Source organism: Malaya genurostris, chromosome 3, assembly GCF_030247185.1.
Source record: "Malaya genurostris strain Urasoe2022 chromosome 3, Malgen_1.1, whole genome shotgun sequence".
Lineage (NCBI taxonomy): Eukaryota > Metazoa > Arthropoda > Insecta > Diptera > Culicidae > Malaya > Malaya genurostris.
The window spans coordinates 261,528,433-262,659,449 of NC_080572.1; the positions used below are offsets into that span (position 1 = coordinate 261,528,433).

The 1,131,017-nt window shown below is 36.7% G+C and overlaps 17 protein-coding genes across 47 annotated transcripts; 11 read left to right on the top strand and 6 right to left on the bottom strand.

The window, feature by feature from the left end:
• Window positions 1-3,928: 3,928 nt before the first annotated feature.
• On the bottom strand, window positions 3,929-58,664 carry LOC131437176 (zwei Ig domain protein zig-8-like). 3 transcript variants are annotated; one of them, XM_058606347.1, is made up of 7 exons: window positions 58,366-58,664; window positions 57,693-58,267; window positions 21,369-21,752; window positions 4,644-4,808; window positions 4,425-4,570; window positions 4,205-4,364; window positions 3,929-4,145 (listed from the first exon to the last, which is right to left on the bottom strand). In XM_058606347.1, exons 2-7 carry the CDS (start codon window positions 57,784-57,786, stop codon window positions 4,009-4,011), a joined length of 1,086 nt encoding a protein of 361 aa, XP_058462330.1. In that variant the 5' UTR covers window positions 57,787-58,267; window positions 58,366-58,664; the 3' UTR covers window positions 3,929-4,008. The 3 variants fall into 3 exon arrangements, with proteins under 3 accessions (XP_058462330.1, XP_058462331.1, XP_058462329.1); XM_058606348.1 differs by having other exon boundaries at window positions 58,356-58,664; XM_058606346.1 differs by having other exon boundaries at window positions 57,693-58,664.
• An 8,661-nt stretch (window positions 58,665-67,325) lies between these two features.
• LOC131438950 (potassium voltage-gated channel subfamily KQT member 1) lies at window positions 67,326-959,760 on the top strand. Of its 26 annotated transcripts, none has more exons than XR_009231015.1 (24): window positions 67,326-68,216; window positions 133,995-134,697; window positions 257,536-257,791; window positions 333,481-334,363; window positions 647,951-648,139; window positions 679,899-680,033; window positions 686,241-686,323; window positions 686,385-686,560; window positions 695,142-695,270; window positions 695,565-695,675; window positions 696,747-696,934; window positions 764,252-764,299; window positions 784,848-785,044; window positions 794,683-794,769; window positions 801,864-802,301; window positions 854,911-854,981; window positions 855,537-855,664; window positions 911,155-911,251; window positions 911,324-911,518; window positions 911,610-911,758; window positions 916,809-916,999; window positions 944,989-945,212; window positions 945,386-945,918; window positions 945,996-959,760. XR_009231015.1 is itself a non-coding variant. In XM_058609372.1 (24 exons), exons 4-24 carry the CDS (start codon window positions 333,906-333,908, stop codon window positions 945,623-945,625), a joined length of 3,375 nt encoding a protein of 1,124 aa, XP_058465355.1. In that variant the 5' UTR covers window positions 67,326-68,216; window positions 133,995-134,697; window positions 257,536-257,791; window positions 333,481-333,905; the 3' UTR covers window positions 945,626-959,760. The 26 variants fall into 26 exon arrangements, 25 of the variants coding, with proteins under 25 accessions (XP_058465355.1, XP_058465356.1, XP_058465362.1 ...); XM_058609372.1 differs by lacking the exon at window positions 855,537-855,664 and adding exons at window positions 720,030-720,086; window positions 889,322-889,449 and having other exon boundaries at window positions 801,864-802,085; window positions 945,386-959,760; XM_058609373.1 differs by lacking the exon at window positions 855,537-855,664 and adding exons at window positions 720,030-720,086; window positions 889,322-889,449 and having other exon boundaries at window positions 794,686-794,769; window positions 801,864-802,085; window positions 945,386-959,760.
• On the bottom strand, window positions 228,663-316,791 carry LOC131438955 (thiamine transporter 2-like). Its single transcript, XM_058609395.1, has 7 exons — window positions 316,132-316,791; window positions 271,277-271,364; window positions 249,504-249,717; window positions 243,198-243,413; window positions 242,369-242,891; window positions 229,178-229,848; window positions 228,663-229,095 (listed from the first exon to the last, which is right to left on the bottom strand). Exons 1-6 carry the CDS (start codon window positions 316,338-316,340, stop codon window positions 229,518-229,520), a joined length of 1,581 nt encoding a protein of 526 aa, XP_058465378.1. The 5' UTR covers window positions 316,341-316,791; the 3' UTR covers window positions 228,663-229,095; window positions 229,178-229,517.
• On the top strand, window positions 326,217-326,897 carry LOC131434307 (uncharacterized). Its single transcript, XM_058600972.1, has one exon. The coding sequence runs from the start codon at window positions 326,217-326,219 to the stop codon at window positions 326,895-326,897; it is 681 nt and encodes a 226-aa protein (XP_058456955.1).
• LOC131438953 (uncharacterized) lies at window positions 391,901-393,759 on the top strand. Its single transcript, XM_058609394.1, has 2 exons — window positions 391,901-392,090; window positions 392,153-393,759. Exons 1-2 carry the CDS (start codon window positions 391,924-391,926, stop codon window positions 393,630-393,632), a joined length of 1,647 nt encoding a protein of 548 aa, XP_058465377.1. The 5' UTR covers window positions 391,901-391,923; the 3' UTR covers window positions 393,633-393,759.
• On the top strand, window positions 584,791-586,609 carry LOC131438956 (uncharacterized). Its single transcript, XM_058609396.1, has one exon. It carries the CDS (start codon window positions 585,275-585,277, stop codon window positions 586,082-586,084), a length of 810 nt encoding a protein of 269 aa, XP_058465379.1. The 5' UTR covers window positions 584,791-585,274; the 3' UTR covers window positions 586,085-586,609.
• Window positions 959,761-968,942: 9,182 nt separating the features above from the next.
• Window positions 968,943-970,072, bottom strand: LOC131435827 (peflin). The gene is made up of 4 exons (XM_058604049.1): window positions 969,927-970,072; window positions 969,615-969,861; window positions 969,406-969,549; window positions 968,943-969,348 (listed from the first exon to the last, which is right to left on the bottom strand). The coding sequence occupies exons 1-4, from the start codon at window positions 969,936-969,938 to the stop codon at window positions 969,122-969,124; spliced, it is 630 nt and encodes a 209-aa protein (XP_058460032.1). The 5' UTR covers window positions 969,939-970,072; the 3' UTR covers window positions 968,943-969,121.
• A 3,021-nt stretch (window positions 970,073-973,093) lies between these two features.
• Window positions 973,094-974,326, top strand: LOC131435711 (survival of motor neuron-related-splicing factor 30). The gene is made up of 4 exons (XM_058603865.1): window positions 973,094-973,244; window positions 973,328-973,584; window positions 973,641-973,787; window positions 973,931-974,326. The coding sequence occupies exons 1-4, from the start codon at window positions 973,203-973,205 to the stop codon at window positions 974,199-974,201; spliced, it is 717 nt and encodes a 238-aa protein (XP_058459848.1). The 5' UTR covers window positions 973,094-973,202; the 3' UTR covers window positions 974,202-974,326.
• A 2,787-nt stretch (window positions 974,327-977,113) lies between these two features.
• LOC131436930 (solute carrier family 12 member 8) lies at window positions 977,114-984,232 on the bottom strand. Its single transcript, XM_058605925.1, has 5 exons — window positions 983,781-984,232; window positions 982,246-983,713; window positions 978,282-978,569; window positions 978,040-978,218; window positions 977,114-977,979 (listed from the first exon to the last, which is right to left on the bottom strand). The coding sequence occupies exons 1-5, from the start codon at window positions 983,819-983,821 to the stop codon at window positions 977,820-977,822; spliced, it is 2,136 nt and encodes a 711-aa protein (XP_058461908.1). The 5' UTR covers window positions 983,822-984,232; the 3' UTR covers window positions 977,114-977,819.
• A 2,177-nt stretch (window positions 984,233-986,409) lies between these two features.
• Window positions 986,410-987,357, top strand: LOC131439053 (uncharacterized). Of its 2 annotated transcripts, none has more exons than XR_009231049.1 (4): window positions 986,410-986,544; window positions 986,612-986,830; window positions 986,897-987,119; window positions 987,178-987,357. XR_009231049.1 is itself a non-coding variant. In XM_058609584.1 (4 exons), the coding sequence occupies exons 1-4, from the start codon at window positions 986,522-986,524 to the stop codon at window positions 987,147-987,149; spliced, it is 342 nt and encodes a 113-aa protein (XP_058465567.1). In that variant the 5' UTR covers window positions 986,410-986,521; the 3' UTR covers window positions 987,150-987,357. The 2 variants fall into 2 exon arrangements, 1 of the variants encoding a protein (XP_058465567.1); XM_058609584.1 differs by having other exon boundaries at window positions 986,897-986,966; window positions 987,120-987,357.
• Window positions 987,358-989,474: 2,117 nt separating this feature from the next.
• On the top strand, window positions 989,475-991,353 carry LOC131437837 (eukaryotic translation initiation factor 3 subunit J). Its single transcript, XM_058607453.1, has 6 exons — window positions 989,475-989,695; window positions 989,852-989,943; window positions 990,070-990,180; window positions 990,235-990,538; window positions 990,607-990,746; window positions 990,809-991,353. Exons 1-6 carry the CDS (start codon window positions 989,680-989,682, stop codon window positions 990,869-990,871), a joined length of 726 nt encoding a protein of 241 aa, XP_058463436.1. The 5' UTR covers window positions 989,475-989,679; the 3' UTR covers window positions 990,872-991,353.
• Window positions 991,354-995,744: 4,391 nt separating this feature from the next.
• On the top strand, window positions 995,745-997,100 carry LOC131434308 (eukaryotic translation initiation factor 3 subunit J-like). The gene is made up of 4 exons (XM_058600974.1): window positions 995,745-995,885; window positions 995,982-996,285; window positions 996,354-996,493; window positions 996,556-997,100. Exons 1-4 carry the CDS (start codon window positions 995,745-995,747, stop codon window positions 996,616-996,618), a joined length of 648 nt encoding a protein of 215 aa, XP_058456957.1. The 3' UTR covers window positions 996,619-997,100.
• Window positions 997,101-1,008,875: 11,775 nt separating this feature from the next.
• Window positions 1,008,876-1,012,308, bottom strand: LOC131439517 (presequence protease, mitochondrial). The gene is made up of 3 exons (XM_058610644.1): window positions 1,012,113-1,012,308; window positions 1,011,160-1,012,053; window positions 1,008,876-1,011,109 (listed from the first exon to the last, which is right to left on the bottom strand). Exons 2-3 carry the CDS (start codon window positions 1,012,035-1,012,037, stop codon window positions 1,008,955-1,008,957), a joined length of 3,033 nt encoding a protein of 1,010 aa, XP_058466627.1. The 5' UTR covers window positions 1,012,038-1,012,053; window positions 1,012,113-1,012,308; the 3' UTR covers window positions 1,008,876-1,008,954.
• A 2,921-nt stretch (window positions 1,012,309-1,015,229) lies between these two features.
• On the top strand, window positions 1,015,230-1,017,117 carry LOC131439518 (armadillo repeat-containing protein 6 homolog). Its single transcript, XM_058610645.1, has 4 exons — window positions 1,015,230-1,015,677; window positions 1,015,738-1,015,916; window positions 1,015,977-1,016,269; window positions 1,016,338-1,017,117. Exons 1-4 carry the CDS (start codon window positions 1,015,393-1,015,395, stop codon window positions 1,016,970-1,016,972), a joined length of 1,392 nt encoding a protein of 463 aa, XP_058466628.1. The 5' UTR covers window positions 1,015,230-1,015,392; the 3' UTR covers window positions 1,016,973-1,017,117.
• A 6,550-nt stretch (window positions 1,017,118-1,023,667) lies between these two features.
• Window positions 1,023,668-1,026,290, bottom strand: LOC131439520 (peptidyl-prolyl cis-trans isomerase FKBP8). Of its 2 annotated transcripts, none has more exons than XM_058610648.1 (6): window positions 1,026,128-1,026,290; window positions 1,025,301-1,025,965; window positions 1,025,073-1,025,240; window positions 1,024,912-1,025,001; window positions 1,024,574-1,024,714; window positions 1,023,668-1,024,432 (listed from the first exon to the last, which is right to left on the bottom strand). In XM_058610648.1, the coding sequence occupies exons 2-6, from the start codon at window positions 1,025,958-1,025,960 to the stop codon at window positions 1,024,328-1,024,330; spliced, it is 1,164 nt and encodes a 387-aa protein (XP_058466631.1). In that variant the 5' UTR covers window positions 1,025,961-1,025,965; window positions 1,026,128-1,026,290; the 3' UTR covers window positions 1,023,668-1,024,327. The 2 variants fall into 2 exon arrangements, with proteins under 2 accessions (XP_058466631.1, XP_058466632.1); XM_058610649.1 differs by having other exon boundaries at window positions 1,023,669-1,024,414; window positions 1,026,128-1,026,287.
• Window positions 1,026,291-1,053,015: 26,725 nt separating this feature from the next.
• Window positions 1,053,016-1,057,043, top strand: LOC131439514 (uncharacterized). Its single transcript, XM_058610640.1, has 2 exons — window positions 1,053,016-1,053,187; window positions 1,053,306-1,057,043. The coding sequence occupies exon 2, from the start codon at window positions 1,053,324-1,053,326 to the stop codon at window positions 1,056,642-1,056,644; it is 3,321 nt and encodes a 1,106-aa protein (XP_058466623.1). The 5' UTR covers window positions 1,053,016-1,053,187; window positions 1,053,306-1,053,323; the 3' UTR covers window positions 1,056,645-1,057,043.
• A 51,949-nt stretch (window positions 1,057,044-1,108,992) lies between these two features.
• On the top strand, window positions 1,108,993-1,129,466 carry LOC131439527 (scale keratin-like). 2 transcript variants are annotated; one of them, XM_058610656.1, is made up of 3 exons: window positions 1,108,993-1,109,149; window positions 1,128,765-1,129,020; window positions 1,129,095-1,129,466. In XM_058610656.1, the coding sequence occupies exons 1-3, from the start codon at window positions 1,109,132-1,109,134 to the stop codon at window positions 1,129,142-1,129,144; spliced, it is 324 nt and encodes a 107-aa protein (XP_058466639.1). In that variant the 5' UTR covers window positions 1,108,993-1,109,131; the 3' UTR covers window positions 1,129,145-1,129,466. The 2 variants fall into 2 exon arrangements, with proteins under 2 accessions (XP_058466639.1, XP_058466640.1); XM_058610657.1 differs by having other exon boundaries at window positions 1,128,765-1,129,014.
• Window positions 1,129,467-1,131,017: the final 1,551 nt, after the last annotated feature.

The window sequence follows — 1,131,017 nt, forward strand, 5'->3', positions numbered from 1 at the left end:
ATGTTAAATGAACCATGTCGGTTTTTTGTTGCTGTGATGATATCCGTCTCTCTTTGATGGCACTGATTGAATTGTGTGAAGAGTTGCTAGTGAGCGTACTTTGATACAATAAAAGCCATCCTTGTTTGAAATAGTTAGTAGTCGAAACTTTAATAAATAACGAACAATGTGTAATTTTCCATGTTTACCAAGCCGTACTTCTAGCTTCCCCTAACAGAGACGACAATTTCGTTTACATTAAATCTCTGCATTTCGCACTATTTAAACTGGGCCTCTTCACACAATCGAAATTAGTATTGAATCGGCTTGCATTCTGTGCGGTTCGTTTGTGCCGTGGAAAAGGTATCTCGCTTTCTGTGGAATCGAGATGCTTAGCGTTCAGTGTTTCGTTTTTAATAGAATTTTGTTGGCACAACACTTCTTATCACCAAAAATTTGAAAATTTTCGCTCTTGAAAAATTATCATAATGGGCGGGATATCTTATTTTGATGTCAAATATATTAAAATTTCCTTAAACGTTGAGATAACACCAGATCTCGAAATTTTATGCAATTCTAAAACATTTGGCATAAAAACTTCGATTTCGGAGCTCCAGAGTCAATTTTTTTTCCAAAAAAAAACATGACTTTCAGACAATTCTTAAGATATTTAGCATCAAAAAAGAGAATTTTTGGTTACGGAAATTTCAAAATATTTTCAAGTTGATATTAAAAATATTTTTTTTATATTACGCTAGATCTCGATGTTTCATGCAATTCTTTTACATTTCGTATAAAAATATTTTTTATTGATTTCGGAAATCTCCAAATTTTTCTGAATTCTAGAGTTGCGTTTTGTCATAAAATAAATTTTAAAATTTTAGTTCTCGATTGAGGAAACATTTTTTTTTTTGAAATTCTAGATCCCGAAGCTTAAATTGTAAGACATTTGGTATATAAAATATGTTCGTTTCGGGAATCTTCTAATTTTTCTAAGTACTAGAGTCCATTAAATTTTTTTAAATTTTAGATCTGAACGTTTTAAACAATTCCAGCGAGCGAGAATTAAACATTAATTAACAGGGTCTAAGTGCTAAGTATAATTCTTATGATAGAATAAAATTTGTATCTCACATTTAGTATGTATCTCACAACACTTTTAAAACATCTATAATAGACGTCATATCACAGATACGTACTTCGAATATTACTTATATTCGTCAACAGTGTATCAGGTTTCTAAGTAAGTTCACTTATCAGTATCACTGTTTGATTCGGAATCAATATTTCAATAATGTTAGGTTCGTTCTAATGCTACTTTGGGTTCGTTAAACAGTTTTGAAGTTCAAATGCTTGTCTCTGACGGTTCCGGTAATATTATTGTATAAGTGATGTAAACGTCAAAACTGATTACCGCTCAATTTTCTCGGATATGGATTATCCGATATCAATAATTTCAGGCTCGTTAGGTGAGTTTATTCCGTCGGCCGCGTCGAAATTCCATGTTTCGCGTCGTATTTGAAATTTATTCAGCAATACCGTTATGCTACGCAGCTGATTGATATTACCCTTTTTAGCTTGAATATCATAAACAGAAGTAACAGGAGTGCAGGTTTTGCTACGGCAATTCAAACGCACCATCCAAACGCGTAAAGTTTAAGAATTGAACTGCAGGATTTTTTACAAATGAATATCGCATTTTTTAAATATATTCCTTATTCTGTTTATATATTCGACACAGAAGGAAATTTGAAATGTGTGAGATCAGTTTTGAAGATTTATAACCTTTTTGTGTTCATTTATATGCCAGGTGAATAACCATGAGCTTGAAAGCCTCATAATTCTGGAATTGCAGAATCGGAAGTTCAAAAAAAAATTCAGCGAACTAATACACATATTCAAGTTAACATGAACGAAACATTAATCTCCAAAGCTTTTTATCAAAAAATCTTTGTGTGTGGTACTGTTTGAAACATAGCAGATTTCAAAAAGTAAACGGCTGATAAGTGCAACTTATCGTTGAAACACCCTTTAAGTAGTTTCGAATATGAAAACCGAATTAATACTTTGTATGCCAAAATCAGACTTGAACTTTTCAGAACAGAAAACGTTTAAAGCCAGTTTTAGTGCAAGAGTTCTGAATAACCGGATAAAATCTTAGCCGGTACTTTCAGAGTAAATGCGTTGGTTTTTACATGGACATTTTTTAATTCACGATGTTTCAGTTTTGAGCTTATTTCCACCTCTGGTTTAAAGTATATCTATGATATGTGTGTTGTGGGCTATAGGGTTTGTTACTTTTTAGGTTAAGTGAAATTTGCGTTAAGCAAAGTTTCATGTCCGTCTTTGGGGTGTTCTATCGTTGCATTCATTGATATCAAATAAATTTCAGAATACAAAAATAGAGGAAATACGATTGACTTTTATGTTTCACTTTCAGAACGCTTGCACTAGTTTTGACGCGAAGTAGCTGGTATATATAAAAATGGCGATGAATCACAAAAAATATAGTTTCAATGCGAGATTTATGATGTAACATTCCAGAGAACTACAAGTATTTATTAAAACTGCACGGAGAACCCTTCGATCATAAAATTGCGATATCGCAGTTTTTGATTTTTGCGACAGTTGATTTAACTAATTTCTTTTTGATTCAACCAATATGGTTTTTGATTTGCATATATTCAAGTAGTTAAAAAATATGTTGTTTTGAATGCTGTCAAATGCCGGAGACAGTTGAAAGCAAAACAATAATCGCAATGCAAAATCAACAACTTTTTTAGTTGAAATCTGTTCGCGTCGCTTCAAAATGTCAATGAAAACAACATCGATGGTTAAAGCGTTTGGTGAAATTGTGTTCATTCGATTTGAGAAATTTATGATAACAAGTGTTTATCTAACAGCGGTGTTGTGATAAAATTAACCTTGTTTAAGATAAAAAAGATTTGGTGACAAATTAGAAAATGATCATCTCGTAATGTTTCAGGTATGCGCAAAAATTTTATGCTTCAAATTCGATCATTGATTTACTTCCAGCAGACTGTTTTACTTCCAGCTGTTTGATACCGACGATTATGTTCATGCATTAGCAATAAAACGCTTTTTGACATGAATTTAATTTATAAAAGTAACAGAAGCGAAGGGTTTCAAACGCACAGAACGCGCTGCGATTGAATGGCGCGTTTGAATTGCCGTCGCAAAATTCCAATTCCCAGCGGTTGATGCACCAAAGCTCATATAAATTGACTAAAATTATCAGTGCATAACTTTAGTTCAACCGTTTGAAAGCATCATTTTAGGTAAATTTAATAATTTCGCTAATTTACTCGCCCCTCCGGGCACTTTTGCTGATTGAAAACGTTTTTCTACATCAATCATTTCCGATCGAATCAGAAGTATTTTTTTTAGAATTTAGATCTTTACTGATCTCAAAACAAACAAACAAATAAAACCGATTTATTTTTCAACTAACAGAATTTTGTTTCAATAACAACACCAGTTATTTCAACTAAAATATTTGTTGAAATTGAAAGGTATGTGTCCTCACTAATTGACAGCATTTTTTTTCAAACAGTTGAATTAGTTGTTTCAACCATCGTTTCTGCTAATCGAAAAACAAAAATGACAGTTTAGTTGAAACAACAATCGATTAGTTGTACCAAATTTTAACCAATCGAATTCAGAAAAACAACTAACATTTTGGTTGTTTCACGATCGCGAGGGGTTCCGTGTAGTTAGTAATCTTACAGAAAAAATAATGTGTGTTCTTTTACATGGTGTTTGTTAAAAAAAATGACGGGGGCGACTATTTTTGAGCTCGCCTCGGACGTCAGAAATGCTCACTACGGCTCTGGGATTTATTTTCCCAGTAACTGTTTATTCTCTCGTTCTAAAAAATTTTCATTTTTGCATGCCTTGGGTTGGGTAACTCTAATTGAAATCCAACTGGTTTAGGTAAGTATTATATTTGTCTGAAATATTTACAATCACGTCATACAAATTTTATATATACATTCTAATCTATCTGTGTCATCTCGCGTTGTCTGGATGATGATAAAGTATGCACAGGCTTAAAACAACAGACAATGTTACTGCCCGCACACGGATCCAAAAGTTCCGGTGCACGGTGCTGGCCGGACTAAATGCTCCTTCTTGTGTTTCATCACCTGCCAAGGTAATAGAAAGTTGAATTGAATGGAATACTTATTCAGACTGTCTGTCTAACCATCTAAAATGTAAACGATTGTGCTGGCACTACCGTACAATTCCGGTGCGCACGTGTAATTTCCAGCGTCATCATAATCCACATTTCGTATCAGATGCTGCGAAGTGATGCTATTCGGAGGGGATTTGTCTCGTTTCCGCAAGGATTCATACGAAACGATCTAAAAACACAAATGAAAACTATGAATTCTCAGCGATAAAAATAGATAGCGTGTAGTTACATCGTTTTGATGGTACCAAATCACGTGGCTTGGTCGACGATCGTAGTTGTGATTAACTATGCATGTGAGATTCAGATTATCTCCTTTGTACGCGTATACCATGGTCCCCTCCAGGATTTGGGTGGTTGCTGCGAGGAACAGATAATCTGAAAACATTTGTTATACGTTGTTATATATGGGAAATATTTGGCACATCATCGGTAGTGCAGAGTCTCCTACCTCTATCAGAGTACATTCGATTATAAATGTCCCCATTGCTGTTGCTGTTGCTGCTAACGCCATATTCGTCTTCATTGAATAAGCTTCGTTTCGGTTCTGGCATACCAACAGGTACTGGTAAATCGTAGAGAATGTCGTCTTGTCGTCTTACGAGATCGGAATCATCTGGAAGGAAGCAAATATCCGTCACTATGAATCAATTTCTATGTAGATGACTTCAATTAGTATACCAAGGATAAATATTTAGACTAGAGAATATGTTTCACATGAATGTTTCATTTGAATATATCCTTTCAATGAAAACCGCTAAGACCTCCCGAAATCAGAAACAGAAACAAAAAAATGTTTGGTACGAAGCCAACAGTGTAAAAACTAAATAAAATGAAGGTTAACTCCGGGGCAAACGAACGACAATAATAAAAAGACGTTAAATTGTACTGGATGACTGGAAAGAGAAAGTGCGCGAGCTTAACATAGTTGGACAAGATTCTGCAGATGAGAAAGATATTCTGCCGCTGGATCCCGCACATACTTATTTAGGACTAAAAAGACGAACGCAAGTGCACTTCGAGTACATGTTTGGCTGGATCCATTATTATACGCTAGAGAACAAAATGATTACCCGACAATGGACTAAAGTAGTATTTCGAAGCGGCACGAGTGTCTGAAAGGGAGGCCCAATGGTTCAGAGACCAATAACGCTATGAAATGGCCTTACATGGAGAACATGAGCATCGCTACCATGGTTAAAATCAACGATTTAGGGTCTCAGTTACTTGCCCATTTACCTTGTTCACATGATTTGGCCTGTTCGAGCTATTATCTGTTCCCGAACCTCAAGTCATCTATGAGAAATCGATGTGAGTTTCGTTTAGGCATTTTAGACCGCTACTTCTGGAACCTGATACCGAAATCTGTATAGCCAAAGTAAGTTTGTATGGCCAACTAATATGAACTACAAATTTAGAAGATGATTTCCGTTCTCCACGATTCGAAGTTAGGGAGCTATCTCGGACCATTTCTCAAAATCTATCACAAATCTTGTGTATTTTTGTACTCTAGAAATGGCCATTTAGAAGGTCTTAGACATGTGCGTTAAAAATGGCATGACAGTAAACGGCAAGAAATGTAACACAATAACAATAACGATAGCTAGAGTGTTTGTCGAAAATTCTGGTAAAAGGCACACCTGAAATTATGTATATAAGCAATCTTCAGTAACATTTTTTTTTTATTTGAGGGCCCCTCCCGAATCGAAATCCTGAGTATGGGCCTGCTTCTACTGAAATTTACTTCCCCACCCTCAGCGATGGTATAAAATTTTCATTACTCTTCACCCTGTAATTCCGAAACCGGATCCAGATGGAATTCAGCAGTTTTATATGAGACCATAAGACCGTTCATTTGAACTTTAGTTTGTAAAAATCGCTCACTTCATCTCTGAGGAAAGGAACTAAGTAGTTTAAAATTGAAATTTCCACACTAATCGTCCTGTACTTCAGGAAGTTGGACACACACACACATAAGGTATATGAATCTCAGCCCACTAGATTTAGGCTCAAAAATTGAATTTGATCCGGTACGAGAGTAACGGGGTAAAATGTGCAAAACAAATGAAAAAATTACACTCGATTTTCTCAGAGACCGCATAACCAATTTCCTTCAACTAATGTCGTCTTCTCTTGATGTCAAATCAAATCCAGTTTCCGCCCTAACTGCTGTCAACCCGTTTGCTTGAAAAATTTCGAGCCTAGTTTTAACGTCGTTGAACTGAAAATCGAATCAGTTTCGAACCTGATTCTTATATCGGGTTTGCTCACACCCCCGTTGCTAAGTGAGCACCCAACACAACTTCGTGAAAAGTGTTTATTTTATGTGACTACCCTGGGTCAGTTTAGACGAAAACGATATAAGATTCCATTCCTATGTTTCATAGCCTACTATTGAATTCCATGCTAATTCGACTTTCGTCAAAAAAAGTCATAAACAGAACTCTCTTCATTTTCTCAAAGACGGCTGAGCAAATTTTCACAACTTTAGACTCAAATGAAAGGTTTTATGGTCTCATAGACTACTATTGACATTTGTTCGGATGCGACTTCTGGTTCCGAAACAGCTAGGAGAAGCATGTTTAAAATTTATACCATCATGTAGAGCGAAATTGCAAAAAAAAGAAGAATTCCTATGAATTTAGCTCAAAACTTTTTATAAATTGGAAAGGTTATGTTAGTGTATGCTTAAACAAACTTTTTTTTTGTTCTTTTTCAAGATCTAGAAAAAAGTTTTTTTTTAAGAATCCCTCAGTGATATTTATAGGAACATGAGTTATTAGAGAAAAGCATCGTTATGTATTTAGCCTAAAAATGTAAACAGTATTATATTTGATCGGAAATGCTTTTATTGTTTTTCAAAATATTCCCCTAGATGATCAATGCACATGTTTTCCACGCTTCTTGAGGTACCCCCAAAAATGGTTTTTGAACGCTTCAACAGCTTCTTCAGGAGTATTGAGTCACTCTCTACGCAATTTATTTTACACGGAAGGGTACAAAGAGAAATCGTTAGGTGCCAAGTCAGGACTATAAGGTGGGTGGCACATGAATTCGACGTTTTGGGTGTTCGGTTGTTTGAGTCGTTGTGCTAGAACTTGCATTATCGTGATGAAGAATGATTTTGCGTCTTGCGTTTGGTTTCCTTATTTCACAAAAAAAACTTCTGGCAAACAAATGATGGTATACCAATCATAATTCACGGTCTTACGATCCTCTAAAGAAACGGTAACGATATGTCCGTTTATACCGAAAAACTAAGCATTCATTTTCTTTGACGTGCTTCGAGAGCGAAAACTTTTGTTGGATTTGGTCGACTGCTGTTTAGTTTCGGGCTCATATGAGTAAATGCATGTTTCGTCACCTGTGTAGATGTTATACAAAAAAATTGAAGCACCACGAGTCGTTTTTGAGCGATTGTCAAATTATGTAGAATCCAAAGTGAACAATTTTTTTCACGACTCAATGTTAATGGAAAATAACATATAAACTTTTCACACTAATCCCTACCTTTCACGGTACGTCTCATGACGATCTTCCATTATCAGATTTTTTACAGCATCGATGTTTATTTGGCAAAACAACTGATTTTGGACGACCTTCTTTGAATTCATCGGCAAGCGAAGTACGACCACGATTGAATTCGTTATACCAGTTTTGCCTTTCTCATGTAAAGGTTGCTTCAGATAGAATCGGAACAAAAACAATAGCCTGTATTTCAGTTATTTATTATTGGATTCAAGATCTTTTTTTATACAAATGTAGCGTTTTCTTCATACTTTCAAGAAAAAATACGGATAAAATTATTCGTCACGGTTTCGAAGGAATTCTCGAATTTTTCCTGTAACACGGCTTATTAGGCGGCGCACACCTTCTTCGTCCATCGTTTTAGCTATATTATTCCACCAGGTCGTCATCTGATTGATGTCTTTGACAACCTTTCCCTTTGCCACCTCTTCATGATTGCCCAGTATTTCTCAATAGGGCGGAACTGGGGGCAGTTTGGTGGGTTGAGGTTTTTCGGAAAAAACTGGACTCATTTCTTTGCATACCATTCTTAAACGACTTTGCTGTAATGACAGCTTGCCAAATCTGGCCAAAACATGTCATTGTCTTATTTGTAACGAAAACTTTCATTTTTTTTGCCACAGCTGCAAATGCCCTGCCAAATCATAAATTTTCTTGCAAGTTTGTCGGCAAAAACAAATTTAAATTTGGCTGGAACATCCCCCCGAGCCGTTTCCAAGCAAAATTTTTGACCTGGGATTTGCCCGAAGTCAGCCTTGACATAGGTTTCATCGTCCATCAGAAGACACCCGTCGAACTTGGTCAGCCCCTGGTCATATAGTTTCCGAGCACGAATTTGACCACACTATTCTGTTTTATGGTCCGATTTGGCTGTTTGCTAGTTCGATACGACTTGATTCCTTCCCGGAGTCGAGTTCTCCTCACGGCACTATAGCCAGCACCGAATTTTCTGGCCAAATCACGGTCCGACAGCTTAGGATTCCTTTTAATCGTCTTTAAAATCTTACCACGCAGTTTCCGGTCGAGGCTTCCGAATCGTCGTTAATGTTTCCTTATACCGTTTGATAACGCGCCATACGGTATTTCTGTGCAATGTCAGGTGTTTAGCTAGCCTAGATGCAGACCACAATGGATTTTCCAAATAATTCTGCACAATTTTTTCCCTTCTTTTGGCTTCCACGTTGATTGTTTACAAAGTACAGTCGATTTGTGGAATGTGAAAAATCATACGTGAAGCTGAAAAAATTCCCGACACGTGGGCGCCAAGAATTTCCAAATCCGTCCACCAGGAGCGCTACAATATGAGCAAAAGTTTGTTCCAATTCTAAATGAAGCAAGCTTTAGAAAGGATATGCGATCACTGTGAAAACCGACTTTTGAACCGAAGCCCGGAGGGTCAAGTGTCATATACCATTCGACTCAGCTCGTCGAGTACGCAAAATGTCTGTATGTGTGTGTATGTAACATTTTTTGCAATCTTTTTCCTCGGAGATGGCTTAACCGATTTTCATGAACTTAAATTCAAATGAAAGGTGTTATAACCTCATAAAAGTTTCCTGAATTTTATTTGGATTCGACTTCTGGTTCCGGAATTACAGGGTAATTAGTGAACTCACTTTTCTCAGAGATGGCGTGACCGATTTTTCAATCTTAGGTTCAAATGAAAGATCTGAAGTCCCAAACAAAATATCTAAATTTCATCAGGATGTTTCGGAGTTATAGGGTAAAATGTGCTAAAAATTTAATACCGACACTTAAAGCGGCGAAACAAAAAACGTAAATCTATTTCTAATCTGGCCTCGAACCTTCTCCAATTGGTAACCACTATCGTATCGGTAGACAATTGAACAAATTGACTTCGAGCATCCTGGTTCCCGTTCCTATTCAGGAAACACAGGAAATAGTGATTATATATTCCAAAATGAATCTCACTCATTTTACTCAGCGATGGCTTGGCCGATTTGCACAAACTCAGGTTGAAATGAAAAGTCTTATAGTCCCATATGGAATTCCTGGATTCCTGGACTTCAGGTTTCGGATTTGCAGGGCGGAGATTGTAAAAAAATATGTATACCTTGTTCTTGGGCAGAAAAAATTCCTGATCCTTTGTGCGGGATTGGGTTTCGAATCCAGGTGGGCCGCGTAGAAGGCATTGACTTACCCGTCACATTATACCCGTTCCCGGAACAATAAAGTGTCCTGAACAACTCAGCTAGTTACGAACAATGACTAAATCATAACCCTTTCCAACATCATCGTATCGCGATGGAGGATGCGGGAATTGCGAATTGCATACATCATTCTCAACACCGCACCCCTAGTCCGCTCAGAAATAGCAAACAGACGAGAAATGTCAACACGGGTGTAAATTAACCAGTTAATAATTTAAATACCTCATTTATAAAGCTATGAGTGTCAAAATAAACGTCGCCCCGCGAACAAACAAACTATATTTACTCACACGTCATAATCGCACGGAGTGTAGAATGTCCAACTTGGCTGGATTATAGCGGCAGCGCGTGGAAAACCGGCTTGCACTGACTGATGCTGACTGAAAATGCGGAACTTTATTGGCATCAGGCGATCGCACGATGAAATATCTTCTTCGGTCATTCTAACGAGACCCGGTGATGTTAGTCTGTTTTGAGATTTTCCGAACGCCCACATTCGGAATGGCGCCCTTGTCGACACGCGATGACTTTATGATTTGTACGGTCCGATGAAAAATGAGAAGCGTGGTAACAAAAAATACTGCCCAAAGCAATTATTCGTTGGGGAAAATTCAATTGATCTGGAGCAGTATGAGCCTTACATCAGGTTCTCAGTTTTATGTAATTTGCACTATGTCATATCTCTAGTGTTCTGCTTGCAAAATTTTTCTGTTCATTTATTTTAGTAGCGAGAAAAAAATTAAACCTCAACATGTTGTACAATTGCGATTTTAAATTAATATCAGCTTACGCTCATTTACATGAATTAATTCAATGACAAGGCCCATCGGTGCAAAGACTCAAGATTATTTAAGATAAATATTTACATGAAATTAACTAGGAAACAAACACTGAAATTGCACTTAGCAATTAGAAATGAAAGCTATACAATCTGTTGCTATCATACGACTGATTTTTGACAGACTATAACAGGAAAAACTTCCACTACAATGTACTTGAAAAATTCATAAAATGCACATCCATTACAATTCGCCAATGCAAGCAACTAATTAAAACTGTATAACACTAGAATTACTGTCAAAAAGCATCATCTGCATGTGCTGAAGCAAAACTCACTAGAAAATGTCTATCAAAATTATCTCGCTCTGGGCACTGGTACAACCAATGCAATTTTTCAACTCATGACAGAAACGATCGTTGATGTGCACCACTCTTTAAGTACATTATGATGATGTGTTACGAAAAAAATCATCGTGCATAGGAAAGCCATATATAATGCTTGCGAGATTTATTTAAAGCAAAAACGTCATTTTACTGCAAAATTACTCTGTATGATATTAATGTTTACTCATATTCAGCAACAGGTTTCGTTGACATGAAAATGGTTCAGTTGAATGATGAGTGGGGTTGTTATTTGTTTGCTCGGAATGATTTATAGGTATATTGTTGCATCACATCGTTCAGTTTGTGTCTGTATCGAATGAAGCTCACCAAACATAAATATTTCTTTAGAAACCATGATTAACAAGTCTTAGCTATATAAATTTGAATTCAGTAAATATTATGCACTACGTGAAAGAGATAGTAAAAATAATGGTACGTATATGCTAACTTTTCCTCAAGAGTAAAGTAGTTAGCAACATTCAAACTTTGACGGCTCTAAAATGGTTTAATTTTCTTCAGTATGTTTTGCCGTGACTCGTTATTTTTAAAAGTCAATATTAGCTGCGTAATCAATTAGTTTCGATACAATGGGTCGTTTTATAGATGAGTGAAATTGATCTGAACACACGAACGAAAATTCTGCACATTTGTACAGCCAAATGGTAAATCAACACCACGGTGGCTATGGAAAAGCTCGGATTGAAGGAGTGGGTCTGGCAAGCAATTTGTACCTGTGTTTTCCGAGGACGACTATGTGAAGAAAAGAATGATGACACTGTACAAAAGGCATAAAGCTCCTCCAAATATATTATATATCAATATTGATCACTCCAATGAATCCAATACAAATCGAAAAAGACATGACAGTTACACCATCTCGTGACGGAAAAGGTTTCTAATTCAATATAGTTTAACCTATTATGTTCAAGCGTATGATATATCATACGCAAAACTTCCTTTATTTTAATGCATTGCCACTTTAGAATTTCAATATTATTAAGGAGTGTATCGAAAATAAGCTATCCACATACATTTGTATCGTACGCATGTATTTGTGGTGGTTTTTTATGCTCAGATCACAGCATGCAGTGCGTTTGGCTGTCAGCTTTCGTTTGTTTACTTGTTTGTGCGGTTGATATTCTGTGTTTTCAAAATGTCGCGTATTGAAAAGGAAGTGAAAATTAAGGTTCTGTACACATGGCTAAGTTACTATGCTAAAATTGGCGAAGCGGTTTGGAATTTATCATGCCAGTGTTAAAACCATCATTAATAAGTTTGGAGAATACTATTCTTTGGATGAGCTACCAGCACAGACTAACAGACAAGACACTCAAATTAGATTCTTCAATCATTTTAACGGTCATTTCGAATATCCCTTTATTTGAGACAGTATTCACATGTGTCATGATGGCGCCACGTTACCCTATCAAAAACATCCTGTCTGTCATCTAGATTGTGTTTATTTTTTCATTTACCAACAGAGTTGCCTGTAATGTATTGATTTGTATACGACCATGGGAATTTCATGCAGGATACAGATTTAATACATATTGCCAAAACTATATACATAATTGTGCCTACTTCTCATCCTCCAACGCAATACAAAATCGAACCCGTTTTGTTACAATATTTACTTGCTTCTGGTCTGCCGCCACTTAATTTCGGGGGGAAAACTACCAACACAATAAAAAATAGTCTAGATGAACAACGTTGAGTCAAATAAATGGTTACCTTCCAACATCGCGAAAAAGTTAAATATATTATCAACATAATCCAATAATTTATTGTGACGATTCATTTTCAATTATTTTGATTACCAACCCGAAACTGGACCAGAAAGTGGTATCTCTAATCATGAAGAACAAATCAATGTCAATACGTGATTTGGCCAAAAAAGCAGGAACGAGTGTCGGAATTATCCAGCGTATCAAGAGGCGAAATCACCTGAAGACCCACAAGAAGCAGAAAATCATGAAACAAAGTGTAGAACGGAAGAAGTGAGAAGCAACAAGGGCCCGGAAATTGTATTCGCGTCTTTTGCAGTGTCTGGATGCATGAGTACTTATGGACGATGAGAGCCAAAACCACTCTCAATTGGCTTGCGGAAAAGAGTATAAATTTCGTTGAGAAAAATTTCAATCCACCGAATTGCCCTCAGCTTCGACCCATCGAACGTTACTGGGCAATCGTAAAGAGAGTCTTCAAGAAGACTGGTAAGGCAGCTGGGAACATGCAGGAGTTCAAAAAAATTTGGGTTCAAGCGTCCAAAAAATGCGATGCAATACTTGTCCGGAACTTGATGGAAAGCGTTCGATCAAAAGTTCGAAAATTCGTGAAGGATTAACTTAATTTTCATCCGGTTTTCATTACGCTCAAGTTTAACCTCGTACAATAAACGATCATTCTTTAGCTAAATAAAATATCGTTTTTTATCATAATTTGAAAGAAAAATTTGTGGATAGCTTATTTTCGATACACTCCTTAGCTTTACTAGAGCAATAGTTGATAGTTTACACTTTTAATTTCTTTGTATATTTAAATTGTTCTCAAGTGTCAACGTTTTATTTGTATTATAATCTTGCAAAGATCACACAAATGACCAAAGAAAAGTAAGCAACATATTCATGTGAATCTTATGTTCGAAACCATAGGTAATACTTCCATCTTTTGACAAACCATTGCAAAAGATTCGAATTAGTTCTTTCTGTAGAGGAATTGCAAACATATATGTTAAACAATAAAATATTGTTGTTATCATTTAACCGTATATCATACGATGGGATAATACAGCAGTATTGTTTACAAAGCACATCGTTAACCAATAAACTAGAGCATCCGAATTTTCCGATTAGTTGAACTCTTTCTAAAATCTCTTGCCATCAGCAAATTAAATCCATTTTATTATATCTTCGAAATATGGAATATTAAAAAACATGACTGCAAAAAAAGTACTAAGGATATGGGCCCTTTAGGATTTGACAAACACGTGAGTATGGAGTAGAACGCTAACTTAGAAAAGGAAGTATAAATACCTCCATAACTGATTAAACATTGGAAAAACTGTTAAATGAGCTTACGATATTCATAATAAATTTTCCAAAAAATGATGAAATGGAAACAAATGAAGTTATTTCTTAAAGTTCGACTACACAGGTTTTAAGCTTAAGGTCATTCATAATTTTGGGTCAGAAAAACCTTCTGACCGTGTGTGCGGGGTGCGAGTCGAACCCAGGTAGGCTGAATGAAAGGCATCGACAAATGATGTTGTTTATTGCAGCTTACAATACAATATATACAAATGATTATATTATCAATAACAATCCACTAATAACCGATACGAAGGTATATTTTGGACGAAATGCACCAAATATTTCTTTTTATATTGTGCCTTCATCTCCGATAGTACTTCTACGAATAATATTTAAAAGACATTGAATCGTATATATGAATACCACTCTCAAAATATAGACATATGTCTTATAATTTTGTTGCCACTGTGTTCACCCAGCGTAGGATATATCATACATAGGATAATTTCGTTTGGAAAAGATTTGAATAGTCTTGGCATTACATTCCTTTTGTGGAATTTGGCCTTTCTGTTTCAACAGACTTCGCACCGATTCTTAGCGTACAGAATCATTGCATGGCTAGCACTACGATCCTACTGACACTATGAATCCATCCAGGTTGGGGCTCGAACATACGACAACTGGCTTGTAAGAGTGCTTGTTTTTAATTTTATTTGATTTTAAGCAGCCGTTCCTCCGTAAAACTCGTAAAAATAAGGGATTTTTATGCACTATCGGGAAGGTTGCAGTTTTTTTCTTCAAATTTTTGGTGATATGTTTGTTGCATTAAAATAATTGAACAAAAATACAACTACGTAAATAAAAAATGGGGAAAAAGCTACTGCTGAATCGAGACTCAAATCCGTAGCTAGCTCCTATCCAGGGGAAATTGTTTTTCCAATTAAACTACCCTGCATGTGCAAACACATGAAGAAACAGCTTATTTGACTAGAAGAACCGAGCATGTCTCGCTTTACTCGGGCCCCACAGCATTCAATTATAGTCCTATCTCCTTAGAACCCATCTGACAGAAAACACTCACCCGTTGCATTGCAAGTCTTTCTGCGGCATCTCATGACAAAATTTACGGACTGTGCACTGATTATGTGGTATGATATCAGATACTGTTCATTGTAACTAAAAACTAAAGATTGAGGAATGGATATTTGCTTGTGTTTTTCAATGCAATGAAATAACGCTATACTTTTGGAAGAGCATTTTTTATTGAAATTATTTCGTATCATCGGTAAAATAGAAGAATTCAGTGCTCTGCACTTAGAGCAAATTTGTCAATAACTTCATCAATTAAACCGCTTTGTCGTTGCAATTTGTTTTCAACTGTCAAAAGCATAAAAGCGTGACAGAGAGAACAACAAATCTCAGAACTGAACTGAGATATTCCTTCGAATCTGTGCAGTAACTCATATGCACGGAAATGACACTTGATTTTTTTTTGTGTATATTAGAAGTGTGTAAATATACGCCATTTCGGTGCACAAGACAAAGAGCTTGAGTTCAGAGCGCCTCGCATTGGTCACGGTGATGCGATATGGAACGATAGTTTGGATGTAATTGACCAGCAAGTGCAAGTAGCTTAGGGTGAGTTTGTTCATATTGTGCTGTGGGCAAAGTCGCTCATTATTTTATATTGGTACCATCCAACCTGCTTTCATCGAATAGATGCAGAATTTAGTTGCATGCGGCAATTCCTTCAATTTGACCGGTTGTGCAATGCACAAGGAGCACATTCTGCTTCGCCGTCAGATGCTGATTTGAAAATTGTTTTTGTGTATTTCAAGTCTTCGGAACAAAAATTTTCAATACTTTCAATTTAGTTACCGCTCCGTTTTTACCTTTTTTATATATATAAAAAATAGGTATAGAAATCGCTCAAACTTTAGCGATGCTTGGGAGCAACGTGAAACATGATTTTTTATACTGTTACATGCAACTGTTTCTAAGTAATAAAAAGACTGTGTACTGCATCTTTTTTCATGACATTTTACCTCGGATCGATTTTAGCACGGTTCGTTTTTGGCAACATAATCGTTCGAATATGACATATGTAAACCAGATGATGGCGACATTTTCGAGTTGAAAGCAATTCCATAATTATATTGATTTAAACTACTTACAGAAATAAATGCTGGAAGAACATTACACCCATATACCATTCGAATCAGTTCGTCGAAATCAGCAAATGCGGGAGTGAAAAATAATTTCATTAAATTTTCTCGGAGATTACTCAACCGTTTTTTTACAAACTCAGGTTCATATGAAAAGTCGTATGCTCCCAAACAATGTGCCTGAATTACGTTTGGATCCGACTTCTGGTTACGGAACTACAGGATGATATGTGAAACGAAATTAAAATTGTGTAACTCATTTTTATCGTAGATGGCTGAACCGATCTAAGATTCAAATGAAAAGTTTTAAGATCCTATAAAACATTTTGCTTTTCAGTCAGATCCAACTTCCGGTTTCGGAGATACAGGGTGATTAATATAAAAATGTCCATTTCACATAAATTAATGAGGTTTATCGGGTCTGCTGATTTGAATAGTCGACAACCAAATAAACTCATTTCAGTTTAAGCGGTATTAAATTTTCGATCCGGAAGGCACCCAAAAATTTAACTCGCACTACAATTTCTCAAAAATACCTGCACCGATTTTCAAACATTTTGAATCGAATGTGAACTATACAGCTCCTCAGGTGAATCTAACTGATTTCGGTTAAACCGACTTTCGAATTCCGGTTCCAGTATCGAATCGTTCCCCAAAGCTCAATCATTTTCTTAAAAGAAGGTCAAATCGAATTTCAAAAACAAAAATTCAAATTAAGGAATTTATGATCCCATACATAATTAATGAATTTTATCCGATTCTGGAATTACAGAGTGATGAGTTTTTAAAATTCAAATCGATATAGAAGATGATAATTCCAAAAAGCTTCAAAATTGGACTCGAAACTTTTACAATTTATTCGTCATATTTTTTTTTCACACGAATCGGTTTGGGTTATGCTGGTTCCTGAATACTGGCTCTGGAAGTGCCTTAAAAGCCGTAAACTTTAAAGTGGAACCTACTTCGACATATCATGGAATGTTCAATCGATTGTCACACTTTAAGATTCAAATTCGATCCGATTTGCAGTTTCGACATTACAGAGTAATGAGTGATTATAATCTCAAATTGCCGCTTAAAAATATATTCATGAAAAAAACACATGCGGATTGATAAAAAAAGGTTTGATCTCACTTCTAGGAGGATTGAGCACGTTTTTACCTTTTTACCTTTTTTTATATATATAAAAAATAGGTATAGAATTCGCTCAAACTTTCGAAAAAATTTCCGAGGCCCGGAGGGCCGATTGTCATATACCAATCGATTCAGCTCGACGAACTGAGCAAATGTCTGTGTGTGTGTATGTGTGTGTGTCTGTATGTGTGTTGTCAACTAAGAGGTCGAGATCTCAGAGATGGCTGGACCGATTTTGATCAAACTAGTCGCAAATGAAAGGTCTCCCCGTCACCCAGAACGCTATTGAATGGTTTTAAGATCGGATGTTTACTTTTTGAGTTATACGAAGTTTTATGTCAAAATTTTCAGTTTTTTGACAGTATCTGTCACAATTGACCTTGAAAACAGAATATGTTTTCAGACTTAGATTCCGTACGGTAATAGCTATCCAACAAGCTATAGATTGTTAAAATCCGTCCATTTTTAACGGAGATATCGAATTTTTTGTGTAAGCGACTTTTCCCCCATATTCCAGCAGTAGAAGTTCTGAGCGCTGTATGGCAATGAAAGGCTTGGGAGCAACGTAAAACACGATTTTTTATACTGTTACATACAATAGTTTCTAAGTACCAAAAAGACTGTGAACAGCATTAATTTTCATGACATTTTGCCTCGGACCAATTTTAGCACGGTTCGTTTTTGGCAACATAATCGTTCGAATATGACATATTGGAAAGATGGTAGTACTTCCGAATTCTGAACAATTTCATAATTATATTGATTTAAACTGCTTACAGCAATATGTGCTGGAAGAACAAAACACCCATATACCATTTGAATCAGTTTCGAAGATGACTCAACCGTTTTCTACAAACTCAGATTCATATGAAAATTCGTATGCTCCTAAACAAGGTTCCTGAATTATGTTTGGATCCGACTTCTGGTTCCGGAACTACAGGATGATATGTGAAATGAAATTAAAATTGTGTAACTTATTTTCCTCGTAGATGGCTGAACCGATCTAAGATTCAAATGATATCTAAGAATCATCTAAGATTTGCTGATTTGAATAGTCGACAACCAAATAAACTTATTTCAGTTTTAGTGGTATTCAGTTTTCGATTCGGAAGGCACCCAACAATTTAACTCGTACTACGATTTCTCTAAGATGTCTATACTGATTTTTAAACATATTGAAACAAATGTAAACTAATCAGGTGAATTTGTCTGACTTCGGCTACACCGATTTTCGAATTCCGGCTCCAGTATCGAATCGTTTCGCAAAGCTCAATCGTTTTCTCAAATAAAGCCAAATCGAATTTCAGAAAAAAATTCAAATTAAAATAAACTTATAGTCCCACACAAAATTAATTAATTTTTTTCAATGCTGACTTCCGATTCTGGAATTACAGGAGGATGAATTTTTAAAATTCAAACCGATATAGAAGATGGTAATCCCGAAAAGCTTGAAAGTTGGACTCAAAACTATTGCAATTTATTCGTCATATGGCCATACAAATCTGTTTGGTTTATGCTGGTTCCTGAATACCGGCTCTGGAAGTACCTTAAATTACCGTAAATTCTAAAGTGGAACTCACTTCGACATATCATGAAAAGTTTAATCGATTGTAATCTTTTTAGATAGAGTAATGAGTGATTAAAATGTCAAATTGCAGCTTAAAACGACGGTCATTTAAATAATGTCATGAAAACCGAAGAATATTCATGAAAAATACACATGCGGATTGATAAAAAAAGGTATCATCTCACTGATAGGTGGATTAAGCACGTTTTTAGTAAAAAATCAATAATTTTTGAGAACGTTAAAGTGCTTTGGTTTCCTATTTATTTCAATGTGGACGACACCAATATTTGTTTTTTATTTAATAATAATAAACTATGCGTTTCCATTGAAGCTCTATTAGAAGGAAGTATTTATACGCCTTTCTTTCCAGAATCTTGAATGGTTGAATGTTAAATATTTTTAGAAAAACTCGAAAATTGTGATTTTTTATATTTTCAAAATTAAAGAAACGGAAGAGTGTCCAAAAATTATTTATTTATTACGAAAAAAATTAGCGTGGTACCAAAATCGGAAGTTAGAAAAAACAAGGACATACATCTTTAAATTATTTGAAAAAACCTGTAATGTTTAAAACATCCCTGATTTTTTTCAAATTTTTCGGAGGACGGAAGTTTCAAAAATCAAATAAAATGAAAATCAATAGAACCGCCCTAGCCCCGTCAGTTTTGAAAGAATTATCTCTTTCATTCCATATTTGAACGATAAGAATCCCATTTGGGGGCAGAATTCACATGTTTACTCGACTGGGCTTTGCCTTTCTCTATAGAAAGCTGGTAGAATTGCTAGCAAAATGAACTTTGATCGGAGCACCGCAGACCCCCAATTTTATATATCGTGTGTGAATATGTGTGTGCACATTTCAAAGACTTTTCTCGGAGGTGGATGAAGAGATTTGAACAATCTTAGGCTCGTTCGAAAGCTATTCCTGGGATATGAAACAAGTATGAAGATCAATTGGCCGTCACTTTCGGAGATATGAAGGCATAAATGTTTTAGTCAACAAAACGCATTTTTTTTCTCTCCGAACAATTTTCTCGGAGATGGCTCAACCGATTTTAACAATCTTATACCGTTTTCGTTTATTGATCAGAGCAGCCCGAAAGCTGACCCAGAGTCGCCCAAACAACGTTTGATTTGTTTGTTTTAGCAACCTGAGGTCGCTCTAGATTGGACTCCAATCGCGTAGTTTCGCTCTGAAAATTTTCTCGGGTCGCACCACGCATCCAGCCAAGTTTGTTTATTTTTTATCTTTTTTTCATGAGTTGTTTAGGGCGCGTACCACGTGTTCGTTTTACTCGGAGTCAGAGTAGCCCGCGTCTAGGTTCAAAAACGAAAACGGTATTAGGCTCGTTCAAAAGCTTCTTTTGGTATGTGAATCAAGTTCGACAATCAGGTGGCCTGCTTTAACCTAATTTTGATCGTTCACCGGGGTGAATTCGACGTCTCTATAATGTACACGGATACATTGTGTACCATATATTTGTACACGAAATAAAAATGCATGCGAACCGCTGCCAATATTGTTGGGGGTCTTCTAATCTTGACCTCATTTTTTTAAAATTCCGTATATTCCACAGCTCACGGGTTATAATGGATCACAAAACATCTGATAGAAGATCCACATCAGCTGATGCCCAGAAATTACTCCAATCAGGGCCGCCGAGAGAAAATTCGGACCCGGGGGGACTGCAATATTACGGGCCCCTAAACATGAAAATTAAGAAACATTTTGAGTAAGAGAATGTCATCATACTAAGAGATTTTTAAATGCATTATTTTAACAAAATAATTCGTAAGCTAAAATTGTTTCGATTTTTGATATTTTGTTTCGTTATGAAGAATGAAAAAAAAAACAATTTTAAATTTCCAGTCCCCCTGAAAAAGTCCGGGCACGGGGGGATTTTTCCCTTTCCCCCTCCACTCTTCACGGCCCTGACTCCAATACATTCACATTTGCATTAGACCATTTGCCGCCCGGGGTACAATATAATTTGCTGCCCCTGTCGTTGGTTTAGTGAGCAAAAAAAAGTCTTAACTCCATCTCCGGAGAGATCGCTTGGACGAACAAAACAAGAAGGTCCAAGGATTGGTTTGCCGCCCCCTAAAAACGTTGCGTCCGGGGCGAGTGCCTTCAGTCACTAAAACCGATTTATTTCAATTTTAAAAATAAATAGCTAACCGACCAAAATAAAGCAGTTTCATCCATGTCCCCATGCAATGTTTACGTTTTGTGTAGAGAGAATATGGACATTGGAATAATGAGACGATCAAAGGGACTAACTGAAAATGACAGTTTCGTCTTGTTTGGTTCCCTTCTATAAATAATTATATTACTTTTAGGTTAACGAAAAAAAAACTTGTACAATGCATCCTTACTAAACAAACGTCACCAACAACTAGAACGCTAGATTTACTCACCCAGTACAATTAAATACAGCGGCAGACTTTTCACCGGTAGCGTCGAAATCTGGCATTCGTAGATGCCGGTGTCTTTCCGCTCGGTCCACTTGATATTGAGGATCCACTCATCGGTGTCGTTCGTGTGTAATGACTGGAACCGTTGATCGGCCGTGTAAGTATACCGATTCACGGTTAAAATGTGCAGGTCACTGTGCCGAATCCAGGATACTGTGTAGGCCCCTAGGTTCTCTACTTTACAGCTCAGAAATGCTGGGTCGCCTTGCCGGACAGTTGCATTTTTCGATACCGACGTCACGAAGTACGGTTCGGCTGAGGGTTGCGTTGGTTTCGGTTTCGGTTCCGTCGGCCACCGGTTTGGACTGTACAGACCGTCGGTGGAATCTGTCGAACGGAGAGAAGAAAAACGGAAAATTTATTCATTAGCTGAGTGGCGTCAGCACATCGGTTCAATCGGTACTCAGCACGTGACAGTGACATGTTTTCACGAATGCGACATATTTTGCGGCAACCATAGTGAGCACATTTGACGAGCAGGTGTCCCGGTGTTTAAATAGTGATGTTCTGATTGCTGTTGAATGTGAAATACAAGCGGTCATCTGTAGACGTCTCTATTTAGTGCTACTTCACAATCCATTAATGTCACTATAAATGTTAGTGATTAATTTTTCGAACACTTTTCAAAATATAAAATCGTCAAGTCGTTTTGACACATTTAGAAGGCATATGAAAATTAATATTTCTATTAAAAGGACTGTTACTTAATGTTTTCCGCATCAGAATAATATTGTTCAGAATTAATTGTTACCGTCAATCTAGAGACCGTTCATCCCGTGATTGATTTCTATGCTACACTTCGCAATTCATTAACTAAAATATGATAAAAATGTGCTAACCCAAGCCGAAAAAGATTAAAGTAAACATTGCCGAATGTGTTTATTACCCGGTTCGGATCAAAAGTCTGACATTATGGCGTGTTAAGTGCTGTACTGCGAATCAAGCCAAAGATCCCATCCGGAATGTAACGTTCCTTTTAGAGCGCATGAAAATTTAAATTTCCTAATCCCCGTGGGTGGTAAAACACCAGGGCAATTAAAAAAAGCAACGGAATGACGGATTAGCTAGAAGCTAAAATATACAAACAAATTCATCAGAGTGTGGTGTTTTGTTTGAATCTGCTTTTATAATTCGTTTCCTCTTGTCAACACCGACTCGGCTGAGCTCGATCAGGAAACGGTTGGCTCGGATGTGTGCAAATATGCGTGCACCACCCAGTTCCTGACCGTCGCTCGTATGCGTGTGGCTCGGTTGGAGTGTCGAGTGAAATTTGTCTGTCTATACTGTTAGTCTGCACTCGAACTACTCGACAACCGTGAGAACTAATTCAAAGCATAGCAGTTCATTTAATGCCACTGAAGCATAGCTAAGTAGAGCAGTTGTCAATTATGCGGTCATCAAATATGCTGAGAACCTTATGACAGAGCCATAGAAATGTCGTTCTGAGTAACGAATCATTTAATTAGACTGGTGAGTTTGGTTCTGATGAGTGGTGATTCCGGTGAACCTGAGAGTTGGCCAGATCTATATCAATAAGCAAATTTTGGTGCTGAAAGTTATATAGGTGTAGTACAAATAAGACAAATTTATTTTTATATTGCATTGAAAGGACGTGGTATAAAAATATTTGATATACGAAGCGACATATTACTCTACATGCAAGTCTTTTTTAGTCTGGGGGATACGTACCGCATAAAAATATTGCAAAAAATACTGCATAACTTCGAACATTTGCAGAAAAACGGATTAACTTTACAAATTTGCCTTAAAAAACGCAAAACCAAGCATTTTGTTTTGCCGGATAATTTAAAAAATAAATGAAATATCGAGATCTGGTGTTATCTCGAAATCTTTTTCATTTGAAAAATATCGCCTTTGTTGCGAAAAAAAATTAAATTTCCGAAATCAGAAATTTTTTTTGTCGATATTTTTTTGTCGATTTTTTTTATAAATGCATGAAACGTCGAGATATGGTGTTACCTCGAAAAAAAATTTTCAGTATGAAATTCAGGAATTACGTAGGGGACCACGAGATCTTTCATTTGAACCTTAGAAAAGGCCTTTGGTGAATCGTGTCTAGGAAAAACACAGGCTTGGATCATGATGAGATCCCTGGCCGCCCAACAACATCTGTTACTGAAGAAAACATTGAATGTGTGTGTGTCTGTATGTGTGTTGTCAACTAAGAGGTCGAGATCTCAGAGATGGCTGGACCGATTTTGATCAAACTAGTCGCAAATGAAAGGTCTCCCCGTCACCCAATACGCTATTGAATGGTTTTGAGATCGGATGTTTACTTTTTGAGTTATACGAAGTTTTATGTCAAAATTTTCAGTTTTTTGACAGTGTCTATCACAATTGACCTTGAAAACAGAATATGTTTTCAGACTTAGATTCCGCACGGTAATAGCTATCCAACAAGCCATAAATTGTTAAAATCCGTCCATTTTTAACGGAGATATCGAAATTTTTGTGTAAACGACTTTTCCCCCTATTCCAGCAGTAGGAGTTTTGAGCGCTGTATGACAAAGAAATGCTTGGGAGCAACGGAAAACACGATTTTTTATACTGTTCCATACAATTGTTTCTAAGTACCAAAAAGACTGTGTACAGCATCCTTTTTCATGACATTTAGCCTCGGACCGATTTTAGCACGGCTCGTTTTTGGCAACATAATCGTTCGAATATGACATATATAAACCAGATGATGGTAGATTTTTTTTTAAATTATATTGTTTTAAACTACTTACAGCAATAAATGCTGGAAGAACATAACATCCATATACCATTCGAATCAGTTCGTTGAGATGTGCAAATGCAAATGCGTGTGTGACAAATAATTTCACTCAATTTTCACGAAAAATTTCTTTTCTACAAATTCAGATTCATACGAAAAGTCGTATGCTCCCAAACAAAGTTCCTCAATTATGTTTGGTTCCGATCTCTGGTTCCGGAACTACAGGATGATATGTGAAATGAAATCAAAATTGTGCCTTCTCGTAGATGGCTGAACCGATCTAAGATTCAAATGAAAAGTTTCAAGATTCTATAAAACATCTTGCTCTTCAGTCAGATCCAACGTCCGGTTTCGGGGATACAGGGTGATTGGTATAAAAATGTCTATTCCACATAAATTAATCAGGTTTATCGTGTTAGCAGATTTGTATAGTCGATAAAAAAACTTTTTTCAGTTTTAGTGGTATTCAGTTTTCGATTCAGAAGGCACCTAAAAATTTAATTCGTGCTATGATTTCTCAAAGATGTCTTCACTGATTTTCAAATACAAATGTAAACTATACAGCTACTCAGGTGAATTTATCTGACTTCGGCCATACCGATTTTTGAATTCCGGTTCCAGTATAAAATCGTTTCTCAAAGCTCAATCGTTTTCTCATAAAAAGCCTAATCAAATTTCAGAAACAAAAATTCAAATTAAAATAAACTTATATATAAAATAATTAATTTTATACATACATACAAAAATTAATTAATTTTATCCAATTATGACTTCCGATTCTCGAATTACATGATGATGAATTTTCTAAATTCAAACCGATATAGAAGATGACAATCCCGAAAAGCTTCAAAGTTGGACTCAAAACTGTTGTAATTTATTCGTCATATGGCCATTCGAATCGGTTTGGGTTATGCTGGTTCCTGAATACCGGCTCTGGAAGTACCTTAAATTACCGTAAACTCTAAAGTGGAACTTACATATCATGGCATGTTTAATCGATTATCACACTTTTAGATTCAAATTCGATCCGATTTGCAGTTTCGACATTACAGAGTAATGAGTGATTAAAATCTCAAATTGTCGCTTAAAACGACGGTCATTAAAATAATGTCATGAAAATTTAAACACCGAAGAATATTCATGCAAAAAACACATGCGGATTGATAAAAAAGGTATCATCTCGATGCTAGGTGGATTAAACACGTTTTTTAATAAAATTCCGGTTTTTTTTATCATAAGGTATGTCTGGAACCGGAAACTGGGAATCAGGATAGGCGGAATCGGTTTGTTTGGCTGTTTACTGATAATAGTTACCGATTGGTGTAGTTTTTAGGCCAGTTTAGAAAATTTTTGACACTTTTTGTGACGGTATACAATTTTCAACCCTCTTTACCTTATAATTCCGGAATCGGAAGTCGGATCCGTATGAAATTCAGGAATTCCGTATGGGACCACATTACTTTTCATTTGAATGTAAGTTTGTCAAAATCGATTCAGCGAACTCCGAGAAAACAAAGTGAGATTATTTGACACTTACACACACATCCACACAGACACTTCGATGAACTAAGTTGAATGGTATATGACACTAGTCGGGTTTTCAAGTGATTGCGTAACCTTTATGTATGAGAAAGGCAAAAGCACAAAATTATGAAATTTTTCATATGAAAGAGCATAGCTTCAATAAATCGCATAAAATTAAACTTGAGTGTATTTCCCTTCCACCGCTTCAAGTATTTCAACTCAGTTCGTGCTCGCATCGCAAACGACACAGTCGAAAATTTCATACGGTCGCGACGACAGAAACAAAGACAATACAGTGCAGTGAACAATAGAGTGTACGAAATGGGCAAATACGATTTAACAAAGCCTGAAAGTTGGCCTACAAGGCCAAATTCAATTTGTATTGATTTCAAGCGCTGCAAAGTTAGACCTGCAGCAACCGAAATTGAAATCTTGCTTAAGGAACGAATGCATCTAAACGTTAATGATGTAAGTGAGATTCAATTCAACAAGGTGCCGAACTGTGTGTACATTATGTTTAAACGTGAAAAAGATGCAATTGCATTTGCTTCGGTTAATAACGGGGTGCACAGTATTGATCATGACAATGTTAAATATAAAATCCCTGTGTACATGGTGGACAATGCCATAGAAGTACGCGTGCATGACCTTCCCCCGCAGACCAGCGAGAGGTATGTTCGGGAATGTATGTCGCAGTATGGTGAAGTTCTTTCCATCGAAAAGGAAGTATGGCGGAATTTTTTCCTAGGTATCCGGAATGGCGTGCGAGTGGTACGTATGCAACTACGTAAAGCAATTCCATCTTACATCATTTATGGTTAAGACGGGACACATCCGTGTAAAACGTTGATTACGTATGAAAATCAATTGGTTACATGTCAGTTTTGTGAACAACCTGCACACTACGGCAAACCTTGCACTGAAACTGCGAAAACAAACAAAACAAACAAAAACAAGGACAACCACCCAACAACGGAGACTAGTGAATGCAGTGCTCCTGTTTCAAAAGCACCTTCACCATCTAACCAACCAATTCCCTTAGCGGTCGAATCATTCTGAAATTCTGCCCTTAGTCAATGTATCGTTCTGAAATTTTCACAGAATAATCTGAACTAATTTTCTAAGAGATTGTCAGTTGGGTTTTTTGATATTCGTTACCGTTTCTGAGAAAATCAGATTTGAAGCGTGAAAATAGCCCTTTAAAACACCCCAAAACACACTGGTCTCAGACCTTAAGCACCTTAATGAGGTTTCAAATTACTCTCAATTTTCATCCCATTCTCAAATAATTCGACGTATAAAGCAGACTACGTTATATGAGTAAGAGTAACTGTTTGGGCATAATAACTTTTTCTATTCGCATTATGAGTGTTTTATGTAGGAGCGTCTGTACATAAAACACTCAGGAAAATATGTGATCAGATATGTGCGATATCATACTATGTTCCAAAAGTGCAATTAGTTGGCTCCAAAGTCTACATAATTGGATACGATTGGTAAGAAACAGTATTTTGGATGCAAATTGGAGTATCGGTAAGATCGCAAAATGTTAATTGTATATTCAAAATTGGATAAAAATACATAAACAAGATACGCGTCGATTGCTTGCCGTTTTCAAGGGATTGAATATCTTTATGTAACGTTTGAATCCATTGAACGCAAACATTGCATTAAGGCGTGGCTGATCGTTGAAACATTCGACCAGAGCTTGACTGGAGATCTGAAAGTTGAAAGTGGAACAAATCGAAAAGTATGCTCCCAAAAAATTGACAAGACGAACAAAAACAGACTATGAAAGCTGTCGAAATTTATTCTCCAGTGTTTAATGAAGTATACTTCAACGTACCAAAAAAATGGTTTTACATAATTCCGATAAAAAATAGCCTCTTCATGACCAAGTTGCTGCGGCTAGTTTTCCGGAGGATCCAAAACGGGCGAACCGGTTGTTTCTTCAAATTTAAAATGGAACAAGAACCAACGTTTTTTTTAAATATGTATCATAAACTAGTATACAACTAAAATACTAATTTTTCGGAAAGTTATGAGCACAGAAATGAAAAGTGAAATTTTTTACATGAAAATTTCATTTTGTATTGTTTATAAGAAAAAGTTTACAACATATCAAGAAACCTCAACGTGGACCATTATGCTCAGATATGGATAAACCTTGAATCGAAGAATACAAATTTTCTCCACGCCTCTCAAATTCGCCCGATAGCAATTTTTTTAACAAAATTTAAACGGATTTTGTTGCTAGAAATTGCAAACAGCTAACTGTCAACATTTATATGTCAAATAGATGAAACTTCTGAACATTTGTATGTCAAATAGAAGAAGTTTCTTTTATTTGACATATAAATGTTGACAATCAGCTGTTTGCTATTTCTAGCAACAAAATCCGTTTGAATTGGCGACAATGACTACCGATTGGAATAGTTTTGAGGCAAGTTTAGAAATTATTTACCATTTTTTACTTTGCCGCTTTCAGTGACGGTTTGAATATTTGAACAATCTCTTTGTAATTCCGAAACCGGATGTCAAATCTGGATCAAATTCAGAAATTCCGTATGGGACCTTTCATTTAAACCTAAGTTTATGAAAATCGGTCTAGCCTTCGCTGAGAAAAGTGAGTGAGATCTAAAGACTGTCCCAGAAAGCATGGACGCAACCAAAAATCGCTGCCATTTCGCAATGGTTCAGAATCTATCAATTTTTATGGCTGCGTCCCGTTGTTTACACTGCTCTTTAACCACTTGTGCAGTTGTTTATTCGTTTTCATTAGTTTGATTCGAAATGCGTGGACTTTCAGCAGAACAATGTCGAAAAATTGTGTACAAATGGTGCACCGAACGCGGACTGTCACTGAGAGAGATAGCAAAAATGGAAGGAGTAAGTGAAAAAGCCGTGTGAAATGCAATCAGGAAGTTCGGTGAAGATAACACCTTCGAGGATAAACCGAAAACGGGTCGAAAAAAAATGTCCTGCTAACCCTCAGTTGAATAAACGTATACTGAAGGCGTTCGAGCAAAAGAAGGAGGTTTCAGTTCGGGATGTGGCCAAAAAAGTGGGCACTTCGAAGTCAAATGTTCTTCGTGCTAAAGAACGTTTGAATCTTCGAACCTATAAGAAGCAGGAACAACCAAAACGTAGTCCGAAACAAGAAGCATCGATCAGGCCGAGGGTTCGAAAGCTGTACAATACGATTCTTGCTGGAAATTTGAACTGCATAATCATGCACGACGAAACCTACGTGAAACTCGTTTACAAATCCTTGCAGAGACCACAATATTATACGGTGCGAGAAGGGCAAGTGTTAAACCAGTCCGAGACATCAGTTGAAGTCGCAAAATTTGGTAAGAAAGCTATGGTCTGGCAAGCAATTTATAGCTGCGGTAAGATTTCGAAACCCTTCATCACCACTGCTTCGATGAACAGCGAAATATACATCAAGGAATGTTTACAAAAACGACTTCTACCCATGATTCGAAGCCACAAGGATCCTGTTGTCTTCTAGCTAGATCTTGCTTCTTGCCACTACTCGAAATCAACGGTAGAATGGTATACTACCAAAAATGTCACTTTCGTCTCAAAAGACATGAATTCACCAAATTGCCCACAACTTCGACCAATTGAGGAATTTTGGGCATTAACTAAGGCACATCTTAGGAAACATGTCTCGCAGCCGAAACCATTCAACAGTTCGAAAAAGATTGGAAAAAAGTGTCAAAACTTGTCGTCAAGAAGTCTGTACGCGATTTAATGAGGAACGTTCGCAAGAAGGTGTGCCAGCTAGTCTACAATGGCTAAGTAGCAAATGTTGAGAATAATATTCTGTTGTTGTAGTCTAATATTATCAGTATATCGAATATAATTTGAATATCTAACACTTGTGAATTATTTACAGCGAAATCAAAGTGCGTCCATACTTTCTGGGACAGTCTTTATTTTGAAATATATGCCCACTATTTTCGGTGCTTCCGGAATCGGAAACCAGAAACCAGGATAGCCGGAATCGGTTTATTTGGTTGTCTACTGATAATGGCTACCACTTGTTTCGAGGCCAGATTAGAAATTCTTTTAAATTCTTTTTTTTCTTTTCTTCTCTGAGAAAAGTAGGGATTAATTTGAAATATGTTTTTCCTGTAATTCCGGAACCGAAATCGAAAACTTTATATAAGACACCTGTACCTTTCATTTGAGTCTAAATTTGTGAGATAAACGGTTTCTTCTGATGTGTCTCACATATTTTATCTAACTCGGCTAAACTACCCCGCATTTTATTGTTAATAACCTTTTTCCTGATTTTTCTTCAAAATAAAAAAATCACATATGAATCCAAAGTATCATGAGAGCGTAAACCGTTTATCAAAATTCTTAACCAGAACGAGTACTGATATTCCGAACGCGTAATTCGGCCAACCAGCTCCGGTCTTCCCTAAGTTTTATTCAAAGTTATAGTTAGTGCATTCGTTTCCGTATGTTTGAGTTCAAACCTGGAAGGATTCTTAGTGTCAGTAGAATCGTAGCACTTGTCACGTAATTGCCACCTACTCTGATGAATTGACGTCGAAGTCTGCTGAAACAAAAGGTCAAGTTCGGCATCTGAGTATAGTACCCTGACGTTGCTGTTTAGCTTTGCATTTTCGGTGATCAAAAATAGAAACAGATTTTGTGTTGGATACAAAAAAAACTGGCAGAAAGATGGGAAAAGGTTGTAGTTTTTCGTAAAGCATTAGTTTGAATTTAAAATATTTAACCATCGATTTTGTCACAATAATCGAGACCTTCATTTGGGCTATATTCAACGAATAACTTTTTTTTAGCAGATTCGAGCCACGGAACGAAAAGATAAACATTTGTTTTTTTTAACTACGAGCAAATGCAAACTCTGGGATAATCACTTTTCGAACATATTACAAGTGACAATAACCTGAGTGGAAAGTATAAAAATATATTTCCTCGTTGTCGTTTCTTTTACTTGCTCTTCCACGCCAAGTTTCTGTCTGTGCTCATATTTCTAAAACGTAATTGATGGGTAAAACTTTTGCTAGACATCACTACGTAAACCGAATTTTCCTTGCTGAAGTTACTACGTAAGCCGTTGACAAACGACGCTAGCACTTTTTTTCTGTGGCTATCCTTTACGGCGGCGATGTTCCACACCTCACTATTAGACCGCAATGTTAAGCTAGGTTATTTTGAGAATTTTTGACATTGTTTAAGATTTCGGTTAATGTGTTTTCATTGTTAATTTCATTTGCGGATGTTTTATTTTAGTATTACGCCCCGTAATAAATCAATCAATCCAGTGTGAAGATAACACCACCATAATACCGAAGCAAAATCGTTGAATCTCGTATAAACAAAAAATAAAAATCAGAACTAAGTCTTTATTATTGTAGTGTACTTCAGCACCAGCGAAAGCGCGCTTAGAAATATATCTATGTTTATGAATCTGTCTTCCGTTTCAAACCAATTTTCAAAAGCACTCTGCATTTCCGCTTGCCGCTAATTTTTCAAGACTGACAAAATCGCTGATGATTTTCCACGACGGAGCCTCTACCGGTATATTAGAACAGAGAGCAAAAACTTGTTTTCTGTATTTCCCATCGTTTGCAGAAGAACAAAAAATAAACATTCTTCTTGTGGCTTAAAAATTTATCACACTTTTTATTTTCAACATTTGTGGATCGGGTCTCAGTTCTCTGTTCGGTTGAGAAAGCAAATACATCTCGAGGGAGAAACTTGCGGTACTTCAAGGCGATTAAGTCACGTTTTTTTTATTATAATGCATTCACGGCAATCAAAAATAGAAGCAGCACGGTGAATTTAGCATACACAGAAACAATCATATAGTGAGAAACTGGTCCGAAGACGTCGAGAGAGTCAACCGCTAATTAGTCAAAGAGTGATGTATTGCAAAAGCCGTGCGTAAATCGCGGCGGCGACGGCGGCGAATGAGTCGGCCTTGGCAGCGTGCCGCTCTGAGCCGATGTAGGAATAATCAAAAGTCAAAATGAAATGAACGGTTATGACACGAGAATTTAGAAGAAGGATAGGCACGGTTTGTGTTTTTCGAAATGGCACGTTTGGCTGCGAAATTGTTAAATCTGAAAACATTTTTTTGTCGAAGTTTTTATATATCGAATAACACGATTAAATGTAATTTTTGCTCCATAAAGTTACACCGTTCCACGGTATGTAATATGAGTGGCGCCTTGACGATGTGTGGATGGATTTAACATGCCATGACGTAGAGTTCAAATGTATACAAAGTAACACATGGCCTAATGAGGAGCGTATGCAACTGACGACAGACCAAATTTCATGCCTCTTTGTGTGTATCTCACTAGTTGGTGCACGAGAAAAGAACATTCAAGAATTAACTTTATTCATAGCCAAACAATCAAAAAGGAACATTCTTTTATCCGAAATTTAGCAAGGCCTATCAAAGTGGGTAGACTTTCGACAGTACTGGCATGTGTCCAGTTGATTCTCGTATACTATCAGTGAATTGAGTTGGAATATTTCGCTTTCGATGACGAAGTAAGAAGGAATTGACATTTCCATACGTACACACTGCTTGATAAAAGTGTTTTTATTTGTTGCTTCGCGTATTGTTAATATGCGTTCTTGCAAGAAAAACGTTTAATGAATGAACATTTAGGGGTTTTTGGTTTGTACGTAAAGTACATATTTTGGTTTCGATTTCTTCGCGTTTCGCCTTCGGCTCATCAGTGCTTAAAGCAGTTTAAAATTGAACTGCCATCTCCGCCTAACAGTTCAATTTGAATCGCTAAGCAGTTTAATGAATAAGGTTTGAGCGAATTATTTAAATTCTCATTCATTCAATTATTCCGATTGAAAGTCAACAAGTTTTGAAGTGTTTCAAAACGCTTTGTGTTGGCGAACGAGGGACTCCGAGTTATTTTGCTACGCCATGAAGTAGACGGATTTTCCACATTTAGGTGCAGATTTTTTTCACGCACTTATTGTCTTACTCATATCATTGATGTTGTCATAAATTTTGCTAAGGAACTCTTCCTAAAACTGAATAAAAACCACCCAGCTGACCAAAACTACCGATAAAAGGGACTAATTTGGCTTAAGCAGCTTACGAAGTTCATGAGTAGCATTTTAAGTAGCCCATTTTTTAAGTAATTATCAACATTTGAAACGACTTATTAATTTTTAGCTGGTTTGACGTAAAGTCGCCATAACTGAGTTCAGTTTTACAAAGGCTGAGTGGAAACATATATTGAAAAAGCCAAATGAATGAGAAACTCACAGAAAAGATGATTTTTTGGAAAATAGTTACGCTCAGAGCCAGGACTCGAACCTGCGTTCTTATGCAGTTTGTGCGTACGCGTTTACCATTTCCGCCACCCTGAACTGTGGTAAACACAGTTCTACAAGTGAACCAACAGCAGGAATTGTAATGAAATTGAAAGTCCAAGAACGAAATCTTGAAAAAAAAAACAAAAACAAATATGTCGTTATTATATGTCATTTTTGGTGTTCGATTCACAGTAGTTTTGAATTATAAAGATGATCTTTTACGCCAATACTTCGCTTTTCACAATTCCGCTCGACTACAGATGATGCATTTGCAATTGAATTGAATAATCGTCAAAGTTTATGGGAGCAAAATGCTTAGGAATTAGCTCACAACAATTATGCATGAGTTATCAATTTAATGAACAATAGTGAACAATCTTCCTTCTAGAAAGTATTTAGTTCACAAAAGGACTAAAACGTTTTTTTTTAAATACACTGAAGTCTTTTTTTATGCGAATTTACGTACCGCATAAAAAAAAACCGCATAAAAAAAAACCGCATAACTCTGAAAATTCGCATAAAAAAAAACCGCATAACTCTGAAAATTCGCATAAAAAAAACCGCATAACTCTGAAACTTCGCATAAAAAAAGACCGCAGAAGGGCAAACCGCATAACTCTGAAAATTCGCATAAAAAAAACCGCATAACTCTGAAACTTCGCATAAAAAAAAACCGCATAACTCTGAAAATTCGCATAAAAAAAGTCGCGTAAAAAAAAACCGCATAAAAAAAGGCCGCATAAAAAAAGACCTCAGTGTATAAATAAAAAGCTTTTTTATTGTGCATTTTGCCCTGTTATTCTCGTGCGTATTGCTCTACTGTTTTGATGAATGTTGACCCGTTGTAGAAGATCATCCTGCATGGTCAGATATCCATGACTTCGCGCAATTTAACATGTATATTATTCATGCTTTTTACGATCGGGCGTTTGGTCCTACATGTATTTCAATGGAAAATTTTCAAAGGTTTTGAAAAATGAGATATTTTATGTTTTTTTTCCAATGAATACAGCGAGTATTTTTCCGTAATTATGAGAAATAATAATGACTGAAGCTGACACTGCCACGTTTTATTAATTTTAGTTAAGATATACAAACATTTCCTTAGGGGGTGCATTTGACCTCCTCTTCCTCTACATTGTTCAGCCTCTATGCAGCGAGAAGACTCACATGGAACTCGTTTTGTACTTTCAAGTTACCAAAAGTATCACGCGAACTCTTAAGCAGCAAGAAAATGGATGTTCTGAGTAATTGTAGAGCTTAAAAAGAAAACTTGTTTGGTAATTTGTAACAAGTTTTGAACCAAATATATACGAATTTTTTCTAATTTTGCATCGTCGCTCTAACCCCGTAGCTCTGGAACCAGAAGTCGGTTTCGAATAGAAAAATTTTTCACTCTAAACGAAGGTTTATCTAATAATTCCAGAACCAGAAGTCGGCTCTATTTGAATTTCACTTGCAATGTAAGAGATCGTAAGACTTCTCATTTGAGCCTAAGTTCTTGTAAATCGGTTCAGACGTCGAGAAGTTTTTCTAGACCCCAAAGTTTCTGTCTGATTTTTTTTAATATGTTAAATATTTGGTGGTTGTTCAAAGTGAAAACTACGATTTGTCACGAAAAAATCCGCCATTTTGTAACTGTAAAACCTCCCCAAAGTAACAAACAACAAAAAGGAAAACATTGGGGTCTGGTTTTTCATATGTAGAAAATGTGTGCAAAATTTGAAAAACAAAATTGGTACAGTAGTTTTTGAATGACGATGGACACGGACTTTCAAAACCTGCTTTCGAGAAAAACGCGTTTAAAGTTTTTTGTCTATAATATTAATGGAAACAATTTATTACTCCAGGGAGACCCGTAGGGTCTAACATTTCCAAAAAATCATACTTTTTCTTTTATAATTTATTAAATTGAAACATTTTAAGAATGTTTTGTCAAGTTTCGAAGTCAGTCGAAGTAGAAATCTTTGGCCTGACGCCGAGCTCTTGCTTCTTCGCATAATGAGATAGCCATAGATAAAGGTCCATAACTTTCAGAGTTTCCTTCCAATAGGCTTGAAAATTTCACAGAATATTCTTGAAATCTTTTACTATAAGAAAATATAACGAAAATAATAAATGATTTTTCAAAAGTGTTAGACCCTATCCGCCTCTTAATCTAATTATTTTGTTAAAATCTATTTAGTGGTCTTTGAAAAAAATTAGTAGATATTTTGCTCATATCACACTGTAATTCCGGAACCGGGAAAATCACGTGCATAAGTTTTCCCATACACACACGTACACAAAACCCCTAAGCCTGTTGTAACTCGAAAACTATTTATTGTATTATCTTTACGTTTCGTCTTAGACTCGTTAGTGCATGACAGTTTATGTTGAACTGTTATGCCACCAGCAGTTCAACATAAACCGCTTGGCAGACGTAAAGTTATTGCTATTTGCAATACACTTATAATTAGCACCGAAGTGCTAAGTCCATCCTCAAGTGCCGAACGACATTGTAATTTATTGTACAAAAATAGTGTTTAGGAAGAAGTTGTGGGAAATCAAGCAGACTCTGTAAAAATTAATTACTCTGAAACAACTTCTTCAGAATATTAGAAAATTTTTTTTTCCTGGAAGTAATCGAGATAAAATATCTTTAAAGACATCGAGTTCGAAGAATTTTAAATTTCAACAAGTTTACATTTGCGGGGACGGGTGTAGCGTGATGGGATAGTCGATGCCTTTCACGCAGCCCGCCTGGGTTCGATTCCCAACCCCGCACATAGGGTCAGAAAGATTTTCTGGTCCGAAGAGGCGAATGACCTAAGATGTTAAAGCCTCTTTATAAAAAAAAAAGTAAAAAAAAAAGAAAAGAAGTTTACATTTATTAGAGCAGTTAGAGATTATATTTAACTTGGTAAATCTGCCCAATTCAACAAAAATTTGAGTGCAATACAAAAGTCGGAGCATGTAGTGACACTGAAAAAACCTGTTTTAATCCACCTAGTGGTGTAATGATGCCTTTCTCATGTATATAATACTGTGGTATTCTTTTCAAAATTTTTCTATTCGATTTTTGAAAGAAACCAAGAGATTGTTTATGCATTACATACAGAATAAAACAGTGCTTTGATTGCGTAAGTCATCCTTAAGAAAACGAAAGGGGTTCACTATTATATGCACTTCCGGCACCGGAACCCGAGAACCGGTATAATCAAAGTCGGTTCGTACGGCCACCAACTAAAATGACGTACAAACTCTTCTAGTACGCACTCTAGATTACGATTTAAATGTTTGTTGCATCCGAAAATATTTTGAGTGGCGGTGTACAAAATTGAACACACTTTACCCTATAATTCTGGAACCGAAAGTCGGATCTGGATGAAATTCAGGAATTTCTTATGGGACCACAAGAAATTTCATTTGAATCTAAGTTTGTGGAAATCGGTCAATCCATCACCGAGAAAAGTGAGTGAGATCCATTTTGGTATATATGATCACTATTTCCGGTACTTCCGGAGCCGGATACCGGGAACCAGGATAGTCGGAATCGGTTTGTTCAGTTGCCTACTGATAATAACTATCGATTTGTGTAGTTTTGAGACCAGTTTAAAATTATTTTACGTTATTTGTTTCGCCGGTTTAAGTGACGGTGTACAATATGTAACACACTTTACCCTATAACTCCGGAACCGGAAGTCGGATCCGGATGAAATTCAGGAATTCCGTATGGGACCACGAGGGACCTTTCATTTGAATCTTAGTTAGTCAAAATCGGTTCGACCATCTCCGAGAAAACCTAGTGAGATTATTTGACACATACACACACATACACATACACACACAAACACACGCACACACACACACTCACAAACACACACACACACACACACAGACATTGCTCAGCTCGATGAACTGAGTCGAATGGTGTCGGTTTTTCAAGTGATTGCATAACCTTTCTATATGAGAAAGGCAAAACTGGAATGATTAATTAAAAAATCTCTTCTCGATTCACCAAGTGGCGTGGGAATGCCTTTCTTTTACCATTCAAATAGTCTCATTTTAATATTTTGTTGAATGAGAAAATTTTTCATATAAAATTTAGGCGGGTTCGTTCGGGTTCATTCAGATTGACACGTGGTTAAATCGGATAGCTCAAATATCTTATAAACCTGTTTTTTCGATTTATTGAATGACTTTGTATACGCGCTTGGAGAGATGATCGAGAATAAATCAGCTGACTATTGTTTACAATTCGATATCAGTATTTTACCAAAATAAGTATTGCGTTGCAGTTTTTTTGTGCTCGCATCCGAAAGGTCATAGAAAGACCGAAGTTTCCGCCGCAAAATACATGCAAAAGTCGAAACAGTTTGCGAGTAAGTGGATAAATCGTTTTAAAGAGGGGAAAATGTCGACGACGGCAGCTTGGGCCATTTTAGGACCTTTCGGGTGCAACTTGCACCGTGCAAGCATAAAAAAAAACTATTTCAAAGTGCGACGCATACCCATTTTGGAAAAATGCTAAGATCGAATTGTAAATAATAGTCAGCTGATTTATTCTCGCATTGCATGAAGGACACTACTGCCCTCTGTGTTAAAACAATAATCACACCATTCCACTTTACCGATCGCAAGTAATCGTGACCACACTCTGGTATAACAGACTGTAACTGGAAATGTAAGACAATTGATGTACGAACTTGAACAATAAACCATTAGTAGTTTTCAAAGAAACCTAAACACTATGGGCATTTTGAGAACTTGTATAGCTTATTTTTTTGGTTATTTTTACCTTTTTTTATAAATATAAAAAATAGGTATAGAATTCGCTCAAACTTTCGAAAAATTTTCCGAGGCCCGGAGGGCCGAATGTCATATACCAATCGATTCAGCTCGACGAACTGAGCAAATGTCTGTCTGTGTGTGTGTCTGTATGTGTGTTGTCAACTAAGAGGTCGAGATCTCAAAGATGGCTGGACCGATTTTGATCAAACTAGTCGCAAATGAAAGGTCTCCCCGTCACCCAAAACGTTATTGAATGGTTTTGAGATCGGATGTTTACTTTTTGAGTTATTCGAAGTTTTATGTCAAAATTTTCAGTTTTTTGACAGTATCTGTCACAATTGACCTTGAAAACAGAATATGTTTTCAGACTTAGATTCCGCACGATAATACCTATTCAACAAGCCATAGATTGTTAAAATCCGTCCATTTTTAACGGAGATATCGAAATTTTTGTCTAAACGACTTTTCCCCCTATTCTAGCAGTAGGAGTTTTGAGCGCTGTATGACAAAGCAATGCTTGGGAGCAACGGAAAACACGATTTTTTATTCTGTTACATATAATTGTTTCTAAGTACCAAAAAGACTGTGTACAGCATCCTTTTTCATGACAATTTGCCTCGGACCGATTTTAGCACGGTTCGTTTTTGGCAACATAATCGTTCGAATATGGCATTTATAAACCAGATGATATCAGCATTTTCGAGTTGAAAGTAATTCCATAATTATATTGATTTAAACTACTTACAGCAATAAAAGCTGGAAGAACATAGCTTCCATATACCATACGACTCAGTTCGTCGAGATCAGCAAATGCGTGTACTAGTATACTTCCAAATTTGGATCCGACTTCTGATTTCGGAACCACAGGATGACATGTAAAACGAAATTAAAATAATGCAATTCATTTTTCTCGTAGATGACTGAACCGATCTAAGATTCAAATGAAATCTAAGAATCATCTATGATTCAAATGAGAGGTCTCAAATCCTATAAAAATTAGTCAGATCCGATTTCTGGTTTAGGAGATACAGGGTGATTAGTATAAAAATGTCCATTTCTCATAAATTAATCAGGTTTATCGGGTTTGCAAATTTGGATAGTCGATTACCAATTAAATTTATTTCAGTTTAAGCGGTATTCTTTTTTGGATTCGAAATGTACCCCCAAATTTTAATTCGCACTACAATTTCTCAAAGATGTCTACACACTCCTCAGGTGAATTTATCTGATTTCGGCTACACCGATCTTAGAACTCCGGATCCAGTTTCGAATCGTTTCTCAAAATTAAATCATTTTTTCAAAAAGGCCAAATCGAACTTCAAAAACAAAAATTCAAATTAAAGGACTTAAGGTCCCATACAAAATTGGTGAATTTTATCCGATTCTGGAATTACAGATGATGAATTTTTAAAATTCATACCGATATAGAAGATGTAAATTGTTTGGCGTATTAATTTATGGCCATTCGAATCATTTTGGGTTATGCTAGTTCCTGAATACCAGCTCTGGAAGTACCATAAATAATGACGAAAAACTCTAAAGTGGAACTTACTTCGACATCTCATGGAATGTTCAATCGAATGTCACACGTTAAGATTGAAATTCGATACGATTTGCAGATTGGAAATTACAGGGTAATGAGTGATTAAATCTCAATTTGCCGTTTGAAACGACGATAATCAAAATAATGTCATGAGAACTAAAACACCTAAGAATATCCATGCAAAACAACACATGCGGATTGATAAAAAAAGGTATCATCTCACTGCTAGGTGGATTAATCACGTTTTTAATTCTTAAACTGTATTCAACTTTTTTTCAGTGTAATTCTTTAGAGTGCCCGTTTACTTCGATGCATTTTAGTTTTGACGCCAATTAGTACAATTAACAGTTTCCAAGTTCCAACGATTGGACGAGAGGGCATGCACAAATACAAAATTTTTACGATCAGCCGAGAGTCGGATTGGTCTCTCCATCCGTGTAAAATGAATTGTGTGCCATACTGGAGACGTGTGCAAAGTTTCATCCAAATCGAAGTGTATGAGGTATTCATTTCAGAAATTGCTTAGCAAGCATCGAGAGACTCTCATTTGCAGTTGGCAGTATTATGTTTTACGAGTATATTGAAATTGAACAAATTTCCCCAAGATCACCAATGAAAAAATTGTTCGAGAAAAGAAAATTGATATATTTATCTTGTAATTATAAACCGAATAGTTCTGAACGAATTTTCTGGTATCGTGTCGAGTACGGTGGAAGGAGTACTTGGCACACCTGTTCGAGTGGGTTCTGGGGCCTACGTACATTAAAAATATACCGCATAACAGGGATGGCACATATGGACAAACAAACATAAACTCGCTTCCAACTACAGTTGATTATGGCAATTTGTATCATGTGGAGCAAACACAGTAGCCACATAAGATAACCTGTAGTGTGGTCGTAGTAGAAAAGTTGTATCTTACTAGGAAAAAACATTATGCAAATTGGGTTTATCTTGTATGTAGACAAACGAATCTTGGAATGCCACTGCGACATTCGGGGGGTAATTTCATTTTGCTTTTCTTGGAGTGAAAACTTCATTCCAACCGTGAAGGCTATGTAATCCTATCCAGAAATGGTTCTGTGATAGGTATGAGTCCTGTTTTATTGTGGTTTCGTGAGGAAGGAAGCAGATGTGTGTTTAAATATTTTTTAAACTTTTTGAATCTGATTCATGGTGAGCCTTCATAATCAAATTGAATACTAACTGAATCAATGAAACTTCGACACCGGCCAATATTCTGGTGTTGAGTTCGTTGACATCGATTTTACTGATGCCCGTAAAATCAAAGTCAACTCTACCATTCAATTGAAATGCTGTTTATTAGTAAAATGAAACTACTTGATTTTTTTCCATTTTCATGAGTAACGATGAGCGTACATGGAACAGTTAATAATGGAGAAAGAGCCGGAGAAAAACGTTTGATTATTTTAAAATTATTTTTAGATTTTCAGTCTCTTATATTATGATTTTACGAATGTTTTTGTGTATGACTGCTTCATTTGGACCCGGTACCGATAGTTAGGTTGCAACAGTTCATAATATACATAGTCGGGGTGCTCCCTAAAATTTTTTCGCTGGATATTATAGTTATTCATCCATTTTCCACTCTCAGTCACAATTGTATGCAATAAGCTTAGCCGTATGTACCGAACGAGCAGCTGATGACACACAAGGGAACGATTTATGACATCTTTCGGCTTTGTTTCACACGGCAGCCACGTTCCTTGCTATTCGATTATTATTAGCATATTTTGGAAGCCAAGCGGAACGGTTAGTTAATTCACATCTAACGAATTCTCAAACTGTTATTGTTTTTGGCACAAAGTTTAACTCAAAACAATCTTCAATTCCTCGGTCTTGGTTTTGGCAGATTCTGATGTTAGATGTCTTTTCTGCTGTCTTTTGATCGAGCCTCGTAGTCCCCTAGTGTATTTGCATTTAAAAAAAAATCGATCCGCTCAGTTTTCTCGGAGATGGCTAAACCGATTTCAATGTACTTAGGCTCGTCGTTTAAAAGTTAAGATTAGTTCACTGATTATGTTCAAAGATGAAATTGCTGTCACTTCCGGTTCCGGAGATATCATTGTATAAGTGATGTAATCGACAAACCGAACTTTTACCTTGCGCTCAATTTTCTGGAAGATGGCAGAACCGATTTCAACAAAACTAGGCTCACTTGAAAGATGCTATTGAATTACTGATCAGTTTTAACGATCAAATTGCTGTCAATGTAGGTTCCGAAAATATAAAGGTATAAGCTCATTTGAACTATTGCATTATTGATCAAGTTCGATAATCAAATGACTACATATCATTTTCGGTTTTGGATATATAATGGTATGACTGACGTAACCGACAGAACCCACTTATTTTCCTCAGCGCTGAATTTTCTCGGAGATGACTGAAGCGTTTTCAAAATTCTCAGATGTATTTACTCATGCTGTACACTTTTTGTTTCGAAGATATAGTCATACAAATGTTTAATGAGACTATTTGAATGGCAAGAGTATGTCATTATCATATCACATGATGAATTAAGAAGAGATATTTATCCGTTTTGATACCTGTCAATGAGAAGCGGATCGAGGGCAAAAATAGATAAAAAAAATGCAAAAAATGAAAATTGTTGGAAAAGTATCGCCAGAGGCAGAACTTGAACCAACAACCCCTCCCGTACCGTGGAGATTCTCTATCAAGTAGGCCACTGAGGTATGTGTGAGTACACTATTCGTGAGGAGTGATTGTCTGGTTTTTTGCAACGATAACTTGATGAACACATAGACACATTGACGCAACTTCGTATTCGGGTTTTTGTTTCTCCTTTCATAATTGAATATGTATATGAGGAGCTGAAATTGAAGGAGATTTTTCAGTTTCTCACCCGATGTGGTAAGGCGCTAAAGTCAGAGGGGTTCGTCGTCCTTCATGTAGTGCAGGGGTACCCAAACTATTTTGGGTCATGGACCCCTTTACTAAAATTAACTTAGGCTTCAGACCCCCATCAACAAATTCCTTTAAAAATTCAATTTCTTGCTTTTTTAATATTAATGTAAAATTCAAACCAATTTCATCGGATGGTCAAATAAACACAACTTTTTTAGTGTAAATATTTCAAATAACAGCTTATATCAAACAAAATTGGATCGATTTCTAGACCTCGTCGACCCCCATGATAAGTTTTCGTTTCCGTCGACCCCCGCCAAAAGGATATCGACGCCAAGGGGTCTATTTCGACCACTTTGAGAACCCCTGATGTAGTGAATGAATTCTTGATATTCCAAAAGCCCACTGGAGCTGAGATTCTGTCAACCTTCTCATCTTTTGTATCAACAGATTATATACATCCAAATGATACATAACAATCATCTTATCTTATCTTATCCTATCACTAACATAATCTAAATCTTCAACGCTAAAGTTAGTCATTCATGTTTAAACGGTATTCGAATAGTAAAACGGCTAACAGGAAAAGAACACAATAAATAGATTTTTGACAGTATTTCGAGGTAAATGAAGATCGAACTCGTTAGAACAACTATTGAATAAGCGGCACATACTGGAGACTGGTTCATTGAATTATAGTTAGTTCTAGCGCGACTAACTCGAAGAGAAGGATTGAATCGCAAATTACGACGATGGATGTCAAAATTCAGCAGTTGTAGAAGATCAATCCGGGATTGGATTAAATCCGCAACGAAAACAGCTTTGATGGTATTCCGGCGAACAGATAGCAAATCGAGATTTATGAGTCTACATCGATTTTCGTAGCTTGGAAGATTTGATGCATCTCTCCATGGCAGACGGCGCAAAGCGAAACGAACAAATTTCCGCTGAACAGCTTTTCGAGTTCGAAGCTTATCAGTTTGACAATACGGTGCCCAAACAACGATTGTGGGGTGCAATATTTACTTCTGCTCATGATTATGACGAATTTTTCCGGGAATGCAAACGGTGCCACTTGAGCCAATTTCGGCAGGTCACATGTCAATGTTTTCTGAGATCTGCTTACTAAGGTAAACCTTGAACGTTAGACAAAAACACATCTATGATCAACGACTCGCATATCAGTCCACGATTGATTTGCACCATTTTTAAGCAAACTTGTTGGATTTAGTCTATCCTTAATATATTTTCATATATAATTGCGATACAAATTGTGGGTTTGTTTAGTAAAATGTGAAAAAAGGCGGGTGGGTAATGTCAGAGATATAACTGGATGTCGTGAATGCGAAAACAACTTACATGTTCCTTAACACTTCCGTATATCAATTAGTATATTTATATATAGTATTGTTTTAATTATGCAAGCATTCCCCTTTTATACATTTTTCGCAAAAAAAGAAGGCTTTGCTTGATCTCGATTACTGTGAATTTCACACAGCGAAAAGTGCACAAATCTATCTAAACTGTTCTAGATTTGCACTAAACTGAGGATAATTACCTTCGATTTGCGAACAGCAAATCCTAATAGTTCTTTAGAAAACTTTTAGAGCCATTAGAACGGCTGATTTTCTGTAATGCTCTCCGCCGTTTTTTTCACCAATGCTAATGACTGGTAGCTGTGACGTATTCGCTCTTGTCGAAAGCGAAATAAGCTGTGCAGACGACACAAAACACATCTGCTCGCAGTGGCGATAGAATCCAAACTGATTCAATTTTTGTTAAGATGTTTCTTTTTATGTGATTTCGTTTGTAGCTTTTTCGCTAATGGGCGATCCTAACGGCTATAAAAATATTCATTCCTGTCTTTCAGAAGGACCAAATTGTGGAACTCACTACGATATTAAACACTGTTTGGAACATTTTCCTCGAACGATTTGTTGTACAGCAGCAGATATTTTGTTCTCTTCCTCAGAACGCGTTCTGATTGGCTGGTGTTGACATAGGTCAAATGAGACAGGTTTTTCAATAGTGTACTATTGAAATACTTCAATGCTTTTGCTATACACGTTTAAGTTGAAAAATTTCGATTCTATTGGTAGTTAGATTATATAAATCCTTTCACAGATCACTGAGCTATGAGCTTTAAAAATACGAGAAAGGCAAACGCGCCTTATGAATTATCCTCTTTGATACTCGTTTATACAAAACATTTCAGAAAAGTTTAATTTTGAATTATTTGAGATTATGTCACAAAACTGAAAATTTTATCATAAAATTGTGATCATATTTCCGATGGCATGTAGCAAAAATTATGTTGATTCGTTAGATACAACAGGAGATATTCACGATCAAAAACTTATCACTCTCTCAGAGGGTAAATCTTGAAAAGGCACCCCATAGTAAAGTAAGTCGTATTCACGACAAAATATCAAACATTGTCGGCTTCGTATACAAGGTACCCGCATATCAGTTTCATGTGGTGCAAATGTCATTAATTTACTATATAAAAATATTAGCGGTGTATTATCAATTTTTCGATCAATTATAACAAAAATTAGCGTTTTATAGCACATAAAATCAAAACCGATCGTCCATTTGGGACTGATACACAATTTACGTATTCTGAGACCAATATATTTAACCGCAAAAAGTACCACATTTTTACTGTAGGTTTATCTCAAGATCCATGCATTTTGATATCGTTATGGCTCTTTTTAAAAGGACTAGATCAATTTTGGAAAAAAGTATGCATAGTTAATGGTGGTGACTTTTTGTGATAAAGTTAACATGTCCAGAAAGTTTTAATAAAATCTGAGAGGATGCTGCTAACCCCGAATTAGGGATGTCCGATACCGAGTCGATACTTTGACGTATCGCTACTTTCTTTCAAGAATCGGGTATTTTTGGTATCGATATCGCATCAGAGCGATACTGTTAGTATCGATACTTCTAGTCTCGATACTTACAATATCGCAACAGATTATACTCAATTCCCATTACGTTGAAGCATTATTTTTTGTTTCAATTATGAATTCTTTAACCTTAAGGTCATCCGCCTCTGCGGGCCAGAAAAACTTTTTAACCATATGTTCGGGGTTGGGAATCTAACCCAGGTGGGCTGCGTGAGAGGCATCGCGCTATACCCGTCTTCAATGCAACATTTTTTTTCTTCGGCTATGACGTGAACTAGCCGTCGTTGAAATTCGTTCTCGACGATCTCGCGTCGTCCCACAGGTGCGTTGAAAGCGAGTGCAATGAGAGAAAACCATAAAAAAACACGTACATATAGGTCGTACTCTCAAAGAATTCGTTCACTTCAATTTTTCACACTTATTGCACTCTCTTTCAGTGCACCTAATAGCGATGGAATGAGAGCAATAGGAATTGGCTTTTAGTGCAGTATTCGTGTATCTACATAAAGGTTATGACATGAAAATAGTTGAGAAATTAAGTAAAATATGAAATCAAAACAAGGTGGCGTGCGGACGACGTGGACCAAAAGTCGAGAAAGACGAAGTTCAATTTATGTGGCAAGGAATATGCGTATACTGGTGGCACAATAAATTTATGCCCAACAAAAAGGAATTGTAACAATCTCGATGTTATTATCAATTGATGTGAACAAAATTAGACGTAATGAACATCAAATGCAAAAATTTTCTGTTTTCAAGAAATATTGCAGATAAATCACACACATTATTACATCGAAATAACGTCTTGAGTACATTACATCACCTTAACTGAACACTGTATATGATTCTGATATAAAATTTGCATCTTTTCGTGTAATATTATAACCTTTAGAACGACACAAAGATTGTTGTGATATTACATCGTAATCGCTGCACATCATTAGTGAGTAGTGATGTGCAGCAATTTTGATGTAATATTTATGTAAGGTTGTAGTTTTACACGAAAAGATGTATAATTTCCTATCAGAATCGTCCAAGCAATCAGTCAAGCTGATGTAATCTGCTCTATACGTTGTATCGATGCAATAACGTGTATTTATCTGCAATATTGTTTGAAAACAGAAAATTATTGCATTTGATGTTTAGTACGTCTAATTTTTTTCACATCGATTGAATCGAAATGAATTGTAACAATCTCAGTGTGATTGAGATTGTTACAATTCATTTTTTGCTGGGTGGAAACACCTTTCTGTACATCATAAAATAACGCCACATTCGACAATTTTATTTTATATTGAAATGATTGCTGCGCAAGTGTCAACTGATACTTACAGCGTATCGATACTTTATTGCCTTTTAATACCTTGTATCGATACCCAAAATCTCGGTATCCCGATAGCCTAGGTATCGATACTTTGCCTTTCGAGTACCATCCCTACTCCGAATACGATTTGGCGTAAAGTTCGTCTATAGAAAAATCAAGTAAACTTGTAACTTTTGTCGTGAATACAACTTACTTTACCATGGGACGCTTTTTGAAAATTTACCTTCTGAGAGAATGATAAGATTTTCAACATAATTTTTGCTACATACCATCGAAAATATGATCATAATTTTATGATAAAACTTTCAGTTGTGAGACATAATTTCAAATAATTCAAAGTTAAACTTTTCTTAAATGTTTGGTATGTTTACCTTACTCGTATTTTGAAAGCTCATAGCTCAATGATCTGCAAAAGGATTAATTTTAACTATGAAAAGATCCGAAATTTTTCAACTTGAACGTGTATTAACGTTCAATAGTACACTATAGAAAAACTTGTCTGATTTGACCCATTTCAGCATCAGCCAATCAGAACTCGTTCTGCACTGCATACAACTGCATCGATATAAAAGATGAACATGAACACTTTCTGAGTGGCATTTGTCACTGTCGTCATGGGAGTTATGTTGTACGGAATATGAGTCGGAATTCATTGTGAGTTCCAAATGCACCAATTGACTCCGCCCGAAATGGATTGTTGCATTAATCTTCTTTCGAATCCAATCGGACGAATTGACCGAGTGTACACACCAAGAGCCATCTTAATTCAGTCTACATGCAGATCCTGTTGGTGAAGACAATTTAAGGCACTTGTCAGTCACACATATCGTCATTTAGAATTAATTGAATTTTCTCCATTTCCTACCAAAAACATCACATTCAATTACGACGGCAAGACACAGAACACATCTTTATCTTTATGCCGTGCGAAACAGGGTTGCACACATATGCAGATTAATCTGTATTTTATTTCTCCTGAAAAATACAGATTTCAATGTTGCAAAAGGAAAGTATTTCTTAACTTCGCTAAAAATCCACAATTTGCTTAAAAAGTCCTTTTCAAAATATATTCCATGTTTCTGTGCGGATTAAGAAATCAAGAGAGAGCAATAAATACATAGTGCTGAAGTAGTGATTCCTCATTCTGGATAGAGCTTTTATTGAAAGTGTTTGTTATGGCGCGATAACCGTATCACAGATAACATATATACAGGCTCAAATATGAAGTGTGTGTAACATTTGCTCAATCATCTTGGCGAATACCTGCAGATGTCACCACGATCGACACGACGTGCCACCACGATTTGGGTGCCACTTTCACATGAGCCACAATTTTTTGGTGCAACATTCACTTCACGTTAGATTTTTGTTTTGATGTTGGTTAAAATGACAAGTTTATTTTTGTTTTATTCCGATCGAATTCTCGTGTGATTTAATATGCGACATGGAAATAAAGTTAATTTCAACACTTAGGGAAATCGTGTGATTAAAATTGTCTTAGTTGGAATTTGTTATCGTTCCGAAACGTAGTGGAACGTTTTGAAAAATTGCGGCGAACAGTCGAGTTGGTGGCAGTAGTGTTTTCAACGTATAGCAAATTTAAAATTTACACAGGATTTTGAAAAATTTTGTTCGAGCCTGTATATATGTTATCTGTGACCGTATCATCAAGCGAAATATCTTGCTAACCATCACAAGAGGAAGAAACAGGCACCTCCAACGGAAGCTACAGAAGAAGAACTTAGTCGTCTTTTGAGACAAGTACGTCAGGCAGGAGCATTGTCCAACGATGGCCTGAAAGCACCAAGCGAGTCGTTGAATGTTGTAGTGAGCGGGATTCAAAATCCGAGTTTGATTGGAAGCCGACAACGTATGTTTATGCTAATTAAGGATTCGCACGAACTGGACGATTCGGCTTGGTTGACTAATACCGCAGAAGGCCGGCTATGTCTGATATGCATTTTTCATGGGTTTATCCAATCCTAAAATATAGTATAAAGTATCCGGATCCTCCCGAAATCCACATGTTCAAAAAAACTTGCCATGTTCTTCATTTATCAATTTCGGGTTTGAACTTTTTTCCGGCACATTTTTTTTATTGTTGTGTTGTTTTGTTTTAAGTTTACGTTATAAAATTTATACAAAACCTAAATTAAATATGTAAATTGCAGAATAATAAAACGAAATCAGAGATGGTTTCCGAATCTCAAGGAGTCTCATATCGTTGTTCAAAAATTGTTTTAGGAACTCGATTTTATTTTTGTCAGACACTAGAATGTAGGTTAGTTCCCAATGTACGTTCAACATGTTTAAAAAATTATTGGTTATTTTGATCCTTCAGGCCAAAACAAATAGATGCTCTCACGGTTCACTGAAAAACAAACGATGTCTCGCCACAATTTTCAATTTCCTTTGCCGCATAAGTCAGACCGAAAGACGGCTGCGATAAATTCTTCGCCTTTCAGTTCATTGCTTGAATTCAAACAGCATGGCACCGACAGCTTCACGATGCCTGTGACACATACACAATATATGTGGCTACCGAACGAAATCGCCGTGTTTCTACGGCAGAAGCAAACCGTCAGGCAATGTGTTGATGACAAACAGACACTTTTCCACTTTATTAGCTGTGGTTTCAAATTGCTGAAGGTTTGCACACCTATAAAGTGACAACCACAGAAAGTCCGTTGCCGTTCTGCACGGGCGAGTTTCTATAGGAATGAAACGAGTTCTAGCCCATTCCCGTTGTCGAAAGAGAGGATAACTTCCGCCACATTAGCCCCAAACGGAATGATCAGGCTGTCTGTAATTATGACATTCCCGATTGCAATTTGTTCTTTTTTTTTTTGCAAATAAACAGGGAGCTGTCCCAACCGTAACGAGAATTGTTGTGCTCCAAAAAGTTCAAATGTATATTGCCCGAATACGTTGACGAACCTACAACGTATCAAATAAATGTTGATGAGGGAAAAGAAAAAAACACGAGTTATAGCTTCAAGATGTGTCACATTGAGTTCTCTGCGCTGAGGAACCATTGCGCGATCGTTGAATTTCAGAAGCAACATTTGTTTGCGATAATACGGATTTAGTATGAGGCTGTCTGCCACCACCGAATGGTGAAAGATTAATCGTGACGAAAAACAAAACTTTGCAACAGATTGCTTTTGGTATAAAATTTTTCATGTTAATTTAATTAACGAGGTGTATTACGTTTAAGTGTCAGTTGTTGGCAAAGTGTTTCTAATATGCTATTTAAATTGTTTAACTGAATACTGTATCTAAATCGGGTTTTCTAAACTAAGTTGCACGTATCCGTTTTTTGCACTCAGCCATTTTAAAGACATTCGAGAACAACGATCGCAGTAGGCTTGTGTGTCGAATAAGAAAAAATTTCACTCCCTTCAAAATTGTTCAAACATCAACTTTTTTTCGTTTTTATAGAAATGTAATAAGCGAAGTCTTTATGATATTAACTATGCGTTGATTTTACGCTAAGTAGAAGTGGATTTTTTAATGGAGACGCATGATTTTAAATAAAATTTACAAAACCTATGTTGTATTCAATTAGAGTGGTCTAAAAACTTATCATGACATATTCTAAAATTTCGTCTTCGAATTAGCTAACACCAGCTAATTGTTCAACATAAACTGCTAAACAGACGCATAGTTAAAGCTACTTACAAAACACTTTTGAACTGCACGAATGAATGGTTAAAGTCGCTAATAATGCAAACAAACACTTTTTGCACCAAAGTGCCTTATATTTACTGCAGTACCGAAAGAAGCATACTTAGTGACGACTTTCTGATCGTCAATATATAGTAGTCATTCAGGAACTTTGATAATCAAATATGTTATTCATAATACCACTGGGTGGATAGCAACAGGTTTTTGATGTTTGCAGTTGTACATTTTGCGGAACACATGAGGGGTTATCTTGTACGTTGCCTAGGCAACACTAAATATTGCCCGGTGGATTTGATGTTTCCATCATAAAGTTTGACATTTTTAACTAATAAGGAGTGTATCGAAAATAAGCTATCCACATACATTTGTGTTGTACGCATGTATTTGTGATGGTTTTTTATGTTCAGATCACAGCATGCTGTGCGTTTGGCTGTCAGCTTTCGTTTGTTTACTTGTTCGTGCGGTTGAAATTCTGCGTTTTCAAAATATCGCGTATTGAAAAGGAAGTGAAAATTAAGGTTCTGGACACTTGGCTAAGTGAGAAGGGTATTACTATGCTAAAATTGGCGAAGCGGTTTGGAATTCATCATGCCAGTGTTAAAACCATCATTAATAAGTTTGGAGAATACTATTCTTTGGATAAGCTACCAGGAAGAGGCAGAAAACCCGGTACTTCCAACCCGAAACTGAACCAGAAAATGGTATCTCTAATCATGAAGAACAAATCAATGTCAACACGTGATTTGGCCAAAAAAGCAGTAACGAGTGTCAGAATGATCCAGCGTATCAAGAGGCGAAATCACCTGAAGACCTTCAAGAAGCAGAAAATCTCGGAACAAAGTGTAGAACAGAAGAAGCGAGCAGCAACCAGGGCCCGGAAATTGTATTCGCGTCTTTTGCAGTGTCCGGATGCATGCGTTTTGATGGACGATGAGACTTATGTAAAGGAGGACTCAAAAACCTTTCGTGAAGGATTAACTTAAATTTCATTCGGTTTTCATTACGCTCAAGTTTAACCTCGTACAATAAAGGATCAAATTTTAGTTTGAATAAAATGTCGTTTTTTATTATGATTTGAAAGAAAAATTTGTGGATGGCTTATTTTCGATACACTCCTTACCATCTACAGAAAATTCTGTCACTTGAGCGCTATTTGTTTTGTTTACAGGGAGTTGAAAATTTTACCTCAGCATAAAAATGGAACATTTTCGTACAACGATTTATTACGATTTTCGTCGTGGATTAAAAATTCAAGAGTGGTTAAATCAACTTAGTTTGACTTTTGGCAGAGTAGCACCACCCTATGCGACTGTAAAAAACTGGTAGAACGAATTCAATCGTGGTCGTAGTTTGCTTGTCGATGAATTCAAAGAAGATCGTCCAAAATCAGTTGTTTTGCCAGAAACCATCGATGCTGTGAAAATTCTGATAATGGAAAATCGCCATGTGACGTACCGTGAAATGCAGGCAGCCTTGGGTATTAGTGTGCAAAGCTTATATGTTATTTTGCATGAACATTTAGTCGGGAAAAAAATTTGTTCACTATAGATTCCACATAATTTGAAAATCGCTCAAAAAAGACTCGTGTCGATTGATGCATAGAAGTGCTGAAAAAATTATTCGTGGTGCTCCAAATTTAGTGTATAACATCTACACAAGTGACGAAACATGGATTATCTCATATGAGCCCGAAACTAAACATTTATCGACTGTATGGGTGTTCCAAGAAGAACCAAATCAAACAAAAGTTGTTCGCGCTCGAAGCACTTTAAAGAAAATGGTGTCTTGTTTTCTCGGTATAAACGGCCATACCGCTACCGTTGCTGTAGAGGATTGTAAGACCGTCAATTCTGATTGATATACCACCATTTGCTTGCCAGAGGTTTTACGTGAAATATAGAAAACAAACGCAAAACACAGAATCATTCTTCATCACGACAATCTTACACATCGGCTCAAACAACCGAATATTTGAGCACTCAAAACGTCGAATTAATGGGCCACCCACCGTATATTCCTGACTTGGCACCTAACGACTTCTATTTGTTCCCTTTCGTGAAGAATAAGGCATGATAGTGCGGCTCATACTTGAATTAGAAAACCAGGCGGTGACAGTCTATTTGGTGACTAATTTTTTCATTAGACTAGTGTTAAAAACATCTGCAGTATTGTTAAAATCTTGAGCACATCAACATCTTAAATAAAATCACAATAAAAGTGGATTGATAAATCTTCAGTGAAATTCTCTATTACTTTCGAACATTAAAAATAACAGAAAGCAACCACCAAAAAAAAAAACTACCAGGGTTAGGGAATCTCCCGGAAAACTAAAATCATTAGTGACAGACTGGTGATAGGTAAAATGTAGTCCCATAAAATGCGCGCAAATTTTAACCGCTTGAGTTGAATGAATCGTCGCACAAAGTCTAACAGGCATAACCGACTTATATAAATTAGGAACATTTTCAGCGATTTAGCGCAGGGGACCTACCACACGTTTTGTTGGCTTGTAAAAAAAAGAAATTCTTATTGATTCAGAACGGATTTGTAAATCTCAAATTTATCCCAATTCGAATTTTTATTGTTATTGATTGAGTTGATATTTTTTTCAACGAAATTTATACCCTTTTCCGCAAGCCAATTGAGAGTGGTTTTGGCATAGTGAGCCGACGCTAAATCCGGCGAAAATAGTGGAGTTGTACTATGCTTCTTATATAGAGGCAGTAATCTCTTCTTGAGATATTCAGATCGATAGATTTCTGCATTTATAGTTCCGGTAGTTCAAAAAATGGTTGACTTCATTCCGACACTCGTTCCTGCTTTTTAGACCAAATCACGTATCGACATTGATTTGTTCTTCATGATTAGAGATACCACTTCCTGGTCCAGTTTCGGGTTTGAAGTAGCGGGTTCCCCAAACTTATTAATGATGGTTTTAACACTGGCATGATAAATTCCAAACCGCTTCGCCAATTTTAGCATAGTAATACCCTTCTCACTTAGCCATGTGTTCAGAACCTTAATTTTCACTTCCTTTTCAATACGCGACATTTTGAAAACGCAGAATTTCAACCGCACAAAAAAGTAAACAAACGAAAGCTGACAGCCAAACGCACAGCATGCATCTGAGCATAAAAAACCATCACAAATACATGCCTACAATACAAATGTATGTGGATAGCTTATTTTCGATACACTCCTTCCTTTTACTATTACACTAAAACTATGAATCATTAGTATTTGTAATTGACTTACTTGAGGTTATATTTACATGTGTTGACTAACATGCTAACATAGCAAATATAGTTTCTTCTTCTGAAGGACGATTAAGAACAAGAAAATATTCAAGTATTTTAGGTACCTTCACCAGTACCAAATAGTTTTTTTTTTCGGTTTTAAACGATATCAAACTAACTAGAGTTTATAAGAAGAGAAAGAATATGAAATTATAGAGCCATAGTACTCAAGGAAGAGCAAGGATGTGAAGAATAAAGTGCGGAAAAGTGAGACGTGACAAGGGTCATTTAAGTAAGCAGAAGGCTTCTCGTATCTAAACTTTCACCTTCTACCAGAGGAGTCGAACTTAGGCATCTTAGCGATACGAGTCATCCGAGTCTCTGATATGTCAGAAAGTAAAGGCAAAGGTCGTTTGCTGTTTACTATCCGAACCAAATAGTAATTCACTGCAAAAGAGAGCGTGGTTAATTTCATTAGCGATTAAAAGATCGTTGAAATAAGAAATTACTGAACATTCACTAGACAACGAAAATGTACCAAATAAATACATTTTTAATAAATGTACATATTTTCAAATTGTGATTCTGGACCCAGGATATATGAATGATATATGTTTCAATTTTCTAAATTAAAGATAATACTTGGCTTATATTCATTTCATTCAGTTGTCTGTATAAGTTTAATTTTTAGGTTTGCAACAATCTGAAGTAATATCTACTGTATAACACACGCAGAGAAATGGAGCTTGTTTAAAATGACAAAACAGTCAGTAGATTTGATATTTGATGCAGGATCTCTACTTTGACCGGAATGATATAGCGCCGAATAATTTGATACAAGAAAAATTAATATACCAGAAGCTTGATAATGGCATGCGAAAAATTCGTTCATCCCACGAAAAAGGACCCAACTACCGTAGAAAGTATATAACTATTTGAACATGAATTAAAGTCGAAATAAAGTAAGTTTTAAAAATTACCTTGAAAGAAATCTGTATTTAAGAAAAATGACGAACAAAAGCGTATGTTGAATTACTAATCATTTTATGTTTACATCTTATCATTTATTCCAACTGCCAAGTTAATAAATTCAAAGCACAATAACCTTTATCAAAAGTAGTTCATTTTAAACAGATTCGGAAAGTACTAGAAGTTACTATGAAATGGTTTGTCAAGAAATTGACAGGAGCGCATAATATCAAAATATTTATTGAAACAAACTAATCCATTGAGAAAAATCAAATATATAGTTTTGTAGTTTCAAGCAACAATATTTCTATATTAAACTAAATTTTCTTTTGTCACTATTTCAATGAAATAAATCGTGGCGTGAAACTATAATTTAGTTTCTTTTACAATATTTTTCTCTGTGTGCACTAGACAACGAAGCATTATTGTTTCAGCAACATCAATGCATTGAGTTAATCAGAGTTGGGCATTACTAGAGTTATAAACGTTAGTTACTTTAGAAAATATCCATTTGCAAAAATTCGTGTCATTTTTGTATATGTAATTTTTGCTCAAGATATAACGCCACCGAACCCACTGTGAATTCTTCACACCACCACCATATGAAACAGCAACGCGCAAGCAATATAGAAAATGATAAAAAGTTTATGAAATTCACTTGGAACTTTTTTAAATATCGGTTATTTCGGCTAAAGTTTTATAATTTTGAGTTGCTTTTTAAGATGTTTTTGAAATTTTGCTTCAAACACTATTTTTAGTTCTAAAATCATCTCCGTGGAACGGAACCGTAACCGTTTATACATTTGGAAAACCAATTACGGCTTTGCTCAGCAAAATTTCAAAGCTCTAAGAATACTTAGTTGTGATCAGTGCGATAAAATTTCATTTTCAATCGAATAATATAAGATGAAAATGAAATTTATGGGCACTGAGAGTCAGCATATTCCAACTAATTAATTTAACTTTTGCTGTCATTTTTAGAGTGAAGCTCCTAGAATTCATCGTCAGTTGAATAATCGTACCTAGTCATTTGAAGTTTTGCTTGCTCAGTTTCAAGTGCAAGTAGTCTAGCTGCATCATTGTCTTCGCTCTTGGTAGTGAGCAAGTTCAAATGAATAGAATTATGAATGAAGTAAAGTATTAAAAATGAAAACTGAAGGAGGAAACTATTAATTTATGTATATTCTGTAAATGATATTTCAGTTATCTAATTTGTTTTTCATCTATTATCTAGAGCAAATTCGAATGTTTACATGAACCACATTTGAAGGCCGCTCTTACACCATTGAAGTAGATGTTTTGCTACTTCAAGAGATCAACTGACGGTGGTAAAACTGAGCTTCGATTGGAAGAGAGACGAGTGAAGAACTGAACGCTCCCCGTTAGGTACCTCAGGGAACGTTGTGTGTGTCAAAGTGTGAAGTTTACTACAGTGGGGTGATCGTCAATGTGTTCCACATTCAGTTTCAAATGAATTGAATAAAGTTTTACTGCACTGGTTGTGATAAATGTAATTGTGAAACCTTTAGTGTTTCTGGTTTTTCGAAATTCTGTCTAGTTTTTGATCAAAAAACGCGACGCGCGCACTACGCTATATTTCACCTCAAGTGCATTGATCTGAATAATGTTTCATTTACGATTATAATCATCAAAATAGATAAAAATCAATCGGATTTGTTTAGATTAGTATACTGTTATTGAATTGATTTTTAGAAAAGTGTGCAAAATTGTACAATCTATAATATGTTTGTACACGGCAAAATTGCTTCAGAGCGCTTTCTAGAATTGGCTTTGGTAACTCTCTGGTAGAGTGAGTTATTATCTCTGGGGGATACTATTCGCAAATTTTTATTTTCCGCTGTTTGATGCATCTATCGGTTCCTCTTGAAGGTTGTTGAAGTAAAATTTTAGTTGATTTCAATGTCTTAACGCAAATTTAAAATAATGTTCGAATATTAGTTGTGAATTGATAGGTTTGAACATCAGTTATTCGATTAGGGGATCGTAAATAAGTCAAAATATTCAACTGTGTTGCTTCCGGAAAACTGATGATGGAATATACTACATGGAATTTGAAGACCCAGGCCTAACAAAGAAAAAGTAGATGTTTTACCGTGAAAACTTTTTCATTCTTCAGTATAATATCCATACACTTGACCCATCGGTTTTTCAAGATTTTGATGCCCTCTAGAAAAAAATGATTTGTCAAGACCTTCGAAGTAGGCTTCCATTTCTGCAATGACCTAAGCATTCGACTGTTTCGGTTTGGAAATAGATAATAGTCGTTGGGGGCCAGGTCTAGAGAATACGGGAGATGGTGGACCAATCCGTACCGCAAATCATTCAATTTCACTGTTGAATGAAATGAATGCGAAACTCGTCTTTTTCATAGCTTGATGAAAACTAGAACTCGTCTGACACGATCAATTGTTATTCAAGCACTAGTGGATAGATTGTCATGAAATTTGGTATTGGGCCATCTAGAGGCTTGTTCTCAACAAAAATTTTCACGTCTTTTCTGTGATAGGACCGAGACTTTTAATTCCATGTAGTAAGTTCGATACTGGTTAATACTAGTGAAGCGGAGTTTCTGTATCCAAATTAGTGCGATAGCAAATTACGGTAGTGTAATGTTAGTCGAATGACGAAAACATTAAAATTCATAAAGATTTTAAGACTATCGCTCTCTGGTTTTCTTTTTCTTTCGCTCTTTCTCTCTTTTTTTCGGTCATACACACATAATACTTTGAATAAAATTCACCGTCAAACTGAAACAATTAAAAAAATACTTCGTCGCATAATGTTTATAGAAATCGACTCCATCGTTTCGTTACAAAACTTGTCATTCACTAAGAAGTCGTTCTCATGCTCTAGCATATAGTGCTCAATTTCGAAAATAAAGATCAGTTACTTCCGATATCGATACTAAACGCAAACAAAAAAATGTGAAAATCACTGAAAAAATTTCTATTTATTTTTCTTTACCGTTTCTTGAACCGTTGTAAAATTTAGTTGATTTAATTTGACAATATTATCTAGCTCAATTTCTAATGGGATTAATGCGAACTGACCTCTATCAGTACACATTGCTACTCAATCACAAGAGATCACAAATCAAGATTAATGTTGAATGTCGTATCGACGCAGTGATGATATTGATTTCAAACTATCGGAAATTGATGAATGTTATGTAAATTTATTCCAGGAAACTCCAAATCCTATCATTCAGATGAAACTATTATTATATGATATCAGATTAATCGACCAGATCATGTTAATTTCTGTGGCATAATGAACAGTGTAAATATAAATCACGTCTATTGAACTTGGATACTCACCTAATGTGATCAATACTAACAACAAGAGTATCCTACCAGTAGAACAGCAGCGATATATTTGATGACAAAAGTGAGTATAGTTGTATCGGAACATAATTTACATTTTAGATTAATTTCTGAACACCAGACACACGATGACAATCAAGATACTTGCACCAATCTAGCATCGAACAATAATTTTCAGTATCAAGCAGGTACTATCCGTTTTTTTCACAGATAAGCAATGCAGAAAGGATTATAGTTGCATCTGACCGTACCTCCCTGGACGTGAACTACTATCTCGTGTCTACGGATCAACCCGTCGCACTCAGGAGCAGACCGGTATGAAATTGTTTGCCCGAATAGCAACATGTAACATAAGCACTCATCCTTCTCTTGGTGTACCCATGTATCCATGTATCACCAGGCGAAACTACATACTTCAGGGACATATGCTGTTCGCGTTTGCCAGTAACCGCATCTTGCATTTGGCTCCGCAGCGAATTGTTCGCTTCGTTAAACTCACTTGTTCGGTCGGTCGGTTGAATTTCGTGAACTGACACTTCTCACTAATGCGGGATTTGCTATTCTGCTGGCTGCTATCAAAATGAAGCGTAATTAATTAATTAAAATATAATTAGAACTTTTGCACAACAACAGAAAATTTAGCACGACAAATTTCACCATGGAGGACCTTCGAACACATTTGTCATCATTTCGTCAAATTATTTCCACGAAACTTTTCGTTGCTTATTCGTCTCAATTGGCTTGAAATCTTCACGCATCACTATTATTCAGTGCTGATAACGGCGCTTTTCCGTTTAGTGGCTGTCATCGGGAGAAGTAACAATCATTCAATTATTCCGATGTGACAAACTAATCGAACGGCACCCGCTAACAGTCGGCACACTTTATGGTTAATGATTGAAATTGAGTAGCATAAACTATCTGAAGGGGCACAACTGCGAACGCGAACATGCTTTCGGCGCGAGGGCTGAGCTGCGAGTGACTAAAATTAGCCAGGCGCAAGTAGCTTGACAAGAAAAAATGAAAATTTTTCTCCGGATCCTTCACTCTCTCGAAATTATGGCATGTGGTCGGTGAGTTTAGTAGAATAATTTCACTTCAAAACATGGTTGAAATAAAAAAAACGGTGCATCAAATCTTGAGTGAGATAATTTGATGCTTTCCTGCATTTGTACCTTGAATTATGAATATAATGATGTTGGGTTAGAATCTCTATAATCTATACAAATATCACGAACTGAGATGAATTAGTCACATCAATTGTAAATGATCTAGTTCAATATATTTTAGTCTTGATATTGAAAAAAGATATTGCATCAAAATTATTGTTTCGAACTTGCTCTGAAACATGACAATCTAAGTTTACGCATTATAATTATTAATAGCACAACATGAAGAGTGTAATTCACTTATAGAACATAATTCACAAAAAGATATATACACATCATAGCTATATTGTTCTTAAATTTGCTTCCGTCGGTTTTTAAAAAGATGTAGTATTTACTCACCGTGTATCGAAATCAATCGATACAAATTGTCACTCAATTAACTTTGACATCTGCCTACATTCTCCCATCAAAACATTCTCGGATAACAGAATTTTCTTATTGGAACTGGACAAAGATCACTAGAGTTAAAAAAATCATCATTTCTAGACTCAATAAAATCAGGTTTTGTCGATCAAATGGTACGCGGTCTGATAAAGAAGACAACAGTTTTTTGTCGTTCAAATATTGGTTTAATTTATCAATTTGCTCTTCAAGTATAACAATACAATTATTCCAATGACGGTCCAACATTCCAACACCTCTTTCATACCGCCATTTCTTTTTAATCTAAAACAATGCTTCAGTCTCAACGATGGCCTCATAATTCGATGCAAAACTCTATTCAGCAAGCAAATTTTCTGAGTTTGAGAACATAAAAGAGTCGCTGTGGGCTTAATCTGGTGAATAAGGTGGGTGCTGCAGCGATTTGAATTTCAGTTCATTAATATTTGCCACCGTAACGGTAAGTTGTTGAGAGCTATATTCAAAAGCTCATGCGAAATTCAGAATACACTACTTTTTAATAACAAGACAATGTCAGCTATCTCCTGCAACTTTGTTTACCGCAACAGTAGCTTCATTAGGACGACCAGAGCTTAGTATATCATCGGTGTTTGCACGACCACATTTAAATTCTGCATACCTGTCAATAATGGTAGCACCCGGATAATAATTATCAAGCTATTTAACATATTAGCTTGCACAATATTTTTTCATGAAAAGGATTTTTATATCAACATAACATAACATAACATAACATAACATAACATAACATAACATAACATAACATAACATAACATAACATAACATAACATAACATAACATAACATAACATAACATAACATAACATAACATAACATAACATAACATAACATAACATAACATAACATAACATAACATAACATAACATAGCATAACATAACATAACATAACATAACATAACATAACATAACATAACATAACATAACAAAACATAACATAACATAACATAACAAAACATAACATAACATAACATAACATAACATAACATAACATAACATAACATAACATAACATAACATAACATAACATAACATAACATAACATAACATAACATAACATAACATAACATAACATAACATAACATAACATAACATAACATAACATAACATAACATAACATAACATAACATAACATAACATAACATGAACAGCTTTTTGACAATACTGACATGTGGCCATCTGATTGTCATAGGTAATAAGTGATTTGCTCGGAATTCTTGTATCTTGACCGAAAATCACATACGAAGGTATAGGCCTCTTCAAGTGTACGCGTAACAAACGTACGCCATTTAGAATACCGGGGAAAAAATTCTTCCACTTTTCTTTCTCGATAGAGAGAATCTCTCCGTATTGGGACATAGTTTTGCGAATATATGCATCGGTGACGCTTGAGGGAAGATCATGCACACGCACTTCTATAGCACTACCTTCCATATGTACTGGAATGTTGTACTCAATGTTCTCGTGCTCCACATATTGCACATTGTTATTGTCTTTTGCGAATTGAATTGCATCCAACTCTTTTTAAAACTGGATGTAAACAACATTGTTCGTCTTATTGCATTGAAGTAAATGCACACGTTTAATGTCAAGATGCATCTGTTCCTTAAGTCAACCTTCAAGTTCTCGTATCGAAGGTCGAATTTTACACTGCCTGAAGTCAACAACAATTGTATTCTTTCCTGTCGGCGGTAGCTTTTGTTCGTTTGGTTCACTCATTTCGAGGTCGTTCTTTTGTTCACTGCACAATACTGTACTTGGTTTCTCTTGTCCCGAACGTAAGCGGTTTTGTTATATCGACTGACTTGGATGAGATGTGTAAGCGAGCTCTTTGCCATGAGTCGTTTGTACTAGCTTTTAAGTTGTTGTATACTTATAATGTCATTGTTTGTGATTGTCTTTAAAAGATAGCGGTTTTATGCCTACCTGAGAATGACATAAATTTGTTTCAACTCAGATGGGCTTTTTCCTACTCTGTTAGTCCATTTAGACATTAGTCCGATGGATTTTGTTTAATAAATGAATAAATGAATAAAATAACATAACATAGCATTACAAAAGCAGTATTCGAAAACTATCTAGCACAATTTACCGACTTGTTTATCAATCTACCATATACCGAAGAATAACAAAATGTACAAATAATATTTATAAACATAACAACATATTCATAACATAATATTTATAAAGATAATTCTTTGTATTAAAAAAAAACTACCCCAAGTAAACTACAACTTCTAGATCTACTAGTAAACAATGTATTATGATAAACGAATGAAACTTATATCCATTTTTAGCGTTTCGATTCTAGTAGAATATGTTATGAATATTTATTTATTTGTGTTCACTTATCTTTTTTACTCAAAATCACCCGAAAACATGAGCTCGTTGTGTTATTCTCAGCTTTGCACAAAACAATTCGAATTCAACTTCTAGATTTTCACATGATATTTTAAAGTTTACAGACCACGTAAAATAAAACAAATGTTCCGTAGTATTTTCTCAGATCTACCGAGAACGTGTAGTTCTCTGACAGGTGACAGTGAACTGGATAAATTTTACAGTTCGTTCAGTGAACATTTTTTTTACAGCTCGCTACCGGAAAATATATTACCGGTGGGTGACCAATTAAGAAAATTCAATTTGAACTGCTCTGCACTGACGAGTCTAAGACGAAACGTAAAGAAAAGTGAATTTTCAAGTTTTAAAAAATAATTAATTGAAAATATCATATTCTGGATGTTTTGCAAAGAACCATTGTTGGCAGTTTTTCAGATACGATAGAATAACGAAAAAAGAAGTGGAAACACTTTGAATTTCTTAAATCTGTCTTCAGAATCATATGCAAGTTTTTCTGTAATAGTACTGAGCGAATTTGTGACAACAGATGTACTGGCTTCATAAAAATATTAGGGGAGAGTGTTCGGTTACCGGCACCCTTTTTCTTTTAAGCTTATAACTTCTGACTAAGTGTGCATTATGTGGATATATATGCATCAATCGAAAGGTGAAGTCCCTAGCTAACCACTGAATAAGAAACTAAGTTGATTCAATCGATTTAAAAAGAATTATCAATTTAGTAAAGTGATAAATTTTGGATATTTCAAAAAATGGTGTGTAACCCCAAGAAATTTCACTAAAAATGGAAAAATATAAGTAAAGACTGCAATTATTCAAAGAAAAAACGGAATTTATTCCTTTCGGAGGCGTTTTGGACAAAAGTCTTCATTGTCTGATGGAGACTTCGCCTTGGCTCTCATAGCCAATGATTTAGATGGTGGCTCCTTTAGTGTTGATTTGGCCGGTCTTCTACCGTCTTCACGGGATTGAATACGTTTCTGCAGTCGAATTTATTGGCTTCTTATGCACTAAGCACTGTTAAATGGTATTGAACAGTGTGCAATAAAGTTCATTTTTCTTGACTTTATTTAAACTCGCCTAACTGGCTAACAGACCCAGAGAACCAAAGTTTTCACTTACATGACAGATGTGTTGAAGCTGGCAAGTTGCCCATGTGTGGCATATCACCAGAGATGCAAGTAATATAATAAGTTGTAATTTTTTACGAATGTCTGCAAACAATCGAAGATTCAAAAGTCTGTAAAAAGTCTTTAAATGAAAAAGGTGTTATGTTAACTAAGAAATTTGATAATTTACCGACAAATTTGCAGACTTGGCATCTCTGCAAATAACTGACAATTTTTCGGGATTTGTCGAAAAAAATGGGATGCCGGTAACCGAAATCGGTAGACATTTTTAAAATTTTTAAAATGACGAAAATAAACTTTGGTTTGGAAGACTTTGATAGCATCTGGTATAAAATCATGAAATAGATCGATTTCACCTCATAAATATTAAATCCACTAACCTTTTCGATTGATGCGTTTCAATTAAAATTTGTTTTGATCGCAGCAAAAAGTACAAGCGACGACACGACCTGCCACTCGTCCATTAAAACTGTATCGTAAATTTAACTATCCCTCAGTAACTGGTAATGTCAAAACGTAATCCCTTAAAAAATGTTGAAACTGGCAACACATGTTGATAAATTCTTGATTTTAATCAACAGTTACCGTAACCTTGGTTACTGCATTTTGAAGACATGAGGAATGTAAACAAAACAAACTGCAAATCGGATATTTTAAAGCGAATAATTAAAATTGATTTTCCAAGTGGGAAAATCTTTTCCCGTGGAAACTGCTTCAGCATCAGAGCAGTGGATCGACTAGTCATTCGGATTTGCTAAAAGAATTCTTCTGTTGTGAAAATCGAAAAGGATCCACTTGCAATTGAACAACGAAGTTTTCTACGAATTTAAAATCCTACATTCAAGTCTGAGTTATGGATTTTTTTCATTAATTGTATTGATATACTAACATTTACAGTCAGCCCATCGATAAAATAATTGGGTTAAAAATAATATGAGCTGTGAGTGTACTTTCTATTTGCAAGCGATAATCAGTGATCGTAAGACGACGCAAAAAACTTTAGGAAGCTTGAATGTCGAACAATTGCTGATGGAGAAGCGAAAAGAATTTCTTAATTATACTTACAAGAATCATTCATTATTATTTTAAAATCCATGTATTGCACTTATTGTCAAAAGAAACCAAGTGAGGGAGAAACATTTTCTTCAAGCAATAATATGCATAAAACAAAAAAAATATCTGGTAACTTAAAAGAACTATCTTTTTCTTTTGTGCATCCGGATCAATATAATACTTTTCGAATTTTATTAATTATACTATTTTCTTGCGTAACTCTCATCTTGTGATTGAATGTGCTATCAAAAGTATTGGCTTTGTTATTTTAGCCATGCATTGATTGTGGCACAACGAATTAGATGATGATTAGTACAGTTGCTTTGAATACGAAAGATTTTTATAGAAAAAAACGTAACCTGGGATTTAATGACTTAATGTCCCACTTCAGGAGAATTGCAATGAATGGAAATGAATCTGAATAAAAAAATATGCAATAAACAGGTTGTTCAAGATAATGTTTATGTTTACATACAACAGAATTAATGCTCTCAAATCACAGAAACAAAATTGAGACACTCACTTTAATCGTACTGATGCATTTCATTGGTCTACATCCTCGAGTTGTTCTAAGGAATTCACTGAACTGGCGCAGAGGAAACCAAATTAAAAACTTATGGAACGATTCCACAACTTTCTCAAAATGTTTGTTTATTTATTCTGGGGATCCTTGGTAACTAGTTCATAGCAACTTAAGCAGTGTTGCTCGAGTAGATTATTTTTATCTTTATCAGGGGGTCGTTGTATTTTTGGTAACTGGCGGTAAATCGTTAACGAACAATTTTAATGCAAATTTTTATTCGGAGTGCCTGGTCGTGTCGTCGGTACAAGCGTCTGTTTGCTTTGGAATTCGGCACACAAAGAACGTGCTGCTATTACACACACACACACACACACACACACACACACACACACACACACACACACACACACACACATGACATTTGTCGGAATGACGCTAACTGCTTTCTGTCAAAAGTTACGGTGGGGTGCCGGCAACCGAGCACTGCCGGCAACCGAACATCTTCCCCTACTTAAGAAATTGAAAAAAAAAGTAATTTATCGCTCAAAATTCTTCTTCAAAATAATTGATTTTTCTTCGAAGCAAATCATTTCTTATGTCAAAACATAGGCTGAAGTTTCTGTCCTTAAAATTTTATTGCGTTTTCGCGATACGTCAACAAGCAAAACAAGACGGTGTCACATCCCACACGGCACGCGAAACAATGACCGACAAATTTTATTTCACGGTTTGGGTCCTTTAATTGGCCTTTGAACTATTTCTTGTGAAGTCCTGTTAAGTCTCATGTCTGCAAGGATAAACGAGTGACGGTTGACGCAATGGAACCCAATATTGAAGCATTTATTCGTGAAATATCGGCCGATAAGTTGGAGAGTATCCCAAAACTGGGCCTTGCACCTTGGGCCATCTAAAGTGGAGCCGCGGCCAACGTCATTAAATTATATTGATCGTTCTATAGATTCCAAAAAAGATTTCATCAATTTTCTCATCACCCTTCACGATGTTTGATTCAACTCATTAAACTTAGCGAGGTATACTTTGATTTAATTTCCACCATTGCTTCGCCAATATGGCAGTCCAAGCTCTTTCAAATATGATATAACGATATGAATTCTTTTTGGGGCAGATCTCTCATGCTTACTCGGCTTTAACATTTGAAAAGCGTGAAATATTGTGAGATTCAGTTGAAAAGTGTTTTATTTTGGAAGCATATTCCAGGTATGTGTCTGTATTACAATTACAATTTTCATCATTTCACATATTTTTTGTTTGAATTGTTTTGCACTGAAAGAGAGAATATGAGAAAATGAATCAACAAAATCAAATGTTCGATCAAATAAATAATCAAAATGAACATTGAATTCATCATAGCATTCATTTGAGTTTACAGCGCTTACAGAACTGCTAGGTAGATTTTGACAGATCGACGAAAATTTGGTTGCCAAACGCTTCTCAATAAATTCAATTTTTGAACGGGAAGCTTTCGGAAATTCGGTAAACATGTTATCCGAACGCAGCTTCTAGAATATATTGTTTAGCTTCTATGCAGCGAGAAAGTTTACGCGGAATCTATTCTTTAGTTTCAAGTTACCAAAAGTTTTTGAAAGTCTATGAGAAAGTTGTTCTATACTTGCCAGCTGTCAAAAATAATCACGTATTTTCTTTAGCAGCGAGGAAGTTGTTCTGTATTTTTTTAAGTATTCAAAAGTTTCGCGTGTATTTTTAAGCATCGAGAAAGTGAATGTTTTCAGTAATTATGGAACGTTTGATTGCTTGGGTACGTTTTGGTCATCGTCTACTACTCATCAGTGTATTAGCAGTTTATGTTGCAGTGCAAGTGGCATTTTATCGAACTTTTCTAACAGTAGTGAAAATCTATTTGAATACAACTGTGTTCTGCAAAGGAAACTTTTTAAAATCTGTTAGAAATACCGATTTTGAATCATATCATGAGCAGTTTCTCAAATAATAATAATTTTAGAATCATTCATATGTTGATTAAAGTGAGAGTTTGATGATTATTTGATTTTTTTTATGAAATAAAATTTATTTGCCCTGCTGGTAAGAATAACGTAGTTGCCTTTATTTCTACTGTTTCGGACGTAAGTGGTTTTGTTCTATCGGCTATTATTGTGCGCCGTGGCCATTCCATAGAATTGAAGAATCACTAAAAATACACGTGAAAAATCATCATTTAACAAGAGTAATTGATTTACCATTTGAGTTTATGAGGGGGTTCGACAACTTCTAAATTTTCCCCCGATAGCGTATCTTGATAATTTTGATTATTCCTATCCGTGGAGATGAAAAATAAGAAAATAAAACTTAAATGTATCTGTTTCTCGCAACATTCAATGCAGTGCTACTTTATAAATCAAAACCACATTAAATAAAAACCTTAGCGGAAGTGTTTAATGAGACTCCAATCTCCAGCGTTCCCTAGTTGAGCTTCAAGTGCCCCAGTGGTTTAGTTTGTTTTCTGTTTTTGGCTTTACCTGCCTCTTAATATGGTTTTCGATTTATTCACCCGTGTACGAGGACAAGCGTAAAGCACTCATTGAAGACAACCGCCCACATCGCGAACGAGAGCTGCACGTGTTTTTCCAACTTTCTACAGGTGGCCGCGCGCCAAGGAGCTGGGAAAGTTTCTCTAGTGTAAGCGCCGTAGCTCAACAGGTTCAAATGGCTGGTTGGCGGTGTTCATTGGCTTCGATGAACGATCGAAAATTCACCCCGAACCGGGTGTGGATGAACTATCGAAAATCCGAACAATAATGCCGGTTTGTGTACATTTGAATGAACAGCTCTGGCGTGGACCAATATTTTGATGCGAGCAGAACAGAGTGGGTGGATACGACGAGTAAGGAGCCTGTGTAGGGTGGATGGAAGAATCTCTTTCGGTGCTGTGGTAACTGGCTGAGTGCTTCATACGAGGCTCAGCTGTTCGTATGGTTTCAGTCATCATCGGCACGTCAGCAGCAAAGGATAATAGAAGTGCGCGCGGAATATTGCTACGTTCAAGTGCGGGAAATTTATCTAGTATTGAATTTGAATGTGACTTCGAAGTGGCGTTTGCTGAGGGTGAGAAAAGTTCGCTTTAAAACAACAACAAATTGCAGTTCGGTACATCGAATACATTTAACGTTTCGATCTGTGTTGTGTTGAAGAGAAATATTAAGCCTCTAAGAATTAGTTTCTGTCACCGGTGAGAAGCAAATTGGTAGTAGTGTAGTGGAAAAGCAGTGGCAAAAATTTGAAAACAGAAGCTTCTTAATGGTCGTTACGATATCGCAGCCGGATTAATGAGTCCCTCGGATACTGAATGTGCGATCGAGAATATATTAATGAGTGAAACTGAATGCATAAGTAAGTGAGGAAGAAAAGGAATAAAAATCTGTGTAGAGCAGTAATGGGAAATATGGTAGTGAGATGGTAATTTCCATAAATATCGACTCCCGGAAAACATAATATTAGCAGTGACCTTACCGAGAAGCAATTTCAGAACCGCTGTATGTCTGAGCTTAATGGTATGTGGGAAAGTCTGCCAGCCAACAACTGGATGCTAGAAGGGTTGACTCTGATAAGTTTGGGGAATAACGATTCTTGTGCGATTGAATAAATAATACCAATATTTCGGGTCAGAATAGGAAAACATGTTCTTAAGGGGAAACCGACCAAGTGAGACTACTCATGCCAGGAAAGGAGTATATCTAATATTTTAAAAAGTTATGGGAATTGGAAAGGGTTCATAGTAACAGTGGAAGTGAAACAATATTTCTCTTCGACCTTAAGTGTAGTGAAATGATGAAAACCTACTGAAATAAGTAATGTGTTAGTTCCTGAAAAACAGTATCAAAAAATTATTGGGTGAGTGATGCTATAGTTTTCATGGCAAAATATGGATACAAGCGATTGGACACGTTGTAATTTATCCTAGCCATCATCACATTTATTATACATACTCATTCATGTCTTTTGTGGTGGTGATTTTAAGATTTTTATCGATAAACACGCTATTTAGTGAAAGTGATAGTGTGCATACTGCGAGAATCAATTTCGTGTAAACACATGCGAGCCGGAGACAAAAAACGTTAAACTAATAATATCTAAAAATACTGGCTTTCTGGCTAATTCAAACTTATAAATTCAATGAAATTATTGTACAGAAGAAAGGACAAATCAGGATGTGAATGTCATTTATATGTTCTAGGATTAGCGCACCATTGAAAATGTTACCGGAACAGTGGTAATAAATTGCCGCCGTTGAAAATAGGGATTAGTGTGAGTTCCTTAACAAAGGATTCAAAAACTGGTTTCAATCGTAAATATGATTGTAAGCAATTAATGAACCTGACTGAAATATATTTCGAAGTTAGCATTTATTACATCTATTAAAATTGATTCTTGTAGCGGAAGAAGCCATTTCTGATCAATTAATAAATTGATGGGGAAGGGTATGGCGTTATGGGTAAGTCGATAACGAAAATTTTGCTGACCCGAGAGGCGAATAACCATTAGATCAGAACCACTGTAATCGAGACATAACAATTCAAATTGATCAAGTAATTTTTACAACAACGAAGAAGAGAAAGGTTCTTCGATTGACAAATCAAAAATTGATCAGCCTTGTCGTAACTTGCATTTATTCTACCAGTGCATTTATATTTTTACTGGGGTAGTTTTCTCAGTTTTTAATGAAAAACCTGATTTATTCCACCAGGCGATGTGATGATGCCTTTCTCAGATTTTCAAAAACTTATTAAAAAACTTGAATGTAAAAAGTTTCGTTTTAATCACAAACCGGGAATCTAGTAAGATATCTAGTAAATGTTTCTTAAGAGAGAGGTTAAATGTAAAATTGATCGAATTTTCTAAAAGTATTACTTTTTGCTGAGTACAGATATTATTTGCACTTCAGTTGTTATCATATGCATATTTAAGAGAGGGTGCTACTTCTTCCACAATCCCAACAATGGAGAGTTAAACTGATTCTAAGCAAAGCAAAGCAAAGCAAAGCAAAGCAAAGCAAAGCAAAGCAAAGCAAAGCAAAGCAAAGCAAAGCAAAGCAAAGCAAAGCAAAGCAAAGCAAAGCAAAGCAAAGCAAAGCAAAGCAAAGCAAAGCAAAGCAAAGCAAAGCAAAGCAAAGCAAAGCAAAGCAAAGCAAAGCAAAGCAAAGCAAAGCAAAGCAAAGCAAAGCAAAGCAAAGCAAAGCAAAGCAAAGCAAAGCAAAGCAAAGCAAAGCAAAGCAAAGCAAAGCAAAGCAAAGCAAAGCAAAGCAAAGCAAAGTAAAGCAAAGCAAAGCAAAGCAAAGCAAAGCAAAGCAAAGCAAAGCAAAGCAAAGCAAAGCAAAGCAAAGCAAAGCAAAGCAAAGCAAAGCAAAGCAAAGCAAAGCAAAGCAAAGCAAAGCAAAGCAAAGCAAAGCAAAGCAAAGCAAAGCAAAGCAAAGCAAAGCAAAGCAAAGCAAAGCAAAGCAAAGCAAAGCAAAGCAAAGCAAAGCAAAGCAAAGCAAAGCAAAGCAAAGCAAAGCAAAGCAAAGCAAAGCAAAGCAAAGCAAAGCAAAGCAAAGCAAAGCAAAGCAAAGCAAAGCAAAGCAAAGCAAAGCAAAGCAAAGCAAAGCAAAGCAAAGCAAAGCAAAGCAAAGCAAAGCAAAGCAAAGCAAAGCAAAGCAAAGCAAAGCAAAGCAAAGCAAAGCAAAGCAAAGCAAAGCAAAGCAAAGCAAAGCAAAGCAAAGCAAAGCAAAGCAAAGCAAAGCAAAGCAAAGCAAAGCAAAGCAAAGCAAAGCAAAGCAAAGCAAAGCAAAGCAAAGCAAAGCAAAGCAAAGCAAAGCAAAGCAAAGCAAAGCAAAGCAAAGCAAAGCAAAGCAAAGCAAAGCAAAGCAAAGCAAAGCAAAGCAAAGCAAAGCAAAGCAAAGCAAAGCAAAGCAAAGCAAAGCAAAGCAAAGCAAAGCAAAGCAAAGCAAAGCAAAGCAAAGCAAAGCAAAGCAAAGCAAAGCAAAGCAAAGCAAAGCAAAGCAAAGCAAAGCAAAGCAAAGCAAAGCAAAGCAAAGCAAAGCAAAGCAAAGCAAAGCAAAGCAAAGCAAAGCAAAGCAAAGCAAAGCAAAGCAAAGCAAAGCAAAGCAAAGCAAAGCAAAGCAAAGCAAAGCAAAGCAAAGCAAAGCAAAGCAAAGCAAAGCAAAGCAAAGCAAAGCAAAGCAAAGCAAAGCAAAGCAAAGCAAAGCAAAGCAAAGCAAAGCAAAGCAAAGCAAAGCAAAGCAAAGCAAAGCAAAGCAAAGCAAAGCAAAGCAAAGCAAAGCAAAGCAAAGCAAAGCAAAGCAAAGCAAAGCAAAGCAAAGCAAAGCAAAGCAAAGCAAAGCAAAGCAAAGCAAAGCAAAGCAAAGCAAAGCAAAGCAAAGCAAAGCAAAGCAAAGCAAAGCAAAGCAAAGCAAAGCAAAGCAAAGCAAAGCAAAGCAAAGCAAAGCAAAGCAAAGCAAAGCAAAGCAAAGCAAAGCAAAGCAAAGCAAAGCAAAGCAAAGCAAAGCAAAGCAAAGCAAAGCAAAGCAAAGCAAAGCAAAGCAAAGCAAAGCAAAGCAAAGCAAAGCAAAGCAAAGCAAAGCAAAGCAAAGCAAAGCAAAGCAAAGCAAAGCAAAGCAAAGCAAAGCAAAGCAAAGCAAAGCAAAGCAAAGCAAAGCAAAGCAAAGCAAAGCAAAGCAAAGCAAAGCAAAGCAAAGCAAAGCAAAGCAAAGCAAAGCAAAGCAAAGCAAAGCAAAGCAAAGCAAAGCAAAGCAAAGCAAAGCAAAGCAAAGCAAAGCAAAGCAAAGCAAAGCAAAGCAAAGCAAAGCAAAGCAAAGCAAAGCAAAGCAAAGCAAAGCAAAGCAAAGCAAAGCAAAGCAAAGCAAAGCAAAGCAAAGCAAAGCAAAGCAAAGCAAAGCAAAGCAAAGCAAAGCAAAGCAAAGCAAAGCAAAGCAAAGCAAAGCAAAGCAAAGCAAAGCAAAGCAAAGCAAAGCAAAGCAAAGCAAAGCAAAGCAAAGCAAAGCAAAGCAAAGCAAAGCAAAGCAAAGCAAAGCAAAGCAAAGCAAAGCAAAGCAAAGCAAAGCAAAGCAAAGCAAAGCAAAGCAAAGCAAAGCAAAGCAAAGCAAAGCAAAGCAAAGCAAAGCAAAGCAAAGCAAAGCAAAGCAAAGCAAAGCAAAGCAAAGCAAAGCAAAGCAAAGCAAAGCAAAGCAAAGCAAAGCAAAGCAAAGCAAAGCAAAGCAAAGCAAAGCAAAGCAAAGCAAAGCAAAGCAAAGCAAAGCAAAGCAAAGCAAAGCAAAGCAAAGCAAAGCAAAGCAAAGCAAAGCAAAGCAAAGCAAAGCAAAGCAAAGCAAAGCAAAGCAAAGCAAAGCAAAGCAAAGCAAAGCAAAGCAAAGCAAAGCAAAGCAAAGCAAAGCAAAGCAAAGCAAAGCAAAGCAAAGCAAAGCAAAGCAAAGCAAAGCAAAGCAAAGCAAAGCAAAGCAAAGCAAAGCAAAGCAAAGCAAAGCAAAGCAAAGCAAAGCAAAGCAAAGCAAAGCAAAGCAAAGCAAAGCAAAGCAAAGCAAAGCAAAGCAAAGCAAAGCAAAGCAAAGCAAAGCAAAGCAAAGCAAAGCAAAGCAAAGCAAAGCAAAGCAAAGCAAAGCAAAGCAAAGCAAAGCAAAGCAAAGCAAAGCAAAGCAAAGCAAAGCAAAGCAAAGCAAAGCAAAGCAAAGCAAAGCAAAGCAAAGCAAAGCAAAGCAAAGCAAAGCAAAGCAAAGCAAAGCAAAGCAAAGCAAAGCAAAGCAAAGCAAAGCAAAGCAAAGCAAAGCAAAGCAAAGCAAAGCAAATTGACGAGAACATTATGTTTTGCCTTTCTCATATAATATAATATATATATATATATATATATATATATATATATATATATATATATATATATATATATATATATATATATATATATATATATATATATATATATATATATATATATATATATATATATATATATATATATATATATAATATACCGATTTTTGAACCGAGGCCTAAGTCTCATGAACTTAAAATCAAATGAAAGGTCTTTTAGCCCCATATAAAGTTCCTGAATTTTATTTGTATCCTACTTCCAGTGCCGAAATTACAAGGTGCGCAAAAATGAAATTTAGTGCACTAACTTTTCTCAGACCTGGTGGAACCGATTCTTGATAACTTAGGTTCAAATGAAAGGTATAATTCTCCCATACAAAGTTCCTAAATTTTATGTGATTTCCGGTTCCGGAATTACAGGGTGATTCGTGTAAAAATTTCTACCTCAAATTATTTTCGCAGTTTTCTTAGACATGACGCAACTGATTTTTTTAAACTTAGTTTCAAATTAAAGATCTTGTGGTCTCATACGGAGTTTCTGAATTTCATCCGACTTCCGGTTCAGAAATTATAGGGTAAAGTGCGTTAAAAATGGTATACCGTCATTCAAACCGGCGTAACAAAAGATGTAAAAAATGATTTAGACTGACTTCAAGACTATTTCAACCGGTAGCCATTATCAGTAGACGGCCAAAGAAACAAATTCGGTTCCCAGTTTCCGGTTCCGCAAGCGCGTGGTCATATTTTCTCAAAAGAATCACAATCATTTTTCACAGCGATTGTTTGATCGATTTTCCCAAACTTAGGTTCAAATGAAAGGTCTCGTTTTCTTATGTGAAATTCTGAATAACATTGAGAAAGACTTCCGGTTTCGGAGTTATAGGGTTAAAAATGGTATAACGTAACTTAAACCAGTGAAACAAAAATCGTAAAAAAATTTCTATATTGGATTACCGTTTCCGGCTATCCTGGTTCTCGATTTTCGATTAACGAAGGGAGATAGTAGTTAAATACTCGAAAATATATCTCGCTCACTTTTCTCAGGGATGGCAGAAACAATAATTCTAATATCATGTTCAAATGAAAGGTATTATAGTCCAATGAATAATACTGATTTTTTTTCGGATTCTTCAAAAATTTATACTGTCGTTTAAAATACGATGTAAAAATCGTAGAAAGTTTTTCAAATTAGATTCAAAACTAGTAGAGTTCGATTATACCGATTTCCGGATTCCGGTTTCGGAAGTGGAACTGACATCGTTTTCTCATGGATGGTCCCATGGTGGATTTGAGAACTGTTTCTTTCTGCAGGTTATATTAGATTATGCACAGACAATCTTTTTGGTTTCTTTCAAGAATTGAAGAAAATTATTTTGAAGAATTGAAGTATTATTTATGAGGGTATGATTGATATGAGAAAGGCTTTATCAGATGTGTTGAGGAACGTGAATGATTTACTAGCATATATATTTTTGCACCTCAGAGGTTACTAGGAAGATCTTTTAGAGAAAAAGGTGTTTTAAATGTTCCTATCTGAAGTCACCAAAGATAAAAAAGGCCCGATTTTACGAGAAATTGTGAACTGTGAAAATTTTTATTATTATGAGATCTTAGATGGCATACTGGTCACGGGATCAGGGTCATTCCACCGAAAGCCGTTTTACCGAAAACCTTCAGTCCTTCAATTGTCTTAATATGGTAATTGGAATTGATTCAAAATAAAGTAAAAAAAAATGATAATGTTTACATCCCTTTTGTTGACCTACTTCTGAAAAATCTCATATTTAAAATAACGGATTTACTCACGCTCAAGTCAGTATGGCTACCCTCTTGAATATTTTTGTTTTAGATTGAATCATGACCCTCAGAATGGAATTCCCAAGGAAATTTGTTGACTTTATTAGCTACTAAGCATCAATTCATTCATTCGGCGAAACGACTTTCGGTGAGATGACCCGCTTTTCTGGTCGTGCACATTCTGAACATGAAGGGAGTTTTGTTAAATCTTTTCGTCGTCAGTGTCACTTCACTGAAAGGGTCATGTCACCGAAGGTCATTTCACTGAAAGGATCATTTCGTCAATTTACACAATTGTCTTAATATCGTATTAAAATTGATTTAAAATGAAGCAAAATAAAAAATGATAGTGATCACGTCCGTTTAGTTGGCATAAAATTGTACATCTAAAACCTGAGCGCAATTGATAAATAAAGATAATGTGGTTTCGCCGCATATTTTTGTGGGAACTATTTTTATTCAGAAAATACATTGAACAAAACTGAACGACTGGGGCCCAAACATAATAAAACAAACATAAAAAGCATAAAAATGATGCTAAATCACCGACACTAGCAGCTGCTGTAGGCTTATAGTTTTCAAATTGTCTGTTTGCAGCAGTTCTTGTCTGTTTGAACGAGTGCTTGGAAAAGTGAAGTGTTTTTGGTCAACTCAAAAACAATACAAAAAATGGGGTATAAAAAATATGACTTAATTAACGAAGAATATATTTGGCAAACAGAACGTTCAGCTTTGGTCAGGGTACACAGACACCACAAACAAACGTCAATGGATAGTTTTTTGGCAAAACACTGACATATAAAGGGAGCAGAAATTGATTTTTGAAACCCTATCATTAGTGGATGAGGGATTTTTTTTATTAAAGTATTTTCCTTGAAATGAATATTATTCAAATAAAGTAGAAAATTGAAACATAGAAAATGAAGTAAATAAATTTATGCTCAGCAATGAACAAAGCAGGCGACCTACATGCGATCTATGCATAACTCTTTATTACTACTTCATATGTTGTTAAATCGACGAACGTCCTATCACAGTTAAAGGGTCTTTTGAAGTAGTTGTTCAGTATGGATAACTACACTTTAGGGATGGTTGGGTATGGAAATTCTTAAACCCGAATCCAACCTGAATCCGACTGAAAAAATACTCCCCGAACCCGACTCGAACCCAAACAATTTTTTCTAAACGCGAATTCGACCCATATTTGATGAAAAACATTTATTTTTATTCTTCCCCCAATTATATTTTTTTTCTCAACACTGACTTGAATCAAACCCATCCATCTATTTATGCAAAGTCTCAATGTCCATTACTAGCCGAGTGCTGCATACCATACGACTCAGTTCGTCTAAATCCGAAAATGCCTGTGTGTGTATACAACAATAATATGCACCACTTGATTATCCGGGGGTCTTACTGTCTCATAGAATGCTATTGATTTTCTTAGGTGCAAAAAAAAAAACGAAATTATGCTTTTAATATTCTCCGATTTTCACAAGTTTCGAATTAAATACGATCTCATAGAAAGCTGTTGATTTTTATCCAGGCGTAACTTCCGGTTCCGGATTTACAGGCTGGTAAGTGTGGATTTTTCTGACGTGAATGCGTCTTACTTAACTATGGGACACCTTTCCAAATCAGCTTCGTGGAAAAGATTTTGATCACGAATATCTCTCGTTGTACGCAACATAACCGCAGCATTTTTGCTTTATGCCATTGGAAATACGATCAGCAATTCATGAGATAAACTTAAATAACTCAAAATTAAAGTTTTCTATATTTTTAGGAATCAATAAGCATCGAATAGAGAAACGCATCGCGAGCTAGGGTTTCTCAAGTTCGGACGACGATTTTTAACATTCCCTTGTTCCACAATCCGGAATACGGTCCCAGAAACCAATTCCAGTATTAGGTTACAGAATTACATCGACCGAATTCAGCTCCAAATTTCTGTTGGAAAACTCAGGTTCAGAATCCAGTTCCAGAATTCAACTCCAAAATTTATTTGTCTTTATCCTATCCGTCAACAGTTTTGATCATTCTTGCGTTCCAGAATCCATGATTTAGGTTCAAAATTCAGTTTCAGGATCCATGTGCAGTATTAAGTTTCGGAATTACGGTTACAGTTACCAAATTCAGTTCCGAAATTCTCATCGAAAAATTCGGGTCCAGAATTCAGTTTCAAAATTCTGTTTCTGAATTCAGTTCCAACATTGAGCTCCAAAATTGATTTGTCTTTTTCTTGCTCTGAAACCGATTTTTTTTATCGTTCCCGCGTTTGAAAATCCTGGATTCAGGAACAGTACACACTTACAAAGTTACAGTTACAAAACTACATTTACAAAACTCTTATCTAAAACTAAGATCCTGATTTCAATTTCAAATGTCAGTTCCAATATCCTGTTACTGAATTCAGATTCAGAATCCAGGATTAGAATTCAAGTTCAGAATTCAGTTCCAGAATTCATTTCCAAAATTCAACTCTAAAATTTAGGTTCGAAATTTAGTTCCAGAATCCTGATCCGGAAATTAATGTAGTTGAAAAAACAGTTCTAAGAATCAGTTTCAAATTTCAGTACCCTAATTCAGTTCCAAAACTCAGTCACCTACTAAACCCAGGTCCTGAATTCATGTCCATGAGCCAGTTCCATAAGTCAGGGTCGAAATTCAGTTCAAAAATTCAGTTCCACAATTCAGTACTAGAATTCAGTTCCAGAATCCATTTCAATACCAGAATTCAGTTGAAGAAACTCTGAGTTTCAGAATTCATTGTCAATTCTAAACTCAGAGTCTGGTGCAAAGAGATTTCCAAATTCGAAATTTTTTTCTCGATGCCATTTTAAAAATGCATGAAACGTTGAGATCTGGTGTAATTTCCAAATATATTTTTTTGGAAAAATCGACAATTTTCTAAGTGTCAGAGAGTTAACACAATAACAAATCTCGGGATAACACCAGATCTTGATGTTTCATTAATTTCTATGAAAAAAACAAGAAAACCGGAGAACTTCGGAAATTTGCATCTAAAATAAACGCGTATATTTGGAAATCTGTGTAAAAAAACCGCGTAATTTCGGTAATCCGCGTAACTTCGGTAATCCGCGTAAAAAACTGCATGAAAAAAATCCTCGTAAAAAAGACCTCAGTGTACTTGAAATTGGTCTAGACAGTCTTTTGAAAAGGGCCAAACAATTTTTTTTAAATAGTTATAGGGAATAACGATAAATCCTACAGAAAAGTCATTTGGGGGCTTGGTAGCTCGTGGGTAGCCAGTTTGTGCAAAGTACACATGACTTATTTCATGTTTTTGCGTGTCGTCTTCGACTCATCAGTGTATCAGCAGATTATGTTGAAAGGCTGATGCAAAACCCTCAGATCAACATTATCCGCTGAGCAGACGTAAAGTTAATGCATTTTGCAAAACACTTGTTTGCGCTGAAGCGCTATGTCTAACCTGACATGCCGAAAGAACAGTGTTGTAACGGGTGGCAACTAAAATTTTGGAATTTTTTCGAGGCCTGTATACTCAACAACAAACGAGCTCAGAAAGAACTAAGAGTGTGTTTGTGTTAGCTCTCTTTCTCCTCTTTCTGCTAGTATTTTCTGTTTTGTTTATGCTTGCTCAGTTTTGCTCAAAATGCCGTCGAAACAAGAATTATTTCACGAGCGCATTGTACAGTTCTACGAACTGCACAGAAATCTCGGCAAATAGTATACGGTACAACATTTTAAAAGCGAAAATGTTGCGGCTTCGACAGTTTACAATATCCTAAGATGCCCAACAACTGCTCGGAAGGAAGATAGTGGAAAACCAGCCAAAATTATGGACGCAAAAGGACATCTGCAAAACATTGAAAAGACTCGGAATAAAGTACCGAAAGAAGACACGAGCCCCGGGATATACTGACGCACATATTTCAACGCTGAATTCCCAATGCCGCTGGTTGATTAAAAATTTTTCCGGAAAAAGTTTTGTTTTGTATGACGAAAGTTGCTTCCCTCTTTCGAAGACGCAGATTCCCGCAAACGATCGATACTATTCAACGGATAGTTCTACTGTACATCCGAACATAAAATATTAGTTTAAACATATTATTATTATTATTAATATCATTTATTTTACCCCGGCTTTAACCTTTTGGTCGTTCACCGGGGGGAAACGAGAATTGTAATTACATGTCATTTAAAAAAAAATTGTGTGTGTTTTTTTTTTCAGTTTAAACTAGGAAGCGAAAATTCGATGAAAAGAGTAACGGTACGGGCCGCGGATAGCGTCCTCGCGGGTCCAACCAGCCGGTGTTTTCGGTCCTTGGTTCTGGTGAGGTGTTAGACCGGATATTCCAGTGGATGACCCCTGGTTTTGATGTTCATTCTGTTGTTATTGTTTGAGCTCTGCGTATGGTGCGCAGCGATGGTGTTTCTAGTTGAGTTTAAACATAAGTTTGAACAGAAAGTGATGCTGTACATTGTCATTTCCGAGAAAGGCATTTCTAAGCCATGGTTCAAGCCATCTGGGTTGGCAATCAATCAAGATGTGTACCAGAACGAATGTTTGTAAAAAGTTTTGATCCCGTTTTTTCAAAAACATCATGCTGATGGACAATACGTGTTTTGGCCGAATAAAGCGTCATCGCATTGCGCCAAAAAACACAATCGTTCCTGAATAGCCATTCGATCCCATTTGTACCCAAAAACCACAACCCGATAAATTTACCTCAGTGTCGCCTAATCGAAGATTTTTTCGGGGTTTTGAGCTCCTTGGTGTACAAAAATAACTGGAGAGCCACGAATTGCTAACAGTTGATTCGTAGAATCAAGAGATGCATTCGCAAAGTTGACATGAAGGCCGTACAACGCTCCTATTTCGACATCAAACGGAAGCTTCGCCGAACATCCGATTACGGACCGTTTTCAAACGTTCACTAATTTTTTTTCAACAATGAACAATGTATCTTTAATTTCAATAAATCAAATCTTCTCCAAGTATGTTTGTCTTTTTTTGACAGCTTGAGAAAGAAATTCCAAAATTTTAGTTGCCACCCGATTTTGACTAATGATTTTCACAAAATCAGTAAAAATCTTTATTCAGTCCTACACTGAAAAAAATGACTGCGCAACATTTCTTTACGCTCCGACTTAGACTCGTCAGTGCAGAGCAGTTCAAATTGAACTGTTTAATGCAAAAACTTAATGTCTAATCTGACATCCCGGACGCAAAACGCACAGGCGACTTTACTTGCCGACTACAGGTTTTGGTAATTTAGGGGTTTTGGCTAAATGAGCCAGTTTTGTGCTGTTGGCGCACATTACCGATTTTAACATTTCTTCACGTTTCGTCTTAGTATTGTCAGAGCACTTTACGTTCGGTTCAAATGGAACTGCCGAGTTTTTCCATTAAGCAGTTCAATTTGAACTGCTCTGCACTAACGAGTCTAAGACAAAGCGTAAAGAAATGTTAAAACAGTACAAAACTTGCTCATTTAGCCAAAACCCCTGAATTACCATTAACTTTAAGAATTTTTATACGATTCACGAAAAAATGCCATTTTCGATTTTGATTTACTGTTGATCAGTCCTTTCGAGCAGTCAATCTACAGACGACCCCGAATTTCTCAAATTCTACTTCAGCGAATCCGGCGATAGAGTGATACGAAGCTTACGATATTGTTTTAGTGCCGAAGGATGTAAGCTCGCCAGACTCGTCAGAACTACGCCAATAGAAAAAATCTGGGTGATTGCTTCCTCCGAAAAACAGGGAAGGTCATTAAAAATGATAAAAATTTGCAGAAAGAGTGTATGAGAAAGCGTTTGAGACAGATGGCGCTAGTATTGCACAGTATTCGAAGGGCAGTGTCCAATCTAACTAGCTAACTTTGCAAAACCATAGCTAATAGGTGCTACAGTCTTTAGTCGTCGTTGGATAGTATTAGTACCAGAGATGTCTATCTCCTCTGTGTGACGAAGAGCAAGCAAAATTTCTCCCCTCGCACTGACAACTTCAACGAGAGCTCTTCTCTTTCACATTTATACACCACTGTTGTGTAAGTGTGCACGCATCATGAGTGCGTTTGTTTATTTCCTTTTACCTCTTCCACTGAATCGCACCAAAGTGCTAGAGCATTAGCTAATAAATTCTCTGAGGTGGATGCAGATACTTTCACAGAGGTGTACACGCCGGTGAGCACTCTGCTGTATGGTTTTCGTAGATGAAGCGTGGACACGCAAAATCAGCAAAATAAAACAATTTATCGTAAAATTTTCGGTTTTCCTTGCAAATTTTTCATAGCAAGGCCAGATCTACTCTCTATTAATTGAAGTTCACAGAAGTGTTCGCTCTCCATCACGCGCCTGTGGTCACTTGGGTGTATTTAGACGAGAGCGCGTGTGAGCGATTCATGCGAAGAGAATGTGTTTCACTCGCGCCAGCTGCTTTAACCACAAGCACACACTCAAATGCTGTCTATTCGACACTGAGAAGAAGTGCGCTTTCCTCTTTGTGCGGTGCTTCGTTTTTTTCATCCTCGGTGTGGCAAAAATCTGACTCTAGCGTGTATCTCTCTGGTGAAATGCCATCTCTGATAGTACTCACAGATATGCCTCTTTTATCCAAACGTGCTTAGTTTCGATGTAGTATGAGCAGTGCTGTAAAACTTCATTCAATTCAATTGAAACTGAATGTGGAACACATTGACGATCTCTCTAATGCAGTAAACTTCACTCTCTGACACACACAATGTTTGCTGACGGCCCGAACGGGCAGCATTCAGTCATCACTCGTTTCTCTTCAATCGAGGCTTAGTTTAACCACCGTCAGTTGATCTCTTGAAGTAACAAAATATCTCTTTCAATAGTGTGAGAGCGGCCTTCAAATGAGGTTCATGTAAACATTCGAATTGGTTCAAGATAATAGATGAAAGACTAATCAGATAGCTGAAATATCAATCACAGAATACACATAAATTAATTGTTTCCTCCTTAAGTTTTCATTTTTAACACTTTACTTCATTTATAATTCTATTCGATCGAAATTGCTTACTACCAAGAGCGAAGACTATGAAGCAGCTAGATTACTTGGCACTTGAAACAGAGCAAGCAAAACTTCGAATGACTAGGTACGATTATTCAACTGACGATGAATGCTGGGAGCTTCACTTGGAATTGGCAGCATAAGTCAAATGAATTAGAAGGGATATGGTGACGGTCAGTGGCCATAAATTTCATTTTCATCTTATATTATTCGATTGAAAATGAAATTTTACCGCACTGAGTATGAGAATGGGATTTTACTTGAACATATTGGCTATTTTTTGGTTCCGATAGTTTGTGGTTGCTCGCGTCGAGCTCCGTTCATTGTAGTCATCGATATTCTGAACACTTCGAACCGCTGAATCTATAGTGCAATGAAAGTCTTAGACTATGTTGTTGCTATTAGCTATCGATTGTAATTATAATTTTGGTCGTTTTTCCTATTTGCAGATTAATACGGAATGATATCGCATGACATGGAACTCAGTTTTGACTAGTGATGATACTCAGATCTCTCGAAATATACTAAGATAAATTAGACCTCCGTAGATCTCCGTCGGAACGATAATGACACCGCACATTCTTCTTCTGACACAGACTATGAATTCGAATCTTTATTTGTCATACTTCATTCACACGATATTTGCTAAACCACATTCAATTGCAAGCCCAAAATTATGTTGGACATTGCACGGGCACTAATAATCAATTCCCCAGTTTTATAATCTAAGCAGATAAACATTCAACGTGACGGTACAGGAGTTATCAACAAAGACTTTCCGACTGAAAGGATTTTCTTTGCATTGGCTTTCTCAAAAAACTCGGCTACGACGCTGGTGGCAATGGAAAATGTTCTCCGCAGATAAAAAAAACTTTGGATCTCTTTCGTTTCGTTTCGTATTGCCCTCACGAAGCTAGCCGGTTTTATTTCGTTCTTATTTGGATTAAGGGTTTTTGTTTTGTAATTTGATCTGACACTTTTACTCATAACATATATTCGTCCCTATTAAGCAGAAACAATCGCCTTTCGGGGATCTAATCTTTTTCGAATTTACAATTCCATCTAGATCTAAATAAATCATCACGATAAGCTCGTGTGCCAGAGTAGGCAATTTTAGAGAAACTTTTTGGTACGACGCCGCTTCCTACCCGAAATCATACAATCCCCGCCACAGTCTAGTTAATTTAATTTAAAATTTCATTTATTTCAAAAATGCCTGCGTCCAACCGGAAAGGCAACAAGCCTAAGGCTAAAAATAATTCAATACGGAATAAATCACAATCCGTTATTCAACATTTTTCTAATAACATTCACGATCTTATAGAATCTGAATGTAAAAATAAAAGACAACGGACGGATTTCCCTTCCGTTGATTCTATGCCGTCTAACAATATTTACGAGATTTTTCCTGAATCCGATTGTAGCGAAATAGAAGAAAATTCTTCAAAAATTCCCAAAATTGACGCTTGTCGTTCTGGGAAGTAACACCAATCTATGCCACCAGTGACGGTGATGATTTCCGACTTCAAAGCATTCCGTACTGAGCTTTCTACTTTTCTCCCGGAAGTAAAAGTCTCATTTCAAATCGGACGAAGAGGAGAATGTCGAGTCTTGGTGGATGGATTGGAAGATTACGAACGTCTTATTCGATATTTGACCGAGAAACTTCATAAATTTTATTCATATGATATAAAATCAGACAGACCCTTCAAGGCTGTCTTGAAAGGATTATCAAATGATCAAAGTATTGATGAAATTAAAAATGAACTAAAAGAATTGCTTGGTTTTGTCCCTTCCCAAGTAATACTTATGAAAAAAAGAGCGAATGGTACTTCTAAACCACGCTCTGGAATTTCGCATGAACTTTACCTAATACACTTCAATCGAAGTGATGTAAACAATTTGAAAACTTTAGAAAAAGTACGTTTCATTTCCCACATTAAAATTAATTGGGAACATTATAAACGGCATAATCGTATTGCAAACTTAACGCAATGTCGTCGTTGCCAAGGCTTCGGTCATGGAACCAAAAATTGTCATATGGATATACGGTGTTTGAATTGTGGTAAATCGCATTCGAAAGACGTTTGTCCAGTGAATGAAACCACTGATAAATTTTCATGTTCAAATTGCAATGGAAATCATAAATCCAATTATTTGAAATGTCCTGTCAGGGAAAAAATTTTAAACGCTCGTTCGCTTAGACAACAAGTCAAATCAACGACCTTAAATTTACAGAACATACCTGAAAATCAAAAGGCCGTTACAAATGCCACGCCTAATTTTTCTAAGGCACCTATTTCTTCGAATTTAAAACAAAAAACAGGTACGCCTGCCAATTCGTCTTCTAACGAAAACAATTTATTGACAGGTAGATCGACCTCGTCATCATCTTCTTCTAATGTCAGTTATGCTGGTATATTAGGTAGAAAACTACCACCTATTTCTTCTAATGTAAATAATTCTAACGAAAACAATTTATTAATAGGTAGACCGGCCAAATCACCTTCTTCTAATGGCAGTCTACCTACCAATATTCCTTCAATGCCATTCGCTTCTTTAAATGAAGTCGATTTAGGCGATATAACTGAAAATAAAATGATCTACCTACAAGATCAACTTTTTCAAATGATCATCCAAATGAATTCGACTTCATCTCTTTTTGAAGCATTTCAAATCGGATGGCAATTTGCAAATAATATTATAATGAATTTAAAATTTAACAGTGATGTTAAATAAATATTTGAATATTTTAAATTGGAATGCTCGATCTTTGAAATCGAGTGAAGATGAATTTTATAATTTTCTCGAAGTTCACAAAATCCATATTGCCATTGTGACAGAAACTTTTCTTAAACCAAATGTCAAATTGAAAAGAAATCCACATTATGTGGTTCATCGATTTGACAGGTTTACTGGAATGGGTGGTGGAGTTGCCATTTTTGTCCAACGGCAAATTAAACATCGAATTTTACCTTCTTTCAATACTAAAGTTATTGAAAGCTTGGGAATCGAAGTTGAAACCATTCATGGAATTTATTTCATCGCTGGAGCATATTTGCCATTCCAATGCACCGGCGAACAATTAAATTTCTTTAAAGGCGATTTGCAAAAACTTACAAGATATCGATCGAAATTTTTCGTAATAGGGGACTTAAATGCTAAGCATGTCCAGTGGAATTGTAGGCAAAATAACAGTAATGGTAAAATACTTCATAATCAACTCTCAGCTGGTTACTACACAGTTCTTCATCCCAGTAATCCGACTTGTTTCTCTTCAGTGAAAAACCCGTCTACAATTGATCTGGTTCTAACAGATCAAAGTAACATTTGTAGTGAACCGATTACACATGCTGACTTTGACTCAGATCATCTTCCAGTAACATTCAGACTTTCCAACGAAGCTATAATTAATCCAATTAGTTCTATTTTCAACTATCATAGAGCTAATTGGTTGGATTACAGATCTCACATTGAAAATCATGTGGATCATGAAACTGTTTTAGAAAATTCTGCGGACATCGACACAGCAATAGATAATTTGAATCATTATATTATCGAAGCTAGAAATCTTTCAGTTCCCAAAGCTCAAACTAAATTAAATTCTCCTATCATCGATGACAATCTTCAACTGCTCATTCGGTTGAAGAATGTTCGTCGCCGACAATATCAACGTTCTCGTGATCCTGCTATGAAAAACATAGTTAAGGATTTACAAAAAGAAATTAAACATAGATTTACTCTTTTGCGAAATGAAAATTTCGCTAAAGAAGTTGAACAAATTAAACCATATTCTAAACCTTTCTGGAAACTTTCTAAGGTTCTTAAGAAACCTCAGAAACCAATTCCTGCTCTCAAGGAAGGAAATCAAATACTTCTTACAACTGGCGAAAAAGCTCAAAAACTTGCTCAGCAGTTCGAGAGTGTCCACAATTTTAATTTGAACGTTATGAGTCCTATTGAAAATGAAGTCTCACTGAAATATGATCATATTTCAACCCAAGTGTTATCACACGATGACATTATTGAGACGAATTTTGATGAAATTAAATCAATTATTAGGAAACTCAAAAACATGAAGGCTCCTGGTAATGATGGAATTTTTAATATTCTTATTAAAAATCTTTCCGATGTTGCCTTGAGACTCCTGGTTAAAATTTTCAACAAGTGTTTTTCATTAGCTTACTTCCCAAAAAGATGGAAAAACGCTAAAGTAATTCCTATCCTGAAACCTGATAAAAACCCAGCAGAAACATCATGTTATCGACCAATTAGCTTACTTTCTTCTATCAGTAAACTTTTTGAAAAAATTATCTTGTTGAGAATGATGACTCATATAAATGAGAATTCAATTTTTTTACCAGAGCAGTTTGGATTTCGTCATGAACATTCAACTACTCATCAACTTGTCAGAGTAACGAACATGATAAAATCAAATAAATCTTCTGGGTTATCCACTGGAGTTGCTCTTCTAGACATAGAAAAAGCATTCGACAGTGTTTGGCACAAAGGTTTAATAGCAAAAATGTCTGATTTCCAGTTTCCTATTTATTTGATCAAAATGATTCAAAATTATTTAACTGATCGTACTCTTCAGGTTAGCTATCAGAATTGTAAATCTGAATTGCTACCCGTACGAGCCGGTGTTCCGCAGGGTTCGAGTGTAGCTCCAATCTTGTATAATATTTTCACTTCTGATCTTCCAAATCTACCCGTTGGTTGTCAGAAATCGCTATTCTGTGACGACACAAGTCTGTTAGCCACAGGTAGAAATCTAAGAGTGATCTGCAGTCGCCTACAAAGAAGTTTAAATATTTTCAGTGATTATCTGTCAAAATGGAAAATTAAACCAAATGCAGCAAAAACGCAATTAATTATCTTTCCTCATAAGCCAAGAGCTTTATTTCTCAAACCAAACAATAATCACATTCTAAAATTGAATGGCTTGGAATTGACATGGTCCGATCAAGCTAAATACTTAGGTTTAACGTATGACAAAAAACTCACTTTCAAGGATCACATTGAAGGAATCCAGGCAAAGTGTAATAAATATATTAAATGTTTATATCCTCTTATAAACAGAAATTCTAAGCTCTGTCTAAAAAACAAATTGTTAATTTATAAACAAATTTTCAGACCAGCCATGCTTTATGCAGTACCAATTTGGTCAAGTTGTTGTTCCACCAGGAAGAAAACGCTTCGAAGGATTCAGAGTAAAATTATGAAAATGATTTTGAAGCGTCCTCCCTGGTTTAGTACAAATGAGCTACATAGACTCACAAATATAGAACCATTAGATGTAATGTCACATAATATTATAAGCAAATTCCGACAAAAATCGATGCAATCTTCAATTGAATCGATTCGCACTCTGTATTAGTTAGTAAGTTAGTATATAAGTTCCTTTTCCCCATTACACAATACAAGTAGGTTTAGAATTTTCCCTACACAAAAATCTCAGAATTGCGGAAGCAAATAATGTCCTCATGGTAATAACCAAATCATATATATAATAGGGCTGAAAAGTCACCACTTGTGGCTGAACACCCAATTTGAATCTTAATAATTTAATTTTAACTCATATTCCAATAAATAATTATTAAAAAAAAAAAAAAAATACAATCCCCGCCGGGTGTTCTTGGAGCTCACTCGAATATGGAAAATAGTTCCATTCAGTGTTGGGAAAATCTGCCGAGCAAGGGGATTAGGTGAGTGACTGTCAGTGTGGAAGTAATCGTCAATTTTCAAGTGAATGGGGACACAGACAAATAGACAATTAGAGTAAATTCATAATGACATAATATTAAACCGAAACGATTATTTTATGTATTTTGAAAAAGTTGTTTAACCTAAGAACAGTTGCGTTGACATTTACTGGAATCATTTGTCGTTATCATCAACGGCAAGAAAGCTAATTTATGTCCAGGAGTCCTTTCCTGGCTTTGACAACCAATCAAAAGTTATACCTATCATTTTGGTTGCAAATGCGGCTAATAATTTGGAACGGTTTGAGTATCTGTGGTTGACAAACGCCTGTGAAAAGCTTGCTTTGTGCTTTTTTTTCCTCCTTTTGTGAATCTTATGGTCAATAGTTTGGTTATGGTCTTGTGCATCATGTGACTTCGGTGGAAAAAGTGACCGTGATGAAGGACAATGGAAACTTTTCCGACTCCACAATGGACTGCTAAGTGCAGAAGATTGATTTTATTGTACTTGACTATTGAAGCTTTTCAGAATGAAATTGACTTTCTTTTCGCCTCTAGTGATTCATATGTGCAGAACAGAAGGGAAAGGTTCCATTTTCTATCACAATTCTTTAGGTAAGCTTCAATGCAAAGTTGCGGAAACTTTTCGCTTATGTCATTCGTCCGATAAGTATATATCGGTAAAAATTTGAATGCTCACTGAAATTGCAAGTAAATGTGAAAGTGAAGTATTAGTGGAAGTATTGGCGAATGCTTTGTATTTTTTCCATTAGTTTCGAGTCTTAAATATTGATTAAAACAAATTATTGTAGGCTTGCAATTTGAATTTTACAAGTGACCAAATCCCTCATACGATGTAATTTATTATGACCTGATTTGTAAAATGACGGAAAGTTTCATTTGTAATGACTTTATGTTGGTTTAGCTTGAATTTTAATGGTTTTGACTAGAATTTGCATTCGGCTAGCAAGTGCGACTGTATGAATTTATATGCACCATTTACCAGCCAAGCAGACCTGTGCTTCTGTGGCTAAGCCGAATCATGGATGTAGTTTGTGATTACGTGATTCTCGGTTCGAATCGCGGTGGTCGCTATCAGTAATTCTTTTTATTTCAATAAATTTGCGTGAGCTTCGACGCTCTATTTATGTATGCGCATCTGATAAGATGTAAAATCACAGGGTGTTTTAGAAGTGTGCGTATAAAAGTCTCTTCGATGCTTCTACATTAATCAAAATTCCTCATGGTTGGTCGGTCTGCTAGACGACATGACAGTCAAATTGCCGCAAGTTTCGAAATCTTATTCATGGTTTTGTTTACGTTTAAACGTTTGATTTTTCCTTGTTGAATGCACCCAATCGAAATTGAAATCGCTTGAAATAATAAATTCAAAAGAACAATTCGTTGAACTCCAATTCATTTCCCCCCATCAGCTTGCTTTTCGGCACAGCGCCACGAACAGAGAAATTTATTTTCCGAATTAAAATTACCTGTTTTAATCCACCTAGTGGTCCAATAATCCCTTCCGCTTGTCATTCAACCAGTCTCATTAAAACATATTTCCTTCGTTAGGATAATTTCTGATACGAATTTTGGATTGATTTTTAACACAAATTTCATCGGATTGTTTCAGTTAGTTCAGAAAGGCGTGATTACACGTTCACGTCACATATTCGACAACATTCTCGAGTAATAATATATTTGAACTTGATCATTTGTTACTTCCTAACAAAAATGCGGGAAGAAAAAAACACGTTTTGTCGGTTACGTCACTTATATTATTACATTTTCTAAACCGAACCCAATAACTTTCAAACGAGCTTGAGCTTGTTGAAATCGGTTCAGCCATCTCCGAGAAAATTGTGCTAAAAAAAGCGCTTTGTCGGTTGCGTCACTTATACCAATATATCACCGGAACCAGAAGTGACAATTACTTGATCTTCAAACTTGATTCACAACTCGGTAGTAGGTTTCAAACGAACCTAAGTTTGTTCAAATCGATTCAGCCAGCTACGAGAAAATTGTGCAGAAGAAAAAAAATGCGTTTTGACGGTTGCGTCACTTTTACCAATATATCTCCAGAAACTGTCACTTCTGGTTTGATCTTCGAACTTGATTCACAAACCAGTAGTAGCTGTCAAACGAGTTTGAGTTTTTTTGAATCGGTTCAGCCATCTCCGAGAAAATTGTTTCTACGGAGCTCCGTTCAAAAGTCGGTTTCTCCAGCAATTCTATTACCTTTCTATAGAGAAAAGCAAAACGTTGTCATCAATGGACACCCATTTGGAAAGCAATTGACCATTGATGAAAGTTGTGCTGCAGGGAAGAGAGGCACTGTCCAATATCATCAAAAAGGTGGAAACGAACCTTGCTTGGAGGCACACTGGTCGGGTTAGGTGCCACAATGCTTCCGGTAAAGTTATTTGATAAATACATTTGGGGTTACGTTTTTCGAACTTCTACCTGTTATCGAAATCCATTTGGATGCTGATCCTGAGGATGTGCTGTAATGCTGTGAATTGAGGATTGTGCAAAATAAAATCGGAGTTTTTCGGGTGTATGTCAATTTTGAACAATTTTTAAAGTGTCCCACTTTTTTACATATTCGAATGAGGAATGATTTTAATCCATTTCAAAATTTATGAATCCTAAGAAAAATTCATAAACATGCTCGATGTCAAAATGATGAAACGTTAACGGTTTTGTTGTTTTGTGCCATTTCCAGCCTGAAATGAAATTTACATTTCATCTACATTAGAATTCATTTGCAAAACTTTTTAAGCATCACAGGTTTGTTTGAAATAATATGAATTCGTTTATTCGTCTGCTTCGGTTCCGAAAAACCACCCCCCCCCCCCTCTCCACAACCTTTTCGTTGGTTTTCAAGCGCTGTGAAAGCAGGCGAAATTTTATTTATTAATCTTTGCTGATGGCCTCGTGGCTTGGCCGCGGTTCACTTTGCCTGTACTGTAATTTATGAGTTTACAAAAAAATACCGGAAAGTAAGGGAAGGAAAAATTCAAAACTCATTCGCAGTGGAATAAATGTACGAGTATTTACCTGGACTAGCCGTAGGGATTAATTTTGCTTCCCAAACTAAACGGAAAACAAGCTTTCAGTGAAGCATTTTTTGTGCAATCTGTGAGATAAGCTAGCAATCGTGAGTTCATGAAAAGAGAAGAGTAATGGTTTTCGCTTCGAAGTAACGTGAAAGTTGATATCAGCAGGAAGTGATGATGTTTACGATTATCATACTACGAGCAAGTTGGTCATCGAATGTTGTATTTTCAATTGAAAATATATACTAAAATATGCAACAAATAACAAATGGTTGGAATTGTTTTTGATTACCGTTTTTGTAATGGCTGATTGGTTTTTTTTAAAAAAAGGGATGTTCATATTTTTGAAAAGTATACTAATGCCACGGTATCAAGTGTTGCATTCATTTCACATTTAGTTTTGTATTGTTTGATGTTCAGTCAGCATGTCAGGAACGTTACTTTTCGTAGCATATTGAGCATATCTCCATTTACCACGGTAAAGTTTGTTGAGTTTTGTCGATTTGACGGATAGATGCCACTAACAGTAAGTATATAATTCCACGATTTGACACACGTGTCAGAGAACCTTGAGAAGATGATGGAAACATACATCGGACTTAAACGCCGAAGCTAGGCGTATCGGACTGGCTATAAATGCGTCGAAAACAAAATACATGACTGGGGGACGGGTACAGCGTGATGGGTAAATCGATGCCTTTCACGCCACCCGCCTGGGTTCGATTCTCAACCCCGCACATAGGGTCAGAAAGTTTTTCTGGCCCGAAGAGGCGAATGACATTAATGTTAAAGCCTCTATAATTGAAAAAAAAATACATGACAGGAAGAGGATCTAAAGAAGAAACACTAAAGCTATGTCCGTTTAGAATCCGGAATAATAAAATCATCTGTTCCTCGGCAATGAATGGACTTACAAATAAGGTTAATATATCAAAACTATACTTTAATCATAAAATATCAAAACAAATAATTGTTTTTCGTTTTTAATGAAAATTTGCCCTTTCTTCTTGATGTATCCCATCAAACGCTGCACACATCCGGGGTCAACTTCCTTGGTACATTTGTTCCACGTTTTGGTCATCTGAGTCGCGTCTCGAACCGTATTCCACTTTTCTTAGGCTTCCACTTCATTATTGCCTAAAATCTCTCGATGGGCCAAAACTGTGGGCAGTTGGATGGATTTATGTTTTTATCGATGAAATCTACGTTATTATCGCGGTACCACTGAATGACTTCCCGGCTGTAGTGGCAACTCGCCGAATCTGGCCAAAACTTCACGGGACCTTTCTGGGTTTCAATGAAAGATAGTATACGGTTTTTGAGACATCCTTACTTGTACAGCTTCGAGTCTATCGACTTATTCGTCACCAACACTTTGGTTTTACTCCGCTGCTGCATATCCCTTGCCAAATCATTAGATTTTGGGCAAATTTGTGCATAAAAACAAACTCAAACTTCGCAGGAACATCTCCTCGTACCGTCGCCATCTAGAATTTTTGACCAGGAAGCTGTCGGAAATCCATTTCGACGTAGGTTCCATCGTTGATGAGCAGTCATCGTTGGTGCTTCGTAAAAACCTGCTGGTACAATTTTCGAACTCGAGTTTTGGTGACGAAACTTTGCTTCAACGTTCTGTTTTTGATTGCTTGCTGGCTCTATAAGAACGATATTCTGCTAGCAGACGAATTTTTCGAACGAAACTGCGAGCAGCAGCGTATGTTTGTGCGATTTCATTATCGGTTAGTTCAGGATTTGCTCTGACGGTTCTCAACACTTTCTGGTTCAGCTTGCGGTCATATTTCTCACTACGACAGTTACCATGAGGCACTCGATCCACGCTCTTTCGTTCCCTGAAACGTTTGAGTACATCATACACGATTGATTTGACGTTTTTCAACCATTTTGCGATTTTTATTGCGGACCCCGTTGGGTTATCAAAGTGGGTGTGCAGAATTTTTTCTCTCCTCTCGGCTTCTATATGGAATAACTTTTGACTCAATGCACGAAATACCGTGAAATTTATACCACAGAAAGTGGACGCCTAGGTAAACAAACCGCTGTAAAAGAATTCGTGCTGCGATCACTTTCGGCGCCGCTGCAACACGATAAGTGATTCCGGATTCTAACTGGACAGAACTTTACGAATAGATTTCGAGGTGGTTGACGAGTTCGTGTATTTTGACAGGACATCGTGCATACTTTGGGCTCAGAAAAACTTTTTTTTCTGAGATGGCTAGATTGATTATCATCCGACCGATCCCGATCAGCAAACAGTAAGAAGTTTATAATAGGAAGCAGTTTCTATAGCAAACCTCAATATAGGTGTTTGGTCTCGTTAGTAGTTATAATATCAAAATTTTCTAGTAAGTATCAAAACACAAACAGCATAGATATAATTTTGTCTCGATTTGTTGGTCGGTATATGTTTAGAAAGGTCTTGTGATCCTTTGCTGTTATTTATCCGGATCCAATTACAGAGCGATAAGAGTGAATTCACATTCATTCATTCAGAAAACAGGCATAACTTCGGAAATCTGCAATAAAATAGCAGCGTAATTTCAGTAAGCCACATAAAAAGAAGCCGTGTAAAAAAGACATCAGTGTACATAAATAGAAAGTAGTATGATCCAAGTGATTGTTATTGATTTTTATTCGGACTCAACTTCCGACTTTGGAATTATAGAGTTATGTGCTATCATCGGTGTTGGTGATTTGACAGAAGCTGCTCGATATTTTTCTATATTGTATACAACATTTCCAATCCGTTAGAAAATGCTACAAGAACTCGAGTGTTGCGCAATGCATGAATCGCGAGAGAATTTTTCTACATTTCTTCACTCCCCTTCATACTCTGAATATTTCACGGCCCTTAGAAAAAGTACAGTCTAATAAAGATCGGTGCTGTGTGGAATTTCCCAAGAGAGAATCGCAAGTTGACAATTATCACAAAATATTGAATCGATGATTTGACTTGTAGATTCTCATATTAGGTTGCAATATTTCAAAAACTCTCGTGTGGAGCATTCACATACATTTTCATAGACACAACTTATACAAAGGTTATATGCACATAGTTAGAATAAGCGGCAATAGTAAAATAATTCTATCGCATTTATCAACTGCCGGTATAGAATCGGATCGCGAAACGAGAATAAGCGACCGTTTGTTGCTTCAGAGAGAATCCCCACAGCAGCGTGCTAACTCGTGATGCTCAGACGTGTCATCGAGAAAAACTCGCTCTCGCACTGGTATCCATTCCATGTTAAATGAACCATGCCGGTTTTTTGTGTAGCTGCGATGATATTCGTCTCTCTTTGATGGCACTGATTGAATCGTGTGAAGAGTTGCTAGAGAGCGTTCTTTGATAAGATAAATGTCATCCTTGGTTATCATAATTTCAAACCGTAATCTGGAAATTCACATACCAGAGTATCTTAGTTGACAGAGGATTTTCACAGATAAATAAATTCTGTAGGATAGAGCCCTCCTACTAAAAAATAGTTTCTCATAAATTTTCATGTTTTCGTTACTTCATTCATTCGCTTTTTAGTCTTGGATTGTTTCTCTTTGGCTGAAGTAAATAATAAATAAACTTTTTAATAGAAATCCAAGTAAATGTACTTAGAGATTTTGCGAATGAGTATAGCTAAAATAATGCATTTCATTATATTATCCATGAGCTTATTCTGAGAAAAAGAAAAAAACTATAAATTAATGACATAGACTCAATACACATCCTAAGAAGTTCAAATGGAGGATTGTACAGTTATTGTACTATTTACCACGCACACTCATTGGTATGCTGTAAGGGCCGTTTTTATGCATAATCTACTCACAGCGAATCTAGCTGTACGTAAAGATAGATTCTCTTAGTATTTATTCACAGAAAAACAAATCTGAAGCTGGATTAATTTTATTTCATTCGTCTTGGTCTCTTTAATACATAACGGGTAATGTTGAACCGTTATGCCAACTAGCAATGCTATTTTTAAAGCACTTGTTAGACTGTTAGGTGGCACAACAGGTCAACCTAAACTGTTATGCATTAACGAGTCTAAGAAGAAGCGTAAGGAAAAGTAAATGCGGTTATGTGCTCTAAGCACAAACTTAGGATAATCTCTAAATAAATCAGGATTCTTCGATGATACATATTTGTTGACTAACCAAAATTTGATTTTTTATTGAACTTTCGGAGTATAGAATTAATAGCCATACATCATTTTGGTTTCGGAAAAATACGAGTTTTTCTTGCAATACGTCGCAGCTTATTTTGGTTTTTCTTCTCGGAAACTTCAGACGCTAATTATTATATATTAATCTCGGGGGCATTCGGAATCACCTTCAGAATTTTACAATTTTCATCTAAATTTTTATATTTTTAATTTTACCCAATATATTTTGATCTGACAAAACTTAGGTTAAATGATACACACTTAATTTCGTTCGGTAATTCTTGCCTCTTTTGACGAGTTTTGAACAGCCGAACTACCGAATATTTCCATTCTACTGATATATCAGCACAAATGAACATTTGTTGACAGCAGTACCTCAAGGTACCGTAGTGATAAAACGTGAATGTTACCGATAAAATCACCTACCGAGATTTGAACAGCTGAGGTCGGCAATCCAATTTAAGTGTGTAGAGCTGTTATTCTTCTCGATGATATTTCCTTGTAGAGTTTTGAGTTTACCGGCTTATTTGTAACGAAAACTAAAACGTTTGGTCGCTGCTGTTATTTCAATGCCAAATTTACAGTTGTATGGTCAACTTATTTGCCAAATCGAATTTATATTTGTTGAGAACACTTTTTCAGGTGTCATAAGTCAAAATTTGAAGACATTCGGCTTATTAGATTGTCAGTTATTGTGCTTTCAGCGACGCTTTTTTCAGAAATTTAGAAGCAATAAAAAAATCTAGTGTTAACAAAACACTGTTAAGAAAAAAATACTGTGTAAGTAAAGAAATCATCCGGGCTCTGTTGCAAGCAAATCAACCATTATTGACTGGTATGCTGAATTTAAACATGGTTGTTCGAGATGGTCGGGCTTCAGGTATTTGCACTCGAAACCCCATAGCAACCCGAACCCCGAACCCGACGGGAATTAGTCGCGTTCGAGTACAGAAAAGGATATGTTTGTTGGGTTCGGGTCGGGTACGGGTGCCGATACCATTTTTAACGGATACGGGTCGGGTTTGGGGTATTTTTACGGTCGGACTTCGGGTATTTTTACGGGTTTGGGTCGGGTAAGGGTATAGATTTTTATTTTTTATCGGATCGGGTTGAGTTTGAAAAAATGCTTTAATGGTCGTGCAAACACCGATGATGCACAACGCTATGTTCGATTTCAAACGTTCACTCTCTCGTTAGGGAAAAAAAGTTGAAGTGCCGTAGATAGCTGACATACTAAAGACATTTGAGAAGTCTATTTACATTTCAGCAGCGCTTTCTCTCAGCTGATCCTTTTGGGTTATGTATAGGCTTGTCAGCAGAGATGGCATTTCACTAGAGTGATACACCAGTGTGTAAGTTTCATTTCTACACTGCGGATACATTCGGTGGGCTCCACACAAAAAGGAAAGCGCACTTCTCAGTGTCCATTAGGCAGATTTTGAGTGTGTGCTTGTATTGAAAGAAGCTAGTGCGAGAGAACTACATTCTCTTTGCATGAATCGTTCTTACGTGCTCTCGCCTAAATACACCCAAGTGATCACTGGCGCGTTTTGGTGAGCGAACACTTATGTGAACTTCAAATTAATAAAGAGTAGATCTGGTCTTGCTATGATAAATTTTCAAAGAAAAACTAAAATTTAACGATAAATTTTTTTGCTGATTTTGCGTGCCCAACGCTTCTTCTACGCAAACCACACACCTGATTGCTCACCGGCGTGTACACTTCTGTGAAAGTATCTGCATCCACCTCAGAGAATTTATTAGCTCTGTTCTAGCACTTTGGTGCGATTCAGTGGAGGAGGTAAAAGGAAATAAACAAACACACTCAAGATGCGTGCACACTTTATACAACAGAAAGAGAAGAGCTCTCGTTGAAGTTGGCAGTGCGAGGGAAGAAATTTTTCTTGCTCTTCGTCCCACAGAGGAGATGAACATTATCGCTTGTCAGTCTTATGTAATGAAGAACTCCTATATTTTCTCTTCTTCCAACGTTTCGTTCCTCAATGGACCTATTCCAAGAAATCTGCTAATTTTTATTGTGTCAAATTATTCAAAAATTCTACAACGTTTATAAACCTTTCAAACAAATTACCGACAATTCTTGTGTTCTTTAGTCTGCTAGTTCTCGCTGAACATATAGTCATATTTAAACTATAACTAGATAAACAGAAATTTTCGATACAGTCAATTTATCATATACATTTTTATCATGCACCTACTGTAATTTGCGAACGTTCAAACTATTAGTCCCAATTCTATCGTTTATTTAACAAAATGCTAACGAAAACATACACTATGGTCGTTTTGTTAAATAAAGCAATGAAGCATCGGGTATCGACTTTCTGACTGTAGTAAAAAATCTATAAACGATTGAAAGCCCATGAAAAATCCTATACCAAAGGTAGAAGAAAGGTGAGTGGGTAATGTCAGAGACATAACTGGATGACGTCACTTCTGAATATCTAAGATCTCATAAATTGATCTATTGTGTGAATTGTGCAAGGTTTTTTCTCTTTATTTTCCGAATAGTAACGGTGCACCTATGGTAAAGTACGACGAATTCACGAAACACTTATTTTAACACATAAATTAATGAGGTAGGGCAATATAGAGAACGAATTTTTCGCCTGCAGAAGTACACACGGTACCAAAGTACAATAATTTCAATGGAAGAAAAGATCGAAAAGATCTTTCATAATTAATTTACTGGTATTAAAAGTCATCTGTGCAGGCTAGAATAAGTGAAACGTGCAATTTTTTACATTTTATTCCTACCCAGTTGGTATCGCGAGAATGCAAAATAGCTCTCGCAGGCGCGTACCCAGAAAAAAAATTCGGGGGGTGTTTCAGAACATGTTGATCAATTTCCATACAAATGGAACTTTTTATATAATTATTTGAAATTTTTTTATTGTGGAGTCGTTTGTTGAAAATTATTCATTTTATTTTTTACTTATTTGAAAAAAAGAGTTTACATAATATCATACTTTTTTGAGTTTCGGAGGGGGTTTGAACCCCTAAAACACCCCCCTGTATACGCGCCTGAGCTCTCGGCATCAAAACCGTCGTCCCAGCACGAAATTGTAGTGGAGAATTTTTTTAAAGTTATTATATGAATGGCAGAATGCCAAAATCATAGAAGTAAAGCTTGCTTCATTTAGAATTGGAACAAACTTTTGCTCATATTGTGGCGCTCCTGGTGGACGGATTTGGAAGTTTTTGGCACCCACGTGTCGGGAATTTTGTCAGCTTCACGTATGATCTGGAAAAAATTGTGCACAGTTATTTGGAAAATCCATTGAGGTCTGCATCTAGGCTAGCTAAATAGCTGAAATTCCCAGAAATACCGTATGGCGCGTTATCAAACGATGTGAGGAAACATTGACGACGATTCGGAAGCCTCAAGCCAATCGTCGGAGTGGAACTGTCGACCGGAAACAGCGTGGTAAGATTTTGAAGACGATTAAGAGGAATCCTAATCTGTCGGACCGTGATTTGGCCAGAAAATTCGGTGCTGCCCATAGTACCGCGAGGAGAACTCGACTCCGGGAAGGAATCAAGTCGTATCGAGCTAGCAAACAGCCAAATCGGACCATAAAACAGAATAGTGTGGTCAAAATTCGGATGCTCGGAAACTATATGACTAAGTGCTGACCAAGTTCGACGGGTGTCTTCTGATGGACGATGAAAAAGGCTGACTTCGGGCAAATCCCAGGTCAAAAATTTTTCTTGGCAACGGCTCGGGGGGATGTTCCAGCCAAATTTAAATTTGTTTTTGCCAGAAAATTTGAAAAACGAAAGTTTTCGTAACAAATAAGACAATGACATCGGAACTGTACCAAAAAGAGAATATCCAAAAACTAACTTTGCCGTTCATTCGATCCCACGACCATCCCGTAATGTTTTGGCCAGATTTGGCAATCTGTCATCACAGCAAAGTCGTTCAAGAATGGTATGCAGAGAAAGGGGTCCAGTTTGTTCCTAAAACACTTAACCCACCCAACTGCCCCCAGTTTCGCCCTATTGAGAAATACTATTGAGAATTTCTTCGAAACCCTGACGAATAATTTTATCCGTATTTTTTCTTAAAAGTATGAAGAAAACGCTATATTTGTATAAAAAAAGATCTTGAATTCAATAATAAACAACTGAAATACAGACAATTGTCTTTGTTCCAATTCTATCTGAAGCAATCTTTTTGCAATTAGTAATCCGTTCAAGTATTTTTTAATGCAAAACACGGTTAAAGATATTGAATGCAAAACCAGATTTGAAAAGACGTTTCAAAACGTTTATAGTGCAAGAATCGAACAAAAAAACTGAATTCCGAAATCAGACAAAAACTTGGTCGGTTCTTTTGCTACGAATGTTTTCATCCGACATTTTCATTATCTTCGAGTTCAAGAAGAAGCTTAGAACTCAACCAGCATTGAATCAACCACGAAAAGGTTGTAGAATATTGACGCTTCGTTATCCGTTATCCGTTATCCGTGATCCGTGACGCGCATCAGGAGAGATGATGACAATCTAACACAGACCCAATATTCTGTTCGGCTCTACAAATGATTTGATTTTGAAATCATTGAATACCACCTAGACGACTTCGACGACGTGTCATCAGGATCCCATTCGTGTTGATAATAACATACAACAGCTTATAATGTAAGTTTAATAGAAAATGACATCCACTGGTCAAACAAACTCAATTACCGTACGTTTTCATAGCTCAGGTGAAAACAAACTCACCATTCATGCTTGAAGAGATCGTACGGTCACCATGTTTGGGGGCCAAGTGCTGGAAAACAACTCTCCAACTCAATTTGTTTTCCCACCGGTACACGAGACTCGCAGTCAAAACTCGTGATTGAAACTTAGTCCCAGTGTTGTATTGGGAAATTTGTTACGTCTATTTGTATCTAACCATAGAAAGAATCTGAACTGCACTCGGATACAAGTAATTTAATTTTACAACTTTTATAAGCTCAATAACCTAAACTTATCGAGTAATGGAAAACGAAGAAATATATATTCTATAAGTTGGCTTCCAGCCCGGCTCTGGAAAGGGTTCGCCATTCATGATTCTATGGCTTGCGTAGACCATGAAATGATTGAGGTAAAATGGACATTGCGAGGAGGATGATTCGAGGAAAGCTATCAAAGCCATATACGTTAGAAATGGATAGCAATGCCTTTCCATCTGAATGTTACCGTTTTTCATCAACAAATTTTCCACTATAGAAGCGTTTAGCTGGACTTCGCAGGGGCAATCCATGTGCAGTTAAACTACAGCAGGAAGCGTGCATCGTATTCACTCGTTTTGAATAGTACGCAATATTTTCAGATCAATAATCTATTTACCAAAACTACTGTCAACAAAGCTTTTCGTGATTCGCTAGGATCTGTCGTTTCAATGCACAGTGGTCCGAAACGGGAAAGTGAGGAGACAAAAATATTTTCGCTATTAAATATTATGTGTTTTGTAGTTGGTGTCTTCACAAAAGCTATTTGTTAACAACTGGCGCATCTTTTGATATAAAAAGTCTTGTTCAAATTGAAATATTCAGTCTAACTTTCTTAATTGTATTTAAAAATTATTGTACTCTACAGCAAAACAACTTTACTGAAGAAGCCAGCTTCATTTGATTGAGTTACATCAATTTTCAATTTTTCGGAGTAGAAGTAGGGTGTCTCTTAAAAATCACTCTTTCAGTTCTATTTTTTTGCCTTTCTTATATAGAAAGATTATGCAATTATGCCGAGTGTCATATACCATTCGATTCAGTTCGTAATTTTTCAATAAAAAGCAGCCATACAAAAGTAATGATTGTGTTTTCTTAAAAGACTAGTCAACCTTGTAATACCATTATTCAACAGATGCCAGATCAATAAAAAAATTTTTTTTTATGGTTTCTTGAAGGGGAAGGAACGTTTGAAAAGAAATCTGAGAGGATGTTATTTTTTAACTCATTTAAATTAGTATTCAAATTACCTTGCAAAGAATCGATAATATCATGTAACTCTTAAACGACAAAAACGTAGCAATAAACTAGCTTTAGCAAAATGATTCCAAATGAACCCTATAAGTGCTCCATACATCACTTTTTCGATAAAACATAATATACAAGATTGATTCGATTGATTTTGAACCCGTTATTTAAATTTTTGCATCGTAAATACTTAAAATGAAACATGAGATAATTGATGGCAATTTTGAATAGATTCTGTCTAAATTATCTCAATTATTATCAAAAACTAAATATTTTAGCATTTAGGAGATTTTGGTTTGTAGAAAAAGCATATATTAAGCTTCGATTTCTTCACGTTTCGCCTTCGGCTCATCAGTGCCGTACAAACCTAAAACCCAAATTCTGCGGCGACCAGTAGTCGGTCGTCACTCGTTCTCACACGAGACGTCAGATAGGATATGGCAACTAGAGTAATATCCTTGAAGTGGCACATAAATTGTGTGAGCTTTGCGTCTGCTTAGCGGTTCAATTTGAACTGCTTGAGCACTGATGAGCGAAGTAACAAAAAATTAAATTTGGTAACGGGAAAAACAGTTTGGAAAATTGACATGTGAATGTATCTAGCTCCTAACCGAAGAAATTGTTTAGCCAATTGAACTACACTTCATATGAAAACACATGAAGGAAAATCCAATTGACTAGAAGAAACAAGCATGCTTCGCTTTACTTGGCCACCACAGCATTCACTTATAGCCTTGTAAGTTGAAGACCAAACGTACTCGTTCCGGCTAACACCTGAATTTCAACCGTCGAATTTCATACAAGGAATCCAACCAAATCATACTAAACGTAACTGAACCTATCGAGCTACGAATCAAATGACTGTCTTATCCTATTGAATAAAGTTGAATTTTGCCCGAATCCGACTTCCAGGATAATAAAAAATTGTAATGTCTAACCTTCATATGATTGACGACATAAAAAGTGCGAAATTTTCGAAGCAGATTGTAATACTATTCGAACTTGTAGGCCACGCTGTTTAAAGGACCTTAAAACCTACTGCAACTGTGATAATCTCCCGATTCCGGTTCCGGGAACAGTTATCCAAAGTGTCCAATATGAAACCTGCATCGTTTTCTCGTGGAATATTAATGAGAAAAACATCATTACATCACTAGGTGGATTAAAACAGTTTTTTTTAAGTTTCCAGCTGGTTGTTTGAATGGTTGTCAAGCTCATGAAAATACCTGTTGATAGCAATGCCATGGCATACTAGTTCGGAACAACGGTTTTACACTGTATCTTATACTCCCAATTACGCAACTTCGGTCAAATCAGTCTTTTTGGGAATAAATTATTCAAATGGTTAAACGTAAAATCATTTTTCGACTGTTGAATTCTCGTTTATCATTTTCAAGGTTATTTCGACATTGGTAACCTGATTTGACAGAAACTTAGTTTTATCCTTCCGCTGAACGAAAATGATAGTATCAAATTAGTTCTACAAGTGTTCCTTACATTGTCTATTCGAGAAATGAGACACACAAAAACTACAGCCGAAAATAGATTTGTTGTAAGTCCAAGCACTTCCTGAAACCCAAAAAAATCATTAGTTTGTTAAAATGAGTAGAATGTATTTATTCAAACCAAAACTCATTGTGCGTCATTTTCCAGTTTTTACAGGCTATTCGGTACACAAGTGGATGAAAAAGAAGGGCCAGTGTCATAGGCGTCTCGGCACGATGTGGATAAAAATATTTGCATTTTACTAACTTGCACCAACTTGTTGAAATGGTTGTCGAGATCATGAAAATTTCTGTTCATAGATATATCATGGCCAACTAGCTCGAAATAACCATATTACACAGTATCTCTAACCATCAGTTGCTCAAACTCAATTGAAGTGGTTATTTTGGTAATAAATAATTAAAATTGTTCTTGCAATCTATTTTCGGCTGTAAGTTTTGTGTGTCTCATTTTTCGAATGGACAATGTATGGAACACTTGTAGAACTAATTCGATACTATCATTTTGCCGAAGTAAGAATGCTAATACGTTAAGGCGTTTAAGAGCTATGCAATGTTTTTAGAGTTCTTTGAAGGTATTTTTAAAACTAATTTAAATAAGTTTAAAAAAATAACACCTGTAATATGAGCATTTAACACTAAATCTCCTCACACATTTCAGACCATGTAAAATATTCAAGACTAAATCTTTCTCACACCCCAGACCACACGCACTTGACAAATTTCCACTCGACACCATTCCACGAAAACCCCTACATAAAACAAATACATTACCTACATGAAGGCAACCTACATGAAGGCACTTTACGCTGACCCAAAGAAAGGAGCTACGTAGACATAAATTTCGACGACCGAAATGAGGAAGCATTAAGTTTCACACCGTTGCATTGAAAATAAACAGACCTGACCTACTGTGACATTTCCTCTTTCCTTGACACCCCTCATGCCCACAATTGAATACCAACCGGCAAGAACTAGAACGATAAGTAACTCAAGAACACACACTAACTCAAACCGACACTCACGAGAATAACCCAACATGCTATCGCCCGCTCCTCTCCGTATCACACCCGCTCACTCTCATCAAGAAGCTTATTTCCTCTCTTACTCACAAAACATACAATGGCCGACGTTATACAACTGATCCCAATGGTTAAACCTGACTTACACTGCGCGTTCTAACTCCTCCCACCTAGATTCTCACTAATTGTAAAGTAAATCAAATAACTAGCTAGCTCAGGAGAGGATAGACTATAAATTAAGACATTGATGAAATAAAGAAGGATTCTTGATTCTTAATCACACAAGAACAGTGCGTATTTATGATTAAACACCCTTCCAATTTTCTCTTAAATTTTTACTTATATTATGACCTTTCAGGAACCTCATAGGATACATTTTTATCGATCTGGCATCTAATGAATATTGATATTTGAAGCTTGACTAGTTTTTGATGAAAAAAAAATCATAACTTTTTACTGGTAGCTCATATGAAAAAGCTTAGTTAAGCAGAATTATGCGCAATGATTAGTACAACAACTCTTCCGAAGACAACTTTTCCGTAGAACGTTTCATAAAAAAATAGAACAAAAAAAGTCAATTTTCAGGAGCCACCCTACTTTTATTCGGGAAAATTCATGTAACTCGATCAAATGAAAAGCTAGAGAGGTGCTTTTTTGAGCAAAGTTGCTCAAAATAAAATTTTCTATAACTTTATTGTAAAACAAAATCATTTTTGAGTTCAATTAAGAAAGTAAGATTTCAAATTTCAATCTAAATGAGGACCACCCTGTAACATTTTTCATCAAAAGGAGCGCCATTTGATTACAACTAACTTTTGTGAAGATACCAACCACAAAAAACTAATATTTAATAGTGAAAATATTTTTGTCACGCTAATTTCCCGTTTCGGACCACTGTGGATTGGTTCTTTCCGTTACTTGAAGAGGAAGACTTGGACACCATTTGGTTCCAACAAGACGGCGCTCCGTGCGACACAGCCAACGCTACGATCGATCTTCTGCGCACAGTCATCGAAGATCGAATGATCAATCGAAATTCGGATGTCGTTTGGCCGCCTCGGAGCTGTGATTTGACGCCGTTAGACTATTATCTTTGGGGGGCTGTCAAAGAAAAGTGTTATGTGGACAAGCCAGAGACAATTCAAGCCTTCAATTCGTCCAGCCATAGCTGAAATAAAGTTGCATACAATCGAAAATGTACTAAAAAACTGGACCGACCGTACGGCGTACTGCAAGGCCAGCTGAGGCACCCATTTGAATGAAATTTTATTCCACAATTAATCGGAAGGATTGTACTTGTTAATATGAAAAAATAAATTTCGAAATCGGATGAACCCTTTTGTGTTTTATTGCATGTTTAAAAAAAAGTTTCATGGCGGACCCTGTATGAGAAACTTGTAGGGCTCATTTGAAACCATCATTTTGCTGCAGGTAGTATGCAGGTTAACCGAAGGCCGAATATGATATACCATTCGATTCAGCATTGTGTATGTGTGTGTGTGTACATCCGTCCATGTGTGTATGTGTGTATGTTTGTAACAAAAATTTACACTTACTTTTCTCGGAGATGGGTGAACCGATTTTTACAGAATAAGATTCAAAAGAAAGGTCTAATGGTCCCATAGCCTGCTATTGAATTTCATGCCGATCCGACATCCGGTTCCGGATATACAGGGTGATATGCACCAAAAATGGAAAAAAAACATGCACTCACTTTTATCAAAGATGGCTGAACCGATTTTTACTAACTTAGATTCAAATGAAAGGTGTTATAGTCCCATAGTCTGCCATTGCATTTTATTTGGATCCGACTTCCGGTTCCGGAGTTACAGGGTAATATATGAAAATTAGAAAAATTATGTGCAATCAATTTTCAAAAGTAACAGAAACGCAGGTAGGTTCAACAAAGTTCAAAACTGTTCTAATTTGTAACTGACAAACGAACCAACTTCGGATATTCCGGTCATCTGTATCCGATTTCGAACGTATTGGAAATAATGATCATAAACTGCAAAAAGGATCTCACTTCAAGATTCAAATCGATTTTCAAAAATTTATTGGATCAAAGGAAAAGTCTTACCAGTTTCATACGAAATTGCTAAATTGTTGTGGATACTACTTCTGGTTCCGGAACTACAGGATGAACAGGATTTGGAGATTTTGTTAGATTAAGTCCGAACAAACGTTCCAATTTCTATTCAATGAACAGTGAACTAGCTCAAAACAAATTTTCTTATAACTTTGCTGTGAAGTGCAATAATTTTTGTATTAAATTAAGAAAGTTGAATTCAAGATTTCACCAATGACTTTTTAGATCAAAAGATGCGCCTGTTGATTACAAACAAATTTTATGAAAACACCAACTACAAGAAAATAATATTTAATAGTAAAAATATTTTTGTCTAACTAATTTCTTATTTCGGACCACTGTGCAATGGCGCTAGTGATCTAGTCTAGTTCCCAGTTGTGAGTTTATTTCCAAATCGTGCGGGTTGTTTGTAAATATATTTATCTCACAATTCGAGAGCATAGCATAATTTTATTGGATATCACCGGCTTTCGTGAAAACTGGTGTCATTTTTGCTCATTCATGGACAGAGATGAATATTTTACATGACAGATAGTGACGAAATTTGGCACATGTAAACATTACATAGAATAAATAAATAAAACGGGATCATCATCACTTGACAACAGATTGGATGACTCTGGGATTCTCTGCAGTGTATAATTTCTAATCACATTTCTTTTGGAAAGCGGAGGTCTTCTGTTGAAATCCAAGCAACATTGATTTTGCTTAATCGCGAGACTTGGCCGCGGAGTTATGTTTTATCAAGTCGAATTGAAATTACAGTTTGATTAAAACATGAATTCACTCAGGAGAACTTATCAAACTACGAATGAAAAGTTTTGAATCAATTTCATTAAAATTTTAAGTGTATGTAATTTTAAGGCAGAAGAAGTTTTTACGACAGTCTATGATGGAAGAATATGATTGGTTTGCTTAATTGGTTTCGTCTGGCGAGGCGCTTACATCTTTCACGGTTGGTTCATCGAGTAGTTGTTTTGTTTGTGTTTAACCTACAGCGCCCCGTGTCTTTTCTATCAAGTACATTTTCAACTACAGTTAAGTGTAAAAACCACTTCAAGACACATTCGATTCATTGTTCATCGGACTCTACTGGGATAGAAGTGTTTCATTCTACACAGAGGCTGTTAACTTCCGAATTTGTAGCGAATATTTTAGTTCAAAATATGTTGAATTTTACCTGCCAAGTAAAGAGAACTAACGAAACTACCTTTAATACAAAAAACCGCAAGAATGGTGCAAAAGTGTACAATTGTAATGGTACCATGTTATCAATTAGCACATTTTCAATTTAGCTCTTCAGTTCGTAGTGCCCGCAGTTTCTTAATGAGTTTTAACAGACTTGGACTGGATGCACCGAGAGCATCGACAAATTGAATCAAACTTATTTGAAAGTTTACAATTCAATTAAACTTCTGCTCATATTACAATGGGGTGATTGTACAATTGTCGAATCGATGACTAAAGTTGGGAACAGCTCATTCATGACTTGTTCGTTGCATATACTTCATAACTGAGATTTGATTGAGACAAGTTTGGTCAATTGAAATGAAAGTAAATGTTGATATTAATTATCAATCTTTTCATCGAGATACTACTCGCTTGAAACGAAAGTCAAGCATTGAAGGATTGTGTTGTAATTTGTTTCATTACCCTTACTTCAGTTTGTGTTTCATTCGAACCCACCGGTTCTCATTTCGCCTTTATAAAATTGTCATCGAGCAAAGATAATAGCTCAAGTTCATGCCAACGTTTCAAAAGGTGATAGGGTAAAGTGTTATAATATGCCCCCCTTAAGAAAACCTTGAGATATTTCCAAGTGTATTGATATATTTTCCTCAAGAATGTAAGTATTTCATTGCAATACGGATGAGGAACATAATTTTCAATGACTCCTATAGAAAAGATGAGAATTGATTGATATAAACACATTTTCCAAAACGGCCACATCCTTAGTTTTTTTCGCTCGCCTCAGACATAATGCCCCAGCAGCCGTAAAATATGTCTCACAACAAATCAGTGGTATGACACACAACAAAAGACATTTTATCCCACAACAATGATGCATTATGCTTCTTGAAATGTCCATAAAGTTACTGTTTTAAGATAATCAGTATGTCAAAGAAATGGCGGATAAAACATCTATTTAGTCGTAGCAAAATCTTACATCGAAAAGCTGCCAAATGAAATTTTTAGTTTTTTCATACTTTCCTGCAAAACGACAACCACCAAACTTGCATAGCAGAAAGATCCTACGAAAAGATAGTGTTAGTGATAAAACTTTGGTTCAGAAAAGTTTTTAATGCTTAAGAAAGGAAAAGGGGCATTTTGGTTAGCAGGGGCGCTTTATAAGACTTTCCCCTATATGGATTTGCAGAGTTGAATACGGGCGAAGTTACTCTACGTAGAAAGTTTTCCGCGTAATTTTCAGAGGTTAAGGTATGCTGGTATCGTGATTACACTTAGTATTACCTTGCTCAATTCCAGCTGGGAGAGCTGCTCTTTCAGCAAATTGATTTAAAATTTTAATTGCCGAAAGTACCGAAATACAATACAATACAATAAATATATTTTTGTTTGGTTTATGGGGCTTAAATCATACTTTCGACCATGAAAAATTGTACAGTTTTGTCTGAGTGTTGAATCAATAAAAATAAATGCTTATTTCCGTTCGCCATTGGATCGAATAATTCACATCGCCTCTTAAAGTTCGATCCTGTTAGAGTTCAACCGGAGAAATCATAAACCATTCAAAGGAAGCTCTTGAAAGTTTTGCTTTTGAATTCGATAGCATAAAATTCAGATTAAAACTTTCCAATCTTAAATACTCGTCTAGAGTGACCCCCTTACATCAGTCCAAAACTAGGTCAAGCAAGTATGTCGTCAGTGCAGGATTTCGCCGTTCCATCTCCGTCAAGTTGGTACGTCGTCGTACGCCAAACCATACCATCCGGGAAGTAATAAAAGAAATTGGAAGTTTTGGAATGAATTGCAAATCGAGGGAGAAACTCAAATTACTATCATTTGTATAAACCTCAGTTATTTGGCTTTAGTTCAGTAGGCCTACTGGAGGGTGCCGAACAGATACAATAAATACAACTGGTTTTAGCAGTCCGCATAGCAGAGCTGTTTTTTTTTGGAAGAAAACAAGCGCGTCAGAGCGAAACTGAGATCCCAGTAGCAAATTCGTTCACATGCATGGAACAGCAGTCATTTTTATCCGAAAAAATTTTATTTCCTCATGGAATGGAACTCATTCCAACGATATCGTTGTTAATTAATCTATACAGTCATTTGGAATCTGAGAACAATGGTGAGAGCTGAATATATATAAGATCGTTAGATACATACAAATATTTGAGTAGAACTAAACCAGTTTTATAAAACAATGTGCGAATGTGCTTTTTCAGTTTCACACAATGAAACATTATGATGCGACCGATTTTTTTCTTCAAATTTCGAAAATGTTCACAATTGCTAGGTTTTTAAAGACTGACAATTTTGCAAAGGTTTATTAGAGTATTGAATTTGCGCTTCTTAGGTACTGAAGGTTTCCTTTTTCCGCAAACATAATGGCAAATATCTTGCATATCTGAATCATCGGCTTCATTTAGGAATTTCCTGGATATAAAGAATTGATAAAACTAGAAGTTCAGAAGAGTAAAATATGATTTTAGTGTGGACCAATGTCTCATTTCGGATTCATTGACAGACTCTGTTATTGTTATTGTGTGTGTGAAGATTGAAATGAAAGGTCTCATGGTTCCATAGGCTGCTATTGAATTTCATCCCGACCCGATTCCGGTTCCGGAGATATAGGATGTTATGCAACAAAGAAATGGAAAAAATATGCACTCATTTTTTCAGAACTGGCTCAACCGATTTTCACAAACTAAGTTTCAAAAGAAAGGTCTTATAGTTTCCTAAAAATTTTGAGAACATTTTATCCAGGTCCGACTTCCGGTTCCGGAACTAAAGCGTGATAAGTGTAAAATTATGAATTTCAAGTATTTTTTCGCAAACGATGGTCAAAACCAGGTACAAATCCCATAAAACTGTCTGATAAATTCTACTAGTTTGCAGAGCTTGTTATTTTGTGGACACAGAAGCTTAGTTCGGTCCTACTGGTCCCTCTTTTTCCTGTTCCGGAAGCACCGAAAGTGGTGCAGAAAAACTTAAAAAATAGAAGTTACTTCGATTTCTCTACGATGTTTGAACCGATTTTCAAAAATTTTGATTTGAATTAAAGCTCATAATATCTTTAAAGCTACTGTGAAATTTCATCGGGATCCGACTTGTGGTTCTGCAGTTACAGGGCGATGAGTATCGATGCTTTCAAACTGGCATATAGAATGACAATACAACACCGTGTAACGTGGAAGAAGAAAACACAAAACGAACGATGCGTGCTTTGTACTATTTTGTACACGCTATGAAGAAATCGAAACGGTTACTGATGTCTGCTACTAGGGTGTAATATTGGTAAAAGACTATGGTATAATATTGGTAAAAGTGCTGCGGTTGATAAAAATTATAGCTATTTTATGATCAGTACATCCGAAGCAATAAACCAATGTCAATGAATTCAATTTTATTTGAAAAAATATGAAATTTTCACAGCCGGTAGTGCAGTAATACCGTGCCGGTGGTGCAATGATGTCAATAATAATATTAATAATCCTACTACATGTTTTATGCTGCTGATTCATGCTGTTTTGATTGACTTAGATATGCAGAAGTAACTGAAACGCAGGTTCGCTGCGCTTGTTAGATTTCATTTAATTGATTTAATCGAAATAGAGCATGAGATAGTAAGTCTAGGTTTAACTAGGTTTAAAACTGTTCCAATTTGTAGATCATATTTTTTGCTGGCAAACAAACCAACTTCGGCTATACCGGTCATCTGAATCCGGTTTTGGAAGAATTGGAAAAGATGATTAAAACTGAAAAACGGTCTCACTCACTTTCCTTCAAGATGGCCAAATCGATTTTCACAAACTTATAGGTTCAAAGAAAAAGTCTTACTGTTTCATACGGAATTCGTAAATTTGTTGTGAATACAATTCAATGAATAGTTGTTTTTGCTAATTCCACAGTAATATTTTTGATATTATGAGTAATATGAGAAAGGCATCATTACACCACTAAGTGGATTAAAACAGGATTTGCAATAGGGATTACTCTATTATCTGAAAGTTGTTTTGACATTGAAAAGTGACGTCTTTACTCAGTACTGCTTGGCATATCATCATGAATAGATTAACCCCAGAACAACGCTTTCCAATCGTGGAAATTTGTTTTCAAAATCCATGTTCAATTAAAACTCTTTTTAGCTCAAAATTCTCCTCAGTGATGAGGCGCATTCTTGGTTGAATGTATACGACAGCAAACAAAATTGCCGTATGTGGAGAAAAGATAAGCCACACACCGTTCAAGAATTACTGATGCATCCTGATAAATGTATTGTTAAAAATTACTTAACATTAAAAATGAGGAATAACGACGTGTTACCGTGAATGGGAATCGATACAGAACCATGATTAAGGAACTTGTGTTGTCAAATCTTCAAAATATGGATGTGGACGAAATGTGGTTTCAACCACATTTCGTCCACAAAGTTTTGAGCCTTATAAAAAAATCTCTGATTTACTACGTCGCTTTAAGTGACGGTAAAAATCTATTAAAGATGCTCTACCCGATGCTTCCAGAGTAATTTTAACGATTATATCTTTAAAATAGAAATTTTTGTCATATGATATTAGAAATCGATCCTTAGCTCAAATCGAGTCACGAGCCTAAAATTAATCCATATAACAGTTTGGCTGAAAAGTTCGTATCGTTTAATAGAAACACACATTTTTTTGCCAAAATTCGTTTTTATTATTCAACATAATTGCCATCAGAGGCGATAAAGCGATTATAGCGATTTTCCAACTTTTCGATACCATTTTTGTAGTACGATTTTTCCTTTGCCTCAAAATAGGCCTCAGTTTCAGCGATTACCTCTTCATTGTTTCTAAATTTTTCACCAGCGAGCATTCTCTTGAGGTCTGAGAACAGGAAAAATCACTGGGGGCCACATCTGGAGAATACGGTGGATGAGGGAGCAATTCGAAGCCCATTTCGTTCAATTTCAGCATTGTTTTTCGTTGTTGGTTTTGATCGATTGTTAGCTCACGCGGCACCCATTTTGCACAAAGCTTTCTGATATCCAAATATTCGTGAATAATATGTCCAACACGTTCCTTTGATATCTTTAGGGTGTCAGCTATCTCGATCAACTTCACTTTACGGTCATTGAAAATCATTTTGTGGATTTTTTTCACGTTTTCATCGGTAACAGCCTCTTTTGGACGTCCACTGCGTTCATCGTCTTCGGTGCTCTTATGACCAGTACGAAATTTTGCAAACCACTTACGAATTGTTGCTTCGCCCGGTGCAGAGTCTGGATAACACTCATCAAGCCATTTTTTGATATCGGCGGCACTTTTTTTCATCAACAAACGAAATTCCTTTTATGCCATTTTTTCACAATAACAAAAGTAGCTTCACTCAAAATGCAATATCTAACAAACTAATAATCAGACAGCTGTCAAATTTATACACGTATCTTTTGAAGGTTGGTACTAACTGCAAATGGTATGGATTTAATTCTAGTGGCGCCAGCTCATAGAAACGATACGAACTTTTCAGCCGATCTGTTACAAGAAATGAGTTTTGACGTTTACGTCACTTATTCCATTATACCACCGCCATTCGAGCTTCAAACCTGTTTAAAGAATCAATAGTAGCTTTCAAACTAGCCTACGTTTGTAGAAATCGGTTCAGTCCTTTTCGAGAAAATTGAGAGGAGTAAAAAACGCATTCAGTCACATTTACCATTATGTCTCCGGAATCAAAAATCACAACGATTTGATGTTCAAGCTTTGTCACTGGATAAATATTTGTTTTTTAAAGAGCCTAAGTTTGTTGAAATCGGCTCGACCATCAATTTAGCGTGCAGAAAACAACGCGCTTTGTTGGTTATGTCACTTATTCCATAATATCTTCGGAACTAGAAGTCATACCGTCTTGATCTTCAATCTTGATCAATGGCCCAATAGTAGCTTTCAAATGAGCGTAAGTTTGTAGAAATTGAAAAATCGTGAAAACCGGGCGCGAAAAAAAAAATGTTGAAAAGAGCACACAAAGACATTTTCCGTTCTCGTCGAGCTGAGTCGAATCCTGTGGGTCTCCGAAGTTCCGTTCGAAAGTCGGGTTTTCCAGCAATTCTAATACCATTCTATAGAGAAAGGCAAAAAGTTCACTGGGTTTCTTTAGAGACCGCGTAATCGATTTTATTCAACTCTGGTTCAAATGAAAGGCCTTATAGTCCCATAGCATGCTGTTGAATTTCGACTTCCGGTTCCGGAGTTACGTGGTAAAATGTGCAAATCAAGTCGGATCGAACTTCTGGTTCCGGAGTAACGTGGTAAAATACACAGAAAAATTTAAAAAATGAGCGTTCGAATTTTTCAAAGATCCCTAAACTAATTTTCACAAACTTTAGTTCAAATGTGAGGTCTTACAAACCCATAGAATTCTATCAAATTTCAACCGGGTGCGACTTTTTCTTCCGATCCAAGAGAAAATGCGCACTCAATTTGCTCGGAAATTTCTTGTCTTAAAAAATACTGCGCAATGTCATCCAGATCCGGGGTTGCCACATTTTAAACTATATTAACTTGACATAACTGTTTACAAATTGAAAAGATTATGGTAGTTTTTACACAAAGAAAGTTTCTGATATTACTTAAGTTTGGAAGAAATAATTTTGACAGAATCTTCTAGTGATGTTTTTGAAAATATAAGTAATATGAGAAATGCATTATTACACCATTCGGTGGATTGGAAAAAGGTATTTCAACGGTTGCCGCTGGATATATTAAAAATTATAAATTTGAAACCTATTTTGGGAGTCCATTTACACGGTAAAAAAATAAATAATTGACACAATTTTATGCTCATTTTGTCAAATAGTGAGCGCAGAAGTCACTCCAAAATGCAATACGGATTGTTTTATACAACACAAAAATCATTTCTTCACATCTTCATATATCTTTCTATATGATGCATAATTTTGAAAAGTGTTTAGATGTTCACGCACTTGAGACGAGTATTAGAACACTCAAACATAATATTGGTATATATCAGAATTCCACTTCAGACTACATCATGTGAACGAAGGGACATGTCCGTACCCAAGATTTCGTTTCGGGAGGGGCCCTCAGATAAAAATAAAATATCTACTATCCCTGGAACTATCATTAATAAGTGTTTAAATAAAGTTTGTGACTGTGACCGAGAGAAGGTTATTGCATTACATTTCTTAACATTTACTGTCATGCCATTTTAGTCGCACATGTCTAAGACCTTCTAAATGTCCATTTTTAGAGCACAAAAATCCACAAGAGTTGTGATAGATTTTGAGAAGTGTTCCGAGATCCCTTACCTTATCTAAGCTTTTTTTCTGTTATTGCACAGCAAATCAAAGAAAATTGACAATTTTTATAGCATTTCATAGAGTGCCTCTCTTAACCTCTGCCACAAATGATTCAAATGATCACTGCAGAGTTGTTTGAGTTTGACTATGACTATTAGGAATTGTTTGGGTTAGCTGTTTGTAGTTTTTCTAAATGTGCTGGTTACACCCCGACTAAAACGCGATCAATGAACCAATTGCGCCTCAAGCTTTGCTAGACAATAGTGAAGTGTTGCAAAACTGGGTTGAATTTACTTCAGTTTTAATAATGTTCAAATTGTAAACACATATGACCGATATGTGAATATTTTAAAACGCATTAGCGTACTCGAAACGCCCGTACAAGAATTAGCTCGAGAGCTTAACATGGATAAACTGTCGAACTTAAACGACAATACTGACGATCGATCAAGCACAATCAATAAACGACCAGGCCAAGTACATTTCTACGTTACCATGGTACAAGTGGGCTATTTAGCCTAGCACGATTTATGTTTACCTCCTTTCGACTATAGTGTCCAAAGGAATATGAAATGGTATGCTTTTTTTGTTTCAATTATAGAGGTTTTAACCTTACGGTCATTCACCTCTTCGGGCCAGAAAAACTTTCTGACTCTATGTGCGGGGCTGGGAATCGAACCCAGGTGGGCTGCATGAAAGGCATCGACTAACCCATCACGCTATACCCGTGCATACAACTAAATAAGAGTGCCCTTGGCATCTAAGAGCTTAAGCAGTGTGCCTTCAAATATGTTACTATTGAATAAAAAAAAACTAAATAAGAGCCAAACAGTGTTGCCGCATCCTAACAGCGATTGACTAATTCTCACGTAAAATTTATCGCAACAATTTCATCAACCGAGATGGGATGACGACAAATGCATTTGCATATAAACAGCACCGCCTGATGTCTGATGTCGCTGTCACGGTTGTTTTATGTATGCGCAAGGTACGGTAGAGTAATTTAGCATCCCTGATCAGAAGCAAATTGCAGCGAGTACTGCCACCGCACGCTCGCGCGAAAAGCTATCCCACTACCCTAGGTTATTCGCTTTATCACCAGTAGTGAAGCGGCATACGAGCAAAATTGAAGCCGCTTTCCGGCAAGGCATCCGGTGAAGTAGCATTATTTATGCATAGAAACATTGTTGATTCAACATAGATTCTGAAATCCGGTACATGGGCATATGGAAGCAAACGCACGGTACGGCGACGGATGTTGATGGGCTGTTTATAAACATGTCTGAATGCAGTTTGGTGTTCGTCTTCTTGCCATTTTAGCATAATGCATAATATGTTGACACGTAGTAAGGGTTGACTAAAGCATGCGTTGGGTAACGATGGAACATGTGTTGACTTGCAATTATACATAATTGTATCATTATGAGATGTGGTGAAACAATCTGCATGCTACATGGGACTGATATCCGTGGTCATTGGTTTGCCGGATTGCAGGAGTGAATGTACATTCAATAGGATTCCGGTACTTGTTTTGATTAAAACAATTCTGTGCTGAATAACATTGTTTACAAATGTGGTCGGTGGTCGGTCAGGAAAATTTGTGGAATGCGATCATGAAGTACCAACAGGGATTATAACATTATTACATTGGGTTTTGATTGAAAATCATACTGCGGTTAGTTTTTACTCGAAACCGAATTTTTTTTACTTCAAATGGCCGATTATTATTTATACTCCTAAAACATTTAATTTAGTCATAAATTGAAGGTCTCATTAAAAAGTCGATTTTATTTTTTTTTTCAATTGAAAGCATTATCTATCGGAAGGGAAAACTTTGAGCCAATTTTGGACTACTTCGACTGAACTGAGCCATGGATAAAAAGTAATAACCAGTTGGTTCCAAGTCCGAACTATAAGGCGGATGAGGTAGCTGCAACATGTGGCCGAGCGTTGTCGCGATGACACATTACGAAGTCTTCAATTATAGCTGCTTTTGCTTCAATGGCCAATTACAGTTGAAAAATGTAATTTTTATGGAGCATGATCAATCTAAATGGACTTTAGGAAGAAAAGAATGTTAGTTTGATGCTAGTAACTACTAAAAACTAAGGAGGCCTTCGTACACAAAATAGGCTCACTGTAAGATTATTATTATTATTATTACTATTATTATTATTATTATTATTATCATCATCATCATCATCATCATCATCATTCTAAACACTATCAAACTTTCCTGCCACTTTTGGAATATTTTTCGGAATCTTTAAGACATCTATCAATAAAACGCCGATTTAAATCAACGGCACGAGTTACCGTCTGTTGTAAATCGTGTTCCAATTAGAGAACGAGGTGATCGTCAGAGAGAAAATTGTTCGATTACACACTTCATTAAGAAGGCAAATTATTTATACGCACAGGCAGACAGTGAGAAAGGCAATCAATTTGCTGCAAATTGGAAGTGATGTTTCACCCAAGAGTGAACAACAGCACAGTAGGCTTTGCCCGGTCAAGTAGTCATCTATCACGGCGGAGACCGAGCGGCTCGGAACGTCGTACATTAATGATTTGCAGAAGGTTAATAGGTGTGGAATTGCTCAGGTAAATCAAGAAAAGGTAAATCAATCGTCTCCTTCGAAATGACTGATAACGTTTGCATTATCAATCACTTCATACTGCCGGGAAACATCAAATATTTGCTCCAGTGAACGTGAGATCGTGATATTGCTGATATTGTTCTACTTTGTTCACGTTTGGTGTAAACATTTGCCAACTAACATCAACAATAGGTTCACTAGAGACTAGAGGTGACTGTGTGGTTGTGCACCAAATATTCGAACCGCCAAATTATTAAAATTAAACTGGGTGCGATCGGCCCACTTTTCTTGACGAGCTGTTGTGCGTGGGAGGCAATTGCAAAGATTTGTTTAATAAACAACCGGTCTAGCGAATGTCAGGAAAGTCATGTGTTTACGTTCAAATGTGTCGACTCTTGCGCACCGCAATGTGGAATGGATTGATCGTTACTTGTGGCAAGAGGAAAATTAATCTAAATAATTCCTTCACCGGTCATTAATATCAGAAATACAATTAGAAGGAGGGCTGCACTCAGGTTGATTATTTCGTGATTCAGCATGATTATACTGAACAGCATTTGTACGGACGTTTGTGTTGCTTTTTCATAGAACAATTAGAACGAGAATAATACTTTGATTGATAAAACGTTTATGCGAGCATACTCTGCCATCCGAGGTTTGTAAACAGAACGAAAATTGAAGCTATCAACATTGATTGAACCCATCCTATTCCGGGTGTAAATTTGTTATCAGATTTATTTCAATGAAAATGGAACTAAAACATATGTTAACTTTTTACCAAATGATTTCTTTATTACAGACTGATATTATTTGATAATCGATCAAAGTGCGCAATAATTTAATAATAATAAACCATGCAACGGCACAAAAATCAACCTTATGCTGTAAATACCTCTTTGTAGAGTAATCCTAATTGTATTCTAATAAAGCTATACCTGTTAGCTTGATAGAAATCCCAAAAGCTGAATATCAGAAAGAAAATGGAAACTTTGGTAACTCAAAGTATTGACCAGGCACGTTTTCCATTGTTGATTCGACCCATTATTTGAGATCTTGGAAGAAAGTAATTTTTGCACTGCTCAGCGAATGTGTGTCCAATCGATGCAAACAGGTGATAATCTGAAGGGGTTAGATCTGATGACTAAGGCGCATGCGATAGCACTTTCCATCTGAACTCTTTGATTAGCTTCCGGACCGTGTTCGAAGTGTGAGACGAATCTTTGTCATAAAAGAGTATCACTTTCTTCTGGTACCATGTCTTGATAGTTAAAACGTTAACGTTAACGTTTAGTTTTGTAATTAATTTTTATGCCTCATCTGGGCTAACCCATGATGTTTTCTGTAGCTTTCACTTATAGTTGGACGGTTTTTGCCTTTCTCACACGGAACGACCGAATTTAGCTCTGCGCCTAATTCGTATTACTGTTTTTGAATTAGTTTATTTTAACAACAAAATCTCCAAAATAACAATGAAATTAGTTAAACTTGAGAATTTAATTTGCTGAAAAAACTCTTATTTTTAGAGAATGTGTTTAGTTGGAAAATATCCTGGACACAAACCAGCAATATTTCAATCTAACACGAAATTCGCATTGACAATTAATTTTGTTATTAAAATCAGAGAATTTGTTTCTATTTATCTATCACCATTATTACTGAAGGACAGCACAAAGAAAACAAAAATGAAATTGGTTTTATTAACAAGTTTATTAACCAAAAATTCATGAGAAGTGTCAAAGCAAAACGATCCATTAAAACGCTTAAAAGGACAGCCTTGTTGAAACTGCTTGCAAATTGTTTTGATGGTTTTCGCATGTGTTACAATATATACATATATAAATTTCTAAACCGATATGTAAAAATGACGTAAACTCTTAGTGAAAATACAGATCCTGTAACTGAATTTCGAAGCTAAATTCGGTTTCAGGATTCAGTTCTAGAACAAAATTGCAACTGAATTTTGAGTCTATTTAGTTCTTGAACTAAACCGTCATTGTTCAAGAGAGATAAGAAAGACTATTTAAGATATCAAACTTTGCTTGTCCAGTTTCTGAATTCTAAAAATCGGTTCTTTTTAGAACTATTAATATATTCCCAAAGAACTATACGAAGTTTTCCTACTATGTAAATATATCATTCCGGTTGGTTCCAGTTCCAGTATGAAGAATTCAGTTCAGTATTAAATAAGTTGTAGGAAGTTTGCAATGCCAGTTTCTCTTCAAAGAAGATCGATTGCATCATCCTGCTGCTGGTCGTTTGCATTGAAGTAAAATACAACGAAAAGTGTACAACGATGGGGAATATTATGAAAAGTCAGTCCTTATAATGCCTTAAAATGTTATCTAAAGAACTATAAAGATTCCTTCTTTGCAGATCGGAGGTGAAACCATCAGTTTAGTGCAAATCTAGCATAATTTGATTAGCTTTGTGCAATTTTCGCAGAGCAAAATTCGCACCAAACGAGTGCGAATTAAGCCACCAACATTTGACTGCTTCGCATTCAAGAAAAAAGCTCCAAACAGTATTTAATATCGTAGAGAATTACACAAGTTGGCCCTTCTGAATGCCAGGAATTTGTCCTTTTCTCGGAAGAAACATTGCCAAACACATAACATTTTTTGCCGAATTCTTCATACTGCAATGGCAATTAAATATCACCAGGTCGTAGCTAGGAGGTAAGAAATTCTGCATAAGAGATGAATGTGAATATACAGAATCAAGTACCTAGCTCAGAATTTAAAAAACTCGAGGGTAAAATGAACTATCGATAACAAACAGATTTCATTGGTCGCATCGTTTGTTTGAATCGAATCGCAGACCTTATACTCGTAAGTATCGGATCGGTTTGACCAAGTAAATTTGTTTGAGAAGACAGCGTTATGAAAAGCCACTTGTCTGAAGCCATCATAAAATCCAAACCTTCTTATGAAATTTTTAAATAAATTGCCAAAAGGGTATAAAACTAGTCGAGACTTTCGTATAATCAGAATGAAACAAATGACTTGGAAAGCAAAACACAATTCGGGTTTTAACGAAATCCACCGTTTTTATTACTGTATGAATAACTTTTTCGATGGCAATTTTGTTTTCTAAATCTGACACAGAACAAAAAGCATCGATCTAAATCAAATTGTTTTTATTACATAGTTCAACCCCCTGCTTCTCATTCGCACTATCCAGCGTTAAATAAAAATCAATCGACCGATACGTAAGGTAACCATACCCATAATCATCTCGGCACCACTTTTTCGCTCATCAAACTTGGAAAGTTTGTTTACAAATCATTGCATAACAGTGTGTTAATATATGTTCCTATGATTACAAAAAAGTGGTTCTGTAACATTCAATTATATTGTTTTTCTACAATATTGGGGGCTAATTTTCACACTAATGTTGCTCTGAAAGTGGTTTCCAATAGATTCACAATCCGTTGATCACGGGCCGAAGCTTATCATAAAAATTAGATGCAGAACTAATGAGATGAAATTAAGTACAATTACCACAGTATTCTGTACTGTAATGCTTGAAGAAGCCAACTAAGCAGCGATGAAACGAAATCGAAGAAAAGCTTTAATGCTACAATCACTTTGCGGACTACCGTCCTACTGTTTCAACTTATACCGAAGCCGACTCAACGAGCCAATGAAGCATCTTACAGAGAGTAACAGTATCTCGATTACGACGCAGCGCAATTCGTAGCATCCGGGCAATATTTTTTGTTCCAGAAACCAATATTAATCCTCATAATTTCACGGTCAAGCTCAGTTGGCAGGTAGCTGACCCGACATTAAATTGATTGCGAAACCACACATTGGCGGTTACGATCTCCTGTTTGATGACCCGGATATCCGTCCCCACAAGACTAGCTTAGCAGGCTTGATTTGCTGGCGGTGACACAGTGGAGTACACTGGTGGTGACAGGCCTATCTACCATGGTGAAGCATGAATCGCAACGAATATATGTAGGTATGTAGAGGTTTCGTATTATTTACAATCGATGGGAGAATCAGAATGCGTATGTGTTGTGTCATCCATTCAACCCGCAGAGTAATGGAATGGTAGGAAACAGGCAGTAGGACATGAATGGAACTGATTTCTTTCCTTTTACATTTCTTCTACATATGAGAACAACGTAGAATTGGCATTTGGCATAGTTCTACCCAGACAGAAAATCATGCTCCGATGAAGTTAGCTTAACGGATCAAGTACTAGAAATTCTATTTGGATTGGTATGCACTAACAAGTCGCAGAACTTGAAGAAAACTAAAATTGATTCTGTGCTCTATGTAAAAAATGAAAATGTGATGGCATTTTCAATATACTATACAGACACGTAATTCTATCTTTATAACGAAACGATTCCCATGTCGGAATGTAACCTTATAGATAGTAGTCTTTATTCTAATATTTATTCCTTCAATCAATGGAAGGGACACCTCGCCAAATAATTTGAGTCACTATTACTTGATTTCATGATTAAAATTAAATGAATTTACAAATCACATTGAAGTGGATTGGTGAGTTTAGTGTCAGTAAATTTCAACCAGTTATTTTTTGTTTCAATTATAGAGGTTTTAACCTGAAGGTCATTCGTCTCTTCGGGCCAGAAAAGTTTTCTGTTCCCTATATGCGGGATTGGGAATCGAACCCAGGTGGGCTGCGTGAAAGGCATCGACTATCCCATTAGGCTATACCCGTCCCAAATTTCAGCCAGTTAGAATTGAATGAAATACAACGTACATTAAAGTTTAGCCAAGAGTGGGGTCAGCATATGAAGTAACAAATCGAAGAGAGCTATTTCTTTATATAAAATTCAGCTCCCCACGATTTGTGTCGTACTTCGAGTAATTTTTCGGAATAAGTGCTATTTACAAGTGCTTCATTTTTGTTTTGTTCTCATGAAAATCGACTCAAATTCACATAAGTAGCTTCTGTAAAAAGTATGTGGGAATGTCGAAATAGTTTATAAGCAAGTTAATGAGTCGTTATAAAAAATCGATAAAAATTCTATTCGGATCGTAAAAAGCTAAGCAAAGTCAGAGTACTACAACTCTGTTTTAACAGACCTCGCCATCATTTCGTAAATGTACTAGACTGAAAGCTACGCCCTGTTGCCACTAAGAATACTTTCAATTCGGGACTCGAACATAGCTTTATTTCATATATATTACACAAGAATTCATCAAAACACCGGTATAATGAAATTCGGTTCATTTAACTATCAACATATAAAAATTACAAATTGAAACAGTTTTGAGCACAATTTAGAAGAAATTTCAAAATTATTTGCACCGTCATTTTGAATGACGTTTTGAAATTTCAATTATCCTGTATTTCTGGAATCGAAAGTCATACGAAAAAGAAAAATTCAGAAAAAATAACTGATAGATACAAAATCTGCTTTTAAAAATTTATTCCTATATTTGCCGTAAACTATATGACGGTGAGACATTTTAACCAACATGCAATAAGTGTAACGGAAAAAATATTCCATTCAAATGTTGATCTTAGGAACAAAAACTTTGTTTGAATTCAAGCTAGCAGATTCATCTCTCATGCACTATTTCAATATAGTCAGTTAAATGGAAAGGAAACCAAAGGAAATCCTGTGCTCCTGTTATTGTGCTCCAAGCAGCATAATAGAACATGCTTTGTGTTTGAATTTGTATTTTTGTTATTAGAATCAATATAATATAATATTTGTAATCACAGCATATATGTAAATATTATTTACTGTTTTTATTGTCAATATTACAACACTACAAGCTTTATTGTTTTTTTTTTATTCTTTTGGCGAGTTTAGAACAGCCGAATTACCAAACATTCTCATTCTACTGATATTATCAGCACAAATAAATATTTGATGACAGCAGTATCTTAATGTACCGCTGTGATGAATTCTTTTGAATTTAAACTTAACGCGGCCGTTTTACAATAAAAAAATATTTATTTTAATTTTTTTTTGCTGGATTTTGTTGATTTTTTTTCCTTGGAGGAGAGACGCTTTCGCTGTTATCTAGCGAATGAAGGGAAAGCAATGGTTCGCTATTCACGCTCCCGTCCATTGGTTCGGCATCACTGTTATTGGCGGAACGATCGTTGCTTATTTCACAGGCTTTGGGTAATTTGGTAACTGAAGCTGGGGTACTTTATTCTATAAGGGATACTGATGATTTCGTTGAAGGGGTAGTTTCATTGTTGTTGGTGGCTATCACAGGTGTACTGGGGTTACCTGGGGTTAGTGTGAAAGAACCACCGTTGTCCTTTGGTGTAGTTGTCTCCTTGTCCAGTTTGTCACATGGCTTACAGCTTTTTGGTAATATTGACATGTGGCCATCTGATTGTCATAGGTAACAAGTGATTTGCACGGGATTCTTGTATTCTGACTGTAAGCCTGTAAGACGGTATAGTCCTCTTCAAGCGCATGCGTAATAAACGTACGCCATTGAAAATACCGGAAAAAAAGTTCTTCCACTTTTCTTTTTCGATAGAGAGAATCACTCCGTATTGGGACATAGTTTTGCGAATATAAGGATCGATGACGCTTGAGGGAAGATCATGCACACGCACTTCTATAGCATTATCTTCCATATATACTGGAATCTAATCTTGTCAATAAATCTTGTACTTAATGTTCTCGTGCTCCACATAATGCACATTATTATTGCCTTTTCCGAATTGAATTGCATCCAACTCTTTATAAAACTGAATGTAAACAACATTATTCGACTTATTGCATTGAAGTAAATGCACACGTTTAATGTCAATATGCATTTGCTCCTTAAGCAAACCTTCAAGTTATCGTATCGTAGGTCGAATTTCGCACTGCCTGAAGTCAACAATAATTGTATTCTTTCGTATCGGCGGTAGCTTTTGTTCGTTTGGTTTACTCATTTTCGAGGTCGTTCTGTTGTTCACTACACAATACTGTACTTGGTTTCCTCCGTCCCGAACGTAAGCGGTTTACATATCCACTAACTAACAATATCTGCCAATTATATGGATTTACCAGTAAGTTTTATAGCATTTCTCATCTCGTTTCACCATCACTTGTGAAAAAATACTCATGAAATTGAAAATTGTTCACGTATCCCACAATAATACCAGAGCCGGAAGTCGGATTTAGATCTGGTATATCACCTTGTAATTTCGGCACCGGAAGTCGGATTGGGATAAAGCCTTTGAAATTCTTTATTTCTGCCACACTTCCGTTAAGTGGCTGTGATTTTACTCAACCACAGCACCGTGTTAAACCATACCAAACATCGATAACAGGCATTCCTGCCTGCACCGGCGTTCTGGTTACTTCAATACGATTAAAAACATGTGCTCATGTGTGCTCGGTGTCAATGCACTTTGTTTCTAAAAACGATGTAGAATTTCGGTTTTCTTAATAGCGAATACGAAATCGATCAAAGCACGCTGTGTGCATCTTTCGTAAAGGCGGTGTTGTGTTTTCATCTTCCGTACCGATGCGTCTAGGTTTTGCATCGTCACGGTATATGACTGTTTGATAATTTTGACACTCATCGACCTGTAATTAAGGAACCGTCGGATCCGGATGTAATTGTACAATAGCTTTTGAAACAATGACAAAATCAAGATTTGAGAAAATCCGTTAAACCATTGCTGCGAAATCGAAGTGAGTTCCGTTTTTGAAGTTTTTCTTAACTGCTATCGGTGCTTTTGGAACTGGAAACCGGGGACTAGTAGTGAAAAGGATGTAGGTTTATATATCCACCAACTAACAATGTATGTCAACTTGAAGAATTTATCGGATCTCTTATCGGATCGAATTCGAGAGCTTTTGGAAGAATTATAATTATCTATTATTAGAAAATTAGTTTAGTCGGTTCAAATTTTTTCGAGAAAACTAAGTGCGCGATTTCTCACAAATTTGCACACTGTTTTCCGGAACCGGAAATAAAATCAAGATGAGAATCAATAGCAGACTGGTCTTTTGTTTGAATCTAAATTTGTAAAAAATCTCTGTGAAAAGTTAGTGTCTATTTTGTTAATACTTTTTTGTGATCCTCTTTTTCCGGATCCGAAAGTATGATCGAGATAAAATTCAATGGCAGCCTATGGGACCATAAGACCTTCCATTTGATTTTGTGAAAATCGGTTCTAATCTTTAAGAAAATTGAGTGACATTATTTGTCACATACATTATCTCAGTTTTCACAGTGATTGCATAGCCTCTCTATATGAGAAAGGTAAAAATAATTACATTTTTACACTAATCACGTTGTATCTTCGGAACCGGAAGTTGGATCTGAATCAAAATCAGAAATTTTTATGGGATCTTAAGATCATTATTTCGATATTTTTTTAACTTATTTCACCCTATAATTTCGAAACAAGGAGTTTGTACCGAAACAAAATACCTTCCATTTGAAAATCGGTTAAACCATCTCCAAGAAAAATGGATGACAAATATCGTCACACACACTGACATTTTGTGATCTCGACTAACGGATTCAAATAGTTTATGACACACGGCTCTACGGGCCTCAATTCAAAAGTCGGTTTTTACCGTTATGGCAAAGCCTTTCTTTTTTTCTTGGGTGTCACACATAAACTTACTCACACAATACATACATGCATACTCAGACATATTCACACATGAAATCTGTCACACAGACACGCTCAAATAAAATAACAAAAGTGATTTTAATAAAATACTCCTTGAAATACATTTTATGTTTCGTCTTCGACTCATCAGTGCAAAACAGTTTATGTTGAAACGTTAAGCAAACATAAAATTTATTACCATTCATTTATGATACCAGTTATGATCATTCTTTGGGATACCTTAAACCTTATTTTTTGTATATCGTTTATTTATACCCGACTTTAATCTAGTTGCGATCGTTCGCCTCCGTTTTATCATTTGTTGTTACATTGATTGCTGTTATTAAAATTTTAAGTATCAATTTCAAATGAGGATCGACTTTGCTTCAACCAGATGGTAGAATGATGGAGGCGCTGTGTCGCCTATCACATACTTCAGGAGGCTTTCGGTCCCCATACCCTATCGAAAGCAACATGCGAGAGATGGTTTCAAAAGTGGTGCATTTTATGTGACAAATAAAAAAAAATAAAAAAGTCCTTGACACAAAATTACAGGTATTAATGGATGAAGATAACACGTAAACTAAAAAAGGGCTGAGGCATCAAATGTAACACAACCAGTAATTTTCCACCGTTTGAGAGTTATGGAAAACGTAAATAAGATGGGAAAATTGGCGCCCCATTAAATGAACGAAAGACACAAAAAAACCTTTTTTATTGCACCTGGTGGTGCAATGGTCTGATCCAGATGAAACTCAGAAGACCTTTCGTTTGATCCTGCGTTTGGGAAAAACAGGTGAAACCATCGCTCTGAAAAGTGAGTTAAATTTTAGAGTTTGTGACCACTATTTTCGGTACTTCCGAAATCGGGAGCCGGAAACTGGTATGGGCGTCAACTGACAAGGTCTATCGAAGAGAATTGATTTGAGCCCAATTTGGAAAAATGTTTTCGTCTATTAAGTCACCGCTCTCTATGACTGTTCGAAATTTTTGACGCAACCGAAAGTCGGATCAATTTACCTTTTTTGAAAAAATCGATCCAACCATCTCTGACGAAAGAGATTAAATAAATTGAAATAGTTTTTTTTTTCAACCGAAAGTTGCTTCCAAACAAATTCAGAAATTTAGTATGGCGTCTCAAGACCTTTCATTTAAATCTAATACCGTTTTCGTTTATTGATCAGAGCAGCCCGAAAGCTGACCCAGAGTCGCCCAAACAACGTTTGATATGTTTGTTTAAGCAACCTGAGGTCGCTCTAGATCGGACTCCAATCGCGTAGTTTCGCTCTGAAAATTTTCTCGGGCCGCACCACGCATCCAGCCGAGTTTGTTTGTTTTTTCTTTTTTTCATGAGTTGTTGTTTAGGACGCGTACCACGTGTTCGTTTTACTCGGAGTCAGAGTAGCCCGTGTCTAGGTTCAAAAACGAAAACGGTATAAGTTAGTGAAAACCGGTTCAAGCATCTCTGAGGAAAGTTAATGCAAATGTTTTAATTTTTTTACTCACCTCAACCTATTATTCCGGAAGCGGAAATATTCAAATAAGACTCAGCGGATCAAAAGTCAGTTTCTGTAGTGGTTGTATAACCTTTTTAATGCACGGAAAGACCGAAATCAGCGTTTTGGCGAAAAAATTAGTTGGTTTTCTGATTTTACTTAGTTATTTTTTGAGACAACTAAAAAAATCTTACTTTTGCTAATTTAGATTTTTTAATTCTCATTCCCTTAATAATAATAAAATATTTGTTAAAATGGCTATTTTTCAGTTGAATTCACCAATTAAACGTGCTGTCATTTCTTAGCTAAGGCACACTTCATTTCCATTCAATTAAATTTTTAGTTGAGTAAAAGAAATAAAACGTTGTTTTCAACCAACATAAATGGTTGAATTGGCTTCTGCAATTTGCAGCTGTATGGCGCACTGTCACCGAAAAAATGTTTACACCGTAATGACTACTAGCCACTAGATGGCACACTACTGTAAAAAAAAATTCAGTCGCGGTTGTCTTTTCTATAATGGCAGGTATAAATACGATGTTGTATTGGAGAAAAAGACATAAAAGAAACGTAAACTTCTTCTTGAAAATTTTTCTTCTAAATCGCTGTTTTCTTCATTCGACTTTGCGAAATCGACTCTTTGACTGAAAACTTTGAGCACTGGGAAAGCAAAAACCGGATACAAGTAGCACACCGGACGGCGTAGTCTGTAAGGTTGAAAGATACAAAAAACATCATTTGATATGTACAATTAGAGTGCAACATTCGAAACTCACTTCACTGTTACATTATTACGCACAATCGCTTCAAATGCGCACAAATTCTGAATAATTTTCAATTAAATTCTGAAACCGAATTTTGAAACTAAATTCCAAACCTGAAATTAGAATTAGAAAATTATGCTCCCGAATCCAGAACCAGTATTCAGCAGTTGAGAGAGATTTGCGTCCAAATGGGAGCACGACCTGAGCTTTAGAGGTTTCGAACGTACCACGCAAAAGGTCGTCCGAAAGTTCAAATGAGAGCACGGCCTGAGTGTTGCTACTTAAAACAAGAGAATGTATAGGCTAGTCAGATTCAGATAAAAATTATACAAAAATTTTTAACTCTAAGACCTTCCGATTGGGCGTAAATTAAAGAAATTCGATCTAGTCATCGCGAGGAAAATTGAGTGCACATATCACCCTGTATTTCTGAAACCGGAAGTGGTATCTAAAAAAAATGAGAAAATGAGTTAATTCACTCAATTACCAAATGAATAAATATATGAATAAATGAATAGAAGGAAAAGTTACTGAAACCATTAAATTAATCAGCGATCAAATTTACAAAAAAAAAATTAATTCATAAACAATTTGAAAATCAATAGATGAATTAATTTAATAATCATAAATAGAATGAGGGACTAGAAATTAGTTCGTTTGCTAGAAAATCGCAGATATTGCAAGCGATGTGTAATTATGGATATCGTAAAGTGAAAAAATAATGTTGATAAATAAATAAACCGAAAATGTAAAAGATAAATCAATAATTAAATAGAAATGAATCCATTTTACCTTTTTATTAAAACAGAAAAGAAGTTTTGGAGAAAAAGAATTTTTACTGCTTCTTGTTTTATCCACCTAACGGCGAGTTGGTTATCGATTAATATGTTTCCTGCATCAACTATATTTTGGCATCATCTTGAATATATTTTGGCGGTTGTAGTAGTCTCTCAAACATTGTGACTAGAAAGAATGTTAATCGATTGCTTTATTGAAATAAACAGGGCAAAATATTTATGAAAATAAACAGGACAATTTCAATGAATATAAATTATTTCTTGAATATATTTTGGTGGTTGTAGTTGAAGACAGTTACAATCGATTTAGCAATAAAAATTAATTCGAAGAAAATACCAAATTTCAAATATAAGGATAATACCAGATTTCTAGTAACACGACACAGTATAACAAATATGTTGCCAAAAAGGAACCGTGCTAAAAACGAATTGAGCCAATATACAATGCTGAAGAGTACTTTGTTCAATCTTTCAATCACTCAGAAGCGATTGTATTAAAAATTGTGTCTAACATTGATTCCAAGCGTCATTTCACCGTACTTCGTTCAAAACCTCTTTTATTGGGATATGGCAGAATAACAGAATACACAAAAATACATATATCTCCGTGAGTTTTTGACGAATTTCTACATTCTATGGTTTGTTTTATTGGTATTGCCAAAAAACAAATTATTGTCAGAAAGCATAAATATTTTTAAAGGTCGGAGAGTAATCATTCAGTTCGTCGAGCTGAATCAATTGGTATATAACACTCGGCCTCTGAAAAGTTTTTCAAAGTTTAAGCGAATGCTATACCTATTTTATACGTTTATAAAAAAGGTAAAACGATATTTGATCGTAACCACGGTGACCTCTAATGTTTTATGCAATTTGGATTTGCACGACGAGAACAAAAAATGTCTGTGATTGTGTATGTGAGAACCTTCATACGCCTTTTATCTCATAGTTTTTCTGGGAGATGACTGAACCGATCTCGACAACCTTAGGCTCGTTTGAATGATACTTTTAATCAAGATCGAAGCGCAAATTGCGAACAATTCCGGTTCCGGATTTTGTTTGCCGTGGCTTCTCATTATCTTTCTGATGGAAAAGAAAAGAATAAAAAGAACATGGAAGGGAAATGTGAAGAAATAAATCGTTCTGCATCCACGAAAGGATACTGAACGATCTGCAGCTGCCAAAACGCACATTTAATAAAACCTCCAACCCCCGAGAGGATTTAGAGATTTTACAAAAGCGACACTATTCTGCTTTCCTGGAAGCATGCAGAATGATTCGCAATATGTATGAACGGAAGTACATTCGGAACCCCGTAAGGGATGCGAAACAATGTGCTAAAATCTTTTAGGGTAGAAACAAAAGAGATTAATTCACTCCAGGAAGAACGATGAACTCCTCTAGCTATCCTTCAATTTTAGTTCACCATACACAGATTCAACCATATATGGGGAACCAAAAACCCGAATACGTAGTAGAGTCAATGCGGGACATTTATATATCAGATACTATGAAGTACGCAACCGCACTAACACAAATCACAAAAATAATACTCAGCACGCTGAATAGTAGCCATGTTGTTGGCTTTGCAATGTCCAGTCAGAATTCTGACAAGAATCCTGCAATGATGTTTGGAAGAATGCAATAGACATTTTAACATTTTCAAAATAGAATCTAGTAAAAATGCTGTTGTTTGAGCGCAATTTTTCAAACTGCGTCAGTAGCTGGCATGTTTGGAAATGAAGCCCAAGAGAGAATCCTGTTCTTCATCCAACTAGTTGACAGTGATAAATCTGGATCTTTCATTCGTGATACCAGCTGTAGCCAACTCATTCGAGATAGTTGATGACTGACAATTTCCAGTATCCGAATTATCAACGGCGGGTGAAATCCCAACTGCATCATCCATCTTAAGAGGTAGGATGAAGATGCAATAGTAACATCATCCTGCATTTGAAACTCAGATACTACTCAGAACCAACAAACGACTCATAACCGTTAGTGTTACTTTACTTGGCAGCTTGATGAACCAACACTATAAACAACTAAGTATTGAATGAGAGGAAATAAATAGAGAGGAATTTAATTTCGATTGTTATAGTTCCACTGAAATTCATATAATGCAAAGAATATGAATTGATTCCATCATTTTGTAGCTGTAAAACTCCCCGAAGTAACAAACAAGGAAAAGGAAAACTTTGGGTTTTGTTATTTTACATGTGTGTTTAAAAATTTAAACAAAATGGAAATAGTAGTTTTTGAATGACGATGGACACGGACGTTCAAAACCTGCCTTCGAGAAAGTTTTTTAAAGTTTTTGTTGTGAATACGACTTACTTTACTATAGGGTGCCTTTTCAAAATTTACCCTCTGAGAGAGTGATAAGTTTTTGATCGTGAATATCTCTTGTTGTATCTAACGAATCAACATAATTTTTGCTACATGCCATCGGAAATATGATCACAATTTTATTATAAAATTTTCAGTTGTGTGACATAATCTCAAATAATTCAAAATTAAACTTTTCTGAAATGTTTTGTATAAACGAGTATCAAAAAGGATAATTCGCAAGGCGCGTTTGCCTTTCTCGTATTTTCATAGCTCAGTGATCTGTAAAAGGATTTATATAATCTAACTACCAATAGAATTAAAATTTTTCAACTTAAACGTGTAGAGCAAAAACATTGAAGTATTTCAATAGTACACTATTGAAAAACCTGTCTCATTTGACGCGTTATGAGGAAGAGAACAAAATATCTGCTGCTGCACAAAAAATCGTTCGAGAAAAGTGTTCTGAACAGTGTTTAATGTCGTAGAGAATTACGCAATTTGACACTTCTGAATGCTAGAAACGAATCCCTACAACATATTGACCGTTTCTTTCAATAAATAACCCAAATCCGAGATGAAATAATTGACATTAAAATTCTGTATGCGGCTATTTTTATAGCCGTTAGGACCGCCCATTAGTGAAAAAGCTACAAACGAAATCACGTAAAAAGAAACCTCCTAACAAAAACTGAATCAGTTTGGATTCTATCGCCACTGCTAGCAGATGTATTGTGTGTCACAGCTAACAGTTGTTTGCATTGGTGAAAAAACAACGAAAAGAGAACAACGGTGGAGAGCATCACACAAAATCAGCCGTTCTAATGGCTCTGAAGGTTTCTGAAGAATTATTAGGTTTTTTTGCTTGCAAATCAAAGGTAAATATCCTCAGTTTAGTGCAAATCTAGAACAGTTTGGTAAGTTTTGTGCACTTTTCGCTGTGTGAAATTCACAGTAATCGAGATCAAGTGAAGCCTTCTTTGTTTTTGCGAAAAATGTTAAAAATTAGAATGCTTGCATAATTCATACAATTGATCAACTAATTGATATTCGGAAGTGTTAAGGAACATGTCAGTTGTTCCCGTATTCATTCCCGTGTCTCTTACATTACCCACCCGCCTTTTTTGTCTTTAAAATCGAAGGAAACAATTCGTTACTGGGGTCTAACATTTTCAAAAAATCATTTTTTTTTTGTATTTTGTTATAATAAAACATTTCAAGTGTGATTTGTCAAGTTTTTTTTTAAATTAATCGAAGCTCCACCAAAATTTTTATAATATGAACAATGTGAAGTTATCGCTCGGCGAAGACCGGCAAATAAAGCTTGCTTCAGATAGAATTTGAACAAAGTTAATTGTTCGTATTTCAGTTATTTATTATTGAATTCAAGATCTTTTTTTATACAAATGTAGCGTTTTCTTCATACTTTTAAGAATAAATATGGATAAAATTATTCGTCACGGTTTCGAAGGAATTCTCGAATTTTTCCTGTAACACGGCTCATTAGGCGGCGCACACCTTCTTCGTCCATCGATTTAGCTATCTTATTCCACCTGATTGATGTCTTTGACAACCTTTCTATTTGCCTTGAGTCTCCTCTTCATAATTGCGCAGTATTTCTCAATAGGGCGGAACTGGGAGCAGTTGGGTGGGCTAAGGTTTTTCGGAACAAACTGGACCCCTTTCTCTGCATACCATTCTTGAACGACTTTGCTGTAATGACAGCTTGTCAAATCTGGCCAAAATATTACGAGATGGTCGTGGGATCGAATGAACGACAAAATTCGTTTTTGGAGACACACTTTTTGGTATAGTTCCGAATAGTTTGTAACGAAAACTTTCGTTTTTTTGCCACAGCTGTAAATGCCCTGCCAAATCATAAATTTTCTTACAAATTGGTCGGCAAAAACAAAGTTAAATTTGACTGAAACATCCCCCCGAGCCGTTACCAAATAAAATTTTTGACCTGGGATTTGTCCGAAGTCAGCCTTGAGATAGGTTTCATCGTCCATCAGAAGACACCCGTCGAACTTGGTCAGCACCTGGTCATATAGTTTCCGAGCACGAATTTTGACCACACTATTCTGTTTTATGGTCCGATTTGGCTGTTTGCTAGCTCGATACGACTTGATTCCTTCCCGGAGTCGAGTTCTCCTCGCGGTACTATGGGCAACACCGAATTTTCTGGCCAAATCACGGTCCAACAGATTAGGATTCCTCTTAATCGTCTTCAAAATCTTACCACGCAGTTTCCGGTCGACAGTTCCACTCCGACGATTGGCTGGAGGCTTCCGAATCGTCGTCAATGTTTCCTTATACCGTTTGATAACGCGCCATACGGTATTTCTGGGTAATTTCAGCTGTTTAGCTAGCCTAGATGCAGACCACAATGGATTTTCCTGTAAAGAGTTGACCATATTTGGCAAGCAAGTACTGACGCTAGAATCAATTTTGTTTAATTTTACTAGAACAGAAATATTTGTTGAAAGTGATCGGAAAAGTTACCCGAAATGCTTCAAAACTGAAGAGCAAAAAAATGACCGTAGAATTTTCCTTAATAGAATGTTAATGCTCACCATCTGGAAATCATAGGATTTAAAACGACTTGAACCGTTATGCTTACCTACAGCTTCAAAACTGTAAAACAATTGTTTTTTCACTCCGGGAAAATTGGTCAATTTGACAGGTATGGGTTTTAATGACATAGTCGGCAATGGTTACTGAGATCCTTCATCATTATCAAGCGATTCACTGTAATTTGTTGACAGATTGCTGTGAATTGGATAAATTGTACAGATCATTCATTGAAAACAATGTTTTACAATTCAAAAACGTAAAAATAATTACTGGACATCTAAAAGCAAATTTGTTGTGTAATATCCTTGAATCATCAGACAATCCCGAAATAGAGTTGATCTGTTGAGTGCAAATATATGGTAAATAGTACTTTATTTTCAAGTAATTGTTTAAGTAATCATAAATTTCTCCTTCACTCTAGTAATAATAATTTCTTCGCAAAAAGTTGTCAATACTCATGAAAAGCTTCGAACGTTCGACTCAGTTGAGTTTATCAGGCTGCTGCTTCCCCGAATAAAAAATATTGACGAGAAACAATAAGATCAATTGTTACAAAATCACCCGAATAAAGAATATTGTAGAAAAACAATACGATTTTCTGTTACAAAACCTTCCACAGTTTTTCTTTTACCATTGAGAAATATTTTAATGTATTGCTATACACTATTCAATTAATTGTGAGAATGCTTTTTACAATAGAATGTATAGGTTGTTAAGTATCGTAACGATTCAAATCATAAAATTTTCTCATACATGTTTTCTTGGAAAACAATCAAATGTACAGTCAAATGTTCTTGTCAAGATACAATAAAATATACTGTCTCCCATAGATTGTGAATCAATTGTTTATGCTGTAAAATCAATGGTTTTTTTTACGGGCATCCAAAACATTGCAGTGACTATAGGAATACATACCAATGCACATAATGTTCTATACTATTCAATGAATTGTGACCAACCTTTTTACAATAAAATGTATCGGAATATTAAAAATACCTCAATTTTCCCTAGATTTTATTTTGGAAAACAACAAAGTGTACAATATGCGTAATGTTCAAATTGTCACATTTACAATACATTCAATTGTAATTCCTAAAAACAATATACAGTGTCATAGAAAATAAAAATGTTGTTATACAGCAATCTGTATTGAATCCAGCAGTTTTTATCCGGCCAGTAGGAATGGATAATTGTGTGTATTATCGAATGTCATTTGCGGTAATCCCCAAATGACCACTACCTGAATCGGCCATTAAAAACCAAAAGCAACTTTTCCGTTCGGCACATCAGTAAAGACGTTTCACTTCGGTGCAGAACAAAAAGTGATTCGGAAATGTTATTGATTCTACGTCTGCTTAGCGGTTGATGTTGATCTGTTAGGTGGCATAACAGTTTAACATAAACTGTTATACAGTCGCGAGATGAAGACGAAACCTACAGAAAAGTAAATACCGTTATATTCCCAAAGCACAAATACACTGAAGTCTTTTTTATGCGAATTTACGTACCGCATAAAAAAATCGTATAGCTCTGGAAATTCGCATAAAAAACCGCATAACTCTGAAACTTCGCACAAAAAAAATCGCATAACTCTGAAAGCTGGCATAAAAAAGGTCGCGTGAAAAAACCGCATAAAAAAGACCGCATAAAAAAAGACCTCAGTGTATAGGATAACCCCTAAATGATTGTTAACCTTGCTGGACTGCAAAATGATGGAACAATGAGTTAAAATATTCAATTTCAATGGATAATTTCCTGTGATTTTTCGATTTACTAGATTACACTAGTGATTGAAATTTACTGATATTCTTTATGTTTTCCGTTTTTTTACTCTACAGGACCTGTACGTCAGCATAATACCAACAACCATGGATCTTAGATTTTCCTCCCTCAGATCATCAGCGGGGATGCTCGTGAACCAGGGGGCGAATATTCCAAAGTGAGCTCAGCCCTTCTTTCGTTTTTTCGGGTGATGATGGCTTAAAGCTTTTGCTGTCGTAGCAACATAGACATCTTTTCCTGCCGGTCCGGGAAGGAACAGAATAAATGCAAAAAGACGTTACGGCATAAGATATGCAAAAGCATTACGTTCGAGTTGGTTATTGAGAAAAGAAGCGTGTAAACAGTGCTGCATATACACGTTTTTGTTCCGAAGTAGCTTTTTCGTCAGAGCAGCTTCTAGGGTGGAACAGGTTTTCGGTGGATGCGAAAGGCAAATAAATAGATGATAATCGACAGCTACGATGCTTGATGATCTGCGTGAACCACCCGCGGGGTTGCGAGAGCGAGTCGTGAAAATGCCGGTTCATTGTTTGCTTTCCACAACCGAAAAATGTTCTCACGGTTTTGATTAAAGATAAGAAAAGTCAATAGCATAAAACAAGCTGCAAAGTGAAAATACGAATCCAGTGAAGTGTACTTCTGTAGAAATACACAATAAGAAGCTGAGCCGTCAGCTTTTGTGATGTGCTTGGCAAACAAGGAGGCTGCTGTTTATCAAGTGAACGGAATATTAGATTACTGGGAAAGTTCAAAAGTACGGTAAATAAGTTCATCTAGGATCCGATACCAGCATAATGTTTCCTAGTGCACTATTGTACTAAAATCCAGCTGATGTTAGCTGGAGCCGCTTGGTGGTCTATCGTAGAATGTTTGTATTCGTTGGACCATTACGCTTTGCTCGGCCATAGCGTGACGAGTCAACCAAACAAACCGGAACTGTGTCATCATAACATCCCGAAGGAAGGATACCGCATCAAGCCAGCATAACCCATGCGAAAATTTTCCATCCGGTCGGTGTTATATGTTTGAGGACACTAAACGTGCAAAGTCATGCGATTAAGTTGGCGTCAGCTGGCCCTATGTTGGTCATGCAATACACGTAAAGTTTCCATATTTGTGTTTGGGACTGTGGGAAATTCATTGTTGCGCTGAATCAAATTTCTGTTTGAAACTGCACTATGGTGTCCGGTAGTTGTGTGGTTGATTTCATGAAAAGTGATAAAAGATATTCTTCAAAACCGACAATGACTCGATAAAAAAAGTCGAATTCGCTGGAAAAATAAACCTACGCCAGAAGACCATGGAAAATATGACAATTGGACGTTCGCCAGAGCTGAAGTAGTTCGAGTCAACGATAAGGATTTATTCTTCACATAAAACTAGTTGCTCGAATGCAGCTGATGGGTGGAGCACTCAGCAGGACCATTTTCCATATGATGGAGTTCAATTTGCTTGACTGATTATTGAAGAATATGTTTCGGGAAAGTGCTTTTCCATAGTTGTTAACAAATTATATGAAGATTTTTTTTCAATTTCAAATTAATTGTATTTCGTTGAAATGTTGAAAAATATTTGAAAATGAGGCTTAAAATTTGGACAGGCAAAGTGACTGAAACTGAGTCATAGATTATTATTCGAGTCTTAAGCCCATCATTCAAAAAGTTCTTTCTATTTCTCTGACCAGTAGATTTCATAGAACTTTATTTCACTTTTCGCCATCTAGTCGTCTATACAATTTTTAATATAAGATGTTGTAGCGCTGCGTTTCGTTGAGAAGATGCTCTTGGCGGATTGCACACTGACACCATCATGTTTTCTGTTGACTGACCAAAAAAAGTTACTTAGCAAATTGTATTGGGAACAACATGTTGCTGGTCGCCTCCATCTCTATGGTTGACATGGAATGACACATCATAAGGCTCGCGGAGTTCTAGATATATGGATAGATAAGGGGTCTAGGATTCGCTCTAAGCTAGCGATGGAACTATATGAAAATATTTACCATCTAAAGGGTGATTTTTTTGCTGGTATTCTTTTGGCAACACTGTTTTCGACAGGTCACGCGTGAATCGTGTCTTGTGTCTATAATTAAATCATGAATCGTCGTTTGGTCTATAATTTAATCATTACGGGCTGAGGCCAGTAGGTCGCGTATAGCCACGTGGCTCGCTCTGCGTATAACATTTCCCTCCATGCTATCTCGCAAATGTGCAAAATGACTCTCAATGTGGCCAAGAAAGTTTCGATATTTTCGGATACAAATTAGACTACATCACATAAAATCCAATATGTCTCATGTTTCGTTACAATACCAGGAAACAAGAGCAGAAAAAATGGCGCGTCTATAGAAATCGACTTACCTTCACAAAAATAACATTCACTTAATTTTTATCGCGACAACATATATGTTTTTATGCACTAATCACATCTAGATTAAATTAGGATAGATTTTTAATCCATGCTTTTGAAGGCGAGATATTCAATGAACAAGTTGAAAGACGGCGTTTTCTTCCTTCAGAAAAAAGACTTTCCCGACCGCTAATGTCAATGAATATTTCTGAAATTTTCACAGAATAATCTAAACTAATTTTCTAAGAGATTGTCAGCTGGGTTTTTTGATATTCGTCACCGTTTTTGACAAAATCAGATTTGAAGCCATCTAAAACGCCCTGAAACACACTGGCCGCAGACCTTAATGGGCACTGGCATAGTTAGAGGAAGATCCACCGTTTTTATCGAAAAGTTGTGTTCAGTGACGAAGCTCATTTCTGGTTGGATGGATAGCTCAAAAATGTCACTGTTTGGTGTGGATTCTATACTAGTGGCATTATTCGTGAAATACTGGCCGATATGTTGAAGAGAATGTGCCAAAATTGGACCTTTCGCATGGACCAACTAAAGTGGAGCCGCGGTCAACATTTGCACGAAATTATCTTTAAACATTTTATTTACATCATTTTTTTGTATTTTTTTGAAAATCAAATCCTATATTTGTTAAAAATCACTCTTTATAATATATTCAAACTTTGAGTTTAAATATATAATAACATTCAACGATTTAGCCGGTATCCAACATGCTGTGTGGCATGCTGTATCAGAGCTGAAAATTGTCACACATTTTCGATGAAGTAATCCAATCCAACAGTCTCATATTCGTATTTTTATTGTCTCATTCGTAAATGATCGCATCCGAAACAAACGAAGAGAGACAAAACATTTTCATCTCTTATTTCAAAAAAAGAGATACTCAATGCCAAAGTCACTCGTACTCCTACGACAAAAAGAAAGTGAAATAACGTTTGCAGGGAGAATCAAACGAATTTCAATTCAATTAATTATACCCCAGAACCTCTTTGCAAACCAAAACTATAGATACGAGCACCAACAGATTCAGTGTAAATCATTTTCTGCCATTATCGATCCTCGAAGCTTCGGTTGAATATCGACACGGAATGACTGAAAGGGTAAATGAAAGAAAGAACATAATTTTGGCTGATGTCGTTAGTTGAATACGGATCTCGTTCCTATAATTTGCAAGCGGAGCTAAGCTGCCCATATTCGCATGTCAGTCCCATATCGACAATTTTAAGTTAGCTTGAGGAATGAAATCTATCCTTAATATACTCTCAGAAATTCCAATAAAAGTTGAGGGTTTATTTAGTAAGATGTGAAAAAAATATCAACTCATATCTGTCCCATATGCAAAGTACCCGCATATAGGTAAGTCCCATTCAGTGCAAATTTCAGTAATTTCATTTGTTGCAATATTGGAATAGCAAAGGTGTATTACCGATATTTCATGTAATGATTTAGCATTAGGTAGTACAAAAAATCTTTTTCTCGACATGCCGATTTTCCAAATGGGACTGATATGCGAGTATGGGTAGTAAGAGTGACATCCATTTCTCATTATTTTAATCTAATTACATAGGTGACAATATCAGAATCTGCTTCTACCACTTTTGTTGAACCTTTTATTTTTTCAACATATTTTTGTCTTTCTCTATAGAATGGTACACTGGAACCTCAATTTACGCGCAGAGCCGAGGGTGAGTAAATTAAATAAAACATCGCGTTATTTCATAATTTTCACGTAAAAAAAGGTTTTTCAAATTTAATTTGATTTTAGCGTAGATAACATGAACAATCCTACTACACCCGATGCTTCAGCACCTGAGGAACTTCTGAGTATATTCAGAGAGTATGGAAATGATTAGGAAATGTTTCAAGATCCAAGAACTACTTGGAGTCCTTAGGGACTACACTATGTCACAGCAAGAATTACTACGGGTAATGCCTGTTTTGATTGTGGTTCATATTTTTAGAGCTACACATTGCTTACTTGTCTTTTTGTAGCTGTTCCAGGTAGGTTTCCAGTCGACCAAGAACATCAGTGAAAACAGTTCTTAAGATCTATACGAGCATTCAGCAGACCGAGAGGGATAAGTTCGTTAATGCACGTTGTTACATTGGTAGATCTTAAGGCCCGAACTCCAGGTAGTTTTTGGATGGCCTAGAGTAATCACAATTGTCCTATTGATCGCATGTGGCATCACGAATATGGACCGAGAACGATAAGTTTGTTAATGCACTTTGCTACCCTGGTAGATTATGAGGCCTGAACTCTAGGTAGTTTTTGGGTGGATCATCGGTTACGTTGGTAAACCTTGAAGCCTTTTCCGAGGAGGTTGTGGATGAGCAAGTACTTCTACAGATCTTATCACAGTATGTCAATTTTCTGTAAATAGTACTACGAGTGCATACCGCACTCAATAATCATATAAAAGTGATTATATAAAATATTTGCTTTCCATATAATTCTTGGATACCCACGATCTTATTTAGATTCTTTGAGACTAAACAATTCATTAATGTACATTTCACAATATTCAATTGCCTGAAGCATGTTAGATTGTTTTGTATATGTATATAAATTGAAATTTCAAATAAAATGCGTAAAAATGTAGCGTAAATTAAATTCGCGTAAATTAAGTTCGAGTAAATTGAGATTTTAGTGCTTTAGAGTTGCTGGAAAAACCGACCTTCGAACGGGGCCTCACAGACCCATGGTATTATATACCATTCGACTCAGTTCAACGAGATCGGAAAATGTCTGTGTGTGTATGTATGTGTGTGTAATATGAGCCTTTAACACTAAATCTCCTCACACATTCCAGACCATGTAATATGAATATTTAAGACTAAATCTTTCACACACCCCAGACCACACGCACTTAACAAAAAACCCGTAAAAGCACCCTTCCACGAAAACCTAGAAACCTACATAAAATAAAAACATTACCTACATGAAGGCAACTAAAATATCAACACGAAAAAACGCAGTGGTCATAAAATTCGACTACAGAAACAAGGAGCATCAAGTTTCAAATCGTTATGTCATCGAAGTAACAGAAAACAAAAACACAACACTTCTCTCTTCTTCACGTCCCTCCTCCTCCCGGATTCTCAGTGATCCCAATTGTAAAAACTTATTAGCTAGGCTAGGAGAGAATAGATTATATAAGTTGAAGAACTGATAAAAATAAAGTAATCTTAATCTCAACTTTAATCAATTCTCATGTGTGCATTTTTCGAAGATAATTTTACCGCTCAATTTTTAATTGAATTACATGAAAGGTCGAGATTTAGTGTCATTGTTTACGAAAAACTCGTATTTCTGGGACTTTGAGATTTCCAAAATTGAAAAAAATTGTTGATGCCAAAATTCTTAGAATTCCATTAAACTTCGAGATTTAGTGTCAACTCAACAATGTTTTTTTTTTGGGAAAATCGACTTTCTGGGACCTAAAAACCATGTCATATATTATTTATGAGACTATTTAAATAGCAAGAGACTATTTAGATTTTGGTCAAACTATTCGCAAATGAAAGGTCTCCCAGGAGAATGTTTTTGAGATCGGATGTTCCCTTTTTGAGTTATACGAAGTTTCATGTTAAAATTTTCAGTTATTTGACAAAATATGTTTCAAGGCATAGATTTCACACGGTGATAGCTTTGCAAGGCTTAGTTTATTGAAATCCATTCATTTTTAACGGAGACATGGATATTTTTGTGTAAGCGACTTTTTCCCCAATTCCAGCAGTAGAAGAGTTGATCGCTGTAAGATAAAACGATGCTTGGAAGCAACGTCAAACACGATTTTTTTTACTGTTCATAAATTTTACTTTTGATAAATATCAATGCATATTTATTATAAAAATATAGATTACTTGTGTGAATACAATTGTCTTTGAATATTATTGAAAATAATATTTTAATATTGACAAACTGAGATAAATTTGGGTATGCTCATTATGTACTCGTGGAAGAAGTACTGTCAAGTATTGCATCAAATTTCACGCCGAAAATAAATGCCAGAAAATTGAATTGATTGAATAAGGTAGTTTGAATGAACTCAAGCTTAGTTCTACAGTAGACCAGAAATACAAATATGTCTATTTTTCATTAATTTAACAATACATTTAATTATTTCACCGAAAATGAAGGCTTGCAATATCGCAGGGTTTAGCTAAATAGTTGTTTCGAAGAGTTTCGAATAAAAAATGTTTTGTGTAAAATCTAATTATTTCACTTAAAAATTATACATACCTATTTTTCAATTTACTTCATTCGACGATCTAGAGTTAACTGAATAGAGAGAAAACATTGAAAACTTAGGGAAAGAAAGTTTTTAAAACCCGAACCCGACCCGTACAGAATCCAAATTTTTTTGAACTCCTGCATGTTTCCCACTGCCTTACCAGTCTTATTGAAGACTCTCTTCACGATTGCCCAGTAACGTTCGATGGGTCGAAGCTGAGGGCAATTTGGTGCATTGATATTTTCCTCAACGAAATTTATACCCTTTTCCGCAAGCCAATTGATAGTGGTTTTGGCATAGTGAGCCGACGCTAAATCCGGCCAAAACAGTAGAGGTGTACTATGCTTCTTAGATAATGGCAGCAATATCTTCTGGAGACACTCAGATCGATAAATTTCTACATTTATAGTTCCGGTGGTGTACAAAATGGTTGACTTCGAACCACAGGAACATATTGCTTGCCATACCAGTACCTTTCGACCAAATTTATCCACTTAAATCGACCTGTACGGATCGCTCACATCCTCCCCAACGACGACAGTAAAGTATTGTGGAACTGGAAGGGTTTTTGAGTCCTCTTTACATAAGTCTCATCGTCTATCAAAACGCATGCATCCGGACACTGCAGAAGACACGAAAACAATTTCCAAGCCCTTCCTGCTTTTTTGGCCAAATCACGTATTGACATTGATTTGTTCTTCATGATTAGAGATACCACTTTCTGGTCCAGTTTCGGGTTGAAAAAAACCTGGTACCTCATCCAAAGAATAGTGTTCCCCAAACTTATTAATTACGGTTTTAACACTGGCATGATGAATTCCAAACCTTTTCGCCAATTTTCGCATAGTAATACCTTTCTCACTTAGTCATGAGTCCAGAACCTTAATTTTCACTTCCTTTTCAATACGCTGTATATTAAAATCGCAGAACTTCAACCGCACAAGCAAGTAAACAAACGAAAGCTGACAGAAAAACGCACACCATGCTGTGATCTGAGCATAAAAAACCATCACAAATACATGCGTACAACACAAACGTATGTGGATAGCTTATTTTCGATATACTCCTTAGCCGAGCAATGGGCATTATATTTTGTAACATTCGCAAGGGCCTATCATACGATATGCCATAATCATAAGTTGGTACCGATTTCTCGAAATAAAATGCCTAGAACGATTCTGTCTCTGGTGACTCGAGAAACATTTGAACAACTTTAAGATTCTACTTACAATATTAGGAAAACAGTCATTGTTGAAAAGGGCAAAAGTCGCTACTGCTTGACAAATTTTGACACAAAACAATATCAGTTTATTTTAGAAAAATGTGCCAAACAAACTGATGTTTCTCTTTTGAATTTCCGTTCAACGACAGTAAAGAAAACTGGTTTCGTGTTTTGCAACAATGGCCGCTTTCCTAAGATTGTAAGTTGTCCCTTAAATGCGTTTTACTCGGAATCTTGTTTTTTATCTGAACTTCAAGTATAATATTTATCTATTGATCCGATCCATTCCATTTAAAAAATTTCCCTGAAGGATATACTTTTCTGTTCGATTTCTAAATCTGAATCGAACAAAAAAATATAAAGTTTAAGTTTTTAAACTAGGTCAAAGTAAAAAGGAAGTAAATCAAATAGTATTTTTAACTTTGGTTGATTGAAGAAGGGAAGTTTTTGTCCAAAAATCAAAGCTGAAAGTTCTGTTACCATTACATTATCCCACAAATTATCTCAAATTTCGAAGGTTTTGAACCAAATCAGAAAGAACCTTCCCAACGCTAGATGTGACAAGGGTCTGATCAATAACCGAAACTCGTTTCATAAATAAACATTTGTTTTCTACTGATGGCGTCTAACGTTGTCGTTTCATGTGCATCGTTCGAGTCTTCGGAAGCATGCTTCGAAACGACCGGAAATAAGATGTATCCGTTCGATGGAAGCAAAAGTTACGAAAAAAGTCTCATAACTTTCTAATTTTTTTTCTCCGATCCGGCTGCATCAATTAGCACAAACTTTGCTTCAGAAGGAAAGTGACACCGATGCTGCAAGTTCTTTTTGGTATTCAAACAATCTTCTGGATCTATTATCTGTTTCATGCAGATTCTGTACCAGCGTAGTGAAACAGGATAACGGTACACCATGAGCTGTAATCGTTTCACTGAACTTAGGTGTACTTTTCGCGAGGTTGACCGGATCATCGTCAGAATGTTATAAAAGTGATACCATAAGTTACGTTTCGTTGTTTGTCTCACTAGTGTTGGTGGAGATGTTGAGAAGAATATGCATTTTTTTTATCCCACGCAAGACTAAACGTGTTCGTGTTGGGTGATGCAAGACATTAATATTTTAGACACAAAATACCTCGTTTGCTGTTTGCAAATGTACATTGTTGATTGTGCTATGAAGCAAAACCCGAATTCATTCTATCTATAAAAACTTGTAGTAAACATTTGCTTTATCTATCCTCAAAAAAGAATTGTTAGAAATGGATCGAACGATACACCCGAGGTGATATTTAGCTTTCACATAGAAGCAAATGATTTATTTTATGCTATGGTTTTGTTGGTATCTTTGAAGCGAACCAAAGAAATTTACACTGTTTTAGACATTGATTGATTGTACGGAGATCAGTTATGCAATCTACTGATGGGGCTAAAAGGCAAATCATGATATATATTGATCAAATTTTCTTAACATGGAAAAGCATAGTTATAGCCATCCTTCCTTTCCAACCGACTTTGGGTTTTTTTAGTCATACAAGAATTCAGACTGTTTGTCTTTCATCTTGATGATTCAAAGCGCAAAACATTGTTTTGAAAGCAGTAGTGTTATGTTATGAACCATGCTCTGGGATGGAAAAATCTCTGCAGCGGGATAACTGATAATATAAATAAGGCATTCGAAGAGAAATCGGTTCTATAGCCAGTGATTGAATTTCGTTTTAATCCGACTTCTGGCTCCGGAATTACATGATGATGAATGTTAAGGATTTCAAGACGTTGTGTAAGTGACGAAGCAAAGAAGAGACAAAACCAACAAAATTAGATATGAAATTCTTTAAATTTACAGAACTGGTTATTTAGATTTTTGAAGAAGTGATCTAGATAAAAAGGGAAATTCAAATTTTTCATTATTTGTTTTGCTGTTTTGCGAGTTCGGGTTATAATAGTTTAATTTTCAGAGCTCCTAGATTATCTGGAACTGTTTTATTTATGTTTCTATTCCATACAGTCAACGGTAAGTTCTTCTAAGATCTCTGCAGTAATTTAATCAGGAGTCTTGTATTATTCGGATATCCTTTGGCTTCGGAATTGGCTTGCATAACAACACAGTTTCGTGTCTTGCCTCTTGAACGTATCTTTTTCTAAAACTCATGTTTTCTGTGAGTTTTTCATTCATTGAGCAAGAGATCTGATTTTTTGCCATGTGAAATCAGTTTCAGTGAGAATCGCGTTTGCAAGTACTAATCTTTTCTGCAGTGAGTTTTCTGATCGATCACGATTCACGGTTGAAAATCTCTTCTGAAAAATTTCAATTTCGCGATTTTCAAAATTTTTATTTTTTCCCAACACTGGTGAAAAATGATGAACGTGGAGGCCACAAAAAATTGAAGATGTCGAATTGCTAGCAATTTTGATCTAGTCAAATGCGAATGGCAGCAAGGCTAAATTTGGCACAATAAACATTTTTGGACCGCTAGAAGGCTATTCAAAAAGTCCAAAAGTGTGGAAAATAGGTGCCACATGAGTTGAATGAAAGACAGATGATAAACCGAAAACACAGTTTTGTATTGAAATGGAAAAAAATCATGAATTAATCAAGGACAACCATCAACATCGATTGCAAAACCAGATCGATTCGGCAAGAAGGCAATGCTCTGTGTTTGGTGGGATAATAAAAGTAGTGTGTTATGAGCTTCTCAAAATGGAGGAAACTGTTATTTGATTATCGCTAGAGATAGCAAATGATCAATTTAAACAATGTATTGATCGAAAAATGACCAGAATGTGCGCTCTCCATTGACGTGATATCCATTAATTGCCAAAAAGGTAATATTTTTTTTTTAAACTAGTGTTTCATTTTAACAAAACAAAAAAAAAACGATCACTTCATACCGGGTACCGGAAAAACCAGGAACACTTAAGTTATCGCAATTATATTTATCCTAAATTTTAAGTATTCTTAGAATTCTGAAATTTTGCTTTGCCAGGGCGTAATTGGTTTTAAACATGTATACACGGTTCCGGTCCCCAGGAATGATTTTGTTTGTTCATTTGTTTTTTTGTTTATTTGTTTATTTGTTATTTGTTAATTTGTTTATTTGTTTATTTGTTTATTTGTTTATTTGTTAATTTGTTTATTTGTTTATTTGTTTATTTGTTTATTTGTTTATTTGTTTATTTGTTAATTTGTTTATTTGTTTATTTGTTTATTTGTTTATTTGTTTATTTGTTTATTTGTTTATTTGTTAATTTGTTTATTTGTTTATTTGTTAATTTGTTTATTTGTTTATTTGTTTATTTGTTTATTTGTTTATTTGTTTATTTGTTTATTTGTTTATTTGTTTATTTGTTTATTTGTTAATTTGTTTATTTGTTTATTTGTTTATTTGTTTATTTGTTTATTTGTTTATTTGTTTATTTGTTTATTTGTTTATTTGTTTATTTGTTTATTTGTTTATTTGTTTATTTGTTTATTTGTTTATTTGTTTATTTGTTTATTTGTTTATTTGTTTATTTGTTTATTTGTTTATTTGTTTATTTGTTTATTTGTTTATTTGTTTATTTGTTTATTTGTTTATTTGTTTATTTGTTTATTTGTTTATTTGTTTATTTGTTAATTTGTTTATTTGTTTATTTGTTTATTTGTTTATTTGTTTATTTGTTTATTTGTTTATTTGTTTATTTGTTTATTTGTTTATTTGTTTATTTGTTTATTTGTTTATTTGTTTATTTGTTAATTTGTTTATTTGTTTATTTGTTTATTTGTTTATTTGTTTATTTGTTTATTTGTTTATTTGTTTATTTGTTTATTTGTTTATTTGTTTATTTGTTTATTTGTTTATTTGTTTATTTGTTTATTTGTTTATTTGTTTATTTGTTTATTTGTTTATTTGTTTATTTGTTTATTTGTTTATTTGTTTATTTGTTTATTTGTTTATTTGTTTATTTGTTTATTTGTTTATTTGTTTATTTGTTTATTTGTTTATTTGTTTATTTGTTTATTTGTTTATTTGTTTATTTGTTTATTTGTTTATTTGTTTATTTGTTTATTTGTTTATTTGTTTATTTGTTTATTTGTTTATTTGTTTATTTGTTTATTTGTTTATTTGTTTATTTGTTTATTTGTTTATTTGTTTATTTGTTTATTTGTTTATTTGTTTATTTGTTTATTTGTTTATTTGTTTATTTGTTTATTTGTTTATTTGTTTATTTGTTTATTTGTTTATTTGTTTATTTGTTTATTTGTTTATTTGTTTATTTGTTTATTTGTTTATTTGTTTATTTGTTTATTTGTTTATTTGTTTATTTGTTTATTTGTTTATTTGTTTATTTGTTTATTTGTTTATTTGTTTATTTGTTTATTTGTTTATTTGTTTATTTGTTTATTTGTTTATTTGTTTATTTGTTTATTTGTTTATTTGTTTATTTGTTTATTTGTTTATTTGTTTATTTGTTTATTTGTTTATTTGTTTATTTGTTTATTTGTTTATTTGTTTATTTGTTTATTTGTTTATTTGTTTATTTGTTTATTTGAAGTTAGTTTCGGTCAAACTTGCACTCCAACAGACGTAAAACCTCATCTTTTGTTTCAAAAGATTACATTCATCCAAATGATACATTTCACTTAAACATAGTATTTCTAAACTAACTAAAACTAAAATTAATTAGATAGTAACCCAAGGAACAATTTCTTGACAACGTTTCATGATAGATTAAAATCGAATGAATTGGAACAGTGTTTGAATATTCGGCACATGCTGGCAAAAGGCTCGTTATACCCATAATTAGTTCTAGCATGGGGTATCACATTTCACAAAGAATATGAAAACGCAACTCAAAATTATAAAACTTTAGCCGTAATAACCGAAGTTTGAAACAGTTTCAAGTGAATTTCAAAAACTTTTCATCATTTTCTATATTGCTTGCGCGCGCCTATTTCGTATGGTGGTGGTGTGAGAAATGCACAGTGGGTTCGGTGGCGTATATCGTGATCATATAAAAAACTTCATTGCATTCTGTTTTGTGTTGAAATAACAACGAGTTGGATATAGTCAAATGGTTATTATAAGAAATCGTTCATTTTCTAATTTAGCTGACGTTTATAATGCTAGCAATGCTCTGTCCAGCTCAATGTGTTGATGTTACTTTGTTGTGTAATATAGTATAATAGATTTAGAGATAGGTTATTTCAGGTTGTAGCAAAACTAAAAATTTAACCCAGACATGCAACCGAATGAAATGAAAACGAGCCAAGTAGTATCGTTCATGTGAAACATCGAAACATATAACACTCATATAATCACAATTCAAAAGTACATACGTTTCTGAAAAATGTAACTGCGCTCAATCACTGAAAAATATTCCTGGTTTCAATGTGTCGGTTTTGCCACTTATGCTTTGTGCGAAGATTCGTTCAACTAAAGTGCTAAAAATCTCGCGCGCATATTTTGGCACTACATTTCACATTCATTATTCGTTTAACCAGCAACAGATCGCGTTACAACTATTGGCACGGATTTTCGGTCAAGATACTAGAATTCCGTGCAAATCACTTGTTACCTATGACAATCAGATGGCCACATGTCAATATTGCCAAAAAGCTGTTTACTACGGTAAGCCATGTAATAAACTGGACAAGGAGACAACAACACCAAAGGACAGCGGTGCTTCCTTCACACCAACCCCAAGCATCCCCAGTACACCTGTGACAGTCACCAACAACAATGACAGTCACCAACAACATCCCCTTCAACGAAGCCATTAGTATCCCCTATAGAACAAAGTACACCAGCTGCAGTTAACAACCTACCCTTCAACCAGCCAGCAACTGCAACCAATGTACAACAAGGCGCATCTACAGCAATTCTCAACGAGCTCAAGACTACGATCAACAAGGAAAACGAAAATAAAACGGAAATCACACCCAACACCGACGATGAAGCAATGGATGATGAGATAAGCCGCGGACGAAGTGACCCCCGATCCTCGTTGGATGGAAATGGAAACTCATCTCCTCCTAGAAAAAGGGTGACAACGAGATCCAATAGCAAAAAAAAATTAAGTAACAAAAATGTAAGCCAATCGGCCACGTAAAGCTTTTACGCAAAAAGGCCAGAATAAAAATTTTATTATAAAAAAAATGAATTAATAACGATACCAATTTTGGGGGAGAACTGTATAATACTGTTTTTCTGCGAAGTAATAATGAGAATTTCGCGCACCAATTTTCCTTCTTCAACGTGCTACTTTTTTGTTCTAGTTTTAAGAAAAGTGCTCTATCAGAAGCAGCATGCAAAAGATAATTTAAATGGTTTCAGAGATAATAAGTTTGAAGACACCGAATTGCAAGCAATATTGGATGACAATGAGCAATGCTAAATGTTGCACAACGAACAACTTCTGACCGTTTAAAAGCTTTGGAAATATTCCAAAAATGAGGAAAATGGGTGCCACATGAATTGAATGAAATACAAATGGAAAACCGAAAAACACTTGTTTTTGCTTCAAAGAAACTAAAGTAAATAATTTTCAACATCAACTGCAAAACCAGATCGATTCGGCATGAAGGCAATGCTCTGTTTGGTGGTGGTGTATCATGTTTCGCTATAGGCAAAAAAAGGTTCAATTCGAATCATTAAGGGTTGAAGCCAGTAGGTTGCGTATAATCACGTAGCTCGCTCTGCATATTACATTTTTCTCCATGCTCTCTCGCAAATGTACAAAATGACTCTCGATGTGGCCAGGTGGCCAAGAAAGTTTTGATATTTTCGGTTACAAGTTTGACTACATGTTAAAAAAGTGTTGTATGAGTGGCTTTTGCAAAATTAGTCAAGTTTTTAAATAAAAATATTACTACCTGCAGTTGAAAATTCAAGTTGGGCACTTTTGAGGAAAAATTTTTTTTGAAAAAACCTTATCCTTGTCCAAACTGATTTTTTTTTCAATGTCATGATCAGTTTTGGAAAAACAAAGTATGAAAAGTGGTTTTTTGTGACAAAGTCTTCATGTACAGAAAGTTTCATTGAATTCTGGAAGGGTGCTGCAAACATTTCTTTGAGTTAGCGCGAAATTCGTCCAGTGCATCGGCGCAACTATTAACCCGATAAACCTGATTAATTTATGTGAAATAGACATTTTTATACTAATCACCCTGTATCTCCGAAACCGGAAGTTGGATCTGACTGAAAAACAAGATGTTTTATAGAATCTTAAAACTTTTCATTTGAATCTTAGATGATTCTTAGATTTCATTTGAATCTTAGATCGGTTCAGCCATCTACGAGAAAAATGAGTTACACAGTTTTAATTTCGTTTCACATATCATTCTGTAGTTCCGGAACCAGAGGTTGGAACCAAACATAATTCAGGAACCTTGTTTGGGAGTATACGACTTTTCATATGAATCTGAGTTTGTAGAAAACGGTTGAGTCATCTCCGAAAAAAATTGAGTGAAATTATTTGTCACCCACGCATTTGCTGATCTCGACGAACTGATTCGAATGGTATATGGCTGTTATGTTCCTCCAGAATTTATTGCTGTAAGTAGTTTAAATCAATATAATTATGGAATTGCTTTCAACTCGAAAATTCAGCCATCATCTGGTTTACATATGGCATATTCGAACGATTGTGTTGCCAAAAACGAACCGTGCTAAAATCGGTCCGAGGCAAAAAAATCATGCTGTGCACAGTCTTTTGGATATTTAGAAACAAATGTATGTAACAGTATAAAAAATCGTGTTTTATGTTGCTCCCAAGCATTTTTTTGCAGACAGCTCTCAAAACTTCTACTTCTGGAATAGGGGAAAAAGTCGCTTACACAAAAAATTCGAATCTCCGTTAAAAATGGACGGATTTTAACAATCTATGGATCAGGGTCATTTCGCCGCAAGCCTTTTCGCCGAAAGCCGTTTCGCCGTAAGTCATTTCGATGAAAGGGTTATTTCGCCGAATGACATTTCGCCGAAAGGGTCATTTCGTCGAATCCTGAAATCGTAATTAGAATTGATTGTTGTACTGTTGAATAAAGATTGATTCATGAGCCTCAGAAAGTGGTTCCCAAAAAAACTTGTTGACTATTAGCTAGTATCTACCAGTTTGTATTTACCAGGCAAATGTAGGTGGTATTTTCCGTTAATAAGTGAAAATGAAAAAAAATACTAATGCGGCTACGCCACATCGTTTTGGTTCATGCTGCGCCACATCAGGAGATATGAACCTTACGGCGAAATTACCCTTTCGGCAAAATGACCCTTTCGGCGAGATGACCCTTTCGGCGAAATGACCTATTCGGCGAAATGGCATTCGGCGAAACGACTTTCGACGAAATGGTCCTCGGCGATATGACCCGCTCCCCAATCTATGGCTTGTTGGATAGGTTTTACCGTTCGGAATCTAAGTTTGAAAATATATTTTGTTTTCAAGGTCAATTGTGACAGATACTGTAAAAAAACTGAAAATTTTGACATAAAACTACGTATAACTCAAAAAGTAAACATCCGATCGCAAAACTCAATAAATTGAGGAGCTCAAATGAATACAATTAGCCTACTCGGGCGAAGAGATCGTTAGAAAGTTGCTGAATTTAAACAGTGCAATATTTTAGCAGATACAGATTGTGCTCGACGGTTGGAAAGGACCAAAGCTAAGACGAATGGTACGTCGGGTCGGGATTCGAGCAAACACAAATTAACGAGTTGTTTGAGAAGGGCTAAGAACTATTTCATGTACCAGCTTATCTACAGTTAATTAGTGCAATTAACTGAAATTCCGCACTTGCCACTATGGAAAAGTTTAAAACTTCATAATGCTTGCTAGTTGCTTCCATTCTAGAATAGGGGATGTTTCATGGTAGCTTAAGTATAAAAGTAAAAACATTTATAAATAGTGTGTCATGTCAAAACATTACGTGTTGTCAGCACCACAATAGTTCAGGAGGAACGCAAAGCACACGTCCGTACTGTACGTTTATGGATGATGCTGGGTGTGTTGGGGAGAATCAGAATCATATGAGAAACAGGAAACGTACCGCCTATATTCAATAGTAGTTCAGATACTTAAACACTCTCAGTCAGCTCTCAACCGAAAGGTAGGGACATACGTGCAACACACGTCCTTTCAGCTACGCAGCATCAGATTGCTGGTCTTTGCTTTACCGACCGTAGTTCTCACGTACCAAGCAAGGAAATTTCATAGCATAGCATCGTGCGACGTGCTGTTTCTAAGGAAACTCTTTTTTTATGGGGATACTTGGGGTATTGCGTATATGTACATTCGAAGCTACAGTGGTTCTCCATTCCAGCACACTGAGAGTGGAACTGAAAGCACTTTCCATACATCAGCCATCAGCAGTCATCGTTCTGGGGCAAAAATGTTTAGTGATCCGTCGGAAATTGTGTGTTCCTACAATAAATATCTAAGCTGCTGGGAGAATCCATGAATGCAAAACATACACACAGTCAAATGGAATTGATGAGATCGTACCGCAAAACAATAGCAAAATGTCATAAACTCGACTATCTTGTATGGAGCATACAGCATAGATATATGCAAAACTAAACATTTAGCCGCGTCGAAGATGCAAAACAGGACAAACGAACTCCGTCACTCCGAGCTGCGTCTGGAACTTGTTCAATTTTCTTTACGACCGTTCGTTTCAAATTACCGCAGATCTGGGGTTCACCACCAATAATAATTCCGCTTTGGCAAATTTCCGAGAAATTTCCTGTGTTGGGTGCCGTTATAAATACGGGGGAGCGTTTTCTTGTTGGCATTCCGCAAACGGTGACAAAAAAAAATTCACAGTTTTGTAGCTGCTTTCGCTCCAAAGTTTTATTAAATGTGACATGAAAGCATTAGGCTCGAGAAAGGAACGTTTATTAAATTTAGATATTTTGTGTTGAGATTTTTGGATTAACTATTTACCCTGAGCATGTTCTTAAATTCAAGCTTGTAAATAATTTTCGATCCTAAATTTACCATAATGATTTTTACGAAAAATGGAACCAAATACATGGTGAATGTTATTTTATCGCCACTTAAACTGTGATGAAATTGAATATTATGACTTGTTTGTGTGAATTTTGATGAAACAGTCAACTCAGCAATGGATGAAGGCTGTTCGGATAGCAAGATGTTGATTTTATCATCATCAATTTTATCACGCTTTCATCATTTGTAGGAGTTCCGTCAGTGGATAACGGTTGGAAATGAGCGGATATAAAATAATAATGCCTTGATAGCATAATCCATTTGTTTTGGTCTTCTGTTTAAACTGAGAATGCTATTCGTATATGGAGGAATCGCAAAAGTTGAAGTCTCACATTTAAATGGCAGTGAATCGAAAAAATGGTTTGAACGTAAAAGTGTAGTTTTTAGGATTGCTGAAAAATAAAACAAACTTTATGTCTATTTAGGCTGCATCTTGGTGTTTTACAGGGTCCGGCACTCGAAGTGTAACCAATTAAAAAGGCCATAAATTCAGTTTGGAAAATTACTTTTACTTAATTCAAAGTACAAAATGTGTAAAAATAATACAAAATTCAGAATCAATTCACTTTTGCTCGATATGACCACCTTTTGCTTTGACTATGGCCTTGAGACGGTCAAAAAACGAATCGCAAGTTGCCGAATGTGACTTGCAGGTATTTAGGCCCACTCGCGGACAATAACTTTTTTCAGCGCCTCGAGACTGGTGTATCTTTTAGTTCGGACTTTGCTCTCCAAAATGGCCCAAAGAGAATAATCCATTGGATTCGCATCTGGTGAATTCGAGAGCCATTGTGTGGACGTGATGAAGTTCGGAACGTTGTTTTTCAGCCATTCTTGGTTCACTCGAGCTTTGTGAGACGGTGCCGAGTCCTGCTGAAACGTCCATGGTCTGCCACCGAAATGTTTGTCTGCCCACGGCTTCAAAGCAACCTCCAGAATACTTTCCCGATAATATGTCGCATTTACCTTGACGCCAGGCTCGATGAAAACGATTGGAGAGCGCCCATCTGCGGTTACAGCGGCCCAAACCATTATCTGTTGCGGGTGCTGCCTCCTGGTGGCCAATCGATGACTCAAATTCTCGTATGAACGGTCGTTTTGAGAGTTTACGAATTGCTCAATTGGAAAAATTTTCTCGTCAGAAAATACAATGTTCGGAAATTGACCGCTTTCGGCCAAACGAAGCAACTCCTTCGCTCTCTCAAGTCAAGATTTTTTTTTCGCGTTCACTTTTGGCAAAATGCTTTCTTGCGCTTGTAAACAATACAACTCCGAACTGTCATTTAGCAAATTTCTAGAGAGCTGATGCCCGTGCGTCAGCTGCGCGAGCGGTCTGAAGTTGGTTACACTTCGAGTGCCGGACCCTGTAGCTGTTGAAAGCTGTTACAGGTTTGAAGGACAAAACAATTTTTTTTTCAATAGAATAAAAATTGTTTACGCGTCTGCTTATCGGTTTTTGTTGAACCGTTTGGAGGCGTTAGCAGTTCAACATGAACTGCTAATGCACTGATGAGTCTACGATTAAACGTTGAAATGAAATATTAGCTTTGTGCCTCAAACATAAACCGACTTTCATGCAATACCAATTCCATCAAATAACTACTATCTGTTGACAGTCACAAACTTTCTTTCTGTCGGCACTTCAGTAAAGACATGATACTTCGGTGTAATAAGTACTTTGAATAAAACATGTTTTATTCACAAGCAGTGCGATAATAAATAAAATAAATAGGGTACAAAAATTTCAGATGTGAATTTAGATGAATTAAAATTTCATTTAATGTACGTATTTTCTTGAACATTTTTGAGTAATATGATATAAACTATGAAAAAGACATTTCGAATACACCATATTATTAAAAAGAATACTACTAATTCGGACTATTCATCCAAAATATTCCATCATCATTTGTTTCGTCGTTCCTGGGTAATTGATGTGGCACAGCAACCACACAACCGAAACCAGGATGGCTCGGTGGCAGAGAGCCGCCGAGGCGACGCCAGCTGAGTTGGTCGCCGATCTGCCGTCGGAAGTGGCGACCTGCCGTATACAAAACTGTTACCGCTTCGTTTGCCCGGTCTACTCAAAGCTTTAGTTAGGTCCGAACGAGCGCTAGCAGACCAGCAAAAACAATTATATATTTTTTCATTTGCACTCAATTAACGGAAAATATCACATTCATTTAACTGGAAGATGCACCAAAGCAAATATTTTGATGCCTAGTATCTAATTAAATCTAACACAGGGAAATGTAAACACTGTCATCTTTCAGTTGACTTTATCTTGAATCAATTCTAAATATAATATCAAATAGCTTACGGCGAACTGGCATTCGGCGAAATGTTATTTGGCGAAATCCTATGCTAATCCTGTTAACCAAATGATGCACTTTTACAACGAAAATTGCCAAAAAATCGATCTAGCTATGTTCAGAAAACAAATGAAAGAATAATTGAAACCAAATCGTAGAAATTATGAATAGTAGATAAGGAGCCATTTCCTACATTTGTTTAATTTTTTTCGATATATACGTTCATTTCTTAGGGCAGTTTACATAAGTTTTTCTTCGCCGTAGCATCATTTTTTCAATTCTTATCCTAATATAATACTAATATAGTCACAACGATTTGAATTTAATTAAACATATTCCTTTTATTTTTTAAATATCGCATCAGATATTTCGTCATTTATTATTAAATCTACTCAAGAATATTATTTGAACCAATGCTAAATCGATTCCCTACAACTTCTTCCTGAACGCCATTTTTGTACAATTAATGGTTTCCGAGTTACAACGATTTGAAAATGGCAATTTTTGTGAAATGCAAAAATACATACGCCCTTTTCAGTCGTGAGTCGGATTGACCTCTCCATCGGTTCAAAACTTATGGTTTGCCATACTGAAGCCATGTGCAAAATTTCATCCAAATCGGAGAAGGTCGAGTCTGATGATCTGCTAAGCATTTCTAGAATTGCTCATGTACCTTTAAACGTATATTATAAAACAAAAAAAATTGCTGGATCCCTACTATTAGTATGAATGTTTCGGTGGATTAAGAAGGATTTATTTTGGGATCTAGTGCGACAATTTTAACACTCATTACTCTGTAATTTGGATCCGGATAAAATTTATCAATTATCTATTGAAATATAAAACTTGTAACTTGAAGATAAGTTCCGAAAAATAGACTTTGTCATCTCTATGGTGTTGGCGAGTAACATTTTAGAACTTTCGAACACGATTTCCTGTACTTCCAGCACCGTAAATTGTGGACTGGAATAATTCAAGTGATAAGATCCATGAATTAATATTTTTTTTTATCAATTTTATTATATTGGTTTCTTTTTACATGATCACGTATGGAAAAAAGAATAGTTGGGATTTTTGCGCTAATCACCGTGTAGTTCCGGAATCGGAAGTCGGACCTGAATGAAATTTATGGGATTCTAGGATTTTTCAATTACATCAACATTTGTGAATATTGGTTTATCCGTTTCTGAGAAATTCATTTATTTTTTTAAATTTCTTAACCTTCATAAAATGGCCTTCGGGACAATGGCTTTGGTCTTCGGGCGAACAGGCCTCGACGAAACGGTCAGAAGCAAAATGGCTTCCGAAAATTGGCCCTGGACAAAACGGAATAATAACCTGACTTGTTGTGGAATAATCTTCAGAAAAATGACTTTCGGTGCAATGGAAATATGATTTTTTGGTTAAATAACCACATATGATAAATGTTCGCAGAATGCCTTTTAATGATTACGTATTGATTAATGTTTGAAATGGACATTTTTGGTTGCAGTCCTGTATGAAATAAAAAAAAAAAAGAAATTGTCTGATAGAATAAAATTAACTAAAGTACTTGTGAAAATTGGTTGGATATATTGTAGATTATATGTAAATGCAATGCTATACCAAAATCCACCCATGTTGTAATTTGGTTGGTGTCCATACCAATGCAATGTCATAATACCTCCAAGTAAGCAAATCTACTAATTGGTCATCCATTAGTTTCAGGTTGTATATTCGGAATCTGCGGACCGAACATGGCATGCCAGTCCTTTCTGGTTGGGTTGCTAGCCTTTTGACGTACGAACGATTCCTCATCAGTCAGACATGAATGATAATTATGCCGAATTTATTAGTTCATCCACAAATTTTATGACGGAAGGGATGAATTCATTTCGACGTACACAACATAAACTTGCTCACTCTCCTTGTAATGATGGTGATTATTCATATCGTTCATTCGGAGATATGACTGTATATATACAAATATTAATGAGTAACAAAGGTCACATTGGGTTTGTGCCGACTCCCCAACCCAAAACGACACACTTCGATGAAGATTTGAATGCCTGATAGGAATCGAGTAGTTTTTGCTGCGCATCGAACGGATGGCGATTCGCAGATAGAGAAAACAGTAACGCCACTCTGTCAGTTTATTGACAGTACAGTTAAGCACTCCATCACTTTTACACCCAATCTCTAAAATTGCCATACTCTACATACAGCGATACGGCGCCAACCATTCAATCGATCCCCTTGTACCGAACAACTCTCAGCACATCACTCTTCGCTGTTTTTCATTCATTCTAAAGCATTTGGAGAACAGAACGGAAACGGAATTGCGTAAAATTGCGAAACTCATCCACCAACCTACAGCTTCAGTTTAATCGATTAGCTATTTATGAGTGGGAAGCTATCAGAGTGCTCAGTAAGGGGGATCAATTTGAAATTTATCGGCTCTCGTTGTTCTAACACAGCGTAGAGAACCGATGAGTGCTCGAAAAATGTAAATCAGTTTTACTTTAACTATCGAAAGATTTTATTTCAAATCGAATAAATGATAAAAAAGCTATCTTAGTACGTTTGCTTCCACCGTAGTATGTTAGTTTTTTAAACGAAATAAACCAGTAATACTTCGAAACTTTGAGTTTAGATTGGACATCTACAATATTTAAATTCTGAGATTATGAAAGTAATCCCCTCTAGTGGATTCTAAAAACTATAAATATCTGATCACTGAACTGAGATACTTCTCACAAATTAAAAATCATGAAATTTTATATCATTAAAATCATACTTTTGGATGCTTCGAATATTTTTTGTATCCTTGAGACAGCAACCCTAGTGCACTATGTTTTTGCGATAATGCCTTTTGGAAGCTTATTATGTTTGGAAGCATTGACAGTCGTTGATGGAGTCTGAGCTAGTTAGCACTTTGCAGATCGTCAGCTTTACCACATTTTATCTGTGGTAAAATCCGATTTTTATATAACGATTCTTTTCAAAGGCTCGCGTGTCAGTTTAACGGTGTAAATGATTTCGCAGATATCCACAGGGATAAATCATGTTTATCGTAGCAAGCTGAGAAATGAGTTCGACACGGATGGGTAAATATAGGGTCAGAGTTATAAAATGGCATGGAATATTCCAAAGCAAATTTGTGCTTCGCAACCCCCGTTTTGTATGAAAACACCATGCCGGGAGTCATACTATTCGTCATAAGTTTTGAAATAATAACAGACCCACAAATTTTTCAACGGATTTAGATTCTACGATGAGATTGTTGACGAGAATTTGGCGTGCTTTATATGATGGTAGAGGAAATGCTGTTCAGTTTAATTTACGAAGAAATTGTTTTAGGATGCGTTCTTCGTGAATAATATTTTTTGGATTCTACAGTAGGCTGCAATATTCCAAAATGGGTCTGATATATATGCACTATTTAATTTATATATTCAATGAATTTAATTTTTTTTGAAAAAATATGAAATTTTCACATCCGGTAGTCTAGTAATACCGTGTCGGTGGTGTTGTGATGTCAATAATGATTATGAAAATAATAATCCTACTGCATGTTTTATGCTGCTGATTTATGCTGTTTAGCTTGACTTACATATGCAGAAGAAACAGAAGCGCAGGTTTGCTTTGTTTGTTAGATTTCGTTTAATTGGTTTAATCGAAATAGAGCATGATATAGTAAATCTAGGTTTAACTAGGTTCAAAACTATTCCAATTTTAGGTCATATTTGTTGCTGACAAATAACTTCAGCTATACCGGTCATTTGATTCTGGTTTTGGATGAATTGGAAATGGTGATTAAAAACTTCAAAACGGTTCCATTCACTTTACTTCAAGATGGCCAAATCGATTTTCACAAACTTATAGATTCAAAGGAAAAGTCTTAAAGTTTCATACGTAATTCTTAAATTTGTCCGAACAAACTTTCCTATTTCTATTCAATGAACAGTTTTTGCGAATTCCACAGTAATATTTTTGATGTTATGAGTAATATGAGAAAGGCATCATTACACCACTAGGTGGATTAAAACAGGTTTTTTACATTGAGTTGGAGTAGACTTTTGCAGTACCAAATGTGGAATAGGTTAAGATTTTTGAGTGTGAAGGAAATATCGATTATATGTAAAATAAAAAAGTAAGGCCCTAGGTGACAGCCCTGAGATAAGCCAGATGTTACATAAATTGGTTCAGAGTTACGCTTTGGAAGTGAACTATTTTACACGATTCGTTAAGTATGATTTGAGCCGTTCCAGAAGTCTATGTTATATGCCATATTTTTGTAGTTTCTATCGAAGTAATGGTGTGTCAATACGGTCGAAAGCTTTGCTAAAGTTGGTGTAAAGAGTTTCTACGTAGTTACCAGCGTTCATTGCTTTCATAGTGATTGTCACAAATTCTACGAGATTTGTAGTAGATAAGCGACCTTTAAAAAAAGCCATGCTGATTGTTTGCTATTACATTTTTCAGTTGGCTTACAATTTTTACAAACATATTTGGAATGCATGAGATAATGGCTATTTCACGGTAGTTCCGAATGTTAGATATTTGATATTGGTACAAGAAAAGAAGATTTCAATATACTAGAAAAAGTACATTTATTAAGAGATAAGTTAGAAAGTACAGTTTTTGCAATGACTGAGTGGATACATACTTTGGAGAAGCCAAATGAATGAGAAACTCACAGAAAAGATGATTTTTGCCTTTCTCATACAGAAAGGCTATACAATCACTGCAAAAACAGCCTTTTGAACCGAGGCCCGGAGACTTAGCACGACGTCTGCGTCTGAGCAAATGTCTGTGTATGTGTGTGTGTGTGACAAATATTGTCACTCACTTTTCTCGGAGATGGCTTAATCGATTTTCACAAACTTAGATTCAAATGAAAGGTCTCATGGCCCCATACAAAGTTCCTGCATTACATTTGGATCCGACTTCCGGTTCCGGAATTATAAGGTGATATGCACCAAAAATGAGGAAATTACGCATCAAAATGTAAAAAGATTCGTTACTCACTTTGTTCGGAGATGGCTAAACCGATTTTCACAAGCTTAGATTCAAATAAATTTTCACAAACTTGGATAGCATTCTTTCGTTCCGATTTCAGACTGTATTCGAAAAATGGTGTCTTAATTAAATATCCAAGCATCTCAAGAACAGCTACTTTTAGAAGAAAGGATATCATGAACAAATTTATTGCCTTTAACCTGTAGAATAATATTATACTGTTTAAATGGTTATCTTTCAACGAGAAATTGAAATTTCGAATATATCTGTAAATTGTTTTAGCTGTAACTTCTTCTTTTTTCAAAAGGCACGGATGGGATAGCCATCAATCTGTAGGTTTTAATGACAGCTTTAAAATAAAAATTGTCAAAAAAAAAATCGAAACCCTGATTTTTTTCAATTTAATTTTTTTTAAATCAAATTTTGATTCCCTACAACTTCTTCCTGAACGCCATTTTTGTACAATTAACGGTTTCCAAGTTACAACGATTTGAAAAAGGCAATTTTGGAGAAATGCAAAAATACATACGCCCTTTTAAAAATCAGTCGTGAGTCGGTTTGACCTCTCAATCGATTCAAAAACTTATGGTTTGCCATACTGAAACCATGTGCAAAGTTTCATCCAAATCGTAAAAGGTCGATTCTGATTTTGTCACTTTTTCATCTACTCATTCCTGGAATTGCTCAACAGTAAAAATAAGGATTGTATTAACAAAAATATCTGGTAGACTGTAAAGGTCCTAGCGCAGCGGAAATTGAACTACCAAGTTTTCCGATAAAACCCATAAATTTTATAATGTTTAGATTTCCTTTGCGACAGTTGTAGGAGGAACAAGTTGCACACCTTTGTCTCAGTAGCTACCAACAAATGATATCGGGATCCGATAGTCTATAAAGGTCACCCAGTGACCTGATATTGGAAAACAACTTTTCCTCTCAGCATCCTTGATAGAAGTGAAAGCGGCATCTACTGAACCATATTCTGTGATAAAGAAGGCGACGGTTATTTACAGACCATAAATATGCATGACATTTCGGGCATAGTCAGCCCTTCAGTCGTATGTGAAGCAGTAGAAACTGTTGGGTTGATAAAGTTTGCTCCGCCTCGGAGGAGTTGTAAATAAATAGATGGTTGATTTATCTCTTATTAGCCACTGTACGGAATGTGTGGCACTTTTAGTATTTCCTCTGGGGTACTGATGGAGTGGATACGTTTATGAAAATTTTATGTCGGCAAGCAAATTAAGAGTATATTTTATTAAGCTTCCAGGTTGGATGCTGTTCACATCAGTAATCTAGGAAATAATTTCGAACTACCTGAAATATGATCAACTGAGTGCTATCCATTTTTATTTTGTAATATTCCTAATATACTTAATTAGGTTGCAAATTCAGTTTTACTTTTTTTTACAAACATTGAATAGGTCGGTGAAGATACATCCGCAGCAGTGTATAAAGTTGAACGCAGGATGTTGGTTGTTAGCAAAAGGAAAAATCCTTCAACCATTCTCATACCATACCAAATGCTCGCTCTCCTTTTCTGTCGACAGTGTTTGTCGGCGGGGAAAATGAATACACTGACCCCGAAGCATCTTTGATAATTCCACAGTCGGCAGCGGCTTTGCAAAATTGGAAAAATGATACCTACTTTGGACCTGCCGGAGATGAAGGAGATGATAGCAGGCGAAGGCAGTAGAACCTAATAAATCAAAATAGAGCCAGCGTCTTTTTCAGCGCCCGTGTTTTGCGTCTGCAGTAGGCTGAAAAGCAATCAGCGTGAAAGCCAACCGTCGGAACCAACTCATCACGTTTAATGTTGAAATGGATGTTCTTTTCCGGGGCAGCTACACCGTCCGACTGGGACTGTGCTGCTGGCATCCCGTAGTTTCTGGATAACGAACCAAACCGAGCAGCAGCTTGTAAAGTGGCAAACGAGTTGCAGGTTCTTGACGACCACACCAAACTGAATAAATGACAGGGGATTATCTTAGTTACTTCTTGTAAGTAGATTATGTGTGGTGTAAATACCTTTTTAAGGAGTCGAGATTGCGGTTTCCGATGAGTAATGGAGGGCTTGAAGTCTTAAGTGTTAAGCTGAGCCATTAGGGATGTGCTTTTTAATCGTTTTGATGATTTAAATTTGATGTTGCGGTAGCAACGAGGAAGCAATGCATTGTTAAATTGAAGAAATTTACATTTTAATTTTGCAATCAGCTTTCTGATTAAAGTACGGTATGGAATATAAATGATTTTGTAGCGCAAGGTAAAACTAGAAGGTTCTATACTACGCTTGTTCTAGAGTTGAAGAGATTGTCATCGTAGAGACCACTGAAACTGAGCAATGAATTTATGCATGGTCTAGAATTGTTCGTTGAAAGTATGAAAATACGGGCAGCTTTCTTCATGCTAATTCTTAAGCATAGCTATTTAATTTAAATGGGAAGGCTTGGACCACGGTTTACTGGTTTTGTTGTACATTCCATTCTTTGTGTTTAATCATAGACCACGAATGAATTTAGTCACAGGCTTTTCGTTTGCTTGTTTACTATTCCATGAAAAATCATTCCAATAGGATTTCTTCTGTCCTAATATTACACATTGGATAAGCCATCTGAAGAAGCACAGTAATTTCGTTTTAAATGACGATTTCACAATTCCCAGTTGTGCGGATCAACTGATGGTAAATAACTTTAAATAGCAAACATAAGAAAGTGGAAGAATAGCTCTATACAATACCCAATAGGGAACAGCTAAATCGTGTTCCTTTTTATCGGAAATTTGTGCTTCGATAGAAGTAGCGACTATTGCCTAAGATATTTATCTCTTAGCCTTATTAAGCCTTTTTGTTTAATTTATCATTGGTAGTATCAAATGGAATAGAACACTACGATTGTTACGGAGAACTTTGTCATGACACACGCTATGGGATTAAAATCGCAATCAGTTCAGGAACCAATTTAGACTGTGTAATTCTTATGGGATTATTACAGTCCATAAGAGTTCTAGGAAAGTCAATAAAACCATGCGACTTTCTAAGAACTCCCCAATCACAAGCTGAATGAGAATTGGAATCGTAATTTTTGAAAATTGAGAACAAATAAGAAGTAGCTAATAAATGGCGATACCACCTCAGGTGCAACCCTTGCCCTGAAGCAGTTTAATTTGGGAAAAAAGATACTCAATTTTCAAAGAGTTATTTATTTAACTTTTCGGCTTATCAAATCACACAATACTTGCGTTGTAATACCTGATGCTGGAGACATAACCGAGTACTAATTATACCTTATTGTTCTCACTTTTTTTTATTGTATGCAACTAATTATGGGTCTAAAGCTATGCAATATTCAATAGTAGTAATCATGCAATCAATACTATTTTAAAGTCCTCCAGCATGAATCGACATAAAATTTTTACTGAATGCTTGAAAATTTTTACAAAATCTCAGTAAATTAGTGTCTTTTTCTTAAAAAGAAGTAATTAAACGTAACTTTTGTTTTGGATTGTGCTACTCCTTGAGGGATGAACGCCATTTTTTACGTCGATATGTGATAATGGATAAAACATGGATCTATCACTTGCCCACAGCCGGTGAACCACGTCCGAAGTGTCAAGAGCAGCGATGCAAGATCGTGCGCACTGAATTTCCGTATTCCATCTTGTGTTGAAGTGGTGGCAGAGGAGAAAAAATCTGTATAAATCCGTATAACTTATTTTACATCTATTATCGTTCGTTTGTAAGTTTATGAGTATATAACGCGCCTTATATGATGCAAGACGAAATGTAGTCAAGTTTAGTTTACGAAACGCATACAGTAGAAATTGTTGTTGGATAGATTCGATGGGTTTTTCGTGTACGGAAGTGCATGGGTTCCATACTAACAGATCGGCTGAAAAGTTCGTATCGTTTCTATGAGAGCGCGCCACTAGAATTAAATCCATACCATTTTCAGTTAGTACCAACCTTCAAAAGATACGTGTATAAATTTATCAGCTGTCTGATTATTAGTTTGTGAGATATTGCATTTTGAGTGAAGCTACTTTTGTTATTGTAAAAAAAATGAAAAAAAAGGAATTTCGTGTGTTGATGAAACACTACTTTTTAATGAAAAAAAGTGCCACCGATACCAAAAAATGGCTTGATGAGTGTTATCCAGACTCTGCACCGGGCAAAGTAACAATTCGTAAGTGGTTTGCAAAATTTCGTACTGGTCATATGAGCACTGAAGACGATGAACGCTGTGGACGTCCAAAAGAGGCTGTTACCGATGAAATTTTTTTCATCGATATATAACAATTTTTTTTCATCGATATATAACAATGGACGAAACATGGCTCCATCACTTCACTCCGGAGTCCAATTGACAGTCAGCTGAGTGGACTGCACGCGATGAACCGAACCCAAAGCGTGGAAAGACTCAACAATCGGCCGGTAAGGTTATGGCGTCTGTATTGTGGGATTCGCATGGTATAATTTTCATCGACTACCTTGCAAAGGGAAAAACCATCAACAGTGACTATTATATAGCGTTATTAGAGCGTTTGAAGGACGAAATTTAAAAAAAAAACGGCCTCATTTGAAGAAGAAAAAAGTTTTGTTTCATCAAGACAATGCACCGTGTCACAAGTCGATGAAAACCATGCTGAAATCGAACGAATTGGGCTTCGAATTGCTCCCTCATCCTCCGTATTCTCAAGATTTGGCCCCAGTGACTTTTTCCTGTTCTCAGACCTCAAGAGAATGCTCGCTGGTAAAAAATTTAGAAGCAATGAAGAGGTAATCGCTGAAACTGAGGCCTATTTTGAGGCAAAGAACAAATAGTACTACAAAAATGGTATCGAAAAGTTGGAAGATCGCTATAATCGCTGTATCGCCTCTGATGGCAATTATGTTGAATAATAAAAACGAATTTTGGCAAAAAAATGTGTGTTTCTATTAAACGATACGAACTTGACTTACGTAACCGAAATTGGTAGACATTTTGGAAATGACAAAAAAAAATCTTTGGTTGTGAAAATTTAGATAGCACCCGGTATTAAATCACGAAATAGATCTATTTCACCTCATAAATATTCAATCCATTCACTGTCAAAAGTTGCGGTGCGGTGTCGGCAACCGAACATCTTCCCCTATAAAGACTGTCCCAGAAAGTATGGACGCAACCAAAAACCGCTGCCATTTCGCAATGGTTCAGAACCTGTCAATTTTTATGGCTGCGTCCTGTTGTTTACACTCTTCTCTAACCACTTGTGCAGTTGAAAAAAAATTTAACGCGTTTTCCTGCAAAATCTACTGTACCAATTCTTTTCAAACTTGAAACATACTTTCTTGGTATGGCCCTCCAACGTTTTTGAAATTTTTCCATATTCATATTATTATATCACCTCAAAATTGTCAGAAAAGTTAGCTTAAGATCACGTTTGTTGCTTAAATATGTCACGAGCTGTTAGAAAAAATCAAAAAAAAACTTGAGAACGACGGACGGGGGAGAAATAACTCATAATTCAAGTAAATTCAGGAACATTTCTGATTTCAGATAATTCTATGCCGAGTTATCGTGTTCACCTGCGCACTCGGCATATAATTATCTGAAATCAGAAATGTTCCTAAATTTACTTAAATTATGAGTAAAGTTACGCACGTGATTCTATAAAGAGGTTTTGGGGAGTGCTCTGTTACCGTCTTATTTTTCCATATTAATATACGGAAATTAAACTAAATATTCTTTAAACGATGCTTTATAATGTCAAAAAAGGTTGAATAAATTTGTTTAAGCTGTTTCTCCGTAAAAAATGTTTTTTGATTCAAATTATCCCTTGCTCCTCCTTAAAAAAATTTTTTCTGCGATATTGCTTCTTAAACCCGAAGCAAAGGTATTGTATCCAGTTCGTGCTCGCATCTCAGCCAACAAAGTCGAAAATCGTTTGCGGTCGAAGCAAAAGAAACAAAGACAATACAGTGCAGTGAACAATAGAGTGTACGGAATGGTCAAATACGATTTAACAAAGCCTGAAACTTGGCCAACAAGGCCAAATTCAATTTGTATAGATTTCAAGCGTTGCAAAGTTAGACCAGCAGCAAATGAAATTGAAATCTTACTTAAAAAACGAATGCATCTAGATGCTAATAATGTAACTGAGATTCAATTCAACAAGGCGTCTAACTGTGTGTACATTATGTTTAAACGTGAAAGCGATGCAATTGCATTCGCTTCGGTTAACAACGAGGTGCACAGCGTTGAGTGTGACAACATTAAATACAAAATTCCTGTGCACATGGTGGACAACGCCATACAAGTACGCGTGCATGACCTTCCCCCGCAGTCCAGCGATCAGTGCGTTCGGGAAATTATGTCGCAATACGGTGAAGTTCTTTCCATCGAAAGAGAAGTATGGCGGAATTTTTTCCCCGGCATCCGGAATGGCGTGCGAGTGGTACGTATGCAACTACGTAAGGCAATTCCATCATACATCATTTGTGGTCAAGGTGGGACACATCCGTGTAAAACGCTGATTACCTATGAAAATCAGCTGGTTACATGTCAGTTTTGTGAACAACCTGCACACTACGGTAAACCTTGCACTGAAACTGCGAAAAGAACATCTTCAACCAAAGACAAGGTCAACCGTTCAACAACGAAAACTAGTGAGCGTAGTACTCCTGTTTCTCCATCAAACCAACCAACAACTGCAACCAATGTACAACAAGGCGCTCCTACAGCAACTAGCAACGAGCTCAAGACTGCGAACAACAAGGAAAACGAAAAGAAGACGGAAATCAACAACAAAACCACCGATGCGGCAATGGAGGACGAGACGAGCCACGAACAAAGTGCCCCTCAACCCTCGCAGGAGGGAAATGGAAGCTCTTCTCCTCCTAGAAAAAGAGTGACAACGAGATCCACTTCAAAACATTGTTTATTTAAAAAATCGGCTAATTCGGCCACGTAAAGCTTGTACGCAAATAGGCCTGAATAAAAAACATCTTTTAAATAAAAAGGTATTGTATCCGAATTTATCACAATTCGTTGATTGAAAGTCGAGTAATCGGTAAAATGACATGGCGGCTCTACTAATGTGATTACTATTGGTACAATGGACATACAACAGTCTCACAGTTAACACGTCAAGAGAAGATTGCGACCAGACAGTAAGCGTCACTCGGAAACGGTAAAAAAAACTTTGCGTTGCTCTGAAGGGTTTACTTTGATAAAACTCAATCAGATCACAGCCGATTGTTGACGTTTCTCGTGACACTTGTACTCCGTAGCAACCGATGAGTCATGGCGTGTTTGGATGGAATGCAAAGTTTAATTAGAGTCGGCATGGGAAGGATTAGAAAGGAGTTATTGATTACTGAAGATTAATTTCCAATTATTATTACAGGACCTTAAAGTTTTATAATGAGCAAAACTTTGTCGCATTCAACTCTTTTGTAGACTGATAAAATCATAACGCAATCACAAATTGCTTCGTTATACATTCGCCACATATAATTTGCGCTATACTAATGATAGCACACAGAACCGTAAAACTATCTAATTTTGAGTACTTTTCACACAATTCTCTGGGTTCCTAAATACTTTCTATAAGTAATATTAACTCAACGGTTTAGTTATGTTGACCCATGTTTTGGTTGAGTATAGTTTGCATAATTTAAGCTTAGTAAACGAAACTCATGCTATTTATTGTATTTAAAAAACAATGAAGAGATCGAATAAAGAAAAGATTCAAATGAACTCAAAATTAAGTAAAAAGAAGTCAAATTCTGTGCATGCAAGTAAAACTTGAACACAATTTTGACGTCAAATAGATACCGACATTCTGAACACTAATAATCCTTGCAATTTTGTTGAGTATAGTCTTTATGCGGAAAAAAATCACAATGTTACAAATCGGTTACTTATTTTACGTTTCAATTTATTTTTCTGCTCAGTAGCTAAGCTTTGACTGTTATATTATACACATATTTTGGCTACATTCAACTACCACCATTGAAATATCGATTACTTTCCGTACTCCAACTACCAAATGTTGAAAATACGATAAACGTAGTCCACATGCGATTGTCTGGCATATTAGCCAGAGCAGGGTATTTAATTAATTTCGCTGTCCGCACATGTTCAACTAAAAGCTTCTCGATGGAGTAAACATGTTTGAAACGATATAAGTATGTTTCATACTTCGCGAGACATCTCTGTGCCCTGTGAAACGATGTAAGGCAAATGAAAGGACTGGTCGAAAATTAGAAGATTTTATCAGGCATATGAAGCTATGAGACGTTCATTATTGTCTAAGCATTTCAGAAGCTTCAAAGGCATTAATAAAACACTGAAGTATGTGGTGTTTCAAGCAGCACCCGAAGAACGTTTTTTGGTTAGCATCCAGCCAGCCGGTTGCCTGTTTCTGAGTGCCTGAGACCGTGTTCCGGCGATGGTACGTGCTTTCATATTGAGCTATTACGGCATGAAGGTCAACGACGGGTGAGAGCAAAAGGTGATGGAGAAGAAGTAGGATTATTTTGTCATTTGGACGTTTCTGGCCGCCGTGCAAATAGAGATCCATCGGAAACAAAATAATACGAAAGCTCACATTCAGATCCCAATTTTATTTAACTGTTAGCGACAATCAATTTTGCTTTCCACTGAAGAACAATATTTGGCTGCAAGGTGACTGAATTTGCTCGAAGAAACTCACGAGCGAGTTTTTTCCACCATCCAAAGATGAGAAGATCCAGACTGTTCAAGCAATCCATAGTCATTATATTTTTAATGAGGTTCATTAAGTAGATAAGCTTGAATAAGTCGGGAGAGTCGGCAGCATTGGGTCATTTTACAATCGATATTTTTTTCTAACTTTAGTGTACTTTCTAACCTTCATTTTTTGTGATCAAATTCTTTTGTAATTTAATTTGACTTGGTTCACAGCTATCATTAGCTATCAAATTGAATTTATATTTTTTTCAATTGATAAAATTTTGAATAATACTGTTTCTCGTAAAGAAAAAAAAAGATTTAGGTGGTATTTGCTCAAAGAATTCATTTTTTTACTAGAAGTAATATCGTGAATCGTGATATCAAGCAAGTAGTAGAAAAAAAATTTATTTGAGGAAAAATAGGTTTCGACACTCCGTTTTGCCTTGTTCTATAGAAAAGTTAAAGGATAGTTTAAAAACACCAACGAACTGAATCGGTTTCAACAAGCTTAGGGTCGTTTCAAAGCTATTATTGGACCATGGGTTAATTTTTAAAATCAAAAGGCTGTCACCTCCGGTTTCGGGGATATAATGGTATAAGTGACTTAACCGAAAAAACGCGTTATTTTGGATCGTTTCAAAGCTTCCAATGAATTGTTGATTGAGTTCGAAGATCAAATTACTATCACTTCCAGTTCAGTAGATTTAATACTATAAGTTACATAAACAAACTTAGACATTAGTTTGAAAGCAACCAATTAACTGTGGATCTACTGTGGAGATCAAATATCTGTCATCTCTAGTTCTATAGATATGGCGGTGTCGTAGCCGACAAAACACTTTATATTTTTACCGCTCAATTTTCTCAGAGATGGCTGAGCGGAAAAAAATGAACCAAGAATAGATCCACTGGGTTCCTGCTTCCATGTCGTAAAAGGCGACAATTGCAGGAGTTTCTTTTTCCTTTCAGTTATCAGATATTTTCAATGTTTCACTTCCGATTACTCTATTTTACTAAATTATCTTTTTATTCAACCTATCAATTTCCGTCTAGCTTCGGAGAATAGTTTTATTTGGAATGCTATCTTCTTCCATGTTATTAATTGTCTTTCAGGATTATAACTTGAATGATAAAATTAACTATTGCGCAAATCCGTTGATATTACAAAGTTAATAACAGAGATAACATATATCGGTATATTGAATACATAGTAAAAAAACACTTGATATTAATATTTCAAAAAATACATTAGTATTTTTCTCGGTAGCCGGCTGCCCAGATCAACCAATAAAACCAATTAATAATTTTAATAAATAATTAAAATAATAAAGCAGAAATAATACAGAATCAAGACGCACGTGAAATCTGTTGACCTTTATTTGATTATTTAAAATGATTTTATAACAACTGTTTAGACTGTCAAGACAACTGTCAATGCAATTAATCAACTATTTTGTCTAAATCCTATTCACTCGTTCATTTTGTATCCCGTAATTTCATTTATAAAAAATAGTTAATTTATAAAATATAGTTTTTATTTTTTACGCGATAGTATTGCAAATTTTTCTTCAGTTTCCTCGAACAAGAGCTGTGAATCAAGACTTCCCGGGACTTCAAAATATGATATTGTTGAAACGTTCACTCAAGAAGTCAGTGAGTTTAGTGGTTCATCCGAGCATCTTGAAACCGGAACATACTGAGTCGCGCGCGAATAATACCAATACTGAAATTTTTACTAACAAATGTCCTTCTCCCGTGACACTTGTGGAGTGCGCAGTAGTATATACGGCCTCTAGTAACAACAAGCGTTGGACTAACATCCCTTCCCATTCCTTACACGATCTACGTTCGGGCCTGGCCGACGCCGGTACTGATCAATGAATTCTGGGATTATCAGAAGATGTACATTGAAGGATGTCCCGTCCCAGGTCGGATCATCTAGAAACCCCCTGTACAATTTCAGCTAATCCCGATCAGTAAAGGAGTAGCAACCAGGGGTGGTCGCTCAAGCTCAAGCTCAAGATCTCTTGGCCGATTTTCACAAACTTAGATTCACATAAATTTTCTTAAAGCCCTCCACAAAACGTCTGAATTTCATCTGTATCCGACTTCCGTTTCTGGAATTATAAGGTGATTATTGTAAAAATTCCACTTTAAAATTACTTACTTGTTTTTCTCAGAAATGGCGTGACCGATTTCAACAAACTTTCATTCAAATGAATGGTCTCGTGGTCTCATACAAAACTTCTGAATTTCATTTGGATGCGACGCCCGGTTCATGGATTATAGGGTAAAGTGTGTAATAATTTTTCTATCATCACTTAGAGGAGTGAAACAAAACACGAAACCAAAATTCTAAACTGACACCAAAATTACTCCATTCGATAGTAATTATCAGTAGACGGCCAAACAAACTGATTTCGGCTATCCTGGTTCCCAGTTTCCGATTCCGGAGGCAGAGGAAATAGTGGCCATATTTTCTCAAATGGATCTCACTCACTTCTCTCAGTGATGGTTTGACCAATTTTCACAAACTTTAGTTTAGGTTTTGATGGAAGGTCCTGTGGTCTTGTACGGAATTCCTAAATTTCATCTGGATGCGAGATCTGGTTCCGGATATATAGGGTAAACTGTGTAAAAAATTTCATACCATCACTTAAAGGGGCGAAACAGAAAACGTGAAAAAATCTAAATCGTCAAAAAAAAAACTACTCCAATTGGTAGCCATTATCAGCAGACGGTCAGCTATACCGATACCGGTTAATCTATCAAGAATCGAAGAAAACTATTTTGCAGAATACCACAGTATTATATATGTACAGTATGTTTGATATGAGAAAGGCATCATTACACCACTAGGTGGATTAAAACAGGTTTTTCCTTTGAACACTATGCAGTAGCCCAAGACACCCGATTGTGCATTCTAAGATCTTTATTTAAGTAATTTTTTCCACATTCGAATTGTAATGTAAATCATATTCTCTTCTACTAAATTCCATTATTATCTGTTAAACTGAAGGCAAAGCTTACAGTCTGTCAATTTGGTGATAAAAAATCTTGAAACCAAAAATTTACAGCGACATCGCAAAAATGAAATTAATTTATTTTTCCTTTGAAATAATCAAGTGAACTGAAAACAAAAAATCGGATAGGTGAAACTTAGTTTGAAAAAATGCAAAAACCGGATTATTATATATATCGTACGAACTGTGCAAGATTTCATTTCTTTACTTAGTTTCAATGGAAAAACCTGTTTTAATCCACCTAGCCTTTCTCATATCTTACATATTTAAATGTGTGGTATTCTTCAAAATGATTTTCATCGATTCTTGAAAAACAAAAAGGTTTGTACACAAACTAGTGTAACCTATAGCAATAAAACCTGTTTTAATCCACCTAGTGGTGTAATGATGCCTTTCTCATGTACATATAATATTGTGGTATTCTGATCAAATTTTTCTTTTCGATTTTTGAAAGAAACTAACAGATTGTTTATGTGTAACATACAGAATAAAACAGTGCTTTGATTGCGTAATGGGTTCACTATTATGTGCACTTCCGGACCGGAACCCGAGAACCGGTATAATCAAAGTCGGTTCGTACAGCCACCAACTAATATGACACACAAACTCTTCTAGTACGCACTCTAAATTACGATTTAAATGTTTGTTGCATCCGAAAATATTTTAAGTGACGGTATACAATATTGAACACACTTTACCCTATAACTCCGGAACCGGAAGTCGGATTCAGATGAAATTCTGGAATTCCGTATGGGACTACGAGACCTTTCATTTGAATCTAAGTTTGAGAATCGGTTCAGCCATCTCCGAGAAAACCTAGTGAGATTATTTGACACATACACGCACACAGACATTGCTCAGCTCGATGAATTGAGTCGAATGGTATATGACACTTGGCCCTCCGGGCCAATTTGCACTAGTCGGTTTGGGAGCGGGTCATATCGCCGAAAGCCATTTCGCCGAAAGTCGTTTCGCCGAATGCCATTTCGCCGAAAGTCGTTTCGCCGAATAGGTCATTTCGTCGAAAGGGTCATTTCGCCGAAAGGGTCATTTCGCCGAAAGGGTCATTTTGCCGAAAGGGTAATTTAGCCGTAAGGGTCATATCTCCTGCATGTTATGTCTCCTGTATAACTGATGTGGCGCAGCCATATAACCAAAGCCAAGATGGCTCCGACCCGCCGTCGCATACAAACCTGTAACCGCCTCGTTTGCCCGGTTTACTCAAAGCTAGGTTTCTTTGCTTTAGTTAAGCACATGAACAAAAACGATGTGGCGTAGCCGCATTAGATATTTTTTCATTTTCACTTAATAAACGGAAAATACCACCTACATTTGCCTGGTAGATACACCTATGCAATTGCTTTGATGCTTACTAGCTAATAACAAGTTTCTGAGGTTCATGAATCAATCTTTATTCAAGAGTACAACAATCAATATTATTCAAGAAGTAGTAGTGGCAGGTCAACAAAAAGGGCGTTAACGCTATCATCTTTCGTTTGTCTTTAATTTAAATCAATTCTAATTACGATTTCAAGACGATTTCAGGATTCGGCGAAATGACCCTTTCGGCGAAATGGCATTCGGCGAAATGACCCATTCGGCGAAATGTCATTCGGCGAAATGACCCTGATCCGTCGGTTTTTCAAGTGATTGCATAACCTTTCTATATGAGAAAGACAAAAAGTACTCAGGTCGGATAGGCCATCTCTGAGGAAACGAAAAGAGGTACTTCCGAAACCGGAATCTGGAAACCGGTATAATCGATGTTGGTTCGAGAAAAGTGACTGGGATCCATTTTGGAGTCTATGACTACAATCTTCGGTCGTTCATCAAATAGCCAGGAAAGCCAAAATAATGTTTGACCATCTACTGACAATGACGACCGATTGGAATAGTTTTTAGACAAGTTTCGAAATTATTTTACTTTTTATTTCCGGTGCTTCCGAGAATCAGCATAGCCGGAATCGGGTTGTTTGGTTGTCTATTGACAATGACTACAGATTGGAATAGTTTCGAGGCAAGTTAAGAAAATGTTTCAAGTGTTTTGTATCGCCGCTTCAAGTAACGGTATGCAATTTTAACACACTTCATCATATAATTCCGGAACCGGAAGTCAGATCTCCGAAAAAAGTGAGGAAGTAATTTGAAATCAGTGTTTTTACCTTTTTTTATAAATATAAAAAAATAGGTATAGAATTCGCTCAAACTTTATGAAAATTTTCCGTCATATACCGATCGATTCAGCTCGACGAACTGAGCAAATGTCCGTGTGTGTATGTGTGTGTGTCTGTATGTGTGTTGTCAACTAAGAGGTCGAGATCTCAGAGATGGCTGGACCGATTTTGATCAAACTAGTCGCAAATGAAAGGTCTCCCCGTCACTCAGAACGCTATTGAATGGTTTTGAGATCGGATGTTTACTCTTTGAGTTATACGAAGTTTTATGTAAAAATTTTCAGTTTTTTGACAGTATCTGTCACAATTGACCTTGAAAACGGAATATATTTTCAGACTTAGATTCTTCACGGTAATCTAAGAATCATCTATGATTCAAATGAAAAGTTTTAAGATTCTATAAAACATCTTGTTTTTCAGTCAGATCCAACTTCCGGTTTCGGAGATACAGGGTGATTAGTACAAAAATGTCTATTCCACATAAATTAATCAGATTTATCGGGTTAGCAGATTTGGATAGTCGATAACCAAATAAACTTATTTCATTTTTGGATGTATTCTGTTTTCGTTTAGGAAGGCACCCAAAAATTTAATTCGCACTACGATTTCTCAAAGATGTCTACATTGATTTTCAAACATTTTTAAACAAATGTAAGCTAGTCAGGTGAATTTGTCTGACTTAGGCTACACCGAATTTTGAATTCCGGTTCCAGTATCGAATCGTTTCTCAAAGCTTAATCGTTTTCTCAAAAAAAGCCAAATCGAATTTCAGAAACAAAAGTTCAAATTAAAATAAATCCCAATTCTGACTTCCGATTCTGGAATTGTAGGATGATGAATTTTTAAAAGAAGATGACAATCCCGAAAAGCTTTAAAGTTGGATTAAAAAATATAGCAAATTAATTCGTCCTATGGCCATACGAATCGGTTTGGGTTGTGCTGGTTCCTGAATACCGGCTCTGGAAGTACCTTAAATTACCGTAAACTCTGAAGTGGATATTACTTCGACATATCATAGAATGTTTAATCGATTGTTACACTTTTAGATTCAAATTCGATCCGATTTGCAGTTTCGACATTACAGAGTAATGAGTGATTAAAATCTCAAATTGCAACTTAAAACGACGGACACTAGAATTATGTCATGAAAACTGAAACACCGAAGAATATTCATGCAAAAAACACATGCGGATTGATAAAAAAAAGGTATCATCTCACTGCTAGGTGGATTAAGCACGTTTTTCATTAATCATTCTGTAACTCCGGAATCGGGAGTTGAATCATAATAAAATTAAGGAACTTTGTATAGGACAATAGTACCTTCCATTTGAATCCAAGTTGAGAGAATCGTTTCAGCCGTCTCTGAGAAAAATAAGTGCACTTATTTTCATTTTTTTTTGCACAATTGTAATTCCGGAACCGGAAGTCGGATTTGAATAAAATTCAAGAAGTTTGTGTGGGGTTACAAGACCTTTGATTTACATCTAAGTTCATGAAAATCGGTTCAGCCATCTCCGAGAAAAGTGAGTGCAAAAAATGTTACATACACACACACAGAGACATTTTGCGTACTCGACGAACTGAGTCGAATGGTATATGACACTCGGTTCTCGGGTTTCACAGTGATTGCGTATCCTTTCTATATGAGGAAAGCAAAAATATCAATAAAATCCTTTATTATTATTTTCCTGATATTAATAGTCAACTCCGCAGGCTAGAATCAAAGAAACGTGGTGTGGTGAGAGAAAGTTGGTAACGCGAGAATGCAATGTCGCTCTCTGCATCAATCCCGTCGGGCGAGCACGAGAAAGGCAAGCAACTCTTTATTACTCGTTGATATCACACATTTTAGAAAACTATGATTTTTGTGGTTTTTTCATACTACTGAAAATGCTATAATTTCCGATAGCATGGAGAAAAAAATTATGTTGTTGGGTTAAGTTCAACAAGAGATTTTAACAATTGAGTTCTATCCTTTCTTGTACACGGTAAAATTGGGAAAAGCGGGCGTAAAGTAAATCGTATTCACGACAAAACATTGAGAGCAAAAACCGGATTTTTCAAAATATCTTTTTTGCAATAAACGGACAAAAACACTTTGAATGCAAAAACCAAACAAAAACTTTACCGGTTGTTCTACAACAAATGTTTTTATCAGGTTTTGCATGCAAAATTTTTACCGACTGTCTCTGTGGAAACACAACATAGATCAGATTGCCTGTAACAAACAATCAAATCAGGCCCCGAGCACAGCATCCAATTATATATATACCGGCCCAAGGCTACCGACTCTTTTCTATTACAAAAATGTGGTAGAAGAAAAATGAATCATTACATTTTAAATTTGCGTTTAGAAAACTAGCCAACCTATCCGAAACACCTCGATGCTTAACCTGTTAGTAATGAAATATGAATGTGGGTTTTCTTAAGCCATTTTTATTGCAAAGAAAAACCGTGTCTGCTGCGTCAACTTATTAAAGTAACAAATTCGAAAATACTTTCTATCGTTTTTTTTTGTTCCCAGTACACTTACCTCAAATGCAACATCCCCCCGAACGACAAGGGTGATCAGACTTTTTGAGCATTTGCCCCATCGCAAAACTGTATATTTCAGCAGTATGCCCACTTCAGTCGATAGAACGGAAGGAGACAAAAAATATATATGCTTGCGCTAGGGCTTTCTTTTACCTTTTGATCATACACATGCCACATGCCCTTACCGGTTCCACAACTGGTATGCAGAAGATTGTCCTTGGCCATTATAATATTTTTATCTTCCCTCGACCTACACAAAATGGATGAGAATCTCTTTAATTGGCACTTTGGAAATTCACACCAGAAGCATCCCATTGTAACCTTGAGCGCGCTTTTTCTTGCTCGGCTGAACATGGTTAGCTGGCGTGAGTAGCTATTGTCTATTGTTCTACCTGTGTACCGGTCTGTGTGGTGTAGCACAAAGACATTTTCCTTTAAGTTCTCGACCAGCGAAACACAGAACAGGAAATGAGGAAAATATTGCTGGTGCTACTTCGGCTAAAGGACTCTCAAGAGTGAGAGAGAGAAAGAGCGAGTTCGTGTTGTGTTTCGTTTAACGTGTTGTTAAAGGTATGTTTTGTTGATTCAGCTAGTGTCAAGTGATTTCTTTGTTTTCACAGAATAAGTAGGGAAGGGTTTCAGATTCAAACATTTCATACCTCACAAATCAGTTTATAGGGTTGCTTTGAAGTGTCATGCAGGAGCAATTCAAGTCTGGGTGTCTACTTTGGAAACTGGTAACGTAAGAGCTGAATTGCACAACGTGTTTCACGTTTACAACGTAAAAAGTTATGATGTTAAAGGCTATTTATTTAGTGTTTTTGTCATTTGTGAGACATTTTGGATCGATCAGTTATACGTAGAAGGGTCGAATCGGACCCATCTAAAAGGTTCGCTAAAAGCCTCCGGTTTTGATTAGTTTGAGTTACATTGATCGGAATTGAAACCCATAGAATTTATTATATTCCTTCGAGAAAAAATGAACAATTTTATAAAAGTATGAAGTACTTGAATTTTATTCGGATTTGGGAACCGTTTTAGGAAGTTAGATTTGGTGAGTGAATTTTTATCATTCACCATGAACAAGTGTGGAAATTCGGTTCAATTAGATTTCTAAATTGTGTTTACATTCATGAAAACTACATTAGCGAAACGGCTGGATAAACATGTGGGTGCTTGTTTTGTCTCCGAAGATCTCAGGCTCTTAGGAGGGTGAGTGAAAACTGAAAGCTAACATTTTGATATACTATTCGGCAGAATTTTGTGCAATTTCATGTGCAACCGCAAGTGTTCTATAGATATTTTTATATTTGCGAGAACCATTCCAAATGGATTCCAAAACCCTTACCAATAGATAATCGACCACCAACAAATTCTGCTCCAGATGCAAAAGCAGATTCGGAGATTTGATTGAGAAATTCCATGGTATTGGAACTCCATTTGTGTAGAGAATTACTGTACTGTCTTATACCTATAGTGAAGACGGAAATCTGTATCAGACATAATTTCACAATCGATTTCCCAATCAGAATTAACTCAAAAAATTTTGAAAAGTTTTTTTTTTCCTGTATACCAACTGTATTTTACGTCGTTTTGTATGCTACTTGTACTCATTTGTCGCCTTCATACGGCTAACAGGGGATTACTAAGAAATTCTTCAAAAAAACTGTTAGTTGAATATTAAATAGGAACAAAAAACAGTCGATTTGAACATACACTAGCATAATCTTTTCAATTATTAACAATGTTTGGCCCAAGTTTATAAAAATTCTTCGGTTGCTCTAAATGACAGTTTAAAATTTCAAACACATCCCACACACTTAAAAAAAACCTTGTGATTTAACATCTTATTAGATGCACATAAATGGAGCGTCGCAGTTCACGCAACATTTACGTCGAAGAACATTTAATATTGTGTCTAAGACTCCATGACATGAAATTCATTGAAATAAAAAAAACGTGATTAATCCACCTAGCAGTGAGATGATACCTTTTTTTTTTATTAATACGCATGTGTTTTTGCATGGATATTCTTAGGTGTTTTAGTTCTCATGACATTATTTTACTTATCGTCGTTTTAAACGGCAAATTGAGATTTTAATCACTCATTACCCTGTAATGCCGAAACTGCAAAACATATCGAATTTCAATCTTAGCGTGTGACAATCGATTGAACATTCCATGAGATGTCGAAGTAAGTTCCACTTTAGAGTTTTTCGTCATTATTTATGGTACTTCCAGAGCCGGTATTCAGGAATTAGCATAGCCCAAAATGATTCGAATGGCCATAAATTATTACGCCAAACAATTCACATGAAATTTATAAACTCATCATCTGTAATTCCAGAATCGGATAAAATTCACCAATTTTGTATGGGACCTTAAGTCCTGTAATATTTGTTTTTGAAGTTCGATTTGGTCTTTTTTGAGAAAATGATTGAGCTTTGAGAATCGATTCGATATTGGAACCGGAATTCTAAAAATCGGTGTAGCCGAAATCAGTTAAATTCACCTGAGTAGACATCTTTGAGAAATTGTAGTGCGAATTAAAAATTGGGGGTACATTCCGAATTCAAAAACGAATACCGCTCAAACTGAAATAAATTTATTTGGTAATCGACTATCCAAATTTGCAAACCAGATAAACCTGATTAATTTATGTGAAATTGACATTTTTATTCTAATCACCCTGCATTTTCTAAACCAGAAGTCGGATCTGACTAAAAAGTAAGAGGTTTTATAGAATTTTAAGACCTCTCATTTGAATCATAGATGATTCTTAGATTTCATTTGAATCTTAGATCGATTCAGCCATCTACGAGAAAAATTAATTGCATTATTTTAATTTCGTTTCACATATTATCCTGTGGTTCCGCAATCAGAAGTCGGATCCAAACGTAATTCAGGAACCTTGTTTGGAAGTATACGACTTTTCATATGAATCTGAGTTTGTAGAAAACGGTTTAACCATCTCCGAGAAAATTGAGTGAAATTATTTGTCACACACGCATTTGCTGATCTCGACGAACTGAGTCGTATGGTATATGGAAGTCATGTTCTTCCAGCATTTATTGCTGTAAATAGTTTAAATCAATATAATTATGGAATTACTTCCAACTCGATAATGCTGGTATCATCTGGTTTACATATGCCATATTCGAAAGATTATGTTGCCAAAAATGAACCGTGCTAAAATTGGTCCGAGGCAAATTGTCATAAAAAAGGATGCTGTACACAGTCTTTTTGGTACTTAGAAACAATTATATGTAACAGTATAAAAAATCGTGTTTCATGTTGCTTCCAAGCATTGCTTTTTCATACAGCGCTCAAAATTCCTTCTACTGGAATAAGGCTTACACAAAAATATCGATATCTCCGTTAAAAATGTACGGATTTTAACAATCTATGGCTTGTTGGATAGGTATTACCGAGCGAAATCTAAGTCTGGAAACATATTCTGTTTTCAAGGTCAATTGTGACAGATACTGCCAAAAAACTGAAAATTTTGACATAAAACTTCGTATAACTCAAAAAGTAAACATCCGATCTCAAAACCATTCAATAGCGTTCAGGGTGACGGGGAGACCTTTCATTTGCGACTATTTTGATCAAAATCGGTCCAGCCATCTCTGAGATCTCGACCTCTTAGTTGACAACACACATACAGACACACACACATACACACACACACATACACACACACAGACATTTGCTCAGTTCGTCGAGCTGAATCGATTGGTATATGACATTCGGCCCTCCGGGCCTCGGAAAATTTTTCGAAAGTTTGAGCGAATTCTATATCTATTTTTTATATATATAAAAAAAGGTAAAAAAGAATACTGACAGCAACCGCCGCGACTTGAACCGAGAATCATTGGATCGCAAGTACGTCAGTTAATCGACGACGGCCACAGAAGCATGCATCTGCTTGGCTGGCAAAAGTGCATTTAAATGTATACAGTCGAACCTGCTAGCAGAACGCAAGTTACAGTCGAAACCAGTAAGATTCAAGCTCATCTAACATTAAGTCATTACAAATAAAATCTTCCGTTATTTGATAAATTAGGTCTTTATAAATTACATCGTATGAGGGATTAAGTCACCTGTAAAATTCAATTTTTTTGGAGTATTGGGCACTTAACCAATTTCACTATCTTTACGTTTCGTCTTAGACTCGTCAGTGCAGAGTAGTTCTGCAACTGCTTACTGCGAATTTAAACAGTTCAATTTGAACCGCTAAGCAGGCGAACGAATTTGAACCGCTAAACAGACTTAAGAAAAAAACTCGATTTGTCGATATTCGTGCAAATAACCTGTAAATTTGCAATGTTAATGATTCGTATGAACTTTGTGTGAAGTGCTTTATTACAGTTAAAGTTAACTTTTCCTAAATCAGGGTTGACATAAATAGCAAATATATTCAACGATTTAATACAATTTAAATCACAGCCAAATTAGTTCAGGTGTAAACAGGTATTTTGGGAATTAATTTGGAGCTTATACTTCAACTGCTAGGAATGCATCTTGGACACCAGCATTTGTTCAAAAACGGAAAATAGAAGTAAAAATCAATCTATGGTAGGCCCCACAGACCCAGGGAAACTGGATAGTTTTTCAAGTGAGCAAAGTTCATACACTTCCAGATAAAGAGTGATTTACTAAGAGGTATAGGATTTGATTTGCAAACAAAAAACACTCTAAAAATTGAGTATTTCACGAATAATGTCACCGACTTATATTCCACAACAGTTAAATCTTACAATTCTCTGGCAGGTCTTCACTCCAGATACGGCAGTTTTGCTTGTTGACGTATCTCTTCAACCAGAAAGGAGTTTCGTCGCTGAAAACAATTTTTCGATAAAAATCCTTCAACTTTGCCAGTGCCCATTCATGATTAAATTATAGACCAAACGACGATTCATGAATAAATAATAGACCAAACTGAACAAGTCTGACAATGACACAAGACATGATTCAAGCGTGTTCTGTCAAAAACATTATTGCCGAATAGATACAAGCAAAAAAACTCGCTTCACATAAACTAAGCTTACTATTCGTGCCTTTCGAATGCTATAAAGCCCCTGTGATATTTCAATGTCTAACAATTTGTTTATTTGTTTATTTGTTAAAATAAATGTATTATGTACCTCCTGCTTTCTCAGGAGTGAGGAGTGGGATGATTTGCTACAGTTTGTTAAAATATTACTTTCGACATATTTCAGGGATTGGCCAAATTTCGATATTCAATGAGAAAAAAATTCCTAATTTCATTAGACATATCTTGAAATTAAATTTAAGCATGAAGGCTTTGGTTGTCTTCATTTAATATTCAAGCAGAGTAAGCTGAATCTTTTTCAAAATCTAAAAATGAAATCTCCAACTTGAAAGGAATCTACAAAATAGGTCACGTAGTCACCGTAAATTAAGCAGCACACCAAAGATCACCTGAAAACGAAATGGCTAATTTTAGGATGACAAAAGATAGAGGGCCTTAAGCTACAACGCCAAGAGTGACAACCGGAGAAGCATTTATCAACAGGAATAATTACCAAACATCGATTGCTCTTTATTATACAGATACGGAAGGCGCAGGATTTATGTTCCATGCCTTTTTCTTGTAATTATGTACCTCCTGCTTTCTCAGGAGTGAGGAGTGGGATGATTTGCTACAGTTTGTTAAAATATTACTTTCGACATATTTCAGGGATTGGCCAAATCGGTCGTTAGAGGTTTATATCATTGAAACAATACACGAGAAAAACGGGACTATACTACTAATTTGAATTATATATAACTTTTCCACAATTCACTAGCTATCTAGTTTCAAAAAAAATTTTTTTCTTATTCTGCAAACTGTGTACGTCTGTTGACTAGGGAGCTTCCAGCAACAAAATGTCAACAACACGAATCATAAAAAATCTATTACCCACGAAAGTCCCAAGCTTCCGGCTATTTGCAGTTTGAATGTGAACCGAAGTCGGCTACGAAATTGCGATTTCCACCCCTCTGACAGCCACCGAACAGCCAGTACCGAAGTTTCACTCAACGGTCCCAGAGCAACGTCGGACGCAAGAAAAACAATTGGCCTGCAGGGACTAGTTTCCTCTCGTTCAACATGTGGGTTTGCACAATTTTCGTGAAACCAACCGGTTTCTGTTTGCATACGATAGGGTGGATTATTCTCGAACTTGAAGATCACAGTGCAACATGATGCAATGCATTTTCTACAAACAAATGGAACGGGTTAAGTCGCAGAGATACCCTAAAGTCAACCTAAATTCAGCGGAACTTCTATTTACGTTCAAACTGCATACTGTTGCTGCTGTCTTGTTCTGAGAACTTTGTTAATTTGCAGTTGGCCTCCGGTTTGTTTCGCGTTTCCAAATTACAGTGCGTTGGTTTTACAGTTCGACAATTAAATTACTTCGAGGAAACCGTACTCCTGCCATGTTATTGAAAGTACCGTAGAATTTATTTAGGTAGGGCGAAATAATTTTAGTCAATACCTCGCAGATCCTTTTATTATGAAAACAAAAAATCAACTTCTTGGCGAATAAAGACTACGAAGAGAAACAATCAGATTTTCCTTGTAATTACATTCGTTCGGTCGAGGGGTTGCTATTTACCTTTCAAATGAACCCGCTCCAGACATTCCTATGGTTTGGAAACATTGTCTGGCGTGAAGGGGACAAATGAAAAGATTGTATTTTATTCGTTGTATTGCTAGCTAGCATTCACCCAGCTTTGTTTGATTAGAAATAAAGGCTTACAGAAACATTTTCGGCAAAGGCACAAAACAATTTTTGCGAGAAGGGAGTTTTCCCGGGACGAACATCAGGTTGGGTTCCATTGGAACGAGTTCTCTGAGGTAAAACTGGTTGGTTTTGCCGACGACCGTGCTGTCCTAAATCTCTCTGTTAGGTTTGATACTTGGGGCATTTTAGAAATGGAAAAACATACGTGATTCAAACACGGTAAATGAATAGTGATTTTTAGAATTCTACAACATTTATTTAGGTCCGTCATCCGGGTACATTTTCTTCCAAACCAAACAGTTTTATCGCATCCGAAGCAAACAGGAGATTGTTTGTTTCGCTGTCATATTCAACGGAAAAAAACACTGTAGTTTTCCTTCTTCAAACGCTTAAATTTGCGTTATGAATTATGAATATGTATATTCCGGTTCTAAACAAGAAACACATATTCTTTGATTATTATAGGAAATGTGAATATGATTTTATTCCAATGATTTAAAACGCATCAAACAGTATATATTTTGTTTAGTAATAGTCATTCGTAGTGACGATGATATCTCAGAAAGCAAATATTTTTTTCTTAAAAAAATCAACTTCAGAGCATGATGTTTTCGGAGGAAAGTATTTGCCAAAAACAAAAAATTCTTTTGCGCAAATCCCGCTCAATGTACAATATTCCACGTATTACGATAAATAACTGCTCGCAAACATCACAAACTTATACTATTCGAAGCATTTTATTTCATTGAAAAAAACCAATTTTGCATTTACTAGAATAATCAATAGATATCAGCTTTGTTTCTCGAGCCGGAAGATATATCAACCCCCTAAGTTTGTTTAAAATTTTGCATACTTTTATTTCTGAAAACCATACATATGGATTTTTTTAATGTTATGTCGTAAATTACAATCATAATGAAAACAATTATAAAGACATGGATATTGATGTCTTTGCTGTTTGGTCTTCAGAAGTGTCTGGCTACTATACTTGAAGACCTATATCAATTAGTTCCTTTTTCATAAAAAAGGCTAAACAATCAATGAGTCTCATATAACTCATTGTGTAATAAGTTGTATGATTGACACACAGATGACGCTATCGTTGTCAAATCCATATAAAGTATATAAAATGGGGAGCGGGTCATTTCACCGGAAGCCATTTTGCCGAAAGTCGTTTCGCCGAATGCCATTTCGCCGAAAGTCGTTTCGCCGAATAGGTCATTTCACCGAAAGTCGTTTCTCCGAATAGGTCATTTCACCGAATGGGTCATTTCGCCGAAAGGGTCATGTCGCCTGTATGTTATGTCTTCTGTATAACGGATGTGGCGTGTCTCTTGTATAACTAATACATTTCTTGGGAGCTCCGTTCTGTGATTCATGAATCAATCTTTATTCAAGAGTACAAGAATAAATCTTTATTCAAGAAGTACAATTGTAGGTCAACAAAACGGACGTTAACGCTATCATCTTTAATTTGTCTTCATTTTAAATCAATTCCAATTACGATTTTAAGACGATTTCAGGATTCATGTCATTCAGCGAAATAATCCTTTCGGCGAAATGGCTTACGGTGAAGTGACCCTGATCTATAAGATGATATCAATTGATCGAAACACAAACACGATATTTCACATGAGATCAAAATATTGCGAGTCCAATAATTATTATCACAAATGATATTATGCCAAATGACCATTATGCCAAATGATTTTATGCCAAACAGCGTTATGCCAAACGGCATTAAGCCAAAAGATCTTATGCCAAACGGGCCGCCTCCGTGAAATTTCATGTCAGTTTGATTTGTCAGGAGAATAGTAACATTTAAGTGAAGCTACTTTTTCCATCTTCAAAACAATGGATTCAAAACAGTTTCAGTTACTTTTCTTTACGTTTCGTCTTAGACTCGTCAGTGCAGAGCAGTTCAAATTGAACTGCTTATTGCAAACTTAAACAGTTCAACTTGAACCGCTAAGCAGACGTAAAGTTAATGCTATTTGCAAAACACTTATATATTTGGTACCGAAGTACCACGTCTTTCCTGACGTGCCGAACGAAGATTCAGTTAATTTATCATTGCTTCTTGATGAAAAAATTACCGTGCAAGCCGCAAAAGTGTTGTCCGAACACTGTTCTATCGAAAAGAACCAATAGTTATTGGTTTACTGAATTTAAAGGAGGTCGTACAGACACGGATGGTGAACGTTCTGATCGTCCAATTGAGATGAAAACACCAAAAAAAGTTAACAAATTGATTATATCTAATCGTAAATTGAGGGAGGTAACTGAGGCGGTAAAAACATCCGAGGGCAGTGTGTTTACAGTTATGAATTATCACTTCATCATGAGACAGCCCTTTTCAAAGTTAGGAATTACTCCCAGTCGATCCAAAACAACAGCCTGATGATGATTCAAACCAGTGTTTGACCATTATTTACAAGTAATAAATCAGATGTTTTGCATCGATATGTGACAATGGATAAAACATGGATCCATCATTTTACTCCGGATAGGAACCACAGTCAGCTGGGAAGATTATGGCTTCAGTATTTTGAGATGCACATAGTATAGTCTTTGTCGGTTATCTTAAAAAAAAATCAATAGTGAATAATACACAGCATTGTTGAATAATTTGAATGCAAAAACCAAAGAAAAACGACCTCATATGTCAAAGAATAAATCATTGTTTCACCAAAACAATGAACCGATTCACAAGTCAATGACAACGATGATTAAATTGAACGAGTTACACTTGGAATTGCTTTCTCATTCATCGTATAGTTCATATTTAGCCCCCAGTGACTACATCGGCCGCCCATGCAAACTCTGGTAGAAGAGGCGAGACAAGCGAGACAGTGTCTGTAAGAATCTGATGCAATGTGTTGCAAATCGTCATTTAAACCTAAGATGCAGAAAATTGGTTTCAATTCGTAATTTAGTTGATGGTTAAACGAATCAAATTACATTGCACCGACTCCTAGTTTCTGATTTCGGAACTACCGAAACCTATAAAATGTAGCTCTCTCCATTTTCTTATAGTTGACTGAATTTCTCTAATTCCGATTTATATGGAAGGTCTTATGGTCTATGTGGAATTTTTTTCGGGTCTTACATACATGGCTACTGTGATTCATTTTTTCAGTTTCGAGAAAGTAGTATAGCTTCTTCAGTCTGAGTTAGCTCCAGGACTCTCAGGCAAAACCGACATAAGTGAGTCAAGATTTAATAAAAAGGGCCAATTTCAAATAAGGTTAAGTGTTATAATATGCCCCCCTTAAGGACATATTTAGGTATTTCTAAATGTACAAACATATTTTTTTTAAATAATGTGGGTATTTCATTGCAATACGATTGAGAAACATAATTTTTAATGATTCTTGTAGAAGTGATGTCAGTTGGTTAATATTAAAGACATTTTTCTAAACAACAACATTCTTAGTAATATGGGTCCCCTTCTGTTCGTACTGTTTTTCAACGATGCCGCTTTGCTGTTTGGTTATGGATGCAAGCTGATCTACGCCGATAATTTGAAACGGTACTTAGTAATTCGTAATTATGAAGACCTCGTCCTCCAACAAGAACTGCTAGATGAATTTGTCGCATGGTGTCGACGAAACCAACTTGTGATCAGCATTGCCAAATGTCAAGTGATAACATTTCACCAAATACTTCATCCATTAATCTTCGACTACAAAATTGATGGACAAATACTCACTAGAGTTAACCATGTTAACGGCCTTGGTGTTGTATTGGATACAAAACTTACTTTTAATCAGCATCGTTCTGTTTTAATATCTAAGGCAATGAAACAACTCGGATTCATAGCTAAAATAGGCAGATATTTCAAGGATCTGCATAGTTTGAAGGCGTTCCTTAGTGCGACCATGGCTGGAAAATGGCAGTTTGGTATGGAGTCCATATCAACTCGTTTGGAACTCGCGAATTGAGTGTGTTCAAAAAAGTTATATTCGGCTTGCGCTAAGAAATCTCCCCTGGCGAAATCCCTTCGATCTACCACCGTACCCTGGATACAATGCGTTTTGTCGGTTACGTCACTTATACAATCATATCTCCGGAACAGAAAGTCACATGCATTCGATCATTGAACTTTGAAGCCCAACAGTAGCTTTTAAACGAGCATAAGTTTGTTAAAATCGGTTCAGCCATCTCTGAGAAAATTGAGCGCTTAAAAATATCTTCGAAAAGTGCACACACACACAGACACACAGACATTTTCCAATCTCATCGAACTGAGTCGAATGGTATATAACACTATGGGTCTACGAGGCTCCGTTCGAAAGTCGGTTTTTCCATCAATTCTAATACCTTTCTGTAGAGAAAGGCAATAAATGATTTTTCAAAAGTCCGCCCCTTAAGAATCATTATAAATCTCTGAAATAATATTTTAAAACGGAGAGCACTGCTGAATCAAGAGTGGAGCATTATGTCCATAGAGACACTGTTACGAAAACACTGATATATTAAAGATAAGGCTAATTTTTTTGCATGTTTTTACCATGAATAGACCATTAGCTCCCAAGGTAGATTCATCAAACAAACAATTTTTACGAGACTGTATAGGGTTCGCACTTAGCAACGGGAGTTTGAGCAAACCTGATACAAAAACCAGGTTCAAACCAACTCGATTTTCATTTAAACAACGTTAAAACTAGGTTCAAGACTAGGTCTTAAACTAGTTTGAAACATACGATTTGACAGCAGTTTAATGGGTTAGGTTTGGCATCAAGCGAAAACGATATTACTTTACTCTGGGGCACCTTTTCAAACGCCTGCTGTGTGTTCGAGACATGCAAAATGTTACGCTCCTGTTACTACTATAAATCAAATTCGTGCTAAATAGTGTTTTATTTGGTTTAATCTAAATAGTGCAGTTTAATCAACCAGTTGGACTTAAAACAGCTTTTCATCGCAATAATTACTATTTGGATTGTGAAAAAAAACATTGTTGTTCATATCGACTATTTTGTCAGTAACTGAAAATCTTTCAAACTGATTTTTTCACGAGTGATAATGAAAAGATCTTTTTCTGATGATGATTTTACCAACACTGCTTACCGTTAACTCAAAACGATTCAAGGTACAAAAATGCATGACCACGTTTTAAAGTCGAAGCTATGTAGAATCGAAAGAAACCTCTCTTTCGTCATGACAAGACCTACGCGATTTTTCTCAAACTAAAACCTATTTTAAAAACCCCTAGTGGTGTAATGATGCCTTTCTCATATTACTCATTACATCATAAATATAATCGTGAAATTCGCAAAAACAACTGTTTATTGAATAGAAATAGGAAAATTTGTACGGACCTAATCTCAGAAATTCTACAAATCCTACCTGCAGTTCCGGAACCGAAAGTAGTATCCAAAACAAATTATGGAATTCCGTATGAAACTGTAAGACTTTTCTTTTGAACCTATAAGTTCGTGAAAATCGATTTGTCCATCTCCAAGAAAAGTAAGTGTGATCCTTTTTGAAGTTTTTGATCACTATTTCCAATTCTTCCGAAACCGGATTCAGATAACGGAATAGCCGAAGTTGGTTCGTTTACTACTAACAAATATGACCTACAAATTGGAATAGTTTTGAACGTAGTTAAACCTATACTTACTATCTCATGATCTATTTCGATTAAACCAATTAAACGAAATCTAACAAACGAAACGAACCTGCGTTTCTGTTACTTCTGCATTATTATTATTATTATTATTATTATTATTATTATTATTATTATTATTATTATTATTATTATTATTATTATTATTATTATTATTATTATTAATATTATTATTATTATTATTGACATCACTACACAACGTGTACGAAATAAAACAAAGCACGCCTTGTTCGTTTTGTGTTTTCTTCTTCTTTCGGTGTTGTACATATTGTCACTCTATATGGCGATTCGAAAACGTTGACATTCATCGCCCTGCAACTGCGGAACCGGAAGTCGGATCCGGATGAAATTTTACAGTAGGTTTAAAGACAGTATGAACTTTAATTCAAATCAAGATCTGTGAAAATCGGTTCAAGCATCGCAGAGAAATCGAAGTGAATTTAGTTTTAGGAGTTTTTCTTCTCCACTTTCGGTGCTCTCGGAACAGGAAAAGATGGGACCAGTAGTGCCGAATTAAGTTTTCGTGCCCACAAACTAACAAGCTCTGCAAACTAGAAGAATTTATCGGACAGTTTTATGGGATTTGTATTTGTTTTTAACCATCGTTCGTGGAAAAATACTAATAAAATTGGTAATTTTCCACTTATCACGCTTTAGTTCCGAAACCGGAAATCGGATCCTGATAAAGTTTGCGTTGATAGTTTGCGAAAATCGATTTAGTCATCTCTGAGAAAAGTGAGTGCATATTTTTGTTACATACACACACACATACACACACACACACACACGGACACATACACACACAGACATTTGCTCAGTTCGTCGAGCTGAGTCGAATGGTATATGACATTCGGCCCTCCGGGCCTTGGTTAAAAAGTCGATTTTCACAGTGATTACACAGCCTTTCTATATGAGAAAGGCAAAAATGCCCAAAATAGTTATAATACAGGAGTAAAATAGTGGCATACTACCAAATTGTTGGTAATAAAAAAGTTTTGAAAGCTACCACTGATTGATTTTGTGGTAGGTCAAGAGCTGAGAAACACTGAGGGTTCGGGAGAAGACCACCCTACCGTACTCTATCTTCTTCGAAGGAAATCCTAGCTACCAAATACGCTACAACTCCAGGCACTCAAGCAAAATTTTCGGACAAATCTTCCATTCCGGTGTTATAACAAACTGTATAGAGATGAGAAAATATCAACACAATGAAACACATTGTGTGAGAAACCGTCGTAACATTACTTTTGCCGGTTCGGACAGTAAATGGCAAACGACCTTTGCCTTTACTTTCTGACATATCAGAGACTCGGATGACTCGTATCATTAAGATGTCTAAGTTCGACTCCTCTGGTAGAAGGTAAAAGTTTGGATACGAAAAGCCTTCTGCTTATTTAAATGACCCTTATCACGTCTCACTTTTCCGCACTTTATTCCTTGCTCTTCCTTGAGTACTATGGCTCTATGATTTCATATTCTTTCTCCTCTTATAATCTCTAGTTAGTTGGATATCGTTAAAATACTGAAAAAAATAAAAATTACTGACTGACCAGAAGTCATAAATAAAAAAGTATATATATATATATATATATATATATATATATATATATATATATATATATATATATATATATATATATATATATATATATATATATATATATATATATATATATATATATATATATATATATATATATATATATATATATATATATATATATATATATATATATATATATATATATATATATATCTCTATATATTAAAATGCAGAGATCATTCTTTGTAATCGCATCACGTAAGAACGGATGGACGGATCGAGATGATTTTTTTTGTTTGATCAATTTTTACCCCCACCGGGTTCGTACATCAAAAAAATTAGGAAAACTTACCGGAAAAGTGGGAAAAACCAATAAAGTTATTTTGTATGGACAATGGAATTTTCCACTGAAAAAGTCGCCAATGCTTGCTAGATCTACGGTTGATGTTTGGCGCGCTATGAGTTGCATAAGTGTTTGGCCGTCGAAGAAAAGAATAATAGATCGTTGAAAAAATCGTTTGGCGCGCAAAGATTAGTAGTGGAGATTTCCCGTGCATCATTTAGAGCCACGTGCTTAATTGGGTATTAAAACTTGACAAATGACTCAATGACGGAATGCATATGACTGTTTTCTAGAAAACCGCTGTAGGCAGCAGAAAAAGTACTTATATAATTTACCTGTTGATGAATTCTGATTAATGTTAAATATTGGCCATCCCGGCCTAACAAATCAGTAAATTTTTGGATAAATCAATGCAAAGTTTGTGCTGTAGAAGCGTTCAGGTCAAGCTAAGAGATTTTCCGTGCAGTTTGTTTTCTAATGATTTAGAGTGTACTAAGCCTCTCTAAGCAACCAAAGGTCCACAGTACCTGAAAAATATTCACTTTATTAGAGCTCTAAAGTTTGCGTGGCACTTTTTGGAAACTTAAACATACAGAACAAGTTCTGAGAAAACCTTCCCGCTGCCTTAAAGCTGTGCAAGGAACTGCTCTCTGTTCAGTGAATTGACTCAAAGAATGAGATGACAATCTATGGATTTGCTAAATTTTTGCTTAACAGAAGTGTTTCACATTTTCACATTAATTGGTGATATTTCTATTTTGGGCTAAAGCGAATGTGTATCGAATTCTATTGATTGTAGGTTTAGTAATAAGAAAAATAAGGAAAAAGAGTCGGAGGAAAGAATACTAGATCGTTGAAAAAATTGTGTGGTCAATCTAAGAGATTTTCCTTGCATTTCTCTTTCTAATGATTTAGATTAGGCTATGCGCACACAGTAAGTGGCTATCAGATATCAATGTTCAAGATGATTACCATAATGAATTGAGACTGTCATTTCATGTTGCATATTCTGTGAAGAATGTTCAAACTGGTAAGATCAATATCAAATTAAAATTTAAGCGTCGTCTCTAAGCAATCAAAAGTTCCACAGTACCTGAAAATATCCACTTTATTTGAGCTCTAAAGTACGCATGGTACTTTTTGATAACTTGAACGTACAGAACAGATTTTGAGAAAAATTTCTCGCTGCTTATAAGCTGTACACACCAAATTATTTTTATGGATGTCGGTACAGTTTTACTGACTTTCAAACAGCTGGACATTCGGTAATCCGTTCAGTAAAAGTTTTATTTGCTGAATGATCGGTACAGTTCCACTGAACTTTGATCTGTCATAATTCTAATGACTTCTCCATTATTCAATACCGACGTTCGGCGAAATTCACAAAACAATCCTAAAAATATGTAAACGTCTTGATTCGTAAAGTATTACAATTTTTTGGTAAAAGGAAGGAGCACTTTTGTTTTCAAAACATATTTTCATCCGATTAATTTATTTATTTGCGTGAATGAATTGAATTACATTTGCTCTTCAGAAATAATTTTTTCAAATAAAATGATCAAATATCTTTCGGATGCAATTCAGTAGAATATGGGATCACCCTTCATATTTTTAGAGTGCAGTAATAATAAGTTGTGAAAGACTTTTTGAATATATTCACTAAATGAAAAATTACCGCTAGGAATCAGTATTAGCTATTTTTCACAAGTAATCAATTCGCACCACTATTTTTTCTTTACAAATCTAGAAATTTTCACACCTTTACGTCCGAAAATTATGTTATTTGACAGATCTTTATTTCTGCTGAACGTATAGTGATGATTACTGAAATTCTTCATTATTTTTTATTAATTTTCCGGATATTGGTAAAACTTTCACTGAGTTCGTCAAGAGAAATGACATTTCAAAGTTCACAGACCGTGTCAGTAAATAATAAATAATCGTAACTTTTACATAGGATTTTCCGATATTCAGTAGTTCCGTAGATAGATGACCGTAAGTTGGATAAATTTTACGTATCTTTCAGTAAAAATAATATTTTACAGATCGTTGCCGGAAAAATTATTACCGAACACAAATATAGAAATTTTTTTTGTATAAGAAACTGCTTTGAAGTTTGTTCTGTCGGGTGAACATTCACGTATGAGTAATTCCTTGAAACGGACTGTTCAGAATAGAAATCAGTGCATTTGTTCAATTTTTCGCTTAACAGAGGTATAACATATTTTCACATTAATCTTTGGTGATATTTCTTCTTTTTGTGCTAAAGCGAGTGTGTGTCGAATTCCGTTGATTGTAAGTTAAGTAATCAGAAAAATAATGGAGCGAAACGTTGACCACTTAGTCTTTTGACAATTCCGCTGGCGAGACGAAGTTCGACGGGTCAGCTAGTATATATATATATATATATATATATATATATATATATATATATATATATATATATATATATATATATATATATATATATATATATATATATATATATATATATATATATATATATATATATATATATATATATATATATATATATATATATATATATATATATATATATATATATATATATATATATATATATATATATATATATATATATATATATATATATATATATATATATATATATATATATATATATATATATATATATATATATATATATATATATATATATATATATATATATATATATATATATATATATATATATCAATAATATAACACTCAAGTTGCAATTATAATATTTGGTTCAAAGTACTATATATGGTGGATGCTACGGCGAAGAAAAACTAATGTCTATTGCCTTAAGAAATAAACGTGTTCATGAAAAAAATCATGCTTCAATCATGAAAGGTCGTCGAGACGGAGGGCATCCTCACGAGCCCGTAAATTGAAAAATTTAAAATTGTATTTTATTTATTTGAAAACACATTTGGCACGCTGCTTACAAATCTCTAAATTCGATAGTATTTCCTTGTCCACAAATTTTTTAAAAACTTCGAAGTTACATTTGAGAAAATTGGCATTTTGCTAGCTTTTGCTAGAGGTTGGCGGCCATATTCAGAGAGAAACTGTCAGAGTTTAGGGAAGATAACGCAACATAATTTTAGCTTTCAATATACTGGGAACATTTATTCATAAGATCAGTAATACATTCAATTTTTGGTATTAATATGCAAACATAACTACAGTTCACCTTTCATACTTACAACAGTAATTTGAAAATATGGAAAATACTTCTGAATTACAAAGAAAAAATCTAAAGTAAAAATAAAATGTCTGTCGATAGTAACTATGGCGTCATAAAAATTGTACTCTTTCTGCTGTTTCAACTGCTTCCCGTTTACCACTTGATTACACTCCTTCACAACATTCATCGATGTGTTTGCCAATATCACACCACCCGGCCAAAGACGACGACGAATGAGAATGAAACACCTTCAAACTCGTTCCATAATGAATGGATCCTATCGGAAAATCAAAAGGCATATGCCTTTCGAGCAGCCCTCGAAGTTACATCGGTTGAATATTCAATAGATTCTGCTTCGCTGTTTCCGGTCGACGTTCTGAAAACTGGGGAAGCCCGGAAGGATAGGGTTTGAGGTAGAACAAACAGAAAGCACTTTCAAGGGTGATTCAATATGTATGGGGACTTCAGTGGAGAATCCAGCAAAATACGAGAAAAAGCACTTGATTAGCTCGATAACAGACGAAGCGGAATTAGAGTGTGTTTGCCACTAATGAACAGTTCCGGTATTAAGAAATGAGACTTTATTTTGAGTGATGCTACTGCAAACGCAGTAAAATATGAGCTTTATATCCTAAATAGCAGTTTACACAGATTTTATTCAAAATAAATATATTTTCTGCACAAAATAAAAATAATCATCAACGTAAGAAAAGTCCAAGTTTTAATAACAAATTATGTTGCAAGCACCCTTCAGAAAATGACAAATCTATTAACTCAACTATCTTCAGAAGAATTTAGTACTTCCCAAAAAATCAATCTTCTTTTAGATAAAAGCCTAAATGCCGAAATCGGTAAGTGTGCTCTTATTCTGCATCAAATTTGAAAGTCTACTCCTTGCCCCTAAAGCTCGACAATAGTCTCAAGAGTAGTTCAAGTCCTTCTGTCAAATATTTGCCACCATCAAGCACCGAACGGAATGGCACAAGGCGTGCATTCGTTTACAACATAAATCCCAACGATGTTCACATCGGAAAGTGCGCCCTGAGAGCGGTAGCGGAACGGATTTCCATCGACATCGCAAATGACTGTAAAAGACAAGCTTCCAGACAAACACGCACCCACATAATCAAGTACCACTGAGAATAAAATCAATATTGTAGTTCGTCATTATTCCATTTCCATATCGTTTACTTCAGTGACTCGTTCCATTTGTTCAACACGATGATGCTTTCTGTTACAGCCGGGGGGGGGGCTGCTTGGGCTGGCAGTCCGAGTCGGCTTCGATTCACATTCGAATGTTGTTGGGCACAGAGTGTACAGTCATAAAACAGCAAATTGCATCAGTTCCATCACCCAATCTATGCTGTTTGGTATCATAGAAATTGAAAATAGGTCGAAGCATGACGTGTCTGCAGTGAAGAGACTAGCAGACTTCAACTGTTGTGGTCGTTTCAGTAGCCAGCTAGCAGTGGTACAAGTTTTCATAAAACAGTTCAAAACTTCAAGACTTTCAAACGAGATACTTCACACTTAATATAAAAATAACAATTAAACCAGTTCTAAGATAATTTTTCTTGTAGTTAGATTAAATACTCCCTAATTGATTCTGTTTCCAATTTTTAAAACTCTTGATCATTTCCGTAACAACATATCTTATCTGATTGTGAATGACAATGTCGCTCCGGTATATTCGAGATGCATTGTGACGATGATCTGGGTGAATTGCATGCAAATTTCATCGTGTTTCCAGTTGATTGAACAAAGAGATTTTCTCAGGAAATGGTATTTTGAAATTGATACCATCTCAACTCAAATTGGATATTTCAACAGCATGAACTTGTCATCGTTACCGGCTATCTCCGTCGTCAACGAGCAACAATCGGTACTAACCTGTGAATTGAGCATAAAGTACAAGACTTTTTCACAAATTGAAATTCGACTTATGATTTTGTTAGGATTTTATTTTCATCTACTGAAATCGAAAGAAGCAGTAGTGCTCAATTATTTTAGAAATTTCCTATGCTAAATGGAATATTTTTTTTGTATGTTTAATATCTTTAAAATTAATGAATCGTTTGGATCTGGTGTTTTCTCGATTTTGATTTTTGAAGGACGATTATTTTCGAATCGAGATTCAACTGGAACTTGAAATGACACCTTTTTATTGAAATGTATGGGTAGTAGTTCCCAGTTGTATTAAAATGTCTTTTAGATTTTCTTGAACCATGTGTTGCATTTGGTATGTGATGTTTTAATTTAAACTACAGTCTCATCTCTATTCAAAAATTATTAAAGTCTGAGAGAGTAATGAGTATTATAATTATCAGAATTTTGACGCTAGTAGATTTTCATTTCCAGCAAAATGTAAACAAGTTGCTAAATCGATTCACCTACAAGTTAATTAATCGATTCACCAACATTTTTGTCATATGCTACCAACAGTTGCGGAATTTCTTAACTTTCAAAAAAAAATTCATACTAACAAATACTATTTTTTCAATTTCGTCCGTAAACTTTTCTTCCGATAAAAAGATGTTCTCAACTAGAAAAGAGAAAAGTGGTTTTTCCAGTATGCTTGGAAACATAATCTCTTCAATTAATGGATCATACAGAACTAATCGAACCGATTTTTTCTTCAGATTTTTTCATTTTCTTAGAAGAGTGTGGCATTTTTGAAAATATAGCAAAATAGATTTTTAAAAACATTGCGGAGAACATCTTGACACATTAGCTCAGTTTCACGCAGCCACTTTGAAATTGTAGATATCGCGTCTGGCACTCTTATTTACTTGTAAAATGGAACATTTATTGACATTGCAACTTTGTATCACTATGAAAAATCGTGCACTTGTTTCGTGTTTTGTAGAATCGTGTGATGTGAAGTTAAGCCACCATTCGTTCAAGGTCTTGCCAGTGCACTGCAGTGGATGCGGGTAGAGTCATGGTAGCCTTGATAAGGTTTACCCATTCACCTTCTTACTATAGCTGTTATCGAAAAGCGAACAAAAAGGGTTGGGCGGATATGTCAGCAGAGTCACTTACACGTATTCCGCGGGAATAAAAGATGCTCTTCCAAACATAATATTCAATGCATGGGTGAAGCATATCGCTTTACATGCTTGAACCCGCCTGATGGTTTGTTTGAGAAGGGCGCGTCAGACTCATGTCAAACCTTCGGAAGGAAATAAGATTCCTTCAAGTGACTTGGGCTGGCTATCCACAATCCCTCGTCCAGTCATCAATTCGTCCGATGCCCTGATGCTCCCTCCCATTACGTTTCCATGATAAATGCTTTATATCAATATAATATAATACAATGTAATACAATATGATGAAATATAATTAAATATGTACTAAAATATATGATAAAGTAGTGCAATTCAATATGCTATAATAAATAATATTATATAATAATATAATATAATATACTATAATATAACCTAGACGAACCTGCATCCAGTCGAAAGTCTCTCAAGTCAAGAAAACTGAACTAAACTATATTATAATAGAATACAATACAATAGAATGTAATACAATATAATATAATATAATATAATATAATATACACCCAAACCTCCATTCACAAACCTTACACATGTATGTATGTATGTATGCCTACACACTCACCCGTTTGTTTTTATTGTTAAATCGATTTATAAACAAAATGATTCATATTATTAATCGATAAATATCCAATACATCAATACACTATTTGGGTAATCATCCTGTTTATTGATGACCTATCGAAATTCCATTTATCACATTGGTCCCCTATATTCACTTCTTGAAACTCTTGAACGCCGTTGGATAGAATAAAAACTTGTTTTAAATTGTTTCGAAATAATCTTATTTTGGATATGAATAGAGAACAGCGAATCATGTTTTTCAGTGTGGGTTAATTGGAGCAGAATACATACCAAGTAACATATTCAATTTAATAAATACTTGTAGTAGTTTTCAATGTTACTTCATAAATATAGCATAATAACTTTGAGCTCCTCAAAATCCTTATAAAACCGTTATGAGATTACATTTCAGCCTAGTAGACAATTTTTCATAAGATTTATGAAGCAAAATAAACCTATGTCAAATCTATTTCGGAATGATTTAAAATTCAAGGTTTTAAAATCAGCTTTATGAATGTTACGTTGACAGCATTGTTCTGGAATATGAGTGTACCATGTAATTTTTTATGGTTACATACTAAGAACATCTTAGATCTATTAGCTATTTTGAGGCTCAATGTTAAAAGTTTATGCGCTCTTATTTTTATCGTGAATATTCGGACAAAAAAAGAATTATGACTGAACACGGATTCAGCAAAAGCCGGCATGATTATAAACAAAATTTCATAAACTTTTTTGGTAGAAATCAGCTTTGCTGCATAACAAATAGTGCTCGTGTTCCGAAAATTAGTTCTCCATTTTCTATTTTTATTTAATAGAATTTTCTCTAAATCTAAATCCCAGAACAAGTTTTTTTTAGTTTAGGAATATCTCTTCAGCCATATCTGAAAAATTGGAGTGAGCTTAGGAGAATATTGCACCACTTTTCCGGTACTTAAGGGACCGGAAAGTGGGGATTGGTAAAAGTGAAGTGAGATTATTTGGATATTTTCTGACAACATTTTCTAACTAGAGAAATTTATTTATTATGGATTCAAATGAAATTCTGCAGCTTTGTATTGCACCTCAAGAAAACGACATAAATAACTCAAAATAGCGATTTTGATGCAAAGTTTCGACTTTCCATTCTATAAAACAAAAACAAAGCTAATCTAGACATAACTATGCGTGTCACCGATTTGAAAGATATGGTTTTATCAAAAATACAATTGAAAGTAAAAAAAAAATTTAATATAATGAGCGACGGCAAAATTCTCACCACACGTTGAGAACGAACATGAATAAAAAAATCTAAATAATCGATTTTTCGGAGTATGTACTCCCCTTAAGGGATAGCTATTGAAGATACGTTGCTATCTAACCGAGGCCAGAAAAAAACACGGCTTACGTACAAAGTCGAAGACCTCCTTCACTGTCAGACCGAACCATGTGATCCCATTTGCGTCCTTCCGGTTGCTATTCAAAAACCCTTATTACACTAGACTGAAGCAAAACGCAAAACATTCTAATCGCTTTTCAATTCCGTTCATTCATGCATTTGACATCGAAGGTGGAGAGCTGTGAGAGAATGTGATTTGTGGCCGAAACGTTCTCAAGTCCGAAGAGGGGGGATGATTTTTCGGAAGGGCGCAAAGAAACATTTACTATTCCATTCCATTTTCATAATCCTTTCTAATCCCTCACAGAAGCTGCTGCTTTAAATAAGTGTTAGGATCCAATGAATAATCAATGGCGTTGGTATTCTTATTATGAATGCGCCTTAAGCTGTGATTATTCCGGAGCAGTGAGATCCTTTTGGGTGTTCATTGGACTTCACACTGGCAGCGTAAGCAGAGGAATTCTTTTCTTTTCCAATTATTCAAGTTTTGCAGACTGGATCTTATTTGACGTCTGTTTTAATCCTCGCTAGTTAGAACATTATTTCATTTTGAAGATAAATCAATATTTTAGTTCGGAAGAAGGAGTCACACGGTATTTTGTTGCAGCAAAAATTCATAAAACTCTCACTTTAAATGCTAGGCTAGAAAGAGTCAAGAGAAAAAAAAACAAAAAAAAAGTGTAGCATTTCTGCTTGACTGCCAACTGTTCACACAAATGTTTTGCATTTCCGAACAAAAGCAATCTTGAATTCTCCGGCGATGGAACTTTAAATATTCAACAACTTTTACATCAGTGCCCGCAGCCCAAGCTTCTGGTAGAAGTAGCCGGCACGTGAGCAGTGTTTATTTACAACCAGCATTCATATTTGTGAATGGACGGCGAAACAAACAAAAACGTTGATGGGCGGCATGTCGTTGGGCAAAATTTCCGACCAACGTGGAGATGAAAAACAAAAACATAAATTGTACGGCTTTTAGTCGTATGTTTTAGCTCAGCAGGCATAATACGTTGTAACATGCTTGAGGTGTTGTTCCCATGATGCTGCTGATGCTGATGGTCGGTGGCTTCGCAGTGGGTGTGTCTGAGCGATCACCCCCTATCTGCGGGGCTGGTTGGACGTCGTAATGTGACTTCGTGCTTTGTTTGAGCTTTCCGTGTTTCTTGTAAGGAATTATGTGGGATCAGAGGCATATTTTTATTGACTTTGTCGGGCCACCAACTAAATCGCTTAGAGAAGCAAATGTCGACCCATTAATGGAATCAGTTCTTATGTTTGCTTCTCATATTTTGATAAAGTTTCCTTCCAGAAATGAAACTGATAAAAATCTGAAATTGAATCATTTTCGAAGCGTTCAATAAACAAACTCTTTCGATTGTCCGAATCGAGAAAAACCTCCACGAAATAATTCACTGATGCGAGCTATTGCAACATATTGTCGATGTTGCTATGGATGGGGTGTCATACCGGATTTTAAACAACACCGGTAACAAAAGTTACCGGAGCAGGATGTACGCAAATATACAAATAGATTTAACACTTGCATTATAAGGCTTCGTTTATCAGTGAACCTGAAACAAACAGCGCCAGGATGTTTGTCTACAGCCAATATAGTCCATGCTGTAGGTTATATGAGATTTCGCTCGTGATTTTCTCTTTTATACGAGTATCAAGTATCTCTCTTTTATTATATGAAACGGTACTTCCGGTCTCGTTACAAGTTGTAACGAAGAAAAGGAAACCATTATTTGGGTATGTCAGTTTCTGGCTGTTGTCCTTGCCTCGTCTGCAACATCATTGTTCCTGTGCAGTATTGATACGATGTATGTTTCGAGTAGAAGTAGTAAAAGTTTCTATTCCGAAACTTTAAAGCAGATCGCTCACTGCATCGATTGGTTTTCGGAAAATGGACGGTTGTAGATGGAGTTTTCGATCGATGCTGTGTGTTTTGCTCAATATTTATTGATTTAAAACGGTATACTACTTTAGTTCTAGTATACGAATTTAAAGGTTGACAAAAAAAATGGTACGCCCAAAAGTTCCGTAGTTCTTCCATTTTACTCTTATCTGAAGGTTTTTGGCTGTCCCGCTACTTCGTCGAAGTGGTTGCTTGAAATTGCCCAGTGCATTCCGATTGGTCGAGATTCCGACCAATGCGATGGATTCATTAGTTTGTGAACAAAATCAATCATCTTGGCTGAACACCACTCATGAACCACCATAGACTAGTGGCAGCTAGCCAAACCGTACCAATAGATTCCTTTGCTCTTATACTTGCGAATTAACGCTACACGCTTTCTTTTATTTGTTTATTTGTTTTGAGTATGAGAAAGAGTTTCTGTCAAACTGGCTCTCCAACAGCCATGAAACCTCCTCTTCTTTTGCATCAACAGATCACAACCATCAAATGATACATTTGACTTAAATCTAGTATTTCTAAAATAATTAAAACTAATTAGATAGAAACAATTTCGTTGAATATGCGGCACATGCTGGCAAAAGGCTCGTTGTACCCGTAATTAGTTCTAGCATAGAGGATCCGAAGAAAAGTATAGTTTTGAAGACTACGGAGACGGATATCTTACTGTAAAAGCTGTAAGAGCTCGGAACAATCTTTTCGTGATTGGAGGGGTTTTGCCACAAAAGTAGCCTTACTAACATCCTGACGGACAGATAACAAATCGAGATCAATCAGTTTCTATCTGTCATAAAGACTGTCCCAGAAAGTATGGACGCAACCAAAAACCGCTGCCATTTCGCAAAGGTTGTTTACACTCTTGTCTAACCACATGTGCAGTTGTTTATTTGTTTTCATCAGTTTGTTTCAAAATGCGTGGACTTTCAGCAGAACAACGTTGAAAAATTGTGTACAAATGGTGCACAGAACGCGGACTGTCACTGAGAAAGATAGCAAAAATGGAAGGAGTAAGTGGAAAAGCCGTGCGAAATGCAATCAGGAAGTTCGGTGAGGATAACACCTTTGAGGATAAACCGAAAACGGGTCGAAAAAAGGTCCTGTTAACCCTCAGTTGGATAAACGTATACTGAAGGCGTTCGAGCGAAAGAAGGAGGTTTCAGTTCGGGATGTGGCCAAAAAAGTGGGCACTTCGAAGTCAAATGTTCTTCGTGCTAAAGAACGTTTGAATCTTCGAACCTATGAGAAGCAGGAACAACCAAAACGTAGTCCGAAACAAGAAGCATCGATCAGGTGATACGATTCTTGCTGGAAATTAGAACTGCATAATCATGGACGACGAAACCTACGAGAAACTCGATTACAAATCCCTGCCGGGACCACAGTATTATACGGTGCGAGAAGGGAAAGTGTTAAACCAGTCCGAGACATCGATTAAAGTCGAAAAATATGGTAAGAAAGCTATGGTCTGGCAAGCAATTTGTAGCTGCGCGTAAGATTTCGAAACCCTTCTTCACCACTGCTTCAATGAACAGCAAGGAATGTTTACAAAAACGACTTCTACCCATGATTCGAAGCCACAAGGATCCTGTTGTATTCTGGCCAGATCTTGCTTCTTGCCACTACTCGAAATCAACGGTAGAATGGTATACTAAAAAAATGTCATTTTCGTCCCAAAAGATATGAATCCACCAAATTTCCCACAACTTCGACCAATTGAGGAATTTTGGGCATTAACGAAGGAACATCTTAGGAAACATGTCTCGGCAGCCGAAACCATTCAACAGTTCGAAAAAGATTGGAAAAAAGTGTCAAAACTTGTCGCCAAGAAGTTTGTACGGAATTTAATGAGGAACGTTCGCAAGAAGGTGCGCCAGCTAGTCTACGATGACTAAATAGCAAATGTTGAGAATAATATTCTGTTGTTGTAGTCTAATATTATCAGTATATCGAATAAAATTTGAATATCTAACACTAGTGAATTATTTACAGCGAAATCAAAGTGCGTCCATACTTTCTGGGACAGTCTTTAGTTGCTTTGAAGGATTCAAGAGAATCTCCAAGGACTGTCTTGAATTCTTTGATGGAAACTTCAGATCTTATAGTCTAAGATGTGATAAATGTTTCCGTATTCAGGCCACAACTGCAGTTAGCTTGCCAAATCATGGCCTTCTTCGTGAACCTACCCACTAATATGAATTGGAATCTTTTCAGTACAACCCCAGGTCAAGTCAAGATGAGAAACTTTTGATGCAGTTCAAATTCAAGTTCGACATATGTTTTGTCATCGATCCAAGTGTAACCCTTCTGTTTCGTAAAAACACGGTCGTACAAGATCATTGCATGCATTTCGGAAAGGATGTTCTGCACTGCGTGAAGGCTAGCATTTTATCTTCTGACCACAGCTTGGATCGAAAGACCGGAGTTGGCTTTAACGTCCGTCCACACCTTGCTGCAAAGCTGACGATCTCTTGTAAAATTTTGTTTCGATGATTTGCTGATCACAGGGTTTCCTTGTAGGATTTGAGCCCTCGACAAATGGTTGTTTTTGGCATTTTCAGAACTATAGCCATTTGACGTTATTACAGAATGAGATCGTCCACTCTGATCAAACTTTCACCAGTGTAAACAAACTACGGTCAATAATACGGCATTTAATAAGGAACACTGCCTTAGCTCTAAGATGCCGAGGACATTTCTTTACAGTACTTAAGACAAGGATAATTTCTCGAATTATAACAATGTTATATTTGGTTCAAGTTGGCGTGTGCTGTTCACCGCAATCTGGAAGATAGCTGTTTTAGAAGACCATGAAGAGAGCTTTTGTAAAATTTGAGTCATATAGAAAAATACAAAAAAACGACCTTCGAATCCAAATGAAATCGTCCGATAGATGAATAGAATTGCGAACAAACAAAGTGAAATCATAGCTCCCAGAGATAAATATTTATCTTTTCTGTATTTTTCGATACCTCATAGAAAGAAATTATCTGTTTTGGTCGTAAATATCAATAAATACAAATACCAATGAACGATGTCGAAGGTTGAAATCATAAATTTCACGTTCAAGTCACTGTTCTAAGATAAATCGTTTTCCACTATTCGCTGAATCTTTCTGAAGGTACGTAAATGCGAACGATTTATATATGTATAATGTTTGCGATTTCCGTTTATGGAGGCTGAAAAGCATTCAACAACCTCTTGGAAACATGTCAACCACAGACCATTTGTGCAGATGAAATTGTACTCTTCCGTAACGAAAGCTATAGGAAGTGTGCCAATAGTAACAATTTCATCTTCACGAAGCTTGGTTGTTCCAGTTTTGGCAACGACGAAAATTAATTCTCGCGACAAGAACTTCGATGCATCGACGTAAGAGAGAGCACAGTGTATGATTGATGACATGAATAGTTTTATGGTTTTTGGTTCTGTTTGGTTTAATTATTTTTTTACGAAACTATTCAGATAAGGTGCTGAATGTTTTCTCTTTAGCGGTTTCCGAGAGATTTGAGCCGAGAAGAAAAAAGGACGCTCGATTACGTCACTAATACCATTACATTTACGGAACTGGAGGTGACATCCATTTGATCTCCAGAATTGATCAATCAATCAATAGTAGCTTTCAAATAAGCCAAAGCTTGTTGGAATCGATTTAGTCATCACAGAGAAAATGTGAAGTGGTGTGGAAAACTTTTGAAAAGTACAGAGTACACATCAAAAAGATAAAAACCAGTGTAAAATAAATGATATATAAAAAATACAGAGTACACAAAGACTTTTCAAGAACTCGTCGAGTTGAGTCGAACAGTGTATATATTAAGGAGTGTATCGAAAATAAGCTATCCACAAATTTTTCTTTCCAATTATGATAAAAAACGATATTTTATTCAAACTATAAATTGATCCTTTATTGTACGAGGTTAAACTTGAGCATAATGAAAACCGAATGACATTTAAGTTCACGAATTTTCGAACTTTCAATCGAACGGTCTTTATCATGTTTTGGAAATGTATTGTATCGCATTTTTTGGACGCTTGAGCCCAAATTTTGTTGAACTCTTTCATGTTCCCAGCTGCCTTACCAGTCTTCTTGAAGACCCTTTTTACGATTGCCCAGTAACGTTCGATGGGTCGAAGCTGAAGGAAATTTGGGGGATTGATACTCTTTTCCGCAAGCCAATTGAGAGTGGTTTTGGCATGGTGAGCCGACGCTAAATCCGGCCAAAACAGTGAAGGTGTACTATGCTTCTTATATAAAGGCATCAATCTCTTCTGGAGACACTCAGATCGACAAATTTCTGCATTTATAGTTCCGGTAGTGTAAAAAATGGTTGACTTCAAACCACAGGAACATATTGCTTGCCATACCAGTACCTTTCGACCGAATTTCTCCACTTGAATCGACCTGTCCGCAGCGCTCACATCCTCCCCAACGACGACAGTAAAGAATTGTGGATCTGGAAGGGTTTTTGAGTCCTCTTTTACATAGGTTTCATCGTCCATCACAACGCATGCATCCGGACACTGCAAAAAACGAGAATACAATTTCCGGGCCCTTGTTGCTGCTCGCTTTTTCTGTTCTACACTTTGTTTCAAGTTTTTCTGCTTCTTGTAGGCCTTCAGGTGATTTCCCCTCATGAGACGCTGGATCATTCTGACACTTGTTCCTGCTTTTTCGGCCAAATCACGTATTGACATTGATTTGTTCTTCATGATTAGAGATACCACTTTCTGGTCCAGTTTCGGGTTGGAAGAACCGGGTTTTCTGCCTCTTCCTGGTAGCTCATCCAAAGAATAGTGTTCCCCAAACTTATTAATGATGCTTTTAACACTGATAAATGATGGTTTTAGCATGATAAATTCCAGAACCTTAATTTTCACTTCCTTTTCAATACGCGACATTTTGAAAACGCAGAATTTCAACCGCACAAACAAGCAAACAAACGAAAGGTGACAGCCAAACGCACAGCAAGCTGATCATAAAAAACCATCACAAATACATGCGTACAACACAAATTTGTTTGGATAGCTTATTTTTGATACACTCCTTATACTGGGGGTTTCCAGGGCTTCGATTTGTTTAAATGTGTTATTTATTGCAATATGAGTTATATTTGAACTAATAAAATTAAAATATAAAAATATTATTCATCTTAATCAACTTCATCCTATTCAATGTAATTCCCTTCCGATAAAATGCACTTATGTTAACATTTTTTCCACTCCTCGAAGCATTCCAAATTGTTCTTATTTGGTATGGTTTTCATCACCTTCTTCAATTCGGCTCTTATTTCTTCAATTGACTAGAAATGCGTTCCTTGAAGAAGCCTTTTGATTTTGGTGAATAGCCAGAAGTCACACGGAGCCAAATCAAGTAAATACGGTGGTTGGGGAACGACATTTGATTTTGATAATAAAATCATGAATGTTAGTCGTGATTTCACAAGATTGATATTTTTATACGAGAATGTTTATTTGAGAAATGCCTAATTGCATCAACGAAAGAGGAGGCAATTATAGCGATAGAAATTGTTACATAACCAGTTTGTGTGATAGACTGTGGTAATATTTTCAAAAATTACGAATAATTGTAACATGAAGAGTGACGGGTGATTAAGTTTATAGACATTTAACATGATATAGTTTGTGCTTGATGATACATAGTAGGTTTTTATTTGAGTTTATTTATTATCAGAGATTCATTGGGAATTTCTAATTCACATTTAACTTAGAAATAAATGCATAAGACAAAATTATGACATCTTCTCATCACATCATTAGATATATAGTGCGAAAAATTATAGAGTGCTAACATAACAGATCACAGGAGTTTTAACGACAATCTTTGACACTTTATGGAATTGATTTTCACCTGGTTCATAACTCTTAAACTTATGAAACCCGGAAATGTTTTTTCTTATAGTAGGTTGGTTCCATATGATTAAATAGGCCGTTAAAAAATATACTCAAACCCCCGTTTACGTAAACTTTTCTTACGTTACCTCCATTTACGGAATATTTTACGAAGTAAAGCTCAAATAACGCCAACGTAAACTTTTTTACTAACCTACTTCGTAAAAAGAGGTGTTCGCATAGTATGAAAACATATGCTCTGACAACATACGTGTTGCATATTCTGGGAACTGATTTGTAGCAAAAATGCCGGAAAATGCTGTTTGAAATTGTTTCAAAATTCCATATGGCGACTTTCGGTATATCGATATTCCTTACAAATCATTACAATATGGGTACTCGATGAGTAGCGCCGAGTCAAATATCCGGGTGCTTGTTTATCAAAGTGAAGTAAAAGAATAAGAATACCATGTGACCAATTTGTATTTTTTGCCTATGTTGTATGTATGTGTGTATGTGATAAATAATGATGCCGATTTTTACAAACTCATATTCAAAAAAAAGATCTTTAGGTCCCATAGGTTGCTAGTAAGTTTTATCCCGATTCGACTTCCGGTTCCTGAATTACAGGGTGACATGCACCATATGAATGAAAAATAATAGTCACTCACTTTTCTCAGAGATGGCTGAATTGATTTCCACAAACTTAGATTCAAATTGAAGGTCTTATGGTCCCATAGACTGCTATTAAATTGTATCTTTATCCGGCTACCGGTTCCGCAATTACAAGATAATATGTACAAATTTATGAAAAAATACGCACTCAGTTTTGTCGGAAATTTTTCAGTCAATTCTCGCCAACTAGTATGCAAATAAAAGGTTTTAAAGTTCTTCAAAAAGTCTCTGAAAAAACAGTCCGGATTCGACTTTCGGTCGCGGTATTACAGTTCAATTTTCATTAGTATTTTTTTACAAGTTATGGCGAAACGAGTAACGTATTTTTATAAACTTATTCGTCCAGTCATCAGGTGTACAACTTTGTTTCCGCCGTTTTCCGATAGGTGGCTGTACTGGCTGAGGCTGGTTAAAATACATAGATGATAATGCCTTTAAAGTGAGTGTGTACAGTGCCTAACGAATTGCCATCGCCGTTTCAGTGACAGTTGTTCTTGTTTTGGTATTATTCACGCTGGAAAATGTCTGTTTATGTGCCCAATTCTCGCTATTTGCGGGGAGTTTTACTTTTCTGTTACAATTCGAAAAAAAATACAGCTGAAGCACATCGAATGCTCTCAGAAACTTACGGTGATGCTGCTCTGAGTAAAAGATCGTGTCGGGAGTGGTTTCAACGTTTTAAAAATGGTTATTTCGATGTCGAAGACAAACATAATGGTGCAAGAGAAAAAACCTTCATAGATGAACAACTGATTTACTACGAGCTCTTAAAACCGGGTGAAACCATCACAGGATATCGCTACCGAAAGAAACTAATGCGCCTTAGTCGTGCACTAAAAAGAAAAGCGGCCACAATATCAAGAGCGACATGACAAAGTCATACTCCAACACGACAATGCTCGGCCTCACGTCGCAAAAGTGGTCAAAAAGTACCTGGAAACGCAGAAATGGGAAGTCTTGCCCCACCCGCCGTATTCCACAGATGTCGCCCCTTCCGACTTTCACCTATTCCGTTCGATGGCACACGGCCTGGCAGATCAACATTTTCAATCCTTCGAAGAGTTGGAATAATGGATTGCTTCATGGATAGCGTCAAAAGAGGACTCCTTTATTCGAACCGGGATCCGAAAATTGCCGGAAAGATGGGAGAAAGTTGTCGCTAGCGACTGACAATACTTTGAATAATACATCTATAAGCACATTTTCGCAATAAAGCTTTTAATTTTGGAAAAAAAAAACGGCGGAAGCAAAGTTGTACACCTGATACCTACTAGTCACCGGTTCCGAAAGCACCGATAATAGTGGAGAAAACCTCCAAAAACCAACCAATTTTCAAAAATCGTGATTCAAATTAAAGCTCTCATTGTCTTAAAAGATATTGTGAAATTTGATCAAGATCCTAATTTTTTTATTCACGGTGTTTTGATTCACAATCGGAAAACTTGATTCACATTTTCATGCGAATAATGGGCTTATTTTCACCTCTGATTTGACAAACAATCCATCAATATTCTAAGATATTTTACTATTGAACTATTCATTGAATCCGTTCCGAAAATATCCATTTTTTTACTGGTTTCGAGAATTTTCGATGAATTGGAAGTTGACATCTTGGATTTTTAAACAACTGCAAACATCGTTTTGTGATATCCATATTGTAATGGTTTCTAACGAATATTGATCAGCTGGAAGTCACCATATTGTTTTAAAACGTTTTTGGGTAACATCAGAAATCGTCATCTTTAGTTTTGAAACTTTTTTGATCAAGGTTTTCCCACATCCTCCATTAAGCCCGTTCCAAAAATACCTATTTTGTAACGATTTTTGGGGAAATATTGATGAACCGGAGGTCGTTATCTTAGACATTAGTGCGACTAAGAACATGCTTTTCGAAATATACATTTTCGTTTTAAAAAAATTAATTACATTATATCCAACCATATACAGAGGTCAGGGAAACTGTTTTGACTGTTTGTTCAAGACTTTTCTAAACAAAAGTTTTATCACTAATATTATTTTTTCGTAAGATCTTTCTGCCATGCAAGTTTTGCAGTTGTCGTTTGCTGGAAAATATGAAAAAAACTGAAAATATCATTAGGCAGCTTTTTGATGTATGGCTTCGACTAAACAAGCATTTTAACTGTATAAAACATCTAATGGTTGCTTGTTACTTAGTAATTACCTTTTAGCAGTGCTGTTGTCTCTATTTACAGTACAAAAACCCAGAGAAACAAAGCCATTTATTTGATATACGAATTTTCTCATAACAGTCATTCAACGGACATTATGCCCACCCTTCGAATCAACTATATGCTTCGAGTTAAAATATTGTTTTAAAGATTTATAACGGTTATTAAAACAAAATGTAGCGTTGCACAGTGGTTCAAATGCGCTATTTCACGCTCTTAATTGATAACTCATAGGATCGTGGTTTTTGAGGTACAGTATCTTCAGCAAAGTTGCTCAGAATGATAGACGTCATCTTTAGGTAAATTTTATTTATGTGATTAATCCCCCTAAAAGTGAGATAAAAATTTAATTTCAGCTCAGGGCCATCATAGGGGCTAAGTTACTTCGACAAAGTTGTGCAAAAAGTTATTTCAAACAAGTTTGCTGAAAGTGCTATTCCCGTAACTTGAGTGTATTTCATTATATAATGTATTTTCTGAAAAGGTTGTCCAAAAACAAGTTTTTGTAAGAAAACATATATATTTTCAATTTATATGTGTTTTTCATGTTATACAAAGTTTTTTATCTTTAAAAATTACACAACTTTCTCAAACATGCTATGCTGCTATCATTTCAGTTTAATGAAATGGAGCAATTTTTCATGTTTTTTTTTAATAAAATTCTTACTTGACTATTATCAAAAGGTGCAGAAAGGTGCAGATGAGACTACTTACATATTAAACTACTTCAAAAGAGCTTTCATACCGTGGTTGAGTTACTCATCTGCGGTCGTCTGCAGACGAGATATGTTCTTTTCAAATATCCTTGTCCTTGACATTTGCAATGATTAGGTTCATTGTATTTCAAATCAGATTTCAGTATATATTCATTACTATGGTACTTGCCACAAAATATGATTTTTTTTGTACCCATTGAAGTCTAGTTTAGTTATAGTTTAATAGTTTAGTTTAGTAACTGTTTTGTCACGACTTTTAAAAAAGCCATCATCAAATCGAATTAAGTTATGTCATCTTCTGGTAGAAAAAAGTATTATCAAAACTCATTTTTCAATTATTTGTATTTATTTTTTACTTTTTTATTTATGACTTCTGGTCAGTCAGTAATTTTTAACTTTTTTCGGTTTTTTAACGATATCAAACTAACTGGAGATTATAAGAGGAGAAAGAATATGAAATCATAGAGCCATAGTACTCAAGGAAGAGAGAGGATGTGAAGAATAAAGTCGGAAAAGTGAGACGTGACAAGGGTCATTTAAGTAAGCATTTATTTATTTTATGATAGCTGATATAGTTCTTAACCAGCTAAAAGACTCTTACCATCGTCCGACAGATTCTTCTTGGACTGTTTTGGCCATTCACGAATATTTGTAACCAAAAGATCCAATGAAACTAATTAACATACCAATTCATGGGATCCCGATTCGTAAGAGATCTGGATTGCTCGCGTGTATAATACTCCCGACATCTGTATAAAAGAAACTTGTTAACCATTATGAACAGTATAATATAGCAAGCGTTTATCGATCTCCACTTTAATTGATGAGTAGAGGATATTTATCCGCAGAGCTATTTTATCGAAAGCTTACCAAAAATGACATAACATAATTCGACATGATGATTGCTTTTTTTCAAAGTCGTGGCTTTTTATCTCATTTTCTGAAAACTTCGAACAGTTACTTTCAAAAAACGTCTGTAATTATTACTAAACTTTTCTATTTGTAGACTTCGATGTCCAACCTTTTATTGTGAGAGTTTCCATGGTAACGAATATATACTGAAATCTGATCTGATATACAATGAACCTCATTGTTGCAAATGTCAAGGACAAGGATATTTGAAAAGAACATATCTCGCCTGCAGACGATCGCAGACGAGTAATTCTACCACGGTATGAAAGCTCTTTGGAAGTAGTTTAATATGTAAGTAGTCTCATCTGCACCTTCCTGCGCCTTTTGATAATAGACAAGTTAGAATGTTATTTAAAAAAACATGAAAACCTGCTCTATTTCATTAAACTGAAATGATAGCAGCATAGTATGTTTGAGAAAGTTGTGTAGTTTTTAAAGATGAAAAACTTTGTATAACATGAAAAACACATATAAATTGAAAACATATATGTTTTCTTACAAAAACTGGTTTCTGGACACCCTTTTCAGAAAATACATTATATAATGAAATACACTCAAGTTACGGGAATAGTACCTTCAGTAAACTTGTTTGAAATAACTTTTTGCACAACTTTGTCGAAGTAACTTAGCCCCTAGGTTGGCCCTGAGCTAAAATTAAATTTTTATCTCACTTTTAGGGGGATCAACCACATAAATAAAATTTACCAAAAGATGGCGTCTATCATTCTGAGCAACTTTGCTGAAGATACTGTACCTCAAAAACCACGATTCTATGAGTTATTAATTAAGAGCGTGAAATTGCGCTTTTGAACCACTGTGCGTTGGGAGGATCAAAAATGAAGGTTTTCAATTGTAACTAATTGATTATGTAATTGCTTTCTGATGCAAAAAATATCTTCTTTATCTGCCTTTCTTCTATATCGACATTTCAAGGGGCATATTGCATCATTTTTGTGGGGCATACAACTGATTTGTTGATATTATACGGTTGCTGGGGAATTATGCCTACGGCAAGCGAAAAAACTTAGAATGTGGTCGTTTTGGAAAATGTGTTTTTATCAATCAATTCTCATCACTTCTACCGGAATCATTGGAAATTTCGTTCCTCAGGCGTATTGCAAAGAAATACCTACATTCTCGAAGAACATTTAAAATATTTCAATGTTTTTTAAGGGGGCATATTGTAACACTTTACCCTAAGCTTTTTTCATGTCATGACTCGATTTACGAGGCCCCGATTATTACGACAAAGAAGGTTCGGGTGTATTTCTGCAAGGGAAAACAGAGCAGATGATAAACGGAACCATCCATGATTCATTGTGATATAAAAAGGTGGTGCAGACCACATGGCTTGCTTGCGTTGGTAACCAAAACTTTGTGAATAGTTCGGTATGACGCGACATACATGGGCAATAAACATGCTTTGATTCAATGCCAACTAGTTGGAATGGTGTGATAAAAGTAAGCACGTGGATTTTAATTTAGCTTGGCTTGCTGAAGCAAAGTTTATTTCACTAACACAAAAGTGTTATGTTTGTCCCACCTGTTTCTACCTCATTGCCATGATTGTGATACAATTACAATAATATATGTATTGCTTATCTCATAACAAAAAACCATTATGCGATCACTGTGTAAACCGAATTTTGAACTGTGGTCCAATGGGGCCAAGTATTTTATACCAATCGAATCAGTTCGTCGAGATGGCAGTATGCCTGTGAGTGTGACAAGTAATGTCGAATCCAATTATCGTTTTACTGCCTTCATTCTGAGACAATCGAGCGAACTTCAGCTTCAGCTATCTGATTAATCATCGGAAATGTTAGTTGAAGCAACTACTTTAAATTAAATCTATCAAGGTAATTTTGTGGTTGACTTCTCCGTGCAGACGTTTGCAAATAAATTTACGTTCGAGCGCCAGAAAAATCGATAGCTTTCCATCAATGTTTGATTCGATCATTTGCAAATTTTGTTTTCAATGGTGTGTAACACCTGCTTAGTTGAAATTATTCTAAGCTTAATGGCAATTAGAGGAACAACGTTACGTATTCGTTTTTTTGCAGTTATTGAATCCATGGCTAGTTCATTAAAACCAACTTTATAATGACCAGCTTTGGATTGTTTATTGGCATTATGCTGAATTATCTAGTTTTGTCCAAATACACCGGCAGCAATAAAGTTTATTCTATCATCAAAAGACTGATTGCCACTATAATCCTTAAAGCCGATTTGCCGATTCAGTATCCAACTATTCCTAACGGGTGACGTGGGTGGAAATGTGAATGCCCAAGAAAAAAGCGTCGTCATCTATTTGAATTATAGGATAAAATTTCTACTATTTATATCACAGCATCGATGTGTTTTTCATCGACAGTGAGCTAGTTATGGTATTTGATAGGCGCCTTTCTGTCTTATGTATTCTTTATGGACAGAGATTCTGTTGGACAGATCAGTACAGATAGTAAAGATAACGAGCTGTAGCTTCGTTAGCTTTTAAAATTAACCGTAATAAAAGGTATTTCCAATATATTCTGTTAGCTTTAATAGCACAGGTTAAGTAAGCTCCGCGATCATCCCGTGTGGTATGAATCATCATGTGGTAATCGATTTTTCGGAGCAATTCTGAACAAGTCACTTCTCCTGGGACTAACGAGCAATCAATGACCCTGATTCCATCAGAAAATTCCCCAACCTTATCCAACCAATTTTCGCCGCTTTGAACTGGCAACCCGTAAGCTGTCGGCTCGGAAAACGAAAGAATTTACGGCATGGGATTTTATGTCTGTCGAACAGGCTTGTATAGAAGGAGTTTATTTCCCGTATCTCAGGGAAGGTTCCGTTGCAGAGCGGGCTGCACGTATCATTCGGAATTTATTCCTGCATGCTTTCAAAAAATTTATGGCTGACTTCTGACGGCGGTGGTTGAGAATCCATTTGAAGCTAGAACTTATATGGTACAAACACCCTTCCCTATGAAATATTTTCACATCAGCGTCATAAAGCTAGTAGGGATGACTTTCTATCAAGGCTTTCTACGAACGAAGACGCCGTACTCGTTCCGAACAAAAAGGGACCGGTGAAAGATACAGCAAAAGCGTCAAGAAAGGTAAGTATACCGTAGATAAGTGCGCCTGTAATGATGATTTTTCATGAGAATTCACTATTGTAGCCTTAGCACTCGAGTAGCAGCAGAAATCTTATCTTCGCTGCTAACAAGACCGGTGTATGCAAAGTTTTGAGAAGCTCTGACGAATTACCCCCTTTGGTGTGAAGATTGTGGAAGCAAAATGATGTTCTGTTGAATTTCATTTGCTCGTAAGTCTGCTACAATGAAGGATTGCACCCCAGAGAGAAAGAGAGAATGGGGATGTTTTAGTTGTACATAGTTTGTGAAGAAATATTATAGTGCAGCACTTGAAGACCGTGTCTACTTGCAAGCAGCTCAGAGAGTGTTTGATAATCTGGAAGATAGAGCTTCTTTCATTTTTCAGAATCGTGTGTGTGTGTGTGAATCTTTTGAGCTTTTATCAATAGATTTTTGATAGAGTATGATGGAACCAGATAACAAACACACATATTTGAGTCATTTCTTCAAAAATTTTCGCTTGCTGCATCGTAGGATTAATGCGGAAGAAATATGAGGAGGCATTTGCCTTGTGATTTTTATGACTAAGTCATTTGTATTGAGGTGAAAGTAAGATATATGTGAAAGATAGATAGATAGACTGATTGTTTTTCGTCAAGTAATCGAAGAGCCGATAAGCTTGACTAAAATTCAAGTGATAAAATCATGACTTTTGCACAGCCAGTGCATTTCATTACAAGTCATTGCAAACGATGGAAAAAGGTTCAGCTTCCATAGTAATTCCATTTCATCGGGAGTGGTAAATGATCCATATAGCCATTTCACCGAAAGTCGTTTTACCGAAAGTCATTTTACCGAATACCGTTTCATCGAAAGTCAACCGACTTCACGGCACACGTCTCCAGTATAAAACATTTGTTTATTACGGTCAGAGAGACCAGTTCGACTAAATGCAAACTTTTCAGCACGGCGGATGTTATTTTGCATGCACTTTCTTTAAATCTTTATAATTAAAAATTTCTCACCTTTAAAAAATGGTGTACCAGAAAACATCGGCAATAATAGTTAAAAAAAAATTTTCTGCAAGAATTAGAGGAAGAAATGACAAAAGAAAATTAAATATACTAAATATATTTAAATAAAATAAAATAAAGCCGCATTTTTAATTTGTTTCCGCAACATTTCCCCCAATGTAACATGACTACTCTACGTCGCGCAATCCAATATAACGTTCCCACGCATCAAAGACCACACTTATCGAAATACTTAAAAACAAACACCCAGCTTACCACTTGTAAACAACCTTCTTGATCACAAATCACAGAATAAATACGGACATAAAACAGACTTCAAGGTTCAGGTTGCAAACAAAAACGCATAACAGATAACGTAGCATACGACAGCAACTCACCGAGCTAGGTCAAATACGCCCATACACTCACGACAGGCACTCACTCGCTCTTTAGAACAAATTAAACGCACGTAAAAATACTCGTTTCTAATTCTCACACTCTTCTTTCGCGCTCTCCCTCCCTCATCAAACATGGCCTCGCGAAGCAACGCGATTGGCTAAGGCTTATGTACTGTTACTTCCCCTAACGCCGTAAGAATATGTAAACTAGAGAGTAAGCTAGAATAGGAGAATAGAGGTTAAGTATGAAAAGGAGAAGTACCTGAAAATAAACAGGATTATGAAAAGTATAGTACACCGTGTATCAATTATTTCAAACCAAATTTGGATAGGCTTTTTTAATACAGCTACAACTGTACCAATTAACAAACATTTACAAAACATCATGCTTTAGATTTTGTTTATGTTTCGTCTTAGACTCATCAGTTCATAGCAGTTCAAATTGAACTGCTTAATGCAAAACTCGGCAGTTCAATTTGAACCGCTAAGCAGACTGCCGAGTTTTGCATTAAGCAGCCCTGCTATGAACTGCTATGCACTGATGAGTCTAAGACGAAACGTAAATAAAATTCAAAACGGTTAAACGGATAGTTTTGATTCTTGAAGGATATTTTCGCGTTTTTTGGCTAGTGAGCAGTTTTTTTTATTTCCATTCCGAACTTTGACGTTTAGTTTCTGGATCGTACTGAAAGCACCACAACCACGTTTCGTCGCCAGCAACGATTGATTTCAAGAAATTTGGATAATTTCGGGCAGTTGCAACGACTTCTCTGTATTGACACGAAGTGAATTCTGCTCCTCCGTCAGTGTTTGCGGGACATAATTGGCACAGACCTTTGTTTTGCCAAATCTTCGTGAAGAATGAGACGAATCGTTTCTCTGTCGATTTCAAAGCCTCTTCTATCATTTTTAGATGAGCATTACAATTATTCGCAACATCATCACGAACTTTTTCACGTTTGTCATGTGTAATATGAGCCTTTAACACTAAATCTCCTCACATATTCCAGACCATGTAATATGAATATTTGAGACTAAATCTTTCCCACACCCCAGACCACACGCACTTAACAAAAACCCGTAAAAGCACCCTTCCACGAAAACCTAGAAACCTACAAATAATAAAAACATTAACTACATGAAGGTAACTAAAATATCAACACTTGCACGTTCCGGTGACCCAGCGAAAAAACGCAGTGGTCATAAAATTCGACTACAGAAACAAGGAAGCATCAAGTTTCAAACCGTTATGTCATCGAAGTAACAGAAAACAAAAACACAACAGCCTGTGTCATTTCCCTCTTCTTCAAGTCCCACAATCGATACAAGTCAACACGACCCAGAATAACAGTAACTTAAGAACACACACTAACTCAAATCGACACTCACGAGAATAATCCAACATACTATCGCCCTCTCCTCTCCGTATCACATCCGCTCACGCTCATCAAGAAGCTTTACTCACTCTCTTACCCAAGAAATATACAATGGCCGACACGATACAACGAGTCCCATTGGTTAAGCCAGATTTACATTGCGTGTTCTAACTCCTTCTCCCGGATTCTCAGTGATCCCAATTGTAAAAACTAATTAGCTAGGCTAGGAGAGAATAGATTATATAAGTTGAAGAACTGATAAAAATAAAGCAATCTTAATCACTAGCGAAACTCGGCCCTCCAAAAAAAGTTTGTGCCACAATAAAGCATTTGTTCAAGACAAACACTGATCGCCGTACACTTGTTGCATCAATCGGAATGTTTCTGATGCGCTTTTTCCATTTTAAATTCAATGACCGCTCTTTGTTCCCTATAGGAATTTCAACGTCAAATGCAAAAATGATTAGGGAGAACTGACACATCCTTGTTATTTGGCAATCAAATGTAATGAAATGTTACTCGTAAATAGAGAAAGGTTCAGACTTTAAATTGCGCGATCGAACACCTAGATGGCGCTATTATCTACTGAGATATGATTCGTATTCCGAAACTTGATGGATGCATTGTGTTTCCAGTGATCATTCTTCTGAAAGTGATCATTCTGGAACCGTTTTTAAATTTAGTTTTTTTTCAGGCAATTTTAGAATTTTTGAGATCAAGGTTCAACTTTTTTTCTGTGCCACTTTTTAGACTCCACTTTCGTACAAGTAAGTTTGTTATAGAAGGCTATTTTCACGTTTCAAATCTGATTTTCTCAGAAACGGTGACGAGTATCAAAAAACCCAACTGGTAATCTCTTAGAAAATTAGTTTAGATTATTCTGTGAAAATTTCAGAACGATGGCCGACTTGACTTTAGCGGTCGGGAAAGTCTTTTTTTCTGAAGGAAGAGTTGCATAGCTGAAAACATATATGTTTTTATGCACTAATCGCATCTAAATTAAATTATCTAGATATTGTCAGGATAGATTTATGCTTTTAAAGACGTAATATTCAATGAACAAGTTGAAAGACGGCGTTTTCAGCTATGCAATTCTTCCTTCAGCAAAAAGACTTTCCCGACTTTAGCAATTAATTATTCTTAAATTTTCACAGAATAATCTAAACTAATTTTCTAAGAGATTACCAGTTGGGTTTTTTGATATTCGTCACCGTTTCTGAGAAAATCAACTTTGAAGCGTGGAAGTAGCCCTCTAAAACGCCCTAAAACACATTGACCTCAGCCCTTAATTGGTATGCTCTGATCTTGTGTCATGCAAGCTCGGATGAAATTCCATGTTATGTCGTTTCGCCTGAGAAATCGACAACTATCCCAAAGTAAATTTTGAATGCTTAAGATTAATTTCTAATCTATATAAGATGAACTCGATTGTTAATGAGAAAAAGTCTGTCGCTTCAACCGAAATCGCAGAATGATAGAGAAACTTGACGCTATAAAAATAACTGCTTGCATACAAAACTTGAACACAAGCTTGGCGAAGAGAAGCTTAAATATCGAAATCCGTATCGCAAGTATGCACAAAGATATAATTGCATACATTTGGGATATTGGTGTAATTTCGTCGGCTATAAAACAAATACAAATCAAGAGAAACAATGTTCGGTGTTGGTTCCTAATCAAGATCAATCTAAGCTGATTCTTGTGCTATTGTGGATTCAAAAGTGTGACGATTGATTGAACTGTTTGATTGTAGAACATTAGAAATTTTGGTTGCCTTGTTACACATCAATGACTCGAACAACCCCATGGGGCTGATTCTTGTAGATTTTTTTTCCATATCTTTCAAAAGTAATGTTAGGCTTTCTCAATTTTGTGCGAGCTTTGCAGAAATTTTCTTATTTCTTCATTCTCATAAAATTTGATTCTCTTTTGGCATCGAAAATGCCTTACTCTTCACTATACGGGGCCGGGTGTCAATTAAAAGTTTCAAAAATAGCCGTGTAATTTTGAACAATAATAACTCGGTCATTTGTTGATGGATTGATATAATTTAACAACCAATCGATTCGGAAACTTTTAACTTAAACATGCAATGCAACGTCGTTTCAGTATTTCAATATTATACTATTGAAAAATTGATTAGAATCGACCTATGTTTTCATTCACCAATCCCAGCTGACCAAAATGGTGTCATTGATTTTTTGTGCACGGTGCACGGTTTCAATCGTTCCCTTCTGCATCGCATGAACGTTCGCACAAATTGGAATATATAATTTGATGCGCTTGTATCTCCGTATTTGTTGATGGATTTGTTACATTTGACATGAGTGCAGTGTGGTGCTGTACGCCAAATATGTGTTCGTTTATGTGAGTTTTCACTGCATTAGATTCACCGGTGAGCGATTGGGTTGCTAGGGTTACCATAAACTTCTCTCGCCCGGCAAGCAAAACACCATTTACTTGTGAGCGGGGGAAATGTTTGATGAGTTAAGTAAAACTGAAACTGAACACCAATGAAACTGTTGACGATTTGAAACGCCTTAATTCTCAACACGGAAATTCGAATTTTACTTGAATTACATAATTTTTTTTTATTGTCACTAGTAAAACTAATGTTTTCAGTATATACAAGGCCTGTGCAGGTGGTAACCCTATGGGTTGCAGAAAACGCTTTACTTATAGAGTAAGCTCAGAATTACCGTGTTTTCAAACGCTTCTCACTAGGTGATTTGAAGATGGAACTATATGATTTCTCGATGAAAATTAAATTAGGTTGCGATTGCGCTGGTCGTAAACAGAAATTTCTAGGAACGGAATAAATACTTCTTGAACGCGATTGACGATGGCATATTGGTAACGTTAGTGTTTCACAATTATGTGCCTTTTTTTTAAATTCAAACAAATTTCAAAATTACATTTTGAATGTCATTATCGGTCGTGTCTCGTAAACAACCCTGTAATTTTTTTATAAATCTTGTACAACATTTTTTTAATTGCTAGTTTCATTCCATGGAAATTATTCTGAAAATGAGAGAAACCGATCATGCTGTCCGTCCTTTGTTCTTGGAACTCGAAATATTTTGTTTTTCAAAATCAATATATTCTCTTGTAAGAATCTTTCGTTACAAAAATAATCAAACCTCCCAACAAAAACATTCATAACGCCAGCATTTATGATTGACTGACTGTGAAGTAATAAAATCGCGGACCAGCTCCAAAGCTTTAGGAGAAATCTAGCTTTAGGAGAAAACCAAGAGCCATCGCTCAAACTTGATTGCCTCTCCCCGCTGCGCTGGTATATAATTTCAGTTGTCAAAGTTTTTTTGAAGAAATTCAACCTTTTTCAGCGTAGAGCACATTCTTCAAACTGTGCCTGTTGGTACCTGCCAGGAGAAGCAAATAGCAAACGACTTCAGACAGCTGCTGGCAGATTTTATTGTTTCACTTGGCTGGGGCATGAAACTTTATTTCATCTTAGTGCACTCAGATTCGGTGCGGGGATTGCAATTCAAAACGTGTTCGGATGCTGCCAAGCTCACAGGATGATGACATGTTGGAACCATTTGAGTAAATGTGAGCTAAGAAATATGCATGAGCGGAAAAAAATGGTATAAATTAATTAGCTGCAAAAGTTGACTAACTACTGACTAGTTTTGTTTTTTGTTAACCAACCCTCATTTTGAAATAATAGAGTTCACTACTCTCGTTATCAGTTACGAGATACCTGTGCTGGAAAAACTTTTTTAATTTATTTATTTCAACAATTGAAAAGAATGCTTGTTCTTGGTTTCACTGGCGGAAAGTTTGTTCTACACTTTAAACACGTTCGGACCAACTTTCTGTACCTTATTAGTACGAGTAGTGAGCTAGCGAGAAAAGGAGGTCTGTGTCATTCTCAAATGGTCGAGGAAAAAGGTGTTCGTTTGAACTGAACAAAGTGAATAGTTATTATTGGTAGTACTGGATATGTTATGTTCAGTGATGGGCTAACTTCGATTTTTCAAACTGTTTCACGGGAAGTGGAGATGAAATATTCTTCAGAAATATAGTCATATCTCACCTTGCGGAACAATTAGTATATGAATTTCTTTGACATCATTTTGAGCCAATATTTTTTTTACTTACTTAAGAGGTCGTCAAAAAGTGAAATAACTAGGTGCTCACATGTTCCTATCTCATGCCTTCCCGTGTGTCTCTGATGATATTTGGTCAATAAAACGGCGTCGACTGGTCGCTATCGCCTTCTGTGTTAGTAGTGGAATGAGAGGGTGCGTGAAGCAAGTATACACCCAGAGAGTCTGCGATTGTTATCGACTACCAAATGCAAATTTCCGCAAAGCAATTAATGTCGTTTAAAATAGTTGAGCTTCTTACCGTTGGCAATCAAATCGACCTGAACGAATTTACTAAAATGAGTTCAAAATATGTTTGTCTTTCTTGTATTTATGTTACTTTTTGTACCTACTTTTTAACAACAATAAAAACACAACTTTACAGTTTACCTTGAAAAAGATCGTCAAATACGGTCGAAAGCGTCGGATTAAAAAATTAAGGAAAGGAAAATTAAAGGATTAAATCATTCGCTTGTGATTTGTGACTGAAAAAGCCGTCAATACTTGGTTGCGATTTTGTGTGTATGTAATAATTTATTTGAAACGCAAAAAATACTGAAAACCCTCCAAGTATTTCGTATATCGTCTTGACGTTTTATGGCTAAAATGTGTTAAACCCCTTAATGTAGCTTTCAATTATCAACTTGTTTCCATAAAAAATTATCTGCAGCATTCCTTGTAATTCATAAATTAGCATATTTCATATCATCCTTACATATATTGACGTATACATCAAAATACGTCCTATGAGCAAGAGTAATTGGTATAAATAAAAATTCTATTCTTATTATAAGTGTTTTATGCAGGAGCGTCTAAAGAAAAAGTATTTAGAACTGTGCAATATCGTACTGTTTACCAGGGGTGTGGTTGGCTGGTTCAGAAGACTGGAAGGAATTGAAAGATTTCGATACGGTGAGAAATGGAATATCTAATGCACGCTCGAGAATTGGTAGGGTTATAAAATGTAAATTATTTATACTAAGCTGAAGAACATGAACTGAATACGCGTCGATTGCTTTCCAATCAATTGCAAGGGATCAAAAGTCTTTCTGTAATATTTGTATCCATTTCGTGCAAACATTTTACTTTGGAGGGCCTAGTCGATGGAACAGTCACCTCAGAACACGATTTGCTCTGTATACGAAACGGGTCATTGGAATTCGATTGACTTAACATCTCCCTGAATTTGGAATAAAGTTATTTGCATGAATAAACAAAACACATGGAAACATCATTTTTCTGTAAACCTCTGTCAGACAGTAAAGTTTGGAATATGTTTACTTAAAAGTAAACATCTCATTACAAAAAAATCCTTGAAATATCACTGAAGTATACGTAGATAAAAAACACTCGCTTTCCAGCATAATTATCGTTTTTTTATTTTCCAGTGTCAAAAGCCTTCCAGTGCATAAGCAAAATGTACCTAAACAACTAGTCAAAATCAATACTACAGTACGGTAGGCATGCCTGATAGTAGTAGAATAGTCTTTTGTTTATTTCGATAAATTTAAACTATTTCAACTCCGATCAAAATTATATTTATTTTACATTAGATTCTCTATGATAATCCTTAAATATGATAATCTATACATAGAATTTGCAAAAGCAAATGTCGATGAGTTTCATGTCGTAAAACTCTAGTCTTGATTTTTAAATCATCGTAAGACGATCACATTGGAGAGTAATCAATTTATATGCAAATACAGAATAAATTACGAACTGATTAGATAACATAAACACTTATCAGCCTCCAGAAACGCTCCGGTCTCAGCGATGATTTCATCGTTCGATAAAAATCTTTTTCCAGTAATCATTTTTGGAACCTATGAAAATAGTCGTTGGGTGCTCAATCTGGTGAATATGGTGGATGCGATAGTAATTGAAATTTTCAATTTCGTCATTGCAGCAATCGACTTGGGAGACGGTGCATTTAATCAGCTGTGAGAAAACGTTGTATCGACCATGTAAACAATCTTTTCATATTCATGAGCTCATGCACATTTGTGAATAGACTTCTTTTTGATATCTTTACGTTGTCAGCTATATCCTGTAACTTCACTTTGAAATTTTTCATAACGATAGAATTAACTTTTGAGACGATTTCCGGAACAACAGCCTCATTTGGACGAACAGAGCGTGATGCTTCATCAACGTTTACACGGCAACATTTTAATTCAGTATATCAGTAACTATTCTAAGTTCTTATTAAGTCCTTTCTTTGGTTGCACAGTATTTCATTCTGTAAAAAACAGTATTTCATCCATTAACGACAAATTTTTTTCATCACTGTTTCTAATGTTCCAAAAGTAGCGTCACTGAAATATTTTAAATTGGTGACACCATCTGTTTGTCAGACCGGGAACTTATTGATCTACGTTATAGATATTGAGGGTTGAAGGGTTAGCCGTAAGAATCCATTCGCAATGACCAGCAGTCTTGTTAAATATTTAGTTGTTTCTGCCTGAATCAACTGAGATTCAGGCAGCCGTGGTTCCGATGAGCTGGTTATTTCATGGTCATTTCATAACTACCCATCCATCTCATTTCATGCTTTGAGATGTTGTTGCTTTATCCTCGGCAGAAATAGAATAGTGAAAAACTATTTTGAATTTTGAAAATAGCAGAATTGTGACAAATGAGATGATGTTCGACCATGATTATCTCTTTTTCTGTGAAAATACTGACTTTTGATGATCCAAATAATAATAAGTTTTTATAATTTGGTAGGTCAAATCCAGAGCTCATTTAAAAATAAATTCATTAGGAATGCATAATGCTTTTCTCGCCGAAGCATCTACTTTACCTGATATAACGATAAAAGTTTCTTATTGTTCAATCAATATTTATCTTGTTCCTGCTCTACTCCAACGTTAAACTACTAAAGCAAAGTCTTGGCATTACATTCCTTTTGTGGAATTTGGCCTTTTTGTTTCAAAAAACTTCGCAAGGCAATTCTTCGTGTACAGAATCATTGCATGACTAGTACTATGGATTCTTACTTACTACTTACTCTTTCAGTCGTAGACCACGCGGGTCTCTGCTGTATACAGGAGGCGTCTCCATTCAACTCGGTTCATTGTTGTTCGCCGCCAGCCTCGGTAGCTGCGAAGGGTCCGCAGGTCGTCCTCAATTTGATCGATCCATCTTGCCCGCTGTGCGCCTCTTCTTCTTATACCGGTCGGATCATTGTCGAGGATCATTTTAACCGGGTTGTTCTCCGACATTTTAACAACATGCCCGGCCCACCGTAACCGCCCGACCTTGGCCGTTTGGACGAGGGTTGGTCCTCCCAGCAACTGGTGCAGTTCATGGTTCATTCGCCTTCTCCACGTACCGTCTTCCATCCGCACTCCGCCGAAGATGGTTCGCAACACCTTCCGTTCAAAAACACCTAGTGCGCGTTGATCCTCCGCAAGCATTGTCCAGGACTCGTGCCCGTAGAGGATAACCGGTCTAATCAGCGTTTTGTAGATAGTTAACTTCGTACGAATTTTGCTCGATCGAAGCGTCCTGCGCAGTCCAAAGTAAGCACGATTTCCTGACAATATGCGTCTCTGAATTTCTCTGCTGGTGTCATTATCGGCAGTCACCAGTGAGCCCAAGTACACGAACTCGTCGATCATTTCGATTTCATCACCACCAATCAGAACTCGTAATGGGTGGCTGACGTTATCTTCTCTCGAGCCCCTGCCTTTCATGTACTTTGTCTTTGACACATTGATGTCTAGTCCGATCCGCTTGGCCTCAGCTTTTAGTCCGATGTACGTATCTTCCATCTTCTCAAAGTTGCGTGCTATAATATCAATATCATCAGCGAAACCAAGTAGCTGGACGGACTTTCTGAAAATCGTGCCACTCGTGTCTATCCTCGCTCTTCTTATCACACCCTCCAAAGCAATGTTGAATAGCAGACACGAAAGGCCATCACCTTGCCGTAGACCTCTGCGAGTTTCGAAGGGACTCGAGTTTATCCCCGATACTCGAACAACGCACATCACTCGATCCATCGTAGCCTTGACCAATCGTATCAGTTTGTCCGGGAATCCGTAGTCGTGCATGATTTTCCATAGCTGTTCTCGATCGATTGTGTCGTAGGTTGATTTGAAATCGATGAATAAGTGATGTGTGGGCATATTGTATTCGCGGCACTTTTGCAACCCCTGGCGGATGGCGAACACTTGGTCCGTGGTAGCGCGTTCGCCCATAAATCCTGCCTGATATTGTCCTACGAATTCGTTTGCAATCGGTGAAAAAGTCGACGGCATAAGATTTGGGAGAGTACCTTGTAGGCGGCGTTCAGCAGAGTTATCGCGCGGTAATTGCAGCAATCCAGCTTATCGCCCTTTTTGTAGATGGGACACACGATTCCTTCCATCCATTCCTCCGGTAAAATCTCGTCCTCCCAGATCTTGGTAACGACCCAGTGCAGTGCTTTCACTAGTGCATTACCACCGTGTTTCAGTAGCTCGCTTGGTAGTTGGTCAACGCCAGCGGCCTTATTATTTTTCAACCGGCTTACCACCTCCTCCACTTCTTGGAGGTCTGGGGCCGGCAGTCTATCGTCCTCCGCACGCGTTCCCAAGTTCGTTACCGCGCCGCTACTTTCGTATTCCGCCACATCGCCATTGAGGTGCTCGTCGAAATACTGCCGCCACCTCTCGATCACCTCACAGTCGTTCGTGAGAAGATCCCCGTTGGTGTCCTTGCACATATCGGCCTGTGGCACATGGCCTCTGCGCGAAACTATGGATTCTACTAACACTAATAATCCTTCCAGGTCGGGGCTCGAACATACGACAACTGGCTTGTAAGACCAGCGTCCTATGCATTGAACCGCCAACCCGGGACAACGTTAAACTACTGCAAACTACATAAAACCCATTTTAATTATATGCATTCCACAGTTCGAAAAATTCTTGTGTTTTTACATCTTATCAGATGCACATAAATGGAGCGTCGTAATTCACACAAATTTCAATTCAAGAACATGTGGAATTGTTTGATTTGAAAATTACATGGCTTGAATTCGAATGAATAAAAAACAAAAGATCGTCAGCAGCAGCGCGACTTGAACCGAACGCGAACCATCACCATCACTGGATTGGAATGTCTTGATTTTTTGCTATTCTCATGAAGAGAGGTTCTGCAATCACTGTGAAAACCGACTCTAAAACCGAGACACGGGAGGCCATAGGCAATATACCATTCGAATCAGTTCTTCGAGTACGTAAAATGTCTACATGTGTGTATGTAATATTTTTGTGCGCTCTCTTTTCTCAGAGATGGCTGAAACGATTTTCACAACCTTAGATTCAAGTGAAAAAAAAAAATTTCTGATCATTATTTGAATATGACTTCCAGCTCCCGAATGACAAGATGATATGTGATGTGATAGTGATATTTCATATTAATCTGGCTTCCGGTTCCGGAATTACAAAATGATTAGTGGAAAAATTTAAATTTCAAATTATTTACACTTTAATTACCTTCCTCAGAGATGGCATGACCGATTTTGACCAACTTAGGTTCAAATGAAAAGTCTTATAATTCAATACAAAGCTCTTCCAAAAAACAAAAAAAAAACAGGTTTTCATACTAGCACTGTTATTTCGAATGCATACATTAAGAATAATTTATAATAATTTAAAGAACCAATTGAATTTTACAATTGGAAAATTTAGTTAGTTTTGCCCATACATGGACAGCAAATTATTAAAGGTTAGTAATAATCATCGCAACATTGAGCTATTGTTAGTAAAAAAAACCTTCTTAATCCACCTAGTGGTGTGATAATGCCTTTCTTTTTCTTCAAAATAGTCTCATGATTTTTTATATCTTTTTATACAATAATTTCTGACATTAATTTGGGCTCATTTTTGATTTTGATTTTTGATTTTGAGAAGAGTGATGCTAATCTAAAAAACCTGTTTTAATCCACCTAGTGGTGTAATGATGCCTTTCTCATATCAATCATACTATCATATATAATACTGTGGTATTCTTCAAAATAGTTTTCTTCGATTTTTAAAAGAATAACCGAAATCGGTTTGTTTGACCGTCTACTGATAAAAACTATCAATTGGAAAAGATTGGAGGTCGATTTTGAAATTCTTTTAAGGTTTTTCCCCATTTTCAGTAATGGTATACAATTTTTAACTCACTTTACCCTATATTTCCGGAGATCCAAATAATATTCAGGAATTTTATATGGGACCTCAAAACTTTTCATTTTAATCTAAGTTTGTGAAAATCGGTTCAGCAATCTCTGAGAAAAGTGAGTGACATTACTTTCACATTTTTAATGCATTATTTTCCCATTATTGGTGCATATCACCCTGCAATTCCGGAAGCGAAAGTTGGATCCAAATCATGTTCAGGAATTTTGTATGCGACAATGAGACCTTTCATTTACATCTAAGATTGTGAAAATCGGTTTAGTAATCTCCGAGAAAAGTGAGTGACATTATTTTCACATATTTGGTGCATATCACCCTGTAATTCCGGAACCGGAAGTCGGATTCAAATGAAGTTTAGGAACTATGCATGGGACCATGAGACCTTTCATTCGAATCTAAGTTTGCGAAAATCGGTTCAGCCATTTCCGAATAAAAAAGATGACAATATTTTCACATTTTTGGTGCATATCACCCTGTAATTCCGGTACCGGAAGTCGGATCCAAATGAATTCAGGAACTTTGTATGGAACCGTGACCATGAATCCTTTCATTAGAGTCTAAGTTTGAGAAAAACGATTTAGCCACCTACGAGAAAAGTGAGTGACATTATTTTCACATTTTTATTGCATATCACCCTGTAATTCCGTCACCGGAAGTTGGATTCAAATAGAATTCTGGAACTTTGTATGGGACCGTAGGGCCTTTCATTTGAATCTTAGTTTGTGAAAATCGGTTCAGCCATCTTGGAGAAAAGTGAGTGACATTTTTTTCACAATTTTTGTACCTATCGCCCTGTTGCTCCGGAACTGGAAGTCGAATCCAAATGAAATTCAGGAACTTTGTATGGGACCATGACACTTTTCATTTGAATCTAAGTTTGTGAAAAACGGTTATGCTATCTTCGAGAAAAGTGAGTGACAATATTTGTCACACACACATACACACACATACACAGACATTTGCTTAGTTCGTCGAGCTGAGTCGAATTGTATATGACATTTAGCCCTCCGGGTCTCGGTTCAAAAGCCGGTTTTAGCAGTGATTGTATAGCTTTTCTATATGAGAAAGGCAAAACCCCTTCTTAGTCCACTTAGTGGCATTTTGTGACGTTTCATGCAATTCTAAGACGTTTGACATCAAAATAAAATTTCGATTCGGAAATTTAATGTACCCATGATAATTTTTCAAGTTCGATTCTTGAAAATTCAGAAAATCCTTACGCTGGCGATCGACAGTAGCATGAGAATCTTCTAGAAAAGGTTGGAAAATATAAATGTTGGCCGCATCTTTTGGTCCGTGTGCTTTCACGAGAAACACCCACAGGCTCCGAAGACCCGGTGGATGGCTCGCATATTGGTCGTCGACTGGAGCGGATTTCTGTAGGCGATGATGATGATGTTGCCGAAGAGATTTCTAACATAGACAAGTAAATGTTGGCCCTTATTACCGTAATAACAACAAGCTCATCTAAGTAATTACTTTTTTCTCTGAAGTGACTTTCGTGATAAAGACCTACATTCACTTCACTTGGTTTTCAACGTGTAGTGATACCCGTAATAAGGGCCGTTGTCTAAAACGGAGTGGAAGAAGAGTTGCTAATGATAACATTTTCAGTTGTATGACATAATCACAACTAATTCAAAATTTAAGTTTTCGGAAATGTTTGGTATCAACGAGTATCAAAGACGAAAACTCCCGACGCCATTTTCGTGCATGGATAGGTATAAAAGGGTAACACTTGATATATTTTCAGTTGCACCTTGCAATTGACTGAGCAGGAAGTATAGCAAGTGCATCATTCCGGTTGGTTCAGGTCCAGATCTCCGTTCAAGTTCAAGTATCAAAAATTCGGATAGTTTCTTTCACTGAAATATGCAAATTCGAAATGAAATAATCGACATCCAAATTCTGTATATTGTTATTTTTTTACTCTCATTTATTCCGCGTTATTTAATTGTGCGGTAGAAAATATTTATCGTCAATGAGTTAATCTTTAGTATAAATGCACCGTTACAAATCGGAAAGCGAAGCAATAGAAGTAGCATTCCAGTATTCCAGTTATGGCTGTGAAAATACTCTTCCGTATTTTTTAAATAATCAGCTCTTACTTTTATGTCATTTCCTGGTTTCATTACACAACATACTGAAGATTTGTTCAACAAACTAAGGACTGTATAATCTAAGATTCCGTCGGATATCGGATCGATTGGTGAGGCGCTTACGTGTGATAGAAAAAAGGAAACAAATGAACATTATTTGTAATGAACTCTTAGCACTGTCAGTTTTATTAATTTTACGTAGTTTACTAAAGGAAATAACGACTAGTTTAGTATGTTCGATTATTTTCGCATTTAACTTTTTACAAACCTTTAATCGGAAAACATCAACTGAAAATTCACCATTCCTGAATAAGCAGTCTCCTTACGATTCTCAGTTCTGCTCGGGAGTGCAAAACCCGAGCAATTCACGACCACAGCGATTTGCCGTGAAAATTAACATAAAATCCGTTATAGTTTTCTCGCTCGCCAGCCTTTCCACGATGAAAGTAGCAGTAGATGCCTCATACTATCTCCGTAATTGGAAAGAAAGAGGTACCATTTGTAGTGTTTTCTTTTGAGATACTTGAGATTAAAAGCTATGACATTTTTGGCTTCTTCGGGAAATCCTTGTGCTTCCGGTTTCAACTGATGCTTTAAAGTATGCTACTCGTTCATTTCTGAATGATGGTATGAAATTGGATAAAATAAATGCCAACATTATTAATGATTTTCCGTCACACTCAAAAGCATTTTACTTACGAAACCCGCTCTGTTTCTGTTCGGTGCTGTGTGCTGTGCATTTCAAATCTTGCATCAGAAGCGGGAAAGTAGGTGCTTTCGTTGCTGGATGGAGTTATGTTAAACGTATCTTGGAGAAAAATGGTCTGTGGAGTATTCATTTTTGTGATGCTAGAGGGAGATTAGTTTATTTCAACAACACTATTTTACATGTTTATTGTGATCGTTATAATCATTGTTTTCCATTTCAAGAATTTCCATAACATAATTCACTTAAAGCAAAAAAAATTAAATCTAAACAAGCATTTTTTCAAAGCTACCCTAGGATTATCACCAACATAGTGATTGAAAAATATCACATTTAAATGTAAGTTACTTCACCGTCTTGTACTAGGTCAGTCGATTTTGTTGGCTCTACTTCGTCCTTTATATCACCATTCCTCGAAGTCTTGGAACTCATTCGTCTTCTGCACAGCAGAATGCTGCTAATGGTGGCCGGGATCAGATACACAACCGCCAGCACCAGAAAGTATCCACCGTACACCTTGAATTGACCACGGGGCGACAGCATCAGTCCGGACTCGGATATGACTACCACCGTCAGGATGGTTTGGAAGACCAGTGCGATGAATGTGTTTATACCGAAAACTAATCCGAAACTGTCCTCCACCAGATATTTGGCCACGGTAGCGCTGATTGATTGCGTTGGAGGGGAAGGTTCAGTGAAATTATGGAATAAAGACACATTTAGAATGATAAATTTTCATGTAAATTAAATGCTGACTATAATGGAGGTGAAATTTTGTGGAAGCTGGTTTATAAAGATTCATGCCTTGAGATTGAGATAAATTGCAGGAAACATTGTAAGACAAAATTGTACCCAAAATTATATAAACAATAAGGGATTGGTATAGGTATTCAAGGTGTGTTATGCAACATGAAACCTATGAGTATGCTTGAATTTTCGTAAGAATAGAAAAGCGCCGAAAGTCCCCGTTAAAAAGTTTGTTTGGTGCAGCCGAAATTATTACGTATGATAGGTACGGTTTCATTGCACCTAAGCTTTTACTTATAAAATGAAATTGGGACGATTTCCGAGTATAAATATTGTACTGAAGATATACACAGTTCGCTTCGGTTTCTCGTTCGATACAGTCATAAAACACTTTCAGTTGGGTCGACAAATCGAAGAACGGTTTTCTGAAATTTCCGGTGAAAAGTTTGAAAAATTTACCAAAACCAAAAATATACAGACCTTTGAAAAACTTTTATCTCTCTGCAGGTCAAAAATGGCTGAGAAAATCGGAGGATTTTTCAAGTGTTATCAAAATTAGCTCTGAAAAATTAGTGTTTTTGTGATGTTTCACAATTATTCGCGATAATATGATTTTTTTGGAATAAACATTATTCCGACTGCAAGAGTTACATTGAGACACATTTTTGGAAAAGCTTTCTACGCTTATCATGAAAAATCAACGAATTTCATATAACCGATTTTGTTGTATTTTGACGATTTGGAAGTACTAAATGATATACAAATTATTTCGCAACGATGCTAATTCAATTTTTAAACGGAGCAATGATAGGTTTGTGAAGTTTTCTAAATTTTCCACAGAATAAGATCAATTTTGCAATGAACTGAAGAAAAGAAGCTTTAGTTTTAATGTGTGTAATAATTGTGAAAGATCACAAAAACACTCATTTTCAGAGCTATTTTTTAGAACACTCGGAAAATCCTACGAATTTACGAAGCCATTTTCACCCTACAGATAGATACACGTTTTTCAAAGGTCTGTATGTTTTTGATTTGGGAAAATTTTCAAATTTTCCATCAAAAGTTTCCTAAAACCACCCGCGCGTAAGGTACTTGGACGATGGCCTTAAGGCTATCGCGGAACGGTCAAGGACCAACAAATTTTCTTTTTGATAATTACTTCTAAGGCAGCAACGAGTGGCTATGACTCATATAAACTGGGTTGTTTTTAAATCACTGGACACATGTTTATAGAATGTCCAATCGATTTCCTATGACATTTTTGGAGAAATTCTATGCCAATATCCAGAAATGGCAAAATTCTAACACGACCCCCTTCGATTTGCATGATACTTTGCATATGTGACCGGTATGACAAATTAAGTAATTTTCACTGGTCTAGAGATTATTTTTACAAAAGACTAATTTTAAGAAAAGGCGTATGTGTTTTAAACCACATTATTTTTAAACAATTTTAATCCGGAGTCTACTAAAATTGTGTCACAGAGGAAGTTGTAGATAATCAATTGAAATGAAAATATGCACTGAAAAAATATTACGATTTTACAAAAGCTGAATTTATTTTTCAAAATTCGCAGTTATTCCTCGGTACGATGTTTTTATTTTATACCACAAAAAAAACGTTAAGTTTCAAAGAAACTAATGAATGTTCAATAAAGTTGGAGAAATGATCGATTAAAAAAGTTTACCGAAGAAAAACTCTAAACGATTTTCGGAAAACGATGTTTTGAAAGAAATAAATGTGCCTGAGCAATGAAATATTATTTTCCAATGTACGTTCAATGCAAAAAAACAATAGAATGCTACATTTTAAATGCAGTCATTTTCGAGATATATGAGAAATAAAGTCGAGAAAATCGGTATTTCATTTCATCTTCGAGATCTGTTATTATTCCGAAATTTGTTTTAAGTGGATTCTTGAAAAAAAAAAAAATTTTGGATTCTTTAAAAAAAGATTAACATTTCAAATTACAACAGATCGAGTTCAAAGTCGATTTTCACAAAAAATTTTTTTTTCCAGATTAGACCAGATCTGGACGTTTAATGCATTTCTAAGACATGCGGCATTAAAACAAATTTCTTCCATTTTCTAGGTTTTTACTGCGAGGATTTCCAAAATTACGCGGTCTCAAATTCTCTAAGTCTCAAAGTCGATTCTTACGAACAATTTTTTTTTGAGAATACACCAGAAAATTTCTTCCATTTTGCGGTTATTTTCTACGCGGAGTTCTAAAGTTCCGTGGTCTCAATTTATCTCAAAGTCCCAAAGTCGATTTTCACAGAAAAATTTTTTTTCAGGCAATTCCAGAAATGCTTAGCAGATCATCAGACTCGACTTTGTCCGATTTGGATGAAACTTTGCACATGGCTTCAGTATGGCAAACCATAAGTTTTTGAACCGATTGAGAGGTCAATCCGGCTCACGATTGATTTTTAAAAAGGGCGTATGTATTTTTGCATTTCTCCAAAATTGCCTTTTTCAAATCGTTGTAACTCGGAAACCGTTAATTGTACAAAAATGGCGTTCAGGAAGAAGTTGTAAGGGATCGATTGGGCACTCTAGATAATACACACTTAAAAAATATTTTTGATATTTTTTCCCAATAATTACAAAATAATCCGAAAAAATTAAAGACAAAAAGAGTATGGTTTTAATTTTTTCGATAATTTTTTATTTTACAACTGTTATTAAAACCTACAGATTGATGGCTATCCCATTCGTGCCTTTTGAAAAATGAAGAAGTTACAGCTAAAATAATTTACAGATATATTCGAAATTTCAGTTTCTCTTTGGAAGATAATCATTTAAACAGTAGAATATCATTCTACAGGTTAAAGGCAATAAATTTGTTCATGATATCCTTTCTTCTAAAAGTAGCTGTTCTTGAGATACTTGGAAATTTATTTATAACACCACTTTTTATATTTCCATGAATTGTTTATTTACGCGGATCTCCGAAGTTATCACCCGCGTAAAAAGAGACCTCATTGTACGTCTTTTTTAAATTACTCAAGATTCTCCATCAAATTTTTTATTTTTGTAATTTTCATATAACTTTGAACAGATTATTCTTTGACATCAAGACGATGCGAGCAGTTGTTTCAAGATATTTTAAAACCAACATCGAAGAAAAACACTGGTTTATAAAAATTACAGGTTCAACAAGGAAGTAACTGCCATATTAAAATAAAAAAGGTACAGGGTTGTGTGCGAGACACAACCGATCGTGATTACATTAAAAATGCAGTTTTAAACTCGCCTATCAACAGATTTAAATTTGAAAAATATCCAAAAAATGCGAAATACTATCTAGGATTTCAATACTAATTTTAGGAAGTTAGAACCTTCAGTTACTAATATATTATAGTCAAGTGCGTTCAAGAAGTATGTACAATATTATTACTAGTAAAAGTTTCAGTTCGCTTTCACATCTCATCCAAGTCAGTCGATAAAACAAAACCGCTTACATTCGGGATGGAAGAAACCAAGTACAGTATTGTGTAGTGAACAATAGAACGACCTCGAAATGAGTGAACCAAACGAACAAAAGCTACCGCCGATACGAAAGAATACAATTATTGTTGACTTCAGGCAGTGCAAAATTCGACCCTCGATACGAGAACTTGAAGGTTTACTTAAGGAGTAAATGCATCTAGACATTAAACGTGTACATTTACTTCAATGCAATAAGACAAATAATGTTGTTTACACAAGGGGAGAGTCGCTCAACACAAACTATATTGTGCCTCTAAAAAAACACGTGAGATACTGTGAGTCTAAGTGTGCCACGCTGTGCCCCTTGAAACAGCTACTTGTCAAAACTGAGCCCTCTGTGTGCCGTAACTGTACAACTGTATGAAAACGAGAGTGCCAATATTGATAAAGGCACCAACGCATTGTGTTAATGTGTGATTGGCACATTGTTCTAAGCGTCCTCCCCTTGTGTTTACATCTAGTTTTATTAAGAGTTGTATGCAATTCAATTCACAGAAGATAATAACAATGTGCGCTATGTGGAGCACGAGAACATTAAGTACAACATTTCAGTAGATATGGAAGATAGTACTATAGTGAGTGTGCATGATCTTCCCTCAAGCGCCATCGATCCTTATATTCGTGGAAGAACTCTTTCCTCAGGATTCCAAATGGCGTACGTTTGTTACGCATGCGCTTGAGGGCTATATCTTCTTATGTCGGTCAGGAAACAAGAATTCCGTGCAAATCACTTGTTACCTATGACAATCAGATGGCCACATTTCAATATTGCCAAAAAAAAGCTGTTCACATGTGATAAACTGGATAAGGAGACAACTACACCAAAGGACAACGGTGCTTTCTGCACACCAACCCCAAGCAACCATAATACACCTGTGACAGCCATCAACAACAATGAAGCATGCTCCTCAACGAAACCTATGGACGCAACACATTCAGAACAAGGTACACCAGCAGCAGCAGCTAACAATGCACCCAACATCTGGATAAACAAAAGTAACACCACTAATGATTCCACCAACAACAGTGACACCGTACCAATTGATGGGAGCGAGAATAGCGATCCACTGCTCCCCCTTAAATTGCTGGATGGCAATGAAAACGCCTCTCCTCTTAGGCAAAAAAAAAGATAACTAGATCCAGCCATAAGAAAAAATATTTTTTTTTATTAATGTTAAACGGCCAAGTCAAGCTTAAGTGCATATGAGCTGAAATAAAAATCTTAATGAAAAAAGAAAAATAGCAAAAGTTATTTTTGAAAAATTCCGCTTCCGTTAGTACATAGAGATTGCTGTTCACAACAAGCGCCACCGGTGATTTGTTTGCTATCTTTGATGCTTGTTAATGTGTATCGTTGAATAATATCTTTTTGCGCATGATATCTATAGGAATACTTTTTTCTGCAAAAGAACTATTATTTAATTGTCCTTTAGCATTTTTACTAAATATAGTTATTATTTGATTTGAATACAATAAATGTAAAATGACTTATCAGTTCATGAATAAAAACCTTAAACCGTATATTAAAACCTAAATATTTGTCAACTCATTAGGGTAACAGAGGCATTTTGGCCCACTTTAGGATTGATTTTATTTTGGCCCACTTAGTAAAAATATCCATCGAATGTTGTAATATCTTCTGAAACTCCTTTCGCAACAGGTAATTTAAATAAAATCTATAAAGTTTGTTAGGTGGACCAAAATATATGAAGTGGCCAAAATACCTCTATTACCCTAGTTCTGATTCATGTTTCTCTCACCGATCCTTCCTTATGAAAATTCTTTCTTAAGCCCTGAGCTCAAGTTGTAGATGGAAACGTATGGTATTTAGTTCTGAGGGCATGCGATATATGATTTTAGAACTAAATACCATGCGTCTCCATCGGATGATGACAATTTGATGGGGACGCATGGTTTTTTAAAGTCTGTTTTGAAAAACATTTTGAAAAATTCTGAAAAAATCAGAAAGGTTTCCCATAATTCCTAAAATATTCTTGATTTTTTTTAAATATTTTTGCTAAACAGGTTTTTGAAAAATTTAAATAAAATGAAAACCCTAACTCCTTAAATATGGCAGTTAAAGGGTTAAAATTTTGGGAAAATAATCTCCAATATAAACCCTTTCAAACATCGTATATCAATTTTTTCTGTTTGGGGGCAGTTTTTATATGAAAACCCGGCTACACCCTTTCTATACGGATCTACTTCTTAGAACTTATGTATTTTGGTCAGTGTTGGTGATTCCCGAAAATTTGACAGAAACGGCTATATTGCTATCTGTATTTTTTTTTTCCGGTTCGGACAGTACATGGCAAACGACCTTTGCCTTTACTTTCTGACATATCAGAGACTCGGATGACTCGTATCGCTAAGATGCCTAAGTTCGACTCCTCTGGTAGAAGGTAAAAGTTTAGATACGAGAAGCCTTCTGCTTACTTAAAATGACCCTTGTCACGTCTCACTTTTCCGCACTTTATTCTTCACATCCTTGCTCTTCCTTGAGTACTATGGCTCTATGATTTTCATATTCTTTCTCCTCTTATAATCTCCAGTTAGTTTGATATCGTTAAAAAACCGAAAAAAGCTATCTGTATTGTATACAACATTTTCAATCCGGTAGAAGATGCTACAAGAAATCGTGTCTCTCAATGCATGAACCGTGAGAGAACTTTTCTACATTTCTTCGCTCCACTTCATACTCTGAGTATTTCACGGCCCTTAAAAAAAATTACAGTCTAATAATGATCGTTGCTGTGTGGCATTTCCAAAGAGAGAATCGCTGGTTGACAATTATCGCAGAAAATCGAATCGATGATTCGACTTGATGATTCTCATACTAGGTTGTAATATTTTAAAATCTTTTTGTGAAACATCACTTTTTTATAGACACAACTTATACAAAGGTTATACGCACATAGTTAGAACAAGCGGTAATAGTAAAATGATTCTATCGCAATTATTCACTGCCCATACAGAATCGGATCGCGAAACGAGAATAAGCGACCGTTTGTTGCTTCAGAGAGAATCCCCACAGCAGCGAGCTAACCTTTGATTCTCAGAAATGTCATCGAGAGAAATTCGCTCTCGCACTGGTGTCTATTCTATGTTATTCTAGCCATGCCGGGTTTTTGTTGCTGCGATGATATCCGTCTCTCTTTGATGGCACTGATTGAATCGTGTGAAGAGTTGCTAGCGAGCGTTCTTTGATACGGTAAAAGCCATCCTTGATTTTGTTTTTTTTTCAGAAAACTACAAAGAATTGAAATTGAGAACTATTCAATTATCATCATACAATCTTTGAATACCAAACTAAATACAAATTTCTCCCCGGTTTTCCTTATCATAAATCTACAATCTGATTGACACCAATATCTACTTTTTGATAAACTGCATTGATTCCTCAGGAAAAAGTAGTACACGACGAACCATTTTCTCATATTGTATTTTCCGGGTATATTTCGATTCAATACAGATTGACGTCAGATAAAAAACTGGAATCACTGAAGCTGTACGATATTCGAAGCAATATTCAAGTTACTCTGATTTGTTTTAAGAGGTGGCGGTGGGTGGGGTGTTGAGTAGGGTCCAAATGATAAAAAAATCATTATTTTTGCAAATTTTTTTATCAGAATTATCATTTAACAAAATAAATTCAAATGTTTTGCATAACAAAAAGCATCATTCGAACAATATTTTGTAATTTTTTTTGTAGAAAAATATTGAAAAATAAGTCGGTAAAGAAGTATTTTTGAGGACGCTTCTAAAAAAATTCAAGATTTGCGGTGTCCACTGTATCTCAGCGCAGACTAATCAGAAGTGGACAAATCAATGCAGCATAGGTAGAGTAGACGTTTTTCTAGACCCCAACGTTTCTGTTTGAGTTTTTTTTTACTTTTTAATTTTTGGTGGTTGTTCAAAGAGGAAACTACGACTTTTCACGAAAAAGTTCGCCATTTTATAGTCATAAAACCTTCCCAAAGTAGCAAACAACGGGAAGAAAAACGTTGGGGTTTGGTTTTTTTATATGTAGAAAGTGTGTGCAAGGTTTGAAAAAAATTGACGCAGTAGTTTTTTGTCTATAAAATCAATGGAAACAATTTACTACTTAAGGGAGCCCGTAGGGTCTAATATTTTCGAAAAAAAAACATATTTGTGCTTTTATAATTTGTTATAATGAAACATTTAAAAAATGCTTTGACAAGTTTTTAAGTCAATCGAAGCAGAAATCTTTGGTCTGTATGCCGAGCTCTTACTTCGTCGCAGTATGAGATAAGCAAAGGTAAAGGCCCATATCTTGTTAAGTTTTGTTCCGATAGGCTTGAAAAATTCACAGAATTTTCTTGAAATATTTTACTATGAGAAAATACAAAAAATGATTTTCAGAAGTGTTAGACCCTACCCGCCGCTTAAAAGATCACATTGAAAATATTTCATTAGCAGTAACACGGGTTTAACAAAAGTAACCCAAAAGATTTTATCTGAATTTCGTGTCTGTTGTCTAAAGCCGTTTTCGTTTAAAGCTAAAACTAACCATATTTCGACCACAACTGCTGTCAAATCCATACATTTGATAGCAGCGGTATTCAGTACTAGGTTGGATAATTAATATTTCACCCGGTTTTTTATTTGTTGTGCTGCCCTGAATGTCTGGATGAGTTTGCTAAAAAGCAATCCATAAATACATAAATAAATGAATTAATAAGAACGAGAGCAAAGTACATAAAGCAGTCCTTGTAACCAGCTTCATTTCGATTAGAACACTTTTTTGATGGCTTCCACTTTCGTTGTGGTTTGTCTTCGTTTACATTTTCGCACTCCTACAATGGCAATGGCCAACCACCCGATCATAAGGGAAGAGCAAACCAATATTATAACTATAGTTTATTCAGTTATCATTGCTTATTTAGCTATCATAATGGATTGTGAAATGTTGCAAGCATTGCTGGGAATAGTAAAGTAATGAATAAATTTACAATGATAGCTCGTTTTGTTATTATTTTCTTATTCTGACAGTGAGTAATGTATGAATGTATTAAAGTGCCGCTGTCAGCATTTTCTGTCATTTTTAGTAAATTTTAGTGAGAAGGTCATAATATATACAAAAAACTCGAATTTTGGCAGAATAATGGATTGAATTTTGTTAACCCTGTTTAAATGAGGGCTGATTAATGTATTCGAAGTATAATCTATATCTATAAAAGAGGATGTTTGTAGCGTCATAACTCCGGAACTACTTAACGGATTGCCACCAAACTTGGCACAGGTAATTCTTGCGTTTCAGAGATGGTTTTAGGGGTATTTTTATATGGGAGGGATGGTAGCAAGTGTCATTAACCGGAGGAGGGGTGGTGGGGGGGGGGGAAGGTCATATAATTTGACGAAAATTGATATGGTGGTGTAATATGCCGGGAAATTCAAAGAACTAAGAGACAATAATATTGATCTGCTTATGAACGCGAGTGTATGCAAGTTTCAGCATAACTACGAAACAACTAAAGAAATTCAGAGGTGGTCATGAAGCTTATCATGGAGGAGAGCTGTTGTAAGTTCACTAAAAATGGAGAGTTCAATATAAAATTTATGTGACGAGAAACGATGCTTCTTGACAAAAAAAGATATATTTTATATTATATCAATCGAAATTATAAGGTCATTTCTGTAGCAAGCGCCCCAAAACATGAGAAGTGTAAGTTAAAATTGATCGAATTCTATGGAAAACATAACAACACAAAACTGACCCAATTTGACGAGAATACCATGAAAATTATGATTATTGTGAGATCTGAGATGGGATACTGACCGTGAACAATCTGAACATTTACGGAGTAGTGTTCATTCGGGTTGCCGTCTTAGTTATGTTTCACTACAATCAGAGTATTTCACTAAGCAGGAAAACTTTGAGAAAATTTTTCCGCCTTATCTCCCCGAAACATTTCCGAGCAACACCGGGTCATTCAGCTAGTATTAAAATATTTATTACCTTTATGCAATCTCCTTAATTTCACAAAATAACTACACAAAATTTTTCGAATCATCCAATAATGTTTAATATATCTAGATACATGAAAGTCAATGTATGTTTGCATTTATGAATGTTCCATTATATCTAGGCTTAAATCGATCGGAATTTACGAAAAACCTTATTTTAAAGCACCTAGAGGTGCGATAAATCCTTTCTCTTGTTACTCCTATTTTATAAGTGTTATTAATGCATTTAAAAAGAGAATAATTGAGTCTTGAAAGAAAACATAAAAGTTTGTTTGGATATAAACTAGCATCACCTTTTCAATTTGTGAACAGTATTGAACAGATCCGATTTTGTCCATTTCCCACATTGTCGCTCTTTAATAACTGTTTGGTAGTTTGAGCCTATATCACCTTGTAATTCCGAAACCGAAAGTCGGATATGCATAATGTTCACGAGTATCGTGTAAAATTATAATACCTTTCATTTACACCTAAGATGATGAAGATTCACCCATTCATTTCTGAGAAATCTTCACTGAGAAAGTTTTCTTTTTTCCGGTACTTACGGAACCAGAAACGGGACCGGTATAACAGTAGGTGATCTGTCTGCAAGATCTAGTAACTAGAGAAATTTATGATCAATTTTCAAGCGAATCGCAGCTCTCTACACGGTCTTTTATGAAAAGCATCTAATCAAAATGTTTGCACTTATCTTCCTGTAACTCCGTAACCGGAATTTGGATTCAACTAAAATTCTTGAGCATTGTATTGAATCACAAGACATTTCAAACGATCTAATCTTATGAAAATCGGATCAGCCAACTCTGAGAGAAAGTGCACTCAATTGAGCACACACATACAGACTTTGCCGATCTCGACGATCGGATTCGAGTGGTATATGACACTTCGTAAATCAATGCAACAATCGGAAACGTACTATTTAGTATGAAAAACATTCTTGAATATTTTTAAATACAAACACCGGATAAAAATATTGGATGTAAAAAACAGACTCAGATCGCATTTATAATGCAAAAATTGTTGTAAAACATCTTCATTTCTAGAACCGAACAAAAATATTGTATGCAAAACGCGGTGTATAACTTCAGGTTTGCTGATTCTTCCGAAACTAATGCCTATATCCGAATACTTTTGGGCCGACTGTCGTTCAGGAACGCATCGTGGATCAGACCCCATAAAAAATAAACAAATTGTTCTTCGCTCATAGCGAAATTCGGTCAAAACTACACTCGTTCTTTCGATACAAATGTTTGTTTGGTTCTCGCAAAATAATGTTTCCTAAACGATTTTAGTAACGTTAAGTCAGTGTTTGGATTGTACATTCAAATATACATACTAAAACCGCTTTTCTAAATTTATTTGTATTCATCCGATATTGACATATTAAAAGTTGTCAATTAATTTAGTGACATGATAAATTTGTACATGCTTTTCGTTGTAAATTTAGGTAAGCTGAGACGTAACATATATTCTGTTTAGTCTTTACAAAATGTGTTTTTGGGGGACGTTTCTTACTCCATGCTAGTTCCATGAACATTTGAGATATTTTCTCCCTTTGTATTGTCGAATCACGGTCTGTAATATCCACTTGTCATTAAATTATATGCGTTTTTCTGCTGAAAATGCTAACCCAATTCCTTTTCAAAAGCCGTTATAATTAAGAAACCCGCACAAAATAACTTCGTTTATCTGTCGATTCCAGAGCTCTGACAAAACATTCGAAACTACTGCAGTGTACCGAAAATGGGCGACATAGAATAGCATTGTAATTTCGTTGAGGTGCGATGAACAAGACCTCATTGTGTGGTTATATACTAAATGCACTTGACAAATTTAATATAGTAAATATGTTTTTACTACATATTTGAGAATCTCATAAATCTACTTGGAATGCATGCACAAAAGTTCATTAATCTTATTTATTATTTGCATATTTTTGCATCACATTTATTGATGAAAGAAAATGAGAGCCTTTGAAGTCGATAAACGTTTTTTCAATACCCAAGAATAACTCGAAGAAATAATAAGTGATAGTAACCAAACGTTGAATTTTCATAGAAAAACCAAAATCATCCCGTTCAAATTCCACGAAGGATTAGAGAGTTGTTTGTCGAAGTAAATTTAATATCTGTATCACCTCTCTCACATTTAACATTTGCAAAGTATTTTTTTATGCTCGAGAAATGATTGACTTTGATTTTAAATTATTAATAGTAAACGCAGACCAGATTTTGCAATTCGATTATTCATTAACACGAAAAGCGAAACGTCGAACAAAGAGAAATAAAAACATCTAGAAAGAAGGTAAGAGACAAAAAATTAAACAGTTCGAAGCAGCTACGAAAGCGTTCTCATATCTGAGTGACGAAGTCATTTAGTAGGGCTTATAATATAATGGTTGTATTTCCACTCACTAACAATCGGATGCCATGGCCTTGCGTTGAAGCTACCGCCTTCCACTTCAAAAGCGCAGGTTCGAAACTGTTTCATCGTTAACAAACATGTTAAATATAATTCATAACTAATTTTAGCCTTCAAGTATGCAATTAAGCTCTCCTCCTCAATTATTTTTATGGCAAATTTCATACGCCTAAATGTTGGCTATAAATACATTAAGCTTGTGATTCTATTTTTAGATCAGCACGATTAAATCGTAGTAATAAAAATTGGGTACAAATAGACATCAAGAAAGAAATTGGGTATAAACTAATATTTTTGTGGTCTTGTTTTGGTATCTTAAATAGCTCAACTTGTTATGAATCTGGTATAAATGGTGTAAGTTTTTGTTATTCAGTTTTGATATTTTAGCTCTTAATTCAACCTAACCAATACCAAATAAAACTATTTAGCTATTCCGAAAAGAATGACATAATATGGTCTTCGTTTGACATTCTCTTCTGATCGGGCAGCGTCAACTTTCCGTTTTTGTGTCATTTCCGTTCGGTTAACTCACCTGGCCATCGTTATCATGAACATGTACAGCACACCGAACACAATGTAAACAACGTACGCCAGCCAGATATTCGTGGAGAAGCCAGAGTATAGTATTAATCCCCCCTGCAGGGCGGAGCAGACCGTCAAAATCCATAAGGCCCACTGTTCAAAGATTCGGCTAGCCACGTAACCCGCCGCAATGGCACTGAGTGCACCGAATAGGGTAAGCAAAGCTTCTGCTCCACCGTTGTACAGATATTCCTGGTCGTGGTCGATTTCATGCCACAGTAGCTGAACGTAAATCTGAACCTGAATGAAACCCGCCATCGCCAGTGACCACCACAGACTCCACTGGACCACGGTTACGTTCCGGTATGCCGCAATAAAGTGTGCCCATAGTAAACGACCGGCACGCTGACACGAAAAACGAACCTTCGGAGAGACTTCGGTTGATTTCTTGCGGCTGGCATCGACCGCTGACGAGGCCAGATTGACGTCCGATCCGGTTGTGTATTCTTCGTTGTTAATGGAGCTTGACCGTACTGAGAATAAACGAAACAGACTCGGTTTGAATTCTATGGTTTGAGGGGGCAACATTAAAATGAATTTCACTGCAAGGATGAATCCTTGTGTGACTTTGAAATATTGATACTAAAATATTATGTGAACTATTGGATTCAAGTAGAGTATCAAATCTCAGAGACATATTTCAATACTATTTTTACATTGAACTTTCACAAGACTTTACCGTGTCAGAAAGAAAAAGTATTACCATCAATTAGCGGCAACCCTTTCAAGGCATGGTTCGTTTGAGTTTTGACCGCTCTGCATTATGCTATGAAACATACCTGAAATTGTGCTTACTGCACCGTAGCTGTGGGCGATGGTTTTGCTTTCAATTTCAGCTTCAACATCGGTCGTCGGTAACCGAGCGGAATGGTTCCGGTTGGTGGTGGTATTGACATCCTCATCCTCGTCGGTCCCGGGACTATCTTTGGCGTAAAAGTAGACGCTACTCGTGACTGATGGTAACACGAATGACCATAGTAGGGAAAAAGCCTGAGCTGTAATCGACAGAAGTACGTATGAATGGAATGAACAGAGAACAAGCAGGAAGAAATAAATCACTGCGGGTTGGTGGAGGAAGCGACTGAAACCGAGGGTGAAATCAAATTACATTACTAGGTCAAGAATTAATCATCCTTTGGGCGATGTTGAACAAAAAAAAATGGGAAATTTCATGACAATATTTGAATATTAGTAGGAACAACATCTGGAAGCTTTTCGCGTTCCTTTCTTTTGATCAAATTTGCCCCGATTATGCTGCTATTCAAAGTGTAGGCAAACTCGACGAGGGCGTAACCTTAATGGAAATTTCCATCAGTGTAGCATCCAATTAGTAGTTCACAGTAAGAGGAATAGGATTCCAGATTTCCACAACTGAAATTTAAGACTTGAAATATTTGCTGTTTACAGCTACATTAGACTTTTTTTGACCGTTCATTATTCAACTCTGCTTGTCTGCATTTTACCGCTCGAGGAAATTTCCAAAAAACGGGATAGCACCCAGATACCCCGGATTAGTAATGGATACAAGAAGTAGCGGAACGAATTGCACTGTGTCAACTGGGGATGAGAACTAGGTCAGTTAATTTGCTAACATTTCCGAAAGCGAAAAATGGTTCAGAATGTTCCTACAAACAACGACCGTAGTTTTTTTTTGCATGCTTCACTCTACTGCCTTAATAGTAGTTGAGATTTTATTACATGGCGCGAAATGAAATCCGTATTGTTTTTAGTGGGTTTCACTGGAGATGGAAAAACTTTTTTGCTCCCTTTTAGGTCTCAATCGTTGAAGCCACAATTCCGCGTCCGCTACATAAAGTTTTGAGAACATATGAACTTTGCTGGAACTTCTTACTTTATATGTAACAGAACATGAGAATATGACAGAATATCGAAGTATTGCACCGTGATATGTCAGGGTGAAAGTTCGAGGAAAAAGATAGAAACAAAGTCACCCGAGCTGAATAAAATTAATATGGTATATGAACCATAAATGATACTTTTGTAAAGGCGCGCAACAAAAAAAAATTTCGAGGGTTGTTTTCATAATGTAGTGAAGACCGGGGCTAAATGGGACACTTTATAGAAATTGAAAAAAACTATCTTTTAAATCTGGGTTTCACCCAAGCGTATTAACAAAGTCAATCCATGAATCGAATTGAATCCAGGTTTATAAGATATTTAAGCTGTCCGGCTTTCTTGAGTTTCGGGGAGAGGAGGTTTCGAATCCCTAAATCACCCCCTATCCCTATATATGCTTTCTTATGTATCTTGCATGATTATACCTTAGAAATACCAATTTGCAGATACAATCTTAAAAGCATTTGTGCAAACATAAATCAGTCATAGTAATTGTTTCAAATCGGAAATTAACTCTATTATTTAAGAAATGCGTAACAAGTCGTTATTCTGGAGGGCGCAGAACAAGCCCAAACCAAACGAACTCTTGGTACATCGTCTAACAGAAGGTCCCCAAAATCTTGGTGGGACAAACAGTGCTCAGATGCTAAACACGCGAAACAAAATACTTTCAAGACGTTTTTAAAATGAGATGGAAGAACTCCTCAGAATTTTGAAAAATTCTTGATATTAGAAACCAAGTACAAGAGCATACTTCGGGCCAAGAAATGTAGTTTTTGTAGACTTTTTGTCGAAGGTTTGTCAAGAGAAACCTCAATGAGCACTCTTTGGAATACGGCCAGACTTTGCGAAAAAAGTTTGTCCAGATTCTGTTCCTACGCATAGCATTATTAGGGAATCTTTTCCAAATAATGGTTTCATTGATAGCCCCTTTTCAATGATGGAATTTTCCATAGCACTCAAGTCTTGTAACAATAATGCTCCTGGGTTGGAAAGAATTAAATTCAACTTGGTGAAGAATCTGCCCGACCTTGCAAAAAGACGTTTGTTGGAATTGTTCAACAAGTTTCTTGAGCAAAATATTGTACCACCTGACTGGAGGCAAGTGAAAGTTATCGCCATTCAAAAGCCGAGGAAAGCTTCAAATCCCAACTGATATAGACCCATTGCAACGCTGTCCTGCATCAGAAAATTATTCGAAAAAAATATTTTTCGACGTCTCGACACTTGGGTCGAGACGAACGGTTTTTTGTCAGATCCTCAGTTTGGTTTCCATAGAAATAAAGAGACGAATAATTGCCTTGCATTACTTTAGTCTGACATCCAAATTGCCTTCGCTCAAAAAAAAAAAAACAAATGGCATCTGTATTTTTAGACATTAAGGGAGCATTTGATTCTGTTTCCATTGATTTCTGACAGGCTCCATCAACAGCGATTATAAATAATTACATGCATAACCTTTTGTCAGAGAAATGCATGTATTTTTCACATGGCGATTTGGCAACATTCAGAATTAGCTACATGGGTCTCCGGCAAGGTTCATGCCTCAGTCCGCTCCTGTAGAATTTCTATGTAAATGACATTGACAGCTGTCTCGTAACCCCATGTACACTAAGACAATTGGCAGTTGATGACGTGGTTTCAGTTACTGGACCCAAAGCTATTGATCTGCAAAAACCATTGCAAGATACAATAGATAACTTGTCCGTTTGGGCTGTTCATCTTGGTATCGAATGCTCTGCGGAGAAAACAGAGTTAGTCGTCTTTTCAAGAAAGCATGATCCCGCGCAGCTTCAGCTCCATATGATGGGAAGAATGATCCAACAAGTTTTGACTTTCAAATACCTTGGGGTGTGGCTTGATTCCAAATGCACGTGGGAAGGACACATTAGGTTTCTGATAACAAAATGCCAACAAAGAGTAAATTTTCTTCGAACAATAACAGGATCTTGGAGGGGTGCTAATCCGGAAGATCTAAAAAAATTGTATCAGACAACGATACTTTCAGTGACGGAATATGGATGCGTTTGCTTTCGTTCCGCTGCAAACTCTCATATTATCAAACTGGAGCGAATCAAGTATCGTTGTTTGCGAATTGCTTTAGGCTGCATGCATTCGACACATACAATGAGTCTTGAAGTTCTGGCGGGAGTTCTTCCATTGAAAGATCGTTTTTGGGAGCTTTCATCGCGACTGCTAATAAGATGTGAGGTACTGAATCCCCTGGTTATTAATAACTTCGAAAGGCTAGTTGAGCTTCAATCTCAAACAAGATTCATGACAGTATATTTTAACCATATGTCACAGGAAATCAACTCTTCAAGATATATTCCTATCCGTGACAGCCTCCTAAATGTCCCTGACTCAACTTTATTTTTCGACACATCCATGCGTGGAATCCCGGAACTCCTACGCTCGATGGAAATCCCAAAAATATTTTCAAGTAAGTTCAGGCATATTGACTCTGAGAAAATGTTTCTCATGGACGGATTACGAATTGAAAAGGCTACTGGGTTTGGTATATTCAACAATGCAATTGAAGCCATTCGCTCAAACGCTGCTGACAAAAATGAACCGTTTTTTTTAGCAAAATAAAACAGTGCCTGAAGAACATATTGAGCAATAATTATCAAATCACAATAGTTTGGGTTCCGGCTCATTGCTCCATTCCAGGGAATGAAATAGCCGATATTTATCCAAACGTGGTGCTATTGAGGGTGAAATTTATGAGCGACCGATTGCTTTCAACGAATTCTATAGCGCGTCTCGCCAAAGAACACTTGCCAGCTGGCAAGCTTCTTGGGATAAAGATGATCTGGGTCGGTGGATGTACTCAATTATTCCTAAAACATCGACAAAGGCATGGTTCAGGGGACTTAGCATTTTTTTAAGATCAGCAAAGAGGCAGTAGTCACTGGGGGCTAAATCTGGCGAGTATGGGGGGAGCGGAAGCAGATCAAAGCCCAATTCGTTCAATTTCGCCATTGTTTTCATCGACTTGTGGCAGGGTGCACTTTGTTCCATCGAAAGCAATCGCGGCACCCACTTGGAAAAAACCTTTTTCATGCTCAATTTTTCATGAAGGATAGTAAATACACTTCCATATGGTATCTGTGCCATATCAGCAATCACACGGAGCTTCACTTTACGATCTTTCGTTATAATTTTTGTCACTTCACTCACATTTTCCGGTGTAACGGCTTCCACAGGTCTACCCGAGCGTTCCGCGTCATTTGTGTCGGTACGACCACGTTTAAACTCGGCGAACCACCGACAAATCGTTGCTTTTGATGGACAAGAGTCCGGATAACATTTTTCAATCCATTGTTTCGCTTGCACGGTGTTTTTACCCATTAAAAAACAATGTTTTATCAAAACACGAAACTCGGTTTTTTCCATTTTTTAAACAAACTACAAAACGACTTTACTCCAACCTCGATAACTCAGCTGTTTCTGGTCGGATCGACTTAAAATTTTGACCCGTTTCAAGCAAAGGTTAGTACTCTAGAAAGACGTGGTTACTGGTTTACTACGAGCGCCATCTCTGCTTTAGTCTCGGGACTTATTGATCCATGTGTTAGTTAATGTTAAAAAAGAATGCGTCTCCATGAAACGTATTCATATTTTTAGGGCGTTGAATGATAAAAAAAACTTGTAGTAGGCAATGTTAGAAACATAACCGCGAGATTGACGTACGACTGCTGTCGACAAAGGGCAGATCACTTTAAAAAGGCACAGGTACATAGTTCTACTAAAAAATTATCCATTTCAAGTAAAATCTCATTAGATCTTTGTAAAATGTTTGAATTCTGCAAAGAACCCAAGGCTACCATTTCTCCAGCTTCCAATAAAGTTGACAATTATTTCCTCGAGCGAAATTCTCAACAAATCGTTTGCCTCTGCGCACAAAGTAAACCTGTCACTTACTTGTGTGCCCTTCCCTACAGTGCTATCGTTCCGCACCGAGTCGTGGCTCCCAAGTTGGACGTCGTATGGATTAGTGACGACACTTGTTCGATTGAAAATGGATTTTTTAAAATAAAATTTATATATATGACGAAATCCAATGGACTCTTTGCTTGATTCCATGTAGAGGCTGATTTTTTATAATGTTTCCTATCGTAGTCCACTTTTCGTTTTCTTTTCCTCCAAAACAAACGACCAGAAGCCCACAGTGATGCAATCACTTTTGTTTGAAATGAAACTCACACTGGTGTAGTTCCACTGTTTTGGCGTAGATGGAGGCCTTTGCACTCGATGTGTCTTCGTTCATGGATTATCATTGATTGAAGCTAGCAAACCTGCAACAGAGTCTATTTATAGATTCAATTGATTTTAATGTTTTATGTTTGTACCTATTGTTTCACTATTTAAACAATGTTTTCATAATAAACGTGGTATTAACAACAATCTTACATATTTTTCCATTCGTTTCCGGGTAGAATTATAGGAAATACCTAAACAGGGAAAATAATTTCGTTACACTTACGCGTTGTGAGATTTGGAAAATGCACCCAGGTGAGCATTGTAAAGAGAGACGTAGTCCTACGTCAAAAGTCTTTGAACGAATTTTTAGCAGCTGGACTACAAAATCATTCTGAAACCTGAAGCGATTGTGGAAAACGAGTGTTCAACAAAACTTTATGTGAGATTGAGATCGAAGTCGACCCTGGTTCCTGTTAAAATGATATTTATTTCGGTAAAACCTTTTCAGAGCTGGTTCCTGTTAAAATGATATTTATTTCGGTAAAACCTTTTCAGAGCTGAGCGGTAAAATCAGGAACAGGTCCCTTTCGAAGTACGTCAACCATAGAAAATTGCATGATTTTTTTTCTTGTTAGGATGACAATGTTTTAATAATATTCGATTAAAAAGTTTTTGCATTGACAGTTGTTAGAGGAAAAATGCATCTTTTTTTAAGGCAAAACATCTCCCGAATCAATTTGTAATGCTATTTTTTTAATAATTTCTGCGAATGACACCTGACTCTAACCCCAATAAATTGATTTTTTTTATCGACTAATGCAAACACCGCAGTAAACAATCCGGCGTAGCACTGCAGCACGTCCACACGAATTATATGTTTCATTAGCAATTTCCCACGCCAAACGTGCACCGAAGATACCCATAAGATAATTCAAAAGGGATCCGTTTTGCTGATCAAACATACTGAGATTCCAGCACGGAGATGGTGCTATCCTTACGTATCCTCCATAAATCTCACTTACCGCCTAGTGTAATGTAGTTGAGCTCCCGCAGATCCATGGCCTCTGTGGATACCAGCGTCTGACCGATGACACTGGCAAGGAATCGACCGCTGAGCACGGCGGCTCTGGTGTTGCCCGTAACCTGTTGATATTTATCTCTGCTGATTTTCGCATAAATATACGTGTAGTAGGCTACCTCGGCGGCCATGTAGGTTCCGTACAGCACCTGAACCACCTGTTGAAGATACAGACAACGGTAGAATGTTCAATGATCCGGTGGCCAATGGTTTGATAGGGGTCATGATTGAAAGAATAAATAGGTTTTTATTTGATTTCAGCTTTGGGTTGGAGATTGGTTGGTAGGAATGCGAAAATGATCGAATCTTACCACGAGTAGCACTGATATGATAATCCTGCCGGACCCAAGTTGACTTTAACATAGAGGCAGTGGGGGCTTGTGCTCTAGAGTTCCATTGGCGGGATCAATCGAGCAAAACAAAAAAAAGGTCTTTTATTTAGTTAGGGGTACATAAATAAGTTTGGACCCCGGGCCCATTATTACGTAAAAGCGGTGCTGCTATTAAGAGAAACTTTTTGAAGGATATCTTCTTTGAGATTTATACTGATCCATCATTGTAAAATTCAGTCATTTGATAAATTACAGACCTTATTACCTTTGCCATTTACACATTTACTTTCATTTCATTGATAATTTTTTTTCCATAAATACGTTTATTTCTTAAGGCAGTCTTGTGAAAGTTTTTCTTCGCCGTTACGGCACTTTTGCATAGTATTCTTATCCTAGAAGAAGTCACAACGATTTGAATTTAATGAAAACATATTTTCCTCTTATTTTTTTAAATATCATATAAGGTATTTCGTCATTTATTATTAAATATTCTCAAGAATATTATTTGAACCAAACGATTAACTGTTATAAATTATAGTATATGCTGTCATTTTTATACATTTTGTGGTAATTTCATAAACTATTTCTATATAACAATTGAATCAATAAGTCCCGAGACTAAAGCAGAGATGGCGCTCGTAGTAAACCAGTAACCAAGTCTTTCTAGAGTACTAACCTTTGCTTGAAACGGGTCAAAATTTTAAGTCGATTCGACCAGAAACAGCTGAGTTATCGAGGTTGGAGTAAAGTGGTATTGTAGTTTTTTTAAAAAATGGAAAAAAACCGAGTTTCGTGTTTTGATAAAACATTTTTTTAATGGGTAAAAACACCGTGCAAGCGAAACAATGGATTGAAAAATGTTATCCGGACTTTTGTCCATCAAAAGCAACGATTTGTCTGTGGTTCGCTGAGTTTAAACGTGGTCGTACCGACACAAATGACGCGGAACGCTCGGGTAGACCTGTGGAAGCCGTTACACCGGAAACTGGGAGTGAAATGTCAAAAATTATAATGAAAGTTCGTAAAGTGAAGCTCAGGAGATTGCTGAGATGACACAGATATCATATGGAAGTGTATTTACTATCCTTCATGAAAAATTGAGCATGAAAAAGGTTTTTTCCAAGTGGGTGCCGCGATTGCTTTCGATGGAACAAAGTGCACCCTGCCACAAGTCGATGAAAACAATGGCGAAATTGAACGAATTGGGCTTTGATCTGCTTCCCCACCCCCCATACTGGCCAGATTTAGCCCCCAGTGACTACTGGCTTTTTGCTGATCTTAAAAAAATGCTCCAGGTAAAAAGATTTGGCTCAAATGAGGTCATCGCTGAAACTGAAGTTTATTTTGAAGCGAAAGATAAATTTTTTTATAAACATGGTATTGAAAAATTGGAAAAACGTTGGAACCATTGTATCACCCTAAAAGGAAAAATACGTTAAATTTCGTCGATTTCCACTATATTTTGAAAGCAAAACTAAACGTATCTTGAAATACACAGTCTTGTACAGTGACAAATCAATGCATTCTAATTTAATTTTACATCTACCATGGGTTCAAATCAGATTTTCGATTCAACTGATGTTTATTTCATTGTACTATTTATTTACATTTACGTTTACATTCAAACTATTGATCTACGTGTATGTTTCATTATTTTGTCCTGTGTATATTGAAAAGTGAAGAACTGTAAAGTAATGAAATAAAAATTGATGTAAATTTTCAATTTTTTTTTCTGATAACGCGCGGAGAGGAAGCCAAACGGAACCAAACGAACCGTCAAACATTGAAACAAACGAGCAAAGCAAATAAACATTGGGCCGTATGAATAAAATGTAGTAAAGTCTGTTGTTTGTAGTATCTTCTCAAAAACAAAGTCCACAGAGTATAACACGGTTTGGTATGAATAAAAAACAAGTTCGAACATGTTAATGCTACTTCCGAATTTAAGCATTTACTGCATACCGTATCGACACAGAGTCGGAAAAGCTGGCATAAGCATGCACAAAGCAAGAAACGTACTTACATCTGTAATATTGCCATTTTTTAAATTTCTGTACTTCACTTTATCAGCAAACACACGAGTAGCAACCTCTAGACCTACCTCCCGAGTACTTGTAGTAAATACTACAATTTGTAGCATGTTTTGACAGGAACGTGATCCACACGTAGCATTTACTACAGAAATTCAAGCATGCTACGTTTTATTCATACGGCCCATTGTTTGTTGCTGATTACTTCAAGAGGAGTATTGTTATCAAAACTTTAGAAAAATATCCAAGGAATTTAATTATGAAATTTTAAAGAAATGATTTTGTTTAAGAAAGGTCAAATCCAGTTGAATTTATTGTTTTAATAATCAAGTATCTTGGATCAAGGGGTTTGGATGTATACTGAAAAAAAAATCTTAATTTTCACATTGTCGTTATGACGCAAAAGCTTTCAACAGCAACAGAATCACATTGTCGGTACGAAAGTCTGTTATCAGTGTTTGATTTTTATTGCACTCGATACAGCGATTGAGAAAAATCATAGCCACTTTACCAGAACAGTGGCAGGAAGAATAAAAAAATTCAATGAGTTTTTTTGGTCGGTCGCATCGGTATTTCATGCTTCTTAATGTAATTGAAATTCATTCAGCAATACCAATGCTGGCGGAGTAATATCAATAAAACCAGCAAATAACATTAACATATATGCTGTGATCAATAATAATTATAACGATAAAAAAACATGTTCCACAAAGCATGGCGTGCAGCTGATTAATTCACCCTATTTAGTTTGAATATCACATAGAATTAACAGCGCCTGCTGTGTGTTCAAACCCTGCGCTCCTGTTACTTCTATAAATTCAATTCATGTCAAAAAGTGCCCCACCCCCTCCCTCCTGGTTTAAATATTAGAAAATTCTGTAGAGATATTTAATGATATCAAACTTTTTTTTTCTATAATCTCCATAATCCATATTTTATATTTTTCGACTAAATTATTATGATTTTGAAGTATTAATATTTCGAAATGACCCACCGGCCCTTCATACATATAAACAGGTAAGTATAAGTTGGGATGGGAAATAAGGTTGAAAGAGGTTGTCACGAATGTGAAAAGTGTTGCATGGTATTTTTTACATTAAAAATCCTGTTCACATACCATCAACATATGGTTCCGTGTTTTGGCATACTCTAGCCTCTCCGTTCTCTTTACCAAAATTGTTTTGCCCTTCCAACATTTTTATAACTTACCACCCCTGTGTTTAACAGATCATGGAAATCCATGAAAGCATGGAATTCTGAGACGACCTTGCTTTGCCAATGTTAATTTATTTATTTATTTATTATTAAATTTATTCATCTGAAAATTAAAATTAAAAAAAAAATTAAATTGTCTTAATGAATATGTTTAGTCAAGTCATAAAATTGTAGATCGCTGTACTTTCTGCACGAATTTGTGTGATGGTTCATCAAATTCAAAAAGGTGTTCAACAGTGCCAAATGTCCTCAAGCATGATGTTATCGGTTCGTAATACCCGACCGTCGTTCGATGAAATCTCGGCTGAAATAAACTGGTAGAGCGCAGTGATCGTTGTGAAGCACGAAAATCGAGTTGAGACAAAATCTTCGGTGAGTCGATATCCCCGTTGATCAGTTTTGCCACGAAAGTAGTTTGCTGAATTTTCCTGCGTCGTTCCAATGAGTCGAGTCCGATCAGTCGACAGCGATCGTGGTATGGTGGAAGATCAAGCGGATTCTGCCAGGGAAGGTTTCTTAGAGCAAGACGAACAAATCGTTTCTGAACGCGCTCAATCCGTAAGTTCCATGTAAGTTGATAAGGACTCCAAATTACGCTAGCATTCTCCAGTATTGGACGAACCAAAGAGCAATATAAAGCCTTCAAACAATACGGATCTTTGAAGTCCCGCCCGATCTTTGCAATAAAACCTAGTTGCCGTGTCGCTTTTGATATTATAGATGAACGATGCAGATTGAAGGTAAGTTTGGCATCTAACAAAACACCAAGGTCATTAACATGGTCAACTCTCTGGAGCATTTGTCCATCAATTGCATAGTCGAATCGAATTGGGTTCAGTATTCGGTGAAACGTTATGACCTGGCATTTTGAAATGCTGACAATCAACCAGTTTCTACGACACCAGGCGACAAATGTATCTAGAAGTTTTTGAAGCCGGATGCAGTCGTCAATAGAGCGAACTTCAAGATATAATTTCAAATCATCGGCATATACTAATCTGCAGCCAACTCCGAGCACCGAAACAGCATCGTTGAAGAACAGCAAAAACAAAAGTGGACCCATATTGCTACCTTGAGGAACTCCTGATAAATTTGAGAACGAAGATGATGCACAAGAGCCGAGCTTAATTTGCAGGACTCTACCACATAAGTAAGAGCGTAGCCAGTCAGTAAACTTTTGTGTGGCGCCCAGCCGCAACATCTTGCACAAGAGTATACGGTGGTCAATTCGGTCGAAAGCTGCTTTCAGATCAGTGTATACTGCATCAATTTGTACTTTATTCTCCAAACTCGAAAAACAACTGGAAGTGAAATCTAAGAGATTCGTGCTGACTGAACGACCAGGCATAAATCCATGCTGATCAATAGAGATGTAATTTTTAGTACGAAAAAGTACCTCAGTGCTCACAATTATTTCGAACAGTTTAGATGCAGCTGATAAATTGATTATGCCTCGATAATTTCTAACATTTGTACGATCACCGCTCTTGTATACAGGAAACATGAAAGACTGCTTCCAAGTCATCGGAAAAATACCTTGATCAAATGATTTGTTAAATATAGTGCACAAAGGATCAGCTAAAGCAGAAGCGCAATGACTGTACACCGCTGCAGGTATGCCATCTGGTCCGGCCGAGAACGATCGTTTCAACTTCTTCGCTGCGGCAACAATCATATCGGGAGTAACCAAAAATGTGTCAATGTGCACTAAATTCTCAGGAACATCCACCGCGGCGGTCTCCGCATCGATACCGGAGGCTGTTTTTTCTGCAAACACTTAAGCAAAAAACTTTGCAAACAGATCACATGACTCCAAGGTGACCTGGATTCAACACCATCGAGACAAACTTTTGAAGGAATTGATGAGCATTTACGTTTCGAGTTTACAAAAGTCCAGAAATGTTTGGGATTACGACGAAGATCAGTTTGAACCCGCATAACGTAGGATTTGTACAACCCCGCGTTTAAATTGCGATAGTTTTCACTGGAACTTTTGAACATTCGTTTTATTTCAGCGCTCTTCCAGCGACGATGTTTGCGCTGCCAAGCATTTCGAATTCGTTTCAAAGCTGTGCTCCAAGGAGGACTTATTGGCCGTTTTACAAAAGGCAAATTTGAACTTAACCACTGAGTTATTTTGTTACAGAAAAAAGATGCCATTTCATTTGCGTTGTCGATATCTTGCAAAACACTCCAGTTAACGTTTTGCAAGATTTCAAGTAAAACACCAAAATCAATTTTTCTATAATTTAGTGGCCTTGATTCATTCGTGGAGTCCATGTTGCGGGAATTGTTTTCGCAGTCAGCAGCCAACGAGATAACTAAAGGCGGATGATGCGGGTCGACAGGTAGCAGTGGAGTAACACTACAATCAACTATTAATTGATGCTCCGAAGAACAAAAGACCAAATCGAGCAATCGCCCAAGATGATTTCTGCACTGGTTTGCTTGATGTAGATTCAAAAAATCCATACCATCGATCAGCGCTGCACCAGCAGCGGATGGCAACAAAGAACAAGCGGGTTGTGTTTCTTCATGCCGTTGATTCCACACAATGCGGGGCTGGTTGAAATCACCACACACCAGAACAATATCATTCACAGAACCTTTACTGCACAGTTCCGAAACAGTTGAAATGTGCGCATCGATCACATCAACGTTTTGGCTTTTATCAGGGGGAATGTACACACCGCATAGCAGTAACTTTCTACCCCGCACTGTAGCACTTGCACACACTTGTTCAAGACACTGACCATTCACCGTTTCAATGATAGAGCTGACGTGTTTGCGTGAAATGGCAATCAAAACTCCACCAAATGATGCTTTGTCACTATTAGCTGAGCTGCGGTCACAGCGAAAAACATTAAAGGAATTTCCAAACAACTGCTGAGAGTTTATTCGGCTATCCAGTCCGGTCTCGGTCAAAAAGATGACATCAAAGTTGCAGTCACTCGTCGTTAAAAAGATCTCGTCGATTTTTGTCCACAATCCCCGAACATTCTGGTAGTACACCCAGATACCAACGTCATCTTGTTCGTCGTTCTGCGACACGGGATAAAACAAATCAGCGCTTGATAATCTGGAAGCTAACGAATACTTGCCAAGAAATTCATATCAAATCGTTGGAAAGTAGTTTTCGGACCGCACATTCACTAAATCCTTCTTGTTTCACTGTGGAAAATGAAATTATTATTACGCATGACGAAAATTAGTTGTCTAAACTAGACAAAAAAGTTGAGTAAATCCGGACACATAATTTTCGACTTGAAATTCGTAACAAATTCTTGAAAAATATCTGAATATTCAAAAATTACTGTTCTGAGCGGTTAGTGAAAAAAATGGTTTAAAATAAAATTAATTCCTTTCACTTCCACTATAAAATCTTTACTATGTTGCCACTAACGTCACGATACTAGTATTTCGGTGTGCTATTGGCAACCTTAATCAGTGTATCAGTTGTAAGGCCTGTACACATCGTCTAGAGTTTATTGGCCCAATGAATACCTTTTATTTATTTATTTATTTTATTATAGAGGTTTTAAACTTTATGTCATTTGCCTCTCTTTTTTCATTGTAAAAACTGTGTTTACGATACGTTTCATGAATTTCGTCCATTAGTATCGAGAATCATGCTTGCTAGAAGCAAACAGTCATGTACCTCTATTATAATAACACGCAAACGCATTCTTTTTCTCAACAAACGGTGCAAATTTTAAAATACAGGGTGCTCCATCTTTTATGTCGGTATATAAATATTGAACAACTTGAAAAAAAAAACATCCGATTTATAAAAGTAATGTATTTTTATTCAGTTCTGTTTCTTACAAATTTTTGGACTAGTTTTTGAAAACAATATCAATTAAGTGGTCACTTTTATTAGCAATTACAAAATGACTCAATTTTTCTGCGTTTCCTTTTCGAGCATCTCGGGTGTTATAGCGTCGATTCCAGCACGAATGTTTGCCGTGAGCTCGTCAATAGTTTGAGGCTCGTTGGCGTAAACCTTGCTTTTCAGATCGCCCCGGGTTGACGGTTCAATGCATAGGACACTGGTATTAGAAACCAGTTGTCGAATGTTCGAGCCCCAACCTGGAAGGATTCGTAGTGTCAGTAGGATTTCAGTTCCAGTCTCAGTGCGTTGTTTCGGTACGAAGCGATCCATGGCAAAAATTGTGCTGAAGTGACGTTTCCAAAATATATCTGTTTACATACCGACATAAAAGATGGAGCACCCTGTACTAATATAAGCAGCATACAGCTAACACGAAACAAACTTAAATTGAAAATGGAAGGATATCTTAAAAAACGGTTGAAATAGTTGAATTCACAGAATTTTATTTCTACACTCACGTATGTTCATTTTATGACCCATGCTTTTTTGTTTGTTTGTTTGTTACAGATTTCTTGGAACAGGAGCTGTTGCTTGGTAAGACCGAAAACGTAAGCTGTATTTTCTACATGCGTTATCTGTAACCTGCGTTCAGTAGTGCTGAAGGATATAAAAAATTAGTATTTCCAACAAACCATGCGTGAACCAAATATTCATAGAAATGATGTGCATGCAGTTGTAAGGAGTCCGGTAGTGCTTAGTGTTCGTATGGAGAAAAAAAACTTCAAACTATGTACTCGAATCACATATGGGCGGAACGTATCACGTAAGTAAAATATTTTAAGAAAACGAACCCACCAGTCAACAGATTTTTCGAAGCAATACCATAAAAAGTCATGTTCCAGTTGGTAGAAGGTGACGACCAACTTGCAGAAATATAAAAACAGCATTTTTTTTAGTCAACTTCCTTAGCTCTCGTAGAGCGCCGAAAGTGGATTACGTTCCGCTCTAGCATCATCCTCTTCGTGTTTGCAGTGCATGAACTTTACTGATTTTTGTAAACCAAGAAAAAAAATAAAATCATCCCTGGAACTTTCACATCCTGCATTCTTGCATCCATCGCTGGCTGCTGTAGGATCATTTGCCAGGAGATGCGTACAGCATTGCCATGTGTTATTTTTGCCGGCTCTTTCGGAAGTTCGGAAAGAAGCGCACCGGCAGCGTTGTTTCAAGTGGCAAAAAATAAAAACAAGCATCCTGTAAGGACATGCCAAATAGTACCTAGATACAAGCTTGGTGTTAATTATAAGCACTGGGTGGCAATGTGACGTCATTTTAGCTCACACGGACCCGTTGCTTTTCCTTTCAACGTGGTTGTAATTGAACTAAATGCAGTTTTATCAAGCACCCGAGGAATGTAAGGCATTTTAGCTTGTTTTAATTAAACGGCTGATATGAGTATGTACTCATTTATGATTACGAAAGTTGAATAGCTTTATAATTTTGTAAGCAAAGGATACATTCGAAGATAGAACTCTCGGTAAAATTGAAATAAAATAATCTCGCATAACGGTACATAAGATAAGATGAGTAAAAAAAATCAATTAGTTGGTAATATTCGTTTTTAAGTCCGGGTTACCGATTCCTTTTGTTTATTTGAGTTGTTTTCGATTATTATCTTATGTCTAACAAACTTAGATGTTGTGTAAATTTGTATCTTCGAAGACATATGTTAGCGTAAAAAAATGACACCTTTCTACAGATGGTTTATCACATGTTTCATGAATTGTGAAATATTTTCAAATGCCAAAACATATCATTTTACGCAACTGCGTGAAAAGCTGGGTATGTTTGACAAAGATATAAGTTATCCTTGAAGAATCCAGTCGTTTGACGAATTACGTTCTTCTGAATTGTGTTATATGTAGATTTGCGTCGCCTGTAAATTTATTAATACTTTGTTGCTTGATAAAATGAATTCCTCTGATATTGATCAAGATAATATTGATATATCTAGTCTCATCTCTAACGATTGCTCACTAACCTATTCGTGAATAAACTACACACTAAAGAAATTTGAATTTTACAGGTGACTTAATTCCTCATACGATGTAGTTCATAAAGACCTAATTTGTCAAATGACGGAAAATCTCATTTGTAATGACTAAATGTTAGATGAGCTTGAATTTTACTGGTTTCGACTGTAACTTGCGTTCTGATAACAGGTGCGACTGTGTGAATGCAAATGCACCTTTTACCAGCCAAGCAGATGCATGCTTCTGTGGTTCAGTCGATTAACAGACGTACTTGCGATCCAATGATTCTCGGTTCAAGTCGCGACGGTTGCTCTCAGTATTCGTTTTTTTTTATTTCAATGATTTTCATGTATGGAGTTTTAGACACAATATTAAATGTTCTTCCACGTAAATTTGCGTGAACTGCGACGCTCCATTTATGTGCATCTAATAATATGTAAAAATTTTTAAGTGTGTACACACTTCCAACAAATCCTGTGATTTTACATATTATTAGATGTACATAATTGGAGCGTCGCAGTTCACGTAAATTTACGTGGAAGAACATTTATTATTGTGTCCGAAATCCCATGACACACAGATAAAAATATTCTGTGAATTTACATCTATTTTCATGCACATATTTGGAGCAGGTAATTAAACATAAAATTACTTTACAATTCTGTACGTTTCAATACAATTTAATCGCAAAATAATTCAATGCAATTCAATTTAGTTTTGCATCGATGAAGGTTTTCAGTCAAAATTTCGATTCAACTCATGTCTATTCCATGTTACTATTGATTTACATCTCGTGTAAATTTAATTATTTCTATCTGTGCATGAAATTCATTGTAATAAAAAAAAGAATACTTATAGCGACCACCGCGACTTGAACCGAGAATGTTTGGATCACAAAGTATGTCTGTTAATCGACTGAGCCACAGAAGCATACATCTGCTTGGCTGGTAAAAGGTGCATTTAAATTCATACAGTCGTATGCAAGTTACAGTCGAAACCAGTAAAATTCAAGCTATTCTAACATTAAGTCATTACAAATAAAATTATCCGTCATTTGACAAATTAGGTCTTTATGAATTACATCGTATGAGAAATTAAGTCACCTGTAAAATTCAAATTTTCTTAGAGTGCTGGATATAGAATGAAAGTGCGAATATTTGCATGCCTTTTAAAGATAAACCAACTGTTTATAGACTAATCAAAAATTGATCTGAGAGTATACGATAATTTCTAAATGGGATGTGAAACCAAAGTCAAAACTTTCATCGACGTTTTTCTCCATTTGCTGTCAATGTTAGATTCGCCGTTCTTTGAGAAACAGCTGAATTGTATGGGTGCGCAGTGCTGCTATTTTGGCGTGCACGAATTTGACATTTCTCTACCCTACTTATATGTAAGAGATTTGATGCGGACTCGCCTAAGGGCGCCATGCTCGTAAAAAAGGATGTTGCCAATGATTTGTTCGGAAAATGTGAGAGCTGGATATCTTGTTAATATGATGTCTTTGATATTATGGTTGAGAGAGCATCTTTCACCCGCAGACTGGGTGTAAGTGTCTCTGCTTGCAGGTCTGCCCAATTCCTTTTGTTTGCTCTTCGGTAGCAACCTTAATAAGTCTACTCGTATCATCCGTTCTTGAACTGATGACGGCTTAACTTCACATCACCTTCTGACTTTTGGAAAAGTCTGCAAATTTTTCAAAGAGCATACAAGTAGTAGACAGGCCATGGGAGAATTTTTATCAATGCTTCAATTTTATATCTGTTTTAAGAACCAACATTGAACCTTATTGAATTAGTTTGTTATTTAAATTAAGAAGCTACACAAAAAATGATAGGCATTAGACAAAGCTCAATGCTTGTGCTGAGAAACAGAAATTTAAATATGGAAAAGTGTGAAATTTCGAACCTCACTTAAACTCTACACGATAATTCGAAAATTATAATTTTTCAAAATTGGAAAAAAATTGCCACGTTTTAGAACTGAAAAATTCATTTTGTAAGGATTAAATTATTTAGGAAAATTGTAAATTGTGGATTTTGTCATTTAGAAAAATCGTGGGTAATTTGAACCACTTTGCAAATTAAGACAATTCAAATCAATATTGATGTAAAACGTTCGTTTAAGATTTCGAATCGGAAAGACGTAGTGTTTTAATATAAAATATAGATAAAAACTCGAAGACTGATTTTTATTTCGCAACAAAAATAGTTCTGCTGCATGTATAATGCATTAGGATGCATGAAAATATATAGTGGTTGAACGTTTTTCCCAAACTATGAGCTTCAAAATGAGACATAGAACCAAATATCACGCAACAACTATTTTTGAGTGTAAATTATATTGACAATGATTTTTCAACTGTTTGTTCACACGCAAAAATTTAGAAACATCAAAGCAGATTTAGAAAAATCTCTAAAACTGTTTTGATATTTCAAAATTTATTTGATTATTGAAGAGAGCACAAAATACTGAAGTATTTCGATGTCCAAAGTTTCGTACTACCGTACTATAATTAGTATTTTTTCTAAAATTAACCGTTCTCTATATATTTAAGACCTCATTTTGTTTCCAATTTCGAGATTGATTTCAACAAAGTTCCTGCAAAATAATACAGTCGCTTTTTCAAAAATCGGTCTGGAGTCGAAACGATCCCTAATCCGTGTAAAATTGATGGGGAGACCGGGGCAATTCGTGACAAAGGAAACATTTGAAATACGAGCCACTTGAAGCTATATGCTTGGAAAAATTTTAACAAATTACACCAAGTGGTATTAGTGGTCACCTAGGTTTGTACTAAGTTTGACACGCGTATGTATGTATTCACTTGTAAACTTGTTTTCTTGTTCGAAAATGTAAAATTTTGGGATAATCGTATTTATTTTTCAACAACAAATTCATCAGTTGGTATTACTGTACGATAAGAAAAACTTAATCTCCAGAATATTATTCAAACCGAAAAATGGCACATTATGCTGGGGTACTCCGTGACATGAGCACCAAGGTATTTCGTGACACATTGCGTTTCGTTAATTTTCTATTATTAAACTATGCCGACCCTGTTTACTATGCCATCTGTATGGAAAACACCAACAAAAAGGGACACGTCCTCAGCGTTGCCTTTAACCGTAACGCATTCAAATATTACATCCGGATTTCGAGCTCTTCTAACTCAAGATATTTTCAACGAGATTGATATTTCGCCAAGTTATTTTTTTTTTTTATTTATAACAATTTTTATTCAGGCCAATTTGCGTATAGCTTTACGTGGCCGATTTACCCATGTTTTTGTTACACAATATAATTTTTTTATTGTTGGATCTCGTTGTCACCCTTCTTCTAGGGGGAGAGGAGCTTCCATTTCCTTCTAGCGAAGATTGGAGGTCATTTTGTCCGTTGCTCATATCATCCATTGCTACATCGTTGGAATTGTGAGTGGTTTCCGTTTCCTTGTTTTCATTGTTGATCGCAGTCTTGGGTTCATTTGCAGTTGCTGTAGATGCGCTTTGTACATTGATTGCAGTTGATAGTTGGTTAGATGGTGAAGGTGCTTTTGAAACAGGAGCACGGCATTCACTAGCCTCCGTTGTTGGTTGGTTGTCCTTGTTTTTGTTTGTTTTGTTTGTTTTCGCAGTTTCAGTGCAAGGTTTGCCGTAGTGTGCAGGTTGTTCACAAAACTGACATGTAACCAATTGATTTTCATACGTAATCAACGTTTTACACGGATGTATCCCGTCTTGACCACAAATGATGTAAGATGGAATTGCTTTACGTAGTTGCATACGTACCACTCGCACGCCATTCTGGATACCCGGGAAAAAATTCCGCCATACTTCCTTTTCGATGGAAAGAACTTCACCGTACTGCGACATACATTCCCGAACATACCCCTCGCTGGTCTGCGGGGGAAGGTCATGCACGCGTACTTCTATGGCATTGTCCACCATGTACACAGGGATTTTATATTTAACATTGTCATGATCAATACTGTGCACCCCGTTATTAACCGAAGCAAATGCAATTGCATCTTTTTCACGTTTAAACATAATGTACACACAGTTCGACGCCTTGTTGAATTGAATCTCACTTACATCATTAACGTTTAGATGCATTCGTTCCTTAAGCAAGATTTCAATTTCGGTTGCTGCAGGTCTAACTTTGCAGCGCTTGAAATCAATACAAATTGAATTTGGCCTTGTAGGCCAAGTTTCAGGCTTTGTTAAATCGTATTTGCCCATTTCGTACACTCTATTGTTCACTGCACTGTATTGTCTTTGTTTCTGTCGTCGCGACCGTAAGAAATTTTCGACTGTGTCTTTTGCGATGCGAGCACGAACTGTAAAAAAGAGTTGTTCTCGTTCAATCCCGCACAACTTGAAAATCGCTCAAAAAGAGACGATTTCGCCAAGTTATGTCACGGATAGAGTATGGATTGGAGGGGACCATTCGCGACCAGGTTCGTTTACCAGAAATAATATGTCCACTGCCTCATGGTTGAACCTTATCAAAGAATAACTGCCCCTCACCTCAGTCGGTGTTGAACAGTCGTTCGCACCGCACGCGTATAGCTCTTGGCTCCTGGAATTTTTTTCTGGCTACCTAGAGTTTCATTGATTCAAGGCTTCAGTCTTTTTCAAGGCTACCTGAATCACTAACTAAGTGACTAAGTGATACAAAGAGTGATATTAGAGTGACTAAGTGATACAAAGAGTGATATTAGAGTGACTAAGAAATTAATCAGCCTTTTTTAAGGCTAGCTAGGAGTCTAATCGAAGACTAATTTAGCCTAGTTAATTTAATTTAAAATTTCATTAATTTCAAAAATGCCTGCGTCCAACCGGAAAGGCAACAAGCCTAAGGCTAAAAATAATTCAATACGGAATAAATCACAATCCATTATTCAACATTTTTCTAATAACATTCACGATCTTATAGAATCTGAATGTAAAAATAAAAGACAACGGACGGATTTTCCTTCCGTTGATCCTATGCCGTCTAACAATATTTACGAGATTCTTCCTGAATCCGATTGTAGCGACATAGAAGAAAATTCTTCAAAAATTCCCAAAATGGACGCTTGTCGTTCTGGGAAGAAACACCAATCTATGCCACCAGTGACGGTGATGATTTCCGACTTCAAAGCATTCCGTACTGAGCTTTCTACTTTTCTCCCGGAAGTAAAAGTCTCATTTAAAATCGGACGAAGAGGAGAATGTCGAGTCTTGGTGGATGGATTGGAAGATTACGAACGTCTTATTCGATATTTGTCCGAAAAACTTCATAAATTTTATTCATATGATATAAAATCAGACAGACCCTTCAAGGCTGTCTTGAAAGGATTATCAAATGATCAAAGTATTGATGAAATTAAAAATGAAATAAAAGAATTGCTTGGTTTTGCCCCTTCCCAAGTAATACTTATGAAAAAAAGAGCGAATGGTACTTCTAAACCACGCTCTGGAATTTCCCATGAACTTTACCTAATACACTTCAATCGAAGTGATGTAAACAATTTGAAAACTTTAGAAAAAGTACGTTTCATTTCCCACATTAAAATTCATTGGGAACATTATAAACGGCATAATCGTATTGCAAACTTAACGCAATGTCGTCGTTGCCAAGGCTTCGGCCATGGAACCAAAAATTGTCATATGGATATACGGTGTTTGAATTGTGGTAAATCGCATTCGAAAGACGTTTGTCCAATGAATGAAACCACTGATAAATTTTCATGTTCAAATTGCAATGGAAATCATAAATCCAATTATTTGAAATGTCCTGTCAGGGAAAAAATTTTAAACGCTCGTTCGCTTAGACAACAAGTCAAATCAACGACCTTAAATTTACAGAACATACCTGAAAATTCTTCTAAGGCACCTGCCAATTCGTCTTCTAACGAAAACAATTTATTGACAGGTAGATCGACCTCGTCATCATCTTCTTCTAATGTCAGTTATGCTGGTATATTAGGTAGAAATCTATCTCCTATTTCTTCTAATGTAAATAATCAAAACATAGGACCGCCTTGCAGTTCTTCTTCTAACGAAAACAATTTATTAATAGGTAGACCGGCCAAATCATCTTCTTCTAATGGCAGTCTACCTACAAATATTCCTTCAATGCCATTCGCTTCTTTAAATGAAGTCGATTTAGGCGATATAACTGAAAATAAAATGATCTACCTACAAGATCAACTTTTTCAAATGATCATCCAAATGAATTCGACTTCATCACTTTTTGAAGCATTTCAAATCGGATGGAAATTTGCAAATAATATTATAATGAATTTAAAATTTAACAGTGATGTTAAATAATTATTTGAATATTTTAAATTGGAATGCTCGATCTTTGAAATCGAGTGAAGATGAATTTTATAATTTTCTCAAAGTTCACAAAATTCATATTGCCATTGTGACAGAAACTTTTCTTAAACCAAATGTAAAATTGAAAAGTAATCCACATTATGTGGTTCATCGATTTGACAGGTTTACTGGAATTGGTGGTGGAGTTGCCATTTTTGTCCAACGGCAAATTAAACATCGAATTTTACCTTCTTTCAATACTAAAGTTATTGAAAGCTTGGGAATCGAAGTTGAAACCATTCATGGAATTTATTTCATCGCTGGAGCATATTTGCCATTCCAATGCACCGGCGAACAATTAAATTTCTTTAAAGGCGATTTGCAAAAACTTACAAGATATCGATCGAAATTTTTCGTAATAGGGGACTTAAATGCTAAGCATGTCCAGTGGAATTGTAGGCAAAATAACAGTAATGGTAAAATACTTCATAATCAACTCTCAGCTGGTTACTTTACAGTTCTTCATCCCAGTAATCCTACTTGTTTCTCTTCCGTGAAAAACCCGTCTACAATTGATCTGGTTCTAACAGATCAAAGTCACATTTGTAGTGAACCGATTACTCATGCTGATTTTGACTCAGATCATCTTCCTGTAACATTCAGACTTTCCAACGAAGCTATAATTAATCCAATTAGTTCTATTTTCAACTATCATAGAGCTAATTGGTTGGATTACAGATCTCACATTGAAAATCATGTGGATCATGAAACTATTTTAGAAAATTCTGCGGACATCGACACAGCAATTGATAATTTGAATCATTATATTATCGAAGCTAGAAATCTTTCAGTTCCCAAAGCTCAAACTAAATTAAATTCTCCTATCATCGATGACAATCTTCAACTGCTCATTCGGTTGAAGAATGTTCGTCGACGACAATATCAACGTTCTCGTGATCCTGCTATGAAAAACATAGTTAAGGATTTACAAAAAGAAATTAAACATAGATTTACTCTTTTGCGAAATGAAAATTTCGCTGAAGAAGTTGAACAAATTAAACCATATTCTAAACCTTTCTGGAAACTTTCTAAGGTTCTTAAGAAACCTCAGAAACCAATTCCTGCTCTCAAGGAAGGAAATCAAATACTTCTTACAACTGGCGAAAAAGCTCAAAAACTTGCTCAGCAGTTCGAGAGTGTCCACAATTTTAATTTGAACGTTATGAGTCCTATTGAAAATGAAGTCTCACTGAAGTATGATCATATTTCAACCCAAGTGTTATCACACGATGACATTATTGAGACGAATTTTGATGAAATTAAATCAATTATTAGGAAACTCAAAAACATGAAGGCTCCTGGTAATGATGGAATTTTTAATATTCTTATTAAAAATCTTCCCGATGTTGCCTTGAGACTCCTGGTTAAAATTTTCAACAAGTGTTTTTCATTAGCTTACTTCCCAAAAAGATGGAAAAACGCTAAAGTAATTCCTATCCTAAAACCTGATAAAAACCCAGCAGAAACATCAAGTTATCGCCCAATTAGCTTACTTTCTTCTATCAGTAAACTTTTTGAAAAAATTATCTTGTTAAGAATGATGACTCATATAAATGAGAATTCAATTTTTTTACCAGAGCAGTTTGGATTTCGTCATGAACATTCAACTACTCATCAACTTGTCAGAGTAACGAACATGATAAAATCAAATAAATCTTCTGGGTTATCCACTGGAGTTGCTCTTCTAGACATAGAAAAAGCATTCGACAGTGTTTGGCACAAAGGTTTAATAGCAAAAATGTCTGATTTCCAGTTTCCTATTTATTTGATCAAAATGATTCAAAATTATTTAACTGATCGTACTCTTCAGGTTAGCTATCAGAATTGTAAATCTGAATTGCTACCCGTACGAGCCGGTGTTCCGCAGGGTTCGAGTGTAGCTCCAATCTTGTATAATATTTTCACTTCTGATCTTCCAAATCTACCCGTTGGTTGTCAGAAATCGCTATTCTGTGACGACACAAGTCTGTTAGCCACAGGTAGAAATCTAAGAGTGATCTGCAGTCGCCTACAAAGAAGTTTAAATATTTTCAGTGATTATCTGTCAAAATGGAAAATTAAACCAAATGCAGCAAAAACGCAATTAATTATCTTTCCTCACAAGCCAAGAGCTTCTTTTCTTAAACCAAACAATAATCACATTCTCAAATTGAATGGCTTGGAATTGACATGGTCTGATCAAGCTAAATACTTAGGTTTAACGTATGACAAAAAACTCACTTTCAAGGATCACATTGAAGGAATCCAGGCAAAGTGTAATAAATATATTAAATGTTTATATCCTCTTATAAACAGAAATTCTAAGCTCTGTCTAAAAAACAAATTGTTAATTTATAAACAAATTTTCAGACCAGCCATGCTTTATGCGGTACCAATTTGGTCAAGCTGTTGTTCCACCAGGAAGAAAACGCTTCAAAGGATTCAGAATAAAATTCTGAAAATGATTCTGAAGCGTCCTCCCTGGTTTAGTACAAATGAGTTACACAGACTCACAAATATAGAACCATTAGATGTAATGTCACATAATATTATAAGCAAATTCCGACAAAAATCGATGCAATCTTCAATTGAATCGATTCGCTCTCTGTATTAGTTAGTAAGTTAGTATATAAGTTCCTTTTCCCCATTACACAATACAAGTAGGTTTAGAATTTTCCCTACACAAAAATCTCAGAATTGCGGAAGCAAATGATGTCTTCATGGTAATAACCAAATCATATATATATATAACAGGGCTGAAAAGTCACCACTTGTGGCTGAACACCCAATTTAAATCTTAATAATTTAATTTTAACTCATATTCCAATAAATAGTTATTTAAAAAAAAAAATAAAAAAAAAAAAAAAAAACTGCCCCTCACCTAGATTGAAAATATATATGTTTTCTTACAAAAACTGGTTTTTGTCCACCCTTTTCAAAAAATATATTATATCATGAATTGCAATCAAGTTACGGAAAGAGTTTCTTCTGCAAACTTGTTTAAAATAACTTTCTGCACAACTTTGTCGAAGCAACTTAGCCCCTTTGCTGGCCCTGAGCTAAAATAAAAATTTTATCTCACTTCTAGGGGGATTAATCACATAAACAAAATTTGCCAAAATATAGAGTCTATCATTTTGAGCAACTTTTCTGAAGATACTGTACCTCAAAACCCACGATCCTATGAGTTATCAATTAAGAGCGTGAAATTGCGCTTTTGAACCACTGTGCAATGGCGCCATAAGATCAAGTGTCTACATTCCGAATGGTTTGGGTTATTGACTGCCAGAGTTTTTTTTATTCATAAACTAGACATACTAGAGTCACAGCCGTTTGATCTTTGAACATGATCAATGGCCCGACAGTAGCTTTCAAGCGAGCATAAGTTTGTTAAAATCGGTTCAGCCATCTCAGAGAAAATTGAGCGCGTATAAATATCTTCGAAAAGTGCACACACACATATACACACAGACATTTTCCGATCTCGTCGAACTGAGTCGAATGGTATATAACACTATGGATCTCCGAGGCTCCGTTCGAAAGTCGGTTTTTCCAGCAATTCTAATACCTTTCTATAGATAAAGGCAAAAACGATTTCTGCACGCAATGAAGAACACTGGTTTTACAAGCCAGTTGTCGTATGTTCAAGCTCCGACCTGGAAGGATTCTTAGTGTCAGTAGGATCCATAGTACTAGCCATGCAATGATTCTGTACACTAAGAATTGGCTGCGAAGTCTGTTGAAATAGAAAGACCAAATTCTACAAAAGAAATGTAATGGCAAGACTTTACGTTTCGTTTACGTTAATTCTAATAAATACAAATCATAAACGGAGTAAGCCTAAATCCGTCCTTGAAAGATGCCGAATGACAACAAACTGGCTGAACATAAAACCTTTACCAAGAATATATAGAAAGAGTCCCGTTGCGAATGATTATACGACAGAACAGTGGCGGATCTGAAGGCGGAGGTGAAGGGGGCACTTGCTCCGGGCACAACGTTTTTAGGGGGGCGGCAAATCAATCCATGGGACCTTTTTCTTTTGCTCGTCCAAGTCATCTTTCCGGAGATGAAGCTGAGCTTATTTTCCGCACTAAACCAACGATGGGGCGGCAAATCTTATTATATGACGACAAAAACACATTTTCACAAAATAATCGACTCATTAGAATCTGCGCAAACAAAGCTAGTCAACAGGTGTATGTATGGAGTCGCAGTAACCAGAGCAGTGCGGTAAAATTTCATTTTCAATCGAATAATATAAGATGAAAACGAAATTTATGGCCGCTGACCGTCAGCATATCCCTACTAATTTATTTGACTTTTGCTGCCATTTTCAAGTGAAGCTCCCGGAATTCATCGTCAGTTGAATAATTGTATTTAGTCATTTGAAGTTTTGCTTGCTCAGTTTCGAGTGCCAAGTAGTCTACCTGCTTCAATGCCTTCGCTCTTGGTAGTAAGCAAATTCGAACGAATAGAATTATAAATGGAGTAAAGTATTAAAAATGAAAACTCAAGGAGGAAACAATTAATTTATGTATATTCGGTGATTGATATTTCAGCAATCTGGTTTGTCTTTCATCTATTATCTTGAACCAATTGGAATGTTTACATGAACCTCATTTGAAGGCCGCTCTCACACTATTGAAAGAGATATTTTGTTACTTCAAGAGATCAACTGACGGTGGTTAAACTGAGCCTTGATTGAAGAGAAACGATTGATGACTGAATGCTGCCCGTTCGGGCCGTCAGCAAACATTGTGTGTGTCAGAGAGTGAAGCTTACTGCATTCGAGAGATCGTCAATGTGTTCCACATTCAGTTTCAATTGAATTGAATGAAGTTTTACAGCACTGAACCAGAGTATTATCTAAAGAAGAAAAATTGAAACATCACAGGAGGCATTATGAAGACTGTGAAAGAACTACTCGTACCGAACTCAAATTTTAATTGCTGACGATGTGACTACAGAGCTTCTTTAAACTTTTCTAATTGTTTAAGTTGTAAAGTTTTAAACTTTTCTAATTGTTTTTCAATTTTCAAAATATTTTTATTTTAAAGCTAAGCCTTTTTACATAGAAATTTGGCTGTCGTAAAAATTTTGCTTTCCATTTCATGGTCGAAAAATGGGATTAGAAGTATTTTTTTTTTCTTTCAATCGAAATTATAATCGCGTGCCAAAAATCAGTGAAATGTCTGCGCCCATTCAATAGTACAGTAAATATTTTATTTCAAGTGCAAATTATCATATTTTGAAGTTTCATCGAAATCGAAAATCGAATTTGTTTTAAAGAAAATTCTTACTGCAATTATTAACCCTCTACTACGCGTTTATTTTATCAAAAACTCTTAGAAAATTGAAAATATTGTGACAAGATCTGTGGGATATGGATATGAAATGTTTCATATTTGACAGAACGAAAATCCACCAACATTCGACGCAGCAATCCTCGACCACGAACGAGAGCAAGCAGTAACTGACATCGACCTATTTCAATCACAAGCTGCTGAGGAGGTAAGATGTGACCACAAAAGACCTGACATGCGGAGTGATTCCTTGCAATTCTATCGGCAATTTCCACAAGATATTCCGTAGAAGAAATTTACAGAGTCGACGATTTCCGTATAATGAAAAACCTTTGAACACATCCATTGGTATGTTTGACAAAGTAATTAAGGGATCCCTGAGAGATTTCACACAATTTTGTATAGTCAAACTATCTCCGCAGACAATTTTCACTTTACGGTAGAAGAGTGGAAAATGTTCCCAAACTACTCAACAGGAACATGCAATCGTTTCTGCAAGTCTGCCTGCTGGAAATGTGTCACCGTCGCTGGAATGCTTGCTCCGACTGCATTCAATTTTGTATTTCCTGTATGGCCACCGGCTCTCAGTCATTGGCAAACACGTTCCGCATCAAGATTGCATACTAACCTGCAAGGCTGCCAGGGTGGTAGTCCACAGTAGCATCGACCAAATTGCGATACCGACGCAAGCAGAGAATATAATTATCGATTTGTATCTGTCGATGGAAAAGAGAACGGAGAACTATGTAGTTAACTATAGTCAGTCACTTGGGCATGCGAAAAGTTTTCTAATGTGATGGGAATGATGAATAAAAACGACCACAAATTGGGGTCCTTTGGGAAAGTTAATCAATATGTAGGATATTTTCGTTGTCGTCGTCGTCGTCGTAAGCATAGCTGTCATCGTTTCCTCATAATTGGCCTTGAAATGGATGAAGTATCATAAAAGCGTAACGATAATATGGATCTTGAAATTATTACTTTGAACAAAGAAAGGCTATAAAATATGTGCTATCTTTCTTTTTGTTTTTATCCTCATAAGAAATGGGGTTTTCTCATCGATGATTTCTTTGAAGTTATGTTTAATGTTACAATTACTAAATAAAGATAAAGGTAAATAAGAGTTTTAAGTTTTAACTGCTGGAACTCATGCCAATTAATTATTGAATCTCATAAGTATACATTGTTATAAAAAGAATATCGACATAACGAATTATAATATTAGTTTAGACAAATTATAAATTTTAATATAAAAAACCCTTCTTAATCCACCTAGTGGTGTGATAATGCCTTTCTCTTCTTTTATAACAGTCTCATGAAAATATATTTCATACTTTTATTAAATATTTTCGGATACTAATTTTGACACCAATTGATTCAGATTGATTCGAGTAGTTCACAAAAGCATGCTTCAGTGTTTATGTCACACAGTCAGCATCATTTCTCCAAACTAGTGCTTGACATTTGCGTTGCTTATTTGTATGAGAACAGTGATGCTAATTTAAAAAAAAACCCTTCTCAGTCCACTTAGTGGAATTTTCATATATCTTGAAAAATCACCATAGGGGGGAGTACATAAAATTTCGAAATCGAAAAAAAAATTTTGATGCCAAAAGGCTTAGAATTGCATGAAACGTCAAGATTTAGTGTCATCTCGAAAAATTTTTTTTTTAAATCGACTTTTTGGGACTTAGAAAAAATATCAAAGTCCCAGAAAGTAGATTTTTTCAAAAAATTTTTTTTTGAGATGACACTAAATTTCGATGTTTCATGCAGTTTTAAGAGTTTCGGCATCAAAAAAAATTTTCGATTTTGGAAATTTCATGTACTCCCCCCTATGGTGCTTTTTGAAGATCTAAAATTGTCAAACCTTTACCACCGGGTAGCACCCCTTACGCATGTCCGATTTAGCTCAAATTTAGCATGAAGGCTTTTTTCGAGGTGCTTAAACTTTTGTTTGATCCCAAAATTTTGGCACCCTTATATATATATATATATATATATATATATATATATATATATATATATATATATATATATATATATATATATATATATATATATATATATATATATATTTATATATATATATATATATAAATATATATATATATATATATATATATATATATATATATATATATATATATATATATATATATATAAGAGCGGTAAAAATCAACGTGTTTTGTCGGTTACGTCACATATACCATCATATATCTGGAACCAAAAGTCACAACCATTTGATCTACGAACTTGATCAATGACCCGACAGTAGTTTTCAAACGAGCCCAAATTTGTTAAAATCGGTTCAGCCATCTCTGAGAAAATGGAGCGCGTTAAAATACAACGCTTTTTGTCGGTTACGTCATTTATACAATTATATCTCCGGAATCAAATGTCTCAGCCATTCAGATCTTTGAGAAAATTGAGCGCGTTCAAATATCTTCTAAAAGTGCACACACACACATACATTTTCCTATCTCGTCGAACTGAGTCGAATGGTATATAACACTATGGGTCTCCGAGGCTCCGTTCGAAAGTCGGTTTTTCCAGCAATTCTAATACCTAGTTCTCTAAGCAGCCTTCGATCGTTTCCTGGCCAAGATTTAGGTTGCTTTCAAGGTAGCAACCTAAGGCCAAGACTATTCTTTGTGTTCTATAATGACATCTGTTTTATCAAGTCACCAGGATGTGAGCCCACTTGAGCAGGCATCATTCGATCCGAAAAGAATTGCATTGTCTCGCACCAGCTGATGTTTCCAGTGAGTGATGTACTCACAACCGACTGGCTTAGGACTTTCTGGATTCCTGGAGAATGCCTTGAATGAGCTTCAGTTTTTATTGTACCCTTATGTACTACTAGGTTCTCAGCTTTCCTTCAAAGACCACTATATTATTGCACAATCTAATTGAAATCTTGGATTTATAATTAAACCAACAAAGGAATTTTTCACTGTTGCGGACGTACTGATTATGGACAAAAAGAATCCATTAGGAAACTTTGCCGTATATTTAACGGTGTCTGTGGATATTTTGATGTTTACATTTTATGTATAGTTTTTAAGTGAACTATGGTCAAGTGTTCAAGTGTTGATGATTAGGTAATTTGTTTGATCATCAAAATGGCTTTCCAAAAGAAACATGGGAAAAAATTTCCAAAAGTTATTGTCAAATATTATTTTAACAAAATCATGCTATTCTTTAACGAATTAACATATTTGGAAGAAACTTTCTCAGATCGCAGAAAATAAAATAAACTTAAATTTATTTTTAAAAAATAACGAAAACAATATTTTTTAATAATTGTTTTATACAATTTTTGAAAACAATTGATATTTTTCAATGTTCTGGATCTTTGACAAATTCGGAAAATAAGTCATAAAATCATGATTGAATTAGATTCTACGATGTTATTATATTATGATTCATAATCAGTGTTGATGATTGGAAATAATTTGGCAGAGAGCGTCTCAATATTTCTCTATATTGTTTACAACATCATCAATCTAAGATGATCTGGGTCGGTGGATGCACTCAATTATTCCGAAAATATCGACAAAGGCATGGTTCAGGGGACTGGATGTGAGTAGAGATTTCATTCGTGTGATGTCTAGACTCATGTCCAATCACTACACGTTAGATGCACATCTCCTTCGAATTGGGCTCTCCGAGACTAATCATTGTGCTTGTGGCGAAGGTTATCGAGATATTGATCATGTCGTTTGGACATGCGTGGAGTATCGTGATGTCAGATCTCAACTAATAAATTCTTTGCGTACCCAAGGTAGACTATCCAATATCCCAGTTCGAGACATTCTTGCTTGTCGTGACCTTTCATACATGAAACTTATTTATCATTTCATAAAGAAAACTGGAGTTTCAATTTAATAAAGGCCCCTTTCAAGACTTAGTTCTGATCCCAGCTGCGTCCATGAGTTCAACCAATAGCTAAATTAGAATAAAAATAATGTAATGATACAAACAAACTCGAAACAGTTTATGAAATTATTAACAAAATGTCTGAAAATAACAGCTTATTTTATAACTTATAGAAGTTAATCGTTTGGTTCAAATAATATTTCCGAGTAGATTTCATAATTAATGACGAGTTACCTAAGATGATATTTAAGTAATAAGAGAATATGTTTTAATAAATGCAAAACGTTGTGACTATGTTAGAATTAAATTAGGATAAGAATATTATGTAAAAGTGATGCTACGGCGAAGAAAAACTTATGTAAACTGCCTTAAGAAATAAACGTATTTAAGAAAAAAAAAAAAATCATCAATCTGGCAAATTATGCTACAAAAACTCGCTACCTCTTAATGCATGAATCGTGAGAGAATTTTTCTACATTCCTGCGCTCCACCTTACTGAAATAGATACAGTTTTGCAATGATCGGCGCTGTGTTGAATTCACCAAGAGAGAATCGTAAGTCGACAATTATCGCAGAAAATCGAATCGATGATTCGACTTGATGATTCTCATACTAGGTGACAATATTTCACAACCCTTGTGATGAGCATTCACAGACATTTTCAAAGACACAACATATGCACGTAGTTAGAATAAGCGGCAATTCGAAAAAAATGACCAACAAAATTTCCACTGGATTTAGTTCCTACGATGTTTATAATATGAAATTTCTCCGGTTTTTCGAAAGTCCAGAATTGTACGCACTATAAGTTTGAGTTTTTTGTATTATCTTTTTATTTTGTATTGATCTGTGGAAGGTTCATATGGCATTGATTTTGTTGAAAGCATTGGGGAACAATGTAAACAAATAAGAACGAATGAAAGATCTTGAGGTTTTCATATAAAATTTTTGACTTTCGTCGAGATCCAACTTTCTATTCCGGAGATACAGGGTAATGAAAGGAAAAATGAAAATTGCAAGATGGTGTGAAGATGAGCTTATTTCTTAAAACTAAGGAGTGTATCGATAAGTAGTTAGCAACATTCAAACAGTTATTACTCTGAAATGGCTTTATTTTTTGCAGCGTGTTTTGCGGTGACATGTTTGTTTACATGTCAATAACAGCTACGCAATCGATTGGTTTCCGTACGGTTTATCGTTTCAATGATGAGTCGAATTGACCCGGAAACGCGAAAGAAAATTCACACAGAAGGTGCCGAAAAAGTCCCTGGTACAGCAAGTTCAGGCCAAAACAAGAGCGCGAAAACTGTATAACCGGATTCTATAGAATAAAGACGGATGCATCCTGATCGACGACGAAACCTACGCCAAGGAAGACTCTCGAGCGCTGCCCGAATCGCAATATTATACGAAATCGGTGTACCAGGACCTGGATGACGCTGACACCACGGTGGCGATGGAAAAGTTTGGGCAGAAGGTGTTTGTCTGGCAAGCAATTTGTACCTGTAGTTTGCGGTCGTAGATTTCTTACACGAAGGGCACAATTAACGCCAAGGTGTACAAGGAAGAATGTTTGAAGAAGAAAGAAGAGAATGCTGCCACTGTACAGAAAGCATAAGGCTCCTCATCTCTTTTGGCCGGATTTGGCTTCAGCCCACTACGCCAACTCCGTTCTACAGTGATTGTTGAAAAAAAAGTACAATTCGTGGAAAAGGACATCAACCCACCGAACTGCCAGGATCTTCGGCCAATTGAAAGGTATTGGGCAATTGTCAAGCGGCACTTTCGGAAGGAAGGTACAGTGTCACAAAACACAGGCCAGCTGCCACCAGGAAAGTCACAAAAGTAACTGTGCAGAATTTAATGAGAAATGTCAAGTCCAAAGTGCGAGCGTTTCACAGAAACTAGGATTTTCTTCAATATAATCAGTGAAATGCATAAAAACGTAATTTTTCTACAATATATCGAAAACTGATGTGAAAATATGTTTTTTTCGCTAACTACTTTTCGATACACTTCTTAGTCAGAAAATTCTTCCCATTCCCCGTTTTTTCCTTGTTCATGTCCTCCTAAACTCAATTCGGCAGCTTCGAAACACCAGAAATAATCTCTTGAATTCGAATGGCTGTTTTTTGTCCGAGATTTAGACTACTGGATTTCAATCTTTTGGAAAGAGAGTAATTACTTGTTTGAATCGCATTTCCGCAAAACTTATCGCCATTGAAATTATTGCTAGATAGTTCATAAATGAAATGTCAAATATGACATATGTATAATACATATAAAACACCACTGGAGCCGAATATATCACATAATTAATTTGTTAACAAAATGATTTTTCGTCGAAGTTGTTTAATTGCTTTAAGGGACCGTTCATAATTCTCGTAGACTTTCGAAGACATTTTCAAGCGAACGGAACCAAAGACCATTAGTGTTGGTAATTCTGGCTAAACGGCAATTTCAATAGATTTTTTTTCTTTCTGTTCAATTGTGAATCGAGAGAAGGTTATTTAATTCATTTACTCAATTCAGATAGTGTCACAATTATTATTCCTTAGTCTTATGGTCAGTCTTATGGTCAGAAAGTTACATGGACCGAAACCGTAGAACCTTATTTTTACTATCGCTTAAGAATTTAAAAATCGTTAAAATTTATGCAATGAAAACCTCTTTATCTTGAAATATTGCCAAGGAATCTTATTTATTCAAGATAAACAAGCCTCTTTTTTTGCTGGTACAAACATTCTCAAACGTCTTCACCGGATGAACAATAGGAAACAAATTATGTTTTTTCTTTGAAGAATGGTCCAAATCAACAAGCATAAAGTTTCATGTAGTGGAGACAGGAGCTAAACCCGTTGTTTAGCTTCAAACTTCAGCTACAATTCCCAATTTGCGCAATGGACAAATATGCATTAGTTTTCGCACAAAGTAGCGATGAAGTGACCAACCTAGAATTAAAAATTTCAGAAGCTGTGGGGTTAACCCGGACACCAACTACACTTAGGTTTTTACCCATTTATCTATACAGCTGTGTAGCTTCAACTTTTACCTACAATTCCTAATTTATGATTTGGAAAAACAAGCTTAAGTTTTTTACTAAGTCACCATAAAATGACCAACCCAATTTGAGATAAACCGGATTTTGAACTTTCACACAAAAATGAAGAATGAATACGGTACACAGAGAACCCTTCGATCATAATATTGCGATATCGCAGTTTTTGATTTTTGCGATAGTTGATTTAGCTAATTTATTTTTGATTCAACCAATATGGTTTTTGATTTGCATATATTCAAGTAGTTGAAAAATATGTTGTTTTGAATGCTGTCAAATGCAGGAGACAGTTGAAAGCAAAACAATAATTGCAATGCAAAATCAACAACTTTTTTAGTTGAAATCTGTTCGCGTCGCTTCAAAATGTCAATGAAAACAGCATCGATGGTTAAGGCGTTTGGTGAAATTGTGTTCATTCGATTTGAGAAATTCATGATAACAAGTGTTATTCTAACAGCGGTGTTGTGATAAAGTTAACCTTGTTTAAGATGAAAAAGATTTGATGACAAATTAGAAAATGTTAATGAATGATCATCTCGTTATCTTTCAGGTATGCGCAAAAATTTTATGCTTCAAATTCGATCATTGATTTATTTCCAGCAGACTGTTTTACTTCCAGCTGTTTGATACCGATGATGATGTTCATGCATTAGCAATAAAACGCTTTTCGACATGAATTTAATTTATGAAAGTAACAGGAGCGAAGGGTTCCAAACACACAGAACGCGCTGCGATTGAATGGCGCGTTTAAATTGCCGTCGCAAAATTCTAATTCCCAGCGGTTGATGCACCCAAGCTCATACAAATTGACTAAAATTTTCGCAAATCAATAACATTGTTCGAATTGATTCAACTATTTGCAATGTCTAAAACAAATAAAACCGATTTATTTTTCAACTAACAGAATTTTGTTTCAATAACAACACCAGTTATTTCAACTAAAATATTTGTTGAAATTGAAAGGTATGTGTCCTCACTAATTGACAGCATTTTTTTTTCAAACAGTTAAATTAGTTGTTTCAACCATCGTTTCTGCTAATCGAAAAACAAAAATAACAGTTTAGTTAAAACAACAATCGATTAGTTGTACCAAATTTTAACCAATCGAATTCAGAAAATCAACTAATATTCTGGTTGAAATGGGATCACGGGTGGTTCCGTGTAGGGCACCAAAATTTAAGATGATTGCTTCGCTACATATAAAGAACGTTTCGATTTGATTTATGGTTAATCTAGTTTTAATAAGTGATGAGAAGTAAAATTAAAATATAGATATCAATGTTTAGGCTTCAACAATCCGTAAAGAATTTCAAGTAAAAAATTATGTGTACGACTGAGCCACACTATTTTGTCCGATTTAGCGCCGCACAGACAATTCTTTTTCGAGATGGAATAGTAAATTTTATTTTTCACGTTATCGAAAACATTTAATAATCACTGGATCCAGTACTAAATGAACATATCAAAGAAATAATTTAAAAATTAAAAAAAAATCAGTGAAGAAACGTACACCTTTTGACACGAACACGATTGACGCCAAACTGAATTGACCCGGCGTCATCCAGCTAACTGATGTATGTTTGTCACATAAAAGCGCGTTTACAAAGTCATTCCATGGATCGAAATAATTGTTGGTTTAGAATATATATAAGCTGTCCGGTTAGGCCCCGTGTCCGGACTAACCCCGGTCTCCCCTACGAGTCATGGAGTATTTTTCGCATATATTTATTCTCTATATTTCAGCCATTTACTTTTCTCGAATCCGTATTTGGCTCAGTAAAACTAAGCTGCTGAACGCTTCACGTCATAACAAAAATAACTTAGGCCTGGGTTGGCTGAATTTAGAAGTTGATTTTTTTTTAAATAAAACAATGAGACTACGTGGACTTTGAACAAACCAGACTTCTCTCTCCCCTCGTAGACAAACGTAAACTTTTATGAACCACTTCCACCACCTCTCCTCCTCCTTCAGAGAGTCTACGAGTTTCATGAATGGTCCATTATGTCTTATAGAAAATTTATTAACCGAAACCAAGAAGGCACCGACTAAATGGTAGCGGCGGCCTCTTGCAAACAAACCTGAAACCGATTCATTTTCCCGGTCTACTCCAGTCTAGGATTCTTTGCCTCAGATTGGTCCGAAATAGTGTCATCGAAGGTTGGGCAGTGCAGAAACCAAAACGATGCGGTGAAGCCACATTTATCAAGAGTCAAGGAAAACTATTTTGAAGAATACCACAGAGTGACATTATTTCATCACTTGGTTTAGTAACATAAGGTTTTAATTCGAGATCCCTTCATAACATAAGCAGACTCACTAACTCATATCTTACTTGCACCGGAACTTGCATTCGAATACCATAAAATTTAGCAGCAGTCGATTTGAAAGCTTTACCTTTATTTGAATCATACTTTACGAAAATACATTCAGTCTGGACCTTGGTTGAATCGTACGTTTTCGGAGTGACTTTATAGCCTTTCTACTCGAGAGTGGCAAAAATTATAACAGTTTCCAGAGGGAGTGGACTTTTGTTAGCATTTTGCTATCGTTCTACAGATCAAGTGGCCACCATCGTTGCAAGCTTTCGTTTACATATGCAATCCAAGTTCAAACTGGTTACCGATGTTCTGCAGTGACAATTGGTTTTATGCCACATTTAGAAAATCATGAATATGTTTTACCCAGATGCTGATAGCTAGCAGGAATTATTTAGCATACCGGTCGGGACGGGTGCACTTTCAACCAGCCAGATCTGCATATTACACAGTTATTTCACTGCCGGAGATGAAATTGATGGAGCGCGAGATACCCCTGAAACTATGTGAATATGAGACCGTCACAGTTGCATTGGTAGCATTTCAAAATACACCAGATGTTCAAGCTTGGTGGAAATACATGATACTAAACTGGATGCCGAAAGCGTATCAAATCTGGTTCGGTCTTTTATGGGTTGGGATATTTTCAACGAACACGATATTTGTATGGAGGAATAATGCAAACGATGAATAAAGAATAAACAAGCCATACTAAGTCTCATGAACACTAATGTTGTTTTATTACACAAGCCTCCAGTTGAGTTGATGACGGGATATTAGAAACTACATTCCGAAGAAAATGATATGCTAATGTGTGTGGTAAAATTATAAAATTATATCACAATCCCTACGTTATCAATTTGTCATTGTGTTAATTTTCACGACCCGAAACGTGACACAAATCAACACATACCAGAACAGAAGCAGACACTAGTATTTCGGAGAGCAATTTGTAACCTTCATCAGTGCAACAGACATAGAACTGATAAAGCGATGAGTTGGATTAGGTTCTTACAAAATTGTTGGTTTACGGCGATGGAAGAACATATGCACAACCAATCCTAAACGCAACATTAAATTTACAGGTAGAGATGCATAATCACAAAGGTCAGCTACAGCTGCAAACAAATAATAAATCTTTGCTATCCATTTTTTTTGTCAGGTTCTACGTCTGATGCACGTTTGCAGGACCGACTGGATATCATCCGAGAGCTGTGTGCACAATCAGAAACGGGAAACTAACAGAATTTCTGACTTATATCTTGGAGTTTGGAACGATGAAATTGTTGGGTTTTGTGAGTATTCACAGTTCTTCGGTGGTGTATGGGTAACGCTTCCTGATCAGCAGATCATAACAGAATTTCCTCAAAACTGTATCTCTTTTTGATACTTGTTAGAAAATCCAGTTATTTAAACTACTAACAAAATCACTAACTCCAGTCCAGTTATTTAAACTACTAACTAATCACTAACTTGTATTAGAATTTGTAACAAAAATTATTTCACCTTTTTTATAAATATACAAAATAGGTATAGAACTCGTTCAAACTTTGAAAAACTTTTCCGAGGTCCGGAGAACCGTGTGTCATATACCAATGGATTCAGCTCGACAAACTGAGCAAATGTATGAGTGCCAGTAGGATGGATGCAATATGTACTTTGTTTTGTTTTTGGGTCTGATGATTACTTTCTGAGTTATATAAATTTTCATGTCAAATATTTTTTGACAATATCTATCCCAATTGACCTTGAAACTAAACATGCAACATAATTGTTTGACTGAGACATGTTGAACCTTATCGAAAATTCTACATTATCTTCGAATTCAAAGTGATAACCCATATATTTTTTCAACTAAATCGATTATAACTGTCTTGAACTACAACCACCGAAAAAAATTTTTTTTGCATCACTCAAATATATTTAAAAAGTACACATTTAGAAAAATTTACATCTTTATAGATGCACATAAAAGGAGCATCGCGATTCACTTACATTCACAATTCAAAGCACATCAAATATCAAGATAAGTCACATCAAAAACTTCATAATTAATTTTGCAACAAAATTTTTTTTGCAATGACTGAGTGGAAACATACATTGGAGAAGCCAAATGAATGAATAACTTACAGAAAAGATGATTTTTTGGAATAAGATACGCTCAGAGACAGGACTTGAACCTGCGTTCTTATACATTTCGTGCATTTGCGCTACTATTTAGCCACCTTAAGCCTTGTGATGGACACAGCTCTAAAACACGACTAGGCATGAAACATCCAAACATCTTCTCTGGTCATCAAACACTAGTCTTCTTGCTCTATACATATTTTCCACTCAAACACTGAGTAGGAGAGTGTATTTATAACCGCTTGTCACCTTCTCTGTTGGTCCCTATGAAAGTTGTATGATAGTCTGCCCTTTCCTACCAGCAGCAGATTGTTACAGAAAAACAAACCGTAATTGTGTTCAACGATTTATTAATTTTAGTTGGTTTGACGTAAAGTCGCCATAACTAAGTTCAGTTTTTGCAATGACCGAGTGGAAACATATATTGGAGGAGCCCAATGAATGAAGTACTTACAGAAAACACATCAATGGAAAGCTAAAGTCCCTGGCTAACAACTGATTAAGAAACTAAGTAAATTCAATTGATTGAAAAAAAATTGTTATCAATTTAGTGAAGCGATAAAATTTGGCCATTTTAAAAAAGGTGTTCGGCACCCCAAGAAATTTAGCTAAAAATGGAAAAATATTTATTCTTTTTGAGTTTTTGACAAAAGTCTTCATTCGCTGATTGTGACTTCGCCTTGGCTCTCTTGGTCGAATATTTGGATGGTGGCGCCTTTGGTATTAATTTGGCCGGTCTTCAAGGTTTTTTCTTAGCCGGAGCATCTGCTGTACACAGAAAGAAATACTGAAATTTACACGAGATGTAAATCAATAGTAACATGGAATAGACATGTGTTGAATCGAAATTTTGATTGAAAACCTTCATCGATGCAAAACTGAATTGGATTGCATTGAATTTTCAATTAATATAACTGTATCTTTCAATTAACGCTTATTTTGCGATTAAATTGTATTGAAACGTACAGAATTGTAAAGTAATTTTATGTTTAATTACCTGCTCCAAATATGTGCATGAAAATAGATGTAAATTCACAAAATATTTTTATCTGTGTATGAGCAGCTAGATGTTTGTCTCGACAGCAGCCTGCATATCACTGACAATTTTTCACGATTTGTCGAAAATAATGGGGTGGCGGTAACCGAAATTGATAGATATTTTGAAAAATACAAAAAAAAATCTTTGCTTGCGAAAATTTTGATAGCATTCGGTATTAAATCACGAAATAGATCTAATTCACCCAGGCCCGTGCGCAGGAATCATCCATGGGGGGGGGTTTCAAGGGGAGAGGGGGGTGTCCACAAGGCGAAAAGGCGCCTCATCCACTATATTGACAATATAAAACGAATTATGACAGGCTCGTGCGCAGAAATCATTGTGGGGGGGGGGGGGGGGGGGGGTGGTTCAAATTATGTCAGTTTATAAATTGATAAAAAATTGATAAAAATTGATTGACAATCTCATACTAATAAACTCATGTCATTCCAAAATAATTTTCTCTAATCTCATTTAATCCCAACTAGTCTAGATAAGTTTGGGTAATTTAAAACTAATCCAACCTAGTTTTGCCTAATCTTGTTCGAAGTGTATCTGTCATTCGAGCTCCCACGCAGAGATGCCATTTATACAGATTTATCTGTATTATACAGATTTTTACATGCGCATACAGATATAATACAGAGGACAGATTTCATACAGATTTCTCAAATTAAATACAGATTTATATAGATATCACAAAAATACAGATTTTTTATACAAAGCAATACAGATTTTCTATGAAAATATCTGGCATCTCTGCTCCCACGTTTACAGCTTCTTATGTCAGAATAATGCTTTTCCAGATCTCGGCTAAACTTCTCTAATCCCATTCTAATCCAGTGAGATTCCTGCTAAACTTTTTTACTCCCGGTAAAACTTGTTTGAGTTCAGACAAAGTTTAGAGTGATTTGCCCCTTGTGAATTGTCAAGTTATTTGCACTTTAATATAATAAGTACTCCATTGTTCATGAAACTTAATTTAAAAAAAATTCTTCATGGGGGGGGGGGGTTAAAACCCCCAAAACCCCCCCCTGCGCACGGGCCTGAATTCACCTCATAAATAATCAATTCACTCACCTTTCCGATTGATGCTATTCAATTCATGATACTCTAAAAAAAGTCAGAAAAAACTTTTGTGTTGATATTCACGTAATTACAAGTTATTTTGAACTCAGCAAAAAGTACAAGTGACTGTTTGCTTCGCCATTCGGCACAAAAAAAAACGTGCTGCTATTACACACACACATGACATTTGTTGGATTGACGCTATCTGCTTTCTGTCAAAAGTTACGGTGGGGTGCCGGCAACCGAACACCTTCCCCTAATATTGTGTCATAACCGAAGAAATTACGGCATGTTCGAACTTATGTCAATAGTAAATTTCATTTTTTCTTAGAGTGTATGTAAGTTCATTTAAGGCCATCGTCCAAGTACCATGCGCGCGGGTGGTTTTAAAAAATTTTCGATGTCTAAAATGAGCCCAAATTAGTGTTAGGAATTACTCTAATAAAAAGGCAAACAACATTTTAATGATACTGTTTCGATGAAAGAGAAAAGCATTATCACACTACTAGGTGGATTGAGAATCGATTTTTTGTTATAAACTTGTTATTGCTTGCTGATCGGTATCCTACCGGCGCTTGAAGGAAAACTCATCTTTGAGTCTCGCTTGAGGAGATCTTTTTTACTATATATAATTTTCGAGGAGTTCTCAGTATTCATTCAAATCGTCATCGAAAAATTGATCCAAATCCAACATCCGGTTCCGGTATTACAGTGAGGTTAGTAAAAATTTTCAGTTTCATGAGGATTTTTTCACAAGCGATGGCGAAATTTTTATAAAATGTACTGGTAAATTGGCAGACCTTGTTAGTTGGTGGATATATAAATCTACTTTGGGACTACCAACGCCTGGTTTCCGCTTCCGAACGCACCGGTACTAGTGAAGAAAACTCCAAAAACGGACCTCACTTCGTTTTATCAGCAACGGTTAAACCGATTTTCACAAATCATGATGCAAATTAAAACTCTCAGTGTCTTAAAAGATACAGTGCAATTTTATCAAGATCCGACTTCCGGTTCCGAAATTATAAGGCAATGAGTATCAAAACTTTCAAACTGTCATACAAAATTATGCAAAATCGGTACCCATCGGTACGTGCTGGTACGGAAGAAAAAGAAAAAACATCCGCCTAGCACACAGCATGCTTTGTTCAATTTTGTGTAGCGTGCAGGGTTGCCACATTTGAATCTATATCAACTTGCCATTACTGTTTATAAATTGAAAAGGTGATGGGAGTTTATACCGAAAAAAGTTGTTGATTTTATTGAAGCTTCAAAAAATAAACTTGACAAAATCTTCTAGTGATGTTTTGCCTTCCTCATATAGAAAGGTTATGCAATCACTGTGAAAACCGACTTTTGAACCGAGGCCCGGAGGGCCGAGTGTCATATACCATTCGACTCAGTTCGTCGAATACGCAAAATGTCAGTGTGTGTATGTGTGTGTGTGTATGTGCCTATGTGTGTATGTAACGTTTTTTTGCACTATCTTTTCTCGGAGATGGCTGAACCGATTTTCACAAACTTAGATTCAAATGAAAGATATTGAGATCCCATAAAAAATTCGTGAATATTATTGCGATCCGACTTCCGGTTCGGGAGTTATGGGGTAAAATGTGCAAAAATAAGAAAATATATGTTCTATCTTTTCTCATAGATGGCGCGACCGATTTTCACAAACTTAGGTTCAAATGAAAGCTTCTGTGGTCCCATACGTAATTCCTGAATTTCATGCGGATCTGACTTCCGGATCCGGAAATATAGGGTAAAGTGGGTTAAAAATTGTATACCATCACTGAAAATGGGGAAAAAAACTTAAAAAATTTTCTAAACCGACCTCAAATGTTTTCCAATTGATAGTTTTTATCAGTAGACGGTCAAACAAACCGATTTCGGTTATTCTTTTAAGAACCGAAGAAAATTATTTTGAAGAATACCACAGTGTTATATATGATAGTATGATTGATATGAGAAAGGCATCATTACACCACTAGGTGGATAAAAAAATGTTTTTTTTTATAATAAACAGCTATATAATTTACTCAAACTAAAGAAAAAAATTCCGAAGTGTGGAAAAGAATGTCAACCGCTAAGAAAACTTAAAGGATGTATGTGAGTTTTCATATAAGAAATGTCCCCAAACATAAAAAATTGATATACCTACGCTGTTTGAAAGGGTTTATATTGGAGATGATTTTCTCAAAATTTTAACCCTAGAACTTAAATACATTTTGAAAAATTCTGAAAAAAATCAGAAAGGTTTCCTATGATTCCTAAAATACTCCTGATTTTTTCAACTTTTTTGCTTAAGAGGTTTTTGAAAAATTTAAATAAAATGAAAATCAGAAGAACCACCTTAACTCCACCAATATGACAGTTAAAGGGTAGTTTTCATATGCAAACCCGGCTACACCCTTTGTGCAATTTACAGAACACTTGCACTTCGGCGCAAAACAAAACTCCTGTACTCCTCTTTATCAAAATTAGCAGTTTCTATGATCCAAAAAGAAATTTTCTTGCAAAAATTCTCATCCATCATCTAAATCTGCCTTGAGTCGAATTGGTCTCGCGTTCGTGTAGAATAAATGGTTTTCCATGTTGAAAACGTGAGCAAAGTTTCACACAAATCGGAGTTGGCAAGGTCTCGTAACAGATTGCCTTTTTTGGAATTTAAAGTCGTCATTGTTTTGGGCTATTTAAAGTCGTTATTCTTATCTTTACATAGGAGTTCTTTTCGGAAATTTATTTATTATTCATGATTAGAAGTAGACTACGAGGAAAACAAAGTAACGTAATTGGCTAATAACTTATTCAGCATTCATACAGAGTTCGGTTGGTTTAATAGTTACAAAACATCCTTATCTACAATTCTGTGACAATGTTTGCCTTTCTCTTCTAGAAAGGATATAAAATTACTGTGAGACCCGACTTTTCAACCGCGATCTGGAGGGCCGAATGTCATATACCATTCGATTCAGCTCGACGAACTGAGCAAATGTCTGTGTGTGTGTGTGTGTTTCATATACTCACTTTTATCTGAAATGGCTGAACCGATTTTCACGAATTTAGATTGAAATGAAAGCTCTTATGGTCCCATATAAAGTTACTGTGTTTCATTTAGATCCAACTTCCGGCTCCTGAATGTCAGGATGATATGCACAAAAGAGGTTAAATTAGTGTTAGTAACTTCTTTCAAAGATGGCGGAACCAATGTTTACCATCTTAGATTAAATTTAGAGATCTTCAGATACCATAAGAATATCCCGATTGTTATTGATGTAATATATAAGAGATAATGAGAAATATGAGAAGAGGAATCATTACTCTACAAGGTAAATTAAAACATGTTTTCTGATTATGTTTAGATTTGTATGTGCCTCGAAAGCAAGCATGACTTACCCGATTGACACCCTCATGAAATTTAGGAAAATATTAAAGCTTCTATCAGCTAGTTTTCGAATGTGCTTCAGAGCAACATATTTCCTCTGTTGCAAACATCCCATGCCAATAACGATAAAATACATCATCTATCCTACCATCATCGCCATACTGTGGAACAGTGACATAAAACATTATTTCGTGAATGAAGATGTACCAGCAACAATAGTCGTAAGGATGCGTTGGGGTGTACGAGCAACGATAAAGAACGGCAGATGTATGACATTTCACCGAACAGTGAATGACCAATCCTTTCATTTATACTGTTGTGTGCATGTCGGGAGTTTTACACCCACAAATGGAGTATTTATTTGCTCATTTAATTATTCATTCGTTCACTTTATGTTTCAGCATACGTGTTTTTCGGAGCCCGATAACGAAATTGTGCTCTTAACACAAACAAGTTTTTGCAATGTTCACATCAGTCATCATATTTTATGAAAATATAAGCTTTACGATACTGTCGATGAGGGAAAATATTGCTTGTTTTTTTTTTGGGAATGCTTCCCCCAAAGCTAGTAGGGGAAATCCGAGTCCGCTTCAGTCGGGATACTATCGGCCATTTCATCTGGACATATTTTTATAAGACTGAGCAGTAGAATAGTTGTGAAAAACTTCTGATCTGGGGTCATTCAATGATGAAGGTTTCATGATATCTGCTTCCATATTCAAGATTAGCTTCCATGTTTCCAGCTTAGAAAAAAAAGTTGCGTCCATAAATCAGTTTTATTGTACAGCAAAACTGGCAAGCCTTATCAACTGATTCTGCCGAGTCTAACAATGCTGTTTTGGTATATTTTTGTCCATTGTATTTGTGGAAATATTCGGCACAAAAATAGGTCAATCCAGAGGGATTGAGTTGTTACGAAACATCGATACTTGTCCCCAAATCTTGAAAAGTAATTGATAACCCTTCCATCCCATCAGCAAAGGAAAAATGATTGCCACTTTCCGAAACTTATCTCTGTCCCATTCAATTCGGAAACAATTCCAATTCAAATGAGCACAATCTTCCGAAAACTACTTCGGCCCACATCCGAACATCCGTCCATTTGCGGTCATCATTGGGAATGCTGTTTACAATCGTCTTCCCGACGGTCCACAGGCACAGCTCGGTTGAAGAGTCCAGTAAAATATCGAAATATGTAGGACAACAGTTTTTATTTGTGGCAGGAAAGCACGTTTTGCCATTCCAGAAGCAGTCCATTACCACTGGACTGATCCAGGAAGTGGTTTTCACTGTGGACAGGAAGCAATTTGCAAGAATTTCCCCCAATCCGCCATCGAGGTTTATGTACTTGGTGCCTGGTGCAGTTGATCGTCAGGACAGGGTTGGGGTGGGGATTTTTGTGTGGAGTAGCAAGTGGAAGCAGATGACACGGGTCGGGAAGAACATCGCAACGGGTAACAAATTTATTCAAGTCCACCAGTAAAAGACGCTGTATGTCGGTCGGAAACGGTTCCTTATTTATTTATAACGAAACCTCGACCTAATTCATGCGGTGGACAATAGAAAGTTTTTTTTCCCACAGGATAAAAGGATAAAAGTTTATTTCAAAGCTATTAACTTATGGACAGCAATATCAACCACAAGGATTAAATAGCGTTCATAAAAATTGAATGATCAATAAAATTGTTGGAGAATGTTTAGGCAATATGTTTCCGGCTCTGAAAATTTCATGTTGATGAAATTTTAATTTCAGCCAGTTCAAGAAGCGCATAAGTTAGGATTTTTATAATTTTTTCCAACCACAAACAACTATGAAATGTCGCAAAAAGGATAAAGATGCGACGATTATTTTTGGAGGAGGAAATATTTACTTGAGCCAAAAAGAATGGCGTTTAGTGCGGTGCTTCTACTTACATGGAATAAATTTTCAGACTTTTTACATTAAAATACAGTACTTGATTAACTCAAGTACTGTATTTTAATGTAAAAAGTCTGAAAATTTATTCCATGTAAGTAGAAGCACCGCACTAAACGCCATTCTTTTTGGCTCAAGTAAATATTTCGTATAGATTACATAACATTTGGCCACGATAATTGCTGAAGACTAAATGAAGTTTTTCTCTTGTTGAAAAATCTTACAAATCGATTGTTCATAGAGCATATCTATGAAATTTTTCAAAAACGCCTAATCCCAATCCCTATTCCAATTCCAGTCCCAGTCCCAGTCCCAGTCCCAGTCCCAGTCCCAGTCCCAGTCCCAGTCCCAGTCCCAGTCCCAGTCCCAGTCCCAGTCCCAGTCCCAGTCCCAGTCCCAGTCCCAGTCCCAGTCCCAGTCCCAGTCCCAGTCCCAGTCCCAGTCCCAGTCCCAGTCCCAGTCCCAGTCCCAGTCCCAGTCCCAGTCCCAGTCCCAGTCCCAGTCCCAGTCCCAGTCCCAGTCCCAGTCCCAGTCCCAGTCCCAGTCCCAGTCCCAGTCCCAGTCCCAGTCCCAGTCCCAGTCCCAGTCCCAGTCCCAGTCCCAGTCCCAGTCCCAGTCCCAGTCCCAGTCCCAGTCCCAGTCCCAGTCCCAGTCCCAGTCCCAGTCCCAGTCCCAGTCCCAGTCCCAGTCCCAGTCCCAGTCCCAGTCCCAGTCCCAGTCCCAGTCCCAGTCCCAGTCCCAGTCCCAGTCCCAGTCCCAGTCCCAGTCCCAGTCCCAGTCCCAGTCCCAGTCCCAGTCCCAGTCCCAGTCCCAGTCCCAGTCCCAGTCCCAGTCCCAGTCCCAGTCCCAGTCCCAGTCCCAGTCCCAGTCCCAGTCCCAGTCCCAGTCCCAGTCCCAGTCCCAGTCCCAGTCCCAGTCCCAGTCCCAGTCCCAGTCCCAGTCCCAGTCCCAGTCCCAGTCCCAGTCCCAGTCCCAGTCCCAGTCCCAGTCCCAGTCCCAGTCCCAGTCCCAGTCCCAGTCCCAGTCCCAGTCCCAGTCCCAGTCCCAGTCCCAGTCCCAGTCCCAGTCCCAGTCCCAGTCCCAGTCCCAGTCCCAGTCCCAGTCCCAGTCCCAGTCCCAGTCCCAGTCCCAGTCCCAGTCCCAGTCCCAGTCCCAGTCCCAGTCCCAGTCCCAGTCCCAGTCCCAGTCCCAGTCCCAGTCCCAGTCCCAGTCCCAGTCCCAGTCCCAGTCCCAGTCCCAGTCCCAGTCCCAGTCCCAGTCCCAGTCCCAGTCCCAGTCCCAGTCCCAGTCCCAGTCCCAGTCCCAGTCCCAGTCCCAGTCCCAGTCCCAGTCCCAGTCCCAGTCCCAGTCCCAGTCCCAGTCCCAGTCCCAGTCCCAGTCCCAGTCCCAGTCCCAGTCCCAGTCCCAGTCCCAGTCCCAGTCCCAGTCCCAGTCCCAGTCCCAGTCCCAGTCCCAGTCCCAGTCCCAGTCCCAGTCCCAGTCCCAGTCCCAGTCCCAGTCCCAGTCCCAGTCCCAGTCCCAGTCCCAGTCCCAGTCCCAGTCCCAGTCCCAGTCCCAGTCCCAGTCCCAGTCCCAGTCCCAGTCCCAGTCCCAGTCCCAGTCCCAGTCCCAGTCCCAGTCCCAGTCCCAGTCCCAGTCCCAGTCCCAGTCCCAGTCCCAGTCCCAGTCCCAGTCCCAGTCCCAGAGTATTGGGAATTGATACCATTCAAACTTGGTTGAAATGAATGAATAATGAAAGAAAATAATGCACCATTCTTGCTAAATCGAGAACCCAATCTCTATGATCGGTAACGATAAGGGGCTGGCCATAAAAGACGTCACGCTTTTTTTTGTCGATTTTTGACTCCCCATCCCCCCTTTGTCACAAATTGTCACAGAAGCAAGCACCCTCCCACCCCACCCCCCCTATGTCATATGTCAGGAATTCAAAATAAATAAAATTCATCTCAATACATTCTCAATATGTATGACAAACCATACAAATATGAGGGAAAAATCGATTTATTACATGCTGTCATTAGATTAAAAAATATCCCTAAAACTAGAAAATCATCGGAATTATTTTAATAATATCAATTATATAAATTAATAAAAGTATTTGGTTGGAATTGATGAAACATTTAAATCATCTGTTTTATTCCTCCTAGGGGTACACAGATATATTATTGTTTTAGGTAAAGAATAATATTTCCTTAAGGTAGCATACAGGGCTAAGAAAATAAAGACCAAAACCTCATCAAAACGAGATCACTGCCGGAGAATCTTTTCATGATCAGTTGATCAGTGAATTTTAAATCACATCGATCAATATCGATACTGATCTTCCATCACACAATGGGTAGTGATTTTGAGCTAAAATGATTCTTGATTTATGTAAGCTCAATCATTGGATGATTCGATAAGCTTTGATGTTGGTGGAGGAAAATCACATATGATCAAGATAAGACATGACATGATCTACGTCTGAAATCGTTGATCTCCCGCCCTTTTTCAAATGGAGTACAATTGAATAAACCGCATCAGAATCAGATAAGAGAAATTCTTATGATATACTATTATCAATGCTAGAAAATCAAATTACTGAAAAAATTGTCAGTGCATAACTTAAGTTAAACCGTTTGAAGGCATCTTTTTCTTTTTTACTCATATTAGGCAAAATTTATTAATTTCGCTAATTGACTCACTCCTCCGTGCACTTTTGCTGATCACAACAGAAATGATTTCCTGCATCATTCATTTCCGAATTTACAACAAGAAGCTTTTACATCAACAAATACACGTTTTCCTATAGAATGTAAACGTTTATTGTGGAGATTTTTTCAGGAAATAGGGTAAAGCAGTAATATAATTAGGTATTTCAAAAATGCGCTCATTGAAAATATTGGACGTCACATTCCAAAAACCTCCCCCCCTCCCTTTCCTCCTGTCGCAAAAGGTCTTGCGGCGTGACGTCTTTTATGAACGGCCCCTAAGGGCACTTCAGAAGTCAGTCTAATTAAATACAATTTTTATTTTTTTTATTCAAAAGATATTTTTATTCAGGCCTATTTGCGCAAAAGCTTTACGTGGCCGATTTTTGAAATAAATTTGTTTTTCTTTGTGTTGGATCTCGTTTTCGCCCTTTTTCTAGGGGATGAGGAGCTTCCATTTCCCTCCTACGAGGATTGAGGGTCACTTTGTCCGTGGCTCGTCTCGTCATCCATTGCCGCATCGATGGTATTGTTGTCGATTTCCGTCTCCTTTTCGTTGCTAGTTGCTGTAGATGCGCCTTGTTGTACATTGGTTGCAGTTGCTGGTTGGTTGGAGGGTAAGTTGTTAACTGCAGCTGGTGTACTTTGTTCTATAGGGGATGATGATGAATTCGTTGAAGGGGATGCTTCATTGTTGTTGGTGGCTGTCACAGGTGTAATGGGGTTGCTTGGGGTTGGTGTGCAGAAAGCACCGTTGTCCTTTGGTGTAGTTGTCTCCTTGTCCAGTTTATCACATGGTTTACCGTAGTGAACAGCTTTTTGGCAATATTGACATGTGGCACTCTGATTATCATAGGTAACAAGTGATTTGCACGGGATTCTTGTATCCTGACCGAACGTCACATATGAGTGAATAGGCCTTTTCTAGCGCATGCGTAACAAACGTACGCCATTTAGAATATCGGGAAAAACCATTAGAATACCGGGTTCACTCATTTTCGAGGTCGTTCTATTGTTCACTACACAATACTGTACTTGGTTTCTTCGTCCCGCACGTAAGCGGATTTGTTTTAACGACTGACTTGGATGAGATGTGAAAGCGAACTGGATTGAATACAATTGTTTTCTTCAAATCTAGTGTCTCCGTGCGAAAAATTAATAAACTTCTCTTCTGTTTAGCATAGAACCACCAAACAATTACAATCATAAGCACTTTATTCATTACATCTATCTATATATATAAAAATGGATGTAAGTTTGTATGTTTGTAACGCGATAACTTCGGAACTACTGAACGGATTGCCACCAAACTTGGCACAGGTACTTCTTGTATTTCAGAGATGGTTTAGGCAGTATATTTATATGGGAGGGAGCGTAGCAAGTGTCATAAACAAAGGGGGGTCATGGAAAAATTCATTTAACTTGACAAGAATCGATACGTTTTGAAGACCGTAGAACCATTTTGCATACCTTAGATATGACTATATGGGGGTGGATGTAGCAAGTGCCTTTAAATAGGGAGGTGTAATGTTCAAAACGGCAGAATTCCGAAACTACTGAACGGATTGCCACCAAACTTAGCACAGATACTTCTTGCTCTTCTGAGATGGTCATAAGGATATTTTAATGAGAGAGGGAGCGTAGTAAGTGTTCTTAACAGGGGGAGGTCATGAAAAAATTTGTCTAATTTGACGAGAATCGATACTTTTTTAAGACCATAGAAACATTCTGCATATATTAGATATGATTATATGAGGGTTGAGAGCGTAGCAAGTGTCATAACCAAGGAGGGGTCATAAAAAATTTATGTAACTTGATGAAAACCGATATTTGTTGAAGATCTTAGAAATATTTTGCATACCGTAGATATAATTTAATGGGGGATGGATGCAGCAGATGCCTTTAAAAAAGGGGAGTGTAATGTTTGTAATGGCATAACTTCAAAACTACTTAACGGATTGCTATAAATCCTGGTACATGTACTTCTTGCTCTTCAGAGATGGTTATAAGAATATTTCCATGGGGGAGGGAGCGTGGGAAGTGTCATTAAAAATATTATCTAATTTGATGAGAATCGGTACTTTTTGAAGACACTTTCTGCACAACTTAGATAAGATTGTAAGGATATTTTGTGGGGAGAGGGTGTAGTAAGTGCCTCTAAAAAGGAGTGTAATGTTTGTAACGGCATAACTCCGGAACTATTGCACGAATTGCTATAAAATTTGGTACAGTTATTTCTTGCTCTTCAGAAATAGTCATAAAGGTGTTTTCATAGGGGAGGAAGCGTAGCAAGTATCATTAACAGGAGGGGCCATGAAAAAAAAATCATAAAATTTGACAAGAATCGATTATTTTTGAAGATCATGCAAACATTTTCCATACCTTAAATATGATAGATATAGGGAGTGGATGTAGCAAGTGCATTTAAAAAGGGGGATGTAACGGCATAGCTCCGACACTACTGAACGGATTGCTATCACACTTGGCATAGCTGCTTTTTGCTCTTCAGAGATAGTTGTAAGGGTATTTTTGTGGGGGAGAGAGCGTAGCAACTGTCCTTAACAAGGGTCATGAAAAAAATTATTTAATTTGACGAGAATCGATACTTTTTGAAGACCATAGATACTTTTTGTGCAACTTAGGGTTTTCGTGTTGGGTGGATGTAGCACATCCCTCTAAAAAGGAGATGTAAAGTTTGTAACGGCGCAACTCTGGAACTACTGAACGGATTGCTATCAAATTTGGCACAAAGAAGCTCTTCATTAGGACATTTTCAGGGGAGAAAGTGTGTAGGAAGTGTCCTTAACATGGGGGGAGAGGGTCAATGGCGAAATTTGAAGAGAATCGACATTTAGACTAGAAGGAGGGGTTTTTGAAAATAAATTTTAATCTCCCATTTTTTATGAAACAAGAGAGTGGCAAGAATTTTAAGGTCGTATTTTTCTTTGAATAATTACAAAAGATCTGGTTCCATTTTGCCGGGGAATTCAAAGAACTAAGGAAAAATAATCTTTGTCTGCCTATGAAAGTGAGTGTATTCAAGTCTCAGCATAACTACAAAACAACTAAACGAATCGCCACCAAGTTTGGCACATGTACCAAAGGTGGGAATCGATATTTTTTGAAAAGCAAAGATACTTTCTACACTACTCAGGGTAATCATGAAGGAGATCTGTAGTAAGTTCACTGATAAAAAGTAAGTCAAATAAAAATAGATTATAAGGTTATTTAGAGGGTGAGAGAGTGGAGTAAGTGCCCCGAACATGGAAAGTGAAAGGGAAAATTGATCGGGTTTTACGCAAAATTGGTACAATATATTTCTAGCAACTAAGTGAGGTTCACAAAAAGATTCACAAGAGTGAGGGGGAATAAGTATTCTCAACATTGATCTGAATTGACGAAATCATACAACCAATGTGCATTTTATTATGTAAATTGAAAAAACTGTCGACTCAAGGTAATGGAAATAAGTTTACAATAACATTTGTATTAACTGAACAGTTATTCCATAAGTTTTCCTCCCCGATGAACGGCCAAAATGGTTAAAGCCTTGATAAAATAAATTATATAAAAATGTTATTCTATAGCACGAATGTATTTATGATGTTAAACAACCTTTCGTTATAAAATAATCATTATCAGATGGAAAATTTTGAATAATTCATGATGTTATAAAATTTTTATAAAGAGGAGGGAGTAGCAAGTGATTATATCCATGGAAGCCAAAGGCATTGTAGATCGATTGTGACGAGGAAGTACGGAAGTACGTTACAAGCACATATACATATGAAACTCGGAGGTTACTAAGAAGGTATTAATAGAGAGAAAGGTGTTTTAAATGTTTCTAACAAAAGGGTTCAAATATAAAACTGACCCAGGTTGTCGAGAAACCATGAAAATTATGATTATTGTGGGATCTGAGATGGGACACTGATCATTCGCAATCTGAACATGAACGGAGTATTGTTCAATCGAGTTGCCGTGTTTCACTACAAGAGTATTTCACTAAGCAGGACAACTTCGAGAATTTTTTTCGGCCTTCCCTTCACGAAACATTTCCGAGCAACGCCGGGTAATTCAGCTAGTTATCTATAAAAACGAGCAATGATTTTCGAAAAACTTTGAAGGAAGCAAAAATGTTTCACATTTCATCCTTCATTTGCAAACGTACGAAAACTAATGACGTTTTCGTTTTTAATATGCACTACACCGGTGCAGTGCTACACTGAGGTATGAATAAACGAACAAAAATGACGAAAACATAAACAGTAACCATTGACTACAATAAACGATTCCATTGCACAGAGCTACACCAAACTTTTGATGAGTGCTACACCAGTGGCATCGGTGAAGAAAAAGTGTAGCACTGGTGTAGTGCAATTTAAAAACGAAAACGACATAAGCTAAAGTTTACAATTTTTTTTTTTTTATTCAAGAATATAATGTTTAAGGCACACTGCTTAAGCTCTAAGATGCCAAGGGCTTTTACTAATTTAAAATTTACGACTAACTTAAAACTAGGGTTGTATCATTAAGTAATGTCATATTTGGGTCGCAGTGGTTGACTTTGGCAGATCCAGCCTTCATGTGGTGATCGGCCGGTGATCTGAATATTTCATGAGAGTCTTCCATATGGCGTTGGTGAATATTCATGTTGGCCGCATTCTTCGGTCCGTGTGGGTCCGCGGGAAACACCCCCAGGTTACGAATACCCGGCGGGTGGCCCGCATGCTGTTGATAAGTTTCCGTGGGCGATGATGGTGTTGTTACAGAAGAAAATGAAAAAAAAAGATAGCGAAGTAAATATTGCGGAAAACGAAGTAAAATGGGGATATGGGAATGAAATGACTAAAACGACAGAGATCTAATTAGTTGACATCGAGATGGTGAAAAGACGGGGAGGGGGGAAGCGAAGGTTAGTGACAGCAAAAAGATCTTGTTAGTTCCGATGAAGATGGTGGACAGATGAGGAATCGGGATAATCGGCGGAAGTTAGTGTCGAACCTGCAGTTGAGAAATAATTCTTAGCCACAGTTGAAACAACGTCGATAAATAGGAGGAACTTTCTAAGCCAGATGTAACAGATTACACTTGTATATTAATGTGTTTGAGAAACTGGTATATGAGAAGCATATATGAACTATCCCGACTCGCCAACACATCCCGAACCGGAACCTCAGGCGGTCTACCTCGGGCCCTGAGGGATTCCAGTAGCTTCGACCTGGCGTCGCGATACTCTACGCACGACCACACGACATGCTCGATGTCCTGATAACCGTCGCCACAGGTGCAGAGCCCGTTCTCCACGATCCCGATACGCCGGAGATGTGCGTTGAATGTATAGTGATTTGACATGAGTCGTGACATAACGCGAATGAAATCACGACTCACGTTCATCCCCTTGAACCAAGGTTTCGTCGATACCTTAGGGATAATGGAGTGTAGCCATCGTCCCAGTTCGTCATTGCTCCATGAAGTTTGCCAACTTTCGAGAGTTTTCTGACGAGAGATACTGAAAAATTCATTGAAGCAGATTGGTCTTTCATAAATATCACCTTCTAATGCGCCCACTTTAGCCAATGAGTCTGCCTTTTCATTGCCCGGAATGGAACAATGCGAAGGGACCCAGACAAACGATATTAAATAAGACCGTTCAGATAAAGTACTCAAATGTTCCCGTATTTTCCCCAGGAAATATGGGGGACACTTTCCTGGCTTCATTGCCCGGAGAGCTTCTATTGAGCTTAGACTGTCCGTGACAATGAAGTAATGGTCTTTGGGCAAGGTTTCAATGATCTCGAGGGTGTACTGAATAGCAGCTAATTCTGCGACGTAAACTGAAGCCGGATCACTGAGTTTGTAAGAAGCGGTGATGTTTTGATTGAAGATGCCGAAGCCTGTGGACTTGTTAATGTTTGATCCGTCAGTGTAAAACACCTTTTCACAGTTGACTGTTCTAAATTTATTATAAAAAATATTTGGGGCCACTTGAGGGCGCACGTGAGCCGGAATTCCACGAATTTCTTCTCTCATGGATGTGTCGAAAAACACAGTAGAATCAGAAGTATCCAAGAAATGAGCACGGTTGGAAACAAACGAAGAAGGATTAATATTCTGAGCCATGTAATCAAAATACAAGGACATAAAACGGGTTTGAGAATTAAGCTCAACTAACCTTTCGAAATTTTCAATCACCAGAGGATTCAAAATGTCGCATCGAATGAGCAAACGATATGAGAGATCCCAGAACCGGTTTTTCAATGGGAGAACACCCGCCAGCACTTCGAGGCTCATCGTATGAGTCGATTGCATGCAACCCAAGGCAATACGCAAACAACGATACTGAATTCTTTCCAGCATGATGAAATGAGTGTTCGCCGCGGATCGGAAGCAAAAGCATCCGTATTCCATCACGGCCAATATCGTTGTTTGGTACAGCCTGATCAGGTCTCCTGGATGGGCACCCCACCACGACCCGGTTATTGTACGAAGAAAGTTGATTCTTTGTTGGCATTTTCTTTTCAGATACCTAATGTGACATCCCCAGGTGCCTTTGGAGTCGAACCAGACCCCGAGATATTTAAATGTGAAGACCTGAGCTATGGTTTCACCCCCTAGTTGAAGCTGTAATTGTGCTGGTTCTCGCTTTCTCGAAAATACAACCAGCTCAGTTTTCTCCGTAGAGAACTCGATACCCATTTGAAGAGCCCATGTGGATAAGTTGGCAAGAGTATCTTGTAACGGCCCTTGCAGATCGCCAGCTTTGGGTCCTATAATAGACACAACGCTGTCATCGGCAAGTTGTCTTAGCGTGCAAGATGTGTTGATACATTTATCGATGTCGTTTACGTAAAAATTGTATAGAAGGGGGCTTAAGCATGAGCCCTGAGGAAGACCCATGTAACTGAATCGTATTGTCGACAAATCACCATGCGCGAAATACATGTGTTTCTCAGACAATAGATTATGTAAAAAGTTGTTCAAAACTGGCGAAAGACCATGCTGATGCAGCTTCTCAGATAAGATATTTATAGAAACTGAGTCAAAAGCCCCCTTAATGTCTAGGAAAACTGACGCCATTTGTTCTTTACGAGCAAATGCCATTTGAATTTCTGTTGAGAGCAACGCAAGACAATCGTTCGTTCCTTTACCCCTGCGGAAACCAAATTGTGTATCTGAAAGTAAGCCATTAGTTTCGACCCAATTGTCTAGACGGAAGAGAATCATTTTTTCGAACAGTTTCCGGATACAGGAAAGCATAGCAATCGGCCGATACGAATTGTGATCGGAGGCTGATTTTCCTGGTTTTTGAATGGCGATCACTTTCACTTGTCTCCAGTCATGTGGAACAATGTTGTCCTCAAGGAACTTATTGAATAAACTCAACAAGCGCTTTTTGGCGGGGTCTGGCAGATTTTTCAACAAGTTGAATTTTATTCTGTCTAATCCCGGGGCTTTATTGTTACATGACAAGAGTGCAAGTGAGAGCTCTACCATCGAAAACGGTGTTTCGTTTGTATTTGGTGTCGCGGCGCGGGTGATCTTCTGTTCCGGAACAGAGTCTGGGCATACTTTTTTAGCGAAATCGAATATCCAGCGGTTGGAATATTCCTCGCTTTCATTCGTGGTGTTATGATTGCGCATTCGTCGGGCTGTGTTCCAAAGAGTACTCATAGATGTTTCTTTCGTTAAGCCGTCTATAAACCGACGCCAGTAACCGCGTTTCTTGGCTCTAATCAAGTTCTTAGTTTTAACGTCTAACGCCGCGTAATTCCGGTAATTATCAGGTGTTCCATTTTTTCTGAATATTTTATACGCGGAGGCTCTCTCCGCGTTTAAATTTGTGCACTCTTTGTCCCACCACGGGTTGGGAGGACGGATGTTAGTTTTCGCGCCGGGTACACGTTTCGTCTGAGCTTGAGTCGCGGTGTCGAGAATCAAGCCAGCCAAAAACGTGTACTCTTCCTCCGGAGGAAGTTGTTGAGTTCTTTCAAGTTTCTCAGATATCGAGGTCGCATAGCTATTCCAATCAATATTTCGTGTGAGATCATACGAAACATTGATTGTCTTCGATGGTTTTGAGCCGCTGGTGATTGATATTACGATCGGTAGATGATCGCTACCGTGGGGATCAGAAATTACCTCCCACGTGCAATCCAACCGTAGCGATGTCGAGCAAAGGGATAAATCCAGCGCACTTGGTCTTGCTGGTGGTGCAGGAATCCGTGTCATTTCTCCCGTATTCAAGATTGCCATATTGAAGTTGTCGCAGATATCATGGATCATAGTTGATCTGTTATCATCGTGAAGACAGCCCCATCCCGTACCGTGTGAGTTAAAGTCTCCTAAAACCAACGTCGGTGCAGGAAGGAGCTCTACGATATCACTGAGCCACCGATGCCCAACCGAGGCTCTTGGGGGAATGTAGATGGAAGCAATGCAAAGGTCCTTACCTTTGATTGTAACATGACATGCGACAACTTCAATACCTGGTATCGAGGGGAGGTTAATGCGATAGAAAGAATAGCACTTTTTGATCCCCAAAAGTACTCCTCCATAGGGATTATCTCGATCCAGACGAATAATGTTAAAATCGTGAAAGTTTAAGAATATTTCAGAAGTTAGCCAAGTTTCGCACAATGCAAATGCGTCACATTTCAGATTGTTTACTAGAAATTTAAATGAATCTATTTTTGGGATAATACTTCTGCAATTCCACTGTAAAACAGTGATTAGATCCGTGACCTCGGTGGATGATTTAGCCATCGAAAGATACAATCGCTGAAAGAAGGGGCCAATTTGCAGTCAACTGCTTCAAATATGTTTTTACTGTTGGCATGAAAGCAATTAAAATGCTTCTAAGAGGGTCTGAAATATTGAAAGTTGTAAAAATCCAGTCCACAACATCAGAGAACTTTATAAGTCCAGCACCTAGTTGGTTCTCTGGTGGATTTTCAGGGACGCTTGGGGATTTTTTAGTCCCTGGAAGCGGTGGGAATTCCATCTCGGAATTGAGTTTTCCGAGACCAGGAGCTTTTTGCTTCGGTGATTTTTCCCGATTCCCGTTAGCTGTAACTTTTCGAAGCCCTTCGGAAGACACCTTCGAACCCTTACTAGGTAGCTTATGAGAAGATTTATTCATTCTTTTCCTACAGCTACGAGGGACCGCTGAAGATGGACCTTCCAAAGGGTCGTCAGAATCGCTCTCGTCAGTTGACAAGCAGGCATATGGATTCGTTGCCTGTTTAGGAGGGGTGGCACTCTTAACCATCTCGGCAAAGGAACGCTTGGAGTGTTCCTTCAGGGAACGCTTCATCCGATCTCCTCGCAGTTTGTAAGCGGGACAGTCAGAGAGGTCATGCGGACCCTCCTTACAGTAGAGACACTTTTCAGCATCCTTACCGCAAGAGCCGTCCGCATGAGCTTCCCCACAGTTAGCACAACGTGGCTTATTGCTGCAATGGGTAGCTGTATGCCCCAGTTGTTTGCAATTGGTACAATTCATTATCCGGGGTACAAATAAACGAACAGGCAAACGAACCCGGTCCAAGAGGATGTAGTTGGGCAATGCCGAGCCGGCGAAGGTCACACGATAAGAGTCTGATTGGGGATAAGACTTTGTTCCATCCCCGGCGATCGATACTGAATGCAATCGCTTGCAATCCAGTATCTTGACATTCTTAAGTGAGGGGTCTTTAAAACAACCCGCCCCGTACTTAAGAATATCCTCGCAAGTCAAACTCGAATCGGTGACCACACCGTCGATTTCGACTTCACGAGCTGGCACGTAGACGCGGTACTCCAGCGTAAAAGGATCATTTTGAACAAGCTCATTAGCCTGTTTTGAGCTGGTAAACAGGACCCTGAGCTTGTCTGGCCGTATTCTATCTATACTTTTTATGGTATTATATCGCGAATTCAGGTCCCGCGATATTTTTAAAATATTCAGTTTTTTTTCCTTTGATTTGGTCCGGAAATAGACCGCGTAAGGCCCGGCCGGTAGTGCGAGCCCATCAGGATAGCTCTTTATGCGGGACTTTTTACTGACAAGGGAAGTCTCCATTTGAACATCGGGAGCGGGGGGGGCAGGTTTTAAATTAGACATAGCGGAACTACTTCCGCGCAAAAACAAATGATTCGGGGGGAAATATAATGGTCAAATAAAGAAATAAAAATAAACGAAGTAAAGGTACTTAACAAAGATCCAACGGGGGACACCAAGCTGGACTTCGTCGATCGGCGTATCGCCGCTTTGATGATGTGCAAAAAACCTCCGAGAGGAAAAGGCACACTTATTTATAATCCTCACACAATGGCCGCTTGTTTATAATCCTCACACTTGGCCTTGATCGGCGAAACAATAATCGGCTAACGGTACCGTTTCGATCGACCGCTCGCAATAAGGCACTGTTCTATTATATAATACGAAAAAAAAAAAACCTATCAGAGGAAAAAGCACTATTGTCTATCACACAATATCGTCCGACCACTTTATCACACACACACAACTGGTTTTCAATGCTTTCGCAGTAAATCCAAATCACGTCCGTTCGCTCGGAAGGTTGAAACGGCAATGTAAAGTTTACAATTCACATAACGTTCTTCTGTAGATCTGTTTCATAACTTAAATTCCCCCACAAACGACCGATGGACAAAAGGGCAGCTTCAGGAGGGTAGCACAGAACAAAAGGGCACAAGTCGGTTAATGAAAAAACGAATGCCAATGACACATACCAAAGAATGTGTGCATGTCTACCATTCCTTTATGTCCCTTACCAGGTCAAGAGGGGTGAATTATGTTTGTTGAAACGAGCAATATAGTGTAGAATAAAAGTTTGAATACTTCGCCTGGAAATGAACCGATTAGGGATGGAGAAATAAATTTATAAAGTTAAAAAAGTACTCTAATTTGATCAAATAAGTATGCTTGTTCGTAATGATTTAAACGTCACATGTCGTCGTTTTCATACGTTTTCCACCAGCATAGTCAGTCGCTTCTTATGGTCGTGCAGAGTCTCTTCCACTCAGAATTGACACTTTTGTACAACATTTTGTCCAGATACTTCTTCATCGTTTAAGCAGGTCCACCTGAGTGAGAGTGGTGTTTCGAATCAATTGATTTTGCTTTGGAATAGTTTTAAGGATACATCTCTTTTGGGTACGAGGCTGAATCCGTTTACAGTGTACCATGCAACTGTGTGTGTTACGTTATGCATTGATGTCATGTCTGGCCAAAACAATACTGGATTGTGATGTTTCCGAAGTAGCCACCGCTTCAAGTATTCCCGACCGTAAACACCAGCTGTCATCGTATCGCGGTTATTACAAATGGCTATTGATAGCATTCCACACTAACAAATCGCTTTCCAAACCATTACCTTTTATCAAATTTTTCTATGGAAATTTACCCATCGGTATCATCAATGCTTTGACTAACAGAGAGATCATCCGGAAGTGTCGTGTAATAAAATTTCTAGTTACTCTCATCGTTCATTGTTATGTAAGTCGGATTTTCTCACAGTGTTCTAGAGCTTATGAGCTGGAAATTGGCAATCCGTTCGACAACGCTTCAAAAGAACTCGTACTCCTGAAAGAATGAGTGAACTAGAGTTCTTTATCGAAGTACGATGGTTCTCTTATATTTTCAAAAAAATATAAGTGATTGCATTCTATAGGAAAGTGTACTAATAACTGCATATATCGAAACACTCAAAAGAATACAGTAGAAATTACAGACATTCACGACCTTTGAAAAAGTGCACAAATGAAACACATTAAAGTTTTCCGTAGAAACATATAATTTTCTAAAGAACTAATGAACTGTTCAACAGAACTAATTCTTTCGATAAAACTATCAAATTCTGAGCGGCTCTTCGAAATGAGCTGTTTCGCCCATATCTAATAAGAACACTATGTTTCATAGATGCAGCTGAATTTTTACTTTGTTAAAAGTTTTTAGTCTAATTTAAGTGTGTTCGTGATTCCTGTTTTTTTATGCCAAGCAAAGGTATCTCCTTTACGGACGAAAGCTTAAAATAATTTTCCAGTCCATGTTTTGTTTTTCAAAGTTCGGTTCTCATAAAAAAATTTACTTGTCTTGAAAAGAATATCAATCTTTTGCAGTGTCTAGGGTTGGTTGAACAAACTAAAATACTAGTTTTGCGTTCCAGATGTCGTATGTTCGAGTCACCATCTGGTATAATTCTTAGTGCCTGTAGAATCGTTAAAATGTACAAATTGACTAATCGTTCTCCGTAGAATGTACATAAACTTTTAACTTGCACTGTATAGATTGGTAATCATTTCCTACCAGTTGCGGAACCGACCGGAATTAAAGCAATTTATCACTCAATGAAATCGATACGAAGAGCAATGCGACAAGTTCAATTAAATTACGAGATCCCAATGCATTCTAGTAGACTTTTCGTCGTTTTTGAAATAAGATAAATTGAAAACAAGCTGATAGGAAGAACCAGTTCTGAATGAACCAAATTTACGAGTAATTAAAAATATTTACTAGGAATAAAACTAGTTGTTTGAATGAATACCGCAGAGCCACACTGTAAATAACGGAAATCTGCACTTTGGGTAGGGTTGCCATATGCATGGGCAACTACCAGTTTTAGAAATGCACGAACTGGTGTTTTATCGATAGAAATTTATAGCGGAATTTGCAGCGACTGTAATTTTTGGACAGAACATCAGAAGAAAAAAAATTAAAACTATTTCGTCAGATATTCGAGGTATTTTTCAAGTAATTCTGAAATATGTTTGATACATGTCTCAGTTTGAATAATAAAATTGACATCTTTTGACATTTTTAGACTTTTTCAGGCAATTTCGAGACATCTATTAAACACAAGTATGTTAAGATGTTTAGATGATATTTCCGAAACATTTTAGAAATACTGTGGAAATGTTTTTGAAACATTTTTTAGCAACTTTGAACCCTGATAAAATCAAAATTTCATGACATTTTAAAAACGTTTCTAAGACAATTATAAAACATATTCGAAATATTTGTTATATACATTTTAGAGTTTTAACAAGGTGTATGAATATTGTTGAGATATTTTGAACACTTTGGGACATGAAGACGTTTTATAAACATATTTAAAACATTTCGAAGTCATGAGGGAAATGTTTTCGAGATACTTTCAAAAATACATTATGGAGATTTTTAAAAGATATTTTAAAGACATTTTGGATCTATTTTTGAAATATGTTTGTAGATAGAAGATATTTATCAAGCTAGTATGAGACCGCGTAACTTTCGAAATCTGCGGAAAAAAATTAGAGGGTTGTATTCAAGACACGACCGAGCACAATAACATTAAAAATGAAACGTTTCTAGGGTCTTCATGATAAATACAAAAATAAAGATGATAATGATGATGATACACTAAACTTCACTACACTGCAAAGTTACTTGAAAGCTCAATTTTAGATACAAACAACCTAAAGATTTAAACCTGAACAAATGAAACTATTTTATTTTATGATGATAATTTTCGAGAAACGTACAAACTTATTAATTTGATTTGATTTATATTGTTTATTTACCCCCAGTTTTAACATAATAATGGTCGTTCACAGTCCGCATAAAATATTTAGTTACTTACATTGATTTTCGCTTTGGCATATTAGGAATATACGAAATGGATACGCAACAAAATTCCGAAATTTTGTTCATATTGTAACTTGATGTTATTAACACATGAATGAACATTGTCATAGTTTCAACGCGTGTAACCATCAGACGCTTATTGTTTTGAAGCAAATAATAATTGAACTGAAACTGGCGGTTAACCAAATTCTACGAGGGTTCCTATTCAAACGATACATGTAAAATCGCAAATAAACTTACCTTGAGCTTATCTTTGATACTATATTTGCATCTAATTGTTCTGTATATGTGAGCCTGTGGAACTCATTTATACTACTAAACCGAGGATTCCGCTTTTAGATAAGTTTCAGAATTTAATTTTGAATCTTTTGAAGCGTTTAATTCCTGGTGGGACAAAACTTGTTCAGTCACATTCAATGAAAAAGATGAATACAACTTTATTAAGTATGCAAACCGATCCGCTGCCAAATTAAAACATTTTAAAGCTTACAATATTGAATCTTTGGAATCATTTAAATTAGGAAAATCCATTAACAAATCATCGAGGAACAAGCGCTGCACCTAGATCCAAAAATCTATCGCCGATAATTCTAAATTGGCCTGACAGTTACCAGAAAACCAAAATAAAATACTCAATTCAAACCAGTTTTTCAATGGTATGCAATTGAAATATTCAAATGACGTTATCTCATAAGTTTAAGTTAAATGTTTCCAAATCGATTGGTTGTTGAATTATATAAATCCATCAACAAATGACTGAGTTATAAGCGTTAGAAATTATGACAGAAAAATGTTACGCGATTAGTTTTGCATGTTTTAAATTGACACCCAGCCTCGGGAAGCGAAGTGTAAGGCATTTTAAATGGCAAAATCGACCAAAAATTTGCTAAATACGTGGGATATTTCAAAAGAATCGGAAACCACGCTGATTCGGTTTTTCAATAGCTAGATGATACATAAGATACTCAAGCGAACACGGTGTTGCACAGACAACAGGAAATTTCACCAACACATAATGCAAAAGCGACAATCCAGCAAGTGAACAATTCAGTCATCAGCTCACTGGACAAGCTACTTGTTTCATTCACAGTCAAACATCAACTAGGCAAAGAAATATTGTGCAGCCTATATTTATAGATTTCTCTTCATACTACGCATAACGATACGGTGTTTTTTATGTATGACGCAAAGCCTTCTATGCCGAACAAGAAGTTGACGTCATTTCGCACAACAGGGATTGGTGGATAAAAACATAGGTCGGTTCCAACCATTTTTTCAATAGTATGCTATTGAAATACTGAAAAGACGTCGTCATACATGTTTAAGTTAAAAGTTTCCGAATCGATTGGTTGTTAAATTATAACAATCCATCAACAAATGACCGAGTTATTAACGTTCAAAATTATGACACAAAAAGGTTACGCGACTATTTTTGAAACTTTTAATTGACACCCGGCCCCATATAGTGAAGAGTAAGGCATTTTTAATGCCAAAAACGAAAAACCATAACTTTTTTTATGCCAAATGTTTTAGAAATGCATGAAACGTCCAGATCTGGTGTAATCTCAAAAATATTTTTTAAACGATCTTGGGACTGGGACCGCGTAACTACGGAGATCTACGTAGAATAATATTGCAAAACTGGAGATTATTTGATAGTAAATGTCTTAGAAATGCATGAAACTTCCAGATCAGGTTTTTTTAAATCTGTTTTTTTTTAAATCGACTAGGGAAAAATTTTGAGATTTCCGAAATTAAATTTTTGTTTTAATGTCGATCTCGATCATGCATATCGAAGACAAAACAAGAAAACCGGATAACTTTGAGAACTTTTTTGAAACAGTTTAGAAAAATTTTAGTTCGCTTTTTTTGAGACACTATGAGGGTTTCAAGCGTTTTCAAATATTTTGAGACATTCTTAGTATTTCAATAAATTGCAACTTTTTTCCAGACTTTTATGAATCATTTTTGGTTACGTTTTGAAAGCATTGATAAAAATTTTCAGAAACTGTCAGAACAATTTTTTTAGTTTTGCAATTATTGTTCGAATTTTTAAAGTTATGCGGCTTTTTATGCGATTTTTTTGTTTGTTTTTGCCTTTCTCATATAGAAAGGTTATGCAATCACTGTGAAAACCGACTTTTGAATCGAGGCCCGTGGGGCCGATTGTCATATACCATTCGACTCAGTTCGTCGAGTACGCAAAATGTCTGTGTGTGTGTGTGTGTGTGTGTGTGTGTGTGTGTGTGTGTACGTGCGTATGTGTGTATGTAACGTTTTTTTTTGCAATAAGTTTTCTCGTAGATGGCTGAACCGATTTTCACAAACTTAGATTCAAATGAAAGTTATTGAGGTCCCATAAAAAATTCCTGAATATTATTTTGCTACGACTTCCGGTTCGGGAGTTATGGGGTAAAATGCGCAAAAAATAGAAAATATGTTTTCTAACTTTTCTCATAGATGACGCGACCGATTTTCACAAACTTAGGTTCAAATGAAAGGTCCTGTGGTCCCATGCGTAATTCCTGAATTTCATGCGGGTCTGACTTCCGGATCCGGAAATATAGTGTAAAGTGTGTTAAAATTGTATACCATCACCTAACATGGGGAAAACCTTAAAAAAATTCTAAATCGACCTCAAATCTTTTCCAATCGAAAGTTTTTATCAGTAGACGGTAAAAAAAACGATTTCTGTTATTCTTTTAATAATCGAAGAAAATTATTTTGAAGAATACCACAGTATTATATATGATAGTATGATTGATATGAGAAAGGCATCATTACACCACTAGGTGGATTAAAACAGGTTTTTGGTTAGGCGATACGAATCCCCGCATGACAAAAGATTTGAGTGTGCTGGGATCGTACTTAGGCCAATGTCTTAATAGCAATTTAGGTAAAGCCTCAGATCCAACGATAAATCAGGTTTTTAAATTTGAGAACCTAATCACTCTCGGGTTGAAAAATTGCTGCCAAGCACAGAAATAGTCTATTTAGACAAAACTATGCGCATCTCATACGCATCATAGATTTTCCGGTAGTAAATTAGTAGTGATTTTCATAGAAATACGAAATATATGGTATAGGGCTATTGTACCAATAGTCATCTCATTAGTAGAGTCACCATGTTATTTTGTCGATTAGTCGACTTTCAAAATTCGTTGACTGAATATGTGATAAAATCGAATACAATATCTTTGCTGCGACTATAAGAAGTAATACCATAGAAAAAAATTGCAGAGCTGTGTACGAGAAACGACATAAAAAATGTACTTAAATTTATGTTTCGCCTTAGACTCATCAGTGCGTAGCAGTTTATGTTGAGCTGCTACCTACGACCTAACGGTTCAACATAAATTTAAGAAATATAATTTTAAAAAAGGATTTTTTTAAAGGATTCTAAAGCTATTTTTAGGAAGTTAGAACCTCCAGTTACTAACACATTATCGTCAAGTGCATTCAAGAAGTATTTAAAATGATTTCTGCGTAGTTCCGCTTCCGTTCGTAAATAGAGAAATTTGTTCACGACAAGCGCCACCGGTGACTACACATCTAATATCTACTTTTTGATAAACTGCATTCACCCCTTAGAAATAAGTAGTACATAACGAACTGTGAAAACCGACTTTATACCCGAGGCCCAGAGGGCCGAATGTCATATACCATTCGACTCAGCTCGACGAACTGAGCAAATGTATGTATGTATGTGTGTATGTGACAAATAATGTTACTCGATTTTCTTAGAGATGGCTGAACCGATTTTCACAAACTCAGATTTAAATGAAAGGTCTTACGGTCCCATAGATTGCTATTGAATTTCATCTTTATCCGACGATTCCGGAATTACAAGGTAATATGTGCAAATCTATGAGAAAATGCGCATTCAATTTTCTCGGAAATTTCTCAACCGATTTTTACAAACTAAGATGCAAATGAAAGGTCTTAAGATTCTTCAAATTGTTCTTGAAAAGTTGATTCAGATTCGACTTTCGGTTCCGGTATTATAGTGAGATTAGTAAAAAAAATTTAATTTCATGAGAATTTTTTCACAAGCGATGGCGAAACGAGGTGCACATTTTTATAAAATTTACTGGTAAATCATCAAGTTGGTAGATATTGTTAGTTGGTGGATATATAAATCTGTTTTGGGACTACTAGTGCCCGGTTTTCGCTTCTAAACGCACTGGTAATAGCGAAGAAAAGCTCCAAATAACGGAACTCATTTCGATTTCTCAGCAATGTTTGAACCGATTTTCACAAATCATTGTTCAAATTAAAGCTTTAGGTGTCTTAAAAGATACTGTGCAATGTCATTCAGGTGCGACTGCCGGTTCCGAAATAATTGGGCAATTAATATCAAAACTTTCAAACTGTCGTACAAAATTATGCAAAATCGGTACGCATACAAGCATACAAGAAGAAAGAAACGCCACCGCCTAGCACACAGCGTACTTTGTTCAATTTTGTATAGCGGTCAGGGTTGCCACATTCAAATCTTTATTAACTTGACATAACTGTTTACAAATTGAAAAGGTGATGATAGTTTTTACCAAAGAAAGTTTTTCATTTTATACAAGTTTCAAAAAATTAATCTTGACAGAATCTTCTAGTGATGTTTTTTGAAAAATATAAGCAATATGAGAAAGGCATCATTACACCACTAGGAGGATTAAAAAAGGGTTTTCTACAAATAAAATTACTACCGGGATAGGGATGGATGAATCCGAGTTGGAATCCCTAACTTTAAGTAATGCTACAGTAATGATATTTTTATATTGGGAGAAAAAATTAGTTCGGTCATTTTTCAAAAAAACAGCTCTGGCTGTTATGAATATCAATCCCGGTAGTTTCAAGAGGTTTGACATCTGTCATTAATATCCAATTCATATTGCTTCGAGTCTTGAAAATTTGCGGGAAGTTTTATTTTTATGTTTTAATTGGAAGAAAAGAAGAGCTTGGAAACTCATTGGAAATGACTCAACAAGCAGTTTCTGTTCGATTAAAATCCAACGGAATGATTTAAAAGCATGGCGGTTGGGTGCCATATGAACTGAAACCGAGAGACATTGAAAGGTGATTTTTCACTTGCGAGCAGCTGACTCAAAGGTAACAAAGAAAGGGTTTTTTACATCGAATTGTTACTGGGGATAAAAAATGGATATTCTATGATAACCCCAAGAAGAAAAAATACTACGCTATTCCCGGTTAATTGTTGTTATCGACCTCAACGAATATTCATGCTTCAAAGGTCATGTTGTGTTTCTGGAGGGACCAAAAGGGTGTTGTGTACTATGAGCTGCTACAACCAGGCGATTATATAACGGGCGATCGGTATAGGGTGTAATTGATGAGTTTGAGCCGAGGAGAATGGTCGGAATATAAACAAAGATATGACATCGCAACGCTCGGTCTCAAGTCGTAATAGTCGTGATAAAAATTTTGGAATCGTTCAAGTGGGACATTGCTCCTTCTAATTAATGCACGGAACCAACTGCGATCCCATTTAAACCAGAATATTAGCTGATTTTCTGATTTTCTGGTACAACTAATCGATTGTTGTTTTTACTAAACTGTCATTTTTGTTTTTCTATTAGCAGAAACGATGGTGTAAACAACTAATTTAATTGATTGAAAAAAATTAGTGAGGAACATACCTTTCAATTTCAACAAATGTTTTAGTTGAAATAACTGGTGTTGTTATTGAACCAAAATTCTGTTAGTGGAAAAATAAATCGGTTGTAGTGTTTTTAGACGTTGCAAATAGTTGAATCAACTCGAACAATGTTATTGATTTGCGATATTAATCAAAATATACTTACTGATATACGTCATGATCTATTTGAAAAAAGTTCAGTATGTTGAGATACATAATATAAACATCGATGTTCCAATATATACAGTCTTTTATATTGACATGTAATATCATTAGTTATTAAAACAGGGTTGGGAAAACCACCGATCACTGCTGATCTTAAGATCAGTGATCTCGTACATAAAAAATCACTACTGATTTCATCACAAGTGATCTTAACCAAGGAATAAAACATCGTTACGAAATCAGAACTGATCTGATATCTAAGAGATTTTGATTTTTGTAAGATCATGATCATGTCAAGTCGAGTCGGAAATGATTGATGTAGAAAAACGTTTTTAATCAGCAAAAGTGCCCGGAGGGGCGAGTAAATTAGCGAATATATTAAATTTACCTAAAATGAGTATTGAAAGATGATGCCTTCAAACGGTTGAACTAAAGTTATGCACTGATAATTTTAGTCAATTTATATGAGCTTGGGTGCATCAAACGCTGTGAATTGGAATTTTCTAATCTTTAGGAATCTAATGATAATTGGTAAGCAGAGGTGGATTATTTTTCGTCCACGCGGTAATGAAAACGATAACCGATGCCGAAGCTTGTTTTTGAAAATACGAGTTTTCAACCGTATTGAAAAAAAAACAGAATCGTTCCGGCACCGGATTAAGAAAAATCGTAGCCTTACTGGAAGGATGGCCGAAAGAATTGACATCTATGCTGTGATTAATAATAATTAATGTTATGCAGCTGATTAATTTAATTTATTATTTGAATATCATACACGGAAGTAACAGGAGTGCAGGTTTTGCTACGGCAATTCAAACGCAGCACGTGCTGTGTGTTTGAAACCCTTAGCTCCTGTTACTTCTATCAAGTAATTCATGTCAAAAAGTGTTTTATTGCTAGTGCGTGAACATCATCATCAGCATCAAACAGCTGGAAGTTAAACAGTAATCACTATACGTGGTGTGAAATACTTTTTTATAATTTTGCATTGGGTATTGGTATTGGGAACTGAATGCTGCCGAATTAACAATATCAATCAATGTGATTACGATCCAATGTTATTATTTTCATTAAACCTTCATCTTGCATTCATCTTATGTAATCTAGTATTCTTTTAATTGTGAATCAAACAATCGGTTGTGTATTCGAACACGAGGTGCATCAAACGAGTACATATGGTAAAACTACATAAGCCGTAACGAAACCGGTATTTTCACCAGCTCTGGTTATAAAGAGTGTTAGAGGAGCGCTTTTCAACGATACAAAATTGACAATTTTTCATGATTTTGAAAATCTCATTGCCACGCGTTACCCTTAGTTATTAATTTCTGTAGGATTACTATTATCACTAATTTTCACAGCGGGAGATCAACGATTTCAGGCGTAGATCAATCGGCACTCATGTCTGAACGTGATCATATGTGATTCTCTTCCACAAAGATCAAAGCTGATCGAATCATCCAATGATTGATCTTTCATGAATCAATAATCATTTTAGCTCAACATCACTACCGATTTTGTGTGACGAAAGATCAGTACCGATTCTGATCGATCTGATTTGAAGATCACTGATCAACTGATCTTAAATAGATCAGATAAGTAGTGACCTTTATTGGGAAAATTCACAAGCGATCTTCGTTGGCAATGATCTCGATTGGACGATTTTTAATCTTGCTTTTCCAGCCCAGTGTAATATGAGCCTTTAGCACTAAATCTCCTCACACATCCCAGACCATGTAATATGAATATTTAAGACTTAATCTTTCACACACCCAGACCACACGTACTTAACAAAACCCGTAAAAGCACCCTTCCACGAAAACCTAGAAACCTACATAAAATAAAAACATTACCTACACGAAGGTAACTAAAATATCAACATTTGCACGTTCCGGTGACCCAGCTAAAAACGCCGTGGTCATAAAATTCGACTACAGAAACAAGGAAGCATCAAGTTTCAAATCGTTATGTCATCGAAGTAACAGAAAACAAAAACACAACAGTCTGTGTCACTTCCCTCTTCTTCACGTCCCTCATGTCCCACAATCGATACAAGTCAACACGACCTAGAATAACAGTAACTCAGAAACACACACTAATTCAAACCGACACTCACGAGAATAACCCAACATGCTCCTCTCCGTATCACACCCGCTCACGCTCATCAAGAAACTTTACTAACGCCCCTACCCGCAAAATATACAATGGCTGACACGATACAAAGAGTCCCATTAATTAAACCCGATTTACACTGCGCGTTCTAACTCCTCTTCCCGGATTCTCAGAGATCCTAACTGTATGAATCAATTAGCTAAACTAGGAGAGAATAGGATATTTAAGTAAACGAACCTACGACAATAAAGGCAATATTTTTTTAAGTAACAACTAACAAGTACTTGCATCATTTGTACACCATATTAATAATAAATGTCCTAATCCTTATTAACAACTATATATTAAAGTGCGCTTATGTCTAATTCTGCGCGTAGGGTTTCTACGCATTAGAATATTTGTTTTCTTTTTTTTTTGGGCTAAAGCAACTGTTTATTTTATAAATCATAAAAGAAGATGGATATTTTTCTTTTAACATTGAACCAATCGCTTGAAGCATAAAAGTTTTGCGCATACCTGAAAGATTACGAGATGATCATTCATTCACATGGATTCAACGAAAACGATTAAATATAGACGAACGGAAACCCGTTTCGCCGAATGCCATTTTGTCGAAAGAATCAATTCGCCGAAAGCCATTTCGCCGAAAGGTAATTTTGCCGAATTCGTGATTAGTCTTAATATCGTAATTGGAATTGATAAAAGTAGACAAATAAAAAATGGTAATTTGAAGGGGAAAAAGTTCGCTTTTAGCCCCAAATTTATGCTAGGTGCACATAACCATTTTTACTTAAATTTACGTTTCGTCTTCGACTCATCAGTGCGTCAGCAGATTATGTTGAACTGCTTGTTTCGTTCGATACGTCAGTTTAGACGTTACATTTCTTGTGTACAAAAAGTGTCTTGCAAATAGCATTAACTTTACGTCTGCTCAGCGGATTATGTTGATCCGGGGGTTCAACATAATCTGCTGACGCACTAATGAGTCGAAGACGGAACGTAAACTTAAGTAAATAAAAAATGATTATGTTAATCCCGTTTTGTTGACCTACAATCGTACTTCTGATATGATGCAGGGACTTGAATAATTTTTGTAGGTTTATTTATGGTCCTCAGAACGGAATTCCCAAAATAACTTGTTGACTTTATTAGTGTAGCTATCAGGCAATTGTTTGCGGAATTTTCCGGTAACTGAGTAGAGATGGAAAAATATCTAATGCGGCTTCGCCACATCGTTTTGTTCGTATGCTATCCGACCTCGCTACCGCTCGTTCGGACCTAACTGAAGTAAAAAAAACAGCTTTGAGTAGACCGGGCAAACGAGGCGGTTACATGTTTGTATGCAAGAGACCGCCGCTTCCGACGGCCTACTCAGCTGATTAACACATGCGGAGATTTAAAGCAAAACAATATTTTTGACCCTAAAAAAATGACTCTTTCGGCAAAATGACCCGCTCCCTAGATGAACGCATATACATTTGGTTGAGGACATTTCGTTATTAGAAATTTTTTTTAATTTCAATATCCCTGTACGAATGTGTGGTTAACTTTATCACAACACCGCTGTTCGATAAACACTTGTTATGGAATAATAAATTTCTTCAAATCGAATGAACACAATTTTCTCAAACGCTCTAACCATCGATGTTGTTTTCATTGACATTTTGAACCGACGCGAACAGATTTCAACTAATAAAATTGTTGATTTTCCATTGCGATTATTGTTTTACTTTCAGCTGTCAAAACAACACATTTTTAAACTACTTGTATATATGCAAATCAAAAACTATATCGGTTGAATCAGAAAGAAAGTAGTTGAATCAACTATCGCAAAAATCAAAAATTGCGATATCGCATTTTTATGATCGGAGGGTTCTCCGTGTATTATTCCAACCAATGGCAGGTTATCGGGTTAATTCTTTCGCAGAAATCGAAAATTGACTTAAAACCTGGATCACCTCAAAATCCTCAGACATTTTTTCAAGATGGAATTCGAAACTTGCGTGAGAGGTGGGAAAAAATAATAACTAGTGATGGACGATACTATGAATAATCTTTAAATTCTTTTTATTTTGTAATAAAGGCGTTTTTGACCCCAAACAAAAACGAACTAACTCTACGCTTAATAACTCGGAGAATTAATTCCTGAATTCAGAAAGAATCAAAAGCAACACGTTATTCTACTATATGATGGATTAAACTGTTTTTCAATAAATTGTGAGCTGATACGATGAAAACAGCCTAACACTAGCACGATACTGAATGCTGCTTTTTCTGCTTCTCCGTAATCCACTTATAATGGTGATGAAATTTTCAGTTGCAAAAGTCAAGGTAAACTCTAAGGGCCCCATGGCAGCGCAACCGATCAAGTACCACCATATAGGAGTCAAGTGGTGCTGAATGGTACGAGGGGTATTGAATTACAAAGATTCGATGGCACCAACCTCACCTTAGCATATCAGTCACGAGGAAGACGACAATTAACACCGCCAGATAGGTGTACGTACCGACCGGATAGACATCCCGGTTCAGCTGCTCCGGTTCGATGTCACGCCACTCTCCGGACAGAAACTCGGTGACGAACGGTTCCGACGGGCGTAGCTCCCGGAAGAATCCGAACGTACACAGCATCAGAGATATTTTCAGCCATTCCTGCATGGTTGTGTGTATATTCGCAAAAGTTATTGATTTTCACTTTTGCTGTGCTCTTTTGAACTCAATCAATTTCACGACAGTTTGACAGTCATTTATCACGATTTCTTATGATACTATCTCAAAGCGGTGAAGTGTCTCATCTTATCACATAGTTTACACACTTTCCTCTCGGCACAAACGCGCTAGCAAACACCGAGACACGCGCCCGTTTGTTTCCACCTCATCGATGGCACTGATAAACCGACTATCTTCAATCCCATCTACCTTCAATATGCTCGTTCCAATGCAGTCAAATTCGTAGCAACAGCGTCCCAAGGTGCGGAGTTCCATCGCATATCAGTTACTTTTCCAAATCATCTACAAGCAAAGTTTCATTAAATGCTATCTTTATCTTGTCATTAAGTAAACGATTTGTTATCTCTGAAGCTCGCGGACAAGAATCGACGTTGAATGTCATCGTCCTCGTAAACAATAAGGATTAGTCATTTCGGGATTGGTGCAATCTACTGTGAGCTTCCTATTAAATTTTAAACGTGGCGTAAGATATTTAATTTGAATCTTTTAGGTGGATACATTACCGTACTCGCTCACAATTTAAACTACTATCGCTTTATCGCCATCGCTTTGTAATCTATCGAGCTTAACTTTTAGCTCATTCACTTGCATTGTTTCATTGGACAAGTAAATTAATTCGTTTCGCTTTGCAGTGTTGTAACAACGCTTATCACCTCACCTGTGTGCAGTGCAGGTACTGAGCGATACCTGCAATCAATTGGTGTTGAGATGAATGGTGAAATGCTGATCGCGTTTCTCGTTTGATGTTTGCCAACCAAGTTACTAACAAGGAAGGTGGGTAGGTGATTGATGTTTAGCCGTATCGTATGTGATGTAGAAACAGGAAAAGTTCAGCGACGGGGTTTGACAAAGTTAGATCATAAGTATTATTGAACATTGTTGGTACTGGCATTCGTTTGGGGCCTAATTTGTTCATTTAACTGTGCTCAGTCAAGCGTGACATAAAAGGAACGAAGATGAAAAACGGTAGAAATAACTCAGATTGAATCTTCAAACAAATTATACTTATACTTAGTATCAATTGATTGAATCGAACCACATTTGAATGTAATTCACACCGATTTCACAGATACTGTTTGGCCTATTTCACGAACTTATATTCAAACGAAAGTTGTTCTTGTCCCGGATGACATTCAATTTAATCGAGATCCAACTTCTAGGCCCGGAAATACGGTTTTCAGTTCAAAATCAAAAACAGAACGCACATAGATCCTGAGATGACTAGGTCGATTTTCTCAAATTTTCTCAAATTCTCCGAATCGTGTTTCTGGATCCAGAAATACAAAATTTTAAGTGCTCAATATCTCAAAAAGATATACACTTTTATGTTTCGTCATTGACTTCTGTTAGAGTTGAAGAAGTGCTCGCCTTTTTTTGTAGAGTCGGTAAGTTGATGAGTGCACAGCGATTCAGGGTAGGTTGATAATTGGAGACGATTCTGTCAAGACCGATGTGAGCGTGAGATCAAATTGTAACTACGTATTCACGAATACTGCGTACTAGTGCAATGTAATGTTTCTTGTAGCCATAAACATCGTACAAACTAGAGTATATTAACTTTAGCTGTATTGGTTTCGGTTTCAGGTTCCGGAAGTAGTGGTCTAAAATTTCAATACAAAACTCACATAGATTTATCATAAATGATTTAAGGCTTGGGAGCAGATAATAGTCCGAGGGAGCCAAATCAGTGAATTTGATTGATGGATGAGTAATTGGAACCCTAAACCGTCGATTTTAACCATGATATCGATGGTCATATGCTTTAGATAAAACGATTTCGTCTGCAATCGCTCCATTATTTTATGCTAATACTTGCATTTCTGTTTTGAAATAGTCCTCCAAAAGTATATCATGACAATCCCAGAAAACCGACATTATGATCTTTCCGACCCACTGAGCAGTGTAGCTTGGAAGCACTCGTTCTCAGTTCGTGCTCTCATCTCATCAGACACAGTCGCAAATCGTTTACGGTCGAGACAACAGAAACTAAGACAATACAGTGTAGTGAACAATAGAGTGTACGAAATGGGCAAATACGATTTAACAAAGCCCGAAACTAGACCCGAAAGCCTACAAGACCAAGTTCAATTTGTATTGATTTCAAGCGCTGCAAAGTTCGACCAGCAGCAAATGAAATTGAAATCTTGCTTAAAAAACGAATGCATCTAGACGCTAATAATGTAAGTGAAATTCAATTCAACAAGGCGTCTAACTGTGTGTACATTATGTTTAAACGTGAAGGACATGCAATTGCATTCGCTTCGGTTAACAACGAGGTGCATAGTGTTGATCATGACAATTTTAAATATGAAATCCCTGTGTACATGGCGGACAATGCAATAGAAGTACGCGTGCATGACGATGGGTATGTTCGGAAAAGCATGTCGCAGTACGGTGAAGTTCTTTCCATCGAAAGGGAAGTATGGCGGAATTTTTCCCCGGTATCCGGAATGGCGTGCGAGTGGTACGTATGCAACTACGTAAAGCAATTCCATCTTACATCGTTTGTAGTCAAGGTGGAATATATACGTGTAAAACGCTGATTACGTATGAAAATCAACTGGTTACATGTCAGTTTTGTAAACAACCTGCACACTACGGCAAACCTTGCACTGAAACTGCGAAAACAAACAAAACAAACAAAAACAAGGACAACCGCTCAACAACGGAAACTAGTGAATGCAGTGCTCCTGTTTCAAAAACACCTTCACCATCTAACCAAACAGCAACTGCAACCAATGTACAACAAGACGCTTCTACAGTAACTAGCAACGAGATCAAGACTGCGGATAACAAGGAAAACTAAAAGAAGACGGAAATCAACAATGCCACCGATGCGTCAATGGACGACGAGATGAGCCACGAACAAAGTGCCCCTCAATCCTCGCAGGAGGGAAATGGAACCTCTTCTCCCCCTAGAAAAAGGGTGAAAACGAGATCGAATACATAAATTTTTTTATTTAAAAAATCGGCTCAATCGGCCACGTAAAGCTTGTACGCAAATAGGCCTGAATAAAAATGTCTTTTAAATAAAAAAAAGCACTCGTTCTGACTTCAATCCATTGTCGGGTAAACATTCTGTTCTCTGACGTATAATAATGGATCCAGCCGAACAAGTGTTTGAAGTGCGCTTGCGTTCCTCTTTTAAGTATGTGCGGGATCCAGCAAGAGGATATCTTTCTCATCTGCAGAAACTTACCCAACTATGGCACGCACTTTCTCTTTCCGGTCATCTAGCTAAAATTTGTCGATTATTTTGTCCCAGTTTTAAGGGGGGAGTAAGCGATAATTTGAATCAAAAAACACTTTTTTAATTTTTTTATGGAGAAACAGCTTAAGCAAATTTTTGCAAACTTTCTTTTTACGTTATAAAGCATCACTTAAATAATATTTAGTTAAAATTCCGTATATTAATATTGAAAAATAAGACGGTAACAGAGCATTCTCCAAAACCTCTTTTGAGAATCTCGTTGCGCGGTGAACACGATAACTCGGCGTAGAATTATCCGAAATCGTAAATCTTCTAAAATTTACTTAAAGAACGAGTTATTTTTCCCTCCTTTCGTCGCTTTCAAGTTATATATATATATATATATATATAAGTTCGTGGCATATTAGGGCAAAAAAACGCGATCTTACGGTAAATTTTCCTCCAATTTTGACGTGAAAAACTACCGTAATATGAAAATGGAAAAATTTCAAAAACGTATGGGGGAGATATTTTATACTACGAAAGTATGTTTGAAAAGAATCGGTTCAGTAGATTTTACAGGATCGTGTTCACGAACTTCGAAAAATTGGTTTTCAGAAAAACGCGTTTAAATATTTTTTTTCGCTAAAAGTGAGCACAAAAATATTTTTTTTTATATCGATATTTTTGAAATGTTAAACTACAAGAAAATGTATAAGAAAAAAACAATGTCCCGAAACTGTTTATCCCTTACCCTCCTCCCTTAACATCCACTTTATGTACTTTGGACACTGTCAGTGGCAGTTGACTTTCGACCATCACGAAACTCTTTAAGGGCTTAGGACAGTACCGTAAAGTGGTAGGTTTTTTGCTATTTTCCCGTTTCAGATAAAACTTGGAAACTCTTCGAAATTTAGTTGAGAATATTCTGTGAAATTTTCAGAATGATCCATTGAGTTTAGTGGTCGTGTTGTATTTTTTTCTGACTGAAGAACTGCTGAAAATTAGAACGCTCGGAAATGCATACCTCTACTTGTTCATCGAATATCTCGGCTTTGAAGGCTTGTATCATAAATTTACCGTGACAAGGTCTAGATAATTTAGTTTAGATGCGATTAGTACATAAAAACATATATGTTATCGCGATAAAAATAAAGTCTTGTATTTTTCTGTGAAACAAAGTCAGTTTCAATGCATCAGCCATTTTTTTTGCATTGGTTTCCTGATAGCATTCTGAAAAAGGAGAGAGAAATGAAATTGGCTCGACAAGGCTGCCAAACACACAGACATTCAATCTTTGTGAAAGTTGAATATTTTTTCATTGTTCATTGGAATCCATGTAATGTCCAACCCATACGATAGATTAATGTGATAAAACATCTCATCAAAATAATAAAATGTATGCTGGCAACCCGGTACAGTTTGCTTATATACGAGAGAGTACAAGAGAAATACGATGCGCAAAGGAGATTGAGCGAGCTACGTGGTCGATTTAAAACTCAACACGCGACCCTCTGTCCTCAGACCTTCAACCGCTATTTCACGTTACAATCTGCAGGATCAACAGTCCCATTTTATTAAACTTTTTTTGATTTCGGTTTCTAATTTCAGGAGTATTGGTATAGATTACGGGAAAATCATGAAATTTTAATGAATCTTGAAAAGCTTCGAATATTCAGAGAATTTTCCTTCGAATCAGAAAAAAATTTCCCTTGATGTCTTTCTGTCCAAGATTATGTTATTTCATTAACAAACTTTACAGTTTGCGAGATTTGCTCGATAGGTTTAAAGATAAACAATTGAAAGCAAAGGGTTGTTTCCGCCGAAATGATATATGATACTAGCGAATTAGTACTAGTAGATTCGAATGGCAAAGTGTTCTGGGCACGCGTACCGCTCAAAAAACTGTAATACCCAGCTAAGCGATGCTGATTTCAGATTTGACGTAATTTAACAAGTGCTACCAGCTATCCTGCAACCCTTATATAATAGATGTTTAATTAAAATGTTGTTTTAATCCACCTAGTGGTGTAACGATGCCTTTCTCATATTACTCATGTTTTCATTAATAATACTAAGGGAAATGACTTCTCATTTAAACACACCTCACCCTGCTGTTCTGGAACCCGATGTGAGATCCGAACATATGTCAAAAGCAGTCTATATTATGGAAATTGGCCCTTTTTTTTAGTATAAGTTTGTAAAAATTGGTTTGGAGAATATAGACGAATAGACGACGTAAGCGCCGTGAGTGGAAAAATATGTTCCAACAAGACTGTTTGAAAGACAAGAGAAATGCTTTATCACTCCAGTAGGTGGATTGAGATGTTTTTTGCCTTTTCTATATTGAAGGACAATAGAATTTCTGAAAACCCTACTTTTGATTGGAGCTCTGGAGACCCGTGGTGTTATATACCATACGACTCAGATAGTGTGCTCCTTTCAAAGATATTTCTCTCAGTGCCATTTTCTCGGAAATGTCTAAACCGATTTTAGCAAAAAATTGGCTCGTTTGAAAGCTACTTCTAGAAGGTGAATCAATTTCGAAGATTAACTTCCGGTTCCGGAGCTATAAAGGCATAAGTGAAGTAACCGACAGAATGCATTTATTTTTTCTCCGCTTAATTTTCTCGGAGATAATTGAACCTATTTCAACAAACATAGGCTCGTTTGAAAGCTACTTTTAAGTTGTGAATCAAGTTCAGAGATCAAGTGGATGTCATATGTAATTAGGAAGGAATGATCATTGAATGAAGCTTTGAAAAAATGGAAGCTTGTGAAATGAATTCCCGGAGGCAGCACTCGAACTTACAACCTTTTCTGTACCGTGGAGATGCTCGACCCTTATGCATCAGAAGGCAACCTATTTAAATAGCGCGAATCACGTGCTCTGTTTCAAGGAGCATTATATGGAACATCAGAACAAATGATAAACGTCATATGTTTTATTGTACAAAAAGGCATGGAAAATAACGTTTCAATATCAGTAGATGCAAGTTTGAAGTTTTGGCGCAAGAATATTTAGTTGGTGTGGACAAATTGAGCATCTCCCAACGTTGGTTGTAAAAAAGTTGACATCCCGTTCACACGATGACAAGTCTAAACCATACAAATAATATACCAAGTATTTTAACGTCAATCAATGTAGGCGTGGCGTGACAAAAAAAATACAATCGCAAATCAAACTGTCTAAATTTATGTTAAGGGCTGAGGCCAGCAGTTCGCATATAAGTTTTGAATCGATCACGTGTGCGCTCTGCGCATTTTTTTTCTCTCCATACTCTCTTGCATACACTGGGATCTCTTTTTACGCGGTTTTTTTAATTCGGTTTCTTTTTACGCGGATTTCCAAAGTTACGCGGATTTCCGAAGTTACGCGGATTTCCAAAGTTACGCGGATTTCCAAAGTTACGTGGTTATTTTTCGACATAAAAAAAAATTTCGACTTCCAAAGTCTCAAAATTTCTCTATGTCCCAAAGTCGAGTTTCACAAAAAAATTTTTTTTTGAGATTACACCAATGGATTATGGATGTTTCATGCATTTCTAACATATTCGGCATCAAAAAATTTTTTTTTCTTTAGTTTGGAGGTTTTTTTTATGCGGATTTCCGAGGTTACGCGGTTTTTTCACGCGGATTTCCGAAGTTACGCGGTAAAAGGAGACCTCAGTGTATGTGCAAAATGACTCTCGATGGGACGGGTGGCCTAGAAAGTTTTTGATATTTTCGGTTACAAGCTTGACTACATTAATCGGTCAAATCGGATTGACATATATAAGCATAAAATGTGTCTCCATCCAATAAAGCTACCGCTTGTTTGGCAGCCTTGTTGAGCCGATTTTATTTCTCTCTCATTTTTCGTTACCTTACCAGGAAACTGGAGCAGAAAAAATGGTGCGTGCATAGAAATCGTCTTACCTTCACAAAAATAACATTCACTTCATTTTTATCGCGACAACACCTATGTTTTGTCAGGATAAATTTTTGATGCATGCCTTTGAAGGCGAGATAACATATTCATTGAACAAGTTGAAAGTTACCGTTTTCAGCTATGAAATTCTTCCTTCAGAAAAAAGACTTTGCCGACCGCTAAAGTCAATAAATCATTCTGAAATTTTCACAAAAATAATCTAAACTAATTTTCTAAGAGATTGTCAGTTGGTTTTTTTTTATATTCGTTACCGTTTCTGAGAAAATCAGACTCGAAGCGTGAAAATAGCCCTCGGAAACACACTCGCCCCAAACCTTAACTATCGAAACTCTAAGTTAACTATATGGGGTTGAGTTGATGGTTCTTAAAAGAAACGGATCATGAAACTTCATCACTGTTCAACAGTATTGAAGGAAATTCGACGAATGTAAAAATCTGTGGCAGATTGATGAAAAATGTACCTCCATGTGAGGCGAGTAGCTCATAAAGAAATTTCATACACAGTTCTCCCAGGGAGCGGAACTTGCCTTATCATTCAACAACAGTTTTTTTTTCATTTCCATGGAAGAAAATATCGCAATACTTTGGGAGTTAACTGGAGGTTCTTAAAAGAACCGAATTAATAAACGTATTTTGTGCGCACGGCGCTCGAAGCGACACACTTCGCAGTTTATGTGTAATGAAAGTAATAGTAAAAAAAGACGTTATCCTTTGTCATAAATCCTTTGAATGAAAGAAAAAATAATGATTGTTTGATTTAAAATTGAAATCAGAATAACATTCAAAAACTTTCTTTGTAAATTTTGTAGAATTTTGTTATTACCGAGACTGTCGAAAACCGACGTAAATAGCCGTAGTTTACCAACCATTACAAAACGAAAATCTTGCACGGATAAGAATCTATTCCCGGAACCATGATTAAACATCATGAAATCATGAGTCACGACTATCATGAATAATAAATTATGAATAAAACGGTTGATTTTGCTTAAGAAATTGCATGAGAAACCATGGTTCATGATTTCATGATTAAAAAATCATGGTACCGGCAATAGATTTTTACCCGTGTGTAAAATGCAGATTGGAAATACTGTCTTAGCACTATTAAATTTTGCCAAGTTCTGTTCTGAGTGATGGAAAATAATCTGAGGGTGTGTTATTTTCGTATTATTTGGCGTAATTGTCATTTTCACACAACCCCAAAGGCAGCGACTGAATTTTAGTTAGTATTGTAATGTTTGTATGAACAGAAGATTTCAAAGATACGTATCCAGAGTTTCTGATACGAGAAAGGTTTCAAATCGTTAATAGGAGACATGATCATTTTTTTAGAAATTTGCTTAAACTTAATTACTCACAATACTTATATTATCCAAACTATGTATATCATGCAAATAAATAAATTTTACCAGCTCTTTAATTCGAAACATAAAGCATCAAATATAACAATGAGTAAAGATTAATTGTTCATCATAACAGCTCTTACACGATAAACCTAGTGCCCAGTAGTAAGAGTTGCTGGTATGCCCTTATCGCTCAAGGGTACCGTACATTCAACTCAACACGCCGCTAATTCATTCAGCACAAACCTTTGATTCCATTATCATAATCAAATTTCTAGTACATTTCTATTCCAACCGAGAATTCTATGCCTCCGGCCTTAAAGTAGACACTGATTATTACGGTATCTGCCATAAAAACCCACATTGAGCAAGAAAAAAGCAGATACATCGCGGCCTCAGGCTATTCAAATTTTCCATAATGAAATAAAACTTCAAAGCAAACTCCGCCGCACCACGGATCGATACGAGTCGCGCTAAGTAATCTCGTTCAGTTTAGCTTTATTAGCATCACATCGCGCCCGAACTGGCTGCTGCTGCGGTTGCTTTAAGAACGACAGAATTCCTTAGGGTGAACTTTTTTTCCGGGAAAACCACGACCGCAAGTCGACAACGTGTTAAATAACGCCCAGCATCGGATGTGATGTGATAACATGAATACCACGCTGCGATTTTTCCAACAGCACGCGGCGGTTCATTGTGTGGGCCTACGTGAATTCATAGGTTCATGCTTGAAGCTCGAAATGAATACGGATGAACTTTCGATGTTTCTTTCCTCTTTATTGTTGGATGGAACGAAAAGTTGCACACAGATGGCAGAAAGTCGTCAACATGAGCTTTGTCGGCAATCGACGTTGTTCGATGTTTGGATAAAAGCTCCGTACGGTTGAAACGTTTCTGTTTTAGAATATGGATAGAATTTATTGGTCGTTTAGGTAAACTGTTTTCGATATACCGGATATACGGTTTCACGGACGGACTAAGATTAAATAAAGAAAAGCTGATTCATAATGGACTAACACATATTCAATTTTAAGCCCTGTTTCAATGATTAGGTCCCGGATATTTTTATGAGAAATTATAATGAATTACAGTCAAAAGTTATTGATTATTAAGATGAACAGTCTGTATCAGAAGAAAGTATGAGCGACATTTTTGGAATCTGATATTTTCGTCTCTTCCACGTGACATAATCGTACCAAAGTAGGCTTACAGCGCATAAATAAGATCATTTTCGCCCGGGTTGACGGTTGCATAGGGCGCTGGTCTTACAAGCTAGTTGTCGTACGTTCGAGCCCCGAACCGGAAGGATTCTTAGTGTCAGTAGGGTCATAGTACTAGCCATGCAACGAATCTGTACGCTAAAAAAACGGCTGCGAAGTGTGTTGAAGAAGAAAGAAGCACAAGAAGCACAAGAAAGAAGCACAAGAAGCACAAGAAACACAAGCAGCACAAGAAAGAAGCACAAGAAGCACAAGAGAGAAGCACAAGAAGCACAAGAAAGAAGCACACAAGAAGCACAAGAAAGAAGCATAAGAGAGAAGCACAAGAAGCACAAGAAGCACAAGAAAGAAGCACAAGAAGCACAAGAAAGAAGCATAAGAGAGAAGCACAAGAAGCACAAGAAAGAAGCACAAGAAGCACAAAAAAGAAGCACAAGAAGCACAAGAGAGAAGCACAAGAAGCACAAGAAGCACAAGAAGCACAATAAGCACAAGAAAGGAGCACAAGAAGCACAAAAGAGAAGCACAAAAAGAAGCACAAGAAGCACAAGAAACGCAAGAAAGAAGCACAAGAAGCACAAGAGAGAAGCACAAGAAGCGCACAAGAAGCACAAAAGAGAAGCACAAGAAAGAAGTACAAGAAGCATAAGAAGCACAAGAAGCACAAGAAGCACAAGAAGCACAAGAAGCACAAGAAAGAAGCACAAGAAGCACAAGAAAGAAGCACAAGAGAGAAGCACAAGAAAGAAGCACAAGAAGCACAAGAAGCACAAGAGAGAAGTACAAGGCTTCCAGCTGTGATGAGCTGTTTAAAAATTAAAAATAAATCCACAACCAGTACATCTGTAATAGGCCAGTCAAAACAATTATCGCATCGGCTGCATTATCGTCGGTTGCAAATGCAAATTCCACCCAACTGCCTGCGATGCAGGTCGAGCATCTAACCGTACTGCACGCAACTGCGACTGGCGACGACCGATTAACGTTGTTCCAGTAAATCAGTGTCTAATTTATTGCCTCTCATTTCACGATCAACAGGTATTGGTTTCAGACCTGCCCCGTCCTGCGCTAAAATTGTCGAACAAATTAGCGCCTGAACAAACACGTCAATTATAAAATCGATAATGAAATTCATCGTTGTCCTGCAAAAACCGAACCGCGGAACCTGTCACATATTGAGATGCGAACAAATTGGCGGTTGTCACTCTCAGTGCTACCGGCGACAAGCGACGGGGTAGTGGCGTATCATTCGACGATAAATTATGTTACTACAACGAAAGGGAACCTGTTCTCGGACACGGTCCCTGTCTGGGATCAGGTGCCCACTAGCGACCGGTCACAGATTTTATTTTGTACATTTTCCGAACGATGAGTTTTAGAGTCGGCCTTCGATTTTATAGTTCAACAGTTTGCCTGCCGCCTCTCCGGTCCCTGCGGTTCTCGCACTTGACGGTCGTTCGGAATTCGCGAATGTTGCAGTCTTAGGGCACACGCGACTCCGGTGGCCTAGTCAAACCCGAACGGGGCTAAGGTAAACAAAAGTGAATCGGTTTGTAATGGGATAATTAATATGCATTAAGTAATTGCACGAAATTAAGACCATTTAGGCTGTGCAAGGGAATCGCTGTTTGAATAATAATTGGTGAACAAGTTTGTCTTGCATTTTGGTCACACTTGTGCCAGTTGCGGTAGCCTTGTTTTTTAATTTATGTTATAAAACATTATAATTTATATAATAATACTAAGCATGCTCTTCGTAAATTTTTATGTATTGTATTAGGTTAAGCTCATCCGATATTTGTCCAATTTCTACTTCTGTGATTTAATCGAATAGTTTTCGTATAAGATTAAGAAAAATCGACCAATTTAAAACCAACGATCTACTAGGAAGTACCCTTAAATCTTTATTGTGTACTTAGTTTTTGTAAGCAGATACTCAAGAGTACTTAAAGATTACCTTTATTAGACGTTTACTTGTATTGATTCGCATTCGGCGTGTAACGACAAACTTTACGTAAAATTGCACAATCTAACGATAGTGAGTTCTGCGTTGAACTGACAACTTCCACACTAAACAATCTAGCTTTTCTTAGAAATTCGAGCAACAATTGTAACCAATTTTAGTACGTTTTTTGCATACCCAGAACAATACGTTAATGCTCGTAACATATGAATTATACGGCTGTTTTTCACATAGATAAACGATCTGCTCACTAAAGTACCCTCGTTAATTTTCAAATTAATTTTCAAAGGGCAAGCAGCCTTCATCAGAGTAAATCAAAAATTCTAATAAAAAGGACATCACAAAGGTTTTTTTGAAGAATTCGGAGCACGCCTAAGATTTGCTGAGAACTTGTCAAAGCAAAGCAATGCATTAGGATGCTTCAAAAGGAACGGGTGGGTAATGTCAGAGACATAACTGGATGACGTGAATACGAATTAAATCGGTATGCTTTTTCCACACTTCCGAATTATGATTGATTGTGCGAATTTTGCAATTTTTCAATGCAAAATTGTAACGGTACAAATATAAGGCTAGACACGAGACGAGAGTAATAAATTACATGACTATGCAGGGGATATGACTGATTACGGTGACATGTGCAATGTGCAATGTGATTATTAAGTTTAAATTAACATTAATTTCAATAACTTACCTGTCATATACATCTCGAAAATACAAACCACATAACGTTTTGGTTACAAATTGAATGACTAAATTGGCCGTCTCAAACAATATGCACAAATACGTTTTCCTCAAATTATTTAATTGAAACCATCATATTTAGTACCTGTTTTATGAACAAACAAAACGTGTCGTTAGCCCACTGAATATATTTCGTATTGCTATGTGTCAGTTTTGTACAATACGGTTTGCGCGATGATTCATTTAATGCTTGCGGTTAAAAGGTTAAAAAGTCGATTTTCACAGTGATTGCATAGCCTTTTTATATGAGAAAGGCAAAAATCATACATGGAAAGGAAATTGAACCAAACATTTTGCCTGTTTCCCTAATTTGTGATTCCCGTAAAGTTCAAGATGAATTTTTTTGACATTTGAAAAAGAAAACAAATTCGAAAGAAATTCGGAAAGTGATAAAATTCAGCAAAACTCAAATTGTTCTTTATTCTCGACGAATTTCGAATAATTGACGAGAAAATTTTCCGCTGGATGACTTTGACATTTTCCTTTAGGTTAACAAAATAAAACATCCTATGATCCACAACAAAAGCTAAATAAATACAGTTTGAGTAGTTTCCTGTTAGCCGGGCGCAAGAAAAATATGTCTGGGGCGGATTTCCTGAACTCCGCTGCCGCTCATTCTAAACTGAGGTCTTTTTTCACGCGGAATTCCGAAGTTACGCGTTTTTTGCCTTTCTCATATAGAAAGGCAATGCAATCACTGTGAAATCCGACTTTAGAACCTAGGCCCGGAGGGCCGAATGTCATATACCAATCGACTCAGCTCGACGAACTGAGAAAATGTTTGTGTGTATGTATGTATGTATGTATGTGTGTATGTATGTATGTGACAAATAATGCCACTCGATATTCTCAGATATGGCTGAACCGATTTTCGGAAATGCCCCAAGCCGCCATTTTGTTTTTCAATTTTTGAAACTGATCATTTTCTTGTACTTAAATTAGAGATGGTCCGGTGTCGGGTATTTTACCCGAAACCCGACCCGTACCCGTACCCGACGGGTTTTTGGTCGGGTACGGGTAAAAATTTTTCTTTTCAACCGGGTACGTGTCGGGTACCGGTAAAAAGTTTTACTGCTCACTCGGGTACGGATCGGGTTCGGGTGAATTTTTTTTCTGATCGATTACCCGACCATTTGTACTTCACATAAATATGTTTACACGTTGACGAGAATTTTTTATTGCAAAACAGTTCTTCCGAAAAATAAACAATTTGATTCAAGGGGTTTTGACATTCGCGCCTAGGACCAGACCTGACAACTGGCAACTTTTTCCAGAAAAAAAACATTTCTTCTCCTCATTTAAAAAAAACGATCAATCATAGTTACGTGAAAAGTTATGTAAATATTTCCCGCCCTACTTTGTTTATAACATATTTAATAAGATACACTGCCTTAGCTCTAAGATGTTGCGGTCGGAATCTACTTTTCACGTAGGTTTTAATGGACTGCCATTTTTAAGCTGTTTAATGCACAATCCAGTAAAAATTATTTGATTCATATATAAAATGTAGTGTAGTGGTGTCTCATATCACATTCAGATACCAGAAAACTTGTATATTTTCATATAAATCATTAAGATTCTTACCATAAAAACATGAACATTTATTTCAGAAAATCTGCATAGAAGTTCTTCCTATTCTTCATTTCTGGGTGGTGTCACCTCACTTGAAATGACACCGATTGATGGCACAGCAAATTGGGCTATATTGCCAATTAATTTTCGTTACTTTTCACTGGACTACAAGTGAAAATCTCGACGCGTGACAACGTGGAATCGCAAAAGTACGGGTGAAAATCTTTTCTCACGAAATACTCAAATTTTCACCGTGTTCACTCGTTGAGGGTTCCACCGAAGGTGGCACAGAAGTTCAATGGCTGTAAAAACCACCAGCTACCGTTAACTTCGTGGGTGTAGGTTTGTGAGGCTTACAAAAACGAGCATAGTTGATAGATTAATTTAAATCAAAATCATAATTCATTTTGCTTTGTAGTAAAAAATTGCAACCAAAAAAAATTTCCTACGAATGTTCAAACTACTTACACTTGAAGGACTCACTGTTCACCATGTTCAAAATTGAATTTTTAACACCGGGAATACACGTACATTATTTGAAGTTTGGTCAATTCACGTAAACGAACTGATAACACACTATTCATTTTTGGGGATGTTCTCATAACATTCATTTTCGTCACGTATAGTGTTCAATTTGACATTTGGAACAATTTTACGTGATTTATCAAGTGATTCGAATTTGAATTTTTATTTGTGAGTCAAGATAATGAGCACGCTTACTTGTAGTTCTAAAGAATTGGATCAAAAGTCGCAGTGTTTCGTAAAAACCATACCTACCCAAAATTGAATACAACGGGTATTACGACATATTGGGTAACTATGCTTCTCGAAAAATTTGAGTAGATATTACTCCCTTTTGTTGACATTTGTAAATGAGTATAAAGTACCAAAGACATTGGAAATCTATAGGCTCGGCCATCTAAAATTTATTTTTGAGCTTGCGGTTATTTTGGCATTGGTAACCTAAATGTCACTTCTGATTTGACAGAAACTTAGTTGTAACCTTCCGCTGAACGAAATTGGTTGTGTATACGCTTGAGGAACGCGCGAAAATAGTGCAGTTTTACTTTGAAAATCATGGTAATGTTGCGGAATGTGTGCAAAAAAATCATCTTCTCAGATGAGGTACATTTTCATCTCGGCAGGTATGTTAATAAGCAAAATTGTCGCATCTGTGGACGGAAAACCCGCACTTTATCATAGAGAAGCCGATGCATCCTCAGAGAGTGACGGTTTGGTGCGGATTTTGGTCTGGCGGCATCATTGGTCCATTTTTCTTCGAAGATGAGGCAGGAGCCGCCGCCATGGTCGATGGCGAGCACTACCGCGCCATGATTAGCGATTGGTTCTTCCCGTTACTTGAAGAGGAAGACTTGAACACCATTTAGTTCCAACAAGACGGCGCTCCGTGCCACACAGCCAACGCTACGATCGATCTTCTGCGCACAGTCTTCGAAGATCGAATTATCAGTCGAAATTCGGATGTTGTTTGGCCGCCTCGGAGCTGTGATTTGACGCCGTTAGACTATTATCTTTAGGGGGCTGTCAAAGATAAGTGTTATGTGGACAAGCCAGAGACAATTCAAGCCTTGAGGGACAACATTCGAGCAGCCACAGCTGAAGTAAAGCTGCATACAATCGAAAATGTATTAAAAAACTGGACCGACCGTATGGCGTACTGCAAGGCCAGCCGAGGCAGCCATTTAAATAAAATTATATTCCACAATTAACCGGACGGATTGTACTTTAATATGAAAAAATAAATTTTGAATTCGGATGAACCGTTTGTGTTTTATTGCATGTTTGAAAAAAAGTTACATGGCGGACCCTGTATTCTTGCTTCACAGTGTATTTTTATTTTTAAATGTAAACAAGCATTTTAATGTATTTTACCTACCAACTAGAGCCTGATACAGCTCGATATCTAAAACACTTTATTTTTTCCATACTGAATTTTGGTAAAAATTTTACTACTCATTCGGGTCGGGTACGGGTACAGGTAATTTTTAATCGGGTACGGGAAAAATTTTTTATTTTTTTTTTTCGGGAAAGGGTCGGGTACGGGTAATTTTTTTCATTTTTAATCGGGTACGGGTAGGGTACGGGTAATTTTTTTTTGCTGATCACTCGGGTATGGGTCGGGTTCGGGTATAAGAATTTCTATACCCGACCATCTCTAACTTAAATATACATATTAAAAAGTGCTTTAGACAAAATTCGGATAACTCCATTTTTTGGTCCCAAAATAATTTCCCAAAAAAGTCCTCTTTTTTTCTACAGTGGTGTAATAGTTTCTCAAAGTTACCATCCGGTATTCCGAACGAATTGCTAATATCTTTCACAAATCGACGGTTCAATTTTTTCTTTCCGGTGGTATCACTTTTTTGCAGATAGTACTGTCCAAAGAATACCTCCATGGTATCCTCCCAAATTTTTTTGTAGTAGTTTTGCTGAAATTTATCACTGAAAGAATTGTCTTCTCGAATTTCTTTTGCAAAAAAATACAGAAGAATAATTTTGCATCTTTCAATCTACTTTTTTTTCAATACATTAAGTGACTGGAATTTGGCTACTGGCAGGAGCTTCGCGTCATCAACATTTTATTTAAAAAATGATCTTTTTTCAGTACAATTATCATTGCACTGTGCAGTGGTATGTGAGCAAAAGGAAGGTAAAAGTGGAAGTAAGAACGTCAATGTAAAAATACTGAAATAAATGTAAAATACTGAAATGTAAAAATACTGTAAATGTAAAAATACGAAAATTACACTATAAAGTAGAGTACATCTTTTGGGCTTCGTTTTATTCGAGCTCAAGCCCAATTTTTGATAGTGCAACTTGATTTACCTGTTGATCAAAATTCGTCAAAGAAAGTACTCAAATTCTTATCGAAATAACATTTCTATATAATAAAAGAGTCGGGTTTTAAGTTGTACAACCAAAAGCTACTGTGCTAGCGTACAAGTTTGTTCTATTATTGTTCTTTTACCTGCCAAACTTCAAAGTGCCATCGTGATTTTGATATCGTTTCTTAAATTATTCCCATAAAATTCACTTTCTAATAAGTTCTTCTACTCTCGCATCTCTGTCCGTTTTTTTTCGCAGGCATCAATTGGTGTGCATATAATTCCCGAGTTTAACGCTACATGGCAAAACCCTCGAGAGCAATCATCCCGTCTTAATTAAAATTCTATTCAAAGGCGGAGGCAGCAAGAAGCGAACATTTCTCTCCGCATACCTGCACGGAACCTGGGCCGGAATAGGAATAAATCTGGTCCTTGCCCCGAGCGACAAGTGCTACGGAACGACGACAACGGTTGTGGGATATTTGAAGTTCAAGTAAAAAGTACTGCGCCAACCACTGAGCAAGCAAGCGTTTTTCCTACCCCGGGTTATTGATGGTGGGCGGACAACGGGTGCAAAGCGTCAGCTGATTACACTGACAGGCGAACCCGAGGTACGGGGTTTGGATATCAACCGACTTGCAACAGTGTAACGCTAGTTTAGAACGCTCAACCAGTAAGAGTATCATGGAAAATGTGCACGAGAGTGAGACGGAAGAGCACGACCACCAGCTGGCACACAGCGAAAGCACAGCAACCGCCAGGGTCCAGACTAGCGTTCAAGTTGGGAAGGCTAAGTCTAACAGCAATCACGGCGTTCGAGTGCTGTCGCCTTCACCGGCAAGCTCACCCACATTTTCACGGGTTCAACCCTCACCATCGCCCTCGTCGCCGGGTAGATTCTCACTTTCCACACCGGCGGTAGCAGGACGTGATTCCACCGACAGTATCCCAGAAGAGCACGACCAACAGCAGCAGAACAACCAACAGGAGCTGGTTCCAATCCGAAAGCATGCCAACAACAGCAGTGCCAACAGCAACAACACCCGCAAACCGAAGGTGGACTTTGTACGCTTCGACTCCACCGAGATTCACTTCAACGACAACGAGGAGATGCGGACCAAAATTTCGGATGAAATCAAAAGGTAAGTGGCTGAAGTGGCCCGACAATTGTTAGTTTGTTAGTGTTTGGCATAATTAATTCGCTCGAAAGTTTCTAGGATAAAATTTACAGTTTACAACAAAAGGATCCGATCTTTATTGCATTGCCTGTTAATGGCAATGGGTTGAAAATCCTACTATCATTTCGACGGTTTCATATTTTGGCATTAAGAATACACCCAAACCTCCCAAACTACTTTTAACGTAACTCTTTTTGCGACCCAAATCCCTAATAACGTAAACTTTTCTTACAAATCTACTTCGAAAGAGGTTTTTGAATGCAATGAAAATGATTTCCGGTTTATTTATATTTCATGGAAACTACTACAATATTGGTATTTTTGGAACGGGTTTGATGTTTGAGGTGGTTCCACGATGGCATAGGCATCTGATCCAGGTCTTTATATACAGAATTTAGCTTTATTTAGATCACCGTTTATTGATTCAAATTTGAAATTTATGACGAATTTTGACAATTTGCCCTCACCCTTTGTCTAGCCTAAAATGTCTTGATAATTTGAAACAGATTTGATTGGTATTTTAGGCACCGAGTACGGCTATAATACTTCTGTTTCAAAAACGTAAGCGACTACTCATGAAACCGGTTCCGAAAATATGCACATTGAGAATGTATTTGAGCAGTTCGAGTAATATCGACACCAATTGTAAGTGTTTTCAAGGAATAGCAACTAACCAGAACCCGCCATTTTGGATTTCGGAACCACCTCAAACATCGTTTTCCGATATCTACTCATCAAATCCGTTCCGAAAACACCCATATTCTGATGGTTTGTAACGAATATCGATGAACCGGAAGTCGCCATCTTGGATATTGAACCGACTGAGAACATCCTTTTCCCGCAAATACTGATGATTTTCGTTCCAAAATTATCCATAATATTATACATATCCAATAATACATACCAATAAGAAAAACTTGTTTTTACATTGCAATTTCCAAATAACGTAAACTTTTTTCACGTTGAAAATTCCAAATAATGTAAACTTTTCTCACGTCATGATTCGATTTACGATTGTTTCGTAAATGGAGGTTTTGGTGTACCTTACTCTTCACTATACGGGGCCAGGAGTCAATTCAAAATTACAAAATTTGCCGTGTAACCTTTTTCTATCATAACTTTGAACGCTTCTAGCTCAATCATTTGTTGCTGTAGTTAGATCATTCGACTACTAATCGATACGGAAACATTTACCCTAAACGTATGATGCAATTTCGTTTGAGTATTTCAAGAGTATTGAAAAATCGGATTGAATTGACCTTCATTTTCACGAGCCAATCACTGCTTGGCAGAATGATGTCATCCTCTTGACCGTTTTAAACAGTACGAACTATAGCACAAAACAGAATCGATAAATATATTCTCCCTCACATTTTTTTACTCAGTTAACGCCTGACTGTGATCGAGCAAGATAGTTTTACTAGCGAGTAGATGACTAAATTGAAAGTTACATTCTTTCGCTCACTAGATAGTCGCTTATGCACTGTGTGCGATGTGTTGCTGCAATTTTCCGTTTGCTGCACACCGTGTTTATTTGAGTATATTAAATACGAATTAGCTGTTGATTTTTATTCTCCGATAACTAGCAGGCCAATTTAGAATTATCGGCGATTAGCACAATGACGGTAAAATGAATTGTAGAGGCGCTGCTTGTTTAGAGATGATACTTTCGTCTATTTAGAATGGAGCATAATTGTTTCAATACCATTTTTCAATTGCTCGAAAATAACAAATAAAGTATCCAAAATATTTGGGGTTTGAGCGGTTAGTAGAATGAAACTAAACCGCTCTTGAAAAAAACAGACTTATAAACTGATACACTGAGGATGATTGTCAATAGCATTCGAAATGCCAGTATCTGTCTGTCACTATTACGTTAGTAATAGTAATAGTAATAGTAATAGTTAAATTCTTAATAGTGGAATTTAAGGCAACTATATTTTTTTTTCAAAAACGGTTTATCCAAAATAAACCGTCCTCGATCGCTAAACATTCTAGTACTCGTCAAATCAACTTTACACTTATTTCTGTTTGAAAAAAAGTTGGTCTGATAAAACCTAACCTTACCCAATTTCACACATTTCTGAAGATATTACATGTTTGATTGTAGTTTACACAAAAAAAAAGTACCAGTAATCACTTTGAAATCGATTTCCTTCTACTACGCGTTTACTTTTATTACTTTTATTGCTGCTGTTTATTTATACTATCGAATAAACAAAACATATTATCAAATTACTACTGCCGACATGAAAATTTTCGGAAGAACCCCCCTTTTTTGCTCCATTTTTCATTGGTAGATGTCGCTACCGGTAATTCAGTTTCACGGCTATGTGCCAATAGATCTTTCGGACCTAATTTGAAGCGCTTGTGTCTCGATGATTTGTTGATGGGTTTGCTACATTTAACTTGAAGAATTAAAGAATTACGAGCGAAACGGTGACTTGCAAATCGATTCAGTACAAAATTGTGTTATGATGATAATCATAACATAATCATAGATACTTGTGACGTGAGTTACTTTACATGAGGAACCTTTTTATAATTTACCCTCCAAGAGAGTGGTAAGTCTTTGATCGTGAATATTTCTTGTTGTAACGGGAGTTTTTAGGAGGTTTGTTTTTTCAATAGGGATTACTCTATTGTCTGAAAGTTGTTTCGACATTGTAAAGTGACGTCTCATCATCATCATCATGAATAGGTTAACTCCAGAACAACGTTTTGCACATAATCGTCCGTCTGAGACCGCCATAAAGAACGTAAGTACCAAATTTCGGACTACATTTTTTTGGATGCCAAGCGATAGACAAGAATGAGAAGAGTTCGTTTGGTGCGGTCTTATAAAATTTCCAATAGTATTAGATGATCACAAATAGCTAGATAGATCAAGTTTGCTAAAATGCTTTGTATAAACGAGTATCAAAGAGAAAAATTCATGACGCATGTGTTTGCCTTTTTCTGTCATAATTTTGAGCACGTACAACTCAGTTATTTGTTGATACAAGGATGGTTTTTATCATATCAAATAAAGCTCTCTACCAACTCTTCGCACGATTCAATCAGTGCCATCGAAGAGAGACGAATATCATCTCAGCAACAAAACACCGGCATAGTTCATTCAACATAGAATGAACACCAGTGCGAGAGCGAATTTCTCTCGATAACCCGTCTAAACATCACGGGTTAGCACGCTGCTGTAGGGATTCTCTCTGAAACAATAAACGGTCGCTTATTCTCGTTTCGCGATCCGATTATATACGGGAAGTTTATAATTGCGATAGAATCATTTTACTATTTCCGCTTATTCTAACTATGTGCATATAACCTTTGTATAAGTTGTGTCTATAAAAATGTCTGTGAATGCTTCACACAAGGGTTTCGAAATATTGCAATCTAGTATGATAATCATCAAGTCGAATCATCGACTCGATTTTATGCGATAATTGTCAACTTGCGATTCTCTCTTGGTAAATTCCACACAGCACCGATCATTACCGGACTGTACATTTTTTAAGGGCTGTGAAATACTCCGAGTATGATGTGGAGCGAATAAATGTAGAAAAATTCTCTCACGATTCATGCACTGGATGGATATATTTAATTGAATTACCATTCATTTCGAAAACATTCAACTTGAACACATACTGCAAGATCGTTTCAGTATTTCAATAGTACACCATTAAAAATTCTGTTCAAATTGACCCATGTTTACATGAGCCAATCGCTGCATGCTGTAATGAAGTCATCCTCTTGATTCCTTGAACTCGGTCGACGGTTTTGATCGTTTCTTCACACCTCGAATGTCATTCAGTATCAGTTCTGATTCGGTCGGTACAGGAAGGTTATGCGTCATGTATGACAATGAACCGCACTCATCTGCACAGTGCGAAGCCTCGCACAAAACGGAATCTATAAATATGGGCTCGGTTGATTTTCTTAGTTTGGTTAGTGCTTGCTCGTGAACAAGGCAGATTGTCTAGCTGATGAGTGCAGCAATCAAATACAAATGAATTTTCTGGCTCAGATGATGCTAGGTCACAGATAATTCTGTTTCGGGACGCAATAGTAATTTTATTTTCCACGTTCACTGAGATCTTTTTTTACATGGAAATTTGCGTAGAATAAAATCGTAAAACTGAATATCTTTTTTATGCCGGATGTCTCAGAAATGCATGAAACGTCCAGATCTTGTGTGGTCTAATTTTTTTAGGGGGTACTTGGGACTGAGATTTCCGAAATCGAAAAAGATTGTTTATGCCAATGGACTTAAAAATTCATGAAACGTCGAGATCAGCTGGAATCTCCAAAAAATATATATTTGAAGTGTCAGAGAAAAAAATCGGTACAATACTAGATCTTGAAGTTTTATGCATTTCCAAGACAAAACAAGAAAATCGGATAACTTTGAAAATTCGCGTAGAAAACCACGTAGCTTCGTAGCACACGTAAAAAAGCCGCGAATAAACACTCAAGAATCATTGGATTCAGCATGAATAAATGTTTGAAGACATTTTACAATACACAAAAATCAAATATACAATCAAACATATATACATATATATATATATATATATATATATATATATATATATATATATATATATATATATATATATATATATATATATATATATATATATATATATATATATATATATATATATATATATATATATATATAGATATATATATATATATATATATATATATATATATATATATATATATATATATATATATATATATATATATATATATATATATATATATATATATATATATATATATAAAGAAAAAATTGAAAATTTCAAAAAAAAAAAAATCAGTAAAAAGTATACACCTTTTGACAATTGAACCCAAACTGAATTGACTCTGCGTCATCCAGCTAACAGACGTCTGTCTGTCATATGAAAGCTCGTTCACAAAGGTAATCCATGGATCGAAATAATGGGGCTGGTTTAAAGGGATATTTCAAATTCAAGTTCGGATTAACCCCGAGTCCGGACTAGCTCCGAACTCTTATATCACTGAGTGAGTTGAATAAATGGGCAATCATAGATATATAGATAGATAGATAGAGAAAACATCGCCTACGCATCGTTGTGCCAAGCAATCACCATATGAGCGCACGTCAAATATCAGAACCCACTAAGAGACGAAACGGAAAGTGACCGCTGCAAGATGTACAGCGGTGTGTTTACCTTTGCGACCAGTTTCTGTGGTATGAATTTCACGGTTTTTCATGCAGTGAGTCAAAACTCACTCCAGATGGAAGCCGTGAGGAGAGCAAAAGTTCTGCACATAATCCAACGTGGTCCTTAGATAATCCAACGTGGTCCGCAATAAAAATCGCAACTAAAAAGGTGAACCAGAGGATGTTGAGAACCGTCAGAGCAATCTCTGGACTATTAGAAAATGAAATCACACAAAAATACGCTGCTGCTCGTAGTATCGTTCGAAGAATACGATCAGGTATCATTCTTATAGGGCCAGCAAACAATCAAACAGTTTCTTCGTCAAAATTCGAGTTCGAAAATTGTACCAGCAGATTTTGACGAAGTCAAATTGGATTTCGGACAACCTCTCGGCCAAAAATTCTACATGACAACGGCTCGAGGAGATTTTCCTGCGAAGTTTAAGTTTGCTTTTATGGGCAAATTTGCCAATGATTTGGCAAGAGATATGCCGCTGCGGAGCAAAGACCAAAGTGCTCGTGACGAATAAGACGATGGACTCGAAACGGTACAAGGGATACTGCCTCGAAAACCGCTTATTACCCTTCATTTAAGACCATAAAGGTCCCGTGCAGTTTTGGCAAGATTTGGCGAGTTGCCGCTACATCCAGGAAGTCATCCAGTGCTACCACAATAATAACGTAGGTTTCATCGATAAAAACATAAATTCACCCAACTGTACGCAGTTCCGTCCGGCCCATCGAGAGATTTTGGGCAATAATGACGCGAAAGATTAGGAAAAGTGGAAAAACGGCTCGGGACGTGACCCGGATGACCAAATTGTGGAATAAATGTGCCAAGAAAATTGACTCCGGAGGTGCGCAGCGTTTGATGTTTGATTTATAAGTCAATTTGTTACCAAGATACAAATGATTTTATTATTCCGGATTCTAGATGGACACAGATTTACTATCGTAACTGAGAACCATAAATACCATCACTATCAAAATTTGTCGGATTGAATCTTAAATCATGAGGTGAGTTTTTGTCACCCTTGATCGCACACTGTTTTTGTTTGTGTTTAATTCTCAGGTAGATGGCAGTTCATTGTAGTGATGATTTGAGGGGAAATTTATAAGATTCAACTCATAATCGATTCGGTGTAGCTTAAAAGTTTATACATATAACTTAATTGATCAATATTTACTATTGAAATGAAAACGAAATTACTCCTGTTCGACCAACAAAACTGGACATGTATGAATTTACATACGTTGTGATTATTATTGCTAATTTAAGGGTTTGGCTAAAAGCCGTTTCTGTGCTTTGGAATTGATTGATTCGAATTATTTTGTTTAAACATCTGCAGTGAACTTTTACAATACTACGTATTTTAGTTTATCGCTCCACAAACATATAAGGATTATTTTTCCAGATTTTAATGATGGTTGAAGGCTTTTCAAATTTCAAGACGGGTTCTCAGAGTGTGTTGCTTTTCTTCCGAATCATTGAACTAATGGCATTTCAGGGATGGATTCGACAAGCAAGTTTCAAGATGTTAGGAATTAATATGATTTTGACCTCCCAATTTTAAGCTTATTTTCGAATTTAAATACATTGATGAGTGAGTTTGAAAATTCCAATCGGTCGTGTCCCGACCCTCTAATTTTTTGTTCGGTAAATGGCAGCCTGATTGGTTTCATGCTTGGTAAACCAGTTGGTTTTCGCAGAGCCACCATGAACCATGACCAATCACACTTTCCGTCGTGCAGATCTTTCCAGCTTGGACCATTATCCCACTTACCACCATTATGTCCCAAAGTGGCGCTAATAAATGCAAATGAAGCGCACCATGGCGAGTAACGACCATTATTGCCAACACAAACATTGTAATCATCACCTGGTAGTCTGGCCGGGGAAGGGGGGGACGGGAAATTCGCATCAAGTGATGACATCTGTGCAGTGTGCGAACTGCTAATGGTCCGTCGAGTATTCGTCACAATACCTCTCGAAAATATGCTAATGAAGTGCTGGCGCAACATCGAGATTTGGTACCATGAATTGCTGACTAAGTGACGAGAAATGCTAATATTTGCTGGTGGGAGAGGACGACATTACGACATTAGTATTATGGCAAATTCAGTTAAAAGGCACAAAAACGAATTTCGTTGCATCTGGTGGAATCGTATTTGCTTTTTTTCCCTCCACCGCAAGGCATCTGCCACGCCTCGACTGAAACAATTTGAATATTTGGCCAGTGACAACAGCAGTATTGATCCCGGAAAGCTATTACGGATTGTTTATATTTGTACTGTAAGGGGAATTTCAAGTAGAATTGGATTTTCATTTGCATCATTACCAAAATATTTGAGTTTACATAACTAAAAAAATAATCATCAGACAATAGAGAACAAACATAAGAATAAAATTTCTCAACAAATTGTGTTTGTTCTGGTTTAATGCTGTGATTGATGTAAGGATCTTTGCTAGCAATATAGTTTTTTCGGATGTCCTGAAAGAATTGATCAAGATTTTGAAATCATGAAAAGAATCATTTGGTTTCGATTGCGTTTGTATTCTAGGAAGTATGGCGGCATATTTAAGATATTTTCAATAGTACATTTGGGAAACATTTATAGTCCTTAGAATGGTCGATTCATTGATTTTTCTCAGTCGTTCACTTTTCGGTGTTTTTTTTTGCGTGCAAACGACCTGCAGCCGGATGGCGATGCAATCGCTATTGTTTGAGGAGAAACTCGCACTGCGAATGTCCTACAGCAGAGCTGCTTACAGTGCGAGTTGTTTCAATATCGAAGTAATTTTTGGAAGGGCTTTTTTAACGTGATCTCGTTTGCAGTTCTTGCCAAATGGGCGGTCGTAGCGGCCACAAAAATAGCAACATGTAGACTTTTGGACTACTCTTATACTGATATATGGAGCTCATATCAGGTTTTCAGAATTGGAATGTGGAATTTTCTTCAAAATTGAACACTGAATTACTCAACTTTATCCGGATCCGACTATCGGTTCTGGAATTACTGGGCGATGAGTCGTCATAATCTCACACTGTCACGTGTCATCACCATTCAAGAAACGTGAAAATATTTGTCTACATGGGGTGCAAAGCACACTTCAAACAAAAAGCAGTATCGAATCAATTTGCACTTTAAACAGTTCGTTAGTGCCGCAGAGAAGGTTGCTGTGCACTTCAGTTAGTGTACCATTTGTTGTTATTTTTTGTTCACCGTTCGCTTTGGTTGAGAGACATTTTCTTCAACATTCCACTGTTTCTTCGTATTTGAGTAAAACGCAGGGTGGTCTCGATCATGGAGTGCTGGATAGACCTAATCAGCGCCTTTTATCGTTATCACCAACAAACTAAAAAGACCTTTTTCAGGAAATCCAAAATGGTCAATGATTATTTTTTCGAAAATAAGATTTGCATGGAATAAAATAAGTTTCAATGAAACACAAAAAAAACTGCTACCAAAATATTTAAAACAAATGCTAGCAGCGATTTCGACAATAAATGTTCAGTCCTACGTTACCAGTTCACATAATCACAAAAGGTGGTCTTTTGTACTACTTTAGAGGTCATCCGTCGAAAATTTAATCATCATTTCCGAAATATTATTATAAAGCTGGAAGGAGCCTTAGTAATTAGGATATCAACCGATAAAACGTTAAAGATTTTGATGTGAATTCGTCTTACTTTTATATGAAGAGTCTTTTTAAAATTCGCCCGTGAAAGAAAGGGTAGAATTTAAATATGAATATCTCAATATGATGTTCAATTTAGGATTAAAATTTCAACCGTGTTCGATAATCATCAATAACTAAAACATTTAGTTTCCTTAATCTTTTGGAAGCCACTTATCGCGCGTGCTTGTCTCTTGCGCATTCAGATTATTTTTGAGATAGTCTCATTCCCGATGTTCAACTGGACGAGTATAAGACGTAAAGCTCATTTTAATTGGATTCTGAAACTGATTTCTTAACCTGAATTTTAGAACTGAATTCAGAACCTGAATGATGAATTTTGTTTAAGGCTTAGAATTCTGTTTCAGAATACGTTTTCCAATGTTAAAACTATGCCTCTGAAACCGAATCCAAATTCTAGATTATGGAACTAGATTTTTGGATACTTTAGTTGGTTTTGTAACCGGGTTTGGTGCTTAAATTTATATTCGGAAGTCGTATCCAGAACTCCGAATTAGAAATTCGACTTCCAAATTCTGGAACAACACTCAAGATATAAATTCTAGATCTGAATTGTGGAACTCCCTGAATTCAGTTTCATAGTTCTATTTCTAAATCCAGTTTCAGAAATAATTTCCAGTATTCGGGTTCTGATTTCAGAACCTGCATGCTAAAATTGAATTCGGAACTTGAGTTCTAGGACCTGAATTCAGGTTCGGAATTGAAGTTCAGAAGTCAGTTCTAGAATTAAGTTCGGAACTTGAGTTCAGTTCCAAAATTCTAGAACTAAATTAATGAACTGAATTCGAAGCTAGTCCCCAGTTACGAATTTAGTTCTTTATTTCAGTTTCAGTTCCAGAACTCAGATTATGGTGTAATTAGCGGTGGAAAAGAGTACAGTTGTACCATCGGATAAATTTTACAAATCGGTTCTTTTCGGAACCATTAGAAAATTCCTAAAGTGCGAAATTTTCCTCCATTGGATATGTATATCAACAAAAAACATATATAATATAGTTTGTTGTATTGTTTTACCTTATTTCTTCAGTGTTATTTGTGTTGAAAATATTTATCATCAAATCAAGTCAAGTCGTCGGTTTCATTCGTATTCACGTCCTTCCAGAAATTACTCATCCGCCTTTTTTTATCTGATACTTTATGCAGTCTATATTGTAAGCCTGTGAATAGAGAATTGTATATCTATTTGGAATGATGTACAAATCGAAGCTGGTGGTGGATTTGACCAATGAGCGGGTCTTAGAATGTGATTTATCGAATAAGGAGTGTATCGAAAATAATTTATCCACAGATTTTTCTTTCAAATTATGATAAAAACGATATTTTATTTAAACTAAAAATTGATCCTTTATTGTACGAGGTTAAACTCGTGCATAATGAAAAGCGGATGAAATTTAAGTTATTCCTTCACGAATTTTCGAACTTTTGGTCGAACGCTCTTCATCATGTTCCGGCAAATGTGTTGCATCGCATTTTTTGGACGCTTGAGCCCAAATTTTTTTTGGACTTCTGCATGTTCCTAGCTGCCAGTCTTCTTGAAGGCCCTCTTCACGATTGCCCAGTAACGTTCGATGGGTCGAAGCTAAGGGCAATTTGGTGGATTCATATTTTTCTCAACGAAATTTATACCCTTTTTCGCAAGCCAATTGAGAGTGGTTTTGGCATGGTGAACCGACGCTAAATCCGGCCAAAACAGTGGAGGTGTACTATGCTTCTTATATAAAGGCAACAATCTCTTCTGGAGACACTCAGATCGATAGATTTCTGCATTTATAGTTCCGGTAGTAAAAATGGTTGACTTCAAACCACAGGAACATATTGTTTGCCATATAAGTACCTTTCGACCGGAATTCTCCACTTGAATCGACCTGTCCACATCGCTCACACACTCCCCAACGACGACAGTAAAGTATTGTGGACCTGGAAGGGTTTTTGAGTCCTCCTTTACATAAGGCTCATCGTCCATCAAAACACATGCAGCCGGACACTGCAAAAGACGCGAATGCATTTCCCGGGCTTTTGTTGCTGCCCGCTTCTTCCGTTTTACACTTTGTTTCAAGATTTTCTACTTCTTGTAGGTCTTCCGGTGATTGCGCCTCTTGAGAAGCTGGATCATTCCGACACTCGTTCTTGTTTTTTTGGCCAAATCACGTATTGACATTGATTTGTTCTTCATTATTAGAGATGCCACTTTGTGGTCCAGTTTCGGGTTGGAAGAACCTGGCAGAAGCCCTCTTCCTAGTAGCTCATCCAAAGAATAGTGTTCCCCAAACTTATTAATGATGGTTCAAACACTGGCATGATGAATTCCAAACCGCTTCGCCAATTTTCGCATAGTATTACCCTTCTCATGTGGCATGTGTCCAGAACCTTAATTTTCACTTCCTTTTCAATACGCGACATTTTGAAAACGCAAAGTTTCAACCGCACAAACAAGTAAACAAACGAAAGCTGACAGCTAAACGCACAGCATGCTGTGATCTGAGCATAAAAACCATCATAAATACATGCGTACAACACAAATTTAAGGAGTGTATCGATAAGTATTTAGCAACATTCAATCAGTTATTACTCAGAAATGGCTTAATTTTTTGTAGCGTGTTTTGCGGTGACATGTTTGTTTACGTGTCAATAACAGCTACGCAATCGATTGGTTTCGGTACGGTTTATCGTTTCAATGATGAGTCGAATTGATCCGGAAACGCAAAAGAAAATTCAGCACACTTGGTGCTCAGAAAGTGGTGTCACGTACAACGAAATTGCAAAACGGGTGAAAGTGCACCACACCAGTGTCAAAAATATAATCGAGAAGTTCGGTAAGACCCTTTCCATGGAGGATTTTCCCCGATCCGGTAGAAAACGGGTCCCAGCCTGCCCGGCCGGGACTTAAAAGTGTTTGAGTACATCAGGAAAAACTCATCGCCGTCGACGCAGGATTTGGTCAAGCAGTTCAACACCAGCATCGGGATGATTCAACGGATCAAAGTTCGGAACTCTCTGAAAACGTACAGCAAGATCCGGCCAAAACAAGAGCGCGAATACTGTATAATCGGATTCTACAGAATAAGGACGGATGCATCCTCATCGACGACGAAACCTACGCCGCTGCTCGGACCGCAATATTATACGAAATCGGTGTACCAGGATCTGGGCGACACTGACACCACGGTGGCGATGGAAAAGTTTGGGCAATTGTTGGACTGGCAAGCAATTTGTACCTGTGGTTTGCGGTCGTCGATTTTCTTCACGAAGGGCACAATTAACGCCAAGGTGTACGAGGAAGAATATTTGAAGAAGAGATTCTGCCACTGTACAGAAAGCATAAGGCTCCTCCTCTCTTCTGGCCGAATTTGGCTTCAGCCCACTACGCCAACTCCGTTCTACAGTGGTTGTCAAAAAATAATGTACAATTCGTGGAAAAGGACATCAACCCACCGAATTGCCCGGATCTTCTGCCAATTGAAAGGTATTGGGCAATTGTCAAGCGACACTTTCGGAAGAAAGGTACACTGTCCCAAAACATGCAGGAGTTAAAATAACTGGACAGCTGCCACCAGGAAAGTCACAAAAGAAACTGTGCAGAATTTAATGAAGAATATCAAGTCCAATGTGCGAGCGTTTATGATAGATTAACGTCGTCCAAAGGATACTTGATCCTTTACCATGGCATCCTTGATGGTATTACCAAACAAATGCTTATAATGGATTTAAAATAATATTAACCATGTAATTAAACTCCCAGAAACAATCCATTCAAAGCCGAGCGTCCAAAAATGGAAATTTCCGAATCTCATTTTTGGATCCCCGTTCCACCTCAATTCATTTTACCTAGAAATGCGAAAGATAAAAAAAGAACACGTTCGTGGCTCATGTAATTCTGCGTACACTTAAAATCAACTGTGTCATCAATCGGCGGCAGAACAACACCAACCAACCAACCGCCCAGGTCATTCGCCATGTGCAGCCAAAAAAAAAACTGCATTCACCGGTTCAATTTTATATGACGTTCGCATTAAAAATAGCAACAATGCGTGCGACCATTGCTATTATTACAATCCGTTTCGTTTTCATCGTTAGCCGCGTCAAGCAAAAAAAAAGCCGGTCGACAATGACGACGTCATGTTTCGTTTTCTCGAGCAACATCGCACATCGCACTATGCTACCAGTGAAACCGGTTACCGGCATGTGAATGCTCTGGCCGGACCATGCGACTGGTGATGATTGGCTCTGCCTTCAGCCCCGTGCTGCTCTCCGCTTGTCCAGCAGTGAAAGAGAACTAATTTACAGCACTTTTTTTCCTTCTTTCAAAGGAAAGTGTAAATCAAACATTATTCAGTCAGCTTTAACATTTACTTGTTCGTATCCCTTTTATTAGAATGGAAACACAGCGCCAAACTATGACGTCATTCAGCAAAACATTCAGAGTTGGATGGAAAAGGAGCACATGTACATTTTGTGGTGAATAGAGCGAATGTTGCTGAGCGCGAGAGTATTTCAAATGTTGGGTATGCAGGAAGTGATAACGACATGCGATAACAACAAGTCGCCGAGAGCGAAAACGTGAGAGGCCTGGTTGCCAGAGCTAATGTTTCTATGCTACTGAATAACTGGTTTATCATTAGTTAGTATGATGCTTTTAATTTATGCGACAAATAAAATTATGAAAAGAATATTCATTATTTACGGTCAGTATTTTAAGGAATATTCGTAGATGATGTAATATTTGTAAAATTCCCATCATCAGGTCATAATATCGACTACAGTCTTATATTTGAGAAGGGCCTAACCATCGATATTTTGTAGCTAATATTTGAAGAAATGCATTCCATTCTATGCCAAAATGAAGAAATAATTAACGAAAAATTTACATTCTTTTGAAAAAGGGGCATTTTTAAAATGGTTTAAACTTAAAGTTATAATAATTTACGACGAAATTTTATGAAAGTAAGTTAGCATTTCAATTAAATTCCTTCTCTCAATTCACCTTGCGGCGTGATGATGTCTTTCTCTTATCATTCAAACAGTCTCATTAAACCTAATTTGGGCTGATTTTTACCACAAATTCATTAACAATGTTTCGGTATGTTCTGAATGTAATAATTTTTTCCTCTGCATTTCAGCGAATAATGAAACTGAATATCAGATAACATGATTTCATAGATTTCATAACAATTTGAATGTTGCAAAAGATGTTTCATAAGTAAAGACCTTAGAATGCACCATCGGGTGTCTTGGGTCACAGAGCAGTAGGCAGTCTTGGCCCATGAATAGAGATAATAAGGTGAGTGGTTGAAGCCATTACTGGATGCCGTGAATATGAATAAAACTGATTTGCTTTATTCATACTACCGAATATTAATAATCGCACGTACTAGTTGATTGAAAGTGTGAATTTTGCAAACTTTCAATGCTTCGCTCACATAATTGTAACGGTGCAAATATAAGGCGGAACACTCGAGAGCAAAAAATTACCAATACCTACATAAAAAATTCAATGTTCAAATTCATTCATAAATTTTTTTTTGTTTCAATTATAGAGGCTTTAACATCTTAGGTCATTCGCCTCTTCGGACCAGAAAATCTTTCTGACCCAACCCCGCAGGGAATCGAACCCAGGCGGGCTGCGTGAAACGCATCGACTATCCCATCACGCTACACCCGTCCCCCATTTCATAAATTGAAAAATCTACAACAAATTGCTTGTGGTCAACTAGGATTTCTAAATTTAAGTTTAAAATTAATACGACATTAATTTCCATAACGTATTTGTCAAACCCGTCTCGAAAGTACAAATTATACAGAGATAGAATATCCATGAGCCGAAAGCCGCCATCTTCGTTTTTGGGAATTCTTAAACTATTGCGAGCCTCGTCCATACCCAACGTTTTAGAAATCTTCAATTTTGAGTTATTAGTAGTTATCTCATATTACTGGAGTTTTTATCATAAGTTGCTGACCATTTCTCCGATGATATGGGGAAAAAAATTATGTTACTATGTTGGATATAACAAGAGATATTCACGATTAAGTTCGACACATTCTTGTCCATAGTGAATTTTGAAAAGGCGCTCCATGGTAAAGTAAGACGTATTTACCGTATATAAAATTATTAAAGTTTTTAAAACAACTCTTTCTACAAAAAAAAATCACAGTATCGCGAAAACAAATGATTTCTTAATAGCAATAGCCTAATAATGCACATGATGAACTTGTGAATGAATACTCTAATGCGACTGCTTAAAATTTGTGTAAAATTGATCTTGTATGTAGCTTGAAAATCACATATGATTCCCAGTTAAAAGATTTTTTGCAAAAAACATTACAATATAAAAATTTTAGGTTTACCACTTCACAAAGATAATAGATAATAGAATTAATTATTATGAAAGGATTGAAATGTCAATTTCATCTATTTTATGCCACCGCTTAAACTAGATTAAGTTCGCTTCAAAAGAAAATGAATTTCATTTAATTCCACCATATTAAAAAAAAAGCTCTGGAACAGACTTAGAATCGATAGCACACCGAAATACTGATTTGTGATTGTTACTATCTCGTGACATGAATGATGAAATAGGAAGGATTTTTTAAATATAATTGAATGGAATTCATTTCCACTAACCGCTCAAAAAAAGTAATTTTAGATTAACGTCCTAATTTGTTACTTGAATAAAACAAGCTTTTAATGCAGTGCCTTCATCATCATCTTTATTTTTGTATTTATGATGGAATTCTTCGGATTGTTTCAATTGTAATTGTTCTCGGTGGTGTCTTGCATACCACCTTATATTTTGTTTTTCGAGCTTTAGCGTTTGTACAAACAATTTTCATTTTGGACGAAAAGTCGTTAACACATTGCACCATATTGCAAAACATAGCTCATGGGTAGATTTGGGAGGAGGAGATTCTACCACAGGAATGGATGGATGGAGTGGGATGTCCCGTCTACAAAAAGGGCGATGAGCTAGATTGTTGCAATTACCGCGCAATCACATTGCTGAACGCCGCCTACAAGGTACTCTCCCAACTCCTTTGCCGTCGTCTATCACCAATAGCTAAGGAATTCGTAGGGTCGTACAAAGCGGGATTTACTGGAGCCACATATTCGCGATAAGACAAGTTCTGACATTTCACTTCGGGGTGCACGCTAAACGCAAACTATTAAACATGACTGAACTAATAGCCTTTTCCGTCACGAGATGGTGTTACTGTGATGTCTTTTTCGATTTGTATTGACTTCGTTAAAGTGATCCATATTGATGTATAATATATTTGATTCAATACAATTGAGAAAGGGGCCGCTACAGCCAAGCCTGTCGAGCTTTGCAATTGCAATTTGATGATTTGATGATTAAGCAATAAAATCTGTATAGATGGCATTAACTTGATGTTGCGCTTGCATAGACATTTATGAGCATCCATAAAGATGTAAATTTTTCTTAGTGTGTGAAGCTTACATTGATAAATACGCAAAATTAAAGTTGACATGTTCGTAGATGTAATATTGTGTCATCGCCGAAGAAATTACGGCATACTGGAATTTACGTCAAGCGTAAATTTCATTTTTTTCTAAGAGTGTATTTTTTTTTCGTCGTTGACTCTTTAGTACAGAGTGATTCAAGCTTTGTCATCTGTTGAGCTGATCAAGATGAGATTTTATGTTTCAATAATTTGAACAACTATGCTAAGCTATGAACAACTAAACTTAAGAACGGAAAATAAAACAAGCAAAGAATTAAATCACGATTCCTACAACAGGTACGGTGAGAATTTAACACATTGAAAAGCAAACATAAACGAACAGCTTTCGATTTTGTTTTTCGAGTCAGTAAGAACATTTATCCAAAGAGCGCGACATCCACACACATTCTGGCAGCCCGATGATATCCGCTCGCGAGAATGGACCGAGTGACGAACTCACTCTTTTCGAGAGGGCATTGTGTGCTACACCATCGCGCTCGTTGTTCCGGTTTTTATCTACCTCGCTCCCGACGTCTGCCCACTTGCGCACAGCACGGTACGGCTAACCGCGACCCAGTCGATATCCGAAACTCACCACGGCACTATGTCTCGTCGTATCATCGGTTCGGCGCGTACCGTCAGTTACGGGCAGGATTTCGCATCAACCGGACGGCGGTTGGCTGTGGAAGTGCAATGTAGATTACAGAACTTACAGTAACCAAACTTCAAACAACTGTTACTATTGTTATTCTACCAAAAAAACTGCTACTACTTCTGCTGTTACTACCGATTGTGTTACTGTATGAGAAAATTGGTCTCAATGTGTCACTTAGTCACTACTTTCTCGACAATTGTAGCGCGAAATAAGGAAGTACTGGTTTTCTCGGTACTGTCGTTGTTATGACTAACTTTCGTGAGTTTCGTTAAGTACCGTCTAACTTTATCGTTGTTGCTGCTGGACATTGTCATTGTTATTAGATTTGTTGGGTCGTGCTGGGTGTGAGATTTGAGGTCCCCGGGCCAGGATCGACAGAGACCTAAGTGGATTTTAGTTTTTTCAAGTCTCGTTTCCTGTGCAGTGAGTTGAGGATGCCAGAGTAATTCGCGTAACGAATCAAGGTAGCGAACCGTGACCTGGAGCACAGACACACCAGTTGAGAAAGTGTCCTGTTCGGCCAGTTCGATAAAGTTCCAGTTCTAGCTGCCCGCTCGGAAGGAAAACTACGCTACGAAGAATTAGCCATCGTTCGTCGTCGAGAGTTATAGAAGCGTGGAAAAATCAGCGCGTAGTGGGGCTCTCGCAAAGTGAATAATGCAATTGTCTGGTGCGATAGTTGGTGCATCGAGTTCAGTCTTGTGTCGACCCACGGCACTAGGGGAGAGTCTATAATTAACACCGGCGCATGGAAGGCCAGCAAAGTGCAGCGAATGCTAGACACCGTCGAAGTTGCGTGATGAAGTGATTGCCAAGAAAAAAAAACAGTATCGATCGCACCCAGTCTTATTGAATGCAATTGATTGTTTGCTCGTCACTGGCGCTTCGAAGCGACGGAGAAAATTCGTTTCGAGTGGCTTTTCTGGGACTTGTGATCGAATCGAAATCGACAACAATCAACACCAGATCAACCAAAGATTGAAGTGTTTGGCGGCCCAGATTGCAACCGGTTTTTCTTTTGTTCTTTATTTTTTCTTCCTTAGAGTGACCTCCGCGATTGAATGAGTAATTTGGCTGTTTTCTAAAAGTAAATGTAGTGAATTTTGCGATCGTGTCTCGGACCCGGGATGTGCTTGCTGCTCTGGCGATGATAATGATTTTGAGCCGCAGTCGTTTGAAAGTGGGACCAGAATGATTTTTTTTCTGAATGTCTGTCACAGCGAAAACGAGATCTCATCAGTCGTCACGATCAACAAGTCGTTCGTCAACGGGGCGGTTGTCTACGTGGGCCAATGCCATGACGGCCCCCGAGATCATCCTCGTCTAGCTACTGATGCTGTCTGCCTGATGGACTATCCGTGCGAAACGACGGGATGCAAAATGTAAATAAATATCGTTAAACGATTTCGCGAGATTCACCAGTGTCTTGAGTAACAACGGGGCAGAGTGAATAAAATTTAAAAAAAGCAAAAAAGAAAAAAAAATATAAATAACAAAACATAAAATTCAACAACCCCGACAAAGTGAAGTGTTTAGAAGTGCGCAAAGATTTACTACCACCTCTCAATCTCTCTCTCTCTCACTTCGGCAGGTGCTCCCGTTTAATAGTAGTATAAATATCGATCAGCTGTAATCGGCTGACTTAGTGGGTGCTTAGTTTTGCTATTTCGGCCTTTATTTCCTAGAAGTAGTCCGTAGCTGCTAGTGGCGTACGCGCAATTGTAGTGTGCATTACATATTCCAAGAAGTTCGACGTTTCAGTAGAATTCGTGCGTGTAGAATCAATTAACACGAAATTGATGGCTTCCATCTCTCGATGTTGTGGTGGTTGCTGCTCGCGGATTAATCGTTGACCTAGAGGATTCAACGACGACTAAGACGACGACGACGACGGCGACAGAAAGCCTGCAGCAAAAAAATAAACAGTAAAGGTGAAAGGCAAAGCTGCTGGAGGTGTTTTCAGTGGCAGAGGTGCCATTAGCATATCAAAAGGTAATGGCTAGAGATAGAGAGATGCCGAAGTTTGTCGATACCCGTCTCAGCTGGAGCGGGTTTGGCTCGCGTTCGTACCCCGATTGCGTGACTTATTTCGGAACTAATTTATTAATAGAATCCATCGAGGCAGCGAGGTGGTTCCAGACTATGCTGCTAGAGACTCGGAAAAACACAGTTTTCCACGGGTTGTGGTAAAAGTTAGAAGAATATTTGGCATTCAAGAGCAAACGATACTCGGAAGTTTGCTTGGGGTAGTGTTTTAATTTGGGAAAACTGTTTTTATTATTGGGATTTCTGCTAGTTTGATATTCGGATTTGAATAAAGTAAAAATGCGATAATTTATTTTATGTTTTTTTTTGTTGAAAATAAGCTATTCAATTGCAAAACATGCTTCTATATGGGCAGAATTTCAATTTTATAAATGAGCAAAATGATTCATGATTATGAAAAAAGGAAGACTTCAGAGCAACGTTATCCGATACGAATATTTTAGGAGAACGTAGAAACAAAATTTTTATTTCACTGAACTTTTCCGCATACTTTTAGATGATGCATTACTCGTAATGCATTCTGCAAAAGGCATGAGCCATTTAGATTAATTTGCCGCAAAGGTAACGCGCCTTCTAAGGTTGATGTCAGAGTGAGCGCGGAACGCGGACCGAAGCGAAACGATTCAATGCGATGTACTGTTTTCGCATCGCATTTACTCTGACAGGTTTGCTTTGATCAAATGTAATCAGCTCGCACGCGCGTCCAGACGCTTTGTATGACGCTTTCACTCTGACAGCAACCTAAGAGCAAATTCAGCAGCTAGAAGTTCTATATGGAAGATCTAAAATAGAACAGAAACTGGAACAAACGTATCCCCAGCAAGCCGTTCTATAGTTTTATTTATTCGACCAGTTCTTCTGTCAAATTATAAACTGGTCTACGATGCCGTTCTATTTTTTGTATATTTGAAACACGAGTAAAACACTGCTGGCACTGCCAGTTTTTCTTGTTATAAAATCCAGATTTAAATTTTGTAACTGGCGTAAATTATGCATCTAGAACTAAAACACTACTGAATATGCCCTAAGTGTTCTAATTTTAACTTGTCATCCAATGTGTTTTATCAAGAATGACTAGACCCTTTTCGTAACTTCAGGCTGGTTTTGCCTTTCTCTATAGAAAGGTATTAGAATTGCTGGAAAACGGACTTTCGACTCAGTTCGACGAGATCGGAAAATGTCTGTGTGTGTGTATGTATGTGTGTGTATGTGTGTGCACTTTTCGAAGATATTTGAACGCGCTCAGTTTTCTCAGAGATGGCTGAACCGATTTTAACAAACGTTTGAAAGCTACTGTCGGGCCATTGATCAAGTTCAAAGATCAAATGGCTGTGACTTTTGGTTCCAGAGATATGATGGTATAAGTGACGTAACCGACAAAACACGTTGATTTCTACCGCTCTTATATATAAGGGTGCCAATATTTTGGGATCACCTCTAACTTCGTAAAGCGCTAGTGCTCAAAAGCTTAAGCACCTCGAAAAATGTCCTCATGCAAAATTTGAGCTAAATCGGACATGCGTAAGGGGTGCTGCCCGGCGGTTAAGCACCATAGGGGGGAGTACATGAAATTTCCAAAATCGAAAATTTTTAATGCCGAAACTCTTAAAACTGCATGAAACGTCGAGATTTAGTGTCATCTCAAAAAAATTTTTTTTTTGAGAAAATCGACTATCTGGGAACAATTTAGCATCACTATTCATATACAAATAGGCAACGCAAATGTAAGCACGAGTTTTGAAAAATGATGCTGACTGTGTGACGTAAAACACTGAAGAATGCTTTTGTGAACTACTCGAATCAATCTGAATCAATTGATGTCAAAATTAGTATCCGAAATTATTTATTGAGAGTATGAAATATATTTTCATGAGACTGTTATGAAAGAAGATAAAGGCATTATCACACCACTAGGTGGATTAGGAAGGGTTGTTAGATTTCAGTTTGTATTATGAAGTAACAGTTACATTTAATCGGAAACAAAACAAACAAATAATCAAATCTATGGTTTTTGGAATTGTTACGTACAATTTTCCACGTAGTTGTTTTTGCACGGTTTCCGAAATTAACACGGTTTTGTTTTACAAGGTACGCAACCCCCGTGTAAAAAAAAAACCGTAGTGTACTTACGACATACCCTCAAATTTGAATGGATTTTCGGATTTCAAAGAACAAATTCTCAACTCACGATTAGGTTTATCACAACACAAATTTTCAATTTACATTTATTTTTTTGCGAATTTGAATATTTTCCACAAAAACGTAATGAAATAAAATTTAGAATTTGGCTAAACAACAACAGGTAAAAATCGGGAAAAAAGAATGCAACATAATGTTCCGGTTGACTGGAAATAAGTGCGCCTTCCAGAATGCAGCACAATCCGTCGAATCCACCAGAAATTCCACACCCTCGAACGATATATTTTGGCGGCAAGTGAACAAAGTGATATGAAGTTACTTTCTGCTTATTAGTAAAAATAGCATTAAATAGTTCTAATGTTTTGAAAACATGTGCACCGGTACCTCAATCCATTCGACGAGTCTCCCAAGATTTTTTTTCGTTTGGTTAATATAATGTTTGACAGTTAGTTCTCACGACAATTAGTATTTACAGGAGATCAGTAATTGGAAGATAATATTACCATACGGACACGGTTTACAGAATTCGGCAATAAAAACTTCACAGAAAAAAATTATGAATTTTACAGGTTACGTAATTCTACAACCGACACAATTCATAACAATTTCACTTGTCAAAAGACTAAATATTCCATTCCCACAGAACTTTACAGGCTTCGAGTGTAATTTGCATTCGGCTACCATTAGTTGCTATGTGGATTTATATGCATCAATAATCAATCGAGCCGATATGTGCTTCTATGGCACAGTCGATTACTGCTGTGCTTTGCGAGCTAATGTTTCTCGGTTCAAGTCGCGCGCTGTTTCTATCGATCTTTTGTTTTTTATTTCATTCGATTTCAAGCCACGTGATTTTCAAATCACATAATTTTACATGTTCTTGAATATAAATTTGAGTTAAATACGACGATCCATTTATGTGCATGTTATAAGATGTAAAATTACTAGATTTTTTCGAACTGTGTTGATAATTCAATCGTCCAGTAAAAATGTGCCTAATTTTTGTAAAATAAGATTCATGAGTCGAAATATCGGGTATTTCTAATGATTACCGGAAATTTTCGTCCAAAAACAACCGAACAACAGAATCAAATATGACGAGTGACGTTGTCATTGATACTCTCTTTTGTTTCAATGAGAGACGATAATGTTTCGTATTTCTTCGTTTGTTTTGGATGCGATTATGCACGAATGAAACAGTAAAAAGCGATGGATTCGTCAATTGTGAATAAGCAACAAATTTAAGCTTTGAATCATGTACACGCAGAGCAAGGCTCGATAATCTTTTGAGTAGAAAGAGTGAAAAATCAAACTTTACAAAATTTCAGAGTTTTAAAAGGGTGCCAAAATATTCTCTTACTACGAATAACTAGTAGGGAAGACCGGCAGTGTTCGTGATTGCCGAAAATTTGAAAGAAGCTACTATATTGCTATCTATATTGTATACTAAAATTTACAGTCTGATAATGATCGTTGCTGTGTGGAATTGACCAAGAGAGAATCGCAAGTTGACAAGTATCGCAAAAAATCGAATCGATGATTCGGCTTGATGATTCTCATACTAGATTGCAATATTTCAAAACCCTTGTGTGAAGCATTCACAGACATTTTCATACACACAACTTATACAAAGGTTATATGCACATAGCTAGAATAAGCGGCAATAGTAAAATGATTCTATCGCAATTATCAACCGCCCATACAGAATCGGATCGCGAAACGAGAATAAGCGACCGTTTGTTGATTCAGAGAGGATCCTCACAGCAGCGTGCCTACCTTTGAATCTCAGAAATGTTATCGAGAGAAATTCGCTCTCGCACTGGTGTCGATTCTATGTTAAATGAGCCATGCCGGGTTTTTGTTGTTGCGATGATGTCCGTCCCTCTTTGATGGACTTTGAAGACCGGAGCAAAATCGGACACTTCTTGAAAAGCGAGAAAAAGAACATCTATTACACCTAGGTTTTTTACTTAAGTTGGCTATACAGTTGTGTAACTTCAACCTTCAGCTACAGTTCTCAGTTTGTGAGTTGGAAAAATATGCATTAGTTTTCGTACCAAGTCGTGATGAAGTGGGCGAAGTGGCCAATCTAAAATCTAATGTTTCAGAAACCGAGTGGCTAAACCGGACACGCTATGGGGCTAAAACAATTCACACAAAACACTAAGAACGAATACAGTAGGGCGCGAAATCTCAAGGTATCTTAATAAGCGCAAATACAATGAACGTTTTACTATGTTCGAATGAATTGTATCTTGATTTTAACCTTTCGTGAGATATAATCCTGCTCGCCGGAAATATAGGTGCTGTCCCGAAACTTGGAGCCCTGTTGTCCCAAATAATTGATGTTGACTGTAGAGTTTTTTTTATTGAAGACTATTTGATTGTTTCGCTACATACAATGAACGTTTTACTTAAATTTATAGTAAATCTAGTTTTAATAAGTGATAGGAAGTAGAACAGAAATATAATTTAGTTAATTTATATCGTTTATTTATACACGATTTTAACCTAGTTTCGGCCGTTCGCTGGGTTAATAGAAAATTTAGATTTCAAATTTTAGATATGTTCCTATAATCCACTAAGAGTTTCAAATCGAAAATTATGTGTTCGGTTGAGCCCCTTATTTTTTGTCCGGCTTAGCCCTGCAAAGACAATTCATTTTCGAGACGCAATAATAATTTTATTTTAGACGTAATCGAAAGCACTCAATATTCCCTGGATTCAGCTCGAAATGATCATTTGAAAGAACTAACCAGGCCATCATTACAATGCACAGAAATCAAGTACATCCAAACCTCCGTTTTTACGTAACTCTTTTTACGAACAAAGTCCCAAATAATGTAATCTTTTTTTACAAACAAAATCCCAAATAAAGCAAATTTTTTTTCGAACCTACTTCGTAAAAAGAGGTTTTTGCATGCAATGGAAATCATTTTCGGCTCAATTATATTCCATGGAAATTACTACAATATGGATATTTTCGGAACGGGTTTGATGAGTAGTTGTCGGAAAACGATGTTTGAAGTGGTTTTGAATTCTAAGATGGCGACTTCTTGATATTCGTCACAATTGGTGTTGACATGTTTAAAATGCTTACTAAAAATAAATTGACAGACACAAAAAGACCTGTAAGTCGTGAATTGAAAAAAAAATCAAATGTCTATCAACCGTTTCTGTACAGTATTTTCTATTATAATCTTATTAAACTAGGTTACTGCATCAGATGCTTACATTTCTTCTGTTCAAACGAAATCAAAAACCATTCTCTTGATTTTGCCCACATTTTCAGAATGTCGATGACTGCTTTATCATAGTGGTTGCTTTGAAATTTATCCAGTATTTTTCAATTGGTAGAAATTCCGGGTAATGTGAAGAGTTCATTAGCTTAAACAGAAAATTAATCATCTTGACTGCAAATTACTCCGCAATCACCCTGTAGTAGTGACAGCGGGCCAAATCATACCAAAGAATGACTTTGCTCTTGTGCTGGCGGTTTTTCAGATATTCTTCTTAGGATGTTATCATCGAGGATGTGACAAATGATTCCGTTTTTAGGACCCAACTTCAAATTGACTGCCAAAGCATGGTCTTCTTCGCATGAACTTCGCGGCAAATACAAACTTGAATTCCGGCACAAGTTTCCGGCACATCCTCACATTTTGTCGCGATTTAGAACTCATAACCGGGAAGCTGCCTAAAACCGAGTTTGACGCATTTTTCGTCATTGATCAGCCTTGTGTTTTGCCAAAACACAGTCGTATAAGGGCCTTACACGTTTTTTGACCTCCAAGTTCAGCTTCATGTTCTGGTTCGAATGTTTATTGGCTTTGTACGAATTTTATTGTTCCCGGCAAGAATGTTCACACCGTTTGAAAGTTAGTGTTGTTAACTTCTGGACAGATCTTGGATCGATAGATCGGGCCTGGATTTGACGCACCTCAGCACCTTACTGCGTAGCTGACTATCCCTATTTCCAGTCTTTTTTTTGTCCACTGATTCCTTTCCACACTCAAAGTATGATTGTAGGTTTCGAGTTTTTCAAGTTTTTGTTAAAACAATCAAATTCTTGTATAGAAACATTGGGTCGAGTGAACAAAATGTAGTACAGGCGACACAGTAAAATGTAATATTGGTAAGAATAAAAACAAATTTGAACATGTCTACTTTCGAATTTTGCGAATTTATTGCATTCTAATCTATACAAAGCGAGAAAAGCTGACATAAACATACACAAAGCAAGAAACCTATGAACGGCTGCAAAAATGTTCCATTCCAATTTGTATACTCTACCATATCAGCAGACTTACGAGTAGGAATCTCTAGAGCTACTTTTCGAAAAAAAAATCGTTGCAAACACTACCGCACTCCGCTGATATAGTGAAGTATAATAATTGAAAAGGAACATTTTTTTTGCATCAGTAACTAGGTTTCTTACTTTTTGAGTGCTGATGACTGCTCAATTGAATGTTTTTACTGATTTGCTTTTAATTCTGAAACCGGTTGTGGTACCCGGATATAATTCAATAGGGGATTGTAAGACCATTAATTTGAATTCATGCCTCTGAGTCTCTGAGATAATCGAGAACACTTTATTCCTCTTTTATCGCCTATCACTTAGTTAGATCGGAACTGAACAGCTGGTTCGAATAACAGACATTTTGTTATCTCGACGAAATCAGTCGAATGGTATATGACAATGACACTTGGCCCTCCGGGTCTCGGTTTAAAAGTCTGTTTTCATAGTGATTGCATAACTTATTTATTGACCTTCGAATTTGATTAATTGATAAATAGTTCATAATTTCATATACGAATCTGAAGTTGAAATCGATTTGACTACTTCCGAGAAAATTTGGTGGCGAAATTATTGGCATTAACGTGCATCTGGCAAAACATAAAGTTGCATAATTTGTTCGTGCTGTGTACACTTGTCAAAACGGTCGCGCCATTTACTCGATCAGACTTTGACGTTATGGGACATATTCTATTATGTAAAGTTTCTTTCAAATGTAAATGTGCAAAGTCTGAGAAATTAGAATATGTTCGCATGTGTTTCACATGTGTATGAATGAACATTCGAGGCTGATTCACTCGCTGGATTTGAATTTGAGTCAATCCAGACAATGTTAACCGACCGACCGACCGACCGGCAGACCGATAGAATAGGAAAACAGCCGAAGGGAGTAGTTAAGTACCACAGAAGAAAGAAACAAAAACAGGTTTGAAATTTAAATTTTAAATAAGTCAAAGCATCAGCTGCACAGCGGTATAGCGACGCGTTCTCGTTATGAACTGGATCAATAATTCTCGTTTAGCCAAAGTGAAGAAGTGTTAGATTAGTACGAACTTTTGGCAATTTGAAAACTAACGCGGTTGGAGTCGATTGGAATTTTCGAAAGTTTTGTTATTGTTATCCGTGAAGGAATGTTATACAATTATAAAACCGCATGTATTTACTACGTTAAATTCGTAAAATTTTAATCAACATCAAATTATAGAATTTGACATAAGTTTTAAAATTGATATTATTGAAGTGACAAAACTGTCCCATACATTATTTCTAAACAGTTATTTATTACTGGAAAACTTCTAAACCACTTATTCTTGATATGTTGATCGATTAAAAAATTAAAATATGTTATTAGTTTTTTCTGTAATCAGTAACCTAGTAACATTGGATTTCTTTTGAATATTAAGTCATTAGTGTGATCATATGTATTTGTCTGAGAGCGTTTGGGCATAATAGGAAAATAAACGTATCTTGCTGAAATTTTTGTTCCTCGAAAATTGTGGCACGGAAGCATTGCAGCCGATTACATTATATAAATTGACTAAAACGTGTGAATATTTCAGACATAGTTTGAACAGTGTGAATTCATGTAGGTATCAGTAATTACAGATTATCACAATGTCCTTTCGGCAATTTTAAATGGACAAGTATATCAGTAATATTAACAAATGAGTTCTCAAGTGAGAACAATAAAAATGTGATTTTTTAATCAACTTGCAACCGTTTGAAAGTATGTAATAATCACTAAAAGCAGTTCCGGTTCGAATAGTAAATGGTAAACGACCCTTACCTAGAATGTCGAGTCTTGGTTGATGGATTGGAAGATTACGAACGTCTTATTCGATATTTGTCCGAGAAACTTCCTAAATTTTATTCGTATGATATAAAATCAGACAGACCCTTCAAGGCTGTCTTGAAAGGCTTATCAAATGTTCAAAGAACTGATGAAATTTTACTCCTTCCCAAGTAACATATGAAAAAAGAGCGAATGGTACTTCTAAACCACGCTATGGAATTTCCAATGTACTTAACCTAATACACTTCAATCGAAGTGATGTAAACAATTTGAAAACTTTAAAAAAAGCACCTTTCATTTTCCACATCAAAATTCATTGGGAACATTATAAACGGAAATTATCATATGGATATACGGTGTTTGAATTGGAGCTACCACGTTTGGCATAACGCCGTTTGGCATAACGCCGTTTGGCATAACGCCGTTTGGCATAACGCCGTTTGGCATAACGCCGTTTGGCATAATAATTATTTGGCAAAATGGCTATTTGGCATAATGGTCATTTGGCATAATGGTCATTTGGCATAACAGTCATTTGGCATAACAGATGAACATGCTGCTTAATGGAAATTGTTTTTATTTACTGAAATTTTGTAAGGTCTAATGCGGCTACGCCTCATCGTTTTTAATGACCTGCTGTCCGACCTCGCTGCCGTTCGTTCGGACCTAACTGAGGGATAGATCCTAGCTTTGGGTAATCCGGGCAAACGCCCACGACTAGACAGAGGTGATTTCTGCGGGGGCGCTGCCGATGGCCAGTTCACACATTTCGTTCGAGTTTTCCTTGCAAAACATCATTCTGTCGAACAATAAACGAAAATTTACATTAGATTAAAATATTACGAATCCAATTATTATTATGACAAATGGCATTATGTCAAATGACCATTATGCCAAATGGCCATTAGGCCAAACGGCGTTATGCCAAACGGTATTATGCCAAATGACCTTATGCCAAACGGGCCGCCCCCGTTTGAATTGTGGTAAATCGCATTCGAACGACGTTTGTCCAATGAATGAAACCACTGATAAATTTCCATGTTCTTATTGTGATGGAAATCATGAATCTAATTATTTGAAATGTCCTGTCAGGGAAAAAATTCTACCTACCAGTGTTCTTTCAATGCCATTCGCTTTAAACGAAGTCGATTTAGGCGATATAACGGAAAATAAAATGATCCACGTACTAGATCAGCTGTTTTTGAATTCGACTTCATCATTTTAAATTGGAATGTTCGATCTTTAAAATCGAGTGAAGATGAATTTTATAATTTTCGCAAAGTTCACAAAATTAATATTGCCATTGTGACAAAAACGTTTCTTAAACCAAATGTCAAATTGAAAAGTAATCCACATAATGTTGGTCATCGATTTGACAGGTTTACTGGAATTGGTGATGGAGTTGCCATTTTTGTCCAACGGGAAATTAAACATCGAATTTTACCTTCTTTCAATAATAAAGTTATTGAAAGCTTGGGAATCGAAATTTAATTCATCGCTGGAGCATATTTGCCAATTCAAGTGTTGAACAATTGAATTTCTTTAAAGACAATTTGCAAAAACTCATTAAATTCCGTACAGACTTCTTGGCGACCAGTTTTGACACTTTTTTCCAATCTTTTTCGAACTGTTGAATGGTTTCGGCTGCCGAGACATGTTTCCTAAAATGTGCCTTCGTTAATGCCCAAAATTCCTCAATTGGTCGAAGTTGAGGGCAATTTGGTGGATTCATGTCTTTTGGGATGAAAGTGATATTTTTGGTAGTATACCATTCTACCGTTGATTTCGAGTAGTGGCAAGAAGCAAGACCTGGCCAGAAGACAACAGGATCCTTGTGGCTTCGAATCATGGGTAAAAGTCGTTTTTGTAAACATTCCTTGATGTATATTTCGGTGATGAAGGGTTTCGAAATCTTACTGCAGCTACAAATTGCTTGCAGACCATAGCTTTCTTACCAAATTCGTCGACTTTAATCGATGTCTCGGACTGGTTTAACACTTTCCCTTCTCGCACCGTATAATATTGTGGTCCCGGCAAGGATTTGTAATCGAGTTTCACGTAGGTTTCGTCGTCCATGATTATGCAGTTCAAATTTCCAGCAAGAACCGTATTGTACAGCTTTCGAACCCTCGGCCTGATCGATGCTTCTTGTTTCGGACTACGTTTTGGTTGTTTCTGCTTTCTTATAGGTTCGAAGATTCAAACATACTTTAGCACGAAGAACTTTCGACTTTGAAGTGTTCACTTTTTTTGGCCTCATCCCGAACTGAAACCTCCTTCTTTTGCTCGTACGTCTTCGGTATACGTTTTTCCAACTGAGGGTTAGCAGGACCTTTTTTAGACCCGTTTTTGGTACCCGTTTTGGTACACAATTTTTCGACTTTGTTCTGCTGAAAGTCCATACATTTCGAAACAAACTAATGAAAACGAATAAACAACTGCACAAGTGGTTAGAGAAGAGTGTAAACAACAGGACGCAGTTATAAAAATTGACAAATTCTGAAGCATTGCAAAATGGTAGCGGTTTTTGGTTGCGTCCATACTTTCTGGGACAGTCTTTGGGTGGATTAAAAAAGGTTTTGTTTGTGTTATGAACTGGCAAAATCGAAACAAAATAGGATGAAAATGGTCACTAGACTCGGTCTGAGTAGTAAATTTCTTAAGTTTATGTATCTCAACACAACTTTCGAATACTTACCAGCAAAATAGTACAAAAATCTCCAAATCTATCAAGAATCGATTATCCCAATGTACCGTAATTTCTAAATATGTCTACAACTCATTCGGCATCGACAGCACGACAGCAAGATGAGCGAAGATTCCCAACCATCGAATGATTTGGACAGATGATGAGCTTACTAGCACAAATTACGCAACAAAATGTTCAAACAAAGCTCACCCTGATTTAGTGCTCAATTGGCAACATTTTTACATGCGTGAATTGCTTCCCTGAGCCAGGCAATGAAATGGATTATGTGTGAAACGTTTTTTATTCACTTGAATTTTGGTCTTTACTCAAAGGCAATTTCATTTTATTTCACATTTTTTCCGATTATTTTTCATATTTCTATGATAAAATCAGTCATTTTCAGATGCAAAATGTCAATAAGGATACAAAATTTCATTTTTACACAATATTCAGTCATATGTGATTGTTTTCTGATCAAGGATGGCTTTTATCGTATCAAAGAACGTTCACTGGCAACTCTTCAACGATTGAATCAGTGCCATCAAAGAGAAACGGAAATCATCGCAACAACAAAAACCCGGCATGGCTCATTTAACATAGAATCGACACCAGTGCGAGAGCGAATTTCTCTCGATGACATTTCTGAGAATCAAAGGTTAGCACGCTGCTGTGGGGATCCTCTCTGAAGCAACAAACGATCGCTTATTCTCGTTTCGCGATCCGATTCTATACAGGCAGTTGATAATTGCGATAGAATCATTTTAATATTGCCGCTTATTCTAACTATGTGCATATAATCTTTGTATAAGCTGTATCTATGAAAATAGCTGTAAATGCTCCACACAAGGGTTTTGAAATATTGCAACCTAGTATGAGAATCATCAAGTTGAATCATCGATTCGATTTTCTGCGATAATTGTCAACTTGCGATTCTCTCTTGGGAAATTTCACACAGCAACGATCATTATCAGACTGTAAATATTTTTTAAGGGCGTGAAATACTCAGAGTATGAAGTGAAGCGAAGAAATGTAGCAAAATTCTCTCAAGATTCATGCATTGAGAGACTCGAGTTCTTGTAGCATCTTCTACCGGATTGAAAATGTTGTATAATATAGATAGCAATATAGCAGCTTCTGTCAAATTTTCGGCAATCACCAACACTGTTCCTGATAGGCACAAAGAGAAAGGCACCCTCACACCAGTAGGTGGATTAGAACAGGTTTTTTTGAATTTTTTTCTGCTCCGGGCTCAAGTTCGGTCGATACGGCCGATAAGTCCGGTTTCTTTTCGGTCGATACGGCATGGTTTACTTGTCGTTAAGCGCGACTAACTACGTCATGTTTTCAATGTGTTCAGAATGTTTTGTTCTTACTGTAATCACACGTGATAACATGATATATCTCCATCTATTATCATTTCTTCGTAAGATTAGACGCGATATGAATATTTGAGGCTATGATGAAGGCTGTCACCTCGTCTGCTAGGAGCTTCAATCTCGAAGCTTTGTTTTCCATTCGCCGGTCAGTCGCCGCAAATGTGGAATGCGATTTTTGATTGTCCCAGCCAAAATAGTGACACTTCGCACAACAGCGGGACGCAGTCAGACGGTTGCGAAATTAAGCAAAACAACTACTCAGAAAAAAAAACAAAAGAAATGTAAACCGAAAAGTTTATTTATAACCAACAGCTTCGTCGTCACGGGTTTTGTTTCGTTCATATTAATAGCCACATGTTGCTTGAAAGCACCCAACGCTACACACACACACGCGCGCAGTACCAGTACTAGTACTAGGACACAGCACTGCCATCCGGCTGCTGCATTCGATGCAACTGTTGGCAGTTTTTACCGTGCAGCTTACATCCTGACGTGTGCACTTTTTAGCACGTCGTTAAAAATTAAGTTCAACTGTTCACGCCACTGAGGGCCGCACACATGCGGGATCCCACTACTGGGAAAAATGGGAGCGTGTCCCGCGTGCGACTGTCGGTGCTGGGACACGGAAAATGAAATGAATTACCGTAATTCCATTTATATAGGTGCATTATAACGCCACTAACAACTCGTTTGAAAATGAAATTAGGAATTTTACTTTAAATGGCATCCTCATCTCCGGTCAGAGGTGGGGGCGGGTATTTGCTTTCATAATTGTTCTTGATTATACTAATCTAGGCGTAGATGAATGGGTTACTAGGCGATTAACTCTTCCGTGACAGTTGGAAGTTACATTAAAAAAGTGTGCCATCAAAGCATTGAGGAAAGGGATTTATGAGGAGTTAAACGGATTTTAATTTTTTATTGTTATAATTAATTATTATGCACTTAAACCCAAAGTTGTGTGTGATTTTTTTTTATTATATTCACCCAGAAAAGTACAACAGCATTTACTAGAATAAGGTGCATTTATTTCTAGAATAATAACTCCGAGTCTCGGAGGGACAAGTTTTTTACGACCGTATTTTCGAGAACGAGTTAATTTTCTCGTTTCTTCTTTAATTAATCATCGAATATTAATTTTGTGATATTCAGTTGCAAAAAAAAAAACACGAAAATGACGATATGCGAGAATAAAAATAAGATCGAACTTTTTCAATTCCAACGCACACAACATTGAAGATTAGTTCTGTCGTCGGGAAACAAGTTTTACTCGTTTTTTTTGTGAAGCGACCTTTATCTTTGTTGTTATACTTTTGATCGCGTTTAGTGGAAGGCAGAAAAAATCAATTATGAGAATACGAACCGTTCCTTGAAAAGATGTGACTGTTTCGGGTTGGCATGTTATCGAAACCCGCGGTGGTAGAATAATGAGAAAGAGAGGGTACGCACGAACAAGGGGTTCTGTAACTCTACCAGAGCTAATAAAAGTCATTTTCATTGATTTAAAATAGACAAAAATGACGAAAAATAAATATCATACTCAGCTCCGCTTGCAAATTATGAGAATCCTTGTCCAGTCAGCAACAAAAGCGGAACAATAGTTTCTAATAGTTTCTTCGTTTCAGTCATTTTCTGTTTTCGGTGAAAATCCTATACAGTATTATATTCAACCGAAGCTTCCAGAATCAATAACGACAAAAAAACCTGTTTTAACCCACCTATTGGTGTAATGATGCCTTTCTCTGCCTGGACTTAATCTAACAAACTCTACAAATCCTGTTTACGCTGTAGTTCCGGAACCCGAAATAGTATCCGCAACAAATTTAGGAATTCCGTATGAAACTTTAAGACTTTTCCTTTGAACCTATAAGTTGTGAAAAACGATTGTGCCATCTTTAAGAAAGTTAGGTGATTTGCAGCTTTTAATCACTATTTCAAATTCTTTCGAAACCGGATTCAGATGACCGGAATAGCCGAAGTTGGTTCGTTTGCCAGCAACAAATATGATCTACAAAATGGAACAGTTTTGAATCCATTCAAAAGTAGACTTACTATATCATGCTCTATTTCGATTAAACCAATTAAATGAAATTTAGTAAACGAAATGAATTTGCGTTTATTTTACTTTTGCATATGTAAGTCAAACTAAACAGCATGAATCAGCAGCATAAAACATGTAGAAGGATTATTATTATTATTATTGTTATTATTGATATCACTACACCACCGGCACGGTATTACTCCACTACCGACTGTGAAAATTTAATATTTTTTCTAAAAAAATCACTTCATTGACATTCTTATATTCATTCGGTCGCACTTATCATAAAATAGCTAATCAATCAATTTATCAATCGCAGCACCGTCTTTTACCAATATCACACACTAGTAGCAGACATCCGTAACCGTTTCGTTTTCTTTATAGTGTGTACGAAATAGAACAAAGCACGCATCGTTCGTGTTGTGTTTTCCTCTTCCACGTTGCACGTACCGGTGTGGTATTGTGATTCTACATACATGGCGGTTTGGAAACATTGACACTCATCACCATATAACTGCGGAACTGAAAGTCGGATCTGGATGAAATTTCACAGTGGCTTTTGAGACAATGTGAGTTTTAATTTAAACCAAGATTTGTGAAAATCAATTCAAGCATCGCTGAGAAATTGAAGTGAGTGCTATTTTTGGAGTTTTTTTTCACTACTTTCGGTGCTTCCAGAACAGGAAAAAGGGAGACCAGTAGTGCCGAATTAAGTTTTTATGCCAACAAACTAACAAGCTCTGCAAAGTATAAGAATTTATCAGACAATTTAATGGGATTTGTACCTGTTTTTGATCATCGTTAGTAGAAAAATACTCATGAAATTGATAATTTTTCACTTATCGCGCTTTAATTCCGGAACCGGATGTCGGGTCCGGATATAACTTTCTAGAGATTTTTAGAAAACTATAAGACATTTCATTTGAATGTTAGATTGTGAAAATCGGTTAAGCCGTGTCAGAGAAAATTGAATGCATATTTTTTCTCCAGAAGTCAGATCGAAATGAAATTCAATGGCTATGGGACCATGAGAACATTCATTTGAATCCAAGTTTTTGAAAATCGATTCATCCATCTCCGATAAAAATGAGTGCATATTTTTGTTACGTACATACACACATACACACAAAAGGACGAATACACGCACACAGACATTTACTCAGTTCGTCGAACTGAGTTGAATGGTATATAACATTCGGCCCTCCGGGCCTCGGTTGAAAAGTCGGTTTTCACAGTGATTGCGTAGCCTTTCTATATGAAAAAGGCAAAACGATTCACATTTGTTTTACCATTTGACGTTTGCAGGGGTAAATGGGGTAAAACGTCCCCGCCGATGTTTCTATATAAAAAAATGGATTTCGGACAGCTTCCTGGCCAAAACTTCTACATGACGATGTCATGAGGAGATGTTCCTGCGAAGTTTAGGTTTGCTTTTATGGACAAATTTACCAAAAAAACTGATGATTTGGCAAGGTATATGCAACTGCGGAGAAAAGACCAAAGTGTTCATGATGAATGAGACGATGGACTCGAAGCTGTACAATGAAGAATGCCTCGAAAACCGCGTACCACCTTTCATTATTCCCCATAAAGGTTCCGTGAAGTTTTGGCCAGTTTTGGCGAGTTACCACTACAGCCGGGAAGTCATCCAGTGTAACCGCGATAATAACATAGATTTAACCGATAAAAACTTTAATCTTCCCAACTTTCCGGAGTTCCGGCCCATGGAGAGATTCTGGGCAGTAATGAAGCGGAAGCTTAAGAAAAGTGGGAAAACGGCTCGGGACGCGACCAAAATGTGGAACAAATGTGCGAAGGTAGTTGACTTCGCAGGTTCGGATACAGATGATTTTATTATTACGGATTCTAAATGAACATAAGCTAAGCAGCGAAAAAACAATTGTGGAACTTTTGGTTGCTTGGGAAGATGTCATACAATCTCAAGAATTCTATTCCGATTAATCTCCCGGGGCTAGAATTACAGAAGAACTGCAATTTCTTTAAAATTTGTTCATAAATTACTCTAATTTGTAGATGTGGTGAACACTTCAAAATGGAACACAATTAAGTTTATTCGAGACGAATTTCACAGACATACACGGAACGACCGAAGTTAGCTCTGCGCTTAATTCGTATTACTGTTTTTGAATTAGTTGATTTTAACAACAAAATTTTCAAAATAAATAACTATAATTAGTTAAAATTGAGAATTTACTTTGCTGAAAAATACTCTTATTTTTAGAGAATGTGTTTAGTTGGTGAATATACTGGACACAAACCAGCATTATTTCAATCCAACATGAAATTCTCATTGACAACTAATTTTGTTATTCAAATCAGAAAATTTGTTCCTATTTTTCTATAACCATCATTGCTGAAGGACAGCACAAAGAAAACAAAAATGAAATTGGTCTTATTAACAAGTTTATTAGCCAAAAACTCATGAGAAGTGTCAAAGCAAGACAATCCATTAAAAAGCTAAAAAGGACTGTCTTGTTGAAACTGCTTGCAAATTGTTCAGATGTTTTTCGCATGTGCTACGATATATCCATATATAAATTTCTTAACCGATATGTAAAAATGACGTGAACTCTTAGTGGAAAGTGTATTTATTCAGAATTTTTGCGTATTTGAAGCGATTGTGCGTAATAATGTTTTTACGTGGAACAGTGAAGTGAGTTTCGAATGTTGCACTCTAATTTTATATGTCAAATGGTGTTTTTTTTGTATCTTCCAACCTTCCGAGTCACGCCGTCCGGTGTACTACTTGTATTCGGTTTTTATTTTTCGAGTGCTCAAAGATTTCAGTGAAAGAGTCGATTTCGCGAAGTCGAATGAAAAAAAAAGCGATTTAGAGGAAAAATTTTCAAAAAGAAGTATATATTTCGCTTATGTCTTTTTCTCCAATACAACATCGTGTTTATACCTGCCAGTATAGAAAAGACTACCGCGACTGAAATTTTTTTCGGTAGTGGTTTGCCATCTAGTGGCTAGTAGTCATTACGGTGTTAACGTTTTTTTCGGTAACAGAGCGCCATATAGCTGCAAATTGCAGAAACCAATTCAACCATTTATGTTGGTTGAAAATAACGTTTTATTTCTCTAATTCAACTAAAAAAGTAGTTGAATGGAAATGAAAAGTGCCTCAGCTAAGAAATGACAGCACGTTTAATTGTTAAATCCAACTAAAAAAATAGCCATTTCAACAAATATTTTATTATTATTAAGGAAATTAGAATTAAAAAATCTAAATTAGCAAAAGTAAGATTTTTAGAGTTGTCTCAAAAAATAACTAACTAAAATCAGAAAATCAACTAATTTTTTCGCCATAATACTGATTTCGGTCTTTCCGTGTAGATTGAAATGAAAGGTATTATGGTCTCATATGGCACTCCTAATTTTTATCTGTACTAAAAATATATCTTTGGAATGCAAAAAACGTAAGAAAAATTATCTAAATAAGACAAATCCAATTCATGAACCGTTCTAGTTGTGGGCATAAGGAACTGGCTTCAGCTATCCCTAGATTCCGGTTCCGGAAGTACCAGAAATAATAATCATACTCCAGAACGTAGCAAATTCGTTTTTCTCAGAGATGTCTAAACCGATTTCCTTAAACTCAAATTGAAATGAAAGTTTTAATGGTGTCGTATGAAAGTGATTTTCATCCGAGTACGACTTCCGGTTCCGGAATTTAAGGTTGATAAGTGCTTCAAATTTCAAAGCGCAAAAAAATAAAAACGTGAAAAATGGGCTCACTTTCAAGTGTATAAGTTGAGGGCCAAACTAACTTTTTCCACTAAAAAAACAAGAACACTGCGATGTTATACACTGATGTCTGTTTGAACATGTTTTTTACACGAATTTCCGAAGATGTGCGGTTTTTTTACGCGAATTTTCCAAGTAATCCGGTTTCCTTGTTTTGTCTTAGAAATGCATGAAACATAGAGATCTGGTGTTATCCCGAAATTTCTTTTAAGTCAACTCTCTGACACTTAAAATTTTTTCTATTTTTGTCAAATAAATATTTATTTGAGATTTACGGTTTTTTTACGCGGTACGTGACTTCAGTGCATATGAGAATATAAAAGGGGAACCGTCTCAAACTAAGTGGATTAAATTAATTTAATTTAACTAAAAATGTAATTTTTTTTTGCACTGAAAATCTGAACTCAAAATATGCGTTGCATTGGAAGAGCGTGTAGACGAAAATCAAGTAAACCTTCTCGCTGTACAAGAAACCTACAGCGCTATGGTGAGAAATGAGAGTACTTTATGCCTACTGTGTACTAGTTTTGTTGAATGCGCAATCAACTTTATATTTACAATTTAGGAGTATCTCCGCACACTTGTGACACTCTCACTAATGTCGTAATTTTTTCTGCTGATTGACCAATAAGAATTTCTTCGAAAATGGTATTTTTGAATTGATATCATTCCAACTCAGATTGAATATCTCAACAACTAGGTCAGTCACCATTACCAGCTGCCTCAGTCACCATCGTTCCCTGGAAACGATGAAAGAAAATAAAAAGCGGAAATGTTGGTGGTTCACCTACTTCACGGAAAGACGCTGACTCATCAAACTCTTTCCGTAAGTGTGGCGGAGTTGATGTTTTTAACAAAATTATGTTCTACTCGATTTTGAGTAAGCGATACGATCGTAAAATTTGATTTGTTATCTAATTGAGCACTTTGCAATGATATGAAAAAAAAGCCGAAAGGGCTTCAATATCTTCCCACTGAACTGCTACAAACAACCCGGAAAAAAGCTCGGAGTGATACATTTTCGTTCGAAGAATTTGCTTTTAAAATTAGGCCCCATCATTTCGGCAGGTGTTAGAATATAAAAGATACAATCTTCAAGCGGAAAAAACATCCGCGTTCAAAAAACATGATATAAATGAAAGAAATAAATTTAAAAAAAAAATAAAATAATTAAAAAAACTAAGCTTTTATGCTTACTATGACATCGGTGTTAGCAGCTGATAGAACTGCTTCAATTCAAGGTACTCGAACATTATTGTGCGGAAAAATCCTCCAGAATCGAACTGAGCACTACATCAGTCAACTTGGAAAATATAATTTCAAATCATTTTCAAAGGTCACAAAGAATATTGAATGAAAATCTCATACCATTTTGACATCTACCGTCTTTTGAAATACTGGAGTAATTCATTTCACATCATTTGGCACAAAAGGTAGGTTGCCCTTTGCACACCTAGGGGAACATCCATTCATTCGACAGCCAGTGAATATTACATGGATGCTTTTTCAACGGTAAACATTTGCGACGGAGACGTTTGATAGTTTGTGCGCTACGCTGTCGAGGGTTGTTTATGTTTATCCGTCAGCTCTTAAAAGACGGAACTCTGCGGGACGGACGAAAATACTGGGTAGTTCCTATATCGCACATGTTGCTTCGGCAAAAGATTTTCCAAGGCGTCATCACACTTCGCTGCTATTCGCTCCCCAAGGGGTTTCTGTAGTGAGTGCTACTTCAGCATGGGTGGGTCTGGCATTAAGGAAGCTTGTAAGCGGAAATATCTTTGCCACATAACGCTTGTGATGACGAAAGGAATGTTAGGGTGTTTTGCCAAGTTCTCCGCATACCACTTTGATCGTTACATTCGGAAAAAAGAAAATGCTTTATCTATAATTTCCTTGCAACATATCATAATAAAAGAGAAACTGCATTACTCGCATCACAATTCCTAGTTCCAATCAAAAGATTTTTTTCGACATTTGTCCAACTTTGCACTATCCTAATACTCCGAGTTTCTCCGGCAATCGAAGCACATATTGGGAGCATAAGCATGAATCACTTGGGGTTTCATAGATAGATGATGCAAAAGTGCCGCCGAAGGCAGAGTGTCAGTTTGCTGGCACGTTATTGATGTGTCGGCGTTAAGTATCTTTGTACGACGATTTTACGGCACAGAGGAAGCTAAGGACGATGCTCTGTAAAAATATGATACCAGTAATCGATATGGGACAAATCATTATATATCAACAGGATACTATCTTGTGTTATTGGAGAAAAATTTGCTCCATAACATGGAACAACTTGTTACTCAGGCAAATCCGAATAAAAGACAATAGTATAGGATTGCTATTCTTTCTTGCATTCAGAAGCTCTTTGAAGCTATCGTTAATGACAAACTGTTTAGTCAAATAAAAAATAGAATTACTCACATGCAACATGGATTTTTCAAAGGACGTTCCATTACTACTAATTTGCTTGAATTCGTCCACTATACCCTGACCGCTATGGACAAGGGAAATTACATTGAAGCTCTTTATACAGATTTCAGCAAAGCATTCGATCGTGTTGACATACCCATGCTTATGTTCAAATTACAGAAATTGGGAATCTTACCAGGTCTTCTTAAATGGTTGGAATCTTATCTAACAAATCGTCAACAAATTGTAAAATTTAAGGGTAAAAAGTCGAGCCCATTCACGTCAGTTCCGGGGTCCCCCAGAGATCTCATTTAGGTCCTCTTTTATTTATCTTGTTTGTAAACGACATTTCCTTTCTTTTAAAAAAAATAAAAATTCTAATATACGCAGACGATATAAAACTATTTTTAGAAATAGAGAAAAGTGAGGATGCCAAGGTTTATCAAGAAGAAATTCTTTCTTTTTATACATGGTGTAACAAAAGTCTTCTTCAACTAAATGTGAAAAAATGCAGTAGAATAACATTCAGTAAAAAACGAAATACACCTGATTTGATACTTACTCTTGGAAGTCAAACAGTTCAAAAATGCGAAAGAATTAGGGACTTAGGAATAATACTAGATTCTAAAATGACTTTTGTTGACCATTATAATACAATCATAAACAGAGCCAATAACATGCTAGGATTCATAAAACGATTTTGTTACTGTTTTCACGATCCGTATACAATTAAAACATTATACATTGCCTATGTTCGGTCAGTACTAGAATACTGTAGCTTAGTTTGGTCACCTTGCTTAATCACATGGGAAGATCGAATTGAATCAGTTCAAAAACAATTTTTGTTATTTGCACTTCGTAAATTAGGTTGGACAAGACTTCCTCTTCCATCCTATAAATCTCGCTGTATGCTGATCAGTATTCAAACATTAAAAGAACGCAGAGAATTTTCAATGGTCTCATTTGTAAATGACATTGTCTCGAATCGCGTAGATTCCAGTCAACTCCTGTCCAAACTAAATTTTTACATACCATCTCGGCCTTTAAGAAATCGAAATATTTTTATTACAAACCACCAGCGAACAAACTATGCAAAAAATGGACCAATAAATCAATTGATGGCTGTATACAACAAGCATTCAGAAGCTGTCGATTTCACTATGTCAAAAAACAAACTAAAGCAATATTTCAGTTCTATTCGGTAAGCCAATTATAATTATTTAACTCATAATAAATTATACATTATTTACTGATCTATTTAGAATAGTTTACTAATTTAAGACGATTATTGTAATTATCCTTATGGTCTACTTTTGATTGACGACAAATAAATAAATAAACTAAAGTAACAGTTTATTTTACTAACATTGTTTATTTTTATATTATTCGATTATTTAAATGACAAAATAATGATTCAATTTTGTACAATAAATTGTTTTGCTATAGTTTTACAATTTAGAGAATATACAATATTATATATATTATTATGCTCTGCACTGCCTAGTCGAAGACGAAACGTAAAGAATAACAATTTATGTATGTTAAAGAACCAAGTATCATTTTTAATAATAATGAATACTTGTAGCTATCGTCAATGCTACATCATAGATCTGGCATAAAAACAGTAAACTCCATGAAAGCCACTGAAAATCACTATAGGAGCATTCTTTTTTTTGGCGTAGGACTACGTCTTTCTTTCTATGCTCAACTGGGTGAATTTTCAAAATTTCACAACACAAAAGTGTAACGAAATTACTTCAGATTTGATTTATTAATAACTTTTCCCTGTTTGAGCATTTGCTCTAATTCTTTCACGAAACAAATTGAACAATATGTAGGATTGTTGTTGATATCACGATTATTAGGAAACCATTGTTTAAAAAGTGAAAAAATAGGTCCAAACACGAAACATCAACCGAATCTATAAATAGACTCTGTAGGAAGTTTGCTAGCTTCAGTCTATTATAATCCATGAACGGAGACAAATTGACTGCGCAGGCTGCCATCTACGCAAAGACAATGGAACTACACCCGTCGTTATTCAACAAAAAAAAAATACATTCAATCAGCCTGAAAAACGAAAAATCCGAAATGAAGTAATCTACCTCAAAATTCTATATGTTGTTAGTGTTTTAGCCGTTAGAACCGCTATTTTGATTTGATACTATGCTCATCGTTCGCTCCGTTCAAAGTGATACTTTCGCTTCAAACAAGTGCGGAAATTTCATCAAAGTATGAACACAATGGAGAGGATACATATACAAATCGACAGTTCTAAGGGCCATAAATGATACTGTTATAATCCGCAGTTACGGTCAATTAATTTGGTTCATAACCATTTTCAGTGTCTCCACATACAATCAAGGATGGCTTTTCTCGTATCAAAGAACTCTCACTAGCAACTCTTCACACGATTAAATTAGTGCCATCAAAGAGAGACGGATATCATAGCAGCAACAAAAAACCGGCATAGTTCATTTAACATAGAATAGACACCAGTGCAAGAGCGAATTTCTCTCGATGACACGTCTGAGCATCACGAGTTAGCACGCTGCTGTGGGGATTCTCTCTGAAGCAACAAACGGTCGCTTATTCTCGTTTCGCGATCCGATTCTGTATGGGCAGTGGATAATTGCGATAGAATCATTTTACTATTGCCGCTTATTCTTACTATGTGCATATAACCTTTGTATAAGTTGTGTCTATAAAAATGTCTGTGAATGCTCCACACAAGGGTTTTAAAATATTGAAACCTAGTATGAGAATCATCAAGTCGAATCATTGATTCGATTTTCTGCGATAATTATCAACTTGCGATTCTCTCTTAGTAAATTCCGCAATCATCATCAGACTGTAATTTTTTTTTTCTAAGTGCCGTGAAATACTCAGAGTATGAAGTGGAGCGAAGAAATGTAGAAAAATTCACTCGAGGTTCATGCATTGAGAGACTCGAGTTCTTGTAGCATCTGCTACCGGATTGAAAATGTTGTATACAATATTGATAAATGTCGAGCAGCTTCTGTCAAATTTTCGGCAACCACCAACACTGCATACAATCATACAAAAACATAATTGTATTTCCTTGTATACATTAATTTGATTTTATAAAATCATATAAATTGTAATTTAAATTGTATAAGAGCACACAAGCAAGTGGCTGATTTACTTTGTGCGCTGTTCGCCAAACGGGAGGCAACCGATTTGAACGGAATTTTGCTCGTGGAAATAATTGTCAACTGTATTGAAAGTTTTTAGAAATTGTAGCCTTCGGTGCTTTTCAGAATCCTTCAACCTTAAGGTCATTTGCCTCTTCGTTTCTGAAAAACTTTCTGGTCTTATATGCGGGGTAGGGAATCCAACCCAGATAGGCTGCGTGAAAGGCATCGACTTATCACGCTGTACCCATCCCTAGGAGCATATTCCTGCCAAGTGAACAATTCTTCATAAGCGTTATAAAGCAAAGTGAAGAATCAGCATAAGCCTGCGTAAAATATTTTTCGAAATGATTCAAAATTCAGGGAAATTGCGATAGTATCCATGATTTATAGAAAATATTTATTGTGATTCATCTTCATTTTTGTTTAAATCTGTTTCGTTGCGTTAAAACTTGTGTGTATGTTCTGAAAATGAATGATAGAAGTCAATCATATTTCCTCGCTTTTGTATTTTGAATTTTTTTTATATCAATAAATGTTACGTTATAGAACATCAAAATGGCGGCCATCAAATTTTCCTTAATGCAAATTACACTTCACCTAAGAAGTAGTAAATCAAATAGCCCACAACAAATGTGTCATAAATGTAATTTTTCCCATCAAATTTGCTCTTAGTGAAACTATCATCCAATAAACACACACAAAACTAAATTTATGAAAGAATTGAACAGACAAAAATGTTTTAAAGACAATGTTTGAAAGCAATATTAAGAGATTTTGCATTGTTTTACTACAAGTTGTTTTATTTTTAGTTCAGTTGTAAGTTGTCATAAAATTTCTAGTGATTGCAGAATCAATCGAAAAATTCTTGAACATTTTTGATCAAAACAAAAATCCGAGTAACAATTCAAATGAATTGTTATTCGGATACCAACATATTTACTAATTTCTTGACCAATTTTGAAAGCTCTCGAATAAGTTTAAGTAATTTTGGTGAATCGTTTGAGAACATGTATGTAAAATACGAGTTTTGTATAATATTTCAAAACATCTATTGTAAAATGGGCAGACATATTAAGAACAGTTATTAACCGTATTATTTTACTCACTTAAGGGCTGAGGACAGTACCGTAAAGTGGTAGGTCTTTTGCAATTTTCCCGTTTCAAATTAAATTTTCTTGGAAACAGTGCAGAATATAGAAAAACCCACCTGACAATGTCTTCGAAATTTAGTTGAGAAAATTCTGTGATATTTTTAGAATGATTCATTGAGTTTAGCGGTCGTGTTGTATTTTTTCTGACTGAAGAACTGCTGAAAATTGGAACGCTCGGAAATGCATACCTCTACTTGTTCATCGAATATCTCGGCTTTGAAGGCTTGTACCATAAATCTACCGTGACAAAGTCTAGATAATTTAGTTTAGATGCGATTAGTACATAAAAACATATATGTTATCGCGATAAAAATAAAGTCTAAAAGTAAAAGTCTAAAAGTAGCGATAAAAATAAAGTTTAAATTTTTCTGTGAAACAAAGTCAGTTTCAATGCATCCGCCATGTTTTTCGCTTTGGTTTCCTGATAGCATTCTGAAAAAGGAGAGAGAAATAAAATTGGCTCGACAAGGCTGCCAAACCCACAGACATTCAATTTTTGTGAAAGTTGAATATTTTTTCATTGTTCATTGAAATCCATGTAATGTCCAACCCATACGATAGATTAATGTGATAAAACTTCTCATCAAAATAATAAAATGTATGCTGGCAACCCGGTACAGTTTGCTCATATACGAGAGAATACAAGAGAAATACGATGCGCAAAGTGAATTGAGCGAGCCACGTGGTCGATTTAAAACTCAACACGCGACCCTCTGTCCTCAGACCTTAATGTAGAATAAGACTGAATTTTATTGGTTCCAAATGTAATTTCCATTTGGCTAGCAAGTGCGACTGCATGAATGCACCACTTACCAGCCAAGCAGATGTGTGCTTCGTGTAACGGACGAGTTTTGTGATGATTCTTATGATTCCTGGTTCAAGTCGCGGCGGTGGCTCTCAGTATTTGTTTTTTTTTATCTCAATAAATGTCATGGAATTTTCAAATTACACAATTTTGCATGTTCTTGCACGTATCTTATAAGTTGTAAAATCACAATGTATCTCATAAGTTGTAAAATCACCTGATTTTATCGAAGTGTGTATGGTTTTATTCATTCGGTAGGTCTCAATAGACAAAAACACAGAGAGACATTACTCAGCTCGACGAATTGTGTCGAATGGTGAATTTTTCAAGTGCATAAACTTTTTATATGAAAAATGGCAAAAATATTACATTCTGAACATTGGTTATCATCTCATGCACCATTTCGATTAAACAAATTAAACGAGCGAAATCCTGCGCTCGTGTTAATTTTGTATATGAAATTGATGATAAATAGGGTAATACTTTTGAACCTGAAACATATAATATGCTTTGCGATTGAATTTATATTATTACTATTATCATTATAGTTATTTTGAAATTTCCTATACATCACGAAGCATGGAAGTCCGACGCATGTCTTCTCTAGCAAACTTCAATCTACTGCGCGTCAACCGGTGTCGGTTTTCATTTTCATTACAGCGAGTATGAAATCGAACGCAGCACGTTGTGTTTTGTTTGTTTTATTCTTCCGTGCCAGCACATGCACGCTTTATATAAATGTTTGAAATTTTTGGCACTCATAACTCTGTAATTTCGGAGCCGAAAATCAGATCAGAATGAAATTCAGGAGTTCCGTATGAAATCATGAGACCTTTAATTTGAGACTAATGATGCGAAAGTAGGTCAAGCCATCGCTGGGAAAAGTGAGTTCGATTTTGGAGTTTGTGAACAATTATGCAATCGGAAACAGGGGAAGTAATTCGAAATACGAAATTGAAATTTTTACACTAATCACTCTGTAATTCGGGAGCCGTAAGGATCCAAATAAAATTCAGGAACTTTGTATGTAACAATTATACCTTTTATTTGAATCTTACTTTGTAGAAACCGGTTCAGCCATCTTTGAAAAAAGTTAGTGCACTTAGTTCCATTTTCTTTTCCACATATCACTCTATAATTCCGAAACCGCAACTTCATGCAAATAAAATGCAGGTCCTTTATGTGGGACTACAAGACCTTTCATTTCGTTTCATTGGCCTTGGTTCAAAACTCGGGTGTCACAAAACTCGGTGATTGCATAACCTTTCTATATGAGAAAGAAAAAAAGGAATTGTCAGTTTGCTTCTATGATCTTTTGGAATTTTTATGTATTGCTTAGGCTAATGTTAACAGAATAAAATGACTCGTATGCCAAATCATTGAAATGTACTCTAATTGCTTAATTTTTTATGAAATATTCATGAAAATCTGTAGAAATCTGTGAATTTTTATAAAATCTGTGTTCTGTGACACAGAATCTGTGTGGCAAAATAGGCAAAAATATCTGTGGCTTTACAGAAAAACTCTGTGAAAATGGTAACTCCAGCCATCTGACACCGGTATGTTAGCATCACCCATTTGAAAGTACACCGATTACATTGAGCCCCTTGTGTTTCGTGCCCCTAACACTGTGATGTTTTGATACTCATCGCGACTCTCAAATTGTGAAAATTACCTAAACTTGATGTCCCGAAACACTATCAGTTGAATTTTAGGTAAACCGGCAAGTTATTGTGAGAGAATTGTTTCGAAAATTTCTAATTTGCGTGCAATACAGAAGGTAAACTAGAAAACAATTGCATTACTGATTGTATATTTACGTTGTGATCAGCTGATTTTGAAGCTCCGATTTAGATTTCATCAAGATGGCGTCGTGACAGGAGGCCGGGTAATTCTGATAGCGTCTAGCATAGTTGTAACTTCAACGACAGTCATGGCTTGCTTTTCACCGAATGTAAGGAATTGAAAATTCCAAAACTGTTAAACTCCTAAACATAAAAAATTGAGAAATTATTGTTTCAAACAACACATAATTAATCACAAAACAGATCGTGCCCTATCTCTTCAATGCATTGTCGAAAGTGCCAATGTTAATCTCCTGTACGCTTTGATCTCAACAACCATAAATCTTGCCAAAAATTTTAAAGAACCATCCGTCGAACCGTCAGAAAAAGATGAACCGTGCCGAAAAGGCTATGCAAATCGTCTTTGATCCCTCATGAAAATTCCCTGTCTTTTTTGCCGGTAGGTATCCGGAGTGACACCAACCGGCTTTCGTTTGTTCTCGTTGTGATGTTTTGATGACGATGCTGATGATGATGATGATGCTGCTGATGCTGTTGTTGTTTATGACGTTTCGAGCAAAGGTACGTGCCCCATCAAGCGGGTACTCTGATCCCGGCATCAACTGGTTACGCATCTGGGCCCGCCAGGCCAAGACGGTAAGGACGTGCCAGCTTTGACCTATTCAATTTATATATGGATTCGACACTACTTGGATTGTAGGTACTTTTTTACGACATCGTCTCCTGATGATGATCCTTATGGTGAATGGAATGAGTTCAAGCGCTGTCACTCATGTCGTGCATGTTATTTCTACGAGTCGTAGAAATAATTCCGACATTGATATTCGTGGGGATTCCATGCTGTTGCACGCCTTTTTACCAATGCGTGGGAATTTCGTCCGTACGCCCGTTCATCGACAGAGGCAGCAGATGCACATAAAGGGAGGTTTTAGTTAACAATATTAGTTTTATGCTGTGCGAGAGTGTTGAAGGGTTTGCGATGATGTTATGCTATGAGTTAGATCACGCACGGACGGGTTCAATTAGAATGCCAAAAGCGTAAAAATATACTCCACCGATAGCTGATAATGACCGAGTTTTCGTTAAACGTTGAAATGTATGGTAATCTAAGCAGTTTGTCCCGCACTTTGTTGCCTACTAATTGTACTTTATTCATTTGTCACAACAATCAGAAGGCTAGACATTAATATTCAATCAGCGACCCTGGTAGAACGACAAATGACATTGAACGACCTTCTTGAAGCAGCGGCGGCATAATTTTTTGCAAATTATTTCATTACCCGAAAGAAATCATGATGGAAATGATTCTGGCACGTGTATGAACATGAAGATAAAGTCGTCATAATTCAGAGGAAAATATATTCCGAGTGGGGCAGCGTGAAGGGTATGCCAGTGTTCGATTGCAAGCCCCCCACAAGAAAATAAAACCAAGAAAAAATAAATTTTGACCTTTGAATCGAAAACGGTTTAAATTTTCTGAGGAAACGCCACTGTAACGGTATGGAAATGACATCAGTCATTTTTTATAGAAAAACTGAAAACGAACATTTTGTTTTTCTTTATCTATTAATAATAAATAAAAAAGTAATTTTTCAGAAGAGTATTTTTTTCCAAAATTGACAATGCAGTAGCATTTTTCTATTTCATGTTTTTTTTTGGAGAGATCTTGTTCCGGAAAAAATTGTTAATCAGAAAATGTGTAACATGAAGCTTAAGTAATTTTTTTCGTTACTAAATGCCAAAAGAATGCCTTAGGATTTATGCAGTATCACTATTTTATTAACATGACACATCTTCAAAAAAATGTTAGTATTTTCGAAATTAAATTGACTGTAATTTTGGCTTAAACAAAATAATTTTCCTTTTATCCAAAGAAATATGGCTACAGTGTTCACTAGAAGTAAATAACTATTATGAATATCGGGCGATAACTTTATTTGCAATCTTTCCAGTAAGATAGTGAAAATTGGTTTCGAGAAAAACGCTTGTCCAATTCCGACCAGATATTTAATTTGTAACATTTCAATCATAAATGTACGGGACGAGGTGGCGATTAGTGCGCACCTAAACTTTTGCCTTTCTCATATAGAAAGGCTATGCAATCACTGTGAAAAGCAACGTTTTAACCGGGCCGAATGTCATATACCGTTCGACTCAGCTCGACGAACTGAGCAAATGGCTGTGTGTGTGTGTAAAAAAAAATATGTACTCAATTTTCTCGGTGGACCGATTTACACAAACTTAGGTTCAAATGAAAGGTCTCACGGTCCCAAAGCCTACTATAGAATTTTATCTCGATCCGACTTGCGGTTCCGGAGATACAGGGTGGTATGCACCAAAAACATGGAAAAAAATAAGCACTCATTTTTTTCAGAGACGGATGAACTGATTTTCACAAACTTATACCGTTTTCATTTTTGACCTAAACGAAGGCGACTCTGACTCCGAGTAAAACGAACACGTGGTACGCGCCCTAAACCACAACTCATAAAAAAAAATAAATAAACTCGCATGGATGTCGAGGTGCGACCCGAGAAAACTTTCAGAGCGAAACTAGTGTCGTTTTCGCTTGATGTCAAACCTAACCCCGTTTCCACCGTAACTGCTGTCAAACCGTTTGTTTGAAGCCCTGGGTTAGTTTCAGTTTTCTAAAGCAAAAACGACATATGTGATTGAAGTCCGATCTAGAGCGACCCCAGGTTGCTAAAACAAACATCTCAAAAGTTGTTTGGGCGACTCTGGGTCAGGGGGAGGGGGTCAGTTTTGAGATTTTTTTCAAAATTATCGTGCAACAAAATATATTCAAATATTTTTCATGATGAAAAGCATCATTCGAACAGAATTTTGATTTTTTTTTTTCGTGGAACAATATTGAGAAATAAGTCGGCGAATAGGTATTTTCGAGGACGCTTCTTATAAATGATGATTTGGGGTGTCCACTGTATCTCAGCGCAGACTAATCAGAAGTGAACAAATGAACGCAGTATAAAGACTGTTCCAGAATATATGGACGCAACCAAAAACCGCTGCCATTTTGCAATGATTCAGAATCTGTTAATTTTTATGGCTGCGTCCTGTTGTTTACACTCTTCTCTAACCACTTGTGCAGTTGTTTATTCGTTTTCATTAGTTTGTTTCGAAATGCGTGGACTTTCAGCAGAGCAACGTAGAAAAATTGTGTACAAATGGTGCACAGAACACGGACTGTCACTGAGAAAGATAGCAAAAATGGAAGGAGTAAGTGAAAAAGCCGTGCGAAATGCAATCAGGAAGTTCGGTGAAAACAACGACAAAAACGACTTCTACCCATGATTCGAAGCCACAAGGATCCTGTTGTCTAGTGGCCAGATCTTGCTTCTTGTCACTACTCGAAATCAACGGTAGAATGGTATAATACCAAAAATGTCACTTTCGTCCCAAAAGACATGAATCCACCAAATTGCCCACAACTTCGACCAATTGAGGAATTTTGAGCATTAACGAAGGCACATCTTAGGAAACATGTCTCGGCAGCCGAAACCATTCAACAGTTCGAAAAAGGTTGGAAAAAAATGTCAAAACTTGTCGCCAAGAAGTCTGTACGGAATTTAATGAGGAACGTTCGCAAGAGGTGCGCCAGCTAGTCTACAATGGCTTAGTAGCAAATGTTGAGAATAATATTCTGTTGTTGTAGTCTAATATTATCAGTATATCGTATAAAATTTGAATATCTAACACTTGTGAATTATTTACAGCGAAATCAAAGTGCGGCCATACTTTCTGAGACAGTCTTTAGTCAGAGTAGAAGTTTTTCTAGACCCCAACGTTTCTGTTTGATTTTTTTTTAATTTTTGGTGGTTGTTCAAAGTGAAAACTACGATTTTTCATGAAAAAATCCGCCATTTTGTTGCTGTAAAATCTCCCCAAATTAACAAAAAACGAGAAGGAAAATGTTGGGGTCTGGTTTTTTTATATGCAGAAAGTGTGTGTAAAATTTGAAAAAAATTGGTGCAGTAGTTTTTGAATGACGATGGACACGGACTTTCAAAACCTGCTTTCGAGAAAAACGCGTTCAATGTTTTTTGTCTATAAAATCAATGGAAATAATTTATTGCTCAAGGGTAGTCCGTAGGCTCCAACATTTTCAAAAAATCATATTTTTTCTTTCATAATTTGTTATAATGAAACATTTCAAGAATGTTTTGTCAAGTTTTTAAGTCAATCGAAGCAGAAATCTTGCGCCTGTGCGTCGAGCTCTTACTTCTTCGCAGTATGAGATAAGCTAAGATAAAGGCCCATAACTTACTGAGTTTTGTTCCGATAGGCTTGAAAATTTCACAGAATATTCTTGAAATGTTTTACTATGTGAAAATACAAAAGGATTTTTCAAAAGTGTTACACCCTACCCGCCCCTTAACCGATTTTCACAAACTAAGATTCATGTAGTCTTATTGTTTCCTAAATATTCCTAGAACTTTTTATCCGGATACTACTTTTGGTTCCGGAACTAAAGCGTGATAAGAGGAAAATTACCAATTTCATTAGCGTTTTTTCACGAACAATGTTCAAACCAGGTACAGGTCCCATAAAACTGTCTGATAAATTTTTCTAGTTTGCAGAACTTGTTAGTTTTTAGGCAGATAAATTTAATTCGTCACTACTGGTCTCCCCTTTTCCTGTTCCAGAAGCATCGGAAGTAGTGAAGAAAAACTCCAAAAATAGAACTCACTTCAATTTCTTAGCGATGCTTGAATCGTTTTTCACAAATCTTGGTTTAAATTAAAGCTCACATTGTCTCAAAAGCTACTGTGAAATTTAATCCGGACCCGGAGTTCCGGTTCCGCAGTTACAGGGCCAAAGTTTTCAAACCGCCATGTAGAATGACAATACAACACCGGTACGTGCAACGTGGAAGAAGAAAACACAACTATTTGTCCTATTTCGCACACGCCATAAAGAAAACGGAACGCTTACGGATGGCTGCTTCTAGTGTGTGATATTGGCAAAAAAAATTTAGCTATTTTATGATAAGTAGGACCGGAAGAATAAAAGAATGTCAATGAATTGAAATTTGTTGAATTTAATTGGTTTAATAGAAATAGAGCATGAGGTAGTAAGTGTAGGTTTAACTAGGTTCAAAACTGTTCCAATTTGTAAATCATATTTGTTGCTGGCAAACAAACCAACTTCGGCTATTCTGTTCATCTGAATCCGGGTTCAGAAGAATTGGAAATGGTGATTAAAAACTGCAAAAGGGTCTCACTCACTTTTCTTCAAGATGGTTAAGTCGATTTTCACAAACTTATAGGTTCAAAGGAAAAAACCTACAGTTTCATACGGAATATCTAAATTTGTTGTGGATTTTACTTCCGGTTCTGGAACTACAGGATAAACATGATTTTCTGATATTGTTAGATTAAGTCCGAACAAACTTTCCTATTTCTATTCAATGAACAGTTGTTTTTGCGAGTTCCACAATAACTTTTATCATGTTATGAGTAATATGAGAAAGGCATCATTACACCACTAGGTGGATTAAAACAGGCTTTTAAAGTATTACAAATGAATTATTACTTATTTCAAAATCGTAAACACTTCAAACCTTGACAATAAAGCGAAGCGGTGAGGGCAATATTACGTGTGATGCGACGTGTTGTCAATTGCTGGTGGAGGCGGTTGCCATAGAGATATGACTATAATTGAACTGCGTGGCGCCCGAGCACAGCTGAACATGTTCGGTTCATCGGTTTTATAGGGTGTTACTTCATGCACTTCACATGCAAGGTAGTTTAATTGGCTACGGGTTCGAATTCCGTTTTTGCGGTAGCTTTTTCGCAGTTTTCATTGCATAGTTGTATTCGCATGTCATTTTTCCAATATGTTTTCATCGTTAGATACTGATCAAATTTATTTGCTCAAAGCTACCGCACTTTTATCGGACATCATATCGATCAATTCAATTGAGAAGTATCCAAATTTGAGCAAAATTTCATTTTGCGGAAGTGGATAGTGAAGGGTAAGAGTGTATAGTCAAAAAGGTAGGAAAAATCATATCATATTGCCAGCATTGGTAAAACATACAGTCAAAAATGTTCAAACTATGAACATTATTACATTACTTTACAGTTCTCTAGTTTTCAATATACTTTGAAAGCAAATACAAAGGTAATTTAAAAATGCAGTCTTGTTCCAATAGTCATATCATTAGTCGAGTCGCCATGTTATTTTGCCGACTACTCGACTTTCAATCAACGAATTGTGATAACTTCGGTTACAATATATTTGCTTCGTCTCTGAGAACTAATATTGCAGAAAAGGTAGTTCGACAATTGTGGAATACTGCTGTTATAACCACACGAAAACTTGAAGCGTATGCATTTTCATCTTACCCTTAAAGTCAATAGAGCTGAAAGAATAACGTTTAGCTTAGAAGGATATAAGTTTTAGGCACTTTTTATTTTTATCTTCCCCTTCAGTTATAATCTACGAAATTGGCATAGTGGCAATCTGGCATTGCTGGTTCGATTTGGTGCGAGCTACCGAATATGAACCCAATTTAAAAGGGAAGCTCTGAAACATTCTCGACGAGGACTCCGGATTCATTTTATTATCATCGGAAGGACATGTGTTCAACCATATTTAAGATACAGTTGAGTTATAACTCAGACTTTGATCAATTCTATTCTACAGTTAATTGATTTTATTATCAATGAAAAACAAAGGATGCAACTCACCCTTTTCAATTGATTTCATATGTTCACACTAATCTATTTTAGTTTTTGATTAGTAATGTTGACACAGCCGTAACTACTTCAGTGTCTTCGTCTAGCGTAGGCGGATAAAGAGCCTTATAGAGGCGCTATCAGTTGATATTAATCCGGTTTTCGAAAAGCGCACCCCCTATCTGATAAGACACTTTAACGATAAAAAAAAAACAAAGATATCGACTCGGTATCTCACGTGCGGAACCGTTTTTCGATAAGTGCTTTCTGCGGTGGTTTATTCCGGGACTGCGGTGAACCCGATATCGGAGAACCGGCGAGCGTGAACACAATTGACGATAATCTTCATGGTGCAGCGTTAATTCCGCACGGCCGTAATGCAGCTGCTTTGCTTTATTCAACCGTGAAACTAACGTTTCGAAGGAATTAATTGGTAATTTCTTCAATATTTACCAGAATGGGATTATATATCGTAGAATTATATGCCGTAGAAACAAATCTTTGATTAAAAAATATTGATCGGATCTGATACAGATTAATTAATTAATAAGCAAATTTAATATATTATTTATTTTTTTGGAAAAACATTACCCTAATACTTTTTTTTTTAATTAAATCTAGCTACAGCAATTAAGAGCAGAACCTTGATTTTGGTATTAAACTATTCACTGGTGTCGTGGTCAACGCAAATTTCCAAAAAGATGCGTTTTCGGGTTTTGCTGAAACGTCATCCATTTTTACCCATGCAATGGAAAATTATATTTTTCCAGTACAGTCATCAAGGCCTAAATTACCATTGCGAAAAGATCAAAATATTTCATTATGTCAAGATTTTCACCTGCTTATTTTATATTTCCATAGCATGAACATAGCCTATCTTTTATTGAAACTTAAAAGGTACATTCCTCCACTTCGCACGAAATTTTGATCCTTCCTATTGATGGACTTTTGATACTCCAGAACTACCTTATAGCAGTGGAAGCTGGCCAAATCATGCCGAACGATGACTTTGTACCAATGCTTGCGAACGAAAGGCAGTGTACGCCTTCCAGGCATTTAGGCGACGTAAGCTTGGGATATTATCGTCGAAGATGCTACGATGCACACCACAACTGCAAATCGCTTGCCACACAGAAAAAAATTATGAATTTTACAGGTGACTTAATTCTACAAACGACAAAATTCATGGTTACGTTTTACAGGCTTCAATTATCCATCAAACTGATATGGCCGCTTTTAGTGACGGTATATATAATTTAACAATCTTCACCAAATAATTCCAAATGGAATTCAGGATTTCAATATGGAACCACAAGACCTTTCATTTGAACCGCCGTTTGTTAAAATCGATCAAGTCAAGTGAGTGAGATCCATTTTGGAATATATGACTACTATTTTCGGTGCTTCCAGAATCAAAAGTCGGGAGCCTGGATAGCCGAAATCGGTTTGTTTGATTGTCTACTGGTAATGGCTACCGATAGGAGTAGTTTAGAGGCCAACTAAAGCTACGATCAGACTAGCCAGTTTATCTGTCACAGTTTGTCTGCCACAGACAAGTATTTTTTCGGCAGTTTATATTTGGTCTGGCAATGTGATCACACTATTCACAGTTAAATGACTGCAACAGTCAAGTTTGACTGCCGTCAGTCAATATTTTGACAGTTGTTATGTTTGACTGCGGCAGACTTTTTGAGTATGTCTGTATTGTGATTACATTGATCAGACAAATAAAACTGGTTACATACTTAAATATAGGAAGTGGGCTGTTTATTGCAGTTTTTCTGCACACAGTGATCACATTGGAAGAAAGTTTGTGGGGCTGAGAACTTTTCACGGAATATCGCATTATGATAAAATATCGATCTGGTCTCACAAAAGGAAGTTCGTTGCGTTGTTACTTGGTGTGTTGTGTTTGGAAGTAATTTAAGAAGGAATATAAATGTGTTTCGTTTTTTTTCCTTTTTTATTAATATAAAAAATAGATATAGAAATCGCTTAAACTTTAGAAAAACTTTCCGAGACCCGGAGGCGCATTGTGGATTGATTATTATTTCAGAAAATCTCAAATACTGAACTTTTCCCCATTTTAAAAAAATATAAAACCGAAGCTCATCGATGTAGCTAAAAATTATTTATGATCCAGGAATGCAGTGAGCTTGTTTTTGTTAAAATGAAACGTTTATTTTGAATGAGAAAATTAAAAAAAATATTCGAAATAGTGACCATTTTTTTTGGCAATTTGTGGATACCTTGCCAATCAGACATTCAATTTTCGACTTCTTCGTAGGAATTGAAATGGTGCAAAGTCAACGCGTGGCTATTCGATAAAAACAAATGGTAGTCATTTCTTTTAAGTTCACATTTGTTTTCCTTCCTTTTTTCATTTCTGTATGATTTACATTTCAAGTGGTTCTATAATAAAATATTTCATCTTTGTTACAGTTCTTTGGTTCTGTTTCTTATTTCCTATCAGTATCTTGGTTTTCACTGATTTAGTGACGTTTGATACAAATAGTAGTCGGAAATAAATGAATACGACGGTGAGGGGGAAGCTCCCAGTCAAGTGCTTTGATTGTATCCTTCCTGAACTTTGAACTGATTTTGATCATTATCATTTATCAGTATAAATTCCCTTTGGGGCCGAGTTCAGACTTTAACAGATCCACAATTTTATTACCAAACGCTTTGCAATCAATTCAATAATCGAACTAATGAACGAACGATAAGCTATTGGAAACTCGGTAAATATTTACAAAACCTAGAAAAAAATGCAAATAAGTAAATTTCAGCAGTTTTTAATTTGGCTACCTAATACTTTTTTCATTATTTCATTATTTAATTTTTCATAATTATTTCATCCAAGTACAAAGCAAAACGTTCCAGTACTATGCTTCTGGAGATCCATTGCACTCAATCGTGAAGGGAAATTCGGAAAATTCAGTAGTAATTTCTATTTAGAATTCTACGAAATATGCGATAAGCTTCATTATTTTGACCGAAAATGACGACATTAACAACGCGGGTCGGTGAGAAGTTAGTACACGTGGTTGAGAGATAGAAGTGGGGTCTAATACTCGTTAATCGATTTCGATCGATTTTAAGTACTTTATTGTAAAACAAACAATATTTGTGTATAGAACTAAAGAGCCGCAGCATCATATCCAAAGAGCCTTGGGCTATCCTGATTCCTGGCCTCCTGTTACTGAAATAGTATACTCAAAAATGGAACTCACTCACTTTTCGTAGAGGTCGCTTGACCGATATTCACAAATTTAGGTTCAAATAAAAGGCCAAAACTCCTGAGTTTCTGGAGCTTTGCGCGGATGCAAGTATTTAAAATTTCATTTCTGCCTTTTCTAAAATTATAAGTATTAAAAAATTAAATCTTCGTTTAAAGTACGATGGCCGAATCACATAAAATCCTATAAAGTTTACTAAAATCAATGCAGTTTGTAAGTCATGTTAACAGATAGTCATTTGAACCGACTTCATTTACACGGTTGCAGAAGTACCTGCAATAGCAAAACTGTTACATTTTGTTGCTTGTTGGTTGTGCTAATTGATTTTTTTTGTTTTCTTTCAAAAAGCAATAAAATTTATTTCGAAGAATACCACAGAATGTGAGAATATGCGTAATACGAGAAAGCCATCAATACACTAGGTGGATTAAAACAGGTTTTTTATTACTATCTGGTTTCTACACATTAGAAAATAATTGATCGCGAAACCAACCCTCTTGGGGAAAACCACGTGTACTCACTTCTCACACTAGTGCTGGAACGTTTTACTTTGTGTTTGGATGTAATAAACAAGTTTTTGGTTGTCATAGAATCTGTGGCAGACAACTTCTGCACAACAGTTTCAGAAACAGTCAAATTTGTCTGTACCGTCATCAACTGCTTGTCTGTCGACTATGATCACACTGTGATTACATTGTTACAGATAATCTGCCCACTTTGACTGCGTACAAATGGACAGTCAAGCCGATTTTGACTGCTTGCAGACAACTGCGAACCGATTACACTACACTCCAGTGCAGATAAACTGGATAATGTAATCGTAGCTTTATTCAGTTTCGATATGACTCGCAGCCTTCATTTTCTATTCTTGAAGCTCTCATTCGGCTCCTTCTATGATTGCGTGTATGAAAATTAAGGGTGTTGGATGTAAAAAACAAAGCAAGATGCAAATATTGGAGTGCAGAATGCTTCATGAAACTTTGTGAAGCGCCAAAATAATCAATATTCTGGCAGAACTGTGTTCAGTCATTGAAGCCAACGGGCATCGGACAGTTTTACCCCGTCGCACTCGATGTTTTGCTTTGCTCACCGACGATGACCCCAGTGCCATGTTATCGGCAGGGGAATTCCCAAACGGCTTGCACACAGCGAATTCCCCGACCGGCTACGATCACTTCCAGTTGCAGCCTCAGTGTGAAAGGACGGTCTCGTGTGGGGAGCAGTCGCAAAATGGAAAAAGTGTTTGTGTTAATAAGCTTGTGGTAACGGTCGTAGAAATTTTCGTTTAAGTCTACTTTTGATAAACAGATCTGCACTTTTTTAGGATACTGTTCGAGGTGGTTACAGTTTCGGCCGGAGTGACAATCGATTGCGAGGGTCAAATCAATTGCAGAGTGCTGGGTCAAAACCAACAAGATATACAAGCAGCATTGAGCAAATATCCCTCTGCCAAGCAAGTTGATCTTCACGGTAATTTGCTGGAATCATTTGATGCGCTTACGCTGCAGAGCCTGACCGGACTGCAGGTTTTAAACCTGTCGTATAACTTGCTACAAGAGGATGTGCTTAGAAGTATTAGAAATTTGCAGTTGAAAACCGTCGATCTGACGTACAATCAACTGACAGTTGTTAGTGTACCATCTTCGGTGACGACATTCATCGCAAAACGTAACAAGCTTCATCACATAGTTATACCGTCGAACAATGCTCTCTTGGAACTGCATCTACCGATGAATCAGTTGGAAAGTTTGAATGAGCTGAAAAACATTAGAAATTTAGTTTCCCTGGATCTCTCTTGCAACCGCATCAGAGCACTTGATCTTGGAATCCTGTCGCAAGTTCCTTCTTTGGCAACCCTGAACTTGGCCAACAATTTCATCAACGTTCTATCGTTAAACGTTAAGCTGCCCAATCTGAGACACCTGGATCTGTCCAACAACATACTAACTGTGATGGATGGTGCGTTCAGTAATATACCAAAACTAACGGAATTACATCTGCAAAATAACAAGATCGTTATGGCGATTGATATTAGACAGCAACATCAGAATTTGAAATTTGCCGATTTGACCGGTAACGACTGGTACTGCAAAAGTCTAGAAGCGTTTTTAACGTTGAACCCGCAGGCGACATTCAGTCGAGACTCAGCATCGTGTCCGAGCGGTAATTTCAAAAATGTGTGTTGCTCGTATGCATTATCGCCATTCGCAGATCGTCTGATTCAGTATCGCTGGCAGAAATTCAAGGCCCTTGAAACCGGAACTGGCCACCGGCAGTCCGGAGTTAGCTGTGCGGAGCTGAAACCATCACCGTGCGACGGAGACGATGGTCTAGTGTACAAAGTTGCAACTTCCGAAGCGAACGATGCTCAGTCCATTTCTCGTTCGAAGCAACAACAGCTGGAGGATGATATTCGAAGACATCAAAATCAACTGAGAATAGCAGAGAATCGTTACTCCTCGCTTCACAGAGACGTCATGGGACTTAGTAGTTCAGTGAAAGATTTGGAAGGTTTTATCAGCACTGAATACGAAATTGCTGGCCTTCAGGGAGAGGGTGAAACGAGTAATCAACTTCGGAATATTTTTCAACGGTACGATGAGCAATATAATCAGTTTAAGGCAGATATAAACGCAGAGGAGCGAACTACCGGTAGTAAACAGATTGAGATAACTGCGGTAGAGAGCCAGCTACAAGAACTCGAGGAGCGGAAACAAAGGCTACTCAATGACATCGGTGAACGGAACAGAACTGTGACCGGTTACTTGCAACAGATCGATGGTCTCAATAAACGGATAGGTTAGATTGAGTTCATGATTGGTGCAAGTGACACGTTCCTGTGAAATTTTATAACTATTTGTAAGTGAATAAAAGGAATAGAAAAATAAAATCAAAGGCGAGTACTATTTATGCTCAATTTAACAAAAAATTATCGGGAGCGGGTCATTTCGTCGAAAGTCGTTTCACCGAAAAGGTTATTTCGCCGGAAGGGTAATTTCGTTCACATCGGAAGCGACGACCTGTAACCGCCTCGTTTACCCGGTCTATTCAAAGCTAGGTTTCTTCACTTCAGTTAGGTCCGAACGAGCGATAGCGAAGTCGGATAGGACACGAGCAAAACGATGTGGCGATACCGCATTCGACTTTTTTTTTCATTTGCACTCAGTTATCGGGAAATACCGCAAACATGTGCCTGGTGGATACTCTGATAAAGTCATCAAGTTTTCTGGGCAATTCCGCTCTGAACATTACGAAATAACAATAAAATAAAACTACAAGGATCAGCCCCATTCGAGCCATTGATGTGGAACAAGGCAACCAAAATTTCTAATGATCTACAATCAAACAGTTCAATCAATCGTCACATTTTTGAATACGCAATTGCTCGAGAGTCTGCTTAGATTGATCTTGAGAAGTTACCAACACCGAAGATTGTTTGTTTTGATTTGTATTTGTTTTATAGCCGACGAAATTACCCCAATATCCCAAATGTATGCAATTATATCTTTGTACATACTTGCGGTACGGATTTCAATATTTAAACTTCTCTTCGCCAAGCTTGTGTTCAAGTTTTGTATGCAAGCAATAATTTTTATAGTGTAAAGTTTCTCTTTCATTCTGCGATTTCAGTTGAACTTTTTCCCATTATCAACCGAGCTCATCTTATATAGATTAGAAATTATTCTTAAGCACTCAAAACTTATCCTGGGGTAGTAGTGAATTTCTCAGGCAAAACGACATAACATGGAATTTCATCCAAGTTTGCATGACACAAGATCAGAGCATACCAATACTTGAAGCTTTAGTCCCATAAAACCACTATTTGTCTTGCTGTCTAGCAACAACCTACCTCTGGCATGTTACGCGTAGGACTGAAACGTTAGCTATAATTTCGCTTCTATTTAAAGATTCGCGTGCTTCCAACAGCTTCGCTTTTTTTTCGATTGACCAATCAGAGAGAGTCTTTCCTTTTGATATATCGCTCACTCCTTCAAAACCGTGGCAGGGAAATCTGGTATGCCGAAGATATTTAGACACTGCTCGCTACTAATCAAAATTTCAATCATTTATAATTGAATGTACGTGGCTTGATACATTCAAATCGAAACTTAGAAATATTTCCAATCAAATGATGAAATAATATTAATAATTGATACAAAAAAGACTGAGTTGTAAGTGTTTAAAACCTGACCACATTTCTGCGTGTATTATTCCTTCAGTTTCTGATTTGCTTCCCTATATAGAAAATAAAGATATGTTCCACATCAAAAAAAAGAATGTACAAAAATCATTCACGTCTTTCAGAATTATTACAGAAGTACGCTTGTAGTTCAACAAAACGGGAGTAAATATTATCATTTTTTATTTGTCTTTATTTCAAATCAATCACGATATGACGACTATTGAAGAATTCGACGAAATTACCCTTTCGGCGAAACGGCTTTCGGCGAAATGACATTCGGCGATATGGTTTTCGGTGAAATGACCCTGATTCGAATCATCTCAATGCGAAACATAAACTGTTAGCGACTATGTAAATCAATTTCGAATTATGGTGAGTGAGTGATTACTTGGAGACAGTATAAATTTATTGTTTCATCGCCAAATACATGGAAATTGGTTAACTTGTTTTTCTCAGAGTACATGCATGCGGTTTTTCCATGGCAAAAGAAGTGTATGGAACTGGTCATAGTTGAGGTGCGATTCAAAACTGTTGAAAAATTTATTAGTGTTCAGGAGGGGTGTAGTTCGAGGGGTCCTGGTCCTTCTCGAATTCTGAAACAGAAACAAAAAAAAGCGGGTGGGTAATGTCAGAGACATAACCGGACGATGTGAATACGAATAAAATGGATGGTTCAGTTGCTTTGATGTTAAAAAATCTGAATTCTGGACCTGGAACTGAATATTGGACTTGAATTCTAAAGCTCAATTTTGATGCTAGATTCTGGAACTGAATTCTGGATCTGGATTGTAGAGCTAATCACATGGACATGGATTCCGATCTGCAGTAGAAAACTCAGTAGAGTTTAGCTAAAAATCTTTAGAACCAATGCACAGTGGTCCAAAAGCGCAATTTCACGCTCTTAATTGATAACTCATTAAAAACGTGGGTTTCGAGGTACAGTATCTTCAGAAAAGTTGTTCAGAATAATAGATGTTATCTTTTGGCGAATTTTATTTATGTAATTATTCCCCCTCAAAGTGAGATAAGAATTTTATTTCAGCTCAACGCCAACATAGGGGCTAAGTTACTTCGCTAAAGTTGTACAGAAAGTTATTTCAAACAAGTTTGCTGAAGGTACTATTCTCGTAACTTGGGTGTAATTCATGATATAATGTATTTTCTGAAAAGAGTGTCCAAAAACCAGTTTTTGTAAGAAAACATATATATTTTCAATTTATATGAGTTTTTCATGTTATACAAAGTTTTCATCTTTAAAAACTACACAATTTTCTCAAACATACTGTGCTGCTATCATTTCAGTTTAATGAAATAGAACCATTTTTCATGTTTTTACCTTTTTTTATGAATATAAAAAACTGGTATAGAATTCGCTCAAACTTTAGAAAAATTTTCCGAGGCCCGGAGGGCCGAATGTCATATACCAATCGATTCAGCTCAACAAACTGAACAAATGTCCGTGTGTGTGTGTATGTGTGTGTGTGTGTCTGTATGTGTGTTGTCAACTAAGAGGTCGAGATCTCAGAGATGGCTGGACCGATTTTGATCAAACTAGTCGCAAATGAAAGGTCTCCCCGTCACCCAGAACGCTATTGAATAGTTTTGAGATCGGATGTTTACTTTTTGAGTTATACGAAGTTTTTTGCCAATATCTGTCACATTTGACCTTGAAAACAGAATATATTTTCAGACTTAGATTCGGCACGGTAATACCTATCCAACAAGCCATAGATTGTTAAAATCCGTCTGTTTTTAACGGAGATATCGAAATTTTTGTGTAAGCGACTTTTTCCCCAATTCCAGCAGTAGAAGTTTTGAGCGCTCTCTGGCAAAGAAATGCTTGGGAGCAACATAAAACACGATTTTTTATACTGTTACATACATTTGTTTCTAAGTACCCAAAAGACTGTGCACAGCATGATATTTTGCCTCAGACCGATTTTAGCACGGATCGTTTTTGGCAACATAATCGTTCGAATATGACATATGTAAAATAGATGATGGCAGCATTTTCGAGTTGATAGCATTTCCATAATTATATTGATTTAAACTACTCACAGCAATAAATGCTGCAAGAACATAACACCCATATACCATTCGAATCAGTTCGTCTAAATCAACAAATGCATGTGTGACAAATAATTTCACTCAATTTTCTAGGAGAGGACTCAACTATTTTCTACAAACTCAGATTCATATGAAAAGTCGTATGCTCCCAAACAAGGTTCCTGAATTATGCTTGGATCCGACTTCTGGTTCCGGAACTACAGGATGATATGGAAATCTGAGAATCATCTAAGATTCAAAGGAAAAGTTTTATGATCCTATCACACATCTTGCTTTTTATGCAAATTTTCCGGTTTAGGGTACTCGAGGTGATTAATATAAAAATGATTTTTCACATAAATTAATCAGGTTTATCGGGTTTGCAGATTTGGATAGTTCAGTTTTAGTGGTATTCAGTTTTCGAGTTGGATTTACTTCGCACTACGATTTTTCAAAAATGTCTACACTGATTTTCAAACATTTTGAAACAAATGTAAACTATACAGCTACTCAGGAGAATTTATCTGACTTCGACTACACCGATTTTCGAATTCTGGTTCCAGTATCGAATCGTTTCTCAAAGCTCAATCGTTTCCTCAAAAAAGCCAAATCGACAAAGACAAAATTATTAACTGTAGCTTAATACGCTCAACTCTAGAGTATGCATCATTTTTACCTTCGAGACATTCAATGCCTTGAATCAATCCAACGCAAATTCGTCCGTTTTGAACTTCGTCGTCTTTCGTGGACCTTCCGAGCTACGAAGATCGTTGCAAGCTGATTGACCTAGATTTGCTCTCTGTTCGATGTGACGTCTGTAAGGTCATTTTTGTCACCGATTTCGTATAGACTGTTCAGATCTTCTACAATTGTTAGTCATCGCCGTACTACTCGTTTCCAACCATTTCTTAGAATAATCTCATCTAGAACTAACTACGGTTATTACGAACCTTTAATAATTGCTCCAATGTATTTTACCTTCATCATTCTCGTAATGCTCTAAAAAGCTGTTTCTCAGTTATCTGTCTCGATAGGTTCTAGTAACTAGAATACTATATTTAGTATTAGTTTCCTCTCATCATTTTATAATTTCTAAGTTTTAGTTTTAAGTTGTTATGTATTATGTATTATTTGGATCATTCTAATCTGTTGATGCAAAAGATGAGGAGGTTTTATGCCTGTTGGAGAGAAAGTTTTAACTAAACTAGCTCCACTGGGCTTTTCCCTGCTCCACAATTACAGAATGATTAATTTTTAAAATTCAAACGGATATAGAAGATGACAACCCCGAAAATCTTTAAAGTTGGACTCAAAACTATTGCAATTTATTCGTCATATGGCCATACGAATCGGTTTGGGTTATACTGGTTTCTGAATACCGGTTCTGGAAGTACCAAAAATAATCGTAAACTAATTGTACCGTAAACCGATTGTCACACTCTTAGATTCAAATTCGATCCGATTTGCAGTTTCGCTATTGCAGAGCAATGAGTGATTAAAATCTCAAATTGCCGCTTAGAACGACGGTCATTAAAATAATGAAATGAGAACTAAAACACCGAAGAATATTCATGCAAAAACACATGCGGTTTGATAAAAAAAAAAGGTATCATCTCACTGCTAGGTGGATTAGGCACGTTTTTTTTATAAAATTCTAACTTGTCAAAAAGGTGCAGATGAGGCTACTTACATATTAAAATACTTCAAAAGAGCTTTCATACCGTGGTTGAATTACTCGTCTGCAGGCGAGATATGTTCTTTTCTAATATCCTTGTCCTTGACATTTGCAATGATAAGCTTCATTGTATATCAGATCTGATTTCAGTATATATTCGTTACCATGGAAACTCTCACAATAAAAGGTTTTTATGGACATCGAAGTCTACAAATAGAAAAGTTTAGTAATAATTACAGACGTTTTTTGAAAGTGAGATAAGAAGCCACGACTTTGAAAAAAGGCAATCATCATGTCGAATTACGTTATGTCATTTTGTGGTAAATTTTTCTATAGGAAAGCTTTGCGGATATATATCCACTATTTATCAATTGAAGTGGATATCGATAAACGCTTGCTATATTGTACTGTTCACAATGATTGAGAAGTTTTTTTCGTACAGATTTCAAGAGTACTATACACGCAAGCAATCCAGATCACTTACGAATCGGGAAAACATGAATTGGTAATTAGTTTCTTTGGATCTTTTGGTTACAAATATTCGTCCAAGAAGAATCTGTCAAACGATGCTAAGAGTCTTTTAGCTGGTTAAGAACATTACAAAAACTGGTTTTTGGACACCCTTTTCAGAAAATACATTATATCATGAATTACACTCAAGTTGCGGGAATAGTACTATCAGCAAACATGTTTGAAATAACTTTCTGCACAACTTTTTCGAAGTAACTTAGCCCCTATGTTGGCCCTGAGCTAAAATAAATTTTTTATCTCACTTTTAGGGGGATTAATCACATAAATAAAACTTACCAAAAGATGGCGTCTATTTTTCTGAACAACTTTTCTGAAGATACTGTACCTCGAAAACCACGTTTTTAATGAGTTTTCAATTAAGAGCGTGAAATTGCGCTTTTGACCCACTGTGCAATGTTCTAACTATTTCCGGAATTCAGTTCTGAAATGCATTCCTGAATCCAGATTCAGAATTCAGTTCAAAATCCAGGTCTAGAATTCGGTTCTAAAATTCAGTTCCACAAATGTAATTGAATTCACTTGTGGAACTGAATTTTGGAACCAAATTCTAGACCTGCATTTCCGAACTGAATTATGAATCTAGATTCAGGACTGCACTTTAAAACTGAATTCTGGAAATACAACAGAATTTTAGACCTAAGTTCTGGTCCTGGATTTCGGTTCCAGAACTTCAAGTTCAGGTTAGTTAGGTTTCCAGAGTTCAAGTCTAGAATCAAGACCTCTGTTCTCAATATCGGTTCAAAAATTCAAGCTCAGAATCAAGTTCTGAAATATGTTTTCAGTTCTAGAATTCTGGAACTTGATTCTGGCCTTGGATTCTGAACGAGGATGTGAATTTCCGATCAGGGCTGTGGAAATGAAAACCGAAAATCTGGTCAAGGATTCTGAAACTGAGTTTTGGAACAAAAATCTAGGATTGAATTCTGGTCTGAACTGAGCGAGTCAACCACGCAGGGTAGAACGAATGAAGCTTCTAAACTTATTAAACATTTTAGAAAACTTTAATTTCGAATTATTTTTGGTTATTTCATACCATTGAAAATTATATCACAAATTGCTGATCACATTACCGATGACGTTGAACGAAAAATAAGTTGATATGTCAAATAAAACAAGAGATTATTACTTATCACTCGCCCGCATGTTAAATTTGGAAATGATGTTCCATAGTAAAGTAAGACGCATTCAAAGACGTCAAAAAATGTTTGATACGAAACGTTCCTAGTATTTCGTGTTGAAAATTATTTTTGTACAAGATACAGTTTCCTAGTTATAGCGATTTAAAGAAACTGGATACAAAAAAACTCATTCGCCTTGTTAAAATCAGTGTTGATTGCCTGTCGGTCTTTCTATCCGCATAAAACAAATTGTTTTCCACACTGAAGACGTGTGCACAGCTTCATCCAAATCGGAGAAAATCAATTCTGATTTTGTCGCCTTTTCGGACAGATCGTACTCACAATACAAATTGCTCTTCTACAATACCGTTATAAATTATGCAAATTTCTCGTTAACATTCAAAACAAATCTTAGGAAAAACATCACACTCCTACTCGAACTCATCAAACCATTTGATAATTTGGTCCTCCTTCTTGCTGTACAAAAAAGAACCCGTACCTTCGATACCTAATGGCCGACGGCTGCCAGTTCAACAAACAGCACTCACTGTTATTAGGTTAGATCAAACAACCGTGCGCGCAAAAAGAAAATAGAAAATGAAAACAAACGTCGGTGGAGGGGGCCAGCGCGGGCAAGATTTCCAAGTGGCCTTCCATTCATTCCGGTGCGGCAGTCCCACAATGCAGCCGATGCCTTTGCCACGTTTCCCGGCAGGTGTTAATGGGAAAATCAATAAAAATGAAATTAGACCTCGCGGGAACTTACCATCCGGGACAGGACTCCGGTCTACGGTACAACGTTTACTGCCGTCTTCCAGGATATCTGCTGCCACTGGATAAAGACGTTGGACGTTGGTTCGATGTGCTGCGGGTGGAATCCTTGCACCGGTGAACGAAACAATAAAAGCAAAAATGGAAATTTGTAGTACACACAGCCATCATTGTGTTTGCTTGCAGTAACAGACAGAAGTACGACGGCATAAAGAAATGTGCGCCAAGTTCCAGCGAACAAAAGAAACCCAGAGATCACTTTGCCACGGTTTCCGCGAAACAGAGTTTCTTTGGATGGAATTTCTAGTATATTTACCGTGCACGATTGTTTGTTTTGCTAAGTGCTGAATTGGACAAAGGCAAACATTTAAGAACTTTTTGATTTTATGCGAGATTGATGCCACTTGATTCAAATATAGTTTTGATTGTAGTCAAATAAGCTAACATTTCCCGGCTGCTATGATGTGGTGTGGTAGTAGAACGTCTAGTACAATTTCTAGTAGATTGGCTTTTCAGAATTTGCATATAATTTATTTTAAAGGGACTTCAATCTATAGGGCGCTGGTCTTACAAGCCAGTTGTCGTATGTTCGAGCTCCGATTTGGAAGGATTCGTAGTGTCAGTAGGATCGTAGTACTTGCCATGCAATGATTTTGATTGCTAAGAATCGAAGTCTTAACGACACAACAACACCTATTTTCGGGGATTTGTGCCTTGTACTAATCGATCAACCTTGTATAAAAGCGCAAGAGTCTCGCAACAATGACCCATCCTTCATTCATCCAGAATTCGCTGGAGAGCTTGTCGTATTGAGTTAAATTGAGCTCTCTATTCGTGGAAATCGAAAGTTTTGCAATCAGTTCGTGCTCGCATCTCACCCGACACAGTCGAAAATTGCTTACGGTCGAGACGATAGAAACAAAGACAATACAGTGTAGTGAACAATAGACTGTACGAAATGGGCAAATACGATTTAACAAAGCCTGAAACTTGTATTGATTTCAAGCGCTGCAAAGTTAGATCAGTAGCAACCGAAATTGAAATTTTACTTAAGGAACGAATGCATCTAAACGTTAATGATGTAAGTGAAATTCAATTCAACAAGGCATCTAACTGTGTGTACATTATGTTCAAACGTGAAAGAGATGCAATTGCTTTCGCTTCGGATAACAACAAGGTGCACAGTGTTGATCATGATAATGTTAAATATAAAATCCCTGTGTACTTGGTGGACAATGCCATAGAAGTACGCGTGCATGACCTTCCCCCGCAGACCAGCGAGGAGTATGTTCGTGAATGTATGTCGCAGTACGGTGAAGTTCTTTCCATCGAAAGGGAAGTATGGCGGAATTTTTTTCCGGGTATCCGGAATGGCGTGCGAGTAGTACGTATGCAACTACGTAAAGCAATTCCATCTTACATCATTTGTGATCAAGACGGGATACATCCGTGTAAAACGCTGATTACGTATGAAAATCATCTGGTTACATGTCAGTTTTGTGGACAACCTGCCCACTACGGCAAACCTTGCACTGAAACTGCGAAAACGACATCTTCAACCAAGGACAAGGTCAACCATTCAACAACGGAAACTAGTGAGCGCAGTACTCCTGTTGCACCATCCAACCAACCAGCAACTGCAATAAATGCACAACAAGGCGCGTCTACAGCAACTAACAACGAACCCAAGACTGCGAAAAACGAAGAAAAAACGGAAACCAACAGCGATACCACCAATGCGGCAATGGATGACGAGACGAGCCATGAGCAAAGTTTCCCTCAATCACCGCAAGCTCCTCTTCCCCTAGAAAAAGGGTGATAACGAGATGCAATGATAAAAAAATTATTTTATCTAATAAAAACATGGCTCAATCGGCCACGTAAAGCTTGCACGCAAATTGGTATGAATGAAAAATTTAAAAAAAGTGTTTCGATACTGAAGACTTGTAATTTATATTTATTTGCTACAAGTTATCGTGAAAGCGTGGACCTCAATCTAGTTGCGTTGTTAATTCAGTAAAAACCGAAGATTAAACTCCGCATCGTAATAAATTAATAGATTATTTTAATGTCATTATTTTTCATTTATTTCATATCGATTGTATTCCAAGCAAGAATAATAATGCTTTTAGATTTTAATTCGGGGAGAGTTTTCGGTTACCGGCACCCTTTTCTTTTAAGCTTATAACTTATGACTAAGTGCACATTATGCGGATATATATACCTCATCGGAAAGCTAAGGTACCTAGCTAACAACTGAATAAGAAACAAAGTTGATTCAATCGATTGAAAAAACTTTATTATCAATTTAGTGAAGTGATGAACTTTGGCCATTTCGAAAAAGGTGTTCGGTTACCGGCACCCGAAGAAATTTCGCTTAAAATGGAAAAATATAAGTAAAAACTGCAGTTATTTGAAGAAAAAACGGAATTTATTCTTTTCGAAATCGTTTTGAACAAAAGTCTTCATTATCTGATTGTGACTTCGCATTGGCTCTCTTGGCTGACGATTCGGATGGTGGCACCTTTGGTGTTGATTAGGCCGATCTTCGACGTTTTCTCTTAGTCGGAGCATCTGCTATATGAACAGCTAGATGTTTGTCCAAAACTTTGGCTTGCTTTATCTCGGCAGCAGCCTGCATATCACTGAAATTTTTTCACGATTTATCGAAAAAAATGGGGTGCCGGTAACCGAACAACTTGGGGTGCCGGTAACCAAATTCGATAGACATTTTAAAAATGACAAAACAAATCTTTGATTGCGAAAATTTTGATAGCATCCGGTATTGAATCACGAAATAGATCGATTTCGCATCATAAATATTCAATCCACTCACCTTTCCGATTGATGCTCTTCAATTTATGATACTATAGAAAAAGTCAGAAAAAACTTTGTGTTGATATTCACGCAATTAGAATTTGTTTGCAAACGCAATTAGAATTTGTTTTGAACGCAGCAAAAAGTACAAGCTGTTTGCTGTTTGCTGGTTGCTTCGGTATTCAGCACAAAAACAACCTGCTACTATTACACACACACACACACACACACACACACACACACACACACACACACACACACACACACACACACACACACACACACACACACACACACACACACACACACACACACACACACACACACACACACACACACACACACACACACACACACACACACACACACACACACACACACACACACACACAGAAACACACACATACACACACAAGCACACACAAAACACATACACACACAAACACACACACACATGACATTTGTCGGAATGTCGGTATCTGCTTTGTGTCAAAAGTTACGGTGGGGTGCCGGCAACCGAACACCTTCCCCTATAATTTACTGGGGGACTCCAGCCCACTTCGTATCGCAATAATGTTAGATTAGATGTAAAAACTCAAAACTTCTTCCAACCAAATTTACGGATTATTGAAACAAAAGTTATTATAATGCTCAACAAGAGTGGTTCCCAACCTTTTTAATTCGTGGACAACAGGTTTTTTTTCTCATTTTTTTTTGTAAAAATATATAAAACCGATGGTTTGCCGATACGCGTTCAGGCAACATACAATTGTCCATGTGAAAAAACTCCAAATTCACGCCATCTAACGATTGCCCTTGAGCTTTATTCATGGACGAGAAATTTATATTTAAATTCGAATGGCATGTCAGTAAGTATCATTGGAATGCGAGGAATAAAAACTTTTTTTGTTGAATTTGCAATCGAAACGGTTGTCTCAACATTTTTCAACTTTGAACCTTTCAACTTGAAACTTCTTTTTCTGTACTTGATTCTGTACTTTTTGCAATTGCTCCTATACTTTCTGTATTTTCTGTACAGGTTTCTGAAACTTTTGTATTTTGTTTTGTATGGCTCCTGTATTATCTGTACCTGTTCTTGCACTCTCTGCACTTGTTCCAGTACTTTTTGTTATTGTTTCTCACATTTCTGTACTTGTTCTTGTACTTTCTGAATTTTTTTCTGTTTTTCTGTATTTGACCAGTATTTTTTTGCACTTAATGTACCTGTCCCTGCACCTTCTACACTAGTGCCTGTGTATTCTGCACTTGTTCCTTTTATTTCCGCACCTGTAGCTGTCCCAGTGAACTTTGCACTGCTCAAAAATTAATTTAATGTAAAATGGATGGAAATAATTTTGAGAACTCACAAAACCAGAATAATCCAACAACCTATGAAAAGGTGTGAGTCAGAAGACCGTGACCATGATTACTCGCAACAGGCGAAGTAGAATGGTATATGTATCTTCGCACTTCGAAGCACATTTTTCAAGCTCGCATTTTCAAGGTCTTAAAATGACCCAAACGAAATACATGCGAAAGTCAAAACAGTTTGTGAGCAAGTAGATGAATCGTTTCAGAGAGACGAAAAATTGTACGGAACTGTTCATTTCCATTTCAACGCAAATAATTTGAAATTTCGAAGTACTCTTCAAAAACCGATGTTGAGAAAAAAAATATGCCCAAAAACCGTATCAAATGGGATGGTATAATTTGGATCGTATTTATAATCGTGAAAGACAAGTAATAACATGGAAGAAGAAAAAATACCAAATAAAACTTTTCTCAGAGCTAGTCGGAAATTGATAAGTTGAATGAAATTAAATTAAAATAGAGTAATCAGATGTTAAACGTTGGAAAAATATGTTAACTGAAGGAAAAAAGAAACTCCTGCAATTGTCGCCATTTACGACATGGAAGCAGAAACCTAGTGGATCTATTCTTGGTTCATTTTTTTCCGCCGGATTCCACACGGCATTTAGGCTGGTACTGTCCGGAGAGAGCTAATAGGTACTATCAATCTCCTGGTGGACCTCAGCCCCTACATAAATGGAGGTTTTGGTGTAGTTGATAAAGTATTGTTTGATTTCATTTGAATCTTTTGATGGCTGCTCCCGGGAACGCGTATCAAATCTTGAATCAAAAACCAAAATGGTCGATAGTCAATGGCATTTGTTATGTTTTTTTTTATACTCCGCCTTTGCATAAAGAATTTTACAACCTTGACCTGTAACTTTGAAACCTGAAATTGGATACAGGTAAATTAAGGTGACATTTTGTGGGACACGATTTCCTGTCATTGAATCGTCCAGTACACCAAGGATTTTGAAGTACTGAAATGCTAAAATTTCACTTGAACTGCTACCTTCTGATGAGTCGAAAACGAAACATAAAAAGGCGTGACGCTCCCTGCTAGTTCTAATTACTCGCTCAGTACTTTCACAACCTTAATCTCCGTTGCCCTTTTAAATATGAATATGCTTGCTATCTAAGTAATAACTAGCTAATTGACTAGCCGTAAACAAACCAAAAGACACATTATTGCACCAACGCAACTCGCTAATGACTCCTTTTCACCTAATTGTAAGCAAATGGCCTCTGTCACTGAACAATTATTGATTGATGTTTTCATTTTCTTTGCAGGTACGTATTCTTATCGTTAGGCAAACAGGTAAATTAATTCTATACATAAAATAATTAGGTATTATTAGGATATTAAGTTTTGGTTGGTAGGAAAAATACATGGTGTTAACATATTAACAGGGAAAACATAGTGAATACGTTACTTTTGAATCTTTTTTTGTTCAATCAAAACATATCATTCTGTCAAGCTTAGATCGATTGTTAACATTCACTACTGGATATTTATTACTGACCTCACAATAATCTACTAAGTGGAAACACTCGATCAATTGTGTCAGAATTTATGAACAGAGCATTACCATCACCATGAGCGGGACAAATTTGCATCGAGCAGCTGAAAGCTCATTACGCCATCATTATCATTTATTCTACTCGATGCCGGCCCACTAAGCAACTTGACAAAATGGTATAAATGTTACTTTCGTTGGCCTTTTCCAATCCAGTTGGAGCCCCTAAGTGTATGCCAGAAACCTTGAATTTTTATGGGTGTTTATTGTTTTCATTTTCTGCCGTTGATCCCTCCGGGTTGAGTTACAATTCGCTGGTTCCTATGGAAATTCCGCACGAAGAGTCGCCTCATGCCGACGTACTGGAAAAAATACTGAAAAATATAATTCTGATACGAACTAAAAAAAGGCGAGTGAATAATGTTAGCGACAAACCATACTTATGCGAAATGATGGCATTTTAATTTCAAATATATTCGTTTTATTGCACGTAAATCTTGAAATTAAAGAGAAATAATGTTCATATACTCCGAACGAAACTCACACACTTTTTTCTGAGATAATTTTGCCTATTTTCACAAACTTAGATTCAAATCAAAGTTTTCATGGTCCCCAATCAAATTCCAAAATTTCATTCGGATACGACTTCCAATTCCGGAGTGACAGGGTGGAATGTGTTAAAAATGTTGTACCGTCACTTAAAGTGCAAAATGAAACACGTGAATAAAATTCAAAACTGAGCTCGAAGCAGTTCCGATTCGTAGGACAGATTCGTTTCTGGCTATACGAATCGATTTTGGCAATAGCCGTCTCCGTATTCCGGTTCCGGAAGTTCCAAAAATAATGGTGAAAAGTGTAGGAAGAATCTCGTTCGTTTCTAAATTTTGTCCTGAACCGACTTCTGGCTCTTACAGTTAGTTACAGGGTGATGAGTGTTTTGAAATTTCAAGCTGTCGTTTCGAGCGACGATGCCAAAAAAATCATAATAATCATAAACTCTTACATGGTTAAGTGATATCGTCAAAGTTTGAAAATTTGCCATTTATGAGAACGAGATTCATGTCCAGTGTATTACATATGCGGAACAGTAGTTTCAAAATTGTGTTTTTCTTTCATTTGCCATTCGCGGTTTTCAGTGCAAATCGCATACTGTGCAGTGTCGATATTCAACCGAAGCTTTGAGAGTCGACTATGACAGAAAAAGGTTTCACAATGACATTTACCTGTTGGTGCTCGGTTCTGTAGTAGTTTTGGTTATTAAAGAGGTTTTGGGGTGTAGTTTCTTCGATTTATCATATTTTAGTCACTTTTTATCGTCGTCTCTCTTCGTTTGCTTTGGATGCGGGTATTTATGAATGAGACAGTAAAAAATGAATGTGAGGCTGTTGAATTGGACCCTTTCATTGATAATGCGTGATAATTTTAAGCTCTGTTAAGTAGACAAAATTAGTTACGTATTCTTGCGTAATTTTTCCCTTAAGTACTTAAGTAAGTAGTTTTGTCGTGAATACGACTTACTTTACTATGGGGCGCCTTTTCAAAATTTACCCTCTGAGAGAGTGATAAGTTTTTGATCGTGAATATCTCCTGTTATATCTAACGAATCAACATAATTCTTGCTACATGCCATCGGAAATATGATCACAATTTTATGATAAAACTTTCAGTTGTGTGACATATTCTTAAATAGTTCACAATGAAACTTTTCTGAAATGTTTGGTATAAACGAGTATCAAAGAGGATAATTCATATGGCGCGTTTGCCTTTCTCGTATTTTGAAAGCTCATAGCTCAGTGATCTGTAGAAGGATTTATATAATCTAACTACCATTAGAATCGAAAATCTTCAACTTGAACGTGTATCACAACAATATTGAAGTTTTTCAATAGTACACTATTGAAAAACCTGTTTGATTTAACCCATGACAGCACCAGCCAATCAGAACGCGAGATGTCTGTATCTATACAAGAGCATCCATATAAAAGTTGAATGGTTCACTTTTCCTATCATTTGCTGAGCAATTCTTCCCGAAACAAGACACACGACAGCAACATCGAGGACCTGTCGTCTCATTGTTTCCCGATATGAATGCACGAGACACCGTCAGCACAATGACACCGAAAAAGGCAGCCAAAAAGTCCAGCAAGGCCCATTGCCGAAACAAGACACACACGAGAACCATCTCAGATCTCAATATTTCCTACCAAAAGATTCATCAAGATGGGAGTTAAAATAATTTGCACCGTCACTAACACATTGAATTACGAACGGCAATGCGAAAGCGAAAGTGATGATTTTGAACACATCTTTATACTAGTTTACAAATATGTCGTGCGAAACAGATTTGCCACAGATCAATATGTATTTTTGTCGCGATTACTTTAGTATGCGGCCGAAAACAAAAATTGTTAGAACAAATGTTTCCACTTGATTTGCGCATTCTACTTTCCAGGCGTATCAGAACTGGCTAAACTTAAAGCAATTCTAAATATTTCTTTATCACAGTGATGTGGTCATCCTGAAAAGGACGGGGTTTTCAACGGATGGCCAGCTGCAGATGGCGAGGGATGATTTTCGTTTTCGTTGTCATGGGCAGCGTTACCGGTCAACTCCAACACTTCGGCAACCAAGTACTCCATCACTGCCGCCAGATAGACCGATGCACCAGCACTGACACGCTCGGCGTAGTTCCCCTTCCGAGGCAAACGATGGATTCTGCCGCCAACTGGGCACTTCAGACCAGCACGGTTTGAGCGGGACTTTACCTTGCCCTTAATTGTTCCTCCACAACATGCTGTTAGCAGCTCGACGACCCATTCAGTATTACTGGCTGCCGCTCTGCTAACTCTCTCTTTTATATCGTTTCACTGTTTCCCGTTCTGCGTATAGGAAAGAAATTCTAACAAAGGGGACGTCCTACCGTGCTACCACTAGCACGTATAAAAGGAAATGTGATGTGAGAAATAGCGTCATTTAAGTTAAAGCAGCTACTCTGTACGTACGAGACACCGTCAGAACGATGGCTCCGAAAACAGGTAGAAAAACAGATTTGTACCGTCACTAACACATTCAATTACGAACGGCAATGCGAAAGCGAAAGTGATGATGTTGAACACATCTTTATACTAGTATGGGGTCGTGTGAAAATATGCCATGCGAAACAGGGTTGCCATATATACAGGTTAATCTGTATTATTATTATTACTATCATTATTATTATTAGAATCACTCTTGCATACCGAAGATCGTAGATACATTTCAGACTAGGCCATTGCAATTGTCTCGTACTGAAATTTCGAGAAGAATCATTATTATTATTATTACTATCATTATTATTATTAGAATCACTCTTGCATACCGAAGATCGTAGATACATTTCAGACCAGGCCATTGCAATTGTCTCGTACTGAAATTTCGAGAAGAATCAGATATCTTCGAACTTCATAGCTTCAATAAAAATAAACTACAAATTTGTCGTACCTAGCTTCCTATATTAGCAAATTAAAAAGGAATTGTTTCAAGTTTGGAATATATAGTTGTAGAATAGTAGCTGTTTAATGTAACTAATCTGTACTTTAATGTAGGTGTATCGCTTCAAATTCTATTAGTGAAAAAGAGTAAAGCTTGCACAATTCATACAATCAATCAACTAACTGATATTCGGAAAAGTGATGGGAGCGTGTCAGTTTTTTCGTATTAACGACATCCAGTTATGTCTCTGACATTACTCACCCGCCTTTTTTTTATTAAAACGAGCTTTGTAGTCGATAATGCGAACACGAGAGAACACGTGAACTTAACAGATTAATGAATTAGTTAACAAAAAATTATACGAATTGTTCTCATGGCAAATGTTTAGCCCCTAAAAGATCTTTTTATTATTACAACGTCGATTTTGCGGGAGACAAAGAATATTCTTCACGAATGCGACAAACTAATTGAACACTTTTGAGCATTCACGATTGATAACGATCAAATTATTTAAGTTTCTCGGATTTTTTTTTAATCATGCATTAAGACTAACATGTAGTGTTAATTTAATCAGTGCTTTTCTAAAATAGAAGAAGTTACAGCTAACGCAAATAAGAATAACAGATTATTTCGAACTGTTAGTGCCACCTCGCGGATTAACATAATCCACTAACCAGACGTAAAGTCAGTGCTATTTACAATGCACCTTTTTTGCACCGGAGTGCAATGTCTATTCTAACGTCTCAGGCGAAAATGAATTTGAGACTTTCTGGCCGCAACTATATGGGTTCTTTGGAAAATTTAGGTTTTGGTACCGGTTTGTGCAATTCGGTGCAAAAAAGTGCGTTGTAAATAGCAATGACTTTACGTCTGCTTAGCGAATTATGATGATCCGCGATGTGGCATTATCAATTCAACATATTCTGATAATGCACTGATGAGCTGAATGCGAAACGTACATTTCTTTTTGATATTTTAAAAGGCACACAGACAAAAATAGTATTGTAAATTTACATCTATTTCCATGCATTTCTTCTAAGGTCTTTATTTTTCATATAATTCAAAAGTAAAAGGCCCGGGTTAGCAGTTCAATCTATAGGGCGCTGGTCTTACAAGCAGGACTTTGTCATTTGTTCGAGCTCCGACCTGGAAGGATTCTTAGTGTCAGTAGAATCGTAGTACTAGCCATACAATGATTCTGTACGCTATGAATCGGCTGCGAAGTCTGTTGAAACAGAAAGGTAAAATTCCACCAAAGAAATATAATATCAAGATTTTACTTTTTTTAAAGTAAAACTAATCATTAATTCAAATATGCTGTATTATTCATTGAAAATCTATTCATTTCATTTTTTCCGATAATTTCATAGTGGCATTGATTTCCATTAGATGTAAATTTCCTTTTTCTTTCTGTGCATTAAAAAAATAGTAACTTCTATCGACATTTTCAAAAAGCAACTAAATATAACAGAACTGTTACTATCCACCTGGTGTAACGATGCGTTTCTCATATTAACGGGTGGGAACTAAAATTTTGGAATTTCTTTCTCAAGCTGTCAAAAAAAAGACAAACATACTTGGAGAAGATCCGATTTATTGAAATTAAAGATACATTGTTCATTGTTGAAAAAAAATTAGTGAACGTTTGAAAACGGTCCGTAATCGGATGTTCGGCGAAGCTTCCGCTCGATGTCGGAACAGGAGCGTTGTACGGCCTTCATGTCAACTTTGCGAATGCATCTTTTGATTCTACCAATCAACTGTTAGCAATTCGTGGCTCTCCAGTTATTTGTGTACACCAAGGAGCTCAAAACCCCGAATAAATCTTCGATTTGGCGACACTGAGGTAGATTTATCGGGTTGTGGTTTTTGGGTACAAATGGGATCGAATGGGTATTCAGGAACGATTGTGTTTTTTGGCGCAATGCGATGACGCTTTATCCGGCCAAAACACGTATTGTCCATCAGCATGATGTTTTTGAAAAAAACGGGATCAAAACTTTCTACAAACATTCGTTCTAGTACACATCTTGATTGATTGCCAACCCAGATGGCTTGAACTATGGCTTAGAAATGCCTTTCTCGGAAATGACTATGTTCAGCATCATTTTCTGTTCAAACTTATGTTTAAACTAATATTTTATGTTCGGACGTAGTAGAACTTTCCGTTGAATCGTTTGCGGGATTCTGCGTCTTCGAAAGAGGGAAGTAACTTTCGTCGTCCAAAACAAAACTTTTTCCGGAAAAATTTTTGATCAACCAGCGGCATTGGGAATTCAGTGTTGAAATCTGTGCGTCAGTATATCCAAGGCTCGGGGCTTCTTTCGGTACTTTATTCCGAGTCTTTTCAATGTTTTGCAGATGTACTGATGAGAACAGTTGAACTTTTTTGCGGCATCCCTTTGACTCAGTGAATCCTTGTTGTTGAAGGCACGAGAAAGAGAACGAAGTCCTTTTGCGTCCATAATTTTGGCTGGTCTTCCACTAACTTCCTTACGACCAGTTGTTGGGCATCTTAGGAACTAAACTGTCGTAGACGCAACATTTTTGCTTTTAAAATGATGTACCGTATACTATTTGCCGAGATTTCTGTGCAGTTCGTAGAACTGTACAATGCGCTCACGAAATACTTCTTGTTTCGACGGCATTTTGAACAAAACTGAGCAAGCATGAACAAAACAGAAAATACTAGCAGAAAGAGGAGAAAGAGAGCTAACACATACACACTCTTAGTTCTTTCTGAGCTCATTTGTTGTTGAGCATACAGGCCTCGAAAAAATTCGAAAATTTTAGTTGCCACCATAACAATGACCTAAAATCATCACGCATTCTCAATGAGAGAATCCAATCCAACAGCTTCATACTCGTTTTCAACTGTCTCATTCGTAAATAATCACCTTCAGAACAAACGAAGAGAGACGAAACATTTTCGTTTCTTATTGAAACAAAAGAGAGAATCAATGCCAACGTTACTTGTTCCCCTATGACAAGACGAAACCAAAATATCGTCTGCAGGGTGAATCAGTCGAATTTCAATTGTCATTCTTTCATCGATGTATTAAAAATCTGTTACAAGGAGTGTGTAAAATATGATAAATCGAACCCAGAACCTCTTCGGAAACCAAAACTACTACGATACGATATGTGCACTAAGAGGTAGAAATGGTTCTGTACCGTGTTTTGTTATTATCTATTCTCGAAGCTTCGGTTGAATATCGACAGTCGACACTTCACATTAGTATAAGATTTTCACTGAAAACCGAAAATGACTGGAGGGTAAATGAAAGATAGAACACAGCTTTGAAACTACTTTTCCATAGTTGACTGGACATAGAACTCATTCTCATAATTTTCAAACGGAGCAGTGACATTTATTTCTCTTCCTAAACGAAATTTGAGTCAATGAAAATGCTATTATTAGCTATTATAATACAATTAGGGCTTTTTTATGTGATTTTTTATACGTTTTCACGCGACTTTTTTCAGTAAATTTTTAAAGTTATACGTGATTTTGCATGCGAATTTTTCAAGTTATGTGGTTCTATTGTTTTGTCTAAAAAATTCACGAGACATCGAGATCTAGCGTAGTTTCTAGAATGAAATGTCGACTCTGAAAGTTAGAAAGAAAAAAATGTTCCGCAATATTTTTTTTCGACGTAACACCAGATCTAGATATTTTATGCGTTTCTAAAACATTTGGTATAAAAAAAATTTATTTCGGAAATCTCAAAATTTTTCGACGACTTGATTGAAAGTTAAGTCAATATTTTCAAAACAATTTTTTTCATGATAACATCAGATTCCATGGGTTTTCAAGGCATATGGCACACATTTTTTGGCCTTAGTTTTGCGGTTTCTAATGCGATTTTTTTCAAAGTTGTGCAGTTTTTTAAGCGAATTTTCAGTGTTATGTAGATTTCATGATTCGAATTTTTAAAGTTAAACGGTTTTCTTGATTTGTAGAGATCTAGTGTTATTTAAAAAAAATAAAAATAAATAAATAAGTCGGGATAAGACCAGAATTCTATGTTTCATGCATTTCATGAATATTTGATATAAAAAAAGTTCGATATCGGAGATCTCAAAATTGTCTTGATGTGAAGTCGATATTTGAAAATTTTTGTTTTTCAGTATAACACCAGATTTCGAAGCTTCACGAATTTTTAAGGCATCTGGTAACTGATTTTTTCTCCTTAGCTCAGCGGTTTTTTATGCGAATTTTCAAAGTTCTGTGGTTTCTAATGCGACTTTTTATACGGTACATATCCCTGCAAGGACTTGTGTGTTTTACAGTGGGATTCTTAAAAAAAAACGATAATTGAATAGAAACAGTGATCAGACGTAAACTATCATAACCTACAAAATGGAACAGTTTTGAGCGAAATTTAAGAAAGACTCTTTTGCATACTCGCTTCAAACGACGGCTTGAAATTTCAAACATCCTTTAATTCGAATCTATTGTTGAACGACTGGTGAATATTATGTAAATCATCTTACTATCAGTTTTCAAATCATACGTTAAGTAGAAAGTGACCAGTAGTGCAACCATGAAAAACTACATAAAGTACAATTGAACGGAATTTCTAATGCTAATAATCGTATTTTAGACCTTTGCTTTTCAAGCAATGAGATCACAAATGGTATTTCAGTTCTGAAAGCTCCTGTTCCTCTAGTTAAACAATGTGTTCATCATCCACCGCTTCTCATCAGTCTTCACTCTTGCCAACCTATCGCATTTCGTGAAACAACTATCGAAAATCTGATTTCGGATCTATGAATCAATTTTTTGATAGCGGAAATTGGAAAGACGTACTCTTTAATTACGACGCCAATCAAGCTGCTAAGCACGTCATTCTCTATGCCATCGATTAATTAGTGCCGAAAGTTATATAGTCTCCCACTCTTCAGCCTAAATGGTCATGCGAGAGACTCAAACAATTGGAAACGACTGATAGTATTTGTAGTCTTTTTCGTGATCACTCCAGCAGCGTTTTCTGCGACGAGGAACTCGACATCGATTCCATTGCTGAAGCCGCTGATGATGTACCTTGCTTTCCATCTGTCGGCTCTCCAAACACTGTATCGATTGGTGATGTGATCGAAGCGTACAAGCGTCTTAAATGCTCGTCGAATCCTGGACCTGATGGATTCGTCCCGTCAATTGTGCTAAAAAAAGTGCTCCCAGTATCGCAACTCCATTGGCCAACGTTTTCAATAGCTCACTGTCATCAGGCATATTTCCAGACATCTGGAAAACCTCGCTATTATTCCCCGTTCACCAAAAACGTGATAAACATAAAAATCTCCAAACATCGTGGTGTTGCGTCATTAAGTGCACTTTCTAAATTATTTGAGCTGATTGTCATGAATTTCATGCACCGTTGTAGCTCACAGTACATATCTACCGACCAACATGGATTCGTTCCCAAGCGTTCAACAAACACAACAAACACTCGTTTGTTACACATCGCACATCATTTCTGAGATGGAGAAGAGTCATCAAACTGACTCTATCTATACCGATTTATCAGCTGCTTTCGATAAGATCAATCATGATATCGCTCTAGCGAAACTCAACCGTCTTGGATTCCATGGTAGATTTTCTAGACTGGTTAAAGTCCTATCTCGTTGACCCCCTAATGTCGGTAAAAATTGGTGACACTATTTTTAATTCGTTTACCATTACCTCTGGTGTGCCACAAGGTAGTCACCTTGGACCTCTCCTGTTCCTGCTTTACATCAACGACGTTAATCACTCCCTGAAGTGCTTGAAGCTCTCATACGCAGACGACTTCAAACTGTTTTTAAAAATCAATAGCCAAAGCGATGCTAAATTTCTTCAACAACAACTTGATATTTTCGGAAATTGGTATGAGGTCAACAGGATGGTACTAAATGCTTCAAAGTGTTCTATCATAACGTCCAGTCGCAAAAGAAAGAGTAAAATAGAGTAAGCTGCATTAAAGATCTAGGAGTCCTACTTGATAGCAAATTAACTTCTTGCGATCATATATCATATATCGTTTCTAAGGCATCCAAACAACTCGGACTCATCTTCCGAATGACGAAATCATTGAGTAACATACACTGCTTGAAACCATTATGTATATATTGCCCTGGTTCGCTCTGTTCTTTAGTTTTCTGCAGTTGTGTGGTCACCTTATTACCATAACGGGGTACAACGCATTGAAGCTGTGCAGCATAATTTCGTCCGTTTTGCCTTACGTCAGCTGCCTTGGAGAGACCCCCATAACCTTCCCAGATACGAACTTATTATAAATAATTAATGTATCATTTGGATGTGATTATCTGCTGGTACAAACGGTGAGGAGGTTTTATGCCTACTGGAGAGAAATTCTCAATAAGTTTCAACTCCAGTGGGCATTTTCCTGCTCCAAATAATTAAATAAATAAATAATTAAATGAATAAATAAATAAATAAATAAATAAATAAATAAATAAATAAATAAATAAATAAATAAATAAATAAATAAATAAATAAATAAATAAATAAATAAATAAATAAATAAATAAATAAATAAATAAATAAATAAATAAATAAATAAATAAATAAATAAATAAATAAATAAATAAATAAATAAATAAATAAATAAATAAATAAATAAATCAATAAATCAATAAATAAATAAATAAATAAATAAATAAATAAATAAATAAATAAATAAATAAATAAATTAATAAATAAATAAATAAATAAATAAATAAATAAATAAATAAATAAATAAATACATAAATAAATAAATAAATAATTCCGGAACCCGGATGAAATGCGACAGTCACCTTCGGAATTATAAGACTTTTGTTTACTTTCTAACTTAAGTTTGTTGAAATTGGTTCAGTCGTCTCTGAGAAACCAAAGAGAAAAAGAAACTTTTTATACTCATGGTACTTTCGGTTCCGGAAATTGGGACTAAATTGACTTCATTTGGTCGACTAATAAGATCCACAAACTAAAAAAAGTGCTAGCCGATTTCATGGGATTCGCTTATTTTAACATACGAAAAAAACGAAATTGATAAACACCCTGTAATTCCAGAAGTCGGATCCAAAATAAATTCAGCATTTTTCTATAGGATCTCAAGTCCTTTCATTTGAATCTAAGTTGGTGCAAATTGATGTGGCCATCTCGGAAAAAAATGATTGCATATTTTCTCATACTTTTCAGTTGTCATCCTGGAATTCCGAATTTTCTGTGAGAACCCAACTTTGTAAGAATTGTCTCAGCCAGTCGAAAATTGAGTGCACATTTACTTTACATATAAATATATGCACTAAAAAAATTGAGATATTTCACAATCTCGATGACATGAGTCGAATAGTATATGACTCTAGGTCCCTCAGACCTCGGTAGAAAAGTTGGTTTTCACAGTGATGGCATATCCTTTCTATATAGGGAAGGTAAAAATAAAGATGCGTGTTTTTAGTTTGATTTGTTCGTTTAATTAAATTAATCGATTGAATTCGGTTAATTTGATGAAAAAACGCATGCTAAAAATGCATTCGACAATTATATAGACATGATGTATTCTGGCTATTGATATTCACAGTGATGTCTTTTCAAATACACATTAAACTCGCTTGAATCCGATAGTTGTCTAATGAGAACATCATTATTTGATTAACTTTCATCGAAGCCACTATCAAGCGGCTATCAATCACAGCCATGTAAGCTGATCATTCGAGAGAAATCAAATTTCCTGTGCAGTGGTTTTCGTTGAAAATTAAATTTTGCTTTCGATACCATCAACCAATCTCTGCCCTGGGGCAATCGCGTTCATGCGGAATGACGAACATGTATCACAGTTTACGATGTGCAGATAGTGTTGTCTTCCTTTATATATATTAAATAGATAATATCTCCCAGGACATGAGAATCGCTGAAACCGTACCGTAAGAAATGGGAAAATCAGACGATAAAATGATGGACTAGCTCGTCAATTCATCGTATGCGTTGGATGCAGGAAAATACGACGTTTGTCTATTCATAATTCGGATTGAAGTTTATCAGTTTCGAGCTACGATATCGCTTGCCCAAGGCAATGTTCTAATTAGATTTTATATTTGTTTGATTTAAGATAGGAATGATTAAGATGCTTTCTTATGGAATGCCTAGCATCTTTGATTATATCATATATCTACACTATAAAAGCTATATACCGTCTTTGAGACTTTTTTCTACATATCATTGTCATTGTAAATTGTCAACAATTTATGATAGAATACGTAACTCAAAATGGAAGTTTTCTATGTCGTTTTCGCTTGATGTGAAAGCTAACCCAGTTTTCACCCTAACTGCTGTCAAAACCGTTCGTTTGAAGCTAGTTTCGAACCTAGTTTCAACGTTGTTGAACTTCAAATCGAGTCTGTTTCGAATCTGGTTTTTACATCAGGTTTGCTCAAACCCCCGTTGCTAAGTGCACACAGTTTCGTGGAAAATGTTTGTTTGATGAAACTAGCCTGAGTCAGTTTCAGTTTTCTCACGCGAAAACGACACTAGAAAGTTTTGTTTCAACGAGCATTAAAATGTAACTCAGTGCCAAAATAGAGTGTGCAAAATTTCAACCGCATAAATTGAACGAATCATCGCACAAAGCGTATCGTGCAAAACCGACACATAGAAATATAGAATTTTTTCAGTGGTTGAGTACAGTGGGCTTACGACACGTTTTGTTCGGTAATAAAACATATACTAACTTTGTATGGTTACAAACCATGAGTATTTGTAATTGACCAATATGAGCGAGACACATTTATGCATGTTGTTTAGGACGATCAATTCAGAATTTGGAAGCTTAAAAATTTAAGCGAAGGAGTCTCGACGCTTTAATAATAATGTATTCTATGTGTTCCTTACAGGCTCATTTTCAATCTAATACTACGTCTTTCATTGAAGATTTTCACCCTAGTATAATTTTGGTAAGAATTTATTATCGAACGTTTGCGATCAGAGAAGATTACCGAGTATTTGGGGAAATTTTGTACCATCCCATTAAGGCCATCGTCCAAGTACCATGCGCGCGTGTGGTTTCAGGAAATTTTGAAAAATTTGCCAAACCCAAAAACATACAGACCTTCGAAAAACTTTTATCTACCTACAGGAAAAAAATGGCCGAAACAATATCTCTGAAAAATGAGTGTTTTTGTGATCTTTCACAATTCTTTGGAAAAATAATGCGAGGATATGATAATTTTTTTTAGAATAAACCTTTTTCTGGCTTCAAAGATTACATTCAGACACATTTTTGGAAAAGTTTCCATGCTTTTCATGGAAAATCAACGAATTTCATATAAACGATTTCGTTGTATTTTGACGATTTGGAAGTACTAAATGAAATACAAATTGTGTGTGATAATTGTGAAATATCACAAAAACACTCATTTTTCATAGCTATTTTTGATAACACTCGAAATATACTCCAAATTTTTCAGCCATTTTTGCCCTGCAGGTGAATAAAATTTTTCTAAGGTCTGTATGGTTTTGGTTTTGGCAAATTTTTCAAAAATCCATCGAAAATTTCCTGAAACCACCCGCGCGCATGGTACTTGGACGATGGCCTTAACATTGTGCAAATTTTAAAGAATATCCAATTGCGACTGTGAGAATTTGGATTTGGACGACTTGAAATCATCTGCAAACGAAAGCATTTTATGGAGCGATTCAAGCTGTTAAAATAAATTAAAAATAGGAACGACCCGAGATGACTGCCTTGAGTGACACCAGTACAGACACACAAGCGATCGAATTTTATCTATCAGAATTTACTCCCGGAGAAATCTATCGGGAATCTGTGGAATCATAGTTGCACTTCCAACAGCATTCCAAGATTATATTAAGCAGTATCAAATAAAATGTAGTACAATATTCAAACAATAATGATAAGCAGGAAACACCTTTGTCAGAAGCGTAACTTTTTTTTAAAACGATATACAATCATATCGTAATGATCATCAAAGAATACCGATACAACTGAACATCAAAGAATACCGATACTTCAAACATCGTTTTCCGTCATCTAATCATTAATCTCGTTCCGAAAATACCCACATTGCAGTAATTTCCATGGAGCCGGAAATTGTTTTCATTGGATGCAAAAACCTCTTTTTACGAAGCTGGTTCGTAAAAAAAGTTTACGTTATTTGGGATTTGGTTCGTAAAAAGAGTTACGTAAAAAGAGTAACGTAAAAAAAGTGTTCGCCAACGGAGGTTTGGGTGTACCACCACCAGCAACAGTGATGCTAGATATATTAAGGAATGAGCTATTGTTTGGACTTTGTGTCGTTTTTTCTTTGATAACTTTTTCTACAAATGTCGGATTGTTTTGCGGTCTTCGAAGGCTTTCCTCCTCGATAAATCTCCTACGAAAATCACAAATGCACTGGTTTTTAGAGCTTAAAGTGAAATGTGGCGTCATAAAATGCGCGGAAAATTTTATCCGCTTCAGTTGAACGAACCGTCGCACAAAGCGTACCAAGAAAAACGGACACATAGAAACAAGAACTTTTTTCAATGATTGAGCGCAGTGGGCTTACCTCTCGTTATATTGGCTTGTGAAAAAGACTGGACGTGATGGATTTTTGAATTCTTCACACTTTGAATATATGCTAATTCAATCCTTATTGTTAGTGATTACTCTTACACTAGAGCTATAAATCTTGAGTAATTATGAATGATTAACATGAGGTTATATGTATATGTATTGACTAACTTGCTAACCATGTAGGGTAACAGTAAAAAAAATAATAAAAATATCCACCAAATGTTTTAATATCTAAGAAAAATCCTTTCGCAATAGGTAATTTAATGTGATTAGCTTCAAACTGATGCAACATGGGTTACCTAAGATCGATTGAATCCATATAGTTTGTTAGGTGGGCCAAAATATAGGAAGTGGCCAAAATACCTCTGTTACCCTATATGCCTGAGTTAAGTAGCAAGCATGGATTCTTCTTCAAAGGACGATTGAAGACAAGAGAACATTCAATTGTTTTCGATATCTTTGCCAGTCGTTCACCAGGCCCGTCCCGCCGATGAGATAGAATTTACGTAAAAGTATACACCATTACCTTTTTTTCGGAAGCGACTTTCGGAATTATATAGAGTCTAGAAATGTCTGTTTCAAGTTATTTCGTAGTTCCTTATTGTTCAATTTTGAAAGCAAAATCAAGCGTTGATTCATTGTATTCATAATAATTGAAAAACCAATGAATTCCAATAAGTTTTCCATGCTGACTGGCTCGAAGCTGACCCTCAATGTTTATCACTTTGTTTGTATATCAGGTTAATGAACGATAATACTTGGCTTGTGTTCATTTCATTCAGTAGCTTGTCAATGTTGAAGTTTTAGTTTTGCTATAAAGTTTGCTACAATCTAAAATAATATCTGTTTTTCGATATTACACAGCCAAGCATTTTTGCTTTAGCAACATCAATGCATTGAACTTAACAGATTTGGACATTATTTGCATTATAAATGACAGCTACTTAGAAAATAAACGATTTCTTACAATACCCATTACACAAAACCCAATACTGCATTATTTGATATGTAATTTTTGCTCACGATATAATGCCACCATGCCCACCGTGCATTTCTCACACCACCTCAATACGAAACAGCAGCGCGCAAGCAATAAAAAAATGCAGAAAAGTTTATGTAAACTTTTTCAATTTTCGGTTGTTTTAGCTAAAATTTTATAATTTTGAGTTGCATTTTCAAATTCTTTGTGAAATTCTGCTACAAACACTACTTTTCAGTTCTAAAATCATCCCCGTGGGACGGAACAGTGCCCGTTTATACATTTCAAAAACCAACTACGGCTCGGCAAAGCAAAATTTAAAAATTCTAAGAATAGTTAGTTATGATAAATTTGATTGCGAAAACTTTGTTTTTGGTTTTTCGAAAATCGGTCTAGTTTTTGAATAATTGATCAAAACCGCAATTTTCGCATTCCGCTACATTTCACCTTAAAGGTTGATCTCCAGCCGATTTTTTTTTGTAAAAAGTGAATTTCTCCATACTAAATCCCATACAAACTTTACACCTCGGGCGCGAAAATATAGTTTCGCAGATCAAGCTAAAATTTTGCATGGTGCTTATGGGACCCAAAAGGAACACGAAAAGTTTGGTGGAGCCGAAATCAATATTTTGTCCCACCCCACATGTACAGCGAAGCATGCTTAGTTTTCGTCCAATCAATTGGACTTTCTCTTCATGTGTTTTCATATGCAGGGTAGTTTAATTGGTAAAACATTTTCCTCGGTTAGGAGTTAGCTACGGGTTCGAGTCCCGTTCTCGGTTTTCATTACATCATTGTGTTCACATGTCAGTTTTCCAATCTGTTTCCCCGTTAGATACTGATCATATTAAAACTAGCTCAAGACGGCTCTACGTCTTAACAAAGACTAAAACAAATCGTAAAGATTTTGTTATTTGCGAAACACTTTTTGTTTTGCACCGAAGTGCAAACTGACGTGCCGAACGAAAACGGATTTTTGACTTTCAGGTTTGGTCATTTGTATACGCGCCTAGAGTTCATACAATCATAGAATAGATTGATCTTTGAATATAGCATCCACCCTGGGAACTGGAAAGCGAAAGCCTAAATTGAATTGATTCTACCATAACGCCTAAGCCGAATCCCAATTCTTTGATCGTCTCTGAATTTGCTAGACTGTAGAGAATTGACGAAATGTCTGTCAATCCGCTTTACTATTCACCAATATTTTTTTGTGTCCTTTTGTTGTCAGTCAATATCATAAATGCGAAAACACATCTCCTATTTCCTACCATGTCTTGGGTAAAGTTTGTTCAGTTCCAGCTCAATCAATTTTATGGATCTCTCCGGTGAACAGAGCAATCATTGCATTTCCATTTCCATTTTTATTTCAGTTCAACACTCGACCGACCGACCGACGAATGTCGTAGGACGACAGTAGCTTGACTGGCACAGGACATGTATCCCATATCTATTTCAATGCGTTCATGGTTCTCCTGCGTTGTCCTTGTGATGGATGCATTATTGATAACATTGAGTAAATAGCATAAGAAATGAAATCAATTTAAAATTGATTTTTCGCAGTACCCGAGTTAGTTCCAGTCACGACCTGGGTTTGTAATAATCTCGACCGGTGACTGAGGGCAAGGGTCAGGCTGACGACGTACAAGTACAACCCCATTTTACCACTTCGAATGGCAGCAAAGCACTTGTACCGTACCGCCTGTGGAATATAGGAAGTCATTTCCCAATTGCCAGCAGTATGTATTACATTCGCAGGTGGCCCTTTTACATAAACGTTTACGGGGAAGTACTTCCTACGAAGGAATTTGGTGATGTAAGAAATTTGTGCAGTTCATAGAAATATGGGCCGTAACGAAAATGGATATTTAATGTTGTTGGCAAAGTGCCCAACGTAATTTCTATCAAACTCGTTTTGAGAACATTATTAGCTAGACACAATTTTCACTAGCCGCTGAAACTGTTACTCAAAGCAGGAGCAAGTCATGTTCCAATTGGCACTCGTCACCCCGATAACCGTAACGAATCATCTATTCTTGCTTCGTTGCCAATCGGAGGGCGGGAATACAATCGATTCACATGGTTAATATTTTAGTATGTTAAGACTGCTAGTTCTCGGCCTTGTGTACATAACATTTATCCTCCTCGCTTGCCTTCAACTCACCAACCAAGAAGCTAACCAAAGCTTTACTACATGAATGCGAGCAACAAGTTCTGTGTGGGTGACTTCAGTGTAAACGTTTTATAATATAAAAAAAAATATTCATTTTGATCATTTTTCGCAAAACAGAAGTAGCAGCAAGTTTACAGCCTAGGAAAAGAAACATTCTTGTTTGACTTTTGCGTGAAAGAATTGCGAAAAAAAACTAGATATACTCTGTGATGAACTTATAGCTTATCTGCGGAACTCCAAAAACGTAATTGTGTGTGTTTAACCTATCTCAAGTCCCACTGTATGGTAGCGGTTCACAGAAAAAAGATGATTCCATGTGTTTCCATGCTCCAATGACCAGCCCCGCCTTAATGCAGTGTTTGCATCAATTGGATTCAAACGTTACAGAAAGACTTTCGATCCCTTGCAAATAGCAAGCAATCGACGCGTATTTAGATTATGTTTTTTTTAGTTTTGTAGAAATAATAAACATATTTGGATCTTACCAATGCTACACTTATTTCGAATCGTATTCGAACCCTTTTTTAGTCTTCGAAACCAACCAATTACACTCTTAAGGAATAGTATGATATTGCACATCTGAATATTTTTCCTATAGAAGCTTCTACGTAAAACACTAATAATAAGAATAGAAAAATTGACAGTAACTTTTACTCATGAGGCGTATTTTTCTTTATACTTTCTGATCAAAATTGACCCGGACTGGTCCATTTAAACCGCGCGCGTAAACCCAATTGGGCAATTTTTTCCGGCCAAAATAGTAGAGGTGTACTATGCTTTTTATATAAAGGCAGCAATATCTTCTGGAAACACTCAGATCGAAAGATTTCTGCATTAATAGTTTCGGTAGTGTAAAAAATGGTTGACTTCAAACCACAGAAACATATTGCTTGCCATACCAGTACCTTTCGACCGAATTTCTCCACATGAATCGACCTGTCCGCATCGCTCACATCCTCCCAAACGACGTCAGTAAAGTATTGTGGACCTGGAAGGGTTTTTGAATCCTCCTTTACATTAGTCTCATCGTCCATCAAAACGCATGCATCCGGACACATCAAAAGACGCGAATACAATTTCCGGGCCCTTGTTGCTGCTCGCTTCTTCTGTTCTACACTCTGTTACGAGACTTTCTGCTTCTTGTAGGTGGTTCAGGTGATTTCGCCTCTTGATACGCTGGATCATTCCGACACTCGTTCCTGCTTTTTTTATCGAATTACGTATTGACATTGATTTGTTCTTCATGACTAGAGATACCACTTTCTGGTTCAGTTTCGGGTTGGAAGTACCGGGTTTTCTGCCTCTTCCTGGTAGCTCATCCAAAGAATAGTATTCTCCAAACTTATTAATGATGGTTTTAACACTGGTATGATAAATTTCAAACCGCTTCGCAAATTTTCTCATAGTAATACCATTCTCATGTGGGATGTGTCCAGAACCTTAATTTTCACTTCCTTTTTAATACGCGACATTTTGGAAACGCAGAATTCAACTGGACAAACGAGTAAACAAACGAAAGCTGACAGCCAAACGCACAGCATGCTGTGATCTGAGCATGAAAAACCATTACAAATACATGAGTACAACACAAATGTATGTGGATAGCTTATTTTCGATACACTCCATATTTGAACTGCTTGAATGGTTCAATGCATCGGGCACTGGTCTTACAAGCCAGTTGTCGTATGTACGAGCCCCGACCTGGAAAGATTCTTAGTGTCAGTCGAAACGTATACAGGGTCCGCCATATAACTTTTTTTTAAACATGCAATAAAACACAAACGGTTCATCCGATTTCAAATTTTTTTTTTGTCATATTAAAGTACAATCCTTCCGGTTAATTGTGGAATATAATTTCACTCAAATGGCTGCCTCGGCTGGCCTTGCAGTACGCCATACGGTCGGTCCAGTTTTGTAGTACATTTTCGATTGTATGCAGCTTTATTTCAGCTATGGCTGCACGAATGTTGTCCTTCAAGGCTGGAATTGTCTCTGGCTTGTCCACATAACACTTATCTTTGACTGCCCCCCAAAGATAATAGTCTAACGGCGTCAAATCACAGCTCCGAGGCGGCCAAACAACATCCGGATTTCGACTGATAATTCGATCTTCGAAGACTGTGCGCATAAGATCGATCGTAGCGTTGGCTGTGTGGCACGGAGTGCCGTCTTGTTGGAACCAAATGATGTCCAAGTCTTCCTCTTCAAGTAACGGGAAGAACCAATCGCTAATCATGGCGCGGTAGCGCTCGCCATTGACCGTGGCGACGACTCCTGCCTCATTTTCGAAGAAAAATGGCAAAATCATGCCGCCAAACCAAAATCCGCACCAAACCGTCACTCTCTGAGGATGCATCGGCTTCTTCATGCTTTCCGTCCCCCAGTTGCGACATTTTTGCTTATTAACATTATTAACATACATGAAAATGTGCCTCATCCGAGAAGATGATTTTTTGGCAAAAATCGGCGTCTTCTTCAAGCTGATTTTCAAAGTAACTATTTTCACGCGTTCATCAAGCGTATACACAACCATTTTCGTTCAGCGAAATGATAAAATTAAGTTTCTGTCAAATCAGAAGTGACATTAAGGTTACCAATGTCGAAATAACCGCTAGTTAAAAAAAATGTTAGATAGCGTACCCTGTAGTACTATTTTTTTTAAATAATTATTTATTGCAATGCGAGTTCAAATTAAATTATTAAGATTTAAACTGGGTGTTCAGCCACAAGAGGTGATTTTTCAGCCCTATTATATACATGATTTGGTTATTACCATTAGGGTAAAATGTAGCGGATTGCGCGCTTCGCCTTTCTGATCAATTATTCAAAAATAAGACCGATTTTCGAAAAACTGAAAACAATTTTCGCAATTAAATTTATCGCTACTAAGTATTCTTAGAATTTTGAAATTTTGCTTTGCCGAGTAGTAACTGGTTTTTGAAATGTATACACGGTTACTGTACCGTTCTGAAAATGCAACTCAAAAATATAAAACTTTAACCAAAACAACCGAAATTTGAAAAAGTTTACATAAACTTTTCCGCATTTGTTATTTCTTGCGCGCTGCTGTATCGAATTGAGATGGTATGAGAAATGCACGGTGGGCATGGTGGCATTATGTCGTGAACAAAAATTACATATCAAATAATGTTACTGAAGCAATAATGCATGGCTGTGTGATATCATATAATAGGTATTACTTTAGATTGTACTGTCAAAGATACCGAAAATACTTGAATGTTTTCTTGTCTTCAATCGTTCTTTTGGAGGAGAGTCCATGCTTGCCACTAAACTGAGACATATACATGGTAAGCAAGTTAGGCAATACATATACATATACGCCCTTATTCTGAATAACGACGTATTGGTTTTTCGATCGAATGTGGTTCGGTCGAATCCTAGCTACCTTTGATTTTGCTAGCGTGATTAGGAATACAAATGAAATACAGTCTTTTTCACAAGCCAACAAAACGAGTGGTAAGCCTACTGCGCTCAATCACTTAAAATATTCCTGGCTTCTATGTGTTGGTTTTTCTTGTTATGCTTTGTGCGATTATTCGGTCAATTCAAGCGGTTAAAATTTTGCGCGCCTTTTTTGAGACTACATTTTACCTTAAGGTGAAATGTAGCGTCATAAAATGCGCGTAAAATTATATCCGCTTCAGTTGAACGAGCCGTCGCACAAAGCGTACCAAGAAAAACGGACACATAGAAACAAGAGCTTTTTTCAATGATTGAGCGTAGTGGGTTTACCTCTCGTTATATTGGCTTGTAAAAAAGACTGGACGTAATGGATTTTTGTGTTCTTCACACTTTGAATATATGCTAATTCAATCATTATTGTTAGTGATTACACTTACACTAGAGCTATAAATCATGAGTAATTATACAGTTCGTGCTCGCATCTCAGCCAACACAGTCGAAAATCGTTTGCGGTCGAAGCAAAAGAAACAAAGACAATACAGTGCAGTGAACAATAGAGTGTACGGAATGGGCAAATACGATTTAACAAAGCCTGAAACTTGGCCAACAAGGCCAAATTCAATTTGTATAGATTTCAAGCGTTGCAAAGTTAGACCAGCAGCAAATGAAATTGAAATCTTACTTAAAGAACGAATGCCTCTAGACGCTAATAATGTAACTGAGATTCAATTCAACAAGGCGTCTAACTGTGTGTACATTATGTTTAAACGTGAAGGACATGCAATTGCATTCGCTTCGGTTAACAACGAGGTGCACAGCGTTGAGTGTGACAACATTAAATACAAAATTCCTGTGCACATGGTGGACAATGCCATACAAGTACGCGTGCATGACCTTCCCCCGCAGTCCAGCGATCAGTGCGTTCGGGAAATCATGTCGCAATACGGTGAAGTTCTTTCCATCGAAAGAGAAGTATGGCGGAATTTTTTCCCCGGCCTCCGAAATGGCGTGCGAGTGGTACGTATGCAACTACGTAAGGCAATTCCATCATACATCATTTGTGGTCAAGGTGGGACACATCCGTGTAAAACGCTGATTACCTATGAAAATCAGCTGGTTACATGTCAGTTTTGTGAACAACCTGCACACTACGGTAAACCTTGCACTGAAACTGCGAAAAGAACATCTTCAACAAAAGACAAGGTCAACCGTTCAACAACTAAAACTAGTGAGCGTAGTACTCCTGTTTCACCATCAAACCAACCAACAACTGCAACCAATGTACAACAAGGCGCTCCTACAGTAACTAGCAACGAGCTCAAGACTGCGAACAACAAGGAAAACGAAAAGAAGACGGAAATCAACAACAAAACCACCGATGCGGCAATGAAGGACGAGACGAGACACGAACAAAGTGCCCCTCAACCCTCGCAGGAGGGAAATGGAAGCTCTTCTCCTCCTAGAAAAAGAGTGACAACGAGATCCACTTCGAAAAATTGTTTATTTAAAAAATCGGCTAATTCGGCCACGTAAAGCTTGTACGCAAATAGGCCTGAATAAAAACATATTTTAAATTAAAAAAAAAGAGTAATTATGAATGATTAACATAAGGTTATATCAACTTTCTTTGCGTTTCGCCTTCGGCTCGTCAGTGCTTAAAGCAGTTCAAATTGAACTGCCATCTCGTGCCTAGCAGTTCAACTTAAACCGCTAAGCAGACGCAAAGTCCACACTACTTATGTGACCCTTTAAGGATATGACACTAGGTGCCATATCCTATCTGACGTCTCGGACGAAAACGAGTGACGACTGACTACTGGCCGCCGCAGAGTTTGAACATTTAGGGGTTTTTTGTTTTGTGCAAAAAAGCACATATTTTGTTTCAACTTTCTTTGCGTTTCGCCTTCGGCTCGTCAGTGCTTAAAGCAGTTCAAATTGAACTGCCATCTCGTGCCTAGCAGTTCAACTTAAACCGCTAAGCAGACGCAAAGTCCACACTACTTATGTGACCCTTTAAGGATATGACACTAGGTGCCATATCCTATCTGACGTCTCGGACGAAAACGAGTGACGACTGACTACTGGCCGCCGCAGAGTTTGAACATTTAGGGGTTTTTTGTTTTGTGCAAAAAAGCACATATTTTGTTTCAACTTTCTTTGCGTTTCGCCTTCGGCTCGTCAGTGCTTAAAGCAGTTCAAATTGAACTGCCATCTCGTGCCTAGCAGTTCAACTTAAACCGCTAAGCAGACGCAAAGTCCACACTACTTATGTGACCCTTTCAGGATATGACACTAGGTGCCATATCCTATCTGACGTCTCGGACGAAAACGAGTGACGACTGACTACTGGCCGCCGCAGAGTTTGAACATTTAGGGGTTTTTTGTTTTGTGCAAAAAAGCACATATTTTGTTTCAACTTTCACATAAGTAGTGTGGACTTTGCGTCTGCTTAGCGGTTTAAGTTGAACTGCTAGGCACGAGATGGCAGTTCAATTTGAACTGCTTTAAGCACTGACGAGCCGAAGGCGAAACGCAAAGAAAGTTGAAACAAAATATGTGCTTTTTTGCACAAAACAAAAGACCCCTAAATGTTCATAAGGTTATATGTATATGTATTGACTAACTTGCTAACCATGTATATGCTTGAGTTTACTAGCAAGCATGGATTCTCCTTCAAAAAAACGATTGAAGTCAAGAGAACATTCAAGTATTTTCGATACCAGGCCCATCCCGCCGAGGAGATAAAATTTACGTAAAAGTATTCACCATTAACTTATTTTCGGAAGCGACTTTCGGAATTATATAGCATGATGAGTCTAGAAATGTCTGTTTCAACGATAACGAACCAAAGACCAAACAGCCTCGGGCCTCCGGTGCCAGAAATCATCAATAGTTTAATAATTTCTTAGATTACATTATTGGAATACATTCCAATTATAACTAATAGTTCATCATACCATGCAGTTAAAATTATTTAGTGAATTTTTTCTCAAGCACATATTTGGGGCACGAAATTCAATATAAAGTTATTTCGTAGTTCCTTATTATTCAATCGATTTTGAAAGCAAAATCAAGCGTTGATTCATTGTATTCATAATAATTGAAAAACCAATGAATTCCAATAAGTTTTTCATGCTGACTGGCTCGAAGCTGACCCTCAGTGTTTATCACTTTGTTTGTATATCAGGTTAATGAACGATAATACTTGGCTTATATTCATTTCATTCAGTAGCTTGTCAATGATGAAGTTATAGTTTTCTATAAAAATTTCTACAATCTAAAATAATACCTGTTATACGATATTACACAGCCAAGCTTTATTGCTTCAGCAACATCAATGCATTGAACTCAACAGAGTTGGACATTATTAGCATTATAAATGACAGCTACTTAGAAAATAAACGATTTCTTACAATACTCATTTTATTGTATTCAACTCGTTTTTATTTCAACACAAAACCCAATACTGCATAGATTCGCGTCATTATTTGATATGTAATTTTTGCTCACGATATAATGCCACCGAGCCCACCGTGCATTTCTTACACCACCTCAATGCGAAACAGCAGCGCGCAAGCAATAAAAAAAATGCGGAAAAGTTTATGTAAACTTTTTCAAATTTCGGTTGTTTTAGCTAATATTTTATAATTTTGAGTTGCATTTTCAGATTCTTTGTGAAATTCTGCTACTAACACTACTTTTCAGTTCTAAAATCATCCGCGTGGAACGGAACAGTAATTGTTTATACATTTCAAAAACCAATTACGGCTCGGCAAAGCAAAATTTCAAAATTTTAAGAATACTTAGTTATGATTAATTTGAATTCGAAAACTTAAGTGTATTTGGTTTTTCGAAAATCGGTCTAGTTTTTGAATAATTGATCAAAAACGCAATTTTCGCATTCCGCTACATTTCATCAATGCATCATTTGCTTCCGCAATTTGGTGATTTTTGTGTAGGGAAAATTGTAAGCCTACTTGTAGTATGTAATGGAGAAAAGGAACTTATACTAACTTACTAGCTAATACAGAGAACGAATCGATTCAATTGAAGATTGCATCGTTTTCGTTGGAATTGACTTATAATATTATGTGACATATTTGTGAGTTTGTGTAATTCATTTGTACTAAACCAGGGAGGACGCTTCAAAATCATTTTCATCATCATTTTATTTTGAATCCTTTGAAGCGTTTTCTTCCTGGTGGAACAACAACTTGACCAAATTGGTACTGCATAAAGCATGGCTGGTCTGAAAATTTGTTCATAAATTAATAATTTGTTCTTTAGACAGAGCTTGGAATTTCTGTTTATAAGAGGATATAAACATTTAATATATTTATTACACTTTGCCTGGATTCCTTTAATGTGATCCTTAAAAGTGAGTTTTTTGTCATACGTTAAACCTAAGTATTTCACTTGATCAGACCATGTCAATTCCAAGCCATTCAATTTGAGAATGTGATTATTGTTTGGTTTAAGAAAAGAAGCTCTTGGCTTTTGAGGAAAGATAAGTAATTGCGTTTTTGCTGCATTTGGTTTAACGTTTTCAAAAATGTTACTGATAGAAAAAAGTAAACTAATTGGTCGATAACTTGACGATTCTGCTGGATTTTTATCAGGTTTGAAAAACACTAGGTCTGGTGAAATATTATTGCCGTTATGTACGGAATGGTGTCATTAATAAATGTTCCAAACCTGTCCATATTCTATTCAGTTTAGTTTAGGTTTAAAATGTACCCAATATATAAAATAAAAATATGACCCCAATCATAAATTGTGGCCGATCCTGTGTCTTGCTCTCTCTATAGATGTAGGTGCACTGTTTATTAATTTATTTCCTTTGTTAGACATTTATCACCCGTCAGATTTTGCAAATGAATTCATCTTGGCTCGAAGAGACGATAGAAAAAAAAAGATTCAGTGGTTTTCTGAACAGGATTTTTTAATTACACTTTTTCATATTTCTCTATTCACTGACACTTCTGACTGTACACACGGAAATTGGAAGAGAAAAGTTTTAATAACTTCTGTCTCGATTGAGTGTCTGGCATGATTAAAACCGCCGGTTGAACCTCCAACCGTTGCGCTTTACCCATCGTATATCACTTTTTTTTTATTCTGACCATCGGTAAAGTTTTTTTTTGGCAAGGCACTGAGGCGGAGATATAGCCCCCAGAATGTTGAGCTCTTGTCATGGCGCTCGTTTCATAATAATGATGGTATATTGAGCAACAGTGGCCGCTGTCCGGAATTCTAGCCTGCCTCTAGTTCGATAGAAATCTTTACCAATATCATCGGAATGAACAATGTTCTGTCACTCAACTCGGACGGCATTTATGAGACATATGATGAGCTCAATGCAGAAAATTCGCACAGAATGGAAAATAGAGAATAGAATTCTGCCGGGACAATCCGGAAGGAAACATAATTGACAGGTAGCTGCAACTGACTGACGAGTGAATGCTGATCCAATCAGCATATTCCTATTTGATTGATGTGAACTTGGATTTTGATTTGATTCAGGAATCAAACGTTATTATACTGCATAACTGTAGCAATTGGATGAATATGAAATATAACCAAACTGGACTTGAATTAGAGTTGATAATAAATGGTGTATCAAATTGCAGAGCCCACAGTCTTTATACTCACTATAACTGCAAACGCCAACATTATTTGCACGTCCGAACCAATCTGCAGGAAGCACGTTCATTCCTTTCTTGTGCGTCCAGTAGCCCACTATTCGCCTTTTCTTCAAACTATTAGGATCAGCTTATCAGCAAACAACATGTAAAAGTTTCTCCTTTAGCTTTGATCAAACGCAAACACTGCCCCAAACAGACACTTCCTCAACCGATATCATGTCGTTGTTGTTGTTGTTGTTGTTCTTGTTGTTGTTGCCGTGATTAGTCTAATGGGGCCTAAGTTGACTCCCCCAATCTAGGGCGAAGTATAGGCCAAATTGATTTACTAACGATGAGCACACTCGACACTCTGTTCGGTTTTGGTTTTAGTCTGTTGAATCTGTTCGTTTCGTTCGAAACCACCCCATACCTTCCCATTAGTCGGATCTATATTTTTACTAGCTGCTCGGATGCCAACTTGGTAGGAGCAAATGTAGTGCCGAACGAAGGCTTCGGTTTTGTTAAACAAAGCTGTAAATTGCTTATGCAAACTACATGTTACTTTGAGTGGTAACATTTTTGCGTGCTTGCTCTGGGATCGAGTGACGGTGAACGACGGAAGCCGGAAAGATCCAGCTACTACAGAAAGGTTTCTACATGTCCTCGTGTGTGTAAATTTGTGTCTTTGTTTTGCTAATATGCAATATCCTTGAGTCAGCTTTGTGTAATAGACAGGACTTAAAGCTATTTACGGATGTGCATAGGCTTGGCAGGAAGCTCACTAACTCATAGGCATAGGCTGGATGAAAGTGATATTTTCAGAATTATTCATCGACTTGTTGCACTGTGCAATGGATACATCTGATCCATTCAGAATTCAGATAGTTTATATATTTCTTAACCGTAGTACCATCATCTGCAAGTTAGTTACCTTTAAGTTCGTGTCTCTAAACAACTAAACAATATATAAGCTAAACAATCGAATTAGATTTCTGATAAGTTTCTAGCTAATATAAATTTTTCTATTGATAAATTCAGCCCAAAGCGGACGATTTGGCCAGGAATTTGCGGGTACAGACTCCAAGCTTAGGCTCCAATAGTACTGTATTCATTTATTTATTCATTTATTTATTATTTCCATTATTTTTATGCGATAGAATACTACACGGAAAATCCAGCAATCGCAAAACAACAAAAATGGTAGTTATTTTTTTGAGAATTTATTTGGTTTAAATTTGGTACTACTAATCGATTGTTGTTTTAATTAAACTGTCATTTTTTCATTTATCGTGCTTGCAGTTCAGCAATGACACCCAGTAAAGACACGCACCACAAACGAGTAATGAAACTCGACAGTTCCCAAGTAACAATTCGAATGCTTAATGGTTTTGATTGTAATTTATAGGAGTTTTGTAATTGATTTTTCAATCACTACCTGTTTTATGACAACTATAATAAGTGTCTCTTTTGAAAAGTAATATCATAGTTTTTAAAGCTTCTTTAAAACCCTTTACCTAGACTAACAACTTGGCTGAAAATAAAACAATTTGCACTAGAATAAAACCATGCAAACACTCTTAATATTGCTTTCAAACATTTTCTTTAAAACATTATTGTCAGTTAAATTCTTTCATAAATCTAGTTTTGTGTGTGTGCGTGTTCGTTGGATGACAGTTTCACACAGAGCAAATTTGAGAGTTCTAAAGTACATTTATGACACATTTGTTGTGAGCTGTGTGATTTATTGCTTCTTGGGATAAGCGTAATTTGCATTAAAGAAAATTTCATGGCTGCCATTATGATGCCCTATACCGTAGCATTTATTGACATCAAATATACTTCGAAATGCAAAAAACGAATAAAAATGATGGGCTCTAATGATTCATTTTCAGAACGTATACACAAGTTATAATGCCACGAAATAGTTTTATACAAAAATGACGAAGAATCACAAAAAATAATTTTCACAAATCATGGAGATTTTTGCAAAAACTGCATTTATTTTAAGGCGATTAGTTATAATTCTTATTTTTATCCAAACATTCACGATAAAAATAAAAGCGCATGAAGTTTTTACGTTCGGAAAAAATCTCAAACTTGTAAATAAAATCTAATATATTCTTACTGGTTGCATTCAAAGCAGACATGACACACACATAGCCATGAACAATATTATCAAAACGACAATTTAGTCATAGCGGAATTCATTCCTTCCGAATAAATCAAATGTTGATCGTAAAGCTGGTTTCAAAATTTTCTTGAATTTGGAGTTTTAACGCAGGTTTATGCTAATTCTTCACTTTGCTTTATAAACCTTATGAAGAATGGTCCACTTGGCAGGAACATGCTCTTATAGAGGTTTTCAGTAGGCTTTCGTGGAGTTTAAAGTTTTAATGCAAGATTTATTATGTAGCATTGAAGACAGCTACAAGTATTTATTAATATTAAAATTGTTACTTGGGTTGAGCAATGGCATACACCCTAAGGGGAAAATGAAACGTTTCAATGAGGTGTCTCTCGTGCAACTGAGCAATGACACAATCCCAGCAAAGTTACCTGTATGCATGAAAGCAAAAAATGTCTCAGTTGTTTTAACAAATTGTTCATTTATTTGAACTAAAGACGTCTATTGCAATTAATATTTTTACTGGTAGTCTTTTCGGGGGAGGTAGCTAATCGTTCACGGCTTGAACAACGAAATTTTGCCTAAGTAGCTAGTTGCTTATTACACGAGAAATGGAGCTTGTTTGAAAGAATAAAACAGTTAGTAGATTTTGAATTTTGATTTATGGTAATTTCTATCTAGAATATGATTGTTTCAAACCAATTTCCCCCTTCAACATCAACAATGATCTCTGTTTGATGTGAATCAAAATTTTGGTCTAGCCTAACGAAAAAATTGCTGTTCCAGCTGATTTTATTGTTGAAACAAACTACCAATTTTTCGCTTATCAACAAAAGTTGAGTTGATTTTATTGTCAAAAATTTGATTCCTTTTATCTATTATCTAATTTGTATAATGATACAACACATTGTTGAAATGAACCGTGTAACTAATATTTCTTATAAATCAGAGAAACTTCTTCAACTGTGAATAAACAAAATAGTTTGTACGTATTTCAAAAAGTTAAATTTCATCTGCTCCTTTCTTTTTCGTGGTGATTTCAGTAATCCAAGCGTAAGTATTGATAATCAATAATATTAGAAGCTTCATAATATTACAAAACACGTTTTCTTTACAAACAAAAATTGTTACAGGATATCTCTATTTTGACCGATCTGCAAGGGCATCGATCCATGATTGTGGTTTGGAAATAATAGTAATTTCATAAATGCAGGTAATTAGAATTGCTAAAATAAAATAAATCGACAAAAAATGTATTAAAAATATCCCTCCAAATTATTTTGAAAAAAACCATTTTACTCTTAACAACAAAAAAAAGGATTCTAAGAAACAAAAAACGTAAGTAGAAATAATAATCATTTTTACTTTTCTTTACGTTTCGTCTTAGACTCGTCAGTGCAGAGCAGTTCAAATTGAACTACTTAGTGCAAACTTAAACTCGTTCGGCACGTCAGAAAAGACATGGCACTTCGGTGCCAATTGAAAAAGTGTTTTGCAAATAGCATTAACTTTATGTCTGCTTAGCGGTTCAAATTGAACTGTTTAAGTTTGCACTAAGCAGTTCAATTTGAACTGCTCTGCACTGACGAGTCTAAGACGAAACGTAAAGAAAAGTAAAAACGATTATGTGACCAAAGTACAAACTTAGGATAACCCCTAAATAATCATTTTAGGTTTATATCTCATCATTTAATTCAACTGCCAAGTTTTTCAAAGCACTATAAAGATTACCTTCATCCACACTTTGATCTTAGCCGAGAAGAGAAATTAGTTCATCGCAAACTGATTTTGCAAGTAAAATTTACTATGGAATTGTTTGTTAAGAAACTGACAGGAACGCACAAGTCAAATATTTAATATTTTTAACAAAATATTTATTGAAATAAACTAATTCACTGAGACAAATCAAATATCTAGTTTTGTAGTTTCAAGCAATAGTATTTGCTATATAAAACCAAATATTCTTTTGTCACTATTTCAATAAAATAAATCGTTGCGAGATACCAAAATTTTGTTACTTTTACATTATTTTACAATTTACACAGCTTAGCTATTGTACTTCTTCTCCGTTCACTAATAAATATAGTATTCCTCAGAGCAGTTACCTCGGTCTACTATTATTTGTACTGTTCATCAACGATGCTGCTTTACTACTTGGCTTTGGTCACCTGTGATGAAAATTGTGTTGATCTTCAAGAACTTCTAGATATTTTCGTTGACTGGTGTCGAAGATCCTTTCCAATAATCAGTGCCGTGAAAAGTGAACTTATAGCTGTTCAACATATCCCTTAGTATTCGACTATCAAAAATTGATTGACAAATTGCTCGATAGAGTCGAACTTGTCAATGATCTCGGTATTTTCTTGGATGCTAAACTCCCCTTTTAACAACATTGATCAACTTTAATTTCTAAAATAACACGACAACTTGGTTTTATGGCGAAAAATAGTCGGGACGACTTCATTCTTTCTGACCCTATGTGCGGGGTTGGGAATCGAACCTAGGTCGGCTAGCGTGAAAGGCATCACGCTATACCCGTCTCCTACAATAAGCGTATTTTCGGAACGGATTTGATGAGTAGATGCCGTAAATTGAGATTGAGGTTTAAACGTTTGGGGTGTTAACGGTTAGTGGAGTGAAACTAAACCGTTTAAAAAAATGAAAGTGTCCCCTCAATTCCACTATGAAGAATTTTAACTATTTCGTTATTATACTAACGTAATAGTGACAGACAGATACTAGTATTTCGAATGCTATTTGCATTCATCCTCAGAGTATCAGATTAGAAGTCTGTTTGAAGAAAAGTTAATATGCCGTTTCTTTTATAGTATTTTTTGTATGATCATCGATAAATACATGTTCTGATACTTTCGAGTTCAAATGGTATGGTAAATACTGGTATCAAATTCTGTAGAGGCTTTCGCTATTTCTGCGATGTGCTCTTTGAACCGAATTTCCAAAGTCCTCTTTGTCTGTCCAATATATTTTTCCTGGATAGTTCTTACTACTGAAAACCAAATCCAAATCAAACTTTTCCAGTTTGGTCATGTGCAACATCTGAGTTGAAATCTATTAAAATTCTCTTTAAAGTTTCTGTTGATTTGGTTATTGTCGTACACAGAAAGAAATAATGAAATTTACACGAGATGTAAATCAATAGTAACATGGAATAGACATGGGTTGAATCGAAATTTTGATTGAAAACCTTCATCGATGCAAAACTAAATTGGATTGCATTGAATTTTCAATAAATATAACTGTATCTTTCAATTAACGCTTATTTTGCGATTAAATTGTATTGAAACGTACAGAATTGTAAAGTAATTTTATGTTTAATTACCTGCTCCTAATATATGCATGAAAATAGATGTAAATTCACAAAATATTTTTATCTGTGTAGTTTTTTTATCGAAGAATGTTTGAATTTATCGCTCAGGATAACCATTGAGCTTTCCAATTTCGAAAATGATTATTTACTCTTAAAAAGCAGCATCTTTCCTGAGGGGCAAGATGATCATTCAGTGAATCATTCGATGAAAAGCCGCCATTTTGAGGTTGTTTCTAAATCCACGATGGCGACTTCCAGTTGGACAATTTTCGTCAAAAATGGCTTAAAATATAAGAATTCATCGAACGAATTTGACGAGAAGATACCGAAAAACTATTGTAAGGATCGTTTCAAACTGTTGACTTCTGGTTCATCGATGTACCTTAAATCCCCATATAAAATGCATGTTTCCAAATCGGAATCGACAAATACGCAACGGAAAATGGTGCTTTTAGTTCTAGTAAAACCACCGTTCCAAAAACATTCGTGTTTCAATAGTTTTCTAAATATTTCGTTCAATCCGAGGTATCCATTTTAGATTCTGAAATGACCTCGAATGCCAAAATTTTCGGTACGTATACTTCAAATTCGATCCGGAATTCTTCATATGATAAGGCTTTCCCAAGAATACTAATGATAATACTAATTGCCATCTGGGACATCAGAACGACTTTTTTCGGTTTCCAAATACGATGATAAACGTTCAAAACTGTGGCATTGTTGAAAAAGGTAAAAGCAGTTTCCTTCACTATTACCTGATGAATCTTCAAGAAAAAAACAGATCGAATAGAATAGAAATAGGAAAATTTGTTCGGAATTAATCTAACAATCTTTACAAATCCTGTTTAGTACGTTTGTGAATATCGATTTGACCATCTTGAAAATGATTGGTGATTTGCAGTTTTTAATCACCTTTTAAAATTCTTTCGAAGCCGGATTTAGATGAACAGTTGGAACAGTTTTGAATCTAGTTAAACCTAGACTTAACCGATCGGCTGAAAAGTTCGTATCGTTTCTATGAGAGGACGCCACTAAAATTAAATCCATACCATTTTCAGTTAGTACCAACCTTCAAAAGATACGTGTATAAATTTCACAGCTGTCTGATTATTAGTTTGTGAGATATTGCATTTTGAGTGAAGCTACTTTTGTTATTGTGAAAAAAAATGGAAAAAAGGAATTTCGTGTGTTGATGAAACACTACTTTTTGATGAAAAAAAGTGCCGCTGATACCAAAAAATGGCTTAATGAGTGTTATCCAGACTCTACACCGGGCGATCCAAAAATTCGTAAGTGGTTTGCAAAATTTCGTACTGGTCATATGAGCACCGAAGACGATGAACGCAGTGGACGTCCAAAAGAGGCTGTTACCGATGAAAACGTGAAAAAAATCCACAAAATGATTTTCAATGACCGTAAAGTGAAGTTGATCGAGATAGCTGACACCCTAAAGATATCAAAGGAACGGGTTGGACATATTATTCACGAATATTTGGATATGAGAAAGCTTTGTGCAAAATGGGTGCCGCGTGAGCTCACAATCGATCAAAAACAACAACGAATTGATGATTCTGAGCAGTGTTTGGAGCTGTTATATCGAAATAAAACCGATTTTTTTCGTCGATATATAACAATGGACGAAACATGGCTCCATCACTTCACTCCGGAGTCCAATCGATAGTCAGCTGACTGCACGCGATGAACCGAACCCAAAGCGTGGAAGGACTCAACAATCGGCCGGTAAAGTTATGGCGTCTGTATTTTGGGATTCGCATGGTATAATTTTCATCGACTACCTTGAAAAGGGAAGAACCATCAACAGCGACTATTATATAGCGTTATTAGAGCGTTTGAAGGACAAAATTTCATAAAAACTGCCTCATTTGAAGAAGAAAAAAGTTTTGTTTTTGGGGACGGGTATAGCGTGATGGGATAGTCGATGCCTTTAACGCAGCCCGCCTGGGTTCGATTCCCAACCCCGCACATAGGGTCAGAAAGTTTTTCTGGTCCGAAGAGGCGAATGACCTAAGATGTTAAAATCTCTATAATCAAAACAAAAAAAAAAAAAGTTTTGTTTCATCAAGACAATGCACCGTGTCACAAGTCGAAGAAAACCATGCTGAAATTGAACGAATTGGGCTTCGAGTTGCTCCCTCATCCACCGTATTCTCCAGATTTGGCTCCCAGTGGCTTTTTCCTGTTCTCAGACCTCAAGAGAATGCTCACTGATAAAAAATTTAGAAGCAATGAAGAGGTAATCGCTGAAACTGAGGCCTATTTTGAGGCAAAGGACAAATCGTACTACAAAAATGGTATCGAAAAGTTGGAAGATCGCTATAATCGCTGTATCGCCTCTGATGGCAATTATGTTGAATAATAAAAACAAATTTTTGCAAAAAAATGTGTGTTTCTATTAAACGATACGAACTTTTCAGTCGAACTGTTACTACCTCATGTTCTATTTCGATTAAACCAATTAAACGAAATTTGACAAATGAAGTCAAGCTAAACAGCATGAATCGGCAGCATAAAACATGTAGTATTATTATTATTATTATTATTATTATTATCATTATTATTATTGTTATTATTTTTATTATTATTATTATTATTATTATTGACATCACTACACCACCGGCAAAGTATTACTGCACTACCTGCTGCGAAAATTGCATATTTTTTCAAATAAACTTTAATTCATTGACATTCTTTTATATATTTATATCATTTATTTCACCCCAGCATTACATTTTAGTCTTTCGATCGCACTTGTCATAAAATAAATAAAATATTTATCAACCGCAGCACCGTCTTTTACCAATATCACACACTAGTAGCAGGTCTCCGTAACCGTTTGGTTTTCTTTATAGTGTGTACGAAATAGAATAAAGCACGCATCGTTCGTTTTGTGTTTTTTTTTTTCTTTTCAGAGTAGTGAAGTGATCGGGTAGTGGACACAACACCACAAACACCCTCCGAAATAAAAGTCGGTTTAAACAGTGAAAACTGCGCGAGTGGAAGCTATAGAAGTGGTTTCAGTGTTTTTAAAGGGTTGTCGCACCCTATAATGATGCAATGAGTGCATTTTAGTGGCTGGAAACAGCATATTTTAAAGTGCCGATCAGCCAAATTGATGGCTGCTGATCTTTTTTTCGCCATGCTCGCTTCGATCATCGCGTCTTCGCAAGCCAGTGTTTGTGTTTTTATTATATTGCCGGTCAAACATCGGTATATAGGATTCCATTAGCCCTTTGGCTAGTATACAGGTTTGATATGAACTCATACCATTCAGGTAAGTTTATTCTTCCTATGTGTGTCACTGAGGAAAAATAAATGTTTTTGCACTCTATCTTCACATTACATTCGGTGCCTTTGGGCACTCAGGTATGTGACAGATGCAAAATACACACCAATCGGTTGCCTTTCAATCGCAACTGGTGGTGTAAAACTATTTGTACTGGTCAATACCGGTAAGATAGTAAAGTTTCAAACTTTTTTGTTTGGGCACTCGCTATATGTGTAAATAGCATTCTGGCTCATCTCCACACGATCTGTCGCTGTGTGATCGTTGGATTTAAATTATATCCCTTTACTACTTGGCGCCATGCAGGGAATCTGCGCGGTAAGCCAGCGCTAGCTGTTCTATATAGATACAGGAGTGTTAAATTGTACACCGCGGTGTGGACGGTTTGGGAACTGCTCGCGAACAGTGCTGCTCAAATTGATGTCCTGGTCGCTTCCTTTTTCCCTTGGCTGTGGAGACAGTGCACTGGATGCAAATCAGATGTCATTTTTGCACTTTGACCTCTGTGGTATTTATTGTTCTGTTGGTTTATAACAGCTTTTGGGGGGGCTGCTCTGGGGTTTTCAGTTGGGCTGCGGGTTTGCCGAGCATGTCTCGAACGTTTGCACCACTGTGTGTACAATTTATTACTCCGATTTAACACTTCAAGTGTATCTTCGGTCGGTGTGTGTAGATTTGGACAGTTTGTCACACTCGTCCATACGAAGCATTTATATTTACTTGTGAATATAATTGCGTACAAATTCTCTGCCATAGAATTTGGGATTACCTAATTAGGATTAAAGTATTAGTGAGTATCCAACTCTGTTCTTTTGGAACGCACTTTCGGCTTTCTTTTACTTTGGATCGCACTAGCGAAAGGTTGAGTATTTCCTCGCGCGCTTTCACGCTTTAAATTCGTATCGCTTTTTTCTCTTTTATTTTTCGGAAAATGGATACAAAATACATCCAATCATCTGACTGCTCTCATTCCGAACCGTCTGATGGCCAGAAACCTGGGAGTTCCGTCACAAAGTGTCGGAACGACCAGAATATGGAAGTCAGAGGGAATGGATTCGAGAGTAGTCAGACTGCGATGGATGTTCAACCCGGTCCTTCGCCTTCCACCGTTGAAACAGAAGGCGAAGACAAAGGTAAAAACTTTGAGCGAAATCTAAAAAAGAAGATTCGCAAAAGACAAGCTCTCGGAAAGGCGGCTTCTGCTTCTAGAGGCCACTTGTCCGAACAAACTGAGCGCTTTCAGGTCCGGATGTTGAACGGTATGTTCACTGAGGACCTGAAAGCCCATTTATTAAGAGACTTGAACAAATGTCTCTTCACAACGCCGTCTACGGAGTTTATACCAAGCTTCAAAGGCTGTGGACTTAGGTACGGCATCGTCTGGTTCTCTCCGGAGAATGAGATGAGCAGTGCCTGGCTCAAGCAGAAGCTTGGTTTGATAAACCAGCAGGCTGGCGATAGTAAGTTCATTATTGAACCCTACAGTCTACATCAAAATCGGGTTTGCCTTCCTATTCCTTGGGATACTGAGGAAGGGTTGGCTGTATCCGATGTTCTGATGAGATTAGATCTGCAAAATCCGGGGATTTTGTTGAATCGGTGGATGTTACTCAAGGCGGGTCCGGTTACTGTGGGAAAACGCATGTTTTTCTGCAGTATCGACGATGACTCAATGAGCCTTCTAGAGAAAACAAAATTCCGTCTGAACTATGGTTTTCAGAAAATCTATGTACGTATCGTTCATCAGAAAAACGTACATAGTAACAAACCTGAATAGGCTTTAAGAGCAGACTGTTCGGGACCTCGCAAAGGTTCAGAATTTACTTCTGCTTTCACTAAATGTGATCCCCAGCAGATTGTTCAGCATCCCTCAGGGGTGCAGAATTTACTTCTGCTTTCTATGTTTTTTGTGTCGTCAATTTCCCCCATTCTCCTAGTCCAAACCTTACCATTTCCCTTCGATCCCTCCCTCTAACACATCGAGAAAATGATGAAAACAAATAATATGGATGGCAAGGCACAAATCTCCAAATATCAAGGGGAACGTGCCATTCGAGCCAATTTGTTCTGATTCCTGATTCCTGAAATAGAATAAAGCACGCATCGTTCGTTTTGTGTTTTTTTTTCTTTCACCGTATCACTACGTACCGGTGTTGTACATATTGTCATTCTACATGGCGATTTGAAAACTTTGACACTCATCGCTCTATAACTTCGGAACCGAAAGTCGGATCCGGATGAAATTTCACAGTAGATTTGTGAAAATCGGCTCAAGCATCGCAGAGAAATCGAAGTGAATGCAATTTCTGGAGTTTTTCTTCACCACTTTCGGTGCTGCCGGAACAGGAAAAGGAGGGACCCGTAGTGTCGAGTTAAGTTTTTATACCCATAAACTAACAAGCTCGGCAAACTAGAAGAATTAATCAGACAATTTTACGGTATTTGTTCGTGAAAAAATACTAATGAAATTGGTAATTTTTCACTTATCACGCTTTAGTTCCGGAACCGGAAGTCAGATCCAGATAAAATGTTTTACAAATTTTTAGGAAATTATACGATCTTTCATTTGAATCTTAGTTAGTAAAAATCGGTTTAGCCGTTTCAGAGAAAATTGAGTGCAGCCTTTTTTCTAATTTTTACATATTACCATGTCACTCCGGACTATGGAATCATAATACCTTTTATTTGAATCTTAGTTTGTGCAAATCAGTTCAGCCATCTTTGAAAATAGTGAGTGCTTATTTTTGTTATACACACACACACACACACATTTGCTCAGTTAGTCGAACTGTGTCGAATGGTATATGACCGGGCCTCGGTTAAAAAGTTGCTTTTCACAGTGATTGCATAGCCTTTCTATATGAGAAAGGCAAAATCAATTTTTCTAAAAAACCCAGAATTGTTTGTTGCTCCCATAATATTTCTCATACTCACGGAAAGACCAAAATCTACATTTTGGCAAAAAAATTGGTTGATTTTCTGATTTTAGTTAGTTATTTTTTTAAACAGCTAAAAAATGCTTACTTTTGCTAATTACGATTTTTTAATTCTAATCTCCTTAATGTTGATAAACTCAATTCTGAAGGTTGTCGTTTTCAACCAACGTTAATGGTTAAATTGGCTTTGGCAATCTGCAGCTATATGGCGCACTGTCACCGAAAAAACGTCAACACTGTAATGACTACTAGCCACTAGATGACATACTACTACCAAAATGAATCATGCCGTCGCGGTTGTCTTTTCTTTATTGGCAGGTATAAATACGATAACGACTTCCCATGTTGTATTTACGGAAAATACATAAACGAAACCTGCTTTTTCAAAAAATTTTCTTCTAAATCACTAATTTCTTCATTCGATTCAACGAAATCGACTCTCAATCAATCGACGCAAACTTTGAGCACTCGAAAAGCAAAAACCGAATACAAGTAGCAATCCGGCCGGTGTAGCTCGAGCGAAACATACCATGAAATAACAAGAAGCCATAGAGAAGAGCAACCGCCTACTACGATTATTGTACACAAAATGTGAAGGATCTTATTTTCTTGATCCAAAACTATGTTTTGAACTAATATAAACCTACTTTTCTTCTTGGTACGGTATAGCCTTCAACTGAAAAAAACTACAATCAGTTGGAATATAGATTGGAAGAAACAACGAACTTGGTTTGACATACACAATTATGTTGTTTTCGCTTGAGAAAACTGAAACTGACCCAGGGTAGTTTCCTCAAACAAACACTTTTCACGAAACTGTTTTGGTTACGCACTTAGCAACGGAAGAAACAACGAACTTGGTTTGACATACACAATTATGTTGTTTTCGCTTGAGAAAACTGAAACTGACCCAGGGTAGTTTCCTCAAACAAACACTTTTCACGAAACTGTTTTGGTTACGCACTTAGCAACGGCGATTTGAGCAAACCTGATATAAAAACCAGGTTCGAAGCTGATTCGATTTACAGTTCAACAACGTTGAAACTAGGTTCGAAACTAGCTTCAAACAAACGGTTTGACAGCAGTTAGAGTGGAAACTGGGTTAGGTTTGGCATCAAGCGAAAACGACATTAGAGTGCAACAAGTTTAGAAATTTAAATGTGGATGTATCGAAACACATGCGAAAAACATGTTTTGCTTTGACACTTCTCATGAGTATTTGGCGAATAAACTTGTTAATTAAAAAAAAACATTTTTGTTTTCTTTGTGCTGTCTTTCAACAGTGATGGTGACAAATAGATACAGTCAAATTTTCTGGGATTTAATCACAAAGTTAGTTGCCAATGAGAATTTCGTGTTGAATTGAAATTTTGCTGGTTTGCAGCAAAGTAAATTCTAAATTTCGACTAATTTAATAGTTATTTTGGTAATGTTGTTGTTAAAATCATCTAATTCAAAAACAGAAATACGAGTAAGGCGCAGAGCCAATTTCGATCGTTCTGTGCTATAATATAAAAATCGGCAATACTTTTAAACACTCTTCCATCACCGGTTGAAGACTGTATAATTGATCGAATATAATGCTGTTTCGAAGAATAAGAAAAAAACTCTGCCTTACATTTACAAAAATGTTTGTTTGTGCATTTCCTGTTTTGGAAGCATGAAATACCAGAAGGAGAACAGTGAACAGAAAAAGTCTGGAGGCGAAATTAATTTCGTTAAAAGAACTTGAGTGAGTTCATCAAAGAATGCTTCACAAAAAAGGCGGCCCATCAAATGAAATCCATTGTAAGCCAGATGTAAATTTAATTTCGATTCATAAAACTCAATACACCATTTACTAGCTCCTGCGGCTAAGGATGCTGCAGCATCTTCTTCGGATCATTGCAAACGCGCCCCAGTATTTATAGGTTTCCATTGCAAGATCAACACAATCGTCCTACTTACTGTACATGGAGCCATAGGACAATCAAAGTACATATTGACGATAAAATATCAATAGATTATGTGGCTTAGTATTACAGAGCAAGCAATTTGTGTACGGATGTGTACATTAAGCGACTATTGATTATTATTCAAATGAGAAGGGAATGATGATGTGGTATGAGAAATTTTCATAATTTGTGACATGACGAGTGACGGTTGTACAAACAAGGGACGCTTTATTTTCCTGTTATGCTTAGCAATAAACCTCGCTGGATAATGCAGAGCAGAAAGCGATATTTGATCCGCAAATACGAATGAGTAAGCTTTCTGGTAGCTTAGGAACAGATTCAATTATAGAGTCAATCGATTCTGGATCTGTTCAGTGACGGTTCAATTACAGATTGGCTACATTTTTTTCCCGAAACACGATGGAACAGCCCTTGATGTTTCGTGTGAGTTGGGAAATTTTTTTCACACGTCTACACGTGACTCACTTTGCCGTAACTAACTATACTACGACGTAAATCACGGGATGTAAGTAATACACTTCAACGATAAATTGTGCCAAATTTGATAATTTCTGTGGCGTGGGAAATAAGCAACAGCCCTTTGTAAGGGTTACAAAAAGATTCGAGCTTACATGGTTAATATTTAGAGCTGGCACTGGAATCGCAAACCAGTTGTCCCACGTTTGCACTCCGACCTGAAAGGATTCCAAATAATAATGGAATATGGTAATTGTTTTTGTAGGAATCAGTACCGAAATCTGTTGAAACCAAAAGCCTAACTCCGGAATGCAATCGAAAATTTTGATTTCCTTTCAGGATTTAATACCATTTTGCTGAAACTAGAAAATTTTTGTTGTTTTTAGTAAATTTATCTTCCAGAAGCACTTTTCTGCCTGAATGAATAATTGATTTAACAAAATTATCGCTTTTGGAGTGAATAGTCAGAGGCAATTCTAAAATGGGCAAAAGATGATTTTGGAAACATACAATCTTGTAGATTTTACCACTGACGGTGCCTGCTGTGATGAACATTTCAATTCGTTTTTCTAAAGCGAGCAGAAAAATTGTTATGCTAATTCCGACTTTCTTTTTCTTCCTTTTGACGCAATCGTCCACGTCGAATTGATCTTATTTCAGTTTAGAAATTATTCCTAAGCATTTGTTGGAAATCAGCTCTGACGTATGATTTGTCATCCATCATACACTACTTCACCCTTTTGTTTCAACTGAAATTACAGCCGACTTTTCACACACACAACCAATTTTTGACTACAAATGTCTTATAAATTCATGAAACGTCGAGATCTGGTGTTATTTCAAAAATGAATTTTTGGAAAATAACGACTTTGCGGAGTTCCAGAGATTGACTTTTGAGATTTCCGAAATCGAAAAACTCGAGATCTAGTAGTAATTTTGAAAGAAAAAAAATTTTTGATTGCCCCCAAATTTATGCTAGGTGCAAATACACTTTTTGATTCGATTTTACGTTTTGTCTTTGACTCATCGGTGCGTAGTAATTTATGTTTAACTGCTAGCGCGACCTGACGTAAAGTTAATGCTATTTGCAAAACACTTTTCTATTCCAAATATCTGAAAATTCTTCTATTCCAAATATCTGAACCCTTCTATTCCAAATATCTGAAAATTAGAGAAGTTAAATGTTTCGTTTTCGAGTAACAATTTATTACAAATTTCATGCCGTGCATATTTATTGGCCACGTCCATTTAAAAATAATCTTAGTCTTTTAACCACTGAACCGATTTTATTTAATTTTTAGATATGTCGCGTAGAAAGTCTATACTTTCCAGAAAAAACGTTCCTAATCCATCCAACAGTAAGGTGATATCTTTTTTATAAATCCACATGTGATTTTTTGCATGAATATTCCTCGGTGTTTTTAGTTTTCAAGAAATTATTTTAATGATTGTCGTTTTAAATGACAGCTTGAAATCTAAATCACTCATTACCGTGTTATATCAGAATCGAAAAGAACAATTTTATGAAACCATAAAATTATTCCTATGAATCTAAACGTGTGACAATCGATTAAATATTTCATGAGAGGTCGAAGTGATCACCACTTTAGCGGTTTCGGTCAAAATTAACGGTACTTCCGGAACCGGTATTCAGGAACCAGCATAGCCTAAAGCGGTTCATAGAGCCATGAATTAGTATGACGAATGAATTGGAATAGTTTTGAACTCAACTTTGAAGATTGGTATCGTCATCTTCTATGACAATTTGAATTTTTAAAACTCATCGCCGTGTAATTCCCGAATCGGAAGTCGGAATAGGAATAACTCTTTTAATTTGAATTTTTGCTTATCAAATTCGTTTTGGCCTTCTTTGGGGAAACGATTTAGCTCCTCTATTTTCTATGCTTACTGAATCAGAACTCGAAAGCCGGTGTAGCCGAAGTCTGTTACATTCCCATAGGGAATTGCAAACCATTCCATTTGATTCTAAATTTTCGAAAATCAGAAAATCGTAGTGCATCCAAATAAAAATTTTGGGTATCTTTCAGGATCGATAGCCGAAAATAAGGAATAAGTATATTTGGTCATCGACTATCAAAATCTGCAAACTCGATTAATATAAGTGAAATTGACCTTTTTACACTAATCACTTTGTATTTCCTGCACTGAAAGTTGGATCTGACTAAAAAACATCTTAAGACCTTTCATTTGCATCTTAGATGAAGGAAATCTCTTTAACCATCTATGAGAAAAATTAGTGTCATTATTTCCCGTAGCTTCGGAACCAGAAGTCGGATCCAAATAAAATTTGGGAACCTTGTATGGTAGCATAGGACTTTTCATATAGATCTGACTTTGTAGAAATTGGCTATGTCACCTCCGAAAAATGTTGATTTTTTTTTGGTAACACTGTTTTCGACAGATCACGTGTGAATCGTGTCTTGTATCATTGTTAGACTTGTTCAGTTTGGTCTATAATTCAATCATGAATCGACGTCTAACCTTTGGTGAGCGGGCGCTGGCAAAGTTCCACTTTTTTATCGAAATATTGTGTTCAGCGGCGAAGCTCATTTCTGGATGAATGGATACGTCAACAAGCACAATTGCCGCATATAGAGTGAATACCAGCCAGAAGCATTGTAATGAACTGCATTACTGTGAATGGAGCGCTACCGTGTAGTGATTTTTTTTGCCGAAAAGGGACAACTTTTTTCCCAAAATGGACAATATTTTTCGCCCAAAGTGGAAGAATTGGACATGCCTGACATATGGTTTCAACAAGACGGTGCCACAGCCAACACGGTAAGCGAAACAATGACCAATTGCATACAACAGTATTAAAAATCGTGTCTCACTTTACTCCCAAGCAACGCTTTATCATGCAACGCTCAAAACTCTTACTACTGGAACAGGGGAAACTTTGCATAACTCTAAAAGTAAACATCCGACCTCAAAACTTAAACCCGGTCCAGTAATCTCTGAGATGTCGACCTCTTTGTTAACAAACTCAAATGCATACACAAATATTTGCTCAGTTCGTCGAGCTGAGTCAATTATTATATGAAACTCGACCCTCTGGACTTAGGATTTTTTTTAAGTTGTAGCGAGTTCTATGCCTTATTTTTATATTTATATAAAAGAATTAGACTTATGTAAATTTTTAGACACAAATCTTCAAATAACTAGAGGAACGTGCCCCTTGAGCCAATTAGTTCTGGCCCTTTACATGGAAATGGTAACCCTTATAGCAAAATAAAAAAATACTGATCTAATAATATTTCTGAGAGGTCGTATATCCTTTTTGTCTTTCTCATATAGAAAGGTTATGCAATAACTGTGAAAACCGACTTTTGAACCGAGGCCCGGAAGGCCGAGTGTCATATACCATTCAACTCAGTTCTTCGAGTACGCAAAATGTCTGTGTGTGTATGTGTGTATGTAACGTTTCATGCACTTTTCTTGAAGATGGCTAAACCGACTTTCACAAACTTAGCTTCAAATGAAATGTCTTGTGATCCCATACAAAATACCTGAATATTATTTTGATCCGACTTCCGGTTCCGGAATTATGGGGTAATGAAAAAAAATGAAAATATATGTTTTAACTTTTCTCATAGATGGCGCAACCGATTTTCACAAACTTAGGTTCAAATGAAAGGTACTGTGGTGCCATACGTAATTCATGAATTGCATGCGGATCCGACTTCTGGATCCGGAAATATAGGGTAAAGTGTGTTAAAAAATTTCTACCATCACTGAATGGGCGGAAAACAGTAAAAAAATTCTAAATCGACCTCAAATCTTCTCCAATTGATAGTTTTTATCAGTAGATGGTCAAACAAACCGATTTCGGTTATTCCTTTAAGAATCGAAGAAAATTATTTTGAAGAATACCACAGTATTATATATGATAGTATGATTGATATGAGAAAGGCACCATTACACCATTAGGTGAATTAAAACAGATTTTTCAATACACTTACTTACCTAATTTTATTTAAATGACTTTAAATTGTATTGTTTCGTCATGGTATATATACATGTGTCGATTACTTGCCATCTGCAATCAGACCGAAAATTTCTCGATAATGATTGAATCCATTTAATGCAAACATTGCAATGAGGCGGGGCAGGTCGATGGAACGATGACCTCGAAACACAATTTTGTCTGAATTCGACATGCATCGTTGGAACTCTATTGGCCTACTTCACTACAGAACACTGGTAAACAAAACGTAAGTAAACTTGTTATTTCTATAAACCGCTACCGAACATGTGTCATTTTTTAATAATAGCAGGATTTTACCAATCGATTAAGAATTTTTGAATCGGAGGCAATATTTTACAGTCTGGTTTTTAGGCAAAAAATGACATTAAAAGCAGAAAATGACAGTCAAATTCGAGAAAACACTAGAATCGCGATAAGTGCCATTTACGCAATGCGTTTCGAGACCGTGTTCCTTTGTACACTCTAAAAAAAACGGAAATGAAGTATGCTGACATACATTAAAATAAATACATTAAAAAGTCGGTATCGTTTGTCAAGAAGTGGGTTCAATGATTTAAAGAGTCAAAAACCACCAATTTCAATCCTGTATTGTTCTCACGTGTCCCAAGATGGTTGAAATCTACAAAAATATCTCTAATACCGACTGCCGAGAAACATTTCGATCCCAAAAACCGCAGCAGGCTCTGTACTGAATGGAAACGGGAAAAAATGCATTAGGACAAATTGTGATTGGGCTTCGCAATCGTCTTATGCAAATCCTATCGAAAATGTCTGGGCCTAAGTCAAACAGAAGCTTTGTGGTAGAGTTGTTTACACTTTTGAAATCGCTTTCCCGACAAATTCACCGAAAATTTTGTGGAAAGTAATTGATGCTGGTGTTGATTGAACTGACTATTGAAATTGAAAGCGCATTACCTCAAAATGTATTTAATGTATAAGTAAAAAACTATTATTAAATAAACTATTCTAAAATTATTAATAGACTGCAAGTGCATTCTATAGACGTAAACTTATTTTCGTAATATATACTAAGTATTTACACCAATTTTTTTCTTTAATTTTTCAGGTACGAAGAGTGTTCAATGTATATCAACAGGTAAAACTCACCCATATTTGGTTAAATTTTAAAACACCCTGGAAATCGATTTATACCTCGGGTTTAGTATCCGACTTGTTGTTCTATACCCTAGTAAAAAGCTAAATCCGAAATTCCACCTTCCGGATTGACGACTTTATGGTTATTTAATGTGTTCCATTCATCTTTCTATCAGCTGACGTGAAAAGAGAGCGCATTGAAAATAATAAAACTCCTACGTACCCTTCCAGGAAAATCATTTACTCTGTTCAGTTCAAGCTAATGATCGTACCGGGAAATTTATGCTGCGGAAAGTTTTGATACAAAAATTTTATTCGAATAACGTTGTTCAGAGAAAATGTGTTTAACTGGATATAACCTACGCTGACTGGCACCGTCGGACAGTCGTAAAATCTGATCGATTTTTTGTGTGCGTTGTTGTATTTCAGGTCAGCTGACCAAATTTCCCGTAGCATTCGCCATTGATGCCGATAAAGTAGCTGTTGTGATTCAATGGAATGTGCAATAATTTTGTTTTTGTTACTCCCACACGTAAAAAAGCAAAGATAATTACAGGGGAATGTAAATGAATGTTTTTCGAATCGACTATTTTAATGAAAAGCCCCATCGATGTTGAGCTGAATTAAGATGCTGTGATTTTTCAACTAAGGAAACTTTTGAAAACTGGACTTGATACGTTTTCAGAAATTATTATTAAAAAATGTGTATGAAAGTGAACATAAAATTACAAAATATATACATTTGTTATACAAAATATATAGATTGTGAAGATTGGCCTAGAAAAGATTAACATGTCTTTGTCTTAAGCTTTTATTACCAAGGACTATCATTTTTTCAGCAAAGTGGGAATTCCTTTCAGCTCGTTATTTTCACATTTGGCAAACAATTGCAACTTCTGACTTTACGATCTCCGTACAAAATGAAAATTAAAGATTCCAAAACGAATCCTTACGAGTACGGCTTCAATGGCCCCAACCGAAAATACGTTCATTGAATTTCGGTGCTTTGGTTTTTCATGCGTTCCGAAGCACTCCATATAAAATTCATAGCACAACGCGTACGATCATTTGGTTCGTTTATTCTAGTTATGACGGATAATTCAACCTCCTATTTTCCCCATATGACATTAGAAGCGACGCGTGACCGGCATAACCCGTACGGGCGACCTTCGACTCGTTCTGGCTGTCAAGTTCACTCGACTGGATATACGGCGTCGTTTTTGTTGTTGTTGTTGTTGTTCGCATCAAAGTAGGTGGTCCCCTTTATGCTCATTTTAGAGCCGGGTTGACCATCTTATTTCGTCATATTTCTACCCTAGTAAGGGTTTTGCCATGACCGAAACGGTAACGGCTGAAAAAGGCCCGTTTCAGCAAAGTCCTAAATGAACCTTATTGGGCACATTCGATGAACAGAAGATTGATTTTCTCTTCCGCTGTCGAGAAGTGTAAGGACTTGATCCAACAGCTGCGGGGGGTTGTTTTGCGGTGAGAAAAAAAAACGCAAAAATCATATCGTGTATCAACAAGGCAAGAAAGGGAAGAAGAAGAAGCTTTCCCGTGATAATCGGCTTGTAAAAAACTTGTCCTAAGCAAAAGAGAAAGGGCAAAAGCGTACGTACAGATGAAGTTGCTAGGGAACATTTTTCCGGCACCGTGCTACCTATTAATGACGTTCGAAACTCAATTTATCAGCTGGAAAATAAAATGTCCGGCCCATTTGGGTGACATTTATCAGCTCGGTAACAAGCATAATGCGACGGAAAGAAGAAACCAATCTGAACTGCGAAGAAACAGCATGTCTTTTGTTCGAAGAGAGACACGGAAAAACATCGAATCTGACAAGTTTTCGGGTCGAGCAATTATGGCGTCGTGATGGCATACTTTCTACAGTATTTTATTGCAGGTACTTAGAAATAACAGCAATGAAAAATGATTTGGTATATAACTCTTAGACAAAAAATTCGAGTACTTAAACCCCTTGAAAGCGGCCTAATAATCACACAAACATTTAAATTCGATTCAACACATATCTTCTGCTGAGTTTAAGGCCATTTTCCAATGAAAAACGTACGAGAAGTGAAAAAATGGGATAACAAGTCACCAGATTTCACATACTCCAATTTGAATGAAATTTTGCCCACATAGTAAAACATTTGTTTTCAGCGATAAATAGATAGATTTTGATGTGGAACACATCTTTATTTTCTATATAGGGGTGCAAATCAGAAACTCAAGGAAAAATACAAGTAGAAATGTGGTCAGGCTTTAAACACTTACAGCTCAGTCTATTTTGTATCAATTATTAATATTATTTCATTATTTTATTGGAAATATTTCTAAGATTCGTTTTGAATGTAATTTCCATTAAACATGATTGAAATTTTGATTAGTAGCGAGCAGTGTCCTATTTTGTCTACTAAAAATCTCCAGCATATCGGATTTCCCTGCCATAGACGACGGTTTTGAAGGAGTAAGCGATATATCAAAGGGAAAGTATCGCTCTGATTGGTCAATATATGAAAAAGCGAAGCTGTTGGAAGCACGCGAATCTATAAATAGAAGCGAAATTATAGCTAACTTTTAAGTCCTACGCGTAGCATGCTAGAGGTAGGTTGTTGCTAAACAGCAAGACAAAAAGTGCCATAAAACGATTTGAAGCTTTAATTGGTATGCTCTGATCTTGTGGCATGCAAGTTCGGATGAAATTTCATGTTATGTCGTTTCGTCTGAGAAATTTAAAACTACCCCAGAGTAAATTTGCTTAAGAATAATTTCGAATTTACATAAGATGAACTCGATTGATAATGAGAAAAAGTTTATCGTTTCAACAGAAGTCGAAGAATGGTAGAGAAACTTAACGCTATAAAAATAATTGCTTGCATACAAAACTTGACCACAAGCTTGGCGAAAAAAAGCTCAAGTTCGAAATCCGTATAGCAAGTATGTACAAACATATAATTGCATACATTTGGGATATTGGTGTAATTTTGTCGGCTATAAAACATACACAAATCATGATAAACAATGTTCGGTGTTGGTTCCTAATCAAGATCAATCTGAGTAGGCTCTTGTGCAATTGCGGATTCAAAAGTTTGACGATTTATTGAACTGTTTGATTGTAGATCATTAGAAATTTTGGTTGCCTTGTTCCACATCAATGGCTCGAACAACCCCATGGAGCTGATCCTTGTATTTTTTTATCGAAAAATTCTGTTCAGCGACGATGCTCATTTCTGGTTGAATTGATACGTCAACAAGCAAAATTGCCGCATCTGGAGTTAAGATCAGCCAGAAGCGTTTCAAGATGCACCAATGCATCCCAAAAAAGTTACTGTTTGGTGTGGATTATGGGCCGGTGGCAACATCGGACCGTACTTGTTCAGGGGCGACGATGGGCGGAACGTTACTGTGAATGGCAAGTGCTACCGTATTGGATATGCCTGACATGTGGTTTAAACAAGAACCACATCTCATACGGCACGCGAAACATTGACCAAAATTGAGAGCAGCCTCCGGTTATCTCACGTTTTGAGCCCGTCAATTGGCCGCCTAGATCATGTGATTTAACTTCTTTGCACTATTTATTGTGAAGCCATTTTAAGGTTGATGTCTACAAGGAGAAACCAGCAACGGTTGATGCACTGGAAGGTAATACTGAAGCGTTTATTCGTTCAATACTGGTCGATGTGTTGGAGAGAGTGTGCCAAAATTGGACCTTGAGCGGAACCGCGGCCAGCATTTGTTCTATCGATTCCAAAATCATTCTATCAATTTTCTCAATTTTTTTGTGAAATTAAAATTCTATACCTCTTAAAAAATCAACTTTCATAAGTATGATTGAATGAAAAAAATACATTCTACTATTACCTTCTACTTGACGAGATGTATCGTTAAATTCGAGTCCCCTAGTACGATCGTGTAGCTACACTGTGCTACTGACACCGGCAAAGCTTTTCCGTTTTAAAATTATAACCGTTTCAATCAAGAATACACTCTTAGAAAAAATGAAATTTACGCTTTACGTAAATTGATAACACAAGATTACATCTACCAACATGTGAAAAAAAAATTTGCGTCTTTATCGATGTAAGCTTCAGCTAAATTACCTGTGAAGTTATTTATTTGACTTATCTTTACATGCATTAAATTGTGTATGTCTTTTCATTTCATATTTTTCGCTTCTCCCACACATTTGGAAAAATCATGTAAATTTACGTCGTCATAGATGCACATGAAGAAAGTGTCGTAAGTCACAAAATTTACATTTCAAAGCATGTAAAGATAAGTCATATCTTTAACTTCACAGTTAATCAAGCCACTGAAACTCAAAAACTATTAAGCTCATCGAAATGGTTAGAAGTAGATATAGGAAATCAAGCGGGCACTAAAAAAACTATGCACAAAAAAAAGTTCCATGTTTTCGCGGGAATTAATTCTAACTGAAAATTGTGCCGTTTTAACAAACCTTCACATACAAGAACAGTGATTCTAAATTATATACACTATATCGGTTTTAATGGGTTCTTTGCAGCACGCATTAATTACATGAATTCGATATAGTAGAAATTATGCCACTAAAGACTGTCCCAGAAAGCATGGACGCGCTTTGATTTCGCTGTAAATAATTCACAAGTGTCAGATATTCAAATTTTATTCGATATACTGATAATATTAGACTACAACAACAGAATATTATTCTCAACATTTGCTACTTAGCCATTGTAGACTAGCTGGCGCAGCTTCTTGCGAACGTTCCTCATTAAATTCCGTACAGACTTCTTGGCGACAAGTTTTGACACTTTTTACAATCTTTTTCGAACTGTTGAATGGTTTCGCCTGCCGAGACATGTTTCCTAAGATGTGCCTTCGTTAATGCCCAAAATTCCTCAGTTGATCGAAGTTGTGGGCAATTTGGTGGATTCATGTCTTTTGGGACGAAAGTGACATTTTTGGTAGTATACCATTCTACCGTTGATTTCGCAGTAGTGGTGATGAAAGGTTTCTAAATCTTACCGCAGCTACAAATTGCTTGCCAGACCGTAGCTTTCTTACCAAATTTTTCGACTTCAATCGATGTCTCGGACTGGTTTAGCACTTGCCCATCTCGCACCGTATAATATTGTGGTCCCGGCAAGGATTTGTAATCGAGTTTCACGTAGGTTTCGTCGTCCATGATTATGCAGTTCAAATTTCCAGCAAGAATCGTATTGTACAGCTTTCGAACCCTCGGCCTGATCGATGCTTCTTGTTTCGGACTACGTTTTGGTTGTTTCTGATTCTTATAGGTTCGAAGATTCAAACGTACTTAAGCACGAAGAACATTTGACTTCGAAGTGCCCACTTTTTTGGCCACATCCCGAACTGAAACCTCCTTCTTTTGCTCGAACGCCTTCAGTATGCGTTTATCCAACTGAGGGTTAGCAGGACCTTTTTTTCGAGCCGTTTTCGGTTTATCCTCAAAGGTGTTATCCTCACCGAACTTCCTGATTGCATTTCGCGCGGCTTTTTCACTTACTTATTCCATTTTTGCTATCTTTCTCAGTGACAGTCCGCGTTCTGTGTACCATTTGTACACAATTTTTCGACGTTGTTCTGCTGAAAGTCCACGCATTTCCAAACAAACTAATGAAAACGAATAAACAACAGCACAAGTGGTTAGAGAAGAGTGTAAATAACAGCACGCAGCCATAAAAATTGACAGATTCGGAACCATTACGAAATGGCAGCGGTTTTTGGTTGCGTCCATACTTTTTGGTACAGTCTTTATTAAAACCAAATGACACGAATTAAATGTACAATTACCTAAAACTTTCTAAGACTATGCGATTAAACAATAGTTTTAGTACTTCGAATGTATTCTCTAACCAACTCGGAAACTCCTACCTCTACGAGAAGGTAAATTATGAGTAAATTTATTGTCCTTTAACTTTACAATAATATTTTACTCGGCCGTCTTGAACTAGTTTTAAATTTGATCAGTATTAGCGACGAAAACAGATTGGAAAAATGACATGCGAGTACAGCTATGTAATGAAAACCGCGAAAAAGTTACCGCAGAGACGGGACTTGAACCCGCAGGTATCCTCTATGCGGGGAAATCGTTTTTGCCAACTAAACTACCCTGCATGTGGAAATACATGAAGAAAGAGTCTTATTGAACAAAAGAACCGAACATGCTTCACTTTGCTCGGGCGCTACGCCGTTCAGTTATAGTCATATCTCTATGGCAACCCCTCCACCAGCAATATTTTATTGTTCGAATAATTATAACATAAAACATTCGAAGATTTGCACATGCATATAAATCGTTTTAGCTGTAACATGTTAAATTTAATTAGTATCTAACGGAGAAAACAGATTGGAGAAATGAGATTCGAATGCAACTATGAAATGAAAACCGTGAAAATGTTACCGCAGAGATGGTACTCGAACTCGTAGCTCCTAGCCAGGAGAATTGTATTGTCAATTAAACTACCATACATATGAAAACACATGAAGAGACGGCCCAATTGACTAGACGAACCAAGCATGCTTCGCTTTACTTCGCCACCAAAGCATTCAATTAAAGTCCTATCTCTAAGGAAACACATCCAACAGAAAATCAACACACACCACATCACATGTCTGTCTTCAGTTCTACTTTGCCTTCAGATAAAAAAGGAGGATTTAATTCACCCTTTCTTTCGTATATGAACATGTATTCAATGACAAGATAAAGCAACTTTAACTTTGGATCAAACCCAGGTGGGCTGCGTGGAAGGCATCGATTAACCCATCACGCTATACCCGCCCCCAAAAACTTATATTTAATTAACGCATTATAATGAGCTAAAAATTTTTTTCAATTTTTTTCAGACCACTTTTTTTAAATACTAGCACGTAGAAAGCATACATAGAATAACACCCGAAAAACTGTGCGCAGTTTTAAATGTAAACCGTGGCAAAACACCTGAACTCCACCCATATATTTGAACGAAAAGTTGAGAGCTTATTAGCACCGTTTGAAACATTTTACTAAATGACATTTGACAACTTCTTCATCTTGCGAAACATTCCGAAACTCACTCATATAACATTTCAGGAGAACTTCGAGAGTCATTAATAATCACTATAATTTTTATTGGTTTTTTATTACAAGAAAAATCTACAGAAACATTATAATTTCCCTTTGCATTCATTGATCATTGAACCTTCCTATCACATAAGACACAGTTGTATCACAGAGAACAGACATCCGAGTAGAGATTCCAATGTGTGTAAGAAATTTATTGGTTATTTGACAAGGTGATAACCAAGAAACAATTCGCCTATAGAGGCGCTTCGAGCAACCCTGCAATTGTTTATGGGATCTTGCGTTGGAGCTTTCATACAATGGTAATTCATGCGTGCAATGTTGTACACAATGGTGATTTTCAATGAATTTTCATTTGTAAAAGCCTACAAAACTTCTTTTAAAAAGTTTGTACTAGCTTGGATGTCTGTTTTCTGTGGTTGTATTAACAATTCCAAACTTTTTAGCGATCTTCTGTTAAGGATTCTTTGGATATACTGCTGCCCAAATTTTTCCAAGGCAATTTCTTCTTTCGACTAGCAATTACTGCATGCAACTTGACAAAAAAATAATAATCTTGTCACTATGGATAAGATTTACTTTTATTTGCATTATTTTTATTCATGCGGTTCAAAAGTTAGTTTTAATTGAATATACGTGTCACGAATACTGCAAAAATTAGAAAAGTTAGTTTCATTAATTTTACAATTTTAGTGCATATCACCCAATAATTCCTGATCCAGAAGTTGGATGCAAATGAAATTCCGAAATTTTGCATGAGACAATAAGACCTTTCATTCGAATTTAAGTTTGTGAAAATCGGTTTAGCCATCTCCGAGAAAAGTGAGTGACATTATTTTCACATTTTTGGTGCATATCACCCACTAATTCCGGAATCGGAAGCCAGATCCAAAAGAAATTCAGTCGAATGGTATATGACAATCGGCCTTCCGGGCCTCGGTTTCAAAACAGGTTTTCTTATATTACTTAGATATTCATGAATCTCACAAGAGGATTCTTTCTCAAAATCCTATTTCAACTTCGAATAAAAATCAGAAAGTTAATTTGAGTATGAACTAACATAACCTTTTCAATTTGTAAATAATTATGTCAAATAAAAAAATTTTCTCTTTGGATCGTCGCTTTAAACACACTCTACCATATAGTTCCGGAACCAGAAGTCGGATTCGAATGATATTCAATAGAAGGGTTTACAAGATCTGTCATTTGAATCTAAGTTTGCAAAAATCAGTGAAGCCATCTCTGAGAAGAATGAGTGAGTTCCGTTCGGGAGTTTTTGATCAATATTTAACACTCCTAATACCAAGCCTAAAAAAGTTACGCGAAGCACCAAGCCTCAAAAAAGTTGGAACGGTAACTTTGAGCTATCATAGCTCAGTTGTTACTTGACCAATTTCGATAAATTGTTCACCCTCGAATTTTGTCAAGTTTGTAGATTATTTTAGGTATATCATTATTGACGATCTTTTAGGAAAAACTAATGAAAATCAGATTTTTCCCGCTCCAAGTTTTTTTTCAAGCTCAAAACGTGCCCTATCTGCATTCATGCGGCACCTGCATCGCGAATTGGATATTGAAAACTTTAACTTTACCGAGTCATAACTTTGTTGTTAGTCAACCGATCTTCAAAATATGTTCACCGTTGGAAAGGTAATACTTCCAGAAATAAAATGCACTGAAAAAAAAAACTAAAAATAGGGTTGTCTACCCAAAGTAATGATGAAAATTGTAAATAGATGACCTAAGAAAAGATGAGACTTTTTACAATGATCGTAAATATCTCGAAATTCAAAGCGATGACCTATATATTTTTATACATCATTCGATTGCTAGTGATACCAGCTACAATTTTTGCTCAACTACCATTCCTGCACAATCAAAAGAAAACATTAAACAATCGATGAATTTATAAATATATATGAATTTTTCATTTTTTTTTCACATGTTTGTATATAACTCAAAAATTAAAGCGATGACATGTACATTTTTTTTATTCAGAATATTGGAATCATTACCAGAATCAATGTATTGATGACCAAAATTATATAACCGTTCAAAGAATTTCAAGAAATTTGGTACAAATACAGAGAATTTCTATTATTGGGAAAATTTTGACAAACAACATGAAATCGAAACTTTTCAATTTTATGACATATATTTTTTCATGATTTTAGTTGGAAATTTATTATAAACAAAATTTACAAAAAAAAACTGAAACTTGGATTTCACTGAAAAATTTAAAAATTTTTGTAAATAACCTAAAACTCTAAAAATATTTATATTTTTGTATTGGACAAACGATCTAAACAATTTTTATGCACAACCCAAATGCAATTGATAACTACTAAAATTCTGATTTTGTTGTAGGTTTGCCGTAGAATCTCAAAAAATAGGTAAAAGATAGGAAGTTTTAAAATTTCCGAGTTAAATTGCATTGCACAGTGGTCCGGATCCACAATTTAGGGAGACAAAAACATTTGTGGCTTAACCTTATACTTTAGAGCTGTCTTCAAAACAAATGATCAGTGAAGATAAGATGTCGATGTACATGGTATTAGGGTGGCTCTTATTATTAAGGTGATCCAAAACTTATTTTCCGGATGTATTGAGATAGAGGACTGCATTCTTCGGCAAAATTGTAGATAAACTTATATCGAGCAGCTTTGCTGAGGACACCATAGTAGTATCTGCAACGGTTTTAGTGTTACAGCTATTTTTAAAGAGCAACTTAGAATGTTCCTAAAAAAATCAGATTTTTTGCTCTAGCTTTTATATTTTTCTCTTTTCGAATAGGTATCTTTGAACATAAAGATGAGTTTGTTAAAACCAATTTTTTAATGACTGGCGTATTCAGGTAGCGTTTTCAGAACCGAAGTTATGAGCAAAACTAGTTCAAAAACAGGTTATTTTGAAACTGCTATATCTAACATTGAGCAAACGTAAATTCGTTTCTTGTATTTGACAGAAAATATTTTCGAGCATGTTTGTAAAATAAGGCGGAGGAGATATTTTTTAAATTATTTTTATACATTGGGTTTTTTCATTGAAAAATATTCGCATTCTTCGGGGAATGCAGAATGGTGTCGCTTTTGTAAAATCTCTAAGGCCTCTCGGTGGTTGGAGGTTTTATCAACTGCATTTTGGCACCTGCAGATCGTTCAGCGTCCTTTCGGGGATGAAGAACGATTTATTTCTTTATGTTGAGTGCTGTTTTCTCACCTCACCTAATTCCCAATTCCCTTCCATGTTCCTTTTATCCTTCCCTTCCCATCAGGAAGTTGATTAGAAGCTACGGCAAAGCACAAATCTCCAAATAACTAGGGGAATATGCCACTTGAGCCAATTAGTTCTGATAACATAGGTGTAGGGTTTCATTCAGTAAAAAGCATTCAAACGAAGAGGTTGTTTTTCGAGACGAAGACAACTTTAAGCTGCAAAAAGATTGGTTGGTTGTTGCTAATCGCAAAGGCTGCTCAAAGCCAATATTCGGGGCGATTCCAGATTCATAAGTGGAACCTGAAATAGTGGAACTAACTTCACTGAGAAAGATGGCCTAACCGATTTGAGAACTGTTTCATTTTGTAGGTTACACTAGTTCATGCACTAGCTTTCATGTTTTTCAAAGATCAAACAAAACTTTTTGAAGAATACATTTTTTATATGAGAATAAAAGAGATATAAGAAAGGCATCATTTCACAACTAGGTGGATAAAATCAAGTTTTACTTAATTTTGTGTGATTTTTTGTGCTAAATTCAGAATTCTACTTTTTCTGAATTGTATACTAATAGAAAATTCAAAAAAATTTCGAACTATACATTCCGAAATAATTCTAAGTTTGTGATATTTAAATTTTAATATTCTATCGATTATAATTGATATTGTTTAGGATAGCGGAAAATTTAAGATACATGTTTTTGTTCTTAATTGTTTGTAAAACAAAAATCAAGCAATAATTTTTTTTTAATTGTAGTTGGTTTCTTTTGCCATGGGTTAGTATATGAAATTCATATAATTTTACGTTCTATTTCTTATTGTATAGCCATTGAAATAATTTAAAATTTTCGTGATGTCACAAAATTTATTTTATTAATAGAAACAAATTCTACGTCTCTTTGAAACAGATGAAATCAAAACGGATTCCAATATTTTCACTTTGATTTGCAGAAACGTTGGATCGCAATATATATCAGAAATTTTGAAATTTCCGATCTTCTACCGATTTTTTGAGATTTTACGGAAAACCTAAAACAAAAAAACCTAATTTGAGTAGTTATCAATTCCATTTGGGTTGTGCATAAAAATTGTCCAATACAAAAACATAATTATTTTTAGAGTTTAGGTATATTTACCAAAATTTTTAAGATTTTCTGTGAAATCCAAGTTTCAGTTTTTTTGTAAAATTTGTTCATAATAAATTTCCAACTAAAATAATAAAAAAATATATGTTATAAAATTTCAAAATTTTTGATTTGTTTTTTTTTGGCAAAATTTTCCCAATAATAGAAATTCTCTGTATTTGTACCAAATTTCTTGAGATTCTTTGAACGGATATATAATTTTGATCATCAGTACATTGTTTCTGGTAATGATTCCAATATTTTGAATCAAAAAAATGTACATGTCATCGCTTTAATTTTTGAGTTATATACAAACATGTGAAAAAAAATGAAAAATTCATATATATTTATAAATTTATCGATTGTTTGATGTTTTCTTTTGATTGTACAGGAATGGTAGTTGAGCAAAAATTGTAGCTGGTATCACTAGCAATCGAATGATGTATAAAAATATATAGGTCATCGCTTTGAATTTCGAGATATTTACGATCATTGTAAAAAGTCTCATCTTTTCTTAGGTCATCTATCTACACTTTTCATTATAACTTTGGGTAGACAACCCTATTTTACGTTTTTTTCAGTGCATTTTATTTATGGAAGTAGTAACTTTCCAATGGTGATCAAACTTTGAAGATCGGTTGACTAACAACAAAGTTATGACTCGGTAAAGTTGAAGTATTCAATATTTTCTATGCGACGTTTAAGCCAAAGGAACGAAAATTGGGAAGCAGATAGGGCATATTGGGCGCGTGAAAAAAACTTGGAACGGAAAAAATCAAATTTTCATTGGTTTTCTTTTACCAATCGTCTGCTACAAAGTTTTTGAATCGATCTACGAACTTCACAAAATTCGAGGGTGTAAAATTTATTGAGATTCGTTGAAAAACAGCTGAGCTATAACAGCTCAAAGTTACCGTTCCAACTTTTTTGAGGCTTGGTATTTGGAGTGTTAAGGTACTTTCGGAGCCGGGAGCTAGGGACCGGTATAGCCGAAGTTCGTTTCGTTTAGCTTGTAACTGACATGGCCTACAAATTGAAATAGTTTTGAGCCAAATTTAGAAGAATTTGTCCCTGTTTTGATACATGACGGTGTGAACCGGAAGTCGGATCCGGATGAACTTCGGAGGCAATACATGAGACTATAAGACTTTTCATTTGAGCCTAAGTATGTGAAAATCGTTTAAACCATCTCTGAGCAAAATGAGTGACATTTGTGACACATACACACACACAGATTTTTTTTTTATTCAAGAATATAATGTTTAAGGCACACTGCTTAAGCTCTAAGATGCCAAGGGCCACACACACAGATATTGACGATGAAAAGAGCTGAATGATATGCGACACTTTTGACAACCTTTACTAGTATCAAATCGATAACATAACCTTTATATAAGAGAAACTTATACCATAATATCTCCAGAGCCATGAGTGTCATTTATTTAAACTTCAAACCTTATCAATGAACCAATAGTAGCTTTCAAACAAGTCTAAGGATGTTGAAATCGGTTCAGTCATATCCGAGAAAATTAAGCGATAAGACAAGTGATCACACATAACAACAAACAGACATTTTCCGATCACGTTCGAGCTGAGTCGAATGATATATAACACTAGGGGTCTTCGGATCTCCGTTCGAAAATCGGGTTTTCAAGTAATTCTATTACTTTTCTTTAGAGAAAGGCAAAACCGTAAAAAGCAATAAAAAATATTAAACAAAATGTTTTGATATTAAATCCCTGAAGCTCGTATCGTAGATGGTAGCTAAATAAATCATATATGAAAAGCTGAAAGTTTCCCCGCACGGAAAATTCTTTGCACTGATTACATGATATAATATTACAATCACTTTTGATACCTGGAGTATATACTAGTACTAGATACTCAACTTTCGGTACTACGTGAAAAAATCTGTACACTTGAAGCGACAATCAATCAGTTTTCAAGAAGCGGACCATCCAACTTAGTCGCAATCCATGGTGTTTGATTTGATTCCTTAGCAGTATTTACTGCTTTCAACGTGATTTGACACGCGAGAGCACGCACAACTATAAATATTTTCAATCCAGGCGCCAGCCGGCTTTATGTTAGAACCGTACATCAAGCCGGCAGGGTGGTTCCAAATTCAATCCCACCCCATCGCACACTTCGAGGCCAATTGTGCACGATGTACGCCCTACCAGCTGGCAGCAACTCTAAATGTGTTTTGATGTTGTAATAATCGCCTTTCGATACGTGTTTAAGCCACAACGTGCCGATATTTGATGACGACTTAAAAATTTTAATTTTTCTCCCCATCGGACCCGACTTCGAAAATATTATTCCATTACGCCACGCCAAACAAAACACGTCTGGCTGAATGACAAACGACACACACCATCTATTCCGAAGTCAGACAGACAGAAACATGGACATGCAACATGCGACTTCTGGGCCAAGAATCAACAAGTTATCCTAATTTATTACTGTTTCACTTTGCCCTCCATCCAACCGTTCATCCGGATCGCGGCTGATGCACGGCACTTCTACTCCACACGAAAATCCACACATTGGATGGCACCACGGGAGAACATTGACACCTTGCATGCGTGAGGGATCAAATCTGGGCACGGAGCCAGAGAAAAAGCAAGCAATTAAACACTGGATGCATTTGGCAGCCGGATCGATTTCATCGGGTAATGAACTTTCAGTGGTGACATAGGAAGCGTAACCGTTTTTTCGACATTTTTCTGGCCAAGATTCAGAGTATGACGTTGAGTGAGGTTCGCCGAGAGCAGTGTTGAACACAACTGCTGATTTGTCTATGATTGATGATCATTGCTTGGGAATACTGTGTTTGAAGGGTGCTCCGATCGATACCTAGGGTATTGGGATACCCAAATTTTGGGTATCGATACCATGGCTTGAAGATGATGATGATGCTCATTCATTAACATGCATTTCACGATGGGGAATCAAGTTTATTTTAAGACCAAAATTCAAACGCATACATAACATACATACATACATTCACTAGGTTCTAGTTTTAATTAAACACGTTTTGTTAATTGCAATATCTCTAACGGCTATCAGTTCGGGGCATAGCACTACTTCAATCAATCGTTTCTTCTTGTAACACCAGAGCAGTAAAGATGTAGATAATTTATCATCACATTAATATTCTGACAACTAGTGCTATGATAAACATTAATTTACTATCATTCAAAAGTTACTCTTCACGAGTTTTACAAATGTATTATAAGCGAATTTCGTTTGCATGAAAATGTTTAAGAAACGCGTTTGAATTTCAACTAAAGTAATGGCTGATTTTTTATTGCGATTTTTGTTTTGCTTTGTGCTTTTTCTGACATTAGACAGCATTAAAAACACCATATTTTTCAACTACTTCAATGTGTGTTAATCAAATAGCAAATTGGTTGAATCAACTATCTATTAGTTAAAATAACAACTGCAAAAAGACGGGTGAGTAATGTCAGAGACATAACTGGATGTCGTGAATACGTAAACAACTGACATGTTCCTTAACACTTCAATTCGTTGATCAATTGTATGAATTATGCAAGCATTCCCCTTTTTCACATTTTTCGCAAAAACAAAGAAGGCTTCACTTGATCTCGATTACTGTGAATTTCACACAGCGAAAAGTGCACAAATCTAATCAAACAGTTCTAAATTTGCACTAAACTGAGGTTTTTTACCTTCGATTTGCGAAGAAGAAATCCAAACAGTTCTTTAGAAAACTTTTAGAGCCATTAGAACGGCTGATTTTGTGTGATGCTCCCCACTGTTGTCCTCTTTTCGTTGTTCTTTCACCAATGCAAACAACTAGCAGCTGTCACTTTAGCAGCAAATTTTTAAACGTTAAGCGGTTTTAATAACATTGACATCAGAGATGTCTATCTCCTCTGTGTGACGAAGAGCAAGCAAAATTTCTCCCCTCGCACTGACAACTTCAATGAGAGCTCTTCTCTTTCACATTTATACACCACTGTTGTGTAAAGTGTACACGCATCATGAGTGCGTTTGTTTATTTTCTTTTACCTCTTCCACTGAATCGCACCAAAGTGCTAGAGCATTAGCTAATAAATTCTCTGAGGTGGATGCAGATACTTTCACAGAGGTGTACACGCCGGTGAGCACTCTGCTGTATGGTTTTCGTAGATGAAGCGCGGACACGCAAAATCAGCAAAATTAAACAATTTATCGTAAAATTTTCGGTTTTCCTTGCAAATTTTTCATAGCAAGGCCAGAAGTGTTCGCTCACCATCACGCGCCAGTGGTCACTTGGGTGTATTTAGACGAGAGCGCGTGTGAGCGATTCATGCGAAGAGAATATGTTTCACTCGCGCCAGCTGCTTTAACCACAAGCACACACTCAAATGCTGTCTATTCGACACTGAGAAGAAGTGCGCTTTCCTCTTTGTGCGGTGCTTCGTTTTTTGCATCCTCGGTGTGGCAAAAATCTGACTCTAGCGTGTATCTCTCTGGTGAAATGCCATCTCTGATTGACATAAACTGTCCTAGAAAACATTACTCTCAGATGAAATTAAAACATTTATACTGTAAGAATATCTACTTAACACATGGAAATCTTGTTTTACAATTAACTGTTATATTCATCTGCATACTTTCACTTACATAAAACGACCACTACGTAACTAACATAAATGACGTTCATTTACCATTGAAAATTTTCAATATGAAACGTTTCTGGTGAAATGAAAAGGTTTTTTGTTCTGCGTTTTGTTATCTTCGCTCTCCGCTCAGCTTTTGAATACAACAATTTCGGTTACCTGAATGGTTATGACAAAATCAACAGATATTTTAGTTAAATCAACCACATTTTAGTTCAAACAACCAGGGCGTGAAACAACAATTGCAATATTGTAATTTTGTGATTTGCGGATTCTCTGTGCGGAAGCGAAACTAGCTTTGCAAACGACATACGATAGATCTGCTCGCAGTGGCGATAGAATCCAAACTGATCCAATTTTTATTAGGAGGTTTCTTTTTACGTGATTTTGTTTGTAGCTTTTAAACTAATGGGCGGTCCTAATGGCTATAAAAATAGCCGCATGCAGAATTTTAATGTCGATTATTTCATTTTGGATTTGCATTTTATTGAAAAAAAAACTATCAGGATGCTGTACGGGATTCATTCCTGCCTTTCAGTTGGACCAAATTGTGGAACTCACTACGATATTAAGCACTGTTCGGAACATTTTTCTCGAACGATTTGCTGTACAGCAGCAGATATTTTGTTCTCTTCCTCAGAACGCGTTCTGATTGGCTGATGTTGAGATGGGTCAAATGAGACAGGTTTTTCAGTAGTGTACTATTGGAATATTTCAATGCTGTTGCTTTACCCGTTTAAGTTGAAAAATTTCGATTCTATTGGTAGTTAGGTTATGTAAATCCTTTCACAGATCACTGAGCTATGAGCTTTCAAAATACGAGAAAGGCAAACGCGCCTTATGAATTTCTATGATAGTCGTTTATACCAAACATTTCAGAAAAGTTAAATTTTGAATTATTTGAGATTATGTCACACAACTGAAAATTTTATCATAAAATTGTGATCATATTTCCGATGGCATGTAGCAAAAATTATGTTGATTCGTTAGATACAACAAGAGATATTCACGATCAAAAACTTATCACTCTTTCAGAGGGTAAATTTTGAAAAGGCGACCCATAGTAAAGTTAGTCGTATTCACGACAAAATAAAAAATTGCGAGATCGTAATTTTTTGATTGGAGGGTTTTCCGTGTGAATGAGTGAAAACCAGGGCTTGCAAATTGAAGCAACGAATATGAACAAAAGGGTTTCACCATCTGTGCTATTCACACACATTCGTATGACAGGTAGAATTCACAGCGCAACCCAAGCAAGGAGAGCTGCTTCGTTCGTGCATTAGTTCATGAATATGCCCGCTTGCTGAGACCTATGCTTCATGAGGTTAGCATTTGATGAATGGTTCTCATATTGTAGATGCCTATGAGGAAACTAGATTCATAACTTTTAGTTCCGATGAATATTAATTTAAAGAGCATTGCTTTTAGTGTTTCAAGGATATATACACAGTGTAAACTGCCAAGAAACAAATCGATCGTTTTGAAAATGGGCTCAAATACAAAATTTCTGCTATAAAATGTTTAAAGTATATTCGAAATGTGATCAAATTTGGTCTTGGAATGCGAACATTATATTAAAAATGATTTCTGTAAACCTACACTTTAAAAATAAACCGTAAACATTGCCTATATGACTTTGCTTCGCGTCTTGTAGCTCGCCGTGAGGCAAGGTCTTCTTTCTCGTACAATACTAACGAGAGCGAACTTTTCATTTCATTACATTGTCATGGATTGCTTAGTTCATGTGTTAACTGAGACTGAGAGCACAGACAATTTACTTGGCAAGGGGAATTGGTCTGCTCAGTAGCATATACTCTCATACATCCAGTTTCTCTCTAATATAGGTCTCTCATTCAGCTATGTCAAGCAAAGTGTTCACAGTAGACGTTTTTTGTTGCTTCGTTCGTTTGAGGATTCTCAATACAAGTCCTGGTGAAAACTCATTGTAAAAATTGCCGATTGCACTTTTAATACTTCAGAAAGACAGACGTATACTAAACACTAATGTTTATTTGGCGTGACACTTGGCACTGATGTCACTGACAGTCATACCTACCTAGGAGAAAAATATACCGACGAATAAGGTTACCGCGTGCAATATAATTTAAAAGTCTTACTACTTTTCTGACCACAGTAGTACATTAGATAATGCAAAAGGTATCTGAAAGCACTTTTCCCTCAACCATTGGGATACATTATTCTAGCTTTGATTTAACTATACATAAAACAAAATATTCTCATCACTTATTCATTGAACGGTGTATCAAGAACTGTTACGTCTCGACTCTGTGCCACACGAGGAAAGGAATATGAATTTAATAGCTCGATAAGCGCTAAACGAATGAGTTGACAAAATTTATCCAGCCTGATGCTGCTGCAAAGTTGCCCCGAAAAGTCTCGCTTTATTAAAAACTAGTCGAGTCGGTGTGTGATCCTGGACTGCCAGCCAGCCAACCGACTACCAAACCCTTCCATATGGCCACGTATCTAAACGAAAACTTTCCGGAGAGAAGCGCCACAAAAACTGGGTATGCAAAAGTACAGTAACAAAGCCACCATCTACTGTAAGCAACAGTAACGGATGTACAGAACCATGGCAAGCGTAATTATAGTACTTGAAAAAAAAAAAAAAGTTGGCATAGTGAAATGCCTACTAATAGCGGCAACCTGATGGTCGGCCAGTGTTCTGAGAGCAGACAAAATATTCAGCTTCCGTTAGACCCGAACACCGATTTTCTCATCGAACGGATGAGTCTGCAGAATTGTTCAAGCCTAAATTTATGCATATTCATTTTTTTTAACTTTTTTAACCAAAAGTGTTTTAAAATCATACAAAACATATGATGCTGCTGCTGCTGACGGCGCACTGCCCTAATATCGAATGCCGTCCGATTCGACGGAAATGGTTGAGCTTCCGAAAAAGTGGTTTATATCACTTTTTCCACTGAAATACAGCTGCATCCGGGTTCTGATTTTCCTCCGTTAGATTCCGTTTATTCGCTAAGCGCGGTGGAGTAAAAACGCATTTTTCATACTCAAGAATTTTTTCCGGTTTGTTACCGCGGTTGGCTTAAACTGTGGAATAGTATTAAAAGCCCATAACCCGCGGAAGTCCCCGGGGTCGAGTTCAACCCGGGCAAGCTATTTAAGTTAATATCTCACATGCTGCGGTTCGGAAGCAACCCGGGTGAACCCGGATAGCACGCTGCACTACGGACTCCTCTGCTCTGCACTAAATTCGTTTCCGTTTCTTTTGCTACAGTCTCGACCGTAATGTACAATGCAACAGGAAAGGATTTTGCGAGGTAATCCCATCCTGTGCGGTATTACACGCTCAGTTGAAGTGTGCTGTGAAGAAAAGTTTCCGGGGTAGTTAATTTGTGTCGTTTGAAGTATGAATTGACCGCGTTACTCTGGCACACTTTCTTTGTGATAGTTTCTTCACGGAGCTCGGAGATAATTTACTGCCAACTTGTTCGAGTTTCTAGAGTGCGAACAGAGTTGCTTGTTTTTGTTTGAATCGCTTTCGATAATACGACTTTAATTATGCCTATGATATTGCGTATATCAAGTGAAAATAGCTCCATACGATTGGAAAGCTAGTAGCAAAGTAAAATAATTCTATGAATCGTTGAGCAAGGTTTTTGACGAAATACGGTTTCTTTTTTATCGTTGTCAGTTTTCATTAAATAAATAATTAAGATGGTAGTATAAAGAACTCATAAATAAAGGCTAGGCTTCTAAGTTGTATTTATAAAGACTCAATCATGAAGCTTGTAGTCTTGTAGTTAATTGTCTCCAGAGTGAGCTTTGGGAAATTCAAATGTCACATCCCTCACAGTCGATTTTAATTATTGCGCCCAATTTTTTGGGAGAACAAATTATTTTGATTTTCGAAAGCTGTTATGAATATTAAACAATAACAGCTGATGTCGATAGTTTCAAGAGGTTAGACAGCTGTCATTAATACTCAGTTTTTCACTGTGTTAATTATGAGCAATTCTGTGTTAATCAAGAAGCATTGCAGTTTTTTTTGTTTATGGAGATACTGCTACTGATAAAGATTTTAGTGTCGTGAACAAATATTTGGAGATGTTCTAGTGGGAAATTTTTCCGCACCCGCTGCATTCTCTCGACATTGCTCCTTCTGATTACTGGTCATCGGTTTACTTCTTTCACAGAAATCGAAAATTCGGCTTCAAACTTCACCTCAAAGACGAGACATTGGTTCGAGATGGAATTCGTAGATTGCCTGAGAGGTGGGAAAAAGTAGTAGTATGGACGATACTTTGAACAATCTTTTTATTTTGAAATAAATTGTTGACCCAAAAAAACGGACCGAGTTAACTAGTACTCCTAATATGACAACAGGCTCGTATTTGATATTGCCTTCTTTAGGGTCACTTCCTGTCATTCATAAGCAAGCCGATGTGACTTAATCCGAAATTCAGTCCGATGTATGTTTCCATCATCAACATCGTTAAGTTGCGCGTCCCATTATCAACGTTGTCAAAAAGGCTGGTGGGTAATGTCAGAGACATAACTGGAGAACGTGAATACGAATAAAGGTGCGGTTAATAAGTTGAATGATTGTGTGAATTTTGCAACCATTACTGCTTCGCTTCCCGAATCGTAACGGTGCTTCTTTATTAAAGTATGAGTTATTGGCGACAAATACATTCTACCATTCAAATAACACTGAACAAATGAGAGTGAAACAATACAACAAACAATGTTATAGTTGTTTTTTTTTTGTAAATGTGCATACCTAGGGGAGGGAAACATAGTATAGTTCTTTAAGAAAATATAATTGATTCTTCAATAAACCGATTTGTGAATTTTAAAGACTGGCCCAAAAAGCATGGACGTACTTTGATTTCGCTGTAAATAATTCTCAAGTGTTAGATATTCAAATTTTATTCGATATACTGATAATATAAGACTACAACAACAGAATATAATTCTCAACATTTGCTACTTAGCCATTTTAGACTAGCTGGCGCACCTTCTTGCGAACGTTTCTCGTTAAATTCCGTACACTTTTTTCCAATCTTTTTCGAACTGTTGAATGGTTTCGACTGCCGAGACATGTTTCCTAAGATATGCCTTCGTTAATGCTCAAAATTCCTTAATTGGTCGAAATTGTGGGCAATTTGGTGGATTCATGTCTTTTGGGATGAAAGTGATATTTTTGGTAGTATACCATTCTACCGTTGGTTTCGAGTAGTGGCAAGAGGCAAGAGCTGGCCAGTAGACAACAGGATCCTTGTGGCTTCGAATCATGGGTAGAAGTCGTTTTTGGTAAACACTCCTTAATGTATATTTCGCTGTTCATTGAAGCAGTGGTGATGAAGGTTTTCGAAATCTTACCGCAGCTACAAATTGCTTGCCAGACCATAGCTTTCTTACCAAATTTTTCGACTTCAATCGATGTCTCGGACTGGTTGAACACTTGCCCTTCTCGCACCGTATAATATTGTGGTCCCGGCAAGGATTTGTAATCGAGTTTCGCGCGTGTTTCATCGTCCATGATTATGCAGTTCAAATTTCCAGCAAGAATCGTATTGTACAGCTTTCGAACCCTCGGCCTGATCGATGTTTCTTGTTTAGGACTATGTTTTGGTTGTTTCTGCTTCTTATTGGTTCGAAGATTCAAACGTTCTTTAGCACGAAGAGCATTTGACTTCGAAGTGTCCACTTTTTTGGCCACATCCCGAACTGAAACCTCCTTCTTTTTTTTTAATTATTTTTACGTTTCGTCTTTGACTCTTCAGTGCAAAGCAGTTCAAATTGAACTGCTTAGTGCTAAACTCGGCAGTTCAATTTGAACCGCTAAGCAGACGTAAAGTTTCTGCTAATGTAAAAATAATGAAAACGGTTATGTGCCCTAGCACAAAATTTGACTAACCCCTAAATGACCATACCTGCATCGGCCAGAAATAGTCGAAAACACGTTTTCGTTCGGCACGTCAGAAAAGACATTGCACTTCGTTGCAAAACAAAAAGTGTTCTGTAGCAAGTAAAGTAGCAGAAACTTTACGTCTGCTTAGCAGTTCAAATTGAACTGCCGAGTTTAGCACTAAGCAGTTCAATTTGAACTGCTCTGCACTGATGAGTCAAAGACGAAACGTAAAAATAATGAAAACGGTTATGTGCCCTAGCACAAAATTTGGTTAACCCCTAAATGACTCCTTGTTTTGCTCGAACGCCTTCAGTATACGTTTATCGAACTGAGGGTTAGCAGGACCTTTTTTTCGACCCGTTTTCGGTTTATCCTCACCGAACTTCCTGATTGCATTTCGCACGGCTTTTTCACTTACTCCTTCCATTTTTGCTATCTTTCTCAGTGACAGTCCGCGTTCTGTGCACCATTTGTACACAATTTTTCGACGTTGTTCTGCTGAAAGTCCACGAATTTCGAAACAAACTAATGAAAACGAATAAACAACTGCACAAGTGGTTAGAGAAAAGTGTAAACAACAGGACGCAGCCATAAAAATTGACAGATTCTGAACCATTGCGAAATGGCAGCGGTTTTTAGTTGCGTCTATACTTTCTGGAACAGTCTTTATTCGATGCTAACAATTGTTGAGTACTTTTTGTAACCATTTCTTTATCTATAACAGAACCAGAATTTTTAGGAACTGGATTAAAGTACTAAATTCTGAATCTGGGACAGGCTCCGAATTCAGTTGCAAAATTCTGGTTCGGAAATTAATTCTCAAGAACTCATCTTATGGATTCAGTTCTATAATTTTGGATCTGAAGCCATTTTAAGATTCCAGCTTCCGAATTTAATATTAGAACTGAATTCTGAACTCGAATTAACACATGGATCAATAAGTCCCGAGACTAACAATGGAAACAACATTTTTTTTTGCAAATTTTTTTTATTCATTAACATAATCACCTTTTAGGGTGATACAATGGTTCCAACGTTTTTTTTTTCAATACCATGTTTATAAAAAAATTTATCGTTCGCTTCAAAATAACCTTCAGCTTCAGCGATAACCTGCTCATTTGAGCCAAATCTTTTTCCCTGGAGCATTTTTTTTAAGATCAGCAAAGAGCCAGTAGTCACTGGGGGCTAAATCTGGCGAGTATGGGAAGTGGAGAAGCTGATCAAAGCCCAATTCTTTCAATTTCGCCATTGTTTTCATCGACTTGTGGCAGGGTGCATTGTCTTGATGAAAAAGGATTTTTTTTCTCTGCATGTGCGGTCGTTTTTTTGCGATTTCCTCCTTCAAACGCACCAGTAAGTCAATATAATAATCACTGTTGATCGATTTACCTTTTTCGAGGTAGTCAATGAAAATCACGCCAAGCGTATCCCAAAAAACTGATATGACATGACTTTGCCAGCTGACCGCTGAGTTTTCGGACGCTTCGGACGGCTTTCGCCAGCTGTGCACCACTCAGATGACTGCCGCTTCGACTCTGGAGTGTAGTGATGTATCCATGTTTCGTCCATGGTCACGTAACGACGCAAGAAATCTTTTTTGTTGCGAGTAAATAGCGATAAACTGCTTTCTGAATCATCGACTCGTTGCTGTTTTTGTTCCATCGAAAGCAATCGCGGCACCCACTTGGAAAAAACCTTTTTCATGCTCAATTTTTCATGAAGGATAGTAAATACACTTCCATATGATTACGGAGCTTCACTTTACGATCTTTCATTATATTTTTTGTCACTTCACTCACATTTTCCTGTGTAACGGCTTCCACAGGTCTACCCGAGCGTTCCGCGTCATTTGTGTCGGTACGACCACGTTTAAACTCGGCGAACCACCGACAAATCGTTGCTTTTGATGGACAAGAGTCCGGATAACATTTTTCAATCCATTGTTTCGCTTGCACGGTGTTTTTACCCATTAAAAAACAATGTTTTATCAAAACAGGAAACTCGGTTTTGTTTTCATTTTTTAAACAAACTACAAAACGACTTTACTCCAACCTCGATAACTCAGCTGTTTCTGGTCGGATCTACTTAAAATTTTGACCCGTTTCAAGCAAAGGTTAGTACTCTAGAAATACGTGGTTACTGGTTTACTACGAGCGCCATCTCTGCTTTAGTCTCGGGACTTATTGATCCATGTGTTAAGAGGGGAGTAAGGGATAATTTTAATCAAAAAACTCTTTTTTTTGTGATTTTTACAGAGAAACAGCTTAAGCAATTTCACTCAAACTATTTTTGCATTATAAAGCATCATTATTAGAATATTTAGCTAAATTTCCGTATATGATTATTGAGAAATAAAGAGGAAACAGAGCATTCTCCAAAACCTTTTTTGAGAATCATGTTGCGCGGTTAATACGATAATTCGGAGTAGAATTATCTGAAACCAAAAATGTTCTTAAATTTACTTAAAGTACGAGTTATTTCTCTTCCGTCCGTCATTCTCAAGTTATTATTTTTATTTTCTCACAGTTTTTGGCATATTTTAGCAAAAAAAACGCGATCTTGGGCTAAATTTTTCGCCAATTTTAAGGTGAAAAACTACCATAATATGACAATGAAAATTTTTTACCAAGAAAGTATGATCCAAGTTTGAAAGGAATCGGTTCAGTAAATTTTACAGGACCGTGTTCAAGAACTTTAAAAAATTGTTTTTTTTTTTTCAGAAAAACGCGTTTAATTTTTTTTTCTCAAAGAGTGAGCAAAAAATATTTTTGGTAACTTACAACCTTGCACACGATTGATTTGAAATTTTGACAGTATTTTTGAATTGTTAAACTACAAAATGTAAAAAGAAACATTTTCCGAAACGAACCCTCCTCTTAAATTCCAAAATCCAGTCAAGAAACCTGTTCCAAAAATTTAGTTCCAGAATCTAGAACTGGGATCGTGTACAAACTTCTGAAATTAAATTCTAAATCTTAAATTAAGTTCAGAATTCAGATGGACCAGAATCGAGGTTCTGGATTCAGTTTGAGAATTCAGTTCCAGAAATCAATCCAAATGAGGCTTGACACCTCGTAGAAGGTCTGTTTTTGCTGCTGCTCGTTGAAGGTTCTCACCACGACTTCCAGTCCCGTCATGGGGTCTGTCGCTGACGATAGCCAGGCAATCTCTCTAATCGGTACAGAACGATTTTGCAACACGATTTGCTTCGCCGATTCAATGTTTTCTTCAGTAACAGATGTTGTTGGGCGGCCAGGGATGTCATCATGATCCAAGCTTGTACGACCACCTTTGAAGCGTTTATACCACTCGTATGCCTGTGTTTTTCCTAGACACGATTCACCAAAGGCCTTTTCTAACATTTTCAACGTTTCGGAACATTTAAATCCATTTGCAACACAAAATTTGATGCACGCACGTTGTTCTAAATTTTCATCAATTATAAAAATCGCCACACGAAAATTTTTTAACTTCTTTGTACAGACGCCAAACAAAAACTAGTCATACGATATGCGTCAAAATTTGACAGAATGTGTATAAAAGTGTTGCCAACGTTGAGAGAATAAAAGTTTACCGATTGGACAAGCGCGGGAGTTTTAAAATGAAAATTCCGGATCTATTTTGATCATAAGGTATGTTTCCACTCAGTCAAAAAAAAACAGTTTTTATTCGAGTTCTTCTGACATTTTGGTGCACTGTTCAGGCGATATGTAGCAGAAATTTGACTTTGTGATATTTTTATCAGTTTGTTCAACTGCCCAGTTATATAACTCTCGGGGGGTTGTTATGGTATTTTCATAGTCTCGAACAACACTGGCTCTGTTTGCATTCGCTTGAAAGTGCCACCAGGGTTCACAAAAAAGTTTGTCAATTGTTTCATAAATGGCAAAAAAAAGTTTGTCAATTGTTTCATAAAATTTATCCCTTTTGAGATGAACAACTAAACTACAACTATTTACCTATATTGGAACAAAATTTCATCCAAACCAAAAATTTTGTGGGTTATTTTGTAAATCGACTCTAAATTTATTTTGTTAATTGTTATTTGGTAAATAGACTCTTAATTTTTAAAAACGCATTTTTTGCGTAGGAGTCTACCTATAAATATTTATTTCAATATTTTTATGCATTAAATTGACTAATTTTGTGAAAATCACTCTCACAACATTTTTTTTGTAGGATTTGTCATTATTAGACTATAGACGTTTGAAAAAATAAAATGGTAATAAAAGTTTGATCCTTTTCAAAAGACAGTCCAGATCATTTTTTGAAATGCAAAGTGTCTTCTTGTGTTAAAGTCTTCATGTACAGATTTGTTTTTATAAATTTGAGAGAATGCTGCCAACTCTGAACACGATTTAGCGCGAAATTTGTCAAATATGATCTCAGTAAAAAATGGTATCACTGCTGATAAGTACAGCAACATTTTTAAACGATTTATTAATTTTTAGTTTGACGTAAAGCCGCCATGACTAAGTTCAGTTTTTGCAATGACTGAGCGGAAATATATATTGGAGAAGCCAAGTGAAAGAAAAACTAACAGAGAAGATGAATTTTTGGAAAAAGATACGCTCAGAGACAGGACTCGAACTTGCGTTCTTATGCATTCCGTGCATACGCGCTACCATTTCGTTTGGCTTCTCCAATATATGTTTCCGCTCAGTCATTGCAAAAACTGAACATTTTTAAAGATCAGGGTCGTTACGCCGAATGCCATTTCGCCGAAAGCCATTTCGCCGAAAGGGTCATTTCGCCGAAGCCTGAAATCGTTCTAAAATCGTAATTGAAATTTATATAAAATAAAGATAAATGAAAGATGATAGCGTTAACGCCCGTATTGTTGATCTTCAATTGTACTTCTTGAATAAGGATTGATTCTTGTACTCTTGAATAAAGATTGATTCATGAACCTCAGAATGGAGTTCCCAAAGCAACTTGTTGACTATTAGCTATAAGCATCAAATCAACTGCATAGATGTATCTATCCGATCAGATGCACATAACAAAATCATAACACAAGTATATCAACAGTTGATATCTATAACAATTTGTGTTATTTTGAGATATTTCACAAACAGTTGAAAGTTAACACTTATGATAAAAATATAATAACAAAATCAGTTATGATGTTTTATTTTCATTTGCAAGACTAAAGTTCATTAATTGAAAAAACGAGTTCTTCCGTTGCTTTGTATCGAAATATAATGATCAGAATTCCATAACACTAAAACAAGAAACCAGATCACTAAATAAATTATTCATTTAATAAAAAAATCATTCAACAATTTTGTATTGAAACGATGCTGAAAGTTGACTGTGATATAGTTTTTCTGTTTAAAATTTGGTATCTAATTTATTGCAACTATTGATATAAATTTCTGCTTTAGGACTTCTGTAGTTACATCAAATTCAATAATAATTTTGATACGAACGTCTCAAAATCCCGCTAGAGTCTTTTTTGTTATGATTTTTGTTATTTAAATATCTTACCAGCCAAAAATATTTCAAAATTTGTTACAAAATATTTCTGAAATAAATTACTCCAACTGTTATAATTCTGAAATGCATTACACTACGTTTATAATAGATACTAATAAGCTACAATCAAAAGAAAAATTGTATGAAGATCTGTTTTCTCAGAACCAGTTGCGATATACAATCAAATTAACTCAACGGAACTTGCGTTGCCAAATCTCTACGCCGTTGGGTGCTGGTATTTCACACCTCTCCGGTATTATGTGAATCTGGAAGCCCCGGAATGACACGAGACATATGTCAACTAAAAAAAAAAGGTGAAGAAAAAACCACAAACGCAAATTGGCTTACATGGTCATGTTTTGAGTTTCGTTTTACACGCCGCGCTCGTCCCGGCTTAAGCGCGTGTATTTTTAATTGACGGTTGACTAGGCCCAATCGTAAACAACTCTCGTCTAGGCTCGTTGCTTGCTTGACAAACAGAACACCTGTTATCGGTCTACCTGTTGAAACCCTCTCACATAAAAAGTTATTAATGACGCATTTCGCACCAAATAGTATTCGGAGATCGCAACACCCCCTTTCCAGATTCAATGAAACTGTACTCACGTAGTCAGTAAGCACATGCTAATGCCGCATTATGACAGAAAATAATTGCTAATTGGTATTTTAATCGCTCTTGAGACTGAATTAAGGCCGACTTTGGAAAAATATACGGCTATTTATAGATCATGCTTATTTATGACTAGGCTACTTTTTTAATAGGCTAAAGTCATATTTGATTCCTAGTTCAAACCATCTGGAATATTCACCTACTCTAACCTAACCTTTTCTAAACTAGGATTGCAGGGCAAGTCCGCCACTCTCTATTTGATGGCCCTGATTATGACTGCAGCTTGTCAACAGAACTAGAAGAGAATAACTAGCCGTGTAAGTTAGAGCCAACAACAGATAAATCTTGCCAAGGTTGCACTAGTTCGTTTCACTTTTATTTGTGAGCCAACAACACTCGAAATATACGAGCTTCAGGAAACAGAAATGAATACTATAATTAACTTAGCCCTAAATTTGAGTTCTACAGAAATCGTTTGGGTTGAATGTAGGTCTAACGTTAAGGGTTGTCGGTCTTATCCTCTGTGGTTACCGGTTTCGCCCACACTGGTTCAAGTATCTCAAAGTTATTTTGAAGCACGTTGGTTAATAGAATAACAAACAGTTTTCCCGGTCCCTATGTACCTATGTTGTTGAATTATACCTATATTAAGATATGACATTGATAGAATTGTAATTCTTGATCTCTGATGAGAAAAAATGCTCATGGTGGCGGGCTTACCCCCACTTCCCCTAGACATTGCCACAAACAGCCATTTGACATACTTCGTTTTCCCAAAATTGTCTTTTCAAACGGGCCAATCTTTTTTTACCGGATTGCTCACAAATCATGCAATCATTTCTTAAAACTAGTCAAATTTCTAAATGGGAGTATTGAAATAAAAAAATTCCATTCCACTTGAAAAGAATTTATATCTTTAAATGAATATCAATATCACCCCATTTTATTATTTTCTCGTCCCAGAAGGCCTACACAACTTTGATGCAACCTCTTTGTTTTCAGATGCCGTTTCAACAGCTGATGATTAAGGTCTTTGTTTACGCGGGGCGTACGTACTGCGTAAGAAAAAGGCGTAACTTTGGAAATCCACGTGAAAAAAACCCGCAAATTTAAATAAAATTGTTTTTCTTATGCCAAATATTTTAGAAATGCATTAAACGTCAAGATCTGGTGCATTCTATTTATTTTTTATTTTTTGGAAAAAAATCGAAAGTCAGAGTTGACAAAAAAAATTTCGCGGTAACATCAGATCTTGACGTTCCATGAATTTCTAGGACAAAACAAGAAAACCGGATGGAGGACGGGTTTAAGAGCTGAGGCCAGTGTGTTTTAGGGTGTTTTAGAGGGCTATTTTCACGCTTCAAATCTGATTTTCTCAGAAATGGTGACGAATGTATATAAAAAAACCCATTGACAATCTTTTAGTAAATTATTTAAGATTATTCTGTGAAAATTTCAGAATGATCTATTGACTTTAGCCGACGACACGACCTGCCAACTCGTCTATCGAAACTGCATCGCAAATTTAACTACCCCTCAGTAACTGGTAATGTCAAAATGAAATCTCTTGAAAAACTATTGAAACTGGCAACACAGGTTCATGAATTATTGATTTTGAATAACAATTAGCAAAACCTTGGTTACTGCATATTGGAGACTTGAAGAATGTAAACAAAATAAATTACCTCGAGTGGAAGATCTCATTTCGCGGCAAATTACAAGTTCTGCAGCATCACCACGCTTAAGAGCAGCGGATCGAATAGTTCATCTGGGGCTCGAACATACGAAAAATTTCTTGTAGGACCGACGCAATCAGGTTGTCGTATGTGCCCAAACTCTTTTGTATTGGATAATTTTTTTTTGCGTTGTCGGTATCACATAGCGTTTCAATATCCGTCGATGTTTGTTAAATAATTTAACATAATCAGACTTCAGATCAGATCTATGACGGCTGTCTGCTATGTAAATGAGTTTTAAGATGGTAGTAATCTGCAAAAGTCATTGAACCGTTAGTGCGAATCCTTTTATCAATCTGATCATCAAAATTTAGTATCGAATAATGAATGATAAAACTGAGCCGATCCGATATATCAGCACTATTCTACGAGATGCAAGTGAATCGTTTACAACAAATCAAAGATACTTAAATATTTGAGGTTTATTTTTAATCCATTCCAGAATCTCACTTCATATGCAGATACGAATAGACTTATAAACAGAATTCAAATTTGTTCTTTTATAATGACTTTCTAAAGTATTCGTCAAATATATGTATATTTATTACTTCTGATTTTCTTCCAAATCATTCAACCCTAATAGCTAATCAACGTACATGTAAAACATTACGCCGTCATATTCTGGACATTCGAGGAACTTCTTTACTTCGCAAAACGGGTGTAAAATTTGATGAACCTGAGACACTTGAGAAGCAAGTTTCTGATCAGAATATTGACCTGCAAAAAATAAATTTCCTTGAAATAATTTGATACTCACCATGAATGAGTTTCATGACTACGATACAGGTTGAGCTCCTGGATAGCTGTTGAAGATGATATAGCATGACGCCTGTCTATCGCAGCACTACATCTAATGTCAGACTTGCATATTGTGCACCCAGTTCCGGTTGGCGCAAATACAAAAGGAACGTTGTAACATTAACTTACAAATTTCTAATTCTTTCTGGTACATGATCAACTATTGAACCTGGTTCTGGTGCGAGATAATTCTGTAATTCGGGATAAATAAAAATGTTCAGTTAGCCCAATTTTATTTTTCGTAGTAAACGTATTGTGAAAGCGTCTAACTTCGCCGTATTGATAATATCATTTTTCAGGGGTACCAGTTCCCGGCCTTGCGCTGCCTCGATCTTGATTTCTCCAGAATTATTCAGAGTTTTTAATTTTGGCACTTATGGCAAAAAAATTCAATTCAACTGTTTCAAAACTTTTTCAAGTGGTTTGTTTATTTATTATGGGGTTCCTTGGTTACTAGTTCGTAGCAACTTAAGCAGTGTTGCTCAAAAACATTGTTATCATCACCATCAAGGGGTCGCTATATTTGTGGTAACTGGTGGTAAATCGCTCACGAACACTTTTTATTCTGATTTTCCTTCGAAGTTCCTGGTCGTGTCGTCTCTTTAGAGATCGGGAAAGTCTTTTTTCTGAAGTAAGAATTGCATAGCTGAAAACGCCGTCTTTCAACTTGTTCATTGAATATCTCGCCAGCGTGGAAAAGCATGGACAAAAATCTACCCTGACAATAATTTAAGATAATTTAATTTCGAAGCGATTGGTGCATAAAAACATAGGTGTTGTTGCGATAAAAATGAAGTGAATGTTATTTTTGTGAAGGTAAGTCGATTTCTATGGCGGCGCCATTTTTCTGCTCCAGAAGTAATGAGAGAGTAATAAAATCGGCTCAGAAAAGCTGCCAAACAAGCGGTAGCTTTGCTGGATTTTAGGTGACGTAGTCAAACTTGTAACCGAAAATATCAAAACTTTCTTGGCCACCCGGCCCATCGAGTGTCATTTTGCACATATACAAGAGAGAATGGAGAGAAATGTTATACGCAGAGCGAGCCACGTGGTTATACGCGATCTACATCTCAGCCTCAGCCCTTAAGTCGTTGCTTTTCACGCAGCCTGCCTGGGTTCGATTTCCAAGCCCGTCAGGAATCAGAACAAATTGGCTCAAATGGCACGATCTCCTTGATATAGGTAATATTTTTCCCTGCCAACCTTCCATATGTTGCAAGAGAGGTATTTTTGAAGGAAAAAAGTTTTCTAACAAAAACTTTTTCTTATCCAGCATTGATACTTCTTGCTACTATCGACAACTAGCAATAGAGTATTCGGTGTAATTTTCCCACAAATTGAGTTTCATTGGAATATTGGATAATAATGACTTTCAGTTCAGTTAAGTTTTTGATAAACAGACACTAGATAAAAAATTCAATTTGGACATGAAATAGTTTATGTAAGTAAAACTTTTTTTTCCTCAAAAGTTGATAGTGAACATAATCACCTATGTATCAAAACAAAAAAAAATCAAAATCAAAAATGGGTTTTGTTTTATGAATCGATTGTAAATTTTCAAAATCAATTTTTTGCAGTGTAGAGCTGGATATGAATTTGTCTGAATTTTTTTTTCATTCAAGTCTGAGGGAGTGTTGTCAACTGCGAATACGATTTGGTACGAAATTCGTCTATACCGGTATTCAGTTTTCGGTGGGGAAATTCTTTAACATGGAACTCATTTCATTTTTTTTCTAATTTGATTAAACCGATTTTCTCTATCTTTAAATGTAATAGTGTTATGCAAAAGAAATCTTCATAACTGATTTCCAATTTTTTTTTTCAATTGGTAGTATTTTGATGAGTCCCGCTGTTATTATTAGTAGATAATGAATAATAAGAGAACGACAACATAACACAGAAGGGGGAGTAAAACTTTCTGAACATATAGACTTTGTGTCAAAATGTAACTTTGTAAACTTTTTTCCAAAATTTATCCAGAGTGTCTTTTGAAAAGAGCCAAACATTTTTAATCTTTTTTTTTCAAAGAGTGACTATCGTAAATAATAAATCATACAAAAAGTGTTACACTGGTTCAAAAATTCAATCAAACTTTTAAATAAAAATACTGAAAAATCCTTATTCTTATCAAGTCTTACACTAAAAAAAAATTTTAATTTTAAAACTGATTTACAAAAAAGAAGCATTATCAGTTTTGATAAACTGTTAGATACGTGATTAAGTTCTCTACCAACCGATCATTCATTGCAAGATGGAAGCATTCAAGGAAAAAAAATTTCAAACAAAAACTATGTCTTTTAAAAACTGAGATTTTTATCCAGTGTCTTTTTATTGAAAACGAAAGTCATGATCATCCAGAATTCCAATGAATCTCAAGTTGTGAGAAAATTTTGTCGTTAGTTTCCCGATGTTTGCAGAAAATTTCATTGCCGGATAAGAAAATGTTTGTTTTAGAAAAACTTTCTTAAAAAAACCTTTTTTCCAAACGCCTATCTTGCCGTATATGAAAGCTTGGCAGGAAACATAATTATCTATGTTGGGACAAAATTTCATTCAAATAAAGAATGGCGTTTTTTTTTTTTTTGTAATTTGACTTCAAATTTTTAAGATTGATTTTTTTCAGTGTAAAACTCGATTAGTAGTTTTTTCAGTAAAAAATAACTAGAACATCGGTTTATACTCTCAATGTTTTTATTCGATTTTGGCGTTCAAAAATACTTAAACTGGTTTTCCAAACTAAGTTGCACTTATCCGACTTTTGCATTCAGTCGCTCAATTGATCCAGTAGTTCTATCTTGAAATTAAAATCATTTAAATTAACTGCATTCAGATTAGAAAAATGCTTATGATATTATTCTATTCTGAATGTTGGAATATCAGCTTGTCTTCTATAAATAGTTTGTTCTTTCTTTGACATTGCAATAACAGAATTTTATATTTTATTGCTATTTTCTCATGCAGTCTTTGTCATTTGATTTTAATAATAAAATATGCTAAAGAACCATTCATTGTCTACTGACCATAAGAATCTTTCCAGGTCGATGCTCGAACATGTGAATTATATAAAAACAAACAGAGGTTAGTTTATGGAAAATTTAGACGGATGGAAAATTTGACGCGTTTGACGCACACGCCTATTTTGATCGTTTTTTTTTTGGCAATATAGTCAATTTGAACGAGAAGCTCAAAAATATCTGACGTTGGTCTACGAATACAACTCGAATGCCAACGATCTATAAAAGACTATTTTTGTGTTATTTACAAATCCAATCAATACTATAATAATAATGCATAATTGTGCAAATTTCACGCCACGAATCACTTAATTGCCAATTGTTGCACGGATAATTTATTATAAAAAACCGGTTTGATGAAGCAAGAATCAACCGACGTGAAATAATCGGACCGACTGCTGTTTAATTATGACTTCAAGTAAGCAATCAATCAACTTGTGTTCAATAATTAATGACAGTTTTGAAGTCATGCACGTCTAATGCGTAACACGGGCACAGCAAACCCGACGTTCCAAACTTCATTAATATTGATGACTTTGACAGCCTACTACGTTGTCATTGCTGTCTTAGCTTCGCCAATAAACAAAAAAGTAACAGCCTTTCACCATCAAACTGACACTTAGGTACACGCAAGATCCTAAAGAGATCAATTTATAGCTAACAATTATTGCTAGGGCGGGAACGTTTTCCATATTGGTGTTGTACACTGAACGACAGCGGTAATGGGATCGAACAGGTCGACTTCATCTAGCTGTCAATGGTAATATAAACCCACTAGAACTTTAGTTTAGCAACCGCTTTATTATGAGTGCTGAATATTGGGTTATTGAGAAAAGTAATTAGTTCTTGAAGGACGTGACCATAAGTCACACAGTTATCACTAATTGGCGTCATTACCTCACATAAGCGAACGCTAAATTGGTACCCGAATGATAAATCTGACACGTTGAAGGACTACACGCCGCGGTGATGAGGTTTGTGAGACTGATAAACTCTACTGAAAACGATATATCCCTTCGAATATGTGTCGTCAATCTCAAAAGTCCCGAATGCATAATATTTTAAAAAGACGCTTTTTTACACGGGAGCTATTTGAAAGGATCAAAAGGTCACCAGACTAGCAACTCGAACTGGTGCTATGGTTTTGAAAACAACTAATATAAAACTAAAAGTTTCTCTAACAAACGAGATGATGATACGGTTCGTTATTATTGCTCACAACACAATTACTAATCACCATTCGTACGTATTGTGAGACTGTCTGTGTCTGCTCATGTCGAATATATTGTCGACACTTCCGGCTAACCACTTATTTTTCTCTTTTGTTTTTTGCAGGTATGACATCGTAAGGCATGCGAACTGGTGCTGACGGTGAATAGTGTACATACCGCGATGGCACCGAAAGCCGTGCATGTAAAATCATAACAGGACAAATCCACACTCGGTTGCACCCACCATTCAAACCCAGACAGATATCACTTTCCGGGCCAGTTCGTCTGGATGTGACCGTTAGATACGTAGATATGTATACCGATGGCTCACACGTTGCCGTGCGAGCCATGAAGCATTAGAAGAAGAGTTCTTGCAATAGTTATTTATTTTGTTTTTTGCACCTTTTCCACCACCCTTCAGCTATCACGTCAACGTGTTCTGATTGGTAGTACCTACGGTAGGGAGCGGTAGTTGTTTAGCAAATCCTGAGGCTAGACAACATTTTTTTCGACTGAACTGTTTCATTGTTCTTGAAGCTGTTTTCTGTTTATTTCCATTTTCATGGATCCGAGTCGGGTGAAGAGTTTTGTTTCTGTGTATTATTTGTTAGGATTTCACTGGCAGATGAGCCCAGTCGAACAATTACGTTTTTCATGATACGTCAACATCAGATGCTGTACCTAGCCAGGTTGACGAACATTTGCATTTCTGTCATCGAAACTCTTATCTACCATGCTATACTGGCGATTGATAGAAGCTCCCTGCATTGTGTCTGACTACGGAATGAGCATTCCATTCTACGGAGTCAGTCAAACAGGAACTGAATTCGAATTCGAAGCTTGAAATAGTTTCATACATGAATATGTTTGAGATCATATGCACTTTTGAAATTGATATTTTCCGAAGCGATTTTTCCACTTTGTCATCACGCTACATTTTCATCATTGACACGAAAGCTATCATATCTATCATCCAACAATCAACAGCACTTCGCTTAGCTATGGTATGTCATCTTTCACCGGCAGCCCGATTACGTGAATGCACATGGTACATTGCTGTGAAGTGAAGTAAAGAATGATAAAAGTATTTGCCGGGGCCAACGGAAAGTGCGAATAGCACTATCCGGTCCGGAAATATGGGACTGGGCAAATGTCAAGTCAACAGTATGGAGAAAATTCTTTCCAAAACATGTGTGATGTGTGATTTTGTGAAATCTACTGTTTTTTTTTTTCATTTTCATGAGTTAGTGCCGTTTATTTTTCGAGATTTAGAACAAATTCTACATTTAAAGTATTGTCCATCGCTAGCCAGTACATTTTCCCATCTTTCTTGCAAGATAATTGGGAGCATCATGTGCAGAAAAAGTTCGTTTCATTATCTCTCGCGAAAAAATCATTGACTGAAAAAATCACTTCCGTGATTTTCATTCATGAACCTCGAAGTTCACAAGTGGTTTTTTGTGAGAGCAAAACTTGATGACGAATTTTCAGCCAAATATCCAGAAATATCGCTAACGAAAATAAAGTCTCCGATGATATTGCGATGCTAAATTTTTACTACGCTTCAGTTAGATACCGAAGTGACTCGCACTTACCTTACCTAACAGCTATAGGCCTAAGGTGTCCTTTGCTGTATCAAGAATACGTCTAACATAACTAGCTTCAGCTTTCAGTCCGATGTAGGTTTCCGTCATCTTCTCAAGGTTACGTGTCACAATATCAATACCGTCAGCCAAGCCAAAAAGTTGTACGGACTTTCGGAAGATCGTGCCGCTATATTGAACAAGATACAAGAGAGTCCATCACCTTGCCGTAGCCCGCTCCGAGATTCGAAGGTACTCGAAAGCGTCCCAGATACTCGGACGTGGCACATCACTCTATCCATCGTTGCTTTGACCAATCGCGTCAGTTTATCCGGGAAACTGTATTCGTGCGTTATCTGCCATAGATGTTTTCGATCGATTGTGTCGTATGCCGCTTTGAAGTCAATGAATAGATGATGCGTGGGTACGTTGTATTCACGAAAATTCTGGAGTACTAGGCTTATCGCGAATAAGTGATCCGTAGTGGCGTGGGCTCCAGTAAATCCTGCTTGGTACGGCCCTACGAATTCCTTAGCTATTGGTGATAGACGACGGCAAAGGATTTGGGAGAGTACCTTGTAGGCGAAGTTCAGCAATGTGATTGCGCGGTAATTGCAACAATCTAGCTTTTTTTAGACGGAACATACCACTCCATCCATCCATTCCTGCGGTGGAATCTCCTTTTCCCAAATCTTAAAAGTCATCCAGTGCAGCGCTCTAACCAGTGCCTCTCTTCCATGTTTGAGCAGCTCGCCTGGTAACTGATCATTGCCCGCGGCTTTGCTGTTCCTCAGCTTGCCGATCTCCTCACTTATCTCCATCAGATAAGGTGCTGGGAATCTGTCGTCGGCTGAGCGTGCACCCAGATTGATTTCTGTGCCGTTCTCTGTATCTTGTGCTTCGCCATTCAGATACTCGTCATAGTACTGCTTCCACCTGTCGATCACCTCACGTTCGTTCGTGAGAAGGTTACCACTGGTATCTCTGCACATTTCGGCCTGTGGCGTGTAGCCTCTACGTGATCGGTTCACCTTCTCATACAACTTCCGTGTGTCATTTTCGCGATACAGCTGTTCCATCGCTTCGCGATCTTGGTCTTCCTGGTGGCGCTTTTTCCTCTGGGAACCCGTGTTCTGTCTGTTCCGTGCCTGTCTGTATCGTTCCTCGTTCGCTCTAGTGCGGTGTTGCAGCATCCTCGCCCTTGCTGCATTCTTCTCTTCGACCAACTGCTGACATTCGCCGTCAAACCAGTCATTTCCTCGAATCGATAACCTCGTATCTAGTACGTCGCCGCGCCAAGCTGCTCTTCCGTTGGTAGCACTAGCTCCAGTTGTTGCGCGTATTCCTCTACAGTACGAATGCTACGTAGCTGCTCGAGATTGAGTCCCGGCGTTCCTGTGCGTGTATTGTGCACAGTCGATAGTTTTGAGCGCATACAAACCGCGACAAGGTAGTGGTCAGAATCAATATTGGCAATGCGGTAGGTGCGGACATTGATGACGTCGGAGAAGAATCGCCCGTCGATGAGAACGTGGTCGATTTGATTTTCCGTATATTGATCAGGTGATCTCCTGGTGGCTTTGTGGATATCTCTGCGGAGGAAGAAGGTCTGTACATTGCCTCCCGGCCTACCTGAGCATTCACGTCGCCGATGACGAGTTTTACATCCCGCCGTGGACAGCTGTCGTAGGCTCGTCATCGGGTCTCGTCTCATGTGGGCAGTGCACATTAATGATGCTATAATTGAAGAAACGGCCCTTGATTTTCAATACGCACATCCTATCACAGATTGGCTGCCACTCAATCACGCGCTGGCGCATCTTGCCCAACACTACAAATCCCGTTCCTAGAACACTGGTTGTCCCACAGCTCTGGTAGAAGGTAGCCGCTCGATGCTCACTTTTCCACACCTTCTGTCCCGTCCAACAAAGTTCCTGCAATGCTGCGACATCGAAGCCGCGGATTTGAAACTCATCATGCAGCATTCGGTCGTATCCTCGGAAGCCAAGCGATTTGCAGGTCCATGTACCAAGCTTCCAATCGTAGTCCTTTGTTCGTTGCGTAGGTCTTTGCCGATTATTCCGAGTCGTATTTCTTTCTCGATCGTACGTAACATGTGTTTTCCGAGCGGCTTGTTAGACCTGCACCAACCTCCTGTCTCGCCGGAGGGCCATCGTGCCACACTGACACAAGGACGGTAATCAGCCGCTTCTAACATGGAGAACAGACGCTCGGGTAGGCTCGCTCTCTGTAAAGAGAAAGTAAGCCCCCCCCCCCCCCCTTCCCTGTCAGCATACGACCAAGATCCCACCGGGGTTGGTTACCCGATCTTTCCTATGGTGACTCGTACCCCAGCGTACACCGCGGGGAGGTAGGGATAGGAGTTACTGAACAAGAGGCTATGAACCACATTGGGGCCTGAATTGCGCATTGTCCAGTCGTTTACCAACCAAGTGACTCGTACCCCGATCAACAAGGAAGAACAAAATTGTACCTGGGGTTGTTTTTTTTTGTTTTTTCTATCACCTAGGTTAAATTGAGATATAATTTTTGTTATTTTAACTATTAACGAGGCCAAGATTATGACTTATTTAAAGTCATAATCTTGGCCTCGTTAATAGTTAAAATAACAAAAATTATATCTCAATTTAACCTAGGTGATAACAAAATTGTTACAAACCTTGATATGTAAATATCAATATTATATCTAAATTTGTTACAAATTTAGTACGAATTATCAGCTGTTATTACCCATTTTCTGGGGGGAAAGGCTTTACCGTGCAATTCTAAAAATAGATTTCGCGAAGTGAGATGAAATTGCATATCTTTAGGCGATTTGATTTGCCATAAAAAAGTCATGCACAGTTAGGAGCTGTCCATAAAAGACGTCACGCTTTTTTGACGATTTTCGACTCCCCATCCCCCCTTTGTCACAAATTGTCACAGAAGCAAAGACCCCCCACCCCCCTCATGTCACATGTCACGAATTCAAAATAAATAAAATTCATCTCAATACATTCTCAATATGTATGAAAAACCATACAAATATGAGGGAAAAATCGATTTATTACATGCTGTCATTAGATTAAAAAATATCCTTAAAACTACAAAATCATCGGAATTATTTTATTAATATCAATTATATAAATTACCAAACGTATTTGGTTGGAATTGATGAAACATTTAAATCATCTGTTTTATTCCTTCTAGGGGTACACAGATATATCATTGTTTTAGGTAAAGAATAATATTTCCTTAGTGTAGCATACAGGGCTAAGAAAATAAAGACCAAAACCTCATCAAAACGAGATCACTGCCGGAGAATCTTTTCATGATCAGTTGATCAGTGAATTTTAAATCACATCGATCAAAATCGGTACAGATCTTCCGTCACACAAAATTGGTAGTGATTTTGAGCTAAAATGATTCTTGATTTATGTAAGTCCAATCATTGGATGATTCGATAAGCTTTGATGTTGGTGGAGGAAAATCACATATGATCAAGATAAGACATGACATGATCTACGTCTGAAATCGTTGATCTCCCGCCCTTTTTCAAATGGAGTACAATTGAATAAACTGCATCAGAATCAGATAAGAGAAATTCTTATGATATACTATTATCAATGCTAGAAAATCAAATTACTGAAAAAATTGTCAGTGCATAACTTAAGTTAAACCGTTTGAAGGCATCTTTTTCTTTTTTACTCATATTAGGCAAAATTTAATAATTTCGCTAATTTACTCGCTCCTCCGTGCACTTTTGCTGATCAAAACAAAAATGATTTCCTGCATCATTCATTTCCGAATTTACAAGAAGAAGCTTTTACATCAACAAATACACGTTTTCCTATAGAATGTAATCGTTTATTGTGGAGATTTTTTCAGGAAATAGTGCAAAGCAGTAATATAATTAGGTACTTCAAAAATGCGCTCATTGAAAATATTGGACGTCGCATTCCAAAAACCTCCCCCCTTCCCCCTGTCACAAAAGGTCACGTTTTATGAAACACTCCCCTCCCTCTTGCGGCGTGACGTCTTTTATGGACAGCCCCTTAAGCGACTGGTTCCGAACCGGGAAGTTTTTTCTCCTTTGTACCAAGAGGGCCGACTTTCCAATTACATTCGAATCAGTTCGCTCGTTCACTTGAAGTAGTGAATTTTCTGTCAGTGTGTGTGTCGTGTGTGTATGTGTGTATTGGCGGGCATACTTGATTGGAATGTGATCCTCATTTTCTCGGAGATGGCTGAATCGATTTCCGTAAATTTATATTAGAATAAAAATTCGTTTGAAAGATAGTGAAAAATTATAAGAAGTGTATATAAAATTAATAGCAAGTTTCTATGATTGATCCTCAACCTAGGCAATTGGTCACATTAGTTTGCGATATCTGCTGCAAGAAGCCCAGCAAGTAATGTTCAAAAACCATCAAAATTGAACTTTCATTCCGGTTTGATTGTTAGATATCTTCCTAGATTGACTCACCGAAGAATGATTCAAATGGAAAATCTCATAATGTGGGTCGGTTTCTTTAAGCTCTATATTGCAAATTTCGAATCCCAGCTCATGGTTCCAAATTGGAAGTAATCAAAGTGCTACGAAATGAGGCTATCATAAATTTATCAGATATGGATAGATTGAACTTTTCAAATCGAAGGTATTATGGTGCGATAGATCGTTTTTGTCTGATTCATGATTAAGGCCCGTACCCAGGATTTCTTTTCGGGAGGATCCCAAAGATTAAAAAATAATTTTACTGGGGATTGCTCATGTACCTAATTCTGGGTGTGCCTATTACGGGTGTTAAACTTTAAACTTTTCCATTGGAACTGATATTGCATTACATTTCATTACGTTTACTGTCTTGTAATTTGTGTAACACATGTCTGAGACCTTCTAAATAATTATATATCTGTTTTTGATTTAGGGAGGGACCAGTGACTGAGTTTAGATCTTGGTTTTGAATCCAGTTTAGAATTTGTTTTTCGTTTATTGCAGCGTCTCTTTTGAAGACGTTTTGAAATTTTTGACATTTTTCACTCTGTGATTTCGGAAACAAAAATCGGTCACTTTTTCCAATATTTATTATTCGAGTTTTAAAGCTTTTTCCTTACCTTTCTTTGTACGTAAGAGAAAAAACGAAAAATCATCTTGAAGAATATTTATTTTCAATTTAAAACTAATATTTCAATAAAAACTTTACACAATTTAAGTAGGAATTACTTAGGAACGTTACCAAAATTTAAAATTTAGGCCGTCATTTTGAAATCAAATATCAAATTATTGTTTTCAAAAGCATCTTCAGGAATGTGAAATTGGAAAATATGTTTATTACTGCTCTTTATTGAAGTATATCATTTTTCGGATTGAAAGTCAAAAACATGATCGACAAAAGTGTTTGAGCTCTTTTTTTGTCAAAACTCTAGTATAGTTTTATCTGAAATATAACGGCCCTTAATATAATATCTGGACTTGCTATAATCTTAATAAAATCTGAATGTTTGCTTCTTATTAGGTATCATATTTATAACATAGTGAGATGTAAATATGTAGATCATATATAATTTTGATAGAATCCTGTTATGCTCTGTCGATCGGGACAAGGTTTAATTATTATATTTTCATCAATAAAACAATAATGACTGCAATATTTCCGATGCACGTAGGGTGATAGATATGAGCAACAAAGGCTGTTTAATTCCAGCTCGTTAATGATTTAGATTAAACCTAAGAAAACACTACTCAGCATGAATTCGTTTTATAGAAGTAATTGGAGCGCAGCATTGTCAGCATGTTTCAAACTCACAGCAGGTGCATCGTTTGAATTGCGCGTTTGAATTGACGTTGCAATAACCTGCGCTCCTGTTACTTATGCGTGTGATATTCAATTATCATTATAATTATTATTAATTACTTGCTACCTAATAAAGCACTTACTGCTCTCATTCATGATATTACTCCACCACCACGGTTGCTGAATAAATTTCGAATACATCACCACTATTGATTCACTTATCAACCACCCTGCGCGCACTGAACATTTTCATAAAGGTTCAGTTTTTGTTCATTGGCGGGGTATTGTCGTTGATTTTCTTGCAGTGCTCGGCTAAAACGCATCAATTGTCGTCGGTAGACCTAGGGGTTGCCTGAGGTACGCGAATCGGATATTTTACGTGGGATTAGTGTTGCTTCACGATCGTTCGTTGTTTTTCTACAATGATAACATTGTTGTTAGACGAACTACGAGTGCAAAATAAAGGATCAGTGCATAACAGTTTATGTTCAATTATTATGCCACCTAGCAGTCCAACACAAACCGTTAAGCAGACGAAAAGTTTATTCTATTTGCAAAACACTTTTAATTTGGACCGAAATACAACGTCTTTACTAACGTACCGAACGGAAATGTTGTTTTCGGCTTATACTTGCCGATACAGCTACTTCTACTTAGCGGTTTATGTTGGACTGCTAGGTGACATAACAGTTCAAGATACACTATTATTCACTTACTGATTGAGTCTAAGAAGAAACGTGAAGAAATCGTTAATACGATTGTGTGTCCTAATCACAAACATAAACACCAGTGAAAATATCCCTATGCTATCGAAACGCCAGATAGCCATCGCTTCTCTATGTGTTACATCACCAGGAGCTCCAAAGTTTATCGAGTTCTAGTCTACTTGAGTAACTGAATTATGTGGCTGCCAGGAAATAATTTTTCACCGAAACAACAGGTCATCAATTATGCCGTCTTGCGTGTTACGCTTCTAATTTGGCGTTACGCTTTGTTTCCCGGACAAGTATGGTGGTGTTTGGGTATCTCGCTAGACCACTCCACCAGTCTTGTCTGCGTTGGAAAAACCGTTGTTCAGATTGCTTTGATGTTTGTCATTGGTGGAAATAAGACTGGGGAAAATATCTCCAACAAAGTGGTGCACCGAAAATCAAATATGTTTCATCATTTCAACTCAGTCATCAAAGTTGCCACAATGTAATTAGTGAAAACATCTTCAACCGTTCAGGATCGTTGTGTATGGAAACGGTGAGCAACCGAGTATATCAGCACACTACGATTACTGAGCTCCACGATATTTTGTAGGGGATTTTTGATGAAGGTGGTACCTTGAAGTTATCAAATTGTGTCTTTAGCGTATAACAAACATAATTTTAAATCGATTTTTTTACGAAATTATATGAAAAATTATATATACTGAGCTATGGTCTTCACAAAATTAAGTTTAACTAGAATTCGATAGAATTTGAATACCTCGATTTTGCTGTTGGCACTGTTACATTTTGGTAACATGAAATTTTGGTAACATAAAATTTAAAATTTGGGCAAAATGATTAAATTTTTGTTGGAATCGATAGAATGATCAATATAATTCAATGCTTGAAGATGATTTCATGCAAATGTTGGCCGCGCTACCGCTTTAGATAGCCCATGCGCAAGGTCCAATTTTGACACAATTTTTCAATGGTATGCAATTGAAATATTCAAATGACGTATTATCTCATAAGGTTAAGATAAATGTTTCCGAATCGATTTTTTGTTGAGTTATATGAATCAATCAACAAATGACTGAGTTTTAGGCGTTCAAAATTATGACAGAAAAATGTTACGCGATTAGTTTTGCATGTTTTAAATTGACACCCAGCCTCGGGAAGCGAAGTGTAAGGCATTTTTAGTGGCAAAATCGACCAAAAATTTGCTAAATACATAGGATATTTCAAAAGAATCGGTAACCACGCTGATTCGGTTCTTCAATAGCTAGATGATATATAAGATACTCAAGCGAACACGGTGTTGCGCAGACAACAAGAAATTTCACCAACACATAATGCAAAAGCGACAATCCAGCAAGTGGACGCATATATAATCCAGTCATCAGCTCACTGGACGAGCTACTTGTTTTATTCACAGTCAAACATCAACTAGGCAAAAAAATATTGTGCAGCATATATTTATAGATTTCTCTTCATACTACGCATAACGATGCGGTGTTTTTTATGCATGACGCAAAGCCTCCTATGCCGAACAAAAAGTTGACGTAATTTTGTACAACTGGGATTGGTGGATGAAAACATAGGTCGATTCTAACCATTTTTTCAATAGTATGCTATTGAAATACTGAAACGACGTTACCATATATGTTAAAGTTAAAAGTTTCCGAATCGATTGGTTGTTAAATTATATCAATCCATAAATCCATTAACAAATGGCTTATTAACGTTCAAAATTATGACGAAAAAAGGTTACGCGGCTATTTTTGGAACTTTTAATTGACACCCGGCCCCGTATAGCGAAGAGTAAGGCATTTTTAATGCCAAAAATCAAAAACTTTTTTCAGTGTATATTTTTTTAGAATGCCCAATCGATTCTCTACAACATCTTCCTGAACGCCATTTTTGTACAATTAACGGTTTCCGAGTTACAACGATTTGAAAAAGGCAATTTTTGTGAAATGCAAAAATACATACGCCCTTTTAAAAAATCAGTCGTGAGTCGGATTGACCTCTTCATCGGTTCAGAACTTATGGTTTGCCATACTGAAGCCATGTACAAAGTTTCATACAAATCGGAGAAGGTCGATTCTGATTTTGTCACTTTTTCGTCTGCTCATTCCTGGAATTCTTCTAATGAGACCACACGTATTGAAACATTTCTTACCAAAATTGCTAGAAACTTGTTACTCAGTTACCTTTACGTTTCGTCTTGGGCTCATTAGGGCATTAGCAGTTTTCTGTTGAAGCATAGCCAATGCGCTTTCGGATGAATGGTAGTAGCCGTTTTTTTGCAGACACTCGTTGAAGTAAAATTGTTTGATAGTCATACTTGTAGTTATGAATCTTTATATCTAACTACAAATAGCTTGCCTAACCTTATACTTATTAGATAATCTCGATAACTGTTTAGCCTTGTAATGACCGCCGACCTAACCACGTTATAATGGAGTACCAGGAGTTCTTAAAAGACTGTTATGGTATTTATTCCATAAGTCAAATTTTGTTAGCAATAGGTTTCTGCTTCTCGTTCTTGTTTTGGGTTTTTATTACTTACTAGCTGACTCATCGAACTTCGTTTCGTCCGAAAATTATTATTTTAGTTTATGTTTTCGTACAGCAGAATTGTTAAACTGATTACTAAACCTACAATCCACGGAATTCGACACATATTCGCTTTAGCCCAAGTAAGAATTATCACCAAAAATTAATGTGAAAATATGAAATACTTCTGTTAAGCAAAAATTAAGCAAATGCACAGATTGTTATCTCATCTTTTGAATCAATGCTCTGAACAGAGACCCCACTTAATGGCTTCGACATAAATGATATAAGGTGTCACGTTTTCTCTTCCAGATGTGATTTTTGCTTTCGATAATCGATAAAAATGCTCACTAACCAGAATTTTGTATTGATAAACTTAAAACAATGTTGAAGAGTTTCTCTTCTAGAGTTGTTCATTCGATAGAGTAGGATATATTTACAATTTGTATTTAGCCTAAGTAACCAAAAGTTCGTAAAAAAAGATTTAGCTCAAGTTGAATACAAAGCATTCTGAATAGTCCATTTTTAAGGAATTACTCATACGTGAATGTTCACCCGACAGAACAAACTTTGAACCAGTTCCTTATACAACTTTTAAACGGTGAGAAAGTTTTCTCAGAACTTGTTCTGTACGTTCAAGTTGCCAAAAAGTACCACGCGTACTAAGCAATTATGTTCATACCCAATTAAGTACGTGGCTCGGAATGACGAATCTCATGAATCAAATATGCATGTAAAAACTTTACACAAAACAACTCGTTGGGCCAAAATATTCTTTCAACGATCTAGTATTCCTTTCTTCGGTGGCCAAACACTTATGCAACTCGTTATGCGCCAAACACCTATCGATGATCTTTCAACCATTGGCGACTTTTTCTGTGGAAAATTCCATTGTCCATACAAAACAACTTTATGGATTTTTCCCACTTTTCCTGCAAGTTTTCCTAATGTACGAACCCGGTAGGGGTAAAAACTTATCAAACAAAAAAAGAATTATGTAAATCCATCCATTCGTTCTTACGTGATGCGATTACAAAGAATGATCTCTGCATTTTTATATATAACAGTTCGGCTGAAAAGTTCGTATCGTTTAATAGAAACACACATTTTTTTGCCAAAATTCGTTTTTATTATTCAACATAATTGCCATCAGAGGCGATACAGCGATTATAGCGATCTTCCAACTTTTCGATACCATTTTTGTAGTACGATTTGTCCTTCAAACGCTCTAATAACGCTATATAATAGTCACTGTTGATGGTTTTTCCCTTTCCAAGGTATTCGATGGAAATTATACCATGCGAATCCCAAAATACAGACGCCATAACCTTACCGGCCGATTGTTGAGTCTTTCCACGCTTTGGGTTCGGTTCATCGCGTGCAGCCCACTCAGCTGACTGTCGATTGGACTCCGGAGTGAAGTGATGGAGCCATGTTTCGTCCATTGATATATATCGACGAAAAAAATCGGTTTTATTTCGATATAACAGCTTCAAACACTGCTCAGAATCATCAATTCGTTGTTGTTTTTGATCGATTGTGAGCTCACGCGGCACCCATTTTGCACAAAGCTTTCTCATATCCAAATATTCGTGAATAATATGTCCAACACGTTTCTTCGATATCTTTAGGGTGTCAGCTATCTCGATCAACTTCACTTTGCGGTCATTGAAAATCATTTTGTGGATTTTTTTCACGTTTTCATCGGTAACAGCCTCTTTTGGACGTCCACTGCGTTCATCGTCTTCGGTGCTCTTATGACCAGTACGAAATTTTGCAAACCACTTACGAATTGTTGCTTCGCCCGGTGCAGAGTCTGGATAACACTCATCAAGCCATTTTTTGGTATCGGCGGCACTTTTTTTCATCAACAAACGAAATTCCTTTTATGCCATTTTTTCACAATAACAAAAGTAGCTTCACTCAAAATGCAATATCTAACAAACTAATAATCAGACAGCTGTCAAATTTATACACGTATCTTTTAAAGGTTGGTACTAACTGCAAATGGTATGGATTTAATTCTAGTGGCGCCAGCTCATAGAAACGATACGAACTTTTCAGCCGATCGGTTATAGATTTGTGGAACGCCACACTCTAGGCAGGTAGAGTTGGAATTCTCTCGAAAATCTACGGAATATGGACGGCAGATTCAAGCATCAATATTCTGTAACAAATTCTGGAAGCTTTTCTTATCTAGATGGGCCTCGAATAGGACTCAGTAGGATAACGACCCAAAGCATATTGTCAAGAAAATCAAGTTTTTTCCGGTTCAAACCCGTGGAATGGCTTCGACATAGTTCAGACTTCCTTACTTTCTCGGTGATTTTCGATGCCAGGGTTAACATATCTGATCTTATCAACAAAAATAACTTTGTTGAAGCCCAGGGATAAAAACGAATGATGATAATTGATCCTCCGCTACCGAAAAACCTGATGAAAAGCATGTCGAGACATCTACTACTAATCCTACAACCTAAAGGACCCATTATCTATATAGTGTCGTTGCTAGAAATCAACTACCAATCAGCCCCCAACTTTAGATGAGTCAGTTGGAAAAGAATAAAAAGTTTCCTTCAGAGATAGGACTCAAATTTAATGGTCTTCTCCAAGAATTCCAGTAACCGTTCTTCCAATTTAACTTCCAATTATACTTGAATTAAAATACGGCATTCAGAAACGGGATCTTGAATTCTATCTTCTATATTGCATCCAAGCTTACACTTATCTTCTTCTGGTATTAGTATTGCACAAGGGCCGAGTTCCTTTGATTCTTTTTCAACGCGTTTTTGAATTCACTTCTATTAATTGCCTTCGAACTGATATTTTTTTTCTAGAAATTAGCTCACATTGTGATAATTATGCTATCCCATTTGAGTTATGATTTCACACTTGGATATTACACTAGTGATAACTCAAAAAACTTTCACTTACATTCGGATTTAAAATAACACAATCCATAATTTTGACTTAAAACTTTTGCACAGATTCAACTTTCCAACTGTTATAATTCGGCAATAAATTATGCCGAGGGCTTTTTTTTGGTTTCTATCTTGCGTTTAATTTAACAAGCTGGTCGAATTTTAGGGCATAATTCTCGTTAGCTGACGAAGAGCTACGAGCTGAAGAAAAGAAACGCTCCGAGTTGCATAAAATCAACTGCATTTTTTATTGCTGTTGAAGTAAAGTCTGAACTAGTTCGGAAGCATGACAGCGAGAACGAACATTGAAATTATATCAGACAGAACAAAAGCGATACAATGGTGAACATACTTTGAAAGTAGCTCATTCAAAAATAAAATTTATGTTCTACTAGTTCCCTTTAAGATAAAGACGATGATTTACTGAGATTTCGCTAGAACATTCAGTCGAGAATTTATGACGCTTTATGCTAAAGACTTTGAAAACAAGACTTATTCTGAATATTGCATTGTCAAAACAAAATTTTATCACAGTGAACAGACATCCAAGCTAGTACAAGTTTGTTTAAAAGAGCTGTATGCTGTAAGAGAAAATTCACTAAAAAGACGGGGGGTGGTAATGTCAGAGACATAACTGGATGTCGTGAATAAGAAAACAACTGACATGTTCCTTAACAGTTCCGAATATCAATTAGTTGATCAATTGTATGAATTATGCAAGCATTCCCCTTTTTCACATTTTTCGCAAAATGACCGGCAGCTGTGACGTAATCGCTCTTGTCGAAAGCGAAACTAGATGTGCAGACGACACAAAACACATCTGCTCGCAGTGACGATAGAATTCAAACTGATTAAATTTTTGTTAAGAGGTTTCTTTTTATGTGATTTCATTTGTAGCTTTTTCACTAATGGGCGGTCCTAACGGCTATAAAAATATCCGCATACAGAATTTTAATGTCGATTATTTCATTTCGGATTTGCATTTCATTGAAAGAAACTATCAGGGTGCTGTACGGGATCCATTATTGCCTTTCAGAAGGACCAAATTGTGGTACTCACTACGATATTAAACACTGTTCAGAACATTTTCCTCGAACGATTTGTTGTACAGCAGCAGATATTTTGTTCTCTTCCTCAGAATGCGTTCTGATTGGCTGGTATTGATATGGGTCAAATGAGACAGGTTTCTCAATAGTGTACTATTGAAATACTGCAATGCTTTTTCTTTACACGCTTAAGTTGAAAAATTTCGATTCTATTGGTAGTTAGATTATATAAATCCTTTCACAGATCACTGAGCTATGAGCTTTCCAAATACGAGAAAGGCAAACGCGCCTTATGAAATATCCTCTTTGATACTCGTTTATACAAAACATTTCAGAAAAGTTTTATTTTGAATTATTTGAGATTATGTCACACAACTGATAATTTTATCATAAAATTGTGATCATATTTCCGATGGCGTGTAGCAAAAATTATGTTGATTCGTTAGATACAACAAGAGATATTCACGATCAAAAACTTATCACTCTCTCAGAGCGTAAATTTTGAAAAGGCACCCCATAGTAAAGTAAGTCGTATTCACGACAAAATTATCTTTGCGTACGACTTTGCACGCAAGAATTACCATTGTATGCCAGTTTGAATGCAAGAGCCCATAAGTGATTGCTGGGCTGCTCAAAGCACCTCCGTTGGTTAATTGCTACTTGGTGATCACTTCGCCAAACAACCGTTGAATTTATTACCCACATCGAAATCATTACTTGGATATCTGTTCTTTGTGGTTTAATTTTGATCAAGTCATAATTTTCAAATGCAAGTTGAAATAATAGTTGTTGTTTGTTTTGTGAATTGAAGTATACGGTTAATCTTTGAATAAGATCACACACATAGAAAATCACATAAAGCTTCCGTTCAAATAGACTGTCAGATCCCACAATTCCGGAAACATTACTTTTCAATAATGTAAAAATTACTCGTCGGTTGAAACATTGTTGATAACCAAAGAATCAGCTCACTTAGATAAAACAATGCGCAGCTCCAACGAATCATTGAGGTTCTAGTAATAAGATCCATAGTTCATTGCATACACTCGAAACAAAAGGGCCAATAATAAGTTATAACTATTACTCAGTTAAGTCTCCAGTATCAGGCATTACAACACAAGTATTGCGTGATTTGATAAGCTTGATAAGATAGTTCTATGGGTAACTCTCTCTAAATTCAGGGTCTCTTTTCCCCAAATAAAATTGCTGCCGAGTGTGAAATCCATCCCTCATTTTTTGTAACTAAATTGAAGTGGTCATATTTTTTGGTAATTCTGCCTTTTTCATACACATACACAGAACTTGAAGCCGATATTCACTAGTTCAGTTTTAAATGAATGCTCATTAATTCTGTTGAATTTCATTCTGATCCCACTTTCGAAATTACCGGGTAATATGTTGCAAAAAAAGAACAGAAAAACTGTGCTTCAACTTTTTACCGAAATCGCGGAAACAATTATACCCATCTTAAAATCCCATAAAAGGTCAAGTGCGGATCCACACACTGCATAAAATTTTATTCGGATTCGCAATCCGGTTCCGAAATTATATCCCGGGGTGGTGGCTCAATGCATATGGTGTTCGTTCAACAAGGCAGTTGTCATATGTTTGCGCAAAAATTATCAAATGTTTCTTTATTTTGAATTAACCAACCTGGAATAATTCTTTGCTTCAACAGGATCGTAGTACGCTTAAAATTGACTGGGAAGTCTGTTGAAACAGAAATAATCATATTTTACAACGAGAAAATACTACCGTGGTTTTATCTTCGCTGTCCGAAATTATAGGGTGATGTTTTAAAAACATAAATTTTAAGAATCTGTTTTTATAAATGCCAATGTAAAAAGAAGCGAATTTCTCAGTCATGATCAGTAAGTTTTTCTGATTTGCCGAACTTGTTAGTTAAAGTCCCCGATTCCCGGACTCGGGAAGCGGTGGTTTTCACGACACCGGAACCGGAACTCATATCGATTTTTCAGAAATAACGTTGAATCTAATTTTTTCGGTTTTTAACGATATCAAACTAACTGGAGATTATAAGAAGAGAAAGAATATGAAATTATAGAGCCATAGTACTCGAGGAAGGGCAAGGATGTGAAGAATAAAGTGCGGAAAAGTGAGACGTGACAAGGGTCATTCATGTAAGCAGAAGGTTTCTCGTATCTAAACTTTTACCTTCTACCAGAGGAGTCGAACTTAGGCATCTTAGCGATACGAGTCATCCGAGTCTCTTATATGTCAGAAAGTAAAGGCAAAGGTCGTTTGCCATTTACTATCCGAACCGGCCGGTCGACATAGAAGCTATCTTTTGCGGATGGTATTAAGCTGTTCAACATCATTGAAAACTCTGACGACTGAAAATTTTTGCAAATGCAATTGGACAATCTTTCAAACTGGTGTGAAGTCAACGAGATGATACTAAATCCTTCAAAATGCTTCGTTATCTCTTTCAGTCACAAACGCTCGATCGTGAACTTGATTATAATATCTTGAATACAGTTTTAGATCGATAATCGTCAGTCATGGATCTAGAAGTTTCATTAGATTCTAAATTGACTTTCAAGAAGCATAGAGAATTCATTATTTCTAAAGCTATTTTTCTTTTTTCTAAGAACTTTGACGATATTTACTGTCTGAAAGCACTCTACTGTAGCTTGATACATTCGACTCTAGAGAATGCATCTGTCGTTTGGTCACTATCTTACCTATTAGACATTCAATGCCTTGAAGCAATCCAACGCAAATTCGTCCGTTTTGCACTTCGTCGTCTTCCGTGGAGATAAACGCGAGTGCACTTTGAAGCATATTTGACGTATCTTGGATCCATTATTACATACATCAAAACCAGGGCCGCCGAGAGAGAAAAAAACGGGCCCGGGGGATTTGAATACGGCCCCCTTCGTTTAATAAGCAAATGAGCAAAAACAAAGACTGAACTCTATTTTGGAAATTGAACGAGCAAAAAAAATAAAATGGTCCCGAGATATGATTTCATTATGAGAAATAAGAAATATTAGAGAAAATATTTTGAAATCTTCGAGTTTCCGGGTCCCCGGGTTCAAAGATCAAATGGCTGTGACTTTTGGTTCCGGAGATATGATGGTATAAGTGATGTAACTAACAAAACGCGTTGTGTTTTTACCGCGCAAGATTCACGGAGATGGCTCAACCGATTTTAACAAACTTAAGCTCGTTTGAAAGCTACTATCGGAGTATTGATCAAGTTCGAAGACCAACTAGCTGTGACTTTTGGTTCCGGAGATATGATTGTATAAATGACGTAACCGACAAAACACGTTGATTTTTACCGCTCTTATATATAAGGGTGCCCATATTTTGGAATCACCTCTAATTTCGTAAAGCTCTAGTGGTCAAAAGTTAAAGCACCTCGAAAAAAGTCCTCATGTGAAATTTGAGCTAAATCGGACATGCAAGGGGTGCTGCCCGGTGGTAAAGGTTTGAAAATTTTCGATCTAGAAAAAGCACCATAGGGGGGAGTACATGAAATTTCCAAAATCGAAAATTTTTTTTGAAGCCGAAACTGTTAAAACTGCATGAAACATCGAAATTTAGTGTCATCTCAAAAAAATTTTTTTTAAAGAAATCAACTTTTTGAGTCCCAAACAGTCAATTTTCTCAAAAAATTTTTTTTTGCGAGATGACACTAAATTTCGACGTTGTTCATATTATTTTATGTACTCCCCCCTATGGTGATTTTTCAAGATATATGAAAATTCCACTAAGTGCACTAAGAAGGGTTTTTTTAAATTAGCATAACTCTTCTCATACAAATAGGCAACGCAAATGTAAGCACTAGTTTGGAAAAATGATGCTGACTGTGCGACAAAAACACTGAAGCATGCTTTTGTGAACTACTCGAATCGATCTGATTCAATTGGTGTCAAAATTAGTATCCGAAAATATTTAATAAAAGTATGAAATATATTTCATGAGACTGTTATGAAAAAAGAGAAAGGTATTATCACACCACTAGGTGGATTAGGAAGGGTTTTTTTTTGTATTGTTATGGTATATTTTTGGTGGACTGCTTTGAAAAATGATCGAAACCATCGACACTAAGTATCGGTGTGCATTATTGGAGCGATTGTGCTGATAAAATTGTTTTTAGAGACAGTTCGACGGTACAAAAGAGCATCGCTACCGTGGTTAAAATCAACGAATCCCCATTCACCTTTCTTACCCGATCTGTCTTTCTCGAACTATCACGATCTCCTTTCGCTTACCTGTTTCAAAACCTAATACCTATCTAATCGAAGGCAATAAAAAAACCCTTTTAAATCAACCTAGTGTTGCGATAATGCCTTTCACTTTCATTGAACAGTCTCATGAAAATACTTAGAAAGGATTTATTTTATTTCCCAGAGAGTCGATTTTTCAAAACAAAAAAAAAATTTTTTTTCGAAACGACACTAAATGTCGTCTAATTCTAAGACACTATGCATCAAAAAAAAATTCGATTTTGGAAATTTTATGTACTTCTCAAAATATTAGAATCCTTATATATATTAGAGCGGTAAAAAACAGCGTGTTTTGTCGGTTATATCACTTATACCATCCTATCTCCGCAACCGGAAGTCGCAGTTATTTGATCTTTGAACTTGATCAATGACCCGACTGTAGCTTTCAAACGAGCCTAAGTTTGTTAAAATCGACACACACAGACATTTTCCGATCTCGTCGAGCTGAGTCAATTGGTATATAATAATTCCTTTCTATATAGAAATGCAAAAAATATATGACGGCTTGAAACTTTAAGCACTTCATCAAGACTTTTTATTGTCGGATGATTTAATTAAAATAAATAAATGAATAAATATTTCATCTTCGACTAGTCAGTGCATAACAGTTTATGTTGATATGTTATGCCACGTAGTAGTTCATCACGAAACGCTCAGTAGGCATAAAGATTCTGCTACTTGCTTAACACTTGAAGTATACTACTGTGAGAAAATAGTAAGACTTTTTTCATAATTTCAAAATTTTTAATCTATTCTTCCAAATCTATTTTGTCTCCCTTCGTATACGTATACGTGACAACGTTTTTTTCCAATCCTCGGAACAGTTGTTAAAACAAATTTCCGGAATAACCTTCAACCTTCAATTTGATGTCTTCAATTGACTCAAAACGATTTTCCCGGAGCGGTCGTTTGAGAATACTCAGAAGCCACACGGAGCTGAATCATGCGAATACGGTGGTTGCGAAACGCTATTGGCTGAATTTTTGGCGAAAAAATCCTTTGCAAGATTCTGAACGTTTCGGTAGCAGAAAATTGATTTCGCACACCAAATTTAATGGAATTTCTGTGTTGAATTATTTCACTCATTGTGAAAATCGCCGATTGCACTTTTAATAGTTCAGAAAGACAGACGTATACTAAACACCAGAGATGCCAGGTAAAATTTTCAGACAGGATTGCAAAAGTCTGTATATCCCGAAAAAAAATCTGCAGTTAGTAAGTATGTCTCGCTGGCAACAATAAAATTCGACGAATAAGGTTTCCGCGCGAAATTTAATTTAAAAGTCTTACTACTTTTTTCCCATAGTTCATAAATTGATTAACCCGTTAGATGACCTCAGATTATCATGTTCTCTTGAATTCGGATGAAACTGAATAGCTATGAAACCGATAGAACCCATTTTGGTTAAATTGACCGACCCATCCCTGAGAAATCATGTGAGCTCCGTTTTGAAGTTTTTGACCGCTACAAATATTTTTCTGTAGTTGCATCGTCACTTCTAATGACGATTTGAAATTTTCAATACTGTCACCTAGTATTTCTGGACCCGTAAGTTGGATATCGATGAAGTTAAATAGGATCCAGTGTCTTATAATCGCCTTTGATTTGAATATAAGTTTATTAACATCGGGTCAGCGATCTCTGAGAAATCGAGTGCAATTTCGAAATTTTGGACCACTTTTGCGATGCTTTAGGAATCGCTACATTCGAATTGAATTTATTCGTCAAATTACTAATAAAGTTCTGTCCAGTTAGAATCCGGAATCACTTATTGTGTTTCAGCGGCATGAAAATTGACCGAATTCTTTTACAGCGGTTTGTTTACCTAGGAGTCCACATTCTGTGGTATAAATATGCCTGTTAATCGACGATGAAACCTACATAAAAATGAGTTTCGGGCAGCTCCCTGGTCAAAAACTCTACATGACGACAGCACGAGGAGATGTTTCTGCGGAGTTTAAGTTTGTTTTTATAAAAAAAATTACCCCAAAAATAACTGATGATTTGGCAAGGGATATGCAGTTGCGGAGAAAAGACCAAAGTGTTCATGACGAATGAGACGATGGAAATTGTACAAGAAAGAATGCCTCAAAACCTTTCATTAAATCCCATAAAGGTCCCGGGAAGTTTTGGTCTGATTTGGTGAGTTGTCACTATAGCCCAACTGCCCGCAGTACCGGCCCATCGAAAAAATTTAGGGCAATAATGAAGCGGAAGGTATAGCAAAGTGGAAAAACGGCTCGGGAAGCATCTCAGATGACCGAAATGGAGATCAAATTTTCCAATATCCAAACTAGAATAGAATTTTGAATAACATCAAAGTATTCACTTTTGAATCTGTACTCACGTTTTCAGGAAACAAGGCGGTATTAAAGGCGCATCGATGGTTAGATAAAGACGGTCCCAGAAAGTAGGGATGCACTAAGATGTGCCTTCGTTAATGCCCAAAATTCCTCAATTGGTCGAAGTTGTGGGCAATTTCGTGGTTTCATATCTTTTGGGACGAAAGTGACATTTTTGGAAGTATACCATTCTATCGTTGATTTCGAGTAGTGGCAAGAAGCGAGATCTAGCCAGAAGACAACAGGATCCTTGTGGCTTCGAATCATGGGTAGAAGTCGTTTTTGTAAACATTCCTTGATGTACATCTCGCTGTTCATTGAAGCAGTGGTAATGAAGGGTTTCGAAATCTTACCGCAGCTACAAATTGCTTGCCACACCATAGCTTTCTTACCATATTTTTCGACTTCAATCGATGTCTCGGACTGGTTTAACACTTGCCCTTCTCGCACCGTATAATATTGTGGTCCCGGCAAGGATTTGTAATCGAGTTTCACGTAGGTTTCGTCGTCCGTGATTATACAGTTCAAATTACCATCAAGAATCGTATTGTACAGCTTTCGAACCCTCGGCCTGATCGATGCTTCTTGTTTCGGACTACGGTTTGGTTGTTTCTGCTTCTTATGGGTTCGTAAATTCAAACATTCTTTTGCGCGAAGAACATTTGACTTCGAAGTGCCCACTTTTTTGCCACATCCCGAACTGAAACCTGCTTCTTTTGCTCGAACGCCTTCAGTATACGTTTATCCAACTGAGGCTTAGCAGGACCTTTTTTTCGACCCGTTTTTGGTTTATCCTCAAAGGTGTTATCCTCACCGAACTTCCTGATTGCATTTCGCACGGTTTTTTCACTTACTCCTTCTATTTTTGCTATCTTTCTCAGTGACCATTTGTACACAATTTGTCGACGTTGTTCTGCTGAAAGTCCACGACAACGTTTCGAAGGTTATACCTTTATCTTCAGGGCAGAACAACTACGAATATTATCCGTCAATTATGGTGTAACATTTGAAATAGTTTGTTGAAAAATGGCTACTCTACAACAAGCACTTCCCACGGACATCGACTTCGATTGATCAATCGATCATTGACTAAAAAGCCGTCTTTTAATTTAAAACAACATTAATTGGTCGCACCCGCATCAAATTAGGTAGATGTTTAATTTTGTACCTTGACCCTCCCGAACCGTAATCATGAGTACATGCCTGATTGGTAGAACGTCTTCTCCGGAAATAAAAAGATACGGGTTCGAATCATGTTTTAGCGTTTTTTTTTCCGCTAATTTTTATTTCCGCTATTGTTTTCGTCAGTCTTTTTCTGTTAAAAAACTTTTCATTGGTATAATTGAAAATGAGTAACTGAATTTCCAGAAAGATAAATCTTACCCTTATAGATTGTAAAGAGTTCGTCTTAGGCACAGTTTCCCTTACAAAACTCTATATATTATATAAATTAAACCGTGTTCATTGCTAAAGCTAGTAACATGTTCTCTCCCACCGCCATTAGAACGTGATACTGACTGGGCTTTACGATGTATGTAGCTAATCACATCACGGATATTTGTATTGAGGGGGTGATGTCTCATGTTTCCACATCGTTCGACATACTTCTGCTCTACGGGGGAATGTCACCCTTACTGTCTTGGTTAGGCCTCATGAAATAACATCTACATATGTAGTTCACATATGTTCGTTGTATTATTCGTCGGCTTCCATCGAACCAAGCTCCCCATCAGGTAAAGAAGACGTTACGAACGTCGCGAGTTCATATTTTTTCCAACTAATACAGCACATGTACATCAAACAAAGTAATATTTGATTATCTCGCTCATTTTCACGACAAACAGTGCATCACACGTCTTATTCTTCCTTGGTGGGCGGAATGCCAATCTGAATTTACTCGCAGAACATCCGAGAATGTGCGACGTAGCGTAATATTATCATAGCTAAAATGTCAAGGAAAGCTTTATTTGATTTCCTTACAGTAATTATCTATTTCATGTTTCATTCTGAAAATTGTACAAACAATGTTGCATTCTGATAAGCAAACAGATGTCATTTCTCATCAGGATCGCTTCGTTGGATGTCGCGTTTATGAAAATTATTATATCAAAAAACAGTTTTATCTTGTTTTGATGGTGTTTCGTTTCCAACGTAAATCGCTGCCGCAGTGTTTCTCAATTAAAAAGTAAGGCGGCAGAAACTATTCAAAAACAGGATTTCCATCTTGCAGGCATCTTGGTTCAAGCAATGCAATTCACTGCATTGTGCAAAGTCAGTTACTGGAAAAATATCATACACATCAATCTCTGGCTGTCACGATGGAAGGTAACGATATTTTTCGAGCAAGGTTTCCGGCTACCTTGTGAGTAGTAACGAACGAACTATTTCTTGCCTAGTGATGGCAAAAAGATAAACTAGGGAACGTAAACGTTAAAAGTACTCTTTCTCCGGTTCAAGCATATGGGAACTTTTTGTCTGGCCTACACACGTGCAGTATGTAAGGTTTAGTTCAAATATTCCCATTGGCGTTTTCGTCCTGATTTCAGTTGTTTTCGAAAGCGAGACTGAAGTCGAAAATCCGAAAAATGACTATTTGGCAAGGTTGATTCACCGAGAAAAAAAAACGAAAAACGTCTATTGGACGTACGGCGGACAGCGTCCATAAATTATACTTAGAACCCGCTAGCGGAGAGACGATTCCATCGATGCAGTATCCGATGTAGACTCGATATTCCTAGTGGAGCTGCACAGTGGCACAGAAGCTTCCTCGTTACATTTATCGTCGAACATATCAAATTAGACTCCAGGGAGTGGTGGAAGCAAAACGTGGAAAAATAGTCGTCCCACTAGAGTCAGCAAATCAAGTGAATCCGTGGTGCACAGCTGTTAGTCCAATCGACCTCTAGTTCTTTTGGAGAGGACAGAGGAAGTGATAAAAAGTGTAGTCACGCGAGCAAATTAATTTTACAGGCACCCTGAATTATAGCTAATACTTCGACAGTCCTAGCTTGGATTCATTAGTGGCAGTGTAATAATTTATTTCGTGTAATGAGCTGGGCTAGTTACGCATTCTAATCAAACTCACTGGTGCTTGTTTGTTTGGACGCTACGATTTGGTATGTCATTACGTTGAATTATTTAGGATCTTCAAACAATGTTAAAATATAACAATGACAGTTCGGTCAACGACACCAACATCAATTTTTTTCGTTGTTGATTTACTGCTAGTTATATTCTACTGAAACTGATTTTGTTGATGTAGATAATTTTTGAAGTATATTCGCTATAAAACGAAATCAACAATGTTTGTTTTGTGAAGTTTCCCGTGCAATTATTTTATCATCAAATGCAAATAATAATACCCCTAGGTTCCATACAAACGGATCGCCAATGTTTAGTTCTACTTCTTCTGTTTTTTTCTTGATAACTGTTGATTTGTTGCAAATTTTCGAACTGGCAACGTAACCTGCTCGTTGCTTGGTTTCTAATCGTTTGTTTGAGGTGTCATAACAGAGAAGCAAACAGTGTCAAGAATGTGTTAATATCTCGGTTTACTGGCGATCGGTAAACTGGAATGTACAGTGGTTTGAATCGACAAAAACCTGTTTTAATCCACCTAGTGATGTAATGATGCCTTTCTCATGTACATATAATATTGTGGTACTCTATTCGAAATTTTTCTCTTCGATTTTTGAAAGAAACCAAGAGATTGTTTGTGCATAACATACAGAATAAAACAGTGCTTTGATTGCGTAAGTCATCCTTAAGAAAACGAAGTGGGTGCACTGTTATATGCACTTCCGGCACCGGTACGGCCACCAACTAACATGGCATACAAACTCTATAAGTACGCACTCTAAATTACGATTTAAATGTTTGTTGCATCCGAAATTATTTTATGTGACGGTGTACAATATTGAAAACACTTTACCCTATAATTCCGGAACAGGAAGTCGGATCCGGATGAAATTCAGGAATTCCGTATGGGACCGGAAGACTTTTCATTTGAATCTAAGTTTGTGGAAATCGGTCAAACCATCGCTGAGAAAAGTGAGTGAGATCTATTTTGGTATATATGACCACTATTTCCGGTACTTCCGGAACCGGATACCGGCAACCAGGATAGCCAGAATCGGTTTGTTTAGTTGCCTACTGATAATGACTATCGATTTGTGTAGTTTTGAGACCAGTATAGAAAAATTTTTACGTTTTTTGTTTCGCCGGTTTAAGTGACGGTGTACAATATTGAACACACTTTACCCTATAATTCCGGAATGAAATTCAGGAATTCCGTATGGGACCTCGAGACCTTTCATTTAATTCTAAGTTTGTTAAAATCGGTTTAGCCATCTCCGAGAAAACCTAGTGAGATTATTTGACACACACACACACACACACACACACAGTCGGTTTTTCAAGTGATTGCATAACCTTTCTATATGAGAAAGGCAAAACGTGAACTTAATTCTCTATCTGTTAAACCGTTGATCCGATATACATAGTTCCTTTGAAGAACTCATTCACAAAAATATACTTCGTGATTTGATCACAATAAAAAATGGTCAAAGTCTACTACGATAAAAGTTCATTCCAACAACTTTTTTCCCCTAAGAGAAAGAAAAACGAAGTTTTAGAACTTCTAACGAAAAAAATACTTTGCCGAAGAAGCTATAGGTCTAACGCAAATAGTTTCGGATATATGAAGCATTTTCGTTTGAAACCACTTAAAATCAATTTTTTGTGCATAACTTTTTTCGCAAATATTTTGCAGTGTCTACTATGTTTGAGACAATTACTAAAAACACATGATTGTCGATGACTGTGCACGGTTTGGCCTTTTCCCTGAAAAGTTATTTAACATTTAAATTTTTTTATACACTAACTTTAACTACTAATAGGAAACAGGATCGTAGACCAAAAGGCACATACACATACTTTTTGGTAAGCTAAAATCAAGTAATATAAAGTTACGAAGTGTGTAGCGTGGCCCTTTTGAATTGTGTGAATAAGAATATAGAGTGCTTTTTTGACCATTTTCTTAGGAAAAACTTTCATTAATGTAATTGTTTATCTTCATATCACGCGTTTTTTTGTGATATCGACCGATAAGTTACCTTTAGGCAACAACTTGTGCAAGAAATTGCAGTCGAAGGATAAAAAATAGACATTAGTTTTAACACCAGACGAAAGAGAAAACTTTTCACTATAGCTTACTATTATGACTTATTCTTAGCGAGTACCGAGTCTTTCGGAATTTCTCTTCAAAATGAATGTTGATAGGTGTCTTATTGACCGTTAGCACAAAAAAATCGCGAGATATTACCGACTTCAGTAGAAAATGTAATAGAATTGCAGTAAGGCAACCGATTAGTTACAAATTCCCTAAATCCGAATAAGCTTGTTTTTGTTGGTTATTATTCTTTATTCTAAGTCTGTGCACGTTTTTTTACTCAAGTTCAGGCATTTCTCTTTTAAAAAATGTCTAGACTCATAATTTACATAATTTGATTTGATACTTTACCGTGTACGCCTGTATGTAACGTTGAACCAAATACAAATAATAATACCCCTAAGTCCCATACAAACGAACCGCCAATGTTTGGTTCACAGACTAAACAAGTAAGCCTAGCAAATTACTCCCTTTCATTGCGATAGTTTGAAAATGTAAAAGGAGATCGTTTCTGGCAACGCTTTATGCTAGTTGCTACGGTGCAAAACAAACTTGTTTGTTTATGTTTATCGTTCCTGTATTAAACTGCAACAATCAGTCTAAATATCACCGGCACTAGCACAAAAGATGAAAAATGAACACAAACACCCACGAATCTACAAATATCAATACAGCTAGTAGTATATTCATGGTGGCTTAACCATTCTAGATTATTTTTAACTTACATTTCGCTTGTGATCTTGATTATCAGATAAAAACTGTTTGTTTATTTATTTTTCACTATAATAAACAGTGACTATGGTGAAATTGTTCTTACCCTTCAGTGTTGCTAGTTTTATAGAAAACTCGTTAAAGTACATTGTCACTCTGACAGTGTATCATGACAGTGTACCGCACGATGCAAAATGTGTCCTTGAAAATTTGTCGAAGTATTCCGTATTATAATTTGTATTTGGTTGAACCACTCACGCATTTTATTGTAATATTATCATCGACCAAATGCTCCAGCATTTGTATTATCAACCAACTCTTTTGTGTTCTTGAAAATAATATGTAGCGCTGCTCTCACCAACAAGAATAGATCCACTGGGTTCCTGTTTCCGTGTCGTAAAAGGCGACAACTGCAGGAGTTTCTTTTTCCTTTCAGTTATTAGATGTTTTCAATGTTTCACTTCTGATTACTCTATTTTACTAAATTATCTCTTTATTCAACCTATCAATTTCCGTCTAGCTTCGGAGAAAAGTTTTATTTGGAATATTTTCTTCTTCCATGTTATTGATTGTCTTTCAGGATTGTGAATTGAATGATAAAAATCAACTAATGCGCAAATCCGTTGATATTACAAAGTTAATAACAGAGATAACATTTTTCGGTATATTGAATACATAGTAAAAATACACTTGATATTAATATTTCAAACAATAAATTAATATTTTTCTCGGTAGCCGACTGCCCAGATCAACCGGTATAACCAATTAATAATTTTAATAAATAATTAAAATAATTAGGCGAAAATAATACAGAATCGAGACGCGCGTGAAATCTGTTGACCTTTATTTGGTGATTTGAACTGATTTTATACCAACTGTTTAGAATATGTCAATGCAACGAATCAACTGGTTTGTCTAAATCCTATTCGCTCGTTTATTTTAAAAATTTCATTTATAGAAAATAGGGAAGTTTTTATTCTTTACGTGATAGTATTGCAAGTTTTTCTTCAGTTTCCTCGAATAAGAGCTGTGAATCAAGGCTTCCCGGGACTTCAAAATAGGATATTGTTGAAACGTTCACTCGGGAAGTCAGTGAGTTTAGTGGTGCACCCGAGCATCTTGAAACCGGAACATACTGAGTCGCGTGCGAATAATACCAATACTGAAATTTTTACTAACAAATATCCTTCTCCCGTGACACTTGTGGAGTGCGCAGTAGTATATATGGCCTCTAGTTACAACAAGTGTTAGACTAACATTCCTTCCCATTCCTTAGACGATCTACGTTCGGGCCTGGCCGGCGCCGGTACTGATCAATGAATTCTGGGATTACCAGAAGATGCACATTTAAGGATGATTTACCAGTCCCAGGTCGGATCATCTAGAAACTCTCTGTACAATTTCAGCTAATCCCGCTTGCGCTTTCCATTTAATAGAAAGAAAAATTACTTTTTGTATGAACACAACACACTAAAATTTTAAAAAATATATATTTTTTCTTTTTTGAGTAGCACTCAAATTTTGACAACTTCGTCCTTCAACTCAAAAATGAGTAGATAAATGGTAACTCAAATTTAGAGTACGTGCACTTTTTATGGATTTGGGTGGTGTGTCACTAAATTTTGAGTTATGTTCAATGTGGGTGTGAGGCTACTAAACCAGTTAGAAAACCTGATTTGGCGAATTTTCAGAGTGGACATACCGTTGAGAGGCCATAAAGAGGTTTCGGATGGCATTTCCAGTGTAATGATATCTATAATCTACGAATAATAGAGTTTAGGAGAAACCTTTTGTGAACACATTGGTTTAAAATCGGAGAAAAATGAAACTTTGGCATGTCACCCTCGCATCTATTGGCGGGAATAGTTAACGATGGAATAGCTGCTGACAATGGAAAAGTAAGGACAAAATTTGAACACCCATAAATTTCTTTCGTTCATTCCACATAATTTTTATTTCCTCCAAATTATACATTTTACAGTAATTACATAAAAACAAGCTATCGTGCTTTCGATGAGAAGAGGCGCGTCCTCGGATGGCGGATGGGAGTGGATATAAATCTAGTTCCAGACCAATTGCAAATTTGGTTTTGACTGGAGACTCTTGAAATAGACAATTGGTCGTGGGATGATTTCAAGCCTTACGCTTGGAATTGGCTACCAGTTCGAACTGACTGGGTACGTTTGGAATGAATCTCAAATTAATGCATTCGTTCTGGACTGATGAAGTAAGTTCTAAAAGTATGTAAGCTTATAATTATCAGGAATAATGTTAAATTGATATCCTTTGAGTCGTAAAGGATTTTTTAAACTTTTCCGATCCCGTTCGGTTCTGAAGCGGGTGCCAATATTCTTCCATGTATTGCGATTAGTGTTGGGATAATCATGATAAGAGAAGCTCATTTCATTATCACTCGTGTAACAATCGGTTCAAGAGACTTTATAAAAAAACTCAGTGACTAAAAAATCACTTCCGAGATTTTCCTTCATGAAACAAGCATCCACAAAACTCTGAACCTTGAATTTCACAAATGATTTTTTATGACAGCGAAACTTAATCACCAATTTTCACCCACAGAAATATCGCTAAAGAAATGGAAAGAATCGGAGAAGACTCTCCGATGATTTTCCTTAACGCTTCAGTTCGACCCCGAAGTGATTCGTGCAAGATTAAATTATTTTGTTTTTAGCTATAACAAAATCTCTGCTGAATAAATTCGCAAAGAAATTGTTACTGAGAAATAATGGCTGCAATATTTTCGATGCGCGTAGAGTGGTCAATATAAACTACAATATTTTTTTCCACATTCCAAACAGTGATTATAGCGACGAAAAGCAATTTTAATACCAGCTAGTTCCAGTTTAAACTGCATTTAGATTAAACAAAATAAAACACTATTTATCAAGAATTTGATTTATAGAAGCAACAAGAGCGCAGCATTTTTCATGTCTCGAACACACACAGCAGGCACAGCGTTTGAATGGCTTATTATATTTCTGCGTATGATATTCAAGCTGAATTGGGCATTTCTGTTATCGGTTGCATAACATGCTTTGTGATTGGGTTTTGCCTTTCTCATATATAAAGGCTATGCAATCACTGTGAAAACCACCTTTTGAATGAAGACCCGGGAAGCGAGTGTCATATGCCATTGGACTGAGCTCATCGAGATCACAAAATGTCTGTGTATGTGACATATAATGTCACTCAATTTTCTCAGAGTTGGTTTAACCGATTTTCACAAACTTAGATTCAAACAAATGGAATTATGGTCCCATAGCTTTATATTGAATTTTATCTTTATACGAATTCCGGTTTCGGAATTAAAAGGTAATATGTGCAAATCTGTGAGAAAATGCGCTCTCAATTTTATCGGAAATTTCTAAACCGATTTTCACAAACTAAGATGCATATAATCGGTCTAGAAATTCTTTTAAAAATTTGTTCCGGATTACAGAGCGATAAGCGAAAAAAATTCAATTTTTTCACAAGCGATGGCAAAGGTGAACATTTTTATAAAACTTACTGGTAAATTCATCTTGTTGCCAGATATTGTCAGTTAGTGGGTATATAAACCTGCTTTGGGACTATTAGTCTCCGGTTTCCGCTTCCGGAAACCCGATAATAGTGATGAAAAGCTTCAGAAACGGAACTCACTTCGATTTAACAGCAACGGTTAAATCAATTTTTACAATTCTTGATTCAAATTAAAGCTCTCATTGTCTTAAAAGATACTGAGCAATTTCATCCAAATTTGACTTCCGTTTCTAAAATTTTACTAAAATGAGTGTCAAAACTTTCAAACCGTCATACAAAATGACGATGCAAAACCGGTACACACCGGTACATATTGGTACGGAAAGGAAAACACAACACCACCTTTATGAACGAAGCACACAATGTGTTTTGTTTAATTTCGTGAAATCAAAATTCTGAATAGAAATTCTGTATATGAAAATGATAAGAAATTACAGTGATACGAAAGGAAAAAAATTATTAAATCAAATGACAGCTTTTACTATCTTACATTATGACCAAGGCCACCATCGTTCCATCTTATCAGAAGGAATTTTAGAAAACAAAGAATTACGCTAAAATAATAGCAAGAAAAGTTAATATAAATAAACTGTCGTTTGCAGATTGAATTATTTGTAGTGTTAACCATTCTTGATATTCTCTTTTATTTAATGTGTAACCAACTGTTAGTATTATCACAAAATCATGATAACGTTTCTGTTCTATAAAAGTATGCTCATTGCCGTTCTCATATAAGCAATCCTTTAAAAATTGACTAGTGAAAATTGGCCGAATTCGGCTATACCGGTTTCCAGTTCTCGGTTCCGGCAATTCCGGAAATAGTGGTCAAAAACTCTAAAAAGGAACTCACTCAATTTTCTCAGTGATGATTTGATCGATTTTCACAAACTTGTGCGATGATGCAAAATAGAGAAAAAATTATATTACCTTTATATAACTGTTCACAAATTGAAAAGGTTAGTTTATAATTTTATTTAAGTTTGAAAAACAAAACATCTCTTGACAGAATCTTCTAGTAATATTTTTGATTACCCCACTAGGTGGATTAAATAAGATATTTTTCGGTGTTTATAACCAATTACTGTCGATAAACACTAATACATAAAAGTTTTAATAAAGAAAAAAGAACAATTTTCGGTCATATTCAACAACAAAATTCACACACTTTGGCATTCAGTTCTCAATTCGAATGGTTTTAACAAATTGAGAATAATATACAAAGATCGGAAGCATTATTTTTTTACTTCACTCAGCTCAGCCACCAAAATGTTAATGGCACGTGTGGAAATTCACACCCACACCTTTTCGCTTATCAACGGATAAATTCGTCATCCAAATGCGAATAATCGTAAGCTTTGCTATATGAAGTACTTTTCACGATAGGTAGCATATAAAGAAAACATCTAAAATGCTTCGTCATCGTCAACATCATCATTGCTGCTATCAGGATCTACAAAATATACCGGACCACTAATATCTCATCTCTATACGAGGCTATTTTTATGAAATGAACACAAAAAATGATGATCTCCAATCGTGATCCTACGCATTTTATTTTGATACACAACGCAAGCCTTTATTACAATTAAATTGTAATTTCACCTTCGTTGGGTATCGGCTTAGCATGAACCACACACGAATAAATGAAGACCAATCTGGTTAAAACTATATGCTATTAGTGTCGCCAATTAATATGAACAAATCATTATATACTGTCCTGTTTGAGCAACTAACAAAGGTACGATGCCGTGATTTTATGTTAGTCTCATCAGTAGTTTATTGCTAAACTTAAATTTTTTGTTAGGGTTTTTGGCCATGGATTCCTCCTAGCTGCTCCGCTGTGTGACACGTGAAATAATCCACAATACCGAGTGATGAATGTTCATCCCGAAAAATATCGAGTAATGAGTGTTCACATGGTATTAGCGAGCGAAAAGATTTTATCCTTCCATTCCGCTGTCAATATAACTTTCCCACCAATCAGCGCTCGTTGATGATGGAGGGTTTACCCATTTTTTTTTCGTTTTCCACTGCCATCCCGATGGTCGTCGCCACCTATGACGAATATCAAACCATTTCTTTGTTAGAACATATTTTGGTTTGTTTTTGACATGCGTATGGCAGCAGCAATTTAACCTTTATTGAATCCATAAGTGGGGAATCGATTTCCACTTCCCGAACACTCACTCAGTGGAAATTCTCCATCAAGGATCAATGGAATGTTGTATTTCACATGGCATACCTCGCTCGAAACCATTTCCGGCTCGTCGTAAGTTTTCTTTTCCGCTCAAAAAGTTCCCTACGCTCCATAACCATATGTGTGTGTGTGTTTGTGCATATGTTTGTTTTGCTCTCGAAATACGAAAGTACAACACTCAAAGCGGAACAATTTTTCTGTTCGATTCCGTTTTCAGCAGAAATTGACGGGCAATTTCGCCTAATCTTCCGGACATGTATGGCCCCTTTCGTTACCAATGCGGCTGTGAAAATTGTTTCGAAGTAGTTTAAAAAAAAAACAGCACACGCATTTCCGGTGCTTCGGTGGATTGGGTACGAGAAAAATGTTTTTGCTTCTTGCAAAAATCACCAATCCTAAACAAAGCTTCAGTATGACACCGTGATACAGAAAATCATTATACTAATCATCTTGAAATTCATATGGAGTTTCACTCATTATTTTTCAGTTTTAGTTTTCATTCGAGAAATTCAGAAATTTCATCAGTTTTTCAATTTTTCTAAAGAAACCTTTTACGAAAATATTACATCGATGATGAAGTTGATTTGTTTGGTGTGCACAGATAAAAATATTTTGATAATTTACATCAACTGTCATGCACATATTTGGAGCCGGCAATTGAATGAAAATTTACGTAATAGTACCTATTTTTTCAATTTACTTTGAAAGCAAAACTAACCGTTTTTTTTTAAATATACATTGATCATGGTTTGAAATAGGATTATCGATTTAACTTATGTATATTTCATAGTACTTTTGAGTTGCATGTCATGTAAACTTAATTATCATTTTTTTCTGTGTAAAGCATAACTAGTATCACTTTCTGCATAGTGGAAAAAACATGGACAAATAGTGAAAACTGAACATTACCAATTATGAAGTCATCCAACATTGAATAGTGGTGTAATTATGTGAAATAGTGATCATGTTTTAAAATTAATCAATTAGTAAATATTGAGAAACATGAAGAACTGTAAAACTAGAGACGTTCCCGAAATTGAATTTATTTATAAATGGGAAAAAACTGCCACTGAAGGATCAAACCGGTTCCAAAAATACTCGTATCGTAGTGGTTTCCATGGAACATCACTTACCCGTTTTCGTGTTATGCAAAATCCTCTTTGTACGGAGTAGGTTCGTAAAAAAAGACTACGTTCTTTGGAATTTGGTTCGTTAAAAGAGTTACGTGAACGGAAGTTTGGATGTAATATTTTTGATCATATTTTTTGCTTTTGACCCACTATGCAAATAGTAATACTAGCAGCACCATACGAATCAACTCCATGATCGATGGAATATTTTCGAAGAAGATTATTCGAAAAATTGAATAATGATGAAATTTATTTCAATCTATATTATTGAACACTACATACCTGATACCACATAAAATTACCATACTACATGATTACCACTAGCAGAGCCAATAAAAGTCATGTTCATTGACTCAAAATAGACGAAAACGACGAGAAATTAGTCACTCTCGCCTGCAAACTATGAGAACGAAATCCATGTCCAGGCAATGAAATAAGCGGGACAGTAGTTTCAAAATTGTGTTTTTTCTTTCATTTGCCCTTTCAGTCATTTGCAGTTTTCAGTGATCCGATAGTATGCAGTGTCGATATTCAACCGAAGCTTTGAGAATCGAAAATGACAGAAAAAGGTTTCACAATAACTTTTACCTGTTGGTGCTCGAATTTGTAGTAGTTTTGGTTCGCAAAGAGGTTGTAGTTTCTTCGATTTATTATATTTTAGTCACTTTTTATAGCCAAACGTCACAGATTTTCAATACATCGATGAAAAAATGAGAATTGAAATTCTGCTGATGCTCCCTGAAGACGTTAGTTTGGTTTCGTCTTGTCATAGAGGAAAGAGTCATTTGCAATTGACTTTGGCAATTATTCTCTCTCATTTTTTCAATAAAAAACGTAAATGCTTCGTCTCTCTTTTCGTTTATTCTGGTGTCGGTCATTTATTGGAAAATGAGGCTTTTGGATTGGATTCTTTCATTGAGACATGCGTGACAATTTTAAGCTGTGACCACAAGCATAAAAGTAGAACATTATCAACTCTTTCAGAGAAAAATTACTCCCAAGCTAACAAGACTCGAGAAACATCGAAAACAATCGAAAGTTATAGATTCTCCATAATCGTTAAATTGAATTCGTTGTACATTGAGAACGGTTTCTTACACCAAAATCATGTTTAACACCATTTAGATTGAAAATTTTGCGTTCTTTCGTAAGAACTGTGTCGGAAAATATTGAAAAAAAAATCAATTTTTTCACGTTTCGCCTTCGGCTCATCAGTGATTGAAGCAGTACAAATGGAACTGCCATGTCACCTATTAGCTCAATTTAAACCGCTAAGCAGACGCAGAGTTTACACTATTATATGTCAACATCATTTCTAACGTCTCGGGCGAAAACGAGTGACGACTTATTACTGGCCATGTGAACATTGAGGGGTTTGTTGGTGAAACGTGAAGAAATTGAAATAAAATATGTGCTTTTGGCACAAACCAAAAAAACTTCGAATGTACGTTTAAAAAAATATATTAGCAAATTTCAAAAATTCTGTGATGCTTCAAAGACTATAACTTTTTGGTCCATTATATCTCCATCTTTAGCTATAGTGCACTAAATATGTACTGTATTTAAAAAAATAAAAATTACCATTTTGAAAAAAAGTTTTTTGCAGTGTATATTTCCTCCATATAGTCACAATAGTTTCCTAAAACATTGCCGAAAACACCAGATCAATCTAATTATAGAGTAAAGCTTTTTGAAAATTTTCAATAAATTTTCGCTTGGGCCCTTCTCAAAAGTAAGGCTAGGGTTAAAATAGCAAGCTGATGATGCAAATTATCCTTTCTGGTCATGAAGAATATTTATGCAAAACTTGAGCCTAACAGAAAAATACGAAAATGATATTGAAGCAAAAATTCGCTCATCATTATTTTTTAGGCTTAAGGTTTTAACCTTAAAGTCATTCAAAATTATCTGACCATATGTGCGGGGTTGGGAATCGAACCCATGTGGGCTGCGTGAAAAGCATCGACTCTCCCATCACGCTATTTCCGTCCCCTTGATCATTATTAATTTTTCACTACTGAAACTTTATTCTCCTCTTTTCGTTTTTATTATTCTCATAATTCATTTCAGGACGTAAATACGTCTTATTTTACTATATACTAGACGCAACAACATAATTCTTTCTTCAAGTCATCAGAAATATAATCAGCAATTTATGATTAAGAGTGAGATTACTATAAATAACTAAAAAAATTAACTTTCTCAATTTTTGGAAACAAGGAGGAAAACTCGCCACGGTTGCTTGGAAGGCAATCAACTTAATTAAAGTTTTAGAAGTTCATTTTCAGAGTATCGTTCCAGAATATAGGTTCAGCAGTCTTAGTTTTGACTCTGAAACTGAATCCTAATTTTAGATTTTGAAACTAGATTTTTAGAACTGGTTTCCTGACTAAATTTTAAAACTGAAATAAGTGACTTAATTTAAGTTCGTAATCTGTGTCCAGAAATCTGATTCAGAAATTCAACTTCAGAATTCAGGAAATTAATTCAAAATATGAATTCTAGATCCGGGTGCTGGAGTAAAATTTTAGGTTTGAACTCCGAATTATGGCACTGACTTCAGAATTCACTTCCTGAATTCAGTTTCGGAATTTAGTTCAGCTTGAGAATTCATTTCCAGAATTCAGGTTCAAACTTTAAAATCTGCATGTTGGTATTGAATTCGGAACTTGGGTTCTGTAACTAGATTTAGGAACAGAATTCAGTTCAGAATTTAGCTCTTGAATTAAATTCGGAATCTGGATTCATAAAATATGTTCAGTTTTAGAATTCTAGCATGTTAGTTTTTTTCGTATTCACGTCCTCCAGTTATGTTTCTGACATTAGTGGCGCTTTCTGTATTCCCAGCTGCTCGTTCCCAAATGGAAAATGACAATTGAAAACAAATCAAAATTGGTTCTCTGTCGTCGAAATAACACCAGTAGAGAAAAAATTTCTCAAAGTCAGTAGTTTTGAAGTTCTTTCCTTAAAACTTTTCAATGCAAAAGGAGGCAAACGTGCTTCGTAATTAAGTCATCAGCTGAAGTTTGTTGTTCCGAGAGACGTTTCAACTATTAAAATTTTGCAAAGAAGTTCCTGAAACGTTTCAGAGTGGTACCGAGTCAAAGGAGTCAACTTTGTGCCAAAAGAACTCACCAAATTCAACGGATTTTCGCTCAATTGGAAAATTGTATAAATTATGAGAACGCAACTTCGCAACCATCTCACAACTAATAACTAAAGTGAAAAACAGCTTAAATAAAAGCATTAAAATCGGCTGTTCATAATTTAGTGGAGAGAGTGAGAAGGATGATTTCTGAGAAACGATATTGAATTATACAAATTTTATGAATCATAACTCATAAGTAAATTTCGTTTTCTGAAAATTTCAACAAAAATGGATTATCCAAAACTGTAATAGTTGGTTCACATTGTCTTATATTCATGCGAATAAGGCAGTTGAGGAATTGTGCTGCAAAATTTCAATTACATACTCCTACAGATGTCAAACAAGCATTCAAAACAGCTGCATTTAATATCTCCACTTCCATACTCTAGATTGCGATAATTGTCTTCCCGAGTAAAAGGATCAGTGTAACATTCATTCGAACGAAATAAATGAAATTGTTCGGCGAACACAGTTAAAGTATTCGGTTTTCAGAAATTTCAACCGTAATGTCGACAAGATGGTTAAGCTTTGCGTACAACTTCCGTGTACATTTCGAGTAATTTACATCAAAATGTATGGTTATGTTCTGCAAAGGAATTCGTTGCCACAGCTTTGCCCTTTTATTATTTTAGCCTGGCGGGAAATTTCCCTCACCCACTAAAGGTTGTACAATGGAACGAGGACATGGCTTTGCTTGGATTTGCAATTTAGGAACTTTTCACTGCGCATACGTCACGAATTTTTCAGACTCTCTTTTCCACTCATTACTTGTTCCCCAGTGATATAAATTTAGAACTTTCGACTGGCTTTCGTCGTGGGGAATCGAATTACACGCACTGAGCCGAAATAATTGAGTTATTTCTTGGGTATTTAAAACGCGTATCGGGAGTGTTATGACCGAAACCGTTTTCTTCACGTGTATAAATTAAAATTTGTTTTTGCAGCTGCCTCGAGCAGCAAGTGGTAATCAGTGGTTGCAAACGTGATTAGCGACCGAAGTAAATTAAACCTCTGGAATGTTTCAATTCGATTTGCTAATGATTCAACTATACAGTAATTCAATTCGTATTTTTTGACGCAATTTAAGAGTCGTCAAATACCCACAAACTCACACAATTTGTCATTACACTTTTACTCTGTAGGAGTTCTCAGACCTGGATCGGTGATTTCAGCGCGAATCTCATAAACTATTCGATTAAGGTTTTAAATCAAAATGTATAAGATTAGCTTCTGCTAAGCAGGGACAAACTCAAACCATTCTTTAAAGAAAACAAAACAAAACAAGACAAATCACTTAATCGTTCTTTATGGTTTTTCGTTTTGTACCTTAATCATAACAATCATTTTAATTTATTTAAGGGAATAATAAAGCCGCGGGCACGCTCTCGACGAGAGGGATACAATTAATTTGGAGAAATGCAGTGTTAACATTGTTGTGTCTTACGAATTACAACTCGGTTAACGGAACAACATTTATTAAATTTTAATAAACTACATTTAATTCAGAGCGTTAAAATAACGTGTTTTATTCTTCTCAGAGTCTACGAAATCACTCCGCGTGAAGGCACTTACTGTCGTGGTCAGTCCGCCAGTGCTGCCATACCATCTCCCCCTTTAAGTCATCACGTAGTGCTCGAACCTCGGCGGAAGACGCACTGATCGTCCCCTAGTTGTACAGGATGAAAGAGGTGTTGGAATACGACTCGGTTTTTTAACTATTGAACCACTCATATTTGGAGTCGTCGGATATTCAGATTTATCATAGCTTTCTGTCGGTATAGGTGAAACAGATTCCTCTGAAACGATTACTCCTGGTTGAGTGATGCCAAACTCGTCTAGCAGAATGCTCAATGGAAAATGATGATCACTCTCTGTACGCTCACGGTGCAAATCATCTTTCATTTCAAAACGGGTACGAAGTTGGTTGATGTGCGAACGAATTAACTTTTGCCTTTGCCCAACTATCCACACATTATAGTTCACTACTCCCACCTTCTCAACGACTTTCCTGGGTTCCCAGGACCAGGTATTTCGTTTGTACACCTTTGCGTATACCAAGTCACCAGGTATGAACCGACGCATCGGACATCTCTCTCCAGACTGCCTAATATCTGGTGCTTGTATAGGACGCAGTAGCTCAAGTGTAGTCCTCATTCGTCGACCAAACATGAGTTCACTTGGAGATTTTTGTCAAGTGGTTTCACTTGGCGTTGAACGATAAGTTGCTAGAAATACCTCGAGTGTCTCCTGGAGGGGTTCTCCCTTGTTTATTTTCTTCACAGCTCTTTTCATTGAATCTACAAAACGTTCCGCCTGTCCATTAGATTGCGGATGGTGAAGAGCAGTCAACATATGTTTGATACCATTGTTTTTGCAAAATGATTCAAACTCATCACAGACAAATTGAGCTGCATTGTCCGACACTATTACCATCGGCAATCCAAGCCGTGAAAAAGAGATTTCGTAGATTTCGCCGTCATTGTAGACAATGAATATATCTCCGGCCATTGAGAAAATGCAACAACGATGACAAAGAAATATAAACCATCAATTGGCTTCGCATAATCGATGTGAACGCGTTGCTTAGGTCCCGGTAGAACAGGCCATGCCACAGGTGCAACATCTGGTGGTGATTTTGCTGCAGCGGTACATTCCGTGCATTGCTTTACTGCTTCTTCGATGTGCCGGTCGATACAAGGCCAATAGACAAAACTCCGAGCGAGGCTCTTCATTCTGGCTATGCCGGGATGCCCCTAATGTAAACGCTGCAAGATTCGTTTTTGGTAGATCTTTGGAACTACTACTCGCTCTTCGAACAGAATACAGCCTTGAGCTAGTCCCAGCCCGTCTTTACGATTGAAGAATGTCTTTACATCAGGATCACTAACGATTCCGGCCATTCTGTTTCCATAAACTTTTTCACTTGTTTAAGCACTTTATCCCGTAGTAGGGCTGTGGCGATCAGCTATTGAATCCTTCAGGACAGCCGCCATGTCTTCCTCCAGACGAACACTAGCGATGATATATTCTTCTTCCGTATTTACTGCTGAACTCAGAGGCCTGGAAAGTACATCTACATACATCTACACTGAAATCGTAGCATAGTAACGTCAGACCCAGTCGCTGCAATCGATTTGATGTGTGAACCGGTATTCCTTTGTGCGATCCGAAAATACGTAGAAGAGGTTTCTGATAAGTCTCCAGAACAAAACGTCGTCCCAAAAGCATACGATGAAACTTTGTAATGGCGTAAACAAGTGCCAATGCTTCTTTATCGATTTGTCCATAATCTCGTTCTGTCGGTTTCAACGATCTTGAAGCGTGCTGGATCACCTTCTCAGAGCCGTCCGGAAATCTATGCCTGATGCTGGCCCCAATGCCAGTGCTGGAGGCATCAGCGGCCACGACTATCTCGAGCGATGGATTATAGTGTGTTAACATCAAATCTGAATTCAACAATTCCTTGAACCGATCGAAAGAATTTTGACATTCTTCACTCCAACTCCACTTCATATCCTTCTTTAACAGCTGATCAAGAGGTCTACGAAGCTGGTGCATTTCTTTTATGAATTTCGCATAATAATTCACTGCACCGAAGCATGAACGTAACTGTGAAACATCTCTCGGTGGAGACATTTGTGCGATAGCTTTAACCTTCTCCGGATCTGCATGAATACCGTTGCGCTCAACGATAACTCCCAGATACTTCACCTGCGTCATTTTGAAACTGCACTTGTCGATCTTGAGCCGAAAACCATGTTCCAGAATTCGCTGCAGTGTTCGTTTAAGGTTTCTATCATGCTCCGCTTGCGATTGACCAAAAACGAGTACGTCGTCAAGAAACGCTTCAGCTCCCTCCAGATCACCAAGCATGTTGTCGACGACTTTTTGGAACGCCCCAGGTGCTGCTTTGACCCCTGGCGGAAGACGCTTGTACTTAAATAATCCTTTGTGAGTATTCAACAATTTTTGTGAATCCTTCTCCACTTCCATCTGCAAATAGGCATCCGACAAATCGATAACACTAAATTACTGACTACCTGACAACTTTGCGAAGATGTCATCAGGAGTGGGAAGTGGATACTTGTTCGCTTCTAATACTGCATTCAGTCCCGTTGAAAAATCAGCACAAATCCGAACAATCGGATCTTCATCGGCGTCTCGTTGAGCCTTTCGAACTACCACAATAGGTGCCGCCCAGGCTGAAAAATCTACTGGTTCAAGTATTCCCATGTTCTGCAACCGGATAAGTTCTTTTTCGACGAGCCGCTGTGAATGAAACGGTACCGGTCGTTTTGGCTTGAAAACTGGTTTTGCTCCTGCTATCAGAAACAGTTGGATCTTTGCTTTCGTACAAAGTCCAAGTCCATCTTGAAAAACCCTTCTTAATCCACCTAGTGGTGTGATAATGCCTTTCTTTTCTTTTATAACAGTCTCAAGAAAATATGTTTCATACTTCTATTAAATAAATTTGGATACTAATTTTGACACCAATTGATTCAGATTGATTCGAGTAGTTCACAAAACCATGCTTCAGTGTTTATATCACACAGTCAGCATCATTTTTCCAAACTAGTGCTTGACATTTGCGTTGCCTATTTGTATGAGAACAGTGATGCTAATCTAATTTTGGAAATTTCACGTACTCCCCCCTATGGTGCTTTTTCAAGATCGAAAATTGTCAAACCTTTACCACCGGGCAGCACCCCTTACGCATGTCCGATTTAGCTCAAATTTTGCATGAAGGCTTTTTTCGAGGTGCTTAAACTTTTGAGCACTATAGCTTAACAAAAATAGAGGTGATCCAAAAATTTTGGCACCATTATATATAAGAGCGGTAAAAATCAACGTGTTTTGTCGGGTACGTCACATATACCATCATATCTCCGGAGCCAAAAGTCACAGCCATTTGATCTTCGAACTTGATCAATGGTCCAACAGTAGCTTTTAAACAAGCCCAAGTTTGTTAAAATCGGTTCAGCCATCTCTGAGAAAATTGAGCGCGTTCAAATATTTTCGAAAGTACACACACACACACACACACACACATACACACACATACACACACACACACACACACACACACACACACACACACACACACACACACACACACACACACACACACACACACACACACACACACACACACACACACACACACACACACACACACACACACACACACACACACACACACGTACGCAGACATTTTGCGATCTCGTCGAACTGAGTCGAATGGTATATAACACTATGGATCTCCGAGGCTCCGTTCGAAAGTCGGTTTTTCCAGCAATTCTAATACCTTTCTATAGAGAAAGGCAAAACAGCTGGAAATTCCGCCTTCAATACTTGCTTGTACTCTTTCGGATCCATATCTGCCATTGCCACTTTTCAAGCCATTGCCGTATTTTTTCCCATCAAGAAGCAATATAAAATTAAAACACGAAAATGTTTTTTATTCATTGTTCTGAAAATAACAAAAGTAGCGTCACTCTTAACACAATAATTCTCAAGCTAATGACAATTTGAACAGCTGTCTTTTAAACTGAAATTGAAAAACAATGACTTCAATAAAACTAGCGCCATCTATGTGTTAGGCCCGGGACTTTTCAGCTCATGTGTTACGTGCTAATTTGAAACCGCCATTCAGTGCGACGAAGCAAAAAAAGTAGGAAACCTCTAAATTTTTCAAGAAGTATCGCTTCGAATTCGATCGATTTCACTTTAGACCTCCTCATGTGAAGGACGTCCTGAAAATACCCCTAAATTTCAAACGTCAAATTTTCATTTATTCTCTGTTTACATACTCAACTCACCCAATCGCATTTCTATCTAAATAATGATAAATGTTTTTTTCTTCTCACTTCCAGGTACAAATAACACAACACTCTCAGCGGTACCCAGCGCCACCCAAGTGCAGCAGCATGCAGCGCTGAAAACGAATGAAATTGCTAATAAACACTAAACCAATCATAACCCCATCATCGTTTTCCATCCGCACTTGACGCAGTGACTGACCGCGGGTTGCTTTGTTGTGTACACGAACCGCGTCAAGCTGCTTCACTCCAAACAGGAAAGAATGATCGTTTCCTTCTTCGCTGGTTGCTTGCCAACGAGAAGATCTTACTTTACTCTCCCTATGCAGTGCCTCGTAGGTGAATGTGCGTCTTGTTTTCCCGTCCAAATTGTAAACCCCATTAAGATGTAAGTCAGTTAGTAAATTCATCAGTCAGAGTAGGAGGAAACCCTCCCTCTCTCACTCTCCGGCAGGCATCTCGTTGCCTGTTCAAAAAGGCAGACTGCCGGAGTGCAGCAAAAGATGGTAGAAAAGTAATAAAATTCAAATGATTTGTGTACGACAGCGAGTTTCAAGCCGCTGGAATGTGCGAGTGTATGTGTGTGTCTGTATGTGTTCGCAGCACATGCCCAGAGAATTTTAAAATCCACACCACCACCACCACCAAGTTAAACAACGCGCAGCACGCCGACCGCGAAATAATGCCGTCGATTTTAAATTGAGGCATCAGCTTTTGAGAGAAGTAATTTACATATGTTTACGAAAGCCAATGGGGGCTGGAAAAAAAAATCTGTGCGGCGAGCAAAATTGTGAATTACAGGTATATGTTTCATTATCGTCATTACTGCTGGCAGTGAAGCTGAGAAAACACGGATCGGGATTGTAATCAGTTAGGGAAACCAACATTCAAAGGCAATTGATTTAAATTCGCGTTAATTGAATTAAAAAAAATTTCAATGAACAGTGAAATTATCCATGAAATTATTTAATCAATCACTTGCTCATTAACATCAACCAACTACAGCATTTACTCGGATATAAATCTTAGCTTGACTCGATGATTCATGGGATATTTCAAGTAACTGTAACATGGCCCCGATAAACAAAACCGATGCGAATTAATATCCTGCGTTTAATTTGTTTTCCTGAAAACTATTGACCAACCGTGATTGGTAGCTACTCCGAGATTATATCATCGAGAAATGATTATTTACGCTTAGAAACGAACGAACTTGTTGAAAGGATGGGAAAAATACATTTACATAAGGAAAAACATCTTCAACGTGGGCCTACCACGACCACTGCTCCTCAGCACAGTCAGAAACACATGGTTTACTTACACGAACAATGGGATAATGCACTCGGACAATATTACCGTAATGTTAAAATAATACCAAATACCATGGCACATCCGAATCGGTATATGACTTATCGTTATTGTGTTCAAACATATCGATGCTTGTGTCTGGAACTCTTTTTGCTGGGAGAGTTACTTCATTACATTAACATGAAAGAAAATGCCGCCGCGGAAAGTCATCGCTGAAATCAACAGGTCGAAAACATAACTGGTAACGCTTACATATGACAATGGATGCGTTTGAGCAGAGCATTCCTGGGAAACCAACTGAAATATAAAGATCACCACGAGGAAGTTAGTTTGCCTTATGGCAATGTAAAACCCTACGTTTTGAAAGTAGCAAAAATTCATTCGGAAATACTAAAGTTGAAATGACTGCCCCACCCGCCATATTTACCGTACATTGCCCTTTCCATCTACCATCTGTTCTGTTTCATGGCGTATAGCTTGACAAAACAACACTTCGACAACTACAAAATTACCAAAAATTGAATTTTAAGTAAAATGAATGTTTTCAACGCGGTATCAGAGCTTTAACAGAAGAATGTCAAAAAATATTGGATAAATATGGAAAATACTGTAATGGTACTCTAATAATAAATCACGCAGTTTAAAAAAAAAACATTACGAACTAATTGTAACACCTGACATGATATTCCTAAACGTAAAGCAAATTACCACCAAATCAGGGAGATCGGCCAAATCGACAGGCAAAGTTTTGGCACTACATTAATCAGCTTCCAAGATAAACCGATGTGGTTCAAATGAAAGGCTTTATCTTTTGCTTCAAATAGGACGCGGTTTCAGTGATAACCTCTTCATTCATGCGAAATTTCTTACCGGCGAGCATTTTCTTCAGGTCTGCGAACAGCCAATAGTCGCTAGGAGCCAAATCTGGCGAATACAGTGGATTCGAAGTTCAATACATGTAGTTTTGCCATTGTTTTTATTGACTTGTGACACGGTGCGTTGTCTTGATGAAACAATTTTTTTTATTTTGCCATTTGCGGTCGTTTCTTTGCAAGTTTATCCTACAAACCCTCCAACAACGCTATATAATATTCACTGTCTCCAGATAATCGATAATTATTATATCACGCACATCCCAAAATACCGAGTCCATCACTTTTATAACCGACTGTTGTGCTTTATGACGCCTTGGGCGAAATTCACCAGTTGCTGTCCACTCAGATGACGATCGTTTTGATTCCGGAGTGAAGTGATGAATCCATGTTTCATCCATTGTCACATATCAACGCAAAATTCCGGTATGTTACGGTTAAACAAGGGCCAAATATAGCTCAGAATTATCAACACGTTCTCGGTTTTGGTCAACAGCGAGCAAACAAAGGCATACAAAGGCAACATGCTCTTTTGATATCTTTACGATGTCAGCTAACTCACGCAACTTAACTTTTCGATCATTCAAACCGATTTTGTTGATTTGTTATGTATTCTGGTGTTACCGCCTCATTTGAACTTCCTCTGCCTTCTGCATCATTGGTGTCTCAACGACCACGTTTGAAGTCAGCAAACCAACTTTTCAAGCCATTGCTTCCGGTTTCAATATTACAGGGTGATGAGTTTTGACATCAAAACTGCCCTACTCTTCACTGTACGGAGCCGAGAGTCAATTACTACATGGAGTGAGAGGTCCCGGGCCTGACAAAGAAAATGTCGATTTTTTTACCGTGAATTTTTTTTTCATTTTTAGTATAATTTCCATCTACACATTTTGATGCCCTTTGAGAAAAAAAAAAGATTTGTTAATGCCTTCAAAATCGGCTCCCGTTTCTACAATGACCTCAACATTCGACGAAATTTCTTTCCCTGGAGAAACCTTATCAGGTTTGGAAATAGATAATAGTCGCTGGGGGCCAGGTCTGGAGAACACAGGGGACCAATCCGTACCACAAATCATTCAATTTCACTGTTGCATTTATGCATGAATGCACTGGTGCGTTTTTTTCCATAGCTTGACGAAAACTACAACTCATCTAACACGATCAGCTATTATTGAAACACTAATGGATAGATTGTCATGAAATTTGATATTGGACCATCTAGAGCAGGGGTTCCCAAACTATTTTGGGTCATGGACTCCTTTACTAAAATTGACTTAGGCCTCAGACCCCCATCAACAAATTACTTTTGAAAATTCAATTTATTGTTTTTAAATAGTTAGTTTCCGTTTTCGTCGACTCCCGCAAAAAGGATATCTACCCCAAGGGGTCTATAACGACCAGTTTGGGAACCCCTGATCTAGAGGCTTGCTCTCAACAAAAAAATACACGGTACGAAACTATTCCCGTCTTTTCTGTGAGAGGCCCGGGACTTTTCATTCCATGTAGTAAAAAATGCATAACTAGCCGCGTAACCTTTTACCATTAAAAATGCCTTACTCTTCACTATACCGGCCGAGCCGCGTAACCTTTTTCTATCATTATTTTGAACGACAATAACTCAGTCATTTGTTGATCAATTGATATAATTTAACAACCAATCGATTCGGAAACATTTAACATACTATTGTAAAATTTAGCATACTATTGTAAAATTGGTTTGAATTGACCTATTTTTTCACGAACCAATCACAGCAGGTCATAATGATGTCATCTTCTTGATTCCTCGAGCACGGCCGACGGTTTCAATCCTCGGTATACACCTTGAATTGCATTTAGTAGCAGATCTGCTTCGTACGGCATAGATAGGTTTCGCGTCACGCATAAAAAATACCGCATCATTCTGCGTAGTATGAAATTTGGCACAAAGAGGAATCTGTAAATACATGGAATTTTACAATTTCTCTTCAGTCGCTGCTGCTGGTTGCCTGTAAAGGAAACACGTAGCTTGTGTAGTGAGTGGATGACAAAATTGTGTCCATTTGCTCGCAGGATACTCGTTTTTGTGCTTTGTGTAGATAACGGAAGTCTGCTGCACACCGTGTTCGTTTGAGTATATTGAATACCGATCAGCTGTTCATTCTAGCAGGTCCATTCAGAATTATCGGCCTGTATGTGCGTATGCTAAATCTGTGTTCGTTTGTGTGGGTGTTCACTGCACTGCAATTCGCTATTGATTTTGGTTCACCGGTGAAGTTGCAGAAAACGCTGTACTTACCATATAGGCTCAGAATTACCATAATTTTAAACGATTCTTACTAGGTGATTTGAAAATGGATTTATATTATTTTGTGATGAGCGTTAGATTAGGTTCTTTTCTTTTCGTTTACTTTCTCCTTCGATAATTGCGGAACTCTTAGCAATCAATCTCTAACTATTTGCAGAGAGAAATAACCAATACTATCATCTTTTAATCTACGTTAAAAAAACTATCGAAAAATACAGAAATATTTCTTAATAATTGAAATTTGATTGTATTTTTATGTCTAGGAAAACATTCAAAAATTATCTGATTATAATTTCAATAAAAAATAAACCAAAATTCATTAAGTTTTGAGAAGTAGATCCGTAAAGAAAGCACAAATCCGTAGATATGCATCAGCGTTGGAAATTTTCATTTAAGCATGTCAGAAACACCAATCTGTTGTGGACTTCACGTACGACTATTATTAAGCGTTATCCAACAACATGCATCAACCATTGCAAACACAGCACCGGTGGCACTAGTCGTGAACAGAAACCTCTATTTGCGTACGTAAGCGGAAATTCGAATAAGAAATTATGAATATAATTATAAATACTTCTTGAACACACTTTGCGGTGATATATTAATAACTAAAGGTTCTAACTTTCTATAAATAACTTCAGAATCATAAATTTTTTCCTATTTTTCAAATTTAAATCTGTTGATGAGAGAGTTTTAAAAATACATTTTGTGTGTCATTATGATCGGTCGTGTTTCTACATAAATACTGCTTACAATCAAGTGAACAATTCAAGTAGCTGATCCCGATCAGTAACGGAGGGGCAAACAGGTTCGAAACTAACATTCAACCATGCGTCTCCATTGAAGTTCTATTAGATGGAAACGCATGATACATAACTACTAGAACGAAGCACCATGCGTTTCCTTCTAATACAGCATCAATGGAAAAGTATGGTCGATGGCTTTTTTGTTAAGAAAAACCAAATATTATGATCGTCTATATTTGAAAAAAAAAAACGAAACCGAAGCATTTCAAGGCGTTCGAAGATTATTTATTTACTAGCTTATACTTCCGGCATTGCTCGGAAATATTTCGTGAAGACATAGCCGCAAAAAGATTCTAGGAATTTTTATGCCCTTTGAAATACTCTGAATGTAACAATTTAGGCGGCAACCGGATTGAACAATACTCCGTACATGTTGAGATTGTGCACGGCCAGTGTCCCATTTCAGCTCTCCTCACTTAGCTGCTGGAAATATGCTGTACTCGTCAAGAAGTACCATTTTTCATAAAATCCGATAAATTTTACCTTACATTCCTTTTGTTCGTGAACTTACTACAGCTCTCCTCCATGATTACCCTTATGATCCCCTCTGAGTAGTGTAGAAAGTATCTCATCCTAAACTTGGTGGCGATTCGTTTAGTTGTTTCGTAGTTATGCTGAAACTTACGTACACTCGCGTTAATAGGAAGATGAAGATTAATTTTCTCTTTGTTTCATTCAAACTGAAAATAGCAATACTATCTAGCACGACCGTAAAACTCTTTCCCCTTTCTTGTTTTACGAAAAATGGGAGTTGAAAATTGATTTTCAAGAACCCTACATCATACAAGGTCTAAATCCCCTCTTGTTGGTTGACAAATAAGATACAGACTCCAGTCTTTCGTTTATTGTACTCTGCAATGAACATTTAAGCTCGCCAAGAAAAATTCAAAAACTCTCTTATGACAATCGCTGAAGTGCAAAAAGTGCCTGTGTCTAGTTAGGTGATAATTTATTGAGTTCTTATGAAATTATGCCGATATATACAAACAAATTGGCTGAGAGCTTCTTTATAAGAGACACTTTCTAACCTTTCACTCGTTATCATATCATTAAGACCATATCTTGATTGAGACCCTTACTTCATCCAACCCTCTAGAATATGACCTTATGATCTTATGAAGTGCTATCGTTTTTTTTGAAAAATTCAATCAAATTCACATTAAACCTCCGTTTGAGAGGCACTCAGAGACAAACTTTAGTGAAATGTGATTTTTGTTTCTGAGTTCTCTTAAAATATGCATATCGGATAGTTCTGCTGAAAAAAATAGTGAAACATGTCCTCAAAGATATTCATCAGCTTCAACGCGAGCTTGCTCAATGGGTGGCTTAGAATAATAAAGGGTGATTTTTTAAGAGCTTGAGAACTTTTTTAAGCAATAAAACGCATAAAATTTGCAAAATCTCATCGGTTCTTTATTTTAAACGTTAGATTGGTACATGACATTTACTTTTTGAAGATAATTTCATTCAAATGTTGACCGCGGCTGCGTCTTAGGTGGTCCATTCGGAAAGTCCAATTTTGGGCAACTTTTTCGAGCATTTCGGCCGGAATAGCCCGAATTTCTTCGGAAATGTTGTCTTCCAAAGCTGGAATAGTTACTGGCTTATTTCTGTAGACTTTAGACTTGACGTAGCCCCACAAAAAATAGTCTAAAGGCGTCAAATCGCATGATCTTGGTGGCCAACTTACCGGTCCATTTCTTGAGATGAATTGTTCTCCGAAGTTTTCCCTCAAAATGGCCATAGAATCGCGAGCTGTGTGGCATGTAGCGCCATCTTGTTGAAACCACATGTCTACCAAGTTCAGTTCTTCCATTTTTGGCAACAAAAAGTTTGTTAGCATCGAACGATAGCGATCGCCATTCACTGTAACGTTGCGTCCAACAGCATCTTTGAAAAAATACGGTCCAATGATTCCACCAGCGTACAAACCACACCAAACAGTGCATTTTTCGGGATGCATGGGCAGTTCTTGAATGGCTTCTGGTTGCTCTTCACTCCAAATGCGGCAATTTTGCTTATTTACGTAGCCATTCAACCAGAAATGAGCCTCATCGCTGAACAAAATTTGTCGATAAAAAAGCGGATTTTCCGAATGGACCACCTAAGACGCAGCCGCGGTCAACATTTAAATGAAATTATCTTCAAAAAGTAAATGTCATGTACCAATCTAACGTTTAAAATAAAGAACCGATGAGATTTTGCAAATTTTATGCGTTTTATTGTTTAAAAAAGTTCTCAAGCTCTTAAAAAATCACCCTTTATTTATTTACTTTGAAAGCAGCTTAAGACAAATGATTCCCTCGTTCCGAACTTTAGATTATTTGACCAATTACTAAACGCAAACGTAAATGTCAAATCTGGAAGAGATAACTTTTTTTTTATAAAATCAACGATATAATATATTATATTGTTATATAGTTATAAAAGTTAATCACATGGAATGCACATTTGCATATTATGAATTCTGCTGATACAAAAGATGAGGAGGTTTTATGCCTACTGGAGACAGTGATAGTTTGATAACAACACGGATTCAAATTCATTGCCGGTACCATGATTGACAAATTATGAAATATTACTTTTCATGAGACTATGCCTATTACTGATGATTTTGTGAGCAAACCCCATAAAAATTTTCATTTTGCTCATCATATCATTAATCTCATGATCTCATGAGAAGACAAGTTTCATGAGTTTCATAATTTCTTAATCATGGTACCGGCAATGGATTTTCATCCGTGAACTTATCACCAGAGATTTTTTCTCTGCTCCAGAAATAAAAAGGCGGGTGGGTAATATCAGAGACATAACTGGATGTCGTGAATACGAAAACAACTGACATGTTCCTTAACACTTCCGAATATCAATTAGTTGATCAATTGTATGATTTATGCAAGCATTTCCCTTTTTCACATTTTTCGCAAAAAAAAGAAGGCTTCACTTGATCTCGAATACTGTGAATTTCACACAGCGAAAAGTGCACAAATCTAATCAAACTGTTCTAAATTTGCACTAAACTGAGGATATTTACCTTCGATTTGCGAACAACAAATCCTAATAGTTGCACTATTTATGTACCATTTAATTCCACTATTTCACTGTCACGTTATTACACTTTCATAAAGTCACTATACTTTAATGAAGCATAACAAACGTTACAATACAGATACGCATATTTCGGAATGTTACTTACATCCTTCTTCAGTGGATAGTGTACACTGTGTACACTGAAGAAGGATTTAAATAAGATCCCGAAATACGCGTGTATGTATTGTAACGTTTGTTATGGTTCATTAAAGTATAGTGACTTTGTGAAAATGTAATAACGTGACAGCGAAATAGTGGAATTAAATGGTACATAAATAATGCAACTATTGAATATATTCCGCTAACACCTCCAGGTAAAAATAAAAATCCTAATAATTCCTTAGAAAACTTTTGAGCCATTAGAACGGCTGATTTTGTGTAATGCTCTCCACCGTTGTTTTTTCACCAATGCTAATGACTGGCAGCTGTGACGTAATCGCTCTTGTCGAAAGCGAAACTAGTTGTGCAGACGACACAAAACACATCTGCTCGCAGTGGCGATAGAATCCAAACTGATTCAATTTATGTTGAGAGGCTTGTTTTTCCCTGATTTCGTTTGTAGCTTTTTCACTAATGGGCTTAGGACCACCTTACAGAATTTTAATGTCGCATACAGAATTTTAATGTTGATTATTTCATTTCGGATTTGCATAATTTATTGAAATCAACTATCAATATGCTGTAGGGATTCGTTTCTAGCATCCAGAAGGACCAAATTGAGGAACTCACTACGATATTCACCACTTTTCGGAACATTTTTCTCGAACGATTTGTTGTACAGCAGCAGATATTTTGTTCTCTTCCTCAGAACGCGTTCTGATTGGCTGGTGTTGACATGGGTCAAATGAGACAGGTTTTTCAATAGTGTACTATTGAAATACTTTAATGCTTTTGCTATACACGTTTAAGTTGAAAAATTTCGATTCTATTGGTAGTTAGATTATATAAATCCCTTCACAGATCACTGAGCTATGAGCTTTAAAAATACGAGAAAAGCAAACGCGCCTTATGAATTATCCTCGTTTATACCAAACATTTAAGAAAAGTTTAATTTTGAATTATTTGAGATTATGTCACACAACTGAAAATTTTATCATAAAATTGTGATCATATTTCCGATGGCATGTAGCAAAAATTATGTTGATTCATTAGGTACCACAAGAGATATTCACGTTCAAAAACTTATCACTCTCTCAGAGGGTAAATTTTGAAAAGGCACCCCATAGTAAAGTAAGTCGTATTCACGACAAAAAAAACATAAAGAGAAAACATCGTATCTTCGAATTGTTAGTTGTGAAAGCTACTGTTCTGTTTAATGCATTGGCTCAAAAGAAAAGAGCATTCACTTCACATTTTCGCTTCGCTATAACAGAAGTATTGCAAATGTTTCCTATAATTCAATCTGATATTGATTCTCAGAAGCTAACTTATTCTCTAATTGTAGACGAAGTACTCAGTAAAAGGATGTGGTAATGTTGTGGTTTTTATTTAAAGATTGATTCTATGATTGCAATGCTATGAACATTCATCAAACATTACTATGTAGAATCACCAGATTAGCGAAGAAGCATGTTTTGGACAACCGATCTAAAAAAAAAATGTCCTTCCGATAATCTCCAAGGATTTGCCAATGAATTTTAAACGAGTTCAGTCTAGCCTGCACATGTAATAATGAACAAGTCACGAGGCTTTTGAAAATTTACGTAATGAATTCAAAGGAGGATAATCGTACCCTTTATCATTTCAGGACCACCCTTAATGTCATATGTCGAAACCATTACTTGGAAAGAGATCTTCTATAAATGTTTAATGCATTCGAAGATGACTATATGTTTGGAAACTATTATGTTGTCTTTGAATTTGTTTCAACCGGCCAAGGTCAAGTTGTTAGCCACATAATGGAGAGAAACGGTAACGAATTTAGACGTTTGACCATTCTCCGAAAATATAAATTAAAATAATAATTTTAGGCGAGACGAAGTTCGACGGATCAGCTAGTACTCAATTAAATAGAAGGGTTCGAAGTAGCGGAGAACATGGATCAAGTAGGCGTAGCAAAATTTCCACACAAAATAGCCCGTTGCTTGCCAAACGATTTTATTAATGTAATTTTCGCTTCATGCCAAACATAACCCAGTTTTCACCCTAACTGCTATCAAACCGTTTGTTTGAAGCTAGTTTCGAACCTCGTTTCAACGTTGTTGAACTGAAAATCAAATCAGTTTCGAACCTGGTTTTTACATCAGGTTTGCTCAAACCCCCGTTGCCCAACACAGTTTCGTGAAAAGTGTTTGTTTGATGAAACTACCCTGAGTTAGTTTCAGTTGTCTCAAGCGAAAACGACATAATAATCTAGTATTCAAATTTGGCTGTTGCACAACTCGATACGCGCGAAACAATTGCTCAAGATCTAGCAAGTATTGAGTGGAAAATTTTCAATTCCATACAAAATAACTTTCTAGATTTTCTCCATTTTCCCGTTGAATTTTCCTTATTATTTATATGTATCGCTCGTATCTGAGCTGTAATTTACAGTATTGTACAGTATTTCTGACCCAAATTATGCGTACTGTTCATCCCCTTTGAAAATACTGTATTCTAATTCGGGCTGTATTTTCCCATTAAAATATACTGTATTTCTCAAATCGAAAAATAAAATGACAGTGCGTCTGCATCGAACTCCGATTTGCCAAAAATACAAAAAATGGAATGTGAAGTTTTGTGCCAAATATGCTTTTTAATATTTTCAAGTGTGATGTGCCAAGTGCCGATTGATGATTAAAGCGCTTTTCACACTAGGCCGTGACGTATCCGGAACGGGACTGGACCGGATCCCGACCGGGTTACGCTTCAAAATTGTTTAATGCAGCTCCATGTGAATATTCTCACTAGACCGTGTCGTACCCGTGTCTGTATCGACACACGTCCGAAGCACGGTCAAAGCATGCGTTGACTCAAAGACACTATGGGCAGGTACTTGAATTGTCACATGCTTTCCATCCAAGGCTCCAAGACACAGCGGGAAATTCCACAAAAATGCTTAACAATCTTCTTCCACATATCTTCTGTTGGTTTCGGCAATTTTTCGGTAATTACATGACACTCGTGAACAATCTGGTAGACCGCCCCATGTCTGTAACTAAATGCTAAGGTTTTCTGCGTGTCTCCTATTGCTAAATATCTGAAATCATGAGACGAACACAAACTATAAGCCATCTCAATGATCGTTATACATTTTTTGGTTGGAGTTTTCTTGACATTTACAAAGAAATCTTGTAAACAAATCAATGCAAATATCTTAAACAAACTGCCAGCCTCTCGGGAGTCACTGCTAATTGGAATGTAGTGTCATGCTTTTTAAGACAATGATGAATTTTACTCAACAGCGAGTTGAAACAGGCTTCTGGCATTCGAAAATATTCCTTGATATCGTCATTCACAAGCTGCTTATATAAGGTGGTAAATTCACCCTCAACTGCTCTTTTTCGCCAAAGTTCGTGCATCCAAATCTTCTTCCTTTTTTCTTGTTTTTAAACTGCTGATTATCTTCGGCATTCAGAGCAATTGCAATTCTGGCCAATTCTTCGTTGGAAAAATGTGCCATTTTCGTGAGGAACAGAAGCACATCAAATGCAACGATAGTGTATGTTACTAATAGCAACGGTAGCGATACGGAAGGTGCACGGTATGATGAGAATATTTTACAAATAAATCCCGGCACGTTGCGGTCCCGTTCCGGATACGTCACGGCCTAGTGTGGATAGCGCTTAATTCGTTGTTATAAATTTGATGGAACTAAAAATATTCATTTCCAAAGGGAAATAGAAAAGCAATTGAGATGGTAAATTAATTCATCTGAGAATTATTTTGATCTATTTTTATTCATTATTTTCAAATGAAACTGCGTACTGCAGAATGGACTGTGTTTTCTATGTAGGGGAGAGTGTTCGGTTACCGGTACCCTTTCTTTTTAAGCTCATAACTTCTGACTTAGTGCACATTATGCGGACACCTATACATCAATGGAATGCTAAAGTCCCTAACTAAAAACTGATAAAGAAACTAAGTTAATTCATTTGATTGAAAAAAAAATTATCGATTTAGTAAAGCGATAAATGATAAAATTCAAAAAAGGTGTTCGGTTACCGGCACCCCAAGAAATTTCAATAAAATTTAAAAAATATAAGTAAAGACTGCAGTTATTCAAAGAAAAAACAAATTTTTTTCTTTTTGGAAGCGTTTTGGACAGAAGTTTTCATTGTCTGATAGTGACTTCACCTTGGCTCTCTTGGTCGATGATTTATATGGTGGCGCTTTTGGTGTTGATTTGACCGGTTTTCCACGTTTTTTTCTTAGTCGGAGCATCTGCTATATGAGTAGCTAGATGTTTGGCCAAAAATTTGGCTTGCTTTGCGTTGTCCAGCCAGCGACTGGCACCATTAAGAAGGTGACAAGCGATTATAAATACACTCTCCTACTCAATGCTTGATCGGAGAAATAGGTATAAAGCGAGAGAACTAGTGTTTGATGGAGAGAGAAGATGTTTGGATGAAGGGTATCGGTCGGGTGACGGCCAGGATGTAGACCATGTTCGATGTACGTTGCTACTATGTCTGTTTCGAGTTTTGCAGTGGCTAAAACAAGATCAGAGTGGCGAAATGGTAGCGCGTATGCACGGAATGCATAAGAACGCAGGTTCGAGTCCTGTCTCTGAGCGTATCTTTTTCCAAAAATTCATCTTTTCTGTTAGTTTTTCTTTCACTTGGCTTCTCCAAATATTTATGCCCACCTGCAGAAAGTAGTGGCACTCACACTGTCTTTTGAAGAATACAAGGTATTTTTAAACTTCCCGTCTATGCCCATGCCTAACGCAATTTGACGCACTATTCACCGAAATAATGACCGGATTCGGTGCGAGTCGTGAACGAGCAGACGCCATCGACTGCGGCGCGATCGCCCGTCAGACGGTTCTACGGTCGGACGGTGGGGAATGATATCAAACATTAAACCGAACCTTCTGCTAGCTGCTAGCGCACTCCGAACTCGACTGATTCAGTTGATCCCGGTTTCGTCGACGTGTGAAAGCGTGTTTTCTGGTCCACGCACGCGTTGTCTATCAAACGTTGTCTCCGGTGGACTTCTAGACATTTCGGAATCCGAAAGCCGGTGTGAAAGTAGGAGAGCGAAGTGTCACTGCAAGTCACCTGAAGATTGCTGATGCGGACCACCGGGCACTTAGTGGATATTTTTGTGTTCGCACCGGTTGAGTGGTTTTGTTTCGTGCTGGGTTAATGCCTTAGCCACACATAGAATAATTTTGCCGGCCATTGCCGGTATTTACAAGTGAAACTTCTGTATCCTAGCATAACGAAATATGTGGTCAGTAATATTTGGAATTTTGTACCACTCGGAAAGTGAAAAATTATATCTGAATAGTCAAAGATCGTGACAAGTAATATGCTCATAACTCACAAGTGATATATTGCGATCGTTATTAGCTTTGAAAAGTGTAGGAGGACTGCATACTTTGTTCCGGATCTATGTACTGCTATAGACAGACACTTCGACCGGGGGATAAACGTAGATGACGTAGAACTCTTCTCTCTCTCTCGCGCGCGCGAATTAACGCTTCAGACATGGTTTAACCTTCAAGAGTGAGTGCAGAATCGAGAATATTTTACTAGCGGTTTACAATTTATTGCTGTGCTTCCCCGGGAGATTGTGATAGATCGAGGGCATTTGTTTTTCTTCACGGTGAAAATATTGGCACTCACAGCGGTGTTCGTCTGCCCAGTCTACACAGTGAAGTGAAGATCGGCTGGAACAACAGAATCAGCAACCAATAACAGAAATAGTGACCGAGAAAGCTTTGCTGGTGAATCGAACAAGTGAGATTTAGAACGAATGATAGTGTGACACATTTTTTCAAGCAAACTACCACGCGTCTCCGAATATTGTAATTACATGGAGAAGTAAGGTTAATAATGAGAAGTAACTTTTTCGCCACCGCGGAATGAATCGGGTCCAATGTTTTGATTGTTTATCGCCTCTAATGTTATTTATTTATTTATTCAAAACAACAAATTCATACCAGTAGATGTAAACAATTAGAGCTAGGAATCGTTGAACAATTTGCGTCGTAAATTGGGGCTTCAATCTTGAGGATGATACGATGACGAAGGATTGTTATCCTTTGAACTACTGATTCAAATATAATTTCTCACCATACAACAACTCGGGGAAGAATAGTTTCCTTTTCATTTCAATTAATTCCATACTGTACACGATCATTACCCTAGGGAAAAACAATACCACAAAACGCACACAAATTGGTTTTACAATGTTTATGCTTACACTCTTCCGCGTAAATCTCAATCCTCCGGGAGAAGAAAAAACGAAATTACCATTGAAGAGTGATTCCGCCGCAAACAAGCAAAACATGCCAAGAATAATGTATTTTATGAGTCTATTTAAAAACTCTTTTCGCTGTTCTTAAATTTCCCACACTCGATACTCAGCGAACTCGGGCTCTTTTCAGCTGTTTCCAACAGAGTAGTACAGTGGCAAACCTGGGTTCTTGAATTATAAATAAACTTTTTGGAACATTGTGTGCGGCCGCCGGGGAGTGAGGATCCGATTCCAGCTCCAGGAGAAGGGGAAAACATCAATACAAAACTGACCTGAATCGTTCGTTTGTGGGTCGAGGGAAACTGCTATCTGCTGCTGCTGCTGCTGCTCGAACGAGCAAATGATACCAATCGGCGAAGGCAAGCAGAAAACAATTTTGATCCGAAACTTTCTACACCGTTTTGACCGTACAGAATTGTTGACGAGTGTAAACCGTAATCAAAACAGAAAATCAATCAGCTGGCACTTCAGTGTTGGTGGGCGAAAATTACATTTATAATGCAAGATTGGTGAGCAGCATAATGTTGTTCTTTTGTTTGTTTGCTCATTCTCCGCTTGTTTCCACTGTGCAACAAATTGACTGAAATAACCAAGGAGATGCATTCCAACTGTCTCGGAAAAAGTAATTTGTTTGGAGAAGCAGAGAAGAGTATTGTTATGTTACTATAATACTAAAATTTAAAGAAAATTAAGTTGTCATTTCCCATATTGAATCGAAATTCTACCGAATCAATCCTGTTTCAAAATATTATTTAGGAAATTTTCTTCAAAAAATTATGGAAAAAAATTGAAATTTGAAACTCTGATAACTCTTAGTTAAAGTTCTTAAATGGTTCTTGTCGGGGATTAATTATAGCTTTATTGATGCCACTCACTTTTCTGACGTTAATTTCATCTGGCTTTAACCTTAAGTCCGTTCGCCGGGGGAGAATGTAACGTTATATTAACATTGCATTGTTTGATGGTTTCGCTACATGTTGTTGTTGTGTCGTGTAGTGCTATTGGTTCACAAGTCGCACCTTCATCCATGGATTTGTTTCAGTTTTCAGTTTTCAACCAGTGCACGATGTACAAGACAGTTTTCGCATTCGCTTGAACACTGCTGTCCACACATTTAAATTGGATTATCGATCTCAGTTTGAACTTCGGTAGCTGATTTCATCAGTAAAAATAACATTTCATCATAGTGGTACCTTAAGTTACTGCTATTTACAAATGTTATTTGTGCTGATATGTCAGTAGAATGAGAATATTCGGTAGTATGGTTGTTCTAAACTCGTCAAAAGATGAAAAAATAACGAATGAACTTTAGAGTGCATGTTTAGGCTTATACACGTTGAATGGTGCCAAGTTTGTAAACTAGCACAGTGTACTATGGTTTGGACATTGCGTTTTAAACTGGTGCGCATCATATATAATACTGTGGCATTTTTCAATAATCTACTAATAAAAACTATCAATTGGAGAAGATTTAAGGGCGATTTAGATTTTTTTTACGTTTTTTCGCCCTTTTCAGTAATGGTATAAAATTTTTAACACACTTCACCCTATATTTCCGGATCCGGCAGTCAGATTCGGATGAAATTTAGGAATTCCGTATGGGACCATAGGACCTTTTGTTAGAATCTAAGTTTGTGAAAATCGGTTGTGTCATCTATGAGAAAAATCAAAACTAATATATATATTTTTGGCACATTTTACCAAATAATTCCGGAACCGGAAGTCGGATCCAAATAATATTCATGAATTGGGACCACAGGACCTTTCATTTGAATCTAAGTTTGTGAAAATCGGTTCAGCCATCTCTGAGAAAAGTTAGTATTTTGGTAGACATGAGCTTTAACATGAAATAGTTCAAAGGCGTTAAATCACACGATCTAGGCGGCCAATTTACGGGCCCAAAACGTGAGATAAACTATTCACCGAAGACGGTTCACAATTTGGTCATTGTTTCGCGTGCCGTGTGGGATGTGGCACGGTCTTGTTGAAACCATATATCAGGCATGTCCAGTTCTTTCATTTTGGGCAAAAAACAAATCGTCAATCATCACATGGTAGCGCTCGTTACAGTAACGTTCCGCCCATTGTCGCCTTTGAAAAAGTACGGCCCGATGATGCCACCGGCCCATAATCCACACCAAACAATGACTTTTTTTAGATGCATTAGTAGCTCTTGCGATGCTCCTGGCTCGTCTTCACTCCAGATGCGGCAATTTCGCTTGTTGATGTATCCATTCGCACAAGAAATGAGTTTCGTCACTGAACACAAATTTTCGATAAAAAAGTTTATCTTCCTCCATTCACCAAATGTTAGACGTTGTAAGTCGATCCATGATTAAATTATAGACTAATTTGAACAAGTTTGACAATGACACAAAAAACATTGAACAACACAAACCGAAAATAAATCAACTCGATTTCGTAGTTACGGAGTAACGCGGTATTTTTAATACGCGGATTTCCCAAGTAACGCGGTTTTCTTGTTTTGTTTTAGAAATGCATGAAACGTCGAGATCTGGTGTTGTCTCGAATTTTTTTTTCTAAGTAAACACTGACTTTTTTAAATTACACCAGATCATGACGTTTCATGCATTTCTAATGGCGTTTTCGTTTTTAATTTGCACTACACCGGTGCAGTGCTACACTGAGGCATGAATAAACGAACAAAAATGACGAAAACATAAACAGTAACCATTGACTACAATAAACGATTCCATTGCACAGAGCTACACCAAACTTTTCATGAGTGCTACACCAGTGGTATCGGTGCAGAAAAAGTGTAGCACTGGTGTAGTGCAATTGGTAAAAACGAACGGTTTAGGTGCAGCTTTCGCTACACCGGTGTAGTGCAATTTAAAAACGAAAACGACATAAGACAATCGGCATAAAAAAATTTCTTCGATTTAGCGGTTTCTTTCTAGGCGGTCCCAAAGTCCCAAAGTCTATTTTTCAAAGCCGAATTAATTTTTTTTTTTTTCATTTTTACTCCAGGTGTCAACGTTTCATGCATTTCTAAGGTTTTTGTCATGAAAAAAAATTCTTTAGTTTTGCGGTTTTTTTACGCGGATTTCCGAAGCTACGCGATTTTTTGGCGTGATTATTTTACGCGAATTCCCGAAGTTACGCGGTTTTTGGCGTGTTTTTTACGCGGATTCCTGAAATTACGCGTTTTTTTGGCATGATTATTTTACGTGGATTTCCGAAATTAGCAATTTTTTGGAATGGTTTTTTACGCGGATTCCCAAAGTTGAGCGGTTTTTTTATCGTGGTGTTTTTACGCGGATTTCCGAAGCTAAGCAATTTTTTTGGCGTGGTTTTTTACGCAGATTCCCGAAGTTACGCGGTTCTTTTGGCGTGGTTTTTTTACGCGGATTTCCGAAGTTACACGGTTTTTTGGCGTGGTTTTTTTACGCGGAATCTCGAACTTACGCGGTTCTTTTGGCGTGTTTTTTTTACGCGGATTCCCGAAGTTACGCAATTTTTTTAGTGTGGTTTTTTACGCGAATTTCTGAAGTTGCGCGGGTTTTTTGGTGTAATTTTTCTTATGCGGATTCCGGAAGTTACGCAATTTTTTCGTGTTTTTTTAGGCGGATTTCCGAAGTTACGCGGTTTTTTTGGCGTGATTTTTTATACGCGGGTTTCTGAAGTTACGCAATTTTTTGGCGTGTTTTTTCTACGCGGATTCCAGAAGTTACGCTGTTTTTTGGGGGTGGGTTTTTTACGCGGAATTCCGAAGTTACGCGGTTTCTTTGGGATGTTTTTTACGCGAATTTCCGAAGTTACACTTTCTTTTTGGCGTGTTTTAATTGATTTAATTAATTTTAAGTAATTGATTCTTCATTTGAGTTGAATTTCTTACCGGCGAACATTTTTTGAAATCAGCGTAAAGCTAGTAGTCACTGAGGGCCAAATCTTGATTGTACGGTGGGTGAGAAAGCAATTCGAAGCAGTGCGGTAAAATTTCATTTTCAATCGAATAATATAAGATGAAAATGAAATTTATGGCCACTGACCGTCAGCACATCCCTGCTAATTCATTTGACTTTTGCTGCTATTTTCAAGTGAAGCTCCTAGAATTCATCGTCAGTTGAATAATCGTACCTAGTCATTTGAAGTTTTGCTTGCTCAGTTTCAAGTGCCAAGTAGGCTAGCTGCTTCATTGTCTTCGCTCTTGGTAGTAAGCAATTTCGAACGAATAAAATTATAAATGGAGTTAAGTGTTAAAAAAGACAAACTTAAGGAGGAAACAATTAATTTATGTGTATTCTGTGATTGATATTTCAGCTCTGATTAGTCTTTCATCTATTATCTTGAACCAATTCGAATGTTTACATGAACCTCATTTGCGGGCCGCTCTCACACTATTGAAAGAGATATTTTGTTACTTCAAGAGATCAACTGACGGTGGTTAAACTGAGCCTCGATTGGAGAGAAACGAGTGATGAACTGAATGCTGCTCGTTCGGGCCGTCAGCAAACATTGTGTGTGTCAGAGAGTGAGGTTTACTGCAGTGGAGAGATCGTCCATGTGTTCCACATTCAGTTTCAATTGAATTGAATGAAGTTTTACTGCACTGATTCGAAGTGTAATTTGTTCAATTTAACCATTGACTTTATAAACCAATGGTATTCGACATATGAGATTGTTTTTCCATGAGCTTTGCATTTAGACGATCCAACAACGCTTTGTAGTATTAGCTATTGATATTTTTTCCTTTATCTAGAGTCTAGATAGTCTATGCAATTTATACCATAAACATTCCGAAATACTGAAGCTATAACCTTCTCAGCTGACTGTTTAATGCTCTGGACGTGGTTCACCGGCTGTACTCCATTCAGATGTTGATCGTTTTGGTTCCGGAGTGAGCCGAAGCATCCATGTTTCATCCATTGTCACATACCGATGGAAAAAATCTCATTTATTACAGTCAGTAAAAGCGACATTCACTTTGAAAAGAGCTTTCTCATAGTCAAAGATTCACAAACAATTGTAAACACACTGCCTTCTTATATCTATACGGCCTCAGCTATCTCACGAAATTTCAATTTCGATCAAAACGTTCCCCATCATCCGTGTCTGTATGACCACGTTTAAATTCAACGAATCAATAACAAATGGTTTTTTAGATGGATCAGAGTCTTTTTTGAAGCCATTGCTGAACTTTTACAGTAATTTTTTCATCAAGAAGCAATGATAAATAAACACACGAAATTGTTTTATATACATTGTCTTGAAAATGACAAAAGTAGCTTCACTTCAACGGCTGTCATTTTTTTTTTGAATCATTGAAATTTCATGAAATTTCATATATATGGATTTGACACTGATAGCACCATCTATGTGTCAGTTGCACGACTTATTAAGTGATGTGTTATCATGTGGTCAGTTTCTGTTAGTAAAACCCGTCTAACATTATTACGTTCATCAGAATTTAATCTCGCCACATAACAAACTCTAGCATGAACACTAAAAATCTTGACACAATCGATTTTTCTTTACCCAAAAAGAATGCATCTGTTTACTTCCTAGCAATTTTAGCTAGCGATGTTCGTAGGCAATCTTGTTGTTACCCATTTTAATCATCGCAAATGGAATCGAATTCTCACTATAATTCCTGGAAAATGTCGGTCTTCTTGAGACTTTAGAAGATGCTGTTTCTGTGAATTTGATTAATTATAATACTTCAAATCCATAGAAACAGCAGCTTCTAAAGTTTGACACAAATGTGCCAGCAGATCGGCAAAATTATCATTAGCAAATTCTTCTTCTAATGTAGCTACTCAATTTCGTCAGGCGATCGATTAAAACATGGCACACAGGTTTTACGCTTCAATGAAACTCTTCTAAGCGTACCGAATTCACATAAGGCTTATTATACAAGCCAAATATTCCGCACTGTGGCCTGTGCAGAGCCGTGAATGTCGTGCCGAAGGGAAATAAACCAACGGATAAAATTTTCCCACGAAAAACCCAGACCGCACTCTAGCTAATTGCCCCTTATCTTTGCATTATCGGGAACCACTGAGGAAAACATTAGAAGGATCAGTTTCATCACAATCCGCCAACACCAGCAACTTAATCGCGTTAATTCTCTCGCCCGGCCGCGCTCTTCAGTTGATCAGCTTGGCAAAGCCGAACAAACGTTGGGAAGTAAGAGAAGGAGGAGCAGGAGGGGTCACTGGTTTTGGTAGGCAAACACAACTGATGATGAAATTGAAACGAGCAAACTTTCCCACGCCGTGAAAAACCAACAGCTGACTACGGCAACGGCACGAATTCTCCGAAAGAAAGTTGGCAGTTAAATTAGTCATTCGGAGGTAAACGTGAAAATGTTTTCTTTTTTGTTTTGTCTGCTCAGATCACTATCGATGACGACCGCAGCATGTGATGGAACGAATGAATGATTTGACCTAACGAAAAAAAATTTTCTGCGGCTCGGGATGTAAAGGCCCGCGAATTGAATAAAATTAGAACTTATTCATTCAATAATGATTACTTATTCAGTCAAATGCATTCAATGAACATTTACTTTCCTGTCAACACCCAACGAGAAACGAATTAGTAGCGATCGGTGAATTTATTGAGACTTATGGAAAAATATTTCTTAGATAAAAGACCTAGAAACCATCTCTAACGGAACTGCCCTGCCAATTAAGCCACCCTGGAAATGAAGAAATAATAAATTTCTTTTAACAACGCACGCTTCGTTTACTTGACATGGACTTGTCTTTATTCTTGCTCCTAGTGATTTTATAAAGCAAGCTGTTTTTTTTTAAACAATATCGCTCATTAGGTAGAAACATTCGAGATTTACAACAGAAAATTTGAAAAGTTTTATGAATATCAATCACTTTTCTCGTACATAACTCGATGGAAGTAACGGAAACAGTGGTCAATGTTAATTGAAGACCATTAGAACGGGCTTCAGATTCTGGTGCCGGATGTACCGGACAATTTTTCTCGGTAATGGCTGAACCGATTTTTACAAACTTAAGTTTAAATGAAAGGTCTATTTATCTGCACAATTTTATCCTGATCCAACTTCCGGCTCCGGGAATTTCAAGTGCACTAAATTTCCAATCGTCGTTTAGAGTCACGATGCAGAAAGATGCAAAAAATCTTCTAAATGGAACACAAAACTAGTTAGGTTAGTTGATGTCCAAACGAATAGACCAGTGCTCTATTTTCAGTTTCAAATGTTAAAATGTTTCAAATGCTTGAAACTGCTTTTGGTATCTCGGAAACGGTAGAATCAATTTTTCTCAAATTTGGATTCAAATTAAAGAATTTATTCAATACAAAACTTATGAACTTGGTTCAGATTTGATTTCGTTTTCTCAGAGATGGCTGATCTGAGAACTGTTTTAATATCTCAGTTTACCTATTCATAAACTTCTTTTTTACCAAGTCAGATAAAAATCTGATCCTTTGTGCGGGGTAGGAATCATTAGAAAAACGTCTTTTAAATCATGTTTTAAGAAGTTAATTTATTCGATTCATTATCAACAAACATTTTCGAAACTGAACCCTTCCTAAGAATTTCGGAACACTGGTTCTATTTTGGCTCAACCATGCAGAAAGCAAAGCTTCTCTCATTTTTATTTAATGATTAATTAATGCGCATGTAACTTTTTCAGTAATCAGAAAAATTGAATGCTCCTTCCCAGTTTCATTCCATTAATCAGATGACTCATAATTGGAAAATTGAAGTTGAAAGGAAGGTTTAACTGAACTTTCACTGAAATACTTTTAGCCGCGTTGGTTGGCTAAGCATAACTTAATATACTGTCTAGAAGCAAAGTTAGCGTTTGATCCGCGATTTCATCCACTGCAAATGCGGCTGGAATTTAGATATTAAATCATGATGTAAGAATCTAACATACAAGGATTTTTGGCACGCATGTGAGCAAAAGCAGACACAACCCATTTATTTTTGAGTGGACGGCTCTGCGGAATGTTGCTTCAATTAAGTGCGGTGCGCGATTTAAATTTTGAACAAAATAAAAACAAATCATTTTATTCGATTTTTGTGGATCAATGCGTGCGAAATTTTAACAATATAGGTACCTATTTTTATGTATAAAAAAGTCTCAGATTTTTGATGAAAATTTTTCTGAAATACAAACACGGGTGGGTAATGTCACAGACATAACTGGAGGACATAAATACGAATAACACTTTCGAATATAGATAATTGTTCGTTTCATTTCATTTTATTAGCGACTTTAACCGTTTATGGTCATTCGCCGAAATAATTGTTCGTATTAAATAGTAGATTGTGTGAATTTTGCAAATTTTATTGCTTCTCTTCCAAACTTTCAACTGTGCACCTATACTAAAGTACGACTTATTAACGACAAACAGATTCTACCACACAATTAAATAACACGGAACAGATACAGTTTTTTTAGATGTAGATGTATAGATATAGACATTTAGACTTAGATACTGAGTAGAGGGAAACTTCGCATAATCCTTTGCGAATATTTTGATGGTTCTAAAAGAAACCGATGTTTATTACTATTGAATCTCTTTCGCCATCATTTATTTATTTAGACAAGAACTAAAATTCTAGATCAGAACTTAATTCTGAAATTGGATTCAACAATTAAATTCGAAATATGGGACAGACTCAGAATTCAGTTGCAAAACTCAGGTTCGGAATTCATATCAAGAAATCAGGTCATAAATTTTGTTCCAAGAACAACAGATTTCCCGTTACCCACCTGGGTTCGATTTCCAGCTCCGCACATAGAGTCAGAAAATTTTTTGTCCAAGGGGGAAAAGGACCTTCGAAAAAACGAATATTTAGTTTCAGAATCAAATCTAAAATTCATATTCTGAATCCTGAAGTTGAAATCCTAAATCAGAATTCTGAACTCTAATCCCGAGCATAATTCAAGGAACTAAATTCAGTTCCAAATTCCAGTTCATTCAAGAAATCAATTCCAGAATCCAGAATTTGGGTTCAATTCCAGAGTCATAGTTTTTAATTCTAAACTTGTAATCTGGAATTAAAATCTAGAACTGAAGTTTGAAACTAATTTTTAAACCCTTTAATTAGGTTCAAAATTCAGTCCAAAATTCAGCTCCCTGCTACTGCTAGATGAAGGCGACTGCTCGCCACGCCGCGGACATCCGAAGTGCAAATGAGAGAACGATCTGAGCGTTTAAGGTCTGAGGACAGAGGGTCGCGTGTTGAGTTTCAAATCGATCACGTGGCTCGCTCAATTCCCTTTGCGCATCGTATTTATCTTGTACTCTCTCGTATATGAGCAAACTGAACCGGGTTGCCAGCATACATGTTATTATTTTGATGAGAAGTTTTATCACATTAATCTATCGTATGGGTTGGACATTAAATGGATTCCAATGAACAATGAAAAAATATTCAACTTTCACAAAGATATAATGTCTGTGTGTTTGGCAGCCTTGTCGAACCAATTTTATTTCTCTCTCCTTTTTCAGAATGCTATCAGGAAACCAAAGCGAGAAAATGGCGGAAGCATTGAAACTGACTTTGTTTCACAGAAAAATACAAGACTTTATTTTTATCGCGACAACATATATTTTTTTATGTACTAATCGCATCTAAACTAAATTATCTAGACTTTGTCTCGGTAGATTTATGATACAAGCCTTCAAAGCCGAGATATTCGATGAACAAGTAGAGGTATGCATTTCCGAGCGTTCCAATTTTCAGCAGTTCTTCAGTCAGAAAAAAATACAACACAACCGCTAAACTCAATGAATCATTCTGAAAATTTCACAGAATATTTCAACTAAATTTCGAAGACATTGTCGGGTAGGTTTTTCTTTTCTGCACCTTTTCCAAGAAAATTTAATTTGAAATGGGAAAATAGCAAAAAACCTACCACTTTACGGTACTGTCCTCAGCCCTTTAAGGGCTGAGGCCAGTAGGTCGCGTAAAACCACGTGGCTCGCTGTGCGTATTACATTTCTCTCCATGCTCTCTCGCAAATGTGCAAAATGACTCTCGATGTGGCCAAGAAAGTTTTGATATTTTCGGTTACAAGTTTGACTACATCATATAAAATCCAAGAAAGCTGCCGCTTGTTTTGCAGCCTTTTTGAGCCGATTTTATTTCTCTCTCATGTTTCGTAACGTTACCAGGGAACTAAAATGGCGCCGACATAGAAATCGACTTACCTCCATAAAAATAACTTTCACTTCATTTTCATCGCGACAACATATATGTTTTTATGCACCAATCGCATCTAAATTAAATTATCTAGACATTGTCAGGATAGATTTTTGATCCTGAAATTTTCACAGAATAATCTAAACTAATTTTCTAAGAGATTGTCATTTGGGTTTTTTTATATATTCGTCACCGTTTCTGAGAAAATCAGATTTGAAGCGTGAATATAGCCTTCTAAAACGCCCTAAAACAAACTGGTCTCAGCCCTTAAGGCATTATACCATGCAGATTTAGGTCTATCTTCGCTGCTGTTTATGGAAGACGTCTAGCTCCGTCAAAAGCACAAGAAGAAATAATCGATTTAAGACCACGGTTTACCTTTTATATTCTTAACGTTGAACATCTGGCCTGATATGTGCCTGACTACCATAAATCTGTTGTCGCGGATTGTTCTCATTGATTCCAAAAGTTCGAAAAAAAATAGCTTTTTGAGTATATGTATATCAGTTTTATCATTAAATTGCTGATCACATTTCTGATAGCATGAAAAAAGCATTATGTTGTTGCGTTCAGTAAAACTCGAGTAAAGTAAGACGTATTCACGGCAAAATGCACAAAATTTTTTTTTTAAGTTAACTGTTTTGATTTTTTTCAGCTTAATTTAAAATTAGTATTTTCTTTCGATTCCTCGATTTTGCATTTCTTTATAGAAAAAAAATGATTAGAGCCTTGGAGACCTCTAGTGGTTTGACTCAGCGCGACGAAGTCAGAAAATGTCTATATGTGCCAGTTTGAAAGTTCCTATTGGGTCATTGATCAAAGTCGATTATCAAATGACTAATCTTTCCGGTTCTGGAGATATGATTGTAGAAGTGACGTAACCGACAAGACGCACTTTTTTCCTTTCTCTTATAGAAAAGATATACACTGAGGTATTTTTTTATGCGGTCTTTTTTATGCGGTTTTTATGCGACTTTTTTATGCGAATTTTCAGAGTTATGCGGTTTTTTTATGCGAATTTTCAGAGTTATGCCCTTTATTTTTATGCGTTTTTTTTATGCGGTGCGTAAACTCGCATAAAAGTAGACTTCAGTGTACATTCACAGGAAAGACTGAATTTTGAAGAAAAGGCCCGAAGAGCTGAGTATTATATACGATTCGACTTAGTTTTTGTTTATGTGTGCAAAAATGTTGATGCGTTCAACGCAAATGTGCACTCATTTATCTCCACGATGACCGGGCCAGTTTTTACAGACACATATTCAAAGGAAAGCTCTCAGTTTTGCATAAAAAATTTCTGATTTTTATCTAGCTTCCATTCAATTTTCGTTCAGATGAAAAGATCGATTGTCACAATCTTAGTATCAAAGAAAATCTCATAGAAAATTTGCAATTTTCATGTGGAGAAACTTGAATTAACGGAATTAAATGGTCATTTTTGCTAGTACCGTTTTAGCAACACTGTTTTTGACAGATCACGCGTGAACCGTATCTTGTGTCATTGTCAAACTTATTCAGTTTGGTCTATAACATCTAATTATGAATCGTCGTTTGGTCTTTAAATAAATCATGAATGAGCACTGGCAAAGTTGAAGGGAGATCCACATTTTTATCGGAAAATTGTGTGCAGCCACGAAGCTCATTTCTAGTTGAATGGACGTCAACAAGCGAAATTGCCGCATCTGGAATGAACACCAGTCAGATGCATTGCAAGAGCTACCAATGCATCCCAAAAGAAGTCACTTTAAGGAGTGGATTATGGGTCGTTTGCATTATTCGTGAAATACCGGCCGATGTGTTGGAGAGAATGTGTCGAAATTAGACAAAAACCTATCTAAAGCGGAGCCGTGGCCAACATTTGGATGAAATCATCTTCAAATACCAAATTATTTTGATCGTTCTATCGATTGTTCTGTGTTCTTGGATATGAAGCAAGCCTTTGAAACAATTTCTAGACCTTTATTGCTGCAGACATTACGGCGTTTTGGCATCAGGAGAATGGCACATGAATGGTTTGAAAACTGTTTTGAAGGACTGTTCTTTACGATGTAGTGTCTAGTTCCCTCGGTAATTCACTTGGTGTGCCTCAAGGAGGTTTTACTTATTTGTCGTCAATCAAAAGTAGACCATATGGATAATTAGAATAATCGTCTTAAATTAGTAAACTATTGTAAATAGATCACTAAATAATGTATAATTTAGTATGAGTTAAATAATAATAATTAGCTTACCGAATAGAACTGAAATATTGTTTTAGTTTGTTTTTTGACATAGTGAAATCGACAGCTTCTGAATGCTTGTTGTATACAGCCATCAATTGATTTATTGGCATATTTTTGCATAGTTTGTTCGCTGGTGGTTTGTAATAAAAATATTTCGATTTCTTTAACGCCGAGATGGTATGTAAAAATTTAGTTTGGACAGGAGTTGACTGGAATCTATGCGATTTGAGACAATGTCATTTGCAAATGAGACCATTGAAAATTCTCTGCGTTCTTTTAATCAGCATACAGCGGGCTTTATAGGACGGAAGAGGAAGTCTTGTCCAACCTAATTAACGAAGTGCAAATAACAAAAATTGTTTTTGAACTGATTCAATTCGATCTTCCCGTGTGATTAGGTAAGGTGATCAAACTAAGCTACAGTACACATTATATACAGGCAATGTGTTTTAATTGTATACGGATAGTGAAAACAGTAACAAAATCGTTTTATGAATCCTAGCATGTTATTGGCTCTGTTTATGATTGTATTATAATGGTGAACAAAAATCATTTTAGAATCTAGTATTATTTCTAAGTCTCTAATTCTTTCGCATTTTTGAACTGTTTGACTTCCAAGAGTAAGTATCAAGTCAGGTGTATTTTGTTGTTTACTGAATGTTATTCTACTGTATTTTTTCACATTTATTTGAAGAATGTATAAAAAGAAAGAGTTTATTTTTATTAAACCTTGAAATCCTGACTTTTCTCTATTTCTAAAAATAGTTTTATATCGTCTGCGCATATAAGAGTATTTTTTTTTTCAAACAAAGGAAATGTCGTTAACAAACAAGATAAATAAAAGAGGACCTAAATGAGATTCCTGGGGGACCCCGGAACTGACGTGAATAGGGCTCGACTTTTCACCCTTAAATTTTACAATTTGTTGACTATTTGTTAGATAAGATTCCAACCATTTAAGAATACCTGGTAAGATTCCCAATTTCTGTAATTTGAACATAAGCATGGGTATGTCAACACGATCGAAAGCTTTGCTGAAATCTGTATAAAGAGCTTCAATGTAATTTCCCTTGTCCATAGCGGTCAGGGTATAGTGGACGAATTCAAGTAAATTAGTAGTAGTGAAACGTCCTTTGAAAAATCCATGTTGCATGTGAGTAATTCTATTTTTTATTTGACTAAACAGTTTGTCATCAACGATCGCTTCGAAGAGCTTCGGAAGGCAAAAAAGAATAGTAATCCCCCGATAGTTGCATATGTCTGTTTTTTTTCCCATTTTTGAAAATTGGTATAAGGAAAGAGTTTTTCCACGTATCTGGAAAAACTCCAGACTGAAACGAATTATTAAAAAGCCAGCACAAAGGGGTTGCAAGATCTAATGCTAATTTTTTCATAAATATGGGTGGAATCCCATCAGGTCCGGCACTTTTAGAGACTTCCGATTTGCTTAGGGCATCTATTATGCCTAGCACTTCGATTTGATTTACATTAATATCTTCAGTAAATTAAAATATTCACGATCGCGGTCATCTTCAGAAAACTTCGTGTAGATTTGTTGAAAAAAATTAGAGAAAAGAATACAAATTTCTCGTGAGTTATTACCAATGTTTTCCTGTAGATACATTCTTGACGGAAAGTTTTCTGATTTCAATTTGTTTCTAACACAACTAAAGAATTTTTTTGGGCAAGACTTTATTTCCTGTTCAGTTCTTGAGTTATACTCTTCGAATGCAGTATCAATTGCTAAACTTAGTTGGTCACAGATGTGTATGTAATTCGATAAATTGTCACTATTATTTTCTCTTTTGTACTTTTTATGAGCTTTTTGTTTTCGATTTCTTAGGTTTCGAATGTGCTCGTTATACCAAACAGGATACTTTGAATTATTTTGTCGCCTAATTTTCTTCAATGGGACATGTTCATTTATTATGTCGTACCGACAGAAATATCGACATTTCCTTCGTTTTAGAACACCAAGCGTTTTGTTAGCCAGATCACAAAACTCATTATTGTACAAGGGGATAAGTTTTTTCAATTCGATGCCAAGACAGATCGAACGCGCAACGACATTGGTGGAGTTCAAAAAGTTATGTATTTCACAAATTAAATCCGTTTTGTAAGCAAACATCTAGTTAGTTAGTTAACATTTTTTAGATTTTTTAGAGGTTTGATTAGTAATTTAAGGAATAGATTCGAGAAACTAATGGGGATTGACAGTTGTTGATGGAACTGGGCTTGGCTCTGCTCATCCGCAGTCTCTTTACTCCATCGTAGCTGATGTTTGTAGCGATGAACTGGTTCGGCGGGAAGGGCCAGGTGAATTACTATCTGATACTGGTAAAGATATCGGGTTCGATTCCTGATGTGATCAAGATTCTTCCCGGGTTGGAAATTTTTCTTGATTAACCCTGGATAGTAGATCCGAAATATTTGAATGTTATTTTGTGGTCAGTAGTTTTTGAAGAGATGAATCTATACCTGCTAGATTAATCAGATCATTTTCTTTTGTTTACTGTTTACGATATGTGCTAAAATATTAACTATCATTTAGATAACTCGTTCTGCTCACACCTTTGTAGGGGTATGAGGTGGGACCATCATCAAAAATCACCCTTTACAAGGTGACATGTATGAAATAAAAGAAATATATGCACTTAACTTCGCTCGGGACGTCAGAAAAGTGTTTCGCAAATAGCGTTAACTTCACGTCTGCCAAGCGGTTCAAATTGAACTGTTTAAGTTTTTGCAGTGATTAATTCAATTCGAACTGCTCTGCACTGACGAGTCGAAGACGAAACTTAAAGAATAGTGATATGCACCTAATACCGTTTTCGTTTATTGATCAGAGCAGCCCGAAAGCTGACCCAGAGTCGCCCAAACAACGTTTGATATGTTTGTTTTAGCAACCTGCGGTCGCTCTAGATCGGACTCCAATCGCGTAGTTTCGCTCTGAAATTTTTCTCGGGTCGCACCACGTACCCATGCAAGTTTATTTATTTTTTCTTTTTTTTCATGAGTTGTTGTTTAGGGCGCGTACCACGTGTTCGTTTTATTCGGAGTCAGAGTCGCCCGCGTCTAGGTTCAAAAACGAAAACGGTATAAGATTTTGAGAGATGACCTTACCGATTCTCGCCAACTTAGATTGAAATAAAAAGAAAAATAGTTCCCATAGAAAATTACTGAAATTTATTTTGATCCAATTCGGTTCCGGAATACAAGGTGATAAGTTTGAAAATTTTAATTTTAAAAGTCGATCAGGACCATCAACAGCCAAATATATGAATAAGAATGTCTCCAGAAGTCCCTGTTCTTCTTCCTTTGGTTTAACGAAGGTGCAAATATGTTTTGACGAGATCTGACATCGTGCCATTACTCTGTTTGAGGGGTAATGTTAAGTCCAAGGAACGGGTATTCACCCAAGGATGCGACGTTTATACACCAACTTGGCACTGGGCACATAGCTAATATGTGTGTTTTCGATCTCTGAGAGTTTCAAAAATATCTGACTTGCAATAATTCGTTGGTGATCATTTTTGTTTGTTGCAATTTAATCTTACTCATGTAGAACAGTACCGGTTCCGGGATTAAAGGGTGACATATGCAAAACAAAAATAAAGTAAGTGCACCAAATTTTCTCAGAGACGGCTGAACCGATACTCACAAAACAAAGATTAAAATAAAAGGTAAAATTGCCTCATACCAAGTTCCGACTTCCGGTTTCGGAATTACAAGGTATTATGTGCCAATTTATGAGCAAATGCGCACTAAATTTTCTCTAAAATTTCTTAACCGTTTTTTACAAACTAAGATTTAAAAAAACGGTCTTAGGATTCTTAGGAAAGTCCCCGGAAACTTGATCCATAGTCAACTTCCCGTTCCGGTATTACAGTACGATAAGTGAAAAAAATTTCAATTTCATAAGTATTTTTTAGCAAGCGAAACGAAGTGCAAATTTTCACACAACTTACTAGTAATTTCTTCTAGTTGGTAGATTATTTTAGCTGGTGGATATATAAACCTACTTTGGGACCACTGGACCCCAGTTTCTGTTTACGAAAACACCGATAATAACGAAAAAACACTCCAAAAACGTAATTAACTTCGATTTCTCGGCAACCGATTTTCATAAATCTTGATTCAAATTCTCACTGTTTTAAAAGATACTGTGTAATTTCGACCAGGTCCGACTTCCACTTCCAAAATATAGGGCGATGAGTATCAAAACTTTCAACCCGTCATACAAAATGACGATGCAAAACCTGTACGCATCGGAAGAAGAAAACACCATCGCTTTTACTATCGAAATTGAAAGAAATACGACAAACGCGACTTGAACCAAGTCGATTTTTCATTGGATCACAACGTACGCCCGTTAATCGACTGAGCCACAGAAGCATTCATATACTTGGCTGGTTAAGTGGTGCATTTGAATTCATACAGTCGCATTTGATAATCGAATGCAAATTACAGTCGAAACCGGTAAATAACGCCATTAGGTGGATTTCAACAGGTTATTTAATTTACTGAATTACAATAGATAGCTTCGGACAGATACACAAAAGAACGTCCACAGCTGCCGAAACAAAGCCATTAAACGTCAAATTTTTCGAAAGCAGACCAATTAGTTGGAAATAAAACATAAAAAGTATGTATTTTGAAAAAAAAATCAGCGTAGCCAGCAAGTAACAGCTGCCATTTTGTTGATTTTCCCTAACAAAATCGAAAAAAAAATAGCTTGTTGAATTTTGCTTGCTAGAAATAGATAATCCGAAATCAAAATTATTACCATCATCGTTAAAATAATTTCCGTCTTTCGTTAATTGACTGACTCAGCTCGCAAAGCGATGCCAAATTAATGGCGTTCATTAGTAGTGCTAATTTGCTTGGAAGTTTCTTAGTATTCTGTTTCAACGGCACCGAAGAGTGCTCGGGCCGATGGAAAACTTGCTTCCCAAATACGTTCAGGCTGCTAAGCGCTTTGATAATGAGAACGCAGCGCCAAACGTTTCGCATCATCCACGGCTCACGGCTGGTTTCTTCAAACAATGAAACGGCTGCTCTTCAACTCTCCGAAGGTTGGCGAATGAGCACAACCCAGAAGAAAAAAATCCATCATTCATTCTGGTGAAATATACCGAACTCGCCTTCAAGAAAGTGATTTTTTTTTAAATTCTGCTCCAAATCCACTTTCGTCTATGGCGCGCGGTTTCTTTTGTTGCTTCATTATCGCAGTCTGTTGCTCGACCAGACAACTGAATGGGAAATGTTAATCCATAAAGTTGAGCACTGCAAAATTTTTATTGCTGATGAGAAAAGTGCCTTGCCTTGTGCTTAATACAATGATTAAATTTTTCGGGGAAGCGTTGAGTGTGTACTAGAGTTAAGACTTCATTTAAGATTGCAAAGGTAGTTAATAGCTTCGGAAGTATTCTTGCTTTGAAAATATATTTTTTGGTTTATCTTTTGTACTACTATTTGACTAAACATTACCAAAAATTTAAATTAGAGGGTTTAGTCTGTCCTGTTGTGATTTGCGTGAATCCGATTACGGTACTTCATTTCATCTGATATGTAACTGTCCAGCATTGACGGAACTACGTATCCGGGTTTTTGAAGAATATTATATCGTTTCCCACCATATGTGTTAAGGAGCTATAGTCAAGGGGGTTCATCGTTCTTCCTGAGGTGGATGAATCGTTGCAATTTTTAACTTAAAATTAAGTTCAGAACTCAGGTGAACAGAATATGGTTTCGAAATTCAGTTTTAGGAACTTGTTCCAGAATCCAATCCAAAAATGAGCTTCCGAATCCAGAAATTGAAATACTGATAATCCTGCTGCTGGTTGAAGACGACTGCTCGTCACCTCGTCCAAAAATCAAAGCGAGAACGTGAACGGAGTGTTTGAGGTTTGATACCACGCAGAAGGTCTGTTTTTGCTGCTGTTGATGAAAAGTCTCAACAACGACGTCCAATTTCGTGTAAAGCACAGGAGGAAACGGCCGATTTTAGTCTAAGTCTTAAAAGGGTCATTTATTAAATTGAAACTCCAATTGTCTTTATGAAATAATAAAGAAGTTTCATGTATGGAAGGTCACGACAAGCAAGAATGTCTCGAACTGGAACATTGGATAGTCTACCTTGGGTACGCAAAGAATTTATTAGTTGAAATCTGACATCACGATACTCCACGCAAGTCCAAACGACATGATCAATGCCCCGATAACCTTTACCACAAGCACAATGATTAGTCTCGGAGAGTCCAATTCGAAGAAGATGTGCGTCTAACGTGTAGTGATTGGACATGAGTCTGGACATCATACGAATGAAATCCCTACTCACATCCAGTCCTCTGAACCATGCCTTTGTCGAAAATTTCGGAATAATTGAGTGCATCCACCGACCCAGATTATCTCTATCCCAAGAAGTTCGCCAGCTGGCAAGTGTTCTTTGGCGAGATGCGCTATGGAATTTGTTGAAAACAATCGGTCGCTCATAAATATCACCCTCAATACCACCACACTTGGCTAAAATATCTGCTCTTTCATTGCCAGGAATGGAGCAATGAGCCGGGACCCAGACTATAGTGATTAGATAATTATTGTTCAATATTTCGTTCAGGCACTGTTTTATTTTGCCCAGGAAAAACGGTTCAGTCTTGCCAGTCATGTTTGAGCGAATGGCTTCAATTGCACTCAGACTATCTGTGAAGAGAAAATAATGGTTTGGAGATGATGTGACGATTACACTCAAACTATAATGAACTGCTGCTAACTCTACTATATAAACAGATGCAGGTTCTTGAAGCCTAAATGAAGCCGAAACATTATTGTTGAATATACCACTCTTCAATTCGTGATCCGTCCGTGTAAAATATTTTCTCAGAGTCAATTTGCCTGAACTTACTTGTAAATATTTTTGGGATTTCCATAGAGCGTAGGTGATCCGGGATTCCACGCACTTCGCGTTGCATGGATATGTCGAAAAATAAAGTTGAGTCAGGGACGTTGAGGAGGCTGCCACGGATAGGAATATATCTTGAAGGGTTTATTTACTGGGACATATGGTTAAAATATGTCATGAATCTTGTTTGAGATTGAAGCTCGACTAGCCTTTCGAAGTTATTAATAACCAAGGGATTCAGTATATCACATCTTATTAGCAGTCGCGTTGAAAGCTCTCAAAAACGATCGTTCAATGGAAGAACTCCCGCCAGAACTTCAAGACACATTGTATGTGTCGAGTGCATGCAGCCTAAAACAATTCGCAAACAACGATACTGAATTCGCTCTAATTTGATAATATGAGAGTTTGCAGCGGAACGAAAGCAAACGCATCCATATTCCATCACTGAAAGTATCGTTGTCTGATACAATTTTATTAGCTCTTGCGGATGAGCACCCCACCAAGATCCTGTTATTATTCGAAGAAAATTTACTCTTTGTTGGCATTTTGTTATCAGAAACCTAATATGTCCTCCCCACGTGCATTTGGAATCAAACCACACCCCGAGGTATTTGAAAGTCAAACCTGTTGGATCATTCTTCCCATCATATGAAGCTGAAGCTGTGCGGGATCATGCGTTCTTGAAAAGACGACCAGCTCTGTTTTCTCCGCAGAGAATTCCCAAATGAACCCAAATGAACAGCCCAAACGGACAATTTATCTAAGGTATCTTGCAATGGTTTTTGCAGTTCAACAGCTTTGGGTCCAGTAACTGAAACCACGCCATCATCTGCCAATTGTCTTAGTGTACATGGGGTTACGGGACAGCTGTCAATGTCGTTCACGTAAAAATTATAGAGAAGCGGACTGAGGCATGAGCCCATGTAGCTAATTCTGAATGTTTCCAAGTCGCCATTTGAAAAGTGCATACGTTTCTTTGACAAAAGGTTGTGCAAATAATTATTTATAAACGCTGGAAGTCCATGTTGGTGGAGCTTATCTGAAAGAACATCAATGGAAACTGAATCAAATGCTCCTTTTATGTCCAAAAATACAGATGCCATTTGTTGTTTTTGAGCGAAGGCAATTTGGATGTCAGACGAAAGTAATGCAAGGCAATCATTCGTCCCTTTATTTCCACGGAAACCAAACTGAGGATCTGACAATAAACCGTTCGTCTCGACCCAAGTGTCGATACGTCGTAGAATAATTTTTTCGAGCAATTTTCTGATACAGGACAACATTGCAATGGGTCTATATGAGTTGTGATTGGAAGCTGGCTTCCCCGGCTTTTGAATGGCGATAACTATTACTTGCCTCCAGTCAGGTGGAACAATATTTTGCTCAAGAAACTTGTTGAACAATTCCAACAAACGTCATTTTGTGAGGTCGGGCAGATTCTTCACCAAGTTGAATTTAATTTTGTCCAACCCAGGAGCGTTATTGTTACAAGACATGAGTGCTATGGAAAATTCAATCATTGAAAAGGTGCTCTCAATGGTACCATTGTTTGGAGAAGACTCCCTGATAATGCTATGCGTAGGAACAGAATCTGGACAAACATTCTTCGCAAAATCAAATATCCATCGGTTCGAGTATTCGTCACTCTCATTTCCTACGTTACGATTCCTCATTCGTCTGGCCGTATTCCAAAGAGTGCTCATTGAGGTTTCTCTTGACAAACCTTCGACAAAATGTCTCCAATAGCTACATTTTTTGGCCTAAGGTATGTTCTTGTACTTAGTTTCTAAAGCCATGAATTTTTTCAAAAGTCTGAGGAGTTCCTCCTCCCCGTTTCAGAAACGTCTTGCAAGCATTCTTTGTCCCACCAGGGGTTGGGAGGCCTTCTGTTAGTCGTTGGCCCAGGAAAGCGTTTAGTTTGGGATTGTACTGCGGCCTCCAGAATCGAACAAACGAGGAAGTCATATTCTTCAAGTGGGGGAGCTCGTCCATTGAATTTAAAATACTAGAGATACTACTTTGGTATTTAATCCAGTCAATATTTTTTTGTTAAATCATATGGAATATTAACTGAAGTAGCAATGCAATTGCTACTGCTAATTGAGATGATGATTGGTAAATGATCGCTACCGTGTAAATCAGGCAATATTTTCCAGGTGCAATGTAGTCGAATTGAAGTCGAGCAAAGAGATAAATCTAATGCACTTGGACGTTCAGGACGTCTTGGAATCCGTGTCATGCTACCCATATTTAATACCGTTAAAATTGTCGCAAATATTATATATTAAAGATGATCTGCTATCATTGTAAACGGAACCCCACATCATTTCGTGCGAATTGAAATCTCCCAGAATCAATCGTGGAGCAGGGAGGGCTTCGACCATTTCATTAAGCTGTCGTTGTCCAACTTGAGCTCTTGGAGGAATATAAACCGAAGCTATACAAATGTCTTTTCCTTTAATGTTTATTTGGCAAACAACAACTTCTATACTAGAAGTTGAAGGAATGTTTAATCTATAAAAGGAATAGCATTTCTTAATTCCCAAAAGCACTCCACCAAACGGAGAGTCTCTATCGAGACGTATAATGTTAAAGTCATTAAAATTTAAAGCTATGTTTGAAGTAAGCCATGTTTCGTATGAAGCAAATACATCACATTTTTGACTGTGCAATAAAACTTTAAGAGAATCAAGTTTTAACATGATGTTTCGACAATCCCACTGCAGGACAGTGATTGTATCATTTGCAGCGGATTATAAACTATCCATCAAAAGATACAAACCCTGAGACAATTGGCCATTGAGCTGATAACTGCTGCAAAAAAGTTTTAGCTATTGGAAGGAATGCCGTTATGAGGGTTTTTAAGGGTTCAGTTATATTGAATACTGAGAAAATCCATTCTACAATTTCTGAAAACTGAAGTAATCCTGTTGGTGGCTGTTAAATGGAGCCCACTGGATTATTATCTTTTTCTGTACTAGATCCTGGATTGGTTTGTGAATTTGACAAACCAGGAGGCACAGGCTTTGGGTTTGACTTCTTCTGGTTAACACGGGGATCTTTTTTTGAAGGTGAAATTTTAGGTATCTTCTTTGGTAATTTGGAGGAGGACTTCTTTCTCTTAACTGAGCCTTGGGTAGTGATAAACGAAGTACCTTTACTATTTTCGTCAGAATCAGATTTCTCTGGGTCCTCTAGAATGGAAAAACCGTTTTCGGTTTCCAAAGGGGGGACGTCTCAAGCATTTCTGCATATGTGCGCTTAGACCTTGCTTTTAAAGAAAGCTTGATTTTGTCTTTGTGCACTTTAAATGAAAGCGCATACTGAAACATCCTGATGACTCTCTCCACAATAAATACATTTTTCAATTATTGCAATCATTATCCTTATTGGGCCCTTCACACTTAATATATTTTAGCTTATTACTTCAGTAAGTAGCTGTGTGGCCGCATTTTTTGCAGTGCGTACAATTCAATCATATATTGCTGATAATATTTCTGATGACATAGAGAAAGAATTATGTTGTTTTGTTTAGTACAACTCGATATATTCACGATTAAATTCTACTCATTCTTCCGCAGGGCGAATTTGGAAAAGGTGCCCCATTGTAAAGTAAGACGTATTCACGTCGAAATCGGTGTTGCCATGTCTGAGGAATCGGAGTGAATACTGTTATGGAACCACTGTTTCTGTTATTTCCGTTAAGTCATCTACGAGAAAAGTGATTGACATTAATAAATTTTTTCTACACACATCACTCTGTAATTCCTGGAAATCGGATTTGGATACAAATCAAGAACTTTGTAAGGGACTATAAATTTAGGTTTGTAGTAATCACCCTGTAATAAACCAATAGAAAAGAGATCCCATCTTCATTCAGTTTAATCAGAACCAATGGTGCAATTTAATCTACTATTTTTACTGTCACATTTTTGCAGCATAAGAAAACGTGCAGGGAAAAAATCTTAAAATTGCAATTCTCCATCTACAAGATCTTAGTCCGATTTTCTAGGTATTACCCCATTTAAACCGCTTCTAAAGATTTCTGCTTCGAATACCAGTGAATCTTGTTTTCCCTTGCTGGCATTATCTTGAGATTCGTGCGGGTGTCCTTTTAATTAGTTCACTAGCATTAAATCACCTCAGTTATCCCTCTGGCAGAAACATCCCGGAAAGAAATATCTTTCCCACACAACTACGACGAAACCGAACCATCTCTAATGAAGCTAATTTAATGGCTCTGGTTTAAACCGGGGCAACTAACATGGTACGGGGCGTGAACGTGAAATGAAAATAGGCACAAGACCCGTCTCCTTCGTCGTGGTTTCGTAGGAAAAAGTGGCATCTAGGACAGCAGCAGACCTGGTCTGAACTTGTGCCCACACACCACAAGGTATGCAGTAGCTCAGGTCAGGTAAAAATAATATACTGTATCCTTAATGGAACGAAAACCGGAAATGTGCACTCAGAAAAAGCTTGTTCCTTCTTGGCTCTTGGTAAATTTCTTATCGGTGTCCTGTGCGACTATGTGTCACCACCCACCGTTGGGTTTTGTGCGGTTGGATTACAGTTACAGTTTATTGTCAGGATATTGTGTGTCATTGAGCTATAAATACGTGAATTGTAGTCGGTAATTTGACAAGTGTCGTATGGGGCTGTCACCGAGGGAAGCCACGATAATGCAAATAAAATTGAAATATTGATCAGCAAGGGTAGTTATCTTTAACGAACACCAATAAATATCGCATTATTACGTAACGAGGAACGAAATTTGTTCCCTACTTGGCGAGTGCCTCGTGGGATGGCTCCGGATTGAACTGTTGAACTTTTTAAGATTGATTTATTGCTTGAAGTTGTTCGAGGCCAAACAGTAATTCTTTAAATATCGAAGTGGAAAATGAATAAAACAGTTACCAGATAACGATACCCAATTATTGATTCAAGGGTTGAAAATAAGTTCGTTGCAAAATGTTTATTATTAGTTGAATCCTTTTTAGCCGGCGTTCTTATGACATGCTCAACGCTGTACCGAACAACAAGCTCGATAAGTGTTTTGTAGTTAATAAATAAAACTAAAAAGCAAAACCCGAATTAGCGCCATCCAAAATAGTTTGGCATCTCTGAAGGTGGAAATCGAAATGAGATTGAACATTGTTGTATTGAACGAAGGAATGATTGGTTGATTAGTTGTGCATGTATATGATTTGGATATGTTCCGTCATATAACGAAAATTTAAACAAAGTGCGCTTGAAAACCATGGTTGACATCGTGAAAGTAAGATGTGACCGATTTTAGAACTCTGTCAGAGTAATGGCGTTTTTCATTGAAAAACACTGGTGGCGTGGATTGTTCTGAATTTGCACTTTCGATCAAAATATTGCATTTCTGCTCGAAAGTGCAAAATCAGAGCAATCCGCGCCATCAGTGTTTTTCAATGAAAAACGGCATAACATTGAAAAGACCAACCGCGTCCATTTTCATCACTCAATAGAGGAAACGCATGGTTGCTCATAGATGGAAGTTTGGCAAAATACTTTACATTTCAGATTGAAAGTGGCTTAAAGGACATCAAACTTTGAATATGCATTGTTGAAATGTGAAACAAATATATAAACCAGAAGTGGAAATAAGCCTATTTTGCGCACGAAAATGTGAATCAAGATTTCCGATTGTGAATTAAAAAAACCGAACACCGTGAATTAAAAAATTGGGCAACAAAACTACAACGTTTCGTACGGTCTCAGCGCATTTAGCCAAGAACGAGGTTCGACTGACTTAACTCTCCGATAAGTCCCCGATAACAATATAACATTTATAACTTTGTAAGAATATCAAACCCTACATTTTATACCAGTTGTGTTTTTTTAAACTTGTTTAATTACTTTTCTTGGCGTACGACGCAATTGTTAATAATTAGGTTTTCAAAAGTGGAGAAAAGTATCTGTAACTATTCAATCATTCTAAATTATTTATCTACTTCTTGAGATCTTGATGCTCAACACCACCTTAAAATTTATTTAAAATTGTTTGCGTGGTCATACATAAAAACCTTTCCAATACGGTCTAGCATTAAATATAGTAATCCTGTTAGTAATTTTCATTATAATAAAATACTTTTCAAACCTGATGATATCGATAATTAAAGTAATTTTTGACATTTTAATGAATTTTGATTCCGAAAAATATTTTAATATATTATCGAACTTGATTCGTCAAGATAAAAATATCAGATTTCTACACAATTAGATTAAAATGAAAGGTTCGTCATCAATATCCTGTTTTCAAAAATTCTTAGATCTCAGAAAAGTTGTAGGTTAAATAGTGGGATGATAGCGCATACGTTTAATTAATACATCAAACGACTTTGAATCTGTTAGATAAAATTCATAACGTTCAATATGTGTAGTGAATACTGCAGCCGAGGGAAACACGTAGAAAGTTTCCATACAAAAATCAACACATTTGCTTTGACAGTACCGGCTAAGATTTTATCCGGTCATCCTATTCAAAGTTTTTTGTCCGGTTCTTGCACTAAAAATAATTTTAAATATTTTCTGCTCTGGAAAGTTCAAGTTCCGGTTTTGGCACACCAAATATTATTTCGGTTTGCGTATTTAAAACTACTAGAAGGGGGTTTCAACGATAAGTTGCACTTTTCAGCCGTTCATATAACGCACAAACACTTTTTGAAATCTGCTATGCTACAAACAGTGTCACACACAGAGATTGTTTGATAAAAAGCTTTGTAAATTAATGTTTCATTCACGTTAATAGAACTTTTTTGTTGTTGTCGCTCATTTAAATCACGATGTTAAAGTCTAAAACTAAATAAATCCAAAATGGAACTGGTATCGATCAATTTTCAAGAACTTGCAACTTACTTACGGTTCAAAACGAAGTTATTATGAATTGAATTTCATTTAGCTTCCCATTCTGCAATTCCAGAATTATGCCTCCGGATCAGAGTAACTTCACCAAATAAAATTAAAACTGGCATATAAATGAACACAAAGAGGTTATAAATCTTCAAAACTGGTCTCACACATACATTTCAAATTACCTTTTATGTCGAATGTATAAACAGAATAACGAATATATTCAAAAAATATGTCGAATTAAATTTTTCTGCTCGTTTGATGGAACGTTTTGCTGAGAAGCTGCGAATAGTTTAGGCATCATTTTTCAAATTTCTGCTTCTAATTAGAAAACGATACCCATATGTAAAAGACCCTGCCGTAGGATTCTTGAATCGTAATCAAATCAAACGTAATCACTAGCGAAGATGATCGCTTGTGACCTTTCCCAATAAAGTTCACTCCAGATCTAATCTTTTTAGGATCAGTTGATAAGTGATCTTTGAATCACATTGTTTAAAATCAATACTGATCTTCCGTCACACAAAATCGGTAGTGATTTTGAGCAACTATTATCAGTGATTCCTGTAAGACGAAATTACTGGACGATTCGATCAGCTTTGAGCATTGTGGAAGAAAATATGAGCAAGATCAGACAATAGAATTCATACAGGAACTTGTAACTAAGGATAACGCGTGTCAATGAGACTTTTAAAATCGTGGAAAATTGCCAATTTTGTATCTTTGGGAAGCTCAGTGATAAGGAATTGTGTAGGAGCATGTAAATCAATGATTTTTGTCAATTTATATAAGCATGGAGGTGCTCAAATTGGGGGAAATTACCAATTTGTAACTTTCAGGAGTGCTCCTTTAACAGTCTTTATCACTAGAGTTGGGGAAAAATCGGTTTCGTTACGGCACGGTTAACGAAGTTTCAACACATGTTCTCGTTACTTCCAAACCGTGTTTGATTTCGCAACCAGTTGTTGAGTTCGCAATAAAATGAACACTAGATGAAGGGAAATGAATGCTAGACGATGAATGTTGAAATTAATCAGTTTGGATCGTAATCACATTGATAATGTTAATTTAACAGTTTTTACTGGGCAAAAGCAATACACAATGCAACATTAGTAAAAAACATACGATAAAAGATCTTGTTTTATTTCCAGCTGGTTGATGCTGATGATAATGTTCATGCACTATTTAGATTAAACCCAATAAACCCCCATTTTTACATGAATTTGATTTATAGAAGTAACAGGAGCGCAGCGTTCGAATGGTGCGTATCAATTGGCGTAGCAAAATCCTGCATTCCTGTTAGGGTAATATTATTCAACTGCATAGCATGCTTTGTGATTGGACATGTTTTTCTTATCATTATAATTATTATTCATCGCAGCATGTAGGTTAATATTATTAGCTGTTTTCATTGATGATATTACTCCACCACGACGGTATTGCTGAATCAATTTCAAATACATCACGAAGCATGGAGTTCCGATGCGACCGACGAAATGAACTCACCTAACGAGCCTAAAATTATTGATATCGGATAATCCATATCCGAGAAAATTGAGCGTTAATCAGTTTTGACGTTTACGTCACTCATACCATTATATTACCGGAACCGTAAGTGACTGCCTTTTTGAACTTCAAACCTGTTTAATGAACACAAAGAAGCATTGAAATGAGCCTAACTTTGTTGAAATGTTATTTCCGAATCAGACAGTGATACTGATAACGATGAAGACATTTTTTAAACCAAAATTTATCTTATCAAAAATCATTCGTTTGATAATTCATTATAATATCTACAATGAATATGTGATATGAAAAAAATATACCGACTATTTTTATTTACTGTGAACCAAAAAATTTGCTTATATCCACCCCTGATATAAACAGCAAGGTTTAATCTATAAATTAGGAAAGTATCAGTAAGTAAACAACATACAGAACTCTAGGTTCAGTGCCGGCACAGTTCCTTACACGAGCATAAATATTTTTCCACACGATACAATGCGTGTATTCACACTTGTCTGGAACCGTTTTATGTCGGTACCGAATCGTACAAGTGTAAACAAGGCTTGTTCGTGACAAAATCAAGACAGATTAAAATTGAGATAAAACATATTTGCGGTTTTTATTTTCATTTTTTGCCATTCTCATATATAAGGGTTGCGCAATCACTGTTGAAACCGACTTTACAATCAAGATCTGAAAGGCCAAATATCATATATCATTCGATTCAGCTCGACGAAATTAGTATATGTATGTGTATGTATGTTTGTATGTCTATGTTCATGTGACAAATATTGTCGTTCAACTTTCTCAGAGATAGCTAAGCCGATTTTCACAAACTCAAATTCAAATGAAAGGCCTTCTGGTCCCATTGATTGTCATTGAATTTCATCCCGATTCGACTTCCGGCTCCGGAATTACATGGTGCAATGCACCAAAAAAATTAAAAAATTGTCACTCACTTTTCTTTGAGATGGATGGACCGATTTTCACAAATTTAGATTCAAACGAAAGGTCTTAAGGTCCCACAATCTACTATTGAATTTCATCTGTATTCGGCAAATCTTTTTAGCTGGTGGATATAGAAACCTACTTTAGGACTAATAGTCCCCCGTTTCCGGTCCCGAAAGCATCGATGATAGTGAAGAAACATTCTAAGACCGGAACTCACTTCGATTTCTCATCAACGGTTTAACCGATATTCACAAATGCTGTTCAATTTCTTCCAGATTCAACTTCCAAAATTATAGGGCGATGAGTATCAAAACTTTCAAACCATCATATAGAATGACGATGGAAAACCTGTACGCATCGGAACGTGCTGGTACGGAAAAAGAAAACACAACCGCCTTCGCCAACGAAGCACACAGCGTGCTATGTTCAATTTCGTATAGTGTGTAAAAAAGAACGAATAGAGAACTAAAGCTAACAACGTTTTCGAAACACACAATCGAATTCATCGGCAGTGATTACAAATGGTTATAGTGATATTAACAACAAAAATAAAATTCCAATCACAAAACTGCTTGAAATTATTAACTAAAATATTAGTTAAAATATTTAACTTGAATTCTTTAAACAGTGGCAACAGAAGCAGAGGTTTACGTTTGGTTTCATTTTCGTTCAATTGACTCAAATGAATGAAAGTGAGAGGTAAATTAACCAGCTTTAATTCAAACAAAGTCTATGTCTCTATACTCAATATTTGAATGGATAAGTTTTTTCTCTAAACTGTCTAGTCGTCGTAAAATTTATGACACAGATAAATACGAAATTTTCAAAGTGGATTTTATAACTATTTGAACTATTTAATAGACGCAAAAACTTTTCAAAAATGTAGCGGTCTCAGAGTTCCAGCTATGGAGATAGATTGTCAAAAAATCCATCAGAACTTGCATCGATTTCTAATGAAATGTTAATGAGAAAGGCATCGTAACACAACAAAGTGGATAAAAACGACCTTATATTTCATACTAAATTTGCGAGCACGTTTCTCAACTCAACAAACGGATTCAGAAGAATTTTTTGTCGGAAAAGGATTTCCTTACTAAAAGGAGACTACGATTGATTCACGTGAAACATCTCGTGTACCACAAGACTAAATCCTTATTCATCTAAACAAAAATCATTCTGATGTAGATACTCCAGTTTTTTCTTCTCAAGTAGTATTTAATTTTTGTTGCTATCCGAACTTTCTGGTGTTACTAGAAATGAATAGGTTGATCCGTTGGCTAGAACTGATGAAACAAAAAGTTAGGTTAGTTAGATTGCATACATTGTTTGTTCAACATTGATCTAGACTGCCTCTTGAGGAGAGCCAATTTTACCATTTTTTTCAAATAGTTGTTATCGTAAAATGCTAAATCCTACACGCACTTGTTGTTTTTTCGACTTCATATTTATTCACATTATTTTTAAGTCAGCAAACTTTATGTTAAATCGTTAAATGACATTGCGTTTGCGGTGTTGGTTAGGTCTTTATTATTACATGCTTGTAGATCACTTGTATAGCGTTTATTAATCTCAAAGGATCTGAAAAATTCGAAAAGTAATCATAATATTTTATCGATAGAGTTAATCTGCAAACTTCTTTATTTATTATTCAAACGAATCGAAAATAAAATAGTCCGAGGTGATACAGTTATGAAAGACCTCATAATTTCCGATTCTTTGCTCAATTCAGTAAATAACACTTTATTCTCAACGGCGATGTTTACTGTTGGTTTTTCAGGTTTTATGTCAAGTGCGCTTAACGACAACAGAGCACAAAATTCGAACATATGTCACTGCACCGCTCCCATTTAAAGGTCCCGAGCTTCGTTCACTCGATTGACAGTACAAACGAACTGTAGTAATACTACAGCTGCGGTCGGTGGAAAATTAATCCCAACACATTTATTCAAATAAAAAGTGAACTACTCGCTCGTAACCAAAGCTATGTGAACAGGCATCCGTGCAAGCCGCAACAAACGAGCGTTATTTTCAATTAAACACGCAGATTTTCGCGGTTGACGTATTTGATTTTTAAATTGCTTTTGTAAGATAACCGGTGGTAGGATTCGAATCTCCTGCGAAAACATTGAACGGGGCAGATCGTGCATATGCTTTGCAATCGAATGGGAGCGAATCTTAAACTAGGTCATTTAAAAGTAGTTACTGTTAACGAAAACGTGATTGATCCACCTAGCAGCGAACACAACTTTGAACTGAATCTGAATTTTTGAGCCACTGTTTGGTCGTAAGTAAATGGAGATTCCACTATACACACGACCCCGTCGACAATTCAATCCATTTTTTATCGAATTATGTTATATAAGGTAAATCCATCATCAATTCTTTTAAATTGGACTGCTAGTGTTCCGGGGAATCAAAATCCATAGCTAATTGGTATTCAATATACTCAACTGAAGTCGGGGTGCAGCAGATGAAAAATGGCATCAACACACACCGTCAAAAGCGACTAACCAGCTCACAGTCAGGGGTTGACTAAGTAAAAATATGATAAAGTATATATTTATCGATTTCGGTTTTGTGCGATAGTTCAAACTGGGCAAATCGGACGGGAGGATGACATCACTATGGCAAGCTGTGATTGGCTCGTGAAAACATACTATTTAACTCAGTTCGTCGAGTACGCAAAATGTGTGTGAGTGTATATGTGCGCATGTGTGTTTGTAAGGTTTTTGCACTAACTTTTCATCGGAGATGGCTGAACCGATTTTCATAAACTTAGATTGAAATGAAAGGTCTTTTGGTCCCATACAAAATTCAGGAGTATTATTTGGATCCGACTTTCGCTTTCGAGATTATGGGGTAAATTGTGTATAAAAATTTGAAAATAAGTGCACCAACTTTTCTCGGCAAAAGCTGAACCAATTTCTACAAAATTAGATTCAAATGTAAGGTCCTATAATCCCCCTGCATTTCATCTTGAACCGACTTCCGGTTCCGGAATTACAGGATAAAGAGTGCTGAACATTTCAAGCAGCTATACAGAGCAGTGATGCAAAAGACGAAAAAAATTCGTTGATGCGAGCTCAAATCAATTAAAATCGATAGACCTTGTTAGTTTACAGCCAAACGTATCCATTCCGGTTATACCAGTTCCCGGCTGGCAGGGCTTGTATCGTGAATCCTCAAACGAACGAAGCAACAAAAACCATCTGCTGTGAACACTTTGCTTGACATAGCTGAATGAGAAACCTATATTAGAGAAAAACTGGATGCGTGAGAGTATATGCTACTGAGCAGACCAATTCCCCTTGCCAAGTAAATTGTCTATGCTCTCAGTCTCAGTTAACACATGAACTAAGCAATCCATGACAATGCAATGAAATGAAGGGTTCGCTCTCGTTAGTATTGTACGAGAAAGAAGACCTTGCTTCACGGCGTGCTACAAGGCGCGAAGCAAAGTCATATAGGCAATGTTTACGGTTTATTTTTAATGTGTAGGTTTACAGAAATCATTTTTAACATAATGTTCGCATTCTAAGACCAAATTTGATCACATTTAAAACATACTTTAAACATTTTATAGCAGAAATTTTGCATTTGAGCCCATTTTCAAAACGATCAATTTGTTTCTTGGCAGTTTACACTGTGTATATATCCTAGAAACACTAAAAGCAGTTTTTTAAATTAATATTCATCGGAACTAAAAGTTATGAATCTAGTTTCCTCATAGGCATCTACAATATGAGAACCATTCATCAAATGCTAACCTCATGAAGCATAGGTCTCAGCAAGCGGGCATATTCATGAACTAATGAACGAACGAAGCAGCTCTCCTTGCTTGGGTTGCGCTGTGAATTCTACCTGACATACGAATGTGTGTGAATAGCACAGATGGTGAAACCCTTTTGTTCATATTCGTTGCTTCAATTTGCAAGCCCTGCCGACTGGTAGGCACAGTAAATAATGCTCACAAACTCTAAAATGGAAAGAATTCACTTTTCTCAGAAATGGCTTATGGTCGTATGATTCCATACATATTTCCTAAATTTCGGGAAAAAAATTTAAACGCTCGTTCGCTTAGACAACAAGTCAAATCAACGACCTTAAAGTTACAGAACATAACTGAAAATCTAAAAAACTGTTACAAATGCCACGCCTAATTCACCTAAGGCATTTATTTCTTCGAATTTAAAAAACGCCTTCCAATTCGTCTACTAATGAAAACTATTTATTGACAGGTAGATCGACCTCGTCATCATCTTCTTCTAATGACAGTTACGCTTTGATAACAGGTAGAAAACTACCACTTAATTCTTCTAATATAAATAATCAAAACACAGGAACGCCTTCCAGTTCATCTTCTAACGAACACAATTTATTAATAGGTAGATCGGCCAAATCATCTTCTAATGGCAGTTACACTAGTGTACCAGGTAGACATCTACCTACCAATATTCCTTCAATGCCATTCGCTTCTTTAAATGAATTTGATTTAGGCGATATAACTGAAAATATAATGATCTACCTACAAGATCAACTTTTTCAAATGATCATCCGAATGAATTCGACTTCATCACTTTTTGAAGCATTTCAAATCGGATGGCAATTTGCAAATAATATTATAATGAATTTAAAATTTAACAGTGATGTTAAATCATTATTTGAATATTTTAAATTGGAATGCTCGATCTTTAAAATCGAGTGAAGATGAATTTTATAATTTTCTCAAAGTTCATAAAATTCATATTGCCATTGTGACAGAAACTTTTCTTAAACCAAATGTCAAATTGAAAAGTAATCCGCATTATGTGGTTCATCGATTTGACAGGTTTACTGGAATGGGTGGTGGAGTTGCCATTTTTGTCCAACGGCAAATTAAACATCGAATTTTACCTTGTTTCAATACTAAAATTATTGAAAGCTTGGGAATCGAATTTGAAACCATTCATGGAATTAATTTCATCGCTGGAGCATATTTGCCATTCCAATGCACCGGCGAACAATTAAATTTCTTCAAAGGCGATTTGCAAAAACTCACAAGATATCGGCCGAATCTTTTCGTAATAGAGGACTTAAATGCTAAGCATGCCCAGTGGAATTGTAGGCAAAATAACAGTAATAGTAAAATACTTCATAATCAACTCTCAGCTGGTTACTTCACAGTTCTTCATCCCAGTAATCCGACTTGTTTCTCTTCCGTGGAAAACCCGTCTACAATTGATCTGGTTCTAACAGATCAAAGTCACATTTGTAGTGAACCACTTACACATGCTGACTTTGACTCAGATCATCTTCCTGTAACATTCAGACTTTCCAACGAAGCTATAATTAATCCAATTAGTTCTATATTCAACTGTCATATAGCTAATTGGTTGGATTACAGATCTCACATTGAAAATCATGTGGATCATGAAACTATTTTAGAAAATTCTGCGGACATCGACACAGCAACTGATAATTTGAATCATTACATTATCGAAGCTAGAAATCTTTCAGTTCCCAAAGCTCAAACTAAATTAAATTCTCCTATCATCGATGACAATCTTCAACTGCTCATTCGATTGAAGAATGTTCGTCGACGACAGTATCAACGTTCTCGTGATCCTGCTATGAAAATCATAGTTAAGGATTTACAAAAAGAAATCAACATAAATTTACTCTTTTACGAAATGAAAATTTCGCTAAAGAAGTTGAACAAATTAAACCATATTCTAAACGTTTCTGGAAACTTTCTAAGGTTGTTAAGAAACTTCAGAAACCAATTTCTGCTCTCAAGGAAGGAAATCAAATACTTCTTACAAATGGCGAAAAAGCTCACAAACTTGCTCAGTAGTTCGAGAGTGTCCACAATTTTAATTTGATCATAGGACGATCATATTTCAGCTCAATTGTTATTACAAGATGACATTATTGAGACGAATTTTGATGAAATTAAGTCAATTATTAGGAAATGTAGAATCATGAAGGCTCCTGGTAATTATGGAATCTTTAATATTCTTATTAAAAATCTTCCCGATGTTGCCTTGAGACTCCTGGTTAAAATTTTCAACAAGTGTTTTTCATTAGCTCACTTCCCAAAAAGATGGAAAAACGTAAAGTAATTCCTCAAACCTGATAAAAACCCAGCAGAAACATCAAGTTATCGACCAATTAGCTTACTTTCTTCTATCAGTAAACTTTTTTGAAAAAAATATCTTGTTGAGAATGATGTCTCATATAATCTTTTTTTTTCAGAGCAGTTTGGATTTCGTCATGAACATTCAACTACTCATCTACTTGTAAGAGTTACGAACATGATAAAAGCAAATACATCTTCTGGGTTATCCACTGGAGCTGCTCTTCTAGACATAGAAAAAAGCATTCGACAGTGTTTAGAACAAAGGTTTAATAGCATTTCCAGTTTCCTATTTATTTGATCAAAATAATTCGAAATTATTTAACTGATCGTACTCTTCAGGTTAGCTATCAGAATTGTAAATCTGAATTGCTACCCGTACGAGCCGGTGTTCCGCAAGGGTTCGAGCGTAGCTCCAATCTTGTATAATATTTTCACTTCTGATCTTCCAAATCTACCGGTTGGTTGTCAGAAATCGCTATTCTGTGACGACACAAGTCTGTTAGCCGCAGGTAGAAATCTAAGAGTGAACTGCAGTCGCCTACAAAGAAGCTTATATATGTTTATCAGGGATGGTACTCGGAAGGCAAAGTATCGATACCTATTGTATCGGGTTACCGACATTTTGGGTATCGATACAATGGATCAAAAATAAATAAAGTATCGATACTTGTAAGTATCAATTGATACTTGCGCAGCAATCATTTCTTAATACAATAATATTGTCGACTGTGGCGTTATTTCATGATGTACAGAAAGGTTTTTGTTATGCCAACACAGATAAAAATATTTTGTGAATTTACATTTATTTTCATGCACATATTTGGAGCAGGCAATTGAATGGAAAGTTACATTACAAAACTAAGCGGTTTGTAAATATACAGTCTAGTTCAATGAAAAACTAAATGAATTTTAATGTAATTTTACATCAATCATGGTTTTAAATCAGATTTTCATTTCAACTGATGTCTATTTCATAGTACTATCGGTTTACATGTCGTGTAAGTTTCATCTTTTTTTTCTGTGAACAGAATACGCATATTTTTTGCCACATAGGTTGCGCTTCGCCTTTCGCGACTCTTGGTTCACGTTAAAGAATTTCCACAATTTTTGCCACGTCTAATAATTTCCGCAAACCACTTTGTGTTGGACCCATGACGATTTCACATTTCGATACACGAATACTACACTAAAAGCCAATTCCTATTGAACATTTAGGGGTTCTGTTGGTTTGTGCAAAAATCACATTTTATTTCTATTTCTTTGCATTTTGCCTTCGACTGATTAGTGCTAAGCTGGTGCTTTAAATTGAACTGCTAGGCGCGAGATGGCAGTTCAATTTGAACTGTTTTAAGCACTGGCGAAACGCAAAGAAATAGAAACAATTCCTGTTGCTATTATTATGGGACCAGGGACGGACGGAACGGAAACACCAGACTCGCGCATGTATTGGTATGACGTGGACTAGTTATCGTTGAAATTCGTTCTTAACAATCATGCGTCGTCCCATAGGCGCATTGAGAGAGTGTGTAATGAGTGTGAAAAATTTAAATGGTTGAATCCTCTAATAGTATGGCCTTTATGTGCGTGTTTTGTTGATGGTTTTCTCTCATTTCACTTTCTTTCAGTGCACTTGTGGGACGAAGCGAGATTGTCGAGAAAGAATTTCAACAACGGCTAGTCCACGTCATACCAATCCGTGCACGAACCTGGGAGTTCGTCGAAGCCAAAAAAATGTTTTACTGGGGACTGATATAGCGTGATGGGTTAGTCGGTGCCTTTCACGCAACCCACCTGGGTTCTATTCGTAGTACTCTTATGTGAGTGACGATGAAACACCGAGCACTCCTATCGTGCATATTCCACCGCTCACTCTTTCGTCGGCCAACTCATTGGTGTGCACACTCTTACTGAAGCTATTCCCCATAGATAGTCGCACTTCTGCTACCACTCGTACTCTCATACCGTATTTGGTTTTGATCCAATGCTTAATATGCAGTCTGATCAAGCTTGAAGCATGTTTCATACAGCAGTTTCAAGAATATTTACACGATTTACTTGAATTTCATACACAAAAGTAACAGGAGTGCAGTACTTAGCTAGAGCGAACACAAACAAGATTTCAAACCCGCCCGGTGGCAAGAATAGAGCGTTCTTTAAAGTGCTATTGTAGCCAACATCTCGGACGTTCGACGAGAGGTTAGAGTGCTAAAAATGGTAAACAAGATATCGAGCCTTTATTTCTAGATCGTAGTAAGGTACTGAACGAATACTAAGTTAGTAATGACAATTTTTGTTAGTTATTCTTCTTAGTTGCTTTGATTTTGAAAGAAAGATGCTTGCCACAGTTACATGTTACTTCTATAAATCAAATTCATGTTTAATCGGTTTTAATCTAATTAGACTATGAGAGTAAATCATACCTGGAATTTAAACAAACCCTATTGTCTCCATAATCAATATTAATAAAGTATAACTTTTTCGCTGAATTTGCATGGCATATTGCTGTTGCGTATTGGACTTCCGACATTTAAATATAATCATGAATGCCAATGAACATCGCTGTATGACTGATAATCCTGAAAATGATCATTCAAAATGATGTGCACAACTACACAGCAATTGCCATTCCAAACTCAATGCTCAATTTAGGTTAAATAGCTCAAGAGAGGATATTTTTCTCAAAAAAGGTGTCAAGATTGCATTAGATTAATGCACCAACGCACTACTAGAACATCTAGAACAGGGGTTCCCAAAGTGGTCGATATAGACCCCTTGGGGTCGATATCCTTTTTGCGAAAACTGACTATGGGGGTCGACGAGGTCTAGAAATCGACCCCCTATCGTTTGATATAAGTTGTTATTTGAAATATTTACGCTAAAAAAGTTGTGTTTATTTTACCATCCGCTGAAATTGGTAACTATTTTACATCAATATAAAAAAAGCAAACGATTGAATTTTCAAAGGAATTTGTTGATGGGGGTCTGAGGCCTAAGTTTGTTTTAGTAAAGGGGTCCATGACCTAAAATAGTTTGGGAACCCCTGATCTAGAATAAAATTTATTCCTTTCTTTCGTCATTGGAAATTTTTCAAGATGAAAGTTTTTAACGGTGCCTCGTGCCCATGTCAGATTCAGCACAAGTTATGCATTAGGACTTTGTTTAGCAGCTAAATGTTGGTACAATCGCCAATCCTATTCACATTATATTCCAAATATTGCGTGATACACTCTATGCGATTACAATCATACAGAAGAAAACATTACTCGATGAACACTAGGAAAGGTCTCAAGAGCAAATGACAGTTATTCTCTTTGTTTACTTTCTCTGTCAATTATTACGCAGATTCCAGTAATTCCCAATCAATTCTACAATGCATATCGAAAGTTGATGGTTTTTGTCATTATCCTATGTGATGTGTTAAATGGGAATTGCTCTATGCATCCTCACTCGGTAGCGGTTTTTTATATATTTTCGAAGGATCAGCCATACTCGTGCGGCTATCATGATGCTACTATACACTTCGATTTACTGAAATGAAACTAACCTGTGCACACTGATAACGTACTGAAGGAGTGCTTCCATTTCATGTATATTGATGGGGCTCTCTCTTGGAGTGAGTACGGACATGATCTGAAATAGAGCGAGCTGACTCGCAGCAGTAACCAACTAGCAGTAAGTGTTTACACCTACTGACTCTCACTCGTCGTACCCAAGAAAAAACATCACTCATGTTTAAAATGCACCTTTTTGTGAGTGACTCATAAGCGTGCGCAGAGGAGTGCGAGTGGGATAGAGTGCTCGAGAATGTGCTTCATGCACTGGGTTCTCGCTCTATTAGCAGCACTGGGAATTGACTTTAATTCGTTGCGATACTGTAAGTATCGAAACAAAAAGTATCGATACTAATAGTATCGCTCTGATGTGATAACGATACCAAAAATACCCGATTACTGCAAGAAAGTATCGATACCTCAAAGTTTCGACTTGGTATCGCACATCCCTAATGTTTAGTGATTATCTGTCAAAATGGAAAATTAAACCAAATACAGCAAAAACGAAATTAATTATCTTTTCTCATAAGCTTCTTTTCTTAAACCAAACAATAATCACATTCTCAAATTGTATGGCTTGGAATTGACATGGTCTGATCAAGCAAAATACTTAGGTTTAACGTATGACAAAAAAACTCACTTTCAAGGATCGCATAGAAGGAATCCAGGCAAAGTGTATATTAAATGTTTATATCCTCTTATAAACAGAAAATCTAAGGTCTGTCTAAAAAACAAATTATTAATTTATGAACAGCCCTGCTTTATGCAGTACCAATTTGGTCAAGTTGTTGTTCCACCAGAAAGAAAACGCTTCAATAGATTCAGAATAAAATTCTGAAAATGATTTTGAAGCATCCTCCCTGGTTTAGTACAAATGAGTTACACAGACTCACAAATATAGAACCATTAGATGTAATGTCACATAATATTATAAGCAAATTCCGACAAAAATCGATGCAATCTTCAATTGAATCGATTCGCTCTCTGTATTAGTTAGTAAGTTAGTATATAAGTTCCTTTTCCCCATTACACAATACAAGTAGGTTTAGAATTTTCCCTACACAAAAATCTCAGAATTGCGGAAGCAAATAATGTCTTCATGTTAATAACCAAATCATGTACATAATAGGGCTGAAAAATCATCACTTGTGGCTGAACACAAAATTTAAATCTTAATAATTTAATTTTAACTCATATTGAAATTCCAACTACGATATTAGAACAATTGCAGGATTCGGCGAAATGACTCTTTCGGCGAAATGGCATTCGGCGAAATGACCCTGATCCATTTTTTTATACCTTGCATCATTTTCGTTTGTTGATAAATATCTTTCCATATAATGAAACGATAAATTATCTTGATTTCTTTTAGAAATCCAATCGTATAAAACTTGCACATTTGATATTGGATGTTCATGTTCTCTTGTCAAGCCACGCTCTTGTTGCCATTCGTTGCAATGTTCCACCGATTGCATGCCTTACCCTGCGAGGTAGCGAAGAAATGCCACCCCGATTCAATGTTGTGTTTTGTTTTAGATTTACAGAGGCTCGTGAATTTCTATTTTTATATGGAGAAGCTTACCATTTTTTTATATTCATTCGTTGTTTTCAAAACGTTATTTATTTGTAAATTAAAACTTGCACAGCAATTGTGTCATGCTTGAAAACTTTTGATACTATAACGAAACTTAATTTTCTAATCGTGCCTGATTATCTATATAATATATTGCAAATGGATGAATTGTTGTTTGATCACTGTTCCAATGATAACTTCGAACAGCATCTTGAGCGGCATCTCGGAAAAGTTACAACTTATAACTTCTTCTCCTTCAGCTAATGAAGATTTTGTGTTATTCAAAAATTGGGACTGTTGTTTTTGCCTTTCTCATATAAAAAGGCTAAGCAATAACTGTAAAAATCGACTCAGCTCATCGAGCTGAATTGGTATATGACACTCGACGCTCCGGTGCGATTTCTATAGCTCATTTTTATGCTTATAAAAAAATAGAAATTGAAATGTTCGAGATTACAATTTTAGATATTTTAGCCACCCTCTAGTTTTTTCCGATCCGATAAGCGAATGACGGACAATTTCAATTCTGCCACGCAAACAACCGAAATCTCACTCGTTCGAAATCTCACTGCCAATCAATAATTGTTTTAGAACTAGATTTGATCCGAACTACAAAACCTTTCATATTCCTATCGGAACCTGTGCAAAACTAGAACACGAATGACGTCTGATAAAACCCACCCTCACCGGAGGGATGACGGAAGCGTGAGTGCAAAATCCTCGGACAGCTGCAGAAACGCTATCATCATCAGCTCGGCTCAAAATGACAACAATAAAAACAAACTTCCGCCGAAGCCGGACCAGCTCTGTGGCAGAGCCAACAACAATTGCAATAATAAACCTAATCGAAACAATAATTGCCTTAGCGGTGGCGAGCCCGGCGTCAGACTAGGTGGTCGCAAAATGTTGCATCGACGCCGGGTGGCTGCGGTTCCGCAAATTAAAATCGTTATTGATGATGATACCGAACAGTCGAACCGTTGTCGAACGAATGCGAAATGTGGTCACCGGAGTGCGGTTAAGTGTGAACGCCGGATCGCTGAGGTTTCTTCGTCCAGCCTACTGACTCCCAGCAGTCCGCCGGCGACGTTTTGGGGCTTCGGGTATGGTAATGGAAACAGTGGTAGTACCCCTCGGGCGACTGTGGTAGCAGAAAGCAGATCAGCACACGAAAGTTATGTAGTGGATTATGAACTCGATGAAATGTTGTCCAATCTAAATGGTGGCAATGAGGATGACAACAGTGAGCCGTATGAGGATCATCATCATCATCATCAGGGTCATCGTCATTGTCACCGGCACCATCGACGACGAATGTTGCACTACGAATTGGTGGACGACGACGACGACGACGACGACAATGAGGACGATGACGATAATGATGCTGATAATAATGATGGTGGTGATGACGACTTTGGCCACCGCAGGTTTGTAATATTATTTTACTTCAGGGCCAATCGATGTTTCTAACTAAAGCGGTACGTTGATGCTAAACTTTCTAGTGAAATCGATAAAATCGAATGAAGCATAGAATTAACTCTAATCTAACTCAAAAATTCAGGTTTGCAGTTTAATGACTCAAAAGAGACAATTAAAATTTGTTTCTGAAATAAATAAGCAACAAAACTCGGCAAGCGAACACCGTCACTAAAACCGTCGGACCATACAGGGTCAGGCCCGTTGTTCACCACACGACACACATCGTAATAGGTACACGGGGAAAGTAATAATGTTCCACCGGAACCGTTGCATGGTACGAAATGTATGAGGATAGACCAATTTGAAATCCTCGTAAAATTATGAGCAAGCTAGGCTCAACCTAGAAACCCTTCTGGTTTACCACATAATAAACGTAGCACAGGACCTATTCCCGTGCGTTTGAAGCGTTCGTCCGGTCGTTCTACTGGGAAAATATACTCGATCCGTTGATTTAGCGATACAACTACTAATTGATTGGCCGTAAAATTGTGTTTACTTCCTTAGCTTCCTAGCGGTTCGGCTCTCTCTCTGTGGTAACTCTAAAATAAACTATAAAATAAATGGTCAAGGTAACTAAAAATTGGCGTTATAATTAACATAGACATACGACCTTCGAAGACATAAAATTTGACAATTGATAAAATATTTGTATACGAAGTTCGCATAAAATCGACTTAGCTCACTAAGTCCATTCATTCCACAAAAACTCATAACCACAAACATGAACGCTAATACTAACACTCCGAAATAGTCAATAAACTTAAGAACAATTTATTTCGTGATTATGAAATGGAAAAAGAATCCTGCCGGACGACTTGAACCAACGAAAAAATTTAGGCTCGCTTTTATCGTACGATTCATTAAATGAGTTTAATGGGCTTGATTAAAATGAGATTTTTTATAGCCGTTTCCAGCGTCAAGAAAGAAGTGGCCGTATGTAGGGCAATTTTATTTCAACCTACCACCTACCAAACGTATCTCAAATGTGCCTTCACAAAATGCCAATCCCACCGTATCATGCTCTAAATTTAACCGCAGACTCTAATTGTTTGAATTTATAGCGACTACAAAGTTTATGCAGTCGTAGATGAATTTCTAGATGTCAAAAACTATTATACACTGGTAGTCAAAATAAACTGGCCTACTCGTCATATTTTAAATATGACCTATTAGCCTTTCCAACTGTGTCCTATACAAGAATGGGTAGAACCTTAAATAAAATAAACCTAGATTCCCCAGTGTAATAGTACTGTAGTTGAGAAACCCGTGACACCAAAAGCGCCGTCTGGTGCAGAATGGGTGCGTAAATGCTCCTAAAATGCATGCATAAAGTTGCCTGCGCATTTAACACAACCGCAGTAGCTAATGGAAAAAAGTGCACCCGTTTCTCACTAGAGGTGCTGTTAGTGTCACCGTACAGTGAGAAATCTATGTTTACTTAATTTATGGTAGAACTCAATCGCAAATATCTCTTGCTGTATTTAACACAGTAACAAAATTTTTTCTCCATATCATCGGAAATATGGTCAACAATTTATGATGAAATTTCTAGTGGTATGAGATAACCAAAAATAACTGCCAATTGAAGTTTTCTTAAATGTTTGGTATGTACAAGCATTAAGGTGAAATTCAGTGCCAAAGTACGACACGTAAAGGCCACCCGCATAAATTGAATGAATCATCGCACGAAGCGTATTGTGCAAAACCGACACATGGAGATATGGAATATTTTCAGTGCAGTACAGTGCACAGTGGTCCAATCCAGAATAAATTAGGAATGACAGATAAGCCATATTTTAATGTGTATGCACACTAAGATTTAATTCCTTTGTTCGGTAATATTTTTGATGAGAAATTTCGGTAATCTATAGAAATGACCGATATTTCGGTACATGAGTTTTCTTTTACAATGATTATGCAAATTTTTACCGGACGATCAGTTTTACGTAAATTTTCATTACACAATTTTGTAAATAGATATACAGTTCATACGGTAAATCTGAATAGTCACCGAGTACGGTAAAAAACAATACTGTCCGTATGGTAAAATTATCTTGAAATAACCGAACTTCTGTGAAAACTGATTGTCATGAAACTAACTGTGAAACAGTTTTTAGTAAGTGTCTTTTATTAACCAAACGAAAGAACTCTTGAAGAGTTCATCGAATCGATTGAGGTACAGGTACAAAAGTTTTTAAAACAATAGAATCACTAAAAGCTTTTTGTTTACTTATAGGCAGAAAATAATTTTGTATCACTTGTCCACTTGCTGCCTACACAAATCGTTCGAGGGTAATTTCTGGCGGAGTCGACGGATTGCGCAGTGTTTTGAAAGGCGTTCATAATTCCGGTCAGCCGGAACATTTGATTTGATTTTATTTTGGGGAATAAAACCATAGCCACAACAGGTTGGAATTTCCTTCATTCGTTTTTGTGAATTTTTGTTGTTTTTGGAAATCCGAAAATCCAGAAAAAAAAGGTTAAAAGGGAAAACAAACAAATAAAAAATTACCGAATAATCAGTTAGATCCAATTGGATTACAGTTTACGGTAGTTGTTTGACAGTTCAGCAATTACCGAACGATCGGTAATCAATTTGATTACCGAACTGATTACCGAAGGTTCAGCTGTTGAAAATTCGGTAAAAAATTACCTAATTCTGCGAAATTTCCTAAGTGTGTGGTATTAGACTGGCTCTTATTATTGGGAAAATCCAAACATTATTTTCCGAATGTGTTGGGATAGAGGACTGCATCCTTCCTGCTTATTTCAAACAGGTTTGTCGAATACGCCGTTGTGGTATCTCTAACGGTTTTAGTGCTACAGCTATTTTAATAGAGTAAACTTAGGGTATTCCTAAAAAATCAGAGTTTTTGTGCTACCTTTTTTATTTTTCACTTTAGAGTCTTTGTATATCTTTTAGAGTTTCTAAAAAACCGAAAAGTTGGCATCACTGGGAGTGCGATGCGGTGTCCTGGTGCTGCCCTCAAAAAAGTATAATTTCAATGTGTTGGTTGATACGTATAGTTAAAAATTTTGTTGAAATAGTTATTTTGAGTGACAGTGCAGGTGTGGCAAGTGTGTGCTTAGTAGTGAGAGTGCTATTTATTGAATAATATTGATCCGCGAAACTAAAGATGCTAAAGCTGCGAACACTGAGAATTTACCGTCCCAAAATTCAACGATGTTAACCTGTTAACCGATCGAAGTGCCGTCTGCATGTCAGTGTCGGTGTTGTTGGATGTCTATGGAATGTGTGAGAGTTTACAAGTCGATCGTGTCATTCAGACTGAAGGTCTAGAAGCGGACCCATTTGCGAGTGTCTACTGATAATGACTATCGAATGGAGTAGTTTTGAGGCCAGTTTAGACTTTTTTTGAGTGTTTGTTTTGCCTATTCAAGTGATAGTATACAACTTTTAACACACTTTACCTATAATCTATAATTCCGAAACTGGAAGTCGGATCCAGATGAAATTCAGAAATTTTGTATATAATCAAAATGCCTTTAATTTAAGTCTGTAAAAATTGGTTACTTCATCTTCGAAATATATTAGTAAACATATTTTCATTTTTTTTGCACATTTTACCCAAAACTCCGGAACCAGAAATCCTATCAAAACAAAATTTTGTATGGGATCACAAAACCTTTCATTTTAATGCAAGCTTGTGAAAATCGGTTCAGCCATCTCTGAGAAAAGTTGGTGCACTTATTTTAACAATTTTTGCACATTTTATCCCATGTTTTCGGAACCGGATGTGAAATCCAAATTATATTCGGAAATTTGGCGTGGGACTACAAGACCTTTCATTTGAATCTGAGTTTGTAAAAATCGGTTCATTCGCTTCTAAGTAAATGGAGTGATTTCCGGTTGGGATTGACATTTTTTCGATGCTCCCGGAATCTGAAACGAAGATCCGGTATACCCAAAATCAATGTATTTGCTGGTCATCAACTAACCAAATCTGTCCAGCTCAAAAATTATACGATTAGGAATATTTTTCTTCACCTGCAGAATGGCTCGCTGGCAAACCTAATGCTACAGATACACTTTCAAGAAAATACAAATAGCAGCAAATTTTTAAGCGTTAAGCGGTTTTAATGACATTGACATGAACTGTCCTAGAATACCTTACTATCAGATGAAATTAAAACATTTATACTGCAGGAATATCTATTTAACACATGGAAAACTTGTTTTACAATTAACTTTTATATTCTTCTGAATACTTTCACTTACATAAAACGACCACTACGTAACTAACATAAATGACGTTCATTTACCATTGAAAATTTTCAATATGAAACGTTTCTGGTGAAATGAAAAGGTTTTTTGTTCTGCGTTTTGTTATCTTCGCTCTCCGCTCAGCTTTTGAATACAACAATTTCGGTTACCTGAATGGTTATGACAAAATCAACACATATGTTAGTAAAATCAACAACATTTCAGTTGAAACAACCAGGGCGTGAAACAACAATTGCAATATTGTAATTTTGTGATCTGCGGGTTCTCCGTGTGCATATTAAAACATAAAAACAGAAAGTCTAATTGACTAGAAAATCCAAGCATGTTTTGCTTTATATGGCCACCACAGCATTCACTTATAGTCCTATATCCATGGAAACACAGTCAACAGAAAACAAACAAACACCGCGTCACAAGTCTATTCTCGCTATTCTGCTTTCCAGTTAGCCACTGATTTGAATTTTTTTTTCTCTCGGGCTGCCTATGGCCTTTATGGCATAGTTGTATCCACATGTCATTTTTCCAATCTGTTTTCCCCGTTGAAAACTGATCAAATGAAAATCAAAAATCAACTGCATGAATTGAACGAATTATCGCACACAGCGTAACGTGCAAAATCGACACATATAAATACGGAATATTTTCTGTGATTGAGCACAACACTGACGACTGTAAATGTGGTCATTCAATTTATAACCGAAACGATCTTATAATTACTAAATTTCTGTTTGAGCTGTTAGTAGAATATTCTCACTAATAGTACTGTTGTTGTACCGTTGAATTCCACTATATCACGTCATTACACTCTCACAAAGTCTCTATTTTCACAATCACTATTTTTCCGAAAGTGTATCAAACGTTATAATACAGATACGTAGAGTGTGATGACGTGATATAGTGGAATTCAACGGTACAACAACAGTACTATTGGGGCTCTTATAATTGATTTTCTCGCTTAGAGCATCGTCAAATCGAGATCACTCGTCAAAAATCGTCAAATCGATATCACTGTCGAAGAAGATCGGTTGAGATATTTCCTAGTGCAGATAGTGATCTGATGTGATCTTTTTAAGATCAATTGATCAGTGATATTTAAATCACATCGAAAAAAATCGGTACTGATCTTCCGTCACACAAAATCGGTAGTAATTTTGAGCTGAAATGATTCTTGATTCATGTAGGATCAATCAATGCATGATTCGATCAGTTTTGATCTTGGTGAATGAAAATCACATTATGATCAAGATCAGACATGAGTGCTGATTGATCTACGTTTGAAATCGTTGATCCCCCGCTGAAGGGTATGAAAATTAGTGACAACAGCAATCATACAGGAATTTATAACTCAGGATAACGCGTGTCAATAGGACTTCTAAAATCATGGAAAATTGTCTATTTTGTATCTTTCGGGAATGCTTTTTTAACATTCCTTATCACCAGAGATGGAAAAAAATACCGGTTTTATTACGGCGCGGATTACGTAGTTTCAACATATATTCTCGTTTGATGCTTTTCGTGTTCGATTTTGGAACCGGTTGTTTGATTCGCAATAAAATGAATACTAGATTAAGGGAAATAAATGTCAAATGAAGATACCATGAAAATAATAAGTCTGGATCGTAATCACATTGATATTGTTAATTTGACAGCATTCACTACGCAATAGCAATACGCAATGCAAAATTCGCAAACAAAAAAAAAGGAATAATTCACACCACAGAGTGATTATGGCGACAAAAGACTGTTTTACTTCCAGCTGGTTGATGCTGATGATGATGTTTATGATGATGCGCTCCTGTTACTTCTGTGTATGATAATCCCAGTTAAGGGTCTTAATGATGAAAAAAATATCATTTATGAGAATTTTTCTAGAATTATCGTTCAACAAAATAAATTCAAATGTTTGGCATGATAAAAAGCATCATTCGAACAACATTTTGTATTTTTTCGTGGAATAATACTGAGATATATGTCGGTGAATCAATATTTGCGGTGTCCACTATATCTTAGCACAGACTAATCAGAAGTGAACAAATCGAAGCAGCATAGATAGAGTAGAAGTTTTTCCAGACCCCAACGTTTCTGTTTGATTCTTTTTTAATTTTGTGAGTTTTTGGTGGTTGTCCAAAGTGAAAACTACGGTTTTTCACGGAAAAATCCGCCATTTTGTAGCTGTAAATCCACCCCAAAGTAACAAACAACAAAAAGAAAAACGTTGTGTAGTGCAAATTTGCCAATGAAGATTTTCTTCTGAACATCTGCGACTGCAAAATTCTTTTCCGTAGTAGTGTGCCATCTAGTGGCTAGTAGTCATTTCGGTGTTAACGTTTTTTCGGTGGCAGTGCGCCATATAGCTGCAAATTGCAGAAGCTAATTCAACAATTTATGTTTGTTGAAAAAAACGTTTTATTTCTCTAATTCAACTGAAAAATTAGTTGAATGGAAATTAAGTGTGCCTTAGCTAAGAAATGACAGCACGTTTAATTGGTGAATTCAACTAAAAAAATAGTCATTTCAACAAATACTTTATTATTATTAAGGGAATTAGAATTAAAAAATCTAAATTAGCAAAAGTAAGATTTTTTCAGTTGTCTAGTTTTTTCGCCAAAATGCTGATTTCGGTCTTTCCGTGTATGACTGAATTTAAACATTGTATTTTTAATGTCATCGTAATCAGTCTTGTCTTCTACACAACCCTGTAATTTTTTGCTCTCTGTGCTCCGTCCTAAAATGTTAAAATTCTGCTAGTGAAGCATTGAAAGTTTGCATAATTCACACAATCAATCAAATTTTTTTGTACTCCGCCATTTTACATTGTCAAAACACCAAAGACAGAGGTTCCCTTTAACACTCCAAATACCAAGCCTCAAAAAAAGTTGGAACGGTAACTTTGAGCTGTTATAGCTCAGCTGTTTTTCAACGAATCTCAATAAATTTTACACCCTCGAATTTTGTGAAGTTCGTAGATTGATTCCAAAACTTTGTAGCAGGCGATTAGTAAAGAAAAACCAATGAAAATTTGATTTTCCCGTTCCAAGTTTTTTTCACGCGCCCAATATGCCCTATCTGCTTTCCAATTTTCTTTCCTTTGGCATAAACGTCGCATAGAAAATATTTAATACTTGAACTTTACCGAGTCATAACTTTGTTGTTAGTCAACCGATCTTCAAAGTTTGTTCACCATTGGAAAGGTACTACTTCCACAAATAAAATACACTGAACAAAACTAAAAATAGGGTTGTCTACCCAAAGTTATAATGAAAAGTGTAGATGGATGACCTAAGAAAAGATAAGACTTTTTACAATGATCGTAAATATCTCGAAATTCAAAGCGATGACCTATATATTTTTACACATCATTCGATTGCTAGTGATACCAGCTACAATTTTTGCTTAACTACCATTCCTGCACAATCAAAAGAAAACATTCAAAAATCAATGAATTTATAAATATATATGAATTTTTCATGCTTTTTCACATGTTTGTATATAACTCAAAAATTAAAGCGATGACATGTACATTTTTTTGATTCAAAATATTGGTATCATTACCAGAAACAATGTATTGATGATCAAAATTGTATATCCGTTCAAAGAATCTCAAGAAATTTTGTACAAATACAGACAATTTCTATTATTGGGAAAATTTTGCCAAAAAAAACACATATATTTTTTTTTATTATTTTAGTTGGAAGTTTATTATGAACAAAATTTACAAAAAAAACTGAAACTTGGATTTCACCGAAATTTTAAAAATTTTTATACACCTAAATACTTAAAAAAAAGTTATATACCTAAACTCTAAAAATAATTATGTTTTTGTATTGGACAAAAGATCTAAACAATTGTTATGCACAACCCAAACGGAATTTATAACTACTAAAATTAGGTTTTTTGTTCTAGGTTTTCCGTAAAATCTCAAAAAATCGGTAGAAGATCGGAAATTCCAAAATTTCTGTTATATATTACGTTCTAACGTTTCTGCAAATCAAAGTGAAAATATTGGAATCCGTTTTGATTTCATCTGTTTCAAAGAAACGTAGAATTTGTTTCTATTAATAAAATAAATTTTGTGACAACACGAAAATTTTAAATTATTTCAATGGCTTTGTACAATAAGAAATAGAACGTAAAATTATATGAATTTCATATACTAACCCATGCAAAAGAAACCAACCACAATTAAAACAAAATTATTGCTTGATTTTTGTTTTACAAGCAATTAAGAACAAAAACATATATCTTAAATTTTCCGCTATCTTAAACAACATCAATTATAATCGTATTCTATCGATCTACAATTTAAATATCACAAACTTAGAATTATTTCGGAATGTATAGAATTCGAAAACTATTTTAATTTTCTATTAGTAAACAATTCAGAAAAAGTAGAATTCTGAATTTAGCACAAAAAATCAAACGAAATTAAGTAAAACTTGTTTTTATCCACCTAGTTGTGTAATTTTGCTCTTCCCATATCTCTCTTATTCTCATATAAAAAATGTATTCTTAAAACAGTTTTGTTTGATTTTTGAAAGACATGAAACCTAGTGCATAAACTAGTGTAACCTACAGAATAAAACAGTTCTCAAATCGGTTAGGCCATCTTTCTCAGTGAAGTGGGTTCCACTATTTCAGGTACTTATGAAACTGGAATCGCCCCGAATATTGGCTTTGCAGCAGCCTTTGTGATTAGCAACAACCAACCAATCTATTTGCAGCTTAAAGTTGTCTTTGTCTCGAAAAACAGCCTCTTCGTTTGAATGCTTTTTACTGAATGAGTCCCTGCACCTATGTTATCAGAACTAATTGGCTCAAGTGGCATGTTCCCCGAAAGGATGCTGAACGATCTGCAGGTGCCAAAATGCACGGTTGATAAAACCTTCAACCACCGAGAGGCCTTAGAGATTTTACAAAAGCGACACCATTCTGCATTCTCAGAAGAATGCAGAACGATTTCTTCCCGAATATGCACTTGAATTAATTTAACACTTTAGAAGACAAAAGTACCTTATTTTCATAATTAGCTAATAAATGACTAACATGATACGAATATTTTCCAATGAAAAAACCCAATGTATAAACATAATTGAAAAAAAATTAAAAAATATCTTCTCCGCCTTTTTTATAAACTTACTCGAAAATAGTTTCTGTCAAATACAAAAAAACGGATTTTTTTTTCGTTTGCCTCAATGTTAGATATAGCAGTTTAAAAATAACCTGTTTTTGAACTAGTTTTGCTCATAACTTCGGTTCAGAAAACGCTACCTGAATACGCCAGTCATTAAAAAATTGGTTTTAACAAACTCTAAAAGATGTTCAAAGATACCTATACGAAAAGAGAAAAATATAAAAGCTAGAGCAAAATATCTGATTTTTTGAGGAACACCCTAAGTTGCTCTTTAAAAATAGCTGTAACACTAAAACCATTGCAGATACTACTATGGTGTCCTCAGCAAAGCTGCTCGATATAAGTTTATCTACAATTTTACCAAAGAATGCAGTCCTCTATCTCATCCGGAAAATAAGTTTTGGATCACCTTAATAATAAGAACCACCCTAATACCATGTACATCGACATATGGATTATGTTCATCATAGCTCTAAAGTATAAGGTTAAGCCACAAATGTTTTTGTCCCCCTAAATTATGAATCCCACTGTGCAATGCAATTTAACTCGGAAATTTTAAAATTTCCGATCTTCTACCTATTTGTTGAGATTCTACGGCAAACCTACAACAAAATCAGAATTTTAGTAGTTATCAATTGCGTTTGGGTTGTGCATAAAAATTATTTTGATTGTTTGTCCAACACAAAAATATAACTATTTTAGAGTTTTAGGTTATTCACTAAAATTTTTAAAATTTTCAGTGAAATCCAAGTCTCAGTTTTTCTTTGTAAATTTTGTTTATAATAAATTTCCAACTAAAATAATAAAAAAAATATGTCATAAAATTTAAAAGTTTCGATTTCATGTTGTTTGGCAAAATTTTCCCAATAATAGAAATGCTCTGTATTTGTACCAAATTTCTTGAGATTCTATGGCCTTTATGGCATAGTTGTATCCACATGTCATTTTTCCAATCTGTTTTCCCCGTGACGTGATATAGTGGAATTCAACGGTACAACAACAGTACTATTAGGGCTCTCATAATGGATTTTCTCACTTAGAGCGTCGTCAAATCGAGATCACTCGTCAAAAATCGTCAAATCGATATCACTGTCGAAGAAGATCGGTTGAGATATTTCCTAGTGCAGATAGTGATCTGATGTGATCTTTTTAAGATCAATTGATCAGTGATATTTAAATCACATCGAAAAAAATCGGTACTGATCTTCCGTCACACAAAATCGGTAGTGATTTTGAGCTGAAATGATTCTTGATTCATGTAGGATCAATCAATGCATGATTCGATCAGTTTTGATCTTGGTGAATGAAAATCACATTATGATCAAGATCAGACATGAGTGCTGATTGATCTACGTTTGAAATCGTTGATCCCCCGCTGAAGGGTATGAAAATTAGTGACAACAGCAATAATACAGGAATTTATAACTCAGTATAACGCGTGTCAATAGGACTTCTAAAATCATGGAAAATTGTCTATTTTGTATCTTTCGGGAATGCTTTTTTAACATTCCTTATCACCAGAGATGGAAAAAATACCGGTTTTATTACGGCGCGGATTACGTAGTTTCAACATATATTCTCGTTTGATGCTTCCCGTGTTCGATTTTGGAACCGGTTGTTTGATTCGCAATAAAATGAATACTAGATGCATGATATAGTGGAGATTCTTTGAACGGATATCTAATTGAGATTCTTTGAACGGATATCTAATTTTGGTCACCAATACATTATTTCTGGTAATGATTCCAATATTCTGAATCAAAAAAATGTACATGTTATCGCTTTTATTTATGAGTTATATACAAACATGTAAAAAAAAATGAAAAAATCATATATATTTATAAATTTATCGATTTTTAATGTTTTCTTTTGCTTGAACAGGAATGGTAGTTGAGCGAAAATTATTGCTGGTATCACTAGCAATCGAATGATGTATAAAAATATATAGGTCATCGCTTTGAATTTCGAGATATTTACGATCATTGTAAAAAGTCTCATCTTTTCTTAGGTCATCTATCTACACTTTTCATTATAACTTTGGGTAGACAACCCTATTTTACGTTTTTTTCAGTGCATTTTATTTATGGAAGTAGTAACTTTCCAATGGTGATCAAACTTTGAAGATCGGTTGACTAACAACAAAGTTATGACTCGGTAAATTTGAAGTTCTCAATATCCAATTCGCGATGCAGGTGCTGCATAAAGGGCAGATAGGGCACATTTTTAGCTTGAAAAAAAAACTTGGAACGGGAAAAATCAGATTTTCATTAGTTTTTCCTAAAAGATCGTCAATAATGATATACTTAAAGTAATCTACAAACTTCACAAAATTCGAGGGTGAAAAAGTTATCGAAATTGGTCAAGTAACAACTGAGCTATGATAGCTCAAAGTTATCGTTCCAACTTTTTTTGAGGCTTGGTGCTTCGTGTAACTTTTTTAGGCTTGGTATTAGGAGTGTTAATGAACAACTATACATTTTTTACCTCGCAAACTCACTTAACGATCGCAAAGTTTCATCCAAGGTGAAGTAGAAAAAATCAGTTGAATTTTTCCATATGTCCGGAATGGCTTTAATGATCTGGGTAGCACATTTTAAGAATAAATGAATCCGTCACACTGATCTTTACATTCTTGGATCTATTTCTTCAAATCTATAATACAATTTTAGATTAAACATTTTACAGTCTATTGTTAAGCATTGATGAAGTCTTGCTTCTCAGTGTCCTTTCTAGCTCTCGTATCCTAAACATATTTTCCAGTTTAACCTATTTAAAACAAACACAAATATTATATTTTAATCCGATACATGTTATAAATTGACAAAGTAGTTCCTTCCGTCAGTGTTGCCAAATTTCCAGATGGTACAACAGTAAATGAATTAAAGAAATTTAGGACATTGATTTCGTGACGATACCCGCAATATGCGGGTGATAATATAGACGAAAAAAAGTAAGCAGGGGTGTATCTAGAAAAATTTGCGCCCGGGTCAACATAAGTTTTTCCGTCTCCATCCTTGGTTTAAGCTCAAAGCTCCATCTCTTGAGGGATCGTTTTAGCAAGTAAAATAAAAATTGGTTTGTCACTTGCCAACTTTGCTCACCTCTATACGCCGCTATAAGACACAAAACAGTTTACACGGTCGAGAGAACATTAACCAGTAAAGTTTAATTAGTACAGGCTTACATAATTTACTAGCTACACTTTTTAGCACTGCTACACTACTGAGTAAACCAATTCAAACACGCATCCCCACTGGGAAAATGATCCAATTAATTTCGAGTGACCACTAAAAATGTGCACTTCTTTGCTACAACCAGTTGAATATCACCGTTTAATTGATCCTGGTCGTAATCATATAATTATTACTGCGATGATTGTTGTCATTCTTTGAAAAAATAATTACCATCAAGCAATTAACGATAACATCATTACCACCCTGTGCGTTTCAATATCACTATGCTTAAATCACTTCTATCCAACAGAATGAAGTCCACTTACTCTACTTCAATTAAAAGTAATCCTTATATAAATCATACTTTATTGCCACTCATCCGGGAAATCAGTTTTTCATTCTGCTAGTTCGTATCCCTATATGCCGCCCTTATACCAACTCGTAGGATATCGCATCACGTAAAATCGTACAAATAATTGACAGAAAGTTTTTGCTCCATTTACCGCCAGTCAACAGTGCTAGTAGCTCGCCCAGTCAGTCGGAATGCATCATTACAGGACCAACATCGTGATGATCTTTGTTCAAGAACCTTGATGGTGACCGCTGGTCGTTGCGCTCCCATATTCTCCTGTTACACACGGTGAAATGCCCAACCCGTGCACAACAAAAGGGAGAAAGCAGAGTCCCACACGATGAACATCGAGAAAAGTGACCTCATTTTTCACCGCATTTTATATATCCTCCGCCAGCATTCTAGCGCCGTTGAAAAGTGAAAGAGCTGAAAGATCAGATGTGGGTTTTTCAGTTTAGTAATTTTATTCAATCTGACCACTTGCTAAGGAAAGTAAATGGAACGGTCCGGGCCAGCAGTAAAAGAGCCATCCGGCAACCATGCCGGACCCGAAGCAGGCCGGTCTACAATGGTAATGAAAAGTGACAGTTAATAGTTCAGAGCTGCCATTACATTGCCATTGGGTGCTCTTTTAAGTAGTTCCCAGAATGCTCCACACGAATGCCCGAAAAAACAGCTACTTAACATTAACATAAAGAGACAAATTTTTGATGACAACATCTCTGGTTATGTCCTAGTATAATATTACAATTATTTCCCAGCCATTGGTCGTTCTGGAAGAGACAGAAACAGTTTTTAAAGTCATTTCTATGTTTTACAACCATAGAAAGATTGGCAATGAGTTATGTGATAGGTTGTTTAGTCAAGTTTTATTACCACAGTTAACTAAACTACGTTCCATTGCTTTCTGTTAGTTAGAATTACTTCAGTCTCTTTATTGAAGTTGAAGCTGATTTCAGAATCTACAGTCTGTGACATTAAAAAGGAGCAGAGTTTGAGTTTGACAAGAATTGGTTCAGTAGATTTTTCAGGACTTCGTGTTCACGGACTTTGGTTTGGAAACAACCAGGAGCGATGCGCGCTTTCAAACATCCGGTATAAAAAAATGTTTGAGCGAGTGAGAATTCAAGGTGAAATGTAGCCGAATGCTCGCATCGCGTTTTTGATCAATTATTCAAAAACTATACCGATTTTCGAAAAACTAAAAACACTTAAGTATAGTTTAAAATCTAATAAAAATACTAAAATTTGCCCAAGACATGAAATGTGCGTCTTTTCCTTAACTTTCAAATAAGCAATTCCATAAAACAACCTTTAAAGTCACTTTTCTCGATAATGAAAAAATGGTAAAAATGAATAAACATCATTTCGCAACTTCTCCAAAACTGTATGTCATCACCAGTACAGTAAAACTTCATTCAATTCAATTGAAACTGAATGTGGAACCCATTGACGATCTCTCCACTGAAGTAAACTTCACTCTCTGACACACACAATGTTTGCTGACGGCCCGAACGAGCAGCATTCAGTTCATCACTCGTTTCTCTTCAATCGACGCTCAGTTTAATTACCGTCAGTTGATCTCTTGAAGTAACAAAACATCTCTTTCAAAAGTCTGAGAGCGGCCTTCAAATGAGGTTCATGTAAACATTCGAATTGGTTCAAGATAATAGACCAAAGACTAATCAGATAGCTGAAATGTCAATCACAGAATACACATAAATTAATTGTTTCCTCCTTCAGATTTCATTTTTAATACTTTACTTCATTTATAATTCTATTCGTTCGAATCTGCTTACTACCAAGAGCGAAGACAATGAAGCAGCTCTACTACTTGGCACTTGAAACCGAGCAAGCAAACCTTCAAATGACTAGGTTCGATTATCCAACTGACGATTAATTCTGGGAGCTTCACTTGAAAATAGCAGCAAAAGTCAAATGAATTAGTAGGGATACGCTGACGGTCAGCGGCCATAAATTTTATTTTCATCTTATATTATTCGATTGAAAATGAAATTTTACCGTACTGGTCATCACTATTTTAAGACTCACGCAAATCCTTTCCTCGCTTTCGCAAATGCAATGCAATGTTACTCGCTTTCTGCCTACACGGTGCACACAAAACATCATTTGCTTGTGAAAAATCGGATTTCTCGAGAAGGGATGAAAAAAACCCACGCAACGAATGTTTTTGATTTTTGCTAACATGAGGCTTAAAGTTAAATGGATTGCAGCAACGGTTTAGATTTTTGAATTCAGTTTTACACCGCAATCTTAACTGAAACGTTGTTAACAATAAACTGTCAAAGTTAGGATTCGATCAGTGGCGCGACATGTGTCGACATGTTAAGCCGGTATTCGACGGAGTTGCGCTGCGGTACGCTCCGTGCGTGCTGGTCATGATTAAAAAAATCACTGCTCCGAAAGTATTGAAGTTGTTTCCACTCTGAAACTTTGCCAAGATTGAGTAAAACCTCTAAGGCTTCATTTTCCAGTTAAAAAAAGAAAAAAAATAGGCCCAAGTTTGAATTTTTTTTATTTGTTTATTAATTTTTAACTTTTTTCATGACACTAGCTTTAAACGTTGTTTTATGGAATTTTATGGAATTATTGGAAAGTTAAGAAAAAGACGCACATTTCATGTCTTGAGCAAATTTTTATATCTTCATTAGATTTTACAGTATAGGCTGTTGAAAAACCTGTTTTAATCCACCTAGTGGTGTAATGATGCCTTTCTCATATCAATCATACTATCATATATACAGGGTGATTTTTTAAGAGCTTGAGAACTTTTTTAAACAATAAAACGCATAAAATTTGCAAAATCTCATCGGTTCTTTATTTTAAACGTTAGATTGGTACATGACATTTACTTTTTGAAGATAATTTCATTTAAATGTTGACCGCGGCTGCGTCTTAGGTGGTCCATTCGGAAAATCCGCTTTTTTATCGACAAATTTTGTTCAGCGATGAGGCTCATTTCTGGTTGAATGGCTACGTAAATAAGCAAAATTGCCGCATTTGGAGTGAAGAGCAACCAGAAGCCGTTCAAGAACTGCCCATGCATCCCGAAAAATGCACTGTTTGGTGTGATTTGTACGCTGGTGGAATCATTGGACCGTATTTTTTCAAAGATGCTGTTGGACGCAACGTTACAGTGAATGGCGATCGCTATCGTTCGATGCTAACAAACTTTTTGTTGCCAAAAATGGAAGAACTGAACTTGGTTGACATGTGGTTTCAACAAGATGGCGCTACATGCCACACAGCTCGCGATTCTATGGCCATTTTGAGGGAAAACTTCGGAGAACAATTCATCTCAAGAAATGGACCGGTAAGTTGGCCACCAAGATCATGCGATTTGACGCCTTTAGACTATTTTTTGTGGGGCTACGTCAAGTCTAATGTCTACAGAAATAAGCCAGTAACTATTCCAGCTTTGGAAGACAACATTTCCGAAGAAATTCGGGCTATTCCGGCCGAAATGCTCGAAAAAGTTGCCCAAAATTGGACTTTCCGAATGGACCACCTAAGACGCAGCCGCGGTCAACATTTAAATGAAATTATCTTCAAAAAGTAAATGTCATGTACCAATCTAACGTTTAAAATAAAGAACCGATGAGATTTTGCAAATTTTATGCGTTTTATTGTTTAAAAAAGTTCTCAAGCTCTTAAAAAATCACCCTATAATACTGTGGTATTCTTCACAATAACTGTCTTCGATTCTTAAAAGAATAACCGAAATCGGTTTGTTTGACCGTCTACTGATAAAAACTATCAATTGGAAAATATTTGAGGTCGATTTAGAAATTTTCATAAGGTTTTTCCCCATTTTCTGTAATGGCATACAATTTTAACCCACTTTACCCTATATTTCCGGGACCATAGGACCTTTCATTTGAACCTAAGTTTGTGAAAATCAGTCGTGCCATCTATGATAAAAGTTAGAACACATATTTTCCAGTTTTTGCACATTTTACCCCATAACTTCCGAACCGGAAGTCGGATCCAAATAATATTCAGGAATATTTTATGGGACCTCAAGACCTTTCATTTGAATCTAAGTTTGTGAAAATCGGTTCAGCCATCTCCGAGAAAAGTTAGTGCAAAAAAACGTTACATACACACATACGCACATATACACACACAAACAGACATTTTGCGTACTCGACGAACTGAGTCGAATGGTATATGACATTTGGGCCTCCGGGCCTCGGTTTGAAAGTCGGTTTTCATAGTGATTGCATAACCTTTCTATATGAGAAAGGCAAAAAGGTTGTTTTTGTTAACCCAAAATTTCAAAAAAATCATATCTCGAAAATTCCATGTACCATATTGAAATAAAAAAAAATACGTAACGAATATTTTCGAGTTCTTTACCGAAAAAAAATAGTTAAAAGAAAAAAAAATTATGGGTGGTTGATTTTGCATGGAATGCCCCATATATTGTATTTGTTGGCAAATTCAATAGTCCTTATAAAATTAAATGTAAACTACATTACTGGTTTTGTTCAATTGAAGTGAATGTACTTACTTACTCTTACTCTTTCAGTCGTAGAAAACCCGGATCTCTGCTGTATACAGAAGGCGTCTCCATTCAACTCGGTTCATGGCTGTTCGCCGCCAGCCTCGGTAGCTGCGAAGGGTCCGTAGGTCGTACTCAATTTGATCGATCCATCTTGCCCGCTGCGCGCCTCTTCTTCTTATACCGGTCGGATCATTATCGAGAATTCCAACAACATGCCCGGCCCACCGTAACCACCCGACCTTGGCCGTTTGGACGAGGGTTAGTCCTCCCAGCAACTGGTGCAGTTCATGGTTCATTCGCTTTCTCCACGTACCGTCTTCCATCCGCACTCCGCCGAAGATGCTTCGCAACACCTTCCGTTCAAAAACACCTAGTGCGCGTTGATCCTCCACAAGCATTGTCCAAGACTCGTGCCCGTAGAGGACAACTGGTCTAATTAGCGTTTTGTAGATAGTTAACTGCGTACGACGGCGAATTCAGTCACCAATGAGCCCAAGTACACGAACTCGTCGACCATTTCGATTTCATCACCACCAATCAGAACTCGTAATGGGTGGCTGACGTTATCTTCTCTCGAGCCCCTGCCTTTCATGTACTTTGTCTTTGACACATTGATGTCTAGTCCGATCCGCTTGGCCTCAGCTTTTAGTCCGATGTACGTATCTTCCATCTTCTCAAAGTTGCGTGCTATAATATCAATATCATCAGCGAAACCAAGTAGCTGGACGCACTTTCTGAAAATCGTGCCACTCGTGTCTATCCTCGTTCTTCTTATCACACCCTCCAAAGCAAACGTTGCCGTAGCCCTCTACGAGTTTCGAAGGGACTCGAGTTTATCCCCGATACTCGAACAACGCACATCACTCGATCCATCGTAGCCTTGACCAATCGTATCAGTTTGTCCGGGAATCCGTAGTCGTGCATGATTTTCCATGAAGTGAATGTACTTGTTTTAAATCGAGATCAGCGCCGCTTTAACATATTAGTGAACACGGGGGCACTAAGATCGTGGGCCTAGGGTACGTGCCCCAACTACCACTCTGTTTTTGTTTCTGTCGGACGAAGGTAGAAAGTGAATTCTACTTTTAGTTGTTTTAATTCCATAAAATCACAACAAACCTCACTGCAGTAATAATCTTCTCGAAAAAAAAAATAAATTAATCCAAATGAGACAAAAATGGTCTCGCCGTAGCAGAAAAAAAATCTCATAACCCATACAGGTTGACTATTTTCACTTTAATCATCGTACAAAATTTAAAGAGCTCCACACATTTTTGTTAACACAAAACGCCTTCAGGATGACGCAAAAACATTTTCAACAAACCTGCCATGTTTGCAGTAACAAACAGTAGCTCTGTTTTGTTGTTGTTTAGTCCTGCACAGCCCAGAGGCAGTTGACGAAAAAATAACACAAACCAGCTACAGTACAGTACTGCTGACTGGCGGTTCCATCATTTACTACATACTGCACTTCTCCCCTTTGTGGGTGACTTTTTTTCGGGTACGCTTACCGGTGTCTTGATATTTTGCCAAAAAACAATGAGCGTCCGCTCTATCTCTCTCTCTCTCGCTGGATATGGGTGAAAACACAAGCACGGATCAACAAGTGGCCTGATTATATCTCTACTGCTGAACAGTGCGGTAAAATTTCATTTTCAATCGAATAATATAAGATGAAAACGAAATTTATGGCCGCTGACCGTCAGCATATCCCTACTAATTCATTTGACTTATGCTGCCATTTTCAAGTGAAGCTCCCGGAATTCATCGTCAGTTGAATAATCGTTGATAGTCATTTGAAGTTTTGCTTGCTCAGTTTCAAGTGCGGAGTAGTGTAGCTCCTTCATTGCCTTCGCTCTTGGTAGTAAGCAAATTCGAACGAATAGAGCTATAAATGGAGTAAAGTATTAAAAATGAAAACTGAAGGAGGAAACAATTAATTTATGTGTATTCTGTGATTGATATTTCAGCAATCTGGTTTGTCTTTCATCTATTATCTTGAACCAATTGGAATGTTTACATGAACCTCATTTGAAGGCCGCTCTCACACTATTGAAAGAGATATTTTGTTACTTCAAGAGATCAACTGACGGTGGTTAAACTGAGCCTCGATTGAAGAGAAACGATTGATGACTGAATGCTGCCCGTTCGGGCCGTCAGCAAACATTGTGTGTGTCAGAGAGTGAAGTTTACTGCATTCGAGAGATCGTCAATGTGTTCCACATTCAGTTTCAATTGAATTGAATGAAGTTTTACAGCACTGCTGCTGAACTTATCGCGATGAAACCCAACGAGAATGGTTGGCAAATAGAAAAACTTTGTTTCCAATAATAAGCACACGTGTAAAATGATCCCGTAACCGAATCCTTTGAAAGCGTATTTCCTGAAGAAAAAAAAACAAAGAGCGAAAACGAAATAAAAGTTTGTTTTGGCAAAACTCCACACGCTCACACATAAGTGGAGAAAAAAGGTTCAACTTGAACTGGGAATTGTGTTCCTTGGGGGAAACAGGATTGGCATCTAATGATTGCAGCAACCAATGTTGATGTTTTCTCATTTCCCGTGGATGAGTGCCCGGTCGGTCGAGATTCGGATCCACAGGTGGTGCAAGCTTAGGAAGGTCTTCGATTTTCTCTCCACCTTCTTCGGTATCCATTCAGCAGGATCAACGGGATCAACAGATTACTGGATTACTCGGTCCGGAGCAGCATAGGTGAGCACGAAGTGAGAATGTAAATGCTTACAGTAAAAATTGATTAGAAGAACGATGGAGGATAATGTTTTCAAGGTTTAGTTCTGATGGAAAGGAAATATCCAGGAAATTGAACGAACCAACCGGATATGATAATGTATTGTGCTGTGAATCCGGTTCGATAGACGATTAGTGCTCCGATGGAATCACTGACAGTTCAACCGATTTGAATGAAACGTTTTCTTGGATTGCCAAACGTTTGAAATGATATAGCTACTTCATTGTTAATAATATTGTCATTCAATCAAGTTTTACACAGGAGAATACTAAGAACTAGTTATAACTGTACAAGATAAATTTATAATTTTTTTGTTCAAAAAATGCAAAAAAAACTATACAATAGAAATGTTTGTGAGGTTATAAACAAACATTGTACAGTGGATGAAATTAATTTCATTTTAATTTTCTGTATGAATTTATCAATTTCATATAGAACTTTCAAATCTTTGGTTTATTTACACGTTACGTATTTAAACAAGGTATGACAGATACATGGAATCGACTGAAATCAATGCGGATATGACATTCAATTCTAATGATAATCCAATGAACAGGTTTTTACATCATTTTTCTCGGTTATCGGAAGTCGCAATAGTTCCTAGTATTGTAATACCACTCGGGATATAGCTGACATGACGCACAGTATCTTATTTTCGCTTTCGGCATCCCACTTCGAGTCAGTCGTTCTTTTGAGCCGGCTCAACATGAGAAACTAAACCTTGAAAAAAAATTTTTCTAGAGATGATACTAAATCTCGACGTTTCACACTGTTCTAAGATTCTTTGCATGAAAAATTTGTTTTTGGATTTCCGAAATCGAAAATTTTTTTTAAGCCAAGAATCCAAAAAATATATATAACTAAAATAACGTGCTTAATCCACCCAGCACGGACGAATTTTCGATTCAAGGCGTTGAATGTCTCGAAGGTAAAAAGGTGACCAAATGACAGATGCATGCTCTAGAGTCAAGCGTATCTTTGTCTTTGTCGATTTGGATTTTCTTGAGAAAACGATTGAGTTTGAAAAAAATTATTCGATACTGGAACCGGTATTCGAGAATCGGTGTAGCCGAAGTCAGATAAATTCAACTGAGTAGCTGTATAGTTTATATTTGTTTCAAAATGTTTGAAAATCAGTGCAGACATATTTGAGAAATTCTAATCGAAAACTGAATACCACTAAAACTGAATTAAAGTCTATTTGGTTATCGACTATCCAAATCTGAAAACCCGATTAACCTGATTGATTTATGTGAAATAGACATTTTTATACTAATCACCCTGTATCCCCGAAACCGGAAGTTGGATCGGACTAAAAAGCAAGATGTTTTATAGAATCTTAAAACTTTTCATTTGAATCTTAGATGATTCTTAGATTTCATTTGAATCCTAGATCGATTCAGCCATCTTCGAGAAAAATGAGTTACACAATTTTAATTTCGTTTCACATACCATCATGTAGTTCCGGAACCAGAGGTCGGAACCAAACATAATTCAGGAGCCTTGTTTGGGAGCATACGACTTTTCATGTGAGTCTGAGTTTGTAGAAAACGGTTGAGTCATCTCGGAAAAAAATTGAGTCAATTATTGGTCACACACGCATTTGCTGATCTCGACGAACTGAGTCGAATGGTATATGGGAGTTATGTTCTTCCAACAAGTAGTTTAGAACAATATAATTATGGAATTGCTTTCAACTCGAAAATTCTGCCATCATCTGGGTTATATATGTCATATTCGAACGATTATGTTGCCAAAAACGAACCGTGCTAAAATCGGTCCGAGGCAAAATGTCATGAAAAAGGATGCTGTACACAGTCTTTTTGGTACTTAGAAACAATTGTATGAAAAAGTATTTAAAAAATCGTGTTTCACGTTGCTCCCAAGCATTGCTTTGTCATACAGCGCTCAAAACTCCTACTGCTGGAATAGGGGGAAAAGTCGCTTACACAAAAATGTCGATATCTGCGTTGAAAATGAACGGATTTTAACAACCTATGGCTTGTTGGATAGCTACTACCGTGCGGAATCTATGCCTGGAAACATATTCTATTTTCAAGGCCAAATGTGACAGACACTGTCAAAAAGATTTTGACATAAAACTTTGTTTAACTCAAAAAGTAAACATCCGATCTCAAAACCATTCAATAGCGTTCAGGGTGAGGGGGAGACCATTCATTCGCGACTAATTCGATCAAAATCTGTCCGGCCATCTCTGAGATCTCGACCTTTTAGTTGACAACACACATACACACACACGCGGACATATGTTCAGTTCGTCGAATCGAATGATATATGACATTCGGCCCTCCGGGCCTCGGAAAATTTTCCTAAAGTTTGAGCGAATTCTATACCTATTTTTTACATATATAAAAAAGGTTAAAAGGTAAAAATGTATAGGTCGAGGTTTAATATCATCTCGGAAAAAAATTGACTGACTTTCTGGGAAAATTTTTCGATTTCGGAAAACTCGAGTCCCAAGAGTCGATATTTCTCAACGTTTCATATAATAGTTTTAAGATTTTTGGCATCAAAATAAAATTCCCGATTTCGGATACACCGAAACCTTTATTTACGGACTAAACGGTGGTTCGTAAAAAGAGGTAGTTCGTAAAAGAAGTTTATGTTATTTGGGATTTACTTTGTAAAAAAAGTTTTGTGTAATGAATGTGGAAACCGCGCATATGGTTTTTGAAACGGATGTGAAGAGTGGAAGACAATTATATTTGGGCTCGTTTCAAAATGAAAGATGGCGTCTTCCGGTTTCTTGATATTCCTTGAAATCCTTTACAATATGGGCATTTTTGGAACTGGATTGATGAGTAGATGTCGGAAAATGATGTTTGTACCCCCTCCGACTTCCTCACTGAAGGTGACATTCTTTCAATTTTGTTTCTCAACAGGCATATAATTTCCTCATCGTTTTCTAAAGGCATTCTCAAGATGCATACGGTTGCCAGCCAACGAAGCCTGATTTTTTTTAAATTTTCAGACATTAACTGAATGAAAAAGGAAGTCATTAGTAATCGAAAATTACTAGATTCAATCTTTGTCAGGAATTAGAAGATTCAATCATTGTCGGGCTGCATAGGGTTGTCAACCAAAGAAAATTGACAAATTTTGTAAAACTTTCAAACATGCGTAAGATATCCAATCGAAATTCAGATTTATTTAAAATATATCAAACATGAATTGAATAAAAAAGGAAATCAATAGTGATACTGAATTTAGCCATTTACAAAATGATACTGAATTTAGCTATTTACAAAATGAATATGGGTGTCAACCAACGGAAGTTACCCTTTTTGAGAAAGATAGAAATGAGAGTCAATAGTGATCGAAAATTACTATGTTAGATTAAAACATTTTTAAGTTGCATAGCTAATTTTTTTCTTCATATCATCGGAAATATGGTCAGCAAACTATGATGGAATATTGAGTAGTATGAGATAGCCACAAATAACTCAAAATTTAAGTTTTCTTAAATGTATGGCTCGATCGAGCATTGAAGAGAAATTCAGTGCCAAAAAAGGCGCGTAAAATTTTAACCGCATGAACTGAACCCATAACGCACAAAGCGTATCGCGCAAAACCGACACATTGAAATACGGAATATTTTCAATGTTGAATTTGGAGAGGTCCATCTCCTCTGTGTGACAAAGAGCAAGCGAAATTTCTCCCCTCGCACTGAGAACTGCAACGAGAACTTTTCTCTTCTACATATATACACCACTGTTGTATAAAGTGTACACGCATCATGAGTGCGCGTGTTTATTTTATTCTACCTCTAGCCCTGAATCGCACCAAAGTGCTAGAGTTGAGCTTCCAAATTCTCTGAGATGAACGAAGATATTTTCACAGAGGTGTACACACCGGTGAGCACTCTGGTGTATGATTTACGTAGAAGAAGCGAGGGGCACGCGAAATCAATAAAGGAAACAATTCATCGTTGAATTTTCGTTTTTACTTGCACGATTTTTATAGCAAGGCCAGATCTACTCTCTATTAATTGAAGTTCACAGAAGTGCTCGCTTACCATCACGCGCCAGTGATTACTTGAGTGTATTTAGGCGAGAGCACGTGAGAGCGATTCATGCGAAGAGAATGTGGTTCTCTCGCACCAGCTTCTTTGAACACAAGCACACTCAAAGTCTGTCTAATTGACACTGCGAAAGAGTGCGCTTTTCTTTTTGTGTGGTGTCCACCGAATGCATCCGCAGTCTAGGAATGAAACTTACACACTGGTGTATTACTCTAGTGAAATGACATAACTGGTTGAATGCAATGGGCTTAGGACATGTTTTGTACGTTAGTCAAACAGACACTAAATTTGTATGGTTATAAACCATGAGTATTTTTAATTGACTTACATGAGGAACACGCATTTGTGCATGCTGTTTAAGACGATCCATATAGTCATTCTATTTGTAATTAAAATGGTTTTAATGTTGATTTTTCCGTCTATTGTGAAACTGTTCATTCTTTGTTACACATCGAAATCTTTGGCATGATGACATTACTTCACTTAGCTAATTATTGTATTATTGTATCATTCTACAAAAAAAACTGAATAATATTCAAACAAAATCTGTTTTTCTATAGAATTAGAACTGGCTTGTAAGATGTTTACTAAAAACATCTAGTTTGCATATGATATCAGTATATAAGTGAAAATTTTTTTACCATTTTTCATCAATTTTTTAAAGAACTACAGACACTATTTGTTGACGCTTGAGCAATGTATATCAACAATTTATATTTTAGAATTCTTAAATTAGATTTGAAGATATTCAATCAATTCGTTATACAATTGTATTTTCGGGACAATTTTTACTAGTAAGTTATTGAAATTTATGTCATATTAATTCTCAGCTTAAATTCAGAAATCCTAAATGGCTAAAAAGGATTAGTTGTGAATTTTTCAATTTATGAATGAATTTGAACATTGCATATTTAATTTAATCGGTCTTGTCCCCTGCACAACTTTGTAATTTTTTGATTTCGTGTGTTCCGCATTAAATAGTACTGTTACAATTATGCAAGTGACGTACTGACAGTTTGCAAAACTCACACAATCAATCAATTAGTACGTGCGATTATCGATATTCGAAAGTCAGAAGCATATCAATTATTTTCGTATTCGCGTCAGCCAGTTATGTCTCTGACATTACCCTCCCGCCTTTTTAACTTTCTCATATAGAAATATTACGCAATCACCTTGAAAACCGATCTTTGAACAGAGGTTCGGAAACTGAGTGTCATCTACCATTCGACTCAGATCGTCGAGTACACAAAATGTCTGTATGTGTATGTATGTGTGCATGTATGTGTATATATGTGCGAATGTATGTATGTAACATTTTTAGTACCCACTTCTAGCAAACTTCAATCATATGAGAGGTATAATATAAAGTTCCTGGATTTTATTTGGATCCGACTTCCAATTCCGGAATCCTAGGTTCAAATTTCGGAATCATAGGTTCAAATCAAAGGCCTCATGGACCTATATAAAAGCCCCTAATTTCATTCGAATCTGACTTCCGATTCCGGAATCATAGGGCAAATTGTACTAAAATTTTGATACCGTCACTTAAAGCGGCGAAACAAAAACCGTAAAATAATTTCTAATTTGGTCCGGAAAATATTACAATCGGTATCTATTACCGGTAGACAACCAAACAAATCGATTTCGGCTATCCTGGTTTCCGGTTTCCGATTTCGGAAGCACCAGAAATAGTGGTTATATATATTCCAAAATGGGTCTCACTCACTTTTCTCAGCAATTTTCTCAAATTCAGATGAAAATGAAAGGTCTTACGGTTATTGAATTCTTGAATTTCATCCGGATCCAATCTCCGGTTCCGGAATTACAGGGTTAAAATATTTTTACCGTCACTAAGAGCAGCGAAGTAAAACACGTAAAAAAAATTTAAGCTTGTCCCAAAACAATTCTAATCGGTAGTCATTGTCAGTAGACGGTCAAGTAAATTTATGTCGGCTTTCCTAGTTTCCGGTTTTTAATTAGCGGTCGATAATTGTAGCAATAGACTCAAAAGTGGATCCCAGTCCCTTTTAGAGAACCGACTTCGATTCTCGGATTCCGGTTTCGGACGTACCTGCAATAGTGGGACTCATATCGTTGCCTCTTCGGGAAAGAAAAACTTCTTCACCCTTTGTATGGGCTAGGGAATCGATACGTTTTATTGTCGGTTATAATATCCAAATGTGATATTATTCGAAAGGCAACACGTTAAACTTACCATAAAGTAATAATGGATATTGTTCATGTTCATGCTCAGCAAATTCATCGAACATTGCAAAATTAATATTTGCTGTACAATCCAAACTAGCATGAGCATGGAGAAGAATGAAAGAAATAATTCAATATTGAAACTACTGCCCTTCAGCATTTCAGTTTTACCATTCACCAGTTTCGATTTCTGACGATGTATTTCAACTTAGCACATCGAAAGGAAAAAAAAACACAAAAACCACCAGATCATATTTCATCATGCTAGTTCCAGTCTTCCTTCTTGAATTATTATTTGCCGTTTTGATTTCTCGGTCCGTAAAGGCAAAAAAAGGCGCTCATTGCTTCTATGATTTCTATAACAATTTCTTAGAACAGAAACCTAATGTGATATGATAAAAGTGCGTATGTCTACTATTTTTAGGAATCAGCTACCCAAGAAGATTCCGAAAGGTCGATGAACCAGAAAAACATAAATCAAACTCGAACAAATTTGCTCACAACATTATTCAGTGATTCTTTATATATTTTACTTCTAAGAGTTTGAATCAATGTAGAATGACAATGACAACTGAGAGAACCGGATATGAATTATGGAACAGTAAACAGACACGAACCAACAATGCGACGATTGTTTTTTTTTGCTATCTCTGGAACCAAGCGAAGCCAGTTAGAAAGTGAGAAGGATGTAATCAACAATCCGAAAAGGGTCGTTAGCACACCGAATTCCAAACTTTAATCGCCCTACCACTTGCTGCAAGTTCCCAAGAACAAAACAGTCAGCACAACTGCAATCAACGATCGAAAGTTTCGCAAGTCAATTAATTATCACTTTTAGACACTAAGTTAGTCACTTTAAGACTTTATCGCCGGGAAGATTTCTTAGTGTCAGTAGGATCGCAGAGCTTGCCCTGCAATTATTTCGCGCTCCGAACAAATCCTCCAAGGAACCCCCGGTCCAAAGAGAAGGACCGAAATATCCTGCTGCCGGATTGGAGCCCCGATGTTTTGCTGCTTTGGCTTTATCTCGTTCACAGATGATTGTTTTTTGCCAATGACTCCGACGATCTGGTGGACTGCTAACTGCTGCACTCACCCCCATTGGCGTTATCAGAGAAAGTTTTCGTGCACTCTGGTGGAGCAATTTGTGCCGAAGCTTCGAAAGGCAGACCGACCGAAAGTGGTAGAAAACTGAAGATAAACTTTTCACGTTGAACTTTTTAACCGACTGCATTGCTTGAACCTTGCAGTGAAACGACCGAAGGAAAGGAAGTCGTTATGAGGCTAAAATTCCATCAAATCAACAGTTCAGATTTCGATACCGGGGCAATCGTTAAATCAAATAGTAGCAAAATTGTTCTTTTCCAGGTTTACTGTTGGTTTTAAATGCTGAAAGCTAGAGGATAAATGCAATGCCAAAAGCAATTTGTTATATTGAATTCGTTTCAAAGGCATTTGGACAGCATTTAGCAAGTTCGTATTCTAGTCCGCTCTAGTATTTTTTGATACTGCATTCCAAAACGGAGTGGAGCCTTCTGCTTCGACAAACCATAAACAGAACAATTGCATGGTTAATTATACCATCCAACTAACAAGAATCCTTCCAGGTTGGGGGCTCGAATATACTGCACGTTTGGACTCTGAACTACCGACCCAGAATATTCTACAGGCATTAATCATTACAAATCGGAATTTCCGATACTCTATCAATCTGGTTTAATGGTGTAATTTGGAAAGTTAACAGAATTTTTCAATGATCGAATTGTATCTCCATGCGAGATTTAACCGAAAACTGTCATAAGAAGTGTGAACTTTAAGTCATAAAAGAGCCCGAAGGGAACTTAGGGATGTAAAGAGAAGGGAGAATTGATCCGCGTTCGTTAAATGAGATATTATAAGCTCTATTCGATTAGAAATGAGATGAACAATAAATGCAATCAGCTTCATTGATGACCACTCACTGGAAAGAATCAGATGAAAAAACGTTGTTGTTTCGCCAGCCTAACGGAAGGACGATGACCCATCAGACTTAGATGTCGTTGATGATGTTCGAGTATACGATTACTTGGGATGGAAATTGGGAGCGCTGTGTACTTTTTGCACTTATGTTTGGTTCCATTGTACTCCTCCCCCAATGCTACTTTTATTGGAAAATAGTTCGTAATTTGGATCAATCGGCGTTTGCAACCTTGACCCCGATCAGAAGAAAATAGTAAAAATGTCTTATTATGGCCTTGTCAAAAAGAGCATAAAGTGATATTCGTGAGGTTGAATTTAAAAGGTAACCTAGCTAAACACAATCCTTAAAATTGTCTCCCGCATGACAAGAGTAGGGGAAATCGGGGCTAGATCGGGCACTGGGTTAAACTGGACAGCTTAAATATCCTATAAGCCAGCAGAATTATTTCGATCCAAGCATAGACCTTGAAAGAGCATTTTCCTGTCTCAAATAGGTGTCATTTAGCTGGACGACGCTAAGTCCAGTTTACACCTCTTGGCTGTCATCAAATTAAGATTGACTTAACTCAGAACTCCGAATTGAATCACGAATCATGAATCATAAAAATCTGCTCTTTTTTTAGTTAACCCTACCTTTTATATCTAGCCTCTCTTCTACTGTTCTAACTTATTCTCTAGTTTACATATTTGGCAGGGGAAGTAATAGTACATAAGGATTAGCCAATCGCGTTGCTTCGCGAGGCCATGTTTGATGACGGAGGGAGAGCGCGAGAGAAGAGTGTGAGAATCAGAAGCGAGTAATATTAAGTTTGTTTAATCTGTTCTAAAGAGCGAGTAAGTGTTTTGTCGTGAGTGTACGGTCGTACTAGACCTGAATCGGTGAGTTACTGTCTTACGGTACATGTTTGGTTGTGCTTAGGGCAGCATTTCTTGGTTGAAACCCGAAACCGTTATATCTGTTTTGTATCCGTATTTATTTTGTGTGTCAAGAAAGTTGTTTCCAAGTGGTAAGTGATACATGCTCACAAGGGTGTTTGAGAAAGTGTTGCTTTTTAGGTTGCCTGTTTAGTTTCGATGAGCGGGTATAGTTCTGCATGGTTTTTAAGTGTTTCGATAAGGGTGGTCTTATATAATAGATCTATGATGAATGAAAATCTACGTCCATATATTCATTAAAATAAGAACCAACATCTAAGTTCTATAAACTACCCGATGCTGCATACTTCTAATCGTTGTTCTTCAGTTCGACGCTGTGAATCTTCTTCATGCTCCCACTTCCATCGTAGATGTATTGAAATGCCTTACATCAGAAAACATTAAGGACATGTAACAAATAACCATTTCTTGCTAAAGTACACATCTGCTGTGCAATATTGTCGGAGGTCATCTGTGATGATAAACGCACTCCGACCATTCCGATATCGTCGCTGTCTGTCTGTCCCTATATGGGTTGGTGGGAGGAGCAATAATTCAACTTTGAAGCCTTTACCTTTCATGTAATTTGCTCTCGATGCTCTTATGACCGGGTCACACATGTAAATGTTAATTCATGCCTGACTGCTTAGTACATCGAAAGGTTGAATTATTATTGGAAAAAATTAAGCAAACATGAGGCCAGTACATGTTATTGCAAGCAAGTTTTACAGCACAGAATGTATCACCATTACAGGCAAGAATTTACGTAATCGATTTGTAGATCTTTATAAACGCCACCAAATTGTTTTACACTTGGTTTCAACAAAATAGTATGTTGAGTAGGTTTAGCTGGTTTGAAAAACAATATGTCTAATGATAATTTCACTGAAATTACTTATACTCTATTTATACTACCGTAAAAACAAGAAACGAAAAAACAAAGAAACAAAGAAACAAAGAAACAAAGAAACAAAGAAACAAAGAAACAAAGAAACAAAGAAACAAAGAAACAAAGAAACAAAGAAACAAAGAAACAAAGAAACAAAGAAACAAAGAAACAAAGAAACAAAGAAACAAAGAAACAAAGAAACAAAGAAACAAAGAAACAAAGAAACAAAGAAACAAAGAAACAAAGAAACAAAGAAACAAAGAAACAAAGAAACAAAGAAACAAAGAAACAAAGAAACAAAGAAACAAAGAAACAAAGAAACAAAGAAACAAAGAAACAAAGAAACAAAGAAACAAAGAAACAAAGAAACAAAGAAACAAAGAAACAAAGAAACAAAGAAACAAAGAAACAAAGAAACAAAGAAACAAAGAAACAAAGAAACAAAGAAACAAAGAAACAAAGAAACAAAGAAACAAAGAAACAAAGAAACAAAGAAACAAAGAAACAAAGAAACAAAGAAACAAAGAAACAAAGAAACAAAGAAACAAAGAAACAAAGAAACAAAGAAACAAAGAAACAAAGAAACAAAGAAACAAAGAAACAAAGAAACAAAGAAACAAAGAAACAAAGAAACAAAGAAACAAAGAAACAAAGAAACAAAGAAACAAAGAAACAAAGAAACAAAGAAACAAAGAAACAAAGAAACAAAGAAACAAAGAAACAAAGAAACAAAGAAACAAAGAAACAAAGAAACAAAGAAACAAAGAAACAAAGAAACAAAGAAACAAAGAAACAAAGAAACAAAGAAACAAAGAAACAAAGAAACAAAGAAACAAAGAAACAAAGAAACAACTTACTAACCTTCTAGAAACTCATCTAGTATTATGAAATATCCGAAATATTTACACACTTGTAGCTGCTTCAGCAAACTCGAAAAAAAATAAATCTCTAATGTACAAGTAATGTCAACTGCACTGACGCCAGTGCGGATAATCATTTGAAGTTTTGCTTGCTCAGTTTCAAGTGCCAAGTAGTCTACCTGCTTAATTGTCTTCACTGTTGATAGTGAGAAAGTTAGAATGAATGGGTATGTACATCAACTCGAGCACCAAAACTTTCTTCGACCAGAATTATAAATAGAAGGTGATGGTTCTCATTTGAGTTTTCGATTATCACCAGCAAGTTTGAATCGATAATTTCCGACTGATTGAAATGTATTGAGATGTGTTCCAAAGTATTCAAAATGAAAGCTGATAGAGTGAACAATTAATTTGTGTTTAGTTTGTAATTGATATTTCAGTTATCATGACTGGTTTACCTTTCACCCATTATCTTGAACCAATTCGAATGTTTAGATGAACCTCATTTGAAGGCCGCTTTCTCATTCAATTGTAAGAGATATTTTATTTCAAGAGATCAACTGACGGTGGAGGTTAAGGGTTGAGGACAATATCGTAAAGTGGTAGGTTTTTTGCTATTTTCCCGTTTCAAATTAAATTTTTTTGGAAACTGTGCAGAATATAGAAAAACCCACCTGACAATGTCTTCGCAATTTAGTTGAGAATATTCTGTGGAATTTTCAGAATGGTTCATTGAGTTTAGCGATCGTGTTGTATTTTTTTCTGACTGAAGAACTGCTGAAAATTGGAACTCTCGGAAATGCATACCTCTACTTGTTCATCGAATATCTTGGCTTTGATGGCTTGTATCATAAATCTACCCTGACAAAGTCTAGATAATTTAGTTTAGGTGCGATTAGTACATAAAAACATATGCGTTATCGCGATAAAAATAAAGTCTTGTATTTTTCTGTGAAACAAAGTCAGTTTCAATGCATCCGCCATTTTTTTTCGCTTTGCTTTCCTGATAGCATTTTGAAAAGGAAAGAGAAAAATAATTGGTTCGACAACGCTGCCAAACACACAGACATTCAATCTTTGTGAAAGTTGAATATTTTTTCATTGTTCATTGGAATCCATGTAATGTCCAACCCATACGATAGATTAATGTGATAAAATTTCTCATCAAAACAATAAAATGTATGCTGGCAACTCGGTACAGTTTGCTCATATACGAGAGAGTACAAGAGAAATACGATGCGCAAAGGGAATTGAGCGAGCCACGTGGTCGATTTGAAACTCAACACGCGACCCTCTGTCCTCAGACCTTAAACTGATTTTCGATTGGAAGAGAAACGAATGAAGAACTGAATGCTACCCATTCTGTACGTCAGCGAAGGTCGTGTGTTAGAGTGTGAAGTTTACTGCATTAGAGTGATCGTCGATGTGCGCCTCATTCGGTTTCAATTGAATTGAATTAAATTTCACAGCACCGACTGACCCTATCAAACGAAAATCCTTGTAATAAATGTTAGGTTAGGTAACGTTCATGGCTGCCTCCTACAAAATTAAAAAATCCAACAGCCACGCCATGCTGATAAACGCAGGAGTGGCGACTTAGCTCACAGTGGCAAGCTAGGACCACTCTTCAATTTTCTTGTAGGACCACTCCTATACAATTTTCTTGTATATGTTTTGGTATGTTGCAAAATTTTGAAAATTCATATTGCTTTTGACGCTTATGCGCTTGAGATAAGTTTCCAATTAGTTTGATACATCATCTGTATGTATCAGTCTTCAACCGTGAACGACGAGACTACCAGTGAAAATAAGTGGTAAAATATACACGTTTCATTCATTACAGCCTGCGCTTTCAATATCAGTAAATTAATTTGTAAAGAACTTTTTGATATTTCCCTCCATTTAAATTATTGTAGTTCGTACCGTGTACCGTAAACAATTTCTTACTCTCTTTTACCCTGTCTTATTAATTTATGCGTTAAAATAAGTGTTTTGTGAATTCATCGCATTTTAATATAGGCACCGTTACAATGATGTAAGTAAAGAAAATAAACCAAGTTCACACAATATACCAATTTATGAGAACGGTTCTAGATATTCGGCAGTTTGAAAATTTATTCGTATTCGCGTCATCCAGTTAGGACTCTGACATTACCCACCCACTTTTTTAATTTATTAGTATTTTTGTATTTGGTAAAATAACGAAAATTTACTTTTTTCTAGCGGTTTATAGAGTACTAATACTTTTTTGTTTTTCTCTATTGAAAGGTAATGAAATTGGTGGAACAACCCACTTTCGATCGGATCTCTGGAGACCCCTAGTGTTATTTACCATAGCTCAATAACATCGGGAAATGTCTGCACATTTTTTTAGGACAGCCATCTCCGATTCCAACAAACTTAGACTCGTTTGAAAGCTACTAATAGGCTGCGAACCAAATTTGTAGATTAAACGGCACACATTTCTGGTATACAGTGACGTAACCCATCTTTTTATCTCCGTTCAATATTCTTGGAGGTGGCTGAACCCTTTTTAACAAGCTTAGGCTCGTTTGAAAACTACTCTTGAGTCGTGAATCAAGTTCTGGTTCAGGAGATATAATGGTATAAATGACGCAACCAACAAAACCAACAATTTTTTTCCTCACTCAAACAGCCAAAGCGGACTCTGAAAATAGAACAATATGATCAGCACATCGGATGCTCTACAAAGAGATTTTGACGAGCCTCTCAGTACTCAATACCCAACCATGGCTCGAGGAAATGTCCCCAACGGAAACACGTATTTTTTTTCGTTTGAACAAATCACAGCAAAATATTCGCTATTTAATATACATTCATAGAACAATAGTTTAATTGAGCTTTAAGCATACGAAACTTTCCAATTCTAAAATTTATCGTGCCTAAGTTTTCACCGCTGCTTTTATAATTCGTGTCAATTGACAACCTCGAGAAACGAAACCAAAAAAAAAAGTGATTCAACTAACAGGAATAAAATCCTCATTTAAACATAAACCACTTCTCTCTGGAAGTTGCTACTAAGCTTTGAAAGAGCGAATGAAATAATCTGTTTGATCTGTTATTTAGTTGGCCAAATATTGCATTCAAAGAACGTTCCTACTGCAGTGGTGAAAAGAAAATGGTGAGCAGGAATTGTGGGTTGACCACTGCTACGAAAATTTACTCGAATTTACCAAATTGTAAACAGAGCTAATTTTTTACTACTCAGTGTTGGTTTTCTTTTGGGTAAATACTTTTCTTAGCCTCCTAGATTTATTTTTTTCTTATGTTTTTCGCTGGATTATCAGTGTACTCACGGAGCTCATAAAAGTCTAGTCAAAAAATAACATTCAGTCTAGTCCCGACTTTACCGGGCTGACCCAAATTTGCTATCTACTACCACAATCGAAGCAGTGAAAAGCACCCGCAAAGCGAACACCAAAAAATGAAACGAGAATAAAGAGAAGTCGTATTTATTTAACTAATTCCTTTCCGGCAAAGGCATCAGAACCCTATTGAAGGCAACAAGCAAGAAAAATCGCTTTAAGCGACCGATCCCTGACCTAATGGCGAACGGTTGGCACGTTCGTAATTAACGAAGATTTCTCGTTGCTCGGTTTACTTTTGGTTTTTGCTGCCGATACGAAATTCGACGGTTGAAGCCGATGGCACATGTAGCCACGCCGTGCTTGAGCTGAAAATGCCCCATTTTCTCTAACGAGTGGAAAATATTATAATGCATTAGGGAAACCTGGGTTCGCTTTGATCTTGTTGACCCCACTTAATAATAAACGGCTGGAGTATTCGGCAAATTTTGCGAACGAAACCGACGGATATTGTTTTCGAAGGTTAAAATCGGTCAGTGAATTAAAATTGGGGCACTGGTCGGGAAAAGGGAAAAGGGAAAAGTTAGTTTCACTCGGAGGGTCGTGCTGTTCTAATTGGATTTAATTTTTAAAGAAATCGGACTGTTTTACGGTTTATTGGCTGTTTGTCTGAGATATCAAGTAAATAGATACTCTGCGTTTGATTAAGTGTATCCAGATTTTTTCTATTTCTATACTCAATAGCAGAAAAGGATAAATTAATTTTGGTTCACAAAGTTTCGGGAAAGTAGGCCTTTTGTTCCTTTCCGAAAAATGTCTATTTCTTTTTCAGGACGGTTTTCAATCGATGTTTTTTCAAAGCCTACTTTGTAATCATATTTGTTGAATTACTGAATCGATTTGTATTGGTTAGGAAACAGGCACAATTTTTGATGGTTTTTTTTGTATTTAAAGATCAAGAGTAACACAAGTTAACTTGTGTTGGTAATTTGTGTATTACGTACATTTTTTTGGTACGTATGGCAAAGATTTATGTTTACTTATAAGCAGTGCAACCAGTTTATCAAAGTGGCTTGCACGATTGAGTTTCAAACAATCTTTTTTAGCAATAATTTATTCTAAAATGAATGTTAAGCCCGACTTTTTGGATGAAATATCAGTTTTGATCAATTTTTCACCAACGTTTTATAGAAAATTGCTTACATTTTATGAATGTAGATTTTAATTCCCTAATAAAAAAGTAAGCAATGCATTTCTATTAGATTGCGCTACACAAAATAAACAAAACTAAATATTTTCTGTTACAAAGGCAGTTTTTCGGAGAAATAAATAGTTTTACGACAACATTCCATATCCATTGCCTTTCGCGTGTTAAATTAAAGGTTCCTTTTTTGCGGGTTTACTTATAGAAAGTACATAAATCATTATATCGCAATAATTTCTGCAAGAGGAAATCCATGTAGGAATGTATTAGTGGAAGAAGGCTGAAACTGAAATAATTTTCCTCGAGTAGTTTCCAGAAAAACGGACGAGTTTTAGACTAAGAATTTCGTTTTTCTTGAATTGCAATTTTAAGCAGAATGAACTGATTGGTTTATTTTTCAACCATATGGAAGATTTATTGATTAAAATCAGGAAAAGAAGCACAGGAATTTGTTTTTACGCACACATGTTGACATTACTCATACGCTTGCAAAGTGTCTTGTTCCTTAAATTTTTTTATTCAAAGTTCTGAATATTTCATACAATAAAGGCTTGTTTTGGGATTTTGTCTACTGTTTCAATGCTACTACTCTTCAAGCTCTTCAAACATAGCGTTTTGAAATTAGTTTGTAATAAATTAGCGAATATATCAATTTATCAAAAACCACCGCTGACAAAAATCGAGCCCGGTTTTGGGCATTGATTATCACTATCCGCAAAATCAACGATGATTAACAAAATCTCATCCCGTTCAGTATCACTGCAGTCATGTTTCATAAACTCACACAGTTTAATGAAATTATAAACATTCAAAATCATGTTCACGATTATCAGTCCTGCAATGATTTTCACTGAAAATGGGGATATTCAATTTGGCGGGAGATGTATTGAAAATCAATTTCAAACTAATTTTAATATGTCATGCAGTGATTAAAAACAATTATAGTAACATCACAAAGAATATTTAATGCAGCAATTTCAAAAGTTTCAGCACTATTTACTTCAATTTCATGTAGAAAAGTAACAGGAGGGCAGGAGCGAACACAAACAAGCGTTCAGTCAAGTGCTATTGTAGCCAACATAGTTTCTCACCAGAGACCTGGCTCAAACGCTGCGCAAAACCCTGCACTCCTGTTACTTCTATAAATTAAATTCATGCTAAATAGCGTTTAATTGGGTTTAATCTAATTTGATCAGAGAGTAAATCAATTCTAGAACTTAAACAAAGTCTTGTTAAATTCCGTTGTTTGGCTTTAAATTCAATTCAATTTATAGGAGTTTTTAAAAAACAATAAGTTGACCCCATGTTTTGGTTATCTTTACCCAAGAAGTAAAACATTTTGAAATGGAAACAATACTTGACGTAAATCCAGGCATGTCGTAATTTCTTAGGCAGTGATAAATAATTACGTCTGTTAACCTATAAAATTAAATTTTGCAACAGTTTCAATGTCTTTTTCAAATACATCAGCAGTAAGGTAAATACCCAAGTAGCAAATGAAACTTATTGAAATTTCAAGAGGTTCTACATATGTTTTAGTATTGTTTTATATGTTAGATAAGTTCAGAAAGATTTTCAAATATATTAAAATCGGTTGTGCAACTTATCACTGTTAAATTTTACAATACTACCCAAAAAATCACTATAGAACAATTTAAGGTACATCTGAAACAATTGTGCAGCAAATCACAAACTTGTCCACGTTGCACTAGCAGTTATAGAAGCTCAGCAAATATTTTCTCATCGTCATGTAAAAACAAAGTAACTAAAACAATTGTTCAACTTATCAAAAATATTCCAAATGACTGTCATAATTGTATCGGACTCAATATATGCCGAAATGGATGTTTATCTCTTGTGAAGAAAAAAATAGTGAAATTATGCTCTCCGCAAGGCAAAAAATTGTAAGCCGAATTGAAAACCTCGCAGTAAAAACAATTTTGCAGCCGAGTCTGCATAGTCTTGGTTGCCTCATGAAATATTAGGTCAGTGTGTGCAGATTTCTTCATTTTTAGAAACACAATTCGAAACTTGCACATAAGTTCTACCAGATTTATCTGCTTCAAATGAACACAAAACTTGCCGACATGAGAATATTATCATAAAAGTTCCAGAAATACAGCATTACATATGCAATTAAAACAATGAGATAATTTGTACCCGATTTTTATCTCGCTACAAAAATGAACAGACCTGACATCACTTTTTAAAAATATTGGAAGAAAAGTTAAGTTCATCATAGTTACTCTCCTAGTTATATATTACCGCTTGAGCAACTTGTTTTTGCAACTAAAGCACACCTACAGTGCGTATCACAAAAGTCGGGTTCACTAAGATGAATGACTAAATTATATTGTTGTTTAAGTCAACTAGTTTGATATATATAAAAACAACTGTTTTGATAAAAAATTCTTTTCTATTTTCTTTTATTTAGGTGAAATAAATCATTACGTTGGGTGAACCATTTTCTTTTCAACACACTGTTATCCTCGATGCCATATTGAAAAATATTGAAGAAAAATTTATTTCAAGATTTTTCAGATTAATTGAAACATCAATATGATTAAAATCGTCTGAAAAGGTGTATGAATGTTTGATAGCTTTCTTATACATATTTTGAACACTATTCCGATCATATTAATTGAAATGAATATATTGTTATTTTCATAGAAATTGATATGCAATCATCAAAACACGTACATTCAAAGGCAATTGAAAATTTCAGTCGTACGAAGACATGTTTCACCATAAAAATGCAGTTCGTTGTCGATTTTCTATTTACTAAAACATGAAAGATCAATTCTACAATATGAAGTATTACCATTTATTTATGTGCAGAATATTTTTAAAGTTCCATGTTTGTGGTACGAGCAGTTGTTTTGAAAATCAAATCTTATTCATTATTCATTAGAGATTATGTATGCTATTTTTTTGTAAACATCAATTCAATTCTTGTTTCCACGAGTTTCACAATCGTTTTTTCGCTGATTTAATTGCAGCATTTGTAATGGGATCGATGCATGAGTTTTCGTATCTGTTGCACAATAATTGTGAATAAATGTTCCCAACAACGGAAGAACTTAAAGATATGTTGCACAACAAAGAAAAATTACGCTTTTTCCATAACACAACAGTTACTAGAATAGTAATATAAATTAATTTTATAAATTGCACAATCAGTAGAAAAATACAGGAAAGCAACTTAACGTGCTACTTGGGTAACATGTGAGTCTGCCAGTGGTTTACAGAAAACAAATTCTGATGACCCAGTTCATAAACGAAGCATATCGTGTTCCGAGGTCACATTACCAAATGGATGCAAACAATACAAAAAGACCGATTCTTTGCAAATGGCAAGTAATCGACGCATATACCCAAACCTCCATTTACGTAATAATCGGAGGCTCGTAAATAGAATTATAACATAAAAACCCACTTCTAATCCACGTTGTGATGTGATACTTCTTGCCTTTTTATTGAGATAATTAATGCTACTAATTTGGGCTCATTTTTGACACCAGACTAATTCGAGTAGTTCACAAGAGCATGCTTCAGCGTTTGTGTCACATATTCGGCACCATTTATCAAACCAAGCGCTTGCTAATTTAAAATATTACCTAATTTGAGTATCTTTTATCATATCTTGAGATTCCGTTTAGTGACCCAATTTTTGATATAATAGCTCTAAGTAGTTTTCATTAGTCCCATATAAAAATATACATAAAGGTCATATTAGTCCCATATAAAAATATACATAAAGGTCATATAACAGATCGGCTGAAAAGTTCGTATCGTTTCTATGAGAGGGCGCCACTAGAATTAAATCCATACCATTTTCAGTTAGTACCAACCTTCAAAAGATACGTGTATAAATTTGACAGCTGTCTGATTATTAGCTTGTGAGATATTGCATATTGAGTGAAGCTACTTTTGTTATTGTGAAAAAAATGGAAAAAAAGGAATTTCGTGTGTTGATAAAACACTACTTTTTGATGAAAAAAGTGCCGCCGATACCAAAAAATGGCTTGATGAGTGTCATCCAGACTCTGCACTGGGCGAAGCAACAATTCGTAAGTGGTTTGCAAAATTTCGTACTGGTCATATGAGCACCGAAGACGATGAACGCAGTGGACGTCCAAAAGAGGCTGTTACCGATGAAAACGTGAAAAATCATCCACAAAATGATTTTCAATGACCGTAAAGTGAAGTTGATCGAGATAGCTGACACCCTGAAGATATCAAAGGAAAGTGTTGGACATATTATTCACGAATATTTGGATATGAGAAAGCTTGGTGCAAAATGGGTGCCGCGTGAGCTCACAATCGATCAAAAACAACAACGAATTGATGATTAAAAACCATGCTGAAATTGAACGAATTGGGCTTCGAATTGCTCCCTCATCCACCGTATTCTCCAGATTTGGCCCCCAGTGACTTTTTCCTGTTCTCAGACCTCAAGAGAATGCTCGCTGGTAAAAAATTTAGAAGCAATGAAGAGGTAATCGCTGAAACTAAGGCCTATTTTGAGGCAAAGGACAAATCGTACTACAAAAATGGTATCGAAAAGTTGGAAGATCGCTATAATCACTGTATCGCCTCTGATGGCAATTATGTCGAATAATAAAAACGAATTTTGACAAAAAAATGTGTGTTTCTATTAAACGATACGAACTTTTCAGCCGAACTGTTATATATATACTCAAAAGTAAATTATATTTACTTCTCGGTTGAGTTATATTAATACAATTTTAGGTTGAACACAGTTTACCTAGTTTCAGCTTACTGAACAAACCGGAAGTGGCAGCCGTTTGATCTTTGAACTTGATCAATAGCCCAATAGCAGCTTTCAAACGAGTCTAAGCTTGTTAAAATCGGTTCAGTCATCTCTGAGAAAATCTGTATTCTGGTCAGAGCTCTGACTGAACATTGCAAACTCAATTATCACATGGTTACTATTCAGCGTGCTGGGTATTATTCGTGTGATTTGTGTAAATGCTAAAATTAAAGCATATTCCTTCGTTTCTCACTCATTGTGGTAAGGAGCTATAGTCAAATGGATTCATCGTTCTTCCTGGAATGAATCAAATTCCCTTCCATGTTCCTTTTATCTATCCCTTCCCATCAGGAAAATGAAGAGAGGCCACGGCAAGGTAAAACAAATCTTTAAATAACTTGGAGAACGTGCCATTTGAGCCAATTAGTTCTGATTCCTGAGACTTGTACTCATTAAACGTATTTTGCTTTATACGTTGAATTATTTAAGATGAGATGAAAAATGCTAATCTATTAATATAATGCAAGCAATGTTACAGTCGGTTTTTACCATAACAAGTAGACTACAAGTCTGGATAAATTAAAAGTGATTTCAAGCCTAATTAAGAATTAAAATAAATGTCAAGCAGAAAAGCTTGACCTATTTAATGGATTTTCAATAGTTTTTGCGTTTCAAATGAATTATTGCATACAAACCAATTCGCTGCCTCTCATTCTGCTACTAACGCAGAGGGCGATTGCACCCAGTCGACGCCGTTCTTTTAATAAAACGTCATCATAGACACATGTACAAGCATGAGATAGGAACTTGTGAGTTACCTTACCTTCTAACGACTTATAGCGATTCCTAGGCCTCATACCCAAACTGCCAATTACGCGATACTTATTGAAGAGTCTGATAAGTAGTCATCCTTTCGCCAAGTAGATGCACCATCATCACTTTCGCTCCCCGTTTAGCGTTCATCTTTTCCTGTGAACGATCCAGATGGGGCGGATGGTAATGCACTTGAGGCATTCAATATGAGTTGGAATGGTATAAAATTTAAGAAACAACATTCGTTAATCAGTAGAATGCATTAAATCTGCAAGACTATCGTCACAACGCAATACATTGTTGGTCTAGTATTATTACACAAGAAAATGCATCTCAGCTAAGTGAATGAATGATTTTTTCGAAAAGGTTCGAATGTATATATTTAAAAACTGTTCAACGTCAAGTAGTCAACTCAATGGTAATTCTCACGATCCCCGTCCCTGTCCACCATCTTCATTGGAACTAACAAGATCTTTTTTTTTGTCACTAACCTTTTCGTTCCCCCTTACCTGTCTCTTCACCATCATGATGGCAACTAATTAGATCTTTGTCGTTTCAGACGTTTTGTTCCCACACGGACCCTTTTTACCACGTTTTCCACAATATTTACTTCTCTTTCATTCTCTTCGGCCCCGCCCACGGAAGACCGCTCCAGTCGATGACCACCATGAGGGCAACCCGCCGGGCCTTCGTAGCCGGGGGGGCCACTGCCGATGATACTATTCTAGTTTTAAGTTAGTCGTGATTAAGATTAGTAAATACCCTTGGCATCTTAGAGCTTAAGCAGTGTGCCTTAAAATTATATTATAATATTGAATAAAAAAAACTCAATGGTAGTAATGTTAGGAATTTTGATTATATCGTTTTATTAAATTTAGTCTGTGTAAAACCACTCTGCTGAGTAATGATAAACCGTTGTGTTACAAGTTGTGGGAATGTTAAAGCTATTGAAGTGACGTTTTGTTCTGAGTAGCATCTATGTTGTCTGTCATCTACTACACACATAAGTAGGCCAGTCTGTCTATTTGATCTGAGTTCTGAGGCAATAACGTGAACAGTTGTGCAACTATATCTAACGTAAGAAAGGCATCTTCTCCGGGAGAACGTAATAAAAAATGGAACTTTTGGAATTGCTTGTTTTGCATTTACTTAATCAATCAACTAAATGTGTCTTCTATATTCGGATGACATTTTATTACCCTACAACATACGATGAGAGATATGTATAGTCAATTACGTGACTTACTTCAATATGTTTTAGGTTGTAAATTTAAGTGAAATGTGGAGTCCATTTTTGTACATCTAATCAGACGTAAATTTACACAGTTTTATACATCTAGAAAAATGGAGAAATGAAGAAAGTGTCCCCCCGAGGCAGAACGCGAACCATCAACCTAACCCAAACCAGAAAGCAACGTGTTCAGTACTTTTTGAACTCAAATCTTTTGTTTCAAACAGTAAGCCTTACGAAAAAATTATTTCATTGAAAATTTTAATAAGGTTCAAATGCTTTATCCAACATAATCCTTGCTAGATCGGACTCAGTCACATTGTTCAACCCTTCTGGTGGTTTCCGTTCCGTAGAACCGGCAGGCTGTCAAGAAGCCAGGATCTGGTCCCATTTTTCAGATTCTTTTCCCCCCACTGTCAAAACAGTGTTCGCAAATATTTCCGGCACACGGCGTCGCTCCGATGCTGCTCTGTCCAAACTTAGAACAACTTCTCGCTGTGTACACATACACACATACACACATACGTACATGAAGCGAGACTAAACAATTTATTACGTGTTGGTTGACTGAGCGTGCAGACGCTATTATTTGCTGCCGTGCCTCGAGCAAAAGTGGACGAGAATGAATTTCATAGACATTCTAGGGGCGAGAACAAAAAAAACTTTTTGCACCACGCGACCTATAATTAGCTCAAGTTTTCTGAGTGAAAGTTTCGCCGAGGGTGGAATAATGCTTTGAAGCTGTTCGGATACTCAAGCGGTAAATGGATATGTTTTTTTTTTATGTAGAGCCGTAAATTTCAACGATAAACAATGTATCTTGTGAAAAGTTCCAAAAATACAGACAACAAAACACCAGATATTGGCACAATTAATCTCTCAGTATCTCATGGCAGTTTAACGTCTTTCTTCAGCAGCTTAGTTTGTGCAGACCGCTGCGATGCTTGAACAGCGGAATGATCAAACGCAGAGCATTTTTAGTACAATCGTTGCCAAGCATGCAAATTTTTACATACATATTTAAGCCGCCATATCCACCTCTCTTAAATACGTCAGTATGATTAAGTGAGTGGCATTAAAATTGCTATAAGTTTACCAACGTAAGTAAAATGAAATCACTTATATGAAAACACGAGGTTCATGTCTCTTGAAAACTAAACCAATCCGAACCTAACCAAAACGAAAGAGAAGGTGGATGATAGCGTAAAGTTGTAAACATTACTTGCGATATGAGGCCTCACTGGAATGCATCTTACGCAAGTGAAAATATTTTGTGAAATTGAAATGAAATGAAATTCAGGAATTCCATGTGGGACCATAAAACCTTTCATTTAATTTTAACTATTTTATTCAATAGTCTTGATCATTATGACAGTGCCAACTGCCATAAGAATCAGGATTCAAATAAATAGCGAAATTGGTATTTTAAGTATCTTTCACAAAATTGGTTATCGGTTTTCGAAACCGGATTCCTCCGTTAATCGGTCCAGCTATTAATATTCCTCTTTCAGTAAAGTGAATAAAAGACTGTGTATTTAACAAGTGTAAATGAATTCAATGAAAAGAATTAAATAATTCTTTCAGTTGAAATTGTCGAATTGAATTGGCTCTACCACCTGCAGTGAAAAAATTGGCATTCAACAAACACACGCACACACTCATCGCATCGCTGACGCACTGAACAAACAGTACACTGTTTATAATTCGTTCCACATTTCATTGAAATGCAGTTCATCCGTCGACCAGTCGTTTATTACCGAGAATTTTAAAATATGCATTTCAATTGAACGAAAGCGCCACGGTTAATATTTGAATTGGTTCAAGCTAACAAATGAACGGTAAACACTGAACTGATCATCATAGTACCTCAATGTATTACTTTTGGTTTCAATCTTTATTTTAAGCATTTTGAATGACTTCTGCATGTATTCTAAAAAGTAAAAAAAAAACCCTACTTAATCCACCTAGCAGTATGAAAACTCGATCATCAAGCCGTAAGAAATTTGAATGCCTCTCTATTGACATTTAAGGTTCTACTTACAATCTCAGCCATTGTTAAAGAACGCGGAAGCAATTTTCTCCGCTGTTGTTTGATGAATCGTCAAGAAAAAAAATATCACTTTGTTTAGAAAAATGTACCAAACAAACTGATGTTTTTTTTTGACGATTCATCAAGCAATAGCGAAGGAAACTGCTTTTAAATGGATAATAAGTCGCTTCTATATCCAAAATGGTGACTACAAACCATCAGAATATGGGTATTTTTGGAATGGGTTTGATGAATAGATAAACGGAAAACAATGTTTGAGGTGGTTCTGAATTCCAAGATGTCGGCTTCAAGTTTACTAATAATTATTGAATGCCATCACAATATGGGGATTTTCGGAACGGGCCCTTACAATTATAGATCTAAATTATAGTCGAAGTTGGTGAAAATACTAAAACATAAATCAAATCAGTTTTAAATTACCTAGACATTTTAAGCTAAACAAAGTATGAGAAAAAATAATACTAACTAACTTGTAACTAACTATAACTATAACTTATAACAATAGACAATTTCCTCAGGGGTTTCCAATGAATTTAAAAAAAACGAAGTCGCCATCTAGGAATTAAGAACCACTCCCAACATCATTTTCCACCATATGCTCATCAAATCCGTTCCGAAAATACCCATATTTCGAGGGTTCTCTAGGAATATCAATAAACCGGAAGTCGCTCTTTCATTTCATTTCGGATTTGCATATATTTCAGTTAAAAAAACTATCAAAACGCAATACGAGATTCATTTCTGACATTGAGAAGGGTCACATTGTGGAACTCTCCACGATGCTAAACACTGTTCGGAGCATTTTCCTCGAACGCAAAGCCGTCAAATGCTGGCCTTATTCGCACTCGTTTGGTACGAATTTTGCCCTGTGAAAAGTGAACAAAGGTAATCAAATCATTCTAGATTTGCACTAAATTGTTGATTTTGATCTCCGATTTACAAAGAAGTAATCTTTATAGTTCTTTAGATAACATTTGGAGCCATTAGAAGGGATGATTTTGAATAATGTTCCTCGTCCACTTTTCGTTGTATTTTGCTCCAAAGCAAACGACCAGCAGCAGGATGACGCAATCTATCTTCTTTGAAGGGAAACTGGCTCTGCGAATGTCCCGCAATTGATTCAATAATGACCTGAATCAACCGGAATGATGCACTTGCTTTACTTCCTGCTCAGTCAACTGCGCAGGCTAGAATGAACGAAATATTTTTTTTTTTTTTTTTTTGCATAAATATCTGTTTATTAATCTTATTTTTGTGTATTACATCAACATTTTACAGTACAAGTGTTTTGACCCTTTGGCCTTTCATCTTTGTTGTTCATACGATTCGTTATTAATATTAGGTGTTTTAGTTACTCTTGTTTTACATACTAATGTTTAATCATAATATTTATTTTAATTATTTATAAAATGTCTACCTACTTATAACTATCCCTAACCTAATACGTACAAATTTTGAATTATTTGTATTTCAGAGATTGAGCACCTCTCTTCAAATTTCGTGCAGTATTGTTCGAATTTTTGTTCTAGTATATCCAGTGAGGCAATCTCATGTACTTCAATAGTCCTTGTCCAAGGGGGTAGATTTAGAATCATCTTTAAGATCTTACTTTGAATGCGTTGAAGCCTAAGTTTGTGTGTTCGTGCACAACCCCGCCAAACAGGGACTGCGTATTCAATTGCGGGGTAGATGATTTGTTTATAGACAGCCATCTGATTCTTCAGGCACAGTTTAGATGTTCTACAAATCAGCGGATACAGAGACCTAATGAGTATGCTGCATTTTTGAACGATTTTGTCAACATGTGACCTGAATATCAGATGTCTGTCAAAGGTGAGTCCTAGATAGATAACTTCATCGGACCATTGAATGACCTCATCACCGAATCGTATTCTGCATTCGTCTGATGGAACAAGTTTTGGAGATCTTGAATGTGGAAACAAGATGACCTGAGTTTTTGCTGCATTGATCACAATTTTCCAGCTTGTAAAATATTCCGTTAAAGCGTCCAGACCTGTCTGTAGTTTATTTTTCAGAGCATTAATGACACGACCTTTGTAAAGAATGGCAGTATCATCAGCAAATTGTGACAGAACACCACCACCTGGAAGAGGTGGGATGTCTGATGTGAAAATGTTGTATAGAATGGGACCTAGGATACTTCCCTGGGGTACACCAGCAGGAATAGTAAATCTTTCTGAAAGTGCATTATTCAGAGAAACCTGGAATGCTCTATCTGCAAGATAATTTTTGATAATTTTAATAAGATACATGGGAAAATTATACCGATGCAGTTTGAACACCAGTCCATCGTGCCACACATTATCGAATGCCTTTTCAATATCCAATATTGCCATGGCAGTCGTTTTGGACACTGATTTGTTTTGCTGGATGACGTTGTTAACCCTTGTGAGTTGGTGGATGGTGGATCTTCCTTTCCGGAACCCAAACTGTTCTTCCAGAAATATGTCCTGTTCATCTGCGAAAGCAAGAATTCGCCTTTGTATTGACTTTTCAAACAGCTTGGATAGGGCAGAGAGTAAGCTGATGGGCCGATAGCTCTTGGAAAAGGAAGGATCTTTCCCCGGTTTCAAAACTGGGATAACTTTAGCTAACTTCCACATTGAAGGGAAGTAACCAAGCTCCCAGCACCTGTTAAAAATTTTAGCTAAGAAGACAAATGAGCGAATACTCAAATGTTTCAGCTCAATGTTGAATGTGTTGTCGAAACCGGGGGCCTTCATATTTTTGGATTTTTTCACAAAAGCCATCAGCTCATTCGCAGTGACTCTACTTTCCTCAGGAACCAAGCTGTCTGATTGGTCAACCTCAGCTACGCTATCAGCAACGGCTCTTTCATATGGACTAACAATGTTAAGTCCTAAATTGTGAGAACACACAAACTGCTGGCCTAGCGCATTTGCCTTCTCTACTGGTGTGATTAAAGGTATTCCTCCAGCTGCGTCCTGGGGTGACATCAGAGGAGGAATAGGCTTCGGTTTTTTCTTAAGCACCTTCGTTAAGGACCAGAAGGGCTTTGAATGTGGGAGAATTTCTCGAAGCTTTTGCTGGAAGTTCCTGTTGCGAAGCTCAGATATCCGTTCCTGGATTATCCTAGTTAAGTTGTTATAAGTAGTCTTCCTATCTAGGATGCCAGTTCGTTGATACTGCCTCCGGTAGATATTCCGAAGTCGGATGAGTTTCTTGGTGACACTGTCGATTTGAAGAGAGGAACTCGGCATATGTTGTACTGGAACTGTCCTATCACGAGCGACTGTGATTGAATGCTGGAAGGAAGATAGGGCTGCATCGATTTCCATCGAGGAATCAAGTGGCAAATCGATATTAATAAGTTGGTCGGCGATATGTTGAAATTGGACCCAATCGGTGCGATAATAGTTCCTCCGAGGTTGAATAGGCACTGTTTCTGGTGAAGATCCCAACGTCAATATTACTGGAAAGTGGTCAGAAGAGAGCTCGTAGAAGACAACCGGAGAGCTGTCTATGGCGATGTTGCTGATGAATATATCCAAAATGGAATGAGCTCCCGATCTGGAAAGTCGCGTTGGTTGATCCGGAGCGAAGATGTTGTATTGTCCAGCTTCGTAATCTTCGGCAAGTACGAATCCGTTTCGATTCTGTCTTCTGTTTCCCCACAGCTCATGCCGTGCGTTCAGGTCCCCAGCAATGATGAATTTGTTCTGTCGTCGAGTGAGCATAGCCAGATCTCGCTTCAATGATGCACACGTACCATCTCGAAGATTTGTTTGTTTGGGGCAGTACGCTGCAAAGATGATGATGGGTCCCATCGTCGTTGTAATCTCAATTCCGATGGCTTCTATGAGTTGCAATTTAAAGGCTGACAGAAGCCTGTGCTGAATGGATCGTTTAACGGCAATGGCAACTCCCCCTCCTCTGGTAGTTGTCCTGTCGAGCCTGTGAATCCTGTAATTGGAAATAAAAATAGAAATTTCAGGTTTAAGATGAGTTTCAGTTAAAATAGCAATATCGGCATTCTTCTCTTGAAGAAAGTCGGACAATTCAGCAGTTTTGCTCCTGAGTGAGCAAGCATTCCAATTTACTATAACCAACTCATTATATTGCATATTCGATGATGAATTTGCCTAAGGCGTTGATTTGATCTAACCGCGTTCTGCAGTTTCGTAGTTTTGTTGTCATTGTTTCAAAAATGACGATCAGTTGTTCAGCAGAGAATAAATCACCAGAGTCATCCTTTGCTTGTGGTTGATTATTGCCCCATCCAGGAGGGATTCTTGAGGAAGATTCTTTTTGAGATCCAGCGGCTGAAGTCTTTGGATTGCTGCGAGGAAGTGGCGGCAAATTCGGAATATCCCTCTTCGGTGGGAGCCGTGGAAAATTAATTTCATCCTTCTGTGGAACATTTTTGCGCGTTGATTGTTTACGGGATGCCTGTTGTCGAATTTTTGTGAACTCAGCACGTTTGGGACACGATTTGCTAGTAGATGGATGGTCGCCATCACAGTTCACACATTTTACAGCGATGTCATCTAGTAAGCAATCGTTGGTATTGTGTGGTTCGGCACATTTCCCGCACCGACTTTTCATGTGGCAATTCCTCGCTCCATGGCCGTAGTTCAAACAGTTCGTGCACTGTGTGACATCCCGATGTACCGGTTTATACTTCTGCCATTCGATGATTATGTGAAATAACGATTTAATCGTTTTCAGATGACTCATGGTGATGGAGCCCTTCTCCAGATGAATCAGGTACAGTTGATCTCTAAACTTTTTATCCGTATTATGTCGCTTCATTTTGAACACCATCAAAGGCTTTAGTCCAGCCTCCGACAATGCCTGCTTTAGTTCGGCTTCCATCATGTCGGGTAGTCCTCGAAGTACAACCTTCATAGGTTTGTTGGCGGCAATATCGTGTGTGAAGTATTCCGCTTTTGTCTGCTTCAGATAACATTCCACTCCTTTGTAGTGGTTCAAAGCCGGAACAGTTATTTTGTAGCCTTCAGTACATAAACGGATTGTTGCCTGTAGTCCTTTGCTGATCAGTGTGTTGAAATCCGAGCGTAGAGTTGGTGGGAAGCCCTTCAGGTAGAAAGGCGGCATTTTTTCCTTCTTCTGCAGTTCCTCTTCGACATCTACTGGCAGATCAGCATATTGGTTTTTACTCAGCAAACGGTCGTTTACCTGTACATCACTTGGCTTCAGACGCTTAGCATCCTTTGGATCCTTCTCGGATCTATGGCGGTTTTTACCCATAGCTTGGGTAGGTAGACAACTGCGAATAAAAAATAAAACAAAATCGAAATTAGTCGTAGTAGGTTATTCGTCTATCCACATCGAGTGTTAGATGACGAATGAACGAAATATATCTAGTGTTAACCTTTTATACCTACCCACACACTTCGAAAAAACAACCCTGTGATTTTACATCTTATTAGATGCACATAAATGGAGTGTCGCAGTTCACGCAAATTTACGTGGAAGAACAGTCAATGTTGTGTCTTAAATTCCATGACATGAAATGCATTGAAATAAAAAAAAAAATGATTACTGATTGCGACCGCCGCGCGACTATAACCGAGAATCATTGGATCGCAAAGTACGTCTGTTAATCGACTGAACCACAGAAGCACACATCTTTTTGGCTGGTAAAAGGTGCATTTAAATGCATACAGTCACACCTGCTAGCAGAATGCAAGTGACAGTCGAAACCAGTAAAATTCATGCTAATCTAACATTAAGTCATTAAAAATGAAATTTTCTGTCATTTGACAAACTATGTCTTGATGAAGTACATCGTACGAGAGGTTAAATCATATGTAAAATTCAAATTTTTTTGGTGTGTAGGTACGAGAAAGCCGTAATGAGTTTTTTTTTATACTCGTTGTTATGTAACATTTTAGAAACCTTTAATTTTGTCCAACAACTGAAAATGTTATCTTGAATTTATGATCACATTTCCGACGGCATGTAGCAAAAATTATTTTGATACGATAGATACGACAAAAGATATTCACGATCAAAAACTTATCACTCTCTCAGATGGTAAAATTTGAAGAGGCGCCCCATAGTAAAGTAAGTCGTATTCACGACAAAAAAGATAAATTGCTGTATAATTTTGGTAGGAAAACGGAACACCCATGCACTATCTTCAATGAAAATATGAGGTTTTATACTTTTTACAATATGTTATATTTCAAAAACTGATTTTAAGGGGGTTGTCTTAGAAAGCGCACAATACATCCGAAACGGTGCATCCTAGGCTTATGATGCTTTTGAAAAAGTTAATTTTTTTCCAGTAGCTCTAGAAGTTTGTAACAGAAACCATTCTTCCATCTCTTCGGGAAAGCAAATCATAATTATATTTTTTGTCATAGCAGGCTATGAACAATTTTTGATACAATCAAACTATGCGGAGTATATTTGTGAGTAATTCCTTACAAGCAACTAGGGTAACGGCATCCTATTGCATCTGAGCGCATATGTCCATCTCATGCCTTCGTCTTATAACTTTGAACATGACTCCTATCTTTAAACGTACCTAAACCAAACAGTGAAATGTTTTAAAATGTTTATTCAAGGGGGGGGGGGGGAACTATTCGAACTATTGCTGAACGAAATAAATTCAAACGTTTTGCATAATACAAAGCATCATTTGAATAACATTTAGTAATTTTTTCGTGGAAAAATATTAAGAAATAAGTCGTTGAAGAGGTACTTTTGAGAACGCTTCTTAAAAGTCATGATTTCCGATGTCCACTGTATCTCAGTGCTGACTAATCAGAAGTCAACAAATGAAAGCAGCATAGTTAGAGTAGAAGTATTTCTAAACCCCAACGTTTCAGTTTGATTTTTTTGAATTTTTGATGGTTGTTTAAAGTTAAAACTACGGTTTTGCACGAAAAAATCCGCCATTTTGTAGCTGTAAAATCTTCCCAAAATAACAAATAACAAAAAGGAAAACGTTGGGGTCTGGTATTTTACTAGTATAAAATGTGTGCGAAATTTGAAAAATATTGGTGCAGTAATATGATCAGTATCTAACGGGGAAACAGATTGGAAAACTGACATGTGAACACAATGATGTAATGAAAACCGCGAAAATGTTACCGCAGAGACGGGACTCGAGCCCGTAGCTAACTCCTAACCGGGGAAATTGTTCTACCAATTAAACTACCCTGCATATGAAAACACATGAAGAGAAAGTCCAATTGATGGGACGGAAACTAAGCATGCTTCGCTGTACTTAGCCACCACGGTATTCACTTACAGTACCGTATCGACAAAAACAAAAGTCTCGAATCAGTATCGTGCGGCAAAAATAGATGGGTATAAATAGACTCGTGATCATTGTATGTGTTTCTGTTGAATTTGTTTCCGTCGATACGGGACTGTAAGTGAATACCGTGGTGGCTAAGTACAGCGAAGCATGCTTAGTTTTCGTCCCATCAATTGGACTTTCTCTTCATATGTTTTCATATGCAGGGTAGTTTAATTTGTAAAACAATTTCCCCGGTTAGGAGTTAGCTACGGGTTCGAGTCCCGTCTCTGCGGTAACATTTTCGCGGTTTTTATTACATCATTGTGTTCACATGTCAGTTTTTTAATCTGTTTCCCCGTTAGATACTGATCATATTAAAACTAGCTCAAGACGGCTCTACGTCTTAACAAAGACTAAAACAATTCGTTGATTGGTGCAGTAGTTTTTGAATGGCGATGGAGACGCTTTCGAGAAAAACGCGTTTAACATTTTTTGTCTGTAAAATCGAAGAAAACAATTCATTACTCAAGGGAGCCCGTAGGCTCTAACATTTTCAAAATAGCATATTTTTTCTTTTGTATTTAGTTATAATGAAACATTTCAAGAATGTTTTTTCAAGGTCTCAAGTCAATTGAAGCAGAAATCTTGGACCTGGGCGTCGAGCTCCCATAAAGGCCCATAACTTGCTGAGTTTTGTTCCCATTGGTTTGAAAATTTCACAGAATATTCTTGAAATATTTTACTATAGGAAAATACAAAGAAAAAAATAAATGATTTTTTAAAAGTGTTAAACCCTACCCGTCCTTTAAGTTTTTCACACTTCCCCAATGAAAAAATCACTTTCCAAATTAGGAAACATTTTTCAGTTCATGTTTCTGAGTATTTACTAATTGATTCGTCTCAAAACATGGTCACTATTTCACATAATTACAAAACTATTCAATGCTGAATGAATGAAAGTAATGTTCACTTTTCACTTGTTTAATCAACGATTAAAAATTGTCTTACATTACCCACTAAGCAATAAAAATCTTCAAGAACATGAGATGAGTATTTGCACCTAATTCACTTGATCGCGCTTTGTTTTCATCTCATTATGTATCGCAAAACTGCCAAATTTTTATAATAATGTCATGAAGAAAAACTTTTTTTCATCTTTAGACTACCGTCAACAAGTGTTTTACCTTTTTTACCTTTTTTTATAAATATAAAAAATAGGTATAGAATTCGCTCAAACTTTAGAAAAATTTTCCGAGGCCCGGAGGGCCGAGTGTCATACACCAATCGATTCAGCTCGACGAACTGAGCAAATGTGTGTGTGTGTGTCTGTATGTGTGTTGTCAACTAAGAGGTCGAGATCTCAGAGATGGCTGGACCGATTTTGATCAAACTTGTCGCAAATGAAAGGTCTCCCCGTCACCCAGAACGCTATTGAATGGTTTTGAGATCGGATGTTTATTTTTTAGTTATACGAAGTTTCATGTCAAAATTTTTAGTTTTTTGACAGTATCTGTCACAGTTGACCTTGAAAACAGAGTATGTTTCTATACTTAAATTTCACACGGTTATAGCTATCCAACAAGCCATAGATTGTCAAAATCCGTCCATTTTCAACGGAGATATCGACCTTTTTGTATAAGTGACTTTTCCCCCTATTCCGGCGTTTTGAGCGCTGTAGGACAAAGCAATGCTTGGGAGAAACGTGAAACACGATATTTTTACTGTTACATACAATTGTTTCTAAGTACCAAATAGACAGTGTACAGCATCCTTTTTCAGGACAATTTGCCTCGGACTGATTTTAGCACGGTTCGTTTTTGGCAACATAATCGTTCGAACATGGCATATGTAAACCAGATGATATCAGCATTTTCGAGTTGAAAGCAATTCCATAATTATTTTGATTTAAACTACTTACAGCAATAAATGCTGGAAGAACATAACTTCCATATACCATACGACTCAGTTCGTCGAGATCAGCAAATGCGTGTGTGACAAATAATTTCACTCAATTTTCTCGGAGATGGCTAAAACGTTTTCTACAAACTCAGATTCATATGAAAAGTAGTATACTCCCAAACAGGGTTCCTGAATTACGTTTGGATCCGACTTCTGATTGCGGAACCACAGAATGATATGTGAAACGAGATTAAAGTTATGGAATTCATTTTTCTCGTAGATGGCTGAACCGATCTAAGATTCAAATGAAATGTAAGAATCATCTCTGATTCAAATGAGAAGTCTTAAAATCTTATAAAACATCTACCATAAATAATGACGAAAAACTCTAAAGTGGAACTTACTTCGACATCTCATGGAATGTTCAATTGATTGTCACACGTTAAGATTGAAATTCGATACGATTTGCAGTTTTGGCCGTACACGGTAATGAGTGATAAAAATCTCAATTTGCCGTTTAAAACGACGATAATTGAAATAATGTCATGAGAACTAAAACACCTAAGAATATCCATGCAAAAAACACATACGGATTGATAAAATCATCAGGTATCATCTCACTGTTGGGTGGATTAATCACGTTTTTTTTTTTGTATCCGTGACATTAGTTTAATATTATCGACATTTATATTGCAATAAAAATATTTCGGCTTCGAATATTACTAGAAAGGTCGTGTTAAATACTAATGAAATAACCATTATGGCAAATTTAGTAGCACTGGTTTCATTCCGATGTATGTTTCATCGGCTGAGCATCTGATATTTTCAAATTTTCAAAAGGACCAATAAAGGGCAATCTTACAGTTAAATTTGAAATGTAAAACGAAAGAAAACGGCCCAAATGTTGACATGTTTATACACCATACACTAATATGACCTACAAATTTATTTACGATTCTTTACGAAGATTTGAATTTTGGAAAAAAATGTACCGGTGGTCGGACTTGAGTAAAGTTCAGCCGATTTTTAATGGGATTATCAATGGGCTATTTGGTTACAGACTCTCATCGACGACACGACCAGGCACTTCGAAGAAAAATCTGAACAAAAAGTGTTCGTGAGTGATTTACCGCCAGTTACCATAAATATAGCGACCCCTCGATAATCATGAAAATAATCTTCTTGAGCAACACTTTTTAAGTTGCTATGAACTAGTTACCAAGGAGCGCTATAATAAATAAACAAATCATTTGAGAAAGTTGTGAAACTTTTATATAAATTTAAATTTTGTTTCAATGTTCGTTTTAGATTTGCGCCGACCACAATAGTATAATAACCAAATCTGGTACTAGAAGTAGTGTTGCGACAGAAAGGCATCATCCTACATCATCCACAGCTACCCATTAGCTCTATCTGCAGTGTAGTCATCTAACTAATCCATGATGATGGTCTTTCTTTTTAGAAATATCCAGTAGAGTTTCCGAAACACATCACTTTTGCTTAACATTCTGTCAACCAACCCGGAAGTTAGTACCAGTCTTCACGAAATGAAAATGAGACTTCATTGTTAATTTGTATCCGATACTCATCACATTTGACTACTTCAACAAGTTCCAACAGCCTTACGGTAGACAGTAGTTACAGTCTGTTTTTTGTTTGAGACACAAATAATTAAATTATTTGAAGGAGACCTGTTTTCACTGGAGGCTTTCGATGTGCACTTCAAAACCTATAATTTCGATCAGATCTAATATACTGAGAAATTTGATTCCCGTGCTGTTCAAGTGCCTTTCATATTCATCAAAGTATACACGCACTTTGCGAAGACCTCAAATCACTGAGAGTAGAAGTAGAGGAGTTTCCAAAATATGACAGCGCATTGTTTCACAACATGTATGCTGATTAGCAACGAGGATTGAACGATTTGGAACAAATGGCGAATTGAAATAATTTTACTTTAGAAAGTCATTAGAAAATAACAAATATGCTTTCAATACTAAATTGTGATGATCGAACTGATAAAAAGTTCCGCAATGACGGATTGAATGACTGCAGAACTTAACACCATTTAAAAACTCATTTACATAGCAGATAGTCATTATAGATCTAAGTATGCACTCTAAAAAATTTTGAATTTTACAGGTGACTTAATCCCTCATACGATGTAATTCATAAAGACCTAATTTGTCAAATGACGGAAAATTTTATTTGGAATGATTTAATGTTAGATGAGCTTGAATTTTACTGGTTTCGACTGTAACTTGCGTTCTGCTAGCAGGTTCGACTGTATAAATATAAATGCACCTTTTACCAGCCAAGCAGATGCATGCTTCTGTGGCTCAGTCGATTAACAGACGTTCTTGCGATCCAATGATTCTCGGTTCAAGTCGCGATGGGTTTGCTACAAAATTCTTTTTTTTTATTTCAATGAATTTCATGTCATGGAGTTTTAGATACAATATTAAATGTTCTTCCACGTAAATTTGCGTGAATTGCGACGCTCCATTTATGTGCATCTAATAAGATGTTAAAATTTTTAAGTGTGTGGTAAAACAAAAAATCCCTGTGATTTTACATCTTATTAGATGCACATAAATGGAGCGTCGCAGTTCACGCAAATTCACGTGGAAGAACATTTAATATTGTGTCTAAAACTCCATGACATGAAATTCGTTGAAATAAAAAAAAGCTGATAGCAACCGCCGCGACTTAAACCGAGAATCATTGGATCGCTAGTACGTCTGTTAATCGACTGAGCCACAGAAGCATACATCCGCATGGCTGGTAAAAGGAGCTTTTAAATCATACAGTCTCACCTGCTAGCAGAATGCAAGTTACAGTCGAAACCAGTAAAATTCAAGCAAATCTAACATTAAGTCATTACAAATGAAATTTTCCGTCGTTTGACAGATTAGGTCTTTATGAATTACATCGTATGAGGAATTAAGTCACCTGTATTATTCAATTTTTTTGGTGTGTACGTTAAACTATTTAACAAACATCGAAGAATATTGAATTGTCTGGAAGACATTTTCTATATGTTCGAGCACCAACAAGCCTTAACGAAGACCTCTATCCGAATAAACTATTCGATAATTCCATTCGAGGTAGTTTGTTTTGTTTACATTTCCCAAGTCTTCAATATGCTGTAACCAAAGTTATGGTAACTGTTATTTAAAATAAATAATCTATCAACTTGTGTTGCCAGTTTCAATAGTTTTTCAGGCAATTCCGAGAGAAATTAACTAGCAAATATAAAGAGGTTACTTATGAAAAAAAAATCTTGAAACTGACATTTTTACACTAAGCACCCAACTTCCGGAAGCAGGGGTTTAAGCCGAAAGAAAATTGGAATATTCTTATGGTGCCATCTTTGAGAAAAGTGAGTGACATTATTTCACATTTTTAGTGCATATCTATATATATATATATATATATATATATATATATATATATATATATATATATATATATATATATATATATATATATATATATATATATATATATATATATATATATATATATATATATATATATATATATATATATATATATATATATATATATATATATATATATATATATATATATATATATATATATCTATATATATAAAAAAAATGCAGAGATCATTCTTTGTAATCGCATCACGTAAGAACGGATGGACGGATTGAGATGCTTTTTTTTTTGTTTGATCAGTTTTTACCCCCACCGGGTTCGTACATCTAAAAAATTAGGGAAACTTACCGGAAAAGTGGGAAAAACCAATAAAGTTATTTTGTATGGACAATGGAATTTTCCACTGAAAAAGTCGCCAATGATTGCTAGATGATCGATAGGTGTTTGGCGCGTAACGAGCTGCATAAGTGTTTGGCCGTCGAAGAAGGGAATACTAGATCGCTGAAAGAATCTTTTGGCGCGCAACGTGAATTGTGTGAATTCATGTGGATTGAAAACCATTAGTTGTGAGATTTTATGCATTGACTCGAACGATAAGCTGCATACTGGTACAATCACTCCTCATCTTCACTCCTCTATAACAGAAGAACTGCACATTATTTTCATATAAAACTTTCTGATATAGATTCTCAGTGCCGAACTCCACCATTCACTAATTGTAGGTGGGGTACTAAACAAAATTATGTGGTGTTGACTAATGAGATGACTATTGATAAAACTATTAAACAAATGCAGTGTTCATGTAAAAGTTAATGGATACAATATTTAAAAGAATGGTAACTTGAACTTTCGATTGTCCAAGAATTACTCATTTTATCATTCGATTTTTTAACAATATCAAACTAACCATAGTACTCAAGGAGGAGTAAAGATTTGAAGATAAAGTGCGACGTAACAAGGTCCATTTAAGTAATAAGAAGATTTCTCGCAACTAAACTTTTACCGTCTACCAGAGGAGTCGAACTTAGCGATGCGAAACATCCGAGTCTCTGATATGTTAAAAATTTACTAAATAGTTACTGACTGACCAGAAGTCATACATTAAAAGTAAAAATAAAGTTTTATCGCTAAATTGTTAATGGAAATTTTTTCCTGTGATTGTCACACTACGAACATTCATCAAACACGATTAAATAATATCACCAGACTAGCGAGAAGTGACGAAAAACAAGTCGCGAGGGCAGCTTTTGTAAATTTGTTCTAATCAATTTAAAGTAGTCATCTCAGTTATTTTTGCTTCACTTTTTATTCCATATGTCGAAACCATAGTCTGAGAGAGATCAACAATCGCTATTCGATGCACTGACTCAAAAGATGATCCGCGGTGCATTCGCTTTATTTTGCGTAACAAAAGCTTTTAACATATTCACAATTTTTGTATGAATTCATCGCAGCCAAGTAATCAGTAAAATAATGGAAAGATACATTAACAGCATAACGTTTGACAATTCTACTGTCCGAAAACATAAATTAAAAAAAAACGGGCGAGACAAAGTTCGATGGGTCAGCTAGTATATATATATAAAAATGCAGAGATCATTCTTTGTAATCGCATCACGTAAGAACGGATGGATGGATTTACATGATTCTTTTTTTGCTGGATCAGTTTTTACCCCCACCGGGTTCGTACATCAAAAAAAATTAGGAAAACTTGCCGGAAAAGAGGGAAAAATTCATAAAGTTGTTTTGTATGGACAATGGAATTTTCCACTGAAAAAGTCGCCAATGATTGCTAGATCTACGATTGATGTTTGGCGCGCAAGAAGATGCTCAGTATTTAGCCGTTGAAGGAAAGAATACTAGATCGTTGGAAAATTATTTGGCGCGCTACGAGTAGTTTTGGGTGGAGATTTTACATGCATGTGATTCGTTATTTTGAAACACGTGCTGAATAGGGTATCACAATCATTGCTTGCCAAATGACTGGTGGAACGCATTTGACTGTTCTTGATATATCGTAAGCAGGATCAAAAGTTCTGACATCGTTTACCAGTGGATGCATTGTGTACAATGTGATCAGTTGGATAAATAATGTTGACTATTGTGAGTTGAACATATCAACATATAGAACGATTTTTTAACGAATTAATGACAGGATTCTGCTACTGAAATAATGAGGTCAAATAAAGAGATTTTTCTTTCATTTAGCATGCTGAAGTTCTTTCAGCTGCTTCGAGTAAATTTTTAAGGGTGGATTACAGGATGCTTAGGCTGCTTATGACATCATGACATTTGTAAGCTGCTTAAGCCAAATCATTCCACGTTTCGAACTTTGTATTACTTGACCAATTACCAAATGCAAAACGTGAATACTATATCTGGATGATAAATCGTGGCATACAAAAACCATTACTACTACTGTTTTATGCAATGGCTTGAACGATAAGAAGAATACTGGTATAATCACTCCTCATATTCACTCCGCTGGAACAGAAAAATTGCACATTTTTTTATATAATTCTTTCTGATATTGACTCTCAAGACCGAACTCAACGCCATTCGTTAATTGTAGATCGAGTACTAATCAAAATGATGAGGTAACTCAACTAATGAGACGACTATTGATACAATTATTTAACGAATGCAGTGTTCATGTCGGAGGTTATGGGTGCAATATTTAATAAAATGATAATTTGAGCTTTCGAATGTTCAATAATTTCTTATTTCATCGCTAAATTGTTAATCGGAAATTGATACTGTGATTGTCATGCTACGAACATTCATCAAACAAGATTAAGTAATATCATCAGACTAGCGGTGAAGCAGCTAATGGACAACCGCTCAAAACAGGTTTATTCCTTCCGATAATCCATTATTATTTACCATACATTTTAATTTTTCTAACGTCTTCAGTCTACAATTAAGCCTTACAATGATAAACAACAAGTCGCTTTTGGAAATTTGCGGAATCAATTTCAAGTATTCATCTTGGTCATCTCTGCTCCACCGTTCATCTCATATGTCGAAACAATTAGTTTAAGGTTCTACAAAAAATCTCTGGGAAACAGTCATTGTTGAAAAACGTAATGGCAGTGTTCTCTACTATTTCTTGATGAATCGAAGAAAACATCAGTTTATTCAGAAAAAATGTGCCAAACAACTACTTTTGCGTTTTGCAACAATGGCTGTTTTCCTGAAATGATAAATTGCCCCATAAGAGAGATCTACAATCTCTGTTCAGTGCACTAAATCAAAGGATAAGATGGCGATCGGTGCATTTACTTAATTTTTCCGCAACAAAATCTTTCAACAAGTTCACAATAATTTTGTATGATATTTCTTTTCTGGGCCGAAGTTAATGTGTTGGATACGAATTCGTCGTAATTCGTTTATTTTAGGCTAAATAATCAGTGAAATAATGGAAAGAAGAATTACCGTTTGAAAATAATGCTGCCAGGAAAGATAAATTTAAAAAATTATTTCAAGCGAGACGAAGTTCGACGGGTCAGCTAGTCACCTTATAATTCCGGAACCGGAGGTCGGATTCAATTGAAATTCAAGAACTTTGTATGGGACCGTAAAGCCTTTCAATTGAATTTGAGTTTGTGAAAATCGATTTCGCCATCTCCTGGGAAAGTGAGTGACATTATTTTCACAATTTTGTTGCCATATGACCCTGAAATTCCGGAAGCGAAAGTCGGATTCAAATGATATTCAGGAACTTTGTATGAGACCATAAGCTTTTTAATCTGAATCTGCGTTTGTGAAAATCGGTTCTACCTTCTCCGAGAAAATTGAGTGACAATTTTTGTCACACACACACACACACATACGCACAAAGACATTTGCTCAACTCGTCGAGCTGAGTCGAATGGTATATGATATTCGGGCCTCCGGGCATCGGTTCAAAAGTCAGTTTTTACAGTGATTGTATAACCTTCCTATATGCGAATGGGAAAACATTAAAATTGTTCACACTTGTAATCATTCACATACCACCATACCACAAAAAAAAACGTTTTCAAAATAGCTCAAGAGTAAAAATAAATCATAAGGAATCAAGTTACCTCGTGGATAAATTTAATTTTGTCTGATTTTCGATTAAATAACAAAACAGAATAAACTCTGGGGACATGCAAAATCTATTCACGATTCAATCTCACTTTCGACTTTTGTTTTTATGCAAAAAAAAATTCTCTCGCACAAGAAGTATTAAGGATAACATCAAACAAACAAAAAAGCATCACGTTTCCTCACTTTCTCCGGGGCGACGGGCGAGCCACAGTACGTAGGTAAATAAACTTCAAACCAACTTCGTTCGGAAGATGACGAAGCAACAGTTGCTACTCCAGTCATTTTTCCCAAGCAAGTTCATTTTACTCGGAATGCCGAGATCACATCACCAGTGAAAAGGTGGCTGAAGCGATGTTCGTAGCACCCGCGCAGGGAAGCAAGCAACTTTTAAGTAAAACAATGTCAGTCAGCTCATAAAACCGTAGCCGGAGTGTCGGTGTCTTTTTCAGGAAATCTTAACGAGAAAAGTTTCCATTTTCTAAAAAGCACGGGTCCAGCAGAGCATATACTCGGCAGTCGGGTTTAACGTTTATTCGACTGAAATTGGCTACAGGAATTTTGCTTATATAAATCTTGCCTTTGTGTACAGCCCCAGTGATTTGAAACAACTAGACGTTTGGATACCGTTTCGATTGCATCAAATACCCCCGAAAAAACCATAATATCTTGCTGAACACGAATAACCCAATCATCATAATCAGTTATCATAAAAAAAAGAAAATAAATTTATCACCCAACCTAATTGAATGCATCTTCTTTCTGTTTCATTTCAGTGCGTGCAAACTATCGGACAAAAATAGGGCCGACCGGCTTGCCCGTCCACGAATGTCACTGCTCGGGAAGCCGCTCAACTATAACCGTGGCTCACGACGTGATGCCCGTTATAGGCGGCTGCAGAGCAGGGTCTACAACTTTTTGGAACGGCCGCGGGGCATCAAAGCGATTCTCTACCATGTCCTTGTGTAAGTATGCTGCCACATATCGCTGTCGTCTACGTTCAACTGGTTAGCCGCCTGTATATTCTGTACATATTCAATTTGGCCCAATCTCCTTCGGGGTTAATGTGAGAAAACTTTCTCATTGCCCGTTGGGATGTGCTCGGATGATGAAATGTCGGAATCTGGGGAGATTTTAGTCGGAGCGGTGGGATTTGGTTTATTTGTTTCGTATAACGCGGCTTCCCTTCTACCTTTTCAATCATAAATCACACAAACTGTCTGCCAACAGGAATAATGGATTGATGGTGGCAGCAGTTGTCAGCATACTTCACATTGCTTCTCACCGGCAAAGTTCAGTTTATCGCCTTACCAGCGAGTAACAATTCATGAACGTTAAACAAATTGCTCCCATCAAAGTTGTTCAGCCAGTTCAGTTTATTGTAGCGTGAACCGAGTGTGGTGCTTTCTTGGGTGCACAAAAAAAAAGAATGATAAAACTTGCTCGTCCTCATTAGTGCCGACTGACATAGTTTCCATACCATCAACACCTTGCTGACCGTAAAAGTAAGTACCGAGTCTGTTCCGTTGCCTGTCACCATAACAAAGTCATCTGATACCAGCAACTGCCAACTGCCGACATGAATCAATTAAACTCGTAACGGGTGCTAAACTTCTAATTAAATTTTCATCACAACACAATGACTCTCCCGCACTCGCCTACCGTATTTGCCTGTGCGTCAGTTCAATTTGCGGACGACGACGACTAAAACGACGATGCCGTGGTCACTCGGCCGCTTTGAGAACCTTTTTCCGCGCTATTAGTTGTCCGGTCATGCCAAACAAGCATGGTTTTCGCGGCATTTTCTTCGCCAGCTCGGCTACTCCCCCCACACCCATCCGCAGTTAGCTGCTAGTCGCAGTTCGGTTTGTCATCATTAGCCCTCATTGAAGCGCGAATTTGTCGGCCGAAACACTTTGCTGTTGTCATCTAATTTGACCGGAAATTTATTTTTTGCGTGACTTACCAACAGCAACACTGCCGAAACGGAAGCCTGCGGTAATAATCGGAAAAACTTTTACCAATTTGTTTGGTTTGTTAGAAAGAGAAAATTACTGTGAACACAGCCAGTTTGATAATATAATCAAAATTTTGAATCTGTACTTGGATTCCATTTATTCTTGTTTATTCTTGATAACAATCTAAAAATTGTTCGTAATCAGTTAGCTTTGTTTCTGAATTAGAGAAACCAAACAATCAGACTAAGGTTGCTGTCAGAGTGTTACGCTTTCACTCTGACAGCAACCTAAGGGTGAAGCCATAGAGAAAGCGACAAGTGACGCGAAGCGAAGCGATGCAAAACTTGACAGATCGCACGGAGTCACACGGCAGCTCCGTCCACTCAAGTTCAGCAGAAAAATGACAAGTATGTCAGAGTGAGTGCGATGCGATCGCTCAGTAGTCGCTTCGCAACGAACCGAGTTCACTCTGACATACTTGTCATTTTACGCCTGGACCTGAGTGGACGGAGCTTTGCCGCGCGACTCCGTGCGATCTGTCAAGTTTCGCATCGCTTCGCTTCGCGTACCGTGTCGCTTTCTCTCTGACTTCACCCTTAGGAAAGTTAACGATCGAAAGTAAAGCAACTTTAAAAAATATTGTACTTGAATTCTATCACTTGTTGAACCTTCAATAACCGAGGAAGGACATAATTCGAAACATGCCGCCTGGATTCTACTTGATCAGTATAAGGTCGTTTAACCTTTGCTAAATGCTGATGTACAACTGTAGAGAAATGTTTAATGACAATAAAACGAGACTGATTTATTCTGATCAGTTGTAGCACGCTTGACACTCTAAGTCGCGATTCGCATTTAGTTTCTAGTTTAGTTTATTTGGCTGCTCGGCCATCCATGGAAGTTGACCATCAATGTCAACTACTCTCTCTGAGCAGCCTAGATAGCCGTGTAGTGTCGGTAGCGGTTTCCCAACTGGCTAAGAATAATGCTACGGTCCACCTGTACCGTTGGTATAAGTCCACCAAACAGGTAAGCCGTGTGGCATCCGGTGAAATTATTTACTACCAAGAATTGATCCACTGTTGTAGAAGGCCACAAAAATAGGAACTCCTAAGTCAAAGTGTATTTCCGTGCCGATGACTGAATGGCTGCAGGAGGTTAAACAATGCAGTCGTGAACGGAATATCTTGGGGTTTTCCCTTACTGTGTTAAGCGAAGCTCTGGCACAGTGGACGACTCCTTTCTTCGCAACTCGTGGGATTCAAATGATTAAAACATTTAAAGAAATCCTTACATGGTTCGCTATAGGCGATTATAAGCCAATATATTTGGATTCTTCTAGTTCTAGGTATAAGTCCACCAAACAGGTAAGCCGTGTGGCATCCGGTGAAATTATTTACTACCAAGAATTGATCCACTGTTGTAGAAGGCCACAAAAATAGGAACTCCTAAGTCAAAGTGTATTTCCGTGCCGATGACTGAATGGCTGCAGGAGGTTAAACAATGCAGTCGTGAACGGAATATCTTGGGGTTTTCCCTTACTGTGTTAAGCGAAGCTCTGGCACAGTGGACGACTCCTTTCTTCGCAACTCGTGGGATTCAAATGATTAAAACATTTAAAGAAATCCTTACATGGTTCGCTATAGGCGATTATAAGCCAATATATTTGGATTCTTCTAGTTCTAGGTATAAGTCCACCAAACAGGTAAGCCGTGTGGCATCCGGTGAAATTATTTACTACCAAGAATTGATCCACTGTTGTAGAAGGCCACAAAAATAGGAACTCCTAAGTCAAAGTGTATTTCCGTGCCGATGACTGAATGGCTGCAGGAGGTTAAACAATGCAGTCGTGAACGGAATATCTTGGGGTTTTCCCTTACTGTGTTAAGCGAAGCTCTGGCACAGTGGACGACTCCTTTCTTCGCAACTCGTGGGATTCAAATGATTAAAACATTTAAAGAAATCCTTACATGGTTCGCTATAGGCGATTATAAGCCAATATATTTGGATTCTTCTAGTTGTTGTACGATAAGTGCTGGAGATGGAGTGTTTGATAATGATTAGAGTAGCACAAATCAATCTCCAGCATAAACGTACAGCAACTATCAGGTGTACAACTTTGCTTCCGCCGTTTTCCGATAGGTAGCTGTACCGGCTGAGGCTGGTCAAAATACATACATGATAATGCCTTTAAAGTGAGTGTGTACAGTGCCTAACAAATTGTCATCGCCGTTTCAGTGACAGTTGTTCTTGTTTTCGTATTATTCACGCTCGAAAATGTCTGTTTATGAGCCCAATTCTCGCCATTTGCGAAAAGTTTTACTTTTCTATTACAATTCGAAAAAAATGCAGCTGAAGCGCATCGAATGCTCTCAGAAACTTACGGTGATGCTACTCTGAGTAAAAGAATGTATCGGGAGGGGTTTCGATGTTTTAAAAATGGTGATTTCAATGTCGAAGACAAACATGGTGGTGAAAGAGAAAAAAACCTTCAAAGATGAACAACTAGAAGCATTGCTTGATGAAGATTCGTGCCAAACCCAAGCAGAGCTTGCCGAATCGTTGAGAGTGAGTCAGGAAGCCATTTCAAAACGTCTCAAGGCCCTGGGCATGATTCAGAAAGAAGGAAACTGGGTGCCGTACGAGTTGAAACCGAGGGACATCGAGCGCCGTCTGTTTGTATGTGAGCAACTGCTTCAAAGACAAAATCGTAAGGGGTTTTTACATCGAATCGTAACCGGTGATGAAAAGTGGGTCGATACGATAATCCTGAACGCAGAAAATCATGGGGAAAGTCCGGGCATGCTACTTCGTCGAAGGCAAAACCGGATATTCATGGCGCCAAGGTTATGATTTGTATTTGGTGGGATCAGCTCGGTGTGATTTACTACGAGCTCTTAAAACCGGGTGAAACCATCAGAGGAGATCGCTACCGAACGCAACTGATGCGCCTTAGTCGCGCGTTAAAAGAAAAGCGGTCACAATATCAAGAGCGACATGACAAAGTCATCCTCCAACACGACAATGCTCGGCCTCACGTTGCGAAAGTGGTCAAAAAGTACCTGGAAACGCTGAAATGGGAAGTTTTGCCCCACCCGCCGTATTTCCCAGATGTCGCCTCTTCTGACTTCCACCTATTCCGTTCGATGGCACACGGCCTGGTAGATCAACATTTTCAATCCTTCGAAGAGTTAGAAAAATGAATTGCTTCATGGATGGTGTTAAAAGAGGACTCCTTTTTTCGAGCCGGTATCCGAAAATTGCAGGAAAGATGGGAGAAAGTTGTCGCTAGCGACGCACAATACTTTGAATAATGCATCTATAAGCACTTTTTCGCAATAAAGCTTTAAATTTTGGATAAAACGGCAGAAGCAAAGTTGTACACCTGATATGAATCTATCCAGACTTCTGCAAGAAGGTAAAGCTTCTATAGCTTCGGTTCAAGAACCATATTTCCAAACTTCTACGTTGGAAAATTGTTAAGCCCAGTCTTTGTTGCCTTCAACAAGAACGGTATGACTAATCCACGTAAAATGCCACGAGCATGCATACTTGCTAATAGTGCATTCGATGTTCCACTCATATCGGAGCTCACAACTCGGAATATTTGTGCTGTCACAGTTGGTATGACTATTGATGGCATAGACAGGAAATATATCTATTGTTCGGCATATTTGCCGCATAACCACCCTTCGCCAAGCGACGACTTCAAAAAGGTTGTATCATACTGCTGCAAAAGTGATTTACCGCTTATAATCGGTAGTCAACGAGGCTAGCAGATTAAATAAGTTACTTTCGAAGACTAAAGACTTTAATGTCAGTTTCTTAAGAACTTCAGATGGTGAACACTTGTCTGATTAAGGTGATGTACTTCACTATCTTTTTAACACTCACATTCCAGGATATATGGATCCATCATCGACAGCTCTTCCCGAGACTTTTTCAGGTAGTTACGATTCTTGGGCCCTTGCTCGAATCGTTGTGACGATTGAATCGGTCAAATGGGCAGTTGAGAGTTTTGCTCCGTACAAGTCTCCTGGAAAGGTTGGAGTTTTCCCAGTGTTACTGCAGAAAAGGTATGAACGTTTCAACATGTTTTGAAGAAAATACTTACTTTTAGTCTTGCGACAGGATATATTCCATGAGCTTGGCAGGAAATAATTGTCAAATTTATTCCCAAAAGCAGTCGCGACACTAATGAGGAAGCGAAGAGTTTCAGGCCTATCAGTCTTAGCTCATTTCTTCTTGAAACAGTGGAACGCATAGTCGATCACTATATCAGGAATGTTAGTCTGGCCGTGCTTCCGCTACATGGAATGCAACATGCTTACCAGCATGGAAAGTCCACTACAACCCTGTTACATGATGTTGTGTACAACATTGAAAAAGCTTTCTCACTAAAGCAATCTTGCTTGGGAGTTTTCCTAGATATTGAAGGTGCCTTTGACAACGTGTCTTTCAAATTAATTCTGGGAGCAGCCCGTGGTCATGGCATACCTTCAAGTATCACAAATTGAATACACGCAATGCTTAGCAATCGACTTCCTTGTTCATCGCTTCGGCAAGCAGGGATTAGAAAGCTGAGTGTCTGTGGGTGTCCTCAAGGTGGTGTACTATCCCCACTTTTATGGAACCTAGTCGCTGATGGTTTGTTAAGGAAACTTAATAACATTAGATTTTCGATTTATGGTTTTGCCGACGATTATCATATATTGATGACCGGTATAAGCATTAACACTCTCTTTGATTTAATGCAGCAAGCCCTGTGATCTGTTGAACAATGGTGTTGTCAGGTTGGATTATCTGTAAATCCGGGCAAAACATCAATGGTGCTTTCCACTCGTCGTAGGATAATCACAGGAGCTCGTCCGTTACAGTTCCTCGGTTCAGAGGTCACTGTGGTTGATCAAGTTAAATACGTCGGAGTTATTCTTGATTCAAAACTGAATTGGTCTGCTCACATTGACTTCAGGATTAAAAGAGCTTGCATGGCTTTCGGCCAATGCAGACGAGCTTTTGGAAAATCATGGGGACTCAAACCCAGATACATTCATTGGATCTACAAAACTATTGTTAGACCAATTTTAGCATATGGATGTCTTGTATGAAGGCAGAAAAGAGAAGTCGCGACAGTTCAGTCAAAGCTAAATCATCTCCAAAGGATGGTCCTAATGGCGATGACAGGAGCATTCACGATAATTCCTACTGCTGCTCTAGAGGCGCTACTGTGCATTAAACCACTACATGTGTTCCTAAAACAAGAAGCATTATCTTGTGCATACCGTCTTTAGGTTACAGGGCTTTGGGACAGTAATCCTTTAGATTATGCTACTAGCCACACTCGCTCGTGGTCTCAAATGGTTACCTGGGATGAGTATTTACTCGCTCCTAGTGACCTAACTCTCACAAGCAGTTTTCCTTTCAAAACATTCAATGTGAGCTATCCTCTTCGTGAGGAATGGTTGTCTGGTTGTCTGGAACGACAACTTGATGAACACATAGTTTGTTATACGGACGGTTCTCTGTTGAATGGTCGTGCTGATGCTGGTGTCTACTGTCGTGAAATGAGGCTGGAGCAGTCTCTTTCACTTGGTGGATACTGTACTATGTTCCAAGCAGAAATCTACGCATTTCTGTGTGGAGTACAATCGGCACTTCAGCAGAGGATCTGTGGTAAACGAATTTATTTTTGTTCCGACAGTCAGGCAGCCTTTAAAGCACTCAGTTCGAATGACTCACGGTCGAATCTAGTGATCGCATGTCGAACTCAAATTGAAGACATCTTAGCATCTCAAATGCTGTTTACTTCTTATGGGTACCCGGTCATTCTGGTATTACTGGAAATGAATGGGCTGATGAGTTGGCTAGAGCTGGTGCAACGAATGATTTCGTTGGTCCGGAACCAGCTGGTAACACTTTCAACTAGTTGGATAAAGCACAAGATTCGTTCTTGGACTGCATCCAAACCTGCCAGCTGCTGGCGCAGCTTGCAAAATTGAGCTCAAACAAAAGCATTTTTACCAGATTTAAATCTGAAAACGTCAAAATGTCTACTGCATTTTTCCAAGCATCATTGCAGCTCTGACTGGACATTGCAAACTCAATTATCACATGGCTACTATTCAACGTGCTGAGTATTATTCGTGTGATTTGTGTGAATGCGATTATAGTACTTCATATCATCTGATATGTAACTGTCCCGCATTGACGCAACTACGTATCCGGGTTTTTGGTTCTCCATACATGGTTGAGTCTGTGTATGCGGAGCTAAAATTAGAACATATTCTCTCGTTTCTCACCCAATGTGGTAATCTTGAACATTGATATCTAATAGTCACTTACTGTGTGCACTTAATCTAAGTCGCTTAGTCTAAATCATTAGAAAGAAAAAAATGCAAGGAAAATCTCTTAGTTTGACCTTAGAGCTTCTACAGTACAATCTTTTTATTTATTCATTGAAAAAATTTCTGCTTTGTTAATCTTGCCCCCATGATGACCAATACTATTTATCTGACTCCATTGAACACAATTCATCAACTGGTAAATGATATCAGAACTTTTCCTTAAACAACAATTTTGATACCCAATTAAGCACGTGGTTTGACGTAATGACGAATCACATCATATCAAGTATGCATGTGAAATCTTCACACAAAACAACTCGTAGCGCGCCAAACGATTTATTTCAATGATCCAGGATTCTTTTCTTCGACGGCCAAACACTCGTTGGAACTCGTTGCGCGCCAAACATCAATCGTAGATCTAGCAATCATTGGTGACTTTTTCAGTGGAAAATTCCATTGTCCATACAGAATAACTTTATTGGTTTTTCCCACTTTTCCGGTAAGTTTTCCTACTTTTTTTGATGTACGAACCCGGTGGGGGTAAAAACTGATCAAACAAAAAAAATCATCTCAATCCGTCTATCCGTTCTTACGGTATGCGATTACAAAGAATGATCTCTGCATTTTTATATATATATAGACTAGCTGACCCGTCGAACTTCGTCCCGCCAAAAAAAATTTTTGTTCGAATTTATGTTTTTGGAGAGCAGAGTTGTTAAACGACTAAGTGGTTTACGTCTCTCTCCATTATTTCTCTGATTAATTAATCTACAATCAACGGAACTCGACACACATTCGCTTTAGTTCAAAAACGAAATATCATTAAAAACTAATGTCAATGCAATGGAATCTCTCTCTCTCTAATGGCTTCGACGTAAAGGATAATTTTGTATTGATAAACAACACAATGTTGAAGAGTTTCTCTTCTAGAGTTGTTCATTCGGTGGAGTAGGATATACATATTTAAAATTTGTATTTAGTCCAAGTAACCAATAGTTCGTAAAAAAGATTCGGCTAAATCTGCATACAAAGCATTCTAAACAGTCTGTTTTTTAGGAATTACTCATACTTGAATGTTCACCCGACTAAATAGAACAAACTTTGAAGCAGTTTCTTGTACCGCTTTTAAGCAGCGAGAAAGTTTTCTCGGAATGTGTTCTGTACGTTCAAGTTGCCAAAAAGTGCCACGCGTACTTTAGAGCTCTAGTAAAGTGAATATTTTTCAGGTACTGTGGAATTTTTAATTGCTTGAAGAAACGACGTTTAATTTAAGTTTTAATTTGATACTGAACTTACCAACTTGAACATTCTTCAAAGAATATGAAATTTAAAATGGCAATCTCAATCTATTATGGTAATCATCTTGAACATTTATATCTAACTGCGACTTATTGTGTGCGCTTAGTCTAATCTAAGTCATTAGAAAGCAAAATGCAAGGAAAATCTCTTAGTTTGACCTTAGCGACCTCATTCAAACATTTTATTATTTGTTAAACTCGCGCCCGCGATGACCAATACTATTCATCTGACTCCATTGAACACAATTCATCAACTGGTAAATATCAGAGCTTTTTCTCCTGCCTACAGCGGCTTTTTAAGAACAGTCATATGCATTCCGTCGTTGAATTATTTGGCAATTAATAATTTTGATACAAAATTAAGCACGTGGCTCGGAATGACGAATAACGTGAATCAAGTATGCATGTGAAAATTTCACACAAAACAACTCGTTGCGCGCCAAACATTTTTTTCAACGATCTAGTATTCTTTTCTTCGACGGCCAAGCACTTATGCAACTCGTTGTGCGCCAAACATCAATCGTACATCTAGCAAGCATAGACGACTTTTTCAACGGAAAATTCCATTGTCCATACAAAATAATTTTATTGATTTTTCACACTTTTCCGGGCAGGGGGGAGGTGTTCCGTTGTGTGTTTGATGTACGACGAATATATATATATATATATATATATATAATTATATATATATATATATATATATATTATTTATATATATAGTATATAGTAGTAGTGTATAGTGATATAGTGATAGTATATAGGATATATATATAGTATATATATATATAGACTCTAGTAGTAGATAGTGTAGCTGAGTGAATAGACACGCCTCACGAGCTACACGTCGGACAGTCACGACACACGACACTCTACTACCCGTCTACCACGACACACACACACACACACACACACACAGCACGACACAACTACACACACTACTCACACACCGACACACACACACACGACACAACACACACACACACACACACACACACACACACATCACTACTACACTACACACTCACTATACTACTCACTATATATATATATATATATATATATATATATATATATATATATATATATATATATATATATATATATATATATATATATATATATATATATATATATATATATATATATATATATTTATATATATATATAGATGCATGATTTTACCAATGTAATAAATATGTAGACTATTGAAAACATGACAATATTGCAAGAAAATATTTTTCGCAGATACTATTGATCGGGCTGCTATTTTCAACGATTTTTTTAATTCGCACGAAGTTCAATTTTGAACATTTTTACTGGCAAATAAAATTGAACTTGTCGTACTCAAATTCAATTTTATTCGCCAGTAAATTTTTTTTTGTAATTCATTTATTATGTAGCATTTGTCACATCGTCGACCCTTCTTTTGCACAGAGAACGCGTTCGTACACATTCGAGTGAAAACAAGAATGGCTTGCTCGCATTCGTTAGAAAGTATGTTTTCGTCGAATAGTCGATACGGACGTAAATAAGCATGATGATACAAAATCGACGAAAAAACAAGTCAAATAACAAAAGGTATCAAATATTTTTCATTACAACATAAGTCAGTACCAGAACTGATGATTTAAAGTCGGATTGGCTTTGTTCTTATGCATGTGCAATGTTTGAAAGTGTGATTGATTCGAACGTAAACGGTAGTATGAATTTGGCATACTTTCGAACTTATCGCATACGGCCGTAAACAAGAATGAGGGTGCTTATTAGGGTGGGACAAGGTTGTATGGGAAAAATTATTTTCTCGCTCCACCAAACTTTTCGTGTTCCTTTTGGGTCCCATAAGCACCATGCAATATTTTAGCTCGATGGGAGAAACTATATTTTCGCGCCCGCGGTTCAAAGTTTGTATGGGATTTAGTATGGGAAAACTAACTTTTAACAAAATAATCATCTGGAGGTCACCCTATATACTCAAAAAATCAGCGGGCATGTAATTTTTGTAGGAAATTTAATGAGGAAGAAAACCTTCGAAGACTGTAACATAATCCGACATCTGTAAAAAATGTTATTAAAGAAAAACCGACACAAGGTCCGAACGATGGCTCATTCCTTAATGTATCTAGCACCACTGCTGCTAGTGGTGGTAATATGAGTTTGCTTTCTTTTATTATGCTACAACGGTTGATCTGAGTTGTTTGATGTCTTCACAATAGTTGCTCGGTGTAGTTTGAAGATTTTTTTAAACTTAAAAACCATGTTACAAAACTCACTGTAAAGACATACAAAAAACTAACTTTTTTATTTAAAGAAATACAATTTTGAAGTCTTCCACAATATTGTAGATAAACTCGAATACTATAACTTTGTTGAAGATATAAACCATCTGTATCATATGGTTTAGAAGATATGGATGATTTCATTTAATACTATGAAAAAAACATTGATTCCAAGTTTTTCTTTTTCTTATTTTTGTATCGTTCATATCTTCTAAACCTTATGAGACAGATGGTTTATATCTTCAACAAAGTTATAGTATTCGAGTTTATCTACAATATTGTGGAAGACTTCAAAATTGTATTTCTTTAAATAAAAAAGTTAGTTTTTTGTATGTCTTTACAGTGAGTTTTGTAACATGGTTTTTAAGTTTAAAAAAATCTTCAAACTACACCGAGCAACTATTGTGAAGACATCAAACAACTCAGATCAACCGTTGTAGCATAATAAAAGAAAGCAAACTCATATTACCACCACTAGCAGCAGTGGTGCTAGATACATTAAGGAATGAGCCATCGTTCGGACCTTGTGTCGGTTTTTCTTTAATAACATTTTTTACAGATGTCGGATTATGTTACAGTCTTCGAAGGTTTTCTTCCTCATTAAATTTCCTACAAAAATTACATGCCCGCTGATTTTTTGGGTATATAGGGTGACCTCCAGATGATTATTTTGTTAAAAGTTAGTTTTCCCATACTAAATCCCATACAAACTTTGAACCGCGGGCGCGAAAATATAGTTTCTCCCATCGAGCTAAAATATTGCATGGTGCTTATGGGACCCAAAAGGAACACGAAAAGTTTAGTGGAGCTGAAATCAATATTTTGTCCCACCCTAGTGCTTATCCTTTTATAAAAACTAACCCTACTAACCTTTCAATGTCACAATGGAACCAGATATTATTCGTTATTTGACGGCACTTCCAAGAAGAAACAGCAGCATTCAATGAATGTACAGAGAATGAACAATAATAATTGATTCGAACATGTTGCTCTTACACACTTCTAACTTTTGCCAAGTTGCCATTATTTGAACGACAAAGCTGTCCAACATGTACGTTTTTTCCCATGAAATAAATGTGTATATGGGAACACATAAACAGCAATCCCGTCGGAAGAAAGTGCCGGCGCTATTGTGTGAGCTTGTCATGAAATAGTATCTTTATTATCATACGAATGCTTTGTCGGGCGGAGGATCTTCGTACGATGCAACCGAATGGTGCCGGGGAAAACAAAATGCTTCCAGCGTATGGACGAACTTTTTTTTGTTTGTAAGTGTTATATGTTTCATTGGGCGGATCATTCCTACTTTCTCCGTTCATCCCCGTGTACGGGGGGGAGAAGAAGAGGCTAAAATGTTCATCACAATAAACTTGTCTAAGGTTTGCCAGGGCGTAACATTGAAGTTGAATCTTTTCGGTGTAGTCACTTAGCGTGTAAATTGAACAGATGCCCATCGAAATGGCGTGTTACATATATGTCTACTTCGGAAGTTTGCACTCGAGTGGCTGCCAATAGAAGCTCCTGCTTACGTCTGCCGAGTTCTTAATAAAGTTGCAAAATGAAACTTCGGTAGGTGAAAAAGTTCAATATCTATCCAATGAAAAATGCAATGCAGTACTAAACATGCATAAAATATGCAGGCAGAATTATTATTTATTGATAAATACTATAATATACACGGAAAGACCGAAATTAGCATTTTGGCGAAAAAATTAGTTGATTTTCTGATTTTAGTTAGTTATTTTTTGAGACAACTAAAAAAGTCTTACTTTTGCTAATTTAGATTTTTTAATTCTAATTTTCTTAATAATAATAAAATATTTGTTGAAATGGCTATTTTTTTATTTGAATTCACCAATTAAACGTGCTGTCATTTCTTAGCTAAGGCACGCTTCATATCAATTCAACTAATTTTTTAGTTGAATTAGAGAAATAAAACGTTGTTTTCAACCAACATAAATGGTTGAATTGGTTTCTGCAATTAGCAGCTATATGGCGCTCGTTAACACCGTAATGACTACTAGCCACTAGATGGCACACTACTACCGAAAAAATTTCAGTCGCGGTTATCTTTTCTATATTTGCAGGTATAAATACGATGTTGTATTGAAAAAAAAACATAAGCGAAACATAAACTTCTTTTTGAAAATTTTACTTCTAAATCGCTGTTTTCTTCATTCGACTTCGCGAAATCGACTCTCTCACTGAAAACTTTGAGCACTCGGAAAACAAAAACCGAATACAAATAGTACACCGGACGGCGTAGCCCGGAATGAGAAGATACAAAAAACATCATTTGACGTGTACAATTAGAGTGCAACATTCGAAACTCACTTCACTGTTTCGCGTAAAAACATTGTTACCCACAATCGCTTTAACTGCGCACAAATTCTGAATAAATACACTTTCCACTAACAGTTTACGTCATTTTTACATATCGGTTTAGAAAATTATATAGGGATATATCGTAACACATGCGAAAAACATCTAAACAATTTGCGAGCAGTTTCAACAAGACTGTCCCTTTTAGCTTTTTAATGGATTGTTTTGCTTTGACACTGCTGTCCTTCAGTAATGACGGTGATAGATAAATAGAATCAAAGTTTCTGATTTTAATAACGAAATTAGTTGTCAATGAGAATTTCGTGTTGGATTGAAATATTGCTGGTTTGTGTCCAGAATATTCGCCAACTAAACACTTTCTCTAAAAATAAGAGTTTTTTTCAGCACAGTTAATTCTAAATTTTAACTAATTTTATAGTCATTTTGGAAATTTTGTTGTTAAAATCAACTAATTCGAAAACAGTAATACGAATTAGGCGCAGAGCTAATTTCGGTCGTTCCGTGTAGCACTATGGTATCGCCTTTAAATTGAAATCAATTCTAAACAACAGAGCTATTGAAAATCATAATAATTCCGGCAAAGTTTCACTCAGCAAACACATCTCCGTTGGTGTCTAAATCAGTGGCAAAGAAGCCCTCTTCTGGCAGTGACAGATTGCATCGAATTTGCATCTATTTATCATGTTGTTTATAGAGGCTCGGACGTCCGCACGTACTACCAAAGTCCTGAATCCACCTTCCAGCACTTTTGCTGAAGTTTACATCGTCCTTCTGATGGAAGGATGGAGGCAATAAATAACTGTAAGCATATTGCAAAGAGCAGACGGCGTATTGAGGGCGTAAACCGTAAAGAGTTCAATTTCCGATCGATGGAATAGCGAAAGAACCTGGTGTGTAATCTGTTGACATAACTGCTTGAACCATCATCCGTCATGATTCCCTACTGATGGCTATCCGTCTTGTTAATTGATATGCATTGCACGGCTTTCGGATGTAAACAGCTGACGTAATAGAACCGCAGTCACGTCATTTCGGTTAACCTGCTTAACTTTGATTAGATTGACGCCTTCATTCGAGCGCTTCCTACAGAGACACGAAACGAAACATCTGTCGAAGTACATTCACTCAAGTGAAATACCACCGGAAATTGCCCCTGGATGGATAATTTGGTTAAAGCAAACTACCGGCTAGTGTGGACACACCGGAATCATTCCTTTAATTCGATTTCCGCTGCTACTGGCTGACTGATGGAGAAAGGAAGTACTCTCGAACATGCTAAGCTGTGCAAGCAGAATCGATTGTGATTTGTCATATCCTCGACCACTTGTGGACACTGATCCGGACCTACTGCTTCGCTTCCCTATCCAGCAATCAGTCAATCAACACAGGAAGTTGTTCTCACTAAATGACCACAAGGGAAATGACCGAAAATTGCCCTGGTCTGCAGACCCACTCAAGAGACACACCACAACACTTGCGAAGATGTCTTCTGGTCTTTTGCTACGTAGAAAAAAAGATATGGTGTCCCTCTTTTCATCTTCACAACCGAACCAAGTGGGTATCCGTACGGACGACGGTAATCTCCTCCCTCAGCAACCAGTCGGCGAGTGAATGCTTTTCTCTAGTGCTGAGTTGGCAAGAAGCGACTAGCTCGTTTATTTTGTGTTAAAGCATAAATCATACAACCATTTTGAGCACCTGCTACAGCTACAAAGTCTATGCCGGTCAGTAGTAGGGTGCGATCTTTCCCCTAGTAGAAAAGTGTTAGGCTGACACAGGCTGAAGAAGAAGAAGGATAAATGTGATTATGACTTCATATGCTGGGCCGCAGATGATCTATCGATGCTAGATTTATGGACTGCTTTATGTGCTGTCATCCGGTTATAATTGCCTTAAACGAATACGAAAATTGAACAATCATGACAACTGACATTTCTTTATGAATTGAACTACTTACATTATCAAAAAAGGCATAGATCTAGTCAGCCATCTCAACGCACAGTGGGCAAAAATCATCAGAACCTTTTTCACTAACATTTTTAGAGAATCTATTTAATATGCGGATATACGTTGAAATACACAGTAAAAGTAGTTTCTCCCAGTGTTCTTAAAACTCATCATAAAGTTCAAAAAACTAGTCGATAGAAAATCAAAGTCGACAATCCAAAATATACCGCACTCAAATGAATCGATTACTTCAAATTCGAGTGAAAAAACTTTTCAAATCTTGAATTTGAATTTTCTCATGTTGCAGCCTCAGAAGAATCGATAACAACTTAATAGAACAATAACCATTGGTTCGGTAATCCGTTCTACTCTAATTTTTTACCTATTGTATATAACACATGGAACAATAAGTCCCGAGACTAAAGCAGAGATGGCGCTCGTAGTAAACCAGTAACCACGTCTTTCTAGAGTACTAACTTTTGCTTGAAACGGGTCAAAATTTTAAGTCGATCCGACCAGAAACAGCTGAGTTATCGAGGTTGGAGTAAAGTCGTTTTGTAGTTTGTTTAAAAAATGAAAAAAAACGAGTTTCGTGTTTTGATAAAACATTGTTTTTTAATGGGTAAAAACACCGTGCAAGCGAAACAATGGATTGAAAAATGTTATCCGGACTCTTGTCCATCAAAAGCAACGATTTGTCGGTGGTTCGCCGAGTTCAAACGTGGTCGTACCGACACAAATGACGCGGAACGCTCGGGTAGACCTGTGGAAGCCGTTACACCGGAAAATGTGAGTGAAGTGACAAAAACTATTATGAAAGATCGTAAAGTGAAGCTCCGTGAGATTGCTGAGATGACACAGATATCATATGGAAGTGTATTTACTATCCTTCATGAAAAATTGAGCATGAAAAAGGTATTTTCCAAGTGGGTGCCGCGATTGCTTTCGATGGAACAAAAACAAGTCGATGAAAACAATGGCGAAATTGAACGAATTGGGCTTTGATCTGCTTCCCCACTCCCCATACTCGCCAGATTTAGCCCCCAGTGACTACTGGCTCTTTGCTGATCTTAAAAAAATGCTCCAGGGAAAAAGATTTGGCTCAAATGAGGAGGTCATCGCTGAATCTGAAGCTTATTTTGAAGCGAAAGATAAATTTTTTTATAAACATGGTATTGAAAAATTGGAAAAACGTTGGAACCATTTTATCACCCTAAAATGTGATTATGTTGATGAATAAAAAAAAATTTGCAAAAAAAATGTTGTTTCCATTGTTAGTCTCGGGACTTATTGATCCATGTGTTAGAAAGGCTACGAAATCACAGCGAAAATCTTAAATTAACTGTGCAGCAGTTCCAGATTCCTGATCAACTCCTGATTCCTGGTCCTAAATTTAATTTCAGAATAAAGTTCCAGAATTCAATTCTTTTTCTAGAATTCAGTTCCAGAAATTCGGGCCTATAGTTCGATTTCAGAATTCAGGTTAAACTACCTTGTTAACAATTCATGTCCGGTTCTAGAATGCATGTCTATCACGGAACGACTGAAATTAGCTCTGCGCCTAATTCGTATTACTGTTTTTGAATTAGTTGATTTTAACAACAAAATTTCCAAAATAACTATAAAATTAGTTAAAATTGAGAATTTACTTTGCTGAAAAAACTCTTATTTTTAGAGAATGTGTTTAGTTGGTGAATATCCTGGACACAAACCAGCAATATTTCAATCCAACACAAAATTCTCATTGACAACAAATTTCGTTATTGAAATCAGAAAATTTGTTTCTATTTATCTATCACCATCATTGCTGATGGACAGTACAAAGAAAACAAAAATGAAATGGATATTATTAACAAGTTTATTAGCCAAAAACTCATGAGAAGTGTCAAAGCAAAACAATCCATTAAAAAGCTAAAAAGGACAGTCTTATTGAAACTGCTTGAAAATTGTTTTGATGTTTTTCGCATGTGTTCGATATATCTTTATTTAAATTTCTAAACCGATATGTAAAAATGTCGTAAACTGTTAGTGGAAATCGTATTTATTCAGAATTTGTGCGCACTTGAAGCGATTGTGCGTAATAATGTTTTTACGCGGAACAGTGAAGTGAATTTCGAATGTTTCACTCTAATTGTGATGAAGTTTTTTTGAATCTTCAAACCTTCCGAGCTGCGCCGTCCGGTGTACTACTTGTATTCGGTTTTTGTTTTGCGAGTGCTCAAAGTTTCCAGTGAGAATGAAGAAAACAGTGATTTAGAAGAAAAAAATTCAAAAAGATGTTTATGTTTTGTTTATGTCTTTTTCTCCAATACAACATCGTATTTATACCTGCCAATATATAAAAGACAACCGCGTCTGAAATTTTTTCGGCAGTAGTGTGTCATCTAGTGGCGAGTAGTAGTGTTACCGTTTCGGTGACAGGGCGCCATATAGCTGCAGATTGCAGAAGCCAATTCAACCATTCATATTGGTTAAAAACAACATTTTATTTCTTTAATTCAACTAAAAAATTAGTTGAATGGAAATGAAATGTGCCTTAGCTAAGAAATGACAGCACGTTTAATTTGTGAATTCAACTAAACAAAATAGTCATTTCAACAAATATTTTATTATTATTAAGGGAATGAGAATAAAAAATCTAAATCAGCAAAAGTAAGACTTTTTTAGTTGTCTCAAAAAATAACTAACTAAAATCAGCAAATCAACTAAATTTTTCGCGAAAATGCTGATTTCGGTCGTTCCGATAGAAACCAGGTCCACAATTCAGTTCTGGAATTGAAAAAAACTATTTTCCGGAATTAAGTTCCAGTTTTCAGTTTCAGAAAGATCCAAAACTCAGTTCCAGAATCTAAGCTCCGAATTCAGTTCTAGAGTCCAGACCCAGATCTCAGTTCCAACTCCAGAGGTCAGTTGCAGAAGTCTTCATTTTCTTTATTCAGTTCTAGAATTCTAGTCCCGAATCCAGGTCCAGAATCATGATCAAGAAATCAATACAATGATTGAATTCAAGAACACAATTCTGGAGCTCAGCTCTTGAATTCAGTTCCAGTATTCAGTTTAAAAATTTAGTTCCATAATCCTGGTCCAAAATTCAGTTCCTGAAACCACGCTCTGAATTCGTTCCAAAATCTTGACCCAGAATACAGTTTTCAGAATTCAGGTCCAGTTCTGGAGTTCGGGTCGAAAATTCAGTTCCAGTACTCAAGTTGAAGATTCATTTATAGATATCAGGTCAAGAATACAAGTCTGAAATTCTGTTCCAGAACCCAGGTTCAGAGTTTAGTTTCAGAAAGATCGAAAACTCAGTTCGAGAATCCAGTTGCAGGATTCAATTACAGAATTCAGGTTCAAAACACAAGTCACGATTTAAGTTGTGGTTGCCATATCAATGCTAGAAATCAGTTGCAGCATCTAATACCAGGGTTCAGGTCCAGTTCCAAATTTTCAATTGCACATCCAGGTCCAAAATTCAGTTCTAGGAAGGTTTAAGTTTTCGGTTTTAACTGGAAGGAAAGTTCCACCGAAGCGAATCAAATGCTTGTGGATGTTTATGGTGATAATGCTCCAACTAATAAACCATGTGAGGAATGGTTTCGGCGTTTCAAAAATGGAGATTTCAGCGTTGAAAACGACCCTCGTTGTGGACAACCAAAAAAATTCCAAAAAAAAAAACAAACAAAATTGGAGGCATTCCTCGATGAAGATCCGAGTCAAACGTAAGAAGTGCTTGCAGAGTCATTGGAAGCGACTTAATAAGCAGTTTCTGTAAAATCCATGGGAATAATTCAAAACCAAGGCCGTTGGGTGCCTTATGGAATGAAACCGAGAGACATTGAAAGGTGATTTTTCGCTTTCGAGCAAATGAATCAAAGTCAAAGAGTTTTTTACATCGAATTGTTATTGGGGATAAAAAAAGGATTTTAATTTTTTTATTGTATTTATTCATTTATTTATTAATTCCAACGTTTTTCCAATATTTCAATACCATGTTTATAAAAAAAATTATCTTTCGCTTCAAAATAAGCTTTAGTTTCAGCGATGATCTTCTCATTTGAGCCAAATCTTTTTCCCTGGAGCATTTTTATGATTAGCAAAGAGCCAGTAGTCACTGGGGGCTACATCTGGCGAGTATGGGGGGGAGCAGATTAAAACCCAATTTCGTCATTGTTTTCATTGTTTTGTTCATTGCTGTTTTTGTTCCATCGAAAGCAATCGCGGCACCCACTTGGAAAAAACCTTTTTCATGCTCAATTTTTCATGAAGGATAGTAAATACACTTCCATATGACATCTGTGTCATCTCAGCAATCTCACGGAGCTTCACTTTACGATCTTTCATTATAATTTTTGTCACTTCTCTCACATTTTCCGGTGTAACGGCTTCCACAGGTCAACCCGAGCGTTCCGCGTCATTTGTGTCGGTACGACCACGTTTAAACTCGGCGAACCACCGACAAATTGTTGCTTTTGATGGTCAAGAGTCCGGATAGCATTTTTCAATCCATTGTTTCGCTTGCACGGTGTTTTTACCCATTAAAAAACAATGTTTTATCAAAACACGAAACTCGGTTGTTTCCATTTTTTAAACAAACTACAAAACGACTTTACTCCAACCTCGATAACTCAGCTGTTTCTGGTCGGATCGACTTAAAATTTTGACCCGTTTCAAGCAAAGGTTAGTACTCTAGAAAGACGTGGTTACTGGTTTACTACGAGCGCCATCTCTGCTTTAGTCTCGGGACTTATTGATCCATGTGTTACTAGATACAGTTTTAAATCATCTGCGTAAACTAATTTACATCCAACTTCCAAAAACAATGCCACATCGTTAAAGAATAATACGAATAACAAGGATCCTAAGTTACTACCTAGTGGGACACCTGATTTATTCGAAAACTCGGATGATATGCTGTGGTCTATTTTCACACGTAATTTCATATCGGAAAGATATGAGTCCAATCAAGATACGAGTTGCGATGATAATCCAAGGCGAGATAATTTACGAAGAAGTATTTTATGATCTACTTTGTCAAAAGCAGCTTTGAGATCGGTAAAGATGACATCCACTTGTGTTTTAGCTTCCATACTAGTTATGCACTGGGATGTGAAGGCCAACAAATTCGATATTCCAGGCTATGCCTGGTCAATGCTTGCCATCGAATTCAACATAAAAACTTTAGCCGAATATTCATGGTTAGAAGGTCGTGTTATGCATCTGCTGGGTCCAAAAGGGTGTTGTGTGCTATGAGCTGCTACAACCAGACGATACTATAACGAGCGATCGGTATAGGCTGCAACTGATGCGTTTGAGCCGTGCATTACGAGAATAACGGCCGGAATACAAGCAAATATATGATAAAGTTATTCTCCTGCATGACAACGCTCAGACTCATGTCGTAAGTCGCGAAAAAATATTTGAAATTGCTCAAGTCAAACATTTTGATGCGCCCACCGTAAGCTCTTGACCTTGCTCCTACTGATTACTGGTTTTTCCGACGGATGCAGCACTATCTGGCACGGACTTCTTTCGCAGACATCGAAAATTGGCTTCAAACTTGGCTCACTTCAAAAGACAAGTCATTTTTTCGAGATGGAATTTGAAAATTTGAAAGATGAAAATAGATACTTCCGCTTCGAATTTTTCGAAATATTTTTTCTGTGGTACTGCTTCTTAGAGACAAAGCACTGCTATTGTATGGGATTTTATCGTTGATTGAAAGTCAAATAATCGGCAAAACAATATGGCGATTCTGCTAATGAGACGACTATTGGTACAATCATTTTGCTACTTAAAAAAATAATTACCAAGTTCCAGAATCAAGATCATAGGTTCAATTTCAGAATCTAAGTCTTAAATCGCGTTCCAAAATTCAGCTTCATATCCAGAATCCATAATTTAGCCGGAATGCTTGAATTGAAATTCATGTTCAGACCAGAAGCCGGGATCTGAATTCGATTTCCGAATTCAGCTCCATAATCCAGATCCAATACTTAACTCCAGTTTCATAGTTGAGTTCCGAAATTTAGCTTCGAAGTTCTGGTTTAGAATTCCTACTCAGAAACCTGGGGCCGTAATATGAAACTCGAAACGAATAGCTTGTTTTAGGAGTCTCTCAAATTCAGTTTCAGAATCCGATCTCTGAATTCAGTTTGAAAAATCACTTTCAGATTCTAGGTCCAAAGCTCCAATTCCCTCTTCCAAGTCCAGAATTCTGGTTCAGAATCCTGGTCCTAAATTCAGTTCCGGATCTCAGATTTAAAATTCACTTTTATTCAATTCTAGTCCAGAATTTAGTTCTAGGGTTAATTTTTAAAGTAAAATTCTAGAGCTAAGTTTTGGAATTCTGTTCCATTTTTCAGGTTCAGGACTCAGTATTAGCATTTCGATTTAAATTTCAGCTCAAGAATCTAGGCTCAAAATTCCGTCTCAAAATTGATGTTCAGAACACAATTGCAGTTGCCGAATTCAGTTCTAGAATTCGAGTAAAGATTTCAGTATCAGAGTTCAGGTTCAGAATACCATTCCAGAATCCAATTCATAATCTAGCTCCAGAATTCATAATCTAGGTTTAGAATTCAGTTCTATAATTCACTCAAAGCTCCAGTTACAAAATCTAGTTCCAATTCTAGAACCCAAGTCTAGATTTCGGTTCTAATATACACTTCCGGAATCTAGGTCCAAAATTAAGTTCCAGAATTCAGTTCCAAAAGTCAGTTCTAGAACTCAGGCCTAGAATTCAACTTCAGTTATCGATTTCAGTTCCAGAATTCAGGTTCAACTCCAGAATCCAGATCGGAAATTTCAATATAGAAATCAGTTCTAGAATTCATTTCTACAATTAACTTCCAGAGCTCAGTTCCTCAATTTAGTTCCAGTACCTAGTTTCGGGATTCAGTTCCTGATTTCTGGTCCCAAACTCAATTGTATAGTAAAATTTCAGAATTCAATTTCAAAATTCAGGTCGAACTACCAAGCTCAGAATTCAGGTCAAGTTCTAGTATTCACATCTAGAGCCCTTGTCCACAATTCAGTTCTGGAATTCCAAAAACTCGTTTCCAGAATTGAGTTCCAGTATTCAGTTTCAGAATCTAGGTTCTTGATTCAGTTGTAAAGTCCATACCCAGAATCCTGGTCCATAATTCAGTGCTAGCGTTCATTTCTATAATTTAATTCTGAGGCTAAACTTCAGACTTCTGTTCCATTATTCAGGCTCGGGATATAGTTCCAGTACTCAGATCGAAAATTCTACTTCAGAATTCAGTCGTAGTTGCCGAATTCAGTACTAGAATTCAGGTCCACATTTCAGTAGCAGAGCTTTGGTTCAGAATGCCATCCCAGATCCCATTTCCTTAATCTAGTTCCAAAATTTATAATCTAGGTTTAGAATACAGTTCTATAAATCACATCAAGAAATCAGTTCCAGAACCCTAAGCTCCTAAGTTCAACTCAAATATCCAGTTCCTGGATTTAGTTTCAGAAATACAGGTCCAGAATTCATTTCCGGTTACAAAATCTAGTTCCAATTCTAGAATTCAGATTCCAGTTCAAATATACACTTCCAATGTACACTTCCAGATTCTAGGTCCAAATTGAAGTTTCAATTCTGGTACAAAATTCAGTTTAAGATCTCAGTTCTAGGATTCAGTTCAGTAATTTATCCCCAGAATAATGTTTCAGAATGCAGTACCATCTCCAGCATTCGGTACCAGAAGGTTAAAGCATATAAAAAGCAACCAAGTAAGCAAGTTTAGTTTCTCTTCTGAATGCCACGATCACACACATTTTCCGTACTATTCTAGCAATAACCAATATTCGAAAGTGGTAAAGTATAGCACATTGTAAAGGGTGATTTTTTAAGAGCTTGAGAACTTTTTTAAACAATAAAACGCATAAAATTTGCAAAATCTCATCGGTTCTTTATTTTAAACGTTAGATTGGTACATGACATTTACTTTTTGAAGATAATTTCATTTAAATGTTGACCGCGGCTGCGTCTTAGGTGGTCCATTCGGAAAATCCGCTTTTTTATCGACAAATTTTGTTCAGCGATGAGGCTCATTTCTGGTTGAATGGCTACGTAAATAAGCAAAATTGCCGCATTTGGAGTGAAGAGCAACCAGAAGCCGTTCAAGAACTGCCCATGCATCCCGAAAAATGCACTGTTTGGTGTGGTTTGTACGCTGGTGGAATCATTGGACCGTATTTTTTCAAAGATGCTGTTGGACGCAACGTTACAGTGAATGGCGATCGCTATCGTTCGATGCTAACAAACTTTTTGTTGCCAAAAATGGAAGAACTGAACTTGGTTGACATGTGGTTTCAACAAGATGGCGCTACATGCCACACAGCTCGCGATTCTATGGCCATTTTGAGGGAAAACTTCGGAGAACAATTCATCTCAAGAAATGGACCAGTAAGTTGGCCACCAAGATCATGCGATTTGACGCCTTTAGACTATTTTTGTGGGGCTACGTCAAGTCTAAAATCTACAGAAATATGCCAGTAACTATTCCAGCTTTGGAAGACAACATTTCCGAAGAAATTCGGGCTATTCCGGCCGAAATGCTCGAAAAAGTTGCCCAAAATTGGACTTTCCGAATGGACCACCTAAGACGCAGCCGCGGTCAACATTTAAATGAAATTATCTTCAAAAAGTAAATGTCATGTACCAATCTAACGTTTAAAATAAAGAACCGATGAGATTTTGCAAATTTTATGCGTTTTATTGTTTAAAAAAGTTCTCAAGCTCTTAAAAAATCACCCTTTACATTGTAGTGAATTTATTTAAAATTTTTAGTAATTTAGTTAAGCAGTATGAATTTCTAGCAAATTATCAAATATTTATTCCAGTTGCCAAAATATTGGGAGGGCATTGCCACTCAAATAAATCTTTTGGAGAGGGAAAAAGTGCTTTGAACACCCCCCCCCCCCTCCACAGTTTCCACCACCGACCTTAACCCAGGTACAGAATTCAGCTTCAAATGTCAATTTCAGATCTAGAATTCAGGTCCAACTCCAGAAACCAGATAAGAAATTCCTATTCAGAAATGCAGTTCTAAAATTCACTAGTCAGTTTAAGTATTCAGTTCCAGAATTAAAGTCCGATTCTAAATTTAGTTCCAAAATAAACTTTCCTAATTCAGTTTCATTTTAAGAATTCAGTTCAAAACTTCGAATATAGAGTTCAGCTCCAGAACTCAGGTTCAACTACCAAGCTCAGGATTAAGTTCTGGAGTTTCAAAAATTCGTTTCCAAAATTAAATTCCAGTATTCAGTTCCGGAATCTATTTTCATATTACAGTTCTAAATCCAGACCCAGAATTCAGTTCCAGCTCCAGAGTCCAGTTATCGAAGCATCCATTTCTTTTTTTCAATTCTAGAATTCAAGTCCTAAATTAAGTTCCAGAATTCATGCTCAGAATTCAGTTCCATATTCTAGGTAGAGAATCGAGTTCCAGAATCTGAGTCCAGAATTAATATCCCAAATTCACTTCCAGAATACAAATCCTGAATTGAGTTGCAGAATTCTGGTCCAGCATCCAGGTCCAGGTCCAAAATACTGGCCCAGAATTCAATTCTCTTATTCAAGTCTAGAATTCAATTCAATAATTCAGCTCTAGAACATAGTTCTAGAGTTCAGTTTAACTAAAGCTCCTGCATTTAGTTTAAGAATTCAGCTCCAGAACTCTGATCCAAAATTTAGTTCCTGAATTCAGGCTCCGAATTTCATTCGAAAATCTTGGTCCAGAATACAGTATCAGAAATCAGTTACAGTTCTTGAATTATTGTCCAAAAATCAATTCCAGTACTCAAGTTGAAAATTCATTTATAGAATTCAATTCAAGAATACAAGTCCTGAATTTTGTTCCAGAACCCAGGTTCAGAGTTTAGTTTCAGAATGATCCAAAACTCAGTTCGAGAATCCAGTTTCAAGATTCAATTATAGAATTCAGGTCATGAATTAAGTTCCAGCTGCCGAGAGCAATTTCAGAAAGAAGTTACAGCATCCAATCCCAGAGTTCTGGTCCAGTTCTAAATGTTTAATCCCAAATCACAAAGGACCAGCGTTAAGTTCTAGAATTCAGTTCCAATATTCTGTTTCCAAATTAGTTTCCAGAATGCGAGTTCAAAATAAGTTCCAGAATCCAGTTCAAAAGAAGTTGCGAGTTCAAAAGAATTTCCAGAATCCAGATTTCTGAATTTCAGAATTCAATACCGACTGCCGAACCTTATTCCAGAAATCAGTCACAGAACCCAAATTCAGGATTCCATAATCCAGTTTTAGCACATATTTACCAAATTTGAGTTCAGAATTCAGTTGTACAACCTAGGTCCATAATAAAATTCCATAATTCAGTTTCATTTATAGAATTCAGTTCCAGAGCTCAGGTCAAGAATTAGGTTCCAGCTGCCGAAATCAATTGCAAAAGTAAGTTGCAGCATCCAGGGCTAGAGTTCAGGTCCAGCTCTATATTTATGGATAAGAATTCAGTACCAGAATTCAGTTCCGGCTGCCAAATTTGATTCCTGAAATCAGCTACAGAACCCAAGTCCAGAGTCGAGATCCTGAATTCAGTTCTATAATACACTTCTAAAGCTCAGTTCCAGAATTAAGTTTCCGATTTTTATTATTTAACTAGCTGAAATATCCGGCGTTGCTCGTAAATGTTTCGGGAAGGTAAGGCCGCAGAAAAATTCTCGAAATGGATCTGCCTAGTGAAAAGTATTATCTGTATTTGTGAAGAAGCATCGTTTCTCGTCGAATAAATCTCACATTGAACTTCCCGTTTTTAGTGAACTTACTACAGCTCTCCTCCATGATTACTCTTATGATCAACTCTTAGTAGTGTAGAAAGTATCGGTGCTCTTCAAAAAGTATCGATTTCCACCTTTGGTACATGTACCAAATTTGGTGGCGATTCGTTTGGTTGTTTCGTAGTCATGTTATGAAACTTACATACACTTGCGTTCAAAGCCAGATAAAGAATTATATTCCCTTAGTTCTTCGAATTCCCCGGTGGAATATAACCGGATTTTTTGAAATTATTCAAAAAAATTTGCGTTGCATTCGAATTAACAATAGCAATACTATCTTGAACGACTTCGAAATTCTTGCCCTTCTCTTGTTTTGCAAAAAATGAAACGAAAATTGATTTTCAAAACTTTCTCTTTCTTGGCTAAATTTCTCACCTTGTTTGATGACAAATAAGATAAATTTTTCAATAAACACCCTTTTTTAGAAGCACTTACTACAAACTTCACATTTTTCATCACATCTGTAATGAACATTTAAGCTCGCTTCGCTTCAAATTTCCCTGTTAGCAAACACTATATTCCCCCACACCCCCTCTAAACTCCCCTCCCCCATTGAAATACCTTTATGAAATACCTTAGAAGAGCAAGAAGTATCTGTGACATGTTTGGTGGCAATCCGTTCAGTAGTTTCGGAGTTACACCGTTTTGAACCTTACACCCCCCTTTTCAAAGGCACTTGCTACATCCATATATATATATATATATATATATATATATATATATATATATATATATATATATATATATATATATATATATATATATATATATATATATATATATATATATATATATATATATATATATATATATATATATATATATATATATATATATATATATATATATACATATATATATATATATATATATATATATATATATATATATATATATATATATATATATATATATATATATATATATATATATATATATATATATATATATATATATATATATATATATATATACACTTAAAAAATGTTGCATCTTCTTAGATGCACATAAAAGGAGCGTTGCGATTCACTTACATTCACAATACAAAAAGAAGATAAGTCATATCATTAACTTCACAGTTATTTTAACTGAAGTTTAGATCGATACAGACGCAAAATTTATATTTACAGAATTTAGTTTCAGAATCTCAGACCCAAATTTAGTTCCAGAATTTGAATTTGAATAATTCAAGATCTGGTACAGAATTTATCCACGAATCTGAACCTAAACTCAGACTAGGAATATTACAGTTCTAGGTCAACTATTGTTATATGCGAGAATGAGCAAACTTGAGTCTAAAAGCAGAAATTCCTGTTTTCTATTCCTTCAAAGCGTTTATTCTTAATCATGAACCAAATACAAGTCAAGATTTGAAAAGTAAGACCGGTCGCTTGTTTTTAAAAACTGCACTACAATTTCAGATATTGTGTTGAATTATCGATCATTTGCCTATCTGTGCGTACAGAAAACAATGCTTGCGGTAATTGCTTTTACCACACGGAACCACCCGCGATCCCATTTCAACCAGAATATTAGTTGATTTTCTGAATTCGATTGGTTAAAATTTGGTACAACTAATCGATTGTTGTTTTAACTAAACTGTCATTTTTTGCCTTTCTCATATAGAAAGGTTATGCAATCACTGTGAAAACCGACTTTTGAACCGAGGCCCGGAAGGCCGAGTGTCATATACCATTCGACTCAGTTCGTCGAGTACGCAAAATGTCTGTGTGTGTGTATGTGTGTGTGTATGTGTGTGTGTGTATGTGTGTGTGTGTATGTGCGTATGTGTGTATGTAACGTTTTTTTGCACTAACTTTTCTCGGAGATGGCTGAACCGATTTTCACAAACTTAGATTCAAATGAAAGGTCTTGTGGTCCCATACAAAATTCCTGAATATTATTTGGATCCGACTTCCGGTTCCGGAATTATGGGGTAAAATGTGCAAAAAATTGTGAAAATAAGTGCACTAACTTTTCTCAGAGATGGCTGAACCGATTTTCACAAACCTAGATTCAAATGAAAGGTCTTGGGGTCCCATACAAAATTCCTGAATATTATTTCGATCCGACTTCCGGTTCGAGAGTTATGGGGTAAAATGTGCAAAAAAAAAGAAAATATGTGTTTTAACTTTTCTCATAGATGGCGCGACCGATTTTCACAAACTTAAGTTCAAATGAAAGGTCCTGTGGTCCCATGCGTTATTCCTGAATTTCATGCGGATCCGACTTCCGGATCCGGAAATATAGGGTAAAGTGTGTTAAAAATTGTACACCATCACTGAAAATCTTAATCATCACTGAAAACCTTAAAAAATTTTCTAAATCGACCTCAAATCTTCTCCAATTTGATGGTTTTTATCAGTAGACGGTCAAACAAACCGATTTCGGTTATTCTTTTAAGAATCGAAGAAATTTTTGTTTGTCTTTCTCATATAGAAAGGTTATGCAATCACTGTGAAAACCGACGTTTGAACCGAGTGTCATATACTATTCGACTCAGTTCGTCGAGTACGCAAAATGTCTGTGTGTGTGTTTGTGTGTATGTGTATGTGCGTATGTGTGTATGTAACGTTTTTGCCCTAACTTTATGGGGTAAAATGTGCAAAAAAATGAAAATGAAACTTTTCTCATAGATGGCGCGACCGATTTTCACAAACTTAGATTTAAATGAAAGGTCCTGTGGTCCCATGCGTGATTCCTGAATTTCATCAGGATCCGACTTCCGGATCCGGAAATATAGGGTAAAGTGTGTTAAAAATTTTATACCATCACTGAAAAGAGCGAAAAACCGTAAAAAGTTTTCTAAATGGACCTCAAATCTTTTCCAATTGATAGTTTTTATCAGTAGACGGTCAAACAAATCTATTTCGATTATTCTTTTAAGAATCGAAGCAAAATAATTTTGAAGAATACCACAGTATTATATATGATATTTTGATTGATATGAGAAAGGCATCATTACACCACTAGGTGGATTAAAACAGGTTTTGTTTTTCGATTAGCAGAAACGATGGTTGAAACAACTAATTCAACTGTTTGAAAAAAAATGCTGTCAATTAGTGAGGACACATACCTTTCAATTTCAACAAATATTTTAGTTGAAAGGACTGGTGTTGTTATTGAAACAAAATTCTGTTAGTTAAAAAATAAATCGGTTTTATTTGTTTGTTTGTTTTGAGATCAGTAAAGATCTAAATTCTAAAAAAATACTTCTGATTCGATCGGAAATGATTGATGTAGAAAAACGTTTTTAATCAGCAAAAGTGCCCGGAGGGGCGAGTAAATTAGCCAAATTATTAAATTTACCTAAAATGATGCCTTCAAACGGTTGAACTGAAGTTATGCACTGATAATTTTAGTCAATTTATATGAGCTTGGGTGCATCAACCGCTGGGAATCGGAATTTTGCGACGGCAATTCAAACGCGCCATTCAATCGCAACGCGTTCTGTGCGTTTGAAACCCTTCGCTCCTGTTACTTTTATAAAAGTAAATTCATGTCAAAAAGCGTTTTATTGCTAATGCATGAACATTATCATCGGTATCAAAGTAGCTGGAAGTAAAACAGTCTGCTGGAAGTAAATAATGATCAATTTTGAAGCATAAAATTTTTGCGCATACCTGAAAGATTACGAGATGATCATTCATTAACATTTTTCTAATATATCACCAAATCTTTTTCATCTTAAACAAGGTTAACTTTATCACAACACCACTGTTAGATAAACACTTGTTATCATAAATTTCTCAAATCGAATGAACACAATTTCACCAAACGCTTTAACCATCGATGTTGTTTTCATTGACATTTTGAAGCGACGCAAACAGATTTCAACTCAAAAAGTTGTTGATTTTGCATTGCGATTATTGTTTTGCTTTCAACTGTCTCCGGCATTTGACAGCATTCAAAACAACATATTTTTCAACTACTTGAATATATGCAAATCAAAAACCATTTTGGTTGAATAAAAAAAAAATTAGTTAAATCAACTATCGCAAAAATCAAAAACTGCGATATCACAATTTTATGATCGAAGGGTTCTCCGTGCAGCTGTGAAATTTGCTCTGTAGTAAGAAATTTATGCACGGAAAGACCGAAATTAGCATTTTGGCGAAAAAATTAGTTGATTTTCTGATTTTAGTTAGTTATTTTTTGAGACAACTAAAAAAGTCTTACTTTTGCTAATTTAGATTTTTTAATTCTAATTTTCTTAATAATAATAAAATATTTGTTGAAATGGCTATTTTTTTATTTGAATTCACCAATTAAACGTGCTGTCATTTCTTAGCTAAGGCACGCTTCATATCAATTCAACTAATTTTTTAGTTGAATTAGAGAAATAAAACGTTGTTTATCAACCAACATAAATGGTTGAATTGGTTTCTGCAATTAGCAGCTATATGGCGCTCGTTAACACCGTAATGACTACTAGCCACTAGATGGCACACTACTACCGAAAAAATTGCAGTCGCGGTTATCTTTTCTATATTTGCAGGTATAAATACGATGTTGTATTGAAAAAAAAACATAAGCGAAACATAAACTTCTTTTTGAAAATTTTACTTCTAAATCGCTGTTTTCTTCATTCGACTTCGCGAAATCGACTCTCTCACTGAAAACTTTGAGCACTCGGAAAACAAAAACCGAATACAAATAGTACACCGGACGGCGTAGCCCGGAATGAGAAGATACAAAAAACATCATTTGACGTGTACAATTAGAGTGCAACATTCGAAACTCACTTCACTGTTTCGCGTAAAAACATTGTTACCCACAATCGCTTTAACTGCGCACAAATTCTGAATAAATACACTTTCCACTAACAGTTTACGTCATTTTTACATATCGGTTTAGAAAATTATATAGGGATATATCGTAACACATGCGAAAAACATCTAAACAATTTGCGAGCAGTTTCAACAAGACTGTCCCTTTTAGCTTTTTAATGGATTGTTTTGCTTTGACACTGCTGTCCTTCAGTAATGACGGTGATAGATAAATAGAATCAAAGTTTCTGATTTTAATAACGAAATTAGTTGTCAATGAGAATTTCGTGTTGGATTGAAATATTGCTGGTTTGTGTCCAGAATATTCGCCAACTAAACACTTTCTCTAAAAATAAGAGTTTTTTTCAGCACAGTTAATTCTAAATTTTAACTAATTTTATAGTCATTTTGGAAATTTTGTTGTTAAAATCAACTAATTCGAAAACAGTAATACGAATTAGGCGCAGAGCTAATTTCGGTCGTTCCGTGTGTGTAAAAGAACCTTCAACTGCCTGGAGTAGGTTTGTAGAAAACTAAATCTGCCAACAGAACCTATTTCATCTGATTATAATTTTTTTCCTGGCAAAATAGTCCTAACTTTTCGAATGTGCCTCGAATCATAGTATTTTTCATTGCACGAATTCTTGCTGAATTCATTTTGAAAAATTGAATCAATTTCAAATAAACAACTTTAAGCTTTTCTATTCCAAGCTGCTATTTGCATCACGTATTATATCGCATTTAGCATTAAAACCACATGACAAATTCATAGCAACAACAAAGTTTCCCTTCCTTAAATCGCCGGAACAAATAATCCATCCAATCAATTACTAATCACTTTGTTCGGTATCAAACGATAGTCGCAGTAATGATTCCAAACCAATATATGTTCCGAAACGAACCGTGCTTCTCGTTCTCAATCAGCAAAAATAGCATACTAATGTCCTGCTTCCTTTCTTGTTTATATTCCACAGATTCTTCATGGTGTTCACATGTTTGGCCTTAAGTGTCTTCTCAACTATTCAGGAATACGAGCTACAGGCAATCGCCATCTTATTCGTCATGGAAATTGTCGTAGTTGTGTGGTTCTCGATCGAGTTCTTCCTTCGGTAAGTATCGATAATCTATGTTTGAACACTGTGCCACTGTGCCACCTATCCATATTGGGAGGCAAGTCAGTCCTGATGTGTTGTGGGATTTCCCGTCAACATTGTACAGCTTGTATCCTCTGCTTGACGAAAGGTACTGGCACAGAGTACACAAAGAACCGGGCGACAGTGGACGATTCGTTCCTGTTATAGAACCTGCAAATTATGGTTGTTGAAGTTTGCTGCTTTGTTGTCCTCGTCATGATGGATGATTCATAATTTGCTATTCGAATCAATAAATTTTATGGACACGACACGGTAATTATTGAGCGTCCGACAACTGTTCTGGCATACTAAGCAAGATTGATGGCTTCATTGTTGGCTCTGTTGACAATGCTGTGTATTTTGAGCAACCTCATCAGTCGGGTTGTAGGTTAATCGTGTCACTGAAACACGTGTACCGACCGTGTACCAGTGAAAACAGAAAGCAATCTGCAACTATACGAGATGGTAAGTGCTCCAATTCGAGCCGCACCAAATGATTTATTTACAACGATAGTAATGAGGCAAATATTCTATTGATCGTTACTTGATTTGAGTGATATCATTCGTCAATATTTTGACATTTGATCATTTATGTTGTCTTGACTGTCGTCTTATAGTTTGGCAATACATCTTTTGGTAAAATAAACATTATGTCTCGTTGTTTTTCAAAGCAATCTGATACCCGAATGCGGTTGAAAAACCTACATCAATCATTAGGTTTCGTGATACCCAATATGATTTTATTCGATGTGAATTGACGTTCGGTTCATATGGATCTGGGTGAACCCAACGCAATCAGAAAAAAAGCATTCGGTCTGAACACATCATTCAAAAGGCATTTTCAAATTATAATCGCATGTTTATATGACCAGACAAACCATTCGCACGAATTCGCAATATGCATAAATGAACTCGGATTTATTCCATCCATATGTGAAGCACTAGATGACAGTTTGTTATATTAATACGATTCAAATACGATTATCCATTTATGGGAGAGACGGTAGCCTTGGGCCATTTTTCAATTGACTTTTTTTTTCTAAACTGTAATTGAAGGGTATTTCAAAATGTATCCACCTTACCCTCATTGTGATTTTTTTGAAAAAATATTCTTTAGTAATTATTACATTCGAATAGAGCATGAAAATTTGTTGACATATGAGCCCTCCATGACGGGTGCTTTGAGTCACAACTATCATAATTATCTCAAAGAAGGAAATCAAATACTTCTTACAAATGGCGAAAAAGCTCAAAAACTTGCTCGGCAGTTTGAGAGTGTACACAATTTTAATTTGAACGTTGTGAGTCCTATTGAAAATGAAGTGTCACTGAAATATGATCATATTTCAACCCAAGTGTTATCACAAGATGACATTATTGAGACGAATTTTGATGAAATTAAATCAATTATCAGGAAACTTGAAAACATGAAGGCTCCTGGTAATGATAGAATCTTTAATATTCTTATTAAAAATCTTCCCGATGCTGCCTTGAGACTCTTGGTTCAAATTTTCAACAAATGTTTTCCCAAAAAGATGAAAAAACGCTAAGTAATTCCCTTTCCTCAAACCGGATAAAAACCCAGCACAAACATCAACTTATCGACCAATTAGCTTACTTTCTTCTATCAGTAAACTTTTTGAAAAAATTATCTTGTTGAGAATGACGTCTCATAAAAATGAGAATTCAATTTTTTTACCAGAGCAGTTTGGATTTCGTCATGAACATTCAACTACTCATCAACTTGTCAGGATAACGAACATGATAAAAGCAAATAAATCTTCTGGGTTATCCACTGGAGTTGCTCTTCTAGACATAGAAAAAGCATTCGACAGTGTTTGGCACAAAGGTTTAATAGCAAAAATGTCTGTTTCCCAGTTTCCTATTTATTTGATCAAAATGATTTAAAATTATTTAACTGATCGTACTCTTCAGGTTAGCTATCAGAATAGTAAATCTGAATTCCTACCCGTACGAGCAGGTGTTGCGCAAGGTTCAAGCGTAGCTCCAATTTTGTATACTATTCTCACTTCTGATCTTCCAAATCTACCCGTTGGTTGTCAGAAATCGCTATTCTGTGACGACACAAGTCTGTTAGCCACAGGTAGAAATGTAAGAGTGAACTGCAGTCGCCTACAAAAAAGCTTAAATATTTTTAGTGATTATCTGTCAAAATGGAAAATTAAACCAAATGCAGCAAAAACACAATTATTCATCTTTCCTCATAAGCTTCTTTTCTTAAACCGAACAATAATCACATTCTCAAATTGAATGGCTTGGAATTGACATGGTCTGATCAAGCAAAATACTTAGGTTTAACGTTTAACAAAAAAACTCACTTTCAAGGATCGCATAGAAGGAATCCAGGCAAAGTGTATATTAAATGTTTATATCTTCTTATAAACAGAAATTCTAAAGTCTGTCTAAAAAAACAAATTATTTATTTATAAACAAATTTTCAGACCAGCCATGCTTTATGCAGTACCAATTTGTTCAAGTTGTTGTTCCACCAGTAAGAAAACGCTTCAAAGGATTCAGAATAAAATTCTGAAAATGATCTGGAAGCGTCCTCCCTGGTTTAGTTAAGTTAAACTTTGCTGCTGTGATTCGTTCACTTCTAATTAGTGTGCGCTGAGGTACGGTGGACACCGTAAATCATGATTTTTAAGGGCTGAGGCCAGTAGGACGCGTATAACCACGTGGCTCGCTCTGCGTATTACATTTTTCTACATGCTCTCTCGCAAATGTGCAAAATGACTCCCGATGTGGCCGGGTGGCCAAGAAAGTTTTGATATTTTCGGTTTCGGCGTCTATAGAAATCGACTTACCTTCACAAAAATAACATTCACTTCATTTTTATCGTGACAACATATATGTTTTTATGCACTAATCGCATCTAAATTAAATTATCTAGACATTGCCACGACAGATTTGATACCAAAAGTCTTAGAATTGCATGAAACGTCGAGATTTAGTGTCATCTCGACAAAAAAAAATTTTTTTAATCGACTTTCTGGAACTTAGAAAATATATCAATTATTTTGAGATAACACTAAATCTCGACGTTTCATGCAATTTTAAGATATTTAGCATCAAAAAAAAAAATTTCGATTTCGGAAATTTCATGTACTCCCCCCTATGGTACTTTTTAAAGATCGAAAATTTTCAAACTTTAACCGCTGGGCAGCACCCCTTACCCATGTCCGATTTAGCTCAAATTTTGCATGAGGACTTTTTTCGAGGTGTTTAAACTTTTGAATAATAGCGCTTTACGAAATTAGAGGTGATCCCAAAAGATTGGCACTCTTATATACATTAGAGTGGTAAAAACAATGGTTTTGTCGGTTACGTCACTTATACCATTATATCTCCGGAACCAAAAGTCACAGCCATTTGGTCTTCGAACTTGATCAATGGTAGCTTTCAGACGAGCCTAAGTTTGTTAAAATCGGTTCAGCCGTCTCTTACAAAATTGAGCGGTAAAAATATTTTCGAAAAGTGCATACACACAGACATTTTCCGATCTCGTCGAACTGAGTCGAATGGTATATAACACTATGGGTCTCCGAAGCTCCGTTCGAAAGTCGGTTTTTCCAGCAATTCTAATACCTTTCTATAGAGAAAGGCAAAAATATTAAGCTTTTTGTGTCCCGGCATATTTTTACTCCTTTTGTTATTGAAGAGTTTCGCGTCAAATCGTATTCGCAGTTAGCAACACTCTTTCAAATTTGACAGAAACTTTCTGGACATGTACACGGAAAATAAAAACTACCTATTATTTTACTTCTTTTTACTAAATTTTGAGTTTCTCTGAATCTTTTCTTTCATTCGCTCCTTCCATTGTTGTCAAAATACAATGAGCAAAACTGCCCAACAGCGACTGCTTTGTTCAATAAGCTAAAATTAAGTAAACCGCATCAATCAGAAATTTAATCAGTACGACTCAACTGTAGAGTAAATATAACTTACCATTGAGTAGATATAACTCATCTTTAAGTATTTTTGAGCGTGCCTTTAGGAAACTATCTAGAGCCACTTTACCTAAAATTAGGTTATTGAACGGAACCCCCAAATTGAGTGAAATGTACTTAAAATTAGATTGTTTTGAGGTTCTTAAGTTCTTAATTTTTCCAAAATTTATCTTGTATTTTGGAATTTATTTTTTCGAATAAAAGAGAAAAATTGACTTTAAAAATTCAAAATTGATTTACAAAACACACATTTTAAATTTTGATAAGATTTTGTTGCAATATTCAAGATCATGTTCCCTACTATTCGTTCATACATTGCAAGATGAGAGAAAATTTTCTAACAAAAAATATTTCTTGTCTGACTAAAAGTTATCATCATCCAAGATTCGAATGAAACTCAATTTGTGGGAAAATTACACCAAATTGCTAGTTTCCCGATATTAACAGATTGCATTAGGGTAAGAAAAATATGGGAAAATAAGCACGTATCACGGTACGAAGTATCATTCAATGGAATTTTTTTTTTTTAATTTGATTTTAAATTTCGAAAATCTTTTTTTTTCACTATAGGATTCGAATAGACGAATGTCACGCCAAATCGTGTTCGGATTTAATTGAAACTTTCTCGACATAGATAGTTTATTACAAAAAGCCACTTTGCTTACTTTGTCTTTCCAAAATTATTCTAGACTGTATTTAGAAAAGGGCTAAACTCCCTTTTTGCCATTTTTTGCAAAAAAAATATAGTCGAAAAATTACAAGTCCTAAACAAATTGTTGTGCCTGTATTATTCACAAAATTAGTCTAATTTTCGAAAATACTGAGAAAAAATACTTATCAAACTCTACACTGAAAAAATCGATCTTGGTCATTTGAAGCCGAATTACAAAAAATAGCAATCTTTTTTTCAATGAACATAGATCCAACTTACATAAATAGGATCCCAGTCAACTTTCAATATAACGAATCAATTGGAAATAAACGTGGTATAAAATCAATGTTAAATTTTTAATTTACTCTATTTTTGTATGATGTACGAGAACTAAAATCAACAACATGTCATATAGAGTGACTATGCAAACGCTGTGGAAACCGATTTTTCGACCGAATGTCATATACCATTCGATTCAGCTCGTTGAACTGAGCATATGTCTGTGTCTGTGTGTATGTGACAAAAAATGTCACTCAATTTTCTCAGCGCTGGCCGAACCGATTTTTACAAACTCAGATTGAAATAAAAGGTCTTACGGCCCATAGCCTGCTATTGATTTTTTTTTATTTGACTTCCGGTCCCGGAATTACAAGGTGATATGTGCAAATTTATGAGAAAACGGGCACTCAATATTTTTGTAAACTTCTCAACCGATATTCACAAACTAAGATGCAAATGAAAGGTCCTGAAATTCTTTGAAAAGTCCCCGAAAAGTCGTTTCGGCATTACAGTACGACAAGTGAAAATTTTTAATTTCATGAGTATTTTTTCACAATTGATGGTAAACTAATCTAGTCGGTAGATCTTGTTAGTTGGTGGATATGTAAACCTACTTTTCGACTGCTAATCTCCGGTTTTCGGTTTCGAAAGCACCGATAATAGTGAATAAAACCGATTTCTCAGCAATGGTTAAACCGATTTTCACAAATTTTGATTCTAATTAAACCTCCCACTGTCCTAAAAGACACTGTGCAATTTCATCCAGATTCGATTTCCGGTTCTGAAATTTTAGGACGATGAGTGTCAAAACGTTCAAACCGTGAGCCCGTGTTTCCAATAGTGTTAAAGAAACCAGAACGCTGGTGTAACAGATGGTAAAAGAAGCACATGTTTTCGTTTAGGTTTAGTTGGCTCAATCGAAAAGGTGCATGAGATGTAAATTAGCCATTTCTAATTCAAACAAAGTCTTTGTCTCTATAATCAACATTTGAATGGAATAGTTTTTTTTTGCTGGACTTATTATATGAGGGTCAGAATGTCTAATCGTCATAAAAATTACGACACACGAAAATGTTCAAAGCAGAATTTTTAACTATTTGAGATTTGCATTAAAACAGGTTTTCACGAGTATTTGCAATTCCTTTTCATGCCACTTCCAATCAAGCAAAAAATTCTTACTGACTTCTTTAAAGTGAATAAATTCTCCCAGCACGTGATAGTATCTATTTCCTTGAGGTATTGTCCCTACTTAACAACAATCATATTTCTTTTTCCTTCCAGATTATGGTCATCAGGATGTCGCTCACGATACCAGGGAGCCGTGGGAAGGCTGAAATTTTTGAAACGGCCTTTTTGTATTATAGGTACGTGCAGGCACTGCATTGCCATCAGTTCCGACGCTAAGCTTCCCTTCTCACTTTCCAGATGTAGTGACGATAATAGCTTCGATAGCGATACTTGTGATGAGATCATCCGGCCAGGTCTTTGCGGCGAGTGCATTGCGTGGCCTGCGGTTCTTCCAGATCCTACGGATGGTGCGGATGGACCGACGTGGTGGCACGTGGAAATTACTAGGGAGCGTCGTTTATGCTCATAGACAAGTAAGTATTGCCAGCAACCAACGAACGACCCCGGTCTCATCCATCACCCCCTTTGCGGTCCTTTATGACACCGGGCTCGCTATCGGGTTTGCCAATTCGGTGAGGACCAGAAGGCAAAAATGACATTTTCCTGTTGCTGGTTGCTCTCTCTCTCTCTCTCTCTCTCTCTCTTCCCGTGCGCTTCTTCAGTAACCGAAACATAGCTTCGCATCGTCTGTTATCGGCATTTATGGCCAAGTTCGCTGAAGGCAAAATAAAGAAACGCGACCATAAAAGCGAAAATATCATTACGTCGTTGACGTTGAGAAAAATGTGAAAAGCTCCCTGTGCAGCACATACGATGGAGCTCTGATTTCACTTTCTGTATTCTCCGTCATCAAGAGTGGATATTGATTTCTCCCCCTTTCCTGTTTGCTGATGGACAGGCAAACTGATTCCAAGTGGAAAATCGAAAAAGTCATCGCATTACACACGTCGTATACGTAAGGTTGTTACACGCGATTTTTGCTTCACTGTTCGCTGACTTTCGCCATGGCACTGGTTGGAATACGAACAAATCGAACATGGCAGGAGAAGGAAGGGTGTGGTGAAATGCGAAAATTGAATGATTTTTTCCCCATCAATGGTGAGTGGCCCATCTTGAACTTGAATCCATTAGGCAGGATGTCACGTTTTGATTTCAATGAGTCCTTTTGATAAAATACATTTCATCAATTGGAATTTGAATTCACTAACCGTTCGTCTGAAAAACTCAATAAAAATTATTATTACCAATTTTAATTTTTAAACAGAAATAAAATTATAGCCATCACCCTACCGCTATCCTGTTCCTAGATACAAAATCCGAGTAACGACAGATTTCGCCACCATCGAATGAATCATCGCAATCGTTGCGGGTTTAATGGAGGGGATTTATGCTCAATGTGGAAAGAAATCCACGGTCGCATGATTAGAAAACATAGTTCCAGGATCTGTCCGCGTTTTTTTTTTTTCATCTGTGCTTCGGATATGCACACTCAACTCTATTATGAATTCTAAATTCAGCTCATGAAATTCTATCCTTACTGTGGCATCTGGTGATACTGCAAATGAAACATAAACAGAGCAGATAAACGAATTTGGCGGAATGATTTCAATTTGTGTCTTGGCGGTACTTTTGTAAATTATGTTTCATAACAAGTAGCTTCGACACTTGTGCTTCTGTAGCAACGGCATAGAAATTCTTTAGCATCGCATTATGTTATGTACTTATTACATACTCAAAATACTTACATTTTTAATTATGCAAGATTTCGCGTTCTACAGATTTTATTTAAAAAAAATCTTGTTTTCGGCACGGTGGCAACTTAGGAGCCTTGCTCTTTGTATTATTTGTACGGTATTGCATTAATTTTAGAAGTTTGATTGAAACTAGTATTCACAGTCGTTATTTATAGTTCAAAGCATCACCAAAGCCCGTTCCCACTGATCATGGTTAGGTGCCGAAGATTGAAACTGATTATGAATGAAGTTTCATGCCAAATGTTAACCGTTATATTCATTTTTTCAAGGAAGTATTATGTGTAGTGGTGTCTGATTTTTTCAAGTAATCCGTTGTTATAAAAACCTGTTTTAATCCACCTAGTGGTGTAATGATGCCTTTCTCATGTACATATAATATTGTGGTATTCTATTCAAAAATTTTCTCTTCGATTTTTGAAAGAAACCAAGTGATTGTTTATGCATAACATATAGAATAAAACAGTGCTTTGATTGCGTAAGCCATAAGAGAACGAAATGGGTGCACTTCCGGCACCGGAACCCGAGAACCGGTATAGTCAAAGTCGGTTCGTACGGCCACCAACTAACATGACACACAAACTCTTCTAGTACGCACTCTATAACTCCGGATTCGGAAGTCGGATCCAGATGAAATTCAGGAATTCCGTATGGGACCGGGAGACCTTTCATTTGAATATTAGTTTGTGGAAATCGGTCAAACCATCGCTGAGAAAAGTGAGTGAGAACCATTTTGGTATATATGACCACTATTTCCGGTACTTCCGGAACCGGATACCGGGAACCAGGATAGCCGGAATCGGTTTGTTTAGTTGCCTACTGATAATGACTATCGATTTGTGTAGTTTTGAGACCAGTTTAGAAATATTTTCACCTATTTTGCTTCGCCGGTTTAAGTGACGGTGTACAATATTAAACACACTTTACCCTATAATTCCGGAACCGGAAGTCGGATCCGGATGAAATTCAAGAATTCCATATGGGACCGGGAGACCTTTCATTTGAATCTAAGTTTGTGAAAATCGGTCAAACCATCGCTGAGATAAGTGAGTGAGAACCATTTTGGTATATATGACCACTATTTCTGGTACTTCCGGAACCGGATACCGGGAACCAGGATAGCCGGAATTGGTTTGATTAGTTGCCTACTGATAATGACTATCGATTTGTGTAGTTTTGAGACCAGTTTAGAAAATTTTTTACGTTTTTTGTTTCGCCGGTTTAAGTGACGGTGTACAATATTGAACACTCCCTTGCACTTGGCAAGTAATCGAAGCGTATTTAAGTTAATGTTGTTACTCTTACTTATAAGACATACTCCGCTTTATGCCTAAAACTATGTAAGGATGATATGCAAAATTCGAACTTACAAATCGCAAGAAATGCTGCAAACGGTTTTCATGAAAACAAGTTGACAATTTAAAGTCACATTAAGGGTTTTAACACACTTCGGCAAGGTGACGTCAAAGCGAAATACTTGACCTATTTGAAGGACTTCCAACAATTTTCGCGATTCAAATGAATTATTGCATACAAACCAATACGCATCCTCCCATTCTGCTACCAACGCAGAAGACGATAGCACCCAGTCGACGCCGTCGTCAATTGTCCGAATGCACACGAGGAGGCATGAGAAAGGAACTAGTGAAAACCCTTTTGACGACCTGGTTGCGGGATTAATGATTAATAATAACTCCTGCAGAGTATTGTACTGGAGCAATACTTTAAAAGGCTAATCCCGTCAATATTTTGATTTCAAAGTAAATCATACCATTTTATAAAAAATACAAAGTGAAGCAATTAACATAAATTCTACACGCACTGCTTTTTCCATTCAAAGGTAGAGTCCCGAATTGATTGATTTGCCAAATTTATCACAAATGACCTTTGGTTCCTTAAGCAGCGAATCTAGATCTCTGCAGAAGCTTGATTGAAAAGCGTTTTATTGTATATGTACACTGATCACGGTTATTTTAGAATAATTAAGCATGTACTAACTACATACATTTACATACATAGTAAGATAGGACAGTGTTCAATTGATCGCTTCAAGATGTTGTATCCTTAAACAGCTCTTAGGTGGCACAATTGGAGGAGCGGTTCCACAAATTGAAGCAATCCTATGGGTAATCTAGGTTACAGTTAAAATACTAATCGAAACGTCAAGAACTGTTTCTTAGCCGAAGCATTTTCAACTATTTTTACTATTTTGAACTTTTTGCCTTTCTCATATAGAAAGGTTATGTAATCACTTGAAAAACCGACTAGTGAAAATTGGCCCGGCCAAGTGTCATATACCATACGACTCAGCTCATCGAGCTGAGCAATGTCTGTGTGTGCGTATGTGTCAAATAATCGCACTAGGTTTTCTCGGAAATTTGCCAAACCGATTTTGACCAACTTAGATTCAAATGAAAGGTCTTACGGTCCCATACGGAATTTCTGAATTTTATCCGGATCCGACTTCCGGTTCCGAAGATATAGGGTAAAGTGTGTTGAATATTGTACACCGTCATTTAAACCGGCGGAACAAAAACCGTAAAAAAAATTCTAAACTGGACTCAAAACCGTTATTCCTAATCTTAGGGTCGAATGGTCTTACGGTCCTACCAAAAATTACTGCATATTTTCGGATAAAACAAAAATTTACACCGTCGTTTAGAGTACGATGGCAAAATTGTATAAAATCTTCAAAACTTGAATAAAAACTAGTAGAATTTGTACGTCATGTTAGTTGGTGGCCGTACGAATCGACTTGGATTATACTGGTTCTCGGGTTCCGGTGCCGGAAGTACATATAATAGTGGACCCTCTTCGTTTTCTTAAAAATGACATACGCGAGCAAAGCACTGTTTCATTCTGTATGTTATACTAGTTAAAGCATAAACAATCTCTTGGTTTCCTTCAAAAATCGAAGAGAAAATTTGTGAATATTCCAAAATATTGTATATGAGAAAGGCCACTAGGTGGATTAAAACAGATTTTTATTGAATTTGTTACAGTTTACATGTTCTTAAGCTCAACGTAGCTATTTAACCTACAGAAAATGTTATAATTTATTTTTAACTGGATCTTGTTATCTTCAGCATTGGAGGATATACGTTTTCATTGCTATCCAGCGAATGAAGCGAGAGCAGGTGGTTCAATAATCACACCTCTGTCCATTGGTTCGGCGTCGCTGTTCTTATTATTTGATTTCAAATTATTAAATTCTTCAATGAAGTTGGGAAAATTAAGAATGTTCAGGAAAAATAGCTTTTAGTGAAAATGCCTTCGATTCAATGTTCCTCAGTAAAATGATATTTTCATTGTTTATGGGACATTTACAAAATTCTTGATTTGGAATATTCAGTGTAAAAACTGATTATTAGGATGGTGCAAGGTTGGATAAGAAAAAAATGAAAAGGTTTATTCTCTCACTCCACCAAACTTTTCGTATTTCTTTTAGATCCCATAAGAAGTATGCAAAATTGTATTTCGATCGGTTACCTGGTTGAAATTACGGTATCTTTAGATTTAGCACCCCATTATATTCGTTCTAAATTTTTGTGCGAATCCTTATAGTCTGGCTTTGCCCCATATCGATTCTGGTTAAGCGCCGCGGTTCCTGATGTATTGGATTTTAGGTTAGCCACTTCTGCGCGACTTGGTATGAAAACTAATGCATATTTTCCCAATTCACAAATTGGGAACTGTAGTTGAAGGTTGAATCTACAGAACGGTAAGCGACGAAAACTGAGAATTTACCGCTCAAAATTAAACGATGTTAACCGACGGAAGCGCCATCTGCATATCATTGCCGGTGTTATCAGATTCAAGCATAACGAAAACAGATTAAAACAGAGTTGTGCAAAGACAGAAAATATTGAAGAAGATCTCATAGCAAGTTTATATGGAATGGGCGAAAATTTACAAGTCAATCCTGTGATTCTTGCTGAAAATCTGGTCTGCAGAAAATCCTTCCGCGAGAGCTTTTTTAGTTTTATTTTATCAGTAGTGGTATGTCATCTCTAGGTCACCATGTTTTGTTTACAGCAATGCGAATATGAGAAACAGGATACTGGTGAGATCATTCCCAAAAGATATGTCATATTTTTCATATTTACAATGCCTTATTATATTTCTCTTTACTAAAAATTGGGATAGACTAAACTACGTCGATTGTTCGGGGAACGTTTTAATCCGTGCAAATATTTCTTGCCACCATGCTTAACTATGGAGTGTATAAATATAGTGTAGCCTTCGGTCTATTTGGTATTTTATTATTTTGGTTAGGGAGTAGATATCGACATTAATTCGTATCGTGTAAGGCGTTCGATTGATGGTGATCGTGTAATATGCTGCAAGTATTACGGCTGTCTATTGAAAAAAAACAGAAAGCAATGAATTAAATGTATGAATTGATAGCGTACCTCCCAACAGCCGGTTGTGAATTTGTAGGTAGCCGGCTGCCCAAAGCAATAAACACATGATAATATTATTCAAAAAATTTGCTAAAAAACAACCCCTTCCTGTGATGCATGTAGGAATGCCGAGGATTCCTCGGTTTCTAGTTGCACCATGCATTGAACTAGCAATCCTACCTTCCCAAGTAGATCTGTAGATTCGGACGTGGCCGATGTCGGATGCAGGGATGCAGGGAGGTATCAATGCCGTTTACACAATGTGAAATTACGTGCTATTCCCAGAAAAATATTTTGCAGGCTCAATTGGTTCTGATCAATAACGGAGTAGCAGCACACAGACGGTCTCTAATGCTAATACTAAAAAATTTTCAAGTTTCTTACATATGGAAATTGATGAACATTTTCTGGGTACACGCCTGATCGAAATAGATAAAACAAACGTAAAACAATTTTGGCCAGCAGATTTCAGTCCGCAATGTCGGATTTGTGTGTCATCATTACGTCGACACCACAATTTTCAGCGATGACAATCAAGACAAATTTAGATCCAAAGAAGAGTAATTTGCTTCCATTTAATTTAAGATGCAAGTGCAAGTGAGACAAACGCCTTTGCTTCTGAAAATTTATTGAGCGTAAAACATTCCTGAACCGATGTATTTTGAGTGTTGTTAAAGTTGAAACATTTTGAAGACGAGGAATCGGAGGCTTCGCTGCATGAAGATTCGTGTCAAACCCAAAAGAAATTTGCTTAATCACAAAAAGCGATTTCCTTGCATTCCGGAAAGTATTGGGGTTCATTTAAAAGATTGTAAATTGTTGCTAAGGCGGAATAAAATGGAATCATTCTGACGTATTATCACTAATGACGATACGGATTTTTTACAATTGTCGAAGAAATAATATGAACCATGTCTTAGACATACGCTTTACATCAGTCGAAGAAATCAAAAATTAGCTCGGTTCGTTCTTGTGCTCAATAGAAAAGATTATTTTAAGTCTCCCCGATGATTGGTAACCAAGAAATGATGACACCCACCAACAAACTGGACGAGTTTGAGCAGCTGTTTTCAGGGCCGCCAAGGATGGCTTTTATCGTTTCAAAGAACGCTCACTGGCAACTCTTCACACGATTGAATCAGTGCCATCAAAGAGAGACGGACATCATCGCAACAACAAAAACCCGGCATGGCTCATTTAACATAGAATAGACACCAGTGCGAGAGCGAATTTCTCTCGATGATATTTCTGAGAATCAAAGGTTAGCACGCTGCTGTGGGGATCCTCTCTAAAGCAACAAACGGTCGCTTATTCCCGTTTCGCGATCCGATTCTATATGGGCAGTTGATAATTGCGATGGAATCATTTTACTATTGCCGCTTATTCTAACTATGTGCATATAACCTTTGTATAAGTTGTGTCTTTGAAAATGTCTGTGAATGCTCCACACAAGGGTTTCGAAATATTGCAACCTAGTATGAGAATCATCAAGTCGAATCATAGATTCGATTTTCGCGATAATTATCAACTTGCAATTTCCTCTTAGTAAATTCCACACAGCACAAATCATCACCAAACTGTAATTTTTTTAAGGGCCGTGAAATGCTCAGAACATGAAGTGGAGCGAAGAAATGTAGAAAAATTCTCTCACGGTTCATGCATTGAGAGACTCGAGTTCTTGTATACAATATATACAATATAGATAGCAATATAGCAGCTTCTGTCAAATTTTCGGCAATCACCAACACTGTATGTATGTACTGTAAGCCGATGTTTTTTAATCGATGCTGATTATATAAAAATTTTCGGAAAGAAAAAAGAAGGACATGTACGTCAAAAAACTTCGTTATACGATATCATACGAAAAAATTCCTCTTTCTTTAATGCAATTTTTGGGAAGGCTTTTTTACGTGATTTCGTTTGTAGATTTTTCACAAACGGATGATTCTAACGGCCACAAAAATGTATCTACATACTGAATTTTGATGTCCATTATTTCATTTCGGAATTGCATATTTCAATGAAAGAAACTATCAAAATGCTATACGGGATAAATTTCTGGCTTTCAGAAAGACCTAATTGTGGAATGTTCTATGATATTAAACAATGTTCGAAACATTTTCCACGAACACATTTTGCACAAAGCTAATCACATTATTCTAGATTTGCACTAAATTGTCCTTCTAGTTCTTTAGATAACATTTAGAGCCCTGAGAAGAACTAATTTTGTAGAATGTTCCCAATCGTTCGTCAGTGTTCGACGAGCAGGAGGATGACGCAATTGCACTGCGAACGTCCCGTAGTAGAACTGCTTTCTGTGCGGATTGATTCAATACTGAACTGAACTGGAACTAAGCTCTGGACCTGAACCAACCGGAATGATGGATTTACTTTACTTCTTGATCAGTCAATTGCGCAGTCTAGAATAAACGAAATCTATCAAGTGTTGACTTTTTATACCTACTCAGTAGGTTACACAAAAATGAAATTTCGCTTACTACATAAAAACCATCGGCTCGGGTAGAAGAAAGGCATCATGAGACTTCTTTGATACTCGTTGATACCAAACATTGATTTTGAATTATTTGTGAGTATATCATACAACTGAAAATGTTATTATAAATCGATGATCATATTTCCGATGACATGTTGCAAAAATTGTGTTGATAGGCTTCATACAACAAGATGTTTTCTCTATCAAAAATTATTACTCTCTCAGAGGGTAAATTTTGTTTAGGCGCCCCATAGTAAAGTAAGTAAAAAACGTTGAAGAGGTTTGGAAATTGAAATCATCTATTCCATATCAGTCAAAGACTGCATGTTACAATCCAAAAATCTCAATTCATTACGTTATAAATAAACATGAAATAAGACACAATTTTCCTTTTCGTCTGTTTCAGGAACTAATAACGACATTGTACATAGGATTTCTGGGCCTTATTTTCGCCTCGTTTTTAGTGTACCTAATGGAAAAAGACGTAGAGGGAACCAAATTCAGTAACTTTGCTCAAGCCTTGTGGTGGGGTGTGGTAAGTATTATCCTTCGGTATTCGTTGCAAAACCAAAAACACGATCGGCACAATTTCGAAATTCCGTTTATAATACCAAAAACCGACGAAAGCGGAATTCGCTCGTTTTCTAATCCGTTGCCCGTTTGTTTCTGTTTCATGCAACTTCAACAACTCGCCGCTGGGAAACAATGCACCGTTGCGTAAAATAACTTCTGCTGCGGAAATGATGTGGCACGGTACGCAAATTCCAAACACATGCCTCACCGTCCGTCCGTCGTCCGTCGTCCGTCGCCCGTCGGGATCGAACGGCAGATAACGCTATGCACGGTCGGATACGGTGATATGGTTCCGGATACGTGGCAAGGGAAAATTATTGCATCGTTTTGCGCCTTACTCGGAATCTCGTTCTTTGCCCTGCCGGCGGTAAGTGATTACCTTCTTGATTTTGTTAGTGTAGCTTGTGCTGCGACAAGTTTGTCGATAGTACATGAGATTTGCCGTTCAAAGCTCTGAGCTTACATGTTAGAAACATGTTCGTTAGGAAACGGGTTGCTGATCCCAGTACGATTGTTATTTTCCTTTCAAACATTACCGTTCAATCGCAATCTGAAATTCTAATGATTTTAATGATTGGAAAGCCCTTCACTGCTTACTGATGCCAACCCTCAAAATTTTATCGATGGTTCAATTCGCCATCTGTTGGCAGCAGCGGTCAGAAACGGCAATGAAAAGAAAGCAAAATTCAAAATTAACTCAAGAGGCCAGCCGGTGAACTGTATAAAAACCCCTTTAACGGCATAACTTTACTACACGAACGTGTTCTAGCTCAACATGTTTTTTATGGTTCTTCGAAACGCTCTTCGCTTCTACTGAATTCTCGCAAGCCTCGGAAAGCGCACACAAAAAAAACTCAGAGCATTTACGACCCCAAACCGGAGGAAGGCTGTGCGAGAGCTTTTCACGTGTTGCACCTTCCAACCCATAACTCTTGCCATAGTAATGCTGTGTGAAGATGTCTCAAGTGTATAATCTGTTGGAGTGCACCGTGTTGCTCATTTTTGTTGTTGGTAGGTTGAAACTTTTTCATATACTGAACGTAATAGACTGCGGAATAAGCCGTAGTTTAAATAAACCGGAGAAATTTATGGCTTTGATTCAGAAGCTAAGGACATTTTAGGAACATAAAATTACTTGCTTTTGTAGCAATGAAACGAAAGAACTATATTCACTACGAATAAATAAGTCAAGTTCTAGTCACTTTTTTCCCGATGAAATCGATGCTAATAATTTACATCTAGCTAAATCTATCACTGAAAAGATTTAAACAAGCAAACACATTCCGTGCCCCCGAAGGGCATTATCCTTGTATTATGCCATCAAACAAGACCCTTCTTTCTTTGTTCAGCTTTTGACTTTGCTGACATACACAAAGAAGGTACGTTTGGAACCAACCGGATGACCTTTTCTGTCCTTTTATTTCGTCGGATCCTGTAGGGCATCCTCGGCAGCGGCTTCGCCTTGAAGGTACAACAGCAGCAGCGACAGAAGCACATGATTCGTCGCCGTCAGCCAGCTGCGACACTGATCCAATCGCTCTGGAGATGCTACGCAGCCGACGAACACTCGCTTTCGGAAGCGACGTGGAAAATTCACCAAGTACCTCTTCCCAGCCCGCCGCCATCGTAAGTACTGCACTTTCCAGTTTCGCATGCCTTTTGTGAAAGTTTATTTTTTTCTCGTCCCTTGTTCTACTACTTTTGAATTTTAAGTGCCATCTAATACCATCCTCTAGAGTATTTCCCATAATCGTTCAGAATGTTACATGTTCTATCATCCAATTTCGTTCATATTTCATACTTTTCTCCTACTTTCACAACAAACACACAGCTACATATTTCAATCGAAACATTTTTATGACCATCATCTTCCTGGTACACCATTTTATACCGGAAGCCATTCATACTAGCATCCCTCGCAACAAAAAAAGCCGAATTACAAATAGTTGACGAAGAATACGAAAGTTCAATAAATTCATACGTCAACTATTCAAATGACAACCAGTGCGATTTGGCTGAATTTATGTTACGTCCAGACACACAATCTTTCCTACTTACTATTTCACCACATCCACATTTCTTCACAACAACACTAATGACCACAGTGCAAAAATATAATGTAACCTCCCTCGGGCAAGTCCTTCCCGCAGCTGTTAAGCATCATAATCATCTCTTCATTCAACCGGTGTTCCAAGGATGTTCGCTTTCGTGTATTTATTATGCTACCAGCCAAATATTATCACTCTAACCGCCCCTGCGTTTCGATGACTTGCATGCTGGGTTTCGTTTAATCGCGCCGGTGTCAAAATGTGGAAACTTTGGCCTTATGAGAGAAAAACTTTGACGGGGAGTACCAGTACCAGTAGTGCAACAATATGATTCGAAATTCTGAAATGTTTTTCGGTCTGGAGCCCGATCAAACTTTTATGCAAATATGCCAGAGGCTAGCGCAATTCTGCGCAACTTTGTTCGTGGCTTTCGGAAAATTTCCAGATGGCTGATACCAATTTCAATTAAATATCTTCGAGACTCATTGCTACAAAATACGCAAACTTCATGAACTCGGTGCACAGGAATATGTGGAACCAACTCGTATATGCATGAGCAACACATTTTACCAGAAGCGTTGTTTCACGTATCACAGTCAGGTGAGTTGGAACGGTTGCTGGATTGCATTGCATATTCAGGCATAAATTACGAACTGCACTTCGATAAGCTTGTGCACTAATGAGTGGCTTATGTTTTGAAAATGCCCGATCGAACAACTGTGTATTCAACAGACTTTCAGTACGTAAGATGCTTCCGGTCAACGAACAAACGGTGCACGATTATGGGCCCGATGCATTTTTTTAATATGCACGTGAATTATTGATTGTGCAAAACGTTCATTAGTTCGAATTGGTTTCATGAATCTTCACCAGCAGTGTTTCGATTGGAGTTGTAAATGGAAAGTATACCTATTGTTTCCAGTAAGGAATGCAAAATTAAGGCGTTACAATCCTATGCGAAATTAGATCCGGTAGACAGTCAATTCTTGTGAAATCAAATGTCTTCACTTATGAAGTTTTCCTAGTCAAAAAGTAGAAAAATACCAATTATGTATATCACGAGTTAGTAGGGTTGCCACCTCACCCAGTAGTGTCGAGCCTACACGGAAAATAAAAACTACCTATTATTTGACTTCTTTTTACTTAATTTTGAGTTCTTTTAAATCTTTTCTTTCAATCGCTCCTTCCATTATTGTCAAAATACAAAGAGAAAAGGCGGGTGGATAATGTCAGAGACATAACTGAAGGGATTATGTTTCGCGAATTTCTTGAATACTCTATTCCAACATTTCGAAAACGGACGGATGCCTCATCTCTAAGTACACCAATGCTTCAATAGACGACGTGGACCTAGAATCAACGAGCTCTTTAATGGACAGTGGGAACCATTTGGTTCCCATCACAGGCGAGTATTGTTCAACTATCTCGACAACCTCATCATTCCATCGTCCTGTAATGCAGCCTAATAATCGCATTGCTTACTATAGTAGGCATTCTCATGATGATGACGTGGTTGCCCCCGTCACTAGCACTGAGTATTTGATATTGTACTACCAAAACGTTAGAGGAATAAGCTCAAAAATCGACTATGTATATTTAGCTGCTATTGACGGTGACTACGATATATTTGTTCTCACCGAGACTTGGTTGGACTCTAGAACAACTTCGTTGCAACTTTTTGGAGCTGCTTTCTCGGTTTATCGTGCTGATCGTAATTCTACCAATAGCTCTCGCAGTCGTGGTGGTGGAGTTTTAATAGCTGCTTCCGCTACACTTACCTCTAGTGAGGTCATTCTGGATTGCTTAACGATTGAGTCTGTCTGGACTAAGATATCTGCACCAACTAAGAAATACTTCATTGGAGTTGTTTACATCCCTCCGGAAAAGCGTCATGATTGTGGTATTACGCAACAACTTTTCGCTGCTATCGAACGTGTTTCGTCTCAGTCAAATGGTAACGATGTGATTATTGTTCTTGGGGATTTCAATCAACCCGGTCTCAGCTGGATATCGTCGGATTATGGTTACGCTTACCCTGACCCTATGGCCTCGACAACGACCACCGCCAGCCGAATTCTCTTAGATGGACTTGCCTTTAATGGACTTCATCAAATTAGTACGGTTTCGTATCACCAATCACGATTTCTTGATCTGGTGTTTGTTAACGACGATGGTTTACCCGAATGCACTGTCTCAGAAGCTTTAAATGCTATGGTTCCGTGTGATGCCTATCATTCGGCGCTAGATATCGATATTTCGATCAAAGGTTCGATGCTATACGATGAATCAATTTCATTTGATCGCTTAAATTTTCGCAAAACAAATTTATCTACATTGCGTGACTTGTTGCTGCAAATCGATTGGAGAACGTTACATGAATACGACGATATTGATGCTGCTGTCTTATACTACAATCGTTTGTTAAATAATTGTGTCGAGAACTCAGTCCCTAAGTGTCAACCACCGAGGAAACCGCCATGGACTAACGCTTTATTACGGAATCTTAAGCGTATTCGTGCAAAAGCCCTACGTAGTTATACAAATAGGCGATGTCCTATTTCTAAACGTCACTCTACAATAGCCAGCAACGAATACCGCAACTATAATAAGTTCTTATACAATCGCTATGTTAACCGTATGCAACATAACTTAAGGCGAAATCCGAAGAGCTTCTGGTCATTTGTCAATACGAAGAGGAAGGAAACTGGTCTCCCATCTACGATTTTCTACAACGGCGATGAAGCTACGACTGTATTTGATAAATGTGGACTGTTTGCTAGATATTTCGCCAGTGTTTTTTCATCTCACTCACCATCTGCTATTGAGCTTGAAAACGCTGTCCGTGATGTTCCTGCTGATGTCATTGATATGGATGTTTTTGTTATCTCAGAACAAATGGTACTTTCTGCCATCCGGAATGTGAAATCCGTATTTGCACCAGGTCGAAGCGCAATGCCTTCTGCAATTTTGAACAAATGTTCGGATATTTTAGCAGTCCCACTAACATATATCTTCAATTTGTCGCTCCAGCAACAAACATTCCCTACTGATTGGAAAAATTCCGTTATGTTCCCGGTTTATAAGAAAGGTGACAAGTGTAACGTTGTCAATTACCGAGGAATCACGTCGCTGTGTGTTGAATCTAAGATCTTCGAATCACTCATCAATGCAAATCTTTTGTCAACTTGTCGTCATTATATAAGCAATTGCCAGCATGGATTCTTTCCCGGGCGATCGGTTGAGACTAATCTAGTTAGTTTCACGTCTTATTGCACCGAGCAAATGTCTAAAAAATACCAGATTGATGTGATTTACACAGACCTTAAGGCTGCCTTTGACTCAGTTAACCACGAAATTTTACTTACTAAGCTTACTAAGCTAGGTTGCTCGATTCGATTGTGTCAATGGTTCCGATCATATCTCGTCAACCGTCAAGTTGTAGTACAAATTGGAAGCACGGTATCTAATTCATTTACCAACAGTTCCGGAGTTCCTCAAGGAAGCACACTTTGACCACTTCTTTTTTCGCTGTTTATTAACGATGTTGTCTTTGTCTTAAGGCATGGTGAAAAGCTATTGTTCGCCGATGATTTGAAAATATTCCTCGTTATTCGCAAAGAAGCTGATTGCCAAGAATTGCAGCATCTTGTTGATATGTTTTATGAATGGTGTGTACGAAACATGATGGTTCTCTGTGTTACAAAAAGTTATGTTATCAGCTATTATCGTACGAGAAACAAACTTAGTTTCAATTATACTGTGGCTGGCACTGAACTGCAACGTGTGGACCACATGAAGGATTTTGGTGTTATTCTGGATGAGAAACTAACATATACTCGTCATCTTGCGGCTACGATTGACAAAGCAAATCGGTTACTCGGATTTATATTCAAAATCTCAAGAGAATTTCGTGATCCACTCTGTTTAAAGGCGCTATATTGTTCCTTGGTACGATCGCAGCTAGAATTTGCGAATGTTGTTTGGTGTCCTTACCACGTCACGTGGATTCAAAGACTTGAAGCTGTTCAACGAAAATTTGTACGTTATGCATTACGTGAACTGCCCTGGAGCAACCCGTTGAGTTTACCGCCGTACGAGGATCGTCGTCAACTATTAAGACTTAAATCTTTAGCCGATCGACGACATGCATCACAAGCGATTTTCATATCTAAGTTACTACTGGCTGAATATGATGCTCCTAATCTTTTATTCCAAGTGAGCTTGTATGCTCCTACACGTATTCTTCGACCGCGACCTTTACTACATACTGATCTACGCACTACCAGCTACGCTTCAAACAGCCCGATTTTGGCAATGATCCGCCGCTTTAACGAGTTCAGCGATTTGTTTGACTTCGTCACAACGTCATCTCAGCTTCGTCACAGGTTATTGTGGCACTAAGTTGTTCATAATTATTTTTATTCCGTTAAGATAACTTGTTAGGTAGCTTTTAGTAGCTCATTAAGACTTATTGTCAGATGAGCATTATTAAATAATAAATAAATAAATAAATAAATAACTGGATGTCGTGAATACGAAAACAACTGACATGTTCCTCAACACTTCCGAATATCAATTAGTTCGACAGTCCCACGACAAAAGGGCCTAACTGCAAATGAGAGCCTCTCTTTGTTTACTTTCTCTTTAGATTATTACGGTGCCGTTACTAGAACTTCTTGAAAGTTTCCTATATAAATCGAAAGCTAGTAGTTTTAATTTGAAAGTTTTGTTAAGAGTAAGGCGTCAAATATAAAATCAATCCGGTAAATCGTGAAAGAAAAAGTAAACAAAGAGAAACTGTCATTTGCAGTTAGGCCCTTTTGTCGTGGGACTGTCGAGTTGATCAATTGTATGAATTATGCAAGCATTCCCCATTTTCACATTTTTCGCAAAAACAAAGAAGGCTTCACTTGATCTCGATTACTGTGAATTTCACATAGCGAAAAGTGCACAAATCTAACCAAACTGTTCTAGATTTGCACTAAACTGAGGATATTTACCTTCGATTTGCGAACAATAAATCCGAATAGTTCTTTAGAAAACTTTTAGAGCCATTAGAACGGCTGATTTTGTGTAATGCTCTCCACCGTTGTTTTTTCACCAATGCTAATGACTGGCAGCTGTGACGTACTCGCTCTTGTCGAAAGCGAAACTAGCTGTGCAAACGACACAAAGCACATCTGCTCGCAGTGGCGATAGAATCCAAACTGATTCAATTTTTGTTAAAAGGTATCTTTTTATATGATTTCGTTTGTAGCTTTTTCACTAATGGGCGGTCCCAACGGCTATAAAAATAGCCGCATACAGAATTTTAATGTCGATTATTTCATTTCGGATTTGCATTTCAATGAAAGAAACTATCAGGGTGCTGAACGGGATTCATTCCTTTGCTATACACGTTTAAGTTGAAAAATTTCGATTGTATTGGTAGTTAGATTATATAAATCCTTTCACAGATCACTGAGCTATGAGCTTTCAAAATACGAAGAAGGCAAACGCGCCCTATGAATTATCCTCTTTGATACTCGTTTATACCAAACATTTCAGAAAAGTTTAATTTTGAATTATTTGAGATTATGTCACACAACTGAAAATTTTATCATAAAATTGTAAATGATATTTCCGATGGCATATAGCAAAAATTATGCTGATTCGTTAGATACAACAAGAGATATTCACGATCAAAAAGTTCTCACACTCTCTCAGAGGGTAAATTTTGAAAAGGCGCCCCATAGTAAAGTAAGTCGTATTCACGACAAAATAAAACTTCTTGTTACCATACTACTGAAGTGTCTCTCGCCTGTAGCGGCAGCTAACAAATTTTGATTTTTTGATGATGATGATGATGATGATGATGGTCCCACCTACCATACAAATCTAGCCTAAATTTTACAAGAAATCTTAATGTGTAATAATGGTAATTCAGGTGCATATTCTTGTACAGATTCGAGCTCAAAGATTCATACACTCATTTTCAATAAAAATTTGACTGTCCGTACTTGCCAAATCAGTATAACTTATTTCCTGTAGTTCGCTTATAATTCGCCGTTCGCACACTTATTTCAGCGATTTTCCACGTTCCGATCCCGTATGAAAAGGAATTTTTAGGAATGTCTGCCAAATACTCTTCCGCTGCGGTCGATGGTCTATTAACACTGGCTGAATTTTTTTTTGTTGATGTGGTCATCTTTTGAGGTTCAGGAAAGCCAAATAGTTTGCGGATAGGCAAATGGATGCCCTAAATCGTAGTGACGATCTTGTGCGTTTGCGCATTATCTTACGTAAACAATTCTTTATCGTTTCATATGGATTCGTTCCACAATGGTTTAGGTCTTAAATCACTCCAATAATGCGCAGTAATACTCGCTATCGATAGTTTTTTTTTCAGAAGTAGTCGTCGTATTTCATGGCAATCCCAGAAAACCGTCATCATTGTCTTTCCGACCTCCGACAAAGTTTTTTCTTTTTTCTGCATCAGCATGGCCAAACACGATTCGGAGGTACGCTCGCGTTCCTGTTTTTGGTCCTGAAAAAGTATATGCGCCACTATACTTAGCTCATCAACTGAATCTTGCTCAAAATATGAAATGTACGCTCAAGACCAATCCATATGCCATCTACTAACTAGCGAATATTCACTTTTCGATCGGTCGGCAACATTTCATCTATTTTTAATCGATTTCTTTTGTAACAACAACGAAGGGCCAGCCACTGTGGATTTCAGACATCCCCATATTATTGAGCAAATTTTTCTTTGGGTTTCTTTTTACTTCGCCACTCAAAAAAATATTGTTTTATGAGAGAAATAAAAGTATGATGTGTGAATAAAAATTGACTTTTAAAAAAACAATTGCTGTATCATGCTGTAATTACCTTTAATCTAATATACAATAATCTTTTTTTAATTTGCGAATGCGGTGCATTTTACGATCGAAGAGCTAACGTCTCGTTTCGACTAGTTTTCTCTTTGACGAACACAACTCGATAATGTGAGGAAGAACAATCGCATTTGCAATCGGCAATCGTTCTACGCATAGTCGTAAAACATTTTGTAGTTTAATGAAAAAAGAAAAAATCCACTTAGAAAAATAAAGTGGAGTTTTTTCGCAGATAATGAAGCAAAGCAAATACTTGCTGATATTGCTTCTGTTTTAACGCAGAATGAAATAAAAAATGCACTAAATTTACCTATTATTCATTCAAGTTACAGTTTCACTAATCAATGTAATATACTAGGGGCCAAATTATATCAATTTTAAAACAAAATGAATATCGATTTTATCGTCATTTTTTACAACGATATTATTTCTTTTTTCAATTATGTTTATCTAAATGGGTTAATTTTGAATAGTTTTTAACTGAATAGTGTCCGATGTAGTTTGTGGACTAAATTGCAAAAGTAAACTCCCGGAAATATTCTCCAGTTCTGACACCGCGCCGTGTTTCCACCTGTCGTCAATATATTCATTATTTTTTATACTTTTTTTTCATTTCTCCCCGAAACCCGACCCACAATTCCGATCCCACCCATCTAGACACGACTACTGGAATCTGCTGCTCGAGAGAATGAATATCCAGAGCTGGTAACGTTGTTTGTGTTGTTTTGATCCATCTTCCAGCCGAAGACGATTCTCTTGTTACTTGTTGATTTTATCATGTTTGTCTGTTGTTTGCCCCGCTCAATCGTTCGTAATCATCCCAGCCAACCGGTGGAAACCCGATTGGGGTGCTTCAAACACTCCTTGCTGGCGAGATCTCATTTTCATTGTGGTTGGTTTCCTGCTTGCGCCGTTCTCGTTCCTGAGAAATCACAATCTATGTATATCGGTTACACAATGACAGCACACCCCGAAACGAACAGGTTTGTGTCAAAATCCAATTGTATCTAATCATTTTCAAGCAGAGAACGAGAGGAGAGGAGTTGTCTGATTGTCATATGTGTGGTGTACTTGGATGTTAAGCTTGTAACAGTACAAATGGGGCAGACTGCCGGAATCTGTGCTGCGAGCTGTTCGGAAGACGTCATCTGTTCCAAGAAATATCTCGCCATCATCACCGAACCGCTGGGAAAGAAGATATTGTGGCCTGGCGGTTTCCGGCTTTTATGTGCGATTTGGTTTTCCGTTCAGCCGTAGATTCGTACTTTGCATGTCCTTCGGGTTGTTCACCGCACAAAGGATAATATTAAACACGATCTGTGAATGAGGATTGTGCGGGGCTCGTAGTAGGACCAAATGAAGATGCCTAATCCGTTTGGGTTGGAGCTTCATATGCATAAGCTTGTTGAATATCGATTACTGTTGGGGCAAATTTGTAATCGTCTTCCTTTTGAAAACGTACACTGGACGTTCCGGAAACCACATAAGCATTATTACAACATTAGTTTCAATGGGCTTATTGGATAATAATGCATATACCTTTTGGCTACGAATGTTGTACAAATATCTTGATTAGTTCAGCTTGAATACACTAAAAATAAAGCCTACAAGTACCATTATCTGTATATAACTTCAACAAAAGCACTGATCCTGATTCAAGATAAACTGGAATATTAGCATTAGCATCCAAGACCGGCCGTTAATTTCGACAAAAGGAGCAGCCCACTGGAGTTAGTTTTAGTTCAGTATGCATTCCAAAGGGCATAAAACCTCCTCATTTTTTGCATCAACAGATCACAATAATGCAAATGACACATTTTTCTTAAATGTTATATTTCTACAGTAACCAAAACCAATAAGACAGTAATCTGAGGAATAATTCTTTGATAACATTTCGTTATAGATTAAATTTTTGAACCCGAGCCCGACCCGTACCCGTTCAAAATGTAAAAATCATACCCAAATCCGAAAACAATTTGGTTTCTGAACCCAAATCCGACCCGTACTCATTGGTTTGGGTTTCGGGAACATCTCTAGTGTGAATTCCGAATTCTAGAAAATCTATTTGAAGTGTTTTCAAGGTACATTCATTAGCAAAATTTAGTACAATTTAGCGTAAAATAAGTATAAAAACCATAGAGGCGTTATACAAAACAAATTCAATAAATACTGTCCGAGATAGTACTACCTCACCAGTGACACTTGTGTCAATTTACGTTGCGAAAGTAACTTTTTTTAGTGATATACCATTCTACCGTCCATTCTACCGAACAAAAAGCCGAACGCAAGATCTGGTAAGAAGACAGTAGGATCCTTGTGGCTTCTATTCAAAGCGTATAAGTTGTTTTCGTAAACATTTCGTGTTTTACATTGATTTTCGATTATAGAGGTTTTAACATCGTGGTCATTCGCCTCTTGGGCCAGAAAAATCTCTTGGCCCTATGAGCGGGGTTTGGATTCGAACACAGGTAGGCTGTGTAAAAAGCGATTGTCTTACCAATCACACTATGCCCGTCCTCTACATTTCGTGTTTAATATTTTACTGTCCATCGAAGCAGTTGTGATGAAAGGTTGCGAAATCTTGCCACAGTCACAAATAGCTTTGCAGACGATACGTTTTTACCTTGCCCTATAAAAACAGAATACAATTGCTGGATAACAGACTTTTAATCTGAGATGCGGAGTCCCCTAGCGAAAACAACCTTTCGTCTCAGCTCGACGAGATCAGAAACTGCATTTGTGTGATATGGATGAATTAACCGATTTCAACAGGTTTATGATCCGGTTCCCGCAATACAATGCACTATGGTCCGAAACAGGAAATTAGCGTGACAAAAATATTTCACTATTTTTTCGGCTGTAGTTTTTGTGTGTCTCATTTCTCGAAAGAACAATGAATGGAATACTTGTAGAACTATTTTGATACTATTATTTTGCTGAAGAAAGTATGTTCATACGTTAAGGCCTTCAAGAGTTATGCAATGTTTTTGAGTTTTTTGAAGGTATTTTTTAAACTAATTTAAATAATTTTAAAAAATAACACCCTTCCAATTTTCTCTTAAATTTTTACTTGTATTATGACTTTTCAGGAATCGCATAGGATACCTTTTTATCGATCTGGCATCTAATGAATATTGATATTTGAAGCATGACCAGTTTTTGATGAAAAAACAATCATAACTTATCATTTACTGGTAGCTCATATGAAAAAGCTTGGATGAGCAAAATTGAGCGCAATGATTAGTTCAACAACTCTTCTAAAGACAACTTTTCGGTGAAACGTTTCACAAAAAAGTTAGAACAAAAAAAGTGATTTTTCAGGAGCCACCCTACTTTTACTGCTTCTTTCTTGTTGCTCGCAATAAAATTTCCTACAACTTTATTGTACTACAAAATCATTTTTGAGTACAATTAAAAAAGTTAGGTTTCAGATTTCAATCTAAATAAGGACCACCCTAGTAACATTTTTCATCAAAAGGAGCACCATTTGATTACAAACAACTTTTGTGTAGACACCAACTACAAAAAAAACTAATATTTAATAGTGAAAATATGTTTGTCACGCTAATTTCCCGTTTCGGACCACTGTGCAATGGTCACATAAAAATCATAAAAATCCCCATTTTCATCACCGCTCGTTTTTTTTCGGAGATGGCTTGAACCTATATCAAATAGGCTTAGGCTCATTTGAAAGCTATTATTTGGTAATTTATTAAGATTGAAGATTGAATGACTGTCACTTATGGTTCCAATGATTCATTGGCACAAGTGACGGAACCGACAAAATGCATTTTTTTTCGTAAAGCTCAATTTTTTTTTCAAAGAATGCTAGACCAATTACAAGTTGTGGGTCCTTTTTTAGCAACTATAAAGTCATTGACCAAGTTCAAATTTCAAACGGATGACACCTCTGGCTCTGGAGATATATATAATGGTATAAGTGGCGTATCCGAGAAAAAGTACTTTTTTCTTAACGCTCACTTTGCTCGAAGACTTCTGAACCGATTTCAACAAGCTTAGGCTCATTTGTAAGCTTCTATTGAATTATTGATCAATTTTGAAAATCGAATTCCGGTCACTTCTGGTTTCAGAGATATAATGGTGACCTAAACAACAAAACGTCCGTATTTCGCACTTTATTCCCCCAATAGTTGAACTGATTTCATCAAGCCTACACTAATTTGGAAGCTACTAACATATTGGTTCGTTAAACAGTTTTGAATTTCGAATGGCTGTGTCGTACGGTTCTGATGATGAAATGGTATAAGTGACGTAACAGACAAACTCATTAAAGTTCGAAGATCAAATTGATTTCTTTCTCGTTCCGGAGATATAATCTTCCAAGTGACGTAACCGCACAATTATCTAAGAAAGTGACTAATGATCAAGTTCAAATCTTCAATTACTAATATTGCTAATTTGGTTTAATATTGCTAGTTTGGTTTAAGGAAAGTTGCCGAATATGTAACGTAAGCGCTTAATCATGCTTTTGTATACTATATGCCAATATGAATTAATTTGTATATAAAATGAACCCAGATTCGTGTCAAAAAGTATTCTAATTAAAATGGCAAAAAATGTTTTAATTAGACTGAGTCAATGACAAGGGAAAGACATCATTACACCACTAGGTGGATCAAGAACAGATTTTGTTATCAGGTGTACAACTTTGCTTTGGCCGTTTTTTCGAAATTATTGCGAAAAAGTGCTTACAGATGTATTATTCAAAGTATTTTCCATCTCTAGCGACAACCTTCTTCCATCCTTCCGGCAATTTTCGGATCCCGGTTCGAAAAAATGAGTCCTCTTTTGACGCTATCCATGACGCAATTCCAACTCCTCGAAGGATTGAAAATGTTGATCTGCCAGGCCGTGTGCCATCGAACGAAATAGGTGGAAGTCAGAAGGGGCGACATCTGGGGAATACGGCGGGTGAGACAAGACTTCCCATTTTAGCGTTTCCAGGTACTTTTTGACCACTTTTACGACGTGAGGCCGAGCATTGTCGAGTTGGAGGATGACTTTGTCATGTCGCTCTTGATATTGTTGCTGCTTTTCTTTTAGCGCGCGACTAAGGTGCATCAGTTGCGTTCGGTAGCGATCTCCTGTGATGGTTTCACCCGGTTTTAAGAGCTCGTAGTAAATCAGCTGATCCCACCAAATACAAATCATAACCTTGGCACCGTTAATATTCGGTCTTGCTTTCGACGAAGTAGCATGCCCGTGCTTTCCCATTATTTTCTGTGTTTAGGATTATCGTATCGAACCCACTTCACTGCTCACATACAAATAGACGGCGCTCGATGTCCCTCGGTTTCAACTCGTACGGCACCCAGTTTCCTTCTTTCTGAATCATGCCCAGGGCCTTGAGACGTTTTGAAATGGCTTGCTGACTCACTCCCAACGATTCGGAAAGCTCTTCTTGGGTTTGACACGAATCTTCATCAAGCAAAGTTTCTAGTTGTTCATCTTTGAAGGTTTTTTCTCTTCCACCACCATGTTTGTCTTCGACATCGAAATCACCATTTTGAAAACGTTGAAACCACTCCCGACACGTTCTTTTACTCATAGTAGCATCACCGTAAGTTTCTGAGAGCATTCGATGCGCTTCAGCTGCATTTTTTTTCGGATTGTAACAGAAAAGTAAAACTTTCCGCAAATGGCGAGAATTGGGCACATAAACAGACATTTTCGAGCGTGAATAATACGAAAACAAGAACAACTGTCACTGAAACGGCGACGACAATTCGTTAGGCACTGTACACATTCATTTTAAAGGCATTATCATCTATGTATTTTGACCAGCCTCAGCCGGTACAGCCACCTATCGGGAAACGGCGGAAGTAAAGTTGTACACCTGATACCATTTTTTTGTTTCGACTTGAATCGATGCCTTGGACTGGTTCAATACTTGTCCTTCTTGTACCATATAATATTGAAGCCTCGATAAGGATTTATATTCGAAATTCGCATAACTTTTCGTCGTCCAGTTTGAATTCCCAGCAAGTATCGCAACGTAAAACTATCGAACTCTGGGCCTGGTCGATGCTTCATGTTTCGGAATGCATTTTAACTGCTTCTACGTCTACTTACTTACACTTTGCCTTCCATTTTTGCTATCTTTCTCAATGACAGTCTGGGTTTGGTGCACAATATTTAAATATTGATCTGCTGAAAGTCCACGCATTTTAAAACAAACTGCTGAAAACGAATAAACAACCTCACAAAAGTGAAAAAGCCTTGCGAAATGCAATCAGGAAGTTCGGTGAGGATAACACCTTGGAGGATAAACCGAAAACGGGTTGAAACAAAGGTCCTACTAACTCTCAGTTGGATTAGCGTATACTGAAGGCGTTCGAGCAAAAGAAGGAGGTTTCAGATCGGGATGTGGCCAAAAAAGTGGGCACTTCTTCGTGCTAAAGAACGTTTGAATCTTCGAACCAATAAGAAGCAGAAACAACCAAAACGTAGTCCGAAACAAGAAGCATCGATCAGGCCGAGGGTTCGAAAGCTGAAGATTTGAACTGCATAATCATGGACGACGAAACCTACGTGAAACTCGATTACAAATCCTTGCTGGGACCACAATATTATACGGTGCGAGAAGAGACAGTGTTAAACCAGTCGGAGACATCGATTGAAGTCGAAAAATGTGGTAAGCAAGCTATGGTCTGGCAAGCAATTTGTAACTGCGGTAAGATTTCGAAACCCTTCATCACCACTGCTTCAATGAACAGCGGAATATACATCAAGGAATGTTTACAAAAATGACTTCTACCCATGATTCCTGTTGTCTTCTGGCTAGATCTTGCTTCTAGCCACTACTCGAAATCAACGGTAGAATTGTATACTACCAAAAAAGGCACTTTCGTCCCAAAAGACATGAATCCACCAAATTGTCCACAACTTCGACCAATTGAGGAGTTTTGGGTATTAACGAAGGCACATCTTAGGAAACATGTCTCGGCAGCCGAAACTATTCAACAATTTAACAATTTAACAATTTAATGAGGAACGCTCGCAAGAATAATATTCTGTTGTTGTAGTCTAATATAATCAGTACGTCGAATAAAATTTGAATATCTAACACTTGTGAATTATTTACAGCGAAATCAAAGTGCGTCCATACTTTCTGAGACAGTCTTTAAAAGAGATGACGAAACATTTGAAGGAATTTTGAGCCATTTCGCTGATATTACACAAACTGGTTCAATTACCAATTGCTCCTGCTCTCTATATTAGTTGTGGATTTGATGACATGATCTATTTCTAATTCGTGAGCAAAATATAGTTTCACACACTTCAACAAAAAATTTCAATCGTAAGATAGAGTAAAAATATGAACGGTCCGAGATGACTTCCTTGGGAAACACTGGAGGAAATAGCGAATGAGGAAGTAATACGATTTACTTTTTTTACTACCATTCCGTGGCCAGTTAAATATGATTGAAGTCAATCAAAAAATGAACCATTGAATCCCAATCTGCCTAACTCAAAAACTTTTTCGCTGTAATAGTTTTTTTGGTCGAAAACAGTTGCTCTAAAACTGAATACTTTCTTAATCGCCAAACAACACAGTCAAATTATCAATCGATTCCATCCATAATTTGATTGAACTGTGATCGATTTTCCGAACCGGCAAGGAGCGACATCATGCCTAACCGCAGGGGAAAGCTCATTTAAGATAAACACATGGAAGCAAAAAAAAATACCGTTATCGTCAAACCTATCCCCTAGCTTTGGTCTTGGCATCGTTCATCGTCTTCCTTGGATGTGTTGGCAGGGGAAAACAATCGCCAGGACCTAACGACGAGCTGGACTACGACACAACGATAATAGGAAGCTATGTTATCGAGATGGGCCCGCCGGGGATTGTAGATTTGTGCTGTTAATCAGCCACCGCTTGGACCCTAACGGGCATTGAACAATCACCGAAAAGTGATAGCACATTAGGGGACAAATTGATTGACTTACTGCAAATGACCATTGATTAACGACAGTGTCTTCTTTTATTCATCGATTTTCGTGTTCAGGAAAGCTTACCCTACTTAGACAATCCTCCTTCATTTAATGGTTCCCTGATGATAGGACGCACGGTCCCGCTGATGTTGGAGTGTGTATTGAAGACTGATGTTTATCCTACATTGTATTTCTAGCTTCAGAATGAGAAAAAAGCATAACAACAATGTTGTACAAGTTTTCAAATAATATTGATCAACCAGAAGTTTCCTTCACGGATTTTGAAACAACCGAGAATGTCACTTTCCGTTACGTATTCGTTGAACTGAATCAATCAAACATCCTCATATTCGTTTTTTTTTACAGTCTCATTCGTAAATGATCATCTTCAAAACAAACGAAGTTTACAATTTTTTCGATTACATTTTTATTGATTATTTGGATTATTATTCGATTACTCGATTAATTATACGTAAAAATCTTTGATGCTTGGCTATAAAGAATGTCTAAAATAGGTTAAATCGAAGTAGTTACACCCTAGAACCAAAACTACTAAAAATGCGAACACCGTCAGGTTAAAATAATTGTGAATCATTTTCTGTTATTATCGATTCTCGAAGCTTCGGTTGTATATCGACACTGCACAGTATGCAGTATTTACTGAAAACCGTAAATGACTGAAAGGGCAAATGAAAGAAAGAACACAATTTTCAAACTACTGTTCCGCTTATGTCGTTGACTGGTCTGCTCATAATTTTCAAACGGAGTCCATGAAAACGACTTTCATTTTACGGGATTCCTGAGTGGCTTCTCGGCCTCCAATGGAAATTGATCTTAAATGTCAACTTATCTTTCTAAGCAGCCTAGATGGCCGTGTAGTGTCGGTAGCGGTTCTAAACTGGCTAAGAATAACACTACGATCCACCTGTCCCGATGGTATAAGTACACCAAACAGGTAAACCGTGTGGAATTCAGCGGTATTATTTCAAGCAAGAATTGATCCACTGGTTTCCAATTCCATGTCGTAAGAGGCCACTACAACGGGAGCTTGCTCGATCGCGGGAGTATTACCGTGCCGATGACTGAATGACGGCAGAAGCCTAAAAAAGACAGTCGAAAACGGAGCATTTGTGGGCTTTGCTCTTGCGAAACTTAAAACTCCGTGTCACAGTTAGACTGATTAATTGAAGGCACAGACAGAAAATATTGGCCGTATAACTGGTCTTCGCCAAGCGATGACTTCATATTCTTCATATTATATTATTTTGATAAGGCTTGTTGAGATGGCTACGTAATTCACTCAAGTATCTCAATTTTAAATGCAGGATGATGTAACTACTGCATCTTCATCCTACGAGATAGGACCTCATAAGATGAATGATACAGTTGGGATTTCATCCGCCGTTGGATATTCGAATGCTGGAAATTGTCAGTCATCAACTATCTCAGACGATTTGGCTATAGCTGATACCACGAATGAAAAATCCAGCTTTATCGCTGTCAACTAGTTGGATAAAGCTCAGGATTTCTTCTAGGGCTGCATCCAAACATATCTGCTACTGGCACAGCTTGCAAACTTGCGCTTAGACACTTATTGCGTTTTTCCAAGCTTCATTGCAGGATTCTGGTCAGAGCTCTGACAGGACATTGCAAACTCATCCATCACAGGGCTACTATTCAGCGTGCTGAGTATTATTTTTGTCATTTGTTTAAATGCGATTGTGTACTTCATAGTATCTGATATGTAACTGCCTCGCATTGACGCAACTACGTATCCGGGTTTTTGGTTCACCATACATGTTTGAATCTGTGTATGGAGAGCTATGATTGAAAGATATTTTATCGTTTCTCACCAAATATGGTAAGGAACAATAGTCAGAGGAGATTATCGTTCTTCCTGGAGTGAATGAATCCCTTCTGTACCTACCCTAAAAGGTTTTAGCAGATAGATTGGCATCTCTTATGGGGTGCCGAATTTACTTCTGTTCATAAAAATTGCGAATCGTTCTGCATTCTTCCTGGTAAGAAGAATGGTGTCGCTTTTGTAAAATCTCTAATTCCTTTCGGGGGCTGGAGATTTTATGGAATGTGCATTTTAGCATCTGCAGATCGTTCAGCATCCTTACATGGACGCAAAACGACTTATTTCTTTTTGTTTTGTGTTGTTATCCTACATCATCCACCTCCATGTCCCTTTTATCCTTCCCTTCCCATCAGAAAATTGATGAGAAGCTACTTCAAGGCACAAATCTCCAAATCACTAGGGGAACGTACCACTTGAGCCAATTAGTTCTGATTCCTGATTCTGAAGTCATTAAATGCTTGTGAGTAACTTGACTTTGAGAGTAAGACAATAAAAGTGAAAAGATGAACGCTTAAGGGGTGGGTAGGGTCTAACACTTTTGGAAAATCATTTATTATTTTCTTTGTATTTTCTTATAGTAAAATAATTCGAGAATATTCTGTGAAATTTGTAAGCCTATCGAAGCAAAACTCAGCAAGTTATGTGCCTTTATCTTTACTTATCTCATACTGCGAAGAAGTAAGAGCTCGGTACACAGGCCCAAGATTTCTTCTTCGATTGACTTCAAAACTTGACAAAACATTCTTGAAGTGTTTCATTATAATACATTATAAAAGAAAAAATATGATGTTTTAAAAATGTTGGACCCTGCGGGCTCCCTGGAGTAATAAATTGTTTCCGTTGATTTATAAACAAAAACTTTAAACACGTTTTTCTCGAAAGCAGGTTTTTAAAGTCCGTCTCCATCGTCATTCAAAAACTACTGCATAAATTTTTTTCAAATTTTGCACACACTTTCTACGTATAAAAAACTAGATCCCAACGTTTTCCTTTTCGTTGTTTGTTACTTTGGGGAGGTTTTACAGCTACAAAATGGCGGATTTTTTCGTGAAAAATCGTAATTTTCACTTTGAACAACCACCAAAAATTTAAAAAATTTAACAAAAATCAAACAGAAACATTGGGGTCTAGAAAAACTTCTACTCTTTCTATACTGCTTTGATTTTTCACTCCTGATTAGTCTGCGCTGAGATACAGTGGACACCACAAATCATGATTTTTAAGAATTGTCCTCAAAAATACCTCTTCACCGACTTATTTCTCAACATTTTTCCACGAAAAACTACAAAATGTTGTTCGAATGATGCTTTTTATCATGCAAAACATTTGAATTTATTTTGTTGAACGATAATTCTGGAAAAAATTCGTGAAGATGATGATTTTTTTCATCATTTAGACCCTACCCCCCCTTAAGTGATGTTACGGACAAAAATTGATCAAATAAGAATGAGAAAAAAGTTTAAATGTTCCATTAGAAATTTAGGTCATGTTTTTTTCCCAAATTCAATCCATACAAAGTAGAGTAAGAAAATTCAGGTCCAGGTTTAGATTCATGAGCCCGGAGTGTGCCTCGGATCTCTGTTGAATTTTCATAATTCGAGTCCAAAATCTTGTTCAAATACAGAATAAGGTCCAGAATCCTGCTTCCCGGATCAAAAGTTAAGTTCAGATCAAAAATTTCTTCAGGAATTCAGATCCAAAATCTAGGTCTGGGATAAGAATTCATGTCCAAAACTGAAGTCCAGATCCATGTTCAGAGTTCAGGTCATGGAATCCCTATGAATCCCTGTCAGGAGTTTAAGTCTAGAACCCATATACGAAATTCAGGCCCACAATGCCGAACCCAATTTCCGCTCAGAAATTCAGGTCGTTCTGAAACTGGGTCCAGAATTCAGGAGAAGAGCTAAGGTTCAGAATCTAGTTTCAGGTTCCAAAACTCTGTCAGGAGTTCCGGCCCTGAATCCAAATCCGGGATCAGTCCAAAGTCCAAGTCCAGGTTGAGGATTATTTTCCAAAATTCAGATCCAGAATTCAGGTAGAAAATCCAGGTCAAGAATTTTGGTCCAGAATTTGGGTCCAAGTTCAGAATTCATATCCATAGGTCAAGAGATGAGGTCCAGCATCTCGTTCCAGAATCCTGGTCCAGACTAAGAATTCTGGTCCAGAATCGAAGTTCCGAATTTAGGTTCAGAATTCAGATTCTGCACTCAGATCTCAAATTCATTTTCAGAGGTTAGGTCAAGTTACTCCATTCAGGTCCAGATTCTGAATCCAAGCAGAGAGTTCTGATTCAGGGTCAGAAAACAGATCCAAGGTCAGAATCTTTATCCAGAATGCAGATGCAGAATTAAAGCCCTTAATCAGACTACAAAATTTGGACCAAGAATCCAAACCCAGAGTTCTGTTCCTTAATCCAGGTTCAGGTTTAGAATCCAAAATCAGGATCAAGTTCAAGATACACGATTCTGGTGCATGTTCCGGATCTCTGTCGAATCATCAGAATAAAAAATCTCGTTTGGAATTCTGAATCCAGATCCAGAATCCTGCTCCAGATTAAGACTCAAAATCTACGTCAGTAGATGTTCCAGTCTTAATTTAATTTAGTTCCAGTCAAGATATTAGGATCGGGTCTATAATCCGAACTCATGCTTAGAATTTAAGTGCAGATTTCTGCTCCAGATTCAAAATTTATCTATCAGAATTCTGGTTCAAAACCCATGTACAGGTTCAGTATCAGGATATTAAAAAACTTGTCGGGCCCTGGGGTTCAGAAATCTGGTCTAGATTTAGAATCTCTGTCAATAAGTCAGGTTCAAGTTTAGAATTGAAGAATCCTAGTAAACTCAGGTCCAGAATCCAGTCCAAATTCACAGACCCAGACCAAAATACTGGCACATAACTGACGTCCACAGTCTAGGTTCAAAGTTTAGTCTCAGAAGCTCTGGCCCATGTTTCAAACTCGGGTTCAGGTTCAGAATCTAGGTTATGGTCTCTGTCAGGAGTTCAGGTTCACACTCTCGGTCCAGATCAAGAATCCAGATCCACGTTCCGAATCCAAACACTGAATTCTGTTCCAAGTTCATCCATATCCAGATGAAGAATCCCAATCCAGAATCCCGATTCAAATTCAGTATACTGATCCAGAAACCTTGTTCGATAACTAGATCCAGTATTCAGAACTAAAATACAGTTCTAGATATCGCCTAATTATTATCGAGTAAGAGGACTTGAGAGTTTCCCTAACAATCATAGAACCAAATACTAACAAAAGTAGTACATATAATCATTCACAACTTTATACCCTAAAAGTAATTTTTGTCTTTATTTTCTCTGTGAAACCTTGTGGAGAGGAAAATAAAGGAGTGTATCGAAAATAAGCTATCCACAAATTTTTCTTTTAATTTATAATAAAAAACGATATTTTGAAAAATTGATCCTTTATTGTACGAGGTTAAACTTGAACATAATGAAAACCGGATGAAATTTGAGTTATTCCTTCACGAATTTTCGAACTTTTGATCGAACGCTCTTCATCAAGCTCCGGACAAGTGAGGCAAATTTTTTTGGACTCCTGCATGTTCCTAGCTGCCTTACCAGTCTTCTTGCCCAGTAACGTTCGATGGGTCGAAGCTGAGGGCAATTTGGTGGATTGATATTTTTCTCAACGAAATTTATACCCTTTTCCGCAAGCTAATTGAGAGTGGTTTTGGCATAGTGAGCCGATGCTAAAACCGGCCAAAAAAGTGGAGGTGTACTATGCTTTTTTATATAAAAGCAGCAATCTCTTCTGGAAACACTCAGATCGATAGATTGCTGCATTCATAGTTCCGGTAGTGTAAAAAATGGTTGACTTCAAACCACAGGAACATATTGCTTGCCATACCAGTACCTTTCGACCGAATTTCTCCACTTGAATCGACCTGTCCCCATCGCTCACATCCTCCCCAAAAAAAAATCTTGAATTGAGAAAAAAATTCTACCGCGTTAACTGTAAAATAATGATTCAATTGCCGAAGAATTTTAATAATACTTGGTGGGCAATAGAACGAATAATATATTCAAAATGGGCAGAAAAGTTTGGGAGCCATTGGTATAAACAGACAGCATCAAGGGTAATGAGTTGAAATGTACACTACATTCAACTTTTCATGCCAAACCGCCACAAACTAGGAATGATTTGGTCTGGGGCTCGGCACCAAAGTCAACATTTATCAATGTATCGACCGATGCTGGTTAGGATCCCGAGGGTAGGAAATGTATCGAAATCGATCTTTTTATTTTTGAACAAGCTAACAAACACATCCAAAAGTAATTCCAAAAACTGTACTTACTCCCAGTAAGTAATTTGCGGCAACAAACGGAAAGAACCCCCTCTCACGGGCCCCCGAATTCCTTCACCTTCAGTCTAGTTGCACGGAAAAGGCCGGACAGTTTCGAAATTGTTTCCCGACAGCTGCCATTCTTCACGTCATCAAAGCGCCTCAAACCGTGATCAAAAGCGTATACACAAAAGCAGCGAAACAGTTACAACCGGAAGCAAAAAGCTTTCCTATGTTTGTTTGCTCCGTTTTCGCTGCGGGTTGCGGGGAGACTGAAACACACACTCATCCGTTCGGGCTTCCAGACCTTGTCGTAAGGCCCTTTCTTCTAGGATAAAAGAAAGGATTACGTTAGCAGTTATAACCGAGCACAGAAAGCAACTACCCCTAGCTTGTCGCTAGTTTGCTTCCTTTTCGGGAAAACCAGTTGATTGGAATCAGCATTTCCTGTTATTTGGCCAAACAAAAGCACTGTTGCTGGGCTGTAATGGATTTTACTTGTTATTTCTGCAAATCATTGTGTGCAATAATTCTAAATCGTTTCTGGAAGATTCATAAGATGATTGAAGATGCGAGCCGATATCAAACGAAACGTTCCCGTATCGACGAAACTATTTAGTAAAGCAATCTGAATGGCCGTAAATTTTGTTCATTTTTTTTTGTACCGCAATCTCAAGGCTCTAAAGCCATACTTTTTAATTCCAACGATTTATGTGCTCCATTCCAGAGACCCATTTCTCAGTGCTCGTTATACATAATTCAGAGGTTTTTTTTCTTATCATTCGTCTTTCTTTCTTTGCATAAAGTTTCTGCAGCAGTTTTCTTGAACTTACTACGGCATAATTATGACGCAAGCTGGGTTGGCTGAACTAACCTTTGGGACAGTACGGCACTCGGTCAATTTTGGCTCAGCCGTTTGCGATGGGGAGGAAAAAAACTTGCCGTATCTAACACATAAGTAAAATTTCTCTTTTGCGGGAAGCCGACTCTGGGAGTTATTATTTATTTTACTGTTTTTGTTTTTGGTTTGGTTTAGGTTGGTTCGGATTTTATGAACTCCGAACGTAAAACTTGTTACAATCTCAGGTTCCTGAAGGAGGACTGACCATTCATACCCCCCGAAATCACGAAACTCAGTGCTTCTATTTTCGATTTTGAATCTTAAAAGCAAAAAATTGATTTTTTTTTCTGGTAAAAACACAGATCTTTTTTGCCGTCAGTTTGACACACGAGAAAATCCTCTGGTTTTTTGATGTGCAAAAAGTGCGACAAACGAAGGGTTCGTATGTGTGTGAATCGTTCACCAGTTTGATAGAATCCTAAAATTTAGGTACACGATTTTTTTGCAGTACAATTCTACCATTCAGCTTTCCATTAAAGCTGTACGGCATAAATGGACAGCAAATCCCTGGACCGGAACACCGAACAATCTGGGCCCGATCTCAAACAGTGCTCTTGGCCCTGTGCACTGCGGAATTATTTTTTTCTTTTCTATTGTTAGTTCGGTATTACGATATCTTTTTTGTTCAGAATACACCCTTCTTACATCACACAGCTATTCTTCACTACACTTATTCTAAGTTACCGTACCTACCAGTAGTTCTTTACTGATAACCCACTCCAACTCATCTCGTATCTTTGTCATTGTGAAAGCTTTCGTGGTCAGAAAATTTACCTTCTGGCCAAGAGGTGCCCAAGTGCCACGGAAAGGTTGGTGTTGTATCATGATTCTCTACTCCTTTCTACTCTACTCATAACTACATACACTGAGCGAAAAACAAAAAAAAAGATTGCCTGCGAAAGTTTGCCTACTGCATTGAGCTTGTGCTACACCTGGTCTAGCGATGTTTCAGACACTTCCATTTAAGTTATGTTGTTCCAACGGTGCTCTGCCAATATTTTTCTTCTCTTTTGACTCTGTTGACGATTGTGTGGTTGCAGCAGTTTTATTTCTCAACTGTCCCCTATTATGTTATGAATTTTTTGTTTCTCTAATGAATGAACTTTTTTCGTTTGTTTTACGTGGAATGATGGTGTACTACTAACGTAGTTTAATAGAATTTTTATTGTGATGTATTTCCATCGGAAATCTGATAGTACTAGTCTTTTTCATGGTAGTTAGTTCTGTATGTTGACGTGAAAATTATACCATATGAATGATAAAAATAAAACATGATAAACAAAGGCAAATAAACCGTTTGATATTCTATCCGTGTACTAATTATTACTCAATTATTTAGTGACTAACTCAATCTTTGCTATATCGTATTACAAGATGCCGTTATTCAGAATAAAGTAACGACACAAAATAGAACCTATGTTTTCGCGTAATCAACGAAAACAATATAAGATAATGTTAGTTTATATAGAAAACGATTCGTTCCATTTTCTAAATTTTTTTAACTATAATTGCCCAAATTCACAGCCTCAGGAAAACTACAGAAAAATGCTGATTTCTCTGCTACCGCACGGAGAACCCGCAGATCACAAAATTACAATATTGCAATTGTTGTTTCACGCCCTGGTTGTTTCAACTAAAATGTTGTTGATTTAACTAAAATATCTGTTGATTTTGTCATAACCATTCAGGTAACCGAAATTGTTGTATTCAAAAGCTGTCACTTGGCGGAGAGCGAAGACAAAAAACGCAGAACAAAAAACCTCTTCATTTCACCAGAAGCGTTTCAATTGAAAATTTTCAATAATAAATGAACGTCATTTATGTTAGTTAAGTAGTGGTCGTTTTAGGTAAGTGAAAGTATGCAGAAGAATATAACAGTTAATTGTAAAACAAGTTTTCCATGTGTTAAATAGATATTCCTACAGTATAAATGTTTTAATATCATCTGAGAGTAATGTATTCTAGGACAGTTCATGTCAATGTCATTTATACCGCTTACCGCTTAAAAATTTGCTGCTAAAGTGAAGTGGTACTATTTGTGTTTTCTTGAAAGTGTATCTGTAGCATTAGGTTTACCAGCGAGCCATTCTGCAAGTGAAGGAAAAATTTCCTAATTCCTTGTGACCATTTTTCTGGTGAGTTCTCTTTTGAGAATTGTAATCTTTTGGTTCATTTCCATATCCTTTGTGATTTTAGTGATAAAGATATAAGCAGTTAATTAGGTAAAATTTCGTTGTTCAAGCAGTGAACGATTAGCCATCTTGGAATCCAGAACCACCTCAAACATCGTTTTCCGACATATACTCATCAAACCCGTTCCGAAAATACCCACACTCTAGTAATTTCCATGGAATGTAAATGAGCCGGAAATGATTTTCCTTGTATGCAAAAACCTCTTTTTACGAAGTAGATTACGTTATTTGGGATTTTGTTCGTAAAAAGAGTTACGTAAAAAGAAGTAACGTAATAAAAAGTTAATGTAAACGGAGTTTTTGATGTAGTCAGTCATCTCCGTGGAAGTTAAGTTATGCGTTAGTCAGTCCAAGTTTTGGTAGTGTCCGTCCAAATAATTACAGTTAATATTCACGATTTCTCACTTCGTTGTGATAATCCAGCTCATACATTCTGAACACTGTCCGGCAAAACCACTGACGTTGAATGTGCACAAACAAAGGGTTTAAAGTATATTTATGATACATAACACATGGATCAATATGTCCCGAGACTAAAGCAGAGATGGCGCTCGCAGTAAACCAGTAACTACGTCTTTCTAGAGTACTAACCTTTGCTTGAAACGGGTCAAAATTTTAAGTCGATCCTACCAGAAACAGCTGAGTTATCGGGGTTGGAGTAAAGTCGTTTTGTAGTTTGTTTAAAAAATGGAAAAAACCGAGTTTCGTGTTTTGATAAAACATTGTTTTTTAATGGGTAAAAACACCGTGCAAGCGAAACAATGGATTGAAAAATGTTATCCGGACTCTTGTCCATCAAAGGCAGCGATTTGTCGGTGGTTCGCCGAGTTTAAACGTGGTCGTACCGACACAAATGACGCCGAACGCTCGGGTAGACCTGTGGAAGCCGTTACACCGGAAAATGTGAGTGAAGTGACAAAAATTATAATGAAAGATCGTAAAGTGAAGCTCCGTGAGATTGCTGAGATGACACAGATATCATATGGAAAAGTATTTACTATCCTTCATAAAAAATTGAGCATGAAAAAGGTTTTTTCCAAGTGGGTGCCGCGATTGCTTTCGATGGACCAAAAACAGCAACGAGTCGATGATTCAGAAAGCAGTTTATCGAGAAAAAAAAACGTTGGAACCATTGTATCACCCTAAAAGGTGATTATGTTGATGAATAAAAAAAATGTTGCAAAAAAGTGTTGTTTCCATTGTTAGTCTCGGGACTTATTGATCCATGTGTTATATTGTGGGCTATAGAATTTATTACTTTTCAGGTTAAGTGTAATTTGCACTAAGAAAATTTCATGTCCGAATAATTTTTTTTCAAATACAATTTGCGCTTTTTGCGAAAGTCTGCATGATTTATGAAATTATATTTATTGTGATTCATCGTCATTTTGTACCAAAATTACGATGAATCACGAAAAATATTTTTAATAAAACATGCAGACTTTTGCAAAAAGTCCCTTTAACGAGAGGCAACTAAAATTTTGGAATTTTTTCGAGGCCTGTATGCTCAACAACAAACGAGCTCAGAAAGAACTAAGAGTGTGTATGTGTTAGCTCTCTTTCTCCTCTTTCTGCTAGTATTTTCTGTTTTGTTCATGCTTGCTCAGTTTTGCTCAAAATGCCGTCAAAACAAGAAGTATTTCGCGAGCGCATTGTACAGTTCTACGATCTGCACAGAAATCTCGGCAAATAGTATATGGTACAACATTTTAAAAAAGCAAAAATGTTGTGGCTTCGACAGTTTACAATATCCTAAGATGCCCAACAACTGCTCGTAAGGAAGGTAGTGGAAGACCAGCCAAAATTATGGACGCAAAAGGACTTCGTTCTCTTTCTCATGCCTTCAACAACAAGGATTCACAGAGTCAAAGGGATGCCGCAAAAAAGTTCAACTGCTCTCACCAGTACATCTGCAAAACATTGAAAAGACTCGGAATAAAGTACCGAAAGAAGACGCGAGCCCCGGGATATATTGACGCACAGGTTTCAACGCTGAATTCCCAATGCCGCTGGTTGGGGGCTGTCCATAAAAGACGTCACGCTTTTCTGGACGATTTTTGACTCCCCATCCTCCCTTTGTCACAAATTGTCACAGAAGCAAAGACCCCCCACCCCCCCTATGTCACATGTCACAAATTCAAAATAAATAAAATTCATCTCAATACATTCTCAATATGTATGACAAAAAAAAACAAATATGAGGGAAAAATCGATTTATTACATGCTGTCATTAGATTAAAAAATATCCTAAAAAATCATCGGAATTATTTCATTAATATCAATTATATAAATTAACAAAAGTATTTGGTTGGAATTGATGAAACATTGAAATCATCTGTTTTATTCCTCCTAGGGGTACACAGATATTTTATTGTTTTAGGTAAAGAATAATATTTCCTTAGTGTAGCATACAGGACTGAGAAAATAAAGACTAAAACCTCATCAAAACGAGATCACTGCCGAAGAATCTTTTCATGATCAGTTGATCAGTGAATTTTAAATCACATCGATCAATATCGGTACTGATCTTCCGTCACACAATGGGTAGTGATTTTGAGCTAAAATGATTCTTGTTTTATGTAAGTTCAATCATTTGATGATTCGATAAGCTTTGATGTTGGTGGAGGAAAATTACATATGATCAAGGTAAGACATGACATGATCTACGTCTGAAATCGTTGATCTCCCACCTTTTTTCAAATGGAGTACAATTGAATAAACTGCATCAGAATCAGATAAAAGAAATTCTTGTGATATACTATTATCAATGCTAGAAAATCAAATTACTGAAAAAATTGTCAGTGCATAACTTGAGTTAAACCGGTTGAAGGCATCTTTTTCTTTTTTACTCATATTAGGCAAAATTTATTAATTTCGCCAATTTACTCGCTCTTCCGTGCACTTTTGCTGATCACAACAGAAATGATTTCCTGCATCATTCATTTCCGAATTTACAAGAAGAAGCTTTTATATCAACAAATACACGTTTTCCTATAGAATGTAAACGTTTATTGTAGAGATTTTTTCAGGAAATAGGGCAAAGCAGTAATATAATTAGGTATTTCAAAAATGCGCTCATTGAATATATTGGACGTCACATTCCAAAAACCTCCCCCCCTTCCCCCTGTCACAAAAGGTCACGTTTTATGAAACACCCCCCTCCCCCTTGCGGCGTGACGTCTTTTATGGACAGCCCCTTGATTGAAATTTTTTCCGGAAAAAGTTTTGTTTTTGACGACGAAAGTTACTTCCCTCTTTCGAAGACGCAAATTCCCGCAAACGATCGATACTATTCAACGAATAGTTGTACTGTACATGCGAACATAAAATATTAGTTTAAACATAAGTATGAACAGAAAGTGATGCTGTACATTGTCATTTCCGAGAAAGGCATTTCTAAGCCATGGTTCAAGCCATCTGGGTTGGCAACCAATCAAGATGTGTACCAGAACGAATGTTTGAAGAAAATTTTTATCCCGTTTCTTCAAAAACATCATGCTGATGGACAATACGTGTTTTGGCCGGATAAAGCGTCATCGCATTACGCCAAAAACACAATCGTTCCTGAATTCCCATTCGATCCCATTTGTACCCAAAAACCATAACCCGATAAATCTACCTCAGTGTCGCCTAATCGAAGATTTCCTCGGGGTTTTGAGCTCCTTGGTGTACAAAAATAACTGGAGTGCTAACAGTTGATTGGTAGAATCAAAAGATGCATTCGCAAAGTTGACATGAAGGCCGTACAACGCTCCTGTTCCGACATCAAACGGAAGCTTCGCCGAACATCCGATTACGGACCGTTTACAAATGTTCACTTTTTTTCAACAATGGACAATGTATCTTTAATTTCAATAAATCAGATCTTCTCCAAGAAAATTTGTCTTCTTTTGACAGCTTGAGAAAAAAATTTCAAAATTTTAGTTGCCACCCGTTAATTCAGTTTCAGCGATTACTTATAATTCTTATTTATATCTATACATTTAAGAGAAAAATGAAATCGCATATATTTTTTTCAATTCAGAGAAATGCAGGTATATGCCGATTTTTTATTTGGCTTTATAACCCTTCCGAAGTATTGTTCACTTGGCTCGAATATGATGATTTTCCGTAGGCTTTTGTAAAGTTTACATTAACCTCGGGCGCCAGAAACGCTCACTACGGCTCTGACGCTGTAGTGGAGAAAACTGTTTTTTTGCGTTGTTCTACAATCACTGTTTCCTTAAGTTTGGTAGGAGCTGGGGTTCACTAGGAGATTTGTAGTGGTTAATACCCTTCTCCGGACAGGACCAACTTAGAGGCCTTGTGGGGAATCAGATGGCAGAACAATTAGTCAAGAATAGATTCACTGGGTACCAGGAAGGAGCTTCCAGCTTCCATGTCGTAAAAGGCCACAATTGTAAGAATTCTCGCTTTTCCTAATTTCAATAACCAAATTGTTTCAGTGTGTCAAGCCAAAATGGCTGCTTTTTTAACTCAACTATTCCTACATACTTAAAAATTAAGCAATTCAATGATTCAATTCCGATTTCTTTTGCCAAGTTAAAAATAAAATTGTTGCTGCCAAGTTTTGCACTTTTCCGAGATGTTTGCTGAACTCGCCATGATTCAGCAATAAATTCTCAGTGAGTATACCTTTAGTGACCTAATGAAGGCTTATAGTATCGAAAGCTTAGGCAAGAATAGATCCACTGGGTTCCTGCTTCCATGTCGTAAAATTGTAGGAGTTTCTATTCTCCTACTTTCAGATACCAGAACACATTTTTACTTCACTATCACTTCGTTCAACAAAGTGCTTTCTATTATTCTATATGTCTATTCGTTCTAGCTTTAAACAATAGTCTTATCGAGAAGAAGTATTTTGCTTCTCATTTCGTTTGTTATTTCTCATTCTTCAAAACTATAGGTTGGGATGAGCTCAATTCATGCCCATTCCTCATCGCTTATTTTTATGTGGTGAATCGTTGGTAAAACTTTCATTGGAAATGTTTCGCTTAGAGGTTTGTAGTTTTTAATTTCACGCGCTTCTTTTACTTACTCCAATTTTGAATTGAGGTTTTTAATGCTAAACCGTCTATATAATAGTGTGCCAAATTTGTCCGCGTCCTTTCGAATATAGCGCATATGGTGAATATAACGCCCAGAACAAACAAAATTTGTCATGAAACTGTTAGGATCAAGATCGAATATAAATTCAAAAATCTCACTGTTGTCTCAGCTTGGAACTTATTGACCTTCAATTAATAAAACTTCATATTACTGATTCGGTAAACGGCTGCCTAGAGATGAAGGAAAAAAAACTAAGAGTTTAACAACTAACATTTTTTATAAATTTACCAATGCATTTCGACTATTTGAAATCAGATGCCTATTATAAATTAGCTGTTATTCCCATTAATGTAGATTGTTCTAATAAAACAATTGCCAGTAATATCACAGTTAGGCGTCGTTGTGAATCGGTATTATCATAAAAAATATATATAATCTATTCGTGATGAGGTCACTTTACACATAAGCGTTTAGGTTACGAACATCGCGTGTAGGTTTTCTAATAATAAAATCATATTATCTACCATGATAAACCCTGATCATTTCCTCGCCCACACAAAATATAACAAATACGATGCTTAATTACGATTTAATAATTTAAATAACCTAAAGGCATCTAAATTGACATTCACAACACATAGCGCCTAAAATCGAGCAGAAAGTTTTCCAGAATTAATGCAAAGAATTGAGCACTGCACCTTTAAAGCACGAAGCAATCGATTTTTCATTATAAATTTTCAACCTGCGATCCAATACGAAAAATTAAATCAACATAATGTAGGACGTGTGCATATCGTTAAATCCTAAAATTCCACAAAATTCCGCACCGCTGTCATCCTGTTTGCAATGACTAATGTTTTCTCGATGCCTTCGACAGTTGTCGAACTGCACATCGTGAGAATGGAAAACATAATTCCGTCGATAGCAACGAGGCAAGTGTCATGTTCGTTATTTTTTTTGAGCTGCATAGACAGTTTCGGCGAGAATTGCATTATGCCACTATTTTTTCTCGTTTTCTCGTTTCTATCATCCATCACTACGCGGAGTTCTGAATGATTTATTGGCTATACGTTTATTAGCAAGATAAATCTTTTGCTGATAGAACGATCATCTGCTAGTTGCTGGTGCTAGTATTTGACAACACTGAGCTGTTCTTTGGACTACATTCCGAAGCCAAATTTAATCTTCTTTTTCTGCAGAACTGAGATCGACATGTCCCAGAATATACGAAATTTCTGTCGCCTCTGGATATAGTTCATTAAATAAAAGAAGTCATCACAACCGATTCGATACACTGAAGCTTTTTTTATGCGAATTTACGAACCGCATAAAAAAAACCGCATAACTCTGAAAATTCGCATAAAAACCGCATAACTCTGAAACTTCGCATAAAAAAACCGCATAACTCTGAAAATTCGCATAAAAAAGTCGCATAAAAAACCGCATAAAAAAGACTGCATAAAAAAAGACCTCAGTGTACTTTCTTTGTTCTGGAATCGGTCCACGGTAGCTTGCAGGCATAAATGTGAGTTATTCTGAACAGGCTATTTCTGATCCCGGTGAACTACAACAATGAGGTTAAAGCCGGTGGTAAATGAACATAAATAAAAATGGTAATAATAAAAAGCCGGGTGAATAATCTCAGAGACATAACAAAATGGTGTGAATACGAATAAAACTGACATGCTTTTCCACATTTTGGAAAAAATATATTTTGTGCAAATTCTATATCATTATAAAACAGGTAAACAAATATACAGGGTCCGGCACTCGAAGTGTAACCAATTAAAAAGGCCATAAATTCAGTTTGGAAAATTACTTTTACTTAATTCAAAGTACAAAATGTGTAAAAATAATACAAAATTCAGAATCATGTCACTTTTGCTCGATATGACCACCTTTTGCCTTGACTTGATGACTTGAGAGAGCGAAGGAGTTGCTTCGTTTTTTTTTTGTCATTTCTACTCGTATTATCTCTGGGACCTACCATGTATCTGAGTATTCGGGAACTTTTTAGGTATTACATGGATGTATAGGTGGTCAGTCGACCACCACAAGTATCACACTTAGCATTCACATCTCTGGCTTATAAATCGTATGAGCAGTACACAGCTTATGCCGAAGATTTTATATGTATCAAAGAATGGACAATTTCGCTATAGACTAGAAAATCGAATATGAGAGCCTTTTGGTTATAAATTGAAAGACTGAATTGACCGTCTTAAACAACATGCACAAATATGTCTTTTTCATAAGAGTCAATTAAAAACACTCATGGTTTATAACTAACTATCTATAGTTAGTGTCTGTTTTACTAACGAACAAAACTTGTCGTAAGACCACAGCACTAATACACTGAAAATATTTTGAGTTTCACGACAAAATATTTCCAATCAAGAGAAGTTTTTTGCCTGTAATGTTTAGTTTAACCCAAGATAATTTCAAACTATTTTAGGAAAATGTAGAAAGTTTTCTGTTAAAAAAAAACTCAAGCTGTTCCAAAATTGTCTTTGCTTAACCAACACGCTTTTTTTTTTCCATAAATACCTTTATTTCTTAAGGCAGTTTACATAAGTTTTTCTTCGCCGTAGCATCACTTTTACATAATATTCTTATCCTAATTTAATTCTAACATAGTCACAACGTTTTGAATTTATTAAAACATATTCTCTTATAGCTTAAATATCATCTTAGGTAACTCGTCATTAATTATGAAATCTACTCGGAAATATTATTTGAACCAAACGATTAACTTCTATAAATTATAAAATAAGCTGTTATTTTCAGACATTTTGTTGATAATTTCATAAACTGTTTCGAGTTTGTTTGTATCATTACATAATTTTTATTCTAATTTAGCTATTGGTTGAACTCATGGACGTAGCTGGGATCAGAACTAAGTCTTAAAAGGGGCCTTTATTAAATTGAAACTCCAATTTTCTTTATGAAATGATAAATAAGTTTCATGTATGAAAGGTCACGACAAGCAAGAATGTCTCGAACTGGTATATTGGATAGTTTACCTTGGGTACGCAAAGAATTTATTAGTTGAGATCTGACATCACGATACTCCACGCATGTCCAAACGACATGATCAATATCCCGATAACCTTCTCCGCAAGCACAATGATTAGTCTCAGAGAGCCCAATTCGAAGGAGATGTGCATCTAACGTGTAGTGATTGGACATGAGTCTGGACATCACACGAATGAAATCCCGTAACCAACACGCTTCTACATGTGTTTTTCAAAAAGCTATGGGTGTTTTTACGCCATCGTGTCGTATGTTAATCCGACATCATTAGACGTCATTTTTACAGCTCCTCCGCGTAAAGTCAAGTTGGACTCTGAAAGAAAAAAAAACAATTTAAGAATTTTTCCTCAGTGCTTGCAAGAATTTAATTAGTCCCTTCGACATTTCAAAATTATCGATATTACAATTAGTGACAATACCAACTCTTTTGCCTTTCTCATATAGAAAGGTTATGCAATCACTGTGAAACCCGACTTTTTAATACAGGCCCAGAGGGCCGAATGTCATATACCATTTGACTCAGCTCGACGAACTGAGAAAATGCCTGTGTGTATCTCTCTCTCTCTCTCTCTCTCTCTCTCTATATATATATATATATATATATATATATATATATATATATATATATATATATATATATATATATATATATATATATATATATATATATATATATATATATATATATATATATATATTTATATATGTATATATATATATATATATATATATATATATATATATATATATATATATATATATATATATATATATATATATATATATATATATATATATATATACATATATATATATATAAATATATATATCTCAGAGATGGCTGGACCGATTTTTACAAACTTAGATTCAAATGAAAGGTCTTTTGATGCAATAGGTAGAGTTACCATATACAACAGATTTTTTTGCCTGTTTGCCACACAGATTCTGTGTCACAGAACACAGATTTTATCGAAATTCACAGATTTCTACAGATTTTTATGAATATTTCATAAAAATGACATATTTTCAAAATGTTTCTCACTGATTTTCACAGATTATGATCAAAAATCTGCAACACAGATGGTACACAGATTTTTCAAGTTGAAACACAGATTTAAAAATGGCAACTCTGTCCATAGGGTGCTATTGAATTTTACCCGAATCGGACTTCCGGTTCTGGAGCTACGGGGTAAAATGTGCAAAATGAACTAAAAACGTGTCATCGATTTTCTTAAAGACCGCTCATCCAATTTTCACAAATGTAAGTTCAGATGAAAGTTCTTACAACCCAATATAATTTTACCAAATTTCATCCGAATACGACTTCCGGTTCCGGAATTACAGGCTAATAGGTATAAAAATTTCATTTTCAGGGACGTGTTTTCATACATGACACTAAAAATTCAATCGATTACATTCAAATAGCCGTAATATTCTTGAATTGGACAGATTTGGTTAGCTGATGACCAAATACATTAATTTTGGGTATACCGGATCTTCGTTCCAGATTCCGGAAGGATCGAAAAAAAAATAATTGTGTACTTCAAACCGAAAATCACTCCAATTTCTTAGAAACGGCTGGACTGGTTTTCAAAGTCTTAGATTCGAAAGAAAAGTCTCCTGGTACCATAGCCTATATTTGAATATTATCCAGATCAAACTTTCGGTTCGGGAGTAACAGGGTAAAATGTGCAAAAATATGATAAAAATGTACTCGAATTTTTAGTAGACCGCTCAACCGATTTTGCCGTGAATTACCATAGGGGCACTTTTTCAAGATTTACCCTCTGAGAGAGGGTATCATCATTTTCTCATATAAAAAGTTATGCAATCATTGTGAAAACCGACTTTTGAACTGAGGCCCGTAAGGCCGAGTGTCATATACTATTCGACTCAGTTCGTCGTATAGTAAAAATATCTGTGTATGTAATCGTTTTTTACTACCTTAGATCCAAATGTCTTATCATCCCATACAAAATTTTTCAATTTTGTTTGGATAGGACGTGCGGCTCCGGAGTTATGGGCTAAAATATGCAAAAAATATGTAAATATGTGTTCTAATTTTTCTTAAAGATGGCGTGACTGATTTTTACAAACTTTGATTTAAATTAAAGGTCTTGTGATTATATACATAACTTCCGAATTTCATCTGGATCTATCTTCTGGCTTCGGAACTATAAGGTAAAGTATGGTAAAAATTTTATACCATAACTTAAATGAGCGAAACAAACACTTGAAAAATTTTCTAAACTGGCCTCAAAACTACTCCATTCGATAGTCATTATCATTAGACGCCCAAAAAAACTGATTCCGGCTATCACGGTTCCCGGTTCCCGATTCCGGAAGCACCGGAAATAGGGGTCATATTTTCCCAAATGGATCTCACTCATTTCTCTCAGCGATGGTTTGACCTATTTTCACAAAATTAGATTCAAATGAAAGGTCCTGTGCTCTCAACAGGAATTCATGAATTTTATGCCGATCCGACTTCCGGTTCCGGAAGTATAGGGTGAAGTGTGTTTAAAACACTTCAAATCAATATCAAAACTGCTCTGATCGGTAATCATTATCAGTAGACGGCCTAACAAACCGATTTCGGTTATTCTTTTAAGAAAAGAAAAAAATTATTTTGAAGAATTCCACAGTATTATATATTATTCTATCATACAATAATGTGAGAAAAGTATCATTACACAACTAGGTGAATTAAAACAGGTTTTTTATAGAGAGTCACTCACTTGTTTACAAACTGCTTCGATTTTTTCTTGTATTTCGCAGCAACTACTTGTGTAAATTGTTAACAAAAAAAACTCAATTCAAAGCGCAGGAATGAGGATAGTGGGTCGCATATAGGCTTTGAATCGACTACGTCACTCCCTCAATTCCATTTTTTTTTACTTTCCTTTTTCTGAACGCTACCAGAAAACTAAAGCGGATAATATGGCGGACGCTTCGAAACTGACTATGTTTCACAAAAAATATAAGACTCATTTTTTTATGTTTTATGTACGAATCGTATCGAAACTAAATTATCTAAAGTCGAGATTTTCAAAGAACAAATAAATTCCAACATTATTTATATGTTCTCAGTTAAAAACATAAAAAGATTTATTTTAGAATGAACAAAAACGAGTATTAAAGTTATTGATTTTTTCGCCTTTCACTGGTGTTAAAAGCTTTCTTACTTCCAGTCAACCAACAAATGAAACTCGCCTGATCACATGGCAACTGTGAAAACCAATCATGAGCCAACAAGCTCGATTCGAATTCGCCATTCTTTTTTTCTGTTTTCAATTAAAAAACTTGATGCAGTGAACTTGGTAATCACATGGGAATTCTATATGCTGATCATACCGTGTTACGTGCTTCGGACTCGAGACCACCGAATCCGAGTACGAGAATTTCATTGGAAATTGTCACATGGTATGATGCACGCTCGTTCTTCTGTCATCCACGATATGGATTCATTTATTATCGGATAGCTACGTTGTTCTACCAGTGCGGCCGAAAACATCGATACATCTGTGATTCGGTTTCATTTTTTTTTCACCGTATGTCGGTGAAAAAATCAACACTGCAACGTGCTGAAAATTCCGTCCATGGGATCCACTTTCGATGTAGTTCTTTTAGCCGGTGCACACCGGATCGAACTTCATTTAATCTTTCTCATATCGATGATACTACCGGTGATATTTCCACCTTACCTATCAACTATTGGCCGAAGCTGCGCCCGATCCAATCACACAAACACTTTGTATCATCATCCGTTTGAGGTCCTCTGAGCATGAGGTTCCATCACGAATTTTGCTTGCGGGATGACGGAAAATCAAATTTATTTTGAGCGGTTGCTATTCAACTCGAAAAAATATTTTTCTCCCAACTCCGTATGCAACTGTGGTGCGTGAATACCCCCGAGGACCTCAAACGGATGATGATAAACTTTGGTTTGAAATCACACAACTGGTTGTGAAAGTATGGTTTTTGAAATCACGTTTCTGAGATTGATCCTGTTATGTTGAAATCCCAAACGAAGTGCACGTTTTCATCCTCACGAAATGCAATTTTATTGAATATGATTTCATACCACTGGTGTCGAAGTAAATTATATCACGGAACATTGAGAGTTCCTAGAAAAAATTATTATCTATAAAAAGAAAAATAAACCTGTAAAAATCCATCCATTATGTCATTTATTCAAAATAACAAAATGAACCGATACTGAAGCCGAATCATGTATTTGTGCGAAATTAATTGTTGATGACAATCCAATATTGATCTAATATCATTAAGTTCGTTGTTTGTATAAATTCATTTAACTTAACTGGCTTTCAACAAATGAAGAATCAAAATCAAAAAAATATATGGAAAGGAAAAATAAATAAATTAAATGTTTGAATTTGAAATTTTTGTAATTGATTACATTGGATAAAGTATGTGTATTCATGTCATCTACGTCGCATTACTATAGGAATTTAGAAATTTCACTCCATCTGCCACAGTTGCATATGGTCTGCTAAATCAAGAAATTTTGAGAAAATCTCGACAACGACTTCCATTTTGAGTGATTATCTATAGCGAATTTGTTCTTAATCTTGAAGAATTCCTGACAATTGTTTAATTTTCTGATCTTAAATAGGTCTGTTCCATACGAACCATTCCATACGAAACTCAGAAAACCGTTGCGTTCAATAAGCTGTACTTCAATTTGCCCATGAACAATGAATTCATTTGAATATAAGGCAATCGTCTCAATTATGTATTGTTTAGTATTGTGTGTTTTGTTTATACATGCAAATATCATTAGTCCGAGACTCAGGAATGTGTTGACTCAATAGATTTCCGATGACCCATTTCGTATACAGAGCAAATCATGTTCCATCGAACAGCCCCGCCTAAATGAAATGTTTGCATCAAATGGATTCAAATATTACCGACAAGCAATCGACGCGTATTTAGTTTATGTTCTTCAGTTTCTTATGAATTATTTGCATTTTCCAATATTTCCATTACTCGAGTTTGCATTCAATGTTTCATTTTTTATCGTATCGAAAACCTTCCAAACCTTCAGTCTTTTGAACCAGCCAAATACACCCTTCGAACAAAGTAACTTCTAAATATTTTTTCTATAGACGCTCCTGCATAAAACACTAAGAATAGAATTATTATTTATACCCAAACAGTTACTCTTGATCATAAGACGTATTTTGCTTTATACGTCAATATATGAAAGAATGATATGAAAATTGCTAATTCATTTATTGCAAGAAATGCTGCAGACGGTTTTCATGAAAACAAGTTGACAATCTTAACTTTAGGTTAACTAAACTTCAGCAATTGGTCGTCAAGGTGAAATACTTGACCTATTTTAAGTATTTTCATTAGTTTTCGCGTTTCAAATGAATTATACAAATTATACAATAGCTATACAAACCAATTCACACCCTCTCATTCTGCTACTAACCTACCAGGAGTTACTATTGAAAAAATCAACACAATATTGAAAGTGGAAATATTTACGATATGCTCTAGTTTATGGAAATGAGACTCCGCATCGATTTTAGTTTCCGCTGGATCTTTCAAATGTTGATAGCCTTCACAAAATTACTAAATACAGTCTCAATCCATTATAAAAATCATCATTGATTTAATTATACCATATGCGCTTTTAATAAATTCACTTAAAAGATACATTTTGAGGGTATTAAGGTACGAACGACAACTGGGACACGGTATTCTTGTACTGCTAATATTTTTTAATTTCAACTTGAATATCATATTTTTTTTATTTAAATTCGATTCATAAACATTTCGAAAACTGATTGCAATTAATTCGTGATCTTGTTATTTTGCAAATGATTATCAAGGTGTATTTTTAACAAAAAGTGCATATTTGGTTTAGATTTCTTTGCGTTTCGCCTTGGCTCGTCAGTGCTAGGCGGATAATCGTGTCGAGAAAAAAATAAAAAGGGCGAATGGGTAATGTCAGAGACAAAACTGGATGTCGAGAATACGAATTAAACTAACATACTTATTCCACGCTTCAAAATATTTATAAACGCACGTATTCGTTAACTGGTTGTGTAATTTTTGCAAGCTTTCAATGATTCATTTGCAGAATTGTAACGTTGGAAAAATAAGTCATAACACACGAAAGCAAAAACTTACAGGGTCTTTTTTTTGTAGGAGACGAGACCGATTACGATAACATTAAAAATGCAATGTTCAAATTCATTCATAGATTCACTTAAATTTTAAAAATCCACTACAAATCGTTTGCGACCATCTAGGATCTCCGAACATTAATTTAAATAGTTTACTTGTTAAACCCGTCCCGAAAATACAAATAATATAGCGATTTGAAAGAATATCCACAAACCGAAAGCCACCATCTTGGATTCAAAAAGTACCTGTTATCATAGGGAAGTCACTCAATCACTGAAAATATCGCGTATTTATTTTTGTGCGTTCAATTCATGCAAAAATCTTGGCACTGAATTTCATCATTACGCCAATTCATACCAAACATTTTATAAAGCATAAATTTTTAGATATTTGGGGTTATCTCATTCTACTGAAATTTTTATCATTAATTGTTGAACACATTCTCAATGGTATGGAGAAAAAATTATTTAGCTTCTTTAAATACAACAAGTGATATTCAGAATTAAGTTCTGTCTATTCTTGTTCAGAGTGAATTTTGAAAAAGCGCTCCATAGTAAATTTTTCAACATTTCTCAAAAATTTTGCCATTTTTAAAAAACTATTACTTGTTGGTACATTGTTTCTCTATCTTAAGCTATAGTGCAAAAAACATCATCAGTTGTCAGCTACAAAATTTCACAAAAATCGAAAATATATACAAAAAAAAACATTTTTCCACAGTGTAGACTTTCTCCATATAATACCAATAGTTACCTAAAACACTTACGAGAATCAAATCTAATAAATCGTTCAAGAGATTTTTTTGACGATAGTTGTCAAATCTGAGATTTCTAACTGCTATAGGAGATACGTCAATTCCAGAAATGTCTTAATTTTGTATTCCTCAAATCATCCGCTAGATCACTGTGTTGGGGAGATAATGAGCAGAGTTACCATATTCACTGAATTTTCTGTAAAACCACAGATTTTTTTGTCTGTTTTCCACACAGATTCTGTGTCACAGAACACAGATTTTATCAAAATTCACAGATTTGTATGAATATTTCATAAAAATTACAGATTTTCAAAATGTTTTTCACAGATTATGATCAAAAATCCAGCTGAAACACTGATTAAAAAATGGCAGCTCTGATACTGACACGAGTGAAGCTGCTGATGGTATTTCTTCTAAATCATATCTCGATGTAGCTAGCAGTATTTCTTCTAAATTATTTCCCCGATGTTGCTGGCGAAGCTGTCGTATAATCTGGCATCTCGTTGTCGCTGAAAGCTAGTAGCTGTGCACTTTCAGCGGACACAGGTCGATATGAATATAATCGACATTAGTCGCACATATGAATTGTAGTATTCACAGTAATTGCGCACCGCTTGAAAACAAAGTGTTCAATCATACTATCTGTTACTTTACGACGCTTAGACGAACAAGGCTTTACATTATCACGAAAAGGTCTACAACAATAATATTTTCCCATAATTAAATCACACTCACCGAATACTATAGCTTGTTGATTCTAGTTTTCACACTGACGCTTTGCATTTCAAAAAGTGTTGCTTTTATAGTTGGGTGTAGGTAATCTTTTATGTCATAGGTAAACTTTTATACCTAAGAGTAGGTATTTTTTCCAATATGGTGGTTACTGCCTTGTTGAACCTGTGATTTTTGTAAACCAGCGATTTTTCTTCAATTTTGTTTTCAAAATATTACGAAAACCGCTACTCGCATCGTCTTGATGTCAGAGAATAATTTATTCAAAATTTCATTAGAATTGCAAAAGTAATGAATTTCGCCATGAAAAACTCAGACTAATTTCAAAAAGGGTGTATTGAGAATCTAAGGGTGTATTGAGAAATATCTATTTTCTTGATTTAGTTCCTCATATATCTAGAAAATGACGGCATGTAGGAAGTAGCTTCCTATGAGTTTTTTCGTTAAACGTAACTTGGAAAATAATACTTCATTGCTTAGATACATTTATGCCGGGAGCGGGTCATCTCGCCGAAAGCCCTTTCGCCGAAAGTCGTTTCACCGAAAGGGTCATTTCGCCGAAAGGATAATTTCGAATGCATTATATTATTATTTTTTTCGTATTATTATGCCTCCTGTATAACTGATGTGGCGCAGCTACATAGCCGAAGCCAAGACGCCTGCTGAGTTGGCCGCCGACCCGCCGGAAGCGGCGGCTTCTTGCATACAAACCTGTAACCGCCTCGTCTGCCCGGTCTACTCAAAGCTAGGGTTCTTTGCTTCAGTTAGGTCCGAACTAGCGGTAGCGAGGTCGGACAGCACACGAATCAAATCGATGTGGAGAAGCCGCATTAGAAATTTTTTCACTTATTGAAAGGAAAATACCACATACATTTGCTTGGTAGATACACCTATGCAATTGCTTTGATTGAACAAGTCTCCTTGGGAACTCCGTTCTAAGGTGCATGAATCAATTTTTATTCAAGAAGTACAATTGAAGGTCAACAAAACAGGTGTTAACGTATTATCATTCATTTGTGTTTATTTTAAATCAATTTCAATTATAATATTTAGACAATTGCAAGAATCGGCGAAATGACATTCGGTGAAGTGGCCCATTCGGCGAATTTACCCTTTCGGCGAAATGGCTTTTGGCGAAACGACCCTGATCCATTTATTCCTATAAACACAGCGTTTTTCGAAAATCGCTAAAAAGCTTTTCTTCGGGAAACATTTTTATTTAACATTTCTCCAACTTTCTAAAACATTCATTAACTTGACGTTTTTTGTAATATAAAATTTAAAAAAATCGTGCGGTAAAATAACTGACAATTTTGAAAAATAAATTTTATTTTCGATTTCACGAAAAATCGGAAGATTTTTGGTTCAGTGTATTTTTTAAGGAAGTTCAAACAACTTCGTTTTCGACACATTTTTTGTAGAAGCTATAGATTTCTAGTTATAATTGTTTGAAAATAATGTGGCTAGAAACACATACGCCCTTTTCATAAATTAGTCTTGAGTGAAAAATATCTCTAGAACAGTGAAAAATACTTCATTTGCAATACCGATCACACATGTAAAGTCTAATGCATATCCAAGGGGGTCGTGTCAGAATTTTGCATTTCTGGACGATTTCGCGTGGAATTGCTCTATTGATTGTACACTAGTTCGATAAACAATCGAATATGCAACTATAGATTAATCGCCTCAATATCAAATTGACGTCGACGCCAGTCAACGCAAACACCTTAGATTTGCATTCCTTAAATCACAATTGAGAGATCAATTCAACCTTCGCTGCCGGTTAATTGATTTGGAACTGCTGTCTTTTCCTTCCAAGTTACTAGGAGTTGTCTTTTCGTAGCAATGTCTGTTCTGATCTGCCTCCGTTGACCAGTTTCGACATTCAAACGTCGTAGTTTTCGTTCACATCCATTTCCACGAATTCCTACTGCTAAAATGAACTACGGATAGAATGAGACCTTTTTTAGTATGTATAGTTCATTCAAAAGTTGCCCTTATGATTTTGATTTTCATCCATCTCGAAATGCAATAAAATGACTGTTCTACGATGTATTCTTATCTATCTAGTTATAGAACTAGATCAAATATTCAAACAAATTACTACATACCTAATTTTAAAAGCAATTAAGTTTAATCTAAGTCTTAAAGTGTACCAGTACAAAACCCGTAAGTCTGTTGGTATATACGATGAGGGGGTTTTATGCCTATTGGAAAAAAGAACCAGTGTTTTTGAATATAAATATTTAATTTTATGAATTTTCCTAATTCTCAATATGATCAAAATATCATAGCAAAAAACATGTTTATCATTAATATTGATACAAACGCAGGAAAGAAGCTCTAATGTGAAAATTTCGATCCGAATGAAGGCTCTCTGTATCTGAATGCTAGACTAATATAATTATAACGCAATTATTTATTCAATATAAGATCGTATTAAATCGCTTCCGTATAGCTCCAGGACGATACGATACAACTTCAGAATGCCAATCAAATCAACGTTGCTGCCAAAGCAGTATCCGATTACCATTCCTTCAGTCGTACGGCTCATAAAAATTCACACCCGCCCGAATCCGATGAATCCACTTTTTCATTTGCCGAAAAGCAAATAAAAACGCACAGCAGGCGGCGTCCTAGGTTTGGCAGCTGGCAGACACGCCGTACGATTCATATAAAGTATAAACCACGACAATCGATGGTTGGGCAAATCTAGCAAACTGCTCCGATCCCATTGCGTGTCTGGTCCCTTACTGAGTCGCAGCAGTGAATCTCCAACCCTCGGGCGGGATGGTGCTGGCGGGGCGGCGTCAACGAGCGGACAGGACACGGCCATATGCCGATGCCTTGTCGGAAGTCCACCATGACAAACGGTAGTGGCCTTCCGGCGGCTTAATTGGGAAATATGCAATTAGAGGTGGATTATTCCGTTTGCTGCCGTTCTTTTTCGAGGGCGCCTCCGAGAGCATCGGAAGCAAGCAAGTCAGTAAAGATGGCCAGGCATATTTTCGGTGACGAGCAAATATTGAAGGCGTAGGGTAAGATGGAGATATGGTGTCACTCTGAGCAATATTCATTTGCACATGGGAGAATTGAATTAACATTGATTGTTCATTTATAAGCTACTATTGTTCGTCGTATCGTTTTCTCACCCAATCAGAACAACACTTCTGGAGAGGATGGAAAAAAAATCGAATAATATCGTGTGTAAAAACCCCATCATCCCCTAGTTCTCTTTAGCAGAATTCTCCATCGAATGATGCTTCGTCGTTTATATCAATCGGAAACACACAGATCAATAATGTGGACATTTTATTGACGCAAATCATGAATACTGTCAATTCTAGTCCTCTTAAAGTTGTGGTCACAATATAGATATTTTAAACTGATTTGAAACTTACCGGTTGACTTCTCGACAATTGTTGTGTTTCATTTTATTTTTGAAGTATTGAATTTCAATTTCATGAAAGGGAAATGAATTAATCCGAATGTTCTTAGAGTACAGCACGTGGTTCGCATTCGCATCTTTTTCGAAATAGCCTTCAGTGGGGATTACAACGAACAGCTTTCTCAATCAAGGTAGTACTTAATAAATAAAGCAGAAAATTCAACTATAATGAATTTCATGTTAAATTTTACTAAAGAAGCAAATGAAACTCATCGTAAAAAGTATCAAAAACATTTGCATCGAATTTGATAGTACTTCTCTTCCATAGCTGCACAATTTAACGCTCATATGATTTCTGATTCTATTTTTTTCCATACATACGTTTATTTCATAGGCAATATACATAAGATTTTCTTCACCGTTGTATCCACAATACATAGTACTTTAAACCATGAGATCTGACATTACGATACTCCACGCATGTCCAAACGACATGATCAATATCGCGATAACCTTTGCCACAAGCACAATGATTAATCTCGGAAAGTCCAATTCGAAGGAGATGTGCATCTAACGTGTAGTGATTGGACATGAGTCTGGACATCAAACGAATGAAGTCTCTACTTACATCCAGTCCACTGAACCATGTCGATGTTTCAGGAATAATTGAGTGCATCCACCGACCCAGATCATCTCTATCCCAAGAAGCTTGCCAGCTGGCAAGTGTTCTTTGGCGAGACGCGCTATAGAATTCGTTGATAGCAATCGGACTCTTATAAATTTCACGCTCAATATCACCACCTTTGGCCAAAATATCGGCTCTTTCATTGCCTGGAATGGAGAAATGAACCGGGACCCAAACTATTGTAATTTGATAATTATTATTCAATATGTCGTTCAGGCACTGTTTTATTTTGCCCAAGATATACGGTTCATTTTTGCCAGTCATGTTTGAGTGAATGGCTTCAATTGCACTCAGACTATCTGTGAAGAGGAAATAATGGTTTGGAGATAATGTGACGATTACACTCAAACTATAATGAACTGCTGCTAACTCTGCTATATAAACCGATGCAGGTTCTTGAAGCCTAAATGAAGCCGAAACATTATTGTTGAATATACCACTCTTCAATTCGTGATCCGTCCGTGTAAAATATTTTCTCAGAGTCAATATGCCTGAACTTACTTGTAAATATTTTTGGGATTTTCATCGAAAAATATAGTTGAATCAGAGACATTTAGGAGGCTGTCACGGATAGGAACAAATCTTGAAGGGTTGATTTCCTGTGACATATTGTTTAAATATACTGTCATGAATCTTGTTTGAGATTGAAGCTCAACTAGCATTTCGAAGTTATTAATAACCAGGGGATTCAGTACCTCACATCTTATTAGCAGTCGCGATGAAAGCTCCCAAAAACGATCTTTCAATGGCAGAACTTCCGCCAGAACTTCAAGACTCATTGCATGTTTCGAATGCATGCAGTCTAAAGCAATTCGCAAACAACGATACTAAATTCGGTCCAGTTTAATAATATGAGAGTTTGCAGCGGAACGAAAGCAGAAGCATCCATATTCCATCACTGGAAGTATCGTTGTCTGATACAATTTTATTAAATCTTCCGGATGAGCACCCCACCAAGATCCTTTTATTGTTCGAAGAAAAATTACTCTTTTTTGGCATTTTGTTATCAGATACCTAATGTGTCCTCCCCACGTGCATTTGGAATCAAACCACACCCCGAGGTATTTAAAAGTCAAAACCTGTTGGATCATTCTTTCCATCATATGAAGCTGAAGTTGCGCGAGATCATGCTTTCTTGAAAAGACGACCAGCTCTGTTTTCTCCGCAGAGAATTCGATACCCAGATGAACAGCCGAAACAGACAAGTTATCTAAGGTATCTTGCAATGGTTTTTGCAGGTTAACAGCTTTGAGTCCGGTAACTGAAACCACGCCATCATCTGCCAATTGTCTTAGTGTCTATGGGATTACTAAACAGCTGTCAATGTCATTCACGTAAAAATTATAGAGGAGCGGACTGACGCATGAGCCTTACCGGAGACCCATGTAGCTAATTCTGAATGTTGCCAAATCCCCATAGGAAAAATACATGCATGTCTTTTTCAAAAGGTTGTGCAAATAATTATTCATAATCGCTGGAAGTCCATGTTGGTGGATCTTGTCTGGAAGAACATCAATGGAAACTGAATCAAATGCTCCTTTAATGTCCAAAAATACAGATGCAATTTGTTGTTTTTGAGCGAAGGCAATTTGGATGTCAGACGAAAGTAATGCAAGGCAATCATTCGTCCCTTTATTTCTACGGAAGTCAAACTGAGTATCTGACAACAAACCGTTCGTCTCGATTCAAGTGTCTAGACGTCGAAGAATTTTTTTGTTCGAACAATTTTCTGATGGAGGACAACATTGCAGTGGGTCGATATGAGTTGTGATTGGAAGCTGGTTTCCCCGGCTTTTGAATGGCTATAACTTTCATTTACCTCCAGTCAGGTGGAACAATATATTTGTTGAACAATTTCAACGTCTTTTTGCATGGTCGGGTAGATTCTTCACCAAGTTGAATTTAATTCTGTCTAATCCAGGAGCGTTATTGTTACATGACATGAGTGCTATGGAAAATTCCATCATTGAAAAGGGGCTATCAATACAACCATTATTTGGAGAAGACTCCCTTATAATGCTATGCGTTGGAACAGAATCTGGACAAACTTTCCTCGCAAAATCAAATATCCATCGGTTCGAGTATTCCCCACTCTCATTTCCTACGTCATGATTCCTCATTCGTCTGGCCGTATTCCAAAGAGTGCTCATTGAGGTTTCTCTTGACAAACCTTCGACAAAATGTCTCCAATAGCTACATTCCTTGGCCCGAAGTATGCTCTTGTACTTGGTTTCTAAAGTCCAGAATTTTTCAAAATTCTGAGGAGTTCCCTACTCCTCGTTTTAAAAACGTCTTACTGATTCTTATTGGTGCAATCCCGAGTCAAGCAGTTTTGCCAGTTTTTACAAGAGCAAAACAATAAGTTAGTACTCGAACTTCAATATTTGACGCGTGACTGTGGCTAAGCGTTGTCACGATGGAAAACGACACTTTTGATATACAACATTTCTGGGTATCCTTTTTTAAGTTCTTTGATCAGTTTAATTAGCGACAGTATCGTTCCAAATTTGGTTTGATGCCGTGATTGAAATACAATATGTAATTCCGTCAAACTCCGACAGCATTACCATTGTGTGCCTTATATAAGTGATGTGATAATTCATTTCTCCTGTTCACCCAAACCCAGAAATTTTTACTTCGATCGGGCAACAGACAACAGCTAACAACTTCGGGGTATTCGAAACTGCTCCAATTTGGGAACCGCAAGCTTAAATGACACTAGAAGCCCTATATTGAAAATACGAACGGTTCTCGAGAATTGCAACTGTGAATCGTTCTAGAACTAGGAAGCAATCGAGCTAAGAATCGACAGCTACTTCTAATTACAAGTGCACTGAGCGAATCGTGAACGATGTTCACCAATTATTCCCGGAGAACAGCTATCTGCTCCGAAAATGTTATTTATTTAATGAAATTTATGTAATTGGAAACATTCCAACTCAAGATCCCTCGTTTATACAAGCTGGCCAGAGATGTCCCCTGCTGGCAGCCATCTGTTAATAGAATAATTTGCGTTTCTACCACAAGAGCCAAAAAATACGTTCATCTTCGGGTGGGTGGATGTTTTAGCCGTTCGCCGTAGAAGTAAAATTCAATTGATTATATAGCTCGAACGTGATCGAGTACACACAAGTAACTGTACATCTACAGAGGAGTTTTATTTCTCACCTCAATTTCCCCAAGCTGCCATTCAAAGCTTTCCCAAGGTAGCCATAGAATGCACACCTTTCAATTCGCACTCGACCAGCAACGGTTGAAATTTCATGTTGGACGTACAAGGTGAAATGAACCAAGTAACGGTACGTGTTGTACTTCCGGGATTGAAAAACGAGTATAGCCCAACAGAAAGGGTTTTTGGAAAATTGCTCCCGATGTTTACACTGGAATTTATTTCAACCACGCTCGTGTTTTTCTTGATAACACTGATGGAAAAGCAAACCAAACCAAACGTGAAAATGTATTCAGCCGTGAGTCGATTATTGATATGGTATGCATTAAACTAGTTTTCTTTTTTTGGACTTGTTCTAGTGTCTAGCTTACTGGAAACACCGCGCAATTAGAATGAGAATTAATTTACCGATGAAAGGTTTTAACTATGGGACGCCTTTTAAAAATTTACCCTTTACAAGAATGGATAGAATTTAATCGTGAATATCTCATGTTGCATTCAACACAGCAACATAATTTTTTCTCCATATCATCGGCAATATGATCAGCAATTTATGATAAAATTTTCAGTAGTATGAGATAAGGAAAAATAACTTAAAAATTGAGTTTTCTAAAATGTTTGGTATGAACGAGCATGAAGGAGAAATTCAGTGCTCAAATAAGGCGCGTAAATTGTATGAATTGAACGAATCATCGCACAAAACATATCGTACAAAACCGACAAACCGACCTATGTATGGTTACAAACCACGAATATTTTCAATTGACTAATATGAGGAAGACATATTTGTGCATGTTGTTTAAGACGATCAATTCAGTCATTCAATTTATTACCAAAATGCTCTTATAATTGATTTTCTCGCCTATAGCGAAATTGTTTATTCTTCGTTACAGATCGAAATCTTTGGCACGAGTTGTGTACTGATGATTCGGTTCATAAGCGGGAGATGTGTATGCTATGTAATTCTTTAAAATCTCTTCGATACTCAGATACAATAAACAATACGAGTAGTAACTTGGTTTTTCATAACAATACACTACAATTTATTGAGTTCGATCAGTTATTATGAATCTCATATCACTCTTATTTTAAATTTATGACTTATACATTGCTATATGATTCAGATACAAAAATTTACCAAATATGTTTTGTCACTTCTTAAAAAGTATCCCTGAAAATAAAAAAAATGCAAATATTCTGTGTTATAAATAGAAATCATTCGGTTTCATTTGATTTTCTTACATGTAATGCGTCAGTCGTCGTTATCATTTTACTACAGTATCATGAAAAATGTCAGTTATATCCGTACTCGCGGCATCCAGTTATGTCTCTGACATTACCCAGCCGTCTTTTTGTCCATTTCCAAAACAATTTTATTTCAATTATGTTAACATTTTTTGTGATGTTTACAGTTTTAAAAACATTGAAACTGATTTCCAACTAAATTTTCTCTTCATGTAATATATATTGTTATTTTTCAATTGATTATTTCTTTCAATTTTTATACTGTGCAGTTTCGATTGAAGAACCACTAGAAAATCTGATTTGACCCGTATTTGCAAGTTGATGAGTTTACAATCACAAATCAGATGCAATTTCCGACCACCTAAAGACCTTTCGGCTGTGGCCTTTTACTGTTTCCGATATAATTCAGAAGCTGTAAACTCTCAATAGCTCATTTATAAGATTTAATTTAATCTACTAACAATCTTATGATTTCATCGGATAAAAAATGAATATGCAAGACAGTTTATACATGTGTTAAGTTTAGCTTACATTGACTGCAATAATTAATAGAAACGTTTTGGTTAATGGTTCCGAAACTTATACAATCGCATTGTCTCGGGTTGGTAATTCAATGCATAGGGCGCTGGTCTTGCAAGCCAGTTATCGTATACTCGAGCCCTGACCTGGAAGGATTCTTAACATCATTGCTGGCCCTTAAAATTGGTAGCATGAAACTAAATTCTACCAAAAAAAGTGATTTTTTCATTGCCTTTCACCAAAAACGGCTAAATACGTGTTTGGATACAGTCAGTCTTGCCAGTCAGATACCATCGATGGCATCTGTTGTAACGTTCCTCTTTCCACAAATGATGGCCTAAATTAGAATTTCGATGTGAGCTTCTACCTTTTTTGAACCAGCGAACTCGACAAAACGTATATTTGAGTATATTTCTCAGATAAGTCTTGCCGAATTCAACGAACTGAGATACAAATTGAGCGCCTTCTGATTAGTTCCAGAATTTTATTTGAATCCTACTTCGGGTTCCGGAATTACAGAGTGATTAGTGCAAAGAAAATTGAAAATTTGTTCACAAATGCAGCAGCCCTAATTTTTCCATAGAAATCTATATCTTAGCTAGTACAGACAGTAGACCAGTAGAGTTATTGCAATGCCCACGGCTGGCTATTTCAACATATTACATCAGCCAGAAAAAACTGTATCACCGATCGAATTAATTGATTATGTACATAAGCGACGCGATCGCAGTGAATTCACGTAGGTAGTTATAGGTGGTAGTTAGTCCACCAGACATATATATATAAATATAGCTTTTTGTTAGTTACATAGATTGGAGTATAAAAGAGTCGGTTTTTGGTTTGAACAAGGCTTTTTTTCCTTAATTCTACTGTAGAGTAATGCTCCTTGGGCGACCGGGTAACACCGTAATCAAACTTGGACACCATTACTCCGGCAAAAACAGTAGTTAAGAAAAGAATAGTTCAAAGTGTTCATAAGAGTTAGGTCAGGCACAAAGTTATGTGCTATAGGGAAGTTAGGGCATTAAAGTGGAAAAATTATTAGAAGAAATAAAAGAAAAAAAAAAAGAATTTGTGCGGTCTATAAGTGCTTCGAAAGAACTACCCCTCTCGCCGCTCGGGCAACGCATTGTGGTGACAGTGGAAAAAAAAGAACATTTGAAAAAATATACGGAACGCTATTCGAGAGAAGGTATTGTGCCGCGAGTGAATTTAAAATGAAGACAGTTATAATCAGGTGAGTCTACATTTTTTTATATATATACAGTGGACAAATAAACGCACGGCAAGGCAGGTTTATGAACTCAGCAGTCTGTACATTGTCGGTACCAGTGATATCCGCGGTCATGTTAAAAATTTGAGTTTCTATTTCTTCACTTCGGTCAGGTTTGCGAACGATAGAGTAGAAAAAAAAGGATTTATCGCGGTCGTATCGTATTCATCGCGGTCGTGCAAGAAGGAAGGATGTCGGTAGCATAGCAAAGCTACCTAAGAGAACGAGAGGGTGTGGTCGAATGCGGTGGCAAGTCGAAGACAAAGGGGACCGTGGACCCATCAAGATGTCGGAAATATGAACACAACAGCCAGTAAATCGGAAGAAGGTGCAGATTCGGTATTGGGGACCATAGCAACGAATTGAAGTAAAACGCAGTCAACACAGTTAAAGGTGATGCGCGGGTGCAGCACAACAGTCCAAAGTGCTATCCCATATCTCTCACGAAATAAGACAAGAAGGAAGTAAACGTAGTCGACACCGTCGGAAATGATCTGCGCGGGAATGCCACAACAATACAAGGTACTATCCCGTCTTTCACTCAGTGGGCATCGTCAAAGCTCAACTGAGTGCCATAAACAAGCATAGGAAAAGAATTCAATGATCATTGGGAAAGCGACCACGAAACCAGACGAAACATTTTTGGAGATACGCTAGAAGCCTCAACTCATCGGGCAGAATAATGCAGTAGTTTCGATGACACTTAAAACTCAAACGAAACAGCGATTAATTCTTAAACCATGGTCAACAAACCGAAGGATACTAACTGAGATGTTTGACTATGAGAATCAGACGAGAAGAAGGAGCTACCATGGAGGAAATGACACGGCACCCAGAGTCCAAGACTAGCAACCGTTCGATCACCCCACCCCACAGACAAGGTACAGACAAAAGCGACTACAAAGCGGCACTGGGACTGGAATGGAAGCACACGCTACGGCATTGTAAGGATAGGGAAGCAAAATATGTAACAAATGAATATGTAAACAGAAAAAAAGGAACCAAAAATTATTAATCTTTTGTAACGGCAATCTTAGGGCTAAAAAGTTTTACATTTCGATAACATAACCTGTTAAGTTACTACCCGCGCGATCAACTTGATGTTATCATCAAGCTCAGTAAGTAAGGGGGCATGCAGCAGCCCTAATTTTTCCATAGAAATCTATATCTTAGCTAGTACAGACAGTAGACCAGTAGAGTTATTGCAATGCCCACGGCTGGCTATTTCAACATATTGCATCAGCCAGAAAAAACTGTATCACCGATCGAATTAATTGATTATGTACATAAGCGACGCGATCGTAGTGAATTCACGTAGGTAGTTATAGGTGGTAGTTAGTCCACCAGACATATATATAAATATAGCTTTTTGTTAGTTACATAGATTGGAGTATAAAAGAGTCGGTTTTTGGTTTGAACAAGGCTTTTTTTCCTTAATTCTACTGTAGAGTAATGCTCCTTGGGCGACCGGGTAACACCGTAATCAAACTTGGACACCATTACTCCGGCAAAAACAGTAGTTAAGAAAAGAATAGTTCAAAGTGTTCATAAGAGTTAGGTCAGGCACAAAGTTATGTGCTATAGGGAAGTTAGGGCATTAAAGTGGAAAAATTATTAGAAGAAATAAAAGAAAAAAAAAAGAATTTGTGCGGTCTATAAGTGCTTCGAAAGAACTACCCCTCTCGCCGCTCGGGCAACGCATTGTGGTGACAGTGGAAAAAAAAGAACATTTGAAAAAATATACGGAACGCTATTCGAGAGAAGGTATTGTGCCGCGAGTGAATTTAAAATGAAGACAGTTATAATCAGGTGAGTCTACATTTTTTTTATATATATACAGTGGACAAATAAACGCACGGCAAGGCAGGTTTATGAACTCAGCAGTCTGTACATTGTCGGTACCAGTGATATCCGCGGTCATGTTAAAAATTTGAGTTTCTATTTCTTCACTTCGGTCAGGTTTGCGAACGATAGAGTAGAAAAAAAAGGATTTATCGCGGTCGTATCGTATTCATCGCGGTCGTGCAAGAAGGAAGGATGTCGGTAGCATAGCAAAGCTACCTAAGAGAACGAGAGGGTGTGGTCGAATGCGGTGGCAAGTCGAAGACAAAGGGGACCGTGGACCCATCAAGATGTCGGAAATATGAACACAACAGCCAGTAAATCGGAAGAAGGTGCAGATTCGGTATTGGGGACCATAGCAACGAATTGAAGTAAAACGCAGTCAACACAGTTAAAGGTGATGCGCGGGTGCAGCACAACAGTCCAAAGTGCTATCCCATATCTCTCACGAAATAAGACAAGAAGGAAGTAAACGTAGTCGACACCGTCGGAAATGATCTGCGCGGGAATGCCACAACAATACAAGGTACTATCCCGTCTTTCACTCAGTGGGCATCGTCAAAGCTCAACTGAGTGCCATAAACAAGCATAGGAAAAGAATTCAATGATCATTGGGAAAGCGACCACGAAACCAGACGAAACATTTTTGGAGATACGCTAGAAGCCTCAACTCATCGGGCAGAATAATGCAGTAGTTTCGATGACACTTAAAACTCAAACGAAACAGCGATTAATTCTTAAACCATGGTCAACAAACCGAAGGATACTAACTGAGATGTTTGACTATGAGAATCAGACGAGAAGAAGGAGCTACCATGGAGGAAATGACACGGCACCCAGAGTCCAAGACTAGCAACCGTTCGATCACCCCACCCCACAGACAAGGTACAGACAAAAGCGACTACAAAGCGGCACTGGGACTGGAATGGAAGCACACGCTACGGCATTGTAAGGATAGGGAAGCAAAATATGTAACAAATGAATATGTAAACAGAAAAATAGGAACCAAAAATTATTAATCTTTTGTAACGGCAATCTTAGGGCTAAAAAGTTTTACATTTCGATAACATAACCTGTTAAGTTACTACCCGCGCGATCAACTTGATGTTATCATCAAGCTCAGTAAGTAAGGGGGCATGCAGCAGCCCTAATTTTTCCATAGAAATCTATATCTTAGCTAGTACAGACAGTAGACCAGTAGAGTTATTGCAATGCCCACGGCTGGCTATTTCAACATATTGCATCAGCCAGAAAAAACTGTATCACCGATCGAATTAATTGATTATGTACATAAGCGACGCGATCGTAGTGAATTCACGTAGGTAGTTATAGGTGGTAGTTAGTCCACCAGACATATATATAAATATAGCTTTTTGTTAGTTACATAGATTGGAGTATAAAAGAGTCGGTTTTTGGTTTGAACAAGGCTTTTTTTCCTTAATTCTACTGTAGAGTAATGCTCCTTGGGCGACCGGGTAACACCGTAATCAAACTTGGACACCATTACTCAGGCAAAAACAGTAGTTAAGAAAAGAATAGTTCAAAGTGTTCATAAGAGTTAGGTCAGGCACAAAGTTATGTGCTGTAGGGAAGTTAGGAAGTTGGCATTAAAGTGGAAAAATTATTAGAAGAAATAAAAGAAAAAAAAAGAATTTGTGCGGTCTATAAGTGCTTCGAAAGAACTACCCCTCTCGCCGCTCGGGCAACGCACAAATTTCTCCCGAGAATGGCTGCACCGATTTTCACAAACTTGCTTTCAAACGAAAGGGCTTAGAATCCCATAGGAAAATCCAGTATGTTGATTCGACTTCCGGTTCCGAATTTAAATGGTGATACGTGCAGAACAATCAATTTCAAAACTGTTTTGATGTGGAACACATCTTTCAAATCAGAAACTCAAGGAAAAATACACGTAGAAATGTGGTCAGGTTTTATACACTTACAGCCAAGCATATTTTGTATCAACTATTATAATTATTTCGTTATTTGATTGGAAATATTTCTAAGATTCGATTTGAATGTATCAAGCCACGTATTTTCAATTATAAATTATTGAAATTTCGATTAGTAGCGAGCAGTGTCCTATTTTGTCGGCTAAACATCTACGTCATATCGGATTTCCCAGCCATAGACGACAGTTTTGAAGCGAAGCTGTTGGTAGCACTTGCTTCTATAAATAGAAGCAAAATCATAGCTAACGTTTCAGTCCTACGCGTAACATGCTAGAGGTAGGTTGTTGCTAGACAGCAAAACAAAAAGTGCCATAAAACGATTCGAAGCTTTAATTGGTATGCTCTAATTTTTTTTATATATATCGTTTATTTATACCCGGCTTTAACCTAATTTTGGTCGTTCGCCGGGTTTGTATCCAAAAGTGAGGGGGGTGTGAAATCATGGGGAGAGGGGGAGAGAAGGTATTTGTAAATTACAATGTGTTATTTTACAATTAATATTTATCAAAGCTTCTAGAGTTTTGATGGCCGCGGAGGAACATCCTCGTGGATGGCCGCAGACTAAGTCCGTCCAGATCTAGTTCGCTGTGTTATTCCGACCATCGTTTGGATTGGTATGGCTTGTTTCAACGGGTTGTTCCAACTGTTGGCCGCGGACAACATCCCCGGGGGCCCGCCCCCGGCGGATGGCCGCTTTCTGGTTTAGGCGTTGGCGTGTAAAAGAAAAGAAGAGAAAAATAAGATGGTTAGTTAGAAAAATGGGAGGGTTGATAAATGGTTGTATCAGGGGGTGTATGAGAAGAGGGGGTTTCCTTCGGCGGATGTTAGTACGCTGTTCTTTGTCAAAATCTTGTTAGTTCTGCGTCATAGATGGTGGAGCCGTACTTTAAAGACCGGGCGAATGTTAGAAGTCAGGCGGAAAATAGGAAATACGGAGGCGCTGTCCGTTAGCGGCCGAATTCAGAACGGGAGTCATTGGTGTTTTGGTGGTGAAGGAGAGATTGTTTGGGGTGTGATAATGACGGGTTTAGTTAGGTGGTTGGAGTAGGGTTTTGGTTTATTGCAGTGGATGTGTGGGACGAGAAGTAATGCGTGTTAGGGAGAGATCTGTCGGCTGGGAGTTCAGGCTGCTACCTTGTTGAGCTGGTGTTTGTGGGTATCGTGGGAGGGTTATGGAAGGGGTTTGTATGGAGGGTTATATGGAGTCAAAAATTTTTCCATCTTTGAGGAGGAGGATTAAAGTTATCTCGGCTACGGGTTCATTTGAAAGGATGTTTCTGATGGAGGTGCCTATGTTGTAATGTTCTAGGAGGTTATGAAGCTCCGGACAGTTGGCTAAAATGTGCTCCACTGTAAGCGGGATATTACAGGAGGAGCACATTGGTGGTGGCTGCCTCGTTATGTAATGAATGTGGGTGAGGCGAGTATGACCCGTCCGTAGCCGAGACAGTACTCGCTGTTCCCGGCGGTCAGGGCGGTCTGTCCATTTCATCAGAACGCCCTTTATCTTGGGCAGTAGGCCGCCGGATGCTCTCCAATGTTTAACAAAATTGTTGGTGAGTTTGGCCCTGAGATCCGTCAATATGTCGGCTGCAGGGACCTCTGATGCAATCCGGCGACTTTTCCTGCCCATAGCCGCTAGTGTGTCTGCGTTTTCGTTGCCCGGGATCCCGCTGTGTCCAGGGATCCAGCAAACTGTGACATTGCTGCCACAGTATGCTTCAATCGCCTGGACAAAGGGGTGTCTGGATCCTCCCGTCTTCAGAGCGGTAATTACCGCTAGGAAGTCCGAGAAGATCACGGCATCGGACCCCGGGGTTATGATCTTTATACACACTAGAATGGCGGCAGCTTCCGCCGAGAACACCAAGCAAAAGGGGTTTAGGCTACGGTGAATGGAGGTGTTAGGTCCCCAAACACCGAGCCCGGTGCCAGAGTTTGTCCGTGAGCCGTCAGTATAGAACAAGGCTGAACCTTTGAACTTGTCGGAGGTGATTTGGTTGAAGCAACGTATTGCAACCGCTGGTATCGGCTTGGCTCCTAGGGAGGGTGCCAGTGAAATTTCGATTCTGGGGAGTTCCTGTTGATACCAGGGTTTCTTCCAGACTCGGTGTAGGCGGGCCAGTTTAGGAAGTCTTTGTCCGGTGAATTCTTGGTACAAAGATTTCGCTATTTCCAGTAATGTGCAATTGTTTCCCGATGTTCTCTCTAGGTAACTCAAAGACCTGCGTACGACTGTCCAGGCCAAGTGCCACCTGAAAGGTAGTTGGCCTGACTCTACGCACGCCGCCATTGCTGGGGTACTAGGGAGGAGGTTTGAGGCCTGTTGTAGGTAGGACCAAGAAGTTTTGAAAGGCTAGTTCTACCTATGGCCGTTGCCTCTATGCCGTAAAATATCCGGCTCCATATTAGGGCCTTGGCAGTGTTGATCCCTTGGTGACGATTCCATTTAGGGTGACCGGAGCAGATGGACCGGATGAGGTTCAATCTGGACTCGCAATCTTTCTTTACTTGAGCAAAGTAGTTCGAGAAGTTTAATTTACGATCGAAGATAACGCCGATAATTTTGGGGGACTTCTTGAACGGTACTGTAAATTGTCCGATCGTGACGGGGTGGTCTGTGTCCAGATGTTTTTCCAAACAGAAATGAGAGAGAGTACATTTATTAGGGGCGATATTGAAGGGTATGCTCTAATCTTGTGTCATGCAAGCTCGGATGAAATTCCATGTTATGTCGTTTCGCCTGAGAAATTGACAACTACCCAGAGTAAATTTTGAGTGCTTAAGATTAATTTCTAATTTATAGAAGATGAACTCGATTGATAATGAGAAAAAGTTTATCGCTTCAACCGAAATCCCAGAATGGTAGAGAAACTTAACGCTATAAAAATAACTGCTTGCATACAAAACTTGAACACAAGCTTGACGAAGAGAAGCTTAAATACTGAAATCCATATCGCAAGTATGTACAAAGGTATAATTGCATACATTTGGAATATTGGTGTAATTTCGTCGGCTATAAACAATGTTAGGTGTTGGTTCCTAATCAAGATCAATCTGAGCAGACTCTCGTGCAATTGTGGATTCAAAAGTGTGACGATTGATTGTACTGTTTGATTGTAGATTATTAGAAATTTTGGTTGCTCGAACAACCCCATGGGGCTGATCCTTGTAGTTTTTTTTATAAGCGACCAAGCAAAAGAAAATAAATTGTTCAAAACTGATCAGCAAAATATTTCTGGTTTCCAATTTCGGCTGTAGCAAAAATAGTTAATCAAACTGGCTTCGAATTTTTGCTGACTTTCACCAATTCAAATCCAAACCAAAAATCTAATTTGAAAAGGGTTGGTTATTCTATTGATGCCATAAACCTACCTCAACATTAACACCAAATCCGAATATGCATGGTTCGAAGGTCATGTTATGCATCTGGTGGGACGCTACAACCAAACGATACTATTACGGGCGATCGGTATAGGCTGCAGTTGATGCGTTTGAGCCGTGCATTACGAGAAGAATGGCTGGACACGATAAAGTAATTCTCCTGCACGACAACGCTCGGCCTCATGAAAAATATTTGGAAACGCTTAAGTGGGACATTTTGCTGCACCAGCTGTATTCCCCTGATACTGCTCCTTCTGATTACTGGTTTACTTTTTTGCAGAAATCGAAAATTGGTTTAAAACTTAGATCACCACAAAACACGCGACATTTTATCGAGATGTAATTCGAATATTACCTGAGAGAGGAGAAAAAGCTGTAACTAGCGATGGACGATACTTTCATTAATCTTTAAATTCTTTTTATTTTGAAATAAATGAATTTATTACCCCAAAAAAGGGACCGTATTAATTCGTACTCCCAATAGGATGGGATTCTCCGTTCGTATGATGTCTAAAGAACTATATAGCTTATCCCAACTTGTATACATTATAAAAAAGAAACCGTACTCAAACCAAATACAAATAATACTATTTGTATTTGCTCAAACTATTTTATTGGATTTGAAGTAAGGTTTGAGAGAGTTAAAATCGAATAAAATGGAAGCATATAAATATGTGTTTTTATTTCCAATTACAGGTCAAATGGTATCCACTGAATTCATATTAAGGGGTTACACAACTGTAGAAAAAAAGGACTTTTTGGGAAATTATTTTGGGATCCAAAAAATGGAGTAATCCGAATTTTGTAAGAAGCACTTTTTATTATGTATATTTAAGTACAAAAAATGATCAGTTTTAAAGATTGAAAAACAAAATAGCGGCTTGGCGACATTTCCGCGAAAGTGCTGCATTTTGACGGCCAGAAATTAAGCTCCCGCAATTTTCGATCTGGAACAAAAAACAAAACATTTTCTATTTTCATATTACAGTGTGTAAAATGGCAGCCCTTTGAAAATAAAAGCAAATTTTTTCAATACAAAATTGTTCATAAAAAAAATATTCACAATTTTCTAAAACCCCTACGTGCCTCTGTGGAGATAACTATCAACAATATTCTGTTAAATTTTTGAATCGATTGGTCAAGATTTACTTGACTTATGTTTCCGGCCAGCTCAGAAAACGTGGTTCTGAGATAAACGCGTTTAAAGTTTTCGGTGCTGTAAGATCGTATATCATACTCGACGTCTAGAATTTTTTCCCGCTTTTCATCTTTTGGAATATTATTTCTAAGATCATACATGACCTTTTGCAATGAAGAAAAAAATCCCTATTTTTTGAAAATTCTACAGTTGTGTAACCTTGTGTTACGATTGTAAGCTTTTGCATGTTTTTTTAGTTTCTATAAAGTCGAATTTTGTACCATGTCAGTTGCGGGAAAATGGTTTAGAAAAATTTAAAAGAAGTAAATTTCAAATATAAGATGAATAGCGTTAAAAATAAGAACATTCACTTATCAAAGGCATTTGTCTAAGCGCTTTTCGAGTTATTTTCAGGAGAGAAACTCCAGAAAAAAGTGAACACCATTTATACACAATTGCCGGTTGCCAACTTACTGCGACTTGAAGAAAGTACAAATCGCAGCAAGCTGTTTCTGATTTTACAATAATTTTTTCGAATTTTTACTGGGTATCGCACATTTCTCACACTAATTATGCGATAATATAGCTTTTTGATAAAAAAAAAAAAAAAGAAAGCGAAAATATTGGTACCACGTGCGCGGTAATCCATTAAATGAATGCCCAAACTGTGTGGTGGCTCGTCTAATAAGATTACAATCAGTACAATCACCCTGATAATATCATTATATATCTTTATTTAACCCGGGTTTTACCGGTTCGTTCGCCGAAGGAATAATCAATTTATAAGAATACTCTTTTTCACAATCAGTTTAAAGCAAGTTGTTCAATCACTTCAGTCAAAAACTACTATGCGTCAACATAAAAACAAACCTGCTAGAGAACGCATGGTTGTTTGTAGAAAAACTCACTTGCAAACTACAGAGCGTCTAGAGAAGACCTCAATTTTAATTCGTACTACAATTCCATTCATCTGCACAGATCCGTGGTGTGAAATTAAATATTCCAATGCATTACCAAATCTTAAATCGCACCAAATGTTGTATCCGGATCGCAAATTCAGCGCATTGCTGGGCCATAAATTACGGTTGCTTGAGAGTGAACCCACCCCCTTCACCGTTTATTGCTCATCCGATTTCCAAAAGCGATTCATTAAGCACTCATCGTCAGCTTTTCTTGCCGTTCCGAGCAATCGGAACGAGGCGCTGGTGCTCCGACAGTAATTGCATCATAATGAGATGCACTTCTTCTGGCTGACAGCGCTAACCAGCCAGCAATTACGCGACAGGCTGGCAACGAAACGGGTGCCTAAGTGACAATTTATGGGAGCGGTTGAGTGCCGTCTTGTGCCTTCCCGAAAGAATAGCTCTTCAAACCGAAGCCCTGCGGCGTAGCAGGAAATATTGACAGAAGATTTCCCGCACCGTAGCACCGAGAACAATCAAATCACTTCGTTTGGCAACATTTAGCTGATTTCGTCTTCCGGTGATGGTCAAGGTAAGCAAGGATAAGCGGAAGGTGGACCAGCTACCGGCCAAACGGCCGGTCGTTCCGGTCCTTGCCTCGACTACTGGAACTGCAGCTCTTTCGGTTGGTCTCGAGAGGCATATTTTAATGTTCGAATTGTGTTTCGGCTTTTCGGTCTCCTGGGAAATAACCGTTTATGTGCTGCTTCAAATGGAAGCTGATTTTCGGAAGGGATGTTGTCCATCCACAAAAGTTAATGGATACGTAATGTGGCATGCTACTTCCGAAAACTGAAAACTTTTGTGTTTTAATGTGCTTCTGGTTAATGATTCAAATTTTTAGACTACGGTGTGCACAAGACATGAAATTAGATTCGAATCGGGTTCTTCTGAATGTTACACGGAAAGAAGTTTTGCACCTAATTCAAATTTTTTTATTGTTTTTTTTTTGCTTAAAATTCAATTACAAAATTACAAAGCCCGCCAATGAATTTATTTTTATTTAGTAACAGATACAATTCTAAATGTGAACCGATTTACATATAACTTCAACTTTTAGCTAAAATCTGAATTTGGGAGCTGCTTACTTAGTTGTCAAAAACAACTCTACTCGAGAGCATGATTGTTTTTTACAGTTCTGTGATGATGTCCGAAAGTTGCACTCTGAAGAAATATGGGTAGCACACGGCGAGTATCAACACGGAATCAGAAAATTACCTAATTTTTAATACTTTCCATCCAATGTTGGGGTTCCGTGCAATACCCGTTTTACTCAAAGTAAAAGTAACTCTCTAAGCACGTTTCTTGAAAAAGTAAGTTATATCTATTGAGTAAGTAAAAAAGGGTAATTTTTAAGAGGTATAGGAATTGATTTTCAAAAAAAATTGAGAAAATTGATGAAATCTTTTTATTGCAAACGATAGAACGGTCAATATAATTTACGTTTAAGGGCTGAGGCCAGTGTGTTTCAGGGCATTTTAAAGGGCTATTTTCACGCTTCAAATCTGATTTTCTCAGAAACGGTGACGAATACAAAAAAAAACCCAACTGACAATCTCTTAAAAAATTAATTTAGATTATTCTGTGAGAATTTCAGAATTAATGTTTGACTTTAGCAGTCGGGAAAGTCTTTTTTCTGAAGGAAGAATTGCATAGCTGAAAACGCCGTCTTTCAACTTGTTCATTGAATATCTCGCCTTCAAAAGCATGGATCAAAAATCTATCCTGACAAAGTGTAGATAATTTCATTTAGATCCGATTAGTGCATAAAAACATATATGTTGTAGCGAAAAAAATTAAGTGAATGTTATTTTTGTGAAGGTAAGTCCATTTTTATGGCGGCACCATTTTTTTTCTGTTCTTGTATCCTGGTAACGTAACGGAACATGAGAGAGAAATAAAATCGGCTCAGCAAGGCTGCCAAACAAGCGGTAGCTTTATTGGATTTTATGTGATGTAGTCAAACTTTTAACCGAAAATAGCAAAATTTTCTTGGCCACCCGGCTACATCGAGAGAGTTGCACAATTGCGAGAGAGCATGGAGGGAAATGTAATACGCAAAGCGAGCCACGTGGTTATACGCGACCTACTGGCCTCAGACCTTAAATGTTGGCCGCGGCTCCGCTTTAGTTAGCCCATGCGCAAGGTCCCATTTTGGCACACTCTCTCCATGCTTCTGACTACCTTCACTCCAATTCTGCTTGTTGACATATCCAATCAACCAGAAATGAGCTTCGTCGCTGGACTCAATTTTTCGATAAAAAAGTGTAACTGAGCAACTTTGGCATTGCCACAAGACACGATTCACGCGTGATCTGTCAAAATCAGTGTTGCCAAAAAGATGCCAGCTATAACAAAAGGGTGAATTAACTGTTTAGTTTTATTAACGCAAACCATGGTTGAATGCAGTTTACTTCGTTTCAACTTATAGAAGAGATACTAGTGTACGTGATGCAGCCGACAAAACACACATTTTTCTTTTCCCACTATTTTCTCGGAAATGGCTAAACCAATTTCTACAATCTTATGCTCATTTAAATGCAACTTTTGGTTTGTAGATGAAATTCGAAGTTTCTAAAGACTGTATCCTTTGGTTTCGGAAATATAATGATATAAATGACAAGCCGTCGAAACGCTTTTTTTTCTATCCGCTTTTTTCAATTGGTGTCAGAATAATGAGGCTGTTTGAATCAAACGAGAAATGCATTATTACGCCATTTGTTGGATTAAGAAGACGTTTTGTCGTGAATACGACTCACTTTACCATGGGGCGCCTTTTCAAAATTTACCCTCTGAAAGAGTGATAGATTTTTGATTGTGAATATTTCTTGTTGTATCTAACGTATCAACATAATTTCAGATACTTGCCATCGGAAATATGATCAGCAAATTATGAAAACATTTTCAGTTGTATGACATAATCACAAATAATTCAAAATTAAAGTTTTCTAAAATGTTTGGTATCAACGATTATGAAAGAAACTTTTCTCGTACCTGGGTAGGTATAAAAGGTTAACTGGTAAAATAAAGAACATAAACAAGGTTAACACTTGATATATTTCGTTCATTCTAGCCTGCGCAGTTGACTAAACACGAAGTAAAGCAAGTGCGTCATTTCGGTTGGTTCAGGTCCAGAGCTCAGTTCCAGTTCTATTATCAAGAATTCAGTTCAACTTTGAATCAATTGCAGGAAGATCGCAGAGTCAGTTCCGTTTCAAACAAGAGCGAGTGTGTCATCCTGCTGCTAGTCGTTCGCATTGAAGCAAAATAGGGAACATTACACAAAACCAACCCTTCTAATTGATGCTTCATTCATTCTTGCCTACGTAGTTGACTCGTTCAGTTCGGATCAGAATCCAATTCTATGATTTAGTTCTGAAATTCAGTTTCAGAATTCAATACCTGATATTATTTTTATTCTTAGAACCCAGATCTAAAATTTGGTTCCTCACCCAGAACCCAAGACCAGAATCAAGTACCATAATTTTGTAACTAAAACCGAAATTCAGAACTTGATTTTGGAACCGAATTCTGGATCTGAGATAAGGATGGATTCGAGACTTGAACTTTGGATCTGGATTTTGAAACTGAACTTTGGAACTGAAATAGTGGTTAAGATCAGAATTCAGTTCAGAAATTCCTGGTCGGATTTCAGATTTCGAATATAGTTTCAGAATTTAAGTTCAGAATTCCGAATCAGAAATTTTGGATCTTATGATCGAAATCCAGGAACAGAACTCAGATCCAAAATTAAGTTGTGTTTCATTAACTGAGTTCTACACTGCATTCCAGCGTCAAGGTTCGGAGTTCGAGACAATAATGCAAATCTAGAACTTGGTCACTAATTTGTCACTTGAGCGTTTAGTAGAATAATTTCACTTGAATAATATTTTAACACCATTCAATTCTACTATGTATATCCAGTTATGTCTCTGACACTACCCACCTGCCATTTTTGTCGTTGCAGTTTGTTGAAAAGATGCCTTATACAAGTATTCGATGAGTCCGAGTATGATTTCTCTATTAGGTTTTAAAGAAATATAAATAGACAGACACAAATCCATGTGTATCCACGTCGGAAATATATTCGACCATTATAGGGTGTATTATACCCGAGTTGGCGGTTCAATGCATAGGGCGCTGGTCTTACAAACCAGTTGTCGTATGTTCGAGCCCCGACCTGGAAGGATTCCTAGTGTCAGTAGAATCGTAGCACTAGCCATGCAATGGTTCTGTACACTTTGAATCGGCTGTAAAGTCTGTTGAAACAGAAGGTCAAATTCCGCTACCGGAATGTAATACCAAGACTTTTTTTAGGGTGTATTTGATAAAAATTATGTACACATATTGAATCAGTAAAACTAAACCGATTATCGGATATTCTTGAATTTTTCAAAGAATGAAAAATTACTTATAAGTTATGATTTACAAAATTTATTTTATTCAATTTTGTTTCCCATCCAGAATGTCCAAAACTTCTTATCAACCCTACCCACCAAATTTAGTACAAGTGTTTCTGCTGTTCTTACCAAAATTTTCTTCAACTCTAGCTCGCTTCTAATAGTTTTGGAATGTTTGCAAAGTTCCGTATTCAGAATTACCCAAAATTTTTCAGTTGATTCCGGTGAATTGGGTGAATTGACTGCGCGTTGGTTCGATATTATTCTAACACGTTTCGAGTGCAATGGCAGGATGCTTGATTAGACCAAAATAGAGTTGATGCTTTGTGCTTATGAATGGTAAGATACACTTCATAACACTTTTTTCCGTGTAAACCGCACTGTTCATTGTATCGGAAGTGATGAAGGCAGCGCTTATTTCACCACATTCGAAAATTGTTTGCTAGTCCAAAAACTTGTTTGAATATTTCGATACTTTCTTCCACCGCCTATCTTCCGGAACGTCGAACTTAGATTTGATCATGGAATCTGCTTGCCCAAGAAGTTGACGGAAATTGACCAAGACGCAAATTTCGTCATCCATCACGATACACGATACGTAACCCACCTCGTTTTGAATTTTGATTGTAAAAGTACACAAAATTTTAAACAGAAATCGAATTCGCATTACAATTTCATACATGTCAAGATAACTTAAACCGACAACTGAGAAAAACTGAATTTAGCATTTAAAACATGTTGCGAACGGAATGGTTTTGGTACTTTTTAACAGTCTCACACAAATATCTATCACAGCAAGGTGAATAGTAAATGTTTTTAACGATCGTTCAATTGCTGATTGGTTCAAAACTCCGGAATTCAAAGAACAGAGTCTCTCGAGCAGAAAAGATTACACTGTTGAATAATGATTGTAATGGGAATATGCAAATGTTTGTTTCCCTTCCGTGATAAGTGATAAATGATAAGACAATAAATTCTCGAACTCGTATAATTTTTCTAGCAAATATAGGACAAAATGTTGGATTTCAAAGATTAAATCTTCGTAGACTATCGTTGTTATAAAAAAAACAGTATTCAAATAGATAAAAATTGAAATATTCTTTTGAATTCAGTTCAGAAGATAGCCGGGAGGTAAATAACCGATTGCTCTTTCTTGTGTTCATAATAGGTAGTAACAGAGTCATTATCTACTCAAACTTTGACTTGATGTTAGAAAATAGGTAGCGTGGAACCTTTGGCAATGTTGCCATGGCAACGTTTTGGACAATGTTCCACTTAAATGCACTAAAATGCGGAGATGCACGTTAGTTGGTTTTAGGTAGGTTTCTGCCCAAAATTAGGTAGCGGCGGGTAAGACTGTAAATAGTGAACGCCAAATTAATGCCGACTACTTTGATGGCATTAATTGTTGTATTGCTGTAAGTCTATATATTATTTTCAATAACTCAGTTAGGACTGATTTGCGGACCTAGCACCTTATACAATTTTCGGCTGCAAATAAGATTTACTGTCACCTTCTTTCGGATGTAACACCAATTACCAGTCACCCAGTGTATCGCCAAATTCAACCAAGATTTTTGTTAAAAAGAACTCTCAATATCAACATTTCATATTGGTTAAAAGTATCATTTTTTGCTGATTCAACTTTAGAATTATTTGAATGCAATTGGCTTGTGTATGCTAAAAAAAGGCAGCATGTTTAGTCAACTAAATAAAAAAAACTAAAAAGTCCAACAAAAAATTTTAGGAGATTGTGGAACATAGCATACATAGTATCTGTAAGAATATTTCAGTTGTTATAACTACTGAATGCACAAAATCAACTGTTTTTCTTATTTGAAAAAAAACTGATTCCAGTCTCTTCGTGTATGTTTTCATAAATTTACTATCAATGTTTAGTTTTCATAATCCATCACATACAAATCTGGTTAGCATCAACCTTCATTGTAGGCCCGAGGTAGACCGCCTGAGGTTCCGGTTCGGGATGTGTTGGCGAGTCGGGATAGTTTATATATGCTTCTCATATACCAGTACCTTAAACACATTGATATACAAGTGTAATGTGTTATCCCTCGCTCAGAAAGTATAAACTCCACCTACAGGTTCGACACTAACATCCGCCCGATTCTCTCGATCCCCGTCCCTGTCCACCATCTTCATTGGAACTAACAAGATCTTTTTTTGTCACTAACTTTTTCGTTACCCCTTCCCTATCTCTTCACCATCCCGATGGCAACTAATTAGATCTTTATCGTTTTCAAACATTTTGTTCCCACATCCCCTTTTTACCCCGTTTCCACAATATTTACTTTTTTTTTCATTCTCTTCCGTAACATCACCATCATCGTCCACGGAAGGCCGCCCCAGTCGAAAACCAGCATGCGGCCCACCCGCCGGGCCTTCGTAGCCTGGGGGTGTTTCCCGCGGACCCACGCGGACCGAAGGATGCGGCCAACATGGATCTTCGCCAACGGCATATGGAAGACCCTCATGCGATATTCAATTCACCGGCCACTACCGATAGCTTCTCGAGAATCCGCTACCGCTACATTACATAATGATACTTTTCTAGTTTTAAGTTAGTCGTAATTAAGATTAGTAAATACCCTTGGCATCTTAGAGCTTAAGCAGTGTGCCTTAAAATTATACTATAATATTGAATAAAAAAAAAAAAAACCTTCATTGTAGTGTTACTAGTGTGAATGTTCTGTTTATTAGGTATCCAAACGAAACTATAATCAAAATTGTGTGACCTACGAACAACTAAATAAATATATCTTCAATAATTTATGAAAGCCAATAACGTTCAGAATACTAACTTTTATTGTTATTTTTCTTTTCTCCCAAAACAAAAAATACCTCAACCACTACCCGTCCATCAACTATCAACTTAATACGATTCCATGTCGTTCATTCTTCCTAAATGTGCGTGCGATTTCTACTTCGTTCCGGTTCAATGTACTTCTCGCTTCCGATGTATGTGTGTACTTCTGTGCGAACCAACTGATCAAAATGGTGCACCAAAACAAAACCAATAAAAAAAATAATAATGCCCATCCCTGTGGATTCCCGGTCGAACGTTTCGACTTCAGAAGTAAACTGGAAGCAGCCGAAAAACTGGCCGCTTCCTCCGCCGCAGCGTAAGTTTTAATGACATCCTTCTTTTTCTGGTAGAGTTTTTTTTTCGTAGAGAAACGAGTTGAGCTTTTCTGATAGCCAAAAAAAAACGAACTTATCCGCTATTCTCATAGATAGAGCTCTCTAGGGAGACAGTAACTAGTTCTCATCTGTTATAAACTTCACCTTGTTCTCGATAGTTCTCTAGTTTCGTTTCCGTTCCTAGTTTTTGCTGCGTGTTACATTCTTTGCCGCCCTTATCGGACGGATTTCGTTTGCTAGACGATGAACTAAAATTCCGAAGTATTCGAACAACTTTCCACGGCCCTGAAAAAAAACTATTGTGGAAATGAAAAATTGTAATTGAAATAGTGAAGCTTACTTCTTTGTTACATTTGTCTCGCTTCACATCAGAAAAAAATACTTTTCTATCAAAATCATCTTTCGCCAATTCTGTAGTAAGCCTCTAGCTATCACTAGATTAAATCATTTCCATCCTAGGTACAATCAACGTTGAAAGTATGCTGTATAAATGTTACAAAACTGTCCAAGTTAGTGTCTACCGCAACTCTATGTTCTTCGTCTTCGTTCCAGTTGGTTTATTCAATGTAGATATTCAGTTGTCGCTTGTAGTAGTTCTGATGCTTTAATAGACCTAATTAAACCAACTTTTTTCCAGGAGCTGCTGTTATTTTTGTCATTTAGGGAATTTGGTACCTCGTGGGTAACCGGTTTGTGCTTAGTGCTTATGACTTTTTTACTTTTTTTACCTACGTTTCGTCTTCAACGGATCAGCGCATTAGTAGTTTATGTTGACTGCTAATGCCACTACGCTATTTTTTGTTTGTATCCAATGTATCGTAATATTCCGTAAGACTGAAACATATCTTCAACAAACTAGCCGGCTTTCGTTCATGATTGCTATACGCATTTCATTGTCGTAAAGAACAACCACTTCCGAATAACGAGTATCAAAACTCCCATTATCAAAGATTAACCGTTATTGCCTCCAGTGGCAGCAACTGGCAGATAGTTTCAAGCAAAAATGATTCACTTCACGAACTCTCGTAGCAAGTGGGTGAGTGAACGCTTCGCGCCATAATTAAAAAGTCAATTTTCCCGGTGGATTCGCATCTGGAAATGCAATCGAGAATCACGCTCCCAGGTGCCGGCTCAGGGAGCTTTTGGCGAAACTATTCAAAACGGAAGATGTCCGTGTTCACAGTTAGGTAGTAACCATGCTCAATCCGACGACGACGAGGACCGTGAGGACGATTGGCACGACAAAAAGCAAAAAACCACCAACGATGGCAACAACTTCTCGTATTACCGGCGGGGTAGTCGGAACGGCAAAGACGCCGGATGATATGATGCTAGTTGTTCTGAAGGAATTAAATAACTTTTAATTAAAAAGTTGTACTTTCGCAGATCGTTTGCACTCGGACAATTTCTTGTTCGGCGGTCGGTACACGGTGGCGGCCATCCGAACGAGTTATCCCGATAAGAAGCACAAAAGTGAATTGCCACTTGGCTGCGTGCCATCTTTCGGTACAGCAACAGAGACATTTTCCGGTAGATTTACGCAAGGAAACAAAAAGTCAAATTAAAAATAGAGCAGATAATGTGCTTGTAAGGTGTGTTATTTAATTTCCGCCTCTTGGAAACGGCTGCGTTTGTGAAAGAACAAAATGCAATAACTCATTAGATTTTATACCACTCTAGGAAGTAAAAGTTAGCAAAAGCACAAGCAGATAGTCCCAAGACAGAAAAGGAGTTTTTTATACACTCAAGTCTCTTATTCACGCGGGGGATACGTGCCGTGCTAAACTAAATCGCGTAATTTCGGAAATCAAAAATTAGTAAAAAAAAACGAAACTAAACAATAAAACCACATAACTTTGAAAATTCGCATAAAAACCGCGTAAAAAACGCCTAACTTCGGAAATCCGCGTGAAAAATCCGCGTAAAAAACCGCGTTAAGAAACGTGTAAAAACCGCATAAGAAACGCGTTAAAAAGACCCTTAGGTTGCTGTCAGAGTAAAAGCGTCGCGCGAGCTAGTTTCATTTGATCAAAGCAAACCTGTCAGAGTGAATGCGATGCGAAAACAGTACATCGCATTGGAACGCTTCGCTTCGGTCCGCGTTCCGCGCTCACGCTTACATCAACCTTCGCTTCGCGTGACGCTTTCACTCTGACAGCAACCTTAGTGTTGAGTGTACACTGAGTTAACGCCTTTATATGCGGTTGCTTTTTATTCGATTTGTTACATAGTATTTTATGCGAGTTTTCAAAGTAATGCGGATTTTTATTTGCCGTTTTTTCAAAATAATGCGGTTTTCCCACTTTGCTCAGCTTGTGTTATCTCGAAAAAAAAGTTTAGACCACTATCATTTTCTTCGAGATAACACCAGATCTTGACGTTTCATGAGTTCGAAGTCAACAAAAAATTTTTTTTCTTAGTTTTGCGGTTTTTCATACAAATTTTCAAAGTTATTCGTCTTTTCCGCAAATTTTGCAAGTTGTGCTTTTTATGCAGATTTTCAAGTTCAATTTCAAGTTTTTTTTTCATGCGAATTTTCTGTGCCTCGTGGATTTTTATGTAAATTTCTGCAGTTATGCGATTTTCTTGTTTCGCCTCAGCGATAGCGAAATGACATGCACATTTTTATTTAACTTACTGGTAAATTCCTGGAATAAACTGGACTGTATCAAAATATTCAAATCGTCATTCAAAATGACAATGCGGTACATGCGACTTTGCTCCGTTCGCAGCGTGCTTTGTTCAAATTCGTATAGCGTGCAGGTTTGCCACGTTGAAATTTATATTTTGTAGTGGTCAAAACGATTAAAACGAGAATCACTCAATTTTCTCAGAGATGATGTGATCGATTTTCACAAACAGGCTCAAATAAAAGTTCCTATAGTCTCATAGATTGCTGTTTAATTTCACCCGAATCCGACTTTAGGTTTCAGAACTATAGGGAATCGCACTCATTTAGTGCGACGATGCAAAATAAAGAAAAATTCTTATTAACTTGACATAACTGTTTACAAAAATAGAAAAGGTTATGTTGGTTTATACCCAAAGAAAGTATCTTATTTTATTCAATATTAAAAAGCTTCTTTTGTTCGCAGAATCTTCTAGTGATATTTTTGAAAATATAAGCAATATGAGAAATGCGTCATTACACCACTAGGTAGATTAAAAAAGTTTTTCTTTGTTTTTTTTAACATCAAATCCTATACCTCTTAAAAAATCACCCTTTATCTATTGCACCTGAAAATTTAATGACCTTAAATGACTACAATAAAAACCTGTATTAATCCACCTAGAGGAGTAATGATGCCTTTCTCATATCAATCATACTATCATATATAGTACTGTGGTATTCTTCAAAATAATTTTCTCCGATTCTTGAAAAATAACTGAAATCGGTTTGTTTGACCATCTACTGATACTACATCAATTGGAGAAGATTTTAGGTCGATTTAGAAATTTTTTTACCGTTTTTCGCCCTTTCCAATGATGGTATACAATTCTTAACACATTTTATCCTATATTTCCGTCTCCGGAAGTCGGATCCGGATGAAATTCAGGAATTCCGTATGGGCCGCAGGACCTTTCATTTGAAAGTTTGGGAAAATCGATTGAGCCATTTCCGAGAAAAGTTAGTGCAAAAAGTTACATACACACATGCGCACAAACACAGACATTTTGCGTACTCGATGAACTGAGTCCAATGGTATATGACATTCGGCCCTCTGGGCCTCGGTTCAAAAGTCGGTTTTCACAGTGATTGCATAACCAAGAACGGCAAAAAGGGCTGACTTGGAGAATTTTCACGGTCGTTGTTCTTTTTTCGATGCATTTTACTCCAATTCAAAAGACCAGTAGTTTGGACGACGCAATCGCTCTTATTTGAAGCGAAACTCGCACTACGAACGTCCCGCAGCAGAGCTGATTCCTGTGCGGATTGATTCAATACTGAAGCAACTACTGTTAAGAGATTTTCTTTTAGGCGATTTCGTTTGCAGATTTTTTTCATAAATGGGCGGTCCTTGCAGCTTGCCAAATATCAACATACCGAATTCTGATGGTGAATATTTAATTTCGGATTTGCATTTTTCCGTGAAAGAAACTAATAAAATGCTATACGGGTATCATTTCTAACTTTCAGAAAGGTTGAATTGTGGAATTATCTCCAATATGGAACACTGTTTGATGCATTTTTCGCGAACACAAAGCAGTCAAATTCTAGCTTTGTTTGTTTTCATTTGGTGCAAAGTTCGCGGAATTGAAGTCTTCTACATACAAATAGTGTATCAAATTAATTAAGATGTTAGCCTTATTCGCATCTAAAAATATTCCGAACGAAGAATTCCCACATGTCCTTCATTCTGGACCAATTTGGGGTAACTCGTATACCCACTACACTTCAATTCTATCCAAGATTGATTTTATATTATCTTCAAAACAATCAATTGAAGACATGTATAATGGCCTCAAAAAAAACTGTAGCAGAACAATCTGGAAATAGTCGCCTAGACACGCTACCTCATAACTCGTTTTACCCTAGTTCTTCCATTCACTCAAGTTTTCGGCTCCGCTTTGGTCTACATTTTGGAAGCAGACTAAGAGAAGCTCACCAAAGTTCATTTATTTTAATGAGAAAACTCCAAAGAATTTATGGCATAAAATTAGACTGACCGCACGACTGAATTGAAATAAAATGCATGAAAAAAAAATTGAATGAAGTTGTTTGCACAGTACAAAGTGACAAAAAGAACAGGTGCATTTCCGTACTGTCAGATAGATTCTAAATGGAATAGCTCAATTTAGAATTCTAATCGATAAACAATTAAATGTTTTATGTGTGATTATTCTTTGGCGGTTTGTGTCGTCTTCTTTCCCAAAAAACTTTTGAGAATTTGACTAATTATGCGGTATTAAATACGAGCAAATATTTTTGACGACTAAATTTTTATGCAGTATTGAATGTATCGAAATAGAACTAATTCCCATCTTTCAAAATCAAGTATCGCTTAGGAACAATATTTTGACGTTTCTCGTGAAATTCGTCCTGGACCGACGGTCACCCGTGATGGTGCTTCATCAAAAATAGTTGAAGCAAGTAGATTGATAAAATGTTATTGAGAGAAACCTCGAGATAATTCCATTTTCCATTGAACCGAATTTTGCAACACAGTGCACAACGTGTTCTGAGCACGTACACCATTTAAAATACTCAACTATACGATGCTGATGTCAAATTTATCGTACTCAAACTCATGTAGTCATATTTCAAGACATCAAATCCTGTGGAAGAATGTACAGAACCTAATTGTGAATATCTCGAGTTGTACTAAACGCAACAACATAATTCTTTCTCCATGTCATCAGAAATATGATCAGCAATTTATGATTAAACTTTCAATAGTGCTTCCTTTTAAATAACTAAAAAAATTGATTTTCTCATACAGAATCAATAAAGAAAACTCATCACGATGGCGTAAAATTTTCGCACACAGACGCCGAGTTCGAGGAAGTCTAGTGCATATCAGTCCCGATATTCGACCGGACTAATAACAAAGATTTGGTTTAAGGTTTCAATTCAGTTCCAAAATTAAAGTTCCAAAGTTTAAACTAAGACTCTGGAACTGAATTCTTTTTCTGGATTCTGGAATGAGTTTTTTGGAACTAGCTGAATTTACTGCCTTAATTCAAGTTCAAGATTCGGATCCAGAATTCTGATTCCAAAATTCAACTTCGGAATTCTGGAACAAAATTTCAAATCTAAATATTGGCACTGACTTGTGCACCAAAATTTAATTTCTGGATTCAATTTTAGAATTTAATTCCTACATTTCATTTCAGGAAGCATTTCCGGGATTCAGGTTAAGAATTCAGAAGCTGCTTGAGGGAATTGAATGCGGAACTTGGGTTCGGGAAGTAGATTTTAGAGCTGAATTTCAGATCCTTAATTCAGATTTAGAATTAATCTGCATGATTTTTTTTTTGCCGAATGGGTGCAAACTCTGGTCTTTTGCACCTTAGGTCGACTGAATGGTACGTACTTACAAATCTCACTTTTTTTTTTTGAAATAATAAAATAATTTTCTAATCATTAAATGTTGACAGAATAAGTATTTCTTAAATATTTGTTCATGTAAACGGGTTAATGTTAATGTAAATGTTTTGAACAATTACGTTACGTAACAAATATTTAAGATGGAAATAGTCTTTGATCGAGTTATGAGTTAAATAAATGTCATCATAGATTCACGGGGAGGCATGAGATAGGAACTTGTGAGCACTTAGCTATCTCACCTGTTGACGAATTTTAGTAGAACAGCTTTGATTTTTTGCAAAACGCGATTTCCACTGAAACTGATCTTACCTGGAAAAAAAATCAGTTGTGAAAAGTTCACTAGCGAACATTTTTTTATGACATTTGAAAAAAAGTTCGCACATTGAATATATCTAATATGATTCTCGAACAGAAGATTTTTGGTAAATGAATTTTCATAGCCGTTATATCTCAACCCTTTGCAGTGTTTTTGAATTTTCATTAAAAAAAAACAATTACAAGCATGTTATGCAGCAGATTGAAAAATATTACCAAACTTCGCATGAATATCATAAGCAGAAGCTACGCCTATTTAAACTTTTAAAAGCAGCGCCTGCTGTGTGTTTGAGACATGCAAATTGCTGCGCTACTGTTACTTTTATGAATCAAAATCATGCTCAATAACGTTTTATTCGGTTCAATCTAAACAGCGCATTGGAACCAGTTGAAATTGAAACAGTCTCTCTTCGCTATAATAACTATTTGGAATGTGAAAAAAAATATTCCTTTTCATATTGACTACCCTACGTGCATCGATAATATCGCAGTCATTATTTCTCAGTTGCGATTCTGTAGTGAATTTATTTAGTTTATTTAGCCATATTACTGTGAATTGAAAGGCGTATTAAGTTTCGCTTACACAAAAATCATTTTGAAGTTTTGAGTTTTGTGGATGCTTGTTTCATGAATGAAAATTTCGGAAGTGGTTTTTTTTCAGTCACTGATTTTTTTTAGAAAATTTTTTTAAGTGATTTTTTCGAGTGATAATGAAATGAGCTTTTTCTGATAATGGTTTCTCCAACACTAAACTACATTGCGAAAAACAAACTTTGGTTAATACGATTTCCGCAATCTTTGATTTCACCATCACAAGCCGGTATTTAATTTCCCGAAAAGACGAAATAAACCTACGAAGAATTTACCAATTTGATGAAATTGCTTTCAGTGAAACGACATTAGAAAAATAAAGACCTTTATAGTGAAATTAGTCGTTTGCATTACTTGGTGTGTTGGGTAGTATTTGCACTGAAATAGTAATGTGTATTTTTCTATCAAATTATATGTATTTTTTATATAATTTCTTCAGAGTTTTGCATAATGAAATATTCTTTCGTAAGCTTTTCAGGAAATTCTCACGTGTGTTATAGAGAAATTCTGAAACTCGTTTTAATGTGCAGTCTTTCTTTTTGTATTTTACTCTCTTTTAAAAACTAGAACTACAATTCAATAATACCAATTTGAGGTAACGGTAACCACTGACATATCATTTCGAGCGAGAAATTACTTCTGCACTAAGGCTCAGCAAGCTGTAATTAGAATCCACATCCGACTGCTATGTTGAACCAATTAAAAGTTCTGATAAAGTCAGTGTATACTGATTTGAAAACAGTGGTTGACCAAAGAATACTTTTTCAAACATTTCCTGAGCAAAGTGAAGCTCTAATGAAAAGTGCGTATTGATTCTTGATCCATAAACAAAACCGGTGATACTCAAGGCAGTAACGTAGGATCGTTACTATTTTTGCTGATCTTCAATAATACTGCATTACAGACTATTGTTGGATGATGATTGCGTTAAAGTGAACAAAAACCGTACATAAAAATTCGGTTCATTGGTTATTATGTTCGCCTTCGAGAGCTTTTCTAGGTACAAACGTTGACTAGTGTCATTATTGCTATACTGCAGATCAAATTAACTTAGAAGAATCGATCATTGTCGACCGTTTTCTTGTTTTTATTTATAACTCCTTCGAAATCATGGAGTCGAACATATTTAACCACTTTCTGAAAAACGACAGTATGACAAAAACCAGTCAAGTTTTTTTTACACGTTAATTTTAATAATACAACTTACCATAGAATCACTATTAATTGTTTGTTTTCACTGGGTTTGAAACTGATTCCATTTTTTTTTTCTTTCCGCACTTTTCTTTAGTTGTGAAAATAATGAAAACAATCAAACAATGTCCACTAAAATGATGCTACACATACGGTATGTGTACTAGTGTAACTGGTTTTGCACTGTAATTTCTAGCACAATTCTATACGAATCGCAGACCGATGAATTCCAATTGCAATTATTAAAATTCTGAAGATTATAGCAACTTTTCACCATTTTTCAATCACTTATTCAAGCATTCAAGCATGAGAAATTGATAACATCAGCTGATGCGTTCCGGAATTCTTATAAATGCACAAATGGCTTTTTTCACTACTGACTGGCCAGTAAATCTGTTGTAATTGTGCATCAAAACCAGGCAACATTGAACACAGATGAATTTGTCCGGCAAGAAATAGGAAAGAATTGGAGACCACGCACTCTAACGTCAGATTTATGTTCACTATATATGTAAAAAAAAGTTAGATCGATTCAAGCTCTCTAATGCAAATCTCATAAGCCAATCGCATGCCTGCCTAAGACTCAACCTGTAATATTCTTTGTGGGGATCAACATTGTTTTCGTCCGGGTTGCCGTCGTCGAAATAAATGGTTTAATGATGTAGTTGTACAAGGGATTGATATATAAGCCCATCAAGTGGCATAAAATGCGACAAAGACGCGAGTGTAGATCTTGATTTAGAAATGCATAAATTTAACCAACACCGATAGCATCAATGTAAAATAGCACTTATTAATTTTACAGAAGTGTTTCGGTGAAAATATCTAATTCTCGTCACCACATTCAAGCCATACCAAGAAAATTTAATAATTTGTATTTTTTGTTTCCCAATGTGCATTTTCATGATCATCTTTTAAACAATGGATAATGTAACTTCTTTTGAGGCCATTTTAAGCGTTTTTTTTTAGTTCCACTTATTGTTTGAACAATATTTAAAATTATTTACAGATTCTATTAAATTTCATCAAAATTTCGTAATATGTTTTATTTTCTGTATAAATGTCCACCATAGAAAGACATCTAACGAGTAATATTCCTGTTAGACTCCCAGTTGAAAAAAAATGGTTTCGAGAAAAAACCGATCAAAGATTGTATTCGTGACTAATGACTAATCATGATCGCAACCTCCTCCCTTTCCCTTTCTACCAGCTTCACAACCAAGAACGACCAGATAACAAAGCACGTCAATTAATCGACTGAGCCACATAAGCACTTAACCTAAATTAACTTCATTTCACATTCATTGATTTTTTTACTATGAGTATATAAAAGAAAAAAGGCCATCAATACTTTTTAATTCGGAAGCATGGATACCTTTGATATGACCTAAAAATAACACAATAAATAGATTCCAAGGAACTATTTAAAATAGTCACTTCTAAGCAAATCTGGAACGAAATGATCAATCTTTATTTGTTATTCTTTTTTGTTTTTGCTGACGTCAGCTCCACCCGATTGCAATTTTCGCGGCCGCCCTGGGTTGACGGTTCAATGTGTAGGACACTAGTTTTCCAAGCTAGTTATCGTATGTTTGAATATCAGATTTTCTAACGCCAGTAGGACCGTAGCACTAACCATGCAATGGTTCGGTATGCGGCTGTAAATTTTTTTTTGAAACGGAATCTCAAATTCCACAAAAGGAATATAATAGCAAAGTAAAGAAGTATAGCCTTGGTATTACATTCCTTTAGTGGAATTTGACCTTCTGTTTCAACAGACTTTGCAGCCGATTCAGAGTGTACAGAACCATTGCATGGCTGGTGCTACGATTCTACTGACACTACGAATCCTTCCAGGTCGGGGCTCGAACATACGACAACTGGCTTGTAAGAGAAGTGCCCTATGCATTGAACCGCCAACCCGTGACATATAATACCAAAACATTACTTAATTTCACGCAACTAGCATGAATATTTAATTCACTCGAACTATGTGTAGGGGACAACTTAGTTTCTTTGCAGAATATTGCAATACGGACTTGAGTTTAGGAGCAACCTGCGAAAAAGTTTTCAAAGAGAATAGTTAGCTTCTCTTTTGATACTCTGACCACTCGAGAGAAGCATTTAGTTTATGAACATCTACTACTGAAACATTTCGGACAGGCAAAATTGCCATTTTATGTTTATCGGTTTCATGTAGAACGGCACCCGATTTCCAACCTTTGAAAAGAGTCTCAATGGAGTGGGAAAACTAACTTTTCTAGCAATTTCAATGTTGCAGTAAGCAGTGTTGGTGATTGCCGAAAATTTCACAGAAGCTGCTATATTGCTATCTATATTGTATACAACATTTTCAATTTTAGAAGATGCTACAAGAACTCGAATCTCTCAATGCACGAACCGAGAGAGAATTTTTCTACATTCCTTCGCTCCACTTCATACTCTGAGTATTTCTCGGCCCTTAAAAAAATTACAGTCTGATAATGATCGTTGCTGTGTGGAATTTCCCAAGAGAGAATCGCAAGTTGACAATTATCGCAGAAAATCGAGTCGATGATCCAACTTGATGATTCTCATACTAGGTTGCAATATTTCAAAACCCTTGTGTGGAGCATTCACAGACATTTCCATAGACACAACTTATACAAAGATTATATGCACATAGTTAGAATAAGCGGCAATAGTGAAATGATTCAATCGCAATTATCAACTGCCTGTATAGAATCGGATCGCGAAACGAAAATAAGTGACCGTTTGTTGCTTCAGAGAAGATCCCCACAGCGGCGTGCCAACCTTTGATTCTCAGAAATGTCATCGAGAGAAATTCGCTCTCGCACTGGTGTCGATTCTATGTTGAATGAGCCATGCGGGGTTTTTGTTGTTGCGATGATTTCCAACTCTCTTTGAAGGCACTGATTCAATCGTTGAAGAGTTGCCAGCGAACGTTCTTTGATACGATAAAAGCCATCCTTGGCAGTAAGTGCTGATTACATCTGGCACTGATCCTGATTTTTTTTTTTCACACAAGACGAAACTGTGAATTTAATTGCGTTGACGTATGAAATATACACGTGTATCGTACACAGGACTTAAAGCTGTTAAACGTAATTGATTTCATTGAATATACGACATACATACAATACATACGACAAAAAAATTGTCTAAAACATGAAAATTGACACAATCATAAGATTAGACTTAAGATATTCTTAAGTGCAGTATCCTCAGTGTAGATATATAAGATATAAGAAACAATGACATATGGAACTCTAACTCTAGTATGATAGTGAAATACGACGAATATGATATAGAAGCACAATTTTTATTACCATTTAATTTCATCCTTCTAAAGCTTGCTTCAGATAGAATTGGAACAAAGACAATTGCCTGTATTTCAGTTATTTATTATTGAATTCAAGATCTTTTTTTATACAAATGTAGCGTTTTCTTCCCACTTTTAAGAAAAAATACGGATAAAATTATTCGTCACGGTTTCGAAGGAATCCTCAAATTTTTCCTGTAACACAGCTCATTAGACGGCGCACACCTTTTTCGTCCATCGTTTTAGCTATCTTATTCCACCAGGTCGTCATCTGATTGATGTCTTTGGCAACCTTTCCATTTGCCTTGAGTCTCCTCTTCATGATTGCCCAGTATTTCTCAATAGGGCGGAACTGGGGACAGTGGGTTAAGGTTTTCGGAACAAACTGGACCCCTTTCTCTGCATACCATTCTTGAACGACTTTGCTGTAATGACAGCTTGCCAAATCTGGCCAAAACATGGTCGTGGGATCGAATGAACGGCAAAATTCGTTTTTGGAGACACTCTTTTTGGTATAGTTCCGATGTCGTTGTCTTATTTGTAACGAAAACTTTCGTTTTTTGTCACACCTGCAAATGCCCTGCCAAATCATTAATTTTGTTGCAAATTTGTCGGCAAAAACAAATTTAAATTTAGCTGGAACATCCACCCGAGCCGTTGCAAAGTAACTACATAGGTTTCATCGTCCATCAGAAGACACCCATTGAACTTGGTCAGCACCTGGTCATAAAGTTTCCGAGCACGAATGTTGACCCATTCTATTCTGTTTTATGGTCCGATTTGGCTGTTTGCTAGCTCTATACGACTTGATTCTTTCCCGGAGTCGAGTTCTCCTCACTGTACTACGGGCAGCACCGAATTTTCTGGCCAAATCACGGTCCGACAGATTAGGATTCCTCTTAATCGTCTTCAAAATCTTACCACGCAGTTTCCGGTCGACAGTTCCACTCCGAAGATTTGTTTGAGGCTTCCGAATCATCGTCAATGTTTCCTTATACCGTTTGATAACGCGCCATATGGTATTTCTGGACAGTTTCAGCTGTTTAGTTAGCCTAGATGCAGACCACAATGGATTTTCCAAATAACTGTGCACATTTTTGTCCCTTCTTTCGGCTTCCATGTTGATTGTTTACAAAGTACAGTCGATTTGCGGAATGTCAAAAATTATACGTGAAGCTGACCAAATTCCCGACACGTGGGCGCCAAGAGCTTCCAAATCCGTCCACCAGGAGCGCCACAATATGAGCAAAAGTTTGTTCCAATTGTAAATGAAGCAAGCTTTATTTTTCAATTCGAAATTCATCCTTTTACATTCGATGCCAGATAAGACCTTTCGGAAAGCTAATCATGAATCGTCTCAGAAGCAAGACAGCAAAATATAAACCAGGAATCTTGCAGATATTTCAAAATGACTTTAAGATTGCTGCGAAGTATTTCAAGCGAAGGGTAAATTCAGCAAATTATGATCCATTCAAACAGGAAATTTGAGTGATTATTACTAACATCTAACCACTTATATGAAAACAAACAATGAAATGTTCCAAATACTCAAAATTACCTCATGTACATTAAATTCTCATTATTCATAGAGTACCGACTCCATATTTCATCTCATCCTTTCCTTCTCATAACTTTGAACATCAATCATATCTTTCAACGTTTCAAAATGTTTATTTAAATTTTTCATCACACTTTCCAATTTAGGAAAAATTGGTTTCAATCCTTCAGCGATCGTTTATTTTTTTTTAAACTTATTTTTTACACTTTCCAAGCTAGGAAACATTTTCGTCTCAAGTTGTACAGCTCTCAAGACATGATCAATATTTCACTCAATTACACCAGTATTCAATGTTGGATGAGTTCATAATTAATCATGTTGACTTTTTACTTGTTTAATCAACAATTGAAAACTTCTAAAATTACCCGCTAGGCAATAAAAATCATCAAAAGTATGAGGCTTGATTGCGCTTTGTTTGCATGCAAGGTTGCTAAGTTTTGTTATAATGTTATGAAAAAAAATTGTGTTTCTTCTTTAAATTAACGTCAAGAAGTTTTTTTTTTGGTTCCCGTGACATTAGTTTAATTATAGTCTTGATTATTATATTTTAATAAAACTGTTTCGGCTTGGAATATTACTAGAAAGCACGTGTCAAATACTAATAAAATAACCATTATGGCAAATCTAGTAGCACTGGTTTCATTCCGATATATGTCAACATAACGTTGTAAAGTGTGTGTGTGTGTGTGTGTGTGTGTGTGTGTTTGTGTGTTTATGTGTGTGTGTGTGTGTAAACTGTATCGGCTGTGCATCTGATATTGTCATATTTTTAAAATCCAGATTAACCTTAGAGTAAAATTTTAAATTTGAGGCAAAAGGACACGAAAACGTTCCAATAATTTTAAAAAGTCGAATTGTTTCCAAACTACCAAAAATATCGTGTATGATCGCACATTTGGCACTAGGTCCTTTTATTAAAAATTCTAATATTTTAAATCTGAGAGTGTAATAGTGCAATATTTTGTTTTGATTGCTATCGCAATTGCTAATTAATAGAATGAATATAGGACCAACGATAGGGTGAATAAAAATCCAATCAAATCAAATTAGGAACATATCAGAAATGTGTTTTGCTGTTTTTTTTAAATATTTGATCCATTTTCAAGAAATGTGAATCAGTTCTCAATAAGGAACAAAGCGAATTAAGTAAATCCTGTATAATGGGAATTATAATATTATCCCAATTGATGATCAATGCTTTTATGATACACCGAAACCTTCATTTACGAACTGAAGTTTTCACTATTTCGAATTGACAAAATTTTATTTAGTTTACGTTATTTTGAATTTAATTCGAAAAATAGTTTGTGCAGTGAATGTGAACCTAATCAGATGAATATTTTCGGGATAGGTTTTATGAGTAGCAGACGGAAAACAATGTTTGGGCTCGTTTAAAAATTCAAAATGGCGACCTCCGGTTTGATGATATTCTTCGAAAACTCTTACAATATTAATATTTTCGAAACGGATTTTATGTGTAGTTACCAAAAAAAGGTGTTTGAGGTCGTTTCGGAATACAATATCGCGACTTTCGGTCTATTTATATTCCTTTGAAACCTGGAATTTGATGAGTAGGTGCCGGAAATAGTTTTTGGGGTTGTTCCGAAATCTAATATGGCGACTTCCGATGTTTTCATACTCCTTGAAAAACATTGCAATAAGGAACGGATTAGATGTGCAAGTACCGGAAAACGATGTTTGAGGTAGATCCAAAATCCAACATGGCGACTTTTGGTCTATTGATATTCCTTTGAAACCCTTATAATACGGGTATTTCTATAACAGTCTATATTTCTATTGTGGAGTTTTTCAAGGAATGTTGATGAACCCGAAGTCACCATCTTGAATTTCGGAACGACCCCAAACACCTTGACTTGAGTAGTTTCAATGAGATAACAATCACCCGGAAGCTAATTTCACTTTATGCAAAAACCTCTTTTCACGAAGCAGATTCATACAACAGTTTACGTTATTTAGGATTTGGTCCGTAAAAAAATTTACGTTAATAGAGAAAACGTAAAAAAAAGTGCACGTAAACGGAGGTTTGGGTGTAGTGCATAGAAGAAAATTTAGTATTCTGCCATGTATTATGTTTGTCAAAATTAGTTTTGAAATAAGTAATATTCTTGTTTTATTTATGTTTCATACACTTCTTGCGACTCCATATTGTATTCGCCAAATTCAAGTCCAACAAATGTATTCTAGATAGCATTTTCGTTATCATTACGTTGCAAAAACCACTAAGTGCAATACACTGAGGTCTTTTTAACGCGGTTTTTTTCTGTGTTTTTTCCCAGCGCCTTTTTTACGCGGATTTCCGAAGTTAAGCATTTTTTACGCGGTTTTTCGAAGTTGCGCTGTTTTTTCACACGGATTTCCAAGGTTACGTGTTTTTTTTACGCGAATTTTCAATGTTATTCGGTTTTCTTGTTTTGTCTTAGAAATGCACGAAACGTCGAGATCTGGTGCGATCCACAATATTTTTAGTTAAACCTCTGAAGCATAGAAAATTTTCGAATTTATTTAAAAAAAAAATTTCAGATTACACCGAAACCTCCATTTACGAACTAAACGGGGGTTCGTAAATGGAGGTAGTTCGTAAAAAAAGTTTACGTTATTTGGGATTTGGTTCGTGAAAAAAGTTTACGTTATTTGGGATTTGATTCGTAAAAAAAGTTTAGGTTATTTGGAATTTACTTCGTAAAAAAAGTTTTGTGTAATGAATGTGGAAACCCCCAATCACATGGCCATTTTCGGAACGGATGTGATAAATGGGTGCAAGAAAATGATGTTTGGGGTCGGTTCAAAATCTAAGATGGCGACTTCCGGTTTATCGATATTCCTTAAACATCCTTACAATGTGGGTATTTTCGGAACGGGACTGATGAGTAGTTGACGTAAAACGATGTTTGAAGTGGTTTGGAAATCCAAGATGGCGACTTCCGGTTTATCAATATTCCTAAAAACCCTTACAATGTGGGTATTTTCGGAACGAGATTGATGAGTAGATGACGGAAAACGATGTTTGAAATGATTTGGAAAACCAAGATGGCGATTTCCGTTTTATCAATATTCCCAAAAACCCTTACAATGTGGGTATTTTCGAACCGAAATTGATGAGTAGTTGACGGAAAACGATGTTTGAGGTGGTTTGGAAATCCAAAATGGCGACTTCCGGTTTGTTGATATTCCTTAAAAACCCTTACAATGTGGGTATTTTCGGAACGAGATTGATGAGTAGATGACGGAAAACGATGTTTGAAGTAATTTGGAAATCCAAGATGGCGACTTCCGTTTTAGCAATATTCCTAAAAACCCTAAAAATTTACAATGTGGGTATATTCGAATCGAAATTGATGAGTAGTTGACGGAAAACGATGTTTGAAGTAGTTCGAAAATACAAGATGGCAACTTCCGGTTTGTCGATATTCCTTAAACATCCTTACAATGTGGGAATTTTCGGAACGGAACTGATGAGTAGTTGACATGAAACGATGTTTGAAGTGATTTGGAAATTCAAGATGACGACTTCCGGTTTGTCGATATTCCTAAAAACCCTTACAATGTGGGTATTTTCGAACCGAAATTGATGAGTAGTTGACGGAAAACCATGTTTGAAGTAGTTCGAAAATCCAAGATGGCGACTTCCGGTTTGTCGATATTCCTTAAACATCCTTACAATGTGGGTATTTTCGGAACGGATTAATTACGTTGTTTGGGATTTGGTTCGTAAAAAGAGGTACGTAAAAATAGGAAACGTAGAAAAAGTGTTCGTAAACGGAGGTTTGGGTGTACTCCAGATCTCGACGTCATGCATTTCAAAAATATTTGGCATCGAAAAAAAATTTCGATTTCGGAAATCCTCAATTTTTTTCTAGTTCTCAGAGTCGATTTAAAAAAAACTGATTCCTGTTTCCTGATCCACCAGTTCATGAAATTTCTATGATATTTGGCATAAAAGAAAAAAAAATTTCAAAGTCGTTCTTTTTTCAAAACTTTCATTCTGAGATTACACTATATCCCAACGTTTCATACATTTCTAAGACATTGTGCATAAAAAAAAATAGAAATGAAAAAAAAATTCGGAAATCTTAAAAGTTTAAAATTATAAAGTCAAGTTGAACCAAAAAAAATTTTTTTTTTGGTTTACACCAGATCTGGACGTTCTAAGCTATTTGGCATCAAACCAAAAAAATTTTTAGTCCTGTGGTTTTTTTTACGCGTATTTCCAAAGATACGCGAAAAAAAAGACCTCAATCAACTTGTGCGAAGCTGGAAACAATCGAATTTAGAAAAAGAAACTATTTAAATCAATTTATTCATTTATTTATATTATATACTGATTCAATTGGTTGGTAACAGTAGTAAAATAATAATACTTATCATTACAACAAAATATAACTTTTATCGCCCAATAGTTTTGGAGCAACTATTTCGTGAAAATCCTAGTTTAGTGAACTATTTGTAATCTTCATACCCGATCAGATGGAAATAACAGAATTATAACAACTGGAGTAATTTATTTCAGAAATATTTTGTAACAAATTTTGAAATATTTTTGGCTGGTAAGCTGTTAAAATAACAAAAAAGACTCTAGCGGGAACAAAATCGTAACGTTTGTATCACAATTATTATTGAATTTGATATAACTACAGAAGTCCGAAAGCAGAAATTTATAACAATAGTTGTAATAAATCAGTTAACAAATTTAACACAGAAAAACTATATCACAGCTAACTTTTAGCATCGTTTCAATCCAAAACTGTTGAATGATATTTTTTGTATTAAATGAATAATTTATTTAGTGATCTAGGGGCTGGGGTCCACTAGGAGATTGATAGTACCTATTAGCTCTCTCCGGACTGTACCAGCCTAGATGCCGTGTGGAATCCGGCGGAAAAAAATGAACCAAGAATAGATCCACTGGGTTCCTGCTTCCATGTCGTAAAAGGCGACAATTGCAGGAGTTTCTTTTTCCTTTCAGTTATCAGATATTTTCAATGTTTTACTTCTGATTACTCTATTTTACTAAATCATCTCTTTATTAAATCTATCAATTTCCGTCTAGCTTCGGAGAAAAGTTTCATTAGGAATGATTTCTTCGTCCATGTTATTGATTGTCTTTCAGGATTATAAAATGAATGATAAAAATAAACCATTGCGCAAATCCGTTTATATTACAAAGTTAATAACAGAGATAACATATATCGGTATATTGAATACATAGTAAAAAACACTTGATATTAATATTTCAAACAGTAAATTAATATTTTTCTCGGTAGCCGGCTGCCCAGATCAACTAATATAACCAATTAATAATTTCAATAAATAATTAAAATAATAAAGCGGAAATAATAAAGAATCAAGACGCGCGTGAAAACTGTTGACCTTTGTTTGGTGATTTAAAATGATTTTATAATAACTGTTTAGAATATTTCAATGCAATGAATCAACTTTTTTGTCTAAATCCTATTCGCTCGTTTATTTTGTATCACGTAGTTTCATTTAAAAAAACGTGCTTAATCCACCTAGCAGTGAGATGATACCTTTTTTTTATCAATCCGCATGTGTTTTTTTGCATGACTAAAAAAACATGAAAGGTAGATGCATAAACGAGTGACTGCATACTCGACAGCCGGCTGTCCGGAGTATTGTCAATTTCGGAGATTGACTGTTTCGTGCATTATATTGCCAGCACAAAGTAACACATAAAACGATAATACTTTAAAACATTCTTGGTAGCCGGCTACCCAGAGCAATAAACACATGATAACATTATTAAAACATTTACTAACAAAGTATCCTCTCCTGTGATGCATGTGGGAATGCAGAGGATTCCTCGGTTCTTAGTAGCAACATGCATCGAACTAACAATCCTTTCCCTCCCAAGTAGATCTGCATTCGGACGTGGCCGGCGTCGGTATTGATCAGCATGCATGGTTCAATACGGTTTGCACAGTGTGTAACAATGTGTTATTCCCAAACATGTTACTTTAAAAAAATAATTTTGCAATCTCAATTGGTCCAGATCAATAACGGAGTAGCAACACACGGGCGGTCTCTAATGCTAATAATGCTAATGTTGAAATGAATAATTTATTTAGTGATCTGATTTCTTCTTTTAGTTTTTTGAAATTCTGGTCATTATATTTCGATATAAGGCAACAGAAGAACTCATTTTCCCAATTAATGAACGTTATCATAAGTCTTGCAAACGAAAATAAAACCTCATAACTGATTTTGTTATTATATTGTTATCATAAGTTTTAACTTTCAACTGTTTTCATTCAAAATAACACAAATTGTTATACATATCAACTGTTGATATACTTGTGTTATGATTTCGTTATGTGCATCAGATCGGGTCGTGTTGCTAAATTCTTCTAAATAGTACAGATTCAATGCAGATGAATCCAACGAACTCCGGTGAAGTAAAATCACACTATTCCCTACTAATGAATGTTCAAGCTTCCCGTACATAAAGTAGAATTTATCACTGCTGCCAGTAAATTATTTCCCAAACTCATTGCTTATCTTCGAATCCATCCCTTCGCTTTCGCAACTTCCAACATACCCTGACAATGGGAACCAATTTCCCATCGGTTTCAGTTTGATTAGTTTACATAATTTTAATTTCATTTTTGCTTATTTCCTGTGTTTTCTCTTTTTTTTATTTCCATGTGAAACTCACTGTTGTAAATCACCAATCGAACGAAAAATATCTTCATCGTTCCAACGTGTACATTAATATCCTGGCAATCGCTACGCTACTGTCGATGTTATATTGCTACTATTGCCGCCGATGATGAATGCCGAACGTTGATATCACCTGCTACCGCACATGCTGTTGGCCTAAATTTCCGGCCTCCGGTCGATGCCGTAATCACACATCGCTGCTGTTACCACTACCTCCATTGCCTGAACGTGCACTCATCAACATACAACGCACTTTCTCTGTTCGTTTTTTTTTTGGCGACCGTTATTTCGCTGCTTTTCCCCATCCGCACACTAAATGACCAAAAACCACCAACACACGTCAACAACAACAAAAACATCTGGATGACAAACGAAAAATTATCAAATCTACCAATGGTGCCAATATCCTTGCCCCGTCACTGTCACGGTCGCGATAACCTCGTTAAATCACATCCCACGCAAACCAAACTTAATTGTAAATATTGAACCGGTCACTCCATTTCCGGGCATCCTGTTCCATCGAATGGACCAACTGTGTACATAAACTAATCCTACTGTTCGATATTAAATGCGTGCACTACTTGCTTTTAATGTTTCCTTTTTTTTACTGTTTGTGTTTCTATTTGCCCGAACTTTCAACATTTACTGTGCATATAATTGTATTTGCTTTGGACAATCAAACCATAAAAAACCTCACAACACCGCCGCAAAAAAACACTCATTCCACAACAACTACAATCGAACCTACAAAAAAAATACTCATGCTATTTCCCGAAGAAATGGACTAAGTCAAGTTTCGTTTATTAGGCGGGCGTCGTCGAGCTTCAAGCACAACGCCTCGTTCGTGGCCCGGCTTCCGACTATCCGGCGGCACAAGAGCCAGTCCCTGCACTCGCCTGGTAACGCGAAACCACCCAGTGGCAGTGGCACCGGTGGAGGCGGAAGTGGTCGGTCTGGCCGCTGTCCGCGGGTGACGGACATCAACGCTTCCTCGGAAAATTTGGGTGAGTAGAGAAAACCGGTGCGGCGTCCTACCGTGTCGTCTCCGGGCGAAACTGATTCGCTGTTCAGGTGACAGTTTCGGTTGTTTATTTTTCTGATATTTTTCATTCAACTAATAATGCTACTACCACTACTACTACTACTAACGATTTTATCTATGATAAAGCTTTAGCATCACTTTTATTTGACAAATCAAGTTTGGAATAAAAAAAAACAAACAATGCCTTAAAATGCTTCCTATTCAAGTCGCTTTGTTCTAACACGCATTCGCAGATTAGTGGTTATAAAAATGGGTTGATTGGTTGGTTATTGGTCATGTTGGTTTTCTAATTAGCTATGTATATAATAATGAAGATTTTGTACATTAACACTAATTGCAGTAATTTTCAGAGAAATTGTTCTTGCAGAAGAGGGTAAGCTGGAAAAAAAAACAAAAAAGATTAAAAGTGTTTTAGAATGACATCCGATGTTCAATTGGGCGAGTATGAATGGTAATTTAGCTTCAAAATTAAGTTCCAGATTTCAGGTTCACAAATTAAAACTTCGACTCTGGAACTGAATCCTAATTCTGGCACTGCAGTCTTGACAAGATTTTGAGGCTGGATTTAGTTCATTAATCTATGTTCGGAATTTGAATTCAGAATTCTGATCTAAGATTTCAACTTTAGAATTCTGGTACAAAATTGAGGACATGAATTTTAAATCTGGATTCTGGAATAAAATTTTAAATCTGAATTCGAACTTCAGAACTGAACTTCTGAAGCAGGTTTTAATTCATGAATTCAGTTTTAGAATTTATTTCCTAGATTCAGTTTCAGAATTTAGTTTCTAGTTTCAGGAATCAGAACCTGCATGCTGGAATTAAATTTAGAACTTGGATTTTTACACTGAACTCAGTTCCTTTATTCAGGTACGGAGTTCAAATACAGTATTCAATTCTAAAACTTCTGAATTTTGAAAATGAGTTGAATTCAGTTTGATAGATCTGGAACTAAGATAACAAACTAAATTCTTGATCTGAATTTTTAACCACAATTTTGCAACTGAATTCTGAGCCTGTTCCATATTTTGAATTTAGTACTTGATTTCAGTTGCAGTTCCCGAATGCTGGTCAAGATTTTTTACTGGCGTAGATAAATAAGTGATGGCAAAAAGTACTCAATAAAAAATCGATTTTGTTTTCCCAGTAACATTTACCCAGTAACATTTACGCACTCAGTAGAGGAAAACTTCGCATAATCCTTTATGAATATAAAGGATTATGCGAAGTTTTCCTCAACTGAGTGCGTAAATCCACACAAAAACTATTATACCATTGTTTATAGATTCAACTTTATAATTTGATTTAATGATTATTTTCACTATTTAAATGAGATATTTATGGCGTATAAAAATATTTTTATCTTAAATTGGGTAACTGAGATGTTTTGGCCCACTTAAGGATTGATTTAATTCTGGCCCACTTTGTAAAACTATCCACCAAATGTTGTAATATCTTTGAAAAACATGGATGCGACATGGATTACTTAACATCGATTAAATCCATAAACTTTGTTAGGTGGACCAAAATATATGAATTGGCCAAAATACCTCAGTTACCCTATTCGTTACGTTAAGTAATTGTTCAGAATGATCTAAAAAACTTTTTCCTACGTTATTGAAGCGCAAAAAAGAGCACTATGAAATACTACGAAATTTGTTTATGTTCAATATGAATTAAGATATCTCGCGTGCAATTGAAATTTTCGAATGATTATAACGACGCACAGTGGTCCAAAACTTGAAAAAGACGTTCAAAAGTCTGTACTGACTTTCACTGATTTTTAATAGCTAACGTGTCCTCGAAGGAGTTTTAAAAGATTATATTACACTTCTTTTGAAAGTGGCACCTTAACTTTTGTTAAGGTGGTAGTACCAATTTCGAGAAAAAAAATTTTTTTTTTCACAAAAAAAAATTTTTTTCTATCTCATTTTGAAGAAAAAAAAATTTGAAGTATTTTTGCTGAAGATATAAATAATGTGAAAAAGTTATTTTTTGAGAATTATTCACTTTATTTTTAAAACAGTTTTTTTAGATTCATCTACGATTTACCTCTATTATCTACTACAAAGTGTGCGTAAACACGCATAAACAAGCTCATGCTTGCTTGGGCGTGCAAATTGTTGTGATTTTTATTTTGTTTACTTTTTGACAATTACCAATATTAGAAAAAACCTAAGTGGAACTCGATGCTATTTTTTAGGCCTTTTCAAAATTAGTTTTAAATATTGAAATTCCGAAAAATCATCAAAAATTCAACACATATTAAAAAATCTGTCTTAATCCACCTAGTGGTGTAATGATGCCTTTCTCATATCAATCATACTATCATATATAATACTGTGGTATTCTTAAAAATAATTTTCTTCGATTCTTGAAAGAATAACCGAAATCGGTTCGTTTGACTGTCTATTGATAAAAACTATCAATTGGAGAAGACTCGAGGTCGATTTAGAATTCTTTTTACGGTTTTTCGCCTTTTTCAGTGGTGGTATAAAATTTAACACACTTTACCCTATATTTTCGGATCCGGAAGTCGGATGGTTCATTCATTCTGTTGAAGAAGGATAGATGCCCATTTGGAAGAACGAACAAAAGCTCATGCACACATTTCTTCTCATTTATAACTCGCTCTTCAAGAGCCGAAGATCCATTCAGCTCGTAGCTTTCCACCTTACCAGCAGGGATGCCATGTCATTTTTTCAAAAATCTGTGATCAAGCCAAAAACATGTCTGTGCAAAATCTGGGCACGTTTCCCCGTTTTCATAATAGCTGATTGGAATCATTTTAGTAGGCAAGAAAAAGGTCTCACTATTTCCTACCGCTCTATAATTTTTGGTGCTAAACTGTGATCAATTTCAAAAATCTGTGATCGATTTCAGAATCTGTGCCATTTTTTTAATCTGTGCAAAAGGTTGAAAATCTGTGAAACACAGATTAATCTGTGAACCTGGCAACCCTGCTTACCAGCGCGGTGAACTGGTGAGCTGCGGTTCTTTTAAAAAGAGCTGTGAGATATCAGCTCGCTTTAAATATTCGATTCATTGGAATAGCTCAGGAGCGAATTACCCATCTCTACGCACACTGCAAAAGTGAGTTACAGAAATAGCAGACGCGTGACGCCCCCCGTTTCTTAACCATTCATGGTTTCAGCATGGCCATAGTGAAAATGAGTCAGACGAATAGTACTCAGGATATTCTCATTGGAAAATAAATTGGATTAGGACAAAATATTTTCCTATAAGTATTGTAAAAGTTTGTTGCATTAAGTTGCATATTTCGCTTCTATACAAGGTTTCCTTGGTAAAAATAGGTAAAACGATGTATAACTTTTCCAAAAAAGAATAAACCTATGCATTACCTTCTACAACATTATGGGATTTTATATTTTCTAAAATTATTCCAAACAATGTATAAAAAATAACTTGAAACAAGTTATGATTAGAAAACTAGTTTTAAGGGGTTTGTCGTAATTCAATAACTAAAACTAATTTTGAAAAGGCCTAAAAAAAGATCCATCAAGTTCCACTTAGATTTTTTTTATTTTTGGGCATATCTTTTCCTATAAATTTTGTAAAAATCAGCTGCATAAAGATGCATATTTCGCTTTGGTGTGAGGTTTTATCATAGGTTAAAAAAGGTAAAATGTTGTATAACTTTGCCAGGAAACAACAAACCTATGCACTACCTTCAACAAAAATATGGGATTTTTTATTTTCTTCAATTATTCCAAACAAAGTATGCATAAAAAAGTAACTCGAAACAAGTTATGAATAAAATAACTGATTTTAAAGGAGTTGCCATAAAAACGCTTTGTATATCCGAAACGGTATGACCTAGACTTTTGGTGTATTTGACAAAGTAAGTTATTTTCAATAGTTCTAAAACTTTGTAGAAGAAAAAAATTTCTATCTCTTCAGAAAAAAAAGTTATGGTTATATTTTTTGTCAAAGTAGGCCATGAACAATTAGGGATAGAATCAAATTACGCGGTATATATTTTTGTAAAAAATTTCTTAAAAGCAACTATATACATTAAAAGAACCGTTTGGCAGCTACTGATTTATGTCCACGTTTTTATTGATTCGAACCACTGTGCGACGTATCGAAACAAAAGACTAGTGTCATAAATATAATACTCTATAACAAAAAAAATTGACGAAAACGCATGGTAAAATTCGAAGGTGTTTGAAAACGAAATGCCAATTGTTGTTCGGTAACTGGCACCATAAACCAGAAGAGATATTAAGCTTTGCCCCCCTTTCCCATATGGTCTATTTTTTTGTTGCAAACCAATTAGTGCAACGAAATGTGTCAATGAAATAGTGACACACTACATGCTACAGTTAAGGGGCGGGTAGGGTCTAACACTTTTGAAAAATCATTTATTATTTTCTTTTTATTTTCTGATAGTAATACATTTCTAGAATATTCTGTAAAATTTTCAAGCCTATCGGAACAAAACTTAGCAAGATATGGGCCTTTATCTTTGCTTATCTAATACTGCGAAGAAGTAAGAGCTCGGCACACAGGCCCAAGATTTCTTCTTCGATTGACTTAAAAACTTGACAAAACATTCTTGAAATGTTTCATTATAACAAATTATAGAAGAAAAATGTGATGTTTTAAAAATGTATGGGCTCCCTTGAGTAATAAATTGTTTCCATTGATTTTATAGACAAAATAACGCGTTTTTCTCGAAAACAGGTTTTGAAAATCCGTGTCCTTCATCATTCGAAAACTACTGCACCAATTTTTTTCAAATTTTGCACACACTTTCTACATATAAAAAACTAGACCGCAACGTATTCTTTTTCGTTGTTTGTTACTTTGGGAAGATTTTACACCGCTACAAAATGGCGGTTTTTTTTTTGTGGAAAATCGTAGTTTTCACTTTGAACAACCACCAAAAATTCAAAAAATTATGAGAAAATCAAACAGAAACGTTGGTGTCTAGAAAAACTTCTACTCTAACTATGCTGCTTCGGTGTATTCACTTCTGATTAGTCTGCGCTGAGATACAGTGGACACCGCAAATCATAATTTTTAAGAAACGTCCTCAAAAATTTCTCTTCACCGACATATTTCTCAATATTTTTCCACGAAAAAATTACAAAATGTTGTTCGAATGATGCTTTTTATCATACAAAACATTTGAATTTATTTTGTTGAAAGATGGACGCTAAGATCATACAAAACATTTGAATTTATTTTGTTGAAAGATGGACGCTAGGAAAAAATCGCAAAAACGATGATTTTTTATACCCTAAAACATAGTTAATGTCTGTTTTACTAGTGAACAAAAAATGTAAACCAACTGCATTCAATCACTGAAAATATTCCGTATTTCTATGTGTCGGTTTTGCACAATACGCTTTGTGCAATGATTCGTTCAATTCAAATTTACAAATTTCGGTCAAAAATTTACACGGCTTATTTTGGCACTGAATTTCACCTTAATGCTCGTCCATACCAAACATTTTAGAAATCTTCAATTTTGAGTTATTTGCGGTTATCTCATACTACTAAAAATTTTATCTCAAATTATTGACGATATTTTCGATAGTATGAAGAAGAAATTACGTTGCTGCGTTGAATGCAAAAATAGCTATTCGTGATTAATTCTTGTACAGTGTGAATTTTGAAAAGGCCCCCCACAAAGACCTAAAGTAAGACGTATTCAAGCCGAAAAAAGAATGCAAATGGCAACCATTATGAACAGTAAATATAATATTCGATATATTACAAAAAAGCGTTGTAGATCATCGCTAATTAAGCTTTAAAATTGGAAAACAGATAATACCAACAATCAAACAAATACTATCCCGGATAGAAAAGATTTGCAAACCAATAGCAAATTTTATTATTAATACTTAATATCTCAATGATAAAAATTAACATAACACAATGACGGAATAAAAAAACAGGTCTATTATTTTTCGATATAGAACAACTCTACTGAATAATAGGAACCCGATCGATAAGTCGTTATAAGTTTATAACACGAAGCTATTTTCGTAATAAGTCAGGTATCGTTAGTAAGTCAATATAAGAAAATAAAATAACAAATATCAAGAGTGTACCAAAAAGAGTGTACCAAAAAGAGTGTTTCCCTTTCCAATTCATTTTACTCAGAATATTTAGTAAATTCTCTTTAGAACAATGGATCCAACTTGATCATAGTAAGCAATGAAGTAATATAACAGCTCGCTCATACCCAGTGAAATTTGTCGACCCGTATAAGTCCGATCATCGGCCCGACTATCGGACCGATTGAGCACGATATGGGGCCGATCGTAGCGCTTCGATCGGCCCGTCATCGGACAATTCTGCACCATTTGCATCAACCGCGTCGACCTAAAAAAGCTTAATGTTTACATTATGTATCGCTAGAGAAACAGAGCGAAGGAATATCAAGCAAGGCATTTTGGAGCCGACGTCTCCCCGATAGGGTGTGAAAGAGTGTTAAACATTCTTTTGTTTCGATCATGGAGGCTTTAACCTTTAGGTCATTCGCCTCTTAGGGCCAGAAAAACTCTGGCCCTATGTTTGAGGTTGGAAATCCAACCCCGATATATCTCATCACCTGAGTATTGGATATCCGCTCTCTGCTTTGGTATATCTTCACTCTTTTGTTCTATCGATATACTATGTAAGCTCGAAACGCAATCAAAAGCTTTCGTGCACGATGCGTCCGATGTTCGAATTTACTGGGTAATTTTCCCAACTAACCTTATGAACAGACAGGTAGAACAATAAACAAAGAGGAACAGTTATTATTGATTTGATATGTTGATCGTTAAATTCTGAGCGAACCGAACTATTTTCTCAACATTTCCTCTCTGATAACGAAAGTCTTATAAATTCGTCGAGATCTGGTGGTATCATAAATAAATCCCTTCTTAGACTTGTTGAGTCCCAGAATCCATTTTTTAAAGAGAATTGCATTCCTAAAGTTTTCGACAACGCAAAAAAAAACTTTTCATTTCTAGCTTTTTAATAACTTTTCAAGTTATTCGATTTCAATGTACTGAGGAATTCCAAAAAATATGGCAAAAGATGACAAACTCAGAATCGAATTTCTCCAAATGAGATGAAACGTTGTACATGTCGTTAGTACGGCAAGCCATTAATTTGACTCAGATAGAGAGACCGGTTCAACTTAAATTTGCTTTCTTTTCAGAAGGGCGAAAGTATTTTCTTCAAATCTCGTAAATCGTAAATCAAATGTAACTCGTAAGCTGATAACTGTACAAAAATTTGACCAAGAAGAAGCTAATGAAAAATAATTAGGCACGGAAAAAATGTTCAAAGTATTCGATATTCGTCTTTGAAATACAGGATGGGCCATTTAAAGTGGAAGTATATGTTTCTGAACTTTTATTATGAAAAAACCTTTTTATTCACTTCTATTTCGATTATAATTCATTTCGGTTCAAGGAGATTCAAGGATTCAAAGTTCAAGGATTTTTTTAAATGATATCGCGTAAGTGACCACCTTTTTACCCTGGGCACAAAATGTGTGTTTTCCATAGTTTAAAGACAATGTAACGGTCGATATAACGGCGATTTCACATCGTATGTTGTCTTTGAGTTGAGCTATGGTTCTTTGCTTATCAGCGTATAGCTTAAATTTCAAATAGCCCTTAAAAAGTCTTATGGCGTCAGATCGGGGTCCAGGATCAGGTGATCCGGGGAACAATGGTCGTAACAAATCGATTGTTAGTCGAGCTGTATGGCATGTTGCACCGTCCTGTTGAAACCTGTAGCCATTCAAACCATTTTCACGAACAATGGACATCACAAAATCATTTACCATGGCTCGATAACGACTGCCATCAACAGTTTTCGTTGCTCCTTCATCGTCTTGGAAAAAATAGGTACCAATCACCATATTCGCACAAACACCACACAAAACTGTAACTTTTTGGTCGTACAGAGGCTGTTCCTCAAGTAATTAAAGGTTTTCAGTGGCATAGAACCGACGATTTTGCTTGATAACGCTTTCATTTAAGGAGAAATGTGCCTACGTTTGGGTTTCACATTTAAAAAGTTACTTTGAATGCAAAGCTGAACAATTTCAGTGCGTTCTTTTCATGTATACTGTTTCATGTTAAAATTGTCTTGAAATGACGTTTCCAAAGGGATATGTCATTAGTCGATCTGACAGTTCTGTGGCCCACCCTGTACGATACTATATCTATCGATTTAAGCAACAAATAAAATATCAATTTTCACAGAGTGCTTGAAGTTTTGTAAATGCAAATTATTTAAACTGAAACTTGTTCGTTTTTAGAGAGTCTTTGACAAAACTAACAACAAATGTCGATATTTATAACTAGTTCAAAAATTAAAGAAGCGATTTTATTTTTAACAGATCTTTTAGACTAATTTTCTAACTTTTGAAAAAATATTCAAGATTTTTTTCAGATTTATTTTTTTAGAGTGCTCAGTCAATGTCCTATATTTTTTTCTTAGACACCAGTTTGTTCAGATAACGGATTTTGAAGTACAAAGAAGTGCATAAAGAAATTTCTACGCTAAAGCTGTGTGTCAAGTTTCATTTGAATGGAATGGAAGTACGTGAAGTCTGATGATTAGTTACCCATTTCAGGAACTGCTCTGCAATTAAAATCCTCTTAGTGTTTCCAACACACGGATGACGAGAATCATTCTTTCCAGTTTAAAAAATTATCATTCTCGAAAATGGAATTCTCTATAGCATTTATATTGGTATTAAACTTAATTACCATCATGTATGCAATGTAACTAATTTGTTAGATATTTTCAAATAATCACCAACATGACCAATACTATTCAGCAACCCCAATAACCAAAATTAGCACAGCACACATTTTAAATGCTTTGTTAGCTGAACCGCAAAACTTACTATTTACTTTCGTGATTTCGATAACGCATTACCATGCAAGTATTCAAATCTCCAAGGAATACCATAAAAAAGTGAATACCTATATTTCTCAACAAAGCAGTTACATTACGTGTTGAATTTGCATTCTTTACTATCGCGGACGTCAGAAAAAGATTTGTGTGAACCTTTGAAAGGCATTTTTTCAACACGATCGTTTATATTATGCAAATCTCCCCGCCAATGCGAAATTTTAATATTTTGTCTATTGCCAATCTCTTAATCAGTAAGCCATTTTTCAGCACCATTTTCTTTATTTTTAACCATAGGCATGGCAGTAACTCTCTACTAAGAACAGTAAATTAAATCCACATAACCCCTGCGAAACAAAACATGTCCGTGCTAAACAAAATTCATTAGTAATTTACATGGAACGATAGCAAACCGTACTAGCATCAAATACTATCATTTTCCTAGTAATAGTAGTAGCTACAGATACTCAACTTGCGCAATTGTTTTCATATTTTTTTCTTTCTCTTTCAACTTCTATCGGAACACAACTCACATTTAAAAAAATAAAAAATAAAACCAAACTCTCAAAATCCACCCACTGACCGGTTTGAACAATTACTCTCCACACCGCAACCGCCATGTACAATTCATTTCGAATGCCAAATGCTCAATTCCACTTGAAAATAATCCAATACAACCGAACTCATCAACTCTCACAAAAGAAGTGACCAACAACGGTAGACCCATGAACCCCAGTCTCAGTGAAGACTCGGTTGCGGAAACGGCACTGTCCAAGAAAAATTCCGATGGTGAGTTTACAAAGTTAGTCCAAGACTCCACAGTACACGCGACCCTAGGCAAATTCAGGCAAAAACAAAATGTCAAACATTAACATAACAAACAATATTTCCATCGTTCTATAGCTGTTTCAGTAAAAATGTTTTTGTTGCGTTCTGTTTTAGTTGTTATTTTTTTCTCTACTATTTATGCTGGAATTCAGTAAGCTTTTGTTCTCGTTGAATCTCTAGTATCGATTAATGTCCGATAGGTGTGCTATGTCTCAAGTGTCAAACTATGAAGATTCAATGGAATTCGAATGAAAGTAGATGGCGCCGTAGTTTATGTTTCTACCCGTTTCTAGCCATGAACTGTCAGTGTCGTTTCTGCCTATGAATGTGAAAATAATTGTCAGTCAGTTCAGTTTTTTTTTGTTGAACCATCATGGCACGCTGTGATCTGCCATCGTAGATCTGTAAAATTTATTTTTATTTTGTTGTTTTGCAATGCGGCTTTCTGTGTTCAACTGTCAATACGTGAGCATTCCATCAATGTGATACTTATCGTTTAGTACTAGATTTTGATCGTTATCGTCCTAAACCAAAATCAATGTGCATATGTTCGAGTTCAAAAATAAAGACATGACGAAACATGGAAACATTGTTTCATTGCACTTTTTCCAAAGCTCAAACAGTCAAAGCTCCACGTTTCGTTGTGTGGCGCGAGTATGTAAAATATAGGTAGTATTAATTTGGGCAATATATGTTAATGAAGGATATGAGTTGCTTCAGTTACGTACTGAACAAATTGAAATACATCGAAATAAATTTATAGTGATTAGCAGTTCAGGTGCAGGTCGGCTAGCCATTCATGAATGGTGTTCTTAATCGTTCCAATAGAACCGTGGAATGCAAATGTTCAGTTTTATATTCCTGCCGGTTTGCTAATCACCGTGTTCTCAATCATTGAGTGTATTTAAACTGCTTGGAATGAATGTCGTCCTGAGTGAAATTTTGCAGATTCAGCAACCCACAAAAGTTTGCTACCCAGCTTGGTTCATATCAGCAAAGTACTTGAACACTAACACAATTCATTGCCATAGCCGAAGGGATTCTGTACAACAATGCAAAGTTAGTCGCAAAATTTACTAATTATATAACAAGACAAGAGTGAAACAGTCTAAAATCCAAATTGAAGATATAAAGAAATTAACAACAGAATAATGATTTGTTTTAGTCTTGTTAAAACGTAAAGTTGTCTTGAGCTAGTTTAGACAAAGATAAATAATAAAGACATGTATGTGCTTACAAATATTTGAAAAAATCTGGTTCGTCCCCGGTACTTTCTAAAATGACCGCACTCACCGCTTGGTGGAGCGCGAGATTAATTGCATTGTTATCATTTCGACCAAAGTGTGCCATAAAAGCAAACGAATCGAAAGGGTTCTCACGGTTTGATATTTGCATTATGAATGCGAACGGGAACTCAGCAGTGCAACCTATTTATCAACATTGGTGCCAGTTTCACCGAGGACCGTAGAAGTGCGCCAAAAAAAGATAGTGACTGTCATGTCTGGAAATTCGTTTGTGGTTTAGATTTGGTCAGTATCCAACAAGAAAAACAGATTAGAAAAATGACAAGCGAATGCAACTGTCGGATGGGTGTCCATAGAGATAGGGCTATAGTTGAGTGCTGTGGTGGCCGAGTAAAGCGAAACATGCTCGATTCTTCTAGTCAATAAGGCTGTCTCTTCGTGAGTTTTCGTATGCAGGGTACTTTAATTTGGCCAAACAATTTCCCCGGCTAGGAGCTACCAACGGGTTCGAGTCCCGTCTCAGCGGTAACATTTTCGCGGTTTTCATTACCTAGTTGCATGCATATGTCCTTTTTTCAATCAGTTTTCCTTTTTGGATACTGATCCAATTCAACAACAGAATGATTGTATTTCAAAATATACTGTGATTTTTTTTTGCTATCAATAGAATGTTTATAATTTTAGTTATACTCATCAAACCCCTTCGAAAAATTTTTATATTGTGATGGTTTGTAACAAACATCAATTATCCGGAAATCGCCATCTTAGATTTTGAAATGACTTCCATCATCCTTTTTCGATATCTACTCATGAAATCGGTCGAAAAAAAGCTATATATTGTAATGGTTTGTAACGTAACATGGTTTGTAACATCGTTTTTCGACCTCTACTCACCAAATTAATTATCCGTCGAAAGTCGCCATCTTGGATTTTGAAACGATTTCAATTTGAGTTTTACTTCGTAAAAAGAGTTACGTAGATGAAGTTAACGTGAAAAAAAAGTTTACTTAAACGGAGGTTTGGGTGTGTATTTGTTATGCCGCCAGCTCACCGCGGGGTTATCTGGGTTTCCTTAAATAATTTTACCGGACCAAGGTAGAATTGTCGATTCCTAACTATTTCCTGGCCTGGATTCTCTACATTAGCGCGCAATTTTTCTTGTTTGGAAGCCATCTCGATAAACAGTTGGTAGATTGTAACGGAATTTTGTAAAAAATTGTGTTTGTAAACGTTACACACAAATCTAGTTTTCTTCAAAATTTGACCAATTTTTATCCATATAATAAAAAGTTACACACAAAACTGAGTGATGCATTTTTAATGGAAGCGGGTCATATCGCCGAAAGCCATTTCGCCGAAAGTCGTTTCGCCTAATGCCATTTCGCCGAAAGTCGTTTCGCCGAATAGGTCATTTCGCCGAAAGTCGTTTCGCCGAAAGGGTCATCTCGCCGAAAGGGTCATTTTGCCGAAAGGGTAATTTTGCCGTAAGGGTCATATCTCCTGCATGTTATGTCTCCTGTATAACTGATGTGGCGCAGCCACATAACCGAAGCCAAGATGGCTTGGCGGCACAAAGCCGTCGAGCCGACGCCAGCTGAGTCGGCCGCCGACCCGCCGTCGGAAGCGGCGGCCTCTTGCATACAAACCTGTAACCGCCTCGTTTGCCCGGTCTACTCAAAGCTAGGTTTCTTTGCTTTAGTTAGGTCCGAACGAGCGGTAGCGAGGTCGGACAGCACATGAACTAAAACGATGTGGCGTAGCCGCATTAGTATTTTTTCATTTTCACTTAATAAACGGAAAATACCAGCTACATTTGCCTGGTAGATACACCTATGCAATTGCTTTGATGCTTGCTAGCTAACAGTCAACAAGTTTTCTTGGGAACTACTTTCTGAGGTTCATGAATCAATCTTTATTCAAGAGTACAACAATCAATCATTATTCAAGAAGTACAATGGTAAGTTAACAAAACGGGCGTTAACGCTATCATCTTTCGTTTGTCTTTAATTTAAATCAATTCTAATTACGATTTCAAGACGATTTCAGGATTCGGCGAAATGACTCTTTCGACGAAATGGCTTTCGGCGTAATGGCATTCGGCGAAATAACCCTTTCGGCGAAATGACTTTCGGCGAAACGGCTTTCGGCGAAATGGCTTTCGGCGAAATGACCCTGATCCATTTTTAATAGAACACAGTTCTTATTATATCAAGTGATATATCAGGAATCATAACTAATTGGCTCAAGTGGCACGTTCCTCTAGTTATTTGGAGATTTGTGCCTTAAATTTTGCATAAGTGTTATTCATGGCCAAACGAAACAATTTGCATCATAAATTTGTCCTTTTTACTCTAGGCTTACTTTTGACAAGGGACTAAACAAAAATCCCTTGGAAATTTTTAATAATATATATTTCAGAAACGGTGGATCCGATCCATTTGGTGTCTTCTGAAATGTTTCAGGTAATAACTATGTAAAAAAATTTAGCACGATTGAAAAAAAAATTTGTTTGATTTTTATTTAAAAAAAACAGTTTAAAATCAAATATCTCAAAAATTGAACTTTTGATTTTTTTTATATATATGTTATAGCTGAGGTCCAAAGTAAAATAGTATCAAATTTCTAAAATGGAGAAATAATATTTGAAAAAGTTACATATTTTCAAAATAATGTAAGTTTTTAAAAAGCATGACAAACGTTCCAAACTTTAAAATTTTTCGACAAAATTTTATGAAAGAACACTAAATTTCCAATGATCAAAATTTTGTTATATGTTAAGGATCTCGACGACGACACGACCAGGCACTCCAAAAAAAAATCGAAATAAAAAGTGTCTGTGAGTGATTTTCCGTCACAATATAGCGGCCCCTTGATAATGATAAAATTATTCTTTTTAGGCAACACTGTTCTGGTTGCTATGCGTTATTTGTCAAGGAACCACATATATATAAATAAACAAACAAACTGGAAACCTATCCCGTTCCATTGTCAGTAGCCACGAAAATGCAAGAAAAAATAGGATTAATTTCGGAATAAAGCGATCTATTCTCTTGTGTGCAGCCACATATTTCCAAATCTGTTGCAATAAAATGGACACAAGACGAAACTGAATTTATTATAATGTGTATTTGCTAATAATCAAGAAAAATTAATGTTTCTAAAACTCAAAAAAACGTGGAGCAGGATGTTTATTTCGTTTATTATGCATTCAATTGAGATCAAAAACATTATTTCGTAACACTAGAAGAACCCTTACAGAAGTTTAAATCAATGGGAAAAGAACGATAATGAAATTGCGGCGTTCTGTGATGTCTATTTGAAACACCTGTATTAAATTTTAGCTATTTTCAAATATCCTTTATACATTGAGTCAGTAACAATAAAATGCATTCATTTATGTTATTTCTCTGCTAAATCATGCTAGAAAGCTTGATTGTTTTCCATGAAGATCTTTATTGGAGATGCGTTTCAAGTCTTCTCAAGAGAATTTTCCAAGAATTATCCAGATGTCATACTAAAACTATTCTAGGGTTAGCAAAAGATTAAAACAAAAGTTTGTCTCAATGACGCGAAAAAATAGTAATGCTGATGATACGATCTTAGGAGAAATTCTTAGTCGCATAATTTAAAGATTTTATGAAAACTATGCAAAAGTTTCAATTCATTATTGAATTTTTCTAATGGTGTGAGATGATGATGTAGTTGATTGGTAACTGCTTTGGTATCAAATTTCCGGTGCATAAAATTACTGGTGGTGCAAATAAAATAATATAACTTATCCGTATCGCAAAAACATAGCGTTTCACTCAACTTTTAAGGGCCGATTCTTGTTTTTAGGCAAAGTAGTAAAATGCGCGACTGGTATATATCGATTCGGAGTTAGTTTTGTTTATCTACATAAACTTGTTTTTGAATAACAGTACCCAAGGTATCTGTTATTCGAAATCAATAATTTATCAAATCGAATTGCCAGTTTCAACAAATTTTCAAGTAATTTCGTTTTGACATTTCGAGTTACTGAGGGGTAGTCAGATTTGCGATACAGTTTTAATAGACGAGTGGCAGGTCGTGTCGTCGATCTCGAGATACAGCGGTTTGAAAAAAAACGGGAAGTTTTCATTATTGTAACGATTTCATGTATCATCCAAACCTTACTCCTTGACGTTTGATGATATATGGTATGGTTGATTAACGGTATCCGTTCATGCGGGTTGTTGAGTCTGCATAACAAAACATTTCCCCTTTTTTCAAACCGCTGTATCTCGAGAACGATAGTATTGGAAATTTGGTGGTCTTACATAAAACTCTGTTGTTATTTTTCCATTCTAGAAATTTGACAGTATTTTACTTTAGACTTCAGCTACAACATATCAAAAAATAAAAAAAATGCATTTGTTAGGACATTTGAGGTTAAGTGTTCTTTTTAAAATAAAAATCAAACAAAAATTTTTGTCAACAGTGACAACAGTGATTTTAACATGGTCCTTATAACTACCTAAAACATTGCAGAAAACTACAAATTGATCGAAACCACCGTTTCAGAAAAATATATTATTGAAATCTTTCAAGAGGTTTTTGCTTAGTCCCTTGTCAAAAATAATGAAGCAAATTGTTTCTTTTGATCATGAAAAATAAATATGCAAAGTTTGAGCCAAATCAAGAAATGCAAGAATAAATCGAACTTCGATTTCGTATGGAATTGCTCAATAATAAAATGCAGAAAGTATCACTACCAAATCACAATACCTAGAGTTAACCTAAATTGAATCCTAAATGAGAATTCCAGTCGAATGTTAAATAGGATTGTATAACGAATCGTTCAGGTAGAGATCGCTAAACAAAAGCAGACAAAAATAATCTACCAAGAATCCCAAAAAAAGAGTACATAGAAAGACAAGGTTTCAGTGCAGGAGAAAAGTGTTAATGATCTGGAAAAAGAGAGACGTTTTTGAACAAAAATAAAACATATTCAAAATATGAAAAATAATATTGCAATAATAAGCACACCGTACCGCCTTAAGTCGTGTTTGACAGTTCAAATTAATTAACACTAAACTTGTATTGCAGTAAACGGGTGAATATGTGCTCAAGGCACTTTACACACAAAAAAAACAAGTCGTTACGACTCTTGCACCGGCTTACTGATGGATAAACGCTTTCAAAAGTGCTTTTTTTGTTGGTAAAGAGTTATGTTTTTTTTATCCGTTTTCTAGTGTCACAGTAAATACGCTTCAAACTAAGGGCTTCTTCAGCAGTGTTCTAGTTCTAGATGCATAATTTATGTCAGTTTTAAAATTTAAATCTGTATTTTATAACAAGAAAAAACTGCCAGCAGCGGCCCCAGCAGTGTTTCACTCGTGTTTTAAATATAGAAAAAAATATGTTTTAATTTTGTCAGGATTTTTCTTGCTGGGGATACGTTTGTTCCAGTTTCAGTTCTATTATTAAACTTCCATATAAAACTTCTAGCTGCTGAATTTGCTCTAAGATAGATATATGACTTAGAATGTCTCAATAACAGTCAGAAACAAACGTAGATACAGTTATTTCACACAGCCTTTTCTTTTTGTTTGCGCAGTACTTTAACAAGCCTGAAACCCAAATAGTTGATTTCATTAACAGCCAGAACTAAGATCTTCCATCCATTTTTTTTCTGCTCCATATTTTTTGCGCCACCTGACACGTGTTGTTTGCGCTCTGAATCACATTGTTTCTACAATGCTATTACTACTATCAACTGCTACTACCTCAACTGTCAATCGCCATCGTTACTACTGCTACTACTACTACTACTACTGCTACTGATGTCAGCGGGTCTCGAGATGGAGTCGATGACGTCGATAACGGGCACAGCCACCGGCAACGATCTGGTCCCGGGGCGGGGCTTCCTGTCCACTGCCAGCCTGTATCAGTCAACGTCCCGACGGAGCAGCTTTGTCAGTGGCATATTCTCGTCCGGCTCGCAGAGGCGTGGCAGCACGAACGAGAACAGTGCCTTGGTTGGCCATCTCGGTTCCGGCGCTGCCCCTAACAGTAACGTGTTTCTCTCAGACTATAGTAATAGTAACAATAGCGTAAATTCCAACGTTCCGACTATGCTAAGATTTGGCGGTGCAACGGCCCTGCCAGTGCTGCTCTGCGGCCAGTTGCGCAACGAACTGCGCACCAATCAGCAAACAAACAAACAATTTTCATTTTTCACACAACCAACTACTGACTCTCTCAACTATCATCTAATTAGCACTCGCAGTGCGTAATTACCAATTTTTATTACTTAACTCACTATGAAAATAAACACGTTTGAAAGTGAAGTGGTAGCTCTCACCCAAAACCAAAAAGTGTGCCTATTGTTGCAATCAACTAGAATTATTTATTAACAACACACATTTACTTGCATTTCACGTCCCATCCCATATCTGAAATTCGCGGTGAGGCTTTCCACAACCGAACCAGTTGCATCGGTTCATATCTATAGTTGAGAACATAAAATCTCCCGGCCAACTACGCTGTAAAAATCGGCTTTCGCAGCACTATTCATCAAACCTAACACCTGTTCTGCGCTCAAAATCACCCACTCTCTAAATAAAACCGGCACCTTTGCCTGTGTACAACGTCATGCTGTCATCATAACTGACATATTTGTATAATTCATGTAGGATGTTCCTCTCCGTTTCTTCACCAGCATAATTATTCCACCAGTTCACACCAGTAACAATTTCACGCCATTTGTTGAGCACTTTTGAGTGCATTAAACAGACAGGTTGTACATAATTTTGACAGTGCCAATTATAATTAGGATGAAATAGCATCACAAAATAGCAGTGTTTTCCTTAGACCGACAAGTTGGAGCACTTGATTTTAACTAGATTGTAAATGCAAAAAGTTATGTACAGAGCGAAAAAAAAGAAGCGACGAACTTTTGCCTAAACGCATCACTCCAACGCTTATTCCCACACACACACACACACAACCCTAGGTCGCTTTCCACTAAAATGCTTCGGCATATTCAGCAGATTGTATTATACTGTAGCTGTATGTTCTTAGCTTAGCAATACTTTACCTATCCCTTTACTAACAACGTGACCTCAGGAGAATACTACATACGATGATTAAACAACAATAACAACAACAACAACAACAAGTGCCAACAGTCAAGTTCCATCTACTTTTAACAGTACGGTTTCGGTTTGTACGGGCACGTTACGCTCTACGGCAAACCGATTTGTCGACCAGCACTAAAGAATACCGTATGTCCGTCATCTGGAAGGTAAACATCCGTAAGCAGCGGGTGCAGTGGAGGGAAACACTCTACCATTGTGTTTGCATACGATTGTTCAAACGAAACAGGACGATTCTGCCGACGATCCGCTTCGTTCGTTCGTTCGTTCCTGCCGATTGTACAGTAACAAGGCATGCCCGACTCTACCTGGTTTATCGTGACACATTTTCAGCGGACATTAAAATTCATCTTTATACGGTTTTCACCATTTTCCGGTAGGCCACCCCACCTCGTCTTTCGCGCGGTACGCGGTACCTACCTGAGCAAATCTTTTGTGCTATGACGTCCTGCCATCGTGAGCCGGTGCAATACTTCGAGACTGTGCGAATGTCCTCCGGTAAACAACTTGTAAGGTGTAGAACTTGTTTTGTAAACTTTCCACTTAACAAAATGTGTCGCTTCCCATTACGTCGGGGCGTCGACTGCGAGATGAATAAGCGCGCTCCTTCGGCTTCGAAAATTTTCCTGTAGCGGGATCAGATGAATAAATTAGATTTTATCCGCTATCGATTGACTCGGCTGTGGAGTGCGCCGAGATTTAAAGGAGGGGGGGGGGGGGCGTTTTTTGGTTGTTGTGAGTTTTCGATTCAATCTCGGGGTTTTAGATTGTGTTCTGGTAAATTATTTCCCCAACCTGTCTCATTTACTTACCGGTATCACCGAACAGGGCGATAACTGAAAAAAGGGTTCGAGTCTTAAATTTGAATATTTATGAAAACATAATTCAATTATTTGAATAGGTGTACAAATTATTTATAGATCAAGAGTCTTAGATTAACATGATGAACCTTCCGAAAGTAATTTGAACTCTTATTCTAACAATGATAGCAAATCTAAAGCAAGCTTACAAGTTTGTTACAAATTTCACACGAAAAATAAAAAATACCGTTTCCTGGACAAGAACAATAATATTTGAATTCGTAAGAGGTGGGTAGGGTTTAACACTTTGGAAAAATCATTCACTGTTCTCTTTATATCTTCTTATAGTAAAACATTTCAAGAATATTCTGTGAAATTTTCAAGCCTTTTGGAACGAAACTCTGGAAGTTATGGACCTTTATCTATGGATATCTCATTCTGAGATGAAGCAAGAGCTCGGCGCACAGGCCCAAGATTTCTACTACGATTGACTTAAAAACTTGACAAAACTCTCTTGAAATGTTTCATTATAACAAATTATAAAAGAAAAAAAAAGATTTTTTGAAAATATTAGACCCTACGGGCTCCCTTGAGTAGTAAATTTTTTCCATTGATTTTAGAAACAAAAAAATTTAAACGCGTTTTTCTCGAAGGCAGGTTTTGAAAGTCCGTGTCCATCGTCATTCAAAAATTATTGCACCAATTTTTTTCAAATTTCGCCCCAATTTTTAACATAGAAAAAACCAGACCCCAACGTTTTCGTTTTAGTTGTTTGTTATTTTAAGGAGGATTAACTGCTACAAAATGGGGTTTTTTTTTCGTGAAAAAATCGTAGTTTTCTTTTTGAACATTCACCAAAAATTAAAAAAAAATTAAAAAATCAAACAGGCACGTTGGGGTCTAGAAAATTCCTACTCTAACTATGCTGCGTTCAGTTGCTCACTTTTGATTAGTATGCGCTGAGATGGAGTTGACATCACAAATCATGATTTTTTGGAAGCGTCCTCAAAAACTCAAAAATACCTTTTCACCGACTTATTTCTCAATATTTTTCCACGATAAAAATACAAAATGTTGTTCGAATGATGATTTTTAGCATGCAAAACATTTGAATTTATTTTGTTTAACGATAATTGTGGGAAAACAATCGCAAAAATGATTATGGATTAATCGTTTCGACTCTAACACCCCCCCCCCCCCCCCTTTATCTCTTTTTCAAAACCCTTTATCTCAAAAACAGTTGGTAATTATTGGAACGATGTGTAAAAAGAATAGGGTAAATTTTCAGCATTTTTTTTCCGGGTGTTGTATTGTCACACACATTCAAATAATTTTATTCAATTTGTAGGGTAATCTCTTCTCTATGATTGGTTATACGAGGGTTGTGACTAATGTATTTAGCCTAAAAATGAAAGCAGTGATATATTTGATCGGAAATGATTTTAATGTTTTTCAAAATATTCCCCTAAATGGTCAATACACTTTTGCATACGCTTGAACCAATTTTCATAACATTTTCCCACATTTCTAAAGGTACCCCTAAAACATGGTTTTTGAACACTACAGCAGCTTCCTCAGGAGTATTGAATCGCGCTCCATGCTGTTTATTCTTTACGGTAGGGCACAAAGAAAAATCGTTAGGTGCCAAGTCAGGACTACACGGCGGGTGCGCCATCAATTCGACATTTTGAGTATTCAAATATTCGGTTGTTTGAGCCGATATGTGAGAGCTTGCATCATCGCACAGTAGGAAAAAACCAAGGAAACCCGCAAAGAAATCGGGAACCATGGAAAAAGACAACAAACAAAAGTGTTTCTTATGTAAAAAAAATCCGAGAAAATCAATGGAATGATTTTTAATGGCCGCACGAATCGCCATCCTGCTCGTTTTACCCCAAATGCCCAGCAGTTTTAGGGTTTTCTGTAGTATTTGTTCTGTAACTTGAAAAGAGTACGGTCTACTGAAATAGCTTGGTTTAATGTAAAAAAGTCTGGAGAATCGAATTGAAGAGTGTACACTGGCCGCACGAAACATTTTGGTGGCTATATTACCCCATTTCCTCCATTTCATGATATCTTATTGTAAACCGTCCGTAAATCTCGGTAAAACTTATTGGAAATTTACAAAATCTAGCTTATCTATAGCGGTAAAATAGTCATCAAAACGTTTCGTGCGGCCAGTGTAGGTTCTTCCATTCGGCTCTACAGACTATTTCACATAAAATAAGCTAGATTTAGTAAACTTCCAATATGTTAATGATTTAAGACCGCTTTACAGTGAAATACCATAAAATGGAGGAAAAAGGGTAAAATAGTCATCAAAACGTTTCATGCGGCCAGTGTGGGTTCTTCTAATCGATTCTTCAGACTTTTTTACATGAAAGTAGGCTATTCCAAAATACCGCACTCGACTTGAAAAGAAGTTACAGAGCGAATGTTAAAGGAAACCCCAAAACGGCTGTACATTTGGGTTAAAACGAGCAGGATTGCGATTCATGCGGCCATTGTAAACCATTCCATTGAATTCCTTGGACATTTTCACATAAGAAACGCTTTAGTTTGTGGACCTATCTCAATTAGCTCATGAGTTACAGAATTCTTTGGGGGTTTTCATAGATTTTTTCCCACTGTGCATCGTTGTGAAGAATGATTTTGCGTTTGTTTTCCTTATTTCAAAGAAAACTTTTGTCAAACAAATAGTGATATGTAGCAGTATGCCCGTTTATACCGAAAAAACACGCCACCATTTTCTTTGAATTGCTTCGAGTGCGAACAACTTTTATTAAATTCGGTTCTTTTTGGAACACCCATACAGTTGACTGCTGTTTAGTTTCGAGCTCATATGAGTAAATCCTCGTTTCATCTCCTGTGTAGATGTTATACATCAAATTTGAAGCACCTCGATTGAATTTTTCAACATTTATTTGCACCAATCGACACGAGTATTTTCTTTCGAGCGATTGTCAAATTATGTGGCATCCAACGTGAACAAATTTTTTTTACCACTGAATGATGCAAAATAACATATAAGCTTTTCAAACTAATGTTCAAAGCTGCCTCCATTTCCCGGTGCGTCACAAGCCGATCTACCATTATCAGATTTTTTCACAGCTTCGATGTTTTCTGGAAAAACTACTTATTTTGAATTCATCGGTAAGCGAACTACGTCCACGATTGAATTCCTGATACCCCTTTTTTACAGTCGCATAGGATGATGCTACACTGCCGAAAGTCGAACGAAGTTAATTGAAGCATTTTTGTCATTGCACGAAAATGTTCACGTTTAATTCCATTTTTTTTTTGCTGAATGTCAAATGATGGAAATATCAAATCCACCGGGCAACACTTAGTGTTGCCAAGGCTAAATGCATAAGTAATAACCTACGTAATATTTCGTGATTACACCTCGAAACGATCATGCTATAACCCATTTCCGAGTATGTATTGGGCAACTCATGTTTTATCGAAAAGTATTGAAAGAAATTCATTTGAATTTTGTATTTAAAGTAGAGTGAGTCAATTACCTCCATCCAAATTTCATCAAAAATATTTGATTACTCTGAACGAAAAAAAATAACCTCATTTTTGCGGTGGTAATGTAAATTTTTGGTTTCAGGACGTTTTATTCTTAAATTGACAGAATGTGAGTTTTTTCTTCAGTTTTACAGAGAATACCGAAAATTTTTTGATTTTGTTACAATTCGGCATTTTTCGTAATACAGGATTGCGCAAAGAAATCTGACACATTTTGTTCTCTGGTTAGACTGGAATCAAACAAGGAAGAGAAAGAAACTGAACACGGCATCGGAAAGTAGAAGAATGAAGATTTGTTCCCGCCTAGTAGTTTTCCATCATGGAGCACTGGAGTTTCGCTCACCGCGTTTTTATTTATAAATCGGTATTGAAGAATAAGTCGTACGTTACAACTATTCGTGAGCCTGAAAACCTGTTTTAATCCACCTAGCGGTGTAATGATGCCTTTCTCATATATAATACTGTGGTATTCTATTCCAAATTGTTCTCTTCGATTTTTGAAAGAAACCAAGGGATTGTTTGTGCATTAACTAGTATAACATACAGAATGAAACAGTGCTTTGCTCACGTAGGTCACCGGAAGATTGGGAATAACGGTTTTGAGTCTAGTTTAGAATTTTTTTTACGGTTTTTGTTTCGCCATTTCAAGTGACGGTGTACAATATTTAACACACTTTACCCTATAACCAAGGATGGCTTTTATCGTATCAAAGAACGCTCACTCGCAACTCTTCCACGATTGAATCAGTGCCATCAAAGAGAAACGGAAATCATCGCAACAACAAAAAACCGGCATGGTACATTTAACATAGAATAGGCACCAGTGCGAGAGCGAATTTCTCTCGGTGAACCGTCTGAGAATCAACGGCTAGCACGCTGCTGCGGGGATTCTCTCTGAAGCAACAAACGGTCGCTTATTCTCGTTTCGCGATCCGATTCTGTATGGGCAGTGGATAATTGCGATAGAATCATTTTACTATTGCCGCTTATTCTAACTATGTGCATATAACCTTTGTATAATTTGTGTCTATAAAAATGTATGTGAATGCTCCACACAAGGGTTTTTAAATATTGCAACCTAGTATGAGAATCATCAAGTCGAATCATCGATTCGATTTTCTGCGATAATTGTCAACTTGCGATTCTCTCTTGGGAAATTCCATACAGCGGCGATCATTATCAGACTGAAATTTTTTTGAAGGGCCGCGAAATACTCATAGTATGAAGTGGAACGAAGAAATGTAGAAAAATTATCTCGAGGTTCATGCATTGAGAGACTCGAATTCTTGTAGCATCTTCTACCGGATTGAAAATGTTGTATACAATAAAATCGAGCAGCTTCTGTCAAATTTTCAGCAATCACCAACACTGCCTATAACTGCGGAACCGGAAGTTGAATCCGGATGAAATTCAGGAATTTCGTATGGGATCGTAAGACTTCTCATTTGAATCTAAGTTTATGGAAATCGGTCAAACCATAGCTGAGAAAAGTGAGTGAGATCCATTTTAGAATATATGACCACTATTTCCGGTGCTTCTGGAACCGGAGACCGAGAACCAGGATAGCCGGAATCGGTTTGTTAGGTTGCCTACTGATAATGACTATCGATTTGTGTAGTTCAGAGACAAGTTTAGAAAAATTTTTACGTGTTTTGTTTCGCCGGTTCAAGCGACGGTGTACAATATTTAACACACACACACACACACACACACACACACATTTTGCGTACTCTACGAACTGAGTCGAATGGTATAGGACACTCGGTCCTCCAGGTCTCGTCGATTCAAAAGTCGGTTTTCACAGTTATTACACAACCTTTCTACATGAGAAAGGCAAACATAAAGTAAAGTTGGATCTAAAATTCTCTCCATATATGTGAAATTTCTTATGCAGTATTAGTTATAAATCTAGGTATCTTTACTCAAAAGGCGGTTGAATTTGGCCATTGAGGTATTTAGTTCGAATAATGAAGTTTGATATTGGTCTATAAATCACGGTCGTTCACACACTAACACTGAATACTGCAGACTGTTTTTGGTTAAGGCCGCCAAACTGATGATGTTGTCATGATCTATTATTCTAGATATAAAACATTGATCTTATATGTCTTAATGTCGAATGTTCGAGTCCCAACCTGTTGAGAATCCTAAAGCCACTAAACCCGTAGCGCTAGTCATGAGAAGTATATTTAAAATTGAAACAGAAGTTCAGCGAAACTTCAGACCTCACCGGTCGAAGAGGACCACGTGGTACTAAAATTGATGTTTCATACCGGCACCTAAATCTAGTTCTAAATGAACTTCCGCATTAACCAGCACAGTTTACCCGCTCGAGTTAAAATGTTTGAATTAGTGCCAAACATTCTGTGTTTGTCTACCCCAAACAAATACTCAGCCGTTGTTATTCAAGAATTTTCCTCGAACACCGAAAAATCTGCATGCAGCGAAATCAACTGTTCGAGTTTGTTTTACTTAGACCAATACTTCTTCCACGTTTCCCCCCGTTCCTAATTCCAAATTAAACTGAAAACACACACGCAAAATATGCATTTTGACGTACCGATTTGCAAACCAATAATGCGCATTATGCGGTTCCACGGAGTACATAATTGTTATTGAATTAAAGCCTAATTGAATTACTTACTCCATTGGGCTGTTGGTATGCTGTTGTTATCAAACAACACGTTCTGTGTGCCAATAATCCGATGAACAAACAGCTGTTATTTTAGCAATTAGCAGCCCTCGATTATGACCCGGATCTACACCGCACATATTGAATCAGAGTGAAACATTATTTACGAAAGAGTCGGTTATATACGTAACACATCGATCTGAATCTATTATGTACCTTATTGCATACAAAAAAGTAGTTTGGCAAGGTGCAATTAAACAAAAACAAAATTTCTCTGCAAATTCATGTCTAGATATTTCGAAAACGGTTACCTCTAGAAGTAGGTATATGAAGAAATTTATTGTACAAGAGGGTAATAATAACAAATTCAACAAAGATAAAAAATTGCGCTATAGGTATGAAGATAGTGGAGAAAAATTGTTACACATTTCTTTCCCAATGGAAAGAATCTCTCCGTGCTGCGACATGGATCTTCGAATGAAAACATCGCTAGTGGAGGAAAGCAGATCGTTCACTCGTACTTCTATGACACTATCCTCCACATACACTGAGGTCTTATTTTATGCGGTTTTTTTTTTCAAAAATATATTTTTGAAGATTACACCAGATTTCGATGTTTCATGCATTTTTTTATCGATTCCGGAAATCTTCGGAAATCTTCGGAAACTTTCGGGAATCTTCGGAAATCTTCGGAAATCTTCGAAAATCTTCGGAAATCTTCGGAAATCTTCGGAAATCTTCGGAAATCCCAAAATCGATTATTTTTGAAAAATAAAAATTATTTTAGGATTACACCAGATCTTGTTTCACACATTTCTAAGACATTTGGTATCAAAAAAATTTCAAACAGTTTTGCCTTTTTCTAAGCGGATTTCCGAAGTTACGCAGTTTTTTCATGCGAATTTCCTAAGTAACGTAAATTATTTGCACAGTTCTTTGTACGTGGTACATATCCCCCTCGTAAAAAAAGACCTCAGTGTACATCGATATGTTGATATTGTATTTCACATAGTGCACATTGTTGTTTTTGTTGTTAGCGAACATAATTGTTTTCAACTCCTCACAGAATTGAATACTTACAACATTATTAGTTTTGTTCAGTTGAAGAAAATGTACTTGATTTAGATTGAGATGCATTTGCGTTTTAAGCAACTTTGAAGTTTTTGTGTTGAAGGTCGAATTGGAAGTCAAAAGCGATTGTTATTTTTCACCTCACTGTCTTTCGTACATTACATTTAGTCTTTTCAATAACGTCTAATTGCTCGTCATTATATTGAATTTTGTTTCTGTCGGAACGTAAGCACGGTGGGACGTAATCAGTGAAATGTGTCGATCGACTCGGATGAGATGTGAAAGCGAACCGAATTACAACAATTTGACGAAAGTTCATAGAAAAACTAATTTATCGAATCGGTCTATCCGTCTGTGTAAAACAGGAGGTCGAATTGGTCTTTCCATCTGTGCAAAATAAATGATAGTCACTACAGAACACGTGTGCAAAGTTTTCTATTGTTGATTTTTCGTGTTTCACACTTTGCTATTCTTGATTTTTCGTATTGTTTTGCTATTGTATAGTTCATTGAAATTAAATATGAAACCATTCAAGACAGTATGTTTTTTTGAAATCGACCAATCTGTTTCGAAAAACTTCGCAGTCGATTCATAGCATATAGAACTCACAGCGATCCAAGCGGTTTGAAAGTATTCTACGATATACACAAGTTTAAAAGTCGCAGCTATAGATAATTCTATGTCAAGTTGTTTGTTGGTGTCTTCGTGTTATTGTACAGTGCAAAAACAATCGAAAGCTAATCGGACCACAACTTCAAATAGCTTGCCAAACCATATCAAATTTCGATAATTTTTGAACTTTGAAATAATTATCGACTTGGCACGTTGTTATACAGTATAAACCTCAAGCAAGGGCTTGAAGTCTACTTTGACAATTGTTTCATCATCCATACCACACAGTCAAATTTTATCAAATTTATCGTAAAGCTTACGCGCTTTTGTTTACGAAGGTTCTCTGCTCCTTGTTCCTGGTTGAGGTTCTGCTTTTCTCATACAGAAAGGTTATGCAATCACTGTGAAAACCGACTTTTGAACCGAGGCTTAGAGGGCCGAATGGCATATAGCATTCGACTCAGTTCATCGAGTACGCAAAATGTATGTATGAATGTAACGTTTTTTTGCACTAACTTTCTAGGAGATGACTGAACCGATTTCCACAAACTTGAATGCAAACGAGATGTCTAGTGATTGCATAAAAAGCTCCAGACTATTGTTTGGGTCTGACTTCCGATTCCAGAGTTATGGTGTAAAATGCGCAAAAAAGAATGTGTGCTATTTTTCCTCAGATATGGCGTGATCGATTTTTACAAACTTAAATTCAAACTATTGGCCTTATAAATCTTAACAAAACTTCTGAATTTCATCTGATTCCGACGTCCGGTTCCGGAAATATAGGGTGAAGCGTGTTGAAAAGATTATACCATCACTTAAAGGGGTGAAAGAAAAAGAGTAGAAAAACCTGTTTTATTGCACCTAGTGGTGTAATGATGCTTTTCTCATATCAATCATACTATCATATATAATACTGTGGTATTCTTCAAAATAATTTTCTTCGATTCTTAAAACAATAACCAAAATCGGTTTGTTTGACCGTCTACTGACATACTACATTTTACCCCACAATTCCGGAAGCGGAAGTCGGATCCAAATAATATTCCAGAATTTAATATGGGACCACAAGACCTTTCATTTGAATCTAAGTTTGTGAAAATCGGTTCAGCCATCTCAATAGACGGCCAAACAAACCAATTTCGGAAATTTTTTCAAGAATACAAGAAACGTATTTTAAAGAATACCATATTATTTGTCGGATGTGATCAACGATTTGAATTCAATTCTTCCACTCCGATAACTAAAGAAGAAGGAATAATTCAAATCCATATATGATACATGAATACCATCAATGTCATAGTCGTTTACATACACCGGTATGTTACACTTGACATTGTTATGCTCAACGCAGTGAACTTTGTCATTTTCCGTCGTGGATCTCGCTAGCTCCGCTTCGTATTTAGCAAGGAACTCTACGTATATTCCATTATCAGATTTATTCAACTGCAGCTCTTGTACCTTATTTATGTTGAGGTGCATTTTTTTCTTCTATATGCAACAATACATTTGAAGTTGATGATGGGTTGATTCCTGAAAAAGAAAAACGTGTTTTGTTGGTTACGTCACTTAAACCATTATATTTCCAGAACTGGAAGTGACAGCCGCTTGATTTTCGAACTTGATTCATAGCCATATCCGAGAAAAATGAGCTGAGAAAAAACGTGCATTTTGTCGGTTACGTCACTTACGCCAATATATCTCCGGAGCCGAACACGACAGCCACTTGACCTTCAAATTTACAATCCAATAAGAGCTTTCAAATGAAAATAAGCTTGTAAATTTTTACCTTTCTATAAAGAATAATAATAAGGAATGGTAAGTAACTCTAATTAAACTTAACTTTAATTAAATTAACTTGAATTAAATTTAAAGCAAACCTGCTGTCGTTTCCCTTCTAACTTGAACTCTGGTTTATCTGTGCAACACCAATTCACGAATAATTTCCAAGCCTACCGCAAATCGTCGTCCAATCGATTTGAAATCATTGTAATCCATTACATTCAATTGTTATTTAGCCGCAGCATAATTTTATTGGACAAATGCCGCAATCACTCCCTCTGCATTGTAGATCAATAATCCCATTTATTTAGTAGCTCAACATCAGAGCAGGATTGCATGCATTATTGAAATGCTCTCTTAATTCGTCCCCTTCCGCACCCTTCACTGTTATCGGTATTGCATTCGTCACAAACCGGAAAGGGATCAAATAAAATCCTTTCAAATTCCAATTAACCGATTCATTAGCCTGACCGGTATATAACGGATCAATGTGCAAGAGATTGTCACCCGAAGCGAATAGTATTTATGAGGAATTTGTTTGGGATATCCCGATCAACTAGCAATGTCGAGTTCATAACAAGCAATTTAAAAAAAAACTTTCGATATAAGCCTGATCTAGTTAGTAGTTAGAAAAAAAAACAAAATTTTCTAACAAGTATCGAAGGCGGATGGAGTTCTAAAATTAATCTGTTAAGACCTGCTGATCGGGACACTAGATTAGTTGGAGTTTCAACTATTGTCGTCCTCATTATCAATGCAACAATCTACTGCTCAAACAAATTTAATGGCAGAACCTAAGATGCTACAAGTTCTTTAACTTATGTTGCTGAAAATTGATTATATCACTTGATGGCAATTGAGCTCAATACGCCTAGACCTCAATCCGTTAGCAATCCGATCCAATAGCTCAATCATTTCATACTCTGCTCGGAACAACTCCATTCTCATTGCTGACTCATTGTTCCGTAATACAGTCGACTACGGATGCTCGGCAGCATCCAGAAACAAGTGCCGTACACTTGCTGTATTGAAGTGTTTCATTGTATATTCAGTACACGTTTGATCTTCAATTGTTGTCAATTTGGTTTTACTTCCGTTCTGGTTTTTGCCAGTCGCAATTGTCAGGAAAATACACACGGCAATATGCCGCTGCTCTACTTAGGAGAACAAAGAAAAAATGACATTATGCTCCAGAAGCGACATTGGCTCGAAGCGAACGGCGGCCGATTGTGGCTTGGTTTACCGTTTCCACAAGATGTTGAAACGGGTCGTAACCCGTATTTCTCCGGGGTGTCATTTTCGAACCGAATGTCTGCCGCACATGACATATTGACTTCACGGTAGCTCAATCGACATAGGGCACAGGCAGGCAGCAGTTTGAAAATAGAAATCTTGTAACTTTATATTTCAAGAGATGATGCAGAAAGGGATATTGCTGTTTACTTGATTTTATATATTACGTTCACAAACAGCTGGGGGACATAAAATGTATAATATTGGCATATGACAGGACAGTACGTTCAAGTTGCGGCGATGTTATAGATATTATGGATCGACTGGGGGCAGAATTCTCATCAATCGTGAAATTAACTACAATCGCGAATGAACTGCACAGTGAGAAAAAAAACATGATATTTCCCGTGTCGTTAGAAGCCCAAAAGATGCGTCGTTATTTACATCTTTAATTTTGTCCAGTATTTGTATGCAGTTTATACCATGAACGGTTCGACATTGCGTCATTTTATTGCAATATCAACAAGTGACAAACTCGAATGGTATATTAAATAAATGTGTGGCAATTAAACTGGTTGCTTATAAGTTCCATTTATGAAAATACGTAAAAGATAGTTCTGCTGATACAAAACTGTTCCCTTTGACGCTACAGATAGGAAACACGGAGGACAACCTTTTCGAAAATGGTAAAACGAAAATGATTCGAAAAAACGAAATACACAATTGACCGAACAATTAAACAATATTCAAAAAGTAGTTCCCAATCTGAGAATATAACATAAATACCAACCAAACAAATTCCCACGCCACAAAAGTGGTAACGAAACTACTTGAACAATGTAATACGAAAATCGAAATCCAATCAGAAGGTTTTTTGGAAATATGTGAACGAGTAGTGAAAAGAACCTAGGTTTCCTTCCATGATGAAATCTGGAGAGTTTACTAGTTCGCGTACGAAAGAAATCTGCTGGCTTCTCTCGGAAAAATTTGTTCGAAACCTTGAGCAGCAAATTACACTCGCTGTGCTTATCCAAGCAACCAGAAGTTCCACAATTCCTCAAAAAATCCACTATCTCACTACTAAAAAGTAGGGGAGAGTGTTCGGTTACCGGCACCCTTTTCCTTTAAGCTTATAACTTCTGACTAAGTGTACATTATGCGGACATATGTACATCAATGGAAAGCTAAACTCCTTGGCTAACAACTGAATAAAAAACAAAGTTGATTCAATCGATTGAAAAAACTTTATTATTAATTTAGTAAAGTGATAAATTTAGGCCATTTTAAAAAAGATGTTCGGTATTTCGCTAAAACTGGAAAATATAAGTGGAAACTGCAATTATTCAAAGAAAAAACGGAATTTTGGTCTTTTCGGAGGCGTTTTGGATAAAAGATTTTATTGTCTGACAGGTGACTTCGCTTTAACTCTCTTGGCCAATGATTTGGATGGTGACGCCTCTGGTGTTGATTAGGCCGGTCTTCCACCAGCTTCGCGGGAATGATTTACGTTGCTGCAGTCGAATTTATTGGCTTCTTATCCACAAAGCAACGTGTAATGGCATTAATCAGTGCATTAAAGTTCATTTTCCTTGACTTGGACGATTTGTTTGAAGTCGTCCAAGTCGTCCAAGTCGGCCAACAAAAACAGAGAACCAAAGTTTTTACTTATATGACGGATGTATTGAAGCCGTCACCCGAGATGCCAGGTAATACAATACAAGTTTAGCTAGCGAAAATAAGAAGATCGCGCCAATATTAAAAAGTCTGTAATTTCTGACGAATGTCTGCAAACAATCGAAGTTTCAAAAGTCTGTGAAAAGTCTTTAGACAAAAAAAGGTTTACACGTTAACTAAGAAATTTGATATTTTACAGACAAATTTGTATAGAATTGGCATCTCTGCATATCACTGACAATTCTCGCGATTTGTCGAAAAATAAATAAATAAATGGGGTACCGATAACCGAACACCTTGGGATGCCGGTAACCGAGATCGGAAGACATTTAAAAAATGACGAAAAAAACTTTGGTTTTGAAAGCTCTGATAGCATCCGGTATTGAATCACGAAATAAATCGATTTCACCTCATAAATATTCAATCCACTCACCTTTTCGATTGATGCTTTTCAATTTATGATACTAAAAAAAAGTCATAAAAAACTTTTGTGTTGATTTTCACCTAATTAAAATTTGTTTTATGCGCAGCAAAAAGTACAAGCGTCTGTTTGCTTTGGTATTCGGCACAAATAGAACGTGCTGCTATTACACACACATGACATTTGTCGGAATGACGCTATCTACTTTCTGTCAAAAGTTACGGTGGGATGCCGACAACCGAACATCTTTTCCTACACGTAGAACTTTGGAGATCTTCAAAGAACAGAGCAAGTTACATGTTAACTTTCTCGCTCCTTTAGAAAACACGTGGTAATTATTGACAGTTCTAAGTACAGAACAAGTTACGCGTTAACTTTCTCGCCGCTCAAGAAAAAACGTGGTAATTTTTGACAGTTAGAGATACAAAACAAGTTCCACGTGAACTTTCTCGCTACTTAGGATTACACGTGGTAAATTTGATAGTTCGAAGTACAGAACCAGTTCCGAGTAAACTTTCTCGCTGCTTAATAAAACACGTGGTAATTTTTGACAGCTGTACTTCGAACTCCACATGAACTTTTTCGCTGCTTAAGAAAACACGTGATAATTTGTGACAGTTCGAAATACAAAACAAGTTCCACAGGACCTTTCTCGCTTCTTAAGAAAACATGTGGTAATTTTTGACAGTTCGAAGTGCAGAACAAGTTCCGCGTAAACTTTCTCGCTGCTTTAGAAAAGACGTGATAATTTTTGACAGTTCGAAATACAAAACAAGTTCCACAGGAACTTTCTCGCTTCTTAAGAAAACACGTGGCAATTTTTGACAGTTCGAAGTACAGAACAAATTTCGTTTGCACTTTCTCGATGTTTGCGTAAACACGTGGTAATTTTTTGACAGTTCGAAGTACAGAACAAGTTCCGCGTGAACTTTCTCGCTGCTTAAGAAAAAAACGTAGTAATTTTTGACTGTTTGAAGTGCAGAACAAGTTCCGGGCAAACTTTCTCGCTGCTTAAGAAAACACGTGGTAATTTTTGACGGTTCGAAGTACTGAACAAGTTCCGCGTGAACTTTCTCGCTGCTTAAGAAAACACGTGATAATTTTTGACAGTTCGAAATACAAAACAAGTTCCACAGGAACTTTCTCGCTTCTTAAGAAAACACGTGGTAATTTTTGACAATTCGAAGTGCAGAACAAGTTCCGCGTAAACTTTCTCGCTGCTTAAGAAAACACGTGGAAGTTTTTGACAGATTAAAATACAGAACAAGTTCCGCGTGAACTTTCTCGCTCCTTTAGAAAACACGTGGTAATTATTGATAGTTCGAAGTACAGAACAAATTTCGTTTGAACTTTCTCGATGTTTGCGTAAACACGTGGTAATTTTTTGACAGTTCGAAATACAAAACAAGTTCCACAGGAACTTTCTCGCTTTTTAGGAAAACACGTGGTAATTTATGACAGTTCGAATTACAGAACAAGTTCCGCGTGAACTTTCTCGCTGCTTAAGAAAAAACTTGGAAGTTTTTGACAGTTCAAAATACAGAACAAGTTCCGCGAGAAACTTCTCGCTCCATTAGAAAACACGTGGTAATTATTGACAGTTCGAAGTACAGAACAAGTTCCGAGTAAACTTTCTCGCTGCTTAATAAAACACGTGGTAATTTTTGATGATTCGAAGTGCAGAACTAGTTCCGCGTGAACTTTCTCGCTGCTTGAGAAAACACGTGGTAATTTTCGACAGCTGTTCTTCGAACTTTACAGGAACTTTATCGCTGCTTAAGAAAACACGTGGAAGTTTTTGACAGGTCAAAATACAGAACAAGTTCCGCGTGAACTTTTTCACTGCTTAAAAAACACGCGGTAATTATTGACTTTCTGAACTTTTGGCTGCGTAGTAATTTTTGACAGAAATACAAAACAAGTTCCACAGGAACTTTCTCGCTGCTTAAGAAAACACGTGGTAATTTTTGACGATTCGAAATACAGACCAAATTTTGTGTGAACTTTCTAGATGTTTGCGTAAACACGTGGTAATTTTTGACAGTTCGAAGTACAGAACAAGTTCCGCGTGAACTTTTTCGCTGCTTCAGAAAACACGTGGAAGTTTTTGATAGTTCAACGATAGTATTCCAAAAAAGTCACTGTTTGGTGTGGATTATTACCGTGAAAGGCGAGCGCTACCGTATGATGATTGACGATTTTTCTACCTAAAATGGAAGAATTTGACATGACCGACACGTGGTTTCAACAAGACAGTGCCACATCCCACACTGCACGCGAAACAATGACCAAATTAAGAGAACCGTGTGATATAACACCTTTAGACTATTTTGACATGTCTTCAAGGATAAACCAGCAACAATTGAAGCACTGGAAGTCAATACTGAAGCATTTATTCGAGAAAAACCGGCCTATATGTTGAAGAGAGTATGCCAGAATTGCACCTTACTCATGGACCATCTAAAGCGGAGCCGCGGCCAACATTTCTATTAAATCATCTTGAAACATTAAATTATATTGATCGTTCTATCGATTCCAATGGAGATTTCATCACATTTTAAAAAATGTCTGTCCTTTTTTTAAAAAAAAATCTAATTCTATACCTCTTGAAAAATCACCCTTTATATGCTTCTCGTATTTAGCACAAATATTGGAATAAGAATCAATCTTTAATCTCAAATTGCATGCGCTGTGTCGTAATACAGACTATTCATCTGGTTCCTGCAGAATTTATAGCATTTCACAATCATTTAATAGTAATTATCACATTTGTGATAATCAATTCTGCAGTTAGAAACATTGCTTGAATCGATCAATTGAAAGGTTTCCTTTTAATGCATTGTATCAACAACAATTTTCCCCACTGCACAAGCGGCAATACTGTAAATAAGTATCTACAATAGTGAATTGTGGAGATGAAAAAAATGAATCTACCTTTTAGACAAGGTGTAGACCATGTTGCACCCAATTGCATAAACTCTGTGTAACACTTACTGATTTTTCTAAAACGTATTTCAAAACAAGTAATAAAACAATTGTTCAAAAATATGAGCTTTCGTCAACAGTATTTGATGATATCAGTGGGTAAGAGATTGAAATAAAATAGCAAAAAAAACATAAATAAATCTCTCGGAGGTTGAGCTCGACCCTTCAGTTCCGTGAATGTACTCCGCTAATTGGTGCACCCTGAAAATAAAAATAATGCGCTGAAACACAGTTTTTAGGTATTATTTTTTGTTATTTCATACGTCTTTTGTTTTATCGTTGGATGTCGAAAGCAACGTTCAGCTATACTAATATATAAATTTTATCTTTTTCCTCTTAAAATCAATCTGTTTCATTTCGTTGAAGAATAAACATCTAAGTTTCTTTTTACTCGGACAACGTCACGCTTTTGACTGCTTCAATGGCGATATTAGCATCATGGGGTCAAAACACAATTGGAATAACTGCCTTGTCATGAGTAAATTATCATAGGGTAATGGTAATCTTAGTTCTAGTAGTCATCTCATGCTTGAAAACCATTATTTAAAGTGGGATCTCCTATCTTCGTTCGGTAGATTAACTGGGTAAGATGAAAATAGGTGCATTTGTTTCGAGTTTTCACGTCAGTATAAAGCAATAATGCACAATATCCGAACCGAAGTAAAGATACTGTATGAGATTTTATAACAATTCATTAATTGAAAGTCGAGTAATCGGCCAAATAATACTTCAAATCTTCTTATAAAATGACTATTGGTACTGTTGGGGAGCGGCCAATTACCTCCTATCCGTTGATAGGTCAAGCAGTGGTAGCGTAGAGGTATTCCAATCCCCCGCATCGAAGGGGTACTGTAGCAGCCTAGCCACAGCACAACCAAAATTGTTCTTCCCAGGTACAAATAGCGTAGAACCAGTGCCGTTCGGGTAAATTGATTCGGTGCACACGACACTAATTATCAATTAAACACGAACTTTATTAAAAGTACACACATCATGCAACAACTACTGTATTTTTCCTTAAACAATAAACGGTTTGACTTAAACTATTTTAATTTTCATGCGGTCCACCGCACATGCCTTCCGGTGAGTTGGCTTAAAACTACTAACTGTTACTCCGAAATCTGGTTATCATCATCCTTCGCCGCCTTGGTGCGATGTTTTTTATCGGCCAAAAGAGCAGGATGCTGCTAGACGTTCATCTCTTTTATATACGGAATCGATGATCATCCTTATCACACGTACGTTCGGATACAATAATCGATTTGCTACCTATAGTTGCTATGGTAAAGATGATCAGGTTATCTCTGTCGTAGTGATCTCACGGTGCTGCACTAGATGATGTCTTCATTTGTGGTTCCATCGACATTGATATGGAGCATAATCAGTAGACCTCAGGGTTGTAGTTGAAGGTGGCTGATCATGTTAGCAAACATCCTCACCCACCCAGAAATTGGTCAATTTCTGAAAAATAAAGCAGATCCTCTTCGACGGGATAGGATTGGGAAGGAGGGATTTTAGGTTGACGCTGACCTTTCGTTGATTTTTGTTTCTTCATTTGCGATCGGCAGGAAACAAATTTTTTCTACGGGTCGGGGAAGTAGTCCGGTGGCTGTCCTTAAGGTAACCACCCTTACAACTCCGTCTTTTCCGGGATGAGTATCACATATTCTTCCCATCTTCCACTTCAGAGGGGGCTGATTATCGTCCTTAATCACAACCAGCTTTCCCACTTCAATTTGAACCGCTGGTTTCCATCGTCTCGTCCTCGCTTGCAGCTGACAGAGATACTCCCTACGCCATCTGGTCCAAAAATCTTGCAACCTACGTTGAGTTAGTTGCCAGTGCTGAAGTCGATTAATAGGTATCGTAGTAAGATCCGGTTCAGGTAAGGCATGTATTGATGAACCGATTAAGAAATGTGCTGGTGTTAATGGTTCCAGATCGTTAGGATCATCGGACATTGGTGTTAGGGGGCGAGAATTGAGGCAGCCTTCCACCTGTACTAACAGGGTATTAAAGTCCTCTGACGACATCGGCGTTTCACCAACAACCTTGAGCAGATGATTTTTGGCGGATCGAACTGCTGCCTCCCAAAGGCCACCGAAATGTGGTGCGCTTGGTGGGTTAAAGTGCCATTGAATTCCTTCCTTGGCGCATTCTCTTGACACTACCTCGTGGTGATTGCGATTCTTCAGCAGTCTAAGGAATTCTTCCATCTTGTTTCGAGCACCCACAAAATTAGTTCCGTTGTCGGAATACATATCCACACATCTGCCTCTTCTAGCTATAAATCGTCGAAGAGCTTGAAGAAATCGGTCCGTTGAAAGATCTGTAACAAGCTCTAAATGAACCGCCTTAGTACAGAGGCATATGAAAATCGATACATAGGCCTTGACAGCCACTCGCCGTGGCGCGGTTCTGACATAAACGGGGCCAAAATAGTCAACTCCTGAACGGGTAAACGGGCGAGATGCTGTAACTCTCGAAGGTGGCAAGTCCCCCATGAACTGCTGAATCGGTGTTGGTTTTAAACGGTAGCATTTCAGGCATTTCCGCACAATGTGTCTCGCTACATTCCTTCCTCCTAGTGGCCAAAAGTGCAGTCGTACTGCAGCTAATAATAACTGCGGTCCAGCGTGCAGCAGTCGTTCGTGATATTGTAGCAGAATCAAGTAAGTAAATTGATGCCGTGCGGGTAAAACAATTGGGTGTTTGGTATCTTCTGATCCGTGAGCATATTTCAGTCGCCCTCCTAATCTGATCAGCTGATCTTTAGAAATAAATGGGTTATACCATCGTAAAGGTGATCCCTTTTTAAGTGCAGTTCCCATAGACAAAGTTTTCCATTCATCTAGAAAAACCTCCTTCTGTACTCTGCGGGCAAGTGTACATTCCGCCTGTTTCAATTCTTCTGTGGTAAGAAATCCTTCGTTATGTCTATCCTTTGCTGGCAGTTGCAACAACTTGATCAATCGTAACCGTATCGTATCAATATGCTGTGTGACGAATGAGCTTGTTGTACGATGAAAATTTCCCGATGTACTCTTGGTTGAAATTAGTGTAAACAGAAACTGTACCAACAACTGCCGTTCGCCGTTTCTCTGCCTCTCCCTCGTCTGACGGATTGTCCTTGATGCTTTCAGGCCAATCATCTTGCCCCTTTTCCAACCAGTCCGGTCCTTGCCACCAGAAAGTGTTTTGGATAATATCCTTGGGATTAATGCCTCTGGATATCAGGTCGGCAGGATTTTGAATTCCTGGTACATGCCGCCACTGACAACCCTCCGTAATCGTTTGAATTTTTGCTGTACGATTAGCAACGAATGGACTCCACGTGGTAGGGATGGCCTGAATCCAACGTAAAACACACGTCGAATCTGTCCAGAAGAAAGCCTCCGCGTTGATTCTAATAGAATTTTTAACCTTCCCGTAAAGCTGAGCTGCTAAAAGTGCCCCGCATAGCTCCAGTCTTGGTATGGTTTGACACTTTAATGGAGCAACCTTGGATTTGGATGAAAGTAATCGCACCTTGAATTTTTCTTCCGCATTCTGACTTTGTAAGTACAAACATGCACCATATGCCTTCTCTGAAGCGTCCGAAAAGCAGTGAATCACAATCTTTACTGCTTCTGGGATTATCACACAGCGATCAATCCTCAATTGGTTGAAAACCGGAAGCTGTTCATGATACCGTATCCACGACTCACCCACCGTTGAGGGTAGTGGTTGATCCCAACCTACTCTGCTGTTCGATTCGTCTCGCAATGCCCATAATTGTTGCATAAAAATCTTCGCGGAAGTAATAGCTGCTCCCAGCAGCCCCAATGGGTCGAATAGTGTGGCAATAGTAGATAATATATAGCGTTTTGTGAGTGCCTTTCCAGTTTCTAACGCGGGAACCGTGAATTGGAACTTGAGCGTGTCTGTCACTGGCATCCATGTTAATCCTAAGGTTTTTATCGACGAGTCTGGATCTAAATCGATTCCTTCCGATATTCGAATCGCGCGATCTTCCTCGGGAACACCGTTTAAAATTAACGAACAGTTCGATGCCCACTTTCTTAATCGAAATCCTCCCTTGGCCATCATAGCTTCTTGCTGTGCTTGCAGTTTGATTGCAATGTCTATATCGTCTGCACCCGTGATCACATCATCCATATATGTATCATAGATTACCGCTCTTGCTGCGAGTGGATACCTTTCCTCTTCATCCAATGCTAACTGGTGAAGTATCCTGGTAGCTAGAAATGGCGCGGATTTGGTACCATATGTCACTGTGCCTAGTTCATACGTGTCAACCTTATCCGTAGGCCTCTCCCGCCAAAGAATGCATTGGAATGCACGATCTTCCTGGCAAACATTGATCTGACGAAACATTTTCTCCACGTCAGACACGAGCATAATCTGTTTGGTCCGACTCCGTAATATGATTGAGCGTAGGTCATCCTGTATCACTGGTCCCACCAGCAACACATTGTTGAGTGAGGTTCCCGAAGACGTTTTACAGGAGGCATCGAATACTACACGAACCTTAGTAGTCGTGCTGGACTCTTTGATCACTGGGTGATGTGGTAAATAGCACCGTTTAACCGAACCGGATGAAGCATCATCGACCTTGCGCATATGTCCCAATGATACATATTCCTCCATGAATGCCGAGTATTGATCACGTAGTCCTAAGTTCTTCGCCAGCCTACGTTCAGTTCCCTGTAAACGTCGATAAGATATATCTCTAGACTCGCCTAACCTAGAGAATATGTCTTCTCGCTTTGGCAAAGCCACAGTATATCGACCGTTAGCATTCCTATGAACAGATTGCAAAAATAGTTCCTCACAGCGTTTTTCCTCTGGTGAAAGTGGGTTGCTTAATTCGACCTCCTCACATGACCAAAATCGAGACAACATTTCGTCGAGACCTTCCAATGTGGACACATTGCAGCTAATATGTGAGGATTGGCTCGGATTCGCGATACCACCGCATATCACCCATCCGAATGCAGATTTGTTCGATGTTGGTAATCCTTCACCAATTGAAATTCTTCGACCGGTTTCGAAAATTTCGAAAAATGGTTCAATTCCAAGTACGAGGTCCACTACCTGCGACTCGAAAAACGCTGGGTCGGCCAGTTGAATTCCTGTCGGAATCGACCATCTATCCGTGTTGATGGTGGTGCTTGGAAGGTTTACCGTAACCTTAGGAAGAACCAAAAATCCTAGCTCTCGAGAAAATGCAGATGTTCGTGACCGTATCACCGCACGTATCCTGTGCTTTACCTTGGTCTTCGTTTGACCGATTCCTAGTATCGAAATATCTACACGATCGCGAGAAAATTGCATCCGCTGTGCTAGCCGCTCTGTTATAAAGTTGCTTTCTGAACCAGAATCCAGTAGAGCCCGAGCTGGTAATCTATTACCGGTGTTATCCTCTATTAAGACGACCGCTGTTGCTAGAATAACTTGCGTAGCATACTGGTGCGCCGCAACTGTTACCAACATATCACTGGCTGCCAAGTTAGCCACTTGAGTGGGAGAGGGATTTAATGGTGATTCGGCTGCAGGTGCTCCATTGTCCTCAGCAACTACTGCAGCCTTTGGATTCTTATTCCTTTCCGGCTTAAAGCAAACTAAGGTATGATGACGGCCTTTGCAATTGCGACAAGAATATTTGGATTGACATTCCCTTGCCTGATGTCCTGTCCTAAAGCAATTTCTGCAAAGTACATGAGTTTTCAAAAGTGCATCTCTATCCGTCACTACCATTCGTTGAAACGCGTTACACTGATGAAGAAGATGATCCGATGAACAGGTTACGCATCGTCCTCCAGACGATTGCGACGAGCTATGGCTAATCCTCATAATTTGTTTCTGCCTTAACAACTGAGATGACCTTTGTGAATCTTTATTATCAACAGCTCTCAGCGGCAAACAATCCAAAACCTGCATTCGCCGTCGCAAGAAATCTGACATATCCGACAATGTATCATTCTCCTTCGTGGCTGAAACCTCCTCCCACCCCCTTCGTGTGACTGGATCCAGTCTAGTAGTCAGAATGTTAACTAGCAACAAATCCTTATAATCCGTCGGTTGAATAATCTGATCAAGCGTTTGTACGATTCTCTCGAAACCCTCCACTAGGGTATGCAAATCGGCTACTGATTCCTTGGAAAGCGTAGGTAAATTGAAGAGTGACTGGATCTGCCGCTTTTTCAATTGTTTGCTGTTGTTATATCGCCTCAACAGCATTTCCCATGCCACTTGATAATTTGCCTTCGTAATTTGAAGAGGGTCGATTAAGGATTTAGATTCACCTTGGAGACAACCCTTTAAGTAATGGAACTTTTCCACCTCTGGCAAGTCTACCTTCCAGTGAATCAGGGAAGTGAATAGGTCTCGAAAACTCAACCATTCGTCCACATTCCCATTGAATGTTTGAAGCTTAATCTGTGGTAGGCGAACATGATCTGTGACCAACTGCATCGCTTCACCTGATCGCATAGACTGTTCTAACGCTTGTGGTTCTTGAAGCATTTTGACCTTTTCCATTAGGAATGCCTTAACCTCATAATAGTTGTCACTAAATTCCATTCGCTCCTTCTCATAGGCCGATCCTTCCGGATTATAGTCGTCATGGGATAGGATTTCGACAAAGGTTTCACTAAAACTTTCCCATATTTCTTCCAACTTACCAAGGCGTACCTCTACCTCGGTAACCTTGCAGGATTCCTTGAATGACTGAACAAACCGCCAAATATCGCTGAAGGATAGCTGAATTTCCTTCAGTTTTGCCGTCAACGCCCGCATTGACGGTGGTTTCCTGGTTGTGGATGTTCCAGCAGCAGGCATTGTGTATGTTACGATGTAACGATGAACAGAGAGAGGGATAATCGGTGTAGTTATCTGAGAAGAGACCTAGCTTCGCTAGGCATATACTGCATGAAGTTACTGACCCGACAAAAATATATTGGCGCTGTAGATTAATTATCTTTACAGGTTCCGTGTTGACATAAATAACCGTCCGTGAGTAGTTAGACTCGATTACATAAACATGAGTGAAGAGGAAAGTATGTGGTGTAGTATTTGAATAACTCCGGCTTCGGCCGGGCATATACCATGGCAACTCACCACCAAAACAGTAAACGGCACCAGTTGCCAATAAATTCCAACTAAGCCAAATTAAAAAACTCCGCCAACAAATCGTAGGCTTGTTTTTGCCCAAATGGCAACCAGGGCTCCAAAATAATGATAAAAAACGAAGAGGATCGATGCAAAATTAAAATTGTGTATTTCTGTACGCCTAGCTTCGGCAGTATACTAAATGTAAGTTTACCTTTGAAAAAATACTGCGATGCCACCTCTTCGTAACACGAATGTCCTCGTGATAGTTGTGTGATGAGTGATAGCTCCTGTGATATTTCAGTTGTACCGATGCCTTCCGATTATTGTATGATCGAAACGCGAGGCAAATTGCCAACCTCAGACAATTCGTATTCAATCCAACGGTGAATACAACCACTCCCGTAAGCAGTTTAGATCACATTAGCAGATGAAAAAACATGTATTAGCTTGTGGAATTATCGAAGCTTGGCTGGACATATAGCATGCAAGGGTTCACTAACCTGGACAAAAATCCACTCCACAAAGTCCAAGCTACGTGGAAATAACCAGAAAAAATGGCGTCCCAACCGAAGTAACGCCAACTCTGCAGCGCGGTGTTCAATAGACCAATTGTGGACAATGTTGAATATAACAATAGCGGTGTCCAATAGGCCAATGGCGCGGATTCAATTATCCAATGGCGGTTTGAGCGTCGGTGTGGTACCAGCGTCGACCCTGTGTCGAATCAAGTCCGTTTCCAAGGTTCCGATCCGGTTCGAAGGACCAAAATGTTGGGGAGCGGCCAATTACCTCCTATCCGTTGATAGGTCAAGCAGTGGTAGCGTAGAGGTATTCCAATCCCCCGCATCGAAGGGGTACTGTAGCAGCCTAGCCACAGCACAACCAAAATTGTTCTTCCCAGGTACAAATAGCGTAGAACCAGTGCCGTTCGGGTAAATTTATTCGGTGCACACGACACTAATTATTAATTAAACACGAACTTTATTAAAAGTACACATCATGCAACAACTACTGTATTTTTCCTTAAACAATAAACGGTTTGACTTAAACTATTTTAATTATCATGCGGTCCACCGCACATGCCTTCCGGTGAGTTGGCTTAAAACTACTAACTGTTACTCCGAAATCTGGTTATCATCATCCTTCGCCGCCTTGGTGCGATGTTTTTTATCGGCCAAAAGAGCAGGATGCTGCTAGACGTTCATCTCTTTTATATTCGGAATCGATGATCATCCTTATCACACGTACGTTCGGATACAATAATCGATTTGCTACCTATAGTTGCTATGGTAAAGATGATCAGGTTATCTCTGTTGTAGTGATCTCACGGTGCTGCACTAGATGATGTCTTCATTTGTGGTTCCATCGACATTGATATGGAGCATAATCAGTAGACCTCAGGGTTGTAGTTGAAGGTGGCTGATCATGTTAGCAAACAGGTACAAAAGCCTTTGGGTGCCTCGTATCTCCCCGAACTGCCTAAACGTTTCTCTTTAAGCGGTGCATGGATTTATTGTAGCGTGAATTAAACAATATTCGCTTTCAGTTTCCTCATCCGGAAAATTCATTCTTAGTCCCAGACTGCCGCATAGCCTGAGGGTGCTATCTGATTGGTTATGGATATATTAAGCCTCCAGAGTGCTGTCAATAATAGAAGCAAATCAGGTGACAGATCTAACACAAGCATGCAATAGCTACACGGTGATGGGTTTTTCTGATAAGAATTCCTATTGATTTATCGTTCTTCTTTCCTACAATACTGTACCTACCTACTTCATCCACAATGCGGAAATACGGCATTACACAACGAACGAAACGACTACAGCTACGGTCAATATCGAAACAAGTGAATCCAGTGACCGACGGTATCGAATTGTGCGTTTCAAGATTCCGTTCGAATCGGTTTTCAAGCAGTTATCGCCGTCAATCAATGGACAAGGTAGGATCCTTCGGTTACTTATTTTTGCTTCGGTTGTGGGAATCGCAGTGATCCGATACGTATGATAAAATATGTATGATGGTGGTTCTATAAATCTATAACAGTTATGTTCATGTTCAATTTATTGTGAGGCAATATATTTTCCGAAAATAGTGAAAAATGTGAATAAAGTTAAAAAAAAATCTGAACTCATCCGGATCCGACTTCCGATTCCAGAATTATATGGTAAAGTGTGTTAGAAATTTCATACCGTCATTAAAGAGGAGCTCCGAAATTATTAAAGAGATACTAGTCATATACCTTTTGATCAAAATTTACCCGCACTGATAACATTTTTTTTTTTAGATTTTAGTACATTTTTTAATTGTTGCCTTCAAAATAAGTTTCAGTTCCTTCAGCGAATTACTTTTTATGTCCTCGGTCGTGTTATGGCGCGTTTCCCGGAGTGAATATTTTTGTTTTGGAAACAGGAAAAAATCACAGGGGGCCAAATCTGGCGAATACGGCGGCTGACCGATGACTTTCGATTCGTGTTTGGCCCAAAATTGCAGTCACAACCATGCAAAAAATCAGTTCTTACGGTACGAGCTTGGCATCGGCGCGTTTCAAGATGCAAAGATCCTCTGCTATCTCTCGGATGCTAACACGACGATTTTCAAACACAATTTCCTACAGGTTTTCGATTGCGAGCAACATGAGGTAATGATCACACGACCCTCACTAAAGGCTATATGCCACTCAAATATTTGCGTTATCGATAAAGCAGACTCCCCAAAACACTTCTACAACTTTTTTAATGATTCCGTAGCTAAAATTAAAGTTGAAGCAAAAAAAATTTCATGCAAACTCGTTGATCAATTTTTTTTCCATAGTGAAAATAGCCAGACAAATTTTTCGTGTCGTAAACAAACAGCCGTCAAACACACACTAATTCATTCAGTAATAGCCGTTCAACCGAGAAGGTTGTGTACAGAAGCGTACAGTTTAATAACGCTGGTTAGTTTACACGCGTTAAATACGACAACGGTTGAACTACAGGTAGAGACCTGTTGGCAGCAGCCGTTAAAACGTAAAATCGTGCTGCATAAGAGAGCCCTAGTGCTGGGCCAAGCTGGTGAAGGAAACAACAAAGGGCGTTTCCCAAGCTCTACCCAGGCCGCAATATACAGCCACAAGTGCTGAGCAGGAGAGTGCAAAGGCACATCGAAGAGGAAGAGTGCAAAGGCACACAGAAGCAGGAGAGTGCAAAGGCACACCGGTGCGAAGGCACTTCGGTGCAGAAGCATATCGGTGCGGAGCACTAGGAAGAAGGAGACAAGACAACTCGGTCTTTCCACTGCCATACAACACGCAGGTATACACCGGTGACCTGCGCTGGTTACAGCTGGCGAAGACGAAAGCAAATCGGAAATCGAGTGGTGCTGGATGTCAGGTAGCAGTAGCATCACATCCAACAATCAGCATCCAACAAGAACATCTAGAGCAACGAGGATCTACACGGCAGTGCAACGGAGATAGACAACAATTTCAAGGTAGAAGTTTTTTCTTTTCCTTTTGATTGAGTACTGTGTAGTGTTGGTTTCATTTTTTATTTTAAAGTTTGATTAAAAATTTTAATGTGATGGATGAATCCATGGACGTAAATCCTAGCATGAATCCTATACCCCCACGAACGAAAAAACATCAGGAGAGCTCTTCTGGGCCTTGGATAGTCTTTTTTAGACGTATATCAAAGCCATTAAACATTTACCAAATTTCTAAAGGTTTGACATCACGATTCTCTTCAATCAAAGAGATCATAAAAGTAAATAACGATAAAATTCGTGTTGTGGTAAATAATTTGAAACACGCGAATGATATTGTCTCTTCGGAACATTTCAATAAAGAGTATAAAGTTTACATACCCTCCAAAGATGTCGAAATTGACGGTGTTGTTACCGAAGCGAGTCTTTCGGTAGATGATTTACTCAAGCATGGTGTTGGTCGTTTCAAGAACTCTATGCTTGAGGGTGTGAAAATACTGGAGTGCAAACAACTGTACTCAGTAGTTCATGAAGAGGGAAAAAAAGTTTATCGCCCATCAGACTCGTTTCGAGTGACATTTGCCGGATCTGCGTTGCCGTCCCATGTCTATGTCGATAAAATTCGCCTCCCTGTTCGGCTTTTTGTTCCAAATGTAATGAATTGTACGAACTGCAAAAAATTCGGACACACAGCTACTTACTGTAGCAATAAACCAAAATGTATTAAGTGTGAAGGACCTCATAAAGATAATGATTGCAACAAGGAAATTGAAAAATGTATGTATTGTGGGGAAAGTCCTCATGAGGATATTTCAGTATGCACTGCATTTAAAGTGCACAAAGAAAAAATTAAGCTTTCTTTAAAAGCACGGTCTAAGCGCACATATGCAGAAATGCTTAAAACGGTCATTGATGTCCCCCCTTTGGAAACCGAAAACGGGTTTTCAAATCTAGAGGAACCAGAGGACTCTGACTCTGACGAAAATAGTGAAGGTAATTCGTTTATCACTACCCAAGGGTCAGTTAAGAGAAAGAAGTCTTCTTCCAAATTACCAAAAAAGACACCTAAAGTTTCATCTTCAAAAAAAGATCCCCGTGTTAAACAAAAAAAGTCAAAACCAAAGACTGTGCCTCCTGGTTTGTCAAATTCACAAACCAATCCAGGATCTAGCACAGAAAAAGGTAATAATCCTGTGGGCTCCATTTCACAGCCACCAACAGGATTACTGAAGTTTTCGGAAATTGTTGAATGGATTTTCTCAGCATTCAATATATCTGAACCCTTAAAGACCCTCATAATGGCATTCCTTCCAATAGCTAGAAATTTTTTGAAGCAGTTATCAGCTCAATGGCCAATTGTCTCAGGTTTTGTATCTTTTGATGGATAATTTATCACCCGCCGCAAATGATACAATCACTGTCCTGCAGTGGAATTGTCGAAGCATCATGCCAAAACTTGATTCATTTAAAATTTTATTGCATAGTCAAAAATGTGATGTATTTGCTTTATGCGAAACATGGCTTACTTCAAACATAGCTATAAATTTTAATGATTTTAACATTATACGTCTCGATAGAGACTCTCCGTATGGTGGAGTGCTTTTGGGAATTAAGAAATGCTGTTCCTTTTATAGATTAAACATCCCTTCAACTTCTAGTATAGAAGTTGTTGCTTGCCAAATAAACATTAAAGGCAAAGATATTTGCATAGCTTCGGTTTATATTCCTCCAAAAGCACAAGTTGGACAGCGACAGCTTAATGAAATGGTTGAAGCCCTTCCTGCTCCACGATTGATTCTGGGGGATTTAAATTCGCACGGAATGATGTGGGGTTCCGTTTACAATGATAGCAGATCATCTTTAATACAAAACATTTGTGACAATTTTAGCATGACGGTATTAAATATGGGTAGCATGACACGGATCCCAAGACCTCCTGCACGCCCAAGTGCATTAGATCTATCTCTTTGCTCAACATCAATTCGACTAGATTGCACCTGGAAAATATTGCCTGATTTACACGGTAGCGATCATTTACCAATCATCATCTCAATTAGCTGTAACAAATGTATTGCTAATTCAGCTAGTATTCCATATGATTTGACAAAAAATATCGACTGGATTAAATACCAAAGTAGAATCTCTAGTATTTTGAATTCAATGGAAGAGCTCCCTCCACTTGAAGAATATGACTTCCTCGTTTGTTCGATTCTGGAGGCCGCAGAACAATCCCAAACTAAACGCTTTCCTGGGCCAACGACTAACAGAAGGCCTCCCAACCCCTGGTGGGACAAAGAGTGCTCAGAGGCTAAACTCGCAAAACAAAATGCTTGCAAGACGTTTCTAAAACGGGGAGGAGGAACTCCTCAGAATTTTGAAAAACTTATGGTTTTAGAAACCAAGTACAAGAGCATACTTCGAGCCAAAAAATGTAGCTATTGGAGACATTTTGTCGAAGGTTTGTCAAGAGAAACCTCAATGAGCACTCTTTGGAATACGGCCAGACGAATGAGGAATCGTAACGTGGGCAATGAGAGTGATGAATACTCGAACCGATGGATATTTGACTTTGCTAGGAAAGTTTGCCCAGATTCTGTTCCTACGCAGAGCATTATACGGGAATCTCCTCCAAATAATGGTTTTATTAATAACCCATTTTCAATGATGGAATTTTCTATAGCACTCTTGTCTTGTAACAATAACGCCCCTGGGTTGGACAGAATTAAATTCAACTTGGTGAAGAATCTGCCCGACCTCGCAAAAAGACGTTTGTTGGAATTGTTCAACAAGTTTCTTGAGCAAAATATTGTTCCACCTGACTGGAGACAAGTGAAAGTTATCGCCATTCAAAAGCCGGGGAAACCAGCTTCCAATCACAACTCATATAGACCCATTGCGATGTTGTCCTGCATCAGAAAATTGTTCGAAAAAATTATTCTACGACGTCTCGACACTTGGGTCGAGACGAACGGTTTGTTGTCAGATACTCAGTTTGGCTTCCGTAGAAATAAAGGGACGAATGATTGCCTTGCATTACTTTCGTCTGACATCCAAATTGCCTTCGCTCAAAAGCAACAAATGGCATCTGTATTTTTAGACATTAAAGGAGCATTTGATTCAGTTTCCATTGATGTTCTTTCAGACAAGCTCCACCAACATGGACTTCCAGCGGTTATAAATAATTATTTGCACAACCTTTTGTCAGAGAAGTGCATGTATTTTTCACATGGCGATTTGGCAACATTCAGAATTAGCTACATGGGTCTCCCGCAAGGCTCATGCCTCAGTCCGCTCCTCTATAATTTTTACGTGAATGACATTGACAGCTGTCTAGTAGCCCCATGTACACTAAGACAATTGGCAGATGATGGCGTGGTTTCAGTTACTGGGCCCAAAGCTATTGATCTGCAAAAACCATTGCAAGATACCTTAGATAACTTGTCCGTTTGGGCTGTTCATCTTGGTATCGAATTCTCTGCGGAGAAAACAGAGTTAGTCGTCTTTTCAAGAAAGCATGATCCCGCGCAGCTTCAGCTCCATATGATGGGAAGAATGATCCAACAGGTTTTAACTTTTAAATACCTCGGGGTGTGGTTCGATTCCAAATGCACGTGGGGAGGACACATTAGGTATCTGATAACGAAATGCCAACAAAGAGTAAATTTTCTTCGAACAATAACAGGATCTTGGTGGGGTTCTCATCCGCAAGATCTAATAAAATTGTATCAAACAACGATACTTTCAGTGATGGAATATGGATGCGTTTGTTTTCGTTCCGCTGCAAACTCTCATATTATCAAACTTGAGCGAATTCAGTACCGTTGTTTGCGAATTGCCTTAGGCTGCATGCATTCGACACATACAATGAGTCTTGAAGTTCTGGCGGGAGTTCTTCCATTAAAAGATCGATTTTGGGAGCTTTCATCACGCCTGCTAATAAGATGTGAGGTGCTGAATCCCATGGTAATTAATAATTTCGAACGACTAGTCGAGCTTCGATCTCAAACAAAATTTATGACAGTATATTTTAACCATATGTCACAGGAAATCAACCCTTCAAGATATATTACTATCCGTGTCAGCATCCTAAGTGCCCCTGACTCAACTTTATTTTTCGATACATCCATGCAGCGTGAAGTGCGTGGAATCCCGGATCATCTACGCTCGACGGAAATCCCAAAAATATTTTCAAGTAAGTTCAGGCATATTGACTCTGAGAAAATGTTTTATACGGACGGATCGCGAATTGAAGAAGCGACAGGGTTTGGTATGTTCAACAATAATGTTTCGGCCTCATTTAGGCTTCAAGAACCTGCATCTGTTTATATAGCAGAGCTAGCAGCAGTTCATTATAGTTTGAGTGTAATCGTCACATTATCTCCAAACCATTATTTCCTCTTCACAGATAGTCTGAGTGCAATTGAAGCCATTCGCTCAAACATGACTGGCAAGACTGAACCGTTTTTCCTGGGCAAAATAAAACAGTGCCTGAACGACATATTGAACAATAATTATCTAATCACTATAGTCTGGGTCCCGGCTCATTGCTCCATTCCTGGCAATGAAAGAGCCGATATTTTAGCCAAACGTGGTGCTATTGAGGGTGAAATTTATGAGCGACCGATTGCTTTCAACGAATTCTATAGCTCGTCTCGCCAAAGAACACTTGCCAGCTGGCAAGCATCTTGGGATAGAGATGATCTGGGTCGGTGGATGCACTCAATTATTCCGAAAATATCGACAAAGGCATGGTTCAGGGGACTGGATGTGAGTAGGGATTTCATTCGTGTGATGTCCAGACTCATGTCCAATCACTACACGTTAGATGCACATCTCCTTCGAATTGGGCTCTCCGAGACTAATCATTGTGCTTGCGGAGAAGGTTATCGGGATATTGATCATGTCGTTTGGACATGCGTGGAGTATCGTGATGTCAGATCTCAACTAATAAATTCTTTGCGTACCCAAGGTAGACTATCCAATATCCCAGTTCGAGACATTCTTGCTTGTCGTGACCTTTCATACATGAAACTTATTTATCATTTCATAAAGAAAATTGGAGTTTCAATTTAATAAAGGCCCCTTTTAAGACTTAGTTCTGATCCCAGCTGCGTCCATGAGTTCAACCAATAGCTAAATTAGAATAAAAATTATTAAACAAAATGTCTGAAAATAACAGCTTATTTTATAATTTATAGAAGTTAATTGTTTGGTTCAAATTATATTTCCGAGTAGATTTCATAATTAATGACGAGTTACCTAAGATGATATTTAAGCTATAAGAGAATATGTTTTAATAAATTCAAAACGTTGTGACTATGTTAGAATTAAATTAGGATAAGAATATTATGTAAAAGTGATGCTACGATGAAGAAAAACTTATGTAAACTGCCTTAAGAAATAAACGTATTTATGAAAAAAAAAAACACACACACTAATTGATATAATCCGCTCATTCTTAACAGCAATGTCAAGAAAGGTTGCACCAACTCAGGAAAAAAAAATTACCGATTGGGTTTACGCGCGCGGTTTAAATAGACCAGTCCGGGTTAATTGTGATCAGAAGATACTCAAAAATAGATCTCACTTACTTTTCTAAGAGATGACAGAACCGATATTCCCAACCTTAAGTTCAAATGAAAGGTCTCATGGTCCAACAAAAAATACTGAATTTTCGTCCGATTCAACGAAAATTTACACTGTCGTTTAAAGTGCGATGTCAAAATCGTATAAAGTTTTATTCGATTTTGTCATCGCACTTAAGGGGCGGGTAGATTCTAACACTTTAAAAAAATCATTTATTTTTTTCTTTGTATTTTCTTATAATAAAACATTTCAAGAATATTCTGTAAAATTTTCAACCCTTTCGGAACAAAACTCTGCAAGTTATGGGCTTTCATCTTTGTTCATCTCATAGTGCGAAGAAGTAAGAGCTCGGCACACAGGCCCAAGATTTCTGCTTCGATTGACTTAATAACTTGACAAAATATTCTTGAAATGTTTTATTATAACAAATTATAAAAGAAAAAATATGATTTTTTGAAAATGTTGAGTAATATAATGTTTCCATTGATTTGATGGACAAAAAACTTTAAACGCGTTTTATTCCAAAGCAGGTTTTGAAAGTCCGTGTCCATCGTCATTAAAAAATTACTGCACCAATTTTTTTCAAATTTTGCACACACTTTCTACATATAAAAAACCAAACCCCAACGTTTTCTTTTTCGTTGTTTGTTACTTTGGGAAGGTTTTACAGCTACAAAACGGTGGATTTTTTCGTGAAAAATCGTAGTTTTCACTTTGAACAACCACCAAAAATTAAAAAAAAATCAAACAGAAACGTTGGGGTCTAACCTCTAAGACACCAATCCCCCCCCCCTCCCCCTTCTTTACAGAAATTTACGCCAAATACGAACCAATTTCAATTATACCGGTTCTCGACTTCCGGTCCGTGAAGTACTTGCAATAATGAAACACACTTTGTATTCTCATGAATGTCCGAGCCGATTTGAGTAATTTTGAAAACTTATAACCTTGTAATGTTAGAATTTTCTTAATTTGAATTTGATTTGATCTCTTGGCCAATTTAAGAATTCACTAATTTTTAAGAAAAAAATTCCCTTAAAATTGACATTTTTACTCTAAATTCCCTATCTCCGGAACCGGAAGTTGGATCTGATTTCAAATCGGAATACTCTTTTGGTAGCTGAAGCCGTCTCAGTTGGATATAAAATGGTAAAAATCGGTTGAGTCGTTTTCGAAAAAGCTTCTGACATTATTTTAACATTTTCTGTGTATGGGACCATACGACCTTTCATTTGAATCTAAAGTTGCGAAAATTTGTTCAGCCACATCCGAGAAAACTGAGTGAAATTATTTTCACTTATTTGGTAAATATTACTCTGTAATTCCGGAACCAGAAGTCGGGTCCAAATGAAATTCAAGAACTTTGAATGGAACGATAAGACCTTTCATTTGAATCTATATTTGTGAAATTAGGTTCAGCCATCTTCGAGAAAATTGAGTGACATTTTTTGCACTTTTTGTTGTGCATATTACTTTGTAATTCCGGAATCAAAAGTAGTATTCCAATGAAAATCAGGAGCTGTGTATGGGACCTGAATCGAAGTTTTTAAAAGTCGGTATAGCCATCTTTGAGAAATTGAGTAACATTATTATTAACACAGACAAACTTTTTTTAGTACATATCACCCTGTAATTCCGGATCCGGAAGTCGGCACCAAATTTAATTAAGGCATTTTGTATGGAACCATACGACCTTTCATTTGAATCTAAGTTTGTGAAAATCGGTTCAGCCATCTTCGAGAAAATTGAGTGACATTATCACCCTGTAATTTCGGAACCGGAAGTCGGATCCCAATGAAACTCAGGAATTTTATATTGGACCTTGCATTTGAATCTAAGTTTGTAAAAATCATTTCAACCATCTTCGAGAAAATTGAGTGACAGTATTTGTCACACACACAGACATTTGCTCAGTTCGTCGAGCTGTATCGAATGGTATACGAGACTCAGCTCTCCGTGCCTCGGTTGTAAACTCGGGTTTCACAGTGATTGCATAGCCTTTCTATATGAGAAAGGCAAAACGCATAAGACAAGACTTTTGGGTAATTGAAATTGTTACCCAAATTTGCACACAATGTATAAAAATTTAGAAATAAATACTAGTCCTGATTTGTTCCAAGTGAACAGCACGTTTTTATTTTACCGTCGATTCGTCTCCGATTTATCGCTGCAAGTCAGCTTAAATTCATCCGATAGTGCAACCTAGCGGTACAACTTGAACTGTTAACAGACTCAACATGCTTTCGGGTGTTTACATTCCAACTACAGTCATGAGTAGTTAAATACAAAACAAGTTATAAACATTTCAGACGTTAAATCAGAACTAAATCAAACTTCTTAAACTTTAAAAAAAATTAGAATCCGGAAGCAGCCTCGCATTACTGTGAAATCATTGGCGTAAAAGGGTTCTCTGTAAGAGCCCCCATGGGACATGGGAGCAGTTTGTTTGGTTGTTTCCAGCGAACAATTCAACTTTCCACCATCGGTCTAATTGGGCGGCCCAAACGAAAACCTGTTACGACGTTGCTTTGATTCCCACCGGATTATGCTCACAGGGAAACGGTTCATTTTGTAACCAAGCCAACAATATAATATTTATAAGTTCAAATTTGCTCCGAGAGCACTTCGCAGACGGGAGACGAGCTTTTTTTATGTCGATACAAGAAGAAGGTATGGTTCCCTAACTGTGGCACAGGTAGAAACAGAACCTTCCTATGGGTATGGAGAGTGATAAAGCAATTTACTTTATTTGAAAATTCCGAAATCACTCCAACAGCGCACCAGGTGGCGGCAGGAAATCCCTAGTCGAGTCAGCAGTCCTGTAAACTTCGTGTTCGGAGCAGCAGGGAACTGTTCCGATGTTGACTGTTGTGGTGCTACTACATCTCCAATAGGCTTGTACAATACAGTACAGTGTTGTCAATGATCATAAGAAAATTTTAATATAAAAAACAAAACGGCTAAATCCATTTTTGTGTGTTTTGAAGTCATAACAAAACGTTTGGTACTATCCTTACACAATGGAACTTGTCACAGTTGTTTGATGACTTGTTATATTTTCCGAAAGAAAATAATTCCTAATAGCCTACTGTGACCACCTCCAGCAACCATCAACACTGGCAACAATGCTAAGCACACCATCCAAATATGTTACACTGTTCCTTTCGTCGCGTTCCACCCACCCCTTTCCGAACTCATTTCGATCCACCCCATGGACCGGCATTGTTCAATTATTGAAAAAGCTCAACGAAAGAAGTGGTAATGGTTAAGGAAGCCAAAAAAATCCCAAGAGGCGTATTCCCACAATGCCCAAAGCAGAACAACAACTCGTCGGGCACGGTTTTGGTGTGAAAATTTCCGTTTACTACAGCTTTTCATCCCTGTGAATGTTTCCTTTTCCCAAAGCTTGAGACCTACCTTCACCGGACTTCTGTACAGTTTATGTAGTTTCTTTTGTGTACGGTTTTATATACAAATCCCTTTTCCCGGTACACTCCTGCAATTTTATGCTTGACTGTAAATATTTCAATGACATTTTGTCTTGCTGTTCAGATTCGTTATTACCTTTAAGTAACAAGAACTCAAAGATCATTCTTTCTTCTCACTAGGTGATAGAAAAAATCGGCAAGCACCACTCTTCGAACCATTACCGCTTGATACAGACTAACTATTTAGTTTATGAGAATACATTTTAAAGACAACTTTCGATGCATGTTTAATAGTATAGTTTACTGGTAGCATATTGCAAAGTGATGCATGGCAACAAAGTAGTAAAAATGCACGAAAACGTATCTGTTTTATTAGGTTTATTTTTACGACGAATACGACGTACGCATTTATTTCCATTTATCTATCTTTTAACTTTTTAGATTTATAGCATTTGATTGTAAAAATACTATCTGAATAATAATAATAATAGTGATTGCACGCCAGGTTCACCTAACATTGAATGAAACTCTGACAAACAAAACACAACGATAATTCCAATTCCAAATAGATATGATCGTACATTCAAAGGATCCGTATCAGCGCACTACTGAAAAGTAAAGACTACCTGGGAGGATATTTTTCGCTCGACAAATGAAAGCTCAACTTGTGCAAAACATAACATACAATCAAATCAACATACCCATTTGGAGTTATTACCATGCCAAATGGAAACGGCTGAAAAAAATATTCCAGCCAAAACAACGACGTGTTCATTCCCAATTCACTAATAGCAGCGTGCATGGTGCTCATGCATATCCCGATTCGTCTTATGACTATATTAAAAATTAAATAAAATTATCCGAAAACCTTCCCTTCGCACTTATTTTGGTGAACTACACACTCGAGCAAAGCGTCTACAGAGAAACAACCATTCTGCAGAAGATTGAATTTTCCGGTGCCCCTTTGCACTACACAAGAAAACTGGTACGGGAGAGCGCATGAAAATTTTATTTTCCTTCTCTTATGATGGGTTTTATGTGAGTTTTACAGTTTCTTGCAAACGTTAAAAAAAGGGAACGGGTTCAACCGCTGGACCCTTTTTCTATCTGCTTGCTAATGCATACCGGAACTGCGTCTGTTGTTGCCATGAAAAATTCAATTAAAATACTGGTATGATCAAGGGCTCCGGAAGACTCGCCTTTGAAAGGCTTTGATTCGATTTTTTTTTGTTTAGTTCGTTCTTGGATCACACTCTGGTCGTTCTTGGCGTGGATGTAATTAACAGGGAAATGTATAGTTCGTTCTTTTTCAATGATACCACGAGTGTCCGGCTCGGAATAAACTAGTCGGAAGCTTTTCAACGAATCCGTATAATGATGTTGCGAATATCCTCATGAAAAAGATCCAGCTTCACGAAGCATATTGGTTATATAACGCACAGTTACAGATTTCTGCTTGATTTCGATTCCAAAGGGTGATTTTTTAAGAGGTACTGGTTTCGATTTAAAAAAAAACACAAAAAATTGAGAAAACTGATTAAATCTTTATTGGAATCGATTGAACGATCAATATAATTTGATGTTTGAAGATGATTTCATGCAAATGTAGGCTGTAGCATCGCCTCAGATGGCCCATGCGCAAGATCCAACGTATCGGCCGGTTTTCACGAATAATGCCATCGGCCCATAATCCACACCAAACAGTGACTTTTTTGGGATGCCTTGGTAGCTTTTGCAATTCTTCTGGCTGGTCTTCACTCCAGATGTGGCAATTATGCTTGTTGACGTATTAATTCTATTAATTAGTATATTGTTCGATAAAAAAAGGGGAATCTTCCTCAAACTTTGCCAGCGCCCATTCAATAAATGTTAGACGTTGTAAGTCGATTCATGATTAAATTATAGACCAAACTGAACAAGTTTTACAATGACACAAGACACGATTCACGCATGATCTGTCGAAAACAGTGTTGTCAAAAAGATACCAGCAAAAAATCACCCTTTTATAGAGATTTTAACTATCTTTGTTCAAACTACATTGGATTATCAATTATGATAAGTCAAACTTAAACGCCGTTACACTTAAATTCATCGTAGTGGGAAATAAAAAAAACTAATAATCGATTAGGGGTCGTTTTTTTTAACTTTGAAACTTTAACAATTCGTAGCAAAAAAAAACCTTTTCTTTTGTGCCATTGAAGTAGCAAAAAGACGGCGTTCGACGTCTCTTGGTTTAAATTCATACGGCACCCGATTACCTACCTTTCGAATCATTCCCATTGCTTCGAAAGTGATAATGGAATGTGACTAGCTGAGATGGCAAGTTCTTCTTGCGTTTGCGACGGGTCTGATTTTTGGGGTTTAAAGGTTTATCTCCAGCCGTTTTTTTTCTCTTTTTTGTAAAATATCAGTTTTCCCATACTAAATCCTATGCAAACTTTAAATCTCGGGCACGAAAATATAGTTTCACCGATCGATACGACTACACTTTTCATTTGGCAATCATCGACGTTACATTTTGTTTCAATGTATCTGAATTTATTCATATACCTTTTGTGTTGCTGTTGTTCATAGACTAACATTCCGAGAGGTTGCATAAATCGAAAAATGTATTTGACTATAAATTTGGAACACCCTTCAATGAAAGTCAGAAAAATGACCTCTTTTAATCACTTTTCCGGTTACACTGGCACCAAACAAGGAAGAGAAAGAAACCGAACTCGGCATCGGAAATTAGAAGAATGAAGGTTCGTCTACGAGGATTGTTATTTATGTAACAGTTCGGCTGAAAAGTTCGTATCGTTTAATAGAAACACACATTTTTTTGCCAAAATTCGTTTTTATTATTCAACATAATTGCCATCAGAGGCGATACAGCGATTATAGCGATCTTCCAACTTTTCGATACCATTTTTGTAGTACGATTTGTCCTTTGCCTCAAAATAGGCCTCAGTTTCAGCGATTACCTCTTCATTGATTCTAAATTTTTTACCAGCGAGCATTCTCTTGAGGTCTGAGAACAGGAAAAAGTCACTGGGGGCCAAATATGAAGAATACGGTGGATGAGGGAGCAATTCGAAGCCCAATTCGTTCAATTTCAGCATGGTTTTCATCGACTTGTGATACGGTGCATTGTCTTGATGAAACAAAACTTTTTTCGTCTTCAAATGAGGCCGTTTTTTTTAAAATTTCGTCCTTCAAACGCTCTAATAACGCTATATAATAGTCACTGTTGATGGTTTTTCCCTTTTCAAGGTAGTCGATGAAAATTATACCATGCGAATCCCAAAATACAGACGCCATAACCTTACCGGCCGATTGTTGAGTCTTTCCACGCTTTGGGTTCGGTTCATCACGTGCAGTCCACTCAGCTGACTGTCGATTGGACTCCGGAGTGAAGTGATGGAGCCATGTTTCGTCCATTGTTATATATCGACGAAAAAAATCGGTTTTATTTCGATATAACAGCTCCAAACACTGCTCAGAATCATCAATTCGTTGTTGTTTTTGATCGATTGTGAGCTCACGCGGCACCCATTTTGCACAAAGCTTTCTCATATCCAAATATTCGTGAATAATATGTCCAACACGTTCCTTTGATATCTTTAGGGTGTCAGCTATCACGATCAACTTCACTTTACGGTCATTGAAAATCATTTTGTGGATTTTTTTCACGTTTGCATCGGTAACAGCCTTTTTTGGACGTCCACTGCGTTCATCGTCTTCGGTGCTCATATGACCAGTACGAAATTTTGCAAACCACTTACGAATTGTTGCTTCGCCCGGTGCAGAGTCTGGATAACACTCATCAAGCCATTTTTTGGTATCGGCGGCACTTTTTTTCATCAAAAAGTAGTGTTTCATCAACACACGAAATTCCTTTTTTTCCATTTTTTTTCACAATAACAAAAGTTTTTTCTTTCAAAATGCAATATCTCACAAACTAATAATCAGACAGCTGTCAAATTTATACACGTATCTTTTGAAGGTTGATACTAACTGAAAATGGTATGGATTTAATTCTAGTGGCGCCCTCTCATAGAAACGATACGAACTTTTCAGCCGATCTGTTATTTAGCCTAAAAATGTTTGATCGGAAATGGTTCTATTGTTTTTCAAAGTTTTCCCCAAGATGATCAATGTACTTTTGCATACGCTAGAACCAATTTTCATAACATCTTTGTCCACTCTTTTTGAGGCACCACTTCTCTACCACTCTTCTTAAAGTACCCCTAGGCTGATTTTTGAACGCTTCACTACAGCTTCTTTAGGAATATTGAATCGCTTTCCACGCAATTTATTCTTCACGGAAGGAAACAAATAGAATTCGTTAGGTGCCAAGTCAGGACTACACAGCGGGTGGCCCGTCAATTCGACGTTTTGGGTGCTCAAATATTCAGTTGTTTGAGCCGATGTGTGAGAGCTTGCATTATCGCGATGCAGAATGATATTTCGTCTTGCGTTTGTTTTCCTTATTTCACGAAAAACTTCTGCCAAACAAAATGGTTGTATACCAATCAGAATTGACGGTCTTACGATCATCTAAAGCAACGGTAGCAATATGTCCGTTTATACCGCAAAAACAAGCCACCATTTTCTTTGGAGTACTTCGAGCGTGAACAACTTCTGTTGGATTTGATTCTCTTAGGAACACCACGATTGAATTTTTTCAGCATTTCTTTGCACCAATCGACACGAGTCTTTTTTGAGCGATTGTCAAATTATGTGGGATCCAACGTGCACAATTTTTTACGACTAAATGTTCATGCAAAATAACATATAAGCTATTCACACTAATGTCCAAAGCTGCCTCTATTTCACGGTACGTCACAAATTATCAAATTATGCACAGCATCGATGTTTTCTGGCAAAAAAAGGATTTTGGACGACATTCTTTAAATTCATCTACTACGATCACGATTGATTTCGTTATACCAGTTTTTTACAGTCGCATAAGATGGTGCTAAACTGCCAAAAGTCGAGCTAAGGTGATTGAAGCTCTCTTGTCTTGATAATCTACAACGAAAATCTTAATAAATCATTGCACAAATATTTTCACGATTCAAACCTGTTTTTTGCTGAGGTAAAATTTCAACTCAGTGTACAAAAAGCGCAAAAAAAATTAAAAATGTCAAACTTCATGATGAAAACGACAAATCCACCGGGCAACACTTAGTGTTGCCAAAGCTAAATACAGAAGTAACAACCTAAGATCTGTTATATACAAGCGTGGTCACGATTACTCGCGATCGGTAAAGTGGAATGGTGTGATTTTTTTTAACACAAAGGGCAGTAGTGCCCTTCATGCAATGCGGGAGTAAATTAGCTGACTATTGTTTACAATTCGATCTCAGAGTACCACGTACGCTCAGCCCTTCGAAGCAGTTTTGTTTGTGCCCGCACTTGAAAATTCCAAGAATGACCTGAGCTGCCACGGCGAAATACATGCAAAAGTCGAAACAGTTTGTGAGTAAGTGGGTGAATCGTTTTAAAGAGGTGAAAAATGTCGACGACTTCCAAATCGCGGTTCTGTCGGTGTATGGTCAATAAAAGACGAAAAAGTTTCTTTATCTTTTCAGTGTAATTTTATCGAAAATTAACACAAAGAAAGTCATAATTATCTCAGAATTCAATGAAACTCGGTTTGTGATAAGATATTGTCTGGTACAGTAACAAAGTATATTTTTATTAATCAAGAATTCCATTCAAAAGAGTTTATGTTATTAAATAATTATTAAACTATTACTTCTTTATTTTTTGTCTAGTTCTGAGGAAAGCTCGAAGGAAAGAAATAACCACCACAACATTTGTGTTGAACTTTACACAAATATTTATTTAATAATTTAAATATAACATTTGTCTTCATGCATGCTATTTTTTTATTGTTTTTATACAAGAAAAATTCTGCTGAATTAGAATACCTTTTCGCCTCTATTTTGCCAACAGGAATAGAAACAAAACTGTGGAATTTCTAAGCGCCAGATATTGTTTTGGCGTTATTTTTCGAACATTTTTTGCACTGTTAAGCAGATATAAATCAGAAATTTAATTTGGTAATATTTTTATCAGTTTGTTCAACTGCCCAGTTATATAACTGTAGGTAGTTGTTATGGTATTTCCATAGTTAAATATTGAAGCGTATTTTTTTAGTGTTGCGCTTTGAGCGTGAGTACATCGCTTTATCTTATCTGATTTGGAAGTTTCAATTATGAATTTATTATGCATGTATCAGGGAACTGAAATTTACATACAAATTGAAATTCATTAGATTCTGAGATGATTATGGCCTTCATTGAGTTAAGTTTTTGATCAAATTACACTGAAAAAAATCAGTTTGGACAAGAAAAAAAATGTTTTCATATAACTTGTGTGTCTAACTTGAATTTTTTCACGATAGGTAAGAAACAAAATCTTCTAACTTGTAATTAAATTTCATCCAAATCAAAAATGTTTTTTTTTTTGCAAATCGACTTTACATTTTTTAAATCGATTTTTTTTCTCAGTGCGATAGTGAATTACGATTTTTTCCGTGTTTTTATTCAAAAATTTAACTAATTTTTTTAAGAATCACTCATACAACACTTTTTTGTAGGAATATTTGTCATTTTTCGGCTTTAAAAAAATTGGCAGTCTAAGATCATTTTTGGAAAAACAAAGTATGATATTTTTTTTTTTTTTTTTTTTTTTTTTTATTCAATAATATAATTATTTTTAAGGCACACTGCTTTAGCTCTAAGGTGCCAAGGACTTTTTCTAATTTTATTAACGACTAATTTAAAACTAGGATAGTATGATTGGATAATGTTGTATTGGGGTCGCAGTGGTCGACTTTGGCAGATCCAACCTTCAGCTGGCGATCGGCACCGGCCGGTGGATGGAATATATCATGAGTCTTCCAGATGACGTTGGCCGCATCCCTCGGTCCGTGTGGGTCCGCGGGAAACACCCCCAGGCTACGAATACCCGGCGGGTGGCCCGCATGACTAGAGCGACCTTCCGTGGGCGATGATGGTGATGTAAATATAACGAAAAATATAGAGAAGTAAATATTGCGGAAAACGAAGTAAAATGGGGATATGGGAACGAAATGACTAAGAACGACAGAGATCTAATTAGTTGACATCGAGATGGAGAAGAGACAGGGAGGGGGGAAGCGAGAAGGTTAGTGACAGCAAAAAGATCTTGTTAGTTCCGATGAAGATGGTGGACAGAAGAGGACTCGGGGTAATCGGCGGAAGTTAGTGTCGAACCTGCAGGTGAAAATAATTCTTAGCCACAGTTGAAATAACGTCGATAAATAGGAGGAACTTTCTAAGCAAGATGTAACAGATTACACTTGTATATTAATGTGTTTGAGGAACTGGTATATCAGAAGCATATATGAACTATCCCGACTCGCCAACACATCCCGAACCGGAACCTCAGTCGGTCTACCTCGGGCCCTGAGGGATTCCAATAGCTCCGATCTGGCGTCGCGATACTCTACGCACGACCACACGACATGCTCGATGTCCTGATAACCGTCGCCACAGGTGCAGAGCCCGTTCTCCACGATCCCGATACGCCGGAGATGTACGTTAAATGTATAGTGATTTGACATGAGTCGTGACATAACGCGAATGAAATCACGACTCATGTTCATCCCCTTGAACCAAGGTTTCGTCGATACCTTAGGGATAATGGAGTGTAGCCATCGTCCCAGTTCGTCATTCGTCCATGAAGTTTGCCAACTTTCGAGAGTTTTCTGACGAGAAATACTGAAAAATTCATTGAAGCAGATTGGTCTTTCATAAATGTCACCTTGTAATGCGCCCACCTTAGCCAATGAGTCTGCCTTTTCATTGCCCGGAATGGAACAATGTGAAGGGACCCAGACTAACGATATTAAATAAGACCGTTCAGATAAAGTTCGCAAGTGTTCCCGTATTTTCCCCAGGAAATATGGGGGATACTTTCCTGGCTTCACTGCGTGGAGAGCTTCTATTGAACTTAGACTGTCCGTGACAATGAAGTAATGGTCTTTGGGCAAGGTTTCAATGATCTCGAGGGTGTACTGAATAGCAGCTAATTCTGCGACGTAAACTGAAGCCGGATCACTGAGTTTGTAAGAAGCGGTGATGTTTTGATTGAAGATGCCGAAGCCTGTGGACCTGTCGATGTTTGATCCATCAGTGTAAAACACCTTTTCACAGTTGACTGTTCTAAATTTATTATAAAATATATTAGGGGCCACTCGAGGGCGTACGTGTTCCGGAATTCCACGAATCTCTTCTCTCATGGATGTGTCGAAAAACACAGTAGAATCAGAAGTATCCAAGAAATGAGCACGGTTGGAAGCAAACGAAGAAGGATTAATATTCTGAGCCATGTAATCAAAATACAAGGACATAAAACGGGTTTGAGAATTAAGCTCAACTAACCTTTCGAAGTTTTCAATCACCAGAGGATTCAAAATGTCGCATCGAATGAGCAAGCGATATGAGAGATCCCAGAACCGGTTTTTCAACGGTAAGACGCCCGCCAACACTTCAAGACTCATCGTATGAGTTGATTGCATGCAACCCAAGGCAATACGCAAACAACGATACTGAATTCTTTCCAGCTTAATGAAATGGGTGTTCGCGGCGGATCGGAAGCAGAAGCATCCATATTCCATAACGGACAATATCGTTGTTTGGTACAGCCTGATCAGGTCTCCTGGGTGGGCACCCCACCAAGTTCCGGTTATTGTACGAAGAAAATTGATTCTCTGCTGGCATTTTTGTTTCAGATACCTAATGTGACATCCCCAGGTGCCTTTGGAGTCGAACCAGACCCCGAGATATTTGAATGTGAAGACCTGAGCTATGTTTTCACCCCCTAGTTGAAGCTGTAGTTGTGCTGGTTCTCGCTTCCTTGAAAATACAACCAGCTCAGTTTTCTCCGTAGAGAACTCGATACCCATTTGAAGAGCCCATGTGGATAAGTTGGCAAGAGTATCTTGTAACGGCCCTTGCAGATCGCCAGCTTTGGGTCCTATAATGGACACAACGCTGTCGTCGGCAAGTTGTCTCAGCGTGCAAGATGTGTTGATACATTTATCGATGTCGTTTACGTAAAAATTGTATAAAAGGGGGCTTAAGCATGAGCCCTGAGGAAGACCCATGTAACTGAATCGTATTGTCGACAAATCACCATGCGCGAAATACATGTATTTCTCTGACAATAGATTGTACAAAAAGTTATTCAAAATTGGTGAAAGACCATGCTGATGCAACTTCTCAGATAGGATATTTATAGAAACTGAGTCAAAAGCCCCCTTGATGTCTAGGAAAACTGACGCCATTTGTTCCTTACGAGCAAATGCCATTTGAATTTCGGTTGAGAGCAACGCAAGACAATCGTTCGTTCCTTTGCCCCTGCGGAAACCAAATTGTGTATCTGAAAGTAAGCCATTAGTCTCGACCCAATTGTCTAGACGAAACAGAATCATTTTTTCGAACAATTTCCGGATACAGGAAAGCATAGCAATCGGCCGATACGAATTGTGATCGGAGGCTGGTTTTCCTGGTTTTTGAATGGATATCACTTTCACTTGTCTCCAGTCATGTGGAACAATGTTGTCCTCAAGGAACTTATTGAATAAACTCAGCAAGCGCCTTTTGGCGGGGTCAGGCAGATTTTTCAACAAGTTGAATTTTATTCTGTCTAATCCCGGGGCTTTATTGTTACATGACAAGAGCGCAAGTGAGAGCTCTACCATCGAAAACGGTGTTTCGTTTGTATTTGGTGTCGCGGCGCGGGTGATCTTCTGTTCCGGAACAGAGTCTGGACATACTTTTTTAGCGAAATCGAATATCCAGCGGTTAGAATATTCTTCGCTTTCATTCGTTGTGTTATGATTGCGCATTCGTCGGGCTGTGTTCCAAAGAGTGCTCATAGATGTTTCTTTTGTTAGGCCGTCTACGAACCGACGCCAGTAACCGCGTTTCTTAGCTCTAATCAAGTTCTTAGTTTTAACGTCTAACGCCGCGTAATTCCGGTAATTATCAGGTGTTCCATTTTTTCTAAATACTTTATACGCGGAGGCTCTCTCCGCGTTTAAATTTGTGCACTCTTTGTCCCACCACGGGTTGGGAGGACGGATGTTAGTTTTCGCGCCGGGTACACGTTTCGTCTGAGCTTGAGTCGCGGTGTCGAGAATCAAGCCAGCCAAAAACGTGTACTCTTCCTCCGGAGGAAGTTGTTGAGTTCTTTCAAGTTTCTCAGATATCACGGTCGCATAGTTATTCCAATCAATATTTCGTGTGAGGTCATACGAAACATTGATTGTCTTCGATGGTTTTGAGCCGCTGGTGATTGATATTACGATCGGTAGATGGTCGCTACCGTGGGGATCAGGAATTACCTCCCACGTGCAATCCAACCGTAGCGATGTCGAGCAAAGGGATAAATCCAGCGCACTTGGTCTTGCTGGTGGTGCAGGAATCCGTGTCATTTCTCCCGTATTCAAGATTGTCATATTGAAGTTGTCGCAAATATCATGGATCATAGCTGATCTGTTATCGTCGTGAAGACAACCCCATCCCGTACCGTGTGAGTTAAAGTCTCCTAAAACCAACGTCGGTGCGGGAAGGAGCTCTATGATATTACTGAGCCGCCGATGCCCAACCAAGGCTCTAGGGGGAATGTAGATGGAAGCAATACAAAGGTCCTTACCTTTGATTGTAACATGACATGCGACAACTTCAATACCTGGTATCGAGGGGAGGTTAATTCGATAAAAAGAATAGCACTTTTTGATCCCTAAAAGTACTCCTCCATAGGGATCATCTCGATCCAGGCGAATAATGTTAAAATCGTGGAAGTTTAAGGATATTTCAGAAGTTAGCCAAGTTTCGCACAATGCAAATGCGTCCCATTTCAGATTATTTACTAGAAATTTAAAAGAATCTATTTTTGGGATGATACTTCTGCAATTCCACTGTAAAACAGTGATTAGATCCGTGACCTCGGTGGATGATTTAGCCATCGAAGGATACAATCGCTGAGATAAGGGGCCAATTTGCAGTCAACTGCTTCAAATATGTTTTTACTGTTGGCATGAAAGCAATTAAAATGCTTCTAAGAGGGTCTGAAATATTGAAAGTTGTAAAAATCCAGTCCACAACATCAGAGAACTTGATAAGTCCAGCACCTAGTTGGTTCTCTGGTAGATTTTCAGGGACGCTTGGGGATTTTATAGTCCCGGGAAGTCGTGGGAATTCCATCTCGGAATTGAGTTTTCCGAGACCAGGAGCTTTTTGCTTCGGTGTTGTGTCCCGATTCCCGTTAGCTGTAACTTTTCGAAGCCCTTCGGAAGACACCTTCGAACCCTTACTAGGTAGCTTATGAGAGGATTTATTTATTCTTTTCCTACAGCTATGAGGGACCGCCGATGATGGACCTTCCAAAGGGTCGTCAGAATCGCTCTCGTCAGTTGACAAGCAGGCATATGGGTTCGTTGTCAGTTTAGGAGGGGTGGCACTCTTAAGCATCTCGGCAAAGGAACGCTTGGAGTGTTCCTTCAGGGAACGCTTCATCCGATCTCCTCGCAGCTTATACGCAGGACATGCCATTAGGTCATGCGGACCCTCCTTGCAGTAGAGACACTTTTCAGCATTCTTACCGCAAGAGCCATCCGCATGAGCCTCCCCACAGTTAGCACACCGGGGCTTATTGCAGCAATGAGAAGCTGTATGCCCCAATTGTTTGCAATTAGTACAGTTCATTACTCGGGGTACGAATAGGCGAACAGGCAAACGAACCCGGTCCAAGAGGATGTAGTTGGGCAAAGCAGAACCGGCGAAGGTCACTCGATAAGAGTCTGATTGGGGATAGGACTTTGTTCCATCCCCGGCGATCGATACTGAATGCAATCGCTTGCAATCCAGTATCTTGACATTCTTAAGTGAGGGGTCTTTAAAACAACCCGCCCCGTACTTAAGAACGTCCTCGCAAGTCAAACTCGAATCGGTGACCACACCGTCGATTTCTACTTCGCGAGCTGGCACGTAGATGCGGTACTCCCGCGTAAAATGATCATTTTGAACGAGCTCATTAGCCTGCTTTGAGCTGGTGAGCAGAACCCTGAGCTTATCTGGGCGTATTTTATCAATACTTTTTATAGTATTGTATCGCGAGGACAGATCCCGCGATATTTTCAAAACATTCAATTTTTTTTCTTTAGCCTTGGTCCGGAAATAAACCGAGTAAGGCCCGGCCGAGAGTGCAAGCCCATCGGGATAACTCTTTATGCGAGACTTACTGCTGCCAACAGAAGTCTCCATCTGATCATCGAGAACGGAGGGGTCGGGATTCGAATTTGACATGTCGCGGAGCTACCTCCGCGCAGAAATAAATGATTCGGAGGGGGGGGGGGAATGAACGGTCGAATGAAGAAGAAAAAAAAAATATACAAAATAATAGTACTTAACTTTTAATCCAACGGGGGCCACCAAGGCCAAGCCCTCGTCGATCGGCGTATCGCCGCTTCGAGGGTGTGCAAAAAACCTCCGAGAGGAAAAAGCACACTCACTTATAATCCGCACAGTATAATCACAATGGCCACTGAAATCTGGCCTTGATCGATCAAACAATCACCGGCTAACGGTACTGTTTCGATCGTCCGCTCACAACAATGCACTGCTTCAGTGTATAATGTACAAAAATCCTCTCACAGAAAAAAGCACTATTGTCTATTACACAATAGCGATATAATCTAGTTTTGATCGTCCGGTCACGTTATCACACACGGCACTGGTTTTTTTCGCAGCAAACACAAAGCACGTCCGTTCGCTCGGAAGGTTGAAACGGCAATGAAAGTATGATATGTTTACGTTTCTAATTTGACTCATAAATGCAACAGCAGTTCAAATTGAACTGCTTAATGCAAAACTCGGCAGTTTAATTTGAACCGCTAAGCAGACGTAAATTTTCTGCTATTTGCAGGGCACTTTTTTCTTTGCATCGAAATGCAATGTGCCGAACGAAAACGTGTTTTCGACTCCTTCTGGCCGATGCAGGGGTTAACCAATTTTTGTGCTAGGGCTGTGCGATTTTGATATGTTTACGTTTCGTCTTCGACTCATCAGTGCATAGCAGTTCAACTTTCCACCCCTGAATGACCGAAAACAAAGTATGCAAAGTGGTTTTTATGTGACAAAGTCTTCATGTGCAGCAAGTTTCATTAAAATTTGTTTAAAAAAATAAAAGATTGTAAACCTTCATTGTTCTACTTTTTTTGCTGGTTATTTTTTGCCGTCTAGAAGTTCGGAGCTTTTGTCAATTTACATAATAAATGTGTCAGATTTCTATGCGCAACCCTGTACTTCACTTAACAAAAATTAAAACACCTTTAAGTATTATCAAAATTTGTTAATAATTTATTCAAAATACGGGGGTTTTGACCTACATAAATTAATATATCGATAAATTACGAAATAATAGCAGAACAAGTTTTTATACTGAATTGAATTAATGTTTTGACTATTTTAATTAACACATGGATCAATAAGTCCCGAGACTAAAGCAGAGATGGCGCTCGTAGTAAACCAGTAACCACGTCTTTCTAGAGTACTAACCTTTGCTTGAAACGGGTCAAAATTTTAAGTCGATCCGACCAGAAACAGCTGAGTTATCGAGGTTGGAGTAAAGTCGTTTTGTAGTTTGTTTAAAAAATGGAAAAAACCGAGTTTCGTGTTTTGATAAAACATTGTTTTTTAATGGGTAAAAACACCGTGCAAGCGAAACAATGGATTGAAAAATGTTATCTGGACTCTTGTCCATCAAAAGCAACGATTTGTCGGTGGTTCGCCGAGTTTAAACGTGGTCGTACCGACACAAATGACGCGGAACGCTCGGGTAGACCTGTGGAAGCCGTTACACCGGAAAATGTGAGTGAAGTGACAAAAATTATAATGAAAGATCGTAAAGTGAAGCTCCGTGAGATTGCTGAGATGACACAGGTATCATATGGAAGTGTATTTAATATCCTACATGAAAAATTGAGCATGAAAAAGGTTTTTTCGAAGTGGGTGCCGCGATTGCTTTCGATGGAACAAAATGCACCCTGCCACAAGTCGATGAAAACAATGGCGAAATTGAACGAATTGGGCTTTGATCTGCTTCCCCACTCCCCATACTCGCCAGATTTAGCCCCCAGTGACTACTGGCTCTTTGTTGATCTTAAAAAAATGCTCCAGGGAAAAAGATTTGGCTCAAATGAGGAGGTCATCGCTGAATCTGAAGCTTATTTTGAAGCGAAAGATAAATTTTTTTGGTATTGAAAAATTGGAAAAACGTTGGAACCATTGTATCACCCTAAAATGTGATTATGTTGATGAATAAAAAAAAAATTTGCAAAAAAAAATGTTGTTTCCATTGTTACTCTCAGGACTTATTGATCCATGTGTTATAGTAAAATAAGATAGTAAAACTACCGATGATAGTTAAATGAACCGTTGATATCAATTTACTATCACCTTTTATTCGGATGATACTGCACAAAATACGTCGTTTGCTAAAAAATGAAAGCGAAAGAGTTGGGAATACGAATGGAAGCACACAATTTTGAATGTCGTTCGTCCCGCTTGCCGAAAATAATATTCGTTATTTCCGACTATTTTGAAATTAGGACAATGGTTTTTATCTACTCTGCTCATTATACATAGTATAATGGAAATACAATTATGAAAATTGCGAATCGGTTTCGAATTACGAATTTGCAGCCGAATAAGTGGAATTAAAACATTCTTGACAGATATTTCCAACGAGTAATCTCATTACAATCCATTACAATAATTAACCCGTTTTTCACCTTAACCGGGCCCGGAAATATCCCCAGTAGCCGCAAAACCCGAATAGGCAATAGGATTATCGTAATTCGTCGCCTAACCTATAGACGGACGCAAAAAAAAACGCTCTCATAAATCACCACCTGACGCCGTGAGCTTGTTCACAGTAGCTATCGAAGCAGTTAAACCCGAACTCACAATCTCAAAGCATGACCTCCAAATATCCCGAGCCCTTTAAAAGAAACCCAAATCAAAGGGCACCGGACGAATGCAATGTAGCTAGCAAAAGCGAAAAATATCCTCCCAAGGCTGGTTATCCTGTATAGCAATAAATTAGGTTAATCTAGATATACGCTCCCGTACAATTCGATATTGCCGGGTTCTAATTTCTAATTCGTGTTTTCTCTCTACTTTTTTGTTTTGCTTTGTGGACAAAACCACAATGACGGCATCGTCGATGGTGATGATGGCGATTATGACGACGGTTAACCTTTCCGGTAATATTGATTGCTTCAACAACCGTCAATTATCGGCACACAACTTGGACAACGGGGCCCAATTTTTCAAAACACAACAAACTTCACCACAAACTAGACGAGGATGAGGAACCAAGATGTGTACAGTTAACGAACCAGCACAAAGGGGCAATCCGATTTATTCGAAAGGTAAGTTCAACGGTGTTGTCCAAAAACTAAAATAAATATGTTCTTTATTGGAAGAATGTGAAGACGGGGAAAAAACATGCCCTTTTCCCGGACAGGTACGATTATTCGTACCGTTGTCGAAAAAAAATGCTAATCTTCCATCGCTCTACTCCTTTCCACAATCCCTCCTAGTAGATTCCTTCCGCCCAATAACTGAACCCTCGCAAAATCAGTTTACTCAATGAAATTGGAGAGAATAACATATAATGAAAGGACAGCATAAACATAATTAATCCCTCTTTTCCCACAAAAACGGTCACCACAAACAATCCAGTTTTAAATGTTAATCCAATATTATCTAACAGCTATCTGCTAGAGATTACCTATACTCACGTGTAAGTTTATTCTTGTGAATTCATGAAAAAAATAATATGGATTGTTGCCCTACTACACCTTCTAAATTGGACCTGAACCATCGCAATTTCGCACATAAAATGTGCCACATTAATCACTTAAACTGACACGAATGACAACAAAATTGGCCATCGGATCCTTCCTTCCCCGGCCGCCCCACAGATGAAGTACTTTGTAGCGCGCCGAAAGTTCAAGGAGGCCCTCAAACCATACGACGTGAAAGATGTCATGGAGCAGTACGCAGCCGGACACGTCGATCTGCTCGGCCGAGTGAAGAATGTTCAAACTAGGTACAGACAACAATGCCCACCTTTCTGTAGAATCTATAAACGACCATTCTACTAAAACCAACACTGTTAACCAAAATAAAAAAAAAACTGCTATATCTATACACTAAACTAACCACTAACCTAGCTATAATACCTTGTAAAAGTGTGTGTTGTACTAAACCCCAGCTCTATTTATATACCTATATACTAAATTGTGTCAAATTACTATTCACCAAATATTAGAGTTTCAGTTTTCTTTCATTTTTTTTGTTGTGTTCTGGATTATTATTATTTTGTTATGCCCCGGATGTGCTCCCTCACTCCCTCAACCAGTTACAGACTGAATGAAACACACAAAATCAGCGAAAACTTCGAGGAACACGGTGTGTTATTGGAATCTAACTTTTTGACCTCAATAGTTCGTTGAATCAAGGCGTTTATTTTAGTTTTGGGTTTTCGTTGTGTGCTTTCTACCAAAGGATTTTGTTTTTCGTATGTATGTTTAGGTTTCGGAGCCCATTAATTCGGAGCCTGCTAAATTGAAATTGCTTTCGAGGAAGCTAGCATTGCAGACATTCTTTTCCACTTTCCACTTTCCCTTGCTATCTTCAGTCCACTTTGTGCGTGTGTGTGCCAACGTCCCTCATTAGCAATGACTAACTATCTTTCTACTAAATAATTAACTTTCCATGGCTCGCAGTCTGGTTTGGAATTGTAATTGTAAAGACACATCCTTCCATTGCATGTGCGCAGCCAATCAATCTTCAGCCTAACTGTCTTCTAACAAGTCCGTTGTTTCTGTTTGTCTTTTTAATTGTGTGGTTTCAAAGGAAAGTGGTAAACGTTTTGTATGTGTGTGTTTCTGTAAAGACGTCAAGTACACGACTAAGACGATTGAAAACATGTTTTGTTTTCTTCACCTTCTGCCTTCGGCTCACCAGTGTTTTAGCTGCAGCATTTGTGTGTTTACATCTAACAAATAACATTGATTTCCGAAAGAGTTGGTTAATAATAAAGTTCAAAACATTAGTGTGATTAAAGGTATTATACGATTTCCAGTTCATTACGCGATAGGTACCGAAAACGAAAATTGGTAACTTATTTCATTTTTAAATTCCATCATCGACTCATCGGCATTAACAGTTTACGTTGAACTGCTAACGCCACCTAACGATGCAACATAAATCACTCAGCATACGTAAATTTATTGCTCTTTGAGAAACACTATTTTCGTTGAAGTGCCTTGTCTTTGCTGGACTTTGCTTCGTTCTTCTGGCACTTCAGTAAAGACATGGAACTTTGGTGCAAATAGTGTTGAAACGCTTGGTGTCGTAAGCAGTCCAACAGAAACTGTTAATGCACTGATGAGTCGAGAACAAAAAATAAAAAAATAGACAATAGCTATGTGTAGTTATCTCTTAGTCGAGCCCGACCTAGAAGGTTTCTAAATGTCAGTCGGATCATAATACCAGCCATGTAATGATTCTGTACGCTATAAATCGGCTGCTAAGTCTGTTGAAACAGAAGGTCAAATTCCACAGAAGGATTGTCAAACCAACACGGAAAGACCGAAATCAGCATTTTGGAGAAAAAAATAGTTGGTTTTCTAATTTCAGTTAGCTATTTTTTAGACAACTAACAATATCTTACTTGGAGTGTTTCGAAAATAAGCTATCCACAAATTTTTCTTTCAAATTATGATAAAAAACTATATTTTATTCAAACTAAAAATCGATCCTTTATTGTACAAGGTTAAACTTGAGCATAATGAAAACCGGATGAAATTTAAGTTGTTCCTTCACGAATTTTTCGAACTTTTGATCGAACGCTCTTCATCAAGTTCCGGACAAGTGATGCATCGCATTTTTTGGACGCTTGGACCCAATTTTTTTTAACTCCTGCATGTTCCCAGCTACCTTACCAGTCTTCTTGAAGACCCTCTTCACGATTGCCCAGTAACGTTCGATGGGTCGATGCTGAGGGCAATTCCGTGGATTGAAATTTTTCTCAACAAAATTTATACCCCTTTCTGCAAGCCAATTGAGAGTGGTTTTGGCATAGTGAGCCGACGCTAAATCCGGCCAAAACAGTGGAGGTGTACTATGCTTCTTATACAAAGGCAGCAATCTCTTTTGGAGATCGATAGATTTCTGCATTTATAGTTCCGGTAGTGTAAAAAATGGTTAACTTCAAACCACAGGAACATATTGCTTGCCAATGACCGACCGAATTTCTCCACTTGAATCGACCTGTCGCATCGCTCACATCCTCCTCAACGACGATAGTAAAGTATTGTGGACCTGGAAGGGTTTTTGAGTCCTGCTTTACATAAGTCTCATCGTCCATGAAAACGCATCCATCCGGACACTGCAAGAGACGCGAATACAATTTCCGGGTCCTTGTTGCTGCTCGCTTCTTCTGTTCTACACTTTGTTTCGAGAATTTCTACTTCTTGTAGGTCTCAGGTGATTTCGCCTTTTGGTACGCTGGATCATTTCGACACTCGTTCCTGCTTTTTTGGCCAAATCACGTATTGACATTGATTTGTTCTTCATGATTAGAGATACCACTTACTGGTCCAGTTTCTAGTTTCAAGAACCGGGTTTACTGCCTTTCCCTGGTAACTTATCCAAAGAATAGTGTTCCCCGAACTTACTAATGATGGTTTTAACACTGGCGTGATGAATTCCAAACCGCTTTGCCAATTTTCGCATAGTAATACTCTTCTCACTAAGCCATGTGTCCAGAACCTCGATTTTCACTTCCTTTTCAATACGCGACATTTTGAAAACGCAGAATTTCAACCACACAAACAAGTAAACAATCAAAAGCTGACAGCCAAAAGCACAGCGTGCTGTAATCTGAGCATGAAATACCATCACAAATACTTGCGTACAACACAAATGTATGTAAATAGCTTATTTTCGATACACTCCTTAATTAAGATTTTTCAATTATCATTCCCATAATAATGATAAAATATTAGTTGAAATGGCAATTTTTTTAGTTGAATTCACCAGTTAAACGTGCTGTCATTTCTTAGCTATTCAACTAATTTTTTAGTTGCATTAGAAAAATAAAATATTGTTCTCAGCCAACATGAATGGTTGAATGAGCTTCTGCAATCTGCACCAATATGGCGCACTGTCACCAAAAAAATGTTAACACTGTAATGACTACTAGCAACTAGACGGTACAATACTACCAAAAAGAATTTTGCAGTAAATACGATAGCTACTTCCCGTGTTGTATTTGAGGAAAAGACTGTTTTCACTGTTTTCTTCATTTGACTCAGTGAAATCGACTCTCACACTGAAAATTTTGAGCACTCGGAAAGCAAAAACCGAATACAAGTAGTACTTCAGAGGGTGTAGTCCGAACGAAACATACCATGAAATAAAATGAAGCCACATAGAAGAGCAACCGCCTACTACGAGTATTCTAAATAAACTGTGAAGGATTTTATTTTCCTGATCCAAAACTATGTTTTGAACAAATATAAACCTATCTTTATTTTTGTTTCAATATAACCTTCAGCTGAAAAAACTACAACCAGTAGCAATATAGGTTGAAAGATACAACGAACTTCGTTTGACATACAATTAGAGTGCAACATTCGATACTTCGGAAAAATGACATGCGAATTCAACTATGTAATGAAAACCGCACAAATGTTACCGCAGAGACGGAACTCGAACTCGTAGCTAGCTCCACAGGTTGTTATCCGGACTCGGATTTTCATTCAAGCTTCTACTAACTTTTTTCTGTAGAATCCGTCAGTACTAAAAACATGAGTAAAATAAAAAAAGGCATCTATACATACAAAGTTTTGAAGTAAGCATGGTAGTATTCTTTAAATTACTTTCCTTTGACTCTTAGAAGAGCTGAAATTTGAAACATATTTCTAGATCCAAAATTTATTGCAGCCTATGAAAGTAATTCCACTTAGAAAGTAATTTCATTTTCGGTCGAGTGGTTCAAAGGTAACAAATTTACCAACGACATTTACCATGAAAACCGTTAAAATATTCTAAAACACAAAACTCCAACTTTGTTATATTTACATATTTTTCCCAAAAACTGCAGACATGACAACATATATAAGAATTAGCGGAATCAATCAAATGGTTCAAAAGTTGTAAATATATCAATAACATCTTTTTTAAAGAAAATTGAAAAAAAAAACACGGAAACTACGAAAACTTAAAATCTTCAAAATATTCTAACTCATAAACAAAAAAATCGCCTATTTTTTTATATGTTATGTAAAAATGTTTCAGCTTTCAGAAAAAATATAAAATGACATAGTGCCCATTGATTGCAAACTATGAAAACTGTTAAAAAGTTATACAATTTACTTTTTCAAACACAAAACTTCAATTTCACAATATTCGTGTATTTTTCCTAAAAACTGTAGACGTTTATTAAGACTTATCCAAAAAATAGCAGAATCGACCGAGTGGTTCAAAAGTTTTGATTTTAAAAAGAAATGTATTTTTTGATCCACCCTAACAAGGAAATGTTCACCCTAAAGGCAATATCTAATAGTTTATGATGGAGAACGTTTCTTCCAAATATTACGAAATTCTGGGAGATCGTTTATCAGTTTCTCATGGAATTGCTGTTTCTGCAAATCGGTAAATACGGGTTTTGACCACTATTTCGGTGCTTTCGGAACCGAAATTCGGCGACCAGTGTACACTGAAGCCTCCGTCTCGTACGTTATTTTTACGTTGCCACATTTTACGTAATTTTTTTTACGAACCAAATCCCAAATAACGTAACTTTTATATCGAATCTACTTCGCAAAAAAGATGTTTTTGCCAAAAATGCCCTTCAATATTGATATTTTTGGAACGGATTTGATAAGCAGGATCCGAAAACCAATGTTCAAATTGGTTCTGAAATCCAAGATGATGACTTCCTGTTTACTGATATTCCTTGAAACTCCTTACAATATGGGTATTTTCGAAACGGATCTGATGAGTAGGTGCCACAAAATGTTGTTCAAGATGGTTCTGAAATTTAATATGACGACATCCGGTTTAATAATATTTCTTTGAAGCCCTTACCCTTGTTATTTTTTGAAACTCCTTACAATATGCATATTTAAAAAAAATCGCCATCATAAAAACCCATATTTAGGAAGCTTCAAGAAATATTAATAAGCCGAAAGTCACCATCTTTCATTTCGGAACCACCTCAAACATAGATTTTCGGCAGTACGCTTTCTCATCTCATCCAAGACAGTCGATAAAACAAAACCGCTTACGTTCGGGACAGAAGAAACCAAGTACAGTATTGTGTAGTGAACAATAGAACGACCTCAATATAAGTGAACCAAACGAACAAAAACTACCGCCGACACGAAAGAATACAATTGTTGTTGACTTCATACAGTGCAAAATTCGACCTTCGAGAAGTGAACTTGAAGGTTTGCTTAAGGAGCAAATGCATCTTGACATTAAACGTGTGCATTTACTTCAATGCAATAAGACCAATAATGTTGTTTATATCCAGTTCTATAAAGAGTTGGATGCAATTCAATTCGCTAAAGACAATAATAATGTGCACTATGTGGAGCATGAAAATATCAAGTACAACATTCCAGCATATATGGAAAATAGTGCTATAGAAGTGCGTGTGCATGATCTTCCCTCAAGCGTCATCGATCCTTATATTCGCAAAACCATGCCCCAATACGGAGAGATTCTCTCTATCGAAAAAGAAAAGTGGAAGGATTTTTTCCCCGGTATTCTAAATGGCGTACGTTTGTTACGCATGCGCTTGAGGAGGCCTATACCTTCTTATGTGACTTCGGTCAGGATACAAGAATCCCGTGCAAATCACTTGTTACCCATGACAATCAGATGGCCCCATGTTAATATTGCCAAAAAGCTGTTCACTACGCTAAGCCATGTGATAAACCGGACAAGGAGACAACTATACCAAAGGACAACGGTGCTTCCTTCACACCAACCCCAAGCACCTGTGACAGTCACCAACAACAGGGAAGTATCCCCTTCAACGAAACCATCCAACGTAACCCCTATAGAACAAAGTACACCAGCTGCAGTTAACAACTTACCATCCAACCAACCAGCAACTGCAAACAATGTACAACAAGACGCATCTACAGCAACTAGCAACGAAATCAACAACATAACCACCGATGCGGCAATGAATGACGAGACGAACCGCGAACAAACTGCCCCTCAATCCTCGCAGGAGGAGAATGGAAACTCCTCTCCCCCTAGAAAAGGGGTGACAACGAGATCCAATACAAAACGAATTTTATCTAAAAACTCAGCTGAATCGGCCACGTAAAGCTTGTACGCAAATAGGCCTAAATAAAATATCTTTTAAATAAAAAAATAGGTATCCGGCATCTACTCATCAAACCCGTTCCAAAAATATCCATATTGTAAAGATTTTAAAGAAATAATAATAAACCGAAAGTTGCCATCTTAGATTTCGAAACGATCCATCGTTTTCCGGCGCCTACTCATCAAATCCGTTTTGTAAATATTCATATGTTTCACAATAACGTAAACTGTTTTTTACGAGTTAACTCGATTTATGAACCTCCGTTTAGTTCGTAAATGGAAGTTTTGGTGTATAGTCGAAATCGATTTGTGTTTTGCATCGCCGTTCTATGCAACTGTTTGTCATTCGGTAACTTCGGAAGCGCGATTTGCCTAAAACTTAGGAGTTTTGCATAGCTAATACCTGCCCTAGAAATGAGACATTTCATTTAAATCTAAGCTTGAGAAAATCTCTGAGAAAATAAAGAGATTTCCATTTGTACATCATTTGACTACACGGAGAACCCGCATATCACAAAATTACAATATTGCAATTGTTGTTTCAACTAAAATGTTGTTGATTTAACTAACATATCCGTTGATTTGGTCATAATCATTCAGGTAAGCTAAATTGATGTATTCAAATGCTGACACTTGACGGAGGCCGAACTCTTCATTTCACCAGAAACGTTTCATATTGAAAATTTTCAATGGCAAATGAACGTCGCTTCTGTCAGTTACGTTGCGGCTATTTCATGTAAGGGAAAGTATGCAGAAGAATATAAAAGTTGATTGTAAAACAAGTTTTCCATGAATTAAATAGATATTCCTGCAGTATAAATGTTTGCGAACATTTTGCGGTTGAATTTTAATGTTTTGTTGCATTTTTATATCATCTGTAAATTTAGTTATAAAGCTTTAATCAGCTACTTAGACAAAATTTCGTTTTTCAAGCGGTGAACGATTAGCTGCTCCCCCGAAGAGACCAGCAGTAAAAAATATTTCTTGCAGTAGGCGCCTAAGTTCGAATAACTGAATAATTGGTTAAAACAACTGAGACATTTTTTGCTTTCATGCATACAGGTAACTTTGATGGGATTGCTCATTTGCACAAGTGACACCTCATTGAAACATTTAATTTTTCGCTTAGGGTGTATGTCATTGCTCAACTGTAACGTTTCACTACTCATTTGTGGTGTGTGTCTTTGCTGGGTTTCTTTCCAAAATGCCAGCAGGATAAATCAAAAATGACAATCGATTAGTTTTACCAAATTTTAACCAATCAAATTAAAAAAAACAACTAATATTTTAGCTGTTTTGCGATCGCTGGCGATACTTTCGGTACCACAATCCAAGAACAGGTACAACTGAAGACATGTTCGCATGGTTCTCAACTAACCTGACCTAGAAATTAAAATAGTTCAGAGCCCAATTGTTAACAATTTTTTACGTTTTCCGTCTCGCCGTCCTTTGCGCCGGTGAATTGTAAGTCCCATGTAAGATTGTGTGATCATCAACTCACAAGGCTTGCGAACTAGTGGAGTTTAAATCGTCTTCAAAAAATGATAGGTTCCTTTTGGATTTCACTATGAAAAAACTATTTCGTTATGATACTAACGTAATAGTGAACGACAGATGCCGGTATTTCGAACGGTGTTTGCATTTATCATATTCATTCATTAGTTTCATTCCACTAACCGCTCGAAAACCAAACTTAGAGGAATTTATTTACTATTTTTGAGAAACCTCTGAGAACCGGAACCGGAAGAGATTTGAAAATATTCTATGGGACAATAGTGTCCTTTCTTCTGAGCCGTTTGATTTTCAAACTGGTCACAAGTTTCAGTCCGACAGAGCAGATTCAATTGACAAAACTCGTAACCCTATCATATCTTCACGGTGAAGGGCACAATCGTTATCGCACAGTACAACTATCATAATTCAATCAATTCACTTCTGTACCCCACAGAATACCACCCACGCATTGGATATTTATTGTAATTGATACCAATAATCGTTCGTTGGCTGTAGCTGTTCAGTAATCAAATTGTGCGACGTTACCATTGTTAGCTTTATGTTTATTGATGAGAAAAGAACTGCTTTTACTCAGCCTAAACAATACACACACACACACACACACACACACACACACACACACACACACACACACACACACACACACACACACACACACACACACACACACACACACTACACGGTGACGAATAATGCCTTACTGGTAGCCCCAAACGACAACATGATATGAGTGAAATTGCTGTAGCAGATATCCGAATCAAAGTGTAATGTTAACAATCAGCGCAGTAAATTTTATTGGCGCTCGTATTTCTTACCGCCCCATTACCAAATAAGTAAACGACACACTGACGTATGTGCTTTGATGGGAAAATATGGGGCGGTAAATCTACTCACATCCAAGATCGATAAACTAACTCGTTGTTAGCACTGATCAGCGATCAGCAAATTAATACGTTTTATTTCGTTGTGTCGAACTCACTGCAACAACTTCAACGGAGACATTACGGTGTTGTTTAACAGCCTATAAAAATGGTGACTGCAGTGACAGTGCCCTTGCCTACCATCCCAAAACAAAGGAATTTATCTTCCATACGAACAGTGAGGATTTTACGAGCGATGTCATCGAACGTTGATTTAAGATCCGGTTTTCCTGATAGTAGCGTTGTAAAATGGTAAACCATGATAAGGTACCGTCTAGTGCTACATGTGTCGAAAAATGCGATGACGACTCGTCTACTAGAGTTATCAGCGATTCCCTGCCATTTCTCATGCAGTCTGTTCTGTACATATTCTGCTCAAGCGACAAAGAAAAGCATACATATAAGAGGATACGGTCTACTAGACGCAGTATTTTCATATCTATCTCCATCTCGACCCAGACCCCACCAGCTTTCTCTTTCAACTGGTAGACAAGGTTGCGTTGTCTAGTTTCTCGAACAAAGTGAACGAAAACCAGTTTCTCGCGCTCGTAAAATTTGCAATTTTCCCAAATTACGAACACTTTTAGTGATGCCATAAAACAAATCGTCTTTATTATTATTGCTCTGTTTGCCACCGCACACATTCTATTTCGGTCGCTTCTGCTGTTTGCATCGTCCGATTAGTCCGATAATCAGGCTGGGTGGGCAATGAACATCGAAAAGTAAGATGACGGTTGCCGAGTGCACAGACGGAATAGCCTTCCAACGGCTCGGATTGATATTGTTGCAACAGGGCACACATTGAGATTTTGTATAGTTTGCAGGAAAAGAAATCCTTATTCAATCAATCGGAAAATTTTACCATATTTACTATCTCAGACACCTTGAGGATCCTGAAAGTCAAAAATTTACTCTAAATTGAAATATGAAACATTCAAAGGGGTTCGAGAACGGATATTTTGATCTTCAATTTGAAACGATTCGATTTCAGGACGCCAAAAACAATAATCTATTTGCCTTTTTCATATAGAAAGGCTATGCAATCACAGTGAAAATCGATTTTTGAACGGAAGCCCGGAGGGCCGTGTGTCATATACCATTCGACTCAGTTTATCGAGATCACAAAATGTCTCTGTGTGTGCATGTGTGTAACAAATAATTAATCCGATTTTTACAAACTCATATTCAAATGAAAGGTCTTATGTTCCCACAGACTACCATTGTATTGTTTCCGATCCGACCTTCGGTTCCAGAATTATGGGGTGATTTGCACCAAAAAGTGGAAAAAATGTCCCTCACTTTTCTCAGAGATTTTCAAGAACATAGATTTTCAAGAACATAGATTCAAACGAAAGGTCTTATGATCCCATAGCTTGATATTGGATTTCATCTTAATCCAAATTCCGGTTCCGGAGTTACATGGTAATATGTGCAAACCTGTGAGAAGAGGCGAACTCAATTTTCTCGGATTTTTTTACCGACTAAGGTGCAAATAAAAGGTCTTGAAAATCTTCAGAAAGTTCCCGAAAAGTCGGTCCAGATCTGACTTCCGGTTCCGGTATTACAGTGCGATAAGTGAAAAATTTTCAACATTTCATTTAGCTTTCCTAGAAATGGATTTTCATGAATTTTGATAGAAAGATAATGTGTAATTTCATCCAGATTAGATTTCCGCCTACGAAATTATATGGCGATGGTTGTCAAAAATTTCAAGCCGTCATACAAAATGACGATGCAAAACCGGTACGCGGTATGTGCTGGTACGGAAAAAGCTGGTCTGAAAATTTGTTTATAAATTAATAATTTGTTTTTTAGGCAGACCTTAGAATTTCTGTTTATAAGAGGATATAAACATTTAATATACACTTTGCCTGGATTCCTTCAATGTGATCCTTGAAAGTGAATTTTTTCGTCATACGTTAAACCTAAGTATTTTGCTTGATCAGACTATGTCAATTCCAAGCCATTCAATTTGAGAATGTGATTATTGTTTGGTTTGAGAAAAGAAGCTCTTGGGTTATGAGGAAAGATAATTAATTGCGTTTTTGCTGCATTTGGTTTAATTTTCCATTTTGACAGATAATCACTGAAAATATTTAAACTTCTTTGTAAGCGACTACAGATCACTCTTAGATTTCTACCTGTAGCTAACAGACTTGTGTCGTCACAGAATAGCGATTTCTGACAACCAACGGGTAGATTTGGAAGATCAGAAGTGAAAATATTATACAAGATTGGAGCTACGCTCGAACCTGCGGAACACCGGCTCGTACGGGTAGCAATTCAGATTTACAATTCCGATAGCAAACCTGAAGAGTACGATCAGTTAAATAATTTTGAATCATTTTGATCAAATAAATAGGAAACTGGAAATCAGACATTTTTGCTATTAAACCTTTGTGCCAAACACTGTCGAATGCTTTTTCTATGTCTAGAAGAGCAACTCCAGTGGATAACCCAGAAGATTTATTTGCTTTTTGTCATGTTCGTTACTCTGACAAGTTGATGAGTAGTTGAATGTTCATGACGAAATCCAAACTGTTCTGGTAAAAAAATTGAATTCTCATTTATATGAGACATCATTCTCAACAAGATAATTTTTTCAAAAAGTTTACTGATAGAAGAAAGTAAGCTAATTGGTCGATAACTTGATGTTTCTGCTGGGTTTTTATCAGATTTGAGGATTGGAATTACTTTAGCGTTTTTCCGTCTTTTTGGGAAGTGAACTAATGAAAAACACTTGTTGAAAAATTTAACCAGGAGTCTCAAGGCAACATCGGGAAGATTTTTAATAAGAATATTAAAAATTCCATCATTACCAGGAGCCTTCATGTTTTTAAGTTTTCTAATAATTGATTTCATTTCATCAAAATTCGTCTCAATAATGTCATCTTGTAATATCACTTGAGTTGAAATATGATCATAGAACCTACAACGTTCAAATTAAAATTGTGGACACTCTCGAACTGTTGAGCACGTTTTTGATCTTTTTCGCCATTTGTAAGAAGTATTTGATTTCCTTCCTTGAGAGCAGGAATTTTTTTCTGAGGTTTCTTAAGAACCTTAGAAAGTTTCCAGAAGGGTTTAGAATATAATTTAATTTGTTCAACTTCTTTAGCGAAATTTTCATTTCGCAAAAGTGTAAATCTATGTTTAATTTCTTTTTATAAATCTTTAACTATGTTTTTCACAGTAGGATCACGAGAACGTTGATATTGTCGTCGACGAACATTCTTCAACCGAATGAGCAGTTGAAGATTGTCATCGATGATAGGAGAATTTAATTTAGTTTGAGCTTTGGGAACTGAAAGATTCCTAGCTTCGATAATGTAATGATTCAAATTATCAATTGCTGTGTCGATGTCCGCAGAATTTTCTAAAATAGTTTCATGGTCCACATGATTTTCAATGTGAGATCTGTAATCCAACCAATTAGCTCTATGATAGTTGAATATAGAACAAATTGGATTAATTAAAGCTTCGTTGGAAAGTCTGAATGTTACAGGAAGATGATCTGAGTCAAAGTCAGCATGTGTAATCGGTTCACTACAAATGTGACTTTGATCTGTTAGAACAAGATCAATTGTAGACGGATTTTTCACGGAAGAGAAACAAGTCGGATTAATGGGATGAAGAACTGTGAAGTAACCAGCTTAGAGTTGATTATGAAGTATTTTACCATTACTGTTATTTTGCCTACAATTCCACTAGACATGCTTAGCATTTAAGTTCCCTATTACGAAAAATTTCGGTCGATATCTTGTGAGTTTTTGCAAATCGCCTTTAAAGAAATTTAATTGTTCGCCGGTGCATTGGAATGGCAAATATGCTCCAACGATGAAATAAATTCCATGAATGGTTTCAACTTCGATTTCCAAGCTTTAAATAACTTTAGTATTGAAAGAAGGTAAAATACAATGTTTAATTTGCCGTTGGACAAAAATGGTAACTCCACCACCCATTCCAGTAAACCTGTCAAATCGAAGAACCACATAATGTGGATTGCTCTTCAATCTAACATCTGATTTAAGAAAAGATTCTGTCATAACGCAATATGAATTTTGTGAAATTTGAGAAAATTATAAAATTCATCTTCACTCGATTTTAAAGATCGAGCATTCCAATTTTAAATATTCAAATAATTATTTAACATCACTATTAAATTTTAATTTCATTATAATATTATTTGCGAATTGCCATCCGATTTGAAATGCTTCAAAAAGTGATGAAGTCGAATTCATTCGGATGATCATTTGAAAAAGTTGATCTTGTAGGTAGATCATTTTATTTTCAGTTATATCGCCTAAATCAACTTCATTTAAGGAAGCGAATGGCATTGAAGGAATATTTGTAGGTAGACTGCCACTAGAAGAAGATGATATGGCCGATCTATTAATATATTATTAATAAATTGTTTTGATGAACTGCTAGGCGGTCCTGTGTTTTGATTATTTACATTAGAAGAAATAGGTGGTAGATTTGTACCTGATATACTAGCATAACTGACAATAGAAGAAGATGATGACGAGTTCGATCTACCTGTCATTAAATTGTTTTCGTTAGAAGACGAATTGGCAGGCGTACCTGTTTTTTGTTTTAAATTCGAAGAAATAAGTGCCTTAGAAGAATTAGGCGTGGCATTTGTAACGGTTTTTTGATTTTCAGGTATGTTCTGTAAATTTAAGGTCGTTGATTTGACTTGTTGTCGAAGCGAACGAGCGTTTAAATTTTTTTCCCTGACAGGACATTTCAAATAATTGGATTTATGATTTCCATCGCAATTTGAACATGAAAATTTATCAGTGGTTTCATTCATTAGACAAACGTCTTTCGAATGCGATTTACCACAATTCAAACACCGTATATCCAAATGACAATTTTTGGTTCCATGGCCGAAGCCTTGGCAACGACGACATTGCGTTAAGTTTGCAACACGATTATGCCGTTTATAATGTTCCCAATGAATTTTAATGTGGGAAATGAAACGTACTTTTTCTAAAGTTTTCAAATTGTTTACATCACTTCGATTAAAGTTTATTAGTTAAAGTTCATGGGCAATTCCAGAGCGTGGTTTAGAAGTACCATTCGCTCTTTTTTCACGAGTATTACTTGGGAAGGGGCAAAACTTAGCAATTCTTTTAGTTCATTTTTAATTTCATCAGTACTTTGATCAGTTGATAAGCCTTTCAAGACAGCCTTGAAGGGTCTGTCTGATTTTATATCATATTAATAAAATTTATGAAGTTTCTCGGACAAATATCGGATAAGACGATCGTAATCTTCCAATCCATAAACCAAGACTCGACATTCTCCTCTTCGTCCGATTTGAAATGAGACTTTTACTTCCGAGAGAAAAGTAGAAAGCTCAGTACGGAATGCTTTGAAATCGGAAATCATCACCGCCACTGGTGGCATAGATTGTTGTTCCTTCCCAGAACGACAAGCGTCCATTTTGGGAATTTTTGAAGAACTTTCTTCTATGTCACTACAATCGGATTCAGGAAGAATCTCGTAAATTTTGGTAGACGGCATAGAATCAACGGAAGGGAAATCCGTCCGTTGTCTTTTATTTTTACATAAGATCGTAAATGTTATTGGGAAAATGTTGAATAACGGATTGAGATTTATTCCGTATTGAGTTATTTTTAGCCTTAGGCTTGTTGTCTTTCCGGTTGGACGCGGGCATTTTTGAAATGAATGAAATTTGAAATTAAATTAACTAGGCTAAATTAGTCTTCGATTAGACTCCTAGTTTGGAAAAGTCTTGATAAAGATTGTTTTTGTTGTTCTTTTAAAGACTGATTAGTTCGAATAATAGTTCTTTGAATAGCTAGCCTTAAGAAAGGCTGACTAATTTCTTAGTCTTGAAAAACACTGATTATATTAGAATATCACTTTTTGTATAGCCTTGAGAAAAGCTGACTAATTGATAGTCTTTAAAAAGACTGTTAGTGATTCAGGTAGCCTTGAAAAAGACTGAAGCCTTGAATCAATGAAACTCTAGGTATCCAGAAAAAAATTCCAGGAGCCAAGAGCTATACGCGTGCGGTGCGAACGAATGTTCAACATCGACTCGACTGAACTGTTATTGTATTACATTTATTTATGTTCACTGTCTTGTTATTTCTGTATACACGTCTAAAATCTTCTAAATAATTATATATTTGTTCTTGATTTTTGTGAGGGGCCAGGGCCCCTCGGGCTCCCCCCTCTGGGTACGTGACTGAGCCGAAGTCAGTTCGTGTGGCCAGCAACTAACATAACCTAAAAATCGAAGTAGTTTAGAGGTCATACGATTGTGAAGAGCGGAAAAACATAAGTATTCGATTAGATTGCAAGTTTTCAAAGCGATGATTTGGACACTTGGAGCTCTACACGCAGAATTTGAATGCAGCGAAAATTATCGCAATTTATATATCAAGTTTTAGAAAGTCTTATGTCGAAAACTGATAACAGAGCTTTGGCCCTTCACAAGGACAATGGTCTCAAGCTTCGAAGATGCGTCTCTGTTATGGAAGGAGGACAGTTCAATCGCCATCTTGGACTGCCTGTTCCAATCTCCCGGTGCTAACTTTATCGTCTTGTCCACAAGCAGATATTTCGGTTTTTGCAATGACTGAGCGGAAATATATATTGGAGAAGCCAAGTGAAAGAAAAACTAACAGAAAAGATGAATTTTTGGAAAAAGATACGCTCAGAGACAGGACTCGAACCTGCGTTCTTATGCATTCCGTGCATACGCGCTACCATTTCGCCACTCTGATCTTGTTTTAGCCACTCTAAAACTCGAAACAGACATAGTAGCAACGTACATCGAACATGGTCTACATCCTGGCCGTCACCCGACCGATACCTTACATCCAAACATCTTCTCTGTCCATCAAACACTAGTCCTCTCGCTTCATACCTATTTCTCCGATCAAGCATTGAGTAGGAGAATGTATTTATAATCGCTTGTCACCTTCTTTAATGGTGCCAGTCGCTGGCTGGTCATCGTCAGCGACAGACCCTATGAAGGTTGTATTGATAGATATTTCGGGAAATTTGGAAGCCTTGGCGTTCTCTTCCAAACATCCAAACCAAAACCTGTTCATTTTCAATGGCTGTGAAAATGAAACACTGTTTACTAATATATTGCGCAACAGCCTTTTTCAAAGTATTGAAATAAATTGCCTTTGAAAACTCAACTCAACGATTTCGACCAAACAGATCCCATTTCCTCGAACTAAATTCTCTTGAATCCTTTGAACATTGAACTTTGAACAACTATTAAGGATTAAAGCACGTGTTAGTTGCTCTCCAATCAATTTTGTTTGAATTGGGATTTCCATATTATATACCGGCTTCCGATTGTATAGTTATAGATGCTTATTAGCCGACGTGAATTGTTGTCTGCTTCTATCATTCAAAGTAAACACACAAACAATTCTCCACTGCAATTATCTTTCCTTGTTTCGAACAGCATTAAAATGTTCACAGCAGAAAAACTTCAAACGAGGAACGAGCCCTGATTCATCACCTCGTCCAATTTTCTCGTAGAAAGTATAAGCATTCATGTTTAATTATACTGTAACGATAAGGATGAGGGATCAAATAAAAGATTTACAATGGTATATAGCTTTTCCAAGCTACATTCGTCTCGTAACGTGGGGTGTATCATTCCAAGTTCTCTCTTCCCCAAGTAATTGGTGCTTAATGATGTCATTCTTCACGACCAATCTCCTAGGCAACGGAAAGCCCTGTTAGCGTGTTGGTCGCGTTTAATACATAACCTGACGAATATTCACCCAATCCGGAAATTGAGTACATGTTGGCAAGACAATGAATCATGCTAGACAGCCAGTGCCAGATTTTACAACGCAATTTACGATTCAGTGTAATAAAAGCAGAGGCTGCTCGTGAATGGCTTCCGGTACGAATTATTCTACCGACCGGAGGAACTCATCGATACTGAGAAGAATTTCATTAGCAGTAACATCATGAGGAAATTTTATTGTACTTCAAATGAGTTCAAAAACAAATTGAACTCATGTCACTGTCGTATTAAACCGGACTTCCACTAACTCGAACCTCCTGGCAAATCCTGTGGCTTATCAGACGAAAATCGATAGAAGATTGATATTGACGCTTCTCGCCAATCTATAAGGATGGAAAGATAATTGAATTGGTCACCGTTTGCTAAGCTGAGGGTTCGGTTCACTTTGTGCAGGAGTTGAACGATTATCCGGTTAATCTAATTGGGTTAGGGTTCCCGCGTTTCATGCTGGAATGTGATTGATTGAAAAGACCGATGAGCACACGGTGTGGTTCATCACATCATGAATTAGTCGATATTTTACAAGTCATGTGGCATTAGATTTTTTATCTACTCTAACATGTCACAGTCAACTCTTCCATCGGATACATCAAATCACCCGTTATGGTTAAGCCTGCATGAAAGAGTGAAACGCCCTTCCTGAGTCACGTACTCAACCATTATTATGGATGTGTAAACATTTTTCATTAAAAAAAAACGACAAGATACTCTTCACGTGTCAATTTGATTTGTCACCCGTGGTTTCTGCCATCATATATTCTAATGGATTGAGTAAACGTGTCCCGGAACACATATTTCACCAGTCAGTAATGGTCCCCGAAGTGACACACTGACACAGCAACGCGAGCAGTAAATGGGAAAAAGAAAATCCTAGCGGGTGTGTGAATGGCTGCAGTTCGCAAAACAATAACGAGCCTTGTCGGGAAAATCGTAAAATTCGTCATCTAGTGGAATTATAGGCGATACATGGCTTATTTGCTTCAGGTGCTGAGTACTGTTCCTGACTGACTCATGATGCGCTTGGAAAAAATGCTTATCAACAGTCTACTATCTATTTAATGGTTTTCAAAACATCTCACAGATGATATCCGACAACGTCAGCAGAAGTAATATGTGATATCGACTAACTGCGGCAGTTCAGTTGCCTTTCATTTCCGATTGAACTATTAACAAACATTTCGCTAAAAAAAATTCATATGACCGGCTCGGTACTGCGACTAAGAAAGGCTTATTTTACTGAAAAGTTCAATGAAAAGAGAGTGCTGTCTCAATCGTAAACGAATAAACGAAGAGAGACGAAGCAATTTTGTTTCTAACTGCAACAAAAGAGAGTATCAATGCCACCGTCCCCTACGAAGCCGAATTTTAATTTCTTTCTCGTAGATACGAACACTAATCGGTAAGAATCATCGTGAATCGTTTTCTGTGATTATCGATTCTTGAAGTTTCTGTTGAAAATCGAAAAAAACTGAAGGGGTAAATGAAAGAAAGTGTACAACTTTGAAACTACTGTTTCGCTTATGTCGTTAACTGAACATCGATCTCGTGCTCATAATTTGCAAGCGGAGTTGGAAGTGACATTTATTTCTCGTCATTTTCATCTATTTTGAATGAATGCAAGTGACTTTTATTAGCTCTGATAAATACAATCATTAACCCTGTTGTGGACATATGATACCGGTAGTGAGGCGGCTGGAATTTAGACCAAGTTCGATGTACAAAATGTCAAAGGTTTAATGCAAGTTGCTAATGAATTTTCATGATGCATCTACAAGTTCTCAAATACTAAATTTCCTGTTCTTTTGTTATAATCGGTTCTCAAATTTTCCCGAAACACAAAATTGAGTTACATTCCGAGCAATTTTGGTTGTCTCAAGGATTCACGTGACCGGTAGGACTTCAGTTGCCCATCGACCAATCAACCTATGATTTGATGCCATTTTATCATGTACGATATTACATGCATCAATTTTTCATAGTTCAACCACTTTTTTGTGAACAGTTTTCCAAAGAGTTGTCAAGCTAATTAATTATTGACCTTTTACATCGAAAGATGCGCCAGATGACGCCAAGACTCAAATAAAAGGTATTATGGTCCCATAGCCTGCTATTGAATTTCATTTGGATCCGAATTCCGGTTCCGGAGTTACGTAGTGATATGTGAAAATTAGAGAAAAAAGTGTGCACTCAATTTTTTCTGAAATGGCTTAACCGATTTTCACAGTCTAAGATTCAAATGAAAGGTCTTATAGTTTCCTAAAAAGTTGTAAAACATTTTATCTGGATCCGACTTCCGGTTCCGAAACTAAAACATGATAAGTGGAAAATTACAAATTTCATTAGTCTGATAAATTCTTCTAGTTTGCAGAGCTCGTTAGTTAGTAGGTATAAAAACTTAATTAAGCACTACTGGTCCTCTTTTTTCCTGTTCCGGAATCACCGAAAGTGGTGAAGAAAAACTCCAAAACTAGAATTCACTTCGATTTCTCTGCGATGCTTGAACCAATTTTCACAAATCTTGATTTGAATTAAAGCTCATATTATCTTTAAAGCTATTGTGAAATTTCATCCGGATCTGACCTCCGGTTCCGCAGTTACAGGGCGATGAGTGTCAAAGTGTTACGGTTACGGATGTCTGCTACTAGTGTGTAATATTGGTAAAAGACGATAAAAATTTTAGCTATTTTATGATAAGTGTGACCGAAACAATAAAGGAATGTAAAGCCGGGGTAAAATAAATGTTATAATAAAAAAGAATATCAATGTCGTTTCATATGGTTGTTTTTTTTTTTCATAAATACGTTTATTTCTTAAGGCAGTTTACATAAGTTTTTCTTCGCCGTAGCATCACTTTTACATAATATTCTTATCCTAATTTAATTCTAACATAGTCACAACGTTTTGCATTTATTAAAACATATTCTCTTATTACTTAAATATCATCTTAGGTAACTCGTCATTAATTATGAAATCTACTCGGAAATATTATTTGAACCAAACGATTAACTTCTATAAATTATAAAATAAGCTGTTATTTTCAGACATTTTGTTAATAATTTCATGAACTGTTTCGAGTTTGTTTGTATCATTACATTATTTTTATTCTAATTTAGCTATTGGTTGAACTCATGGACGCAGCTGGGATCAGAACTAAGTCTTGAAAGGGGCCTTTGTTAAATTGAAACTCCAGTTTTCTTTATGAAATGATAAATAAGTTTCATGTATGAAAGGTCACGACAAGCAAGAATGTTTCGAACTGGGATATTGGATAGTCTACCTTGGGTACGCAAAGAATTTATTAGTTGAGATCTGACATCACGATACTCCACGCATGTCCAAACGACATGATCAATATCTCGATAACCTTCGCCACAAGCACAATGATTAGTCTCGGAGAGCCCAATTCGAAGGAGATGTGCATCTAACGTGTAGTGATTGGACATGAGTCTGGACATCACACGAATGAAATCTCTACTCACATCCAGTCCCCTGAACCATGCCTTTGTCGATATTTTCGGAATAATTGAGTGCATCCACCGACCCAGATCATCTTTATCCCAAGAAGCTTGCCAGCTGGCAAGTGTTCTTTGGCGAGACGAGCTATAGAATTCGTTGAAAGCAATTGGTCTCTCATAAATTTCACCCTCAATAGCACCACGTTTGGCTAAAATATCGGCTCTTTCATTGCCAGGAATGGAGCAATGAGCCGGGACCCAGACTATAGTGATTAGATAATTATTGTTCAATATGTCGTTCAGGCACTGTTTTATTTTGCCCAGGAAAAACGGTTCAGTCTTGCCAGTCATGTTTGAGCGAATGGCTTCAATTGCACTCAGACTATCTGTGAAGAGGAAATAATGGTTTGGAATTAATGTGACGATTACACTCAAACTATAATGAACTGCTGCTAGCTCTGCTATATAAACAGATGCAGGTTCTTGAAGCCTAAATGAGGCCGAAACATTATTGTTGAACATACCAAACCCTGTCGCTTCTTCAATTCGCGATCCGTCCGTGTAAAACATTTTCTCAGAGTCAATATACCTGAACTTACTTGAAAATATTTTTGGGATTTCCGTCGAACGTAGATGATCCGGGATTCCACGCACTTCGCGCTGCATGGATGTATCGAAAAATAAAGTTGAGTCAGGGACATTTAGGAGGCTGACACGGATAGGAATATATCTTGAAGGGTTGATTTCCTGTGACATATGGTTAAAATATACTGTCATGAATTTTGTTTGAGATCGAAGCTCGGCTAGTCGTTCGAAATTATTAATTACCATGGGATTCAGCACCACACATCTTATTAGCAGGCGTGGTTCATATGGTTGTTGGCAAACGATCCAACTTCGGCTATTCCAGTCATCTGAATCCGGTTTCGAAAGAATTTGAAATGATGATTAAAAACTGCAAATCATTAAACTTTCTTTAAGATGGCCAAATCGATTTTCTCAAACTTATATGTTAAAATGAAAAGTCTTACAGTTTTATACGGAATTCCTAAATTTGTTGTGGATACTATTTCCGGTTCCGGAACTACAGGATGAACAGGATTTGTAGAGTTTGTTAGACTAAATCCGAACAAATTTTCCTACTTCTATTCAATGAACAGTTGTTTTTGTGAATTCCACGGTAATATTTATGATGTTATGAGTAATATGAGAAAATCATCATTACACCACTAGGTGGATTAAAACAAGTTTTTTATACTCAATCTGATCTCCAACACTGTCAAAACAAAACAAACGGCTATATCTCGCAGAAATTTGACACATTTGACAACATATAAATGAAATAAAAGGCTACAGAATCTTTCTTGCAATTACAGCACATTTTGGGTGAGAAGAAAATTTCTTTTCACTTCCCCTAGAACTATAGCAAAACCTTGGCATTACATTTCTTTGATGGAATTTGACCTTCTGTTTCAACAGACTTTGCAGACGATTCATAGCGTACAGAACCATTGTATGGCTGGTGAGACGATCCAACTGACACTAAGAATCCTTTCAGTTCGGGACTCGAACATACGACAACTGGCTTGAAAGAACCAGTACCCTTTGCATTTAACCACCAATTCGGGCTCCCCAGTATGATAGGAATATTTACACATATTCGCGTCATCGTCCAAATGTGCGTTTTTTATGCAATTCATGCTTTTAAACCCGTAACTCTGAATCTTGAGTCCGTAGAAGATTCGAAAGCAAATAATGAAGGAGCAAATATCAACAATCATCTTCTCCATCCGCGCAATTAATGCCGTATGAGTAAAATATGATTTGAAGTTCCAAGTTGATGTAAGTTCTAGATCTAACCTCCAAATGACCATGAAACGATCACCCGCCTATCACGTTATTGAAATGTCACGTGACGAATGTGACCACAATCAACCTGCAAGATATTGATAAATGTCGGAGTGGTAACTGCAAAAAAAACCACCCGACCACCACATATCTTGATTCCTTATCGGACAACGCTATTTTCAATCCAATTTTGCGCAATTAAACAACACCGTACATAAATAAGGGCCTCTATTTATATCCAGTCCGGAGCGATGTTTAATGGTGGCAACCGCAAGATACTACCACGGCACACACACACACCAACTCGGAAAAGGAATGCCAACGAATGCATACCGCAAATTCCGCCTGTCCGTGACCTTTCTGTACTAAGCATTAAGTTCTCCGGACACTACCCGGCTGAGAAAATATCCACCCACACTCCACTATAGGGAGGGAGGGGCTCGGTGTTTCATGCAGTTATTTTCCTCGAATTCTGCCCGTACCGGTTCGCACCAACATTACAGCCAGCGTGTATGCATTGAATACTTCACCTACGTCGAGGAAACGCTAGGCCTCGTTAAGTCATTACTCTTGCCATGCGGATATCCAGTGGGCTAGATCTGATGCCACACATGAGTTGCATTTTCCCAAGGAGCAATTATTCTCAACTTGCTGGCAACTCGCAGGTGTACTTTTTTTATCTTCTATCAAAAAGCAAGATTTGTATTTGTAAGCCTATAACTCTATGACTGTAGAATAGCTTCAGTTTTCTGTCTCAGTCTCGCCTAGCAGTGCAAACAATTTTTCGCTTCAACTACGATAAAACAGACAAGAACTGAGACGATCAAAAATTACCAGTTGTCAAATCGACGATCGTCACTCAAATGATTCCCTGCATGTTTCGAACAGCATTGTTTCAACGACACTGAAGATCTGATTTCGGAATAGTGTGTAAATAACTAAGGATTTGTGTTGATTGTTCACTTTTTATTCCCATCACTGCGTTTTTCATTAATTTTGAGAGCCATTTTCAACATTTAAAGTGGAAACTGTCTACCTTCAAATTCGTTTATTTACTGGGAAGTTTGTTCACTGATTAGAAACGGGATACCTCCCTTTTTCAGTCCAAGTATTGTGAGAATAGTCGTCTGCTTCCTCCTGTCAATTTCAAGCTCCGTTTTTGTGTCTTGTTCATTATTTTTTAAATGATTTTCTTTTCGTTCTATTCGTTGTTTTTTTATTTGTATCAAGGCACATCCGCAGATTCTATCTTATGTTTAATGTTCGGTGTACAATCAATGTACTGATCTTTCTGAGTGTCTTATTTCCAGCTGCACACCATGTTCATTCATCTTTCGCAGCTGGTATGATTGCCTACACACAATACAGACAAACTGCTTTCCTGTGGTGATTTGTTCATTTTTGTAGCAACAGTTTTTTAAGTCTATCCCTTTCTTTCGATGTCTCTGATGATAGGTATAGCAATGTTCTCCGAATTTCATACCTTTCCTATTCTATTCTTTTCTTCATCAATACCTCTAGTACTACTAAAACTCTATACCACTATACACACGCAGCCTCTGCTCAGCATTCGATACGAATCTACTTACCACCAGTGTATACAAACGGAATGAGCACCCAAATACTATCAAAATACATTGATTCTAGTCTAGATTGAAAAACAATTGGTACTCCTACTCTTTTTTTGTTTTGTTTTCGCGATATAAATTTCAACCCTTCGGTCTTCCTATTGAATAGGTTCGTTTTTGTTTTTCAAGATGGTACTGTTCAGTTTCAGTTCAGACAATTGTGAGAAACTGACGAGAGCTCATGGTTCCGTAGTTGAAAAGATCCCTGCAAATCAAATAACCTACACTATCAAACTGCCAACAAAATTGATAAAAGAACATATTTAAGTATTTTGAAATGAAAATCACCAGTTCAGAAAGCGGACTCAAAACTGCAAAAGTCCATCAAAAACATTTAGCGCAAAAACTGGACGAACAAACTTTCGATACAAAAACCCGGATGAAAACATTTACTTCAATAAAACCAACTAATAATTAGTTGACTGTATTTTTTTTTAATTTTCTTCAAATTTGATCTTCGACTCGTCAGTGTACACCACAGAACCAAGAACTGGAAACCGGTATAGCCGAAGTCATTTCGTGTCGTTAGACACTAACATAATCTATAAATTGAAACAGACAAACAATTCCGTAACCGGAAATCGGATCGGAAAAACATTCACTAGCGTTCTCTGAGAAAATCGAATGCATATTTTTATCACATACACACAGACATTTTGCGATCTCGACGAGCTGATTCGAGTGGTATATGAATGTTGATTTTCACAGTGTTTGCATATCGTTTTTATATGAGAAAGGCAAAAATCAGTTTCGTGTGCCTGAATTCTGCCTAACTACACCAAAACCTCCGTTTACGTTAACTTTTTTTACGTTACCTCTTTTTAAGTAACTCTTTTTACGAACAAAATCAAAAATAACGTAATCTTTTTTTACGAACCTACTTCGTAAAAAGAGGTTTTTGCATACAAGCAACAATCATTTCCGGCTCATTTAAATTCCAAGGAAATCACAACAATATGGGTATTTTCGGAACGGGTTTGATGAGTACATGTTAGAAAACGATTTTTGAGGTGGTTCTAAATTCCAAGATGGCGACATCCGGTTTATTGATATACCTTGAAAACCCTCACAATATGGGTATTTTCGGAATGGGTTTGATGTGTAAATGTCGGAAAACGATGTTTGAGGTAGTTCTGAATTCTGCTTTAGTTCCTTATATGTAGAATCTTGCTTTACTTAGGGCACTTGTTCAGCAGTTTCAACAGTCTTGATAATCTGATTTAACTGGTATTTTAGTTTTTTTTACTAAATCCGACTATAATTTAGATCTGCCGCAGATATTACACTACTGCTTCAAAAATGTAAATGCCTACTCATAAAAACCGTTCCGAAAATATGCATATGGTCAAGGTGTTCGAGCAGTTCGATTAGTATCGACACACATTGTAAGGATTTTCAAGGAATATCAATAAACCATCTTGGAATTCAGAACCACCTCAGACATCGTTTTCCAACATGTACTCATCAAACCCATTCCGAAAATACCCATATTCTGATGGTTTGTAACGAATATCGATGAACCGGAGTCGCCTTCTTGGAAATTTATGCGACTTAGAATATCCTTTTTTACCTTTTTTATATATATAAAAAATAGGTATAGAATTCGCTCAAACTTAAGAAAAATTTTCCGAGGCCCGGAGGGCCGAATGTCGTATACCAATCGATTCAGCTCGACGAACTGAGTAAATGTCCGTGTGTGTGTGTGTGTGTGTATGTGTGTGTGTTGTCAACTAAGAGGTTGAGATCTCAGAGATGGCTGGACCGATTTTGATCAAACCAGTCGCGAATGAAAGGTCTCCCCGTCACCCAGAACGCTATTGAATGGTTTTGAGATCGGATGTTTACTTTTTGAGTTATACGAAGTTTTATGTCAAAAATTTTAGTTTTTTGACAGTATCTGTCACACTTGACCTTGAAAACAGAATATGTTTCTATGTTTCTATGTTAATATGTTTCTATATTCTTAGATTCCACACGGTAATAGCTATCCAACAAGCCATAGATTGTTAAAACCCGTCCATTTTTAACGATATCGAAATTTTTAACGATATCGAAATTTTTGTGTAAGCGACTTTTTCCCCTATTCCAGCAGTAGAAGTTTTGAGCGCTGTCTGGCAAAGTAATGCTTGGGAGCAGCATAAAACACGATTTTTTATACTGTTACATACATTTGTTTCTAAGTACCCAAAAGACTGTGTACAGCATGATATTTTGCCTCAAACCGATTTTAGCACGGTTCGTTTTTGGCAACATAATCGTTCGAATATGCCATATGTAAACCAGATGATGGCAGCATTTACGAGTTGAAAGCAATTCCATAATTATATTGGTTTAAACTACTAACAGCAATAAATGCTGAAAGAACATAACAGCCATATACCATTCGAATCAGTTCGTCCAGATCAGCAAATGCGTGTGTGACAAATAATTTCACTCAATTTTTTTCGAAGATGACTCAACCGTTTTCTACAAACTCAGATTCATATGAAAAGTCGTATGCTCCCAAACAAGGTTCCCGAATTATGTTTGGTTCCGACCTCTGGTTCCGGAGCTACAGGATGATATGTGAAACGAAATAAAAATTATGTAACTCATTTTTCGCGTAGATGGCTGAACCGATCTAAGATTCAAATGAAATCTAACAATCATCTAAGATTTAAATTAAAAGTTTTAAGATTCTATAAAATATCTTGTTTTTCAGTCAGATCCAACCTCCAGTTTCGGAGATACAGGGTGATTAGTATAAAAATTAGTGTGTTAGCAGATTTGGACAGTCGATAACCAAATAAACATATTTCATTTTTTATTGTATTCAGTTTCCGTTTCGGAAGGCACCCAAAAATTTTATTCGCACTACGATTCCTCAAAGATGTCTACATTGATTTTCAAACATTTTGAAACAAATGTAAACTATACAGCTACTCAGGTGAATTTGTCTGACTTCGGTTACACCGAATTTCGAATTCCGGTTCCAGTATCGAATCGTTTCTCAAAGCTCAATCGTTTTCTCAAAAAAGCCAAATCGAATTTCAGAAACAAAAGTTCAAATTAAAATAAACCCCATTTTATCCAATTCTGACTTCCGATTCTGGAATTGTAGGATGATGAATTTTTAAAATTCAAAACGATATACAAGATGACAATCCCGAAAAGCTTTTAAGTTGGACTCAAAACTATTGCCATTTATTCGTCATATGGCCATACGAATCGGTTTGGGTTATGCCGGCTCTGGAAGTACCTTAAATTACCTTAAACTCTAAAGTGGAAATTACTTCGACATATCATGGAATGTTTAATCGATTGTTACACTTTAAGATTCAAATTCGATCCGATTTGCAGTTTTGACATAACAGAGTAATGAGTGATTAAAATCTCAAATTGCCACTAGAATAATGTCATGAAAACTGAAACACCGAAGAATATTCATGCAGAAAACACATGCGGATTGATAAAAAAAGGTATCATCTCACTGCTAGGTGGATTAAGCACGTTTTTCAAATACTAATAATATAAATACATAGAGAAAACTTTTTTAGGTTGAAAATTCCAACGTAAATAAAGGTTTGGATGTAAACGGATAATGGGCTCAGCCCCTTCAGAAATCGATGCATTTTGATGGTTTTGACTTCTACTTCCGGTGCTTCTGCAAACGGAAATTGAGAACCTGCAAAGCCCAAGAATCATTCTGATTGGAAAAATTACGATCAAGATCTGCAAACTAGAAGAATTTACTGACTAGTTCCAGGAATTCTCTTCTTTTTACCTCATCATTTATAAACATATCACGAGACTTTACATTTTAATTCAAGCTTGTGCCAATTGGCTTCGAGAACACATGTTTGTGATATTTTTGCCATGTATCACCCTGTAATTACGAAACCGGAGCAAGCTATGGGATCTTTCATTTAAATTTGAATTTGTGAAAAACTGTGAATCGGTTAAACCGAAGTGTGTATGATTCACCTTCAACTAACAAGACTTGCAAACTCAAATAGTTTTGAGGTTAATGTAACCGATTTCATATTTCTGTTTAGTGACGGTTTTCTTTATCATTGCCTGAATACCTTTCATTAGCATCAAAGCTCGAAAAAAGTCGATTAAGCCATCACCGTTCAAAATGACTGCATATTCTTGTCACGCACACAGATATTTTTTCGATCTCGGGCAACTCACGAGCTGATTCAAATGTCATGAACTTCCGAGTCACGGTTTAAACATCGGTATTCACAGTGATTACCTTGCTATCTTTCTATGAGAAAGGTAAAACATTCTAGAAGCTTCGGTTGAACATCGTTCTTCGCTCTAAACCGAATGATGGCAAGAGAAACGAAAGAGAGAACACGATTTGAAAGCTTCATACAAAAAACTCAAATTTTGAAAAAAATATTCATTCCTTATTTTGAGTAAAATATACTCAAATTTTGACAGCTTCGTCCCTTACTCAAAAATGATTAGATAGGTGGTAACTCTAGTTTAGAGTACGTGCACTTTTTAATGAATTTGAGTGGTGTGTCACTCAATTTTGAATTATGTTCAATGGGAGTGAACTGTCTTGCTTGTGTCGTCAACTGAGGTATCATAAATTAGTAGAATCTGTTGGAAATCCAGCGAAAAATGCTGTACATCTACGAAGTTTTAGCGATTCAGCTTCTGGCCAAGTTTGCATTTCAATTGAGAATTGCGTTGTGTTCAAACAAGGTTATGATATAAAGTTCACTGACATTATTACTGTTTAGTAGAAGTCCGCGGTGTTATTTTTTTAATTTCGAACAACTAACCAGGGATCAAGTCAAGCATTCCAAGCATAAACGAATATTTATTGGACAGAAATTTGAGTCCAAATTTCGGAGTTAATTGTTTTCATTTACATGACATTATACATTGTTGAACCCAGCCTCAGTTTACGTACACTTTTTCACGCTGCCTCTTTTTACGTAACTCTTTTTACGAACCAAATCCCAAATAACGTAACCTGTAATTCCAAAAAACGTAAAATTGTTTTACGAACCTACTTCGTAAAACGTGGTTTTCGCATAAATTGAAAACGATTTCGGGCTCATTGATATTCCATGGAAACCACAAGAATATGGATATTTTTAGAACGGGTTCGAAGTGTAGATTCCGAAAAATAATGTTTGAAGTGTTTCTGAAACTCAAAATGGCGACTTCCGGATCATTGAAGTTCCTAGAAAACCATTACAATATGGGTTTTTTGCAGAACTGATTTAATGAGTAGATGCCAGAAAACGGTGTTTGAACGTTTGAACGATGGTGTTTCTGAATTACAAGATGGTGGCTTCCGGTTTATTGAAGTTCCTAAAAAACCATTACAATACGGCTATTTTCGGAAAACGATATTTGAGTTGCTTCCGAAATCCAATATGTGGACTTGCTGTTTATCGATATTCCTTGAAATCTCTCACAATATGGGTATTCTCAAAACGGATTTGATGAGCAGAAGCCGGAAAATGGTTTAGTAAAATTCCTTTAAAACCCTTACAATAGGGGTATTTTCGAATTGGGTTTGATAAGTTTATGCTGGAAAACGATGTTTGAGGTGGTTCTGAAATCCATGATGGCGACTTCGGGAATTTTTTGTATTCCTCCAAAATCCTCACAATGTTGATATTTTTGGAACGGATTTGATGAGTAGATGCCAGAAACAAATGTTTGAAGTGGTTCTGAAATCCAAAATGATGACATCCGGTTTAATAATATTTCTTTGAAACCCTTACAATGTGAATGTCTTCGGAATGGGTTTGATGTATATATGCAAGAAAACGATGTTTTGGGTCGTTGCGTTATCCAGCATGACGGTATCCGGTTTGTTGTTATATCTTGAAACCTTTTACAACCTTTTACGGATTTGATGAGTAAATGCAGGAAATTTCAATGAACCGAAAATCACCATCATGAAATTCGGAACAACTTCAAACGTTTTTTTCCGGCATCTACTCATCAAATTCTTTTCAAAAATACCCATATTGTAGGGGGCTTCTAAAAATATCAATAAACCGCCAGGCGCCATCTTGGATTTCGAAGCGATCCCAAACATTATCTTCTTAGACCTACTTTTCGAATCCGTTTCGAAAATATCCAAATGATTGGGTTCTTCTAAATTCATGACAACAAGTGAGATCTGTTGTCTCTGTACGATAGATTGACTTCAAGAATAAGATGGAAGAAGAATTCGCTTCGATTTTGTCGTGAATACGGTGCCTTTTCAAAATTTACCCTCTGAGAGAGTGATAAGTTTTTGATCGTGAATATCTCTTGTTGTATCTAACGAATCAACAAAATTTTTGCTACACGCCATCGGAAATATGATCACAATTTTATGATAAAATTATCAGTTGTGTGACATAATCTCAAATAATTCAAAATTAAACTTTTCTGAAATGTTTGGTATAAACGAGTATCAAAGGGGATAATCCATAAGGCGCGTTTGCCTTGCTCGTATTTTAAAGCTCATAGCTCAGTGATCTGTAAAAGGATTTATATAATATAACTACCAATAGAATCGAAATTTTTCAACTTAAACGTGTATAGCAAAAGTATTGAAGTATTTCAATAGCACACTATTGAAAAACCTGTCTCATTTGACCCATGTCAACACCAGCCAATCAGAACGCGTTCTGAGGAAGAGAACAAATTATCTGCTGCTGTACACAAATCGTTCGAGAAAAATGTTCCGAAAAGTGGTGAATATCGTAGTGAGTTCCTCAATTTGGTCCTTCTGAATGCTAAAAATGAATCCCTACAGCATATTGATAGTTTCTTTCAATCAATTATGCAAATCCGAAATCAAATAATCCACATTAAAATTCAGTATGCGGTTATTTTTATAGCCGTTAGGACCGCCCATTAGTGAAAAAGCTACAAACGAAATCACGTAAAAAGAAAGCTCCTTACCAAAATTGGATCAGTTTGGATTCTATCGCCACTGCGAGCAGATGTATTTTGTGTCGTTTGCAAAGCTAGTTTCGCTTCCGACAAGAGCGATTACGTCACAGCTGCCAGTCATTTGCATTGATGAAAAAACAACGGGGGAGAGCATTACACAAAATCAGCCGTTCTAATGGCTCAAAAGTTTTCTAAAGAACTATTAGGATTTGTTGTTCGCAAATCGAAGGTAAAAATGCTCAGTTTAGTACAAATCTAGAACAGTTTGGTTAGATTTGTGCACTTTTTGTTGTGTGAAATTCACAGTAATGGAGATCAAGTGAAGCCTTCTTTGTTTTTGCGAAAAATGTTCCAGAGTTTAATGTCGTAGAGAATTACGCAAGTTGACCCTTCTGAATGCCAGAAACGAATCCCTATAGCATATTGATAGTTTCGTTCAATAAATTAGGCTTATTGTATCATTGATCAACCCAGCGAATTAATGTTTTCTTTATTGGAATATTATAATCGGTTGTAAAAGCTACACCTACACCAACCATATCAGTATCGCACCCACGTACAACAGTTCAGCCTGGAATTAGATGACGGAAGTCAGCGGCATCCATCGGAATTCGAATTCAACTACTCACTCTCCATCACAAACGCTTACATAAAAGGTTCTTTACAGAGCCACCATTATTTTATTATAAAGAACTATACTGGTTATTTCATAATATTCGTGTTTCAGAATGTTAAACGTAACTAATCTGTACTTTAGTTCAGGTGCATCGTTTCAAATTCTACATACAATTTCATACAATTGATCAACTAATTGATATTCAGAAGTGTTAAGGAACATGTCAATTGTTTTCGTATTCACGACATCCAGTTATGTCTCTGACATTACCCACCCGCCTTTTTTTCGCGTCGCTATAACAACAGTATTGAATAATTTTCGAACTATTTTTTCTGCACTACTGCACTACAAAAATATTGTATCCGATTTTATCACAAATAATGAATTGAAAGTCTAATAATCGGTAAAATAACATGGTGACTCTACAAATGAGATGACTATTGGTACAATAGCCCTAGTAAACTGCAGAACTCTGTCAAAAATGTTATGAAAAAATATTGTCAGCAGGCAGCCTAAAGTATCTGAAAAACCATGAGCTCTCAGTTCACGAGTCTGAATATGTTTTATCGTTGTTTTATTGTATGTTGTCCCAAATTTCCGTCTCGTAGGTGTAGGTAATGGAATGTCGGTGTCGTCAAACTTCCTCCAATCTCAGTAGTAAATTATCAACGTTTAGAAACAGTCCGTTTTCCCTTCATTTCACCAGAAAATTTTATTACAGCTTCTAATTTCCCCAATCATTATTTTGGTTGTTTACTTCCGTTCAGTACTAGTTCTCACATCAATTTTGATTTCGTCTTATTATTATCTGAATATTATGTAGCACATAACATACAATCCAAAGTTTGGAGTAATTATAAAATAATCAATAAACAAACAGCATGGCTTCGAATGGAGCGGAGTGTTTTAGGTAATCCCACAGCTGTATGAAATCGGGAGCTGTACTATAATACACATATTAGTTCCAACATCCTGCCAGATAGGTTTAGTTTCACGCGTAAACTCACTCGTTCCAGAGCAAAAATGGAACGTATGTAACCAACAACCGAGCACAGTGTACTTTCCTCCCGAACCTTCAGTTGCATACCTGATAGTACATTCTAGCATCACCACATATGAAATGGTAATCAGAGTGAATCGATTTACAGTCCACTAGAGATTCAATGGGCTTCGAAATGCACACAGACAGTCAACTACACCGTATTGCCGTTATTGCTCACTCTTATTCCAAATTATGTTCCGGGTGGGAATTGACCTTCATGGTTCAACCTTTCGTTATGTTTATTTTTCAATATGTTCGTAAGCACAATAGAAGAGTGATCAACATTCAACGAATCGAGCACCGGACGACACAAATTGAACATTGCATTACAACACTCCGTACTTAATCAAAGGTTCGAAACAATAAATTTATGTTGATTATGTCATTAATTTTGTTGGTCCCCGATGCTTGACAGAAACAAAAACTTTTTTATTGATGAGCTTTTCATTCCATCGTAATAATCGACCCGTCTGAGCGTCTAACCCAGAAAACTATTTATAGTTTCGCATTATGTCTGTCGTAAGAGCAAGAAAACTTTTTTTTAGTTTCATTTTTTTGATCCATACAGCCATAGCTTTCAGCTCCAACTTCTAGGAGCTAGGAGTGACAAAGCATGTTATTTACACTTTCACAGAAAATGATAAATGATCGTAAGTCATCGTAACTTTTTTTCATGCCCCAAGTGCCTATGCTTTATGGTCACTGTACTTGCAGCTGCATATTCCACTTGTCATGCTGTTTTTTGTCGTTTTGCTGCTTTAACGTCAAACGCAGTGTTCGGAGAACACGATCTCCACCGTCGTAAACAGACAAATGCAGGGAATTTTTCCATCGACTTCAGCGAATAATAGAGTTTCAATTTCGGACTTTCGATCAGGCTGTGTCGGTAATCTTTTTAATTTATTTACCTACGAAAAAAAAATAATTACAAGATTTATAACACAAACCAGAGATCTAAAAGACATGAACCAGAGTTAAAATCTATCTATTCAATTTTGTTTTCTACGTATATCTAGAGTAAGACTACTACTTGACCTGAATTCTTAGTTTCGTATCAGACACATTTTGTGTATGATATTTCAACAATTACACATTATATAGCGACTAGAATAATATTCAGCAAATGTGTGAACGAAAGAAAATCGAAGGCAATGTAAGAACATAATCGTTTAGATGATACAATAGTAAACATTATGAACTATATTTCAAAATGGTTAAGAATTTCACGTATACCCGCAAAAAAAAACCTCCCCAACTCAAAATACCCCAACCTAACCCAAGCGATAAAAGATTTCACAAATCCAAAATCTAACTACTACTAATAGGGTGCGTGAAATGCTCTTACTGATCCCTATCATTCTTTTCTATTTCCAACCATGCCCAACCTTGGCGTAAATTGAATCCTTTCTTAACACAAAACAACCTCGTGCAACACAAAATTCCTCCAATCCACCGAATGCCAATTGAATGTTATTTACCTGGAACCAATGTTCCTTGCTTCGACACTTCACTGATGAAAACAATTAAAAATGAAATCACACACACACACAAACAAACACAATGCCCATCGAATCAACAAACGGCACCGGGCGGAAAACAAATCCAACAGCTGACCTATTTCGTAGCACGTCGAAAATTTCGGGAAGCCCAAAAACCGTACGACGTCAAAGACGTCATGGAGCAGTACACCTCGGGACATGCAGACCTGCTGAATCGTGTTCGGAACCTTCAGTTTAGGTGAGCAGGCCAAGGCTCTCTCTCTCTCTTTTTCTTTGTCTATCTTTCTTTTTTTATATTACTGTTTCAAATTCCTTTTCAAAAATCATTGGCCTACCGACAAAACAATCAAGAGTACAAGAGTAGAATGAATTAGGCAACGCAATTGTTAGTCCGTTCCAAACATACTACCGAAAAAAAACCGCAAATCTTTGACGGCCAGACCGAAAACGTATTTCTGTTATAATTTTGTGCGGAAATGAAAATACTAGATTACGAGTTACTAGCAATGGCAGCCGAATCCCGAGCAACGTAGTTCAATGTATTTTTCATGTCCAGTACCCATATCCTAATACAACAAGACAATTTATAGATTATTTGTAAACTCTATGAAAAAAAAACAATTAAAAGAAGTGTTTGCACACTAGTGCACGTGCCAGTGAACACTTGAGTGTATTTAGTTGAGAGCAAGTGAGAGCGATTGATGCGAGGAAAACGTGATTGACTCGCACCAGCTTCTTTAAACACAAGCGCACACTCGAAATCTGTCTATTTGACACTGAGGAGAATTGCGCTTTCCTTCTTGTGCGGTGTTCGCCGGCTGTATCCTCAGTGTAGATATGAAACTTAAACGCTGATGTATCACTCTAGTGAAATGCCATTACTGCAACAGATCGATCTAAATTCACTAGAATAATGATTTAACACCTTTGTTTTACTATATTCACGTCAATATACACAACAATACTATGAAAAACGTTTCATCATACGAATTTCGAATACTTTATGTATTCATCTTCAGTGTATCAGTTTATGCACATTTTCAAAGTGGTATTGTGTATAGTGACGTGAATATGGTAGAATTAAATGCTGTTAAAACATTATTTTAGTGAAAATATTCTACAACATGTTCAAGTGACAAATTATGGACCTAAATTTATCAATCTCCTCTCTCCTTGTGAATCATTGCATTGTCTAAGTCGTAACAGTAGTTCTTTTTTCTCGAGGTATGAGGTCGCTTTTTCCTTGATTTTTGCATTCAAAATACTGAAGTCATAACCTTCCCAGCTGACTGTTGTGCCTTTCGGGCATAGTTTACCGGCTGCAGCCCACTCAGATGACGATTGTTTTGTTTCCGGAATGAAGTGATGGATCCAAGTTCCATCCATTGTCACATATCTGCGAGAAAAATTAATATAATGTGATCAAAACCTGCTCTAAATCCTTAACACGTTGTTTTTAACCGTCGGTGAGCAAATGTTGCACTCACTTTGAAAAGAACTTTCTCATGGTCAAATGATCATTCATAATTGTAAACACACTGCCTTCCGATATCTCTACGACTCCAGCTAACACACGCAATTTCAATTCACTATTTGATATAACCAATTTGTAAACCATTTTTCGGTTTCCTGGAGTATCCACCTCTATTGAATGACCAGAAGATTCACCATCATCTCTGTCACCACGTTTCAATTCAGCAAACTAATAACAAATGGTTCTCATCGATGGAGTCCGGACAACAATTTTGAAGTAATTGTTGAGCTTGTATAGCATTTTTTTTCATCAAGAAGCAATGATAAATAAATACACGAAATTGTTTTGTCTCCATTGTTTCGAAAATAACAAAAGTAGCTTCACTTAAATGGCTGTCACCTTTTCCCAATTAATCAAAAATTATGAAAATTCACACATAGTTTTTTAAAAATTGAAACTTCATAAACGGCATATGGATATGACAATGAAAGCGCCATCTATGTGTCAGTCATATGGCTCATTCAGTGATAAGCGTAATTCTTGGAATAACCGACAAATTAGCCGAAATGGTCGATTACTTCAGAATCAACTCTCTACTGGTTACTACACCCAACCCTCCGTTTACGTGCACTTTTTTACGTTACCTCCTTTTACGTAACTCTTTTTACGAACCAAACCAAATAGCGTGAACTTTTTTCACGAACCTATATCGTTAAAAGAGGTTTTTGCATAAAATGAAAACGATTTCCGGGTAATTGATATTGAATAGTTTATGAAAACCGGTGTTTGGGGTCGGTTGCGACCTCCGCTTTATGCTACTGATATTCCTTGAAAACTCCTAAAATGTGGGTATTTTCAAGACTGATTTGATGTGTAAGTACCGGAAAACGATGTTTGAGGTCGTTTCGAAATTCAACCTGGCGACTTCCGGTTTATTGATATTCCTTAAAAACCCTTACAGATTGGGTATTTTCGGAACGGATTTGATGTGTAGGTACCGAAAAACGATGTTGAAGATCGTTTTGAAATCCAAGATGCCGGCTTCCGGTATATCGATATTCCTTGAAAATTCTTATAAGTGGGATACTTTTGGAACGGATTTGGTGATACATGCAAGAAAACATTATTTGAGGTTGTTCCGAAATCCAAGATAGCGACTTCCGTGTTATCGATATTTCTTGAAACCCCTTACAATATAGACATTTTTGGAATGAGCTAGAAGAGCAGATGTCGGTAGACGATGTTTGAGCTCGTTTCGAAATTCAATATGGCGACCGGTTTATCGATATTATTGTAAACCCTTACGATATGTGTATTTTTGGAAGAGGTTTGAAGAACAGATACAAAAAAAAATTTTTTGTTGTCGTTTCGAATTCCAAGATGACAACCTTCGGTTTGTCGATATTCCTTGAAAGGATTTGATAATTAGATATCAAAAATTGTTTGAGCTCGTTTCAGAACTCAATATGGTGACTTCTGATTTATCGATATTTCTTGAAAACCCTTACTCATATTGTATAGGATTTCAAGGAATATTAATAAACCGGAAGTCGCCATTCCGGATTTTGGACCGACCGCAAATATTGTTTTCCGGGTCCTACTCATCAAACCCATTCCGAAATTATGCATCTGATTAGGTTTGAAAGCATTCACTGCACAAACTTTTTTCCGAACCGAATTCCAAATAGCGTAAACTTGTTTTCCAAATAACTTTTTTACGCACTAACTCAATTTACGAACACCCAATTAGATTGTTAATGGAGGTTCTGATATCCTTACTTCTATTTCCAAATAACCTAACTTGCTTCTTTCCTGTGAGAAACCCAGAAGATTTAGGTGTTTTTGGTTACAGAGTAATCGTTTTGTGTAAATTTTTATTTCCTTCGCCTTCGGCTCAGCAGTACTGTAGCAGTTCGAACTGGACTGCCTTTGTCACTTAGCTGCTCAACTTGAACCGCAAAGCTTCTAAACTCAGATGATCCTCCAATAATATTCCGAATTTCAGAATTAACTTGATATATTCATTCTCCTCTCCTATGCTTAATACACGCATCTTAACGTTTCCCATCGAATCCTATGCAACACTAGCGCCACCTTTCTTAAATATTTTCATCAAAACTTTCTTAAAGTCTCTGTCGTTTTTGAATATTTTTGAGCTGAATTTTCTAATGGATAAAATCCTGGTGAGTTTTCTTTTTTTCCTTCGCCTTAAAAACAAGGCCATTGGCTTCGTACCATTCCATCACCGGTTTCGCGTAATGGCATGAAGCCGATCAAAATAGAGTGTCACCTTCGTAAGACTGAAGGTAGGTGCACCTGGAGGCAACATACTCAGCATACTGATATAGTAATTTTCATTAAAAAAAATTACAATTCGATGATCGAGAAAAATCCGATCCTTTACAAATCGGAAAATGAAAATGAGTCATTTTGTTTATAAAAATCGGGAAGATTTTTGCACAAGATTTTACAACTATGAATAGAAATATTAATATCAAAAGATTCAGAAATCGTTTTTAGGATATTTCTGACCAGCAACGGTGGGATCAAAATCAATTTCGTTACAACAAAACTTCGCTAACATTGGCAACTCCTTTTGCTCGGGACTGCTGCATCCTAGTGCCGTAACTACGTATTCCGCCATTAAACGATTGCTACGAGAATCAAGGAAATTATACCACAATGTCAAAAAAAACAAATAACCTCACGGGCGTTCGCTATTTTTTCCGTATATAAATGCTAATGCCGCTGTTGCTTGCTTTGAACTATTTTAATTACTCGTTTAATTAACCACCTTAAACCCGTTTCATTTTATACATTATATTCCGCATTTTGCATTATAACCTAATTTTTAAGTAATTCCCGCTTCCAATTCCCGTGAGGTAATGTAGGGTAGTCTGTGATAAGAATATAACAAGACGAATCATCTTATCTCATGTTAAGCCCTGTTTCTCGTTGCAAATGAAAATTCAATTTGTTTTGCTCGTATTTTTCTTAAACTAACATTCTGTGTATTTGTGTATTCGTATGTATTGAAAGCGTTATTTTTTATTGTAATCGTTGTGTTATTTGAAATTATATATACCAATATATGATATAAGAAGTTCGATAATTTCCGATAAATGCAATTTCCAACAATAGAATAGATTTATAGTAATATTCGCTATTTCAACTCGAAGCTCGATTGAAAGACATTATATTTCTCTATGTGTGATGTTGTCCAGTTGTTGCCCTCGTGTATTTTTGTTTTGTTGCGTAAAATACGATAAGTTTTGTTAGAATAGACCACCATAACAGTGAACAATGGAAATAATGTAAGCTGAAAATAAAAAAAAACAAACCATGTTTCGTATGGTCCCTGGCATGCTTCCCAGTCTCCTGGTCTAGGGATTTGGTCTCAGTGATGTCAGTCTTATTGGCGAATAGGTTAGTTCAAGAAGCTTTATCATTTACAATGTGTTTCTTACCAATGAAGAGGAAAATAACAGAGGCTTTCAATTGGTTTCTTACACAATATTGTCCAATCAAATTTTGGCTTATTTTAAGGCAATGTGGTCTCAGAAATATATGTTTTGTTGAAATTGACTAAGTTTATTTTTCGTTAAAAAAAATATTAAATCTTCGACTATTTTCCCATTGTTTTGCAAGAAACGAAAAATAGACAAATGCAGAGATCGTTCTTCAAATTTTAGTTACGAAACCGGATAGCTCAAATCGTGTTTTACTACTCTGTACATCGTTCAATTATACACGCATTGCTACTAGTTCTTTTCGCCGCGCAGGTTAGTAGTCACCAAAAAGATTAAAGAGGACAGGTGAGTTAAGCAATCGGAAACCAATAAACATACTGCATGGAATGAGATGTCCCGGGCCTAACAAAAAAAAAGTCGATTTTTTACCGTGAAAACTTTTTTATTCTTCAGTATAATCTCAATTTAGAACGATACACTTGACCCAATATTTTGATGCCCTATGAAAAAAAAAGATTTGTCAAGACCTTCCAACCAGGCTTCCGTTTCTGCAATGACCTAAGCATTCGAAGAAAATTTCTTTCTCTGGAGAAACTTTTTCAGGTTTGGAAATAGATAATAGTCGCTGGGGACCAGGTCTGGAGAATACGGGGGATGGTGAACCAATCCGCTTCGCAAATCACTCAATTTACCTGTTGTTTTTTTTTTGCATGAATGCGCTGGTGCTTCTTTTTCCATAGCTTGATGAGTTCGTGATCGTGACCGATTTAATAAAGCCAGGCCTTGTCGGTCTTAGAATCTCTACTAGACCAATTCATATTGCGTTTCCTTGACAGCTCCAACGTGTCTGGATACTTAAACATTTCCTAACGACATAGAAAAAATAAATCAAAATCAAAAATAAGCCTCAGTTTTAGCGATAATTCGAGCGAAATTTCTTACCTGCGAGCATATTTTCAGGTCTACGAACAGCCAGTAGTCACTGGGACCCAAATCTTGCGAATGCGGTAGATGTGGCAGTAATGCGCAGTTTAATTCATGTAGTTTCGCCATTGTTTTGATTGAGTTGTGGCACGGTGTCTTGATGAAGCAAAGAAAACGCTATATAATATTCACTGTTGATGGTATTGCCATCTCAAGATAGTCGATAAATATTACACCACGCACATCCCAAAATACCGAGGCTATAACCTTTCCAGCCGATTGGTTCACCAGTTGCGGTCCAGACCAGATGACGATCGTTTTGATTCCGGAGTGAAGTGATGAATCCATGTTTCATCCATTGTCACATATCGACGCCAAAATTCCGGTTTGTTACGTTTCAAAATGACCAAACACTGCTCAGAATCATCAACACGTTCTTGTTTTTGGTCAACAGTGAAAAAACGCGGTGCCCACTTTGAGCAGAGCTTTCTCATAATGAAATGCTCATGCAATATAAATTTAACACGTTCTTTTGATATCTTTACGATGTCAGCTAACTCACGCAACTTCACTTTTCGATCATTCAAAAAGATTTTGTGAAGTTTGCTTTGTTTCTGGTGTTACCAGAAACCCTCATTTGGATGTCCACTGCGTTCTGCATCATTGGTGTCTTTACGACCACGTTTGAAGTCAGTAAACCAACGTTTTATTGTTGCTCACAAACCAATGAATAGAATTTCATGAAATTTTAACAGCTGTTTTTCAAAGGTTAGTATTAACTGAAAAAAGTGACTGTTATGAAACTGACACCATCTATGTGGCCCTTATTGCCTGTGTCACTACACGGTGAAAACCAAGTGAAGTGACTGTGACCCTTATTTTGGGTATCACTTCACGGTGGAAAGCAAGTGAAGTGAATGTAGGTCCTTATTACGGAAGTCGCTTCAGAGATAAAAGTAATTACTTAGATGAACTTGATGTCATTATGAACATCACGCCATTAACATTTTGTTGAAAAAAAATAGTTTTTTCCACCACAGTGATCACTTCACTATGCGTGATACTGGTAATAGGTAAAATCAAGTGAAGTGACATGTAAGTGAAGTGAATGTGAAAGTGGAAGTGAGAACGGTAATAAAGGCCTGTGTTAGGCCCGAGACTTTTCAGCCCAGTTGGGCAAAATTAAATTTTAATTTTGCACACCAATGCAATTCCAATTTTATTTACTTCATTATAACGTAAAGTCTTTTTCAATCTAGTTAACCATTCATATCAAGTTGGAGCGGCTCTCCGATTATCTTGTGGAGTCGATCGATCTTAGCCCGCCGTTTTTTGACTCCTACACACGCATTCTCCTCGATTTCTGACATCCAGCGAGAGCGAAAACTGCTCCGAGATCAATTTCCTCTGTGCTGAGCAGGCCGTATGCATTATCTCTTCTTCAATTGAAATGAAACTGTAACTTGAAATAAAATATAACTCAAGTGTAAGATTCCAATGATTTACCTTTCCAAATAAGCGACGAAAAGCTTTTGTCATTCAGTTTCAGATTCAATATGAGTCATTTAGATGAAACGTAATCAATACTTTTTTTACTATGAACATATCGAATTCTGTGGCGAATAAAGTGATTTTGCGGGGCGTTCTTCTTTATTATTTCAATGTGGAAAAAGAACGGGTAGGTAATGTCAGCGACATAGCTGGATGACGGGAATATGAATAAAACTGATACGTTTCCTTCACATTTCTTAAAATCAGTTAGTTGATGAATTGTGTGAATTGTGGAAGCTTTCTTTGTTTCAAAAATACCATTCAGCTTCTGACTTCTGAAACTGAAATCAGGAATTCAATTCTGGCACCGAAGTCAATGCCAAAACTCAAGTTAGGAACTCTGACCTAAAACTTAGTTATAGAATCCTGATCTAAAACTCATACCTTAAATTTGTTCCAAAGATCTGAACTTGAATTCCTGAATCAGAATTTGAGTTGCGAACATAAATTAAGGAACTAATTTCAGTTCCAAAATCTAGACAAGAAACCAGTTCCAAAAATCTGATTCAAATATTAGTATTCAGTTTCAGTGTCTTAATTTTTAATTCAGAACCAGTATTCTGAAACTAAATTCTTAACCTAGAATTATTCCACAAATTCGGAGGACAAGAACCCAAGTTCCAGAATTCAGTTCCCGAATCAAGCTCCAGTATTCAGCAGCTGAATGCGATTATTGATAATTTGCTGTTGCTGCTGCTAGTTGAGAGGACTATTTTTCGCCACTGTGATAATCGAGTAATATTTAATCGATTAGTTTGAAATTAACATTCGATTACTAAGCTATTCCAATACTTTGAAATACTCTATAACAATAATCGAAAAATTGATCGAGTAATCGATTAATAACAAGATAATCGATTAAAATTGAATCGAAAAGTTGGAAAATTTTACTCGATTATTGAATAATCGAGCAAAGCGAAAAATCCGACATTCCGAGGCGTACAAAAGAAAATGAGAGCTACTTGAGCGTTTGAGGCTTCACAACACGAAAAAGGTCTGTTTTTACAGCTGCTATTGGAAGGTCTACCAGGTCCAGTTCCGTCTGACACACAAGAAGAAGTGATCGATTTTCGACCATTTTATACTCGTCCAGTTAATCGTCGGGACTGATATATGCCTGTCTACCTCAAAACCGTCATCCGGGTGCGAAAAAGGCAAAAATTCTCCTCACTAAACTTTGAGAAAACTAAATTTTTGCGTTATTTTTGGTTATCTCACACTGTTGAAAATTAATCCAAAATTTGCTGATCATATTTCTGACGATATGAAGGAAGAATTATGTTGTTGTGTTTAGTACAACTCAAGATATTAACGATTCAGTTCTACTCATTCTTGAACAAGGCGGTTTTTGAAAAGGCTCCCCATATTAAGATACGACGTATTCAAGTCAAAAACAACCGCCGAAAAGCATCGTATTTCGGTGAAAGTTTATGGTAAGCCTGTTCTAGCTGAGTGAATGTGTCGGAGATGGTTCGCACGGTTTAAAAGTGGCAGTTTCGATTTTGAAGACTAGGAACGAGACGGAGTCCCATCAATGTTTGAAGTTCGTATTGGGCGAATCGCACGATCAAGACCTGTCGCTAAAGCAAGAAGAACTTGCAACATCAATCGGATTTACTCAGCCAGCCTGTTACCAACATTCAAAAGCAATGGGAATGATCCGAAAGGTAGAAAATCGGGTGCCGTATGAATTGAAGCAGAAGGACGTCGAACACCATTTCTTCATCCCTTTAATGACACAGAAAAATGGTTTATTGCATCGAATTTTTACTTTTTTCGATACCCCTGCCACCATCTCCGAATATGATCAAGTCATAAAATGAATCGATTCGCAGATTGCGACCAAATCAGTCGAATTAAAAAAAGGTACCCTTGAATTGTCAGAAACAAGTGGGCATGGGAGCGCGTAGTGGTGAAAGATGATCAGACGCGTACCCAAAGAAATTTTTCGGGGAGTGTTTCAGAACATGTTGATCAAATGTTTATTTAGTTACTTGAAAATTTTGAGAGTACATCACCCTGCTTCACTCTAACGTCATAAATGCATCGGATGAGATCCATATAACTGGACGCTAAATTCCAGCATGACCGATCACAGTTCGTTACGTTTTACTGAATCGTACTAATGTTTTAGGATCTCGTCCACGTTTACCCGTTCTTTGAGACAACCGCATTGGTATTCGATGACAAAGGACAAAGCAGACGGGCGTAGTCTTTGGAACATAACTCTATACAGTACACTGAGGTCTTCGTTTACGCGGAAATTACATACCGCACGAAAAAAAACCGCGCAACTTCGGAAATCCGCGTAAAATAAACCGCATAGCTTCCGGAATCCGCGTAAAAACGCAAAACTATAGAAAGCCCAAATGACTTCAAAAATTCATGAAACTTCGAGATCTGGTGTTATCTCGATAAAAATTTGTTTGATAAATATCGACTTTGGGACTTGGAACAATTTTGAAATTTACGAAATCTAAAAAAATCTTTTGATGCGAAATGTGTTAGAAATGCATAAAACATGCATGGTGTAATCTCGAAAAATAAAATTTTTGAAGAAAAATCAGACTCAGAGGATTGACAATGAAAAAATTTCTGAATAACACCAGATTTTCTTTTGAAAATTCGCATGAAAATCGCGTAACTTTGGAAATTCGCGTAAAAAACAAACCGCGAAAGTTCGGCAATTCGCGTAAAAAACACATAAAAAAGATCTCAGTGTACTTTTAAGGTGCTGCAGCCAGATAGTTTTTACAAATAAGTTTGCTACCCTTTTCGTAAATAGGGCATATAAATGTGTCCGGAAATGTTATAGGCTTAGCAAAATTTAAAAAAAAAAACTTTTAATCAGCATTTATTTTCCTAAAGTATATTCCTTTGCACTTTTGCAATAACATATTTGAATTTCAACCTCTCGCTTTCAGACTTTCACTTCTGATTGAAGTGTTGAGTCGCGAGTTTGTCAACTCTTCTTCCATTTTTCCGACAATCAGTCTTCAATTCGTTCTACAATTAGGATTAGGCCCAAAATTTCAGTTTGAAGTATAAATGTCACGAACTAACACAGCGACATTATATTTTTCGTACCGTTCCTTCGTTACTGTTAAGTAGAGGCAAGATCGTGTCAAAACAAGTTGTTTAATACCGTTTTCGTTTTTGAACCTAGACGCGGGCTACTCTGACTCCGAGTAAAACGAACACGTGGTACGCGCCCTAAATAACAACTCATGAAAAAAAGAAAAAATAAACAAACTCGGCTGGATGCGTGGTACGACCCGAGAAAATTTTCAGAGCGAAACTACGCGATTGGAGTCCGATCTAGAGCGACCGCAGGTTGCTAAAACAAACATATCAAACGTTGTTTGGGCGACTCTGGGTCAGCTTTCGAGCTGCTCTGATCAATAAACGAAAACGGTATAAGAAAGCTGCTTTTGAAGTTGCAAAAGGCGTTCTCGAAGGCATTCTTTGACATAGATTTCATTGTTATTATTCTCAATTGAGAGTTGACAGATGACTGATTTGACCGCACATACAGGTGGCTTGCCGAACGAAATACTTTTTCGCAAATTTGTCTGTCTTCTGCTCTTCAAACTTGGACTTTAGGCTTCCTCTGTCTTTCGTAGTGTACAATCTTTTACCAGGGATGCGTAAAAAGTTAGCCTACATGTATGTTTTATCGTCCTATACGATGTCACCTGCATATTTGCTTTAGAACGCTTTCGGGCCCGTAGTTTCTAGGCGAGGTCACTTCTGGGCTTTTAATGACCTCAGTTCACATTTCACTTTAATGTTCTATACAGTTGACTTAACAACATCAACATAACTGACCGACATGTTGGACTTCCTTTTGACTACTTTCGCTGCTTCCCACATAGCAAGTTGTTACATTTTACGACTGCTTGCTGAAGACATTCACACCGTTATTTTTTTTTTGCGCAGCCCCGAAAAAAATTGTTTTCTGTGAGCGATTAGGATTTTCTATTCAATAGAACAAAATAAAACCGACCTCGGTGAACGGCTCGCAGTGCAATAATAATAATCCCAAACTTCCCGGCCTCCACAAGTTGCCGCACGATGTCCGTTTTCGACGCGGCAGGGTGCCGTTCTTTGAACGCGCACACTTCTGAACGGAGTTTTTTCACTGTTTTTGCCATCACGGTTAGAGTTTGACTGATAAAGCTGTCAAATTTTGTCTGCTGACGCATGGGCTACTATGATTGATGCTGCATGGGTAGCTTCGTCAGGGCGGGTAGAAGGTAAACCCATAAAAAATCGACTATTTATGTCCCTTTTTGGTTAAATACAAACGTTATATTTTCTATTTTTAAGCTGTCAAACAGTATAAATCTCGGCTGCTCAACAGCTTGTCCATTATTCATATCAAGTTTCTGTGTCCTGATGTTGTTTCATAATGATGGGTCTTGACGAGCAAATAGCGTGTTTTGTTAATCTGTTCGAACTTTTCATGAACAACACTTGGGAATGTATTGTACACTAATTGGAAAATGCTTTTACTCAATACAAAATATACAACTTTTAATCGAATTTTAAAACAATGTTGTATTTCACTAATCATTACTAAAACTGCACATACTACCTTTCAATACATACGAAATACGTACAAAATTATCTTATACCGGCTTCATGGACGCGTAGCTACAATATTGAATACCGAATATATTAACCACGACGAGAGAGAGAGAGTTCAACCGATGGAAACAATTTCATGCAACGATGACTTCAAACAACCACATTTCAATCAATGCACTTTAGCGTTACGTATTCATAGTACTGTAGATATTCTAGTATTCACGGCAATTCGCAGCAAGCGCCAGAATATGCTGTTTGCGTAGTAGGAGTTTTCCTGTATTGTAAATACTGATCAATTTTGCTGAATTAACATAACATAGACGCTGCTAGACTTGAACCGGATAACAGCATCGAATTATAAAAATGCACATAATTAATACGTACATACAGACAGGCATATGAATCCAGTAGTACCGAAACATACTTTTATATTAATCATTGCTGTAACAATCAAAAACGGGCGCACAGATTATTTATAAAGCCAGTGTAATAGTGAATAGTTTTTACCAACACCATTCGTGGATCTGTAAAATCAAAATCCTCTTTGTATATACACAAGTTACCGCTAGCGGTTTAAGGTTAAATAATTTCAAGCTTTGACATGACAAAAACACACAGAACCTCCCAAACACCCAATGTAAAATACATTTCACACCTGCACATTCCCGGTAACGTTTTTCAATACATAATAATAATAATAATAATAATAATAATAAAAGGACGCTTTTCAACAGCAAATTGAATTATGGACCATTTTTAATTACAAGGCAGTAACGTGATGCACAAAATGTGTTTTTTTTTTCTCTTCAGTTGTATCGTTGGAACTTTCCTCAACTTTGCAGATGTTCCGTCTCATGTCGATTATCGACTACGTGAAAAAAAAATTAACATGTCGGTAGCCTTGCCCTCTTCTATGTCACTTGGATTCCATTTCTAATCATTTTTCCAGTGCTTCCTCATTCTGGTTTGCGATGATGGTTTCGTGAAATTTTTGGGTTGAGGGTTTGATATTGGAAAAGAAAATCAGCATCATATATAACTAGGAAATCATCGAATAGCTAAAGTTATCAACTTTCGTGTTTCTGTTTCAACTCGACAACTAACTCTTCTGTGGCCAGCGGCACTGAATTTCTTCTGTCTTTGATTGATTTAACCTGAATAATTGAATCTTCTGTTCAATTGCCGATTTTTTTTATCATAATCCAGTTTTTTACCATCTTCCTTGGTCCGGTCATACATGCCCAGCTTTGTGTGTTCTACATCCTACCGATTTCCGATACTTCGGAAAGTAACCGATAGATTCTTCTGCACCGGGAACATTTTTAGGTCGAAGCTCTTTCATCGTCCCATATGTCATTATTGTACCCTAAAGATTCCGATAAATTGCATGAGAATATAAATTATTTATTCTGATGGTACATGCCAAAGCCTGTCTATGAACAATCGCACCATTCTTTGCACTGAACAACTATTCGCAAGCACATACTTAAAACCTAAGTTAAAACCCTGAAAGTACCATTAGTCTACAAACTGATTATACAAACACATGTAAAATTGTACGTAAATGCATGCATGTAGTATTAAATGTACTCTGAAATCTGATAGCGTGTTACCTTTGCTTTGTTAAAATGACGCATTTCGCATGAACAACCAATCTGTGCACGAACCAACGAACAAATCGCCTCGCTCTCACTCAGGACGAAGGCTTCCCATCTGAAAAAGTAGCAAAATAGATGTTCATTGGAAAGTCAGCGTGAGTACTTGAACAGACGTGCACCGGTATACTCCGTATGCCTCTCTAAACAAGGATGGTGAAACATACATTTTAATTAAGGCAAATTAACAAGCTATCGTTCGGATCGTATCAAAACCTTCTTTCACCAATAAACTCCAGCACAGTTGACAGCCTGTTTCGGTCCGGGTTGCTGGTTTGTGCCTTTGCATGCGCCTGTGCTTCTATCGTGCCGCTCGTTTGCGTGACCAGATTAGGATAAGAGAAAAAAGTTTGTCCTGCTAAATACGAGCGAGCATCCAGAAACGAACTGAGCTGTCGGATTAGTGATTGTATGACATAATCTTATTATTACCGGAATGTTTGTAGTTAAATTAATGCATAAATATTCAGTCCTTTCGGAACGCTATTAATCAACGAAATGTCCGCGAATCATCTGTCAACATTCACTTTGAAGAGTGTTTGCTGGCAACCGATGCATCTGGAATTCCACTTCAAAGTGGATATTGACTGCTAGTTTATTGGCCGTTATCACAAAGTAGGCAAGATATCTTCATTTTCCACTATCGTTTTATGTCGTTTACGCTTGAGAAAACTGAAACAGGCCCAGGGTAGTTTCATCAAACGAACACGTTTCACGAAACTGTATTGATTTCGCACAACCTGATATAAAAACCAGGTTCGAAACTGACTCGATTTTCAGTTCAACAACGTTGAAACTAGGTTCGAAATTGGCTTCAAACAAACGGTTTGACGGCAGTTACAGTGGAAACTGGGTTAGGTTTGGCATCAAGCGAAAACGACATTAAAGATATTTCTTGATTACATATTTTGAAATCTTTTTACTTGTAACTGAAATTTTATTAAGAATTAAACTAACTATCGTAAGATTTTTTAAAATTCATCATTGATATCTTTATGTCTGAAATCTCTCACGAAGTAGTCCAGAAAACCAGTTTAAAAATCATCCCTAAAGGTATACCCGATTCAACGATTTTCTTTCGAATCAAAGAGATTCTAGAGCGTAATAACTTTGATTTATTATATTTTAGACTCTCTTTGAATCCAAACATCACAGATTTTTTTAATGTATTGAAGAAAGATTGAGCTTTAAAATTCGACTAAATGTCCTTGCAAATGATAATTTGATTTCGTTTTGTCATAAGGAGACAAGTGACGTTAGCATTGTTACTCTCTTTTGTTGAAGTGAAAGGCGAATATGCTTTCTCTCTCTTCGTTTGTTTTGAGTACGATCATTTACAATTGAGACAGTAAAAATGACGGGAAGGCTGTGAAAGTATAATCTTTCATTAAAAATAAGCGACAATTTCAAGCTCTGGGTGACAATTTCAGCGTAGCATGTTCTCAAAACGAACGTCAAATGGAACTTCTCAAGATGGCTACTTCAAATTGTGAACAGCCTTTCCTACAGTTTACTCTTCACGTTGACCCAGTCACTTACGATAGATTTTTCGTCGTGAACTTGAAAAGATCAGTTCTAAGTGCTGAAGCAATTCTCCTCCTTCCAGATACGACAAAGACGGCTGCGATGTTTCTTGAAGGACCTACTACTTTTACTTTTCTCTCTTATCTTTACGTTTCGTCTTAGACTCGTCAGTGCAGAGCAGTTCAAATTGAACTACTTAGTGCAAACTTAAACAGTTCAACTTAAACCGCTAAGCAGACGCAAAGTATTAGAAAACACATTTTAATCGGCATCGAAGTGTCATCTTTGCTGCCGAACGAAAACGGTATGGTTTAGGGGTTAACCTAAGTTTATGCTCAAGGCACATAACCGTTTCTTTCTGTTGTTATCATGTCCGAACATTTTTTGGCTGATTTCATAATCCTTTTTTTGCACATTTCTTTTATTTTTGTCCAATTTTATTTCAGTGTAAATAGCCCCAAACATCCAAATTTGCGTTCGAAGAAGCATTTCGAGGATTCACGTTTTGAAATGCTTAATAGTGCACGGAACAAAATCGGTACTGTTTCCTAACCAGACACGCTGAACTCGATCGCGACTGCATCTGGCAAATTTGTTTCTTCCGACCAATCTCGATCTATAAATGGTATTTCAGATTGGCCTCTTGTGAACATCAACTAATTCTCAACGATCATTTTTTTCGAATTTTAATTCTGAATTACAGAAAGACAATCTTGAAATGCTGGAAACACTGGGACTGGGACTGGGACTGGGACTGGGACTGGGACTGGGACTGGGACTGGGACTGGGACTGGGACTGGGACTGGGACTGGGACTGGGACTGGGACTGGGACTGGGACTGGGACTGGGACTGGGACTGGGACTGGGACTGGGACTGGGACTGGGACTGGGACTGGGACTGGGACTGGGACTGGGACTGGGACTGGGACTGGGACTGGGACTGGGACTGGGACTGGGACTGGGACTGGGACTGGGACTGGGACTGGGACTGGGACTGGGACTGGGACTGGGACTGGGACTGGGACTGGGACTGGGACTGGGACTGGGACTGGGACTGGGACTGGGACTGGGACTGGGACTGGGACTGGGACTGGGACTGGGACTGGGACTGGGACTGGGACTGGGACTGGGACTGGGACTGGGACTGGGACTGGGACTGGGACTGGGACTGGGACTGGGACTGGGACTGGGACTGGGACTGGGACTGGGACTGAGACTGGGACTGGGACTGGGACTGGGACTGGGACTGGGACTGGGACTGGGACTGGGACTGGGACTGGGACTGGGACTGGGACTGGGACTGGGACTGGGACTGGGACTGGGACTGGGACTGGGACTGGGACTGGGACTGGGACTGGGACTGGGACTGGGACTGGGACTGGGACTGGGACTGGGACTGGGACTGGGACTGGGACTGGGACTGGGACTGGGACAAGATAAACATATCATTTAAGCTAAACTTGGTTCTGAGACTGCAGCTGTAAATCATAGCAAATTTCCAGTTTCCTGACATACTTTAATTTATTGGGAGCACCATTCCGTACTGTAGTTGGTTTAGATTACTGTTCGAAAACCACCTGAAATTCATTTACACCATAACACTAACAACAGTACTGGGATTGCTGATTCAACACGCAGTAACTCTTATGGTGATATTCGTTCATTGTCTAATAATGCAGCTCTCGGAAATAAAATAAGTTCACTGTATGCTTCCACTCCAATTGTTCTTTTCTATAGAGAATACCCCATTCAGTAAACCACTCGGGAAATGAAAATGCAGCATTTGTGTTCATTCATCGTACCACCGGAAGCACATTCATCGGAAACCAGCAAACCCTAAATACTGCTGCCTATCATTAATTACTCTAAACTGTGATTAATCGATACAACGTCAAATTAATTAAAACAATCGCACTGTGCAATGCGTACTGTACCGTCACGTGGGGATACTATGAATGAAAACACGAGGTATCTGTTCCAATAACGCGGAAGAATTTTCATCATTCTTATCAAGATTTGTTATTTACCTCGAAAAAATCCGCCTTTTTGTAGGTGTAAAACCTACCTTCCCAAGATAACAGAAAACGAAAAGGAAAACATTGGGGTTGAGTATTTTATATGTAGAAAGTGTGTGCAAAATTTGAACATAATTGTAGTTTCTAAATTACGATGGATACGGACTTTTAGAACGTGCTTTCGAGAGAAACGCGTTCAAAGTTTATCTATATATATATATATATATATATATATATATATATATATATATATATATATATATATATATATATATATATATATATATATATATATATATATATATATATATATATATATATATAGGATGTAACTTTGTATGTTGTAACGCCATAACTTCGGAACTACTGAATGGATTGTCACCAAACTTGGCACAGGTACTTCTTGTATTTTCATAGGGGCGGGAGTGTACCAAGTGTCATGAACAGGAGAGGAAATAATGAAAAGATTCATATAACTTGACGAGAATCGATACGATTTGAAGACCATAGAAACATTTTGCATACCTTAGATATGACTATAGGGGGGGTAGATGTAGCAAGTGCCTTTAAAAAGGAGTTGTAACGTTTATAACGGCATAACTCAAAAAAATAATTAACGGATTGTCACCAAACTTGGCACAGATACTTATTGCTCTTCAGAAATGGTAATAAGGGTGTTTAATGGGGGAGGGAACGTAGCAAGTGTCCTTAACAGGGAGGGATCATGAAAATTTTTTATTTAATTTGACGATAATCCATACTTTTTGAAGATCATAGAAACATTTGGCATACCTACTGAACGGATTGCTATCAAACTTGGCACAGATACTTCTTGCTGAGCATTTTCAGAGGAGAGAGTGTGTATCATGTGTCCTTAACATGGGGGGGGGGAGCTATGACGAAATTCATCTTTTTTAATCCTTTTTGAAGAACATACACATATTTAAAAAAAATCAAATATGATTTTATGGGCATTTGTAGGGGGTGGATGTAGTAAGTGCCTCTAAAAAGGATGTGTAATGTTTGTAACTGCATAACTTCGGAAATACTCAACGGATTGCTATCAAACTTGGCACTAATACTTCTTGCTCAGAGATGATCATTAGGACATGTTCAAGAAGGAGAGTGTGTGGTAAATGTATTTAACATGGCAGGAGACAATGATGATTTTTTTATAATTTAAAGAGAACCAATAATTTTTGATGACCATCCATACTTTTTGAAAAACTCAAATATGATCTTAAGGGTATTTGAGTGTGGTTGATATAATGGATGCCTCTAAAAAAGAAGGTTTAATGTGAGGTCAATAGAATTTTCCAAAAAACGATACTAAGTACAGATATTATTTGCACTTCAGATTATTCTATTTTTAGGGAGGGATGGAGAGGGATTTTTTATGATCGACCATAACTCCGAAACAACTCAATGGGCCGTATGAATAAAACGTAACATGCTTGAATTTCGGTAGTAAATGCTACATGTGGATCACGTTCCTGTCAAAAGCAGAGACTTTACTACACAACAACGTTCGAACATGTAGTATTTACTACAATTTTTCGGTAGGTAGCTCCAGAGGTTGCTACACGCTACGCATTAACTACATGTTCGAACTTTTTTTTTATTCATATCAAACGCGTTTTACTCTGTGGACTTTGTTTTTGAGAAGATACTACAAACAAAAGACTTTACTACATTTTATTCATACGGCCCAATAACTCCGAACACCTAACTTGGCTCAAGCTATTATTGCTGCTGATATGTTGTTATAAGGATAATATAAGACACCGATATTTATAACAACTGATAAGATGATAAGATGATAAAATGATCGATGTAACAACTCAGGTAATTTTTGCAATTCAGAGGTTATAAGGGTATTTTTCAATTTTTCTCAACGAGCTTGGATATTCATTGCAAAGCTGATCAAAAGAATGGAGTTTGTAGAAAGTACCTCTAAAAAGGGATGTTTATTGAAAATTTTTTTCCTTTTTGTCGACAAACAAGGGGGGGCAGATTTAGACGGCCAGGAGGGGGTTTTAAAAAACTATTTTCATCTGCCATTTTTTGTAAAACAAGAAAGGGACAAGAATGTCAAGGTCGTGCTAGACAGTTAATTTGAATTGTTAATTTAAATGCAACGAAAAAAATTTGGCATAAAAGGTGGAAATCGATACTTTATGATAATCTCAGAAACTTTCTACACTACTCAGAGATGGTTATAAGAATAATCATGGAGGAGAGCTGTAGTTCAATAAAAAAGGGGAGTTCAGTATAAAATTTATTCGACGAGAAACGATGCTTCTTGACAAATATGGATACTATTTTATATCAAAGGAAATTACTACGTTATTTCAAGGAAGAGGAAGTGTAGCAAATGTCCCAAACATGGGTGTATGGCAGAGATGCTAGTTAAAAATTTCAAATATCTGCAGACAGGGTTGTAAAAGTCTGTATTTCCGGGAAAAAAAATCTGTTGCTGGCAGCAAATTCTTTCTAAAGTATGATACGCTAAACTGACTTGACGAGCAAAAAAAAGGTCGAGACAATTTCCAAAACCTCGATTTTCAAAAATCTGCAAAAGTGTGCACAAAAAAAATGCCTGCACTACTATGTAGCAAATCTGCAGATTCACAGACAAATCTGCAAATCTGGCATCTCTGATGTATGGTAAAATTGATCAGATTTTGCGAAAAACATAAAACTGACCCGATTTGACGAGAATACTGTGAAAATTGACGTAATCTGAGATGGAACACTGGCCGTGCACAATCTGAACATGTACGTAATATTGTTCAATCGAGTTGCCGTGTTTCACTACGTTCCGAGTATTTCGATAAGCAGGACAATTTTTAGAATCTTTTTGCGGCCTTACCTTCATGAAACACTTTCGAACAACGCCGGGTAATTCAGCTAGTTGTCTATACAATTGGAGGAAACAATTTATTTTACAAGGTTTTCTCTTTGTATTTCATTATAGTAAAACATTTCAGGAATGTTTCGTCAAATTTTCTAGTCAATCGAAGCAGATCTCTTGGGGCTATGCTCCTTCGCAGTATCAGATAATGTAAGATAAAGGCCCCTAACTTCCAGAGTTTTTGTTCCGTTTGACTTGAAAATTTGACAAAAAAATTCATGAAATGTTTTACTACAAGAAAATACAAAGATAAAATAAATGATTTTTCAAAAGTGCTAGACCCTACCCGTCCTTAAACAACACTTTTTCATCACTGCAGATAACAAGTTCCGTTGAATAAATAAAATACAAAGAACACAAACCTACAGGTTTATCAAGAAACACTGTTATTAGCTCTAGCATACGGTGCGGGAGTTGATGCAGTATAGAATGTAACTTCCCTACAAAATTGTTAACGTCACGATCCGAACATATTAATTTCAAACCTCAATGCGGCGTAATGAAGCTCCAACCGAACATTTCAGCGAACCAGTGAAAACTTTTACCGGCATGTAATATCGCCATCGCCACAACCGAAACGGTCGAGGCAAAAACTATTATTATTATAAATATTATAACAATCATTTCCCGCACGCTGACTTTCCAAGTAAGAATAAAGAAAAATTCAATTTCGATGAAATGTAGAAGTTTTGCATTGCAATTTGGCTTTGCGAAAGTTTGCAGACATGCATAGTGCTTTCCTGTATACCTGATTTACCCGAACGTTTATTATAAAGCTTGTTTGTTTAATATCGATACTTAAATTTGGTTCCGCTTTTGCTTTAATATTGCTTGCGCTGATGCACTAAAATAGCTATTATTTACTAACCACTTTTCAGTTCATAAATCATAAATAAGAAATAATATAAGGGAAAGAAAAAAAACGAATTCAACTGCATAGCGATGCAAATAAAGCCGTCACGAAAAGCTTCAAACGAGAAACTTTCACACCATAACCATTGCCAGAAAAGCAGGAACAGGTAATGGCATTTTCGACGTCAGTTGCCGCATTGCAAATCACACCCTCGGCGGCACTTCCGTTCCTTGTATATCCTCCCTAACAAACCAATTCTCGAGGGAAAAACGACGAACAAACGAGCAGTTGAAGCATGCTAGGAAGCAATTTTCCTTTCGATCAAATTGAGAACAAAAAATAAGAGGAGAAGGTATATTGCTTCAGTACAAGTGAATGATAGTTATCCTTGGCAGTTGAATGTTTGAAGCATTGGCACTCTATTGCACCTTTCTTGCTTTCGACCAGATCCATTACAATGGTGGGCCTTGTAGCGCTGCGTCGTCGTCGTCGTCGTCGCATCAAAAACGGTCCTGTCGACAATGAAGCAATGTGCCGTCCAATTTGTAGAGATACCCAACATAAATTGACAAGTCCTTTCACAAACGTTAAATGTCTTTTGACATCTTTGTCCATTTCGTGTCGGGGGTCAACTATCATCTCGAGGAAAATATTTATTAAATTGAATATGCAAGTAAATTCCGAGATATTTATTCAACGACTACAGTTTCATCTTTACTGCTTGGAAATGAAAAAAAGTACCTCCTTATCTTCTACTCAGTTTCCTGTCAGTGGATGGCCATCAGTTTGAAGTTTTTCAATTACGGTTTTGAGTTCTTGGTAAAATTTTCTTTCTCCTTGTATATGAATTCGATTAAACTTTAACATAGTAACAATTTCGCGTACTCGAATAAAATAAAATCAAATTATAGATGTACACTAACGGTTCAACTTATTTTCTTTTTCCTCTTGAAACTATTCCTTGAAATATCAGGTTAGACCAAATTCTTGGCAAACAAGGATCAAAATCAAAAGATGTATATGCATCGAAAATTAGCTTAGCTTCTCGTGTAGTGAAAATTGAAAGACAAGTAAGTTGATTAGTTGAAACAATTCACCATTTCAATGCAGGTTTCATTGTTTCTGTCCTTTGCTCACGACAGGTTGACGACATAGAGACAAAGGTAGACACGTTTATAGAGTTATACATGCAGGATCGGAAGCGTCTTTTATCACTTCCACTTCATCCTGATACATCACATTCCAACAATCCAAACCTTCCATCGTTGCCACCGAAAGGGGGCGGAGCAGCGGCTGTAATCACATCTGTGACAAGTAGTTCTAGTGGTTCGTTAAAAGTGAGTATTCCGCAATCAATCAACGAAAGAAATATCAATATCAACTCAGTTGTTTTAACGCACTGCTCTCTCTCTCCATTTTCATTACTAGCCAAAACCTATTTTAATAGATAAACAATTTTCGGAGCCGAATTCACCGATAGCGAAAAATTTCGAAGAACCAATACAGCAGAAACGTCCACCAATGCAACGCGGATACTCCGATCTTGGTCATAGGATTAAGAAGCGCGTTACTTTAAGGTAAGTACTGCAAAACACTAAATATGTCGGAAGTACTGTTATCAACTATTCTATTTCAACTTTTTGATAAATGAATTACTACGAATTAGTATCCAACATAAAGCTTATAACTGTTCATATCAAATTAAACGGGGGAAAACTGCCGAACCTATCAGTTTCTGTTTTCGGCCTCGGTAATTTTTCCGTAATGGCAAGATGCCTCGGTAATTTTTCCGTAATGGCAAGATGCCAAATTCTGCCAAAGCAGAAAGGCACAATTGAATTGCTTGAATAAGCGCAACAAAAATTTTTCCTAAATTTTCTGGTTAATAGACCAAGTTACGATGTAGACTTCGTTCTTCAACTAGAGAAACAGCTGACCTGTCACATCAAAACTTTTCCTCTTCAAGTTACTCCAAAATATTCCTGTACATAAAGCGGTTTAAAATCTATCGTGACATTGGTTACATCATCCTGTTCCTCGCAACAAAGCTTCTTTAGCATCATCTTTTACAGTTTTCGTGATCATACTTTGGCCAACTTGTACTGCTGATCGTCATCGTGTAAGTGGCCAGTCCGGTTTATTTTTTTAACTCGAAGCACCGTTGTTGACCACTTGAGACATCTAGAACGGAGGGGTCGAGGTACCGCTTTAAACAACAAACCGACGTTTTGGTGACCTCTACGTCAGTCTATCTGATTATCGACAATCGTTCTCCAAATCCTTTTTTGCGTTGGTGTTCGGGAGTAGTTCGGGGTTTCGCGATGTTCGAGCAAAATTAAGACGCCTTTGGCTTCGATGTCACTGTCACAATTGAACAACAAATTTATAAACTAAACAGTGAGAACAATGCTACACACCTTAAAGTCGGATTAAAGTAAACCGATTTTCGATCTTAACACCGCTTACTACGTTTTAAGGGCGAAGGAAAACTAACTAATGCGACGGAGCAGCCAATGATCACTGTTTGTAAGACGAGTTTAGTTTGCGTTCAATTTTTCACTAGCACATTTAAATCCAAGCAATTTTTTTCGCTGTCCTACTAAATGACGCACATCTCCCAGATAGCTCAACGACAATTTTATGGTTTGGAGAATGTTAACTAGCCCTACCAGTGAAAAAAAATGTATACCATTATATCTCCGGAACCGGATGTGACAGCCATTCGACGTTCTAACTTGATCTACTACCCAATGTTAGTTTTCAAACGGGCCAAAGCTAATAACCTAATATTAACTTCCAAAGGAGTCTAAGTCTTTCGAAATCAATTCTTTTATCTCCGAGAATTTTTTTTGCATTGAAAAACACTTAGATTTGTCGGTTACGTCACATATAACATTGAATTTCTCGAAACAGATATGTTCGCCATTACCCTTCCAAATTTAATTGACATTGTTAGCTGCTAAATAAGCCTAAGTTTATCGAAATTTGTTGAGCCATCTTCGAGAAAATTCAACAGATGAAAAATGTACGGTTATTCGTATTAGTAGTTTTCACAAAGTTTAAATAAAAAAAAAATTGAATAAAAATAAATGAAAAAATTCCTAAAATTTCTCTTAAAAATTCTCTTACACTGAAAAACTCGATTTTAAAGTCATTTTACAAGAAAACGCCACTTTTTTCGAACTAAGTTTGGTCACAAGATAGGTAATTATGTATATTACCATCCGTTCATACATTACCAGACAAACGCTTCAGAGGAGAAAAAAGTTTTTTTTTCAATAACTTTGTCCAAACTGAATATTTTCACTTATTTTTATCGAAAACTAAACTAAACTGAAAAATGACGAATTTCGCGTCAATTACCGACCCATTTTTCAATGGATGTAATCCAAAAATGCAATCTTTTCCTTTGTTGAATGGGAAATTTTTTAACAAATTTAATAATAGTTTCGAGTCATAATATGTTTAAAAAATTCGAATTGAGTTCTAAATCGAAAAAAAATAAACGTATTCGCTGTAATATTTGAAGTCAACACACAAAAAGCATCGTTTGTTAGGTTAAAATTGTTCATACATTGCAACATGGGCTATGCAATAGGACGATAGGACGCTCGCCTCACAAGCCAGTTGTCGTATGTTCGAGCGTCGCGAAAATTCACAATTCAAAGTATGTAAAGATAAGTCATATCATTAACTTCACAGTTAATTTAGCTTAAGCTTACATTATGTCAAGTGTAAATCTCATTTTTCTAAGAGTGTGGAAGAATTCTTAGTGTCTGTAGGATTAAAGGCATTGCTTTGGAAGTAGATGGTTACGACTTTCAGTTTAGTTTCGTAAAATAGATATTAAAATATAAAAAATATAAAAATCAGTTTGGATTAAAAAAGCTTGTACCTTAAATGATCCTTTCTTGGCAATAAACATAATTACCTATCTTGGGAAGAAAATTTCAAACGAATCATAATTGGCGCTTCATGTGAAATGACTTTAAAATGCTAGAGCAAAATAAACTGATTTTATCAAGAACACCCTAATTTTCTTGATTAAAATAGCTTCACTTCTAAAACCACTAGAGATACCACAACGACGTCTTCAGTAAAATTGTTTGATATATCCTCAACAATCCCCCTAAATTGTGGATCCGGACGACTGCGAATTGTGCGGACAGAAAAAGTGTGATTTGTCTGTTACGTCACTTAAATCATCATATCTCTGGAACAGGAACTGTCAGCCATTTGATCTTCGAAGTTGATCTCTAATCCGATAGTAGGGGAGACCGGGGCTTAGCCGTCCGGCTAAAAATTGGGAAATTGAAAAAAACATCCATTACAACTAGGTTTTTACCCAAGTTATCTATACCATTGTGAAGCTTCAACCTTCAGCTACCATTCCCAATTTGTGATTTGGAAAACCATGGATTAGTTTTTGTACCAAATCACAATAAAGTGACCAACCCAAAATCCAATATTTAGAAACCGCGGGGCTAAACCGAACTCCATATGGAACTAAATCGGACTACCCAAGTAACAATTTTTGTTATGCTAGCTTATTAATGACTAGACTGCAACCAGAAATTTGAGTTATTGTTACTAAAATCTAACCACTTGCGTGACTCAAAAAGCGCAGTTTCTACTAGTTTCTATGTCTGGTAAAAATAAGTTGTCGTTACGTTGTAATGCTATACTGAAACTTATTTTCCATAACTTGAAAATAACTTATTTACAAGGAAACTAGTTGAAACTTTGTTGCCATCGGCATTATAAACATTGAATGAATCCATAATGCTTTTCTATCAACAATAAAGAGATAGTATAGTGATTGAAATTACAAAATTGTATGTTATAATCTTATAATACCTAAGTTATTGCTACATCAATTCACAGAAACGATTCACATATACGCTAACGTATTTATAATGGTTTCGCAACGGAAAATAAACCTTCTTTCAACTAGTAGCTAAAAGCATAGCTGTGATTAAAGACATGTTAGAATTAAGTAATGATAACTTACAAGTGATAATTATTTCAATGTTTACGTTATAAAGAAACACTGCTGTCACCTTGTTTTAACCAGCATAACATAAAAACATGTTCATGCTCTTGTTGCAACACAGTTGGGTTAAGTGGTATCAAAACTAGTTACGGGTTGCTACTATTGAAGTCAAATAAACTTATTTTCAACTAGTAACTAGAAGCATTGTTGTGAATAAAGATATGTTTGGATTAAGTAACGATAGCTTATAAATTATATTTAATTCAATATGACACAAAGATGTTATGATTGAGAACCTAAATAACTATTTCGTAGCTAGTTATGTTATGATGAAACATTGCTGTCACCATGTTTTAACCAGTATAACATAAAAAACATATTCGTGCTCTTGTTGCAACATAGTTTGGATTTTGTCGTATCAGAACTAGTTGCGGATTGTTACTTGGGTATAAAGTTTCACACAAAAATTAAGATCGAGCACAATAAGAGACCAGCTCTTAAGCGCAAAATAATTAAAAGAAATGAAATTGTGTTCGAAAGAATTATTTGTTGATTTTAGCCTTGCGTGAGACATAATCCTACTTGCTATGAATCTAGATATTGTCTCAAAACTTTACACCTTGCACTACCAAATAATTGATGTTGAAACTGAATTTAAAGTCTTTATTAAATATAGTTCTAATAAAAGATAAGAAGTAGAATTGAACTGTAGATATCAATATTTAGGTTTATTTCAAGGATCCGTTAAGAATATCAAGTCGAAAATTACTTCACCACTTGTTTGTCCAGTTATGCCTCACACAGACAATTTATTTTCAAAACGCTATAATAGTAATATTTCCCACGCAATCGAAAGCACTCAATAATCACTGGATTCAGCACGAAATGAATATTTGAAAGCACTGAAAAGACCGGAATTACAGTGCACAGATATTAAATATACCCAAAAAATTCAAAAAAAATTCAGTAAAAAACGTGCACCTTTTGACATGAATACGATTGAAACCAAAATGAATTGACTCAGCGTCATCTAGCCAACTGACGTCTGTCTGTCACATGAAAGCGCGTTTACAAAACTAATCCATGGTTCAAAACAAATTTCTGGTTTAGAAGATATTTGAGCTGTTCGGTTCAACCGCGTGTCCGGAACAGCCCCGGTCTCCCCTAGCTCTCGAACGAGCCTAAACTTGTTGAAATCGGTTAGTCGAGCTGCGTTGAATGGTATATAACACTAATTCTCAACTGATTTCCTATAACATTTTTTGAACACTTTTATGCACAATTAACAGTTTCAAAGTCGAAACGATTCGAAAAAAGTGTATGGTAAATACTGCTTCCGTTTACAGAAAATCAGAAAATCGCGACAACATTAGACGGTTATCTTTTTACAGGATTTATATCAGTGCGATTATTGGAGGGATATATGATTCTAAGTCTTCCTACCTTTCTTCGATAACTCGCAGTCTACTTGCATGGATACTTGCTAAGTCTATACGTCTTCCAAAAATTTTCTAATTGAATACTGACAAAAGGTTCAAAGGAATTGAAAATAATCTAAATGTCTAATAATTTAATCTAAATTTACGAAAAAAGTTTGCTAAAACAAATACCTCACTCACCTTTCCTTTTTTCAGTTCTATACCCCCGCAGTACGTGGGAAACAGCGCCGGTCAAGTAAACGATCGTGGCGATGTCGTAATCGTAGTTCCTAACATCGATTCCGACCAGTTGGATCCAGTCGGAATAGAAGAACTGGCCTCCGTTTGCATCGATACCGAGATCGAAATCGAGCCCGGTAGCCCGAAAACCATCACGGAAAGTTCAAGTAAGTACCGGCAATGCTTCGCACCTATGCAAGCTTTACCACATAATCGCAACCATCAAAGGGATGGCGATATCGAATCAAGATGTCAAATATTTACCAACGCACATGTACATATCTTCAGTACTCTTAGATACACCGTCACACAAACGAAAGCATCAAACCGTGCAAAACTTGTGGGATTAGAACTTTTTTTTTCTTTTTCCTAAAGGGGGAATCAGCCGCACATATGTACATGTGTGTGCCATTAAGTAAGTCCTAGGCAGGGCTAATCCTGTCAACGTGCACAGAAAACTTACACCCTGTTGAGTCAGTTCTAACATAACAGTAGTATATATGTAAGGATAGCATCAACTTACATATCACCGCACTTCGTAAATCACATGAAAAAATTCCACGCTCCGGTAGAGTGAACCTCTTCTGAACGAGAGCATGTCAAGAGCTGTAGTTACCGACAGTAAGGATGTTAGATCCCTTTGCATTTGGAATATGGGCTAGGCTGCAAGATTTAACGACAAAGTTGTGCTGAAAGAATGAAATAAGTCGAACCAAACTAACGCCTCAATGAAACTAAAAAAAAACTAGTTATATTAAATGTAAATTTGAATACTTGTTTATGCAAAGCATTTGTACATAAAACTATACATCAGTTAGAAACTTATCAGCAGCCTCGATTGAATTCGATCTGGCCTCGGTCGAATGCGACAAGGTTCATTTGTTTTGGTCTTTATTTTCATTCCCTGGCTCATGATGCAGCAACTTGTTACCGACACTTTTGTGTTTGTAAGTTAAATATTTACTCTCAATTAACAAGAAGAACTGGAAATGCTACTCGGAAATTAAGATCAACACGTCGGCATCCTTTCACCATTTTTTTTTCCATACGAGTAATCATGCACTAGAAGAAAGGACCGAGTGCTCTGACCAGGATACGTGATATGCATGCAGAAAAATGTAAAAAAAAATCGAAAGCTTGTTGAAACAAATTACTGATAACTTTTTCGAAGCTAGACGATATGTTTCGCCTAGCATGTAAAGTTAGTTAGATTACAGTAGAAACACGTAATTTGATGGTCATTCATTTGACGGTTTCGACTTCAGCTTTCCAGAATCGTGAGAAATTGCAATGGTTTAGCATTGAAACAGCTTCCGAAAGTTCTGTGTGAATTACATGTCACCATTGACCATAATTTCATACTGCCGTTGCTTTCGAATAGTTCGACAAGACCTAACCCATCAAGCCCCAGTATTTCGATTAGAATATGTTAAATTTAAAACTTTCCAAGTACTGTATTTTGATATCCTGAAACGAGATATTGGGGCTTAATCGGTAGGAGATTATTGAAGTGATAGTTGAAGCGATGTCACATACCAGTTTTCCATGGTTTTAGATCCACTAATCAAAATCATTCGTTCATCACTTCCTTTGTAGCGTTTTCAAATTAAAACCAGCACATTCTGCTATCTATTAGTCAGTTACAGCATTTCCGTTTCGCTAAGCATTGAGCATTTTCGCATTATCAGAGATGATATTTTATCCGTTTCACTGCTTCTCATTTCTCTAGCCGCTCTAGCACACAAGTTATGATTTGAAAACACAAATACACCACATGCGCTTGATTCTTCATATCTGGGTTGATTTTATCCCTTTCAGTACGATTATGGTTGGATTCTAGAGAGCAGCAAGAGTTCGCCAGTACCGCAACTAGGCAAACACGCAGAATGCATTCATACACGCAACGAATCGACTAATTTTCGGCACGTGTTCATCCCTTACTATCGATAGGGTAAAAATAAAAAACACTAACCGAAAGTATTCATTCATTTAGTGTTTTAGTAGTACCACACAACAATTAGAAGAGAAAAAGCACTGTTATGCTGCTGCAGAACCACAAAATGATTGTCAAATTGATGTTTCCAAATTTCCACCCCCTCTTTTGCCGGCCCACCCATCATGTTGCTACCGTTCTCGCAAAATTGCCTCGACGAATCTCTGGTGTAGACCCAGAAGTGTACTATTTGGCTGATTCGGCGGTTCGCATAGGATCACGAGTACAAACGTGCGTTTAGTTGTGGATCTATGCGCTCTGTCCCGCCCGTCGGTGCCAACATTCGGTGAGCGGCGACGATTGGTTGTTTGAGTGTGAGGTAATCAGAAGACTATTTACTAAAAAAAAACCGACGCACATCTAACAGTATTACTTTGTTTAGGCGAACAACTATGTTTTTTTTCGAAATTTACAACACATCTTAAATTGTTTGCTGTATAGCTTATAAGTTATGATTTCAATAGAACACAATCAGATCGTGTTTTTATGTTTGTTTTCCCTCCCAAAGATGATGATAACAGCATAACAGTGTACAAAAAAAAACAGATTTATCGCCACAACCAAGCGCAAATGACTTTCTTCGTTTCCGGAAAAACTCGAACAAATCGAGAATTTCATTCACCATCACCTCAGTGTTGTTCGCACATGTTGCTTAATATATTGAGTTTGGTGCTTGGTTTATTTCGTTTATCAAATTTATTTTTTATAGCTTCTTTCATTAGATGAACGTTTCCATCACATTTGCAGTGCTACGAAAAAAACACACTTAATAAAAAGTCAATACACCTTGTAGCAAAAAATCTGTGATCTGCCCACAAAAATGTTCACACAGAAGTTAAAATATAATGGAGTGTATAAACAGATGAATAAATTCGGTTATCCGGAGTGTTGGACAGGTGTTTCTCTTACTTTGTGCAGGATTGAAATCGAAGAATGTTTATTTTCATCTGCCTAATTGATAAGAAATTCTAAAAATCTACTTCACTTCTTCTTCTACACTTCTGATGGCGTCACCTCACTTGAGATGACACCAATTGATGGTACAGAGACTTAGCTGTCAGGTGTACAACTTTGCTCTTCCGCCGTTTTCCGATAGATGGCTGTACCGGCTGAGGCGGGTCAAAATACATAGATGATAATGCCTTTAAAGTGAGTGTGTACAGTGCGAATTGTCATCGCCGTTTCAGTGACAGTTGTTCTTGTTTTTGTATTATTCACGCTCGAAAATGTCTGTTTACGTGCCCAATTCTCGCCATTTGCGGGAAGTTTTACTTTTCTGTTACAAGTAAAAGAACGTGTCGGGAGTGGTTTCAACGTTTTAAAAATGGTGATTACGATGTCGAGGACAAACATGGTGGTGGAAGAGGAAAAAGCTTCAATTTGGTGGGATCAGCTCGGTGTGATTTACTACGAGCTCTTAAAACCGGGTGAAACCAACACAGGAGATCGCTACCGAACGCAACTGATGCACCTTAGTCGCGCGCTAAAAGAAAAGCGGCCACAATATCAAGAGCGACATGACAAAGTCATCCTCCAACACGACAATGCTCGGCCTTACGTCGCAAAAGTGGTCAAAAAGTACCTGGAAACGCTGAAATGGGAAGTCTTGCCCCACCCGCAGTATTCCCCAGATGTCGCCCCTTCTGAATTCCACGTATTCCGTTCGATAGCACACGGCCTGGCAGATCAACATTTTCAATCATTCGAAGAGTTGGAAAAATGGATTGCTTCATGGATAGCGTCAAAAGAGGGCTCCTTTTTTTCGAGCCGGGATCCGAAAATTGCCAGAAAGATGGGAGAAAGTTGTCACTAGCGACGGACAATACTTTGAATAATACATCTGTAAGCACTTTTTGCAATAAAGCTTTTAATTTTGGAAAAAAAAACTTCGGATGCAAAGTTGTACACCTGATATATTGCCAGTTAATTTTCGTTTATAGTCCAATGGACTTTCTTTTCACTGGACTACAAGTGAAAACCTCGCTATGTGACAACTTGGAGTCGCCAAAGTACGCATGAAAATTCTTTCTTTCTCGCGAAATACTCCGATTTTCACCGCACCAACACGATACAACGTGTTCACTCGTTGAGGGTTACACCGAAAGTCTTACAGTCATCGAATAACGCAATGTATTTCTTTCTGCGCAAAACATGTGACTCGTCCCTCAATGACATTGACAGAACACTCGAACAGGCAGGGTTGCCAATTAGTATATGTATGTATGTGTATTTTACAAATTTTTCAGATAATTTTGTGACCAAGATTCTGTATATGCCGATTACAGATTTCATGCCAGAAAAACAGATTTTTACTGATAGCGTGGATTAAAAATTAAATAATGATCGAGTTGTATTGTCCTGATTTTGTGTTAATTCTAAAAGAGGATAAAATTTAAATAAAAATAATATCAAGGACGCTAAACACTACATTTGGTCCCATCTGCTAATAAAGATTTTTCTATGCTCACTTTTTCTTGCAACTAGTATAGCGTAATTCCATATGCTTTCAAAAATTTCATCTGAAAAGATGGGAAGATTATAGCTTCGGTCATAACGAAAGGTAGTAAAGGATAAATTTAATTCGGTTTCTAAAGACTTTTTCATTTCGTTGTGCTTCGATTTCTTATCACTTTCATATACAGATTTTCAATATAGGTTTTTGATCTTCCAATACAGATTTACAGATTTTTCTTCTGAAAAATGCAGATTTGAATTTGGCGACCCTGCTCGAACGTATCACATGAAAAACAATTCAATATAGTATGTATTCTTAATGTCAAACATGGGTGTTATTCACGATATGTAATTCTCCAAATGTTTAAGAGTCGCTTCTGAATTGTAAATGGCAACAATTGACATTTCTTCCCGTACCAACAAAGTTTATTAATGATTGTGTTGCTCCCAACATTATAATGACTCTCGTATTGATCGCCGCACAACGAATACCAATTTCATTGGTTGTCAGAATTGCTAAAGGGTGTTTTTTTATATAAGCTTGCTGAATTCAAATTTAAATCAAATACATGCTCATATATGAAATGACCAAATTTTTTTATTTGGTAGATAATTTTTTGGCATTTAACATTTAAATATGATTTCGATCATATGGCCACCATGACTATTTTGCATAAAGGTCATTTTTGAGGTTAAATTTTCGACCATATTTTCAGCAATGACACGTTGAATATTGGTTTCCAAAGCATCAATCGTTGCAGGTTTATCCACATAAACCAGTGCCTTCACGTATCCCCACAAAAAATAATGTCGTCAAATCACACGAACACGGAGGCCAATTCACCGGTTCATTTCTCAAAATAATGTTATCGTTGAAATGTGCTTTCAATAAGTCGCAAATATGGCATCTCTGTTTAGAAATTACATTGAAAGCAATGCTGCAAACAATATCAATTGGACTCGTATAGAGTAATACAGAAATGATACTTTGTACAGACAAATACTGATTTTCAATTTTTGTTTGGTTGCATAGTGTTGAACCAGGTGGAGCGACCTTTTTTTTTTGCTCCTAAAACCGGTCCACCCTCATGAATACATATATTCAAAAGAAAAAAATTCTACTTCGAAGAGCGAATTATGGCTTTCAAACATAAGTTTATAAGTTTGTCTTATGAGGAGACATTCTTCAAGACTTTTACTTCAGATGAGGTAAAGTGAGATGAGATGCCGAATTTGTACTTAAAGAAGTGCTCTAGAATTTGTTAGCGACAATTTTAATTCACTTAGTGAGACGACAGCAAAAAAATGAATTAAAAAGCGAATTATATTCTATCTGTAAATATTTACAACAGATAGTATATTGTTAGTTACGGTGAAGCGATCAAAATAATTTTCCGTGTCGCGTAAAAGAAGATATTTCATTCGAAACCCATCTCAAAATAATGACATAACCTTTAAGCGCTATCCACACTAGGCCGTGACGTATCCGGAACGGGACCGAAACGTGCCGGGATTTCTTTTTAAAATATTCTCATCATACCGTGCACTTTCCGTGTCGCTACCGTTACTATTAGTAACATACACAATCGTTGCTTTGTATGTGCTTCTGTTCCTCACAAAAATGGCACATTTTTCTGACGAAGAATTGGCCAGAATTGCAATTGCTCTGAATGACGAAGATAATCAGCAGTTTAAAAAAAGAAGAAGGATGCATGAACTTTGGCAGTTGAGGGTGAATTCACCACCTTATTTAAGCAGCTTGTGAATGACTAGATGAAGTAATATTTCCGAATGTCAGAAGCCTCGCTGTTGAGTAAAATTCACCCGTGTCTTTAAAAGACACTACATTCCGATTAGCAGTGACTCCCGAGAGGCTGGCAGTTTGTTTAAGGTATGTTCAGTGATTTTTTTAACAGGATTTCTTTGTAAATGTCATGAAAACTCCAAAAATTGTATAACGATCGTTGAGATGGCTTATAGTTTATGTTCGTCTCATGATTTCAGATATTTAGCAACAGGAGACGCGCATTTAGTTACAGACCAAAGCATTTAGTTACAGACTTGGGGCAGTCTACCAGATTGTTCACGAGATATGTCGTGAAATTACCGAAAAATTGCCGAAACCAACAGAAGATATGCGGAAGAAGATTGCTAACCATTTCTGTAGAATTTCCCGCTGTGTCATGGAGCCTTGGATGGAAAGCATGTGACAATTCAAGTACCTGCCAATAGTGTCTTTGAGTCAACGCATGCTTTGACCGTGCTTCGGACGTGTGTCGATACAGACACGGGTACGACACGGTCTAGTGAGAATATTCACATGGAGCTGCATTAAACAATTTTGAAGCGTAACCCGGTCGGGATCCGGTCCAGTCCCGTTCCGGATACGTCACGGCCTAGTGTGAATAGCGCTTTATTCGTGACAGATAGAACGTTGTCAGCGATTGCCGGAAAACCAAGCTTTTTTACAAGTTTTCCCTCTGACAGATCCGGATCATCATTGCGACCACACACAATTGCTTTTCGCACTTACTCTTCTTTCAGCGCCATCTTCGATCTAAAAGCTTATAGTATCACCACAAATTGATTTTACACTACGAACAGACATACGTTCATCAGTCTGCACAATATTTCACGCATTGATAAAGTGTTTCCAGAGATATACGTATTTAGGGGGGTTCTGATTTTGTCGCGAACATCCTTACATGAATTCCGAAACATAATTAATAGAAGTATCCAACATTATTGAATTAATTAACCTAGTAATATAATTCTTTTGTGTTAGCCTTTCTTCTTAGAAATTTTTTTGATATTTTAGAAAAATCGATAATCATAAGCTAAGACTTCATAGTGGAATTTAAGGAAACTTTCATTTAAAAAAAACGGTTTAGCTAACCATAGGAAAATGATCGTCCCCTCCTATAGAGCATCACTCATGGTTTGAGTGGCGATCACTTATATTCATAAACATTCAAAATTAGAGTATTTGATTGCGTAAATTTTACTCAAGTCATTAGACGTTGAGTTTTCAAAAATTTGAGTAAAATAATTCTTCAACGACCTTGTGGTCTTCGGTATATTTTCATTATTGAAAGATTTCAGTTTCGTTTACTTTCGTTGCACTTCTTATTATAAAGTGATTGTACTCAAACCAAATGCGCTCATATATAACCGAAAACATTTTTTTTTCATTTTGAGTACAATGAAATCAAATTCTGAGTTAAATTCACTCAAATTTTAAATAAAATACTGTTTAAAATTTTAGAACAAATTACTCAAATTTGACAACCTGTATCTCTATCTCTATATTTGAAAAAAAAGGTAAATGGGCATGAGCTATGTGCACTGTATAAAATGTGAAAATTTTAATTCCGAATTTAAATAAAAATCGGGCTGAAAATATACAAAAACAGAAAAAAGGAATTTAGAATTCTGATCGCCTCCGAGTTAATCAGTAAGCACTAATATTGGCTGTAAAGTAGCCTTTTATGAGCACCGAAAATTCTAGATCTCCAAACTGAAAGCTCAGTTGTTTTAAAACAATCAGAATACAGCTTTCAGGATGCTCACTTGTCAGAAATAAGCATTATGGCCGTTTGTTTGTTTTATTTTATTAGCGACTTTAACCGTTTATGGTGATTCGCTCCACCATTTTATCCGTATATTTTGCCAAAGTAGACCCAAAAGCAGTCTCAAGAGCGATTGAAGTCCATGCCAATGCCAATTAGCGATTATTTACTGTCATAAAGGAACATTATTATGAGCATATTGATTACATGGGTTTGTATCAAACAACGGAGAAAAAACTGTCCTTCTTCTGCGATTGTAAATCGTAGAAGTTGTAATTACAAAGTGTTCCAAAAAGTTACTTTTTTTCAAACGTAATTATTCAACCCATGTAAGAGGTATGAACGAATTATTATAAATCCATTATGCGTGAAACATGTTACCGCTCTAACGTCCATTAAATATCTATTATAAACTTTATGTGCTGTGTCTATCACAAGACTTAGGGTGGCGAAGTGGTAGCGCATATGTACGGAATGCATAAGAACGCAGGTTCAAGTTCTGTTTTTGAGCGTATCTTTTTCCAAACAATCATCTTTTCTATAAGCTTTTCATTCATTTGGCTTCTCCAATATATGTTTTCACTCAGTCATTGCAAAAGCTGAACTTAGTTATGGCGACTTTTTGAAATTAGTTTTTTTACATTTCGGGAGTTCTGTTGACTGGACTTTTATTGATTAAAATTTTCTTATGAGCATATACTACATGGAATGAAAAGCCCGCGTCTCTCAAAGAAAAGACGTGAATAGTGTCGAACCGCGTATATTTTTATTGAGAACAAGCTAATTGTGTCAGACGAATTCTAGTTATCATGAAACTATGGAAAAAAGACGAATTTCGTATCTTGATTAAACAACAAACGATTAAATTGAACAATTTGCGGTACAGATTGGTTCACACCATCCCTCGTATTCTCCAGACCTGGCCCCCAGCGATTATTATCTATTTCCAAACCTGAAAAGGTTACTCCAAAGAAATAAATTTTCGTCAAATGCTTAGATCATTGCAGAAACGGCCTTGAAAAATCTTCTTTTTTTTTCAAGGGCATCAAAATGTTGAAGGACCGATGGGTCAAATGTATGGAGATGGAGAAGTTTTCACGGTAAAAAAATCGACTTATTCTTTGTTAGGCACGGGACTTCTCATTCCATGTAGTATCATTGAATTGTCAAAAAAATTAAATTTTCAAAGTTATTTATAATACTCGGAAGCTTAATTAGCTTCAAAAAAGCAAATAAGCTGTTTAAGATAATTTCAACGAGTGTCATTTCTTCGAAACTCGTTGTGTCGATTAAATGCCTATAATCTGCCATGTCTTATTAAAATGGCGCAATTCAATGGAAACGTATGTTCAAGCCAAATTTCGGATATCAAATTGACTTCATTCGTTTGTATAAATTGTAGAAATACTTTTAGATTTATACATGATTTATCGAAACGATTCCTTCCGCAAAATTATTTTAGAAAAAATGATTCATACCCGTTTCCAGAATACAAATAAATGCCTTTATTAGTTCTTATTCAATTTAATGTTTGCTAAGACGGTAATAATGGAATCCAAAAATGTGTAGAATAAACTGTTCAAACTAGATAGTTTTATAATGTGTAGAACAGATTGTTCAGCATTTGAATGTGGATAGTTTCATAATGAGATTAGCCAACATTTCTTACTGATGCCGTTTTTGCAAAACCTAATTATAGTACTCTGCATGATTCTATTGGGATGATGAACCTCGATCTTATTGTGTAACGCATCAGAAGAATTTTCTTACCAGGTAAAGCAGGAAACCTAAATAAATAAAAGATAAAGCACCGATCGAGTAGGCCAGACATTCTGGCGCAGATAACGTTTTGAGCGTAGGGAAAGGACCGATCGAATAGGCCAGCCATTCCGGCGCAGATAACGTTTTGAGCATAGGTTATATCAGCAAGAGGTGCAATAAAAGTTGGATTCATTCCTTCTCATTTTATCATACGCGATTAGTAGAATTTGTTATTAGATATGTAAGCTGAAAACTTGTATAAAAACCCAAGAAAATTGAATAAAGTCAAGCATTCCTTGGAAGAGTGTTCTCGTAGTCACTACTTCGAAAATCCCTTCTTGGCAATCTGACGATAGTTCTTCAGTTTTGAAGATTTCTAACGTTCGTTGCAATAATCAATTGATTTGCGCACGGAGTTCAGGAATTATTCATCCTCGTTGATCCTCTCGCTCAGATAGTTCTAGAACGTGTTTTTTCCAAGCTTCCGTTCTATACTCACTCCTTAGTGGAGTTTGTACGAAGGCAGCGGGTTTAACCGTTCAAAGAAGTTTCTACCGTGACTTGACAGACTTCCAATTTGCTTCAAGTTAAAAGTGTCCCATCTTAACTCAGTAGGGTCGTTTCCTTCGCACGACCGAGTTCAAGATTGGATACAAAATTTACATTTGGTGTCCTCCAGAGAGGAACGACTCAACGGTTTACTCCTTAGAGAGAAGGAGTAAAAGTAATGTGCGTGCTCATCGCCATAAGAGTGAGCAAAACAAAAAAAAAAAAAAGTAAACATTAAAGTTCAAGTGTTTCGAACCAACCAGAGAGTTGTGTCTCATCAGGTTTACTTCCTAAATAAAAGGAGTAAAAAACAAAAGTGCGTGCTCATCGCCATAAGAGCTTGAGCAAAACAAAATAAAAAGAATTTAGTGGTGTTAGTGAGCCACAGGAAGTCCTCGTTTAAGGATAACGAGATAAGGAATCACGTGTTGAAGTGATTCAAAAGTGCATGTTCCTCGTGTAAAGAGTGAACGAAATAAAAGAATCACGTGTAGGCGTGATTCTAAAAAGTAATAATAAAAAAAAACGTGCTGCTTATAATATAAGAGTGAGTGAAATCGAAAACAAGGTTTCAAAAAATAGCACGCACCTCGCAATAAGAGCGAGAGGGATAAAGAATCAGAAGAGTAATTCTGAAAGTGCGTGCTCCTCGCCATAAGAAGGAGCGAAAAGTGATTCAAAAAGTGCATGTTCCTCGTGTAAAGAGAGAACGAAATAAACAAATCACGTGTTGTAGTGATTTTAAAAGGTACGCGCTGCTGACAAAAATAGAGTGTGTGAAATCAAAACAAAGTTTCAAAAAGTGCACGCTCCTCGCAATAAGAGTGAGCGGGATAAAGAACCAGAAAAGTGATTTTGAAAGTGCGTGCTCCATTAGAGGGAGCGGAACCAAGTGATTCTAAAAGTGCCAAGTGTTGCTAGAAAGAACCAAGTGATCAATTAGGAGAGTCAAGTGACTCAAAAAAGCTTGCAATGATAAAATTTGTACAAAATACCACAGGAAACTGCCGTTTGTGTTTCGATCCCGATCATAAGGATGATATGGTCAAGTGCGACGAGTGCGACCGGTGGTTCCACCTCGGTTGTGTTCAATTAACAGTCGCACCAACCAAAGAAGAAAGATGGCTCTGTACAAAATGCGTACATCAGCAGAAGGAACTGCATTCATTAAAAAGGGACAATGAAGCCAAAAATGAGCAAATTAAACAATTAACAAGTAACATTGAACCTAAAATTAAACCAGAAATGCGGATAAATCCAGATAATGACTGGACAATATATTTGAAGCGGCAGGCATTGGTTACTTTACCAAAGTTCTACGGTGCACCAAGGGAGTGGCCGAATTTTAAAAAGGTGTTCGATGAGACATCTTCGGAAGGAAGATTTACAAACTTGGAAAATTTAATGCGCTTGGAACACTCATTAAAAGGAAACGCGTATAGAAGCGTCCGACCATTAATGCTACACCAAGAAAACGTTCCAAAGATTCTAGAAAGGCTAGAAGAGCGTTTCGGTAACCAGGATTTGGTGCATGAGAAACTCTTATGTGAGTTCACAAAAATAAAGAAAGATAACAATAAAGTGTTTTCGGACCTGTCACACGCCCAAAACAACTTTGAGAAAAATAATAAATTCGACTGCACTGCGCGATTCGTATTTGACGGTTTTGGTCTTAACAATGTGGTTAATACACCGGAGCCACAAGAGAAAAAAGAGTCACAAGAGTTACCAGAAGAAACCATTAAACTTAAAAATGGCAGATATGAAGAATTATGGAAATATAAAAATGTTTCTCCAACGGATCAGGAGTTTGGTAATAACGCGATGTTAAAACATACGCTTGATGAAAACAACAAAAGAATCAACGAGGTCGAAAAACGATCTAATAAAGATGAAGCTTGTAACAACGATGAGCAAAAGTACGAGACATACAATTCGTGTGAATTTCCTATTAGTGCCCCTGAACGAGATGGCAACATTGCAAAGAAACTAGTTAACAAAATCAACGTCAATGACAATTCGCCCATGATTAGTCACAGAGAAGTTAGTAGTGTAGATCATAATACAAAGTTAAACGATCCAAAAATAATGAGTTGGGATCTTTTCGCATACGGTCACGTTAGAGACAACATTGACGGCAACGATGTGAACGAAAATTTACCAGAGTTAGTATCTAACATAATACAACTATCCCAAGCGGAAAATAAAGAAATTAAATTGCCTTCGCATGCAACATATGCTAACAACGAAGATTCTGGAAAAATTTATGGATCTATGATAGGAGCTAGTATGATTAGTAATAGAGAACATCTGAGCTCAACTTCATCCTTGGATAACGAAACAATCCAAGTGAAAAAATGCATTCTTACGTTATCTTCGTATCAAACAATTTCAGTTGAGGTACCAAATGATAACGATAGTTTAGTTGGTTTTGAAAACAAAGATTTTCATGTCATTTGTAAAAATACAATGAACAACGTTGGCTTCAAATATCGTACATTGGAATACGATAATAAATTTAAAACTGCAAAATCAAGTTGGGATGAATGCATCCACCAAATCTTCGGAATATTACCAGATAGAAGACTGATCTATATCCACGCAAGGCCTTATCAAGAATTTAAGGCACCATACAAAATAACCGTTCTTGTTGGTGATAACGGAATTCCGGCAACAACAGCTACAACGCATATGTTTGTATTCATTTTGGGCGCTTACGACAATAATGCTATCTTTGTGATTCAGCTATATAAATTCCAACACGAGGAAATTATTTACCAAGAAATGGGAAATGTTGTCACTTTGGCAAGTAAAGCAGAAGTCAATGATGTTGGCTTACAGACTAAACAAGTGTTAAATAGAATAACAATACGAAATATCCTCAATCGGGAGGATAAGTTTAGCTACGATTTCGAGCAAGTTCAAATAAGCAAACGACCGGCGACAAAGGTAACAGTATTAAACATACGGAAAGAAAATAACCAAGAAAATATTCCATCAAAAGACAAAAATACCATGTTCGTTGGAATACATCAAGATAACAGTGAACGCAAGGTTATCAATTATCAATCAAATCCAATCAACAAAGTGCGAAAAATTAATCCTTGTACATGGTATAGTAATATGTTGTCTGCAAACACCACGAATGTCAAGGTGCAAGCAGATTACACTAAAGACAATGAATCGAGACGTAAGATCAGTTGGAACACAAATGTCATAAAACCGTTAAGTTTAATACAAATAGGAATAATGGCAATATTGTTCCTGGCATGTAGTGTTATGGGCACAGCATCACATGGATTAATTGCCTATGACTGTGCGAACATCGACGTTAATATGACTACATATTCTCTAATGGATGTAGCATCTTGTTTGCCCACAACTAATAACCTTACAACAACTGAACTTCGAATACAAATGCTGCAAAGAGTATCAAAAATTGAAACAAAGGTGTTTCAATGCAAGGTGATTATAAAGAGATCTATTCGACATTGTGGGATGCATTCCCACACTTCTGATTATCAACATGGATTTGCTTACATAGTGAAGGAATTCACTTCTGAAGAATGCAGAAAGGCTCATATCAGTGGTACCGTGACATTAGCCGATAACGTATTAATCCAAGAGCTGCAATTAAACAGTACAACTAGAGGAGAAGAATTGATAATAGGAAGAGTATTTGGAAGCTCTTGTGATGGAGGAATTTACAGAACCAAATTCTATACATGGACAGGAGCTCTAGTTTACTATGAATATGCTATTTCACTTTATGACTATACGGCAACAGTGGATGTTGAGAGTAATCAAATTTTGCTAAAAGGTGGTCTAACTTGTTCTTTTGCTCACGGACGATGCTTGGACGCTGAGGAAGGATATCTAACATGGGATGTTGATATGAATCGACGATGTGAAGACAGCGAATTTGAAGTAATATTCAAAGGATTGGTTAATAAAACAAAAAATAATCAAATTAAATCCATGGGAGAAGTTATAGTATACAGCACAATATCGGAAAAACATTTATTCTCGATTAAAACTAAAGAGAAAACACAGATATGTGGACATATAGGTTTCAAGACTGATCATCCAAGGATATTGATTATGGAGCTATCAGATATTAGGTCTCCATTCGTTAGAAAACCTACATCGGCAGCTAATAACGATTTGTTCACATACTTCAATTCAAAAATAACCTTCGTGGAAAATTACATTGGCCAAAAGTTGGATGACGTCTACAATTCAGTAATGACCGAAATGTGCAAGTTGGATAAGGCACTTATGGAAACCAAACTAACGTTAGCAAGAATCAATCCAACAGAGTTTGTTTCCAGTATTATTAAGAGATCAGGATACACTGCTGTTGTAGCTGGTGAAGTGCTGCACGTTATTGAATGCAAACCAGTGTATGTGACTCCACGATTAGAATCTCGATGCTTTCAAGAGATTCCAGTTGATTACAACAATAAATCAATGTTTTTGGCACCAGTTACACGCATACTTCAAAACCGTGGAATTGAAATAGATTGTACACCATTACTACCAGCAAAGTTTATGTTCGGTGGAAAGTGGTACACAGCTGACGGACGATTACGAGAAACAGTACCACCAGAAAAATTAACTTCGGATATCGTTACAACTTGGTCTTATACACCACTACCAAATCTGATGCAAAGTGGTGTTTACGACGCTGATAGTCTTCAAAAAATGCGAAATATGATTTACGAGCAAGGCGATCGCAGAGTAGCAACAAATGTTTTACATAAGGTATTGCTGGGACAACAACCGAATGAACAAGGCTTCAATTTCGGAGCACTAGTTTCCGGAGATATAATCGACAGTGCAATAACAAGATATTGGATGAAAATCATGTCTTGGTCTACTTGGCTTGGAAACATCACTTCAACTGCAATTGGATTATACATGATTGGTCGATTAGTAAAATTCGTCATCGACACAATCGTGCATGGAAGAATCATATACGATATATATATGGATTCGGATGGCAACTACTAGCATCTTTTTGGGACTCGCTAACTACATTGATATCGTATCGTAATGCAGTACGACAAATGAGGGTCATCTCTGTTGACCCAAAAGATGGAGCATCTACCAACAATACTACAAGAGACATCCAGGAGACAGCAATACTCGTCGAAGAATCAGCTACACCGGTTACTTCTGGACGTATATATCCGAGACTATAAGTTTGAAATAAGTGATCAGTTTAGAAAATATAGCACTAAAATTTTGAAATTAAATTCTTTAAAACAATTATGTAATAAAATTCTTAGAAAGGTAAATCGAGTAGGTAGATTTACGGAAGGGGTAATGTAACGCATCAGAAGAATTTTCTTACCAGGTAAAGCAGGAAACCTAAATAAATAAAAGATAAAGCACCGATCGAGTAGGCCAGACATTCTGGCGCAGATAACGTTTTGAGCGTAGGGAAAGGACCGATCGAATAGGCCAGCCATTCCGGCGCAGATAACGTTTTGAGCATAGGTTATATCAGCAAGAGGTGCAATAAAAGTTGGATTCATTCCTTCTCATTTTATCATACGCGATTAGTAGAATTTGTTATTAGATATGTAAGCTGAAAACTTGTATAAAAACCCAAGAAAATTGAATAAAGTCAAGCATTCCTTGGAAGAGTGTTCTCGTAGTCACTACTTCGAAAATCCCTTCTTGGCAATCTGACGATAGTTCTTCAGTTTTGAAGATTTCTAACGTTCGTTGCAATAATCAATTGATTTGCGCACGGAGTTCAGGAATTATTCATCCTCGTTGATCCTCTCGCTCAGATAGTTCTAGAACGTGTTTTTTCCAAGCTTCCGTTCTATACTCACTCCTTAGTGGAGTTTGTACGAAGGCAGCGGGTTTAACCGTTCAAAGAAGTTTCTACCGTGACTTGACAGACTTCCAATTTGCTTCAAGTTAAAAGTGTCCCATCTTAACTCAGTAGGGTCGTTTCCTTCGCACGACCGAGTTCAAGATTGGATACAAAATTTACATATTGTTTGCACCTTTCCAAAGACCACAGAATTAGGAAAAAATAAATCACTCGAATTGGATAATATAATGCAGTCTTCGTGTTGCTTGTAGTTTTATAGATCAGTTTTTACGGTGAAATTAGAATTGAATCAGTAACTTACTCCGCACTGAATACGAAAACAGGATCAAATTTATCTGCAGAGCAGGATTATATAATGCATTGAAACATATCATACAACTTTACACCACTTCCATAAAACCAAAAATAACACCGCTTTTCACTTAATTTTATATACAGATTATTCGCTTAGATAAAGATTTAATTGCTGAATTTCTGGATTATTGATGAAAAAATTCGAATAGCCCATAAAATTAATCTTGTTGAATTTATTACCAAACCGAAACACCGACAATCGCTCAATACAAATCACAATCAAACATATAATCATTACATTTTAACTGATTTCTTTTTTTCGTCTTTTGTACTACCAACCGCCTTCACCGTAACTTCCCCTCAAATGAATTCCATCCTTAAAAAATCTATAATCCAATCTCGTTCTTTCGGTACGCGTTCAACCAAAAAAAACGTCAATTCCCGAAACGCGATTCGCACCGCTTTTCCGGAACGTCCTGCGGGCAATAAAAACAAAATCCTCAAGGCGCCTCGTACGACGACGACGGCGACTACTCGTCATCGACATCGCTCTAACAGTGGAAGAGCTTAGGGCCACTAGAATTCTTCGCGGTGCTGACGGTGGTCCAACACGCTCGAATGGTCTGCCAAAGCACCGAGGTCGACCATCCGAGCGGGCCACAACAATCGAGCCTTCCCCGTTTACAAGCCATAATTGCGGAGAAACCACCTGGCAATGAGGGGCAATGTAAATCCCGGTCCCGAATGGTCCCTGTCCTGCTGGTGGAAAAGTGGCAAATTAGCATAATCGGATAAGGTGAAGCGAAAATATTTGTAAGCAGACACAGTAAATCGAAAATAGCAGTTTTATATGAAAGTTACGACCAAAAAGTCGAGTGCTCACAAGTTTGCACACCCGGAAAAACGTTCTAGAGTTTAAATTAATTCAACTCGACGATATTAATTGTCAAAGAGAATCAACTTCACAAAACGTCATCATAGGCCGGCAAACGCGATTGAAAAATACTACAGATTTAGGTTACAGCTCCATTTTGCGGAAAATACACATCAAACGATATCTCATAACGTACATTACACTGCTCGTGAGTTCAAATTTAAGTCAACAACAAAATTGCAATCAAAAGTGTTTTTAGTTTTAGCTCTTTCAATTCGTATATTAGAAACACGTTGTTACCAAAATCTTCACGATTCCTTCTACACAAAAATGTTTCACTGTACAACACAAAAAGCTTCCTACTTTTACATATTTACATCCCTTTCTAAATCCATCAACCATTCGGTAGTCCCGAAACCGCCGATAGACTTTCCACCTGCTATAAACCTGTCAACAATTTCTTTATAGTCTATGAATCTCTTTCACTTCGTTCTACTTTTAGCAAGTTTTTTTTTACCCGGTAATGATGCCTGTGCCTGTTACAAGTTTGTGTAAATGTGTGAAATCGATGTTATTCCGAAGCATACCTTATCCCGTTGTATTTCCAAATGAGAAAAAAAACTGTTTTCGTACACGATGTGTGCAATCAACCATAAATTCTTCCGGAACCGTTCTGTGTCCTTCAAACATCCACGAACCTATTTATTAATATAAGGCATGATGACGGAGGCCCCCGGAAGGGATTGGTTTGAATGTTGAACCTCATAAATTTTCTTCAACGAAAGGTTATATGTTGATTACATATGAACATTTCGTTGCGGTAGTTGAGTAGTCAGGGCTTGTGATTTGAATGAGATTGCAGGGTAATTTTGTAGCGGAACTCCGGTGGGAGCAATTGGATTTGAAATGATCGAAAATTTACTATTTGTTCGTTTGTTTATTTGTTCCTATCTATTCGAAATTTTGAACAGATGCGATCAATTTTCACAGTATTTCTAGTATTATAAACAACTAACATAAGTTCTTCAAAATTTAACAAAAAAAAACGTTTCCTTTTCGACTCATCATTGCATTGCAGTGCAAATCGAAATGCTAATGCAATTTAACAGTTCTATTTGAAAATGGTTCATGGAAGTTTTGGTTACACTAATCGGTTCGTACCTAGTACGTTATGCTATGCACTGATGAGTCGGAGACGAAACATCGAAACCTTTCGATGAAAACACTTTTACCATTTCAAAATTAGATCTTCTGTTATAACGGACTTTGCAGTCAAATCTCGATATAAAGTGGCGATTTCTATTTCTTATTTAAGGCAAACTTTTGAAATTTTAATGCACTCACCGCCAACTTTTTGAATATAATCACTATAAACTATACTATATAACACAATAGCTAATAATCCTCTACGTCTCATTTGAGCCTTTGTAGTGTAGCTTCCTATCAGTCCAACTTTACAACAACTCAAAGCGGTAATATTTAACAACATAAAAAATATCTATTTGCTAAAGTTTGGTTTTAGCTATTTGCTATCATACTTAACATTTTTAGGTATCAACATTGCTTCATCTAATATCAATTATACAGGAAAATCCAAAAAGGAAAATATAGCACTTTTGAACAATCTTTCGTTCTGATTTCAAAATAAGCTTATAATGAAATATAATGAAAAAAATTGAACACAAATTTGTGAAAAAGTATTTTCCAAAGGCATGTTTCGAAGCGCATGCCACATTTACAAGTGTGTACACTCCGTCATTCGCCGGACAGAGACATTTGAGATCAGGTTTCTGGCAATGTTCAAAAGAAGTCTGAAGAAAATATATTTCTTCCATGACCATTAGGGTGCCAATATTTTGAGGTCATCTCTAATTTCGTAGAGCGGTAGTGCTCAGAGGTTCAAGCATCGCAAAAAATTCCTATGCCAAATTTGAGCTAAATCCCGGGAGTCGCCCGGCGGTTAATGTTTGAAAATTTTCGATCTTGAAAAATCACTAGATCTAGTGAAAAAAGATCCAGAAAAAAACTCTCTGGGAGTTCTTTTCGAGATAACCTAAAATCGTGACGTCTTTCTAAGTCCCAGAGAGTAGATTTTTTTTAAAACACTAAATCTCGAAGTTTTATGCATCGCATATACTTTTGAAAACTACTACTTTACGAAATTAAGGATGTTATGTTTTTCTTCGTAATGTTCATGCAATCAGTTTATGTTTATTAAATTATCTTATTGCTTGCTAGTAAATTTCATCCAGATTCGAATTTGGGTTCAGGAATTACAAACCTGTTTCAATTTCAATGATGCCTTTCTCATATTACTCATACCATCATAAATATTACTGAGGAGGAACCAACTGGAACTGGGAGTAGTATCCGCAACGAATTCAAGAAGTCTGTATGAAAACGGAAACTGGAAGGATTCGTAGTGTCCGTAGGATCGTAGCACTAGCCATGCAATGGTTCTGTACACTCTGAATCGGCTGCGAAGTCTGTTGAAACAGAAGGTCAAAGTTTGCTTTGGTATTACAGGAATGCAAACTATGAAACCGTAAGCCTTATCCTTCTTAAGTTTGTGAAAATCGATTTGACCATCTAGAAGAAAAGTAAGGTAGATCTTTTTTGCAGTTTTCGATCACTATTTCTAATACTTCCGAAACCTAATTTCGAGGACCGGAATAGCCGAAGTTGGTTCGTTAACGGTTAACCCAGTAGCTCCGGAACCGGAAGTCGGATCCAGATGAAATTCAGAAATTTCATTTGGGATTATAACACCTTCTACTTAAACCTAAGTTCAAGAAAATCGGTCAAACCATCTCTCAGAAAATAGTCCGTGTTTCATTTTGGAGTATTTAAACACTACTTTCGATGCATCCGGAATTGAAAATCGGGAATCAGGATAGCCGAAATTAGTTTGATAGGTTGGAATAGTTTCAAGCCCAGTTTAAAATTGTTTCACGTTTTTTTCTTCGCCGCTTAAAGTGACGCTATACTTTTTTTAATACTCTTCATCCTGTAATTCCGGAATCGAAAGCTGTATCCGGATGAAATTCTAAAGCTTTCTATGGGATTATAAGACCTTTAATTTGAACATAAGTTTGTGAAAATCGGTCACGCTGTATCTGAGGAAAGTGGGTAAGTAATCAACTGAGGTGTTGATTTTCGTTTTCTTTATAGCGTGTACGAAAGTAAACAAAGTCCGCTGTGTGCATTGTTTGTAAAGGGCGAGTTGTGTTTTTTTTTCTTTCGTGTCAGCTTGTACCGGTGCGTACTGGTTTTGTATCGTCATTTTATATGGCGGTTTGAAAGCTTTAACACTCATCGCCCTATAATTGTGAACCGGAAATCAGATCCGGATGAAATTTCACAAGATTTGTGGAAATCGGTTCAAGCATCGTTGAGAAATCAAAGTGAGTTCTACTTTTGGAGTTTTTCTTCACTACCTTTTGTGTATTCGGAACAGGAAAAGGGAAACTGTCAGTGCTGAATCAAACTTATATGTCCACAAACTAATAAGTTCTGTAAACTAGAAAAAAATTATCAGTAAGTTTTATGGTATTTGTACTTGTATTTTCCATCGTTTATGAAAAATCACACGAAATTGAAAATTTTCCACTCATCGCACTCTAGTTCCGATACCGGGATCCGAATCCTGATAAAATGTTCTAGAAAATTTTAAATAATCTCATAACCTTTCGTTTGAATTTGAGTTTATGAAAAATAAAAATTTTGATAAAATTGAGTTTATAATATATACTTAATTTTCACATATTATTCTAAAACTCCGGAACCGGCAACCGGATCCAAATGAAATTCAATAGCAGGCTATTTCATTTGAATCCAAGTTTGTGAAAATCGGTTCAACCATCTCCAAGAAAAGTGAATGCATATTTTTGTTCTGAATTCCAAGATGGCGACTTCCGGTAGGCGAAGGAGCTACTAGCCTCAGGCGCAACGTTTCTAGGGGGCGGCAAATCAATCATCGGTACCTTTTTTTGCTCGCATCCAAGCGATCTTCCCGGAAATGGGGTTCAGCCTTTTTTTTGCTCACTATGTCAACAATGAGGGCGGCTAATCTTAGTTTGCCCTGGGTGCCAAATTTCTTCGGTACGCCACTGGTTCGAAGATCAAATGGCTGACACTTCTAGTTCAACCTAGTTTTTACATGTTAATAGATGTATTATAGTGTCATCACCGAAGAAGTTCATGAATTAACCTTTCAAATAAATGTATAATTATTGAAATCTATCAAACCGTTTTTTTATTATTGCATTCTTAAATTCGACACTCTGTATATATAAATACATGAAAGCAGGTTTTTATTCACATCGTCACTGGAATGCTTTTTAAAATGCATAGTTGTACTACATTAAATCGTATCTTAACTTAAGAGCTTAACATGAAAATTTTAATCTATTTCAAACTCTCTGTGATCAAATTGAAAAAAAAACAAACTAGCGTATGAGATACACTATCCAACGCGAATCATGTTGAATTCAATTTACCACAAACGACTGGGTTTTAACAAGTTTTCTGTGTCCCTATGGCATATACCACAAAATGCTAGCATAGTATATGAACTAACATTTGTAAGAGTTTGCTCTAATTTTGTTATCTTAGCCGCATGGGGATCCAAATAATTAGATCGCTCCTACAAAGTTCGCTTATGCACGCTTCGTCTAACACGATGTAAACAACTCCTCTTCCGGATTTGATTCTGGCTAAAATGGTACAGAATTTGGGCTTTTGGATGTCAAAAGCAATTCCGCGCGTACCGGAACATTGCTTTCCTTCTAAGGAGAACTTCAGCTTGGCATTACCGTTTGCGCGTAATGCGTTTTTTTTAACACAAATTGATCAGAAGTGATTGAAACATTCATTTTTAATACATCGATAAATATTGTGCATGTTACACATATTCTGTACAAGCATTAATAGTTATGAATATTGAAACTTTCTCGACAATCAGAGCATTTCGACTAAACGTGGAATGTTTCAGCACGTGACCGACGAAGTACATCCGTAACAAGATGATGCTTACCACATAAACTGGCGGGGAATTCCTGCTTTACATGATCCCTCGTCGTTACCGTTAAGTGTAATGGCATCATGCCGATGGAAGGAAATACCCTCACATACAGTGCTGCTTTTGAATTGGGCCCGTTAACCCCTGCTATTAATTATTATCGATGGTTTCAATGGAGCATGAGCCTCGCCGTCGCGTCTCGCTGGAACTGCTAATACGCTGCTGTAGAGATTAAAAGGGCTACTTTTGATATTTACCATGCAGTGTAAATCTTTTGATGCTACCAATAAACAGTTATTAGCACGCTAATCGCGCATCCTGTTTTTTGTAGTTAAATGAACCTGATGATGCGACAGAATATCATCAAGTTCATCCAAGTAGTCACTTTTCACTCTGAGGTTGATGTCAGAGTGAACGCGGAACGCGATGCGAAGCGAAGCGATTCAATGCAATGTACTGTTATCGCATCGCATTCACTCTGACAGGTTTGCTTTGATCAAATGCAACTAGCTCGCACGCGCGCCTAGACGCATCGCGTGACGCTTTCACTCTGACAGTAACCTGAGGTGACCTCCGTAATAGGAATAGAATAATTTTACTTGATTTTCACCGTATTTTGATATCTGTAATAAGGGTCATTTAATTAAAAAAAAAAAGAGGAAAATGGCGAAGAATTTATCTCATTCTCAGTCCCGCTCGCGAATTGTGAAATCGACCCGGTCGATAACCCAAGTGAATATGTAGCTGAGCAATGTTTACATCGAAGGTCGATTTTGTTTTAGATTTTTTCATTGGTTTGCTAGATTTATTTGGTATTTTCGGCAATGTTCCGCGCAGTCTCGCACAAAAATTAGAGTGGAAAATAATGTTTTTATTCGGAATGTTATAAACATTTTACTGTCTGACTCAAGGAAGCAATTCTCGCATTTCAAAACTGTAACTTATTGCAAAACACCGTTGTCATGGCGTCATGTTTTGGCTCATGGCTTTGATGCTCGTTGCTATTACATATTTGAAAAAAATAATTTTGAGCTGTTTGTGATTATTGCGTACTACTACAATTTTAGCTAAATCTGTTTAACCTATTATAATCACGAACGAAGAATTCCGATGATATTCACGATAAAAAACTTATCAATCTATCACAGAACTAAGTTTGAAAAGGCGCCCAATAATAAAGTACAACGTTTTCACGTCAAAAGAACGTTAATTAACATTCGACTGAACGTAACTTCGTCCTATCGTCAGGGAATAATTTATGTTAGTCCAATGATACTCTTTTTAGCTGAAGCGATTCATGAATTCATGATTCATCTCCGTTGAAAGATACTATTGGATTGTAAATCAAGTTCGAAGATCAAGTGACTGTAACTTTCGGCTCAGGAGATGTAGTATGGTATAGATGACATAACCGTACAAGTGACTTAACCGACAAAACGCATTTTTTCTCTCCGCGAAATTTTCTCGGAGATCGCATAACAGATTTCTACAAGCTTCAGCTAGTTTAAAAGCTACATTGGGTTGTGAATCAAGTTCGAAGATCAAGTGGCTGTCACTTCCGGTTTCGGAGATATAAATGCATAAGTAACCTAATCGACAAAACACTTTTATTTTCTCTTCGCTCAATTTCCTTTATCCGCACTTTTTTCAGAGAGTGACGAACGATCAAATACAATTTTATTATTGCTGATACTTTTGGTTTCAAAAATGTTGTCGAATATGCGACGCAAGCGTTGAGTCACGCTTTTCTGAACTAACCGAAACAATCTGAATGAATTTGTGTCTAAAATGAGCCCAAATTTGTGTCAGAAATTATCCTAACGAAAAACATGTTTTAATGGGAATGTTTGAACGACAAGGGAAAGACATTATCACACCACTAGGTGGATTAAGAAGAGGTTTTTTATATTACGATTCCGTTCGAAAAAGATAACCAAACTTTTCATCGTTTTTTTGCCAATCCTCTCTTCAATCGTTAAGCAAACAGCAGTTGGTGTATGAGTGGTTCGAATTTTCGCAATGCGCGAGCAAAACTTGCTAAAGCTACACACACATATGAGGAATGTGATTTTTTTAATGCATAATTTCAAAAGGGGTTAACCTAAGCCCTAAACCATTTGTCAATTTACTGTTAAAAAAAAGTCAATTTAAAAATCACTATATTTTAATCTGAAGCAACTCAATTTGAAATGTAAACATGTTCGTCTTGAGGCGCAACTGCTTATATTTTGTTTATTTTTTTAAATTTAAGTCATTTTGATTAACATTCAGTAAATTGAGCGAAGTGTATTTTGGGCCTTTGTAGCTCTAGATTTTGCTAACATCGGGTCAACTATGTGGCTTCAACTAGAGATGGGCAATCCGCTCGCGAACGGTTCAAAAGAACTAGTTCTTCTGGAAGAATGAGTGAACAACAGTTCTTTGTTGAAGAACGGTAGTTCTATAATACTTCGAAAAGAAATAAAAGTAATTGAATTCTATAAAAAAGTGTATTAATAACTTTATATTTCGAATCGATCGTAGTTATTTAGGAATGTAGTAGAAATTGTATGTATTAGCGAGCTTTGAAGAAGTGCATAAAAGTGAATAATTGCTACTTTGAATACATGCAAAAAAGTTACTGAATTTCCACTAAAAAGTTTGTAACCATTGAAAAGTGATTATTTGCTTTCGTATGGTATTTGCAGAAATATTCATAATTTCAGGAGAACGAATGAACGATTCAGGAGACCTAGTAGAACTATCAAGTTTTGAACCGTTCTTTGAAATGAATTGTTTTGCCAATCTTTAGCTTCGACGTTCAGAGTGCAGTAGAATACGCATACTTTTATTGAAATAATAAAACTAAAGGTGAGTCAAAAACGTATTAATGGACACCGTTAATTTTCAAGAATATTAGATGAAAAGACACAAACTCTCACGTAACGTAAGGTAACGTTTCTACAAAAAAAATCCGCATAAATATTTTACTTATTCACATTTGTAAAAAAAACGGTCAAAACATTTTGAAATAAATACAAAAGCTTGAAATCGAGTAATCACAGTGGCGTCTCGTCCTCATGTGCATCTCGTGCACTGCACAACCGGTAAAATTCAGTGGAATTGTTTTGTAGATTCTCAATTTATTCGATGAAAGCAGGTCGGATGGTACCGAATATAAAATTATGAGCGATTTTAACCACAGCAATTCCACAAAATTTCTAGTATCTCTTGTCACTGTTTTAATGTTTTTTCCATGCACATGAGTTACTGCACAGTTTCAACAAAATAACGAATTACTCAGCTCTAAGATTTGTTGTTCCCTTTGTCACGTTTAGCTCTGTGAGAACTTAAATGCATACCTTCAGGAGGGGCTTCAGTGGTTTATGCTTATGGCAGTTGACAACAAATTGCTGTCTCAGTTGTAACGTCAAAACGGTTTTTTTTATGAAGCTATTGACAGATTTGCTTTGCAGTGCACAACCCGTAAATGTCGTCACGAGACGCCTCTGAGAAATCAGATTTTGAAAGGAAATTTTTCTCAAATATTAAAGAAAAAACTGGATGAATAATGTCGAAGATGGAATTACGAAAAGAAAAGTGTCACGCTTCCTTTTTCACTGTAGATTTGATTGTTTCGATGGAATTAAATACCATAAAAAGTTGATTTGTTAGTTCTTGATTGAACGATTTTTCGGCGTTCAACAATGTTGATATTTTCCTCGAAGTGAAAGATCATTGAATAGTGATGAAAATTACCAACGAAGTACAACACAAATCGGCAAAATATTAATCCATTTGCTGGGTTTATTGATTATTTGAGTGTCAATTTGTATATAGAATTAAGATTAGATATTTTAGGAAGTAGTATTGAGTATAGAATTTTACGAACAACATGAAATATCGTCCCTATTCGAAAACACTTCCACAGAGTTTTCTGTGGATTGCTTTTAACTTATAAGAACGCATCTATGAAAACTATTCAAACTGGCATGCTGACAGGCTTTAATTTCCAGGAAATGTAAACTTTAATACACTTTAATAAGACACCAATAAATTCTCAGGCGAAAAAAAACCTATTTTCGAAATCTGGATTGAGTTCCAATGACATATTCCATCTACAGAGCATATCGCAAATTGTTCCATCAATTAGCACGCACTATCCAACTTTTACTGAAAATCTAAAACCTAATTTCGATTTCTTCAGGGTGATCAAGAGGCCAATGAATCTTTTTCAAATATATAATAATAATAATTGACGCATTCCATATAGTCTAATCAAATCAAATCACCAAAAAGGTCGTTTATTAAAAAAAACGAATTATTAAAAAAAATTAAAGAGTGCTGCAGATCAAGAAGCCTAAATATTTAATAACTCGTAACATAGAATAGACTTTAATGAAACTTATTCGTTGATATTTGATACATCGAAACGACTCGCTCGGCGATTTGGTTTTCGTCTGAATAAACCTTTCGGGAATTGACCTTCGGTGTAATGATCAGCGATCAATTGATCATTACGTAGTTGATGAAATAAGTTTCGGAAAACCTTGAACTGGTATGATAAGTGTTTTCAAATTTCTAGCTCATGATCTGATACTATAAATGTTTAATTGATTAAGTAACAATCAAACCGTTTTTACCCTTAGCTCTTGGTTTAGAATGTACATTGGAATGTGATTCTTTATTTTATTTTGAGAGAATTACTATTAAAAAATAAATATCCGATGCAAACTCGCAATACTTTCACACGTGGAAAACACCTACTAATTGTCTCATTATTTTGCTACTGCCACAGAAGGTGACAGAACCCAGCCGACACCGCTCTATGGACCAAATGTCATCATAAACTTTCTAGGAGGCATTAGATAGGAACTTGTGAGCACTCAGTTATCTCAGTTATTTGACAACCCATTAGCAAATACTCTGAATATGCATGAAAACAACGAAACTTTATTATTAACTTGAGAGAATTATGCAATCAATTTAATTCCCGAAAAAAACGAATGAAAACTATTGATCGGATTTGTGGGTTTCCACTAACGTAACCAGAAAAAAAATTATTAGTTCGTTCAGATAATAATTGAACCCAGTATTCTCTTTCCAATGAAGTAATAATCCTGATTGTTAGTTTTTCGTTTAATAATTTTATCCAATGAATTGACCTATTATTGTAGAGAACTTTTCCATCAGCCGTAACCCGTCCCAGAACATCCCAATGTTGTCAAATAGTTTTGTGCCGCTCGATTCAGTACTATTGGCAACAAAATCAAGAATTTTTAATGTTTACTTATGTTCCTCATAGCATAGTTCAAGGTTTGGCCATGTAAAAAAAACCATCGTTCGTTCTATTGTTTCCTTTGTAACAGGCATCGATGATACTTTCGACTCTTAGTGTTAGATCCAAGCTTAGAATCTTAAAACACTAACGAATCGAGGACAAGACCCCCTTCAGAGATGATTAGCCGATAAAATGATCCTGCTAGCACGATAGTTAAATCGAAAAACCTAAATACACTGTATTGTTGGATTTAGTTCGCTGGTAATTGTGTTCATCACCAGTTTCCACATAGACACAGCACCACTCACCCCCACTGACTGTTCAGCAAATGCCCAGCAATCATTGTGTGTTGATTTTAATTGTGTACCAAGAAGTTCGTGTTTCAATGTTGTTACATTCTAGATGGCTACACGATATTTCTCGTTAAATGTTTGTCTGTACATCCAAAAATTTGCTAAATGTTGTCCTGATCGCTATTGAGAAACTGTAATGTACTTCACTTATTACCTCTTCCAAAAAACCTAACCCCAGTTATCATGATGGATGAGGAAGATGATGAAGACGACGACGACGACGACGAGGAGGAGGACATCGAGGAAGAGGAGCTGGACATCGGGGGTGAGATAGATCCGGATTCGCCTCCCTGGGACATGTACGGTGATTTGGACGTTGACGATCAGGACGAATCGACGGAAAACACCGCACTGCTCCGAACGGCCGCAAAGACCGAAATAATTGTTACTCCCATCAGTCCGGTAAGTTTGAACTTGTACGGTGTGCTTAAATGTTAGGCTTTCGATAGAATATAAGAACGTTAGAGCCACACAACACTCCATGAATATGATTCGATGGAGACGCACGGTTGTTTTATGAGAGTTTCCTTTTTTTAGAATACCCGTAATAAGAAAATATACTTTTCAATCAACAGGTCAGCTCTGCCTACGAACTGCACCGGTTGGACAACGAGGACTTCAAGCGACCACGGCTTGGCGTGACCGGAATCAGCACCGGTACCAATGGTGGACCTAATGCCAACAACAACGACGGCGAATCCCGTCTTCATATCACCGCTGGGTCCTCCACCAGCACCGGTGGTACCACAATGGATTCACTTAAACCGGAAATGACCCCGCAGCGGCTCCAAAGGCTGTCCTCCGAAGACATATGAGAATGGCTGAACCTATCCCCAACAGTCCCTTTTGGTTTATGCTGCCGTTGTTGGCCCCACGGCCCCGACGGCGGTCTCCCATTCCAGCCCGTGTTCGGTTACTTATTCCACGACGTTCATCAGGCGGTGCTAGTCTTACTCGAGCTCGCTATGTCAACATTACTAGCAATTCATGCTGTGACCTCCGGTGCCCTCGCTCTGGCAGAGCCATACGGAACGTACGGATGTTTTCATACGCGCGTCATGTGTAACTCTCAACCGGACGCGCCGCACCGATAGTCGGAAGCACTGGGGTAGGCTAACAGCACCGAACAGCAGTTGATTTGCATAGGTTTTACATAAAGTCATTTGTTATTTTTTTTATTCCTAGAACTTTCAATCCTCATTAATCACGACAAGTGTGAAATGGAATTCATGAAGACGAATGTAGGTTTTAGAATTGAATTAGTTAAAGTATTACTTATTACGGTCTAGGAACATGATGGTAAGATTTGCATTTGCGGCCTTTCAATTGTTGTTCTCAACATACGCTTAAATATGACAATTTTGCGAATACATTATCCATATACCAGTTTGACTAATTGTAGAAAAAAATATGAGCAGTGCAATGAACGAACTTACTCGGAAGTGAACGTTTCAAGAGAATTGGTTTTTAAGTTTTATGAATTATGGAAAATATCCTGAGCAGAAAAACATTCTTATTACTTTTATGGCCAGGTCTCAACAGAAATGTCAAAATCAATCTTTCAATTACTCTCAATGACGATCTGTGGTTAATTTCGAGCTACGAAAACTATTGTCGTTTTCGCTTGAGAAAACTGAAACTGACCCAGGGTAGTTTCATCAAATAAACACTTTTCACGAAACTGTGTTGATTTTGCACTTAGCAAAGGGGATTTGAGCAAACCTGATACAAAATCCAGGTTCGAAACTGACTCGATTTTCAGTTCAACAACGTTGAAACTAGGTTCGAAACTAGCCTCAAACAAACGGTTTGAAAGCAGTTAGGCTGAAAACTGGGCTAGGTTAAAATTCAAGCGGAAACGACACAAATAAAAACTGCAAGGATAAGCCTCTTAGGGTTGTTCGAGCTATTGATGTTGAATAAGGCAATTAAAATGTTGAACGATCGATATTTTCGTGCGACTTGTTCTGAACCCGATCCCAAAGCTCTGTTCGTTTTAATTGATATTTATTTTATACGAGTCGAAAGTAAAATAATAGCGAGATTTCGATATGTAGCCGTTTTACGCAAAATGTGTGTTCAAGTTTTGATTGCATGCAATTGAAAGTTTTGATTATATGCAATTACATGTTAGGTTTCGCTTACTCATGTGCAACACGGCGATTCGTGGTCGCACTTTGGTTCTACCAACCTCCAATGAGATAAAGTTTTTCTCATTCTAAAATGAGCTCCTTTATTGGACTTCTAACGATAGATCGTCAAGTAACAGTTCGGCTGAAAAGTTCGTATCGTTTAATAGAAACACACATTTTTTCGCCAAAATTCGTTTTTATTATTCAACATAATTACCATCAGAGACGATACAGCGATTATAGCGATCTTCCAACTTTTCGATACCATTTTTGTAGTACGATTTGTCCTTTGCCTCAAAATAGGCCTCAGTTTCAGCGATTACCTCTTCATTGCTTCTAAATTTTTTACCAGCGAGCAGTCTCTTGAGGTTTGAGAACAGGAAAAGGTCACTGGGGGCCAAATCTGGAGAATACGGTGGATGAGGGAGCAATTCGAAGCCCAATTCGTTCAATTTCAGCATGGTTTTTCGTTGTTGTTTTTGATCGATTGTGAGCTCACGCGGCACCTATTTTGCACAAAGCTTTCTCATATCCAAATATTCGTGAATAATATGTCCAACACATTCCTTTGATATCTTTAGGGTGTCAGCTATCTCGATCAACTTCACTTTACGGTCATTGAAAATCATTTTGTGGATTTTTTTCACGTTTTCATCGGTAACAGCCTCTTTTGGACGTTTTTGCGTTCATCGTCTTCGGTGCTCATATGACCAGTACGAAATTTTGCAAACCACTTACGAATTGTTGCTTCGTCCGGTGCAGAGTCTGGATAACACTCATCAAGCCATTTTTTGGTATCGGCGGCACTTTTTTTCATCAAAAAGTAGTGTTTCATCAACACACGAAATTCCTTTTTTTCCCTTTTTTCACAATAACAAAAGTAGCTTCACTCAAAATGCAATATCTCACAAACTAATAATCAGACAGCTGTGAAATTTATACACGTATCTTTTGAAGGTTGGTACTAACTGAAAATGGTATGGATTTAATTCTAGTGGCGCCCTCTCATAGAAACGATACGAACTTTTCAGCCGATCTGTTAGATAGCACTGTAGTTCAAACGATAATGTTTACGAATGAAGCTGTCAAAATACATTTGAATGTTTATTCCACCCCGGTGACACGATTGTCATCTGCATACAATTGGCTTGAAGCCGAAATTTTTGGTTCTTTGGTTCTAGTTCGCTGTCAAATGCTGTGTTTAAGCAGTGTTCCCACGTTCACATTTTTCTTCATGCGGTTGCACCTACATAAGGAAACGATTTCGGTGGAATATAATCAAACTATAATGAACCACAATTTCTTTATCTTATTCAAAAAGAAGAGAATACTAGACTAGAGTTATATTTATATTGGGTTTGAAGAAATTAACTTTTGACACCAGTGTGGTTTGATTGTATGATATGAACTAGAGATGGGCAAACCGTTCGCGAACGGTTAAAATGATTGATCAATAGTTCTTTGTTGCGACATTACGAAACCTCATTCCAGTGACCTTTTTCTTTGTTATTTTTCTCACTAAGCCCAAGCTCTCATGTAGTCTTTGCAGAAACATACAAAGAACGAATGATAGAACGAAAGAACTAGTTCTTTTGATTGAACTTTCTAGTTCTGAATGGTTCTTTCAAAATGAACGGTTGGTCCTGTAAAGTTTTTGCCTGTTTGGAAAGCTGTCACTACATAAGAGAAGTTGTACAGTGGCTGAACAGTTTTTTCAAATGAACGGTTCTGCCCATCACTAGTATGCACGTAGCTTAACATATTGTTAACAACAATGCCACCAAAACAAAATGCGTCGGTTTCAGGAACCAGCTTCCATAGCATTCGAATGATCGAGAAATATTCTTTTAGAATAGGGGAAAAACATTGATTTCTTTTAATAAGAATTTCAATCAATTATCTTAAATGTTTAGCCTAAGGGCTGAGGACAGTACCGTAAAGTGGTAGGTTTTTTGCTATTTTCCCGTTTCAAATAAAATTTTCTTGGAAACGGTGCAGAATATAGACAAACCCATTTGACAATGTCTTCGAAATTTAGTTGAGAATATTCTGTGAAATTTTCAGAATGATTCATTGAGTTTAGCGGTCGTATTGTATTTTTTTCTGACTGAAGAACTGCTGAAAATTGGAACGCTCGGAAATGCATACCTCTACTTGTTCATCGAATATCTCGGCTTTGAAGGCTTGTATCATAAATCTACCGTGACAAAGTCTAGATAATTTAGTTTAGATGCGATTAGTTACCGCGATAAAAATAAAGTCTTGTATTTTTCTGTGAAACAAAGTCAGTTTCAATGCATCCGCCATTTTTTTCACTTTGGTTTCCTGATAGCATTCTGAAAAAGGAGAGAGAAATAAAATTGGCTCGACAAGGCTGCCAAACACACAGACATTCAATCTTTGCGAAAGTTGAATATTTTTTCATTGTTCATTGGAATCCATGTAATATCCAACTCATACGATAGATTAATGTGATAAAACTTCTCATCAAAATAATAAAATGTATGCTGGCAACCCGGTACAGTTTGCTCATTGAAATTAAGCGAGCCACGTGGTCCTACACGATTCCTATTTTACTCTATGTGGTAATTTGCTAACATCATCGTTTCCTTGATTCATGAAGGCAAACATAGAACGCGCTGAGTTGTTTTGAGTTTTGCGTTTGAAAGCCAATCCAAAATTGAAAACTTATCTTAAGCTTAAAAAACTATTTATCAATTCTTTTAATTTAAAAGCTTATCTAACGTCAACAAGCCCCGCTCGGCCTTTTGACTACCTGGGCAGCCATGGCCACCAGACGGCTACCAAAATTGATTCAGTGACGGCTGTCAAACCCAATTTGGCAAAACATAGTCGCCTGTATCTTAGTTAGCCGAGAGTTTCCATCTTTCCATCTTCGCTGAAAAAGTGAAAGATTTCGATGTGGAAAAATCCTGGTGGATTTTCGGTTGTATCGTTTGAGGTAAGGCAGCGGTAAGGCAGTCGATCACCATATTTTGTTCGCTGACAGCGTTAAGGCAGCCGTCTGGCAGCCATGCCCATGCGGGGCGCAGGTGAGCAAATTACAATTGATCAAAGCAAGCCTGTCAAAGCATCCTATCGTTTTGTATGGCTTCACGTGACACTTGCACTCTGGAAGCAACTTTCCTCAGGTGTGTCTCATGTGAGACTGAAGCATTTGCAATAATTTCGATTATATTCTAGATTCGTGCTTTTGAAAAGTTCCGCTCTTGTTTTGAAAGACCGTTTAGATCTATGCTTTCTAGTGTCGTTTTTGCTTGATGCCAAACTTAATCCAGTTTTCACCCTAACTGCTGTCAAACCGTTTTTAAGCCAGTTTCGAAACCATTGATCTCAAAATGAGTCAGTTTCGAACCTGATTCTTATATCGAATTTTCTTACCGGCCCGTTGCTAAGTGCGAACCCAACACAGTTTCGTGAAAAGTGTTTGTTTGATGAAATTACCCACAGTTATGTAAAACCCGTTAGCCAGCTTAATGTGTTAGATTTATAGCGTTAGCCAGCTTAATGTGTTAGACCTTCTTCGTCCAGCGGGTATAGTGTGATGGGTTAGTCAATGCCTTTCAAGCAGTCCACCTGGGTTCGATCCCCAACCCTGCACATAGGGTCAGAAAGCCTTTCTGGCCCAAAGAGGCGAATGACCTTACGGTTGAAACCTCTATAATTGAAACAAAAAAAAATCTTCGTCCATCGTTTTAGCTATCTTATTCCACCAGGTCGTCATCTGATTGATGTCTTTGAGAACCTTTCCCTTTGCCTTGAGTCTCCTCTTCATGATTGCCCAGTATTTCTCAATAGGGCGGAACTGGGGGCAGTTGGGTGGGTTACGGTTTTTCGGAACAAACTGGACCCCTTTCTCTGCATACCATTCTTGAACGACTTTGCTGTAATGACAGCTTGCCAAATCTGGCCAAAACATTACGGGATGGTCGTGAGATTGAATGAACGGCAAAATTCGTTTTTGGAGACACTCTTTTTGGTATAGTTCTGATGTCATTGTCTTATTTGTAACGAAAACATTCGTTTTTTTTGCCACAGCTGCAAATGCCCTGCCAAATCATAAATTTTCTTGAAAATTTATCGGCTAAAACAAATTTAAATTTAGCTGGAACATCCCCCCGAGCCGTTGCCAAGTAAAATTTTTGACCTAGGATTTGCCCGAAGTCAGCCTTGACATAGGTTTCATCGTCCATCAGAAGAAACCCGTCGAACTTGGTCAGCACCTGGTCATATAGTTTCCGAGCACGAATTTTTACCACACTATTCTGTTTTAATGGTCCGATTTGGCTGTTTGCTAGCTCGATACGACTTGATTCCTTCCCGGAGTCGAGTTCTCCTCACGGTACTATGGGCAGCACCGAATTTTCTGGCCAAATCACGGTCCAACAGATTAGGATTCCTCTTAATCGTCTTCAAAATCTTACCACGCAGTTTCCGGTCGACAGTTCCACTCCGACGATTGGCTTGAGGCTTCCGAATCGTTATCAATATTTCCTTATACCGTTTGATAACGCGCCATACGGTATTTCTGAGCAATTTCAGCTGTTTAGCTAGCCTAGATGCAGACCACAATGGATTTCCCAAATAACTGTGCACATTTTTTTCCCTTCTTTCGGCTTCCATGTTGATTGTTTAAAAGGTAACTTCCAAATCTATCCACCAGGAGCACCACAATATGAGCAAAAGTTTGTTCCAATTCTAAATGAAGCAAGTTTTATCAGCACAAATAAATATTCCTTAAGGTACCGCTGTGATGAAATATTAATTTTACTGAAAAAAATACGCTCCCAAGGTTTGAACAGTTGAGATCGGTAATCCATTTTAAGTGTGTACGTTTATTTCGTCAGATTTTCCATTTTCACAAAGAAATGGAAAGTGTTTGCCATTTTCTGTAACCTGTGCGTTTTCAAACACTATTCTTCCGTAATGAAATCGCATGTTTTGAAACTTGTTAAAATTACAAAAATACCCTCCATCAAGAGGAAAAATAGAAAATTCCACTAATATATTCAACAAGTAGGTTTTTCACATTGCCAGGACCCTACAAGCTTCAAAGTGGCGACTATCAAATCAGAATTAATAGTTTATTGTACCTTATTTGTAACGAAAAAAATAACTGCTATGCGTAGAAGCTGTTTTCGTTTTCTGCGATAAATGGAAACCCACAGTCCAAAATGATTTATAAAAAAATCAGTTTCTAGCCATTCTCAGTTGCTCTACGAGTGGTTTTTCTGAATGAGTGCTACGCCATTTGAAACACACAAGCAGCTGCAGCTAAATCCACGGGGAAGTCGAGGCAGCTGGTAAGCAAGTGATTGAATTGCTATTAAAATATTATGACACGCAAAAGCGTACGGAAAAAAATCTCGCACTTTTTTCGAAAAATCTAGCTCTTAGACTCTACTTGAAGGTGCTGTGAAAATGCAAGCAAAAAGTGTTGACATACTCACTAAAAACCGATTCTCGAGCTCGGAATAACGGAATGCTGAATCAGATCAGCGGCACGAAATTTTACTGGTTGTTTAGTAATGCTCTCTTCTGCTATTCGTTAGAATAGTATTCTGATATATCGGTAAAACGCTTTTTGTTACCGCAGTTTGGTATAATAATTTGCTGAACTTGTCAGCAATTAACAAATATACCGAGATCATCAAATCCGTACTTCGCGATTTCGCACAATGTGTTAGTTTTTTTCCGGAATTCGGCGAGATACTTTAATATCTTTTGTAGATATTGCAACGCATCACGTCGATTGTCGATGAATATTTAGAAAAAAAAAATAAGCTGAGCATCTATGTAATATATGGAAATAACTTTGGCTACTTATTCTCAGCAATTTTCAGTAAATTTTTTCAAATTTCTTTTGTAATTTTTTAAAGTATCCTATATCAATGAATTTGGTTTTTAAAATGGCAATTATCAAAACGCTCACCTTCTCCAGTCCTAGTAAATTGTAAGTGTGTACGAAGCGATTTATAGGCGCATGCTTGTAAATAAAATGAAATATCGAAGCACTTTGAGAAAGCAAATGTGCACAGAAAAACTTGGATCGAAATTGGAGCAACTAGGCCTCCTATGATGAATCTTCCTCTGGGTATTTCCGAGTATAAAATACGCCTGGACAACCTTCACTAGTGGACAACGGGTGTTTCTTAAAAAAAGATTTGTATTTCCAGACTATTAAATTTTAGGTTAGAGATCAGTTTCACAATCTACCAAGTAATAGTTGATTAGAAAAAAAGAAAACAATGACCAAAAAAGAGAACAAAATTTGATTGTCAACTCAAATTGACGAGTCCATTTCTCGTTAGCTAATTAAAAACCATCTCATTGAAACGTCAACGAGTGTGTGTGTGTTCGTTTTATTGCCAGTCATGCCATACCTATGATATTCCACGTTGCACAAGTACATACTCATTTACTCATTACTCTGTAGCACAACCATAACACCATCAGAGATAGTAGCTTCATAGTCAATTTTATTACATTTTACCCAGTAATGCCATTTGTAACGAAAACAAGCACAAAATGACAAAGCTTCGCAATTGCCACTGAAGCTATTCTCATGATAATAATGCAGTCTCGAATATGTTCGATCAGATGACGCATTGGGATTCAGAATATAAAAATACTCTAGTATCTAGAAAATTAATAAGAAAAACTAAAAACAAATAAGGAAATGGTAGGAACCAAATTAGTGATCAACAAAGCAAACCACTAGGCCTGCTACTACTAGATGCGAAATATGATTTCGAATGTGTGAATACTAGGGTAACACAATAGATTGTTAGTAGTAAACTACAGCTCGTTCCATAAAAAGTGCATCGATGCAAATAATATTTTAAAAAAACATGAAGGCCAAAAGCGGATTTCGACGGTAAAAACCTGTAAGAATAATTAATTATCAGATAAAATAGCGAAATTGACGACACAAATAGCGGTAAATATTGAAGCTGTAAGCTTGTGGAATTTCATACAAAAATGTCAATTATTAATTATAAATCAATGGATAGTGGAAACGAAATAGAGCAGAAAAAGTATTACCTACGCCAAAAGGTAGGTAAGACAGACAAAGCCGTACCGTTTGCTGGTTTCAGAGTTTACACACGCACAAAGCTTGTTCGCCACGTGTGACTCGAAATTGACATGTAAATAAACAATAATATTTCCCCCTTTGGTGGAATTAATATCCGTTAGCGACGGTTTCCGGACCCGAAATGAAAAAAAGTGATTCATTCGAAATCATTGGAAGCATTCTTTAATTGTATCCTTCGAGCGCTGAAAACAAAGCATTAAAAGACAATTTCATGCGATTCCACTGGCAATCTGAGCGTGCAGAATCGAACATTCTTCCATCAACAACAAATACAACCACTGAGTCGCACCACAGTTGAAGTGACAACACGAAGTTCGAACCAGAAAGACAGAATGATCGAATCTTCTTCTTGTAATGAAGCAAACGACAAGACAATAATATGCGATGGAAGGAACCGCTTTCGATCAAAATTATCCACGGGACGAATTGATTCGAATCTGCGGAATATTACTGTTTAGTGAAAATGAGGCAAAAACTAATCGTCATCCGTAAGATTTTATATTCGTTACGTTTTCAAATCCTTTACCTATATTCTTGTTCAAGATACTCTAAATATATTGTTAAGAAGTAGCATCTATCAATATCAATACCGTTGAATAGGTTAGTTTATCTCAACATTTCGTTATTAAGTTTGATTCGATACTTTGTTAGTACTATTATTTTTGTTTTTTACTTAAATTACGTCAAATAAAGTTTCGTGCTAATTTTTTTCGTTTTTCTTTTTAATCTCTGGCTCTTTAATATTTTAAATTTTATTCACATTGTTTTAGTCGAAAAAGCAAACATATCCAATAATATCTGCACTGTTAGGAGTCTTATCCTAAACCTCAAAGGAAGCATGTAAGTAGTTTTATCTATGTAAGTAATTGTCAGAAAGTAGACAACTTTGAAAGTTGTTTGAAATATATTCCAAGTGCTCTCGAGTGCAAGAATAATTAAATAGTTAAATGTGGACCAAGAAACTTGCTAAACTCTTAAAAGGAGCCATCTCGAACCCGTGGAACTGATCTATCATTGAACTAGTCTAGAAACCACAAAAGCAACGATTTTTCTTTATCTATATTCCATGGGCAATAATCCCACTTGTATCATCTATCATTTTCATATTGTAATTTTTTGTCCTCAAAAGGTAACTCAGTTGATGACGGCTTCATATTGTTAAGAAAAAAAGACGGGTAGGTTGGGTGAGTAATGTCAGAGGCATAACCGGATTAACGTGACTGTATTCTTTCACTGTTTCTCTGAGTTATGATTAAAATACTTGTCACCGGTTCGGTGCGAATGGCGCACAAAGAAAATCAACAAAATAATTCCCCCGTAGGTTTTTCGTGAACATAAGACCGCTCTCAACATTCTTCGGGATCAGTTTGTAGGTTCTGAAAATAACCGATTAAAATATTCCATCAGTGTTAGGTCAGGTTCGCTAAATATCGATGCAAAAAATTGCAAATTTAAACGGCACATAAAGCAGTTCGGCCTTATCACTTATTACGAACATGACATAACCTCAGTAAGATCGTAGTACTAGGCATGCAATGATTCTGTACGCTAAGGTTGCTGTCAGAGTGAAAGCGTCACGCGAAGCGTCCGGACGCGCGTGTGAGCTAGTTACATTTAAAAGTTCATCAGAGGCGACTTGCAACGATGAACTTCTGATGATCTTTTAAACTGTAAACAAGTACACGTCGACTGTCAAAAAAAGGTCATTCTGTTCATTTTTGTGAGGTTATGTCATGTTCTTGCAAAACCTAATTAGGTTTTTTACCGTCACTGCTAACCTCAATCGGATGAACACATTTTGACAGTTCGGCAGAACTGTTTGTAGATAGTTTTTTTTATTGTCTGTTGACAGACGGATGAAACCGTTCACAGTCCATCTCGCCTAAATAGAGTTTAAAAACATTTGTTGACGATTCGATTCGGTTTGTTTTAAAGATTTATTGTATTGGGAAGTGTAAAGATGATTGTGAGGCGATTTTTAAATTCAAACGATTAACCTCTGATGAAGTTTAATACTGTAAACAATCCACCGGCGGCTGTTAAAAGAAGTTCATTCTGTTCATTTTGTGTGGTTGTTAGATTTTTTATCGTGACGTCACAAATGAACAAGCATTCATCCTTGACAGTTCAGTGGTACTGTTAACAAACAAGCTGAAACAAAAATCGAATAACACGTCTTAAACAATCATCTTTACACTTTGCAACTAGTCACTTTTATTTAATAAATCTCAAAAACAAACCGTATCCAATGTTTTAAAACTTTATTTAGGCGATATGGACCGTAAATGGTCTCATCCAATTTGTCAACAGACAAAAAAAAATCTCTGTTTACAAACAGTACTGCTGAACTGTCAAAATGTTTTCATCAAATTGAGGTTAGCAGTGACGATAAAAAAAACCATCCTCCTGCTATGACGTCATGTAACTGTGACCAGCATCATTCTGCAAAAACCAAAACAATGAAGAAGAGTGGCTAACAAAAAATTGGATATTAAAAACTACTTGTACCCTTTACCGCACTTCCCTACAAATTATCTATCAGAATATCATCACTTAGATAAGAAAACTAAGATTTTACTCGATTTGAAATGCTCGAATGTTTGTTTACCTCTGATTGCGCTCTGATTGCCCACCAAATGCCCTAGATGTTGGCTACGATTGCACTTGCTTGAGCGCCCTATCGTTGCCACCGGGCTGTAAAAAACCTGATTAGCGGCCCTTACACGAGTCATTAAAATTGTCATTACTAAAAAATAATATCATTTTAATGACTTTGACGAATGAACTCGTAACGAAAAATGTTCATGTTTGACATGTACCGGTGGTTTGTTTACATTTCAAAAAACACGTATCCAAATTAGAATGAACATGCAAACAAATGAATGCTCATTCAGCAAATATTACGAAGTTACACCGTGTTCTTATAAAACCTAATTGCATTGCTTTAGTTCCGTGCGAACCTTCTTGCCAATAAAAAGTTGGATTGAAACTTACGGCCGCTTCTAAATGCAGAACAAATTCCGCATAAACTTTCTCGCAACCTGAAAGTACAGAGCGCAAGTTGAAAGTTTGGTTAAAATTCCGAAAGCATTCTAAGCAAAGTTTAAAGTACAGAGCAAGTTCCCGGTAAACATTCAAATGTGGTTATTACATTAAAATGGGCTTCTTAAGCCGATTTATTCTCTTTCATCCGAACTTTGGATGCTTTAAGGAGGATCGATGAAACTGTTCAAATTTATTCAGGTTTACTTTTTCTATTTACTATAACATTGTATACTTTAACAGTAATATCAAATAGTTAATGATAATGCTAACAACAGCTTTAGGAGTTGTTTTCTATTTTTCAAATCGATCGATACTCTAAGCTACCATACAATTGTTTTTTCCTATTTTGCGGTACACTTTTGCTAGAGAAAATATTGCTAAATTAGTCTGAGATTAATACAGTATTTATCATGGTTCAAAACCATTGAAATTTGTCAAATCGAATGCTGCAGCGCCCGAGTAAAGCGAGGCATGGTCGGTTCTTCTAGTCAATTAGGATGTCTCTTCATGTGTTTTCACATGCAAGGTAGTTTAATTGGCAGAATAATTTTCCCGGATGGGAGTTCGAGTCCCGTTTCTGTGGTAACATTTTTGATTTGCATTCGCATGTCAGTTATCCTCGTTAGATAATTCAAGGCGGCTCTACGTCTTAACAAAACTAAAACAAATCATAGTGAAAAAAGACAAATAAAATTACTTCAATACTAATGCTAAAGACATTCATAATCTTTTCCATTGGATATGTTTACTTTTGTTCGTCATTCAAGTCAAAGCATTTGTTTTTTTTTTGTTGAATTCTCGAGGTAAGCTCAAATAGCGTACTCAAACTAGATGTAACCACGCAGTAATTAGCAATTAAGACAAACCTACAACCTGTACATATAGGAAAAGACAAAAAGACGGAAAAAACGTTGTAAATTTCAGATATCAAAAGGGTAAAGTTTTAAGAACAATTGCAGAGTAAAGCAAAACGAATCGAAATCCGAATCAAAACGTGTACATAGTGGAATATATGAAGCAGATATAATTATAGTTTAAAATCAATATTACCAAATGTAACAATTACCCTATAAATAAAACGCAATTAATTACCTTTTAACAATTCATATCAGTTGCCAATTTTGCCTATAGTTAAATGTTTCGGCAACAATCAAAGCGCATGTAGTATTTCTAATCCGTCCTTGATTTACTTTGCACATTTTATATTCACAGTCTATTTAGACGTGTATTATTGGGAATAGTTCAAGTGAACATGAAAACATTAGACAGAACAAAAACTATCCCGAAGTAAAGGAAGCAGTTCTTTGTTAATAGTTGGCGTTCTCCAAAGCACCCGAATATATTACATAATTTTTCCCTTATCGAGAATATAAAGTCGTTTGAAGCTTCAAGATTTAGATAATTAAATCATAAAACTTATGAAATCAATTCCAAGTAGCAGAATAAAATATTTGAAAAAAATTTAAGTGTTGCCAGCTTCAGTTGCAAACGTTTTTATGTGAATTCTTAATGTAGTTAACAAATTTAGAGATTCTAGCAAGGAATGCTTCTTCTAAAATAGTAGCCCAGTTATTAACAGTCGGATTTTATGAACGGCGTTTCCAACGCTGTAGTTCTTGTTTAAACGATAGAACCTTCTACTTTCTCAGCCTAACCGAATTTCTTTTGAGTTACGTTTTAGTCAAACCAACTTGAATATACATGATAACTTTAACTACAAATAAAGGGATCACAGAAAATGGTACAAGAGCTTTACATAAAGAATAAGATAGAAGGAAATAGTGAACTAGTAAAAATGAAACAATAAGGAGAAAATTCAAAATATTGCTTACGCTGATAAAACATCCAGATAATTCATTGCGCGTATAGTAAGCAAATAGAAAAATAAAATCATAAATTTTATCTAGATCCATTTCTCATTACGCATATTATAGTTCATTAGCATGGATGAAAAGTTTATCATTATTTAGTCGAAATATAAATGAAAACAAACAAGACGTAACATAATCTAAAAACATTTTATCGAATTTTTGATATTGTTATTCACATTATTCTAATTAGTTTCCCCTCCTTAAATGCATTAGATTCACTCAATTTTGCCAATAAAATCTCACTAACCAGTGACTGTGTAAATGCAATAGGAAAAAAACGCATGTTATTAACTAAAAAGATGCTACTGATGTATTTTTACTGTTTAACGAGCTGTAAATTTTCAACATGTATAACTTTCGGTTTCGCTTCCATTCGTATATAAGTAGCAACATAGAGCAAGCGTAATTAGTTAGCCTCAAAAGAATATACCTAAATAGAACCAAAAATATCGATACAAAAACAAAACTATATTTATATTATGAGATACGATCGAAAGGATTTTTTACTATTCTTTTATTACTAATAACAATTGTGATAACGAGCGGAGAAACGTGAATGCGGAATGATGAAGGATATATTCTACTGTTACAAAAGAAACGCATTATTAGTAGTTTCGAGCTAGAAATGTATAATAATGTAAACTAAATGAACTAAACAAAAAGTGAACTGTGTACATATAACAATAACAAATAACTAGCTAAACCACATCCGTTGGTCGTACTCCACACGGAACTGGAAGTTCGAGAGAATAACTTATAAAAGTAATAAAACAATATCGTAGTAATCGATGTCTTTTAAACTAATCCGAAGCGCCTAAACACTTAAAAACAAGGTCGGGGGTTTGAACCTCATGCATACTCATAACACATTTTGAATAACATAATTTCCGAATCATTCCTAAGCAACCAAAAGTTCCACAATTCCTGAAAACATTCACTTTCTTGGCGCCTAAAAGTACAAGCGAAACTTTTGAGAATTTTGAAGCAGTGATGCCAGATAATAGTACAGACTAAGATTCCATTCCGTTGTTCGGTACTTTTTTTTGACGAAAACTTTCAGTAATCAATAGAAATTACCAATATTTCGGTACATGAACGTCATTTTACAAAAATTATGCAAATTTTTACCGGACGATCAGTGTTACGCAAGTTTTCATCATAGAATTCTGTAAATAGGTATACAATTCATACGGTAAAGCTGAATAGTCGCCGAGTACGGTAAAACCGACGACACGACCTGCCACTCGTCTATCGAAACTGTATCGCAAATTTAACTACCCCTCAGTAACTGGTAATCAGAGATGCCAGATATTTTCATAGAAAATCTGTATTGATTCGTATAAAATATCTGTATTTATCTGTATTCGCTAATATGAAATTTCTACAATACAATTATGTTAAAAGGTGTTATTCCAATAGATTATGGTTATATAGTGGTAGATTAAATTTCATATCTTATATTATATTCATCGACGAAATTTTATAATTTTTTCCTATCAACAACAATTGAATTATGGAGCCATATACTTCTCTAATTTGAAAATGTTCACTTCATAAGTTGAGATGGATTTCCAAAACCCAATATGCAACGTCGAGTCAGGTAATACAACTGTCAGTTTGGCAATAATGTTTCATGATGCCAAGACTTGTCCTACTTTTAAGTTCAATTTAGTTACAAATTTTAATATAAATGGATTTCAGTGTTCTTCATTAAATATCTGCACTAAAAATATATATTTTAAAAAGTGATTTGTACGTTGATTCCTAAACGTTTATCTCGTCATTGCAATCAAATACTAATAGATAGCTCAAATACTAATAGATAGTTTAATTTTTTCCTTAATACTTTTGGTGGAATCTGTATAAATCTGTATTAAATTTAAGAAATCTGTAAGAAATTTGTACTCTGTATTAAATCTGTATGCGCATGTAAAAATCTGTATAATACAGATAAATCTGTATAAATGGCATCTCTGCTGGTAATGTCAAAACGAAATTTCTTGAAAAAAATTTGAAACTGGCAACACAAGTTGATGAATTATTGATTTGAAATAACAGTTACCATAACCTTGGTTACTGTTTTTTGAAGACATGAAGAATGTAAACAAATTAAAAATTCCTTGACATTCTCGAAAATAAGATCGGCTCATCGAGGTAAGTTTCAAGTGGTTCAGAATTGTACAAATAAAAAATAATCTATTGTAAAATATCGTAGATTTAATACGCGCTATACATTTAGGTATAGCGGTATTCTATAGCACGGAACAAATAAAAGCTTAACTGAGACGCGGCATGCCATTGATCCTTTCACATAAAACGGAGATCCTAAATGCAACTGGCCCGCTGGAAGGTTTCGATGTATTTTTTTTTTACTTTTACGCAGTCACGGAAAGGAAGGTACTATTTCAATAGAATAGAAAGGACCGTCCAGGTGTGGAGTATTGGTATATGCTGAAGATGGTTGAATTAAAAAAATCAATGATAAAACCTCAGGAACTTGTAATTGAATTATCACCGGCATGTACATTCTGAACTCAGAAATGGTATTGATAGAACTGCATAGCATCCGGTAATCGTGTAGGTCATCAAATGTATTAGAACAATTCTTGAGCTGTTTTTTGGAGTGGTACCGAGGACACAAAATGTAAATGGAAAGCTCCGTCACGTTCTTTGGTGTGATGAAGTCGACGAAGTAAAGGCGAGTTTTGTGAAACCTGAGCTTGTGTACGACAAAGGAAATTTCAAAAAAAGTTGTGGAATACGAAATGACCACTTAATACATTTTCTTCATAAAAACTGACGCATTAGAAATCGCACGATTGATGTATTGTTGGACACGTGATGGGTATCTTGTTAAATAATACAAATACATTTCGAAATTTTTCTTTCGTATTTTTTTAAATTTCTTATGGTTATGGATTCAAAATTTAAAACCATTTGCAACTCCCGTCTTGGAGGCTCCACTATTGCCTTTAACTACATGTCGACTGGGTTGCGTTTCAAACGCGTGCAATGAAAAGTTAACGGGCTTTTCTTGTTCAAATAATTATGCCTGAAACGCTAAAATATTGATTATTTCTCTACTTATAAACTAAAGTGATTTACAACTATTCTGTTAAATTTGCTTCCATGTTTCTTTGGTATTGTTTGTTTATTTGTTCTGCGGCTCCTTGGTAACTTTTTCATAGCAACGTAAACAGTGTTGCTGAAGAAATTTTTTTTATCATTACCAAGGGGTCGCTATATTTTTGGTAACTGGCGGTGAACCGCTAGCAGACAATTTTAGTATTGATTTTTCCTCGGAGTGTTTGGTCGTGTCGTCGGTAAAACTCTACTCTACCATGGTAAAATAATTGTTCAATTACCGAACTTCTGTAAATACTGATTGTCGTGAAAACGAACTGTCAAACAGTTGATAAAATATTCAGTAAGTGTCTTTTTATTAACCAAACGAAAAAAATCTTGAAGAGTTCATCGAATGGATTGAGGTACAGGTGCTAAAGTTTTTGAAAGATTAGAACCACTAAAAGCTTTTTGTTTACTTATAGGCAGAAAATAATTTTGTATCACTTGTCCACTTGCTGCCTACACAAATCGTTCGAGGGTAATTTCTGATGGACTGGACGGATTGTGCAGTGTTTTGGAAGGTGGAATAAAACCATAGCCACAACAGGTTGGAATTTTCTTCCTTCGTTATTGTGAACATGTGTTGCTTTTTGAAATTCGAAAATAAAAATATTTTAACCAAAGGAAAACAAACAAACAACAAATTACCGAACAATCAGTTAGATCCATTTGGTTTACAGTTTACGGTATTTGTTTGACAGTTCAGCAATTACCGAACGATCGGTAATCAATTTGATTACCGAACTGAGCTGTTGAAAATTCGGTAAAAAATTACCGAATTCTGCGAAATTTTCTAAGTGTGTAGTGTCATTCCCGTAGATTGGCATTTTTTCTCTAGATGAAAATCTTCGGGTTCTTAGATCTACGGAGATTTCCGTAGATCTGACATGGCTGCTTTGAAAAACAGCACAAGTTCCGCGTGAATTTTCTCACTGCTTAAGAATACACGTGATAATGTTTGATAGTTCTAAGTACAGAACACGCTCCGCGTGAACTTTCTCGGTGCGAAGTACTTTTGCCAAGTTGAAAGTACAGAAGCGTTTTTTTTGGCAACTTGAAAGTACAGAGCAAGTTCCGCGTGAACTTTCTCGTTGCATAGAAGCTGAACAATGTGTTCTATTAGCAGCTTAGAACTTTCAAGTGTGGGTAATTATTTTAAAAAGCGAGCTGCTTTGAATTCTATTAATAAACTTCGTAATCTGCTGAAGCTAAATCAGTCCCTTTCTTCCGAACTTTTGGTTGGTTGGGTTATCTCAATCAGCTGTAGCAGATAGGAAGTTCATTCAATCAATATTCCATAGGGTTTAAACAACAAATATTGACTGGATGAAATAATAAAGCATTATTTCCAACGACCTTACATCGATGTAGTACAAGCGGAAACCAAATGGTCCACTGGTACAAGTTCAAATAGAAGATCTCGAAACCCTTTGCGACGGGTATAGCGTGATGGATAATGTACGATTCAGACGATCCGACTCTTTCCGTCACAGTCTACCTCCGTCACCGTCACCGTCAACATTAGTTACATGCATTCTTATGGAACCGTTCACACGTAACGTCACCGTCACGGAACGTCTTGACGGACGGAGCGTGTGAACGTTCCGGTAAGGAAAATATTAAACTAATTTTGACGGAAGCTGACGTTCCGGTGACGGAAGAAGGCGGACCGTCTGAATCATACATAAGTCGATGCTTTTCACGCAACCCACCTGGGATCGATTCCCAACCCCCGCACATAGAGTCAGAAAGTTTTTCTGGTCCAAAGAGGTGAATGACTTTAAGGTTGAAACCTCTATAATCAAAACCAAAATACTCTTGGTTGGATAATAAGTGCTCTAATATTAAAAAGGAGAAATAAAATACTTGCAGTATTTCGGTAATCTGAAGGAGAAACTGCTCAGAATTTCTAAAAACCTCGTACCAAGAAGTGTAGCTATTGGCAACATTTTGTCGAAGGTTGGTCTTGAAAAACCACAATGAGCGCTCGTTGGAACACGACCAAACGGATGAGGTGTGGGAGAAATATTCGAATTGATGGATACAGACTTTGCTTTGAAAGTTTTCCTAGATTTTGCTTCAACACTTAGAAAAAAGTCTGCGAATTTCCTCCATATAATGATCCTGTTGAGAGACGAACGATTTGTTATTAAATACACAGTTTGGCTTCCGTAACAATAAAGGCATTGCCTTCAACTGAGCTTCACCAACATAGGCTTCCAGTAATTTCAAATTATTATTTGTACATCCGTCTGTCAGCCGGACCGCGTCCCCGAGAGTGAACAATTTGGCCAAGTGTGCTGGTCTTGAGAGTAAAATTTATGAACGACTCATTGCTTTCAACGAGTTCTATAGTGTGCCTTGCTAAAAACCCCTGTCAACTGGCAAGCTTTCCGAGATGTGGAAGATCTGGGTCAATGATAAAGATATGGCTCAGGGGATTGGATGTGAGCAGGAATTTATCCGTGTGATTTTTACACACTTCGAAAAAACCCTGTTATTTTATCAGGTGTACAATTTTGCTTCCGCCATTTTCCGATAGGTGGCTGTACCGGCTGAGGCTGGTCAAAATTAGGTTTTTTACCATCACTGCTAACCTCAATCGGATGAACACATTTTGACAGTTCAGCAGTACTGTTTGTAAACAGAAATTTCTTTTGTTTGTTTATTGACAAATTGGATCAGACCATTTACGGTCCGTATCGCCTAAGTAAAGTTTTAAAACATTTGTTCACGATTGAATACGGTTCCTTTTTGATATTTATTAAATAAAAATGACTAGTTGCAAAGTGTAAAGATGATTGTTTTAGATGTGCTCTTCGATTTTTGTTTAAGCTTGTTTGTAAACAGTACCGCTGAACTGTCAAGGATGATTACTTGTTCATTTGTGTCGTCACGATAAAAAACCTAATACATAGATGATAATGCCTTTAAAGTGAGTGTGTACAGTGCCTAACGAATTGTCATCGCCATTTCAGTGACAGTTGTTCTTGTTTTCGTATTATTCACGCTCGAAAATGTCTGTTTATGTTACAATTCGAAAAAATGCAGCTGAAGCGCATCGAATGCTCTCATAAACTTACGGTGATGCTGCTCTGAGTAAAAGATCGTGTCGGGAGTGGTTTCAACGTTTTAAAAATGGTGATTTCGATGTCGAAGACAAACATGATGGTGGAAGAGAAAAAACCTTCAAAGATGAACAACTAGAAGCATTGCTTGATGAAGATTCGTGCCAAACCCAAGAAGAGCTTGCCGAATCATTGGGAGTGAGTCAGCAAGCCATTTCAAAACGTCTCAAATACCTGGGCATGATTCAGAAAGAAGGAAACTCAAGAGCGACATGACAAAGTCATCCTCCAACACGACAATGCTCGGCCTCATGTCGCAAAAGTGGTTAAAAAGTACCTGGAAACGCTGGAATGGGAAGACTTGCCCCACCCGCCGTATTTCCCAGATGTCGCCCCTTCTGACTTCCACCTATTCCGTTCGATGGCACACGGCCTAGCAGATCAACATTTTCAATCCTTCGAAAAGTTGGAAAAATGGATTGCTTCATGGATAGCGTCGCTCTCAGCTCCGCTTGCAAATTTTGAGAACGAGATCCACGTCCAGTAAGAACAAAAGCGGAATAGTAGTTCCAAAAATGTGTTCTTTCTTTCGTTTACCCTTTCAGTCATTTTCGGTGAAACCCGCAAACTGTGCATGACACAATGATTTCACCTGTGGTGTTCGGTAGTTAGAGCACGGGGGGTGTAATTACTTGGATTAATCATATTTTAGTCACTCTTTATATCCAATTTTTGATAGATTTTCATTATATGGAAGAAAAACGTGCTTAATCCACCTAGCAGTGAGATGATACCTTTTTTTATCAATCTGCATGTGTTTTTTGCATGAATATTCTTCGGTGTTTCAGTTTTCATGACATTATTCTAATGTCTGTCGTTTTAAGTGATAATTTGCGATTTTAATCACTCATTACTCTGTAATGTCGAAACTGCAAATCGGATCGAATTTGAATCTAAAAGTGTAACAATCGATTAAACATTCCATGATATGTCGAAGTAATTTACACTTTAGAGTTTACGGTAATTTAAGGTACTTCCAGAGCCGGTATTCAGGAACCAACATAACCCAAACCGATTCGTATGGCCATATGACGAATAAATTGCAATATTTTTGAGTCCAACGTTAAAGCTTTTCGGGATTATCTTCTTCAATATCGCTTTGAATTTTAAAAATTCATCCTCCTACAATTCCAGAATCGGAAGTCAGAATTGGATAAAATTGGATTTATTTCAATTTAATTTTTTGTTTTTGAAATTCGATTTCACTTTTTTTGAGAAAACGATTGATCTTTGAGAAACGATTCGATACTGGAACCGGAAGTCGAAATTCGGTGTAGCCGAAGTCAGACAAATTCACCTCAGTAGCTGTATAGTTTACATTTGTTTCAAAATGTTTGAAAATCAATGTAGACATCTTTGAGGAATCGTAGTGCGAATTAAATTTTTGGGTACCTTCCGAAACGATAACTGAATACAACCAAAAATGAAATAAGTTTATTTGGTTTTCGACTATCCAAATCTGCAAACCCGATAAACCTGATTAATTTATGTGAAATAGACATTTTTATACTAATCACCCTGTATCCTCGAAACCGGAAGTTGGATCTGACTGAAAAGCAAGATGTCTTATAGAATTTAAAGACTTTTTATTTGAATCTTAGATAATTCTTAGACTTCATTTGAATCTTAAAACGGGTCAGCCATTTACGAGAAAAATGAGTTGCACAATTTTAATTTCGTTTCACATGTCCTCCTGTAGCTCCGGAACCAGAGGTCGGAACCAAACGTAGAAGGAATCTTGTATGGGAGCATACGACTTTTCATATAAATCTGAGTTTGTAGAAAACTGAAGTTTCATTTATGAAACGTACTTGTCGTGACGTTCCATAAATGAAACTTCATTATCATTTCATAAAAACAAATTTAGTTTCAATTTAATAATAGCACTTTTATAGCTTAAAATCTATCATCCTTCACGAGATCCGCCAAGAGTCAGTAATTTGATTTTCAATAATTATTTAAGATATTATTGTAGAGATATTGTAAAACAAACAAACCGGAACATGTGCATAGTAAAAACGGTTTTGTGTAATTTAAAAAAAGTTAAAATGTTTTGCATACTGCAAAGCATTATTCAAACAACATTTAGTATTTTTTTGTGGAAAACTATGGAGAAATAAGTCGGTAAAGAAGTATTTTCGAGAACGCGTTTTAGAAATCATTATAATGTGCCCACTCTATCTCCGGGCAAAATTATCAGAAGTCAAATAGCCAAGTAACATAGTTGTAGTAGATGTCTTTCCAGACTCCTACGTTCTTATTTGATATTTTTCGATGTTAGTTTAAAGTCAAAACTGCCACTTTCCACTCCAAAATTCGCCATTTCGTAGCTATAAAATCTCCCCAGAACAAAAAACGAAAAGAAAAACATTGGTGTTGGGTATGTTTTATGTAGAAAGTGATGCAAAATTTGAAAATAATTGGTGAAGTGGTTTTTAAATGACGATGGACACGGACTTTTAAAACGTGTTTTCTAGAAAAACGCGTTTCAAATTTATTATCTATAATATCAACACTTTTTCTTTGTATTTTGTTATAAAAAACATTTCAAGAATGTTTTGTCAAACTTTCAAGTCAATCGAAGCAGAACTCTTGGGCATGTGCGCCGATCTCTTGCCTCTTCGCAGTATGATATACGGAAAGATACAGTTTTGTTCCGATAGACTTGAAAAATTAAAGAAAAATTTCTTGAAATGGTTTTACTATCCAGTTACGTAATTTACGTAACTAACTGCCCAAGTAACCAAAGTTCAGATTAAAAAAATGATTTGGCTTAAGCATTTCTTTTTTCAAGTGATTCTAAACCCCTTAGCAACTTGAAAGTCATAACTAGTTCCGTGCGCACTTTTAAGCAACGAAAACTTGTTCTATAATTCTAAGTTTCCAAAAATTTTCTTCGTGTGCTTTCTCAGAAGTAAGAAAGTTCTCGAGGAACTTAAACTGAACCTTTTCTGAACGTGAAAGCTACTTTTTTTTAGATGTTCGGAATAATGCTAGGATTGCTCGGAATAATTCGTAAACGGGCAGTGAGAAGATACGCGAATCTCGTTCAAAATAAGTTCATATTTTGTTACTGTAATTACATTCGTCCTACCCGTGTTAACATATGGCTTACGCAGGTAGTAGGTAATTACAGAAAGAAGAGACTTCTGTTCGAATTTAGTGCTTTTTTTCCTCTCTCTTTGATTTTCAGCAGCACCCAAACTACGAAAAAAAGCAAAAGCCATAGATCGATTATCGCCTCTATACTAACATGGATTCCGACCAACATCACATTAACGTTCGGATACCAACTAGCAAATATTTAAAACATAAAATGAAGTTTTATTCCATTCCACATATTTTTCCTCTTATTCAATAGTAGGGAAGTAACTCCTCGCGAACTGAACCGTTCCTTCCCCATTACTCAGATAATCGAAGAAAGACCAATAAATTCTCGCATATCGATCTCAATGGACATGCTATATATGAAACAAAATGACTCGACGCATGTATATCTTTACCAAATAAACCCACTAGTCAATTCCTAGGATACACCATGAGTCAATGTAAAACATATGTTTACTGCTGTAGCTAAATATAGACATCAGGTTTACACAGCATTGGTCGAAATTTAAGTCGTGAACGTTTGATTTCGCGCAATTATTTACCATTCAACGTGTACTACGGTATTCATAAATGATTATTATTACATCGAAAATAAAACAGATTCGTTGTAGTTTGAGAAAATAGTATTTTTTAGTATTTATTGATTATCATTCAATCAAGTTATAGTGAAATGCAAGAATCTTAGCGCTTTCCTGACAGCGACTGCCAGTTGCTAATATCCGGTTCCAAACTTAATAATTATAGTAGATTATACAAGCAAAAGCCTCTTGATAATTTGTCCATTTTACGTTGATATCGTCAGTGCAATGTTAAGGAAATCTTCAAATCCGATAGTTATAACACCCTTTTGTTCGGTATCTCTAGCTCGAAATGCTTCGGTAAAACGTTGAATTTGAACGCACGTTACAATGAATTGATCGACAGAGATTTCCTTGCGTTGAGCAGGGTCATTTTTTGCTATCAAGAACTGAATGAATTGAGGCGAAAATCGGAATCCCATTTGTGATAAAGCTGAAAACGAAAATGTAATTTGTATTTATCATTCAAATATGAACTCAAATCACTTACCTTGTGCCAGCTCTCCTTCCTCGATGTGCCCAGATGCATCACGATCGTAGGTTTTGAATGTCTGAAGCCATTGATTTATGTAAGCATACAATTTGTCGAATTCATAAATATCAATAGTTCCACTGCGATCACGATCAAACATACCTACAAGTGGCATAATCACATGATATAAACTCAAGAATTATTCATAAACGATGGAGATAAACTACCGATCATCAAACTACACGCAGTATCAGAAAAATGGTCTCCTCGGCCATTGATTAGGGCAGCTTGAAGTTCTTTTCCATTTATTCTTCCTGACGCGTCCTTATCCACATTGCGAAATATGTTTTGAATTTCAGGACTCACTCCTGGTTGTTGAGGTGGAGCGTATCCTCCATAGCCACCCGGAGCTTGTCCTGGATAACCACCCTGTGGCTGACCGTATCCACCATACTGCTGTCCTGGGTATCCTCCCTGCAAAAGGTATTCGGAATTCAATTGTTGCGACATTGACAAGAATAAAAACTCCAGTTACTAACTTGATAGGCCATTCTTAACTTTTAAAAAAAATGCTCGGCAATAATTGTTTATACGAAATACTTGGTCAATGAATACGTTCGTTCGGACGAACAGCGTACATAACGCATAAATAAACAGTATGTATACGCTACTGATTAGTCATTGACGTAAGTCTTGATCAGATGTCAAATTGACTGCAGAGATGCCAGATATTTTCATAGAAAATCTATTAGTTATATCGCTCAATTTTTTTTTGTTTAATGAATTTAAAGTCACACTGCTTAAGCTCTAAGAAGCCGAGGGCAATCTGTTAGTTATAGAATAGATTATAGTTATAGAATGAGAGATGCATTCATTTCCCATATCTTCGTAATTCACAAGAAGTTTCAAACGTTGATTTAGAAAAATTGAAAGACAAAGTAAAGGCGAAACCTGAGCCGAGCTGGTCGATGATATTAGCGGAAAAAAAAGCGGGAAACATAAAGCCAAAGTCTGGGTATTACATTCCTTTTGTCGAATTAGACCTTCTGTTTCAATAGACTTCACAGCCGATTCATAGCGGTCACAACCATTGCATGAATGGTAATATGATATAATTGACACTAAGATTCCTTCCACACTCAGACAAAAAATATATGGAATTTCATACTGATATCGTATAGTTTTTAGCCACAAGAATATCGTATGCGAATCATAAGACCGCCTCAGTCACGAAAATTGGAATTCCAATAAAAATCTTTATTGAAATTGGTAAATTGTGCGAAATTTCTATGACAAACATAACTTATCTCATATATTGTGGAATTCATGAGTTGTTCGTATAAAAACTATAAAAGTGATAGATGAGATGTATATTGCAGAGTCATAAACATTATAATAGAGGTATAACCACAGACTAACAGACATGACAGTATGAGTAAATTATTATAAAAATAATTTTTCGTGATGCACTAGTTCCACCTATATTGTACTGCGCGAACTATTTACTATCTGTACATCCCTTGTGTTATGTAAGAGTTTTTTTACTAGTTGGTTTTCCCTCGTTTGTCAACACCGATCAGCTGCTTGCAGGGATGCCTGATTTCATCGAAATATTTGAAAATGAATCGTCACAATAAATTATTGGATTACGTTGATAATATATTTAACTTTTTCGTGATGTTGGAAGGTAACCATTTATTTGACTCAACGTTGTTCATCTAGACTATTTTTTATTGTGTTGGTAGTTTTCACCCGGAATTAAGTGGCGGCAGACCAGAAGCAAGTAAATATTGTAACAATGTAATTGGTTCGATTTTGTATTGCGTTGGAGGATGAGAAGTAGCACAATTATGTATATAGTTTTAGCACAGACTAACAGACATGACAGTATGAGTAAATTCTAATAAAAATTATTTTTCGTGATACACTAGTTCCACCTATATTGTACTGCGCGAACTATTTACTATCTGTACACCCCTTGTGTTATGTAAAAGTTTTTTACTAGTTGGTTTCCCCTCGTTTGTCAACACCGATCAGCTGCTTGCAGGGATGCCTGATTTCATCAAAATATTTGAAAATGAATCGTCACAATGTTTTATTGGATTACGTTGATAATATATTTAACTTTTTCTTGATGTTGGAGGGTAACCATTTATTCGACTCAAATTTGTTCATCTAGACTATTTTTTATTGTGTTGGTAGTTTTCACCCGAAATTAAGTGGCGGCAGACCAGAAGCAAGTAAATATTGTAACAAAACGGGTTCGATTTTTTATTGAGTTGGAGGATGAGAAGTAGGCGCAATTATGTATATAGTTTAGGCAATATCAAAGATAAACTCAAGATAGAGTAGTCTGCGATTTCTTAGGTATCATTTGAATAGGACCCCTCGATGAGCTCGGTTCACTGTCAATTTGAGTATTTTGAAGCAAAACAACAAGTGTCTGATCACTAGATGCGTCGTAACTATGACAATGATTGTTTATGTTTGGAAAAATATCAAGTTACAGTATGAACGATATTGAGAAATTTCGCTTTATATCAGTGATTCTTAGAATAAGAAAGTGAAAACTACTTAGAACCATTGTCTAGAATTTATTTAGTTTGTTATAGCCTCATCCCATGAAGCATCAGTTGTGGCAAGAAATCATTATGTGCTGAATGTAAACATATGTGTGCTTCCTTTCTAACTTGTATTGTTTCCATGGCATTTTGTCGGAACTAGTCGACGCTTGTTAACGGAGGGCCAATAAAATTACATTATTACTGAACCAACTGGTTCACGATTACTGACCCAACATTTTTCAATGAAACGTATGGAACATTGTAATCTTCAGTTTATCTTTGGCAATATGTATTAAATCTGTATCCTGCATGAAATTCGCATGGACGTATACAAATCAATACATTACAGGTAATTCTGTATGAATGGCAACTCTGTTGGTAAATGAAAAAAATAAAGACAGTCTAGATGACAGACATGATGTTTTTGATAGGGTAACGTGGCGCCATCATGACACATGTGAGTACTGTCCCAAATAATGGAATATTCGAAATGACCGTTAAAATGATTGAAGAATCAAATTTGAGTGTCCTGTCTGTTAGTCTGTGGTTTTAGCATTGCACTACAGGTAATTCTGTATAAATGACTACTCTGTTGGTAAATTAAAAAAAATAAACACAGTCTAGATGACAGACAGGATGTTTTTGATAGGGTAACATGGCGACATCATGACATATGCGTGTACTGTCCCAACTAAAGGAATATTCGAAATGACCGTTAAAATGATTGAAGAATCTAATTTGAGTGTCCTGTCTGTTAGTCTGTGATATAATGACCGCTTGACAGCGCCGGGTTCACGGCTTCGCTAATTCGAAACTGGAAAAAAATATCTGGCATCCATAGTCAACTTAACGAACGCTTGCTGTCAAATCATAAGTTTTGATTGCCTGTACCAGTGCTGTCAACTGTTTTTTCCAAAAATCTGTATTTGGCGAAAAAAACTATCTGTACAATATCTTTCTCGAAAAATCAAACATCAATTTAGTGCGAAAACTGATTTTGCGACCAAAAAAAAAAAAAAAGGTCGCTCGACCTGGTTTACCCCTATGGAATCCAACACAAAAACTGAAAATCGGTATTTATCTGTATGAAAATTGAAATATCGGTATTTTGAGAGAGAAATCGGTATAGTTGGCAGCGCTGGCCTGTACATTCTAATATTTTTCACAACAAAACGTTTAAAACTATTATATTTCAAATTTTGTATATTTGCATCCAATTCCGCTGTTTTAGAAATCCTAAATCAGTGTACCATGGCAGATGATCTTCAAAACTACAAATTACAATTGCAGCAAGTAAGGAATTTAATGGAAACCGTGCTTAAGCGGGTTTATATTGCCATTTTACCTCTACTAATGTGCTGCATTGTTCCCCGCAGGTGGAGGCTGCCTTGCTTACAGATCCGCAAAATTCTGAGCTGCTAAAGCTCAAACAAGATTTGGAAGAAGTTATCGATCTGACAAAGGACTTGATCCGGGCTCAGCAGGAAGCGGAACAGAAGAAAAATGCATATGTAGAACCAGCCAGCACTAGCTATTTCGAGGGATTTTCAACCTCGGAAAAGAAACAATCTAAACCCCTTCTCATTTGGAAAGTAGGCGATAAATGCTCAGCGAAATGGATCGAGGATGGACAGTAAGTGAGTGCTGCAGGTACGAGGAAACACTTTTTTGACTGTGATTAATTTGCAGATACTACGATGCCACCATCGAAGCTATTACGGACAACGGGGAAGTGAGCGTTGTGTTTGATGCCTACCAAAACAGAAGCACGACAGTTGTGACCGAGCTCAAGGAGCGAAAAATTAGGAACGAAGTTTTCCCTTCAAATAGCAACAAGTAAGTTTTGTTTCGTAGATATCCATGTAATCAACGTAAGCTCAAATTGCAAATTTCATGCAAAATCAATATTTTATGTAAACACTTTTCGTACCATTCTACAGACATTGGAACAAAACTAACAATTTTTAATGTTTTTCTAGACGAATGCGGCCTAATCAGAAAGAATATCTCAAAAAGAAAAAGCAGAAAAAACAACAGCGCTTCAAGGAGTTAGAAGAGGAACGCGAAACGGAAAAAAACAAATGGCTCCAATTTGCGGCGAAGAATACCAAGAAAACCGGCGTCAAATGCAAGAGTATATTCGCGTCACCGGAGAATGTGAACGGCCGGGTTGGTATCGGAACTTGCGGTGTATCGGGAAAACCGATGACTGAATTTTCACATGGGGAAAAGTATCGGAAGGGTGTGTAATTAGCGAAGCTTGTAAGGATTTTTCAATAGTTTTAGACATAAGAAATTTACTATGCTGTATTGGGATGCCATGGAATAAAAACATGTCATTAATTTTCAATTGAAATATAAACTAAAATAACCAAGATTTTGGATTTTTTTTAATATTTCGTTAACGCGCCAGGCCGCGGAAGAACATTCCGATAACGGAATGTAAGACAAATGGCACAAGGCTATGCTTGATGAAACATATCAGCGTTTTTCAGCTCAACTATAACATTTTTTTCAACTGCCGGATCGTTAAAGAGTATCTCTCGTATATACAACAGAAGTTGGTATTCTTGTTGCGCTACTGTATAGGCAGCTTTGTTGGAAAATGTCGGAGAAAAAATATTCTTAAGTTACCAGTCCTCACACTAGACAAGACTCGTTTCTGGCTATTGTCGCGATAGGTTGATTTTTAGGGGTTCGCCCCTTTGACCCCTTTCACTTCTTCAAAAGAAAATGGAACGGTCGATGACGTTTGTAGTGAAGTTTTTGGCTTGAAGTATTACCAAAGATAAATAATAAAGACATGTACGTGCTTAGAAATATTTTTAAAAAATGTGATTCGCTCCCGGTACCTTCTGAAATGACCGCACTCACCGCTTGGTGGAGCGCGAGATTAATTGCATTCTAATCATTTCAATCAAAGTGTGCCATAAAAACTCAATATATACAAATGAGCTACCGAATCGAAAGGGTTCTCACGGCTTGACATTTGCATTAGGGATGTATGATGGAAACTCAGCAGTGCAACCAATTTATCACCATTGGTGCCAGTTTCACGGAGGACCGTAGATGTGCGCCAAAAAAATATCGTGACTGTCATGTCTGGAAATTCGTTTGTGGTATTACCACCTTTGACACTTTCTTGGACATCCGGTGAAACCCTTATGGGGTATAGTTCATGATCATCCCTATCCTGCGCTCTTCGAGTTGTGTGCGCACCTACAGAGAGAGTGAGAGTCTATCGGAGACAGTTACACAATCACTCACAGAGAGAACAACGCACCCCAGTTATGTTAACCTCGAGTGGAAAAAAGGACGCTTTCCTCACAAACTAAGAAATAGTTAAACTCAGTTGGAACTCCCGTGAACGGTTCGTTTTATTCCGTGTTCGCTTCCGTTCACCACACCCTCAACGAGTGAACAAGATGTATCGTGAAGAAAAAGAAGACACTTCCTTGTACAACGCACCAGCACTCGGTGGTCAGTGGGCCAGTCACATCATTGCCGACAATCCCGCAATAACCGGGGACTTAGCAAAGTTCCTATTTCATGTTTCTCCGTATGTTATGACATTTGACACCCCTACACTGTATTCGAATCGAATAGAAATATTTCGATCGAATGTGAAATTTGGCATTCTGTATCTCGATTGAGTTCGAGATAAACCGATAAGTCGCCTCAAGAAGACACTAACGAACCCTCTTTTACACTAACGAAGTTCCAGGAAAAGATCTTAAACGTTGGATCTCATCCGAGCTCAGATCAGCATGGGCCACCGACTGGTGGAATTTTATCTAGCTTACGCACAGGGTTCTGTAGAGCATCGCGCAACATGGGCACTGAGGGTTCCTTCCCGAAAACATGTACCGTCTGTAACCAGCATAACTCAGTACACTGAGGTCTTTTTACCCGTTTTTTATAAGGCGGTTTCTTTTTACCCGAATTACCGATGTGGCACAATTTTTTTACGCGGATTTCTAAAGTTACGTGTGTTTTTTACGCGGATTTTCGAAGTTACGCGGTTTTTTTTTTCACGCGGATTTCCCAAGTTCATATTTTGTGTTAAAAACATCGAGATCTGGTGTAATCTTCTAAGACATCTGGCATCAAAAAATTTTTTTTTCCCTTTTGCGATTTTTTTCTACGCAGATGTCCAAAGTTATGCGGTCTAAAATTTTCTAAGTCTCGAAGTCGAATTTTTCAAAAAAATATTTTTTTCATATTTCACTAGATCTGGACGTTTCATACATTTCTAAGACATTTGGCATCAAAAAACAATTTTCTTTAGTTTTGCGGTTTTTTTACGCGGATTTCCGTAGTTACGCTGTTTTTTCTACACGGATTTCCGAAGTTACGCATTTTTTGCGCGGTTTTTTATTTACGCGGTACGTACCCCCACCCCCCCCCCCCCCCCCCGCGTAAAAAGAGATCTTAGTGTAGAACACTTCATATGCAACTGTCCACAACATCAAGGAGCCCGAACAACATGGAACATCTCAGAAAAGGTCCGAGAAGCCCTAAGTAATGATCCTAGCTTTTTTAGCCGCCTTGTATAAACAAATTTAAATTCAAGCAATGACATTTTCAGTATAAATACGATCGAATTTTCATATCAGAAGCTTTTTAGAAGAGAACAACCAGCCTCCGACTGAAAGTCTCTTAAATAAAGAAAACTAGACTAAACTTGTATGCTTTACAAAGTTTTTTTTTGAAAAAGTTGGTACTTTTTGCTTATATTTCTGTTCTCTGTGACCTTGAAACGGCACTTACACGAGAATTAATCATGTCATTTTTAATGATTACTAAGTACTGACATTCCAAATTTGTATGCAGAATTCATCATTATTGCCTTACATCAAAGACATTAAATTAACAAGACATCCATCTTTCACATTTCCCGAACAAATCATTTCAACATCCTTTTTTGCGAGCATGGCGCCCTCAGGCGAGTACGCATCAAATCTCGTACATAGAAGTAGGAAAGAGAAATGTCAAATGAAAAACATAAACTAAATACGCGTCGTTTTCCTTTGCACGAGCATTTGCAAGGAAGTCTCTCTGTAAATATTTGAATCCATTTGATGTAAACATTGCTTTAAGGCGGGGCTGGTCGTCTGGAACGGTGACCATTGTCGTCAATAATGAGAATTTTAAGGTTGACATATGAATATATAGAAGTTTATTGGAAAATATGTTAAATTTTATTAAAAATAAAACTCAAAAATTAGATTACTATTATAGTTGAGGACGAACAGCGAGTTTAGAAATAATAATTTGTAATAGTCGTACAAGCAGTAAGTGTATTACACAGCTCCTTGTTAAATGCCATATAACATTTAAGTGCCTTATAGATATGCATTCACAAAACATTTTCAGATTAATCTTAGAAAAAATAATAATCAGCTGCGAATCTCAACAAACTATAATCTTCAATACACTGGTAGCAATAGTAGTGGGCGTACATTTTAGCATAAATAACTTTCATCTTGATAAATAAAATATTTTAAATTAATTTCGTTAGTCTACAGTACAGTATTTACATTAGTAGAACCTTATTCTTTCTAATCCAAAATTTGCCGAGTCCACTTATTGCTTAAGATTGCGCGAAATTTGCTTAATTTTAATGAATAATCATAGAAACATTTCCATGTGTCTCGTACTACAAAATACATTTTTTTCTTCTTCTAGCGCGTCTCTTCAGACTATCAGTTCGCTTTGGTGGTCTTCTGACGAATGTTTATCCATATAAACGAATGTACATATATTGATCCTAAGGTTCTAGCTACCACAAAATCTACCGTTTAGTGTGTTATTTGTGTTATGCTTGGTTTATTGAGTATAGTTAGCCAATGTGCTAAAGCCGTTCACTCACACATCGTCCACGTAATGTCCCTGGACCATGGCCGATTGATGATAGCGCCTTCGTGAGGCAAAGTCTTCGTTCTCCTCGTTCAGTTGGGCGGCTGCCAGTGGGACATTCGGACATGAAGGCGTCACCACCACCTGTTCGTAGTCGTGTACTCGTTTTCTGGAATAAAACATCTAATTTTACAAATGCCGAGCATACAAAAATGAAGAATAGAAATACCCAAAACATCTGAAAACGCCATTTTTCAACCAAACGAAGAAGCGAAACTCGTGTGCCAAACCAGGTTTCACAGCCGGATTTGCTGTTCCCACGTAGAACCATACAACGAACACGGTGCCCATGCAGATTAACGCGAACACCCAGTTGACCAGAATCATCACGAACACTTTTACACCAGCCTGGAATATTATGATCGATTCATACAGTGCATACTATAGTCAAGTGTGAACAATAGAACTTACTCCCATCAGCGAAGCCCACCGATTGCAGAACCCGGAATACCAGTTTTTCGTCTTGGAATGAATCGGTGGTCGGATCGGGGCTATGGGTTCATCGTCAGCTTCGTCCAACGAGCTGGCTCCTCCGGTGTTGTTGCTGTTAGTTCCATCACGAAATATTACTTCGCTGTTGATCGACGTACTGTTGGATAGACCACCGTTAGGATGGCTGCTATTTGCAGCTCCGTTGGCAATGGTGCGATTATTGTTGGCTGTTGTTGAAGGCACGTGATGTGGAGAATTTGTAGGGCTCTGAAACAGTAGAAAACAAACAGTAGATATATGCATTAAAGCCATTAACACAAAGAACAGTCATTCAAGTAATGTTAAATTTCAATTACCCGTCTAATCACCTTGCAGAAATTTGCCCATAAGAGGACTTCGTACAAGCTCACCTATCACACATACAAGACCACATTCATTCGAACTTGCATACAATGGGCGCAAAATCGTATACAACGATCAACATTCAGGTTATTGATCTGTCACGGTAGGCTGGGTTAAAAAATTCGAGAGGCCACATTAATTTATTCTTACTTGAAATAGATAATTCTTGTTCTGAATGGCAATACTCAGCTTCCACTCGTTAAACAGTGTTGGGAAAACACCAGTGACAATATTCGTATGTTTTTTGAGTAAAACAATTTTTGCTTCGAGAAGCATTATCCGTCGAAGTTTATGCATAGAAGTATTGTACAGGTATGTAGTGTTTATTAAAAAACAGATGATTAGAAAATAGTCCAACTCCTCAACAATGGGCCTCTGTCTGTGTTTATTGAACGAAAAATTAGAACGCGGTTCAATGGTCTGTTTCAAAATTGGCAAACGAAAACCTTGAACCGGCCTTCGATTGGATGATTTATCGGACATTCCTCGGACCAACGGTTCAACTTATTGGACCAACGGAGGACTTCCATTGAACGATTTTGTCTTAGAGTAAATGTAAATACATAAATAGCATTCACATTCTAGTAGAAATGAGAACAGCTCGAATGTATGTGAACAACACTCGATTTGCCATTCATATGAACTTCATTCAAAATCTAATAACAACGATATATCCTATCGTGTTGATGTGCATTTAAAATAAATGTAGCATGAATTCCACTGAATATTCACAGTTTCTACACTCATTTTATGAGTTAAGTGAAATGTTCATGAATTTCATTTGTTTTACATGTAGTGATTATTTAATTACTTTTCACATGATGCTAGCGGTCACAACTTTTTCAGTGTTGGTGCTCACGCCATTAACACATCAGTTATGTTAAAACTTCACTTTCCCGACTGAAATAATAAATTTTATCTTTATTTTCAACCCTTTTACAGCTCCCAAACAATCCCAAGTATGTCGAAAACAGTTCGAAAAAATGGATCGAATAGAGAAGTGCGTGGGTTCTCGACTGTGTTACTAATTCGGGTGTATCTTCGGATCCGGAAGTGTCCACTATTTACATTTGATCCGTGGCCACATCGCAGCTTCCAAATTGTTCGAGAGAATTGTGCAAACAACGCACATTGTCGGCTATGCCACTTATATGATTATTTCTTCGAAAAGAGAAGTGACCCCCAGGAACCATTTAATCATGGTCTGTGAAAATACCATAGCTTTTAAACGAGCACAAGTTTGTTGAATTAGAATAGAAAAAAAAACGCGGTTTGTCGGTAGTATTAGCCATTTAATCTTAAAGTTTGATCAATTATCTTATTCTAACCGTTTCAAACGAAGCAAAGACGATTTAGCCAATTTCCGAGAAAATTGAGCGGATAGAAAAAGTGTAAAAATGTACTCGACAAGTCGAATCGAATGGTATGTAACGTAAGGGGTCTCCAGGGCTCCTATCAAAAGTCGGGTTTTCCAGCATTGCATATAAAAAATAGAAAATATAATGAAATATATTAAAAATGCACTAAAGGAATCGCTTGGATTTTACCCTCCTCGTATAATACTTATGAGAAAAGAGCTAATAGCATTAATGAACCACGCTCTGAAATCTTCAAGGAACTTTATCTAATACACTTCATTCGAAGTGAAGTATACAATTTGAAAATATTAGAATACGCTGGGAACACTATGAACGGCATAATGGCATTGTAAACCTACCGTAATGTCTTCGTTACCAAGGCTTCCATCATGGGACAAAAATTGTCATGTGCACATACGCTGTTTGAATTGTGGTGATTGAAGGGTGATTTTTTCCTGATATCTTTTTGGCAACACTGTTTTTGACAGATCACGCATGAATCGTGTTTTGTGTCATTGTCAAACTTGTTCAGTTTGCTCTATAAAAGCAATGTGCAATTACTCTGCCATCTTTCTAATGATCAATTTGCAGACTACGGTCATCCATTCTTTTATTTTGGCGATATTTTCGTCGGTTTTCGGCGTCGATGGCCTACCGCTTCTCTCAACATCATTCAGAGACTCACGACCACTTCTGAACGTTTGTACAACTGATAAACGACTGTTTTCTTCAGAGTATCGTTGTCGAAACACTCTTCTAACATTTGCAATGTCGTCGCACTATTGAAACCGTTTTTAACACAAAATTTAATGCAAATTCAATTCCATTTTGAAAATTGTACAAAATCGATGACACGCACAATCGCAGATGTACTCAATACAGCGTAACTTTTACAAATGTCCATGTATCAAGCTGAAAATTTAATAGAATATCAATGACTGATGTGGCAACCTAAAAAAAGTCTAATCCGTGTTGACTGAAAGTTCCACACGGTGGTGATTCCGAGAACTTCTTGATCAAAGTAGTAGAGTATTTTCCGATCTTGACAAGCTGTATCGAAGAATATCTAACATAACGTGTCTCCGATCAAAAGCCGGTTTTTCCAGCAATGCATTTGAAACAAATAGAAAATATCAAAATATAAATATTCATAACCTATATTAAAAATGACCTATGTTAATGTAACTCTCATAGAGCTATTTGGTTAGAATGCAGATTTCACATTGAATGTGAATTTTGACAATCACGACAATCTGCAATTGATCGTTTCTTTGAATTTTCACTTCCCTAAAAATCCGAACAAGTCAAACCATGTTCCAAACTTCCATGGAGACTTTGTAATGTTCCTAAGAAACTTCAGAATACAATTCGAGATTTCAAAGAAGGGAATACTAATTTACAAACGGCATAAAAGATTAAACACTTACTGAGACGAAATATTCTAAAATTAAGTCAATCATAACGAAACTCAAACGAAATAAAAATATGAAGACTACTGACAATGATGGAATTTTTCATATTCTTATTAAAAAATCTTCTGGATGTTGGTTTGGTTAAAATTTTCAACAAGTATTTTGCATTTACTTAGCTTTCTGAGGGATGGAAAAAAGTAATTTCGTTTTTGCCAATCCGATAAAAACTCAGCCGACATCCAGTTATCAACCCTTTTCTTTACATTCTTCTCTTGGCACATTAAAAAAAAATATTTTAGTAAGAATTACATACCATATAAAAAAATTCAATATTTTTGATGTCGTCTAGAGCATTCAACTATCCATCAACTTGTCAGAGTAACTAACATGATAAAAGCCACGTTTACCCTCGAGAGTTGCTCTTTTAGACGTTGAAAAAACCCCAAAATTTTGATTGAGTAAACACAAAACGGTTTTACTTGTTTTGCGTTTCGTCTTCGACTCATCAGTGCATTAGCAGTTTATGTTGGACAACCAGTAAACTTGTTTTGTCAGAGACGTTAGTTAAGGCATTGAACTCTGGTGGTAACACGCGGTGTTTTGTAAATAACATTAACTTTATGTCTGCTTAGCGGTTTATGTTGAATAGCAGAGTCAGTTCAACATAAACTAGATAGTTTGGTTAATAAGGAATGATAAGAAGATGCAAAAATGCCAAATAGATTGACGATACATTTTTTACTTCGGTCTTTGGTTCAAATATCCACTTACCGATAGGTTCTTGTGTCTCGTTCTCTCCGGAAACAGCTGGTCCAAATCATTATTGTCGTGATAGTCACCGGCCGTTCCATAATTCCTGCTCTCGTACAATGGACTTTGCGCTTGTATCCGGAAACGCTCCTCCCGACTGTTCTGGATATCGAATGTCTGTGCCAGCGCAAAATACGAATAGTCGATGCACGCGTACGTCAACAGAAACGGCATTGTAACGATCGGTGCCAACGTATTGATGTCACCCACGATAATGAAGGCAGTGGTTACCGTAGCTACTACGGCCATTGCGTACAGAGGTACTTTGTTAGGCCCGCGGCCCATTCCAAGTTTTCCAATTCCAGGAATCACATTTTCATTGGCAATACTTTGCAAAACTCGAGGCGTTCCGTACATGGCTCCTAAACAGGAAGACATGCTGGAAACGTAAATACCTGCTAGCAGAAGAAATGGAATTGCCGACACTTTGGCAGCTATCATGAAATCCGTCAAAAGGGTAGATCTCTGGCAAGTTGCTCCCAGAAATAGTATAAAAACCATATACAGGAATGTTGATGTGCTTAGCGCGGCCAGTGTACCGTTCGGAATATCTGTCGATGGTGCCCGCAAGTCGCCACTCATATTGATTCCGGACAGAATTCCAGTGATAGTAGGAAAAAACACTCCGAACACTGTAAACCAGGTCGTTCCAGAGCTATACTCTGGCCACAAATTGAGTGCCATGTTTCCTTGACCCCATCCGTCAAAACCGTGCTCTGGATCTTCACCAGTAAAACTTCCGACCATAAAGTTGAGTGCCGATATCAGTAATATTATCAACAGTGCAAATTGAAGTTTGACGACCCATTTCACTCCGGCTACATTTATTACTCCTAGCAGTAACACTGCGGCTATTGCAAATGATCGTATGGCCCATTTATTGCCTTCCAGACCCACCAATCCAGCCATGGATTCTCCAAAACCAAGCACGTTGAGTGCACAACCTACGGCTTGTCCAAAACAGTAAAGTAATCCGAGCGATCCACCAAATCTGGAGCCGAGTGTGTGAGCTATCAGAAAATATACACCGCCACTTTCAACTCGGCACCGTTCGCAAATTCCAACTGCAGACAGAACGGAAACTAGCGCAATCGCCACAGCACAGAATATTATCAGAACCGCATGCATGATACCAGCTTCTGCTACTATCCATCCCGATCGCAGAAAGACGATTACACCGAAGATATTGATCAGACATGAGGTGAAAACACCGTCCCAGGTTCCGAAAAGCACCGGTTGAGATATGAAGAAGTTACTTCGCCACCATGGTTTATCGCCTTGATCTTCAGCGAAAATCTCATCCCGTCCAGAGGCGTGATGGCCGCCTGCACCATAATCGTATTCATTTCCTAAATCTACGAACCCGCCCGTGCTGCCTCGCGCTCTCGTTCTCTCCGATGGAGATGAGTCATCATTTCCTAATCCATATCTAAAAAAAAAATCAACACGATATAATCGAGGGGGTAAATATTTCCAAAACATTTGCCATAAACAACCTAGACCAATCGACATTGCTTCGGATCGAGTTTTCGGGCATCTTGGTATTGCGGAAAACGGATACCTCAATTTTTTTTTGTAGAAAAACTAGTTGTCGTTTCAACGAAACCGTAAACTTGTCTCTGTCCGCCTTTGGTTTTTCGGTGCGGAATTGTAAACTGATAACAAGTGATCGATTAGCCACGCATCTTAAACAACTATCGTCATCATCGATCTTGTAAACGTAGCGGAGAAACTGATGTCATGTTAAAACTTTGTCAACATTCAATGTTCGTTCGAATCAAATGCACTCACTCAGAAGTCGAATTCTTATCACTCAATAATAAATTGTCAACGTGTTAGCAGATAGCATCTTTGCACTAACTTGTTAATCAGGAGAAAAAATATAATGTTGCAAATATTTTTCGCTACGAACAGCTTTACAACTTTTTACCTCTCTGTTGCACTGTGCTGTGTGTGACGAAGAACAATAAGGGGTTATCATGACCGACGGTCTAACATGACAGTTGTGTGTTTTTTTAATAACATGGATCGATCCATAACAAATATGTGTGTATCGATGTTTTAATTTCAAAACATCGAAAATTCGGATCATCGATAGTCGGCTATTCCACGCAGAGAAAAACTATTCAAAATAAACAAATTTCAAGACATTCCAACATTTATCTTTGATAATATATAGTGGTTTTCAGTTGGACATAGAATGCGACGGAATCGTCGCAGAATAGCGAAATAATGAACGTCAGAGCCACAGATGCGCGACTGTTTTGCAGATTTTCGAAGTTTTTTATAAACAATCGTGAAATTTTATGACTTTTACTATTACCACAGACTAACAAACATGACAGTATGAGTAAATTCTTATCAAAATAATTTTTCGTGATGCACTAGTTCCACCTATATTGTACTGCGCGAACTATTTACTATCTGTACACCCCTTGTGTTATGAAAAAGTTTTTTTTTTTACTAGTTGGTTTCCCCTCGTTTGTCAACACCGATCAGCTGCTTGCAGGGATGTCTGATTTCATCAAAATATTTGAAAATGAATCGTCACAATAAATTATTGGATTACGTTGATAATATATTTAACTTTTTCGCGATGTTAGAAGGTAACCATTTATTTGACTCAACGTTATTCATCTAGACTATTTTTTATTGTGTTGGTAGTTTTCACCCGAAATTAAGTGGCGGCAGACCAGAAGCAAGTAAATATTGTAACAAAATGGGTTCGATTTTGTATTGCGTTGGAGGTTGAGAAGTAGGCACAATTATGTAAATAGTTTTGGCAATATGTATTAAATCTGTATCCTGCATGAAATTCGCATGGACGTATACAAATCAATACATTACAGGTAATTCTGTATGAATGGCAACTCTGTTGGTAAATGAAAAAAATAAACACAGTCTAGATGACAGACAGGATGTTTTTGATAGGGTAACGTGGCGCCATCATGACACATGTGAGTACTGTCCCAAATAAAGGAATATTCGAAATGACCGTTAAAATGATTGAAGAATCTAATTTGAGTGGCCTGTATGTTAGTCTGTGCTATTACTGTAGGATTTTTGTTTGGTTTTTCTCGTCATACTTTCAAATTTTGAGCTCGCATAGGAGCATTTCTAGTACGCAAACGCCCAAAATTTCACCTGACATCCCTGCCTGAGTATTGGACAGTTGTTTTAACCCCTTCGCTATCTGTTGTATTGAAATTAATTAGCATTAGAGCCACAAGAAAAATTAAACGGTTGGTGGATTGAGGTCATTGCAGTTTCAACTGGTAATATTCCTTAGCGACAAGTGCTATTTCATTGATCATTTAAAGCATCAACAAATGGATATCTGTCAAAGACGACCAACTTTTTAGAGTGGAATATTTAAGATTTTATGTAATAGTTTCTTTTATAGTCAAAATTGACAATGTTTCGAATAAAGCACAAAGTTTTGAAGACCAAGGCGTCAATTAATACAACATATGAATGAAAAGAAAAAATATTAAGCACAAGATAACCATTATGTTAAATAAATAAAACGCGTTTGAAAAATCCGTGCAAGTTGTAGCCGATGCAGATCTCATACGCATTATCAGAATGAATTCATTATTATTGAAGTTTACTTAATAATTATTTCGCTAATAGAAATTTGTCATTGTAACGGCCAATTTAAAATATACTTTTTCTGGCTTGTGGTCTCGAAGGGGTTGAATCGATGCGAATGACAGTTTCGTTATCTTTGCGGCATTTTGTCGCTATCTTATCGCAATCTTTTCTAGCCGACAGTGGAAATTACAATAACACTAAAATTACAAAACTAATTCAATCATTGTTTGGTTTAAATGATTAACCTTTCAATGCAGTTAAGCTGCTCAGTTCGCTCACGCCTCGGCGTTAAGCCAAATACAAATTATAATACGGAACACTTCGACAAATTTTCGAGGACACATTTTACAATATGCGGTACACTGTCAAGGGTACACTGTTAGACTGACAATGTACTTTATCGTATTTCCATAAAACTAGCAACGCTGAATGGCAAAAATCAGTTCATCATAGTAACTGTTTATTACAATGAAAAGTACGAAAACAAACGAATCGGTTACCACCCGAGAGTGGGACATTTCAGCGGTACGCCGTGTTGGTCGTTCGAATGTTTTAGTGATATCCTTCACGGAAATTGAGTGCGCATCGCATAGTGTGATGGAGCAAAATACAAACAGTTCAATTTGAAAATTTTGGATTTATTATGTCTTATGATGCATTTGATGAGTGAGTATTTCCGAATTTCAAAAAGCATTCACATTAGATTTTAAATAATTGTTTTTATTGTATGCAGATTTAGCTGCCTCGAAGGTTGCGATCAATTTAACGCAGGAATCGCTAGTTTGTGCGAAGTCCAGTTTTTCGGAACCACCTCTACCGGCTATTGTAGCGAAGAAGACTTTTACACATCCGCCGCTGGAACCGTTTTTCGTAGAGATCATTTGTCAGTGTCGGAATCAGATTCTGACAGCATGTCAAATATTAAAATTTCTCAGATTGATAATACTGTTATGTAAGTTATGTGACGCTTGTGAATTTTGACGGCCTAAAAGATTTACTCATTTTGAATTTCGAGTAGGACACTCGGTGGTCGAATAGCCAACGGACCGGCGGATGCCACGCATCTTGTAATGACACGAGTAACATTGGTTAGTGTTCGATACTGCTTATCTAGGATATGGATTACTAAAAGTGTCGGTGCATGGTTTTTCCTATGTGAAGGATGTGGATGATACCTTTTAGTGTAAACCGTACAATGTTCTCGAATCAACCAACCGGAATTTTTCTTCAATTCTCTTCAGGTGAAGCTGTCCATTCGGAATGTAATATAAATAATTTAACTGAGTGAGAGAATTGTAGGGAAAACAGCATGTTCGGCCAAGAAGATCCGGAAAACGAAGCTTGAGAAACCCGGAATACATCGTGATTATAAGTTGTACGGAATGTCAAATCTTTATACAACCATTTATTGAAAAAAAAATTGTAACATGCATACCTTGCTACTTCACTAAGCGTTTGTTTCGTAATATATACATTGATGGCGGGCGAATGAAAGTATTCTAAGTTATTTACGTTCACCGATCCTATCAACATAAATGAAATAAAATGTTTAAAGCGATAATATGTTTGCGTAGTACATAAATCTTCCGAAATACGTTGCAAATGAATTTATTAGCAAATATCGAATTTACTCCGGAACTGTTTCATTTACTTCGAAACTCTTGTGATTATCGATCAGTATAAATAAAAAGACTACAGACTATCTAGCATGGCAAAACATACGGCATCATAATCCTTTAAATTCGCTTTAATTAGTAGTCTGCCATGTTACGATGGAATTAATACTAAACTAAATACTGTTATTCAGAATGTAATATACGGCATCAGAAAAACAACAAACAACTTAGTCTCATATCGTAGCAACGTCGATGTTGCGTTGCCAGATATGTTTTTTTCATACCATTTTAACCTGTCTGTTTGAAACCAAGGGATGGGCTAGGCCAACTTATGTGTTAGGTGAACCAAAAACATTTGATGCATTTGTATGGGACTTAGGGGTATTATTATTTGTATTTGGTTAAGCTGCCGACTCTCGTAGTTTATTTTTCAGAACTCGAAGGCCGATTCTCTGCTTACAGGACAATTGTATAAAAAAAGGAGCGTTTCGAATCGCGGTTCGAGCAAACGACAATGGATTTCTTAAGCCAGCATCAAGGTAGATTTTTTTTCTCCTATCGAAATCATTGTCGAAATAAAAGTTTGATAATTCTGAGATATTCAGATGAGATTCTCTCACAATTTACGAATAAAGCATAAGTATCATACATTTTTGCGAGCATGGTTTCCCCAGTCGAGTGTGCATCGAAACTCGTACATACACAAAAATATCACAGTTACATGAATTGTTATGTGAATATTTTCACCTTACTTACCTAGAAACTGTTTCCCCATAATGGAAAATAATGCAGAAACAACATAGGAACAGATCTTTTACCAGAAAAGCATCTACTAAAATCAGGCGCGTATACATGAGGGGAGAGATTAACACCCTCACTCCCCCTCCCTGGTCTCACCAATATAATGAAAACACACCACGAAATTTTTTTTCTGGGTACGCGCCTTACTAGAATAAACCAGTCCAACGAGAAAAATTTTCGCGAAAATTTTGTGAATACTCATTAACTGTAATTTCCAAGGCAACTATGCTTATTTCAAGATTTGTTAATCTGAAAAAGAGGGTTCTGAAAATAACGAGTTTGATAAAAAATAATCAAATTATATAACGGGTATGAAATCATTTAGCTTTGAAAGATTGAGTCAGTGTTCCGCAGAAATCACCTCTGTCTAGTTGCGTGCGTTTGCCCGAATTACCCAAAGCTAGGGGTTATCCCTCAGTTAAGTCCGAACGAACGGCAGCGAGGTCGGACAGCAGGTCATTAAAAACGATGAGGCGTAGCCGCATTAGACCTTTCCAATTCGCAGTAAATTAGAACAAATTCTATTAAGCAGCATGTAGATCTGTTATGCCAAATAACTATCATGCCAAACGATATTATACCAATAATACTATTTTAGCGACTAATGCCTTCGAGTTTATGGTTTTCTGGACTTTGGTACATTCTGGGAATTTTTTTCTTGATTTTATTACTTTCTAGAATTTGTATTTCTGGAGATTAGTACTTTCTGGGCAATAAATTTCTGGGGACAAAGCTTCGGTTTTTTATGTTCTGGAGAATGGTTTTCGAGGAAATGTTATAGAATCGAAATAGCTTGTCAACAAATTTACAGGAATGTACAAGTAAAATGTTTTTAGTATTATCAAAATATTTATTGAAACAAATTAATCCACTAAGGAAAATCAAGTATCAAGTTTGTTGTTTCAAGCAACAATATTTGCTATATTAAATCAAATTTTCTTTAGTCACTATTTCAGTAAAACAAATCGTTGCGTGAGACCCACATTTAGCTACCTAAAATTCGACCCTAACTTGTTTGATATATTCATCCAAAATTAATTTCTGTATAACTTTTTCTCCACAGAAACTGGGCACGCTGGATGTAAACTCATCGAAATTTTAATAGGTGTACCTTGTGGTGTTAAGATATTACGGTGTAATTAGCCACTACCTTTCCTGCGCACATGTGTCAGCATTGTCTTGTTCTGTCAAAAGTGCATGAGCGCTTTTGCCTCGTTACCACTAGTACATCGAGAAAAAAAACGATGGTAAAGACATATAGTTACCACGACGATACTTTCGCTCTTTGTGTGGTCAGGTAATAATTTTCAAAAAATCTCAATAGTTTCGCAAGATAGTCTAAAAATTGTATGCTCAAACGGTGGTAAAAATATCGCCGACAACAATGGAAGACGATTGGGGTAAGTGATGAAATCAATAGAAGAGGTTTTTGTACGTAGAAAATTTCGCAGCAGCAGGAAAACTTCTCTAGCATTAAATGTGTTGCGTGTCCTCGCAAATAGTTTGGGTTAAAGCTGATGACAGTGAATGATGACGAATCCTTTCTATATTTTTAGAGCAATTGAGTGAACGGGAGAAGGTGGTTCCTCCAATAAAGAAAGCTGTCGTTAACAAGTGGGACGGCGAGGATGAAGAAGAGGAAGTGAAAGTAGGTTCCATTCGTCTTGTTTTTTTTTCTATTTGTAGAAGGTTCTTTCCTTGCTGATATCGAAAGAGCAGTGTTGCCAAAACATTTAATACGGCAATATGATGAATGTTTTGTTCCTTATTGTAGGACAGTTGGGAAGATGAAGATGAATTGGAGGAAAAGAAGGATGAAGAGAAAATTGAGACTCCTAAGGCAAAACCGAAGAAAACATTGCAGCAAAAGATTGCCGACAAAGAGGTAAGTTTTTCCTGTACCAGTATTTCCAATAGTGATGAAAATATGTTCCTCTAGAAACTGAAGCAAGAAGAGCTAGCACGGCGGAAAGCAGAGCAGGAAGAAGAAAACTTAACCCCCGAACAGAAATTAGCTGAGAAACTTCGACTTCAAAAGCTTCAGGAAGAATCCGATTTGAAAACCGCGTTGGAAACCTTTGGGGTAACCACACTAGCCGGTGGGATCGATGGAATGCATCCTACCACTAAGGAAGAATTTGTTGAACTAGCCGATGCCATCACGAAAAAGCTCTCAAACTACAAAAGTGATCCAGAGTACACTAACTTTCTCGAGGATTTAGTCACAAAAATATTTGCTAGCTGTGAGTACAATCTGAAATTCTATGTTACTCAGAGTGATGTTTTTTCTGTTGTTCAATTTAATTTTCAGTACCATCCGCCAATATTAGAAAAGTTAAAGGAATTCTAGATAATCTGTTTCTAGAGAAACAGAAATTGGAAAAAGGTGATAAGCCCAAGAAAAGCAAAGGCGGTAAAATTAAGGCTAGGTTACGAATGGATGGTGAAAATGTAAGTAGTTGTGTCGGCGTTTGTTCAATCATTGCGGTATTATATATTCATATATTTTCCAGACAAACTTCGATGAATATCCTACTAAATACGATGACTACGATGAGTTCGATGACTTTATGTAACATTCGCTTTGAAGAACTACATAGCCAATGCAAAGTTTGTGGTGGATTCAATACCATTCAGAAACAATAGAAATAGCTGAGAGTTTGAAAAAAGAACAGCAGGAATTATTTTTCAGTAAAATCAATTATTAGATAATATTGATGCTCGATCAAAATTCATTTTATATTTGTTACATGTTCTAGTGCATTCTAATGCAACCATAAAAAAAAATTCAAAGTTTTCAAATCAGTTATCCTCATGTATGTTGACTCCTTTAACAGTAACAAACGTTAATTAGAAACAATACAAAATTCAACAATTGTATTATGGTGCAGTAGAAGCAGAAAATGTATGGAAAAAAAATAAACATTATTACACACCGCCACCAACGCAGAAAACAAACGCAAAATACGCTAAAGCTTTGTACGATCGAATCTTAAGAGGGTCCTTGTGTCCTAATGTGTAAATAAAAGAAAATCTATGAGTTCGTCGTTACAAGCAAGTATCAGTAATTTTTTTTTTAAACAGAAAGCCGTTAAGTGTTATGAGTCCCGTTCCGTCTCAGGACCTTCGGGCACGGGAGACTGCAAAATTACGGGTATCTATATGGTCCATAAATGGCCTTTACATGAGACGATATTAATGTCAATACAAGGAAACGATATTGTCCGAAAATCAAAACCACTCATCAATTCAACAATACTTTTCGTTTAATATGTGCAATGAACTCTCAATGTTGCCAAATATGAAGCTCTAATCACTAGATTTTTTGGAAAAATGCGGACACAAGTTACCAAACCAATTGACAATACTTTGGATTTATACTTGCATATCAGTCCCATATCATTTTCGAGTTAGCTTTGTAGATGAAGTTCGATTGCAGTAATAGTGAGATTCAACATTTAAGACTATTCCAGTCCACGGAATACGCTTTCGGAAGTTTTGGAAATAGTCGTTAAAAACTGGAAAAAGAAGCACTCTATCTTTTCTTCAAGATGGCCAAATATTTTTTCACTAACTTATAGATTCAAAGGAAAAGTCATAGTTTCATACGGAATATCTGATTTTGTTGTGGATACTACTTGCAAGCGAATTGCTACTTGGTGATCACCTTGCCAAATAACTGTTAAATTTCTTACACACATCGGAATTTCTACTTGGATGTCTGTTCTCTGTGCTAAAACATTTATTAGATTTCTTCCTTGGTCATTAGTATTGTGTGCTTATCAAATAACCTAATAGTAACTTTCAAACGAGTTCAAGTCTTTCGGAATCGATTCCTTCATCCCCGATTTTATTGTATTGAGAAACACTAGAATTTATCGGTTACTTCACATATAACATAACATTACTCGAAATGGAAATGTTCAAAATTACGTTTTGTCGTTTACGCCACTTATACCGTTGTATGTCCGGAATCAGAAGTGATTAGTGGCCTTTTAATGATCGTGTAAGGGCCGCTACTGCCATTTGATCTTCGAATTTGGTCCATAATTCAATAGCAACTTTCAAATGAGCCTAGAATTGTTAAAATCGGCTAAGTCATCTCTGAGTGAATTGATAGTTTGTCGCTTACGTCACTTATACCATTATATCTCCAGAGGTGACAGCCATATAAGCTTCAAACTTAACACGTTGACTGCCACGACCATATACGGAATATACGAGTTATCTCGTAGTTTGGCAGTCAACGTGTTAATGAATCGTACAATAGTTAAGCTTGTTAAAATCGGTTCTCCATCTCCGAGAAAATTAAGCGGTAAGATAATAACCTCTTTTGTCCTTTATATCACAGAACCAGAAATGTCATTCGTTTGTTCTTTGAACTTGATCCTCTCCAACGAGCCTAGTCTTGTTAAATTCGGCTCAGGCATTGAGCGGTAAAGAATAACGTGTTTTGTCGGTTATGTCACTAATACCATTATATCTCCTGAACCAGAAGTGACAGCCATTTGATCTTCGAACTAGAGTGACTATAATCAAAGTGACGACAGCTGTTCGTCAGAACTTTACAGAACTTCCGTAACGGGAAGCTTATTTTACCATACAGACGAAATTATTTTTACCGTACTCGGAGACTGCAATCCGATTTTTTTCGGAAATGGCTGAACCGATGTTCACAAACTTAGATTCAAATGAAAGATCTCTCGGTCCCATAGCCTGCTATTGGATTCAAACTTACGACTCAAGAGTAACGGGGTAAAATGTGCAAAAAAAACTGCACTCGATTTTTTCAGGGACAGCAACTCAGATTCAAATAAAAGGCCCCTTACTCCCATAGCCTGCTATTGAATTTCACCCGGACCCGACTTCTAGTTCCGGAGTAACGGGGTAAAATGTACACAAAATAATATACTCGATTTTATCCAGGACCGCTGACCCAATTTCTACAAGCTTTCGATTCAAATGAAATGTCTGGTAATCTCCGGTATTACAGGTTGATAAGTATAAACATTTCATTTTCAATACCATTTTTAAATACAGGACACTGGAAAATCTAGCAAAATTCTTTCAATTAGCCATAAATTTTTTTTTTCAATTGAACAGGTTTGGTTAATTGTTATTCGCTCCCAGTTCCGAAAGTGACTCGTGTACTCCAAATCGGAAATCACTCAAAATTCTCTTAAATGACTGGACAGATTATCATAAACTTAGTTTCAAATGAAAGGTATTATGTTCCCAGAAGTAGGTGTAGAATTGTGTCCAAATCCGAGTTTCGGTTCCGGAAATACAGGGTTAAGTGTGTGTGTGCGAAATTGCTGCCGGTTATTTAGAGTGATAATGCAAATAAAGATTTTTTTTTTAATTTGACTTAAAATTATTCCAATTTGTAGGTTGTGCTAGTTGCTGGGTTTCAGCTATCCCATTCTCTAGCTCTCTAGAAATAGTGAACAAAAACTCAAAAATGGAGCTCTCTTCATTTTCTCAGAGAAGGCCGAGTAGATTTTCACAAAAAGCCTTGGTATTACACTGCCCATACTCACATATCAGTCCCATATCGATTCTCGCCAATTTTGAGTTAGCTTGAGGAATGAAATCTAGCCTCAATATAGTCTCAGAAATTGCAATAAAAGTCGAGGATTTGTTCAGTAAAATGTGAAAAAATATCAACTCATGTCTATCCCATATGCAAAGTACTCGCATGTCAGTCCCATTCAGTGCAAATGTCAATAATTCATTTGTTGTAATATTGGAATAGCAAAGTTGTATTACCGATATTTCATTTAATAATATCATGATTTAGCATTAGGTAGCACAATAAATAGAAAAACATCGGAAACAAAATTTTGATCGTCTTTTTCTCGACATGCCGATTTTCCACACAGTTGAAACCGATTCTCGAGCTCGGCATTTTGAAATCCCGAAGTAGATCGGCAACACGACATTTTGTTGATTGTTCAGTAATCCGCTTGCTCTTTTCCGAAATTCGTTAAAGTAATATGCTGATATCTCAGTAAAGCGCGTACTTTTACCGAAGTTTGGCCTAATTAGGTTTTTTTTATCATGACGACACAAATGAACAAGTATTCATCCTTGACAGTTCAGCGGTACTGTTTACAAACAAGCTTAAACAAAAATCGAAGAACACATCTCAAACAATCATCTTCACACTTTGCAACTAGTGACTTTCATTTAATAAATCTCAAAAACAAACCGTATTCAATCGTGAACAAATGTTTTAAAACTTTATTTAAGCGATACGGACCGTAAAAGGTCTTATCCAATTTGCCAATAAACAAACAAAAGAAATTTCTGTTTACAAACAGTACTGCTGAACTGTCAAAATGTGTTCATCCGAATGAGGTTAGCAGTGACGGTAAAAAACCTAATATTATGCTGAACTTGTTAGTAAACAACAAATATACCGAAATCAGCAAATCCGTTTGCCGAGATTTCGAACAGTGAGATAGTTTTTACTGAAACTCGGTGAGAGACTAGTCATCTAGTGTCTCTTTTCGATTTTGCAAAGCATCACATCGCCATTGCTCGTGGAATTGGAGAACATGTGTATTGGATGAAGGAAAAAGATTTGTATATTTTATGAAAAGATAAGTGAAGTGCTTTAAAAATTAAATCGATCGCACACATCTTAATGGAAAATAATTTGAAAAACAACTTTGTTTTTATTGATTGTTCGCGTCAAAATTTTTTGAGCATCCCTCGAAAATTTCCTCACTTCTGAGCGCGGAAGAAGAAATGTGACTGAATTACTTTTGGAACGAAATTTGCTTTTCAAATGAAGAAATATATAACAATATTAAACGAAACAATTATATTTACAACTCATTCAATATTACAGATTATGCTATTTTGTCCCATTCAAGCAGCTCACAGCTGCACTACGGACCACATCTCGCCGTCTTTTTTCAAGCCATCGTTTGCCGGTCCTAGAACACTTTTTGCAACGACTTTCACTGCTCCAGGCCTTAGGTATCTATCACTCACTTCCACAAGCTGTTCCTTGCGCACCGATAGTACTGCGTCCCGATGTTTTTCGAGTCGCTTTTCACTGATTCCATGGCGGAAAAGCTCCATTCCTCGGTCCATAGGTGCAATCGGAGCATCCAACTGTTGCAGTACCCCTAGCTTAGCCTCGAACAGAGTCTGTTGGTCAAGTTTTTCCAAATTCTCGGTCGTCCACTGGTGAGTGCGGTCAAACACATCCAGAGTCACTCGAGCATTCGGATCTCGGTAGCTAAAGAAATTGAACAGACCGTCGGTGGAAATTTTAGCACCAGCTCCATAAGCACCGTTTTGTTCGCGTACCACCGGTAGCAGATATTTGGCAGACAGAAACTTGGTCAACACTTTGAGTGGCGCGTAATCAGGATGAGAATACGGAACGGTAACAATCGATTTCGCACAGTAGTTAACCGGTATGTTCATGATAGTATGGCGACAGGAGGGACTCAGTTGTTGCGAGGCATTCCACGCTGCTTGATTTTCCCTAGAGGGAATGTTGGCGATAAACCGTTCATAATTTGCCAGAACATCCAACTCCGAGTCACGGTCATAGTTGAGGGCGCATCGAAGGCTGGATGTGGCGAATAATGCTTCAGCAACGGATCTAATCTTTTCCAGAATTTGTTCCGGAGTATTTCCAATAGTGATGAAAATATGTTCCTCTAGAAACTGAAGCAAGAAGAGCTAGCACGGCGGAAAGCAGAGCAGGAAGAAGAAAACTTAACCCCCGAACAGAAATTAGCTGAGAAACTTCGACTTCAAAAGCTTCAGGAAGAATCCGATTTGAAAACCGCGTTGGAAACCTTTGGGGTAACCACACTAGCCGGTGGGATCGATGGAATGCATCCTACCACTAAGGAAGAATTTGTTGAACTAGCCGATGCCATCACGAAAAAGCTCTCAAACTACAAAAGTGATCCAGAGTACACTAACTTTCTCGAGGATTTAGTCACAAAAATATTTGCTAGCTGTGAGTACAATCTGAAATTCTATGTTACCCAGAGTGATGTTTTTTCTGTTGTTCAATTTAATTTTCAGTACCATCCGCCAATATTAGAAAAGTTAAAGGAATTCTAGATAATCTGTTTCTAGAGAAACAGAAATTGGAAAAAGGCGATAAGCCCAAGAAAAGCAAAGGCGGTAAAATTAAGGCTAGGTTACGAATGGATGGTGAAAATGTAAGTAGTTGTATCGGCGTTTGTTCAATCATTGCGGTATTATATATTCATATATTTTCCAGACAAACTTCGATGAATATCCTACTAAATACGATGACTACGATGAGTTCGATGACTTTATGTAACATTCGCTTTGAAGAACTACATAGCCAATGCAAAGTTTGTGGTGGATTCAATACCATTCAGAAACAATAGAAATAGCTGAGAGTTTGAAAAAAGAACAGCAGGAATTATTTTTCAGTAAAATCAATTATTAGATAATATTGATGCTCGATCAAAATTCATTTTATATTTGTTACATGTTCTAGTGCATTCTAATGCAACCATAAAAAAATTCAAAGTTTTCAAATTAGTTATCCTCTTGTATGTTGACTCCTTTAACAGTAACAAACGTTAATTAGAAACAATACAAAATTCAACAATTGTATTATGGTGCAGTAGAAGCAGAAAATGTATGGAAAAAAAAATAAACATTATTACACACCGCCACCAACGCAGAAAACAAACGCAAAATACGCTAAAGCTTTGTACGATCGAATCTTAAGAGGGTCCTTGTGTCCTAATGTGTAAATAAAAGAAAATCTATGAGTTCGTCGTTACAAGCAAGTATCAGTAATTTTTTTTTAGACAGAAAGCCGTTAAGTGTTATGAGTCCCGTTCCGTCTTAGGACCGTCGGGCACGAGAGACTGCAAAATTACGGGTATCTATATGGCCCATAAATGGCCTTTACATGAGACGATATTAATGTCAATACAAGGAAACTTCATTAGATTGATGAAAATATTGTCCGAAAATCAAATCCACTCATCAATTCAACAATACTTTTCCTTTAATATGCGCAATGAACTCTCAATGTTGCAATATATGAAGCTCTAAACACTAGATTTTTTGGAAAAATGCGGACACAAATTACCAAACCAATTGAATTGACGGTATTGACAATACTTTGAATTTATACTCGCATATCATTTTCGAGTTAGCTTTGTGGATGAAGTTCGATTGCAGTAATAGTTAGATTCAACATTTTCGACTATTCCATTCCTCGAAATACGCTTTCGGAAGTTTTGGAAATAGTCGTTAAAAACTTCAAGATAGCCAAATCTTTTTTCACAAACTTATAGATTCAAAGGAAAAGTCTTATAGTACGAAATATTAGTATCATACGGATACTACTTGCAAGCGAATTGTTACTTGGTGATCACCTTGCCAAATAACTGTTAAATTTTTTACACACATCGGAATTTCTACTTGGATGTCTGTTCTCTGTGCTAAAACATTTATAAGATTTCATCCTTGGTCATTAGTATTGTGTGCTTATCAAATAACCTAATAGTAACTTTCAAACGAGTTCAAGTCTTTCGGAATCGATTCCTTCATCCCCGATTTTATTGTATTGAGAAACACTAGAATTTATCGGTTACTTCACATATAACATAACTTTACTCGAAATGGAAATGTTCGAAATTACGTTTTGTCGTTTACGTCACTTATACCGTTGTATGTCCGGAATCAGAAGTGATTAGCGGCCTTTTAATGATCGTGTAAGGGCCGCTACTGCCATTTGATCTACAAATTTGGTCCATAATTCAATAGCAACTTTCAAATGAGCCTAGAATTGTTAAAATCGACTGTGTCATCTCTGAGTAAATTGATAGTTTGTCGCTTACGTCACTTATACCATTATATCTCCAGAGGTGACAGCCATATAAGCTTCAAACTTGATGAATCGTACAATAGTATAGGTTTCAAACGATCTTAAGCTTGTTAAAATCGGTTCAGCCATCTCCGAGAAAATTAAGCGGTAAGATAATAACCTCTTTTGTCCTTTATATCACCTTTATAACACGGAACCAGAAATGTCATTCGTTTGCTTTTTGAACTTGATCCTTTCCAACGAGCCTAGTCTTGTTAAAATCGGCTCAGGCATATGTGAAAAAATTGAGCGGTAAAGAATAACGTGTTTTGTCGGTTATGTCTCTAATACCATTCCCAAGTAACAATTTTAATATTAATAAATACTTGTAGCTGTCTTCAATGCTACATAATAAATCTTGCATTAAAACTTTAAACTCCACGAAAGCCTACTGAAAACCTCTATAAGAGCATGTTCCTGCCAAGTGGACAATTCTTCATAAGGTTTATAAAGCAAAGTGAAGAATTAGCATAAACCTGCGTTAAAACTTCAAATTCAAGAAAATTTTGAAACCAGCTTTACGATCAACATTTAATTTATTCGGAAGGAATGAATTCCGCTATGACTAAATTGTCGTTTTGATAATATTTTTCATGGCTATGTGTGTGTCATGTCTGCTTTGAATGCAACCAGTAAGAATATATTAGATTTTATTTACAAGTTTGAGGTTTTTTCCGAACGTAAAAACTTCATGCGCTTTTATTTTTATCGTGAATGTTTGGATAAAAATAAGAAATATAACTAATCGCCTTGAAATAAATGCAGTTTTTGCGAAAATCTCCATGATTTTTGAAAATTATTTTTCGTGATTCTTCGTCATTTTTGTATAAAACTATTTCGTGGCATTATAACTTGTGTATACGTTCTGAAAATAAATCATTACACACTTAATTTTTAATGCTGAATCTCGGCAAAAAAATGCCGAGATTTGCACAGCCGATAGATCGGTAATCATCTCAGCAAAATAATAATTACTGAGAATCTCGGCAATACCAAGTTTGTTAACTGTCAATTATTGCCGAACTTGTCAGCAGCAATTTTGCTGTTAACGATCATGATCGATTAATGAATTGCCGAGTCATCAGTAATCGAAGGTAGAAAGGATTTTTCTTTATTATCGTATGAAATAAATATCACAAAAGCTAAGATTGGGGGAAAAGGGTGTTTTATTGATGTCCATTTTAATGCAGTATACAAAAAAGCAAAACAAACCTCTAAAGAAAACATCACGGTTAAAGAAAATTATTTCCAGTGCTCTTCAATGCATTTACCTGAAAATAAGAAGACTTTTGTAAGTATATATGAACAGCAGAATTTTTTATTTCACTTATCTTCTCAAGAAATATAAGAATCACTTATCTCATCCGATGTAAATTATTTTCCCGCTCCACCAGCAATGGCTACGTGGTGTTTTGCAAATTCGACAAGAGACATTAAATGACAAGTGCTTCACCGAGTTTCAGTAAAAGCTATCACACTGTTCGAAATCTCGGCAAACGGATTTGCTGATTTCGGTATATTTGTTGTTTTCTGACAAGCTCAGCATAATATTATTCCAAACTTCGGCAAAAGAACGCGCTCAACCGAGATATCAGAATAATACAATAACGAATTTCGGAAAGAGCATATGGATTACTGAACAATCAGTAAAATGTCGTGTTGCCGATTTAATTCGGTATTTCATCATGCCGAGCTCAAGAATCTGTTTTAAGTGTGTAGAGCCCATCATTTTTATTCGTTTTTCCATTTCGAAGTATATTTGATGTCAATAAATGCTACGGTATAGGACATCATAATGGCGGCCATGAAATTTTCTTTAATGCAAATTACGCTTAACCCAAGAAGCAATAAATCAAACAGCCCACAACAAATGTGTCATAAATGTACTTCAGAACCCTCAAATTTGCTCTGAGTGAAACTGTCATCCAATGAACACGCACACACACAAAACTAGATTTATGAAAGAATTTACCTGACAATAATGTTTTAAAGAAAATGTTTGAAAGCAATATTAAGAGTGTTTGCATGGTTTTATTCTAGTACACGTTGTTATATTTTTAGTCCAGTTGTTAGTCTGGGTAAAATGTTTTATAGAAGCTTTAAAAACTATGATATTACTTGTAAAAAGAGACATTTATTATAGTCGTCATAAAACAGGTAGTGATTGAAAAATCAATTACAAAACTCCTATAAATTACAACCAAAACCATTAGGCATTCGAATTGTTACTTGGGATTATATCTCCTGAACCAGAAGTGACAGCCATTTGATCTTCGAACTAGAGTGACTATAATCAAAGTGACGACAGCTGTTCGTCAGAAATTTACAGAACTTCCGTAACGGGAAGCTTATTTTACCATACAGACGAAATTATTTTTACCGTACTCGGAGACTGCAACTCGATTTTTTTTCGGAAATGGCTGAACCGATGTTCACAAACTTAGATTCAAATGAAAGATCTCACGGTCCCATAGCCTGCTATTGAATTTTATTCGGATCAAACTTACGACTCAAGAGTAACGGGGTAAAATGTGCAAAAAAAACTGCACTCGATTTTTTCAGGGACAGCAACTCAGATTAAAATAAAAGGCTCTTTACTCCCATAGCCTGCTATTGAATTTCACCCGGACCCGACTTCTAGTTCCGGAGTAACGGGGTAAAATGTTCACAAAATAATATATACTCGATTTTATTCAGGACCGCTGAACCAATTTCTACAAGCTTTCGATTCAAATGAAATGTCTGGTAATCTCCGGTATTACAGGTTGATAAGTATAAACATTTCATTTTCAATACCATTTTTATATACAGGACACTGGAAAATCTAGCAAAATTCTTTCAATTAGCCATAAATTTTTTCTCAATTGAACAGGTTTGGTTAATTGTTATTCGCTCCCGGTTCCGAAAGTAACTCGTATACTCCAAATCGGAAATCACTCCAAATTCTCTGAAATGACTGGACAGATTATCATAAACTTAGATTCAAATGAAAGGTATTATGTTCCCAGAAGTAGGTGTAGAATTGTGTCCAAATCCGAGTTTCGATTCCGGAAATACAGGGTTAAGTGTGTGTGTGAAATTGCTGCCCGTTATTTAGAGTGATAATGCAAAAAAAGGTTTTTTTTAATTTGACTTAAAATGTTCAGTTGCTGGGTAAACGAACCAGTTTCAGCTATCCCATTCTCTAGCTCTCTAGAAATAGTGAACAAAAACTCAAAAATGGAGCTCTCTTCATTTTCTCAGAGAAGGCCGAGTAGATTTTCACAAAAAGCCTTGGTATTACACTGCCCATACTCACATATCAGTCCCATATCGATTCTCGCCAATTTTGAGTTAGCTTGAGGAATGAAATCTAGCCTCAATATACTCTCAGAAATTGCAATAAAAGTCGAGGATTTGTTCAGTAAAATGTGAAAAAATATCAACTCATGTCTATCCCATATGCAAAGTACTCGCATGTCAGTCCCATTCAGTGCAAATGTCAATAATTCATTTGTTGTAATATTGGAAATTGAAAATTTTGATCGTCTTTTTCTCGACATGCCGATTTTCCACACAGTTGAAACCGATTCTCGAGCTCGGCATTTTGAAATCCCGAAGTAGATCGGCAACACGACATTTTGTTGATTGTTCAGTAATCCGCTTGCTCTTTTCCGAAATTCGTTAAAGTAATATGCTGATATCTCAGTAAAGCGCGTACTTTTACCGAAGTTTGGCCTAATTAGGTTTTTTTTTATCATGACGACACAAATGAACAAGTATTCATCCTTGACAGTTCAGCGGTACTGTTTACAAACAAGCTTAAACAAAAATCGAAGAACACATCTCAAACAATCATCTTCACACTTTGGAACTAGTGACTTTCATTTAATAAATCTCAAAAACAAACCGTATTCAATCGTGAACAAATGTTTTAAAAATGATTCGTATCCGAGCAGTCGTCCGCGATACACTTGTTGTTTTTTCGCTCCGTATCGGGACGGTATCGATTACAAAACCTCGAGTGCGAAGGTGTTTCCCTAGCAAGGGCTGGAGGAAACATTTTTTTGTTCTCTTAGATCCAGTGGTTGATCGAGTGATAAACACCGGCAGCAGACAGTGGTATACACACTTGCTTGCGACCATTTCTACCTGTCGCTTCAATAGCATCGGCACCAGCAGTGAGTGACTGGATCATCAAGGTCACGCGAGAGAAATAATCCAAGCAAAGGACCAACTCACCCATCAGCTCAACAAACCATACCGGTGAAGTAGTTTTTTTCATTTTATATTTCAACTTTTTTCCTACTTCTCACTATCCTATCTATTTTTTCTATTTTCCTTGATAGTGTGGGAGACTTTGTTTCTCCTGCACAAAAAATATGTCTTCCGATGAGGGGAACCTCGGGGAAGATGATGATAAACCTAGAGATGAGGAACGTTTGGATGAATATCCTGATAGTGATACATCTGAAATGGATATCCCCGCTCCCCCTCTGGGAAAACCACCAATCCGTCAGAAGGTCTATCAGGATGACGGATCGGATGGCCCGTGGGTGGTTTACTTCCGGCCCATAGCTAAATCCCTCAGAGTCCTCAATATTTCTCGAGATCTGACTAAACACTACTCGGCAGTAAAACACATGGACAAAGTATCTCCGAACAAACTGCGCGTTGTCGTGACTGATCTAAAACAAGCAAACGACATTGCTACCAATGAGATTTTCACGAGGTAATATCGCGTCTACGTACCTTCTCGGATGGTGGAGATCGACGGTGTGGTCCACGAAGAAAGTTTAACTGTCGAAGATCTGATGAAGGATGGGATTGGCCGCTTCAAAAATCCCGACCTTCAACCAGTGAAGATATTGGAGTGCAAGCAATTGCACTCTAAATCGACACAAGATGGAAAGTATCATCCATCAAACTCTTTTCGTGTGACCTTCGCCGGTTCTGCACTTCCGAATTACGTTGTAGTGGGAGGGGTTCGTCTACCTGTTCGGTTGTATGTACCGAAAGTAATGCACTGCTCAAACTGCAAACAGATGGGACATACGGCTCAAGTCTGTTGTAACAAACCACGATGTGGTAAATGTGGTGAGGGACACAGAGATGACTCCTGCAGGAAGTCAATCGAAAAGTGTATTTACTGTGGTGAGAATCCGCATGCTCTTTTTGAGTGCTCTAAATATAAACAACGCGAGGAAAAGCTCAAGCGAACCGTGAAGGAGCACTCCAAACGATCTTACGCGGAAATCCTCAAACGAGCTACTCCACATATCTCTGACAACCCATTCGCTTTTTTGTCGACTGACGCTGATGTTTTAAATGACCCCGACGAAGGACCTTCTTCTGTTCAGCTAGGAACAAACAGGAAACGACCAATTATGTCCTCTCCTAAGCTTCCTCGCAAAGGTCTTAAAATACTAGAAACTAAAATATTAAAACGGAACCAAAACAACAATGTCACAGAGCCGAAGCCAATACCTCCTGGATTTCGAAAATCGAATTACAACCAGGAATTTCCAGCACTTCCAGGGACACTGAAAAACCCAAGTGATCCCAAAACACAACCAGAAAACCCGACAAACGTTGGATTACTGAAACTCTCTGATATCGTGGACTGGATATTAACAGCCTTCAATATAACTGATCCTCTTAAAAGTATTCTAACGGCTTTATTACCAACAGTAAGAACATTTTTAAAACAGTTGACTGAACAATGGCCCCTCCTTACAGCGATCGTATCTATCGATGGCTGAAATACCTACAGAAATCGAGAATATGATCACTATACTCCAGTGGAATTGCAGAAGTATCATCCCAAAATTAGATTCTTTCAAATTTTTGATAAATTCGCGTAACTGCGACGTATTTTCATTGTGTGAAACATGGCTCACTTCAAATATAAACTTTGACTTCCACAATTTCAACATTATACGCCTGGATCGAGGAGACTCCTATGGAGGGGTTCTTTTAGGGATCAAAAAGTGCTATTCATTTTATCGAATTAACCTCCCCTTGATCCCGGGCATTGAAGTTGTTGCTTGCCAAATCAGAATTAGAGGCAAAGATCTTTGTATAGCTTCTATCTACATACCTCCCAGAGTCTCGATAGGGCATCGACGACTTGCAGACATCATGGAGCTTCTTCCCACTCCGCGGTTAGTTTTAGGAGACTTTAACTCGCATGGTACGGGGTGGGGCTGCCTATATGATGATAACCGTTCTTCGTTAATTTATGATCTGTGCGACAACTTCAATATGACAATTTTAAATACGGGTGAAATGACACGCAATCCAAGACCGCCAGCCCGCTCTAGTGCGCTGGACTTATCCCTTTGCTCGACATCACTACAGCTAGATTGCAAGTGGAAGGTAATCCCTGATCCCCACGGTAGTGATCACTTGCCGATTTTGGTTTCAATATCCACTGGTGCACAAACACCGACATCAGTCGATATGACATATGATCTCACGAAAAACATCGACTGGAATTCCTACTCGATCGCGGTATCCCAAGCTCTTGAAACGAAACAACCAGATTCGCTTGAAGAAGAATACAAATCCCTAGCTGACTTGATCCTCAACGCCGCGATTCAAGCCCAGACCAAACGAGTACCCAAAACTACAATCACTACGCGACCTTCAACCCCATGGTGGGATAAAGAGTGCTCGGAAATATATAAAACAAAATCATCCGCGTATAAAAAATTCGGGAACAGTGGCAAGCGCGAAGACTACGAAAAATATGCATCATTAGAAAAGACCATGAAAAATCTGATTAAAGCAAAAAAAAAAGGTTACTGGCGTCGGTTCGTCAATGGCCTATCTAGGGAAACATCGATGACCACTCTGTGGAATACAGCCCGTCGTATGAGAAATGCAACCACTAATAACGAATCCGTAGAATATTCAAATCGCTGGATATTTGACTTCGCCAAGAAAGTTTGCCCGGATTTTGTTCGGGAATCGAATACCTATCGCGTCGCGTCCTCTCGATACACTGAAAACGATACCCCCTTTACGATGACGGAGTTTTCTCTTGCCCTCTTATCGTGCAACAACAATGCCCCAGGGCGTGATAAAATTAAATTCAATTTGCTTAAAAATCTTCCCAATATCGCGAAAAAACGTCTGTTGAACTTGTTCAACAAGTTCGTCGAACAGAACTTTGTTCCTCAAGACTGGAGACAAGTGAGGGTTATCGCTATTCAGAAACCGGACAAACCAGCCTCCAACCACAACTCGTATCGGCCGATTGCAATGCTTTCCTGTATTCGGAAACTGCTGGAAAAAATGATTCTGTTTCGTCTCGATGAATGGATGGAAACAAGTGGCTTGCTTTCAGATACACAATTTGGCTTCCGTAAAGGCAAAGGAACGAACGATTGCCTTGCGCTGCTTTCTACAGAAATTCAAATGGCATTCGCTCACAAGAAGCAAATGGCATCAGTATTCTTGGACATAAAGGGGGCTTTTGATTCAGTTTCCATAAAAATTCTCTCGGAGAAGCTGCACAAGCATGGTCTTTCCCCACTTTTCAACAATTTTTTGCACAACTTATTATCGGAAAAGCACATGTTTTTTACACATGAAGACTTGACGACCTCACGAATTAGTTACATGGGCCTTCCCCAGGGCTCATGCCTCAGCCCCCTTCTTTATAACTTTTACGTCAATGACATCGATGAATGTCTTGAAAATTCTTGCACGTTAAGGCAACTTGCAGATGATGGCGTGGTGTCTATTATAGGATCCAAGTCTACCGACCTGCAAGGACCATTACAAACTACCTTAGACACTTTGTCTACATGGGCTCTAAAGCTGGGTATCGAATTCTCCACGGAGAAAACTGAGTTGGTAGTATTTTCCAGGAAGCGTGAACCTGCACAACTACAGCTTCAACTAATGGGTCAAACCATAGCTCAGGCCTTCACATTCAAATACCTCGGAGTCTGGTTCGATTCCAAAGGTACCTGGGGATGTCACATTAGGTATCTGAAACGAAAATGCCAAAAAAGAATCAACTTTCTACGTACAGTGACCGGGACTTGGTGGGGAGCTCACCCAACAGATCTTATAAGGCTGTACCAAACAACGATATTGTCAGTGATGGAGTATGGATGTTTCTGTTTCCGTTCAGCCGCGAAAATACACTTTATCAAGCTGGAGAGAGTCCAGTATCGTTGCTTGCGTATAGCCTTGGGTTGTATGCAGTCGACTCATACGGGGAGTCTCGAGGTACTGGCGGGAATTCTCCCGTTGAAAAACCGTTTGTGGGATCTCTCATATCGACAACTCATTCGATGTAGCGTCTTAAACCCGTTGGTTATCGATAACTTTGAACGGCTAGTCGAGCTTAATTCTCAGACCCGATTTATGACATTGTACTTTGATTTCATGTCACGTAACAATAATTCTTCTTCCTACAATCCTCACAGTGTTCGTTTCTATGATACTTCTAATTCTACGGTGTTTTTCGACACATCCATGAAAGAAGATATTTATGGAATCCCGGATCACGTATGCCCTCAAGTGATCCCAAATATTTTTAATGACAAATTTATGGCGTTTTCGTTTTTAATTTGCACTACACCGGTGTAGTGCTACACTGAGGCATGAATAAACGAACAAAAATGACGAAAACATAAACAGTAACCATTGACTACAATAAACGATTCCATTGCACAGAGCTACACCAAACTTTTGATGAGTGCTACACCAGTGGTATCGGTGCAGAAAAAGTGTAGCACTGGTGTAGTGCAATTGGTAAAAACGAACGGTTTCAGTGCAGCTTTCGCTACACCAGTGTAGTGCAATTTAAAAACGAAAACGACATTAGAGAAGTCGACTGTAATAAAATGTTTTACACTGACGGATCACATCTCGACGGGTCCACTGGCTTCGGTATTTTTAATGAAAATTTCACCGCCTCCTATAAACTCAGTGATCCGGCTTCAGTTTACGTCGCAGAACTAGCTGCAATTCAGTATACCCTTGAGATCATTGAAACTTTGCCCACAGACCACTACTTCATTGTATCGGACAGTCTCAGCTCTATCGAGGCTCTTCGCTCAGTGAAGCCTGGAAAGTACTCGCCGTATTTCCTGGGGAAAATACGGGAACAACTGAGTGCTTTATCTGAAAAATCATACCGGATTACCTTGGTTTGGGTCCCATCACATTGTTCCGTAAGGGGTAATGAGATGGCGGACTCACTGGCCAAGGTGGGCGCATTACAAGGTGAAACCTATGAAAGACCAATCTGCTTCAATGAATTTTTCAGTCGTTCTCGTCAAGAGGCACTCGTCAGCTGGCAAACCTCCTGGAATGATGGATATCTAGGACGGTGGTTACATTCCATTATACCGCAGGTATCGACGAAAGCTTGGTTCCGAGGGTTGGATGTGAGCCGGGACTTTATTCGCACAATGTCAAGACTTATGTCCAACCACTCTTTGCTCAAAGCGCATCTTCATCGTGTTGGCCTTAGTGAGAGTAATCTTTGCGTTTGCGGAGACGGTTATCATGACATCGAGCATGTTGTTTGGGTGTGCTCCGAGTATTGCGACGTCAGACTCCAGCTAATTGATTCCCTTCGGGCCCAAGGTAGACCACCTTATGTTCCAGTCCGTGACGTTTTGGCAACCAGAGATCTCCTTTACATGACCTACCTCTATAACTTCCTCAAAGCTATAAACGTGCAAATCTAGTTCCCTCTCTTTCTCTTTCTTTCTTCTACAGTGGTCCTACCCCAAACGAACTAAACACTGGTCAAGCTGAATTGCTGGAAACCATCCATAAATGACACACCAACATCAAAGTACACCAACAAAGCATCCGAGTTTAGTATAGTCTCTTCCTCGTTACAATCTGGAGAACGTCGAGAACCCGGAAATGCAAAGTGTGTTTAAAAGATGCAAGCTATTAATGAATGATTTGTAATATCAAAATATGTTCAAAATCAATACAGTATAGGTCCCACCCTCCTGACACTCCTTTACTAACTCTAGGGGAGCAGGTCGCCCCATAATACGGCTTCCACTCTTTTCCACCTAACAACAAGACAATCGGCCACGTTAAGCTAACGCAAATGAGCCCAATAAAAATTTTTATTATAAAAAAAAAAAATGTTTTAAAACTTTATTTAAGCGATACGGACCGTAAAAGGTCTTATCCAATTTGCCAATAAACAAACAAAAGAAATTTCTGTTTACAAACAGTACTGCAGAACTGTCAAAATGTGTTCATCCGAATGAGGTTAGCAGTGACGGTAAAAAACCTAATATTATGCTGAACTTGTTAGTAAACAACAAATATACCGAAATCAGCAAATCCGTTTGCCGAGATTTCGAACAGTGAGATAGTTTTTACTGAAACTCGGTGAGAGACTAGTCATCTAGTGTCTCTTTTCGATTTTGCAAAGCATCACATTGCTATTGCTCGTGGAATTGGAGAACATGTGTATTGGATGAAGGAAAAAGATTTGTATATTTTATGAAAAGATAAGTGAAGCGCTTTAAAAATTAAATCGATCACACACATCTTAATTGAACATAATTTGAAAAACAACTTTGTTTTTATTGATTGTTCGCGTCAAAAATTTTTGAGCACCCCTCGAAAATTTCCTCACTTCTGAGCGCGGAAGAAGAAATACGACTGAATTACTTTTGGAACGAAATTTGCTTTTCAAATGAAAAAATATATAACAATATTAAACGAAACAATTATATTTACAACTCATTCAATGTTACAGATTATGCTATTGTGTCCCATTCAAGCAGCTCACAGCTGCACTACGGACCACATCTCGCCGTCTTTTTTCAAGCCATCGTTTGCCGGTCCTAGAACACTTTTTGCAACGACTTTCACTGCTCCAGGCCTTAGGTATCTATGACTCACTTCCACAAGCTGTTCCTTGCGCACCGATAGTACTGCGTCCCGATGTTTTTCGAGTCGCTTTTCACTGATTCCATGGCGGAAAAGCTCCATTCCTCGGTCCATAGGTGCAATCGGAGCATCCAACTGTTGCAGTACCCCTAGCTTAGCCTCGAACAGAGTCTGTTGGTCAAGTTTTTCCAAATTCTCGGTCGTCCACTGGTGAGTGCGGTCAAACACATCCAGAGTCACTCGAGCATTCGGATCTCGGTAGCTAAAGAAATTGAACAGACCGTCGGTGGAAATTTTAGCACCAGCTCCATAAGCACCGTTTTGTTCGCGTACCACCGGTAGCAGATATTTGGCAGACAGAAACTTGGCCAACACTTTGAGTGGCGCGTAATCAGGATGAGAATACGGAACGGTAACAATCGATTTCGCACAGAAGTTAACCGGTATGTTCATGATAGTATGGCGGCAGGAGGGACTCAGTTGTTGCGAGGTATTCCACGATGCTTGATTTTCCCTAGAGGGAATGTTGGCGATAAACCGTTCATAATTTGCCAGAACATCCAACTCCGAGTCACGGTCATAGTTGAGGGCGCATCGAAGGCTGGATGTGGCGAATAATGCTTCAGCAACGGATCTAATCTTTTCCAGAATTTGTTCCGGAGTATTATTCTTCGCCAGATCCTTCATAAATGCAATGTGTTCGATACCCATTAACTGTTCCCGAAGACGTCCTGATTCAGTGACTAGTCCGTTTGCGTTTTGCATTGCGTACATATGGCCGGATTGTGCGATCCCCACCGACAATTCGGACAAGTAGTTTTCCAGCAACATTTTGAAACGCGAGGCGTCAGTGAGATCAATTTCATTGAAAATTTGCTGTAGAATATCAAATAACTGGGGAACGTTTTTGTTTAGGGCGTATGATCCAAACAGAACACCAAACTGGTACCTTTCTTTGTCGTCGATGTTTTCCACCAAATGAATGCTAAAATTGATGCCCGCTGTTCTGGAGTTTACCATCTGATCGAAGTCCCGGTAGTTCAGTTTTTCAGTGCCAAATTGATTGATAACTGCATTAAAGAGAGGAATAAGCAGCTTTTGCTCTTCTGTGAGGGTTTTAGCATCTAAAATTCCACGAAAATAAGTAACTCCATTGGTGTCAACTGTACAAGTTAGAGTTTGGATGTTTTTAATAGTTTGCTCCTTTATGTCACTCTCTTCGCCAAACTTTCGTATGTCGTCAATCTTTAAGCATGGCAATACTTCTGTATTAGGAACTGCCTGTTGTGATTCAGACAATTTCAAACCATCTTCGTAAACTTTCAGAAGATCATCGTCTGTTAAGTCGTCGATTTTTTTCGTCAAATTTTTCTTCTCACTGTCGTTAAATTTACTTTCGTATAGTTTATCCGGGGACATAGTCATCGTCAATCGGTGCTTATTGTTCCTAAAATAGTACTTGACTTTCTTCTGAAGATATGCTGGATCACGTTCTAAATTTCCTTTCAGCTCGTCCACCAGCAAGCTTATGTTGAGTGATTTGAACAAATCTCCCTTGTGGTTCCACAACGGAGTTAAATTGAACAGCAATCCCAAGCCAAATTTAGTCGATTGATGTTTTACATGTAGCTCGATATAATGTAGCACACTTTCGAGATGACTTTTCTCGAATCCTTTCTCGATAGCTTCGTCTATAGTTTGATCGAATATTTGCTGCACTTTTTTGAAATCCTCCACCGCAACATCTTGCAGCCCTACCACAAACATCGTGTCCCGTATATTAGGATCGTACCCAGTCAACTGATTGTAACCACCAGACAAATTTGGTTCGATTAGACTTTTGTAAAAGTATGAATTCGGGCCCTTGATCAATAATTCACTCATTATATACACAACGAATGTTTCATAAACATTAGTAATGTCCGCCATCAGATATCCGATCGCGATTTGATTTTGACGCTCCAACGGTGCTCCCATTGTGTCCAATCGACTATGTACGTGATGCTGCTGGGGAACCACCCAACGCTTCTGTGCCGGAATTATGCTGTAACTGTTAAACAACGTTATGTTTTAGCTATTTTGTTTTCATATTCAATTTACCTCGGGTCAATTCTATCGAAATCATTTAGATATTGTTCGTGCACAAATTCCATTGTTTTATCCAAATCAAAATTTCCGTAACTAAATATCCTGGCATTGCTCGGATGGTAATACTTGCTATGGAAGTTTACCAAGTCCTCGTGCGTTAGTTTCGGAATCTCCAAAGGATCACCACCAGATACATAACCATAAGTATGATCCGGTAGAATCTTGTTGAAAAATTTCTGTCCAAACAATGCCGAATTTTCGCTGAACGCTCCTTTCATTTCATTATACACCACGCCCTTGAACATCAGCTCAGAGTTCTTGTCATTTAAATTTGAATGTTCTAAGCGCCAGCCTTCTTGCAGAAAGTCCAGATACTTCAAATTCGGTCGGAACACGGCATCTAGATATATCGACTGCAGATTTCTGTAATCAATCTCATTCATAGATGAAAACGGATATAATGTGTAATCTGGTCCTGTCATCGCGTTCATGAACGTCGCCATACTTCGATTCAACATTTTGAAAAAAGGATCACGCACCGGATAGCGCTTTGACCCGCACAGCACACTATGTTCTAAGATGTGTGGAAGGCCGGTGGAATCAAACGGTGTAGTACGGAAATTGATCGAGAAAACATTATTCGAATCATTGCGATCAATATGCAAATATTCCAATCCGGTTCGTTCATGCTGGAACATATACGCGGTCATGTTGAAATCCTGAATGTACTGTGACCGAATGCAAACGAATCCATTATAACGGTCTCCCGGTTTATAGCGATCTGAAGCTTTAGTGTTGGACAATACAATTGGGTTAATTTTAGGAATCGATGCAGTAGATAAATTCCGTTTCAGAGCCGAATACCGGCTGCACGCAAGTTGACGAAACATAATGCAAAGCACTGATCTGAAGTTTACAAAAAAATTATATAAGCCTGATGGAATACATTTAAAAAGGATATTTACCTGCGTATTTTGAATTATCCTCGAAATAATTAATATTGAACGTTAGAATAACTGATCCAAAATTGTAACAGTGCCACAAAATATTGCTTCCGATTTCTTTTCTGTCTGCTAATGCAAAATCGAGCTCCAACACGCAATCCCTTTATTTTTTCGATAAATAAATCGCGAAATTGACATTTTCAAAGACCCGGCAGCAGCGTTGCCAGGTCATTTTTTCAAAAATCAGAATAAGGCGAAAAAATCTTACCGGTACACGCAGATAAATGGAGCATGTTTAAAATAACAAAACTGTAAGCAGTTGTTTGGATTTGGTTTATGATGATTTCTAGCTAGAATATGATTGTTTCGAACTAATTTCTCCATTCAAAATAAACAATGGTTCTCTGTTTGCTTTGAATCAAATTTTTTGCCTAGTCAAATGAATATTTGTTCCGGCTGAATTTATTGTTGAAATAAACTAACTATTTATTAAATGCAAACCAAAGTTGAATTGATGTTAATGTATGTTGATTCAACCCTGCTCTACTTTTAAATCAAGAAAAAATTTGATTCAATTTATCTATGATCTTATTTGTGTAATGATACAACTAAGTCACGCCTTTTTTTTTTTGAACGGCCAATAAGCCATCCATCAACATTCACTTTGAAGAGTAATTTCGAAAGACTCGGCACTCGCTGAGAGTAAATCATAATAGTAAACGGCAGAGAAAAGTGTTCTCTTTCGTCTGGTGTTAAATTTAATACTCTATCTTTCATAGCTTGCTTGCAATAACTTTTGAAAGTGGAAGTTGACAGGTGGTTTATTGGCCGTTCTAAAAAAACGCGTGAAGTTTACTGTTTAAATGAACCGTATTAGTTTTATTTCATATAAACCAGAGCAACTTTTTTTCCACACGAATAAACCAAAGCATTTTTTTCTCTCACGGATAAAGTTTGTGCGCGTTTTATAGGTATAAGTTCTTCCATTTCCTAGGAAAGTTTCAACTATTCAAGCTTATGTGATGATATATTTAGGCCGTGGTCCATCTCGCGAATTATTTTACCTTTTTAGTTAAAATTTGACAGTCGTGCAGATATTTCCTATCGAGTAGTTAAATTTACCTACAACTGCGGCCCATTTCAAAGCTTGGTGGCTGAAAAGTTCCTTGAGTTTATTTTGCACTGAAAATAAAATGATATCAATTGCAATACAGCGAACGCAATAAGAACTTTGAGATAAACTTACATTGTTTGAAAATGTATTGAATCTTTTATAGGAGCATTTTCTTTGCCTGAAAGTGCGAAAAGAAATTTTTGCTAAAGGTCTGAAATTAGAATTTTTCTTCAAGATTTTTTTCAGTGTCAGAAAGTAACCATCGATCTGTCAAAAATAACCATACTTTCGAGCAGGATCATTTTTGACAACATCTAAATAACCGAGTGTCAAATTTTAACTATTTATTTATTTGTTATGTTACATAACATATTTTCTTTGCAAAAAAAACTGATGAAGCACCAAATCATTGGATTCCAATTAAAATACCAGGGCTCGATTGTGGTATGTAAATAATTCGGTCGCCTCGTCGCAAAGGGCTAAATGCATATAAATTGAAATATGAGTAGTATCATTAATTATCTGGCAAATAAGTTTAAAAAATCATTTTATTTATAAAATCAATCAAAAATGTATTATTTCAACAAACAAAAGCGAAAGTTGAAATAACTAAATTCAAGTTCATTTATTTCACCTAAAATTTTTGTAAATTTAAAGCGCCACAATTGTTAACTCGATTTAAAACTAGTTCATTTAAAACACATTTTTCAAATTAAATTTACTGTGAAATTGTTTTTCAGGAAATTGCAGATACGCACAAATAAAAGATTTGTAATTTTTATCAAAATATTGATTGAAGCAAACTACTTCACTGAGAAATATTAATTATCATGTTTTGTAGTTTCAAGCAAGCAATATTTGTTGTACCAAATTAGAATTCCATTTATCATTATTTCAATAAAAAAATTAGTTGAATAAAACCCAAATTTAGGCTATGAATTATCTCGCGGTTAATTTTAACTTTTGGTTGAAATCTGACACTTGAGCGGTTATTTTGTGTCTAATAGTTAAATTTAACTAAAACTGCGGCCCATTTCAAAATTTGACAGACGAAAAGTTATTTGGGTTTATTTTCCACTGGAAATAATTTCAACTAAACAATTAATATTAGAATTTTCATTGCAAGATTTTTTTCAGTGTCGGGAGAAAAACCATCGATCTGTCAAAAATAACCATGCTCTCGAGCAGGGTTATTTTTGACCACATCAAATTAACCGCTCGAGTGTCAGTGTCAGATATTAACCAAAAGTTAAAATTAACTGTGGTTCACAGCCTTAGTTATTTTTTTTTTAAATTCTGCGTGTTTTTCAAAGAATTACGGACTAACATTGACAGCAAATGGAGAAAAACAATGATGAATTTTTCGACATTGACTTAAATTCTTCTTTAGAAATTATCGCACATTTTCAGATCAACTTTTGATAAATCGATGAACTGTTGGATCGTCTTTAGAATGTATGCAGTAGTTTTCACTTTTCCTTTACTTCCACTGAATAAATCAACATAAAAATTTTAATCTCTTTGTGAATTATGTAGCACTCCCTCACGTATTTTTCGTAAAATTGGTTGGTTTCCGCGACTAAGACACTGCGGGTAGTTTTATCATCTACTTGAAGTATCGAAAGTTTGATCGTCTACTTTAAGTAACCAATTTTAAAATAATATCTTTTCATTTATTTTATCTAAAATCTTATAAATTTGAAGCACTTTAAAATAAAATTGTTTATTGTTTAAAATTGTTTATCAAACAAATTGCCGGTAAAATATTTATTATTTTCATTAAAATACTGATTGGAACAAACTAAGGCCCGGAAAACAGTATCTTGTTTCGTAGTTTTAAACAACAATATCAACCCTGACTGTCTATTGTTACTATTTCAATGAAATTTTAATTTCTGTCATTTTTACAATTTTTTCTTTGTGTGTGTTTGGTGGGGTACAGGAATCCTAAAAATGTCAAATTTCGAAGTGCGTGATTTATGTATAATCCCTTCATGAGCATATATTTTCAGCTGATGTTTCAATGAATTTCGAAAGTGCCTTCCTTTCTATTAAGGAAACGAAAACAAGACCTGTTTCAAGCTTTGTAATCGAGCGTCAAATCATTAGAAACAAGATTTTAGCGTAATAAATTTGTGAAAATTTCAGTCACGATATCAAGTATAAGTTGACTAAAGTAATTATACGATGGCTAAAGTTATTACTCAGGAAACTTTCGATGATGTACTAAAAGAAAACATCGTTGAATTTTCTATGTCGGTGGATGAAGCTCGCGAAGAGACAGTGAAGCAATTCGAAGCCCAGGGAATCAATTTGACTAACATAATTAGAGATTTGAATTTAAACCCACAAACAGGTGTTCCTCTGTTGAAAGAGAGCTTGGAATATTTGATAAGTCAAAAGTCGACTCTGCACAATCCTGACGAAGACATTTTTGAACATCTGTTTACGATCACTGCCGAATGTAAATTGGTAATGTGGGAGGATGTTGAATGAATGCCCATTTTCTTTCAATGATTTTTTTTATTGTAGAGTGTGCCTCATCGAGTACTTGCTGCTAAGCTAGGTGCATATGACTTTATTGTTGAAACACTAGGAAAAGATGAGTATCCGAATGCGGAATTATTTCTTAAACTAAGCCAGGCGGCCAATTCCATAATTAATAAGCATCCAGATATTTTCAATATTCAATCTCTGCAGGTGATATTAAGGTATACTATTCAAATATGCTAAATGTGGGAAAGATTTTTTTTTCATTAAATTATTGGCAGATTTCTAGTGACTGAATCTGAAACAACAGTATTGTGTGATTTACTTCGATGGCTCCAAAAAGCTTGTGTACTTCACGAAACAAATCGGCAGATGATTATGGGAGATGACCGTAGTGTAAAACAGTTCAAAACTCTTCTGCAACACGATGCCGCCGACGTTATCAAAAACGTGTGCGCTCTATTCAGGTTTCTTGTTCTCGACGATGATATTCGTGTCGAGTTCGGCAAAGCGCATGAACATGCTAGAACCCTAGGCACCGAAACAGTTACTGACGTTACTAAGCTTTTGTTCAGTAAGGATACTAGATAGTTTTTTTTTCTAAATCCAAATGAGTACGTAATTGCATCTTTGTTTTTACAGAATTTAAAACTGACCAGGATTTGGTATGCGATTTACTGCTGACAATTGCAACACTAACTGTTCGAAATGAACTGTGTCAGGTAGTGGAAGACGCCGGTGGTCTCAAATTTATTATGGATGCAATGGTAGAATTTCCTGAATCAGTGAAACTTCTACGAGAAGCCTGCAAATTGTTGAAGGCACTAGCTGGTAATGATGCTGTCAAACTGCATATAGTCCAGAATGGAGCCGCTCCGCTGATTGAATCGGCACTCAATCGACATAAAGATAATGAAACATTCGCTCGTCATGCATTGGCCTGTGTTGCTGTTCTAGCTCTAAGAGAAACACAGAATAGTAAAGCACTGTTTGAAACGGGAATCGCTGAAACCATTGTGCAAACAATGAAAATCCACCCGAAGAGTAAAGTTATTCAACGAAACGGAGCTTGGGCGATACGCAATATGGTATCCCGTTCGAGAGACCAGTGCGATGCCTTCATCAATTATGGTATAGAGGATGTCCTAAACCAGGCACTGAAAGATCATCTGTCGATTGCCCACGATATTAAGTCGGCTCTGCGAGATCTTGGTTGCAAGGTGCATCTCAATGAGGAGTGGAAAGCTCAATCGGATATACAAATCAATCATGACTAGTAGAACTTATTTTGTAACGCACGTGCTAATTCTCAAAATTTATTTATTTACCCCATTGTAATTTGATTTATATGCCGTACTTCTGCTAATCACTTCAAATTTACTATACTAATAAATGGTACTGAAATATTGTTTATTTTCACAACAGCCATTTTCATTGCTTAGTTTTCGATTTTTTCTATAGATGGCTTGAGTTTTGAGATCTTGTTAAAACATAGGTATCATTTGATTTCGTTGTATCGATAGTCTAACCTGCGTTGACGTTCTAAAAGTTCTCTCGATTAGTTTTTATCATGCGTCAAGGGAAAGGGAAGGGAAAAAAGTGTCCTAGAGTTATAGTGCACAGTTCATGGCGACCGGGCCTAATATTTCCTATACGTGTGAAATGCGGTTTCGGAAATTCAAAGAGAAAAATTAGCATCTATTTATCTCTTTGGTCAACGACCCACCATTTGAGCGATTCTTCCGAAATTCTCCTCATACATGTTTTTTTATCCATTTAATCGGATCGAAAATGATGAGTGTCTTATGGAATAATCGAAAATGATGAGTGTCTCATGGAATAATCAAAATAAGCATAGTCCTACCCAAGTAACCGTTGTATTATTAGGTATGAAGGATTGAGAAAATTATTCACAAATTCTTCTGCATTTCCAGGTGTGGAATTCCACACACAAACATTTTGGAGTTCAGTACAGGGATGCCACATTTAAATCTGCATTTTTCAGAAGAAAAATCTGTAAATCTGTATCGGGAGCTCAAAAACCTGTATTGAAAATCTGTATATAGAAGTGTCAAGAAATCGAAGCACAACGGAATGAAAAAGTCTTTAGAACCCAAATTTAAAGAAACCAAAACTTTTCTTAGTCTGAATTTTATGATTTTGTAGTTGAAAAAACGCTGGAAGTTGTTTTTGCGTTGGAGCCTTTCGAAATAATGATTTGACGAAAAACTTTCAAAATCCAATCTGAAAGTGAAACTTAATCTGATTGATCAATTGGTAATCTTTCTTCTTTACTACCTTACGTTATAGTCATCTTTTCATCTCATCAGAAGCAATTTTTGAAAGCATAAGCAATTTTTAATCCACACTATCAAAAATCTGTACAAATCTGTATTTTTTGCCAAAAGTCTGTAATCTGCATATACAGAATCTTGGTCACAAATTTATCTGAAAAATCTGTAAAATGCAGATTAATCTGTATATGTGGCAACCCTGGTTCAGTATACTGTCAATAAGGCTTCCGCCGCACCTCCCTTAATTACTAAAACAAATTTTGTTCCAATTGAAGAATTCAATCGTCGTGTTTACCAAGAGATAGCGCAATGGAGATGCTTTTGACTAGAGTGCCTATAACAGCTGTTCGTTTGGAATGACAGTTTCCAATTCCAAACGAGGAAACGACCTGTCACTTGCAACGTAAAGCCAACAATTCGGATTAGGTGCTTTGAATTGTTGCCAACTTTACGGATGAGAAGTCGTCACTCTGGTTATAGGCACTCTACTTTTGACATATCCCACACATAGTGACATATTTAGACAAATTTTTCAATTTACTTGAGTTTGAACGTGAACATGAACATTTACGTATTGTCACTAAAAGTATGATTGAAAACTGCCCTATATGTTTGAAAATCTCGGATGAAATTACTTGAACACATAGAAATTTGATTTCGATGGTAAAACATGTGCAAGCAGACGAATAAAATCAATTTCGATCATGCTTGCAAATAGCACATTGAAATACTAATATCTGTGCCTGTTACTATTTTGTGACATTATAACACAGACTAACAGACATGACAGTATGAATAAATTCTTATCAAAATAATTTTTCGTGATGCACTAGTTCCACCTATATTGTACTGCGCGAACTATTTACTATCTGTACACCCCTTGTGTTATGTAAAAGTTTTTTTACTAGTTGGCTTCCCCTCGTTTGTCAACACCGATCAGCTGATTGCAGGGATGCCTGATTTCATCATAATATTTGAAAATGAACCGTCACAATAAATTATTGGATTACGTTGATAATATTTTTAACTTTTTTGCGATGTTGGAAGCTAACCATTTGTTTGACTCAACGTTGTTCATCTAGACTATTTTTTATTGGTTTGGTAGTTTCACCTGAAATTAAGTGGCGGCAGACCAGAAGCAAGTAAATATTGTAACCGAACGGGTTCGATTTTGTATTGCGTTGGAGGATGAGAAGTAGGCCCAATTATGTATATAGTTTTGGCAATATGTATTAAATATGTATCCTGCATGGAATTTGCATGGACGTATACAAATCAATGCATTACAGATAATTCTGTATGAATGGCAACTCTGTTGGTAAATGAAAAAAATAAACACAGTCTAGATGACAGAGAGGATGTTTTTTATAGGGTAACGTGGCGCCATCATGACACATGTGAGTACTGTCCCAAATAAAGGAATATTCGAAATGACCGTTAAAATGATTGAAGAATCTAATTTGAGTGTCCTGTCTGTTAGTCTGTGATTATAATATCTATACACACTTCTTCAAATTTGATTGATTCATTTTACGACTTCTCTATAAATATTAATCAAACATATCGCGGAAAGTCACTGAAATATCATTGATCGCGCCTCAAGTTCTTAGGATTATTCTTTATAGATTACATCATATTTGGACGTTTCATGTATTTTTAAGCCATCTGGAATTGAAATGAGCGTCAGGTCGTCAAATGGTGAGATAACTAAGTCCTCACAAGTCCCTATCTCATGCCTCCCCGAGCGTCTATGATGACATTTGGTCAATAGAACGGCGTCGACTGGGTGCTATCGCCTTCTGCGTTAGTAGCAGAATGAGAGGGTGCGAAATGGCTTGTAGGTTGAAGCCCATCCTAAAGTGCATTGTTTATCATAGTATATCACAACATATAATTGTGTTGTTTATTACATCATGTATTATTATTATTATTTTTATTAGAAGAGCGTAACTTACACTGCGATATTACCTGTTATATTGTATCATAGCATATTATTTCATATATTATCGTCTTACACTATTTTATGTTATTATATACTATGTTGTATGGTATTATACTGCATTGCATTATATCTTATTATATTGTATTATATTTTATTATATTATATAATATTATATTATATTGTATTCTATTGTATTGTGTTATATTGTATTGCATTATATTGTGTTATATTATATTATATTATAGGGTTTATTATTAGTAGTACTACGTACCTCTGCGCAAAATATAAATTTGTTTTCCTTATAAGTTATCATTTTTAAAGTAACTTTCAACTAAATATCAAGGTCGTCACAAGCTGAGCTTCATGCCTACACGTGTGTCTGTGGTGACAGATGGTCGATGGAATGCGTTGATGGCAGAATGAGAGGATGAGAAATGACATATAAATTCAAGTAATATAATATCATAGCATATCGCAACATATCATTTTATTTATTCTATTATTTATTATATAATTCATTGTACTATATTATATTGTTTTTTATTGTTATTTTCATTATTATATTTATTGTTATTATTATTAATTTGTCATCAATAATAATAACATATATTATTTTTATAGATGTGGATATTATTATTATTATTAGAAGAGAAATATTCTACTTCCTGCAGTATTGCGAAGATAAGAGCATAACTGACACTACATTAACTGTTATTTTATATCATTGTATTATATTATATTAAATTAAAATATATTATATTATATTATGTTATATTATATTGTTTTGTAATCTATTATATCATTTTATGTTATATTAATTTCATTACACTATGTTTCATTGTATTCATCAATATAAAACATTTTGCACGGAGGCGTAAAGGGGAGGGAGCATCAGGGCATCGGACGAATTGATGACTGGACGAGGGATTGTGGATAGCCAGCCCAAGTTACTTGAAGGAAACTTGTTTCCTTCTGAAGGTTTGAAATGAGTCTGACGCGCCCTTCTCAAACAAACCATCAGGCGGGTTCAAGCATGTATAGCGATATGCTTCATCCATGCACTGGATATTATGGTTGGAAGAGCATCTTTCATTCCCGCGGAATACGAGTAAGTGACTCTACTTACGTATCCGCCCAACCCTTTTTGTTCGCTTTTCGGTAACAGCTATAGTAAGAAGGTGAGTGGATGAGTCATATCGGGGCTACTGTAAGTCTACCCGCATCCACTGGCAAGTCCTTGAACTGATGGTGGCTTCACTTCACATCACATCACATCACATCACATCACATCTGGAATTGAAATGAGCGTCAAAGGACAAAAATATCAGTCAGTATCCAGCAGGGGCGATTTCTCTTGCGGAAGGATAGCACAGAAGAAAGACAAAAAAAATGAACAACTTGCCGAACGGGCAAAGTTGCACATGTGCGGAGCTGCTGCGTAATAAGGTTGCTTCTAAGTTGTGTTTCATCACATTCAAAATCTGAGTTTTTTCGCATATTTTCATTGCTGCCTTTTCATTCATCATTTCTACGCCTACATCATAACTAAATTGAGATTTTAACAAACGAAGCACCCAGTGACACAATCCGTCGAATTGAAGGAATTTCAATTCAATTATTTTAGGAACTCTATTTATGCAGGTCGGATGGCACCGAATATAAAATAGTGAGCAATTTTATCTACAGCACAATATGCACAAATTCACTCTAAGCTACTTGCGCTTGCTGGCCAAAGATAGCCAAACGTTGATGTCGCATTACCGACGCTCTGAACTCGAGCTCTTTACCTTGTGCACTGAAATTGCGTGTATTTACGCATATTTCATATACATCCAATTTAAAATTTCTGGTATATCTTGTCACTATGTGTCTTTTCCGTGCACACGAGCTACTACACATATTGAAGAAGAGAAAGAATAACTCAGTCCAGCGCTGAGATTTGTTGTTCTCTCTGTCACGTTTGGCTCTGCGAGAATTTGTATGCACACCTTCAGGAGAGGCTTATGCCAGTTGAAAACAAATTGCTGTCTCAGTTGCAACGTCGAAGCGGTTTTATTAATGAATTCATTGCCAGATTTTCTTGACGTGCAGAGCACCAGTTTTTATTCTTCTGGATTCTATAGCATGTCCCCGAAAACCATTCTACAGAACATGAAAAATCGAAGCTTTTTCCCCAAAAACTCATTGCCCAGAAAGTACTAATCTCCAGAAATACAAACTCTAGAAGGTAAGAAAATCCAGAAAAAAATTATCAGAATGTTCCAAAGTCCAGAAAATCATACAACCGAAGGCACTGATAAAAATTTACACGATTTATTCATATGTAAACAGCATTTCAAATTAATACGTTTTTTCATTTCAATACATAACCAACGCGATTTGTTTTAAGATTTCATGTGCAAATTCACTACGATGCAATGTTAGATTATTTTTTACTTAGCTTTGACGTGTTTTTCCTTTGGATGTGATATGCTTTGCTATTGAATCGAACTACATGTGTTAAACACTTCATTTTCTAGTGGAAATGAGTACAGCACAAATGTATATGCAAAACACTTGATTCGGTCAACTGTGTTTCAATTGAAATCTTTGTGGAAAACAATGTGACATTCGTATAGAATCTAGATGTAACGCCATATCTTATCGTTTTGATGTGCATTTCCGATAAATGTAGCCCTAAATACCAACAGTTCACACACTCATTTTATGAGCTGAGTGAATATTTTCATGAATTTAATGTGTTCCACAAGTAGTGATAGCACAGACTAACAGACATGACAGTATGAGTAAATTCTTATAAAAATAATTTTTCGTGATGCACTAGTTCCACCTATCACCTGCGCGATTATTTACTATCGGTACACCCCTTGTGTTATGTAAAAATATTTTCCCTAGTTGGTTTCCCCTCGTTTGTCAACACCGATCAGCTGCTTGCAGGGATGCCTGATTTCATCATAATATTTGATAATGAAACGTCACAATAAATTATTGGATTACGTTGATAATATATTTAACATTTTCGCGATGTTGGAAGGTAACCATTTATTTTTCTCAACGTTGTTCATCTAGACTATTGTTGATTGTGTTGGTAATTTTCACCCGAAATTAAGTGGCGGCAGACCAGAAGCAAGTAAATATTGTAACAAAACGGGTTCGATTTTGTATTGCGTTGGAGGATGAGCAGTAGCCACAATTCTGTGTACAGTTTTGGCGATATGTATTAAATCTGTATCCTGCATGAAATTCGCATGGACGTATACTAGAGTGCCTATAACCAGAGTGACGACATCTCATCCGTAATTTTGGCAACAATTCAAAACATTCCATTAGCTTTACATTGAATTGACAGGTCGTTTGCTCGTTTGGAACTGGGAGCTGTCATTCTAAACGAACAGCTGTCGCCACTCTAACGTATACAAGTCAATACATTACAGGTATGAATGGCAACTCTGTTGGTAAATGAAAAAAATAAACACAGTCCTGATGACAGACAGGATGTTTTTGATAGGGTAACGTGGCGCCACCATGATATATGCGAGTACTGTCCCAGCTAAAGCAATATTCGAAATGACCGTTAAAATGATTGAAGAATCTAATTTGAGTGTCCTGTCTGTGTTGAGAGCTCCACCGGAAGTGCAGGTGAAATTTGTCACGAGACGCCACTGGAAGCATTTGATGTACACATTTAGGGAATGCCATATGAAGAAACAGAAAACACTTCTTTGTACAACAAAACAGCATTTGTATCAGCATACATTTTTATTTATTGAAAAAGAAAATCTACACAATCATCACTTTTATACATACACCTTGATTGACTGGAATGAAAAAGAAACGAAGCATAGCGAAAACGATTGTATATTTTAAGCATTGGTTTTATTGACAAAACGCCTAGAAAACGGATTTCGTTTGATAAGAGAATAAATTGCAGTGAAAAATTGTTCATCCCTGTTCGTTTCGTGATAAATAGAAATGCATGATAAATACGTCGCTTTCTAGTTGGTTGTTTAATGAGTATCCCTATACCATCATGCCACCTACCTTTTCATTCACAACTGTACTGTTTTAATCTAAAAAAAGCTGTCTTTTATTATTATTTGTATCAAACGTTCGAAAGGAAGCTCCTCTAAGATGTCGGTCGCTGCTACACTACATCGATCTACATTTCAAAATCCTCTGAGATAACATATTTTATAAAGAAAAATGTTGAACCCAGACTGGATGTTCCAAAAATTTACATGTGCAAGTGAATGAATCGATAAAAAATTGTTCTTGATTCTCGTACGCAAATCCCTTGCTTCTGATGTGAATATCTCTTTGCTTCTATTTTCTTTTGCTCGTCTTACTCTCACTGTTTATGGTCCTAACTGCCAAAGATTTCGCTCACCAGTTCCGTTTAAAAGTATTTATTGTTATACCGGTAGATAGCTACACCGGCAACACCGATCAGAATGGATCCCATCAAGTAGCCCCATAGTTTGAACTGGAAAAAAGAGTATAGCTTCATCACAAATCCAAAAAAAGCACCGTGTGCGCATAATGGGAGGAGAAAAAAAAACACAAAGGTTAATTTAGGACATCATCCTTTCCGATGCAATCGTTACAATTATCATTTGGCAATAACGCATGTGATATCGTTTACCTTGGATGCTTCACGATTAGGAGCCGAGGGAGTTGCCTTCGATTTTTGTTCTAATTTTTGGGCATGCCCCAGCATCTTTTGGTATAGATCTTTTTCATTGCGAGCCTCTCGTTTCGATTTGAGGATTAATTTCGATAGTTCCTGTGAATAAATCAGATTGGTTAGGGAACAGTAATTAGGGTTATTTGGTTGATGCTAAGAGTGCACATGCATTTTTCGCAATCTTGCCAAACAAAGTCGGTCTTTAAATTATTATATGTTCTGAAACCTTTTTTCTCTCACAAGATTTTCAACATCAAACAACACATGCAAACAAGAATACAAATACAAGCACTAACCGATTGAATTAACTTGTCATCCTCGTCGATTGTTGCTGCCTTCTGCAGAAACGCAATTGCTTCCTTTGTTTCTCCTTTAGCATCAAGTATCTAGTAAAAGCAAAAAAATAGTTCGAAAATTACAGTTGTAACAACCTTCTGATATTGACAAAAGACAGTACCTTTCCCTTGCGAAACAGTGCTTTAGCGTTATTCGGTTGACACTGCAATACATGCTCGACCGACTTCAGTGCGGCATCGAAAGCTGCAATTTTCAGCTGAGCCAGCGCCAAGTTATTATAAACCTTCATGCGATCTTCTAGTAAATCCTGCAGTTCTGCATTCGAGGGCTACAATAACGATAGTAAACCGTAAGCATTTGCAACTAAATTTAGAATTCTATGAACCACCTCCACATCGCCGGAAACCGTTGGTTTCGTTATACCTCCTTCACTTTCATCAAGATATTCCAGCGCACGGCGATAACTTTGTATTGCCAAATTATATTCCTGTCTTTTCATCCAAAAATTACCTCTCAGGCGTTTTTTGTTCCCGATTTCTTTTTTTGATGCATACGATTTGTCCTCGAGGTCGTTCTCTTCCTTAGTCGATACTAATTCGACATTGTAGATCACCTTTGCATTTGGTGGAACGCTTCGTTCCGGCAATTCTTCATTTTTGAATCCATGTTCGCCGTACGCAAACCTTGCATTGACGATTACTTCAGCCTGTTCTCCGACATTCATCAGTTTGAGTGCCATATCGAGACCCTGCACCACTTCCACATCGTCGATTTGAACCCGGAATTCATGCTCTTCTTCCACCAGTGTACCATCCTCCAATCGTCCGGTGTAGTTAATGAGCGCAATATCACGACTTTCTGGTCGTTCTCCCTGCCCTTCTTTTAAAACTTTTTTCAGTAGAGTTCCATTACCTAAAATATCCATGTAATCATCTTTTTTCGTGCTCGATTGCTGTTGTTCTGTTGAAGAGTTCATCTCAGCTCGTTCCTGTTCGTTAAGGTTTGAAAGATCTTCAAACGAGCTGCTACTAGACTTTTCCGCATCCATTTTTGCTAAAACGAGATAAGGTCTATCGTAAAATAAATCCCCTGAAAATTTACATTTTGATTCAACTAGTTCTATCATTCATTGCAATGACGTCGTCAAAAATGAACAGTACAAAAGTAAATTTTATATTTCGCAATTATCATTCCCCTACTGCTAAAGATTCGTACCTTCGTATGGTTAGTCACGCAACCTTCACACAATGGAGCAGAAATTACTTCTCAAATGCTTCTCGATGGTAATAGATCTTTAGATATTTCAAAACGAAAACAGTAATGGTACAAAACAGCAAAAGCTGACTATATCGCAGAGATGCCAGGTCTGCAGATTTGTCTGTAAATCTGCAGATTTGGGGTATACTGCTGCAGACATTTTTTGCTGTGCAGACTTTTACAGACTTTTTGAAATTCTCGCAGACTTTTGCAGATTTTTGAAATTCTCGCAGACTTTCGTCTATATTAACAGACTTTTGAAATTTTCGCGACCTTTGTTTTTTTTTTTTGCTCGCCAAGTCAGTTTTGCGTGTCATACTTTATAGAAAAATTGCTGCCAGCAAGACATAGGGTAACAGACTTGCTGACTGCAGATTTTTTTTTCAGATTTACAGACCCTGTCTGCAGATATTTTAAATTTTTACCTGGCATCTCTGCTATATCGAGCTGTCGTGGAGTACTTCGTGATACTGCGGAGCAAGAATGCCAGGTACTATTTAAAAAAATCTGAATTGTATCCAAAAATAAGTCTGTACAAAATCTGTGACCACTCATAAAAACAGCAAAACGGGATAATTTTCATCAGCAAAAATAAGGTTACGACTTTTCAAGCAGTTCAAACGCACTGTCAAAAATACATTTTCACTGTGTTTTCCCTAAAATATATAGAACTTTTAGAGCCTCATTGTCAGTCTGTGATTGCTTTCAGAAGTCTGTAATTATCTGTCTCATTTTTAAAATCTTTGCAGCATATTGAGAATCTGTGAAAAAGAGACCTGGTGACAACAATAAGGCTAGTGCTGCCGTAGCCAACATCTCGGGCGTTTGGATCTATCAAAGCTAGCAAGTCAGTGAGAGCAAAGTAAACAAAACGAAGCAAAATACAACACATCATCGATTGTGACAGTCAGTATTGTAATTTGGTACCGCACATTTAATAACGATATCACAATTAAAATCAAACATATAAAAATCAACTTTGTTTTAACAAAGCTCACAGATATTTTAGCATCAACAAACTTTTTTTTATGTTTACATATTTCTTCGTTGTTTTCGTCTTTACGGAAAAGATTATGGTCACAAGAAAATGTCGGCTGGAGACCTGGGAAACCTGTGAACCTGGCATCTCTGCTACGGAGTGCGAAATTTAGCTGTTTTTTCAAAGAAGGGCGAAACTTACATTGACAGCAAATGGAGAAAAACAACGATGAATGTTTCGAATTTGGTTTCAATTTCTTTTTTTTTGTGTTTTGCCCTTTGTCGATTTGTACGGAGACGAAAAAAAGTTTACTTTAATAGTAAATAATTTTTTCAAGCATTTTGTTAGGTTGCTCTAGAGATAAGCATATATATGTAGTTTTTGTCGAAAATAATTGACATTCCATTTAATCTGAAAACGAACCTTGAAGCAACCATTCATGTTGTCTTTAAAAGGAATATGAAATGTTTATTGTAATGCTTGTATATGACAGTTTTTCCCAGAGGATAAATTTAACCATATTTATATTAGAATAGAATATATTTATTGTGAAATTAACCAGTCTATTCAAGTTTGATACTAAGGACATATTCAGGAGTGTTTTAGTTCTAGATGCATAATTTATGTCAGTTACAAAATTTAAATCTGGATTTTATAACAAGGAAACTGGCAGCCCCAGCAGTGTTTTACTCGTGTTTAAAATATACAAAAAATAGAACGGCATCGTAGACCAGTTTTAAATTTGACAGAAGAACTGGTCGAATAAATAAAACTAGAACGGCTTGCTGGGGATACGTTTGTTTCAGTTTCAGTTATATTATAGACCACCCATATGAATCTCGCAGCTGCTGAATTTGCTCTTAAGTTTATTTACAAACTCATTATGTAAAATTTAACAATCCATTATTTTGAAAACAAATTTAATCAAGACTGATAGAAAGTGAGAAGCTCCACCGTCTCAGAAGTTTCAATAAACTTATCCAGAAAAATATTTTCGTTTCCTTGACCCAACGCCACCTTGAATCGAGAAGCACGTGAGTCAGAATTACCAGACAATTCTATTTGCACAGAAGTGAGATACAAAGTTTAAACGTATAGTACTATAAATAAATAATCTGCAGTATACTAATTTTCGTTTTGGGAGGGGTTCTAAGATAAAAAAAAATGTTACTGAAGATTACTTATGTACTTATTTTTCGGTGTGTCTTTTACCGGTGTTTTTAACAGACATTTTAAACTTTTGCACTGGAACTGTCATTATGGAGTATTCAAATAAAATTTGCGACTGTGCCCGAGAGAAGGCATTGCATTGCATTTTTTTACGTTTACTGTAATGTTATTTATGTAACACATGTCTATGACCTTCTAAATATTTATATAGCACAGCAATCCACAAGACTTGTGATGATACCATTTTCTCTGAGATCATTTACATTCCTATTTCAAAGGACGACAATTCACTCATAGAGTAGTACAGTCGATTCGTTGAGAACGAAAAACATCTTCTAAATTTACACAACAAAAAAATATGAAATTTACAGGTGACGCAAATCCACATATGACACAATTCATAAGAACGAAATCGTGAACGACTGAATTTGACAAGAATGATATAAATATACGTCAAACATACAAAGCCTTCCAAGCAAACGTGTAAATTTACATGTTTTAGCACTTAAAAATATGTCAGAATGCATTAAATATAAGATATATCTACTGTAAAATTGAGTTATTTTTGACACTCATATTTCTGTCGGTCTCAGAAGTCGTAAAAATCGTGTAGATTTTTATACGTCATACAAATTTACTTTGGCTATACTAGTGTCGCATTCAGGTTCCGGACATAGTCGTCTGAAATTCCAAAACAAAACTCACATAAATTTCTCACAGGTAAATTCGCGTTTGAGTACAGATAGTACGAGGAAGCCAAATCAGGTGAACGAGGGTTATGCCCAGGTAATTGAAACCAAAACCGTTAATTTTACTGGCTTTTTCTGATTTGAGGTAGTCCTCCAAAAGTATACTATTCCGATCCCAGAAACTTGTGCTCCTCCCGTGTTATTGAAATGCCCTTCGAGGCACTCGTGCCGCTTCGAAACACTCGTGCTGACTTCTGTTCTCTAGCGTATAATAATGGATTCACCCAAACATGTACTTGAAGTGTGCTTACGTTTGTCTTTTTAGTCCTAAATAAGTATGTCCTGGATCCAGGGGCAGGATAACTTTCTAATCTGCAGAATCTTGCTTATCTAAGGTCCATAATATTTCAAAATTTTTTCTGTTTTCTGTTTTTAATTTCGGGAGGGGCCAGGGTAAGAGCCTGGATGCCAAAACATTTGTTAAAATTTTTAAACATCTATAACTCACAAAAAGTAACACATGGAGTAATGCACGTAACGCTAACAGCTCACAAGAAAATAGCACATGTCATGTTTCGTGACGCCTGTAACTTATGAGAAGTAACGCTTCGTAACTCATGTAAATTTCAAAAGGTAACGCTTCGAAACGCCTAAATCTTATTGAAAAGTAACTTGTAACGCATCCTTATGCTTGTAACTTACAAAAGAGTAACGCTTTGTAACGTCTAAAAACAGTGAAGCATATAACGCTTCGTAATACCTATAACATACACAAATATAACGCTTCGTAACGCCTCTAACTTACTAAAAAGTAACGCATGAACGCTTCGTAACGCCTATGGTTTACAAAAAAGTAATGCATCTAACGTTTAGTAACGCCTGTAACTTAAAATAGATATGCATGTAACCTTTCGTAACACCTATAACTTACAAAAAAGTAACGCTTTGTAAAGCCTTTAACTTTCACAAAAGTAACGCATGTAACGCTTAGTAACGCCTACAATTTTCATAAGGCTTTTAACGCCTCGTAACGCCTACAACTTACAAAAAGTAAGGCATGTAGCGCTTCGTAACGCCTATTGATCGCAAAAAAATTAACGCATGTAACGCTTCGTAACGTTTATAACCTACAAAACGGTGACGCATGTAACGCTTCGTAACGCCTCTAATTTACGAAAAACTAACGCTTCGTGACACCTTTAACTTGCAAAAAAGTAACCCATGTAACACTCCGTAACGCTTATAACTTACTAAAAAGTAACGCATGTAACACCTATAACTTACAAAAAAGTAACGCTTTGTAACGTTTATAACTTACTGGAAAGTAACGCATGTAACCATTCAGGGGTTTTGGTACCTCATGGGTACCGGTTTGTGCAAAAGTACACATGACTGATTTCAATTTTTTACGTTTCGCCTTCGGCTCATCAGTGCAATTAGCAGATTATGTTGATCTGCTAATGCCACGTCACGGATCAACATGATCCGCTAAGCAGACGTAAAGTACTTGCTATTTACAAGTCACTTCGTTTACACCGAGGTGTAAGGTCTTTCCTGACGTCCCGAAAGAACGAAACTAACTGACGGTATTCTGACCGCCAACAGGTTGTAGTCATTCAGGGGTTTTGGTACCTCATGGGTACCGGTTTGTGCAAAAGTACACATGACTGATTTCAATTTTTTACGTTTCGCCTTCGGCTCATCAGTGCAATTAGCAGATTATGTTGATCTGCTAATGCCACGTCACGGATCAACATGATCCGCTAAGCAGACGTAAAGTACTTGCTATTTACAAGTCACTTCGTTTACACCGAGGTGTAAGGTCTTTCCTGACGTCCCGAAAGAACGAAACTAACTGACGGTATTCTGACCGCCAACAGGTTGTAGTCATTCAGGGGTTTTGGTACCTCATGGGTACCGGTTTGTGCAAAAGTACACATGACTGATTTCAATTTTTTACGTTTACCTCGTGGTAAACAAAGTGACTTGTAAATAGCAAGTACTTTACGCCTGCTTAGCGGATCATGTTGATCCGTGACGTGGCATTAGCAGATCAACATAATCTGCTAATTGCACTGATGAGCCGAAGGCGAAACGTAAAAAAATGAACGCATGTAACGCTTCGTAACACCTATAACTTACAAAAGAGCGACGAATATAATATTTCGTAATGCCTATAACTTCATTAGAAGTTATGCATCGGAACTCGTTTACCGCAAGAATCTATTCATAATTTCCACAAAATAACTCATATGATTTGTAACCCTCAATTAAAGAAAATTTAAACGTCCCACTACCCCTCGCGAATCCCCCACCCCCTCAACACCCTCTGGGTACTTAACTGTTTCTTCGGATTCAGTACTGGGATAACTTCAGCTAACTTTCACACTGGAGGGAACTATCCAAGCTTCCAACACCTGTTGAATGTTTGCGCTAGGAAAACAAATGAGCGAATAGTCAAATGCTTCAGCTTGATTTTTAACTACCAAGCATGATAGGCACATCTTCATCACCTCAAATACCCATCTTTTGATTTCATTTAGCTGGTCTCAAGACTAAATCGTTGGCGCAATGGATCAAACCGATTTCGTCGAGTATCAGGGAGGCCCTCGTTGGCAATCACCGTCCGATATTAGTTTCTTCACTAGTCTCCGTAAGTAAATTCTGGAGCTAGCTCATTTTACGGCTGGATATCATAAACCACCAACTTAGGTTGATCGCGTACTCATATATAAAAAGACACATTATAAAGAGATAAGAGAGACAAAGGCACTGATCAATCTGAAATAAACTTCATTAATCATGAGCTAATCAATATTCACAGATAATTGTCAGCAGCATGTTTTGCTTATGATACTGTTATACCGTTATGCATACATGCCGAGTAGATGAATAATAACAACAGGCGGATATATGCGACAGTATATTATTATATCAAACTGTCAGATCTAAAATTGATTAGACTACAATCATAACATGATGAGATGACTAGGTGCGAATCGTCAAAGTCATGCCTCATTCGTTTCAATAAAATATCCATTGCGAACGGACTTATAACTGGTAATCGACAAAGGGAGTCGGAAACTCTCGATTTTTATTTTCATTCTATAGTATCTATCTTGATTATATAATTTATTATAGTCACGATTCGATTCTCAACAATGGTTGTTGAATTAATTTTCCACTTTGGTTCAGTTTCATTGATTTTCGCGCTACATTTCGATAAGCTTACCTTCGCGGCACCTTTTCTGTACTGGTTGAAGTGCGGTCATGCCGCCGCTGAGCATAGCCGGCTTCCAAGAGTGGCGTGCTCGAAGAAACCATGACAACTGAACGATCACTGCTGGCAGCCAGAATTGTCTGACAAGCACACGCCTACTCTATCAAGGTTAAGGTCCGAAGATGTCTTCGACTAATTACCTTAGTTGCATTTTCTGTATCTGCATTTCCGAATTCATAGGCATTATATCTAAGATCGTAGCGTTATTTCAAATGTGGGATGATCCGGATAAACAGCTAGATTTCAAGGACGCTTCGATTTGTATGACAACCAGACGTAACTGCATTGTTGCACGTTTCGTAGCGGTGCATTTATATGTACATGACTTCGATCGTGTCATAATACTGGAAGTACTACAGAAGAGAAGCGTGGGAATCTTAGGATACGAGTTAATAATAGTTGTTATTGTATTGGTCATAAATTCTCTATGATGTATGGTGATCACGGACCATTTTATATCCAAAGTGACTGCCGTGCTGATAAGTCAATAATACATTGATCCAAAATTGATGAATTTGTACCTTGATTTGGTATGTCACTGCCGGTTTATATGTCCTGTGTGGGGTTATCCTTAAAAGTTTTCTCATCGTTCCGGTTTGGCACCGAATTTTATATACGCGTAATCAATACGTTTAATTATTGTGATTCTAGACGAATTCACGAATCTAAAAGCTCGGTCAACGTTTCAAGAGGTCTTATATCTTCCCGGTCTTTATAGCATCTGTTATACAGCCTGTCCACCTGGACGATGCGGTAAACAAGCACAATTGTTGTTTTTATTCCGATACAAATCCGTTACAGATTGTGAAGAAGTCTCTCCATTAATTCAAAATGTGTCAGGTTCCTTTGCGCAACCCTGTATCAAGTGCATGATCCATGATAGCCTGCCGCTTAGAAATTGTATATGAAGATGCATAATAGAACTGAAACTGAAATAAACGTGCTTCAAACAGCTGTAATGTCAAATTTGAAACTGGTATACGCTGACGTTATATTTACTATTTCAATAAAGAGTAGAAAACTGCAGAAAACGTCAACTTTTTTTTCGCAAATTCCAGCATCAAACTTCAAATCTTTCACAAACCGTGTTTCTGGAACAAGAACTCTCCTGATCAACAATGTCAGCGAAATCAATTTTGTTTTGGAAGATAGTTACACACGTGTCCATTTTCACTCGGTTAATTATACCTTCATAGACAGTTTTAAAAAATTGACATGGAAAGTGATCGCAAAACTCGTAACACTGTTTGAAATTAGAAGGAAGTTTCTGAAATTCGAACCGAATAATTAGGGCTGCCACCATAAAATCTGCATTTTTCAGAATAAAATTCTGTAAGTCTGTATCGGGGGACCAAAAACCTGTATTGAAAATCTGTATACGGAACTGATAAGAAATCGAAGCACAACGGAATGATAAAGTCTTTAGAACCCAAATTTAAAGAAACCAAAACCTTTCTAGGTCTGATTTTTATGATGTTGTAGTTTGAAACACGCTGGAAGTTATTTTTGCGCACTTTTTGTTCCCCAAAAGATTTATTGAAGTGGCCATGTCCCCCCCATCCACAATATTTTGGCAACTGGAATAAATATTAGAAAAATTGCTTATGATATAACACTTTTTTCTGTTATCCCCGTAGTTCGGCTCCGTAATCCTTCATATTTCTAAACTAAATTACTAAATTCTTTAAACTAATTTACTTCAATGTGAAATGTGCTATACTTTACTACTTTCGAATATTGGTTATTACTGGAATAGTAGGGAAAAAATGTGTGATTTTTACTTTGTTGCTTATTATTTGCTCTAACCTCTTCGTTTCCTTTATAAAAATGCTTTATATATTGCAAAGTTCAATGATCTGTAGTAATAATTTTTTGTGCCACCCCCCAAATTACATGGAACTTGCCGCCCCTGGTCTTTTATGTAAGTTTTATACTCTTTTTAGAATGAACACAAAATCAGGATAATGGTTTTACGACGACAAAAAACAGTACCATAGTTTAACATATTTTAACTCGATCATTATTAAATTTTTAATCTACGCTATCAAAAATCTGTAAAAATCTGTATTTCTTGCCAAAAATCTGTAATCGGTAGATCGGAGATTTTTACAGTGGGTTTTTTTTATCTTGGTCACTAGCGGCCCTTACACGAGCATTAAAAATGTCATTTTAAATGATGACTAAGTAATGATGTATTTCAAATTTGTTAGAAATCTCGTCATTACTGCACCATTACACGTTCATTAAAATGATATTATTTTTTAGTAATGACATTTTTAATGACTCGTGTAAGGGTCGCTACTAATTTATCTGAAAAAAAAGTAAGATATGTTTTTCTTTTTCTTCTCGTTAAGCAGATGCAGTCTGTAGTCGAGGCAGTTTCTCACCACTTTTCTTTTGTTGAATTAACAGCTTATTCCTGATAGGACAGAAAACCGCGAGTAATCCTTAATAAAACTCCAATTAACACACTTTTAAAATTGCGTTGGGCTTCTTGTTAATTTTTTCTAGTCATACTTATAAAATGTAACACTTGCATTGGAGGGTTTCTAATATGCAAACGTGAAAATTTTATCTGTCATCTCTGCCAGGAGTTAGACCATAGTTTTAATCCCTTCGCTGTCTGTTGTACTGAAGTTTACATTATTTTTATATTTATATCAAGAGAAGTAATTGTCTGGGGAATTGAAGGCAATTAAAGGTAATATTCTCTAACGACATAAATTATTTGTTTTTTCGCTGTTCACAAATATGTATCTGTCGAAGACGATCGAATTTTTAGAGTAGACGATTTACATTTTTTATAGTAGTTTATATGGATAATGTTTCGAGTTAAGCACGAGGTTTTGAGGAATAATACAAAGTATCTTTGTAAAATTGTTTTGGCTATAAAAAACATTGTTTGTTCTGATTCTAAAAAACATTGGTTTTCGGTCTCGAAAAGGTTGAATCGTTGCGAATGACAGTTTCGTTATCTTTGCGGCATTTTGTCGCATCGCAATTTTTTGATAACAGCCAGTGAAAATTACAATATAGAAAAAATAGAGCGGTAGCGTATGCCAGTTTTAAATTCGACAGTAGAAGCAAAGTTTTGGCATTACATCATTTTTAGATTTGGCCTTTCTGTTTCAACCGACTTTCCAGCCGATTCGTAGCGTACAGAATCTACAGAATAATTTCTAAGATCCAACTGACACTAAGAACTGGCTTGTAAGATCAGCGCCGTGTGCATTGAACCGCCAATCCGGGTAGTAACACACTTATAGCGTTTCCGTTTTCAACGATGACACTACACCGGTGTAGTGTAGAATCACTTGATTACGCTTCAATTGGAGCGGTGTTGCACTATACCAGAACAGCTATAAAAAGAAAAATGGCATTAGAGTAAATTCGTTTTCTCTTTACGGGTTTGCAACATATTGGAAAAAAACCCTAGTTGGTCAAACCAAACAAAGCCTCAATAAAGTGTGTTTAGTAAGAAATATGGTGGAAGCGTGTTCCCTGACAATACCATCACTTCACGTATATACAACATAAAATATGAGTTTGAAGATAAAATATGAACTCATGAAAAGTGATAGCTTTTAGAAAATGGAGCTATGAGACGCGAACGAACTGGATTCGCCACCAGCCAATAGTTTAGTAACTCATTAGGAAATTTTAATTTAGCATCTAATGCAAGAGCAGTAGTTTCTTCATTATTCTATTACTGTCATTTTCATGTTCCCGAGTAATGGTTTCTAATTGGTTTTACAACTGCCAAAGTTCACTGACATTTTTTGAACTTTCGTTCCTGAGCAGCACATTGAATTCGACAGGACGATGACACCATACAGATTATCAGTGATTTCTTCCGATGTAGACTAGTGCCGATGTGAACTGTGACTTGTATATAGTTTCGAATTTCTCTACGCACCGACTCGTGCCGGCAAAATGCAACTATGCCGTAGAAAAATGTGTGTTGTGTTAAATTGATACACATATCAGTTTCGATGCCGCGTGGAGTAAAATCAAATAAATAATTTCGATGATGTTTGTTATTAGCGAGACCACAAAGAAGAAGCGTGATGGACTCATTAGTTTTCAACGTCACCCTCTGTGCTGTTCGATCTGAACATCATAGCTAGTATCGTATCCGGTTCAAATTAATTTCGACGGATAGTTTTCCAATCAAGATATTTTCTCGCTTGATGCGATGAGAAAAGGTGCGCTCCGCTCTACCACTTTAGCGTCTTCGAACAAATTCACCACGGTGAAATTATGTAACGGCTAAGAAAAAAGCTTGGGTGGTAATTACAAAGATTACTTATTTACAGTGTATAAACAATCGAATTACAAATTGAATTTGAAGGCATGGTAAACAAATTTGTCAGTTACCAATGGTAACAAGGATGTAAGAATATTTAGAATAACTAACGATTGTGGAGGTTGTAGACAATTGATAAAATTTGGCCCAGATTTGGTTGTTTATTAATTGCTTATTTGCAGATCATCGGCCTGCTACCAATGCTTACGATTACTTAACTATCTAGGAAATTTAACTCGTGCCGTAATGATGGTAAAAGAAATGGAAAACCGGAATGACTAAAATGTAGTCGAGAGGAACTGAAACAAAACCACAATCACCGTGATTTATTGGCAGGGCGTAGCTATTCAAATGTGTTACGTTCAACATTGGTTGTAAGGTTATGAAATCACTTTTTCTCGTGGATAGAGATTCCAACTAAATCTATCAACTAATAGCTAATGATTCCCATTGAACTTCAGTTTATTGTTGCTTATTTCAAACAATACAAGCACGCATATACGTGTTTTTCAACTTAACAGATCACTAAATAAGTCGTGTGACTGACGCACAGATGGCGTTGTCATTGTTAAATTCATATGACGTTTATGAACTACCGACTTTCATCTGCAGCCCCCTGCTGGGAAGCATCCTTCTGCAAAGATCAAAACTACTACTATCAGGCCCGTGCGCAGGGGGGGGGGGGTTTGGGGGTTTTAACCACCCCCATGAAGAATTTTTTTTAAATTAAGTTTCATGAACAATGGAGTACTTATTATATTAAAGTGCAAATAACTTGACAATTCATATTTTTTATCAATTTTTTATCAATTTATAAACTGACATAATTTGAAACCCCTCCCCCCCGCGCACGATCCTGTCAGAATTCGTTTTACATTTTTGGACACCCCCCTCTCCCCTTGAAACCCCCCCCCCCCCCCCCATGGATGATTCCTGCGCACGGGCCTGACTACTATTACAAACTAAATATTCATTCAGTAGCTTGTACAATATTTTTCCATATTTGAAAGATAAAAAACCCTGCTTAATCCACCTGGTGGTGTGATAATGGCTTTCTCTTCAAAATAGTTTCAGGAATTTTTTTTAATTTGGGAAACTAATTAGGGCTCATTTTTGACACCAAATAATTTAAATTGATTCAAGTAGTTCACAAAAGCAAAATTTTCAAACCTTAACCGCCTGGCAGCACCTCTTACCCATATCCGATTTAGCTCAAATTTTGCATGGAGACTTTTTTCGAGGTGCTTAAACTTTTGAGCTCTAGCGCTTCACGAAATTAGAGGCGTTCCCAAAATTTTGACACCCTTAAATATATATATGTCCCGGGTTGGCGGTTCAATGCATAGGGCGCTGGTCTTGCAAACCAGTTGTCGTATGTTCGAGCCCCGACCTGGAAGGATTCGTAGTGTCAGTAGAATCGTAGCACCAGTCATGCACTGGTTTTGTACACTCTGAATCGACTGCGAAGTCTGTTGAAACAGAAGGTCAAATTCCACTACTGGAATGTAATACCAAGGCTAAATATATTAGATCGTAAAAAAACGTGTTTTGTCGGTTACCTCACCATCATATCTCCGGAACCAGAAGTCGCAGTCATTTGATCTTGATCTTGATCAATGGCCTAATAGTAGCTATCAAACGAGCCTAAGCTTGTTGAAATCGGTTAAGCCATCTCCGAGAAACTTGTGCGGTAAAAAAACAACGCGTTTTGTCGGTTTTAGCCCACAGTGGCAAATTAGGACCACCCTCCCTTACTCATCACGTTTTATTACCCAAAATCGCAATCTGACACTGGAGCGGTTAATTTGATGTTGTTAAAAATAACTCTGCTGGAGAGCATGGTTATTTTGGACAGACCGATGGTTATTTTTCGACACTGAAAAAATCTTGCCATGAGATTTCTAGTATTAATTCTTTAGTTGAAATTATTTCCAGTGGAAAATAAACCCACATAACTTTCAGTCCGTCAAATTTTGAAAATGGGCCGCAGTTTTAGTTAAATTTAACTACACGACCCAAAATAACCACTCAAGTGGCAGATTTCAACCAAAAGTTAAAATTAACCGCGAAATGGTTCACAGCCTAAGAAATCGAGGCGAGTTCCGTTTTAGATTATTCGACCACTATTTCCGGTAAAGCGAGGCTGAGATCGGAATTGGAACAGACTTTAGCTTAGTTTCGAGGAATTTCTACGTTCTTCGCACCATCATTTTAATCTATGGTTTGAAATTTTTAAAATTCATCATGTTATAATACCGGAAGTCGAATCGGAATGAAATTTAACAGCCTTTTTTATGAAAATACGAATTTTTAATTTGAAGTAACCATCTCTGAGGCATTGAAGTGAGTTTCATTTTAGAGTTTGAGATCACTATTTATGGTACATTTGGAACCGGAAATCTAGGACCTTTCTAACTGAGAACAGTTTATTTGGTCATCAACTAGTGATTTTTATACTAATCTACTAGAGAAATTCATCAACCAATTTTCAGGAATTTACTTCTCTTTACATGGACAAAAACAATTGTATTTTTCCACTAACCACCCTGTAACTCTGGAACCGGAGGTCGGATATATCTAAACAAACGCAATTATGATGAATTTTCATTTGTTAATTGACTGTTTTGTTTCTCCGGAGAAACGTTTTCATTGGAGTTCAACGACGATGAAGAATAAGAATCAAGGTTAATTCTCTACACTCGTTCATGTCTTTATAGTTAATGCATTGTTGCTAAAGACGCAAACTTTGCTCTATTAGAGAACCACGACTGAGACACCAGGAAATAAAATTTAGGCTTCAGCGGTAGTTGAAGTATCAAAAAAATCAATTAGTAGTCGGAAACATTCTTGGAAAATGATACACCCTGTTCAAGTAAAAACTTCGTGTAACGTCGTCGTTGAACATCCTATTATTGTAATTTGCAAGGTAATGGTGAGTGATGCATCGATTGACCATCATTTTCTGACTCAAGGCCTGATACGGCATAACTATCAATATTGATGCGATCAATTAAGGTGAACTTGAAAGATTTTTACGTTTAATTCGTAAATTAGAATTTCTTATTCCCCATCCCTACTTTGGCAAGGTTACATAACGCGAACGTGGACGAGTATCGTGGATCACCGAAATGGTTATAACGGACGAGATAGAGAGAAACAGATCACGTTTTTGCCAAAATAAGCTTAATTGGCATAACGGAAAAAAGCAAAACACGTTGTAATATAGCTCAGTCAATGATCTCGATAATTGAGACAACGAATTGGCGCGGGCACCGACAAACATTACAGCTATAATTGCAGTCGTCAATCCACTTTGTGAGGTGGACTTGTACGAGAAGAAAATTAAAAATTTGCTCGCCGTTACAAGCAAGTATCGTCTAAATAAACCGAAGGATTAATGAGGTGTCAGTTTTGGAGATTAGATTTTGGATTATCTAAGAAAAAAAAATAACACTTTTTTCATTGCCCGGTGGGGACTCTAACAATATAACTTTAGCCATTACGAATAGAAAAATGCGTCCCTAGAAAAAAGTTGCTCTAGCTCTGTGACGTTACCTTTGGAAGATTTTAGAAACAATGGAGAAAAATAATTTGTGTGTTGATAAAAACACGTAGTTGTGCCCCGAAGATGCACCACACTCTGATCGTCCGTATGAGGCTAATATTTTAAAAATCGTCTCAAAAGTTAATTCCATCGATATGGAAATTGAAAAAGAAAGTTTCATGATTTAGCTGACCTCGTGAAGATATCAAAACCCAGCGTATTCAAAATTTTGCATGAGGTCTTGAATACGGAAAATATTTTCTTTTTTGCAAAGTGAGCGCCGCGTTTTCTCACAGCTGATTAAATGCTTCGTACTGAGTTCCATGAATTGAAATTCGAATTGTTACCGAATTCATCATATTCGATAGATTTCGCTCCCGATGACTACTTTTTGTTCTCAAATTAAAAAAAGAAGCTTGCAGGAAAGAGATCTGCATCGAATGATGAAGTCATCATTGAGACTGAAGCGTTTTTTGAGGCAAAGGAGAAATCGTAATATAAAAGTTTTGTGTAGAAATGTTGGAACAATTGAGTTGTTTTCTTTGTCAGATCGGGAACTTTTTGACCGACATGTTAATTTATGTTTTGTGCTCGGTTGATATTTTTTCATGAAAGGTTCATCGGTGCAAAAAGAATTGATACTTGTTCAATCCATTAGTAGAAATGTGCATTTTATACAAGTAATTTGCTATTACTTATTTTCAGATCTTATTTTATCATGTTACCGGAAATCATAGGGAGAATAACATCAAAAAATTCTCTAACTCCTGCAAATCCTCAATAAATGTCGTGAGTTTCTTCACCTTAGTTACGACGACAACGCGGCGATTTTTCAGAAAAGTACCGCAAAAATTAATTGGTTGATACACCGAAGAAATTGCTTCGATGCTTGGTGATTAATAAAGTTAACTAGTTTTCCCAGAAACTTCATTCCTTGAATAATTAATCAATCAGGGAAGTTCAAACAAGAGAGTGTTCTTTCTGGAACAACCTTGTTTAATCCACTTAGTGATCTTATGATGTCAGACATCTAGGCTTATCATTGTAAGCTGTTGATAATTAGATTCAAATATCTTCTTTGGGTGTGCATATTATTGAACAAGGGAAATATGCTTTGATTTTTCTTCAACGAGTTTTTCCACACCAATCTTCATCAACCATCAGATTACCCATAGGTTGAAAATTCTTGTTTAGAGCAAAATCAGCTCACTCAGACAGAACAATACACATCTTCCACGCATCGTTTACCTTCTAATAGTGATCCTCAGTCAGTTACACACTCTCCAAACGAAGTGTAAATAATATGGTATAACCTAAGACAAGACCGGACAACTGACTTCTTATTCTTCCTTCCAAGTCATTCTTCGCGTCACCCTTCCCCCTGTTGAATAAATACCAACATCCTGTTTATGTACTGGCTGCAGTGTTACCATATTTACAGATTGGTAATATTTTATGCTTAGAAAAAAAAATTATTTAATTCTTTCTTCCATGTTGAACGCAAAATCGAACCCAACCGGATCTTTTGAAAAGCGGAAAAAAGTTAAGTTTGGATAGAAATGCTTAGTGCGACCACAGTGTATACATAACACTTCATTATTCTCGTAAAAGTGAACACATTTTTTGATTAACACTAATTTCTTCTTTAATTATACTTTGATTCACTAAAAAGAACAACGAGTTTGAAGCTGATTTGATTTATATAGTGCTGTCACTATACATATTTACTACAGATAAGGTTAAAAAATTATCTGATAATTTCCAGTTTTATTGGTGAGCAGAAATTATTCAATATATTCATATTAAAATTGTTTTCACCTTTTTTTATAAATATAAAAAATAGGTATAGAATTCGCTCAAATTTTAGAAAAATTTTCCGAGGTCCGGAGGGCCGAATGTCATATACCAATCGATTCAGCTCGACGAACTGAGCAAATGTCCGGTGTGTGTGTGTGTGTGTGTGTGTGTGTGTGTGTGTGTGTGTGTGTGTGTGTGTGTGTGTGTGTGTGTGTGTGTGTGTGTGTGTGTGTGATGTCAACTAAGAGGTCGAGATCTCAGAGATGGCTCGACCTCTTAGTTGACATCATATTCCGGTAACATGATAAAATAAGACCGATTTTTATGAAACTAGTCGCAAATGAAAGGTCTCCTCGTCACCCTCAACGCTATTGAATGGTTTTAAGATCGGATGTTTACTTTTTGAGTTATACGAAGTTTTATTTAAAAATTTGACAGATTTGTTTTTTGACAGTATCTGTCACAATTGCCCTTGAAAACAGAATATATTTTCAGACTTGGATTTCGCATGGTAATACCTGTCCAACAAGCCGTAGATTGTTAAAATCCGTCCATTATTAACGGAGATATGGAAATTTTTGTGTAAGCGACTTTTTCCCCTATTCCAGCAGTAGAAGTTTTAAGCGCTGTCTTGCAAAGAAATGCTTGGGAGCAACATAAAACACGATTTTTTATACTGTTACATACATTTGTTTTTAAGTACCCAAAAGACTGTGTGCAACATAATATTTTGCCTAGGACCGATTTTAGCACGGTTCGTTTTTGGAAACATAATCGTTCGAATATGACAACCAGATGATGCAGAATTTTCGAGTTGAAAGTAATTCCATAATCATATTGATTTAAACTACTTACAGCAATAAATGCTGGGAGAACATAACGCCCACATACCATTCGAATCAGTTCGTCGAGATCAGCTAATACGTGTGTGACAAATAATTTCACTCATTTTTTTTTCGGAGATTACTCAACCGTTTTCCACAAACTCAGATTCATATGAAAAGTCGTATACTCCCAAACAAGGTTCCTGAATTAAGTTTGGTTCCGACCTCTGGTTCCGGATCAACAGGATGATATGTGAAACGAAATTAAAACTGCGTAACTCATTTTTCTTGTAGATGGCTGAACCGATCTAAGATTCAAATGAAATCTAAGAATCATCTAAGATTTAAATGAAAAGTTTTAAGATTCTATAAAACATCTTGTTTTTCAGTCAAATCCAACTCCCGGTTTCGGGGATACAGGGTGATTAGTATAAAAATGTCTATTTCACATAAATTAATCAGGTTTATCGGGTTAGCAGATTTGGATAGTCGATAACCAAATAAACTTATTTTAGTTTTAGTGGTATTCAGTTTTCGATTCGGAAGGTACCCAAAAATTCTCACTACGATTTCTCAAAGATGTCTACATTTATTTTCGAACATTTTGAAACAAATGTACACAATATAGCTGCTCAGGTGAATTTGTCTAACTTCGGCTACACCGAATTTCGAATTCCGCTTCCAGTATCGAATCGTTTCTCAAAGCTCAATCGTTTTTTTCAAAAAAAGCTAAATCGAATTTCAGAAACAAAAGTTCAAATTAATATAAATCCAATTTTATCCAATTCTAACTTCCGATCCTGGAACTGTAGGATGATGAATTTTTAAAATTCAAAGCGATATAGAAGATGACAATCCCGAAAAGCTTGGACTCAAAAATATTGCAATTTATGCTGGTTCCTGAATACCGGCTCTGGAAGTACCTTAAATTACCCTAAACTCTAAAGTGGAAATTACTTCGACATATAATGGAATGTTTAATCGATTGTTGCCACTTAAAACGACACTTAAAACGACGGACATTAGAATAATGTCAAGAAAACTGAAACACCGAAGAATATTCATGCAAAAAACACATGCAGATTGATAAAAAAGGTATCATCTCACTGCTAGGTGGATTAAGCACGTTTTTTGATTTTCTCTATATTTGGAAACCCTACTTACGTACCTTGCGAAAGTTTTTTCTTTTCACAATGTGCGGGTAGCAATATCAAAAAGAGTTGGTCTTATAGAGTAAACAAAGAGAGCTGTCACTTGTTGAATCGTTTTTCATAAAAAATCATCAGTAATTGAATGATTGTACTCACTGTGTGAAAAATTTCTAGGACACGTGATGAAAAACTGGATTCAATCAATTCACAATGTTTCTTTTTGGCATTTTGTTTTTTATTATATGTTTGACACTTAATATTGCCGCAGATGAACATGTGGACATGTTTACATGTTATGACATTGACCTATGTCATAAAGTTACACACTTTAGTCTCATGTTCAAATCCTTCGATGTCAACATGTTCACATTTAAGAGTTAAATGAATGGAACTTGCATATGTCATATGGAATAAATTTTTATTGTGGTTTTCAGCGGGGAATAGAATGCAACGGAATCGCCACAGAATTGCGAAACAGACTCTGCAATTGCAAAACTGCAAAGTTGCGTTGGGTTTCTTGTTTGCTTTTTCTCGTCATACTTTTAAAATTTAACACTTGCATTGAAGAATTTCTAGTATGCAGACGTGAAAATTTTACCTGTCATCTCTGCCAGGAGTTGGATAGTTGTTTTCACCTCGCTGTTAATTGTACTGAAGCTTACAGCATGAAATAAATTATGTGTTGGATTAAAGGCAATTACAGATTTAAAAGGTAATATTCTCTAGCAACAAGAATTATTTGTTCACTAAATGCATCAACAAGTATGTATCTGTCAAAGACAACTAAATTTTTACAGTCGCAATTTTTTTATAGTAGTTGATTTTTATAGTTAATAATGATAATGTTTCGAGTGAAATACAAGGTTTTAAAGACAACAAAGTTGAATAATACAATGTAACATTGTACAATTGTTCTGGTTATAAAATCATTGTCATTTAACGGTCAGTTTAAAAAATCTTTTTCCGGTTTTTGTCTTCGAAGGGGTTGAATCGACGAAGAGGTTGAATCGCTATTTTTGCGACATTTTGTCACTATCTTGTCGCATCGCAATCTTCGTTACCCGCCAGTGGAAATGACAATGATGTCAAATTTTAGCGTACTTGATGGTGCGTTTAGAAATATGAAATGTATTTAGTGAAACATATTTAAAAAAGCGTTGATTTTTAGCAGTGTAGTGAAGTTAAATTAATGTTGTTAATTCGATGATATTCCTATGCCCAAAAATTTGCGTAATATTGCAGTTTCCTCGGGCCAGAGTTTCCTCTCGACGGCCGGGACGGGTAACACTAACAACATAAACAAAAAGATTCTTAAGAAAAGCCACATGAAATTATGTTTTCAAAGGATTACATTTCCAATACACTATCGTACTTAAATTAGGACACGAGAGACGCTGACGAATCGAGACAAGCCCCGGAGTACACAATGCACATTGCTGATAAAATACGAATAAAAACAAAAAAGAAATTCAATTTTGGTTCGCTTTCAGTTTCTTGCATATATAGAAATGCGGAGCAAAGCTTATCACCCACGTTACACATTAAATGCTTTTGTAGTGGTATAATTAAGCTTGGGGTCGACCGCATTGACGCGTTCGGCGGCTGCAGATAATCTCATCTAGTATCGGGTCGGTACGGACATGTAGAGCCCATATGTCAAATGTGTACGTAATGCTAGTGCATAAATTTTTTTTTTGTCGAATGGAAAGTCATCTAACATAGCCTAGATGTATCGGGGTCGCAAAACTACTAACGAGTGATTATTTGATCTGCCGAGATTGCATAATTTATACACGCACATCATACAAGGCTTGAATAAACATAATTTCGATATAACCATAGCAATAAGGTCATCAAATGTTGCATCATTTACTTCGTTTCAGCATTGCTGTCGGTCCGGATTAGAACTGAAAATGCCGGTCCATAAAAACAAAATAAATTAGTCCTACTTTTACAAATTTATATCAAAAAAGTGGTGCTCTATATTGTTTCCATTCACTTGAATAAAAAATATAACATCAAATAGTATGTCATACTAAAATGCATTTTCGTCAAAACGGAAGCACAGCTCCACAACGCGGACAAAATATGAATGCATTGTATATCGCGTGTGATGAACCTGTTCTACTGGTAATAGGATTGGTTTTTATAGCACACCCGCTATTAACGTTTTATGCTTCACTCTTTCTCTAAGGCAGGGTGCCGCTGCATGGCGTAGGCCTACTAACTCTATCAACCAGTTGGGTTTCCTATCGTACCAGAAAATTGCCAACAAAAGGCAGTTTTATTAGGGTGCTTTTATGTTCCTGAGAAGCCGATCGAATAGATTTGTAAACAAACTCGAACAAACAGATCATGGCTCGAAATTAGCCGGATCTATGCGATACAATCGTTCAAAATTGCACCTCTCAGATCCGTACCAACGCACAGTGGTTCGAATCAATGAAAACGTGGACATAAATCAGTAGCTGCCAAACCGTTCTTTTAATGCATATAGTTGCTTTGAAGAAATTATTTACAAATATATACCGCGTATTTTTATCCTATCATTAATTGTTCTCCTATAAGTATTATAAAAGTTTGCTGCATTAAGTTGCATATTTCGCTTCGGCACAAGGTTTCCTAGGTAAAAAAGGTAAAATTATGCATAAATTTTCCAGAAAAGAATAAAGTTATGCATTAGCTTCTACAAAATTATGAAATTTTATATTTTCTACAATTATTCCAAACGAAATATGCATAAAAAAATAACTCGAAACAAGTTATGACTAAAAAACTAGTTTTAAGGGGGTTGCCATAATTCAGTAATTAAAACTAACTTTGAAAAGACCTAAAAAAAAAGTTCTACCGAGTTCCACTTAGATTTTTTTTTTATGATATTGGGCACATCTTTTCCTACAAATTTTGTAAAAATCAGCTGCATAAAGTTGCATATTTCGCTTCGGTGCAAGGTTTTATCCTAGGCACAAAAAAGGTAAAATGTTGCATAACTTTGCCAGGAAAGAATAAACCTATGCACTACCTTCAACCAAAATATGCGATTTTATAAATTCTACAATTATTCCAAACAAAGTATGCATAACAATATAACTCGAAACAATTTATGAATAAAAAACTGATTTTAAGGGGGTTGCCATAAAAACGCTTTGTATATCCGAAACGGTGCGACCTAGACTTTTGGTATATTTGACAAAGTAAATTATTTTTAATAGTTCTAAAACTTTGTAGAAGAAAAAAAATTTCTATCTCTTCAGAAAAAAGTTATGGTTACATTTTTTGTCAAAGTAGGCCATGAACAATTAATGATAGGATAAAAATACGCGGTATATATTTGTAAATAATTTCTTCAAAGCAACTATATGCATTAAAAGAACGGTTTGGCAGCTACTGATTTATGTCCACGTTTTTATTGATTCGAACCACTGTGCAACGTGTAAAGCAACGATATGTGTTGAAACGATGCCGTTTACCATGCAAGGGTTGAGTAATATTCTTCAATATTTTAGACTTTCAATAGAAAATTTGTTGGTTCAGCAGTTATTTCCTGGGATTCCAACAAACTTTTTGATATCTAATCTTGTATTATATGTGGAAAAGGAAAAAAACTTTGGTTATATCTCACATATGCTGAATGCAAAAATCAGATAAATAAAACTTAGTTTTGGAAACCCGTTTGAGTACTTTTGTATGCGGACAGGAATTTTGCAATGTTAAAATCATTTATAAACATGTTTTATGCAAACACCGGTAAAAAAAACTTTGATTGCTGGATAAAAGCTCTACCGGATCTTCCTAAATAAATGTTGTTATCCAGTTTCTGCATTCAGAGTTCATTGCCGACTGTCGCTGTGGAAAGCAGCATGGATCTGTCCGCTCATAACAAACAAGCAAACCGTGCCTCGTCTGTTGCGGCAGATGGTAAAATATTTTTTAGTTCCAAAACCCGATAATTTGTTTTTGTCGAAAGTTTAGAAATTCTTGAAGAGCCACTGACCCAGATCATAAGTTCTTTGAGCCACAAAAAAAATAATTGAAAGCTATGGGTGTTTCGCGAATTTTTATTTGGAGTGCCTCAAGGTTGTCCAGTTCATTAGCCTTACCTGGAATCGAACAATGAGCTGGCATTTGAGCAATGTTAAATTGGCAAATTTTTCGTGGTAGAGCACTGAGATCTTTTCTTATCTTTGACGAAAAGAACGGTTCATGCTTATTCATTCTCAATGATCTTCAATTGTGCTTCAATTGTGCTCCCGATAGTACTCATGTTGTGTGTCAAGTGCATGACAACCGGGGAACAATTTGACATACTGACCAAGTATCCTCTGAAAGTGTAGATGTCGAAGGTTTGGTAGATTATGGGATGCATTATTAATCAAACATGCAACTTTGTAATTCTATGGACACAATCGTACATTCTCTTCGTGTTTCGTGGAATCAGAGGATCACAAAGCTGATGAATGCCGAAGCATCTGAAAAGGGTACTACTGTGGGCAAAAAGTAGTAAGACTTTTGAATTATATTTCGCGCCAAAGCTTATTCGTCGAAATTTTTTTTCCTAGGTTGCTACGACTGTCTGTGACATCTGTACCAAGTGTCACGTTAAAATATTCATTATGTCGTTTTCGCTTGAGAAAACTGAAACTGACCCAGGGTAGTTTTATCAAACAAACACTTTTCATGAAACTGTGTTGATTTCGCACTTAGCAACGAGGGTTTGAGCAAACCTGATCTAAAAACCAGGCTCGAAACTGACTCGATTTTCAGTTCAACAATGTTGAAATTAGGTTCGAAACTAGCTTCAAACAAACGGTTTGACAGCACTTAGGGTGGAAACTGGGTTAGGTCATAAATCAAATAAACATAGATTTCCGACTGTACGGTGACACTAACAGCACCTCTAGTGAGAAACGGGTGTACTTTTTTCCATTAGCTACTGTGGTTTTGTTAAATGCACAGGCAACTTTATGCATGCATTTTAGGAGCATATACGCACCCATTCTCCACCAGACGGTGCTTTTGCTGTCACGGGTTTCTCAACTACATTAGTATTGCACTGGGAAATCTATGTTTATTTAATTTATGGTTAGGTTTAGCATCAAGCGAAAACAACATTAGTGTTTAGTATACGTCTGTCTTTCAAAAGTATTAAATGTGCATTCGGCGATTTTTCCAATGAGTGAATTTATTCACCGAAAAGTTCCATAAAATTTTGTGTTCGGATTAAAATTTCTGGTGCCAAAACTGTTAGAATGTTGCAAAAGGCCTTCGGTGATAATTGTATGTCGTGAGCAAGTGTTTTTGATTGGTACAAAGTTGTTCAAAGAAAGTCGTAAACGCATTGACGACGAAGCACGTCAAAGGAAATCTAAAACCCGAGGTAATGTTGATAGTTTTCTTTGTTTATCAAGGTGCACTCCGAATTCCTTCCGACCAGCCAAATTGTCAACAAGGAATACTATTAGTAAAAAGAGGCCGAAATTATAGTCCAACAACTCTTGGTTTTTACACCAAGATAATACACCGTCGCATACTGTATTGATTCTTCGTGATTTTTTCGCCAAAAATTCAACTAATGTCGTTTCGCAACCACCATATTCGCCTGATTTAAACCACTGATTAAAACGACCGCTCCGGGAAAACCATTTTGAGTCAATTGACCTCTAGGTACGAGACTGTCTATGATGACATTGTTCAATAGAACGGCCTTGACTGCGTGCTATCGCCTACTGCGTTGGTAGCAGAATGTACGAATTAGTTTGTATGTAATAATTCATTTGAAACTCGAAAATTATTGAATTATTGACGTCTTATTGCAGAAGTGTGTTAGACCCAAGGGGAGGACGCTTAGAACAATGTGCCAATCACACATTAACACAATGCGCCGGTGCATTTATCAATATTGGCACTTTCTTTTTAATACAATTGCACAGTTGCAGCACACAAAGGGCTCAGTTTTGACAAGTAGCTGTTTCATGGGGCACAGCATGGCACACTTAGACTCACAGTATATCACGTGTTTTTTTAGAGGCACTATATAGTTTATGTTAAGCGACTCTCCCCTTGGTTAGACCCCTTAATATAACAATCAATTGTTAACTTGTTTTCATAAAAACCGTCTGACGCATCCCTTGTAATTAATAAATTAGCATTTTCCATTTCATCCTTACATATAAAGCAACGTAGTTCTTATTCTGTCATAAATTTTATTTCAAATTTGAATAAAATAAGAAACTTTCTTTGGGTATGAACTAACATAACCTTTTCAATTAGTAAGCAGTTAGGTCAAGTTAATAAGAGTTTTGCTTTTTTTGGCACCAATTTTCACTAGTAAAATTTTCAAGTGATTGAATAAACCTTCTATATAAGAAAGGCAATACTTTTAAAGAAAAGAATCGTTATCATGACTTTGTGCTTATACTAACAAATAGATACAAATTGAATAAAACATTTACATATTTTTCACCTGAAAAATATAGATTCGAATGTGGCAACTATGCACGGTGCGAACGGATCAAAGCCGGTGGTGTTTTCTTCTTCTGTAGCAGCACGTTCTGACGCGTACCGATTTTGCATCGTCATTTTGTATGACGGTTTCGATGTTTTGACACTTATCGCCCTATAATTTCGGAACCGGAAGTCAGATCTGGATGAAATTGAACTTCTATCTTCTAAGATAATGAGAGCTTTGATTGAAATAATGATTTGTGCAAATCGGTAAATCTTCATTATTATAGGTGCTTTCGGAACCGGAAACCGAGGACTAAGTCCCAAATCCCAAAGTAGGTTTATATATCTTCCAACTAACAAGATCTGCCAACTAGATGAATCTGCCAGTAAGTTTTATAAATATTTGCACCTCGTTTCAGCATCACTTGTGAAAAAATACTCACGAAACTGAAAATTTTTCACTTATCGCGTAGTTAAATCTGAACCGGAAGTCGGATCCGGATCGACTTTTCGGTGATTTTAAAGATGAATTAGATTAGTGAATTTTAATCTAAGTTTGTGGATCAATCGCGTTATTTTAATCTAAGTTTGTGAAAATCGGTTCAGCCTCTCTGAGAAACATGAGTGACATTATTTGTCACATACATCACGTACATAAAATTTTGTGATTTCGACGAACTGAGTCGAATGGTATATAACCTTTCTATATGAGAAAGGCAAAAATATTCAGAAGTGTGTAATATCATACTATGTTCCAAGGGTGTAACTGGCTGGTTCAGAAGATTGAAGGTTTGGAAGGTTTCAATACAGTAAGAAATGGAATATTGAATGCAAACTCAAGTATTCGAAAGATTGGAATATGTTAAATATTCATACAAAACTGAAGAACATAAACTAGATACGCGTCGATTGCTTGCGAATTGCAAGGTTTCGAAAGTCTTTCTGTAATATTTGAATCCATTTGATGCAAACATTTCATTTAGGCGGGGCTGTTCGATGGAACATGATTTGCTCTACACACACATACACACACACACACACACACACACACACACAACACATAAGAGGGGGGAAGCTTTGAAACACAGGGACGGTCCTCAAAAACGACAAGATAAAATTGTGGATGAAAATGTTTAAAAATGATGGTGTAAGTATTGCACAGAATCTGAAGACTCTGTGCTCTGATTTCTGGTTCTCCTTTTCCAATCAAGATATTTACATGCCATGTTGCTACACTTTCCAATGAGCTGAAAAAAACAACCTTAAAACTGTGTCCATACAAGAAGATTGCAGATGAAGCAGTACCATGACATCGAAAATGTATCACTCATCGAGCATCGTTTGATTGCTCTCCGGAAATTAAGCGACTTACAGTTTCTTGTTCGGAACTTGATTGTGTTTAACTACAGGTTTCCGAACGGCTTGGATAGTGTTTCTGCTGATTGGTATTGCTGGTGATTGGTATTGGTATTTATCATCGGTGTCGATATACGTTCGCATCCGCATAAAATCTCATCCGACACATAGTCTACGGAGAATGCCATTAAAAACGCACTTGCAGATATGTTGCCATTTTGTCTTACAGCCCACAATGGAATTCAGACATCTCAATTGTTACTGTCAACGACCCACGTACTGTTGAAAAAATGTATGCAGGGAGCTTCGTCAATAATTGGCCTTCATAAAGACAACAACAACAACAACAACAACAGCATCCACATGAGGCGGTCATTAGTTTGTTTCCCTTCATACGGTAATTTTGTATGCAATTTTCAAACGGGGTCATTCCGCCTAACCTCTCGGAAGTGAAACATGTTGCTAATAATGGTGAACTATGCGGAATCTATTAGTGGCACAGTTTTCTCGTCAATGCTGCGACCGAATAGGTGCCAAAATATACAACGGCACATTGAGATGTTCCTACCGTGGCCGCATATTCCCACAACAAATAATGATTGATGATTGATTGACTTCCATTAATGTGTCCTCCGCCCATTCTCCCAACGAAAGGGTACAAAAAGGAAGCGCGCAAAAACATTTCTTCGCCATAAATATAATGTGCGAAATCTTCTTCTCCCGGTAACCCCTCTGTCGAAGAGCGCATAGGCGGAAACCGCGGAAGCAGGGCCCACCCAAACAAAAATTGAACGGAAAATAGCAGTTATTAAAAATGAGAGTGGCAGCTGATGCAGTTACTTTCGCTCTCGTTTGCTCTAATCGGGAAAGTGTTAAGTTAATTTAAAATAATAGAAGCGATTTTTGATATGCTAAAAAGGCCGTGGAAGATGAAAGAGCACACAACGCAGCAGCAGTTAAGCATCGAACGCTAGAGACCAGACCCATGCGGAGGAGAAAGAGCGTGAGTTTATTTACACTGAAACTGGAAAATAAGTTTTCCTCGTGGGGTCTCAAACGGGCGGACGGGGCCGCCGTAGAAATGGAACAAATTGAGTACCGCTGCCGCTGGCTGACTGGCTGGCTGTCAGCTGCTCTGCTCTGGCATCGGCAGCAATCAAGATGGATCTTTCTTTGCTTTTTTTTGTTTCTTTCGTGAAGTTGCTCGAGCGGGATCCGAAGTTTGGACTCAAAAGTCTATATAAATCGGCACGGAAGCCTCACTGAAGGCTATAGTTTTTTACTGATTTTCGTGTAGGCAAGATCGTCGAGGATCGAAGTACGAGTGGATTTTGGGTGCAATTGAGTAGCTGAACGTTTCAGGATACGTTTACGATGTGACGGACGTTTTAGTGATTGATTTGTGGTCCAACAAAAGGAAAAAAAAACAATCTAGTGACATTCATTCTTTGGATGCTTTTCAACAGTACCCTTATGTAAGAACGGGAATTTATTTATTGTGGTTAGCGCGTGTGTTTATTAAATTAGTCATCCATTCCGATTAGTCAAAGATTAAAAAAAGTAATAAATTGTTTTTTTCCCGTTTCGTCTCAGGTTGGAAAGATATGTAAAATGAGTGAGAAGCGCCAGTTTACACGATACTCGGTGGTGACGATCGTGTTTCTTCAATTAGTGATAAGTCAATCAGTCAACAGTGCCAAAGTGGACAAGGTAGTAGTAGTGATGCCCAAAGGGCCACGGACACTACAGATGCTAGGATCTATAAGCCCCCAGTTGTTACATACGATCAGTGACGTTCTGAAGCCTGTACCATCCAATGTTATTCAGATACCGGTTCCTTACTATCCGGATGCGATAAAATCGTTGAAAGGCAAAAGGCATAAACATGGAACTTCGAAAGCGCTTCACCATGCATATTTCAATAATCCGTTTTCCCAATCAGTTTCGTTCAGTTTAGATTTGAAAAACACACAGCCAGGTCCGTATGACACTCCATTCACCCCGGTATTGAAACCAAGTCCGGTTAATCCGATACGGGTGGAAAATCCACCAGACCTACAATTCACACCGATAAACCTGCTTCCGTTGGAGCCACCTTCGTTCGATACGATTCGGAACTATGTGCAGAAGCTCAAAGTCAAGCAAAAAGCTTTCTTCGACAGCCAGGGCTATGACTTCGGTCTGTCTGTAGTACCGCCAGTGAAGCATTATGACTATCCGAAGAAAAAAAGGTACAAGCACAAATACAGTAAACCTAGCTATGAATACCTTTTCTCGTCGCACCCGAACGAACTGACCCATATTGGTCAGGCCAACCTGAGTCCGGCAGAAGAAACCGTAAATGTGTACTTCACCGAATCCAATGCAGGTCAATCCAGTCATTCCAATAATGCCGAAGGACATGAGTTCGTCATTCCACCGGACGCTGACTTCAATCCGGCACTTCCGCTCGGCGGTATCGTTGATCCGGAAGACGCACACTTCGAACAAAAGGGTGAAGATTTAGTGTTGAAAACAAAGCATCCCCATGCGGCGGTCGTTACTCCGGAAGAGTTGGAGTATTTCACCCATCACACACAGAAAGAACATGGTTTCGCTTCGAAGCAGACCAAAAACGAATTCGGCAGTAGCAATTTGAATTCCGTGCATCATCGCGATAAGCGCTATAAAAACGATAGGTTAGGTCGATCCGACGGCAGTTTTAATGTTGACGCGGATTTTTACGATTCCGATGAGTTGAAAAAAGCTCTAAGTGATGATGATTTCTATGACGTGGATGAGGTAAAGGCACACCAGAGTTTTGAACCGAAAAAAACATACTCCCAAGTTCGGCATCAAGTGACGACAAGAAAAGGCAGTCAACCTTCGGATGATTCTCCTCGAATAAGGGAAAAAATAACCATTTCCAAAACTAACATTGTCTACTCGGAACAAGGACAGGAGAGTAATAAATTCGATCATAAAGAAGAAGGATCCTCGGGACAGTTCCACTCAAAAGCAAAAAAACCGAAGAAGTATAGGAGAAAACGAGAGGTTTCGAATGAACCAGTGCCAGAAGAAACGGATGAAGCATCCGTTTCCGAAGAACACGAATCTGACGAGTTGTACGAAGAATTTAACAGTAAGGAAAATGAAGTAGACTATGAGCTGGAACCGATGGACTCGACAACGCAGAACGACACTGAAACTCTTCTGCTTCCGTACGCACAGGCCTTGGTTTTCCAGAATGATACGGACACGATTTGGTTGCCTCTGCCAGAGGCACTAGTTGATCCACGAGAGTTGCAAGGACAGGAGCTGCTCAACTTCCTAGACGAAGCAATCAGAAACTCAACGAAATATCTACCAAAGGAAAAGAAAAAGAAACGCATCAAGATAAGTCCTGATATAAAAAGATTGCAGGGCCAAGAATTAATACAGTTTCTAGACGATGCGATCAAGGTTTCGAATCAATATTTGGTGGGTGACTCCATCGTCTCCGGTTCTGGGGATGCGATTGAACTGGTCAATCCTCCGCAGTTCAACAGTAGTGAGGGAGTTCCAGGGAATGCAACTGTGACCAATCAAGAACAACAACAACGAAATCATCAAGGGATTCAGTTCAAGGAGGATGCTGCTCGCGCAGAACAGATCCATGGGGACGTTCGTCAATACACCAGAAACCATCGACTTGACGACGTACCACACAATTTCGAAGCGGTAAATTTCGTAAGACCGCTCAATACGTTGTTGCATCTTCAGAAGGATGCACAATCAAATGATTACGAGATTGAATTTGAGCAGGATACGGAACCAGATCCCAAAGAACTACACGGCGAAGAGTTACTGCGATATATGGATAAGATAATTGCTGGAACGTCTGTCCATATTCCTAAGCGATTTGAACACCGAAACTTCACATCTCCCTATTTGGATAGAGCTTTCCATTACATGGACATTGATACGGCGTTGAAATATGCGGATAATGTTTCTGATCATATATCGGATTATCTGACTGCTAGAGAGCTTGACAAACAGAAGAAGGATCAGGATCAAGAACCATTACTATTAAGTGAGAGTGGGTTCGTGCCTGTTAGAAGCCCACATGCCGTTGAATCCAACACTAAATACTCATCATCTAAGCATCCAGCTTTTGTCGGAGTACCATTAGATGCGTACAAGAATTCTCATCAAAAACAGTCTAACCCTGCAGTGGTTGTATATAATGATGTTATTAGGCATATTAAAAATCATTTATCCAGTAGTGAGAAATCCAAGTCAAAAGATCGGCACATGTTGATGATCGCAGTTCCTCGTAGTTTACGCGAAAACCACAGTGAAGAGTCTCAGCGAAGGATAGATTTTGGGTATGATAATTTCCCGAGAGCGAAAGTGTTTTCCCTTCCCATATTTGACATTACCAAGTTCTATCCATCCGCCAATCTAGCGACATATCATAATGAAGACGATCAAACCGATTTGGAATTTGATCCATCGAAACAAGTGAAAGACATCATAGAAAAAGAGGCAGAACGATTGGTCGAAAGTTCTAACCAATCAACGGGAACCAAGCAAAGTCAAATCTCAAAAACTGGCATAACAGAGCACGAGAGGGATGATATTTCCGACGCATTCGGAGGTGTTCCCTATAAAAAACCCCACGTCAATCAAAACATACCCATTAAGCCGTACGCGGTGAAGGAGAAATTTCGCGATTCTCCACAGCCAACCTTTAAGAAACCTGGTCCACCGTACGCCGCACTACCGGTTCCGCCTAGCAACACCAAAACGAAGGTGGCAGCGCTGAACACGGTACCGAAAAAACGAACGGTCAACCACCCTCCACCACCGCATCTGACACTGAAGCGAAAAAGGCATCCCCAGCACTACCGGAAAAGCGTGAAGCGAGTGCCTTTGAGGCGGAAAACAGTGCGCATCATCAAACGCCACTGATGGCGTTTTGCTTCGTCGCGTACACTACGGTGAGCTATTCTGTGCACCGAATATCGGAAACTATAGTGTTAAGAGGCTGCTCCAGAGATGAGCTTTTTTCGAGGTTTGATTAGTGAGATCCGTGGAACTTGTTCCCTAATGAGCAGGTCGTTTCCATGTGAGCTATTTAATGAGTTTGTCCGAACATCGCATACTTGGGAAGACTCCTTAACCCCGTTACCTACTGAATAGCCAAAACAAAATACTCCTGATGCTAGGTAACAAACAAACAAACAAACAAACAAAATTAGGTAAAGAGATGTAAGCTGTGTTATTTATTTTTCCCAAAAGACTTCAGTCAGTTACAAAACGAGTAGCCCAAAATACGGAAGAAACCAGTGAATGAAGCGAGTATTATTATAAGACGAATAAAAGAAGATGTTGATCAAATAAACCATTGCCGCGCGTTGGTGCGCATCCGAGTTTCATTCATACCAACGTCAGCTGATTTGTCTGTACAGATCATTATTATCTCTCTTTTAGTGCTTTCATGGGTGAACGCACTGGGAGAAAAATGCTCCCAACTAGTATGACAATAGGGTAGTTTAGATGTGCATCTATTCTTTGGTACCTGTTATAAATCGCTGCTGCATAGTTATACTAATTGGGACAAAATGCACACTGATGTATTAAGCAATGCCGTAAAGTGATGTAGTGGTATTGAGTAACATTTTTAAACGTGCTGTTTCTAGATGTCTTGAGTGATTTATAATTTATGTTATTCATTGGTTAAGTAGAGTAATAGTTATAGTCTGGGAACTGCTCTTGGGTAATGAATTCAATCCACACACTTAAAAAAGGCCGAAATTTGCACAACCTCGGTAATCTAATTCGGCATTTTAATATACAGAGCTCGAGAATCTGTTTTAAGGGTGCAAAAAGAATCTTTTAAACTTGAAGATAGATGAGGGATATCTGGCTGAACTTACAAATCATGAAAAAAATTAAAAAACAATTAAACATTTGAGAGTACGACGCTATCTTTGTACAGCTAAGGTATTTAAGGTTTCGTTAATATTTACATGTCAGAAATGGTATGGTATTGATTTTATTGCATCTCTAATTGCTTAGAGATCAAACTAGTTATTTACGCAACGAGTTTTGCCAATAGGTAGAATAATTGCGAAGAGCGGTAATCATATTTTTTGTTATTCCTTGTTTGACGATTTTCTTGACTTAAACCAAGCAAGGTTTGAGATCGTCTTCTTGAACAAATTCGTGCCCAGTAAACTTTTTTTTTTTGTTTCAATTATAGAGGTTTTAACACCTTAAGGTCATTCGCCTCTTCGGACCAGAAAATCTTTCCGGCCCTATGTGCGGGGTTGGGAATCGAACCCAGGTAGGCTGCGTGATAGGCATCGACTATCCCATCACGCTATACCCGTCCCCTCAGTAAACTTTTCTTTATAGTATTCTACAGGGTTTTGTCAAAGGACCCTGACACATTTTATTCTCTGGTTCAGAACTAATTGGTTCAAGTGGCACGACAACTGAACACGGCATCGGAAAGTAGAAGAATGAAGCGTTGCTCATCGCGTTTTTATTTAAAACTCGTTTTCGAAGAATCAGTCGTACGTTATAACTATTCGTGAGTAAAAAACATTTTGGACATTCCAGTGCTCCATGATGGAAAGCTACTAGACGAAAATAAAACTTTTCGATGCCGTGTTCGGTTTTTCTCTCCCTTGTTTGGTTCCAGTGTAATCGGAGAACAAAATGAGTCAGGTTTCTCTGCATAACCCTGTACTATAATAGAATAGCGAACCCCGGGTGACGGGATGGGTAAGTCGATGCTTCCATGCAGCCCTCCTGGGTTCGACTCTTACCCCGCACATAGGGTCGGAAAGTTTTTCTGACCCGAAGAAGCGAATGACCTTAGGCTCAAAACATCTATTAACGAAACAAAAAAAGTAGCAAACCTCAAAATGTTTTCCGAGATAATAATAATAATATAAGCGATAATAATAATACGAGCTTAGTTTTTCTTATCCATCGCGAACTCAATTCAGGCCTGAGTGAAAACCGTATGCGTGATAACGTTTGCATCAACGTTCAAATAAGGTTCCCGCACTTAACGGCTTGATTTTCTTCGTATGTACGTGAGCAGTAACTCATCCCATGGTAGGCTGTGTACTGAAGAAAACAAATTACTTATGTCGTTTTCGCTTGATACCAAACCTAGCCCAGTTTCCACCCTAACTGCTGGTCAAACCGTTTATTTGAAGCTAGTTTCGAACCTAGTTTTAACGTTGTTGAACTGAAAATCGAGTCAGTTTCGAACCTGATTTTTATATCAGGTTTGCTCAAACTCCCGTTGCTAAGTGCGAAATCAACAAAGTTTCGTGAAAAGTTTTTGTTTGATGAAACTACCCTGGGGCAGTTTCATTTTTCTCCAGCGAAAACGACATCAATAAGCGACAGTTTTCTGAGATTGTCATGGCATACTACATACTACTACAAATCCTGTAGGGGAGACCGGGGCTGGTTGGCCGAAGCACGTTATTTTCTTATTGCGGCACTGGTGAGTAAATTTCTGTTTTTGTAATGTAATACGTGTAACGTGGATCAATTTATATTTGATTTCCAAAAACATGGTACCATTGGAAAGGGTATTCAAAACTTTACAAAATGGAATAATGGTTTTCAGTAAAACCTTACTTTTATTTTTGTTAATCGTGATTGTTCTTTAAAACTTTCATTGGGGCAGGTTGGCCTAGTTATAATTTTAGCTTAGAGTAAAGTGCACTTGGATATTCGTGAAATGTTATCCTATTTTTGGACTGAATTGGACTGTATGTTTATAATGATGATTATTAGGAAAAATATACATGAGAAATAAGTAATGGAAATAAAATAAAATCAGTCGAGGTCGTGAATCACGAATTAATCCAAAATTTTAACAATTCTCTGATAAAAGCAGCATTGGAGGAGTAAAAAATGAAACCACGAACGCTAGTGGAGGAAAGGGTAGAAGGGAAACTAAGAAAGTTCACTAATGCTGCCGAAACTAATTCCAGAATAGTTAAAAACTCAAAAACCGAGAAGGGGAGTTTTTTCAAGCACTCACATAATAAAAATAATTCATACAGACTTTTTTAACCAATGAAAACCGTTTATTGATACAATTGATGTGTTTCACATTTTTTCAAAACTCGGCCAACCTACCCCGGCTCTGGGGTTAGTTGGCCGATTTTTTCCTACGCATTTAATTGTTAATAGTTATTTTCCTGATTCATGACAGAGTAAAGGGTTTATAAAAATGTCTAACCAGAAAGAGTACAGAAATTCCGAAAGCGAAACTCGGCCAATTAGCCCCGGTCTCCCCTACGCAAACCTAAGCTACATTCACAATATATTGATGACATATCCATTTCAGTACATATAGTATAGTCGTACAGTCGCATTGCATTTTTGAATGCTATGTTGAGTGAAAACAGACCCTGTCAGCTTGGAGCGAAATCAATTTTCAGTTCAGCAACGCCATCGCACGGCATCACATTCAACATATCATGTCAATTGTATGGGTGCGCAGGGCTGCTATTTTGGCGCGCACGAATTTGACATTTCTTCCCTATACTTCTACGTAGGAGATTCGATGCGGACTCACCTGAGGGCGCCATGCTCGTAAGAAAGGATGTTGCCAATTATATGTTCGAGAAATGTGAGAGCTGGATATCTTGTTAATATGATATCTTTGGTAAAAATAAGCCACCGATCCCACCATCGTAGCACGAAATATGTCTAAACCTCAATCTCTAAACGAAGATTCGTGATCGAATGAATTCGTAAATTTAAATTCGTTTTAAATTCCGAAACGGTGATCTTTTTATCGGGAATTTAGAAATTTTATTTAATTTAGAAAGAACGTTATGTGAGGGGACGGGTATAGCGCTTATAGGATCAGAAAGCTTCTCTGGCCCGAAGAGGCGAATGAGCTGAAGGTTGAAACCTCTATTGAAAAAAACGTTATTTGGCATTTAGTTCGAGAATAATTATGAATCTGTAAACTGTAAAATAAAAACCTATTTTAATCCACCTAGTGGTGTAATGATGCCTTTCTCATATTACTCATTACATCATAAATATAACCGTGAAATTCGCAAAAACAACTGTTTATTGAATAGGAATAGGATAATTTGTTCGGATCTAATCTCGCAAACTCTATAAATCCTGTTTAACCTGTAGTTCCGAAAGTAGTATCCACAACAAATTAAGGAATTCCGTATGAAACTGTAAGACTTTTCTTTTGAACCTATAAGTTTGTGAAAATCTATTCGGCCATCTCCAAGAAAAGTGGTGAGTGAGATCCTTTTTGCAGTTTCTAATCACTATTTCCAATTCTCCCGAAACCGGATTCAGATGAACGGAATAGCCGAAGTTGGTTCGTTTGCTACCAACAAATATGACCTACAAATTGGAACAGTTTTGAACGTAGTTAAACTTATACTTACTATCTCATACTCTATTTCGTTTAAAACAATTAAACTAAATCTAACGAAACGAACCTGCGTTTCTGTTACTACTGCATGCTAAACAGCATGAATCAGCAGCATGAAATATGTAGTAGGATTGTTATTATTTTTATTGACATCACTACACAACGTGTACGAAATAGAACAAAGCACGCCTTGTTCGTTTTGTGTTTTCTTCTTCTTTCGGTGTTGTACATATTGTCACTCTATATGACGATTTGAAAACTTTGACACTCATCGCCCTGTAACTGCGGAACCGGAAGTCGGATCCGGATGAAATTTCACAGTAGGTTTAATGACAGTATGAACTTTAATTCAAATCAAGATTTGTGAAAATCGGTTCAAGCATCGCAGATAAATCGAAGTGAATTTAGTTTTAGAAGTTTTTCTTCTCCACTTTCGGTGCTCTCGTAACAGGAAAAGAGGGGACCAGCAGTGCCGAATTAAGTTTTTATGCCCACAAACTAACAAGTTCTGCAAACTAGAAGAATTTATCGGACAGTTTTATGGGATTTGTACCTGTTTTTAACCCTTATGCACTCGAATGGGTACCCGGGTACCTTTTCGAATTTCAAAATAAGAAATTTCTGAGTTAGGTTTAAACTAAGATTCTGCAATTCGGTCAATTCCAAGAACTAGTTGGACCATAACTTCTCATGCTTTGACTTTTCATTTTACAGTAAGGGGGGTCGAATGGGGGGGCTCAAATTTTTTTTATTACGTAAACACCCGAATGGGTACCCGGGTACCCACAAATAAAAATGCTTGTAACTAAGGCAAATTCCATCCGATTTGAATTTTTTCAGTACGGGTAAATTCAGAAATTTATCCACTTTTCGATGGCCGTGTATATTGCTGTAGTAGGTTCTTCTGGTTCCCGTTAATCCGGATTTCCGTAGAATGTTCCGACACTTGACACCATAAATGTCATTTACTAATTTGAAACTTTTCCAAACCAGCTATTTGAGAAAGGCCGTACCAAAATGAACCTTTTGTAGAAAAATGACGTCATCTAAAGGGTAGTTGGCCTATTCTGGACTTACTCTCATAGAACGAAAAAAAGGAAATATAAATGAGAACGAAACTGTTTGGGAAGTAACTTCGTGATGTTTCGAAATGTTTGTTGCCAGAATTAAAAATTTCCCGTGTGCTTAATTTTTCCATCTTTTATTCATTCAATTAAAATTTAAGGATTACAGTTATTGCAAATGTCGTTACAGTGCTGGTTACATACAGGTTTATTGCAGAATTTGCAGGCCTTTCTTGTCTTCCGCCGCTGGTTATTTACACTCATTTAGGATATCCGGGTTCCTGGGAACCAGGAGCACCATGTCCATCTTTATGGGTACCAATCCCAAAGAGCTTAAGTTCCTGAATCCAACAGTGCTAAAATTACTTCAATCGGTTGAAAAATGCTCAACTTACAGCGATTTAAAAAAATGGGTACCCGGGTACCCATTCGGGTGGTTAAAGGTGTTTTTTTTTTCGAGTGCACAACGGTTAACCATCGTTCGTGGAAAAATACTAATAAAATTGGTTATTTTCCACTTATCACGCTTTAGTTCCGGAACCGGAAGTCGGATCCAGATAAAATGTTCCACAAATTTTTAGGATATTATAAGACCTTTCATTTGAATCTAAGTTTGCGAAAATCGGTTGAGTTGTTCCAGAGATAATTGAGTGTAAACTTTTTCTCAAATTTTCACATATTACCATATAACTCCGGAACCGGAAGTCACATTCAAACGAAATTCAATAGTAAGCTATGGGACCATAATACCTTTTATTTAAATCTTAGTTTGTGAAAATCGGTTCAGCCATCTCTGAAAACAGTGAGTGCATATTTTTGTTACATACACACACACACACATACACACACACACGGACGGACACACACACACACACACAGACATTTGCTCAGTTCGTCGAGCTGAGTCGAATGGTATATGACATTCGGCCCTCCGGGCCTCGGTTAAAAAGTCGATTTTCATAGTGATTGCATAGCCTTTCTATATGAGAAAGGCAAAAAGACTCCGCGAATAAAGGTTCATCATGTAAGCAAGTAAATAATGGCTTGGCAGTACCCTCATTAGTCATATTTTAGTTTTCTCTACCACTGCTTGTTTTATTTCTTTCGAAATACATGTTGATCACCAGCTGACTCAATGATAATATCAAGCCGAAAAGAATACATGAAATTGAATTTTTGCTTTTTTTCCTGTTGATATTTCATTTTTTGGAAAAGCGTTCCACTTATTTTTTCAGTATATAAGTTTTTTAGAGTGGCCGGTAGATTTCCTGTAATTTATTTTCGGACAGCATTTGTACACAATTAGAAGTTTCCGAGTAAAAGCGATTTGAAGAATATGCGGGCGAAAACAGCTTCTCAAGCAAAACCGTCCTGGAAAGGTCCTATAATTACACAATGCTATTGCTTTTTGCATTCTGGATATTAGCAAACTCATGTTTAAATGAGAGGCCCTACTGTTCAACTTTTACTTGGACGCGACTTCCGATTCCGAAATTACAGGGTAATGAATGCTGCAAATTTCAAACTGTCATATAAGTGACAAAGCAAATGTGAACGGAATAATTCATAAATAAGTCAAATCTGCCGATCTTGCAAGTTGATGGCCATTAGGGAGGAACAAGGTTGTATGAGAAAACGATGAAAAGGTTTTTATTATTTTTACGTTTCGTCTATTGACTCATCAGTGCAGAGCAGTTCAAATTGAACTGCTTAGTGCTAAACTCGGCAGTTCAATTTGAACCGCTAAGCAGACATAAAGTTTCTGCTACTTACAGAACACTTTTTGTTTTGCAACGAAGTGCGATGTCTTTTCTGACGTGCCGAACGAAAACGTGTTTTCGACTATTTCTGGCCGATGCAGGTTTGGTCATTTAGGGGTTAGCCAAATTTTGTGCTAGGGCACATAACCGTTTTTATTATTTTTACGTTTCGTCTTTGACTCATCAGTGCAGAGCAGTTCAAATTGAACTGCTTAGTGCTAAACTAATAAACTTAAACTAATAAAAAAATAATAAAAACGGTTTTTATTCAATATTATAGTATAATTTTAAGGCACACTGCTTAAGCTCTAAGATGCCAAGGGTATTTACTAATCTTAATTACGACTAACTTAAAACTAGAAAAGTATCATTATGTAATGTAGCGGTAGCGGATTCTCGAGAAGCTATCGGTAGTGGCCGGTGAATTGAATATCGCATGAGGGTCTTCCATATGCCGTTGGCGAAGATCCATGTTGGCCGCATCCTTCGGTCCGTGTGGGTCCGCGGGAAACACCCCCAGGCTACGAAGGCCCGGCGGGTGGCCCGCATGCCGGTTTTCGACTGGGGCGGCCTTCCGTGGACGATGATGGTGATGTTACGGAAGAGAATGAAAAAAAAAAGTAAATATAGTGGAAACGGGGTAAAAAGGGGATGTGGGAACAAAATGTTTGAAAACGATAAAGATCTAATTAGTTGCCATCGAGATGGTGAAGAGACAGGGAAGGGGTAACGAAAAAGTTAGTGACAAAAAAAGATCTTGTTAGTTCCAATGAAGATGGTGGACAGGGACGGGGATCGAGAGAATAAAAACGGTTATGTGCCCTAGCACAAAATTTGGCTAACCCCTAAATGATGAAAAGGTTTATTTTCTCGCTCCACCAAACTTTTCGTGTTCATCTAAATCATGCAAAATTTTAGCTTGATCTGAGAAACTATATTTTCACGCCCGAGGTTTAAAGTTTGTATGGAACTTAGTATGGAAAAAATCACTTTTTACAAAAAAATCGGCTAGAGGTCACGCAAACTCTAAAATTCAGTGCATGTGTGATTTTCGTAGAAAATTTATCGAGGAGGAAAACCTTCGAAGACCGCAAAACAATCCGACATTTGTAGAAAAATTTATTAAAGGAAAACCGACACAAAGTCCGAACAATAGCTCATTCCTAAATATATCTAGCATCACGGCTGCTAGTGGTGGTAATATGATTTTGCTTTCTTTTATTATGCTATAACGGTTGATCTTTATTTGGTGTCTTGAAGATAGTTACTTAGCTTAGTTACTTGAAAACTACGATTTTTCACGAAAAAATCCACCATTTTGTAACTGTAAAATCTTCCCAAAGTAACAAACAACGAAAAAGAAAACGTTGGGGTCTGGTTTTTTATATGTAGAAAGTGTGTGCAAAATTTGAAAAAAATTGGTGCAGTAGTTTTTGAATTACGATGGACACGGACTTTCAAAACCTGCTTTCGAGAAAAACGCATTTTGAGTTTTTTGTCTATAAAATCAATGAAAACAATTTATTACTCAAGGGAGCCCGTAGGGTCTAACATTTTCAAAAAATCATATTTTTTCTTTAATAATTTATTATGAAGAAACATTTCAAGAATGTTTTGTCGAGTTTTGAAGTCAATCGAAGTAGAAATCTTGGGCCTGTGCACCGAGCTCTTGCTTCTTCGCAAAATGAGATACTCATAGATAAAGGACTATAACTTCTAGAGTTTCGTTCCAATAGGCATGGAAATTTCACAGAATATTCTCGAAATGTTTTACTATAATAAAATATAAAGAAAATAAATAATGATTTTTCAAATGTGTCCCTATCCGCCCCTTAACCGATTTTATCAAGCTTAGAGTTGTTTGAAAGCTACTTTTGGGTCATAGAACAAGTTCCGGTCATATACACCCAAACCTCCGTTTACGCTAACTTTTTTTACGTTACCTCTTTTTACATAACTCTTTTTACGAACAAAATCCCAAATAACGTAAATTTATCAAGGAAAATCATTTCCATTTACATTCCATGGATATTACTACAATATGGGTATTTTCGAAACAGGTTGAATAATGATGATGAGGCTGTTTGGCTATTTGGAATGCTCAACTTCGTGGAAGACATCGACTTACCCGTCACTCTAGTATACTCGTCCCCCAATAAATGCACATAATGTTGAAAATACTTGCTTACTAATGTACTTTGTGCGTTGTACTTACTTACAAATTCAATTTTATTTTGCTTTTCCATCTTGCTTTAAAAATTTATCATCAAGACTAAAAAGTCGATTGACGAGATCCGGATGTGATAGTTATTTTTGATCCGGTTTTACAAAAGGAAACTAATGTACAGAAATTGTTGTTTATTTTACTTGATATACGTAACTGCATCACAAAACTACTTCCGAAGTACTTAGTTTTAATAATCTACGGACTCGTCAAATGCAGCACTGTGAGTCCTGCTTTGGATGACATAATACAATGATGTACTCATAATCATACTCGCACTTGGAAGCACACCACACGCATCCATCTAAAGTGATAATTCACCTCTGATCCGCAAAATTCGTTATTGAGGCGGTTTCAATTTGTACCGTATCAGTGCCGAATAATGAGCCCGATAAGAGAATATGTACACATAAGTCAATACCCCATGCATGTCAATTACAGGCACCGAAATCCAAACAAATTCGGATTTGCAGGCCGCATCGAAGAAACACCGCAAGAAACAATTTTCAGCTGCCTATGGTTCAACATCCTTCGCGTATGGAGAATTGTTTGGCGCAATGTTACTGCAAGTATGTGTCGGTTGCACAATGCGTTGATAGCAAAATTATCACCAAATTTACTCCTCCGATATAAGCACGCGCCTTGCCGACGGAGTGCGTGCAGGTAAAGCGAAATGAGATATTGCCATCGTTTTAGCTTAATAGTTTCAAAATTGGTTTGCTTGTTCACATTAGGATTGGAAAATTGGTTACGTTATACGACATATGATGGATATGAAAATAAGTACTCAACGAGCTCATGCGTATCAAAAATGTTATATGACGACTAGTAAAAATGGTGTATTATAAATGTGAAATTTCAAAATTTCAATTTGATTCCGAGAATTTTTCAAGTAATAGCTATTGTGGCCGTATATTTGTTCAACATACTGATATAGACACATTCTACATGCTACTGTAAAGACGATATTTTATCATTAAAGGTAAAAAATTTACTATAACAATGCAAAGATTGATTACTTGATTTCGGGATTAGTCATGATAATATTAAACACAATTTACAAATTTCGAAATGGAATATTTGAAAATATTTATTTATTTATTTATTTATTTATTTATTTATTTGGCCTTTAACCACCAGGGTCATTCAGCCCTGAGGGAACGGGAGGAAAGCGATGGGTACATTTCAGATTCTTAGAGAATAGGCAAAAAAAAAATTCACGTTCCGGGTGAGTGTTGATTCGGTCCATGGTTACGGGTTACGATGAGCCATCTTGTTCTTGGTTGTTTGGTTCAGTTGTTTACTGATTTTCACTGTTCTAGAGGGCGTCAAGTATCTTGGTGTCTCGCAGGAAACGTAATAGCACCTCCTCTCGGCCGGGATCATTTGAGAGAATGTCCCGAATGGAAGACGCAAAGTCGTACTGGTGGCGGAGTGCTTCAAATTCCCGACAATTGACTAAGAGGTGTTCTACATTGAGTCTGATGTTGCAACTGGCACATGTTGGTGGGTCTACTTGAGTGATGGTGTGAGCATGTGTGATTTTCGTATGTCCTACTCTGAGGCGAGATAGTGCTTTTTGTTCGACTCTGCTTCCTCGGTCGTTCCATTTTTCCAGAGTTCCTTTAATCTTTTGAAGGTGACCTTGAGTTCCTAACCAGTAGGAGTTGAAGTGGTCACGTATATTGTTTTGGAAATCCTTACAAATGTCGGTTGAAGGGATCTCTCGGTTTCTCATAAGCCGGGAGCGTCGACAGAGTGATGCGAGCCGGTCAGCATCCTCGTTTCCAGGGCTTCCACAGTGGGCCGGGACCCAGCATAATGTTAATAGAGAGTCACATGATTCTTCGATTTTTTGAATGGTTGGGTGCATAGTGTTTCCGGCTATTAGTGCTGTTAAAACGGAGAGTGAATCGGAGAATATCACAGTTGGGATGTCCGGAGGTTTTTTTGAGATAGCCAGGTCGATTGCAGCTGCTTCAGCTGAAAAAATTGAGCAAGCCGAAGGGGAGACACCGTGCCAAACCAGCTCCTATTCCGTATTTGAAAATAGTTTTGTTAATGCTGTGAGACTTATAAAGTTTGCTTCCATTGTATAGCACAACACAATATTTATATTCAATTTTTAAGGAGTTGTTCTTGAAGTAGAATATGCCATAACAATACAGACAAATATCTATGAATTAGGTGAAAGCTACCGTGCTTTTGTGGAATTATCATGCAAATATATGGCATAAACGCATTGTTACAATGCGACGACATATTAGCGATGATTTCATGCTAGTTTAGTGCCATTTAATGCCTCTGATTACTCGGATCGGTCTTAGCGTCTTTACTCTGAACCCAGTTTCTTGCACTAGTGTTGTTTGAGGGGTAGGTAGCGTCTAACACTTTTAGAAATTCATTTTTTTTCTTTGTATTTCTTTCTTGTAAAACATTTCAAGAATATTTTCAAGCCTATCGCAACAAAACTCTGAAAGTTATGGCTTTCTCATATAGTCTTATCTTTTATTATCTCATACTGTGAAGATGCAAGAGTTCGGTGCACATTCTTTAAAACAAATCAATTTGAAATGTTTTATTATAACAAAATATGAAGAAGTATGATTTTTCGGAAGTGTTAGATTCTACACGTCCCCTAGAAAAACGAATTGTTTCCTTTTATTTTATAGGCAATAAACTTGAAATGCATTTTTCTCGAGAGTATGATTTAAATATCCGTGTCCATCGTCATTTAAAAACTACTTCACCAATTATTTTCAAATTTTGCACAGACTTTCTACAGGGTCCGGCACTCGAAGTGTAACCAATTAAAAAGGCCATAAATTCAGTTTGGAAAATTACTTTTACTTAATTCAAAGTACAAAATGTGTAAAAATAATACAAAATTCAGAATCAATTCACTTTTGCTCGATATGACCACCTTTTGCCTTGACTATGGCCTTGAGACGGTCAAAAAACGAATCGCAAGCTGCCGAATGTGACTTGCAGGTGTATTTTGGCCCACTTGCGGACAATAACTTTTTTCAGCGCCTCGAGACTGGTGTATCTTTTAGTTCGGACTTTGCTCTCCAAAATGGCCCAAAGAGAATAATCCATTGGATTCGCATCTGGTGAATTCGAGAGCCATTGTGTGGACGTGATGAAGTTCGGAACGTTGTTTTTCAGCCATTCTTGGTTCACTCGAGCTTTGTGAGATGGTGCCGAGTCCTGCTGAAACGTCCATGGTCTGCCACCGAAATGTTTGTCTGCCCACGGCTTCAAAGCAACCTCCAGAATACTTTCCCGATAATATGTCGCATTTACCTTGACGCCATCGAGCCTGGCGTCTGAAGTTGGTTACACTTCGAGTGCCGGACCCTGTACATACAAAATACTCAATCCCATCGTTTTTCTTTTCGTTTTTTTTTGTTATATTGGGGTTTACAAGCTACAAAATGGCGGACTTCGACTATACCGCGACTTCGATAATACCGGTTTCCGGATTTCGGCTCCGGTACTCACTTTCTTTTGTTGGGAGATGGCCTAAACGATCTGAATACGTATCGTGTTGTAGGTTATACTAGTTGATGCACAAACAAACTTTTTTGTTATTTTCCAAGAATCAAAGAAATTTGATTTGAAGAATGCCACATTATTATATATGAGAATAGGCACGATATAAGAAAATCATCATTACATCACTGGGACGATAAAACAGGTTTTGCCTTTCTCTATAGAAAGGTATTAGAATTGCTGGAAAAACCGACTTTCGAACGGAGCCTCGGAGACCCATAGTGTTATATACCATTCGACTCAGTTCGACGAGATCGGAAAATGTCTCTCTCTGTGTGTGTGTGTATGTGTGTGTGTGTGTGTGTGTGTGTGTGTGTGTGTGTGTGTGTGTGTATGTGTGTGTGCACTTTTCGAAGATATTTGAACGCGCTCAATTTTCTCAGAGATGGCTGAACCGATTTTAACAAACTTGGGCTCGTTTGAAAGCTACTGTCGGGCCATTGATCAAGTTCGAAGATCAAATGACTGTGACTTTTGGTTCCGGAGATATGATTGTATAGGGTGATTTTTTAAGAGCTTGAGAACTTTTTTAAACAATAAAACGCATAAAATTTGCAAAATCTCATCGGTTCTTTATTTTAAACGTTAGATTGGTACATGACATTTACTTTTTGAAGATAATTTCATTTAAATGTTGACCGCGGCTGCGTCTTAGGTGGTCCATTCGGAAAGTCCAATTTTGGGCAACTTTTTCGAGCATTTCGGCCGGAATAGCCCGAATTTCTTCGGAAATGTTGTCTTCCAAAGCTGGAATAGTTACTGGCTTATTTCTGTAGACTTTAGACTTGACGTAGCCCCACAAAAAATAGTCTAAAGGCGTCAAATCGCATGATCTTGGTGGCCAACTTACCGGTCCATTTCTTGAGATGAATTGTTCTCCGAAGTTTTCCCTCAAAATGGCCATAGAATCGCGAGCTGTGTGGCATGTAGCGCCATCTTGTTGAAACCACATGTCAACCAAGTTCAGTTCTTCCATTTTTGGCAACAAAAAGTTTGTTAGCATCGAACGATAGCGATCGCCATTCACTGTAACGTTGCGTCCAACAGCATCTTTGAAAAAATACGGTCCAATGATTCCACCAGCGTACAAACCACACCAAACAGTGCATTTTTCGGGATGCATGGGCAGTTCTTGAACGGCTTCTGGTTGCTCTTCACTCCAAATGCGGCAATTTTGCTTATTTACGTAGCCATTCAACCAGAAATGAGCCTCATCGCTGAACAAAATTTGTCGATAAAAAAGCGGATTTTCTGAATGGACCACCTAAGACGCAGCCGCGGTCAACATTTAAATGAAATTATCTTCAAAAAGTAAATGTCATGTACCAATCTAACGTTTAAAATAAAGAACCGATGAGATTTTGCAAATTTTATGCGTTTTATTGTTTAAAAAAGTTCTCAAGCTCTTAAAAAATCACCCTGTATAAGTGACGTAACCGACAAAAAGCGTTGTATTTGAACGCGCTCAATTTTCTCAGAGATGGCTGAACCGATTTTAACAAACTTGGGCTCGTTTGAAAGCTACTGTCGGGCCATTGATCAAGTTCGAAGATCAAATGGTTGTGACTTTTGGTTCCAGATATATGATGGTATAAGTGACGTAACCGACAAAACACATTGAAAATGGCCATGGCATGATATCATAAATCAAATAAACATAGATTTCCCAGTGTAATAGTAATGTAGTTGAGCAACCCGTGACACCAAAAGCACCGTCTGGTGGAGAATGGGTGCATAAATGCTCCTAAAATGCATGCAAAAAGTTGCCTGCGCATTTAACACAACTACAGTAGCTAATGGGAAAAAGTACACCCGTTTGTCACTAGAGGTGCTGTTAGTGTCACCGTACAGTGAGAAATCTATGTTTATTTGATTTATGATGATATGTCGCCATGGCCTCCCAACACATAAAAAATTAAAGAATCGTTGTCACAAAATAACACGAAAGACAGTTGTAAGAAAGATGCATTTCATGGCGTACTGGCGTTTTGTGGCATGAAAAGTGATCAATCCCGCATAGCGTTTTGGCTACCTGGGCAGTATCTAAGTTAGCCGAGCGTTTTCATCTTCTCACCTTCGCTGAAAATGTCAAAGATTTCAATGTGGAAAAATCCTGGTGGATACGGTTGTATCGTTTGAGTTGTATATCTGGCAGCGGTAAGGCAGTCAGTAACCAGAATGTCTGCCTGCCATATTTTTCCAGTTGGCAGCGTTTAGTCAGTCATTTGGCAGCCATGCGTATGCGAGATGGTTCTGTGCTATATTTGACAGAAGTCAAACGAAAGACCCAACCATTAGCATTCGCTAGAAAACGGAAGCTATTGCGGATATTTCTCCATTATTCCGCATAAACTGAATTTGAAACATGATTCGATTTTTATCAAAAGTCCGACAAATTTACACACATTTTTGTTTCGACTAATTTTTATCATAACATTTTTAATGCTTTTTCCACGATATCGGAATGATTCTCAATGTCAGCAAGATTTCAGCTACGCAATTGTCTTGTGTTCAATATGAGGAGTTGGAGCCCCGTTGGACTAGTATTATTGAATAATTTTGGAAGTTTTTATCCACTTATTTTTTTTTTTGAATGATGTTAGCTGACAAAATATAAGAAATTCCTCTGTATTTATATTTCATTTAGTACTTTCAAATCGTCAAAATACAACGAAATCGGTTATATGAAATTCGTTGATTTTCCATAACCAGCGTGGAAAGCTTTTCCAAAAATGTGTCTGAATGTAATCTTTGCAGCCAGTTATTCTAGAAAAAATTATCATGTCATCGCATTATTTTTCCAAATAATTGTGCAAGACCACAAAAACACTCATTTTTCAGAGCTGTTTTTGATAACACTCGGAAAATCCTCCGAATTTTTCAGCCTGTTTTGCCCTGCAGATAGAGAAAAGTTTTTCAAAAGTCTGTAGTTTTTGGCAAATTTTTAAAGATTTCCATCGAAAATTTCCTAAAACCTCCCGCGCATGGTACTTGGACGATGGCCTTAAATACATGAGCAACAGCTTCAATGATATCGTAGATTTTGAACCACTAGAGAAACAGTTTCAGTGGTTTGCCTACTACGGGGCCTACTTCTCGTTTCTTTGTAATAAACATTTGTTCGATCTTTGTTCAAATCTTCAACTTTTTTTTCTCATCGTAGTAGGTAGGCACAATTCTCGATGAATTTCAGTAGCTGAGGGTTCTTTAGTACAAAAAATTACTTTTTCTATTCGCGATTAAAATTGGTACACACAAAGGTACAGACAAATGAATCAGTAATCGTATTATTCATATAAATTAATTGATATTAGAAGACAGATAAAACACATTAAATAAAGTGGGCTTGGCATGTCAATGCCAAGGTCATGGTGAGAGTCTGGCAGGTCATCAAATGCAAGGTGAACGTCATACCGGCAACACTGTCTGTTGAAGAGCTGAACTATCTTTACCTCATTCAGAAATTAAGAGGAAAACGATCTGAATAGCAAACTTATCAAATTTCGGTCGAGCAATTAAAGAGTCTCGAGCACATAAAAATTATCCTCGTTTCGATATGTGCTGCATAATTTCTGAACTTGTGGGTGAAAAAAGCTTCTTGAATATTGACATAAGAAACATGTAAAACAGCAGCCATATATCAATCTCCATTATATTGACCAGATTTGAATGAAAATCATGTAGCTCTCTATCGAATCAATTTTATAAACAGGTAACATTTGTTATGTCAACCAATGCAGTTGTGGGTTGGTAATTATGTGATCTGTTCGGAGTACATTCGAGTGAAATTCACTTACCTCATGCATGAATAAGTTTCAGACGATTACACGCATTCGTGTTAAATCATCAATTTAAAAGTTTTCGTGTGATATGTGAAATGTAGTTTTCGATGATCTTTCCAATATTCTGAATAGAATCAGAAGATTCCACAATTTAACTACATGTATTATAAATATCTATTCATCCGTTTTAGAACATATATAACAATCACAGTTAAGGTTGATTGAACCAGTTGGCAATTCTTGCGATAATTTGTGCGTCTCGACAAAAATTGGAAAATGTGAAAATTTATCGCACCTAAAACAATCGTCGTGGTAAACATTTTGGCAATTATACCAAATGATTGTAGATAATGTTCAGTGATAGAACTGTTCGATGCCACACATGCGAAGCTTTCCATCACGAGTGTACATATCATGTTTCAGTGGCATTGGCTGGCGAGATTGAGAGTTTATTTTTCCAAAACGAGCCGCCCGGCTTTTGGGTGGCTGAACGTGATGCAGCGAAATGAAGCAATTATGCCTCCTACCCTGCACACGCACACACACACATACACACACACATACACACCGATGCACGAGGAAAAGCCGCTTGGTGCGACTTGCTGTTGTAGTTTCGGGCTTGGGATTGTGGTCCACCCCACTGCATCACTTGATGGATATGCTGAAAAAGAAATGCTTTTTTCGAGTCTTGCTGTATGACGCACAGAAGTGAGGCCATTTACATCAAAGTCTATAAAAGATTTGAGTTGCACAAAAAACAGGTAGTCTTCCGAAATTATTTGAACCGTTAAGCGCGTCGATTGGTTGATTTGAATAATAAACGTCGCGATAAGTGAGAATCACCACGGTGAAGTTGGCTAGTGCACATTTCGAGTTCTGGCGCCATCGAACAGGATACATTCAACCGAACCTAATGTGTGTAAAATTTGTATATCTGAATTATGTTGGACAATCTGTGTTGTTTGAATATTTACAATAGTTTGCTATTGTTTTTTGTTGAGGACGAATCTATGAATCCAAATTTTAAATTTAGTTGTGTTTGTAAAACTTTACATGTGTATTAATGACAAAAACCTTCTCGAATGTTGAGAATTCCTATAAGAGATTTTGTGTATACTTTGGTAAATGGCGATCAACGAAATACTGAACTCTTAAAAATACTGAACGCATATTTCTTGGTTGGATAGCTGAAGCTGGGAAAATTACGTGTTGGGAAGGGTGAATAATTTGACTTGTTCAAGGAAAACACGTGGTGCTCATTCAAAGTGATTCATTGAAATAGAATTCGTTAAATTGAACATCCTGGAAAATGTTCAAAGGATAACCATACGTGTAATAACTGTACCTGTTTTCATCTCACACAGTTTTGTTGATTTATTAGTCCATAAAGTCTTGATATTTTTTTGGTTTCAACAGACTTCGCATGGCTAGTACTACGATTCAATTGACAGCAAGAATGCTTACTGGTCGGGGCTCGAACATACGACAACTAGTCGTACGCATTGAACCGCCCGGGCGAAGTATGATTTTTCAATCTAGCATTAACGAATTCCAATGCATAATATCTTTACTTCAAATCTAAGCAACAACATCTCATCAAAAATTTTCAATGTTCTAATTCTAATCGATTGAACAGAACTTCTAGCTGTATCATTGAACAAAACGAGTTTTTAGTTTGGATAGAAAGAATAAATGCTGTAGTTGAGATGAATGCTGGTACAGTTACCTTATACCAATACAGTCGAACACAACCAGCCATGGTAAAAATTCAAAAAATTACCATCTACCATTGCCATTTAAAACGGTGAAAATTACGTTTGAAGCATCTTGTCAATTACATTTTGCGACTTGAAATGCAGGATGTTAGCATATCGAATTCTTAAGATGAAATGTAGCGAAGTGCGCGTGTCGAGCTATTTTTATCAATTATTCAAAAATTAAACAGAATTTCGAAAAATCTAAGTTTTCGCAACTAAATTTAGCAACTAAATATTGTTAGAATTTCGAAATTTTGAAATTTTGCTTTGCCGGGCCGTAATTGATTTTTGAAATGTATAAACGGTTACAGTTCTGTTTCACGGGGAAAAGTTTAGAACTGAACAAAAGTGTTTGAAGCGAAATTTCACAAATAATCTGAATAAGGCAACTCAAACCTTAAAACTTAAGCAAAAATAATTGAAATTAGAAAATATTTCAAGTGAATTCCATAAACTTTTCATCATTATCTATATTTCTTGCGCACTGCTGTTTCGTATGGTGGTATAGTGTGAGAAATGCACAGTGGATTCGGTGGCGTTATATTGTGACCAAAACTTACATATAAAAAAATGACACGAATTTATGTATTGGGTTTTGTGCTGAAATAACAACGAGTTGAATACAGTAAAATGAGTATTATAAGATATCGTTCATTGTCTAAAGTAATTGGCGTTTATAGGGGTAGATGGGGTAAAATGCACCCCCTAAGAAAATGTTGCTATATCTTAACTATAAAGAATAACACGGAAGAGTTCCGTGCATAACTATCTTCCGTTATCATTATTTTCAAAATTACGTACAAATATTCATTGAATGCATTGTTAAATGCATGAAATATTTTATTTTTCAAAACCCTTGAAAATTTTCTATTGAAATATATGCGGGGCAAGACGCCTGATCCTGGAGAACATGAAAAATATACATTTTGAATTACGCGAAGTGACGATTATCTGGACATAGAGGCAGGATGATCTTAAACAACGGGTAAACATCCATCAAAACAACGGATTAAAGCTCATATGCACCCTCATAAAGCTTCTTCTTCTTCTTTAAAGAAAGCTTTAGACTTTTCGTTGACGAAATATTTGCCAGGTGCAAGATTGTTCACCATTATTCATTAAATTGATAATTTATGGATAATTTTTTTAAGCGAATTCTTGAGCATTTTGCCTCACACAATTCGGGTCGTTTTGCCCCAAAAAATATGAGACGAAAAATTTGACGATTTTCTATAAAATTACAAATACATCGTTTGTATTAAAACTAATTTTAGAAACCCGAATGATTGGCAAAGAAGTTCACTGGTTACATAATTAAAATCGTCTTCCTCACCCTAGAAAATTACTATGAAACGAACATCAAAAATTACTTATAACAGAGACATAATTGGTTTTTAAATTTTTCTAGATATGATTGAACCATCGCTACCAAAATTTCATAGTAATCTGTAGTTATGGCGGACTTTCAGCTTCATTAAAATTTCAGTGAAAAAAATTGGTAACTTTTGAGGGAAGCAAAAGGTGCATTATGCCTCGGGGGTGCGTTTCACCCCATCTTCCCCTAGTGGTAATAATGTGCAGCTCTGTTTAGCTCAATGCATTGATGTTGCTTTGTTGTGTAATATGAAATAATAGATACTACTTCAGATTGTAGCAAAACTAAAATTTTTACCTAGACAGGCTACTGAATGAAATGAATACACGCCAAGTATTATCGTTCATATAAAACATTGAAACATATAACATGCATATAGCCAATCACAAATAAAAAATATATACGTTTATGGAAAATGTTGGTACATTTTCGTTGTCTAGTGAATGTCAAGTAATTTCTTATTTCAATTAAATGAAATTCGACCGGACTCTTTCATGCGGTTATGTTAGTCAATTATAAATACTAATGGTTCATAGTTCTATAGTGTAATAGAAATAAAAAATTGAATAAGGAAGTAATCAAAATGTGAAAAAAATCACAAATCGATTACGAATCAATAAGAGTCCTTTTTTACAAGCCAACAATCGGTTTTGCCTGTTAGGGGAAGATAGGGTAAAACGTACCCCTAAGGAAATGTTCCTATATCATACCTAAAGAAAATGAACCGTGACAGTTTCATACATGACTACCTTCCGGCATCATTATTTATCATAATTACGAACTCACTGTATGCAATGGAAAATACTTGAAATGTCTCATTTATCGAAACCCTTAAAAAATTTCCACTGGAATTTATGCGGAGCATTACGCCCGATCGTTGAAAACATGAAAAATATACATTTCAAATTACGTGAAGTCACGGGTATCTGAACATAGAGGAAGGATGATCGTAAACAGGTTTACCATACTCATCTGAGGAAAGCAAGAGGTGCATTTTGCCCCCTTGTTCCGATTCGTTTGACTCAAGCGTTTAAAATTTTGCGCGCATTTTTCGGACTAAACTTCACCTTAATAGCATTTTCTGCATCCAACACTCTGCTATGTTGTCAACAATATGTCATTTTAATGAGCATAAGTTATAATAAAGTACAGGCTAAAATATACTTGGTTCAACATTGTGACTTAAATAGCACCGTTGGGTTTCTTCCAGAACCGGTAATCTAGCTTTCCTTTGAATATGAATATGAAAATGTTTTAATTTTCACCTGATCTTAATCTTACACAGTAATTTATTTATGTTTGGAGCTGCCGCATGAATCTAAGAGATGATCATAGATTAAACACTGTATTTGATAAACGCTTAAAGCAAAATCGAAACAACGAACCAAATAAATAGGCCAAAAAATTTCATTCATTCAACTGAAATCGATTATACAAAGCTGATCAGTTGACTGTGCCAAACTTGCATGCTATAAACTCGAAATTTACCTAATCACACTTGCTTGCGATAATCCTAAACTCAAAGGCGAACCGCCACCCTTTGTTTATTATTCGTTTCTTTGGGTCAGGATCATCTCGCCGAAAATCGTTTCATCGAAAGCCATTTCGCCGAATGAGTCATTTCACCGAATGACATTTTCCCGAATGGGCCACTTTACCGAATATCATTTCGCCGAAAAAGTCACTTCGCCGAATTCTGAAATTATTTAAAATAAATACAAATGAATTGATTTAAAATAAAGACAAATGAGAGATGATAGAGTTAACGCCCGTTTTGTTGACCAACAATTGTACTTCTTGTATGAAGATTGATTTTTATACTCTTGAATAAAGATTGATTCTTGAACCTCAGAACGGAGTTCCCATGAAAACTTGTTGACTTTATTAGCTACTAAGCACCAAACATTTGCATATGTGTTTCTACCAGGTAAATGTTTGTGATATTTTCCGTCTACTAAGTGAAAATGAAAAAAATATCTAATGCGGCTTCGTTTTAGTTCGTGTGCTGTCCGAGTTCGCTACTGAACCACGTTCGGATCTACCTAAATTAAACAAAGAAAGCTTTGAGTAGACCGGGTAAACGAGGCGGTTACAGGTTTGTATGCGTGAGGCCACTGCTTCCGACGGCGGGTCGACTTTTGGCAAAATGACCCGCTCCCCGTTTCTGTCATCAAGCTAATGTTTCTGATAAAAACTGACACGTTGACACCATGTGCAAAGCATACGAACTATGACTATATGTGAGCCACATAAAATTAGTGAGCATTTCATTTAGATTATAAAATAAGTGTAAAAACTAGGAATTTCGAATGAAATTCATTTGACATTCGCTTCAAAACTATAATAAATACTTATGACACGAGATTATATATGAATTTCACATGAATATATCTTTGTTTCACATGTAGATATCAATTGAATCTCGATTTTTCAAATCAAGTGTTTTCCATAAAAAATACGTCGCATACAAATTTCTACTAGAGAAAGATGTATAAAACACATGTAGAACATGTTTTAAACACAATCAATTGTAAAAATATACTACAATCAATGGAAAAATGTATCTTAGCTGAGTGTAGAAGCAATGAAGCTATCATTTAAGTGAATGCTGAGTGTAGAAGCAATGAAGCTATCATTTAAGTGAATTAACTTCATGTTGAAATAGCTTGGAATATGTTTATATGAAAAAAATATAAAATTTTAAGTTTACTTCACATGAGTCTTTCGTTTGTACTTCTATCAGTGTAATCATTCGAGCTTGTTCGCTGTCGGCGGCTGAGACATTTCTAAACTCTAAAAGTTGATTTCCAAGGTCGAACATGAAAATGGCAAGTTATTTTCATTATTATATATTATCAAATATAAAGGGTGATTTTTTAAGAGCTTGAGAACTTTTTTAAACAATAAAACGCATAAAATTTGCAAAATCTCATCGGTTCTTTATTTTAAACGTTAGATTGGTACATGACATTTACTTTTTGAAGATAATTTCATTTAAATGTTGACCGCGGCTGCGTCTTAGGTGGTCCATTCGGAAAGTCCAATTTTGGGCAACTTTTTCGAGCATTTCGGCCGGAATAGCCCGAATTTCTTCGGAAATGTTGTCTTCCAAAGCTGGAATAGTTACTGGCTTATTTCTGTAGACTTTAGACTTGACGTAGCCCCACAAAAAATAGTCTAAAGGCGTCAAATCGCATGATCTTGGTGGCCAACTTACCGGTCCATTTCTTGAGATGAATTGTTCTCCGAAGTTTTCCCTCAAAATGGCCATAGAATCGCGAGCTGTGTGGCATGTAGCGCCATCTTGTTGAAACCACATGTCTACCAAGTTCAGTTCTTCCATTTTTGGCAACAAAAAGTTTGTTAGCATCGAACGATAGCGATCGCCATTCACTGTAACGTTGCGTCCAACAGCATCTTTGAAAAAATACGGTCCAATGATTCCACCAGCGTACAAACCACACCAAACACTGCATTTTTCGGGATGCATGGGCAGTTCTTGAACGGCTTCTGGTTGCTCTTCACTCCAAATGCGGCAATTTTGCTTATTTACGTAGCCATTCAACCAGAAATGAGCCTCATCGCTGAACAAAATTTGTCGATAAAAAAGCGGATTTTCCGAATGGACCACCTAAGACGCAGCCGCGGTCAACATTTAAATGAAATTATCTTCAAAAAGTAAATGTCATGTACCAATCTAACGTTTAAAATAAAGAACCGATGAGATTTTGCAAATTTTATGCGTTTTATTGTTTAAAAAAGTTCTCAAGCTCTTAAAAAATCACCCTTTATAATCAATTAATTAGAACGATTTCGATCGAAAGAAAAATCTTTAATCCGAAATGAATTTAATTTTGTGCTAGGACACATAACCAATTTCATTATCTTTTCGTTTCTTGTTCGACTCGTCAGGGCATAACAGTTTGTGTTAAACTGTTATGCCACCTGCAGTTTAACATAAACCGCTAGACAACCGTAGAGATAATGTAATTGGTTATGTGCACAAGCGGCTGAGACAGTGATGAGGCACTTGAAATAGAGGAAGTTAAACTTCACATGACAAGGCATGGTTGTTCAATTGACTTGATTCAATTGAATCCAGTAGGTCTCGTTTGAGTATGATAACAAAAGTCAATTAAATTTGCCACCTCTGCCCAAAAAAATATTTTGTTTTTTCATATGCAAAATTAATACACTTCAATTTTTCCAGGAATTAAGAATTATAGCTCGAAATTTGAAATTTTTGAATGGAAAATATGCTTTCAAGAATTTTTGGAAGCTAGGGTGCTATGAGATTTATTTTATTCCATTCATAGAAAATGTTGCTGTTTTAGAATGGGTAGAAAATGGCAATACTATTCACCAGTGATTGATTTTATAGAATTTATGTATTCTTTTGAAATATTCATGTGCTGTTCTGTACATTTTGGATCCTTAAAAGTATCGAAGGAGTAATTGGTTTGAAAGCTATTTATTTGATAAAACTCAGAGAACTGTTTTCAACGATGTTGTGTCTAGTTTCCAGGGTAATTCACTTGGTGTGCCACAGGGTAGTGTTTTAGGTCCGATTTTATTCATTATGTAAATAAATGACATGAAGCGAGTTTTACGGTTTAGTGAAATAAATTTGTTTGCTGACGATACTTTTCTGTTCATTACAGCTAGGGATTTGGATGAAGCGGTTGCACATTTGAACGAAGACTTACATTCTCTGGCTCAGTGATTGAAATTCAAGCAGTTAATTGGACGTGAAGCCAATATTGAAATTGATGGAGAGATTGTTGATCGCGTTAGAGAGTTGAAATATCTTGGAGTCATAATTGATGAAAAACTAACATTCAAATCTCACGTTAACAACATCATCAAGCAGGTTGCCAAAAAGTACGGTGTATTATGCCGCCTGAAAAATGATTCTCCTGTATAAATCAATAATCTCTCCTCACATTGACTTCTGCTCATCGTTTCTGTTCCTTGCTAACAACACGCAAATATTGAGACTCCAGCGATTGCAAAATAAGGGCATGCGATTGATTTTGAAATGTAATAGATATACTTCCTCTAATGTTCTATTGAACGCATTACAATGGCTTTCAGTGAAGCAGAGAGTATATTGTTTAACAATGGTGTTCATTTTCAAAATCTTAAATGGAATGCTGGCTCGATATTTGTGTGATCGGATTGAAAGAGGAAGTGACTTGCATAGGTACAATACTAGAAATGCGTCTGATGCGAGAACACCAAGCTTTTTATCAGCCAGATCGCAAAACTCGTTATTGTACAAAGGGATTAGTTTTTTCAATTCGACGCCAGGACGAATCAAGCGGGCTACAACATTGAGGGAGTTCAAAAAATTGTGTATTTCACATATAAAATCTATTTTGTAATTAGATCTTTAATGAATTAGTGCAATTTGATTTTTTCGAAAACTGTGTAAAATGACGAAGATTGTATTTATTTTATATTTGTTTTTTTTTTTTCAAGTAAGACGTATTAGGTTGTTATGTTCTGTGTGATGATGATGGATTTTTAATAATTTGTTTAGTTAAAAAAAATGAGTTGTCTACAAAAGTATGAGCCTCGCGCGCGCAAAGCAGGTAGAGGCAATCTGGAAATTGAATATGACTGGAACTGGATATGTTCTCTTTTATTTTTGAGAGCTTTAGCATTCTACGTGCCGAGTTCGAATCTTGACTTTGTAAGATTTGATGAATTATTTATTGATTATATTTCGGAAATAATAGGGATCGGAAGTTGTTGATGGAATTGGGCTTGGCTCTGCTCATCCGCAGTCTCGTTACTCCATCGTAGCTGATGTTTGTAGCGATGAACTGGTCCGGCGGGAAGGGCCAGGTGAAGTACTTTCTGATACTGACAAAGATATCAGGTTCGATTCCTGATTTGTTTAAGGATCTTCCCGGGTTGGAAATTTACTTGAATAACCCTGGATAGTAAATCGAAAATATTTGAATGTTTTCTTGTTCTCATTTATACTTTAGAAAGAGAATCTATACCTGCTGGATTAACCAGATCGTTTTATATTTAGTTAACTGGTTAAAATATGTGATGCAATATTTATTATCATTGAGATAAATCGTCCAGCTCACACCTTTGTAGGGGTATGAGGCGGGACCATCATCATCATCATCAAAAGTTGATTTCCAAGGTCAAACATGAAAATCTTGTGTACGTGATTTATGGTTGGATTTAAATCCGAAATGTATTTTATTTAGGGAATAACCTTATTTTGTGCTAAGGCACACCAATTTCATTATATTTACGTTTCGCTTCAAACTCGTCAGTGCATAACAGTTTATGTTAAACTGTTATGCCACCTGCAGTTCAACATAAATCGCTAGGCAAATGTAAAGATAATGAAATTGGTAAGTAAGGTTTATCCCCGAATGATCGGTTAAGACTGAATCGGTTTGTACTAGCCGAAACTTTGCACTTTTAATGTAAAACAAGTGCGTTGCAAATAGGAATGACTTTACGTTTTCTTAGCAGATTATGTTGATCCGCGAGGTGGCATTAGTAGATCTACATAATCTGCTAATGCACTGATGAGCTGAATGCGAAACGTAAATAAACCGAAATTGGTTTTCGCTCGGCACATCAAGAAGGACTTAGCACTTCGGTGCCAATTATAAATACATTCTATATATGTAGTAATAACTTTACGTCTGCCTAGCGGTTCATGATGAACTGCAGGTGGCATAACAGTTCAACATAAACTGTTATACACTGACGAATCTAAGCCGAAATGTAAAGATAACCAAAAGTATTGATTTTTCCGAAATAATGGCACGATAAGTGTCATTGATTATGACCGCATTGAGTGATTCTCATAAACTTCAAAATCTTTCACGCACAACAAAATTGTGTTCAGTCCACCTTGGGAGATGAGACTTTTTTTAAATTAGGAACATTCGCTTCGAGCTTTCGCGTCGCTAGTTATAATAGAAGTATTGTACAATTTGTAAGGGCCGGAAGGTCGAGTTTCAGCTCGACAAAGTGAGCAAGTGTGTGTGTGTATGTGTGTACGGAATAAAGAGGCATAGATCTCATGAATTGATTTTGATCGGACTAATTGACAATGAAAGGTCTTTTTATAAGTCAGAACGCTATTGTTTTCGTTCTTTGATCCGTTGTTTACTTTCAGAGTTATACCAAGTTTTATGTGAAAATATTTTTGTTCATGTGACTTTTCTTTCCATACCAGCAGTATGCAACTGTTTCTAAGCATCTTTATTCATGGCATTTCGCATCGTTTTGATTTTAGCTCGGTTCGGTTTTGGCAACATAATCAGTCGAAGATGACATGGTTTAGAAAGACGGCAGTATTCCCGAATTCAAAATAATTATATATTTTTATGGATTTAAACTGTTAACAGCAATGGTTGCTGAAAGAAAATAACTTCTTACACCCATATACCATTCGAATTAGTTCGTTGATTTCAGCAAATGTTCATGCAAAAAACACATGCGGATTGATAAAAAAAGGTATCACTCACTGCTAGGTGGATTAAGCTCGTTTATACCGAGAGATTTAAACGACGAACTAGAATCTTTATGTTAATCTACAAATATCGTTTTAAATAAAAACTGCAAAGATGAATAAAAATTGAAGTTATTTAATGCATAAAAAACACAACAATCTACATAAGACCTATGAAATATAATTTTCAATTTACAGTACGAAGTTTTAAGAAATTTCATTTTTTTAAGTTGTAATCAGAAACAGTCAATTCCAATTATCCCTTACCAATTATTTGAAACCCTACTTGGTGGACTAAAAAGTGAATGTAGATTGGAAAGGCATCATCTCACTCTTAAGAGGATTGAAGTAACCTGTCTGGAAGCCTTCCCTCGCATTTTATCAAAATCTTTCTGATTATTCACTGATTCTTTTGAATTCCCAAGTTTTCGCTTCACAATGGCCCAATATCTTTCTATTGGACGAAGTTCTAGAGTGTTCAGAGGATGACAGTGCTTCGGTACAATGTTGATGTTGTTTTCTGCATAGCTCTCCAGAGCCACTTTTCCATTATGACGAGACTCCAAATCAACTCAGAACTCGTGTGATTTTGGCTGAATAGCAGTAGTTATTTTATCCGGATGAGTTACATACACAATTTTCGATACTTTTAGTAATTATTATTATATTATTCGCATTAGTCAGCCATTATTGAAAACGAGTAATCAGATAAATTAAGATAGATTTTTTATATTTTCAGGTTGAAATGATATGAAATGATGGATGTCCGAGCTAATATTATCTTAATATTCATGTTAACCTACTTAGTTAATGGAGAAACAGACACGTTAGCGTCAGATTTACAGCCACCACCTCCCCAACAACCGGCGCCGACGAATGATGCTCTACAACTTGCATCAAACCACCAATCTCAACTTCCAACGGTTGTATCACCTGCATCGCCAATACCACCACCACCGCTCATTCATCAACCACAATCGACTCCAGCTCAGTCACAACAAAATCCATATTATCCGTATAGTCAGCCTTTAGTTCAACATCAGAATCAGCTGTCAAATCAGAACAACAACCACCTGTCGCACCAACAACCAACTCAGTATGGAGGTCAACACCCAAATCAGCTACAAAATCTGAATAACAACCAGCTGCCACATCAACAACCAATTCCGTTCGGAGGTCAACATTCGAATCAGCAGTCAAATTATTATAATAATGGTTATTCATATCCTCACCACCATCCTCCGCAACTTCCTCCACAACTACAGCCACAGCTTCCTATTCAACTTCCTTCACACCATCAGTACCAGCAGTCCTATGATCCACCTCCACCACAGTTGCCACCGAAAGTCCAACCATCCTTCAGTTCATATTTACCTCCTTTGTCACATACAAATCCTATACCCCCATCGTCATCATTCCCAATTCAACCTCACATAAGTCCTCAGTTTCCACCACATATTACAGCTCAATTTCCTCCGCAAATAATTCCTCCACATCCACCACGCTTCACTCCTCACTACGCTCCACAAATAGCACCTCCTTATCAACCGCATTTATCACCCCAGTACCCAGCACAAATTACGCCCCTATTTTCACCTGCGATCCCACAAAAATTTCCACTCAATAATCCTCATTCCTCCAATCCAACGATAATCAATCCTACAAATAACGCAAAATTCAACCCAACCGCCACCCTTCCATCAATACCAGTGGAGAACACTAATCTACTGAATTACACACAAGAAGCTACACGTGACGCAAAAACGCTTCAGGCGATAGGCTCTTCGAATCCGTTGGTGTTTCATAAAATAACCGATAATCTTCGTCCCGGCGGTAGCACGTGGTATTATAAGCAGAATCAACTTCCTAGCCGACCGCCGATTCCGCAATTACCAAAACTAACTTTTCCAACAGTAAGTTCTCCTAAACCACCCATCCATCTAAACTCGTTTGTGAAGCTGTCACAAATCTCGCAACTGAATCATGCGAACCGATTTTTCCAGAGTAACCAATTGCCTCAGCTGAACAATCACCCGCCGCCGCAGCTAAACAATCAAAATCATTTAAATCATCAATCGATTTCGTACAACTATCATCCAAATCATTTGAGGCAACCACCGCATGGATCAGCTGGATCACATCCGAATGGCCATCAGAACGGCAGTCCGAGCGGTTATCCAGGCGGTCATTCGATAAATCCATTGACTCCAATCGAAGTGTTCAATCATCCGGATTTCCACATTACTCCAATAACCATTCCTACGCCAGAGTTCCCACACTTTGAAACACTTCGCAACCAAGTGAGCTTCTTGAAGGCGAAACACAAGCATTTCTTTGATCAAACACAAAATGGTCAATCGTACGCAAATGCACCGAAACAATCTTCTCCGTCATATCGTCCGCCAAGCACGTCACAATGGAATCCGAGTCACAATGAGTACCAGTCCCAAGGCGCTGCCCATAACAATCTATTTGATCAACATTCGCAACCTATCCAGAGTTCCTTCGACCACAACAAGCTAGTTCCACCAATGTGGAATCCGGTAAAGCACGAGTTCGAACAATCGCACGGTCCTCCTCCGGAGTATAATCATTACGGTCAACCGAACAATCCGAATTCACTGCACAATGATTTTGTAGGGTTCCCACCAGCCAAAGATTCCGGTAAAAACGAACTGGCCTTCGTTAGTACTTGGGAAAAAGCAATCGGTATCATTCACAAAACAGACCATGGTAACGCGGAGAAAGGGCAAACGATTCTTTCGGTGGGCGATAGCGAAGACTACAAGAAAATTGATAATAGGCAAAGGGCACAAAACAAAGCCGAGTCGAATACGGTGGAAGTGATCAGCATGGACAACATGCAACGCAGGTCGGAGGAAAATGAAGATAGACCGGTAGAAAAGAAGAAGAAACTGTTCAGTTCGAGAAAGAAACACACTCAAAAGCACGAGGACCAGTTGAAGGAGGAGACTAACGTATCGGAGCAAATCGGAAGCGATATGAATAGCAACAAGCAAGACTTGCAGACGGAACCTTCACCGCGTAGACGTAAAAGAAGTATCTTGGAAGTAGACGCAGTGTCTGCCAACGAGACTGATCGAATGCAGGCTCATAATGATACTACAAGTGAAGCACAGCTTTCTACGGAGACTGCAATAACTGAGCAAACCCAATCAGAGGTTATCCAGCCTACCACTGATCAGCCATTAGTAGCGACAACTCCGATAGAATTTGCTGTTCTTCCTCAGGCCGAAGCACTTGTTGGGTATAGTGATGAACCAGAAGCTGAAGCATTGGTGTATGATGATTTCGACGACGCTTACTATGATGATGAAGAGCTTCCAGAGACAGCCCGGTCCAATTCCTTTATCTTCGAGGAAAGCGAAGGAACTACCACGAAACCACACGCAGAACGATTGTTTGAAGATGTTGTCGACCAGGATGATGCTGAAGATGCATTGGTAGACCCACGCAAGTTACACGGGAAAGCACTGATGCGTTTTCTGGATGAAGCGATACGTAATTCGTCACTATATTTGCCAGACGAAGCTGATGATCGCAGTTTTGATATTGTTGACCCACCGAAAGATGTGATCAAATTTCCGTACTACGACCAGCCCGATCAACCGATAAACGTTGATTCTGCGTTACGTTTTGCTGAGAATTTAACAACCTTTTCTAAAAGTTTGTACGAATCGAAAAACTCCAATCAGTGTAAGGAGGTAGATATTGAGTTGGATGAAGAGCCAGCCGAGTCGGATGTGAATGGATTTTATCCAGTTCGTAGATTGAAGCGATTGGGCAACAAAATCGATTGTCTAAAAAATAAACATTTTGGCAAAGAACCTCTAGACAACCCAATATTCAAAGAGGATTTCGTTGGTGTTGGTCGATCTGCCACCGGAGGACACCCTTCTCTTCCGAAACAACCGGATCCTTCGGTCGCCGTATTCAGCGACGTTATTCGATTGATCAAGCAGCATCTGACGGAGGAGCTGCGTACGAAGGCAACGGAATTCGATGGAATCGTTTCTCCGCGACACTTGAACTTGTCTGATCCAAGAAGTCAATCACCAAACGATGCTGTCTTGGAACAGTTACGGTTGGGCAAGCGGAGGATCCTACCCAAAAAGACCGTGAAAAAAATTGAAGAAGTTAAACCTGATTACAGCCAGTCCAACAGTAGCGATCATCATCCGTTGAGAATAGTTTTCCCTCGGAGATTGAATTTCACCAAAACTTACGATGAAGTGAAAAAGCCTCAAGTGAAGGTCACTTATCCAAAACTTTCAGATACAGAAAACAACAAAGCCAAACTCAATCATTCTCGGCTGTCGGACCATGAGGGTTACAAGGCTACCATTGCCAGAAAACTGAATTTTGACAAACTGAAGACTCCGAGAAGCCAGCGCCGTAGCTGGAACAATGGATTGTCATACGACTTCCTGCCAAGTAGTTCCTCAGGATTTGTTAATCCGACGATTTTCGATATATCTACGTACTATCCACGATATACGGCTAGGGAATTGGATAACACCGATTCTACCGAAGATTCGGTTGAAATGGACAATGAATCGAAAGCGACATTGGATTACAATATGTTGCAACGCGAAGCGGACGAAATGCTGAGTAGCGTGCGGAAGAGTAGTACCGTTGCACCACCTAAATTGGATGCACATTCAGCGAATATTCGTGAGGAGATGTTGAACAACAGTAAAATTGACGTCTATAAGCCATACGGCACCAGCTATTCTCCATCGTACAGACAGATCCGGCTTCTATCTTCTTCTCCTTTAAAATTCAAAAATGATAATCAGAAAAAAACTCCTTCGCTCAATGAGTTGATTCACTTCTACTCCCAAACAGAGGAAGTAAACTCCTACGAATCCGAGGCAAATCGCATGAGAAAAGATCTAAGCCCATCGGAAGGCAGTTTTCCGGAACCATCTAGTCACGGAACAATGAAAATTTTTGATGTATCTACATTCTATCCGCGCTTCAAGGCTCGTGCCAATGAAGATCTGCAGCGTTCCCGGCTCGAGTTTTTGAAGCGCCGAGACACACAGCTAGTGCTTAACGATCTCGAAGCGCGGCGAACTCCGCGAAAATCTACCCATATCGACCATAAGTCTGATAATTCCCAGCACTTGGGTAAACCAAGCAACGTGACACCTTTGCCCATTCAGGACGATATTTCCGATTTCTTCGAGGATAACATTCCACGGCCAGCAAGTTCCAACCCCACAATCGCGGGCAATGATGCCCATCATACGTTTAAAAAGGCAGAGCCGCCTAACTTGGATCTTCTAGGCTCCGATAAGGTTCCGACTTTTGAACTGCATCAGCCCTCCAACAAAAAAACCTACTCGCAGGATTCAGTCAGCAGTGTACCTCGGAAACGGTTGAAACATAGGAAGAAAATCCTCAAACGTCTTCCACGGAAGTACCGGAAAAAGCTGATAGGATACTTTCCTAAGCAAACATAAGACAGCAAACTGAGATATCGAATGGGAATATGCAATTAAAAATGAACTTAGCTAGGTAGTTAGATAGTTAGTTATTTAATTAGTTAGAAAAATGATTGTGTGCGAGTTGTGTTTGTTTCCAATGTAAATAGGCACCGAAGCGAATGCAAAATTTGTGACGTAATCTAAGATAGTCAATAAACAAAATAAAAAACATACCAACAAGACGAACAATGACCTTCAGTGCCGAAAATTCAGCCCAAAGCAGAAGGTGTTTGGAACAGTAGAAAACCAATCGCCCAACAAAGGTAAGTTGAAAAATCGATTTTTCACTTCAATTCAGTCGATCGGACATGTAATGAATACCGAAGAACCGTGCAGTGAAGTGAATTGGCTTCACCGGCTGGAAATGTAGTAACTGATCTGTATTCGATAACAACAATCATAACACAAAAATCGGAACAGTTTCAATTATCATTTTGTACATTTGCTTTTCTTCGGTGGCTAGGCAAGTAATGCATTGAAATGCTAGCGGAAAGCCTCACCAGAAGGAAAATGAGATAATTCATGTTTGTTAAACAATCGGGCCTTGTCAGGAAAAAAAAACAGTAAATTATCAACGTGATTAAATAATTCGACGACACTGTTACGATCTACGCCTTATGAAATGGGATTGAATTTGGCTTGCGCGACTTGATTATCTGTTGCACATTCCTAGGAGTTTGCAAACTTTGTTCATTTTCGCGATAATCAGCGCCGTCGCAAGGGTCTCGGAGGCCTCTCGTGCAAGATTTTCTAAGGGACTCTCGAAAAAGAATGTCTTGAAAAGGATGATTTTGAAAACATTTTCCATTAGATACTATTAAGAGTGTTCTAGAAAAATAATTTCCTCAAGTCCCATTCCTTTAAAAAGGAAAACCAGTTTTTTACAATATTATGAAAACTTCATCGAAGATTATATCCTGCTCATGCTTTGAAATGATATCTAAAATAATATCATCGGTGGCCCCTTAGAACCGGGGTCCCTCGTGAACCGCCTGAACAAACCACACAGATAAAAATATTTTGTGAATTTACATTTATTTTCATGCACATATTTGGAGCAGGTAATTGAATGGAAAGTTACATTACAAAACTAAGCGATTTGTAAATATACAGCCTTGTTCAATGAAAAAGTAAATGTATTTTAATTTAATTTTACATCAATTATGGTTTTAAATCAGATTTTCGTTTCAACTGACGTCTGTTTAATAGTACTATTCGTTTACATGTCGTGTAAGTTTCATCTTTTCTTTCTGTGCAAGTTACGGCGCTGGCGATAGCGGATTCAATTCCCAATAATTTTCTTTTTCAGAAGGGACATTGACATTGGAAATCGTACCCATGTTGCTACTCCTCTATTTATCAGAACCAATGGAGATTTTCAAGATACTTATGAATAACACGTGGTTACACATTGTATAGACTGCATTGATGAATACCAACGCTATGTTACTGCCAGTACAAATTAATTCGGTTCGTTTCTTGGGGATAAAACTGCATTTATTTCAAATTAACAAGAATTTAAAGATTAATCAAGCACAGAAAGAAAAGATGAAACTTACACGACATGTAAACCGATAGTACTATGAAATAGACATCAGTTGAAATGAAAATCTGATTTAAAACCATGATTGATGTAAAATTACATTAAAACTCATTTTGTTTTTCATTGAACAAGACTGTATATTTACAAACTGCTTCGTTTTGTAATGTAAATTTCCATTCAATTGCTGGCTCAAAATATGTGCATGAAAATAAATGTAAAATCACAAAATATTTTTATCTGTGAGTGCATGGTTCACAGATAAAAATATTTTGTGAATTTACATTTATTTTCATGCGCATATTTGGATGCAGGTAATTGAATGGAAAGTTACATTACAAAACTAAGCGATTTGTAAAAATACAGCCTTGTTCAATGAAAAAGTAAATGCATTTCAATTTAATTTTACATCAATCATGGTTTTAAATCAGATTTGCGTTTCAACTGACGTCTGTTTAATAGTACTATTGGTTTACATGCCGTGTAAGTTTCATCTTTTCTTTCTGTGTTGAATGAACCGAATGTCACTATGCCGATATTCAGCTTTCGGTTCCGGGAGTACCGGCCATAATAATCAAATATGGCAAAATAGAGCTCACTTCACTTTCTCATATATGATTGAATAGATTTTCACTAACTTAAATTCAAATGTAGTGTATCAATGTAGTAATATTATGCAACAGAAATCTTCAAAACTATTTTCTAAACTTTAAATTGTTGTATTTCGGGGAATTTCTGCTGTAATATACGGGAGAAAATGAAAATGAGAAAGGCGTCATTACACCACTAGGTGGATTAAAACAGGTTTTGTTGCCTTTCAATGTATCTCGGTTTCAGTTCGTAAGGCACCCAACATCCTTGCTTTTGAACTATTTCCATGGATTTTAATCGTACAGAGAGTACTTGTTGAGTTACTTCCAATGATTTTGCAAGTTCCTCTTGCGTTTGACTCGGATCTTTATCGAGTAATGCCTCAAACTGTTGGTCATCGATTTTTTTTGGTTGTCCAGAGTGAGGCCTATCTTCAACGCTGAAATCTCCATTCTTGAAACGTCGAAACCATTCCCTACATGATTTATTAGTTGGAGCTTCATCCACAGACTAACAGACAGGTTATTCAAATTAGATTCATTAATCATTTTAACGGTAATTTCGAATATTCCTTTAGTTCGGACAGTACTCGCATATGTCATGATGGCGCCATAACTACCCTATCAAAAACATCCAGTCTGTCATATAGACTTTGTTTATTTTATAGTATCATGTCTGTTAAACTGTGCTTTATCACCGAAAACATCCACAAGCATTGCGCCTGAAGCACTTTTTTCCAACTAAATAGAAAACTAATGCTGTTTAGTTAACATAAAGTTGCTCATAATTAACAGAATGAAAAACAAGTTTTTTTTTAAACTCGAAGCAATATGAACTAAATAATAATGACAGATGTCTAACAGTTGAAGTTAAAAAGAATTCCCAGCAGAAACACTTTAATCGTTTCAAAATTCGACATTTTCGTAGTAAAAAAAAAGTATGTTTGTTTACGCTTTAGCCAAATGATAATTGGGTAATTATTTTGAAACTTTGTGACGGTAGCTTACTTATGCATACTTGTAAAGGTAAATCATTGAAATGAAAATTTAGTTAGGTCATCCATTAGGAAACGACACGAGCTTATTTATACACCTATTGAGGTCTGAGGACAGAGGGTCGCGTGTTGAGTTTTAAATCGACCACGTGGCTCGCTTAATTCCCTTTGCGCATCGTATTTCTCTTGTACTCTCTCGCATATGAGCAAACTGTACCGGGTTTCCAGCATACATTTTATTATTTTGATGAGAAGTTTTATCACATAAATCTATCGTATGGGTTGAACATTACATAGATTCGAATGAACAATAAAAAAATATTCAACTTTCACAGAGATTGAATGCGAAACAAAAAATGTGTTTATATACAATGAAACGTCTGTGTGTTTGGCAGCCTTCTCGAGCCAATTTTATTTCTCTTTCCTTTTTCAGAATGCAATCAGGAAACCAAAGCAAAAAAATGGCGGATGCATTGAAACTGACTTTGTTTCACAGAAAAATACAAGACTTTATTTTTATCGCGATAACATATATGTTTTTGTATACTAATCGCATCTAAACTAAATCATCTAGACTTTGTCACGGTAGATTTATAATAAAAGTCTTCAAAGCCGAGATATTCGATGAACAAGTAGAGGTATGCATTTCCGAGCGTTCCAATTTTCAGCTCTTCAGTCAGAAAAAAATACAGCACGACCGCTAAACTTAATAAATCATTCTGAAAATTACACAGAATATTCTCAACTAAATTTCGAACACATTGTCAGGTGGGTTTTTTTATATATTTGGCACCGTTTTTAATAAAATTTAATTTGAAACGGGAAAATAGCAAAAAACCTAATACTTTACGGTACTGTCCATTGTGTTTTGGGGTGATTTAAAGGGCTATTTTCACGCTCAAATCTGATTTTCTCAGAAACGGTGACGAATATAAAAAAAACCCAACTGACAATCTCTTAGAAAATTAGTTTAGATTATTCTGTGAAAATTTCAGAATAATTAATTGACTTTAGCGGTCGGGAAATTCTTTTTGCTGAAGGAAAAATTGCATAGCTGAAAACACTGTCTTTCAACTTGTTCATTGAATATCTCGCCAGCGTGGAAAAGCATGGACAAAAATCTACCCTGACAATAATTTAAGATAATTTAATTTCGAAGCGATTGGTGCATAAAAACATAGGTGTTGTTGCGATAAAAATGAAGTGAATGTTATTTTTGTGAAGGTAAGTCGATTTCTATGGCGACACCATTGTTTTCTGCACCAGTTCCATAGTTACGTAACGAAACATGAGAGAGAAATAAAATCGTCTCAAGAAGGCTGCCAAACAAGCGGTAGCTTTATTGGATTTTATGTGATGTAGTCAAACTTGTAACAGAAAATATCAAAACTTTCTTGGCTACCCGGCCACATCGAGAGTCATTTTGCACATTGGCGAGAGAGCATGGAGAGAAATGTAATACGCACAGCGAGCCACGTGGTTTTACGCGACCTACTGGCCTCAGCTCTTAAGGTCTATCCGCCCGATCCGAGCTCTTCGACACCGATTTTTTTTCTACTCCAGCTGTGGCTGAGCTGAACATGCACAAAGCTGCATTTGCAGCTTAGCCATAGCTGAAGTAGAAAAAAATCGATACCGGAGAGCTCGAATCAGTCGAATCGACTTAGTGCGAGGCAACCTTTACATTATTTAAATTCTTGGTTTGATGCCATGATGCCTTTCTCATGAATGTCTAAAGAATTATGAAGTACAAAACATTTTGAAAACTTTGGCAGGAGTCCATTTAAATTGATGTTTTCGACTTTATTTGATAAGAAATGGATTCATACATCTAGCCCGTGAACCATTTCGCAAATTATTTTAACTTTCAGTTAAAATTAGACAGTCGAGCAGTCAAATTTATACCTTTCCAATAAAAATGTATATTACTATGGGATTCATCGTAGAATTGGTATTTGACTTTCCAATTGAAGTTTATATATTGAAATAAAAAAATAACTACAACTTTAGGGCATATAATTTTCATTGGTAATGGGTATCAAAAACCAAGGCGACCAATGGAACTTCGGCCAGTCGTGAGCGAAACGAGAACGGCATATTTTTTCAGATGTTCTTCTTTTCTGTTATGCCTTGAATGGGAGTTTGCTAGCTACTCGAAAAATGATCATGTCTATTGTTATAGCATTTGATGGATTTGGCAGAATGTAGAATACCAGCGTATGTGGTGTTGAAACCTTGTACTGTAGATTGCTTCCACAGTTGGACTTTTGACATAACCACACTCTTTTCGGTAGAAAAAAGTTGAGAAAATCAACAAAAAAAAAAGTTTTTCTATCAAGCTTTCTTGATTTGAATATTTGCATAACTGCCCCAAGTAGCATGTTAAGTTGCTGTCCTGTATATTTCTACTGATTGTGCAATTTATCAAGTTAGTTTATATCACTATTCTAGTAACTATTGTGTTATGGAAAAAGCGCAATTTTTCTGTGTTGTGCAACATGCTTTTAAGTTCATCTGTTATTACGAACATTTATTCACAACGATTGTGCAACTGATACAAAAACTCATGCGTCGATCCCATCAAAAAGGCTGTAATAAAATCAGCGAAAAAACAATTGTGAAACTCGTGCAATCTACTACGTTATGTAAACAAGAAATGGAATGACGTTTACAAAAACATAACATACACTCTTAGAAAAAATGAAATTTACGCTTGACATAAATTCAACCATGCCATAATTTCTTCGGTGATGACACAATATTACATCTACTCACATGTAAAAATAAACTTCGCGTCTATATTGACGTAAGCTAAAGCTACATTAACTGTGAAGTTACTGATATGACTTATCTTTACATGTTTTGAATCGTAAATGTAAGTGAATCGCGACGCTCCATTTATGTGCATCTATAAAGATGTAAACTTTTCTTAGTGTGTAATTTCTAATAAATAAGTTTCACATTTGATTTTCAATACAACTTTTCTCAACACAAACATGGATCTTGTAAAATAATCTGCACATGAAAAATGATAATGCACATATTGTAGAATTAATCTTTGTATTAATTTTTTGTAAATGAAAAATCGACAACGAACTGCATTTTTATGGTGAAACATGTATTCGTACGCCCGAAATTTTCAAGCGCCTTAGAATTATCGTGTTTTGACGATTGTACACAAATTTCTGTGAAAATAACAGTTGATTATTTTTAATGAGAATCTTCGGAATTGTGTTTAAAATACGTGTATTTAAACTGCGCACACTGATCTAAAAATTCATGAGGCAGCGAAACAATGCGGAATCTGCAGGAATATATTTTTTACAGCAAGGTTATCAAGTCGGCTTAACATTTTTTGGATTGCGGAGAGCATCAATCATTTCACTAATTTTTCTTTCACAAGAGATTTATAGCAATTTCGACGTATATTGTGCCCGGTACAATTATGACAGCCGTTTGGAAAGTTTTTGATAAGTTGCACAATTGTTACAGTTACTCCCGTTTTACATGACGATGTGAAATTTTTTGTAGAGCTTCTAGTGAAACATTAACAAGTTGGTGATTTACTGCACAATTGTTTTAGATGTACATAAAGTTGTTCTACAGTGATTTTTTCGGCAGTATTGTGAAACTTAACAGTGATAAGTTGCACAACCAATTTTAATATATATTTCTAAACATATCTAACATAAATAACGTTTCTAAATCAATTGTAAAACATCTTGAAAGCTCAATAAGTTACATTTGCTACTTGGGTGGTAACCCTGCTTCCAAATTTGACAACGAGCAGAAAATAAGCAAAGATAAAAAGGCTGGTGGGTAATGTCAGAGACATAACTGGATGTCGCGAATACGAAAACAACTGACATGTTCCTTAACACTTCCGAATATCAATTAGTTGATCAATTGTATGAAATTGCATGTAGAATTTGAAACGATGGACCTGAACTAAAGTACAGATATGGTTGGTGTAGGTGTAGCGTTTACAACCGATTATAATCTTCCAATAAAGAAAACATTAATTCGTTGGGTTGATCAATGATACAATAGGCCTAATAGGCTGTAGGGATTCGTTTCTAGCATTCAGAAGGGCCAAATTGAGGAACTCACTACGATATTCAACACTTTTCGGAACAATTTTCACGAACGATTTGTTGTACAGCAGCAGATATTTTGTTCTCTTCCTCAGAACGCATTCTGATTGGCTGGTGTTGACATAGGCCAAATGAGACAGGTTTTTCAATAGTGTACTATTGAAATACTTCAATGCTGTTGCTATACACGTTTAAGTTGAAAAATTTCGATTCTATTGGTAGTTAGATTATATAAATCCTTTTACAGATCACTGAGCTATGAGCTTTAAAAATACGAGCAAGGAAAACGCGCCTTATGGATTATCCCCTTTGATACTCGTTTATACCAAACATTTCAGAATAGTTTAATTTTGAATTATTTGAGATTATGTCACACAACTGAATATTTTATCATAAAATTGTGATCACATTTCCGAAGGCGTGTAGCAAAAATTATGTTGATTCGTTAGATACAACAAGAGATATTCACGATCAAAAACTTATCACTCTCTCAGAGGGTAAATTTTGAAAAGGCACCCCATACTAAAGTAAGTCGTATTCACGACAAAACAGAATTATATGATTGTGTTGTCGTTTATAGATGTCAGAGTTCTGACAGTTCAGAGCAGTTGCAGTTATGATCACACTTTTGATTCAGCACACTTTCATACTGTGCAGTTCAATTTGGTGTAAACTGTGCAATATATCGGTGCGAATCGCACCGTGCGAACTGTTTTGGTAGTAGAGGCAATGTTGCCAATCGGAAAGATTCACTAGCACACACCAGAGATGAAAGTCTTCAGATTTGTCTGCAAATCTGCAGATTTCTTCTAAAGTGCTGCAGATTTTTTTTGGCTTTCGTCAAAACATACTTTAGACTTTTGAAATTGCGTTTTCTTGCAGTTTTCTGAGTCATACTTTATAGAGAAATGACGGCCGGCACAAGACAAGGGGCAAGACATCACATGCGGGCAGTGTATTTCTAATCCAACCGTTTGAACAAAAATAAATGGCATTATATAACATCTAACACACATACTCTGGACCTTGATTGCAAGGTCAGTTTATGAAGCAACTGCTGCCCATAAAAGTTTAAATTCAATTAAAACCTTATTTTGTGAATTATTAGTTTGCTTTTGCATAGCTATTCAGTTGATCCCATGTAAACCGCGTCGTTAAACTCACCACTCACCGCAATGAGGGCTAATTGTGAGAATGGGAATAGAGCGTTCTGTAAATGTCCATGACTATTCGAACAATACATACGTATGACTGTACACATCAAACAGTTTGAACATCGCCGGATCGTTCTGTAAATACTCAGCATAGTAATCACGAAGGAAATTATAAATCAAATTGCCTTGCATGGACTAGATTGGCCGCGGAACGCAAAGTATGCGAAAATTGCTGTGAAGTTGAACAATGTCTGCTGCAGTTGTTCCAGAGTTTTGTTTCTGTCCATACTCAAAAGTGTCCCAAAAGAGAAGTAAATAGAATACTGGTAAGCACTGTGAACCTGTTTATACTAGCTGCAGAAATATGCTAATTTAAGATCAGATAACACTGCTTCAATGGTGACACATACCAATGTGTAAAATACATAAATTGCATGATAATCATCTGGAATTTGCGGATTTTGTATACTATTTCGTCTAGTTGGGATTGCACAGTCGGATTTCTAGATTTTTGCAGTAGTTGAGATGTAAAAATTGAGCTGAAAATTGGATTTAGATCAAATCTGAGTTTAATATCACAAACCTGACTCAGTTGGTTTGATTTTTCAAAGCAACTAACTTGTTTTCATTTCCGAGCTCTTGGATAAAAACGCTTACAAATAAGAGCTTCATGTAAACGAACATGGAATTGAAATTAAATATTGATGTAGCGAAACAATAAACGAACAGTACCATCAATTGTCCGGCCACCTGCAACCAAATGTTGATTCTTATTAAAATGGATCAATCACTTCTAATCACTGCAAACTGCCTGCGTAATTGTTTCCAATTGCGCGCGCCGTGCGTGGTTGGCCTTAATGTTCGTTTGAACTGCCAATTTGCAAGAAATAGATGTTCAATCGTAGCCAGGCGCGTACAATGAAAACCACCACCGCCCAGCAAGCTAATTGCTCTGTTTGATCCAGGTGTTTGCATACTTAATACGAAGTCAATAATGCAATTCACTACGCTATGCGTCAATAAGTCATTGAAACAATTCGCCCAAATATAAGCTGCCCGAATGTTAGCGGGAAAATTGGTGAAAATAAAAAATTTAATTAAAGTGAGACGATTGGGCAAATGCTTTCTACCATGTGGTAGGAAATGATCAATCAGCGAAACTGTTTTGCGAGGAGGGGGCTTTCCGGTGGTCCACCAACCTTACTAGGCAGTAATTCGGCATGATGTCAATGACCGCAGAGTAGCGAAACTTTGCTGATAGATTTTCCTTAAATTGATTGAACCAAATTAATCATTCGTTAAATGTTAAATGTTAAAATTGTTTACCATTATCATACTAGTATTGTTAAATCATTTATAACAATTTAACCCTTAAATGTACGATTTTTTAATTTTCTAATGAAAATCATTTTTGAAGAAAAGCTCGAGCTTCCAAAAAGTAGAAACCACATTTTTTGCTACTTTCTTCATACTGCTATAATCAGAAATAATATAAATAATCGGATTTCCAGACACCTTCAACAATTGCTTTGTAATGTATTATCACAGAGAACAGACATCCAAGTAGAAATTTCAATGTGTGTAAGTAATTTAACGGTTGTTTTAAAAAGCAATAACCGAATAGCAATTCTCCTGTAGAGGCGCTTCGAGCAGCCTTGCGTTCTAGCTTCCATACAATGATAATTATTGTCTGCAAAGTCGTACGCAACGGTGATTTTAACGGATTTTCACTTGTATGTTTAACACAGCTTTTTTGAAAAACTTTGTACTAGCTTGGATGTTTGTGTTCTCTGTGGTATTATTTACACACAAGTTGGATAAATATTATAGTGCTAATGCTTTTTTATGTCGTTTTCGCTTGATGCTAAACCTAACCCAGTTTCCACTCTAACTGCTGTCAAACCGTTTGTTTGAAGCTAGTTTCGAACCTAGTTTCAACATTGTTGAACTGAAAATCGAGTCAGTTTCGCACCTGCAACTTGAATAAAATTACGAAGTTTTTTTTCTTGTTTGCTGGTGTGTCAACTTGACAGGACTGGGACCTATAGAAATCTATCTCGCCCGTTAGGTTATGTGTTCGATTATGTTATTATTTGCGATTATTATATTCGATTGTAAATGATTTTACAGTAACTCCCGATGGTAGTTTCGCGGCGTCGCAACACTGATTCACTCCAGAATGCAAAAAAACGCGAGAAATACATAATAAAGAGTGTATCGAAAATAAGCTATCCGCATACATTTGTGTTGTACGCATGTATTCGTGATCGTTTTTATGCTCAGGTGACAGCATACTGTGCGTTTGGCTGTCAGCTTCCGTTTGTTTATTTGTTTGTGCGGTTGAAATTCTGCGTTTTCAAAATGTCGCGTATTGAAAAGGAAGTTAAAATTAAGGTTCTGGACACATGGCTAAGTGAGAAGGGTATTACTATGCAAAAATTGGCGAAGCGGTTCGGGATTCATCATGCCAGTGCACAGTGGTCCGGATCCACAATTTAGGGGGACAAAAACATTTGTGGCTTAGCTTTATACTTTAGAGCTATGATGTCTTCAGAATAAATAATCAGTGAAAGATAAGCCATATTTTGATGAATATAGTATTAGGGTGGTTCTTAGTATTAGGGTGATCCAAAAATTATTTTCCGTATGTGTTGAGATAAAGGACTGCACCCTTCGGCAAAATTGTAGGAAAACTTATATCCAGCAACTTTGCCGAAAACACTATTGTAGTATCTCTAACGGTTTTGGTGTTACAGCTATTTTAATAGAGCAACTTAGGGTGTTCCTAAAAAATCAGATTTTTTGCTCTTAGCTTTCTTATTTTTCATTTCTCGTTTTTGGTGTCTTTGAATATCTTTTAGAGTTTATTGAAACCAATTTTTTTATGATTAGCGCATTCAGGTAGCGTTTTCTGAACCGAAGTTATGAGAAAAACTAGTTCAAAAACAAATCATTTTTAAACTGCTATATCTATCATTGAAGCAAATGAAAAAAAATCTATTTCTTTCATTTGATAGAAAATACTGCCGAGCATGTTTATAAAGAAAATGGCGGAGGAGATATTTTTTAAAGTTTTTAAATTGTGTTCAAACATTGTGTTTTACGTTTTATATATACATATATATATATATATATATATATATATATATATATATATATATATATATATATATATATATATATATATATATATATATATATATATATATATATATATATATATATAATAGGTATAGAATTCGCTCAAACTTTAGAAAATTTTTCCGAGGCCCGGAGGACCGGATGACATATACCAATCGATTCAGCTCGACGAACTGAGCAAATGTCCGTGTGTGTATTTGTGTGTGTCTGTATGGGTGTTGTCAACTAAGAGGTCGAGATCTCAGAGATGGCTGGACCGATTTTGATCAAACTAGTCGCAAATGAAAGGTCTCCCCGTCACCCAAAACGCTATTGAATGGTTTTGAGATCGGATGTTTACTTTTTGAGTTATACGAAGTTTTATGTCAACATTTTCAGTTTTTTGACAATATCTGTCACAATTGACCTTGAACAGAGAATATGTTTTCAGATTTAGATTCGGCACGATAATAGCTATCCAACAAGCCATAGATTGTTAAAATCCGTTCATTTTTAACGGAGATATCGAAATTTTTGTCTAAGCGTTTTTCCCCCTATCCCAGCAGTAGGAGTTTTGAGCGCTGTATGCATAATTGATTTAAACTACTTACAGCAATAAATGCTGGAAGAACATAACACCCATATACCATTCGAATCAGTTCGTCGAGATCAGCAAATGCGTGTGTGACAAATAATTTCACTCAATTTTCTCGGAAAATTTCTTTTCTACAAATTCAGATTTATACGAAAAGTCGTATGGTAAGTTCCTGAATTATGTTTGGTTCCGACCTCTGGTTCCGGAACTACAGGATGATATGTGAAACAAAATCAAATTGTGTAAATCATTTTTCTCGTAGATGGCTGAACCGATCTAAGATTCAAATGAAATCTAAGAATCATCTAAGATTCAAATGAAAAGTTTCAAGATTCTATAAAACATCTTGCTCTTCAGTCAGATCCAACTTCCGGTTTCGGGGATACAGGGCGATTGGTATAAAAATGTCTATTCCACATAAATTAATCAGGTTTATCGGGTTTAGCAGATTTGGATAGTCGATAAAAAAATTAACTTTTTTCAGTTTTAGTGGTTTTTTTTCCATAAATACGTTTATTTCTTAAGGCAGTTTACATAAGTTTTTCTTCGCCGTAGCATCACTTTTACATAAAATTCTTATCCTAATTTAATTCTAACATAGTCACAACGATTTGAATTTATTAAAACATATTCCTCTTATTACTTAAACATCATCTTAGGTAATTCGTCATTAATTATGAAATCTACTCGGAAATATTATTTGAACCAAACGATTAACTTCTATAAATTATAAAATAAGCTGATATTTTCAGACATTTTGTTGATCATTTCATAAACTGTTTCGAGTTTGTTTGTATCATTACATAATTTTTATTCTAATTTAGCTATTGGTTGAACTCATGGACGCAGCTGGGATCAGAACTAAGTCTTAAAAGGGGCCTTTATTAAATTGAAACTCCAATTTTCTTTATGAAATGATAAATAAGTTTCATGTATGAAAGGTCACGACAAGCAAGAATGTCTCGAACTGGGACATTGGATAGTCTACCTTGGGTACGCAAAGAATTTATTAGTTGAGATCTGACATCACGATACTCCACGCATGTCCAAACGACATGATCAATATACCGATAGGGGACGGGTATAGCGTGATGGGATAGTCGATGCCTTTCACGCAGCCCGCCTGGGTTCGATTCCCAACCCCGCACATATAGGGTCAGAAAGTTTTTCTGGTCCGAAGAGGCGAATGACCTAAGATGTTAAAGCCTCTATAATTGAAACAATATACCGATAACCTTCTCCGCAAGCACAATGATTAGTCTCGGAGAGCCCAATTCGAAGGAATTTTAGTGGTATTCAGTTTTCGATTCAGAAGGCACCTAAAAATTTAATTCGTGCTATGATTTCTCAAAGATGTCTTCACTGATTTTCTAATATTTTGAAACAAATTATTTTCAAATATTTTGAAACAAAGCTGACTTCGGCCATACCGATTTTAGAATTCCGGTTCCAGTATAAAATCGTTTCTCAAAGCTCAATCGTTTTCTCAAAAAAAGCCTAATCAAATTTAAGAAACAAAAATTCAAATTAAAATAAACTTATATACAAAACTAATTAATTTTATCCAATTATGACTTCCGGTTCTCGAATTACATGATGATGAATTTTTAAAATTCAAGCCGATATAGAAGATGACAATCCCGAAAAGCTTCAAAATTGGACACAAAACTGTTGTAATTTATTCGTCATATGGCCATACGAATCGGTTTGGGTTATGCTGGTTCCTGAATACCGGCTCTGGAAGTACCTTAAATTACCGTAAACTCTAAAGTGGAACTTACATATCATGGCATGTTTAATCGATTATCACACTTTTAGATTCAAATTCGATCCGATTTGCAGTTTCGGCATTACAGAGTAATGAGTGATTAAAATCTCAAATTGTCGCTTAAAACGACGGTCATTAAAATAATGTCATGAAAACTTAAACACCGAAGAATATTCATGCAAAAAACACATGCGGATTGATAAAAAAAAAGGTATCATCTCACTGCTAGGTGGATTAAACACGTTTTTTTCATTGAAAAATGCTCTTTCATGTAAGACATTTATTAGCTATATATATTAAAATAAGGTATTCTGTCTTCTGTCTGTCTTCTAGCGTGTTAAAAGTAATTCATCTGCATAATCGTGAAGATGGAGTACACTCAAGTTGGTTGTTACTCTATTCGATAATGCTATTACAGGATCAGACGTTAAAAGAAATCGTTTGAATACATCCTCTAGATTCAATAAACGATTGAATGTCTGCGGATGGAACTGCCTATACTTGCGAATTGATTTATTTCGACTCTCTTCCGATTCCTTACTGTACATTATTTGCTATCTGTTTGGTTCCCTTGCGATTGATTGTTGAGCAAGAAGACTGGATAATCTGGAACAACAATTATCTTTCATCTGTTTCCCTTTGACGCCAAAAATAATCATCTTTCAAAAGGAAAACACGGAACTAACAAAGCAGGAAGTGGACAAAGTAAATGTAACTTACTTGGACTTCTCAGAAACGGCTAAACCGATTTTCACAAATCATGTTTCAAATTAAATCTCTCATTGTCTGAGAAGATACTGAGCAATTTCATCCAGATCCGACTTCCGGTTCCGAAATTATAGAACGATGAGTGTCAAAACATTCAAATCGTCATTAAAAATGATGCAAAACTGGTAAGCGTCGGTAAGTGCGGCTTTGCTCCGTTCACAGTGTGCTTTGTTCAATTTCGTATAGTGTGCAGGGTTGCCACATTTCAATCTATATTTTTACGGTGAAAAATATGTAAATTTGTAAATCTTTTATTCAATTAATACCTACTTGTTGGTATTATCACAAAATCATGATAACGATGTGTTTCTATAAAAGTACACTTATTGCCTTTCTCATATAAAAAACTTATGCAATCACTTGAAAAATGTGTGTGAGTATGTGTCAAATAATGCCACTCATAAAATAAGGTCGTCTAATGGTGATATAACTAAGTCCTCACAAGTCCCTATCTCATGCCTCCCCGAGCGTCTATGATGACATTTGGTCAATAGAACAGCGTCGACTGGGTGCTATCGCTTTCTGCGTTAGTAGCAGGATGAGAGGGTGCGAAAAGACTTGTAGTTTTAAGCACATCCTAAAGTGCCATATTTATCATAGCATATTGCAACATGTGGTTCTGTTGTTTGTTGCATTATTTGTTATATATTGAATTGAATTATATTACATTATATTATATATTGTAGTTATTATTATTATTATTATTATTATTATTATTATTATTATTATTATTATTATTATTATTATTATTATTATTATTATTATTATTATTATTATTATTACTACTATTATTATAATAATTATTATTATTATTTAAATTGAAATATTATATTTCCTGCAGTACTGCGACGAAAGAATAGCTTAACTTACACTGCGACATCAACTGTTATACATTGTATCATAGCATATTATTTCATATATTATCTTCTGTTATGTTATATTATGTTGTATGGTATTGTACTGCATTGCATTTTATCATATTATATTGTTAGAATATATTGTGTAATGGTATATTATATTGTGCTATATTATATTATATTATACTGTATTATATTATATTATATTATATTATATTATATTATATTATATTATATTATATTATATTATATTATATTATATTATATTATATTACATTATATTATATTATATTATATTATATTATATTATATTATATTATATTATATTATATTATATTATATTATATTATATTATATTATATTATATTGTATTATGCTCAAGTATATCGACAACGGGGAGGGGCAGGGAGTGCATCAGGGTATCTTACAAGTGAATGACTGGATAATGGAGTGGATTGCCATCCTGAGTCACGCGGGGGAAGCTTTGTGTTTCTCCCTAAAGGTCTGAAACGAGTAAGACGCACCCTTCTAACAAACAAACCATCAGGCGGGTTTAAGCTGGTACAGCGAAATTCTTTATTATATGGCCGGATGTTCTTCCTGGAAGGCGCCGGGTCCTTAAAACCCATTTTAGCCTTCTTAACAGCAATTATATGAAAGCTATCTGATAATCAAATTCGGATCTACTGTAAGTCTACCCGCATACACTGGTAATGCCTTGAACTGATGGTGGCTTCACACATACATACATACATACAATAATGCCACTCATAAAATAAAACATAGTCCCATAGGATATTATTATCTCATAGTCCCATAGGATATTATTGAAATTTCACCATGCTTTCATAGGGTTAATTGTGTTTAAAAATGCACACCGTTATTTAGATACGATGCAAAAGAGGGTAGAGTTCTTCTAAATTTGGCTTAAAACTGATTCAATTTGTAGACTTTTTTAGTTACTTACTAAACGAACCGACTTCGGGTATACTCAAAAACTCTAAAACGAGACTCCCTCAATTTTTTCAAAGATGATTTGTTCGATTTCCACAACTTAGACTCAAATAAAAGTTCCTATAGTCTCATAGGTTGCTGTTTAATTTCATCCAGGTCTGACTTCCGGTTCCAGATCTATAGCGCAAAGTGTGTTTAATCATTTAGTGCGAAAAGAAAAATTCTTATTAACTTGACATAACTGTTTACAAATTGGAAAGGTTATGTTAGTTCATACCCAAAGAAAGTTTATGTTATTCAAGATCGAAATTTTTTTTTGCTAAATCTTCTAGTGATATTTTTGAAAATATAAGTAATATGAGAAAGGCATCACCACACCACTAGGTGGATTAAAAAAGGCTTTTGTTAAAATAAATCACCAATTTTTAATGGAAAATGAAAAAAATCTACTCAATGGGTACTCAATTTATGGGTACCACGCCAGTAGAAAAGTACACCTTTTAAAGCAAACCAATCAGATACTACGAATTCTTCATAGGGATCTAAGTGTCATTCTTATTGCTTCTGGCTCATTCTGGTCGTTTTTCGATCAATTTATTGTTCAAATGGAACATTTGTTGTCTGTAGCTATTTATAATAACAGTTTTATCAGGTTTTAAAAGCTCTTGAAAGGTGTGGTGTTCTTCCTGATCTCATCAACACAGAGCACAGTCTTCTTGTCGAATCGATCTGGTTTTGCAGTGGAGGTTGATGGTTGTCCTGGATTGAAATTAATGCTTTCCGCAAAGCATCATTCTTTGGAACAATTTTTGACATTTATGACACGAATAAAATAATTTATTTTTGACATGATGTATATTAAATATGTTTAGTAGATGTCATACCAACCAAACAACAACAAAATTAAATCTCATCCACATAATTCGTGGAAAAATATTGAGAAATAAGTCGGTGAAGAGGCATTTTTGAGGACGCTTCCTGAAAATCATGATTTGCGGTGTCCACTGTATCAGAAGTGAACAAATCAAATCAGTTTCTGTTTGATTTTTTTTTAATTTTTAGAATTTTTGGTGGTTGTTCAAATTCAAAAGTACGATTTTTCACGAAAAAGCAACCATTTTGTAGCTGTAAATCCTCCTCATAGTACCAAACAACGAAAAAGAAAACGTTGGGGTCTGGATTTTTATATGTAGAAAGTGTGTGCAAAATTTGAAAAAAAAATTGGTGCAGTAGTTTTTGAATGACGATGGACACGGACTTTCAAAACCTGCTTTCGAGAAAAACGCGTTTAAAGTTTATAAATTTATTTAAAGTCTATAAAATCGAACGAAACAATTTATTACTCAAAGGAGCACGCAGGGTCTAACATTGTCAAAAAGTCATATTTTTTCTTTTGTATTTTGTTATAATGAAACATTTGGAGAATGTTTCGTCAAGTTTTTAAGTCAATCGAAGCCGAAATCTTGGGTTTGTGTGAGCAGCAAAGACAAAGGCTCATAACTTTCTAAGTTTTGTTCCGATAGGCTTCAAAATTTCACAGAATATTCTTGAAATGTTTTACTATCAGAAAATACTAAGAACATGATAAATGATTTTTCAAAAATGTTAGTATATGTAAACTATAACCCGCAAACACATTCGCACTCATTGTGATCCTAATGTCAAACCTTTAGACTTCTTGGAAACCACTTTATGGACATTTAAGTTAAACGACTAAAAGTACATTTTTTGTGATGAATGACTTCAATCGAGTCGTACTAAAGTTTTAATTAGATAAATATATAGTCATTTGTTTTGAAAAAAAATTTGATTTTGAAATTTCAACGAAGATGTTGAACATCAAATCGTTGGATGTTCATTTACAAATGTTTCGTTTTACAAATTATCGAATATTGAATAGCGTCGTTATGATAATAATCTGAGCTCGATGTTTGGGTTTCCTATCAACATATTTCGTTGTATAGAAATAACGTAAAAAATTGCTTCTCTACCCAAACAGCCGTATGTATCATGTGTACTTGGATTGTTTCAATAAGTTAGTGCACTTACGAAATATGCGTCTTATTACAGGTCACAAAAAATAAACAAACAAATCTTGACCTATTCAATTGCATAACACATTCATCTAAGGTCTGTTTCATATTTAATAACAATTCAAATAAATACTCACGCGTCAACGGTAGGAATTTAAATGAACATAATTTCTTATGCTGTTCACCAACATGAGTGCCCATATATGCGGAACCTCGTATTTCCCATAGCAAATAACCCATTGATAATTGACCATGTACACAATTTTCCACTATGTTATTTTTTATGGTTGCTTCCACACCTTTTCGTTCGGTTTGTTTTCGCATCTTTAAATTGGCTATTGATTTCACAGTGATGCGTCGAGGAAAACTCCCACCGACGCACAACAAATAGTGAGACACTGCAACGGCGCGAGAGGAAAAAAAACGCATCTTCATTCCTCTACCACGCTATGGATAATTACCAGCTGAGCTTACTCGCGTCCCCATTTCCAGCCGGTTGGTGTGGTCAGGCCAAGAACAATACGATGAACCAGACCTCTAGTGGCCAATGGGGCGGTTGGCGGTACCCTAAACTAACAAGCAAGCTGGCATTGAAAATATACCATCGCAATCGTATGGAAAACCTCCGAACGTACGATCTTCAAGATGTTCAACGAGAGGTGGTGAGTCACAACAAGAGAACGGAGGTGGAACGGAGTGGTAGTTAATCGTATACAAACCATGCCAGTGCTTCTAATCAAATCATCGCGCGTCTCCACCACCCATCAATTTCACCCCGCGGCAGAAAAAAAGAACATTGGCACGGGACTCCGATAGCCGATTAGAGCTCTAGTCACCATGCTATTAGTGGAGGGTTCTAGTTATAATGGTAGTAGCAGCTGCTAGTAGTCAGTGACCAGCGCTTCTTACAATCAGCTATATAAGTGCTCGGAAAACTTCTTATCGGCAGTCAGTTCTCGAACGTTAGCAAAACTCAGCAGTCGTCGTGATAGTGCACCCAACAGTAATCACACAAAAATGGCATCGTACAAAGCTGTGAGTGTTAGATTTGTTAGATTTTAATTTAGTACTAAATTAAGGCCAGTGGTCAGGCAACGAATCGGTTGAAAATCAAGTGTTGATCAAGTTTGTCGCTTGAGCACGTTTAAGTCTTTCGTGTATGGAAATGATGCAGAACGTATTCTGTTCGGTGGAAACTTGTCACCCGAGCTTGGTCAAAATACAAAAATTTTCACAATAAGGATTCTCATCGAAATGAATGAGATTTTTTTTTGTTTTATGCCAAGAAAGGCCAGAAATCGTTTTTATTTTAAAAATTATTGCTACAAAGTTAGTATACTGCTCAGTGTTAGTGTGCATATCGGATTACGGGAAATAATAATCATGAAATCGTGCATTTTAGAATCAATATAAAAACAATTCCAGAAATGAGTAACTTCATATACTTCCATTTGAATTAAATTACAAATTTTGTACAGGTTTTTAATATGAGAAAGTACATGCAAATTTAAGTAAGTCGATCCCGATTTTTTAAAACTTTTGCTGCTGTTCATTCCTGGTATAGTTCATAAATCTTTTCTAGTTGTCACTGTTGTTTGTTTGGTGTATTTCCAGTCAAGATGTAATGTTAGTATCTGCTTCTAAAATCTACTTCATGTTCCACACTATACAATAAGATTGCAATACTAGAACATTACGAAGCGTAAATTTTTTATGGTATTCCCCTGTATGATTTCTCAAAAATATAAATATGTAACTGTAGAATGATTGTTATTTTTAAAGAGTTTATTACAAGCTTGAAGCGTAATTTCTACAAAAAATGTATAATTTGTAAGATCGACTGCACAATGATTTTGGTTTTAGCCTATACCAAATTATGTCTGACGAGAAAATCAATTTCAACAAAATAAAATTGTTACCTCTAACCCCCAAAACGAAATTAATATGAAAATATGTCCGATAATTTTTCCTCTTCAAACAAAATACTTTTCAATTTTAAACTTAGCGGTGTTATAAGTGAGTAAATTTGACGCTCATTTATAGCCCAAATAAATTGAAAATATACCTCAGTGAAGCTTGTCCGCCCTCGAAATCATTGGAAATCTCACACTTAAAAAAACCCTGTGATTGAAGTAACCATTCGACTCAGTTCGACGAGATCGGAAAATGTCTGTGTGTATGTGTGTGTGTGTATGTGTGTGTGTGTGTGTGTGTATGTGTGTGTGTGCACTTTTAGAAGATATTTGAATGCGCTCAATTTTCTCAGAGATGGTTGATCCGATTTTAACAACTTGGGCTCGTTTGAAAGCTACTATCGGGCCATTGATCAAGTTCGAAGATCAAATGGTTGTGACTTTTGGTTCCAGATATATGATGGCATAAGTGACGTAACCGACAAAACACGATGATTTTTACCGCTCTTATATATAAGGGTGCCAAAATTTTGGGATCACCTCTACTTACGAATCGGGATCCCATGAATTGGTTATTAGTTTCATCGGATCCTTTGGTGACAAATTTTCGTGAATGGCCAAAACAGTCCAAGAAGATTCTGTCGGACGATGCTAAGAGTCTTTTAGCTGGTTAAGAACATTGTCAGCTATCATAAAATAAACACAAATAACTAAAAAATGAATTTTGATCATACTTTTCTCTACCAGAAGATGACATAACCTCATTTGATTTGATGATTGCTTTTTTTAAAAGTCGTGACAAAACAGTTACTAAACTATTCAGTTTAAAGACTTCAATGTGCACAAAAAAAATATTTTGTGGCAAGTACCATAGTAATGAATGTATACTGAAATCTGATCTGACATACAATGAACCTTATCATTGCAAATGTCAAGGACAAGGATATTTGAAAAGAACATATCTCGCCTGCAGACGCGTAATTCAACCACGGTATGAAAGCTCTTTTGAAGTAGTTTAATATGTAAGTAGTCTCATCTGCACCTTCCTGCGCCTTTTGATAATAGACAAGTTAGAATTTTATTTAAAAAAACATGAAAAATTGCCCTATTTCATTAAACTGAAATGATAGCAGCATAGTATGTTCGAGAAAGTTGTGTAGTTTTTAAAGATAAAAAACTTTGTATAACATGAAAAACTCATATAAATTGAAAATATATATGTTTTATTACAAAAACTGGTTTTTGGACACCCTTTTCAGAAAATACATTATATCTTGAATTACACTCAAGTTACGGGAATAGTATTTTCAGCAAACTTGTTTTCAATAACTTTCTGCACAACTTTGTCGAAGTAACTTAGGCCCTATGTTGGCCCTGAGCTAAAATAAAATTTTTGTCTCACTTTTAGGGGGATTAATCACATAAATAAAATTTACCAAAAGATGGCGTCTATCATTCTGGGCAACTTTGCTGAAGATACTGTACCTCAAAAACCACGATCATATGAGTTATCAATTAAGAGCGTGAAATTGCGCTTTTGAACCACTGTGCATAGGGGGGAGTACATGAAATTTCCAAAATCGAAAATTTTTTTTGATGCCGAAACTCTTAAAACTGCATGAAACATCGAAATTTAGTGTCATCTCAAAAAAATTTTTTTTTGAAAAAATCAACTTTCTGGGACTTAAAAAAATTTTCATATATTTTCTAAGTCCCAAAAAGTCGACTTTTTCAAAAATTTTTTTTTTCGAGATGACACTAAATCTCGACGTTTCATGCAATTCTAAGCCTTTTGGCATCAAAAATTTTTTTTCGATTTCGAAAATTTCATGTACTCCCCCCTATGGTGATTTTTCAAGATATATGAAAATTCCACCAAGTGGACTAAGAAGGCTTTTTGCCTTTCTCTATAGAAAGGTATTAGAATTGCAGGAAAAACCGACTTTCGAACGGAGCCTCGGAGACCCATAGTGTTATATACCATTCGACTCAGCTCGACGAGATCGGAAAATGTCTGTGTGTGTGTGTGTGTGTGTATGTGTGTGCACTTTTCGAAGATATTTGAACGCGCTCAATTTTCTCAGAGATGGCTCAACCGATTTTAACAAACTTGGGCTCGTTTGAAAGCTACTGTCGGGCCATTGATCAAGTTCGAAGATCAAATGGCTGTGACTTTTGGTTTCGGAGATATGATTGTATAAGTGACGTAACCGACAAAAGGCGTTGAATTTGAACGCGCTCAATTTTCTCAGAGATGGCTGAACCGATTTTAACAAACTTAGGCTCGTTTGAAAGCTACTGTCGGACCATTGATCAAGTTCGAAGATCAAATGGCTGTGACTTTTGGTTCCGGAGATATGATTGTATAAGTGACGTAACCGACAAAACACGTTGATTTTTACCGCTCTTATATATATAAGGGTGCCAAAATTTTGGGATCAACTCTATTTTCGTAAAGTTCTAGTGCTCAAAAGTTTAAGCACCTCGAAAAAAGCCTTCATGCAAAATTTGACCTAAATTGGACATGCTTAAGGGGTGCTGCCCGGTGGTAAAGGTTTGACAATTATCGATCTTGAACAAGCACCATAGGGGGGAGTACATGAAATTTCCAAAATCGAAAATTTTTTTTGATGCCAAAACTCTTAAAACTGCATAAAACATCGAAATTTAGTGTCATCTCAAAAAAAAATTTTTTGAAAAAATCAACTTTCTGGGACTTAGAAAAATTTTCATATATTTTCTAAGTCCCAAAAAGTCGATTTTTTCAAAAAAATTTTTTTTCGAGATGACACTAAATCTCGACGTTTCATGCAATTCTAAGCCTTTTGGCATCAAAAATTTTTTTTCGATTTCGAAAATTTCATGTACTCCCCCTTATGGTGATTTTTAAAGATATATGAAAATTCCACTAAGTGGACTAAGAAGGGTTTTGCCTTTCTCTATAGAAAGGTATTAGAATTGCAGGAAAAACCGACTTTCGAACGGAGCCTCGGAGACCCATAGTGTTATATACCATTCGACTCAGTTCGACGAGATCGGAAAATGTCTGTGTGTATGTGTGTGTGTGTGTGTATGTGTGTGTGTGCACTTTTAGAAGATATTTGAACGCGCTCAATTTTCTCAGAGATGGCTGAACCGATTTTAACAAACTTGGGCTCGTTTGAAAGCTACTGTCGGGCCATTGATCAAGTTCGAAGATCAAATGGCTGTGACTTTTGGTTTCGGAGATATGATTGTATAAGTGACGTAACCGACAAAAAGCGTTGAATTTGAACGCGCTCAATTTTCTCAGAGATGGCTGAACCGATTTTAACAAACTTGGGCTCGTTTGAAAGTTACTATCGGGCCATTGATCAAGTTCGAAGATCAAATGGCTGTGACTTTTGGTTCCGGAGATATGATTGTATAAGTGACGTAACCGACAAAAAGCGTTGTATTTGAACGCGCTCAATTTTCTCAGAGATGGCTGAACCGATTTTAACAAACTTGGGCTCGTTTGAAAGCTACTGTCGGGCCATTGATCAAGTTCGAAGATCAAATGGCTGTGACTTTTGGTTCCGGAGATATGATTGTATAAGTGACGTAACCGACAAAAAGCGTTGAATTTGAACGCGCTCAATTTTCTCAGAGATGGCTGAACCGATTTTAACAAACTTGGGCTCGTTTGAAAGTTACTGTCGGGCCATTGATCAAGTTCGAAGATCAAATGGCTGTGACTTTTGGTTTCGGAGATATGATTGTATAAGTGACGTAACCGACAAAAAGCGTTGTATTTGAACGCGCTCAATTTTCTCAGAGATGGTTGATCCGATTTTAACAACTTGGGCTCGTTTGAAAGCTACTATCGGGCCATTGATCAAGTTCGAAGATCAAATGGTTGTGACTTTTGGTTCCAGATATATGATGGCATAAGTGACGTAACCGACAAAACACGATGATTTTTACCGCTCTTATATATAAGGGTGCCAAAATTTTGGGATCACCTCTACTTACGAATCGGGATCCCATGAATTGGTTATTAGTTTCATCGGATCCTTTGGTGACAAATTTTCGTGAATGGCCAAAACAGTCCAAGAAGATTCTGTCGGACGATGCTAAGAGTCTTTTAGCTGGTTAAGAACATTGTCAGCTATCATAAAATAAACACAAATAACTAAAAAATGAATTTTGATCATACTTTTCTCTACCAGAAGATGACATAACCTCATTTGATTTGATGATTGCTTTTTTTAAAAGTCGTGACAAAACAGTTACTAAACTATTCAGTTTAAAGACTTCAATGTGCACAAAAAAAATATTTTGTGGCAAGTACCATAGTAATGAATGTATACTGAAATCTGATCTGACATACAATGAACCTTATCATTGCAAATGTCAAGGACAAGGATATTTGAAAAGAACATATCTCGCCTGCAGACGCGTAATTCAACCACGGTATGAAAGCTCTTTTGAAGTAGTTTAATATGTAAGTAGTCTCATCTGCACCTTCCTGCGCCTTTTGATAATAGACAAGTTAGAATTTTATTTAAAAAAACATGAAAAATTGCCCTATTTCATTAAACTGAAATGATAGCAGCATAGTATGTTCGGGAAAGTTGTGTAGTTTTTAAAGATAAAAAACTTTGTATAACATGAAAAACTCATATAAATTGAAAATATATATGTTTTATTACAAAAACTGGTTTTTGGACACCCTTTTCAGAAAATACATTATATCTTGAATTACACTCAAGTTACGGGAATAGTATTTTCAGCAAACTTGTTTTCAATAACTTTCTGCACAACTTTGTCGAAGTAACTTAGGCCCTATGTTGGCCCTGAGCTAAAATAAAATTTTTGTCTCACTTTTAGGGGGATTAATCACATAAATAAAATTTACCAAAAGATGGCGTCTATCATTCTGGGCAACTTTGCTGAAGATACTGTACCTCAAAAACCACGATCATATGAGTTATCAATTAAGAGCGTGAAATTGCGCTTTTGAACCACTGTGCATAGGGGGGAGTACATGAAATTTCCAAAATCGAAAATTTTTTTTGATGCCGAAACTCTTAAAACTGCATGAAACATCGAAATTTAGTGTCATCTCAAAAAAATTTTTTTTTGAAAAAATCAACTTTCTGGGACTTAAAAAAATTTTCATATATTTTCTAAGTCCCAAAAAGTCGACTTTTTCAAAAATTTTTTTTTTCGAGATGACACTAAATCTCGACGTTTCATGCAATTCTAAGCCTTTTGGCATCAAAAATTTTTTTTCGATTTCGAAAATTTCATGTACTCCCCCCTATGGTGATTTTTCAAGATATATGAAAATTCCACCAAGTGGACTAAGAAGGCTTTTTGCCTTTCTCTATAGAAAGGTATTAGAATTGCAGGAAAAACCGACTTTCGAACGGAGCCTCGGAGACCCATAGTGTTATATACCATTCGACTCAGCTCGACGAGATCGGAAAATGTCTGTGTGTGTGTGTGTGTGTATGTGTGTGCACTTTTCGAAGATATTTGAACGCGCTCAATTTTCTCAGAGATGGCTCAACCGATTTTAACAAACTTGGGCTCGTTTGAAAGCTACTGTCGGGCCATTGATCAAGTTCGAAGATCAAATGGCTGTGACTTTTGGTTTCGGAGATATGATTGTATAAGTGACGTAACCGACAAAAGGCGTTGAATTTGAACGCGCTCAATTTTCTCAGAGATGGCTGAACCGATTTTAACAAACTTAGGCTCGTTTGAAAGCTACTGTCGGACCATTGATCAAGTTCGAAGATCAAATGGCTGTGACTTTTGGTTCCGGAGATATGATTGTATAAGTGACGTAACCGACAAAACACGTTGATTTTTACCGCTCTTATATATATAAGGGTGCCAAAATTTTGGGATCAACTCTATTTTCGTAAAGTTCTAGTGCTCAAAAGTTTAAGCACCTCGAAAAAAGCCTTCATGCAAAATTTGACCTAAATTGGACATGCTTAAGGGGTGCTGCCCGGTGGTAAAGGTTTGACAATTATCGATCTTGAACAAGCACCATAGGGGGGATGTTCGATGGATTGCACATCCCTACTGCGGGTGAAAAACAGAAACACATACACATGTATTTTTCGCTTCTATATTTTCTATCAAAATAAATGACGAACTTGTAATTGCATTGTCTAGAGAAACAGACGCGTGTTTTTTTAGGCGACCAATAGAAAGAATTTTCCCGTTCTCAATAAAGCTTACAGTCCACTAAGTATCGATCTACAAAAGGTCCTTCGAGCCGGATCCGGGAAAACCAGAGAAATCGACGCGATTCTCGTGAAAAGTTTCGCGATTCCGTGTGAAATTATACGAACTGAGCATTGGTTCGTGCTGTTGCCGAGCGAATGTTAATGACGCGCTACCAGTTCACTGTGGTGGTCATTACAAAAAAGTGAAAGAGTATTTTTACTCTTATCTGCCCGACGCATCCGCGTTCCGAAACGCGAAATTGCGATAATCTGATGCAAAATTAAGCAAACTCTTGAATTGTTCGGAAAAGGTTACGTGACTAAATTTCGCCAAATGGCGGACAAAAAATAAAGTGATGTAGTGTGCAAAAAAAATGTCGTCACCGAGTTCTAAGTCGCAAAAGACACCTAGAACACCCGTACAGATCTTGCCAACTCCTGCTGGCGAGCAGAAAGTGTTGAAAAGGAAAAGAGAAGAAGTAAAAAAGATGGAAGATAGATTGCAAGGACTGGTCAATCAGAGAGCGGCAGTTTTCGGAAAGTTGAATCGAGTGAAAAATGCCTTGAAGAGCAGTGCAAGTGATCCGAATCCAAACATTAGAAACATTCATTACCTCCAAGTTCAGCAGAAAACTGTGGATAACTGTTACAATGACTGTAATAGCATCCAGAATCAAATTTACGAACTGCCGCTTTCTGAAGAACGCATAAACGAAGAAACTGAGAGCTACGTTGAATTCGAGTCACTGCATAATGATGTTGCTGTGTGGCTGGGCATGCTGATGGATGCGACATTGAAAACAGAAGTCGCTACTGTTCCGCCCGCGATGGGGCCCTCCAATCCTGCTCACCTGCAACCTGCGATTCCAGTTCAGCCCTATGTACAACCGCTGCAAGTCCCATTACCGACCTTTGACGGGTCTTACGAAAAATGGTACTCTTTTAAAGCAATGTTTATTACTGTAATGAATCGTCATGAACAAGAGGAACCAGCACTCAAACTGTTCCACCTGCGAAATAGTCTTGTCGGACAAGCAGCTGGCATTATCGATGAAGATTTAGTCAATAACAATGACTACGACGCAGCATGGTTGATGCTCACTCAAAGATACGAAGACAAACGCGTCGTCGTTGACAAGCACGTCGAAAACCTGCTCAATTTGCCAAAGATTAATCTGGAAAACGCTATCAACATGAGAAAAATGCTTGATACTTGCATAAAGAATGTGGAAGCCTTGAAGCACCAGGACTTGCCAGCAAAGGGACTCGGTGAGCAGATGCTGGTAAATCTCATAGCAGGAAAAATGGACAAAAAGCTACGAGTAGCATGGGAAGCCCGTCAAAAGAAAAATGTACTTTCAACATATGAAGCGATACTGGAGTTTTTACAAGAGCAGTGTCGAATTTATGAAAAGCTCGAAACGAATGTGAAGCCGTCGTCGGAGAGTGTAAAACAAAAAACGATGACAAGAAGTCATACGCTTATAACAAGTGAACTGAAAGATGAACGTAAGTGTCAATTGTGTAAGGCAAACCACGAACTTTGGAAATGCGAAGCCTTTAAAAACAAAAGTGTAAGTGAAAAATATGAAGTGCTTAAAAAATGCGGTGCCTGCTTCAATTGCTTAGGAAGAGGTCACCGTACCAGCTCATGTTCTTCGTCGCGTTCTTGTCGAGAGTGTGGCAAGAAACATCACACCTCGCTTCATGCGGTAGACATTCCGAACAAGGTTGCGAATAACACCTCGACGAAACCACCAGAAATTTCCGCAGAGCCGATTGTACAGCTTGATTCGAATCCCACAAACAGATCGCAAATGGAATCGGCGACTACCTTGTGTTCAACAGACGTAAATTCCAAGAAACAAATTCTTCTTTCGACTGCCGTGATATTAGTTCACGGTTTTGGTAACACTCCTTATCTGTGTCGTGTGCTGTTAGATTCCGCTTCCCAGATGAATTTCATTACGGAACGATTCGCAAACCTTCTCTCGCTGAAACTGATGCCCACAGACGTTACAGTTAGTGGTCTAAATGGTAAAATGACCCGCATTTACCGTATGCTGCGAACCAAAATAAAGTCTTGTCACGGAGACTTTAGTATCGATTTAGATGTGTTGGTAACTCCTCGGATTACTGGCGATTTACCGGTGAAATCGTTTGAAATATCGGAATGGCCCCTTTCAAGCAAAAATGTTCTAGCTGACCCAAAATTCAACAAACGAGGACGTGTCGATATGCTTATCGGGGCCGAATACTTTTGGAAATTATTAGAAGATGGTGTACTCGAACTCGGTGCGAATCTTCCGACATTGAGGAACACGAAATTTGGCTGGGTTGCCGGAGGAGTAATCGAACTCAACGCGCCGATAATTGCCCGCACCTTTTGTCAGGTGTCTGATGACGAATCGCTTGTTGAGTTACTGAGAAGTTTCTACAAGGTGGAAGCTTGCGACGAAATCCGTATCATGCCTAAGGCGAATGACGATATGTGTTTAAGGCATTTTCAGCAAACACACTACCGAACTGAGGAGGGGAGGTACGTTGTACAGCATCCATTCAACGAACGCAAAGATGAATTAGGAGACTCGCGCGAGATGGCACTGAAACGCTTTCTGAATCTGGAGCGGAAGCTATATAGACAACCGGAGTTGAAGGAGCAGTACTCACAATTCATTCGAGAATACGAGCAACTTGGGCACATGCGAGAAATACACGAGCCGATTGACGAGTATCCGGGATCAGTCTATTATTTGCCACATCATTGCGTGCTTAGGCCATCCAGTACGACAACGAAATTAAGAGTCGTATTTGATGGATCTGCAAGGACTTCAACAGGCGTTTCGATTAACGACATTCTAATGACTGGACCAACCATACAAAACGACCTGTTCGCAATTCTACTACGTTTTCGAGGATTTCAATACGTTTTCACACTGGATATTCCGAAGATGTTTCGGCAAGTAAGAATCCACCCACAGGACACGAAGTATCAACGCATCTTTTGGAGATACAACGAGAACGATCCGTTAACGATTCGAGAGCTGCAAACAGTTACATATGGTTTGGGCTCATCGCCGTTTCAAGCAACAATGGCGCTGAAGCAAGTTTCAATTGATCACAAGGACGAGTTCTCGGAAGCCGCCATGGTAATCGATAAGGGAACGTACATGGACGATATTCTGACAGGAGCTGATACATTATCAAAGGCATGTCAACTTCAACGTGATGTGAAGGACCTTCTGGCAAAGGGCTGCTTCAGTGCTCACAAGTGGTGCGCTAACCATCCAGAAATTGTTCGAGATGTTCCTGAAGAACTTCGAGGAAATGATTTCGAAGTCGCTGACGACAATCCGAAAATAATAGTAAAAACTTTGGGCATGACGTGGAATCCAATGGAAGATTGGTTTTCTGTTACCGTTCCAGATTATGACAATTCAAACGATGTTACCCGTAGGAAGCTATTAAGCCAGCTGGCTAAAATATTTGACCCGCTGGGCCTTTTTGGTCCAGTAATTACAACCGCGAAGCTGATTTTACGGGAAGTAGGTGAGCTGCAGATTGATTGGGACGATCCAGTTCCTCTTACCATAGGCAAAAAGTGGCGAAACTTTCGAAACGAAATGACTATCCTGAATGAGATGAAATTGCCAAGATGGGTCTCTTGCAAAGATGTTACAAGGTTGGAATTGCACGGGTTCGCGGATGCCTCCGATTTGGCATATGGAGCGTGCCTTTACGTACGCACGATTCAGACAAACGGTTCTGTCCAAATGAAATTAATTTGTAGTAAGTCACGCATACTACCAAAGAAAGGAACAAAAATGAAGGCCATCACAACCCCTCGTGCAGAACTACTTGCTGCTCTGCTGCTCGCCAGACTGATCGATAAGCTCTTAGATGCTAGTGAATTAGATTTCGAGTTGGTACATCTCTGGAGTGACTCAAAAATAGTACTTGCTTGGATTAAAAAATCTCCACACATGCTACACACTTACGTTTCAAATCGAGTAAGCGAAATTCAACGATTAACTTCGAATTGTATCTGGAATTACATTCCTTCTCATTCGAATCCCGCTGATTTGTTATCTCGGGGAGAACAGCCAAAGCTTTTAGTCGACTCAAAGATGTGGTGGATGGGTCCGCTATCATTCAATTGTTCAAATACCGTAACAATCGAGAGCACCGAAATTACTGATGATCAATTACCAGAATTGCGAGCTGGGATAATGCTGACGATAACCGATTCTTCTAAACGAATGTCGATTTTTGACAAGGTAAGCAGTTTTAATAAGATCGTACGCAGTGTCGCCTACCTAGTACGCTTTACGATGTATATTATATCCAAGAGGAAGACAGTTTTGAAGGGTTTACTTACTGCTGAAGAAATGCAGAAGGCCCTATTGTTAATAGTACGACTGGTACAACGCGAAACATTCCAGCAAGAAATATTAGCATTGACAGATGGTGTCAATACGAAACATCGTCTCAACGGATTGAAAGCCTTCCTTGATCCGCAAGATGGAATTCTGCGAGTTGGAGGACGAATCAAGCGAGCGTTTGTGCCGTACGATAGTCGCCACCAGATGTTGTTACCAGCCAGACATCCGATCACTGAATCACTTGTTCGACACATGCACTTAGAGAATCTACACATCGGTCAGAAAGGTTTGCTAGCAATAATAAGACAACGCTACTGGCCATTAAACGTGAAAACCACAATTCGTAAGGTGATTCGGAATTGCATAACATGTTTTAAGGCGAATCCCTTGAAGACAACACAATTGATGGGTGATTTGCCGTCATATCGTATACGACCGGCGCCTGTGTTCGCTAACACCGGCGTAGATTATGCTGGACCGTTCTGGGTGAAGTCACTCTCTACCACCCGTAAACCTCAGTATACGAAAGCCTACGTGAGCTTGTTTGTATGTATGCAGACTCGTGCCATACATTTGGAACTTGTTTCCGATTTAACGACGGATGCATTCCTTGCTGCTCTGAGACGTTTCATCAGTAGACGCGGATGTCCGAGATCAATCTACTCCGATAATGCTACTAACTTTGTAGGAGCTAAAACTGAGCTACATGAGTTGTGGCTTTTGTTTCAGAACCAGTCTGCTACCCGAAAGATAACGTCATATTGTACTAACAAAGGCATCGATTGGTCTTTCATACCACCGCGCAGCCCGCACTTCGGAGGTATTTGGGAAGCTGGAGTAAAGCAGGTTAAATATCATCTCAAACGGATTGTCAGTGATCGAAGGCTGACATACGAGGAACTGTACACTACGTTGACTCAAATTGAAGCTGTGTTAAATTCTCGGCCTTTAGCACCGTCCTCAGACGACCCCAGCGACTATACAGCTATAACACCTGCTCACTTCTTAGTCGGCCGTGAGATGCAAGCAGTAGCTGAACCATCTTACTTGCATCTAAAGGAAAACACTCTTTCGAGATGGCAGCTGGTGCAGACAATGTTGCAGCACTTCTGGAAACGGTGGACTGCGGAGTATCTGCCAGAGCTCCAGAATCGATCGAAATGGCATAAGACGAACGAGATAAATGTGGGTTCATTGGTACTACTCGTGGACCAGAATGCACCACCGTTTCAATGGCCTCTTGGAAGGATCGTCGCTGTGCATCCTGGAAATGACAGCGTGACGCGCGTTGTTACTGTGAGAATAGCTAATGGAGGAGAGTTTAAGCGCGCTGTAACGGAAGTATGCTTGCTGCCCCTCGACCAGAAGAAGGTTTGAAATAATTATTTCAACGCCGGGGAGAATGTTCGATGGATTGCACATCCCTACTGCGGGTGAAAAACAGAAACACATACACATGTATTTTTCGCTTCTATATTTTCTATCAAAATAAATGACGAACTTGTAATTGCATTGTCTAGAGAAACAGACGCGTGTTTTTTTAGGCGACCAATAGAAAGAATTTTCCCGTTCTCAATAAAGCTTACAGTCCACTAAGTATCGATCTACAGGGGAGTACATGAAATTTCCAAAATCGAAAATTTTTTTTGATGCCAAAACTCTTAAAACTGCATAAAACATCGAAATTTAGTGTCATCTCAAAAAAAAAATTTTTTGAAAAAATCAACTTTCTGGGACTTAGAAAAATTTTCATATATTTTCTAAGTCCCAAAAAGTCGATTTTTTCAAAAAAATTTTTTTTCGAGATGACACTAAATCTCGACGTTTCATGCAATTCTAAGCCTTTTGGCATCAAAAATTTTTTTTCGATTTCGAAAATTTCATGTACTCCCCCTTATGGTGATTTTTAAAGATATATGAAAATTCCACTAAGTGGACTAAGAAGGGTTTTGCCTTTCTCTATAGAAAGGTATTAGAATTGCTGGAAAAACCGACTTTCGAACGGAGCCTCGGAGACCCATAGTGTTATATACCATTCGACTCAGTTCGACGAGATCGGAAAATGTCTGTGTGTATGTGTGTGTGTGTGTGTGTGTATGTGTGTGTGTGCACTTTTAGAAGATATTTGAACGCGCTCAATTTTCTCAGAGATGGCTGAACCGATTTTAACAAACTTGGGCTCGTTTGAAAGCTACTGTCGGGCCATTGATCAAGTTCGAAGATCAAATGGCTGTGACTTTTGGTTTCGGAGATATGATTGTATAAGTGACGTAACCGACAAAAAGCGTTGAATTTGAACGCGCTCAATTTTCTCAGAGATGGCTGAACCGATTTTAACAAACTTGGGCTCGTTTGAAAGTTACTATCGGGCCATTGATCAAGTTCGAAGATCAAATGGCTGTGACTTTTGGTTCCGGAGATATGATTGTATAAGTGACGTAACCGACAAAAAGCGTTGTATTTGAACGCGCTCAATTTTCTCAGAGATGGCTGAACCGATTTTAACAAACTTGGGCTCGTTTGAAAGCTACTGTCGGGCCATTGATCAAGTTCGAAGATCAAATGGCTGTGACTTTTGGTTCCGGAGATATGATTGTATAAGTGACGTAACCGACAAAAAGCGTTGAATTTGAACGCGCTCAATTTTCTCAGAGATGGCTGAACCGATTTTAACAAACTTGGGCTCGTTTGAAAGTTACTGTCGGGCCATTGATCAAGTTCGAAGATCAAATGGCTGTGACTTTTGGTTTCGGAGATATGATTGTATAAGTGACGTAACCGACAAAAAGCGTTGTATTTGAACGCGCTCAATTTTCTCAGAGATGGTTGATCCGATTTTAACAACTTGGGCTCGTTTGAAAGCTACTATCGGGCCATTGATCAAGTTCGAAGATCAAATGGTTGACTTTTGGTTCCAGATATATGATGGCATAGGTGACGTAACCGACAAAACACGATGATTTTTACCGCTCTTATATATAAGGGTGCCAAAATTTTGGGATCACCTCTGTTTTCGTAAAGTTCTAGTGCTCAAAAGTTTAAGCACCTCGAAAAAAGCCTTCATGCAAAATTTGACCTAAATTGGACATGCTTAAGGGGTGCTGCCCGGTGGTAAAGGTTTGACAATTATCGATCTTGAACAAGCACCATAGGGGGGAGTACATGAAATTTCCAAAATCGAAAATTTTTTTTGATGCCGAAACTCTTAAAACTGCATGAAACATCGAAATTTAGTGTCATCTCAAAAAAATTTTTTTTTGAAAAAATCAACTTTCTGGGACTTAGAAAAATTTTCATATATTTTCTAAGTCCCAAAAAGTCGACTTTTCCAAAAAATGTTTTTCTCGAGATGACACTAAATCTCGACGTTTCATGCAATTCTAAGCCTTTTGGCATCAAAAATTTTTTTTCGATTTCGAAAATTTCATGTACTCCCCCCTATGGTGATTTTTCAAGATATATGAAAATTCCACTAAGTGGACTAAGAAGGCTTTTTGCCTTTCTCAATAGAAAGGTATTAGAATTGCTGGAAAAACCGACTTTCGAACGGAGCCTCGGAGACCCATAGTGTTATATACCATTCGACTCAGCTCGACGAGATCGGAAAATGTCTGTGTGTGTGTGTGTGTGTATGTGTGTGCACTTTTCGAAGATATTTGAACGCGCTCAATTTTCTCAGAGATGGCTCAACCGATTTTAACAAACTTGGGCTCGTTTGAAAGCTACTGTCGGGCCATTGATCAAGTTCGAAGATCAAATGGCTGTGACTTTTGGTTCCGGAGATATGATTGTATAAGTGACGTAACCGACAAAAATCGTGCTATTTGAACGCGCTCAATTTTCTCAGAGATGGCTGAACCGATTTTAACAAACTTAGGCTCGTTTGAAAGCTACTGTCGGACCATTGATCAAGTTCGAAGGTCAAATGGCTGTGACTTTTGGTTCCGGAGATATGATTGTATAAGTGACGTAACCGACAAAAATCGTGCTATTTGAACGCGCTCAATTTTCTCAGAGATGGCTGAACCGATTTTAACAAACTTGGGCTCGTTTGAAAGCTACTGTCGGACTATTGATCAAGTTCGAAGATCAAATGGCTGTGAATTTTGGTTCCGGAGATATGATTGTATAAGTGACGTAACCGACAAAAAGCGTTGTATTTGAACGCGCTCAATTTTCTCAGAGATGGCTGATCCGATTTTAACAAACTTGGGCTCGTTTGAAAGCTACTGTCGGGCCGTTGATCAAGTTCGAAGATCAAATGGTTGTGACTTTTGGTTCCAGATATATGATTGTATAAGTGACGTAACCGACAAAACACGTTGATTTTTACCGCTCTTATATATATAAGGGTGCCAAAATTTTGGGATCAACTCTATTTTCGTAAAGTTCTAGTGCTCAAAAGTTTAAGCACCTCGAAAAAAGCCTTCATGCAAAATTTGACCTAAATCGGACATGCTTAAGGGGTGCTGCCCGGTGGTAAAGGTTTGGCAATTTTCGATCTTGAAAAAGCACCATAGGGGGGAGTACATGAAATTTCCAAAATCGAAAATTTTTTTTGATGCCAAAACTCTTAAAACTGCATAAAACATCGAAATTTAGTGCCATCTCAAAAAAATTTTTTTTTGAAAAAATCAACTTTCTGGGACTTATAAAAATTTTCATATTTTTTCTAAGTCCCAAAAAGTCGATTTTTTCAAAAATTTTTTTTTCGAGATGACACTAAATCTCGACGTTTCATGCAATTCTAAGCCTTTTGGCATCAAAAATTTTTTTTCGATTTCGAAAATTTCATGTACTCCCCACTATGGTGATTTTTCAAGATATATGAAAACATCACTAAGTGGACTAAGAAGGCTTTTTTTAGATTAGCATCACTGTTCTCATACAAATAGGCAACGCAAATGTCAAGCACTAGTTTGGGAAAAATGATGCTGACTGTGTGACATAAACACTGAAGCATGCTTTTGTGAACTACTCGAATCAATCCGAATCAATTGGTGTCTAAAATTATTTAATAAATGTATGAAACATATTTTCATGAGACTGTTATGAAAGAAGAGAAAGGCATTATCACACCACTAGGTGGATTAAGAAGGGTTTTTTAGATTAGCATCACTGATTACAAATAGGCAACGGAAATGTCAAGCACTAATTTGGAAAAATGATGCTGACTGTGTGACATAAACACTGAAGCATGCTTTTGTGAACTACTCGAATCAATCTGAATCAATTAGTTTCGAAATTAGTATCCGAAATTATTTAATAAAATTATGAAATACATTTTCATGAGACTGTTATGAAAGAAGAGAAAGGCATTATCACACCACTAGGTGGATTAAGAAGGGTTTTTTTTAATTAAAATTCACTTGGAAGAACATTCAATATTGTGTCTAAAACTCCATGACGTGAAATTCGTTAAAATAAAAAAAAAGAATACTGATAGCAGCCAACCACCGCGACTTGAACCGAGAATCATTGGATCGCAAGTACGTCTGTTAATCGACTGACCCACAGAAACATGCATCTGCTTGGCTGGTAAAAGGTGCATTTGAATTCATACAGTCGCACAACGCAAGTACGTAGCAGAACGCAAGTTACAGTCGAAACCAGTAAAATTCAAGCTCATCTAACATTAAGCCATTATAAATAAAATTTTCCGTCAATTGACAAATTAGGTCTTTATGAATTACATCGTATGAGGGATTAAGTCACCTGTAAAATTGTATTTTTTTTAGAGTGTAGGTATATTTTTTCCTCTATTCCAGTGCGCAGTCGTCCCAATTACGCCAAAACGCGTTTTCTGTTTGCGCTTCAGAGGTTGATTCTGAAGGGTAAATGCCTTCAGAAGAATTTTCGATTGGAATTGTCCCCTTCCCTTGAATTAAAATTGTCAGTATTCCACCTAGAAGTGAGGTTAAAGTTTAATGTCATATTTGCTTGATGCCAAACCTAACCCAGTTTCAACTCTAACTGCTGTCAAACCGTTTGTTTGAAGCCAGTTTTGAACCTAGTTTCAACGTTGTTGAACTGAAAATCGAGTTAGTTTCGAACCTGGTTTTAATATCAGGTTTGCTCAAACCCCCGTTGCTAAGGGCGAAATCAACACAGTTTCTTGAAAAGTGTTTGTTTGATGAAACTACCCTGGGTCAGTTTCAGTTCTCTCAAGCGAAAACGACATAAGTTTTCCTATATTGCGTCAAAGCGTACATCACATTACTACAAGAAAACATGCCGAACACATGAACTATTTAAAATGGATTGTCACAATTGAGCTTGAAAACTGAAAATTTGATCCAAATTTAGATACCTTATCATAATACCAGTCAAACGAGTCGAAGATTGTAAGAATCTGTCAACTATTCAAGGAGATATCGATATTTTTTGACATATCCCAACAGTGGAGGTTTTGAACGAAGGATGATTAAATGACGCATGAAATCAAAATTAGACACAGTTTTCAATATTATCATTTTTAAATGATTGCAAGATTGAATAGCATAGTATTTTGGATCGATTTGGTTTTAGCACGGTTTTGGCAACATAATTGTTAATCGTTCGACTGTGACATGTTAAACCTTATATTGGAAATTTTGCATTATCATTAAATTCAAAGTGATAACCCTCACATATGATGTAGAAAATATGTGGATTGATAAAAAAAGGTCTTAGAAAATATGTGGATCGATAAAAGCATCATACTGTTAGGTGGATTAAGCACGTTTTGCTTGTTGCAATTTCCAGATTCAAATTTTAAAACTGACATACATTTTGCATCTAGCACTAGAACACTCCTGAATATGTTTTCAGCAATTCGTTTTAGTTTTACTTATTCGAACAGTTCCATGTCAAATTTAAAACTTGTATACGACGTGGTTCAATTTTTTCGCTATAATTTAAACACGACTGCAACATTGCTGGGGTTGCCAGTTCTTTGTTTGTTTTAATTCCCACACGCTTACCAGCCGCAACCTAATTTTGGGTCAAAACCTACTCAAAATCAACTAAAGTTCATATCCCCATTTTTAGGTAACGAGAGATTATCTCAAAATTTAGGTTAATGTTAGTTTGCCCAAAGTGTTGTCATGGCAACTTTGGCAAAGCTCGCTACTCATTTTTTACGATCAAGTCAAAGTTTGAGTACATAACGACCTTATTTTGGGTAGCTTATAGAAGAGCTCGACAATGAGTGATTTCATCTAAAAAAATATGTTAACTCGATTTTCAGTGCAGATTTTTAAGCACGTTTTGCTTGTCGCAATTTCCAGATTTAAATTTTAAAACTGACATAAATTATGCATCTAGAACTAGAACGCTCTTGACATTTCAAGCATAATGTATTTCAAATTTTCACACTTTTTTCTATGATATTGCTTCTTGAGGACGAAACTAAGATCTTGGTTTCAATTATATCACAATTCGTTGATCAGTAATCAGTGAAATTACGTGGTGGTTCGACTTATGAGGTGACTACCAGTGCAATCGCCCTAGTTACTCTTCAAAATTATCTTCTCATACAGATTGGAGTAGAATGATACATGTTATACTGGTATGAAACAAAGACCAGTTTCAGTTAAGCTCTGAACAGGTGATGGAAAACGTCTGCCTAGAATATTAAAGTTTAATTTAATTTAATTATTTAAATACACAAAAACAGATTTCTCCACTGCCGCTCAATGATCTTTCCTGGAAATGCACCACTTCCTTTTTAATAATGGAGTTTCCAATCAACGACTGCAGAGGAGACTGTTTTTGCGTTTTTCAACAATGGTCGTTCTCCTAAAATTGTTTATTGCCCCTTTAAAAACTCACTCGTATATAGTTTGTCATCAGTTATCTTGCTTGTTTAGGGCTGGAGCTGAAGTTTTTTTTAGAAATAGTCATCTTAGGGAAACCTGAATTATTTTATGAACAGATCGGTTATATTAAGCAAATATTCCAGTTTACTCTATTTGGACATCACTATTTCAATACTCGTTTTTCAGATGCTTCAGGCGTAACAAAGTCATGACTTACTACCAACAGATAGTGAGGAGGTTTTGATTAAAACTAACCCTTTTGTACCGACCAAAATCCTTAAAAGTTACATTGCTTCAATTTCCTCATTCATCGACCAAAATGTTATGAATACATGTAATTCTATTTACAGATTATTCTGCTGGCAGTAGTTGCTTTGCTCGCTCTTGTGTCCGCCATTCCTGCACCACAGCAACCAGCGGCGCGGCAACCCATCGAACCCCGTCCGGCCGGTGCGGCACCCGCTCCCGCAGATGATCTAGAATCGGCATCCGAGGATCAGGATCTGAAAGGAGCCAGCTCCTACGGCTATGGATACTACGGCTACCCAGGATACGGATATGGTTTCGGAGGATACCCATATGGATACGCATACGGTTACGGTAGTCGTGAGTTCCCGGATTAGGCTTGTGAGCGCCGCACTATATTGGAGTTTTTTTTTTTCGGTATCTTTATTCAACAGGCTACCCATACTACCGATATGGAGGACTGTACGGTGGATATTGGTACTAAACTCACAGAAAGTCGCTCGTAACCACAAGTATCGTCTCATACGTGCGCCATACGTTACCGGTTTTGTCTCCCATTTCTTCCATCCCATACTTGACTCAGTGCTATTTGTTACCTGTTCATACAAACAGAGAAAAGTGATCTTATATGAGGTAGTCCGGTGGATTTTACTCAAGCAGAAAATCGATGAAAACTTAGTCGATGATAATCTCTTTCAACGCATTAGGTTTCTAAAAAGTATAAAAAAAATGCCAAATTTAGAAAAACGACAAAAAAGCTGTTGTATATATATTCTGTTTTTCATATAAAAAAAGCGTAACTTGAATTTCATTAATTTAATTTTATGTCATCCGAAAAAAATCCCAGCAAATAATTCCAAATTTTACCTTTTATCATGGTCGTTTTTTACTCTGCGACGCTTGAAAACGTACTTGAGGTCAACAGTGAAAGATGATCGTCTAAATGGACTTGCTGCCATATGATATTTCGCAATAATAATGTTGATCACCCCGATTTTGCAATCCGACGGATTTGTGATACGAACGAATCTACACTTTCGTTCGAGTTCGAATTTTGCATTCTTTATTCCGTTCGACTTGTATGATTCGATCGACTCTCGTTCGGGAACACTGGAAATTTCGAGCACTAATCATCCCCACATTATCGAAATGACGGAATGCGTAATGAATTCTTACTCGACTGCATGATTTTTCAGTGCTCGATCGGTTCAGTGCTAGAATTTTCGCCTGAGTTGGCAGCTCGATCAACCTGATTGACAGTGACATTATAAATGTCATTGAATATTCGCTCATTTTATGAATGTGTTAGTGTGAAATTTAAGCGACTTAAGCCATTTCACTACACTCCAGCTAGAGGAATGGATGATGCCGACTAAGGTAGGCCGTTTTTGTTAATTTCCAGCGAATTTCAATAGTTTATATTGGGATTCTAAGAAGAACTGGTTATTCACTAGTTCTGTATATCCGAAAAACATGAAGTTTTAAATTTATATATTCAGTTATATAATGTTTTCGTTTAAAAATAAACTGAAAATCAGCACGAAAACGTGCAAAATCAGGAAAGAAGAAGAAGAAGACGAATTGACAATTCAGTCCGCATCTTCTCACTTAATTCCGAATGATTTCCGAATCAACCGGTTGTAGGCGAATTGGTTCATTCGGAATCGGTTGTTGCACTGGAGTTGGAATTGATTCGGAATCCATTATGATTTCCACATGAAATTCCGAATGAAAAATTCTCGCCGATTCGGAATTGATTCGGAATCCATTCGGATCTGATAATGTGGGTCAAAGCTATCAACACTACTTACACGTTCTATACATTATTTATATTATTCATTTCGTAGTAAACGAAACCGTCACACTTGTATTAACAAATAAGAACAGACGTAATACATACGCAAGTAATGTTCGAAAATTTAACAATTCGAACGAATGATATTCGAGTTCATACCCAACTCGAACGGAATGCAGAATAGAAATTGCACATTCGATCGGAATATTTCGAATCGATCGACGTACAGAATAGGGGTGAAAGACATGTCACCATAAACGAATATATAGATTAGACACTGATGATCGTTTTTTGATGCACATCACGGTCCTCCGTTAAACTGGCAACAATGATGTTAAACTGGCAGCGCTGCTGAGTTCCCTCATATTAACAATTCAAATGTCAAACTATTCGAACACTGCTGTTGTCAAATTTTTTGTAGAATGTCACCAAATAACCGTGATGAAAGTTTCATTTATCGAATTCACAAAAAACGGGTGTTCAGGATTCTGCAAATGGTGGGCATCGCTGACAGGAGGTATGATCTATTCCATAATTTATTTGCAGAGATGCCAGATCTGCA

Coding starts and splice junctions, on each gene's coding strand:
- LOC131439518 (XM_058610645.1), top strand. CDS start 1,015,393: ATGGCTAAAGTTATTACTCAGGAAACTTTCGATGATGTACTAAAAGAA. Junction 1,015,678..1,015,737: donor TCACTGCCGAATGTAAATTG/GTAATGTGGGAG, acceptor TTTTTATTGTAG/AGTGTGCCTCATCGAGTACT. Junction 1,016,270..1,016,337: donor CGTTACTAAGCTTTTGTTCA/GTAAGGATACTA, acceptor TTGTTTTTACAG/AATTTAAAACTGACCAGGAT.
- LOC131439527 (XM_058610656.1), top strand. Junction 1,129,021..1,129,094: donor CGCATACGGTTACGGTAGTC/GTGAGTTCCCGG, acceptor TTTATTCAACAG/GCTACCCATACTACCGATAT.
- LOC131439053 (XM_058609584.1), top strand. CDS start 986,522: ATGTCTTATGATGCATTTGATGA. Junction 986,545..986,611: donor TCTTATGATGCATTTGATGA/GTGAGTATTTCC, acceptor TATTGTATGCAG/ATTTAGCTGCCTCGAAGGTT. Junction 986,967..987,119: donor TAATGACACGAGTAACATTG/GTTAGTGTTCGA, acceptor AATTCTCTTCAG/GTGAAGCTGTCCATTCGGAA.
- LOC131434308 (XM_058600974.1), top strand. CDS start 995,745: ATGGCGACAGGAGGGACTCAGTTGTTGCGAGGCATTCCACGCTGCTTG. Junction 995,886..995,981: donor TAGTTGAGGGCGCATCGAAG/GCTGGATGTGGC, acceptor ATGTTCCTCTAG/AAACTGAAGCAAGAAGAGCT. Junction 996,494..996,555: donor TACGAATGGATGGTGAAAAT/GTAAGTAGTTGT, acceptor TATATTTTCCAG/ACAAACTTCGATGAATATCC.
- LOC131438956 (XM_058609396.1), top strand. CDS start 585,275: ATGACGTCTGATAAAACCCACCCTCACCGGAGGGATGACGGAAGCGTG.
- LOC131437837 (XM_058607453.1), top strand. Junction 990,539..990,606: donor CACAAAAATATTTGCTAGCT/GTGAGTACAATC, acceptor TTTAATTTTCAG/TACCATCCGCCAATATTAGA. Junction 990,747..990,808: donor TACGAATGGATGGTGAAAAT/GTAAGTAGTTGT, acceptor TATATTTTCCAG/ACAAACTTCGATGAATATCC.
- LOC131438950 (XM_058609367.1), top strand. CDS start 333,906: ATGGAAAATGTGCACGAGAGTGAGACGGAAGAGCACGACCACCAGCTG. Junction 696,935..764,251: donor CTTCCCAGCCCGCCGCCATC/GTAAGTACTGCA, acceptor TTTCGACTTCAG/AAGTAAACTGGAAGCAGCCG. Junction 854,982..855,536: donor CAATCCGATTTATTCGAAAG/GTAAGTTCAACG, acceptor GCCGCCCCACAG/ATGAAGTACTTTGTAGCGCG.
- LOC131439517 (XM_058610644.1), bottom strand. CDS start 1,012,037: ATGTTTCGTCAACTTGCGTGCAGCCGGTATTCGGCTCTGAAACGGAAT. Junction 1,011,110..1,011,159: donor TTCGATAGAATTGACCCGAG/GTAAATTGAATA, acceptor GTTGTTTAACAG/TTACAGCATAATTCCGGCAC.
- LOC131435711 (XM_058603865.1), top strand. CDS start 973,203: ATGGCAGATGATCTTCAAAACTACAAATTACAATTGCAGCAA. Junction 973,245..973,327: donor ACAAATTACAATTGCAGCAA/GTAAGGAATTTA, acceptor TGTTCCCCGCAG/GTGGAGGCTGCCTTGCTTAC. Junction 973,788..973,930: donor TTCCCTTCAAATAGCAACAA/GTAAGTTTTGTT, acceptor ATGTTTTTCTAG/ACGAATGCGGCCTAATCAGA.
- LOC131439514 (XM_058610640.1), top strand. CDS start 1,053,324: ATGAGTGAGAAGCGCCAGTTTACACGATACTCGGTGGTGACGATCGTG.
- LOC131438955 (XM_058609395.1), bottom strand. CDS start 316,340: ATGCAGGAATGGCTGAAAATATCTCTGATGCTGTGTACGTTCGGATTC. Junction 249,718..271,276: donor CCACCCTGGCAGCCTTGCAG/GTTAGTATGCAA, acceptor TATCTTCAACAG/GTGGTTCAGGTGCTGTACGG. Junction 243,414..249,503: donor CAACTACATTACACTAGGCG/GTAAGTGAGATT, acceptor TGTCGATTACAG/CTCAGGCTTTTTCCCTACTA.
- LOC131434307 (XM_058600972.1), top strand. CDS start 326,217: ATGCAACGAATCTGTACGCTAAAAAAACGGCTGCGAAGTGTGTTGAAG.
- LOC131439520 (XM_058610648.1), bottom strand. CDS start 1,025,960: ATGGATGCGGAAAAGTCTAGTAGCAGCTCGTTTGAAGATCTTTCAAAC. Junction 1,024,715..1,024,911: donor ATGACAAGTTAATTCAATCG/GTTAGTGCTTGT, acceptor ATTTATTCACAG/GAACTATCGAAATTAATCCT. Junction 1,024,433..1,024,573: donor CTAATCGTGAAGCATCCAAG/GTAAACGATATC, acceptor TTTGTGATGAAG/CTATACTCTTTTTTCCAGTT.
- LOC131438953 (XM_058609394.1), top strand. CDS start 391,924: ATGACCCCAGTGCCATGTTATCGGCAGGGGAATTCCCAAACGGCTTGC. Junction 392,091..392,152: donor TTTGTGTTAATAAGCTTGTG/GTAACGGTCGTA, acceptor GCACTTTTTTAG/GATACTGTTCGAGGTGGTTA.
- LOC131435827 (XM_058604049.1), bottom strand. Junction 969,550..969,614: donor TGCGTGTAGTTTGATGATCG/GTAGTTTATCTC, acceptor TGCCACTTGTAG/GTATGTTTGATCGTGATCGC. Junction 969,349..969,405: donor GGAAGGAGAGCTGGCACAAG/GTAAGTGATTTG, acceptor TTTCGTTTTCAG/CTTTATCACAAATGGGATTC.
- LOC131436930 (XM_058605925.1), bottom strand. CDS start 983,821: ATGCCCGAAAACTCGATCCGAAGCAATGTCGATTGGTCTAG. Junction 978,570..982,245: donor CGAGACACAAGAACCTATCG/GTAAGTGGATAT, acceptor CTACTGTTTCAG/AGCCCTACAAATTCTCCACA. Junction 977,980..978,039: donor GGCGTTTTCAGATGTTTTGG/GTATTTCTATTC, acceptor GTTTTATTCCAG/AAAACGAGTACACGACTACG.
- LOC131437176 (XM_058606347.1), bottom strand. CDS start 57,786: ATGTTCCGATACAACTATACTCACTTTTGTCATCAAATATATCGCTGC. Junction 21,753..57,692: donor GTTAGTATTGATCACATTAG/GTGAGTATCCAA, acceptor TCCGTTCGACAG/ATTCCACCGACGGTCTGTAC. Junction 4,146..4,204: donor AATCGTTTACATTTTAGATG/GTTAGACAGACA, acceptor TTACCTTGGCAG/GTGATGAAACACAAGAAGGA.